Source organism: Rana temporaria, chromosome 13 (genome assembly GCF_905171775.1).
Source record: "Rana temporaria chromosome 13, aRanTem1.1, whole genome shotgun sequence".
NCBI lineage: Eukaryota > Metazoa > Chordata > Amphibia > Anura > Ranidae > Rana > Rana temporaria.
Genome location: NC_053501.1, coordinates 112,515,680 through 113,412,764, shown reverse-complemented (window position 1 = coordinate 113,412,764; position 897,085 = coordinate 112,515,680). Strand labels below are relative to the sequence as shown.

General features: G+C 45.2%; 7 protein-coding genes and 1 long non-coding RNA gene across 17 annotated transcripts in view; 7 read left to right on the top strand and 1 right to left on the bottom strand.

Moving 5' to 3' along the window:
- LOC120920587 (NACHT, LRR and PYD domains-containing protein 3-like) overlaps positions 1-148,327 on the top strand; it is a 223,805-nt gene extending 75,478 nt beyond the window's left edge. The window contains exons 11-13 of the mRNA XM_040332737.1: positions 98,975-99,139; positions 112,973-113,137; positions 148,132-148,327. Coding sequence (XP_040188671.1) covers positions 98,975-99,139; positions 112,973-113,137; positions 148,132-148,300 — 499 coding nt within the window. The 3' untranslated portion in view covers positions 148,301-148,327. The remainder of the gene's footprint in view (positions 1-98,974; positions 99,140-112,972; positions 113,138-148,131) is intronic.
- Positions 148,328-168,940: 20,613 nt separating this feature from the next.
- LOC120920162 (NACHT, LRR and PYD domains-containing protein 12-like) lies at positions 168,941-656,718 on the top strand. The gene is made up of 21 exons (XM_040332082.1): positions 168,941-169,031; positions 169,113-169,262; positions 175,271-175,389; positions 180,963-181,123; positions 185,420-185,597; positions 202,102-202,167; positions 298,466-300,167; positions 365,678-365,842; positions 436,832-436,996; positions 476,684-476,848; positions 560,939-561,103; positions 566,391-566,555; positions 569,029-569,193; positions 574,768-574,929; positions 623,940-624,104; positions 630,793-630,957; positions 634,273-634,437; positions 635,534-635,578; positions 639,118-639,282; positions 644,803-644,967; positions 656,017-656,718. The coding sequence occupies exons 3-21, from the start codon at positions 175,359-175,361 to the stop codon at positions 656,078-656,080; spliced, it is 4,224 nt and encodes a 1,407-aa protein (XP_040188016.1). The 5' UTR covers positions 168,941-169,031; positions 169,113-169,262; positions 175,271-175,358; the 3' UTR covers positions 656,081-656,718.
- On the top strand, positions 591,800-621,406 carry LOC120920164 (NACHT, LRR and PYD domains-containing protein 3-like). Its single transcript, XM_040332089.1, has 6 exons — positions 591,800-591,879; positions 596,123-596,248; positions 599,433-599,593; positions 606,176-606,353; positions 610,445-610,510; positions 619,695-621,406. The coding sequence occupies exons 2-6, from the start codon at positions 596,149-596,151 to the stop codon at positions 621,404-621,406; spliced, it is 2,217 nt and encodes a 738-aa protein (XP_040188023.1). The 5' UTR covers positions 591,800-591,879; positions 596,123-596,148.
- Positions 656,719-665,893: 9,175 nt separating the features above from the next.
- On the top strand, positions 665,894-743,040 carry LOC120920163 (NACHT, LRR and PYD domains-containing protein 3-like). Of its 5 annotated transcripts, XM_040332084.1 has the most exons (13): positions 666,912-667,069; positions 670,399-670,469; positions 677,691-677,776; positions 679,619-679,779; positions 682,513-682,684; positions 692,052-692,117; positions 693,380-695,078; positions 703,196-703,360; positions 722,706-722,870; positions 727,321-727,485; positions 731,896-732,060; positions 741,736-741,900; positions 742,399-743,040. In XM_040332084.1, the coding sequence occupies exons 3-13, from the start codon at positions 677,743-677,745 to the stop codon at positions 742,481-742,483; spliced, it is 3,042 nt and encodes a 1,013-aa protein (XP_040188018.1). In that variant the 5' UTR covers positions 666,912-667,069; positions 670,399-670,469; positions 677,691-677,742; the 3' UTR covers positions 742,484-743,040. The 5 variants fall into 5 exon arrangements, with proteins under 5 accessions (XP_040188019.1, XP_040188018.1, XP_040188017.1 ...); XM_040332085.1 differs by lacking the exons at positions 666,912-667,069; positions 670,399-670,469 and adding an exon at positions 665,894-665,933; XM_040332083.1 differs by lacking the exon at positions 670,399-670,469.
- LOC120920165 lies at positions 708,805-714,018 on the top strand. The gene is made up of 5 exons (XM_040332090.1): positions 708,805-709,191; positions 709,424-709,593; positions 709,728-709,796; positions 711,381-711,440; positions 713,350-714,018. The coding sequence occupies exons 1-5, from the start codon at positions 708,950-708,952 to the stop codon at positions 713,724-713,726; spliced, it is 918 nt and encodes a 305-aa protein (XP_040188024.1). The 5' UTR covers positions 708,805-708,949; the 3' UTR covers positions 713,727-714,018.
- Positions 709,263-716,874, bottom strand: LOC120920166. 4 transcript variants are annotated; one of them, XR_005744690.1, is made up of 7 exons: positions 716,545-716,874; positions 716,348-716,455; positions 715,796-715,953; positions 712,891-713,013; positions 712,370-712,441; positions 711,347-711,453; positions 709,263-709,587 (listed from the first exon to the last, which is right to left on the bottom strand). It is a non-coding gene; the product is annotated as an uncharacterized LOC120920166 (long non-coding RNA). The 4 variants fall into 4 exon arrangements; XR_005744689.1 differs by having other exon boundaries at positions 716,348-716,873; XR_005744692.1 differs by lacking the exon at positions 712,370-712,441 and having other exon boundaries at positions 716,348-716,874.
- Positions 743,041-766,940: 23,900 nt separating the features above from the next.
- Positions 766,941-852,107, top strand: LOC120920568 (NACHT, LRR and PYD domains-containing protein 3-like). 2 transcript variants are annotated; one of them, XM_040332714.1, is made up of 14 exons: positions 766,941-767,059; positions 768,733-768,893; positions 771,868-772,039; positions 773,601-773,666; positions 781,778-783,488; positions 785,781-785,945; positions 788,118-788,282; positions 790,828-790,992; positions 796,195-796,359; positions 839,861-839,883; positions 842,082-842,223; positions 849,060-849,224; positions 849,938-850,102; positions 851,796-852,107. In XM_040332714.1, the coding sequence occupies exons 1-14, from the start codon at positions 766,993-766,995 to the stop codon at positions 851,881-851,883; spliced, it is 3,420 nt and encodes a 1,139-aa protein (XP_040188648.1). In that variant the 5' UTR covers positions 766,941-766,992; the 3' UTR covers positions 851,884-852,107. The 2 variants fall into 2 exon arrangements, with proteins under 2 accessions (XP_040188648.1, XP_040188649.1); XM_040332715.1 differs by lacking the exons at positions 839,861-839,883; positions 842,082-842,223; positions 849,060-849,224; positions 849,938-850,102; positions 851,796-852,107 and adding an exon at positions 800,012-801,138.
- A 17,272-nt stretch (positions 852,108-869,379) lies between these two features.
- Positions 869,380-897,085, top strand: part of LOC120920569 (NACHT, LRR and PYD domains-containing protein 12-like) — a 31,827-nt gene continuing 4,121 nt past the window's right edge. Inside the window, exons 1-10 of one of the 2 annotated variants that reach the window (XM_040332716.1) lie at positions 869,380-869,480; positions 872,095-872,234; positions 875,066-875,217; positions 879,243-879,420; positions 881,626-881,691; positions 884,676-886,383; positions 890,436-890,600; positions 890,990-891,154; positions 892,479-892,643; positions 892,892-893,056. In XM_040332716.1, coding sequence (XP_040188650.1) covers positions 872,204-872,234; positions 875,066-875,217; positions 879,243-879,420; positions 881,626-881,691; positions 884,676-886,383; positions 890,436-890,600; positions 890,990-891,154; positions 892,479-892,643; positions 892,892-893,056 — 2,795 coding nt within the window. In that variant the 5' untranslated portion in view covers positions 869,380-869,480; positions 872,095-872,203. The remainder of the gene's footprint in view (positions 869,481-872,094; positions 872,235-875,065; positions 875,218-879,242; positions 879,421-881,625; positions 881,692-884,675; positions 886,384-890,435; positions 890,601-890,989; positions 891,155-892,478; positions 892,644-892,891; positions 893,057-897,085) is intronic. The other variant, XM_040332717.1, reaches the window with a different exon arrangement.

Below are 897,085 nucleotides of genomic sequence, written 5' to 3'. Positions count from 1 at the left end.
GATTATTGCCCCAAAGCTATTTAATTTTGCCTTCCTTTTTATGATGTTTGGAATTTTTTTTTTTAATTGGCTTTAACAAGTTTCAATTTTTTTCTCAAAACAAAATGTATTTCTGCTAGATATTTTATTGTTTAAAAAAAAAAGTGGAAGGACAATTTAGTGCAAAATGGAAAACTCCTCCCAATTTAGAAAACAAAAACCGGGGTTAGGGGTTAAGGTTAGGGTTTAGGGTTAGGGGTTAGGATGAGGATTAGGGTTTAAGGTTAGGGGTTGGGTGAGGGTTAGGGGTAGGTTTAGAGTTTAGGGTTAGGGGTAGGATGAGTTTTAGGGTTTAGGGTTAGGGTGAGCGTTTAGGGTTAGCATTTAGGGTTAGGGCTTAGGGGCATTTTTTAAAGACTTAGCACATTCCCAACAGGGAGTCTTTCCAAAAATTTCCCTAATTAGATATTTTATTGCTGTCGATGACCCCCGTGTTGTCGAAGAGACAGGAAATTTGGGGAAATATCATAGAATTACACACAAAAAAATTATATATATATATATTTTTTATTATTATTTAATAGATTTTATAGTAATGGATTTTTAGGGTTAGGGTTTAGGGTGAGGGTGAGGGTTAGGGGTTAGGGTGAGGGTTAGGGTTTAGGGTTAGGCCTTGTACACACGACCAGACATGTCCGATGAAAACGGTCCGCGGACTGATGTGTGTACACACCATCAGACCAAAATCCCAGCGGACAGAGAACGCGGACAGAGAACGCGGTGACGTAGAAGACACTGACGTTCTCTGACACGGAAGTTCAATGCTTCCACGCATGCGTCAAATCAATTCGACGCATGCGCGGGATTTCGGGCCGCTGGTTATACGTCATAACCAGCGGACATGTCCGATGAGTCGTACTAACCATCGGACATGTCCGACGGACATGGTTCCAGCGGACAAGTTTCTTAGCATGCTAAGAAACTTTTGTCCGCTGGAAACCTGTCCGCTAGGCCAGGAAACATGTCCACTAGGCCGTACACACGGTCGGACATGTCCACGGAAACTGGTCCGAGGACCAGTTTCAGCGGACATGTTCGGTCATGTGTACGAGGCCTTAGGGGTAGGGTTAGGGTGAGGGTTAGGGTTTAGGGGTAGGGTTAGGGGTAGGGTTAGGGTGAGGGTTAGGGTGAGGATGAGGGTTAGGGGTAGGGTTAGGGTGAGGGTTAGGGTGAGGATGAGGGTTAGGGGTAGGGTTAGGGTGAGGGTTAGGGTGAGGATGAGGATGAGGGTGAGGGTGAGGGTTAGGGTGAGGATGAGGATGAGGGTGAGGGTGAGGGTTAGGGGCATTTTTTAAAGACTTAGGACATTCCCAACAGGGAGTCTTTCCAAAAATGTCCCTAATTTAATATTTTATTGCTGTCGATGACCCCCGTGTTGTCGAAGAGACAGGAAATTTGGGGAAATATCAGAGAATTACACACAAAAAAATTATATATATATATATATATATATATATATATTTTTTTTTTTTTTTTTTTATTATTACAATTTTTTTTCTAATAGATTTTATAGTAATGGATTTTTATCAGACCTTGTGTTGGGAATATATGAAATGTAAAATATTGAAATATTGCCAAGTGTCCCCTCGCAATGATAATAATGTAAATTTTCTAACGTTTCTTCTCCAGTCTGAGGAAGAACGCTCTGACATACAAATCTTCTTCATTGTTGGCCAAAGCAGTGAGAGGGAATCAGACTCTACAGGAGCTCGACCTTTCCAGGAACAACATGGCAGGACCGCACCTTGACGAATTGCTAACTGCCATTGCCGGTTGCAGGATAACACACTTGTTGTAAGTATTCCTACAATCCCTAACCTCTTCAGCCCCCGGAAGGTTTACCTCTCTTAACCGCTTAAGCCCCGGACCATTTTGGTGGTCAAAGACCGGGCCACTTTTTGCGATTCGGCACTGAGTCGCTTTAACTGACAATTTGCGCGCTCGTGCGACGTGGCTCCCAAACAAAATCGACGTCCTTTTTTCCCCACAAATAGAGCTTTCTTTTGGTGGTATTTGATCACCTCTGCGGTTTTTATTTTGTGCGCTATAAACAAAAAAATTGAGACAATTTTGAAAATAAAATCTATATTTTTTACTAATAAATATCCCCCAAAAATATATTTTTTTTCCACGGTTTAGGCCGATACGTATTCTTCTACATATTTTTGGTAAAAAGATCGCAATAAGCGTTTATTGATTGGTTTGCGCAAAAGTTATAGCTTCTACAAAATAGGGGACTGTTTTATGGCATTTTTATTAATAATTTTTTTTTTTTACTAGTTATGGCGGTGATCAGCGATTTTTTTCGGGGCTGCGATCAGTGCTATAAAAATGCACTGATTACTGAAAAAATGACACTGGCAGTGAAGGGGTTAACCACTAGGTGGCGCTGCAGAGGTTAAGTGTTTCATAGGAAGTGATTCTTACTGTTAGGGGGCGTGGCTACACGTGACACGTCACTGATGACCGTTCCCGATCATGGGGAACAGTCATCAGTGACAGTGTCACTAGGCAGAATAGGGGAATGCCTTGTTTACAAAAGGCATTCCCCATGTTCTGCACTTGCCGACCGCAATCGCGGGACTCCCGGGAACATCGAGTTCCCGGGACCCGCGGCCGCACTGACGAGGCACGCGGCGGCAGATTTCAAGGGACGTACCTGTACGCCAATCTGCCTGCCCGTGCCATTCTGTCGACATAAATAGTCGTGCGGCGGTCGGAAAGTGGTTAATGACCAGGCCATTTTATATGGCACTGCGTTACTTTAACAATTGACAATTGTGCGCGGTCGTGTGGCGCTGATTACTATGTAAATGACACTGGCAGGGAAGGGGTTAAACACTAGAGGGCGATTAAGGAGTTAAGTGTGTCCTAGGGAGTGATTCTAACTGTGGGGGGGATGGGCTACCAGTGACACGACAGTGATCACTGCTCCCAATGACAGGGAGCAGTAGATCAGTGTCCTGTCACTAGCCTTGTTTACATAGGCATCTCCCTGTTCTGCCTCTCCTCACCGCAATCATGGGCTGCCGGCGAACATCGAGTTTGCAGGACCTGCGAGGCATTTGCCATCGGCGGCCTGCGCTCCTGCTAAGCGGCAAATTCAAAGGAACGTACGCGTACGCCCATTTGCCTGCCCGTGCCATTCTGCCGACGTATGTCGGCATGCGGCAGTCGGGAAGCGGTTAAATACCACCAAAAGAAAGATTTGGTTGTGGGAACAAAATGATAAAAATTTCATTTGGGTACAGTGTTGCATGACCGCACAATTGTCATTCAAAGTGTGACAGCGCTGAAAGACAAAAATTGGCCTGGGCAGGGATGGGGTAAAAGTACCTGGTAATGAAGTTCTTAAAAAAGTGACAATTGTTTATAGCATACAGTGTTTTAGAAATGTTGTGTAGTTTGGGTTTTACGTCTACTCTAAACTGCTACATTGATTGGCCAACTCTGGACCCACCGCTGAACTGTCCTTGTCTATGTTTACCAGTCTACAGCAAGTGAAGCTGACGGATCAGTATGCTCAGCATCTGCTGCTGCTCTGTAACAGTCAAAACCTCACACACCTGAACCTGAGTCTGAATTATCTCACCGACCTCAGTGCCGAACCCCTTGAAATGCTGAAAAAGAATTCACCGAACCTTCAACAGATCAGGTAAATCTTTATTGAGTCCTTGTCATGCCCTTGTAGGAGAATCTTTCCAGTTGTCTTACTTAGACAAGAAAAGGGAACTTCAGTTTATTTTAGCCATAACTGTGACAGTCCCTAGCAGTCAGTAGTAGTACTTGCTGTGTGGCCCACTGTATACCCCCACTGCAGTCCCCAGCAGTCAGTAGGGCTACTTTCTATGTGGCCCACTATATACCCACATTGCAGACCCCAGCAGTCAGTACTTTTACTTGTTGTGTGGCCCGCTGTATACCCCCATTGCAGACCCTAGCAGTCAGTACTATTTGCTGTGTGGCCCACTATATACCCCCATTGCAGACCCCAGCAGTCAGTGCTATTACTTGCTGTGTGGCCCATTGTATTCCCCCATTGCAGACCCCAGCAGTACTTGCTAGGCCCATTGCAGACCCCAACAGCAAGTAGTGGTACCTGCTGTGTAGCCCATTGCAGAACCCCAACAGTCAGTAGTGGTACTTGCTGTGTGGCCCACTATATACCCCCATTGCAGACCCCAGCAGTCATTGCTATTACTTTCTGTGTGGCCCATTGTATTCCCCCATTGCAGACCCCAGCAGTACTTGCTAGGCCCATTGCAGACACCAACAGCAAGTAGTGGTACCTGCTGTGTAGCCCATTGCAGAACCCCAACAGTCAGTAGTGGTACTTGCTGTGTGGCCCACTATATATACCCCCATTGCAGACCCCAGCAGTCAGTGCTATTACTTGCTGTGTGGCCCACTGTATACCCCCATTGCAGACCCCAGCAGTCAGTGCTATTACTTGCTGTGTGGCCCACTGTATACCCCCATTGCAGACCCCCAGCAGTGTGCACTGCCAAAAAATGTGTTCTCTTTCATTTCATTTGTTTATTATTATTTATTTATTTTCATTTTTAGGGTCATTCATTATGATTGAAATTCGTTATTTCGAATAAATTTCAAAAATTAATTGAAAAATTCAGATATTGGAAAATCCCAAAATTTGAAAATAAGAACGAAAATCCGAAAATCCAAAAAATAAGAACAAAAATACGAAAATACGAAATAACTAACTATTAAATTATAGGTCATTGGAATTTCCTTTCAAATTTGTCTGTTAGTAAACGTAACATCCAAATTTATCCGAAGTTACCATTTATCCGAAATAAAATAGATGCGTCATTCGTTACGATTACTTAACAGCCAAATTTGAATACCTATAATTTAATAATTATTATTAGCTAGTTATTTCAGATTTATAACATTTTAGGATCTTCGAATTTGTGTTCTTATTTTCGGGTTTTCATTATTTTGAATGGGACACTATTCCTCCCACTGACACCAATGATGAGGCACTATTCCTCCCACTGACACCAATGATGGGACACTATTCCTCCCACTGACACCAATGATGGGACACTATTCCTCCCACTGACACCAATGATAAGGCACTTTTCCTCCCACTGACACCAATGATGGGGCACTATTCCTCTTACTGACACCAATGTTATGTTAGCCCACAAACTACAACATGTTAATGTGCATATGATAATACAACTAGAATGTACAGGTGTGAAGTGGGCCCAACACTATGTAGGTTCACCAGAGAGAAGGGGCACACTTTGCCGTGCTTTGGGCGCTAGAGGACCTTGTCCTGGCACTGCCTTTATTTGAATTCTGCTAACATCGTTTTTCTTTATTGAGGATCGGAACAAATGAATTCTCCAATGCAGTGGAAATACAATTCAGAAAAATGAACATTACAGACTGAACATCTGAAGAATGCAGAAGAAATACAAAATGACCAGCGAGAGATGAGCACAGAGGAGGCTCCATGTCTTTTTTATATGAACTGATTTGTTGCTGCTACAAACCACAAATAGTTGAGATGAAGACAAGGAAGCAACTATATTATATACACACACACACACACATCTCTACACAAATATATATATGTGTAGCGTTACCCCCGCAGGAGCCGCTGGTTGTTTTGGGATCGGCGTACTAAGTTACCTCTTACCGTTGTCTAGGGGTGAAGTTGATGAGTAGATTAGTAAGCGAATGTCCAGTCATCAAATAAAGGTTTTTGAATGCTTTATTTTCAGCCCAACATGACCAACATCAACATCCAGTAGAGAGAAAAGGTTGATGAAGCAAGAGAACTTTGCAGTATCAGGCCTGGATATGAAAAAGAGCAGTCCTGCTCTCAGTAGTAGTGGATACAGTTCGTCGCCACTCTAGCCAGACTGGGCAAAGTGCCCCCGGACAGACTCCTGCCACGAGCCTGGCAGCCGAAGTGTCACTCTAAGTTGCTGGGAGGAACAGGTCTCTGCCACAGACCTGGCTCTAGGGACCTCTGCCACAGGCCTAGTACTTGGATGAGCTGAATGCAGGGCCGGCCTTTGGGGTGTGCGAGCTGTGCGGCTGCACAGGGCGCCATGGGCAACAGGGGCGCCGTGCGGCCATCGCAGCTCACAAAATGTGAGTCGCAGCAGGGCCGGGCGGTCGGCGCTACCACTAGGCGGATTAGGAAGGCAGCCTCTTAGGGTGCACTGCCACCTAAGGGCTCCGCTGACTCTTGCCTCACCTTCCTCCTCATTGTCACTCCCCAGGCTCCCGGCAGAGGATAGAGGGGCCCCGGACAGCCTCTTTGTGTATGTTTAGGTGACCAGGGGGCAAGGGGTGAAGATGAGGGGGCGCCACAGGATTAGCTAGCACAGGGCGCCTGAACACCTAAGGCCGGCCCTGGCTGAATGGATTGAGCGAATCCTACCAGTAGATTAAGTCAGGGTCACCGGTTGACAGTGGAAGTGTATCTGTCAATGTCCTGGTCACCAGGTTCGCTGCAGCCCTCTTGAAGAACCTGCCTCCAGGTTCTCCTCAAGCCGATCCCCCACCGAACGGCACACAGCCTGGGATCTCCTCAGTAGACGGGGGGCCCAGTAAGTCACTGGGGCCCCTTTGTAGCCTCAGTCACTCCAGGCCAGGAGAGTCCGGAACACCGCGTAGCGCGTGACCCCAGGCCAGGTAGGCCATAGTGGTGGGGCCCGCGATGTGCGCACACCCTGAAGGTGGGTGCCGCACCTGGAGCCAGGAACCCGCGAAGGATCAAAAAAAACGGCGTCCGCCACAGATATACTCTCCCCCAGCATGCTCCGCGAGGGAAAACTCCTCTAATTGGCTGCTGGGAAAAAGTGGCTCTGCCAGAACCCCTCTAGCGCCAACTGTCGCCCAGGGATGGAATTCGCATCCCTGGAGCGCAGACTGACCTACAGGACAGTTCGGGAATGACAGCAGCCCAAAATTGAACAAATTATGAATTGGGAGCAAAATAACTCTCCCATTCCCCACTAACCTTAGCGTAGTGCCCATACTAAAAGTAAGGGGGCGCTACATATGATACTGTATATAGATAGATAAATAGATAGACACTGCATAAATATATATAGATAGATAAATAGATAGATAGACACTGTATAAAGATATGTCCTTTATTGTATCAAATAGAGAAAAAAAAAAAAATTATAATAATGTGACATTTATGTTTTCAGCCAGTAGCTGGCGCTCTAGCCATTTTAAGACCAGACTTTTTTTCTAACATTTGTTATTTACAAGTAAGAATCTGTATTTCTTGTTAGAAATTTAATTTGAACCCCCAAACATTATATATATATATATATATATATATATATATATATATATATATATATATATATATATATATATATATATATATATAATTTTAATAGGGATCCTAGAGAATAAAATGGCAGTTGTTGCAATATTTTATGTCACATTGTATTTGCGCAAGGTTCTTTCAAACGCAATTAAAAAAAAATTACACTTTAATGAATTAAAAATAAAAAAATAAAAAATAAAGTTAGAACAATTTTTTTGTATAATGTGAAAGATGATGTTACGCCGAGTTAGGCCCCTTTCAGACGTACGGATGAACGGTCCGTTTATTACAAGTCCGTTTACGGACTTGTAATGTATCCCTATGGGATTGCGATGGAGCATCCGCTAACGTCCACAACCATCCGCGTCCGCAAAGATCCGCTTTTGCGGACGGAAGAAAACCCTATTTTTCTTCCGTCCGGCGGAACGGATGAATACGGACACACGGTCCGTATTCATCCGATTCCCCTTATGGGAGAGCGGAGGAGAGATAGGGCGGTCTCTGCCCAGTGTGCGGGGACCGCCCTGTCCGCCGACAGCTCAGCGGGGATCCCCGCTGAGCCGACAGACACACACGGATCGGATCAATTACGGATCCGCTCCGTGTGAAAGAGGCCTAAATAGATACCCAACATGTTATGCTTTGAAATTGCGCACACTCAAGGAATGGCAACAAATTGTGGCACTTAAAAATCTCCATAGATGACGCTTTAATTAAATAGAGTTAGGGAGGAAGACTTGCACAAAAATTTTTGCTCTCGCTATAACGATCGCAGTGATACCTCACATGTGTGGTTTGAACACCGTTTACATATGCGGGCGCGACTTTCGTTTTCGTTCGTTTCTGCGCACGAGTGTGGAGGGTCGGGGCCCTTTAAATTTTTTTTGTTTTCCTATTTATTTTACTTTTTATTTTTACAATGTCTCTTTATTTATTTTTTTAACATATTTATTCCTATTACAACTAATGTAAACATCCCTTGTAATAGAAAAAAGCATGACAGGCCCTCCAGCTGTTGTGGAACTACATTTCCCATGAGGCATTGCAAAGTTGGCAGTTACAATAACTCCCAGAGGCATGGTGGGACTTGTAGTTCTGCAACAGCTGGAGGGCCTCAGGTTGCCTACCCCTGTGCTAGAGGACTGGAAGTGATGTCAGAGGTCACTCTGGTCCTCCAAGGGCATAGAGCCGAGTAAGGGCTATCTTGCCCTCACTCGACTTCCTGCCTCGCCATCGGCGCGCGCGGGGGGGGTAGGCAGCGCCACCACTCCCGTGGCCTATAGAAGTGATCTCGCTGTGAATCCGCCCTTAGGACCACTTTTACCTGAAAGTCTGGGTTTTACCGGGGTTATGGCAGCTAGCTGTTACGCTAATAACAGTATTTAACATCAAAATCATGACGTATATTCCCAGATAGGTGGTCGGCAAGCAGGGCTGGCAGCCTTAGGCCTGGGGGGCAAGTCCAGTCAAGTGGCCCATAGAGCGTGGAAAAGTGATGGATCGAGGAAAACAGTCTAAGATTTTTCATGATCACAAGAGTCCGCACAGAGGCTCCCCTTACATCAGAGTCCGCACAGAGGCCCCCCTTACATCAGAGTCCACACAGAGGCCCCCCTTACATCAGAGTCCACACAGAGGCCCCCCTTCCATCAGAGTCCGCACAGAGCCTCCCCTTACATCAGAGTCCGCACAGAGGCCCCCCTTACATCAGAGTCCACACAGAGGCCCCCCTTCCATCAGAGTCCGCACAGAGCCTCCCCTTCCATCAGAGTCCACACAGAGCCTCCCCTTACATAAAAGTCCGCACAGAGGCCCCCCTTACATCAGAGTCCGCACAGAGCCTCCCCTTCCATCAGAGTCCGCACAGAGCCTCCCCTTACATCAGAGTCCGCACAGAGCTTTGATGTAAGGGGTGTTCTGGGAAACTTGATTTAAGGGCGCATGCTGTGGACCATTGTGTAAAGAGGGTCTCTGCTCACCAAAACCTGCCCCCCTCCCCTTTAACAAAGTCCACAGAGCACCCCTTTTTATACACTGGGAGGCAGGAGAGACTAGAGAGGGTGAGCTTACCAGGATGGAGGCTGAGGCGCAGGCAGGCTTTCTGATGCTTTTTTGGGTTCAAACTTCCTGTCCAGTGCCCACACATGCCCGGGGAGTGTGGGCGGGACAGACTCAGTAGGAGGAGGAGCAGATGAGCTTTATCTCTCCTCGTGTCTGTGCAGAGAGAGAAGGGGATGTCAGCGCTGGTGTGCGCTGAGGCTGAGCTATGTGTGAGACGAGACATAGCTCAGCTCTGCAGCCATCTACCTCGGAGCTGACGCAGGCACGGCTGCACAGCGGGAGGTGAGCAGCGGCCGTGACCTGTGTTAACAGAGCTCAAGGACAAACCATTATGGGAGGGGGGGTGTAAGGGGGTGGGTATGGTTTAAATTTTCAATTAAATGAAACGAGACATGTAAAATAAATAATATAACAAAGTAAAAGATAAATACATAAAATAACATTCGGAATACCACAAATGATGCAAAACCAACGTTGAGATGGAATTAATGAATCAAATCATAAGCAAGTCTCTTGCTGTGGTTGAGTCTGAAGTGGTAGGAAAAAAAAACAGAGCTCCAGCAGACATATTCCTGCTCTGCAAAAACAGCATTTGGTTGTGGCGGCCGGTGGTTGTGCATAGTGTCACCAGCCCGGGGGGAAGATTTCCACCCTGCCCCCCCTGCCAGCCCTCCCCTGTCGGCAAGTGGTTAAGATCCTTTTCACATGCCTATCTGCCTATTTTTCACTGCTCTGTAAGAAAAAGAAACTACTATTGGCAGGACAAGAGCTCAAGCTTAGAAATTCCCTGTGTGACAGTGTTGATGGATGTAGACAGAAAAAAAATCACTTCTATGAATTAGGGATGAGCTAGGATGCCCACCATACTCAATTCAACCTGAACCTTGGCTTTGTGCTACTTTCTAATCCATTCCCCACCCCTTAACACACATAAGTAAAGGAACAGGGTGCTGGTGATGTCAGTGCCCATCAGTGGACACTTGCCCATTGTTGGTAAATGTCATTGACTAAATATGGCCTTGTGGTGATGCTGAAGTCACCATATCCTGGCCACTTTACACTGGCTGCATTTACACTGGGTGAGAGCTGATTGGAGGAAAGGAACACCCCCCTCCACAGAGGCAGAGGAACGAAGGAACATACAAAGCTGTATTCTGAATAGACAAGCTCCCTGCTTATCTCCCTCTAAGCTCCATCCCCGACACAAATTTTTAGCTCATGTTATCTCATGTGTCGGAGAACTTCTCAGAAGTGACTTATGCTGATAACAGAGGAACGGAGCACCAGAGAGAAACAACACTTAGAGCTGTAGACAGAGACAAGTAAACACTATAGATATACATGCTTATTTCAAATTTCATGAATGGGGTTTACAACCACTTTAAGCTTTAGTATGCTACCACTCTATAATGATACACGGAAATAAGCCACAAGCAACTGGTGGTAGATTAAATGGATGCATTAAAGCAATGCAGTTAAACAATATGTGTTATAAAACATTCAACAGGCAAGTGAACAGATTCAAAGATGCTATACTAAGTAAAGTGAGCATTAACCCCCGTAAGATGGTGATCATCTGAACTATAGCAATGTTTAACCAAGTTATAACTGGTGCAAACAGGGTTAAAGAGTCAGCCTCAGCTAACCCAGAAAGAGAAAAAGGGCCCTTGTGTGAACACTATGCATATAGCCCCAATAGTGGGCAGGCATACACATTCCTGATGGAGGGGTACCCTTGGAGGTGATTGCATAGTACCTGGTGCCTAGAGGTTAGTGTTGGCCAGCTTTCATTGGGGCCCTTCTGTGAGGTGGTGCACATATATCTGTTACTTTAATAATGTGTAATGAAATGACTGCTGCTGCTGAGTAAAGAGAAGTCTCTGATGATGTTAACATGTGTGTGTGGTAAAGGACTGAGTGTTGCATATCCCTTCACCACTCCTGGCAGCTGACTGGTCTGTCACTGGTGATATCAACGGTAGTTAGTCAGTTCTCCCCCACTGCGTCAGTTAGTATCAGATTGCCGCACTATCATAGTCCCATTATAAGTCACTGATCACTACCATTAGTAGTATAAAAAAATATTCCAGTATATATATATTATACTTTGTAGATGCTATAACCAATCAATATACACTTACTGGGATTGTGTTACCAAAAAACTAGCAGAATACATTTTGGCCCAATTTTTTTATTGGATATTTTTTATAACAGAAAGTAAAAAAAAAAAACATTATTTTTTTGTTTATATCGCAAAAAATAAAAGTGGTGATTAAATACCAAAAGAAAGCTCTATTTGTGCTGAAAAAAAGTATAATTTTATTTGCGTACAAAGTTGCATGACCGCGCAAAAAAAAAACAGTCTGGTCACGAAAGGGGGTTAAACCTTCCAGAGCTCAAGTGGTTAAAATACTTGCAAACCCCACTGCAATGGGTAAGGATAGACAAAGAAAAATACATTTGAAGTGCTGGGAGTTTAGCTTTTGATACAACCTATGGATGTCCTTAATTATTCAGACATATAAAGGTATAGCTGATCCTGGGTGGGTGCACAGGGTTCACGGTGCCCAGGCGCTGCAAGCTAAGGCAGAGGGGGGGGGCACTGAAGCTCAGGTGTCACGGATCCCCCTCCCGGCAAATGATAGGATAAGAGCAGCGAGCCACCACTGTCAGAAGAGGGCTCTCTGTTTCCTACCCATTCCCCCTCCCTCCTTCTGTCAGCAGCGGGGAGAGTGGCTGTGTCCCTGTGTGGAGAGAGGCTCTTCTTTCCCCCCTCCCTCTCCTCCTCATGCTACTGTACTTGGGAGCAGCACTCGTCAGGACAGCTGCCTTCCTATTGGCCAGGAGAAAAAAAAAACAATCAAAAAGGAGCACAAAGGAGTGTCATGGAACATGTAGTCCCAAGGAATAGCAAGGCCATTGCAATCCTAAGAGGGAAACTGCAGCCCCCAGCATGCCCTGCTGAAGAAGAGGGATAGAGAGTCAGGTTATGGGTGGCAAGTGACATGCTGCATTTGGTGGCAGGCGACGGTGGCAAGTGACATGCTGAATCTGGTGGCAGGCACCGTTGGCAAATGACACGATGCATCTTGCGGCAGGAGACTGTGGCAAGTTACACACTGCATCTGATGGCAGGTGATGGTGGCACGCTGCATCTAGAAGCAGGCGACAGTGGCAAGTGACATGCTGCATCTAGTGGCAGGTGACACACTGCATCTAGCAGCAGGCATCAGTGGCAAGTGTCCCGCTGCATCTGGTGGCAGGCAACAGTGGCAAGGGATGCACTGCATCTGGCGGCAGGCGACGGTGGAAAGTGACACGCTGCATTTAGTAGCAAGCGACAGTGGCAAGTGACACGTTGCATCTGGTGGCAGTCGATGGTGGCAAGTAAAACGCTGCATCTGGTGGCGAGCAACAGTGGCAAGTGACATGCTGCATCTGGTGGCAGGGGACAGGGGCAAGTGACACATTGCATCTGGTAGCAGGGGATGGTGGCAAGTGATATGCTGCATCTGGTGGCAGGCGACAGGGCAAGTGACACATTTCATCTGGTGGCAGGGGATGGTGGCAAGTAACATGCTGCATCTGGTGGCAGGTGACTGTGGCAAGTGACATGCTGCATCTGGTGGCAGGGGACAGGGGCAAGTGACACATTGCATCTGGTGGCAGGTGACTGTGGCAAGTGACATGCTGCATCTGGTGGCAGGGGACAGGGGCAAGTGACACATTGCATCTGGTGGCAGGGGACGGTGGCAAGTGACATGCTGCATCTGGTGGCAGGCGACAGGGCACGTGACACATTTCATCTGGTGGCAGGGGATGGTGGCAAGTGACATGCTGCATCTGGTGGCAGGCAACAGGGCAAGTGGCACATTTCATCTGGTGGCAGGCGACGGTGGCAAGTGACATGCTGCATCTGGTGGCAGGCGACAGTGGCAAGTGACACATTGCATCTGGTGGCAGGCGACAGTGGCAAGTGACATGCTGCATCTGGTGGCAGGCGACGGTGGCAAGTGACACGTTGCATCTGGTGGCAGGCGACGGTGGCAAGTGACACGTTGCATCTGGTGGCAGGCGACAGTGGCAAGTGACGCCCTGCAGCTGGCGGCAGGAGACGTGGCAGGTGACATGCTGCATCTGGTGGCAGGTGATGGTAGCACGTGACACGTTGCATCTGGTAACAGGTGACAGTGGCAAGTGACGCGCTGCAGCTGGTGGCAGGGGACAAGCTGGATCTGGTGGCAGGCGATGGTGGCACTTTTTATCTGGTGGCAGGCAACAGTGGCAAGTGACAAGCTGCATCTGGTGGCAGGCAACAGTGGCACGCTGCATCTGGTGGCAGGCTTCGGTGGCGCGCTGCATCTGGTGGCAGGCGACAGTGGCACGCTGCATCTGGTGGTAGGCTTCGGTGGCACGCTGCATCTGGTGGTAGGCTTCGGTGGCACGCTGCATCTGGTGGCAGGCGACAAGCTTAGGGTTCCCATTGATTCAGCATTATGGTGAGTTGAACTATTTCATGATATAACATGCAATGTAGTATTAGAAATAATGTGATTCAATCGACCCGACACCATATCAAGCATGGTGTCGGGATGATTTAAGTGCACACACGTCCTTTAGAAGGATTGTTTAATTTTCCATGATCAGTGTTAGAAATGTTGAAGGAGCCAACTTCTTTATTTCTTGTTTCCAAACCCCTACATTGTTATGTAGTAGATCCTTGATTGGTTAATGCTGATAACATTCAGGATGTGGTTGGCATGCTTGCAGTTCAGGCTTACTGAAAGAACTGCAAACTCAAAAGATTAGAATTACCGGTGATAAGCTGTTGAGCGTTATCCTCAGGTGTTGTGCCGTCGGTGTTGACTTCTTACTATAGAATTAGAAACATTTGTAAAGGGGAGGTTTTAGTAAGACAGCCACGCCCATGTTAGGGTGCCAGAAATATTTCTGCACCCAGGTGTCTGTGACCAGGGATGGACTGGCCATTGGGACTACAGGGAGTTTCCCGGTGGGCCGATGGCTCAGTGGGCCGGTTTCAGTGACAGCGGCCTGGGAGTTTCTCACTTCTGCCTAATCTTGTCCCATGAGGGGGGGGGGGGCACCAAACTGATTTTTTGCCCCGGGTGAAATAATGTCTAGCTTCCCCACTGGTACTGCCTATAAGAGTACCAGTACCAGCCGTTCTTAAGTAAAACGGCTAGTGGCTAGTGAAGGGGGAGAGGTGGCTTGGGGGTGGCCGGGGGGGTGCGGGAGTTGTCCGGCCGCTGTGGGAGAGACCTGTGAAAGTGGGCCAGTCTGGATGAAGTCCAGGGCCAAATTTTTGTCCCAATCCAGCCCTGTCTGTGATCCCCTAGGATCGGCCCTGTAAAGGGTTAATGCGGGGACAGGCAGACAATACACTTCTGTTTGCTTATGGGATTATCATTTCTATGGACTATAGGAATAGGTTTGTTTGCAGGCAGGATTTGTGTCTTCTTTTTTTTTGGCCAGCAAACCTCTCACTCTGTCCAAAGTGATTCCAGAAATTACTGTGTTGCGTCACATCACCTTGCCAACCCAAGCACAACAATGACTAAGCTGTTACAATATATTCACCCAATAAATGTGTTTAACCACTTAAGCCCCGGACCAATATGCAGGTAAAGGACCTGGCTCCTTTTTGCGATTCGACACTGTGTCGCTTTAACTGACAATTGCACGGTCGTGCGACGTGGCTTCCAAACAAAATCGACGTCTTTTTTCCCCACAAATAGAGATTTCTTTTGGTGGTATTTGATCACCTCTGCGGTTTTTATTTTTTGCGCTATAAACAAAAATAGAGCGACAATTTTGAAAAAAAAACAATATTTTTAACTTTTTGCTATAATAAATATCCCCAAAAAATATATATAAAAAACTTTTTTTTCCTTAGTTTCGGCCGATGCGTATTCTTCTACTTATTTTTGGTAAAAAAAATGTATTGATTGGTTTGCACAAAATTTATAGCGTTTACAAAATAGGGGATAGATTTATGGCATTTTTATTAATATTTTTTTTTTACTAGTAATGGCGGGGATCAGCATTTTTTATCATGACTGCGACATTATGGCGGACACATCGGACACTTTTGACACATTTTTGGGGCCATTGTCATTTTCACAGCGAAAAGTGCTATAAAAATGCACTGAACACTGATTACTGTGAAAATGACACTGGCAGGGAAGGGGTTAACCAGGAGGGGGCGCTGTAGGGGTTAAGTGTGTACTAAGGGAGTGTTCTTACTGTGGGGGGGGCGTGGCTGTGCGTGTGATGTCACTGATCGTCGTTCCCTAACACAGGGAACAGACGATCACTGACATTGCCACACTAGGAAGAACGGGGAAGGTTTGTTTACACCCACCTATCCCCATTCTTCCCCTCTTTTTTTCGGGCCGACCGATTTCCAGCAGATAAAAATTTCTTAGCATGCTAAGAAATCTATCCGCTGAAATCGGCTTCAGCGGATTGATCCGGTGGTCTGTACAGACTCACCGGATCGATCCGTCCGATTCCCTCCCTCGCATGCGTCGTAATGATTCGACGCATGCGTGGGTATCCTTATATGACAGCGTTGCGCACGTCGCCGCATCATCATCGCGGCGACGGCGCGACACGTCATCGCGATGGGATTTCGGCGCGGATTTCGATCCGATGGTGAGTACACTCCATCGGATCCAAATCCGCGGAAATCCTCGAGAGGATTTATCCGCGGATACGGTCCGGTGGACCGTATCCGCGGATCAATCCTCTCGTCTGTACCCGGCATAAGTCCTCTCCATAAAATTATCAGAAATTTGTGCTTAAAGTAGAACTATAGGCAACACTTTCTTTTTTGATTTTGGATGGAGTAATGGAGGGTTATAGCCCCTGTCAGTTTATTTTTTACCATCCCTGTCCCATTGCAGAGATTTCCCTTCACTTCCTGCCCCATAGCCAAACAGGAAGTGAGAGGAAATCTATGCAAATTAAGGGAATCCAATGCCCCCCCCCCCAGGCCCTAAGAACTAGTGTCCCCACTCGAAAATTTCAGGGTGGGTCTTAAACAGAAAGGGGTGTGGCCTTGACAGGAAGGAGTGGATCATATTTAAATTAGGGGGTGCAGGAGTTTAGTCAGGCCTAGGGCAGCACAAAACCTAAATACACTACTGCATACACATGGACACACGAAATTCCGACCGTCCAAAACGCGGTGACGTACAACACTACGACGAGCCGAGAAAAATTAAGTTCCGAGCATGCGTGAAATTGTTTCCGAGCATGCATGTTTTTTTCTCTCTCACCCCCTCTAACTCTCACTTCTCTCTCTCTCTCTCACACACCCCTCTCTCTCTCTCACCTCCCTCTCTCTCTCACACACCTGGACACCCCCCTCTCATTCTCAACTCCCCCTCTCTCTCACCCCCTCCCACTCTCGCCTCTCTCTCTTACCCCCTCTATCTCTCACCCCCCTCTCTCTCTCACTCCCTTTCTCTCTCTCTCTTTCTCTCTCTCTCTCTCTCTCTCACCCCCCCTCACTCTCACCTCCCTCCCTCTTTCACACCCCCTCTCTCTTCCCCCACTTCTGAAGAGGTGGGGTTCTAATAGGAAGAGGTGGAGCATAAAGAGGAAGGGGTGAAGTTTACAGATGAAGGGGTGGGGCAAATTTAGATGGGGGGAACCAGATTTTAGTCTTGCCTAGGGCAACACAAAACCAAAATACACTACTGCTCCAGCTTCATTTGTTGTTCTATAAAGTTTTCAAAGTAGCTGTGTGTGTGTAAAGTTGCCAACATCTTTTCTCTAATAGAACATTCTTGACAAAGTTTGCGCTAAAACGATAGTCATAAACCATCAGAACATTAGGGTTTAGGCTCATAGGTCAGGATTATATGTACTGTTAATACAAGTCTGACACTCATTTAAACCACTCCCCGTCAGCCTCACCCAATGCTCAAACGTGAAGCCTTTTGTGACTCTGTGTTCATCACACTTTTCATTATCGGCCCAAGTTTTCTTCAGTCTGTAGACGGAGGCTGAGAGCTCCATCAGGTAGGAATGAATTCTACTCTATGCTGACATACGATGATATAATACATGAATGTTAAAGGTGTAACAATCTTTACAAATGTCTTTAAAATACCTCTTGGATGTATATTTTATTGTAGGTGACATTTTTCTTGATCTAAAGAAGTTTCTTCCATAGTTTATAGACACATTTCCACCCAGACCAGAACTCATTTACAATGCTTTGTTTTAGCATGTGGCTAAAGATGGTCTCCCAGAACTGGACGACCGTACCCGTCATTTGGCTATAGCGCGGTCGGTAGTTAAGTGATTGTAAAGGTTTTTTTTTTTTTAACCACTTGCCGACCAGCCGCCGCAGTTTTAGTGTGGCAGCATGGCTCGGCTGGGTGAAACGACGTTATGTTACGTCGCTTCGCCCTGTGGCCACTAGGGGGGCGCGTGCCCCGCTGCTCGCCCCCAGAGCCAGATCGAGTGCCCAGCGGTCGCGATGACCGCCAGGCACCCGCGATCGCTCGTGACAGCTCCCGGTTCTTTCAGGGGGGGAGAAATGACTGATCGTATGTTCTTACAAAGCATGAACAGCGATCTGTCATTTCCCCTAGTGAGTCCCATCCCCCCTTCAGTTAGAACACTTATAGGGAACACAATTAACTAGGGCTGTGGAAATTAACTTTTAATTAATCGATTAATCTTTAATTTTTTTGATCGATCAAAATCTTTTTGCTCGATTAAAATTCTTTTGATTGGTACTTGCCTCTCCGCCGGCTTCTGGGCCTTCAGGGAGTTCCGTCAGAGATCCAGTAACGTCACAGATACCGGCGGGGTTTGCCGTGTCCATCTGAGAGGCTGTGCCTTCATATCTGCATGCCGAAGGGACCTTACTATCTGCCACACGTAAGAGCTGTCACACTTCCCTCTATCACTTCCCTCTATCAACCTGGGATTCTACAACCATCCACTGGGAGTTGTGATCGTTCCCTTCACGGGACATCTACATGCCGACGGACTGATGTTAACCCCTCCTCATCTGGATTCAGCAGTGGTATCGTTGTACACATTTTTATACCAGTATCATACTTGGCTACATGTTTTAGGACTGCTTTTGGTACCGTTTGGTATTACTCGCACCATTTTTACAGTTTATGTAGCTACATCGATTTTATCTCCAGTGCAATATTTATTGTTACCTACTTGAAGACTATGAAAGTTTTAATGCTATTCCCCTCGAGCGCTGCCTTTGTGTGTTTTTTGTATCCTGCTATCCATTTTTCCAGTGGTTGGTAGCTGCACTGGGAATCAGCCAGCAAGGAAGAGATCAGCTAAAAGTAGTTGGATCTGTATGTGCGTTATAATTAATCGAAATTAGTCGATTAATCGATTAAAAAAAAAACGATTAATCGAACACAACAATTTTGATCAGTAACAGCCCTACAATTAACCTCTTGATCACCCCCTAGTGTTAACCCCTTCCCTGCTAGTAACATATATATACAGTAATCAGTGCATTTTTATAGTACCGATCGCTGTAAAATTGTCAATGGTCCCAAAAATGTGTCAAAAGTGTCCGATGTGTCCGCCACAATGTCGCAGTCCCAATAAAAATCGCAAGTGCTTATTGTGATTTTTTTTACCAAAAATATGTAGATGAATACATATCGGCCTAAACTGAGGAAAACAATTGGGGATATTTATTATAGCAACAGGTAAAAGATATTGTGGTTTTTTTTTAATTGTCACCATGTTTTTGTTTATAGTGCAAAAAATAAAAAAACGCAGAGGTGATCAAATACCATCAAAAGAAAGTTCTATTTGTGGGAAAAAAAGGACGCCAATTTTGTTTGGGAGCCACGTCGCACGACCGCGCAATTGTCATCTCCCCAAAACTCTTTCAGTTTCTTACAAAAAGTTTTTCGCTACTAGCCCCAAGGCGGTCCACAAGTGTAGAGAACGGTGGGAGGCGTAAGTCCCGGACATTCAGGGGGAGGACTGTCATGTCTTTTGGAGCTGCCCTCTAATCACCACATTTTGGTTGGAGGTCACCTCCTGTATATCTGAGGTTCTGATGATCCCTGTCCCAGTTACAGTGTCTACTGGGTTTGGTCAAGGAGGTGGTCCCATCCAGGGCTCACAGGACTCTACTCAACATACTCTTATTTTATGCAAGGAAGGCCATATTATTGAGGTGGCGTAAACCGGGGGCTCCTACTTTGGGCTTCTGGATGGGCCTAGTTAATTCTATGATGCCATATTACAAGTCAACATATTTATCGAGGGGATGTGGAAAGAAGTTTGATAAGGTGTGGCAGGCGTGGTATAACTCGGATCTGACTGTGGGTTGATGCCTGCCATTGGGGAACGGCTAACAGTGGGTAACTTTGCATGTGTATTGCTTTAACTTATTCAGTCGAGTTGGAAATGGGGAAGTCTCACCATGAAATCCGGGGCAGGTGGGGGTTGTGAGGTGGATCCTTTTTGTAATGATTTAGCATGAAGGATAGGCAGACAGCATGAGCTTGAACATGAGCTTGGTCTTTATTCAGTAGCCTCCATCTTAGAACTAACCACAGATCCCCACCCCCAGATCACATGACCAAACTGTTAACTGTTTCCTAACATGATAAGGAATTGGGTATAACAATTGAACTTGAATTATAACATAAAGCATACACATCATTACATCTTCCCTCTCAAGTATGAAGCATTTAATTTGAGACAAAGTCCCTCCATATGTTTGGTTTAATAGCTCGACCATAGCGAGAGAAAGTAACCGCTGGCTCATCATCCGTAGGATTGGTGTCCAGTTGAGGGTTACTCCCAGCGTTATCACATGCTGGTAAGTTTATGCCGTCCTCTGTGTCCTCAGTAGACTCAATATCCGTGTTTTGGACTTCTGTGCCGTCATGGGCTTGTTCTTTATCTCCATTGTCACGCGGTTCCTCTAATGATGTATCCACAGCAGTGTCTGGACGAAGATGACGACTGTTTCGTCTCAGTTTCTGTCCACACTTGGTCTCAATTATATATGATTTTGGTGCATTAGCTTCTTTGACAATTCGAGCAGGTTCCCATGTATTCCCAGTTACTCTGTGTTGCACAGCTTTCCCAGCAGAGAGTGGACAAAGGGATTTTGTAGATTTATCAAAATACAGTTTTTGCCTTTTCATGTTTATGATCCTCTGATCTCTTACTCGATCCTGTGAAATGGACTGAGGCTGCAATTTCTGTGGTGCAATAGGCACCCTGGTCCTCAGTGTTCTACCCATTAGCAGCTGTGCAGGTGAGCATAAACCTTCCATAGGTGTTGCACGATAGTTTAACAGACCTAGGTACACATCCTGCCCTGATGATTGCGCTTTCAGTATAATGGATTTGGCTATGCCAACATACTTCTCTGCTAGACCATTGGCCTGTGGGTGATAGGGGCTTGTGGGTTTGTGCCCGATTCCCCATTCACGCAGGAAGCACTGGAACTCAGAACATGAGAATTGTGGCCCATTATCAGACACAAGTTCTTCACACACTCCATGTCTTAAAAGTATTGTTTTGAAAGCCTATATGACTGTTGCTGCTTTTAAGTTTCTCAGCTGCACTAGCTCAAAGTATTTTCTGTAGTAATCTACTACTATCAGGTAATGGTTGTCCTCAAAATGAAAAATATCTGTAGCCAGTCTCTGCCATGCCCGTTAAGGAGCATTCCACTGTGTAAGCGGTTCTTTTGCATTGTGTTTTTGAAATGTCTGGCAGGTTTCACACTTCTTCAAGTGTCTCAATATCAAAGTCCAAATTAGGCCAGTAGACCAACTCCCGCGCTCTGCGCGTACACAGAGTGATGCCCAAATGCCCCTGATGGATTTGTTTCAGTACTTCTGCCTGTTGTGACTTAGGAATGAGAATATGGTCACCCATAAATATGATGTCCGAGTTAATGTATAGCTCATCTTTCATAGGCCAGAATCCCTGTAGTTCAGGACACAGCTTCTTTTGTTTTTCTGGCCAGCCATTGCACATGACACGAGTTAGTTTTTCTAGAACTTTATCCTGTTTGGTGTCTTGTCTTATCTTCTCCAGCCGTACATCTGATATTGAAATGTTCGCTAGTACTGTATGTACCTGTTCTTCCAACTCAGGTTCATCCCGTGCTTCATGTCCTTCTAGAAACACCCTAGACAGGGTATCTGCCATTAGAATTTCCTTGCCAGGTTTATACTTTACTGTGAGATCATACTGCTGTAATTTCATAACCATCCGCTGCAGACGTGGAGGTGTAGAAGCTAGTGATTTCTGTAGGATGTACTCCTACGGCTTGTGGTCTGTTTCCACAACTACCGGGCAACCATATATGTACTGGTGAAATTTCTCACATCCATTCACAATAGCCAGCATCTCTTTCTAAATTTGGGCATAATTTGCTTGCGTTGGGGTCAGTGCTCGTGAAGCATATGCCACAGGACGTCCTTGTTGAGTCAGTACAGCATCTAACCCAAACTGGGATGTATCCACTTGAAGTACAGTGTCACAGTTTATGTAAAAACATTTCAGTATTGGCCCTGGATGTTTAGTGATCAGTTTTTTCACTTTGTCGAAAGTCTTTTCCATGTTCGCATCCCAACACCAAACAGCATCCTTCTGTAGCAGTGTACGTAGCAGTGCTATCTGTTGAGCAAGGCCCTGAGAGAATTTGGATAGATAGTTGAAAATACCTAGTGATGTCTCCAGCTCCTTTCTGGAGGTTGGGGCTTTCATGTTAAGAACTTCTGTAATCTTCTTTGGATCAGGCTTCAGACCCTCTTTGGTTAGTAGGTGTCCAAAATATGTAACTTCTTCTACCCCAATTTGCATTTAGTTTGAATTGAGTGTGAGGTTCTTCTCACGACACTAATTGAGCAAAGCAGTAAAGTTTTTGTCATGTTCCATTTGATCCTTTCCATAGACCAGCAAATCATCAACTATTACTTCAACACCCTGTAGACCAGCGATCAATTTGTGTGATTTCTTTTGAAATATTTCCTGTGCAGATGCAATGCTGAAAGCGCCATCGACCTGAAGGGGAGTTAAAAGTGGTCAAGTAACTGCTGGCTTCATCAAGACGCAATTGCCAGTAACCAGAATGGTCGTCTAGTACACTGAATACTGTTGGTCCTACTAGCTTGTGCAATATATCCTCTATGGTGGGGAGTTTGTAGTGTTCTCTCATTATGACTTTGTTCAAATCACGTGGGTCAATGCATATACGAATTGCACCTGTGTTCTTCTTCTCCACCACAACCATAGAACTGACCCATTCCGATGGTTCTGTAAATTTTTTTTACTACCCCCAGCTTCTCCATCCTAGTGAGTTCTTGGGGCTATCCACAAGAGTTAAAGGTATTCTTCTTGGGGCGTGAATGACAGGCTGTGCCCCCTCTTTTATACGTATGCGGCTTACACCCGGGAGGCACCCCATGCCCTTGAATAGATCACAGAACTCACGTTTAATGTCAGCCTCTGTCAGACCTCTGTGCCCACCATCCACAGTCATTATGATCTTCACAAGTCCAATCTCTTTTCTTTTTTGAGACCTAGCATGGCTGGGGCTTGAGTTTCTATCACAAACAATTGTAAAACCTTTTCAGATCCCTTGTATGAACATTTTGCATGACCACGACTCATTACTTTCAGCTTTTCACCTCCATATGCCATTCGTTTTGGTAGGTAGGGGGATTCATTACTGAGGTGTTCCAGGTATATGGGGCTTGGTACACAATTTACTTGTGCTCCTGTATCTATTTTGAATGTGATTGGAGTTTTGCTAACCCCTATCTGTAATGTTACAGTTGCTTCATCTGCAGACTGATGTTTTTTTTGTATTGCTGAAAGATATATTGGGGTGCAGTCTGACCCTGCATTGTCACCACTGTCCTCTATGGCGTGTACAGAACGTGTTTTTGGCCTTCCAGTTTGTGAAGACAGATTACACACCCTAGCAAAATGTCCTCTTTTCTTGCAACTATTGCATATCTGCCCCCTTGCCGGACAGACACTATTTTTGTGGTGCATGTTTCCACAATATCCACACGCTGCTTGTGTGTTACTTGTCCCAGGGCCATAGGTGCCCTTTACTCCTGTGTGGTTCTTTCTTTCTAATCTGGAGCTGTGTTCCTTCCAGTACCTGCATGTCCTTTCTTGACATTTCATATACTCTGGCAATCCTTATGGCTTTCTCAAGATTTAAGTCTTCATCCTGCAGCAGCTTTTCCTGAACTTCCTTAAACTTATTGCCCATCAGAATGCAGTCTTTTATCATATCTCCAGCATCATAGAAAGCACAGTCTTTGGCAAGCAAGCGCAGCTGTGTCACCCATTCATCCAGAGACTCACCTCCACACTGCTTCCTCTCATAAAACAGTTTCCTTTTCACTGTGGAGTTTCTCCTTGGGTTGCAGTAGGCCTCAAACTTTGCAAACAGTACACGTCACGTCATTTTTGGCCCACACAAATCAGAAAGTGAGCTGCTTTCTGCTGATCAGACCATCTGTCTGCATCTGGTCCTGCAAACACAAGTTCTATCAGCTCCCTCCACTGTGACCAGATTTCAGACACATTCCCTGATTCCAAATCCAGGGATGGAATGTTCTTTGTGTTGCTGTGTGCTGCCATGACTCTTCTGTTCCACACTTCTGGTACCATGTAAAGATTTAGCATGAAGGATAGGCAGGCAGCATGAGCTGGAACATGAGCTTGGTCTTTATTCAGTAGCCTCCATCTTAGAACTAACCACAGATCCCCACCCCCAGATCACATGACCAAAACTGTTAACTGTTTCCTAACATGATAAGGAACTGGGTGTAACAAATGAACTTGAATTATAACATAAAGCATACACATCATTACACTTTCCGAACACTTCCTGGAGTTGGGGGAGGGAGTGCTGAGCAGTGTGGGGGGGGGCAGGGAGGGGGGGGTGGTTATTGTTTTGTTCTATGTTAGTTAGGCAGCGTCATTGTTAGATAGAAGGACGTTTTTTGATGCTTGTACGTGTTGGCCTGGCTTCGGCTCAGTGGTGTACTGGGCCGGCTGCTGCAGCTGTATTTGTTGTTTTGTCTTTTAAATTTTCAAATGAATAAAAATCATTTTACAAAAAAAATAAAAAATGTGTGACTGTCATTGAGAATGTAAACCAACTCTGTGTATAAGGGGCCCCCTGAACCTGAAGTGCCCCATGCCCCCCAAGGTCCAAATTTGTCTTTGGGGTCAGCAACCCATCAATCAAAATGTACTCTTCAATCTTGAGCAGGTTTCAGGTAGATCTCCTCCCTAACTTGTAAACATTCCACCCCACGTTCTCCTTTCCCACATGCAAATGGAACACAGAGAGGTGACATGCCTAAGTGTACAGCACTGATCACCGCCAGCCCTCTTCACCCGTTCATACCAGGTGCTTGAATGTGAAATTCTATGGGAGAGGAGATAGGAGGTGACATTATATGAGATAGATTCTAGAGGAGGTGACATTATATGAGATGGATTATAGAGGAGGTGACATTATACGAGATGGATTATAGAGGAGGTGACATTATACGAGATAGATTATAGAGGATGTGACATTATACGAGATAGATTCTAGAGGAGGTGACATTATATGAGATGGATTATAGAGGAGGTGACATTATACAAGATAGATTCTAGAGGAGGTGACATTATATGAGATGGATGAGAGAGGAGGTGACATAATACGAGATAGATTCTGGAGGAGGTGACATTATACGAGATGGATGAGAGAGGAGGTGACATTATATGAGATGGATGAGAGAGGAGGTGACATTATATGAGATGGATGAGAGAGGAGGTGACATTATATGAGATAGATTCTAGAGGAGGTGACATTATATGAGATGGATTATAGAGGAGGTGACATTATACGAGATAGATTCTAGAGGAGGTGACATTATACGAGATAGATTCTAGAGGAGGTGACATTATACGAGATGGATGAGAGAGGAGGTGGCATTATATGAGATAGATTCTAGAGGAGGTGACATTATACGAGATGGATTATAGAGGAGGTGACATTATACGAGATAGATTCTAGAGGAGGTGACATTATATGAGATGGATTATAGAGGAGGTGACATTATACAAGATGGATGAGAGAGGAGGTGACATAATACGAGATAGATTCTGGAGGATGTGACATTATACGAGATGGATGAGAGAGGAGGTGACATTATATGAGATGGATGAGAGAGGAGGTGACATTATATGAGATAGATTCTAGAGGAGGTGACATTATATGAGATGGATTATAGAGGAGGTGACATTATACGAGATAGATTATAGAGGAGGTGACATTATACGAGATAGATTCTAGAGGAGGTGACATTATACGAGATAGATTCTAGAGGAGGTGACATTATATGAGATGGATTAGAGAGGAGGTGACATTATATGATATGGATGAGAGAGAAGGTGACATTATATGAGATGGATGAGAGAGTCCTGCATCCCTACTGTTGGTTGCTGGTCTATGATACTGTGGTCAGGTGGTCAGGCTACTAAGCCATTATAAAGTGTGTATGTTTGTTTAAAATGATTTCTCTAAATACATTATTTCAGTTCATTTCTCATGACCTCCAGCTGTTTTCCTCCTCCGATCTAAGGGCTACAGCAGGAGGGGCTGAGCGGACAGCACAGTGGTCACGTGAAAAATAAAGTGACATTTTTCCCACGCCAAAATATATTACAAAATGTGCATTAAACAATATTGTTAAGCTGCTCCTCGAGGTACAGGGGTGAACTGTGAATTGTATATAAAGAAGTGCTAAAGAAGGAAGCCGCCGACATATGTTTTGTACTGTGCACGTCATCAGCACGAAACATATGTTGGCAGCTTCCTTCTGGCTTCCAGCTGATCTCGGCACCCGCACCTGCACCTGCACCAGAGCACAGCCCAGCCCAACCAAGCAGATTGTAGAATCTGAGCGACATTTTCTGCTCTAAGAGATAACCGCGCCAGTAGTCCCAGTGCCAGGCAGGCACACATGCAAGTAAGAGGCCAATCAGCAGTTTTTAACATGTCTTTTAAAATAAATGATAATGCACTATGAGAATCCCTCTTTGTTTTTCCTGTGGTCCCAAATATCGTTATCGTTATTGAAGCCATCGTTCCAGCTATTGTCACATAGTGTGCAGGCACTTGCACCTGCTCAGCGTATATGACCTACTTTTTATTAAGGGGTCCAATCATTGTGGTAAGCGCATTTGAATATCCAGAGCACATCGGGTGAAGTCAATTAGCTGGCGAAGGCTGTTTTCTAACATTTGGAAATCTGATTGCATGATCACCTATAGCAGAACTTTTCTTCTAAGATTATTTTTCAATACAAACTTTATTTTTTGTTTTTTATATGGTGTTTTTTCACTGTTTTTTCACAATTTAGTGGCAACAAATTCATCTGTTTTTACATCTGATTATCCTTATTTATGCGATATTATATGTATTGTCCATATCGATAGGAGTGTGAGACCTTTTCACATTTGGTTTATAATAGATTCACTAGTATAATCCAATACCCGCCATTCTCTTAGGCAGGTATCTTATATATTAATTCTAGCGTCCTCTTTAGCACTTCTTTATATACAGGGGTCACGTGACCTCCCCGGATGATGGCAGAGGGGGATCCCGGCCCCTCCTGCTGTAGCCCTTAGATCAGGGGAGGAGAGCGGCTGGAGGTCATAGGACAGAAATAAACTGAAATAAGGTATTTAGAGGAATAATTTTATACAAACATTTACACTGTGTAGTAGACATGTGCACGCTGAAATATTTTGCTTCGGAATTTTGTTTTCGTCCGAAAAATTTATTTATTTAGTTACTCCCAAAATTCGTTTTTATTTATTTTGTTTTTCGTTGGAAATTGCATTCGTCTGAAAATCCGAAAAAATTAAGGTTGAGAGCAGCGAAACTGTACGACGCCGCAATCCTACATTTCCCCTCAAATGTTCCGCCTACAAGCTATAGAAGAATTCTAATGTTGTATGACACTAGTAATAATTATATTTATAAATTATTATTACTAGTCAACCAACATTAGAATTCTTCTATAGCCTATGGGCCGAGCATTTGACCGGAAATGTACGATTGCGGCGTCGTACAGTTTAGCTGCTTTGTCGAATATTCTTAGGCCGCGTACACACGGTCAGTCAAAACCGATGGAAACGGACTGAAGGACCGTTTTATCGGTCCAAACCGATGGTGTGTGGGCCCCATCGGTCAGTTATCCTTCGGTCAAAAATGTTAGAACTTGCTTTAAAATTGAACCGATGGACGCCTAACCGATAGGTCAAAACTGACGGTTAGTATGCAAAACCATTGGTTAAAAACCCGCGCATGCTCAGAATCAAGTCGACGCATGCTTGGAAGCATTGAACTTCGTTTTTTTTCAGCACGTCGTTGTGTTTTACGTCACCGCGTTCTGACACGATTGGTTCATTAACCGATGGTGTGTAGGCACATCAGACCATCAGTCAGCTTCATCAGTTAACTGATGACAACGGTCCTTCAGACAGTTCTCATCGGACGGACTGATCGTGTGTACGCGGCCTTAGAACTATCAACAGACACCATAAGCCTTCAATGACAGATTCAACGTTTGTGTTGAAATTCGGACGAAAATGCATTCGGACGAAAACGAATGCACATGTCTACTGTGTAGTATGGCTTGGTAAAGCAGAGGGGCTGGCAGTAATCTTTCTTTGAGGTTACAACCACTTTAAGGCAGGACGGGTTTATGTTTTACAGGGACGTTTCTTTTATTATCCTTTTATAAAAGTTTGCATACCGTTCCTACTTTTTATTGGACATTGCTAGTTAATATAGTAAAAAAAAAGGCTCACCCTGATGATCTTTGTACTCTTCCATGTTGCTCAGTAGATCTCCGCCTTTCGAAGGTTGCCAACCCTTTCACTAATATGTGTGAATAGTGCCAGTTCTGATACTGTTGGGTTTGGAAGGAGTGTGCGTTTTATCCCTTTTATATGTCAATCGGTCAATGAATGGAATATTTCTGCATGAGATTGAAAAGGGTTTCGATATGATCTGATTTAGCTTGATAGGAAGGATAAATCGTCTTTCTGGACTGGAACTGATCCCATCGAAAGAAAGTTCAGTTCTGCGTTTCGTCTCTCTTTCTGCACTCTGGAGCTGATCCTTCAGGTAGGAATTAATACTCACCTGTGACATGAAGATTATTAAGGGGAAATGTTCTGTATACAGAAACGGGTATTCGCGTTATCATCCTTCAGTATTTTACAGCTGCTTTTTATCATATAGTACAAAAATGTTTCCCCTTGCATCCTTATTTAATGTATTCAGGTAATAAGGGATTAAGGATATAGTGACCATGTGAATTGTGATGTGGTGTCCTGGGGTTAGCTCCAAACTAGGCACCCTGGGCCAGATTCACAGAGGAAATACGCCGGCGTATCTACTGATACACCGGCGTATTTTCAAATTTGCTGCGTCGTATCTTTAGTTTGAATCCTCAAACCAAGATACGACGGCTTTTGGCATCGATCCGACAGGCGTACGGCTTCGTACGCCTTCGGATCGTAGGTGTAATACTTTGGCGTCCGCTGGGTGGAGTTTGCGTTGTTTTCCGCGTCGGGTATACTAATTATCAGTTTACGGCGATCCACGAAGGTACACGCGTTCGTCGCATTCTCTTATGTCGTCGCTAGTCGGCTTTTCCCGTCGCAAAGTTACGGCTTCTATTTCATGGCTTAGATTTAGAACAGCCATGTTAAAGTATGGCCATCGTTCCCGCGTCGAATTAAAATTTTTTTTTTTTTTATGTAAGTCGTCCGGGAATATGAAAGGACGTAACGCACGTCGCCGTTCAAAAAATTACGTCGGTGCGACGTCATTTCGCGCAAAGCACGGCGGGAAATTTCAAAACGGAGCCTAATTTAAATGACACACGCCCCATTTGAATTAGGCGGGCTTGCGCCGGACGGAGCTACGCCGCCGCAAGTTTACAGGCAAGTGCTTTGTGAATCAAGCACTTGCCCGTAAAACTTGCGGCGGTGTAACGTAAATGACATACGTTACGCCGCCGCACATGTATGTGAATCTGGCCCCCTGTGTCTAAAATGAAAGTCCTATGGCAGGGGTTTGAGGTATGTAGGGGTTGTGGAGTACGTGAGTAGGTCTTGATAAAATCACTATAGTGGGTTGTGGGGGGGGAGGCGATAGGTCATTGTGAAGGGTAGAGCTAGCAGGATGGGGGAAGGGATCAGAACAGTAATGCCGTGTACACACAACCATTTTTAATGGTCTATAAAAAACTACGTTTTTTTTCAACCCGTTTATTGTTAAGCATGCCTTGCCTACACACGATCGTGAAAAAAAAATGCTCTAGCAAATCACGGTGACGTACAACACGTACGACGGCACTATAAAGGGGAAGTTCCATTCTGATTCAATTCTGATTTCGTGTTAGTAAAAGTTTGGTGAGAGACGATTCGCGCTTTTCAGTCTGTTACAGCGTGATGAATGTGCTATCTCCACTACAAACGCTAGTTTTACCAGAACGAGCGCTCCCGTCTCATAACTTTCTTCTGAGCATGCGCATTATTTTCACGTTGTTAAAGCCCACACACGACCATTTTTGTACGACGTAAAAAACGGTAACGTGAAAAATAACGCGAAAATTTAGAGCATGTTCTAAATTTGTAATGCCCATTTTTAACGTCACGAAAAATGCTCTGGAGCCTACACACGATAGTTTTTAACCACTTAAGACCCGGACCAATATGCAGATAAAGGACCGTCGCTTTAACTGACAATTGCGCGGTCGTGCGACGTGGCTCCCAAACAAAATTGGCGTCCTTTTTTCCCACAAATAGAGATTCTTTTGGTGGTATTTTATCACCTCTGTGGTTTTTATTTTTTGCGCTATAAACAAAACAATTTTGAAAAAAAAAATGCAATATGTTTTACTTTTTGCTATAATAAATATCCCCCTAAAAAATATATATATATATATATATAAAAAAAAAATCCTCAGTTTAGGCCGATACGTATTCTTCTACCTATTTTTGGTAAAAAAATATCACAATAAGCGTTTATTGATTGGTTTGCGCAAAATTTATAACGTTTACAAAATAGGGGATCGTTTTATGGCATTTTTATTAATAATTTATTTTTTTACTACTAATGGCGGCGATCAGCGATTTTATTCGTGACTGCGACATTATGGCGGACACTTCGGACAATTTTGACAAATTTTTGGGACCATTGTCATTTTAACAGTGAAAAGTGCTATAAAAATGCACTGATTACTGTGAAACCTGTAGGGGGCACTGTAGGGGTTAAGTGTGACCTAATGTGTGTTTCTTACTGTAGGGGGGCGTGGCTGTAGGTGTGACATCAGTGATTGTCGTTCCCTATATCAGGGAACAGACGATCAGTGACAAGCCACAGAGAAGAACGGGGAAGGTTTGTTTACTCTCACCTCTCCCCGTTCTTCAGCTCCTGTGACCCAATCACGGGACACCCGCTATTTCTTGTTTCCCAATTTATTCATCTAAGAGTGGGGCTCTAGACTGCTGACAGGGCAGCCACCAGAAAACGTGGGGCCCCTTAGACAGCTTGAGGCCTCGGCCCCCCCCCCCTCCCCAGGCCTGACCACCAATATTTTCCAGGGCCTGCCCACTGGCCGTCCCACGAATCCGCCCACTAGCTATCCCACCAAGTCCTTCAGTGCACACACTTTTATTTTAACACTCATACAACATCATATATGAAAACTAGATCACTGTGAACTGTGTCTATAGTCCCCTTATGACAATAAGCAAATAATAATCACTTCTCATTGGTCACCAAACATACTTAAAATGCCTATATGGGAAGAGTATGAAAATATAAAGTTATTATTAAAATTAAGAATATTAATCAGTTTTTCTTTGTATGGACTGCTACAATTTATTTTGTATTCATTAAGTTTTCCACTTTTTCTGAAACATTTGTAATTTCCTAATGAACAGGGTCAACATGCTCAAATGGACAATAATCTGCTCTGTATGCTTTGATTATGAATTCATGAACTGGATCTTCCATTATATAAGGGGATAATGTACATGATATCAATGCATCAAGCAAAAAAAAAAAAAAATTACATGCATTGAATTAGAATTAATGCAGATACTGCATCAACCAAGCAAAAAAAAATGGAAAATGTAAATATACAGTATAAGCATACTGAAGAAAAAGCAAAGTATAACATTTTAAAATAAAAAAGATACAATTTCTGGGGAAATTGTGTGGCGTGGTCTTGCCTCCACCAATACTCCTGACTGGAGACGGTGCCCCTGGAGATGTAAATGTGATCCAACCATGTGTCGATCCAGTTCGATCCATTGCCCCATCAAAAACTGCACCATCAAAACTGCACCATCAAAACTGCACCTTTAAAACTGCACCATCCTATTTGCCCCATCAAAAACTGGTTGCTATGGAGGGTTGCTATGGACTGATGGCTATGGACTGGTTGCTATGGATGGGTTGCTATGGACTGGTTGCTATGGACTGGTTGCTATGGTCTGGTTGCTATGAACTGGTTGCTATGAAGTGATTGCTATGGAGTGGTTGCTATGGACTGGTTGCTATGGACTGGTTGCTATGGACGGGTTGCTATGGATGGTTGCTATGGACTGGTTGCTATGGACGGGTTGCTATGGATGGTTGCTATGGATGGTTGCTATGGACTGGTTGCTATGGACTGGTTGCTATGGACTGGTTGCTTTGGAGGGTTGCTATGGACGTTTGCTATGGAGTGGTTGCTATGGACGGATTGCTATGGACGGTTGCTATGGACTGGTTGCTATGGACGGTTGCTATGGACTGGTTGCTATGGACTGGTTGGTATGGACGGTTGCTATGGATTGGTTGCTATGGACTGGTTGCTTTGGACTGGTTGCTTTGGACTGGTTGCTATAGACGGTTGCTATGAAGTGGTTGCTATGGAGGGTTGCTATGGAGGGTTGCTATGGAATGGTTGCTATGGACAGTTGCTATGGACTGGTTGCTATGGACTGGTTGCTATGGACTGGTTGCTATGGACGGTTGCTATGGACGGTTGCTATGGAGTGGTTGCTATGGACTGGTTGCTATTGACGGTTGCTCTGGATTGGTTGCTATGGACTGGTTGCTATGGACTGGTTGTTATGGACTGGTTTCTATGGACTGGTTGCTATGTATGGTTGCTATATGCAGAGCATGCAGAAGTTACGCAGAGCCAAAAAAAACTGAGCCATATCACCTCACAGTGTGTGGGAGGAGCTATAGAAAGCCCTCACAGATGTGTGTATGAAGGTTTTTACCTCAGCGTCTCCTAGGAAACCAATGTAAGCATATGCAAGCAGCCTCTAAGGCGCAGAGGAAAGTTCCCTCAGCCTTGTGTGGGAGGAGCCAACTCACCTCACAGCTGATTGTGAGGTGTTATTAAACTCCTCAGCGTCTCCTAGGAAACCAATTGTTTGGTTTGCAGGCTCTCTGTAAACACAGCAGAAATTGAGGAATGTTTTTTGAATACTTGTCCTTCAAATGAAGGTATTTACCTCACAGAAAACACCTCACAGAAAACACCTCACAACTACCTCACAACTGTGTGGGAGGAGCTATAGAATCCCCTTACAGCTGTGCATGAGGAGTTTTAATTACCTCAGCGTCTCCTAGGAAACCAATGTAAACATATGTAAACACACTCTAAGCAGAGACTCAGATTCTTGCTTTAATTTTTGAATACTTGTCCTTCAAATGATTGTATTTTAAAAACTATAAATCGTACAGCGAATATCTTTATATTTTACGAATCACAAGACCCAGACCTACATTTTGATGTATAGTATGTCTCTGAAATTATAAAATTGAAGGCACAGTCGAAGTTTACAAATTCCCCAGCAAGTTTTAGTTTTCTAAACTTTGACCTCCATTGACTTCCATTGAAATAATGGATGGCGTAGGTTGCAAACAAATTGTCACATTGTGAAAACGGTTTGATCAATCGCTTAGCCGTGAACACGTGTTGTGGCAGCAGGGATAGCTGAACGTTTGGATATAAGATTTGTGTAGGTCGGCTTGAAAATTAGGGAGTGGTCGCAGTTTACAAATCATGTGCTGATTTTTCAGTTTCTGACATTCCACACTGTACCTCTCCCCATTCATTCCTATGGGAAAATTTCGACGCAAAAATTACGATATTTCGCGAACGATTCGGCGAAACGTTCCAAAAAGTAGTAGCACACCATTCTGGAACAATTTCGATATATTACTCGTCTATGTAGTGTAAAAACTGTGGGAGGAGATACCGTTTAAAATTTGGCTATAATAATAATAATAATATATATGTGAGATAACAATAAGTGCTCTTGCTATGCAAGACCACTTAATTAACAGTGTATTAGAAGGCATTAGTGCTTTTAAGGTTTAATAGTAGGAAATTATATTTTGCCCAAAAGAGACATCCCAATCTAACAGCTGCATGCTCTCAGCCCCCTCTCATCGGTACTCTCTCAGCCCCCCTCACACCTGTACGCTCTCAGCCCCCCTCACACCTATACGCTCTCAGCCCCCCTCACACCTTTACGCTCTCAGCCCCCCTCACACCTGTACGCTCTTAGCCCCCCTCACACCTTTACGCTCTCAGCCCCCTCACACCTGTACGCTCTTAGCCCCCCTCACACCTGTACACTCTCAGCCCCCCTCACACCTGTACGCTCTCAGCCCCCCTCACACCTGTACGCTCTCAGCCCCCTCACACCTTTATGCTCTTAGCCCCCCTCACACCTGTACGAACTCAGCCCCCTCAGACCTGTACGCTCTCAGCCCCCTCACACCTGTACGCTCTCAGCCCCCCTCACACCTTTATGCTCTTAGCCCCCCTCACACCTGTACGATCTCAGCCCCCTCACACCTGTACGATCTCAGCCCCCTCACACCTGTACAATCTCAGCCCCCTCACACCTGTACACTCTCAGCCTCCCTCACACCTGTACGCTATCAGCCTCCCTCACACCTGTACGCTCTCAGCCCCCCTCACACCTGTATGCTCTCAGCCCCCCTCACACCTGTACGCTCTCAGCCCCCCTCACACATTTACGCTCTCAGTGGGGTCCAGAAATGTGAAGTCCAGCAGCCTCAGATACATCTGGATGAGAGGTGCTGACTGACAAGGGGTGAGTGAGCTCACCATCCATCCCTGTCTGTGACTGAAGTCTCCCACACTAAGGTACATCAGGGTTCTCAGAGCACCTCTTACATCAGAGTTCCCCTTTACACCAGAGGCCACAGTGTTCCCCCTAACATCAGAGTCCTCTCTGTACATCATAGTTCTCAGTGTTCCTCCTTAAATCAGGGTTCCCAGAGCATCCCTTATGTTAGTGTCCCCAGAGTTCTTCCTTACATCAGAGTCTGCAGAGTCCCCCATTATAGTGTAAGGGAATTCTGCGAGATCAGATATAAAAGGGGAACTCTGTGGACTCTGATGTAAAGGGGAACTCTTGTTATTAACGTTGTATGATTAGAAATGTTATTTAATAGACGTGCATTAGTTTTCGTCCGAATGCATTTCCATCCGAATTTCAGGTATTTTCATTATTGTTTTAACAAACGATACCGAAAGTTCAGAATTTGAAAACCGAAAGATCCGACATAAACAAATGCTTTATTTTCATTTTCATTGCTACAACAGTTTGATATAGATAGAAGATTCGACATGATGGTGACAATAATAATCTGTGTCTATTGAACCTGTAATTGAATGTTCCTAACCCTAAGGCCGGGTTCACACCTATGCGAATTGAGTGCGGCTTAAACCGCATCCAATACGCAGAACATTTCTAAATACATTGTTTTCAATGAGGCTGGTTCACATATGTGCGATGCATTCGCACTGCGCATTGCCGAAAAAACGTGTGCGTATTTTAGGCCTTGCGGTGTGGCTCAGGTGCGAATTCAGGCCCATTATCTTCCATGGGTACGCAGCTGATTCGCAGATGTGTTAATTTCTGTTCAGGATTTCTCTCATTCAGCTTAATACACTTCCCCTCTCCCCCTCCCCTCTCCCAGGTCTCCAAATTCACAGCTAATCTGCAGCTAAAAGGCAGTGGATCTGCTGAACACTTCTCTTATCTCTCTGCAGAGATAAGAGAGCTGAAATTCGCACCGCACAAGTTTGAATCTGGCCTGACTCTATTAGTCCAAGATTATTCTACATGAGGAAAGATTCGACAAAGAGAGAAAAGATTCGACATTATAGAGAGGAAAGATTCGACATTATAGAGAGAAAATATTCAACATTATAGAGAGAAAAGATCGCTGCTGGAATTGGGTGGGGGAAGTTAAATAATAATGATGATGATAAATGTTATTGGCTGATTGTAGCCAAAGAGGAGGAGCAGTAAAATAGCTAGAACTAAGTACACACGTACAGCCAACTTACTTCCACTTACGATTGTTACTCAACATGAACGACGAAGATTCGACGAAGCAGCGAAAAACATACAAACGTTGAATCTGTCATTGAAGGCTTATGGTGTCTGTCGGATGTTCTAAGAAGATTAGACGAAGCAGCTAAATGTACGCTGTAACGGTCAGGGGTTAACACCGTTCACGATCTCCCATTCCATCAACCCAAGACAGCTTCCGACCCTCCAACCATACAGCAGGCCCGAAGCATTCCATAAGAATTCCCTCAATAACGAGACTGACAAGCTCTGTTACTGCATCAAAATATATGAACTAACTTTTAATGGTTTCTTAGCTTGCTTATTTGCAGTACAACAGGTTACAGAAGTCACAGGAACAATCAAACTGTCCACCCCCCTCATCACACCATGGGGGGCTTTAATCACATTCTTTTACATAATGATATTCAGAGTTAATTATCCCCCAGACGTTGCGTCTCCGACAAGTACATTCCACACATAAACAGTATACATAATGAAAGGTCTAGGAGCCAGACTGACTCTCAGTTTCAATCCACAGAAGCAGTCTTAGTTAGCATCTCAACAGCCTCACACAATGGAAGGTCTTCCAGAAGCCTGACTCAATTAACAACTCACTAGCCAGGGCTAATCATTGAAAAGAGTCAGTATTGACTGATAGGGTCACAATATTCTTTTCAGACATTAAAGAATATATGGTAGATTACTGTCCATGTTAAAACAATCCAATATATGTCTCTTTATTTCCTGGCTCAATCTGTGCCCAAAAGTGACTCCTGTTACATACGCGAGCGTACATTTCCGGTCAAATGCTCGGCCCATAGGCTATAAAAGAATTTGAATGTTGATTGACTAGTAATAATAATTAATACATATAATTATTACTAGTGTCATACAATATTAGAATTCTACTATAGGGGGGGCGTGGCTTGCGCGTGGACAGAGGTGGACGCTTGAGCTGTGAGCTCCGCTTGAAGGACCGGACCAAAGCGACGACACAGGGCGACTATCGCTGCATCTGCCACCGCCATCTGCCCAAACATCTCTCCGCTACTCTGCCGCATCAATGTCCCGCAAAAGGGCCCAGGAGAGAGGCTTGAGGCGGCTGGAGGCCTTCTTCTTCCAGCCGCGCCGCCGAGGCCAAGATGGCGCCGATGGAGCTGGCGAGCAGACAATCACTCGCTTACGGCGAATCCCCGGGGACCCATCCACAAAACATGCTGTCAGGGATCCACTCTCTCATGTCCCAGGATGATTCCCCTACCACTCTGATGACGCAAAGCCCGGCGAAATCGAAGATCCGGCTGGATTCCTCAGACCAGGCCTCAGACACAGTGAGTATGGGCCTACACAATCCCTCTGCTATCTCCTCACTGCAGTCATCCATAGCTCAATTTCCAACATCAGGCCAACCGGTGCTAGACACCACTATGAAGGATATGCTCATGTCACTGCAATCCTCACTTATGACTAATTTATCTTCACTAATTAACAGTTTCTCATTGGAAATGAAACACATGGACAATAGAATGCAGTTCATGGAAAACAAAATGGAGGAGTGCACAGAGACTGTCAATGATCTAGTAGATGCCTGCAATGATCAGAGGGAGGACTTCCTATGGATCAAGGCGAAACTCGCAGATTTAGAGGAGAGGTCCAGGCGCAATAATGTTAAAATGCGTGGGGTCCCTGAATCCGTCCAGCCTAAAGACCTGCACGGCTTCGCTACCACACTTTTCGCTACTATGCTGCCGGAGCTCTCCCCGATCGAATTAACGATCTATCGCATTCATAGACTTCCCAAACCGCGCCATCTTGAGGCGGACATACCCCGCGATGTACTGCTACGCGTGCACTTTTACAAAGCAAAGGAACAGATCCTTATGAAAGCCAGAGAATTATCTCCGCTCCCGGCTCCATACTCTGATATCCAGCTGTATGCTGATCTATCCCAATACACGCTGCAGATGAGGAGACAACTGAAAACCATAACCAAGGCCATGCACAACCACAAAATAGTCTACAAATGGCGCCATCCAGCGACTATTTTGGTCACGCACAATGGAGTTCCCCACACCATCTCCACCCTGGAAGGCGGAATGAAGCTGTTGCATTCCTGGGGCATCCTGCCTGACCCCCCTTCTAACCGCCCGGATCCCAATGCTCCCCCTAACCCATTCACATTCGGGTCTGCTCGGGGGGGGGGAAGACCTCCCACCGTTGATCTGACAGCCCTGCACTGCTACGGCATACAGCGTTTGACCCGGTCCGGTCTGGATATGCGCTTTACACCTGCTTGCTGAACTTTCCCCGTTACTAGTCAGCTGCTCTCAGGAGCGGTTTATGCTGACACACCTGTACTTGTTCATTTTTGTTTTTTCCTTGTTTTTCGTTTTGCTCCTTCTGGGGCACACAAGACCACGTCTCATTGGTGCAGCACCCTAACTTGAACAGCTCTAGGACCTTTTTATATTTTTTTATTTTTTATTTTTTTTGGTGTTCTCATTGAGGTTCTGTGTTAACGTGTTCTGTTTCCTAGCAGCCCGCATCTGAGACTCTCTCCTCGTCAGGTCATCCTACTGCCTCCAATACGTCAACTACCACCATCTGCCTTCTGGAGCGTCGCATCAACCACCTACAACTGTGAGTAACTGCATCCACACTACTCCACCACCCTCCACAATGGGGTTCACCGTTCTTTCCCTTAATGCTAAAGGACAGAATCACCCGGTGAAGCGCTCTTCCCTTTGAAAATCTGCAATTGACCACAAATGTGATGTGCTCTGTGTCCAAGAGACGCACTTTGCCTCGAACGCCTCTCCCAAATGCCATCATAAACAATTCCCCCATGTTTTCCAGTCATCCTTCTCTAAAAAACAGCGAGGTGTTTTGATTGCCATCAGGGATACTGTTGCCTTCCAGCTGCTGACCTCAATTACCGACCCGGACGGGCGGTACATTATACTAGTATGTATTATCAACAACTTCACTTACACCCTAGTCTCAGTCTACGCCCCGAACCACGGCCAAATGCCCTTTCTCAGGAGGACTTTGCGAGCAGCCCGCAAAATTCAACAAGGGCATTTACTGCTCTGTGGTGACTTTAATATGGTTCCGAACACAACCATGGACTCCACTGCTGGACACAAACGTTGTTCTTCACCTCTAGATACCTTCATCAATGCTAATGACCTGTATGATGTATGGAGGTGTTGTCATGCGTCTGAGAGGGATTACACATTCCTCTCACCGCGTCATAACACCTACTCGCGTATTGATCTGTTTTTAGCCGATAAGCGGCTGCTGCACAAAATTCTAGATTCCTCTATACATGCCACCACCTGGTCGGACCACGCTCCTGTTAGCATTACTATTACTGACGACGCTTGCCACCCTAACTCCTATATGTGGAGACTTAACGCGCATCTACTTAACACACCAGATTACTCCACCTCCATTAAGCAACACGTGGAAGAATACTTTTCACTCAATCAGGGCTCAGGGTCCGATCCGCTGGTGGTATGGAATGCGCACAAGGCAGTCATAAGAGGTACATTTCTCCAAATGGGGGCCAGGGCAAAGAAAAAGATAACACAAAGGCTAGACGAAATAACCAAAGACATAACCGCGACTGAATCCCTCAACAAACTGACACCCTCCCCATTTTTACAATCTAAAATATTCTCCCTCCGTCACGAACTGAGGGCCCTCCTGCTTGACAAACAGAATACTGCATATAAAATATTTAAATCTACCTTGTATTCAACAGGTAATAAGGCAGGCAAGGCATTGGCTCAGAGAGTTAAGGGCCACAGGGCCAAAACAAAAATCCCCTTCGTACATCATCCTCACACAAACGAAAAACTCCTCAAACCCCAGGATATAGCGAACGCCTTTAGCACATACTATGCAGATCTGTACAATCTACATATGGACGCGAGCACAGCCCAACCCTCATCTGAGAAGATCCATAACTTCTTAGACCCTTTAACACTCCCTTCTTTAACACCCCAACAACTAGCAGATCTAAATTCCCCCTTCTCAGTTAATGAAATCATATCGACGATAGATACATTACCCAACGCCAAATCTCCAGGACCCGACGGATTCACTGGGGAATATTATAAAAAAATTAAAGATGTGCTGGCACCCACACTGTGCCAAGTCTTTAACTCAGCTGCCGCCTCCTCATCATTTCCTCCCGAAATGCTTAAAGCCTTAGTGGTGACTTTGCCCAAGCCGGGTAAAGAACCCAACACCCCAAAAAACTTTCGTCCCATATCGCTACTCAACCTTGATGTGAAAATCTTCGCGAAAATCATAGCCAATAGGTTAGTTGACTTACTACCAACCCTTATTTCCCCGAATCAATCAGGATTTACCAAAGGTCGTCAAGCCTCTGACGCCACAAGGAGGATCATCAATATTATACACCATGTAGAAACTACAAAGACCCCAGCACTACTCCTATCCCTAGACGCCGAAAAGGCTTTTGACAGGGTCCATTGGGAATATATCTCAGCCTGTCAAAATTTGGCATTACGGGTACAATACGCAATGCTATAATGGTCCTATATTCCAACCCCACTGCGCAGGTATACTCTGCGGACGCGCTCTCCGCACCCCTACAGATCTCAAATGGTACCAGACAAGGTTGTCCGTTATCCCCCATAATTTTTAATCTTGTCATGGAACCTCTGGCAGAAAGCATAAGATCTAGCCCTTCCATTTCAGGTATACCCCTAGCAGACCAGGAACACAAAATAAGTTTATTTGCAGATGACGTGATTCTCATGGTCACCAATCCCATCCGTTCTATCCCTGAGATCCAGAGGACATTAGCCTGGTTCGGAGACGTTTCGTATTACAAGGTCAATGAAACCAAATCTTACATACTAGACCTAGGCTTAGATCAATCCACTAGTCAACAACTCAAACTCCACTTCCCGTATGTTTGGGCGGATCAAAGCTTGTCCTATCTAGGCATCCAGCTGACTAAATCTACCAAATCGATGTTCGCTTCTAATTACCTACCGTTAAGATCGAAACTACAGGCCGACCTTGCCAGGCTGGCGTCCTTTGAATTATCCTGGATGGGCCACCTAGCGGCGTTCAAAATGTTCCACCTGCCCCAAATAGTATATCTATTTAGAACTATCCCCATCCCTCTACCACTTAGCTACTTCAGGTCCCTACAAACGATTCTGTCCAAATTTGTTTGGCAGGGTAAAAAAGCTAGATGCGGCCACTCCCAGTTAATTAAACATCGTTTAGCTGGTGGGTTGGGGTACGTCTATTTTCAGGACTACTATATGGCCTCTATTCTAGTGCAATCAAAAGATTGGTTTACAACCTCCTCCCCGACATCACTCTGGGGACAGATAGAAGCATCCCTCATACCTGGAAACAATCTACAGACCTGGTTGTACGCGTCGTTATTAGGTAATGTTAGTTCTGCCCAGCTGCCACCCCCCATGGTGGCGACCATCAAAACTTGGTCTAAATTCTCTAAACTTACGAGCACCTATCCCAACCAATCGACCCTGCCCATCCCCATTGGCACCCTACGGCATCTCATTGAATTCTCCTCCTATACAGGATGGCAACGTAAGGGTATTACATACATCTCGGATCTTATAGACAAGGGTAAAATTAAGTTCCCCGTTCTACAAAAAGAATACCTCATCCCACACACTGATAGATTTTTGCATATCCGCACCCAACACTGCCTTGCCACACTCAAGTCCTTCTCATGGAAAACCCCTCAGATGGCCTGGATCTTCATTACTTTCCCCACAACCAAGCGGAAGGGCATATCCCTATTTTATAACATTTTACACCAGAAAAATGCCTTTACTAATTCAGCAGCCCTTGCCTGTTGGGAAACAGATCTAGGACAGACCTTCTCGCTCCTCAAATGGGAGAAGGCTTGCCTATCTACATACAAAGCCACATGTTGCTCCTCCCTGTGGGAACTAGCATTTAAAATAACTCACCGGTGGTATATGACCCCCGTTAAGATGTCCAAGTTCAGCACAGCCCTGTCCACCGCCTGCTGGAGGAACTGCGGATACAGTGGCGACCTACTCCACACACTCTGGAATTGCCCCAAGCTCAAAACTTACTGGCACTCTGTCTTTAGCCTTATAACCGCTGTAACTGACACTACACTTGAAGAATGTCCATGATTGGCTCTTCTGTCTCTAAAAATAGATCAGTTCCCTAACCCGATTCGACATACCATAGTACATATACTCCTGGCAGCTCGCCTCAGTATCACAAGGAAATGGAAGGACCCCGAACCCCCCACAGTTACAGATGTAGTCTGTACCACACATGAACATTTCACATATGAGTCAACCCTAGCTCTGAAACAGGGAAATACACTGAAACAATCGCAGTTGTGGCTTCAATGGAAGGTCTGGACGGCATCCCCTTCCTTTGTCAAAATGTTTAATCTTTGACGTTGATAACTATATTATCTTTCACTATGTTTAGTTGCTTACCTGGGGTCCCCCGAGAGAGGTCCGGCGGGGTGGCCCACCCGAGCACAGTCTTGCACCCCTTGGGGGGTGTTCGGGTGGTTCCGTCCCTCCTATGCCCTCCAGTTTTCTATGCAACAATATGCACTTTTGCGTTCACTCCACTGTTTTAACCGTTTATGATGCTAGCTGGATGGTAGTTATATGAATGCTAATGATGCTGCAATAATGTCACTACGACACCCTTTATTTTCATAATGGATGCATACTATGCTTATACTGTGAAAATTTCCAGCTGATTGTTAAATGTATGCATTGCTTTGTCTCATGTGAAATTTGACAATAAAAACCTATAAATGAAAAATAATTCTACTATAGCTTGTAGGCGGAACATTCGACCGGAAATGTACGATCGCGTACATTTAGCTGCTTCGTCTAATCTTCTTAGAACATCCGACAGACACCATAAGCCTTCAATGACAGATTCGACCTTCATTAATTCTGATTTTCGGACGAATGCATTTTTTTACGAAAAACTAAATTAATAAAAACGAATTTCAAGAGTAACTAAATAAATGTATTTTTCGGACGAAAACGAAATTCCAAAACAAAATATTTCAGTGTGCACATGTCTATTATTTAATAGAAAAAGATATGTATAGTTTGTACGCCACTAAAGTGTTCGGGTTCGACTTGAAGAAAAGGTGGCAACCCTATATGGGAACCATCTAGACAAAACACCGGCAGAGTAATCCTTGTGCTGCTGATCTCGGCAATTACATTACTCAATGTATCTGTATAGAAGAGGACATCGGGACTTAGATTAGATTGCCGGAAACTGCTGAATAAAGATAAGAACTTTCTCCTCTACCAGCTGAGCAGATGGAGCACAGAGCCACAGTACAGTTTGAATCATGTGTCCAGGGTAGCAGGCGGAAGGAGACCCGGACACATTAATTTAAAATACGTACTGTCCGGGTGAATCCCGTACAGGTGGCAAAACTATGTATATGGAGTTTATAAAGTGGGTCATAAGTCTCTGACTGAAGAATATGTTATGCTGTAGCAATAGCAGATCTGATTGTTTTCGTAAAAAAAGGTTCTCTTTATCTTTAAAAAAAAGTAGTGTTTTGTTGTGTTCTAGGTGTGTGGAGTCATGGCCGGATTTCTGCTGTAATATCATTCACAACAACTGACAAGATGAAGAAGATCTGGAAAAAAATCAGTCACAAGAAAGGTTCTGACCATCAGGAGAAAAGTGTTGACCGCCGGGCAGAATCCGCCACTCCTGGTAATCAGAGATTAATCCCTATTTACAGGGCCGATCCTAGGGTCACAGGCACCTGGGTGCAAAAATATTTCTGGCAACTCCACATGGGCGTGGTCATTTTACTAACCTCTCCTCTTTACAAATGTTTCTATGGCAATGACTCAACCACAGAGATGCTCCCCCACAAAGTCTTCATTACCCTGGGATCCTTACATGATCTCTTAACAATAAACAAAATACAGGAAGAGAAGCAGAGTACTTTATTGGGACCTGGAAGGGGGGCTTCTCTGATGGACACAGAGAGGGCTTCTGTTAGAGAGTCTGTTAGAAAGAGCCCCCAGACATACTACAGACATGATACAGGAGATTGTCAGAGACTGTAGACATAGTACAGGAGACGGTCAGAGACTGTAGACATAGTACAGGAGATGGTCAGAGACTGCAGACATAGTACAGGAGATGGTCAGAGACTGTAGACATAGTACAGGAGACGATCAGAGACTGCAGACATAGTACAGGAGATGATCAGAGACTGCAGACATGATACACACACCTATGAACAGAACACTAGTTCTAGATGACAACAAACAAGGAGAGGAGGGAGCGGAGAACTCTGGCACTTTGGCACCCACACCTCTGCAGGAGCCTGGGTGCAAAGCACCCTGTGCACCCTGCCTAGGATCGGTCCTGCCTATTTATTCATTTATATGATAATTTTAGGCAAATATAATTAAGTATATGTAGCAGCTAATAATGAATGGGTGAATTAATGAACTATGAAATATTGATAGTTTGTAAAATTTAAAGGATAAACTATGGTGCCTGTGTATCAGGGTTTTCACCCAAGGTTCACACATTTGCACAAGGTTTACCAATTTACTTAATTAGATCTTAAGAGAAAGTTGAGAAATCCTTGGGTGAAACCTCAATTAACTTTTATATTATTTTTATTTTTCCTTTTACATGTTTTAGAAGATATATATGTAAAAAAACAACGTTTTTCCAACTTCATCATTAAAAACGATGTTGCCCACACACCATCATTTTTGAAAAATGATGAATAAAGCGCGGTGACGTACAACACGTATGACGGCACTCTAAAGGGGAAGCTCTATTTGCCTTTGGGCTGCTTTAGCTGATTCCTTGTTAGTAAAAGACGATTCGTGCTTTTTTTGTCTGTTACAGCGTGATGAATGTGCTTACTCCATTATGAACGGTAGTTTTACCAGAACGAGCGCTCCCGTCTCATAACTTGCTTCTGGGCATGCGCGGGTTTAAAACGTCGTTTTAGCCCGCACACGATCATTTTTTACAACCCGAAAAACAACATTTTTCAGAGGCCAAAAAAGGATGTGACGTCCACACACAATCATTTTAAATGACGTTTTTAAAAACATCGTTTTTTCATGCTTAAAAAATGATCGTGTGTATGCGGCATGAGATTCAAAGTCAGAATCTCAGAATTATCACTTTAAATCTCAGAATTCTGACTTTAAAACTCAGAATTCTGACTTTTAATCTCAGAATTCTGACGTTTAATCTCAGAATTCTGACTTTGAAACTCAGAATTTTGTATTTTTTTTTATGATGGCCCCAGGGCTCTTCCATACCCTGCTAATAATACTGTATCTATAGTTAAAGTTACATTAGTGATAACACTAAATTGCAATATAAGAATACATATGTAGCAAGGTCCCAGGCCTCCTTCGGTCTAACAAGAACCTTCAGGACCAGAGATAGCTGACATCCTTCTGTATATGGTGGATTGTGAGGCATAATGGGGGCAAGGTAGTTAAAGTTATTGGGTGCCAGACACTTCTTGAATGCAAAATAGATTTTTATTTCTCTTAACAGAACGGTCATGATACCCATGGTGAGGTGGGCACAGTGGCAGACGCAAACTTTCCAGAGGGGGTTTCTACAACAATGGAAGTCAGACACCAAGAACCAATGCATCTACCTTACTCCAGTTATGAGGGTGTCCCTCCTTTTGGTGGTTATAGTGGGAAAACCTTTTTCAATTGCCACTCTATCATTCCCATTACATGAGTCACAATAACATCAGGTGCCAGCAACAAAGGCTAGAGCGCCCATTGTGTAAGAAAAGTAGCACAGGGCAGGTGGAGCCCCCCTTTGCATGGGATAGTGTCCAACATCCTGGAACTCCGGGCCGTATTCCAGGCGTTACTAGCCTTCTGCCGCCTAATGAAAAATTCCTCGGTCATGCTCAGGTTGAACAATACAACCGTGGTGGCCTACATAAGGAAACAGGGTGGTACCCACAGTGAGTCCCTGCTACGAGAGGTAGAGCCAATTATGAACTAGACTCAGAAGAACCTGTCCAACATTTCAGCTAGGGTTGTCCAGATACCGATACCAGTATCGGTATCGGGACCGATACCGAGTATTTGCACTAGTACTCGTACTCGCGCAAATACTCCCGATACCAAAATAGAATACTTTTTTTTTTTTTTTTTTGTGACATCGAACACAAATTGGATGGCACCATTGGATGGCACTGATAGGTGGCACTGGCATTGATTGAATGGCACTCATAAATGGATGGCACTGATAGGTGGCACTGACATTGATTGGGTGGCACTGATGAGATGCACTAATAAGCTGCCTCCCTGCACTGATGCACTAATGGGCACTGATCTGCACTGATAGGTGGCACTGGCTAGCTGCACTTTTGGGCACTGGCACCGATGAGCTGCACTGACAGTGATCACTCCTTCAATGATATGTAGTTTTCCAGTACCGTATGCTAAAAAACAGCCCCACACCATGATGTACCAGTTCTTCATAATTCTAAAGAAAATATCTTTGGTCTGTATTGTGGTTTGAAAACGGTCACATGACATTAAAAAAAAGTATCGGTATACGGTATCGGCGACTACTTGAAAAAAAGTATCGGTACTTGTACTCGGTCCTAAAAAAGTGGTATCGGGACAACCCTAATTTCAGCGGTCTACATACCCGGGGGGCCAGAATGTTCAGGCAGACTTCCTTTCTCACTTTCGGATAAACATCAATGAGTGGGCTCTCCACAAAGAGGTGTTCGACTGGCTCTTGACCCTAGGGATTTCACCAGAGGTCAACCTGTTCTCCTCCCGTGCAACAAAAAGTTGGCCAAGTACTGTACTACGCAAGGTTCCGAGATCCTCAGGCCTACGGGATAGATGCTCTCACAGATCAGTGGCGTTTTAGCAGGGCTTATGCCTTTCCTCCGGGGCCTGTGATACTCCAGTTCCTCAGGAGACTCGGATCAGAGAAGGTAGAAGTGTTAGCAATAATCCCACTCTGACCCAACAGGCCATGGTTTCCTCTCTTGTGGCTTCTCAGTTATCAGGACTCCTGCCACTCAGGCCGGACTTACTGTCTCAGGGAACAACCCTGCACCCCTGTCATTCTCACCTGCACCTCAGGGCTTGGTTCTTGAGAGGGAAAGGCTTGAAGCTTTAGGCAGCCAACCCGTGTAATGCCCTGGCAGTCCAGGACGTTCTAAGCTTCCTGAAATCAGGTTTAGACCTAACTCTATTGGTCAGTTCTCTTTGGGTTCAGGTGTCGCCCATCTCGGCATTCATTGGACTATCATGGGCCAAACACTCCCTTGTGTGCCAATTCTTTAAAGGAGCTATCAGGCTTAGGCTCCAGAGGAAGACAAGGTTCTGCAAGTGGGACCTTCTTCTTGTTCTGGATTTTCTTTCCCAGCTCGGATCAGAGCAAGCCACTCTCGATTAAAGAGCTTACTATCAAGACCACATTCCTGGTAGCCGTTACAAAAAGAGTATCTGAAATCAGAAATCTGGGTTCAAAAGAGCCTTTTCTAGCGTTCTTCTTGAACAGAGTGGTGCTAATCCTCATGCTGGGGTCAAACCCTAAAGTAACCACAATTTTCCATGAAAATCAAGAAATTGTGCTCCCCACCTTTAGGTCAACTGATAACCTAGATGTCTATACCCTTGATGTGGGGTACACTCTGAAACAATACCTGGAAGCTATGGCTCCCTTTCGTCAATCTGATTTTCTCTTCATCTTCCTTCATGGAAAGAATGGAAGGATGTGGGCCTCTGTGAGATCCATTGCTGTATGGATTGTTCAGGCCATCCTCTGGAGGCAGTGACCATGCATTCAACCCGAAACATTTCGACTTCCTGGGCAGTGGCTCGCAATGTCACCCCAAAGTAATCTGTAGGGCGGCTTCCTCGTCTCCTATCAATACGTTTGTGTCTCATTACTGTATTGAACCAGTGGCCCTATCGTCTGTAAATTTTGGTTTGCAAGTACTGTCGGTTCACGGTGTTAAATACATTATCTTTGCTCAGCTTTTTCCCACCCGGCTGTGTATAGCAAGTTATTTCCCATACATATGCTGCCATGGAGTCTGTCAGGAAAACTGAAAATTTCCTATCAAATACTTACCGTCATTTTCCTTTCCTGAAAGACTCCATAGCAGCAGGAGTTCCTTCCCAATGCCTGGAGTAGACTAGTTATGGAACATGGCCTATGGCCCAGAGCAAAGATTTGTGGGACAGGTGTCCTATAGGGTAGTTATGGAGGCGAAGCCTACCCACACGTATGCCATGGAGTCTATCGGGAAAGGAAAATGATGGTAAGTATTTGATAGGAAATTTTCCTTTATTTTGCCTCACCTCTTGTGTTCAGCATGTCGGCTTTTTTTGAGTATTAGAAGAGAAATACGAAAAAGAGGTATTTATAAGAGATCTTCTTACAGAAATGTTGGATTCAAAAATACATCTCCAAACCTATAAATGTATTTCTGTGTGATTTTCTAGATGACATCTGGAGGTTCCTCCATCAGCTGGCTGAGTATGATGACCCATCACTGAGGATGATATACGAGTATTACAGAGATGATCTGATCTACATCCTGGAGAACTTGGATCCTCATGCTGTCCTGGTAGAACTACAATCTAAGAATGTGTTAGACACAAATGTAAGATTTAGAAATTAGCTACAGCAAAATTAATATGGATAAGGGCTCATGTTCACAAATGTTTGCAGCTACAAATCTTCTCTGGATTAAACATCCCAGCATTTTTTCTGCTCCCGAGAATCTGCAAGAGGCACATACAGCCAGTCACAGAGGTGTACACAGCCATACACGGGTAAACTCTGATGCTTTTGTTCATTTAAATTTTACTATGTATGTTTTTAACCACTTAAGACCCGGACCTTTATGCAGGTAAAGGACCTGGCCAGTTTTTGCGATTCGGCACTGCGTCGCTTTAACTGACAATTCATGTCATGCGATGTGGCTCCCAAAAAAAATCAGGGATCTTGGAGAAAATATCAAAGGAAAATAATCTGGAGCCTAGTTGCTGGTTAGGGCTCGTTGCTCTGCGTACAACCTTGTCTGCTACATATCAGAGGGGAGCAATTTCCCCTTCTAAAACATAGAGGAGGGTGGGAGCAGAGTGTCCCAGACAGAGAGAGTAGAAGGAGAGAGAGGGAGAGGTAGAATTTGTCTGTTATTTTGACCTTATGCATATATCCACTGTCTGTGAACTGTGTTAATGTCAATGCTTTCTAAATAAAATACTATTTTCTGTTAAAAACAATAATAAGATATATTTTCCAGAAATACCTGTCAATGGAAAAAGATCCGTCTTCCTTCTCTCATACCTTGTTACAAGATATTCAGGATCTAGGAAGAGAAGCTGTGATTGGACTCTGGGAATGTCTGTATGTGCTACAGAAAGATCATCCTCATCCTAATTTATTTACCATTCTGGATGAGATCACACAGACAGGTGAGTGAGTGAGTGAGTGAGTGAGTGAGTGAGTGAGTGAGTGAGTGAGTGAAAAACTTGTATAGTGCAACACATGCCAACTGAATCGCCTCAAGCGCTTGGTATCCATTTCCTACTATTTTTTTTGCCTTCAGAATAGATGGGTTTTGAGTTTCTCTGAAGGCCTGGTGATTCATTTCCACTCGGATGCTGGTTGGTAAAGCGTTCCGCAGTCGAGGTCCTTGGACTGCAAATCTTCGTTCTCCTTTGGACTTGGGTATTTGGAGTAGATTTTGGTTGGTAGATCGGAGAATGCGATTGGGGTTGTGACATTTTAATTTTTCACATAGATATTGGGGCGCACTTCCTTGTACACATTTTTGCGTCAGGCAGAGTGCCTTAAACATATTTCGATCTTTTATGGAAAACCAGTGGAGGGACCTGAGGGATAGATAAATTGATTCCCAGGTTTTTTTTCCTGTTACAAGTCATGCCGCCGCATTCTAAACGACTTGTAGACAAGCAATTTGGTATTTTGGGAGTCCGAGGTAAAGGGCGTTTGCATAGTCAAGCCTGGAGTTGATTATTGTTCCCACCACGGCTGCTGTGTCTTCTTTTGGGATGAAGGGAATGAGTCTACGTAGTAGGCGCAGCAGATGGTGCGATCCGCTGACTACTGAACCTATTTGTGCATCCATTGTCATGTCGGAGTCAAAAGTGACTCCGAGACTTTTGACTTTGGTGCTAGGGGTGATGGTTTGTCCCAAAATGGGCGGGGGTGTCCATGTTGTCGTAGCAAGTCTCTTTCGGTTGGCGTAGAACAGAAGAAGTTCTGTTTTTGATCCATTGAGTTTAAGGTAACTCTACGTCATCCAATTCTCTATCATCAGCGTAAGGCATTTCTATAGTCCGAGATCTCTGCTCTGCCTCCCCCCCCCCGTCACTCACGGAAGCGCTGGGCTGTGGAAGGGGCAGGACGGCTGCCTCAGGCTCTCAGCGGCTCTCTGAGAGGCTGAGCTGGGTGTCAGTCCAGGGACCTGACGGATCCTGACTTCCATTGTTGTGATGACGCAGCCCCTGAACTGACTTCTGTGACATCAGCAGAGAGCGGACTTCAGCCCGCTTTCTGCTGAAAATGGGTCATAGGAATACAAAATGAACTCCTGTGATCCAAACAAGCTTTGGCTATACTTCTCCTTTAAATTAAATTAGAACAGTGGACTATTGAGAACTATTTTATTTTGCACTGCAGAAAAGCTTAAAGTGGTTTTAAAGGCAGAAGGTAAACCTTAATTCATTCTCTGGGTAGCAGCCTCTAGAGTAGAATGTTTTTTTTGTGCAGTTAGAGGCTTGTTAGAAGCCTGGGAGTGAGCCAGCCTGGGTGTTTATAACCTAACCCTGCTTTAAAATTGTCCACAACTTTATACCTGACCTGTCTGGCGTGTTCCTTGGCCTTCATGATGCTGTTTGTTTACTATGCTTCACAGAACAGCTGTATGTATACTGAGATAAAATTACACACAGGTGGACTCTATTTACTAATTATGCAACTTCTAAAGGCAATTGGTTTAGTAGCAGAGTAGAGGGGGGTGAATACAAATGCACGCCACACTTTTCAGATATTTATTTGTAAAAAAAAAAAAAAATTGAATACGATTTATAATTTTCCTTCTAATTCACAATTATGTGCCACTTTGTGTTGGTCTATCACATAAAATCCCAGGAAAATTCCAACAAATTTCAATAAAATACATTTATGTTTTTGGTTGTAACATGACAAAATGTGGAAAATTTCAAGGGTTATGAATACTTTTTCAAGGCACTGTGTCTGCGGACAGCACCACTTTACTGCCTGGAGGCCCCTTCTGTTCCATCTACACTACTGTTATAGCTGATCTGGGTGGGCCGCAGCACAATACGACGGAGGTTGGACACTATCCCTTGAGCCAGGACCCTGAGGGAGATCCTGTAAAGCCATCATCATTGGCATAATCAATTATTAGTATTAGTGAGCGGGCACCTGCCCATCCAGTTAGATAGACACTGTATACAAACACCATTGTGTTTATTCACTTTGCTGGTACCTGTAGTACCACCAGATAAAATACCATTAGGCAAACTACCACAGTGTTCACTTTGTAAGAAAAAACACAGGAAGAGTCTGCATTCTTTGGGGGCTTCAGGAGGAGTGGAACTTCCTGTCCCACTTCCTTCTTCCACCCAGGGACCCCTTAGGCAATACGTCATATCGCCTACGGCGGCCCCTCCCTGTAGGCGATCGCCTGGGACATGTGACAGGTCCCAGGCGATCACCTGTTCAATCAGGTAGCGCCGTTCACGCATGCGCAGTGAGTGCCCGGCCGTGAAGCTGAAAGCTGTCACGGCCAGGTGCCCACAGTTAGGATGGAGGCGCCGGCGGAGAGGGGGGGGGGGAGGAGCGGAGCACCGGGCGTCACGTCGCTGGACAGTGGAGCAGGTAAGTGTCTGTTTAGCTGCTGACTTTTAATAAACATAAAAAAAGGCTGGAACTCCGCTTTAAAGTGGATGTAAACCATCCATATACCCAGTAAAGTGAACAGCCTCAGATGATACACAAGTATGAAACAAATCTCTCTATATAAGTTTTATATTTATATCTGCTGTCTTCATCTGTATGTATCCTTTAGAAATTGCTCTTTGTGTTAAAGTTTTTCTCTTCCTGGTTACCACTGGGAGTGGATCATTGGAATACAGCCAATACAGCTGTTAGAAGAAAGGCACACCCCCCTCCAAATAGGCAAAGAAAGAAAGAAATGTGCTCTTAGATGGCAATCTGACTGCTAATCTATTTATAGCAACCTCCCCCGACACACACTTCTTTTTTCCTGTCTCTGGGAAAGTGTGAGAAGTTATCAGGCTTATAACAGAGCTAAGGAACAAGAGACAGCTACGGGACTTAGTTCTTTAAAGAGAGATAAGAAAACACTACACTGTATATGTGCCCAGCTCAAATTTCATGAATCGGGTTACATTCACTTTAAGTGTTAGCTGAAGACCAAAGGATGTCATTACTTTAACAAGGGACTACACCTACACCTTCCCCTTGACCATAAGGGATTTATTTTACTGCACTTTTAGAAACTAGACTTGCCTGAACTCTATTTTTAAAGGAGCAGGTTAAATTCCACAAGTTATAACAGTTTGATAAATGTTATGCTATTACCTTTATTGTTTGTGCCTGTGAGTTGAGGAACAGGAGGGAGCGGTCTGATACTGTAGCTAGAGGTAAATTCCCTTTGTGTAACATCATCTTTCATATTTTACAAAAAAAATGGGCTAACTTTACTGTTTTGTTATTTTTTAATTCATGAAACCGTTTTTTTTTACAAAAAAAAGGTGTTTGAAAAATGATTGCGCAAATACAGTGCAAGATAAAAAGTTACAATGACCGCCATTTTATTCCCTAGGATGTCTGCTAAAAAACATATATAATGTTTGGGGGTTCTAAGTAATTTTCTAGCAAAAGAATGATGATTTGTACATGTAGGAGAGAAGTGCCAGAATAGGCCCGGTATGGAGGTGGGTTTTAAAGCCCGGTATTGAAGTGGTTAATGTTTGTTGTATGGTGGAGGGACTTCAGTAAATATACCTTCTGGTCTACCACAATTTGTGTATCTTTTCTACATGCTTTGTTTTGCAATAATACTGCATTATAGGTGTGCCAGAGGGGTTGGGACTGTTCTTGGGGCTGAGAGGCAGAGTACGGAACCAAACATACTTAAGCGGCACCTCCGGGGGTATCGCTACACATGGTTTGTCCAAGATTTTCCACTACTCTGCAATCAACTACTTAAGACAACACCCCTGTAAGCACCAGGATGCATCCCATCCCTGCAATCCAGTGGTGTGGAGAAGAAGGCGCCCACCCAGAGTTAAGCGTTATGATTGAGCTCCCTGGGGGAAACGTGGAATGAAGAACAGATAAGCCGAGCAGTAGAGATGCTGTTCCAAGACAGGAAAGTATGGGTGATTAATGTTAAACCAGACTGCGGAACATCTCGCACCTATGCGCTGCTAGTGTGGAAGACCGTTTTCGAGGGACCCGTGTACAATTGGCTAACAAGACTGAGCTTTGTCTAATTCAGCCAAAAGCATCAGATACATGTCCAGCCAGTTCCAGCAAAGCCAAGGCAACAGAGAAAGAAATCCCTTCTATGGCACCCCTGGCCACTATTGGACCAGAATTCTTTGCTGCTCTTGGAAACTTTGTGTCAAAATGCCAGAAAGACACTCTAACACACTCTGGAGCTGGATATCAGAAACTCCGGGATTTTTGAAGAGTGGCTGGATCAGGCCACCCAAGCCTTGGAGGAATTGAACATTTGTGAGACCCACAAAAAACTGAGAATCACAGAGAGTTTAAGAGGACCTGCCTCAGAAGCCATTCACTTTTTGAAGCTCAGCAAGCAAAATTGTGTTGCCCAGGACTACGTGAACATTATGCAGGACATGTTTGGGTGCACAGAGAAGGTTTCTGGTCTCACGTATCAGTTGGAGCACACTTACCAAAGTGAGAGAGAAAAGCTATTTGAATACATGAGATATTTGGACAATATCATGCACCAAATCTTGCTGAAGAAAGGTATAGACCCCCAGAAGGTGGATGAGGTCCACGCCCAAGAAGTTTTGAGGGGTGCCCAGGCTTTGGACCCCATCACCCTCTGGCTGAGAACCCGGCAAGATGGTGGCATCTTGAAGTACCCATATCTGATCCAGATTGTGCAGGAAGAGGAGGCCATGCTGGAGAACAAAAAGAGGCAGAGGTCGGGATCTATTGTCGGGATCAGAGTGGCCTGTAAGGCGGATAGCGACCTCAAGGTTGAGCTCCTTAAGACTCAGGTGTCGCAGCTGATAGGGATGATGGCCCTGCTGACTGCCAAGCTCACTGTTCCACCCAGTGAAGAAGTTCAAGAAGTCCTCAATCTCTACGATAGCCCAAATGGGGAAGCCAGAAATTCAAGGAATCTGCTTCAACTGTGGAGGAGAGAGACATTGTCGATGGGTGTGCCCAAGCCCAGTTAAGCCTGAAGCGCACCCACCAGATCTAATTTTGATCTCATCTGACCAGAGCACCTTCTTCCACATGTTAGCTGTGTCCCCAACATGGCTTCTCTCAAAATGAAAACCAGACTTCTTCTGGTTTTCTTTCAACAATAGCTATCTTCTTGCCACTCTTCTATAAAGGCCAGGTTTGTGGAGTGTACTACTAATAGTTGTCCTATGGACAGATTCTCCCACCTGAGCTGTGGATCTCTGCAGCTCCTCCAGAGTTACCATGGACCTCTTGGCTGCTTCTCTGATGAATGCTCTCCTTGCCCGGCCTGTCAGTTTAGGTGGACAGCCATGTCTTGGTCGGTTTGCAGTTGTGCCATAGTCTTTCCATTTTCAGATGATGGATTGAACAGAGCTCCATGAGATCTTCAAAGCTTGGGATATTTTTTTTATAACCTAAACATGCATTATACTTCTCCACAACTTTATCCCTGGCCTGTCTGGTGTGTTCCTTGGCCTTCATGATGCTTTTTGTTCACTAAGGTTCTATAACAAACCTCTGAGGCCTTCACAGAACAGCTATAGGGTAGGGGTACAATGTATCCCATACTCATTCACATGGGGGAGCAGTATCTGGGGGCCCCCTTGTAAAAGGGGGCTTCAAGATTTCGATAAGCCCATCACCCGCAGACCCCGACAACCACCGGGCAAGGGAAGAGGCCCTTGTCCCCATCATCATGGGGGCAAGGTGCTTTGGGGTGGAGGGCTCAGAGCCCCACCTGCCCCAAAGCACCCATTTATTGGGGACGCCCACGCCATTTTTTTTAATCATGGTGTGGGGGTCCCCTCCAAATCCATACTAGATCCAAGGGCCTGGTGTGGACCTGAGGGGACCCCACGCTGTTTTTCTTCACAATTTTTTTTTTGCTGGCATTGTTTTTTTAGATTCAGTGGGAAGCCAGCTGACAGCTGATGACTTATCGGTTGTTAAGGATGCGGCGGCCGGCTTCCCAGCCCCCTCCTTAGCAGCCAGCTAAATACAGTGTACAAAAAAATGCAAATCGCTGTAAATTCGCGCCAAAATCGTGGTAAAAACGTGTGTCCAAAAACGCGGTAAGCACCGCAAAAAGCACTGCAGAAACGCTTAAAGCAACATGCATAGATGTAAATCAAGCCTAATGCCTTGTACACACGACCGGTTTTCACGAGAAAACTGCCATTTTTTATATTGGTCGTGTGTATACTCCCTAGCAGTTTTCCTCGACGAAAAAACTGGGCGCAATTTTTTTTAAACCAGCTCTCTTTTTTCTTGTCGTGTTTCCCGTCAGACTTTTTCTTGTGTGTATGCTTTTCCGAGGGGAAAAAAAACACGCATGCTCAGAATCAAGTATGAGACAGGAGCGCTCGTTCTGGTAAAACTAGCATTCGTAATGGAGATAGCACATTCTTCACGCTGTAACGGACTGAAAAGCACGAGGCTGAAAAGCACGAATCGTCTCTCACCAAACTTTTACTAAAACGAGGATCAGCAAAAGCATTTAAATGGAACGACCCCTTTATAGTGCCGTCGTTCGTGTTGTACGTCACCGCGCTTTGCTTGGACGTTTTTTTGCATGAATGTGTGTATGCAAGTCAGGCTGGAGAGGAGTCGCGTTGGGAAAAAATTTTTTTTCCTGTCGAGAAAAATGGTCGTGTGTACGACGCATAAGGCTATGGCAAGTAACAGTGCTGAATGCTGCCATCTAGTGGATGAATAGGTTCTGCAGTCTCAATAGCAATATATATATATATATATATATATATATATATATATATATATATAGGTATGTGTGTAGCACTAACCCCGTCTAGGGGTGTATGGTGAAAGTAGTAGTAATGAAATGTCCACGACAGGTGTCTTTTTCTGTGCTCTTTATTACCCAGCCGGGTAAAAACAATAAAACTTGTGGTGAAAGGTAGAGATTCAGTAGAAGGAAAAATAGCAGATTCAGGCGTAGCAATAGGGAAACAGTCCTGCTTCCAACAACACTTTCTTCTACGCCATTCCAGCCAGAGTGGGAATAGTGTACCCGGACAGGCCTCTCACACCGACCTGGCAGCCAGAGTATCACTCGGAACTTAGGGAAAAGTCTCTGCCACAGACCCTCCTTAGAATTGAGATAGTGGAGATAATCCTCCTTGTTTGCACCTGGATCTCCTTCAGGTAGTTTGCAATTAGGTTACCGACTGATAGGTGACCAACGTCCAGCCTTTCAGTACCCGGTTACCTTGATCCCTGGTGGATAGTCGAGACCCTATTGGATCGCCAGCCTCTCTTGGCTCTCCTCAGGCGGACTCCCCACCGAACAGCTTCCTCTCAAAGGAACAACGCTTGGTATCTTCTCAAGATTAGGGACCCAGTCAATCACTGGGGCCCAGCCACAGCTTAAATGTTCCGGACCAACATGGTCCTGGAACCAGGAACACTGCATGGCATGCGCACCCCAGCCTGCAAGGCCATTTAACTGGGGTGCCGTAATGTGGACACCCTAAAGGTGGGCGCCACACTGGAAGAAAAACCCAGACCAATGGCGTCTGTCCCATAAATACCAAACCCCTCCTGATAGGCTGCTGGGGAAAAGCACCCAAACCTCGACTCCACTGCTGCCACCTGTCGTCCTGGGGTGGGAACAGCACCCCAGAAGCGACATAATGAGCCCACAGCACAGCCAAGCTGAAACAGAGACCCAAATTTGAACAAATTAGCCTGTCAGAGCTAACTAACTCTCTGACCCCCTCTAAATTTAAACTAGCACCGGTTCTTAGAAGTAACCAGGCGCTATATATATATATAGTACGGTAGTTACATATATGTCAGAACATTCAGATCACAGTCATGTGTCTTCAACATGTTAAATATAACATAGACATAAAGTTATACTCTGCTTTTTAGAAGCCATTTTTTTGTTTGGTGGGGGAACAGTTTCAATTGTATATGACTCAAGAACATCATCTTATATTTTTCTTTTATAGGTAAGGGTCAGGTGGAGCAGATTCTGCTGGATGAATTAGGACCCTTACTGACTCCAGAGAGGAAAGGTAAATAAAATACACAGTATATCTGATCAAACACAGGACTTTGTATAAAGCACAGAGATTATGTCTGAATATTTGCAATTCATTTGTACCATCCACCCAGGGGTGTATTTAGGTTTTGTGCTGCCCTAGGCCTGGTGAAACTCGCGCACCCTCTACTTTATATATGACGCAGCCCTTCCTTTTTAAGACCCGCAGAGGAACAGGGTGGGATGAGGACAGAGGGACAGGGTGGGATTAGGACATGGGACAGGGTGGGATGAGGACAGGGGGACAGGGTGGGATGAGCACAGGGGGACAGGGTGGGATGAGCACAGGGGGACAGGGTGGGATGAGCACAGAGGGACAGGGTGGGATGAGCACAAGGGGGACAGGGTGGGATGAGGACAGGGGGACAGGATGGGATGAGGACAGAGGGACAGGGTGGGATGAGGACAGGGGGACAGGGTGGGATGAGGACAGAGGGCAGAGGGACAGGGTGGGATGAGCACAAGGGGACAGGGTGGGATGAGAACAGGGGGACAGTGTGGGATGAGGACAGGGGGACAGGGTGGGATGAGGACAGAGGGACAGGGTGGGATGAGGGCAGAGGGACAGGGTGGGATGAGGACAGGGGGACAGGGTGGGATGAGGACAGAGGGACAGGGTGGAATGAGCTCAGGGGGACAGTGTGGGATGAGGACAGAGGGACAGGGTGGGATGAGGACAGGGGGATAGGGTGGGATGAGGACAGAGGGACAGGGTGTGATGAGGACAGGGGGACAGGGTGGGATGAGGACAGGGGGACAGGGTGGGATGAGGACAGGGAACAGTGTGGGATGAGGACAGAGGGACAGGGTGGGATGAGGACAGAGGGACAGGGTGAGATGAGCACAGGGGAACAGGATGAGGACAGAGGGACAGGGTGGGATGAGGACAGAGGGACAGGGTGGGATGAGCACAGGGGGACAGGATGGGATGAGGACAGAGGGACAGGGTGGGATGAGCACAGGGGGACAGGATGAGGACAGAGGGACAGGGTGGAATAAGGACAGAAAGACAGGGTGGGATGAGGACAGAGGGACACGGTGGGATGAGGACAGGGGGACAGGATGGGATGAGGACAGAGGGACAGGGTGGGATGAGGACAGAGGGACAGGGTGGGATTAGGACAGGGGACAGGGTGGGATGAGGACAGGGGGACAGGGTGGGATGAGCACAGGGGGACAGGGTGGTATGAGCACAAAGGGACAGGGTGGGATGAGGACAGGGGGACAGGATGGGATGAGGACAGAGGGACAGGGTGGGATGAGGACAGGGGGACAGGGTGGGATGAGGACAGAGGGACAGGGTGGGATGAGCACAAGGGGACAGGGTGGGATGAGAACAGGGGGACAGTGTGGGATGAGGACAGGGGGACAGAGTGGGATGAGGACAGAGGGACAGGGTGGGATGAGGACAGAGGGACAGGGTGGAATGAGCACAGGGGGACAGGGTGGAATGAAGACAGAGGGACAGGGTGGGATGAGGACAGGGTGGGATAGGGACAGGGTGGGATGAGGACAGAGGGACAGGGTGTGATGAGGACAGGAGGACAGGGTGGGATTAGGACAGGGGGACAGGGTGGGATGAGGACAGGGGGCAGGGTGGGATGAGGACAGGGGGACAGGGTGGGATGAGGACAGAGGGACAGGGTGAGATGAGCACAGGGGGACAGGATGGGATGAGGATAGAGGGACAGGGTGGGATGAGCACAGGGGAACAGGATGAGGACAGAGGGACAGGGTGGGATGAGGACAGAGGGACAGGGTGGGATTAGGACATGGGACAGGGTGGGATGAGGACAGGGGGACAGGGTGGGATGAGCACAGGGGGACAGGGTGGGATGAGCACAGAGGGACAGGGTGGGATGAGCACAAGGGGGACAGGGTGGGATGAGGACAGGGGGACAGGATGGGATGAGGACAGAGGGACAGGGTGGGATGAGGACAGGGGGACAGGGTGGGATGAGGACAGAGGGACAGGGTGGGATGAGGGCAGAGGGACAGGGTGGGATGAGGACAGGGGCACAGGGTGGGATGAGGACAGAGGGACAGGGTGGAATGAGCTCAGGGGGACAGTGTGGGATGAGGACAGAGGGACAGGGTGGGATGAGGACAGGGGGACAGGGTGGGATGAGGACAGAGGGACAGGGTGTGATGAGGACAGGGGGACAGGGTGGGATGAGGACAGGGGGACAGGGTGGGATGAGGACAGGGAACAGTGTGGGATGAGGACAGAGGGACAGGGTGGGATGAGGACAGAGGGACAGGGTGAGATGAGCACAGGGGAACAGGATGAGGACAGAGGGACAGGGTGGGATGAGGACAGAGGGACAGGGTGGGATGAGCACAGGGGGACAGGATGGGATGAGGACAGAGGCACAGGGTGGGATGAGCACAGGGGGACAGGATGAGGACAGAGGGACAGGGTGGAATAAGGACAGAAAGACAGGGTGGGATGAGGACAGAGGGACACGGTGGGATGAGGACAGGGGGACAGGATGGGATGAGGACAGAGGGACAGGGTGGGATGAGGACAGAGGGACAGGGTGGGATTAGGACAGGGGACAGGGTGGGATGAGCACAGGGGGACAGGATGAGGACAGAGGGACAGGGTGGGATGAGGACAGAGGGACAGGGTGAGATGAGCACAGGGGAACAGGATGAGGACAGAGGGACAGGGTGGGATGAGGACAGAGGGACAGGGTGGGATGAGCACAGGGGGACAGGATGGGATGAGGACAGAGGGACAGGGTGGGATGAGCACAGGGGGACAGGATGAGGACAGAGGGACAGGGTGGAATAAGGACAGAAAGACAGGGTGGGATGAGGACAGAGGGACACGGTGGGATGAGGACAGGGGGACAGGATGGGATGAGGACAGAGGGACAGGGTGGGATGAGGACAGAGGGACAGGGTGGGATTAGGACAGGGGACAGGGTGGGATGAGGACAGGGGGACAGGGTGGGATGAGCACAGGGGGACAGGGTGGTATGAGCACAAAGGGACAGGGTGGGATGAGGACAGGGGGACAGGATGGGATGAGGACAGAGGGACAGGGTGGGATGAGGACAGGGGGACAGGGTGGGATGAGGACAGAGGGACAGGGTGGGATGAGCACAAGGGGACAGGGTGGGATGAGAACAGGGGGACAGTGTGGGATGAGGACAGGGGGACAGAGTGGGATGAGGACAGAGGGACAGGGTGGGATGAGGACAGAGGGACAGGGTGGAATGAGCACAGGGGGACAGGGTGGAATGAAGACAGAGGGACAGGGTGGGATGAGGACAGGGTGGGATAGGGACAGGGTGGGATGAGGACAGAGGGACAGGGTGTGATGAGGACAGGAGGACAGGGTGGGATTAGGACAGGGGGACAGGGTGGGATGAGGACAGGGGGCAGGGTGGGATGAGGACAGGGGGACAGGGTGGGATGAGGACAGAGGGACAGGGTGAGATGAGCACAGGGGGACAGGATGGGATGAGGATAGAGGGACAGGGTGGGATGAGCACAGGGGAACAGGATGAGGACAGAGGGACAGGGTGGGATGAGGACAGAGGGACAGGGTGGGATTAGGACATGGGACAGGGTGGGATGAGGACAGGGGGACAGGGTGGGATGAGCACAGGGGGACAGGGTGGGATGAGCACAGAGGGACAGGGTGGGATGAGCACAAGGGGGACAGGGTGGGATGAGGACAGGGGGACAGGATGGGATGAGGACAGAGGGACAGGGTGGGATGAGGACAGGGGGACAGGGTGGGATGAGGACAGAGGGACAGGGTGGGATGAGGGCAGAGGGACAGGGTGGGATGAGGACAGGGGCACAGGGTGGGATGAGGACAGAGGGACAGGGTGGAATGAGCTCAGGGGGACAGTGTGGGATGAGGACAGAGGGACAGGGTGGGATGAGGACAGGGGGACAGGGTGGGATGAGGACAGAGGGACAGGGTGTGATGAGGACAGGGGGACAGGGTGGGATGAGGACAGGGGGACAGGGTGGGATGAGGACAGGGAACAGTGTGGGATGAGGACAGAGGGACAGGGTGGGATGAGGACAGAGGGACAGGGTGAGATGAGCACAGGGGAACAGGATGAGGACAGAGGGACAGGGTGGGATGAGGACAGAGGGACAGGGTGGGATGAGCACAGGGGGACAGGATGGGATGAGGACAGAGGCACAGGGTGGGATGAGCACAGGGGGACAGGATGAGGACAGAGGGACAGGGTGGAATAAGGACAGAAAGACAGGGTGGGATGAGGACAGAGGGACACGGTGGGATGAGGACAGGGGGACAGGATGGGATGAGGACAGAGGGACAGGGTGGGATGAGGACAGAGGGACAGGGTGGGATTAGGACAGGGGACAGGGTGGGATGAGGACAGGGGGACAGGGTGGGATGAGCACAGGGGGACAGGGTGGTATGAGCACAAAGGGACAGGGTGGGATGAGGACAGGGGGACAGGATGGGATGAGGACAGAGGGACAGGGTGGGATGAGGACAGGGGGACAGGGTGGGATGAGGACAGAGGGACAGGGTGGGATGAGCACAAGGGGACAGGGTGGGATGAGAACAGGGGGACAGTGTGGGATGAGGACAGGGGGACAGAGTGGGATGAGGACAGAGGGACAGGGTGGGATGAGGACAGAGGGACAGGGTGGAATGAGCACAGGGGGACAGGGTGGAATGAGGACAGAGGGACAGGGTGGGATGAGGACAGGGTGGGATAGGGACAGGGTGGGATGAGGACAGAGGGACAGGGTGTGATGAGGACAGGAGGACAGGGTGGGATTAGGACAGGGGGACAGGGTGGGATGAGGACAGGGGGCAGGGTGGGATGAGGACAGGGGGACAGGGTGGGATGAGGACAGAGGGACAGGGTGAGATGAGCACAGGGGGACAGGATGGGATGAGGATAGAGGGACAGGGTGGGATGAGCACAGGGGAACAGGATGAGGACAGAGGGACAGGGTGGGATGAGGACAGAGGGACAGGGTGGGATGAGCACAGGGGGACAGGATGGGATGAGGACAGAGGGACAGGGTGGGATGAGCACAGGGGGACGGGATGAGGACAGAGGGACAGGGTGGAATAAGGACAGAAAGACAGGGTGGGATGAGGACAGAGGGACAGGTTGGGATGAGCACATGGGGACAGGATGGGATGAGGACAGAGGGACAGGGTGGGATGAGCACAGGGGGACAGGATGGGATGAGCACAGGGGGACAGAGTGGGATGAGCACGGGGGACAGGATGAGGACAGAGGGACAGGGTAGGATGAGCACAGGGGGGCAGGGTGGGATGGGCATAGGGGGACAGGATGAGGACAGAGGGACAGGATGGGATGAGCACAGGTGGAGAGGGTGGTATGGGGATATGTGATATGTGCTGGGGAGTGATTTGAGAGGGAAGAAGATATGTGCTAGCAGGGGGGGGGGGTCAGACCCCCCCCACTAGCACAAATCTTCTTCCCTGTCAAATCACTCCCCAGCACATATCCCCATACCACCCTCTCCTCTCCCATCACTTCATTCGTTCACCTCTTATCTGCCTGCCCCCCCTCCTTCCCTCCTGGTTACTGTTCCCTCTTACTGAAGTTCTCACAGACATACCAGCAGCACGGCTCTCTCGGTTGTGTCTCTCCTCGGCTCCTCCTCCTGGCTGTGTACACAGGAACATTGAGCCAAGAGGTGGGGGGAGGAGCCGAGGAGTGATTGTGTGTTGCAATGTCAGTGGAGAGAGAGGGACGGCTGCACTGTAAAGCCGAATGACGCTGCGGGACCCCGGGCGGCAGATGTCCCGGGTGACCGTGCCAGTGTATCCTAGTCTGAACAATTACCGTAGTTCAGTGCCGAAACGTGCAGTGGCACTAAACTCCAGGATTTAAATGTGCGGCTCTCCGTGCGGGAGGAGGGGGGTTCGCGGCGGGGGGGGGGGGGGCGGTTGGGCGCTTTTTCGCCACCCTAGACCTGGGCCTTGTCGGCCTAGGCCATAATACATCTCTGCATCCACCACTTTGAAGCATTTAAGTGCTACTGGCACCTATTACCACCCCCAACTGAAGAGCATAGTGGAGCTTGGAGCACTCCGCAGAGCCAATATCCTTTAATTCCTGACCCTTGGATAGCTCTAACACAATAAAACAATCATTTATATAGAAAAATATAAACAGTACATATCTGAAAAAGACTGGAGCATGATCCTATTTGTAAATGAAAATGTCCCAGATGAACTAAGGCATTTAATAGTGTAGAGTGGCCGTATCTGTTGGCCACTATGACCAAATTTGTCTTTTAGGATGTCTTCCTGTCTTTTGTATGAGGGCCCATGTGCAGCAATTAGAGAAGCTTATCCAATACTTTTAATTTATTGTTTGCCATAGCAATTAAACCGCTAACATCTTCCATAAGACCCTTTTCAAAATGTAATATAGGGCCAGATTCTCGTACTTTTGCGGCGGGCGTAGCGTAAGCCATTTACACTATGCCGCCGCAACTTACTGGAGCAAGTGCCGTATTCCTCAAGCACTTGCTCCGTAGTTTGCAGCGGCGTAGTGTAAAGGCCCGGCGTATCCCCGCGTAATTCAAAGGGGGTGGCTTGTATTTAAATTAAGCGCGCCCCCGTGCCGATCGAACTGCGCATGCGCCGGGCTTAAAATAGCTCGACGGAAAGTCGTATTCAAGAACGACTTAGGAAAACAACGTACCCGACGGGAAAAGACGACGCGGACCCGACGCCATACTTAACATGGCATACGGCGGACTGGAGTAAGGTTACCCCTCATATAGCAGGGGTAACCTTACGCTTACACAAACTACGTAAGCGACGGCTACGCGACGCAAATTCGTTCGGGAATCGGCGTATCAGGCTCATTTGCATAAACAAATGAGACCTGAACGTAAACGCCACCTAGCGGCCGGCGGCGAATTACATTTAAGATCCGACAGTGTAAGTCACTTACACCTGTCGGATCTTGGCCGTATCTATGCGAAAATGATTCTAGGAATCACTCGCATAGATACCCGGGCCAAAAAACAGAGATGCAACGGTGTTTCCTGAGATACACCGTCGTAACTCTGCTGAGAATCTGGCCCATAGTGTCCATAACAAAATATGAAACGATGAAGATGTCATGAGATGGTAAGGAACTTCCCAACAGAAATCTTCAAATATGAGGTGGAATACATATGCACTAACTGCAACCGTTGGACCCAAATGTCGTACAACAGTTTATCGATCGAGCTTGGGATGTCCCACAAAGATGTCATCAGAAATTCCTGAAGAAAATGGAGTCTGCCTCATAGGTAGTCAGATGTCGTCAACCCAGGAAGGGGCAGGAAGACCAGATGTTCATCGGCCACCGACTACTCCAATACTGAAGATCCTAGTAAACCGTGGGTATAGCAATCATAAAGATCCTCCAAGCATCCAAACACGATCTGGTTCAGGTAAGTGAGAACCCTGGCATGGGTACTAGAAACCAACTGGAGAGGGCTCAAAAAAACTTATCTTCCACAAATACATGTAAAGAGAAGAAAAAAGGGTCATAAAGAGGTTTTAAAGATAAAAACCAATATACATAATAAAATATAAAAAAGGTGATCACAATTCATGAGTATTAAAAGCAATATGGGGAGCAAAATGCATAGCCCGACCCGTTTCAATCCAGTAGGACGTCTACAGGGGCATTAACCTTGACAAGGAGATTAAGGACTTAAAAGAGAAGCTTACTCCTAACAAAGCTTCTTCTGAATACATCTCTCGTTCTACAAATTTGAGGAGTCATCTTGAGAAAGAGGAGAAAGAACAAAAAATCAAGAAACAAAAGAAATATAATAGGGATGTTACAGACTACAAAACCAATCTAGTTTTCGGCTGGCAAAAGAAAATTAATATATCTGAACCAGTCAAGAGTGATGTATTGGGAATGGAAGTCACACATTCTGAAACTTTAAATACAGAGAGGAGGCTCACATTTGAGCCAAAAGAGGCTCCAATACGGCCTCACAATATTTCACAGCCGTCCAAAGGTGGACCATCTAATATCTCAGAGTCTCGGGGTAAACCTCAAGCTCAGATTCCCCATACTACTTACCCCCCTGCCGCAAGAGGCAGAGGTTTTAGGAATGGGGGAAGGGGCTCACATCAGGGTTACCCCATTAATCCCCATCCCTATGGAAGTCCAAGAGGACCTATGAATGGTTGGCATGACCACCGTGATTCTTATCACGGAAGCTATGAAAACAGCTACAGGATGCCTACTCATACTTCCATAAGGTTCTTTCCACCACAAGAGAATTGTATAGCAGAAATCTACCAAGACCCTTATAGATATCGCGATAGAGATGAGGATACATATAACCAATCCCCATACAATTACAACTATGGGCATTCAGGTCCCTCTCACTATCCGGGTTTTCCCAGGTTTACACAAGAACGCCAAGGAAACCAGGACTAGAGGTGGTTGGAGGGTCCAAAGCAAAAAGAAAAAGAGTCTAGCTGGCTCTGGAGTTTTCAATCTGATCTCTGTTTGTCTAACAGATGAGGAGAAACTTGTACTTGATAAGGGTCTGAAATATGTCCCTCCAAGACCTCTCAATAGGTTCTCCACATTTATAGACATACAGAAGTTCATTAGAGAGCTCAACATTCAGATACACTTCTTGACCTTTCCCTCCAACAATACCTCTATGTTGAATGATGGACATGTGCACACAGGACTGTCCAATCCTTCATTATTTAATCCCCCTGGGACTATGGCACCATCAATTAATGTGTTCCGTAGCCGTGTACTACAAGATTTGGACAAATTACCATCTAAGAAAATTTATACTGACCCGAATATTGGAGCGGGTTTGAAGTAACTTTGTGACCAAAAAAACCTTATCATACGTCCAGCCGACAAGGGTGGCGCCATTGTCGTGTTGGACAAAGATGATTATATTAAGGAGATGGATAAGATACTTGGAGACTCTAGAACATACAGTCGGATCCAGACGGACCCGACTGTACAATACAAGAGGGCCTTAACTATATTGGTAGATGAGGGCTTTGCTTTGGGCATACTTGATAAGAAAGAGAAGAGCTATCTTGTTCCCTTAGCCCCCCCCCCGCATCCCAGCCATCAACTACCTTCCGAAGGTGCACAAAGACCCATTCCATCCCCCTGGCCGGCCCATAGTCAGTGGGATCGACTCGGTCACAGCACGAATCGGGAAGTACGTGGATTTTCATCTACAACCATTGGTGAGACAAGTGCCTTCCTATTTGAAGGACATTGGTGACACTATTAGACTGTTGGAATTAATTGTACATGAGGAGGGCATGATTCTAGCAATGGCAGATGTTGCCGCCTTGTATACATGCATCCCTCACGATTTGGGCTTTGAGGCAGTAGAATATTACATGTCCCAGAGTACCACCCTTTCTTTTATACTACATTATGGACCTCCTCAGGTTTGCTGCACAACACAATTATTTCTGGTTTCAGAACCAGTTTTATGTGCAAACCAGAGGATTTGCCATGGGGGCTAAATTCGCCCCTAGTTTGGCGAATCTATTCATGGCCAAATGGGAGGAGGATGTCGTCTATGCCTATAAGAGACCTGAATTGGTCCTTTGGGCCCGCTATATAGACGACATCCTCCTCCTATGGAAAGGCAGCCAGGAATCATTGGATGAGTTTATGTCTTTACTTAATTCCAATGATAGGGGTATACGCCTGAGCCATGAGGCCAGTCTTTCTTCTGTTCACTTCCTGGATCTTGAAATTAAAGTGGTTGAGCACCACTTGAAGTTCACCACTTTTTTCAAACCAACCGACTGGAATGGTTACATTAAAACCTCTTTATGACCTACACCATTGGAGCCCCCATTTTTTTTCTTCTCTTTACATGTATTTGTGGAAGATACGTTTTTTTGAGCCCTCTCCAGTTGGTTTCTAGTACCCATGCCTGGGTTCTCACTTAGTTGAACCAGATTGTGTTTGGATGCTTGGAGGATCTTTATGATTGCCACAGTTTACTAGGTTTAAGGTTTACTAGGATCTTCAGTATTGGAGTAGTCGGTGGCTGATGAACATCTGGTCTTCCTGCCCCTTTTCTAGATTGACGACATCTGACTGCCTATGAGGCAGACTCCATTTTCTTCTGGACTTCCGGTGACATCTTTGTGGGACATCCCAAGCTCGATCGATCCACTGTCGTATGACATTTGGGTCCAACGGTTGAGGCAAGCGCATATGTATTCCACCTCATATTTGAAGATTTCTGTTGGGAAGTTCCTTACCATCTCATGACATCTTCATCGTTTCATATTTTGTTATGGACACTATATAACATTTTTGTTTATAATGTTCACTTTATTGATTCGTATTTCACATTTTGTTGTTGTGCAATTTTTATCATTACATCTTTTGTGTCACATTATATGGTCACACCTCACTAGGTGCATATAGTCATTGCCATTGGTCTCACACGTAGTGCTACATTACCATCCACATTTTTCTGAATCTTGTCATATTCTTGTGTAGCTGCTTCACTCCCGTTCAGGGTTCATTCTTTGATACATTTATTTTTGTTTTTGGGTAGCGCACATATTTTTCCCTTCATAATTTATTCATGGTTGGACCATAACAAATATTATTGTCAAATATCACATTCTCAGCATTTGTATTAACCTGAGTTATAAAAAGTTTTCCACTATATTCCCAGATATTCAAAAAAAGCACAAACAACATCTGATGGAGAAGACTGAGACTCTAGTGGAACATAGACCCCCAGGAACTACCCTGGAACCACAAAGATTCCTCATCAATGAGCGTTATGTGAACCTGGTTGTAGTCTCCACTGATCAGTTCAGGCAGCGTCCCCAGAATGAGCTAATACAGACTGGGGTAAAACATGAGGAATGCTTGAAGAAAACACAGACTGGACTGGAACTTATTTCCCCCAATAGGCTTTTTCGATGCATTTACCAGTCTCAATGTGTACCACATGCAGTAATGGTGAGCGGAGTGCCAGGAATAGGGAAGACCACACTGATGCAGAAGTTTGTCTATGACTGGGTGACCGGAAAACACTACCAGAGATTTGCCTTTCTCTTCTTCTTCAGATTCCGGGACCTTAATAGACTGGGAGAGGTCAGCTTGGAGGAGATGATTCTTCATCAATATCCATATCTGGAGAGTCAGATTAGAGATATTTTACAAGATCCAGAGAGACTTCTGTTTATATTTGATGGTTTAGATGAAAGTATTCACCAAATGGATTTCAGATCAAGTAAAGTGTCCAATCCAAAACAGAGAACATATTTTGGTGAGATTGTGGTCAGTTTGGTGAGGCAGAAACTTCTTAAGGGTTGCTCTGTACTGACAACCAGCCGCCCAACCAGACTGGCATCAGTTGATACCGGTGTTTTCCAGAGAATAGCTGAGATCATGGGATTTCTCCATGAAGACAGACTGACCTTCTTTAATAATTTCTTTGGAAATGAGGAATTGTCAGGAAAGGCTTTTCATTATGTGCAGGAGAATGACACGCTGTACACTTTCTGTTATATCCCATCATACTGCTGGATCATCTGTACAGTGTTATCAATGTGCTTCAGATCCCAACCAACAATCACTGATCAGCTGATGACATCATTACCCAAAACAGTGACACAACTCTTTGTGACTTTTGTCTCCAACATTCTGGCCAATCACAGCCAGAATAAAGATGGTGGTCACACTGCCCGGGAACTGCTGACATCTATTGGGTGGATGGCAGAACACGGAGTCATGAATCACAGGATTGTATTTGATAAGCGTTATCTGGAGTCATTCAATGTGAGAAATGATAATCATCTCTTTTCATCTTTCATGATGGAATCTGGTCAGCCTCCTGATGTGGATTACACCTTCTTACATCTCACTCTTCAGGAGTTTTTTGCTGCTTTAGTTCAATTTATTAATTATAATTTTGACAGTTTACAGGAAACACTTGATGAGGCTGAATCTTACAAAGATGGCCGTGACGAAATATTCCTCCGTTTCCTCTGCGGTCTCTCAGACTCTTCTACTAGATCCATGTTAAAGTCTCATTTGGGAGAATTGTCTACTCAGGCTGCCAGACATGTCATCACCTGGATTCAGAAGAAAATACCGGAACAAAGACCTGACAAACCCATGAGAGGCAACAGAGAGCTTCTTAATGTATTCTACTATCTCTATGAGAGCAGGAATAAGGCTCTGGTGTCACAATGTATTGGATCAAACAAAGTTGACTTTTCTAATGTCCCCCTCAGCCCTCTGGACTGCTCTGTTATGTCTTTTACCCTTCAATCCTGCAGAGAGACAGAAGAAATAAATCTAGAGTCATGTAATATTCAGAGTGAAGGGTTAAGGAAATTTATACCGGCTCTACACAACATCAAGAGTCTGAGGTAAATATTGAATATGGATACTCACATTTCTGTGTTAAATTATAATTATCAAATCACAAGAAGTAAATCAATCAACTAGTGTTAAAAGATGCTTCTCTCCCAGTTCACATAGAACTCTCTCTCAAATGAGCAAATTAGCACTATTAGCAGCTACTATAAATAAAACCAATCATCACACATATATTAAATCTAAGATGTAACATTAGCAGCGCTTAATGAATATATTTAACCCCAACTATCAATAAGTCCAAATGTCCATTGTTCAATTATAGAACATAAATAATCCATCCATGTGGTTCATATATAGCATAAATCCAATCGGGGTTCCTGTCACCACACTTTGTGAGAACTCTCCTCTATGGTAATAAACTCACCAGAAATCCTCAGAAAATGCACCTGTATTACAATTTATATCTCTGCATCAGGGGGCATGCTTCCATCTAAAGGCCTGAAACAGCCAGGTGGCAAGAATGAAAGCCAGAAGGCTAAAGTGTTGAGTATGCAAGATACAGTAATGGTGGAACCCCCTGCGAGGGCTACTGATGTATTTGTGAACTTTTTGTGCTTTTAAATAAAAGTGGGCTACCGGGCCCTTAAAAATTCAGTTCTGAACTGGCGTACTCACTAAAAAACGCACCTACTTCTGGAGTCTGATCACCCCAATCTTACACAGGACTGACCAAAACAATAACATTCTGGGACAGTTTTATATCTAAACCACATACAAATAAAAGACATATAATATTATATGTCTTTTATATAAAAAAATCTCCTTGAAGTAACCAATCTCAAACTCACTATTTTCTGGATCTTATTACTCTGTTATCAGCCACAAATTAGCCCTCATGTACACTGCTGCTTGTAAACGGACGTTTAGGAGCAGTTGAGCATTTTTTTCAACTGCTCCTGAACCCTCCTCTATGTTATCTTATCAGTACATGTACACTGGTTCGTTTATAGTCGGCTTTTTCTTGAACCCAAAAAAATGCGTTCAGAAGCTGTGTTTAGAGGCAGTTGAAGCTAAATGCGGCAACTTGTGTTTAGCAGTGTTTCGTTTAGAGACTTTTTTTAATTTAAAAAATATATATATATATATTTTTTCAAATGCTTCTAGACGTAAAAGCGGCTAAACGAGGCATGTAAACGCAGCTAAACGGCTGGTTTTAGACATTGGTTTCTAGCTGTCGAGTTAATTAGTTCAGGGGAGGTTGAACAACGTCCCGTGTACATGAAGCCTAAGGCCCAGATTCACACATTATGCCGCCGTAGAGTAACCACTGTACGCTACGCCAACGCAGCGCAGAGAGGCAAGCATGGAATTCAGCAAGCCAGTGCTCCCAACGCTGCGCCAGCGTGGCGTGGGTTTCGAAGGCGTACGCTGGCGTAGGTGGAAGTGGGCATGACCCATGCAAATGAGTCATGACCCCATGCAAATGATGGGCCGAGCGCCAGACAGATACGTATCACGAACTGCGCATGCGCTGTGATGTGGACGAACCCCCTGCACCTGTGTATAGAGATATCACCGTCTCTACACATGGAGGACAATATTGGGCGGGGGGGGGGTCTCCTCCATTGTAACATCTTTCTTATCAATTCTATTTCCTTGAGTTTTATAAAGTGATCTAATATACATTTTTTCAATAAAAAGAAAAGAGTTCCATTCATGTAGAGAATAGTTCCATTCATTCCTGGGGGAGAAATTCATTTTCTTCTGGTAACATTCTTCTCTTCTTCTACAGATTCAAGGATAATCTCCTGACAGACAGTTCCTGCTCCCATCTTGCATCTGGGATAAAAAATAACCAGACACTGAGGACACTGAACCTATCTGATAACTATCTTAAGGGTCCTCATTTCAGGGATCTGATGGAAGCTCTGACAACAAGCCAGATAGAGGAATTACAGTGAGTATAATGCGACTGAATGTAAACCTAGCCTGAGACAATAATATTCTGGGACAGGTTTATAAGTTAAATAAATGTAGTGTTAGCCCGTAGGAGCCACTGGTATTTTCCCTTGTTACAGCCAGGTACATAACTTCTGTGTGTACTTCAATGATCAGTCTAGGCCTGGGGTTGTGGTGTTTTTTTTTTTTTTTTAGTTTAGGAACTTGGATAGGAGAAGGGGGTTTAGTGGGACACTCTAATTAAACTATACACAATGGAGGACAGCTTTCTTGATATAACTGTGTAGCAGACTGTACAGAATGGAACAAAGCCTTTTGCTAGCAGAAGGATTTAGCAGAACCTTGCTCTTTAGAACACCAAGCTGTGTTCTCTTTAGCCTACACCCAGCAGCTGACTTCTAGCACCCAGCGAGGGATTTAGCAAAACCAGTCCCTAGGATCACTTTGAGGGGGTCTGTACTCACAAAGCCCTTGTTGCAGTTCACCTTTCTCGAACATCCCCCCTCAGTCAGCTTTCAGGAAAACCCTGGGTTTCAGTATTCAGTGTTCAGGCCCTCAGGTCACCCACCTGAGGCCACATGGCAGCCTGTGCTGAGGAGGGGCAGCAAGCCCCCTCCCCACTGGACCTCTCTCTCTAGAGGAAGACCCAGATCCCATGTGCTCACCAAATATAAATACCAGCACCCAGCATGCTTAGGGGCACCACTTCCTGTAATAGAGTGAGAGGGCATTCACGTTCATGCTGCTGATCTGTATGGGTCACTCCTGTTCATCAAGCACTTTCCAAAGCTGCCCGGATAAAGAGGAGCCAATCACAGCAGCAGCACTGTGAGTCATACAGGTTACCTCCACTAAACAGCTTTCTGTTAAGCAGACAAGCTAAAGACAAGACAAGCTAAAGCGGAGGTCCCGCAAAAATAAAAATATTAAAAGCCAGCAGCTACAAATATTGAAGCTGCTGACTTTTAATAAATGGAAACTTACCTGTCCTGTGCCATGCTAAATACATATTCCTGAGAACTTAATGTACCAAAAACTGAATAAAGATGTCACGGTGCCACTGGTGTAAGCCCACAGGTGAGCAGGTGACATGGGATCCCCAGGGCGTGGAATCTAAGGGCCAGTCGGTATTCTGCCAGGGACCCCCTCACAAGAGTTTGGACTTAGCTGCGTGCTTACCCCAGGCCACGACCCCCAGGTTCACCCTGCTTGTGAGGAGAGTACCTGAAGACACTGTCAGACACGGATGGATGGAGCAAAAGGAGAGCCGGATAGCGAGCCAAGGTCAGGGCGGGCAGCAGACAACGTATTCAGGAGAACTAACCGAGTCTGTACACAAGAGATCAGTTCATGAGAAGTCAGGTTAGGAAAGTTTGCATGAAAGGCGCTCAGAAACAAGTGTTGCTCAAGCAACCAGAAACTGGTCTGAGTGGAATTTAAATAGAGAGGCACATGAGACACTGGACAGGAAGTAGCAGGAAGGAAGATATAATAAGCATCAGGTGAAGCCGGCAACACCCATAGCTGCTCAGTGCAGCAAGAGCTGAACACAAGCTTGTGGAACCACAGGTGTCAGCTGACCTACAGCAGTAAAAAGTAAAACACTTATGCAGCCAGTAACACACAGATCAGCTCCGCAGCTGATCTGTGACAAAAGAGCAAAGATGATCCCAATAAAAGACACCTTGTTTGTTTATAAAAATAATGGAAATAGAATAATAATTTGTATCATTCCTTTTATTACTGGATTAATAAACTATAAGTGGAAATGAATGTAAAGGAGTGATTTATTCTTAGCAAGTGCTGACTGAAACCTTTTGGACTTTTTATGGAGATATCGCCATCTCTACACATGGAGGACAATATTGTTATAATATTACACAATTTTATTTCCTGGAGTTTTATAAAGTGATCTAATACTGTATAAATGATTCCAATAAAGAGAAAGGACTTCCATTCATGTAGAGAATAGTTACATTCATTCCTGGGGGAGAAATTCATTTTCTTCTGGTACTATTCTTCTCTTCTACAGATTGGAGGATAATCACCTGACAGACAGTTCCTGCCCCCACCTGTCATGTGGAATAAGAAATAACCAGACACTGAGGATACTGGACCTTTCTGGGAACAAACTGAAGGGTCGTCATTTCAGTTTTCTGATGGAACCTCTGACAACAAGCCGGATAGAGGAATTACAGTGAGTATAACAGGACTGACTGAGACAATATTTATTCTGGGACAGTTTTATATGTAAAATAAATGTACAATTTTCCTCGAGATGCAAAGCACCCATGACATGTACATACCTCTGTATAGTTACATTTGCAGTGATTGTCTTAACCACGTAAGACCCAGACCAAAATGCAGGTAAAGGACCAGGCCCCTTTTTGCGAATTCGGCACAGCGCCGCTTTAACTGACAATTGCACGGTCGTGCGATGTGGCTCCCAAACAAAATTGGCGTCCTTTTTCCCCCACAAATAGAGATTTCTTTTGGTGGTATTTGATCACCTCTGCGGTTTTTATTTTTTGCGTTATAAACAAAAATAAAGTGACAATTTAGAAGAAAATTCAATATTTTTCACTTTTTGCTATAATAAATATCCCCCAAAAATATATAAAAAACTTTTTTTTTTCCTCGGTTTAGGCCAATACGTTTTCTTGTACCTATTATTGGTAAAAAAAATCACAATAAGCGCTTATCGATTGGTTTGCGCAAAATTTATAGCGTCTACAAAATGAGGGATAGTTTTATTGCATGGGGATACATGGGCTCTTCCACAATCAGTTGTGATAAGAAAGGAAGAGACTATTCAAATGGTAAAGCCACTCAATCCACAGAGACCAAAGCCCTGGTAGCTGTTGAGTCAGCTGTCTGTCCCCTCCCCCATGCTCCTCTGTCATCCTCCCGGCTCCTCTGGTCCTCCCCCTGCTTCTTTGTTCCCCCCAGGAGAGCGCTGCGGGGAGGGAGAGGAGGTGATCGCTGCGGGAAGGGAGAGACAGAGGAGCAGAGGGGGGCAGCGTTCCGCTGTCACTGAAGCCGGCCCACTGAGCCATTGGCCCACCGGGAAACTCCCTGTAGTCCCAATGGCCAGTCCATCCCTGGATGGGGAGATAAGTGAGGGATGGAAATGGGAGTAGATGGCTGTATCTTGGATAGGGTCTATGGATAAACAACAGAAGCAGTCACATAAGTTGGTATAAGTCAACCCCAAAACAGGAGATTCATAGCCAGATGTCGATGGATATATATAGGATTGGGGATATATATAGGATTGAGGATTTGCAACAACCCCCCCCTTCTATGAGACATGAGGTGGTGAGCATTCTGATGTACCGCAGCTATATGCTGCCCAGTGAATGCTATATGGGACTTGTGTGTTGAATCCTTACCAGTCTATATATATACCAGCGACATCTGGCTGTGAATCTCCTGTTGTGGGGTTGACTTATACCAACTTATGTGACTGTTTCTGCTGTTTATCCACATATGGGAAAGATAAAAAACACTTAACTTGAAGAGAGCAACATTTCCAAGGATGAGGGCTGCTCTCCAGGACTTAGACTGGGAGGGAATATTGGCACCAATAAACGCAGAACAGAAGTGGGAATTCTTCAAAAAGACTGTTTGTGAACTCATTGCAAAGTAATTTCCCATGGGCAATACGTTTAAAATGCTAAAAATAAAACCTATGTGGCTCACGCCCAAAGTTAAAAAAAACTATAAGCAATACGAAAAGAGCTTTTAAAATATATAAAAATTAAGAAACACTAGTGTTGTTTAAATGTTACAAAGAATATAACACAATAGGGTTGATTTACTAAAGGCAAATCCACTTTGAAGTACAAGTGCACTGCTAATGCACTTGGAAGTGCAGTCGCTGTAGATCTGTGAGGATGATCTGAAATGAAGGGAAGCTCTTCTGTTTTCTATCATCCAATCATGTACAAGCAAAAATGCTGTTTTTATTTTCCTTGCATGTCCCCCCTCAGATCCACAGCAACTGCACTTACATGTACACTTCCAAGTGCATTTGTAGTGCAAAGTGGATTTGCCTTTAGTAAATAAACCCCAATATGTAAAAAGGAAATCAAGGATGCAAAAATTCAAAATGAACGACAGATTGCAAAAGATAGTAGGACAAACCCCAAAAATTCTTTAAATATATTAATAGTAAAAAGAGAAGGCAAATGTATTAAATACTTTCTTCAGCCCTGTGTATACAAAGGAGCATGGGGGAGCTCATGTCCATAATGGGGGTGGGAGTGACACAGCCCCAAATGATCCACAATGGCTCAAAAGTGATATGGTCCAGAAATATTTAGACAGAATAAAGGTGGATAAAGCACCTGGACTAGATGGCATCCACCCACGGATCCTAAAAGAATTGAACTCTGTCATTTCAAAGCCATTGTATCAAATTTTTAGGGACTCATTAATGACAATAATAGTACCACTGGATTGGCGCAGGGCCAATGTGGTGCCCATATTTAAAAAGGGAACAAAGTCTTTACCAAGTAACTATAGACCTGTTAGTTTAACTTCTATAGTCGGGAAGATACTGGAGAGTTCTTTCCTGGAAAAAAAAAACAATTATAGCATACAATGCCAGGCGAGCAAAGTCCTTTCTTGTATTAAGAGAGGTATGGACTCCAGAGAGAGAGATATCATTTTGCCCCCCCCCCCATACAAATCATTAATAAGACCTCATCTGGAATATGCAGTTCAGTTTTGGGCTCCAGTTCTCAAAAAGGATATCGGGGAGCTGGAGAAAGTGCAGAGAAGGGCAACCAAACTGATAAGAGGCATGGAGGAGCTCAGCTATGAGGAAAGATTAGAGGAACTGAATTTATTCTCTCTTGAGAAGAGGAGAATAAGGGGGATATGATCAACATGTACAAATATATAAGGGGTCCATATAGTGAACTTGGTGTTGAGTTATTCACTTTACAGTCAACACAGGTGACAAGGGGGCACTTTTTACGTCTAGAGGAAAAGAGATTTCATCTCCAAATTTGGAAAGATTTCTTCACAGTAAGAGCTGTGAAAATGTGGAACAGACTCCCTCCAGACGTGGTTCTGGCCAGCTCAGTAGATTGCTTTAAGAAAGGTCTGGATTCTTTCCTAAATGTACAGAATATAACTGAGTACTAACACTTTTAAGTAAAGTTGATCCGGGGAAAATCCGATTGCCTCTCAGAGGGTCAGGAAGGATTTTTTCCCCCTGCTGTAGCAAATTGGATCATGCTCTGCTGGGGTTTTTCGCCTTCCTCTGGATGAACTGTGGGTATAGAATTGGGTATATGGGATTGTATGATATTATTTTTTATTTGTTGATTTTTATGGTTGAACTAGATGGACTTGTGTCTTTTTTCAACCTGACTAACTATCTAACTATGTAATCTCTTTCTTTCTTTCTTATGCCACTGACTGTGGAAGAGCCCATGTATCCCCATATATTTATTGCAGTGTGGACTGTATGTGGTGGTTGTATGAGGTGTGCTGCCTTATACATGTCTTTGAGTTACAGATACACAGATGTCTGTTCAGTGGAGATTGTTGTAGAAGTTCTTTATATATAAGGTGTGATGCCAGAATAAAAAGTGCTTTTCCTACCTGTCTGGGTCCTGGCCGGTGACCTCTATAAGATTTGCCGTATTGTTGAATAAAAAAGAATCACAAAAGAAGTTCAAATATCTGCTCTGATGATGACATTTCACGTGATTAGTTTTAATAGAAACTGACAATGTCAATCTTTGTGAAGGAATACATCAGACCTTTAGGACAATCCTTTAAGTACATTCCTCCTCTGGGTGGTAACCCTTTCTGTGCCATTCTAAAACATATTTCTGAGGACTTCATGTACCAAGAAACTAAATAAATTACAAAACAAACTATTTAATAAAATACACTTTATTTTCTTATAAAAATAAAGATGAAAATAGAATAATAAAATAGAAAAAAAAAACATTTTAAACATATGATAAATACAGGTATGCCATATATTGTAATATTTATAATTCCTTTTATTATTGAATTATTAAACTATAAGTAGAAGTCATTTATTCTCAGAAAGTGCTGACTGAAACCTTTTGGACCTTTGATGGAGATATCACAGTCTCTACACATGGAGGACAATATTGGAGGGTCCACTCCATAAAAAAAATCTTATGAAATGTTATTTGTTTTATAAAGTGATCTGATATAAATGATTCCAATAAAGAGAAATTAGTTCCATTCATTCCTGGGGGAGAAATGTTTCTTTTGGTAACATTCTTCTCTTCTTCTACAGTTTGGATAGAAATCAGCTGACAGACAGTTCCTGCCCCCACCTGGCATCTGGAATAAGAAATAACCAGACATTGAGGAGACTGATCTTGTCTAAGAACAATCTTGGGGGTCCTCATTTCAGGGATCTGATGGAAGCTCTGACAACAAGCCAGTTAGAGGAATTACAGTGAGTATAACAGGACTGACTGAGACAATAATATTCTGGGAAAGTTTTATGATCACACTACATAAGTAAAATAAATATACAATAATGTATTATAAACTGACAACCTTTATGCTCTTTAAAAAGGACATTATCAGACTGTTGTCTAAATGGCTGTACACACAGGCCAAATATTGGGCGATATCATCCAGTTCATCAGAAACCAGCCAACATTCAGCCTGTGTGTACAGCCAAGCATCCAGCTTCTGTCAAAGAGGCATGATCAAAAATATCTGCTGATCGGCATCCGATCTGGTGTGGGGGGCATCCCCCTGTCAGAACACAATAGTTCAGCGGGGACATCGATGTACTAACATTGGATTGTTAGTACAGGATCTCCTCCCAAGCGTGTCAGTTTTTTTTTTTCCGTTCAGCCCACTGGGTTGAACAAATAAAAACTGCTATTGTGTACCAGGCCTAATTCTTCAATAGTATCACACTCTGTTATCATATAAAATAAAATGAAAAATATAAGTGCAGCGCTATTAATCTATCATGTGAAATATCCAGTGATATCAAATTATATTCAAATGATTAAATCTATATAATAATATGTTCAATTAAAGTTCATATGCTGACACTTTTCTGCGTTGAATTATTGTGACTTCTCAATTCATATTTCATCCACCACTGTGCAAAATGTGTCTTCAGCAGATTATGTACACACCTTCACCAGCCGTTATACCTGCTCACTGATGCAGAAAAGTTTCAGCATATGAACTTTAGAGATGTACAGAACTGTTCGCCGGCGAATAAATCACGTCAAATTTTGCGCGTTCGCCGATGCGCGCGAACATATGCGATGTTCAAACCGCCTCCTATTATTTTTCATTGAGCAAACTTTGACCCTCAATTTCACAGTCAGCAGACACATTCCAGCCAATCAGCAGCATACCCTCCCTCCCTGACCCTCCCACCTCTAGGGCAGCATCCATTTTAGATTCATTCCAAACCTGCATTCTTAGTGAGAGGAGGGATGATGCTGCTGCTGAATTGATAGGGAAAGAATAGCTAGAGTAGTGTTTTCAGTGTCCTGAACGACTCATCTGATCTCTGCTGTAAGGACAGCACCTCAAAAAGCCCTTTTTAGGGCTGGTAACCCCAAAAAGCCCTTTTTAGGGCTGGTATATCAGTCTGCTTTTTTTTCTCTGTAATCTTATCTCATTGCAGTTGCCTGCTAGGAAGGCAGCCTGTGTGTGTGTCAGGATCACAGCGTACACTGTGCCCAGTGCCATCCACCACTCATCTATCTTGGTGGCTTTTTTTTCTCTGTAATCTCATTGCAGTTGCCTGCTAGGAAGGCAGCCTGTGTGTGTCAGGATCACAGCGTAAACTGTGCCCAGTGCCATACACCACTCATCTATCTTTCTTGGCACAGTAGATAACATTTAAAAAAAAAATTATTACTGCAATATAATTGCAGTCAGTTGCCTGTCTGCCAGCGTGTGTCAGGGTACAGCGTACACTGTGCCCAGTGCCACCCACCACCCATCTGTCTTGGTGGCACAGTCGATAACATTTAAAAAAAATAAAAAATTATTACTGCAATTTAATTGCAGTCAGTTGCCTGTCTGCCAGCGTGTGTCAGGGTACAGCGTACACTGTGCCCAGTGCCACCCACCTGTCTTGGTGGCACAGTCGATAACATTTAAAAATATTTTTTTTTATTACTGCAATATAATTGTAGTCAGTTGCCTGTCTGCCAGCGTGTGTCAGGGTACAGCGTACACTGTGCCCAGTGCCACCCACCACCCATCTGTCTTGGTGGCATAGTCGATAACATTTAAAAATAAAAAAAATTATTACTGCAATATAATTGTAGTCAGTTGCCTGTCTGCCAGCGTGTGTCAGGGTACAGCGTACACTGTGCCCAGTGCCACCCACCACCCATCTGTCTTGGTGGCACAGTACATAACATTTAAAACCCCCCTAAAATTTACTGCAATAGAATTGTAGTCAGTTGCCAGCGTGTGTCAGGCTCATAGTGTAAACTGTGCTCACTTGCCCAGTGCCACCACTCATATATCTGGTGGCATAGTATATTAAATTTAAAAAGAAAAAACACAACTTTTACTGCAATAGAATAGCAGTTAATTGTCTGCAGGCGTGTGTCAGGCCTACAGCGTCTACTCTGCCAACTTCTGCCAGTGCACAGTGCCACTCATATCTGGTGTCACAGTATCTTGCACGCATAGTACAACTAAACAAATAATAAAAAATTACTGGCAGAGGCAGGCCACCCCGCAGGGGCTATCGTGGTCGTGGTGCTGTGATTCCCTTTGGCCCTAGAATAATTCTGAGTGTTCAGAGGCCACGTACCCTGAACTCAAAAAGTTCTGAGGACATAGTTGACTGGCTAACACAGGACACCCAATCTTCTACAGCTTCTGCTCATAACCTTGACACACCATCCTCCTCCAGCTCAGCTTCGGGCACCTCTCAAGTTACCACTCGCCCGCATGCCGCCACCACCAACACTAGCATCACAGCTGCTTCACTTGATCCGTCAGAGGAGTTATTTACACATCAGTTGGAAGAAATGAGTGATGCGCAACCATTATTGCCAGAGGTTGTAGATAAAAGGGATATGACTCAGTCAGGCAGCATTACACACATGGACGTATGGTGTGATGATGATGTACCCGCTTCTGCTTCCTTTGCTGAGTTGTCAGATACAAGTGAAGTGGTTGATGATGACGATGTGTCCGGGGATGTCACGTGGGTGCCCGCTCGAAGAGAAGAAGAAGAGGGGGAAAGTTCAGATGGGGAGACAGAGAGGAGGAGGAGACGAGTTGGAAGCAGGGGGAGGTCGTCGCAGGGAGCTAGTGGCACAGTCAGACAGCATGTATCGGCACCCAGGGTCAGCTAGACAGCATGCCAATCAACACATGCTGTTGCCACCACCAGAATGCCGGCATTGCAAAGCTCAGCAGTGTGGCATTTTTTTTGTGTGTCTGCCTCTGATAACAGTGATGCCATTTGCAACCTGTGCCAAAAGAAACTGAGTCGTGGGAAATCCAACACCCACCTAGGTACAACTGCTTAGCGAAGGCACATGATCACACATCACAAACGCCTATGGGATCAACACATGATGAAGAGTACAAGCAGCACACAAGCTCAAAGCCACCATCCTCCTCCTGGTGCAGCATCTTCAGTCACATCAACCACTGCTGTCCTCCTTGCCCCCTCTCAACCATCCGCCACTCCATCTCTCACCTTGAGCAGTTCCTGCTCATCTGCCCACAGTTTGGTGTCTGTCAAGGACATGTTTGAGCGTAAGAAGCCAATGTCACAGAGTCACCCCCTTGCCCGGCGTCTGACAGCTGGCTTGTCGGAACTCTTAGCCTGCCAGCTTTTACCATACAAGCTGGTGGAGTCTGAGGCCTTCAAAAAATTTGTAGCTATTGGGACACCGCAGTGGAAGGTACCCGGCCGAAATTTCTTTTCACAAAAGGCAATCCCCAACCTGTACTCTATTGTGCAAAAGGAAGTCATGGCATCCTTGGCACACAGTGTTGGGGCAAGGGTCCATCTGACCACTGATACCTGGTCTGCAAAGCACGGTCAGGGCAGGTATATCACCTACACTGCGCATTGGGTAAACCTGCTGACGGCTGACAAGCATGTAATGCGTGGCTCTGCAGAGGAGTTGGTGACACTGCCACGACTTGCAGGCAGGTCTGCTGCCACCTCCTCTACTCCTCCTACTCCATCCTCTTTGATAACCTCCTCGGCTGAGTCGTCTTCTGCTGCTGCGTCTTGCTCCACATCAACTTCACCCCCCCAGCTCCCCAGGGGCTATTCCACATCACGCATACGACAGTGTCACGCCGTCTTGGGGTTGACTTGCCTGAAAGCAGAGAGTCACACCGGAATAGCACTCCTGTCCGCCCTGAACACACAGGTGGATCAGTGGCTGACTCCGCACCAACTGGAGATCGGCAAAGTGGTGTGTGACAACGGAAGCAATTTGTTGGCAGCATTGAATTTGGGCAAGTTGACACATGTCCCGTGCATGGCACATGTGATGAATCTGATTGTACAACGCTTTGTGCATAAGTACCCAGACTTACAGGATGTGCTCAAGCAGGCCAGGAAGGTGTGTGGCCATTTCAGGCGTTCGTACATGGCCATGGCGCACTTTTCAGATATCCAGCGGCGAAACAACATACCAGTGAGGCGACTGATTTGCGACAGCCCGACACGTTGGAATTCAACACTCCTAATGTTCGACCGCCTGCTCCAACAAGAAAAAGCCGTCAACGAGTATTTGTATGACCGGGGTGCTAGGACAGCCTCTGCGCAGCTGGGAATTTTTTTGCCACGTTACTGGACGCTCATGCGCAATGCCTGTAGGCTCATGCGTCCTTTTGAGGAGGTGACAAACCTAGTCAGTCGCACTGAAGGCAGCATCAGCGTCATCATACCATTTGTTTTCTTCCTGGAACGTGCGCTGCGAAGAGTGCTGGATCAGGCCGTAGATGAGCGAGAGGAAGAGGAAGAGTTGTGGTCACCATCACCACCACCAGAAACAGCCTTATCAGCATCGCTTGCTGGACCTGCAGAAACGCTGGACGAGGAGTGTGAGGAAGAGAAGACCAACCACAGCAGGCATCCCAGGGTGCTCGTTGTCACCTATCTGGTACCTGTGGTGTTGTACGTGGCTGGGAGGAAGAACAGACCTTCAGTGAGATCAGTGAGGACGAGGAACGGGACATGAGTAGCTCGGCATGCAACCTTGTGCAAATGGGGTCTTTCATGCTGTCGTGCCTGTTGAGGGACCCTCGTATAAAAAGGCTGAAGGAGAACAACCTGTACTGGGTGGCCACACTACTAGACCCCCGGTATAAGCAGAAAGTGCCTGAAATGTTACCGAATTACCGGAAGTCGGAAAGGATGCAGCAGTTCCAAAATAAATTAAAAAGTATGCTTTACACAGCATACAAGGGTGATGTCGCAGCACAACGGGAATCTAACAGGGGAAGAGGTGAAAGTAATCCTCCTCCTACCATGACCACGCCGGCAAGGACAGGACGCTTTACAGACGTGTTGTTGATGGAGGACATGCGGAGCTTTTTCAGCCCTACGCGTCGCCACAGCCCTTTGGGGTCCACCCTCAGAGAACGAATCGACCGATAGGTAGCAGACTACCTCGCCTTAACTGCAGATATCGACACTCTGAGGAGCGATGAACCCCTTGACTACTGGGTGTGCAGGCTTGACCTGTGGCCTGAGCTATCCCAATTTGCGATAGAACTTCTGTCCTGCCCCGCTTCAAGTGTCCTTTCAGAAAGGACCTTCAGTGCAGCAGGAGGTATTGTCACTGAGAAGAGAAGTCGCCTAGGTCAAAAAAGTCTAGATTACCTCACCTTTATTAAGATGAATGAGGCATGGATCCCGAAGGGACTGACAGTGGGCGATACATTTGACTAAAGGCCTGATGAGATGAGCTTCCTTGGGCTACAAATGGTCCACATGCTGCTGTATTTTATCTCTGCCGGATGACTTGCGTGGCTTATCCGCCACCAACTAGGGTTCAAGCCTCAATGTTTTAGTGCACTTTCTGCCTGGAAAACGTAAATTTTTCTGGCCGCTGCTACAGCAGCAGCTGCAACAATACTTAATTTTTTAGACATGTGTACATGCCTAATTTTTCTGGTCTCTGGTGCTGCACTGTGGCTGCAAAAACAAAACAAAAAAAAAGGCACAAACATGTGTCAATTCCCCTTTGTGATCGCTACCTTGTTGTGGTGAAGGGGCTTGCGTATCACAATGAAGCGACCACCTCTATGAGTGTGTTGGCAATGACAATGCTGGCACACCCCAGATGATAAGGTCGTTGCTTCATTGTGATCAGACCAAAAGCGATCAGCTGGATAATTTTGCATAGAAAAACCATTAAATTTCTTTGTGATCATCTAAGGTGATCATTAAAGCCTACTAGGCCAACAATGGGCCCACACTGCAGAATCATTGTTTTCTGGGTCACTTAACTGTCACTGAACTACCTCAGCACGACCATAGGCTTTGAAAAACCCCCATCGCCTGCAATCTCAAAAACTTTCATTGACGTCAGTGAGGACAAGGAACGGGACATGGCTAGCTTGGTATCCAACCTTGTGTAAATGGGAAGTTTGCGGTTGTGCAAATGGACTGTTTGCAGGTGTTTGCGGTGCGTTAAACGCAGAGTTTGATCTGTCAGAGTTTGGTCTGTCACTGTGAACCCTAACCCTATTACAGACAGGGTTAGGGTTACAGATAGGGTTAGGGTTACAGATAGGGTTTGGGTTACAGATAGGGTTAGGGTTACAGATAGGGTTAGGGTTACAGATAGGGTTAGGGTTAGGGTTACAGATATGGTTAGGGTTACAGATAGGGTTAGGGTTAGGGTTACAGATAGGGTTAGGGTTAAAGATAGGGTTAGTGTTACAGATAGGGTTAGGGTTACAGATAGGGTTAGGGTTAAAGATAGGGTTAGGGTTACAGATAGGGTTACAGACTGTAACCCTAACCCTATCTGTAACCCTAACCCTGTCTGTAACCCTAACCCTACCCTAACCCTAATGCTATCTGTTACCCTAACCCTAACCCTATCTCTAACCCTAACCTTAACTGTAACCCTATCTGTTACCCTAACCCTATCTGTAACCCTAACGCTATCTGTTATCCTAACCCTAACCCTATCTCTAACCCTAACCCTAACCCTTACACTACCTGATCGATATAACATCATACTTGATGTTTTAGAGCACGTTATTCCAAACAATTTATGAATGTTAGGTGATTTATACCCTTTATGGATTAAAAACGGACTCTGCGACAACTACGTAATTTTCCATTGGAGTTTTGCCATGGATCCCCCTCCGGCATGCCACAGTCCAGGTGTTAGTCCCCTTGAAACAACTTTTCCATCATTATTGTGGCCGGAAAGAGTCCCTGTGCGTTTTAAAATTCGCCTGCCCATTGAAGTCTATGGCGGTTCGCGCGGTTCGTGCATTCACGAACATATGCGCAAGTTCGCAATCGGCGTTCGCGAACACGAAATTTTAGGTTTGCGACATCACTAATGAACTTTAATTGAACACATTATTATATAGATTTATTTATTTGAATATAATTTGATATCTCTGGATATTTCATATTATAGATTAATAGCGCTGCACTTATATTTTTTATTTAATTTTATATGTTGTAAGTTGAGGTGAATTCACTGGAAGTGTACAGCAGCTGTGGAGTACTAATTGGTAAACTTTATAGTTTATTTATAGCACATAACACTTTAGGTAGGTGGCACTAATCATCTTTTATACACACTCTGTTATCAGCCATTAAATATTCCTTATCTTAAAACCATAATATAATCCAGCATTATATTGAGGCTGATAACTAGTAGTGTTGATCACGAATATTCGCATTGCGAATATTCGACTCGAATATAGCATATTCGAGAAATCGCGCTATATTTCGAATTTCGCGGTGAATATTCGCAATTCCGAATATTCGCATTTTTTCAATTTGATTTTTAAAACAGATCACATCCTATCGACGTCTAAAAGCATTGCTGGTATGATTAGAGACCCTGGGCCGAGTAGCTAAGCTGAGGCGATCCTTTTATGTTGCCAAATTGAAAAAAAAAACATTGCGATTTTTCGCTATTGCGAATGCGAAAATGATTGCGAATTTTCGATAACTGTGGTAGGAGAACTCTGATTGTCTCTGATGCAAAAGGGGGGGGCTTTGTGTATGTTTCTGTTATGAATATTTGTATGTTTGATATTATTTTTTTTTGTAAGAAGGAAAAAATTGCGCATACCTTAAAAAAAGGGGAGAATACAGCAGCAACTCAAAAATGTTATACAACATAATTTAATACAAGACAGAAAATGGAGTCGCTCTACAAGAATAAAAAATATGTCTAGTGACAAGACATGTGGGCAAATTATAAAATAAGCAAGCGCAAATAACTTGTGAAATACACAGTGAAACAAATATATAAAGAAATATAGTCCCAATAATAGAAAAATAATCTTTCATAAAAATGTCTTTGATATGTGAAGTGAAAAAAAGTCCAAAGCATGCAGCATGAACGTGTTCAATCTTCAAGGTGTTTGATTGACAAACGGTTGTGACAGATGGATAGAGTAAAGAATCACCACCAATGCAAAACACTTTTTATTTTGTATTGTAAAATATCAAGAATATTCTGAGCCAATCAGAGTGCTCCTTCTGCATTTGCCGAATATTCGCAATTATTTTGTATTGTAAAATATCAAGAATATTCTGAGCCAATCAGAGTGCTCCTTCCGCATTTGCCGAATATTCGCAATTATTTTGTATTGTAAAATATCAAGAATATTCTGAGCCAATCAGAGTGCTCCTTCCGCATTTGCCGAATATTCGCAATTATTTTGTATTGTAAAATATCAAGAATATTCTGAGCCAATCAGAGTGCTCCTTCCGCATTTGCCGAATATTCGCAATTATTTTGTATTGTAAAATATCAAGAATATTCTGAGCCAATCAGAGTGCTCCTTCCGCATTTGCCGAATATTCGCAATTATTTTGTATTGTAAAATATCACGAATATTCTGAGCCAATCAGAGTGCTCCTACAGCATTTGTCGAAATTGCGCAGTAAATATCGCATTCGCATGTTGCGATATTTCGATAAAATATCACGAATATTCTGAGCCAATCAGAGCGCTCCTCCAGCATTTCTCGAAATTGCGCAATAAATATCGCATTCGCATGTTGCGATATTTCGATAAAATATCACGAATATTCTGAGCCAATCAGAGTGCTCCTACCGCAGTTATCAAAAAATCGCAATTATTTTCGCATTCGCAATAGCGAAAAATCGCAATCATTTAATTTCGATAAAATATCACGAATATTCGAATTTAGCGAATATATCTCGAATATTCGAATATATATTCGAGATATATCGCGAAATCGAATATGGCATATTCTGCTCAACACTAATAACTAGTATGCTGTAGGATCTATCTTCACTATCTTCACTATCTCCACAATCCTGTATATAGAGATAGCAGATAGATCCTACAGTGCACATCAAGGGATAGAAGACCAAAGCCATACAGCAACCACACTGAAAGTATCTGTTTATACTTGAGTTACCCTCTGGAGAGCAATCAATGAAGGATTACTTTTTAGAGGGTGTTTGACAAGCAGCGAGGAAGTGATGTAACCTTCTCACCATTTTTTAACACATAAAAGCCCCCACTACCACCCGCTACTTCATCCATTTCATGTAGTTGTGGGTTTGATGTTGTGCGGCGTCATTCACTTGAATGGGTCACATGTGATGGACAGTTGTTGTTCAGCCGTTTAGTCATGTGTGACTCTTTGTGACCTCATGGACCATAGCTCGCCAGGCTTTTGTGCCCTCCACTACCTCCCGGAGCTTACTTAATTTCATGTTCATTGTTTGGATGATCCTATCTATCCAACTTGTTTTCTGTCATCCTTTTCTCCTTTTTCCTTCCATGGAGACAGGAGAGTCAGGACGCCCACTAACACACAGCTCCTTTCTCTATCTGCAACGTAGAGAGCGTCCTGACTCTCCTGTAGTCCAATGGAGGGGGCGAGCATGACACTCCACACCAGGGAGAAAGCCTTGCATTACTGTGTGGAGTTACAGACAGAAGAACAGGAAGTGAGGATTTCTCAGAAGAAAGAAGGACATTTAAAAGCAAAATCGAAGGATGAGGTAAGTGAAGGAGGAGAAAAAAGAGAGAGTTTGGTCAGTGGGACCTTAACTGCTTGCTGACCAGCCACCTCAGTTATACGGCGGCAGGTCGGCTCTGCTGGGCAAGAGCATGTAGCTATACGTCACCTCCCCAGCAGGCAATAGGGGCGCGCGCGTGCCGCCGGAGGCTCCCGTGCGCATGCCCGGCGGGCGCGATCGCCGCCGGGCACCCGCGATCGCTCGTTACAGAGTGAGGACCGGGAGCTGTGTGTGTAAACACACAGCTCCCAGGCCTGTCAGGGGAGAAATGCCTGACTGTCTGTTCATACAATGTATGATCAGTCATTTCCCCTAGTGAGTCCACCCACCCCCACAGTTAGAACACACCCAGGGAACATACTTAACCCCTTCCCCGCCCCCTAGTTCTAACCCCTTCCCTGCCAGTGGCATTTTTATAGTAATCCAATACATTTTTATAGCACTGATCGCTATAAAAATACCAATGGTCCCAAAAATGTGTCAAAAGTGTCCGAAGTGTCCGCCATAATGTCGCAGTACCGAAAAAAAGTCGATGATCGCCGCCATTACTAGTAAAAAAAAAATATTAATAAAAATGCCATAAAACTTCCCCCTATTTTGTAAACGCTATAACTTTTGCGCAAACCAATCAATAAACGCTTATTGTGATTTTTTTAACGAAAATTATGTAGAAGAATACGTATTGACCTAAGAGAAGAAAAAGAAAGACGCACCAGCCTTGTGCATTACCGTTTGACAGTTTAATAAATGAATAAAAAAACATAAAACTACTCACAAACGAGATAGTGTAAAAGGCTTGTCAACAACGGTATGGTGATGAATACCCCTCGAGCCACAATCCCAGATGGGGGGAAGCAAGGTGTGTCTCTGTCGGCTGACGCGTTTCAAGGCTACAGAGGCCTCTTCATCGGAGCACAGCAATCCACCCGTGCGCAGGAGTTTGTGTGTTTTTTGTGTATTACTCTACATATTGACCTAAACTGGGGAACATTTTTTTTTATATATTTTTGGGGGATATTTATTATAGCAAAAAGTAAAAAATATTCATTGTTTTTCAAAATTGTCACTCTATTTTTGTTTATAGCGCAAAAACGAAAAACTGCAGAGGTGATCAAATACCAAAGAAAGCTCTATTTGTGGGGAAAAAAGAACGCCAATTTTGTTTGGGAGCCACGTCGCACGACCGCGCAATTGTCAGTTAAAGCGACGCAGTGCCGAATCGCAAAAAGTGCTCTGGTCTTTGACCAGCAATATGGTCCGGGGGTTAAGTGGTTAAATGAGGCCAATCACCATGCGGAGTAAGCATATAATATATACAGTATTGCTTAATTGGGTTCCAACACAAAAGGGGGGAGTAAGTTCGGGACTTGGAATGAGAGATGTATAACAAAAAGCAGTCTTAGCAAAGAGCATTTTATTATGCCTTGTGATATAATGTAAAGCATACTGAATGACAAAAATTGCATCCACAAAATTGCCTAAACATGCTACAAATTACATATGCATATTAACACCATGGTACTTGGCATATCGTGGAGTAAGGACAAGTCCTGCACAACATGAACCACTGGAGGGGCTTGATAGTATAATGAGAATCTAGGAGTAAAACAGTATAAAAAACATAAAATCTTCTGTATGAACATCATGCATCTATGTATTCCCAACGCGTTTCATTGGGGTATTCCAACTCTTCAGGGGCGAATGCAATGGTGATCTATAAAGAGACATAACCATAAGGTATAATTTTGTAGTAGAATATTATAAATAATGCATAAAGAACAAGATAACCCTATGAATACTCACGTCAACTGTATAGATGTGAGCACAGGACCAGAGCCGTTGAAATTGTCTGGCATGGGTGCTGAGGTAGAGACACATGGACAAACAGGGAGCACTGTGGATTCCCCAAAGCCAATGTGTGAATGTGAAAGACAGTAGGCCAACACTTCTGTGGATTGAGATCAGTAGTATGTAACGAATGTATAATATTATTAAGAAGTGTGGAAAAGCCCATGCACCAGGTCAGATGAAGGGAAGAACTGAGCAAGCACAAAGTGTGAAAGTGGGTGAGAAAAAAGGAAGATGTAGCCTGAGTGAGATCATGAAGGACCACATCATTATTTCTCGCTAAGTGAAGGAGAACTGCACTAAGGTAAAGGAAGCTATTTAGGGGAAAAAATTGAACCTTTACAAGACCTTTAACTCTGGCTTGTGATTCGTCGATCCTGGCATTTCGTATGATGTATATGCATATAAGTTAAATAAGTAGGGTGACAATATACATCCTTGCCACACTCCTTTTTCAATTTTGAACCAGTCAGATATTCCACGTCCTGTTCTAACTGTTGCTTCTTGACTTGCATACAGGTTTTTCAGAAGACAGGTGAGCTGGTCTGGTATTTCCTTTTTTTTTGTATTTGCCACATTTTGTTGTGATCCACACAAACAAAGGCTTTACTGTAGTCAATAAAGCAGTACACATTCTTCTGGAACTCCCTTGCTTTCTCCATGATCCAGTGAATGTTGGCAATTTGATCTCTAGTTTCTCTGCCTCTTCAAAATCCAGCTTGTACTTGTGGTAGCTCTTGGTTCACATGCTGCTGAAGCCTAGCCTGTAGAATTGTCAGCTTAACTTTGCTAGCGTGTGAGATAAGTGTCATTGTATGGTAGTTTGAACATTCTTTGGTGCTGCCCTTCTTTGGTATGGGAATGTAAACAGACCTTTTCCAGTCCTGTGGCAATTGTTGAGTTTTTTTGAATTCGTTGACATAGTGAGTGCAGCACTTTGACAGCATCATCTTTTATAATTTTAAATAAATTAGCTGGAATACCATCACTTCCGCTAGCTTGCTTATTAGCAATGTTTTCTAAGGCCAATTTGACTTCACTCCTCAGGATATACGGTTCAAGGTCAGTGACTACATCTTTGTGGCTATATGTGTATCGATACACCCGTAGGGGCTACTAAGTGATGGGGCTCACCTGTCACCCTGCCCGGCATTCAACTCCCAGACATTCCAAGACCATGAACAGTTTGCTGGCTTTGTTTCTGTATTTTTACTGAGGAAATTCAACTTGGATGGGGTATGGAAAATATGGGATGCCCAGTGAAATAATAGCAACGTTGCTAGGGAAATATATGTACATTCTTTATACTCTTCTCCAGACTCCTCTAGCACAAATCTTCACTTCCTATCTAGTGGTTCGCTCCATTCCTCCTGGACAGGGATGGACTAGCCATTGGGACTACAGGGAGTTTCCCGGTGGGCCGATGGCTCAGTGGGCCGGCTTCAGTGACAGCGGACTGCCGCCCCCCCTCCACTCCTCTGTCTCTCCCTCCCCGCAGCGCTCACCTGGGGGGGAACAAAGAAGCAGGGGAGGATCAGAGGAGCAGGGTGGAAGACAGAGGAGCATGGGGGGAGGGGACATACAGCTGACTCAACAGCTATGGCCTGGAAGTTTCTCACTTCTGCTTAATCTTGTCCCATAAGGGGGGGCACCAAACTGATTCTTTGCCCCGGGTGAAATAATGTCTAGCTTCCCCACTGGTACTGCCTATAAGAGTACCAGTATCAGCCATTCTACTCTAATAAAGTAGAACGGCTATTGGTTAGTGAAGGGGGAGAGGGGGCTCGGGTGGGTGGGGAAGTTGTCCGGCCGCCATGGGAGAGACCTGTCAAAGTGGGCCAGTCTGGATGAAGTCCAGGGCCAAATTTCTGTCCCAGTCCAACCCTGCTCCTGGATGTTGCTTTCTATTTAGTGATCCCAGGAAAAGCTAACACGTGGTGGTTAGACCTGACACTGGCTCAGCCAGGCCTAAGTAACTTGCCCTTCGCAGGCAGGAACCTCCCTATAGTGTAGCAGAAAATATGGAAAGTCTTGATAGTGCTATCTGTCCTTCTGGTGAACTGCTGCTCCCAGTCAGTCCTCTTCAGGCACTGCCAACCCTCCTGGCTGCAGCTACCCGACTTTACTGCCTGTGACATTGCAATTCCCCCTACTGGCTCCTCACCCAGCTCTGACTGTTTCCTGTCAGTCCTCTCTGACATGCCTCTTCAGTCCTTTTAACTGCACATGTCACTCACCAGCCCTCCTGGCTTCAACCGATGGTTCCCCCGGCAGTACTAGCTCCTGCTGTCCTCTCTGACTCCTCTCTGTGCCTCCTGTCCAGATCCTTCATGAGTTCTTGAAGAACTCCATCCTGCACCCGAGTCCCAGGCCCAAGGTCACCTCAAATCCCTCAAAGGCCACCGACAGCCTAGTACGCTATCCTCAGTTCTTCCACCCGATAAACTCCTCCCCAGCTGAGATGACTCTGGGTATTTCAAGGAGGCCTGCCCCCTGCCAATCCTAGTTGGGGATTGGTCAGAGTTTCCAGAGACATCCCAGACAGCTCCACCTCTCTTCTCCTCGAAAAGAAAGAGGCAGTTAACAGTGAGGTTATGCTGTCAGTGAGTTATCGCTGCTACTCCCAGACCACACAAACCAGCCAGGCCTGCCTATATTTACCTACACTTACCAAAAAAAAAAATACTCTAGCACCTAACTAGGTAGAGGGTGCTACACTTGGGACATTAAGATCTTTCTTGTATAGTAGTTCTATATATTATTCCCATCTCTTCTTTATCTCTTCTGCTCCTTTCAGGTCCTTCTCATTTTTGTCTATTATCGTGCCCATTTTTGCACAAACCTTTCCCTTGATATCTCCAATTTTCTTGAAAAGCTATCTAGTTTTTCCCATTCTGTTGTTTTCCTCTAATTCTTTGCATTGATTGTTTAAGAAGATTTTTTTGTCTCTTCTTGCTATTCTCTGGAAGACTGCATTCAGTTGGGTAATCCGTTAAATCTGTTCACACCCCTCACTAAGTATTCACAAGGAATGCGATTTAGATCATATCTGAAATGCCTAGTGATGTTTCCCACTTTCTTAAATCTTTAAATCTAAGCGTGAATTTTGCCATAAGAAGCTCATGGTCTGAGCCACAGTCAGCTCCAGGTCTTGTTTTGACTGACTATATAGAGCTTTTCCATCTTTGGTTGCAGAGAATATAATCAATCTGATTTCTGTATTGACCATCCGGTGATGTCCATGTGTAGAGTCACCTCATTGGTTGTTGGAAAAGAGTGTTTGTTATTACCAAAGTGTTCCCTTGACAAAACTCTATTGGCTTTTGTCCTGCCACATTTTGTACTCCAAGGCCATATTTACCTTTTATTCCGCATATGCTTTGACTTCCTACTTTAACATTCCAATCTCCCATTATGAGAAGAATATGTTTTTTTGGAGGTAGTTCTAAAAGGTGTTGTAGATCTTCATAAAAGCGCTCAACGTCAGCTTCTTCTGCCGTAGAGGTTGGTGCATAAACTGGGATTATTGTGATGTTGAGTGGTATACCTTGGATACGGACTGAGATCATCCTGTCATTTTTGGGATTGTACCCTAGTACTGCTTTCCTCACTCGTTTGTTGACTATGAGGGCCACATCATTTTTTCTGAGAGATTCTTGTCCACAGTAGTAGATATAGTAGTCATCTGAGATGAATTCACCCACTCCAGTCCATTTTAGTTCACTAATTTCCAAGATATCGATGTTCAATCTTTCCATCTCCTTTTTGACCACATTCAGCTTACCTAGATTTATTGATCTTACATTCCAGGTTTCTATGCCATATTCTTATTTACAGCATTGGACTTTCCTTTCACTCCTACCATCCACAGCTGAGATTCCTTGTCGCTAATTAGTTCTTGAGCTACAGGTAATTGCCATCCGCTCTTCCCCAGTAGCACATTGGACACCTTCCAGCCTGGGTTACTCATCTTCGGTGTCATATCTGTTAGCCTTTTGTTTCTGTTCATGAGGTTTTCTTGGCAAGAATACTGGTGTTCCCATTTCTTTCTCCAGTGGATCATGTTTTGTCAGAATTCTCCGCTGTGGCCTGTCCATCTTGGCTGAGCCTACACAGCATAGCTCATAGCTTCACTGAATTATGCAAGGCTCTTCCATAAAGGGGTACTGCCCACCAAACATAGTAAGGGGATCATTTTTATTGAGATGCAAAGCAGCCATGACATGTGTATACCTTTGCAGTGATTGCTTTAAACAGTAATGGAATAATGATTGTTTGCGCAAGCATTAATTTTTTCTAATATAGTTAAAACCACCTCATGTTTTACAATCAGCAGTCTATAAATACTTTACTATAGAAGAATATGCATAGTGAAGATTGTCATGTTACCAACATGAATGAGTGGATTTATACATTAGCAACTTAAGCTCACCATACACTGATAACAATTTGGCAATTCCATCTGGGATCAGTGTGTATGCTCCCCTGCTCGATAGAAGTCAAGTGATTAATCGAATTCCATTGAAGAGACATATTGTAAATTTTTCGATCGATTAGCAACTTTATCCATGGATTAGTGTATTTTGACACAGCGTGGAAAGGATTCCTCCATCCACCTAATTTGTGTTGACCAAAGATGTGTGTGCAGCTTTAGTATCTACTCACTTCCACCATCAGGATGATATGTGTGTATCTGATTCTGTAAGTTAGTGGGATAACATCTTTTGTTGCCCAGCCACAGATGAGTTCTTTATCTGGAAGGAGAGATGCCCGAATAAAAAGTGCTTTTAAAATGTTAATCTTTATCAAGGAATACACCACACATTTAGGACTATCCTTTTAACACATTCGTCCTCTGGCTGGTAGCCCTTTCTGTGCCATTCTAAAACATATGCTTGCAGACTTTGTGTAGCAATAAACGGAATAAATGACAAAACAACAATATTCAAAGAAAGACACTTTATTAGTTTATAAAAATAAAGATGGAAATAGAGTAATATAAAAGAAGAAAAATATCTTTAAAATATATGATAAAAACAGGTACACCATATATTTTAATTGTTATTATTCCTTTTATTATTGGAATTAATAAATTATAAGTGAAAGTGATTGTAAAGGAGCAATCTATTCTCAGCAAGTGCTGACTGAAACCTTTTTGCTTATGGAGATATCACCATCTCTACAAATCGATATTGGGGTTCTACTCCATTATAAAAAAAATTCTTATAAAATTATATTTCCTGGAGTTTTATAAAGCGATCTAATATAAATGATTCTAATAAAGATAATATAGTTCCATTCATGTAGAGAATAGTTACATTCATTCCTGGGTGGAAATTATTTATCTTCTGGTAATATTCTTCTCTTCTACAGGTTGTCCTCTAATCACCTGACAGACAGTTCCTGCCCCCACCTGGAATCTGGAATAAGAAATAACCAGACACTGAGGACACTGAACCTGTCTGTGAACAATCTGGAGGGTCCTCATTTCAGGGATCTGATGGAAGCTCTGACAACAAGCCGGATAGAGGAATTACAGTGAGTATAACAAGACTGACTGAGACAATAATACTCTGGGACAGTTTGACATCCCAACAATGAAAAAAAAATGTAAGCAAAATGTATCACATTTTTGAATTCCTTAGGTAGCCAATCCCAGGCTGTTGTCTAAATCTTAGACTCTTATAATACTTTAATTGGCCAAGAAATTATTTTTTCTATAACCTTGTTAAAATCTGATGTTCCATGTAGTTTGACAAGTAAAAGAGATGAGATTATAGGAGGTCATACACTGATCTGATCTTACTGCAATGATAAATCAGAGCATCATAATAGCTTCCTGTGTCATGTACCTGACTGGAGGCTTAAGTGACGAGAGTGCCCCCTTGCAGCTAAAGAGTGAAGAGCACCCCTGAAGATGGTGACAGAGGGTGCTATGCCTAAAGATGCATGGGTTGCCTGAAGAGGAAGCTGCCTAATGGTTCCAGATGGGAGGATACTCAAGAGCAGAGATGAATCCAAGCAGGTATTTCTCTGGAAGTCCTGGTGGATCTTGATAGATGGGTAGAGCAGGAAGCAAAGTCAGAAGCCAGGCCAAGTGTCAAACACAGGAGGTCAATCAGGAGCTGAGGCAGAAGCAGGGTCAAGATCAAGCCAGGGTCAAACACAGAATTTCAGTCAGGAACAAGGCAGGAGCAGGTTCGTGGAGCAAGCCAGGGTCAGAGCCAGGAGAGAAGCCAGAACAAGTCAGGGGTAAGCCGGCTTGGTAACGGGTAATCAAGCAGAAGCACAAAGCACAGGAACACAGGGTACAAAGGCTGATGAAAATCCAGCAATTTATGAAAGGAACTGCTGTCCTTATAAATGCTAGTGGAGGCTGGTGATTATCAGGCTTGGGGTGTGCAGATTCTCCATTGCATATGCAGATTTGCCATTGCATGAATTACCGCAGCCATACTGGCTCATTTGACAGGTTTTCTCTGAATTTTTCACTGACAGTGCCCCCCCCCCGAGGGGCAGCCTCCCGTTTTTCAATTTTTCTTCTTTTGAAGAATTCCTGAAGAAGTTTAGGAGCGTGCACATTATTTGCTGGTTCTCATGAGTTCTCCTCAGGTGGATATCCTTTCCATTTAATAAAGTATTGAACTTGTCTCCCCCTCTTTCAACCATCTACAATGGCTTCTACTTCAAATTCTTTGTATTTCCCTACAGTAATTGGTGGTGGGGGTGACTCTTCTCTTTCAGGAAATGAGATAGACACTGCTGGTTTGAGTAAAGAGGTGTTGAAAACTGGATGGACTTTATAAGAATTTTGCAAGTTAATCTCAAATGCTACAGGGTTACTTTTCCTCTTAATTTCATAAGGTCCAATCAATCTTGGGCCCAATTTCTGAGAGGGACAAGAAAGTGTGAGATTTGCTGTGGAAAGCCAAACATTGTCCCAAGCTTTCAGCACAGGAAAGGGCCAAATTCTTCTCTTTTTGTCAAAATGTCTTTTTCAATCCTCCTGAGCCTTTTGCATGGCTTCCTGGAGTGTTTGATCGTTGATTTAGATAAAGGTCAGCCTATCCTGGACTGCAGATGCTTCTGCAATAACATCTGTGAGAACCGTAGTTTGACCAGAATTGTGATTGGTTAGTAGATACGTGAACTGAATTGTCATAAGAAAATTTGAAACATGGGAGAAGGAATGCCCAGTTGTCTTTGGTAAATGTAGAGAAACATCTCAGATTTTGCTCCACAGTCTGATTAGTTCTTTCTGTTAGTCCATGACTTTGTGGGTGGTATGCAGAGGACAGACAAACTTCAATTTTCACAAAGATTTCCAGAATCTAGAAGTAAATTTCACCCCTCAACACAAGGGTTTCAGATTCAGGATACAGAGCAGAAGCTTGCTTAGTAGACATTCTTGGACTAGGTTGAAACAGTAAGAAGTTATGTGAGGAAAGAATAGTACTGTTTCAGGAGTTTCTGGAAACATACAAGAGAGAATCTGATTTCCCATTCTTGGACCCTGGGCAATAAGTAAGATGGAAATTATATGATCTAAACCAATCCACGACTGGCTAATTCAAGTACCTATCCTTGCTCGAAATGTGATTATTGTGCTTTCATGCTAAAAAGTCAGGAAATTTTACTCCCTAATAATCAAATCAATACCATTAGATTCAGGGTAATGTGTCAAACCCAGGGCATAGTATACCTTACAATATGTATATGCAATTGCTTCTATGTCGGCAAAACAAAACAACCTTTTTTTAAACGGGTCAAGGATCATGTCTCCCTTATTTAGAAGCGTAAAATGCAAACTCCAATTAGCCGCCATGTGGGCCTTCACCATAATTTTGATCTCAAGGCCATAAAGTGTATGGCATTTGAGTATGTCCCATTGAACAACAGAGGAAGTAGCAATGATCAGAAATTGCAACAACTAGAATCTTGTTAGATTCATATGTTGAAGGCCACTTCTTTCCCTGGTTTAAATGAAACCTTGAGCTTTAAACCCTTCCTGTAAATAAGGATTGTCCCTTGTTTAGCTTCCTTCATTGCCCCCCTCTTTCCCTCTCATAACAACAATGCCAATGTCCCTTTGGGGTAAATACTAGACTAGTATTGATAATGTGTTTTTCAACAGTAGTGAAACCATTTGATAGGAAAAAAGCTTTGATGTTTTTGATGCTATGTAAGTAAGGGTTATTGATGTGTCGTTCTTAAATATAAATGTGGAATTAAATTCAGATATTGTAAATATATATGTGTCCTCTTGCAGCCATTCCCATTGAATATGTCTCCTTTAAAATTAAAGTTTTTATGAATTGTTTAGTACTCATCCTTTATGGCTCTCTAAGCACTATGTGCAGGTTGATACACCTTTAAGGAAACCTAGGGTGGCTGCATGGACACCCAGGGGCACCTGGGGAAGTCATCTCTTTAGGACCCCCCGGTGTCATCCCACTCTGCCATGCCGCTTGCATAAACTTTGCCAAGAGCCCTACTTTTATGGGCTCTTAATGCTCTCCCCTATTGTCCATCAGCACTGCAGAACAATCCCAGGTATGGAGACACCTCTCCTCTTCCTGCGATTATGTTCCTCCCGCCATATGGTGGTGCTGCCCTTGTGTCCACCCTGTGCCGGCTCTATGAACCTGCGGTGCCGGGAATGAACACAGAACAACGCGCAGGGTGCATGCGCATGCTGGGAATGAACACGGAACAACGCGCAGGGTGCATGTGCGGTACGTGCCTACACTTACACCCAGTTGCATTGGCTGGGTGGGAGGCATATAATGGCAGACCCTCCAATGTACACACTGCCGGAGACACACGGGATACCAGTAGTACTACAGGAGAGGAGGTAGGTTGCGCTTTGAAGCTCTTATTGTTTATCTCGCTTAGTCCAACCTATTGTCATTGTATAGTCATGATTGCCTTAAATGTCTATTATGTGTATTTTCTTCTAGTAACATTCTTCTCTTCTTCTATAGATTGTATAATAATCACCTGACAGACAGTTCCTGCCCCCACCTGGCATCTGGAATAAGAAATAACCAGACATTGAGGAGACTGATCCTGTCTGATAACAATCTGGAGGGTCCTCATTTCAGGGATCTGATGGAAGCTCTGACAACAAGCCAGATAGAGGAATTACAGTGAGTATAACAGGACTGACTGAGACAATAATATTCTGGGACAGTTTTATATTTTGTCTAATTCTTGTATTTTATCACATTCTGTTATCAGCCTTTAAATAGTTTTTTCCCCCCTAAAACCTTATTATCCAATATTCTATTTAATCTTATAACTAGTGTGCTGTAGGATATACTGTGTCTGCTATTTCCACTGTATATAGGGATAGTATGTAGATCCTAGAGTGCACTTCAAAGGAAAGAGGACCAAAACAATGCAGCAGCAACAATGAAAGGACTTGTTTACATTTGATTGACCCTTTAAAGAGCAATCAATGATGTATAACTTTTCAAAAGGTGTTTGGCTAGAAGTAAAGAAGCGATTTGTCACCTCCTCACTGCCTGTTTTAACCCCTAAAAGCCCCTACTACCGCATGTATTGAACATAGTTGTGGGGTGGATGTGGTGCAGCTCCATTTACTTAAACCGCTTGAAGATCTGGCCTTTTCTGATACTTTTTGTTTACATGTAAAAAATCTGTATTTTTTGCTCGAAAATTGCTTAGAACCGCCTAAATTATATATTTTTTATTTTCAAACAGAAGCCTTAGAAACAGAAGCCTTAGAGAATAAAATGGCTGGTGTTGCATTTTTTTTATGTCACATGATATTTATGCAGCGTTTTTTTCTAATGCATTTTTTTGGGGGAAAAAATACAGTGTTTTTCATTTTTTAAAACACAAAAACACAACATAATACCCAATTGTGTGTTGAAATATAAAAGATTATGGTATGCTGAGTAAATAGATACTAAACGTGTCATGCTTTAAAAATGCGCACGTCAATGCAAGGGCAAAACAAATTACATAAATTTTATTATTCATAGGCAATGCTTTAAAAGCCTTTACAGGTTACCACTTTAGATTTACACAGGGGGTCTGGTGGTAGAATTACTGCCCATGATCTGACATTTGCTGTTATACCTCAAATGTGTGGTGTGATCGCTGATTGCGCACATGCAGAGCCGATGAGTGTGTTTGCCTTTGCGCATGAATGCAGGGGATGGGAGGCACTTTAATCTTTTATTATTTATTTATTTATTTATTTATTTTTACACTGGCTCACTGCCAATAATATTTTTATTATCACAGGGAATATAAATATCCCCTGTAATAGCAATAGGTAGTGACAGGTAGAGTAGGCAAAGAGACAAACAAAAGGAAAATTAAATACAAAAAAAATGAGTCACAAAACCACTAGTATGAGTTCAAGTTAACAGTTAGTAATATGAACGCTGTCTATGTATCAAGAATGTCTAGTTTTGTCATTCCACTGCTGCCAAAGAGACCAATCATCTGAATTTTTTTTAAAGGATACATTGGTTGGGGCAAACATGGTTTTGAAGGTATAGTGTACTTGTACTGTCAATACTACCCTAGATATAGGGGTATGTAATAGGGACTTCCAATGTCTCATTATTACCAATCTTGCAGCAATTAGTACATTAGATACTACCACCCTAGTATGGTGAGGGAGAGTATCTATGCCGAAATTCAATATTGCCAAGCAAGGGGGTAGCTGTACCAGTATAGAAAAAAATTCTGAGATGATGTCAAAGATGGAAATCCAAAAGTTTTCTCATTTCTTACAGGCCCAGAGAGGATGGTACCGGGTTCCCACTTGACCACACTTTCTCCAACAAGTGTGGTCAAGGGGGAGGGTGATCTAGAATTACATCGGGCACACAGGTCAGTTAGGGGTCAGGCATTAATGGAGAGTGGAATGGGGATAGATGGGGGAGGGTTATGGCAGGTGACAAGAAAGTTCCCATGTTTCAAACAGCCATTGGAAACTATAGTGCCATTTGTACTACTAGAAATTATATGAAAAACACCAGAGAAAAAATGTAATAATACATTTAAGTGTTTGTTCACCAATGCCAGAAGTCTGCCAAGCAAAACAGGTGAGTTGGAAGCTTTGGTGCATGAGGAAAGGTATGATGTAATCGGTATTACTGAAACTTGGCTTCAATCCTCACATGACTGGGCTATTAATATTCCTGGCTATGCTCTCTTTAGGAAAGACAGGGTAAAAAGGAAAGGTGGCAGGGTCTGTCTCTATGTGAGAAGTGACCTCAAAGCAAGCGTGAAAAAGGACCTGGTTGATGGAGAGTGTGATGAGGCTGAAGCATTATGGGTGGAACTGCATACAGATGTGCGTAGTTCAAAGTTAATCATTGGCGTTTGTTATAGACCACACAATGTTAATGAGGAGGTGGAGACTCTGCTCCTTGCACAGATGTAAAGGGCTGCAAGGGCTGGGACATTGATAATAATGGAGGATTTTAACTACCCAGAAATTGACTGGAATAATGGCACTGCTGGGACAGTTAAAGGACAAAAATTTCAAAACCTATTGCAGGACAATTTTATGGTCCAGTTTATTGAGGCGCCAACTAGGAATGATGCTCTGTTGGACCTGGTAATCTGAAACCATGCAGAGCTTATTACTAATGTTCAGATAAAGGAACACCTGGGTAGCAGTGATCATAACATGATTTCATTTGATGTTAACTATAAGCAAGAAATACATACAGGAAAGATAAAAACACTCAATTTCAAGAGAGCAAATTTTCCAAGGATGAGGGCTGCTCTCCAGGACTTAGACTGGGAGGCAATATTGGCACCGATAAACACAGAACAGAAATGGGAATTCTTCAAAAAGACTGTTTGGAACCTTACTGCAAAGTATATTCCCATGGGCAATAAGTTTAAAAGGTTAAAAATAAAACCTTACTGCAAAGTATATTCCCATGGGCAATAAGTTTAAAAGGTTAAAAATAAAACCTATGTGGCTCACGGTCAAAGTTAAAAAAAGCTATAAACAACAAGAAAATAGCGTTTAAAAAATATGAAAATGAAGGAACACTAGTGTCGTTTAAATGTTACAAAGAATATAACAGGATATGTAAAAAGGAAATCAAGGATGCAAAAATTCAAAACGAACGACAGATTGCAAAAGATAGTAGGACAAACCCCAAAAAATTATTCAAATACATTAATAGTAAAAAGGCGAATTCTGAGCATGTAGACCCCTTACAAAATAATCTAGAGTGGGTGACTGGGGACAAAGAGAAGGCAAATTTATTAAATGCTTTCTTCAGCTCTGTGTATACAATGGAGCATGGGGGAGCTCATGTCCACAATGGGGGTGGGAGTGACACAGCCCCAAATCCACAATGGCTCAAAAGTGATATGGTCCAGAAATATTTAGACAGAATAAAGGTGGATAAAGCACCTGGACCAGATGGCTTCCACCCACGGATCCTAAAATAATTAAGCTCTGTCATTTCACAGCCACTGTATCTAATTTTTAGGGACTCATTAATGACAGGAATAGTACCACTGGATTGGTGCAGGGCCAATGGGGTGCCTATATTTAAAAAGGGAACACAGTCTTTACCAAGTAACTATAGACCTGTTAGTTCTTCTATAGTTGGGAAGATACTGGAACGTTTAATAAAAGACCACATGGAAGAGTTCTTGCTGAAAAAAAACCATTTAAGCAGCAGACAGCATGGATTCATGAAAGACAGAAGTTGTCAGATTTATTTTTTATGAAGAGGTAAGTAAAACCTTGGACAGAGAAGTGGCTGTGGACGTGGTATACTTGGATTTTGCAAAAGCGTTGGATACAGTTCCGCACACACGGCTCATGTGTTAGGTAAAGTCTACAGGATTGGATATATCAGTTTGTAAAATGGATAGAAAACTGGCTAAAAGACAGAATTCAGAGAGTCGTGGTTAATGATTCATACTCTGAATGGTCTAAGGTTATCAGTGGTGTACCCCAAGGTTCAGTGCTGGGACCCTTACTTTTCAATATATTTATAAATGATATTGGGTCTGGGATTAAAAGTAACATTTCTGTCTTTGCAGATGACACCAAGCTATGCAGTGGAATAACATCCTTACAGGATGTCGCCAATTTACAAGCCAACTTCAATGCTCTGTCTAATTGGGCGACTATGTGGCAGATGAGGTTTAATGTTGATAAATGTAAAGTTATGCACTTGGGGGCTAAGAATATGCATCATACATACTAGGGGGAGTACAACTGGGGGGATCTGTAGTGGAGAAGGATCTGGGGGTTTTAGTTGATCATAAGCGCAGTAATGGCATGCAATGCCAAGCTGCGGTTTCCAAAGCGAGCAAAGTCCTTTCTTGTATTAAGAGAGGTATGGACTCCAGAGAGAGAGATATAATTTTTCCCCTGTACAAATCCATAGTAAGACCTTCAGTTTTGGGCACCAGTTCTCAAAAAGGATATCGGGGGAATTGGAAAAAGTGCAGAGAAGGGCAACCAAACTGATAAGAGGCATGGAGAAGCTCAGCTATGAGGAAAGATTAGAAGAACTAGATTTATTCACTCTTGAGAAGAGGAGAATAAGGGGGATATGATCAACATGTGCAAATATATAAGGGGTCCATATAGTGAACTTGGTGTTGAGTTATTCACTTTACGGTCAACACTGAGGACAAGGGGGCCCTCTTTAAGTCTAGAAGAAAAGAGATTTAATCTCCAAATAAGGAAAGATTTCACCACAGTAAGAGCTGTGAAAATGTGGAACAGACTCCCCCCAGAGGTGGTTCTGGCCAGATCAGTAGATTGCTTTAACCACTTGCTTACTGGGCACATATACCCCCCTCCTGCCCAGGTGAAATTTCAGCTTCCGGCACTGCGTTGCTTTAACTAACAATTGCGCAGTCGTGCGACGTGGCTCCCAAACAAAATTGACGTCCTTTTTTCCCCACAAATAGAGCTTTCTTTTGGTGGTATTTGATCGCCTGTGCGGTTTTTATTTTTTGCGCTATAAACAAAAAAGAGCGACAATTTTGAAAAAAATACAATATTTTTTACTTGTTGCTATAATAAATATCCAAATAAAAAAAAAAAAAAACACATTTTTTTTTCTCAGTTTAGGCCGATACGTATTCTTCTACATATTTTTGGTAAAAAAAAAAAAAATCGCAATAAGCGACTGGTTTGCGCAAAAGTTATAGCGCCTACCTACAAACCAGGGGACAGAATTATTATTATTTTTAATTTTTTTTTACTAGAAATGGCGGCGATCTGCGATTTTTCTTGGGACTGCGACGTTATGGCGGACACATCGGACACTTTTGACACATTTTTGGCGCCATTTACATTTATACTGCGATCAGTGCTATAAATATGCACTAATTACAGTATAAATGTGACTGGCATTGAATGGGGTTAACACTAGGGGGTGAGGAAGGGGTTAACTGTATCCCTGCATTGTGTTCTAACTGTAGGTGGAGGGGGGGTGACTAGGCGGGGGGGTGACCGATCTATGTCCCTATGTACAAGGGACACAGATCGGTCTCCTCTCCAGAGACAGCACCGCTGTCTCTGTGTAAAACGGCAATGAGAGATGATCTCATATGTTTACATATGAGATCATCTCTCATTGGCCGCACAGATCGCATCGCAAACGGCCACTCTGATTGGCCGTTCGCGGCGATCTGTAATTGGCTGTGTCCAAGGGACACGGCCAACACAGAGTTTCCCCGCTGCGCGCTCTGGAGCGCGCGCGGGGAACGCCCAAAGGGGCGGACGTCTATTGACGTCCTGTTGGATTTTGGGATCCGCGCTGTAGCTGTCATTTGACTATAGCGCGGGTCCCAGGAGGTTAAGAAAGGCCTGGATACTTTCCTAAATGTACATAATATAACTGAGTACTAAGATTTGTAGGTAAAGTTGATCCAGGGTAAATCTGCCTCTCAGGGGATCAGAAAGGAATTTTTTCCCCTGCTGTAGCAAATTGGATCATGCTCTGCTGGTTTTTTTTTCCTTCCTCTGGATCAATTGTGGGTATGGAGTTGGGTGTATGGGATTGTACTGTGTTTTTTATTTTGTTTGTTTATTTTTTGTGGTTGAACTGGATGGACTTGTGTCTTTGTTCAACCTGACTAACTATGTAACTATGTAAGTGTTGGGTGTATGTGGGTGAAATTTAGATAGCTGGTATGGAGTCAAATACCAGCATAGTATAATTTTGGCCATTCGTTTCCATAGATTGGCGCTTTTAGTAGATTTATAGGTATAAGACATAGCTTGTTCCCATTGATAGGGATTAAAGGATTTGTCAAGGTCTCTTTGCCAGGCCAGGAAGGGTTTGGATTTACAGAAACAGTTTTTGGCTTTGATAGTCCTATATATAAGGGAGATCTCATTTTTGGATGACTTCGCATTAGACAAATAATCTGCATTTTTTTTTAGGAATAATGCACATCCTCTCCCAATTACTGCGGAGAAGGTATTTTATTTGTACATAAGTATAATATTCTCTCTCTGGTAAGTGATATTCAAGTGTTAAGAAGGATTTTATGTTATCATTTTGGAATATATGGCGTACCCATTTAATCCCCCTATTGTGCCATTCAAAAAAAGAGATATTAGGAATAACTAAATGGCAAACCTCTAGTGATAATGGAATGGTAGAAGTTAGATCAGATTACGCCTTGGGAAAAATTGTTCTCTAAACATTTATAGAGGCTAAAATAGTAGGAAACAGATCCTGTTTGGCCTTAGGTATAAGGTGTTGGGCTAAAATGAAATTTGATAGCTTTTTACTTGGAATAAATGCAGATTCAATCTCAGACCATAAGTGGGGGGTTGAAGGGTCAAGCTAGTATTTTAGTTGCAACATAATAGTAGCTAGAGAGTAATCTTTCAGGTCTACATGGTCCATGCCTCTGGCTTTCCTGTGCTTAGGGAGGTTGTCGAGGGCGCAAAAAGCTCTTTTGTTTTTCCAAATAAGTTACTACCAATAGCCTGTAGAGATTTAAAAGGGGAGTCAGGGACCTTTATCGTTAGGGTTCTGAAGATATACAGTAGTTGGGGCAGGACCATCATCTTGAAGGCCACTGTTCAAGATAGCTTAAAGTTAGATATAGTGGAGTGTAGTTTGCATTAATCAGGGATTTAGGTGAACCGGTGAGGATAGTGCCTAGGTAGGAAATATCTTCCTCTTTCTACACACATATGGGTAGTTCTGTTGTAAACTTTGTTTTAAAGAGGGTTCTATGCCCAAATTCAGCATGTACGATTTGGTTGAGTTAACTTTGTAATAGGAAACAGTATGAAATAATTGTAGTACCTTTTGAACTGCAACCAAGGAGGCCTCTGCGTTTGTAGTCATCAATATGGTGTCATCAGCAAATAAGAATGTATGGACATGACTTCCAATTTTAAAACCAGTGATGTCTGAGTGGGAACGTATATGTGAGGCTGAAGGTTACATTAATAAGTTAAAAATTAATGGAGATGGGGCAACCCTGCCTAGTCCCGCTTGTGATCAAAAAATGTTGAGATAACATACCCTCTAAAAAGCACATGGGCTGAAGGGCAGGTATACAGTGCTAATATGGAAGAAGGTTTGTGCCCGGTAAAGCCAAAAAATGTTAAGACCTCATTAAGATAAGCCCAGTCCCAGAAGCAGAGAAGGCGTTTTGGCTATTTTAGAATAATGAATGAAGTTGACTACTCATCTGGTAATGTCTGAAGTATGTCTATCTTTGGTAAAGCCAAATTGGTCTGGCTGTATCAGGGTAGGCAGAATATCGACAAGTCTAAAGGCTATAAGTTTTGCATATAACTTAAGGTCATTGTTCAACAATGAGATGGCCTATTTGCTGTTGCCTTCTCCTCTTGGCCATAGCTCCTAGCTGGATGAATATTCCTCGAATAAAAGATTTATGCGAGTTCCACAAGGTAAATGGGTCATTAACAGATTGTTCATTCATCTGAAAAAATTACAGGAGTTTTTTTGTTCCAGTGTAGCTTTGTATTCTGTAGTATGCAAAAGGGTGCAATTTGTTCTCCAAAGGAAGGTAGGTTGAGGGGCACACAAGTCTGAGATTGTGATAGATGTGGAGGCATGGTCTGACCAGGATATAGTGTTTATAGAAGAATCACAAACTTTTTGTAGGAGGCTTGAGTAGGTAGTGTGGGCCACAGAGAAAAGGGTAAAATTTATTTTGGTCGTATGGCAGCAGCGTCATCCATCGTATAGATCATATTTGTTCAAAAGGGGTTGTAGCGAGGGTGTAGAGTGTTTAGGTAAACTGGTAGAGTCAAAGCGAGGGGCTAAAGTAATGTTAAAGTACCCACACATTATTGGGTGCATAAAGGTTGTGTATCTTGTTGAATTTAGGTTGCATATTAATATTATAAACCTTCCTCCAAGGATCAATGATTTATTTAACTAAATGAAAAGCAACTGAGTCCCGGATCACAATTAGTATGTCCCTTGGTCCCAGGGATAGAGGCTGAGAAGATTTGGGGATAAGAAGCACGTGTGCACCTCGGAGGAGCTAGTTGATAGAAATGTGTTTCCGAGTGATTTATCCCTCTTGCATTTATTGAAATTAGGTTAATTGCCATGTTGATAGAGTTTGAAAATGCTTAAAGTGGTTGTAAACCCTCTGACACAACATTGTTTTAAAACTTAGCCCATAACACAGGCAGCTGATCGCTGCCTGTGAAAGTGTACTCACCCCTGTAATTAGCTGTAAAATCGTCTTTTTAGTTATGATGACATCACCGGGCTTGCGCACTATTCACCCTGAAAACCGGCATCTAAAGTTTGCCGGTTTTCATTTTCAGGGTTTCCGGCACTGATTGTAAGCGAACTTCCCCTCTGTCAGGCACAGAGGAAAAGTCTCGCGTTGCTATACTCCTTCTTCTCTTCCTGATACTCCCGCCGCTTTTTCATTCATTGCCGTGTATCATTGGTTGCCGCGGTAACGGCTAACGACATCGAGGCTTGGTCACTGCGCTACGGCGCATGTGCGAGATTTCGACGAGGGACTCGTAAGGGCGGAAGTGACGTCAGATATTGATTCAACAAACAGGAGAAAGAATGGTGCTTTCAGTACCGGGAAATAGAGGAAACAAAAACGGGTGAAAAAAGGTATTTGCGGGACTCGTTTTGGGAAATGATCTGTGTAGTATGCATTGCGATACACATGTGTAACATACAAATTCAAAAACCCAAAGAATCGGCCGGGGTTTACTTCCTCTTTAAGTCAAGTGTTAGGGTACTCACAGATTAAGCGTAGCTTGGTTGGAACTTGATGTGCGAGGAGCATCTTCTAGAACTGATGACAGGTATCGTAGATCGCAGTAGGTGTGATTTTGATGTTCAGATCTGGAAAATTGTGGTTAACTCATAAACAGAAAAACAGAACAAAAAATAACATTTAAACTAACAGGTCAAAAAGACTAGAACTAAAACAATAGATCTGTGATCAATGTGCAATGAAAACTGAAAAAAAGTAATTTGGGTAAAAGTTTGCTAGCAGGGAGACTTCCACAAGGCAGGTAGGAAGGCTATTACAGTGTAAGCTATCAAGCAGATTGTGGGCTCAGGTGATTGCTGACAAGGCTAAGAGTATTTCTTGCCATTCTGGAGAAAGTCGAGCAGAGGTGAGATTGCTCCTATCTGATGTTTCGGGATGTTTAAGGATTCCTCAGAAGCTGCAGCCCTTTTTTCCAGAGTGTGGATGACATGAGTGTTGCCATTCCTAAAGATCAGGAGCTCAATTGGGTTTTCCCATTTATAATTCATTTTGTGATTTCTTAGGGATTTGGTAATTGTATTGAGCTTTTAACAAAGTTGCATAGTGGATTGAAAGAGATCTGGGAAAAATTGCAAATGAACGTAAGGATGTGGAAAATTGCCCAAGTAGCGAGAAGTGGCTAGAAGTTGCTACTTCACATGGTAGAAGTGGATGCGCATTAGCACATCCCAATTTCTGCGTGGCATGCCGCTTAAATGATCAGGAAGTGGTCTGCCTGGTTTGGGAAGAAAAACTAGGCCTGAGCTTGTCGCTGGAGGAGTTTATCCATTTCAGCATCAGCAGTGTGGACTCTTAATGTGGACACCTTTTTCTACAGGTAAGCCTATAATAAGGTCTTCTAAACCTGAAAGATTCAGGAGATATCCCCTGTATTTTCATGTGCCGATGCAATCGGCACATGCGCACTGAAGCAATAGCACATAGGAGTGACGTCATCGCGGCTCCGGCCAATCACAGCGCCAGAGCAGCGATACCCGGAAGTAACTCCGGGACGATATGTCGCCAGCCGGTGCTATGTCGAGCGCCGCAGCGAGGGCTTTGATCCCAGGTGAGTATGAGATAATGAGCTAGTATGCTATGCATATTAGCTCATTATGCCTTTGTCTTGCAGGTGTTAATTTATTTTTTTAAAAAAGGGTTTACAACCACTTTAAGCGTCCATCTTACTTGCACACTAGCCATGCCCCCAGTTTGTGAGTTTTAGGATAGCAGTTTCCATGGAGTGTTGAGGGCGGACCCCCCAGACTGAAGGGGATCAAGAAGGTTATTCTTGCTTAGGTGATCATTCAGTTGGTTGTAGACCAGAAATTCAAGGAGTTTGGTTAAAAAAAGGAGCAAGGAGATGGGGCATAGTTTATTAAGATTGATGAGGTCTTTTTAAGATGGGGGGTACTAATGCATTTTTTAGAAAGTTTGGGAAGATGCCAGGAGAGGGAAAAATTGAAGATTTGAGTTAGGGAGTGTAGAATAGAGCCAGAGGATGAACTTATCATTTGCGAGCGAACAGGGTCTAGGGGACAGGTGGTAAGGTGGACGTTAGAGAAAAGTTTAGCAACCTCATCAATAATGCTGGGGTTGAATGAAGGAAGTAATGATTGTACCTGTGGACATAGGGTGTTAGGTGAAGCAGGCATCTGTACAGTGTATCAATCTTTTGTTTGAAGTGATTGGCGATCTCCTGGGCAGTGAGTTGGTGGTTGGAGGCAGTGGAGGATGAAGTAAATAGTTGAAGGTAGAGAAGTGTTATAGTTACATAGTTAGTCAGGTTGAAAAAAGACACAAGTCCATCAAGTTCAACCATAAGAAATAAAATAATAATAGTATCATACAATCACATATACCCAATTCTATACCCACAGTTCAAGTTATAGAGAAGTAAATAGTGGAAGGTAGAGATAAGTTGTCAATGACAGTGATAAAATTGGTCTGCTTGGCAATGAGGAGGCAGGAGTTGTATTTTTGGAGGGCAGATTTATATTGGTTGAAATCTTTCTGAGACTTAGGCCCCGTACACACGACCAAACATGTATGCTGAAACTGATCCGCGGACCAGTTTCAGCATACATGTTCGGTCGTGTGTAGGCGTGAACGGGCCGAATTCCAGCAAACATTTGCCCGCCGGGCCTTTTCCCAGCAGACAAATATTCCTGGACGTGTTTTAAAACCGTCCGCTGGAATCCTGCCCGCTCGGACATGTTCGGTCGTCTGTACAGACCTACCGTACATGTCCGAGCGCCCGCCGTCCCTCGCATGCGTCGAATGACTTCGACGCATGCGTGGAAGCCTTTAAATGGCAGGCCCGCCCACGTCGCCGCGTCATCACCGCGTCATCGTCGTGGCGACGACGCGGACACGCCCCGCGTATTGTTTACGCGCAGACTTCTGTACGATGGTTAGTACAGCCATCGTACAGAAGCCCTCTGGCAGACATGTACGGTGAAAACGGTCCGACGGACCGGTTTCATCGTACATGTTTGCCCGTGTGTACCGGGCCTTAGTCTTACAGCATAGGCGCTCAAGAGCGCGGCTATGTTTTTTCAGGATAACATGTTTGTTATTTTTAAACAATAAAATAGAACTTAATATCACTTTAAGCTGGCCATACACTGATTGAAATTTGTCATTGTGTTAATCAGCTTATGCTGAAGGAACATTTTATAAATTTGTCCATCAATGAACAACTGTAGCCATGGATTAGTGTATTCTGACGGCAGCAGAGAAGGGATTCCTCCATCAACCTTGTTTGTGTGGATGGAAATTCAGTTATTTGCTGACCAAAAAGTATGTCCAAGTTTAGTATCAACTGACTTTCATCACCAGGATGATATGTGTGTATTTGGTTCTATAAGTTAGTGGGATAACGTCTTATATTCCCCAGCCACAAATACACATTTGTATAGGTACACATCTATACAGATACACATAAGATACATATACATTCAGATTTGTTCAGTGGAGATTGTTGTAGAAGTTCTTTAACTGGAAGGTGTGATGCCAGAATGTCTGTCTGGGTCCTGACAGGTGACCTCTGAAGCCGCGTACACACGGTCGGTCCAAACCGATGAAAACGGCCTGAAGTCCAGTTTTATCGGTCCAAGCCGACCGTGTGTACGGCCCATCGGTCTGTTGTCCTTCGGACAAAAATTAGAGAACTTGCTTTAAAATCAAACCAATGGACGGCTGACCATCGGTCCAAACCGATGGTTAGTACACAAAAGCATTGGTTCAAAACCAGTGCATGCTCAGAATCAAGTTGACGCATGCTTGAAAACATTGAACTTCGTTTTTTTCAGCACGTCGTGTGTTTTACGTCACCGCGTTCTGACCCGATCGGATTTTGAACTGATGGTGTGTACGCACATCAGACCATCAGGCCACTTCAGTGGTGAACCGATGAAAATGGTCCGTCGGACCATTCTCATCGGATGGACCGGTCGTGTGTACGCGGCCTGACAGGTGTGCGGTATTGTTGGATAAAAAAGAATTGCCAAAATGTATAAGTTCTGTTCTGATGATGACATCACACTTGATTAGAATATAATTATTTGTGAAGGAATATATCAGACATTCAGGACAATGCTTTTAGCAGATTCCTCCTCTTGCTGGTAACCCTTCCTGTGCCATGCTAAAAACAAATTCCTGAGGGCTTCATTTACAAAGAAACCGAATAAAGAGAAAAGATGATCACAAAACGAAATATTCAATAAAAGACACCTATTTTTTATAACAATAAAGATGGAAATAGGATAATATAAGGGAAAAGGGTTTTTTAACCCCTTTGCACCGGCTCCCAACGGCCCTTTAGGGGTTTGCCATTCTGGGGGTGGGGCTTATAACAATGTGACCGCCGTGATTGGCGGTCACATCAGTCATATAATCTGAAAACTTTTTGTGGGCCGCAGGTCAATGTGCCGGGAGTGCGCAAGGCGCTAATGCATGCAAATATGTGGTGCCAAGGCCCGGCCTCCGAGAGGCCAGATATTTGTATGCGTTCGGCACCCAGGGGTTAAATATATGATAAAAGAAGGTATACCATATATTTTCATTGTTATTATTTCTATTAATATTTGATTAATAATCCATAAGTGGAAGTGCTTGTATAGGAGCGATTTATTCACAATTCACAGCAAGTGCTGACTGAAACCTTTTGGACCTTTGTATGGAGATATCACCATCTCTACACATGGAGGATAATATTGGGGGGTCTACTCCATTATAATTTTTTTCTTATAAAATTCTATTTCCTGGAGTTTTATAAAGTGATCTAATATAAATGATTTCAATAAAGAGAATATAGTTAAATTCATGTATAGTGGTGGTCTTCAAACTGAGGCCCGGGGGCTGGATGTGGCCCTTTGCTTACCATTATCTGGCCCTTGGGGCACTATTCCACCAACTGACACCAATGATAGGGAACCATTCCCCCTACTAACCCCATCAATGGGGCATTATTTTTCTCATTGATATGAAAAATAGCGCACTATTTCTCCCATTAGAACCAATGATGGAGCACTAATGCCAGGGCATTAGCTACTTCCATTGACCACAGTCCAGCCCCCCTAAAGCCTGAAGGACACAAAACTGTCCCTTTGCTTAGAAGGTTTGGAGACCCCTGATGTAGAGAATAGTTATATTTATTCCTAGGGGTGAAATTAATTTTCTTCTGGTAACATTCTTCTCTTCTTCTATAGATTGTCCTATAATGACCTGACAGACAGTTCCTGCCCCCACCTGGCATCTGGAATAAGAAATAACCAGACACTGAGGACATTGAACCTGTATGAGAACAATCTGGAGGGTCCTCATTTCAGGGATCTGATGGAAGCTCTGACAACAAGCCGGATAGAGGAATTACAGTGAGTATAACAGGACTGACTGAGACAATAATATTAATTATTAATAATAATAATAATAATAATAAATATATCTAATATATATAAAATAAGTAAAATAAATGTACAATGTTCCTCAAGATGCAAAGCAGCCATGACAGTAGTGGAATAATCATTGCTTGCCACAAGCATCCATTTTTCTAATATAGGTAAAACCTCCTCTATGTATTACAAGCAGCAGTCTATAGATACTTTACTATATAAGAATATAAATAGTGATGATGCCAGCATGAATGAATGAATGTTTATACAATACCAACTTAAAGCGGAAGTAAACCCATCCATAAAACAATTTCATTTCCAGCATGTACTGAAAATGTAACACTCCCATTTGTTGTGCTCTCAACCAAACTGTCAAATCATCCGATGGCTGGTGTCATCACTGATCACATGGGCAGCATCATGGCAGTTGTAGATTAAACAGAGGCAAAGATGGCAGCTTCCTTGGCTGAAAATGACTTACTTACAGGGTTTACTTACACTTTAACCAGTTACCGACAGCACAATAGTCAAATGACGGCTACAGTGCTGCTCGATAACTCTGGGAGGGTGTACATTGACGTCCTCCCAGAATCGCGCTCCCACGCTCCCCCTAGCGTATTACTTAGCCATCCATCCTTACATCCATCCCTCCATCCATACTCAGCCATTCATACTCATCCATCCCTCCATCCATACTCAGCCATACTCATCCATCTATACATCCATGTTCAGCCATTCCTCTGTCATACTTATCCACCCATCCATGCTCAGCCATCCATACTCATCCATCCATGCTCAGCCATCCCACCCACCCCCAGCCATACTCAGCTGTACCCAGCCATACTCAGCCATACACGGTGATACCCAGCCATACCCAGCTATACTCAGCCATACCCAGCCGTACTCGGCCGTACCCAGCCATACTGAGCCGTACCCAGCCATACCCAGCCATACTCAGCCGTACCCAGCCATATTCAGCCATAACAACAAAACCTGGGGAATGCCCAGGGAAAAACCAAGCCTACTTACCAAACCAGCTCGCAGAACAACCAATTAACAGTGTGCGTTAAAAACAGGGGTTTTGTCCGCACGCATTTGCAAACGCATGCGTGAGCCACAGAGCCACGCCAAGGCACCCTGGAATCTGTGGTCCTAACACTAAACAATGAATGTCCCCACAATGGAGGCACATGCATTCTGATGGATAGATGAGGGCAGGTGGACTGAAGGGGAGCCACCCCTCCTTAAAGGTGCAGGAGCACACCAAACACCCAGCATGTAGCACAATGACTGCAAAGGTGTTGGTGCGCTGCTGGACGAATACAAACACCACAGGTGAAGCATAAACTTGTCCACCGCCCCATCTATAGCCATCATATTCAGCCATACCCAGTCATACTCGGCGATACCCAGCCATGTTAAGCCATACCCAGCCGTACCTAGCCATACTCAGCCATACTCTGCACTACCCAGCCGTACTCAGCCTCTGTATGTGGCCAGGCTGTGAAAAAGCCTTCCACAAGTGGTATCGCCACACTCAGGAGTAATAGCAGAATGTGTTTTGGGGTGTAATTTGTGGTATGCATATGATGTGTGTGAGAAATAACCTGATAATATGAACATTTTGTGAAAAAAGAAAAAAAAAATCTTGATTTTGCAAAGAATTGTGGGAAAAAATTACAACTTCAAAAAACTCTTTCTAAACACCTTGAAATGTCTACTTTCCAATTTGTACTTTTCTGGCATGTTAGGGTCTCAAGAAATGAGATAGACCGTCAGTACTTTAGGTGTGATTAATTTGCAGAGATTGGCACCATAGCTTGTGGACTCTATAACTTTCACAAAGACCAAATAATATACACCGATTTGGGTTAATTTTACCAAAGATAAGAATTCAGGGCCAGATCCTCAAAAGGGATATGCCGGCGTATCTACTGATACGCTGTCGTATCCCTGTTTCTATCTTTGGAACTGATCCACAGAATCAGTTTCCAAAAGATAGGCAGAAGATCCGACATGTGTAAGGGACTTACACTGCCGGATCTTAGTACCGCATCCGCCGCTGGGGGCATTTCGAGTCGAAATGCCGCTTAGCGTATGCAAATGAGCACTTACGGAGATCCACAAAGCGGTTTAGCTTCGTGAAATCTCCGTAAATACTTACGTTGCAAGCGTAAAATTAGGGCTGCTTTTACAAAGAGTAAACTGTTTACACCTTGTAAAAGTAGACCCTTCTTACCCGCGACGCTGTTATTTATTTATTTTTTTAAAACATTTTTCCCGCCATATCTTTTTTTTTTCCCGCCGCAACTTTTTTTACCCGGCGCGATTCTCAAAACGCGCTATGCACGTCGGGAAAATGACGTCGTGAGCATGCGCAGTACATCCGGCGCGGGAGCGCGCCTAATTTAAATGGGACTCGCCCCATGCAAATAGGAACGCCTTGTGCCGGACGGATTTAAGTTACACAGCCGAAAATTTCAAGGTAAGTGCTTTGTGGATCAGGCACTTAGGTAGACATTTTGCGGCAGTGTAACTTAAATCAGAATATTTAAGTTACGGCGGCTCTTTGTGGATCTGGCCCTCAGATTCAGAATTCTCTGCCTATAGACTCCTGAGAAGTAAAATCGGCCCTGGCTGCAAATCGCATCAGGCTGCACAAAAAGTAGTGCATGCATTACTTTCAAAAATGCACTGTTCCAAATTGCATGTGTAGCACCCTTATCTATGTTGCTAAAGTGCTATAGCCAGATTCAGGTAGAGTTACGACGGCGTATCAGTAGATACGCCGTCGTTACTCCGAATCTGCGCCGTCCTACATTTAAGCGTATGCTCAAACTGAGATACGCTTAAATGTTGCTAAGATACGAGCGGCGTAAGTCTTCCTACGCTGTCGTATCTTAGCTGTCTATTTATGCTGGCCGCTAGGGGCGTGTATGCTGATTTACGACTAGAATACGTGAATCAGCGAGATACGTCTATTCACGAACGTACGCTCGCCCGTCGCAGTAAAGATACGCTGTTTACGTAAGGCGTTTTCAGGCGTAAAGATAAACCACCAAAAAGATGGCGCAGCCAATGTTAAGTATGGACGTCGGAACCGCGTCGAATTTTGAAATTTTTACGTCGTTTGCGTAAGTCGTCCGTGAATGGGGCTGGCCGTAATTTACGTTCACGTCGAAACCAATGAGGCTTTGCGGCGTAATTTGGAGCATGCGCACTGGGATATGTCCACGGACAGCGCATGCGCCGTTCGTTAGAAATGTCAAATACGTGGGGTCACTAGTATTTTGCATAGAACACACCCCCAACCAGCCTCTTTTGAATTAGGCGGGCTTATGCCGGCCCAGTTACACTACGCCGCCGTAACTTAGAGCGCAACTTCTTTGTGAATACTGTACTTGCCGCTCTAACTTACGGCGGCGTAGTGTATCTGAGATACGCTACGCCCGCCTATAGATAGGCACAGCTACGTGAATCTAGCTACTAGTATTTTTGGTTAGAGTAGGTAAATTGTTTAGGGACTAGCTAGGATGTAAATACTGTGAATCAGGGGAGGCCCGTCCATTGGGGACGCACGGGCGCCACCACCTCTCTCCAGCTCCTCTATGACTAATGGATGACTTTATTAATAGTTCACTATTTATTAATTTCCTTACACTATATGTCACTTATTTTTTGTGATTTTTCATATTTAAGCACAACATGTTTTATAATTTCGATGGGCACAAGTGGCTGTATATGATGGGCACAAGTGGCTGCATATGATGGGGCACAAGTGGCTGCATTTAATGGGCACAGTACCTGCATATGATGGGGCACAAGCGGCTGCATATGATGGGCACAATGGCTGCATATGAAGGGCACAGTGGCTGCATATGATGGGCACAGTGGCTGCATATGATGGGCATAGTGGCTGCTTATGACGGGCACAAGTGGCTGAATTTGATGGGCACAAGTGGCTGCATATGATGGGCACAAGTGGCTGCATTCAATGGGCAAAAGTGGCTGCATTCGATGGGGCACAAGTGGCTGCATTTGATGGGGCACAAGTGGCTGCATTTGATGGGAACAATGGCTGCATATGATGGGCACAGTGGCTGCATATGACAGGCACAAGTGGGTGCATTTAATGGGCACAAGTGGCTGCATTTTATTGGCACAAGTGGCTGCATATGATGGGGCACGAGCAGCTGCATATGATGGGCATAAGTGACTGCATTTTATGGGCACAAGTGGCTGCATATGATGGGCACAATGGCTGCATATGAAGGACACAGTGGCTGCATATGATGGGCACAGTGGCTGCTTATGACGGGCACAAGTGGCTGAATTTGATGGGCACAAGTGGCTGCATATGATGGGCACAAGTGGCTGCATTCAATGCGCAAATCTGGCTGCATTTGATGGGGCACAAGTGGCTGCATTTGATGGGAACAATGGCTGCATATGATGGGCACAGTGGCTGCATATGACGGGCACAAGTGGCTGCATTTAATGGGCACAAGTGGCTGCATTTGAGGTGCACAAGTGGCTGCATTTGATTGGCACAAGTGGCTGCATATGATGGGGCACGAGCAGCTGCATATGATGGGCATAAGTGACTGCATTTTATGGGCACAAGTGGCTGCATATGATGGACACAAGTGGCTGCATATGATGGGCACAGTGGCTGCTTTTGATGGGACACAAGTGAGACTTACAGTACTATGCAATCTTGTGTCCACAAACACACTGCATTTGCAATCTACGTTTGGGGTTAACAATGTATTATCACCTGCAATAGATCACAAAGGCAGTGCGTTTTTAACATGGTGCAGAAAACACACATGGAACATGCCTTTTTGGTACAGTGCTCTGGTGTGAACCAGCCCTAACAACAGGACACTGTGCCCAGTGATCTTTGACTTCATCAGTGTTGTGAATGTAGATCTCCATCTCTCGAAGGTTGCCTACCCCTGATTTTCTTCTGGTAACATTGTTCGCTTTTTCTACAGATTGTCCTCTAATCACCTGACAGACAGCTCCTGCCCCCACCTGGCTTCTGGAATAAGAAATAACCAGACACTGAGGATACTGGACCTGTCTGTGAACAAACTGGAGGGTCCTAATTTCTGGGATCTGATGGAAGCTCTGACATCAAGCCAGATAGAGGAATTACAGTGAGTATAACAGGACTGACTGAGACAATAATATTCTGACAGTTTTATGATCACACTACATAAGTAAAGTAAATGTACAATAATGTATTCTAAACTGAAAACATTTATGCTCTTTAAAAAAATACATTATCAGACTGTTCTCTAAAGGGCTGTACACACGAGCCAAATATCGGGATGTGTTGGCTGGTTTAATAGAAATCGGCTGAAAGTCAGCCTGCGTGTACAGCAGCCGGTCTGACAGAAGCTGGCTGAACATCTGGCTTCTGTCGAAGGGGTATCCAATCAACACTCTCAGCCAGTGGCTGAGAGTGCTGACTGGTGTGTTCTGGTGGGGGGAGGGGGGATGCATCCACGTGTAAGAACACAATAGCTCAATGGGGGACATTGCTGTACTAACATTGGGTTGTTAGTTCAGAATCTCCTCTGGAACTCTTTAGTTTTATTTCGTTCAGCGGCACGTTGAATAGAAAAAACTACTAGTGTGTACCAGGCTTTATTCTTGAATCTTATCATACTCTGTTATCAGCCACTCAATTGTCTTTGTCCTAAAACCGTATTGTAATCCAATAGTATATTGAGTCTGATACCTAGTATGCTGTAGGATTCATCTGCTATCTCCACAATCTTGTATATAGAGATAACAGATAGAATACCAGAACAATACAGCAACCACCCTGAAAGGACCTGTAATTAAATTGTTATTATTAGTTAGTTATTATTTCTAATTTTACTGAATTTTACATTTTTTTCAGATTTTCGAAAATTCTAAATTTCAAAATTCCAAAATCGAAAATTAGAAATTTGGAAAATTGGATTTTTGAATTTCCGAATTCCGAATTAAAATTTCTGAATGTTCAAATTTCCGAATTTTTGGAGTTTCCGCATAAACCCTCTATCATGTCTTGGTGGCCAAGGAGAGGCATACATTCCCATTCCATTCCCATTATGAGGGGACCATCAGGCAAAGGTGGATGTAGTCCAAGCTCAGGCAGGGCACTATTTTCGCTGTTTAGTGATGTTGCCGGTGCTATCCAGACACAGCATGCAGAGGAAGTGATGGACTGGCTTACTAAACCATCTTCATCTTCCTCACCCTCCGTTACCCAAGCAGAGACTAGTGGGCAGTCCACTGCAAGCGCCAGAGCAGCTTATTCTACCTCCTTGTCCACAGCTTCTCCTGCCATAGCTCCAGAATCACGCATGGAGGAGACAGCTGAGTTATTTGAACACAGCGTCAGCCACTTGCTCCTTAATGATGCACAGGCATTACTTGATTCAGATTTTGGTTCTTAGGTTGAGGTTGAGGAAGGTAGGAATATGAGCTTACAGAGAGGGGAGAACACTGATAAACAAATTGGCAGTCATGTTCCCCCAGCCAAAAGCGTATTGCCAAGTTGGCTCCAGTGATGATGAGGATGGAGGGGATGATGATGATGAGGTCACTGACATGACTTGGGTTTTGGATAGCGCAGAGGAGAAACGTGAGGAGGAGAAACAACCCTAACGAGGCAGGATGTCCTCCATAGGCAGCCATCATGGAAGAGTAGAGAGCAGCCACCCTATTCCATCAGATTTTGAAGCTGTTATCTCCTGGCCCACTTTCTACAGCTCAACTGTCTGGGCCTTTTTTAGCATATGTGCAGCTGATCGCACTATTGCCATTTGCAAACTTTGCCTCAAGCAGATCAAGTGTGGCAAAAACATCAGCCATTTGGGTACCACATGCTTTGAACTCCCGTTACTCAGCCCGTTGGCAAAAGCACCTGAAAGCCAAACCAAAGTGACATAATTCTTCTCCTCACTCCTCACCTTTCAAGTCTACCTCATGACCTCTTAGCAGCCTCCAGTGACAGGGTTGATGGTATAGCGAAGGATTTCCCAGATCCTTACTGCACATCTGCCAGTAGCTCACCATCAGCTGTAGAGTATAGCAGGCAAATATTTGCCCCAATTGCTGCAACGGAAAAAAAAATACAGTCCCTGCCACCCACATGCCCAGCATCTAAATTCCAGCTTGTCCAAATTGCTGGCTTTACAACTCCTGCCTTTCCATCTGGTAGATTCTGACCCCTTCTGTGAATATGCAGAATGTGCTGTACCACAATGGCATGTTCCCAGTCACTATTTCTTTGCAGGTAAGGCCATGCCAGCTCTGTACCATCACATGGAAGGAAATGTTGTGGCATTGTTGGGCACCCCAGTCAGCCACAAGGTCCAGCAAGCATGATCAGGGAGGCTATATTTAATTCACAGCACATTGGGCAACTCTGCTTGCAACTAGGAAGGATGCACAACAAGGCTCAGTGCTGGAGCTTGTTTTGCCACCACGTCTCCATACAGCTGGTGGTGATGATGATGCAAGATTTGTCAGCTCCACCTCCTCCTCCATGTCCTCCTCTGCTGAATTGTCCTTTGAACCACCAGTGCCTCTTAAGCGTTCTAGGGGTTATTCAACGAGTCACTCTAAAAGATGCCTTGCAGTGTTTCAGCTGATCTGTCTAAAGGGGCCGGAGCCCCACCGGAGCAGGGTTTCTTTCAGCTCTGCAGGTGTAGGCCCAGAGGTGGTTCATGCCATGCCAGCATGAGCCAGGAATGGTGGTGTGTGAACATTTGCAGGGATTGGTATATAGACTTTCTGCAGACTTCAACATCCGCCTCTTTCTCTTTGTGGCACACCAAAACTTTAATGGAGTTCATTTTAACCCCCACAGCACTGCCGTAAAGTGACAAAAGACCAGGCTGACACTCTCCCATGAGACATGATGGTTCTTCCCCACACTGTTATTATGCACATAACACAGTCTATACGAAGCAAAGATGTTACTTGCCACCTTCCCTCAGGGCCAGACGAAATCCCAATGTAACTGTATCCAGTTGCTAGGGGCGACCTCTGTAGAAATAACGCCTTTGCCCCACATTGGGCAACAAATGTAGCAGAGTCCCATGCCCTCAGAGGCCTAATGGTGACCTCAAGAGTTAGGGAGAGCTGACATCCTTCCTTGTAGAGTGGGTTACTGATGGACATGGCTGATGTTCTCTTCGAAAGCAGCACAGACAGTCCTGGGTTGCTCTGGGAGTTCTGTTTATTTATAGTACTTTGAATAGCGATAACAATAGAGCTTGGTGGCTTCACAATCAGCCAATCAAGCCCAGGCATTCCTAGAAACAGGAGGTGTTATACAACTCAACCAATGAACAATGACTAGAGGAGTGTATGGGCGTGTCTGTGCAAGGCAGTGTGCACATCTTCCCGCCCTCTGTAGGAGCTGGCCTAAGAAATAGTGAACACCGCCTTGACCAAAACGCACGCAAAAACCCAACAAGTTTTTACCATTGGCGTGAATCCTTATTCTGCATTGTTCAGATAACAATGCATAGCCGGATTATCCTACCATTCCTGTGGATGGGAGACTATCTTCAGGGACATGTCACAGTCCCTCTATGTGCTGATCAGACACATAGAGAGACATGAGAGTACATCTCCCCATAAAAGGCAGGTAGGTATCAAACCAATCATGCCCTCACAGAGTGAACACATTCCCCCCTGACGAATGTCTGTGCATAACACAGGGGCCTTTTTGCTGGTGGACATATCTTCACTCTGCGAACATTTCGCTATATCTTCAGGAAGCTTTTCACTACTAAATGGGCCTTAACATGTATCAGTCTGCCCCGGCTCGCTCTTTACAGCGGGCCGCAGCAGAACTAACACTGAGACACTGTGACAATACATATTGAATACATCTGAATTTAATTTCCAAAACAGTTATCAGGCATGGTGGGTGTAATGCAAGATGAAATGATAGGCACCAGTCACTTTTTGAATGCGAACATGTATTGTGGGAGAAGAACTGTGGGAGAGCTGGGTTTGGGCCCTTCACGCTTTAGTAGATGCAATGATAATTGTCAGACGCCGAGACTCTATAGGTAGACAGCTATACAGTGGAAAGCCTCCAGCCGGATACCACTTCTGTATAGGTAGGGCCGCTGTCTCCTATGACAACTGAACTTTTAATTGTCACTAAAAGGTATTTGCACATAATTATTGGTAACACAGAATCGCTCTTCTCTTATCTCACAGTGTCCCACTGCAGATCTTCACTCACTGAGCTCCCAGTCTCTCACTAGACTTTCAGATCCAGTCGTCACTAGATCCCCTGAGCTCTTCCACAGTTAGCCCACTGTACACTCCTCAAGTGTCACCCCCGCTAACCTGCTGGGTCCATGGCTTAACACTCACTGAAGCTTTCCCACTTTTTCACTGTCCCTGACTGGTAAGAAGACTGCTCTGGTACTTGCTCAAGCTTACTCACAGTAGTCTACAGTAATAAGGTGGATGGTCCCTTAGTGGCAACTGCTTCCCCTGTACCTCCGACCACAACTGGTTCCTTGTCCGGCTGAACCTTTGCAACTCGGTTGGACTCCAATTATGCAGTCCCAAACCTAAATGGACCGAACGTTTTTGTTATTTTTTAGTACAGACCAGTGTTTCTTAATTCGATAGTGTTGGGTAGAAAAAGTGGTAATCAAAGACAATCTAAACTCTTGAGAATTGTTAGGTTGGACCCTATCTTCTAATAAGGAATCCCTATCAAAACTTCTTACTTAGATAATTTCCTTGTCGAGAGAGGATTGGTTATAACCCTTATCTAGGAACCAATTTCCTAAGAGAGCTACTTGTCTATCGAAATCACCAATGTTGGTGCAATTATGTCTTAATCTGATAAATTGGCTCCAAGGTACAGGTTGTAACCAAGCTTTATGGTGACAACTGCTTGTTGGTATGAAGGAGTTACGATCTGTGGACTTAAAAGGTGCTAGCAACCAACCTCCTGTTTTCAAAAGTCTAAAAAGTGGATGATTTTACTATTAGCCTCAAATGACAGTAAGATGCCATGATCGTTAGAATTTAGAACACCCATAAAATGCTCCAATGATTCCTGTTTCCTTTCAAAAGAAGGAGGATGTCATCTATATACCTGCCCAAAGTGCAAGCCGTGGCCTGGCATGTGTATAGACAACATCGTTTTGCCATATGGCCATAAAGAGGTTTGTCAAACTAGGGGCAAAATTGGCCCCATGGCCACACCCCTTTTTTAAATATAATATTGTTGTTTGAACCAACAAAAATAATCAACATCTTCGAAGTCTAGACTGTGAGATATACATTTACATATAAAGGGATACGACACCGGATGTCACCAGCAGACCCTCGCCTTCCCAAACCAAACCATTTAAAAAAGTTTTACTCTAACTGGATGCCACCAGAATTAGAAGCTGTCATTGGCAGCTCAACAATTTTCTTCTCAAAAATGAGCCCACCAGGAAGGAGCTGGAGAATGTCCTGAAGATCTATTTTGTTGATAACAACACTTCACGTCTTTACCAGTATCCTCTGGAAAGCTCATAAAACAGTAGGGTATGGACAGTGTATAGCTATCTCCACAGCTTAGAAAAAAATACCAAGCTGTTGAGACAACAAACAAAGACAAGGCTCCATGACCTGGCTGGAGCCCCGCCTCTCGTCTGCCTCTTGCAGGAAATAGTCTGCTTACAAGCCATCTTGAAAAATCTCAACCTGGGTAGGGTTGAAAAAGTCCTCCAGAAGTTGCATAAGGTTTTCTACGATAAAAGGGAATAAAGCCCATACCTTACTAGCCCATAAACTTAGCAAACAAACTTACACGACAGCTCCTCAGGCCTTATGAGACGACTGCAATGACTTACATCATCACCACAAATGCCTTTTTCGCAAATACTTCCCGTACTTTATAAAAATCTGTCTATTCCACATCTACCTACCGAGGAAGGCTTTTGTGATCGCGTACGTGCCTACCTTTCTCGTAGCGGTGTCTCTGTGCTCTCTGCGTCTGCCCTACAATCCCTTATTGCCCTGATTACAGAGGAGGAGGTGATGGAGACCCTTAAACTTCTGCCGAACTGTAAAGCACTGGGACCGGATGGCCTTCTTTATGAACATTCTAAAGCATTTCTACCTCTTTTCCTCCCAAACATGACTTGTCTATTTATTAGTTTTATGCGTAAACAGGAGATCCTGAGGGATATGCAAACCTCCTTCCTTACCCTGATACCTAAACAAGCCCATAGCCTTATTGAATTTGGATCTGAAAATTCACGAAATTGCTCTCTTTGAGGCTGAATGAGGTCCTCCCTTCTTTAAATCCTAAGGATCAGGTGGGCTTTGTCCCTTGAAGGCAAGCAGGAGACAGCAACAGAAGAGTTATTAATTTAATGGATATCGTCAATAGACAAAAAATAGAGGCATTTTTAGCTTAGATCCTGAAAAAGTCTTTGATAGGCTCAGTTGGCCATTTCTGTTTACAATCCTTAAGTATCTGGTCATTTTCGGGGGTCTTTCCTCAGAGCGATTAAGCATCTATATAAGGCTCCTTCAGCCTCCATCAAAACTCAGTTTGCCACCTCCTCTCCCTTCACCATTTCTAATGGGATGAGGCAGGTCTGTCTGCTTTCTCCCTTGCTGTTCCCTCTGTACATTGAACCCCTTGCAGCTTAGATCTGCCATGATCCCAATGTTTATAGGGTTTCGGTTAGTGGACGGGAGTTTAAAATCTCTTTGTTTGCAGACGATTTCCTCCTTACCTTAACGCAATCTCAAGTAACACTCCTTAACCTCTATAAGCTATTAGATAAGTTTGGTGCTTTGTCTGGTTATAAGATTATTTCCTCTAAATCTGAAGCTTTGCTGCAGAAACACCTCTCCCACTGAGGGTAGAGCATCTTTTGGTGTCTTTTCCTTATGCATGGAAATCTGCCGCTATTAAATACTTGGGTGTATACATTACATAGAGGTACGACTCTCTGTATGGAGGTAACTTTAAACCTCTTTTTGCATTAAAAAGATCTTTCTTAACTAAATGGAGGCACTACCAAATTTCCTAAATAGGTTGCATAGCATTGGTTAAAATGACGATCTTGACTAAGATTCTGTATTGTTTCCTGACCCTACCGATACCTATCCCCCTGCCTCATCTTCAAAGTTTTCAGGCGGATCTCCTGATTTTTGCGTGGAATCCCACATAGCATAGGCTAGCTCACTTGGTCCTTTTTGGTTCTAGGAATGATGGGGGTTTGGCCTTCCCCAATCTTATAAGTTACTATCATGCAGCACAATTGAGGGTCGTTGCCTCATGGGTTACCCTCCCAGTGTACAATCGCTGCACCAATATAGACAAACTATGGCTGGTCCCGATCCACCCAAACAATCTATTATGGAATTCTGATACAGATATTCCACCACTCTTCTGCACATTATGGCATTGTTACACAATCTTTGACGACAGTTTAAATGAAAACTCCCTCCAGTCTGAGGCTTCTTTATTGACAGCCTTCCTCGAAAACCCTAAGATGCTGGATAGTTTTACCTCCCAAATGATCTCTCCATGGTTGACAAGAAATCTATTCCACTTTGGCTACCTAGTTAATCCCGTAACGCGAACATTACTAACGTTTGTGGAACACAGAGGGAAACATGACCTGTCCCATAGAGCTTTTTTTGGCTACCTTCAGTCCCTGGGGAAATCCTGCCTATTATGTGTAGGGTAATCTTGATTGTAATTATATGGAGGTTCGTTAAATTCATCTTTCACTCTCCATGTAAGGATAAGAAAAATGACCTCTCTGAGGGGAGCGTATCTATTATAGGTGGAGGTATGACCTCCTCTTGAGTGATTGTATAATGGCTTGGAGTTAGCAGGATTGGGATGTCTTAAATGTGTGGAGGGGAAAAGGGGGATGTGGTCCTGATCCTCCCCCTCTTTGATTGTTGTTTCTACCTGGCCCTCTGATGTTGTGAGGTATTGCATAATTCCTAGGGTGGGCATATTGTTTGTTACCCCCAAAAGTATTGATTAGGTGTAAAATGGTTTTGCTTTTTAGACATATGTCCATATGCCCCTGAATTATGGTTGCTGGGGGTTCTATAACTTTTTCCCTTAGGTGTTTTTTGTAATGGGTAAGTCCCCTGAAGGGACCTCCCCTTTCAGTGTGTGGAACCATACGGACGAGGATATGAGGTGATATGGACACCTTCCTCTTGAATGTTATTATTCACATTAGTATTTACTTATATAGCAGTATCCTCCTTCTTTTGCCACTTAAACTCAATCTATAATCTCCCATATTGTGGATCTATTTCCTTTATTTGTTTTTTGTTCTCGTTCCTATTTTTCCAAGTATCTTTCGAATTGGAAAAAAAGGGAGATATATCTTGGGTCATTTTTAAATGGCAAGAGTTTATCTTTAATTTATTTGTCTAATGAAGAAAGTTTGATCTTTTTCCTATCTATCAAAAACTTATGGAAATTAAGCCCTGCTTCATTGAAATATTTGAACCAGAATTCCTGTTCACCTTTATTAGGGTTAACGTCCTACCTTAAACTATGTGGAACCATTTGATCACTTATGTACTGTTCTAAATATGTCAGACCCCATTGGACATGCAAGTCTGATACCATCAGATTTTTTAGTCTGAGAAAAAAAAAACTCTATTTGAGAGTTCAGTTTCCATCATAGTGTAATACCTGTTATTAGCTTCAATCTGTGACATAGAATATCAGTGAACACGTTTACCTTTCATTGTGCTTTTTGCCCTGCACCTGAGTTTACTCACATTGTTATTACCAGCCGACTCCACTCTGTGACAGTGTGAGAGAAGTTTGTGTGTAGTCTCATTACGTAAAGCTATCACCTCCCAGATGGATTAGCTTGGTTCCTGTATGCCTCGGTGTACATATCATCATTAGGACTGTGTGTTTTGGTGCCGTAGTAGTTGTATTTGGGGTATAGGTAGCGTGGGTGTTATTGGTTGAGTTAAGTTATGACTGAAAGCTTTTGGACTTTTTATGGAGATATCACCATCTCTACACATGAATAACAATATTTGGGGGTCTACTCCATTATAAAAAATGTCTTATAAAATTAAGATTCCTGGAGTTTTATAAAGTTATCTAAAATAAATTATTCCAATAAGGAGAAATGCGTTCCATGCAGGGATCTCCAAACTATGGCCCTTCAGCTGTTGTGGAACTACACTTCCCATGAGGCATTGTAAAACATTGGTATTCACAGACATGACAAGGCATTTTGGGAATTTTAGTTCCTGAACACCTGGAGGGCCAAAGTTTGGAGACCCCAATAGTTACATTCATTCCTGGGGGAGAAATAATTTTATTCTGGTAACATTCTTCTCTTCTTCTACAGATTGGTGGGTAATCACCTGACAGACAGTTCCTGCCCCCACCTGGCATCTGGAATACGAAATAACCAGACACTGAGGACACTGAACCTGTCTGGGAACAATCTGGAGGGTCCTCATTTCAGGGATCTGATGGAAGCTCTGACAACAAGCCGGATAGAGATATTACAGTGAGTATAACGGACTGACTGAGACACTAAGGCCCCGGATTTAGAAAGAATTTACGTTGGCGTACCTATTGATACGCCACGTAAATTCTAGGATGCGCCGGCGTATCTTCTTTCTGTATTCAAAATTTGGCTAAGATACGACTGACGTAAGTCTCTTACGCCGTCGTATCTTATGCTGCATATTTACGCTGGCCGCTAGGTGGCGCTTCCGTAGATTTCCACGTTGAATATGCAAATTAGGTAGATACGCCGATTCAGAAACGTATGTCCGCCTGGCGCAATTTTTTACGTTGTTTACGTAAGGCTTTTTCCAGCGTAAAGTTACCCCTGCTATATGAGACGTAGCCAATGTTAAGTATGGACATCGGGCCAGCGTCGAATTTTGCGTCGTTTACGTAGTTTGCGTAAATCGTTCGCGAATAGGGCTTTGTGTAAGTTACGTTCACGTCGAAACCAATGAGGCCTTGCGGCGTAATTTGGAGCATGCGCACTGGGATACGTCCACGGACGGCGCATGCGCCGTTAGTAAAAAACGTCATTTATGTGGGGTCACCATTCATTAACATACAACACACCCACTGCCTGGATAATTTGTATTACGCGGGCTTACGCCGAACCACATACGCTACGCCGCCGTAACTTAGGGCGCAGGTTCTTTCTGAATACAGAACCTGCCTCACTAAGTTACGGCGGCGTAGCGTATCTGAGATTACGCCAGGCTTTCTGAATCTGGGCCGAATATTCTGGGACAGCAAAATTGATAACATTTTTGGATTCCATAGGTAGCCAATCCCAGACTGTTGTCTAAATCTTAGAGTCTTCTCACACTGTAATTGGCCAATAAATAATTTTTCCTATAACCCTTAACCACTTAAGGACCCAGCCTTTTTCTAACATTTGTTGTTTACAATAAAAATGTGTATTTTTTGCTAGAAAATTACTTAGAACCCCAAACATTATATATTTTTAGCAGAGACACTAGAAAATAAAATGGTGGTTGTTACAAATTAATTTTTTATGTCACACAGTATTTGCGCAGTGGTTTTTCAACTGCAATTTTTGGGCAAAAAACACCTTTTCAACTTTTAATGCAAAAAAAACACAATACATAACTAATTTTTTTTTTATAAAAAAGATGATGTCACGCTGAGTAAATAGATACCAAACATGAAGTGATGTCATGTCACCGACTCCAAGTTACCATAGCAGAGACCCAATCAAAGGTCTTCAGCCAGCCAGCGGATGCGCTGGCGGATAGATCAGGTCTCCGGTTATCCTCTCCAGTTGCTATTACAAGAGAGCCGAACATCGGCTCTAAAAAACAGTACCAAGATGATGCTTGTGGATGCAGGCATCGCCCTGGTACAACCACTTGAAGTCAAATGATGTACCAGGTGGCGGCAAGTGGTTAAAATCTGATATTTCATGTAGTTTGGCAAGAAGAAAAAGAAATGAAATTATAGTCATACATGGGGAATTTGATCTTATTGCAATGACCAATTAGAGCCTCATATGAGCTTCCTGTCACCTGACATGACCACCCACTATCCCAATATATATAATTACATTTTCAAAAATAGGGCAAGGTCCACAAAATACAATAGGAGCCATCAACAGTGGAGGTCGCAGCCTCCTTTACAGCATGTCACAGTAAGCAGTAACGTACATCAGAACAGTCAGTATTCATATTGGGAATTTCACAAGTGACATTTACCATCATCCTATAACTACACGGCTCTATTGTTGATAAATACATACACATGGGTATCAAAAGTAACGGGCAACCATATCTCTAAATTCTGTATCTTATTGTATCTAAGAGAAAGATAGACAAGTTATAGTAACTAAAGAGAAAGAAAGAAAAGGAGAAAAAGAGAGAGAGAGAGAGAGGGAAGTGCTGGGGATAGGGGAACAAGAGGGGGAGGGAAAATGAAGGGGGAAGGAGGAGGAGGGAGGGGGAAAGAGGGGGAAGGGTGGCGTTTGGCTGTAATTGTATCTCCTGTCCTTTATCTACCTTTCATCGGCTCAAGTCCCGTAAAGGGACTTACCCTCCTCTGAAAGTATAAACATATTCCAAAGATTCCAGGTTTTCTTGTAAGTTTTATGTCTGTCTTGCGCTGACATTATCAGATCCTCCATCTTATTTATATCCTCCACCATCCGCAGCCAAAGTGCTGTGGTCGGTGGGTTTTGCTGTTTCCAGAGCAAGGGAATGCATGATTTTGCTGCATTTGTCAGGTGACGCAGAATAGATTTTTTATAGACTTTGGGAGATAGAGTAGATATGTGGAGTAGAAAAAATGCTGGATCGTTCGGGATTGGGAAGTCTGTGAATCTTTGGGAGATGATGCAAACCGCAGTCCAAAAAGCCACCAGCCTAGGGCAGGTCCAGAATATGTGCAGCAGTGTTCCCTTGTCCTCACTGCAAAGGGAGGACTTGAGAGAGAAACCGATCATATTCTGTTTTTGAGATGTAGTGAAAGTACGGTTGAGATCTGTTTCCCATTTCGTAATGCATGGCAGGCATGGTTGTTAAGGGGGGTATTCAGAAGGGAATACATTTTGGAGAGGACTTGTGGGAGCAGTTTTGTCTCCGAGCAGTACTCCTCGAACATGGTCAACGGTTGGGTGTAATTTTGGGTATTCAGGATAGTCTGGTGAAAATTATGTAACTGTGCCGCGTTCCAGAGCGCGATTCGGAAAGGGCCTGTGGTGAGCATCAATTCTGAAATCATGTGCCATCTGTCACAAACTGGGAGGCGGTTACACAATCTGAGTTTCTCAGTGACAGGAATTGTGTGGATGAGAGTCCCAGGGGAAACCTGGGGTTACCTAGAATTGAAGTAAGGGTTGACGTATTAGTCGTCAGGGAAGTTTGTAGGGCAGCTTGTTGCAGGGTGGTCCCTATAAAAGGGTGTGATTTTAATTCTGAGTGTAAGGAGTCTCCGCACCATAGTGCATTCCTCAGAGGATCGCGGGTTGGTGCTGCTCTATTTGTGCCCATAGTTTGAACCTATGGTGGCGTCTCCAGTCAATAGCCCTACCTAGATGTATGGCCTGGTAGTATCTCCTGATGTCATGCAATGCCAAACCCCCATAGTGTTTGGGCATGGAAAGTTGAGTGCGGGGGGTGTGTGTTTTTTTGTGTGCCCAAACAAAGCGGGTAAAGAGAGCTTGAAATTGTTTGAAGTATGTGGGGGGTATCCTGATCGGAAGGGCCTGGAAGAGGTATAAAAATGTCAGCATTATACACATTTTTAATAAGTTGCACCTCCCGAACCATGAATGTAGGCCTTTGTGCCATGCAGGGCAGATCCTAGGCAAGGTGCACAGGGTGCATTGCACCCAGGCGCCTGCAGAGGTGGGGGCACAGAAGTGGCAGAGTTCTTCCCTCCCTTCTCGCCTTGTTTGTGTCCATCCATAACTAGTGTTCAGAAATATTTCTGCACCCAGGTGCCTGTGACCCTAGGATCGGCCCTGGTGCCATGTATCCAATAACATCCTGGTCCTAGGCCAAAATTTTGTGTTGCGTCTGCCTGACTGTTATTCCCTGTATGTCTGGATTCAATCTGATCGTAGATAGGAAAGGTTCTAGGGAGAGGGCAAACAGGAGGGGGGACAGAGGGCATCCCTGTCTCGTCCCATTTGTTATGGGGAAAGGGTCAGAGAGGACTCCATTTGCCTTTACCCGGATGGTCGGGTTGGAGTATATTCCGGCTATTCGACTAAGCATCACCTTCCCCAAACCAATACCTCAGAGTACTGCAAACATAAATGTCCAGTTTACTCGGTCAAATGCCTTTTAGGCGTCAGTGTTCAGAAATATACATGGGGTGTTCGTGGACCGTGCAACATGTAGAAAATTCAGAACTTTATAGGCACTGGCCCATATTCTCTCTAAATATCCGCCTGCTGCGCTTAAGGCACTTACACTCCGCTGTCCCAACTTACTGGAGCAGGTGTTGTATTCCTCAAACACTTGCTCCATAAGTTGGGACAGCGGAGTGTAAGTGTCCCGGCGTAGCCTGGCGGATCTCCAAGGGGGCGGCTTCTATTCAAATGAAGCGCGCCCCCGATGCGAAAGAACTGGGCATGCGCCGGGCTTCAAAAAGCCCAGTGCGCATGCTCCAGTTCTCGGCGGAAAACGTCAATGACGCCGACGTGTGCGTCATTGACGTAAAGTCGTATTCAAGAACGACCTACGTAAACGACGTACCCGACGAAAAAACACGACGGGGACCCGACGCCATCCGTAACATGGCCTACGCGAGACTTGCGGAAACTTACCCCTCATATAGCAGGAGTAAGTTTCCTCTTACGCAAACGACGTTAGCGATGGTTACGCGACGCAAACTCGTTCGGGAATCGGCGTAGAAGGATCATTTGCATACGCAAATGACTCCTTCACGTAAATGCCATCTAGCGGCGGCCGGCGTCATTGCATTTAAGATCCGCCAGTGTAAGTGACTTACAGATGGCGGATCTTAAGTGTATCTATGCAAAAATGATTCTAAGAATCAGGAGCATAGGTACATGGGCCAAAAAAGGGAGTTACGATGGAGTATCCTGAGTTACTCCATCGTAACTTCACTGAGAATATGGGCCACTGTCTCTAGCCACTTAAGCCCCGTACCATTATGCAGCTAAAGGACCAAGCCACTTTTTGCGATTCGGCTCTGCGTCGCTTTTACTGATAATTGCGCGGTCGTGCGATGTGGCTACCAAACAAATTGGTGTCTTTTTTTCCCCACAAATAGAGCTTTCTTTTGGTGGTATTTGATCACCTCTGCGGTTTTTATTTTTTGCGCTATAAACAAAAATAGAGCGACAATTTTGAAAAAAAAATGCAATATTTTTTACTTTTTGCTATAATAAATATCCCCAAAAAATATATAAAAACATTTTTTTTACTCAGTTTAGTCCGATACGTATTCTTCTACATATTTTTGGTAAAAAAAATCACAATAAGCGTTGATTGGTTTGTGCAAAAGTTATAGCGTCTACGAAATAGGGTATAGTTCTATGGCATTTTTATTAATATATTTTTTTTACTAGTAATGGCGGTGATCATCGATTTATATCAAGACTGCGACATCATGGCAGACACATCGGACACTTTTGACACTATTTTGGGACCACTGTCATTTTTACAGCTATCAGTGCTATAAAAATGCACTGATTACTGTGAAAATAACACGGGCAGTGAAGGGGTTAACCTGTAGGGGGCGCTGAAGGAGTTAAGTGTTCCCTAGGAAGTGATTATTACTGTGTGGGGGCATGGCTTGGTGTGTGACATCACTGATCGTCGTTCCCTATGACAGGGAACAGACGATCAGTGACAGTCTCACTAGGAAGCAAGGGGAGAGGTTTGTTTACACTTACCTCTCCCCGTTCTTCAGCTCTGTGACCTGATCACGGGACACCGGTGGGGATCGGGTCCGCGGGTCCCGTAGTTGCCATCACGAAGCTCAGGAGCAGGTCGCGAGCACACTGGCGGCGCGCACGCGACCCATGACTGGGCTCTTAAAGGGTAACGTACCTGTACGTGCTTGTGCCCAGCCGTGCCATTCTGCCGACATATATCGGCGTGAGGCGGTCCTTAAGTGGTTAGCCTCCCTGGAAGGGATGAAGCCAACTTGGTCTAAATGAAGTTGCTGGAGATATTGTGCCAGCCGGGCAGACAGGATCTTAGTGAACAGCTTAAGGTCAACATCCAAAAGTAATGTGGGCCTGTAACTGCTACATGCCGCTGGGTGTTTCCCTTTCTTTGTGGATCACGGTGATATGAGTTCCTGGGGTATCCCCTGCAAAACCATACTGGTGCCCACTGCATTAAATAACATGATCATATGTGGCCCCAGTACCAGGAGGAGTGTTTTGTAATATTGTAAGATATAGCCGTCAGGTCCTTGGGCTTTCCCTGATTTCATTGTTTCTATAGCTTGTTGGAGTTCCGGTAGGGTTATAGGGGAGTCTTACTCTGCTCGGATGTCCAGGGAGAGAGAGGGCAGTTGAGAAGGCGCAATATAATCATCCACATCTGATTGGGATGATGTTGCCAGTGGTAGGTTATACAAGTGGGATTAAAAACTTTTGAACTCAACCACCGAAGAGGGTGGTTGATTCGGTGCCAAGATTCGGTGACAGCTAGTTTCTTCCACACACAGGAGAGCTGTTCAGTATGTTCCCGTTTAATACGGGCACCATGTTTGTTGAGGATTCCTCTTATTACCGTTTTGTGAGCTTCCCACAAAATACCCGGGTCACAGTCTGGTTGGTCATTCTCCTGAAAGTATAGGTGTAACGCTTTAGTCATGTCCGTCAGTACCTCTGAGGTCTGCAGGAGACTTTCATGAAGCCGCCAAAATCGGTGTCTGGGTGATGAGGTGTCGGACAGAGTGTAGGTCAGGAATATAGGTGCATGGTCCGACCACGTCCTATAGCCCATTGATGTTGCACGAACGGCACTGAGGAAGGTAAAGAGGGCAGGCATGGACTCCAGCATGCGGAGGGTAAAGGATCTCTGATCCTTTTGGAACGTGACCGACAGCAGATACCCCCAATGATATGTGGCATCTCTCCGCCAGGCGAAATCTAGCAGCGGCTTAAGCACGGCCCGTCGTTGCAGGGTAGCGTGTGAGAGGTCTGGAAGTAACTTGACAGCCACCCCTTCAAATTCCAGTTCCCCTGCCTCCCAAGCTTTGCGGATGATGTGCTCTTTATGGACATAATGATGGAGTCTGCAGATCTCGTCGAGGGGTTCGGTTGGTTTGGGGCCCAGCGGTCTGTGGATCCTATCCAGCACCACTCTGTCCAGCAGTTCGACTCACTCTATACTCCTGAAGATCGCAATAGCAGTATCTGCCACATCCTCAGCTCCCATTGCCTCCGGAATGCCGATTGTTCCTGCAGCTCCCGTCCTCCATGTCTTCGAGATGAAGCTGCTGATTAACCAGGGCCTCCACATGTGACTCTTGGATTACTTCCAGTGTCAAGACCCGTTGCTCCAAGGTGGACAGTGAGGACTCCCCCGTCGTGATTCTAGTGGTGAGTGCTTTTACCTCAGATTTTACAGCATTTAGGTATTTTTAGTGGGTGGCCTCCACTGTCCCAATCAGAGCCACAATGCCCGCCTTAGTGGGGAGTGCATTTATCAGGGATCGTAGCTCCGTGTCTGCCCTGTATGGCTGTGAGAAGAGCTGCGATGGTTCCCCAGGGTCGGGGTGGAAGTCCGGAGGGATGCCAAGATATGCATCAGATCTCGATGCCACTGTGTGTGGGGCCAGTGAGCTGCTTTGGGTCTGGTTCCCCACTCTGTCGTCACGTGCAGCCGCCATCTTCAGCTCCAGTGAGGCCAGCTGTGATAGCTGAAATAATCTCCTTATTTTGCTCGATGTCGGGGCTGGGGGTTTTGCAGGCTTGGTATTCTTCTTTGCTGTCCTTTTCTTTGAGGGTAAACGTATATACTCGAGTATAAGCAGAGTTTTTCAGCACTTGTTTTATGCTAAAAAAGGCCCATTGGCTTATACTCGAGTCAGGGTCCCACTTACCTGTCGATTGTCTGTGTTGTTCCCACGCTGCATTCTGGGGCTTGTAGTCTTCAGAGGCAGGCAGAGGTGAGTGACCCACTGGCTCAGGCTGGGCAATGGATGACTGCAAGCAGGGGCGGTACAAGGGGTTGGAGGGGGCACCAGATTGTGAGCAGGAAAATCTGCCCACACAAAATCTAGTTATACCACTTGTATGTGCCTGTTGCCAGGGATTTCTTATCCCACTAAGTCCTAACCTGTTCAAGAATATAACACACAGCAAAGGATGTGATTTCTTATCCCAGCCCAACTCCAAGAAAGTACAGAAGTCAACTCTTGCAGTGTGGGAGAGGAGGGGGAAGGGGGTTTAGCCCTTTTTTACTTACCTGATTCTATGCTCCAGCCAGTTCCAGTGTTGTCCTCCTCCCTAACACATCATTCATGCTCCATACACAAGGAGATTATAGCACAATACGAGTTGGTATTTTGTGCTCATCCTGTGTATGGAGATATCACCGTCTCTACACATGGATGACAATATTGGGTGGTCTACTCAATTATAAAAAAAATCTTATAACACTCTAGTTGACAGAGTTTTATAAAGTGATCAAATATAAATGATTCCAATAAAGAGAAATGAGTTCCATTCATGTAGAGAATACTTCCATTCATTCCTGGGGGAGAAATTCATTTTCTTCTGGTAACAGTCTTCTCTTCTTCTACAGATTGTATTATAATGACCTGACAGACAGTTCCTGCCCCCACCTGTCATCTGGAATAAGAAATAATCAGACACTGAGGACACTGGACTTGTCTAAGAACAATCTTGGGGGTCCTCATTTCAGGGATCTGATGGAAGCTCTGACAACAAGCCGGATAGAGGTATTAAAGTGAGTATAACAGGACTGACTGAGACAATAATATATTGGGACAATTTTATATTTTGTCTAATTCTTGGATCTTATCACACTCTGTTATTAGCCTTTTCCCCCTAAAACCTTATTATTATACAATATACTATATAGTCTGATAACTAGTGTGTTGTAGAATCTACTGTATCTGATATTTCCACAGTATATAAAAATAGCAGATAGATCCTAGAGTGCACTTTGAAGAAAAGAGGACCAAACAATGCAGCAACCACACTGAAAGGATGGGTTTATACTTCAGTGAGCCTCTGAAGAGCAATCAGTGATGGATAACTTTTCAGGTGTTTGACAAGCAGTGAAGAAGCAATACAGTGCTGTGAAAAAAGTATTTGCCCCCTTCTTGATTTTTTTTCTTTTTTTGTGCATATTTCTCACACTTAAATGATTCAGATCATCAAACACATTTTAATGTTACAGAAAGATAACCCGAGTAAATCCAAGATTCAGTTTTTAAATTATTATTTCATTTAATAAGGTAAAAAAAATGTTCAAACCTGCCTGGCCCTATGTGAAAAAGCAATTGCCCCCTTCCATGCTAAATCATGAATGACCTATGATTAACCACAATTTTTTAGAAAGATTAGTTAAATTTCACTTGTCACACCCAGGCCTGATTACTGCCAGAACTGTTGAAACAAGAAATCACATAAACAGAAGCTGTCTAACAAAGTGAAGCACTCTAAAAGATCAAAAAAAAACACACATCATGCCACAATCTAAAAAAATTCAAGAACAGATTAGAAACTAAATAATTAACATGTATCGGTCTAGAAAGGGTTTCAAAGCCATTTCTAAGGCTTTGAAACTCCATTGAACTACGGGGAGAGCCATTATCCACAAATGGAGATAACTTGGAACAGTGGTGAACCTTCCCAGGAGTGGCCGGCCTACAAAAATTACTCCAAGAGCATGACAACGACTCATCCATGAGGTCATACAAGAACCCAGAACATCTAAAGAACTGCAGGACTCAATTGCCTCAGGTAAGATCAGTGTTCATGCTTCAACAATAATGCCGCGTACACACGATCATTTTTCAGCATGAAAAAAAAACGTTTTTTAAGCATGTCCAAAAAACAAAGTTTTCCCAACTTCATCATTAAAACAACGTTGCCCACACACCATCGTTTTAAAAAAATGATCTAGCAAAGCGCGGTGACGTACAACACGTACAACGGCACTATAAAAGGGAAGTTCCATTCGGATGGCGCCACCCTTGGGGCTGCTTTAGCTGATTCCGTGTTAGTAAAAGACGATTTGCGCTTTTCTGTCTGTTACAGCGTGATGAATGTGCTTACTCCATTATGAACGGTAGTTTTACCAAAACGAGCGCTCCTGTCTCATAACTTGCTTCTGAGCATGCACAGGTTTTTTACGTCGTTTTAGCCCACACACGATAATTTTTTTACAACCTGAAAAACGACATAGTTTAAAACGACGTTAAAAAATGCAGCATGTTCGAATTTATTTTTTGTCGTTTTTCAGAACCTGAAAAATTATGTGTAGCCCACACACGATGATTTTAAATGAAATTTTTGAAAAACTGAGTTTTTTTCATGCCGAAAAATTATCGTGTGTACGCGGCATAAGAAAACGGAAAATTGAATACTTACCTTTCCGTAATTTTCCTTTCCTGGTGCCTACCCATGGCAGCATACCAATGGTCATGGCTCCGCCCCCGACCGACCCACAGGACCTATTAACTCTCTAATAAAAGGAGTAATCCCCCCCCAGTTAGGCATTCTTAGTAACTAGACCTCAGACCCAAAGAGCAAGTCAACAAGGGAGGGTGTATGCTGCCATGGGTAGGCACCAGGAAAGGAAAATTACGGAAAGGTAAGTATTCAATTTTCCGTTTTCCTGGTGCCTCCATGGCAGCATACCAATGGTCAAATAACTCGCTTACAGGGAGGGTACTGCTCAAAATATATTTTAATGAATTACAGAACAGATTGCTGTAGCACTTTTCTCCCAAAATCGCGGGAGGTGAGAGCTGCCGGATCTAGGCTATAGTGAGCCATAAATGTGCTGAAGGAGGACCAGCTTGCCGCCTTGCAGATCGTTTCCGGAGAGACCCGAGCCAAGGCTGCCCAAGATGATGCGATTCCTCTCGTTGAGTGGGCGTTCACCGCTTTGGGAATAGGGAGACCACTAGCCCTATAGGTGTTTTGAATAAGTTTCACAATCCAGTTAGCTACTGTTGTTTTGGAGGCCGCTTCTCCTTTCCTTGCCCCTCTGGGGATGATAAAGAGTCGTTGGCCCTTCCGGAACCCCTGTGTGAGTTTTAGGTAATGTTTTAAGGACCTGGCCACATCTAGCTCGTGTAAGTTCGAGGAGTTTTGATCTTCTTCAAATGCTGGAAGGACCCATTCCTGATTAAGATGAAAGGCCGAGGGGACCTTGGGAATGAATTGATGAATAGGCTGCAAAACCACCCTGTCTGGGAAGAATGTGATATAGGGTTCCTGAGCACCGAGAGCTTGGATCTCCGATATTCTGCGACCCGACGTCACAGCAATTAGAAAGGCCGTCTTCCAAGTGATGTCTTCCAGTGAGCATTCCTCTGTAGGGGCGAAGGGTGGACGTGCCAACGCCTCTAAGACTACAGTAAGATCCCACTTGGGATATAGCGTTTTCCTAGGGGGGCGTAATCTTAGGACCGCCTTCAGGAAACGATCGACTAGAGGGTCATGGGCCCATCTGGTATCCGTTAAGGCTGAGATGGCAGATACCTGGACCTTTAGTGTGCTGTGGCCCAGACCCAGGTCCAGACCTGATTGAAGAAACAGCAGTACATTATGGATCCCGGGAACTAGAGGGTTGAATTGGTTGGAATCCGCCAGAGCTATAAACCTCTTCCATATCCTGTAATAAGTGGCATTTGTGGAAGACTTCCTTGCCTGTAGGAGAGTTGGAATCACCTCCTGAGAACACCCTAAGCTGCCCAGCCTCCTCCGTTCAATCTCCAGGCCCTCAAACTCAGGATTTCTGGGCGTGGGTGAAGAAAAGTTCCTTGTGACAGCAGGCCGCTCTTGTGAGGTAGAGGAAGCGGATTGCCCAGTGCCAGACTGACCAAGAGTGGGAACCAGGGTCTCTTCGGCCAGTATGGAATTATCGCTAAGATGGTGACATCCTCCTTTGTCAGCCGTTGGAGAAAGCGTAGTATTAAGGGTGTTGGGGGAAAGGCGTACCCCAACCGGAAAGACCATGGCTGTATCAGGGCGTCCACCCCTGCCGAAGTCGGACATGGGCCCCTCGAGAAGAATCGTGGGGGTTTTCGCGTTGAGGGGTGAGGCAAAAAGATCTATTTGGGGAGTCCCCCACTGCCGGCATACTGCATTGAAGACTTCTTGGTCTAGCGACCACTCGTTGTTGCTCACAAACGACCTCGATAGGTGGTCGGCTAGCTGGTTTTCGGGACCCGGAATATAGGATGCCCTCAGGTTGCATAGGTTCTTCTCTGCCCAGGAAATTATTGGGGTCACCTCGCTGAATAGTGATCTGCTGTGTGTCCCACCCTGGTTCTGGACATAGGCCACTGCTGCTCTGTTGTCCATTTGGAGGAGGATTGATTTCCCTCTGAGTAGAGGAGCTAAATGTAGGAGCGCCATCCAGGCGGCCCTGAGCTCCAGGACGTTGGAGATCACGCCCTCCGCACTGAACGGCCACTTCCCTTGAACTAATTTGCCTTGGGAGTGAGCTCCCCAACCGAGCTGACTGGCATCTGAGGTAAGAACAGTCCAGGCAATCGGCCCTAGGGACCGAGGTACTAATAGATTGGATGGCCTTGTCCACCACCAGAGGCCGGACTTCATAGAAGAGGTAATAATTATCCTCTGCCTGAGGTGTACTTTCCCCCATTGTGCCAGGAAACCCAGTTGGAAGTCCCGCAGGTGCCATCTGGCCCACTTTATCATTGGGATGCACGACGCGAGGGAGCCTGTGAGGCTCAAGCAATCTGACGCCGACATGCTGTGGGATTCTAACGCCCTCTTCACCTTCTGGATTAATGCTGGTATTTTCTCTGGAGGAAGAGAGACTGCTCTCTCCGGGGTGCTGAATAAGGCTCCCAAGTACACCATTCTTTGTGTTGGCGCTAGCTGGCTTTTTGTGAAGTTGATCAGCCAACCGAACCTGGTTAAGGTGTTTAACACTGTTTGAGTGTGTTCTTCCAGGGTACTCTTGTGTTGCGACAGAACCAGTATATCGTCTAGATAGTGCAATACTCTTATCCCCCTTTCCCGGAGGGGGGCCAGGATGGCTCCCAAGACTTTTGAAAAGGTTCTGGGTGCTGACGAGATTCCAAAGGGGAGGCACTGGAATTGTAGATGTAGATTGCCCACTTTGAAACGTAAGAAATGTTGGAACTGGCTGTGGATGGGGATGTGGAAGTATGCATCCTGAAGATCTATGGAGGCCATCCAGTCCCCCGGCTGGACTAATAGAATCACTGTGTTTAGGGACTCCATCTTGAAGTGTTCTAAACGAATGTACTTGTTCAGTCTCTTTAGATCCAACACGGGTCTCCACCCTCCCGTCTTTTTGGGCACTAGAAAGACTGGAGAGTAAAATCCCGAGTCTATCTCTGACTCCGGAACCGGTAGAACTGCCTTTTGCTGCAGGAGCATCTGAATGTATTGAAGTAATATTTCCCTTTTCTCCTTGGAGGCCGGGATTTTGGTGTTTTGAAAAGAAAATGGTGGAGGACGTGTCTTGAATCTCCAAAAATGACCTTGGAGAATAGTGGACACTACCCATTGGTCTGTGCAGCCTTCCACCCAGATCTGCGCATAGGATCTTAGCCTTGCTCCCACTACGCTGGTCTGGGCGGTAGGGGAGTCAAAAAGACTTCTGGTTATCCCCAACTGAGGTAGCGGGTTTTGGCTTTCCCAGCTTGAGGAAGGAAGCTTGTGAGCCCTTCCAGCCCCTTCTTTATTCTCTACCTGGGCGGTAAAATCTTGAGTCCCTTCCCCTCTGTTGAGCCGCTGGCCTAGGAGCAAACCTCTTTCTTCTGCTTCTGTCTTGAGGGATCAGACCACTCTTTCCCCCCGTGACTCTGGTGATTGCGGAGTCCATTTTCTCTCCGAACAGCGCCTTCCCGTCGTACGGGATGCGGCACCATGATTGTTTAGATGATGCGTCTGCCGCCCACGGTTTCAGCCACAGGGCCCTTCTGGCGGTAATAGAATACAGCATGGCTCTAGATGAACACCTCAGGACGTCTATGGCCGCCTCTGCCATAAAATCTGAGGCCAGTTTCAGCTCATCCAAGGCCTTTATAATTTCTTCGGAGTCTATGCCAGCCCTGAGGGCTGTCTCAATGTTATCCGCCCATACTTTGGTAGCTCTAGAAATAGAAGATAAGGCTACTGCCGGTTTGCAAGCCCCTCCGGTCGCCTGGTAAATCCTCTTGAGGTCCGTGTCGATCCTTCGATCTAAGGTATCCTTGAAGGAGACTGCGTCTTCTAATGGCAAGGTCGTATTTTTTGCTAGCCTCATAACTGAAGCGTCTACAGAAGGGATAGAGTCAAAAAGTTTTGCATCCGATTCGGCTAATGGGTATAATTTCTGAAGACGGTTAAAGGCGACCGGCCTCTTGTCTACCTTTTGCCATTCTCCTACGATAACCCCCTTATTCTCTTCCATTAGGGGAAAGTTGGAAACTTTTTTAGTCAAATGCGGGAAGTACTTTTTTGTTTTGGAAGGAGGTTCAGGGTCTTCCTCCCATTGAATAGCGTCCTTGACTGCTACCACAAAGGGCTCAACCAGGCCAAAGTCAAAGGTTGAAGGCTCTTCTTCATTCAGGATTGACTCATCCTCTGAGATACTTCCCTCAGGGTGAGAGGTAGATGTCCCTGCGACCTCCTGATCAGCGGGAGGGGAGGCGGGAGTGCTCTGTACTGTGGCCAATTCCCTGATAGACTCCTTGATTAGATCTTTAATGGAACTAGAGGAACCTTGTCTTTCTGCTGTGGCTTCCAGAAAGCACTGGCCACAGGCTAATTTCCCAGGAAGGGCTTTTCTGCCACACACCCAACAATCGTCCCTCTTAGGTCTGGAGGACGCGTGGTGGGAGGAACTCTGGTGACTACTGGAATTGTGGCCTGAGTGTCCCGAGCTTCTATGGCTCCTTGAGCCTCTGTCTTGGGAAGATCTGCGAGAAGAGTCTCGTTGCCGGCTGGGAAGACAAAACAATATAGGATGCTAATTTGACTCCCACCTGTTGTAGTGCTCTTTTATTTAAAAAAGCTTACCTGCTGTTGCAGCCCTTACCTAGTGGAATGTTGAGGATCTTTTTGTAGCGGCATGACTATGTCCAGGGCAGCTAGGGGTAGATTTATTTCAGAAATTACTATTTTTTTCCCTTTTTTTTTTTTTTTTTTTTAAACTAAAAATGAAGCTATACATCTATACACAAGATCAGCGGGAGAATATACATATATATATATATATATATACATACACATGCACGCATGCACCAAATCTATACACACACATATATATATATACACACATATATATACATATACATATACATATATATATATATATCCATACCCAAACACATAAGCATAGTAATCCACTTAAAAGAAAAGATAGTTCTCCCAGTAAACTAAAAGGAAAACCAGCAACAGTTTATTTTCCTTATCTTTTTTTTTTTTTTTTTAAAACAAGCATTATTCCTCTGATGATAAAGAAAATGAGCCTTACCCTGACAGGGATCCATGGTCAGAGCAGGAGAGGTGGAGATCAGAGATGCTTCCCTCAAGACAGCCTGTCCTCAAGTGAGGCAACAGGCTGCCTTAAGTAGATGAGAGCACCAAGATGGCCGCCCGCGCCGTACTGCGCATGCGCCGCCGCGCCGACTGAGGCCCCGCCCACCAAGATGACGAGGCTGAGCTCCGTGACGCGCGCGAAGCGCCGACAGCATGTGGAGCCGCAAGCAGGGGAAACAGCTGACCCGCTTCTCCTCTCCCCGCCATACCGAGCGACGAGCGGAGGCTGGGGTGGCGGGGGTCAGGTAAAGTACCTCAGATGAGGCTGCGCTCCTGCACAATGATGTGACTTGTACTGGGGAAATGTAGAATGTTTAGGACAGTCAGCCTGTGCACCTAACGAGGAGAGGGGAAGCTCCTGGAGGTTACAAGTGTGTGTATTTGCCAAAAAAAGATCCACAGAAAAAAGGGCTCCTATACTTATCTGGTGCCTTTAGCAACCCAAGCGATAGGACTCCATCCTGCAGGAGAGCATGAACCTGCAACGGTACACCATAAGACGGTGAGGTAGGGCTGACGCGTGATCCTGCGGGGATGAGGACAGAAAAAAGAATGCCTAACTGGGGGGGGATTACTCCTTTTATTAGAGAGTTAATAGGTCCTGTGGGTCGGTCGGGGGCGGAGCCATGACCATTGGTATGCTGCCATGGAGGCACCAGGAAAGAGACTTGGCAAAAATGGCATCCATGGGAGAGTTCCAAGGCCAAAACCACTGTTGACCAAAAATGACACAAAGGCTCATCTCACATTTACCAAAAAACATCTTGATTTTCCCTAAGACTTTTAGGCAAATATTCTGTGGACTGATGAGACAAAAATTGAATTTTTTGAAAGGTGTGCGTCCCCTTACATCTGTCATAAAACGAATACAGCATTTCATAACAAAAACATCATACCAACAGTGAGACATGGTGGTGGTAGTGTGATGGTCTGGGACTGTGTTGCAGCTTCAGGACCTGGATAACTTAACATGATTGATAGAACCATGAATTCTGAGCTCTACCAGAAAATCCTAAAGGAGAATGTCCGATCATCAGTTCGTGACCTCAAGCTCAAGTGCACTTGGGTTATGCAGCAGGACAATGATCCGAAAACATAACAGCAAGTCCACCTCCAAATGGTTCAAACAAAGCAAAATTTTGGTTTTGGAGTGGCCTAGTCAAAGCCCGGACTTAAATCCAATTGAGATGCTGTGTCATGACCATACACAGCCATTTCATGCTGGAAAACCCTCCAATGTGGCTGAATTAAAACAATTCTGCAAAGAAGAGTGGGGCCAAAATTTCTCCACAGCAATGTGAAAGACTCACTGCCAGTTATCGCAAAAGCTTGATTGCAGTTGTTGTCGCCAAAGCGTGGCACAACCAGTTATTAGGTTTAGGGGTCAATTACTTTATCACATAAAACCAGGTAGGTTTAGACAGTTTGTTTTCCTTAATAAATGAAACTATCATTTAAAAACTGCATTTTGTGTTTACTCAGGTTATCTTTGTGTAATAATAAAATTTGTTTGATGATCTGAGTCATTTAAGTGTGACAAATATGCAAAAAAAATAAAATCAGAAAGGGGGCAAATACTTTTTCACAGCATTGTATGTCACCTCTACACCACCTGTTGTATCGCCTAAAAGCCCCTACTATCACCTTGCTACCTTATGTATTGCACAACATAGTTGTGGGTGGATATGGGGCAGCCCCATTTACTTAAACCACTTGAATACCGGGCCTTTTCTGAAAATTTTTGTTTACAAGTAAAAATCCATATTTTCTGCTAGAAATTTACTTAGAACCCCCAAACATTATATTTTTTTTAAAACAGAGGCCATAGAGAATAAAATGGTGGGCTTTGCAATTTATTTTATGTCGCATGGTATTTGCACAGCAGTTTTTCAAGCGAATTTTTTTGAAAAAATACATGTTTTTTATGAATGCACAAAAACACAATATAATAATCAATTGTTTGGTAAAATATAAAACATAATGTTACGCCTAGTAAATAGATACTAAACATGTCACGCTTTAAAACTGTGCAAGCTCATGCAATGGTGACAAACTACTTAAAGCGGGGGTTCACCCTAAAAAAAAATTCTAACATTACATTGAGCCCAATTCTGACATTGACAGTATGCTGATCTTTATTTTTTTTCCCGTACCGTTTTTTTCGTTATTTTCCCCCCAGGTTTCCCCCCAGGTTCCGGGTAGTGAATCCCACGGAAATCGGCAACTCGTGACGCGGCCGTATGCACCGAGGGGAAACTTTTGTCATACGTCAATCACTTAGCCTGTGCATAGGAACACCCACTCCCACGGGATTCACTACCCGGAAGCCCTATTCTAGACTTCTAGGATGATGGTACTATTACTTTTTTTCTATTATTTACACTAAGAGGCTTATATTTAAATCATTGTTCCTTTTTGCTGATAGTGAGATCTAGATAGTTGACTGCCCTCAGGCTAGTATCGGCTGTAAACTTCAGGCCATATTTATGTGCGTTCATATGAACCAAGAATGTTTCCAAACTGGTTGCTGTGCCTTCCCAGAATAGTATCACATCATCTATGTATCTTCGATAGAAACACAGAGATTGATTTTTGTTGTCAAACACACTTTCATGTTCCCATTTATTTAGGACTACATTTGCCACACCGGGGGCGTACCTAGCTCCCATGGCTACACCACCCGTTTGGTTATAATACTGATTGTTGGCCCAGAAAAAGTTATTGCTCATGGCCAATTGAAGGCCTTTGATCAAATATTTTATTTGTTTTTTTTGATTGAGCATTGTTTAGTAAGGGCCCATTTTAATGCTTCAAGTGCATCTGCATGTCTGATGTTTGTATACAGAGATTCGATATCTACTGTTACCAAAATTGTGATTTCTGTGGCTGAAATATTCTGTAGTGCTGCTATAAGATCTCTGCTATCGTTCAGATAGGAGGGACTTAATGGATAATAATAATTTAAAATAACTATCCAGATATTCACCCACCCGTGAAAAAAGGGATTCAATACCGCTGATTATAGGCCGTCCCGGAGGCATTCTTTGTTTTTGTGGATTTGGGGTACTATGTACATAACTGGTACTTTTGGGGCATGAATCATTAAATAATCAGCTTCTTTTTGGTTCAAAATTCGCTGAGACAATCCTTCATTTATCAAATCAAGGAGTTGTTTTTTTAACTGTGTTGTGCGGTTTCCATTTATTGGTTGATATGTGGATGTGTCTTCTAATAGCCTCTGCATTTCCAAATAGTAATATGCTTTGGTTAGAATAACTAATCCTCCGCCTTTGTCGGCTGGTCTAATGACTATTTGTTTATTATCTTCTAGAGATTTTATCCCTTGCCAAATGTGTCGGCTGGATGTATGTTGGGATATCTCCATATCCCTAACCTCATCCTGTACCATGGTTTTGAACACTTCTATATGATGGTTCATACCTTTTTTGGGATTAAATGTTGAATTATTTTTGAGCCCACTGTGTTGATATATGGGATTCTGACTGGTTTCCCCAATATTGGTGATTTTTCCTGCAAAATGTTTTTTAATGTTAAGTTTTCTAATATACTTTTCGATATCAATGAATACTTCAAACTTATCGATGTTTTTGTCTGGTGCGAATTTTAACCCTTTTTGTTGTACCTCAAGTTCTTGACCTGAAAATTCTACCCCTGCCAGGTAGAAAATTTCTTCACTTAGTTGACTCTTTCTTTTTCGTTCTGCCTCTTCCTCGTCTACCTCTCTTTCTGTATGCTCCTTTGGGGGCTGGGGGGACCTGGGAGGGATGCGATACGGCTCTTTCCATCCCCTCCATTCCCCCCCATATATTGATTTTGATAGGGAGCTGGTCTCCCTCTAAAAATTTCCCCTAGAACCCCCTCTAGTAGGTCTAGGTGGATAGTATTGATGATTGGACTCATGGTAGCTATTTTCCATATGTCGCGGATCTGGTGTGGCATACTGATGGTAGGTGTCCACTGAGTATGGTTGTGGATATGGATAGGGATAGTATGGCTGAGAATTGGGTTTTGATTGATTAGGTTGAGGTTTGGCGGCTGATTTATTACTCTTAATTGGGGTACTGGAGATGAATCGGGGGAGGTGGCTGTTATACGAGTGTCCTGCCATTTGTATTCTTTATTATCTTCAAAGTCTTTGATGTCTCTGATATTTTTTTTACTTTTACTTTTTTTTTTACTTTTTACTTTTTATTTCTCCATCATATTTAATTAGATGGATTTGTAGAAGTTTTGCTTTTTTCTGTATACTCACTGTGGATTTTAAACTGTTCCATTCTTTCTTTTAAATCTGCAATCTTTTTTTTGCTCTGCACCTTCTAACCATCAGTTGCATGAGTTTTTGTTCGCAGGCATTAAAGAACTGGTACCATTCATCCAATAGTTGTAAATCTTCAATCCCATCATTTGGACTGACATTCCATCTTAATCTCCTAGGTGTAAGGTTTTTACCTATATACATTTCGAAAGACGCAATGTCCCACCATAATCTTATCTGTTTTTCCATATCAAATTGTAATTGTTTGAAACCCCTTTCAAGATCTATATTGGGACTAGGGGCCTGCTGAAAAACTTCTTCTTGATTGATATGTCGATCTTTCATAAAATTGAACACATCCATAGCTGCGTGAAAAATTGTATAGTTCAGAAGATAATAATCTCTGACACTGCAATATTGGTAAAAGGTGTGATTTTCACGCCAACACTTTTTATACGTGTTGTAAAATTAACAACCCATGGTATTTAAACAAATAAACAATAATAAATTGTGTATTTACTTCTAAGCTGCTCCCCTGTTGGATGGAGTGTATACCTCCTATCTAAGTGAGTGGTGAGTGATAGGGGGGCGCTATGTCATAAAAACATAAATGTGTGCTAGTCACTAATTAAACTAATTAACTAATTAACTAATTATTACTTTGCACTGTGGATAGCTACTGCTCCAGTTTTTTTTGCGCATTTACTTGTTTACTTAATGAATTCTAACTTCTGCAGCTCTTACGAGGGGTGTGCTACATCTATTTAGTTATATAACGTGATCTAATATAAATGATTCCAATGAAGAGAAACTAGTTCCGTTCATGTAGAGAATAGTTCCATTCATTCCTGGGGGAGAAATTAATTTTCTTCTAGTAACATTCTTCTCTTCTTCTACAGATTGTCTTATAATGACCTGACAGACAGTTCCTCCCCCCACCTGGCATCTGGAATAAGAAATAACCAGACACTAAGGACACTGATCCTGTCTGTGAACAATCTGGAGGGTCCTCATTTCAGGGATCTGATAGAAGCTCTGACAACAAGCCAAATAGAGGAATTACAGTGAGTACAACAGGACTGACTGAGACAATAATATTCTGGGACAGTTTTATGATCACACTACATAAGTAAAATAAATGTACAATAATGTAATCTAAACTGACAACCTTTAAGCTCTTTAAAAAGGCCAATTCCTGACTGTTGTCTAATTATTCTTGGATCTTATCACCAGAGGTGGGCTCACTGTTCCAGCCAAACACCGGTTCGGGTATTCGCTGAATAGCTGCAGGTTGTTAAGGAGCGGGCCAGGAAGCCGCTCCCCACGCCCTTAACAACGGATAACTCATCAACAGTCAGTGGGCTTACCTGCAGACAACTGAATGGAAAAAAAATTGCCTGTGTTCTATAAGAATACCGCTACCCATCAGAATAGGTAACGGAAGTAACGTTCCGTCACTACACTGCGACGGCCATCTTGCTACACCCCTGACTCCTGACACCCCTGACCCCTGACCCCTGACAGCAGCTGTGTTCTGTCACATTAGCAAACCTGTGAGATCAGCAGGCTTGCTGCTGCTTTTAAAACTTAACATCAAAACAATGTCACAGATTTAGAAACACTGTATTTCACTATATAAGCTCAGTTTACTTGTAAAAATAAGTGTGAAATGCAAGACTTGGCTGGGTGTAAAAAGATGTCCGATGCCGCCTTCTGACTGCAGGCTTACTGCAACCAAGTGCGGGGTGTACCAAGATCCCCGTTGCGGTGTAGTGACAGAACGTCACTTCCGTGACCTATTCTGATGGGTAGCGGTATTCTGATAGAACACTGGCAATAGAAAAAAAAATGGTGTGGACCCCCTCCCCCCCAATCCATACCAGGCCCTTAAAGTCTGTTATGGATTTTATGCCAAAAAAAATGGCATGGGTCCCCCCCAAAATCCATCTCAGATCCTTATCTGAGCATGCAGCCTGGCAGGCCAGAAAAGGGGGGGAGCGGGCTCCCCCCATCCTGAACCATACCAGGCCACATGCCTTCAACATGGGGGAGTGCTTTAGAGTGGGGGAGCTCTCTGCACATTCTCTCCTATACACAGTTTTTATACACTGCTCACTTCCTTCAGCACACTTGCTTGCAGAATTCCAGCTGGCTCACTGTTGTAGATCTGACAAGGTACTCAGTCAGATTTTGAACCCAAGGCCCTTTTAAGTGTGTAGAAAAATTACAGTGGCCAGCTTGATCACTCATGTGGCTACTAATCCCAGCACTGCCTACCTGGCTGACTTCTCTGGAGACCAGCTGGACACACTGACCTGCTCCCACTGTCCTCTCCTTGCTCCCATGCCTCCAGGAAGAATTTCTCTGTGTGTTGTAGAGAGTCCCTCCAGGACCTAGGAGGCACCCTCAAAGGCCACCAATAGCTTCCTCAGTAGTCCTTCTCCATCTTTCACCCGACTGTCCTTGCTGGCAGGACCCATGCATATTTATGAGGCGGCCTACCCCTTTCAGCCACTTGGATTATTTGAATCTGAAAGCCCCCTTTAACAAGGGTGCCTCCAGATCCTGGTCCCCTCCTATGTGAATGAGTGAATCAGTCACTAAAAAAAAGTGTCAAAAAAATAAAAAAACACAGCTTTGGCATGCGAGTCCCGGGTCTCATGGTAGACACCTTCGAGGCGGTACCAAATGCTGAACTCCACACTCGAGTCTTGCAAAGGGAGATCCTGTCAAAATGGGACAAGTCTCCATTGTTCCTGCAGTGTCAGCTTGTCAGGGATTCCCTGATCTGGTGTCTCCGGCCCTTCAGTCCGGGAAGTCGTTCCTCCCCTTTCAATGGACAGTGATCACGACGACGCCAGCCTGACCGGTTGGGGGGAGTTTGGGGCGTACAGTCGACACAGGGTTGCTGGACACTGTAAGAATCCCGCCTGCTGATCAATGTGCTGGAATTTTGGGAGATCCAGCTGTGCCTCTCCACATGGTCACAGAGGCTGCAGGGGCGTCCTGTCAGGATCCAGTCGGACAACGCAACAGCGGTGGTGTATGTCAACCATCAAGGAGGAACAAGAAGCTCAGCTGCAGAATTGGAGGTCACTCACATCCTGCAGTGGGCAGAGCGGAGCGTGCCGGCTCTATCGGCCGTATACATTCCGGGCGTAGATAAATGGCAAGCGGACTAAGTTGCCAGATGCTGGACCAAGGGGAATGGTCGCTACACCCGGATGTGTTTCGGCTACTTTGCCTGAGATGGGGCACGCCAGACGTGGATCTCCTGGCTTCTTGACTCAATCGGAAAGTATTGAGGTTTGTGGCCAGGTCCAAGGATCCCTGGGCGGACGCGACAGACGCGTTAGTGGCTCAGTGGGGACAGTATCAGGTAATTAATGCCTTCCCACAGATAAAACTTCTTCTTCGTCTGCTTTGCAGAACGGAGACAGAGGGGATTCCGATGATTCTAATTGCCCCAGATTGGCCTCAGCGTCCTTGGTACGCCTGGTGGTGGCTGTTCCTTGGCGACTGCCGATGCGAGAGGACCTTCTGTCACAAGGCCTTATACTTCATCCTGCTTTACAGTTGCTGGCTTTAACGGCATGGCTGTTAAAAGTCAGGTGCTAAGGGACCAAGGCCTATCGATTCAATAATTTCCAACATGCTGAGGGCACGGAAGTCATCTTCTCTGAAGATTTATCATCGCATATGAAAGGCCTACATCTCTATGTGTGAGGAGAATCAGTGGCGTCCACTGGCTTATTCGGTTTCCAGGATCCTGCTGTTTTTATAGCGTGGAGCAGTAGCGTCTCCAGCTTTCATATTTAGGGGGGCACATGGGGGGACAGGGACAAAAGTAGGGGGCCAACTATAAAATGAAATTTATATATATATATATATATATATATATATATATCCTGGGGCCCTTTACTACGATCCCACAACGGGCCCTTTCACATGTTCTGCAGTGAGCTCCCTTCTTACTATACTGGGGCCCCCCAGGGTGGCAGAAAATAAGAGATATATGTCACCAGCACACCAAGAAAATATAAGGGTCCAAAGCAGTGGGAGAACTATCAGGGTTGCAAAGGTTGTCTTGCCACCGGGCCCTGGTGTTCTGCCACTGTGGGGATCCCCAGCTGTCCTGTCCCTGCTATTGACAGCACTGGTCTGGCATCTGTTTCCTTGGCAGGGGCGCAGTCAATTAGGACCTAGTGCTGGTGACATTATGGGTGCATGCAGGGGAAGGCTGGCACTATTGGTTGTGGAGAGCCAAGCCCCTAGCTGGTCACCTAGCAGCAGTAATGCTGTATAACCTTCTCTGTTGACATGCTGATCGGGATGTGATCCAGGTGGTGCTCCCAGTCAGATCTAAAAAACACAGTATTTATTAGCATCAAGAGTACAACCACATATATATATATATAATCAACCGTATGTTCAGCAGCCATGTGGGCTCTATGCCTGTAAAGTGTGGGCTTTGATCAATAAAATCATTGATATTTAAAACTAAGATTTGACTAGGAGCATCACCTGGATTGCATCCCGATCATCATGTCAGAGAAGGGTCCACTAATGCTAAGCAACTTGCAGGGAGCTCAACTGTCTACAACCAATAGAGATGGGCTGGGCATGTTGAAAATTCCACATGCCACAGTCTGCCAGGAAGCCCACACTGCACATTGCTAATCACAGCCAGTGAGACATTTCCTGATCTGTGCAGCTGTGGATTGGGAAATCTCTCACTGCCTGTGATTAGCGCTGTGCAGTGTGGGCTTCCTGGCAGGTATAAAGTAACCAACACTGGGTTCCAATGTGCTGCCGCCGCTGCCATGGAGACAGAGACCAGCGCTGTGAATAGCCGGGACAGGACAGCAACTCTGGTTGTTCCAGCACTGGTCCACACAGAAGCGATTCAGTTCGCATGCGCCGCGTTTTATACGTTTTTCATTCATTCATTCATTCACACTGGGAGGATTCCCCCATCCACCTATAATGTGTAAATGGGGGAATTGGATCATTTCTTTTTTTTTTTATTCAACCTAATAGTTGAATTTAAAAAAGTGATCAATGTATGGGCTGCCTAAGAGCTAAGACCAGCCATAAACAGTTTAAATCTCAGCTGGTTCAGCAGGAACTGGCTGAGATTTAAACCATTCGGCCCAGATTCTCAAAGGGCTTACGACAGCGCAACGCCATGTACGCCGTCGTAAGTCCTAATCTGGGCCTTCGTATCTATGCGACTGATTCTTAGAATCAGTTACGCATAGATAAGCATTAGATCCGACAGGCGTAAGGCTCTTACGCCGTCGGATCTTAAATGCAATTTTTTTTTTGCCGCTAGGTGTCGCCTCCGTCGTTTTCCCCGTCGAGTATGCAAATTAGCTAGATACGCGAATTCCCGAACGTACGCGCGGCCGACGCAGTGAAGTTACGACGCATTGGGTTAGACTTGTCCCGGCGTAAAGTTGCCCCTGGGTATATGAGGCGCAATCAATGTTAAGTATGGCCGTCGTTCCCGCGTCAAGATTTGTAAATTTACGTCGTTTGCGTAAGTCGTCCATGGATGGGGCTGGACGCCATTTACGTTCACTTCGAAACCAATGACATCCTTGCGATGTCATTTGGAGCAATGCACCCTGGGATATTCTTCGGATGGCGCATGCGCTTAATTTAAATACTACACGCCCCCTACCCGCCTAATTTGAATTAGGCGGGCTTGCCCCGGGTGATTTACGCTACACCGCCACAACTTTACAGGCAAGTTCTTTGTGAATAAAGCACTTGCCTGTAAAACTTGCGGCGGCGTAACGTAAATGAGATACGTTACGCCGCCGCAGAGATACGCCGATCTCTGTGAATCCGGGCCTTCATGAGCAGATTCTCTTATGATTATTACTAGTGGTTGCTGTATAGCCACTAGTGATAATCAGTGTTTGTCGGGAGAACATAATTGCTGGGTAAGAGGGATATTCCCCTGTCAGCACTGTCTGTGTTGATGGGGGAATCTTGCAAGTTTCTTTGCACCGTATATTACCTGCCTAACTGAAAGTGTAAGTTAAATTGTGAATGTCTTGAAAGAACAGGAGAGGGGGAGGGAGACAGATGGGGGAGAGAAGGGATGTTGATAAAGCAGTTCAGTAATTACAGTGTACTGTAGTCACACACTTACCCATGATCCAGGCTAGAATCTCAGGCATCATTCACACACAGCCAGGAATGCGTCTGATTTTCATATTTCCCGCCCACACATCTGCTCTCTTCAAATACAGCACGCCGGGATAGTGTGGGTGGGACTGGCAGGAGGAGCTGTATTCCTCCCTGCTCGTATGTGAGGAGAGTGAGGGGGTGGCTGGACTCGCTGGGCTGTTAAAGAGTGTCATAGACTGACACTTGGCTCAGCTTGCAGTCACCACTCTCAGAATTTACAGGCTGGTTCTCCTGTCCTAAGGACGGAAAAAATCTGTCTGTTTTTTTCAGTAACTGAGATGAAGGCTTGGGCCCCCCTCCCCCACAGTGCTCATGGAGTCCTTCTTGCAACTCGCTCTTCTCCGTTCCAATGAGGATGCAGGGGAAGGAGCAGATCGGGCGGCTGTGGTTGTGTGAGCACTTGCATTATGCAGTGTCAGCTAGCAGAGGGAGGGGGGAGGAATCCCCCGCAGGAGCTGACTGGGGTCGCTCTCCCTCTTAGGAGAGACTGTGTTACTCCAGCAGTAATGTTGGGGGGGTCAGGGCCCCCCTTGGGACGCCATTGGCGTGGAGTGGATCAAAAACTTGCCTTAAGCACCATTAAGGGGCAGATATCAGCCTTGGCTGTCTTCTTTCAACGGCCCTTGGCGACTCATTCACTGGTGAGTACGTTTGTGCAAGGGGTTCGATATGTGGACCCTCCAGTTCGACCACCATTACCTCCGTGGGATTTGAATCTGGTGCTCTCTGTACTTCAGAAACCTCCATTTGAGAACATCAGAGGGATTCCCCTTTTGACACTCTCTCAGAAAGTTGCCTTTCTAGTGGCTATTACATCCGTCAGGAGGGTTTCTGAGTTGGCAGCCTTGTCTTGCAAGTCCCCATACTAGATTCTCCACAAGGATAAGGCGGTGCTACGCTCGCAACCTTCGTTTCTTCCAAAAGTTGTTTTGGCTTTTTACTTAAATGAGGACAATGTGCTTCCATCCTTATGTCCTCGGCCGTCGCACCCCAAAGAGGTTGCTTTGCATTCCTTGGACGTGGTCCGAGATCTGCGGGTGTATCTGTCTGCTACGGCTCCGAGGTCAGACTCACTGTTTGTGTCTGTGGCTTGTCCAAAGAAGGGCCTGGCGGTCTCGTCGGCCACCATTTCTCGGTGGATCAGTGATTCAGGCTTATGCCCTAAAAGGGTGGGCGCCTCCCTTTCCTGTCACGGCGCATTCAACTAGGGCAATAGGTGCCTCCTGGGCCATCGGACATCAAGCGTCTGTTTTCCAGGTGTGTAAGGCGGCGACCTGGTCGTCCGTTCACACTTTCACTAAGTTTTACAAGGTTGATGTAAATGCATCTGCGGATGCTTGCTTCGGCCGCAAGGTTTTGCAGGCAGCTGTTTAAGGTTGTTTTGGGTGGAGTTTGCTTGTTTGCTCTTCCCACCCCTCGTTTTTTTTGGCTCTGCTTGGGGACGTCCCTAAGGTCAAGAATAAGTGCTGTTGGTATCCATGAATGAAAGAGAAAATAGAATTTTTGTACTCACTGTAAAATCCTTTTCTCTGAAGTTCATGGATGGACACAGCACCCACCCCTCCTTTTTATGTTTGTACTGCTTTTTGACGAACTGAGCTGCTGGTTGCAGTGTGAGGGGTTATAGGCAGTAGGACCGCCCCCTGGGCGGTACTGTTCAGCTTTGCTGTTGTTACATGCTTTTACATGCTTTTACATGTTCTACCTAGTCCTCTCCTGATAGACGGCATATAAACCTAAGGTCAAGAATAAGTGCTGTGGTCGTCCATGAACTTCAGAGAAAAGGATTTTATGGTGAGTACAAAAATCCAATTTATGGCTTTTTTAAATGTCATTATTGCTGCAGTAGGTTCTATACACGGTACAGATGTGCCACTTTACAGGCAGACTAAGGGGACCCCCCAGGCACTATATTTAAAGACATTTTTCATTTTTATTGTTATTTGTCATTTTTATGCTTTTACTTTAAGCATCAGTGATGTTTTTTACAAACTTTTTTTCAGTACCCAGAACCCCATAACTATTGCATGCCCAATTACTTGCCTATAAGCCTTAATAATGGGCACTTTAGATTTTTTCAGTTCAGGTTGTTATTTGGTTCCAAACTTTTGCAATGTTCTGGAGCGAACCGAACCGGGGGTTGTTCGGCCCATGTCTAGTCACCAATATATGTTAGTTATCAGACATGTACACTGCCGAAAAAATTTTTTTTTTTGTTTTTTGGAAATTCAAATTTTCGGAAATTCGTAATTTCGGAATGTCGGAAAATCTAAATTTTCGGGAATTCGATATTTCGGAAATCTGAAAATCCGGAAATTTTGAAATTAATGAATTTATCAAAATTTGTTAAAAAACAAATTCAAAACTAAACTAATTGTACATGTCTATTAGTTATGTTTGTAGACGACTGAGGTATAAAGGGGGAAAATAAATGTACCTTTCTTCCATGGAAAGATTTGCAAAAGGGGGAAGCCAAACTGCCCAGGGCAGGGACACTGATGTATCTAAATACCAAGCTTTGAGACTTGAAGAAATCTTTTCATGAGCAAGACTTGCCATTTTAGTTATTATAGTACTGCAAGAAAATACTAGGTTGTTGTATTAGATATCCTGGAGGATAATGGGAAATAGTGCTTGAGTATGCTACTGACCATTTATATCCTCTTCTAGGATCTGGAACAACTCCTTGTCAGAGGAATCAAGAAGAGAACTAGAAAAGCTAAGAGATCACCAGCAAGGACTGGAGGTTGTCCTATAATGGTACAGAGGAAGAGGCTCTGCTACATCTGTCAATAGAGCCGGGAAATTGCTCTGGATAATGGGGAGAATGAGATCTAGAAACACCAATTTAACCCAAAAGGAGAATGAATGATTACAGATGAACCAATATACCCAGGAGAGGATGGGGGGGATTTTGTTTTGAAGGATTTAAAGGCATACTCCACTGAAAATTAACAATTGATATATAAAGTGACTCAGGGAACGCAGCCATCCCATTGATTGGATCTATTTGTCAACCCAGCCTTCATCTTACACAGCTGTCACTACTATGACTGCCAGAGTTCTGATTCGAGTCTTGTCCCAATGCTTTGCCATTAACTCAGCTTTATCAAGTGATGAGAAAGCTAAAATGACATCATAACAAGAACCGGTTCTGGTTATGACCCCAGTGATAGCTCTTGCATGATCCTAAGGGCATTGTGAACTAACCAGCCTTCCTACATGGACTCGGTGTCAGCCACATGGACTGATCCCTGCAGGAGAGCTCAGAACTGTGTTTGGATGTGTGCTGGAGGAGGACAATACAGGAGGACTCATCTGAAGCTGCACAATCAGCAGAAAGCGGACCACTTGAATAGTGGCGGGTGATCCTCCAACATGGGTTTGCACATAAGTTTGTGATACAATCACACAGTCTATATGGAGTTCATTTACTAAAGTCATATGGGCTGTTCACTTTGCAAGAGCTGTTTAGTGAATATGGTAAAATAGAATTTTGCAAAGAATAGCCAATCACGTGCAAGAAAAAAAAAATACAACATTTTTGCTGGCACATGATTGGATGATGGAAGTCAGCAGAGCTTCCCCTGATTTACTTAGCTCTGGGGATATTTCCCATTCAACGTGCAACTTCCAACTTGCAAGGTGAATAGTCTATTTTTCTGTAGTAAATCACCCCCTATGTATTTAACCTTACATCCAGAGTAGGAATGGTGATTTTATTTGCTTCATCATACATTTTAAAGACCAAGTTTGACTTTTAAGGAAAAAATAATAAATGCATATATTTTTACATGAACAAAACGTGAATTTTTTTTTTCTCACAGGAGTATGCAAAGATCAGTGGGTGACAGGTGCAATGTCAGGATCCTGAAAACTCTTCCTCCAGTTTTCTGCCCATACCTCTTTACAGGTTTTCAGTTGGCAAGCTGAAGGAAGCGTCAATGGACTGTGAGTGCTCTTGATTCACTTACAGTATGTTCAATTCATAACTACAAGTCTGTCTGCCACAGTGGTAGATCATGGGACTTGTTGTTTATTCATTCATGGATCTCACTCTGAATGAATGACATGGCTGTGTGGTTGGAGCGCCATGCAGCTGTGCCAATTTTAACCACTTCAATATCGGGCCTATTCTGGCACTTCTCTCCTTGAAAAATCATATGTTTTTGCTAGAAAATTACTCAGAACCCCCAAACACTATATATGTTTTTTAGCAGACACCTTAGAGAATAAAATGGCGGTCATTGCAACTTTTTATCTTGCTCGGTATTTGCGCAATAATGTTTAAATGTCTTTTTAAAAAAAAAAGAAAACAGTTTCATGAACTAAAAAATAACAAAACAGTAAAGTTAGCCCAATTTTTTGGTATAATGTGAAAGATGATGTGCCCCCTGCATACTTTATTTAATCTCCATTTAACCACTTGTTGACCGCCTCACGACGATATACGTTGGCAGATTGGCACAGGCAGGCCGAGTAACACACATATATATATATATATATATACACACATACACATACACACACACGTTACCGCCCCCCACCCTCCCGGTGCCCGAGGCCGCCGGCATCGTTACAGGAGTGATCTATCCTGAGGGGGAGGCCACTAATTCATGGCCTGCCCCTCACGATCGCTCCTGACTAATGAGCTGCCTTCTCTGCCTGTGTAAATACAGGCAGAGGAAGTGATGTCATCTCTCCTCGTGCTTCCTTTTCGTTCGGGAATCGAGAAGAGAGGACATCTAAAAGTGAGTTGCACAACAGTACATCGACACCAGTAAACATAGGCACATAAATCGTCCCCCAATAACCCCCTGATCACCCCCCAGTTAACCCCTGCATCACCTGTCACAGTGACACCAATAGCAGTTTTAATTTTTTTACTGATCACTGCATTTGGTGTCATTTGTGACTGTTATAAGTGTTAGGGCAGTTAGTGGTAGGCCCTGTTAGGTCTAGGGTACCCCCCTAACCCCCCCTAATAAAGTTTAACTCCTTGAATACCCCCTGTCGCCAGTGTCACTAATCAATCTTTTTTCCGATCGCCGTATTGGTGTCACGGATGGCGCTACTTAGCCAGTTAGTTATTTAGGTTCACCGTCAGGTTTTTATAGCATCAGGTACCCCCACATATTACCTAACAAAGGTTTTAATCCCCTGATTGTCCCCTAGTTAACCCTTTCACCCAGTCACCAGTAATCACTGTATAAGTGTTACGGGTGAAACTGGTTAGTTAGTTCGTTTTTTATAGCATCAGGGCACCCGCCGTTTATTACCTAATAAATTTTTAACCTCCCTGATCGCCCGGCGGGTGATATCAGTTAGGTTTAGGGTCTGTGTCGCCCCAGGCAGCGTCAAATTAGTGCCAGTAGCGCTAACACCCACACACGCAGCAAACACCTCCCTTACTGGTATAGTATCTGAACCAGGCCTCGAGTCCTGCGGGAACACATGGGAACGACGTTCCTGTACCTTTTCCACAACAGGAACACCGTTCCCATAGTCATCGAGGCGCGCCCGTCCTCCCCTCTCTCGGTGCGACTATTCCTCCCCCTCCAGCGGCCGCCGTAACAAAGTCCCGGCTCTAGTGATGGGGTGCAGTTCACCCTAGCACCTGCAGAGGTGGGGGCGCCAAATTGCCTAATTGTGCAGACTGGGGGATGGGGGGGGGTAATTGTGCACACTGGGGGGTGGAGGGGGAATTGTGCAGACTGGGGGAAGGGGGGGATTGTGCAGACTGGGGGGTAACTGTGCAGACTGGGGGAAGGGGGGATTGTGCAGACTGGGGGGGTAATTGTGCAGACTGGGGGGATGGGAGGGTAATTGTGCAGACTGGGGGGATAATTGTGCAGACTGGGGGAAGGGGGGATTGTGCAGATTGGGGGGGTAATTGTGCATCACTAGGAGGAGGAGTCTTATCGTCTGAGAGGCCGTCCACTTTCTCACACATTCAGTCCTGTGATTGGCTGAGGAGGCCTGTCACTCCCCTCACAGACGTTACCTCAGGTGAGCCCGCCTCCCATATCCTCTCCTGTGATTGGCTGACATTTACAGCTCTTCCCTCAGGTGTTCCAACCTCTAAGATCCTCTGCTGGGATTCGCTGAGTGTATCTCACATCACAGCTTGTGCTTATCTGAGGAAAGCCTGAGAATCCCCTCACAGCTCTCCCCTCAGGTTTTCCCCGCCCTCTCAGTTCCTCTCCTTTTGATTGGCTGAGACCTGTCATTCACTTCACAGCTGTTTCCACCTCAGATACTCTCCTGTGATTGGCTAAGAAAAACCTATCACTCACAGCTGTCCTCTCAGGTGTTCCCACCTTACAGATCCTCTCATTTGGTTGGCTGACAACGCCTGTTACTAACCACCCAGCAATCCCCTCAGGTTTTCCAACCTCTAAGATCCTCTCCTGTGATTGGCTGAGTGTATCTCACCTCACAGCTTCCATCTCCCTGCCTCCCAGCTCTTCCCTTACCTGAAGGAAGTCTGTCTGTTATTCTCCTCACACTCTGTTACCTCAGGTTTTCCCCGCCTCCCAGCTCCTCTCCTGTGATTGGCTGAGGGAACCTGCCACTCACTTCACAGCTGTCCCCTCAGGTGTCCCCACCTCTCCCAGCTATTTCCTGTGATTGGCTGAGAAAATCCTCTCACTCCCCTTCCAGACACGAGACACACAAATCATCCTATGAGGAGATGAATGGTCTGCTGACAGAGTTCCCCTCCACCTCCATACAGATACAAGTCTGAGTGACATCACTGTGTCCTGTGTGAGGTGAGTTCTTATCTTTATTCTGTCTATTCACGTGTAATACAATGTTATTATATTGGGGGAGGGGAGTGTAAAGTATAGGAGGAAGTTGTATTGTAATGTCAGATTAGGTTTAAGTAAATTAAATGAAAAGAAGCGAGAAGTCACCTATCGGGGAGATATCTGATATTGTTGTCTTCAGCCTTGGGGACCATTCACCTTCTCTCACCATTGGCCAACAGTGCCTCCCCCAACCTCTCATATTGACCCACGGTGCCCCTCCAACCTCTCATATGGGTCCACAGCTCTCATATTGTCCCATAGCCCCCCCCAACCTCGCATTACGGCCCACAGCGCCCCCCAACCTTCCATATTGTCTCACAGTGCCCCTCCAACCTCCTCATATTGGCAGACTCTGATGTAAGGGGGGGTCTGTGCACACTCTGATGTAAGGGGGGTCTGTGCAGACTCTGATGTAAGGGGGGGTCTGTGCAGACTCTGATGTAAGGGGGGGTCTGTGCAGACTCTGATGTAAGGGGGGGTCTGTGCAGACTCTGATGTAAGGGGGGGGCTGTGCAGACTCTGATGTAAGGGGGGGGTCTGTGCAGACTCTGATGTAAGGGGGGGTCTGTGCAGACTCTGATGTAAGGGGGGGGTCTGTGCAGACTCTGATGTAAGGGGGGGGGTCTGTGCAGACTCTGATGTAAGGGGGGGGGGTCTGTGCAGACTCTGATGTAAGGGGGGGGTCTGTGCAGACTCTGATGTAAGGGGGGGGTCTGTGCAGACTCTGATGTAAGGGGGGGTCTGTGCGGACTCTGATGTAAGGGGGGGTCTTTGCGGACTCTGATGTAAGGGGGGGTCTGTGCGGACTCTGATGTAAGGGGGGGTCTGTGCGAACTATGCAAAACCTAATTTTTACGTACCCCCCATTGACGCCACCCCATTTGTCCTGCCCTTGTGACACATGTGATCTACCTGACACATAAACTGACTGACTTACCTGATGCATACACTGACCTACCTGATGCATACACTGACTGACCTACCTGACACATACACTGACCTACCTGACACATACACTGACTGACCTACCTGACACATACACTGACCTACCTGACACATACACTGACTGACCTACCTGACACATACACTGACTGACCTACCTGACACATACACTGACCTACCTGACACATACACTGACTGACCTACCTGACACATACACTGACCTACCTGACACATACACTGACCTACCTGATGCTCATCAATGCCTCTTAATCAGTGGCACCCATCACATATCAGCCCACATTGCTCCCAACCTCTCATATTGGCCCACAGTGCCCCCCAACATCTCATATCGGCCCACAGTGCCCCTCCAACCACTCATATTGGTCCACAGCGCCCCTCCAACCTCTCATATTGTCCCACAGTGCCCCCCAACCTCGCATTACGGCCTATATGCAAAACCTAATTTTGTCGTGCCCCCCATCGGCTCCGCCCCTGACTCCACCCCATTTGTCCTGCCCTTGTGACACATGTGCTCTACCTGACACATAAACTGACTGACTTACCTGACACATACACTGACTGACCTACCTGATGCATACACTGACCTACCTGACACATACACTGACTGACCTACCTGACGCATGCACTGCCCTAGTGATGCATACACTGACCTACCTGACACATACACTGACCTGACCTGTAAGTTCTCATCTCAGCTCTCCAGCATGACTGGGTTGCCGACGCCCCCACAGGGTCCTTTTATTATAACAAAAGCTCTCACAAACAGCAGGTGATTGGCCACAGCATGTGACCTCCTCCATGGGAAGTGATGTCACAGCATGTGACCTCCTCCATGGGAAGTGATGTCACAGCATGTGACCTCCTCCATGGGAAGTGATGTCACAGCATGTGACCTCCTCCATAGGAAGTGATGTCACAGCATGTGACCTCCTCCATAGGAAGTGATGTCACAGCATGTGACCTCCTCCATGGGAAGTGATGTCACAGCATGTGACCTCCTCCATAGGAAGTGATGTCACAGCATGTGACCTCCTCCATAGGAAGTGATGTCACAGCATGTGACCTCCTCCATAGGAAGTGATGTCACAGCATTTGACCTCCTCCATAGGAAGTGATGTCACAGCATGTGACCTCCTCCATAGGAAGTGATGTCACAGCATTTGACCTCCTCCATAGGAAGTGAGCTCACAGGGTGGGGGCTCCACACAGCAAATGCCCATATATGGATTTGACAACACAGGATGTGACAATATATGATAACCCTTCTAATAGGGATATTTAGATACATACAATATAGTACCAATACAAGACAACAGCAGCATAATACAACAATAATACAATAACCAATGAACACAGTTCTTGATCAGGGGAGCTTATCTGCAGGTGTATGCTCACGCCATTACACCAATGTTGGTCAGGCACTGAGAGACGACCAAAGCACACATCCGCTAAACCGACAATGCGTTTGCAGAGCGGACACATCCCCACAGGCAACTTTCTGTGCATTACAGAGGGACCCTTTTGCCGGCCGACATCCTCACTCCGCAAACACCCTTCTCCAAATCAGGAAGTTTATCTCAACCAGTCTCAGACTACCCCAGTCAGCTCTTTAGTTGCGGGTTGCGGAAGTACTAACACTGGGTGGCACTATGACAATACATATTAAATACATCTTCATAAAATCTCCACAACAGATACTGTATCTTTTATTTTTTCAAGGTATTATGTGTAGCGCAAAAAACTAAAAACCCCAGTGGTAATCAAATGCCACTAAAAGAAAGCGCTAATTGTAGGAAAAACATGATAAAAATGTTGTTTGGGGACTGCACAATTGTCATTTAAATTGTGACAGCGCTGAAAAGCTGAAAATTGGACTGGGCAGGAAGGGGGTGAAAGTGGCTGGTATTGAAGTGGTTAAAGTGGTTGCAAACCCATAACAAAAATGCAGCAAGACAAAGGAATAATGAGTTAGTATGCATCGCATACTAGCTTATTATGAAATACTTACCTTAGATCGAAGCTGGTGCAGCGGTCCCCGCACACCACTTTGACCGGCGACATGCGACATGTCTCTATGCAGTTATTTCCGGGTTTGCGGGCTCCGGCGCTGTGATTGGCCGGAGCCACGATGACGTCACTCCCATGCATGCCGGTCACGGCACACAGCAGCTGAAGAAACGGCACGGGCAAGCCGTTTCTTCAGTGCGCATGTGCCGATGATGTTTGCACATGTGGATACAGTAAATATCTCCGAAACGGTGCAAGTTTAGGAGATATTCACGGTACCTACTGGTAAGCCTTATTACAGACTTACCTGTAGTGAAAAGTGGTGTGTAAGGGTTTACAGCCACTTTAACCACTTAAGCCCCAGACCATTATGCAGGTAAAGGACCTGGCCCCTTTTTGCGATTCGGCACTGCGTCGCTTTAACTGACAATTGCGCGGTCGTGCGACGTGGCTCCCAAACAAAATTGGCGTTCTTTTTTTCCCACAAATAGAACTTTCTTTTGGTGGCAAAATCGCAATAAGTGTTTATTCATTGGTTTGTGCAAAAGTTATAGCGTCTACAAATTAGGGGATAGTTTTATGGCATTTTTATCAATAGTTTTTTTTTACTAGTAATGGCAGCAATCTCTTTTTTTTTTTTTTTCGTGACTGCGACATTATGGCGGACACATCGGACGCTTTTGACACATTTATGGGACCATTGTAATTTTCACAGCGAAAGGTGCTATAAAAATGCACTGATTACTGTAAAAATGGCAGTGAAGGGGTTAACCACTAGGGGGCGCTAAGGGGTTAAGTGTGTCCTGTTGTGTGTGTTTTTTTTTTTACTGTAGGGGGCGTGGCTGGACGTGTGACGTCACTGATCGCCGTTTCCTATGACAGGGAACAGACGATCAGTGACAAGCCACAGAGAAGAACGGTTAAGGTTTGTTTACACTCACCTCTCCCTGATCTTTAGCTCCTGTGACCCGTTCACGGGACACCGGTGGCGATCGGGTCCCGCAGGTGTGGTCACGGAGCTCAGGACTAGGTCACGAGCGCACCGCCGTCGGCGCCTGCGAGGCCCATGGCTGGGCTCTTAAAGGCGACGTACCTGTACGTGCCTGTGCCCAGCCATGCCCGGCGTGGAGGGGTCCTCAAGTGGTTAAAGTGGTTGTAAACTCTCACATATACCCAGTGAAGTGAACAGCTTTAGATAATACATAGAGATGAAACAAATCTCCCCACATAAGTTTTAAATGTATATCTGCCGTCTTCAGCTTTATATATTCTTTAGAATTTTCAGATTGTGTTAGAGATTTTTCTCTTCCTGTTTAGCACTGAGCACTGCAGTGAAGCCTGGGCAAACAGCCAAGACAGCTGATTGGAGGAAAGTCACACACCCCCTCTCCTCATAGGTAGAGCCTTTCAGAGCTGTTCCTTGAATAGTTCAGGGCACTGCTAATCTATTTATAGCATCAATAGTGTTCATTCGATCATTCATTCATTCAGGAGTTATCAGGCTGATAACAGAAGAATGGAGCAGGAGACAGCTACGGGACACAGTGCTTTAACCACTTGCCGCCCGCCAATGACAAATTGACGTCGGCAAAGTGGTTGTAGAATCCTGACTGGAAGTCATATGACGTCCTCAGGATTCTGAGCCACTGCGGGCATCGGGGCGGGGGCGCACATCGCGGCGATCGTTGTTGCTGGGTGTCAGTCTGACACCCCGCAACACCGATCAAGGTAAAGAGTCTCTCCCGGAGACTCTTTACCACGTGATCAGCCGTGTCCAATCATGGCTGATCACGATGTAAACAGGAAAAGCCGGTAATCGGCTTTTCCTCACTAGCGTCTGTCAGACGCGAGTAGAGGAAAGCCGATCAGCTGCTCCTGTGACAGGGTTTGTGCTGATCGATTATCAGCACAGCCCCCCCGAGGATGCTTACTTGACCACCAGGGATGCCCACTGGACCACCGGGGATGGCCACTAGACCACCAGGGATTAAAAAAAAAAGTATGCCACCCTAGACCACCAGGGATGAGGAGGACACAAAAAATGGATGCCAATCAGTGCCGCAATGGAGGCCAATCAGTGCCCACAATGGGCATCACTGATTGGCAGGCATTGTTTGGCACTGATTGGCATCCATTAGTACAACACATACGATAGTGCCCATCTGTGCCACCTACCAGTGCCCATCCGTGCCACCTACCAGTGCCCATCCATGCCGCCTATCCGTGCCCATCTGTGTCGCCTAGCCGTGCCGCCTATCTGTGCCCATCTGTGCCACCTATCCGTGCCGCCTATCCAAGCCCATCCATGCCGCCTATCAGTGCCGCATATTAGTGCCCATCAATGCCACCACATCAGTGCCACCTCATCGGTGCCCATCAGTGCAGCCTTATCAGTGCCCGTCAGTGCAGTACCATCAGTGCTCATCCGTGAAGGAGAAAACGTACTTATTTACAATGTTTTATAACAGAAACAAAAAAAAACTTTTTTTCTAAAATTTGGGTCATTTTTTTTGCAGAAAATAAAAATCCCAGAGGTGATCGAATACCACCAAAAGAAAGCTCTATTTGTGGGTACAAAATGATAAAAATTTTGTTTGGGTACAGTGTAGCACGACCGCGCAATTGTCATTCAAAGTGCAACAGCGCTGAAAGCTAAAAATTGGTCTGGGTGGGAAGGTGCGCAAGTGTCCTGTATGGAAGTGATTAAAGAGATAAGAAAACAGGAAAAAAAAAAAAAACACTGTAAATATATATGTGCCCAGCTCACATTTCATGAATTGGGTTTACATCCACTTTAACCACTTGCCGCCCGCCAATGACATATTGACGTCGGCAAAGTGGTTGTAGAATCCTGACTGGACGTCATATGACGTCCTCAGGATTCTGAGCCGCTGCGCGCCCCCGGGGGCGTGCATCGCGGCGATCGTTGTTGCGGGGTGTCAGTCTGACACCCCGCAACACCGATCTCGGTAAAGAGTCTCTCACGGAGACTCTTTACCACGTGATCAGCCGTGTCCAACCACGGCTGATCACGATGTAAACAGGAAGAGCCGTTCATGGCTCTTCCTCACTCGCGTCTGACAGACGCGAGTAGAGGAGAGCCGATCGGCGGCTCTCCTGACAGGGGGGGTTCGCGCTGATTGTTTATTAGCGCAGCCCCCCCTCGGATCGCCACACTGGACCACTAGGGAAGCCCACCCTGGACCAGGGAAGGGCAAAAAAATAAAAAATAAAAAGGGGCAAAAAAAAAAAAAAAAAAGTCTGGGCAAAAAAAAAAAAAGCATTAAAAAAAAAAAAGATGCCAATCAGTGCCCACAAATGGGCACTGATTGGCACACATGGGTAAATCAGTGCCGCCCCACAGTGTCCATCAGTGCCACCCCACAGTGTCCATCAGTGCCACCTTACAGTGTCCATCAGTGCCACCCCACAGTGCCCATCCATGCCCAGTGCCCACCTATCAGTGCCCATCTGTGCCACCCATAAGTATCCATCAGTGCCGCCCATGAGTGCCCATCTGTGCCGCCTATGAGTGCCCAGTGTCGCCCATGAGTGCCCATAAGTGCCGCCCATGAGTGCCCATCAGTGCCGCCCATGAGTGCCCATCAGTGCCGACTATGTGTGCCCATCAGTGCCGACTATGTGTGCCCATCAGTGCTGCACACCAGCGCCGCCAATCAGTGCCACCTCATCTGTGCCCGTCAGTACTACCTCATCGATGTCCATCAGTGCCATCTCATCGGTGCCCATCAGTGCCGCCATATCAGTGCCCGTAATTGAAAGAGAAAACTTACTTATTTACAAAAAAATTAACAGAAAAAAATAAAAACTTATTTTTTTTTTCAAAATTTTCAGTCTTTTTTTAGTTGTTGCGCAAAAAAAAAAAAATCGCAGAGGTGATCAAATACCACCAAAAGAAAGCTCTATTTGTGGGGAAAAAAGGACGCCAATTTTGTTTGGGTACAGTGTAGCATGACCGTGCAATTGCCATTCAAAGTGCGACAGTGCTGAAAGCTGAAAATTGGCTTGGGCGGGAAGGTGCGCAAGTGTCCTGTATGGAAGTGGTTAAAGAGAGATAAGAAAACAGGAAAAAAAAAAAAAAAACACTGTAAATATATATGTGCCCAGCTCACATTTCATGAATTGGGTTTACATCCACTTTAAAGAAAAGATTGTTTTTTGGCCCATCATCTCATAATACTTGAACGAGAGGACCATCCCAATTTATTTTGCAGGGTTTTATATAATTTACAGCTCTGTAATACACACTTGTTCAGAACCTGGCTCAAATTTCCATTGACTTTAATAGGACTTTTGGTTCAGGAATTCCTTATTTCAGCGTTTAAGAAATTTTAAAAACCTTGGACAATCCAAGTGATTGAAATTTTCAGAAATTTGCTCTACTCTAACTAGGATATTATTTTTGAAGAACTACAGGTCTCAGCATGCACCTACAAAAAAAAGAGTATGCTGAAATCTGCAGTGGTTTGGTAATAATAAAGACCGAAAGCCTGCAAAAGACTGCTACTCACTTGCTGAGGAACTGCAGGTCACAGCATGCTCATCTGCATGGAGCATGCTGGGATATGTAGTTCCTTTATGGTAAAAAAAAGAGCAGTAGACTACAAGAAGAAGTTTTCCTCCTGTTGAAGAACCACAAGTCACAGCATGCACTGCTGGTCTGCCGGGAGAAGTAGGTCTAATGTAGTAAGAAGGCTTTTTTAGAGACCGATTTGTAATAATATGTAAAGCTGCAGATCAGTGGCGGTGCGTCCATAAGGGGCGCATTGGCGCCGCCCCCTCTCTTCAGCCACCCCCCTCTATCACCAATAGATAGATTCATGCATTGCATGAATCTAACCATGGCCGCCGCTGCCACCCCTTATTCAGGCTCCTGTCCCCTTTTCGAGCGCCGGGTGCCTGAATTATAGCTGTGGGGCTCTAATAGGTGTCAAAAATTGGTGATAGAGGAGGTGGCAGGAGAGAGGGCGTGGCGCCAATGCACCCCTTATGGATGCACAGCCACTGATGAAGGAGCAGATGCTGGGCAGGGGGGCACAGTGGGAGCATTTGATTGGCACAGTGGGAGCATTTGATTGGCACGGTGGGAGCATTTAATGGGCACGGTGGGAGCATTTAATGGGCACGGTGGCAGCGTTTGATGGGCACGGTGGCAGCGTTTGATGGGCACGGTGGCAGCGTTTGATGGGCACGGTGGCAGCGTTTGATGGGCACGGTGGCAGCGTTTGATGGGCACGGTGGCAGCGTTTGATGGGCACGGTGGCAGCGTTTGATGGACACGGTGGCAGCGTTTGATGGACACGGTGGCAGCGTTTGATGGACACGGTGGCAGCGTTTGATGGGCACAGTGGCAGCTTTGTTTTTTTTTTGTTTTGTTTTCAGAATTGTTCATTTTGTTTGCGCCCTCTAAAAAAATTGAGCACCAACCGCTGCTGCAGATAAACAAACATAAATATAACAAATATTGTCGTACGATGGTATGTGTATTGAGATGAAATGTAAATTGCATTACAATAACTAAAAGAAAATGTCTACAGATGACTTGTGCTGAGAATCTTCCTCACTAGAGCAGGAATACAATGGAGGGGACGGTCAGATCTCACACACACCTAGGAAGCAACACATTGCATTCCTGACTATACACACCTACAGTCATATGACACTGTGGGAGGGCTGTGCATGACAAAAGTTCCCCAGAGAAGGAAATTGTGTCGTATATGTAATTGAAAGCATTTCACCGCACCCATCAGCCATTTTATATGAGAAGGGCTTTGAAAGAAAACATTAATCTAGAGGTAAATAAGACGGACTTTGTTACAGTTGTAGTATTTCCTAGATGATAAAATGTTATTGATTGCTTTCTGAATGCTTTTTAGAGTTTACATTTTATTATCCTCTGTCTGAGTGACTCTGAAATTGGAAGATAGGAGAGACAGTGAGCCGTCTAACATATCGAGGAGGAGAATACAAGACCTCAGGCATGAGATGGATGGACACTGGGTTCACACCTATGCGAATTGGATGAGGTTCGTTCCCCCCCCCCCCCCCCCCACATCCAATTCTCATGACAGGAGAGAGTGCCCGGCTCTCTATGGAGTCGGTTCACATATCTCTGGGGCATCTTTGGCTTCGTTTCAGGGCCGAATCGAGGCAAAGAATCGGCCCGATACGTCCCTGAGACAGAGAACAGGGACGCACAGCATTCCTGTGCGATCCACGGCCGTCTGCAGTGTTACCCCAGATGTGGTTGTTCCTTGTACTCCTGAGCACTACCGCCTTCTCCTTTGACTTGTAATATTTGTTGTTGTGTATTTTTTTTTCTTGCTACTGTGCAAGTCATAGGATTGTCCTTAGAGATACATAGTGGAGGTTATTAACCACTTCTCTACTTTGGGTGTTTTTCAGATTCGGTGTTTACAAGACTAAAACATTTTTTTTTGCTAAAAAATTACTTAAAACCCCCAAACATATATATATATATTTTTTTTCTAACACCCTAGAGAATAAAATGGCGATTATTGCAATACTTTTTGTCGTACCATATTTGCGCAGCGGTCTTACAAGCGCACTTTTTTTGGAAAAAATTCACTTTTTTTAATTAAAAAATAAGACAGTAATAAAATTTGGCCCAATCTTATTATATATTGTGAAAGATAATGTTACGCCGAGTAAAATGATACCCAACATGTCACGCTTAAAAATTGCACCCACTCGTGGCATAGCGTCAAACTTTTACCCTTAAAAATCTCGATAGGCAACATTTAAAAAATTCTATAGGTTGCATTTTTTGAGCTACAGAGGAGGTCTAGGGCTATAATTATTGCTCTCGCTCCAACGATCGCGGCGATACCTCACTTGTGTGGTTTGAATACCGTTTTCATATGCGGACGCTACTCACGTATGCGTTCGCTTCTGCGCGCGAGCTCGTCGGGACGGGGCGCTTTAAAACTTTTTTTTTTTTCTTATTATTTTTATTTATTTTATTATTTTTTTACACTAGAAAAAAATTTTTTTTTTATCACTTTTATTCCTATTACAAGGAATGTAAACATCCCTTGTAATAGAAAAAAGCATGACAGGTCCTCTTAAATATGAGATCTGGGGTCAAAAAGACCTCAGATCTCATATTTGGGCTTAAAAGCAAAAAAAAAAAAGTAAATTTTGTCATTTAAAAAAATGACAACAAAAAAATTGTCTCTTTAAGACGCTCGGTGGGACTGACGTTTTGACGTCACTTCCGCCCAGCAATGCTATGGGACGGGTGGGGGCCATCTTGCCCTCACTCGTATTCCCACAGAGCAGGCTGAAGCACCCAAACGCCTCCGCCGCTACCGACGGCTCCGGTAAGCGGCGGAGGGCGCGGGAGAGCGGCAGGAGGCCTCCTTCCGCCGCCGATAACGGTGATCTCGCAGCGAATCCGCCGTTATCTTTTACAGGATCGCTCACACTAAAGATGGATACCTCGGTTGTGGCAGCAGCTGCTGCCGTTACCGAGATATCCATCTTTAAAGTGCCGCCATAAAAAGACGTAAGGCGGTCGGCAAGTGGTTAAAGCGGATGTCCGCTGAAAAAAAAAATATTAAAAGTCAGCAGCTACAAATACTGCAGCTGCTGACTTTTAATACTAGGACACTTGCCTGTCCTGGAGTCCAGCGCCGTCCGCAGCAGAGGAAGAGCGATCGCTTGTCACTCTGCTGCCCCCCTGCCATTCTCGGTGAGGGAACCAGGAAGTGAAGTGCTCCGGCTTCAGTGCCCGGTTCCCTACAGCGCATGCGTGAGTCACGCTGCGCCTGCTGATTGGCTCCTGCTGTGCTCTGGAAGCCGAGTGTTCCCAGCACACAACGAGGGGATAGGAGGTGACGGGAGGTGACGTCCTGCCTGCAGTCTGCCCGCAGACTGTGTGGCCGGAAGTGGGTGCAAATACCTGTCTTTAGACAAGTATCTGCACCCCACTCCCCCCTGAAAGGTGTCAAATGTGACACCGGAGGGGGGGAGGGTTCCGATCAGCTGGAGTTCCGATTTAACTAAAGGCATAGAGAGTGACACATATCTGGAGAGCGAATAGCGATGCGCACCCCGAATAATGGAACAAATAAAGGGCCCCCCAATGGGTTTTTTAGGCAGAGAAATTGGAGCAGTATGCTGGATTATAAGTAAAAAAGTTTAATAAATATGTGCATGAACATACAATCAATTCAAAGCTCTAGTGAAGGAATTATATAAATGCGCACACACAAAATGTACAAACACAGCATATACAAGCACAGCATTACTATACAGTTATACAAGTACAATGCATCTGAATATGTTCCTGCGCGTTTCGATCTCAAGGGATCTTCTTCAGAGGATAAATAATTTGCTGCAAAAAAAATCATATGGTGAGTATTAGTTCATTACCTGGGTGTATCCCCTAAGGCAGGGATATGCAATTAGCAGACCTCCAGCTGTTGCAGAACTACAAATTCCATAAGGCATAGCAAGACTCTGACAGCCACAAGAATGACACCCAGAGGCAGAGGCATGATGGAACTTGTAGTTTTGCAACAGCTGGAGGTCCGCTAATTGCATATCACTGCCCTAAGGTAAGAAATACACAATATGTAATTACCAATTAGTTGTGTGTTATAAACATAGCTTCCAATCAAAGCTCCGCCAGAAAAGGTGCTACAGGCAAATCCACCTTGCACTACGAGTGCAAAGTGCACTTGAAATTGCAGTCGCTGTAGATCAGAGGGAGACATGCAAGGAAAATAGAAAACAGCATTTTAGCTTGCACATGATTGGATAATAAAAATCAGCAGAGCTTCCCCTCATTTCAGATCTTCCCCTCGGATCTACAATGACTGCACTTCCAAGTGCAATTTTTAAGAGCACTTTATTTGGCTTAAGTAAATAACCCCCAATGTATGTTCCAGCAAACCTTCAAATTGAAGAAAAACCTATAAACTAAAGCTATTCAATGTTTAGATTACCCTAAGGCCCCTTTCACACTGGGGCGGTTTGCAAGCTCTATTGCACTAAAAATAGCACCTGCAAACCGACCCTAAACCACGGCTGCTGTGTCTCCAGTGTGAAAGACCCAAGGGCTTTCACACTGGAGTGGTGCACTAGCGGGACCGCTCCAAAAGTCCTGCTAGCAGCATCTTTGGAGCAGTGAGAGGAGCGGTGTGTTTACCGCTCCTTCCCATTGAAAGCAATGGGAAACAGCGGCTATACCGCTGGCAATGCGCCTCTGCCTTTGGCCGCTAGCGGGGGTTAAAACTGCACTGCTAGCAGCCGAATACCACAGCAATTCTGGCGGGATAGCACCAGTAAAAATATTGGCGCTATACCACCACTACACCTCCTGCCCAGTGTAAAAGGAGCTTAACTAGCCCCTAATAACTCCCCTTTCTTGTAGCTATTTTCTGTATTTGTTTTTGTTTTTATGGATCCTGTGTAAACATTTTGTTACTTGTACTTTGTTTTTGTAGCTTTGCATCAACATTGTTTAGAAGACAGCCTGTAGGTTTATAGCCAGATTCACGTAGGCGGGCGCAACGTTAGGCAGGCGTAGCATATCGCATATACGCTATGCCGCCGTATGTCAGAGAGGCAAGTGCTGTATTCACAGCACTTGCCTCCTAAGTTACAGCGGCGTAGCGTAGCGTAAATGTGCAGGCCTCAGCGTGCCTAATTCAAATGAGGTTGAGGGGGCGTGTTTTATGTAAATTACTCAAGACCCGACGTGATTGACGTTTTTCTACGAACGGAGCATGCGCCGTCCGTGGACATATCCTAGTGTGCATTGCTCCAAAGTACGCCGCAAGGACGTATTGGTTTTGACGTGAACGTAAATTACGTACAGCCCCATTCACGGACGACTTACGCAAACGACGTACATTTTTCCAATTTCGACGCGGGAATGACGGCCATACTTAACATTGACTAGTCCAGCTATTCGTTCGACTAACTTTACGCCGGGAATCGCCTTACGTAAACGGCGTATCTTTACTCCGACGGGCAAGCGTACGTTCGTGAATCGGTGTATCTCGCTGATTTACGCATTCTAGGTGTAAATCAGCGTTCACGCCCCTAGCGGCCGGCAGGACCTAGACAGCTAAGATACGACGGCGCAGGCCGTCGTATCTTAGCTAGGTTTAAGTGTATATCAGTTTGAGCATACACTTAAATATACGACGGCTTAGATTCCGAATTACGACGGCGTATCTACTGATACGCCGGCGTAACTATTTGTGAATCTGGCTATTGGTTTACAATTGTGTTTGGGTTACAGTCATTCCTGGTTCAGACCGGTGTGACTTGTCATGTCATTTTACAGTTTAAAATCACATGACAAGTCACCCCCTATTTGTGCCTATGGAACCGTTCAAATCAGTGTGACTCCGACTTGCACCAATTTTGAAAAAGGTTCCTGCGCTATTCTTGGAGATTTCATGTACGACTTGCATAGACACCTGTGCATGAAGCCGCACATGAAATCGCACTGACTGGCAGCTTTGAAATGATGCTGAAGTAGCACAATTTTAAGACCATTCAGTGTGAACCACTCCTAAAACTAGGCAGTAGAGTTAGGCTGGGTTCACACTAGTCTGGTGCGAATTGCATCTCCGTTTTCTTTGTAAAGAGAAAATTGATTCATTCAGTGGTTCCTCTCCATTGTGGCTGCGGACAGCTGACCAGTGAGAGGGGTAGGTGTAGGAGGAGGGGGAGATAATTCCTGTTCAGAACGGAACACATCTGCAAATCGGATGCGTTCCCATTGAAGATTAATAGGTAGATTCAGAAAGAGTTAGGCCGGCTTATCTACAGATAAGCCGACCTAACTCTGAGTCTGCACCGACCTATGTTTAAGTGTATTCTCTAACAGAGATACACTTAAACATATCTAAGATAGGACGGCGCAAGCTGTCCTATCTTAGATTGCAATGTTGTGGCTGACCGCTAGGTGGCGCTTCTATTGCGGTCGGCGTAGATTATGTAAATGAGCTTTTACGAAGATTCCCGAACGTACGCGAGCCCGCCGCAGTCGATTAACGTTGTTTCCGTAAGGCCTTAGGCGGCCTAAAGTTAGAGCTATGCTCTAGTGGCCTAGCCAATGTTAAGTATGGCCGCCGTTCCCGCCGCGAGGTTCGAATTTTTTACGTCGTTTGCGCAAGTCGTCCGCGAATCGGGAGTTATGTCGTTTACGTACACGTCAAAATCAATAGGCCCGTACGGCGTCCTTAGCCGCAATGTGCACTGGGAAATGTAGGCGCCCGGCGCATGCGCAGTGGCAAAAAACGTCAAAAAACGTGAGGTCAAGCCTCATTTCCATACAACACGCCCCCCTCCAACAAATTTGAATTAGGCGCCCTTACGCCCGCTCGTTTGAGGCTACACCGCCGTAAATTAGCAGGCAAGTAGATTGTGAATCACTACTAGCCTAGTTAATTTACGGCGGTGTAGCCTAAACAGGCGAGGCTACGCCGCCCTAAAGTAAAGCCCATCTACCTGAATCTACCTATAAGTGCCTGCAATTTGCACTGCACTGTCTAGAAAACGCACCCGTTTTTTGTGCGATGCGAAGTGTGAACCAGACATGTTTTCAAATATTCTGTGAATTGTATGTGGTATAATCTAATTCGCAATAGTGTGAACCCAGCCTTAAATTATTACTGCTCCTTTCAGCTGGACGGGGTTCTAAGTATGTTGTGACCTCCATGCTTTGCTTCATGGAATGGTGAAATTGACCCTCCATCATGTTTATCGGGCAGTACATTCTCAGAATGTGACCCATTTATGTGAATAGGGCCGTGCCACAGCTGCAAGCCTAGTGCACCCACGTTGTGGCACGGTATTCTTATTCAAGAACCCTGTCAAAAAAATCAGGAGGTGTCAGTATGCATGTTGGGGTGCCATTAAAAATTAATGGGAATGCACCCCATAGTCGTGGTACAAAATGTGAACGCAGCCTATGAGAAATGTTGCATGGCTCTTATAAATGACTGATTATTTTTCATCTATCAACATTTATTGAACATTGACATTACAGATTATTAGAAGAGTGATGATTATGTGAAGTGTCTCGGTGTACCCAACAAACTGATTTCTGCTCTAACTGAACCAATCACAATTCAGAAATGAAAAGGTCCTACCCGTCGGAATCGCCTGGTAAGCATCAATAAATCTTTTACTTACATTTGTATTATTCGTACAGAGAAATACACCTAGTAAAATAACCTAGTTGTGACAGACTCACCCGGGACATCCCCGGACCCTCTTATGTCTAAAATAATCCTATGTCCACTAGGGGCATAGGATGACTGAGAAATTATATCTTGGACTACCTGAGGTGGGATCTTAACTCAACGGGTTAATTGTTAGAGTGACTTATTCATACTGTTGAGACACATACTGTTAGATGCTTATGTCCTCACCTCCAGCCATCTGTCTGTCCTCTGTGCTAATTGACCCTGCTATTGTGTGAAGACGTCCTGTGTTTACACTTATGATAATGTGTATTGTATAGCAGGTGAGCGAGAAGACATGATGTCTACTCGCCTAGTCTGGGTAAATGATTAGTTAATTAGCTCATGGTAATTTATGTTCTGGTTACCTCCTCTAACTGTATATAAGGTTGTATTCTTGGTTCTATTAAACACTCCATGTTAAGCAGACAAACAAGTCTCGTCTCGTTGTGTGCTCAAGAGCAGCTGTAATATCTGATATCTATATCCAGACTGATAGGAAGCGGTATATGACGGAAGCACTCAAGCGGAGTGTGGGACGTTCCGTTACACTAGTAAATAATTTACTAAAGATACATATTCAAATTTGTTTTATGAACAATATATTTTTAGAAAGCTTGCAGCTGAAGCTTAGTATTTTTTGGGGGGTGAGGAGGTGTACTGTATAGCATGGTTTCTTAACCTGTGGAAACGATGCCTGTGCCACCGCTACACAGTCCTATGCTTGCAGAGTTGCAGCGGTATGAGTGCGCTCCTGCATTTATTCACTTCCTTCTCCGCTCGGCCAGACAGGAGCTTCCTAGGCCCCATCCAGTGTGACGTCATTTAGAGGCCAGGAGCCAGGATGAAAGAGGAGCAGTGCGGCCACCCCAATCTTTTTTTCCATGTTTTGACTTATTAGTATGTGACTAATTAGTATCTTTAGCGCAGGGGACTGTTTTTTCACATATGCTAAACCACTGATACAGTTTAACCACTTAAGGATCAGACCTCTTTTTCAGACTTGGTTTTTACAAGTTAAAATATTTTTTCTCTTATCGTCCATGGACGGACACAGCTCCTTAAATCTTGACAAGTGGGTTATGTTCCCTGTTTACAGGAGAGGACTAGGCAGAAATATGTTAAATAGTTAAATACATGTTACATTAACAGAGTTAAAGCTCAATGGCAGCAAGCCTGCCCTCCATGTGTGCGACCCAGGGTTCAAATCCTGGGCATGCTAGGTTCCGACTCAGCGTTGGAGTATCTAGTGTTGATCCAGACTCCTTGGTGGCGAAGGTCCTTCTTCCCCTGGAGAAATTGCAGACTCTTCAGTCTGCGGTGAAGGTATTGGCATCATGCAATCGGTCTTCTCTCCAGGCGCCTGCTGGTTCGGGGCCCGTGGGTAGCCTCCTTCAAGGCGGTACTGTATGCCCAGTTCTACACTCTGGTTTTCCAGGGGAAATACTGTCCAGGTGGTTGAAATCTCTTGTCTCTGAAATCATCAGATTCCGGTGTGCCACCTAGTCAGAGTCTCTCTGAGTTGGTGACAGAGATCCCCGACTCTTCGGTCCGGGAAGTTGTTTCGGCTCCCTTGCAGGAGGTGAGCCTCACAGGGCATGGCTCTCCTGGCCGCTCCTCTCTGCCACAAGGGTGTCAAAGTTAGTGGCCATGTCTAGTGATCTGGTACAGACGCGTCAGTCACGCTGGTGGCCCTTTGGGGTCTGTATCGGCGACTTTTTGCCGTTCCTCCATGGTAGTTGCTTCCTCGGCTGCTCCACAAAATGTGGAGGCTAAGGAGATCCCGGTGATTCTAAATCGGTCCAGATTGACCTCTGCGTCCTTGGTACGCCGATATCGGGTGCCTGGTAGCGGAGGTACCCTAGCGGTTGCCAGGGCAGGAGGTCCCTCTGTCTCGAGGTCCCATACTTCCTCCTGTTGTACAGTCACTAGAAAAAAGCAGCGCAGCGCTACAAACAAAACACATAAAAAATAATAAGATAAAATAGCAAGTCCAAAAAATGATCAATCGGAGAGAAAGGGAGGGTTAAACTGACTCCTGGAACCTCACTGAGGTGTTCAGATGCAAACTCCTTAAAACACAGCAAACAGGTATCCTTAAATAGAAGTACAAACCGCTCACCTGAACGAATGGACCTGTGTGTGAGCAGCAGGTCAAATGCGCTGTCCCTCAAAAGGGGGGATATGGATATAACCGTGCCTCCTTGGAAGGTCCCTTTCTCCAAACAACTCCTGAGGATGGATGGTCATCCGGTACACTCTCACGTGGAATGGTGTCATGGAAGGGTAAAAAGCAGACACATAGTGCTCTCCGTATGATCACAATAACAATAAAATGTATTAAAAAGATGGGGTACTCACAAATAAAGCACTATAACCTAGTGCATGGAAAATGAGCGTACAACAATAAAAAGACCAGGTAGGTGGCTGTCCTGACATCAATTAAAGCCCCCCGCACGCGTATCGTCCCAAGGCACAGGACTTCTTCAGCGGATAAGGGGCTACTGTGTTAGGATTCAATATATGGCAGCAGGACCCAATTAGGCCAATTAGACAAAACCCCGCCCCAAGATAAAATATACCCATCTCAGGATATTTAAAAACAAACAAAGCCATCACCGCTGTAATGGGGAACTACATGGTACAGACAGACAGATTGACCATAAAAATATCATAACTGTAAGCAAGGAACAATATTCTAATGTACACAGGCAGCCCTCAAGTAATTAAACATCGCAGCAGCTCACCAATACAGTCTCCATACAATGTATACAGGAGACTGATAAAATGGAAAAAGCAAACAGTGTTTACCTACTGACCTTAACGATCCATACCGGACAGTGAAGCTAGGACTGAAAAACATAATCGCCATAGACCACGGCGTCCTCCATAGCGTCACGTAACCATAACAGGTCACATGACATAGCGTTGCCAAGGAGCCCACGCTGGACGCTAGAGTACAGGAGATGCCGCCCAACGTGGGCGGCAACCTATGCAGCGTGAACCGCCCCTTCTGGGCGGCAACACTAAGGCGCTAAACTGAGGGCAACCCCAGTGACGAACGTCGCTGTAGGCGGCAACATGTGCAACGGGGACCGCCCCTTATGGGCGGCAACAGCACATTGCCATACTCAGGGAAACCTCAATGACGTGGCGCCGCTATAACCGCCCATCATAGGCGGCGGCCTCACATTGCTGGCACACAGGAAAATACTCAGAGTCCTGACACGCCTCTCATACTTAGAGCATGAGAACTCGACGTAGATTGCATCTAACATAGGAGATGGATTAAAGTCACACAGCAACACTGCAGACAAAAGCCAGAACCGAAGGCATTAAGACAGGGAGGAGATGGGAGGGGAGGGGAGGACAAAAACACTAAACATTGCCCAGACAAGCATCTTGTTTAGGATCATTAATAAAGAACGATAACATACATAACTAGAGCAATGATCAGAGCATATTAAAGGACACAACTTGGCAGAGACCAAAGATACAAGTACAGTAGGTGTTCATGGATAAGAATAATAATATCATCAAATTTTTCTCCAAATGTAACCCCAAACTAGGGGAGGGAGCCAAAGAGCTTCACTCAACAGTGGATGTAGATGAGAGAAAAATATATAAAAGAAAAAAACCCATTTAAAAATGATAAAATTAAAAACAGGGACATCAGCACAGCCACCTATCTAGTTAACAATATAATAAAAATAAAATATAATACAGAAAACTCATAATCAAAAAAACAACGAGATATAAACTAACGATCTGAAATAAAACAGTTAAGGTCCAATTCTACATTTAACCCCAATGGTACTCCCACTTTTAATTCATAGACCCAGAAAGATTCTCATTGGCTGAGATGTCTAATAAAATTTCCACCTCGCTGTCACTGACTTGCTCAACATGGTTATTGGAAGCCAGACTTTAGGTGACCGGGGTCTGTCTGACTCGGTCATCTCAAAAATGCTGAGGGCACCGTAGTCTTCTTCCGGAGGATCTACCGTCGCACCTGGCAGACCTACATCTCTTGGTGCGAAGGGATGGAGTGACGTCCACGGATGTACTCGGTGTCCAGGGTCCTGCTGTTTTTAAAGCTTGGAGTGGATCTAAAAATTGCTTAAAGCACCGTTTGGGGGCAGATTTCAGCCTTGGCTGTGTTCTTTCAGTGACCTTTTTCCCTGGTGGGTCCCATTTGTGCGTGCAGGGGGTTTGTCATATACTTTCTCCTCTTGGCCCATCTCTTCCCCCATGAGTTTTGACTCTGGTGCTCTCGATTCTTCAGGAACCTTCCTTTTGGAAACATCAGAGAGATTTTCTCTTGACACTATCTCAGAAGGTGGCCCCTTTAGTGGCCTTTACCTCTGTTAGTGGGGTTTCTGAGTTGGCAGTCTTGTCTTGCAAGCCGCCAGGCTTGATCCTCCATAAGGATTAGGTGATGGTGCGCCCGCGACCTTCCCTTCTTCCAAAGGAGGTCTCGGCCTTTCATACTTTAGGCATGGTACGCGCTTTGCGGGTATACCAGCCTACTACGGCTCCGTTTCGGAGCTTCTGAATCTCTTTTGTGTCGGTGTCTGGTCCACAAAAGGGCCTGGCGGTCTCGTCGACCACCATTTCTCGGTGGATCAGGCAGGCCGTCATACAGGCCTATGCTCCTAAGTGGCGGGCCCCCCTTTCCAGTCACGGCACTTTCGACCAGGGCAATTGGTGCTTCCTGATTTTTTTTTTCCGACATCATGCGTCGGTCTCACAGGTGTGCGAGGCGGCGACTTGCATTGTCCGTTCACGCTTTTTCCAGAATTTACATGGTTGCTGTGAGTGCATCTTATGATGTTTTTTTCAGCCGCTAGTTTTTGCCGGCGGCTGTTTAAAGTTGCACCTCCTCCGTTGAGGAGCTCTGCTTGTTTTGGGGTGAAGTTTTACTGATATATTTCCCACCCCTCGTTTTTCACACTGCTTGGGGACGTCCCACTTGTCAAGATTTAAGGAGCTGTGTCCGTCCATGGACGATAAGAGAAAATAGGATTTTTTGTACTCACCGTAAAATCCTTTTCTCTGAAGTCCATGGACAGACACAGCTCCCATCCCTCCTTTTTAGGTTTGTACTGCTTGTTATGAACTGAGGCTGCATGATGCTACAGTGAGGAGGGTTATGTCTAAAGGGACCGCCCCCTGGGCGGGGCTGTTCAACTCTGTTAACGTAACATGTATTTAACATGTTTCTGCCTAGTCCTCTCCTGTAAACAGGGAACATAACCCACTTGTCAAGATTTAAGGGGCTGTGTCCGTCCATGGACTTCAGAGAAAAGGATTTTACGGTGAGTACAAAAAATCCTATTTTTTTGGCATGATTAGTCATATTTTCAATATAAATGCCAAAATGTCTCAATTTCTGCCAGAGTATGCAAACTTTTCTTGTGTGTGTTTTTTATTCTCTAATAGTTTGAGTTCTGAGTTAAACCCACAAGCCTGTAAAAAAAATATGTTTTTCTGTAGAGAACATCAGGACCTTTTCCCAGCAGTTGTCTGGGTATGATGACCCATCACTGAGGAGGATATACGAGTATTACAGAGATGATCTGATCCACATCCTGGAGAACATGGACACCGGGGCCCTTCTGAAGGAACTAAAATCTCGGAATGTTTTAAGCACAGATGTAAGACAAAAATATTTTGAAATAAACTGTCATATGTCTGTCGGCGCAAACCACGTTTAAGTACATTTGCTGCTAAAGTTTATTGCAAATCTTAACCACTTAAGCCCCGGACCTTTATGCAGCTAAAGGCCCAGGCCAGGTTTTGCGATTCGGCACTGCGTCGCTTTAACAGACAATTGCGCGGTCGTGCGACGTGGCTCCCAAACAAAATTGACGTCCTTTTTTTCCCACAAATAGAGCTTTATTTTGGTGGTATTTTATCACCTCTGCAGTTTTTATTTTTTGCGATATAAACAAAAATAGAGCGACAATTTTGAAAAAAATGCAATATTTTTTACTTTTTGCTATAATAAATATCCCCAAAAACATATATAACATTTTTTTTCCCTCAGTTTAGGCCGATACGTATTCTTCTACCTATTTTTGGTAAAAAAAAAAAAAAAAATCGCAATAAGCGTTTATCGATTGGTTTGCGCAAAATTTATAGCGTTTACAAAATAGGGGATAGTTTTATTATTATTTTTTTTTTTTTACTACTAATGGCGGCGATCATCGATTTTTTTTTTTTCGTGACTGCGACATTATGGCGGACACTTCGGACAATTTTGACACATTTTTGGGACCATTGTCATTTTCACAGCAAAAAATGCCTTTCAATTGCATTGTTTATTGTGAAAATTACAGTTGCAGTTTGGGAGTTAACCACAGGGGGCACTGAAGGAGTTAGGGTTCACCTAGTGTGTGTTTACAACTGTAGGGGGGTATGGCTGTAGGTCTGACGTCATCGATCGAGTCTCCCTATAAAAGGGAATGGATAGATCGATGCAGCCGTATGTACCGGGGGGGGGGGGGTCCCGATCAGACTCCCGACCCCGGGAAAGGCGGGGACGTACATGTATGCCCATATGCCTGTACGTGCCATTCTGTGGACGTACATATACATGCCGCGGGCGTTAATCGGTTAAAGGAACACTAAAGCCTCCTCTGTGGAGTTGGTTTTGCACAGATTGTCCCCGATCCTCCTTCTGGGGGGGCCTCTGTGGCGCTCCAGGCTCTATTTATTAAACCAAACGAGTTTAGATTTTCATTTTAACTACAGGTAAGTCTTATTATAGTCTTACCTGTAGGCAAAAATGTAAAAAAGGAGGATACGGACGCTTTAACTTTCTCTATAGAAGTCAGAATCGGTCCTGCCCTCTACTTCCTGAGCCTGCAAAAAAGATCTTGCATATAACTTCAGCTGTCTATAGTTCTGGATCCCATCATCATTTTCTGCATGTCTTGGTTTTAGTCGCATTTGAAAGAATATAATTAAGAAACTGATACACACAATGGCCCAGATTCACAAAGCACTTATGCCGACGTATAGCACGTTACGCTGACGTAAGTGCAAATATGCGCCGGCGTATGTGTGCGGCAGACCCACAAACCAACATGTGCCTAAAAACAGGCTACACCTCGCCGACGTAGCTTACACACGCCGGCGTAGAGTGGGCGCACATATGGGCTGGACGCATGGTGCTGCTCCCATTGATTAGCCATTCAAATATGCAAATGAGGGAAATACGGCGATTCACGAACGTTGTACGTCCGGTGTAAAGTTATTCCCCATAAATGAGGTGCAACCCGGCAACAGACATGCACAGGTCAGCTGCAGCAGCACCGTTACGGACGAGCTTAGCAACCACACTTGCAGGACAACACATCCGTATACCAACATGCCAGGGGCAGCCATGGTCATAGTACTACTGCGTCCACAGGCACGGAGGAGGGCACAGGAGAGGATATACCGAACGCGCATGAACCTTTTCGGCATGGGGGAATCGGAGGTGTATCGCATCTTCCGATTCAGCCCTGATGCCATCCTGGAATTAGCCACAGCCCTGCATGATGAAATCACCAGCCAGACGGGACGCTCACATGCAGTGCAGCCACTGGTCAAGGTACTGGCAACACTCCATTTCCTCGCCAGTGGATCTTTCCAACGTACAAGTGGAGTCGTGTCTGGGATGTCACAATCCACCATGAGCAGATGTGTTCAGAGGCGTTGCTAGGGGGGTGCGGGGGATGCGGTCCGCACCGGGTGACACCCACTAGAGGGGTGACACCATCCCGATTTAAAAAAAAAAAATTTTTTTAGCTGACATGTGGGGGGGGCGCCCCCCCCCGGGACTGCAGCGATGAGCGCCGCGGAGGGGGGGAGGGGGGGGTTGCGGGGTGACACCGCAGCACCATCCATCCCCTCCTCTCACAGCCACGGGCTGTTAGCGCTGCTCGGCAGTCGGCACACAGGCACAGCCCCCTCCTCTCTGTTTGTGTGTACAGAGGGGGAGGGGCCGAGGGGACCTTCTGTCCATGTGCCGTGGCGCTGCCTGCGATGATCTGAGGTACTGAATGGGAAGGGGGGGTGTTTGCACCTGGGGGGATTTCACTGAAGGGGGGGTGTTTGCACTGAGGGGGGGTTGTACTAAGGTGGTGTTTGCACAAAGGGGGTTTTCACTAAGGGGGGTTTGCACTGGGGGGTTGCACCGAGGGGGTTTGCACTGAGGGGGGGATTTGCACTGAGGGGGGGTTGCACTAAGGGGGGGGGGTGTCTGCACTGAGGGCGTGTCTGCACTGAAGGGGGTCTGTGTAACATGCAGGGGTCCAGATGTGCAGGTGGCTGTGTAATGTAAAAGGGGTGCAGTGATGCAGGGTGCTGTGTTATGTAAAAGGGTCCAGAGGTGCAGGGGGCTATGAGATGTAAAGGGGGCCAGTGATGCAGGGTGCTGTGTAATGTAAAGGGGTCCAGTGATGCAGGGTGCTGTGTAATGTAAAGGGGTCCAGAGGTGCAGGGTGCTGTGTAATGTAAAGGGGTGCAGAGGGCTGTGTAGTGTAAAAGGGTCCAGAGGTGCAGGGGGCTATGTGATGTAAAGGGGTCCAGTGATGCAGGGTGCTGTGTAATTTTAAAGGGGTCCAGTGATGCAGGGTACTGTGTAATGTAAAGAGGTCCAGAGGTGCAGGGTGCTGTGTAATGTAAAGGGGTCCAGTGATGCAGGGTGCTGTGTAATGTAAAGGGGTCCAGAGGTGCAGGGGGCTATGTGATGTAAAAGGGTTCAGTGATGCAGGGTGCTGTGTAATGTAAAGGGGTCCAGAGGTGCAGGGGGCTATGAGATGTAAAGGGGTCCAGTGATGCAGGGTGCTGTGTAATGTAAAGGGGTGCAGTGATACAGGGTACTGTGTAAATTTAAAGGGGTCCAGTGATGCAGGGGGCTGTGTAATGTAAAGAGGTCCAGAGGTACAGGGTGCTGTGTAATGTAAAGGGGTCCAGAGGTGCAGGGGGCTATGTGATGTAAAGGGGTCCAGTGGTGCAGAGGGCTGTGTAACGTAAAGAGGTCCAGAGGTGCAGGGTGCTGTGTAATGTAAAGGGGCCCAGAGGTGCAGGGTGCTGTGTAATGTAAGAGGGTCCAGAGGTGAAGGGGGCTGTGAGATGTAAAGGGGTCCAGTGATACAGGGTACTGTTTAATTTTAAAGGGGTCCAGTGATGCAGGGGGCTGTGTAATGTAAAGGGGTCCAGTGATGCAGGGTGCTGTGCAATGTAAAGTGGTCCAGAGGTGCAGGCGGCTGTGTAATGTAAAGGGGTCCAGTGATGCAGGGGGCTGTGTAATGTAAAGGGGTCCAGTGATGCAGGGGGCTGTGTAATGTAAAGGGGTCCAGAGGTGCAGTTGTGGAGAGGGGTACACAGTAGTAACAAAAAGATATTGAAGGATGCAGAGGTATGCAGGGGGCACAGTGGGGTGTTTTTACATTTTAACGTGTGGGGGGGGGGGGGGGTGCCAGATATTGGATCCGCCCCGGGTGCCAAATGCTCTAAGTACGCCCCTGGCCTATAGGCTGAGATGTGAATTGCGGTCCTGGAGAAAGAGAGGTGGGGGGAGGGGACAAAGAAAAATGGAGAGAAAGAAGAAGGGATAGAACGAACAAGAAAGATGGATAGGGAGAGAGAGAGAGAAAAGGGGAAGAAAGGAGAACAGAGAGCAAACAGTAGGGTAAAAAATATTTGAAAAATGTTATTGGGGGGGGGGGGGGGCTGACACCATATTTTACCGCACCAGGTGACACCAACCCTAGTGACGCCACTGAGGCACCATTTCTCTTCTTAAGGATTGCATATACAACCAGGCCAAACTCTTACAAGAAATCATGGTTGTCATTATAAAATGTAATTCAAGGTAAAGATTGCTCTGTTAATTTTTCCTCTTTTGTTTTATCTTCTTTCTTTCTTTTTTTTTTAAGAAAACGATATTTGTGTTTCAGACCCTTCTGACAAAGGAAAAACATATGAAGAGGGATGCCTTCTCTCGAGCCTTGTTACAAGATATTCAGGATCGGGGAAGAGAAGCTGTGATTGGACTTTGGGAATGTCTCTATGCGCTACAGAAAGATCATCCTCATCCTAATTTATTGGCGGTCCTAGAGGAAATCGGGCAAACAGGTAATGGGGCTTTGTGTTTGCAATAACAATTGTGACAATCTAAGACACAGTGGCGGCATTATGGCTGGAGGGGGAATCGCATTGTGCAATGAGGGGAAAAGAGCATTTAACACACGGAATCTCAGTTACTGAATATTCCGCTGGAGATGCAGCTATTCAGGATAGTGAAGTTTCAAGTCATGGATAGGACAGGTGAGTATTGATCTTTTTTTATGAGTGACTAGGGATGAGCTCCGCGTTCGATTCGAACGTATGTTCGAATCGAACATCGGTCGTTCGATCGTTCGTCGAAAATCGAACAAAACGGGTCGTTCGCGCCAAATTCGAATGACACTAAACGTCCCATAATTCACTGGGGCGTTGAGCGCTGATGATTGGCCAAGCATGCTGTATGTCTCGCATGCTTGCCCAATCACAGCGCTCAAAAAACGAAGAGCCATAATTGGCCAAAGCCAGGGTGGCTTTGGCCAATTATGGCTCAGGGGGATTAGTACACGCCCCCCACTATAAAAGGCAGCCTGCACGGCTGCCTAGTGTAGTGTGTTGGCGGTTCTAGAGAAGATCAGTCAGTCAGACAGAGAGAGATAGAGAGATAGAGACACAGTGTCTTAACTAGATAGATAGATAGATAGATAGATAGATAGATAGATAGATAGATAGATAGATAGATAGATAGATAGATAGATAGATAGATAGATAGAGTAGGAAGTGTAGTCAGTATAGTTAAAAGTACAGTTTGTAGAGAATATATTCACATCCTTAGGCGATGTCAATATATTTATAAACTGTACAGCTCAGCTAGTTTATCTATCAGGCAGGAGATTGTTCTACATGCAGCGCTCTAACGTGTTGTATTGCCTGCATTAGGGATTTACTTTAAATATAATTATTCTGTGTTATTTAACATGTGCTAGTTAATTGCAATTTATTTGCACAGAAGCGCAGTCGCTGTTAATGCAACTGGGCTATTGAATTGCACAGAAACGCAGTCGCTATTACTGCGTGCGTGCTGTTTAATAGCAACTAAAGGCAGTTGGTGTCACTGCGTGCGTGCTGTTAAATCGCATTGGACCGCAGTCGCTATTACTGCGTGCGTGCTGTTTAATAGCAACTAAAGGCAGTTGGTGTCACTGCGTGCGTGCTGTTAAATCGCATTTGACCGCAGTCGCTATTACTGCGTGCGTGCTGTTTAATAGCAACTAAAGGCAGTTGGTGTCACTGCGTGCATGCTGTTAAATCGCATTTGACCGCAGTCGCTATTACTGCGTGCGTGCTGTTTAATAGCAACTAAAGGCAGTTGGTGTCACTGCGTGCGTGCTGTTAAATCGCATTTGACTGCAGTCGCTATTACTGCGTGCGTGCTGTTTAATAGCAACTAAAGGCAGTTGGTGTCACTGCGTGCGTGCTGTTAAATCGCATTTGACCGCAGTCGCTATTACTGCGTGCGTGCTGTTTAATAGCAACTAAAGGCAGTTGGTGTCACTGCGGCTATTTTGTTACTTTACACTTGAGCCAAGTCGCTCTTACTGTGTGGTTGCTGTTTAATACCATCTGAACGCAGTCGGTGTGACAGCGACTATTTTGTTACTTTACACTTGAGCCAAGTCGCTCTTACTGTGTGGTTGCTGTTTAATACCATCTGAACGCAGTCGGTGTGACAGCGACTATTTTGTTACTTTACACTTGAGCCAAGTCGCTCTTACTGTGTGGTTGCTGTTTAATACCATCTGAACGCAGTTGGTGTGACAGCGACTATTTTGTTACTTTACACTTGAACCAAGTCGCTCTTACTGTGTGATTGCTGTTTAATACCATCTGAACGCAGTCGGTGTGACAGCGACTATTTTGTTACTTTACACTTGAGCCAAGTCGCTCTTACTGTGTGGTTGCTGTTTAATACCATCTGAACGCAGTTGGTGTGACAGCGACTATTTTGTTACTTTACACTTGAACCAAGTCGCTCTTACTGTGTGATTGCTGTTTAATACCATCTGAACGCAGTCGGTGTGACAGCGACTATTTTGTTACTTTACACTTGAGCCAAGTCGCTCTTACTGTGTGGTTGCTGTTTAATACCATCTGAACGCAGTTGGTGTGACAGCGACTATTTTGTTACTTTACACTTGAGCCAAGTCGCTCTTACTGTGTGGTTGCTGTTTAATACCATCTGAAAGCAGTTGGTGTGACAGCGACTATTTTGTTACTTTACACTTGAACCAAGTCGCTCTTACTGTGTGATTGCTGTTTAATACCATCTGAACGCAGTCGGTGTGACAGCGACTATTTTGTTACTTTACACTTGAGCCAAGTCGCTCTTACTGTGTGGTTGCTGTTTAATACCATCTGAACGCAGTTGGTGTGACAGCGACTATTTTGTTACTTTACACTTGAACCAAGTCGCTCTTACTGTGTGATTGCTGTTTAATACCATCTGAACGCAGTCGGTGTGACAGCGACTATTTTGTTACTTTACACTTGAGCCAAGTCGCTCTTACTGTGTGGTTGCTGTTTAATACCATCTGAACGCAGTTGGTGTGACAGCGACTATTTTGTTACTTCACACTTGAGCCAAGTCGCTCTTACTGTGTGGTTGCTGTTTAATACCATCTGAAAGCAGTTGGTGTGACAGCGACTATTTTGTTACTTTACACTTGAACCAAGTCGCTCTTACTGTGTGATTGCTGTTTAATACCATCTGAACGCAGTCGGTGTGACAGCGACTATTTTGTTACTTTACACTTGAGCCAAGTCGCTCTTACTGTGTGGTTGCTGTTTAATACCATCTGAACGCAGTTGGTGTGACAGCGACTATTTTGTTACTTTACACTTGAACCAAGTCGCTCTTACTGTGTGATTGCTGTTTAATACCATCTGAACGCAGTCGGTGTGACAGCGACTATTTTGTTACTTTACACTTGAGCCAAGTCGCTCTTACTGTGTGGTTGCTGTTTAATACCATCTGAACGCAGTTGGTGTGACAGCGACTATTTTGTTACTTTACACTTGAGCCAAGTCGCTCTTACTGTGTGGTTGCTGTTTAATACCATCTGAACGCAGTTGGTGTGACAGCGACTATTTTGTTACTTTACACTTGAGCCAAGTCGCTCTTACTGTGTGGTTGCTGTTTAATACCATCTGAACGCAGTCGGTGTGACAGCGACTATTTTGTTACTTCACACTTGAGCCAAGTCGCTCTTACTGTGTGGTTGCTGTTTAATACCATCTGAAAGCAGTTGGTGTGACAGCGACTATTTTGTTACTTTACACTTGAACCAAGTCGCTCTTACTGTGTGATTGCTGTTTAATACCATCTGAACGCAGTCGGTGTGACAGCGACTATTTTGTTACTTTACACTTGAGCCAAGTCGCTCTTACTGTGTGGTTGCTGTTTAATACCATCTGAACGCAGTTGGTGTGACAGCGACTATTTTGTTACATAACACCTGAACGCATAACTATGGCTGGAAGGACAAAGAGAGGCAGAGAGTCACGAGGGCAAGCAGGCTCTGCATCTAGAGGTAACGCTGGTGATGGATGTGGTGCATCCTCTTCAGCACGTGGCCGCTCGTCCTTCTTTTCGGGAGCTGGCCGTGTTGAGCCTCAACATGCTGAGAAATTAGTTGAGTGGATGACCAAGCCGTCCTCATCCTCCTCATCCTCTCTCACACAGACTGATTATAGTTTGTCTGGCAAAGCAGCTGCCAAGGCGTCCTCTACCCTCTGCACAATGGGATCACACAATCCTTCCCTAGTCCCACCGTGTCCTCCTGAGGAGTCCCCCGAACTGTTTCAACACAGTGTTGGGTACATGCTACCTGAAGATGCACAGCGTTTTGAAGACTCCGATGACGGAACACTGATAGAGGAAGGCATTGATGTGAGCCCAGGGAGAGGGGGTGGCCGAGAGGGACAACAATCTGGGAGTGATGTTCCCCCAGCTGGAGCATACTGCCAGGTTGTCGCCAGTGATGATGAGGAGGGAGGGGATGATGAGGTCATTGACTCTACCTGGGTGCCTGGTAGGAGAGAGGAGGAGGAGGAAGAGGACGAGGCACAGGCACATCTTCAAAGAGGCAGGAAGCCCTCCAGGGGTCAGCTTAAGGGCAGTACACCAACTGCATTACGTGGCGCTGCTGTGTCTCAACGGTACAGCAACAGTTCTTTGGTGTGGGCCTTTTTTGAAACCTGTCCATCAGATGCTACCTTTGCTGTTTGCAACATATGTCTCAAGCGTATCTCGCGTGGCCAAAACATCACCCGCTTGGGCACCACATGCTTGTCCAGACATATGTCGACCTGCCATGCAGCTCGTTGGCAGGCATACCAGAAAGACCCACACCAAAGACCAAAGCGGTCCTCCCCTTGCCCTTCTGTGACCTCAAACCCCACTAGACCCCTAGTCCTCTCTGCAGCCTGCACCGAAGGTGTAGAAATAGGTGTGTCACAACGTAGTAGTGGTAGTACATCCGGCCAATCTACTGATATTACCAGACAAATTTCCCTGCCCCAGCTGCTGCAGCGCCGAAAGAAGTACGCTCCCAGCCATCCACATGCCCAGCGGTTGAATGCTAGCTTAGCAAAATTGCTAGCACTTCAACTGCTACCTTTTCAGTTGGTAGATTCTGCCCCCTTCCGTGAGTTTGTGGAATGTGCAGTACCTCAGTGGCAAGTACCCAAACGCCACTTTTTTTCACGGAAGGCGATTCCGGCTCTCTACCGGCATGTGGAAGGCAATGTCCATACCTCGCTGGACAGGGCGGTCAGTGGTAAGGTGCATCTTACCGCTGACTCATGGTCCAGCAGGCATGGACAGGGACGTTACCTGTCTTTTACGGCCCATTGGGTGACTCTGCTGGCAGCTGGGAAGGACGCAGGTCAAGGCACAGTAGTTTTGGAGGTTGTTCCACCACCACGCCTCCAAAACACTACAACTGCTTGTGACACACCTCTCTCCTCCACCCCCTCCTCTTCTTCTTCCTCTGTGGCCTCTTCCTGTGGTGATGTTGGCTCAGAACCAGCTGTGCTCCGTAGGCGTACGACGGGCTACGCAGGAATGCAGGCCAAGAGATGCCATGCGGTCCTAGAGCTGGTGTGCTTGGGAGACAGGAGCCACACTGGGGAAGAGGTTCTTTCAGCTCTGCAGGGGCAGGCTCAGAGGTGGTTCACGCCACGCCAGCTGAAGCCTGGAATGGTGGTCAGCGATAATGGCACCAACCTCCTCTCTGCCCTGCGACGTGGAAAACTCACCCATGTGCCCTGTTTTGCGCATGTTCTCAATTTGGTGGTGCAGCGGTTCTTGGGCAGGTACCCTGGCTTACAGGATGTCCTGAGGCAGGCCAGGAAAGTCTGTGTGCATTTCCGGAGGTCATATAATGCCACTGCTCGGCTGACAGACCTCCAGAGGGAATACAACCTGCCCAAGAACCGCCTAATCTGTGACATGCCCACCAGATGGAACTCTACGTTGTCCATGCTGCAGCGGCTGCACACGCAGCAGAGGGCCATCAATGAGTACCTGTGCCAATATGGCAGCAGAACTGGCTCAGGGGAGCTTGGGTTTTTTTCACCACGCCAGTGGGCCTTGATCAGGGATGCATGCACTGTCCTGTCACCATTTGAGGAGGCCACGAGGAAGGTGAGCAGTGACAGTGCATGCATCAGTGAGACTGTCCCGCTTATTCACATGTTGGAGCACACCCTACGTGGAATAATGGACAGGGCCCTTGAGGCAGAACAGAGGGAGGAAGAGGAGGACTTCCTTACCTCTCAAGGCCCCCTTTATCCAGACACTGTTCCTGCTTGCCCACCTGGAACACAGGAAGAGGAGGAGGAGGATGAGGAAGAGGAGGAGGAGGAGGATTGTATCAGCAGCATGGAGGTGGAGCCTAGCACTCAGCATCAACAGCAGCAGTCTTCAAGGGATCATTTACAGTCCCAAGGAACACGTGGACTTTTACGTGGCTGGGATGAGGTGGCTGAGGATCCTGTCGTCCTCAGTGACCCAGAGGACTGTGCCCCGAATGCCTCTGCAAACCTACGCTGCATGGCCTCCCTGATTCTGCAAAGCCTGCGTAAGGATCCTCGTGTACGTGCTATCAAGGAGAGGGATCATTACTGGCTGGCAACTCTCCTTGATCCACGTTACAAGAGTAAGGTAACGGATCTTATGTTGCCATCGCAGAGGGAGCAGAAGATGAAACTACTGCGGGAGGCCTTGCAGAAGGGTCTGTGCAATGCGTTCCCAGAACCGGGGGGATTACCAAAACCTGGCCCTGGACAACGTCTTGCTGAGGCTTCGGTGAGTCAGAGAAGGAGCGGTGGAGAAGGTGGCCGTCTGACCGATGCGTTCAGACAATTTTTTAGTCCGCAGCCCCAAGGTCTGACCGGTTCCAGCAACCATCGCCAGCGTCTGGTTTACATGGTCCGGGAATACCTAGCGGCAAGATCCTACTTGGACACCTTCCCCACGGAAAATCCTCTGGCTTACTGGGTCTTGAGGATGGATCACTGGCCAGAGCTTGCACAGTACGCAATTGAGCTACTGGCTTGCCCTGCATCCAGTGTTCTTTCAGAACGTACATTCAGTGCTGCTGGAGGCTTTGTGACCGATCACAGGGTACGCCTCTCCACCGACTCTGTTGATCGACTGACCTTCATCAAAATGAATCAGGCTTGGATCAACACCGGCTACCAAGCACCTGATGCTGATGTTACTGAATAAGAATTTTGTGTTGAAATATCAGATCCCTTTGAGACTGCTGATGCTGAGTGACTGTCCTGTTGTGCTGCTGATGGAATATCCTTCTCCTCCTCACTTTTCATGCTGTTAGCTAGTAAGAAATTTTGTTTTTCTGTGCTCCGCCACCAGTGCCTAAGGCCTAATTTTTCTGCCCCTGTTTAACAGGGGCGCCTAATAACAATTTTTGATGCAATACTTTGCACGTGGCCTAAGGCCTAATTTTTGTGCCCCTGTGTAACAGGGGCGTCTAATAACAATTTTTGATGCAATACTTTGCACGTGGCTCCTTGTTGCGCTCCAATTACAGATATTGGGAGGGGTTGCAGTGTTATGTTGCGCCTAATAACAATTTTGGATGCAATACTTTGCACGTGGCCTAAGGCCTAATTTTTCTGCCCCTGTGTAACAGGGGTGTCTAATAACAATTTTTGATGCAATACTTTGCATGTGGCCTAAGGCCTAAGGCACAATTTTTGTGCCCCTGTGTAACAGGGGTGTCTAATAACAATTTTTGATGCAATACTTTGCACGTGGCTCCTTGTTGCGCTCCAATTACAGATATTGGGAGGGGTTGCAGTGTTATGTTGCGCCTAATAACAATTTTGGATGCAATACTTTGCACGTGGCCTAAGGCCTAAGGCCTAATTTTTCTGCCCCTGTGTAACAGGGGTGTCTAATAACAATTTTTGATGCAATACTTTGCACGTGGCTCCTTGTTGCGCTCCAATTACAGATATTGGGAGGGGTTGCAGTGTTATGTTGCGCCTAATAACAATTTTGGATGCAATACTTTGCACGTGGCCTAAGGCCTAATTTTTCTGCCCCTGTGTAAGAGGGGCGTCTAATAACAATTTTTGATGCAATACTTTGCACGTGGCCTAAGGCACAATTTTTGTGCCCCTGTGTAACAGGGGCGCCTAATAACAATTTTTGATGCAATACTTTGCACGTGGCTCCTTGTTGCGCTCCAATTACAGATATTGGGAGGGGTTGCAGTGTTATGTTGCGCCTAAGGACACATTTTTATGCCCCTGTGTAACAGGGGCACCTAATAACAATTTTTGATGCAATACTTTGCACGTGGCTCCTTGTTGCGCTCCAATTACAGATATTGGGAGGGGTTGCAGTGTTATGTTGCGCCTATGGACACATTTTTATGCCCCTGTGTAACAGGGGCACCTAATAACAATTTTTGATGCAATACTTTGCACGTGGCTCCTTGTTGCGCTCCAATTACAGATATTGGGAGGGGTTGCAGTGTTATGTTGCGCCTACGGACACATTTTTATGCCCCTGTGTAACAAGGGCGCCTAATAACAATTTTTGATGCAATACTTTGCACGTGGCTCCTTGTTGCGCTCCAATTACAGATATTGGGAGGGGTTGCAGTGTTATGTTGCGCCTATGGACACATTGTTATGCCCCTGTGTAACAGGGGCACCTAATAACAATTTTTGATGCAATACTTTGCACGTGGCTCCTTGTTGCGCTACAATTACAGATATTGGGAGGGGTTGCAGTGTTATGTTGCGCCTACGGACACATTTTTATGCCCCTGTGTAACAAGGGCGCCTAATAACAATTTTTGATGCAATACTTTGCACGTGGCTCTTTGTTGCGCTACAATTACAGATATTGGGAGGAGTTGCAGTGTTATGTTGCGCCTACGGACACATTTTTATTCCCCTGTGTAACAGGGGCACCTAATAACAATTTTTGATGCAATACTTTGCACGTGGCTCCTTGTTGCGCTCCAAAACAGATATTGGGAGGGGTTGCAGTGTTATGTTGCGCCTGCGGACACATTTTTATGCCCCTGTGTAACAAGGGCGCCTAATAACAATTTTTGATGCAATACTTTGCACGTGGCTCCTTGTTGCGCTCCAATTACAGATATTGGGAGGGGTTGCAGTGTTATGTTGCGCCTACGGACACATTTTTATGCCCCTGTGTAACAAGGGCGCCTAATAACAATTTTTGATGCAATACTTTGCACGTGGCTTCTTGTTGCGCTCCAATTACAGATATTGGGAGGGGTTGCAGTGTTATGTTGCGCCTACGGACACATTTTTATGCCCCTGTGTAACAGGGGCACCTAATAACAATTTTTGATGCAATACTTTGCACGTGGCTCCTTGTTGCGCTCCAATTACAGATATTGGGAGGGGTTGCAGTGTTATGTTGCGCCTACGGACACATTTTTATTCCCCTGTGTAACAGGGGCACCTAATAACAATTTTTGATGCAATACTTTGCACGTGGCTCCTTGTTGCGCTCCAATTACAGATATTGGGAGGGGTTGCAGTGTTATGTTGCGCCTGCGGACACATTTTTATGCCCCTGTGTAACAGGGGCACCTAATAACAATTTTTGATGCAATACTTTGCACGTGGCTCCTTGTTGCGCTCCAATTACAGATATTGGGAGGGGTTGCAGTGTTATGTTGCGCCTATGGACACATTTTTATGCCCCTGTGTAACAGGGGCGCCTAATAACAATTTTTGATGCAATACTTTGCACGTGGCTCCTTGTTGCGCTCCAATTACAGATATTGGGAGGGGTTGCAGTGTTATGTTGCGCCTACGGACACATTTTTATGCCCCTGTGTAACAAGGGCGCCTAATAACAATTTTTGATGCAATACTTTGCACGTGGCTCTTTGTTGCGCTACAATTACAGATATTGGGAGGGGTTGCAGTGTTATGTTGCGCCTACTGACACATTTTTATGCCCCTGTGTAACAAGGGCGCCTAATAACAATTTTTGATGCAATACTTTGCACGTGGCTCCTTGTTGCGCTCCAATTACAGATATTGGGAGGGGTTGCAGTGTTATGTTGCGCCTACGGACACATTTTTATGCCCCTGTGTAACAAGGGCGCCTAATAACAATTTTTGATGCAATACTTTGCACGTGGCTCCTTGTTGCGCTCCAATTACAGATATTGGGAGGGGTTGCAGTGTTATGTTGCGCCTACGGACACATTTTTATGCCCCTGTGTAACAAGGGCGCCTAATAACAATTTTTGATGCAATACTTTGCACGTGGCTCCTTGTTGCGCTCCAATTACAGATATTGGGAGGAGTTGCAGTGTTATGTTGCGCCTAAGGACACATTTTTATGCCCCTGTGTAACAAGGGCGCCTAATAACAATTTTTGATGCAATACTTTGCACGTGGCTCCTTGTTGCGCTCCAATTACAGATATTGGGAGGGGTTGCAGTGTTATGTTGCGCCTACGGACACATTTTTATGCCCCTGTGTAACAGGGGCACCTAATAACAATTTTTGATGCAATACTTTGCACGTGGCTCCTTGTTGCGCTCCAATTACAGATATTGGGAGGGGTTGCAGTGTTATGTTGCGCCTACGGACACATTTTTATTCCCCTGTGTAACAGGGGCACCTAATAACAATTTTTGATGCAATACTTTGCACGTGGCTCCTTGTTGCGCTCCAATTACAGATATTGGGAGGGGTTGCAGTGTTATGTTGCGCCTGCGGACACATTTTTATGCCCCTGTGTAACAGGGGCACCTAATAACAATTTTTGATGCAATACTTTGCACGTGGCTCCTTGTTGCGCTCCAATTACAGATATTGGGAGGGGTTGCAGTGTTATGTTGCGCCTATGGACACATTTTTATGCCCCTGTGTAACAGGGGCGCCTAATAACAATTTTTGATGCAATACTTTGCACGTGGCTCCTTGTTGCGCTCCAATTACAGATATTGGGAGGGGTTGCAGTGTTATGTTGCGCCTACGGACACATTTTTATGCCCCTGTGTAACAAGGGCGCCTAATAACAATTTTTGATGCAATACTTTGCACGTGGCTCTTTGTTGCGCTACAATTACAGATATTGGGAGGGGTTGCAGTGTTATGTTGCGCCTACGGACACATTTTTATGCCCCTGTGTAACAAGGGCGCCTAATAACAATTTTTGATGCAATACTTTGCACGTGGCTCTTTGTTGCGCTACAATTACAGTATGTTTGAGGGGTGCCCTTTTTTCTACAATTTTGCTTTCCCAAAAAGATAATGCCACCCCCCCACCACCCCTAAAATAATCGAGATATTGTTCCCACACAGCACGTGCGCAACCAGTATTAAATTACTTTGTTCTTATAATAATTTAATGTTGTGCAGGGACATTTCTAAACATGTGCCACTACTAGAGACACACAGCAGGTGTGATATTTGAAGGAATTTTTAATTTTTTTTTTTTTCACTTTAAACATCATTAAAATCGCTGCTCCGCAAAAACTTCCGTTTTTAAAATATTTTTTTCGATTGATACATGTTCCCTGGGGCAAGACCCGGGTTCTGAAAGACGTTTACCAACATTAAATTGAATATTGGTCTTTAAAATGATCGTTTTTGAATTCGAACGTTCGAGTCCCATAGACTTCAATGGGGTTCTAAATGTTCGCGCGAACCCGCGGTCTGTTCGAACGTTCTGATGCGAACCGAACCCGGGTATGTTCGGCTCATCCCTATGAGTGACATTTTTTTTTAATGTTTTGTAGCTTTGTGCCCAATTTATCTGTTGTGGACTTTGGGGGTTGTTTAGCTCTGCGAGATTAAGTGCGTAAACCGTAACGGTGAACAAAAAGGGTTTTTATTTGTGACCAAACCAAAAACAACTACTTCTTCAGCACACAGGGAAAACATTAAAACAAAAGTCCGCTTGTCTCCGGCAACAACGAAAAAAGTCTGTTTTTTTTCAGCACAGCAATAAATCAAAACAAAGGCACATACGGTTTTAGGCAGAACTTCCAGTCCTTGCTGACCCTCTACCAGCTTCTCAGCAGTACACAGCTTCTGCAGACAGGTGCACTCCCTTACTACTCCACACCCTCTATCAGCACTTCCTGTCTTTTAAGCTGGTTTCCTGGAAGTTCTTAACCCCCCTGGCCCAGATTCAAGTAGAATCGCGCAATATTTGCGTGGGCAAAGAGCAAATTTTTTTCTCTGCGCCCACGCAAATATTGCGCTTTGCCCGCGATTCACGGAGCAGTTGCTCCGTAAATTGCGCGGGCAATATGCTAAGCAGCCGGGCGCAAGGCTGCCTAATGTAAATGATCCCGCCGGGGGCGGGAATCATTTAAATTAGGCGCGCTCCCGCGCCGAGCGAACAGCGCATGCTCCGTCGGGAAACTTTCCCGACGTGCATTGCGGCAAATGACGTCGCAAGGACGTCATTTGCTTGTAAGTGAACGTGAATGGCGTCCAGCGCCATTCACGGTTCACTTACGTAAACGACGTTAAATTTGAACGTCGCGAGCGGGAGGCGCAGCTATACTTTAGCATTGGCTGCGCCTGCTATTAGCAGGAGCAACCTTATGCTAAAGGCGCCGTACGGAAACTCCGTACCTTGCGTAGGCAGGGCCCGCGCAACTTTTGTGAATCGGTGGTAGTATGCAATTTGCATACTACACGCCGATCACAAAGGCCGCGCCCCCTAGCGGCCAACGCAAGAATGCAGCCTGGGATGTGAAGGCATAAGGAGGCTTATGTTTGTCACATCCTAGGCTGCATTCGGTGTAACGAGGTTCCTGAATCAGGAGCACTCGTTACACCGGAGCAAGTAAGCACTTGCGCCGCGCAACTATGGTTGCGCGGATGCAAGTGCTTCTTGAATCTGGGCCCCTGTGTGCTTGACTGCCAGAGGACAGGGGAGGAGGCTCTTTCCCTCCCGAACGTCACTTTAGAGCCTCCGAAATTCCAGGCCCCAAATGACACTAACAAGGACAGAGAGGACTGTAGGTCCGTCCTCTCCGGATCAACTTTTATTTCCAGGAATTTCTTACCCCCTCTGGGTGACCTCCTGAACCCTACACCATTGCATTAAAGGGACCACACTCCAAATATTGGCGCAACATAGCGTCCGTCCAGGACCCAACCCCGGCGTCCTGTACACTGTTTACAAACTTTTTATTGAGTACAAAAATGGTGGTACAAAATTGACTTGACATAAGTACAGAAATAATTATAGATAATCATTCTGCATAAATGGACCAACATAATAATTAACATATGTAGAGCGTAATAATGTCCTTTGATGTATACATAAACTGATAAACATTGTATATATTTTCTCTCTGTCAACTATAAAGAGTTACATTAGTCCGAATTAAAAAAAGAGATAGAAAGTTTGAACCATGGATCCCATTTTTTATTGTATATATGGTTTGTATTCTGTATTGTATGAAATATTTTTTTCCCATGAGATTTATGTTGATGATTCTTGTTTTGAGGTGTGCTAGTGGGACTGATGTTGATTTCCAATGGAATGCAATTAACCAGTGGATCGCAACACATATTGTGTGAATTAATCTCATATTATGGACATGGAGGCCTATAATGGGGGAGAAAAGGAGGCAATTGTGTAGGGTTAGAACAATATTTTTGGAGGCAAAGTTTTCTAATTGTTTCCAAATACGTGTGATCTTTGTCATGGAGTTGCAATCCCTATAGCATGTCTAAGGCCGCGTACACACGACCGGTTCATCCGATGAGAACGGTCCGCCGGACCGTTTTCATCAGTTCACCGCTGAAGTAGACTGATGGTCTGATGTGTGTACACACCATCAGTTCAAAATCCGATCGGGTCAGAATGCGGTGACGTAAAACACACGACGTGCTGAAAAAAACTAAGTTCAATGCTTCCAAGCATGCGTCGACTTGATTCTGAGAATGCGCGGGTTTTGAACCGATGCTTTTGTGTACTAACCATCGGTTTGGACCGATCGGTCAGCAGTTCATCGGTTCGATTTTAAAGCAAGTTTTAAAATTTTGGTCCGAAGGACCAAAGACCGATGGGCCGTACGTACACACGGTCGGTTTGGACCGATGAAACTGAACTTCGGTCCATTCTCATCGGTTTTGACCGACCGTGTGTACGCGGCCTCAGGGGTCGTAGGGAAAAATAGTATGAAGTTTAGTTGATGTATAGTACCATCTTGTAAACAGTTTCAGTGCCGTTTCTTTAATTGTGATGGACTTAGTGCATTTATGCAATTATCCCAGTTGACAGCAGAATATGTGACGTTTTCCTATTGCTCCCACTTGATCATGTATGAAAGTTTATTTGTTTCTATATTGTTGATTAGATTAGAGTATATTTCGGTAAAAAAAAAAGTGTTTTCTTGGCGACAAAGATTTTCCAAAAATGAGGGAGGTAGTGTGTTTGTAGTTTGAAAGTATGTGTTGAAGAAATGTTTAATCTGCAGGAATTTATGATTTTCTGCATCACGGATTTGGTGTTTGGATTTAAATGAGGAAAAGGAGGTGAAATTATTGCTCACTATAAAATTGAAAAGGGACGTCAGATTGTTGTTTGTCCACCAAGTGAGATCTAATGTACCATGTGTGATTTGGTGAAATTTTGGGTCACCTATAAAGGATGCATGTGGGGGAGATTTCGATATAAGATTGAATTTTCTGTTATATAGTTTCCATAGTTGATATGCTTGTGAGACTATTAGGCCCCGTACACACGACCGTGGACCAGTTTCAGCAGACATGTTCGGTCGTGTGTACGGCCGACTGGACAGGTTTCCAGCGGACATTTGTCCAGCCGACCGTTTTACAGCGGACAAATGTTTCTTAGCATGCTAAGAAACATGTCCGCTGGAAGCCTGTCCGTCGGACATGTTCACTGTACATTTCCGATCGGCCGCCATCCCTCGCATGCGTCGAAGTGATTTGACGCATGCGTGGAAGCTTTGAACTTCCAGGGCCGCGCACGTCGCTGCGTCATCGTTGCGGCGATGGCGCGGCCACGTCACCGCGGATCGTGTACGTGCGGATTTCTGTCTGATGGTGTGTACAACCATCAGACATAAATCTCTGGCCGGACATGTCCGCTGAAAACTGTCCGGCAGACCGTTTTCAGCGGACTGTCCAGGCGTCTGTACGAGGCCTTAGATTTAGAGAGTTTATGGCGTGATTCGGAATTTTGTTTCCCCATAACATACCTGAGATGGAATATGGTTAGATAGAATTTTTCTCAAATTCAGCCCATGGGACCTTCTGATTGGGAATGTGCCATTGTGCCATTTGAGCCCACCTAGCCGATAATACTAGAGGTAATACAGCCAAAGAGTCTGACCATACAAATTTATTGATATCAGATTGGAATTTAGTGATCATTATTTTATGAATTCTAATTGGGAGTGCTCTAAAGAGGTATAACATTTTTGGGAGTAGTATCATCTTGATTGCTGTAATTCTACCTAGAAATTATATCTTAAAGCAGGCTTTCGACAAAATCTGGGCGCCAGGTAGCAATTGCGACACTTTTGTTGCCAACGGTTTAGACATTAACTACTTGCCGACCGCCCACCGTCGTTATACGTCATCACTTTAAAGATGAATATCTCGGTAACGGCAGCAGCTGCTGCCACAACCGAGATATTTATCTCTTCAGTGGGCGGTCCGGTACACGATAACGGCGGTCTCCAAGGCGGATTCGCCGCGAGATCGCCGTTATCGGTGGCGGGAGAGGGCCCCCCCCCTCCCGCCGCTCTCCCGCGCCCTCCGCAGCTTACCGTAGCCGTCGGTAGCGGCAGAGGAGATCGGGACCGTTCGGCAGCTGTGTGGGGTTGCGAGTGAAGGAAAAATCTCCTTCACCCTTCCCCATAGCTCTGCTGGGCGGAAGTGACGTCAAAACGTCAGTCCCGCCCAGCCTCTTAAAGCAACATTTTTTTTTTTTGTCATTTGAATCAATGACATTTTCAAATTTTTTTTTTTTTTTTTTTGCATTTAAGCCTAAATATGAGATCTGAGGTCTTTTTGACCCCAGATCTCATATTTAAGAGGACCTGTCATGCTTTTTTCTATTACAAGGGATGTTTACATTCCTTGTAATAGAAATAAAAGTGATAATTAATTTTTTTTATTTCAGTGTTAAAAATTGTAAAATAAATAAAAATAAATCCGAAAACCCCCCAATTTTTTTTTTAAAGCGCCCCGTCCCGAAGAGCTCGCGCGTAGAAGCGAACGTATACGCGAGTAGCGCCCGCATATGAAAACGGTTTTCAAACCACACAAGTGAGGTATCGCCGCGATCGTTAGAGCGAGAGCAATAATTTTAGCCTTAGGCCTACTCTGTAGCTCAAAAAATGCAACCTGTAGAATTTTTTAAACGTCGCCTATCGAGATTTTTAAGGGTAAAAGTTTGACGCCATGCCACGAGCGGGCGCAATTTTTAAGCGTGACATGTTGGGTTTCATTTTACTCATCGTAACATTATCTTTCACAATATATAAAAAAATTGGGCCAAATTTATTGTTGTCTTATTTTTTCCAAAAAAAGTGCGCTTGAAAGACCGCTGCGCAAATACGGTGTGACAAAAAGTATTGCAATGACTGCCATTTTATTCTCTAGGGTGTTAGAAAAAAATATATATAATGTTTGTGGGTTTTAAGTAATTTTCTAGCAAAAAAAAATGTTTTAGTCTCGTAAACACCAAATCTGAAAAACAGGCCCGGGGCTTAAGTGGTTAATGGCTGTGTGTTGAGTTATTTTGAAGGGGACAGCAAATGTACACCGTTATACAAGCTGTACACTCACTACACAACATTGTAGCCAAGTGTCATTTCTTCAGTGTTGTTCCATGAAAAGATATGATATATTTACAAAAATGTGACTTTTGTGAGATACTGTATGTAGACTGTTTAGACATCTTTCTCATTCCTAATTTTGTGGGTCTGCTTAGATGGATGTGACCAGAATAAATGATTCCTTTATTTTTCTATAGGTGAGGGTCTGGTGAATCAGATTCTGCAGGAAGAACTTGGACCTTCACTGACTCCAGAGCTGAAAGGTAATTTAATTAAAAAGTCAGCAAAAAAATCCCCAACCGCACAATAAATGTGGGCTCAACCCCTCTTATACATATTTAAGGTAAATGTATTCCAAGTAAACAGGGAAAGAGAAGAAAAACAGCTAGAACTATATGAAATAGAGGTGTGACTAATCCCATTCATATAAAAAATAGTGGGGCAGATCCTCAAAGAAATTACGCCGGCGTATTTCTTGATACGCCGCGTAATTTCAAATTTTGCGCGTCGTATCTTTGTTTTGAATCCTCAAAACAAGATACGACGGCATCTGTGTTAGATCCGACAGGCATACGTCTTCGTACGCCGTCGGATCTAAGATGCAATTTTCCGGCGGCCGCTAGGTGGCGTTCCCGTCGTAATCCGCGTTGAGTATGCAAATTAGCTATTTCCGACGATCAACGAACGTACGAGCGGCCGTCGCATTCTTTTACGTTGTTTCCGTTCGGCTTTTTCTGGCGTATAGTTAAAGCTGCTATATGGTGGCATACTCAATGTTAAGTATGGCCGTCATTCCCGCGTCTAATTTTGAAAATTTTACGTTGTTTGCGTAAGTCGTCCGTGAATGGGGCTGGACGCCATTTACGTTCACGTCAAAACCAATGAAGTCCTTGCGACGTCATTTAGCGCAATGCACGGCGGGAAATTTTAGGGACGGCGCATGCGCAGTTCGTTCGGCGCGGGGACGCGCTTCATTTAAATGAAACTTGCCCCCTACCCGCCGCATTTGTATTCCGCGCCCTTACGCCGCGAGAGATACACTACGTAAATTCGTTGTGGATTTAAAACAAAGCCAAGTAAGTTACGGCGGCGTAGCGTATCTTAGTTACGCTGCGCCGGTGCAGATCTTTGTGGATCTGCCCCAGTGTCTTTATTGTATAAGCCCTAAACACTACCATAGAAACAAACAATTAGCACAAGACACAAAATTCATTTCCAGCTAACCTGCTCCTGCATGGATTTGTATCTCCATAAATAAAAAAATGTATTGCTTACCGTATTTGCCGGCGTATAAGGCGGCTGGGCATATAAGACGACCCCCTAATTTTAAATTTTAAATGTTGGTTTTGTGCTTTACTCGCTGTATAAGACAACCCCCTTCCAACCAGTCTATCAGCCTGCTCGATGTGCGGTAATACCGTATGTTCAGTAGCTTCGGCAACATACTGTCTCACGGTATACATACAGTATACCGTGCTGAGCCAATCACGGCGAGCGATGCATTCTATTAATGAATTCAAAGCCTGCCCAGATTGGCAGAGGCTGTAACATCATCAGCCTGCGCCTCTGACTCTCAAAGCCAATCCGAGCAGGCTACTGTATGTAGCCTGCTTGGATTGGCAGAGGTTGTTCCTCCAATCCAAGCAGGCTTTGTATTCATTAAAAGAATACCTTGCTCGCTGGGTTTGGTTCAGCGGTGTATACTGCATATATGCAGTATTACCACACATTCAGCGAGCATCCGGAGGGCTGACATCCAGCAGGCGGCTGGCGTATAAGACGACCCCCGCTTTTTGGACTTTTTTTTTTGTTTTTTTTTGTGTAAAAGGTCATCTTATATGCTGGAAAATACAGTATATAAATTGTATGGTTATATACAGTGTGTGTGTGTATATATATATATATATATATATATATATATATATATATATATATATATATATATATATTAGTGCTGTCAAGCGATTAAAATTTCTAATCGCGATTAATCGCATTAATGTCATAGTTAACTCACGATTAATCGCGCGATTAAGGAGGTTCACCCTTTAAAACATTTTTTTTTTGTTTTCTTATTTTTTTTATTTTTTTTTATAATATTAAATTGTGTTTTTTTTTTTTTTTTTACATTTTGATCACTTTTATTGCTGTCACAAGGAATGTAAACATCCCTTGTGACAGCAATAGGTGGTGACAGGTACTCTTTATGGAGGGATCGGGGTCTAAAAGACCTCCGAGCCCTCCTTTGCACTTCAAAGTATTCAGATCGCCGAAAACGGCGATTCTGAATACTGTGTACTTTTTTAAATCCGGCGCCATTGGCAGCCGAGAAACCCGGAAGTGACGTCATGACGCCGCTTCCGTGGTTTCAATGCGGAGACTGAATCAAAGCCGTTTACGGCTTAGTGTCAGTCTCTGCCTGGACACAGAACGCGGCGGATGGAGGATCGGGTCTCCCGGTGGGACTGGAGGCCCGGTCAGAGCGGCGAAAGGCGGCGGGAGGGGGGGGGGGGTTCGCCTCCCACTCCTAAGGCATAACAACCGAGCGGCTTCTAGCCGCATCGGTTGTTATGTTTGGATAGCCGATCGCCCGCTCTAAACAACGGTACCGGGATGATGCCTGCGGCTGCATATCATCCCGGTATAACCCCCGAACGCCGCCTCGTTAATCGCACGATAAAAAAATTGACGGTGTTAACATGGGTTTGTGTTAACGCCGTTAATAACGCGTTTAACTGACAGCACTAATATATATATATATATCAGTGGCGGCTGGTGCTCAAAATTTTTGGGGGGGCGCAAAGGAAAAAAAAAATTGCAGTCTCACTGTGCCCAAACACAGCCACTGTTCTATGCCATCAAACGCAGCCACTGTGCCATCAATTTGCACCACTGTGCCATGCCATCAAATGCAGCCACTGTGCCATCAATTCGCACCACTGTGCCATGCCATTAAACGCAGCCACTGTGCCATCAATTATCACCACTGTGCCATGCCATTAAACGCAGCCACTGTGCCATCCATTGTCACCACTGTGCCATGCCATTAAACGCAGCCACTGTGCCATCCATTGTCACCACTGTGCCATGCCATTAAACGCAGCCACTGTGCCATCCATTGTCACCACTGTGCCATGCCATTAAACGCAGCCACTGTGCCATCAATTGTCACCACTGTGCCATCAATTATCACCACTGTGCCCTTTAATGGTCGCCGCTGTGCCAATGGTCGGCGCTGTGCCAATTGTCCCCACTGTGCCCTGTAAATTGCTTCCCCCCCCCCCCCCACCCGGCACTTACCTTTACTGGAGTCAGGCATCCAAGTCCCACGATGTCTTCTCCCGCCCTCGATGACTGACAGGCGTCTCAGCCAATCAGGTTACGGGTAGCCAGAACCGGCCAACCTGATTGGCTGAGACGCCTGTCATCTTATCCAAGGGGCGTACAGTCTGTGCGCTCCGAGAATAAGCTTCCGGGACCCAAGGGCTGTATTGGGAAAGCCTATCAGAGCTGTTGGCTTTGATAGACATTTCCGTACAGCCAACCAGCTGGCGTTATTCAGATGGCCGGACATGAGCGCCGACCATCTGAATAACAGCGGCGATAATAACATAGATTCGTGCAATGCATGAATCTATGTTATTTCAGTGGCGGTGAGAGCCAGAGGGGGCAGCGCTCCACCGCCCTCTATGGACGAACCGCCACTGATATATATAAGATTAATATATATCAGATTAATCGACTAATTTCGATTAATTATAACGCACATACAGATCCAACTACTTTTAGCTGATCTCCTTGCAGGCTGATTCCCAGTGCAGCTACCAACAACTGGAAAAATAGATAGCAGGATACAAAAAACACACAAAGGCAGCGCTCGATGGGAATAGCATTAAAACTTTTATAGTCTTCAAGTAGGTAACCACATAAATATTGCACTGGAGATAATATCGATGAAGCTACATAAACTTTAAAAATGGTGCAAGTAATACCAAATGGTACCAAAAGCAGTCATAAAAACATGTAGCTAAGTATGATACTGGTATAAAAATGTGTACAACGATACCACTGCTGAATCCAGATGAGGAGAGGTTAACATCAGCCTGTCAGCATGTAGATGTCCCGTGAAGGGAACGATCACAACTCCCAGTGGATGGTTGTAGAATCCCAGGTTGATAGAGGGAAGTGATAGAGGGAAGTGTAACAGCCCTTTCGTGTGGCAGATAGTAAGGTCCCACCGGCATGCAGATATGAAGGCACAGCAAAGGAGCCCTTCAGATGGACACGGCAAGCCCTACTGGTGTCCGTGACATCACCGGATCTTAATTCAAGATTAATCGATGAATAGTTAATTTCCACAGCCCTAATATATATATAAAACAGGATGGCCACCCAACTTGTATGGAAAAAAAATACAGCTTTTAAGCCGGATTCACAAAGCACTTATGCCGACGTATCTCCAGATACGCCAACGTAAGTAAAAATGTGCGCCGTCGTATCTATGCGCTGACCTACAAAGCAAGATACGGCGAAAAATAGGCTTCAGCCGCTCGACGTAACTTTCCTACGCCGGCGTATAGTGGGTGCATATTTACGCTGGACGCATGTGGCGCTCCCATTGATTTTCGATGCAAATATGCAAATGAGTCAAATACGGCGATTCACGAACGTACTTGCTCCCGGCGCATAATATACACGGTTTGCGTAAGTCGTACGTCCGGCGTAACGTTATTCCCCATATTGGAGGCGCAACTCATGCAAAGGTATGGACCAGGGAACGAATGCCGTCGAATTTTACGTAGTTTACGTTGTACGTGAATAGGGCTGGGTGTAGGTTACGTTCACGTCATAGACAGTGTTTCGACGTATCTTAGGCAGTTGTTTCGACGTGATTGTGAGCATGCGCACTGGGATGCGTCCAAGGCACGACGCATGTGCTGTTCGTTTTAAGTACTTGTCTGACGCTCAGCCCATCATTTGCATGGGGTCACGCTTCATTTAAATGTATCACACCCACTTCCAGCCTGCTTCCACCTACTTCCACTTACGTTGACTTACGCCTATGAATATACGCTACGCCGGCGCAGAGTTGGGAGCATTTGCTTTGCGAATTCCATGCTTCCCTCTCCGCACTGCGCCGGCGTAGCGTAAAAGACATACGCTACGGCTGCATATATATGCGCCGATGTATGTGAATCCGAGCCTATGTGTGTGTGTGTGTGTGTATATGATACCCTACAATTTTTATATAAGTAATTAATTTTAAAATTGACCACTTTTGGTAATGAAAATTCACCCCAAGCCACACTCTGGATTACCGCTAGGGAGGTTAATTTAAAAAGTCACCAATTTGCTCCAGTGCAAACAGAGCTGGTGTTATGTTTTCCCTAAGGCCCCGTACTCACGACCAAACATGTCTGCTGAAACTGGTCCGCGGACCAGTTTCAGCAGACATGTTTGGCCGTGTGTAGGCCCGAGCGGACCATTTTCGGGCGGATCGGACAGGTTTCCAGCGGACAACTGTTTCCTGGACTTGCTTTAAAACAGTCCACTGGAAACCTGTCCGCCCGACATGTACGGTCGTCTGTACAGACCTACCGTACATGTCCTGCCGCCCGCCATCCCTCCTATGCGTCGAATGACTTCGACGCATGTGTGGAAGCATTTAAAAGGCAGGCCCGCCCACGTCGCCGCGTCATTGTCGTGGCGTCACCGCGTCATCGACGCGGCGACACCGCGGACACGCCCCGCGTATTGTTTACGCGCGGACTTCTGTTCGATGGTGTGTACAGCCATCGAACAGAAGTCCCCCGGCAGACATGTCCGATGAAAACGGTCCGCGGACCGGTTTCATCGGACATGTCTGCTCGTGAGTACAAGGCCTAAGGCTAGGTTCCCAGTTGTGCAGGTCAGGAATTGCACTTGTTCCTGACCCACTGGGAAAACCTGCTGCTTTTTGCAGACTTGTGGGGTTGGCATTAATTCTTAAGGGCACCCCAATGCACACCTCCCAACATTTTGAGATGGGAATGAGGGACACCTACTAGTAAACGTATGTAGGCATAGGACACACCCCCTGCTGCATCCCCTTAAAGGAGAATTAACCAAAAAAAAGGTAAATTAACCACTTAAGACCCGGACTATTATGCAGGTTAAGGACCTTGCCCCTTTTTGCGATTCGGCACTGCGGCGCTTTAACTGACAATTGCGCGGTCGTGAGACGTGGCTCCCAAACAAAATTGGCGTCCTTTTTTACCCACAAATAGAGCTTGTTTTGGTGGTATTTGATCACCTCTGCGGTTTTTATTTTTTGCGCTATAAACAAAAATAGAGCGACAATTTAAAAAAAAATGCCTGAACACAAAGGCAGCTACCGAACACTCCAATTGGCCAAACAAGAAACCCATACGAATAATTCTACCCCCCAAGTACGAGACTAGGCTCTGTGTTGAGGGTCAGACAGGAATCAGCTTTTATTGAAAAGAAATACAAGTCTTATATACAGTAAAAAGAGGAGGTGTATCCTGCTTATATTACTCTGGAAATACACCTGTGACCAGACCTAATTAACATGAGCTCATTAATTAATCCCTTTTACCACTTAAGCACCGGACCATATTGATGCTTAATGACCAGGCCATTTTTTGCGATTCGGCACTGTGTCGCTTTAACTGACAATAAAAAAAATCGCAATAAGTGTTTATCGATTGGTTTGCGCAAAATTTATAGCGTTTATAAAAAAAAGGGATAGTTTTGTTGCATCTTTATTAATACATTTTTTTTACTGATAATGGCGGCGATCAGCGTTTTTTTTTTGTGACTGCGACATTATGGCGGACACATCGGACAATTTTGACACATTTTTGGGACCATTGTCATATTCACAGCAAAAAGTGCTGTAAAAATGCACTGATTACTGTGAAAATGACAATTGCAGTTCAGGAGTTAACCACTAGGGGACACTGTAGGTGTTACCTCATATGTGTTTCTAACTGTAGGGGGGCGGGGCTGGACGTGTGATGTCAGTGATCGTCTTTCCCTATATCAGGGAGCAGATGATCACTGAACCTGCCACAATTAAGAACGGGGAAGGTTTGTTTACACACCTCTCCCTGTTCTTCAGCTCCGGGACCGATTGCAGGACACCGGCGGCGAGCGGGTCCCGCAGGCGCAGTCACGGAGCTTCGGACCGGTTCGCGAGCGTGCCACCGGCGGCGCGCTCTCGACCCTACGGCTGGGCCTTAAACACGTACGTGCCTGTACCCAGCCGTACCATTCTGCCAATGTCAGTAGGGGGTCCTTAAGTGGTTAAATCCACAAGGGCTTTTTTTTTTTTTTTTACCACTACTATTCCTTTTATATTGGCTTTTAAAATTTACAAATGCAGCAATTTAGAATTTGGATGAAAGGTTAAGTTGCATATAGAGGTGTATTGGAATCTTGATCTTTAAAGTATAATATATAATTTTAAATGCTAAGCTCTGGTCGCATGTTGTAATGCGTCCATCCTTAGTAGCTCAACGCCTTTCTTTATGTGACAGAGAGATGATGTAGAGATCCCCCAAACTCCTGTTTGTGTGGAGTGATGCCTGGGGCCCAATACTGAGTTGTCACATAAAGAAGCGCATTGAAATCCTTGCTAACCGTAGTTGTGGTTCACTCCCGTTCACCAGAGCTGTTACAAAAGCTTGCGCCTCATTCAGCTTTAGGGTCCTTTCACACATGCTTTCTGCCCGGCAGACTCCGTTTTGCTCACTGTGCGGAGACAGACCTGTCAGATCCCTGCTGTCCTCTTTGGGAGATCAGATGAAAATGTACCGCCTGTCCGTTTTTAATCAAACGCAGCCACTGTGCCCATCAAACGCAGCCACTGTGCCCATCAATTGTCGCCCACTGTGCCCGTCAATTGTCACCAGATTGCCCCCCTCAAACGCCGCCAGATTGCCCCCCTCAAACACCGCCAGATTGCCCCCCTCAAAATGCCGCCAGTATGCCCCCCCCTGCCAGGCACTTAGCTTTCTCGGGTCAGCCATCCTACTCGGGAAGCCTATCAGAGCCACTGGCTCTGATGGACACTTCCAAAACACACTCCCCTCTGTTTTTCAGATGTCCGGCACTCACCAGGGGGCCGGCCACCTGAATAGTTGGCGGCAGCGGCGACAATACATAGATTCATGCAATGCATAAATCTATGTATTGTTGATTGACGGGTGGAGGAGGAAGGGGGAGGTGCTCATGCGTTCACTATGGACGCACCGACACTGCGTCTGAATCTCACGGACAGGATCAGATCTGATGTCAGTGGACATGTCTCCACCTCCGCTACAAAGAAGTGAATGGAACGTCCGATCAGGTCTGCCTGAAAAACTGAAGGGTGGACTTGATTGGAAGGCCTGTGTGAAAGGACCCTTAGGCAGTGTTCACACTGGTCCGACAAACGCTTGTCCGACATTGGGAGCTCATGTCGCATGACATATTAAAATCAATGTTTCCCTATGAGAGCTGTCTTAACTGGTCCGACACGTGTCGGTCCGACTTTGAAAATGCTCCCTGCACTACTTTGGTCCGACTTTGATCCTACTTCAGCCCATTGAATATCATTCAAGTCGGATCAAAGTCGAAACACCATCTTGCCTGATCTGACTTTGGCATGCGACCTGTGCTCTGATGATCTTGAGGGGGAACTCCACGCCAAATAAAAAAAAAACGGCATGCATTCCCCCTCCAAGAGCATACTAGGCCCTTCGGTCTGGTATGGATTTTAAGGGGAACCCCTACGCCGATAAAAAACGGCGTGGGGGTCCTCCCAAAATTCATACCAAACCCTTATCCGAGCACGCAGCCCGACCAGTCAGGAAAGGGGGTGGGAACCAGTGAGCACCCCCCCCCCTGAACCGTACCAGGCCACATGCCCTCAACATGGGGGGATGTGTTCTTTGGGGCAGGGGGGCCCTGCGCCTCCTACCCCAAAGCACCCTGTCCCCATGTTGAGGAGGACAAGGGCCTCTTCCCAGCAACCCTGACCGTTGTCAAGGTCTGCGGGCGGGGGGTTTATCAGAATCTGTGAGCCCCCTTTAATAAGGGGGCCCCCAGATCCCGGCCCCCCACCCTATGTGAATGAGTATGGGGTACATCATACCCCTACCCATTTACCTGGGGGGAAAAAAGTGTCAAACATAAAACACAATACACAGGTCTTTAAAGTAATTTATTACGCAGCTCCGGGGGTCTCTTCCGACTTCGGGGGTCTCCCCGGTTCTTCTCCCGCTGTCCGGTGTCTTCTGCTGGGCTCCTCCGCTGTCTTCTGCTCTTTGCCCACTCTTTTGCTAGCTCTTGCCCGGTCTTCTCCCCTCTGCTCTTCTTCCGATGTTGACGCAACGCTCTCTCCCGCTGTTATGCCGTGTGTGTGGTGCGCAATGACATATATAGGCACGTCACCGCCCAAACTATATAAATAAAAAAGTGTCTATTTTTTTTTTATAAAAATGTGTGTGTGTGTGTATATATATATATATATATATATATATATATATATATATATATATATATATATACACATTTCCCACACAGGGGTTAAGTAAATACTAATACCAGAATTGGCTAATTAACATATAAAACAACCATATGATAAAAAATATTGCAAATGGAAAATTTAGACAAGACAGAGCAGTGAAGTAAAACAAACCAGCCCCACCCAAATTTGAGTGTCCCCAAGGGAAGGAAACATGGCACTTCCGCATCCAGAAACAATGTTGGCACCCCACAAAAAAACAATTAAATTATAAAATATTGCAAATGGAAAAGTCAGGAATTATCCATGAAGCTATTGACATCCCAATCGATGTTTAATCCGTGCGGGATGTAACTATTAAGGATATAAATTCTGGCTCTCGTATTTGCAGGTTTATTAACCAATAGCTGCTCCCTATCCATATTCGTGACCAAATGTGGAATCCAAGGATGAGGAACCATACCCCTTCTCCCTGAACCTGTGAATCAAAACCTGAGATTGAACATCAAAGTCCACTAAGTTGGAACAGTTGAAAAATAGATACCGCTCTAAAAGCCACTGGCCCCTCGGGTGGCTTCCGTCCTACTAAAACCAACAGGTGCTGGCTCTGCTCAGGTGCATAGAATTGGAAAAAATCCTGTACTCTGTTAAACGATGTCTTTATTGGATAAAATCAAATCGGAACATAATCCAAACTAGTGCAGTCAAAATGAAAAAAGTTGTAACAGTTACGTCTAGTGCGGAGAAGCTGACTTTTGGGGACAGTTGATGGCAGCTAACTTTTCTGTATTGAGATTTCCTCCTTCCATCTCAATGGTGAGATCCAAAAAATGAATCGCTCTTTGACTCATCTCATAATTTAGCTTAAAGTGGTTGTAAACCCTTTTTTGTTACTTCAACCTATAGGTAAGCCTAGAATAAGACTTACGGTACCTGTAGGTAGTGGAAATATCTCCTAAACATGCGCCTTTTAGGAGATATTTCAGAGGGGCCAGAAGATGGACGCAGCCTGCACAGGAGACATCGCTGGATTTGTTTGCAGGTGTCACATAATGGACTAGTATGCAATGCATACTAGCCCATTATGCTTTTCATTTGCAGGGAGCAAAAGAAGAAGTAAAACCCATCAGGGTTTACTTCCTCTTTCATCCCTCTGTCATTTAGATTCAATGTTGACAAAAATTCAGTTAAGGAAGCGGAGTCACCATTCCACAGGAGAAGGATGTCATCTATATAGCGGGCCCAAAGGACCAATTCTGGCCTAGGTTGGGCATAGATGACATCCTGCTCCCACTTAGTCATAAAAAGGTTTGCCACACTAGGGGCATATTTAGCCCCCATCGTGACACCCTTACACTGCAAATAAAAATTCCCCTAAACCAAAAGAAGTTGACGGTTGCAGCGAATTTAAGAAGATCCATAATAAATTCCTTTTTGATAGGCATCACGATAAAATTTCTATCCAAATAATAGGAGACTGCCGACAGACCTGATGCATCAGCCATCACCAACCACAATCCCTCCTAAAATATGCCCTTTGTGTGTTAAACCTTTCTATGGCTAAGTGGGAATAGGATGTCATCTATGCCTTACCTAGGCCGAATTGGCCCTCTGGGGCCCACTATATAGAGGACATCCTCCTCCTGAGCAAGAGTGACTCCACCTCCTTAACTGAATTTGTGTTAACTTTTGAATCTGAATGACAGAGGGATTAAGCAAAATTACGAGATGTGCCAAAGAGATTCATTTTTTTGGATCTCCCCATTAAGGTGGAACTCTCAATACATCATCTTTTTTTTAAATGCATATATTTCAAAAGACAGATGCCACCATTAACTGTGGCTAGAAGTCCCCAATTGTCCGCTTCTCTGCAATAGATGTAATTGTTCCAATTTAGCAGACTTTGATGTCGGGGGAAATAGGCACATCCCTGTGCGTAATGGTGCCAGGTTGGCAAACCAGCATAGGCACTTTGCCGCACGGGGACGCGCGGCGCCGTGACTAGGCAGACACGCCGCGCCGTGACTAAGCAAATGCACGCCGATGTGATCAGGCGAATGCGCAACTGCGCACGCTCGTTGTAATCTGTGTGCCACTGCCTATTTAAACCCATTGCTTACAACAATGCATTGCTGGTTTATCTTCAGCTCCCCTGTTCCTGTATCCTGAATTACCTGCTGATCTGATCTCCTGTGTACCAACCCGGCTTGTTCTGACCTGCTTTTTCTGACCCTCTGGCTCGAGCCTTGGCTTGCACCTGACCTCCTTCTGCCTGCTCCCCGCATCTGACCCCGGCTTGTCTATTGGACTCTGTTTATCCTGCTCCCTGTACTAAGACTCGGCTCACCCCTGGTCATTCTGATTACGGACTGTCTTCCTGTGAATGATCCTTGGCCTGGCTCCCGGCTCAGCTCTCCAGTTGCTCCACTGGTCTCTGTCTCCTGGACCTCCCAAGCACGTCTGTCTTCAGCAACCATGCACCGTGCTTATGTGGGCATCAAACCTGCTGTCACCTTCAGTGGTGTGCTGCATTCGGCCACCAGGGGAGCCCTCCCAGCATCTCGGCCTCCTACCAAGTTCCTGACAGATGTTCAATCTCAGGATTTCATTCAAAGGTTCAAGGAGAAGGGATATGATCCCTCCTCCTTTAGATTCCACACTGAATGTGGTCAGGAATATGGATATGGATATTGGTTCATAAACCTTCAAATAATGAGAGCCAGAATAATTTTGGTTTCTCTTTGATCACAACATACTCATATCAGCACTATGTCATTAAAAATATGTAGCACCCTCTACAATATGTAGGTGCTAGAGTAGGATTTTTGTGCAGGTAAATTTAGGCAGGCCTATGCTTCAGGCTAGGCCTGCTTGTTTTGATCTGGGGGCAGGGAGTGGTTAGTGTAGCAGTGGGTGAGACCACCTGTGCTTCAGTGCTTGGGCACCTCACCTGCTTCCAGGGAGATTGTTCTGAAAGAGGGGCAAGGCCAGGAACTGGAGTGGCAGGAAGCTCATGAGGAGCCCCGACCAATCCCCAACTGGAATTGGCAGAGGGCAGGCCTCCCATATAAGCTGAGGTAACAGCTCACTGGGGAGGAGTTGTTGGCCGGGAAACATGGAGAATGGAATGCTAAATAGCAGCAGGGGCCCCATCCCCATCTGGCGGGGTGCGAGGCCCAGCAGAGGAGCCCGGGAGAGCTGGGAGGGAGCCTCATCCTTACACGGTCATGGAGGAGGTGTCCTGGAACAGAAGGGCTGGAGAAGCTATTTGAATGCATGTCCGGTTAAAGTTCTCCATTATGGACATGGGGCAGGTGAAGGTCGGTGAGTGTGAAACAGTGGATGTTCTGGAAGAGGCATACCAGGGGATCTGGGTGCGAGGCCAGAGGAGAGACTGTGGGATTTGTGTCAAATCGATGCGACCTGCGGGTGCAGGATTTGCAGGTCGGGCTAGCTGGGATCAGTAGTCCTCCAACTAAAGCTGCATAATTACTAGGCCGCCAGGGAGAGGTACTGCAGACCTCTGGCCTAGTAACTACACAGCAAATTACACCAAGTACAATACATTGCAGCCAGCAATCTGGGATGATTCAGAGCGATCTCTTTAGTCAAGTGAAGATGATGGGACAGAAAGGCTAACAGTTTACAGTGGAAGTTTTGCGCAGGAGGAGAGCAGTCCTGGGAGCAATAGTCTGCATGGGTTAAACAGGGAAGTGACTGTAAATGTTAGGGTTCATCAGTTCTTCAAGGCTCAATCTATTTGTTCAATTACCTAAATATGATGGCAAAGTGACTTGTTCTATGGGCAACCTATATTCCCTTTCCCCCAACCAAGTTATATCCCCCCAATAAACAAAGACAAAACAACGCAAATGACTGTTCATTGTCTCTGAGGTGACAGAAGGGTGATATGGTGGATGTTGGTAACTAGTATAAAAGAAAAAGGATCTGGTGTCACCGGTGACCCCCCTCCATCCCTGTAATATGCAACAAAAGATTTGCCCTTTGGGACTTTGAATGAGATGGACACCATTGGGCCAATAAACATAGTAGCAGTAAATGCAGTATAAAGTAGATGCGTTTATTCAGATAAGAGTAATTCATGAATGCATGGATATCATCAACAGTGGCCAATTATAAAACGACGTACATATAAATAGACAATTGGTACATATATATTAAAAGACATGTGATACACAAGCATCTAATGTACCCGTCATGACATGTTTTGCGAGACCCAGCCCGCTCTTCAGCGAAGACCCCCCTTTCAGAAAAATCTGAGGATGATGCTTCACCTGCAGAGGAGTCGGATGGACCAGGGATATCAGAGGAGCCTTTCTCTGCGTCCCAGATACTGAAGTCGCAGGTGCAATGTTATGTTGGAACTGTGTGTTTCGCATTTAAGTTACCCTCTTCAGATCACCTGTCTCCTCCCTGGGTTCATTAAAAGCCCAGCAGGGTGCATGCCCTTTTCCGGTTTATCCGTTACTAGAAGGGCTAATGTATGCAGACTGGCAACACCCAGATAAGCGTTTTTCACCTCCCAAAAAGTTTGACATTCTTTATCCTATGGAGGAGAAGTTTTCCAAGAAATGGAGCCTGCCTTCTGTAGACGCAGCTATTTCTTGTATAAATAAGAACCTGACTTGTCCGGTGGATAATGCACAGGTGTTTAAAGATCCTACTGAAAATAAATTAGAATCTTTACTAAAATCCTAATTTCTTTGGGCTGGTTCAGTTACCCAACCTGCTGTAGCAGCAGTCGGCATGTGTCAGGTCATCAAGCAACAGGTAAAACGGGCTAAATGATTTGCCTCTGGAACAAGCTAAATTTTGGGATAATTTACCTAAAGCCTTATGTTTTATAATAGATGCTATGAGAGATTCTGTTCTGCAAGCATCACGCCTTACACTCCAGCGGGTGCATATGAGTTCTTTGGTTAAAGCATTGGTCAGCAGAAGCTCCATGCAAAAAAAACTTTTGGCCAGTTTCCAATTCCATGGCAAACACCTCTTTGGGGACGATCTGGAAAAATATATCCAGAAGATATTAAGTGGTAAAACCACTCTTCTACCTGAGAAAAAGAAAAACAAGCGGCCTTGTTTTAAACGTTCTCTTTCCCCAGTCACAGGAAAACCTGCCTCCAGCCAGTGGCAATGGCATTTTCAGCCAGCCACAAAGGCCAAAGGAAATCAAGCTCAGAAGAACAAGAAGCTGTGGGGTTCAAGAGCTAACAAGCAGGACCCCAAAGCCTCTCTGTTTTTAGCAGCATGGCAGACAGAAATCCAGGACACGTGGGTATTATCCACAGTATCCTCCGGGTACAAACTGGAATTTCGAGAGATCCCATATTCTCAGTTCCGAAGTTCAAGACTCTCTCCAAAGATCCACAAAAAAGAGCATCCTTCTTCAAGGGTTTGGATCACTTGCTGTCTCAAGGGGTAGTTACAGAAGTACCCCCAAAAGAGCAAGGTTCAGGTTTTTATTCAAACCTCTTTGTGATTCCAAAACCAAATGGAGACGTCAGACCCATCCTGGATCTAAGATCTCTAAATCGGTTTCTGAACATTCACCTTTTTCTGAATGGAAACGATTCGATCCATGGTCGCCACCCTACAAGGCGGAGAATTCATGGCGTCCATAGACATCAAAGACGCATATTTACATGTACCCATCCATCCCGATCACCAAAGATTCTTAAGGTTTGCGGTAGAACAGCACCACTTCCAATTTGTGGCCCTGCCCTTTGGTGTAGCTACCGCACCCAGAGTATTTACAAAGGTGCTAGCTCCTCTGTTGGCAAATCTGAGGACACAAGGCATAGCGGTAACGGCCTATTTAGACAATCTACTTGTGATAGATCAATCAGTGGCAGGATTAGATCACGCTGTGCTCACTACGGTAAAATACCTGGAGCCTTTAGGATGGATTGTAAACCTACAAAAATCCTCTCTACAAGCCCAAAAAAGGGTAGAGTATTTGGGAATGATCATAGACACAGCCCAAGGCAGAGTATTCCTGCCAGAACCAAAGATCAAGTCGCTATAGGACCTGATCCACAAGGTCAAGACAAAGAAAAAGCCTTCTATTCGCCTTTGCATGAATCTACTAGGGAAGATGATGGCCTCCTTCGAGGCTATCCCTTACGTCCAGTTTCACTCGATACTGCCTACTTCAAGGCAGTATCTTAGCCACCTGGAACAAGCTCTGGATCTACCCATGCGCCTGTTGCTGTTACCGGTCCCAAAATATAGATTAAGGGAACCGATGATTGTAGACGTACTGATGTGATGTGATCATCTCGGCGGGTACTACAAAAATACACGAACAAGAGAATATATGACCATGCTTCTTTATGACTAAAATGAGTTTCAATTTTACATAACAATACATACAGTTTTTTTATAGTTACATGTTTATAATTGTTAACATAACAACAGTACAGATTGGACTGAAATACTTTTAAAACATAGCTGCAACAATGAATACCATTATATTTTAATAAACATACATTTCCCTTTTATTCCGTGTTATAGACACTTATGTTTATCTCTATGGCACACTCCAGCTTTGTCATAATGAGAGTTACACTGCATTGCTCTATAAATATAAATTCTGAAGCAATTCTCTCTTTTGACCACTAGATGGCGCATCTTGCATAAATGTACAAGCAGTGTATAACCTTTCCATGTGGCTATTAATCCTATATCATTTTACCATGTGCTTCTAATATATATAACTTTACATAAATCAGGTTGAAATATACCCATATATAACAGTCTAGTGCTTGCAATAAACAGTTGCTCCGACCAGTACAATAGTCCTAGGGTTTTTCGCTATTTTCACTGCTCTCAACACATGCTGCTTTGAAAGTCTAATTACAGCAAAACTATTGCACAAAATCTACTAAAACTTTCTCCTGCATCTGCTCTAGATGTTTAGGAATCTTTCTAGTACAGTTTAGTAAGAATGAGAATGGTTTAAAGTACATACCTACAAAAATACACGAACAAGAGAATATATGACCATGCTTCTTTATGACTAAAATGAGTTTCACTTAGTCACATGATGCATGTGGTCTTATATAGACTCTGTTCAGGTACCCTCTCTGCCATCTACTGGTTGTTTTATAGAATAGCAGGATATCAAAAAATAACAATAAAAATAAATGAATGTAGGCTATGGGATGCCTGTTTTGTCTTTCATGTGATACCCCAGCCCGTCACACTCTCCCCTCCTTTAGTTAATGGCTCCTGACATTACACTTAATTGTTCTCTGAACTCTATTGAGTGATTTAAGAAACCCAAATAGGTACTTGCTGCCACCACGGAGCTATGTTAACTACCTGGTATGTCATGGGAGTAGCTAGCATTGTAGGAGTTTGTACGGTGTGAACCTGACTTGGTCTGTAGGTTGGCTGACCTAGTGTATCATATGTAAAGATCTCTTTAGACTTAGTTTGCCTGGTAGATCTTCTTACAGGAGTTGAGTCTTCTCCATCAACATCATTCTCTATTAACATATCTTGGCTCACCGGTAAGTCTTGACTTAATGGGTGTAATTCTGCAGTGTCTAGTTCCACCATGTCTGAAGCCCAAACTTGGTCGCCAACTACTGTTCCATCATTTTGTTCTTGTTCAAGATTGGGTGTGGTAGTTGTAGGATAGAACTCTGGAGCAGAAATTCTTAATGTCGGTTTCTGTACGTTTTGAGAGTTTTGTTGAGGCACAATGTGATCATGACTTTCTGTAGTCTCCGGTACATAAGAATAATACCATCTTTCATCATCGGAACCTTCCTTCTCCTGGTTCAGATCCATGCTAGTCTCTTTCCTGTTACTTGATTGTCTTTTGTTCATCGGTACTCTTGGAATGTGTCTTTCAATGGGTAGGTCATTTACTGGTAGTAACAGATTTCTGTGCAGTACTCGAATAGTCTTTTTACCACTTTCAGGCTGAATTTTGTACACAGGCCCATCTTTGATTCTTTCTACTACTTTGTGTACTGATTCTTCCCAGTATGAACGAAGTTTACCAGGACCTCCTCTTTCAGAGAGATTTCGCACTAAGACCCGATCACCCGGTTGGAGAGGTGCTCCTTTTATCTTCCTGTCATAGTACTTCTTCCCTTTGGCAGATGATTTTTGGCTATTCTCGGATGCGATCTTGTAAGCTTCTTGCATTCTGGATGCCCATTTATGAGTAAATGTTGGTTGACTTTCTGATTCCTTTTCCAAATTAAGATTGAACATTAGGTCAATCGGCAAACGAGGAGATCTCCCATACAATAGAAAGAATGGCGAGTATCCAGTGGCTTCATGCCTGGTGCAATTGTATGCATGAACCATGTGTGGAAGATGTTCTTTCCAATCTGACTTTTTCTCTTCCTCTAAGGTACGAAGCATCTGTAACAAAGTACGGTTCAGTCTCTCCACTGGGTTACCCTGTGGATGGTATGGGGTAGTTCTTGAATGAGAAATCCCTGCCAATCGTTGCAATGTCTGAAACAAGTTGTTTTCAAATTCTCTTCCTTGATCATGGTGGAGTTTCTCTGGATATCCAAAACGTGGTATGAAATCTTGAAAGATCTTTTCTGCTGCCGTTTTTCCAGATTTGTTCTTAGTTGGATACGCTTGTGCAAAGCGTGTGAAATGGTCTACCATTACGAGTATATACTCATATCCTCCTCTGCTTCTCTCCAAGTGGAGGTAATCAATGGATACTAGCTCCAAGGGTGAACTGGTAGTAATCCCACCCATAGGTGCTCTTTCTGGGATATGTGGACGCTTTTGTTTGATGCAGTTACACGTCTTCAGCACATATTCATCAATGTCTCTTTGCATAAATGGCCAGTAAAACCGTTCACGTGCTAGGTGGATTACCTTGTCAGTGCCAATGTGACCCATGTCATCGTGAAGGCTTCTTAAGACCAATGGTTTTAGCTTTTCTGGTAGAACTAGCTGTTTTCGGGTTCCAGAGTGTCGATATAGGATTCCTTCCTCCACTATGAGTTTGTTCCATTCGTGTATCAAACGTCTTGTTTTACTGGTCATACTCTCCTTTTCTTTGTGGTTTGGAGTCCAATTGTTCTCCTTAAGCCAGACCACTTCTCTAATGTTGGTATCGTCTTCTTGTAATGCTCTGATATTCTCCTGAGTCATTGGGCAGATTGTCCGTCCTTTCAGCAATTCTTCTGCCACATCACTTTCTGAGTGAAGAGTCAATGAGGCCACCCATGGTGCCTCTTCTTCATTGACAGCTTTGCTCCCTTGCCACATAGCTGACACAACCTCGAATGGTACAAGCTCTGTGTACTCACTCAGATTCTCAGTGAGTTCCACCGGAAATCGTGACAGTGTATCCGCGTCAGCATTCTGTTTACCTGGCCTGTACTTGATATCAAAGTGGAAATCGGCCAGCTCACCAACCCAGCTATGACCCACAGCATTCAGTTTGGCGGTACTCAAGACATATGTCAATGGGTTGTTGTCTGTATAGACTGTGAATGTTGGAGCGTAATACAGGTAATCTCTGAATTTGTCACAGATTGCCCACTTGAGAGCTAGAAACTCAAGTTTACCAGAGTGGAGATGGTAATTGCGTTCCGCTGGGGTCAATGTTCTGGAGCCAAATCCAATAACACGAAGGTGTTCTCCTTGTCGTTGGTACAGTACAGCACCTAGGCCTTCATTGGAAGCATCAGTGTGTAAGATGAAGGGTAAGTCAAAATCAGGGTATGCTAGTATCGGTGGATTGGTTAGCATGTCCACCAATCTGACTACCACAGCTTGATGTTTGGGTGTCCATTGGATCGGTGTTTTAGATGGCACTTGTGTTTTATTCCCGTCTCTCTTTGTAGGTTCCCCGCGCCGGTTTTTGGTGATGGATGTAGCAGATTCTTTCTCAGTGTTCTGCAAAAGTTCGTACAGTGGTTTAGCAAGTCGAGAGAAATCTTGAATGAAGGACCTGTAGTAGCTCAGGAATCCTAACAAAGTTCTGACTTCTCCAACTGTTTTTGGTTCTTTCCTTTTCAACTGCAATACCGCTTCAAGATCATTTGGGTCAATTTTTATGCCTTCTTCTGACACCATTCGTCCAAGGTATCGAATCTGTCGTTTAAAGAGTTCACACTTCTTCGGTCTAAGTTTGATACCATGCTCGCGCATTCGACTAAGCACTTGCCTAAGATCATCGACATGCTCCTGAAAAGTTTTGGAGTAGCAAAGTACGTCATCCAGGTATGGAGAACAACATTTGTCTCTGATGCCCTCTAGTACATTCTCCATGCATCTCTGAAAAGCTGCTGGGGCATTAGTTAATCCGAACGGAATACGATTCCACTCCAGGAGTCCCCAGGGGGTGCTGAAAGCTGTCAGGTGTCTGGAGTCTTCATGCACAAAGCCTTGATGATACGCACTACCCTGGTCCAGGATTGAGAACCATGTAAATCCTCCTAAGCTATCCAGCAGATCTTGTATTCTAGGTAGTGGATGTCTATCTGGAATAGTCTTCCGGTTTAACTCCCTAAAGTCCACACATAGTCGTAGGCTCCTGTCCTTCTTCCGAACACAGACAACTGGTGACGAGTATGCGGAAGAAGATTTCGTTACCCAACCTTGGTCAAGAAGGTTTTGGACATATTCTTTCACTTCCTGATATAGGGGTTTCGGTATCGAATTGTAGCGTTTCTGGACAGGAGTTTCATCTTTCAGATTTATCTTCAGTTTCAAGTTTGGAATGCTTCCTATGTCTCCCTCATCTCGAGCAAAGACATCTGATTCGTCATATAACATTTGTCTCGCTATCTCCTGTTCTTCTTCTGAGAGATTATCCAAATGGACAGGTGGGTGCCACTTAACAAATTTGTTAGTGGGTAGCTGATTTTCAGTGTCCACTTGATTCAACTGGTTTACATGAAACATTCTTTTCTTCTGGTCAATTCCCTTTTCATCGTCTTTATTTGGAGAAAATGGTAGAATCTCAGCTGCTGGAGAAATGGTACCCAATACTGTTCTGGGTGGAAGGTAGATATCATGTTCAGCACGGTTCAGTATGGGTATCTTCACTAGTTTAGAGAAACCGTTTGGTACATCTACCACTGAAGGAAATAGTTCAAGTCCTTCTTCAACTGGATATTCTGGAAGTGGTTTAAATGGCATGATTCCTCCTTTCGGCCATGCTCTAATTCTGCATTTGACTTCACCAAGCTAGCCTCCTTTGATCTGGAGTCCTTTCTTCCCCACTTTGACCACACGACTATCGGATATTTCTCCTGGGTCAGTTGCTTGACTGACAGCATTGACAATGTTATTCGCTACACTCTGTCTTACTTTCATGGCTTCACTTAGCAAGATAGTCAGGTTTTGGGTGCTGTTTGATCGGTCACGGTTTTCTCTAATCAATTCTTCGATAACATTAAACCCAAGAAGTGGATTGTCGTTACAGCAGTCGCTCACCAGTATTGGCACATGGATGGCTGAGTTTCCATGTCCACTACTTTCGAATTCCAGGAGGACTTCAATCCATCCAATGAATGGAATGATAGAACCATTTGCAGCTGTAATGGATAAGTTGTCGTCACAAAGTAAATCTTGTATGTGTCTAATAGAGACACCGGGTAGAAACTTTTCTAACCATGCCTTCCCGACAATGCTGACCTGAGCTCCTGTGTCCATCAACATGTCAACCGGAACACCATTCATCTGACAAGACAATAGGCATTTTCCTCCAATTAATTGTGCTACGCGTTGTTTGGAGCATCCATTCTCTTTTGGGAGTGTTCTAGTTGACCGGTGGGTGAATACCCTATTTATCTTAGCATGGGACAGATTATTTGAGGTGGTCACTGATTGTCCCTTTCCCAGTGACTGTCTGTCGTTTCCCGACTGCCTTCTTTTCTTCAAGCAATCAACTGCTCTGTGTCCTGTCCAACCACAGTAGAAACAATGGTAGCAGTTTTGACTCTCTCGTTTGATGCAATCATCACACCTGGGCTTGCAGTGAGCTGTATCTGGAACTTGAACATTGGTTAGTGGCTTAGTCATTCGGTTTTCAACAACAGGAGTTTGCTTCATCATCTTCTCCAGGTTCTTCGTGAGAGCCGAAACCTGTGTTGTTAGTTCCATTAGTGCAGTGTGATTTGCTCTAGCATCTCCCTCAACTCTCTTTTGCACTGTTTCTTTTTCACTATTCCCTGGTGTCTGTGACGAATGAACAGTAAGATGTTTATGTTTAGGTGCACTGTTTAAGCGTCTCTGCCTTTCTGTTTCTTCATCAACTGATCTGGTGACCTGCTCTATGACAAAGTCATCAGTTACTGTCAAATCAGACACGTAAGGCTTGATATCTCGTCTGACATTAGAATTGTTCTCGTTCAGTCCCTGATAAAGTGTATAAAGGAATACGCCTTGCACTAGTTTTTTGTCATAGTTAAACTCTAGCCTATCATGTTGTGATGTAGACAGAATTTTTTGTTTTAACCCTGCTAGCCTGTAAACAAATTGTTGTGCTGTCTCTTTTTCTTGCTGTGTAGCATTGCTAAGTTCCTGAAATAACTCAGTACCACTTTGTTCTCTCATATGTGACTTCAAAAACTTTTTCAATTCAGCAACAGTAAGATCCTCTTTGTCAGTCAACATATCTTTAAAATGACCAGGTTTGATTATTCTCAACACTGTGCGTATAATTTCAGATTCAGGGAATTTTTCACTTAGACCCTCGTCAATCTGACGGCACACGCTACTGTAACTCATGTCCGAACCATGATCTGAAATTACACCACCATGCATTTTGAATTCCCTACGTGGCAATAAAGCAACAACATCAGTTAATCTCACCACCTCCGATCCCTGTTCAGTCCTTGCAGTCCCACTACTCATTTCTTTAGCAGTGGTTGCAATGTTCACAGTTGGTGTACTTTCCTTATTGAGTTTTAGTTCATCGATCTTGTCTTGGATGATGAGCAGGTAAGACATGCCTTGATCTTCTAACTTCGCCAGCTGATCACTTCTCATGTAGTCTACAATAAATTCAACGAATTCCATTTCGCTTGCACCAGTCACTGATGGAATGTCCACGTCTCTTTCATCATCCAGCGTAATAGCGAGGCTATACAGCTGTTCTTTACTCAGCAGATGAATTTGTTTCCGGATATCCCACATCAGCGCACGACGAGGGGACGCCATCTCTGTTGCACTCTGACAACTTGCACTCACACGGCAGACGACACTCGCGACTCTCCTTGTAGCTCTGCAGTCGACTCACACTCGTCTCGCGTTTCCCTCTCACTGGTACACAACGAATCCCGGACGAGCCCCCAAAATGTTACCGGTCCCAAAATATAGATTAAGGGAACCGATGATTTTAGACGTACTGATGTGATGTGATCATCTCGGCGGGTACTACAAAAATACACGAACAAGAGAATATATGACCATGCTTCTTTATGACTAAAATGAGTTTCACTTTTACATAACAATACATACAGTTTTTTTATAGTTACATGTTTATAATTGTTAACATAACAACAGTACAGATTGGACTGAAATACTTTTAAAACATAGCTGCAACAATGAATACCATTATATTTTAATAAACATACATTTCCCTTTTATTCCGTGTTATAGACACTTATGTTTATCTCTATGGCACACTCCAGCTTTGTCATAATGAGAGTTACACTGCATTGCTCTATAAATATAAATTCTGAAGCAATTCTCTCTTTTGACCACTAGATGGCGCATCTTGCATAAATGTACAAGCAGTGTATAACCTTTCCATGTGGCTATTAATCCTATATCATTTTACCATGTGCTTCTAATATATATAACTTTACATAAATCAGGTTGAAATATACCCATATATAACAGTCTAGTGCTTGCAATAAACAGTTGCTCCGACCAGTACAATAGTCCTAGGGTTTTTCGCTATTTTCACTGCTCTCAACACATGCTGCTTTGAAAGTCTAATTACAGCAAAACTATTGCACAAAATCTACTAAAACTTTCTCCTGCATCTGCTCTAGATGTTTAGGAATCTTTCTAGTACAGTTTAGTAAGAATGAGAATGGTTTAAAGTACATACCTACAAAAATACACGAACAAGAGAATATATGACCATGCTTCTTTATGACTAAAATGAGTTTCACTTAGTCACATGATGCATGTGGTCTTATATAGACTCTGTTCGGGTACCCTCTCTGCCATCTACTGGTTGTTTTATAGAATAGCAGGATATCAAAAAATAACAATAAAAATAAATGAATGTAGGCTATGGGATGCCTGTTTTGTCTTTCATGTGATACCCCAGCCCGTCACATTGCCATAAGTGCACCAAGGCTTCAACTGGTGACTAAAGACCGAAAATTTGTGCAAAGGAAGATCTTTTGTTTAAAAAAATATTAGTTTGAAAAAAATAAAATAAGAAATGTTGCTTTAAGAGCTATGGGCCGACGTGACTTTTTGATGTATGGAGCCGGGTGGGGGCCATCTTCCCCTCACTCAACTCTATACCTAACACGGAAGAGGACGCGATCACCTCCGCCGCTGCCGTCGCTCCGGTAAGCACGGAGCCACCGCTGAGACAACTTTTATTAAAAGTTTGACGCCATTCCACGAGCGGGCGCAATTTTGAAGCGTGACGTGTTGAGTATCAATTTACTCAGTGTAACATTATTTTTCACAATATTAAAAAAAATTGGGCTAACTTTACTGTTGTCTTATTTTTTTAATTAAAAAAAGTGTATTTTTTCCCCAAAAAATTTGCTTGTAAGACCGATGCGCAAATACGGTGTGACAAAAAGTATTGCAATTTTTTTTATTCTCTAGGGTGTTAGAATTTTTTTTAATGTTTGGGGGTTTTAAGTAATTTTCTAGCAAAAAAATACTTGTTTTTAACTTGTAAACAACCCATCTGAAAAAGAGGCTCGAACCTTAAATGGTTAAATGCCTTTTTTTTTATATACACTCACCGGCCACTTTATTAGCTACACTTTGCTAGTATTGGTTTAGGCCCCCCTTTGCCTTCAGAATTGCCTTAATTCTTCATGGCATAGATTCAACAAGGTGTTGGAAACATTCCTCAGAGATTTTGCTCCATAGTGACATAACATCACGCAGTTGCTTCAGATTTGTTGACTGCACATCCATGATGTGACTCTTCCGTTCCACCACATCCCAAAGGTACTCCATTGGATGGAGGTCTGGTAAGTATGGAGGCCATTGGCGTACAGTGACCTAATTGTCATGTTCAAGAAACCAGTGGTGAGATGATTTGAGCTTTGTGACATGGTATATTATCCTGTTGAAGGGAGCCATCAGAAGACATAAAGGGATAGACATGGTCAGCAACAATACTCAGGTAGGCCATGACATTTTAAAGATGCTCAGTTGGTACTAAGGGGCCCAAATTGTGCCAAGAAAATCTTCCCCACACCATTACACCACCACCAGCCTGAACCGTTGATACAAGGCAGCATGGGTCCATGCTTTCATGCTGTTTACACCAAATTCTGACCCTACCATCTGAATGTCACAGCTGAATTCCAGACTCATCAGACCAGGAAATGGTTTTGCAAACTTCTACTGTCCAATTTTGGTGATCCTGTGTAAATTGTAGCCTGCATTTTCTGTTCTTGGTTGACAGGAGTGGCACTCGGTGTCTTTTTGAAGGTTTGATGTTATGTGCCTTCAGAGATGCTATTCTGCAAACCTTGGTTGTAACGGGTGGTTATTTAAATACCTGTTGCCTTTCTATCATCTTGGACCAGTCTGCCCATTTTTCTCTGACATCAACAAGGCATTTGTATCCACACAACTGCCGCTCACTGTATATTTTCTCTCTAAACTTTAGAGATGATTGTGCGTGAAAATCCCAGTAGATCAACAGTTTTGGAAATACTCAGAACAGTCTGTCTGGCACCAACAACCATGCCATGTTCAAAGTCACTTAAATCTCCTTTCTTCCCCATTCTGATGCTCGATTTGAACTTCAGCAAGACGACTTCACCACGTCTTGATGCCTAATTGAATTGCTGCCATGTGATTGGCAATTGAACATGTATACCTAATGTAGCGCTCACCCCCGAAGGAGCCGCTGAATAGTTTGGGATTGGCGTAATAAATTACCAGTTGTTCTTGTCTAGGGGTGATTCTTGTGAGTGTGGATAAAGAGCAAGTGTCCAGACATCAATTTAAGTTTTCAATGCTTTATTCCAAGGCGCAACACGGCCAACATCAACAAGGCACACGATAGAGAAAGGTTGATGAGCAAGGAGAAAACTTTAGTATCAGGACTGGATATGAAAGAGAACAAGCCTGCTCTCAGCACAATAGTTCATGTGGTTCTGGAGGAGTAGGGGGAATAGGGGAACTGGATAAAAGGAGAAAAAAAATCAACAGAGTGGGGCATACTTGTCCGTAACTTTCCCTTTTTCTGGTTGAATGCCCCGACTGAGCACTTCACCCGATTCCAAACAGGGCCCGCAACGGGAACACTGGGGCCCTGTACACAACAGCATGTCCTGGGCATGTTGGAGGAGCGGTGAGTCACAAACAAAAACACAAAGCTCACCAGCTCCTTTAAGGCAGACATGGGCCACTAGGCCCGCAGGATAAACTCTGGGCCGGGCGCTTCTTCCTCCTTCTCCTTCTGGGGCGCCAACATCCTCCGAAGCCCTATTGCTCCGGGAATTGTGGCTCAAACAAGTAGTCAGACAGATCATCGCTTTCTATGGTGGAGTCGTCCGACCAGAATTCCCAATCAGAGGTGTCGGTGTCCTCCGCTCCGGCAGAGATATAGTTGGTGGGCCCTCCCGAAACAGCAGCCTGATTAAGCCGGGCGGACCTCCGCATCGCCTCCCAGTCGATGCGGAGTTTCCGCTGAAAGTTTCCTCCCACAGGCACACACACAGGCCGCGCGAGCCATGAAGTCACTCATTCTGGTCACTCCGCCCAATAGGCTTACCTCCTGGGGATAAGTGATCCAGGCAGCCAGCAGGGAGGCTTTCATGGATAGGCCGGCAGCATTCCCGGGGACTCTGGCTCCGCATTTGCCTCGGTGGCGGGGACTTTCGGGCCACAAGGCCTCCACCTCTGCGGTGACGGCTCCGGAGGACCGATCTATGCGATAGTCCCGTGGGGGTCCAACCACTGGCATAGCGGAAAACAAAGGTGCCCGGCATTGCTGGCATAGGGCAAAGGGCAAAAGGTGGACGGCCAGCCCCTCACATCTGGGACACAGGAGGCCCAACATCTCGGTTCCCCTGGAGGACAGCAAAATGAACTGTCCCGCTGTGAACAGTCGGATCCCCGTGTCTGTCACGGGCACTCCAAGTTCCGCAGGCTCGGCAGGCAACCCTGGCGCAGTGGTGGGGCGCTTCAGAGCAGTCGGGATCCTTGAGGTCTCAGACATCTCCAGCATTGAACCGTTCTGGTCAAAGAAAAAGGTGGTTCTGACTAGGGATGAGCTTTGTGTTCGTACGTTCGACAAATTTTGAACAAAATGGGTCGTTTGCGCCAAATTCGAGTGACGCGCAACGGCCCATAATTCACTGCGGCATTGCGTGCTGATGATTGGTCAAGCATGCACCATGACCCTGCATGCTTGGCCAATCACAGCACGCAAAAAACGAAGAACCATAATTGGCCAAAGCCAGGGTGGCTTTGGCCAATTATGGCTCAGGGGGTTTAGAACACACCCCATACTATATAAGGCCGCCTGCAAGGCGGCCGCGTGTAGTGTGTTGCGGCGTTGTTACAATACAGACCACATCAGACAGTCAGTTAGAGAGAGAGAGAGATAGAGAGAGACACGGTGTCTTTTCTACCAGATAGATAGATAGAGCAGGCAGGCTAATCAGTTTAGTTAAATTTACAGGCCTAGATTCAGGTACGGCTGATCTACGTTGCGCGGGCGTAGCGTATTTACGCTACGCCGCCGCAACTTAGAGAGGCAAGTGCCTCACAAAGCAATTGCCTCCTAAGTTACGGCGGCATAGCGTAAATGGGCCGGCGTAAGCACACGTAATTCAAAGTAGGCTGTAGGGGGCGTGTTGTATTTAAATGAGGCTTGACCCCTTGTAGATGCATGGCCGAACGCGCGCGCATGCTCAGTATCACGTCGTATTTACGCCCAAAGATACGTCGGCTCAATGCCTGTGACGTGAACGTAATTTACGCACAGCCCTATTCGCGTGCGACTTACGCAAACAACGTAAAAAGATACGCTTGTTCCGACGTCCATACTTTGCATGGGATGCGCCACCTAGAGACCAGCTTTATCTTTACGCCGGCGTATCTCTAACGTAAACGGTGTAACTAATTGCGACGGGTGCACGTACGTTCGTGAATCGGCGTATCTAGTCATTTGCATATTCTACGCCAAACTCAACGGAAGCGCCACCTAGCGGCCAGCGTAAATATGCACCCTAAGATACGATGGCGTAGGAGACTTAGGCCACTCGTATCTTAGCCTAATTTAAGCGTATCCAGAATACGCTTACATTTACGACTGCGCAGATTCGGACTTACGACGCCGTATCTACTGATACACAGACTTAAGTCTCTGAGTCTCTGAGAATCTGGCCCACAGTGTGTAGAGGATATATATACATCCTAGGCGTTGTACATATATTTATACACTGTATAGCTTAGCTAGATCAGCTATTCCTATTTGTTAGGCAGTAGATTGTGCTAGCTGCAGTGCTCTAACGTGTTTTATTGCCTCTATGCTGTTTAGTTTACACCTAAACATAGTACTCAGTGTTAGTGGACGTGTGCTATTTAATTGCACATAAACTGAGTTGCTGTTAGTGCACGTGTGCTATTGAATTGCACATAAACGCAATTAGCTGTTACTGCACGTGTGCTATTTATTTGCACATAAACTCAGTTGCTGTTACTGCACGTGGGCTATTTATTTGCACATAAACGCAGTTGCTGTTACTGCACGTGGGCTATTTAATTGCACATAAACGCAGTTGCTGTTACTGCATGTGGGCTATTTAATTGCACATAAACGCAGTTGCTGTTACTGCACGTGGGCTATTTAATTGCCCATAAACACAGTCGCTCTTACTGCACGTGTGCTGTTTTTTTGCCCATAAACGCAGTCGCTCTTACTGCACGTGTGCTGATTTTTGCCCATAAACGCATTTGCTCTTACTGCACGTGTGCTGTTTTTTTGCCCATAAACGCAGTCGCTCTTACTGCACGTGTGCTATTTAATTGCACATAAACGCATTAGCTGTTACTGCATGTGTGCTATTTATTTGCACATAAACGCAGTTGCTGTTAGTGCACGTGTGCTATTTAATTGCACATAAACGCATTATCTGTTACTGCACGTGTGCTATTTATTTGCACATAAACGCAGTTGCTGTTACTACACGTGGGCTACTTAATTGCACATAAACGCAGTTGCTGTTACTACACGTGGGCTATTTAATTGCACATAAACGCAGTTGCTGTTACTACACGTGGGCTATTTAATTGCATATAAACGCAGTTGCTGTTACTGCACGTGCGCTATTTAATTGCACATAAACGCAGTTGCTGTTACTGCACGTGGGCTATTTAATTGCCCATAAACACAGTCGCTCTTACTGCACGTGTGCTGTTTTTTTGCCCATAAACGCAGTCGCTCTTACTGCACGTGTGCTGATTTTTGCCCATAAACGCATTTGCTCTTACTGCACGTGTGCTGTTTTTTTGCCCATAAACGCAGTCGCTCTTACTGCACGTGTGCTATTTAATTGCACATAAACGCATTAGCTGTTACTGCACGTGTGCTATTTATTTGCACATAAACGAAGTTGTTGTTAGTGCACGTGTGTTATTTAATTGCACATAAACGCAGTCCCTTTTACTGCAAGTGTGCTGTTTATTTCTGATTTTGTCCTGTGCAGGCCATTAAAATGTCTGGAAGGACAACAAAGAGAGGCAGAGAGTCACGAGGGCAAGCAGGCTTTGCATCTAGAGGCAATGCTGGTGGTGGACACGGTGCATCCTCTTCAGCACGTGGCCGTCTGACACGCTCGTCCTTCTTTTCGGGAGCTGGCCGTGTTGAGCCTCAACATGCAGAGAAATTAGTATAGTGGATGACCAAGCTGTCCTCATCCTCCTCATCCTCCTCATCCTCTCTCACCCAGGCTGAGCTTAGTTTGTCTGGCAAAGCAGCTTCCAAGGCGTCCTCTTCCCTCTGCACAATGGCATCACACAATCCTTCCCTAGTCCCACCATATCCTTCTGAGGAGTCCCCCAAACTTTCAACACAGTGTTGGGTACATGCTGCATGAAGATGCGCAGCATTTTGAAGTCTCCGATGACGGAACACAGATAGAGGAAGGCATTGATGTGAGCCCAGAGAGAGCGGGTGCCCGAGAGGGACAGCAATCTGGCAGTCATGTTCCCCCAGCTGCAGCATACTGTCAGGTTTTCGACAGTGATGAGGAGGGAGGGGATGATGAGGTCACTGACTCTACGTGGGTGCCTGATAGGAGAGAGGAGGAGGAAGAGGAGGAGGAAGAGGCACAGGCACATCTCCAAATAGGCAGGATGCCCTCCAGGGGCCAGCTTAAGGGCAGCACACCAACTGCATTACATCGCAGAGCTACGCCTGTGCAGGGCGCTGCTGTGTCTCAACGGTACTGCAAAAGTTCTTTGGTGTGGGCCTTTTTTGAGACATGTGCATTTGCTATTTGCAACATATGTCTCAAGCGTATCTCGCGTGGCCAAAACATCACCCGCTTGGGCACCACATGCTTGACCAGACATATGTCGACCTGCCATGCAGTTTGTTGGCAAGCATACCTGAAAGACCCACACCAAAGAACAAAGCGGACCTCCCCTTGCCCCTCATCAGCTGGGACCTCCAACCCCACTAGACCCTCAGTGCTCTCTGAAGCCTGCACTGATAGGACTGAAGGTGTAGAAATAGGTGTGTCACAACCTAGTAGTACATGCAGGAAATCTACTGATGGTAGCAGACAAATTTCCCTGCCCCAGCTGCTGCAGCGCCGAAATAAGTACTCTCCCAGCCATCCACATGCCCAGCGATTGAATGCTAGCTTAGCGAAATTGCTAGCACTTTAACTGCTACCTTTTCAGTTGGTAGATTTTGCCCCCTTCCATGAGTTTGTGGAATGTGCGGTACCTCAGTGGCAAGTACCCAAACGCCACTTTTTCTCACGGAAGGCGATTCCCGCTCTCTACCGGCATGTGGAAGGCAATGTCCATGCCTTGCTGGACATGGCGGTCAGTGGTAAGGTGCATCTTACCGCTGACTCATGGTCCAGCAGGCATGGACAGGGACGTTACCTCTCTTTCACGGCGCATTGGGTGATTATGCTGGCAGCTGGGAAGGACGCAGGGCAATGTACAGTAGTGTTGGAGGTTGTTCTGCCACCACGCCTCCAAAACACTACTACTGGTTGTGACACACCTCTCTCATCCACCCCCTCCTCTTCTTCTTCCTCTGTGGCCTCTTCCTGTGCTGATGTTTACTCTGAACCAGCCGTGCTTCGTAGGCATACAAGGGGCTACGCAGGAATGCAGGCAAAGAGATGCCATGCGGTCCTAGAGCTGGTGAGCTTTGGAGACAGGAGCCACACTGGGGCAGAGGTTCTGTCAGCTCTACAGGGGCAGGCTCAGAGGTGGTTGACGCCATGCCAGCTTAAGCCAGGAATGGTGGTTAGCGACAATGGCACCAACCTCCTCTCTGCCCTGCGACAGGGAAAACTGACCCATGTGCCCTGTTTTGCTCATGTTCTGAATTTGGTGGTGCAGCGGTTCTTGGGCAGGTACCCGGGCTTACAGGATGTCCTGAAGCAGGCCAGGAAAGTCTGTGTGCTTTTCCGAAGGTCATACAATGCCACTGTTTGGCTGACAGACCTCCAAAGAGAATACAACCTGCCCAAGAACCGCCTAATCTGCGACATGCCCACCAGATGGAACTCTACATTGGCCAAGCTGCAGCGGCTGCACACGCAGCAGAGGGCCATCAATGAGTACCTGTGCCAATATGGCAGCAGAACTGGGTCAGGGGAGCTTGTTTTTTTTGCCCACGCCAGTGGGCCTTGATCAGGGATGCATGCACTGTTCTGTCACCATTTGAGGCGGCCACGAGGATGGTGAGCAGTGACAGTGCATGCATAAGTGAGACTGTCCCTCTTATTCACCTGTTGGAGCACACGCTACGTGGAATAATGGACAGGGCCCTTGAGGCAGAACAGAGGGAGGAAGGACTTCCTTACCTCTCAAGGCCCCCTTTATCCAGACACTGGTCCTGCATGCCCGCCTAGCACACAGGAAGAGGACGAGGAGGATGAGGTGGAGGAGGAGGAGGATGATTGTATCAGCAGCATGGAGGTGGAGCCTAGCACTCAGCATCAGCAGCAGCAGTCTTCAAGGGATCACTTACAGTCCCAAGGAACCCGTGGACTTTTACGTGGCTGGAATGAGGTGGCTGCGGATCCTGTCGTCCTCAGTGACCCAGAGGACTGTGCCCCGAATGCCTCAGCAAACCTACGCTGCATGGCCTCCCTGATCCTGCAATGCCTGCGTAAGGATCCCTGTGTTCGTGGTATCAAGGAGAGGGATCATTACTGGCTGCCAAACTCTCCTTGATCCACATTACAAGAGTAAGGTTGCGGAGCTTATCTTGCCGTCGCAGAGGGAGCAGAAGATGAAACATCTTCGTGAGGCCTTGCAGAAGGGTCTGTGCAACGCGTTCCCAGAACCTGGGGGATTACCAAATCCTGTTCCTGGACAACGTGTTGCTGAGGCTTCGGTGAGTCAGAGAAGGAGCGGTGGAGAAGGTGGCCGTCTGACCGATGCGTTCAGACAATTTTTTAGTCCGCAGCCCCAAGGTATGACCGGTTCCAGCAACCATCGCCAGCGTTTGGTTTACATGGTGTGTGAATACCTAGGGGCAAGATCAGACTTGGACACCTTCCCCAACGAAAATCCTCTGGCTTACTGGGTCTTGAGGATGGATCACTGGCCAGAGCTTGCACAGTACACAATTGAGCTACTGGCTTGCCCTGCATCCAGCGTTCTTTCAGAACTCACATTTAGTGCTGCTGGAGGCTTTGTGACCGATCACAGGGTGCGCCTCTCCACCAACTCCGTTGATCGACTGATCTTTATAAAAATTAATCAGGCTTGGATCAACACCAGCTACCAAGCACCTGATGCTGATGTAACTGAATATTTTTTTTTAAATGACAGATCCCTTGGAGACTGCCTATGCTGATGCTGAGTGACTGTCCTGTTATGCTGCTGACTAAATATCCTTTTCCTCCTCACTGATCTTGCTAATAGCTAGTAAGAAAATGTTTGTTTCTGGGTTCTGCCACCAGTGCCTAAGGCCCAATTTTTCTGCCCCTGTTTAACAGGGGCGTCTAATAACAATTTTTGATGCAATACTTTGCATGTGGCTATTTGCTGCGCTCCAATTACAGTATCTGTGAGGGGTTGCAGTGCTGTGTTGTGCCTAAGGCCCAATTATTCCGCCCCTGTTTAACAGGGGCGTTTAATAGCAATTTTTGATGCAATACTTTGCATGTTGCTCTTTGCTGAGCTCCAATTACATTATCTGTGAGGGGTTGCTGTTCTGTTCCCACATGAAGGCGAATGAAGGTATAACTGATAATAGCTGTGTGACTTCTTACCTTCGTATCCAAGCAGTGGGGCAGACAGGACAGGCAGATGTTCAGGTTAGATGGATCCAGACTCAGACATGAAGATGAAATCAGCGTGGGTTTATTCAATCCAGATAAGACAACAAACGGTGATACAATACTGTTCTGTAGTAGTGGTATCAATGCTGACTTGTTAGAATATGTCCTGAGGCTAGCTGCTGTGGCTGCTGAGCTGCTGCTGAGCTACTGCTGACTTCTGCGTGACTTCTGCGTGACTTCTGCGTGGTCAAAAACTGATGCCTTCTCGAGCCCAAAAATGTGGAGTGTCTAGTCACACAGCCATGAGGAGATACTGAAATGGCTGCCCCCAGTGAAGAGACCTGCCCAGCAAGAGTCCACGCCTCCGAATACAAAAACTTTACTAACCAAAACAGAGACGTGTGTGGCATGCAAATTCTGGCCAGCAGATGGCAGCAGTGAAAGAAATGCATGAAAACAAACATGGAGAAATAAAAATTAAGAATGCAATGTACAAATAACTATAAGGAGAACAGCACACTCCCCGTCTGAAATTTACGTAAGGAGATTTCACTATGACGAATGTCCATAAAAATATAATACAACCTGTAGCAAAGAACATGTGAAATGCAATAAACATGACATAGTGGGTTGGCTGACCCATAGCGGGTAAAACTGTGAAGTTCGAGTTCAGTCCTTTTTCATCCTTCAGGAAGGTTCTCGATGGGTAATATTAGAATGAGTTCAATAATCGGCCTTGCAAAAGTTTTAAGCTCACCCTTCCTGAAGATCTTCAGCTCCACCTTTCGGACCTTGCCATCCTTGCTAGGAAGAACCTTTGTAATTAGTCCCATAGGCCAGGTGATCCTTTTGGTTTGTTGCTCCTTCATCAATACGAGGTCTCCTTCTTTCAAGTTTGGTTTTTGATGTTGCCATTTCCTCCTTCCTTGAAGAATATTGAGATACTCTTTACGCCATCTGTTCCAGAAGTAATCTGCCAGGTGTTGTACACGTTTCCAGTGTTTTTGGTAGATATTCCCATGGGTAAATTCTCCACTAGGCGTGAGCATATTGTCCGTTTTTTGGGTAAGTAGAATAGTCGGAGACAGTATGGCTGGTGTTTCAGGATCCATAGATACTGGCACAAGGGGTCTTGAATTGATGATAGCTGAAACTTCAGCGAGAAGAGTGACGAGAGTCTCGTGTGTAAGTCTTGAAGAGTTTACATCCATCAACATAGAATTTAAGATGTTGCGTGAGATCCCGATCATTCTCTCCCAGGAACCCCCCATGTGGGAACTATGAGGAGGATTAAAAATCCAGGTGCAACCTTTCTCCGCCAACTGATCTTGGATAGGCTTAGTGTCGATGTTCAGTTCTCTACAGGCGCCGATGAAGTTACTTCCCTGGTCTGACCTCAACTGTTTCACTGGTCCTCTGATGGCGAAGAACCGTCTTAAGGCATTAATGAGGCTGGATGTGTCCATAGATTCTATCACCTCTATATGAACGGCTCGCACACTCATGCAAGTAAATAGCACAGCCCAACGTTTACTGTTTGCGTGCCCACCACGGGTTCTATGTGCGGACACCATCCATGGTCCAAAGACGTCTAGGCCAGTGTAGGTGAAGGGTGGCTCTGTGCATAGTCTATCCGCGGGCAAGTTGGCCATTTGTTGGTGTAGCTGTTTTCCTCTGGCTTTACGACAGTGCACACAGTCATGCAGTAGTTGGGCTACACGTTTCTTCATACCTATAATCCAAAGACCCGCAGACCTTAACTTGCCCTCAGTGATTTGTCTGCCCTGGTGTTCAGTCTTTTTGTGGTAATGTCGGATCAGCGACGTGGTGATATGATGTTTGCTGGGAATAATGACAGGATTTTGCTCCGCAACTCCTAGGTGGGCTTGATTCAAACGACCACCGACTCTGAGCAGGCCAAAACTGTCCATAATTGGGTTTAAGTTTGCAAGGGGACTTTTTATAGGAATCTGCTGTCTGTTGTTCAAGCACTTCCATTCTACGTTAAATTCCTGCTGCTGGACATGACGTATTATGAGAGACTCGCTATGAGAAATGTCCTCAGCAGAGGATGGTTTATGGCAGACGTGCCAACCATGACAATCTTTATCTTTCTGAGTATTGTGATAACATCTGGCGATGTGCACTAACCTTGCAATGGTTCTGACAAGTCTCATCCAACTGGAGAAATGTTCAAAACGATGACAGTCAAGCCTGGAGGTCTGCTTTGTTTCAGTGACTAATGCGCTAACTTCGGCGCGGATTTCTGGATCATTATCCGGATCCTGGATGCTGTAAACTTCCTGTTCACATTTGTCTGCCTGTCCTAGCAGAAACTCTGGGCCTGTAAGCCAAGTAGATTTAGCAAAGGAACCCACAGACGTAGGCCTGGTGGCGTGATCTGCTGGATTAAGTTCAGATGGTGTAACAATGTGTTCTCTTGTCTCAGGCTTGCTGTCCATGGTGCGCTGAAGAGAGTTAGATCTGGATAGCGCTTGCTCCTGATTGTCCGGGAGACTTACCCTGGTGGTTCGGAAGGGTAATGGAGAAACACAGTGATTGGTTTCGTCTTTAAAGAACTCTCTGTCTTCTACTGATAAGGCTACCTTATTGTCATCCTTGGTTGTGTGGAAGACTGATCTCCCCGAGTCGTCAGCAAAGAGGGGAGAAATGATGTCAGGTGGTTGTACGAAGTCTGGAGACTTCTCCTTCACTTCATAGTGATGAGGACACGGCTTAATGCAAGTTGTGCGTCCATCTCCACATACGTACGTTTTGAAGGAGTCGATTTCTGGTTGATCCAGGTATACATTTCCTATGACTACCCATCCCAGGTCCAGCCTCTGGGCAAATGGCGCGTAGTCAGGACCATTACACTGTTGGCGCACCTTGTGCACCCTTAGATTGTCTCTGCCAAGCAGGAGTAGAATCTCAGCATTGTTGTCCATAGGTGGGATAACGTTGGCTAGGTGCCTTAGGTGCGGTGGGTGAAACGCAGCTTCTGGGGTAGGAATCTCATCCCTATGGTTGGGTATTTGATCGCATTCAATCAGTGTTGGTAGGGGTATTTCTGTATTCCCACTGATGGGGGAAGCAATGAATCCTTGCGCCCTCCTGCCGCTAGTCTCTATGCGGCCTGAGCAGGTGTTTAGGATGTAGGGTTCTGACGGTCCCTTTATCCCGAAGGCTTCAAAGAATTTAGGTCCTGCTAGGGACCGGTTGCTTTGGTCATCAATGATGGCATACATTTTTACTGCCTTTTCTGGTAGTCCCTCTGGATAGACCTTGATTAGGCATATTCGGGCACAACATTTCTCACCCTGGCCCTTGCCACATACTTCCAAACATGAGCAGGAAACAGCGGCGGCTGTGATAGCGTGGTTCTGGGGCTCCCCACCATGACTTGGAGTGGGACTGGTGGTGACGGCAGCTGGTGAGTCTCTGGGCAGTGGAACTGGGTGCATAGCCGAGGCATGTCTTTCACTATGACACTCCTCACACTTGACGATGGATTTACAGTCCTTAGCCATATGCTCAAATGAAGCGCAGCATCTGAAACATACCCCAAGCTCGCTGAGGACTTTCTTGCGCTCCTGTATGGGTTTGGATCTAAACCCTCTGCATTTGTTCAGTGAGTGTGTTTTTTTATGAATGGGACATTCACGATTGAAGGACTTGTCTCCTGATGAGGTATTGTACTGTTTTCCCGTGGGTGCTGCAGAAGATGGTAGGTTAGTCTTTCTAACACTCACGCTGCTCTTAAAGTCTCTGTGTTTATGCATGACACTTTCATACCTTGGTGATGGTGTCGCTGGAGCTGTAGTTTTGAACTCCAGGAAATCGAGGCTGGGGTCATTCCTCATCTGGGACTGTTCATCAATGAATCTGCAGAAATGAATAAATGGGGGAAAGGTGACGTCATGCCCCCTTTTGTACCTTGAGACTGATGCCGCCCACTTTTCTTGCAGACTGTATGGTAGTTTCACGACAATTGGGTTCACTCCATGGGCTGTATCCAGGTAGCATAGCCCGGTCAGACGAGGGTCTATTTTGGCAAGCTCTAGTTCCATGAGCAGGTCACTCAAATCCTGAAGCTTATGGACGTCCTTAAGATTGATCTTTGGAATGTTCTGCAATCTCTTAAATAGGGCCTTCTCTATAGCTTCTGCACTGCCAAAGGTACGTTCGAGTCTCTGCCAGGCAGCAGCGAGACCTGCTTCTGCTTGTCCGACATAGACAGTTCTGAGGCTCTTGATGCGATTTGTGGAGCTTGGGCCCAGCCATGTGATCAGGAGGTTGAGCTCCTTCTCTGCGTCTAGTTTGAGGTTGGCAATGGTGGCCTTGAAAGTTGCCTTCCAAGCTCTGTAGCTTTCTGCACGGTCATCAAATTTTGAGAGACTTGTGTTAATTAGCTCTCTGCTCGCCAACTCAGACATATCTGATTTCTCACTGCTTGTTGCCACGACAACCTTTGGTGCCGCCGGGGCGTGTAGGCTTTGCAGCGTGAAAGGGTGAGATGCATCCAGGTAGAATGATGCTGCTGCAGGGTTGAGCTGTGATCTAGTCTCTGCAGATCGTGAGGACTGCTGCTTGAGCTGTGGAGGTAGGCCAGGAAACGCCTGATGGCCCTTTTTGTAGTTTCGTAGTAACTGTCCTTGAGAAGGCACATCTGGGTGAACACCATCAGATTTCTCGGGTGCTGTAAGTGACACTGGCACTATAGGTGGAGATGACTTTGAGGTTTCGGCGTTGTCAGCTTGGACGGTACTGCATACTGGGGGTGATGCAGATAATTGTTTCAGCACATAGTCGCTGGTGCGGTAAGCTGAATCTTCTACCTCCTGTGGTAGCGAGCAGACTGGATCAAGACCTTGGCTTAATGCTTGCTCAAGTAGTCTTACTTTAGCTAATGCAACTTCCTCTTCCATCTCTGATTCAAGAATCTTTATTCGAGCCTCTGCTTCTGCGTCTGCCCTCTTGGCCTCTGCTTCTGCTTCTGCCCTCTTGGCCTCTGCTTCTTGTGTCTGCCCTCTTGGCCTGTGCTTCTGCTTTTGCCAGAGCTTCTTTTTCAGTGAAGGAACGTCTGGCTTTGGATTGCTCTGCATTTATGCGGGCCTCTAGTAGTCTGTCGCTTAGGGTTGAGCTTCTTGAGCACGATGATCTGTATGACCGAGAGGAATGTTTGGATGAATTTGATCTGTGTGATCTAGTTTCTTGCAAATGGGAGATGCGGAGTTCCGCTTTATCTTTAGCAAGCAGCACCATGGTGTCTCTTTGAATGTCTATAGATTCTGCCTTGCTCAGTTCTGAAAGGGCTTCATCATTATTAACGTTTTTTAGAAAGGTTATATACCTTGTGAACAGTCTCTTGTATCCTTCATGAGCTGTGTTCAGCCGCCTGATGCCAACTTGTAAGCTTGAGGTATCACCAGAGGATTTAAGTCCTGACATGAGGGAGGAAACTCGCTCCCATAGCTCTTCCAGGTTATCGCATAGCTCATCTTTTGTGGTTTGATAGTTTTCCCTGACCTTTATTGTCGGTTTGAGGGAGCGTCTTGGTCGCACGACTTGGTCTGCTGGAAGTGTGGGTTCTGCTTTCTGTACTTCTTGGTGATCAGTATCAGGCTGCATTAGCTCTGTTTCATCACTGGGGAACTGTGCAAGGTCCTTTTTGTCCATTTTGATTTAAGGTGCGCTGTCTCTTTAAGAAAATAAACTTTGAATTGGGGGCTGAAAATTGCAGTGCGCCTGCGCTGGGGCACTCTGGCAAGGTTCCTCAGGTGTTTTAAGTGATTTGCGGGGGTTTAGGTTAGAGAGGGACCCCGTGTGTGTTAACAGTTCTGCTATGCGAGCAAAGGTTGATATGGGATATAGAAAACGGCTTGATGAGTTGTGGAGGGCTTTCAGGCAACAGTAAAGATACTGTGGACATGCGGTGCTTGCCCTGAGACTTGTGGAACATGCACTGTAGCCGGGCAGATTCGCTGCAGATGGGCCTGTTACAAGGGAGATTCCTTAGTGTGGTAACTCTGAGGGAATCTGTGAATGGGGTGTGGACATTAAGGCAGTTTTTGACTGTTCTGTTCCCACATGAAGGCGAATGAAGGTATAACTGATAATAGCTGTGTGACTTCTTACCTTCGTATCCAAGCAGTGGGGCAGACAGGACCGGCAGATGTTCAGGTTAGATGGATCCAGACTCAGACATGAAGATGAAATCAGCGTGGGTTTATTCAATCCAGATAAGACAACAAACGGTGATACAATACTGTTCTGTAGTAGTGGTATCAATGCTGACTTGTTAGAATATGTCCTGAGGCTAGCTGCTGTGGCTGCTGAGCTGCTGCTGAGCTACTGCTGACGTCTGCGTGACTTCTGCGTGACTTCTGCGTGGTCAAAAACTGATGCCTTCTCGAGCCCAAAAATGTGGAGTGTCTAGTCACACAGCCATGAGGAGATACTGAAATGGCTGCCCCCAGTGAAGAGACCTGCCCAGCAAGAGTCCACGCCTCCGAATACAAAAACTTTACTAACCAAAACAGAGACGTGTGTGGCATGCAAATTCTGGCCAGCAGATGGCAGCAGTGAAAGAAATGCATGAAAACAAACATAGAGAAATAAAAATTAAGAATGCAATGTACAAATAACTATAAGGAGAACAGCACAGTTGCAGTGTTGTGACACCGCCACAAATCTAGATTTGTTCTTTTAGGCAGCATTGATATAATAAGAAGCCACACATTGTTGAGTATCCAAAAATATTTATTGTATCACACTTAAAATGTGTCATTTTTTTTCAAAAAATATCTTAATATAAATTCTTTAATTTTTTTTTTTATTTGTCAAGAAATATATTTTGCTTTGAAATACTTGTCTACATCTATATTTTTTTTAATTTTTTTTAAAAAAATTGTAAACCCTCCCCAGCACATCAATGAGATTCTTCAGTTTTTGGTTCACCTTTGGGTTTTTCTTTATAACCTTCTCTAAAGCGAGGTTTGTGTCCTCTATTTCTGCCCTGCAGGACATGATCTCCCCAATTAGGACCTGGGCACTGTAGGTGTCCAATCCGCCCCCAACAGCTCGAACACCTCCTGAAATTTGGAAAAAAAACATGTATTACAATTATGCAGGCCTACATGTATTACCTGAAGCTGTGCAGTATGACACTGACCTGATGTGGTGGCATTTTTCACTTCCTGCACATCCGGCGAGGGTGGGGCTTGGCTCTGTGAGGAGTTGGTCGGCTCCACTGCTGCAGCTTGATTGCACCCTATGAGATTATAAAAAAAGGATACATGAATCAAAAAGATTAGAGGCCTGAAAGAGGAATATCAATCATTCTTTTTATAAAGTGTGGTACAATTGTCTGTTTTTACAATCCTTCTAAGCTTAACACAGGATTTTATCCATTACCAAAGCTGCTGCATTTCTCTATCTTTGGCCAAGTTTCCTACATGGAAAAACACCAAGTATCCACTGTATGACCTCTGTGTGACACCCTAACTAGGTTGTTCTTGTGGCCAACACTCAGTGCCGATCCTGACCTCCCTGGGGCCCGAAGCAAAATGACATGGCACATTAAAAATGAGAAGCGGGGGGCACTGACGACAGTGACATGTCACATTAAAGAAAGTTGAGAAGAGGGGGGAGGGGGTGTTCTGCTGTCGGAAATGACATCTTACATTAAATTGAGAAGCAAGGGGTGCTGACTTCTTGCCTCTTCTCCCATGCAGCCAGCGAGTTGAGAAGCAGGGTGAGGGGGCGAAAATTACTTCTTACCAGGCGGGGCCTCTAGTTATTTGGGGGGCCCTTCGCCACTTTGCGGGGCCCTAAGCAGCTAAGAGTCCATATGTGTAATCAAATGCTGTGCTGAGCATACTCTCCTTTTACTGTATATTGACTTAAGTTGGATTATTTAAATCTAGTTAATAACACATCTACATTAAATAAAAAAATGGTCTCACATAAAAAGATCTTAAATAGAATGAACAACCAATTATTATGCCCACAAACATGAACCTTGAGACATCTATCCTTGAACTGTATATATTGTGACAGCAAGTCAGGTAAATCTGTGGGTGTTGTCACGGACGGGACATACATTTCTGCCTTGTTTAGACAATACACCAATTGTTATTAGGCGTCGGCTGCAACAATAGCCAGAAAAGGTCTAAGAGCGTTGGAAAACTTTAGCTGTTCAGAATGAGGCAATTAAGGCCTCTATAAGTAATCCAGAGGATTACCACTGATTTGCTGCATCCTGAGGTTTTCTGAGTGAAAGAGAGCAGTAGCTGAAAGTCTTCTGAGGAGGTGAGGAGGAAATTTATTTTTCTGTGTGATAAAAATCAAAAGACTATTGTTTTTCTGCTGTATGACCAGCAGTGTCTGCCCAGCACTAGGCTGTGCCAGACTCCATAGATAGGTTCCTGTGTGGTGAAGATAGACGCCCCAAGTGGCCAGGGTTTATTTTATGTTTGAATTTGTTTATGCTGTTTGGATGCTTGCACTTGTTTCCAGCAAGATGGAAGAATAAACCAAAATCTTTGTTTTCAACCGTCTTCGACTGCCTGTCTGTATAAATTCAGTGTGTAGTAAACCCATCCAAGGGGGTCACACACCCCGCTACCGAGCGAACCCCTTACAATATACACAACCTGAAATAAAAAGCACATGCCGCAAAATAATAAAAACAAATATTCAGAGTACACATGAAAATTACTTACGTCTTCTGAGGACTCTTCGAATTCTCTCCATCTGGTCCTGCTCTCTGATTTTCAAATCAGACCATCTCTTGTGCAACTGCTCCCTGGACCTCTGCACCCCGAATTTTCCATGGATAGTCCTCCGTACCTTTTCCATGATCTGGGCCTTGACTTTATTGGGGTTCTTGTAAGGCCCTTTTTTGCAGTCGTACTCCGCCTTTTTAAGAATAGTCACCATCTCAACCATCTTGTCGAAGGTCATGTTGGTGGCTTTGTACCTCCTGCTCCTCCTGGTGTGTTCCTGGCCTCTCTCCTGCCTGGTTGCAGCTTGCTGTCTCTCCTCCATCATGTCTTCAGACTCTTCACCGCCTTGCATTGACCGACTTAAAAGGGGCGTGGCAATCACTAGAACGATCGTCATGGGCGGGGAAACGTGCGGAGCTTCTCACATACGCAGTGTATAAAGGGATATTGCGTGAATGAGAGCGTCGTTCACAGTCGGTAGAAAACATCGGAAAAACGATCATGCAGTACGACAATACGAAACTTGATTTTTGGACTTTATGATCAGTGGATGAGTTTGTGGGATAGATATGGGGAGGAAGCTAAGGCTTGACTGACATTAGCTTTTTTTGCTTAATTTTGACTTCAGGAATAATGGAGGCCTTCAGAGAACAGGAGTTCTTCACAGAATTTGTTCAAAGGGGGCCCCGGATGGCAACCCCCCTTTTTTCTAGAATTTTTATTTCCCCAAAAAAAAAATGTATTCAGCCAAGATCTGGCATTGTAATGCCCCCCCCCAACCCTAAAATAATCAACATATTGTTGCCACACAGCACGTGCACTTTGCGGGGCCAAGCCTGTATGGACAGTCTCACGAGCCACCACCACTGGAACATCAGTGGCCTCATCAGGCACAAGTGTCATGTAGTTTGTTGAGGGTCTCTTTAGGAAATTGTGCAATATGCAGGAGCAAAGTATGACATGGTTCAGATTCTACTTAACAAACCTATAGTCCTTATCTTGTTTGCAACGCCTGTATACTGCTGTTCAAAGTATATAGGGCCAAAAGGTCTTGTCAGGGCTGATCCTCGCTATAGGCTCACTATGCAAGCCGCTTAGGGCCCCGCAAAGCTGCAAAGGGCCCCCAAATTACTAGAGGCCCCGCCTGGTGAGAAGTCATTTTCGCACCCTCACCCTGCTTCTAAACTCGCTGGCTGGCCTGAGTCATTTACGACAGCAGAACACCCCCTCCCCCCGCTTCTCAACTTTCTTTAATGTGACATGTCACTGTCGTCAGCGCACCACCCGATTCTCATTTTTAATGTGCCATGTCATTTTGCTTAGGGCCCCAGGGAGGTCAGGATCGGCACTGGGTCTTGTAATGACCTGGGGGGAGTGGTGGCGGGGAAACTCATGCTATTTTTTTCAATGATTTTTATCCATATTGCAGGGACCAAACATTACATTAAAGCCGCAAGCAGTATTACATTTTTTTTTTTCTTATAGTAATCTCATGTTGTGCAGGGACATTTCTAAACACGTGCCACTACTATAGACACCCAGCAGGTACAATATTTAAAGGAATTTTAGATTTTTTTTTCACTTTAACCACTTGACCACCGGGCTCTTAAACACCCTTAATAACCAGACCAATTTTCAGCTTTCGGTGCTCTCACATTTTGAATGACAATAACTCAGTCATACAACACTTTAACCAAATGAAATTTTTGTCCTTTTTTTCCCACAAATAGAGCTTTCTTTTGGTGGTATCTGATCACCTCTGCGGTTTTTATTTTTTTCGCTATAAATGAAAAAAGAACGAAAATTTTGTAAAAAAATTAATTTTTCTTCATTTCAATTATAACATTTTGCAAAAAAGTAATTGTTATTCATAAATTTGGCCTAAAATGTATACTGCTACATATCTTTGGTAACAAAACAAAAAAAATTTGGATATTATTTAGTCTGGGTGAAAGTTATAAGGTCTACAAGCTATGGTACCAATTACTGAAAATTGATCAATTTGATCACATCTGATGTACTGACAGCCTCTCTCATTTCTTGAGACCCTAACATGCCAGAAAAGTACAAATACCCCCCAAATGACCCTTTTTTGGAAAGAAGACATTCCAAGGTATTTAGAAAAAGGCATTGTGAGTTTTTTGAAGTTGTCATTTTTTCCCACAATTCTTTGCAAAATCAAGGTTTTTTTTATTTTTATTTTTCCCCACAAAAGTTTCATATTAGCAGGTTATTTCTCACACACAGCATATGCATACCACAAATTACACCCCAAAACACATTCTGCTATTCCTCCCGAGTATGGCGATACCACATGTGTGAGACTTTTAAACAGCGTGGCCACATACAGAGGCCCAACATGCAGGGAGCACCATCAGGCGTTCTGGAGCACCCAGGCCAATTCTGACATTTCTCTCCTACATGGAAAAATCATCATTTATTTGCTAGAAAATTACATAGAACCCCAAAACATTATATATGCTTTTTTAGCAAAGACCCTAGAGAATACAATGGCGGTCATTGCAACTTTTTATCGCGCATGGTATTTGCACAGCAATTTTTTTCGAACGCATTTTTTTGGAAATAAAACAGTTTTGCGCTTTTAAAACAAAAAAAAAACATTAAAGTTAGCCCAATATTTTTGCATAATATGAAAGATGAAGTTACGCCGAGTAAATAGATACCCAACATGTCACCCTTCAATATTGCACACACTTGTAGAATGGCGCCAAACTTCGCTACTTAAAAATCCCCAAAGGTGACGCTTTAAATATTTTTACTGGTTACATGTTTTTAGTTACAGAGGAGGTCTAGGGCCAAAATGATTGCTCTCGCTCTAACTTTCGCAGCAGTACCTCACATGTGTGGTTTGAACACCGTTTTAATATGTGGGCGGGACTTACGTGCACGTTCGCTTCTGTATACGAGCATGCGGGAACAGGGGCGCTTTAAATTTTTTTATTTTTTTTTATTGTTCATTTTACTTTATTTATTTTTTTTTTTTCATTCAAAAGTATTGTTTATTGAAGACAATAGAAAACAAGAGAAATACAAAGGATGACTCAACACAGACGCAGCTGTGTGCATATCACGTCTGATACAAGTACCGATAAGCAACTCCACAGTGTGAGGCAGAAAGTGAGAAACAGGTGATAATACAAGAGAATACCTGGAGTCATTAACATTGCATAAGTAGTATTTATACTAAAGGAATTAATCATTCATACTCATGTCAAAAACGTATCAGGACGTAGGGGTTACACTTAAGTTTAGAGAGCCAAAAGTAATGAGAGATATCAAAGGTGATATCGTAGGCGAGATGAGGTGTGAAAGAGCAAGAGAGGAAAAGGGAGGGGAAGGATAATGGGGAAGGGTAGGGGAGGGGTTGGTGGGGTGTGGCGGTGACACTACCTGTAACCGTGTCATCGACTCAATCATCAGTGTGGGGGCAAATATCATCACTGCGGGCCTACCAAGGCTCGATAAAATCTCCAATGTGGATTCATTGCATTATAGATTCAAATTCTTTCGAAAACCTAAAAGCCGACCACGGCCGCCAGGTGTCCAGAAACTTCTCGGCCGTCCCCCTATCTTGAGCCAACGTATCCTCCATCTCGCGAACCTCCGCCACTTTGCGGAGCCACTCCCTGACCGTAGGCACCCTGGTGGATAGCCAGTAAAGGGGGATGAGAGATTTAGCCGCGTTTAACAAGTGTTTAGTCAGTGAAGTCTTGTAGCGGGCAAGCGAGAAGGAGGACAGGTGTAGCAGGCAGCACGCGGCCGACAGTTCCATGGACGTCTCAGTAATCTGTTTGATAACATCGCATACCTCCTGCCAAAAGGCAGAAATCATGGGGCATGACCACCAAATGTGGAGCAGTGATCCCACTGCATCTTTACATCTCCAACATGTATCTGGTTTTGAAGGGTCCCACTTATGAAGCCTTACCGGAGTATTGTACCATCTGGTAAGCAACTTGTAACTTGTCTCCTGCAGTTTTGTGCTGATAGAGCACTTGTGTGCCAATGTGCACACTGTTTGCCACTGTGTGTCTGTAATATCTAGGTTTAGATCTTCCGACCATTCTTGCTTTTGTTTGTCTAAATTTTCTTTATTTGTGCTTTTCAGCCACGCATAGGCCACCGACGTGGCTTTAGCCACTGGTTCCTGTTTATGACATGTTGATTCTAGAGTAGTTTGTGGTCTAGACAGATTAGCCGAACTCCCAAATCCATTTAAGTAGCTTCGTAGTTGGAAATATGCCCATTGTTTCATGTTAGGGAGGTCATTGTCTAACTTGAGTGAGGGCCAAGTTTTGAGTGTATTCCCTACAAAACAGTCTCCAGCTAGTAGAGGACCATTGGTGCGAGGCAATTTAAAAGTTGGGGTGTCGACCCCTGGTGTGAATTCAGGGTTGTCAGATAAAGGGGTAAGTGGGCTAGGAAAGGTAGAGAGTTTTCCCTTTCTGGCGAGTGAGTGAAAAATCCCCAAAGTGGTTCCTGTGAGTGGGTTTTTACGAAGGTGAGGTGGGCACTTGGGCCACGACAACCACGGTGAGTACAACAGGGTCACGGGACTAAGTTCATTCTCTAGAGCTATCCAGTCTTTTGAGTGGCCATGGCAGTGCCAGTCTATGATCCTTGCTAAGTGGGAGGCTTGGTAGTACTGTTTGAAATCAGGGAAGCCAATCCCTCCCAGATCTTTAGATTGTGTCAAACTAAGTAGCTTGATTCTGGGTTTCTTCCCGGCCCACAGGAATCTCAGCAGTACTGAGTTCAGGGTAGCGAAAAAACGACGCGGGATCGCGATCGAAAGCGTGCGTGTCAAATACAAGAATCTGGGCAGTATAACCATTTTGATTATGGCCGCGCGACCGAACCAGGAAAAATGTTTCAGGTCCCATCCACTGAGAGCCTTCTCACATTCCTTAAGTAGCGGCGAAAAATTCCGCTCAAACGTGTCTTTGAGATGCTGGGTTAGCCAAACCCCTAAGTATCTGAGAGCGTTTCCTTCCCAACGGAACTGCGAGTTTGCCTTAGTCTGGGATAATAATCTGTCTGGTAGCGAAACGTTGAGAGCTTCCGATTTCGTGTAGTTTATTTTTAGGTTTGACATGTAGCCATATTGGGCGAATTCTTTCATTAGATTAGGGAGCGAGATGTGGGGGGATGACAAGAAAAAGAGGAGGTCATCAGCGTATGCTGCAACCTTGAACTCACTGTCCCCTACACGAAACCCAACCACATCTGGGTTTAGTTTGACTAGTCTGATAAAGGGTTCGAGCGTAAGGATGAAAAGCAGGGGTGACAACGGGCATCCCTGCCTTGTCCCGTTGGCAATCTCCACTTTTTCGGAGAGACTACCATTGATTTTTAGACGCGCCGAAGGTTGTTGATATAGCGACGCCACCCATGCCATCATACAGGGGCCAAATCCTATCCTGCTGCACACCGCCGTCATGAAGTCCCACGCCACCCGATCGAAGGCCTTCTCCGCATCGGTAGAAAGGAGAAGGCCCTCGATCTTCCGCACCCTCGCCGCATGAATCAGCAGCAGGGTTTTAGTGACATTGTCTTTAGCTTCACGGTTCGGCATGAACCCTGCCTGTTCAAGACCGATCAACCCGGGGAGCAGTGGGCCAAGTCTAGTGGCAAGTATTTTGGCGAATAACTTCACGTCCAGGTTGAGGAGTGAAATGGGACGATAACTCGAGCATAACGTGGGATCCTTACCTGGTTTTGGGATGACAGCCACATGGGCCGAGAGAAAATCTGGGGTTACCTTTCTGGGTGTAGACAGTGAGTTCAAGGCATTTTTAAGGGGGACCACAAGGCTTTCGGTAAAAGTCTTGTAGTAGATAGCTGAATATCCGTCCGGTCCCGGACTTTTATTGTTTTTCAGCTGTCCTATCGCTACTCCTATCTCTTCCGCTGTGATAGGTTTTTCTAGGCTTGCAACGTCATTGTCTGTGAGTGATGGGATGCCACTCCTGGCCAAGTATTCCCTTATGAGCTGAGGTCTATCGCCTATCATGTGAGGTTGTCTATGCTGGGGTGGGAGGTTATAGAGCCTCATGTAGAAGTTGTGGAAATGGCGCGCGATTTTTTCAGTCGTCACGTCCAATCCCCCATCCTCTCTTTGTATGGCAGCAATATTGTTGGCGGAGGAGCACTCACGGAGCGCTCTCGCCAGGAATTTACCAGACTTGTCACCCGCTTCGTAATAGAGTCGTTTTTTGAAGAACAACATACGCTTGGCTGAAAAGTCCAGGATCTGTTGTAATTCGCATCTCAATTCAAGTAGCTGTTTGGCTGAATCAATGGAGAGTGACTGTTTGTGGAGAGCCTCCAGGTTGTTAATTTGAGTGGACAATTTATGCAGTAAGGCCTCTCTCTCTCTTTTACGTTTTGCCCCAATACTAATCAAAATTCCTCTAGCCGTGCATTTGTGCGCTTCCCATACTGTAAGTGGATCTGATCCCGGGGTGGCATTAAGTACGAAAAATTCTTTCAGGGATTTGGTCAATAAGGCAAGTGTAGTCTGGTCAGTCAGCAAGGATGCGTTAAGCCTCCATGTGGGTGAGCGTCCAGTGGGGTGTGTCGCATCCAGAGAGAGCGACACCGGGGCATGGTCAGAAAATGTTTGAATGCCTATGTGCGCACCCGTCAGTCTCGTGAGGTCACGTTGAGTGATGAAGAGATAGTCTAATCTGGCGTATCTCGCATGAGGGACCGAGAAATGGGTAAAATCACGTCCTCCCGGATGCGAGAAACGCCAAGTGTCAACCAGATTTAGAGACTGTAGCATCACCTTGAGTCGTTTCAGGAGTCGATAGGTGATGCATGATTTCCCATTAGAGGTGTCCTCCAGGGGATTCAGGGGCACGTTAAAGTCCCCTCCTAGGATGATACAGCCATTGGCAAACCCGGCGAGTTCCCGGACAAGTTTTTGGCAGAAGGTGCCATGCGCTCTGTTCGGGAAATAGACGTTTGCAAGGGTCATTGGTGAGCCTCTATATGTGCCCTTAACAAAGATGAACCTACCCCCTGGGTCGCTCAACTGGTTTGTGAGTTGAAAGGGTGCATTCTTGCTAATCAGTATCGTCACGCCTTTTGATTTTGACTCACTGTTGGTTGAGTGGAACACATTTGGGAAGTGGGCATCAAAGAGTCTGGGAATTTGGTTGGTTCTAAAATGGGTCTCCTGAAGGAACACAAAGCGAGGCCTACCTTTTTTTAGCTCCTTTAGTAAGGTTGAGCGACGTTCCGGTATATTCAGCCCCCTGACGTTATGCGATATCACCAGTGGACTGGTCCCCAATGAGGAGTAGGCCATATCGCACTTCTCCGGTAGCGTAATCTGTCAGCAAGGCAACCTGGTAGGATAGAACTGCAGGAGACAAGTCAGCAACAACACCCCAGAGATTATCAGTTTCACTATGCAACAGGTAGATTAATATACTTTAGGGTTGTGGGTGGGATGGGGAGAGTGGGATGGGAGGTGGGGTGTAAGATAGGATAGGGAGTAGTGCAGAGGTAAGAGAGGAAGGTAGTAAGAAATGAAATAGCAATAGAGTCAGAGGAAGAAGGTCACCTGACAGAGGCTCTCCCCTACGGACCCGAAATCGGTTCCGCTGGGGCGAGTCCGTTTGCAGTGAATGTTGTGTCCCGCAACTCCAAAAGGACGGCAGGACACTTTGTGGGGTAATAGGGAGGCAACGACAACGGTATGTCAGTACCTCAGGCAAGTGGCTGTCTGAACACACAGTCTCAACAAAGTAAAAAAAAAGAAAAGTAGAACCAGAGTGTAAATTTTCAGACAGACATTGCCAGGCAACGGGCGGCACACACAGCCCTGTAACATATGATCGGTCAAGATCAAACTTGCAGGTTATTCAACAAATACCCAACTTGAGTGTGGACAGATCTGCCAGAACGTTAACAAAGAGTTCTTGAGAGAAACCTCATCATAACCCCTAGAGCAGCACAATCGATATTAGAACTTGAAAACAGTCTCTTTCCCATCCACTAGCACAACAATGGTAGCTTGTCTTATGTTAAAGATGGAGAAATAATAAAAAACAAAACAAAGTTAAACCTTAAACGAACCCAGGCCTTAAACATTTTTGATGATTCCATGGATCAGCTAACAAAAAGGATATAGGATATCCAGGCTCCCTGATCTCCCAACCCCGCCTGTAGAGCATCGTGTTGTGCACACGGGATCCCTCTCATGTAGTCCAGTGTCGCATAGAACCCAACATGGAGGTGTGATTTCGTACCTATAAGAGAGCCACGTCCAGGGCAGGGTACTAGGCCGAGCAGCCGCATGAGCGGTAATGGTGACCTTGTCAGTTCTCAGGCAATCAGCAGGCCGCTCAAAATTGCTGTAAAGATACAGGCACACAGGGTTGTAGTCAGTGGGGGGATGTTCGCTCAGGCAGCAAAAGATTAATGGCTGGGAGTGATCGCTGTGATCGGTGGTGAGCAGTGGGGTGAGGTATAGAGGCACATCGATTGCGTGGAGTAGTCCTCTGGGGGGTTATGGTTCCGGCATATGAGGCAAAAAGCAACGTATCGAAAAAATAAAAAAAGGCAAAAATAATTGCAACAGGAACAGTGTAGGAACACAGGTAGCGATCAGACAAAACTCACGGTTAGTCCTCGGGTCGTCTCCCCGGAGCATCAGCAGAGCGATTCGGAGTATCATTTCTTGGGCCTCCATTGCGCGCCTGTTTGGACCGCTTCATCGGTCTCTTGTCTGGGGTGGAGAACGGCGAGTCCGGTGGGCTGCGTGTTGCTGGCGGAAGCAAGAAATCCGCGTACCAGTCGGGTAGGTTAATCTGACCAAGGTCGAGGGCCTCGCAGAACTCGGGAAGCTCGTCTGGGGTGCGTAGCGTGTACTGTCTTCCATTGTGGGAGATATTCAAGGCAAAAGGGAAGCGCCATGTGTATCTAAGATCTCTCTCCCTCAACTTCTCCAGCAGGGGGCGTAGGGCTCTCCTGTTGCGCAGTGTTATTTGTGAAAGATCTTGGAACAACATGATGGCAGCGCCATTAAAGATAATGTTGTCGTTTCTTCTGGCTTTGCGCATAATGTCCTCTTTAAGGGCATAGTTCTCCAGGCAGCAAATGATATCTCTCGGCGGTGCTGTATCAGGGCCTTTAGGCCGCAGCGCTCTGTGTGCCCTTACGAAGCCTATCTCAGCGTCTTCTTGCCTTTCTAGTAGACTATTGAAAACACTCCTCAAAGTGACAATAATTTGGTCTGGGTCTACTGATTCTGGGATGCCCCGTACACGTACATTACATCTTCGTCCTCTATTATCGAGGTCCTCGATGTGACGGTTCATGTCTATCAGGTGTTGGGCATGAATCATAGTGACCCTCTCTATTTTTTGTATCGCCCTATCTCTGCGTTTCCCTGCTGATTCTGTGGCCACCATTTTCTCATTGAGCACTATCATGCTCGTTTTTAGATCGGTAAGGGCCGCAGAGAAAGTGGCTTTAATGTCTGCAGCAATCACTGACATGTCAGCCAGGGTTAGCGGGTGGTCAGGTGAGGACTTACTGTGTACGGAGCCCTCAGTAGCAGACTGCGAGTCGTCACTGTAGTCTTCTTCATGGCGTGTCGGCGCCATCTTGGAGCTGGCGGCGATACCACGGCCTGTTGTTTTCGGCTTGAAGAGCTCTGCAATGTTTTTGGCCGATGAAGGCGCCGGATTCCGCTTCGGGCGGGATGAGGGCGTAGAATGGAGCTTTTTACCGGGCATTTGGGAGCCTGTGGTCGGGTATAGTTTGCTAACGGGCCGTGTGTGCCTGGGAGCCGTCTCAACAAGCTGCCATCCTCGTCGCGCGCCAAGCCACGCCCTACTTTATTTATTTTAGTTTGACACGTTTTTCCCCAAAAATAAATGTTTTGATTACTTTTATTCCTATTACAAGGAATGTAAACATCCCTTATAATTGGAATATAGCATGACAGGACCTTTTTACAGTGAGATATGGGGTCAATAAGACCCCACATCTCACCTCTAGGCTGGGAAGCCTGGAAAAAAAAACGATCCTGGCTTCGATTGCAGCGGTGAGTCGGAAGAAGCACCGGAGGGCGAAGGGAGTGGGGACGTCCCCTTTTGCCTCCCATAAGAACGATCAAGAGGTGGAACAGCCGCCATGATCATTCTTATGGTGTAGAGAATCGCCGGCTGAAAAAAATGATATCTGAATGATGCCTGCAGCTGCAGGCATCATTTAGATATCCCTGCACAAAGTCAAGGACGTCATATGACGTGGGCGGGAAGTGGTTAAAACGCATTTTTTTTCCCCAGAGTATTTTCTGGGTATTGCAGAGTATTGGCCGGGGTATTGCAAAGTATTGGCCGGGTATTGCAGAGTATTGCGCGGGGGTATTGCAGAGAATTGCGCGGGGGTATTGCAGAGTATTGCGCAGGGGGTATTGCAGAGTATTGCGCGGGGGTATTGCAGAGTATTGTGCAGGGGGTATTGCAGAGTATTGCGCAGGGGAGGAAGAGTTTTGCAGGGGTTATTGCAGAGTATTGCACAGGGAAGGAAGAGTATTGCAGGGGTTAATGCAGGGATGGCTGAGCAGGGATGGATGGATCTGTGACTGCAATAGTCACAGATCCATCCCACAATGCTGCTGCCATCCGCGCTCTCCTCTCACACTGTACCGATCGGTACAGAGAGAGGAGGGAGGAACCGGCATTATCAAATGACGCCGGTTGTTTACATGTGATCGCTCCATCATTGGACGGAGCGATCACGTGGTAAACGGCCGCTATCAGCGGCAATTTACCATGATCTGTGATGCGCCGGGTCCTCTGGACGGTGGCTGGTGGTTAAGTGGTTAAGCATCATTAAAATCGCTGCTCCACAAAAAACTACAGTATTTTAAAGTTTTTTTTCCATTGATACATGTTCCCTGGGGCAAGACCCGGGTTCTCAAAGACGTTTTCCAACAATAACTTGAAAATGAGCACTTTTGAATTCTAACGTTCGAGCCCCATAGACTTCAATGGGTTCTAAATGTTCGCGTGAACGTTCGGTCCATTCGAAAGGCCGCTGAAATTTTCCTCCCACGGGCACACACTGAGCGGAGGCCGCGCCAACCGAGACAGCCTCCTGGGTGGTTTTGGCCTGTATGTAGGCCGCGCGAGCCACAAAGTCACTCATTCTGCTCACTCCGCCCAATAGGCTTACTGTTACGTACCTGGTTGTGGAGCCCAACGTGCAGGGAGCGGCCTCTCGTAAGCCTCCGACTCAGGAGCCCCTGATAGAGTAGACAGAGGGTCAAGAGTCCAGAGGGGCACAAGCGCCTGGTGGTAAGCTGGTTAGCGGACTGGAAGTGGAAGTAGACAGGTGTTTGGAAGGGTCCTGGCAGGATGCCACAGTACACAGGAACTGACATGTAGCACTGGATCAAGCAGCAGATCAGGAAACTGGAACAGATCCGAAAGGGTTAATCAAGTCCAGGCCGGGTCGGTATATCAGGCGGGCAGACAACAGAGCCAGGGGTTAAGCAGAGTCGGTGGTCAGATCAAGCCGGGGTCAGAGGCAGGCTGCAGGCAGAGGTAGGTCACAGGAAGCCGGGTCAGGTTACCAGGAAGAAAATGGATAGCAGGTGCAGATTCTTCAGGAAAACGCTGTAGACTGGTCAGCAAGATGGTGAGGGGCCGGACAGTTTAAATAGCGTTTCTTGGCGCCAAAACGCCGTCAGCGCGCGCGCGTGCTCCAGCCGCGCACACAGGCGTGCGCGCCAACGCGCATGTGTCGGGACTGAATTCCCCTGTCGTTGCCACTGATGGCTGAATTGCTGGATCTTCTACCATGACACTTACCTCCTGGGGATAAGTGATCCAGGCAGCCGGCAGGGAGGCTTTCATGGATAGGCCGATGGCATTCCCATTCTACGGGGTCTCTGGCTCCGCATTCGCCTCGGTGGCGGGGACTTCCGGCCACAAGGCCTCCACCTCTGCGGTGACGGCTCCGGAGGACCGATCTATGCGATAGTCCCGTGGGGGTCCAACCACTGGCATAGCGGAAAACAAAGGTGCCTGGCGTTGCTGGCGTCGGGCAAAGGGCAAAAGGTGGACGGCCAGCCCCTCACATCTGGGACACAGGAGGCCCAACATCTCGGTTCCCCCGGAGGACAGCAAAATTAACTGTCCCGCTGTGGACAGTCAGGTCCCTGTGTCTGTCACAGGCACTCCAAGTTCCACGGGCTCGTCAGGCAACCCTGGCGCAGTGGTGGGGTGCCTCAGAGCAGTCGGGATCCTTGAGGTCTCGGACATCTCCAGCATTGAACCGTTCTGGTCAAAGAGAAAGGTGGTTCTGACAATTTGGCGCGCCAGTGGGCATTCCTTCTCTAGATGGCGCAAAATCAATCTGCACATGGCGCGCAGGGGAGGGTGGCTCCTCCCACTTGGAAGAACTTGTCCAGGCATGTTGTAGGCGTGTGCTATGCTGCACGTACGCCCAAGTTCAGTGGTGCAAGGTTAACTCCCCCACTGCCGGACAGTTCATACACGACACCGAACACTCTTCGCTCTTTAATAAATTGCATCCACTATCTTCTCTTGTTGTCAACGGTAACAGCCGAATCCCAGACGAGCCCCCACGTGTAGCGCTCACCCCCGAAGGAGCCGCTGAATAGTTTGGGATCGGCGTATTAAGTTATCAGTTGTTCTTGTGTAGGGGTGATTCTTGTGAGTGTGGATAAAGAGTAGGGATGAGCTTCGCATTCCATACGAACGTATGTTCGACTCGAACATCGGTCGTTCGATCGTTCGTCGAAACTCGAACAAAATGGGTCGTTCGCGCCAAATTCGAATGACGCAAAACGTCCCATAATTCACTGCGGCGTTGAGCACTGATGATTGGCCAAGCATGCTGTATGTCCCGCATGCTTGGCCAATCACAGCGCGCAAAAAATGAAGAGCCATAATTGGCCAAAGCCAATCATGGCTCCCGGGGTGTCTTTTCTACCAGATAGATAGATAGATAGATAGATAGATAGATAGATAGATAGATAGAGAGAGCAGGAAGCTAGTCAGTATAGTTAAATCTACAGTTTGTAGAGAATATATTCACATCCCTAGGAGTTGTCAATATATTTATAAACTATATAGCTCAGCTAGATCTGCTATTAGTATCTGTCAGGCAGGAGTTTGTTCTACATGCAGTGCTCTAACGTTTTGTATTGCCTGCATTAGGGATTAGCTTTAAAATATTAGTCTGTGTTATTCAACGTGTGCTAGTTAATTGCACACACACGCATTACCTGTTACTGCACGTGTGCAATTTATTTGCACAGAAACGCAGTCGCTGTTAATGCAACTGGGCTATTGAATGGCACAGAAACGCAGACATTCTTACTGCGTGTGTGCTGTTTAATAGCAACTAAACGCAGTTAGTGTCACTGCGTGTGTGCTGTTAAATAGCATTTGAGCGCAGTCGCTATTACTGTGCGGTTGCTGTTTAATACCACCTGAACGCAGTTGGTGTCACTGCGTGTGTGCTGTTAAATAGCATTTGAGCGCAGTCACTATTACTGTGCGGTTGCTGTTTAATACCACCTGAACACAGTTGGTGTCACTGCGTGTGTGCTGTTAAATAGCATTTGAGCGCAGTCGCTATTACTGTGCGGTTCCTGTTTAATACCACCTGAACGCAGTTGGTGTCCCTGCGTGTGTGCTGTTAAATAGCATTTGAGCGCAGTCGCTAATACTGTGCGGTTGCTGTTTAATACCACCTGAACGCAGTTGGTGTGACTGCGACTATTTTGTAACATAGCACTTGAGCGCACTCGCTCTTACTGGGCGGTTGCTGTTTAATACCACCTGAACGCAGTTGGTGTGACTGCGATTATTTTGTTACATAGCACTTCAGCGCACTCGCTCTTACTGTGTGGTTGCTGTTTAATACCACCTGAACGCAGTTGGTGTGACTGCGACTATTTTGTTACATAGCACTTGAGCGCACTCACTCTTACTGGGCGGTTGCTGTTTAATACCACCTGAACGCAGTTGGTGTGACTGCGATTATTTTGTTACATAGCACTTGAGCGCACTCGCTCTTACTGGGCGGTTGCTGTTTAATACCACCTGAACGCAGTTGGCGTGACTGCGACTATTTTGTTACATAGCACTTGAGCGCACTCGCTCTTACTGTGCGGTTGCTGTTTAATACCACCTGAACACAGTTGGTGTGACTGCGATTATTTTGTTACATAGCACTTGAGCGCACTCGCTCTTACTGGGCGGTTGCTGTTTAATACCACCTGAACGCAGTTGGTGTGACTGCGACTATTTAGTTACATGGCACTTCAGCGCATTGCTCTTACTGTGCGGTTGCTGTTTAATACCACCTGAACGCAGTTGGTGTGACTGCGACTATTTTGTTACATAGCACTTGAGCGCACTCGCTCTTACTGGGCGGTTGCTGTTTAATACCACCTGAACACAGTTGGTGTGACTGCGATTATTTTGTTACATAGCACTTGAGCGCACTCGCTCTTACTGGGCGGTTGCTGTTTAATACCACCTGAACGCAGTTGGTGTGACTGCGACTATTTAGTTACATGGCACTTCAGCGCAGTTGCTCTTACTGTGCGGTTGCTGTTTAATACCACCTGAACGCAGTTGGTGTGACTGCGACTATTTTGTTACATAGCACGTGAGCGCACTCGCTCTTACTGTGCGGTTGCTGTTTAATACCACTTGAACGCAGTTGGTGTGACTGCGACTATTTTGTTACATAGCAGCTGAACGCAGTCGCTCTTACTGCTTGTGTGGAGTTTACTAACACCTGAACGCAGTTGGTGTGACTGCGTCTGTTTTGTTACATAGCACCTGAACGCATAAATATGACTGGAAGGACAAAGAGAGGCAGAGAGTCACGAGGGCAAGCAGGCTCTGCATCTAGAGGTAATGCTGGTGGTGGATGTGGTTTATCCTCTTCAGCACGTGGCCGTGGCCGCTCGTCCTTCTTTTCGGGAGCTGGCCGTGTTGAGCCTCAACATGCAGAGAAATTAGTTGAGTGGATGACCAAGCCGTCCTCATCCTCCTCATCCTCTCTCACACAGACTGATCGTAGTTTGTCTGGCAAAGGAGCTGCCAAGGCGTCCTCTACCCTCTGCACAATGGCATCACACAATCCTTCCCTAGTCCCAACGTGTCCTCCTGAGGAGTCCCCCGAACTGTTTCAACACAGTGTTGGGTACATGTTACATGAAGATGCGCAGCGTTTTGAAGACTCCGATGACGGAACACAGATAGAGGAAGGCATTGATGTGAGCCCAGGGAGAGGGGGTGGCCGAGAGGGACAACAATCTGGGAGTGATGTTCCCCCAGCTGGAGCATACTGCCAGGTTTTCGACAGTGATGTTGAGGAGGGAGGGGATGATGAGGTCATTGACTCTACCTGGGTGCCTGATAGGAGAGAGGAGGAAGAGGAGGAGGAGGACGAGGCACAGGCACATCTCCAAAGAGGCAGGATGCCCTCCAGGGGTCAGCTTAAGGGCAGCACACCAACTGCATTACGTGGCACTGCTGTGTCTCAACGGTACAGCAAAAGTTCTTTGGTGTGGGCCTTTTTTGAAACATGTCCATCAGATCATACCTTTGCTGTTTGCAACATATGTCTCAAGCGTATCTCGCATGGCCAAAACATCACCTGCTTGGGCACCACATGTTTGTCCAGACAGATGTCGAGCTGCCATGCAGCTCGTTGGCAAGCATACCAGAAAGACCCACACCAAAGACCGAAGCGGACCTCCCCTTGCCCTTCTGTGACCTCCAACCCCACTAGACCCCCAGTCCTCTCTGAAGCCTGAACCGAAGGTGTAGAAATAGGTGTGTCACAACGTAGTAGTGGTAGTACATGCGGGCAATCTACTGATAGTACCAGACAAATTTCCCTGCCCCAGCTGCTGCAGCGCCGAAAGAAGTACGCTCCCAGCCATCCACATGCCCAGCGGTTGAATGCTAGCTTAGCAAAATTGCTAGCACTTCAACTGCTACCTTTTCAGTTGGTAGATTCTGTTCCCTTCCGTGAGTTTGTGGAATGTGCAGTACCTCAGTGGCAAGTACCCAAACGCCACTTTTTCTCACGGAAGGCGATTCCGGCTCTCTACCGGCATGTGGAAGGCAATGTCCATGCCTCGCTGGACAGGGCGGTCAGTGGTAAGGTGCATCTTACCGCTGACTCATGGTCCAGCAGGCATGGACAGGGACGTTACCTGTCTTTTACGGCCCATTGGGTGACTCTGCTGGCAGCTGGGAAGGACGCAGGGCAAGGTACAGTAGTTTTGGAGGTTGTTCTGCCACCACGCCTCCAAAACACTACTACTGCTTGTGACACACCTCTCTCCTGTTTGCTCAGAACCAGCCGTGCTCCGTAGGCGTACGAGGGGCTACGCAGGAATGCAGACCAAGAGATGCCATGCGGTGCTAGAGCTGGTGTGCTTGGGAGACAGGAGCCACACTGGTGAAGAGGTTCTTTCAGCTCTGCAGGGGCAGGCTCAGAGGTGGTTGACGCCACGCCAGCTGAAGCCTGGAATGGTGGTCAGCGATAATGGCACCAACCTCCTCTCTGCCCTGCGACAGGGAAAACTCACCCATGTGCCCTGTTTTGCGCATGTTCTCAATTTGGTGGTGCAGCGGTTCTTGGGCAGGTACCCGGGCTTACAGGATGTCCTGAAGCAGGCCAGGAAAGTCTGTGTGCATTTCCGGAGGTCATATAATGCCAGTGCTCGGCTGACAGACCTCCAGAGGGAATACAACCTGCCCAAGAACCGCCTAATCTGTGACATGCCCACCAGATGGAACTCTACGTTGGCCATGCTGCAGCGGCTGCACACGCAGCAGAGGGCCATCAATGAGTACCTGTGCCAATATGGCAGCAGAACTGGCTCAGGGGAGCTTGGGTTTTTTCCACCACGCCAGTGGGCCTTGATCAGGGATGCATGCACTGTCCTGTCACCATTTGAGGAGGCCACGAGGATGGTGAGCAGTGACAGTGCATGCATCAGTGAGACTGTCCCGCTTATTCACATGTTGGAGCACACCCTACGTGGAATAATGGACAGGGCCCTTGGGGCAGAACAGAGGGAGGAAGAGGAGGACTTTCTTACCACTCAAGGCCCCCTTTATCCAGACACTGTTCCTGCTTGCCCACCTGGAACACAGGAAGAGGAGGAGGAGGAGGAGGAGGATTGTATCAGCAGCATGGAGGTTGAGCCTAGCACTCAGCATCAACAGCAGCAGTCTTCAAGGGATCATTTACAGTCCCAAGGAACACGTGGACTTTTACGTGGCTGGGATGAGGTGGCTGCGGATCCTGTCGTCCTCAGTGACCCAGAGGACTGTGCCCCAAATGCCTCTGCAAACCTACGCTGCATGGCCTCCCTGATCCTGCAAAGCCTGCGTAAGGATCCTCGTGTACGTGCTATCAAGGAGAGCGATCATTACTGGCTGGCAACTCTCCTTGATCCACGTTACAAGAGTAAGGTAGCGGACCTTATGTTGCCATCGCAGAGGGAGCAGAAGATGAAACTACTGCGGGAGGCCTTGCAGAAGGGTCTGTGCAATGCGTTCCCAGAACCGGGGGGATTACCGAAACCTGGCCCTGGACAACGTCTTGCTGAGGCTTCGGTGAGTCAGAGAAGGAGCGGTGGAGAAGGTGGCCGTCTGACCGATGCGTTCAAACAATTTTTTAGTCCGCAGCCCCAAGGTCTGACCGGTTCCAGCAACCATCGCCAGCATCTGGTTTACATGGTCCGTGAATACCTAGCGGCAAGATCCGACTTGGACACCTTCCCCACCGAAAATCCTCTGGCTTACTGGGTCTTGAGAATGGATCACTGGCCAGAGCTTGCACAGTACGCAATTGAGCTACTGGCTTGCCCTGCATCCAGTGTTCTTTCAGAACGCACATTCAGTGCTGCTGGAGGCTTTGTGACCGATCACAGGGTGCGCCTCTCCACCGACTCTGTTGATCGACTGACCTTCATCAAAATGAATCAGGCTTGGATCAACACCAGCTACCAAGCACCTGATGCTGATGTTACTGAATAATAATTTTTTGTTGAAATGTCAGATCCCTTTGAGACTGCTGATGCTGAGTGGCTGTCCTGTTATGCTGCTGATGGAATATCCTTCTCCTCACTTTTCTTGCTGATAGCTAGTAAGAAATTTTGTTTTTCTGTGCTCCGCCACCAGTGCCTAAGGCCTAATTTTTCTCCCCCTGTTTAACAGGGGAGCCTAATAACAATTTGTGATGCAATACTTTGCACGTGGCCTAAGGCCTAATTTTTGTGCCCCTGTGTAACAGGGGCGTCTGATGAGAATTTTTGATGCAATACTTTGCACGTGGCCTAAGGCACAATTGTTGTGCTCCTGTGTAACAGGGGCGCCTAATAACAATTTTTGATGCAATACTTTGCATGTGGCTCCTTGTTGCGCTCCAATTACAGATATTGGGAGGGGTTGCAGTGTTGTGTTGTGCCTACGGACACATTTTTGTGCCCCTGTGTAACAGGGGTGTCTGATAACAATTTTTGATGCAATACTTTGCACGTGGCTCCTTGTTGCGCTCCAATTACAGATATTGGGAGGGGTTGCAGTGTTGTGTTGTGCCTACGGACAAATTTTTGTGCCCCTGTGTAACAGGGGCGTCTGATAAGAATTTTTGATGCAATACTTTGCACGTGGCCTAAGGCACAATTTGTGTGCCCCTGTGTAACAGGGGCGCCTAATAACAATTTTTGATGCAATACTTTGCACGTGGCTCTTTGTTGTGCTCCAATTACAGTATGTTTGAGGGGTGCCCTTTTTTTCTACGATTTTGCTTTCACAAAAAAATAATGACCCCCCCCCCCCACCACCCCTAAAATAATCGAGATATTGGGCCAAATCCACAAAGCAGATGCGCCGACTTAACTCGAGATTTCTAATTTTACTCCACGCGTATCTTTGCGCCCGATCCTCAAAACGAGTTACGCATTAAAATCCGGATTTTCCGTCCTACCTAAAATGATTACACCGGCGCATCCTCGGACGCAAATTACGCTAGTCACGCCGCTGTTTTTGATAGGCAAAGATGCAAATGAGGGAGATAGGGCGATCCACAAAATTAAGTGTGTGCACCGTAGATTATGCCCTGTGCGCACCTGTTAGTTTCCCTGCGCAAATTTACACGTTATAAAAGCAGCCCTAATTTTACACATGCTGTGTAAAGGTCTGCTGAAGCAACAGCATTGAGGAAAAGCTGAGCACACATATTTGCTGGACATCAAACTGTCTGCCAACATGCCCGGGCCATCCATGATCCTAGCGGCACTCGCTACTTTAGAGGCGCAAAGAAGGAGGAGGAGGAGGGCACAGGAGAGGGTATACCGCCCACGCCGAGATCTCTTTGGCATGCCTGCTTCTGAGGTCTATGACAACTTCCGTTTTAACCGGGAAGCCATCCTGGAATTAACCAGAATCCTGCAAGATGATCTCACCACCCCAACCCAACGATCCCATGCCCTGCCACCTCTCATCAAAGTAATGGCAACACTTCATTTCCTTGCCACTGGGTCTTTCCAATGCACATGTGGAGGTCTGTCTGGGATGGCACAATCCTCCATGAGCAGGTGTCCATCAAGTAGTCCCTGCAATACTGAGACGCATGGCCAATCAATTTGAAAAACCCACCCAGGAGGACAAGCGATTGCAAACCATGACGGACTTTTACAACATTGCCCGATTCCCACGGACCATCGGGGCCATTGATTGTACCCATGTGGCACTACAGCCCCCCCATGAGACAGAGCACCTGTTCCGGAATCGGAAGCACTGGCATTCCATAAATGTCCAGGTAATCGTAGATGCCCATGGCCTCATCTGGCACGTCTGTGCAAAATTCCCTGGATCCTGCCATGACAGCTATATATTCCGGCAGACCAAAATCTCCAGAGATTTGGAACTGAACCTGTATGGAGACAGCTGGCTGATTGGTGAGTGACATGGGTGTCAGGTATGTCCCCCCCCATGATGCAGACATCACGAGGGGCACATGCATGACTAACATCCTCCTGTCTTTTCCCTTCCAGGTGACTCTGGATATGCCCTGGGACCACATATGATGACCCCATTCAGGAACCCCCAAACCCCAGGAGAGCAACGCTACAACAAGGCTCACATTCGCACCCGGGCAGTTGTGGAACGCACATTTGGGCTGCTGAAGTCCCGCTTCAGATGCCTGGATAAGTCTGGGTGTACACTGTTGTATTCCCCAGACTTTGTGTGCCAGATCATCGGTGCATGTTGCATTCTGCACAACTTTGCCCTGAGAAGGGGACTGGAGATTGACATACGTGGTGACCTGACCCCCGACCCAGGCAATCCCCCCCTAACCCACTCTACCCGGTCTGCTGAGGGCACAGCAGCCAGGAGACGCCTCGCAGAAGGCATCTTTTCACAGTAAACGCACATGAATAATGTCACAATGATAATATTTGTTTTCACAGTAAACGCACATGAATAATGTCACATTGAGAATGTTTTTTATTCATAGTAAACGCAGATTAATTATGTCACAATGAGAATGCATACCACTGTGGTCCCTAGCACAGACACATCACATCGAATTGGATTAGATCCAAGTACCCCCCCCCCCTTTGGTACTTGGGAGCAGTAACGCCACACCACGGCTCCAATTATGTCACTGTGCATTCATACACCATTCAGGAACCTGGGATCACTTCTCCCTGGTCCTGGGGATCCCTTCTCCACCAAAACTGAGGGTGACACCCTTATTTTATCAGGAATGCCACCCCCCCACATTCACACATCATTCACACACATAAACCAAATCATAAGTACAGTATAATAAACTAAATCATAAAAAAAATAAAAATCAAAAGTACCCCTGCTAATTAATTCCTGCGGCGAGTGCTCCGTCTGGGCAGCCCAAGGGCACGGGCACGGCCACGGCCACGGGCACGGCCAACTGGAGGATCTTCACGGGGGGGTGTGAGCAGGGGAGGGAGTATCTTCATGGGGGGGTGAGTGAGCAGGGGAAGAAGGAGCCTCCCCTGGTGTCTGTCCTCCTGCTGGCCTGCCCTCCAAGGCCACTGCTATTCTGTTCAGACAGCCAGTGATGGCAGCCGTATTGGCCTGGCCAGCCCGGGTATTGTCCTGGACAGCCCGGGTATTTTCCTACACAGCCTGGGTCAGGGCAGTCACCTCCTGGACCATGCCTGTTGTGGCGGTCTTCAGGTCCCACAAACATGTGATGACCCCCAAAGAGTTTGTGGCCACATCGCCGAGTGACTCCCTCATTGCACCCAGGATGTGCTCCATCTTGTTAATAGTTTTTTGTATCTCACCCAGAGTGTGGGTCTGCCGGGCATTGTCCTTCGGCAGACGCTCAAACACCCCCCTGGTCTCCTGGGTCGCCATCCTGCCTGCCCCTGAGGCTTGTGGCTCTGGAGGAGGGGAGAGAGTGACCCTTGTGGGTTGCAGCCTGAATCCTCAGCAGCCTCTTGTCCTTGGGGTGGTGCAGCAGCCTGGCCTGATGGCCCAGCATCCTCCTGGCCTGATGGGCCAGCATCCTCCTGGCCTGATGGGCCAGCAATCTCCTGGTCATCTGTGGAGGACACCAAACAATCACAGGTTTGAGGATCCACACACTTGGCACATCTTCCCTTCCCCCACCCACACATGCTAATCACCAGATAGAAAAAACAAAACTTACCTGGCCCCACAGGAACATTAGAGTCAAAGCCACGCAGGCCCACCACCTGCTCTGGCTGGAAACACCGGGCCACTGGGAAGGAAGTGGGCGTGCTTCATTGTAATGAGCCATGACCCCATGCAAATGAAGGGCCGGCCGTACTGCGCATGCGCGCAGGAATCTGCTTCTTACTGGGCATGTGCAGAACTTTGCTCGGCGCAATCAGTGAGATAGGTAAAAGGCCAAGCATACTTAGTTTGAGGATCGCCCTGTGTGTAAATAGCCCCAGTCAAACACACTTCCCTTGCAAAAGTATTTCCCTGTGTTCCCTTCCTAGAGCTTCTGCTCTGAACGTTTGTCAGTGTTTGTTGGTGAGTTGTGTGTGATAGAGAAGTTTTGGAGGAGTATTAGATTGTAGTTGTTGTTTGTTTCTGATAAGTGTATTTTTTGTTTGATTGTTTCTGCTAAGTGTATTGTTTGTTTTTTTCTGATTGTATTTTGTGTTTGTTTTTTTCTGCTTGGATTTTGTGTTTGTTTTTTGGGTGTTTGTTTTTGACTTTGTAGTAGCTGTCTGCTTGTGTGTTTTGATTTTTGTTTGTTTGTTGTGTGTGTATTTTTGTTTGTTGTGTTTGTTTGTTTGTCCTGTGAGTTTTCTTGTTGCTGAGTGGTGTCTGTGATGGCACCCAAGCGCAGGAAGCTTAATTTTACCCATGTGGAGAAGCAAATCCTTGCCAGGTCCATCGTCCGATATGGGCGCTATTTACATGGGCCTGAGAGCCAGAACACCTCCCCGGCCCAAAGGAAGAAGATCTATCAAAAAATTACAGATCAGATAAATGCGGCGCGGGGGGGGGGGAGACGACGACCCCCGCTGGCATACAGAAAAAGATCAATGATCTGAGGAGCGTGGTCCGCAATAAGGTGGCCAAGCTCACTGCCCATAGGAGGGGCACTGGAGGAGGGGGACCATGCCCCATCCGGCTGACTGAGGAGGAATGGGCAGTGGCCCGGTGTTTCCAGCCAGAGCAGGTGGTGGGCCTGCGTGGCTTTGACTCTGATGTTCCTGTGGGGCCAGGTAAGTTTTGTTTTTTCTATCTGGTGATTAGCATGTGTGGGTGGGGGAAGGGAAGATGTGCCAAGTGTGTGGATCCTCAAACCTGTGATTGTTTGGTGTCCTCCACAGATGACCAGGAGATTGCTGGCCCATCAGGCCAGGAGGATGCTGGCCCATCAGGCCAGGAGGATGCTGGGCCATCAGGCCAGGCTGCTGCACCACCCCAAGGACAGGAGGCTGCTGAGGATTCCCCAGGGGAGGGGAGTGGCCAAACCTCCCCTCATGAAGAGGATGAGGGGGAGGAAGAAGAAAACCTGCAGCTTGGCAGGGAAATCCTTCTGGCCTCTGAGCTAATGACATTTGAGGATACCCTTGAGGCTACCCCAGAGGCTACCCCAGAGGCTGGCAGCAGTCAGGCCACCATCAGGAGTAGCCCCTCCCACTCCTCCCCCAACAGGCTGCAACCCACAAGGGTCACTCTCTCCCCTCCTCCAGAGCCACAAGCCTCAGGGGCAGGCAGGATGGCGACCCAGGAGACCAGGGGGGTGTTTGAGCGTCTGCCGGCCAGTCTGCAGAAGGACAATGCCCGGCAGACCCGCACTCTGGGTGAGATACAAAAAACTATTAACAAGATGGAGCACAGCCTGGGTGCAATGAGGGAGTCACTCGGCGATGTGGCCACAAACTCTTTGGGGGTCATCACATGTTTGTGGGACCTGAAGACCGCCACAACAGGCATGGCCCAGGAGGTGACTGCCCTGACCCAGGCTGTGCAGGACAATACCCGGGCTGTGCAGGACAATACCCGGGCTGGCCAGGCCAATATGGCTGCCATCACTGGCTGTCTGAACAGAATAGCAGTGGCCTTGGAGGGCAGGCCAGCAGGAGGACAGACACCAGGGGAGGCTCCTTCTTCCCCTGCTCACTCACCCCCCCCATGAAGATACTCCCTCCCCTGCTCACACCCCCCCCCGTGAAGATCCTCCAGTTGGCCGTGCCCGTGGCTGTGGCCGTGCCCGTGCCCGTGCCCTTGGGCAGCCCAGACGGAGCACTCGCTGCAGGAATTAATTAGCAGGGGTACTTTTTATTTTTATTTTTTTTATGATTTAGTTTATTATACTGTACTTATGATTTGGTTTATGTGTGTGAATGATGTGTGAATGTGGGGGGATGGCATTCCTGATAAAATAAGGGTGTCACCTCAGTTTTGGTGGAGAAGGGATCCCCAGGACCAGGGAGAAGTGATCCCAGGTTCCTGAATGGTGTATGAATGCACAGTGACATAATTGGAGCCGTGGCGTGGCGTTACTGCTCCCAAGTACCAAAGGGGGGGGTACTTGGATCTAATCCAATTCGATGTGCATGTGATGTGTCTGTGCTAGGGACCACAGTGGTGTGAATTCATGCATTCTCATTGTGACATAATTAATCTGCGTTTACTATGAATAAAAAACATTCTCAATGTGACATTATTCATGTGCGTTTACTGTGCAAAGATACATTCTCATTGTGACATTATTCAGGTGCATTTACTGTGAAAAGATGCCTTCTGCGAGGCGTCTCCTGGCTGCTGTGCCCTCAGCAGACCGGGTAGAGTTGGTTAGGGGGGGATTGCCTGGGTCGGGGGTCAGGTCAGCACGTATGTCAATCTCCAGTCCCCTTCTCATGGCAAAGTTGTGCAGCACGCAACATACACCGATGATCTGGCACACAAAGTCTGGGGAATACAACAATGTACCCCCAGACTTATCCAGGCATCTGAAGCGGGACTTCAGCAGCCCAAATGTGCACTCCACAACTGCCCGGGTGTGAATGTGAGCCTCGTTGTAGCGTTGCTCTCCTGGGGTTTGTGGGTTCCTGAATGGGGTCATCATATGTGGTCCCAGGGCATATCCAGAGTCACCTGGAAGGGAAAAGACAGGAGGATGTTAGTCATGCATGTGCCCCTCGTGATGTCTGCATCATGGGGGGGGACATACCTGACACCCATGTCACTCACCAATCAGCCAGCTGTCTCCATACATGTTCAGTTCCAAATCTCTGGAGATTTTGGTCTGCCGGAATATATAGCTGTCATGGCAGGATCCAGGGAATTTTGCACAGACGTGCCAGATGAGGCCATGGGCATCTACGATTACCTGGACATTTATGGAATGCCAGTGCTTCCGATTCCGGAACAGGTGCTCTGTCTCATGGGGGGGCTGTAGTGCCACATGGGTACAATCAATGGCCCCGATGGTCCGTGGGAATCGGGCAATGTTGTAAAAGTCCGTCATGGTTTGCAATCGCTGGTCCTCCTGGGTGGGTTTTTGAAATTGATTGGCCATGCGTATCAGTATTGCAGGGACTACTTGATGGACACACCTGCTCATGGAGGATTGTGCCATCCCAGACAGACCTCCACATGTGCGTTGGAAAGACCCAGTGGCAAGGAAATGGAGTGTTGCCATTACTTTGATGAGAGGTGGCAGGGCATGGGATCGTTGGGTTGGGGTGGTGAGATCATCCTGCAGGATTCTGGTTAATTCCAGGATGGCTTCCAGGTTAAAACAGAAGTTGCCATAGACCTCAGAAGCAGGCATGCCAAAGAGATCTCGGCGTGGGCGGTATACCCTCTCCTGTGCCCTCCTCCTCCTCCTCTGTGCCCTCCTCCTTCTTTGCGCCTCTAAAGTAGCGAGTGCCGCTAGGATCATGGATGGCCCGGGCATGTTGGCAGACAGTTTGAAGTCCAGCAAATATGTGTGCTCAGCTTTTCCTCAATGCTGTTGCTTCAGCAGACCTTTACACAGCATGTGTAAAATTAGGGCTGCTTTTATAACGTGTAAATTTGTGCAGGGAAACTAACAGGTGCGCACAGGGCGTAATCTACGGCGCACACACTTAATTATGTGGATCGCCCTATCTCCCTCATTTGCATCTTTGCCTATCAAAAACTGCGCGTGACTAGCGTAATTTGCGTCCGAGGATGCGCCAGTGTAATCATTTTAGGTAGGATGGAAAATCCGGATTTTAATGCGTAACTCGTTTTGAGGATCGGGCGCAAAGATACGCGCGGAGTAAAATTAGAAATCTCGAGTTAAGTCGGCGCATCTGCTTTGTGGATTTGGCCCTAAGTTTTCAATGCTTTATTCCAAGGCCCAACACGGCCAACATCAACAAGGCACACGATAGAGAAAGGTTGATGAGCAAGGAGAGAACTTTTAGTATCAGGCCTGGATATGAAACAGAGCAAGCCTACTCTCAGCACAGTCAGTCTCAAACGTCGCCACTCTCGCCGGAGTGGGTAAAGTGCCCCCGGACAGGCGATTAACTTGGGCCTGGCAGTCAGAGGGTCACTTGCAAGAGTCACTGGGAGGAAACAGGGCCTCTGCCACAGGCTTAGTAATTTCCCAAAAATGTAAAGGATTAAATTGAGCGAATCCTCCCAGTCAGTCCAAATAAGGGTCACCAATTGACAGCTCTAATGTACCTGTCATGCAACGTGATGACCGGATCCCCGATGGTTCGTCTAGGCCTCCCGGACAACCTCCCAGCAAAGGTCTGGGACCCAGCAAGTCGCTCGGGCCCCTCTCAACGTCAGGATGAAGCTACGCTTGGTGCGCAACTTCGGCCAGGCAGGCCTCGGTGGCAGGGCCCATGGATGCGCTCACCCTGAAGGTGGATGCCGCACCTGGAACTCGGACCCCGCTCAGAACAGAACAACTAATGGCGACTGCCACAGATATACCCCCTGCCAGCATGCCTGAAGAGGGAACCACTCCTCTGATTGGCTGCTGGGGAAGGTGGGTCTGTCAGAACCCCTCTAGCGCCGACTGCCGCCCAGGGGTGAACCCCTGGCACGCAGACTGACCTACAGGACAGTTCTAAGCTGGCAACAGCCCAAATTTGAACAATTTGTGAATGGGAGAAATGTAATGCCTAGTACACACAAGAGGATTTATCAGCGGAAACGGCTGAAGAAGGAACCAATGAGCTGTTCCGAAATGCGTCCCGCCTCTATGACACACTTCCTGTTCCAATGGCAGGGCAGTCCCAGTCTGTGATAGTAAAGCTTCCAGGGAAGTCCACAATATAACAGCCAACTTGTGCTGTGAATGTTCAGGGGACACAATAGTGCTGGAGCCTGTGAATGACGTCATAGGAAGCGAGACAAAAACCAGCATGGAACACAAACAGGAAGTGGACAGGAAGTGTGTCATAGAGGCGGGAAGCATTTCGGAACAGCTCATTGGTTCCTTCTTCAGCCAGTGACTTCCCTGGAAGCTTTACCATCAGACTGGGACTGCCCTGCCACTGGAACATCTTCTGGACGCACTTACCTGCTACATGCCTGTTTCATTCACCATCTTGTAAGTGTTTTTAACCCCTTTTAGGGGATATTCAAAGTTTTATACTTCTGCACTTAGAGGCGCCTTGTTTGTTTTTCTGTTTCCATTAGAGATTGCTTGTCTCCCTGAGTGCTGCCTAAAGTGTGTGAAGATTTTCTACCCTCTCCAACACAGACTTTATCTGTCAGGATTCAAATTCTTGGAGCACCCTGTATATACACAATTGCCCAGATTCACATACATCGGCGCATATATATGCCGCCGAAGCGTATCTCTTTTACGCTACGCCGGCGCAACGCGGAGAGGCAAGCATGGAATTCACAAACAAATGCTCCGAACTCTGTGCCGGCGTAACGTATATTTCGTAGGCGTAAGCCGGCGTAAGTGGAAGTAGGTGGAAGTGGGCTGGAAGTGGACGTGATCAATGTTAATGAAGCGTGACCCCATGCAAATGATGGGCCGGGCGCCAGACAAGTACTTAAAATGAACTGCGCATGTGTCGGGACATGGACGTATCCCCGTGCGCATGCGCACAACCACATCAGGACAACTGCCTAAGATACGCCGGATCACTGTGTATGCCGTGAACGTAACCTACGCCCAGCCAGACCCACGTCGGCCCATATTCACAGACGTCCAACGTAAAATACGTAGGCTTGTGTTCCCTGGTCCATACATTTGCATGGGTTGCGCCTCCTTTATGGGGAATAACTTTACGCCGAACGTAAAACTTACACAAACCGATTAAATCATGCGCCGGGGGCAAGTACGTTCGTGTATCAGCGTATCTCCCTCATTTGCATATTTGAATAGAAAATCAATGGGAAAGCCACATGCGTCCAGCGTAAATATGCGCCCACTCTACGCCGGCATAGGCAAGTTACGTCGGTGGGATGAAGTCTGTTTTTAGGCATATCTAAGTTTGTGGGTTCGGCGCACAGATACGACGGCGCATATTTGTACTTACGTGGCGTATCTGGAGATACGTCGGCGTAAGTGCTTTGTGAATCCGGGTAATACTCTATACCTCATAAAGTGGCTAGTGAGTGTATGCCAGTTTTGCTGCAGCAGGTTCTATACATGGCACAGATGTGGCGAGAATTATTTTTGCCAAAAACACCCAATCACAAGCAAGGGACATGTTTAAAAAATGCACATGATTGGAAGATTGAAGTCAGCGGAGCTTCATCTCATTTAGGGCCGAAACAACGAATTGATTATGAAATTAATCAATTACAATTTTCATAATCGATTAATCGGCCAGTAACATAATGGGGTTAAAAAAACTAAAATTAGCCCTTTATAGTACAAAGAAGATTATTTGCTCTTTTTGGGCCATATTCTCATAGAAGTTACGATGGAGTATCTCAGGATACTTCATCGTAACTCCCTTTTTTGGCCCGTGTATCTATGCGACTGATTCTTAGAATCATTTTCGCATAGATACACTTAAGATCCGCCATCTGTAAGTCACTTACACTGGCGGATCTTAAATGTAATGACGCCGGCCGCCGCTAGATGGCATTTACGTGAAGGACTCATTTGCGTATGCAAATGATCCTTCTACGCCGATTCCCGAACGAGTTTGCGTCGCGTAACCGTCGCTAACGTCGTTTGCGTAAGCGGAAACTTACTCCTGCTATATGAGGAGTAAATTTCCGCAAGTCCCACGTAGGCCATGTTACGGATGGCGTCGGGTCAGCGTCGTGTTTTTTCGTCGGGTACGTCGTTTTACTAAGTCGTTCTTGAATACAACTTTACGTCAATGACGCACACGTCGGCGTCATTGAAGTTTTCCGCCGAGAACTGGAGCATGCGCACTGGGCTTTTTGAAGCCCGGCGCATGCGCAGTTCATTAGAATCGGGGGCGCGCTTAATTTGAATACAAGCCGCCCCCTTGGAGATCCGCCAGGCTACGCCGGGGCATTCACACTCCGCCGTCCCAACTTATGGAGCAAGTGTTTGGGGAATACAACACTTGCTCCTGTAAGTTGGGACAGCGGAGTGTAAGTGCCTTAAGCGCAGCCCGCGGATTTTAAGAGAGAATATGGGCCTTTGTACTTATTTTTGTTTTTTTAACCCCATTATGTTACTAAACATCTCAGGCCTGGGTTCACACCTCTGTTTTTTGGTGCTTTTTGCAGAAAAACACTACAGTTCTGTTACATGGTTTCCTATGGGACACGTTCACATCCATGATTTTTTTTCAGCTGCTGCGTTTTTGGAAAGAGCATGGACTATGTTGGTTTTTTTTGGTTCAATATACTTCAATGGAGAAGCTGCAGAAAAGCATGTAATGTGTTTTTGCGGCAATTTGTGTTTTGTAATCTGCCCAACAACAAATTGGGCCAAAAAAAATTAAAAATGCTTTTTTTTTTTAAGGCTATTATCTGATTAATTGATTAATCGAAACAATAATTGGCCAACTAATCGATTATGAAAATAATCATTAGTTGCAGCCCTAATCTCATTCACTTAAGCCAAGGGACAATTCACTTGGAAAGTGGAAATTTACTTTGCTAATTGAACAGCCTATATCATATGCTTCTATAAAATCAACTCCATTGCATTAAGACTTCTACTCATGAGGACCAACAACTCAGAAGCATTGGAGCGTCAGAATGCATATCCAAAAAGTCTATATGCTTAACCCCTAGGTGCCAACCGCACACAAATATGCAGCCTCTCGGCGGCTGGGCCACATATTTGCATACATAAGCACCAATAGAGGTGTGCCGAGAGCACGTGCCCTGCATGCTTCCAGCACAGTGTCCGGCGGCTCATGAAAAGCTTCCAATCACTTCTTACAATTGGGAGTTTTCTGATCATATGATTGGCTGTCACAAGCCCTGCCCTGTCTCCCAGAATGCCAAACCCCTTAAAGGGCCGGCTGCAGCCGGCACCAATGGGTTAAGAAAACTTGATAGGATTTTCCAATCACAAACATTTTTAACAATGATCAGTTAATTTATACAACTAATCATGACTCTGGTTTTAAAGCTAAACCCCAATTATTCAGTCACTTTGATAAATGTACAAGCATATGAAGTTAAGTCCAATGTGGTACCTGCCATCTATGGACTTACCATTTTTACTCTCAGATCTGACAGTTTGTGGCGCTATCACTATAGTTCTGGAGTGCCAATGCTGAACACCTTCATCTACTGCCTCATTCAGAAAATACAAAGGTTTCTGTGAATGTGCATCAGAGGGGAGAGGGGAGAGGTGGGCAGAGATGGTGTGTGTGAACACAGTTTCTTCTCTCTCTCAGAGCCTCAAGCCTTGTACACATGACTGGTTTTCCTGGCAGGAAAACTGCCAGGAGAGCATTTGGCCGGGAACGGTGGTTCTTTTGAATGGGCGTCTGTATGCACGGCTTGGCAAGCCAAACTTGCCAGGAATCCCATCAGAAAAACAGTTTTTTCCCTGACGCGATTCCCGGCCGTGTGTACAGGGCCTCAGAGTGTAATCCTCCCAGGAGCACCATAAACCTGTCGGATCAAAATGAAAGAGATGAGGTCAAAGTGGCATGCACCTCATTGGCATGCAATTATAGTATAGAAAAAAATGTGATCAAACAATGGCGCCCTATTGATTCACACCTCTGCGCTCAGGACAACAACAATAGTAGAAATCACAGCTGCTGTTCTAAAAGTGTCAATATGAAAAAGTATATATAACGTGTTTAAACCAATAAACCAAAAATTATATATAAAACAGCGCTCAAGTGTGTGTGATCCACACTGTGATGAATAATAAATAATAATAATCCAAATATAAATGCAAATGAGTCAAAAGCCCGTGATAAAAGTGTTCATAGAAAAACATAAAGTTCATGGAAGAGCGAAAAGGAAAAACACTTCTTTCTCTCCTTCAAGGTGTAAAATCTTCAAAACATATTCAAAGAAATCTTCCACCACACCCGATGTGAAAAAATAGTGAATCCTCCACCAATAGAAATGGCCACTCACCGGAACTATATGCCTAGCACTCTCGTGTTTTGGCACAGTAGCTTTGTTATAGTTAGTTTACATCAACAGGCGAGCTTCTGTTCCCAGACAGGTGGACAAGTAAGATCCTCATAAATGAAGAAAGTGTGACATAGTGTAAAACCGTAAAAGTAATTTAATCACAAACCACAAGCAAAATTTTCAAAAGATGCACTCACACAATGCCAAAATTCAAAAGCGTGATAAATACACAGCAAAGATTCCTCTGTATTGTGCGGCTGAAATGCAACGGTCTCGGCGGACCCAGAAAATAAAACCCAGGCAACTCACACCACTCGATCCCCACACTGTGTTGGAAGTGAAATTGAAGCTGGCGTGAACGAAAAACCGAACGCCGGTCACTGGCGAACAAACACGCAACTGGCCTATCTTCTCACGTTAGCAATTGGTCACTGATCAGATGATAACCAAGCTTGGTTCTGGGATGATTTTTCTGGTTGGCTCGAAACAGGAGAAGTTCTGTTTTCGAACCGTTGAGTTTAACCACTTTCATAAAGGGCACTTATACACCTTCCTGCCCAGACCAATTTTTAGCTTTCAGCGCTGTTGAACTTTGAATGACAATTGCGCGGTCATACTACACTGTACCCAAACTACATTTTTATCATTTTGTACCCACAAATAGAGCTTTCGTTTGGTGGTATTTGATCACCTCTGGGATATTTATTTTCTGCAAAAATAAAAAAAATGACCAAAAATTTAGAAAAAAAAGTGGCACAGATAGGCGGCACGGCTGGGCACGGATAGGCAGCACGGCTGGGCACGGATAGGCGGCACGGATGGACACTGATAGGCGGCACAGATGGGCACTGATAGGCAGCACGGATGGGCACTGATAGGTGGCATAGATGGGCACTATTGTATGTGTTTTACTAATGGATGCCAATCAGTGCCAAACAATGCCAAACAATCCAAAGTACATAAAGCAGAAAATGTAGTGAATGACTCTCATAGAGTCCAATACAGTCCTGCAGCAGCGCTGCAAACTCTACGCTTGCTGTGATACGATTCCTAGACAGTTTTGAGGTAAGAAAAGATGTGCTCCAATCACCACTGTTGTTCACCACGTGGGGGATGAGGAAACCCCTTCAGGGGATACACTTACCAGATGGTAGATGTAAAACAGCATGTAATCCACCTTACTCGTCAGACTTTCACCATTTAATGATATTCAGCATGTGTGTATGAGGGAACAAAAAAGCTCATATAGAGTAGTACCGTTTTAAAAAATGTATTAAACAAACTCCCCCAATTAGGCTTTCCCCTTCAGTAATATGCGTACCATATAATAATAAAAAACAGGCATGAAATATGTTGGCGTTTGGCTCACGGTTTTTGACCCTGAAGACCGCTCTGATGGATTTCCTCTCGGCGGCTTCCTGGTTCCTTCCTCGTGGAGCGCAAACGTCATTTCCGGTTGCTGTGTTTGGAGAGTCACGCCCTGACGCGTTTCGTCACTTCCGGACTTCAACTGAGGGCGTGACTCTCACAGGCACAGACCGGAGTTAAATAGAGCAGCGCCGCCCGTCATCACAGAATGATCGACGCCCACTTGCGTCATTCGCGTCTCTCGTAATGCTTGGCCGTGATTGCTCACATGCTCCCTAGTAAGGGTGGAAGTCTATGCATGTATTCCGTACTGCGCTACTGATGCCCAAACCTGTTGCCACCATAATTGGGATTGCAGCGCGCACTGACATGCTGACTATAGCTGCATAACAAATAATCATAACAATATTAGGGTATCTACACCTATATGACCAGGTATACATAATCTACCTATAATTAAGAGCAAATGCTTAGTGGGAGGATAAAGATGGCTCAGTCCTTCCTCACTGTCCATACTCTGACTTGGTTCCATGTAACCGCCTATATGATAGCCATGTAGCCACACATATGGTAGTAACAACGTTCATATAATTAATGTGGAGAGATATATAGACATATAAAATACTAGACGTCTATATATAGCACTCAATACCTGTATAAAATCACATACTCTATAAAATAATTAAAAAATTATATAGCATATATAGCACCCCTATAAAATTCATAAAATCATGCATGGAAATACATAAAATTACTTTTAAATATATAAAATTAAAAATAAATTAATCCATATATAAAATCCATCAAAAATACATATATATACACACACATAAATATATAAAAATATAAAATGTTTATATATATATATTATTAAATTCATAGCTGTCCTTTTAAATAGAGGTCCAATCCACCATGATCATACTACGTCAAACAATGCCTGCCAATCAGTGATGCCCATTGTGGGCACTGATTGGCATGCATTGCGGCACTGATTGGCATCCATTTTTTGTGTCCTCATCCCTGGTGGTCTAGGGTGGCATACCTTTATTTTTATTTTTTTAATCCCTGGTGGTTCAGTGGGCATCCCTGGTGGTCCAGTGGGCATCCCTGGTGGTCCAGGGGCATCCTGGGGGGGGGCTGTGCTGATAATCGATCAGCACAAACCCCCCCCTGTCACAGGAGCAGCCGATCGGCTCTCGTCTACTCGCGTCTGACAGACGCGAGTGAGGAAAAGCCGATTACCGGCTTTTCCTGTTCACATCGTGATCAGCCGTGATTGGACACAGCTGATCACGTGGTAAAGAGTCTCCGTGAGAGACTCTTTACCTTGATCGGTGTTGCGGGGTGTCAGACTGACACCCTGCAACAACGATCGCCGCGATGCGCGCCCCCGGGGGCGCGCAGTGGCTCAGAATCCTAAGGACGTCATATGACGTCCACTCAGGATTCTACAACCACTTTGCCGCCTTCAAATTTGTCATTGGCGGGCGGCAAGTGGTTAAGATAACTCTTTGTCATCCAGTTTTTTATTAAAGTAAGACATTTCTCTAGTCCAAGAGAATGATCTTTTTTGTTGCATATGCAAAAATACAGTTGTGTGTCATCTGCATAAGAGTGATAAAGTAACTTCTGGTTACTGATGATTTCAAAAAGAGGGCGGAGATAAATATTGAACAGAACCGGCGACAAAGGGGATCCTTGGGGGACTCCACATGATATTGACTGTTTTTTCAGAAGTGAAAGGCCCCAGTTTCACTATTTGTGATCGGTTTTCCAAGAAGGAGGAGAACCAAGCTAAATCACATTCCGCGACTCTGGCTACTTCTGTTAGTAATCCGTGGTCTATCGTGTCAAAAGCAGCGCTTAGGTCCAACAGTATCAGAAGAGAAGATTCTCTTTCGTCTGCTGCCTCGAGGGCATCATCCCATATTTTGAGCAGCGCTGTTTCTGTTCCGTGACCCAGACGAAAACCCAATTGAAATGGATCGAGTAATTTATGGGTGTCTAAATGATGTTGTAGCTGTTGTACAACTTCTTTCTCCATTACCTTGTGTGATAGTGTGATGTGTGATAGTTTCATTAACCGCAAAGGGGTTAATATGGATTCTACTGCTGTTCCAAATTAACCCTTTCACGCCGAGCGTACGCATATATGCGTCCTCGGCTTTCAGGGGTTGTACCGGGATGATGCCTGCAGCCGCAGGCATCATCCCGGTACCGTTGTTTAGAGCCGGCGATCGGCTTTCCAAACATAACAACCGATGCGGCTAAAAGCCGCTCGGTTGTTATGCCGGAGGAGCGGGAGGGGACATCCCCCCCTCCCGCCGCCTCTCGCCGCTCTGACCGGGCCTCCCGTCCCACCGGGAGACCCGATCCACGATCCGGCGCCTCCAGCGTCTCGGCGCGCTCTGAAACAAAGCCGTAAACGGCTTTGATTCAGTGTGCGCATTGAAACCACGGAAGCGGCGTCATGACGTCACTTCCGGGTTTCTCGGCTGCCAATGGCGCCGGATTTAAAAAAGTACACAGTATTCAGAATCGCCGTTTTCGGCGATCTGAATACTTTGAAGTGCAAAGGAGGGCTCGGGGGTCTTTTAGACCCCCGATCCCTCCATAAAGAGTACCTGTCACGACCTATTGCTGTCACAAGGGATGTTTACATTCCTTGTGACAGCAATAAAAGTGATCAAAATGTAAAAAAAAAAAAAAAAAAAATGTAATATTAGAAAAAATAAATAAATAAATAAGAAAACAAAAAAAAATTTTTTTAAAGCGCCCCCCTCCCCGCGAGCTTGCGCAGCAAAGAAAGCGCATACGGAAGTCGCGCCCGCATATGAAAACGGTGTTCAAATAACACATGTGAGGTATCGCCGCGATCGTAAGAGCGAGAGCAATAATTATAGCACTAGGCCTACTCTGTAACTCTAACCTGGTAACCGTAAAAAAAGTTTAAAGCGTCGCCTATGGAGATTTTTAGTTACCGTAGTTTGTCGCCATTCCACGAGTGCGTGCAATTATAAAGCGTGTCATGCTTGGTATCTATTTACTCGGCATAACATCATCTTTCACATTATGCAAAAAAATTGGGCTAATTTTACTTTTTCATTTTTTTAAAATTCATGAAAGTAAATTTTTCCCAAAAAGTTGTGTTTAAAACACCGCCGCACAAATACCGTATGACATAAAATATTGCAACAATCGCCATTTTATTCTCTAGATTCTCTGCTAAAAATATATATATAATGTTTGGGGGTTCTAAGTAATTTTCTAGCCAAAAATATGGATTTTAACTTGTAAACACCAAATGTCATACATAGGCATAGGCATGAAAGGGTTAAAAGTTCAGATAACTAGCGTGCACGCAGGAATAACTCACTGATACAACCGTCTCAGTAGAACTACACCGTTATCTCTGCTTTATTGCAGGCAATACAAACTTCTACATACAGCATGATATGTCACTATTATGTTAATGTGAACTAGAAAGCGCATCTAATTGGCCGAGATACAAGAAGAATACAAAGATGGGGTGTTGATCTTAGCCGGCCCTCTGATGTGTCTTCACCTCCGCATTCCTAAAGCTGTGTGAGAGAGGGAGGCATTCGCCATGTTTGGGAGGGGTGTTATTAGGAGCTGGTTTGAGTAAGGAAGGATTACAGCAGTGGTCTACATGAAAAAGCAATATAGACTTTATAGTATAATAAAGATGCATAGAGAATAGACATTTTCTAATTTATCATTATGCTCATTGCATTCCTTCACAGACCCCCCTAAAATGGCTATTTTCTATCTGTCCCTCAAACTAAAGGACCTCTGTGGACGGACAGGAAATGTGAACGCAAGATTCCCCAGGGCACGGCGTCTAAGGTCCAGCAGGTGTTCACCAGAGCCTCTAGTGGTGAGGATGGCCTTTGCTGCAACTGAACCCAGGTCGTGGCCCCTGGGGTTCCCTATCCTTTCCCTAAATCCCTATAGGACTGTGAAATTATGGACGGGGAGTGACTATAAAGGAGTGAAGGGTTTTTCCGCTTCCTTCATAAGGGCATCCTCCTCTTCCTGGTGGAGAAATGTAGGTGTTCTGTTATCTACAGCCTTGCTCATTAACTTCTTTACAAAGGGCAGAATACAGCATACAACCAGAGCTAAGAGAACTAGGAATATTAATACCGTTACTCTTATCTGGGCGAGCTCCTTTTGCCACCCACTCATCCAGCTGAAATATTGATCCCACGGGTCTGTAATACCTGAGTTCTTCTTCAACTCTAATGACAGATCTTCTAATTTCTTTATAGCTAGAGTAACCTTACCATTTGGCTAGTATTGTCAGGAATGTAGGTGCAACATGTTCCCATTTTCTTTATCATTTTACAGACACCTCCTTTCTCAGCTAACACCATGTCTAAGGCCATACGGTTGTCGAATGTCATATAGGAAGTGGGTGCTAACTGGTCAGGAATTCCCTGGAGGGTGTCTCTTGTGTAATTTACAAATCTCGGTTGTAGTATATGTAGGTAATCCAATCCACATTCTTGTTGACAGTAATTATAGGGATCAAAGACTCAAAAACAGCTTTTACCTGGTCCCTGGCTTTGAATTGATCAGGAACCCCTCTTGGGACCCCTATGGAATCTATGTACACATGAAGGTCAAAGCTTCCGGAGGGAGCTGCTTGCTTCCTCCTGTGACTGGGTCTGTTACGGTATAAGTTACATTGCCAGGGAACTGGAGGACAGGAGACTATGTTACAGTAATCAAAGATAAAGGTGGCCACATGTGTGTTTGAAGAGTTATACTAGAATGTGGGGAATAACTTGTCATTTTGTGTAATGGCTACCTGCTGAGCCCCCCCCCCCCCCAGGACCAAAGAGAAAAAAAAGGATATGCAGCATAGTCAGCATGAAGTGGGCGGGATCTTGTCCTCAGGGGTTGGAGCTTTCTTGCAGTGAGAAGTGTGTATCGAGATGTTTATCACAGCCAATTTGACTGAGGTGGCTGTGGTCAGCAAAACTTGGAACGGAGATGTAACGGAATGGCCCGTGATACCCAGAGACTTTTAAAGGATGCGGGGTACTCCTGTGTCTTCTTCACCAATGACTCTTGGGTCTAGGGTCATCCTATGTCCATTAGGGGCATAGGATGACTGAGAAATTATATCTCGGATTACATGAGATGGGACATTAATGATAATTCATGTATTGCAGGGTATCTTGAAATATTACAGGTGGTTAATTCTGACCCCAACAGGTTAATAGGAGAGCGTCTCATTCATGTGAGGACACAGGCTGTTGAGGTGTTAATTGAGTCGGCTCCTAAGATATTTCATTGTCTATTGTGTGATGCTAATTACACTGTATTGTGTGAAAGTTCTATTGATGATATATATTAGGGGTGTCAAATCTATTCGCTGCGTCCCCGATGTGGCACCGATGCATGCGACCGTCATAACCGATGTTTAGCCCCGCCCCCGTTCACGCCCCATTCAGATGTTACCTTGTGTGACTCACGTGACTGCCCGGCCGCCTCTCTCCTCTCTGCTTTTACGTCTCACGTCTCTCCTGGCATCAGCCCCGCCCACTGACTGTAACTATCAGATCAGAAAGGCGGGAGGTGCTGACGCCAGGAGAGACGTGAGACTTGAGCTCGCTGCAGATCAGTAAGTATCCATGGAAACACACATTATACCTTTTATTATGGACCCCCGAAACCTGAAGACGATGGGCGGCATGTATTGGAAACTATCCTCTGTGGTTCCCTCTAAAGACACTAGAACCCCCGGCAGTAACATGCCTAGGAACAATTCTGCTCTGCTCTTGTTTCCGCACGGAGTGATTATACGTGACACTGGTGCCCTTGCTTTGCTGTCCCCCTAGTCAGGGTCACGCTGTGCAGTAGAAATGTATCGCAGGGCTGTGCTGGTCCTGTACAGAGGTGGTCGAGGACGGACAGAGGGGGCTCTCACCTCCAGCAGGTACATTGTATTGTCTGTCCATGTCCGGCCTCCTGCACTGTATATACGGCACTCTGATGGCTGTCCTCTTCTATCCATCCATCCCTGATGACATTTCTCTTCCACTGCTCTGTACATAGAATGCAGGCAGAGAGTGAACTGTCACTCCCTCTCCCATGATCACCTGTGTGCTGGGGGGGGAGGTAATAGTGCTGACACCAATGTTGGGGGGTAATAGTGCTGACATCAATGTTGGGGGTAATAGTACTGACACCAATGTTGGGGTTAATAGTACTGACACCAATGTTGGGGGTAATAGTACTGACACCAATGTTGGGGGTAATAGTACTGACACCAATGTTGGGGGTAAGTGTACTGACACCAATGTTGGGGGTAATAGTACTGACACCAATGTTGGGGGTAATAGTACTGACACCATGTTGGGGGTAATAGTACTGACACCAATGTTGGGGGTAATAGTACTGACTCCAAGTTTGGGGGTAATGTTACTGACACCAGTGTTGGGGGTAATGGTACTGACACCAATGTTGGGGTAATAGTACTGACACCAGTGTCCACAGTCTCTGATCATCTCCTGTAGCATGTCTGCAGTCTCTGATCATCTCCTGTAGCATGTCCGCAGTCTCTAATCATCTCCTGTAGCATGTACGCAGTCTCTGATCATCTCATGTACTATGTCCGCAGTCTCTGATCGTCTCCTGCACTATGTCTGCAGTCTCTGATCATCTCCTGTACTATGCCCGCAGTCTCTGATCATCTCCTTTAGTATTTTGGGGGGAGAGCCATGTGCACTTGCGCTGCAATCGTGATGCATCGTGATGCATCGCGGAATCGAATCGAGGACTTGATAATCGTAATCGCATCGAATCGTGAGACCGGTGAAAATGCGCAGCCCTAATAGATATGTGTTGGCAGTCTGAAAGGTCAGATGTCTGACCTTTCAGGTGTAGTGGATTAGCATGTCAATTATGTTTACTAAAGGAATGTGTATTATGTAGCAGGTGAGAATAACTTATCGCCTGTCTAAGATGTGGATTGAGTGGGACTCGTTAGGAACTCATTGTGTGATGCTAATACTGTTTTGTGTGCATTCTATTGATGATAGATGTGGAATGTCATTATCTAACGAAATATGTATTGAAGTTCCTTGTGTCATGATGTGGGTAGAGTTGATTCATTGTCCACTCTTAGTTTCTACTGTATAAAGCCTGAGTTTTACCATTAAACGATGCATTAATTTTGGAACCAGAAACAGAGCTTGTGCCTCGTTATTCTGGGGAATGGAATGAGTCGTGTCTGCTGGATTGTCGGAGTGTTGGATAAGCTGTCTTGGGTTGGTGGAATGGAAAATCGTAAACGGTGCCCTGACCATTACAGGACCATCATATCTTGGCTCAAGAGATCCTCACAAACTTCTTTACTAGCACCCAATCTCCAGGCAGTAGTTGGTATATTCCTGTATCTAATTCAGGATCTGGAATGGGAGAAAACACTTGAGAACGGATATTAGGTAATGCTCTAGACAAACGTGTGACATAGCTAAACACATCAGATGGTAACTGCAACTACTGTGGGAACTAACAGCCAAGTCTGGGGGCTGAACCAAACAGAATTTCATAAGGGGACAGAGCATGTTTCCCCCGGGGGGGGTCTGACACTGAACAGGGCAATGGGTAAACTGTCTGGCCAACTCATGTTAGTCTCTTGGGCCATATTTAACATCCTGTCCTTTAGAGTCCCATTCATCCTTTCTACCTTCCCGCTACTTTGAGGGTGGTATGGGGTGTGTAGAGCTAACTGAACTCCCAGTGCTGCCCAAATCTCTTTTGTAAGGGTTGCTGTGAAGGCTGGGCCCTGATCGCTCTCTATCACCTCTGGAACCCAAAATCTACATACTAGCTCACTCAGTAGTTTCTTAGCCGTGGTCTTGGCTGTCATGTTTGTTACAGCGTAGGCTTCTGGCTAACCAGAGAACATGTCCACCACCACTAGGGCATATTCATTTTGGCCACTTTTTGGCATCTGTATGTGATCAATCTGTATCCTCTGGAACGGATAGAGCGGTTTCGCCAAATGCTTATGCGGTGTCCTCTCTGTCCTGCCAGGTTGCATTTTGCACATGAGGCGCAGTAATTTCTGGTTGGGGTGGTTATTCCTGGGGCCCAGTAATACTTGCTGATTAGTGAATTCATTAAGTTCTTAGAGATGTGCAGGTCCATGTACCCATTGGACGACTGCTGGATACATATATTTTGGTAAACAGGTTTTCCCTCTCATCAGATATAGATCTCCATCATATTCTGCTCCTTTATCAATCCATTTCAAATGTTCTTCTGTGTAAGCCGCCCTTTGCATATAGGCTAGGTATAGCCTGTCAGATGGCACATGGACTGCCAAAGGAATCTGCGCTAAAGATTCACTCTCTTCTTCGGCCACTTCAGCCATTTTTCGTTGGTCTTTCGCTGCTTGTTTGGCAGCTATATCCGCTAGGTGGTTCCCTCTGGCTTCTTGAGAATTCAGTTTGCCATGTACGTTAACCTTCAAGACAGCCACTTGGTCAGGCAGGAGTAGTGCATCCATTAACTCCTTGATGGCTGGGCCATGTTTCACTGGTGTGCCGGCTGCTGTGAGAAATCCTCTTGCCCTCCAGATGATACTGAAGTCATTGACCACTCGCAGGGCATACCATGAGTCTGTGCAAATGTTGGCTCCTTTACCTTCTGCTATCTTACACGCTGTAGTGAGGGCATGGAGCTCCGCTTCCTGAGCAGATACAGTTGGAGGTAATGCTCCTGATTGTAGAATTTCAAATTCTGAGGTCACAGCATAACCTGTGTGGTCTTTGCCTCCTTCGTCCGCATATCTGGAGCCATCCACAAAAAGTATGTAGTCAGGGTTTTCCAGAGGAGTTTTACTCACTGTAGGTAAATGTGTGGTTTCTATGCGCATTATTTCAAGGCAGTCATGTGGAACAGTACAGGGGTCTTTTTCTTCACCTTTTCCGATATCTTCTTCATCTTGTCCCTCCTCAAAAAATGGCAGAAGAGCGGCCGGGTTGAGAGTGAGACATCTTTGGAGGGTCACATTGTCTGGAAGGAGGAGGGAGATTTGCAACCGAAGATGTCTGGCGGTGGACAGGTGTCGGGGTTGCACCTGATTCAAGATGGCAGCAATGTCATGTGGTGCCAGAAGAAGCAGGGGGTGTGTTAAAACTAGGTCTGAAGTTTTGACCAGTAGTGCTTGGGCAGCAAAGACAGCTGTTAAGCAGGAAGGGCCACCCCTAGCCACAGGATCTAAGCGGCATGAATAGTACCCAATGGGTCTAGTCCGGCCTCCATGTGGTTGAGTTAGGACCCCTGTTGCATGGCCTTTTCTTTCCGACACAAACAGCTTAAAGGGTATTCCATAATCTGGGAGGCCCAAAGCAGGAGCTGTAGATATTATTTGCTTCAGCAGAAATTGTCCAGGGCTTCGCTTGACAGGGTAAACAGCACAGACTTGAGAGCATCATAGAGTGGTTGCATGAGGATCGATGCATCAGGGATCCACGCCCTGCAGTAAGATATGAGCCCAAGAAAAGCATGCAGTTGTTTAATGGCCTGTGGTTGGGGAATGTCCTGGATAGCAGCCACTCGGTCCGATGTGATATGTCTTGTGCCCTTGGAAATGCAGTGGCCCAAAAAGGTGACTGTCTTGGAAAACCACTGTATTTTGGCTTTGGAGGCCTTACAGCCTTGTTCCGCAGGGTAGCATAGTAGACTTTCTGAATTTTCTTCTGCAGTGGGTTGGTCATCTGTGCAGCGAAGAAGGTCGTCCACATATATGAGAAGCATTACTGCAGGGTGTTCTTTTTGCCATGTATCAAGTATTGAAGTTATGGCTTTGGCAAACTGGCTTGGATATTTGGCACAATTGGGGTGTTCAACACTGTGGCTTAATTAACTTCTCGGAGGTCTTGGATCATTCTGTATTTCTCTGGTTCTCCTCTTGGGGTCTGTTTCTTCACTGGAAACAAGGGTGTATTGCATTCAGAAGTACAGGGTATCAGAGCTCCATTGGACACAAGAGTCTCGACCTGTGTTGAGATAGCTGTGGATTGAGCTGGCTTCAAGGGGTATTGTGGTTTCCGAGGCAATGATGCTCCCTCCTTGAGCGTGACTAAAACTTGAGGCACTTTCAAATGACCAATGTCTTCCGGTCCCGTGGACCATAGGCACGTAGGGATTCTGTCAAGTACTTCTTGTGGTATTGTACTTGGAGGTATTGCTTCATGAAGTATCATCATGAGAAGCAGAGAACACAAGGCAGATAAGTTATCTAAGGATAAGGGAGTATGTAGCTGCACTCCTCCTTCAGGCGTGAAAATGATTGAGGCCTGTAGTCTGGACTGCACATCAGCTCCGAGCAAATTCATGGGACAGGTAGAGGACACTGTCATAAGGGGTGACGCAGGTTTGCCCATTTCCTAGCGAGAGTTGGGGCGTGGTGGTGGTTGCTGATGTTCTTCACGGGGGTCCGTGTCTTGTCTGGGATGTCTTGGGGCTCTACATTCTCTTCATCATGGGCCACCATGAGGGACGTTGATTTTCTATAACTCTGGCCACCAACAGTAGTTTGGACATCTTACATAGAGTCACCATCAGGCCTTTTCTGGTATCCTCTCTGAGCCCTGAGACAAAAACAGTTGATAACGCGTGTGTGCCTTTTCATGGCGAGAGAAGCCCAGATCATCAAAGGCTTGTACGAGTCTGGCATCATACTTCTTCACAGACTCCCCTTCATCTTGGGTAATATCTTGGATGGTGGTGGCCTGATCCGTCAATTTCTCTTTTGCCCATTCGTGGAGTTGGACACAGAATTCCACACCTGCGGAACAGGAAGTGCCACTGTCAAGCAGGCATCATTGAAGGCCGCCTGCATGACCGGCCAAAAAAAACATGTCCTGCTTTAATTTGGCATAAGCTGATCAAATCTCTCCAAGCAGCTGAGTGCGTTTCTTGTATCTGCACCATCCTGCGGTAGAAGGGCATTGGCTGTTTCTCCGGATCAGGCAGCCTTGTCACTAAGGCCGCTGCTTGTGATGGGGTAAAAGCGACATACATCACCGGTGCCCCTTTTGGCAACTGAGATTGTTGTTGTTGCGGGGACTGACAAAGGGTACTGTTCTTTATGGTTGTCAGCATATGTTTGATCAGAGGCGGCTCTAGGCTTTGTGAGGCCTTAGGCAAAATTTTGACACGAGGCCCCACTCACGCCCATAATGGATAAAAAATAAATTCAAGCAAGTAAAAATGGCTGCAGAAAAATGCGTGGATCTAGCACACAGGCGATCAGCACCACTTCCAGGGCACCCTCCTCACCCATCAGACATATGCAGCCAATACAACATCTGGGACCCAGCAAAGGTGACAACCCCTCTAGGATTTTCCCCAGTGCCTTGGGAGAATGGGAAGGGGGTGTCACATCCACAGAGGAGGGAGAGTGGGGGGATCCCAGTGCAAAGAGGGAGAGAGGGAGGGAGAGGGGGAGGGAGAGGAAAATGAGGGAGGAGGAGAGGAAGAGAGAAAGGAAGAGAGAGGAGGAAGAGAGAGAGAGAGAGAGAGGGGAAGGGAGAGAGTGAGGAAGAGAGAGATGTATTTGGTCCTGCCAATAAAGCTTATTTGAATTGAAATTGAATTGAATTGTGATAGAGGGAGGGAGGGGAGAGAGAGAGAGAGAGAGAGATAGGGGGAGGGAGAGAGAGGGGGGAAAGAGAGAGAAGGGGGAGAGAGAGAAGGAGAGAGGGGAGAGAGAGAGAAGAGGGAGAGAGAGAGAAGGGGGAGAGAGGAGAGAGAGGGAGAGAGGGAGGGCAGGGAGAGAGGGAGGGGAGGGAGAGAGAGAAGGAGGGAGGGGAGGGGAGGGAGGAGAGGGGGGAGAGAGGAGAGGAGAGAGAGAAGGAGGGGAGGGAGAGAGAGAGAAGGGGGAGAGGGAGAGAGAGAAGGAGGGGGGGAGAGGGAGAGAGAGAAGGAGGGGAGGGAGGGGGGAGAGAGAGAGAAGGGGGAGGGAGGGGAGAGAGAGAGAAGGGGGAGAGAGAGAGAAGGGGGAGAGCAAGGAGAAGGGGGAGAGCGAGGAGAAGGGGGAGAGCGAGGAGAAGGGGAGAGAGGAGAAGGGGAGAGAGAGGAGAAGGGGAGAGAGAAGGGGAGGGAGAGAGGGAGAGGGAGATCTCTAGCCCCATCCCTGTCTGCAGCCCCTCCATGTACCATATCCCAGTCTGCAGTGCCTGTTTGTGGGAAGCTGTGTGTGATGCTTGGTACGGTACCTTCCATGCCAGCAGGATGTTCATGATGGCCAGCAGCAGGCAGGGTCAGTTCTCATTCTGGGTGGGGACAGTGTCCTGCTCCTTCCAGAAGACCTGTTTGCTGTGAGATGGAGTGGTCCCTGGTCACCTTTACCTTCCACCCGTCCTCATTTTCCGGCCCCAGTCAGCCTGTCCTCTATCCTTGCAAGCCTCGCTGCTCAATTTGCCCGCCAGGCCCAGACTGGGACAAAATATAGACTGAGCAGCCCATGATAGAGGTTCCTTCCCTGCTCCCCAGCCTGAGAGACCCCAGCAGCAGCCGAAAGGAAAAGAGGGGGGAACCTAGCAAAGCGGCCTGGGGGTGAGGGGGGCCAGAAAAGAAAACAGGGGTGACGGAGAGCACGGGATTGGGGCTGAGAGCACCAGAGGGGGGTGCACTGGCGGAAGTGGAGAGCCTGGCGGGGGAGAGAGCACTGGGGGAGGGGCAGAAGAGCATAGGGAGGGTGGGGGATGGAGTGCACAGGGGAGGTGGATAACACAGTGTGGTGGAGAGCATTAGGGGAGCCAGGGAGCACAGGGGGGTGTGGTAAGTTGGAAAGCACTGGGGGGGGGGGAAGCTGGTTAGCATAGTGGGAGCCAGGGAGAAAAGTGGGGGCTGGAAAGCACAAGGGGAGAGCTGGAGAGCACTGTGGAGGCTGGAGAGCACTGTGGGGGGGCAGCAAGAGAGCACAGGGAAGAGGAAAGCACAGGGGGAGCCAGGGAGCACGGGGGGAACTGGACAACACAGGGGGCAGAGAACACTGGGGGTGCAGGCAGAACTGGGGGGGGGTTAGAGAGCATGGGGGGAGCAGAGAGCTCTGAGGGGCTGAAGAGAACTGTTGGGGGAGCCAAGGAGCACAGGGGAATAGTATGGGGGGAGACAGGGAGGACCAGAGAGCACTGTGGGGGGATATCATTGTGGGGAAGCCAGGGAGCACAGAGCACTGGGGGGAGGTGGAGAGTAGTGGGGGACGACGACTGGACAGCAAAGTGGGGGGTGGAGAGCATGGGGGAGCTGGGGAGCAGTGGGGGGACTGGACAGCACAGTGGGGGGAGAGCATGGGGGGGACTGGACAGCACAGTGGGGGGGGACAGCATGATGGGGCTGGGGAGCAGTGGGGGGACTGGACAGCACAGTGGGATGGAGCATGGGGGAGCTGGGGAGCAGTAGGGGGACTGGACAGCACAGTGGGGGGAGCATGGGGGGAGCAATGGGGGACTGGACAGCACAGTGGGGGGAGCAGTGGGGGGACTGGACAGCACAGTGGGGGGGAAAGCATGGGGGAGCAGTGGGGGGGGACTGGACAGCACAGTGGGGGGGAGCTGGGGAGCAGTGGGGGGGCTGGACAGCACAGTGGGGGGAGAGCTTGGGAGCAGTGGGGGGTACTGCACAGCACAGTGGGGAGAGAGCAAGGGGGAGCTGGGGAGCAGTGGGGGGGGACTGGGGACCACTGTGGGGGGGAGCATGGGGGAGCTGATGAGCAGTGGAGGGACTGCACAGCACAGTGGGGATAGAGCATGGGGGGAGCTGGGGAGCAGTGGGGGGACTGGACAGCACAGTGGGGGGAGAGCATGGGGGGAGCTGGGGAGCAGTGGGGGGGAGCATGGAGGGAGCAGTGGGGGGGGGGGGGACTGGACAGCACAGTGGGGGGGAGAACATGGGGGAGCAGTGGGGGGGACTGGACAGCACAGTGGGGGGAGCTGGGGAGCAGTGGGGGGGGGGCTGAACAGCACAGTGGGGGTACTTGACAGCACAGTTGGGGGGAGAACTGGGGAACAGTGGGGGGTACTGCACAGCACAGTGGGGAGAGAGCAAGGGGGTAGCTGGGGAGCAGTGGGGGGGCTGGACAGCACAGTGGGGGGGGACTTGACAGCACAGTTGGGGGGAGAGCTGGGGAGCAGTGGGGGGTACTGCACAGTACAGTGGGGGGAGAGCTGGGGACCTGTGGGGGGTACTGCACAGCACAGTGGGGAGAGAGCAAGGGGGGAGCTGGGAAGGAGTGGGGGGACTGGGGAGCACAGTGGGGGGGGGGCATGGGGGAGCAGTGGGGGGTACTGCACAGCACAGTGCGGGAGCCAGCTAGCATGGGTATCAGAGAGGAGCTCCGGTGGATGGATCCCATCACAGCGCCTGTTGCAGCCTGGCTGACCGCCCAGAGAGAACGTGAATACCCGGCCGCACCGCACCTCACCCCTGTGTGCCTGGATAGGAGGAGCGGCGGGCCAGGGACAGCTGCACATGGAGGAACTTATCTTTCCATATTCTTTCTGCAGCCAATGAACGCCTGTAGAAGAAGCGGCCATTCTGCGGCTGCAGAAAGAATATGGAAAGATCAGTTCCTCCATGTGCAGCTGTCCCCGGCCCGCCGCTTCTTCTATCCAGGCACACAGGGGTGCGGTGCGGCCGGCCAGGTACTCACGTTTTCTCTGGGCGGTCGGTCAGGCTGCAACAGGTGCTGGGGATGGGATCCATGATCCACCGGAGCTCCTCCTTTCCCTTCACAGAATGTCACAAAGGCAGGGATAGTTTCCGCCGTCCGGCCCGAATAGGCAGCCGGCCAGACGCGGAGGGAGATGCCAGATGAGCGGCGTGGTCTGAAGGAGCAGCTCGGCTGCTTGTGTGCCCGCACAGCTGTTACAGATAGGCTTGAAGCCTGAGAGGCAAATGAGGCGGCCGCGAGGCCCCTGTGAGTGCGAGGCCTTAGGCGGCCGCCTCATTTGCCTAATTAGAGAGCCGCCTCTGCGTTTGATATTCTCTCTGAGAACATATCCGGCCTGTGAAGGTGACACTTCCGTATTGGGGAAGACAGGAGTATGGTAGGAGCCAAACAGGTTTGGAAGAGGAAGAGCTGGGTAGAGGCCTTGGATGGCCACCTGCAGGAAGTGCACTGGGCTGGGTAGGAAGTGAGAGCATGGGTGCACTAAGATGGCTGCCGGGAGGAAGTGCACTGGGCTGGACAAGAAATGAGGATGTGGGTGCACTAAGATGGCTGCCACAGGAAGTTGTCACAGTGGGTTGTACCTGAGTCGGGGTAGGGCAGAGTTGTCCCTCCCTTCTTCCAGATTCCATAGGGGGGGTGGGGTTGGAAACATGAGGTTTGTGATAAACATATACAAAACAATCGCCATCTTTCTTCGCCTTTGTTCAATATTCTCGCAACACAAAACCAACATTCCGATACTTGCAGTAAGCACATAGAATTCCTTTATCTTCAGTCTGACAGTCTTCCAATTCACAAACTTTCATTACAACAAGCAACGCTTGAGTAACTTCTGTCCTCTTTACAATGTACTTGTTTCACATCCAACAAACCTTGTTCATATTTTCAACCTTCTACCTTCTGTCCACTTGCAGTGCATTCCACTTCCAAATTCTTTCCTTGCTGTTTCCTTACATCTCATCACATGCTACACTAGTGATTTCATATCTAGTCAAGGGTGAACATTTATTATACACAGGAATCTATCCATGATAAGACATCCTGATCCACCCTCCCCCTCTTTCTAAAACAAGAACGCAAGGGTGGGGGGCTCTTTTCATTTGTTCTAGCTTTTCCCTATGCCCTCTTTCACTGGTTAATGTACGTTTAATCTCAGAACACACAAACACAATGAGAACAAAACATAACACCTGCTGCCTGTCAAGTCGCAAAAGCATCAACAGCTGAGATACACCCTCATGGGTTAACCATTAACCCTGAGAAACTCGTCTAAAAAGACATTTGTTGCAAAGTTCCCTGTCCTGTAAGGCAAAACCTCCTGGACACCTACCCGTCTTCCCAGAGGCAAATGAGCTTTGACCTCCTGGGTCAGAGTAATCAATTGCAACAACTTTCAGCTTGCTGAATTTGCAAATTTAAAGGACAGCGGAAACTGAACCATACAAACATTAAAGCGGTTCTCCACCCTAAAGTGGAGTCCCGCTGATCGGAACCCTCCCCCCCTCCGGTGTCACATTTGACACCTTTCAGGGGGAGGGGGGTGCAGATACCTGTCTAAAGACAGGTATTTGCACCCACTTCCGGCCCGGCATTCACGGGCAAAAGACGGGCATTCCGTCACATCCCGTCGCCCCCCTGTTGTGTGCTGGGAACACTCGGCTCCCAGCACACAGCGGGAGCCAATCGGCGGGCACGGCGCGACTCGCGCATGCGCCGTAGGGAACCGGGCAGTGAAGCCACAGCGCTTCACTTCCTGGTTCCCTCAGCGTGGATGGCGGGGGGAGCAGCAGAGAGACGAGCGATCGCTCGTCCTCTGCTGCGATCGGCGCTGGACTCCAGGACAGGTAAGTGTCCTAATATTAAAAGTCAGCAGCTGCAGTATTTGTAGCTGCTGGCTTTTAATATTTTTTTCCCATGGCACATCCGCTTTAAACAAATACAGACAGTAGAAATCCAACAGCAGGTTCGTTAAAACAGCCCCAGGCGCAGGGGAGGGCTGACAGCCTTAGGCCTGGGGGGCAAGTCCAGTCAAGTGGCCCTTTGAACCACCGAATAAGCTCACCATACCCAGTGCCCATCAGCGCAGCCTCACCATTGCCCATCAGCACAGCCTCACCAGTGCCTGGGGATTAGAGAGGAGAGCAGCCGGATTACACAGAGTGGAGATCTCCCACTTACCCAGCGTGGCCGCTTCCATGATGGATATCATCAGTGTTCTGTCTATCACAGGAGTCAGTCCAGGAGGTGGGACTTCGTATGACAGTGGCCGCCAGGTAAGTGGGAGATCCCCGCTCTGTGAAATCTGGTGGTGCTCCCCCTCCGAGGCAGCCCAATGGGCACAAACCCTGGGCGCCCTCCCACTTCCCCATCTCGCGGTGCACTCGCTCCCAATTGGCCCTGCAAAGCAGGAACAAAACAGGGACAGACTTGGTCCAGGGACAGTGTCCTCTGGTTACCCTAGGCTAAAGGCCAGCTGGACCCATAGGTCAGTGGCCAACAGGACCCACAGGCCTGTGGGTCCTGCTGGCCATGGCCAGCTCCCAGCAGGACCCACAGTGTTGAGGGCGATTTTTAGGTTTGCTGGGTTGGCACTGGCCTGGGGAAGGGTAAATAGGGTGTATGGGGGTAGATGGGATGTGGGATTCAGCTGCGGGTGTCAGGGTCTCTCACCTCAGTGAATGCAGCTGCCCTTGCCAGTGCCAGCTCAGCAGGTCCTTGCATGGCCTCCTTGGGGGTGTGAAGTGATGCTCCTGTCCTAGGGTCAAGTAAACTTGCAGCCCAAGCCAGTCATGTGGGTCCCAACTCCTTGGCGCACCTTGCTGCCCAGGGGTGGACTGACAACACCCAGGGCCTCCAGACCAAATAAAGCAAGGGCCCCCTGTCAGGCCCTGCCCATGACCCATTCCTGGCCTTATCATGACCCACCCCTGGCCCGCCCCTTCAATTTGTACAAAGTGCTACCTTTAAAAAAAAAAAGTCTAATGGGACCTGGAGGGGGGTGTTTTTCTAACAGTGTCTCATGGACAGTCTGTTAGAAAGTGTCTCATCTAGGCCCCATTAGAGACTACAGCAGAGTCTAATGGGACCCCCTCTGTGTGCCATGACTCTCACCCCTGCCCAACCTCTCACAAAGTAGAACTAAAATTGTAGCGCTACTCTTACCTTAACTGTGGGTGCTGTAGCTGTGGCTGGCTCCCACATCCTCTGTGGCTGGCTGGCTCCCACGTTCTCTGTGGCTGGTTCCTGTGGGTGGCTAGCTGGCACCTGTTGGTGGCTGGCTGGCACACTGCTGTGGCTGGCTGGATCCCTGGTATGGGTGGGTCACCGTGGGTGGCTGACATCCTGCTGTGGATAGTCACTGTGGTTGGTTTGCTCCTGTGGGTGGCTGGCTGGCTCCCTGCTGTGGGTGGGTCACTGTGGCTGGTTGGCTCCTGTGGGTGGTTGGCTGGCACCCCGTTGTGGCTGGCTGGTTTCCTGGTGTGGGTGGGTCACCGTGGGTGGCTGGCTGGCACCCTGGCCCTGCTGTGGATAAGTCACCATGGGTGGCTGGCACCATGGCCCTGCTGTGGGTGGCTGGCTTCTGTGGGTGGCTGCCTGGCACCCTGCTGTTGGTGGCTGGCCTGGCTTTCTGCCGTGAGTCAGTGGGTGGGTCGGTGGCTGTCTGACACGGTGCAGCCTGCTGTGGGTGACTGGCCTGGCTCCCTGCTGTGGGTGAGTGGTTGGGTCAGTGGCTGGCTTGCATGGTGCACCCTGCTGTGGGTGGCTGGCCTGGCTCCCTGCTGTGGGTCGGTGGCTGGCTTGCACGGTGCAGCCTGCTGTGGGTGGGTGGCTGGCATGCCTCCCTGCTGTGGGTCAGTGGGTGGGTCGGTGGCTGGCTGACATGGTGCAGCCTGCAGTGGGTGGCTGGCCTGGCTCCCTGCTGTGGGTGGGTGGGTCGGTGGCTGGCTGACACGGTGCAGCCTGCTGGGGGTGACTGGCCTGGCTCCCTGCTGTGGGTCAGTGGGTGGGTCAGTGGCTGGCTTGCACGGTGCACCCTGCTGTGGGTGGCTGGCCTGGCTCCCTGCTGTGGGTCAGTGACTGGCTTGCACGGTGCTCCCTGCTGTGGGTGGGTGACTGGCCTGGCTCCCTGCTGTGGGTCAGTGGCTGGCTTGCACGGTGCTCTCTGCTGTGGGTGGGTGGCTGGCCTGGCTCCCTGCTGTGGGTCAGTGGGTGGGTGGGTGGGTGGCTGGCTGGCTGGCTGGGGCAATGCACCCTGCTGCAGGTGGCTGGCCTGGCTCCCTGCTGTGGCTGACAGAGAGGGGGTGGGCTGACAAAGGGAGGATGGGCTGATAGAGGAGGGGGTGGGCTGTCAGAGAGGGGGTGGGCGGAGAGAGAGGAGGGGGGTGGGCTGACGGAGGAGGAGTGGACTGACAGAGAGGAGTGGGCTAAGAGGGGATGGGGGCTGACAGAGGGGAGCTGACAGGGGGGATGGGCTGACAGAGAGGGAGGTGGGCTGACAGAGGGGGAGTGGGCTGACAGAGGGAGGGGTGGGCTGACAGGGGGGGTGGGCTGACAGAGGAGGAGTGGGCTTAGAGGGGGGGACTGACAGAGGGGAGCTGACAGAGGAGGGGTGGGCTGACAGAGGAGGAGTGGGCTGACAGAGGAGGAGTGGGCTGACAAAGGTGGGTGGGCTGTGGGCTGACAGAGGAGGGGTGGGCTGAGAGGGGGGTGGGCTGAGAGGGGGGTAGGCTGAGAGAGGGGAGATGGGTTGGCAGAGGAGGAGTGGGCTGAGAGGGGGGTAGGCTGAGAAGGAGGTAGGCTGACAGAGGGGAGATGGGTTGGCAGAGGAGGAGTGGGCTGAGAGGGGGTGGGGGCTGACAGAGGGGGGGTGGGCTGACAGAGGGGGGGGTGGGCTGACAGAGGGGAGCTGACAGAGGAGGGGTGGGCTGACAGAGGGGGTGGGCTGACAGAGGAGAGGTGGGCTGACAGAGGATGGGTGGGCTGACAGAGGGGAGGTGGGTTGACAAAGGGGGGGGTGGGCTGACATAGAGGAGGTGGTTTGACAGAGGAGGATGGCTGAAATGGGGGGGGGTAGATGAGGCAGAGACCTCAGAAATACACAGCGCCCTAGGCCGAGAGGCGGGACTCCAGCAGCAAGTGGTTACGACCAGTCGAGCTTGGCCGCATCCACACGTGACCAGCTCCGCCTCCGCCGATGATTTGCAGGGCGCTCGCAACACAAATGCCCTGTGATTGGCCAGACAGGGTCATGTGCGGCCGTACGCTGTGGAATTCTGGGATATGTAGTCATGATGCGAGGCTCGGATCATGACTCATGATGCAAGCCTCACATCATGACTACATGTCCCAGAATTCCGCAGCGTGCGGCTGCACATGACCCTGTCCGGCCAATCACAGGGCTTTTGTATGGTTGCCGACTACTGTGTTTGTTTACGTCCCAGCATCTGGCCGACTTCATCAAAAAAAAAAAAAAAAAACGGCAGCGACAGCCGCTGCCGTTTTGCATATCAATCGGGACGGCCTGGGGGGAAATGTCCACTTTGCATCCCGGGCCAGTCCGCCCCTGCCCAGGCGAGATATAAAAAATTACCTGCCTCTTTGTTGACACTCAGGAAGCCGACACAAGCCAATTGCCAATTTAGACAGAGCAAATTTTTGTACAGTGGTAAATATATAATATATATATATAAACACCTACCATACCCAGGGGTGCGCAGTCCCTGTATTCGTCTGTCCCGATCGGCAGCTCAGCCTTTAGATTGCGGACTTCCTTCAGTCAAAAACCTGGAGCGCCACGTTGGGCGACATTTGTGATAGTTTCATTAACCACAAAGGGGTTAATATGGATTCTACTGCTGTTCCAAATTAAAAGTTCAGATAACTAGCGTGCACGCAGGAATAACTCACTGATACAACCGTCTCAGTAGAACTACACCGTTATCTCTGCTTTATTGCAGGCAAGACAAACTTCTACATACAGCATGATACGTCACTATTATGTTAATGTGAACTAGAAAGCGCATCTAATTGGCCGAGATACAAGAAGAATACAAAGATGGGGTGTCGATCTTAGCCGGCCCTCTGATGTGTCTTCACCTCCGCATTCCTAAAGCTGTGTGGGAGAGGGAGGCATTCGCCATGTTTGGGAGGGGTGTTATTAGGAGCTGATTTGAGTAAGGAAGGATTACAGCAGTGGTATATGTAGCGCCCCCTTACTTTCAGAAGGGACGCTATTTGTAAATTTAGTGGGGTGAGAGACTTATTTGCTCTCACCCAGGTCGATTTATGTTAAATTAGACTGCTGTCAGCCCTGAATTATCCTGTGGGTCATTCTGTGCTCCAGGGAGGCAGTTTCATCTCTGGGCGGCAGGTGGCGCCAAAGGGATTCAGGCAGAGCCACTTTTCCCCAGCAGCCAATTGGAGGGGTGTTTTCCTCGCGGGGCATGCTGGGGGAGGGTATATCTGTGGCAGACGCCATTTTTTGGGGTTCTTCGCAGGTTTCTGGTTCCGGGTGCGGCACCCACCTTCAGGGTGTGCGCACGTCACGGGCCCCACCACTATGGCCTACCTGGCCGGGGCCCGTTCTATGCGGAGTTCCTTACTCTGGGCCCTCATGGCTCAGAGCAACTGAGTTGCAGAGGGGCCCCAGTGACTTGCTGGGTCCCTACACTTCAAGGGAAACTAACTGAAAGGATATGCTCTATTGCACTCAAGTATCGGACCTGTGGCAGAGGCCTTTACCAATTTACTAGAGCCAAGTCGGTAGCAGAGACTTGTTCCTTCTCAGCATTCTCAGTGACACTCTGGCTGCCAGGCCTGTGGGAGAGGCCTGTCCAGGTGCACTGCACCCACTCCGGCTGGAGTGGCGACGGGGAGGAAAGAATATACTCTAGAAGCAGGACTGCTTCTGCTCGTTATCCATAGCCTGAATCTGCAAAGTTATTCTTTTCACCAATCTATCCTGTCTACCTCAAGTTGACTGTTGGTCGATGTTGGACCGAAAATAAAGCACTTAGAAAACGTCAACCATTGGCTTGGACATTCCGTTACTGCTCTCACAGTTGCTACCATCAATTTCCCTAGACACATCAAAGGTAACTTAACTTATGCAGATCCCACATCTAACCAGCGGCTCCTGAATGGGGTAGCGCTACATATAAATGAAAAAGCAATATAGACTTTATAGTATAATAAAGATACATAGAGAATAGACATTTTCTAATTTATCATTATGCTCATTGCATTCCTTCACACCTGTACATTTTTAAAGTGGCCTAATTCCTGGAGTTCAGCTTTAGGTATTTAAGCCTGCTTACTACTTGTATCAATAAGCTAAAATTATATGTATATTCCTAAAGATTTATGCTCAGAATATGACAAAGTTTTGCTTGGACTAAACATTACATTGTTTAATTTCTGCTTTAAACTTAGCCTTATAATATTTTCATTATATTCCCAGATATTCAGAAAAAGCACAAACAACATCTGATGGAGAAGACTGAGACTCTAGTGGAGCATAGACCCCCAGGAACTACCCTAGAACCACAAAGATTCCTCATCAATGAGCGTTATGTGAACATGGTTGTAGTCTCCATCGATCAGTTCAGGGAACGTCCCCAGAATGAGCTAATACAGACTGGGGTAAAACATGAGGAATGCTTGAAGGAAACACAAACTAAACTGGAACACATTTCCCCCAACAAGCTGTTCCGATGGAACCACCAGTCACATTGTGCACCACATGCAGTAATGGTGAGCGGAGTGCCAGGAATAGGGAAGACCACAATGATGCAGAAGTTTGTCTATGACTGGGTGACCGGAAAACACTACCAGAGATTTGCCTTTCTCTTCTTCTTCAGATTCCGGGACCTTAATAGACTGGGAGAGGTCAGCTTGGAGGAGATGATTCTTCATCAATATCCGTATCTGGAGAGTCAGATTGGAAATATTTTACAAGATCCAGAGAGACTTCTGTTTATATTTGATGGATTAGATGAAAGTATTCACCAAATGGATTTCAGATCAAGTAGACTCTTTGCTTACAGGACAAAATGTGGTGAGATTGTGGTCAGTTTGGTGAGGCAAAAACTTCTTGAGGGTTGCTCTGTACTGATGACCAGCCGCCCAACCAGACTGGCATCAGTGGATACCGGTGTTTTCCAGAGAATAGCTGAGATCATGGGATTTCTCCATGAAGACAGACTGACCTTCTTTAATAATTTCTTTGGAAATGAGGAATTGTCAGGAAAGGCTTTTCATCATGTGCAGGAGAATGACACGCTGTACACTTTCTGTTATATCCCATCATACTGCTGGATCATCTGTACAGTGTTATCAATGTGCTTCAGAGCCCAACCAATCACTGATCAGCTGATGACATCATTACCCAAAACAGTGACACAACTCTTTGTGACTTTTGTCTCCAACATTCTGGCCAATCACAGCCAGAATAGAGATCGTGGTCACACTGACCGGGATCTGCTGACCTCTATTGGGTGGATGGCAGAACATGGAGTCATGAATCACATGATTGTATTTGATGAGCGTCATCTGGAGTCATTCAGTGTGAGAAATGATAATCATCTCTTCTCATCTTTCATGATGGAATCTGGTCAGCCTCCTGATGTGGATTTCACCTTCTTACATCTCACTCTTCAGGAGTTTTTTGCTGCTTTATTCCATTTTATTAATTATAATCCTTACAGATTACAGGAAACACTTGATAAAACTAAAACATACAAAGACGGCCGGGCTGAAATATTCCTCCGTTTCCTCTGCGGTCTCTCAGACTCTTCTACTAGATCCATGTTAAAGTCTCATGTGGGAGAATTGTCTACTCAGGCTGCCAGACATGTCATCTCATGGATCCAGAAGAAAACCCCAGAACAAAGATCTGAGATATATTCAAATAAAAGGAAAGATCTTCTAAAAGTTTTCTACTATCTCTATGAGAGCAGGAATACGACTCTGGTGTCACAATGTTTTCGATCAAACACAGTTCACTTTTCTGAAGTCCCCCTCAGTCCCCTGGACTGCTCTGTGCTGTCTTTTATCCTTCAATCCTGTGGAGAGACAGAAGAAGTAAATATACAGTCATGTAATATTCAGAGTGAAGGATTGAGGAAACTTATACCGGCTCTACACAACATCAAGAGTTTGAGGTAAAAATGTACTATTAAAGCGGAGTTCCGGCCACAATTTCACTTTTTAAATATAAATACCCCTGTAATACACAAGCTTAATGTATTCTAGTAAAGTAAGTCTGTAAACTAAGGTCCGTTTTGTTAGGTTGTTACAGCATTTAGACACTTTATAAAATAGAAATTGACTGGGGCCATCTTAAGTGTGGGCATCATGAAGCCAGACTGTATGACTTCCTGGATTTCAGCCTTGCAGATCTCGCACATGCTCAGTGCTGCACAAGCGGTGTCAGATCAGGTTTCAGCACCTGTGCTGTCCAAGTCACATGATTCTTTGAGACTGGGGAGTGCACAGACTCCTGGAAAGTTACACCCACTACATTCCCAGGAGTCTGTGCGGTGTAGGTTAGGAAGCATTAAGCACCTAGGTGCAGGAAGTGGGAAGATTAACTATTCTGCCTAGCAACAACACTTTGAAGGCATCTAAAAAAAAAAAAAAAATTTGTAAAGGACTAATGACATTTTTTTAAAACTACTGATGTAATGTTATATTTATGGGTGGAACTCCACTTTAATACAATTTCTGTTAAATTGGAATTATCAGCAACTTCTCCAGATAAATGAAAGATTATTGAATGACTTGTTTTCTATATGCAGACTTTATATGTATTTATGTGAACACATTAGATAATTGCACACAATCAAAAGATGAGTAGAGGCAGCAGAATCTGATCTATGGAATGTCTGTCAGAGAGCAGTGACAGGATTGGTCCAATGTCTGTGGGGTCTTGGCTCTGACCTTACAGAGCTACAAGCAGCAAGGTGATTAGATGGTCGGATGCTGCACCATAGAAGATCTAACCAATTGTCATTTTGCCTCTGTCCGGCTTGCAGCAAGGTTTGTAGCACCTGCTGCCAGAGGAAGGTTAGGTAGGAAGTTCAGCAGCTCACATGCATCCAAGCTCCAAGGATCAAGCTCCCAAAATCGCTCCTTTTTACGGATCCTCCACACGCAGCCCCTACCCCCACCAGTCCTCTCTCCCTCCAATTCAACAGCCAACAGCAGCCACAAACGCCTCCCATGCACTGACCACCAGGCCAGGCAGGACAGACCGTGGCTGTGGCCTGTAACACACCCGTCCAGCCGGTTCTTCGGTCCTCTCCTCATTTTCACCTACCTTCCTCCCACAGGTGATTGTTTTTGCTTCAGGGATCCACCGCACACAGCACTGAAGGTAAGCCCCTAACGGTCCACAGTCCGCGTCGACCGCTCAGAAAAGTCCGCGGCTGCGATTGCGGCCTAGCGGCATGCTGCACAGCCCCCGGTGCCACAGTCTCACTTACGGCCGCAAATTCACGGTCCCAGACCCCCCCACCGCCTTAGGTGCCCCTCCTGGTTTTCCCCCGACCGTTTCCCTGACACCCCCCGCGCAAACTGCCGCCTGCCCTGGAAGGAAAGCCCGCGGCTCGGGCCTAGCTACCTCCGGCGGCCATCTTACTACACCCGAGGAACAGGGATCACCCTGTTCCTCACCCCCCCCCATTCACCGTCCACAAAAGTAAAAATTCACCTGAAAACCCTCACCATCCAGCTTCCAATAGCACTAAAACACATCATAAAACTGACCCGACCCCCGCTCACTCTTTTTTTTTTACCTCCATCCACATCCCAGCACCACTCACTTGCAGTGCCTACACCGCAGGACTGTCGGCCGCACAACGTGGGACAAGCAGGTTTCCCTAACCATCAACTCCAACAGGTAAGGACCCACGCCTCAACCGCCATAGCAAGTTGAGCCAGGGTCTACCCGATCGCCCTCAAGGGATCAGGAAGGAATTTTACTACTTTTTTTAAAGTTGTTGTAATTTTGTTTCCCAAAATTATCGGGAAAATTAAGATTTTTTTTTTACACACAATTGTCATATTATGTTATTTTTCTCAGACAGTACATTTTTTTTTTTTTTTTTTTTACATAAAGTTGTCCATTTATAAGATATTTCCAACACATAGCATGTGCATAACAAAAATGACACCCTAAAAAACATTTTGCTACCCCTCCTGAGTATGGTGATACCACATGTGTGAGACTTTTACACAGCCTGGCCACATACAGGTACAAAATCCAAGTAGCACCTGTAAGCGTTCTTGGAGCATAAATTACACATTCCTACCTATCACACTTTTGAAGGCCCTGGAGAACAATGGAAACGCCCACAAAATAAACCCATTTTGGAAAGCAAACACCCCAGTGTATAATCTATGAGGCATAATGAGTCTTTTGAACGGTTCATTTTTTTTCTGAAGTTTTTGGAAAATGTGGGGGAAAAATGAAAACACATTGTTCTTTTTTTTTTTTTTTTTTTTTTTACACAAAGTTGTCCATTTATAAGATATTTCCAACACATAACATGTACATAGCAAAAATTACACCCCAAAATACATTCTGCTACTCCTCCTGAGTATGGCGATACCAAATGTGTGAGACTTTTCACAGTCTGACCACATACAGAGGATCAACATCCAAGTAGCACCCCCAGGCATTTTAGGAGCATAAATTACACACATAAATTCCTGCCAAGCTATCACATTGTTGAAGGTCCTTGATATTTCTAACACATAGCATGTACTGTACATACCAATTACAAACCAAAATACATTCTGCTGAGCAAAGGGTAAACAAAAGACTATCTGTGGTTTTGGTAGTGCAGTGGTACACAGAGGAGAGCATCGGTCCAGGCAGAAGGCAGGAACGTGTACAGCGACAGCAAAATGGGCAAATTCCAGCAGGGAGCCAAGTGCAGAAAGTAAACTAAGGAGCCAAAGTAATTATAAAAGTCACACTGGACCACTGCTACTGCACGTAAATGACCAAATGAGAAACAGACAAAAACAGATTTGGGAGGAGCAGATCCAGGAGGTTGCAAGTAATCAATTAAAGATGGAATCCATGTGAAATTTAAAAAAGTTTATTGCTGATAAAATGTAACCAATACACAGTACAAATGAGAAAAATCATCAGAATGGCCAAACTCACTGTGATAGTGCAAGCAATGGGGCCAAAGGTGGTGGAGAAATGGCTGTCCCACTTCCATGAGGGCTGTGGACAGAAAGGGATGCAGACCAAAAATGGGAAGCCTGAAAACACTTTCCAACAGCTGGGAGCGGTGACCATAACCAAAGCCAGGCTACATCAGGGAGGGGAAAGGCTGAGCTGCAAGGTGTCCAGACACCACAGAACTTCTCCCCGGCCACGGCACATGTTCCGAACGCAGGCAGACATCAGCAAAGGCTGATGGATCAAATGGTTTAGAGAAGGGGATGTGATGAGTATCACAGCAGGTGCTGGAGCTTGAGCGGTATACAATTACATGTTCCAGGGTTTAACCCCTTCCTCAGATAACACGCTTAAGATCTAGCAAAGAACAGGAATTTTATAGGCACAAGGTGGGACAACCAATCAATCCACCACCAATCATCCAATACCTGGATATCATAATGAATATCATGGAAAAACATTTAAAAACAAAAATAAATATTAATGTTAAATCATTATCATATAAGGGATTAAACACACTTTATCAAATGAATAGTAACCATAGGTGTGCGCAGCCCATTGCATTAGGGTGTGCACCCCAAAGCTCAAATACACACTACTGATCGCTCAATGTGTTCATTCAGAAAGGGAAGGGGTCAGTAAATTACATTTAAACCGTCCCTTCCTTTATTGACCCTAAAACATCCCCGCAGCTACAGCCACCAGGAGAGGAGAGGAGGGAAGCCAGCAGCGGTGCGGGAGGAAGGGGGGGAGCTAGGGCAGTAGGGGGAATCTATGCTACACAGAGTGATTAGGGTGTGCCTGGGCACACCTGGCACACCCTGTGCGCACACCTATGATAGTAACAATATAAAAAGAAAAAGAAAATATATATAGAAATCAATATACACATATACATACATACATACACAAATTCTTTGGGTGTGTTTGTTTGTCTGTCTCTACCATCTCCCCAGCAACATGCATTCTGACAGAATTGCCAGCCTTCTTTTTTGGGTCTATTCACACTCATTTGTCCTCTGTGACTGGTTCCACTGACACCACCAGGGGACCCTGACCTCCACACACTGAGGAGTTCGAGGTCCGTATGAGGTAGGGGTGCAACCAGGGCTGTGGAGTCGGTAGATAAATGTTCCGACTCAGACTCCGACTCCTCAGTTTTATGTACTTCCGACTCCGACTCCCCGACTCCGACTCCTCTGTATTAATATGCAAATGTATTTTATACATTCCTTGAGGGAAAGAAACACAACCTACCACAGGACTACTGGCTGGGAAGCCAACAGTCTACTGTATTGCACAGTTTAAGCAAAAGACAAACACAATGAAAACAAAGTTTTATGTAGTTGGGCTGCTGCTTTCTCCTTTGTGTGCTTATCTGCTGCTGAAGATAGGGCAGTGGGAGGATCCAGGAAGGGGCATTTATTCTAAAACATGATTTTCCTAGGAGAATCCCATAGTCATGTTTGAAGTTTAAGCTAACAATCAGAGTTTACAAGATTTTATAGCCTTAGCTAAATGACAGCAGTTTTTCCAATGGTTTACAGCTTCAGTCTTGAACTATTGGCCCTCCATTCCCTTCACTTATACAAGTGTCTCACTCTCTAGTCCTGCAAAAAAACATATTTATTTAATCCCTTATCAGTGAGAGGCTAGGTTACACATGGACGCTGCGTTCCCTGTAAAAGCAGAACACAACACTATGGAAAGTATAAGTATTGCAGCTCCTAATTGTGTGTTGCGTGCCATATAGTGAAGCACATGAAAAGCATGCTTCTTCACGGTCACTTAACGTGTTCGTTTTGCGGTTACGTGAGGCACTGCATGCATTGGTCTTTATTCTTACAGTAGAGAAGTCATTAATTATAACTTTTTGTGAATTGGGACATTTAAACTTGCTTTTTTTTTTAATTCCAATCTAAATTTAGTAGGAGTCGGAGTCGGTGCATTGTTTGCCGACTCCGACTCCAGGTACCCAAAATTTCCTCCGACTCCGACTCCACAGCCCTGGGTGCAACGGATCAAAAAACTCACGGTCCGGATCGTTCCTCGGATCAGGAGTCACAGTCACGGATCGGATCATTTTTCGGATCGGCAAATAAAAAACACCCCCCTCCTCTCGGTACAAGAGACCCCCCCCCTCCTCTCAGTACAAGAGACCCTCCCCTCCTCTCAGTACAAGAGACCCCCCCTCCTCTTAGTACAAGAGGGCCCCCCTCCTCTCAGGGCAAGGGCCCCCCCTCCTCTCAGGGCAAGAGACCCCCCTCGGGCAGTACATACACTCCCAGCGTGTGTCCCACGAGTGCGGGCTCCTCCTCTGTGGGTGTAAACAGAGGAGGGCCGTCGCTGGGTGTACCAAGATGGCCGTGGCTCCGGAGCTAGGCCGAAGCCGCGGCCTTTCCTAATGTTATTCCTGTGTTTCCGGAGCTAGGCCGAAGCCGCGGCCTTTCCTAGCGTTATGGCCGCGGCTCCGGAGGTAGGCCGAAGCCGCAGCCTTAACGTTAGGAAAGGCCGCGGCTTCGGCCTAGCTCCGGAGCCGCGGCCATAACATTAGGAAAGGCCGCGGCTTCGGCCTAGCTCCGGAGCCGCGGCAATCCGCGGATCACAGTGTGTTCCGATCCGAAGGGGGTGACCCGTTCGGATCACGGATCAACTGTGTTTCGTTGCACCCCTAGTATGAGGACAGATTTTTTTTTGCCTTACAACATGCTAGGCAATTTGAATGTATCCAATGGTGGTATAAGTCCTTCCTGGAGAAATATTTGTACCTCAAAATAACCCCTAGAGGACTGAGTGATGAAGCAATGCGGTTTTCTTGATGAGGACCTAGTTAAGGATTTGTGCCTATTCTCAGAATTTTGCACCAATAAATGGATACAACTGGTCTTTAAACAAAGAGACAGGATGTTGGAAAAAGCCAAAGCAGCCGTGGGTGAACATGAAAGGATCACACGTGGCTTTGCCACTTCCTACCTTTTTGAGAAATGGTATCAAGTCCTCGATGATAAAATTAAGAAATTTGAGGACGAATTATAAAGAGGGTAAAATATTTCAGTGGAGTCGATTCACAGGGTCTAATTCACCAAATACACATTTGTAGCCAGATTCACAAATAGTTACGCCGGCGTATCAGTAGATACGCCGACGTAACTCGGAATCTGCGCCGTTGTAAGTTTAAGTGTATTCTCAAACTGAGATACACTTAAACCTAGCTAAAATACATCAGCCTGCGCCGTCGCATCTTAGGGTGCAATATTTAGGCTGGCCGCTAGGTGGCGCTTCCGTTGAGTTCGGCGTAGAATATGTAAATGCCTAGATACGCCGATTCACGAACCTACATGCGTCCGTCGCAGTAAAGATACGCCGTTTACGTAAGGCGTTTTCCGTCGTAAAGTTATTTCATCAAATAGCTGGCTTAGTCAATGTTAAGTAAGGCCGTCGTTCCCACGTCGAAAATTTGAAATTTTTTATGTAGTTTGTGTAAGTCGTCCGTGAATAGGGCTGGATGTAATTTACGTTCACGTCAAAACTAATTCGTCCTTGCGGCGTACTTTGGAGCAATGCACACTGGGATATGTACACGGACCGCGCATGCGCCGTTCCTAAAAAACGTCAATCACGTTGGGTCACCCTCCATTAACATAAAACACGCCCCCTCATCCTCATTTGAATTAGGCGCGCTTACGTCGGCCCCATTTACGCTACGCCGCCGTAAGTTAGGAGGCAAGTACTTTGTGAATACAGTACTTGCCTCTCTGACTTAAGGCGGCGTAGCGTAAATACGGTACGTTACGCCATCGTAAAGAATTCCAACAAACACTTTATGAATACTAAGAGCAACAAAAACAGTAAAACAAGTAATGAACATAAACAATCTGACATATTCTCAGCTAATAATATGTCCACTATTGGTCAGCCTGTGGTGATTAATACACCTTCCCTCATTTCTAATATGGATTTAACTCCAACTGGTACACTGAGTGTGCCCATGTCCTCTGGGCCTACACCTTTGCCCATTTCCAATGATTTAGTCCCCATCACTGTCCCTTTTCCAACTAGTGTTGTAGACACCTCAGGGCCATCTCGCCTTGGCCCAGTTATTGATCACACCAATATTGAATCTGTCCCTTTTCCCATTATAAATAGGTTTAGTCCTCTCGCCAATATTTCTAAAGATTAAGGCTTCATTTCCATGACCGTTTTAAAAAACGGGCTGTAAAGCTAATACAGGCGCCAGGAAAAACAGCAGCGTTTTTACCACAATTTTTTTTTGCATTGAATTCAATGCACATTTTGCCGCGCTAGTTTTCAGCTGCGTTTTTCTGTTTCTATTCAAATTCAATGGTTCCCTATGGGAGCCCATTGATTTGAATAGAGGTCGCACCAGAAGTCGCATCAAGATGATCCGACTTGCGGAGCGACTGGTGTGCGGGGAATCTTGAAGGGGAATCCCGCGCAGGATGATACCAGACCCTTCGGTCTGGTATGGATTTTAAGGGGTATTTGTAACGGCTACCCACTGGTGTGAGGGTCTCAGCCGTTGGAGACGTCCTTTTCCCTGGCAAGCTGCGATATGCAAGTACCGCCGGTATATCCCATCGAACGCCCTTCCAAGAAACGAGACGTGCTACGTTTGCAGAGTCAAGCAGACTGACTTTATTTGGCATATTTCACCTGCTTATATCTGCTTACAACTGTTACAAGAACAATGACAGTTTCCGCCCCCCCCTTCACCCAGTAGGGGGCTTCAACACAGACCCCCTGAAACAATGACATCTCCTTGAATTAATCACTTGGCCAGTCTCTAGACACTTCGGCACCGCACCCCACTTAACATTTTCTGGCCAGGCACATTCCTTTCTCAATAGAATTCAATTAACCTTTAAAACAATTATCACTCACACATAATCCCCATCAGCATACACCTCACAGGGGGGCTGTTAGATGCACACAAGAGCGAGTTCATTAGCTATGCGAAGGGTACATTAGCATTCAGTAATGAAATAGACTTGTCCAATTAACCCTTTGAGCTCAGAATACAATGTGGTACATCCAATTGTGACAAGCCATGCAGTTCCTTGTAGTCCTTCCTGCATGAAGATTATAACTGTCCCGGCAGCATGCATATGTCCGTTACACTACTCCCCTTTTGTGGAACACTCCGGCAGACCCGGATTGATCCTTTTCGGATCAACTTGGGGATGTCCGGTCTGCTGTTAGGGTAAAAGTTCCGTTTGCCTGGACAGTCCGTCGGCCTTCCCATTGGCTTACCAGGTCGGTAGCTGATGGTGACGGTGAAGAATAGAATTCAATTCTGGAACAGTCACTTGCTTTGCTCTCTCAATGGCTCCCAAAACCTGTTGCTGATGCTCTTGGGACAGATACGGCACCACCTGGATGCAAATCCCATTTAATCTTTTGACAATTTCCGCCTGTTTGTGCATTTCAATGTTCAAGCCACGGGACATCTCATAATACATGACATAGTGTCGTTGAATCTCTGATTTCTCACTGGCCAACTTGTCACATACCCATTTTAGACTGTGATATTGTGCCGGATCTACAGTACATGTCGGGGAAGGTAGTCTTACCCGGTTCTCGGCAGCAAGCGGGTTGATTCCAGCAACGCGGGTGGTCACGGGACAAGCAGTAGCAGGTGTAGGTAAATAAGCCGAAGTCAGAGGGCCAATGTCGTTGCCCAGCACCACCTCGGCAGGTAGGTTGTCCATGATACCAACTGTGGTCTTTCCTGACCCGGCTCCCCAGTCTAAGTGCACCCGGGTGGTGGGTACGCGAAATACAGCACCCCCTGCGACCCGGACGGCAACTGTGCAAGTGGACACGTTCTCTGGCTTTACCAGATGTTTTTGAATCAGAGTGATAGTAGTCCCGGAATCTCTTAGGCCTTGTGCTACTTGTCCATTCACTCGTACCTCCTGACGGTGATGCTGACGGTTATCCGGAGAGGCCGCTTGTATTGGGTCTGCCTCATACCAAATTCCCAGACATTCCTCAGGGACCCCCTCGGTCTCCAGGCAGTGGGCCGCAGAGGGACGTGATGGAGTGACCTCTGTGTTGGGTGTTGTGCGTCTCCAATTGTTATTTGTAGCTCTCAACGGGCAATAACGAGCAATATGTCCCGTGTCGCTGCAGTGATGGCACGTCACCATAGGCGAATCCCGGGGGTAGTTGCTAGGCCCCTGAGGACGTGGTGGGACTGGAGCCCGAAACTCTGGGCGTGGGGTGACGGAGTACGCGGTTCTACCTTCTGAGCCAGCCACATAGTACCCTGGCTTACTTTCCTTGTCTCCGCGTACTCATCTGCTAGCCGAGCCGCCTCGTTTAAGTTAGCGGGACGGCGATCTCGTACCCAGTCTTGTATGTCTGAGGCCAGGTCTTGGAAGAAATGTTCCATTAGGAACAGTTGCAATACTTCCTCCCCGGTGTTGGCCTTGCACCCTTGGACCCAAAGGGATGCCACCCTTTGTAACTGGTTGGCCCATTCCATGTGGGAGTCCCAGCCATCTTCTTGGACTCCCGGAAGCGCCGTCGGTAGGCTTCTGGCGTTACGGCATATCGGGTTAGCAGCGCCTTTTTAACTTGCTGATATTGTAAAATATCCTCTGGAGCGAAAGCCCGAAAGGCTTCATTGGCTTTGCCCGACAATTTCCCCGACAAAATAGTGACCCATTGGTCTGGTGGTACCTGGTGTAGTGAGCACTGCCTCTCAAAGTCCACCAAATATCCATCTATTTCCTCCTTACTTTCTACAAAAGCTTTAAATGCAGTGAACGGTATTTTCTTTCCTGTAGCAGCAGGTGGGGGGGTAGGAACTGCAGGTGTAATGGGCTGTCTCGCTCTTACCAGTTCCAGTTCTTGTCCCCTCTTCGTTTGTATCTCTTCCCTTGCTTCCCGAAACAGCTGGTTGATTAGTTCCACGGACGTTTCTGGATACAAGGATAATCTCCGCTGTACAATCCCAGTAATTACATCTTCTTCGCTGACCGGTGCAAGGGGCTCTGTTCCTTCCATGGATCCATCCATTTCGTCCAGCTCCAGCAGTTCAGCAATCAGCTCCCTCCGTGGTCTGTTGCTGGCGCTCCTACCACGACTCTCTAATAAATCTTTCAGTGTGGATCTTTTCAACCTGGCGTACTGCGACTCCATTCAGCACTTGCTCTTTGGATAAAAGGACCATCCCACCGCTGCCAACCAAAGTAACGGCTACCCACTGGAGTGAGGGTCTCAGCCGTTGGAGACGTCCTTTTCCCTGGCAAGCTGCGATATGCAAGTACCGCCGGTATATCCCATCGAACGCCCTTCCAAGAAACGAGACGTGCTACATTTGCAGAGTCAAGCAGACTGACTTTATTTGGCATATTTCACCTGCTTATATCTGCTTACAACTGTTACAAGAACAATGACAGTTTCCGCCCCCCCTTCACCCAGTAGGGGGCTTCAACACAGACCCCCTGAAACAATGACATCTCCTTGAATTAATCACTTGGCCAGTCTCTAGACACTTCGGCACCGCACCCCACTTAACATTTTTTGGCCAGGCACATTCCTTTCTCAATAGAATTCAATTAACCTTTAAAACAATTATCACTCACACATAATCCCCATCAGCATACACCTCACAGGGGGGCTGTTAGATGCACACAAGAGCGAGTTCATTAGCTATGCGAAGGGTACATTAGCATTCAGTAATGAAATAGACTTGTCCAATTAACCCTTTGAGCTCAGAATACAATGTGGTACATCTAATTGTGACAAGCCATGCAGTTCCTTGTAGTCCTTCCTGCATGAAGATTATAACTGTCCCGGCAGCATGCATATGTCCGTTACAGTATTCTTCTACCTATTTTTGGTAAACAAAATCGCAATAAGTGTTTATCGATTGGTTTGTGCAAAATTTATAGCGTTTACAAAATAGGGGATAGTTTTTTTGCATTTTTATAAAAAAAATTTTTTTTACTACTATTGGCGGCGATCAGCGATTTTTTTCGTGACTGCGACATTATGGCGGACACTTGGGACAATTTTGACACATTTTTGGGACCATTGTCATTTTCACAGCAAAAAATGCATTTAAATTGCATTGTTTATTGTGAAAATGACAGTTGCAGTTTGGGAGTTAACCACAGGGGGCGCTGTAGGAGTTAGGGTTCACCTAGTGTGTGTTTACAACTGTAGGGGGGTGTGGCTGTAGGTCTGACGTCATCGATCGAGTCTCCCTATAAAAGGGATCACTCGATCGATGCAGCCGCCACAGTGAAGCACGGGGAAGCTGTGTTTACATACGGCTCTCCCCGTTCTTCAGCTCCAGGGAGCGATCGCGATGGGGCGGCTATAAACGAATAACCGTGCCGTCGTCCCGGATCGCTCCCCGCGGGAATCCGACTGCCGCATGTAGCAGGGGGGGGTCCCGATCGGACCCCCGACCCACGTCTAGGCAGGGACGTACAGGTACGCCAATGTGCCTGTACGTGCCATTCTGCCGACGTACATATACATGCGGCGGTCTGGAAGTGGTTAAAGTCCTCTGGGGGTGCAGTCAACATTGGGGTAGATTCAGGTACCTTTTGCGGCGGCGTATCTCCTGATACGCCGCCATAATTTGAATTCCACGCCCGCGTAGCGTTACGCCGATTCACAAAGGCAGTTACACTGAAAAAATAGGCTTCCTCCTCCCACGTAACTTGATTGCGGCGGCGTATAACTGTGTGCAATATAACTTTGGCCGCTAGGGGCGCTTCCGTTGTTGTCGGCATAGAATATGCTAATTTCTTAGATACGCCGATTCACAAACGTACGTGCGCCCGGCGTTCGTTTTTTACGTTGTTTGCGTTAAGGCTTTTTCGGCATAAGGCTGCTCCTACTATTAGGAGGCGCAGCAATGTTAAGTATGGACGTCGTTCCCGCGTTGCGATTTAAAATTTTTACATCGTTTGCGTAAGTCGTCCGTGAATGGCGCTGGACGCCATTTATGTTCACGTCGAACCCAATGACGTCCTTGCGACGTCATTTACCGCAATGCACGTCGGGAAATTTTAGGGACAGCGCATGCGCAGTACGTTCGGCGCGGGAACGCGCCTAATTTAAATGATCCATGCCCCCTACCGGATCATTTGAATTACGCGCGCTTACGCCGGCCCCTTTTACGCTACGCCGCCGCAACTTACGGAGCAAGTGCTTCGTGAATACAGCACTTTCTCCTGTATGTTACGGCGGCGTAGCGTAAATACGATACGCTGCGCCGCCGTTTAAATTGTGCGCCCCTACCTGAATCCACCCCAGTGTATACATTTTAGAGACCACGTGGGGGAGGGGCTCCACTCCCTCACGGTATTCCTCAAACTTTGTTCATGTTCGCCTATATCTCTCTGCAGATCCCAAAGTTTCCAAGTAATGTCGAATTTGCCTCGCTTGCCATATGGGAATTTCATATTGCCCTCCTTGTTGTATTAGCATACCAATTGTTATCCACCCCCTATCTCCTAGAAAGTGTGACGCTTGAAATCTGCCTTTTTTTCCCTAAGTTTCTTAAATATTTGATTCCATAAACAAACAAAAAGCCGCGCCATGGTGCGGCTTTTTGTTTGTTTATGTTTATTGTGTATTTCGCACGATAGCTGCTGCCTTGAGATTATTGTGTTGCAGCGCAGTTTTTTTGTGTTTTATTTGATTCCATACCTGGTGGGAATTCTGGGTTTCCTAGTATCGGGTAGAGGGGTCAATTTTTAGTAGAAAATGTGGGATTCTGACTGACTTTATTACCTGTCCCTAGCGTTGGGCCTATCGTTTTTACTGAAGGAGGTAAAGCCATATAACAGCATAATGCCCTATTTAGAGGAACTGGACACATTTGCTGCTCCATAGTAATCCATATTTTGTATTCCCCATGTCTACTCCAGTTCACTATCCTGCCAAGTTGGGTAGCCAGATAGTATTTATACATATCTGGTGCCGATATTCCTCCTGCCCTCTTAGGGAGAGTCAGCAGTATTCTACGTATCCTTGGCCGTCTACTGGCCCAAATTAATTTGGTGAACACGGCACGGACTTGGCTAAAGTAAGACATGGGGATTTTTATCGGCAATGCTTGGAAAAGATATTTTGGTACTACACTAATTTTTAAGATATTACATCTCCCAAACCATGAGTGCGTACCTCTACTCCAGTCCTCCAACAGTGTTCTAACGGTATTAAGTAATGGTATGAAATTTAGTTTGATGGTATCTATTAAATTTGAGAGCATTTGTGTTCCTAGATAGTTTAATGCTTTAGTTGTCCACCTAAACTTAAAACTATGCTCTAGGCCTGGAAGTGCCACCCCCATTGCCTCTGACTTACTATAATACATTTTTAGATTCAACATAATCCCATACTGTTCCTCTTCTTTCATTAAATTAGGTAGCGATATTTGTGGTCTTGCTAATGAGAAGAGCATGTCATCCGCCGATAATTTATATATCTTTCCCCCCACGTCAATACCCACGATATCCAGGTTCTGTCAAATCTTACTTAAAGGATCACTAAAGGAATTTTTTTTTTTAGCTAAATAGCTTCCTTTACCTTACTGCAGTACTGGTTTCATGTCCTCATTGTTCGTTTTTGCTTTGAAGTTGCTGTAATTCTGCTGTGATCTCCACACTTCCTGGTTGCCTGTTTCCTTATAACCACAGTACTGGGAGCTTTTCACGGTGGTCTAAGCTGTCATTACTGTGTGTCTAAAACTTAACAGAACCAATCAGATTCATTTGAAAAACAAAACACTGCCCTGGATTTGTTTGTTTTTGTTCTGTGTGTCTCTCTAGTTCACAGGAACATGAAACCAGTTTAAAAGTGAAACTAACCTGCAGGCACATTATAGGATTGATTTTTATCTATTTGTAATCATTTTTAAAAGGAATCAGTTAACTTTTATGTCTCTATACCCTGTAAACAGTCATTTCAGCAAAACATTTTTTTTCCTTTAGTGACCCTTTAACAGTGGTTCTAGTGTCAGGGCATAAGAGAGGCGACAGGGGACATTCCTGCCGGGTCCCATTTGTGATTGTAAAAGACCTGGAATACACCCCATTTACTTTTACCAGGGCCCGGGGTCCCACATACACTCCCGCTATCCATTGTACCATCCGCTCCCCTAAGCCCATCTGTTTTAGGACCTCAAACATACATTTCCATTTTACTCTGTCGAATGCTTTTTCTGCATCCGTGTTCAAAAAAACACTCTGGGGCAGATCCAGAAAAGGATTACGGCGTAGTTTTAATTTTCCCTCATTGTATCTTTGTTTTGTATCCACAAAACAAGATACGGCGGCATCTGGGATCGATCCGATAGGTGTACGTCTTCGTACGTCGTCGGATCTAAGCTGCAATTTTTCGGCGGCCCCTAGGTGGCGTTCCCGTCGAAATCCGCTTTGAGTATGCAAATTAGCTAGTTACGGCGATCCACGAACGTACGTCGGCCCGACGCATTTTTTTTCGTCGTTTGCATCCGGCTTTTTCCGGCGTATAGTTAAAGCTGTTGTTATGAGGCGTACTCAATGTTAAGTATGGGCGTCGTTCCTGCGTACAATTTTGATTTTTTTACGTCGTTTGCGTAAGTCGTTCGCGAATAGGGATTTGCGTAGAATTACATCACCGTCGTAAGCATTGGCTTGTTTTGGTTACATTTCGAGCATGCGCACTGGGATACCCCCAGGGACGGCGCATGCGCAGTTAAAAAAAAACTTTGTTTACGTCAGGTCACGACGTATTTACATAAAACACGCCCCCATCACATCCATTTGAATTCCGCGCCCTTACGCCGCAAGAGATACACTACGCCGCCGTAACTTACGGCGCAAATTCGCTGAGGATCCAAAACAAAGTAAGTTACAGCGGCGTAGCGTATCTTAGATACGCTACGCCCGGCGCATTAATGCGCCGTTGTACGAGGATCTACCCCTCTATGTTCTTTTGGTTTGTCCGATGTATCAAATTTAATACTTTAATAGTACTATCTCTTGCCTCTCTTGTCGGGATAAACCCTACTTGATCGAGATGGACTAATTGCGAAAGCTGGGGCTGTATGCGGGATGCTAGAATCTTTGTCAGAATTTTTAGATCCACATTTAGTAAAGATATTGGTCTATAGCTACTACAGATCGCTGGGTCCTTCCCCTCTTTCAGAATGACCGTAATATGCGCTGTTACGGCCTCAGGTGATAACACCACTGTTTGTCTAACTTATACGAATACCTTGGTCATATACGGCCCTAGTTGTGTAATAAAACTTTTATAATATTGTATAGTAAACCCATCTGGGCCTGGTGCCTTACCCTGTTTTATTGTTTTCATTATTGTTTGCACTTCCTCAATAGTGATTGGCCTTTCTAATTCCCTTTGGACTGGTGATGGCAGTCTAGACAGTCCTGAGGAAGACCGGTATTTCTCAAGGGACGAAGGGGGGCTCGCTATCTCTGGTAAATTATATAAAGAAGAATAATATTCCCCAAATTCTTGAACTATTTCTTTTGGGAGTGAAAGTTTTTTGATCTGCTTTTGTTTTAATATGTGGTATATACGACCGTGTCTGTTTTTTTTTTTTTGCTGATAATTTACCACATTTGTCTCCCGAGTTATACATCGTCCTCCTCCCATACTGCAGGACTGCTTCAGCCTTATATCGAAGGAGGTCTGATATTTGTCTTCTTAAATGTGCTAATTCAATTCCTAATGCTATTTCTGTTCTCTTCTTATGTTGAGCCTCTAGTCCCTGTATCCTTTCTAATAATTATTTTATTTGTTCTTCTCTAACCTTTTTCACCCGGGAGCCATGTTTAATTAACCACTTAAGGACCACCTCCTGCACATTTACGTCGGCAGAATTGCACGGCTGGGCACAAGCACGTACCTGTACGTTCCCTTTAAGTGCCCAGCCGCGGGTTGCGCACACCTACGACCCGGTCCAAAGCTCCGTGACTGCGGCCGTGGACCCGATCGCTGCGGGTGTCCTGCAATCGGTCACAGTAGCTGAAGAACTGAGAGAGGTGAGTGTAAACACACCTTCCCCGTTCTTCACAGTGGCAATGTCATTGATCGTCTGTTCCCTGATATAGGGAAAGACGATCAGTGACATCACACGTCCAGCCCCACCCCCTTACAGTTAGAAACACATATGAGGTCACACATAACCCCTACAGCGCCCCCTAGTGGTTAACTCCTAAACTGCAATTGTCATTTTCACAGTAATCAGTGCATTTTTATAGCATTTTTTGCTGTGAAAATGACAACGGTCCCAAAAATGTGTCCACCATAATGTCGCAGTCACGAAAAAAATTGCTGATCACCGCCATTAGTAGTAAAAAAAAAATATTATTAAAAATGCCATAAAACTATCCCCTATTATGTAAACGTTATAAATTTTGCGCAAACCAACCGTTAAACGCTTATTGCGTTTTTTTTTTTTTTGTTACCAAAAATAGGTAGAAGAATACGTATCGGCCTAAACTGAGAAAAAAAAAATTATATCTTTTTTGGGGATATTTATTATAGCAAAAAGGAAAAAATATTTTTTTTTTCAAAATTGTCGCTATATTTTTGTTTATAGCGCAAAAAATAAAAACCGCAGAGGTGGTCAAATACCACCAAAAGAATGCTCTATTTGTGTGGAAAAAAGGACGCCAATTTTGTTTGGGAGCCACGTCGCACGACCGTGCAATTGTCAGTTAAAGCGACGCAGTGCCGAATTGCAAAAACTGGCCAGGTCCTTTACCTGCATAATGGTCTGGGTCTTAAGTTGTTAAAATACCTCGGATTACTAATTTATACTATTCCCGGGTCGCTTTCTTCATTATCATTTATCTGGAAATACCACGTAATTTCTTTAATAAAATCTTCCGTAAATGGGGGGATCTGTAATAAGCTCTTGTTTAACCTCCATCTCTACTCTGACGATTCAATCCCCCCTGGTAAAGTTGGCTCAATCGTAACTGGTGCGTGGTCTGTCCATGTTATGTTTCCTATTGAAATTTCCTGCACAGAATGAAGTAACTGATGGGGTACGAAGAAGACATCTATTCATGAATATATTTGATGGGGGTTTGAAAAATAAGTACAGTCTCTCTCCCCTGGATGTATAATGCGCCACGCGTCTACCAATTGGAGTTGATGTAACTTCCGCAGGATGCGTTTTCTAATTCCGCTGGGTACCGAAGAGGTTCCCCCGGAAATGTCTATTTTTGGATCCAGGGGGATATTTAAATCTCCTCCACAAATCAACTTTCCCTCTCTAAAATCCATCAGTTTTGAAAGCACTTTAACCACTTGACCACCAGGCACGAAAACCCCCTTAATGACCAGACCAATTTTCAGCTTTCGGTGCTCTCACATTTTGAATGACAATAACTCAGTCATACAACACTGTAACCAAATTAAATTTTTGTATTTTTTTCCCCACAAATAGAGCTTTCTTTTGGTGGTATTTGATCACCTTTTATTTTTTTCGCTATAAATGAAAAAAGAAAGAAAATTTGGTAAAAAAAATGAATTTTTCTTCATTTCTATTATAAAATTTAGCAAAAAATGAATTTTTCTTCATAAATTTGGGCTAAAATGTATACTGCTACATATCTTTGGTAAAAAAAAATTTGATATTATTTAGTCTGGGTGAAAGTTATAGGGTCTACAAGCTATGGTACCAATTACTGAAAATTGATCAATTTGATCACACCTGAATTACTGACGGCCTCTCTCGTTTCTTGAGACCCTAACATGCCAGAAAAGTACAAATACCCCTCAAATGACCCCTTTTTGGAAAGAAGACATTCCAATGTATTTAGAAAGAGGCATGGTGAGTTTTTTGAAGTTGACATTTTTTCCCACAATTCTTTGCAAAATTAAGATTTTTTTTTCCACAAAATGTTCGTATTAGCGGGTTATTTCTCACACACAGCATATGCATACCACAAATTACACCCCAAAACACATTCTGCTATTCCTCCTGAGTATGGCGATACCACATGTGTGAGACTTTTACAAAGCGTGGCCACATACAGAGGCCCAACATGCAGGGAGCACCATCAGGCGTTCTGGAACACCCAGGCCAATTCTGACATTTCTCTCCTACATGGAAAAATCATCATTTATTTGCTAGAAAATTATATAGAACCCCAAAACATTATATATGCTTTTTTAGCAAAGACCCTAGAGAATACAATGGCGGTCGTTGCAACTTTTTATCGCGCACGGTATTTTCGCAGCAATTTTTCTAACACATTTTTTTTGGAAATAAAACGTTTTTGTGCTTTTAAAAAAAAAAACATTAAAGTTAGCCCAATGTTTTTGCATAATATGAAAGATGAAGTTACGCCGAGTCAATAGATACCCAACATGTCACCCTTCAAAATTGCACACGCTTGTGGAATGGCGCCAAACTTTGCTACTTAAAAATCCCCATAGGTGATGCTTTAAATATTTTTACTGGTTACATCTTTTTAGTTGGAGAAGAGGTCTAGAGCCAAAATTATTGCTCTCGCTCTAACGTTCACAGCGATACCTCACATGTGTGGTTTGAACACTGTTTTCATATGTGGGCGGGACTTACGAGTGCGGTCGCTTCTGTATACGAGCACACGGGAACAGGGGCGCTTTAAAAAAAAAAAACATTTTTACTGTTCGCAGGAGCGCGATTCTGGGAGGACTTCCATGGACGTCCTCCCAGAGTTAAGTGACCGCCTTGTAGACGTATATCGTCTATAAGGCGGTGATTAATTGGTTAACCAGAAAACTGTCTTGATGCACATTTGGTGCATAAATGGTGGCTAGAGTTACCTTCTCCTTACCTATAGCTCCTTTAAGGAAAATATATCTCCCCCCTGGATCTAGACATTTATCCGTAAAAGACCTTGGTATTCTGTTTGAAATTAGGATAGCAACTCCTTTAGTTTTAGCTTCCTGATTGGTTTAAGATGTTTTAACTCGTTCAGTAACATCTTGCATATTTCAGGGATATTAAACCCCCTAGCATTTAATGAAGTAACCCGCAGTCTGTCCATCTTCCACACCTCGGGAGACACCAAAAAAAAGGAGGAAAGGGGTGGTCAAGAGGCTATACAGCGGCACCTACCTAGGAGTTCTAATTTCCCGTAGGTGCCGAACTTGGTATTGATCCGCAATAGCACAAGTTGCTGAGCTCCCAACCCTGGCCCTCCAATTATTTCTTACCTTATTTGACCCTCTAGTGCAGCCCATTCCTTATCCTGTATTTATCTCCCGTATCCTGTCCCCTCTCTTTCCCCTATCTCCTTCTAAATATGGGCCATTTAATACCCATATTCTTCCTTCTCTTACTTGATTTCCCCTCCTGTATTGTCCTCTATATATCCAACCCCCCTTAGCCTTATCCCAATAGATCTCTCTCTTTAATTCCCATATCTTCCAATAATGGTGTAATATATTCCTACTTGTTTTTATCCCCCCTTAACTTTTTCCCTCCTAAACTGCCCCCCCCATTTTCCTGATCCCCCTTCCTCTCTATTTGAAAATATGGTGATAGGCGGCACGGATAGGCGGCATGGATGGGCACTGATAGGTGGCACGGATGGGCATAGATGGGCACTGATAGGTGACACTAACATATGTGTTGTACTCAGAGCTTTTTTTCTTCAGAAAATAGGTGCAGGAACTCAACCACGACCCAATTAGATTTGACAAACAGTAGAAGGGTCTTAAAGGTGCATTAAATACCAGTATTGCATTACATACAGAGTGCAGAGTTCAGGGGGTTACACACTGTAAGAGTGCAGAGCTGTCACTTGTAAACACAGAAACCAGACTGCTGTGTTTACAAGTGATTGTGGTGAGCAGACACCAAAGGGTCTGAGATCGGTGTTGCGGGGTGTCAGACTGACAGCCTGCAACGATTGCCGTGATGCTCAGTATCCTGAGGACTTCATATGACTTCCACTCAGGATATTGAAACCACTTTGCCGACGTCTTTTTGCATAAGGTGGGCGGCAAGTGGTTAAACACATATACACATAATTCCCCCTTCTGCATGCCAATATATATCCTTCATATAGGCTGTGAACTAATACTACACCTATAAATTATATCCCACCTCCTAAATTGTCCCATCTAACGGGTTAACCTTATATCACCTTATTTCTATTGGTCTTCCATGTTGACATGCCCATCGTCAGATCTTTTGGCATCCGAACGAATGTTGTATTGTGTTTATTTTTTTATTTTTTTGTCCTGTGCTGTGTAATATATTAGTGGCACATGTGGAGATCGTTTTTTGTGCTTACATCTCCATATTGTTTAGTGTCCAATTTAAGCCATTCTTATTCTCTCCCATTGAGAGGGTTTTTTATGATATAGAATTTTCTATTTATCAATAAAATTTCAAATCTTTTTTCAACTTCTCACCCATTGAATTTTGGTGTCGCTCATTTGGTCTTCTGGTCCCCTACTGGTTTGGTATGGGACATCTTTTTGTTTATATGCTATATTCTTCGACTAGAGGAACACCGCCCACATTGGGTACACAGTGCACGTGAGTTTATACTAGTGTGCTTTGCACACCTATATGCTCTTTTTTGTTCCCCCTTCTTTGTTACATATACACAGCAGGCTGTATGCATTCTAGCACATGTTTTGACTATTCTGACACCAACTGTTGTATTAGTGACTTATCCCTTCCTGAGACCTTAACACCTGGCCTGTATAAGCAGTAGGGATAAGCCAAACACCCCCCGATCAGTACGTACCAGAACCTGCGAACAGACCAAACGTTTCTGTGAACTTTAGAACCCCATTAAAGTCTATGGGACTCGAACGTTTTAAATCTAAAGTGCTGATTTTAAAGGCTAATATGCAAGTTATTGTCCTAAAAAGTGTTTGGTGACCCGGGTCCGGCCCCAGGGGACATGTATCAATGCAAAAAAAAGTTTTAAAAACGGCTGTTTTTTCAGGAGCAGTGATTTTAAATGACTTTTTATCCTTCAGAAATGACACTTTGTGCAGAGACAGTTCTAAGCACAGGGAAACAAGCGCTGCTTTACAGGCATACTATACACAAGGAATATTTCACTTTTATTTTTTCACTTTAAGCATTTAAGCATTATTAAAAACACTGCTCCTGAACTTTTTTTGCATTGACACATGTCCCCTTGGGCAGGACCCGGGTCCCCAAACACTTTTTATGACAATAACTTGCATATAAGCCTTTAACATTAGCACTTTAGATTTCTCCCATAGACTTTTCCAGGGTGTTCTGTAGCTTTTCGAATTTGCCGTGAACACCCAAAATAGTTCGCTGTTCGACGAACAGGCAATGTTCCAGTCGAACATGAGTTCGACTCGAACTCGAAGCTCATCCCTAATAAGCAGATATAATCACCACAGACAGCCTTTATCAGATAGCTGAACACACCAAACACCTTTTTTTCCCCATCCACAAGCTCTTCACTACAAGCAGGGGGTTTAGCAGACAATATGCAGTAGATGAATGAAAAGATAATAATTGCAGGTCAAATCATGTGTTCCCAGATGCGTGCAGATTGCTAGAGGCCTAGACAGAAGTGGTCATCTAAGGCCCCGTACACACGAGAGGATCTATCTGCTGGAATTTATCCGCGGACCAGTTTCAGCGGATAGATCCCCTGGTGTGTACGATCCAGCGGATATTTTTCCGCGGATATTTTTCCCCGCGATGGATTTCCAGCGGATCAAAATTTCTTAACATGCTAAAAAAATCGATCCGCTCAAATCCAGTCCCACGGATTGATCCGCTGGTCTGTACAGACTCACCGGATCAATCCGTCCGAATCCATCCCCCGCATGCATCGTAATGATTCGACGCATGCGTGGAAGTCCTTATATCACAGCGACACGTCACCGCGGAGGGAATTCCGCGGGGATTTTGATCTCATGGTTAGTACAACCATGAGATCAAAATCCGCCAGAGGATTTATCCGCGGAAACGGACCCCCGGACCGTTTCCGCGGATTGATCCTCTCGTGTGTACTAGGCCTTATCCCCACACAGACGATGTAAAAAATAAAGTGGAAGTATATCACAAGATGGGAGGGGATACAGATAAGACAGAAAAAGATGGTGCAATAACCAAAACAACTGCAAGATGGCAGTATAACAACTAACTACAGTAAAACCTTGCTTTGAGAGTAACTTTGTTTGAGAGTGTTTTGCAAGACAAGCTATTTTTTTTAAATACTTTTTTGACTTGATATACAAGTGATGTCTTGATATACAAGTAGCATCATGTCACAAATGAGTATAAAAGAGAAGAGAGGCAAATCAAAGTGTAGCAACATGGTGACATTTAATGAAGGTACAACATTTAGCAACTCGCATGGTTGATGATTAAAACAGGCACATCTAAGTATGCAGGCACCTGGGGTAAAGCTGTCCACATAGACCATCCTCCGCACCGTCATCAATGTTGTCCCTTCCACGCTGCGCTTCATCAGCGGTTCAAGCCTCGCTTTCAGATCGCTCTACTGCAGGGTAGTCTTCCTGGTCACGATTGCAGACAGCAGTGAGAGCCGGCGGTGCGGAGGATGGTCTATGTGGACAGCTTTCTCCCAGATGCCTGCATACTTAGATGTGCCTCTTTTAATCATCAACCATGTGAGTTGCTAAATGTTGTACCGTCATTAAATGTAACCATGTTGCTACACTTGGAGGCGCCTCTCTTCTATTTTATACTCTGTAGCTTCTGCTTGATTTTGCTTCTAATCCCCTTGTGGAGGCTTCCATTTGTGGATGGAAATTTGATGGTTATACAACCAATCACATCGCTATAATATTTTTATATAGACTATAAACTGAAGGACCTATGAATAAATACTTGTGGAACAAATCATTTGAGTTTCCATTATTTCTTATGCGAAAATTTGCTTTGATATACAAGTGCTTTGGATTACAAGCATGTTACTGGAACAAATTATGCTTGCAATCCAAGGTTTTACTGTATACAGAAGTCTATAACAATGGCCTAGGACAGGGGTGTCCAAACTTTTTTCAAAGAGGGCCACATTTGATGAAGTGAACATGCTTGAGGGCTGACCATTTTGCCTGACATTCTTTGAACCATTAAAATTTGATCTAAGTGTGTTTATCCGAGCAACTAATACACTGCCCAACAAGAATTCTCTTGCCTTTGTGGCTGTGTGTGGTGAAGAGATGAGCTTGGGCATGTTATTTGGATATACTGTATATATTTATTTTGTGGCCCCAACGAATCCCAGAGCGCTGCTCAGGACTAAGGATGAGCTTGGAAGTGTTATTTGGATATACCGTATTTATCGGCGTATAACACGCACAAGCTTACCATTGCCATGAATGCAACCTCACCATTGCCATGAATGCAGCCTCACATGTGCCATCAGTGCAGCCTGATCAATGCCCATCTGCAGCCTCAGAGGGGACAGGGAGGGGGGCGGGACAAGTGCCGTCAGATTACAAACAGGAGAATTTCTTGTTTACTTGGTGGCCCCTTTATTACAAAGTCCCGCCTCCTATGACAAACAGAACAGTCATCCAATGGCATCCCAGGAAACGGGACTTCCTATTACAGACGCCTCCGAGTATACAGGAGATTCTCTTCATGTAATCTGACAGCGCACGTCCTGTCCCCTCCGATAAATACAGTATATAGCTTTTGTGGCCCCCCGGGACACAGGGCACATGTGAGGCTGCAATGGCTATATATATCTAAAACCCCAGGGGGGCCATATTAAATCACCAGGGGGGCCACAATTGGCCCCCAGGTCGGACTTTGGACATGCCTGGCCTAGGAAATTAACTACATAAATTCTAACACCTCTAGCACAGGAATTACAGTGAGTGTAACAGGATTGAGCGAGACAATAATATTCTGGGATGGATTACATCCAAAAATTATTTAAAAAAAATACATTGTCATAAAATTATTTTTGGACCCCATAATTAGCTTGGCCATACGTTAATCTTTTTTTATTCAACCAACAGGTTGTTGAGATTTTGATGAATACATCTTGCAAATAGAAGCAAGATGGATTCATAAATTAAATGCTACCCACCCAACTGGGTTAATTGACTATTTGTCTATATCTTCTGGTTGAGTAGAAGATGGCTCATATTAGTAGAGATACAAGTTACCATCTCTTTGTACCCTGTTTTAACAACATAATATGGGTATTGAATATATTTAAGTAATTTTGAAATATATGGCAACTAAGATTGTACGCCCATCAGAGGATTAGGGGGCGACCATACCTATCATATGGTCTTTGGATGTATTTTTTTTTTCATGTTTTTTTTGTGAGAGTTGAGACTTATGTTCTGGTCAGTTGAGTTTGTTCATGATGGTAGGATCTCCTTGTGGCCACCTGGTTTGTTTCTCTATTGGTGTTTTATTTGTTTAGCTTATTTTGCCTATTCATCCATCTTGCTTCCTGTTTGAGCAACACCCTGGAGTGCATCCTTAAGCTAAGATGGCGTCCATAATGTCACTTCTGGTTTGGTTGTTATATTGTTTCCAGTTTGGTGCAACTGAGGCTTGGTTTGTGATGGTGTATGCAGCAAACATGCTTCCTGTTTGAGTTTAACTCTGGAGTGCATCTCTGAACTAATATGGCACATCGTTTATATAAGGCTTTTTTCGCCGTATAGTTACCTCTGCTATATGAGGCGTACGCAATATTAAGTATGGACGTCGGGACAGCGTCAAATTTTACACGGTTTACGTCGTTTGCGTAAGTCGTACGCGAATAGGGCTGTGCGTAAGTTACGTTCACGTAGAAAGCATTGACTATTTGCGACGTGATTTCGAGCATGCGCACTGGGATACGTCCACGGACGGCGCATGCACCGTTCGTTAGGAACGTCAAAAATGTGGGGTCACGAGTATTTAGCATAGAACACGCCCCCAACCAGCCTATTTTGAAATAGGCGGGCTTACGCCGGCCCAGTTACACTACGCCACCGTAAGTTAGAGCGCAACTTCTTTCTGAATACAGGACCTGCCGCTCTAACTTACGTACGGCGTAGTGTATCTGAGATACGCTACGCCCGCCGAAAGATACGCAAATGTATCTGAATCCAGGCCAATGTGTCTTTCTCTCCAAAATCTGGCGTAAACCAGCAATCGTTCACATAGTCCCACCATCACAATATATATAAAAAAATGCTATAAATATATCCCCTATTTTGTAGACGCTATAACTTTTGTGCAAACCAATCAATATACACTTATTTCATTTTTTTTTACCAAAAAGTGATGAAGAAATTTTATTTATTTATTTTGGATATTTATTATAGCAAAAAAACAAAAAAATTAATTGAGGGGGAAAAAAGGACATCAGTTTTGTTTGTGTAAAATGTTGCATGACTGCACAATTGTCAGTTAAAGCGACGCTGTACCGTATCGCAAAAGAAATGGCCTGGTCATTAAGGGGGCAAATCCTTCCAGGGCAGAAGTGGTTAAACGACAAACATGTCATACTTACCTGCTCTGTTGCAGTGGTTTTGTACAGAGCAGCCCGGATCCTCCTCTTCTGGTCCCTCATCACTGTTCCTTGTCCCTCTCTGCTATCGAGTGCCCCTCAGCCAGCAGCTTGCTACAGGGGGCACCTGCGCTGAGTTAGAGCTCCATGTGTCCATGCAGACATGGAGCCCCACCCCGCCCCTTCTCTCCCCTGACTGGCTGGCTGACTTTGCTTGACAGCCACAGGAGCCAATGGCACCACTGCTGTGTCTCAGCCAATCGGGAGGAATGTCATGGATGGCTAAGACACTTGTGGACATCGCTGGAAAGAGAAGGGGCTCAGGTAAGTAATTAGGGTGTGCTGGGGAGGCTGCTACACACAGAAGGTTTTGTATCTTAATGCATAGAATGCATTAAGATAAAAAACCTTCTGCCTTTACAACTCCTTTAAATATAGCAGTAATGGTTGTAGTTGATTCATTCTTTTTGCCCTTTACTTTAAATGTTGGTTCCCTAATGACTTGATTGCCATGGTATTGACGGAGAAGAAACTTTTAACTTAAAGTTCTTCAGTAAAGTTGACTGCTGAATCCAAATTGATTTAAAAAATATGTATTTAATATACAAGCAAGCTTCCAGAAAACTCTTAAAAGCTTGGAGAACAGTGTGCATACATTCAAAAAATCTGTTCTACTGAGTTCTAAGCCTCTAAGCAATGTATACACTTTAGCTAAAGGTGTGAATGGCTTTTGTTCAGGGATAGGATGTTGAATGGTCACATCCCATGCCTGACACATCAAAATATAGGCTTTGCTATTGCTATTGCTATTCCAATAGATATTACCTAACACACACAACTAATATATATATATATATATACATATATATATATATATACATATATATACATACATACATACATACATCAGAAACACATGCTTTGACAATCGTGAATAAATGTTTGATTAGATAAATGGCTATTCCATTTACCCGATCAATCCCATCTCTTGTTCAAATTAGAAATTGACCACATAATTAACAAAACATAACAGCCCTATAACAATTCATACATTGGCTGTGGACAGGTCTTGACTATTCAGTGTAAAGATTCTTTTTTGAGACAGTTAAAGCTGTAAAAGGGCCTAACTAGACGTGAACATTATTTGTCATGATAATGGGGAAGATGGAAAAAAACTAAGTCTCATAACACATACAAAACCTAACATCATATACAATTACAAGTCCTAAATTCCAACATGTCCCTCTAACTGCCTAATCTTGCGTGAAATATTCATTTGGTTTCTAGTTCACATTTTTCCTAATTTATGTACCCAATTTACTTCTGCAGAAAAATCTCATTTTGCTTTGTCAAGGCTAAAAAATACAAAAAATACCAAAAAATCTAAAAAATGAAAATATTATGCGTTTGGTCTAACAATGCATGAACACCAAGTCTATAGTTTATTCCTCGGCTGTAACTGTCACAGGCTATTCTTCCATGAGACGCCACGGAAACACCTTAAGAGCGCATATAATGTACATAATTTTCTTCAGGACTATCGTAGTCCGCATAGACCTCCGGTAGGTGTGCACCATGTAATCTTCTTTTCTTCAGGATCTTTGCAATCCACACGATAAAATAATTTTTGATAAATGTGCAGATTTTAATCTTCTTTTCTTCAGGATCTTTGCAATCCACACGATAAAATAATTTTTGATAAATGTGCAGATTTTAATCTTCTTTTCTTCAGGATCTTTGCAATCCACACGATAAAATACCTTTTTACTGACATGGTAGGTATCAAAGTTCTTTAGACACAAGTTTTTTTGAAAGCACTCTTTTTCATCAATGATGTTCGTGACTGATGGCATAAGGAGGGATGGTGGAGGGATGGTGTCAGAGATTGTTAGTCCCAAAACATGATTATTAACAAAAAATGCCCATAAAGCCTTTTGAGTTTTCTTTTACTGCTGAAGTAAATGTATGTTCTAGAGGCAATACGACCTAGAAGGAAAAATAAAAAAAAATCTTTATACAAGGAGAAACCATTCTTATTTACAATAAAATGTTATTCAACTGTCATCCAACTAAACTGTCCACATTATTCTAAATTCAATAAGACATTTATCATAAACAATAGGCTTCTCAGAAGGGGAACGTATGGCTTGGATCAATGATCCTACAGGAAAATTTCAAGCTGACAGGTGTGTGCCTGGACACACCCAGACATTGGACACACATATGCAAAGACATATAATACAGCTAGAAATGAGTAGCCATGTATTGTGACCCCACACAGGAAACTGGCTTCAAATAGTGATGTCGCGAACCTAAAATTTCGCGTTCGCGAACGCCGATTGCGAACTTGCGCATATGTTCGCGAATGCGCGAACCACCATAGACTTCAATGGGCAGGCGAATTTTAAAACGCACAGGGACTCTTTCCGGCCACAATAATGATGGAAAAGTTGTTTCAAGGGGACTAACACCTGGACTGTGGCATGCCGGAGGGGGATCCATGGCAAAACTCCAATGGAAAATTACGTAGTTGTCGCAGAGTCCGTTTTTAATCCATAAAGGGTATAAATCACCTAACATTCATAAATTGTTTGGAATAACGTGCTCTAAAACATCAAGTATGATGTTATATCGATCAGGTAGGGTTAGGGTTAGGGTTAGGGTTAGAGATAGGGTTAGGGTTAGGATAACAGATAGCGTTAGGGTTACAGATAGGGTTAGGGTTAGGGTAACAGATAGGGTTACAGTTAGGGTTAGGGTTAGAGATAGGGTTAGGGTTAGGGTAACAGATAGAGTTAGGGTTAGGGTATGGTTAGGGTTAGGGTTACAGACAGGGTTAGGGTTACAGATAGGGTTAGGGTTACAGTCTGTAACCCTAACCCTATCTGTAACCCTAACCCTAACCCTATCTTTAACCCTAACCCTATCTGTAACCCTAACCCTATCTGTAACCCTAACCCCATCTTTAACCCTAACTCTATCTGTAACCCTAACCCTATCTGTAACCCTAACCCTAACCCTATCTGTAACCCTAACCCTATCTGTAACCCTAACCCAAATCCTATCTGTAACCCTAACCCTATCTGTAACCCTAACCCTGTCTGTAATAGGGTTAGGGTTCACAGTGACAGACCAAACTCTGACAGATCAAACTCCCTGTTTAACGCACCGCAAACACCTGCAAACAGTCCATTTGCACAACCGCAAACTCCCCATTTACACAAGGTTGGATACCAAGCTAGCCATGTCCCGTTCCTTGTCCTCAATGACGTCAATGAACGTTTTTGAGATTGCAGGCGATGGTGGTTTTTCAAAGCCTATGGTCGTGCTGAGGTAGTTCAGTGACAGTTAAGTGACCCAGAAAACAATGATTCTGCAGTGTGGGCCCATTGTTGGCCTAGTAGGCTTTAATGATCACCTTAGATGATCACAAAGAAATGTAATGGTTTTTCTATGCAAAATTATCCAGCTGATCGCTTTTGGTCTGATCACAATGAAGCAACGACCTTATCATCTGGGGTGTGCCAGCATTGTCATTGCCAACACACTCATAGAGGTGGTCGCTTCATTGTGATACGCAAGCCCCTTCACCACAACAAGGTAGCGATCACGAAGGGGAATTGACACATGTTTGTGCCTTTTTTTGTTTTGTTTTTGCAGCCACAGTGCAGCACCAGAGGCCAGAAAAATTAGGCATGTACACATGTCTAAAAAATTAGGTATTGTTGCAGCTGCTGCTGTAGCAGCGGCCAGAAAAATTTACGTTTTCCAGGCAGAAAGTGCACTAAAACATTGAGGCTTGAACCCTAGTTGGTGGCGGATAAGCCACGCAAGTCATCCGGCAGAGATAAAATGTGGACCATTTGTAGCCCAAGGAAGCTCATCTCATCAGGCCTTTAGTCAAATGTATCGCCCACTGTCAGTCCCTTCGGGATCCATGCCTCATTCATCTTAATAAAGGTGAGGTAATCTAGACTTTTTTGACCTAGGCGACTTCTCTTCTCTCTTCTTCTCTTCTGACAATGCCTCCTGCTGCACTGAAGGTCCTTTCTGAAAGGTCACTTGAAGCGGGGCAGGACAGAAGTTCTATCGCAAATTGGGATAGCTCAGGCCACAGGTCAAGCCTGCACACCCAGTAGTCAAGGGTTCATCGCTCCTCAGAGTGTCGATATCTGCAGTTAAGGCGAGGTAGTCTGCTACCTGTCGGTCGATTCGTTCACTGAGGGTGGACCCCGAAGGGCTGTGGCGACGCGTAGGGCTGAAAAAGCTCTGCATGTCCTCCATCAACAACACGTCTGTAAAGCGTCCTGTCCTTGCCGGCGTGGTCATGGTAGGAGGAGGATTACTTTCACCTCTTCCCCTGTTAGATTCCCGTTGTGCTGCGACATCACCCTTGTATGCTGTGTAAAGCATACTTTTTAATTTATTTTGGAACTGCTGCATCCTTTCCGACTTCCGGTAATTCGGTAACATTTAAGGCACTTTCTGCTTATACCGGGGGTCTAGTAGTGTGGCCACCCAGTACAGGTCGTTCTCCTTCAGCCTTTTTATACGAGGGTCCCTCAACAGGCACGACAGCATGAAAGACCCAATTTGCACAAGGTTGCATGCCAAGCTACTCATGTCCTGTTCCTCGTCCTCACTGATCTCACTGAAGGTCTGTTCTTCCTCCCAGCCACGTACAACACCACGGGTACCAGATAGGTGACAACGAGCACCCTGGGATGCCTGCTGTGGTTGGTCTTCCTCCTCCTCAAAGCCACATTCCTCCTCTGACTCCTCTTCCTCACACTCTTCCAGCGTTTCTGCAGGTCCAGCAAGCGATGCTGATAAGGCTGTTTCTGGTGGTGGTGATGGTGACCACAAGTCTTCCTCTTCCTCTCGCTCATCTACGGCCTGATCCAGCACTCTTCGCAGCGCACGTTCCAGGAAGAAAACAAATGGAATGATGTCGCTGATGCTGCCTTCAGTGCGACTGACTAGGTTTGTCACCTCCTCAAAAGGACGCATGAGCCTACAGGCATTGCGCATGAGCGTCCAGTAACATGGCAAAAAAATTCCCAGCTGCGCAGAGGCTGTCCTAGCACCCCGGTCATACAAATACTTGTTGGCGGCTTTTTCTTGTTGGAGCAGGCGGTCGAACATTAGGAGTGTTGAATTCCAACGTGTCGGGCTGTCGCAAATCAGTCGCCTCACTGGTATGTTGTTTCGCCGCTGGATATCTGAAAAGTGCACCATGGCCGTGTAGGAACGCCTGAAATGGCCACACACCTTCCTGGCCTGCTTGAGCACATCCTGTAAGTCTGGGTACTTATGCACAAAGCGTTGTACAATCAGATTCATCACATGTGCCATGCACGGGACATGTGTCAACTTGCCCAAATTCAATGCTGCCAACAAATTGCTTCCATTGTCACACACCACTTTGCCGATCTCCAGTTGGTGCGGAGTCAGCCACTGATCCACCTGTGTGTTCAGGGCGGACAGGAGTGCTGGTCCGGTGTGACTCTCTGCTTTCAGGCAAGTCAACCCCAAGACGGCGTGACACTGTCGTATGCGTGATGTGGAATAGCCCCTGGGGAGCTGGGGGGGGGTGAAGTTGATGTGGAGCAAGACGCAGCAGCAGAAGACGACTCAGCCGAGGAGGTTATCAGGAGTAGGATGGATGGAGTAGGAGGAGTAGAGGAGGTGGCAGCAGACCTGCCTGCAAGTCGTGGCGGTGTCACCAACTCCTCTGCAGAGCCACGCATTACATGCTTGTCAGCCGTCAGCAGGTTTACCCAATGCGCAGTGTAGGTGATATACCTGCCCTGACCGTGCTTTGCAGACCAGGTATCAGTGGTCAGATGGACCCTTGCCCCAACACTGTGTGCCAAGGATGCCATGACTTCCTTTTGCACAATAGAGTACAGGTTGGGGATTGCCTTTTGTGAAAAGAAATTTCGGCCGGGTACCTTCCACTGCGGTGTCCCAATAGCTACACATTTTTTGAAGGCCTCAGACTCCACCAGCTTGTATGGTAAAAGCTGGCGGGCTAAGAGTTCCGACAAGCCAGCTGTCAGATGCCGGGCAAGGGGGTGACTCTGTGACATTGGCTTTTTACGCTCAAACATGTCCTTGACAGACACCAAACTGTGGGCAGATGAGCAGGAACTGCTCAAGGTGAGAGATGGAGTGGCGGATGGTTGAGAGGGGGCAAGGAGGACAGCAGTGGTTGATGTGACTGAAGATGCTGCACCAGGAGGAGGATGGTGGCTTTGAGCTTGTGTGCTGCTTGTACTCTTCATCATGTGTTGATCCCATAGGCGTTTGTGATGTGTGATCATGTGCCTTCGCAAAGCAGTTGTACCTAGGTGGGTGTTGGATTTCCCACGACTCAGTTTCTTTTGGCACAGGTTGCAAATGGCATCACTGTTATCAGAGGCAGACACACAAAAAAATGCCACACTGCTGAGCTTTGCAATGCCGGCATTCTGGTGGTGGCAACAGCATGTGTTGATTGGCATGCTGTCTGGCTGACCCTGGGTGCCGATACATGCTGTCTGACTGTGCCACTAGCTCCCTGCGACGACCTCCCCCTGCTTCCAACTCGTCTCCTCCTCCTCTCTGTCTCCCCATCTGAACTTTCCCCCTCTTCTTCTTCTCTTCGAGCGGGCACCCACGTGACATCCCCGGACACATCGTCATCATCAACCGCTTCACTTGTATCTGACAACTCAGCAAAGGAAGCAGCAGCGGGTACATCATCATCACACTATACGTCCATGTGTGTAATGCTGCCTGACTGAGTCATATCCCTTTTTATCTACAACCTCTGGCAATAATGGTTGCGCATCACTCATTTCTTCCAACTGATGTGTAAATAACTCCTCTGACGGATCAAGTGAAGCAGCTGTGATGCTAGTGTTGGTGGTGGCGGCATGCGGGCGAGTGGTAACTCGAGAGGTGCCCGAAGCTGAGCTGGAGGAGGATGGTGTGTCAAGGTTATGAGCAGAAGCTGTAGAAGATTGGGTGTCCTGTGTTAGCCAGTCAACTATGTCCTCAGAACTTTTCGAGTTCAGGGTACGTGGCCTCTGAACACTCTGCATTATTCTAGGGCCAAAGGAAATCACAGCACCACGACCACGATAGCCCCTGCGGGGTGGCCTGCCTCTGCCAGTCGTTTTTTATTATTTGTTTAGTTGTACTACGCGTGCAAGCTACTGTGACACCAGATATGAGTGGCACTGTGCACTGGCAGAAGTTGGCAGAGTAGACGCTGTAGGCCTGACACACGCCTGCAGACAATTAACTGCTATTCTATTGCAGTCAAAATTGTGTTTTTTCTTTTTAAATTTAATATACTATGCCACCAGATATATGAGTGATGGCACTGGGCAAGTGAGCACAGTTTACACTATGAGCCTGACACACGCTGGCAACCGACTACAATTCTATTGCAGTAAATTTTAGGGGGTTTTTAAATGTTATGTACTGTGCCACCAAGACAGATGGGTGGTGGGTGGCACTGGGCACAGTGTACGCTGTACCCTGACACACGCTGGCAGACAGGCAACTGACTACAATTATATTGCAGTAATAAAAATATTTTTTTTAAATGTTATCGACTGTGCCACCAAGACAGATGGGTGGTGGGTGGCACTGGGCACAGTGTACGCTGTACCCTGACACACGCTGGCAGACAGGCAACTGACTACAATTATATTGCAGTAATACATTTTTTTGTTTTTAAATGTTATCGACTATGCCACCAAGACAGATGGGTGGTGGGTGGCACTGGGCACAGTGTACGCTGTACCCTGACACACGCTGGCAGACAGGCAACTGACTACAATTATATTGCAGTAATAATTTTTTTTTTTTTTATGTTATCGACTGTGCCACCAAGACAGATGGGTGGTGGGTGGCACTGGGCACAGTGTACGCTGTACCCTGACACACGCTGGCAGACAGGCAACTGACTGCAATTATATTGCAGTAATAATTTTTTTTTTTAAATGTTATCTACTGTGCCAAGAAAGATAGATGAGTGGTGTATGGCACTGGGCACAGTTTACGCTGTGATCCTGACACACACAGGCTGCCTTTCTAGCAGGCAACTGCAATGAGATTACAGAGAAAAAAAAGCCACCAAGATAGATGAGTGGTGGATGGCACTGGGCACAGTGTACGCTGTGATCCTGACACACACAGGTTGCCTTCCTAGCAGGCAACTGCAATGAGATTACAGAGAAAAAAAAGCCACCAAGATAGATGAGTGGTGGATGGCACTGGGCACAGTGTACGCTGTGATCCTGACACACACACAGGCTGCCTTCCTAGCAGGCAACTGCAATGAGATAAGATTACAGGGAAAAAAAAGCAGACTGATATACCAGCCCTAAAAAGGGCTTTTTGGGGTTACCAGCCCTAAAAAGGGCTTTTTGGGGTGCTGTCCTTACAGCAGAGATCAGATGAGTCGTTCAGGACACTGAAAACACTACTCTAGCTATTCTTTCCCTATCAATTCAGCAGCAGCAGCACTATCCCTCCTCTCACTAAGAATGCAGGTTCGGAATGAATCTAAAATGGATGCTGCCCTAGAGGTGGGAGGGTCAGGGAGGGAGGGTATGCTGCTGATTGGCTGGAATGTGTCTGCTGACTGTGAAATTGAGGGTCAAAGTTTGCTCAATGAAAAATAATAGGAGGCGGATCGAACATCGCATATGTTCGCACGCATCGGCGAACGCGCTAAATTTGCCGCGATTTATTCGCCGGCGAACAGTTCTGTACATCTCTAGCTTCAAACACACTTGGAGACACAAAGGCAGACTTGCTTGGGACATTATTATGCAAAGCCCAAGGTGATCTGTTTCAGCTTAAAAAGGCAGTACTGGCTGGGCATGTAGCTAATTCAATTAACAGGACGTTAAACTAGTCTTAAACACTTTTTTTTTTGTAATGGAGGAGACAGATCTGTAGAAAAGCTGAAGATCTGAGACATAGGCCTAGTTTAAACTCTTAATAATACCCAAGTAATCTTAACACTCAATGTAGTGACACTAACATACATGTAGTAATACATTCATTACTTTTTTTTTTTATTTCTTTTTTTTGTAGGTGTTTATACTAGAGCAACAGTTATTCAATTCAATCTTAATCAAAACTCTTTTTATCATAAAATTAATATACAAAAACTGTATAAGGCTCAGTTCCCACTATTGCGACTTAAAGTTGCAGCGACTTTTAAAAGATTCCTGCACTACCTTGACGGGGACTATAAATTTGGACCAAAGTCACAATCCAGAGTCTCTGAATCATGTGACTTTGGTGGTCATTATAGTGGAAATGTAGCCCACGACAGTAGACGTTTAATTTTTCGTGGACTGCATCAGCATCACCCTCAAAAGGGTAAAAGGGCTGGTTGTATCTATAAGACTAGATATCCAGCGTATCCCCTCCCCTCACACTAGATGTCAAGAGCCACCCCACCATCAGAAGCTGAGTCCCCCACTCTCCCCCATATTACAGTGCACCCCCCTTTCCCCATGCCGCTGCTGGGAAGAAGCTGGATGCATTGCTTAAAAACAGAAAGCAAGGGTCCGGAGGAGGACCAGAGGAGGGCCGAAGCTACAGGAGAGGCGCGAGGGCCACATGAAATGGCCTGGAGGGCCGGATTTGGCCCGCGGGCTTTGTGCCTGAAACCTGTGGTCTAGGTCATTAGAACTTGTTAAATCTCAAAGCTCATTTATGTCAGATAATCAAAAATGTAGTGCTAAGGGCAGTACAGATTTAGCTAGTGGGGGGTTGAAACCCATGTTTATATATATAAATAGATAAAAATACTCCTCAAAAAGGGGATTGTCTTTGAAGGCTGTGGTTTTCTTCTGTTCTGAAGACCTTGAACAAATCAATCCAGAGCATAAGGCTTAATCTGAGAAATAAGCATCAAAATTTTAGTAACAAAACACATTATATTTTCCTCCTGAAAACAAACCAAAGGTTAGAGATATTTAGCATACAGTAAGCATTTTGAACATTTTCTTTAAATATTTTAACAGTGCACGTTTTCTAATACCAAAAAAAATTGTTTGACGTCAAACTATTACAACCACGTGTTTTTTTGTATGTATGGTATACCATTACTATATATATATATATATATATATATATATATATATATATATATATATATATATATATATATATATATATATATATATATATATATATATAAACTATTATTCACCATGGTTTAAAAATGAGCAGCTCAAAACAAACAACATTTTTTTATAAGTTCCCCCTTTGTCTTGCAAGACAATTATACTTCACCTATACTGAGTATATTGGAAAACTCTTCAAAAACTGTTTCTTCTATGGAAACAAAGATTACTGTTAATACAAACACATACATGTAAATATACATCAGGGGTCAAGTCCTGGGGAAAAAAGTGTGGGAACTCCCACCCAAGATCCACTCCCCCACCAAAAAAAAAAAATGATCTTATGCATAATTACTAAAGCGCATGTTTTTTTTCGAACAGTTCTTTCTAAATCCCGCGATAACTCGCGGCAGACCTCCGCAATGTCTCCTGGGAACAATGACAAAAGCTCCCAAGAGACATTGCGGCATCGAGGAAGTGACTGAATACCCGCACACTACCCGATTAATCCATATACAGGAAGCGGCCAGTAACAAAGGATTACTAAGGTTCGCCTGCCCCTGACAGTGACTCGAGCTGGGCATCGCCGCTTAGTGAAGAATTGGCTCGGCTGCTCTAGTCCTGCAAAGGGAACTGCGTTCCTGCTGTGAAAAAAGTACAGGAACTCTGTTCCCACGCGTTCCCGCAGGACTTGAGCCCTGATATACATTATCTATATATATATTCTAGTTGTAGTTAACACTTTGGCCTCTGACCATTGTTCTACTGTTTCCGTGTGGTGTTTCCACATTGCAGTTGCCTTTGGTCACTATTAAAGGCACATATGGCTTACCCATGTGTGGATCCTGGAGGTGCTGATATGAGGAAGGAGGAACCAACCCTGGATTAGAAGCTGGTTTAATAGCATATCTAAGTTTAGCAATACATATTTTGAGACAATAATAAAAAACATATATTGCCAGAAAGAAACCCATGACATAGAGGAGGACGGTTCCAATAGAATACAGAATATCAGAAAGCCATTTACCTAAATTACCAAAAAGTTTGTTAAACCAGCCCTTGATACTATCAGAAATACCATCAAGCATGGATTTAGGCCTTCTCCTTAAGGCTGCCACAGCTTCTTTTACCTTGTTGATGTGATCAGTAATATTATTACTATAGTCAGGTATATACGTACAGCAAGTGTTATTAATTAATGCACATACTCCTCCTTGTTCAGCTAATAAGTAATCAAGGGCCGTTCTATTTTGTAGGGCTACTATCCGAAGCTGTTTTTGTTCTTCATTTAGGAGTATCATAGCTTCGGTAGTTTCATTCGCAATTTTTTCCATTATTCGTGCCAGTCTCCTTATCATTAGTATAGCTTTTGCTGGGCCATACATAGGAAGTATTATAGCTGCTAATCTATTACCTTCACTAACATCAAACTGGTCTGGTACATATCCGTCTTCCCAGATTCCATCAGTCCCTTTAAGGAGATGATTGCTGATAGGTACTTCTCTATGTTTTCTAGAGTGCCTTTGGGAGCTTCCTGTTGGGAGGTGCTTAAAATAGCTTACTCATGGAAATACATATCCTAAATAACAGGTACCTTGAAAGTATTTAGGGATGAATCGGTAGGCATTATTTCCACAAATAAAGAACAAGTTTAAGGGAAGTATAGTGCACTCGTAATATTTTAGCATTAAATGTGTCTGGAATACAATATCTTTCTGAGTCTGATTATCAATTATATTTAGACATTGAAGACGATCATATACGTTTACTTTGACATTACCATTTTCCATCCATGCATCCGTGGGCTCATTCATACAAGTCCAATTAACAGTGTAACTTATTTCTTCTTGATTGACTTTCACACACTGATGGTTAGATGATGCGTTAGTACAATTCTTTAATTCATATTGACATTTGCTATGCCCTAGTTGATACACAGTGGTATTTTTATCAGGAATTATAATTGTTTTGTGTTTACCTCTAATTGTAATGGTAGTATTACTCCCCAGTAAAAATTTACTCTTGTCCGTTTTCCTATAGCAGTATTTCCCTTTACCTGGATATTGGAGTGTTAATCTATACTGTTCAATAGAAAAATTGGCTTTACATACATCTCTAATATTAATGTTAAACTCGCTAGTCTCATTATCCCAGTAAAATTGAGTTGTAGTCAGCGGATAGCCTTGCTTACCATGCTCTATCTGTGCCCCACAAATCCAACAGTTGGTCTTGTTTAGCATAAAAGCAGTTACATTAAGTAAGGTAAAATAATGATTTTGATCAACATGTAAAGCAACGATTAGTGGTGTAACAAAGCATAAGAGCAATACCACCTTCATTCTGCAGGCTCTGTGACCTTTTTGCAATGGCTAGCGTGTATCCAGGAGTCTTTGGATTGGAGTTTCACTGCTGTGTGTGTCACTAGTTGCACCTGAATTTTAGGATTTTAAGTCAGAAATACATTTTTTTTAGTCCCAATTTACAGACAAAATATTTGTCTTGCTTCTATAGACAAATGTCCAACGACCAACATGCCACTGACTTGTTACCGTTGATTGTCCTTGTGGCACTGTCACATCACTTTAAAACATACATAACAAACATAAAATAAATCATCATGCCACCAAAATTCATACAGTGTTAGTATTATTATTTCATATTCATCAGTCCCCACCCTTAACGTGGAGGTTCACCCCAAAACACCCATCCAACATCACATCCATGGGTCTCACACACTTCGCACATCAAACATAACTTTTACACTTAGCCAGTTATACCCTGTAGACAAAAACATTAGCACATTTCTTTAGTAAAACTGCACTTTTTCCCCTATTTTTTTTTCTTAGCCTTCTTGTGGTACAAAAGCATCTTGGTTGTTATTATTACCTTTGAGATGCTAGTTTAGGTTCATTTAGAGGTTTAGCTTGCTAATTTTTACAATATTTAGCATAATGGCCTCTTTTCCGACATCTGTAACATGTCACATTAGAGACATCATGTTTTCCTGATGTAAAATGGTTTGTTGTCTTTTTTCTTTTTTTTTTTTATGACCACTATTTGCAGGTATAAATATACCATTAGGACCTACATACATTACGTTTTGTGTTCTGGCTTTCTCTCTATCCTCTATATCAAGTTCCATGTTTCTAGCTAAATCCATTATAGAAGGGGACCCCATTCTCCTCCATTCTTGTCTTATTAGCTTTATTCTGTCCCGCTTGCATTTATTTAATGCCTGCTTGTCTTTTCTTGTTTTAAAAATACTTGGATAGTGTTTTTTTTACATTCATTCTAGAAACTCTTGTGTGCCTCTGTTCCATTTCTCCAGGGAACGAACCGTTCCTTTTCCAAAGTTATATGTCATATAATCTTTGGCCGACCAGGAAGTGTTCACAATGGGATCACGCAGATCCCCTTCTGGGGTGTACGCGGTGGTACAATTCCCCATCTTATACGGTGATAAGACTTCCTGAAGAATTACTCTATCACTAAGTCCCCATGTCACACAGACACAGCGAACCCAGTTATAGCAGGAGCCTGTATTGTCTGGACTCTAATCCTGGCCAAGGATCTATACCAGACAATACACTGTAAATCAGCCACACAGACTGAATGAGGTCACACAGACAGTTTAAGAATGTAAAAAAAAGCACTCACTTTAGACAAGTCACTTATGCAGGATACACACTTAGCATAATATCAATAGGAGAAAGTTCTAGAGTATAGAATCTGACAGTTTGGTTTCCCTAAAAAAAAAAAAAAAAAAAAAAAAGTCTTCCACATCAGTTTATAGGCACTGTGCAGAATAGGAGAGATAGTACTTCTGCTTATTGTGCGATTTTATAGAGAATTGCGCAGAAGCGAACAGAAGACAGTTTTTTTCATGCAAGACTGGTACTTGTGATTCAAGCAGCACTGTTTTTTAAGCAGGCCATCACCCTTAGCGATAAAACCAGGGTCTCACCACACAAGTACCTTATCAGCCACAGCCTATGACCCCTTGAGTCCGAAAACCCAAATTTCTGACCTGGCTAGTCGCCTAGTCGCAGGAAATGCAGAAATTCTAGCTAAACATTCACTGCATCTGATATAGAGCAGACCGTTCACACAGAGCATTCATACAAAGGACAGTAATAGCACAGATAGTATGAAAAGTACTTGTCTGTGCCAAATTTCCTGGTTCGTGCCATGACAGCTATATATCCCGGCAGACCAACATATCTCGAGATTTGGAGCTGGACGTGTATGGGGACAGCTGGCTGGTTGGTGAGTGACATGGGTGTCAGGTATGTCCCCCCCCCATGATGCAGACATCACAAGGGGCACATGCATGACTAATATCCTCCTGTCTTTTCCCTTCCAGGTGACTCTGGATATGCCCTGGGACCACATCTGATGACCCCATTCAGGAACCCCCAAACCCCAGGAGAGCAACGCTACAACGAGGCTCATATTCGCACCCGGGCAGTTGTGGAGCGCACATTTGGGCTGCTGAAGTCCCGCTTCAGATGCCTGGACAAGACTGGGGGTACATTGCTGTATTCCCCAGACTTTGTGTGCCAACTAATCGGTGCTTGTTGTATTCTTCACAACTTTGCCATGAGAAGGGGACTGGAGATTAACTTACGTGCTGACCTGACCCCCCACCCAGGCAATCCCCCCCTAACCCACTCTACCCAGTCTACTGAGGGCACAGTAGCCAGGAGACGCCTCGCAGAAGGCATCTTTTCACAGTAAACGCACATGAATAATGTCACAATGATAATATTTGTTTTCACTGGAAACACACATGAATAATGTCACAATGAGAATGTTGCTTTGCACAGTAAACGCACATGAATAATGTCACATTGAGAATGTTTTTTTCTCTGGAAATGCACATGAATTATGTCACAATGAGAATGCATGAATGCACACCACTGTGGTCCCTAGCACAGACACATCACATGCACATCGAATTGGATTAGATCCAAGTACCCCCCTTTGGTACCTGGGAGCAGTAACGCCACGCCACGGCTCCAATTATGTCACTGTGCATTCATACACCATTCAGGAACCTGGGATCACTTCTCCCTGGTCCTGGGGATCCCTTCTCCACCAAAACTGAGGGTGACACCCTTATTTTGTCAGGAATGCCACCCCCCCCCCCACATTCACACATCATTCACACACATAAACCAAATCATAAGTACAGTATAATAAACAAAATCATAAAAAATAAAAAAAATAAAAAGTACCCCTGCAATTTAATTCCGGCGGCGAGTGCTCCGTCTGGGCTGGGCACGGCCACGGGCACTGACAACTGGAGGATCTTCACGGGGGGGGGGTGAGCAGGGGAGGGAGTATCTTCATGAGGGGGGTGTGAGCAGGGGAGGGAGTATCTTCATGGGGGGGAGCAGGGGAGGGAGGAGCCTCCCCTGGTGTCTGACCTCCGGCTGGCCTGCCCTCCAAGGCCACTGCTATCCTGTTCAGACAGACAGTGATGGCAGCCGTATTGGCCTGGCCAGCCCGGGTGTTGTCCTGCACAGCCCGGGTGTTGTCCTGCACAGCCCGGGTGAGGGCAGTCACCTTCTGGGCCACGCCTGTTGTGGCGGTATGCAGGGACCACAAACAGGTGATGACCCCCAATGAATTGGTGGCCACATCACTGAGTGACTCCCTCATTACATCCAGGCTGTGCTCCATCTTGGCCATAGTTTTTTTGATGTCACCCAGACTGCGGGTCTGCTGGGCATTGTCCCTCAGCAGACTGGCCGGCAGACACTCAGACACCCCCCTGGTCTCCTGGGTCGCCATCCTGCCTGCCCCTGAGGCTTGTGGCCTGGGAGGAGGGGATAGAGTGACCCTTGTGGGTTGCGGCATGTTGGGGGAGGAGTGGGAGGGGCTATCCCTGATGGTGGCCTGACTGGTGCCAGCCTCTGGGGTAGCCTCTGGGGGAGACTCTCGGGGAGCCTCAAGGGTATCCTCAAATGTCATGAGATCAGTGGCAATAAGGATTTCCAGGCCAATCTGGAGATCTTCTTCCTCCTCCCCCTCATCCTCCTCCCCCTCATCCTCCTCCCCCTCAGCCTCCTCATGAGGGGAGGTTTGGCCACTCCCCTCCCCTGGGGACTCCTCAGCAGCCTCCTGTCTTTGGGGTGGTGCAGCAGCCTGGCCTGATGGGCCAGCAATCTCCTGGTCATCTGTGGAGGACACCAAACAATCACAGGTTTGAGGATCCACACACTTGGCACATCTTCCCTTCCCCCACCCACACATGCTAATCACCAAATAGAAAAACAAAAACCTTACCTGGCCTCACAGGAACATCAGACTGATAACCAGGCAGGCCCACCACCTGCTCTGGCTCGAAACACCGGGCCACTGCCCATTCCTCCTCAGTCAGCCGGATGGGGCATGGTCCCCCTCCTCCAGTGCCCCTCCTATGCGCAGTGAGCTTGGCCACCTTATTGCGGACCACGCTCCTCAGATCATTGATCTTTTTCTTAATGCCAGCGGGGGTCCTTGTCTCCCCGCCGCATTTATGTGATCTGTAATTTTGGCATAGATCCTCTTCCTTTGGGCCGGGGAGGTGTTCCGGCTATCAGGCCCATGTAAATATCTTCCATATTGGATGATATACCTGGCAAGGATTTGCTTTTCAACATGCGAAAAATTCAGCTTCCTGCGTTTGGGGGCCATCACAGACACCACCCAGCAACAAGAAAACAAACAGGACAAACACACAAAAATACACACACAACAAACACACAAAAATACACACACAAGCAGACAGCTACTACAAAGTCAAAAACAAACACACAAAAAACAAACACAAAATCCAAGCAGAAAAAAAAAAAACACTTAGCAGAAACAATCAAACAAAAAATACACTTATCAGAAACAAACAACTACTATCTACTACTCCTCCAACACTTCTCTATCACACACAACTTACCAACAAACACTGACAAACTAAGAGCAGAAGCAAATTGCTCATGGAAGGGAACACAGGGAAATACTTTTGCAAGGGAAGTGTGTTTGACTGGGGCTATTTAAGCACAGGGCGATCCTCAAACTAAGTACACTTGGCCTTTTACCTATCTCACTGATTGCGCCCAGCAAAGTTCTGCACATGCGCAGTGAGCAGCAGATTTGTGCGCGCATGCGCAGTACGGCCGGCCCTTCATTTGCATGGGGTCACGGCTCATTACAATGAAGCATGCCCACTTCCTTCCCACTTGCCATAACCCCGCCTTACGCCTCGGAATTTAGGTTACGGCTGGCGCAATTTTGTGCGCAAATGCGCTGTGGATACGGCACTTACGACACCAACTTAGGGCGCCGTAACTTAAATGACATAAGTTTACAGACACTTAATTTGCGCCGCTGGCTGTGGATTTGGCCCAAAATCCCCGGAATGTTTGATTTTTCGGGACAGGGGAAATTACACCTTCTGTTTCCCACATGGAAACTAGATTCACATGGCTTGCCGTCTCTCTTGGTTTCTCGGCAGATGAGTGAGAAAAAATCTCTGGGGTGGAAGGTTTTCGAATTCCAACCTGTAACCCCATTGCAATGTTTGAAGGATAAAATAAATTGTCGGAAATCTTTGCCCATTCCTTGACGAAGTGGGACAACCTTCCCCCTACCCCTATCCTGGCATCACTGGGGATTTTTGGAAGGGGCTGAAGCAGTAAAGCGAGTCCCCTTCTTTTGCTTATCTTTGTTAAAAGACCACTTTTTCTTTGCCTGTTGCCTGTTGGTTCCAAAATTAGCTTTTTTGGAAACCACGAAAAGTCTTCTTATTCTGTGGCTTATTCGTTTGAGAAGAAGGGAACTGTTTACTCTTCTTAGAGGAACGAGCTAGGATCTCCACCAAGGGGGAAACGAATAAGAGCTTGCCTTCAAAGGGAATGCCGCAGAGCTTGTCCTTGGAGACCAGGTCCCCCTCCCAAGACTTATGCCAGATAGCTTGTCTGGCTGAATTAATGAGAGCAGAAGACCTTGCTGTAGCCTTCACAGAAGATGCAGCTGCATCAGCCAAGAAGGCTACTGACTTAGCAATGAGTGGGAGGGACACCCTAATCTCCTCTTTGAGGGTGTCAGACGACAACTGGACCCAAGGATAAAGCTGAAGTGTCCCAGGCCTTACGTAGCAAAGAATTGGCCTTCCTATCCATTTGCTCTTTCAGGACCCCTGAGTCTTCAAAGGACAGGTCTGACTTCTTAGAAACCTGAGACATAGGGGCATCTAGCTTAGGACATTTAAAGAAAGTTTCTTCAATTTCAGATTGAAAAGGAAATCTTATTTTGTGCCCTTTAGATTGGATACCCCCTCAAGGGCCGCTGAATGATTTGGGATTGGCATATTAAGTTACCTCTACAGTGGGGATCGAAAGTTTGGGCACCCCAGGTAAAAAATTGTATTAATGTGCATAACGAAGCCAAGGAAAGATGGAAAAATCTCCAAAAGGCATCAAATTACAGATTAGACATTCTTATAATATGTCAAAAAAGTTAGATTTTATTTCCATCATTTACACTTTCAAAATTACAGAAAACAAAAAAATGGCGTCTGCAAAAGTTTGGGCACCCTGCAGAGTTAATATCTTGTACTGCCCTCTTTGGCAAGTATCACAGCTTGTAAACGCTTTTTGTAGCCAGCCAAGAGTCTTTCAATTCTTGTTTGAGGTATGTTTTCCCATTCTTCCTTACAAAAGTCTTCCAGTTCTTTGAGATTTCTCGGCTGTCTGTCACGCACTGCTCTTTTAAGGTCTATCCATAGATTTTCAATTATTTTGAGGTCAGGAGATTGTGAAGGCCATGGCAAAACCTTCAGTTTACGCCTCTTGATGTAATCCCCCGTGGATTTTGAGGTGTGTTTAGGATCATTATCCATTTGTAGAAGCCATCCTCTCTTTAACTTCAGCTTTTTCACAGATGGCATTAAGTTACCATCCAAAATTTGCTGAAATTTTATTGAATCCATTTTTCCTTCTACTCGTGAAATGTTCCCTGTGCCACTGGCTGCAATACAACCCCAATGCATGATTGATCCACCCCCATGCTTAACAGTTGGACAGAGGTTCTTTTCATTAAATTCTGTGCCCTTTCTTCTCCAAACGTACCTTTGCTCATTCCGGCCAAAAAATTCAATTTTAACCTCATCGGTCCACAGAACTTGTTTCCAAAATGCATCAGGCTTGTCTATATGTTCATTTGCAAAGTTTAAACGCTGATTGTTGTAGTGAGGACTAGTGTTGCTCAAGAATATTCATATTGCGAATATTCGTTACGAATATTGCATATTCGAGTATTCGCGAATAACTCGAATATCGCGGTCAAAATTCGCTATTACGAATATTCGTATTTTTTCAAATTTATTTTTAAAACAGATCACATCCTAGTGATCTCCATCGACGTCTAAAAGCATTGCTGGTATGATAAGAGACCCTGGGCCGAGAAGCTGAGGCGATCCTTTTATGTTGATGAATATTCGCTTTCGCGAATATTCGTATTACGAATATTCGCGAATACTTTCTCCGCCCTTCTTTTGCATCAGAGCCAATCAGAGTTCTCCTACCACAGTTGTCAGAGGTTAGCAACCTCCATAGCAACCAATAGGAACCTGCCTGCACGACCAGTATATAAGATCACTCCCAGCAGTATTTCAGTGCAGATTCACAAGGTGGCTAGAGAGAGTGGAGTGTTTCTGTGCGTTTTTCCAGTGTATTGCGATCTTAGAGCTTAGAGCATTGTGCTTCCTATAGTGTTTTCAGTTCTGAGTTTCCTGCTTCTATAACCAACTGCTTTTTTCAAAGCAAAAGACCCAACAGCTTTTCTAAAAGCTCAGATTTGTGTTGTTTTGTCCAGGTTAGTGTAGCTTAGTGTTAGATAGATTTAGTTTAAGTTAGTGTAGTTAGTGTAAGTGTACATTTCTTTAAGATAGCTTAGTTTAGTGTGTGATTAGTCTCTGTGTTTTGTGTATATAAAAAAATAAAAAATAGCTTTAGTTTAGTCATATAAGTTTGTGTAAGTAGAGTTAGTGTTTAGTGCATATTAGTTTATTATTTGTAGTCCTCGTCTTTGTCCTTGTCAGTCAGTGTAAAAAAAAAAAAAAAAAAAAAAATTAGCTTTAGTTTAGTCATATAAGTTTGTGTAAGTAGAGTTAGTGTTTAGTGCATATTAGTTTAGTATTTGTAGTCCTCGTCTTTGTCCTTGTCAGTCAGTGTAAAAAAAAAAAAAAAAATTAGCTTTAGTTTAGTCATATAAGTTTGTGTAAGTAGAGTTAGTGTTTAGTGCGTATTAGTTTAGTATTTGTAGTCCTCGTCCTTGTCTGCGTCCTTCAGTCTAAAAAAAAAAAAAAAAAAAAAAGTTTTAGCTGTAGTATTTTAGTTCCTGTTTAGTAGCTGTCCGTGTCGTAGTCTACGTCTTTGTCCGTGTAAAAAAAAAAAAGTTTTAGGTGGAGTATTTTAGTTCCTGTTTAGTAGCTGTCCGTGTCGTAGTCTACGTCTTTGTCCATGTAAAAAAAAAAAAAAAAAAAAGTTTTAGGTGTAGTAGTTTTATTCTAGTTTAGTAGCTGTCTACGTCTTTGTCTGCGTCTTTGTCTGCGTCTTTGTCTGCGTGCCTGTCTTGCTAAAAAAACAAAAAACACTCCTTTCTCACATCCCCCCCCTCAATAAAGTTTACCCCCCCACACACATCTGCAAGCTGTCCAGGCATGCTGGGAGTTGTAGTTTTGCAACAGCTGGAGACAAACTGTTTGGGAAATACTAATATCTGATCTTATATCCTAACTTTTAAACTAGTCTAAAATGCAGTTAAAGATAATGAAATAACAGTGGTGAAATTACTTACACTAATCAGCAGTTTTTCCTCACTGGATGAAAAGTTACTCCCCACCATCTTCGCTTCGCTGGGCAGCACAAAATAGAGATCCGAAAATCGACTGGCAAAGATCCAGGAAATGATCTCCGTTCTCGCGTGTTCTTAGCGTGCATGCGCGGATGAGAATTTTGCAATCAATTTCGCATTTGCATTAGCGAAATTTCGCAAATTTTTTTTTTTTGATAAAATATCACGAATATTCGATTTTAACGAATATTTCACGAATATTCGTCTATATATTCGTGATATATCGCGAAATCGAATATGGCGTATTCCGCTCAACACTAGTGAGGACGTAGAAGAGGTTTTCTTCTGATGACTCTTCCATGAAGACCATATTTGTACAAGTATCTCTTCATAGTGGAATAGTGTACCACAACTCCAGTGTCTGCCAGATCTTTCTGGAGGGATCGTGCAGTCAAACGTGGGTTTTGAATTGCCTTTCTCACAATCCTCAATTACACAAAAAGGAAATCTGCGCTCATGAAGGTTCACCTCATCTAAATCCACTCAATATTGATGAAAAAGAAACATTCAATAAATCTCTAATTTTTGGAAGAACCAGTCCTTTATAAAAAAGAAATTTCCAAAATATACAATGTACACAGCACAATACAAAATATATATAAAAAGTCGTTCCCAATGGCTGAATGAAGCAAGCAATCTCTCAGGGCTTCAAAGAGTTAAAGTTTGCGGTTTCAGTTTTGGGCTGTCTTGCATGACAGAATCAGTGTAAGTTGTGATGATAGTACATTACCCAGCCAATGCGGACATCAATCGAATGTCCCTCTCCTAGCTGGTACCAGTTGATCCGGGGTCCTGGACGCTCTCCTGTGTGGGGCTGGAAGCACCGCAGACCCGATAATAGCAGCTGCCGGGGACACAGCGCGGGGAGGCCAATAGCAGAGGACGCTCTCCCTGGGTGAACACGCTGGCGTCTCACGTCTGAGACGCCGTCTCGGACAGCAGGATGTAGCACAGGGAGATGCTAGGCGCCCTCTGGTGGACAAAAATGCAAATAGCAATGTGGAAAATCAAAAACTGTTGAATGGCGTTTTTGATGGAAATCAATATTTAAAGTTCTTATTAGTAGATAGGGTCTTCCATAGTAAAGGGGGGGTGTTTAAAAAGGTCCTAGATGACGCGTTTCGCCCTAACAAGAGCTTTATAGAAAGTGAAGATAGCGCTAATATCAACTAGTGCTGATTAGTACAATATGGTGAGTGATATTCAAATTAAATTCAGTGAATAGTGTATACATAAATTAGAAAACAACAACACTCATGAATGAATAAATGAATAATCAGTCTAATGATGAAAAACAGTGAGTTCATAATGGGTTAACAGACTAATCCCATATGCAGCACTCAAGCCACTCAGCTGATGTCTCCTTCAGACTGCTTTTCATTAGACAACGACCCTATGATGCAATTCAGTCAGAAGCACTCCGATCGGAATATGTAAAAGAAAAAAGAGAGGACAAGCCTCATAGCACAATACTGTGATGACTAGAGGGATGTACAAGATACCACATCGACGGTGTACCAACTCACACATCCGCCGATAAACACAGGCTCAGAGTTAGAAAAGCTGCCGCTCAGTGCGATGGTCTCCTCACAAGGATGTATTCCCGTCACATAGGCTCCTCCCCCACGCGTTACGCCACTCGTCACGTGGCTTAGTCATGGGTCTCCATGTGACTGTGAGAACAGCTGAGCTTTTAAACAGAGCCGCTGCGTGTCAATTTCACAGGAAGTGAAACCAAGAAGGGAGCTGACATCAACATCATTGCTGGCAAACAACTCAGGCACTGTGCAGAACACAACTTTAACATGCCCATTTCATATACAATCATATACAAAACCATAGTTTAATATAAAAAGATTAAAAAGGTGTATAATGCGGTTAACCCATATTAGCTGTATGCCTAATTTGATTAGATCGTATGGGCAAACATATATATCTAAAAACATATTTAAAAACCATATTATACAAACATTTCATTTTAAAACCGAGAAGAAATATATTAACAATATAGCCATTACTTTTTGATTTATATCGCCCTCTTCATATAGCTCAAAGGTACTGCATTGACATATAATGTATTATTCACATATTTATATATACATCTTGAAGGGGCAATAGCTATATGGTAACAATGAACCAATGTGAAATATAAAAATATATATATACACACCGCTGAAAAATTAAAATGTGTGAATATAGCAAATATAATAATAATAAAACCATTCATATGATTGTATGTACACAAAATCTACATGCTCACATATGGGCATAGAAAAAATATATATACTATAATATATATCCCATTCAAGATGTGATATAGAAAAAACCCATAAGTAAAAAAGGGGGACTAGATCCATCATTTAATCTTTAGAATATGATTTGAAAATTAAAAATTAAAATTAAAAGTCTGAAATAAAACAATTCAAATCAAATTCTACATTAAGCCCGTTGGGCACTAAGGAGCCCATTTCATATATCCACCTGGATTCACTTTTACTAAGTTCACGAACTTTGTGGCTACCTCTCCAGTGAGGATTATACTTCTCAATAGCCCAGAATTTTAAATCCTTAGGGTTTTGATTGTGACACAATGCAAAATGACGTGAAACATTATGGTCAGGGTACCCCTTTTCAATGTTTTGAACGTGTTCTCTTATGCGTTTCCACATTGGTCTTTTGGTGCGTCCTATATACTGCAGTAAACAGGAACACTGCAATACATAGACCACGCCCTCTGTGCGACATGTAATGAGATCCTTGATCTCGTATTCTTTTTGAGTTACATTCGACACAAACTTGGAACACTTTTGGCCATTCAGGTTCGTATTCTTGCAAGCGTAACAACGTTTGCACGGAAAAAATCCTTTTGCCTGATAAAAGGTTAATTGGTTTTGTTTTGTTGGGGGGTCCGGAACATTTTTTGCTATTAGATCCCTTAAAGTAGGAGCTCTTCTGTATACTATCTTTGGGATGCTCGGCAGGATCCCTTGTAATTGCCTATCGGCTTGTAGTATCGGCCAGTGTGTTCTAAATATCTTTTCCAACTTTTTATGCTGGACACTATAATTTAAGATAATGGGTAGCTCCATTCCTACTCCTTTATTTTTGATCTTATCTTGTATCAAGGATTCCCTCGGTGTATCATATACTTTTGTGATTTGGGTTTGTATAAAATCTTCATCATACCCCTTATTCACAAATCGCTTACCCAGCATATTGGCTTGTTCTACAAAGACATTCACATCAGAGCAATTTCTCCGGATTCTTATCATTTGCCCTTTGGGGATATTGATCAACCAAGGGTCATGATGACAGCTGTCTGTAGGTATATAGCTGTTTCTTTCTACCGGTTTGAAGTATGTTTTAGTAGTTATTTTTTGGAGTTCCACATTAATTTCCAAATCCAGAAATTTAATCGATTTGTCGCTAATTTCATACGTGAGTTTGATATTCTTCTGGTTCACGTTCAATTTATCCAGGAATTGTGTAAGGGAGGACTCATCGCCTTTCCAGATGATGATACAATCATCAATGTACCTTCTGTACAAAACTAGGTGATGCGGCATATTTGCATAGATAGCCGTCTCTTCCCATTCGGACATATATACATTTGCGACACTTGGTGCGTACTTGGCGCCCATCCCTATTCCATTTAATTGTCGGTAATAGTCTGACTTATACCAGAAATAATTATGCTGGAGGCCGTAGGCCAAGCATCTCAAAACAAACCGTTTCTGTTTAGAAATTAAAGTACCATACTTATTTAATGCCCATTTGGTTGCCCCAATTGCTTCTTCATGATTAATTATAGTGTAAAGTGATGCCACGTCAGCTGTGGCCAACAAATACTTCTCTTGTTCTTTTATCACTATATTATCAAGAATTTGAATAAGGTGCTTCGTGTCTCTTAAATAAGCCCTTGTTAGAGGAACTAAAGGCTGGATAAACTTGTCCACATACTCTCCCAGTCGGGAATTTATAGACTGTATCCCATTTATAATGGGTCTACCCGGTGGTCTAATGGGATCCTTGTGGATCTTTGGTATCGTGTATATGATCGGGACCCTACAGATTTCTGGAATGAGGTATTTTTCTTCTTTTTTATTTAGAATACCTCTTTCTCTTCCTCGATAGATAAGTTCCCAGAGTTCTTCCTTATATTCCCTTGTAGGGTTTCCCCTGAGCTTGATGTATGTATTCACGTCACTGAGCTGATTCTCTAGTTCTTCATAATAGTATTTCCTTGATAGTACTACTATGGCTCCCCCTTTATCTGCCGGCCTAATAATAATTTGTTTGACCCCAAATGCAACATACTGGGCTTGGCCTTCGGCTTTCGATGCGAGGAGATTGGTTTGATTGGGATGGGGTGCTTGCCTGGAGGGGTTCTAGTTTTGGGCTTCCGGGTCTGGTTGACCTCCAGATCTATCTGGTTTCCCTTTTTTTTTTTTATTTATTTTTTTTGTTATATTTTTTAACCACTAATTGCTATGGCGATTAAATGTATATCACATAATGTTAAGGGATTCAACTCCCCTCTGAAACGCAAGAAGGCGTTCTCCCAATACAAACAACTCGGAGCGAAAATTATTCTATTGCAGGAGACCCACTTCTCGCAGGCATCCCATCCAAAGTTTTTTAACAGACATTTCCCCCAGGCTTATTACTCCCTTCACACTACTAAATGCAGGGGTGCGGCTATATTCTTACATTCCTCTCTCCATTTTGATGTTCAACACACGTACAGAGATAAAGACAGTAGATTTGTTATTATTAAAGGCCTTCTCCACAATAGGGAATGCACAATTGCTAGCGTTTATGCCCCTAATGAGGCTCCAGCCTCTTTCTTTTCTTCATTTTTTACAGTCCTCGAAAAGTTTCTATCCCCCCATATGATTGTTGGGGGGGACTTTAACTTAGTCTCTACCCCCTCCCTGGATAGGAGCCATGTCTCCCCTTTTTCTAGGGCCTTTCCCAAAACTCTAGCCCGCAAACTGACAGATTTACAACTTATTGATACCTGGCGTGCCCTTAATGTAGGGGCTAGGGAATTTACATTTTTTTCTCATCCACACCGAAGTTATGCTAGGCTGGATTATATCTTTTCTACCCCAGTTATTCTTGCCAATTCTAGCTCTGCCAGTATACATAATTGTGTATGGTCAGATCATCACATCACCTCCTTCTCTACAGAATTTATTAGACTCCCTCCCTCTGCATTCACATGGCGGTTGAACGAAGCCCTTCTCACCGATCCAGTGGTCGAATGTGAGGTCACCAAGGCCATTGAGTCCTACTTTTCCATCAATGATATTCCCGAGACTCCAATTCCCACTCTCTGGGTAGCGCATAAGGCAGTGCTCAGGGGAGTCCTAATTAAATTAGCCACTGCTCGTAACAATATGAACAAGCTCCAGATTGTGCAACTTTCTTCCGAACTTGATAAATTATATAAAGACCCCACCTCCTTACTATCAGATTCTACAAGGGCCCTAATTGAACAGAAGAGGTTGGAGTTGGATGCTCTGCTTTCTGCCAGAACTGAAAAGGCCTTACGGTGGTCTAAAGCCAAGTTTTTGCTCCATAGTAATGCGGCGTCCACTATGTTTGCAAGAAAGTTGAACCAATCATATAGGCCCCCCCATAGTTAAATTATCTTCCCCCTCCGGTGGGATGGTTTCCCATCCTCAAGAGGTCTTGGCTAATTTTTCAAGACTTTTATTCCTCTCTTCTTGGCCTTCAACACTCTCCTCCTCCAGAACCCTCCCTCTCTTGGTTCAGAAATCTCCCGTTACCCTCTCTTTCCCCTGCACAATTACAGAAGCTTAACGACCCAATATCGATCACTGAGGTCCTCACTGTGATTAGTTCCCTTAAAAATTCTTCCTCTCCGGGCCCCGATGGATTCTCTGCCCCATATTATAAGAAATTTTCAGCCCTCCTCTCCCCCAAACTGGCACGCCTCTTTAATTCAATCTTAAAGGGTGGCTCCTTTCCTGACGAAATGCTTTTGGCAAATATGTCCCTGATTCCCAAGCCCAATAGAGACCATACCATGCCCCAAAACTACAGACCTATCTCGGTTATGAATAATGATGTGAAAATTTTCAGTAGAATTATGGCGGACAGATTAGGCTCCATTATTTCTTCCTTGATTTCCCCCTATCAGGCAGGTTTCATTCCTCATAGATTTATCACTGATAACATTCGTTTAACCACAAATATTTTACAAGATGCCAATCTCAATTCTAGGAAATTATTCATGCTAAGTTTAGATATAAATAAGGCCTTTGACTGTGTTTCTTGGAATTATGTCTCTCTTTTGCTACAGCGTTTCGGTTTCAAAGGGGAATTTCTTAATGTGTTTAGAGCCCTATATTCCAACCCCTGCACTAGAATTAGGATTCCCGGGTGCAATTCCGAATTTTTCCAGCTTGGTAGAGGTACAAGACAGGGTTGTCCACTCTCCCCTTTAATCTTTGCCCTGGCAATTGAGCCATTAGCTGTTGCAATATTGAGTCACCCTTTGATTTCTGGATACACCAAGGCAGGTTCGGACTATAAGCTCTGTATGTACGCAGATGATGTGTTGCTTTTTTTGACCAACCCTGAAGTAACACTGCCGAACCTTCTGGAGACCCTCTCTATTTTTGCGGGCATCTCAGGTCTTACAGTCAACGTTTCTAAGTCATTGGCCCTCCCAGTGGGTTTCTCCCAGGCAGAATTGACTCCTATCAAACAATCATTCCCTTTCTCTTGGGCCGGGCCTGCCCTCCCCTACCTCGGAATAAAGCTCTCTGGAGATTATAGTGAAATGTTCAACCTTAACTATCCCCCTCTGATTACTTCCCTCAAAAAATTGTTGAAATCCTGGTCCCTTTATAATATCTCCTTTATGGGTAAAATTACAGCTGTCAAAATGACCATCCTCCCCAAAATATTATACCTATTCCGTGCCCTTCCCTCTCCGGTCCCTAAAAAATTTATCCTTAAGTTTCAATCCTGTATCAACAGATTTATTTGGAGTGACAAACCGGCTAGGTTCTCGAGGGAGGTTCTTTATAGATCTGGTAAACTCGGGGGTTTGGGGGTCCCACAGCTATGGCTTTACTATTTGGCAAGTAGGTTCTCCCAGCAAGCACAATGGTCCATTAGAAGACCTGGAGTCCCTTGGGTCAGGTTCGAACATGACTCTATTCATCCTTTATACTTACCAGGCCTTTTGTGGTTTTCGGGCCCTCGTCCTCCGGAGTTGGCGGATCGCAATCTTTTGGTGGCTCAGGGTTTGAATCTTTGGAGAAGGTATTGCTCCTCTCTTTCTTTTGCCTCAGCTGCTCCCCCGGGATCTTCCTTTCTGGGGGACCCCAGACTGCCCTCTGCCTTTTTGAACCCTGAATCATTTGATTGGTGGACTTCCTCCGGCCTGACAACTCTGGAGGACTTTCAGCATAATGATGCATTCATCTCTTTTACCCACCTGCAAACTACTAAGGGGGCCCCAGTTAGTGAGTTCTATAGGTTTATGCAGCTTAGACACTTCTTTTTGACCCACTACTCGCTGACCCTCTCTCCCACTTGCTCATCCTTTGAGTCGATTTGCAGGTCTGGTCCTAGACAGAGGGGCCTGATCTCCCTACTATATAATGTTTTATCCGGTGATCGGAACCGGGACAAATTGAAATATATGACCAAGTGGGAGTCTGATTTGGGCTTGGAGTATGAGCTGGAGGATTGGGAGAGGAACTGGCTGAATATTCGTCAAAGTACAGTTTCACTGTCATTCAGGGAGACAGCGCTTAAATTCTACACTCGCTGGTATTATACACCCCAACGCTTACACCAGATTTTCCCCCAGACTTCCCCAAATTGTTTCAGGGGTTGCCCTACCCTTGGCTCTTTTTTTCATATTTTTTGGGAGTGCGGGCAGGTCTCCCAGGTCTGGAAGGGGGTCTTTGATCTCATAGACAAGTTGGGAAGCGGTCCCATAGTCTTGTCATATAGACATTGCCTACTCTTTGAAAAAATCCCAGACACTCCTAGACCTTTTAGACGCCTGATATACACCTTCTGCACGGCAGTCCTTTGGGTGGTGGCTCTCAACTGGAAGTCCCCTGCTGTCACCCTTTCTCAGGTTTTGTCCAGGATGGATCAGATTATGCTTTCTGAACGGATATTTCATAAATTACATGACTCAATGCCTATTTTTTAAGCTAAGTGGAACCCATGGTGGTTGTTTCGTATTCAATCCCAAGTTGCAGATGACCAGCTTTGATTTGTAATAACAATGCATGACAACTTTTCTTTTTTTTTGTCTTATTATTATGATTATTTTGTACTTTTTCCTGCTGTCACAGCTTGATAGACTGTGTCTCCTTGATTCTCTCTTTTCTGTTCCTCTCTTTCTTGTCTTTACTTTTTAACCTGTATATTCTGCTCTTTGGGTTTGCATTGCAATTCTCCTCCCAAATTATTTGCTTACATGGATTCGGATAGTCTTACAAGCTTGTCCCACTGCATGGTATTGGATTTGTTTTATATTATTTTTTTTCCTTTCTTGTTGATGGTTTCACACGTGTCAGGCCCGATTTGGTCAATTGTTGTTTACCGAATCTGTATGCCATGCACTATTTTATGTACAAATATGGGTAGTGCTTTGTTCTAGACGCAATGTAACCCTCTGTATTTTTCACTATTTTGCAAATAAACAAAAATTTTGAAAGTAAAAAAAAAAATAATAATTTGTTTGTTCTCTTCAAGTTCTTTTATCCCCTTATGAATAGCTTTCGGATCCGGCATTTTTTTAATTTTCAATTAAAATCTAACTTTCACATATGTAATAGACCCCCATGAATTAGTTTTTTTGGATCTAGTGGTAACACACGAACAGGACAAAATAATTACCAAAAATCACAATAAACCAACCAATGGTAATTCGTATCTACATTTTGATAGCTGCCATCATCCAGTATGGAAGAAGAATATTCCAAAAGGACAATTCAATAGACTTAAAAGGAATTGCACCCGGGATGATGAGTATATTGAACAGAGCATCTTAATGCAGAAGAAATTTGAAGAAAAAGGCTATCCTGAAAAGCTAGTCAAGGAGGCCTTTTCCTTTTTCCTGAGATCTCCTGAGACAGCAACAACTAAAAAACATCTGGCCAATGAATATACCACTAGATTTGTTACTACATATAATGATTGTTATAAATCAGTCGCCAACATTATAAAGAAACATTTTAAAATATTGCATTTAGATCAAAGATTGGCTCCAATACTTCCAGCCACCCCGCAGGTTACTTTCCGGGGGGCCCGAACAATTAAAAATATTTTAGCTCCCAGCAAAATTCAAAAGAAATCATCAGGCTCTCCGTTAGACATCAGAAGTTACTTTAATGACCGTAAGGGGATTTTTCAGTGCAAGAAACGGGCGTGCTTGACGTGCCAATTCATTACCCATGGCACGGACAAGATACACCTACCTTCTGGAAAATCACTTAGTATTAAACATTTCGTGACATGTTCCACAGAATTTGTTGTTTATGTCTTACGGTGTCCCTGCGGTCTTTTCTACGTGGGCCGAACCATCAGAGCACTACGTGCCCGAATTGGCGATCACCGTCGCTTAATTAAAAAGGGATGTACAGAACATAGTGTTCCTCGGCATTTTAATCTCTGTCACAATAGAGACTTCAAACATCTAGAAGTCTTTGTGATAGAGCACATTCCGAAAGGAACCTTGACTATTAATGAAAGATTCTCCCTTCTGTGCAGAAGGGAGGTCTTTTGGATACATAGGTTCGACTGTCTGGCACCGAAGGGGTTAAATGAGGAAATTGAAGTTAATGTTCTCATTTAAATCCTCGTCCCCCATACATATATATATAGCTTCCAAACCCTATATTTTATTAAATATATCTTATCAATAGATTTTATTATTTTATTCATTACCACTAGAGGGCACTATCCTAATGGAGTGCCCCCGTAAGGCTTTGCTGGCATTATATATTATTGTTATTATCTTTGAATGATATATTTTGTAATGGAATTTAATGTCTAGTTGGACACACAAAAATTGTTGCTTTTTTCCTGTTTAGCAATTGACCACAGTTGAACAAGTTTTTAAATTTTTATAAGATTCATGTGACGTTTTTATATGCGTTTGGTGTTTGTTGTTTGTTGACCACACAAAGGGTTAAAATTCTCGGTTTGGTATACATGTTCTCATGATCCACTCCCCTTTTCCCTCTCCCTTACAAAATTTCTCCCCCTTTTTAGTCTATATAATTAAAAACTCTATATCCAGGTCCTAATGACTGTGACAAAGCTCTTGTTAGGGCAAAACGCGTCGTCTAGGACCTTTTTAAACACCCCCTCTTTACTATGGAAGACCCTATCTACTAATAAGAACTTTAAATATTGATTTCCATCAAAAACGCCATTCAACAGTTTTTTGATTTTCCACATTGCTATTTGCATTTTTGTCCACCAGAGGGCGCCCAGCATCTCCCTGTGCTACATCCTGCTGACCAAGACGGCGTCTCAGACGTGAGACGCCAGCGTGTTCACCCAGGGAGAGCATCCTCTGCTATTGGCCTCCCCGCGCTGTGTCCCCGGCAGCTGCTATTATCGGGTCTGCGGTGCTTCCAGCCCCACACAGGAGAGCGTCCAGGACCCCGGATCAACTGGTACCAGCTAGGAGAGGGACATTCGATTGATGTCCGCATTGGCTGGGTAATGTACTATCATCACAACTTACACTGATTCTGTCATGCAAGACAGCCCAAAACTGAAACCGCAAACTTTAACTCTTTGAAGCCCTGAGAGATTGCTTGCTTCATTCAGCCATTGGGAACGACTTTTTATATATATTTTGTATTGTGCTGTGTACATTGTATATTTTGGAAATTTCTTTTTATAAAGGACTGGTTCTTCCAAAAATTAGAGATTTATTGAATGTTTCTTTTTCATCAATATTGAGTGGATTTAGATTGGTGAACCTTCATGAGCGCAGATTTCCTTTTTGTGTAATTGTGTATTAGTGGTACTTCAGAGTACCCGGACTCCTGCAGCACGGACTGTTCACAGCCCACACGAGGGTTTTCAAACATGCTATTGGACAATATTTTTCTCCCATAGAGCGCCAGTGATTTTTTTGTATCAATTTCTCACAATCCTGCGAGCTGTTCTGTCTGATACTTTTCTTGGTCTTCCGGATCTTCCACTGTTCCTGATGACTGCCATTTCTTAATTACATTCCGAACAGAGGATATTGACATCTGAAAACGCTTTGCTATCTTCTTATAGCCTTCTCCAGCTTTGTGAGCATCAACTATTTTCAGTTTCAGTTTTCTAGACAACTGCTTAGAAGAACCCATGGTGCTGATTGTTGGGGCAAGGTCAGATGAGTCTGGGCATTTAAAACCTTTGAGATTGACATCATCTGGTCTTCCCAGACGATGATTGAGAACAATCCATGACACTGGCAGGTCTCAGCTTTGCACAGGGGGCAGTGCATGCTATAAATTCTGCAGGGTGCCCAAACTTTTGCAGATGCCATTTTTTTTTTGTTTTCTGTCATTTTGAAAGTGTAAATGATGGAAATAAAATCTAACTTTTTTTGACATATTATAAGAATGTCTAATCTGTAATTTGATGCCTTTTGGAGATTTTTCCATCTTTCCTTGGCTTCGTTATGCACATTGATAGGAATTTTTTACCTGGGGTGCCCAAACTTTTGATTCCCACTGTAAGTGTTGTCTAGGGGTGAAGTTAGTGAGCAGAGCAGTAAGCGAATGTCCAATCAATAGTTGAGGTTTTTCAAATGCTTTATTTCTTTGGGTCCAACATGACCAACACCAGCGGGAGGTAGATAGGACAGGTTGATGAAATAAAGAAAACCTTGCAGTATCAGGCGTGGATGAACAGGAAAGCAAGCCTGCTTTCAATAACTGTATATTGCGTCGCCACTCTAGCCAGAGTGGGTAAAGTGCCTCCCGACAGACTTCTGCCACAAGCCTGGCAGCCGGAATGTCACTTAAGATTGCTGGGAGGAACAAGTCTCTCTCACTGACTTGGCTCTAGTAGAATTTAGCGTTCTAGATGAAGACCTCTGCCACAGGCCCAATGTTGGACTGTAGAGTGAATCCTCCCAGAAAGTTCTCTTTTTAGTAGGGGTCACCAGTTGACAGTCTATGGTTATCTGTCAGTTCCTGGTAACCAGATCCCCGATGGTTCGTTCAAGCCCTTTTGGATCACCTGCCTCCTGGTTCTCCTCAAGACGATCCCCCACCGAACAGCATACAGCTTGGGATCTCTTCAATAGGAATGGGTCCCCAGCAAGTCGCTAGGGCCCCCTTCAGCATCAGCAGGGAACTCTGCGTAGCATGCGTCCCCGGCCTGGTAGGCCATGTCGCCGGGGCCCCCCGGAGAGCAGACTGACCCACAGGACATTTCCGGAATGACAGTAGCCCAAATTTAGCAAAATTAAGAGTGGAAGCAACATAACTCTCCCACTCCCCCACTAACTTTAGCGTAGTGCCCATACTGAAAGTAAGGGGGCGCTACATACTCCCCCCGCCTGAAATGATACTGTCCCCAGTGTCCTAAAGCATTCAAGCCTGAATGCCAGCCTGATATCTGCTAAATGACAGAAAAGTAGGAAAGAAGGAAAACATAATTTAAAGCATGAAATTACAGTATTGGTAATTTAAATAACACATGACATACAAACATACACAGCCCTAGCTATCTATGCTGCCCATTCTCCGCAGTGTTGCTAGTAGGTGGGTCCAATAACCTGCATAGAAAACACAAAAGAGAAAATACACAAAAATATACATCCTGATATATACAAATCTCCAAAGTCAGAATTGAGACTGCACCCTCTCGTTAGAGTGTGAAGTTTCCCTTCCTCCAAAAGAGGCTTAAATGTAAGTGCTGAGCAGTGATTTTGTGCCATAGCAAGAAACAATAAAACTAATATGTACAAGTAAGAACGCTGCCCCTAGCGGTCAGTGCGCTGGTACTACGTCAGTCCTAGTTTAGTGCAAAGAAGTATCAGCAAAAAGGAAGTAAAGAGATGAAACAGGTCTTTTGCTGAGTCTTCCGATGCTGTAGAGAAGTTGGCAAGGCCCCATTCTAACTGACTTGAACCCACCGCTCCCAGAGTTCTTCACAAGTGCACCCATGTGGATCTGGAGAAGCAGGGGGAAAGGGGAATCCGGGAGAAAAACAACTTGAGTGAGGGTGAAAACCCTTGTCCAAAACTTCTGAAAAGAAAGGAACATATCAGATCAGCCCGACATGCAGTCTACTTGTAATAGCACGGGTCTGGCAAAATTACAATGGTGCCACCTGCAGTGGTCGTGGTGACCGAAAACACCCGGTCCTCTTTCCCAGGAGATTTCAGCACGACCCGGTCGCTGTAAATGTGACGGCCGTAACTCCAATATCGGTGGCAGGCCTCAAACTTAGTGTTCAGATACGCCAGTCTGAGATCCGCGCCTTCCAAAATGCGGGGTATCTGTAAGTGCGACCAAATAGCCTCCTGGCACCAAGCTTCCCGTTCTTGGTCAATCTGTTTCAGCAGGGAAGGAGGCACGTATGGGAATTTGTACCCATGAGTAGCAGCGACTCTCTGGATCACCAGGCGCTGCAGCCTGGCCAAATTTGGCAGAGTACGTGGGTCTCCCCGTCCCGGCAGCACGATAGCATCTGGTGCCCTTTTCAAAATGGGAGCAACAAGGGGCACGGGGGTGATGAGCGAAACAACGGGTACAGAACTTGACTCACCAATTCCCCAGGTTAGCTGCGGAACGTCCATGGACGGTTGTTGGGACCCGCGCGATGCGCTCCGGCCAGAGCATTTCTTCCTCCTGGTCCTGCTGGCGGTGCGGAATCCTCCGAACCCTTGGGATTCCGGGAATCGTGGCTCAAAGAGACAGTTCGGGAGATCATCTCCTCCCGAATGTGAATCGACCTCTGAAGAATTCAGTTCCTCAGCCGGCAAGTAATCGTAGACCTTGGATGGATCTCTGGGCCAGTCGGATAAAGAGCGCTGAGGTGGTAGGCCTCAACCGCGGCTTCAGGAGGTTGGAGCAGATCCTGCTCCAATAGAGGCACGCCACACGGTGACCCCTGTGGAAGTGGTGGTCTCCGACGTGGTCTCAGCCTGTGTATCAGTCACGTCCGTCACACTTGTCTGGTCTATCTCGGTCATCGGGCTTACCTCCGGTAAATGAGGTGGCGAGGCAGCCGAAGGCAAGGACAGGGTGGTTGAGACCAAGATGACCTCAACGTTGGGAGCCGCCAGCTCCACGATCTCCACCGATGGGATGGCTTCGACCATGTGGCTTCCTCCTCTGCGGTGATGGCAGCTGTGACATAATTCACCCTATACTCCCTTGGAGTTTTAACGGGCGATGTAGCAGCAAAAAGGTAGGCCCGGCATCTCTGGCATCGGGCAAACAGCTGGACCTTCACAGACAGCTCCTCGCAACGAGGGCAAAGTAGTCCCAACATCTCGGTCCCTCCGCTCGACAGGAGCACAAACTGTCCCTCGGTGGACATATGGACCCCGGTGTCCGTCACTGGCACTCCAGACGGGGCAAACATGTTGGAGGTCCCCGGTGAAGTGGTAGGGGGCCTCAATCGCTGAGTAACAACACTCGGTGGTAGGGAAGCAGACATCGCCACGTGGTCTCTCTCTCTCCTGCAGGTGGGCAGTGTTCTGCTGAAATGGCGCGAAGACTCTATTATACATCTCACGCAGGGGTGGGTGCCTCCTCCCACTTGAAGAACTTGTCCGGACACGTTATAGGCGCTTGCCGTGCTGCATGTACACCCAGGCTTAGCGACCTTGAAGTTAACAGACTGGATGCCGCACAGTATAATACACGACTCTCTGCTCTTAATAAACTTGGTACTCAGTTTCTGTTGTCAATGGTAACAGCCGAAATCCCGGACCAGCCCCCACGTGTAGCGATACCCCCTCAGTCTGACCCACAGGACAGTTCCGGAATGACAGCAGCCCAAATTTAGCAAAATTAAGAGTGAAAGCAACATAACTCTCCCACTCCCCCACTAACTTTAGCGTAGTGCCCGTACTGAAAGTAAGGGGGCGCTACACCATTATGACAGAATCATATTCTTAAGTGACCGGTAAACCGGAAAAGTCCGTGACTTCCGCCTCTGAAGGCCCCTATACATTCTATCCTGTACAGATTGGATTTGCTGTGGTATCTCAATCTGTTCAGAGGCATAAATTGATTTCAAAAGTTCATCAATTTCCTCTGCTTGGAAAAGAAACTTAGGGTTACCTGCCTCCCCCACTGATGCGGAATCCACATCAGATGAGGAGCTCGGGTTCTCCCCTTCTTCTGGATCTGAGGAATAGTGTGAATCACTGATCTTGGACCAAGGAGGGGGTCTAACTGAAACTGAAGGTTCTTGAGTCCTGGGACCAGAGGAAGAAGGTCCCAGACCTGCTGCACTGTCTCTGAACTAGCCCTAGATGGAAAAAAATCTTCACAAAAAACATTTTTATATCTATCAGGTAGCCTGGCTCTACAGTTTCCGCTTTTTTTCCCATCTGTCTATCCTAGAGAAGAACAGAAACAAAAACCATAAGAAAAAGGCAGGTCCATACAAAAAAAGGTCCCCTGTTACATAAGGGCTTACCTTGGGGGTAGTATGGGAACCGAAGGCTGCTGCTGGCTCCATCCGAGCTGGTGCTCCCTCCTCAGGCCCATCTTCAAGCTCCATTGTTGAGTGGTGATCGGCCAAGGAGAATAGGCTACTATCCCAGGCAGCATGTCCTCAGTGTACTGCGCCATGTTCCTTATGAACACGGCGCAGAAAATTAAAAAGAAAGGGAGAACCTGAAGGAAGTTGCCATTTACCCTTGCAGGTGAGCAAGAACCTCCAACAATAGGGAACCCTTCTGGCTGACCTAAATGGGGACTGAACACATCCAGGACTTGGCCACAACCAGTACTGGATTTTGTCAGAGCAGGGGGCCCACCAACCACAGTTACCAGACCTAGGAAAAACAAAAAAATGTGTCGGTGCTCCTGGTGCTCCTGGAGGGTCTTTCCTCTGACCTCTGAAGGTCAGAGGAAAGGGAGGGGCCTTTTAAATTATATCCAATTTGTGTTTCCTGTAGAGGGTGGAGCCAATATTCTCTCAAGTAGCTGTCCTGGAAGATGAGGGACGAAAGTGTAAATATCCACATTTCTCAAAAAATCTGAAGGTTTTTCTTTTACAGATTTCAGAATTTGTAAAAGACCCACAAAACCATACATTATAATAAAAAGAAGGTGCTACTGATTTTTTAGACCCTGCGGTATTTGCTTAAATGTTTATCAAACCAATATAGTGACAAAAAATACACTAGAACCAGTATTTGCAGATAAAAACACAGCTTATTTTACAAAATCCCTGCTAAATATAAAATCTTAACCTGTATGAAGTTAAAAAATAACAAATATTTGTAAATTTTAAATTGCGCCTTTTTGCAAAATTGTAAAAATCTGGAGGTTTTCATTATTCATTTACAGCTTTCAGAATTTGAAAAGACCCCTCAAACATGACCCCCACATGACCTGTAGAATAAACAAAAGTGCTACAGATTTTTTGGGCCCCGCAATAATTGCGCAAATCATATTGCTATTTTCACAAAAAATACACTAATATTGCACAAAAACACAAAATTAGTACTAAAGCCTCATTCACATGTGGCATACTAAAGTGTACGCCCATGGAGGACCATGTTTACCCGGTATTCCATGCATCCTCGTACAGGCAGTCCCATTTATGTCATTGGGATGCAACGACTGTACAAACATAGCTGCTGTTCCCAATCTGACATCTGTGTGGGTACATGACCCCAAACACAGACAGTGTGAGCTCAGGGACATGCATGCGGACCTACATGGGTGTAAAATTGGGAGCAACGACACTGTTGGTGCAGTTGCTACATTCCAAATGACATCAATGGGACTGCCAGCACAGAGATGAACAGAACACCTATGCATCCCTGTAAAGTTACGCTGTGTATGTCCTGTGTGAACAAGGCTTTAGGCCCCTTTCACATAAGCACACTGATTGGGTCTGCCTGTCCGTTTTTCAGGCAGCCCAAATTAGACCACCCATTGTTCCCTAAGGGGAGACTGATGTAAATGGACATGTGTCTGTTTACACCCACCTGCATCAGATCCAGTCAACTAAAAACATGTGGATGGGGATTCCATTCCCCATCCATCTAGCAGATTGGATCGGATGGCATCTGATGGAAATGGACCTGCTGTTCTCAACGGAGCGATCCCCGCTGAGCAAGCAGAGGTTCACGGGGCGGATCATTAATGATCCGCCCCGTGTGAAAGAGCCCTAAGAGATATGCACTGCAATGCTTTCACAAGGGAGACGCCTGTTTATATAACCAGTAGAAGCTGGATGTTATATAAAAAAAAAGGGAAAAGTTTTTTTATTTTCTTTGAGTTAATCCCACATAGAAATGTATGTACAGAGGCATTAGAGTAATGGTAGAGTAGTAATAGGATAAACAAGCTGAGTGAGGGTTTTGTTAACTAGCCAAACGGCAAAAATAATGTTTACCTTCTAAACCAGAGTAAGAGCAATAGGCAGTGGATCTCCTTGCCGCAGTCAGAAAACTGACAGCCTCCAGATGAACCTCCCATTTTATAATTAGGTAATTGGTCATAATTGGATCAGCTCCCTGAATCAGCTGGAAAACAACCAGCTGATGGGGCTGAAAGGCGTCTCTCTGTCGACGGGCGCGCGGCGTGGCCACGCCCACAGGGGCGTGGTTACGTCACGCGTCACCGGCGGGTATGTATTCACCCAGTAGGCGGCCCTGGGGAATGCCATGGGAACACGGCCTGGACGATGGGAGGAAGAGAATTCGCCACATTAATCTCCGCGAGTGGGCGGAGCTTACCCACCGGGTGTTATTTAAAGTGATTGTAAATGATCACCTTGTAAAGTGACCCATTCAGTTTAAAATATAAATGAAAGGCAAAATATTTTTTGTATCGATTTAAAAAAAATAAACACCCTTTTTCCTTTTTTTTCCCTATAAATGATCACATTTCCCTCCGTTTCCCAGCTGCATAAGAGCTGGGGGAGGAGATGCAACAGCACACTGAGTTTGCCAGTGAATGGCTGTGTGGCAGGGGCATGCCAGGACAAGTCTGATCATTGGAGGAGAGCAGGCTGGGTTCCCAGTATAGACAGAGAACTGACCACGGTGTGTTATATTGCTTAGTGTGATCAGTTTGTAATAAGAAAGCAGAGGGACTGGCAGGAACACCTGGAATTTCACATAAAGGAAGCAATACAAAGCGAACAGGATACTTTCATCATACAAGTACATGGTACAGGAGGCACATATCAGGAATATGAAATGTTGGGGTAACAAACACTAAGTATATTTAAATTTCAGATAAAAATCATTCTATCCAATCACTAGCAATGCTGATTCTGGCCTCACACTGCTGATACTATTAATGCTCCATACACAGGGAGATTATAGCACAATACGAGTCATGTCAGTGGTATTCTGTGCTCATCCTGTGGTTTTGGAAAGAGGCTGCCACCATCCCCGTTTTTACATAATTTAGTTTTTTACCCTCTATGACTATTGCAGGCAACCAAACCAACAAAACATAGATTCAAAAAAATCTTTCCTTAATACAAAATTGTTAAAATACAAAGTTCTCTAAAACCACAAATAACCATAATTGGCTTGAAATACATTTGGTAAGCAAATTCTATTTCCTGGAGTTTTATAAAGTGATCTAATATTAATGATTTAAATGAAGAGAAATTAGTTCCATTACTGTAGAGAACAGTTAAGTTTTATTCCTGGGGAGAAAATCATTTTCTACTGGTAACATTCTTCTCTTCTTCTACAGCTTGTCCTATAATCACCTGACAGACAGTTCCTGCCCCTACCTGGCATCTGTAATAAGAAATAACCAGACACTGAGGACACTGGACCTGTCTATAAACAATCTGGAGGGTCCTCATTTGAGGGATCTGATGGAAGCTCTGACAACAAGCCGGATAGAAGAATTACAGTGAGTATATTTCAGGAACCATAAACCAGACTGAGACAGAAAATGCAGTAAAAATCACACCTTAAGAGCCGGTTCACACAGGGGCGGCATGATTTGCCGAGCGACTCGGAAAGGCGATTTGCACACGACTTCAGAGGCCCTGAAGTCGCCCCAAAGTCATACAGGAACCCTTTTCTAAGTCAGGGTGACTTGAGTTGCTCCGATTAGAACAGTTCCATTGTACAGAACGGGACGCGACTTGTCAGACGGCTGAGTTGCCCCTGTGTGAACCGGCTCTTAATGTGATAATAAAAATAGTAATGGAAACATAAGCCAGGGTTCAGAAGCCAAAACTGGTAATTAGCTGAGCTGGTAATCAGGAAGCCAGCAATTCACGTAGCCGGAAACCAAAGTTCAGAATCGGGAACCAGAAGGGACGTCAGCCGGGCAAAGTCTTTAACAAGAAAACAGCAGAGACACTCAGGATATGTTGACCAAGGCCGAGGCAACAAAGGAATGAACAAGGCAGTTTAACCCCTTCCCGACCAGCCGCCACAGTTATACTGCGGCAGGTTGGCTCCCCTGTGCGAACCATCGTAGCTGTATGTTGGTTCACCTTTTGACCACTGGGGGGGCATGACACTGGAGACGATGTGCGTGTACGGTGGTCGCGATGACCGCCAGGCACCCATGATCGCTCCACACAGAGTGGAGATCTATCAATGTAAACAGATAGATCTCCGTGCTGTCAGGGGTATGAACAACAATCCTTCTCCTGACCCAGGCAGTCCCATCCCCCACAGTTAGAATCACTCCCTAGGTAACAGTTAACCCCTTGATCTCCCCCTACTGTTAACTCCTTCCCTGCCAGTGACATTTACACAGTAGCAGTGCATTTTTGTGGCACTGATTGCTGTATATAAATGCCAATGGTCCCAAAAATGTGTCAAAAGTGTCCGATGTGTCTGCCATAATGTTGCAGTCTCAATTGCTAGTAAAAAAAAGCCAAAAATCTATCCCCTATTTTGTAGATGCTATAACTTTTTTTATTTTATTTTTTTATTTCACAAATTCTTTATTGGGTGGATAACAGTGTACCATACATAGTACATAATACAATAAGTAGGCAATTAGATAAGAAAATAATTTTGGCATAGATAGAATACATCCATACAGTCATTACAAGCAGTATCTTTGGTAATCAAGCATAAATAGCAGAACTGTCACCTTAAGATGTTTTTTTTTTTTTTTTTTTCCTAACTAAAACAAAGAATATGTATACGCAGGTAGTTGCATATTCTTACCGGTGCATGAAAAGGGGGTAGGAAAGAGGGGAGAAAAAAAAAATGTTCCCAGACATTTTAACCTTAGTGACATAAGTATATAAAGGAAAGGGTATATAGATACTGAAAACTAATGTGTTTTCCTGTATTTAGACCACTTTTATGTTATAACCCGCTGATAATTTTGGGATACCTTAAATGATGTCCAGTTGGACCAAATCGCTGAAAATTTGACAATTCTCTCTTGGGAAATGCTGATGATTTCCTCAACTCTTTCTATGTTATTAATTCTCCTAAACCATTCAGCTTTCGTTGGTACATGGGGGGAATGCCAGTGACATGGGATGCACTGTCGCGCCGCATTGATCATGATCATGGGGAGGGATTTCAAGTATTGTTTCTTAGGGATAGAGTTAAAGTGCAGTAGATATTGAAGCGGTGTGAAGCTCAGATTCTCTGAGGTGACCTGATTAATAGTTTTGTGTACCGATATCCAGAAAGATTGAATTAGAGGGCATGACCACCAAATATGTAGCATCGAGCCCTCTTCGCGTTTACATCTCCAGCATCTATCAGATACCTGTGGTGAGATTTTGTGTAGGGTAGAAGGGGTTCTATACCATCTGGTTATGATCTTGAAACAACTTTCTTGTGTGGCCACATTGAGTGATCCTTTTTGGGCATATAGATAGATTTTCTCCCAATCTTCAGTGGACAGGGTAGTATCTAAATCTCTCTCCCAAGCCTTACATGATGAGCTGGAGAAGTCGTTGGAATCCTCAAATAGGGAATTGTAAAGGGACGATATAATGTGTCTTTGTGGAGTTTTTTTGGTGCATAGTTTCTCTAGCATTGTCAAGGGTCTTGTCCAATGGTGAATATTGTCTCTCTTGGTTAAGAAATGTTTGATTTGGATGTAGTTCCAGTGCGATAAGATACAGGGTTTGATGGTCTTGAGTAGGTCATCTCTAGATAGAAACTTGTCATTTTTAAAGAAGTGTTTAGATAGGACATTACCGTGAGGCCACTTATGCGTCGGGAGCGATTTTTCTAGACCGGGAGAAAAGTCTGGGTTGCTCAAAAGTGGTGTTAGAGGGCCTAGCCAAGGGGAAGGATTTATGCTCTTGAAGGTATAGCGGAAGATTTCTAGAGTGGGACCTATAATGGGATGTGTTTTGATAGAGTTTGAGTGATACTTAGGATTAATCCAAGGTAGATATTTTAAATCGTGAGGAGATTGTGTTTGTTCTAGGTTCACCCAGTCTTTCACCATATGATGCAGGTTCCAGTCTACAATCCTTGTTAATAGGGCAGCCTGATGGTATTTTCTAAGGTCAGGTAGAGCTATGCCTCCCCCATTCCTGGGCAGATTCAATCTGGAAAATCTAATTCTTGGAGGCCTACCTCTCCAGATAAAGGAGGAACAAGCTTTGCGAAAGGTAGTGAAAAATGATAGGGGAATTTTGATAGGCATTGTTTGCATGATGTAGAGGAACCGCGGTAAAATAGTCATTTTGATTAATGAAGCTCGTCCGAACCAAGAAATATTAAGTGAATTCCATCTCTTCAGATCTTCCTGTGTTTCCTTCATTGCCGGAATGAAATTGAGATGGAAGAGGTCTTTCAGATCAGAAGAGATTTCAATTCCCAGATATTTGATGCTACGTTTTGCCCAGTTAAATGAATTTTTTTTTTTACATAGGTCTATTACACTGGAAGGCATTGAGATGTTGAGGGCATTAGATTTGGAATGATTTATTTTTAAATTAGATAATAAATGAAAATGTTCCAGGTCTTTAAGAAGGTTAGGTATGGTTATGTGGGGTTCTGAAAGGAAGAGGAGCAGGTCGTCTGCAAAGGCTGCCAATTTGTATGTATTATTCTGGATCTTAATTCCTTTGATATCATCGTTTGATCTAATTTTATTTAACAGGGGTTCAAGTGTTAAAACAAATAATAGGGGGGAAAGAGGGCATCCCTGTCTGGTTCCGTTGCGCAGATTGAAGGCGCCCGACAGATGACCATTGACCCGGACCCTGGCGGTGGGATTAGAGTACAAGACTTTAATGTAAGCTCTCATTTGAGGTAGAAAGCCAATGTGTGTTAACACTGCGTCCATGAAGTCCCAGGCCACTCTGTCGAACGCCTTCTCGGCGTCTAGGTATAAGAAAAAGCCCTGCTTCTGTTTTGACGTTAGCCAGTGATTTATGTTGAGGGCCTTTATTGTGTTATCACGTCCCTCCCTACCCGGGATAAATCCCACTTGGTCTAAGGCTACGAGAGAGGTTAGCAGGGGGAGGATCCTATTTGCCAGTAATTTGGCATATATCTTTACATCGACATTTATTAGCGATATTGGTCTGTAATTGCTGACCTGTGTCACGTCTTTTCCTTCTTTAGGTATTACCGTGATGTGGGCCTCTAGAAATTGTTTGGGGGGGTTTTGTTCCGAATGCAGGGATTGGAATGTTTTCAAAAACCTTGGTTTCAGTATGTCAGTAAAAGTCTTGTAGTATTGTAGGGGTAGGCCATCTGGGCCCGGGGCTTTGCCTATTTTCATCTCTTTTAGGGCTCTATCAAATTCTGGGCTTGAGATGGGATTTTCAAGTTCCTTGGCAATATTCTCTGAAATATGGGGTGGACTATATTTTCCAAGAAATTCTTGGATGAGCTTGTTTCTTTTGTCTGATCCCTGTGGGCATTTTGGATTAGATGGAATATTGTATAGATCATGATAGTATAATTCAAACTGTTTAGCAATTTCCTCATTCGAAGAACGCAACTCTCCGTGCTTGTCTCTTATGTGATGAACAGTATTAGCAGTTCTCTTAGTTTGGACAGCTCTTGCCAGCAATTTACCACATTTGTTTCCCTGTTCATAGTATATTCTGTGTCTCAGGATATATTGCCTTTTAATTTTCAAATTTAGTTCTTCTGACAACAACGTTCTTGTTTTAGTTAATTCTTCGAATGTTGAAACCGCCACAGTTCTTTTATGTGTTCGTTCTAATTGGTGTATGCGTTCTAATAAAGATTTTATTTTGGACTGTTGTTCTTTTTTTATGCTTGTCAATTTCCTAATAAATTCTCCCCTAATGACACATTTGTGCGCCTCCCATTGTGTTATGGATGAAGTGTCTTCATTTTCATTACGTAGAAAATAATCATTCAATGTGTCCTTAAACTTTGAGATATCCACTGGATCTTTCAGTACTGTGGTATTGAGTCTCCACGTTTTAGTTATGTTGTTTCTATCTGGGAATGTTAGCGCCATGGTGATTGGGTGATGGTCAGACAAAGTCATTGACTCAATTTTTGATTTAGTCAATAGTGGTAGGTCTGGTTGTGAGAGAAGGAAGTAGTCAATTCTAGAATACTTTTGGTGGACATTAGAAAAGTAGGTATAATCTTTGGTCTGAGGGTTTAGAATTCTCCAGACATCATGCAGTGCCAGCTCCTGGAGTTGGTTCTTAATTTGTTTCAAGGCCCTGTACGTTAAACTTGAAGTTCCATTTGAGGTATCGATGAGGGGATTTAGGGGGGTGTTGAAGTCTCCTCCAAGAATGAGGGTGCCAGAGGCGAAAGTTGTCAGTAGTTCTTTAATTTTGCGGAAGAAGGCTACCTGTCTAACATTTGGGGCATAGATGTTAGCGATAGTGATGGGGTGTTGGCCTAGTTTCCCTTTCAGGAATATGTATCTCCCTTCAGGATCTATAAGGGTATCTATTGTCTGGAATGGGGTCTGACTGGATATCAGTATCGAAACTCATTTTGTCTTACCTATAGGTTTAGTAGCATGTAGGATTACCTGGAATCGTTTGTCTCCTAGCTTTGGGATCTTATCCGATCTGAAATGAGTTTCCTGAATAAGAGTAATGTTAGCTTTTTGTTTATGGATTTCATTAATTAGTTTGGTCCTTTTTTCCGGTATGTTAAGTCCTTTTGCATTGATTGAAAGTAGTTTCAGCGATAGTGGTATAGATTGCGTTTTGTCAGAATTATCAGGAGGCATCATGAGACTCAGTGTCTCGATAGCTGTGCTGTCTGTCTATGCGAATATAAAAAATAAAAAAAAATAAAAGGGAAACCCCTTTGGTGGGGTGGGTGGTTAGGGGGCGAAAGAAGACAAAAAGGTATTGTATATAGGGACAGGAAGGGGAAAAACCGGGGATAGATTTAAGCCCCATACACACCATCAGAGATTTTCTGCAGAATTTTTTCTTCAGATTTACCAAAACCATGTAGTGCAAGGGCCTGCCTGATTGCATATAAATTGAAACTCTTAAGGTTTGACCTTATATTATATGGTTTTGGTAAATCTGAAGACAAAAATCTGCAGAAAATCTGATGGTGTGTATGGGGCTTTAGGCTCGCTAATCTATCCTAAATGTACAATAATCCGGTTGGGTCAAGAGGTGGGGTAAAGAACACCCCTTGTGTGGAAGTGCGGTCTAAGTAAAACCAGGGAGATTCAAATAGAGGAGGATGAATCTCTCCTACTGGTTTTGTAATTTCACTCTACTCGCTGGCGCACAGGAGCAATGCGCCGACAAATATAAAAAAGAAAAAGACATAAATTTGGCCAATAATTGTTACTTGTAGTATGTGTAAAGGTTATAGTAATTAAATTCACCAGTCACTAATGCATGTTTTTTCCTCTTACCCTATTAATCAGTCTTATAATTGAACTTGGGGTCAAGGTAACTAATAGGCTACATCTTTTAATGTTATAGCAAACTTTTAACGTATGTATCGGTAAGGTTGTCACACTTCTGTCTACCAACAAGTGAACTATAAGCTATGGTGGATACTTAATTATTGGACTTGAGCAATATTATAAGCTCGCCACTGGAGGGCAGTGTTTTACTATAAATGTTTAAGTTGTCTAGTAAAGAGAGTGTATGGCCCCATGCACACGATAGAATTTATCCGCGAATACGGTCCGCGGATAAATCCTCTCGAGGATTTCGGCGGATTTTCATGCGATGGAGTGTACACACCATCGCATTGAAATCCGCGCCGAAATCCTCTGGCGATGAGGTGTCGCGCCGTCGCCGCGATTATGACGCGGCGACGTGCGCGACGCTGTCATATAAGGAATTCCACGCATGCGTCGAATCATTACGACGCATGCGGGGGATCCCTTCGGACGGATGGATCCGGTGAGTCTATACAGACCAGCGGATCCATCCGTTGGGATGGACTCCAGCAGATGGATATGTTCTGCATGTCAGCGAATATTCGATCTGCTGGAATCCATCCCAGGGGAGATATATCCGCGGAAACAGATCCGCTGGCGTGTACTATCTATCCGCTGAAACCCATTTGCTGGGATTTATCTGCGGATGGATTCTATGGTGTGTACGGGGCCTTAAAAGGATCTTAACCCACTACAGAAATTAAATGCATTTACATATTTATCCACTTCACTTTTTCCTTAGGCCCCGTACACACGACCAAACATGTATGCTGAAACTGGTCCGCGGGCCAGTTTCAGCATACATGTTCGGTACATGTTCGGTCGTGTGTGGGCGCGAGCGGGCCGAATTCCAGCAAACATTTGCCCGCCGAGCCTTTTCCCAGCGGGCAAATATTCCTGGACGTGTTTTAAAACCGTCCGCTGGAATCCTGCCCGCTCGGACATGTACGGTCGTCAGTACAGACCTACCGTACATGTCCAGGCGCCCGCCGTCCCTCGCATGCGTCGAATGACTTCGACGCATGCGTGGAAGCCTTTAAATGGCAGGCCCGCCCACGTCTCCGCGTCATCGCCGCATCATCATCGCGCGGACTTCTGTACGATGGTGTGTACAACCATCGTACAGAAGCCCTCTGGCAGACATGTATGGTGAAAACGGTCCGACGGACCGCTTTCACCATACATGTTTGTTCGTGTGTACCCGGCCTAAGACGTTGTTATATGTTAAATGAAGCACAGGGCATAGCCCCTATGCTTAATGATCTATAAAATTATGATCCGCTAATAAGGCAATATAATGAGCACAAATCAGCGTAATTTAGAGCATGACCTCGGCTAATTTCTTAGGTGAAATTTTTTGTTGAATAGTTCTCATTTTTGGGTGCCACCACAACTTAGTAAGGATAAGGCTAGGACTTTCCCAATACCCCTGCTCATCCGTGTAGCAAATTCAGAACAAGTTATGTATCATGTCGTTGTCATGTACTACGCCATATTCATATACATATAAAAACAAAAAAATTTAAACTGAACATTGTAGTGCTTAACAAGTGCACTGAGTATATCAGTAACATTAACAAAAATAACCTTCTATAGGTGACGCCAGGTTTTTAGTAAATAGATTGTGCTACCCCTACTCCCCACAGTGTGTATATTTGCGGAAGGTAAGGATAACACACTCTGACCTATATATAAAGGAACGCGGGTTGAAAATCGCTTTTTCCTACCAACATGAGATCTAGACACCCCAGGTCACCACATCATAGGCTAGACCCATATTATTCTTGTAACCATGGGTATCTATACCTTAGACATCTGTCTCCAGCTTTGTCTTCTGTGGGTAATGCGATAAAAATTTGGAGATATAATGCAGGCATGTAGCTTGTAGTTCTTTCCTGAAGTGAAAAGCAAAGTTGTTTTCATACCTATGTACGCAAGTCCACGCACTTTTCTTGGTATATAGTCTAGTAGTCTCTTCGGTTGTAGCGATCTTCTCCCTTCCCCGTTGTCCTCGTTCCTCTCCTTACCCCGCTTCCACAAGTGTGAAAAGTGAGTCCCCTGCGATCAAACAAGAAAACACAAAGAGAAAACAGCAGCGCTGGGCTCTACAAGAAAAAGATGGGACAAGGGGGGAAAGAGCAAAAACAAAACAGAAGGGGGTGAATGTAGGTCTGGATGATGAGGAGATTGTGCGGATTAGGTGGGGCGGCAGGACCCGGCGTCAGAAGGAAGAAATCCTGATATGCAAGTAGGTGTTCTGGTTGAAACATGTAAGATTGCTGTCTTTTAAAAGCAACGTACATCTGTGGGATAAAGTCTGGAAAGTCAGTGTTACCATCTTGGGATTAGAGGAACTAAGTGTCCATTTGGTCATGCCGATCCATCCGGTCTCTTCGTCTTGGTGGCGAGTCGCCTTGGCCTCCCTGGGCTCCGGGTCCCCTATTGTGTTGGGGAGTTAGTGATCTGCGTCGGCGATCTCTGTTTCTTTGTGCTCTTGGGGTGCTGTTGGAGGACACCGCAATCCATGGATCATTTAACATAAAAGAACTCTCTGGAGCCTCTGTGAAGGGGACATTTAATGCCTCACAGAACGGTCGGATATCTTCAGGTGTGCGCAGAAGTGCGGTATGGCCTCTCCATGTGGCTGAAAGGTAAAATGGAAATTTCCATCTGTAGGGAATTCCCCTGGAGCGGAGCATTTCTGTAATGGGACACAGAGCCCTGCGTTGTCTCCTGAAACAGTTTAATCTCCATTCCATTAAAGATGATTCTGTTTTTTTCTCTAGCTTTTTTGAGAATAGCTTCTTTAAGAGGGAAGTTCACTAAACAGCATATTATGTCTCTTGGCGGTTCATTATCCCTTCCCCTGGGCCTGAGAGCTCTGTGGATCCTTTCAAACTCAATGGGGGATTCTAGGGGTCTGTCAAGCAGATCATTAAATATTGTTGTGGCTGTCTGTTCAACAGGGTTCTGGTCAGCCATTTCTGGGACCCCTCTAATTCTTATATTATGTCTCCGTCCCCTATTGTCCAAATCTTCAAGATGGCTATTAATTTCAATTAATTGGGTTAGGTGCATGTCGGTATGTCTTTGTACCTGTTTTAAGGCATCAGCATGACGTCCTGATGTTTGCTCCAGTGCCCCTGTTCTTGCAGCCATCCCCTGTATCTCTGCCCTTATCTCTGTAATGGTGGCAGAGAAGGAGGCCTTAATGTCAGTCGTCATGGCCTGCAGATCGGCGAGGCTGAGGGCTTGTGGGGGCTGAGTGGAAGGGGATGGGAGGCTCTGTGTGTTAGTTGGAGCGATCGCGCCGCTCGCGCTGTGTCCTGGACCACCGTGTGGGGTAAGGGATTTACTCGAGGCCGCGGCTTTTGGGCCTTCTCCCGGCGGTGTCCGGAACATCGCCGGAATCGTGGCGGTGGATTGATGGCCTGGCTCCATCTGTGACCTGGCAGGTGGGCGGCTGTGTACTACTATTTTTAAGCCCGGATTCGTACCTTAGTGGCCGATGGCGGCGGATTTGTGCCCCTGTGCGCCGGAGGACTCGGCTCAAGCGTCCATCCTGGTCCGGAGTTAGGCCATGCCCCCCATAACTTTTGTGCAAACCAATCAATATACGCTTATGTAAAAATATGTAGAAGAATACATATCGGCCTAAATTTCTTTAATAAAAATTGGGGATCTTTATTATAGTAAAAAGTACAAAATATTGTGCTTTTTTTTTTTAATTGTCAGTCTTTTATAGCACAAAAAATAAAAACCACTGAGATGATCAAATACTACCAAAATAATGCTCTATTTGTGGGAAAAAAGGACATCAATTTTGTTTGGGTACAGCGTCGCACGACCGCGCAATTGTCAATTAAAGTGACACAGTGCAGAATCGCAAAAAATGGGCGGGTCATTGAGCAGCCAAATCTTCCGGGGCTGAAGTAGTTAAATAGCAAGAAAAGGCTGGCTGTAGGCTGGACTGATGAGGCAGGTAATGGTAACCAAGTTAGTCACTATGGAAACAATGAGTGGCTGGTAATTAACTGACAGCTGAGCAGCAATGAGAAGGGAGCTGCTAAAAACCCCGCCCTCGATGATCCCTCCACTTCAGAGGGGCACCAAGAATGAGGGGAAAGTATCTATGGAAAGCAGAGAGGAGGGGAGGAGCATGTAGGTCCTAAGACGAGACACAAGAGTGTTCCTCTGGACTGTAACCTCTCCAATGAATAAGGTACTCTAGGGGCCCACCAAACATACAGGAGTCAATGATAGATTGTATCTCATACTACTCATTAGGGATGAGTTCAGGTCGAACATCGGAAAAATTGCGGAAAATTTGAGTGCCGTGGAACGCCCCATAATGCACTGCAAGATCGCAGTGCATTGCTGTAGGATGATTGTCCAAAGAATGCACCTGACCTGCATGCTTTGACCAATCCCAGCACCCTCTGCTAAGAGAGCCATAATTGGCCAAAGGCAGGGTACCTTTGGCCAACCATGGTTTAAGGGGACTATGTCCACGCCCCACACTATATAAGGCTGCCTACACGACGGCCCTGTGTAGTGTTGTTGGTGTGGATGGAGAGATAGTGTGATTTAGATTAAGCAGGCAGGTTATTCAGTTAGCTGCAGTGTATTTGATATACTTTGTGTGTGTGTGTGTGTGTGTGTGTAGGTATATATATGTAGCAGGCTTATTGTAATGCAATTTCTCATTTTGGCCACAGGATGGAGACATTGAGATGCTGACTTGTCCTGTCAGAAAAAGCTCAGACACAGAGCAGACTGGGAAAAAGGGGAGTTTCAGGAAGTGCTAGAGGGAGGTGGAAGAGAGGGAAGGACTGAGGTCAAAAAGAGAGAGTACTGACAGAGACAATAAGGAGAGCTGTCTGATGTAGCGGCATCTGAGGAGAGCCGTCTGATGTATCAGCATCTGAGGAGAGCCATCTGATGTAAATTATCGGGGCTAGTGTGGAGAGAGGACTAGGTGCCATTGGAAGCTACTACAGTGTGGGGAAGCAGTTCTGGGACCGGATCGTGGAGAGACAAAGCCACTCCCAGGATTGCTGTCTTTGGCGTGCTGCCTGCCAGAGTCACCCTAAGCAACCTAAGCGAGTTGACACCTGATCGAAGGGGCAACTAAATTAGTGTTACCAGGACTGGTGAGCAGGCCTTGCGGCCAATACTTGCTACCACTGCTAGTGAATAAAGTCACTTATTCTACTTAACCAGTGATCCCATAGCTCTGATACTGCCTGCAGGCCTTACTGATGGCTGCAACGCACGCCAACGAGCTCCAACGAAACTTAGGACTAAGGATTGCCCCTAGTTGTAACTACCTTGAAGCTGTATCTGCTGGCCTATTTAAAGGGGTACTATACCTCTGTCTATTAATTTGAGTGCACCCAAAACCTAGTGTGGATTTATAAATACCCTTGTTGCATTTAAAGTTAATATGCATTGTTTATTGCTAACCTGCCTGCCGAGTGTGTTCAATTTGGTTTAACTGTTACTATTGCTATAATAGTCTAATAGATTAAGCGTATTTGTCACTATTTGTATTTGTATTTTATTGCCATATCCCACAGCCAGATGAAAGGTTTTTCTCACTTGTGCTGTAAATTGTGCTTGCAGTAATTTTTTTCAACCAGGTGTACCAGGGGGGCTGAGGTTGTTCTTGGAGTCGAGGCACAGTACAGAGAACCCAAAATGTAACCAGCGGCTCCTTCAGGGGTGGCGATATATATATATATATATATATATATATTACTCTGCATCCAGTGTAACCTATATCTGCAGTGCATTCCTGGTGTACTTTTTCTAATATACTTTAGAAAAAATTATAAAATGATTTTTATATATATATATATATATATATATACACACACACATACACACGCAGTCTAGTACAGCTGCACGATTAATTGCGGAGAATCGTTATCGCAATTCTCTGCCCCCCACGATCTCAATCTCAGATTTGAATGATTCTTCTAAGGGTAAATAACACATTGTCAGCTTATGTTGCCAGTGTCGGAGCGGAGGGTAAGATGTCGGTCGCGACGGAGCCAGCGTGAAACGCAAATGGTAGAGATTCCGAAACTGACATCAGCAAAGAACGTGATGGTGATGCTGGGCAGTATCGCGTTTTTTCATCCCACAGATGTCCAGGGGACAGTGCACCTTGCTAATTACAGTTTTGTTTTCAGAATCGGCAGATTATCTTGCTAAAAGTATATGGCAGTATAAAAGTATATGGCAGTATAAAAGTATATGGCAAAATGGCAATAGTCTCTCTCTCTCTTTTGTTAAGTGTAATATTATTATACACAATTATAATATAAAGCGATAAAAAAAATTAAAGTGTCCTGTCCCCATGAGTTTGCACACAGAAGCAAACGCATATGTAAGTATCGCCCCCCACACATGTAAATGACGTCCAAACCACAGCAAGAGCAATAATTCTAGCACTAGACCTCCTCTAGCTCTAAACGGGTAACCTGTAAAAAGGTTTAAACCATCGCCTATGGAGATTTTGAAGTACTGTGGTTTGGCGCCATACCACGAGTGTTACAATATAAAAGTTTTTGAGAATCATGATCTTTATTCAACGCAAAAAAACACGATTCTCATTTTTTCCAGAATCGTGCAGCTCTACAGTCTAATATACAGTATTAGTATAGACTACAGAGTGTAGAGTTTAAATGGAGAAAACTGGCACAGGTTTTGCTAGTTTAGAATGGGCCTCTGTAGTTTGGAGATCCCTCAGAGACTTGGGTGGGATGGGATCTTATAGACAGCCTGTGTCCGGATCTTATAGACAGCCAGCAGGTTGTGTTCCCAGGTGCACAAAGCCCATATAATGAGGGACTGGTCAAAACAGTGAGTGGAGGAAGGTGGAGTGTGTGCAGCTGGCTGCTATTTCAAGACAGACCTGTGTAAGACTACATCCCTGGTGTGGGGGGACTTCGTGCCTGACGGACTGGGAGGCTGGTAGAGCTGAGGTGACTAGCAAGTACAAGGGGGGCTAAAGGAAGGCCTGAAGTCAGGGAGACAGGGAGCTTACCCAAGGGCTGGAGAACCCTGTTGAGGCCAGGAGTAGGCCGGTTTAGCAGGTAATTGTATGGCAAAGTAAGCCTAGGAACCAGGAGCCTTGGCATTTTCTGTTGTGTAAACTTTACTGGAGAAGAACCCCTGTGGGCAAATCATATGTGTAAATTTTTATTTTGTTGCATTTAATAAAAATGGGCTGCCATGCCCTCAAACCTGATCACTGGCTGCTCTGGTGAAGTGTCTCATTGGCGCTCCTCAGATGGACTCCCCACCGAACAGCCACTCTTACTTGGGATCTTCAAAAGTGAGGACCCAGTCGATCACTGGATCCCCGTCCTGCTTGGATGTCCCAGGCCCACATGGCCCAGGCACACACGCCCCGGCTAGGTAGGCCATAACGCTAGGGGCACAGTGACGTGGTCACCCTAAAGGTGGGTGCCACACTCCGAGAAGAAGAAGACCCGTCTAAAATTGTATCTGCCTCATAAGTACCCTCCCTCAGCATGCCCAGTGAGGAAACTCCCTCTTGATTGGCTGCTAGGGAAGAGCACCCAAATCCCGACTCCACTGCTGCCACCCATCGTCCTGGGGTGGAACAACACCCCAGGCATGACAGAACTAGCCCACAGCACAGCCAGGCTGAAACAGAGACCCTAACAAACAATTTGAATTAAGATCAGAGTCACTTACACTCTGATCATCCCTTAAATTTCAAATAGCACCTGTACTTGGAAGTACACAGGCGCTAAACACTCCCCCCACTTGAATAGACACTGTCCTCAGTGTCTCAACAAAAGGCATTCAAGTCTGAATGCCTGACCTGAATCTGCATAACAGTAAAGAGAAAGAGATAAGAAAAGTGTAAAACTTTAAGATATAAAACATTTCTCTGTACAAATATTCACAGTGATGCATTAGAACATTACACATTTCCTAACTATCTAATCTGCCCCCGTCTCCGACAGCTTTGATAGGGATAGGTCAACAACCTGCAAAAAAAAGCAATGGAAGAACATACACATCTATGTACATCTAAAGTCTCGACGGGTGGAATTGAGACTGCACCTTCCAGCCCTTAAGAAGGCGAAATCTCCTTTCCCTCCCAAAGAGACACATCAAAGATAAGTGCTAAGAGTTTCTCAAACTGCAAGGTCTTAAGAGAAAAAAAAATATACAAGTGTCTCTGCGCTGGCAGAAGTTGCAGAACACTGCCCCTAGTGGTCAGTGCGTGGTACTACCAGCATAAGGCAGCCCATTGTTCAGACAGAAAGATTAGCAACACAAGGGAGACATAGAAAACTGTATCTTCTCCTCTTTTCTTTCTCCTGGTGCTGTGAAGAAGCCGGCAAGACCCTATCCTAAATAACTGATCAAACCCCCCGAAGTTCTGCACAAGCAACAAAGTGTGGATCCGGTGGGATGAAAACACAAACTGGACAGGGGCAACAGTTCTTGTCCGTAACTTCTTAAAAAGCAGCAAAGGTGATACTGTAGGCCACAGGTGTCAAACACAAGGCCCGCGGGCCAAATCCGGCCCTCCAAGCCATTTCATGTGGCCCTCGCACCTTTCCTGCAGCTGCAGGAGAGCTCCAGCCCTCCTCTGGTCCTCCTCCAGACCCTTACTTTCTGCTTTCAAGCAATGCATCCAGCTTCCCAGCAGCAGCATAAGGTAAGGGGGTTCATTGTGATGTAAGAGAAACTTCTGATGGTGGGGTGGCTTTTCACATCTAATGTAAAGGGGAAGGGGATGCGCTGGACATCTAATCTTACAGATACAACCGTCCCTTTTGAGAACAATCATAATGCTGATGCGACCCACAATGAAATGGAGTTTGACACCCTTGCTGTAGGCATTCAGCCTACCGGTAGAATCGTGAATCCGGCAGAGAGATAATGTCCCCATGGGAATTATTAGTGGTGATGGAGAAAACTTGATTCACTTTTCCCGGACATTTAAGAACCACTCGGTCACTAAAGATGTACCGACCGGGCCTCCAGTCTTTCAAACAGCTCTCAAACTTGTAGTTTAAGTGGATGAAAGTAAAGTCCGTGTCATGGGCACACTTGGGCACATTCAAGCGATCCCAAATTGCATCCTGGTACCAACTCTGCCTCTTTTGCTCAATTACAGGCAGAAGGGCTGGAGGCACATACGGATACTCTCAGCTGTAGTCAGAGGCCACTTTTCGCATGACAATGCGATGCAGACGGGCCAATTTAGGCAAAATACAGGGGTGTCCAAGCCCTGGTAGGACAATAGCATCGGGTGCTCTTTTCAGTACGGGCAATGCAGCAGGTACGGGAGTAGGCTCTGCAACATGGATGCTTGGCGCTCCAACCTCCTAGGTTAATTGGGGAAGCTCCACAAGTGATGCAGCTTGACCGGAGCGCTTCTTGCATCTGCGAGACCTGTTGGTTCTGGAGCTTCTACCCTGTTGGGACTCAGGAAACTCCAGCTCGAACCATTTATTGTCCCCATCATCAGACAAAGAGTCCAAGTCAGAAGTGTCATACTCCTCTGCAGGCAAATAGGTGTGACCCCCGACAGAGCCGTTAAACAAGTCACTTGGGCCCATTGGTAGGCCTCGACCTCAGCCTGCATCACACGCAGGGGTGGGTAGCTCCTCCCACTTGGATACTTTCCTTGGCACGTGGCAGGCGCACATGGCTTCACTGCACGTGCGCCCAGGTTTAATGGCAACGTTAACTCCTTCTTTACCAAGCACATTTTAACACACGACAATTCCTTTTTCACGATAAAATAAACTTCTGAATCTTGATAAATTGAGATAACAGCCAATCCCGGACGAGCCCCCACATGTAGCGGTACCCCCGGAGGGGCTGCTGAGAAATGATGGGATGGCATGTTATCTCATGGCTCTGGTGAAGTGTCTAGGGTGAACGATGTATACAGCAGCAGTAAAGGAATGTCTGCAAGGAGAATGTCTCTTTTATATGTGCTCTTTATTACCCAGCCGGATAAAAACATTAAACAGGTGATGAAACAGATAGGTGAAGGTAGGAAGAATAATAGCAGATTCAGGCGTTCAAAATGGAAACAGTCCTGCTTCCGACAACACTTAGATTTTCTTCGCCACTCCAGCCTGAGTGGGTATAGCGTACCTGGACAGGTCTCTCTCACCGACCTGGCAGCCAGAGTATCACTCGGAACTTAGAAGGATGTCTCTGCCACAGACTCTTCTAGAATGAACGTCAGGGAAGCGCCTCTGCCACAGGCCTTCTCTGACTGCGGGTACGGATAAAGTTTTGCCGGAACCTTCTTCTCAACGTCGCCCAGGTACCGACTGAAAGAGGAGTCAATCCTTCAGTGTCCTGTAACCTCGATCCCCGGTGGTTCGTCGGAATCCTATTGGACCGCCAGCCTCTCATTGGCGTTCCTCAGATGGACTCCCCACCGAACAGCCACACTTGCTTGGGATCTTCAAAAGTGAGGACCCAGTCGATCACTGGATCCCCGTCCTGCTTGGATGTCCCAGGCCCACATGGCCCAGAACCCAGGAACACCACGTAGCACACACGCCCTGGCCAGGTAGGCCATAACGCTAGGGGCGCAGTGACATGGTCACCCAAAAGGTGGGTGCCACACTCCGAGAATAAGAGAAGAAGAAGACCCGTCTAAAATGGTGTCTGCCTCATAAGTACCCTCCCCCAGCATGCCCAGCGAGGAAACTCCCTCCTGATTGGCTGCTAGGGAAAAGCACCCAAATCCAGACTCCACTTTTGCCACCCATCGTCCTGGGGTGGAACAACACCCCAGGCACCACAGAATGAGCCCACAGCACAGCCAGGCTGAAACAGAGACCCTAACAAACAATTAGAATTAAGATCAGAGTCACTTACACTCTGATCATCCCTTAAATTTCAAATAGCACCTGTACTTGGAAGTACACAGGTGCTACATATATATTCTGCATCCAGTGTAGCCTATATCTACAGTACATTCCTGGTGTACTTTTTCTACTACACTTCTGGTGGTGTACACAGTACACAATACAGTGCAGCCGTAGTGCAGTTGCTACTACACTTCTGGTGGTGTACACAGTATCTAATACAGTGTAGTGTAGTGTTTCAAAACAAAATGTACATCATGTCTGGAAGGCCACCAAGGAGAGGCAGATGCTCACAGGCCACTAAAAGAGGGCAAGCATGCTCTGTGTCTATAGTCGAAAAAAGGGGGGAGAAGGGTAAAGACCCATAAAGTTCAGATAATGACAAAAGGGTGGGGCAGACAGCGATCGTCACCTATATAAGAAATATTTTCTTTATTGCTAAAATATAATATACAAAAAATACATAGAGATAATGGAATTAAAAGACATTTAGAACAAGGTGGCCATGGGTGTGCACACCCACAAGACAGAGAAGTCACACAATATTTTCCCTAAGTTGCCTCTAATGTTACAAACATGACACATAGAGGAGGCACCATTGGCAGGATCAAGAGAGAGAGCTACAGGAATGGTCTCCAGCCGCTGACTGGAACATGCAGACACCCTGCAGACCTCGTTGCCTTAGGAGCCCGAGAACCTCCAAAAATTGTTGTGGCCTAGTACATTAATCGTACATAAAGTGTATGTTACAGTATCTTCAGACCTATGAACGAAACCTTATATGCAAGGGATCAGGAGGGAAGAGAACGGAGGAAATAATCATGTGGTGACATTTACTAAGTACTGGCCAAAACAGACCCACTATAGAGCCTCCTTTGTCTCATATCCCAGGATCTACCGAGCTGTCAGGTTTGTTTAACAGTAAAACAAGTCCATTAATGGAAGACCCCCACAGGAATCTTATGACGGTGGACAGGCATGAAAAAGTCCCAAGTTGCTAGTATGGCAGTATAGTATGCAGAAAAGTGCCACCGTGCTGGTTAGAAGTCACGTAATGGCTAATATTGTAGCCTTATTTGATAGTAATCCATTCAGTGATTAAGAATATAGCAGATTATTTCCAAACATCAATAGATGTTATTACTCACAGTAATTTGATCGCAGGAAAAGACGATTCTCTTTGTAAGTAATGAGATTGTAAGTATCCATTGGTCTAGATCAGGCATGTCCAAAGTCCGGCCCGCGGGCCAATTGCAGCCCCCCTGGTGATTAATACGGCCCCCATGAGGATTTGGATATATATAAGACCCCTTTCACAATGAGGAAAGGAGGTAGGGACACCGCGGCTATACCGCCGGCAATGCGCCTCTACAGAGGCGCATTGCCGGCAGTATTAACCCCTTTTCGGCCGCTAGCGGCCGAATACCGCTGCAATTCCGAAGGTATTTTTAGCGGCGCTATACCGCCACCGCACCTCTCACCCCAGTGTGAAAGGGGCTTAAGGCTGCATTCATGGCACATGTGAGGCTGCATTGGTTGCAATGGTGAAGCTGCATTCATGGCAATGGTGAGGTTGCATTCATGGCAATGGTAAGCCTGTGCGTGTTATACGCAGATAAATACGGTATATCCAAATAACACGCCCAAGCTCATCCTTAGTCCTGAGCAGCGCTCGGGGATTCGTTGGGGCCACAAAAGAGATTTATACAGTATATCCAAATAACACGCCCAAGCTCATCTCTTCACTAGGGATGAGCTCCGCGTTCGATTCGAACGTATGTTCGAATCGAACATCGGTCGTTCGATTGTTCGTCGAAAATCGAACAAATGGGTCGTTCGCGCCAAATTCGAATGACGCAAAACGTCCCATAATTCACTGGGGCGTTGAGCGCTGATGATTGGCCAAGCATGCTTGGCCAATCACAGCGCTCAAAAAACGAAGAGCCATAATTGGCCAAAGCCAGGGTGGCTTTGGCCAATTATGGCTCAGGGGGATTAGTACACGCCCCCCACTATAAAAGGCAGCCTGCACGGCTGCCTAGTGTAGTGTGTTGGCGGTTCTAGAGAAGATCAGTCAGTCAGACAGAGAGAGATAGAGAGATAGAGACACAGGCCCAGATTCTCATACATTAGCGCTGCTCCTGGGCAGCGTAATGTATGAGCTCTACGTTTCACCGCCGCAGGTCTACAGGTTTAAATCCTGATTCTCAGAACACTTACCTGTAAACTTGCGGCGGTGTATCGTTAGATTGCTCGGCGCAAGCCCGCCCAATTCAAATGGGGCGGGCACCATTTAAATTAGGCGCGCTCCCGCGCCGAGCGTACTGCGCATCCTCCGTCGGGTAAATTACCCGACGTGCATTGCGCTAAATGACGTCGCCCCGACGTCATTTGCCTAGATGTATACGTAAATGGCGTCCAGCGCCATTCACGGACGTCTTACACAAACGACGTAATTTTGATTCAATTCGACGCGGGAACGACGGCCATAGTTAACATTGGTTGCCCCTGCTAATTAGCAGGGGCAACCTTACGCGTCGGGTACGCTACGCAAACAACGTTAATTCGCTGCGTTGACCTCGCGTATGTTCGGGAATTGCCGTACTTACCTCATTTGCATAGACGACGGGGAAAAGCGACGATGCGACACCTAGCGGCGGAAAAAAAGATCTGACAGCGTAACAGCCTTACGCTTGTCAGATCTAATGGGTACCTATGCGCAACTGATTCTAAGAATCAGTCGCATAGATACCCGGGGCCAGATGAGGAGTTACGACGGCGCTAATGGTGTTGCGCCGTCGTAACGCCTTCGAGAATCTGGGCCACAGTGTCTTAACTAGATAGATAGATAGATAGATAGATAGCTAGATAGCTAGATAGATAGATAGATAGATAGATAGATAGATAGATAGATAGATAGATAGATAGATAGAGTAGGAAGTGTAGTCAGTATAGTTAAAAGTACAGTTTGTAGAGAATATATTCACATCCTTAGGCGTTGTCAATATATTTATAAACTGTACAGCTCAGCTAGTTTATCTATTATTATCTGTCAGGCAGGAGATTGTTCTACATGCAGTGCTCTAACGTTTTTTATTGCCTGCATTAGGGATTTACTTTAAAATTATTATTCTGTGTTATTCAACGTGTGCTAGTTAATTGCACACACAGACGCATTACCTGTTACTGCACGTGTGCAATTTATTTGCACAGAAGCGCAGTCGCTGTTAATGCAACTGGGCTATTGAATTGCACAGAAACGCAGTCGCTATTACTGCGTGCGTGCTGTTTAATAGCAACTAAAGGCAGTTGGTGTCACTGCGTGCGTGCTGTTAAATCGCATTTGACCGCAGTCGCTATTACTGCGTGCGTGCTGCTTAATAGCAACTAAAGGCAGTTGGTGTCACTGCGTGCGTGCTGTTAAATCGCATTTGACCGCAGTCGCTATTACTGCGTGCGTGCTGTTTAATAGCAACTAAATGTAGTTGGTGTCACTGCGTGCATGCTGTTAAATCGCATTTGACCGCAGTCGCTATTACTGCGTGCGTGCTGCTTAATAGCAACTAAAGGCAGTTGGTGTCACTGCATGCGTGCTGTTAAATCGCATTGGACCGCAGTCGCTATTACTGCGTGCGTGCTGCTTAATAGCAACTAAAGGCAGTTGGTGTCACTGCGTGCGTGCTGTTTAATCGCATTTGACCGCAGTCGCTATTACTGCGTGCGTGCTGTTTAATAGCAACTAAAGGCAGTTGGTGTCACTGCGTGCATGCTGTTAAATCGCATTTGACCGCAGTCGCTATTACTGCGTGCATGCTGCTTAATAGCAACTAAAGGCAGTTGGTGTCACTGCGTGCGGGCTGTTAAATCGCATTTGACCGCAGTCGCTATTACTGCGTGCGTGCTGCTTAATAGCAATTAAAGGCAGTTGGTGTCACTGCGTGCGTGCTGTTAAATCTCATTTGACCGCAGTCGCTATTACTGCATGCGTGCTGCTTAATAGCAACTAAAGGCAGTTGGTGTCACTGCGTGCCTGCTGTTAAATCGCATTTGACCGCAGTCGCTATTACTGCGTGTGTGCTGCTTAATAGCAACTAAAGGCAGTTGGTGTGACTGCAACTATTTTGTTACTTTACACTTGAGCCAAGTCGCTCTTACTGTGTGGTTGCTGTTTAATACCATCTGAACGCAGTTGGTGTGACAGCGACTATTTTGTTACATAACACTTGAGCCAAGTCGCTCTTACTGTGTGGTTGCTGTTTAATACCATCTGAACGCAGTTGGTGTGACAGCGACTATTTTGTTACTTTACACTTGAGCCAAGTCGCTCTTACTGTGTGGTTGCTGTTTAATACCATCTGAACGCAGTTGGTGTGACTGCGACTATTTTCTTACTTTACACTTGAGCCAAGTCGCTCTTACTGTGTGGTTGCTGTTTAATACCATCTGAACGCAGTTGGTGTGACAGCGACTATTTTGTTACATAACACTTGAGCCAAGTCGCTCTTACTGTGTGGTTGCTGTTTAATACCATCTGAACGCAGTTGGTGTGACTGCGACTATTTTGTTACTTTACACTTGAGCCAAGTCGCTCTTACTGTGTGGTTGCTGTTTAATACCATCTGAACGCAGTTGGTGTGACTGCGACTATTTTGTTACTTTACACTTGAGCCAAGTCGCTCTTACTGTGTGGTTGCTTTTTAATACCATCTGAACGCAGTTGGTGTGACAGCGACTATTTTGTTACATAACACTTGAGCCAAGTCGCTCTTACTGTGTGGTTGCTGTTTAATACCATCTGAAAGCAGTTGGTGTGACAGCGACTATTTTGTTACATAACACTTGAGCCAAGTCGCTCTTACTGTGTGGTTGCTGTTTAATACCATCTGAAAGCAGTTGGTGTGACAGCGACTATTTTGTTACATAACACTTGAGCCAAGTCGCTCTTACTGTGTGATTGCTGTTTAATACCATCTGAACGCAGTTGGTGTGACAGCGACTATTTTGTTACATAACACTTGAGCCAAGTCGCTCTTACTGTGTGGTTGCTGTTTAATACCATCTGAACGCAGTTGGTGTGACTGCGACTATTTTGTTACATAACACCTGAACGCATAAATATGGCTGGAAGGACAAAGACGGCAGAGAGTCACGAGGGCAAGCAGGCTCTGCATCTAGAGGTAACGCTGGTGATGGATGTGGTGCATCCTCTTCAGCACGTGGCCGCTCGTCCTTCTTTTCGGGAGCTGGCCGTGTTGAGCCTTAACATGCAGAGAAATTAGTGGAGTGGATGACCAAGCCGTCCTCATCCTCCTCATCCTCTCTCACACAGACTGATTATAGTTTGTCTGGCAAAGCAGCTGCCAAGGCGTCCTCTACCCTCTGCACAATGGCATCACACAATCCTTCCCTAGTCCCACCGTGTCCTCCTGAGGAGTCCCCCGAACTGTTTCAACACAGTGTTGGGTACATGCTAGCTGAAGATGCGCAGCGTTTTGAAGACTCCGATGACGGAACACTGATAGAGGAAGGCATTGATGTGAGCCCAGGGAGAGGGGGTGGCCGAGAGGGACAACAATCTGGGAGTGATGTTCCCCCAGCTGGAGCATACTGCCAGGTTGTCGCCAGTGATGATGAGGAGGGAGGGGATGATGAGGTCATTGACTCTACCTGGGTGCCTGGTAGGAGAGAGGAGGAGGAGGAAGAGGACGAGGCACAGGCACATCTTCAAAGAGGCAGGAAGCCCTCCAGGGGTCAGCTTAAGGGCAGTACACCAACTGCATTACGTGGCGCTGCTGTGTCTCAACGGTACAGCAAAAGTTCTTTGGTGTGGGCCTTTTTTGAAACCTGTCCATCAGATCCTACCTTTGCTGTTTGCAACATATGTCTCAAGCGTATCTCGCGTGGCCAAAACATCACCCGCTTGGGCACCACATGCTTGTCCAGACATATGTCGACCTGCCATGCAGCTCGTTGGCAGGCATACCAGAAAGACCCACACCAAAGACCAAAGCGGTCCTCCCCTTGCCCTTCTGTGACCTCAAACCCCACTAGACCCCCAGTCCTCTCTGCAGCCTGCACCGAAGGTGTAGAAATAGGTGTGTCACAACGTAGTAGTGGTAGTACATCCGGCCAATCTACTGATATTACCAGACAAATTTCCCTGCCCCAGCTGCTGCAGCGCCGAAAGAAGTACGCTCCCAGCCATCCACATGCCCAGCGGTTGAATGCTAGCTTAGCAAAATTGCTAGCACTTCAACTGCTACCTTTTCAGTTGGTAGATTCTGCCCCCTTCCGTGAGTTTGTGGAATGTGCAGTACCTCAGTGGCAAGTACCCAAACGCCACTTTTTTTCACGGAAGGCGATTCCGTCTCTCTACCGGCATGTGGAAGGCAATGTCCATACCTCGCTGGACAGGGCGGTCAGTGGTAAGGTGCATCTTACCGCTGACTCATGGTCCAGCAGGCATGGACAGGGATGTTACCTGTCTTTTACGGCCCATTGGGTGACTCTGCTGGCAGCTGGGAAGGACGCAGGTCAAGGTACAGTAGTTTTGGAGGTTGTTCCGCCACCACGCCTCCAAAACACTACAACTGCTTGTGACACACCTCTCTCCTCCACCCCCTCCTCTTCTTCTTCCTCTGTGGCCTCTTCCTGTGGTGATGTTGGCTCAGAACCAACCGTGCTCCGTAGGCGTACGACGGGCTACGCAGGAATGCAGGCCAAGAGATGCCATGCGGTCCTAGAGCTGGTGTGCTTGGGAGACAGGAGCCACACTGGGGAAGAGGTTCTTTCAGCTCTGCAGGGGCAGGCTCAGAGGTGGTTGACGCCACGCCAGCTGAAGCCTGGAATGGTGGTCAGCGATAATGGCACCAACCTCCTCTCTGCCCTGCGACGTGGAAAACTCACCCATGTGCCCTGTTTTGCGCATGTTCTCAATTTGGTGGTGCAGCGGTTCTTGGGCAGGTACCCTGGCTTACAGGATGTCCTGAGGCAGGCCAGGAAAGTCTGTGTGCATTTCCGGAGGTCATATAATGCCACTGCTCGGCTGACAGACCTCCAGAGGGAATACAACCTGCCCAAGAACCACCTAATCTGTGACATGCCCACCAGATGGAACTCTACGTTGGCCATGCTGCAGCGGCTGCACACGCAGCAGAGGGCCATCAATGAGTACCTGTGCCAATATGGCAGCAGAACTGGCTCAGGGGAGCTTGGGTTTTTTTCACCACGCCAGTGGGCCTTGATCAGGGATGCATGCACTGTCCTGTCACCATTTGAGGAGGCCACGAGGATGGTGAGCAGTGACAGTGCATGCATCAGTGAGACTGTCCCGCTTATTCACATGTTGGAGCACACCCTACGTGGAATAATGGACAGGGCCCTTGAGGCAGAACAGAGGGAGGAAGAGGAGGACTTCCTTACCTCTCAAGGCCCCCTTTATCCAGACACTGTTCCTGCTTGCCCACCTGGAACACAGGAAGAGGAGGAGGAGGATGAGGAGGAGGAGGAGGAGGAGGAGGAGGATTGTATCAGCAGCATGGAGGTGGAGCCTAGCACTCAGCATCAACAGCAGCAGTCTTCAATGGATCATTTACAGTCCCAAGGAACACGTGGACTTTTACGTGGCTGGGATGAGGTGGCTGAGGATCCTGTCGTCCTCAGTGACCCAGAGGACTGTGCCCCGAATGCCTCTGCAAACCTACGCTGCATGGCCTCCCTGATCCTGCAAAGCCTGCGTAAGGATCCTCGTGTACGTGCTATCAAGGAGAGGGATCATTACTGGCTGGCAACTCTCCTTGATCCACGTTACAAGAGTAAGGTAACGGATCTTATGTTGCCATCGCAGAGGGAGCAGAAGATGAAACTACTGCGGGAGGCCTTGCAGAAGGGTCTGTGCAATGCGTTCCCAGAACCGGGGGGATTACCAAAACCTGGCCCTGGACAATGTCTTGCTGAGGCTTCGGTGAGTCAGAGAAGGAGCGGTGGAGAAGGTGGCCGTCTGACTGATGCGTTCAGACAATTTTTTAGTCCGCAGCCCCAAGGTCTGACCGGTTCCAGCAACCATCGCCAGCGTCTGGTTTACATGGTCCGGGAATACCTAGCGGCAAGATCCGACTTGGACACCTTCCCCACGAAAAATCCTCTGGCTTACTGGGTCTTGAGGATGGATCACTGGCCAGAGCTTGCACAGTACGCAATTGAGCTACTGGCTTGCCCTGCATCCAGTGTTCTTTCAGAACGCACATTCAGTGCTGCTGGAGGCTTTGTGACCGATCACAGGGTACGCCTCTCCACCGACTCTGTTGATCGACTGACCTTCATCAAAATGAATCAGGCTTGGATCAACACCGGCTACCAAGCACCTGATGCTGATGTTACTGAATAAGAATTTTGTGTTGAAATATCAGATCCCTTTGAGACTGCTGATGCTGAGTGACTGTCCTGTTGTGCTGCTGATGGAATATCCTTCTCCTCCTCACTTTTCATGCTGTTAGCTAGTAAGAAATGTTGTTTTTCTGTGCTCCGCCACCAGTGCCTAAGGCCTAATTTTTGTGCCCCTGTTTAACAGGGGCGCCTAATAACAATTTTTGATGCAATACTTTGCACGTGGCCTAAGGCCTAATTTTTGTGCCCCTGTTTAACAGGGGCGTCTAATAACAATTTTTGATGCAATACTTTGCATGTGGCCTAAGGCACAATTTTTGTGCCCCTGTGTAACAGGGGCGTCTAATAACAATTTTTGATGCAATACTTTGCATGTGGCCTAAGGCACAATTTTTGTGCCCCTGTGTAACAGGGGCGTCTAATAACAATTTTTGATGCAATACTTTGCACGTGGCCTAAGGCACAATTTTTGTGCCCCTGTGTAACAGGGGAGCCTAATAACAATTTTTGATGCAATACTTTGCACGTGGCTCCTTGTTGCGCTCCAATTACAGATATTGGGAGGGGTTGCAGTGTTATATTGCGCCTACGGACACATTTTTATGCCCCTGTGTAACAAGGGTGCCTAATAACAATTTTTGATGCAATACTTTGCACGTGGCTCCTTGTTGCGCTCCAATTACAGATATTGGGAGGGGTTGCAGTGTTATGTTGCGCCTACGGACACATTTTTATGCCCCTGTGTAACAGGGGCGCCTAATAACAATTTTTGATGCAATACTTTGCACGTGGCTCCTTGTTGCGCTCCAATTACAGATATTGGGAGGGGTTGCAGTGTTATGTTGCGCCTACGGACACATTTTTATGCCCCTGTGTAACAGGGGCGCCTAATAACAATTTTTGATGCAATACTTTGCACGTGGCTCTTTGTTGCGCTACAATTACAGTATGTTTGAGGGGTGCCCTTTTTTCTACAATTTTGCTTTCCCAAAAAGATAATGCCACCCCCCCACCACCCCTAAAATAATCGAGATATTGTTCCCACACAGCACGTGCGCAAGCAGTATTAAATTACTTTGTTCTTATAATAATTTCATGTTGTGCAGGGACATTTCTAAACACGTGCCACTACTAGAGACACACAGCAGGTGTGATATTTGAAGGAATTTTTCATTTTTTTTTTTCACTTTAAACATCATTAAAATCGCTGCTCCGGAAAAACGGCCATTTTTAAAATATTTTTTTCGATTGATACATGTTCCCTGGGGCAAGACCCGGGTTCTGAAAGACGTTTACCAACATTAAATTGAATATTGGTCTTTAAAATTATCGTTTTTGAATTCGAACGTTCGAGTCCCATAGACTTCAATGGGGTTCTAAATGTTCGCGCGAACCCGCGGTCTGTTCGAACGTTCTGATGCGAACCGAACCCGGGTATGTTCGGCTCATCCCTACTCTTCACCACACATAGCCACAAAGGCAAGAGAATTCTTGTTGGACCGTGTATTAGTGCTCGGACGAACACACTTAGACAGAATTTTAATGGTTCAAAGGCAGCAAAATAGTTGTCCCTCCTGCATGTTCACTTCATGAAATCTGACCCTCTTTGAAAAAAGTTTGGACACCCCTGGTCTAGATAGTTTCTTCCAGGCTATTGAAAATGCTGTTCCTGCGAGCTGAAAAAATCCTTGGTGTGACTGTGGCTATTCATGCTATATCTTCAGAGCGCAGGAGCTCTTGCTAGTTTCAGGTCCCTTGTGCAGTGTGAGGCTACCATCGGAATGTCTGTGGATTGTGAGCTTTTGATCTGGTCCCCAAATTCCAGAGGGGACCAGGGATGGGAAGGGGGGAAAGCAGAAGAGTTTCAGCATAGACCCAAATGCTCCCAGAGCTCATAGGGCAACAGTTATTGCAAAATACTGGATTCAGTTTGGGAAGTTTCTTGCAGGTCCTTACTCTTTCCAAAGCAATGAGGGGAGGTTTTTTTCTGAAGATATCAAAGGGTTGTGTGGCTGGTGTCTGGGGGTGAACTTCTTCAGGGTAACTGTTCCCCCAGATTTTTGGGTAATATATACTCCTTTTCCCATGGCTCCAAAGAGGAAGTTATTTCAGGTGCTGGGGGGGGGGGGGGGCCTAACAAGTCCTTGGGTTAAGAGTATTAACCCTTATGCTGGCTGGTTGCTGAGAGTGCATTCAGATGGGAATCCATCGCCATCTTGTTGTTGTTTTCAAGAATGCACTCCTCCTATGTCGATTCAAGAGGACGTTTTGAAGAGAAATAAATCGGATGCATAGAATTAAATTTACATTTTCCATCAAGTTTAGATCCAAAAAGCATTTACTGATATCAGTTGTATCTATAGAGTAATGAATTCCTATAGTCATAGATACATCAAATGCATACATTTATAGTCCAGTCGCCATGGATACACACATATTCGGTCATGTAAAGAATGCAGCCATGTTTAAACGGTCAATCATAGTTGCACTAGGAATAGATCAATTTACATGGGATAATTAGGGGTTGACAAAAAATTGTAAATGTAGGGCCAGATTCACGTAGGAGAGCGCATCTTTGTGCGGGCGTAGCGTATCCTATTTACGCTACGCCTCCGCAACTTAGACAGGCAAATGCTGTATTCACAAAGCACTTGCTCCGTAAGTTGCGGCTGCGTAAATTGGCCGGCGTAAGCCCGCCTAATTCAAAGTAGCCTGGTAGGGGTTGTGTTGTATGGAAATGATTCGTGATCCCACGTAAATGACGCGCATAACGAACGGCGCATGCGCGCACATGCTCAGTATCACGTCGAATTTTCTCCCAAAGTTACGCCGGCTCAATGCTTAGTCAACATGAACGTAACCTACGCCCATCCCCATTCACGTACGACTTACGCAAACGACGTAAAATACGACGCTGTTCGGTCGTTTCTGACGTCCATACCTAACATGACTTACCCTGCTTTATGAGGGGTAAAGTTACACCGGATCGACGCCTTACGTAAACAGCGTATTTTAATACGCTGGGCGCATGTACGTTCGTGAATCGGCGTATCTAGCTCATTTACATATTCGACGCGGAAATCAACGGAAGCCCCACCTAGCGGCCAGCGTAAATATGCACCCCAAGATACGACGACGTAGGAGACTTGCGCCGCTCGTATCTAGGCAAAATTCATGCGTAACTGATTCTAAGAATCAGGCGCATAGATACGACGGCGCACATTCGGACTTACGACGGCGTACGTGGAGATACGCCGTCGTAAGTCCTTTGTGAATCTGGGCCGTAGTTCGTTATTTAACCTCTACGGGGCCATAGTCCCTAGACGGAAAATCCATTCTTTTTCACGCTGTACTAGGACAGTTTCAAAGTCCCCTCTCCTACTGGAGAGTTTCAAAGCAGTTTCATCATCCTTCCCTCTTATGTTTGATAGGTGTTCACCGTTTCGCACCTTCAAGGGGTGTTTTGTCTTGTATAGAACTCTCTCAGTGTTGCAGAAAATTCGAAAATTGAAAAATTCGAAAATCTAAAATTCGAAAGTGGGAAATTTGGAAAGTTGAATTTCTAAATTTCTGAATTTCCAAATTCCAAATTTTTTGAATTTCTGAAATTTCATTTTTTAGTTTTCGTTTTTTTTTTTTGCTTTTTTCAGAAATTCAGAAAATTCGGAATTCGGAAATTCTAAAATTTGAAATTCGGAATTTGAATTTCCGAAAAAAGCAAAAAAAAAGAATAAAACAAAACACAAATTTTGGCAGTGCACATGTCTAGTACATTCCTTTTAATGCTGGTAGGTCTGTGAGACAGCTCCGTGGGGTGGTTTTTATGAACTCTGAATTAACGAGTTCATCCGCCAGGATTCTGGCTCACTTAGCCACCATCAGAGCTCTGGGGCCTACAATGTCGCACAGTGTTGGTGATCTAGTTAGTAAGTGCCAGTGTTTTGTAATCACATTTCTAACAGCCTCCCATTGTAATCCATACAGGGTAAAAATCCTGACTTGATCAGTCTCTTTATTTAAGGGGTCATCTTCTTTAGTCTTCAGACGGAGTAGGTCAGTTTGTGGCCTTTTTGATGCTTTTCCTCTTGCCCGTCTCAGCGTCCTATGGGAATATTTCCCTTCCCTAAACTGTTCATAGAGATCTTCCGCTTTGACTCTATAGTCTTGTTCCTGGCTGCAGTTTCTATACGTAGCCTCAGAAATTGCCCAGTTGGAATGCCATTGATTAGGGATTTTGGGTGGTGGCTAGTTGCTTCAGAGTGTATTGGCTGCCGTTTTACTTTCTGTAGTTACTCGTGGTCAGTGTCCCCCACTCCGCTTTTATAAGGAGATCAAGAAAGGAAATTTGTTGTGGGTCCCAGTTGAAGGTAACTCTTATATTCCTGGTGTTTTGGTTAAGTTCCTCAATAAAATTTATAAAGGTCTCTGGGGTACCCTGCCAAATTAATAGTACATCATCAATATAGCTTAGCCAGAGCAACGCATGGCTACGATATTGATCAGAGCAGTATACCACTTCCTCTTCCCACCAACCCAAATGCAGGCAGGCATATGCTGGTGCCCATCAAGGTACCACAAATTTGTTTATAGTTTGTCCCTGAAAAATGGAAAAAATTGTTGGAATAAGCAAACTGAAGTAGCTCAAGCAGGAATTCATTCTAGAATCTCATCGGGAGGTATATGCATTAATAAATGTCTAGTATCCTGCACAAAGGAAGGAAGTTTTGTGACCATTTCTTTTAATAGTGCATCCAGGTATTGTCCCGTCTTTTCCAATGGCTCTTTTATAGAGATTATCAGTCTTCCCGGTGGATCTTGTGGTGACTTGTAGATTTTCGGGGTGACATAGATGGTTGATGTGTTGTACTCTCTCACTGTAGGGTGTTCACACTCTTTTTTAGAGAGTAGGTCTTAGTTTATAATTAAGTTCACCTACCACATTAGGGAACGGGTTACTATTCAATTTCTCATATGTGGATTTGTCATTCAGTTGCCTTCTGATTTCCCTTTCATATTTTGTTTCTGATAGGAGTACAACATTACCCCTTTTGTCACTTTTTTTGTTTTGTTTTTTAAAAGTCAGCAGCTACAAATATGGCAGCTGCTGACTTTTAAAAAATGGTCACTTACCTGTCCAGTGCGCCCGCGATGTCAGCAGCCGAGGCTGAGCAATCGCTCGGTCCTCGGCTGCTTCCGCCGCCATCCTCAGTGAGGGAATCAGGCAGTGAAGCCTTGCGGCTTCACTGCCTGATTCCCTACTGTGCATGCGCGAGGATCGCGCCGTCACTGGTCCCCGCTCTCTCCTGGGAACAGTGTTTCCCAGAAGACAGCGCGGGGGGTGTCATCACAGGCTGAATTCCCTGCGGGGATCAGACCCGTAAGTGGTGCAAATACCTGTCTCAGACAGGTATCTGCACCCCCTCCCCCTGAAAGGTGCCAAATGTGTCACCGGAGGGGGGGGGGTCCAAAAAGCGGAGGTTCATTTTTTGTGTGAACATCCGCTTTAAGGGCCAGATCCACAAACAGCGGCGCAAATTTAGTTCTTCAAAACTTATGTCATTTAAGTTACGGCGCCCTAATTTGTTATCGTAAGTGCCGTATCCACAGCGCATTTGCGCCCAAAATTGCGCAAGCGTAACTTAAATTCGGAGGCGTAAGGCGGGGTTATTGCAAGTGGGAAGGAAGTGGGCGTGCTTTATTGTAATGAGCTGTGACCCCATGCAAATGAGGCGCCTGCCGTACTGCGCATGTGCGCACGAATCTGGACCTCACTGGGCATGTGCAGAACTTGGCTCGGCGCAATCAGTGAGATAGGTAAAAGGCCAAGCGTACTTAGTTTGAGGATCGCCCTGTGTATAAAAAGCCCCAGTCAAACACACTTCCCCAAAAGTATATCCCAGTGTTTCCCTTCCTAGAGCATGTTGCTTCTGCTCTGAATGTTTGTTGGTGTGTGTTGGTAAGTTGTGTGTGTGAGAAAAGTTTTTGAGGAGTTGGAGAGTATAGTTGGTGTTTGTTTTTGCTAAGTGTATTTTCTGATTGTTTTTTTGTGATTGTATTTTCTGATTGTTTTTTTTCTGATGAATATTTTTTTTTTTTTTTTGCGTGTTTGTTTTTGAATTTATAATAGCTGTCTGCTTGTGTGTTTAGTTTTTTGTTTGTTTTTTCTGTGAGTTTTTTTGTTTGTTTGTTGTGTGTGTATTTTTGTTTGTTTGTCCGGTGAGTTTTTTCTTGTTGCTGGGTGGTGTCTGTGATGGCCCCCAAGCGCAGAAAGCTCAATTTTACCCTGGGAGAGAAGCAAATTCTTGCTCGGGGCATCGTCCGATATGGGCGTTATCTGCATGGCCCTGAGAGCCGGAACACCCCCCTGGCCAGGAAGAAGGAGATAATTAAAAAGATCACGGATCAGATCAATGCGGCGGGGGGGGGGAGACCAGGACCCCCGCTGGCATACAAAAGAAGATAAACGATCTTAAGAGCCTGGTCCGGAACAAGATGGCAAGGATCAATGCCCATACCACGGGCACTGGAGGAGGGGGACCCTGCCCCGTCAGGCTGACTGAGGAGGAATGGGCAGTGGCCCAGTGTTTCCACCCACAGCAGGTGGTGGGCCTGCCTGGCTATCAATCTGATGTTCCTGTGAGGACAGGTAAGTTTTTGGTTTTTCTCTCTGGTGATTAGCATGTGTGGGTGGGGGAAGGGAAGATGTGCCAAGTGTGTGGATCCTCAAACCTGTGATTGTTTTGTGTCCTCCACAGATGGCCAGGAGGTTGCAGGCCCATCAGGCCAGGAGGTTGCTGTCCCATCAGGCCAGGCTGCTGCATCACCCCAAGGACAAGAGGCTGCTGATGAGTCCCAAGAAGGGCAGGATTCCCCAGGGGAGGGGAGTGGTCAAACCTCCCCTCATGAGGAGGTTGAGGGGGAGGAGGATGAGGGGGAGGAAGATGAGGGGGTGGAGGATGAGGGGGTGGAGGAAGAAGATCTGCAGCTTGGCAGGGAAATCCTTTTGGCCTCGGATTTGATGACCCTTGAGGCTACCCCTGAGGCTACCCCTGAGGCTGGCACCAGTCAGGCCACCATCAGGGGTAGCCCCTCCCACTCCTCCCCCAACAGGCCTCAACTCACAAGGGTCACTCTCTCCCCTCCTCCAGGGCCGCAAGACTCAGCGGCAGGCAGGATGGCGACCCAGGAGACCAGGGGGGTGGCCGAGCGTCTGCCGGTCAGTCTGCGGAGGGACAATGCCCGGCAGATCCGCACTCTGGCTCAAATAAAACAGAAACTGACCCAGATGGAGCACAGCCTGGGTGTAATGAAGGAGTCACTCGGTGATGTGGCCACCAACTCAGTGGCGGTCATCACATGCTTGAATGACCTGCAGACCGCCACAACAGGCGTGGCCCAGGAGGTGAGTGCCCTGACCCAGGCTGTGCAGGACAATACCAGGTCTGGCCAGGCCAATGCGGCTGCCCTCACTCTGTCTCACAAGGATAGCAGTGGCCGTGGAAGGCAGGCCAGCAGGAGGACAGTCACCAGGGGAGGCTCCTCCTTCTCCTGCTCACACCTCCCCCCATGAAGATACTTCCTCCCCTGCTCACACCCCCCGACCCAATGAAGATCCTCCGGTTGGCCGTGGCCATGCCCGTGGCCAGCCCAGGCGTAGCACTCGCCGCCGCAACTAAATTTGCAGGGGTACTTTTGTTTTTTTATTTTTATGATTTTTTTTTTATTTTTATTATTTATTTTGGTATACTGTACTTATGATTTGTTTTATGTGTGTGAATGATGTGTGAATGTGGGGGGGGGGGTGGCATTCCTGATAAAATAAGGGTGTCACCCTCAGTTTTGGTGGAGAAGGGATCCCCAGGACCAGGGAGAAGTGATCCCAGGTTCCTGAATGGTGTATGAATGCACAGTGACATAATTGGAGCCGTGGCGGGGCGTTACTGCTCCCAAGTACCAAAGGGGGGGCGGTACTTGGATCTAATCCAATTCGATGTGCATGTGATATGTCTGTGCTAGGGACCACAGTGGTGTGCATTCATGCATTCTCATTGTGACATAATTAATGTGTGTGTTTACTGTGATAAAAAACATTCTCATTGTGACATAATTAATGTGCGTTTACTGTGATAAAACATTCTCATTGTGACATAATTAATGTGCGTTTACTGTGAAAAAATGCCTTCTGCGAGGCGTCTCCTGGCTGCTGTTCCCTCAGCAGACTGGGTAGAGTTGGTTAGGGGGGGATTGTCTGGGTCGGGGGTCAGGTCAGCACATATGTCAATCTCCAGGCCCCTTCTCACTGCAAAGTTGTGCAGAATACAACATGCACCGATTATCTGGCACACAAAGTCTGGGGAGTACAACAGTGTACCCCCAGACTTATCCAGGCATCTGAAGCGGGACTTCAGGAGCCCAAATGTGCGTTCCACAACTGCACGGGTACGAATGTGAGCCTCATTATAACTTTGCTCTCCTGGGGTTTGGGGGTTCCGGTATGGGGTCATCATATGGGGTCCCAGTGCATATCCAGAGTCACCTGGAAGGGAAAAGACAGGAGGATGTTAGTCATGCATGTGCCCCTCGTGATGTCTGCATCATGGGGGGGGACATTCATACCTGACACCCATGTCACTCACCAACAAGCCAGCTGTCCCCATACACGTTCAGCTCCAAATCTCTTGAGATACTGCTCTGACGGAAGATGTAGCTGTCATGGCAGGATCCAGGGAATTTCGCACAGACGTGCCTTATGAGGGATTGTGCATCCACTATGACCTGGACATTTATGGAATGCCAGTGCTTCCTATTATGGAACATGTGCTCTGTCTCATGGGGGGGCTGTAGTGCCACATGGGTACAATCAATGGCCCCGATGGTGCGTGGGAATCTGGCTATTTGGTAAAAATCCGTCATTGTCTTTATTCGCTGGTCCTCCTGGGTGGGTTTTTGGAATTGATTGCCCATGCGTCTCAGTATTGCAGGGACTACTTGGTGCACACACCTGCTCATGGAGGATTGTGCCATCCCAGCCACACCTCTATGTGCGTTGAAAAGAGCCAGTGGCAAGGAAATGCAGTGTTGCCAGTACTTTGATGAGAGGCTGCAGTGCATGTGAGCGTTGTGTTGGGGTGGTGAGGTCATCCTGCAGGATTGTGGTTAATTCCAGGATGGCTTCACGGTTGAAACGGAAGTTGCGGAATACCTCAGAAGCAGTCATGCCAAAGACATCTCGGCGTGTGCGGTATACCCTCTCCTGTGCCCTCCTCCTCCTCCTCTGTTCCCTCCTCCTTCTTTGCGCCTCTAAAGTAACGAGTGCAGTTATGATCATGGATGGCCCTGGCATGTTGGCAGACAGATTGTAGTCCAGCAAATGTGTGTGCTCAGCTCTTCCTCAATGGTGTTGCTTCAGCAGACATTTACACGGCAGGTGTAAAATTAGGGCTGCTTTTATAAAGTGTAACTTCCCGCCGGGAAACTAACAGGTGCGCACAGGGCGTAATCTACGGCGCACACACTTAATTTTGTGGATCGCCCTATCTCCCTCATTTGCATCTTTGCCTAGCAAAAACAGCGGCGTGTCTAGCGTAATTTGCGCCCGAAGAAGCGCCGGTGTAATTATTTTAGGTAGGACGGAAATACCGGAATTTCAGGCGTATCTCGTTTTGAGGATCAGGCGCAAAGATACGCGCTGTGTAAATTTAGAAATCTCGAGTTAAGTCGGCGTATCTCTTTTGAGGATCTGGCCCTAAGTTCCCGAAGTGCCTGTCTTTCATCGCGGACTAGCTTATAAATGGGTCTACTTGTCCAGTCTAGGTCAGATAAGTCTTCCTGAATAAGGTCGAGAAAGACCCTCATCCACTCGTCTCTCTTAAAGGGGTTGTAAAGGTTCGTCTTTTATTTTCTAAATTGGTTCCTTTAAGCTAGAGCATTGTTGGTTCACTTACCTTTTACTTAGATTTCCCTTCTAAATGTTTTTTTCTTTGTTTGAATTTCTCACTTCCTGTTTCTCCTCAGTAAGCTTTCCACCATCATCCAAGTGGTGGAAAGCGGTGGAAAGTCATTTAGAACAGCTTACTGAACACCTTACTGAGGAGGAACAGGAAGTGAGAAATTCAGACAAAGAAATGGAAATGGAAATGGAAGGAAAAGGTAAGTGAACCAACAATGCATGTAGAAAATTAAAAAACAAACCTTTTCAACCCCTTAAAAGGAGGGCATTTTCTTTGATTTAATCTGAATTGAAGCACTTATTTTCCATGGTTCCATCTGGGGGGGGGGGCAATCATGTTACAGGGGGTCATTTAGTTCTGATGACAGTGGCTCAAGAGTGGGTCTCTGATGTATTTGTCTCAAATATACTTTTCTTTGAAATAGTACAAATTCTTTGTAGACCTCAAAGTTGTTCATTAGATTGGTCAGTGAGAAGGAGAGGCCCCTTTTAAGGAGCTTGGTATGTCTTTCCTGAAGGCTTAGTTATTCCCATCCTTTCGGGGTAATTGGATATATTCATAGTCAGAGCTAATCCTTTTGTTGGCTGCGTGTTCCTGGTCGCATCGGGCCTCTTCTGAAGTCTCTCTCGTTAATTTTTCCCTTTTTGGAGCCTGCGTTTCTTTCTGTATGTTTTAGAATTCCTTTGGTTGGGGCAGTTGTATCTTGTAATGACTGCTCCTTCCCTAAAAAACCCACATTGCTGTCCTCCTCTTCATTATCAGCTCCCGATGCATCATACTGATTTCTCGAGGAGGATCTAGGGTCCTTTCTTGGTATCCTAGACCTGCTTCGGCCTCTTCAATTGGTTAGGTAAAAGATTTCCCCCTTTTCCCAATCCTCAATGTCTCTTTGGAATTTGGATTGTTTTGTTGATTTAATTTGTTTTGGACCTTACCGACCTCCTTCTTCAAAATCTTGTTGTATTTGTCAAATTCCTGTTTTCCGGTGAAAGGCTCCAGTTCCTTGAGGCTCTACTTAATCTGTGTTTGCAATTCCAATTGTTTAGTTTTTTCCTCTTCCACTAATAATTTCATTACCTTGTTTCCATGATCTATACAGGTCTGTTTCCATTTGTTCAAAAATCATTCATTGTGCATGTGTTCAGCAGGCATCACTCTTTCACTTATTCCTTGTGGAATGATTTTTCTTTCAATATAAGTTTCTAGGGACAGAATGTCTCACTTCCAGTTCAGTTGTCTAATGGTTATCTTCTGATGTTGTTTAAAGAGTGTTTTAATAGCATCATCGTCAGTTAAGATCTGATCCTGTGGATTTCCAGTAAAGGTCAATCTCATTTTTTCCTCTATTTCTTCACCGATAACATGAGCCATGTGTGTATCCAACAATGATTGTTGGCCAACTGGAACTAAAAATTACCTATTGTATGACACTCAACCACTACAGGTATGTGCATATAGTCTGCAGATTATCAACTCCAGAAAATTCTCTCTTTTTATAGAGACTGGTCTAGGGATGATCCGAAGTGATCCAAAGGGGATCAGGTTATGATCTATTGAAAAACAAAGGGGAGGGTTTTCAGATCAAATCCAGAGACCTGTGTGTAGAAAGGACAGGCAAGGCCTGTTTTCTGTCTCTCTGGACACCATTCAACACACAGCAGGAGGTCTGCAGCCTGCACCAGCAAGAGGATCGCCTGCCAGAAGGACCCTTGTGAGCAGCCCTGCTAATCGAGCAGGAGGACCAGCCTGCACTTCAGAGCTTTTGAAGCCATCTGCCTTCCAGCATATCGGGAGGAGCAGCACCACGTGGAGGTGTCATCTAAACAGGCGGAGTCTACAGCCAGCTGGGATCCATAGTGGTGAGAAGGCATTTGCCTACCCAAGTAGAGACTGTAATATTGATAAGTGATTGCCTGCTATACAGACTGCCACTGAGACCTGTAGTTCCACGGATGTGAATAAGCTGCTTTTGAGCCTTTTGCAATCAGATCCTGGGGCCTTGCTTTCCTTTTTTTTTACCCATGCTGCCAGGTCCGTGCTGTACTGTTCACTCTCAGAAGGAATTACAGGTGGGAATAGTTTGCAGCTAAGTAATCAATCACACCAGGGCTGAATATTTCAAGTCCTGAGCAACTAGCCAGGCCTTAAGAGATGCTCGCCACCAGTTACCCCTACCCTGTCCCGCCCCTAAACTCTAATTAAATTGCAACGTAATTATAACCCCCAGCATCAGTGGACGCTATAATACCTCCCAGCATTGGTGCCAGTAATAATAACCTCAAAAACAGGTATCAGAGGCTGCGGTAAAAAACCCCAGCATTGTTGTCAGTGGATGCATTAAAAACCCCCAGCACTGGTACCAGACGTCATAATAACCCCCAACGCAGGTATCAGAGGACGCATAAATAACCCCTAGCATTGATGTCAGTGGACATCATAATAACCCCCACCACACAGGGCACAGAAAAAAAAATTAGCGGACAGTACTGGCATATTTCCCCCAATTTAACCATCTGCTGCTCACCTCTGTGCACCCAATTCAAACCTCACCTCTGCAAACCTTGTTCACAGATGACCTTTGCCCCCCTTCTACAGCTCACCTATTCTTCCCCCCGTCTGCAGCTCCTTCTTATTCCCCCATCCACAGCTCACCTCTTCTTCCCTCCTGTCCACAGCTCACCTCTTCTTCCCTCCTGTCCACAGCTCTCCTCTTCTTCCCCCTAGCTCACCTCTTCTTCCCTCAGTCCACAGCTCACCACTTCTCTCCCTCCTGTCTGCAGCTCACCACTTCTCTCTCCCATTCGCTACTTCCTCTGTCCACAACACACCTCTTCTTTCCCCTGCCCCTCTTCAATTCTGCACCCCTGTCCACATGTCATCTTAGCACCCCCCGACCACTCACCTTTTTACCACATGTCAACAACTCAACTCTGCAGCCCCCACATCTACAGCTTACACTCTCAATCCACAATTACAGCTTGTCTCTACCCCCCCCTTCCACATTTCACTACTGTACCCCCATCTACAGATTACTCCAATCCACAGTTTTCATCTCATCAACTTTCACCTCTTCATCCCTTGTCATCTTCAAACAACCTGCCAGCCCCCCCTTACAAGCTCTTGCCATTGTATCACCTGCCCCCCCCCCTCAACACTACACAGCTATCACTTTGCACAACCTCTTTTCAGCTTTAACAACTTCACCCCCCCTTTTCACAAATTCACCCCCACTGGCACTGCGGTCCACAGCTGTGACCTCCCCCTTCCCTCCATAGTTTTTGGTGCACTGCACTCACCTCCTCTCTGGGAACTGCGGGGGAAAGGGCAGGATGGGAGCCGCGGGGCTGCGCAGGATGGGAGCTGCGGGGCTGTGCAGAACGGGAACCGTAGGGCAGGACAGAAGCCGCAGGGCTGTGCAGGACAAAAGCTGCATAGCAGGACGGGAGCCGTGGGGCTGTACAGGACAAGAGCTGCATAGCAGGACGGGAGCCGCGGGGCTGTGCGGGACTGGAGCAGCTGGGCTATGTAGGACGGGAGCCACGGGGCTGTGCAGGATGGAAGCCGCGGGGCTGTGTAGGACGGAAGCCGCGGGACAGGAGCCACCACTCCCGAAGCTCCAGAAAAAGTGAAAGAAGTTCATTATAGCTGCAGCCAGCGGGTGTGCGTGGCGCGGTGCTGGTGAAAGTGAAAGTGGACGGAGCTTCTTAATGCTTCTGTGTTGCAGCCAGGCGATGCGCAGGTTAACGGTCACTCATGCTCTCAGCTCCCCCTCTCCACTCGCCCCCAGCACATTTTCACTCGCTAACTGCGAGCAGGCGAGTGAAAATTTGGAGGGCTGAATCACACCATATTCTACAGTTACTGTTTTCTTTGCTATTTTGGATTTAAAAACGTGCACCAACTCACACTGCAGTACAATTGAGCTAGCTGAAGAACAGACTGGAAGGACTTCCACTGCTTTGTTCTTCCACAAGGCTTTACTGTTGTACAATTGTGTATCATTTGGAACTGCACTCTAGAGGGAGCCATTTAGCAACATACAGTTGGAACTTGTACTTTTATTACTGTGTTCACTGTCTATGCAATTTCTGTGTGCATTGGTCTGTGTGCTGAGGCCTCAGCGGAAAGGTGCTTCAATGCAGGTGTTAAAGTATTGCGGATCTGTACCACTGTGCACCTGTTCACATATACCCTTATCAGGTTGCTATTCGATACAGTGGTATGACATTGTTTTTAACAAATGTTTTTGCCAATCATAACTTATGTTATTCATATGTTCTTCTTCACGATTCTTCATCATAGTAAACTTTTACAAGTGGTTCATTGATACCTTGTGTGTGTCTCTATTTACTACCACTGCTGGTGAAGTGACAGAACCCAGGGCCTTTGTAAATATATTACATGCTCCATTATTATTGTGTTTTCTATCTCTTACTGGGTCCTACACTAACATTACTAACCAGGTATGCCAGAGGGGGTGAGACAGTTCCTGGGGTTGATAGGCAGAGTGCAGAAGCAAACAAATGCTAAGCGGCTCCTCCGGGGGTAGTGCTACATACCTAAAAATCTGAGAGAACAGTTACCCCGAAGAAGTTCACAACTCCAGTGAACAAAATGTTGTTGGTCTGAGGGCCACGGCACACCCCCAGACACCAGCCACACATCCCTTTGATATCTTCTGAAAAAAACTGCCCTTATTGCTTTGGAAAAAGCAAGGACCTGCAAGAGACTTCCCAAACTGAATCCAGTATTTTGCTATAACTGTTGCCCTAGAAGCTCTGGGAGCATTTGGGTCTATGCTGAAACCCTCCTGCTTTCCCCCCTTCCCATCCCTGGTCCCCTCTGGAATTTAAGGAACGGATCAAAAACTCACAATGCACGGACATTGCGATGGTAGCCTCGCATTGAACGAGGCTATTTAAGCTTGTGAGCACCAGGGACCTGAAACTAGCAAGAACTCCTGCTTTATGAAGGTATAGAAAGATCAGCCACAGTCACACCAAGGATTTCTCCAGCTCCGCAGGTGCAGGGCGCTGCTGACTCCCCGCTGATTTTGAAAAGTTCCTTGGTGTGGGCCTTTTTTGACACGTGTGCAGCAGATCGCACAGTTGCTGTTTACAACCTACGTCTGAAGCGGATCAAGCGTGGCCAAAACAGCAGCCACTTGGGCACCACATGCTTGACCAGACATATGACAACCTCCCATGCAGTCCATTGGCAACAACACTTGAAAGATCCATATCAAAGAAAAAAGCGGACTTCTCCTTGCTCCTCATCTGGGATCTTCAACCCCACTATACCTCCAGTCCTCTCAAAAACCTGCACTGAGATGAATGAAGGTATGGCAATAGGTTTCCCAGGTACTTGCAGCCAATCTGCTAGCAGTACACCATCTGATTTTAGCAAGCAAATTTCCCTACCCCAGTTGCTAAACCATACCTCCCAACTTTTGAACTTGACAATGAGGGACACTTAGAAGATCTGATGTGTGGAGAGCGCAGCGCACCATGCTGAGAAGCGGGCATGGCCAGCAAAAAGGGGTGTGATTCACGCTGAGCAGGCAAATGGCTGGTCCCTGTCCACTCCTCTTATGCAGAGAGGACACAGCCGCTCTCCTCTTTGGGTGGTTGTATGTAAACGGACTGCCTGTTTGTTTACAATTGACTGTCTTTCACTCCAACAGACATATGGGGAAAATAATCCCCATCCATCTGTTTTTAGCAGACAGGATTGGATTGGATGTTGGCGGGTGTTAACGGACACATATCCGTTTACACCTGCTGCCCGAATGTTGCTAATCCAGTACAATATAAGCTTACTAAAAAGATCAGCACATGGGGGGCGTGTCCGGATGTGAATAGCAGCAGACGTGCTTGAGAGGAGCTCCGGGTATCCTGACACCAATCCTTTGCCATCCATGCGATTAATGGTCGGATTTCAGCCATTAACTCTGCCTACCTGTCCCTCCTTGTCTCCTGGTGGGTCCTGTGCCGAAATTGGGCAAAGATTCTGCGGTGGATGCCCGGGAGAGGGGGGACTGCTCAGCCTCCAGCCGCCGCCATCTTGCTGCCCTGGGCCTGGCCGATGCGCTCAGATCCCCGCCGAGCCGTGTGGTAAGCAGCCATCCTCTGCCCCTGGGACTGATCTCCGTCCTGCTGCCTATCCCCTCATCTGTCTGGCATGTCCCAGTGTCCCGCCGGGCCGCCGAGAGTGCCTGCGGCGGCCGCGGCCTTGTGACGCCTCTGAAGCCTGCCGCACCACCACTGTTTCCTGAGCGGCTGCCCCGCCAAGGTGCGCCGCGCTAGGGCGTTGATGACGGCCGCAGATCCTGCTACCTCCACCTGCCCCACCGCCCATCCACCTCCCTGCTGAGCTTTGCTGTGTCTGCCGGGGTGGGCTGGTGGTGGTGCCCTGGGGCCTGGTGCCTCTGCCATCTCCCTGTCTGGGTCCCCTCCTGCATTGAGCCTCCCTGGTTGCTCACCTCATTGCCCAGTCTGAACTGCTCCTGCCTGGGTGTCAGAGGACAGGGGGGCTGAGGTCCTCTACATTGACACCTGCCTTCCTGGACTGTGTTCTCCTGGACTCGTCACCCGCTGCACTTGCGGCTTATTACCCCCCCCCACTGCCTCCTGGACACTGCTCTGGGCAAGTGTTGCTCCGGCGTTGGGGACCCCCATTTGAGTCCCGCCAGATGTCCCCCCCTTCCAAAAAGTGGAAGAAGAAAAACTCCAGGGCCACAGGGACCGGCTCTTCACCCCAGGGGCCGTACCTCTCGCCCTCGCAGCCGGACCCCATACTGATCGAACGGTTCCGGGCCCTGTTGGCAGATTTGGAGATGGACCCAGGGGGGGGGGTTCCGGTGGCGGAGGGGCCGACCCAGCCCTCACAAGATAATACGGCCACGATCCTTGCCGCGATCGAACAGAGTAAGACCTCACTGCTGGTGCGCATCGATCATCTTGCGGAGGAGTGCAATCTTATCAGGAACGACCTTGACAAAATACGGGGGAGAATGGCTGAAACTGAGACCAGAGTATCTGCTACCGAAGATTTTACTGCCACCCATGCCTCCATTGCCGAGCTGCAGCGCACGGTGCAGTCCCTTGTTGCGAAATCTGACGATGCTGAGAACCGACTCAGGCGCAACAATGTTAGAGTCCTGGGGTTGCCTGAGAGGGAGGAGGGGGAGCACCCAGCTGAATTCACGGAGGAATTCTTCAAGACTCTCCTGAACCTCACGGATGTCCCTCCTACCTACGTGGTTGAAAGGGCTCATCGGGTGCCCACCGGCCGCGCCATCCCCGGGAATCCCCCCAGGCCTTTCCTAGTTCGCTTTCTCAATTATCGGGACAGGGACAAGATTCTATCCGAAGCCCGCAAACATCCCGCTCTTAATTATGGCAACGCATCCATTCATCTTTTCCCTGATTTTTCGGCCGATTTACAGCGGAAAAGGAAGACCTTCAACGATGTTTGCAGACGACTCAGGGACAAGGACATAAAATATAGCATGCTGTACCCCAGCCGCCTGAGAGTCCAACACAATGGAGCGATCCGATTCTTTGACAACCCAGCGGCTGCTGATGATTGGCTGACCACCTTGCGTTGAGGACCCATCTCCATGTCGCATCGGATGCACAAACTTTCTACATCCTCGCCTGTTGTATCCTGTTGACACTTTTTGCAAGTACCGGAGCACCCTCACCTTGACCAATACATCGTCCAGAGACTAGCCTTGAACCCCCACAGTTTAGTTGGTTCGCATGCCGCGGGAGGCCTGGTGTTTTCTAAATATCTAGCAGACTGCACACCAGACCCCGCGTCCCGAGAGGGGTATCACATCCCCTACCGCTGCCTACTGTCTTCGACCGCCTGAGCTGAGAGCCGCTCCGAGGTACTTGGTGCAACACAACGAATCGTCACCGGCTTGCACCAACCTACCCCCCTGGAGAGCTCCCACTTGCTCTCACGAGACACCCATACCGGTTGAAGACACCCTCTTGTAGGGTTGAACCAGTGGAATAGTTTAGAACTGCTGAAGTCTGTATTGTGGCCTAATTTTTAGGGTTAACTATATAGGCTCTGTGTTTTTTGTTTTGGGATAAAGACCGCTTCCTGTCCTCCATGATGTTCTGGGGGGTAGGGGGGATCGGTAGGATGAGCACCTGGTGCTCGGGAGGTTATGGTTTTGTTACTTTGACAGTTTCTATGTGTGTTTTATGTTGCACGTACAATGGCTCATGTTCCACCGCTGCTCACCGGGTGTCACCTGCTCAACGACTACTATTCTCCTCAAATTATTTTGACAGAAGCCCCTATGGCGTCACGTGATCAGGAATCATTTTCCGTGGTCTCCTGGAACGTGCGTGGCCTCAACTCTAAGTTTAAGAGGGCGCTTCTTTTTCAATATATCAAACAATACAATCCAGCTGTCCTGGTCCTGCAGGAAACACACCTGGTGGGCAGCAAGATCATGGCTTTAAAAAGACCCTGGGTACAGAAGGCCTTTCATGCCTCCTATTCCACATATGCGAGGGGAGTTCCCATCTTGATAAATAAGTCTCTCCCATGTGTCATAGAAGCAGTTCACACGGACCCGCTGGGTAGATTTGTGATTTTGGTGCTCACGCTCTGGCAGCAGAGGTATGTTCTGGCTGGTATATATGTGCCACCGCCCTTTAAGCCTGAGGTTCTGTATACTATACTGGAGAGGATCACCCCCTACTGTCCTGCAAAAATGTTACTGCTGGGTGACTTTAATGCCATACTGTCCCCTGATTTGGATAGACCCGCGCCACCTAAGTCCTTCACCGGGGAATTGTCCAGCTGGGCATTATCAGCGGGTGTGACGGAGGTCTGGAGGTGGAAATTCCCCTCCACTAAAACCTTTTCATGTTTTTCTACCTCCTACAAAACCGCCTCCAGAATTGATTATGCTTTTGCTAACCCCTCCCTGCTGTCGGACGTTCTGGACGCCTCTTATCTGTCCAGCGGCCTCTCGGACCACAGCCCCCTGATGATCACCCTGCGCACCTCCTCCTCCCGTAGTAGCTCTATGTGGCTGCTTGGTGCGCAGTGGCTTTCTCAACCTGATATAGCAGAACAGGCCCCCTCGGCCCTGCGTGCTTACTGGGACTCTAATGAAGGGTCATCCTCTCCTGAGATAGTCTGGGATGCTTTCAAGGCATTTACTAGGGGCCATTACATCTCGGCCATCAAGGCGGTGAGGGTACAGCAAACTGCTGCCACAGTGGCTTTGGAGGATGGGGTGGAGTTGGCTTCCGCCCGCTTTGGATCGGATCCCTCCGCCTCAAACTTCGATGCGCTGCAGGCATCTAAGCGTAGCCTTCACCTTCATGTAACGGAGGTCACTAGACTGGAATTGTTTCGTACGAAGCAAACATTTTTTGAACAGGGGGACAGGAATGGCAGACTGTTGGCGATGATGTCCCACCATGACACCCCGAGTACAGTGATTCCTGAGCTCACCTCTCCCACGGGTGAGGCCATCTCTTCTCCTGAGGCCATTTTGTTGGCATTCCATGACTTTTACCAATCCTTATACAACACCACTTTGCCCACGGGTTTAGACCCAGAGGAGATGAAACTCCTCCTAGATCCCATAGCCCTTGGTTGGCTCTCCGACGTGGAGAGGTCGCATCTAGTTGCCCCAATAACTGCCGAGGAGGTTCTTGCTGTGATTAATTCCCTGTCCACTGGCAAGGCTCCTGGTCCTGATGGTCTCCCGGTTGATTTTTATGTGGCGCATGCAGGCATGTTGGCCCCCCCGACTGGCCGCCTTGTTTTCTCACTGCCTGGAGCAGGGTTCTCTCCCGCCCTCCATGGCGCACGCGCATGTTATTCTCATTCCCAAGTCGGGTAAAGATCCAAAGATGTGTGCCTCATATAGACCCATAGCGCTTCTTAATAACGACCTTAAAATTCTAACTAAGCTCCTCACTGCTAGACTTGGCACTTTACTTCCCTCCCTCATAGACTCGGATCAGACCGGTTTCATGGCCCACAAATCCACAGATATCAACTTGCGCAGACTGTTCACTAATCTTCATGCACAACATGACAATCAGGGTACCAGAGTAGTTGCCTCTCTCGATATTGAGAAGGCATTCGACTCCATAGAGTGGCCTTTCCTGTGGGAGATTCTGCGGCGGATGGGTTTCCCCCTAGTGTTTATACGATGGTTGCAGACTATTTATCGTTCGCCGACAGCTGCCGTTCATTTAGGGGGTCGGCTATCTCCTGTGTTTAAGCTTGCTAGGGGTACTCGGCAGGGCTGTCCTCTCTCTCCGGCCCTGTTTGCCATTGCTATGGAACCAGTGGCTGAGGCACTGCGTGTTTCACCACACATTAAAGGGCTTCGTCTGGCCTGGCTGGAGGAGAGGGTGGCCCTGTACGCAGATGACCTCCTCCTCTTTCTAAATGATGCCGGCCCTTCTCTACAGGGGGCATTGCAGGTCCTGGAACGCTTTTCAGGGGTGACAGGACTTAGAGTCAATTGGTCGAAGTCACAATTGCTGGCTGTTGATGATAATGCTAGGGGAGGGGCTTCGGCTTCTCTTCAGCTACTGTGGGTGGACGAATTTACATACCTAGGGATACGGGTCTCGAGGAATGTGGCTGATTTCCTTCCGCTGAACTTGACCCCCGTAGTCGACTCAGTCCGGACCAAGCTGAAAGCATGGGAGAACCTTCCTCTATCCTTGTTGGGGCGCATCAATCTGATCAAGATGAAAATCCTTCCCAAGTTTACGTATCTGTTTCGTAACTCCCCTCAATGGATCCCCAAGTCGTTTTTTTCTCACCTAAACCAACTTTTCTCCTCCTTTTTATGGGGCCCACGCCCTCCCCGCTTCAAGTTAACTACTCTCATGCGACCTTGTTCGCAGGGGAGACTAGCATTCCCGGACTGCCACAAATATTTTCTTGCGACTCAATTAGTTACTGCATCCTGGTGGCTTGTCCCAGATAAATCCAACCCGGCCTGGGCCACTGAGGCGGTGGTGTTGGGGTCTGCGGAGGCCTTATCAAACCTCCTATTGCGGGGTCCGAAGGCTCCGTACAACCTGACCCCCTCTGTGTGCACCACCCTTAGGGCCTGGAGGGAGGGCCTGGCCTGTGAGGCGTATCCCTCGACGGCAGTATCCCCGAACGCCCCACTTTGGAACAACCCCACCTTGAACCATTTTCTTAACATCCCAGACCCAGTGGTGTGGACCAAGTACCATATTAAAATTCTCTCAGATATCACCTCTGACCTCTCGATTTTCTCTTTTGATCAGATAATGGCAAAAAATAATGCTCCGCCCTCACATGGATTCAGATATCTTCAGTTGTCCCATGCTTTCAAGGCCCAGTTTCCACCAGGCGGGAAGCAGTTGGTGCAGTCTGACTTGGAGCGGATTTTACGCTTCGACTGTGCTAACAAACCCGCCTCTGTGTTATATGCTCATCTCCTCCGGGTCTCTTCACCTGAGTTGGGCCGGGATGTTCCGGAGTTAGACTCTGAGGACTGGGTGGATATATGGGACTTCCCGTTTAAAATACTGGTCTCCCTGAGAGATCGCCTCATTCAATACAAGATCGTCCATAGAGCATACCTCACTCCCGCCCGGGTGCACCGGATGAGGTCTTCCCTCTCCCCGGAGTGCTGGCGTTGTGACCATGCTCAAGGGGACTACATCCATATTTTCTGGTCCTGCCCGGTCATAACAGCCTTTTGGTCACAAATCGTTCTAGAGGTGAATGAATTGTTAAACATCTCTATTGTTCCATCCCCCCAAATATGCCTGCTGGGGCTGGTGGAGGACCTGGTGGCTGAGAGAACCCTATTGGGTCTCTTGCTGTTCTATGCCGGGAAGTCCATCGTCCTGTGCTGGAAACGTAGGGCCCCTCCCTCATTGGGTCTATGGAAAACACTGGTTAATAATGTGATTCCGTTATACAGAGATACCTATGCACACAGGGGTTGTCCGAAAAAACATGACAGAGTCTGGTCTAAATGGTTGGCTGAGCCCTCCACTGCGGCAGCAGATTAGGTGGCTCCTATGATTTCTGGTAGCGATGCTTGAGGCCTTGCTGAGCCGTCCCCTGTTGGCATAACGACTGAGGTGAGCCTGTCCACTAGCATCCTGCCCCTGGAGCATGAGCTGGACCGCCTTATTGATGTTGGTTTATTGTGGTGGTCACTAATTCGCTAACATGTCTTGGATCTGTTCTGCTACCTTTTGACCCCTGCGCGGGTCCTTGCTGGGTTTTATGCCTGCTGTTGGCTGTGCTGTTGTACGTTTTGTATGTCTATGTGTTGTTGCATATAAAATAAAAAAGATTTAACAAAAAAAAAAAGATCAGCACATGAAGTATGTAACCCACATTTACATATAAGATGGTAATTATTATTATTATTATACACGATGTATACAGCGCCAACAGTTTACGCAGCACTTTACAATGTAATAGACAGAAACCAGGAGTGTATTAAATTAAGCAGGACCTTCCACTACTAGTTGTTCCACTATTTGTTGATAGATTTAAAAAAGATTGTACAATCATATTGTAACTTGTGGAGTGACCTTAGGAGATTGTCTTTTAACCTCTTGGAACCCCCAGCATTGTAAAATGACGGCCACAAGGTGGCTCTACAATGCCGGGAGGACGTCTATTGACCGCGTGTCACTGCGGTGCTGATGCGTGCGCCTGACGGCCGCGATGTCCGCCAGCTGCCCGCGATCGCCCATTACACAGGCAAGTACTTGGATCTGTGTGTAAACTAAACACAGAGATCCATGTCCTGTCAGAGAGAGGAGATGATGCTGTGTCCCTTGTACATAGGGACACAGATCGGTCACCTCCCCCAGTCAGTCCCCTCCCCCCACAGTTAGAATCACTCCCAGGGTACACATTTAACCACTTCCTCGCCCCCCTAGTGTTAACCCCTTCCCTGCCAGTCACATGTATACAGTAATCAATGCATATTTATAGCACTGATCGCTGTATACATGTGAATGGTCCCAAACATTTGTCAAAAGTGTCCGATGTGTCCGCCATAATGTCGCAGTCACAATAAAAAAAATCGCAGTTAGCCGCCATTACTAGTAAAAAAAATGAAATAAAAAAAAAGTCATAATTCTTTCCCCTATTTTGTAGGCGCTATAACTTTTGCGCAAACCAATCACTATACGCTTATTGCGATTTTTTTTTTTAACAAAAATATGTAGAAGAAAATACTTTTTTTTTAAAAATTGGGATATTTATTATAACAAAAAGTAAAAAATATTTAGCTAGATTCACATATATTGCCTTAACTTTAAGGCGGCGTAGCTTAGCGTATTTACGCTACGCCACCTTAAGTCAGAGAGGCAAGTACTGTATTCTCAAAGTACTTGCCTCCTAACTTACGGCGGCGTAGCGTAAATGCGGCGGGCGCAAGCGCGCCTAATTCAAATTCGGCTGAGGGGGCGTGTTTTATGGTTATATGCTTTGACCCGACGTGATTGATGTTTTCTTTAAACTGCGCATGCGCCTGGCGCCTACATTTCCCAGTGTGCATTGCGGCTACATCCGCCGCACGGGCCTATTGATTTCGACGTGGACGTAAATGACGTAAATCCGTATTCACGGACGACTTGCGCAAACGATGTAAAAATGTTGACGCAGGAACGAAGGCCATACTTAACATTACTATTCCATCTATTTGATGGAATAACTTTAGGCCTGGGCGTACGTTCGTGAATAGGCGTATCTACTGATTTACATATTCTACGCCGACCGCAATGGAAGCGCCACCTAGCGGCCAGCCTCAATATTGCAACCTAAGATAGGACAGCGCAAGCCGTCGTATCTTAGATATGTTTAAGCGTATCTCTGTTTGAGAATACACTTAAACATAGGTCGGCGCAGATTCTGAGTTAGGTCGGCGTATCTACTGATACGCCGACCTAACTCTTACTGAATCTGGCTAATTGTGTTTTTTTCAAAATTGTCGCTAAAAATTAAAACTTGCAGAGGTGATCAAATACCACCAAAAGAAAGCTCTATTTGTGTGAAAAAAAGGACGCCAATTTTGTTTGGGAGCCACGTCACACGACCGCGCAATTGTCAGTTAAAGCGACGCAGTACCGAAAGCTGACATTTCACCTGGGCAGGAAGGGGTTATATGTGCCCAGTAAGCAAGTGGTTAAATTCACCAACACTATGAAGTTTGGTGTCCTGATTGGTTATAAATTAAATAGATCACTCAGGCCCTCGCACTACACAGTTATGAACCTAAAAGGTACAGCACAAATCAGACTAGCATGCAGCTAGATCAAAAGACATTACCTTCCGAAGTTCCATTGCATTTCTCCTAGTAAGAGACTGTAGAGCACCAATACAAGACAGAGTTACTGTAGGTACCTATCCAGCTGTGAAACTGAGCAATAACACTTACCTGTGCCCTGCGTTGTTTCGCAATGCTGCAATGTTTCAATAGCCTGTTGCTTTTTTTTCTGAACTGTGCTTCAAAAAACAAAAAAGGAAAAAAAAATTGCTGTGTGTGCAATATATAAGGGTCACCAAAGGAAAAAAAAATACATTTCTTTAAAATAACAAACATGTTATACTTACCTCCTCTGTGCAGTTTGTTTTGCACAGAGTGGCCCCGATCCACGTCTTCTGGGGTCCCTCGGCGGCTGTCTCTGGTCCTCCCCGCAAGAACTCATCACATTCATGCGAGAGCTCGCATGGTGATGAGTCCTTGCGGGCGCGCTCCGTGATACAGCGAGCGGCCATAGCCGCTCACTGTATCACTCGGCCCCGCCCCTCGGCGTGCCACGTCACTGGATGTGATTGACGGCAGCGACAGTCAATGGCTGCGCTGCTCTCAATCCATCCGCTCTAGCCATTCAGCGGCCAGGCTGAGTGGCGAAGAGGATCTGGGGACTGAGCGCAGGACTTTCGAGGGGTCAGGTAAGTAAAACGGGGGCTCGGGGGGAGGGGGGGGTGTCAGCATCAGATGTTTTTTCACCTTAATGCATAGATTGCATTAAGGTGAAATGTTTTTTTCCTTTACAACTCCTTTAACGTTTCATAGAAGAATGTAATCTAGTTCAATACAGTTGGACTAAGAAACTCTCTTATGTTTATGCATACATCCTGACCTCTGAATACACAGAGCGCACTGGATGGGGACACATTTCCAGAGAGACCTCAGAATGGGATGGAGGGGGGGGGGGCAGGTGGTGGACAGGTAGATCGCAGGAAGGGATGGGGGGTGGACAGGGACATTCCATGGGGATCGCAGGATGGCGAGATTGCAGGATGGGATGGGGGATCACAGGATGGGATGGGGGAAGTGGACGGGGACATTGTAGGGGGATTGCAGGATGGCTGGGATGGGGAGATCGCAGGGTAAGATGGGGGAATTGCAGGAAGGGATGGGGGTGCACGGGGACATTGCAGGGGATCGCAGGATGGCGAGATTGCAGGATGGGATGGGGGGGTGGACGGGGACATTGTAGGGGGATTGCAGGATAGCTGGGATGGGGAGATCGCAGGAAGGGATGGGAGTGGATGGGGACATTGCAGGGGGATCGCAAGATGGGATGGGGGATCGCAGGATGGGGGGTGAACAGGGACATTGCAGGGGGATCGCAGGGTGGCTGGGATGGGGAGATCGCAGGGTGTCTGGGATGGGGAGATCGCAGGGTGGCTGGGATGGGGAGATCGCAGGATCAGATGGGGGGGTCGCAGTAAGGGATGGGGGGGGGGCAGGGACATTGCAGGGGGATCGCAGGATGGCTGGGATGGGGGGATCGCAGGATGGGATGGGGGGTGGTTGGGGAGATTGCAAGATTCAGGATGAATGGGGGTGGACAGAGATCTCAGGAGAGAAACAGAAAACATAAACAGTGCAATTCAGATTGAGACACAGAACACTTCCCCCTTTCTCAGCACACACTCTCCTTATATTCTCCTTTACATCAGACACTGGGGGGGGAGTGTTAGGAGGGGTGATCCAGGGATATTAAATAAATAGACAGGGGGCCAGATTCCCGTACATTCTGCGGCGGCGTCGCGTAAGCTATTTACACTATGCCGCTACAACTTACAGGAGCAATTGCCGTATTCCCCAAACACTTGCTCCGTAAGTTGCCGCGGCGTAGTGTAAATGGCCCGGTGTATGGCCGCGTAATTCAAAGGGGGCGGCTTGTATTCAAATTAAGCGCGCCCCCGCGCCGAACGAACTGTGCATGCGCCAGAAAATGTCAATGACGCCGACGTGAGCGTCATTGACGTAAAGTCGTATTCGTGAACGACTTAGGAAAACGACGTAACCGATGGAAAAAGCCGACGCGGACCCGACGCCATACTTAACATGGCATACGGCGGACTGGCCTAAGGTTACCCCTCATATAGCAGGGGTAACCTTACGCTTACGGAAACGACGTACGCAACGCAAATTTGTTCGGGAATTGGCGTATCAGGCTCATTTGCATAGTCAAATGAGAACTGAACGTAAACGCCACCTGGCGGCCGGCGTCGCATTACATCTAAGATCCGACGGTGTAAGTGACTTACACCTGTCGGATCTTGGCCGTATCTATGCGAAAATTATTCTAGGAATCACTCGCATAGATACCCGGGGCCAAAAACAGAGATACAACGGTGTTTTCTGAGTTACACCATCGTAACTCTTTTGAGAATCTGGCCCAGGGATCCTAAGTCTAGGATACAGACAGCTAAAAGGGAAAATAGTGCAGGCTGGATTACAGTGTGAAGTGGAGGAAGTTGGGCTGTGGATGGGAGATGTATCTGGGGAATGGAAGAGCTCAGGAGTCTATCAGGAACTTCTGGCAGGGAAAAGGTGCAACTGTCAAGGCAATTGGTGAATAGGGAACAAGGTTTGCTGTGTGGGGACAGGAGGAACTGATAACAGGGAAGAGAAGATATGCATTAGGATCAGAGATGGCATCAGGGGAGGAGAGCAGTAATCAGAGCTGGGGAACATATCACTGATTACAGGGAGAGGAGTAGCGGAGCTGTCAGTGGTGGGGAAGGAGTGGAGAAAAGCAGATGAGCCGGACTGAGAGGAGAGTTTGCAGGCAGAGGAAATATGTGTAGGTGCAGCCGTGCAGGGGGAGCAGAAAGATCACCTACCTGTCAGATGTCAGAGAAGCTCTCCAGTACCTTTCTCTTGGATGGCTACGATGGTCCCTCACAGTCACCAGCTGGCAGCAGCCCCACCTTTTGCCCTCAACACTTACTGTGAGGCAGACAGGCATCCCTTCTATATCACTGCGCCAGAGACAGACAGGCTGGGGGCCGTAACTATAAACTAACTGTCGGCAAATGCGGCTTAGCTGCCTCCGCCCCTACAAAATAGTCCCTCTCTGCTACTGCCTCCTGAGTCCCTACTGATGGAAGGATGGGGTCCTAACATATGGTATTTATTGATTGGCCAATCTATAAGCTGCTCACAAGCTTTGAAAACTGCCTGCACTCTACAAGAGTGAGTGGCAGTGGAGGCAATGCGGAAAACAGCTCAGCTGAGCGGGACATAAGTCCAAATGCTGGGCTGTCCCGCAGACTGTTGGGAGGTATGGCTAAACCGTAGAAAGAGATTTGGTCCTAGCCATCCACATGCTCAGCGTCTGAATGCTAGCTTGGCCAAATTGCTAGCACTCCAGCTGCTGCATTTTCCGCTGGTAGACTTTGCCCCCTTTTGTGAATTTGTGGAATGTGCTGTACCTCAGTGGCAGGTTCCAAAATGTCATTTCTTTTCATGGAAGACCAAATCCGGCTCTCTACCTGCATGTGGAAGGCAATGTTTTGGCCTTGTTGGACAGGGTGGTCAGCAGTAAGGAGCATATTACCGCTGACTCATGGTCCAGCAGGCATGGGCAGGGACTTTACCTATCCTTCACAGTGCACTAGGTAACTGCTGGCATCTGGGAAGGATGCAGGACAGGGTTCAGTATTGTTGGAGCTTGTTCCGCCACCATGCTTCCAAAATGCTAGTGGTGACTCTTCTCCACCTCTCCTCTTCTTCTTCCTCTATGGGCTCTTCTTCTGCAGATTTATCCTCTGAACCTGCGGTTCTCTGTAAGCATTCAAGGTGCTATGCAAGCACAAAAAAAATTAAATGCTGTGTTTGAGTTGGTCTGCTTAGGGCAGTGTTTCCCAACTCCAGTCCTCAATGCACACCAACAGGTCATGTTTTCAGGCTTTCCATTATTTTGCACAGGTGATTTGATCAGTTTCACTGCCTTAGTAATTACCACAGCCGTTTCATCTGAGGGAAATCCTGAAAACATGACCTGTTGGTGTGCCCCGAGGACTGGAGTTGAAAAACACTGGCTTAGGGGACAGGAGCCACACTGGGGCAGAGATTTTGTCAGCTCTGCAGGGGCAGGCTCAGAGGTGGTTGATGCCACACCAGCTTCAGCCAGGAATGGTTGTATGCGACAATGGCACCAACCTTCTCTCCGTTTTTGCATTGATACATGTCCGCTGGGGCAGGACCCGGGTCCCCAAACACTTTTTATAGCAATAACTTGCATATTAGCCTTTAAAATTAGCACTTTTGATTTTTCACGTTCTTGTCCCATAGGCTTTAACAGTGTTCACGTATTCTAACAAACTTTTTACCTGTTAGCACGTTCTGCTCCGAATTGAACAGGGGGTGTTCAGCTCATCCCTACTCCTTGTAGTTGTCAATCTGAACCGGGCAAAGACATGGTACCGAGGTGGTATAGCGGTTGCACACTAAAGGTTTTAATAAAGAAACTTGTAATACATTAGAAATACACATGTTGGAAGGAAGGTATAATGCGTAGGCCACTGGGTTGATCTCAAGGATTTAGCTAGGGCTGGGCCACTCCTGTTTCCCTGTAGTGCTGAACTCAGACAGGGCCAAACTGGCCTGCTGGGATATTTCCCGGTAAGCCGTCTGTCCTGGGGTTGCAGCAGCGTGCAGGGTCGATCCAGTGTCAATATTGCGGCAGCATGTTCTATACATTGTACAGATGTGTCACTTTACAGGCAGACTAAGGGGACCCCCCAGGCACGATATTTAACCACTTCAGCCCTAGAAGAATTGGCTGCCCAATGACCGGGCCATTTTTTGCGATTCAGCACCACGTCAATTTAATTGACAATTGTGCGGTTGTGCACCCAAACAAAATTGGCCTCCTTTTTTCCCCAAATAGAGCTTTATTTTGGTGGTATTTGATCATCTCTGTGGTTTTTATTTTTTTTGCGTTATAAACAAAAAAGTTTCAATTTTGAAAAAAAAGCTATATTTTTTACTTTTTGCTATAATAAATATCCCCCAAAAATATATAAAAAAAATATTTTTTTCCTCAGTTTAGGCCGATACGTTTTCTTCTACATATTTTTGGTAAAAAAAAAAATTCACAATAAGCATATATTGATTGGTTTGCACAAAAGTTATAGCGTCTACAAAATAGGGGAAAGTTTTATGATATTTTTATTATTATTTTTTTTTTACTAGTAATGTCGGTGATCTGCGATTTTTATTATGACTGCGACATTATGGCGGACACATCGGACACTATTTTGGGACCATTGTCATTTATACAGCGATCAATGCTATAAAAATGCACTGATTACTGTGTAAATGACACTGGCAGGGAAGGGGTTAACCACTAGGGGGACGAGGAAGGGGTTAAGTGTGTCCTAGGGAGTGATTCTAACTGTGGGGGGCTAGGCTACAAGTGACATGACATTGATCACTGCTCCTGACGGCACTAGGCAGAACAGGGAAATGCCTTGTCACTAGGCAGAACAGGGAAATGCCTTGTCACTAGGCAGAACAGGGAAATGCCTTGTTTACAACCCCCTGTTCTGCAGCTCCGTGACACGATCGCGGTACACTGGCGGACATCGAGTTCACGGGTCATGGAGCTTGAGGCGGGCGTGCGCACTAGGCGGCAGATTCAAAGCAACGTACAGGTATGTTGCTTTGCCTGCCCCTGCCATTCTGCCAACGTTTATGTACGTGAGGCAGTTGGCAAGTGGTTAAAGGAATATTTCATTTTTATTGGTTTCACTTTAAGATGCCGCCGTGAGCCCGACCATGGGTCCCGCAGACTCGATCACCGCGGGGATACCCGCAATCGTATCATGGAAAGATAGAGTGGGGAGATGCTAATGTAAACAAGCATCTCCCCACTCTGCCTAGTGACAATGACACTGACTTCCACTCCATATAATACGGATCTGAAATGGGGATTTCTGTATGATCTAAAATGGGTATTTCTTTATGATCCCATGCCTAATGTCAACGTGTGCTATCTCCCATCATGGGGGATCAATGGACGTGTTTTGGGGGTGCAACCCCTTCCTTTCACCTACTTGAGTTGCACCCCCAAAACACGTACATTGAGATCCCCTGATGGCAGATAGCACATGTTGACACACTGGGCTAGATTCACAAAGAGATACGACGGCGTATCTCCTGATACGCCGTCGTATCTCTGAGATCCGACGGTCGGATCTATGCGACTGATTCATAAGAATCAGTTACGCATAGATCTCCCTTAGATCCGACAGGTGTAAGTGACTTACACCGTCGGATCTTAGCTGCAATCTTCCGCTGGCCGCTAGGTGGTGTTTCGTGTTTTACTCGCGACGAATATGCAAATGAGGAGATACGCCAATTCAGAAACGAACGCCCGCCCGTCGCTTTTTTTTCACGTAGTTTGCGTTCGGCTTTTTCCGACGGATAGTTACCCCTGCTATATGAGGGGTAGCTAATGTTAAGTATGGCCGTTGTTCCCGCGCCGAGTTTTGAATTTTTACGTTGTTTGCGTAAATCGGTCGCGAATACGGATGGACATAATTTACGTTCACGCTGAAAACAATGACGTTCTAGCGACGTCATTTGGAGCATGCGCACTGGGAAAAATCGCGGCAGGCGCAGTACGATCGGCGCGGGGACGCGCCTGATTTAAATAATACACTGCCCCTAGCCGCGGAATTTGAATCCCGCCGGGGGAGTTACGATCCGCCGGCGCAAGTTTCGAGGTAAGTGCTTTGTGAATACTGCACTAGCCTCTCAAAATTGCGCCGGCGGATAGATCCGCTAATCTATCTGAATCTACCCCACTGTGTGCGTCTTCAAAATTTGCCTTGAAGAAAGTAGTAAAAAATTGTAAAAGTGCATAAAAGAACAAAAGGGGGGGGGGGAATTGTGTGTTTCTTTAGATTTGCCCTAAAACTTCAATCATGTTTTTAAATTTTTGATCCATACAATTTATTATATTCCTCATAATGTCTAGTTCTCGACTACACACCATGATTTCCTGGATTACTATTTGTGTACTAGCACTGAAATTAGGAGTTTCTTCTTCACCAACATGTTCATCACCTAAAAAAAATTCACGGCGAAAAGCTCTCTTAGCAGTTTTCCTGTCGAAAAAAAAAAAACGATTGTGTGTATGAGGCATCTCTGCTCTCTTTTTTCCCGGCGGGTTTCCCGACAGACTTTTATTCGTCAGAAAACCCGGCCGTGTGTAGCAAAAAACAACCATTTTTGGCAGTTTTCCTGTGGGGAAAAACTCGGAGCATAAAACACGGTCAGGATTCCAGAGGAAAAGCTCTCATCTGAGTTTTCCCGACGGGAAAACCGAGCGTCTGTATGGGGAAAAAGTAGAGAGCAGGCTCTCGGCTTTCCGACTTTCCCGTCGGAAATCTGTCGTGTGTACTAGGCAAAAGGCTTTGATGGAATTCAGAGACCAATTTTGTGGATTGTCGTCCTTCCTGATAATATCCGTTAGGGGTTTGACCAGAGAAGAGACATTTTGAATACATTTCCAGTAATAATTAGCAAAGCCAAGAAAACATTGTAGCAGGCATAGTCCTGTGGTTTGGGGCCACTGCAGTTTTTCTGGGTCCATCAAAAAAACAGCAGTAGAAATTACATAACCCAGAAATTGAACCTGTTCACAATATAACTTGCACTTCTCCAACTTACAATACAGGATATTTTCTGTCAGCCTCTGTAGTACATGGGAGACATTTGTTTGGCGGTTCTCCAAAGATTTGGAAAATATATGAGAATATCATTGAGGTAAATCACACATTGCTGCTCCCTTGAGGCGGTCAATTAATTTCATAATCATTGGGATCAGATCAACATTCCTAATTGTAACTCGATTGACACCCCTATAATCGATACAAAGTCTCAATTCACCACTCTTCTTTTTTACAAGAAAGAAGCCAGCACCGGCAGAATATGAGGATTTGCAGATGAGCACTCGGGAAAGTGAATCAGCAACATAGTCCTCCATGGCTTTATCCTCAGACAGACAAAGGGTAGACCCGACCACAAGGAGGAATGGCACCAGGTTGAAGGTCAATTGCGCAATCATAAGACAGGTGTGGAGGCAAACTACCGGCTTGACCTTTGTCAAAGACATTGCTAAATTTGCGGTACTTCTCTGGCAAGGAGGAGACGGAAGAGGTGCACAAGACCTTAGCCACTTTCTGACATTATGTCTTACTGCATTGTGGCAACCAGGAAAGAACCTCAGCACAAAGAAAATCAAAACAGGGGTTATACCTCTGTAACCAAGGATAACCAATAACCACCAGATAATGAGGAGAGAAAATGTTTTGAATCAGGGTAATCTTATGTTGAAGAGCCCCTACAGCCATGGTCAACAGAGCAGTCACATGGGCAGGCTGTAAGGGTTTCCTATCAATAGCCTCAATGGCAAGTGGAGTGGCATGAAGCTGCAGCAGAATCGAGTGCTTTGACATGAAGGCACTATTTTGAAGAAGCCTGCAGCCCCAGAATCGATTAGAGCCTGTGTATCGATGGAAAACTCGGACCAAGAAAGAGTAACCAGAACTAAAGGCTTATCCTTCAGGATACCCGGGGAGGCAAAACGCCACCTAAGGTCTGTCCCCTACAGGACCTCAGGTGCGGGCATTTCCCGGATGGGTAGGACAAGATTTCAATAATTGATCTGCCTGGCTACAGTAAGGACACAATCTCTCCCTCCTCCTAAAGGCGCTCTCCTCAGCAAAGAGTAGGGTTGCCATCTGTGCAGGATTCACCAAGACAGTCCATTTTGTTTGAGTCATGCGTCCGGTTTTCAGCATGCTCGAAACCCAGACACATTCAGACCGGATGGTGGCTCCCTCTATGCAGGCTTCTGGGAAAGTGTTTATACCAGCCTGCGCAGAACCTGTCCCTGTCACCTCCCCACTCTCAAGATCTCTCTCTGCCGTCACGATCTCCATCTCTGAGTGCCATGCCATGTGACTGAGTGTCAGAGGATCTGCAGACTGAAGACAGCGGTGTAGTGGGTGAGGGGCGCAGGATTAGCCTGGGTGACATCGTACACTTGTACAGGCTCTTGCAGGTACAAGCGCCCCCTCGTACATCACAGCTCAGAAACAGGCATCGGTGGTGCAGTGCACGGGAGGTGGGGGAGGTTATGATCTTTAGCAGCAGAGAGCCGGTGGAGGAAGCAGTCATGCAGCAGTGGTACTGAGCAGGTCTGTGCAAGTTACAACACACAGTAACAGGTGGATACAGGGGTTGGGGGCATGGACACTTTGTGCTCTATTGGTCATGAGTGAGATCTGCAGGACTCCCACACACACCAATCCCACCCTACACCACCCCACATCCCATCCCACCCTACCCCACCCCACCACATACCATCAGATTCCACCCCACCACATCCCATCCCACCCCACCCCACCACATCCCACCCCACCCCACCCCACCACATCCCATCCCACCCCACCCCACCACATCCCACCCCACCCCACCACATCCCATCTCACCCCACCCTATCACATCCCACCCAATCTCATCTCATCCCACCCCATCCCATCATTGGGCACAATATACCTGTAGGTGTAAATAAATACAGTGGGCCAGATTCATGAAGCACTTACACCGTTTTTTTTGGTAGATGCGCGGCGTAAGTGCAGATTTGCACCTGCAGGGCGGAAGTCTGGGCTGATTTATGGACTGGGCATTGGTAGTGGGCCGGCGTAGCTCAGGGGTCACGCCAGGGCGCAGTTCTGAGCATGTGCAGATTGGGGCATTTACCCCTGGATGTCACTGAGCATGTGCGGTCTAAGATGCGCCCCGGCGTGACCCCTGCGCCACGGTCGGCACTTCATTAGCATAGGGTGACTCCCATTTGGCCTTACCCCGCCTTACGCCATCTAAAATCTGCCCCGCTGGGGCATCGTAGACAAAAAAAGTTTCTTGAATCACCTAACTGCCGCTCCGCGCTGGACCGGTGTAGTCTAAAAATGATGCACCACGCCGGTGCAAATCTGCACCATTGTACATGAATCTGGCCCACTGTATATATATATATATATATAAATATATATATATATATATATATATATATATATATATATATAAATATATATTTTTTTGTGTATGGTTAGCATTTTATTTAATAATGCAAAAATGGACATGTAGCCATTCACTTCCCAGAGAGAGAGAGAGGGGAGGCAGTGAAAGAAAAAGAGAAAGGGGAGGAATAAAGAAAAAGGGAAGGAAAAAATAAAAGATGGAGAGAAGAAAGAAAGACAGTATGGGCCAGATTCATGTAGACTTACGACGATCGTATCAGTAGATACGCCGTTGTAAGTCCGAATCCCCGCCGTCGTATATTTAAGCGTATTCTCAAACTGAGATACGCTTAAATATTGCTAAGGTACGACTGGCGTAAGTCTCCTACACCGTCGTATCTTAACTGCATATTTACGCTGGCCGATAGGGGCGTGTACGCTGATTTACGCCTAGAATATGTAAATCAGCCTATTCATGAACGTACGCCCGGCCGTCGCAGTAAAGATACGCCGTTTACGTAAGGCGTTTTCAGGCATAAAGATAAACCACCAAAAAGATGGCGCAGCCCTTGTTAAGTATGGACGTCGGAACCGCGTCAAATTTTTCTAGTTTTACGTCGTTTGTGTAAGTCGTCCGTGAATGGGGCTGGGCGTAAATTACGTTCACGTCGAAACCAATGAGTCTTTGCAGTGTAATTTGGAGCATGCGCACTGGCATACGTCCACGGACGGCGCATGCGCCGTTCGTTAGAAACGTCAAATACTGAAGGTTGGACACCAGGGGTGGGCCCCTCCCCTCCCGCTTAGGTGGCACTAAAGTTCCCATTCGGGGTGCCGCTCTAGTGGAAGGGACCGATTCAGCTCCAAACTATTATTAATATTATCCAACCTACCTGTTGTTGTTGTTACTATTATTGTATTACAAATAGTATCTCGTTAGTGACCTTGCCTACTTGTTCCATGTCATTGCGAACAACGTCGTTGCACGACGTACAATGTTTAATTGTACACTGCATTTCATATGTAAACTAATAAAATATTTGAAGAGAAACATCAAATACGTGGGGTCAACAGTATTTAGCATAGAACACGCCCCCAACCAGCCTATTTTGAATTAGGCGGGCTTACGCCGGCCCAGTTACACTACGCCGCCGTAAGTTAGAGCGCAACTTCTTTGTGAATACAGGATCTGCTGCTCTAACTTTCTGCGGCGTAGTGGCCCAGATTCTCATACAATTACGTTGCTCCTGGGCAGCGTAACGTATGTGATTTACGTTACACCGCCGCAGGTTTACAGCGTTAGTGCCTGATTCTCAGAACACTTACCTGTAAACTTGCGGCGGTGTATCGTAAAAGCGTTCGGCGCAAGCCCGCCCAATTCAAATGGGGCGGGCACCATTTAAATTAGGCGCGCTCCCGACGTGCATTGTGCTAAATGACGTCGCCCAGACTTCATTTGCTTAGACGTTAACGTAAATGGCGTCCAGCGCCATTCACGGACGTCTTACGCAAACGACGTAATTTTTTTAAATTTCGACGCGGGAACGACGGCCATACTTAACATTGGTTGCCCCTCATAATAGCAGGGGCAACTTTACGCGTCGCTTAAGCTACGGAAACGTCGTAAATTCTCAGCGTCGACCGTTCGGGAATCTTGCGTAATTACCTAATTTACATAAACGACGGGGAAAACGACGATGCGACACCTAGCGGCGGGAAAAAAAATTGCATTTAAGATCTGACAGCGTAAGAGCCTTACGCCTGTCAGATCTAATGGGTATCTATGCGTAACTGATTCTAAGAATCAGTCGCATAGATACCCGGGGCCAGATTAGGACTTACGACGGCGCAAATGGTGTTGCGCTGTCGTAACGCCATTGAGAATATGGGCCATTGTATCTGAGATACGCTACGCCCGCCGAAATCTTTCTGAATCTAGCCCTATGTGTATACTAAAAAAACTGCTGTGCGCCGCTATAGTGTTCGGGTTTGACTTGAAGAAAAGGTGGCAACACTAGCAAAGAGATGTGTGAAGCCCAGATGCATAGCCTCTATTTTACTGGAGGACTTGGTACCAGGAGGCTTTCGAGGTGAGGGAGGCAGGGGTGGGAAAGCAAAGCTTGGAGCCAAACATACAGGAGGCTTCTGCAAGTACTCCTTAACCACTTAAGGACCCCTTCACGCCGATATACGTTGGCAGAAGGGTACGGCTGGGCACAGGCCTTTAAGAGCCCAGCCGCGGGGGCGCGAGTGTGGCGGCGTGCTCGCGAACCGGTCCAAAGCTCTGTGACCGCGCCCTTGGGACCCGATCGCCGCCGGTTCCCTGCGATCAGTCACAGGAGCTGAAGAAAAGGGAGAGGTGTGTGTAAACACACCTTCCCCGTTCTTCTGTGTGGCAGTGACACTGATCGTCTGTTCCCTGAAATAGGGAACGATGATCAGTGATGTCACGCCTACAGCCACGCCCCCCTACAGTAAGAATCACTCCCTTAGAGCACACTTAACCCCCTAGTGGTTAATCCCTTCACTGCCATTGTCATTTTCACAGTAATCAGTGCATTTTTATAGCACTTTTCGCTGTGAAAATGACAAAAATGTGTCAAAAGTGTCCGATGTGTCCGCCATAATGTCGCAGTCATGAAAAAAATATTGCTGATCGCCACCATTACTAGTAAAAAAAATATATTAATAAAAATGCCATAAAACTATCCCCTGTTTTGTAAACGCTATAAATTTTGCGCAAACCAACCGATAAACGTGATTTATTTATTTTTTACCAAAAATAGGTAGAAGAATACGTATCGGCCTAAACTGAGGGAAAAAAAATTATATCTTTTTTTGGGGATATTTATTATAGCAAAAAGTAAAAAATATTGCATTTTTTTCAAAATTGTCGCTCTACATTTGTTTATAGGGCAAAAAATAAAAACCGCAGAGGTGATCAAATACCACCAAAAGAAAGCTCTATTTGTGGGAAAAAGACGCCAATTTTGTTTAGGAGCCAAGTCGCACGACAGCACAATTGTCAGTTAAAGCGACGCAGTGCCAAATCGCAAAAAGGGGCAAGGTCCTTAACCTACATAATGGTCCGGGTCTTAAGTGGTTAAAGGAATGTCTCCCTCGGAGTCTGGAATCAATGAGAATGAAAATTGTGATCAACTCCTCAAGATTCCTAGGTATGTCTTGGACTGCAATCTCATCTTTAATGTTATCCGAGAGAACAGGAGAAAAAGCAGCCATGAGGGCCTCAGTGTTCCAACCTCTGCTGCCAGAGTATGGAATTCAATGGCATAATTGGCAACAGTTCTCATACGCTGATGGACATGAGGCTTTTGGCAGCAGAAGTGTAGCGAGCGGGAACATCAAATACCCTTTTAAAGAAGGCCACAAACTAATTCTGGACAGTGGATTTTTGCATCTCCCATAGAGGGTTTTCCTAAGCCAAGGCTCTATCAAAAAGCAACCCAGATAGCAAGCAATTGTCTTGCAAGTTTGAAAATGACTTGCTAAGCTATTGGTAGACTTGACAGGATTCACAAGTTTGTTGCACAATTACAGCAAGTCTGCATTGCATGACTCCAGATCAATTTTCTTTGCAAACATTCTGCAAGTCTGCTGCTAGTTCTGGTTCAGTTATGTTGTGCAATGGTCATCCCACCACAAGGGTCACTGTGGCTGAATTTTCATGTTGTAGACATGCAAAGCTCTTGCTGTAGACTCACCGCTGCAACTATGCTATTGCTAGAGACTTGCCATGCAAATTTGCTACAAATTGGAAAAGTGTCAAGTAGAACTTGTGCTTCAAGTGCTCTGCAAGTGAACAACTTGCCAGTGAAAATGTGCAGCAAGTTAACAAGACTTACAATTGAACACTGCAAAAAATTTGTGGCAAGTTATCCTTGCTATCTGGGAAATAAATAATGAAGCCTACTTTGTTTCTGTACGTAGGGAACACCTTGTTGAGAAACCTTCTGCAATGAACTGGATCACCCCCAAAACATTAGGGAAGCAAAGCGGAACCAGTCATACCTCTTTCTCGGCAGAATTCAGCCAGAAACTCGGTCGGAGCTGGATTCTGGCGAGAAACTCGGTCGTGTGTACACTTTTCAGCGAGGAAGCCGACGAGGAACTCGTCGGGCCGAAAAGAGAACATGTTCTCTATTTTCTCGTTAGTCAATGGGAAAAGTCGGCCCACTGAACTCGACGAGGAACTCGATGTGTTTGGCACGTCGAGTTCCTCGGTCATGTGTACGGGGCCTGACAGAGTTAATATTAGAGGTGGGTGCATGCACAGAGACCGGAGCAGCAGCAGTGATGGCCTGCAGGTGAGAAGTTTGACTCAGGAGCATCTGTAACACTATGGCAAACTGATCCATGCAGTGGTCCTGCTCATCCAATCTTGAAAAAATATTATAATTAGGTGGATTGCCTGCATCTTCTGAATTCATGGCCTTCGCCATGTCAGGAACCATGAATCGGAGACAGAAAATGCAATAAAAATCACACCTTTAATGTAATATTAAAAATGGTACAGATCAGGAATGTAGTCAAAAGATAAGTCAGCGTTCGAAAGCCAAACGGGGTAATCAGACGAGCCTGTAATCAGGAAGCCAGGAATCAATGTAGATGGTAGCCAAAGTTCATGATCAGGAATCAGAAGGGACGTCAGCCAGACAAAGTCTTTAAAAGGAACCCAGCAGAGACACTCAGGATATGTTGACCAAGGCGAAGAAACCAAAGCAAGGAACAAGGCAGATTAAATAGCCAGAAAGGGCTGACTGTAGGCTGGACTGATGAGGCAGGTAATGGTAACCAGTTGAGCCATTGTGGAAACAATGAGTGGTTGGTAATTAACGGACAGCTGGGCAGCCTTGTGCACTGAGAAGAGAGCTGCTAAAAGCCCCGCCCTGACAGTATAACAGGACTGACTAAGGCTGGGTTCACACTTGTCCGACAAACGGTCCTACATTGGGAGCTCATGTAGCATGACGTGTGAAAATCAATGTTTCCATATGAGAGCGGTCTTAACTGGTCCTACACAAGTTGGTCCGACTTTGAAAATGCTCCCTGTACTACTTTGGTCCTACATTGATCCTACTTCAGCCCATTGAATATCATTGAAGTCGGACCAAAGTAGGAGCCTTGTCCTAACCATCCGAATTTTGACATCCGACATGTGATTACAGCAGCAGTAAAAGGAATTTATCTCACTCTGGGATTGTTTTAATTGGTCATAGAACAAGTCAGGCTATCACAAAGTCGGACTGATGTCGCAGAGCAAAGTAGGATGAAAGTAGTACTGCTGTCGTGTAGTATAGTGTGAACCCAGCCTTAGGCTGGGTTCACACTACTACACTACTTTCATGCTACTTTGCTCTGCTACATTGGTCCTACACTGATCCTACATTGGTCCTACATTTATCCTATTTTGGTCCTACATCCATCCTACTTTCATGAACAGGATACTACTTTGATCCGACTTTGTGATACTCTGACTTGTTCTTTGACCAATCAAAACAATCCCAAAGTGAGATAAATTCCTTTTACTGCTGCTGTAATCACATGTCGGATGTCAAAAGTCGGATGGTTAGGACAAGGCTCCTACTTTGGTCCGACTTCAATGATATTCAATGGGCTGAAGTAGGATCAATGTAGGACCAAAGTAGTACAGGGAGCATTTTCAAAGTCGGACCGACTTGTGTAGGGCCAGTTAAGACAGCTCTCATAGGGAAACATTGATTTTCACACGTCATGCTACATGAGCTCCCAATGTAGGACCGTTTGTCGGACAAGTGTGAACCCAGCCTGAAAGTCGTGTAGTATAGTGTGAACCCAGCCTGAGGCTGGGTTCACACTTGTCCGACAAACGGTCCTACATTGGGAGCTCATGTAGCATGACGTGTGAAAATCAATGTTTCCCTATGAGAGCTGTCTTAACTGGTCCTACACAAGTCGGTCCGACTTTGAAAATGCTCCCTGTACTACTTTTGGTCCTACATTGATCCTACTTCAACCCATTGAATATCATTGAAGTCAGACCAAAGTAGTATCCTGTTCATGAAAGTAGGATGGATGTAGGACCAATGTAGGATAAATGTAGGACCAATGTAGCAGAGCAAAGTAGGATGAAAGTAGTGTAGTAGTGTGAACCCAGCCTAAACCACTTTAGCCTCGGCAGGATTTGCCCCCTTCATGACCAGGCCATTTGTTGCTATACGGCACTGCATACATTTAACTATCAATTGTGCAGTCATTCGATGTTGTACCCAAACAACATTGATGTCCTTTTTTTTCCCACAAATAGAGCTTTCTTTTGGTGGTATTTGATCACCTCTGCAGTTTAAATTTTTTGCTCTATAGAAAAACAGACCGACAATTTTGAAAAAAATATATATTTTTTACTTTTTTATATAATAAATATCCCCCAAAAAGGTAAAAGAAAAATATTTTATTCATCAGTTTAGGCAAGTGGTCTCCGGATGCGGCCCTTTGCTTGCTTTTATCTGGCCCTTGGGGCAATATTTCATTCACTGACACCATTGAAGGGCACAATTCCTCCCAATTACACCAACACTGGGTCACAATTCCTCCCAATGATGGGGTACAATTCCTCCCAATAAAACCAACAAGGGGGCACAGTTCTCCCAATGACACCACTTATGGGGCCCAATGATATCAATGATGGGGCACAATTCATCCCAATGACGCCAATGATGGAGCACAATTCCTCCCAATGAGAACAATGATGGGGCGAAATTCCTCCCAATGATAAGACATTCCTGATAGCCACAGTCTGGCCCCCCTAAATTCTGAAGGACAATAAACTGGCCCTTTCTTTAGACAGTTTGGAACCCCTGGTTTAGGCCAATATATATTCTACTTATTTTTGGTAAAAAAAATCCCAATTAGCGTATATTGATTGGTTTGCGGAAAAGTCATCACATCTACAAAATAGGCGATAGATTTATCGCTTTTTATAATATTTTTTTATTAATAATGGTGGTGATCAGCGATTTTTAGTGGGAGTATGACATTGTGGCAGACAGATCGGACACTTTTGAAATTTTTCTGGGACCGGTGACACTTAAGCAGCAATCAATGCTATAAAAATGCACTGATTACTGTATAAATAACACTGGTAGGGAAGGGGTTAACACTAGGGGTGATCAAAGGGTTAAATGTTCACTAGGGAGGTGCTTTCTAGGGGGAGTAGACTGACTGAGTAGCTGATCACTCTGAACTCCCCTGACAAAATGGGGATCTACTTTGTTTACACTGGCAGATCCCTGTTCTGCCTCTCTGTGGAGTGATCGCGGGTGGCCAGTGGACATTGCAGCCACCAGCTGCATGCATCAGCTCTGGTGCCGAGCTATATTTATTACACGGAGCGCCGTACCGGTAATAAAGCTGCCTTGCCACAGTATAAATGGGGCAGGCGGTCATAAAGCGGTTAAGCTGGTCATACATTAATCTTTTTTATTCTTTTTTTTTTTCCATTCTAAGAGCAGGTTGAATAAAAAATTACCCAATTTCCCCATTCACACATACAGTGTAAATAGGAGAATCACTCCCACTGTGCTATTGTATTCTGATGACGGGGAGCCTTCCCCATCATAAGAACACACTGATTTATTTTTATTTATTTCAGCTATTTACTGTATATATTGCACCGTCAATTTAAACAGCGCTTCACATATGTATTGTACATTCACATCAATTTTGCCCTCAAAGAGCTTACAATCTAAGGTCCCTAACTCACATTCGCACTCATGCTAGGGCCAGTTTATACAGGAGCCAATTAGCCATCTTGTCTTTGGAGTGTGAGAGGAAACTGGAGTACCAGGAGGAAACCCCATGCAGGCACAGGGAGAACATTTAACCTCCAGGCAGGTAGTGTTGTGGTAGGTTTTCCACTATAACCAGCAGCATTAATCTGTCAGGAAAAAACCTGACAGGTTGGTTGTAAAAACTGATCGGTAGATCAACTGCAATGCAAGTTTAGTACAGCGATCTCCCCCACTGACCTGTTATGTTTTGACAGGGTGCCCCCGCCAGAACACTCCAATCAGCGTTCTCTGCCATTGGCTGAGAGCGCTGATCGGGAGTCAGTCAGCGGCTGGTTTTCCAGCATGCACATCCAACAGAAGCTGGCCAGCTTCTGTCGGATAGAACGAAATACACACAGGCAGAATATTGGTCAGTATTTTTTGTACCGGAAAATGTCTCCCATCATTCTGTCTGTGTGTACGGGGATTATAGGAGGTCATACACAGGCAATTTCTATTTACTGCTGTGAGCAGTCTCATAAAGATTTTTTTTCCTAGGTATGACCATCAGTTTAGTGTCAGAAATCTCCACTTTACTTCCTATGAGTATGGAGCTCTTATCAGCAGAGATAAATAGAATATCAGATAAAATTCATCCCGACCAAACAGTAGCAATGCTGATTGTGGCCTCACACTGTCTGCTGATACCATTCATGCTCAGGGCCGGCCTTTGCGCTGTGCGGGTTGTGCGCCCGCACAGGGCGCCATGAACAACAGGGGCGCCGTGCGGCTGTCACAGCTTGCAGTCAGTCAGAGCCGGCGCTACCACTTGGCACTGCTGCCAAGGGCGCAGCCACGGCTACTGGTTCCCTCAATGTGAGACACTGACAGTAGTAGTCCTTACCCGCAGTCCTGTGGAGGGAGGGAGAGGAGGCGCTGGGAGCTTGTCACAAACGCGATCATCCAGTCAGTGGGTGGATCCATGTGCTCCCCCTCCCCCGGCTCCTCCCCTTGTCCCGCGCTCTGCGGATCTCCTGCCATGTGCAGAGCGCGGATAATGATGACTGCCGCCGCTGCCGCTGAGCAGCTTCTTGACCTCCTCTCCTGGATGGACAACAGCCGTAGAGTGTGTGGAAGTCTGAAAGACCTGCCAGCGATCATCGGAGAGGTACTGTGAATGACAGTCCGCTGCCGTGACGTCACTGCCTGATCGAGGGTACCCCGAACATCCCCGCTGACCTCACACACAGATCTAACGCTATGATGCCACCTACTGTCTCTCCCCTGTCATCATCATGCTCCTCGGCATCCCCCTGTTTCTGGCATCCCACTACCCTACCTCTAAAGCCTGTCAGCCTTCTTTCACCCACCCCTGTCATCTCCATCCTCCCTACCAACCACCCCTGTCATCTCCATCCTCCCTACCAACCACCCCTGTCATCTCCATCCTCCCTGTCACCCACCCCTGTCATCTTCATCCTTCCTGTCACCCACCCCTGTCATCTCCATCCTCCCTACCAACCACCCCTGTCATCTCCATCCTCCCTGTTACCCACCCCTGTCATCTTCATCCTTCCTGTCACCCACCCCTGTCATCTTCATTCTCCCTGTCACCCACCCCTGTCATCTCCATCCTCCCTACCAACCACCCCTGTCATCTCCATCCTCCCTGTCACCCACCCCTGTCATCTTCATCCTTCCTGTCACCCACCCCTGTCATCTTCATTCTCCCTGTCACCCACCCCTGTCATCTCCATCCTCCCTACCAACCACCCCTGTCATCTCCATCCTCCCTGTCACCCACCCCTGTCATCTTCATCCTTCCTGTCACCCACCCCTGTCATCTTCATCCTTCCTGTCACCCACCCCTGTCATCTTCATCCTCCCTGTCACCCACCCCTGTCATCTTCATCCTTCCTGTCACCCACCCCTGTCATCTCCATCCTCCCTGTCACCCACCCCTGTCATCTTCATCCTCCCTGTCACCCACCCCTGTCATCTTCATCCTTCCTGTCACCCACCCCTGTCATCTCCATCCTCCCTGTCACCCACCCCTGTCATCTTCATCCTTCCTGTCACCCACCCCTGTCATCTCCATCCTCCCTGTCACCCACCCCTGTCATCTTCATCCTTCCTGTCACCCACCCCTGTCATCTTCATCCTCCCTGTCACCCACCCCTGTCATCTCCATCCTCCCTACCAACCACCCCTGTCATTTCCATCCTCCCTGTCACCCACCCCTGTCATCTTCATCCTTCCTGTCACCCACCCCTGTCATCTTCATCCTTCCTGTCACCCACCCCTGTCATCTTCATCCTCCCTGTCACCCACCCCTGTCATCTTCATCCTCCCTGTCACCCACCCCTGTCATCTTCATCCTCCCTGTCACCCACCCCTGTCATCTCCATCCTCCCTGTCACCTCCCTACCACCCACCCCTGTCATCTCCATCCTCCCTACCAACCACCCCTGTCATCTCCATCCTCCCTGTCACCCACCCCTGTCATCTCCATCCTCCCTGTCACCCACCCCTGTCATCTCCATCCTCCCTGTCACCCACCCCTGTCATCTCCATCCTTCCTGTCATCTTCCTACCACCCACCCTGTAATCTTCATCCTCCCTGTCAGCTTCCTACAACCCCACCCCACCCCATTACATTTTCTGGTGCACAAAACATATGATGGACGCAGGGACAATTTTTCTCTTGATTTTACTATAGGAGGCATTAGTGGACTACAAGGCCCAGCATTTTACTATAGGGGGCATTGGTGGACTACAAGGCCCAGCATTTTGCTATAGGGGGCATTGGTGCAGAATTTTACTATAGGAGGCATTGGTGGACTACAAGGCTCAGCATTTTACTATAGGGGGCATTGGTGGACTACAAGGCCCAGCATTTTACTGTAGAAGCATTGGTGGACTACAAGGCCCAGCATTTTTACTATAGGAGGCATTGGTGGGACTAAAATTCTAGGCATTGTAGTCCACCAATGCCTCCTATAGTAAAATGCTGGGCCTTGTAGTCCACCAATGCCCCCTATAGTAAAATGCTGGGCCCTGTAGTCCACCAATTCCCCCTATAGTAAAATGCTGGGCCTTGTAGTCCACCAATGCCCCTATAGTAAAATGCTGGGCCTTGTAGTCCACCAATGCCCCTATAGTAAAATGATGGGCCTTGTAGTCCACAAATGCCCCTATAGTAAAATGCTGGGCCTTGTAGTCCACCAATGGCTCCTATAGTAAAATGCACCAATGCTGTAGTGTCCGTGTGTATTGTGTAGTGGTCTGTGGGTAGTTTATTGTGTATCGGTCTGGGGGGGGGGGGCGCCACAGGATTAGCTCGCACAGGGCGCCTGAACACCTAAGGCCGGCCCTGTTCATGCTCCATACACAAGGAGATTATAGCACAATACGAGTCATGTCAGTGGTATTCTGTGCTCATCCTGTGTATGGAGATATCACCGTCTCTACACATGGAGGACAATATTAGGGGGGTCTAGTCCATTATAACAACTTTCTTATAAAATTTCTTATAAAATTCTATTTCCTGGACTTTTATGAAGTGATCTAATATACATGATTCCAATAAAGAGAAATGAGTTCCATTCATGTAGAGAATAGTTACATTCATTCCTGGGGGAGAAATTCATTTTCTTCTGGTAACATTCTTCTCTTCTTCTACAGATTGTATTATAATGACCTGACAGACAGTTCCTGCCCCCACCTGGCATCTGGAATAAGAAATAACCAGACACTGAGGATACTGAGCCTTTATGGGAACAATCTGGATGGTCCTCATTTCAGGGATCTGATGGAAGCTCTGACAACAAGCCGGATAGAGGAATTACGGTGAGTATAACAGGAATGACTGAGACAATAATATTCTGGGACAGATCACACCACATGTACTGCAGGTTTTTTTTTTCTGCATGAAAAAATCATTGAAAATAGAGGGGGGGCGTGGCCTGACGTGAACGGCGGCGGACGTCTTAGAGAGGAGCTCCGAATTCCACCAGCCTCATCCGCAGCCATCGGGGTATTTAACTACCCGTTTGGGCCCAAAGTACACAGGCATCTTTAGCCCGGACCCCAGCAGAGTCCGGGGCTGTCATTTTGGACAAAGTTGGCCGCCCAGAGCCGGAGATACAACGCCACAGCTCTCGGGGCCGCCGCCATACTGCCTACCTGAGGCCTACCAACGGAGCCAAATTCAGCCTTCCCTGGAGGTAAGGGACCACTCCCAGCCATCTCCCTCCTCCTTCCCACCTACCTAGTACTATCCGGAGGCCGCACCAGGTCCCAGAGTCGTCCGCAATAGCCGCGGTTCGGTGCGGCCTAGTTGGGCCTATGGATCCCCGGACTTTCCTAACGCCACACTCTGCGATAGCGGAGGCGCGCATCGGCCGAACTGTCCTCGATAGCACGGACCCCCCTGGCATCCACTCTACCACCCATCCCGGACCCTGCTAAGGCCGTTATCTGGCCCTAAATACCGGATTATTTAATCACTGTATAGCAGAAGTACGGAGGCCATCTTGGTACACCCGAGGCCTATAGTCCTCTTGCTAACTGCACTAGACCCTGTCCTACCACCAGAGCCCCTAAACCTAACGAAGCTACACCTCAGTGGGGGACTAGGGTGGAATTTCCCCATCCATGAATGGAGGGGGGGGAAATAGTTTGATCTCTACACTGTCACTGAAGTAATTTATATGGGGTAAGACTTGCCTTGTTCCGAGATGGCTGAATAGAAACGGTGCCCCAGGCCCCACAGGGTAAAAACGGCTTACAGCAGCACACACAGTGGTGATTGAGACAACCTACCTTTATAACTACACTGCGCTGACTCCTGCAACCATGACCAAGAAACAAAAGGGACCTCAGAGGCCGCAGAAACTTACAGAATACTTCGCCCTAGAACAGAGGCAGGACAGCACGGGCACGCCTGAGCCCTCTGCAGCCAGCACTCCTCATCTAACGCAGAGAAAGGATAAACCCCCTAAACGATCATCCCCTGCTGGTAACAGACACTCTCCTGCCTCCTCCTCTACATCTGGGAGCCCTGAGAAAGCCAGATTTAAATTGGATAGCACAGGCTCTTCCCAAGGGGTGAATCCGAGCCTTGAATCGGGAGACGATACCAGGGAACTCCCGGACTCCATCGACCGTTTCCCCACAAATAATCAACCAGTGTTGGATACAACACTCAAAGATATGCTGGTCTCTCTGAGGAGTTCCCTCCACAGTGACATGATGGCATGCGTCCATAAATTTGGGAGTGAGCTGCAGGCCGTGGCATCACGGGTAGACCATGTCGAGAACAGAATGGGGGAATTTGCCACCACAATCAACAGCCTTGGACGCCCATGAAGCAAGAGATGAAGAGATGGAGGCGGTCAAAGCCAAAATTGCAGACATGGAGGACCGTTCCAAGAGGAACAACCTCAAAATATGCGGGGTTCCTGAATCTGTTCCACAATCAGAACTGCGCGAATATGTCGCCAAGATATTTACCTCAATCTTGCCTGATCTCACTGAAATGGACAGAATCCACAGGCTACCAAAGCCCTCTTACCTCTCAGATAAAGTACCGAGGGATGTTATCCTACGCATGCATTTTTTTCACGTAAAAGAGCGCTTGATGTCCAAGGTGCGCAATATAGATCATGTCCCCCCGCAATACATTGATCTCCAGTTCTTCTCCAACTTGTCTCAATTTACGTTGCAGAAACGGCGAAGTCTCAACACCATCTCCAAAGCACTGCGTAACCACAAAATAGTCTATAAATGGGGGTTCCCAACCAAACTCATTATCACCAATGGTGGAAAGGAGCATACAGTGGATTCCCTGGCCAAAGGCTTGAAATTGCTCAAGACATGGAATATCATTCCAGATGATCCCCCCCGTGGGTCTAACAACCGCAGTCCAGATCGTATTGGAGATGACTGGAGTGTGGTCAACTCCAGGAATGCCCATTCACACCGATGAAGAGGTTGTGGGCTGCTGAAATTCTTCCATTACTCTTGTATACCCTGTTCTGGAGGCACCTTACTGAACTTGACCCTCATCCTTTTGATTATTTGCAGCCATGAGCTGCACTCAGGTCACCATGACCTATGTTCATTTTCTACAGTTCTTTTTTTTCTGCCTATGTGTTTTTTTGTTGTTGTTGCTGTTCGTTTCTCATTATCTTCGTTGCAGTCTGACACCCTGCCTTGCAACTGGTCTTATGAACATTCTCCTATCCATTGAGCTCACACATAACTCTCTGATCGTGGAGAGGATTCTCCCTGGCTCGCTAATATGGCCTACTAAGCCACCTGATGTAAGTGTTACCCATTTTTTTTCATGCTCATCAATGCAGATCACTGTCCCAAGATGACTATCACTTTCTTGACTATTAACGCTAAAGGCCTCAATCACCCAGTCAAAAGAAAGTCATTATGGACTGAGGCGATCCGATTCAATTGTGATGTCTTATGCACCCAGGAGACCAGTAACAAGATGTAACAAGATGCCTACTTGCACCCACCCTAAATATCCACACATATTTAAAGCCAGTGCCCCGGCTAAAAAAAGGGGGGTAATGACTGCAATTAGGGACACTGTGGCGTTCAAGTTGCATAATGAGATTGCCGACTCTCAGGGAAGATACCACATCCTTGTGTGTGACATTAACTCTACCACTTATACAGTGGTTAATATATATGCGCCTAATGACCACCAAATACGCTTTGTGAAGCAAGTCCTCAGATGTGTTAGACCAGTGCAAAAGGGCTTTCTTATTTTATGCGGAGACTTCAATCTCCCCCCTGACCCTCAGATTGACTCCACATCCTGCTCGCGCAGACACCATTACTCTCTACAACCAACACTACACTCACAGGATCTCTATGATGCTTGGAGATGTCTCCATAGCACTGAGAGGGACTACTCTTTCTTCTCAACGAGTCATGGTGTTTACACAAGATTAGATCTCTTTCTGGTAGACAAATGGTTACTGCCTAACATTGTGGATTCTAAAATGAATTTTATCACGTGGTCGAATCATGCCTCTGTGACGCTCTCGGTTGCTGATTCGCCAGGCGTTGACACTACATTCGTCTGGCGTTCCAACCCGAGGTTGTTTCAAGCTGATCACTCTAAAAAGACCTTGCAGAAAGAACTAACTGATTTTTTTTCTTGTAATGTCGGTTCTGTGTCTGACTCTATGGTGTTGTGGAATGCCCATAAAGCATTTATGAGAGGGGTCCTGATTAGTGTTGAGCAGAATATGCCATATTCGATTTCGCGATATATCTCGAATATATATTCGAATATTCGAGATATATTCGCTAAATTCGAATATTCGTGATATTTTATCGAAATTAATTGAATGCGATTTTTCGCTATTGCGAATGCGAAAATAATTGCGATTTTTTAATAACTGCGGTAGGAGCGCTCTGATTGGCTTAGAATATTCGTGATATTTTATCGAAATATCGCAACATGCGAATGCGATATTTATTGCGCAATTTCGAGATATGCTGGAGGAGCGCTCTGATTGGCTCAGAATATTCGTGATATTTTATCGAAATATCGCAACATGCGAATGCGATATTTATTGCGCAATTTCGAGATATGCTGGAGGAGCGCTCTGATTGGCTCAGAATATTCGTGATATTTTATCGAAATATCGCAACATGCGAATGCGATATTTATTGCGCAATTTCGAGATATGCTGGAGGAGCGCTCTGATTGGCTCAGAATATTCCTGATATTTTATCGAAATATCGCAACATGCGAATGCGAAATTTATTGCAGATATTTCGAAAACTGCTGTAGCAGCACTCTGAAATCGAATATGTATGATATTTTAACCAAAATACATATTGCGATTGCGATTTTTCGATCGCGCATGCGCAATTGCGCGAACAACACGCGACCATTTCCTGGAGCCTTGCCAGTTTCCCAATATTACAGCAACATGGTGGGAAGCAATTTCTCAAAGTCTGAGGAAAAGTTGCTGATTTGTGTAAGTATTTTGACCACTGTTATTTCATCATCTTCAACTGCATTTAAGTCTAGTTTAAAAGTTAGTATATATGATCAGATATTAGTATTTAACCAAAAATGTGTCTCCTGCTTTTACAAAACTACAAGTCCCAGCATGCCTGGACAGCTGCAGACACCCTGGTTGGCAAATGTGTATTTAGGCACTTTTCCTTGTTATTTAGCATAATGAATTTAAAATTTTTTTGGACATAGGACGTATGCGAACGTCCTGACTTCAGTGTCCTCAAGGCCCAAGGACGTTCGAATACATATTGCCCTTTAGATGTTGCAGAACTACAACTTCCAGCATGCCTGGGAATGCTGGCACTTCTAGTATTGTAAGTTCTGCAGGCCCACATTTTTCAGGCCTTTATGCACGGGTCTCTAAACTGTGGCACCCTAGATGCAGCAAAAGTAAAATTCTTAGCATGCACTGAAAGACCGTGGCTGATGGGAGTAGTAGTTTTGCAACAGCTGGAGGTGGACTGGTCTTGAAACCCAGAGTTAGGTAACAAACCCGTAGTGTTTTGCAACCATTCTGCCTCCAGCTGGTTATTTTCTGTTGAAAAGCCTGTGGCGTGCAAAACACAACCCAAAAACTCCACCCGGTGCAAGGAAAAATTTGCACACACCTAAAGAGTGACATCACAAAAAACTGCGACGGTTGCATACGTCAGTGGTCCTCCGAAAAGGTCCCGTCTCTGACCCCCCGGGGCGTTAGGCTCCTAGGCTCCTGACAGGGAAAAGAGTTACTGTGGTCCATACAGCCGAAGCCATATGGACCCATCTCGGTCCAAGCAGCGCAATCAACACGCGAACAACACGCGACCATTTCCTGGAGCCTTGCCAGTTTCCAACTTATGATCGCAGCGCAATCACACAGCAACATGGTTGGAAGCAATTTCACTAAGTCTGAGGAAAAGTTGCTGATTTGTGTAAGTATTTTGACCACTGTTATTTCATCATCTTCAACTGCATTTAAGTCTAGTTTAAAAGTTAGTATATATGATCAGATATTAGTATTTAACCAAAAATGTGTCTCCTGCTTTTACAAAACTACAAGTCCCAGCCCAGCCCAGCATTTAAGTCTAGTTTAAAAGTTAGTATATATGATCATATATTAGTATTTCACAAAAAATGTGTCTCCTGCTTTTACAAAACTACAAGTCCCAGCATGCCTGGACAGCTGCAGACACCCTGGTTGGCAAATGTGTATATTGGCACTTTTCCTTGTTATTTAGCATAATGAATTTAAAATTTTTTTGGACATAGGACGTATGCGAACGTCCTGACTTCAGTGTCCTCAAGGCCCAAGGACGTTCGAATACATATTGCCCTTTAGATGTTGCAGAACTACAACTTCCAGCATGCCTGGGAATGCTGGCACTTCTAGTATTGTAAGTTCTGCAGGCCCCCATTTTTCAGGCCTTTATGCACGGGTCTCTAAACTGTGGCACCCTAAATGCAGCAAAAGTAAAATTCTTAGCATGCACTGACAGACCGTGGCTGATGGGAGTAGTAGTTTTGCAACAGCTGGAGGTGGACTGGTCTTGAAACCCAGAGTTAAGTAACAAACACGTAGTGTTTTGCAACCATTCTGCCTCCAGCTGTTTTTTTCCTGTTGAAAAGCCTGTGGCGTGCAAAACACAACCCAAAAACTCCACCCGGATGCAGTGAAAAATGTGCACACACCTAAAGAGTGACATCACAAAAAACTGCGACTGGTACATACGTCAGTGGTCCTCCGAAAAAGGTCCCGTCTCTGACCCCCCGGGGCGTTAGGCTCCTGACAGGGAAAAGAGTTAGCAACGCATATCTCCCCTATACGTGTATCCTGTGTTGTTAATAATATATTCATAATTATGCAAATGATAATGGCTGCTATATTTATGCAAAAAAGGTGGCGACCGAAATGGCAGGATATAAAATCTTTCATGTTACCCCTGTCATTGATTAATAAGGCGAGAATGCTTCCAATTGTTGAATAGCATACATTTACGTCATATATCCATAAGGCTGTCAACAGAAGTATTACAATATACTTTGTTCTTCATCTTGCAGAAGTTCCTGGAAACAGGATATGATGACCTGCGGCGGCAGCCACAGAAAAGGGCTGTGGTCAGCGCCCTAATCGCTGACTTTGGCGGCCAACATGACCACAAGGCCATTGTTAAGAAGTGGTCTGACCTCAAGAGGCGCCAAATGGGTAATGTCAGACGTCTTCGGGCTAAATATCATCCAGGTAAGTTATTGTTGACAGTTATGTTTTTTTTTAAAAAAGTGTATTTTGTGCGTGAACTCGAAAGAGAGAGGAGCCGGCCTGCAGGAGTTGGGAGGCCTCCCCCAGAGGCAATCTGCCACCTTTCTCCATGCCCCGGTTGGCAATGGCGGGTGTGAGGGGGTCCTCCCAACCCAACCTCGCATAGCACACCCACCAGTGGCGGGGCTGAGACCACCAAACTCAATTCACAGGTAGCCGAGAGCGGGATCCGAACCCCTAGCTGCAGAGGTGAATCAGTTGTCAGTGCAGTGGCAATCGCGTGGAGCCACCGCAGCTCCTTTGGTGACAGTTATGTAAGGTCATATGTAATTCATGTAAGGTCAGATGTTGTTAACCAAGATGCCATGTTGTGCTAACATATATCACCACCGGCCAAGGTATTCATAGTACTGTTGAAAAAAGACATGGGGCAGCAGACAGGAACACAGAAGTTATGTGGGAACATAATTTTCCCATTGCTTTGCATGGGACTTTAAAGAAAAACCCCGACCATGGCAAGTGGGGGTGGGTAAGGTTTAAACCACCTATCCTATGTTTGTGGCTGACATATAAGTAACCTGTGTGCCAAGTTTCATATAAATATCTTTAGCCGTTTGTACGTGATGCTGGAACATACATACATACATACATACATACATACATTTATGCACACACACACGTTGAGTTTTATATATATAGATTACCACTAAATTCCTGTGTTAGGAGTGGGGTTGTTATAGTAATCCCGTGTGCTCCATCAGGCCCTTTTTTTAACATGAGATGGTCTGAACAAAACAAAGGAGACAAAAACAGCTCATTTTAACATGGTTGCATCCCAGCTCACGCTCAGTCCCCTGTAGTGCCCACAAGACCCTTTAATATAACATTGTCCCATTGGTTAACTGTCTATATAAATCAATTTGTATTCATATACAATACAGCACAGTACACAGAATTTGCATACGTCATTAGAAAACATTTTTATAATATATGAACATTGTGTTATTATAGGAGCTCCAATGCCAGTTGTCCGCGCCAAGCGCAGAAGGCGCCAGGCCGATGAGGAGGAGGAGGAGGATGCGGCAGAGGAGGATGCGGCAGAGGAGGACATGGATGAGGAGGAGCAGCCAGGGCCCTCCCACTCCCCAACCCCAGCTCCTGTTGAGGAGCAAGCTGAGGAGCTTCCCCCCCCCACCACCCCAACTTCTCAAGCAGAAGAGCAGGAGGAAGAGAGCGGTCCTGTGAGCCTCATTCAGGAAGGTAAATATGTGCACAATGATTAATAACATTTCAACAACAAAATGTAGATATAAAAATGGACAACATATAAAGCGCACCTGTCAGATTGTATAACCATAATATGGTATTGATGCTAGAAGTATACAGGTAGTGCATAATTATTAGGCAAGTTGTATTTTTTGAGGATTCATTTTATTATTGAACAACAACCATGTTCTCAATGAACCCCAAAAACTCATTAATATCAAAGCTGAATTTTTTTGGAAGTAGTTTTTAGTTTGTTTTTAGTGTTAGTTATTTTCGGGGGATATCTGTGTGTGCAGGTGACTACTATTACTGTGCAGAATTATTAGGCAACTTAACCAAAAAATAAATAGATAGCCATTTCAATGATTTATTTTTAACAGTGAAACCAATATAACATCTCAACATTCACAAATACACATTTCTGACATTTAAAAACAAAACAAAAACAAATCAGTGACCAATATAGCCACCTTTCTTTGCAAGGACACTCAAAAGCCTGACATCCATGGATTCTGTCAGTGTTTTGATCTGTTCACCATCAACATTGCGTGCAGCAGCAACCACAGCCTGCCAGACACTGTTCAGAGAGGTGTACTGTTTTCCCTCCTTGTAAATCCCACATTTGATGATGGACCACAGGTTCTCAATGGGGTTCAGATCAGGTGAACAAGGAGGCCATGTCATTACTTTTTTTTATTTAATACCCTTCCTTGCCAGCCACGCTGTGGAGTACTTTGACACGTGTGATGGAGCATTGTCCTGCATGAAAATCATGTTTTTCTTGAAGGATGGTGACTTTTTCCTGTACCACTGCTTGAAGAAGGTCTCTTCCATAATCTGGCAGTAGGACTGGGAGTTGAGCTTGACTCCATCCTCAATCCGAAAAGGCCCCACAAGCTCATCTTTGATGATACCAGCCCAAACCAGTACTCCACCACCACCTTGCTGGCGTCTGAGTCGGACTGGAGCTCCCTGCCCTTTACCAATCCAGCCACGGGCTCTTCCATCTGGCCCATCAAGACTCACTCTCATTTCAGCAGTCCATAAAACCTTAGAAAAATCTTTCTTGAGATATTTATTGGCACAGTCTTGACGTTGCAGCTTGTGTGTCTTGTTCAGTGGTCATCGTCTTTCAGCCTTTCTTACCTTGGCCATGTCTCTGGGTATTGCACACCTTGTGCTTTTGGGCACCCCAGTGATGTTGCAGCTCTGAAATATGGCCAATCTTGTGGCAAGTGGCATCTTGGCAGCTGCACGCTTAACTTTTCTCAGTTCATGGGCAGTTATTTTGCACCTTTGTTTTTCCACACGCTTCTTTTGTTTGATGATCACGCTTCAGAAGCTTTGCAACTTTAAGAGTGCTGCATCCCTCTGCTAGATATCTCTCTATTTTGGACTTTTCAGAGTCTGTCAAATCCTTCTTTTGGTCAATTTTGCCAAAGAAAAGGAAATTGACTAATAATTATGCACACCTGATATAGAGTGTTGATGTCATTAGACCACACACCTTCTCATTACAGAGATGTACATTACCTAATATGCCTAATCTGTAGTAGGCTTTCGAGCCTATACAGCTTGGAGTAAGACAACATGCATAAAGAGGATGATGTGGTCCAAATACTCATTTGCCTAATAATTCTGCACTCCCGGGATGTGTTAGACACATAACAAGTGTATACACATGATAATGATTGATTAATAAGCAAAAAAAAATATTTATTTATTTGGTAACGTTATTTGAAATCCAAATGTTTTTTTATTATATCCTAAAAGCATCAAGAGATCTGAAGAGGCAAAATATACTCATTGAAAAGACGCACCAGAAGATCCTTCAGAACCAGCGTAAGATGAGCTACCTCAACCAACAAAATGCTCTGCTAGAGCAGCAGCTATCGGGTCAGATTGCGGAAATGCACCGCATTCAAAAACGGATTGAGAGCTATATTTAAATTTATTTTTGTATTAAAAAAACTTATTTTTTGGAAATGTTTCATTTCTTTTTGAGATAGAGTTGTAGGTTTTTCAACACATCTAACTTCACATCAAACAAATCAACATCAACACATTTAACTTCATAATAAGCAAAAACATTTTATACTATTATTTTATTTAACATTAACCTAGGACAAACTAAAGCACACGACACAGACACGACGAACACAAAATAAACTGTTGAAAAATGAACATAACAAAAGCAACAATATATATATATATATATACAAAGAGAGAGAGAGGGAGAGCAAGAAAGAGAGAGAATGCAGATGAGCTCTTGCAGTCAGCCCAATGGTTGCAGTATAAATGCCGCAAAACAGGGTTTAACATAAGGTTCATTGTTATAGTTACACTTGCTGTTTAGATCCGGTCTGGTAGTCCGGTCTGGTAGCTTGTAGCGGAGGCTGTTGGTGGATCCGCTGTGCCAGAAAGGTCATGAAGCTTTACTCAGCATGGAGGCAGCAGCAGGAGTATTAAAATATAATATAACTAGACAATGCATTTCCTGAGGAAAATGCGAGTGGGAATGCTTAATTGGTGAGCCCCTTGCCAAAGACATTCACCATAACCACTACACTATCTTTAGGACACACAGCTTCTTTCTCTATCTGCAAAGTATAGAGTATGCTGACTTCCTGGTCGCCCCTCCCCCCTCAATAGGTTTCCCCTCCCCCCCAGGTCAGTGAGGAGGAATATTGCACTGAGGTCAGGAAAGTTATTTATGGAAAGAAATAACATTACAAACGCTTTTAATTCACAGATCTAATACATGATTTAAGCCTCCAAACAAAGCTTAATAAATCCTCAAACGTACATGCAATTGATACAACGACTACACCGTTTGAAATACACGGCCCTTGTAAACGCATCGATATGAAATTTATGTAGATAAACTTAAAAATGTGGCCATTTCTGCGATTTAGAAAAGAGCGTCTTTGTGAGTTCTGCAGCAACATTTTTTAGATAATTTCACATGAGAGTCTATGAGACATAATTTCTGGCTGTTGCTCCAATAATTAAAACTAAAATACGTATCGCAGAATTGGTCACATTGCCATAAACCAGACAAGCATAGCTACGTTTTGATCTAAAAATTGTGTATGAAAAGTAGATCTTGTGGGCGTGAGACCAATTTGTTTCCCCTTTTTGTAAAGATATTTTTAATTACAAAGATCTCCAATGTTAAGGTCACATGACAGACTCTAAATCCCCTCCATAGGATTACATTATAACCTATTGCATTTTTGTGAAAAATTCGCAAAACGTAAATTGCGTTTTCACCAAAAAATTGTAAACGATAACGATCTGAAAAGTCATAGCCGGATAGCTAAATATTTTGTGACCGCTTTAAAGTTTTTTCAGTGTCTGTAAGTGAAAGTATGAAGTAGCTGAAACTTTTGGCATGGCATGTGAATTCAAAGGGGAAAAGGATGTTCTCATTGACTTCAATGTTTAAAAAAAGGGTCTAAAAGCTTAAAATTTATAAAAGTGTAAAAAGTAGAAAAAAACTTGAAGAAGTCCCATCATTAGCTGAACGAGACGAACATTTTTACAGTTGAATGGTCTCAATAGCTGAAAGTATGCCGAAGTTACGCAGAACCAAAAAACTTAAGGAATAATAAGATTACTAAATTTACGGATATCAATACTGGAAATGTTTATTAAAGCATTCACACTAATTAAGATTAATACATTTACGGGTATCCATACTAGGAATGCTTATTAAAGCATTCCCACTAAGTATCACACAGGCATGATTTACAAGCAGTAGTGGTAATAGTAATACATAGCATAAAAACACTTGGGGAATACTTTACAGCATCAGTAGTGGTCATAGTAGTCAATAGTGTACCAAAAAATTGGGACACAGGTGTCTTGACTGAGCTGTAATAGTAGTAGTAGACATTGACAATACAGTGTCAAATCACTCGGGCAAGAGGTGCCATGATGAACAGCAGTCTTAATAAGAGTATATAGGGTGTGAAATAACTGCTGACATAGGTGTCTTGACTGGGCAGCAGAAGCAGCAGTAGTAGTATTAACAGTAGTAGTTGATACAGAGTCATATCACATGGGCAGGAGGTGCCATCATGAACAGCAGTAGGAATAGGAGTATATAGAGTGTCAAATAACTGCTGACATAGGTGTCTTGACTGGGCAGCAGCAGCAGAAGCAGCAGTAGTATTAACAGTAGTAGTTGATACAGAGTCATATCGCATGGGCAGGAGGTGCCATCATGAACAGCAGTAGGAATAGGAGTATATAGAGTGTCAAATAACTGCTGACATAGGTGTATTGACTGGGCAGCAGCAGCAGAAGCAGCAGTAGTATTAACAGTAGTAGTTGATACAGAGTCATATCACATGGGCAGGAGGTGCCATGATGAACAGCAGTAGGAATAGGAGTATATAGAGTGTCAAATAACTGCTGACATAGGTGTCTTGACTGGGCAGCAGCAGCAGAAGCAGCAGTAGTATTAACAGTAGTAGTTGATACCGAGTCATATCACATGGGCAGGAGGTGCCATCATGAACAGCAGTAGGAATAGGAGTATATAGAGTGTCAAATAACTGCTGACATAGGTGTCTTGACTGGGCAGCAGCAGCAGAAGCAGCAGTAGTATTAACAGTAGTAGTTGATACAGAGTCATATCGCATGGGCAGGAGGTGCCATCATGAACAGCAGTAGGAATAGGAGTATATAGAGTGTCAAATAACTGCTGACATAGGTGTATTGACTGGGCAGCAGCAGCAGAAGCAGCAGTAGTATTAACAGTAGTAGTTGATACAGAGTCATATCACATGGGCAGGAGGTGCCATGATGAACAGCAGTAGGAATAGGAGTATATAGAGTGTCAAATAACTGCTGACATAGGTGTCTTGACTGGGCAGCAGCAGCAGAAGCAGCAGTAGTATTAACAGTAGTAGTTGATACAGAGTCATATCACATGGGCAGGAGGTGCCATCATGAACAGCAGTAGGAATAGGAGTATATAGAGTGTCAAATAACTGCTGACATAGGTGTCTTGACTGGGCAGCAGCAGCAGCAGAAGCAGCAGCAGTAGTATTAACAGTAGTAGTTGATACAGAGTCATATCACATGGGCAGGAGGTGCCATCATGAACAGCAGTAGGAATAGGAGTATATAGAGTGTCAAATAACTGCTGACATAGGTGTCTTGACTGGGCAGCAGCAGCAGAAGCAGCAGTAGTATTAACAGTAGTAGTTGATACAGAGTCATATCACATGGGCAGGAGGTGCCATCATGAACAGCAGTAGGAATAGGAGTATATAGAGTGTCAAATAACTGCTGACATAGGTGTCTTGACTGGGCAGCAGCAGCAGAAGCAGCAGTAGTATTAACAGTAGTAGTTGATACAGAGTCATATCACATGGGCAGGAGGTGCCATCATGAACAGCAGTAGGAATAGGAGTATATAGAGTGTCAAATAACTGCTGACATAGGTGTCTTGACTGGGCAGCAGCAGCAGCAGAAGCAGCAGCAGTAGTATTAACAGTAGTAGTTGATACAGAGTCATATCACATGGGCAGGAGGTGCCATGATGAACAGCAGTAGGAATAGGAGTATATAGAGTGTCAAATAACTGCTGACATAGGTGTCTTGACTGGGCAGCAGCAGCAGAAGCAGCAGTAGTATTAACAGTAGTAGTTGATACAGAGTCATATCACATGGGCAGGAGGTGCCATCATGAACAGCAGTAGGAATAGGAGTATATAGAGTGTCAAATAACTGCTGACATAGGTGTCTTGACTGGGCAGCAGCAGCAGTAGTATTAACAGTAGTAGTTGATACAGAGTCATATCACATGGGCAGGAGGTGCCATGATGAACAGCAGTAGGAATAGGAGTATATAGAGTGTCAAATAACTGCTGACATAGGTGTCTTGACTGGGCAGCAGCAGCAGAAGCAGCAGTAGTATTAACAGTAGTAGTTGATACAGAGTCATATCACATGGGCAGGAGGTGCCATCATGAACAGCAGTAGGAATAGGAGTATATAGAGTGTCAAATAACTGCTGACATAGGTGTCTTGACTGGGCAGCAGCAGCAGCAGAAGCAGCAGCAGTAGTATTAACAGTAGTAGTTGATACAGAGTCATATCACATGGGCAGGAGGTGCCATCATGAACAGCAGTAGGAATAGGAGTATATAGAGTGTCAAATAACTGCTGACATAGGTGTCTTGACTGGGCAGCAGCAGCAGAAGCAGCAGTAGTATTAACAGTAGTAGTTGATACAGAGTCATATCACATGGGCAGGAGGTGCCATCATGAACAGCAGTAGGAATAGGAGTATATAGAGTGTCAAATAACTGCTGACATAGGTGTATTGACTGGGCAGCAGCAGCAGAAGCAGCAGTAGTATTAACAGTAGTAGTTGATACAGAGTCATATCACATGGGCAGGAGGTGCCATCATGAACAGCAGTAGGAATAGGAGTATATAGAGTGTCAAATAACTGCTGACATAGGTGTCTTGACTGGGCAGCAGCAGCAGCAGAAGCAGCAGCAGTAGTATTAACAGTAGTAGTTGATACAGAGTCATATCACATGGGCAGGAGGTGCCATGATGAACAGCAGTAGGAATAGGAGTATATAGAGTGTCAAATAACTGCTGACATAGGTGTCTTGACTGGGCAGCAGCAGCAGAAGCAGCAGTAGTATTAACAGTAGTAGTTGATACAGAGTCATATCACATGGGCAGGAGGTGCCATCATGAACAGCAGTAGGAATAGGAGTATATAGAGTGTCAAATAACTGCTGACATAGGTGTCTTGACTGGGCAGCAGCAGCAGCAGAAGCAGCAGCAGTAGTATTAACAGTAGTAGTTGATACAGAGTCATATCACATGGGCAGGAGGTGCCATCATGAACAGCAGTAGGAATAGGAGTATATAGAGTGTCAAATAACTGCTGACATAGGTGTCTTGACTGGGCAGCAGCAGCAGAAGCAGCAGTAGTATTAACAGTAGTAGTTGATACAGAGTCATATCACATGGGCAGGAGGTGCCATCATGAACAGCAGTAGGAATAGGAGTATATAGAGTGTCAAATAACTGCTGACATAGGTGTATTGACTGGGCAGCAGCAGCAGAAGCAGCAGTAGTATTAACAGTAGTAGTTGATACAGAGTCATATCACATGGGCAGGAGGTGCCATCATGAACAGCAGTAGGAATAGGAGTATATAGAGTGTCAAATAACTGCTGACATAGGTGTCTTGACTGGGCAGCAGCAGCAGCAGAAGCAGCAGCAGTAGTATTAACAGTAGTAGTTGATACAGAGTCATATCACATGGGCAGGAGGTGCCATGATGAACAGCAGTAGGAATAGGAGTATATAGAGTGTCAAATAACTGCTGACATAGGTGTATTGACTGGGCAGCAGCAGCAGAAGCAGCAGTAGTATTAACAGTAGTAGTTGATACAGAGTCATATCACATGGGCAGGAGGTGCCATCATGAACAGCAGTAGGAATAGGAGTATATAGAGTGTCAAATAACTGCTGACATAGGTGTCTTGACTGGGCAGCAGCAGCAGCAGAAGCAGCAGCAGTAGTATTAACAGTAGTAGTTGATACAGAGTCATATCACATGGGCAGGAGGTGCCATGATGAACAGCAGTAGGAATAGGAGTATATAGAGTGTCAAATAACTGCTGACATAGGTGTCTTGACTGGGCAGCAGCAGCAGAAGCAGCAGTAGTATTAACAGTAGTAGTTGATACAGAGTCATATCACATGGGCAGGAGGTGCCATGATGAACAGCAGTAGGAATAGGAGTATATAGAGTGTCAAATAACTGCTGACATAGGTGTCTTGACTGGGCAGCAGCAGCAGCAGAAGCAGCAGTAGTAGTATTAACAGTAGTAGTTGATACAGAGTCATATCACATGGGCAGGAGTTGCCATGATGTACAGCAGTCTTAATAAGAGTATATAGGGTGTGAAATAACTGCTGACATAATTGTCTTGACTGATCCAAAGGAGTCATGGGAGAAAATCATGTGGTCAGATGAGACTATAATATAATTTTTTGATCATAATTTCACTAACCGTGTTCGGAGGAAGAATAATGATGAGTACCATGCCAAGAACGCCATCCCTAATGTGAAGCATGGGGGTGGTAGCATCATGCTTTGGTGGTGTTTTTCTGCACATGGGACAGGGTGACTGCACTGTATTAAGGAGAGGATGACCGGGGCCATGTATTGCAAGATTTTGGGCAACAACCTCCTTCCCTGAGTTAGAGCTTTGAAGATGGGTCGAGGCTGGGTCTTCCAACATGAGAATGACCCAAAGCACACAGCCAGGATAACCAAGGATTGGCTCTGTAAGGAGCATATCAAGGTTCTGGCGTGGCCTAGCCAGTCTCCAGACCTAAACCCAATAGAGAATCTTTGGAGGGAGCTCAAACTCCGTGTTTCTCAGCGATAGCCCAGAAACATGACTGATGTAGAGAAGATCTGTGTGGAGGAGTGGGCCAAAATCCCTCCTCCAGTGTGTGCAAAGCTGGTGTAAAACTACAAGAAATTTTTGACCGCTGTAATTGCAAAGAAAGCCTACTGTACCAAATATTAACATTGATTTTCTCTGATGTTGAAATAGTTATATTCAGCACTGTAAATACATCATGTCCGGGGCTTCATCAGGGAATGCATGGCAAGGGACCCTTCAGCGCCCTGAACCGACGACGGGTGCCAGAAAGTCACCGCCGATCCAGGACTCATTCATCTTTATGAATGTGAGTCTGTCCACGGACTCTGTGGACAGACGGGTCCTCTTGTCCGTGACCACCCCACCTGCCGCGCTGAATGTCCGCTCAGATAGTACGCTGGAGGGGGGGCAAGACAATAACTCCAGCGCATACTGAGCGAGCTCGCGGCAGGTGTCCAATCTGGCAACCCAGTACTCCATGGGGTCGTCGGTGCTCATACTGTCAGAAGCACCGACGGACGCCATGTAGTCTGCCACCATGTGGGCCAGCCGCTGGTGGTGACTGCTGCTGCTGCTGCTGGTGGTGGTACTGGGTCGCTCGGTTTGGAAGAACATCCTCATCTCTTCCATTAGGTCCCCTGCTCGGCTGCAGCTGGGTGCAGCCACCTGCTGGGTGAGATGAGGGGGGACAACTGGAGGCCGGGGAGTTGCCTGCTCCAACCGTCTGACAATGGCTGCCTGCAGTTCCTCCATCCGGTGCTGCCTCCGGCTGGCTGGGATGAACTGCTCCAGTTTCCCCTTGCACCTGGGATCCAAAAGGGTGGCCATCCAGAAATCATCCCTCGTCTTGATGGTCTTAACCCGGGGGTCCCTCCTGAGGCATCTGAGCATGTGGGCAGCCATGGGGAAGAGCACAGCCCGCTGTGACTCCTCAATGCTGGCCAGGTTAATGAGGTGCGACTCTTCTTCCCTGAGGCGCTGCTGGTCAAACTCAGACATGCCCAACCCCCGGACTATCGGTGCCCCCAACACCGGCTCTCCCTCCTGACCAGGCCCTGACTCCGGGACGACACCAGCAACCACCTCCTCCTCCTCTTCATCATCATCCTCCTCCTCCTCCTCCTCCTCCTCCTGGTCCTGGCCCTGGTCTCGGTGGAGCATTGCTGACTCCTCCTGCTCCACCAAGGCACTCTCCCCAGCCTCGAGCAGGCGATCTAGTGTCCTCTCCAGCATGAACAGTATTGGCAGCACGCTATTGAGGCCAATTTGCTCACTGCTGACCATCTTGGTCGCCTGCTCGAAGGAGGACAACACTTGGCAGACCTGGTTTATCTGCCCCCACTGCGCACAGGCGATGAAAGGGAGTTGTGGTGAAGCCCTCTGAGTGCCTAGTTCCATCAGGTACTCCCTCACCGCCCTTTGCTGCTCCCACAACCTCTTCAGCATGTGGAGGGTGGAGTTCCACCGCGTCACACTGTCCACAATCAGCCTGTGAAGGGGCAGATTGTACTTCCGCTGCAATTTGGACAGGGACGCGGTAGCGGTTGGGGAGCGCCTGAAGTGGCTGGCAATCCTACGCGCCTTTGCCACAATGTCACTCAACCCTGGATAAGTGCGCAGGAACTTCTGCACCACCAGGTTGAGGACATGTGCCAGACAGGGCACGTGCGTCAGACTGCCAGCATGGAGGGCGGCGAGTAGGTTGCTGCCGTTATCGCAGACAACCATACCTGGCTGGAGCCTTCGGGGTGTCAGCCACTTCTGGACCTGAGCTTGAAGTGCTTTCAGCACTTCTTCTGCAGTGTGTCTCCGGTCCCCTAAACTAACAAGCTGGAGCACGGCCTGACAGCGCACGTGCCCCACACTTGAGTAGCTACGGGGGCGCTTGCTGGGAGGCTCAGCAGCTGCGGAGACAGTGGCTTGAGGGAGACCAGCAGTTCTCCCCTGGACACCCCGGGGCGGCACCACAAGATCGGTTGCCGACGATCCCTCACCGACGCCTCGGAGGGAAACCCAATGGGCCGTGAAGCTGATGTAGCGTCCCTGCCCATGCCTGCTGGTCCAGCCATCCATTGTCAGATGAACCCTGTCGCTGACAGCGTGATCCAGCGACAGGGTTACATTCTGAACAATGTGCTGGTGTAGGGCAGGGACACCAGTCCTGGCAAAGAAATGGCGGCTGGGGACACGCCATTGGGGTTGGGCCTGCTCCAACATCTGCCTGAAGGGGTTGCTGTCAACTATGTTGAAGGGCAGCAGATGTTGGGCAATAACCCTTGCCAGGAGCCCATTGAGGGAACGCACACGTCGGTCTCCAGGGGGGAAGGGAGTGGTGCGGTCAAAGGCGTCTGAAATCGACGCCTGGCGCCGGACGGCAGTGCGGGACACAGACGTGGAGGGTGCTGTGGAAGTAGAGGTCTGGCTGCCGGTACCAGTACCTCTACTAGAGGGAGCGGGGGGGCATGACCTGCTGGAAACAGATGAAGATGTGGCAGGGGCTGCTGTACCCTGCTCACTTGTGGTGGTGGCGCTGCTACCACCACCACGCTTCATCTCCTCATACAACGCCCAGTGGTTTATCCTGAGGTGCTGGTTCAGGGCTGTGGTACCCACCCGAGCCAAACACTTCCCTCTCTTCACCCTCACTTTACAAATCCGGCAGATGGCCACGGTAGGGTTGTCTGCCACCAGGGTAAAGAAATTCCAGACAGGTGACTTCAGCACCGCCCTCCTGTCAGATGGGGTGACGCTTACTTGCACCTGCTGGGATTCGGTGCGCACAGGTGGAGCTGCCTGCTGCTGCTGCTGCTGCTGCTGCTCCTCCTCCTGACACCTCCTGCTGCCATCACCAGTGGAGACCCTGACGATGGTCTCCCTGGTGGTGACCTGGCGCACCGTTTCACCAGGGTGCCTACCTTCCCCGTCGTCACTGACGTAGTGAGCCGACGCGTCAGATGGCAACCATGATGGGTCACCCTCTTCGCCCCCAGAGATGTCAGACCAAGGGCTGAGATGTGTTGGTCTGAGGGAACCACGTGACATGGAGCCTCTAGCCTGGCTCCGCTGTCCCCTCACCCACGCCTGGGTCTGACTAGGTGCTGCTGTTTCCTGCACCAAAACAGCAGCACCAGTTTGAAGGGATGTCTCTGGGATACTGCCAGCAGGTATCCCATCCTCCTCATCCATCCCTTCAAAAAGGTCCTGACCATCAGGACAGAGCTGGAGGTCTGCCTGATGCATGGCCTCCCCCAAGAGATCCCTATCACTGTCGCTGTCGAACAGTAAGATGCTGGACTCTTGGGGGCTGGGGGGGGGTAGTACAGGCAACGGTGTAATGGTGGTACTACTGTGAGTCGGGACCGACGACTCAGTGGCACTGCTGTGCCCCATGTAGTCCACCACTACTTGAGCCTGAGATGGCAATATCGGGCGGCTGCCCGATGGGAAGAACTCCCGGATCAGGCGTACTCCCCTTGCACCCGATCCTCTACCACTAGTAGGGGCACGAGAGGTACCCCGTGCTGGCAGCGATCCAGCACTGGGAGTAACTCCCCTACCCCTACTGCCACGGCCACGGATGCCGCTCATAATTGCTGATATGTGTGTGGGGGGGTTAAACTTTATTGGGGGGGAAAATGTGAACAAAATGTGTTTTTGTGTTTTTTTTACAAGACAGGCACGCAGACAAAGACGTACACAGACAGCTACTAAACTATAAGAAAAGTAGTACACCAGACAAGGACTACAAAATTAAAGAAAAAAAAAAAAAGCACTAAACAAACACTAACTTTTTTTTTTTTTTTTTTTTTAAACACAAAACACAGACACTAAACACACACTAAGCTAAGCTAGATGAAATAAATGTACACTAACAGTGTGTACACTTACTACACAAAATTTAACTAAACTGAACACAAAACTTAGCTTTTATAAAAGCTCTTTAGGGAAAACTAAACAAAATTTGAACTGAGATGCCTATCAAATATCACTGAACAGTGAACCTGCAAGATCTGACAGTAACACAAGATGAACAAAACTTAGCTTTTAGAAAAGCTCTTTTATAAAGCTCAGATCAATATGTGTTCTGAAATCTCTTGCAAATATAACTGAACAGGGAGGATTGCAGGATCAAACAGTAACACAAATGAAAAAAACAGCACAAAACAGCACAAAACGTAGCTTTGAAAAAAGCTCTTGGGTCTATTGCTTTGAAAAAAGCAGTTGATATACTGGAAAAGATCCACTGGAATCACTAAATAGCAATGCTGGTGATGATCTAAATCAATCAAGAACAAAGACACAGGAAACCAGGAAACCAGGAACACAGAAACAGCCTCCACACTCTATAGCAAGCTTCTGAATCTGCAATGAAATGGTGCTGGGAGTGAGCTTATATAATGTCCATGCAGGCAGGTTCCTATTGGTTGCTAACCTGTGACGAGTGTGGAAGGAGAACTCTGATTGGCTCTGATGCAAAAGGGCGGAGCAAATAATCGCGCAATATTCCTATTGCCGAATATTCGCATTGCGATTATTCGGCAATATAAAATGATCGCTTCAGCTACTCGGCCCAATGGCTCTAATCATACCAGCAATGCTTTCAGACGTCTATGGAGATCACTAGGATGTGATCTGTTTTAAAAATGAAACTGTAAAAATCGCTCTGATGCGGAAGATCGGGGCGAGGAAAATAATCGCGCGATATTGCGTTTGCCGAATAATCGCATTGCGATCTTTCTGGAAAATTCAATGAACGCTTCAGCTACTCGGCCCAGGGTCTCTAATGATACCAGCAATGCTTTTAGACGTCGATGGAGATATCTAGGATGTGATCTGATTCAAAAAAAAAATTGTAAAAAATCGAATATTCGGAATTGCGAATATTCACCGCGAATTTCGAAATATAGCGCGATTTCTCGAATATGCTATATTCGAGTCGAATATTCGCAATGCGAATATTCGTGAGCAACACTAGTCCTGATTAAGATGGGTGTGAGGGCCAAGAGGAAGAGGGGGCAGCAGATACAAAATCTCATATCTAGTATACATACTCTAGAAGCCCAGAATAAACAAAAGGCATCCCCGCTAATCTCTAGCCGATTAACACAACTTAGATGTGAGCTCCGCTTGGTCCTGCTCGACAACTTTAAAAAATCCTCCAAACGCCTTAAAATGACATACTACGTCAGTGGCAACAAAGCTGGGAAGCTCTTAGCCAACCACCTTAAGGGATTAAGACACAAAACTAAAATCCCCTTTGTTTACCACCCTTTCACCCGTGACAAATTGTTCCACCCGCAAGCAATAGCTGATGCGTTCAGTTGTTATTATAGCTCACTCTACAATCTGAAAGATGACCCTTCCACGATTCAACCTACAGGACCCATTATCTCAGAATTTCTGAATAAAATTGAACTTCCCCGAATATCCTCTACTCAATTGGAGGACTTAAAGTGGATGTAAACCCAAACATTTTTTTTTCTTTTTAATGTCACAATGTAGAGTATAAGATTCCCTATCATCTGTGCCCAGTCTTGCCACACAGAGTTAATCCAGCGCTGAGCAATCCTCTTTTAATGTTCAGTGAAAATTAACAGAATTCCAGATAAAAACTTGCCAAATTATAAAGTCCGTTTCTCTGTTCTTGCTTTGTGTTACAGGTTATTTACATATCCTGGTAATATACAATGAACTTTGGATCACCTCATATTATGATAAATATAACATAACATATGATAAACATGTCCAAGCTCTAGATATGTAAATAACCTGTAACACAAAGCAAGAACAGAGAAACCGACTTTATAATTTGGCAAGTTTTTATCTGGAATTCTGTTAATTTTCACTGAACATTACAAGAGGATTGCTCAGCGCTGGATTAACTCTGTGTGGCAAGACTGGACACAGATGATAGGAAATCTTATACTCTACATTGTGACATAAAAATTTTTTTTGGGGGTTTACATCCACTTTAAACTCTCCCTTTTCCGAGGCTGAAATAGCCAAGGCCATAGATTCCCTCCCTAATAACAAAGCTCCTGGGCCTGATGGCTTCACTGGAGAGTATTATAAGGCATTCAAAATGGAACTAGTCCCCTATTGTGAAGGATGCTTCAGTTTAAATTCTCCCTGCTCAGTAATATTGTGTGTGTGTTAGGTGTAAAAGGTGACTTTTGGTATTCTGCTTGAACATCCATGATAATCCTACAGTGAGGCATACAAAGGGTTAATTGTAGAATGACTCTTTAACTGCTAAAATTCTAATGTCCCTTCTTAGTTAATTGATCTATTGTGTTTACCCTTAAGATGTGTATTGTATCGTCAGTATCTAAAGAAATGTGTCTGGCAGGTTCGGTGCCAGAGGGTCTAGAGACTGATTAGTTCAAGGAGATATCATTGTTTCCAAGGATCTGTATTGAAGACCCCCCACTGTGTGAGGGGGGGCGGAGATTGTCATTGTAACAGCTTGTAACCTGCATATAACCAGCTGAATGCTGCCATTAAAGGGTGTCTCTTGTTCCAGCATTAACCTTGGCTCCTGTGTGGATTATTGGGCCATCCCAGGGAGTTCTACTCATGGAATATTGGGTGATTTGCTTTTATGGGGAGAAGGGAAGACTTTGACGGGGATATCATTCTAATACCGTCACAATTGGTTGGCAGCAGCGGGATTTTCCCTTCTACTCTCCTTTACACCCGGATTCCAAGCAGACACTGGAAGAACTACTGGAAGTCGTGGAAGGATTGCTAGCAACAAAACCAAGTGGGGCATCATAGCAGAATTAATGGAGCTAGACCAGGAGAACTTGGTTGCAGCAACGCCAGCAGTACAAGAGATGGAGACACCAGTGATTCAGGAAGAGGAATCACCAGCCAACAAGCTAATAAGAGAGAAGCTAGCATGGTTCGGTCCGAACCCAACGGCGGGTGTGGTGCTGAAAGTGATGGACCTGTTATTGGAGGAGGCTAAACAAATAAGAGACGCAGAACTACAGGAGGCTAAACAAATAAGAGATGCAGAACTACAGAAGGATAAACAAATAAGAGACGCAGAACTACAGTTAAAACTGGCAGCAGTCCAACAAGCAGCCGCACATTCTCCAAACAGTGAGTACAGCACAGCAGAAGATTCCGTTTAGCGCTTTTAAAGCTTTTGATGAAAAAGACTGTGAGATTGATAACTACCTGGCAGATTTTGAGCGACAATGTAACCTGCACCGAATAGCTAGAGGAGAGTGGGTTGCAATATTGTCAGGCAAACTGTCAGGCAAAGCTTCTGATGCTTTCCGGACCGTGCCAGATCAGGATATCCATAGCTACGCCCGGGTTAAAGAAGTGCTCCTGGCTCGTTATGCAGTAACCCCAGAGTCCCACCGACAGAAGTTCAGGGACTCACGCAAAACCACGAACGACTCTTACGCGGAATGGGCATGGCAGTTATCCCTGTCGGCCTCTAACTGGGTTAACAGCAGCCAGGCCACCACCGCAGAGGACATTTTGCAACTAATGCTCCTGGAGCAATTTTACAATCACATCCAGACGGACGTCAAAGACTGGGTGAGAGATCGCAGGCCCATGACTCTACCAGAGGCCGCGGAGTTGGCGGATGAATATGTGGATACTCGCAAGACAAACCAGGTCACACCACGGGTACAACCTCCACGACCAACGGTGCCCTCACACCCACCAGCCGATAGATACCAACCTCCTAACAGACCGGTGACATCTAGCCCTCGCTATCCACGCCAGGAAGACAACGAACAACGCTGCTTCCGGTGCAAACAGCTGGGTCACTTCAAGCAGAATTGCCCCATGAATGACAACACCAGGTAAAATCGGTCTCAACCTGGGTACCGCCCACCAGCAGCAGCCCATTGTGTAGACTCGGCTTGGGATCCCCAGGAGCTGGGTCCGGAAGAACCATTGGGCACCCCTTACGAAGCCCTCATGATACAATCTGTTATTACGGACAACAGGGAACACCATTGTCAGCTGGTCATGGGCGACAGCCATGAGCCGGAGGGGCCCTGGAGGGAGCTGGGCAGAAAGAGGCACCGCCGGCTACCCCCCAAGAAGAAGAGGTCCTGGAAGCCGTATAACAAGCTGGCCTGGGAGGAAAAGAAGCGACTGGAAGAGAGGGAGTCGCAGCGGGCGTCCCAGATGCAGGCCGAGATGTTCGCCAAAGGGCCCACCGGTGGCCCCTTACACCACCACCCAGTTCCTGATGATGAAGGACCACGTGGACAGCCTGCAGGACATGAGCAAGCAGGAGCTGATCCGTGAGTACATGGAGCTGGAGGAGTGCATAAGCCTCATGGAGGAGGAGAACAACCACCTGAGGTCACAGCAGGCTGACCCCCCCAGGCTCCATGAACTGGAGATGGAGCTGGAGAAGCTCAAAGAGGAGAACCGGCGGCTGCGGAGGGAGCAGGGGGTGGCTGACCCTATGGGGCACTGATCCCCCCCCCCCCCGAACTCTGAGCACCAGTGCTACAGCATTTCAACAAATATAACTTTTTATGAATCTCCTGTGATTGTCACTTCAGAGCCATAACCTTCCCCCTCCCATAGCGGGACACCTAGACGGCGGCGCACGGACCCATTCGCCGTCTTCACACTGACTTCTGGTGACTCTGCAGATCGCACAAAGACTTGGGGACTGACCGGCGTGTGATCTGACGACCCGGTGGCATACCTGAGTCTGAAGCAGTTGCCAAGGGAGGTCAGTCACGCCAAATGGAGTTAACCTCGGACTAAAAGCTCTGAACCCGTCAACCCTACTGGACCAGGGAAAGTCCAACCGCGTTGCCGGAGCAGGGAGAAAAAGGGGGGCCATTGTGAAGGATGCTTCAGTTTAAATTCTCCCTGCTCAGTAATATTGTGTGTGTGTGTTAGGTGTAAAAGGTGACTTTTGGTATTCTGCTTGAACATCCATGATAATCCTACAGTGAGGCATACAAAGGGTTAATTGTAGAATGACTCTTTAACTGCTAAAATTCTAATGTCCCTTCTTAGTTAATTGATCTATTGTGTTTACCCTTAAGATGTGTATTGTATCGTCAGTATCTAAAGAAATGTGTCTGGCAGGTTCGGTGCCAGAGGGTCTAGAGACTGATTAGTTCAAGGAGATATCATTGTTTCCAAGGATCTGTATTGAAGACCCGCCACTGTGTGAGGGGGGGCGGAGATTGTCATTGTAACAGCTTGTAACTAGTGTTGAGCAGAATACGCCATATTCGATTTCGCGATATATCTCGAATATATAGTCGAATATTCGAGATATATTCGCTAAATTCGAATATTCGTGATATTTTATCGAAATGAAATGATTGCGAATTTTCGCTATTGCGAATGCGAAAATAATTGCGAATTTTCGATAACTGCGGTAGGAGCACTCTGATTGGCTCAGAATATTCTTGATATTTTACAATACAAAATAATTGCGAATATTCGGCAAATGCGGAAGGAGCACTCTGATTGGCTCAGAATATTCTTGATATTTTACAATACAAAATAATTGCGAATATTCGGCAAATGCGGAAGGAGCACTCTGATTGGCTCAGAATATTCTTGATATTTTACAATACAAAATAATTGCGAATATTCGGCAAATGCGGAAGGAGCACTCTGATTGGCTCAGAATATTCTTGATATTTTACAATACAAAATAATTGCGAATATTCGGCAAATGCGGAAGGAGCACTCTGATTGGCTCAGAATATTCGTGATATTTTACAATAGAAAATAAAAAGTGTTTTGCATTGGTGGTGATTCTTTACTCTATCCATCTGTCACAGCCGTTTGTCAATCAAACACCTTGAAGATTGAACACGTTCATGCTGCATGCTTTGGACTTTTTTTCACTTCACATATCAAAGACATTTTTATGAAAGATTATTTTTCTATTATTGGGACTATATTTCTTTATATATTTGTTTCACTGTGTATTTCACAAGTTATTTGCGCTTGCTTATTTTATAATTTGCCCACATGTCTTGTCACTAGACATATTTTTTATTCTTGTAGAGCGACTCCATTTTCTGTCTTGTATTAATTTATGTTGTATAACATTTTTGAGTTGCTGCTGTATTCTCCCCTTTTTTTAAGGAATGCGCAATTTTTTCCTTCTTACAAAAAAAAATAATATCAAACATACAAATATTCATAACAGAAACATACACAAAGCCCCCCCCCTTTTGCATCAGAGACAATCAGAGTTCTCCTACCACAGTTATCGAAAATTCGCAATCATTTTCGCATTCGCATTAGCGAAAATTCGCAATTTTTTTTTTTATATTCGGCAACATAAAAGGATCGCCTCAGCTTAGCTACTCAGCCCAGGGTCTCTAATCATACCAGCAATGCTTTTAGACGTCGATAGGATGTGATCTGTTTTAAAAATAAAATTGAAAAAATGCGAATATTCGGAATTGCGAATATTCATTGCGAAATTCGAAATATATCGCGAATACTCGAATATGCCATATTCGAGCTGAATATTCGCAATACGAATATTCGTGAGCAACACTACTTGTAACCTGCATATAACCAGCTGAATGCTGCCATTAAAGGGTGTCTCTTGTTCCAGCATTAACCTTGGCTCCTGTGTGGATTATTGGGCCATCCCAGGGAGTTCTACTCATGGAATATTGGGTGATTTGCTTTTATGGGGAGAAGGGAAGACTTTGACGGGGATATCATTCTAATACCGTCACACCCATTTAGCAGGTATTTTTAATCAAGCTGCCTCCTCGTCCTTTTTTCCATCCGAGATGCTCAGGGCTATGATTGTGGCGTTGCCGAAGCCTGGGAAGGACCCTGACACACCCCAAAATTTTAGGCCCATTTCATTGCTTAACAATGATCTGAAGTTGTATGCTAAGCTCTTTGACAATAGATTGGTGGACCTTTTGCCATCATTGATACACCTGGACCAATCGGGGGTTCACAAAAGGCTGACAGACATCCGACGCCACCAGGCGTTTAATTAATATCGTGCACCTAGCCAAGCAAACAAATACGCCTTCTCTGCTCCTTGCTTTGGATGCAGAGAAGGCATTTGATAGAATCCATTGGGACTACTTGGCCAAAGTACTTTCCAAATTTGGGTTTGAGGGCAGAATATATTGGGCTATTATGGCTCTTTACACGACCCCCTCGGCTCAGGTGTACATATGGGGTATGCTCTCCAAGTCGTTCAACATTTCCAACGGAACCCGCCAGGGGTGCCTGCTGTCCCCTCTTATATTTAATCTCCTTATGGAACCCTTGGCAACTTACATACGTTCTCACCCCCAGATAAGCGGCTTCATGGTTGGAGGAGTACAACATACCATAAGCCTCTTTGCGGACGATATCATTTTGATGCTCACCAATGTTGAGTCCTCTCTGGCTTCGGCTCACCAGGAATTGCAACTATTTACGACAGTGTCATATTATAAAGTCAATGAGACCAAGTCGCATATTTTAGGATTGGGAATCCCTGTTCAAGTTAAACATGCCCTTAGTACGAGGTTTCCCTTCACTTGGAGGGAGAAGGGTATATCATACTTGGGTATAACTCTCACGCCCACTATCTCTGAGTTGGTGAGGGAGAACTACACCCTGTTTTTGCAGTTGTTACATACCAAATTAGCGGCTCTAGCAAAGTTTGAACTATCCTGGTCAAGAAGACTGGCCGCCTTCAAAATGCAAATCCTCCCACAACTTCTATATATCTTTAGAACTTTGCCCATCCCGGTCCCACCCTCCTTCTTCCTCTCAGCATAATCTACTCTCAACAAATTTCTTTGGGGGGGAGACGGGCGCGATGTGCGTTCCGTAAAATTATTAAGCATAGGAGGGCAGGAGGTATAGGCCACACCCATATCAAAGATTACTATACAGCCTCAATCTTAGCCCAACTGAGGGGCTGGTTCCCTTACTCCACCCCATCCATGTGGGCTGCTCTTGAACAACAGGAGATCCCGGACCGGAATCTCTACAACTATCTCATCAGATGCAACCTCCGTTCGAGCCCTCCCCCGGCCATTGGACCGACTATAAAAGCATCTACTGATGCATGGCGGAGTCTCCCCACAGTACAAGCTTACCCAGATGAGATTTCCGCTGACTGCTCTATCCCTTCTTATCGCTGATATATCTATGGCAGGCTGGGGTCCTGGTGGGGAGATGGACTTGAAGGACTTTTATGTGGGACCAGTGCTCAAAACATTTAGAGCTCTCCAATTGGAGTACTCTATATCCACGACTGAATACTTTCGATATGGGCAAATATCACACCTACTGAAACGAAGGACCAGCCTGTGCACCTTCATCCCATGGCATATAGCCCAATATTACCTAGCAAAATGCACAAACATTAAAGGCATATCAAATTGTTCTACTCTTACCTACAGGACAAATTAACACTCACCAAATCTTCGGATATGCAAGCCTGGGAGAAAGAATTTAATGTAGTGTATTCGGCCAACCAGTGGCAAACAGCCCTGAGGGTAACATATTCATCCACCAAATGTGTTAATCTTTGGGAATTATTCCAAAAAATCCTATTGAGATGGTATCTTACACCATTTAGACTGTCCAAGATCTCAAATGGTCTATCCCCCGGGTGTTGGAGGGAATGTGGGGGAATAGGTACGCTGCTCCATATTTTATGGTCTTGCCCCAATATACTGAACTACTGGCAGCTAATCCAAGACCTCGTAGCACAGGTCCTTAAACTTAATCTGACCCTGTCTCCAGGATTGGCGTTACTTTCCTTGGGTATGGATCAGATCCCTTACCACTCGAGAACACTTCTATCCCACATTCTTCTAGCTGCTAGGCTTGCATTGGTCAGACATTGGAAGACCACCCCGAGTCCTACAATATCTGAAGTTATCCAAATTATCAATACCCATGGCTCATATGAACAACTATTTGCCTCAGGGGTGGGTAAATATACTGAGATTAATAAAATCTGGGAACCTTGGAATCAATGGTACAAGGCTCAATCCTGGTCTAGTCCTCCATGAGTTAGTTCTTACCTGAAACATAGTAGATATATTGTCCAGTGCAGAGGTGACTGCACTTATTGTTCATAATGTCCTAGCCTTAGTCTGTATACTGTTTTCCTTTTTGTTTCTTTTTCCTCTATGTTATTTTTGTTATATTAGTTCATTTTAGTTTTTTTGAGTCTATTGACACAATATTACCACGGTTCTACATGGGAACCGGCCCCACGGGCATAATGGGTTACAGGAAGCTAATTACTTTCATCTGTTATGTGTGATGTCATCGTAGTGTTGTATGACTAAGTTGTCTCTACACCTGGTGACCCATTTCACCGATATGTTTCTTTTCATTTTGTTTGTATCAGTTATGTCTAAAATTGTTAAAACTAATAAAAAACTATTGAAATTAAAAAATCATTGAAAATAGATTATATGGGTTCCAATGGCATAGTTCACACCAACTCAGTGTGTGTGCTTTTCCATTCCAGCACAAAAAGTACATCATGCTGCTTTTTTTCTGCACATAATTGTACTGTAATGTGTTAAAAAGCATCAAAAAAGCACGGAACCCCAGTACAGTGGGGAAAACTGCAAAAAAAAAAAAAAACATCTGGAGTGCATCCGGAAATGCTTCAAAAAGTGTTATAAATATCAGATAGCAGGAAGGAGGATCACACACTGCCAACACCAAAGCAGACAAATACAAACAGAAGAAAAGAAGAAAGCTGCTGCAGACACCCCAGTAGTGACCCCACGCCGCAAAGAACAAATGAATTGGTGCTGCACTGCTGACTACAACAAATAATGAGAATCTAGCAATAAACACCTAGCAGGGGTGATAAAACCTGGAGAAAACAATCGGTGAACACAATAAAGCAATGGATGAGTAATCAGGGGCAAATAGTTAATTTAAACACAAAAATAAGTGCATATATTAATAGTTACTATACAAAAAAGTAAAAATCCTCCAGAAATGTAACCCCTTTAAATGAAACATGCAGCACAAATATAATAATCAAAAGTGTGTACAAGTGTATGGCAAATTAAAGGAACAATAAACAGCCTCCAGGGGTGTGATCTCAAAAATAAACTCAAATAATAAAAATATTTTGAAAATGTAAAAAGTGCAAATTCAATCTCATCAAACTATAAATGTAAGGCTCCTTTCACACAGATGGATAGAATGGTGCTTTTAGCTGTCGATTATACCGCAGCTAGAAGCACACAATGCTTTCCTATGACACCCTTCACACACTGCGTTTAGCTGTGGTTTTGTTACCTGCGGTTTGGTGCGAATAGTATTGAATGCATCCAGGTGCGATCTGGCGCAGCTATCGGCACATAACCGCTGGTAATCACAGTGCACTGTGTCAGCTGTGTTTGATATGAATCTTGAGGGGGAATTCCATGACAAAATTTTTAATCAAAAACCGGCATGGGTTCCCCCTCCAAGGCATACCAGGCCCTTAGGTCTGCAATGGATTTTAAGGGGAACCCTGTATGCCGAAAAAGCTTGTAAAAGAGCTGCAAGAAGATAGTGGAGAAGCCCGGCAGAAGGAAGAAGGCACCGGAGAGCAGAAGAAGAGACCCCCGAAGTCGGAAGAAGACCCGGGGGCTGCCTAATAAATTACTTTTAAAACCTGTGTAGTGTTTTTTTTTCCTCCAGGTGAATGGGTAGGGGTACGATGTAGACCATACTCATTCACACAGGGTGGGGGGCCCCTTATTAAAGGGGGCTCCCGGATTCCGATAAGCTTCCCACCCGCAAACCCCGACAACCAACGGCCAGGGTTTTCGGAAGGAGGCCCTTGTCCCCATCAACATGTTGAGGGCATGCGGCCTGGTACAGTTAAGGAGGGGGGGCACTCGCTCGTCCCCACCCCCTTTCCTGACCGACCAGGCTGCATGCTCGGATAAGGGTCTGGTATGGATTTTGGGGGGACCCGCGCCATTTTTTTGGTGTACAGGGATTCCCTTAAAATCCATAGCAGACCTAAGGGCCTGGTATGCTCTTGGAGGGGGAACCCATGTCGTTTTTTTATTTAAAATTTGGCGTGTAGTTCCCCCTCAAGATTCATACCATACACAGTGCCTGGTATTGGCAGGTATCTAAGTCGGATCCCTGTTCAATATCGTGCCGCGGCTAAACGCAACCGCAGCTATTTGCACTGTATAAACGCAGCTGATCGCTGTGCCTGGAGTCTTGAATTTCAGCAGAAAATAAACATGCTTTTAACTGCGGCAGAACAGCCGTCCATGTGAAAGGGGCCTAATTTCATAGTAATAAAGCAAGTGTCCATTATAAAAAATCCAAATTTGTAGATGGTGTTACTTCGGGGTTGATTTACTATAGGAAATAAACTGAGCACTTTACAAGTACAGTTGCTCCAGAGCTTAGTAAATGGGGGTAAGTTCTGCAGACTTTCATCATCCAATCATGTGCAAGCAAAAATGCTGTTTTTCTCTTTTCGTCCATGGACGGACACAGCCTCTGTAAATCTTGGCTCGGGTTATGTTCCTGTTCTATAGGCGAGGACTAGGCAAAACATGTTAGATATTTAAATACATGTTACTTTAAACAGAGTTGAACAGCCCCGCCCAGGGGGCGGTCCCTCCAGACATAACCCTCCGCCCTGCAGTCAGCAGCTCAGTTCGTATAAAGTAGTACAAACTTAAAAAGGAGGGGTGGGAGCTGTGTCCGTCCATGGACTACAGAGAAAATGATTTTACGGTGAGTACAAAAAATCCTATTTTCTCTTTTCGTCCATGGACGGACACAGACTCTGTAAATCTTGACTTGAGGGACGTCCCCAAGCAGTGTAAAAAAAAGAACTTTACAGCCGAAGCAAGCATCTGAAGATGCACTCACATCAACCTTGTAAAATTTGGAAAAAGTGTGAACAAATGACCAAGTCACTGCCTTACACACCTGTGAGACAGACGAGTGATGTCGGAAAGCCCAGGAGGCCGTAACAGGAAAGGGTGGTGCCCGCCCCTTAAGGGCGTAAGCCTGGATGACGGTCTGCCTGATCCACAGAGAAATGGTGGCCGACAAGCCTGCCAGGCCCTTTTTGTGGACCAGACACCGACACAAACAGTGAGTCAGACCTCCGGAACAGAGCCGTAGCAGACAGGTACACCCGCAAGACACGTACCAGGTGTAAGGTATGTAACGTAGCCTCTTTCGGCTTTTCATTTAGGTGAAAAGCCGAAAACCACCTTCGGAAGAAAAAAAGGCTGTGGGCGTAGCACCGCTTTATCCTTATGGAGTACCAAGTAAGGTGACCTGCAAGACAAGGCCGCCAACTCAGAAACCCGTCTGACAGATGTAATGGCCACTAGAAAGGACACCTTCGGAGATAGTGTCAAGAGAGGAATTTCTCTGATGTTCTCAAAAAGAGACTCCTGAAGAGCCGAGAGCACCAGATTCAAATCCCATGGAGGAAGCGGTGGTCTAATTGGGGGAATCACATGTCTAACCCCCTGCACAAATGTACCCACCAGTGAATGAGTCACCAAGGGTCGTTGAAAGAAAACAGCCAAGACTGAAATCTGTCCCTTAATGGTGCTTAAGGCAAGTTTCTGATCCACTCCACGCTGTAAAAACAGCAGGACCCTGGAAACCCCAAATTCCTGTGGACGCCACTCCATCTCCTCGCACATAGAGATGTAGGCCTTGCAAATGCTATGGTAGATCTTCCCAGAAGATGACTTTCGCGCCCTCAGCATGGTTGAGATGACAGAATCAGACAGACCTTGGTCCTTTAGTACCTGGCTTTCAATAGCCATGCTGTTAAAGCCAGCGACTGTAAATCAGGATGAAGTATGGGACCTTGAGCATTGTGTTGTGGAAATTTCAAGATGTAGTTAATATGTATTGTCATAGTGTCACCCAGTGTTAGTACTTCCGCAACCCGCTCTAAAGAGCTGACTGGGGCAGTCTGAGACTGGTTGAATCCCGTCTGGTCGTAAAAAAATGTCTTGAGGTTGGAATGTGATGTTTGCGGTGTGGGGATATGTCCGCCAACGAGGGGCCTTCTGTGCATTAGCACGGACAATCGTTGAGAAGGGGATATGCTCACTCCGCAAGGACAGTAGTGGTTATAGGCGGATGTGTGCTCTTGTCTCTGCTGTGTCTGATCAGCATGGTCGGGATTTGTAGCCCACGCCTGCAGATACATTCCACCTACAATAATGGTATAATCTGAATATGCGTTATTCTATGGAATGGCGCAAAATAAGGATTCCTATCAGCGGTAATATGAGAGCTTGTGAGCGTTTTCAGAGTCAGGGAAGGCGTCCATGTTTTAAAAGCAATACGGCTTTGTTTGCTACTAGCATACATGCTTTCCCTGCCTGGACACGCCCATAAGACTTTAGCCAGCATTGTGTTGTATTCATGTATTGTATTCATTGTAATAAACATCCTGTTAGAGGGACATAACCCTCCTCCCTGCAGTCGCCGGGTTAAACAAAGTAACCACTCTCCCGGTAGAAGGGACCCCTGCGTTTATGGATCCTACTGATAGGAGGTCTGAAGCAGTGAGCCGTTCCATGTTCACCATGCTGGGGTCAGCGTTGCGGCCTATCTTGGCTGCAACTTTTGTGTCTCAGACACTCACTGAATGGGAAAAGATTTTGCAACAGACAGTAGAGGAGCATAAGCTTCCTCCGGAGTGTGTAAGGCTGACTGACCAATTGGTACAGGGTCTTATGTATGTCCGCTTCAGAAGAAGTTACCTTACGAAACGCGCGTAAAGTGGTTACACACACACGCACGCGCACTTCCGGGTGGAACAGCTAACTAGCTCAGTGGAACGCACGGCGTCCGGCAGCTGCTACCACATACATACCGGATTGATAGTGCCGGGTCTGCACACCTGCGATCATCGCAGACAGCTTATCTTTTATTTATTTTTTCAACTTTTTTATTTGTATTCATTTTTATTTTTAATTATCCTGTCCTGATTAGTTTATGGGCAATACTATACACTGTTTGTACACGCTCAGATTTTATTTAGCACGCCAAGCTCTTAGTGGCAGTGCAATAAAGCTTACCCTGGTTTTTACATATCACGCTATGGGAGCCTGTCTTTTTTCTGGAGGAGTCTGGATGATTAGGAAGATCTTTTCCACCTGGTGGAAGTCGTTTCCAGAGAGCTCAGAGAAGGAAGGATTGGGATCGAGAGACATTGCAGCGGGTTTTGCACCCTACCCCTGCAGGGGTGAGGGCTTCTGGTGAGTGGGGACCCAAGTGGGGGAGCACCGGGACCACCGCGCTTACACAAACTGCATAGTGTGATCACCCAGCACAGCAAGAAGCACTGTTTGAAATTGATTACTGCATTTAAGTTGAATTTCAATTTCAATTAACTGTTTGAGGATTCATCACTTTACTGCTGATTTTTGTGACATTTTTTATACATACTTTTGGATTGACTTTATGACTTTTTGGTTTCACTTTTTGGTGTTTTTGTGTTACACTTTTCATTATCTAACACAGTTGGGTACACTTATCCAACTCTGGTTATCACAGGATTCAATACTTTTTGGTGATATATGCTGATGTTTTTTGCACAATTGTGCGCATATTCATATTTATATTCAATTATTATGCTACGGGCATCACAGGACTTTATCTCACTTTAGGTTCACATATATTTGTATTTTGCTAGCGGAGTTCTAGTTCAATTTATTTTCTATTTGCATCCATTTCACCTTATGCGCCTATTTATAAGTTTATCCACATAGTATGTTTGGTCTAACTAGTTTTCCACTCTAGTGACTTACTATATAGTCACACTACTTTGGTTTAGATGCTGCTTTATATTTTGGTTTAGATATACTTAGTTGTGCCTAGCATTATATCTTAATTCCAGGCTGGTGGACGCCATCTCTGGTGGAACTAGTGTGCAATACTGCATATATATTGCCGTGTGTCTCCTTATTCTCTTTAGCCAGTGGCTATTGAACAGACAGCGCCACTACCCCCACACCGCAATTTATGCCACTCTGGATGCGGCCCCCTTGATCTCTGTATCTGCGGTGGTATTGCGCTGCCTGATTTGGCTAAAATGCTGTTCTGCTGACCAAGCATTCAAAAAAGCTCTGGCAGACTTGCCCTTCAAATGTGGGAGGCTAAATCTAATAGGGCCATCACTGGAGCATGATCCGAGAGGGTTATAGACTTCACCTCTACTTTCGTTACCCCTTCCATAAGTTGGTGGTCTAAAAAAATATGGTCAATTCTCGAATAAGTGGAGTGTATCTGAGAGTAGTATGTGAAATCCCTTCCTTCAGGGTGCAGGATCCTCCAAATTTCTACTAATTGTTGTTGATGTAATTTTCTTTTAATAACCTTAAGAACCCTTCCTTCCGAGCGCAGGGAAAGAGGTTGAGTATCCAGGACTGGATCAAACAAAAAATTAAGATCCCCTGCCATAATCACACCCCCCTCTCTAAACTTTTCCAGTTTATTCAACACTTTTCCAAAAAAGAGACAGGGGTGTGCGTTAGGGCAGTAGACATTAACTAGAGTATACATTCTATTAAACAAGGAGCCCTTAACAAAAAGATACCTCCCTTCAGAGTCTGATTCCATATCTTTTAACACAAAGGGGGTATTCCTATCGAATCCTATTGCTATACCTTTAGATCTTTTATTAGGTGAATATGCATGAAACCATAGTGGGAAGTGTCTAGAGTTCAATCCAGCCCTAGAGGACAACTTAAAATGAGTCTCCTGTAAAAAAAAAAAACAATATTTGATGCCCAGTTTTTCAGTTCTTGCAGTATTTGATGTCTATTGGAGGGACTATTTAACCCTCTAACATTATATGTAACAATTTTTAAGGGTGCCATTTCTCAGAAAAAGTCCAGTGTAAGCTTCTTCCTCTCCCTCCCTCTCCCCTCAAAAGTGCATTTTTCATATATACATCATAGAGTCTATATCCTCTTATTTAACGATTTCTGTAGGATGGACCATTCCGTGTACCCAGACAATAACAAATATAATTAAACATCACAAATAATCCCTCTCCCTTCCCCCTCCCTCCATTGAAAAACAATGTTGTGGTCAGCCAAGCTGGGGCCTGTTGCTAGCCCCCAGACCTGGCCAGACCTTCCTAGGGGGTCCTGTAGATGCCAGCCTGGGCCCACGGGCCCCATCTCCCATATGGGAATGGACCCGAGGGCCCAGGCGGGCACCCCCAGATCCCCCCCCCGAGCAGATCTCTCTTAGTGACCCAGACTCTACCTGTCTGCTACCCTTTTATTTATTCTCCTCCCTATTTCCACTATACTTTATTCCATGACTGATTCCTAAGCTTTCCCCATTCTTGAGTTTTTTTTCCCCCAATTTCCTATATTGATATATGGCAATTCCATCTTGGTATAAAATTCTTTCAGATCTTCTGGGAATCCCTAGATTTTTAGCTGTTAAATATGCCGGGAATCCCCATCTATAATAAATCTTCTTCTCTTGTAGCTGATTAATCAAAGGTTTCAGAGCTCTTCTTCGCGCCAATGTTTCTTGTGAAAGATCCGTGAAGAGAAGCAGCCTTGATCCTCCATATTCAATATCTTCAGTATCTCTCATACCGTATTGAACTTGTTGTTTATCCTTATATTGGGAGAATCTTACTATTACGTCTCTTGGTGTTTCAGAAGGGGCTTTCATGGATTTCTGTACTCAGTGTATTCTATCAAAGGCTAACGGTGTTTTTGCTTCTTTTTTCCTTATTTTATTAAATATTTCCCGAATCACATCTTCTAGGTCTTTACTTTCTACCGATTCTGGTAGACCTCGGACCCTTAGATTGCTTTGTCTACTTCTATTTTCTTGGTCCTCCAGCTTATATCGGAGGTTCCTCATTTCTATCCAGTCCCTATCAGCTCTTTCCTGTAATTCCAAGATAGTTTTTTTGTGTTCATCTAATTGCGCCTCTGATTCTTCAACTCGTGTTAATACACCTTTAATATCTGCTCTGGTTGCGTTTAATTCGTCTTTGATCGTGCATTCCAAATATTTCATCAACTCAGCCATGTCTTGTTTAGTAGAGGGCATTTGGGAATTATCCATTCCTTTTCTGTTCTCCTCCTTGGATGTTTGCTGTTGCTCTTCTTGAGGAGGTTTTGTTTCCTCCCTATTAGAGTTTCCAGCTGTTAAACTCTTTACTGGGGGGGGGGGGCTGGTTCTTCCATCTCCTCCACCTCTTGTTCTACCCTTTGATCTGCTTTATCCTGTACCATATACGACTTTATGGAGTTCCCTTTCCCACTTTCTACCATCGCATTTGGAAGGCCTACATCTCAATGTGCGAGGAGATGGAGTGGTGTCAACAGGAATTTTGGGTTTCCAGGGTCCTGCTGTTTTTACAGCGTGGAGTGGATCAGAAACTTGCCTTAAGCACCATTAAGGGACAGATTTCAGTCTTGGCTGTTTTCTTTTCTTTCAACGACCCTTGGTGACTCATTCACTGGTGGGTACATTTGTGCAAGGGGTTAGACATGTGATTCCCCCAATTAGACCACCGCTTCCTCCATGGGATTTGAATCTGGTGCTCTCGGCTCTTCAGGAGCCTCTTTTTGAGAACAAAATCTCCGAAGGTGTCCTTTCTAGCGGCCATTACATCTGTCAGACGGGTTTCCGAGTTGGCGGCCTTGTCTTGCAGGTCACCTTACTTGGTACTCCATAAGGATAAAGCGGTGCTACGCCCACAGCCTTTTTTTCTTCCGAAGGTGGTTTTCGGCTTTTCACCTAAATGAGGACATTGTACTTCCTTCTTTCTGTCCTCGGCCATCGCATCCCAAAGAGGCTGCGTTACATACCTTAGACCTGGTATGTGTCTTGTGGGTGTACCTGTCTGCTACGGCTCTGTTCCGGAGGTCTGACTCACTGTTTGTGTCGGTGTCTGGTCCACAAAAAGGGCCTGGCGGTCTTGTCGGCCACCATTTCTCTGTGGATCAGGCAGACCGTCATCCAGGCTTACGCCCTTAAGGGGCGGGCACCACCCTTTCCTGTTACGGCCTCCTGGGCTTTCCGACATCACTCGTCTGTCTCACAGGTGTGTAAGGCAGTGACTTGGTCATTTGTTCACACTTTTTCCAAATTTTACAAGGTTGATGTGAGTGCATCTTCAGATGCTTGCTTCGGCTGCAAAGTTTTGCAGGTGGCTGTTTAAAGTTGCATCTCCTCTGTTGAGGAGCTCTGTTTGTTTGGGGTGAAGTTCGTTTTTTGATTGCTGTTTCCACCCCTCTTTTTTTTTACACTGCTTGGGGACGTCTCTCAAGTCAAGATTTACAGAGTCTGTGTCCGTCCATGGACGAAAAGAGAAAATAGGATTTTTTGTACTCACCGTAAAATCATTTTCTCTGTCGTCCATGGACGGACACAGCTCCCACCCCTCCTTTTTAAGTTTGTACTACTTTTTACGAACTGAGCTGCTGACTGCAGGGCGGAGGGTTATGTCTGGAGGGACAGCCCCCTGGGCTGTTCAACTCTGTTTAAAGTAACATGTATTTAAATATCTAACATGTTCTGCCTAGTCCTCGTCTATAGAACAGGAACATAACCTAACCCACAAGTCAAGATTTACAGAGGCTGTGTTTCTCGCATGTGATTGGGTATTCTTTGCAAAGTGAAGTTTTACCTCTTTCACTAAGCTCTGGAGCAACTGCACTTACAAAGTTCACAGTCTATTTGCATTTAGTAAATCCACCCTGAAGTAACCCCATCTACACATTTGGACTTTTTATAATGGACACTTTATGAAATTACATTTATAGTTTGATGAGATTGAATTTGCAATATTGCAAATATTTTGAGATTCAACATATTTTTATTATTCGAGTTAATTTTGGAGATCACACCCCTGGTGGGTGTTTATTCTTCCTTTTATTGCCATACACTTGTACACACTTTTGATTATTATATTTTTGCTGCATGTTTCATTTGATGGGGTTACATCTCTGGAGGGTTTTTACTTTTTGTATAATAACTATTAATATATGCATTGATTTGTGTTTACATTAACTATTTGCCCATGATTACCCATATCTTTGTGTTCACCGATTGTTGTTTTTCCCCCCAGGGGTTATCATCCCTGCAGGGTGTTTATTGATAGGTTCTCATTATTTGTTGTAGTCAGCAGTGCAGCACCAATTAATTTGTCAAAAATATCAGATAAAAATCATCCCGTCCAATTACTAGCAATGCTGATTGCGGCCTCACACTGTCTGCTGATACTATTAATGCTCCATACACAAGGAGATTATAGCACAATACGTTTCATGTCAGTGGTATTCTGTGCTCATCCTGTGTATGGAGATATCACCGTCTCTACACATGGAGGACAATATTGGGGGGTCTACGCCATTATAAAATTTTTCTTATAAAATTCTATTTCCTGGAGTGTTATAAAGAGATCTAATATTAATGATTCCGATAAAGTGAAATGAGCTTCATGTAGGGAATACTTCCATTCGTTCCTGGGGGAGAAATGTATTTTCTTCTGGTAACATTCTTCTCTTCTTCTACAGATTTTCTTTTAATACCCTGACAGACAGTTCCTGCCTCCACCTGGCATCTGTAGTAAGAAATAACCAGACACTGAGGATACTGAACCTGTGTGGGACCAATCTGAAGGGTCCTCATTTCAGGAAACTGATGAAAGCTCTTACAACAAGCCGGATAGAGGAATTACAGTGAGTATAACAGGACTGATTGAGACAATAATATTCTGGGACAGTGTAACATTCCGTTTTCTAAAGCTGGCCATACATGGTTGATATTTGATACATGTATGGATTCGCTAGTTGTACACACATCAATCAATCGACTTCAGTACAACCAGCCTGTCAGGTTTTTCCCAAATGATTGGTGCTGCTGGCTATAGCTGACCACACTAGTGACTAGTGTTCTGTCAGCAGGGAAGCCTTCTGGATTTAGAAAGTTCTGTTCTAAATCGACAGTTGGTCACAAAAACTTTTTTTAAGTCCACAGACCGCAACGGATATATCCCGGTGGACAGCTGTCACCACTCATTGTGGCTTAAATCTGTCCCACAGGGAACAACTATTGCGGTACAGACACAACTGTACGGATTTGTCAGATTTTAATCATTAACCATTGATCCTTAAATCAAGATTCTTAGAAAAGGGTTATAACCCCTCCAGTATTGACAAAGAAATAAATTGTCATCACCCAGGGTGATCACCCAGGTCTCACCCAGGGTGAGGAAGCACTGCAGACCTTTTAGCTCTGAGGAAAGGGGTTCTCCCCTGAAACGCGTCAGCCCTAGCCACGGTCACGGATCGAAACAATATCGTGTTATGCCGATGGTGTTGGTTCTTTGCTGCATTGTGATTCAAGGCCTGTTTTTAACACTCCTTTTGTGAGTATTATGATTTGTCTTTACTATTTTAATAAAATCCACCAATCAGTATCACACTAGGTCGGTGCGCCCTCCGTTTTTCCTTTTTTGTTTCCTTTAATTACTCAGTCAAACAACATTGTACCCATCTGAAATTTTTGTCATTTTTTTCCCACACAAATATAGCTTTCTTTTGGTGGTATTTAATCACCTCCTGGGTTTTTTATTTTTTGCGCTATAAAAGAAAAAAGACTGTAAAAATAAAAAATAAATTCTCGTTTCTGTCATATTAGCAGGTTATTTCTCACACACAGCATATGCATGCCACAAATTACACACCAAAACACATTCTGCTATTCCTCCCGAGTATGGCGATACCACATGTGTGAGACTTTTACACGGCGTGGCCACATACAAAGGCCCAACATGCAGGGAACACCATCAGGCATTCTGGAGCACCCAGGCCAATTCTGACATTTCTCTTCTACATGTAAAAATCATCATTTATTTGCTAGAAAATTACATAGAACCTCAAAACATTATGTATGCTTTTTTAGCAAAGACCCTAGAGAATACAATGGGGCCATTTAAAAAAAAACTGTTTTGTGCTTAAAAAAAACAAAACAGTAAAGTTAGCCCAATGTTTTTGCATAATATGAAAGATGAAGTTACGCCGAGTAAATAGATACCCAACATGTCACCCTTCAAAATTGCACACGATCGTGGAATGGCGCCAAACTTCGCTACTTAAAAATCCCCATAGGCGACGTATTGCAAGGTATTGGAGTATTGCAGGGTATTGCGGAGTATTGCAGGGTATTGCGGGGTATTGCGGAGTATTGGTGGTATTGCAGAGTATTGGGGGTATTGCAGAGTATTGGGGGTATTGCAGAGTATTGCGCAGGGATGGATGGCTGGATCTGTGACTGCAATTGTCACAGATCCAGCCCACAGTGCTGCTGCTGCCTCCGCTCTCCCCCCTCTCTTCTCACACTGTACCGATCAGTACAGAGAAGGGAAGGGAGGAACCGGCGTCATTACATGACGCCGGTTTGTTTACATGTGATCGCTCCGTAATTTGACAGAGCGAACACGTGGTAAACGGCCGCGATCAGCGGCAATTTACCGTGATCCGTGATGCGCCGGGTCTTCTAGACCCGGCGCTCACGGATTATTTCGGGAGCGCGCCCAAGGGGGCGCGCAGCAGCAGGATTCTGGGAGGACGTCCCAGGGACGTCCTCCCAGAACAACTCGACCGCGCTGTAGACGTGTTTTGTCTATAGCGCGGTGGGAAAGAGGTTAAAGGATATTATTCATGCAGGAAATGCAATGTATGTTTACATAACAGCTGTGGGAGTAGGGAAACAGAATCATTTGAGTCCACAAGTACATCTTTACAGTATCAAATGAAACAATTCACAACTTGCTCCACTTGATACATTGTATATCTCATAACCTGTCCTTGTAAAAGACAGTACGTGGGACGTACGATATGTACTTTTTCGATCAGAGTGAACAAGCACATGTGCTAGCATAAAAAAAGAACAGATCAATTATACCGTGCCTAGACATTATCTCCAATGTCACAAGAACCCTTTGGGCACAAAGTTTCAAATTATTGATAAGTTCATACCGCATTGGAGAGGGGAATCTAACATTAGGGGAGTCTCCAAACTGGAGACTTTCTGGATATACCAATTAAAGACCTAGTCACCCCACGGAATGAACGTGGATTGGGACATCAATGCTTTTATCAATCAATTCTAATATGCCCAATTGCGTTTATTCCCTGGGGTACCATACATTTTTCTCTATTTTCCTTTATGTTGATATATTTACATAACATTCCACTGTTCTATCACATCTAAATCATTCATCCTCACTATATATTTATTTTATATTTATATTTATCACTAGATGGTGATCTCTGAGATCTATAATGATTATGCATAGTTGTCAATTTTTATTTCTGTTGTTTAACCTGTATTTTTGCATATTTGTCTCTTTCTTTTAATTATCCTTCTTCTTTGCACTGGTCACACTGATGCTGCCTATTATTAATAGGGAAGGAATTACACTGAGCTCAAGTGTGGTGGTGGGTGTTGTGATGACACAATAAGTCGTGTACTATGGGTTCTTCACAATTAAACTGTTCCCTGCCAATCACATTAGCTTGTAGCCATGACGGCTTATGGACTCCACCCCCCCCATACTACGGTCTCAGCCGTGTTATCAGTGGTCAGGTGGAACGCTTACATCACCTGTGATGGTGCTGCGTTGACTGTGTGCATTTTGTACACTCCACAAGCATCATCCATGCTCTAAATCGTTGTTCTCAAAACAAGGTTTGTTATTTTCAGATTGAGGCTTGGTGTTTCTATCCTATCCTCGTCTGACGCTACTCACTATAGCGCACGTTTCCGCACACTGCATCACTATGTTTGGTTATTGAAAGTGAGGCGCACGCCATCTTTCATTTCCGGTCACGGTAATTGTTTTTAGCTAATCTTTTAATAATTTCGTGTGTATATATAGCGCGGTTATAGCAGGCATGAATATACCCCAGTTGAAGTTCTTTTTTATCATTAAATCCTTGTCCTACTCCATGTGAAGGCTTTTTTCTATTCCCTAACATCTTTTCCACACTGTTTGCGGTCTGACCCCTCTGAAATGGTGATCAACTAGCACTTTTGATTCATATACATCGTGGAGATCTAAGGAGTGAGAATCGTCCGCTTCATCCCCCTGACAGTCCTAGAAGGAGTTTGGAGTCCATTTCGGATGATCATAGGAGGATATAGTGACCGCAGCACAGATACTCTTGCCTCTGCCCGTCTGACTCACCACTAATTGGTGGATGAGTCCACAACTTATGGTAAGAGTACCTACCCCTTCCCTAGGTGGTGGAATCACATCCCTGTATCAGTGATACGATTACTGAACTCCGGGAACTATCCTCTTTGTTTTATTGTCTATAAGAAACATCTGGTGGTGTGCCGTCTTATATTGCTGTTGGAAATACTATGCTGTTTTAAATCCATTTTCCTGAACCTCTGGGCTCATCTCGATTGGACTTTTGCTATATCGTGTCAATCACCATATCACTTTGGACTCACTTCCTGTTTGATGTTTTGTGTAGGGATGAGCCGATACCCCCCTGTTCGGTTCGCACCAGAACTTGCAAACACACCAAATGTTTGTGTGAATTTTAGAACCCCGCTAAAGTCTATGGGACTCGAACATTTGAAATCTAAAGTGCTAATTTTAAAGGATAATATGTAAGTTATTGTCCTAAAAAGTGTTTGGGGACCCGGGTCCTGTCCCAGGAAACATGTATCAATGCAAAAAAAAAGTTTTAAAAACGGCCGTTTTTATGGGAGCAGTGAATTTAATAATGCTTAAAGTGAAACAATAAAAGTGAAATATTCCTTTAAATTTCGTACCTAGGGGGGGTGTAAAGTATGCATGTGAAATATCCCATGTTTCCCGTACATAGAACTGTCTCTGCACAAAGTGTCATTTCTGAAAGGAAAAAAAGTATTTTAAAACCGGACTTACGGCTATAATGAATTGTCGGCTCTGGCAATTCAGAGAGAATTCATTCATAAAAAAAAAAAGAAAAGCGTGGGGTCCCCCCAAATTCCATTACCAGGCCCTTTAGGTCTGGCATGGATATTAAGGGTAACCCTGCCGTCAATTTAAAAAAAAAATGACGTGGGGTTCCCCCCAAATATCCATTCCAGACCCTTCAGGTCTGGTGTGGATTTTAAGGGGAACTCCACCCCAAATTTTTTTTTAAAAATGGCGTGGAGTTCCCCCAAAAATTCACACCAGACCCCTTATCCGAGCACGTTAACCTGGCCGGCCGCAGAAAAGAGGGGGGGGACAGAGTGCGGCCCCCCCTCTCCTAAACCGTACCAGGCCACATGCCCTCAACATGGGGAGGATGTCCCCATGTTGATGGGGACAAGGGCCTCATCCCCACAACCCTTGCCCGGTGGTTGTGGGGGTCTGCAGGCAGGGGGCTTATCAGAATCTGGAAGACCCCTTTAACAAAGGGGACCCCCAGATCCTGGCCCCCCTATGTGAATTGGTAATGGGTACATTGTACCCCTACCATTTTACGAAGGAAGTGTAAATAGTTGGAAAAAACACACACCGTAGAAAAAAGTCCTTTATTAAAAAAAAAATCCAGCGGTGGTAATCCACTCGGTCCGGTCTCCCTGCTCCAACGTTGTCTGTATCCAGCGACGGGTGATCTCCGGTCCAGCGATGAGAAGATCCATCCATCCAGAGCGCAGCATCGCCGACCTCCTCTCTCCGCTGGACACAGCCCAGCGAATGATGCGCTGGAACTTTGGCATTTCTTATATAGAGGAGGCGGGGCCACCCGTCACATGACCCTGCCCCCTCTGACGCACCTTCTGCTATGTCACTGGGGAAGCCCAGTCTTCCCCCTTGCGTCAAAGGGGGTGGGGTCACGTGACGGGTGGCCCTGCCTCCCCTATATAAGAAATGTCAAAGCTCCAGCGCGTCATTCGCTGGGCTGTGTCCAGCGGTGAGAGGAGGTCGGCAATGCTGCGCTCTGGATGGATGGATCTTCTCATCGCTGCACCGGAGATCACCCATCGCTGGATACAGACAACGTTGGAGCAGGGAGCTGGGACCGAGTGGATTACCACCGCTGGATTTTTTTTATTTATTTTTTATTAATAAAGGACTTTTTTTTACGGTGTGTGTGTGTGTTTTTTCCAACTATTTACACTTCCTTCGTGAAATGGTAGGGGTACAATGTACCCCATTACCAATTCACATGGGGGGGCAGGATCTGGGGGTCCCCTTTGTTAAAGGGGTCTTCCAGATTCTGATAAGCCCCCCGCCCGCAGACCCCCACAACCACCGGGCAAGGGTTGTGGGGATGAGGCCCTTGTCCCCATCAACATGGGGGCATCCTCCCCATGTTGAGGGCATGTGACCTGGTACGGTTCAGGAGAGGGGGGCCGCACTCTGTCCCCCCCTTTTTTCTGCGGCCGGCCAGGTTAACGTGCTCGGATAAGGGGTCTGGTGTGAATATTTGGGGGGAACTCCACGCCATTTTTTTTTAAAATTTGGGGTGCAGTTCCCCTTAAAATCCACACCAGACCTGAAGGGTCTGGAATGGATATTTGGGGGGAACCCCACGTCATTTTTTTTTAATTGACGGCGGGGTTCCCCTTAATATCCATACCAGACCTGAAGGGCCTGATAATGGATTTTGAGGGGACCCCCACGCTTTTTTTTTTTTTTTTATGAATGAATTCTCTCTGAATTGCCAGAGCCGACAATTCATTATAGCTGCAAGTCCGGTATTAAAATACTTTTTTTCCTTTCAGAAATGACACTTTGTGCAGGGACAGTTCTATGTACAGGAAACACAGGATATTTCACATGCTAACTTTACACCCCCCCCTAGGTACAACATTTAAAGTAATATTACACTTTTATTGTTTCACTTTTAGCATCATTAAATTCACTGCTCCTGAAAAAACGTCCGTTTTTAAAACTTTTTTTTGCATTGATACATGTTTCCTGGGACAGGACCCAGGTCCCCAAACACTTTTTAGGACAGTAAATTGCATATTAGCCTTTACAATTAGCACTTTAGATTTCTCCCATAGAATTTAACAGGGTGTTCCGCGGCTTTTCGAATTTGCCGCGAACACCCCTAATTGTTCGTTGTTCGCCGAACAGGCAATGTTCAAGTCGAACATGAGTTCGACTCGAACTCGAAGCTCATCCCTAGTTTTGTGTGCACATGCTTTTGGGAAATACCATGTTGTTTTAAACCCATTTCTTTGAACCTCTGAGTTCTTCCTGATTGGACTTTTGCTATATTGTGTCACCATATTACTTTGGACTCACTTCCTGTTTGATATACACTTGAGATACACTTCTGTGTTGTCATCATGCTTTGAATGACTTTTCTTAGATGATTTTACACAATATTGGTTTACATACTGCTAGAATTATCATATACTTGTCAGTGACTATTTATGTACTTGATTTGATGTTACATCTACACGTTACATGCTTTCACTTTCATTTGAAAGATATATGGTGCTTTTTTCTCCAGATACACCTCTCCCCCCCGCCCCCACTCTTTTTTCATTACGTCACTTTCCAGCACTGCACATTTCCCTTCACATCCTCATATGATATAATTTAAGTAAATTTAAAGTTGTGCAAATATTGTATTATATTCTGGTATCTGTTAATATATGATATGATGGATGTTCCTACACATGGGAATCAGATTTTTCTTCAATGAGTGATCAGATCCACATTTTTTTTTTCATCCGACATGACCATCCGATATTCAGTGCTGGAAGATGTTCGACTCGAACATCGGGTGTTCGCCCATTCGCCAAACAGCGAACATTGTGGGGCATTTGAAGAAAATTCAAGCGCCGCGGAACTCCCCATAATGCACTGCGAGATTGCAGTGCATTGCTGTATGATGATTGGCCAAACCATGCACCTGACCTGCATGCTTTGGCCAATCCCAGTGCCCTCTGATAAGAGAGCCATAATTGACCAATGGCAGGGTGCCTTTGGCCAATCATGGCTCAGGGGGACTAAGTCCATGCCCCACACTATATAAGGCTGTCTACACGGTGGCCTGTGTAGTGTTGTTGGTGTGGATGGAGAGATAGATTTAGATTAAGCAGGCAGGTTATTCAGTTGGTGGCAGTGTATTTGAGATATACTAGACTGTGTGTGTGTGTGTGTGTGTGTGTGTGTGTGTGTGTGTGTGTGTGTGTGTGTGTGTGTATATACAGTACAGACCAAACGTTTGGACACACCTTCTCATTCAAAGAGTTTTCTTTATTTTCAACACATGTGGAATTATACATAACAAAAAAGTGTGAAACAACTGAAAATATATTTCATATTCTAGGTTCTTCAAAGTAGCCACCTTTTGCTTTGATTACTGCTTGGCACACTCTTGGCATTCTCTTGATGAGCTTCAAGAGGTAGTCACCTGGCGCAGCACCCCATCACTCTCCTTCTTGGTCAAATAGCCCTTCCCCCGCCTGGAGGTGTGTTTGGGGTCATTGTCCTGTTGAAAAATAAATGATGGTCCAGCTAAACGCAAACCGGATGGAATAGCATGCCGCTGAAAGATGCTGTGGTAGCCATGCTGGTTCAGTATGCCTTCAATTTTGAATAAACCCCCAACAGTGTCACCAGCAAAGCACCCCCACACCATCACACCTCCTCCTCCATGCTTCACGGTGGGAACCAGGCATGTAGAGTCCATCCGTTCACCTTTTCTGCGTCGCACAAAGACACGGGGGTTGGAACCAAAGATCTCAAGTTTGGACTCATCAGACCAAAGCACAGATTTCCACTGGTCTAATGTCCATCCCTTGTGTTCTTTAGCCCAAACAAGTCTCTTCTGCTTGTTGCCTTTCTTTAGCAGTGGTTTCCTAGCAGATATTCTACCATGAAGGCCTGATTCACACAGTCTCCTCTTACCAGTTCTAGAGATGTGTCTGCTGCAAAAGGAAGAACCTAGAATATGAAATATATTTTTAGTTGTTTCACACTTTTTTGTTATGTATAATTCCACATGTGTTACACATAGTTTTGATGCCTTCAGTGTGAATCTACAATTTTCATAGTCATGAAAATAAAGAAAACTCTTTGAATGAGAAGGTGTGTCCAAACTTTTGGTCTGTACTGTGTATATATATATATATTGTAACCTGGGGGACAGGTAGCAGGTACAAAATCTCCCTGGGATGAGCAGGCACAGATACCAAGTCCATTGGATAAGTGAAAAACAGTGGGGTGTTTATTGGTGTTATATACAAAGTCTATTTACAGGTGCTATACAGTGTTTCCAAAACAAAAAATAAGAAAAAGAAATGCCAAAAAAAAAAAAACTAACCGTGTCTCGGCACTGAATATACAATATGCAGGCCCTAACTACCAGGCTGAGCAAGCCTACCGCTTGTCAGTTTCCACATAAATGCTTAACAGCTTTTAACCAACCTTGTTGCTCTCACAGACAAGCGTTGTCTGTGTATCCCAGGCAGAGAGAGCAAAGGCTGTCTGCTCAGGTGAGCTTAAATTAGCCTAGGAGAGAGGGCCAAGGCCCAAACTGGATACTGGATCAGAGATCCCTGAACGTATAAGAGAGGAGCCTGGGAGATGTATAAACTAAGAACAGGACTTTTCCCGGCTCTCTCTGGGATGCTTTGCTACATATCCCCCCCTGTTTCAACCCCAGGGTTGGAACACCTGTGGCCCAATAGGAGTGAACCTGGGACAGGGCATCTACATTTGTTTTACAGTAAAGGAATAATCCTGTAGAGCCAAAAACCACTGGTTCACCCGTCTATTAGTCTCTTTCTTTTGGGCCATCCATTTCATGGGAGCATGGTCAGTTATTAACTCAAACTGGCGCCCTAACAAGTAGTACCTGTGCGCGTCCACAGCCCACTTTATGGCTAAACATTCCTTCTCAATGACTGCATACTTTTTTTCATGGTCATTGAGCTTTCTGCTTAGGTACACCACAGGGTGTTCTTCCCTATTGTGTACCTGTGACAATACTGCCCCAATACCTACATCAGACGCATCCGTCTGAACCAAAAAGTCTTTGCAGAAATCGTGGAAGTACAGTACTGGCTGTGCACAAAAAACTTTCTTCAGTACTTGGAAAGATTCTTCCCAGTCTCCCAGTCAGTGCTTTGCACCACTATGTCATCCAGATAGGCTGCTGCATACTGTCGGTGAGGTCTTAGGGTCTTGTCCATGGCCCTCTGAAATGTTGCAGGGGCATTTTGCAACCCAAAAGGCATTTTCTTATACTGAAACTACCCCTTCGTGGTCACACACGCAGTCTTTTCTTTGGTGCTACCAGTCAGGGGTATTTGCAAATAGAGATGGCCTAGCGGTTCCCCGGCGGTCGTTTTGCGGCAAACTTTGCTCATTCGTGGTCCGCCAAACCGGCGGACATCTGGCGATGTTTGCGGCAGTCCGCAATTTTACATGGCAAAGAACTTTGACCTATGACACATCCATCAGGTGGTGCAGGACAGCCAATTGAGACATTTCAGCACATGGACATACCCCCTACCTTATAAATAGAACTGATCTAGCGGCCATCATAGATTCTGCTTTTTGTCAGTGTAGGGAGAGGTTGGTGTTTGGAGCAGGGACAGGCTGTATTCAATCAAATAGCTATCTAAAAGATCCACAAAAGTCCTTTCAAGCACTGGTATAGGTGTACTACTTGCTCTGCATTACATAGATGTGTAATACATTCACATACTTTTTGTCAGTGCAGGGACAGGTTGTCGTTTGGAGCAGGGACAGACTGTAGTGACAAAAATCGTTACCTAACAGGTCCACAAAAGTCCTTTCAAGCACTGGTATAGGTGTACTTCTTGCTCTGCAGTATATAGGTGTAATATACACTTATAATTTACTTTCGAATATAGAAAGCATATTATAGTGGATTTGTATTGTGCAGCATTGTGACTGGCGGTGTATTTGGTTACTGCTGAATTTTTGCCTCTTTTGCTGCGTTACCTCTGCTACACACATTGACAACATTTCCTGAGAAAAAAGTTTCATAACTGGTACAATAAACCAGTGGCCCCCCAAAACAACAGATTTTGTTATATACCTTCTTCCACATACAGTAGTTTCCAGTAGGGGCAGTATAGGATTAGAAATTGATATTGTTAAATGTTGTTTTTCATGTCCAATCAAATTTACAAATAACCCTTGACTTAGGCTTAACAGAAACTATTTAATATCCAGAGCTGACACCTGTGTCAACTTCCTAGACATCTTGGCTAAAACTCAGATATATGGTTGTGAGACTATTTGGATAAGATGATTGACTTAAAGCGGAGGTTCACGCAAAAAAAAAAATGTAACATTACATTCAGCCGAGTTGCCCTAATGACAATCGGCTGTTTTTTTTTATTTTTTCCCCGTACATACCGTATTTTCCGTATTTTGTCCGGGTATGTCTTCTGCGGGACTGGGCATTCCTAATTGATTGACAGACTTCCGACCGTCGCATACTGCGCGTCACAAGTTGCCGAAAGAAGCCGAATGTCGGTGCACAGGCGCCGTATAGAGCCAACTCGCAGTCCGGCTTCTTTCGGCAACTCGTGACGCGCTGTATACGCCGGTCGGAAGCAAGTCGATCAATTAGGAACGCCCAGTCCCTCAGAAGACATACCCGGAAGCGGCGGTGAAAATACGGTATGTACGGGGAATTTTTAAAAAAAAACAGCCGATTGTCATTAGGACAACTCGGCTGAATGTAATGTTAAAAATGTATTTTTGGGTGAACACCCACTTTAACTTCTCGCATACCTTGAAAGTTAAGTCATGGTACAAGAAATATCCTGATTATTCAAAATACAAGGATTATTACACCAGTATAATTTCTATACTCTTAAACTTTTCATATTTGTAACCCTTATTATGATAATATATATGTATTCATGGTTTATGAATATCTAAACAATACATTATGAATATACAGTTATGAATGAAAAATTATTATTAAAATACATAAACCAATATATGTAAAATGATTCACTTAATCATGCATATAATTACTTCAATATAATGTAAATATATTGGGAACTTATGTTAAAGTGGTTGTAGAGGTTTGTTTTTTATTCTCTAAATAGGTTCCTTAGCTCGTGCATTGTTGGTTCCCTTACCTTTTCTTTCCATTTCCCTTCTAAATGTTTTTTTTTTCTTTGTTTGAATTTCTCACTTCCTGTTTCTCCTCAATAAGCTTTCCACCATCATCCGAGCGGTGGAAAGTCAGCCAGAACAGCTTACTGAACAGCTTACTGAGGAGGAACAGGAAGTGAGAAATTCAGACAAATAAAAAAAACATTTAGAAGGGAAATGGAAGGAAAAGGTAAGTGAACAATGCACTAGATTAAAGGAACCAATTTAGAAAATAAAAAACTAACCTTTACAACCCTTTTAAGGCACAGCATTCCTCTTTGGGTGTGTGGAAATCCCCTGCAAGATCCAGGCCCTCATCTCTTTTTTGGCACACAGGGTTAGAGGGTTGAGCCCAAGAAAAAGACATTAGTTACAGTTAACCCCCAGTTTCCCACTGGGGCAGCAATAACCTCTACCTGCCTACATGCAAATGTGCCCAGTGGCCCTATTCATTTCTAGAGATGAGCCACATTCATTGTTCCCTCCAGTCATCTATCAGAATATGGCTCATCCACTGGAAGAGATAGAGCCACTATTTACCTCCATTTCTCTTAGTAGCCCTCCCCTCCTCCAGATCATATCTGCTGCTTTAAATTCACTTCACACTGATTCCTGATTCTTTCTTTCCAATCCTTGTTTACACTTCAGTCTCATGTTCATATCTGATCAAAACAGGGATCAGTGCTTTAACCAGGTGACTTTATTTTACCCAGAATACCCCAGGTGTGTCTGTCTGGCTGATGAAGGATTTACAAAAAACTCTAAAGTCAGACATTTGACAGGAGGTCCTTTATCAGTATTTAGGCCTGTGAATATAAATAATAATAATAATTATACATTTCTCTCATTATTGAACCTCAGAGAACAAAGTATTTTAGATTGATCTGCTAAAATCTGATGATCATTTCTATCTTCTCTTCTAGGATCGGGCACGATGACTTGTCAGATGAAGATGAAATAGACCTGGAAAAGCTAAAATACATCCGACCAGGACTGGATGTTATCATAGATTGATAACAGAGGAAGAATCTCTGCTACAGCTGTGAATGGAGCCGGTGTCTTGTCGAGCTAGTTCCCCTGTCGATATGGTTCCCTGCTTGACTGCGCAGGCGCAGACGAAGCCCACGGAAGCCTCCAAACCTGATCAGCTGTTCTTCAGGTGTACATGGCGCATGCACGGCATCCAGGCTCATTCCTTACCATCCCCTTGGACTTGGAGGATGTTAAAAAAGAGCCAGGAGGCCGAGTGAGCTGTCCGAGCAAAGCAAGGACGTGAGGCCAACTGGCCACTTACAGTGAATTCCACGTCGCCCTGGACCTGTTGCTACAGCTGACAGCTGATTAGGTTATGTGATTTTCATCGGCTCATATGGCGCCTGCGCAGTCAAGGGGGAACCATATCAATAGGAGGAACCATATCAGCAGATCACCGGGACATTTCTCAAGATGATGATAATGAGATATAGATGATTAGAGATCGTATCACCACAGAGTGGTACTGTGGATACGAGAATTTACAGTAGTGTATTTAGGTTTTGTGCTGCCCTCGGCCTGACTAAACTTGCACTTCCCCTAATTTAAATATCACCCACCCCTTGATGTTAAAATTTTGAGTGGGGACACTAGTTCTGAGGGTCTGGGGGGGCGCAATGGATTCCCTTAATTTGCATAGATTTCCTCTCACTTCCTGTTTGACTATGGGGAGGAAGTGAAGGGAAAACTCTGCAATGGGACAGGGATGGTAAAAAATAAACTGACCGGGGCTATAACCCTCCTTAAATAAATGTGTTGATTATAGTTCTACTTTAGGTACAAATTTCTGATAATTTTATGGAGAGGACTAAGAAGATATAACCATGCCAATGGTGCAGCACAAAACATATATCAGTGAGGAAGGTTTATGGTCCAGGTTGATAGGACAACCAAAATTAGAAGCACTGCCTACCCCCACAGTTGCGGAATGCTGGCCGACCGCATGCCAGAAGCAGTGCGGACGCTTTATGGGGCACTAGACTAATTTGCCTCTCTGCCCAGTCCGCCCCAGAAGACTGACGCTAATCTAACAACGCAAGCCAGTGGGTACTCTTTTCGTGCTGCCCACCTGCAAAGTGCTGCCCTAGGCCTGGACCTTGTTTGCCTAGGCCAGGATACAGCATTGGGGTATATAGTGCCATGTCCCGAAAGATTCGATTTTAAGAAATAGGTTTGTGGATGATGGACTTTATACAGTGCCGGCCCAAGACATTGTGCTGCCTAAGACCAAGAATGAAATGCTGCCCCCCCCCCCCCCAGAGAAAAAATCACGCCAACCAAAAGGCCCCCACATTCATTATTTTATATCATGATAACTAAAGGGGACCCGTCATGGCTCTATACATGTATAAAGGAGTATAAAGAGGACCTGTCATGGCTCTATACATGTATAGGAGTATAAAGAGGACCTGTCATGGCTCTATATATGTATATAGGACTATAAAGAGTACTTGACATGGCTCTATACATGTATAAAGGAGTATAACGAGGGCCTGTTATGGCTCTATAGATGTATAAAGAGAACCTGTCATGGCTCTATACATGTATAAAGAAGTCTAAAGAGGACCTGTCATGGCTCTATACATGTATATAGAGGACCTGTCGAGACTCTTTACATGTAAAGGAATATAAAGAGGACCTGCCATGGCTCTATAAATGTATATAGGAGTATAAAGAGGACCCGTCGTGGCTCTATACATGTATAAAGGAGTATAACGAGGGCCTGTCATGGCTCTATAGATGTATAAAGGAGTATAACGAGGACCTGTCATGGCTCTATACATGTATAAAGGAGTATAACGAGGGCCTGTCATGGCTCTATAGATGTATAAAGGAGTATAAAGAGGACCTGTCATGGTTCTATACATGTATAAAGGAGTATAACGAGGGCCTGTCATGGCTCTATAGATGTATAAAGAGGGCCTGTCATGGCTCTATACATGCATATAGGCGTATAAAAGGACCTGCCATGGGCTCTATACATGTATCCAGGAGTATAAAGGGACCTGTGAATTGCCGGCGGCCACAATGTCTTTTGCGCAAACTAATCAATGTACGCTAATTGTGGTTTTTTTTTTTGGTACCAAAAATATGTAGAAGAATACATATTGGCCTAAACTGAAGAAAATAGTTTATTTTGTAAATGTTGGGGATATGTATTATAGCAAAAAGTTAAAAAAATATATATATTTATAGCACAAAAAATAAAAACCGCAGAGGTGATCAAATATCACCAAAAGAAAGCTCTATTTGTGGGAAAAAAAGGACATCAATTTTATTTGGGTAGCGGAGCTGGCGGAACGGGCTGGCGGGCACAGTATGCTGCCCCCCTAAAAGTGCTGCCTGGTACCCATGGTACCACCCGGTCCCATCATAGGGCCGGCCCTGACTTTATAGGCATAACACAGGTATATATAAAAAAATTGATTTATTACAAAAACATACAAGTCAATTGCATTAAAATTCATTAGCTATTCACAAATATGCCTTGAAGCAAAAACAACACACCACCTACATACAGTCGTATGCAAAAGTCTAGGAACCCCTGACAATTTTCAAGATTATCATTTATAAATATTTGGGTGTTTGGATCAGCAATTTCATTTTGATCTATCAAATAACTGAAGGGCACAGTAATATTTCAGTAGTGAAATGAGGATTATTGGATTAACATAAAATGCGCAATATGCATCAAAACAAAATTAGACAGATGCAAAAATTTGGGCACCCTTGTCATTTTGTTGATTTGAATACCTGTAACTACTTAGCACTGATTATTTGGAACACACAATTGGTTTGGTGAGCTTATTAAGCCTTGAACTTCATAGACAGGTGCACACAATCATAAGAAAAGGTATTTAAGGTGGCCAGTTGTTGTTCTCTTTGACTCTCCTCTGAAAAGTGGCAACATGGGGGCCTCAAAACAACTCTCAAATGAAAACAAAGATTTTTCTACATTATGGTTTAGGGGAAGGCTACAAAAAGTTATCGCAGAGATATAAGGGGTCAGTGTCCACTGTTAGGAACATAGTGAGGAAATGGAAGACTACAGGCACAGTTCTTGTTAAGGCCAGAAGTGGCAAGCACATAAAATATTGGAGAGGCAAAGGTAAAGGATGGTGAGAACGGTCAATAACAGCCCACGGACCACCTCCAAAGACCTACAATATCAACTTGCTGCAGATGGTGTCACTGTGCATCTTTCAACAATTCAGTGCACTTTGCACAGGAAGAAGCTGTATGGGAGAATGATGCAAAAGAATCCTTTTCTGCACACAAGCCACAAACCTAGTCGCTTGAGGTATGCAAACGCACATTTGGACAAGCCAGTTTCATTCTGGAATAAGGTGCTGTGGACTGATGAAACAAAGATTGAGTTATTTGGTCATAACAAGGGGCGTTATGCATGGCGCAAAAGAAAACAGCATTCCAAGAAAAACACTTGCTACCCACAGTAACATTTGGTGGAGGACCCATCATACTGTGGGGCTGTGTGGCCAGTGCCGGTACTGGGAATCTGGTTAAAGTTGAGGGTCGCATGGATTCCACACAATATCAGCAGATTCTTGAGAATATAGTTGAGGAATCAGTCACAAAGTTGAAGTTACGCCTGGGCTGGATATTTCAACAAGACAACGACCCAAAACGCTGCTCAAAATCTACTCGGGCATTTATGCCGAGGAACAAGTAAAAGGTTCAGGAATGGCCATCCCAGTCCCCAGACCTGAAAATCATTGAACATCTGTGGGGAGATATGAAGCGGGCTGTCCATGCTCGGCAACCATCAAACCTAACTGAACTGGAGATGTTTTGTAAGGAGGAATGGTCCAAAATACATTCATCCATAATCCAGACATTCGCTACAGGCTCTAGGAAGCGTCTAGAGGCTGTTATTTCTGCTCTACTAAATATTAATGTGATTTTTCTGTTGGGGTGCCCAAATTTATGCACCTGTCTAATTTCGTTTTGATGCATATTGCACATTTTCTGTTAATCCAATAAATCTCATTTCACTACTGAAATATTACTGTGCCCTTCAGTTATTTGATAGATCAAAATGAAATTGCTGATTCAAACACCCAAATATTTATAAATGATAATCATGGAAATTGTTAGGGGTTCCTAAACTTTTGCATACAACTGTATCATATAAGGTAATATACTTAAAATAAGGGACCAATAGATCACTCTCCAAAAGATGATGAGGTAGCATACAAATGAAATAGGAAGTGGGGGTCATTTACTATAGCGCTACGGTGCTAATTACCGATAATCGCTGTAACTAGCGCACTAAAACAGTATTCACTATAGCGCTGGTGAGAAAATACTCCCCAAATCGAATTTACTATAGTTCCCTGAAACTAAATAGCACCCAAATCCTTGATCTGCTAAAAGCTAGAGGGAAATGTTTAAGAGCATGATATAATTGCCTAAATGGTACTGAAATATGCTGTATATTATTTAAAGATAATCTGCTTTTAAACTGTGTAATAAAAGTGATTTCTACACCGAAATATCTTTAAAAGTCTGAGAAGAGATACAACTAGGTGCCAACACAACTGAGCATGCTCGGACCTGCAAATAGCTCTCATTTTATCTCAAGTGTCTTTTTTACCAGGTGCTATAGTAAATACCAAAATTAGCGCTTGGCGAAAATGCGTTTTTGAAAATGAAAATCGGCGCTATTGTAGTCCAATGCAAGTTTCAGCCATTGATTCTAATGGTACAATTGTAACTTCCCCAAATAAATACAATACTTTTAATGTTGAAATTCAATGTATCTTTCTCTGAAATAAATGTTCATTGCAACAATGTTGCTGCTTCTATTTTGTTTTGTTTCCCCCCATCTGTTTTGTTTTTAAAGCGGTCCTCCACCCTAAAGTGGAGTCCCGCTGATCGGAACCCTCCCCCCCTCCGGTGTCACATTTGACACCTTTCAGGGGGGAGGGGGGTGCAGACACCTGTCTAAAGACAGGTATTTGCACCCACTTCCGGCCACACGCTACGGGCGAAAGACGGGCATTCCGTCACATCCCGTCTGTCGCCCGTTGTGTGCTGGGAACACTCGGCTCCCAGCACACAGCGTGTGAGCCAATCGGCGGGCGCAGCGCGACTCGCGCATGCGCCGTAGGGAACCGGGCAGTGAAGCCGCAGCGCTTCACTTCCTGGTTCCCTCACCGTGGATGGAGGGGGGAGCAGCAGGGTGACGAGCGATCGGCTCATCCTCTGCTGCGATCACCGCTGGACTCCAGGACAGGTAAGTGTCCTTATATTAAAAGTCAGCAGCTGCAGTATTTGTAGCTGCTAGCTTTTAATATATTGTTTTAGTGGCACATCCGCTTTAAGAATACTAAAATGTGGAATGTTTTGATGTTTTGGTAAAATATATTTTTCTTTGTCACTTTCACTTGTTACTCTCCATCTCACAACAATCTTTACCCAAACTCACACAGGTGTCTTTACAAAGCACAAACAATGGGCTAGATTCAGGTAGATCAGCGGATCTTTAGATCCGCGTGATCTATCTGATTTAAGATACGTTGCCGCAAGTTTGAGAGGCAAGTGGGTAATTCACAAAACACTTACCTCCAAACTTGCGGCGGCGTCTCGCAAATCCCCCGGCGGAATTCAAATTCCGCGGCTAGGGGGAGTGTACTATTTAAATCAGGCGCGTTCCCTCGCCGATTTAAATGAGCATGCACCGTCCGCGAAATTTCCCGGCGTGCATTGCTCCCACTGATGTCACTAGGACGTCAGTGGTTTCGATGTGAGTGTAACTTGCGACGCGCGGGTTTCTGAATCGGCGTACGCAAACGACGTAAAAAAATTCAAAATCGGCGCAGGAACGCATGCTATACTTAACATTGGCTGCGCCTCATAGAAGCAGGGGTAAGTATACGCCGGGAAAACCGCTACGGAAACGTCGTAACAACACTGCGTCAGGTCCACGTACGTTCGTGAATTCGCGTATCTCGCTGATTTACATATTATTCAGCGTAAATCAGCGGGAACGCTCCCCGTGCCATTTTCAAATTGAAAATAAGATCGGACGGTGTAACACAGTGTAACACTGTCGGATCTTAGCCATATCTATGCGTAACTGATTCTATGAATCAGGCGCTTAGATACGACCAGTGTAAGTCAGAGATACGATGGTGTATCAGGAGATACACCGTCGTATCTCTCTGTGAATCTGGCCCAATACCATTGCTGATGCAAATTTTAAATGAGTCACAATTTTTTGTGCTTTTTATTTATTCCAAATAATCATAATTTGATATGTGTACCAACATCAGAAATCAAAATGTAATTTTCAAAAATTTGAGGATAGTATCACTATTCTACACTCACCCACAAAGAACCACCAAATATCACAGAATAAATCAAAAATGAACAAAGGGGGAGTATAGCCTCATGTAAAGATTATTTAAAAAAATAATAATAACGTACCATCATCCCAGTTAAGGTATAGAATAAGGGAGAGGGGGGGCAAGGGAATAGTAGCTGAGGCTAAACCTGAAGCTACCCACTCAGTTGGTTTGGGGGGACTATCTCGGTACTTGATGAAATGCAATAAACATAATGGTATAAAAAGTTTATTAATAAATAAAAACATAAACTGTTTATGTTTTCATTTATTAATAAACTTTTTATACCATTATGTTTATTTATTGCATTTCATCAAGTACCGAGATAGTCCCCCCAAACCAACTGAGTGGGTAGCTTCAGGTTTAGCCTCAGCTACTATTCCCTTGCCCCCCCTCTCCCTTATTCTATACAGAATAAATCAAGAAGAATAACTCTTAAGTAATGTAATTCCACCACCTGTATGTCCAAAGAAATGCAGTATTTATATGTACTTATGTGCAGGCGGTTCTCACATGTGGCAGCTCCGTGACTTAAAGGTTAGAACCTCTGCTTAGCATCCCTGAGCATCTGGGTTAGAATCCCAAGCATGCCGCTTCATGTAGGGAAGTTGTCTCATCTCCCAGGTCCTAAAACTATGTCTAAATGTAGTATTTATTTGTAGGAGGATTCCACCACCATTGTAAATCCTGCCAGATACACTATCTAGCCAAAAGTATTGGGGCGCCTGCCTTTACACACACATGAACTTTAATGGCAGCCCAGTCTTAGTCAGTAGGGTTACATTTTTATTTGGCCCCTCCCTTTGCAGCTAGAACAGCTTCTGGGAAGGCTAGGAAGCCTGTCCACAAGGTCTAGTGTGTCTATGGGAATGTTTGAAGATTCTTCCAAAAGTGCATTTGTGAGGCAAGGCACTGATGTTGGATGAGAAGACCTGGCTCGCAGTCCCTACTCTAATTCAGCCAAAAGGTGTTCTATCGGGTTGAGGTCAGGACTCTGTGCAGGCCAGTCAAGTTCCTCTACCCCAATACTCACTCATCCATGTGTTTATGGACCTTTCTTTGTGCACTGGTGTGCAGCCTTGTTGGAACAGGAAGGGGCCGTCCCCAAACTGTTCCCACAAAGTGGGAAGCATGAAATTGTCCAAAATGTCTGGGTATGCTGACGCCTTAAGAGTTCCCTTCACTGGAACTAAGGGGCCAAGCCCAACCCCTGAGGGGCCAAGCCCAACCCCTGAAAAACAACCCCCCACACCATAATCCCCCCTCCACCAAATGATTTGGACCAGTGCACAAAGCAAGGTCCATAAAGACTGGATGAGTGAGTTTGGGGTGGAGGAACATGACTGGCCTGCACAGTGTCCTGACCTCAACACAACAGAACACCTCAGGGATGAATTAGAGCGGAGACAGTAAGGCCCCATACTCACGACCAAACATGTCTGCTGAAACTGGCCCGCAGGCCAGTTTCAGCAGACATGTTTGGTCGTGTGTGGGCGCGAGCGGGCCGAATTCCAGCAAACATTTGCCCGCCGGGCCTTTTCCCAGCAGACAAATATTCCTGGACTTGTTTTAAAACAGCCCGCTGGAATTCAGCCCGCTCGGACATGTACGGTCGTCAGTACAGACCTACCGTACATGTCCAGGCGCCCGCCGTCCCTCGCATGCGTCGAATGACTTCGACGCATGCGTGGAAGCATTTTAAAGGCGGGCCGCCCACGTCGCCGCGTCATTGTCGCGGCGACACCGCGTCATCGACGCGGCGACACCGCGGACACGCCCCGCGTATTGTTTACGCGCGGACTTCTGTACGATGGTGTGTACAACCATCGTACAGAAGCCCTCTGGCAGACATGTATGGTGAAAACGGTCCGACGGACCGCTTTCACCATACATGTTTGTCCGTGTGTACCCGGCCTAAGCCAGGCCTTCTCGTCCAACATCAGTGCCTGACCTCACAAATGTGCTTGGAAGAATGGTCAAACATTCCCATAGACACCCTCCTAAACCTTGTGGACAGCCTTCCCAGAAGAGTTGAAGCTGTTGTAGCAGCAAAGGGTGGGCCAAATTAATTTTGAACCCTACGGACTAAGACTGGGATGCCATCACAGTTCATGTGCATTTAAAGACAGGTGCCCCAATACTTAGACCAATATATTGTATATTGCTTGTGACACTGAGTATAGCTATGGACTTAGGGCTGGTTCACACCACAGAGATGCAGAGAACATGTGTGAGGCTGAGTGGGTAGCAATTCTGTCTAGCAGCGCTGGGGTTGCTGGTTCAATTCCCCAACATGCTAATGCTTGTGTTGAAGTATATGTTCTCCCTGTGTGTGTTTTTTACCAAAATCCAAAGACATGCTGGCATGTTTTTTGTCTCCTGACAAAATAGTCTCTAATGTAAGAAAGTAATGCCGTGTACACACGATCGTTTTTCGGCATGAAAAAAAAACGACGTTTAAAAAAAAAGTCATTTAAAATGATGGTGTGTGGGCTTCACATCGTTTTTCATCTTCTGAAAAACGACAACAAAAAAAAAAATTCGAGCATGCTGCATTTTTTCACATCGTTTTAAAAAATTTAGTTTTTCGGGTAGTAAAAAATGATCGTGTGTGGGCTAAAACGACGTTTTAAACCCACACATGCTCAGAAGCAATTTATGAGACGGGATCGCTCGTTCTGGTAAAACTACCGTTCATAATGGAGTAAGCACATTCATCACGCTGTAACAGACAGAAAAGAGCGAATCGTCTTTTACTAACACGGAATCAGCTAAAGCAGCCCAAAGGCGAATAGAACTTCCCCTTTAGAGTGCCGCCGTACGTGTTGTATGTCACCGCGCTTTGTTCATCATTTTTAAAAACCGATGATGTGTGGGCAACATTGTTTTTAATGATGAAGTTGGAAAAATTTCGTTTTTTGGACATGCTAAAAAACGATCGTGTGTACGCGGCATTAGTTTTGGACTTTAGATTGGAAGCTCATTCCAGCCAGGGCCTGATGTTAATGTTTGATAGCACAGGGACTTGGATATTTAAAATTGTAGCGTTTACACTGCACAGGTACATAGGGTTGCCACCTTTTTGTCAAGCCAAACACTTTTGCGGCGCACGGCAATTTTTTTGTAGTACACGCTATAGGAATGTAAAATACCTGGGACACCTTTTGGTTTACCCAAAGAGAGTAATAATGAGGTGTGCTATGGTGAACAGTGGCTGTGGTCAAATTGCATTGCATTGCAACAGGTGGGGGGACTTAAAGGGACTTGGTTAAATAAAACAAAAGCATTCGTGTACCCATAAAATATGATTTGATTAATAAAAGTAATGTCAGTAAAAATATGAAAATAGCCTAGCTTAAAAGTGGACACTGTCAGCCAGTAGGGCAGTGGACGGTGTCAGTAGAGCAGTGGATGGTGTCAGTAGGGCAGTGGATGGTGTCAGTAGGGCAGTGGACGGTGTCAGTAGAGCAGTGGATGGTGTCAGTAGGGCAGTGGATGGTGTCAGTAGGGCAGTGGACGGTGTCAGTAGAGCAGTGGATGGTGTCAGTAGGGCAGTGGATGGTGTCAGTAGGGCAGTGGACGGTGTCAGTAGGGCAGTGGGCGGTGTCAGTAGGGCAGTGGGCGGTGTCAGTAGAGCAGTGGATGGTGTCAGTAGGGCAGTGGACGGTGTCAGTAGGGCAGGGGACGTTGTCAGTAGGGCAGGGGACGGTGTCAGTAGGGCAGTGGACGGTGTCAGTAGAGCAGTGGACGGTGTCAGTAGGGCAGTGGACGGTGTCAGTAGGGCAGTGGACGGTGTCAGTAGGGCAGGGGACGGTGTCAGTAGGCCAGTGGACGGTGTCAGTAGGGCAGTGGATGGTGTCAGTGGGGCAGTGGATGGTGTCAGTAGGGCAGTGGATGGTGTCAGTGGGGCAGTGGATGGTGTCAGTAGGGCAGTGGATGGTGTCAGTGGGGCAGTGGACGGTGTCAGTAGAGCAGTGGACGGTGTCAGTAGGGCAGTGGACGGTGTCAGTAGGGCAGTGGACGGTGTCAGTAGGGCAGAGGACGGTGTCAGTAGGGCAGTGGACAGTGTCAGTAGGAAGGACGGACGTCGCAAGGACATCATTATTTTCAACGTGAACGTAAATGGCGGCCAGCCCCATTCACGGACGACTTACGCAATCGACATAAAATTTTTAAAATTAGACGCGGGAACGACGGCCAAACTTAACATTGAGTACGCCACCATATAGCAGCTTTAACTATACGCCGGGAAAAAGCCCAACGGAAACGACGAAAAAAAATGCGACGGCCGGTCGTACGTTCGTGGATCGTCGGAAATAGCTAATTTGCATACTCAACGTAGATTACGATGGGAACGCCACCTAGCGGACGCCGAAAAATTGCGTCTAAGACCCGACGGCGTACGAAGACGTACGCCTGTCGGATCTAACACAGATGCCGTCGTATCTTGTTTTGTGGATACCAAAACAAAGATACAACGCACAAAATTTGAAATTACGCGGCTTATCAAGAGATACGCCGCGTAATTTCTTTGAGGATCTGCCCCTGTATATGTATATAGCGTTCTGTTTTTTGGAAAGAGGTGGGTTGGAAATGGCAGAACACTGTTTTGATCAGAGCAGATGGGAGAACAAGGATGCCAAGTTCAAAATTGCCCTAGTTCTCAGGTGCAAGCCACAGCCCAGTAGTAAAACCCCTTCACACAACCCCCCCCCCCCCATAATATAAATAGTTGGCAGGATGCCAAATAGGTATATGTCATAACAGGAAGTTTATTTTGAAAAAACTGATTCTTGCACATTCACAGCCACATACAGTATTAGGGTATCTCCGTGCAAAATATTGCCATTTGGCATTTTGCCAAAAAACACGAAGGGTTTTGCAAACATTGCACCTTAAAGGAACATAACACTTTAAATGCTTATTAAGCCTAATCTGTGTATTAGTGAGCAATTTTAGTGATGCTGACACCCTTTTCTGAGGCATAGTCAAAAATGTATAGTTTAAAAAAAAAAGTTCTAGAATAGGGGATACTGAATATCACCCTAGAACACCTCTATAAACCCTGTAGCCGCTTTATATAGGACTTGAGGGAAAACAGTTACCAGTTATACTTGGAGCACCAGTTTTTACCTGATGTGCCATGCCACAGCCACACCATCTAATGCTACCCACTTCACTTCATAGTGATTGGTTTAGCAAATATGTTTTTGCGTCGTGGTGGACGAGGAGAGGGCATCCCCTTGTGGACTAGCCAATCTTTTGGAAATGTTTCCTTCACGGCTGATGACTAACCTTTTAGATAATATCCTCAGGGTTATGTACCTTTGTTGTCTACACAATTATGCTCCAGAGTCCAGACCACATTGCAAGCCCACCTGTGAGACCATACCTACACATAGATCGGCCCTGCTACAGTATATAGTTACTCTTTGGAGGCCAGTTAAAAGGACGGGTGGAGTTTGCACCCAGAAGGACACTCTGTATTCAGAGTCGTTGGTTCCTTTACTCGGGGGCGGTGGATATATTTATATATGGAGACAGAGGGTTTTTTGGTTTCATTTTAAGAGCCAGAAGTTGTTTTACTTCGGCAGGTAAATCAATCAAGTAATAAGTTAGATTGATTGGCTGCTTTCCAGGTTCTTGCTGAGGTAGCCATCCTAGCATTTAAGACTCAAATATGGAAGCATACCAGGCGGCTAAGGATGCTGCATTACAGCCCCGGACACTTGATGGTTCTGTGCAACTCACAGATTCCACCTAGTTCTGGCCCAGTATAGCTGGGAAAAATAATTCAACTTTAAGGACCCCAGAACGAGAAGAACAAGTGGTCCACAGGGGGCATATTTTTAATCAATGTGATCTTTTATGTCTGCCAGCCACTCTGATCCTCCCCCCGACTAGGATTCTGACCCCTCCACAGCCCCGCAGCCTGACACCTGGAACGTGTCTTCAGTCACAAGCAGTTATGGCTGCCTTAGTAAATGAACATGGGATAGACACATGTTCACCACAGTTGGTTTTTATAAAATACCACTTCTTGTTTTACCTGTTACCAAGGTGTCACCAAATGCTGAACCTCCCTTCCAGAAATATAAAAGATATATCCGGGTGCCCAAGTAAAGGTATCTGAAAAGTGCTGTGGTTGTAGCACCAAGACCTGGCCTCCTCGCTATGTTTGTATGCAGGGGACAATTGTAAGGTTATGACAGGTGTCCTCGCCAAAAAAACTTGGTTGAGAACTTTGCCCTCTGGGGTATTTTTTCCCCAAGGGTGGTCCCAGTTCAGGTTCAAGGTATGCCTCCTGAGCGATGGTAGTAGGGGATGGCAACATCATTTACCCTGGGCAGAGCAACTACAATGGTACTTAAAATATTCACACCTGTCTGCTCAAAGTTTGGGCGGATATGGAGTTATTCCAAAGGCTAGGATTTTAATACCCTTTTTTGGGATTAAATAGGAGAACAGGATGAGGTAGTGTCACAGCATGACTGTATACACATTGCTCAACGGGACACTTTTCCCAGGTCATTTATGACTTCCACTGTTTTATCTGATGTACACAAGGGTTTTGTAGATTCTGCTGTTATTAGAGTACATTTGCAGAGTCAGCTACTAGAGCAGCCAGCACATACCAAAATGCCAGTACTAACACTATAGCACAATAGCACTGCTAGATCATTCATTATTAGATCTCCAGACACATGCCACAGAGAAAGATTTAAAGGTTTGCGAGGGATGACTCGGAAAAGACCATAAATGGACTTTTCCTCGAAGAGGGGAAGACAGGACATGATGCATCCCCGCAGCTAGTGCATCTTTGTTTATGGCCCAATACCATGGGGTAGGTCATAGAGGATGGCAGAACACATTTTACTGAAGGATTTATTTGTCGCTAACCTACCCAAGCTTGTTAAAAAAACATAACTGTTAAAAGTATATGTGTCACTGTGCATCACATGTATCAGGAATAATCCAAACATACCACACAAGGTGAAACATGAACACCTCCCGTATCCTACTACACCTTTCACTCATCTGCAAATAGATTTCACCCACATGCCAAAGAAAGGGACAGAGCAAGAATACCTTTTGGTCATCGTGGATGTATTCTCACGATGGGTGGAAGCATTCAAAACCACTAGAGAAGACACACAGACAGTAGTGCGCATACTCACCCAGGGAATCATCCCTAGGTGGGGATGTCCATTGCAAATAGGAGAGCCACGCAAAGGAACTTTAAAAGATTGGCTAGTACAGGGCTCAAAATTTCAAGTCTTGAGCCACTAGCCAGGCCTCAAGGGTTACTAGCCACTAGTTGTCCCACCCAACCCCTACACCGCCCCTAATGCCGCATACACACCATCACTTTATGTGATGAAAAAAAATTACGTTTTTAAAAACGTCACTTTAAATGGCCGTGTGTGGGGGAAAACTTAGTTTTATGTCTTGTGAAAAACGACAAAAAAAAATTGAAGCATGCTTCAATTTTATGTGTCGTTTTTCAAAACGTCATTTTTTACTTCACAGAAATTGACCGTGTGTAGCAAAAAACGTTGTTTAAAAGATGTTTTTTCACCCGCGCATGCCCAGAAGCTACTTATGAAGCGAGCTTCAATGGAAAAACGTGGTGAACGTAACCTCGCTTTGCTAGAACATTGTGAGAAAAACGATGGTGTGTAGGCAACTTCATCTTTGAAAATTGAAGTTTCAAAAACGTCATTTTTTACTTCACAGAAAATGTCGTTTTTTTTCATCACATAAAGTGATGGTGTGTATGCGGCATAATTCCCCCTCATAAATTATCTTGTAAAATGTTTTAAGCACAATTAAGTTGCAAAAATAAATATTAACAACTTTATCAGTTGCCCTCAGCACATCCTCACCTGTGCCCACCATTGCGGCCTCACCGTGCCCACCATTGCGGCCTCACCATGCCCCCATTGCCGACTCACCGCGCCCCCATTGCCGACTCACCGTGCCCCCATTGCCGATTCACCGTGCCCCCATTGCCGACTCACCGTGCCCCCATTGCCGACTCCCCCATTATCCCAGGTCAGTGAGGACCCCCTGAGTGGATTTCCCAATGAATGGGACCCTTGTGTGTGTTTATGGTGGGTAATGATGAGGCCAAGCCTAAGGAGATTAGACAAATCTTTCCCAGACTGAACAAAGTGCAGCTTTCCTGCAGAACTCACCCTCCACATCCCATGTATGGGGGCAGACTTCGGGGGGCGCTCCTCTCTGAGTCCTGAGTGTCAGACACAACCTGCTCTGAATCTGACAGTCGGACCATTCATGCCGGCAGATCCTTCTTAGAGGAGGAGATTAGAGGGAGAGGAGGGTGACACTGGGAGAGGAGGGTGACACTGGGAGAGGAAGGTGACACTGGGAGTGGAGGGTGACACCGCTCTGCAGGGAGGAGACATACAGCTATACACACAGGGGACTACAAGTACCAGGGGGGCTGCTGATTGGTGGCTGCACTTCTATTGTATTTCTCTGATATTCTGATCGCCCTGATGGCAGAGAGCATAAAGAAAGAGGAGAGCTGTAGGATCGCAGAGCGGTAAAGCCCGCTCTTACAACTTGCATTGAAATTTCCTCTGCTCTGCCGACAGCCCCGCCTCCTCCTGACCCCGCGATAAACACATCTCAGCATTGGACTCGCATTCTGTCTATCACAGACGCGGGGTCAGGAGGAGGCGGGGCTGTCGGCAGAGCGGAGGAAATTTCAATGCAAGTTGTAAGAGCGGGCTTTACCGCTCTGCGATCCTACAGCTCTCCTCTTTCTTTATGCCATCAGGGCGATCACTGCGAGAACAGCTTGCGATTAACCCTGATCGCCAGCGGTGCTCGCCCCCCCACTCCCAGGCAGCCCAGCTCCTCGCCAGACCTAATTTTCCACTCGCAAAATGCTAATAGGCGAGTGGAAAATTTGAGGTCTGGGCTAGTACATTTACCCTTGATACTATACCAAATCAGAAACACCCCTAGTTCAGGAAATGGACTTTCTCCTTATGAAATTTTAATGGGTAGGCCAGTACAAAATAGGAAATGGTTTATGGAAAATGAAGATCACCAAGTGGATCCTAACCTTTACTCCCTACAGGAAGAGTATGTGAGAAATCTGGTAAGTACACTTAGCGAAAAATTATGAAGCAATGGCTGTCACCTTTACTCCTCTTTCCACAGATCCGATCCACCGGGATATACCGAGAGACCAATTCCTAAAAAAATAACTCGCAGTGAGGATCCAAATAGTACCCATTTACACTGGCCCACACAAAGTAGAAAAGGGTCTCCAGAACGGCTGTACTAACTTCCCAGGGACCACAATGGATCCGTGCATCCCTGATAAAGATGACCTCCCTTTTTCCACTTCCAACTCCAGAGGCACCGACAAGAGCAGAAAAGGAGGGACCAACAAGCCGCACAACTGGAGGACTTAATCCAAGGATTGGAACAGGTCACAGTGCAACTACCTTGAACATTGTCAAAGACTGGTCCCCAATTCGCTCTCCCGTTTCGGTCCCAGACCACTTCCAACTCCACATTGGCCCAAGTTTCAAAATATTTTTCTTTGTCACCGATTGTTACATGTTGTGTTCTCCTTATTGCAATCCCAGGAAAGTGACTAAACCCCATGTGAAAAGGGGTGAGAATGTCAGCATGGCAATGTTGACCATAGAGCAGAAATGCTAGAGTTCCACCACAATATCAATGCATTATAAGGCTTGCTAGAGTTCCCCCATAGTGATTAATGCTTGTATGAAGATGTATCCTTGAGCTTCTAGGATTAGTTACACACAATATTATGTACTAGGCAAAGAACATAACATTAGATAAGCTGCAGTAGAAACCAGATTAAGTCAGGGACCCAGAAGACAGATTGTCATATTTTACACACGATGTATAATTGTGACGAATATTACTTGTATAACCTAATAACTTAGATATGATTGGCTGGGACAAGGGCATTGTCAGTGTCCATCCATCATCATGTCATTGTGTGTCTCCATCAGTCAGTGTCCATCCATCATCATGTCATTGTGTGTCTCCATCAGTCAGTGTCCATCCATCATCATGTCATTGTGTGTCTCAGTCCATCCATGTCCTTCCATCATCATGTCATTGTGTGTCTCAGTCCATCCGTGTCCTTCCATCATGATGTAATTTTGTGTCTCTGTCCATCAGTCAGTGTCCTTCCATCATCATGTCATTGTGTGTCCCCATCAATCAGTCAGTGTCCATCCATCATCATGTCACTGTGTGTCTCCATCCATCATCATGTCATTGTGTGTCTCCGTCCATCAGTCAGTGTCCATCCATCATCATGTCATTGTGTGTCTCCGTCCATCAGTCAGTGTCCTTCCATCATCATGTCATTGTGTGTCCCCATCCATCAGTCAGTGTCCATCCATCATCATGTCACTGTGTGTCTCCGTCCATCATCATGTCATTGTGTGTCTCCGTCCATCAGTCAGTGTCCATCCATCATCATGTCATTGTGTGTCTCCATCCATCATCATGTCATTGTGTGTCTCCGTCCATCAGTCAGTGTCCATCCATCATCATGTCATTGTGTGTCTCCGTCCATCAGTCAGTGTCCATCCATCATCATGTCATTGTGTGTCTCCGTCCATCAGTCAGTGTCCTTCCATCATCATGTCATTGTGTGTCCCCATCCATCAGTCAGTGTCCATCCATCATCATGTCACTGTGTGTCTCCGTCCATCATCATGTCATTGTGTGTCTCCGTCCATCAGTCAGTGTCCATCCATCATCATGTCATTGTGTGTCTCCGTCCATCAGTCAGTGTCCATCCATCATCATGTCATTGTGTGTCTCTGTCCATCCATCATCATGTCATTGTGTGTCTCTGTCCATCAGTCAGTGTCCATCCATCATCATGTCATTGTGTGTCTCTGTCCATCATCATGTCATTGTGTGTCTCCGTCCATCAGTCAGTGTCTATCCATCATCATGTCATTGTGTGTCTCTGTCCATCCATCATCATGTCATTGTGTGTCTCCGTCCATCAGTCAGTGTCTATCCATCATCGTGTCATTGTGTGTCTCTGTCCATCCATCATCATGTCATTGTGTGTCTCCATCCATCAGTCAGTGTGGGTTTTGGTGTATTATAAAGCATAACATACACTCTAGCATACCACCTTTTAAGAGGGGAATGAGGGACACCTATCAGCAAATGTATGCAGGTATAGGACACACCCTTTTCCACGCCCCTTAAAGGAGAATTGGACAAAAAATGATTGGTTAAACCCACAAATGGCCATGTGGAGACAGGTTTAGATAGGTCTTGGAGACAGAACCGCAGCCAGTGAGTGTTGTGGTGGTATCGAGACTACAAGAACATAGCCTGGAATTTAATCTTTAATCATGCCCTATTTGACCTCTTTTTAGTTAAAGTGGTCAACAACTTGCGGTAAGGTGCCATCCATGAGCACTTTTGGTGATTTATCTTGCTTTGGTGAAGGTGGAAATCTTTAATTAAACAAGCTGTATCATCCTTCAAGTAGCTGTCACCCATCTACTTCACTTTTGGACTTTTTTTGCACGATAATCAATTATTTATTCACATTTATATGTGTTTCCCCATTTGGGGGTGGTCACTGTTAATTGTATTTATTTGATTGTTTTAACATATTATTTATATTCATTCATATTTACTTATCATCACTACGGTCACCTTTCTAATTATTTATTTGTATTGTTATGTACACACTAATCGCAACGAGGGCAGGCCACGGCCAAAGTCTCCGATCCTCCGCTTGATAGTAGAACAAACTGTCCCTCAGTGGACATCCAAATGCCTGTGTCAGTCACTGGGACTCCAGGCGAGGTGAGCATGTTGGAGACTCCCGGTGAGGTCGCTGGGGGTCTCAATCGCTGAGCAACAGCGTATGGTATCGAAACAGCAGACATCACGCACGTGGTCTCTCTCTTTCTCGCTGGTGGGCGTTGGTCTGCTGAATTGGCGCAAAGACTCTGCTATACGTCTCACTTGAAGAACTTGTCTGGACACGTTTCAGGCGCGTGCTCTGCTGCACGTACGCCCAGGCTTTAGTTGTTTGAGGGTTAACTCCCTCGTTGCCGGACAGTTTAATACACAACACTCTTTGCTCTCAATAAATCTTTTACTCACGATTTCCGTTGCCAGAGGTAACAGCCGAATCCCGGACGAGCCCCCACGTGTAGCGCTACCCCCGGAGGAGCAGCTGATTAGATTTAGGATCGGCGTATTACATTACCTCTATACTGTGTCTAGGGGTGATGGTAGTGTTGAGAGCAATGACAGAATGTCCAGGACCGTTGGTTGACATTTTCAAATGCTTTATTTTCCCGGCCAAACACGACCAACATGTAACTTGAGGTAGACAGGATACGTTGGTGAAGGAAGAGCAACTTCACAGAATCAGGCCATGGATAGTAAAAGGCAGTCCTGCCCCTTTGTAATTGTATTAGTCCACGTCGCCACTCCAGCCGGAGTGGGTAGAAATGCCCCTGGACATACCTCTCTCACAGGCCTGGCAGCCAGAGCGCCACTTAGAGCTTCTGGGAGGAACAAGTCTCTGCCACTGACTTGGCTCTAATTAAACTGAGTTGTTGAGATGAGACCTCTGCCACAGGCCCAGTACTTGAAAGAGTGAACAATAGAGCGAATCCTTCCAGAATGTCATTTGGGGTTACCGACCGACAGTCTGAATGCGATCTGTCAGTGTCCGGTGCCCAGATCCCCGATGGTTTGTTCAAGCCCTGTTGGATCACCTGCCTCCGGGTTCTCCTCAGACCGATCCCCCACCGAACAGCACCCAGCTTGGGATCTTCTCAATAGAAGTGGGGACCCAGTAAGTCACTGGGGCCCCTTTGCAGCATTAGTTGCTCCGGGCTTTGAGAGCCCAGAGTCAGGAACTCCGCGTAGCACACGACCCTGGTCTGGTAGGCCATAGTGGTGGGGTCTGTGATGTGCGCACACCCTAAAGGTGGGTGCCGCACCTGGAACCAGGAACCCGCGAAGAACCCAGAACAACGGCCTCCGCCACATAAATACCCCTCCCCAGCATGCTCCGCGAGGGAAAACTCCTCTAATTGGCTGCTGGGGAGAAGCGACTCCGCCTGGACTCCTCTAGCGCCACCTGCCGCCCAGAGATGAGACAGCATCCCTGGAGCACAGACTGACCCACAGGACAAGTCCAGATTTGGCGACAGCCAAATTTGACAAATCAAAGAATGAGAGCAACATAACTCTCTCGTTCCCCCACTAAATTTAAATATAGCACCTATACGAAAGTACACAGGCGCTACACACACAAGGAGCTTTAACTACTTCCAGACCTCCCACCACACATATACTGTGGCAGGGCGGCCCAGCTGCATGAAACAATGTACCTGTACTTTGTTTGCAACTTCTGTGTCAGTGGTATGCGTGCACTGCCGGCGACCCGCTGCCACTGTGATTGGACAAATCCGCTGGCCACCCATGAGGAGAGACAGAACAGCGGTCTGCCAGTGCCTATGTAAACAAGGCAGACCATCATTCCGTCAGACAGGAAGAGAGAGAGATCTGTGATTCATGCTAATCAGGAACACAGATCTCTTCTCTTCCTTGAGTCCGTCTATCCCCCACACAGTTAGAAAGCATTCCCTAGGAGAACACTTAACCCTTTGATTGCCCCTGATGTTAACCCCTTCCCTGACAGTGTCCTTTATACAGTGACAGCACATTTTTTAGCACTAATCACTGTATTGGTGTCACTGGTCCCCAAAAAGTGTCACTTATGCCCACTGTAACGGCACCCTAAATGGGACAGGGGTTAAAGCCTCTTAGGATATTCCCTTTCCGAACACAAGGCAGCTACTGACACTCCACAATCAGGCGAACAAGATAATAATTCTTTCCCAGAGACGAGACGACACTCTGTATGAAGTTCAAGCAGGTCTGAACCTTTTATTGAGAAATACAGCTCTATACAATTTAGGATACTGCAGTAACCAAATGAACAATGACCCAACTCCACCCACAACATCACACAAATAGTTACCCAACGAGCCCCCCCCAATACACATCATCCTCAATACATCTCTTTGCAGACACTCTGGCTCCGGGACCTGACCTAATTTACATGAGCTAATTAGCTACAGCTGATGACTCAGACATCTGACCTTTAGGCTGTCTGTTAACTTACAATACACATTATCACAGTAGCAGACTTAATTACCAGACGATGTGCTATTGACCACGAAACGCGTCGGGAGGACTCCATTGTTGCCCCATTTTGCATGCAAGATCTTGTCCAGCCAAATGTAAGTTTGTTCGCTGTGAATAAACATAGTATCTTTTTACCTTACGGAGTTACGCTATGTGGCCACTTTTTTTCTTCTCTCCTTTATGCATTTTATTGAGCCAACTTGTCTCAAGACATTAACAACTATACAGTCCCAGGTGTGTTTGGATCTCTGCATCATTTGGTGCCACGCTTCCTGTCCAGGATTGTCATTGAAATACCAACTTCCTAAAAGCTCAGATTGATCTCTCTTGGCATATGCCACTAGTGATCAACTAGTTCCGGTAAGCCTGCACTGTCACCGGTGGTGGGACTATCACGTTATTGAAGTCACATTCATTTATTTTTTTTGCCTCAGTGAAGGATGTACGGATGACACAGTGGTGGTTCATTGTTTCACATGAGTGGAGGATGTGCGGATGACAATTGACTTTGTTATGGATATTCAATCATCCTAGAATTGAGTTTATTGGACTTTTTGCTTTCCTCGTGTTTATATATTCTGTGCACTAATATTTGTTTGTTGGAAGTTTCTTTCATCAACACACCTGTTTTATATTTGATGTAGTGTTATTTAATTGTAATATTACACACATTATGGTTTTCTGATACCTCTGGTATCAGACTTAGCGCTACACTTACACCCCTATTTTGTTTTATGCTTTTTTTGAACAAGCAGTGTCAGCAGCTACCAGTATTATTTTATTAGGCAGCGCAGTGTATCCACCCTTTTCTAATTACCACAATAGACAATAGAATGCAATCACACCCTACCTCATCACAGCAAGCTTTATAGTACACAACAGCCAACACACAATATTTATGGTCGTTACCCTCTGACCGAGAGAGATGTGGATCACATAAACACGCGACAAGACTTACAACATAAATAGACCTGAAGTGTGCCTTGGTGGTCTGGTCAGTATGCCAAGAAAAGGGGAATACCCAAGGTAAGTAATGGGTAGTTAATTGAAGAAGGATATGCTGAGAAGTGCCCTGAAAAAGGGAAGGGCGGGAGGGTGTCGAATGCGATTGAATGCGCAGACTCACGGACATGAGGTGAGCTGGGAAGAGTCGGCCCAGTGATGTGTAGTACCGCACACTGAACCGACAAAGAGCATGTGTGAGTGGGCTGCTTAAATACCCTCCGGGCTCCTCCCATAAACTCAGGCCACCATACTGGCCTTCTTATTCATGGTCGTTACCCTCTGACCGAGAGAGATGTGGATCACATAAACACACGACAAGACTTACAACATAAATAGACCTGAAGTGTGCCTTGGTGGTCTGGTCAGTATGCCAAGAAAAGGGGGCAAAAGACTCAGATAGGGAAATAGTTTATATTGATTTCTTGTAATTATTGAGCCAGCTTGGTAAAGGCTTGTGCCATTCCTTCATGAGGATTTGGGATGTATGTGGCAAAACAAGGAGACTTCCATCAGCCTGGTATCTTGATTACGTGGTCTGGTACTCCCTGTTGGGAGGCAACTGAGGCTGCTCTAATTCGGAAAGAATGTCCAGAGAACTGACTGGGGTTTGAAGCCCAAGTTACTTAGGAGGATTCTGACATGCTTGACAAACTGGCTGACACTCAGGGAGCTGGTTTAGAAAGGGTAGCAACGAGCTACCATCAGATTGGCTGGGTAGATGGAGCAGTAGTGGGTCGAGCACCGTCACTGGGCGTCAGGCGTTGTTAGTCTGAAACAGGTTGATGTCAACCCCAGGGGCTGGTTTGTTGCGTTTGCAGACTGTGAGAGTGTAGTGGTTCGAAAGCGAGTCGGGTGGCGTCGGAGCAGTGTCTGACTGCCGGAGCCGCTGACTAAATTCACTAGGTTGTAGGGAACCGTAGAAGGCCTGGTGGATGGCTGTTTGGGTGAATAGTCTGGGCAAAGCCCTAAACAGGGAATGAGTAAGGATTTTAGACATGTCCCTAAAGAGGGGACTCTTGAAAGGTAGGCGCTTGCCACTGACTACAGGTTGGTGCTTCGGTATGCCCTGTAGGAGGGACTCGACTGCATGGACTCGAGAATACTGACGGTTTACTGGGGTCCTGCAGGGACAGGAAATGCTGGATGCCATCTAGATATGGCGTGATAGTATTGTGAGAAATGGTCAGCTGCATGTGGCAATACGATATGAAGGCTAGGATGTGTCCAACGTTGCCTATTGCTGCTCCGGGGCAAGGGGCCAAAAATTTGCGATTAGTGTTCCAAGCAGTGCGATAGGCCTTCAGTGTGTTGCGTGCCAAGGAGTGGTTACTAAGTTGGATTGCATTGCGTTGGTGAGATGCGACTTCAGTCCATCGTCAGCAATGTCCATGGTGGGACAGGGATAGTTGTTGGGTCGGCTCCAGGCTCTTGCTGGAAAAAACATCCATTCCAAGGTTGGAATAGGAAAGCGCATCAGCTGCTTTTTGCATTTGCCTGGAAAAGGTCTACATAAGATATTAATTGGTGACGGAGTGACCGCTGCGCGAGCCTGCGCAGGAAGTGATGGGGAGTGACTTAGATCTACCTTAATTGATGATGTCGGCTGTGGCCTGGATGTCTGTGGTGAAGAACAGTGTCTGTCCTTTTTAAGTGTGGTCCCAGACCTGGGCAGCTGCCACAATGGGGTGCAGCACGAGGTGTGATGAAGACTGGGTGAAGCAAAAATTTAAGAGAATTTCTGGGGGCCAAGGTTTAGAGAACCAGTGGCGGCCTAAAAATTGCTGCAAAAGCCTTTGGTGGCTCGGCTGACACTGTCGGGATGAAGATTGAAATGCTGTTCTATCAGGTGGGGAAGTTGTCCCACATAGCTAAGTCTGCTACTGATGCTTGGTCTAGTTTGAGAACTTGGACTCGATCTTGCGTTGGTGTGAGAAAATCAAGACAATACACAGGTGCTCAACAAGACGATATACATGCACTCGCAGGCCAACATGCATTTGCTGGTGCTGGATGAAAATACACAGAGAAAAAATGAGTGGCCCGCGTGCCACTGAAGATGAATGGCCAACTGGGTGCCACTGTGTGTTTGTGTGGCTGATTGTTTGTCACTGAGGTGTGTTTGCAAGTTTAGTTTGTATTCGGGTTTGCACGTAGGTGCGTGCCGCAAAGTGTTTTATACTACTGCAGACAATATTGTGCGGTTGAAAGGGTGTCAGTGAGTGTCAGGTTGCTGGGACGATATTGTGTGGTTGCAGGGGCCTTGAGTATGAAGGTTTGTTTTGAGACAGCATTGCGTGGTTGCAAGGGTCTCAGTCTGGTTTGCCGAGACGGTATTGCGTGGTTGCAAGGGTCTCAGTCTGGTTTGCTGAGACGATATTGCGTGGTTGCAAAGGTCTCGATGATTATGAGGTTTGTTTTGAGATGGCATTGTGTGGTTGCACGGGTCTCAACAAGTGAGGGGTTGCTGAGACGATGTTGCGTTTTGCAATGGTCTCAAATGAGTGTCGGCCGCTGAGACAACTTTGTATGGCTGCAAGGGTCTGAATGGGTGTCAGGTTGCTGAGACGAAATTGCATTTGCAATGGTCTCAAATGAGTGTCAGGTTGCTAAGACGACTTTGTATGGCTGCAAAGGTCTGAACGGGTGTCAGGTTGCTGAGATGAGATTGTGTGGTTGCAAAGGTCTAGATGGGTGTGAGGTAGCTGAGATGATATTACATTTAGTAAGGGTCTCAAATGAGTGTCAAGTTGCTGAGCCAATATTCCCCTTTTTTTTGTTTTTTTTTTATGAAAAATGAAACGCTGGTAAACATGAGTTACTGCATCTGGCAGTGTTTACAAACTGTTACAGGCATTGGCGTTTCGAATGCCTCTGAACATCCGTCTGAACCCATTTTATTTTTATTTATTTTTTCGGGAAGGTTTCTAAACTCAACTGCCGCCTAGAAATTACTATAAATGATCCTGTGTACATGTACTGATAAGATAACAGAGGAGAAATCAGGGGCGTCTGAAAAACACCCAACTGTTCCTAAACGTCTGTTTACCAACAGCAGTGTACATGAGGCCAAAGATGATTTGTCTGGCTGCAAGGGTCTCAATGAATGCCAGGTTGCTGGGGCGAGACTGCATGGTCACAAGGGTCTTTGACGAGTGGGAGGTTGCTCAAGACGGTATTGCGTGGTTGCAAGGGTCTCGATGAGTGTGGAGCTGCTGAGACAGTATTGTGTTTGCAAGGGACTCAACAATGGTGTGAGGCTGCTGAGACGGTATTGCGTGGTTGCAAGAGTCTTGATGAGTGTGGGGCTGCTGAGACGGTATTGCGTTTGCAAGGGTCTGAACTATGGTGTGAGGCTGCTGAGACGGTATTCCGTGGTTGCAAGGGCCTTGATGAGTGTGGGGCTGCTAAGACGGTATTGCGTGGTTGCAAGGGTCTCGATGAGTGTGGAGCTGCTGAGACAGTATTGTGTTTGCAAGGGACTCAACAATGGTGTGAGGCTGCTAAGAGGGTATTGCGTGGTTGCAAGAGTCTTGATGAGTGTGGGGCTGCTGAGACGGTATTGCGTTTGCAAGGGTCTGAACTATGGTGTGAGGCTGCTGAGACGGTATTCCGTGGTTGCAAGGGCCTTGATGAGTGTGGGGCTGCTGAGACGGTATTGCGTTTGCAAGGGTCTGAACTATGGTGTGAGGCTGCTGAGACAGTATTGCGTGGTTGCAAGGGTCTTGATGAGTGTGGGGCTGATGAGACGGTATTGTGTTTGTATGGGTCTCAACAATGGTGTGAGGCTGCTGAGATGGTATTGTGTGGTTGCAAGGGTCTTGATGAGTGTGGGGCTGCTAAGACGGTATTGCGCTTGCAAGGGTCTCAACAATGGTGTAAGGCTGCTGAGACGGTATTGCATGGTTGCAAGGGTCTTGATGAGTGTGGGGCTGCTGAGACGGTATTGCGTTTGCGAGGGTCTCAACAATGGTGTGAGGCTGCTGAGACGGTATTGCGTGGTTGCAAGGGTCTTGATGAGTGTAGGGCTGCTGAGACGGTATTGCGTTTTTATGGGTCTCAACAATGGTGTGAGGCTGCTGAGACGGTATTGTCTGTTTGCAAGGGTCTTGATGAGTGTGAGGCTGCTGAGACGGTATTGCGTCTGCAAGGGTCTCAACAAGGGTGTCAGGCTGCTGAGACGATTTTGCATGGTTGCAATGGTCTCAACAGGTGTCAGGTTGCTGGGCCGAGATTGTGTGGTGGCAATTTTTTTTTTTTTTTGCACTTTTATATTTCTTTTTGCGTTTTTTTTTGTGTTTTTTTTTGCATTTTTTCTATATATGTTTTTTTTTGCGTTTTGTAAGAGTCATGTGTTGCAAGGGTCTTAACAAGGGTGTCAGGCTGCTGAGACGATTTTGTGTGCTTGCAAGAGTCTCGATGAGTGTGGGGCTGCTGAGACGGTATTGCGTTTGCAAGGGTCTCAACAAGGGTGTCAGGCTGCTGAGACAATTTTGCATGGTTGCAATGGTCTCAACAGGTGTCAGGTTGCTGGGCCGAGATTGTGAGGTGGCAATTTTTTTTTTTTCTGCACCTTTATATTTTTTTAATTTTCTTTTGCGTTTTTATATATATATATATTTTTTTCTTTTTTCGTTTTGTAAGGGTCATGTGTTCCAAGGGTCTTGACAAGGGTGTCAGGCTGCTGAGACGATTTTGTGTGGTTGCAAGAGTCTCGATGGGTGTGGGGCTGCTGAGACGGTATTGCGTTTGCAAGGGTCTCAACAAGGGTGTCAGGCTGAGGAGACGAATTTTGCGTGGTTGCAACGGTCTCAACAGGTGTCAGGTTGCTGGGCTGAGATTATGTGGTGGCAATTTTTTTTTTGCGTTTATATATATATATATATATATATATATATATATATATTTTTTTTTGCATTTTGTAAGGGTCATGTGTTGCGTGTTGCAAGGGTCTCAACAAGGGTATCAGACTGCTTAGATGATTTGCATGGTTGCAAGGTCTCAATCAATAAGAATTGGGTTACTGAGAAAGGATAGAAACACCTGGTTTGTTTGTATCTTAAGCAAGCAGTATAAGGTAGAAGGACAACGCCTGTTTGAATCGTAGTTTCCGTAGGGGCCACTAATGAACGATATGGGAGACAACGAATTGTGGCAAATTAATAAGACATAAAGAATGTAATAACAAATCTTACTTGCGACAGTGGGCCATGCGAGTGAGTTTGCGGCGGACTGTGGCTGGAGTTAAAGTATGCAATGTATCTGATACAAAACGGTTGTAAAATGCATGAAATGAATCCGATACGAATTGATAGTAAGGAGTATTGAACGAATCTGATACGAATTGGTTGTAGAGTGTATGCTACCCCTTGCTTTGAAACCGAACACCTACCAACCACCCATCCCCCCAGGCTAATCAAGTGCAGACAAGGCACCATGTGAGTCCAATTACCACCTCAATCTGCCAAAGAACCCATACAAACACATGCTAATCTCCAAATGGATTTACAAATGAATCGTGTGTTTGGCAGAAGGAAGTTACAAATGTACTACGCCTGAGCCGAATGATGTTGGAACATGAGCAACAGTAACTCAGAGGCAGATTTTTTTCCAAAAGGGATGCAGGATAGGAAGCATAATGAATTGCAAGATTGCACAAGATACGAAAAGGTTTGAATCCTACCTGCGACAGTAAGCGGGAACCGCCGGCGAAGACCATGAAGGGAGAAGCCGCAAGCGCTTGCGCTGTCGAATGCGATTGAATGCGCAGACTCACAGACATGAGGTGAGCTGGGAAGAGTCGGCCCAGTGACGTGTAGTACCGCACACTGAACCGACAAAGAGCATGTGTGAGTGGGCTGCTTAAATACCTTCCGGGCTCCTCCCATAAACTCAGGCCACCATACTGGCCTTCCTATATATAAAATATATACCGCATTTTATCTGACTAGCACAGATCATAGAGGGGTTATCATTCACCCTGTGCCCCTATTAGAGACACAGGGTGATCTACACATAAGAGGCATCGGGAAGCTAAAACAGGAGTATCTCATACTTTCTAAGAGCTTCTGGGCCCTTCCGTTACACCCAGGATCTGGCATTTGCCCAGCCAAATCACATCGGAATTCCGACGGAATTCCATCGGAGTAAAATAGAACATGTTCTATATCTAAACTCAGACGGAATTTCTCGGAATATCCGATGAATATGGGGCTACACACGATCGGAATATCCGATGGAAAAAGTCAGACAGACTGTGTACAAGGTATTAGGGTCCAATTTGTCGGGCGCAATGTCCCAGTCCAGCTAAAAATCACTGATCACCACCATTACCAGTAAAAATAAAAGAAAAATGCCATAAAAATATACTTTATTTTGTAGACGCGATAATTTTTGCATAAACCAATCAATATACGCTTATTGTAATTTTTAACCAAAAATATGTAGCAGAATACATATTGGCCTAAATTGAAGAAATGCAATTTTTTTACATATTTTTATTGGGTATGTATCATATCAAAAAAGGAAAAAATATTGTCGTTATTTTTTTGTTTATAGCGCAAAAAATCAAAACAGCAGAGGTGATAAAATACCACAAAAAAAACTATGGGCCAGATTCTGGTACCTGCAGCGCAGCGTAACGTAATCCGTTTCCGTTACACCGCCGCAAGTTTTCAGTGTTAGTGCCCGATCCACAAAGCACTTACTTGGAAACTTGCGGCGGTGTATCGTAAACACGTCCGGCGCAAGGCGGCCCAATTCAAATGGGGCGGGTACCATTTAAATTAGGCACGCTCCCGCGCCGGACGTACTGCGCATGCTCTGGTCGCAAGTTTCCTGACGTGCTTTGCGTGAAATTACGACGCGCCGACGTGTTGAGAATCGCGACGTGCGTAACGTACTTACGGCGGGAAAACAAAAAAATTCAAAAGCGACGCGGGAAAGACGGGCATACTTTAACATGGTGGAGTCATTTTACACCATGTTAATAGCAGCCCTATCTCTTCCTTTATATTGGCTTTTAAAATGTACAAATGCAGCCATTTAGAAATCAGATGAAAGGTTTAGCACTGGGAACACTTTCTGATAGATAAAAAGTGCATTTTATATACATCTATATAGATCAGACCAAAATGAGGGACAAATGAGGAGGAATGAGGAACAGGGGGACATTGCCCTAAATCAGGGATAGTCCCTCAAAATCAGGGACAATTGGGAGTTATGCCCTTAGAGCCAGTGGGGGACAAATGGCGCATTGCATCGATACTGCATCCACCTAGGTAAGTATGATTTAAAAAAAAAAACATACTTTTTTTTTTAAAGGCTCTAACTTATTATTATGCCAGTATGTAAACAATAGACTATCCTTAATGTGTGAGGATTTTAATTATATCACTGTACTATGTTATTATTATGTACTTCTTTGTTTTATAGCCGGATGCCCCTGTTACCACTGATGAAGATTGTGGAAACCAATTGAAACGGGTTGGGGATTTTTTGGTAGTAAGACATTTTGCCAAAGCTAATATTTGCAATACATGTACAGTAGTTGTGTCTTCTGTCTGAAAACTCTCAGGGGTGTAGAAACATCTTTTATAACATTGTCAGAGCATTGATATGTGTTTGTTTTATATGTCTTTTAAAGATAATTTTGTACAATAAAATTTTATATTTTGTATGTCATACCTTGTGTGGTTTGGCTGCAAAAAAAAAAAAACATTTCTATCTGAGAAATTATTGTTTGCATGACTATTATGTTTAAATCAAAACACACACAAAAAAAAAAGGCTTTAGAGAACACCAATTAGATGTTATTAATTCTTTTAGATTAGGCTTAGCCTAGGGCAGGCTGACACTTTAATTTAATTGTCAGGAAATGTAGCACATCACAGATTACATGGCCACACCCAAAAGCCAATGAATAATTCCCTTTCTGCCCCCCACTGAACAAATGGGGCCCGCATACCTCCCAACAGTCCCAGATTGGGCGGGACTTTCCCGCTTTGACACCTTTGTCCCACTATCCCGCCATATAGGTGATTTGTCTCGCATAATGCTATTGACCACAAGCTAATTTCTCTCTCAATAGGACATCCAGTACAGCCAGATATTGGCTAGCAGGTCAGCTAGATGTGCACTGTGCAGCCCCAATGAGAGACTTCACCTGTCAAAATGAGAGTGTGATGTCGGGTAGGGGCGGGACTGCTACCCAGACCCGCCTCTCTGTCAAACCAGTGCATAGCTAAAGAGCCAACATCCATACATTGCTGGCCGGGACAGAGTTGCAGAGGGACAGGATCAGTTGTCTATTCCTCTCCCCCCAGGGTTTTTTCAGCCTCCGACGCCCAGAGAATTTTTTTTAAAGCTGTAGAGTGGGGATTATTACAGAGGTGCCCAGAAGTTGGGAGTCCCCTCTTAACTTCAGCCCCCCCCCCTGCAGAATTGGCAGGGCCAGGCCCCATACTGGAGGACCAGTGCCCTGGTCAGCAATGATAGCCTATGTATTCCTGTCCTTACAAGTTAAAGTGACATTAAAGGCTGACTTGCTTTTTCTTTAAATCACAAACATGTTATACTTACCTGCTCTGTCCTTCTTCTCGGGTCCCTCGCCGCTGCTCCTGGCTCCCCCCCCCTGCCGAGTGCCCCCAATAGCAAGCAGATTGCTATGGGGGCAGGAGGGGTCAGGGTGTGTGTATATGAGAAGGGGGAGAGGGCAGGGTGTGTATATGAGGAGGGGGAGGGGTGTGTGTATATGAGGAGGGGTCAGGGTGTGTGTATATGAGGGGAAGGGGTGTGTGTATATGAGGAGGGGGAGGAGTCAGGGTGTGTATATGAGGAGGGGTCAGGGTGTGTGTATATGAGGAGGGGAGGGGTCAGGGTGTGTGTATATGAGGAGGGGAGTGATCAGGGTGTGTGTATATGAGGAGGGGAGGGGTCAGGGTGTGTATATGAGGAGCGGTCAGAGTGTGTATATGAGAAGGGGAGGGTCAGGCCCTGACCCTCCCCTTCTCATATACACACTCTGACCGCTCCTCATATACACAGGGTGTGTGTATATGAAAAGGGGTCAGGGTGTGTGTATATGAGGAGGGGTCAGGGTGTGTATATAAGGAGGAGGGGGAGGGGGTGTGTATATGAGAAGGGGAGGGGTCAGGGTGTGTGTATATGAGGAGGGGTCAGAGTGTGTATATGAGGAGGGGAGGTCAGGGTGTGTGTACATGAGGAGGGGAGGGGCCGGGGTGTGTATATGAGGAGGGGTCAGGGTGTGTGTATATGAGGTGGGGAGGGGCCGGGGTGTGTATATGAGGAGGGGGAGGGGTGTGTGTATATGAGGAGGGGGGGTAAGGGTGTGTGTATATGAGGAGGGGGAGGGGTGTGTGTATATGAGGAGGAGGAGGAGCGGTGTGTGTATATGAGGAGGGGGAGGGGTGAATGTGTGTATATGAGGAGGGGGAGGGGTGTGTGTATATGAGGAGGAGGAGGAGCGGTGTGTGTATATGAGGAGGGGGAGGGGTCAGGGTGTGTGTGTATATGAGGAGGGGTGTGTGTATATGAGGAGGGGGAGGGGTGTGTGACCTACCTGATCCCTACACTGACCACTACACTAGGGTGACCACATTTCCAAACTGCCTTTCAGGGACACCCCCCCCTTCCAAAAAATCAGCTTGTGCTGTAACGAATAAGACATAAGAGGTGGCATTTATGACTTCTTCAGTCACAAGCAGGGGGCGGGGATTGTGCTCCTCCAGGCATTCCCAGACAGGACAATTACTGTCAGTGAGTAAAGCAGTGATGTGGCGGCGGCTTTTTGGCCTTTTTTGGGGGCATCAGATTGGCCCGGGGGGGGGGGGGGGATGGCTGTGTCAGTTTCACACTGTATTGTCCTGAAATGAAGGTGCCCGGCACAGACCTGCAAAATGCGGTACTGTCCCGGGCAATCTGGGACACGTGGTCACCCTAGGGGCAACAGATAGAGGGGAGGGGGGTGGCTGTGTCAGTTTCATTCCAGGACACTGTATTGTCCTGGAATGACGGTGCCCGGGACCTGGGACAGACCTGCAAAATGCGGGCAATCCGGGACACGTGGTCACCCTACAGGGATAGTAATAAACTTTGTTGCATAGTCCTACCTTTTGTTATTCTGAAAAAATAGCTGTTTGCTTGTCTGTGTCCATGTGCTCAGTGAATCTGTATGGGAGTGACCTTATAATTATCAATCAGCTGCTGCACCTGCAGGGTTCTAATGAAGAAAGTGGCAGGGTCTGCATCCCTTTAGACGTAATTTCCCTTTTGGAGTATTTCACCAAAAATTACATTTCTACTGCAGGGGCTGGCCAAAATGTGACTTGTATTTTAGTGCAGACTTCTGGGAAAAATAATTGAGCCAATCACATAAGCAGGAAATTACATTTTAGGGGGGGGGGGGTTATTTGTAGATTCAGGTAGGGGCGCGCAATTTAAACGGCGGCGCAGCGTATCGTATTTATGCTACGCCGCCGTAACATACAGGAGAAAGTGCTGGATTCACAAAGCACTTGCTCTGTAAGTTGCGACGGCGTAGCGTAAATCCCCCGGCGCAAGCGCGCCTAATTCAAATGATCCGGGTAGGGGGCGTGGATCATTTAAATTAGGCGTGTTCTCGTGCCGAACGTACTGCGCATGCGCCGTCCCTAAAATTTCCCAACGTGCATTGCGCTAAATGACGTCGCAAGGACGTCATTGGTTTCGACGTGAACGTAAATGGCGTCCAGCCCCATTCACGGACGAGTTTCCCGCAAACGACGTAAAATTTAAAAATTTTGACGCAGGAACGACGTCCATACTTAACATTGGCTGCGCCTCCTAATAGCAGGAGCAGCGTTACGACGAAAACGAGTTACGCAAACGACGTAAAAAACTACCGCCGGGCGCACGTACGTTTGTGAATCGGCGTATCTAGGTAATTAGCATAATCTACGCCGGCAACATTGGAAGCGCCCCTAGCGGCCAAAGTGATATTGCACACAATTCTACGCCGCCGCAATCAAGTTACGTCGGTGGAGGAAGCCTATTTTTTTTCAGCGTAACTGCCTTTGTGAATCGGCGTAACGAAACGCCGACGCAGATTTGAAATCACGGCGGCGTATCTGGAGATACGCCGCCGTAACAGGTACCGGAATCTACCCCATTGTGTACAGAACACCTCCAGGTTGCCACAGAAAATTACAGAGCTGTGGACTGAAAAGGAAAGGGAATTTTTAATAACATTCAACTACAACATGATGTTTGTAGCAATTTTATATGCTATATTTATTATTTATTTGTATTTGCCATTTTTTTCCCCCCACAAGAGTGGAGTTACACTTTAAGCGATGGGTGACATCTCTTCAATCAATCAAAATCAGAAGCTGAATCTGAGCTCTCGGATAACCTGCCCTGTCTGTGTGCTTAACATGGCAAGAAAGTCAGTGCAGATCGAAACTGAAAGTAGAAAGAAAGCACATTCCGATCATTTCTTCTCCGCCCGATATTCTCCATTTTGTTGTTTGTGCTCAGAACTTCCTCATTCACATCTGGCATTTAAGGTAAGATGAAATGTAACCCTATATAACAGAAGGAGTAGTACATGGGGCAGGATGGATCACACAGATGTGTAATAAGAGATTTGTAGGTGAATCTCTCTGTATTTGTCTCTGCTAACAGATCTCTGTTTTTGTTGTTTTTTTACATATAAAGCAACTTTTGTATTTGAAGCCACATATAAGACTCATTAAGATTGTTAAATCATTTTTTTTTTACTATAAACATTGTTTGTTATTGTTTATTGTATAGTAGTAATAAATCATTTACAGAGAATCTTCACACTGCTACATTATATATTACTCTTCTGTGTGATTTCTAGGAGGTTTTTATATATCGCTCACATCATTTATTTTGTATTATCTCTGTGTGGTTCTATTTATTGTTCCTTTTCTTTATTCCCGTGTTTACATATATAAAATATATTTGTGTAGCGCCCTGCTACTTTCATAGCTGGTGCTGCTTTAACCACTTGCTTACTGGGCACATATACCCCCTTCCTGCCCAGGCGAAATGTCAGCTCTCAGCCCTGTGTCGTTTTAAATTAAAATTGCGCGGTCGTGCGACGTGCCTCCCAAACAAAATTGACGTCCTTTTTTTCCCACAAATAGAGCTTTCTTTTGGTGGTATTTGATCACCTCTGTGGTTTTTATTTTTTGCGCTATAAATAAAAAAAGAGCGAAAATTTTGAAAAAAAAACACTCTGGGCCAAATTCACAAAAGACATACGACGGCGTATCTCCTGATACGCCGTCGTATCTCTGAGATACGATTGTCGTATCTATGCGCCTGATTAATAGAATCAGGTTACGCATAGATAGCCCTAAGATCCGACAGGTGTAAGTGACTTACACCGTCGGATCTTAGTCTGCAATTCTAGGCCGGCCGCTAGGTGGCAATTCCATTGCGGTCGGCGTAGAATATGCAAATGACTAGTTACGCCGATTCACGAACGCACGCTTTGCCCGTAGCTGTAATTTTACGTCGTTTCTGTAGAGATACGCGGCGTAAAACTAAACCTGCCCTCTAGGTGGTCTAGCCAATGTTAAGTATGGCCGTCGTTCCCACGTCAAATTTTTAAATTTCACATCGTTTGCGTAAGTCGTCCGTGAATGGCGCTGGACGCCATTTACGTTAACGTCCAAATCAATGACGTCCTTGCGACGTCATTTAGCGCAATGCACGTTGGGAAATTTTAGGGACGGAGCATGCGCAGTACGTTCGGCGCGGGAACGCGCCTAATTTAAATGGTCCCGGCCCCATTTGAATTAGGCGGGCTTGCGCCGGGCGAATTTAGGTTACACCGCCGCAAATTTACAGGTAAGTGCTTTGTGAATCAAGCACTTACGCTGAAAACTTGCGGCGGTGTAACGTAAATGGGATACGTTACGCCGCCGCAGCGTAGCCCATTTCTACGTGAATCTGGCCCAATATTTTTTACTTTTTGGTTTAATAAATATCCCAATAAAAAAAAAAAAATTTTCAGTTTAGGCCGATATGTATTCTACATATTTTTGGTAAAAAAAAAAAAATCGCAATAAGCGTATAGTGATTGGTTTGCGCAAAAGTTATAGTGGCTAAAAAATAGGGGATAGAATTCTTTTTTTTTTTTTACTAGTAATACGGCGATTTTGGGACCATTCACATTAATACAGCTAACAGTGCTATAAAAATGCACTGATTACTGTATAAATGTGACTGGCAGGGAAGGGGTTAACACTAGGGGGCGAGGAAGGGGTTAAATGTGGATCCTGGGAGTGATTCTTACTGTGGGGGGAGGGGACTGACTGGGGGAGGTGACCGATGCTGTGTCCCTATGTACAAGGGACACAGCATCGGTCTCCTCTCCCTGACAGGACGTGGAGCTCTGTGTTTACACACACAGAGATCCACGTCCCTGCTCTAAAACTGCCGATCTCGGGTACCTGGCGGACATCGCGGCCGCCAGGCACGCGCATCAGCATCGCGTGCCCCCCAGTGGCCGGAGGATCCGAGGCCGTAAAAAGACGGCCTCCCGGATTTATAGAGCCACCTTGAGGCCGTCTTTTTACTATGGCCCGGGTCTGTAGTAGTTAAATTTAGAGGTTGGTCAGAGATTTAATTACCTCTGACTGTATTGTTTTATCACATTTTGGGCCTCTGTTGCAGCCATGGCTGTACTGTGAGTGACCACTATTGCTGTCTGGGGTGTTGGTACCACCCCAGGCCAAGGGTGGCAGCAGTCAAGTCAGGGTGCATTGGGTGTTTTTCCTCAGCAACCAATCGTGGGGGTTAGTCGCCTCGCTGTGCATGCTGGGGGAGAGTACTTAAAGTGGAGTTTCCATCGCCAATTTTTTTTTAATTATTGTGCTCATTAGACCTAAAAAAAAAACAAAAAAGAAAAAATGTTTTACTCACCTGGAAATGCCTGTTGCTATGCGGTCCCACAAAATCTGCCTTCGGAATCACCTAGGATTCTGACGTCATCTCCCTCGGCTCCTCAGCGAGCTAATGCTCCTGGGAAATGTGTGTCATAATTTCCCAGGATGCAGTGCGCTACCCCATTATAACTCCCCATCCAAGACTTCCAGGAAGTAAGTGCTTGTGGGCTTCAATGCCCACAAGCATGTGCAGTTCATTCAGCGCGGGGATGCGCTTCATTTAAATGAAACACGCCCCCTAATCGCCGATTTGAATTGCGTGCCGTAGGGCCGCCAGAGATAGACTACGCCGCCGTAACTTACGGTGCAAAATCTTTAAGGATTCGAACTAAAGCCAGGTAAGGTACGGCGGCGTAGCGTATCTCTGATATGCTGCGCGGGTGCAGATCTATGTGGATCTGCCCCACTATCTTTTTTGAATAACTATGCGGAGCAGAGGCGGATTGTAAAATAGTCAGTGAGTGAGTGAGTGAGTGAAAAATTTATATAGCGCTACACATGCGAACTGAATCGTCTCTGGGCGCTTGTTTGACCACTTTTCCCTTGAGCTCAGAAGAGATGGGTTTTAATCTTTCTCCTAAAGGCCAAGTGGTTCTCCTCCAACCGAATGGAGGTTGGCAAAGTGTTGCAAAGTCGAGGGCCTTGGACAGCAAATCTTCTTTCTCCTTTGGACTTGTATCTGGTTTTGGGGATTTGGAGTAAATTTTGGTTGGAGGATCGCAGAGCGCGATTGGGGTTGTAGGCTTTTATTTTGTCGCATAGGTATTGGGGGGCATTTCCCCAAATACATTTATGCGTTAGACAGAGTGCTTTGAAAGTGATTCTGTCTTTCACTGGTAGCCAGTGAAGGCTTCTCAGTGAAGGGGAGATTGATTCCCATGTTTTTTTCCCAGTCACCAGACGCGCGGCTGTGTTCTTAACGACCTGCAGGAGCGTGATTTGGTACTTTGGGAGTCCGAGATAGAGGGCATTTGCATAGTCCAGCCTGGAGTTAACAATTGTTCCCACCACGACTGCTATGTCTTCTTTAGGAATAAATGGGATTAGTCTGCGTAATAAGCGTAGCAGATGGTGTGATCCGCTGACTACTGACCCTATTTGTGCATCCATTGTCATGTGGGTGTCAAAGAAGACCCCAAGACTTTTGACTTTGGTGCTAGGGGTGATGATTTTTCCTAGAATGGGCGGAGGTGTCCAGGTTGTTGCCAGTTGATTCTTCCGATTGGCGTGAAACAGGAGAATTTCTGTTTTTGAGCCGTTGAGTTTAAGATAACTCTTTGTCATCCAGTTTTCTATCAAAGAGAGAAATTTCTCTAGATTGAGATGATGATCCTTTTTGTTGCAGATACGAAAATACAATTGTGTGTCATCTGCATAGGAATGGTAGAGCAGCTTTTGGCTGCTGATAATTTCAAAAAGAGGGAGAAGATAGATATTAAACAGCACCGGCGACAGAGGTGATCCTTGAGGGACTCTGCATGACACCGTGCGTTTTTCAGAAGTGAATGGTCCCAGTTTCACTACTTGTGATCAGTTTTCCAAATAGGAGGAGAACCAGGGTAAGTCACATTCCGCGATCTTGGCTACTTCAGCTAGCCGAATAAGCAATAGTTTGTGGTCAACCGTATCAAAAGCTGCGCTAAGGTCCAACAGTACTAGAAGACAAGGTTCTCCTTCGTCTGCGGCCTCAAGAGCATCATTCCATATTTTGAGCAATGCTGTTTCCGTCCCGTACCCTGGACGGAAACCCGATTGATAAGGATCGAGCAAATTATGGGTGTCTAAATGCTGTTGCAGCTGTTGTACCACCACTTTCTCCATTACCTTGGAGAAAACGTTCAGGTCTGTTATGGGACGACGATGTTCAGGGTCTTTGGGGCCAAGGGTGGGTTTCTTTAAGATGGATTTGATTATGCCTTGTTTCAACAGGGAGGGCACTATGCCTTCCCTGAATGACTGGTTAATCAGCTGCTTGATGGGTGGTGCCAAAATATCGGCACATTCCTTCAGCAGTTTGGTGGGGATAATATCGTTAGGCGCTGTGCTATTTCGCAGAGTGCAGATAATATTTTTAGTGGCATCCAGGGAGACGGGTTTTAGAGTAAACATTGTTACTTGGGCCTGATTCCTGTGGTGATTGGGCTGGGGACTGCTGAGGGGGTTGAGGGGGATATTGTTTTGCAGAATGCTTACACAGATCCTTTCAATTTTGTTCACGAAATGGTCCGATAATTCATTGCAAAATTTTTGGGTATCAGAATTGGGGGCTTCAAGACAGGCTGGGTTCATGGTCTGACTAACCAACTTGAAGAGTTCGCGAGGACGGTTTAGGGCATTGGTGAAATTATTTTTTTTAGCTCGGAAAATTTCTTTGTGGTATTTCTTTGTTGTTTCGTTGTAGATGGCGCGGTTTTCGTCTGTAGTGCTTCTTTTCCAAGCTGCTTCCGCTCTTCTACGTTCTTGCTTAAGGGACAATAGCTGGTCGTTAAACCAGCTGGAGTTGTATTTACGGATACAGGTTTTACGTTTAGGCGCTACCAAGTCGGCTGACTGCAGTAGAGCTGTGTTTATGGAATCCAGGTTTTCAGTGGCTGATTGATGTGAAGGGATCGTTTTTATTTTATTTCCTAGTATTGTTTTGAAGAGCTCCGAATGGAGCTTTTTCTGAGATCTGGTCCAGTGCATTGTCACTGGTTTGGGCGTTTTTGTTAAAGGGGTATTTTTGGTAATCATAAATGTTATTACATGGTGGTCTGTCCATGGTAACGACTCATTTTCCAAAATTTTTACTTACAGATTTTGTCTGAAAATAAGATCGAGGGTGTGCCCAGAAGCATGTGTGGGCCCACATACTAGTTGCTGTAGACCTAGTCCTTCCAAGTGGTCAATGCAGGCGACGGCCACGGGATTCTGTGAGGAGTTGGCCCAAAGGTTGAGATCCCCAAGCAGCAAAAAATGTTTGCTGTTTAGTGTATAAGTGGACAGAAATTCTGTCAAAGATGTGAGAAGCTGCGATTTTGGACCCGGTGGTCTATAGCAGAGTAGGATATGGACGGTCTCCTGTGGATTTGTTTGAAGTTGTAGGGAGAGGGTTTCCATGAATGAAAGTGTGTTCTGAAGGACTGGTTTAGTGATTGAGAGGGAACTCTTATGGATCACTGCCAGGCCTCCTCCTCTTTGTCCTATTCTGTTTTCTGTTATTATGCGATAGTTCTCTGGCACCAGTTCGTCGAGAATGGTGTTACAGTCAGCTGTGAGCCAGCTTTCTGTAATAAAGAGACAGACTAAATCGCATTGTAGGATGAGATCATGAATTTCTATTTGGTGTTTCACTGCTGATCTTGTATTGACCAGAGCACATGATATGGGCTTTGGTTTGGCTGGGCAGGAGTAGTGTTTGACTGTCGATCGTCGATTGATTCTCCACAGTCGTTCAGTCCTTAAGACTTTTTTGGTGTAGGCCGGTAATTTTGAGGCCAATGGCTTTAGTCCCCAAATAGCTGCTTGGGAGCAGGGGGGGGCGAGCGAGGAGAGGAGGAACCGCCTCCGCCGCGGCGTTCAAACAGCAGGGAAAATTACAGCTTTCAATTCAATAGCTGTGTGTTTCCCGCAGCGCGCGTCTTATACAGCCCCTCTGGGAAACTGATAGGCAGATCACCCATCCCAGGATTGGATGGGTGATCTGTCTATCAAAGAGGGGAGGGGCTGAATAAGACGTGCGCTGCGGGGAACACACAGCTATTGAATTGAAAGCTGTAATGTTCCCCGCGGTTTGAACCATTCGGCGGCGGCTCCTCCTCTCCTACCCAGCACAGGTAGGATGCGGGGAAGAACTCTGGCTAATATATGTGTGTGGGGGGGGGAAAGAAAAACTCTGGCTAATATGTGTGTGGGGGGGGGGGGAGAAGAGCTCTGGCTAATATGTGTGTGTGGGGGGGGGGGAAGAACTCTGGCTAATATGTGTGTGGGGGGGAGAAGAACTTTGGCTAATATGTGTGTGGGGGGGAGGAAGAACTCTGGATAATATGTGTGTGTGTGGGGGGGGGGGGAGAACTCTGGCTGCAATGTGGGTGAGGGGACTCTGGCTGCAATGTGGGTGAGGGGACTCTGGCTGCAATGTGGGTGAGGGGACTCTGGCTGCAATGTGGGTGAGGGGACTCTGGCTGCAATGTGGGTGAGGGGACTCTGGCTGCAATGTGGTTGAGGGGACTCTGGCTGGAAAATGGGGACATTTTGCTGCATTGGTAGACATGGGCAGGCTGCATTTTTGGGCACGGATTAAGTTGTTGTTAATATTTATTACTTAATTCTACATGAAACATTTAAGTGTAATTTCATGAGATTTATGAGGGCGTGTCTAGGGGCATTAGGGGCGGGACATGGTAGGGGTTGGGCGGGGCAACTGGTGGCGAGTATGCCTTGAGGCCTGGCTAGTAGCTCAGGAATTGAAATTTTGAGCCCTGAAATAGGAGATAGTTTTATGGCATTTTTATTAATATTTTTTTTTTTACTACTAATGGCGGCGATCAGCGATTTTTTTTGTGACTGCGACATTATGGCGGACACATCGGACACATTTTTGGGACCATTGTAATTTTCACAGCGAAAAGTGCTATAAAAATGCACTGATTACTGTGAAAATGACAATTGCAGTTTAGGAGTTAACCACTAGGGGGCACTGATAGGGTTAAGTGTGACCTCATATGTGTTTCTAACTGTAGGGGAGCGGGGCTGGACGTGTGACGTCATTGATCGTCTTTCCCTATATCAGGGAACAGACGATCACTGACACCGCCACAGTGAAGAACAGGGAAGGTGTGTTTACACACACACCTCTCCCCGTTCTTCAGCTCCGGTGACCGATCGCGGGACACCAGCGGCATTCGGGTCCCGCGGGCGCGGTCACTGAGCTTCGGACCAGGTCGCGAGTGCGCCGCCTTTCTTAAAGAGGACGTACAGGTACGTGCCTGTGCCCAGCCGTGCCATTCTGCAGACGTATGCCGGCGTGAAGGGGTCCTTGAGTGGTTAAGACGGCTCTCATTCACTTCAATGGAATTTCTAAGTCGGATCACAAGTCACGGTAGTGTGAACCGGCACTTACAGAACTGTTGCTCTTTTATTGTTGACGGATCCTTTTTCATCAATTTAACAACATTTATTGAATTTTATTAACATTGCAGATTCTGTGAAAAAACGTTTTCTACTCTAAATGGACTGATCACAAATAGGAAATCAGAAATGAAAAAGTCAAACCAGCGGGAATTATCGGGTAAGCATCAATTAATCACCTTTTATTTATATCATATTTACAGAGAAATACAATTTGTTTTTAAAAGGTAATTTAAAAGGTAATTTCTTCACCCAGCTATATGGTTGGGGAACAAAATATTTAATCCACTCTGAGAATAACAGAAGAGGTGTGTATGCAGTGGCGGTGCGTCCATAGAGGGCGCAGGAGCGCCGCCCCTTCTCTCTCCTGCACCGCCACTGAAAAACAATACACAGATTCATGCATTGCATGAATCCATGTATTGTTGCTGTCGCCCACTATTCAGATGGCCGGCCCCCTGGTGAGCACCGGCCATCTGAATAACGGCACCTGGTTGGCTTTGGAAGTGTCTATCAGAGCCAGCGGCTCTGATAGGCTTTCTGATTACAGCCTGAGGGCTGTAATCGGCTTCCAAATAGTTAACCAGGGGACGCAGGGGGTGTGCGTTCCCTGGTTAACACTGACAGGCGTCTCAGCCAATCAGGTTCACTGGTTCCGGTAACCTGATCGGCTGAAGCAAAATCGAGGGTGGGACTAAGTCGAGGGATCGTGAAGAAGGATCCGAGGATGGCTGACCGAGAAAGGTAAGTTCCAGGCTGGGGGGGGGGGGGGGGGCGACAATCTGGCTGCATTTTAGGGGCAAACTGGCGGCAATTGAGTGGCGACAATGGCATGGCACAGTGGAGACAATGGCATGGCAAAGTGGCTGCGTTTGGCATGGCACAGTGGCGGCAATTGATGGCACAGTGGCTGTGTTTGGCATGGCACAGTGGCGACAATTGGTGGGCACAGTGGTGACAATTGATGACATGGCACAGTGGCAACAATTGATGGCATGGCACAGTGGCGACAATTGATGGGCACAGTGGCGACAATTGATGGCATGGCACAGTGTTGACAATTGATGGCATGGCACAGTGGCGACAATTGATTGGCACAGTGGCAACAATTGATGGCACAGTGGCTGCATTTGATGGCATGGCACAGTGGCGACAATTGATGGCACAGTGGCTGCGTTTGATGGCATGGCACAGTGGCGACAATTTTATGACACAGTGGCTGCGTTTGATGGGCACAGTGGCGGCAATTGATGGGCATAGTGGCGGCAATTGATGGGCACAGTGGTGGCAATTGATGGGCACAGTGAGGTTGCAATTGATGTTTTCATTTATTTTTCGTTTGTTTGCACCCCCCAAAAAATTTGGAGCACCACCGTCTCTCCCCGATCGGCTCTCCTCTACTCGCGTCTGTCTGTCAGACGTGAGTGAGCAAAAGCCGATCAACAGGTCTTCCTTGATCAGCCGTGATTGGACATGGCTGATCACATGGTAAAGAGCCTCCGATAAAGGCTCTTTACCGAGATCGGTGCAGCGGTGTGGCAGACTGACACACCGCACCACCGATCACCGCGATGTGCGCCCTCCGGCGACTGTTATCCTGCTGCACGTCATATGACATCCAGTCAGGATAGAGCAACCACTTCCCGGACGTCAATCTGCTATTGACCCGGGCGGGAAGTGGTTAAGGCTGGCCATACATTATACAATTTTCTTGAACAACTTTCCTTTAGATTTACCAAAACCATATACTGTAATAGGAGGTCAAACCTAAACACGTTTAATTTGTATGCAATCAGGCAGGCCCTTGTACTACATAGTTGAAGGTAAAATTAAAGAAAATTGAATAAGAAAATTGTATGGTGTATGGCCAGCCTAAGACATTTAGTAGCAGAAGCATGCTTTTGGCATCATCTGCCATGACAGGGTTAAAATACAAAAATTAGCCCTTTATAGTACAAAATAGCAGATAATCACTACTATAATATAGTATATTCATGCTAAATAAGTACAGCTTGGGGTCTAAATACCAAAAAATATACTAATATAAAACAAGACTTTAGGATATATATATATATGTGTATTTTTCTGTATTTCTGTAGAGGACGTCATCAGGAAGTCCCTCCATCAGCTGTCTGCGTATGATGACCCATCACTGAGGAGGATATACGAGTATTACAGAGATGATCTGATCCACATCCTGGAGAACATGGACACTGGGGCCCTCCTGAAGGAACTAAAGTCTCGGAATGTCTTAAGCACAGAGGTAAGACAAAAATACTTGAAATAATCTGCAATATATGTCAATGTCAGTGAAAGCCACGTGTGAATACTCGTATTTGCTGATGAAGTTATGTGCAAATCTTGATGACCAATAGAAATATGTGAGGGAGGGGCCTATGGGGAAGCTTAACCACTTGCTGACCGTCTCACGCTGATATACGTCGGCAAAGTGGCACGAATCGCCGTATGGGTACGTCTTCACCTTTAAGCAGGGAAGTCATCACAAATTTTTGGGCCCCTTACACAGCTTTAGGCAGGGCCCCCCTGGAGCAGAGAACAGCCTCTCCACGCCCCTCCACTGCTCAGCCCTCCAATGAGCGTGGAGAAGCAGAGAGGAAAGACGTTGACTGACAGTCAGCAGCTCTCCTCTCGGGGATCTGTGAGAACCGAGCCATCGGTGATGTTCGGTGGCTCGGTTCTCAGTGCAGAGACGGCTGGGGACAGATACAGCATTGGTCTGATGCTCCATCCACCGAGGTAAGTATGAAAAAAAAATATAATAAAACCCTACTTCTCTTTTAATCCAGTTTACTGACTTTGCAAGAACCTATTCAATACCTGAGTTGTAGTTCACCAGGTATGAATAAAAAAGGGTGTCTGCACCCTGAAGAGACAGAACAATTAGAGGTGTCCTCCACAGTGGCAGCTCATGCTCAAAAATTTTGGGGGGGGCGCAAACAAACGAAAAAAAACAAACAAATATTAATTGCCGCCACTGTGCCCATCAATTGCCACCACTGTGCCCATCAAACGCAGCCACTGTGCCCATCAAATGCAGCCACTGTGCCAAAAATGTGTCGCCACTGTACCATGCCATCAAACGCAGCCATTGTGCCATGCCATCAATCGCAGCCACTGTGCCCATCACTTGTCGCCACTGTGCCATGCCATCAAACGCAGCCACTGTGCCATCAATTGTCGCCACTGTGCCATGCTATTGTCGCTACTGTGCCCATCAATTGTCGTCACCGTGTCCATCAATTGTCACCGTGCCCATCAATTGTCACCACTGTGCCATGCCAAACGCAGCCACTGTGCCATCAATTGTCGCCACTGTGCCATGCCAAACGCGGCCACTGTGCCAATGCGATTGTCATCACTGTGCCCATTGTCGCCACTGTGCCATGCCATTGTCGCCACTGTGCCCATCAATTGTCGCCACTGTGCCATGCCAAACGCAGCCAATGTGCCATCAATTGTGGCCACTGTGCCAATCAACTGTCGCCACTGTGCCATGCCAAACACAGCCACTGTGCCATGCCATTGTCGCCACTGTGCCATGCCATTGTCACCACTGTGCCCATCAATTGCTGCCAGTTTCCCCCCCCCCCACCTGGCACTTACCTTTCTCGGTCAGATCCTCCACGATCCCTGGAAGTAGTCCCGCCCTCGATGTTGCTTCAGCCAATCAGGTTTACTGGTAACCAGAACCGGTGAACCTAATTGGCTGAGACGCCTGTCAGTGTTAACCAGGGGAGGCACAGGGGGTTCGTTTCCTGGTTAACTATTTGGAAGCCGATTACAGCCCTCAGTGTCTATCAGCCACTGGCTCTGATAGACACTTCCAAAGCCAACCAGCTGCCGTTATTCAGATGGCCAGCGCTCCCCAGGGGGCCGGCGATCTGAATAGTGGGCAGCGGCGACGATACATAGATTCATGAAATGCATGAATCTATGTATTGTTTTTCAGTGGCGGTGCAGGAGCGAGAGGGGGTGGCGCTCCTGCGCCCTCTATGGACGCACCGCCACTGGTCCTCCATTATATTTCTGCTAGTTTGGAGTATCCAAAGGCTCCTAAGGCTCACCCACACCCTACCCAAGTTGAACCAGCAAGTATACTACAAAAAGACATGCACTCCTTTTTTTATGAGTGGAGTGACTGGAAAATACTGTGCCTGGGATAATACAGCAAGCCCAGTCTTGGGTCTGCGCTACATTTTTGGATCAAACTTATTGTAAAAAAAGAAAACGACTTTTGTGTTGCAGACCCTCCGGGCAAAGAAAAAACATATGAGCAGGACTGCCTTCCCTCCCACCTTATTACAAGATATTCAGAATCAGGGAAGGAAAGCTGTGATTGGACTCTGGGAATGTCTCTATGCGATACAGAAAGATCATCCTCATCCAAATTTATTGGCATTTCTGGAAGAAATCAGCCGAACAGGTAATATAAATTTGTGTGCAATACAAATTGTGACGATCCTGGGACACAGTGGTGAAATTATGGGTGGATGGAGGAATCGCATCATGCATCAGGGATGTGGATATCCAAAACAAGAGAATCTCAAGCCTCGTACACACGGGGAGAGTTTTTGGCCGGAAATCCTGGCCGTGTGTATGCTCCCTAGCAGTTTTCCCGTCAGAAAAACAACCGGGAATCCCGGCGGGAAAATAGAGAACCTGCTCTCTATTTTCCCGTAAAAAAAAAACGTTGTCTGTATGTTTACCTGCAGGTGAGAAAAAGCGCACATGCTCGATAACACTTGGACACATGCGCGGTAGCATCCAACGTTAGTGTGGGGTGTAGCAAGATGGTGGCAACGGAATTGAATATGACAAGACATCGGCTCATCGTAGTTGATGACGTCACCGCGTTCTTGCCATTCAAAAGAACGGCGGGTTTTTGCGTGGCCGTGTGTATACGCGCCTTTTCAGGGCAAGCCTGCCGGGAATCCCGTCGGGAAAACCAACGTTTTTTTCCCCCGACTGGATTCCCGAGTCGTGTGTACAGGTCTTCAATGCTGAAGATGCTACTGAATATGTAGCTACTGAAGGACAGGTATTCGTCTTCTTTTTTTCATGGGTATCATTTGATTTTAATGTTTTTATAGCTTTGTGTTCTATTTATCAAAGCACATTTGATTGTATTGTTTACCTGGGTAACATGTAATTTTCAAGTTTACCATTTGTCAAAAGTTTTTTTTTTTTACACACTACAAAAAAGTAACTTTTTAGACATCTTTACGTCATTTCATTGTTCTACATCAAATTGGTGTGTGTGATCAGGATATAGCTTTTGCGTCTTTATTTTTCTATAGGTGAGGGTCTGGTGGAGCAGATTCTGCTGGATGAACTTGGATCCTCACTGACTCCGGAGCTGAGAGGTAATATAATTATAAATATCACCAAATATCACCATAGTGCAGCCTGAGTTGGTGTTATGTTTTCCCTAAATTCAGACTTTGCTCATACATTTTACATATGAAATTAGTTCAACCCTTTTGTTGTGTGTTTTTTTGCACATGTTTTAAATAATGGGCCAGATTCACAAAGAGATACGACGGTGTATCTCCTGATACACCGTCGTATCTCTGAGTCCGGCCGTCGTATCTATGCGACTGATTCATAGAATCAGTTACGCATAGATATTCCTAAGATCCGACTGGTGTAACTGCGTTACACCGTCGGATCTTAGGCTGCAATTCTAGGCCGGCTGCTAGGTGGCGTTTTGGTTTATTTACGCAACGAATATGCAAATGAGGAGATACGCCGATTCAGAAACGAACGACCGCCCGGCGCTTTTTTTTACGTCGTTTGCGTTCGGCTTTTTCCAGCGCATAGTTACCCTGGGTCTATGAGGCGCAGCCAATGTTAATTATGGCCCTCGTTCCCACGTCGCGATTTGAAAATTTTACGTCGTTTGCGTAACTCGTCCGTGAATGGGGCTGGACGCCATTTACGTTCACGTCGAAACCAATGACGTCCTTGCGACGTCATTTAGCGCAATGCACGCTGGGTAAATTTGCAGACGGCGCATGCGCTGTTCGATCGGCGCGGGAACGCGCCTGATTTGAATAGTACACTCCGCCTAGCCGCGAAATTTGAATTACGCCGGGGGATTTACGATACGCCGCCGCAAGTTTTGAGGTAAGTGCTTTGTGAATTACCCACTTGCCTCAAAAACTTGCAGGGGCGGATCTTAAATCAGATAGGTTAGCGGATCTTTAGATCCGCGTAACCTATGTGAATCTGGCCCAATGATTTTAGGCCTTAAGATTGCATTGACCCACAGAAATTATATATTTTCTGAAAGTAGACATCCTAGAGAATAAATTAGTGGTAGTTCCCCTTTTTTGTCACATATTAGCGCAACAGTTTAGGAAACACAACATTTCAGTAAAAAATGCACTGAAGTTAACCACTTGCCAACCAGCCGTCGTCATTATACTGCGGCAGGTCGGCAAAATCCTGTGAACCACCATAGCTGTACATCGGTCCCTTTAAGCGGGATAGCAGGCACAGGACAGGTGATCCTATTGGATGCCTGGGAGGAGGAGACGCACAATGGAAGCGAGGAGGAGAAGAGCCGCTGGCCAATGCCTGTTCCCCGCCGATGCCTGGATGCCCAATTCCTGCAAATGCCTTGATGCCCGGTCCCCGCCAATGCCTGATCCCCGCCGCTGCACCTCGGATGACCGATCCCTGCCGCTGCTCCTCGGATGCCCTACAGCTTCACGCGACAGTGAAATTGTCAGTTAGAGCGATGCAGTGCTTTATCGCAAAAAATGGCCTGGTCATTGAGCAGCCAAATCTTCTGAGGCTGAAGTGGTTAAAATTATATGTATTTGTAGTACATTCCCAAAGATTTATGCTCAGAACAAAGTTTTACATAGCCTAAACATAATTTTTTTAATTTCTACTGTAACCCGGGTCATAAAATATTTCCATTTTATTCCCAGATATTCAGGAAAAGCACAAACAACATCTGATGGAGAAGACTGAGACTCTAGTGGAGCATAGACCCCCAGGAACTACCCTGGAACCACAAACATTCCTCATCAATGAGCGTTATGTGAACCTGATTGTAGTCTCCACCGATCAGTTCAGGGAACGTCCCCAGAATGAGATAATACAGACTGGGGTAAAACATGAGGAATTCTTGAAGGAAACACAAACTAGACTGGAACACATTTCCCCCAACAAGCTGTTCCGATGGAACCCCCAGTCACATTATGTACCACATGCAGTAATGGTGAGCGGAGTGCCAGGAATAGGGAAGACCACACTGGTACAGAAGTTTGTCTATGACTGGGTGACCGGAAAACTCTACCAGAGATTTTCCTTTCTCTTCTTCTTCAGATTCCGGGACCTTAATAGACTGAGAGAGGTCAGCTTGGAGGAGATGATTCTTCATCAATATCCGTATCTGGAGAGTCAGATTGGAGATATTTTACAAGATCCAGAGAGACTTCTGTTTATATTTGATAGTTTAGATGAAAGTATTCACCATATAGACTTCAGATCAAGTAAACTGTCCAATCCAAAACAGAGATCACATTGTGGTGAGATTGTGGCCAGTTTGGTGAGGCAGAGTCTTCTTAAGGGTTGCTCTGTACTGATAACCAGCCGTCCAACCAGATTGGCATCAGTAGATACCGATGTGTTCCAGAGAATAGCTGAGATCATGGGATTTCTCCATGAAGACAGACTGACCTTCTTTAATAATTTCTTTGGAGATGAGGAATTGTCAGGAAAGGCTTTTCATTATGTGCAGGAGAATGACACACTGTACACTTTCTGTTATATCCCATCATACTGCTGGATCATCTGTTCAGTGTTATCAATGTGCTTCAGATCCCAACCAATCACTGATCAGCTGATGACATCATTACCCAAAACAGTGACACAACTCTTTGTGACTTTTATCTCCAACATTCTGGCCAATCACAGTCAGAATAAAGAAGGTGGTCACACTGACCGGGAACTGCTGACCTCTATTGGGTGGATGGCAGAACATGGAGTCATGAATCACATGATTGTATTTGATGAGCGTCACCTGGAGTCATTCAGTGTGAGAAATGATAATCATCTCTTTTCATCTTTCATGATGGAATCTGGTCGGCCTCCTGATGTGGATTACACCTTCTTACATCTCACTCTTCAGGAGTTTTTTGCTGCTTTAGTCCATTTTATTAATTATAATCCTAACAGATTACAGGAAACACTTCATGAGGCTGAATCTTACAAAGACGGCCGTGCTGAAATATTCCTCCGTTTCCTCTGCGGTCTCTCAGACTCTTCTACTAGATCCATGTTAAAGTCTCATGTGGGAGAATTGTCTACTCAGGCTGCCAGACATGTAATCACCTGGATCCAGAAGAAAATACCAGAACAAACACCTGACAAATATATAAGAAGCAAAACAAATTTGAATGTTTTCTATTATCTCATGGAAAGCAGAAATAAGGCTCTGGTGTCACAATGTGTTGGATCAAATACATTTGGCATTTCTGGTGTCTTCCTTGACCCTTTGGACTGCTCTGTGTTGTCTTTTATTCTTCAGTCCTGCAGAGAGCTAGAAGAAGTAAGTCTAAGTTCATGTAATATTCAGAGTGAGGGTTTGAGGAAACTTCTACCGGCTCTACACAACATCAAAAGTTTGAGGTAATTGTCAACTATGACTAATCACATTCCTATGTTAAATTGGAATGATCTTCTCTAGATACATTACTAGTTATTGGTGTTTCTACTTTATTTGACAAAGCCTAGAGGCCTCTTATTTCTTTAAGAATCCAGTCTTTTACAAGAACAATATAATATCACTGGGTTTCAAATGAGGTTTGATGGTTTCCCATTTGATCCAGGGCTGCAATGTGGAAATGTAATGCTCCCGTCACCTGTCCCAGATTATATTTACAAGACTTTGTACTTCCCTTCACTGGAACAAACATCAATACCTTATAAGAGTCTCAGACTTAAGGTGGCCTATGTTGTACCTCTCTGGCATGAAGAAGGTTATCTCTACATGGTAATTTGGAGTCTCAGGTACCATACGCATGGGGAGTAAATTATGAAGGGTATCACTTTGCTTGGAGTTCTCTTGGGGCTTTTGGCTGACTTTGATGATATAGCATGGCTACTTTGGTTTGTCTCTTCAATTGCATGTTTCCCTGTCTTTCCTAGTTTCCTTGTCCTAGAATCTTGATAGACATATTCTGAAAAGAATTGCAGAGATGTTTGGGTTTTTGGTTCTGCCCTGGGTACTTTGCTGCATCCATTATATTCACTATTAGGATTTATAGGGGTTTCTATGGCATCAGCTTCTGCTATGGCAGCTACTAATTGTTTCTTTATAGCAAGCTTTTCTAGCTTGGCCCCTGAGGGCCTTTTGTTGTGTTTTTCTCTGCCTCTAACCACAATTTTTTTTTTAAACACATGTCTACCAGCAACATTTATAAACTGCAGCTGGTAGCAAGGGCTTTTAAGCACAAACTGACTGTTGGCTTCCCGCTGACCCCCCGCTCAACTACCCACACCATGTATCCCAGGCTCTACTGTCCCTCCTACAGGCCTGTGAGTGGTAAGTCTGGTGTTGGTGGGTAGAGCTGAGAGAGAGATCACTGATCATCGCTTCCATACACCCCCAAAGGTACAGCCTCCGCTTGACTATCCCCACATGTATCCCCAGCTCCGATGTCTTTCCTGTGGGTCTGGGACTCATATGTTGAGTGTCTGATTACAGTGGAGGTACCACTCTCCCACTACCTTTATCATCTATCCTGGGCTTTTCTTCCCTCTTGCGAGCTTTCAATCCCTGGCAGTGCTGCCTGTGGAAGCAGCTGTTCATACACAATCTGCTTAATCAGCTTCACCTGGGTCCAGAGGTGAGATCAGAGGTCTACAAGTCCCTTGATTCCTCCTTTGAAGAGGACTTGGCATCTTTACTACTACTATGGTATCACATAGTAAGCTATTAACTCCCTTTGTGATCGCAATAAGAAAGAAGAATATTGCCCAATTTTTGTTGTCAGTGGGAGGGAATAGTACTCTGTGACTGGAGGGCCCGTGGAACCCAGAAACCCTTGGAAAGTATGGGGTACCCTCGTTTCAGCTCCCCATGCACCTCCTATGTCTAAGTCACCCTGTGTCTATTAGGGGCACAGGGTGAGCAAGAAAATAATGGACATTAGGAATGTGGCTTGGGTTACTTAAAATGGAACCCTGTATATGCCATATTAGAAAGACTGACTGATTCATACTGTTAGGAGGTGCTGATGTCAACTCCAGCTACCTGTCTGTCGTCTGTTATAATGCAATTGAGTCTAGTATGGCTTCTCTTTAACCCATTGTTTGTGTTAATTAACTCTGCTATTGTGTGAAGGAGTTCTGTGTTGATTTGTGATAGGGTTGATTGTGTCTTCTGAGCTACAAGACGGCAAGTCTGGCCTAAAGGTCGTGTCTCTGAGTCATCTAGGCTGTCAAAAGGGATTAGTTAATGAGCTCATGTTAATTAGGTTTCTGATCACAGGTGTATTTCCAGAGTGATATGAGCAGGAGGTATGCACCTCCTTTTTTGATCCATTATTGGTATCATTAGGAGGAATAGTGCCCTATCATTGGCATCAGTGGGAGAATTAGTGCCCCATTGTTGGTGTCAGTGGAAGGAATAGTGCCCCATAATTGGTGTCAGTGGGAGGAATAGTGCCCAATTGTTATTATCTGGGAGGAATAGTGCCCCATTTTTAGTATCATTGGGAGGAATAGAACCCCATTGTTGGATGAGGGAGGGGCCTGATGAGGGTGCTCGTCGGAACATGCTGCTAGCACGCTGCTGGCTTTGAGGAGCTCCGTGGGCTCCATGGATCGCTCGGGCGCGCACTAGGCTGCGTCCCTTCCCTTCCCCCCGCCGTGCTTCTCCCCCCCCCGCTCCCCCTACCTCTCGTCCTGTCGTCCTGATGCGCTGTTGTGCTGCCTCGGTACCTTGCGCTGTGGAGAACGGTCGTGAAGATCCCCTGGAGACGTGAGTTAGTGAGCCCCGACGCTCACAGGTGCTGGAGGAGCCGAGGGGCTCGGGCTCTGTGTGCTGGGCGTGCTGGGCGTGTGCTGGGCGCGCTGTACGGTCTGGGGAGCTGAGGAGCAGTGAGAAACTGCAGTCTGTTCCGTCTGTATCAGGCGGTGAGAGCCCCCTAGTGTGTCAGTGTGTCGGCGCGGTTCAGCACGGTTCAGCATGCAGAGTACCTCAGTGAGAGAAGCAGCAGCTGACCACTGATTATTGATAGATTTTTGATAGACTGCTGATTGCTGGACTAACAGAGGGACAGTGATTGTCATTTTTATTGCTGGTTTCCATTTTTCAGTATTGCATTCATTGTCATTGATAAAACCTACATGCTACCTGGATGTCAATTGCCTTCAGCTAATTATACAAAGGCATACAAAGGCATACAGGGCATATACAAAGGCATCACAGTGAATGTGGCTACAGCGGCAGCGGATTGCTGGTGGAGGAGGATCGATGGAAGACTGTTGTTGGCCCAGTTGGCCCAGTGTTGTCTTATGCTATTTGGTGCTGTCTAGTGCTATCTGACGCTATCTGGTGCTATCTCAAACGCCAACCATCTGTCAACTATAAAATTGTACTCCAGCAAGCGATGATAAGTGTTGAAGTGGTTGGCCGTTTGAAGACTGTCACTAACTAAATGCTAATATAGATACTAACTATCAGCTAATCATAAGCTAATCATACTAATTATACAGCAACTGTATGCAAATATAAGTAACCATAAGTAACTATAAGTCATCTTAAAGGATTACAATTATAAGCGATGGAGTGGTGATCAGCGTATCAGGAGACAGCGCACTACAGGGCACTTTAGTGAGCGAGGCTGAAGCTGAAGCAGAAACCGAAGTGGATAGCGATAGTGGACTGCCACTTTAAGGGATCACAAGGGGCGTGGGGTGTGTGGGGAATAGTGTGCCAGAATAGTGTGCGGGGAGACGTAGCTTTCTTTCCCTGCCTTTTACCACCCTCCAGCTTAAGCTCAAGCTCACCTACCAGCTCACATTGCTCCCACAGTCCGCAGGTTCTCACTACACTTTAAATACCAAAGGATGGGAGACGACTGAGCAGGAGAAGTGAGATAAGGGAGAAAGAGAAAAATTTAAGGAAAACAAAGGACACCTTTCTATCTTCAGAGGTTTATCAACTGAATATAGGAAATGAGAGGCCGCCCAGTAAGAGGTGCGGTGGCTAAGGACCCCAAAATAAGTGCCAGCCCTGGCACCATAAAAAAATACATGACACAAGACACGTCCAAAGACTGCCCTAGCGAAACATCTGGGGCCAAAAGCAGATCATCATTGGGCCAACAAAAAAATGGACAGAGAAGGTACTCAGAAACAGTGACAATCAGAGAGTCTGAGGAGGATGTTGCAAGACCACTCGGTGCCACCCATAAAGATCAACCCCCATCAAAAACAGAGCTATTAGAGATGTTTTCGCGACTAGAATTATCAATCTCACGAATGGAGCTCTCGTTAAAAAATGAAATAACGATTGTACACGAAGACATGAGTCACTTACTGAGAAGAGTGGAAGAAACCGAAGAAAAACTGGATAGCCAAGCAGCTGAGGTGTCAGAGTTAAAAATGCAAATGAAGGAACTACAAATAGAACAAAGGAATCTGAGGTATCGTTTGGAAGATCAAGAAAATCGGAACCGGAGGAAAAATTTGAGGATCCGGGGTCTACCAGACCTGGAAGGAGAAGACCTCCAAGTAAAACTCGACAAATTATTCGGCCCCATTTTGTGTAAAACGGAAACGGAAAAAATCAAATTTGAAAGATTTCATCGGATTAGAAAACCGGCTGAATTGGCAGCCGGAATCCCCAGAGACGTGATCGCAAGATTTCATAATTTCCAAGATAAAGAACAGATATGGCAGCGTCTTAAAACCATCAGGCCGGTTACATTCAATGAGACTGAATTACAGATTTTTCCGGACCTCGCCACCGAGACCCTCTCTAGAAGGAGATTATTAAAACCGTTACTCGAACATTTAAAAGCACATGGTATCCAATATTCCTGGGGTTACCCAGCGTGTTTAATCGGGAAGAAGGAGGGCAGGTCCGCGACCTTAAGGTTCCCTGAAGAGATGACTAAGTTCTGTAAGAGACTAGACATTCCATTGATAGAGATACCTGGATGGAATGAACCACAAGAGAAGACATCACCTATACCGGGTCATCAGACATGGAACCTCATCCCAGGAAATAAAAGAGGAAAATAATCAGGAAAAAATCCACATAAGATGAATAAAAGGGGAGATGGTGGGGGGGGGCGGGGGGCGGGGGGGGGGGTTAGGGGGGGATGGGGGGGGACTGGCTGGTGTGGGCCTGGGGGGTTCGGGGGTCCTGGGGCTACTCACCCACCCCCAGCCCCCGGTTGGGGGGGGGCGGGGGCAGTTCCGGATGTAGTCACACTTACAGAGCTCAACCTCTGGGGCGAGAACCGTGGGCCGGGTGGTGCAGGTTGGCCACGGATCCAGGTGCCTATTTTAGGCCGTAATGCCCCTATTGGTGGGGGAAGGGAGGGAGGGGGGAGGGTTAGGGTGAATATAGGGGTCATAGCACAGAGTATATGGGGGGAGGTGGGGGGGTGCGGGAGAGGGTTTGGGGGGAGTATCTCCGGTTAGCAGTATTAGAAATAAGCTGCCTGTTGTGGCTTTGCTCTGATGCCTATTGGAAATCCTATCCATGTAAGATGACGAGTGACATGACTCAATTCATCACAACTGAATATAATAATAACAATGTAACGGGAGTGGTCCGGGGGCGAGGGATTATCTGGTAGAACTATGGGAACCTTAAAAATACTCTCATATAATGTAAGGGGATTAAATTCCCCGTTAAAAAGGGGTAATATTTTAAGAGAAATCAAACATCTTAAAGCAGACATAGTACTCATACAAGAGACACATATCTCGCAGGAGTCAAATCTTAAAATAAGTTCTCCGGAATATCCACTATGGTACTATGGAGACTCACCGACTAAACTGGCAAAGGGGGTTGCCATAGGGTTTGCTAAGGAAGTTAGATTCGTCCTGGCAGAGAGAAAAGTAGATCCCGAGGGGCGGTATCTCCTACTTAGAGGAAAAATAAACGAAGTGGACTATTCTATTGCAAACATTTACTGCCCAAATAAGAACTCCATGAGATTTCTTAGGGGGGTCATTGAGATGTTTATGGACTTTAGGATAGGCAAGGTAGTTGTGGCGGGTGATATGAATCTCTGCTTGGATCCGGACCTCGATTCTACGTCCCGTACACAGCGGACTGGAGATGTACAAAGAAAATTACTTAAAAAAAAATTACACCAACTCCAATTGATAGACGTTTGGAGAATTCAGCATCTGAAAATACGAGATTATTCATTCTACTCCGCTGTGCACGGGACGTACTCTAGGATCGATTTTTTTTTAGTGGATCATAGCTCACTGGATGTAGTGACAAGTTCGGGAATTGGGATAACGACCCTGTCGGATCATGCGCCAGTTTCAATCAACTTAAAAAACGAGGGAACCCCTAAAAGTAACACCAAATGGAGACTTAACGAGGATTTAATACAGGACGAAGAGGTTGTAGTAAGGATAAAACAGGAATTGGAATGGTATTTCAAGACAAACTGTTCCGAACACATGTCGGAATCATTAGTTTGGGAGGCTCACAAGGCCTATATCAGGGGCATACTGATCGCAATAGGATCAGCGAAAAAAAAAGAAACTAAAAAAAAATATGATGAGCTATATAAAACTATCTTGGATCTTGAACAGATCCATAAACTAACAGGAGAGCAGGAAGCGGAGCGTACCATTATCTTAAAAAGAGAGGAATTAAGAGATCTCATTGAATATGATAATAGAGCGGCATCCTTCAGACGTAAGAAAGAGAACTATCAATTGGGGGACTTGTCCGGTAAATACCTAGCAAAAAGGTTTCAAAACAAATTTAAGAGTAATTATATAGAAAGTATTCAAACAGGCAAAGGGAGTAAGGTATATACAACATCAGAAATAGCAAGAGAATTTCAAGAATACTATGGGAAGTTGTATTCGATATCGCAAGGGGATACCTCAGAAAAAACAAAAAGGAGAAGTGTTAATTAGTGTTGCTCACGAATATTCGCATTGCGAATATTCGACTCGAATATAGCATATTCGAGAAATCGCGCTATATTTCGAAATTCGCGGTGAATATTCGCAATTCCGAATATTCGATTTTTTACAATTTTTTTTTTGAATCAGATCACATCCTAGATATCTCCATCGACGTCTAAAAGCATTGCTGGTATCATTAGAGACCCTGGGCCGAGTAGCTGAAGCGTTCATTGAATTTTCCAGAAAGATCGCAATGCGATTATTCGGCAAACGCAATATCGCGCGATTATTTTCCTCGCCCCGATCTTCCGCATCAGAGCGATTTTTACAGTTTCATTTTTAAAACAGATCACATCCTAGTGATCTCCATAGACGTCTGAAAGCATTGCTGGTATGATTAGAGCCATTGGGCCGAGTAGCTGAAGCGATCATTTTATATTGCCGAATATTCGCAATGCGAATATTCGGCAATAGGAATATTGCGCGATTATTTGCTCCGCCCTTTTGCATCAGAGCCAATCAGAGTTCTCCTTCCACACTCGTCACAGGTTAGCAACCAATAGGAACCTGCCTGCATGGACATTATATAAGCTCACTCCCAGCACCATTTCATTGCAGATTCAGAAGCTTGCTATAGAGTGTGGAGGCTGTTTCTGTGTTCCTGGTTTCCTGGTTTCCTGTGTCTTTGTTCTTGATTGATTTAGATCATCACCAGCATTGCTATTTAGTGATTCCAGTGGATCTTTTCCAGTATATCAACTGCTTTTTTCAAAGCAATAGACCCAAGAGCTTTTTTCAAAGCTACGTTTTGTGCTGTTTTGTGCTGTTTTTTTCATTTGTGTTACTGTTTGATCCTGCAATCCTCCCTGTTCAGTTATATTTGCAAGAGATTTCAGAACACATATTGATCTGAGCTTTATAAAAGAGCTTTTCTAAAAGCTAAGTTTTGTTCATCTTGTGTTACTGTCAGATCTTGCAGGTTCACTGTTCAGTGATATTTGATAGGCATCTCAGTTCAAATTTTGTTTAGTTTTCCCTAAAGAGCTTTTATAAAAGCTAAGTTTTGTGTTCAGTTTAGTTAAATTTTGTGTAGTAAGTGTACACACTGTTAGTGTACATTTATTTCATCTAGCTTAGCTTAGTGTGTGTTTAGTGTCTGTGTTTTGTGTTTAAAAAAAAAAAAAAAAAAAAAAGTTAGTGTTTGTTTAGTGCTTTTTTTTTTTTTCTTTAATTTTGTAGTCCTTGTCTGGTGTACTACTTTTCTTATAGTTTAGTAGCTGTCTGTGTACGTCTTTGTCTGCGTGCCTGTCTTGTAAAAAAAACACAAAAACACATTTTGTTCACATTTTCCCCCCCAATAAAGTTTAACCCCCCCACACACATATCAGCAATTATGAGCGGCATCCGTGGCCGTGGCAGTAGGGGTAGGGGAGTTACTCCCAGTGCTGGATCGCTGCCAGCACGGGGTACCTCTCGTGCCCCTACTAGTGGTAGAGGATCGGGTGCAAGGGGAGTACGCCTGATCCGGGAGTTCTTCCCATCGGGCAGCCGCCCGATATTGCCATCTCAGGCTCAAGTAGTGGTGGACTACATGGGGCACAGCAGTGCCACTGAGTCGTCGGTCCCGACTCACAGTAGTACCACCATTACACCGTTGCCTGTACTACCCCCCCCCAGCCCCCAAGAGTCCAGCATCTTACTGTTCGACAGCGACAGTGATAGGGATCTCTTGGGGGAGGCCATGCATCAGGCAGACCTCCAGCTCTGTCCTGATGGTCAGGACCTTTTTGAAGGGATGGATGAGGAGGATGGGATACCTGCTGGCAGTATCCCAGAGACATCCCTTCAAACTGGTGCTGCTGTTTTGGTGCAGGAAACAGCAGCACCTAGTCAGACCCAGGCGTGGGTGAGGGGACAGCGGAGCCAGGCTAGAGGCTCCATGTCACGTGGTTCCCTCAGACCAACACATCTCAGCCCTTGGTCTGACATCTCTGGGGGCGAAGAGGGTGACCCATCATGGTTGCCATCTGACGCGTCGGCTCACTACGTCAGTGACGACGGGGAAGGTAGGCACCCTGGTGAAACGGTGCGCCAGGTCACCACCAGGGAGACCATCGTCAGGGTCTCCACTGGTGATGGCAGCAGGAGGTGTCAGGAGGAGGAGCAGCAGCAGCAGCAGCAGCAGCAGGCAGCTCCACCTGTGCGCACCGAATCCCAGCAGGTGCAAGTAAGCGTCACCCCATCTGACAGGAGGGCGGTGCTGAAGTCACCTGTCTGGAATTTCTTTACCCTGGTGGCAGACAACCCTACCGTGGCCATCTGCCGGATTTGTAAAGTGAGGGTGAAGAGAGGGAAGTGTTTGGCTCGGGTGGGTACCACAGCCCTGAACCAGCACCTCAGGATAAACCACTGGGCGTTGTATGAGGAGATGAAGCGTGGTGGTGGTAGCAGCGCCACCACCACAAGTGAGCAGGGTACAGCAGCCCCTGCCACATCTTCATCTGTTTCCAGCAGGTCATGCCCCCCCGCTCCCTCTAGTAGAGGTACTGGTACCGGCAGCCAGACCTCTACTTCCACAGCACCCTCCACGTCTGTGTCCCGCACTGCCGTCCGGCGCCAGGCGTCGATTTCAGACGCCTTTGACCGCACCACTCCCTTCCCCCCTGGAGACCGACGTGTGCGTTCCCTCAATGGGCTCCTGGCAAGGGTTATTGCCCAACATCTGCTGCCCTTCAACATAGTTGACAGCAACCCCTTCAGGCAGATGTTGGAGCAGGCCCAACCCCAATGGCGTGTCCCCAGCCGCCATTTCTTTGCCAGGACTGGTGTCCCTGCCCTACACCAGCACATTGTTCAGAATGTAACCCTGTCGCTGGATCACGCTGTCAGCGACAGGGTTCATCTGACAATGGATGGCTGGACCAGCAGGCATGGGCAGGGACGCTACATCAGCTTCACGGCCCATTGGGTTTCCCTCCGAGGCGTCGGTGAGGGATCGTCGGCAACCGATCTTGTGGTGCCGCCCCGGGGTGTCCAGGGGAGAACTGCTGGTCTCCCTCAAGCCACTGTCTCCGCAGCTGCTGAGCCTCCCAGCAAGCGCCCCCGTAGCTACTCAAGTGTGGGGCACGTGCGCTGTCAGGCCGTGCTCCAGCTTGTTAGTTTAGGGGACCGGAGACACACTGCAGAAGAAGTGCTGAAAGCACTTCAAGCTCAGGTCCAGAAGTGGCTGACACCCCGAAGGCTCCAGCCAGGTATGGTTGTCTGCGATAACGGCAGCAACCTACTCGCCGCCCTCCATGCTGGCAGTCTGACGCACGTGCCCTGTCTGGCACATGTCCTCAACCTGGTGGTGCAGAAGTTCCTGCGCACTTATCCAGGGTTGAGTGACATTGTGGCAAAGGCGCGTAGGATTGCCAGCCACTTCAGGCGCTCCCCAACCGCTACCGCGTCCCTGTCCAAATTGCAGCGGAAGTACAATCTGCCCCTTCACAGGCTGATTGTGGACAGTGTGACGCGGTGGAACTCCACCCTCCACATGCTGAAGAGGTTGTGGGAGCAGCAAAGGGCGGTGAGGGAGTACCTGATGGAACTAGGCACTCAGAGGGCTTCACCACAACTCCCTTTCATCGCCTGTGCGGAGTGGGGGCAGATAAACCAGGTCTGCCAAGTGTTGTCCTCCTTCGAGCAGGCGACCAAGATGGTCAGCAGTGAGCAAATTGGCCTCAATAGCGTGCTGCCAATACTGTTCATGCTGGAGAGGACACTAGATCGCCTGCTCGAGGCTGGGGAGAGTGCCTTGGTGGAGCAGGAGGAGTCAGCAATGCTCCACCGAGACCAGGGCCAGGACCAGGAGGAGGAGGAGGAGGAGGAGGATGATGATGAAGAGGAGGAGGAGGTGGTTGCTGGTGTCGTCCCGGAGTCAGGGCCTGGTCAGGAGGGAGAGCCGGTGTTGGGGGCACCGATAGTCCGGGGGTTGGGCATGTCTGAGTTTGACCAGCAGCGCCTCAGGGAAGAAGAGTCGCACCTCATTCACCTGGCCAGCATTGAGGAGTCACAGCGGGCTGTGCTCTTCCCCATGGCTGCCCACATGCTCAGATGCCTCAGGAGGGACCCCCGGGTTAAGACCATCAAGACGAGGGATGATTTCTGGATGGCCACCCTTTTGGATCCCAGGTGCAAGGGGAAACTGGAGCAGTTCATCCCAGCCAGCCGGAGGCAGCACCGGATGGAGGAACTGCAGGCAGCCATTGTCAGACGGTTGGAGCAGGCAACTCCCCGGCCTCCAGTTGTCCCCCCTCATCTCACCCAGCAGGTGGCTGCACCCAGCTGCAGCCGAGCAGGGGACCTAATGGAAGAGATGAGGATGTTCTTCCAAACCGAGCGACCCAGTACCACCACCAGCAGCAGCAGCAGCAGTCACCACCAGCGGCTGGCCCACATGGTGGCAGACTACATGGCGTCCGTCGGTGCTTCTGACAGTATGAGCACCGACGACCCCATGGAGTACTGGGTTGCCAGATTGGACACCTGCCGCGAGCTCGCTCAGTATGCGCTGGAGTTATTGTCTTGCCCCCCCTCCAGCGTACTATCTGAGCGGACATTCAGCGCGGCAGGTGGGGTGGTCACGGACAAGAGGACCCGTCTGTCCACAGAGTCCGTGGACAGACTCACATTCATAAAGATGAATGAGTCCTGGATCGGCGGTGACTTTCTGGCACCCGTCGTCGGTTCAGGGCGCTGAAGGGTCCCTTGCCATGCATTCCCTGATGAAGCCCCGGACCTGATGTATTTACAGTGCTGAATATAACTATTTCAACATCAGAGAAAATCAATGTTAATATTTGGTACAGTAGGCTTTCTTTGCAATTACAGCGGTCAAAAATTTCTTGTAGTTTTACACCAGCTTTGCACACACTGGAGGAGGGATTTTGGCCCACTCCTCCACACAGATCTTCTCTACATCAGTCATGTTTCTGGGCTATCGCTGAGAAACACGGAGTTTGAGCTCCCTCCAAAGATTCTCTATTGGGTTTAGGTCTGGAGACTGGCTAGGCCACGCCAGAACCTTGATATGCTCCTTACAGAGCCAATCCTTGGTTATCCTGGCTGTGTGCTTTGGGTCATTCTCATGTTGGAAGACCCAGCCTCGACCCATCTTCAAAGCTCTAACTCAGGGAAGGAGGTTGTTGCCCAAAATCTTGCAATACATGGCCCCGGTCATCCTCTCCTTAATACAGTGCAGTCACCCTGTCCCATGTGCAGAAAAACACCACCAAAGCATGATGCTACCACCCCCATGCTTCACATTAGGGATGGCGTTCTTGGCATGGTACTCATCATTATTCTTCCTCCGAACACGGTTAGTGAAATTATGATCAAAAAATTATATTATAGTCTCATCTGACCACATGATTTTCTCCCATGACTCCTTTGGATCAGTCAAGACAATTATGTCAGCAGTTATTTCACACCCTATATACTCTTATTAAGACTGCTGTACATCATGGCAACTCCTGCCCATGTGATATGACTCTGTATCAACTACTACTGTTAATACTACTACTGATGCTTCTGCTGCTGCTGCCGCCCAGTCAATACACCTATGTCAGCAGTTATTTCACACTCTATATACTCTTATTAAGACTGCTGTACATCATGGCAACTCCTGCCCATGTGATATGACTCTGTATCAACTACTACTGTTAATACTACTACTGCTGCTTCTGCTGCTGCTGCCGCCCAGTCAATACACCTATGTCAGCAGTTATTTCACACTCTATATACTCTTATTAAGACTGCTGTACATCATGGCAACTCCTGCCCATGTGATATGACTCTGTATCAACTACTACTGTTAATACTACTACTGCTGCTTCTGCTGCTGCTGCTGCCGCCCAGTCAATACACCTATGTCAGCAGTTATTTCACACTCTATATACTCTTATTAAGACTGCTGTACATCATGGCAACTCCTGCCCATGTGATATGACTCTGTATCAACTACTACTGTTAATACTACTACTGATGCTTCTGCTGCTGCTGCCGCCCAGTCAATACACCTATGTCAGCAGTTATTTCACACTCTATATACTCTTATTAAGACTGCTGTACATCATGGCAACTCCTGCCCATGTGATATGACTCTGTATCAACTACTACTGTTAATACTACTACTGCTGCTTCTGCTGCTGCTGCTGCCGCCCAGTCAATACACCTATGTCAGCAGTTATTTCACACTCTATATACTCTTATTAAGACTGCTGTACATCATGGCAACTCCTGCCCATGTGATATGACTCTGTATCAACTACTACTGTTAATACTACTACTGCTGCTTCTGCTGTTGCTGCTGCCGCCCAGTCAATACACCTATGTCAGCAGTTGTTTCACACTCTATATACTCTTATTCCTACTGCTGTTCATCATGGCAACTCCTGCCCAAGTGATATGACTCTGTATCAACTACTACTGCTAATACTACTACTGCTGCTGCTGCTGCTGCTGCTGCTCAGTCAAGACAACTATGTCAAAAGTAATTTCCCACTCTATATACTCCTATTACCACTGCTGTTCATCATGGCACCTCCTGCCCAAGTGATATGACTCTGTATCTACTACTACTACTACTACTGCTGCTGCTGCTGCTCTGTCAAGACACCTATGTAAAAAGTTAATTCCCACTCTATATATACTCCTATTACCACTGCTGTTCACTGATACCACTGATAGTTAATTTATCCCTTAACTACCCCCATTTGTGAGGGTCGGGGTTTTCCTTTAAAGTCCCATGCAAATCAATGGAAAATGTATGTTCCCACATAACTTCTGTACGCCTGGAGATATTTCAATAATACCCGCTATACATATTACTTATATGCCAAATAAAAATATATAACAGTTAAATTAACCCTTACCAACACCCTTATATAAAAGATGGGTATATTTATATTACTATGATTTTCCTCCCCAAAAGGTTAAGATAGGAAGACCGGGCAACGCCGGGTATTCAGCTAGTAATAGTATAAAATGTTTTCGGTTATTATTAAGCTAGATGTGTTGATGTTGATGTTGATGTGTTAGATGTGAAGTTAGATGTGAAGTTAGATGTGTTTAAAAAACTAACAATTTCAATAAGAAATGAAACCTTTGCAAAATATAACATTTTTTATTAAAAAAAAAAAAAAAAAATTAGGACATTAACTTCTGAAGCTCTGTCACCTCATCCATGTTTTTCGCCAGTTGTTGCACCAGTTGTTGATTTTGGCGCATCAAAAACAGTATCTGCTGCTCATTTGCCATTACTCTCTTCGTGAGGTTTTTCATGGCAGCTTGCTTCACCTCTAGCTTTTTTAGAACTGTTAGGATATAAGAAAAAAACATTTGGATTTCAAAGACCGTTACGAAAGATTATTTTCAGCCATAAAAATAATAAAGTCTGACTTAAGAGACTCTATGAAAGAGGATCTGGCAGAGGCAATTCTCTTCCTTAGAACTCTACATTGCATTTATTTGCATTTGCTAAGCCTAGAACTACATTTCAAGATTAATATAAACCATTTCTAGGTTTTTCATATTTTTTTTTTTGGGTTCATTATAGATAAGCTTTGTTTTGGTTCTAAAACAGCCAAATAATGTGGTCTGTATTTTTGAACTGTTAAAGATCATGTTCCTGATGTTTAAGCCTGCTGCTACTATCCAGTCACTTGATTGTTTTCATTGTGTTTGTCTTTTGCTTAAACTGTGCAATACAGTAGACTGTTGGCTTCCCAGCCAGTAGTCCTGTGGTAGTTTGCGTTTCTTTCCCTCAAGGAATCTATAAAATACATTTGCATATTAATACAGAGGAGTCGGAGTCGGGGAGTCGGGGAGTCGGAGTCTGAAGTACATAAAACTGAGGAGTCGGAGTCGAAAAATTTATCTACCGACTCCACAGCCCTGCTTTAAATGCTGTCCATTTTTAGAGCTACATTTTATTGTTGAAATTTTATTAATATATGTGCACATATTTACCCTCCTGATTGACGGTATAATTAACCGTCTCATCCTGCTCCTCTTCCTCGTCACCCACTACTCCACCAGAAGTTTCGGGGGGGGGGTGCAGCTCCTCCTCTTGCTCCTCCACAGGAACTGGGGGTGGTGATGTGGATGGCCCTGGCTGCTCCTCCTCATCCCTCTCCTCCTCTTCCACATCCTCCTCCTGCTCCTCCTCTGCGGCCTGTCGCCTTGTGCGCTTGGGGCGCACAGTTGGTAGCGGAGCTCCTATAATAACACAATGTTCATATATTATAAAAATGTTTTCTAATGACGTATGCAAATTCTGTGTACTCTACTGTATTGTATATGAATACAAATTAATTTATATAGACAGTTAACCAATGGGACAATGTTATATTAAAGGGTCTTGTGGGCACTACAGGGGACTGAGCGTGAGCTGGGCTGCCACCATGGTAAAATGAGCTGTTTTTGTCTCCTTTGTTTTGTTCAGACGATCTCATGTTAAAAAAAAGTACTTGATGGAGTACACAGGATTACTATAACAACCCCACGCCTAACACAGGAATTTAGTGGGAATCTATATATATAAAACTCAACGTGTGTGTGCATGTATGTATGTATGTTCCACCATCACGTCCAAACGGCTAAAGATATTTACATGAAACTTGGCACACAGGTTACTTATATGTCAGCCACAAATATAGGATTGGTGGTTTAACCCATACCCACCCCCATTTGCCTTGGTCAGGGTTTTTCTTTAAAGTCCCATTCAACTCTATGGGAAATACATGTTATTTCATAACAGCTGTAGATATTTCGATAACACTTGGTCACATGTTATCTATACGTCCACTTAAAGTATAGGATCGTTAATTTATCCCTTAACTAACCCCATTGGTGAGGGTCGGGCTTTTTGTTTAAAGTCCCATGCAAAGCAATGGGAAAAGTATGTTCCCACATAACTTCTGTGTTCCTGTCTGCTGTCCCATGTTTTTTTCCAACAGTACTATGAATACCTTGGCTGGTGGTGATATATGTTACAACAACATGGCGTCTTGGTTAACAACATCTGACCTTACATTAATTACATATGACCTTCCATAACTGTCCCCAAGGGACCCGGGCTGGCTCAACGCGATTGCCACTGCGCTGACAAGCCATTCACCTCTGCAGCTAGGGGTTCGGATCCCGCTCTCGGCTACATGTGAATTGAGTTTGGTGGTCTCAGCTCGGCCCCCGGTGGGTGTGCTATGCGAGGTAAGCCTGCGCTTAGTATGCCCACCTCCCTCCCACAAAAACCACCACACTTACACACGCACTCGCAATTGGGTTAACATGCACGCACTCTGACCATGCGGTCTCTAAAAAGAGAGGCGAAGGACTAACGGGGCTGGTTGAGCGGGCAAATCCTCTCACTCCCTTATAGGGAGTCCCTCTGCCCCGTGGGGCTTCGAAGCGGAGCAGGTAGGACGGTCTGTGTGGGAGGACCCCCTCACACCCGCCATTGCCACCCGGGGCATGGAGAAAGGTGGCAGATTACCTCTGGGGGAGGCCTGCCTACTCCCAACTCCTGCAGTCCGGCTCCTCTCTCGAGTACACGCACAAAATACACTTTAGGGAAAAAAAAACATAACTGTGACCAATAACTTACCAGGATGATATTTATTCCGGATACGCCTGACCCGGTTCATCTGGCGCCTCTTCAGGTCGGACCACTTTTTGAGGATCGCCATGCGAGTGTGTTCTTCGCCTAGTTCCTCAATCAGGGAGCTTATAACTCCCTGTTTTTCTTGCTGCCTCCGCAGCTCATCGTATCCTGTTTCCAGGAACTTCTGCAAGATGAAGAACAAAGTATATTGTAATACTTTTGTTGACAGCCTTATGGATATATGACATAAATGTATGCTATTCAACAATTGGAAGCATTCTCGCCTTATTAATCAATGACAGGGGTAACATGACAGATTTTATATACTGCCATTTCCGTCGCCACCTTTTTTACATAAATATAGCAGCCATTATCATTTGCATAATTATGAATATATACTAACTTTTAAACTAGACTAAAATGCAGTTGAAGATAATGAAATAACAGTGGTCAAAATACTTACACAAATCAGCAACTTTTCCTCAGATACAGTGAAATTACTTCCAACCATCTTGCTCTGCGATTGCGTTGCGATCATAAAGTTGGAAACTGGCAAGGGTCCAGGAAATGGTCGCGTGTTGTTCGCGTGTTGATTGCGCTGCTTGGACCGAGATGGGTCCATATGGCTTCGGCTGTATGGACCACAGTAACTCTTTTCCCTGTCAGGAGCCTAACGCCCCGGGGGGTCAGAGACGGGACCTTTTCGGAGGACCACTGACGTATGCAACCGTCGCAGTTTTTTGTGATGTCACTCTTTAGGTGTGTGCAAATTTTTCCTTGCACCGGGTGGAGTTTTTGGGTTGTGTTTTGCACGCCACAGGCTTTTCAACAGAAAATAACCAGCTGGAGGCAGAATGGTTGCAAAACACTACGGGTTTGTTACCTAACTCTGGGTTTCAAGACCAGTCCACCTCCAGCTGTTGCAAAACTACTACTCCCATCAGCCACGGTCTTTCAGTGCATGCTAAGAATTTTACTTTTGCTGCATCTAGGGTGCCACAGTTTAGAGACCCGTGCATAAAGGCCTGAAAAATGTGGGCCTGCAGAACTTACAATACTAGAAGTGCCAGCATTCCCAGGCATGCTGGAAGTTGTAGTTCTGCAACATCTAAAGGGCAATATGTATTCGAACGTCCTTGGGCCTTGAGGACACTGAAGTCAGGACGTTCGCATACGTCCTATGTCCAAAAAAATTTTAAATTCATTATGCTAAATAACAAGGAAAAGTGCCTAAATACACATTTGCCAACCAGGGTGTCTGCAGCTGTCCAGGCATGCTGGGACTTGTAGTTTTGTAAAAGCAGGAGACACATTTTTGGTTAAATACTAATATCTGATCATATATACTAACTTTTAAACTAGACTTAAATGCAGTTGAAGATGATGAAATAACAGTGGTCAAAATACTTACACAAATCAGCAACTTTTCCTCAGACTTTGAGAAATTGCTTCCCACCATGTTGCTGTAATATTGGGAAACTGGCAAGGCTCCAGGAAATGGTCGCGTGTTGTTCGCGCAATTGCGCATGCGCGATCGAAAAATCGCAATCGCAATATGTATTTTGGTTAAAATATCATACATATTCGATTTCAGAGTGCTGCTACAGCAGTTTTCGAAATATCTGCAATAAATTTCGCATTCGCATGTTGCGATATTTCGATAAAATATCAGGAATATTCTGAGCCAATCAGAGCGCTCCTCCAGCATATCTCGAAATTGCGCAATAAATATCGCATTCGCATGTTGCGATATTTCGATAAAATATCACGAATATTCTGAGCCAATCAGAGCGCTCCTCCAGCATATCTCGAAATTGCGCAATAAATATCGCATTCGCATGTTGCGATATTTCGATAAAATATCACGAATATTCTGAGCCAATCAGAGCGCTCCTCCAGCATATCTCGAAATTGCGCAATAAATATCGCATTCGCATGTTGCGATATTTCGATAAAATATCACGAATATTCTAAGCCAATCAGAGCGCTCCTACCGCAGTTATTAAAAAATCGCAATTATTTTCGCATTCGCAATAGCGAAAAATCGCATTCAATTAATTTCGATAAAATATCACGAATATTCGAATTTAGCGAATATATCTCGAATATTCGAATATATATTCGAGATATATCGCGAAATCGAATATGGCATATTCTGCTCAACACTAGTGTTAATATAAAAAAATTCTTAAGTAACACATGTTTAAATAAAATACCAGAGGACAAAATTAGTTTTCTAGAAGAACCTATAACGGAAATGGAAATTCGTAATAATTTAAAGGAGTTACCAAAGGGGAAAAGCCCAGGCCCCGATGGGCTAACAACTGCATACTATCAAAAGTTCAGTGACATTCTGATCCCCAGGATGTGCTCCTATATAAACGGTATTGGTTTAAATTGGGATATTCGTCAAGAGGCTTTGGAGGCTGCAATTACAGTAATCCCTAAGATAGGTAAAGATCCCTCCTTATGTTCTAGTTTTAGACCCATTTCGCTATTAAATGCAGATGTAAAATTGTTCGCCAAAATCCTAGCAGGGAGAATGAAAATAATCATGAAAGATTTAGTACATACTGACCAAGTAGGTTTTGTCCCCGGGAGGGAAGGTAGGGACAACAGCATCAGAACACTTCTGTTGACACAGATAATAAAAGATAGTAAATCCCCAGGTCTACTCCTGTCTATAGATGCCGAAAAGGCTTTCGACAGGGTAGACTGGGGATTTCTATTGAACACATTGGAATTTATCGGGATCGGTCCCAAAATGATGGGGTGGATAAGCGCTCTGTATAAACACCCAACGGCAAGAGTTAAGGTGAACGGGACATTGTCAGGTTCATTCGAAATGTTCAATGGGACTAGACAGGGGTGCCCCCTGTCCCCTCTTTTATTTATTTTATCTTTGGAACCATTGCTGGCCGGGATTAGAAATAACCCCGACATCAGGGGGATTCAAACAAATGATGGGGAACATAAACTTGCAGCGTTCGCCGACGATATCTTATTATTTATAACGAATCCAACTATAACACTCCCGAATCTATTAAAAACCCTCAAATTGTATGGAGACGTATCTAATTTTAAAATCAATCCTCTAAAATCAGAAATCCTTAATATTAGCGTGAACGCACAGGATGTACGGAGATATAAGCAAGAGTTCCCATTTATTTGGAAAGATACCGAGATAAAATATTTGGGAGTCAATATTACTTCATCCCCTGACTTAATTTACCTGCAGAATTATATACCATTATTAAATGATATTAAAAAAGACTTAAAGAGAATTGCATTGAGACAAAGATCCCTACTAGGGAGAATAAATTGTTTTAAAATGTTTACACTCCCTAAGATACTATATATAATGCAAATGTTACCAATCGCATTACCGGGTGTTTATTTTAAAATACTAAAACAGTTACTAAATAGGTTCATATGGCGGAACAAAAAGGTGCGCATAAGTATGGAGGTGTTAACTAGAGATAAGGAACATGGTGGTCTGGGGGTACCGGATATTTACACATATTATAGGGCTATACACATGGCACGGGTGATCGATTGGGTCAGAGATAACAAAGAGAAAAGGTGGGTGAGAATAGAAAGTTGCTCAAATAAGTCACGGTTAGGAAAAGAGATTTGGATACTGCCACATCTTAGACAAATAAATCCGCACATGCACAAAATCACATTGGCATCCACGTTTATATGGGATAGGGCACATAAAAAACATAGATGGGGCTATAACTCCCCACTAATCCCTCTATATGACACAATTTTTTTTGTACCAGGGAAAATGGACCTGTTTGGTAATTGGATTAAAAAACCAGATGCACAATTAAAAGACATATTAATAGATGGCAAAATTCTTACCTACCAGGAACTAAGTAAAAAAAAAGATTTGTTTGAGTTGAACAGGTGGCGATACTTGCAGTTGACGCATTTTGTGGATTCCCTCCCCTCCCCCCTGAGATCAGATAGACACTTGCTTCCTTTGGAGCGCCTGTGTTTAGCCCCAGGGGGAAGGGGCGCGATTTCCGCAATTTATAAAATATTGATGGGATTGAAAGACCCCGGCCTCCCTCCTTATATTAATAAATGGGAAGAGGAATTGGGAACGGGTAAAACCGAGATAGAGGTCAGGAAAATATTAGAAAGGACCCATACGACCTCATTTAATTGTGCACTGATCGAAATGAATTTTAAGTGTTTAGCACGATGGTATATAACCCCGGCCATAGCACACCGTTATCAAGACGACACCTCCAAAAATTGCTGGAGGGGCTGTCTTGAAGTGGGAACTATGTCACATATATGGTGGACCTGCCCAAAAATTAAAACATACTGGAATAATGTATTATTGGTAATTGAGGAGATAACCGGAATTAAAATACCTCCTGATCCATGGGTCTGCTTGTTCCATGGGACAGAAATGTCAACTAAACAGTACATGAGAACTTTACTTCCTCACGTACTAGATGCAGCAAAGAGTCTGATTCCCAAACAATGGAAGGACCCTATGAGCCCGACAGAGAAGAGTTGGTTTTGCAGAATCAATGATATATACTATGCGGAACAGCTCAGGTATATGGGAGAGGAAGGAGAAGGCGGATTTAAACGAAAATGGCAGGACTGGGCCAACTTTAAACTCGCACCAAGGTATATTGACAGGATGATATGATGATTCGATATAGTGTAGGAAGATTATTGGGCAAAGAGTGATTCAATAAGAGACTGATTTCCGGAGATAGGGGAGAGTGGGAAGGAGGGGATAAGGGTTGGGGGTGGTTTGAGGGTGGGACGAGGGTTTGTTCGGCTAGCGGAAACTAATGTATCTATTTATGTATTTAAGTATTTTTTCCTTTCTCTTCTTTTGTATATTAACTGATATATATTTAAAATAAAAAAAAAAAAAATAAATAAAAAAAAAAAGGGGAAGAAAATGAAATGAATAGATAAATAAATTTTCCAACCATGATGCGAACTAAGGAGATTGCGAAATGAACGCAAATTGATTGAATATCCTGATAGTTCTCTGAGGCGGAAAAAAAAAAAAAAAGAGAAAAAAAAGAACCCCATTGTTGGTGTCAGTAAGAGGAATAGTGCTTCTTCATTGGTGTCAGTTGGAAAAATATTGCCATATCATTAATGTCAACGGAAGGCATAGAGCCCAGCAGCTGGTGTCAGAGGGAGAAAAAGTGCCCTACTGTTAGAATCAGTGACAGGAATTATGCCCTGTTGTTGGTGTTAGTGGGAGAAATAGTGCCCCATGGGCCAGATAAAGGCTGGCAAAGGGCCACATCCAGCCCCTGTTTGGAGACCACTGGTTTAGAGGAAGAGAAGACTTTGGGGTTGATTTACTAAAGGCAAATAGACTGTGCACTCTGCAATTGAAGTTGCACTCTTTTTTCCTAGTAAAGAAAAGAGGGGAAGGGGAATGGTGGGACTTTATATGAAGCACAACACCAGAACCAGATGAATCAATTAGTAGATACTATTTAATGGTGCACATTAGGGATGCACCGATACGAGTACGAGTACCAATACTTGAGAAACACTGCTCTCACTTATGTCTTATGGACTTTCTAGCTTGGCTTTCCCATGCTTTTGAGATAATTACATCTGGGTACAATTGTCTATTCAAGAGGTCTGTTCATACTTACATTCAAGCCAAAGAATTTTGGAGGGTGGAGGTAGTTTTCCTAGGCCCAAATTTTATGCAATTTTAATATTCAAGTATTAAACCAAATCATATAATTGGATTAAAGAATTTATCATCAGCCGAGATAAATAGAATATCAGATAAAGATCATCCTGTCCAACCACTAGCAATGCTGATTCTGGCCTCACACTGTCTGCTAATACCATTCATGCTCCATACACAAGGAGATTATAGCACAATAAGAGTCATGTCAGTGGTATTCTGTGCTCATCCTGTGTATGGAGATATCACTGTCTCTACACAATATTGGGGGGTCTACTCCATTATAAAATTTTTCTTATAAAATTATATTTCCTGGAGATTTAAAAAGTGATCTAATATAAATGATTCCAATAAAGAGAAATGAGTTCCATTCATGTAGAGAATAGTTACATTTACTTCTAGGGAGAAATACATTTTCATCTGGTAACATCCTTCTCTTCTTCTACAGATTGCCCTCTAATAATCTGACAGACAGTTCCTGCCCCCACCTGGCATCTGGAATAAGAAATAACCAGACACTGAGGACACTGAACCTGTCACATAACCATCTGGAGGGTCCTCATTTCAGGGATCTGATGGAAGCTCTGACAACAAGCCGGATAGAGGAATTACAGTGAGTATCAATCAGTGAGAGATCAATAGATCAACCAGCCTGCCTGTAGAAGGATACAAGTTAAGCTGGTTCCTGCTGAACCAGATGAATTTAAATCTGTCTATGGCCATCTTAAGGATCTAGGAAATGTGTCCTACTACCTAAGTATTTAAATACAGAGTGAGGAAGATGGACATTAGACATGTGCATTCGTTTTCGTCCGAATGCATTTTCGTCCGAATTTCAGCTATTTTCGTTATCGTTTTAACAAACGATAACGAAAGCACAGAAAACGAAAAACGAAAGATCCGACATAAACAAATGCTTTATTTTCGTTTTCGTTTTGTGGTCGAATGTGCTATTCTACATAGAGAGAAAAGATTCGATTTTTTTTTTTTTTTTTTTAAAGATTCTGTCGAATCTTTTTTTTTTTTTTTTTTTTTTAACATTTGACAGACACCATAAAATGGTAATAATATATCGCCTAAATTCCCTTATGCCACAAGGTTTAAACAATGAACTGAATCTACAATCCTTTTTACCTACTTAAGGTTCATCCTTATTAATACACTGAGATAACTGCACTTCAGTGGGTGTATGCTGTTGGAATGTTACAGGGGAATGAATGAGATCCACGCACTGAGCCAATTTAGTAGAAACACATCAAGAACCATCTAATCGGCGTTTGTATGACTGCCCGACTAGAAGAGACGCCGAGCCTTTGAGGAGATGAACCACTAGATGGTTCTTGAGAATATAAGAGAACATCCATGGAATGACCCGTTGCTATACTAGCTATCTACACTGATGTGTTTCTACTAAACAGGCTCCGTGGATCTCATTCATTCCCAAGTAACATTCCAACAGCATTCCGTGCCGCTTTGTCGGCGTCTGAGCACAGCATACACCCACTGAAGTGCAGTGCAGTTATCTGTACTAATTCTCGGGATTTACAACACTACTATGTGATCCATTCATCAGACCGGCTCTGATATCCATTCCCCCTGCAATATGACAGCAGCCTGTGTTGTTTTATTGCCTTCTATACACAGAGTGCAAGCCTTTGAAGTGCACTGCAGATACTACACGGAGAGCTGTCACCAATTCACATCTTCCTTCATTTATCTGTTATGTGAAAACTGCAAAACTTCAGGAGCGATAATGTACAACGCCTGAATCACTGTTTTCTCTGAAACTATATATACTGATGAACTGCTGCCCGTTGCAAGGAAGCGTGTTAATAGGAGTGAATACAATTGAATATTTAAACCACAAATGATTCTCTCCCTTTTCTCCACGGACACATATGTCAAATATCTGTAGAAAGCCTGCAACTAGTTTCTCTATCTAATCTCTCTCCCCTTTCACTGTGGCTCGCTCTCGGGAGGTCAGGGAGGAGAGCTTATCTCTTTTACAGCTAGCCGTATCTAATTTGGGATTTCCCAGCAAGAGACGGACACCCTTCCTTAACCTCTCGATGTCCGGACAGTCTTTTTATGTTATTTGTTCTGTCCATGTGTGTATGTTTATGTGGCTACCTGTACTAAGTTCTTATGGAATCAGGTCCCACAGAAATATTTTTTTAGTCCCTATCATGTATCTTTCCACCATCATTTTTTGATAATAAATATTATATTTTTTGCATAACCAATTAGTCAGTGTGTTCATAATGGTCCTACTTGTTCCCAGTTCTCTTTTATTGGGATATGTGTTTATATATGCAGTTAAGGACTGAACCACATGACCATTACATATGATATGATACATCAATAGCCTCAATTTGTTTTTTTCTAGACAGACACCATAAGCCTTCAATTTTTAATTTTTTTTTTTAAGATTCTATCGAATCTTATTTTTTTTTCTATTATAACATTCGACAGACACCATAGCCTTCAATGACATATTCGACATAGAAAGACATGAAGATTCGACATAGAGAGACAGATTCGACCTTAATTTGGATTTTCGGACGAATGCATTTTTTAACGAAAAACGAAATAAATAAAAACGAATTTCGGGAGTAACTAAATTAATTAATTTTTTGGACGAAAACGAAATTACGAAACGAAATTTTTCAGTGTGCACATGTCTAATGGACATTTCCTGCTAAACCAAATTTATAAAGAGCTCTTATAGTTCTCAATATGGTAAACAATCAAGAAATCTGTATTTGAAAGTAACTCCAGCATGGTTTCTCTAGATGGTATAGATAAGTGGTTAATGATTGTTACTACGATTGGTTGAAAGTTATCAGTGGTGTACCCCAAGCCTGGGACCCTTACTTTTTTATATATTTATAAATGATATCGGGTCTGGGATTAAAAGTACCATTTCAGTCTTAGCAGATGACACTAAGCTATGCAGTGTAATAACGTCCTTGATAGGAGGTCTCCAACTTTCAAGCCGACCTCAATGCTCTGTTTAATTGGGCGACTATGTGGCAGATGAGATTTAATGTAGCTAAATCTAAAGTTATGCACTTGGGGGCTAAGAATACTAGAGAGAGTACAACTGGGGGGATAGTGGAGAAGGATCTGGGAATTTTGGTAGATCATAAGCTTAATAATAACATGCAATGCCAAGCTGTGGTTTCCAAACCAAACAAAGTCCTTTCTTGTATTAGAAGAGGTATGGACTGCAGAGAGAGAGAGAGAGATAATTTTGCCCCTGTACAAATCATTAGTAAGACCTCATCTGGAATATGAAGTTCAGTTTTGGGCCCCAGTTCACAAAAAGGATATCAGAGAAGGGCAACCAAACTGATAAGAGGCATGGAGGAGCTCAGCTATGAGGAAAGATTAGAGGAACTGAATTTATTCTCTCTTGAAAAGAGGAAATTAAGGGGGGATATGATCAACATGTACAAATATATAAGTGGTTCATATAGTGAACTTGGTGTTGTTATTCACTTGAAGGTCATCACAGAGGACAAGGGAGCACTCTTTTACGCCTAGAGGAAAAGAGATCTAATCTCAAAATACTGAGAGTTGTGAAAATGTGGAATAGACTCCTTCCAGAGGTGGTTCTGGCCAGCTCAGTAGATTGCTTAAACAAAGGCCTGGATTCTTTTCCTAACCACTTCAATACAGGGCATTTTTACCCCCTTCCTGCCCAGGCCATTTTTCAGCTTTCAGCGCTATCACACTTTGAATGATTATTGCGTGGTCATGCAACACTGTACACATATGAAATTTGTTTCCCCACAAATAGAGCTTTCTTTTGGTGGTATTTGATCATCTCTGCTGTTTTTAGTTTTTGTGCTATAAACAAAAAAAGAGCGTACATTTTGAAAAAAAAAAACACAATATTTTTTACTTTTTGCTATAATAAATATCCTATTTCCTCAGTTTAGGCCAATATGTATTGTACATATTTTTGGTAAAAAGGAAAAAAAAAGAAAGAAATCGCAATAAGCGTATATATTGATTGGTGTGCGCAAAATTTATAGCGCCTACAAAATAGGGGATACATTTATGGCATTTATTTTTTTATTTTTTACTACTAATGGCGGCGATCTGCAATTTTTATCATGACTGTGACATTGCGGCGAACACATCAGACACTTTTGACACTATTTTGGGACCATTTATACAGCGATCAGAGCTATAAAAATACTGATTACTGTGTAAATGAGACTGGCAGGGAAGGGGTTAACACTAGGGGGCGATCAAGGGGTTAACTGTGTTACCTAGGGAGTAATTCTAACTGTGGGCGGAGGGGACTCACAAGGGGAGGAGACTGATCAGTGTTCCTCTGTACTGGGAATACACCATCGGTCTCCTCTCACCAGACAGGACGTGGATCTGTGTGTTTACACACACAGAACCACACTCCTGCTGTGTGACAGGCAATCATGGGTGCACATGCATCAACTCCCGAGTGACGCGGCACATGCGTGCCCCCTAGAGGCTAGGGAAGCCAAAGACGTCATGTGACGGCGGCCCGGAGGGACAAAGGGTTCCTGCCACCGTCGTATCACTATGAAGCGGTAGGGAAGTGGTTAATAATGTACATAATATAACTGGGTACTGACATTTATAGGTAAAGTTGATCCAAGAAATATCCAATTGGCTCTCGGGGGATCAGGAAGGACTTTTTTCCCTGCTGCAGCAAATTGGATCATGCTCTGCAGTGGTTTTTCGCCTTCCTCTGGATCAACTGTGGGTATAGGATTGTGTGTATGGGATTGTATGATTATATATATATATTTTATGGTTGAACTGGATGGACTTTTTTCAACCTGACTAACTATGTAACCCCTCCTCCCATCAGCTGATCTGGGAATGTTGTTTCTACTGACATTAGTGTAACAAGATCCTTATGCCTTGTACACACGATCGTATATTCCGACCATGTGTGTGCCCCATCTGACTTTTTTCTGTCGGGATTTAGAAAGAGAACATGTGTGACAGTGTGTATGTAAGACAGCTTGAACGGAATTCAGTCGGAAAAACCCGTCAGAGTTTATCCCGACAGAAATTCTGATTGTGTGTACAAGGCATTAGAGATTCTCAAAATAAAGATAGTGAGTCCCATCTTTCAGGGATACAAAGTTAAAACCGCATTTCCAAGTTACACAATGGTGTCTTTTGTGTAGATACAAAACAAATCCAAAAGGTTTTAAATATTGTCAAAACAACTACGAGAACAATTTTTTTTGAAGCTCCACAGTGCAGTGCTAGTCGAACCCCCTGTGAACAACAAACATGAACTGGGAAATCACAGCACACAAAAAAGTGCACAGAGGGTACAGAAATGGCCAAACCTCTGAAGAGAAAAGGCCTCTAACCTTAAACCCCCTGGGGCACAAGGCTCCGGACCAGAGAAGGTACCAAATGGTCTACCTAAGCCAAAGCCAGGCGGACCCTGTTTCTTTGGCACAGCCAAAGCTGATCCATCAAGTGCTTGGTTAGGGGCTCTCCTGAAGGTAGTCCCCTCTGGTTGGGGAGAGTTAAAAGACCTGAAGGCTACATAACCTCTCCCCAACATCAGTACAGCCTGATTACTGCTAGTAATCACTAACATGGATACAAATCATGTTCCATACACTAGGATACGAGTCATGTCGGTGGTATTCTGTGCTCATCATGTGTATGGAGATATCACCATCTCTACACATGGATGACAATATTGGGGGTCTATTTTTTTCTTAAAAACTTCTATTTACTGGGGTTTTATAAAATTATCTAATATAAATGATTCCAATAAAGAGAAATGAGTTTCATTCATGTAGAGAATAGTTAAGTTACATTCATTCCTGGAGGAGAAATTAATTTTCTTTTTCTAACATTCTTCTCTTCTTCTACAGATTGTATGATAATGACCTGACAGACAGTTCCTGCCCCCACCTGGCATCTGGAATAAGAAATAACCAGACACTGAGGACACTGAACCTATCTAAGAACAATCTGGAGGGTCCTCATTTCAGGGATCTGATAGAAGCTCTGACAACAAGCCGGATAGAAAAAATAGAGTGAGTAAAACATGACTGACTAAGAAAATAATATTCTGGGACAGTTTACATTTGAAACATTGCATGACAAGCTTGTGTATGTGCAGGATCTTCAAATTGATCATTTGGAGATTAGGAAGCTGAAGGCCACTGGCTTTCTAACAACTAACAACCAGCCTGAGCAGAAAGCTGTCACATTAGTAATACCATTACTAAATGTGTTGTTTCCTGTTGCAGCCGACCATTTGGGTCTTTAAATAGACATGTGCATTTTGTTACGATACATTTTTTAGTTGTCAGCATTCCAACAATACAAGGAAAGCAATAAGAAGTGTAATGCCGCATACACACGATCGGACATTCCGACAACAAAACCATAGATTTTTTTCCAACGGATTTTCGCTCAAACTTGCCTTGCATACACACGGTCACAAAAATGTTGTCTGAAATTCCAAACGTCAAGAACGCGGTGACGTGGACCGTTGTCATAGGTTAACCGATGAAGCTGACTGAGGGTCCGTTGCACCCACACACCATCGGTTAAATAACCAATCGTGTCAGAACGCAGTGACGTAAAACACAACGACGTGCTGAAAAAAATGAAGTTCAGTGCTTCCAAGCATGCGTCGACTTGATTCTGAGCATGCGTGGATTTTTAACCGATGGTCGTGCCTATTAACGATCAGTTTTGACCTATCGGTTAGGAATCCATAGGTTAAATTTAAAGCAAGTTGGCTTTTTTTTACCGATGGTTAAATAACCTATGGGGCCCACACACGATCGGTTTTGACCGATGAAAGCGGTTCATCAGACCGTTGTCCTCTGGTTAACCTATCATGAAATAGACAAAAAACACAAACTCCTGCGCACGGGTGGATTGTCCAACAGTTAATCAATGTTCCGCATGGAAATTTCCACAAATGTCAAAACTGGTAACAGTGGCCTTGCTGCCCTTCATGGACGGGGAGCATCCTAGCAAAGAACAAAAAGAAGAAAAAGAAAGGCGCACCAGCCTAGTGTGTTACCATTGACAATTTATTAAATAGGTATGATAATAAAAAACTACTACTCACAAGAGAAATGGCATAAAAGGCTTGTCAACAACGATGTGATGAATACCCCTCGAACCACACTCCCGGATAGGGGGGAAGGAGGTGCGTCACTGCCAGCTGACGTGTTTCGAGGCAACAAGGACCTCTTCATCAGAGCTCAGCAGAACAGACCCTTCCACAGTCACCCCCTTGATATACCTACACATGTGCACAAGTCACGCCCACCGCCAGGTCCCTCCGGGAGTGTGGTTCGAGGGGTATTCATCACATCGTTGTTGACGAGCCTTTTATACCATTTCTCTTGTGAGTAGTAGTTTTTTATTATCATACCTATTTAATAAATTGTCAACGGTAACACACTAGGCTGGTGCGCCTTTCTTTTTCTTCTTTTTGCTCTTAACCTATCATGTGTACGAGGCCTAAGACGAGCCAAGAAAAATTAAGTTCAATGATTTTGAGCATGCGTCGAATTGATTCCGAGCATGTGTAGAATTTTTGAAATATGTACACACGGTCGGAATTTCCGACCACAACTTTTGTTGTCGGAAAAATTGAGAACCAGCTCTCAAACATTTTTTGTCAGAAATTCCGACAGCAAATATCCTATGGAGCCTATACATGGTCGGAATATCCGACCAAAAGCTCACATCAAACATTTGCTGTCGGAAATTCCGATCGTGTGTACGTGGCATAAGAGCGAAATCAGGGCTGCTAAAATAGACCATGAAAGACACACAGCGGAGAAAACAAAAAAAAACTCCCAAGAAATGTTTTAAATAATTTTAGCTAGATTCAGAGAGAGTTAGGCCGGCGTATCAGTAGATACGCCGACCTAACTCGGAATCGGCGCCGTCCTAAGTTTAAGTGTATTCTCAAACTGAGATACCTTAGGATGGAATATTTAGGCTGGCCGCTAGGCGGCGCTTCCGTTGAGTTCGGCGTACAATATGTAAATGGATGTCACTTTTGTGACATCCATGCCCATTCAATTCTTTGTCTGAATTTTGGCAGGGGGGAAATTTGTGGAGCCCTGTTGGATTTATGGGCTGCCAGATGTAAACAGGCTTGTGTCTGTTTACATCAAGTTACCTTTGAGCCATCACATTTAAGTATGGAAAAATGGAAAAGGCCACAGTCCTTTTTTTTCCAGATCATGATGGACTCAGAGGTAGATGAATGTAAACAGATACATCCACCTGCCCATAGACTTTTATGGGTTTTCAATCAGTTCCACCTAAAAATCTGACAAGTGAATCTGATTGAAAGGCCCATGTGAAAGGACCCTACCTCAAAATAACTATTTTACTGGAGTGTTAGAAAGTGATCCAATATACATTATTCCAATAAAGAGAAATGAGTTCCATTCATGTAGAGAATATTTACATTCATTCCTGGGGGAAAAATTAATTTTCTTCTGGCAACATTCTTGTATTCTTCTACAGTTTGACCTCTAATCACCTGACAGACAGTGCCTGCCCCCACCTGGCATCTGGAATAAGAAATAACCAGACACTGAGGAAACTGGACCTGTCTACTAACAATCTGGAGGGTCCTCATTTCAGGGATCTGATGGAAGCTCTGACAACAAGCCGGATAGAGGAATTACAGTGAGTATAACAGGACTGAGTGAGACAACAATTCTGGGACAGCTTTACATTTAATGCATTGTGTGATATTCTTCTGTATGGTCATTTCGGTGTCTTCACCCAGCAGGATTAAGGGACATATCACACAGTACAGGATGCTGCCCTTTAATGCCAATACCCATCTCTCTGGCTTAACCACCCCAATACATCAGCAAAAGTGGAGTAAATCTCCAGTGCTGCACATCATTCCCAGAACTGGATGTGACATCACAGCCAAAGGATTTGACTGTATCACTGCCAAATGTGATACAGTAAATCAGTTTAGTGAACAAATGTTGTAAATAGTATACAGTTGTTCTCAAAAGTTTGCATACCCTGGCAGGAATTGTGAAATTTTCCATTAATTAAAAACAAGTCTGATCATGCCAAAAAACTGTCTTTCTTTAAGGATAGTGATCATATGAAGCCTTTTATTATTACATCGTTTTTTGGCTCCTTTCTAAATCCTAATGAGAACAGAAATCATGCAAATGGCCCTGAAAAGTTTCCTTCCCTTGGAATGTTTGGCCTTTGGTAGAGGCACACAAGTTAAAATGGCAATTAAAAGGTTCATATCCCACATCTGTGGCTTTTAAAAATTTGCAATTAGTGTCTGTGTACAGTATAAATAGTCAATAAATTAGTTATCTCTCACGTGGATGCACTGAGCAGGCTAGATAATGAGCCACGGGGAGCAGAAATGAACTGTCAAAAGACCTGCGTAACAAGGTAATGAAACTTTATAAAGATGGAGAAGGATATAAAAAAAATACCCAAAGCTTAGACTATGCCAGTCAGTACTGTTTAATCACTTATTAAGAAGTGGAAAATTTGGGCTCTAAAAGGCATGGGGAATCTTGTGAAAATTGATGGAAAGGTAAGTGCAGCATGTTATCAGAAAATACTGGCAGACAATTTGCATTCTTCAACAGGAAAGCTGCTCATTGGATTCTCTTGGACTGTCCAGCACAGCAATGACTCTAAGCACAAGGCCAAGTTGACCCTCCAGTGGTTACAGAAGAAAAAGGTGAAGGTTCTGAAGTGGTCATCACCAGTGGCGGCTGGTGCTCAAAATGTTTGGGGGTGGCGCAAACAGACAAAAAAAAACATCAATTGCAGCTACTGTGCCCGTAAAACACAGCTACTGTGCCCGTCAAACGCAGCCACTGTGCCATCAAACGCAGCCACTGTGCCCATCAAATGCAGCCACTGTGCCCATCAATTGCCGCCACTGTGCCCATCAATTGCCGCCACTGTGCCCATGAAATGCAGCCACTTTGCCCATCAAATGCAGCCACTGTACCCAAATTGCCACCACTGTGCCATCAAACGCAGCTACTGTGCCCATCAACTGCTGCCAGTGTGCACATCAATTGCTGCCAGTGTGCCCATTAACTGCCGCTACTGTCCCATCAACTGCTGCCAGTGTGCCCATCAACTGCCCCTACTGTTACCATCAACTGCTGCCAGTGTGCCCATCAATTGTTGCCGCCACTGTGCCCATCAAATGCTGCAACTGTGCATCCCCCGCTCTGACACTTATCTGTCACGGTCCTACACGCTCCTCTAATCTTCCATTCTCCCTTCCTGCCTCTGCTATGATTGGACGTCTGATAGGCGGCGTTCAATCACAGTGCCTGTCATTTCAGCAAATCAGGTTACCAGTAACATACCCGGCAACCTGATTGGCTGGTCTGGCTGGAAGCTTCCCTACAAACCACTGAGTAAGCAGCGAACGCACAGCGTTGCGCCCGCTGCTTACCCTTTTGGAAGCCTGTTAGAGCCCACAGCACTGATCAGGAAGTCTATTAGAGCCGACAGCTCTAATCAGGCACTTCCATACAAAAGCCGCCTCTGTTATTCATATGCTCGGTGCCCGACAAGGGTCCGGGCACATGAATGGGGGCTGCAGCGACGACCATAGATAGATTCATGCATTTCTAGAAGCCCAACACCTAAATGTATTCTTTATTTCATTACTTTCAAGAACAACATTTTATTTGAAATACAGAACCACTATTTATCACTCTTTTCTTCTATATTTGTATTGTGAATGTGCAAGCTATATGTCAGGCTGGGGCTAAGGGGAAACTAAAACTTAATTTTAATTCCTATATTCTTCTTTTGAAATGAGGATAGGATAGGGCAAATCTTCTCAACCAGGGTTCATCCTGAGATTGTTAGGTGTTCCTTCAGGATTGAGCAACTTCTGCCTCTGAGGCCTTGTACACACGATCAGTCCAAACTGATGAAAACGGACTGAAGTTCAGTTTCATCAATCCAAACCTATCGTGTGTATGCCCCATCAGACTTCTGTCCTTCAGACCAAAGTTTTAGAACTTGCTTTAAAATCGGACTAATGGATGCCTGACCGATCGGCCAAACCAATGGTTAGTACGCAAAAGCATTGGTTCAAAACCCGCGCATGCTCAGAATCAAGTTGACGCATGCTTGGAAGCATTGAACTTCATTTTTTTCAGCACGTCATTATGTTTTACGTCACCACATTGGACTCGACCGGTTTTTGAACCAATGGTGTGTAGGCACATCAGACCATCAGTCTGTTTTCATCAGTTTGGACTGATTGTGTGTACAAGGCCTCAGATGAATAACCATTATCAATAATGTTCTTTTTAGCTATCTGTAAGGGGGGATCTTCTCAATGACCACAAATGTAAGGTGTGTTCTTCTAAGTGACCATTACAATAATCTACTGTGAATTTTTGATATAGTAATTATTAGCAGGCATTCTCTGAGCCTGGAAAGTTATTTTAAGGGTTCCTCCCTTTTATAAAGATTGGGATAAGGTGTAGGATTTACTGAAATATTTTAAAGTGATATAATATAAACGATTCCAAAAAAGAGAAATTAGTTCCATTCATGTAGAGCAGGGGTCCTCAAACTTTTTAAACAGGGGGCCAGTTCACGGTCCCTTAGACTGTAGTTTGAAAAAAATATGAACAAATTCCTATGCACACATCTTATTTGTCGTGCAAAAAAACTGGTAAAAATTAAAAAACAATACAATATTTAAAAGAAAGAACAATTTTAATCAACATAAACTTATTAATATTTCACAGAATCACCTCATTACAGAACCCCCCCCCCTTTCCAATCACAGACTCCTCTCCATCACAGACTCCCCCTAACACACAGCCCCCCATTACAGATACCCCATTACAGACTCCTCCAACACAGAACTCTCCATAACAGATCTCCCATTACAGACTCCCCCAACACAAAGCCCTCCAACACAGATCTCCCATCACAGAGCCCCCCATCACTTATTTCCCTATCAAAGATCTGCCTCATCACAGACTCCCCATAACAGACCCCCCATCACAGAGCCCCCATTACAGGCTCCCCTAACACAGAGCCCCATCACAGATTTCCCCATTACAGACTCCCCCCATCACAGACTTTCCCAACACAGAGCCCTCCATAACAGATCCGCCCCATCATAGATCCCCCATCACAGATCCCCCATTACAGAGCCCTCCATAACAGATTCCCCCATTACATAGTCCCCCATTACAGAGTCCCCCAACACAGAGTCCCCATTACAGACTCTCCCAACACAGAGCCCCAAATAACAGATTCCCCCATCACAATCCCCCCTATCACAGAGCTCCCCCAACACAGACTCCCTTAACACAGAGCCCCCCTTCACAGACTTCCCTAACACAGAGCCCCATCACAGAGCCCCCCTTCACAGACTTCCCCAACACAGAGCCCACCATCGCAGATCCCCCATTACAGACTCCCTCAACACAGAGCCCTCCATAATAGATCCCCCATATCACAGATCCCCCCATCACAGAGCCCTTCATAACAGATCCCCCATCACAGAGCCCTCCAGCGGTATTACATTGCCTCTTCTATAACATCACAGCACCCTCCCTCCCCTCATCTACCTTAATCACTAGTGTTGAGCAGAATACGCCATATTCGATTTCGCGATATATCTCGAATATATAGTCGAATATTCGAGATATATTCGCTAAATTCGAATATTCGTGATATTTTATCGAAATGAAATGATTGCGAATTTTCGCTATTGCGAATGCGAAAATAATTGCGAATTTTCGATAACTGCGGTAGGAGCACTCTGATTGGCTCAGAATATTCTTGATATTTTTTCGAAATTTCGCAAAATGCGAATGCGATATTTACTGCGCAATTTCGACAAATGCTGTAGGAGCACTCTGATTGGCTCAGAATATTCGTGATATTTTACAATACAAAATAATTGCGAATATTCGGCAAATGCGGAAGGAGCACTCTGATTGGCTCAGAATATTCTTGATATTTTACAATACAAAATAATTTGCGAATATTCGGCAAATGCGGAAGGAGCACTCTGATTGGCTCAGAATATTTGTGATATTTTACAATAGAAAATAAAAAGTGTTTTGCATTGGTGGTGATTCTTTACTCTCCATCTGTCACAGCCGTTTGTCAATCAAACACCTTGAAGATTGAACACGTTCATGCTGCATGCTTTGGACTTTTTTTCACTTCACATATCAAAGACATTTTTATGAAAGATTATTTTTCTATTATTGGGACTATATTTCTTTATATATTTGTTTCACTGTGTATTTCACAAGTTATTTGCGCTTGCTTATTTTATAATTTGCCCACATGTCTTGTCACTAGACATATTTTTTATTCTTGTAGAGCGACTCCATTTTCTGTCTTGTATTAATTTATGTTGTATAACATTTTTGAGTTGCTGCTGTATTCTCCCCTTTTTTTAAGGTATGCGCAATTTTTTCCTTCTTACAAAAAAAAATAATATCAAACATACAAATATTCATAACAGAAACATACACAAAGCCCCCCCCCCCTTTTGCATCAGAGACAATCAGAGTTCTCCTACCACAGTTATCGAAAAAATTCGCAATCATTTTCGCATTCGCATTAGCGAAAATTCGCAATTTTTTTTTTTCAATTCGGCAACATAAAAGGATCGCCTCAGCTTAGCTACTCGGCCCAGGGTCTCTAATCATACCAGCAATGCTTTTAGACGTCAATAGGATGTGATCTGTTTTAAAAATCAAATTGAAAAAATGCGAATATTCGGAATTGCGAATATTCACCGCGAAATTCGAAATATATTGCGAATACTCGAATATGCCATATTCGAGCCGAATATTCGCAATACGAATATTCGTGAGCAACACTATTAATCACACAAGATGCGAAGCATGGCTGGTCCGGGCAAAGGGTGGGACTTTGAAAGTAAAAGGCAGATGATTGATTGCTGGGACCGCCATGCTGCCTAATAACCAATCACCCACTTATTAACTTAAAAGGTCCCGCCCTTTGTCTGGACCTGTCATGTTTCTTGTCTTGTATGATTAAGGTAGCAGAGGGGAGGGGGGAGTGCTGCGATCTTAAAGGGGCAGTCCGTGGGCCAGGTAAATCACCCTGGCGGGCCATATCTGGCCCGCGGGCCATAGTTTGAGGACTCCTGATGTAGAGAATATTTACAAGCATTCCTGGGGGGAGAGATTAATTTTCTTCTGGTAACATTCTTCTCTTCTTCTACAGTTTAGATAGTAATCACCTGGAAGACAGTTCCTGCCCCCACCTGGCATCTGGAATAAGAAATAACCAAACATTGAGGACACTGAGCCTGTCCTGGAACTATTTGAAGGGTCATTGCAGGGATCTGATGGAAGCTCTGACAACAAGCCGGATAGAGGAATTACAGTGAGTATAACAGGACCGACTGGGACAATAATATTCTGGGACAGTTTTACATTCCAAGCACTGTTTAAAAAACCTGTGTATGATGATATCCATGTCTTTATCTCCAATTATGTTTAATTTATTTATGAATTATATAGAGAAGGGGTGTCAAACGCAATTTAATTGTGGGCCACATCAGCATTATTGTTGCCCTCAAAGGGCCAGTTGTATCTGTAAGACTAGATGTCCATAGCACCCCACCCCCTTACATCAGATGTCAAGAGTCCCCCACCTTCCCTTACATCACAATGCACCCCCATTACCTTGTGCTACTATCAGGAAAAAGCTGGATGAGGAGATGGGAAGCAGAAAGTTTAAGGTCTGGAGGAGGATCAAAGAAGGGCTGGAGTCTGCAGAATGCTGAGACCAGGGGAGGCGGAGGTGAGGGGATGCCACAGCTTCAGAAAATATGCAAGGGTCACATAAAATGGCCTGGAGGGCCAGATTTGACCCGCGGGCCTTGTGTTTGACACGTGATATAGAGGATGGAATAATTAGCTAGATCTCAGTGTTTGCATGGCAAATTAAGTTTTACATTGAAAAATGTAAGGTATTGCACTTGGGTGGTAAAAATAAAAATGCAAGTTACTCTTTTTAGGGGGAGAATCCCTAGGGACTTCCAGGATGGGGAAGGATCTAGGGGATCTAGTAGAAGACAAACTGAGCAATAGCATGCAGTGTCAAGCTGTGGCTACCAAATGTCAGCAGAATATTAGCATGCATTAAAAAGGAATACAATTTGATAAAATGATTCTCCCACTTTATAAAACTCTGGTTCGGCCACATCTGGAGTATTCCCTCCAGTTCTGGTCACCAATCCTCAGAAAGGACGCGCTGAAACTGTAGAGAGTCCGGAGAAGGGCGAATAAATGAATAAGGGGACTGGAGGATGTCAATTATGAGGAAAGATACAAGTGCTAAATGTTTTCTCCCTGGAGAAGAGAGGCTTGAGAGGATATACAAATATCTCAACGGTGATCCCAGCAAAAGTATGAAACTTTTCAGTCCCAGGGAGTGTGAGAGGACACGGGCCACACGATGAGACTGGAAGAGAAGCAGTTTAATCTTAACCACTTAAGGACCGCCTAACGCCGATATACGTTGGCAGAATGGCACGGCTGGGCACAATCGTGTACCTGTACGTTATTGTTAAATGCCCAGCCGTGGGGCGCCCGTGACCCGGTCCGAAGCTCCGTGACCGTGGCACCCGCGGACCCGAACACCACTGGAGTCCCGCGATCGGTGTGTAAACACACCTTCCCCGTTCTTCACAGTGGTGCTGTCATTGATCGTCTGTTCCCTGATATAGGGAATGGCGATCAATGACGTCACACATCCAGCCCCGCCCCCCTACAGTTAGAACCACATATGAGGTCACACTTAACCCCTTCAGCGCCCCCTAGTGGTTAACTACCAAACTGCAATTGTCATTTTCACAGTAAACAATGCATTTTTATAGCATTTTTTGCTGTGAAAATGACAATGGTCCCAAAAATGTGTCAAAATTGTTCAATGTGTCCGCCATAATGTCGCAGTCACGAAAAAAAAAATTGCTGATCGCCGCCATTAGTAGTAAAAAATAATAATTAATAAAAATGCAATAAAACTATCCCCTATTTTGTAAACGCTATTAATTTTACGCAAACCAATCAATAGACGCTTATTGTGATTTTTTTTACCTAAAATAGGTAGAAGAATACGTATCGGCCTAAACTGAGGGAAAAAAATGTTTTTATATATATTTTTGGGGGATATTTATTATAGCATAAAGTAAAAAATTTCATTTTTTTCAAAATTGTCGGTCTATTTTTGTTTATAGCGCAAAAAATAAAAACCGCAGAAGTGATCAAATACCACCAAAAGAAAGCTTTATTTGTGGGGAAAAAAGGACACCAATTTTGTTTGGGAGCCACGTCGCACGACCACGCAATTGTCAGTTAAAACGACGCAGTGCCGAATCGCAAAAAGAGGCCTGGTCCTTTACCTGCATTTTGCTCCGGGTCTTACAGTTGTGTTCAAAATTATTCAACCCCCCACTGAAATTGATTGTTTTGGCCAGTTTGACATTGATTTTGATCATCCTGTCATCCTGCTTACAATTAAATCAAAGAGGCACGTGTAGGTCAGACAAATATAACATAACATTTATAATGAAATAACCACAAATGTCTTTTCTGTGCTCACACCATTATCAGTTTTATTCAACCCCCAAGTGACATTCAATCTTAGTACTTAGTACAACATCCTTTTACAGTTATAACAGCTTTTAAACGTGAAGCATAGCTTGACACAAGTGTCTTGCAGCGATCTACGGGTATCTTCGCCCATTCGTCATGGGCAAAAGCCTCCAGTTCAGTCACATTCTTAGGCTTGCGCACTGCAACTGCTTTCTTTAAGTCCCACCAGAGGTTCTCAATCGGATTTAAGTCTGGTGACTGCGATGGCCACTCCAAAATGTTCCAGCCTTTAATCTGCAACCATGCTCTAGTGGACTTGGAGGTATGCTTGGGATCATTGTCCTGTTGAAAGGTCCAACGTCTCCCAAGCCTCAGGTTTGTGATGGACTGCATCACATTGTTATCCAATATCTCCTGGTACTGAAGAGAATTCATGGTACCTTGCACACGCTGAAGCTTCCCTGTACCTGCAGAAGCAAAACAGCCCCAAAGCATGATTGAACCCCCGCCATGCTTTACAGTAGGCAAGGTGTTCTTTTCATCATAGGCCTTGTTCTTCCTCCTCCAAACATAGCGTTGATCCATGGGCCCAAACAGTTTCATCAGTCCACAGAACACAATCCCAAAACTTCTGTGGTTTGTCCACATGACTTTTGGCATACTGCAGTCGACTCTTCTTATTCTTTAGAGACAGCAAGGGGGTGCGCCTGGGAGTTCTGGCATGGAGGCCTTCATTACGCAGTGTGCGCCGTATTGTCTGAGCAGAAACTTCAGTACCCACATCTGACAAATATTTTCTCAGTTCCTCAGCAGTCACACGGGGACTTTTCTCCACTCTACGCTTCAGGTAGCGCACAGCAGGCGAAGTCAGCATCTTCTTTCTGCCACGACCAGGTAGCGTTTCAACAGTGCCCTTTGGCTTGAATTTGCGAATGATGCTTCCTATGGTGTCTCTTGGTATGTTTAACATCTTTGCAATCTTCTTATAGCCATTGCCCTTCCTGTGAAATGTATTCACCTCTTCCCTTGTCTTCCTGGACCATTCTCTTGACCTCACCATGTTTGTAACCACACCAGTAAATGTCTAGAAGGAGCTGAGTATCACAGTCCTTTTTAAAGCTGCCTGATTGGTGCTTATTAGGCTTTATTGCTGCTCCCTGACATCCACAGGTGTTTTCAATACCTGATTGTAAACACTTCAATGAACCTCTGTTCTTCAGAGTGGTAGTCTTTAAGGGGTTGAATAATTGTGTAAATGAAGAATTCACAAAATAAATATTTACTACTGTATTACAAAACCGATTGATGTCATTTTAGTTGCATATGGTTCTTTAAAAAGTCCTTGTAGGATTTCATTCTGAATACAATTACAAATGTACACTAAATTCCCTAAAACCCTTTACAGCATTGGGGGGTTGAATAATTTTGAACACAACTGTAAGTGGTTAAAGTGGTTGTAAAGCCAACCACACAACTTGCACCTACAAATGCACACAATACTTTTCAGATATTTATTTGTTGAAAACAATTTATAATTTTTCTTGCACTTCACAATTATGTGCCACTTTGTGTTGGTCTATCACATAAAATTCCATTAAAATACATTTACGATTTTTGGTTGTAACATGACAAAATGTGGAAAATTTCAAGGGTTATGAATACTTTTTCAAGGCACTCTATGTATTATATTTACAACATGCTAACCATGAAAATGTCCTGTGTGCTAGAGATGTAATAATTTTGCAAGGGTTCCCCAAAACATGTAGAGTATAGTTTATTGCTTTCTGGGGGAGAAAATAATTTTCTCCTGATAACAATCTTTTTGTTTTCTACAGTTTGTATAATAATCACCTGACAGACAGTTCCTGTCCCTATCTGGCATCTGGAATAAGAAATAACCAGACACTGAGGACACTGGACCTGTCCTGGAACAATCTGAAGGGTCCTCATTTCAGGGATCTGATGGAAGCTCTGACAACAAGCCAGATAGAGGAATTGCAGTGAGTATAACAGGATTGTCAGACGGTGGTGTTTCTGGATCATGTTCAGATATGGCTTCTTCTTTGCATGATTGAGCTTTACCTTGCCTTTTTGGATCGCACGGCAAACTGTAAGTATTCTTGAGCCCATAGTGTGATGTCCAGAATCATGTCTGTTTTTAATGCATTGCAGTCTGAGGGCCCGAAGATCACGGGCACCCGATATTGCATTTTAGCCTTGTCCCTTGCGCACAAAATGTCTCCAGATTCTTGGAAGTTTTTAATGATGATGTGTACTGTAGATGATATCTTTTAGTCTTTGCAATTTTATGTTGAGAAACAATATTCTGAAATTGTTTGACAATTTTTAGAAACAGATTGGTGAACCTCTGCCCAACTTTACTTCTGAGACAAGCTGACTCTTTAAAATAACCTTTTTTATACCCAATCATGTTACTGACCTGCTGACAGTTAACCTATATAGTTGCAAGGTATTTTTCCCGTTCTTCCTTGTTAGTATCACTTACTTTGCTTTTTGTTGCCCTGTCCCAACTTTTTTGAGACAAGTTGCCATCAATTTCAAAATCACTTTATTTTTTTCTCAAAATTGTACATTTCCTCAGTTTAAACATTTGATATGCTTTCTATTGTGAATAAAATATGGCTTTATGAGATTTGCAGATCATTGCAATATGTTTTTATGTAGATTTTACACAGCGTCCCAACTTTTTGGGCATTGGGATTGTAGTTACATTCATTCCTGGGGAGAAATTAATTTTCTTCTGGTAACATTCTTCTCTTCTTCTACAGTTTGAATAATAGTCACCTGACTGACAGTTCCTGCCCCCACCTGGCATCTGGAATAAGAAATAACCAGACACTGAGGACACTGAACCTGGCTGGGAACAATCTGGAGGGTCCTTATTTCAGGGATCTGATGGAAGCTCTGACAACAAGCCAAATAGAGGAATTACAGTGAGTATAACAGGACTGACTGAGACAATAATATTCTGGGGCAGTTTTATATTTCATACACAGTACCGAAGGAAGGCTCAGTGCCAATAAATATTCATCTCCCCAGCTTTACCACCCCAACTTACCAGCAGTGGTGGAGTAATTCTGCAATGCTGCACACTACTCACAGAACATTTGTTGTAAATGCTATGCAGTAACGTTACCTCGTTATTTTTTATTTGGATGTATTTTTGTTCTCTATTGCTGAAATTTTTTTGATACCATGAGGATCAGGCTGGTCTCTCTACAATTATGTCCACATAGACACAGAAATACTTTTAGCTAGATTTTGGGAACTTGATTTATGCACCAGATTGTATCAAAATCTACATGGCAGTCTGACTATTGTGTGATTTTTTTATTCTGATTTAACTATGTGGTAAGGATTTCTAAGATGTTGTTGGCAAAGTTGCAGTGTGTATCCTCCCTGTGGCACGGTGAAAGTCCAGCTTTTTACCATTTACAGTAAAAGAGGGGATAGTATATTGCAATGGAATTACTTATCTTATTGTTCGTTCCAGCAGGGTCCCTCCAGCACTGCCTGCTCTGTAAGCTGCGACCATATTTGGTTGCACTCCAGCCTACTTAGCCTACAATTCAGGGTCAATGTCCCTGTATTGTACATAATGATGCCAAGGCTCCACCCACAGTCCAAAGCTTCAGGCAAAAGAGGAGAGCGCAGTAGATTGTTGGATTTAAGGTGCAAGGTAACTGCTACAGCCTGTGCATTAACCTTTAGACATAACAGACAGTTAACTCTAACAGTGAGGGGACCCTTTCTGAATTCTTAAAGTTGGGTTAAAACCCATCTGCTGTTGGGGGTCTGCTCTCCAATTTCGTTCCACAGCGGGCCCTATTCCTGCTGTCTTGGGGCCTCCCACAGTGGTGGAATGCCAGGGTCCAGTTGTATGTGCAACCTTGGCGACCCTAGTAGTTCCATCACTGGTAGGCCCTAGATGCCTGGCAGACAAAAGCTGCGCATATGCGCAAGTACCATAGTTTTAAATATGACGACACAGAATAGGGGTAGAGAAGCCAATGCTTTCAGCAGTTTAGCCCTGCTTTAAAGTCATACAAGAAGGTGGTAGGTTGGTATAATGGGCATCCTGAAGGATGCTGGGAAATAGTGTGTGAGTGTTCTATTTAGATCCAATGACTGTTTGAATCCTCTCTCCTAGGATCAGGAAACCTGCGTCACAAGAAACAATAGAAGAACTAAAAAAGATAGAAAAACTCCGACCAGGACTGAAGGTTAACAAATAACAATCCCAGTGGAAGGGTCTCTGCTTTATCTTCAAACTGGAGGATTAAGACTTGGCAAACCCAACCCAAGAGGAGAATCATATTACACCCAGAACAGGATGGGAAGGAATTGTTTAGTCCCGAATACTTTAGGGGCATGAAGAGATTAAAAAACACTCCACTGATCATTTCATATATAACGTGATTTGGGGAACACGGCCTCTCTGATGATTGGTTGTAACTGTTATCCCGGTGTTTATTTTGCACAGCTGGCTGCCTCTTTCACTAAATGTATACAAAGAAAAACAAAGGATGCGCCAATCTAAGTGCAGTATGAAGAGACATTTTTATAAAATTGAGAGAACAAACAGCCAAATGGCTACTCACAAGTTGTATGAGATAACAGGCATATATATTGGCTTTGGTCCGTTGTCACTGCGGTGTCAGATGAATCCTGGTCCCCAGCGAGGTCTTCAGAAAACGGGGGAGCTGATGGTAGAGCGATATGGTGCCAAAGCAACCATGAGAAAGTGCAGGAAGCCGTACAGGACGGCGTGCGTCTCAAGGTGAACCACAAGCAGGATGGTCGCACCGAAAGTGACGTGGCGTACGGGAGCGGACCAATCAGATTACGCGTTTCACAGCCTCCGCTGTTTCATCAGATCCATCTTTGAATACATTTTTCAGAGCTTGCTTCTGCTTTGGGATTGCTGCCGCTAAGGGCCTTGGATGTCATTGATTTCATTGATGATTTCTTTCTGGAATAAGGACTACCATTATTTATTAATCATATAATTTCCTTATCAAGAATTATCTATTTTATATTCATGGGCCATTGTTGTCTATACTCTGCTAAATCTTGCACTACATGACAATTTTTTCCATTAACTCTTTCACTAAATGCCTATGACTGCCGGAATCCTTATTTTCTGAATGGACCCGAGACTCGTCATGAGATAATACAGGCCGAGTGAGGAAGAGACGGCTCTATGAAGGCAGATCATTAATAATACCACCACTGAGGATTTTTTTTTTTTATGATTTGTTGTCAAGTTTGTAAAAAAACTTTTTGGAAACATTGCTATTCGGAAGAATTTTGCATTGGCTTGTTTGTTACATGACATCACCGCGTCCATACAGAAGCGTGGGTGAATTGTTTACTGGCAAAGACTGTACAGTTTGGCCATCCAGTTCAACCACAAAAAAATAAACAAACAAAATAAAAAACACAGTACCATTCTATACACCCAACTCCATACCCACAGTTGATCCAGAGGAAGGCAAAAAACCCCAGCAGAGCATGATCCAATTTTCTACAGCAGGGGAAAAAATTCCTTCCTGATCCCCCGAGAGGCAATCGGATTTACCCTGGATCAACTTTACCTACAAATTCTTAGTACTCAGTTATCTGGTCGGGAGACGAGCAGTGGCGATCATTTTCTATAACAGTGTACCTTTATCTGCAATATCCCACAGATGGTTATGATTACGGCTCGATTGACCTCTACTAGAGATAGAGGGTCAATGGGATCTGGTAAGCGCCCCCATTCTCAGAGGTGGAGGTTTTCACTGAAGCAGCTCCTCTCACTGATGGACCAGGACCATTATGCAGGTTAAGGACCTTGCCCCCTTTTGTGATTCGGCACTGCGTCGCTTTAACTGACAATTGCGCGGTCGTGCGACGTGGCTCCCAAACAAAATTGGCGTCCTTTTTTTCCCACAAATAGGGCTTTATTTTGGTGGTATTTGATCACCTCTGCGTTTTTTTTTTTTTTTTCGCTATAAACAGAAATAGAGCGACAATTTTGAAAAAAATGCAATTTTTTATTACTTTTTGCTGTAATAAATATCCCCCAAAAATATTAAAAAAAAAAAAAAATTCCTCAAATTAGGCCTATACGTATTCTTCTACCTATTTTTAGTAAAAAAAATCGCAATAATCGTCGTTTATCGATTGGTTTGCGCAAAATTTATAGCGTTTACAAAATAGGGGATAGTTTTATTGCATTTTTATTAATATTTTTTTTTTACTACTAATGGCGGCGATCAGCGATTTTTTTTCATGACTGCGACATTATGGCGGACACATCGGACAATTTTGACACATTTTTGGGACCATTGTCATTTTCACAGCAAAAAGTGCTATAAAAATGCACTGATTACTGTGAAAATGACAATTGCAGTTTAGGAGCTAACCACTAGGGGGCGCTGTAGGGGTTAAGTGTGACCTCATATGTGTTTCTAACTGTAGGGGGCGGGGCTGGACGTGTGACGTCAGTAATTGTCTTTCCCTATATCAGGGAACAGATGATCACTGACATTGCCAAAATTAAGAACGGGTTCTTCAGCTCCGGTGACCGATCGCCGGTCACGGAGCTTTGGACCGGGACGCGAGCGTGCTGCCGGCGGCGCTCTCGCGACCCCACGGCTGGGCACTTAAAGAGGACGTACAGGTACGTGCTTGTGCCCAGCCGTGCCATTCTGCCGACGTATATCGGCGTGAAGGGGTCCTTAAGTGGTTATGGAGATTTCTCGACTTATTCACGTGGACTTTATTCATCATTATAGTGTTATTTTTTTATTGAATGTTTATTTGATTTATTCATATATTGCACAAGCACGGCTTTGTTTTTATGTATTTGTATTTACTATGGTTATGTCACATGGTTGAGTCGTCGCACTGCACAAATAATTTTTGGACACAATACGTTTCTGAATACGATTTACATACTGGGGGAAGTGGTTATGTCACGTGGCACACGGACAGTGTGCTGAGGTGTAAAATCATTGGTGCTTTTTGATGCCCATGGAAACACGTGCCATGTACAGTCATTGATACACGTGAATGGTTGTATGTGGCCATACTCAGGTAAACACAGATGGCTTCTGTATTGGTGTTTATCTATGCATGCACATACAGTGCTTCTCCCTGAGCATGCCACGTTCATGTTCAGAGTGAAACTCTGTATGCGCATGGGTGGGTAAGCACTGATGCAGAAGCCATCAGCATTTACCTCGGCATGGCCACGTACAGCCATTCACTTGCATTAGCCTCTTATGCCTCGTACACACGACCAGTTTTCCCAGCATGAAAAAACAAAACAATGTTTTTCCCGACGGGATTCCTCTCAAGCCTGCCTTGCATACACACGTTCAGGCCAAATACCGCTCCCCCAAAACGCAGTGACATACACCACGTACGACGGGACTATAAAGGGGAAGTTCCATTCAAACTGCGCCACCCTTTGGGCTGCTTTTGCTAATCCTTGTGTTAGTAAACGTTTGGTGAGAGACGGTTCGCGATTTCAGCCTTGTGCTTTTCAGTCTGTTAGAAGCGTGACGAATGTGCTATCTCCATTACGAATGCTAGTTTTACCTGAACAAAGGCTCCCGTCTCATACTTGATTCTGAGCTTGCATGTTTTTTTCCCCCTCGGAAAAGCATACACATGACCAGTTTTCACGACAGGAAAAAGACCGCCGGGAATCCTGGCAGTAAAAAAGAGAATAAGTTCTCTTTTTTTTCCCTGCAGTTTCCTCTTTGAGAAAACTGCGATGGAGCATACACACGGCCAGTTTTTCTGGCAAAAGCTGTCATGGCAGTTTTCCCGACGGGTGTACGTGGCATTAGATTGTAAGCTCTGACGAGCAGGGCCCTCCGATTCCTCTTGTACCAAACTGTATTGTAACTGTAATGTCTGCCTTCATTTTGTATAGTGTTTTTTCCTTCGGCACAGTCTGTCATTCCTGTTGTTTCCTCCCCCTCAGCAGCAGTAAATGTTGAGACTGTCAGCTGACTGGCCTCTAATGGTTCATTGATTATTTGCACAGTACCAACAATACAAGACAACTGAACATGTGCAGAGCACCCCTTTAAGCTTTACAGGATTATAAACAGTATGGGCACTTATTTGTAATGTTTTTATTCTGACCTCAACTGCTGTATTGGTGGCTTATCCCTTACTGAGACCTCTATGCCTGGTAGTGGTGCAACGGATCGTCATTGATCCGTGATCCGAATGGGTCAACATGTTCAGATCGGCACACCACGTGATGCGCGGAGCTCCGCTGCCGGCCATAGCATAGGAAAGGCAGCGGCTTCGACCTAGCTCCAGAGCAGCGGCCATCTTGGTACACCCATCGGCGGCCTAGGTAAGACTAAGCAGACAATCTTCCTATTTACAGTGGGGGAAATGTTGTGGATATTACAGTGGGGGAGATGTGGACATTACAGTGGGGGGAGATGTGGATATTACAGTGGGGGGGAGATGTGGACATTACAGTGGGGGGGAGATGTGGATATTACAGTGGGGGGGAGATGTGGACATTACAGTGGGGGGGAGATGTGCACATTACAGTGGGGGGAGATGTGCACATTACAGTGGGGGGAGATGTGGATATTACAGTGGGGGGGAGATGTGGACATTACAGTGGGGGAGATGTGGATATTACAGTGGGGGGGGGAGATGTGGACATTACAGTGGGGGGGAGATGTGCACATTACAGTGGGGGGAGATGTGGATATTACAGTGGGGGGGAGATGTGGACATTACAGTGGTGGGAGATGTCTGTGGACATTACAGTGGGGGGAGATGTGGATATTACAGTGGGGGGAGATGTGGATATTACAATGGGGGAGAGATGTGGATATTACAGTGGGGGGAGATGTGGATATTACAGTGGGGGGAGATGTGGATATTACAATGGGGGAGAGATGTGGATATTACAGTGGGGGTGAGATGTGGACATTGCAGTGGGGGAGATGTGGACATTACAATGGGGGAGATGTGGATATTACAATGGGGGAGATGTGGATATTACAGTGGGGGGGGAGGAGATGTGGATATTACAGTGGAGAGATGTGGATATTACAGTGGGGGATCCCACTGATCCGAAAAATTATCAGATCCGTGACTCTGATCCGAGGAACAATCCGAACTGTGTGTTTTTTGATCCGTTGCACCCCTAATGCCTGGGCTGTATAAGCAGACACCATTACTGCTAGAGTTGCCACCTCATCCCTTTAAAACGGAACACATATTAATTACACAGATTCTGTGGCTAATTAAGGTGGTAATTAAACTCACTTGGTGCCTTACCTGCATTCAATTAGCCTATGTGTCCGGGTTTAAAGGGATGAGGTGGCAACTTATTAGCGCAGACTGTCTATCAGATAGCTGAACTCACCAAATACCATTTCTCATCCTCAAAGACCGTTATTGATTCGTGAAGGAAGAGGAAATACATCATAAGTGGGAGGGAACACAGAAAAGGATGGTGCCATAACCAAAATGACCACAAGATGGCAATAAATTAACCAACTATACTGAGACCAATTAAAGGGTCACTAAAGGAAAAAAAAAATTTGCCGAAATGACTGTTTACAGGGTATAGAGACATAAAAGTTAACTGATTCCTTTTAAAAATGATTAAAAATAGATTAAATTCAATCATATAACATATAATGTACCTCTAGTTTCACTTTCGGTTTTAAACTGGTTTCATGTTTCTGTGAAGTAAAGAGACCCACAGAACAAAAACAAACAAATCCAGGGCAGTGTTTTGTTTTTAAAATGAATCTGATTGGTTCTGGTAAGTTTTAGACACATAGTAATGACAGCTTAGACCACCGTGAAAAGCTCCCAGTATGATGGTTATAAGGAGCCAGACAACCAGGAAGTGTGGAGATCACAGCAGAATTACAGCAACTTCAAAGCAAAAACGAACAATAAGGACATGAAACCAGGACTGCAGTAAGGTAAAGGAAGCTATTTAGCTAAAAAAAAAAAATCCTTTAGTGACCCTTTAACAATGGCTAAAGAAATGAACTATATAAATATTCAATTCACAGTATTATGAACATAACCATGACTATGTATTGTATTATATTTCCATACAAGTGTAACAGCACCGTTTTTCTGAATAAAGTTTCACTTTAACAATAGAATATTAATTATTGTGGTGTTTTTATATGGATTTTTTGTATTAAAATCTATTTATTTTGTAGACATCTTGAGTAGTTTTGTGGTTAACCACTTAAGGACCGATCCTCTTTTTTTAGATGTGGTGTTTACAAGTTAACCGCTTACAAAATGATGGCGGCAAAGTGGTTTCAATACCCTGACCAGACGTCATATGACGTCTTCAGGATATTGAGCCGCTGCGCGCCCCCGGTGGCGCGCATTGCGGCGATCGTTGTTGTGGAGTGTCAGTCTGACACCCCGCAACACCGATCTAGGTAAAGAGTCTCTGACGGAGACTCTTTACCACGTGATCAGCTGTGTCCAATCACAGCTGATCACGATGTAAACAGGAAAAGCCGGTAATCGGCTTTTCCTCACTTGCGTCTGTCAGACGCGAGTAGAGGAGAGCCGATCGGCTGCTCCTCTGACAGGGGGGGGTTTGTGCTGATCGATTATCAGCACAGCCCCCCCCCCTGAGGATGCCCACACTAGACCACCAGGGATGCCACTAGACCACCAGGGATGCCCACCACAGGTATGCCACCCTAGACCACCAGGGATGACAATCAGAAATAATGGATGCCAATCAGTGCCCACAATGGGCATCACTGATTGGCAGGCATTATTGGTTGGCACTGTTTGGCATCCATTAGTACAACACACTACAGTACATTAGTGCCACCTATCAGTGCCCATCAATGCCCATCCATGCCACCTATCAGTGCCCATCCGTGCCCATCCATGCCACCTATCCGTGCCCATCCGTGTCGCCTATCCGTGCCCATCCATGCCGCCTATCAGTGCCCATCGTGTCGCCTATCAGTTCCGCATATTAGTGATCATCAGTGCCCATCAATGCCACCTCATCGGTGCCCATCAGTGCCGCCTTATCAGTGCCCGTCAGTGCAGTACCATCAGTGCCCATCAGTAAAGGACAAAACTTACTTATTTACAATGTTTTGTAACTGAAACAAAAAAAACAATTTTTTTTTCAAAATTTTCGGTAATTTTTTTATTTTTTTTGCAGAAAATAAAAATCCCAGAGGTGATCAAATACCACCAAAAGAAAGCCCTAATTGTGGGAACAAAATGATAAAAATTTAGTTTGGGTACAGTATAGCATGACCGCACAATTGTCATTCAAAGTGCAACAGCGCTGAAAGCTGAAAATTGGTCTGGGAGGGAAGGTGTATAAGTGCCCGGTATGGAAGTGGTTAAAAACAATTTTTTTCTAGAAAATTACTTAAAACCCACAAAAATTCAACGTTTTTTTTTTCTAACACCCCAAAGAATAAAATGGTGGTCGTTGCAATACTTTTTGTCACACCGTATTTGCGCAGCGATCTTAGAAGCGCACTGTTTTTGAAACAATAAGACAACAGTAAAGTTAGCCCAATTTTTTTTTTTTTTTTTACAAAAATATGCAGAAGAATACATATTGGTCTGGTACTGTTGTTTAGAGCGGGCGATCGGCTTTCCAGGCATGACAACCAATGCAGCTTAAAGCCACTCGGTTGTTATCCCAGAGGAGCGGTTATGGACATCCCCCCCTCCTGCCGCCTCCGCCGCTCTTACCGGGCATCCTGTTCTACCGGGAGACCCGATCCACGACCCGGCACTTCCGGCCTCTAGCCACAGACTGGAACGAAGCCGCAAACAGCATCATTCCAGTCTCCCGAATGTAAACACGGAAGCTACGTCACTTCCTGTTTACTCGGCTGCCAATGGCGCCGGATTAAAAAAATATATACAGTATTCAGAATCGCTGTTTTCGGCGATCTGAATACTTTGAAGTGTAAAGGAGGGATTTGGGGGCTTTTAGAACCCTGATCCCTCCATAAAGAGTACCTGTCTCCACCTATTACTGTCACAAGGGATGTTTACATTCCTTGTGACAGCAATAAAAGTGTTAATTTTTTTTAAACACAATTTAATAATGTAAAAATAAATAAAATAAATAAGACATTTTTTTTTTTAAAGAATCCCTGCGAGCTTGTGCAGCAAAGAAAACGCATACGGAAGTGGCGCCCGCACATGTAAAGTGTGTTCAAATCACACATGTGAGGTATCGCCCCGATCGTCAGAGCGAGAGCAATAATTCTAGCACTAGACCTCCTCTGTAACTCTAAAGCCTCGTACACACGATCGGATATCTGGTGGAATCTAATCCGATGGATTTTTTCGATGGATTTTTTCGTCGGATATCCGATGAAGCTGACTTTCATCAGTCTTGCCTACACACCATCGATCAAAAATCCGACCGTGCCGACCGTCACGTAAAACACAATGACGTGCTGAGAAAAATGAAAGTTCAATGCTTCCGAGCATGCGTCGACTTGATTCTGAGCATGCGTGGATTTTTGACTGATGGACTTCCACATAGACGATCGTTTTTTTTTTCTATCGTTTTTTTATCCATAGGAAAAATGTAAAACATGTTCTATTTTTTTTTTCACCGATGGGACCCACACACGATCGGTTTGTCCGATTAAAACAGTCCACAGGCCTAACTTGGTAACCGTAAAAAAAAAATATAAGCGTCGCCTATGGAGATTTGTAGGTACCGTAGTGTGTCGCCATTCCACGAGTGCATGCAATTATAAAGCGTGACATGTTCGGTACCTATTTTTTTCTTTTTTTTTATTCCTGAAAATGTATTTTTCCCAAAAAGTTGCGTTTAAAGTTGAGACATAAAATATTGCAACAATCGCCATTTTATTCTCTGCTAAAAATATATATATAGGCCCAGATTCACAGACACTGGCACATATTTATGCCGCCGTAGCGTATCTCCTTTACGCTACGCCGACGCAGCGCAGAGAGGCAAGCACTGAATTCACAAAGCACTTCCTCCCAAATCTGCGCTGGGTTTCCAAGGCGTAAGTCGGCGTAAGTGGAAGTGGGCGTGAGCCATGCTAATGAGGCGTGACCCAATGCAAATGATGGGCCGAGCGCCAGACAGATACGAATCGCCAACTGGAAATGCGCTGTCCCTTGGGCACATCTCAGTGCGCATGCTCACAATCACGTCGGAAAAACTGCCTAAGATACGTCGGATCACTGCCTACGGCGTGAACGTAACCTACGCCTAGTCATATTCACGTCCTACGTAAAATACGTCGGCTTGTGTTCCCTGTTGCAGCCCTTTGCATGGATCCCTTTGGTGCTGAGTTACACCTCCTTTATGGGGCATAACTTTACACCGGACGCATGACTTTACGTGCACTGCCTCGGACGGAAGGACGTTTGTGAATCGGCATATCTCCCTCATTTGCATATGTGAATAGAAAATCAATGGGAGCGCCAAATACATCCAGCGTAAATAGGCGCCCACTCTACTCCGGCGTAGGCAAGTTACATCGGTCGGATGAAGCCTATTTTCAGGCGTATGTTAGTTTCTGAGTCCGGCGCATAGATACGACGGCGCATATTTGCACTTATGTGGCGTATCTCGAGATACGTTGGCGCAAGTTCTTTGTGAATCCGGGCCATAATGTTTGGGGGTTCGAAGTAATTTTCGAGCAAAAAATACGGCTTTTAACTTCTAAACACCAATAGGTAGATTCAGAAAGAGTTAGGCCGACCTAACTCTGAATCTAAGCCGACCTATGTTTAAGTGTATTCTCAAACAGAGATACACTTAAACATATCTAAGATAGGACAGCTTGCGCCGTCCTATCTTAGATTGCAATGTTTTGGCTGACCGCTAGGTGGCGCTTCCATTGCGGCCGGCGTAGATTATGTAAATGAGGGGATACGCCGATTCACGAACGTACGCCAGGCCTACGCCGTCGAATTACGTTGTTTCCGTAAGGGATAGGCCGCCTAAAGTTAGAGCTATGCTCTAGTGCCTTGGCCAATGTTAAGTATGGCTGCCGTTCCCGCCGCGAAATTCGAAATTTTATCGTCGTTTGCGTAAGTCGTCCGCGAATCGGGATTTACGTCGTTTACGCCCACGTCGAAATCAATAGGCCCGTACGGCGTACTTAGCCGCAATGCGCACTGGGAAATGTAGTCGCCCGGCGCATGCGCAGTGTCAAAAAACGTCAAAAAACTTGAGGTCAAGCCTCATTTCCATACAACACGCCCCCCTCCAACCAATTTGAATTAGGCGCCCTTACGCCCGCTCGTTTGAGGCTACACCGCCGTAAATTAGCAGGTAAGTAGATTGTGAATCACTACTAGCCTAGTTAATTTACGGCGGTGTAGCCTAAACAGGCTAGGCTGCGCCGTCCTAAATGTAATCCCATCTCTCTGAATCTACCTACAAATGTCAGAAATAGGCTTAGCCATGAAAGGGTTAAACATCAAAAGCTTTGGATCGGCAAATATGAGTCTGAATTTCAGCGTTACCACTGAACACCGTCCTTACTGAAGAACGTCAGACAGCAGTCTGTACGTTGCTGATTATAAATGTCATGTGACTTTGTAGGAGGAACTGTATGTATTATGCATGACGCTGCTTAAGAGAATTACATCATACAGGAAAAAAAAATCTTACCTCACCCTGCAACCATTTTGGACAAGAGATACGAAGGTAAATAGGACGGACTTTGTTCCCGAGTGTCGTATTTCCTGGGTAATATGATCTTCACATTTCACCAACCTCTAAAGCTAGGCAATTTCTCACTACAGATTTCTCACTGATAATCGAGTGTTTCTCATTGTCTTACACGACTCCTATTCAGATCTATAGGTGACAGAAAACTTGTCATTAGTGCGCAAAATCTGGTGCTGCTGTGCACGGTAGCCAATCAGCTTCTAACTTCAGCTTGTTCAATTGGGTTTAGACAAAAAGCCCCCCGTTCCCATCAGGGCGATTTGACATGCCAAATCCGGTGGTGGCTGGCGTTTTTTTGTTGGAGGGGGGTGGCAAACAACCAAACCACCCCCCCTCCCTAAACTAAACATAAATAAAGTGGTATTATGTTACAGTATATGGCCAATGATTTATGGCTGGAACCTGCTGATCGGCTTAGCCAGTTACAGTACTGAGCAGCATACCTCCCAACCATCCCGGATTGCCTGTGAAAGTTCAGCCTTGGGAGGTATGTCCCGGGCACCTTCATTCTGGGACAATACAATGTATTCTGATGCCCCCTAAAAATGCCGCCGCTGTCCCTTACTGTCTGGTGTACTGGGAGACCCGCAGCGCTTTATTATTAACCCCCTGGTGCTCCCATCATACTGGCCTCCACTACCCCTCTCCCATCATACTGCCCTCCACTACACCCCCTCCCATCATACTGCCCTCCACTACGCCCCCCTCCCATCATACTGCCCTCCACTACCCCCCCATCATACTGCTCTCCACTACATCACCTCCCATTAAACTGCCTTCCACTACCACCCCTGCCCATCATACTGCCCTCCGCTACCCCCCTGCCCATCATACTGCCCTCCCCTAACCCCCTCCCATCATACTGCCCTCCACTACCCCCCTCCCATCATACTGCCCTCCACTACCCCCCTCTCATCATACTGCCCTTCACTACACTGCTCCCATCATACTGCCCTTCACTACCCTGCTCCCATCATACTGCCCTCCACTACCACCCCTCCCATCATACTGCCCTCCATTATCACCTCCTTCCATAATACTGCCCCCACTACCCCTCTCCCATCATACTGCCCTCCACTACCACCCTCTCCCATCATACTGCCCTCCACTACCACCCCCTCCCATCATACTGTCCTCCACTACCCCCTCCCATCATACTACCCTCAACCCCATCATACTGCCCACTGCCACCCCTCCCATCATACTGCCCTCCACTGCCACCCCCTCCCTTCTTACTGCCCTCCACTGCCACCCTCTCCTTTCATACTGCCCTCCATTATCACCTCCTTCCATAATACTGCCCCCACTACCCCTCTCCCATCATACTACCCTCCACTACCACCCTCTCCCATCATACTGCCCTCCACTACCACCCCCTCCCATCATACTGTCCTCCACTACCCCCTCCCATTATACTGCCCTCCACCCCATCATACTGCCCACTGCCACCCCTCCCATCATACTGCCCTCCACTGCCACCCCCTCCCTTCATACTGCCCTCCACTGCCACCCTCTCCTTTCATACTGCCCTCCACCCCATCATACTGCCCTCCACTGCCACCCCCTCCAACCATACTGCCCTCCAACCCATCATACTGCCCTCCAGTGCCACCCCTCCTATCATACTGCCTTCCACTGCCACCCCCTCCCATCATACTGCCCTCCACCCCATCATACTGACCTCCACTGCCACCCCTCCCATCATACTGTGCTCCACCCCATTATACTGCCCTCCACTGCCATCCCTCCCATCATACTGCCCTCCACCCCATCATACTGCCACCCCCTCCCATCAAAACTATAAAAAAATTAATTGTAAAATAAAATGACAGCTTTGACTGACAGAGCAGGAGCCAATGGCTCCCACTGCTGCCCAGCCTCCTGTGAAAGGGGAGGAGAGAAGAGCAGCGCTGCCGCAGAATGGGCACAGTGCTGGACCTAAGGCTCAGGTAAGTATTTAAGGGGAAGCTGACATATAAAGGTGTTTTACCTTCATGCAAAGAATGCATTAAAGTGGATGTAAAGGCACAATGTTTTTTTACCCACTTGCATTCTATGCATGAAGGGAAAACAACTTTCTGTATGCAGCAGCCCCCCTAATACTTATCTGAGCCCCCTCTTGATCCAGCTATGTCCATGAGAGCCTTGCCTCTCCAGGGACTTGCACTCCTAATTGGCATTTGGCAGCAGCGGGAGCCATTGGCTCTCACTGCTGTCAATCACAGCCAGTGAGCCAATCAGAAGATGGAGGGGGCGGTCTAAGCCACGGCTCCGTTTGTGAATGGACACACAGAGCCGCGGGTCAGAAGTGCACTTGCTTGGGTGCCCCCCACAGCAAGCTGCTTGCTGAGGGGGCACCCTATGCAGGAGGGAGGAGCCAGGACCATTGGCGGGGGACCTGAGAAGAGGAGGATCCAGGCTGCTCTGTGCAAAACCATTACACAGAGCGGGTAATTATAACATGTTTGTTATTTTAAAAAACAATAAAAAACAAGGTGAACAAAACTTTTGCCTTTCGATTCACTGTAACATTTTTAATGCAATTGCAGATCTGGAAAATTGACCCTTGCACTTTTCTATTTACAGTGGCCCAGATTCAAGTAGAATCGCGCAATATTTGCGTGGGCAAAGAGCAAATTTTTTTCTCTGCGCCCACGCAAATATTGCGCTTTGCCCGCGATTCACGGAGCAGTTGCTCCGTAAATTGCGCAGGCAATATGCTAAGCAGCCGGGCGCAAGGCTGCCTAATGTAAATGATCCCGCCGGGGGCGGGAATCATTTAAATTAGGCGCGCTCCCGCGCCGAGCGAACAACGCATGCTCCGTCGGGAAACTTTCCCGACGTGCATTGCGGCAAATGACGTCGCAAGGACGTCATTTGCTTGTAAGTGAAGGTGAATGGCGTCCAGCGCCATTCACGGTTCACTTACGTAAACGACAATAAATTTGAACGTCGCGAGCGGGAGGCGCAGCTATACTTTAGCATTGGCTGCGCCTGCTATTAGCAGGAGCAACCTTATGCTAAAGGCGCCGTACGGAAACTCCGTACCTTGCGTAGGCAGGGCCCGCGCAACTTTTGTGAATCGGTGGTAGTATGCAATTTGCATACTACACGCCGATCACAAAGGCCGCGCCCCCTAGCGGCCAACGCAAGAATGCAGCCTGGGATGTGAAGGCATAAGGAGGCTTATGTTTATCACATCCTAGGCTGCATTCGGTGTAACGAGGTTCCTGAATCAGGAGCACTCGTTACACCGGAGCAAGTAAGCAAGTAAGCAAGGTTGCGCGGGCGCAAGTGCTTCTTGAATCTGGGCCAGTAACTTTAGTTTAAAAACAACTACCAGATAAACTTAAATTGATCCTGTCACCACAGGGAATTCGGGCCAATTGTGCATGCATTATGTCAGGACCCCCTACGGGGGTTATTTACGAAAGGCAAATCCACTTTGCACTACAAGTGTAAAATGCACTTGAAATTGCACTGAAAGTGCAGTATCGGTCCAATGCTGCATCTGTCCCCTGCCAGCTGTAAAACTGGATCAGTTCTTACAGCCCTAAGAGCAGAAAGCTGCTGACTGTTAGTCACTGCTGTTTGTTCTGCCCCCCCTCATTCACTGGAGCGCTGGGCTGTGAAGGGGGTGGGAGAGGCCGGCTCAGGCTTTCAGTGACTTTAGGTTTCTGAGTGGCTTGCAGGTCCCATATGCCGGGAGCAGCCAACTTAGGCTCCCAGAGGCTTGCAGGTCCCATATGCTGGGAGCGGCCAACTTAGGCTCTCAGCAGCTTGCAGGTCCCATATGCCGGGAGCGGCCAACTTAGGTTCTCAGCAGCTTGCAGGTCCCGTTTTCCGGAAGCGACCAACTTAGGCGCTCAGCGGCTTGCAGGTCCCAATATGGCTGGGATCCATCCACATGCCTGGGCTGGGTGCAGGTCCAGGCATGTGGATGGATCCCAACCATATAGTCATGATCTTGCCCCAGCATTGACCGGCTCTGTAACGTCAGCCGACAGCAGGCTTCAGCCCCGCTGTCTGCTGAAAATGAGTCACAGGAATGCAGAAGGAACAGCACTCATGTGATCCACAGCAGAATTACAGCCAAACAAGCTTTGGCTGTACTTCTCCGATGATGCAGACTTACAGAATTCTTGCAGGGTCTTTTGTTGCTGAGGAACTATTTTTTCATCAATTTATCAACATTTATTGAATTTTATTAACATTGCAGATTATTAGAAATGCGATGATTGCGCCATGTGTCTCGGTGTACACAACAAACTGATTGCTCCCGTAAATGAACTGATCATAAGTGAAAAATCTGAGATGAAAAGATCCAACTCTTGGAAATTACCTGGTAAGCCTCAATAGATCATTACATTTTATTTATATCATCTTTACAGAGAGATAAAACGAAACAACGAGTAAATAAATACTAAAAATGATTATTCAAAAGTGTTTTGTGACTAATACATTTTTTTTGGTGAAAAATGTAGAGCTGAAGTTAAGTATTTTCATTATTTACATATATTAGTTTGGTGCGGTGGCTAGCGGTGCGGTTTTAACCGTTGCTAGCGACAGAAAAAGGGTTAATACCGCCGGCGGTATAGCCACGTTTTTTCCATTGCTTTCAATGGGAAGGAGCGGTGGAGGAGCGGTAAACACACCGTTCTTCTCACCGCTCCAAAGATGCTGCTAGCAGGACTTTTGGAGCGCTCCTGCTAGCGCACCGCTCCTGTGTGAAAGCCCTCGGGCTTTCACACTGGAGAAACAGCAGCCGCTGTTTAGGGTCGGTTTGCAGGCGCTATTTTTAGCGCAATAGCGCCTGCAAACCGCTATAGTGTGAAAGGGGCCTTAAGGTAGAAAAACCTTGAGGGTTTATAACCCCTTTAAAATAATGGTGCGCTCTTCATACCTTCAATAAATAAAGTACACAAAAAATCATAAAGTGCTAAGTGATCAATAACATGACTCAAAACATTTTCAATAAATATATAAACACAAATATGTGGCCCACCTAATAGTACAAAAAAAACATTAACAAAATAATATAAAGTGCCGAGATACTGTGAAAGTGTCCAAATATGATAAAAAAAATCCAGGAGACAGTCCACACAGATATGTGTAAAAACAGTGGTATCCCAAATAACTCCCAGCCACCTTGTCACCTGAATGAATAACTTGTACAGCACTACAAATGCAAACTAAATCGCTTCAAGGTGCTTTTTGCAGCCAGTGTCCGCCTGGCTAGCGCAGTCATTTACCCCGTAGGATCTCGACATGCTTGGGACACACATTCGTACACATATATGCTGGGCCAATTTGGACAAGATACAATACAATTAACCTACCAGCATGTCTTTGGAGTGTGGGAGGAAACCGGAGTACCCGGAGGAAACCCATGCAGACACAGGGAGAACATGCAAACTACAGGCAGATGGTGTCGTGATTGGGATTCAAACCAGCGACCCCTTTTTGCTGCTAGGTGAAAGTGCTAACCACTACACCACTGTGCTGCCCCAGGCGGTCCCTGTAGTCCACCTATGGGTGCAGTGCACGCTCACCTTAATGTTTTGACCATGAGGTCAAAAAAACAAGTTTGTTTAATCAGTAGAAGCCGATTGCCATTTTGGTCCCTGTAGTCCTCCTTCATATAAAATTGCCTCTATATAGGGCAGGGATCCTCAAACTACGGCCCTCCAGCTGTTGTGGAACTACACATCCCACGAGGCATTAAAAAAATCTGACATTCACAGGCATGACTAGGCATGATGGGAATTGTAGTTCCTGAACAACTGGAGGGCCATAGTTTGAAGACCCATGATATAGGGGATAATTCCTTTCCCCCGATTATGCAGCTCAAAATAAAACAGACGATCCGCTCATCGTGCAGCATATCAATAAAACCGTTTTTATTAACATAAATGTCATACATGCTCACATAATGCATTACTTGTATATAACATGATCATAAACCATAAAAGAAGTTAATCCTCTCACATAAACGCTCACCAAATTCCAGGTCTTGGAGTCACCTTAAATTACGTCACAGGCTCCTCCCCGACGCGTTGCGTCACTAGCCACGTGACTTTCTCCGGGAATATATTTATCGAAAATGTTTTGAGTCATGTTGCTGATCACTTAGCTCTTTATAAATGATGCGTATTAACTTTATTAATTGAAGATATGACTAGCGCACCATTATTTTTAATTAATTTGGTACTTTTTAAGTGAGAGAGTGCATTTGTTCAGCATATACACCAACTATTATTCATTCACCTAGTGCAGGGGTGTCAAACTCAATTTAATCGTGGGCCGCATCAGCATTATGATTGCCCTCAAAAGGGCCGGTTGTATCTGTAAGGCCCCAACCGGACAATTTTCTGGCGGATCGTACAGGTTTCCAGCGGACAAATGTTTCTTAGCATGCTAAGAAACATGTCCGCTGGAAGCCTGTCCGTCGGACATGTTCGGTCGTCTGTGCAGACTCACCGGACATGTCCGCTCGGCCAAAAGCCCTCGCATGCGTCGAAGTGATTCGACGCATGCGTGGAAGCATTGAACTTCCAGGGCCACGCACGTCGCCGCGTCATCGCGGCCACGTCACCGCGTATCGTGTCCACGCGGATTTCTGTTTGATGGTGTGTACAACCATCAGACAGAAATCTCCGAGCGGACATGTCCGATGAAAACGGTCCGCCGGACCGTTTTCATCGGACAGTCCGTCCGTGTGTACGAGGCCTAAGATTAGATGTCCAGCGCATCCCATCCCCATACATTAGATTTCAGGAGCCACCCCACCAGTGCACTCCGCTTTCCTTATGCTGCTGCTGGGAAGAAGCTGGATGCATTGCTTGAAAGCAGAAAGTAAGGGTCTAGAGCAGGACTAAACGAGGGCTGGAGCTCTCCTGCAGCTGCAGGAGAGGTGCAAGGGCCACATGAAATGGTCTGGAGGGCCGGATTCGGCCCGCAGGCCTTGTGTTTGACACCTGTGACTTAGTGTATAGCAACACATGAGTATATTTTACCATTTGCATGTTTATTTTTAAGCGTACAGCAACAGCAGCAGTTAATCAAGCTAAACAGGCACTGGGTTCCAAACACCAAAAACATCTAGTAATATAAAACAAGACCTTAGTATTACAAAAGAACAGAGCTTTTTTTTATCAGAAGATAGGTGCAGGAACTCAACCACGACCCCGTTCAGATTTCACAAACAGTAGAAGGGTCTTAAGGGGCATTAAATACCAGGATTGCATTACATACAGAGTACAGGGGGTTACACACAGAGTGCAGAGCTGTCACTTGTAAACACAGAAACCAGACTTCTGTGTTTACAAGTGATTGTAGTGAGCAGGCACCAAAGGGTCTGAGCCAGAGGTGGTGGAACTGAGTTCCCCCAAGTTCCCCCTGAAAAAAAGCCCTGCAAAAGAATCACAAAGAAAATAAAACATATACCAATATATAGAGTTTCCTAAATGATAATTTGGGTTCTGAGTTAAATCCACAATCCTGTAAATGTATTTTCTGTGTATCTTTAGAGGACGTCGGGAGATTCCTCCTCCAGTTGTCTGAGTATGACGACCCATCACTGAGGAGGATATACGAGTATTACAGAGATGATCTGATCTACATCCTGGAGAACATGGATCCTCATGTCCTTCTAAAAGAGCTAAGAGGTCGGAATGTCTTAAACACAGATGTAAGACAAAAATATTTCAAAAGGAACTGCAATATACAGTATGTCTATGTCAGTGAAAACCACTTGTGAATATATTTGCTGCTGAAGGGATTTGCAAGTCTTCACTTTCTCTGGGAAAGTCCAGGTTGATCCTGCCCCTTCCTTCCTGACATTATGAGGTTAAAATCTTGCATATAGTAAAATAATATGGATCCCACCACAGTTTAACCACCTCAAAACCGAGCACTTTTACACCCTTCCTGCCCAAGCCATTTTTCAGCTTTCAGCGCGGTCACCATTTGAATGACAATTGCGCGGTCATGCAACACTGTGCCCAAATGAAATTTTGATCATTTTTTCCCCCCACAAATAGAGCTTTCTTTTGGTGGTATTTGATCACCTCTGCGGTTTTTATTTTTTGAAAAAAAAATACAAAGGCCCAGATTCACAAAGCACTTACGCCGACGTATAACAAGTTACGCCAACGTGAGTGCAAATGTGCGCCGTTGTATCTGTGCGCCAGACCCACAAACAGATATGCGCCTAAAACCAGGCTACACCCCGCCGACGTAACTTGCTCACGCCGGCGTTGGGTGGGCGCACATTTAGGCTGGGTGCATGGTGCCGCTCCCATTGATTAGCCATTCAAATATGCAAATGAGGGAAATACGGTGATTCACGAACCTGCGTGCGCCCGACGCAGGCTGCGCGAGGTGCGCGTAAGTTGTACGTCCGGCGTAAAGTTATTCCCCATAAAGGAGGTGCAACCCAGCAGCAGACATGCAAAGGTCTGCACCAGGGAACACAAGCCGGTGTATTTTACGTTGGACGTGTGTCTGGCTGGGCGTAGGTTACGTTCACGCCGTACACAGTGATCCGGCGTAGTTTAGGCAGTTGTTCCGACGTGGGCAGGTGCAGGGGGATGCGTCCACGTCACGGCGCATTCGCAATTTGTGATACGTATCTGTCTGGCGCTCAGCCCATCATTTGCATGGGGTCAAGCCCACTTCCACCTACACCAGCGTATGCCTTCAAATCCCACGCCATGCTGGCGCAGCGTTGGGAGCACTGGCTTGCTGAATGCATTGCTTGCCTCTCTGCGCTGCGTTGGCGTACCGTACATTGGTTAATCTACAGCGGCGTAATGTGCGCCCACACTCTGTGTGGCCAATATTTTTAACTTTTTGCTATAATAAATATCCCATTTTAAAAAAAAAATCTCAGTTTAGGCCGATACGTATACTTCTACATTGTTTTGGTAAAAAAAAATCGCAATAAGCGTATAGTGATTGGTTTGCGCAAAAGTTATAGGGCCAGATTCACATAGAACTGCGACGGCGTAACGTATCGTAGATACGTTACACCGCCGCAAGTTTTCATCGCAAGTGCCTGATTCACAAAGCACTTGCGATGAAAACTACGCTGGCAGCCTCCAGCGCAAGGCGGGCCAATTCAAATGGGCGTGTGCCATTTAAATTAGGCGCGCTCCCGCGCCGGACCTACTGTGCATGCTCAGTTTCGCAATCCCCGTCGTGCTTTGCGCGCCGTGACGTAATTTTTTCGAATGGCGACGCGCGTAGCGTACTTCCGTATTCCCGGACGTGTTACGCAAACGACGTTAAATTTAAAATTTCGGCGCGGGAACGACGGCCATACTTTAAACAGCAATACGATTGCTGAGTAAAGTTAGGGCAGGTCAAACGACGACTAACTTTGCGACGGGAAACTAGACTAGCAGCTACGTAGCGAATGCGAAAATCCGTCGGGAATCGCCGTAACTCCTAATTTGCATACCCGACGCTGGTTTACGACGCGAACTTCCCCCAGCGGCGGCCGCGGTACTGCATCCTAAGATCCGACAGTGTAAAACAATTACACCTGTCGGATCTTATGGATATCTATGCGTAACTGATTCTATGAATCAGTCGCATAGTTAGAAACAGGGATACGACGGCGTATGAGGAGATACGCCGTCGTATCTCTTTGGTGAATCTGGCCCTTAGCGCCTACAAAATAGGAGACAGAATTTTTTTTTTTTTTTTATTATTATTTTTTTTTTACTAGTAATGGCGGCGATCTGCGATTTTTATTGGGACTTCGACATTATGGCGGACACATCGGACACTTTTGACACATTTTTGGGACCAGTCACATTTACACAGCGATCAGTGCTATAAAAATGCGCTCATTACTGTATAAATGTGACTGGCAGGGAAGGGGTTAACACTAGGGGGCGAGGAAGGGGTTAAATGTGTTCCCTACTATAGGTTGACCAGACATTCCCGGTTTCTGGGGACAGTCCCCGGATTAAGGACACTGTCCCCGGACCAAGTCTGTCCCCGGATTGGATTTAACCACTTAAGCCCCGGACCAATACGCTGTCTAAAGACCCAAGGTGTTTTTACAATTTGTCACTGCGCTGCTTTAACTGGTAATTGCGCGGTCATGCAATGTTGTACCGAAACGAAATTTGCGTCCTTTTCTTCCCACAAATAGAGCTTTCTTTTGATGGTATTTGATTGCCTATGCGATTTTTATTTTTTGCGATATAAACGGAAAAAGACCGACAATGTTGAAAAAAAAAGATTTTTCTTATAACAAAAAGTAAAAAATATCGAATAAACTAAATGTTAGTCAAGCATTTAGGCCAAAATGTATTCAGCCACATGTCTTTTGTAAAAAAAATCACAATAAGCGTATATTTATTGGTTTTCGCAAAAATTATAGCGTCTACAAACTAGGGTACATTTTCTGGAATTTACACAACTTTTATTTTATGACTGCCTATCTCATTTCTTGAGGTGCTAAAATGGCAAGGCAGTACAAAACCCCCCCAAATGACCCCATTTTGGAAATTAGACACCCCAAGGAAACTGCTGAGAGGCATGTTGAGTCCATTGAATATTTTTTTTTTTTGTCCCAAGTGATTGAATAATGACAAAAAAAAAACATTTACAAAAAGTTGTCACTAAATGATATATTGCTCACACATGCCATGGTTATATGTGGAATTGCACCCCAAAATACATTCTGCTGCTTCTCCTGAGTACGGGGATACCACATGTGTGGGACTTTTTGGGAGCCTAGCCACGTACGGGACCCCGAAAACCAAGCACCGCCTTCAGCATTTCTAAGGGCACAAATTTTTGATTTCACTCCTCACTACCTATCACAGTTTCGAAGGCCATAAAATGCCAAAATAGCACAAAACCCCCCCAAATGACCCCATTTTGGAAAGTAGACACCCCAAGCTATTTTCTGAGAGGCATGTCGAGTCCATGGAATATTTTATATTTTGACACAAGTTGCGGGAAATATGACAAACTGATTTTTGTTTGCACAAAGTTGTCACTAAATTATATATTTCTCACACATGCCATGGTTATATGTGGAATTGCACCCCAAAATACATTCTGCTGCTTCTTCTGAGTACGGGGATACCACATGTGTGGGACTTTTTGGGAGCCTAGCCGCGTACGGGACCCCGAAAACCAATCACCACCTTCAAGATTTCTAAGGGCATAAATTTTTGATTTCACTCCTCACTACCTATCATAGTGTTGAAGGCCATACAATGCCAAGATGGCACACAACCCCCCCAAATGACCCAATTTTGGAAAGAAGACACCCCAAGCTATTTGCTGAGAGGCATGTTGAGTCCATGAAATATTTAATTTTTTTGCCCCAAGTGATTGAATATTGACCAAAAAAATAAATACAAAATAAATTGCAAAACGTTGTCACTAAATGATATATTACTCACACATGCCATGGTTATATGTGGTATTGCACCCCAAAATACATTCTGCTGCTTCTCCTGAGTACGGGGATACCACATGTGTGGGACTTTTTGGGAGCTTAGCCGCGTACGGGACCCCAAAAACCAATCACCACCTTCAAGATTTCTAAGGACATACATTTTTGATTTCACTCACACAAATCTTGAAGGCGGTGATTGGTTTTCGGGGTCCCGTACTTGGCTAGGCTCCCAAAAAGTCCAACACATGTGGTATCTCCGTACTCAGGAGAAGCAGCAGAATGTATTTTGGGGTGCAATTCCACATATAACCATGGCATGTGTGAGAAATATATAATTTAGTGACAACGTTTTGTAATTTTTATTTTTTTATTTATTTTTTGGTCAATATTCAATCACTTGGGGCAAAAAAATGAAATATTCCATGGACTCAACATGCCTCTCAGCAAATAGCTTGGGGTGTCTTCTTTCCAAAATGGGGTCATTTGGGGGGGTTGTGTGCCATCTTGGCATTTTATGGCCTTCAAAACTATGATAGGTAGTGAGGAGTGAAATCAAAAATGTATGCCCTTAGAAATCTTGAAGGCTTTTCGGGGCCCCGTACGCGGCTAAGCTCCCAAAAAGTCCCACACATGTGGTATCCCTGTACTCAGGAGAAGCAGCAGAATGTATTTTGGGGTGCAATTCCACATATAACTATGGCATGTGTGAGAAATATATCATTTAGTGACAACTTTGTGCAAAAAAAAAATCAGTTTATCATATTCCCGCAACTTGTGTCAAAATATAAAATATTCCATGGACTCGACATCCCTCTCAGAAAATAGCTTGGGGTGTCTACTTTCCAAAATGGGGTTATTTGGGGTTTTTTTTGTGCTATTTTGGTATTTTATGGCCTTCGAAACTGTGATAGGTAGTGAGGAGTGAAATCAAAAATTTACACCCTTAGAAAGCCTGAAGGCGGCGATTGGTTTTCGGGGTCCCGTACACGTCTAGGCTCCCAAAAAGTCTCACACATGTGGTGTCCCCGTACTCAGGAGAAGCAGCAGAATGTATTTTGGGGTGTAATTCCACATATGGGGGGAGTATGCTTTGCGCGTGGGTGTAAGCGTTACTGGCACTAACTAGCTACCTAGCGGCACCAGCGACACTAATACAGCGATCAGAAAAATGATCGCTTAGTGACGCTGGCAATAAGGGGGTGAAAGGGTTAACTCTAGGGGCAATCAGGGGTTAAAACCTTTATTAGAAAATGTATGGGGGTACCTAACGCTATAAAAACCTAGCGGGCGAACCTCAAAAAATAACTAGCTACCTAGCGGCACTAATACAGCGATCAGAAAAACGATCGCTTAGTGACGCTGGTAATAGGGGGTAAAAGTATTAACTCTAGGGGCAATCAGGGGTTAAAACCTTTATTTGAAAATGTATGGGGGTACCTAACGCTATAAAAACCTGGCGGGCGAACCTCAAAAAATAACTAGCTACCTAGCGGCACCAGCGACACTAATACAGCGATCAGAAAAACGATTGCTTAGTGACGCTGGCAATAGGGGGTGAAAGGGTTAACTCTAGGGGCAATCAGGGGTTAAAACCTTTATTAGAAAATGTATGGGGGTACCTAACGCTATAAAAACCTGGCGGGCGAACCTCAAAAAATAACTAGCTACCTAGCGGCACCAGCGACACTAATACAGCGATCAGAAAAACGATCGCTTAGTGACGCTGGCAATAGGGGGTGAAAGGGTTAACTAGGGGGTGATCAAGGGGTTTAAAGTGTTAGGTCCAGGGTAGCCCCCTACCCCCCCCCAATAAAGGTTTTAACCCCTTGATCACCCCCTAGTTAACCCTTTCACCCCCCTTTTGCCAGCGTCACTAAGCGATCGTTTTTCTGATCGCTGCATTTGTGTCGCTAGTGCCGCTAGGTAGCTAGTTTTGTTTGAGGTTGGCCGCCATGTTTTTATAGAATTTCATGAATTTAAAAATAACAAAACAGTAAAGTTAGCCCAATTTTTTTTGTAAAATATGAAAGATGATGTTACGCCGAGTAAATAGATACCTAACATGTCATGCTTTAAAATTACGCACACTCATGGAATTGCGCCAAACTTCGTTACTTAAAAATTGGGCGTTTTCTTTTTCGTTTTTGAGCGTTTTTCTGTGTTTTGCGTTTTTTCCTGCCGAAAAACGGCACTTTGAACGCAAATTTCGGGCGTTCGGAAAAAAGCCAATAAACTCCAAGGCTCATTAACACTAAAAAATGCCCATTCAGTTCAGTTCAGTTTATGGGCTTTTTAAAAAAAACGCCAAAAAGCCAATAAACTGCAGTTTATCAGCTTCTGTGTGCATGGAGCCTAAGATTTTGCATAAGTGTCTCTCGCGGGTGTTAAAGGTGGTGCAGCAGTAGCCAAATTCATGTATCTGTCTAGAACTTGAACCTTAGCGCAGCCCTGAGGAAGGGGGGACATCCCTTGGACTCATTGCACAATTGGTACTTGCCAGCAGCTCCTCCTGGGTGGAGCATTTGGTGGACTATATTGTGCTTGACATAATCATTTGTTTGTGAGTATATTTTATGCATTTAAAAAAAAAAGAAATTGTTGCAAAGGTAATGCTGTAGGCCGGTGCACCCTCTGTTCCTTTTCTTTATAGAGTTCCACTTGGGTTTCCCTGACCTGTTGTGAGTGGCAGCACAGCCAATGCCGTGGCTAAACAAGTGGAGACAGATGTTTTCAATCAACCGCACAGTAACTTTTCAACTGCAGGAGTATTGTCTTTCTTTTATGTAGAAATATCTAGCTCTTTATTTAAGATACTGTGTGTGAACAGCTATATTTGTGTTTCAGACCCTCCGGGCAAAGGAAAAACATATGAACAAGGATGCCTTCTCTCACATCTTATTACAAGATATTAAGGATCTGGGAAGAAAAGCTGTGATTGGACTCTGGGAATGTCTCTATAAGCTACAGAAATATTATCCTCATCCTAATTTATTGGCTGTTCTGGGTGAGATCATACAGACAGGTAACAAGGCTTTGTGTATTAAATGACGATTATGAAAATCCTGTGACATAGTGGTGGCAATATGGCTGGAGAGAGGAACAACAGGGGGACAAGAGCATCTAGAACAGTGGAAGACTACGCCGCCGCAACTTAGGCCCCGTACACACGACCGAATATGTCTGCTGAAACTGGTCCGCGGACCAGTTTCAGCAGACATGTTCGGTCGTGTGTACGGCCGACCGGACAGGTTTCCAGCGGACATTTCTCCAGCTTACCGTTTTCCGGCAGACAAATGTTTCTTAGCATGCTAAGAAACATGTCCGCTGGAAGCCTGTCCGTCGGACATGTTCGGTCGTCTGTACAGACTCACCATACATGTCCGATCGGCCGGCATCCCTCGCATGCGTCAAAGTGATTCGACGCATGCGTGGAAGCATTGAACTTCCAGGGCCGCGCACGTCGCCGCGTCATCGTCACGGCGACGGCGCGGCCACGTCACCGCGTATCGTGTACGCGCGGATTTCTGTCTGATGGTGTGTACAACCATCAGACAGAAATCTCCAGGCGGACATGTCCGCTGAAAACGGTCCGGTGGACCGTTTTCAGCGGACAGTCCGTCCGTCTGTACGAGGCCTTTGAGAGGCAAGTGCTGTATTCACAAAGCACTTGCGTCCTAAGTTACGGCGGCGTAACGTAAATGGGCCGGCGTAAGCGCATGTAATTCAAAGTAGGCTGGTAGGGGGCGTGTTGTATTTAAAAGAGGCTTGACCCCATGTAGATGCATGGCCGAACGAACGGCGCATGCGCGCGCATGCTCAGTATCACGTCGTATTTACGCCCAAAGATACGTCGGCTCAATGCCTGTGACGTGAACGTAACTTATGCACAGCCCTATTCGCGTACGACTTACACAAACTACGTTAAAAGATACGCTTGTTCCGATGTCCATACTTTGCATGGGCTGCGCCACCTAGAGACCAGCTTTATCTTTACGCCGGCGTAAGTCTTACGTAAACAGCGTAACTAATTGAGACGGGCATACGTACGTTGGTGAATCGGCGTATCTTGCTCATTTACATATTCAACGCGGAAATCAAGGAAGCGCCACCTAGCGGCCAGCGTAATTATTGCACCCCAAGATACAACGGCGTAGGAGACTTACACCGTTCGTATCTTGGCCAAATCTATGCGTAACTGATTCTATGAATCCGCCGCATAGATACGCCGGCGGCCATTCGGACTTACGACGGCGTACCTGGAGATACGCCGTTGTAAGTCTTTGTGAATCCGGGCCCTTGTGTGTCTTGTGCTAAGCAGAAACACGGATTTCTGTCTTCTCCCAGTCAAAGCACCTCTCCCACAGGGTTAGCAAGCACTCCCAGGGAACACATTTAACCCTTTGATCGCCCCTGTTAACCCCTTCCCTGCCAGTGTCTTTAGCTCAGTGACAGTGCATTTTATTTAGCACTGATCACTGTACAGCAGTGCATCTCAACCTGGGGGTCAAATAATGATTTGCCAGGGGTTACCGAATCCTGGGCTGTTCTTGAAACCTGCACCACCAGCCTTTTTGCGGCCACCCAGCATTGCTCCTCCTGGAGCCCATGCCGCCCACTCAGCCTCTTCGCAGCCGCCCATTCAGTTCACGGCATGGCTGGGGAGCAGAGACTAGAGGTTAGCTGACTGGTGAGGAATGTGAAGTGGGAGGGGCTGAAGGAGACCCTATATCCTGATTTTGGGATAGGTGTCACTGCTACAAGACACCACAAAGTCGGAGACGCAGAGATTAACATGTGTAACATGTGATTATAGTTGCCATTAAAAGTCCCCACTACAGTTCTCAGATCAGCAGAGGACCTTGATCAAGAGCACCTAAGTTGGCTGATCAGAACCCCCCCAACATTGCCGCTCATCCCAACTCCACCCTACCGCCACCAAAGAGTAAGAGAAGGAATAAAAATAGAGAATACATGGGAAAGGAAAAGAGGGGGATGAACAAAGAAAAAGGAAGAGAAATAATAAGAGAAAGAACAAAAAAGACGGCTAGAGAGGGATGAGGGAGAAAAAAAACAAGAAATCAGGATAGAGAGAAATAAAAAGGAAAGAAAGGAGAACAAAGAGAAAAAGTGGTACATCCTAAAATGTACCATAAGGGGTTTTAATACTCTACGAGTGGAAGGGACTCAGGGAGCACTAAATGTTTGGGGGCGTAAATTACTTGTCTTGCCTTAGGTGCTGACAACCCACGCTACGAAAATAATTTTACTGTTAGGGGTCCCCACAACTTGGGAAATTTTATCAAGGGGTCACAGCACTAGAAGGTGGAGAATCACTGCTGTGAAGGCAGTCCCCGAGTTACGAACATCCAAGTTACGAGCGACTCCTACTTATGAACAAAGGTGGCGTTACATCACTGCTGGCCGCTTGCGCACCACACTGGTCCCGAGTACAGACGAAAAACCATCTTGCAGCACCGGACACATCCCACACTGCAGTACTGCATTGCCACAAGAGCCTCAAATAACATGACTGCATGCGCAGAAGCACCTGGGAACATCCTACATCACTGCACAGGCTGGAGTTACACATAGAAATGCACTGTTCCGACTTACAAACAAATTTGACAAAAGAACAAACCTACAGTCCCTAACTTCGTAACCCAGGGACCGCCTGTATTAGTGTCACTGGTCCCCAAAAAGTGTCACTTAGTGTTAGATTTGTCTGCTGCAATGTCGCAGTCCCTCACTAAAAACCGCAGAGGTGATCAAATACCACCAAAAAAAAAGCTCCATTTGTGGGAAATAATGACATAAATATTTATTTGCGCTCCACATGACCGCACAATTGTCAGTTAAAATAGCGCAGTGCCGTATCGCAAAAAAATGGCTTGGTCATGAAGGGAGGTAAAACGTCCGGAGCTGAAGTGGTTTAGACCTCTTGCACAGTACAGCTTTTTTTATGCCTTTTTTTTGTGCCTATGACCACAGGCGCGTAAACAAGAGCCATGCATTCTTCATTAAAAAAAAATAGAAAAATCTGGATTTTTGGTCAGTACCGTATATACTCGAGTATAAGCCAAGTTTTTCAGCACATTTTTTGTGCTTAAAATACCCCCCTCGGCTTATACTCGAGTCACATTTTTGCGCCTGATCTCCCGGACTTTGGGGACCCGGTCCCCTGGACCCCAAACTTGTCACACATGTGCCCCACTCTTCCTCTACAAGTGTGCAAAGTTTGTTGTCCGGGGGACCTACGCCCGGGGAGCACCGATTTTTCAAACCCAGGCACCCCTTCCATAGACTCCCATGTTAAACGGTCATTTCTCCGGTGACTTTGGGGACCCGGTACTGGCCGGTCCTAGGTCCCCTGGACCCGTAACTTGGCACACATGTAGCCCCTTTTTTTCTCTACATGTGTGCAAAGTTTGTTGGGGGACCTACGGCTCCCATGTTAAACGTCAGTCTAGTCATGGACACAGTGAGGCATTGGGCACAGTGAGGCATGCACATGGACACAGTGAGGCAAAGTGAGGCACAGTGAGGCATGCACATGGACACCCTAGGCTCAAGTCAATACATTTTCCCATTTTTTTGTGGTAAAATTAGGTGCCTCGGTTTATATTCGGGTCGGCTTATACTCGAGTATATACGGTAATTTACGCTTCATGCGCACAAATGCTCATTTACATATTGTGCAGAACAAAAACACGAGAATGTTTTTGTGTGTGTGCGTGAAAAATGCGTGCAAATACATACAAAAAAAAGCGGCTGAAAAAGTAGATGCTCAAACAGCAAGAGTGCAAGAGGCCTAATGGTGTTTTTTTATCATGGTACTATGTCAATTTTAAGTTCAGTTTTTTTTCAACAGTTATTTTATCCAGTATAAATATCAAAATTAACATATATATATATATATATATATATATATATATATATATATATATATATATATATATATATATATATATATATATATATGTGTGTGTGTATGTATGTGTGTGTGTGTGTGTATATATATATATATAGCCTGTAAAGTCATCTTTTTTTGGTTTTGCCTCAAATGGAAGTGATCAAGTCTTAGTTTTTATTTATTATTCATTTATTTTCTTATAGGTAAGGGCCTGGTGGATCAGATTCTGCTGGATGAACTTGGACACTCACTGCTCCCAGAGCTGATAGGTAAAGAATATACAGAGAACTATAATTTTATAAATTATCACACATTTTCTATAAAGCCACTGAACATGTAGTCGGGCGTTATGTCTTGTCCATTTTCCCACTCGTGCGTGGTCTTGGGGCTATAGCAGCACAATCAGTTCACAGCAGATGTCAGATTGGAGTACGGGGCTGCTGTGATAGGCCCTGTACCATGTGATTGCTGTAACCAACCACAGCGATCACATTAACAGTTATAAATAATGTCTTTCATTCATGAAGCCATTTTTTACTGTTGTGATCTCTGTGATTGGTCATAGTTATTACATAGTATCACTGCCACACCAACTCCAGTGTCCCTGGTCACCATCTTAAATTTGTTGAAGGTGTCATTATCAAGGGCTAACATCTCTTCCATGCGCATGATGTCATTCACCACGGAGATCCACAAGGACAGGGGTGGGGGTTGGTAGTAGTTTTCCAGAATAGGGGGATAAGCTGCCTGGCGGCTGACAAGAAGAAGCGCAGTAAGGTGCGTTTCTGGGAGGCTATGGAGCCTGGAAGCATGGATAATAAAGCTATCTCTGGGGAGGGAGTCAGAGGCCGATCATATAGACTGCTGTATATGGCAAAGACCTGAGACCAAAGGGGCTTAATGGACTGACAGTCCCACCATATATGGAGTGTGTACATGGTAGTGTGTACATGATAGAGAGCAAATGTCTGGGTGTTTCGGAGAGAGAGCACAACTATTCGTATTCCATTAGGAATCTGTGAATTTAGGAAGAAGAGAAAGGGTCAGAACAAAAGGAGGATATGCGGAGGGCAGTGAGCCAGTTCCCCCGGTCACTGGGCACTACAGGGGCGCCTGAGGTAAGGGTCCACAAATGAGCTTGCTACAGGCCATGTGGGGCAGGAGTAGGGCCCCACTGAGTTGGAACCAACTTGCGGCAGGGCAGGATGGTCAAACAAAAATGTGAGTGGTGAAGGATCTGTGGACAGTAACGAGAGCATTCCTTTTTGTACCATAGATGTAGGGCAGCGGTCGTCAACGGGTTGGTGTCGGAGAGTAAATGTAGATGTTGTCCATAGCCCCAGAGTAGGGCCAGGAGGTCAAGGGTGGACAGGTCTTGTTCCACCATGGTGAATGCTTTGGGGAAGGGGTGAGGAAACCACTCCAGAACCCTAGATAATAGCCCTGCTTTGTGGTATAGCTCAAAGTCGGGGAGGCCTACCCAGCCCTGGATTTTTGGGTATGTGAGCAGTGTGTGACGGATGCGGGACATGCCCTGGTGCCAAATGAAACGTATAGACATTGATCATAGGGAGGTAAAAAACATTTAGGGACGGAGATAGGTACAGTTTGGAACAAGTAAAGTAATTTAGGGAGGGTGTCCATTTTCAATGTATTGATGCGACCAAACCAGGGCAATGGGGAGGAGTTTCAGGCGCCTAGCTCCTTCCGAAGCCGGTTCAATAAAGGGAGATAATTGAGAGCGTAAAGCTCCGATAGGTTGGAGGGAATCGTTATCCCCACATAAGAGATGCCCCTGGGGCTCCACTGGAAGGGGAAGTTAGCCTGTACTCGTGTAAGGGTCGTGTGCGGTAGGGATATATTAAGGGCCTCAGATTTGGACATATTTATTTTAAAGTTACTGAATTCTCCAAACCTGCGGAATTCATGCATCACGGATGGGAGGGGACGTGTGTGGTTGCTGGATGTAAACCAGAAGATCATCCACGTAAAGTGAGAGTTTATGGTTGGAGGAGGGTGGCTGGATCCCCATTATAGATGCGTTTTGTCTGATGGCCTGGGCTAGGTGTTCTATTACCAGGACAAAAAGCAGGGGCGACAGGGGGCAGCCCTACCGGGTACCATTGGAGATCTGAAAGGGTGCGGAGGAGAAGCCATTAACCAGAACAGATGTCGAGGGGCGAGAGTGCCATAACCTTGGTTACAAAGGTAGGGCCAAGGACCATTTGTTCCAAGGAAAGGCATAGAAACTGCAAGTTGACCTGGTCAAAGGCCTTCTCTGCATCAAATGATAGTAGGCATGCCTTCAGGTTGTGGCACTGGATGTAGGATATTAGGTTGATGGTTTTGGTGGTGTTGCCCTTGGCCTTGCGACCAGGGACAAATCCCACCTGGTCTTTATGAACAATTGAGGGTAATAGGGGGGAAAGACGGTTTGCCAAGACCTTTGTGTAGAATTTAACATTGAGGCTGAGGAGCGATATCGGCCGATAGCTACTGCACTGAGAGGGATCTTTGCCATGCTTGGGTATGATTGAGATATTAGCGGCCAGAAGGTTACTGCAAGGTAGGTAGGCATCGTATATAGAATTAAATGCTGTGGACATTAACGGGACGAGGGACTGGGCAAATGATTTATAGAACCTCGGGGAAAACCCGTCAGGACACAGGCATTTACCAGATTTCAAGCCTTTAATAGCGGTGAGGAATTCCGCTATCGTCAGGGGCTTATGCATATCAGTTGCCTGTTCGGTAGCTACGGTATCTGTGGCAGGGCCGTCTTTTAAAAGTAATCCTTCATGTTAGAGAGGTGTGAGTCTCCTACATGGGCCGGTGTGATCAGTGGGGGAAGGTTGTACAGGTTATAGTAATAACGCTGGAAGGCGTCTGAAATACCCCGGGTGTTGCTGATTTTTTGTTGGTTTGTTGGTCAGCTGTACAAATGTGTTGGATGGGTCGACGCGGGGGGCGGGGGTGGAGGACCCTCACCAGCTGTTGCCCACATTTGTTGGCCAGAGTGTAGTGCCGGTTGCATCCCGATCCCTGGCTATCAGGGAGTTAGCATCTAGAAGGCGGAGCAATTCTCTGCACGCGTTAGAGAGGTCTACATATGTAGCTGGGTCATGTTTATGTGCTATCTCAAGTGTATTTATAGTGGACAGTAGTCGGGCGATGTCCGCAGATCGAGCCTTCTTAAGGTGGGAGCCGTGTTGTATGACAATCCCTCTAGGTATGCATTTTAGGGCCTCCCATTTAGTGAGAGGGTTGGTGTCGTCGGATCGATGGTTTTGAATAAAGTCCCGGATCGCCTTTTCAACCTCTGCAACACACGTGGTGCCTTTCAACAGATTGTTGTTCATGTGCCACAAGAACGTTCTACGCGATGTCGGGGGGTGGGCTAGGCTAAGGTTAGCAGGGGCATGGTCGGACCATAGTATGTTGCCTAGGGATGCCTTAAGCGGGATGTCAAACAGGGATTGGAAGACTAAGAAATAGTCAATACGACTATAGGAGTTGTGGGCCACGGAATAACAGCTGTAGTCTCTCTCAAATGGGTGCCTTACTCGCCAGACATCCACCAATTGTGCAGAATGCAGGAGTGATTTTATGTGTGTGAGAGTGGTGTGGGACATGGAGAACTTACCCGAGGAAGTATCCACGGCTGGAGAGAGGACCACATTGAGGTCACCACCTAGAATGAAACAGGGAACGCCAAAAGAGAGAAACTTGTTCAGAACCACGGACAGGAAGCTCCCCTGGTCTTGGTTTGGTCCATATACATTAGCCACTGTGAAGATAGAAGAGTTAGATTTTAATTTAAGAAACAGATACCGGCCTAGGGGGTGAACAAGGGAGTCTAAGACTTCGGGATGGAATGATTTGTGAAAGGCTATGGATACTCCCTTGGACTTCGCCTGCGGGTTTGTGCTGTGATACCATTGGTGTAATGGGGATTATTAAGGGTCGGGATAGACAAGCCCTGAAAATGGGTCTCCTGCAGTAGCAAAATTTTAGTTCTGGCATTGTGGAAATGGTATAAGATCTGACTGCGCTTCTCCGGAGTATTGAAGCCCCTGCAGTTAAAGGAAGATAAGGTTATGTGGTCAAGCAGCATCATGGTATCATTGAGAGGAAATTACATCAATCTAATCTGCATTAGCCCAGTCCAAAAGAAAGTGGGGGGAGAAAAGCAGGGTGTGGGGAGGGGGGAGAAAACAGAGTAGGGAGGGAGAAAGAAATGAGAGCGGTAAGGATGGATGAGAATCAGCTCCAGAGAAAGGGAGAGTAAAGAGTTAGTGCTGTAGGAGACGGAAACCATCACAAGAAACAGAAAAAGGGAAAGAAACAACAGGCCACCAAGTGGCAGAATTGAAGCATTAGGCGAATAGCTGAACATTTCTAAGGTGTAAAAAAGGCTAAGAAAAGTACAGTGCTCACTTAGACACTATCGGTCCTAAGGGGGGTAAGCACACAGAGTTCCTCCCGATCCCTGGGTCCACGGGGGTACAATAACTATTGCTAAACTAAATTTAACTATCAATAAAATACTTTTTGTAACTAAATAAGAACTTTTAGGCACAGATGCACTACATAAGGTGAGCACCCCCCACACATTTTTTGGTGATACACAGGGGAACCTGGGGAACTCTACGGAATAGAGAACATGGATGGGGACAAGCAGGGGGGGCGAACCCCATCAACAAAGGGTGGGGAGGGAATGAAGGGGGAGGATAGGGGAGGGTGGGAGGAGGAAAATAAAGGTTCGGTTATCTGTCTGAATGAGGGAGGAAGGAGAGAAAGAAAAAAAAAATGTCTAATGTAAACTTTATTACATACAATGTAAGAGGCCTCTGTTCCCCAGAAAAAAAGACATATGGTCCTAAAAGAAATTGAAAGATATTCTGCAGAAATATAGCTAGATTCAGATAGGGTGCCGCATCTTTAAGGCGCCTTAAGTCAGAGAGGCAAGTACTGTATTCACAAAGCGCTTGCCTCCTAACTTACGGCGGCGTAGCGTAAATGGGGCCGGCGTAAGCACGCCTAATTCAAATGAGGATGAGGGCGTGTTTTATGGAAATGATTGGTGACCCAACGTGATTGACGTTTTTTACGAACGGCGCATGCGCCGTCCGTGTACATATCCCAGTGTGCATTGCTCCAAAGTACGCCGCAAGGACGTATTGGTTTCGACGTGAACATAAATTACGTCCAGCCCCATTCACGGACGACTTACGCAAACGGCGTAAAATTTTCAAATAGGGAAAAATATTAGCTTTAAGGTGGAAGAAAGAAGAGTTGACCCAGAGGGTCGTTACCTGTTTTTAAGAGGGGCCCTACAAGGGAAAAAATATACGCTAGCAAACATATACTGCCCCAATAAACACCCCTAAAAATATCTTAGGGGGATTCTAAATGCACTAATGGATTTTAAGCAAGGTTATGTAATGCTAGCAGGTGACTTTAATTTTACATTGGAACATCAACTTGATAGTACGTCTGGTGCACAGATGCGAGATTCTAAGCAACTGCAATTATTGAAAAAAAAAATGTTCAACCATCAATTAATAGACCCGTGGAGAATTGCATATCCCAATAAAAGGGACTACCGTATTTTCCGGCGTATAAGACGACTGGGCGTATAAGACGACCTCCTAATTTTCCAGGAAAAATTTTGGTTTTGGGATATACTCACTGTATAAGACTACCCCCTTCTTACTAGTCTTTCTGGAAGCTGAGGGGGAGCCAGAACCGCTGACAGAAACAGGCTTTTTCAAATCTCACTGTGCCATTACATTACATTCCTCACTGTGCCATTACATCACTTGCCCCTCACTGTGCCATCACTTGCCCTTCACTGTGCCATCACTTGCCCCTCTCTGCGCCATCACTTGCCCCCTCTCTGTGCCATCACTTGCCCCCTCTCTGTGCCATCACTTGCCTCCTCTCTGTGCCATCACTTGCTCACTGTGCCATCACTTGCCCCCTCTCTGTGCCATCACTTGCCCCCTCTCTGTGCCATCACTGCAAACGGTGCATTTACTCACTTTTTTTCTGAATAGCAGGCGGTGCGGTGTGGTGACAGTCTCCGTGCTGCGAGCGTCAATGATTTAAAAGACGCACCTTCTCCTCAGACTGTCCTGTGTTAGGCGGAAAACAAATCTTCCCAGCAGCGCCTCTGTTTTGTGTTCCGCCTATCACGGACGTCTTCTCATCTCGTCCGAGGATGAGAAGGCATCTGTGATAGGAGGAACACAGAACAGAGGCGCTGCTGGAAAGATTTGTGTTCCGCCTATCACAGAACACACTGAGAAGGAGCGTCTTTTAAATCATTGACGCTCGCAGCAGCACGGAGACCGTACCCGGCGTATAAGACGACCCCCGACTTTGGATGCATTTTTTTGCATCCAGAAAGTCGTCTTATACGCCGGAAAATACGGTATACACATCATTCATCTGTGCACGACACGTACTCAAGATTAGATTATCTAATGGTAGATCACTGTGTATTGGAATATGTAAATAAAACCTCAATAGATTTTATTTCAATCTCTGACCACGCCCCGGTAATAGTTAGAATACGTTTCAATGATATAGAACAAAGAAAAGGGATGTGGAATTTAAACGAAGATCTGATAGACGATATAGAAGTAAGTGACATAGTAAAAAAATATTTCTTGACAAATAATACACCGGACGTTAGTTCTGCAACAATATGGGAAGCCCATAAGGCATGCATTAGGGGTAAGTTAATCTCTATAGGGGCATTGAAAAAAAAGGCAAGAGAAGCAAACATAAAATATAATAAGGGAGTTACAAGACCTTGAACAAAAACATAAAAACCAAGGAGAAAGTGAAACATATCAGAAAATAGTCATAAAAAGGGCCCAACTTAGAGACTTGATGGAACTCGAAACCAGAAACATATTCAAGAACGTAGCAAAAGAAAGATACAAATGGGGAAATAAACCGGGGAAATATCTTGCTAGATTATCTAAGGAAAAAAAAACATAAACTATATTGAAAAAATAAAAAAACAAGTAGGGCAGATAAAATACAAGATCTCTGAAATTGCTTTGGCCTTTCAGACCTTTTATAGCGCATTGTATTCCATTAGAAAGGGAGAAATTCAGGAGCAGAAAGAAACTAGGAAAATAAAAATTAAGGAATACTTAGAGTAAGTTAATTTACCAAAGCCGTCGCAAGATAATGCCGAACTCCTAGATGACCCAATAACGCAGGGGGAAATCCATAAAGCCATCCAAGAAACATCTGGAGGTAAGAGTCCAGGCCCGGACGGGTTACCGATTAAGTACTATAAAAAATGTAAAGAACTCTTGGTCCCAGAGCTATGCAACTATTTCAATAGATTGGGAGAAAAGGAAGAAATAAGGAAAGAATCTCTCCTTGCCAATATTTCAATTATTCCTAAAACGGGAAAAGATGGTACTCTTTGTTCCAATTATCGTCCAATATCATTATTAAATGCTGACATTAAGGTTTATGCAAAAATATTGGCAACGAGGATAAAGGCATTAATGCCGGACTTAATAAACGCAGATCAGACGGGATTCGTAATAGGGGGATAAGGGAGGGATAATAGTCTAAGAACCCTACTGCTTTTACAGGAGGATGAAAAGAAGAAACCCCCAGTCGCACTCATGTCAATAGATGCTGAAAAAGCTTTTGACAGAGTCGACTGGGGGTTTATGATGGAAACTTTGTGAACTACAGGATTGGGACCTAGATACATGAAATGGGTGGAAAACCTATATAATTACCCGACGGCAAGAGTGAAGGTCAATGGGAGTGTGTCGTCTGAGTTTGAAATGATGAACGGAACCAGACAGGGCTGCCCGCTCTCGCCCCTCCTGTATGTAATATCGTTGGAACCATTACTGGCCAGGATATGGAGCAATCTGGGTATAGGGGGGGTGAGAGTGGGAGAGGAGGAGCACAAGGTTGCGGCATACGCAGACGACATACTCCTATATGTGACCAAGCCTGGACTCTCTCTTCGCAATGTAATGACAGAAATAAAAAAATATGGGGAACTTTCTAATTTTAAAATCAATCCTACAAAAACGGTAACCCTGAATTTGGGAATAGATGCAAAAGAAGAAAAAGACTTACAGAAAGAATTTCCATTTATTTGGGGAAAAAAAACATTAACATACTTAGGAATAAAGATTACACCTAGAGTAGAAAAACTGTACGTGGCTAATTATATTCTATTAGTCAATGAAATAAAACAAGATCTGAAAAATCTAGCAAAGAGACCGATCTCCTGGGTAGGTAGGATCAACGCATTTAAAATGATGATTTTACCGAAAATTATTTACAAGTTCCAAATGCTCCCTATAAGAATTCCACAAAGCTTTTTCAAGATGATAAAAACTATAATCTTGAAATATATTTGGCAGGGTAAAAAGGACAGAGTAAACTATACTATTCTAAGTAAAAAAAAAAAAAACTGGGGGGTTGGCGCTCACAGACATAAAAAGATATTACCAGGCCGTAATTTTAGCAAGGTTAGCTGAATAGACAAACATATACACTAAAAAGAAGTGGGCACAGATGGAAGACACAAAAAGTTTGACACAATTAAATAAGAATGTCTGGATTCCACCTAAATTTAGAAAAAGGGGGAACGGACACACACAACATAACGAAGAATGTATTTAAAATATGGGACACACTATATAGGCGGGAAAAGTGGGAATATAATTCCCCATTAATCCCATTAGCAGGCACAATTTTTTTTCCACCAGGCAACAAGACACGAATGGGAAAGTATTTGGGTACTAAAAGATTAGGGGAAGTGGTTACACAAGGGAAAATAAGGTCAAGAAACGATCTCCAAACACAGGAAGGTGTTCAACATTTTAGTGATTGGGAATACTTTCAATTAAAACATTTTGTGAGCACCTTACCACAGCCGATAAGAGATGATAAAACATTAAACTCAATAGAAAAATTATGCTCCATCGGAAAACCATTAAAACATGGAATTGCGGTACTATATGGGATATTAACAGACTTAGAGACGCAGGGAACACTGACATGCGTAGAAAAGTCGGAATTTTCATTAAGAAATGTTGCCGTCGGAAAAATAGAGAACCAGCTCTCAACCATTTGTTGTCGGAAATTCCAACAGCAAAAGTCTGATGGAGCCTACACACGGTCGGAAAATCTGACCAAAAGCTCACATCGTCATTTGTTGACGGAAATTCTGATCGTGTGTACCTGGCATTAAGGGAGTTTTCTCTCAACAAAAGTTGAGTTACTCTTTAAATTTGTACCGTAATACTCATTTCATTTTAATTAAGATTACATTTATTTATAGTAAATTCCCAAAGAACTATGCTCATAAGTTAAAATTTAGCTTAGACTAAAAATTACATTGTCAATTTCTGCTTTTACTTGAGTTATACAATATTTAAAATCTATTCTTAGATATTCAAGAAAAGCACAAACAACATCTGATGGAGAAGACTGAGACTCTAGTGGAGCATAGACCCCCAGGAACTACCCTGGAACCACAAACATTCCTCATCAATGAGCGTTATGTGAACCTGATTGTAGTCGCCACTGATCAGTTCAGGGAACGTCCCCAGAATGAGCTAATACAGACTGGGGTAAAACATGAAGAATGCTTGAAGGAAACACAAAGTGGACTGGAACACATTTCCCCCAACAAGCTATTCAGATGGAACCACCAATCACATTGTGTACCACACGCAGTAATGGTGAGCGGAGTGCCAGGAATAGGGAAGACCACACTGATGCAGAAGTTTGTCTATGACTGGGTGACCGGAAAACACTACCAGAGATTTGCCTTTCTCTTCTTCTTCAGATTCCGGGACCTTAATAGACTGGGAGAGGTCAGCTTGGAGGAGATGATTCTTCATCAATATCCACATCTGGAGAGTCAGATTGGAAATATTTTACAAGATCCAGAGAGACTTCTGTTTATATTTGATGGCTTAGATAAAAGTATTCACCAAATGGATTTCAGATCAAGTAAACTGTCAAATCCAAAACAGAGATCACATTTCGGTGAGATTGTGGTCAGTTTGGTGAGGCAGAGACTTCTTAAGGGTTGCTCTGTACTGATAACCAGCCGCCCAACCAGACTGGCATCAGTTGATACCGGTGTTTTCCAGAGAATAGTTGAGATCATGGGATTTCTCCATGGAGACCGACTGATCTTCTTTAATAATTTCTTTGGAAATGAGGAATTGTCAGGAAAGGCTTTTCATTATGTGCAGGAGAATGACACACTGTACACTTTCTGTTATATCCCATCATACTGCTGGATCATCTGTACAGTGTTATCAATGTGCTTCAGATTCCAACCAACAATCACTGATCAGCTGATGACATCATTACCCAAAACAGTGACACAACTCTTTGTGACTTTTGTCTCCAACATTCTGGCCAATCACAGCCAGAATAAAGATGGTGGTCACACTGCCCGGGAACTGCTGACCTCTATTGGGTGGATGGCAGAGCATGGAGTCATGAATCACATAATTGTGTTTGATGAGCGTGATCTGGTGTCATTTAATGTGAGAAATGATAATCATCTCTTCTCATCTTTCATGATGGAATCTGGTCAGCCTCCTGATGTGGATTTCACCTTCTTACATCTCACACTTCAGGAGTTTTTTGCTGCTTTAGTCCATTTTATTAATTATAATCCTGACAGATTACAGAAAACACTTGATGATGCTGAATCTTACAAAGACGGCCGTGCTGAAATACTCCTCCGTTTCCTCTGCGGTCTCTCAGACTCTTCTACTAGATCCATGTTAAAGTCTCATGTGGGAGAATTGTCTACTCAGGCTGCCAGACATGTCATCTCCTGGATCCAGAAGAAAATACCAGAACAAACACCTGACAAACCCATGAGAGGCAACAGAGATCTTAATGTATTCTACTATCTCTATGAGAGCAGGAATAAGGCTCTGGTGTCACAATATATTGGATCAAACAAAGTTGACTTTTCTCATGTCCCCCTCAGCCCTCTGGTCTGCTCTGTGCTGTCTTTTATTCTTCAGTCCTGCAGAGAGACAGAAGAAGTAAATATAAGTTCATGTAATATTCAGAGTGAAGGTGTGAGGAAGTTTATACCGGCTCTACACAACATCAAGAGTTTGAGGTAAAGAATAACAATGAATAATCAAATTTCTGTGTTAAATTGAAATGATCATCAAATCCATTAGAGAAATTACTAATTATTTGTGTTACTTGTTTTATGTTATACAAAATGTGTACTTTATGTATTTATTGATAACAGCACAGAATGAACAGATGAGAAAAGGCAACAGAATCCAGTCTATGGGGTGTCTATAACAGACACATTACAGTGACAACATTGTCTCTGCTTTGACCTTACAGTGTTATAAGAGCTCAGCACTGCATGTAACTTCCTTCTTATGTGTGACCCCACCAGGAAATTTTCCATCCATTTACTGATGATCACACTAGGGTGACCACATGTCCTGAATTGCCCGCATTTTGCAGGTCTGTCCCGGGTCCCGGTCACCTTCATTCCAGGACAATACAGTGTCCCGGAATGAAACTGACACAGCCACCCCCCCTCCCCCCCCGGACGATCTGATGCCCCCAAAAAAGGCCATCACATTGCTGCTTTACTCATAGTACTTACCCTGGCTTGGAATGTCTGGAGAGGCACAATCCCCACCCCCTGCTTTTGATTGGAATAAATCATAAATCCCTTGTGTGTCTAATCACTGCAGGGCAGTGTAGAGCCAGTGTTGGAACAAGGTAAAACAGGTTTTGGCCGGCCAGAACAAGTACGGTCAGTGAGTAAAGTGGCGATGTGGCGGCCTTATTTGGGGGCGTGATCAGTGCTTCTGGGTAGAGAAGAATATATAAAATATATAAAATATATATAAAAAAAATCCTCAGTTTAGGCCGATACGTATTCTTCTACCTATTTTTGGTAAAAAAAATCGCAATAAGCGTTTATCGGTTGGTTTGTGCAAAATTTATAGCGTTTACAAAATAGGGGATAGTTTTATTGCATTTTTATAATTTTTTTTTTTTACTACTAATGGCGATTTTTTTCGTGACTGCGACATTATGGCGTACACTTCGGACAATTTTGACACATTTTTGGCACCATTGTAATTTTCACAGCAAAAAATGCATTAAAAATGCATTGTTTACTGTGAAAATGACAATTGCAGTTTGGGAGTTAACCACTAGGGGGCGCTGAAGGGGTTATGTGTGACCTCATGTCTGTTTCTAACTGTAGGGGGGTGTGGCTGTAGGTGTGATGTCATCGATTGTGTTTCCCTATAAAAGGGAACACACGATCGATCACGGCGCCACAGTGAAGAACGGGGAAGCTGTGTTTACACACACCTCTCCCCGTTCTTCAGCTCGCGGGACTCCAGCGGCGATCGGGTCCGCGGGTCCTACGGTCACGGAGCTTCGGACCGGGTCGCGGGTGCGCGCCCACGACCTGTAGCTGGGCACTTAAAGAGAATGTACCTGTACGTGCTTGTGCCCAGCCGTGCCATTCTGTCGACTTAAATGTGCAAGGAGGCGGTCCTTAAGTGGTTAAGCATTATTAAAATCACTGCTCCAGAACAAATGTTTTTTTGACGTTTTTAAAACTTTTTTTGCATTGATACATATCCCCTGGGGAAGGACCCGGGTCCCCAAACAATTTTTATGACAATAACTTGCATATAATGCCGCGTACACACGATCATTTTCCGGGTGGTAAAAAACGACGTTTTTTAAGCCTCTAGAAAAAACGATTTTTTTTTCTACTTCATCATTAAAAAAAAGTTGCCTGCACACGATAGTGAAAAAAAAATGCTCTAGCAAAGCGTGGTGACATACAACACGTACGATGGCACTCAAAAGGGGAAGTTCCATGTGGATGACGCCACCCTTGGGGCTGCTTTTGCTGATTTTGTGTTAGTAAAAGACGATTCGTGCTTTTCCGTCTGTTACAGCGTGATGAATTTGCTGGTAGTTTTACCAGAACGAGCGCTCCTGTGTCATAACTTGCTTCTGAGCATCGTTAAAGCCCACACACGTCTCTGATGGAGACCCTGATACAAGACTGGGGTCTGATGGAGACCCTGATATAAGACTGGGCTCTGATGGAGACCCTGATATAAGACTGGACTCTGATGGAGACCCTGATACAAGACTGGGGTCTGATGGAGACCCTGATATAAGACTGAGCTCTGATGGAGACCCTGATTAAAGACTGGGCTCTGATGGAGACCCTGATATAAGACTGGGCTCTGATGGAGACCCTGATATAAGACTGGACTCTGATGGGGGTCACTAATGTAAAGGGAAGCTCTGATGAGATTCTGATGTAAGGGGGACTCCAATGGGGACCATGATGTAAGAGTGGAATCTCATGGGGATACAGATGTAAGGGGGTACTTTGCTTTGTTTTACTAAAGTTATTTTAAATTGTTCCTGAATAATATTATGTTGAATACAAAAAGATCCATATAAAACCTAATTATTTATTTAACTTGTATTCATTATTTTTTTTTCAGCCTATGAATACTTGTAAAATATACAATAAGATGTAGCCCTCGTACTGAAGTGTTGGGAGACCTCTGATTTAGAGGGTTACATTCACTTCCAGAAGAGAAATTTATTTTCCTCTGGTAACATTCTTCTCTTCGTCTACAGATTGGATAGAAATCACCTGACAGATAGTTCCTGCCCACACCTGGCATCTGTAATAAGAAATAACCAGACACTGAGGAGACTGGACCTGTCTGTGAACAATCTGGAGGGTCCTCATTTCAGGGATCTGATGGAAGCTCTGCCAACAAGCCGGATAGAGGAATTACAGTGAGTATAACAGGACTGACTGAGACAATAATATTCTGGGACAATTTTAAAGCAGTATTAAACCCAAAAGCAAACATTTATTATATTGCAGCTTACCAATTCTTAGATGTGATGGCTGCAATAGTTTTCTTTTTTAGGAATTATTTCCTTTATTTTCATCTGATGATCCAGCCAGTAAAGGCGTGTAGCACTGTCCCCCTGGGGCTTGCTGAGTGTTGACTTCATAGGCCTCTCCCTGGTTACCTGCAGCTGGTTGCTAAGTGTTTCTGCTTGGTTGCCAGGGGGTTTCCACTTGTCCCACCCTTACTCTCAATTGCTCGTTACTCAGTGACCAGTCCAGGGTATTTTGTATTTTATTTTGGAACTTGGATGGGAGAAGGGGTTAGTGGGATACTCCAACTGGAACTATTTACAATGGATAAGGACAATTCTCACTTGGCCTCACCGGATTATTTGTAGAAGCAGTCACATTGCTTTAACCATACAGCCACATGTATGGGGGACTTAAGTCCTCTTGATTTCACTAGCAGCAGACTTGATACACTAGATTCTCTTCAGGATATTCTCTAGCAACCCCTTACTGACACCCATCCACTGGTACCAAAGAGACAGATCTGTACTCACAGTAGGCAGAATCAGATCCTCGCTGGTGTCTACCTTTCAGTCAGCTCTGCAGGACCTCTGGGCTCAGCTTCTCTCTGACTCTAGGCCCCTGGGTTGACCACCCAGGACCGCACAACAGCCTCCACGGAGGAGAGGGCAGCCGCCCCTCTTTCTCCCGGACTCTGCTCCCCCGACTCCACTAACTCTGAGCACATGTACCCTGGGCTTTTATACAGTATCCCAACATGAAATGCAGCACTTTTCCTCTGCCAATAGCCGGAACTGTAACAAAGCTTGTGCACTTACTTGCCAGTTCTTCTCCCACTGTCCAATAAGCCTCCCTATTGGACCAGTGTAGGACAGTCAGACAAGCTGAGCTGCACCTGAGCACAATAAGCAGACCTAACCAATATATCCTGCTCCCTGGTAGGCAGAGAGCACTCTAAGTTTTACCTGACCATCTTCCTGGTATGCAGAAATACCAAAAACTATAGTCGCTCTTCAGCACCTACCTAGGAGTGTGCTACGTACGCTATAAGAAAATCAGGCGAACAGTTGTTCGGTTTTTCTTGATGTTTCACAGCAAGTCGGAACCAAGGGTGGAAATAATGTACAAAAATTCTCATACGACAAAGGCTTTTGGTCATCGTTTCTGATTATGTACAGCCTTTCGTATCTGATTTTTATGGTATGAAAATGGTGCAAAAATGGTACACATTGAATTAAAATTGTTCGTAGATTGTTATGTAGATTTAATAACTTAATGTTAGGAGAATATTAATAGTGTAGGAAGGGGGTAGGTTTTTTTGTGTATTTATTTTGTCTAACTTAGTTAAAGATGAGATTGGATAAGGATGAATTAGAGGGGGTTCAGCAGATATTGAGGGCAGGGGGTGAGGAGGTGAGGAGCACTGGATTAAAAACTGTGTAGACCAAACACTTTTAAGAGAATGGGAGAGCTTAAAGTAAGTAGTTGGGGAAAGAGGGGCGCTCAAGAGTCTCAATAGTGATTTGTGAATAATGTTAGGGGGGCAATATTAACCTGGGAAGTGTCTCAGTGGTGTTTGGGAAGAAGGGAATAAATATTTGGGACATCGTCATATGTGTGGGAGGGACCTTTTTTTTCAAAAGTTATTGCCAAGCTTTATTTAGTGGAAAACGTTCTCCAATAAGTGGTCTGTCCCGGTAGTTGATGCTGCTGTTTCAATCTTAAACAAACATTTCACTGTACTGATTGCCAAAGCCCAGAGGGGGTATTCATCCTATTCTAGACCTAAAATCCTTTAACAAATTCCTTCAAATTCAAAAATGTTGCATGTATTCTTCAAGGTTGGTTATTTCCTCTCTTACAAGGAAATTCCTGACATACAACCAAGATGCCTATCTTCATATTCCCATTTATCCGCCCCATGAGCACTTTTCTCGCATTGCAGTATTGGAAAATGATTTCTAGTTTGTCACACTGACATTTGGCCTATATTCTGCTTCCAGAGTATTTATAAAGGTCCTAGCTCCTCTTCTTGCCTTTCTAAGGACTCAGGGCATTGAGGGCCAGATCCACAAACAGCCGCCGTAACTTAATTTTAGCCATTTAAGTTACACCGCCGCAAAATCTCTACCTAAGTGCCCGATCCACAAAGCACTTACCTAGAAATTTTGAGCGGTGTAACTTAAATCCGTCCGGCGCAAGGCGTTCCTAATTTGATGGGCCGAGTCCCATTTAAATTAGGTGCGCTCCCGTGCCGGACGTACTATGCATGCTCCCAACGTCATTTTCCCGACGTGCATTGCGCAAAATTACATTGCGCCGAGTTTTGTGAATCGCGCCGGGTAAAAAAGTTGCGTCGGGAAAAAAAAAGATACGGCGGAAAAAAAAAAAAAAAAGACAGCGTCGCGGGAAAGAAAGGTATACTTTTACAAGGTGTAATCAGTTTACACTTTGTAAAAGCAGTCCTATCTTTGCGTTTGCAAACTAACAACTTACAGAGACTTCACGAAGGGAAACCGCTTCGTGGATCTCCGTAAGTGCTAATTTGCATACCCGAAGCGGCATTTCGACGAGTAATGCCCCCAGCGGCGGCCGCGGTACTGCATCCTAAGATCCGACAGTGTAAGTCCCTTACACATGTCGGATCTTCTGCCTATCTATTGGAAACTGATTCTGTGGATCAGTTCCAAAGATAGAAACAGGGATACGACGGCGTATCAGTAGATACGCCGGTGTATCCCTTTTGAGGATCTGGCCCTGAGTTCATAGGTAGGTTATCTGGACTCTTGAAGGACTCCTCTCCCTTCCAGCTATATGTGAACATCCACAGGAAAATTCAGCTACTCCAGGTATTCAGTTGGGGGATCAACTTCCAAAAATCTGTTCTGCAGCCCTCTCCATCTGAAACATTTGGGTCTGATTCAAGATGCATTCCAAGCAAAGGTTTTCCTTCAATACAGGAAAATTCTCTAAAAACTCACGCTCAAGAAATAAGGTTGAAGGGCACATCCTTTTGTGATAATCTCCATTAGAGTTCTAGGATTCATTGTAGCCCCCTGGCCGAGGTAGCCAGAATCGCAGAAGGTGATTTACCATGGTTTTCCTCCTTTCTTGAAAACCGATCACAAATAGTGAAACTGGGATCTTTCACGTCGGAAAAATGCATGGTGCCATGTGGAGTCCCCCAAGGATCCCCCCTGTCACCGGTGCTGTTCAACATCTATCTTCGCCCTCTCTTTGATATTATCAGTAGCCAAGAACTACTTTATCACTCTTATGCAGACGATACGCAACTGTATTTTCGCATCTGCAACAAAAAGGATCATCATCTCAGTTTAGAGAAATGTCTCTCATCGATAGAAAACTGGATGACTAAGAGTTATCTCAAACTCAATAGATCCAAAACAGAACTTCTTATGTTTCACGCCAGCCGAAAGAGTCAACTGGCAACAACCTGGACACCACCGCCCATTCTGGGCCAAATCATCACCCCTAGCTCCAAAGTCAAAAGTCTAGGAGTCATTTTTGACACCTTCATGACAATGGACGCACAAATAGGGTCAGTAGTCAGTGGATCGCACCATTTGTTGCGCCTACTACGCAGACTTATTCCATTTATCCCCAAAGAAGACGTAGCAGTCGTGGTGGGAACAATCGTGAATTCCAGACTGGACTATGCAAATGCCCTTTACCTCGGGCTCCCAAAGTACCAAATCGTTCGTCTGCAAGTCGTACAGAATACGGCCGCCAGACTGGTGACTGGGAAAAGGACATGGGAATCAATCTCACCTTCGCTGAGAACCCTTCACTGGTTGCCAGTAAAAGACAGAATTGTATTTAAAGCACTCTGCCTAACACATAAGTGCATCCATGGGAAGGCTCCACAATATCTTTGCGACAAGATAGAGCCTCACAATTCTAATCGCGTTCTGCGATCCACTGACCAAAATCTGGTCAAGGTTCCAAAAACCAAATACAAGTCCAAAGGAGAAAGAAGGTTTGCTTTTCAAGGTCCGAGACTATGGAATGCTTTACCAACCAGCGTTCGGTTGGAGGAAAACCACCTGACTTTCAGAAGACGGATAAAAACTCTGCTCTTTTGATGTCATGAGACACGAAACATCAAGCGCCCAGAGGCGATTCAGTTCGCATGTGCCGCGCTATATAAGTTTTTCATTCATTCATTCATTCATTTTGAGGCAATTCCATTCTCTCATTTCCATTTAAGGCCATTCCAGCACAACATTTGTTGATCTTGAAAAAGCATGCTTCTTCTCTCGACTTACCTAACCTACATGCTTCTGTCCAGCCAAGCAAGGATTTATATAGCTTGGTGGATTTCCAGTCCAGCCTTAATAGGGAAGCCCTTCCTTTCTTCCATTTCACTGGAAAGTGATAACAACAGATGCCAGTCTTTCAGGCTAGGGAGTAGTGTTCCAGTACCTCACAGTCCAGAGAATGTGGTCATTGATGAAAGCCAAACTCTCCAACATCTTGGAGCTCAGAGCAGTAAGACTGTCTCTACAACTCTGGACCCCCTTCTGCAAAAAAGAAAGAAAAGAAGGGCGCACCGACCTAGTGCATTGCCATAAAAAGGTCTTGTTGAATAAAATAAAAGCAAAAGTCCTCCTCACAAAGAGAGCTTGAATACACGCTTATCAAAACAATCAGACTGGTCTCTTGGACCCGATGATGCCGAGGAGCGGATGGTACCCCAACGGCGGAACGCCTGACGCGTTTCTGGGGCGCACCCCTTTTTCGGAGCGTAAAAGGTCTATTATAGCCCTCTCCTAATTGCCCTCAAATATATATGTGTTTGCACATGTGCAGTGGAATCCAACGTCAGGTAGCCATCAATTGACCAGTCCCACCCCTTAGTCATAGCCACTCCCACCCGAGGGGATTAAACTCCTAGGTGACCACCTCCATCAAGCAAAGACAACCCATCAAGCCACGGTCAGGAAATGTCACTGGCATGGCCTACATCCACCACTAAGAGGGCACCAGGAGTCATGCAACCTTAAAGAAAGAAAACCAGATCATCTTATCAATGGGAAATTACTTCTAACAATTTCTGCATTCCACATCACAGAAAAGGACAACTTGAAAGAAGATTACCTCAGCCACTTGGATCAAGGTAAATGGACCCTTCATCCTGATATCTTCAACCTCATATGTCAGAAATGGGAGACGTCAGATATGTATATCCTGACCTCCAGATTCAACAACAAACTAGTACTCTATTTGTGGCCAGGTCCAAAGATCCTGTAGCACTGGCATCAGATAATAATCCCCTGGTATCAGTTTAGACTAATCTATACTCTCCCTCCAATGCATGTTCTACTTCTTCTGCTCCAAAAAAAGGAGGAAAAAAAAGATGGTGACTCTGACTGCACTGAACTGATCCAGAAGGACATGGTACACAGATAAACTCAGATTACTAGAAGAGGACACCCGGCCTCTTCCCAACAGACCAGACCTGCTGTCCCAGGGACCTTTGTTCTATCCTACTTCTAACTAACTTTAACCCCCTCCTGCATGGCTTATTGTAATATGACAGCCGAGCAGGAGCCCTATGATCCTGTGAGAACATCATATGATGTCCTCCCCTGCTGATTCCGATCTCACACTAACAGCACAATACGAGTCATGTTAGTGGTTGTGACAGACCTAGCCAGGACAGAGGCTTTTGGAGAGGACTCAATGCTAGTCTCTTGCCTTCCGATTATGGGCCTGGCAGACGGACCTGGAACCTTAAGACTACTTTTCCAACAACCTTGAGTTGACCCGTTCGGGGTCCCACTGTGGCTGTTGGACTGTTTTCCGAGGGGGGAGTATTGTCATGAACCTTGGAATACTGAAGCATTTCTCCTTTGAATCTATTACACAGTGGTGGGTCTTCATGGTCTGGAAGAGAAGCATTGTTCTGTGTTTGACTGTTTGTTTATGTACTTTAATTACCCCCTGGGGTTTCTGTGTCATTACACATATCAGTCCTCCTATTCAAGCTATTGGACTAATACCTGCTGACCCTGTTTCAAGTCCTCATTTGCATGGCCAAGAGGACCTAATTGAGAACTACAATGTACTTTACAATTGACCAATAGGAAAGTGGTTGTTGAGGGCAGGGTGTTCAAACTGCTATGTATAAAAGAGTGTGTGCGTCCAATAAAACAGATTCCTGTTTGAACTTACAAACAGCCTGCCTGAAGTTTGTTCTGAGCTATCACAAATGGATTTGAATGGCACATAGCTGTAGTTCGAATCCCGGAGCATCGGATGACCGAACCATCAGTTGTTGTGATCTGATCCAATAGTAGCAGAGGAGTGTCGGGAGAGTGGAACCGAGCGAGCAAGGGGCTCGTTACAGTGGTATTCTGTGGTCATCCTGTGTATGGATATATCACTGTCTCTACACATGGAGGACAAAATTAGGGGGTCTACTCCATTATTAAAATGTTCCTTAAAAAATCCAGCTGAAGGTAAGCAAAGGGCTTCATCCAGCCCACAGGCCGTAGTTTGGAGACCAATGATGAAGGGAATAGTTATATTCATTCCTGGGGGGAAATTAAATTTTCTACTTTTTTTTTCCTACAGATTATCTTATAATCAGCTGACAGACAGTTCCTGCCCCCACCTGGCATCTGGAATAAGAAATACCCAGATACTGAGGAGACTAAACCTGTCTGATAACAATCTGGAGGGTCCTCATTTCAGGGAACTGATGGAAGCTCTGACAACAAGCCGGATAGAGGAATTACTGTGAGTATAACATGACTAACTGGGACAGATTAGCATTTTAACCAAAAAAATAATAAAACTATTGAAAACATTAAGTATCTTTTTTTGCACTTCCTAAGTAGCCAAATATAGACTGTTGTCTAAATCTTAGAACCTTATCACACTGTTATTCTCTACAAAATAATTTATTTTTTTCTTATAAAAGCTACATATTTAAACATTACATTTAGTCTGGTACTTATTAAAATAGATAAGATAGTAAAATGTGATATACTGGATTAATCTGTTCTGGCTGCTATGAGCAATCAGAGGCTCGTTCAAATTTCTTTAGTTGTATATACAGTGCCTTGAAAAAGTATCCACATTTTTGTAATGTTATAACTAAAAACGTAAATGTATTTTATTGGCATTTTATGTGATAGACCAACACAAAGTGGCACATAATTGTGAAGTGGAAGGAAAATGATAAATGGTTTTTGAAATGGTTTACAAATAAATATCTAAAAAGTGTGGGGGGGGGGGGGATTTGTGCATTTTTATTCAGCCCCCCTGAGGCAATACTTTATAGGATAACCTTTTGCTGCAATTACAGCTCTAAGTCTTTTTGGGAATGTCTTTACCAGCTTTGCACTTTCTTATTTGCAAAATATCTCAAGCTCTATCAGATTGGATGGAGAGCATCTGTGAACAGCAAATTTCAAGTCTTGCCACAGATTCTCAATTGGATTTAGGTCTGGACTTTGGCTGGGCCATTCTAACACATGAATATGCTTTGGTGTAATTCCATTGTAGCTCTGGCTGTACGTTTAGGGTCATTGTCCCAAGCAGGAAGGTGAACCTTCGCCCCAGTCTCAAGTCTTTTGCAGACTCTAACATGACTTCTTATGTCTTTCTTTTAACAATGGCTTTCTTCTTGTCACTCTTCCATAAAGGGCAGATTTGTGGAGAGCACCACTAATAGTTGTCCTGTGGACAGATTCTCCCACCTGAGCTGTGGATCTCTGCAACTCCTCCACAGTTACCATGGGCCTCTTTCCATTTTCCGGTGATGGATTGAACAGAGCGCCGAGATGTTTAAAGATTGGGATATTTTTCTATAACCTAACCCTGCTTCAAACTTCTCCACAACGTTATCCCTGACCTGTCTGGTGTGTTCCTTGGATTTTTCATAATGCTGTTTGTTCACTAAGGTTCTCTAACAAACCTCTGAGGGCTTCACAGAATAGCTGTATTCATACTGAGATTAAATTACACACAGGTGGACTTTATTTACTAATTAGGTGACTTCTGAAGGTAATTGGTTCCACTAGATTTTAGTTAGGGGTATCTGAGTAAAGGCGGCTGAATACAAATGTATGCCACACTTTTCACATATTTATTTGTAAAGAAAATTGAAAAACATTTATCATTTTCCTTCCACTTCACAATTATGTGCCACTGTGTGTTGGTCTATCACATAAAATCCCAATAAAATACATTTCGGTTTTGGGTTGTAACATGACAAATTTTGGAAAATTTGAATTTTTCAAGGCACTGTAACCATCCACTATTCAGTTTTGAAGATCTCCCCATTTCTGCTGATCTTTTATTCAGTGTTGGGGGCTCTCCCCATTATTGCATATGTAATATTCAATGTCAGAAATCTGCCTAATACTTCTTATAATTATAGAGCTCTTATCAGGAGAAACAAATAGAATATCCAATAAAAATCATCCCATCCAATCACTAGCAATGCTAATATGATTTATGCATCATACACAAGGAGATTATAGCACAGTACGAGTCAGTGGTATTCTGTGCTCATCCTGTGTATGGAGATATCATTGTCTCCACACGTGGAGGACAATATTGGGTGTCTACTCCATTATAAAAAATTTCTTATGAAATTCTATTTATTGAAGTTTTAATTGACATTTTAAAAAGTGATCTCAAATTCTTCACATAAGGAAAAAATACTTTCAATACATAGTGAGAATAATGTGATTTTTGACCTACCTGTAAAATCTTTTTTTATTGTACATTAGTGCATCACAGGACACAGGAGTGCTAATTCTTGGACTGTTGGGTTAGAATTAGGGGTGCAACGGATCAAAAAACTCACGGTTCGGATCGTTCCTCCGATCAGAGTCACGGATCGGATCATTTTTCGGCTCACCACCATATATAAACCCCACTGTAATGTCCACATCTCCCCCCACTGTAATGTCCACCACATCTCCCACCACTGTAATGTCCACCACATCTCCCCCCACTGTAATGTCCACCACATCTCCCCCCACTGTAATGTCCACCATATCTCCCCCACTGTAATGTCCACCACATCTCCCTCACCACCACTGTAATGTCCACCACATCTCACCCACTGTAATGTCCACCACATCTCCCACCACTGTAATGTCCACCACATCTCCCCCCACTGTAATGTCCACCACATCTCCCCCCATTGTAATGTCCACCATATCTCCCCCACTGTTATGTCCACCACATCTCCCCCACCACCACTGTAAACTGTCCACCACATCTCACACACTGTAATGTCTCCCACTGTAATGTCCCCCACATCTCACACACTGTAATGTCCACCACATCTCCCCCATCAGTCTGCCACTCTGGGGAGCTCACCTAGGCCGCCGCTGGGTGTACTAAGATGCCCACTGCTCCGGAGCCACGGCCTTTCCTATGGGCTCAATCCGCGGATCGCATGGTGTGCAGATCCCAAAAATTTGCTAATTTAGCTAAAAATACTAAATTAAAATGAAACCTCTACCCACACTCTCAGTCTAACAGGTTGCTCAAAGGCCACCACCAACAGGGGCACTAGCACTTTACACAAAGCAGATCTGTGAACTGGCTCAATCTCTACCTTTTGGTGCCCACAAAGTTCTCTGGGACCAGGCTTTGTCTCAGCGGACCATGGTCCTGGACCTGTAAAGCACTTCACCAGCTTACTAACAGATGCACCCACCTGCCAAAGTGAGGGACACATGCTGGATCCAATTTCAATGCAGCTTACAGTCTTTCTCCAATTTTCCACTGGGATCATGGCACAGTCTCTCTGGGATATAACCATCAATAAAGACTGATCTGGAAAACTGTCACTGCTATAGAGTTCAGAGACAGGTTCATCATCTATGGGCACTGAAGCTGAGGCAATGCTAGAAGTGGGAGGGGTTATTCTGGGTGATTTAAATCTTTGCTATTTGCCAGTGACCAATCACCTGGAAGTGCAGCATGATCCAATAGTCTGAGAAGGAACTCTCTTTTAATTAAGAAAGTTATATTCATTCCTGGAGGAGAAATGAGCTTTCTTCGTAACAGTCTTCTCTTTTTCTACAGTTTGCGTTATAATCACTTGACAAACAGTTCCTGCCCCCACCTGGCATCTGGAATAAGAAATAACCAGACATTGAGGACACTGGACCTGTCATATAACACCCTAGAGGGTCCTCATTTCAGGGATCTGATGGAAGCTCTGACAACAAGTCAGATAGAGAAATTACAGTGAGTATAACAGAACTGACTGGGACAATAATAATAATAATATTCTGGGACATTTTAATGTTTGGTCGATTACGTCTTCTGGGGGTCCCTGGCTGTTTGTTTACATATAGCAACTAGGAAAGTGAGAGAGCAATTGTTTTCTCACCTTGCAAACAGGCTTGATTTGGGTCAAACATACAATTGACCCAATCCCAAATTTCAACTTTAATTCCAACCATGAAAAAAATTCTGATAATGTAAACAAAATTATTCTAATTTTGGATTCCCTAAGTAGCCAATCTCGGACTGTTGTCAAAATATTAGAATCTTAACACATTCTGTTATCATCTATAAAAATTGACTTTTTCTAAAAACTTTAAACATTTTAACAATTAATCTAGTCTGGAATGTATTAATAGTTACATGCATTCCTGTGGGAGAAATTCATTTTCTTCTGGTAACATTCTTCTCTTCTTCTACAGTTTAGTTGAGAATCAGCTGGCAGACAGTTCCTGCCCCCACCTGGTATCTGGAATAAGAAATAACCAGACACTGAGGACACTGAACAAACAAAAAGCCGCGCCAAGCTGATATAAGTGATAAACCTCTCCTTTAAGGAATGGAAATTAGCAGAAAGTCCAAAGAGAGTCTTTATACTCATAGGCAAAAGCTACTGTTGTGATATTCAAAGAAAACGATTCCTTAGAAAGTTGCTAGTGCTGAAATAATGGATCTTTCAATCACCCGGTGACATGTAAACAAATCGTGAGGTCCCTCCACCGAGAATAATGAGCCTCTTACCAGATGGCAAGTAACCAGAGCAGTTGGCTATAGCCCAGCCACGGCCTTTGGGTTCCCCAGAAGTCACAGGACAAAATCAACAGCGTCACGACCGTTTCTGAATCGATCGCTCCACCAGCAGGACACACAATAGTTACATGCATTCCTGTGGGAGAAATTCATTTTCTTCTGGTAACATTCTTCTCTTCTTCTACAGTTTAGTTGAGAATCAGCTGGCAGACAGTTCCTGCCCCCACCTGGTATCTGGAATAAGAAATAACCAGACACTGAGGACACTGATCCTGTCTAATAACATTCTGAATGGTCCTCATTTCAGGAATCTGATGGAAGCTCTGACAACAAGCCGGATAGAGAAATTACAGTGAGTATAACAGGACTGACTGAGATAATAAGTCTGAGACAATACAGTCCTGGATGGGAGCCAATTATTTAAAACTAAACGGCTCCAAAACTGAATGTATCATCATTAGCACTCAGAGCAAAACCAGCTTGACTGACTTTCCCTCTTGGCCGGTCTCGTTTATTCCATCTCCATCTCTGGCCACCCAAGTTTGGGACTTGGGAATCATTTTGGATTCCAAATTGACACTAAAGGCAGAGGTAAATCAGGTGTTAAGTTTGTGTTACTACCAACTGAAACTTCTGCATTCCACATTTCATTTCATTGATGAAGCGGATAAATTCCCCATGGTCAATGCTTTTATCGGCAGTCGGCTGGACTATTGTAATGCTTTGTATATGGGGCTTCCAAAAACCCTCTTGCACAAACTTCAGCTGATTCAAAACTCCGCAGCTAGGTTATTAACGGGTGTGGGTCACCGGGACCACATTACACCTTCTTTAAAAGCCCTGCACTGGCTACCCGTTGCTGAACAGGTTTTGTTTAAAGTGGGTTGTATTGTGCATAAAGCCATCCATGGGAAAGGCCCAGGGTACCTGCAGGAAAAATTCACCTACTACGCTCCTAGCAGATCATTGAGATCTGCTAATCAGGCTAATTTGATCGTCCCTAAATTCAAAAAAACTAAATGCGGAGGGAGGACGTTGGATGTACAAGGATCACCATTTTGGAATTCCTTACCTCTATATATGAGACTTGAGAATGATCTATTAAAGTTTAGGAAGTTTTTAAAAACGTTTTTATTTTTTCAAGCGTATGGCCCTATTTAGGGTCAGACATTAGTATTGTTTTTAAGTCTTTTTAAATTTTGTTACGTGGTTTTATGATTGTTACTGTCTACTAGAATGAGAGATCGTTTTCTGTATATGGATATGTTGGTTTTATGAGCGCATCGAGGCCTTTGGGTAAAGACTGCGCTCTCAATAAGCATTTTAATAAATAAATAAATACATTTAATAATTTTCTGGGACAGTTTTACATTCCAGTCATGAAAAATTCTGATACTGTAAACAAAATTGTTCTAATTTTTTGGTTTTGTAAGTAGCCAATGCCAGACAGTTGTCTAAATTTTAGAATCTTATCACATATTTATTTATAAACAATTTTGAAAACCATGTATAATTTTCCTTCCACTTCACAATTATGTGCCACTTTGTGTTGGTCTATCACATAAAATACATTTAAGTTTTTTGATTGTAACATGACAACATTATGAAAATTTCAAGGGGTATGAATACTTTTTCAAGGCACTGTATGCTCACCTTTTCCACCTCTTCCTCCATTCATAAAAAATGTACTATAGCTTCTATCAATAAAAAAAAAGAACTCTATGAATGGAGGATGGGTGGATAAATGCAAGGTCTACCTCTTCCATTTATAGACCACTTTTCATTTTTGGAAGCTATAGTACAGCTTCTATAAATGGAGGAGGGGGTGGAAACAACAGGCATAGTCAGCACATTTGACAAGTGCCTTATTATCCCCTGCAGCACCAGAAGAATACTGGTGAGAGGCTGAAGATTTCAACTAAGACAGAAGCCAGTGGCACAAGGGACACTTCCCCTTTAACAATATGTTCTGTCCCGAGTGCTGTTTTTTTTTTAATTAAAGTGGAAGTAAACCCTTCAATTTGATAGTTACAAAAACAGTTAACATGCCAGAAATGCTAGCTGTCACATTTGTTTGTGCTCTCAGCCAAACTGCCAAACCATCCAATGGCTGGTTTCATAACAGGTCACATGTACAGCATCATGGCAGTTGCAGATTAAACAGAGGTCAAAATGGCCGCTTCCTTGACTGAAAAAAATAGGAGGGTTTACTTCCACTTTAACTAAATCTAGGCTTTAATGTTTCCATTTTAAAAGCTGTTAGAAAAAGTCTATTTGAAGCCCTCTGTTCTGTTTGCTATGGTAAAGAGCACTCTAACTGATCTTATGATTAATGAGAATGTCAAGTATTCTAAAGGATTCTCACTCAAAATGTATCAAGGTATGGTCACCCACTTTGCATCCAAACAGCTTGGACCTTTCCTAAGAACTGATTTGTTATCATCTATGAAATAGACTTTTTCTGGTACAAACGCGCAGGGGTACAGCATAGTGAACATAACAGGATGGCGTGGACTGGGGAAGTCTGATCAAATAACTTTTTATAGTTTAGATATTAACTGGGCGACCTAGTGGAGTAAGGCTGCTTTCACATTGAGGCGTGCAGCCGCGGTGACGGTATAGCCGCGCTATTTGTAGCGCGGCTATACCGTCGTATTTACAGCGATATTCGGGCACTAGCGGTGAGGTTTTAACCCCCGCTAGCGTCCGAAAAAGGGTTAATACCGCGGTATTACCACGCTTTCCCATTGATTTCAATGGGAAGGCGCGGTATAGGAGCGGTGAACACACCGCTCCTATACCGCGGTAAAGATGCGGCTAGCAGGACTTTTGGAGCGCTCCTGCTAGCGCACCGCTTCAATGTGAAAGCCTTCTGGCTTTCACATTGAACACTACAGGGCAGGTTTTTTTATGCGGTATAGCAGCGCTATTTTTAGCGCTGTACCGCATGAAAAACGCCTCAATGTGAAAGGGGCCTAAACAAAAGGTCCATATAGATCACAAGGCCTAAGGGCCATCTAACAGGGTTTACAGGTGCACTGGTTACTGGCAGAGGGCAATGCGTGTACTGGTCTATGGGACCCCCACAGCACAGGTCAGGGTTCATAATCTGTAGAGAGGTACAAAAAAAATTGGGCTCTAGCAACAGTGGCCCCTTGCCAACCAGGGATAGGCCCCGACACTGAGGACCCAGGGTCACCCTAGTGAAAAGAGACAGAGGGCAGTCAAAAAGGCGATCTCGCAGTGAAAGAGAGAAGAAAAAGAGAAAAAGACAAAGAAGCAAGGATCGGGATAGAAAAAAGAGGAAGGGGGAGAGGGAGGAGGAAAAGTCCTGCATGAGGGGGAAGTAACAAATTAGTTCTTAGGAAAGGTCCAAGCTGTTTGAATGCAAAGTGGGTGACCATACTTTGAGAAATTTAGAGTGAGAATCCTTTAGAAGACTTGACATTCTCATTAATCATAAGATCAGTTAGAGTGCTCTTTACCATAGCAAACAGAACAGAGGGCTTTAAATAGACTTTTTCTAACAGCTTTTTAAAATGGAAACATTAAAGCCTAGATTTAGTTAATTAAAAAAAAACAGCACTCGGCACAGAACATATATTTAAAGGTTTGCTTTGCTACATTTTTATAGAGATTGACAAATTGTTTCAAAATTTTTGGTCTTTTTTGTTTAGCAGAAAATTCAAAAACCCAGTGGTGATATAATACCACCAAAATAAAGCTCTATTTGTGTGAAAAAAATAATAATCATAAAAATTTAATTTGCGTACAGTGTTGTATGATTAAAGCAAATTGTCACTCAAGTGATAGCAGTGAAAGCTGAAAATTGGCCTAGGCAGGAAGGGTAAATTAATTTTCTTCCAATGAGATTCTTCTCTTCTTCTACAGATTGGAAAATAATGACCTAACAGATAATTCCTGCCCCCACCTGGCATCTGGAATAAGAAATAACCAGACACTGAGGACACTGAGCCTGTCATATAACAATCTGGAGGGTCCTCATTTCAGGGATCTGATGGAAGCTCTGACAACAAGCCTGATAGAGGAATTACTGTAAGTATAACAGGGCTGACTGAGAAAATAATATTTGATGACCATTTACATTAAAATCAATTAAAAATTTGGCAAAACAAAAAAGAGTGATGTTTGGTCTCCATACATGGCAAATCACTGAAAGTTGTCTTGTTCTTGGAAATAAATAACACCATGAAATAGACTTTTCCGAAAATCTTGGTAAAGTCTCATTTATTTAGATAATTAGGTAAATTGACGTGTTTATAGATGGCCATACACTAGGGAATCTGGTCTTACAGAAGTGAGCAATTAAAGCCTCATATTCCCTTTATTTTATTTGACCATCTGCTATTCAATGTCAGTAGATCACCTCCATTACTGCACATCTGCTATTTTTTTTTAATAAATATAAATAAATTCTCAGATGGAAACAATCCCATCCAGTCACTAGTAATGCAGGGTTTGACAAATTTGCTTGGAATCCAGGAGCCAGCTAAAAAAGTTAGGAGCCAGAAAACGCGCCCCGTCCCGCCAAGCAGAATCGAACGCATACGTGAGTAGTGCCCGCATATGTAAATGGTATTCAAACCACACATGTGAGGTAGCGCCGCGATTGGTAGAGCGAGAGCAATAATTCTAGCCATAGACCTCCTCTGTAACTCAAAACATGCAACCTGTAGAATTTTTTAAACGTTGCCTATGGAGATTTTAAAGGGTAAAAGTTTGTCGCCATTCTACGAGCGGACGCAATTTTGAAGCGTGACATGTTGGGTATCAATTTACTCGGCGTAACATTATCTTTCACAATATAAAAAAAATTTGCTAACTTTACTGTTGTTTTATTTTTTAATTAAAAAAAGTGTAAGACCGATGCGCAAATACGGTGTGACAGAAAGTATTGCAACAACCGCCATTTTATTCTCTAGGGTGTTAGAATAAAAAATATATATAATGTTTGGGGGCTCCAATTAGAGAGAAGGAGATGACAGTGAAAACACTGGGGAAGCTCCATTAGAATTGCTGGTTTTCTTGTCATGCCAACGGCCACCACAAAATGGCGCCAGGTCGCAGAAGGAAGCTTAGGCCTGCAGAAGGCCGCAAAGCCGCGACCTCAATTACCGGCCGGGGGAGGTGGGGGCAAAACGGAGACAAAGGATGTGGTATCCTGTGTCTCCGTGTGCCCCCACCTTCCCCGCCGTGTGATCGCTTAGGGCCGCGCCGACCGGTAATTGAAGCTGCGGCTTTGCGGCCTTCTGCAGGACTAAGCTTCCCCAGGCGCCAGGTCACTAATTTTAGTTGCAATTGCAACCGGGTGCCCGGATTTTGTCGAACCCTGTAGTAATGTCGTACCTCCTAACCATCCCTGATTTGCTGGGACTGTCTCGGAAATTGGTCCCTGTCTTTGAGTCCTGGTGAATCAGGGCTAAGTGCAACAGTGTGTATGGCATCCGCCAACTGGCATCTCTCCCCGCCAGTCCAGCTGCCTCTGACACACACGCACAGTGCAGAATAGAGTGCACTGAACACCCTCCTCCTCTTGCTGTGATATTTTGTTTTCCTGTACAGAGGAGGAGGCAGGGAGCAAGTGCTCCACTCTTGCAGAACGGCGATCTGAGGTCTGTGTAAGTGACACATGACGGAAAGCTCCGCCTACTGATCCCTGGACTTTAAGAGCAGAGATAGAGCTACCTGCTGTCAGCCTGAAGGTACCTGGATGGGGGTCCCATTTGACCGGGAGAGGGTGGCAGTCATTGGGGAGTGTAAAGAGTAGAGGGGAGAAATATTGGGGGGTGTAAGAGTAAAGGGGGATAGACTTGGGGAATTTGTGCTAGGAGGGGGTGGGGGGATTTTGGTTAAGAGGAATGGGGGGGATTTGAACCCCTATTCTCTGCCCTACTGACCCCAAGTCCTCTGCCCTGCTGACCCCTGTACCCTGCCCTACTGACCCCCGGTCCTCTGCCCTGCTGACCCCTGTACCCTGATCTACTGAGCCACAGTCATCCACCTTGCTGACCCCTGTACTCGGGTCCTCCGTCCTGCTGACCCCTGTAGCCTGCCCCACTGTCCCCCTTTCTTCTGTCCTGCTGACCCCCCCTGTATGGTACCCTACTAACCCCATTTCTTCTGTCCTGCTGACCCCTGTACACTGCTCTACTGACCACCTGTCTTCCGTCCTAATGACCCTTGTACCCTGCCCTACTGACTCCCCCTGTCTTCCACCCTACTGACTCCTTGTTTTCCATCCTGCTGACCCCTTTACCCTGCTCTACTGAACCCCTGTCTTCCATCCTGCTGACTCGTTTACACTGCCCTACTGGCCCCCTATCTTTTGTCCTCTGCCCTTGTGATGTCTCTTCTCTGCCCTGCTGACCCCCATACACTGCCCTGCAGACCCTTCTCCTCTGCCATTCCTGTCCACCACACTCCTTAAACCCCTCCCACTGTTAAGAGTTTGGCCACATGCACTAGGCACACCGCAAATTATTCTTCCATCAAGTGACCCTCATTCCAAAGTTCAAAAGTTGGGAGGTACTGTATGGTAATGCTGATTCCGGCCTCACACTGTCTGCTGATACCATTCATGTTCCATACACAAGGACATTATAGCACAATACGAGTCATGTCAGTGGTATTCTGTGCTCATCCTGTGCATGGAGATATCACCGTCTCTACACATGGAGGACAATATTGGGGGTCTATTCCATTACAAGATTTTTCTTATAAAATTATTTTTCTTGGAGTTTTATAAAATGATCTAACATAAATAATTCCAATAAAGAGAAAAAAAGTAGAAACAACCAGGTGCACAACATATGAACAATTGCACCTGAGTGGCAGGAAGAGTGCATATAGCCCTTGTAACGGGTGGTTAAGTTCCAAAATCCAGGAAAAAAAGGCATAAATAAAAGAATAAAGTAATTGTAGGTGGCAGGCATCCCTAGCGCGTCCAAGACGCTGTAAAAAATGACAGAAAAGGAGAGGAGAGGGAGGCGCACCTAAGTGTAGTATTATTGCACAAGATACATTGCACTTACAAGATATAGGCAGAACACAAGCATTGTGTTAGGAAATCATCATCCTTGGAGGCTGCCACAGTCCAGTGTGTCTCCCGGGGTCCAGATGGAGGAAGCAAACAGGAAGTCTGGGTTGCTTCGCATGAACCACACAGGAGGAAGTGATGTCATCTAGATCATGGAAAGGACAGGAGGATAGCTGGCTACGTGCTAGGAGCTCACAGCTCCGTCTACTGGCCTCCGAGGATGATAATTTCCTAACACAATGCGTGTGTTCTGCCTACATCTTGTAAGTGCAATGTACCTTGTGCAATAAACTTTGTTACTAATACTACATGTATCGCCCCCTTACTTCCAGTATGGGCGCTACGCTAAAGTTAGTGAGAATGGGAGGGTTAGTTTACTCCCATTCACAATTTATGGAAATTTAGGCTGTTGTCATTTCAGAGCTATCCTGTGGGTCGGTCTGCGCTCCAGGGGTGCGTTACCACCCCTGGGTGACAGTTGGCACTAGAGGGGCTCTGCCAGACCCACCTTCTCCTCTGCAGCCAATCAGAGGTGTGTTTCCCTCGTTGGGCATGCTGGGAGGGGGTATATCTGTGGCAACCGCCATGAGTTGTTCGGTTCTGTGCGGGGCCCAAGTTCCAGGTGCGGTATCCACCTTCAGGGTACGCACATCCATGGGCCCTCGCCACCGTGGCCTGCTTCGCCGAGGTTGCGCATTATGCGGAGCCTCACCGTAACATTGAGAGGGGCCCCATCGGCTTGCTGGGTCCCAATCTTCTGCTGAAAGGATCCTAAGCCGGGAGCTGTACGGTGGGGAATCGGCTTGGGGAGAACCTAGAGATAGAGGTTGTTCCGGGAAGCCTAGACGAACCATCGAGGATCCAGTCACCACACTGCATGACAGGTATGCTCAAGCTGTCAGTTGGTGACACTATCTGAACTGACTGGGAGGATTTACTCAATCTTATCTTTATACTTCAAATTACTAAGCCTGTTGCAGAGGCTCTGAGTCAGGCCTGTGGCAGAGGTCTGTTTCCTCCCAGTGATCTGTAAGTGGCGCTCCGGCTGCCAGGCCTGTGATAATTGCCTGTCTGGGGGCACTTTACCCACCCTGATCTGGGGTGGCGACGAGCTGAGTCAAGTTTTTGCTGAGAGCAGGCTTGCTCTCTCTTCATATCCAAGGCCTGATACTAAAGTTCTCTTCTTGCTCATCAACCTTTCTCTATTGTGTGCCATGTTGATGTTGGCCGTGTTGGGCCTTGGAATAAAGCATTGAAAACCTATTGGATGTCTGGACACTTGCTCTTTATCTGCACTCACAAGTATCACCCCTAGATCAAGCCAAAAGGGTAACTTAATACGCCGATCCCAAACTAATCAGCGGCTCCTTTGGGGGTGGCGCTACACTTAGGTGCGCCTTACTTTCCCCTCCTTTTCAGTCCAATAAAGAGAAATTAGCTCCATTAAAGCAGAACTCCGGATAAAAAAAAAATTCCATGTCCTTGTTGCTGATCTCCTACCTTTACCAACTTTGCCATTAATGTTCTTCTGAGCTCTGTAGTTCCTTTGTAATAGGCTGCTAAACTTGCTGAAAAAACTTTATTGCCTTCTGACATCCTGTTTGTAAGACCGCTGGCTGATATCACTCTCCTCAGCTCAGCCAGTGTTTTGACATGCCCCCTTGTAGTCCTCTGAAAGCCAAGCAGGGAGTTTGATTTCCTGTAGTGAGCGGAGGGGGTCTTTCAGCCCTGGTCTGTGCCGCCCATGGAGGAGGTGTCCTCCTTCTTCTCTCTCCTCCCTCCTCCCTGCCAGCAATCCGCCCTCCACTCCACCCCCCGCTGCTCCCACCTGCTATCACCGTGCAGAGCGGGGGTTATTATCAGTAATTACTTGTATGACACAATGGGGATGTCCCGCTGTGTCAGGTATAGTATACTAGAACATAGATCGCTGATTTTCCGCCTCCTATCATTATTGGCACAGTGCGCTGCCAATCATAATGGGGTGGGGCATCAGAGATCTATGTTCTCGTATACTATACCTGACACAACGGGACATCCCCGCTGTCATACAAGTGATTACGGATAACGATCCCCGCTCTGCACTGGTGGGACTGATATGAGGCACTGGAATTAGCCATTGGTGGGATGGACATGAGGGACTGACATTTGGCTCTGGTGGTCCTTGACATTTGGCTCTGGTGGTCCTTGACATTTGGCTCTGGTGGTCCCTGACATTCGGCTCTGCTGGTCCCTGACATTCGGCTCTGGTGGTCCCTGATTCATGGGAAATGTAGTCTGATTACAGTTAGAGAGAGAGTGAGAGTGAGAGAAGAGGATATGATGCAATGACTGTAAATGGTAAAAAATGTCACAAATGTAATAACTGTTTAGTGTTTTGTGTGTGAGGGAAGGGGGGTGTACTAATGTTTTTTTGTTTTAATATGCCAGAGTTCTGCTTTAAAGGAATAGAAAAGTTACATTCATTCCTGGGGGAGAAAATCATTTTCTTCTGGTAACATTCTTCTCTTCTTCTACAGATTGGATAGAAATCAGCTGACAGACAGTTCCTGCCCCTACCTGGCATCTGGTATAAGAAATAACCAGACACTGAGGAGACTGAACCTGGCTGCGAACAATCTGGAGGGTCCTCATTTCAGGGATCTGTTAGTAGCTCTGACAACAAGCCGGATAGAGAAATGGCAGTGAGTATAACAGGACTGACTGAGACAATAATATACAGGGACATTTCACTTTAAAACTTGTAAATGTTCTGACTTCATCTGCAGTAATAGTGACTTTTCTCTTCCGGAGACCTCTATGCCTTGTTTGAATTGAGCATAGACAATCACTATCATTTCATCAGACTTGAACTCACTAAACACTAAGGGCCAGATTCACGTACCTGGGCGCATCTTTGTGTGGGCGTAGCGTATCCTATTTATGCTACGCAGCCGCAACTTAGACAGGCAAGTGCAGTATTCACAAAGCACTTGCTCCGTAAGTTGCGGCGGCGTAGCGTAAATTGGCCGGCGTAAGCCCGCCTAATTCAAAGTAGGCTGGTTGGGGGCGTGTTGTATGGAAATTAATCGTGACCCCACGTAAATGATGCGCCTAACGAACGGCGCATGCACGCGCATACTCAGTATCACGTCGAATTTTCTCCCTAAGTTATGCCGGCTCAATGCTTAGTCGACGTAAACGTAACCTACGCCCATCTCCATTCACGTACGACTTATGCAAACAACGTAAAATACTACGCTGTTCCGCCCCCCTCCTGTGGTCACAAAAAACAAAAAAAAATGTTTTTTAGTTTTTTTTTTAAACGGCCCCTTTAAGAAAAAAATATTTACATTTCAAAAAATCCTTTACCAAATGCATTATGTGGCGCCGACCACGTGCATTATGGGAAGCGCCACGTCCATGCAATCACAAGATTGCAGACGCGGCGCTTCATTTGCGGGCTTTAGTACTGCCTTGTAGCGCTTACCGAGCCGCCACAGTGTCTGCTCGGCGCTCATAGTATCTATTACTACGGCCGGGCAGATTGATTGACATCTAAGGCCATGATGTCACTTCCTGTTGTCTCTCTCTCACGCGCCTGAGAGAGAAGACAGGAAGTATGAGGAGCAGACTCCTCCACAGCCATGGCTCCACCAAAATGCTAAGTGCTGCTGCTGCCCCGCTGTTGTCATCTCTAAGGTAAGGTTGTCGGCGGCATCCCCCCCGCCCCCCGCATATCAACTTAACAGAGAATGTCATTTTTAGGGGGAATTTCGGCGGCACCCGCAATCCCCCCCCGCGCTTATCATCATCATGAAAAAGAATGTAATTTTCAGGGCGAATTTCGTTTGTCAGATTTAAAAATAATGTCATTTTCAGGGGGAATTTCGGTGGCACCCCCCCTTATCATCTTTAAAAAAAAATCGGGGGAAATGGGACAGTAGCTGTAATTGATGAGACAGTCGCTGTAATTGATGGGGCAGTCGCTGTAATTAATGGGGCAGATGCTGTAATTGATGGGGCAGTCGCTGCTATTGATGGGGCAGTCGCTGCTATTGATGGGGCAGTCGCTGCAATTGATGTGGCAGTCGCCGCAATTGATGGGGCAGTCGCTGCAATTGATGGGACAGTCGCTGCAATTGATGGGACAGTTGATGCAATTGATGGGGCAGTCGCTGTAATTGATGGGACAGTTGCTGTAATTAATAGGACAGTCGCTGCTATTGATGGGACAGTCGGTGCTATTGATGGGACAGTCGCTGTAATTGATGGGACAGTCGCTGTAATTGATGGGACAGTCGCTGCTATTGATGGGACAGTCGCTGCAATTGATGGGACAGTCGCTGTAATTGATGGGCAGTCGCTGTAATTGATGGGACAGTCGCTGTAATTGATGGGACAGTCGCTGTAATTGATGGAACAGTCGCTGCTATTGATGGGACAGTCGCTGCAATTGATGGGACAGTCGCTGCAATTGATGGGGCAGTCGCTGCAATTGATGGGGCAGTCGCTGCAATTGATGGAGCAGTCGTTGCAATTGATGGGGCAGTCGCTGCAATTGATGGGACAGTTGCTGTAATTGATGGGGCAGTCGCTGCAATTGATGGGGCAGTCGCTGCAATTGATGGGACAGTTGCTGCAATTGATGGGGCAGTTGCTGTAATTGATGGGAAGTTGCTGTAATTAATAGGACAGTCGCTGTAATTGATGGGGTAGTCGCTGCAATTGATGGGGCAGTCACTGCAATTGATGGGGCAGTCGCTGTAATTGATGGGGCAGTCGCTGCAATTGATGGGGCAGTCGCTGCAATTGATGGGACAGTCGCTGCAATTGATGGGGCAGTTGATGCAATTGATGGGGCAGTTGATGCAATTGATAGGGGCAGAGGCTGCTATTGATAGGACAGAGGCTGCTATTGATGGGGACAGGCGCTGGCTGCAAGTGATAGGGAGAGAGGCTGCATTTGATGTGACACAGGCTGCATTTAATGTGACACAGGGCTGCATGTAGGGAGGGACTCCGCTGGGGACACGTGAAGTAAGGAGGGACTACGCTGGGGACACCTGATGGCATCTGGTGGCAGGCGACACGCTCGGGGCTCCCACTGATTCTGCATTATGGTGAGTTGAATGGTTTTTATTTTATATTACAATGTAATAATAGAAATAATGCGCTTCAATCATCCTGACACCATAACAACCATGGTGCCGTGATGATTGAAGTATCTTTATCTGCTGATTGTTAAACTTTCTAGAATACACATTTCTATTGTTGTGTAGAATCTGGGCCTGCTGTCCCTCTCTCTCCCTCCAATCCTCGTTCATCTCAGATGCTAACCACACCACCTTAAAGCTACGCCCACTATTTTGATGAAACCACGCCCATTTCCACCAAGTGGGAGGGGTCAAAAAGGAAGGGCGGGGTCTGGCGCCCCCCCATTCTAAAACTTCACCAGCCGCCACTGGTTCCGACGTTTCCGACGTCCATACCTTAACATGACTTACCCCTGCTTTTTGAGGGGTAAAGTTACGCCGGCCGTACGCCTTAGGCCCCGTACACACAACCGGATCTGTCCGCTGAAACTGGTCCGACGGACCAGTTTCAGCGGACAGATCCGGTCGTGTGTAGGCCCGACCGAACAATTGTCCGACGGTCGGATCTATGCAGCTGGTTCATAGAATCAGGTTCCCCATAGATCTTAGGCTGCAATCTCCCGCTGGCCGCTAGGTGGCGTTTCGTTTTTTGTACGCGACGAATATGCAAATTAGGAGTTCCACCGATTCAGAAACGAACGCCCGCCCGTCGCTTTTTTTTTACGTCGCTTGCGTTCGGCTTTTTACGGCGTATAGTTACCCCTGCTATGTGAGGGGTATCCTATGTTAAGTATGGCCGTCGTTCCCGCGCCGAGTTTTGAATGTTTTCATCGTTTGCGTAAGTCGATTCAGAATACGGCCGGACGCAAGTTACGCACATTCACATAGGGTGGGGGGCCGGGATCTGGGGGCCCCCTTGTTAAAGGGGGCTTCCAGATTCCGATAAGCTCCCCGCCCATAGACCCTGGCAACCAACAGCCAGGAATGTCAGGAAGAGGCCCTTGTCCTCATCAACATGGGGACAAGGTCCTTTGACCATATAGTATGTACCTGAATAGAAAACTAGGGTGGTGATACAGTGTATCTTCTGACTGGTCTGGATTTATGAGTATGGTACCCCAAGGCTCAGTGTTGTCAACCCCCAAACTGAGATTTGAAACAGCACCAAATTTTTACAGACATGATACAAGAGATGGTTAGAGGCTGCGCACATGATACGGGAAATGGTTAGAGGCTGCGGATGTAAACCGTGCACCGGGGTGGGCTTCCCAGGATTCAGCAAAGCCACGAACAAGGAAAGCAACTTTGACACCAACTTTTTTGAAACAGTTCTTTTCTTTTACTGTGATAAGGTATTAAACCAAAACCCCAAAATGAACACAGAATAAGGTTACATACACCCAGCCGTAGCTGAGAACCCCTGTGCTGCACAGCAAGATGCCCCCCAGGTGGATACCGAGGCACTTTGCCTTAATTTGCCTATTGGCAGACACAACTAGGACCGTCCCACCGTACCTGTTATTACACTTATCAAAATGCGAACGATTGTGTATATGCTTAATTTCGGGGTCATCAGCGGTACAGCACAGCAGCTTACAAACTTATCACTTCTATGCAATATGTACCCCCTTTTTTACATAACCGGTATGAGAACACATGTGTAAGTTTTACTTCCTTAATGAAGACACTAAACAGGTTTGTAACTTGGAAAATTGCTCTCCTTAGGCAATATCCCTTTAGGTAGCAGAGTCCTTGTACTAATGGTAGCAACACTTTTGGCCTGATATACTGTGATGGCCCTGACTGAATAACTACAGGCCTAGGGCCAGATTTACAAAGGATTTACGACGGCGTATCTCCAGATACGCCATCGTAAGTCCGAATGTGAGGCGTCGTATCTATGCGCCTGATTCAAAGAATCAGATACGCCAGAATTTGTCCAAGATACGACTGACGTAAGTGTCTTATGCCGTTGTATCTTGGGTGCATATTTACGCTGGCCGAAAGGGACGCTTCCGTAGATTTTCGTGTAGAATATGCAAATGAGCTAGATACGCTGATTCAGAAACCTACTTGCGCCCGTCAGATTTAGCTACGCCGTTTACATAAGGCGTCGGTCCGGCGTAAGTTTACCCCTCATAAAGCAGGGGTAAGTCATGTTAAGGTATGGACGTCACGTCGGAAACGTCGGAACAGCGTCGTATTTTTTTGCGTAAGTCGTACGTGAATGGAGCTGGGCGTATGTTACGTTCACGTCGACAAAGCATTGAGCCAACATATCTTAGGGAGTATTTGCGACGTGACTCTGAGCATGCGCGTGCATGCGCCGTTCGTTCGGCCCCTCATTTACACAAGGTCACGGCTCATTGTAATACAACACGCCCACTGCCTTGATAATTTGAATTAGGCGGGCTTATTTACACTACGCCACCGTAACTTAGAGCGCAAGTTCTTTCTGAATACGGTACTCGCCTCTCTAAGTTACGGCAGCGTAGCGCATATGAGATGCGCCATGCCCGCCGAAAATTACGCCGATCTTTCTGAATCTGCCCCCTAATCTTTAGGCGCCAAACGTCACTAGGCGGTGCATGCACGATATTACTGACCCGGGTCTTGATCTGTAGCCGGTGATGTCTTCCAACCGACTAATGCAAAAGTCCTTTCAACAACCATCTGGTAATGCAGGTGAGGTAGTTCTCAGTCTCCCAGCTCCTATCAGCCTTTCTGGAACAACGATCCCTTCTTCCTCCGGACAGGCTCTGTACTGAACAGCAGGGGCGGACTGACAGTTCATGGGGCCCCCGGGCAAAAGGAGATCATGGGGCCCCCTGTGTCTCCGCCCATGTGTCCCCGCCCACGTTAAAGCTACATTCACACAAAGTCCCACCTACATATTGCACTGCCCACATTGCAGGCGTTCAAAGAATTTCTCTACACACTGTTCAATATAAATGTTTATTATAGGAATTAAAACATTCTTCCCACTGATGATCACCAATGTAAGGAACATTCTTCCCACTGATCACCAATGTAAGGGACATTCTTCCCACTGATCACCAATGTAAGGGACATTCTTCCCACTGATCACCAATGTAAGGGACATTCTTCCCACTGATCACCAATGTAAGGGACATTCTTCCCACTGATCATCAATGTAAGGGACATTCTTCTCACTGATCACCAATGTAAGGGACATTCTTCCCACTGATCATCAATGTAAGGGACATTCTTCTCACTGATCACCAATGTAAGGGACATTCTTCCCACTGATCACCAATGTAAGGGACATTCTTCCCACTGATCACCAATGTAAGGGACATTCTTCCCACTGATCACCAATGTAAGGAACATTCTTCCCACTGATCACCAATGTAAGGGACATTCTTCTCACTGATCACCAATGTAAGGAACATTCTTCCCACTGATCACCAATGTAAGGGACATTCTTCCCACTGATCACCAATGTAAGGGACATTCTTCCCACTGATCACCAATGTAAGGGACATTCTTCCCACTGATCACCAATGTAAGGGACATTCTTCCCACTGATCACCAATGTAAGGGACATTCTTCTCACTGATCACCAATGTAAGAGACATTCTTCCCACTGATCACCAATGTAAGGAACATTCTTCCCACTGATCACCAATGTAAGGAACATTCTTCCCACTTGATCACCAATGTAGGGACATTCTTCCCACTGATCACCAATGTAAGGGACATTCTTCCCACTGATCACCAATGTAAGGGACATTCTTCCTACTGATCACCAATGTAAGGGACATTCTTCCCACTGATCACCAATGTAAGGGACATTCTTCTCACTGATCACCAATGTAAGGGACATTCTTCCCACTGATCACCAATGTAAGGGACATTCTTCTCACTGATCACCAATGTAAGGGACATTCTTCCCACTGATCACCAATGTAAGGAACATTCTTCCCACTGATCACCAATGTAAGGGACATTCTTCCCACTGATCACCAATGTAAGGAACATTCTTCTCACTGATCACCAATGTAAGGAGCATTCTTCCCACTGACCACCAATGTAAGGGACATTCTTCCCACTGATCACCAATGTAAGGGACATTCTTCCCACTGATCACCAATGTAAGGGACATTCTTCCCACTGATCAGCAATGTAAGGAACATTCTTCCCACTGATCACCAATGTAAGGAACATTCTTCCCACTGACCACCAATGTAAGGGACATTCTTCCCACTGATCACCAATGTAAGGGACATTCTTCTCACTGACCACCAATGTAAGGGACATTCTTCCCACTGATCACCAATGTAAGGGACATTCTTCTCACTGATCACCAATGTAAGGGACATTCTTCCCACTGATCACCAATGTAAGGGACATTCTTCTCACTGATCACCAATGTAAGGGACATTCTTCCCACTGATCACCAATGTAAGGGACATTCTTCTCACTGATCACCAATGTAAGGAACATTCTTCCCACTGATCACCAATGTAAGGAACATTCTTCTCACTGACCACCAACGTAAGGAATATATATAGGGAATAACACTCACTTAGGCTGGATTCACACCTATGGCATTTTTAGTGCTTTTTGCATTTTGCAGATTTGCACTACAGAACGTGTTCCATAGGAAACCATGTTAAATGGATTGTTGTGCAAATCTGCAAAATGCACAAAAAATGCCATAGGTGTGAATCAGCTTTAGTCCAGGTTCGCACTGACAGCGGGAATGAAATTGTGCGAGACAGTTCAGCTAAACTCGCATGATTTCATACCCGCATATCAGTGCGAATTTGGCGGGTGATTTCAGAGACATCTGTGAGGGTTGCAGCACAGATGTCTATGGAAATTGCACCAAGAAGTCGCCAAAAGTTGTACAGAAACTACTTTTGGGAATCGGCGCCACACATGGGGCATCGCACCGATTTGGTTAGTGCCATTGCCATGCGATTTGACATGTCAAATTGCATGGTAAATTGCTTCAATGTGAACCAGGTCTAAGTGCTATTCCCTATATATAACACTGATATCTACACACTGAGTGGCATTCAGTGTACCAGATATCAGTGTGCAGGGGCGGATTGACCAGTCAGTCGGTAACTGCCCGAGGGCACCATGGTGGCAGGGCCCGGGCCGGCTCAGTCCGCCACTGGAGGTGCCCGCAACAGTGGCAGCTTATCATACACAATAAAAAAAACTGAGTCTGTACCCCCGAGAAAGCAGTGCCTTGAACCATTAAATCCCACTAGCTAGGTTGATGTGGCTGTTGTATATGAGGGGGTCGGGAGGTATGAGCTGGCCGGTGTCCTGACGATATGGTTCCTCTATCTGATAGTTTCCGACCTCAACTGTGCATGCTCAGTCAGAGTCTACGGAAATCTCTGAGGCTGAACAGCTGTTTGTCCGCTGTAAATGGAGCATGCGCAATGCGCTCGCTCCCGACCCGATGCTTGGGGCTGGTTATACACGGCTCCTCCACTCGATGGCCAGTGCTTTTGTCAAAGGGGTGGATGTCATATTGAGAATATCAACAAACTGGGGGTGTGTGTAACCAGCACCAAGCATTGGGTCGGGAGCGAGCGCAGTGTTCATTGCATATTCTCTGTTTACAGCTAACAAACAGCTCTTCTGGCTTGGAGATTTTCGTAGCCTCCGACTGCGCAAGTGCAGCGCCTGCGCAGTCGAGGTCGGAACCTATCCGATAGGGGAACTATCTCAACAAGACACCGGGATGGATGGCTCAACATGTGCACTAGTGAATAGCCCCTGACATGACCTGCTACCTGGTAAATAAGCACAGACACAGCACAGGACAAGAAGGTAAAGAAACAATCAGCATGGGCATGGCTCTTATTACACAGATTAGACACTGTCACGGTAACTGCAATCACAGGGCTTTCATTACTTATCACACTGACCTGCTAATCTGCACACAACACAAGGCAGGTCATTGTGAATGCCATTCGTTCCTGTGTCTGTGCAATTCAGTGTGCTCTGCCTCTCCAGTCCAGCAGCAGCAGCTCCTTCACATGCAGTCCTCCGAGGCAGTGACTTATGGCCCCGCCCCCTCAGCTGAAGCACAGGGGAGAGAGGTGGGGAGAGAGGTGGCCGGAGCGCCTGTCATAGTGTCACTGTACATCCCCACACGCACGGCTCACGGCTCTGATGAGCCATCCATCCTGGGAAGCTCATAACTCCCGAGCGAGCCTCTTATACAAGGCATCTCGGGGGTACAGAGTACAGACTACGTTTTTTTTAATTGTGTAGAAGCTGACGCTGCTGCGGGCACCTCCAGGGACGGACTGAGCCAGCCCGGGCCCCCCCACCATGGGGCCCTCGGGCAATGACCGAATGACCGAATGGTCAGTCCGCCCCTGCTGAACAGTGATTACTCAGCTGCCGTTCCTGAAGCTCTAGGACGAACAGACCCCCTGGATGCGAACCGATTCAACTTTCACATAGTCCCGCAGAAAACAAAACGTCTCCATTTGCTTCCTGATTCCAGCTCAGCTCCACCTCCTCTTTATAAGCAACAGCTTGCAGTCTCTAAACAGTGTGAAGAAAACAGCGGCCTCTTGTGGTCAAAACTCAGAATGGCAATTATACACAAGGAGTGAACAATGGAATCTGCTTCACAATCTCACACGGACATGATTCGAGATATGGTTAGAGGCTGCGGACATGATTCAGGAGATGATTAGAGGCTGTGGGCATGGTACAGGAGATGGTTAGAGGCTGTGAGCATGGTACAGGGCCGGTGCTACCACTAGGCAAACTATGCAGCCGCTGGTTTCCCTACTCTCCGTCTCCACAGCCACGCTATGTACGTTTTCTGTGCTGTATTATAAATACCTCTAACAATGTTATAACCTCTAGTAGGCGCCAGCGCTGCTGGCTGGGATGAAATGTGCAGGGATGCCTCTGCAGCATGTAACTCAGGCAGGCGCTCTGCTCCGTAGTGTCATTATAGAGGCGCAGCACTGACATGTCCTAGCAGAATAGAAGCAAACATCCCCTGCGCGCCTCCATGATCAATGACCTGTCTGTCTCTGGCAAGTCATGTGACCCCTGACCCCACCCCCCCATAGAGGCCGTGCTCCCTCCTGGCCTGTCCTGTACAGCTGCAGCATGTGCTATAGCCCATAGGAGTATTGGGTGCTGCTGGGTCGATAACTGGTGACAGTTGGAGCCTGGAGACAGGGATTGTTCCTGGCAGGGTCGTCGGATGCAGAACCCTAGCCGGTTAGTGAACACTGACATTGTATATATACAGTATAGTGTTGTATAGACTGATCTGTCCTTACATGTGTGATGTCATCGTACCGAGTACATGGCCTGGATGTAAGGGTCGCCCTCCCCCTCCTGCAGTGGTATAGGGTGTCTGTCCATACATTGCTTTATATGGATTGTGATGTATTGATGCCAGGGCCTATTCTTCTCCTATGGATTCCTCCTCCTCAACAAACAGGGCGACCTTCCCAGCTGTCATCTGGGCCCAGCTGCTGAGGAGTGGAGGCCTCCACAAAGAAACACACAATGCATGCCCAACCGTTTCCGCCCTCTGCTGTGGCCCGCCACCTCCTGCTCTGGGATGGTGGGTTGGCAAACCCAGATCGCAGGTTCCTGACCTGCCATCCCCGAACATCAGTGTGAAGAACGAAGTCGGCACTACAGGAAGCAGAGCCGATGTTTCCTGTATAGCACCGGCTCCTATCACATGGGCAGGGCAGAGGGGGTAGAGTCATGGTGCAAAGCCAAGGAGGGAGGGGGTGTAAAAATTAGGTTTTGCCTAGGGTGTCAAAAATGTTTGCACCAGTCCTGGCTGCAGGCATGGTACATGAGGTGATTAGAGGCTACAGACATGATTCAGGAGATGGTTAGAGGCTGTGGGCATGTACAGGAGATGATTAGAAGCTACGGGCATGGGTACAGGAGATGGTTATAGGCTGAGGACATGATTCAGGAGATAGTTGTAGGCTGGGGGCATGGTTCAGGAAATAGTTAGAGGCTGTGGACATGATTCAGGAGATGGTTTAGAGGCTGTGGGCATGAAACAGTTAAAATCTCACCACTCCCTGTGCCTGGCTGTCATGCCCATGCCTCCTCTTCTCTGTAGCAGCATGTAGAGTAGTTCCTCCCATTTGGGCTGGCACTACCACTGACAGTCCGCCTCCATGAGGCTAAGAGACTCCTGACGCCCGCAGCTGCTGAGGCCCTGTTTGCACGTAGTTCCTTGTCTCCCTATCTCAGTAAAGCTGCATCCAGGGGCAGGAGCCCCAGGAGAGTTGGAACCCTCCCTTAAGAGGAAAGAACACTGTGGGAAGGCTTCCCAAACATTTATCACCTCCCTAGCCACCTTCTGGATGCCTCCTTTCATGGATTGGCTGGGGCATGATAAATATTGACACTGGTCATTTGAATCTCCCTGCTGTATACTCTGGAAACTTCTTTCAGAGACATGTGGGAGGAATCAAACCCTTAGATCACAAAATACTGAACAGACAAAAATAATCAATCATTGCTCCACTCACTACAATGAAGCCAAAAAGGAAATGTAACCTAGAGCCTAACTAGAGGAGGACACTAGTAGAGGGAGCATATAGAGAATTCCTGGGGGAGAAATGTATTTTCTTCTGGTAACATTCTTCTCTTCCTTTACAGTTTGGATGGTAATCACCTGCAAGACAGTTCCTTTCCCCCACCTGGCATCTGGAATAAGAAATAACCAGACTCTGATGAGATCAAACGGGGAGCAATCTGAAGGGTCCTCATTTCAGGGATCTGATAGAAGCTCTGCCAAGCCGGATAGAGGAATTACAGTGAATATAACAGAACTGACTGAGACAGTAATATTCTGGGACAGTTTACATCTACTTGTAAATATTCTGACTCAAATTGCAGCCCATGACTGCAGACAATCTTCATCAGATTAATTGAATCCACCAAACACTGAACCCGGGTCATTCACATTGCTGGACTCACCAAACTATAGCAGCAATTTGCAGACTTTTGCCTGCCTGAACTCACAGGGCTGTTTCAATGTACACATGTCAATAGCTATTACTGGGGATGTCATTCACCAAATACATTTGCTTCCATTTTTAGTCATTGACATCATTGGGAATGCCTGCTGCTGTGTTTAGGTAGTCCTAAGGATTTGTATTTTCATCAACATGTAATTATAATTGGGTCATCATGACTAAATGACTGATTGGGATTTACATCACTGGATGATGTGACTGAGAATGGATTTACATCGGGAGACACTATTCAACTTTCTTTTCTCTATTAACCACTTTCCGCCCGCCCTATTGCAAAAAGACGTCGGCAAAGTGGTTTCAATATCCTGACTGGACGTCATATGACGCCCTCAGGATATTGAGCCGCTGCGTGTCCCCGGGGGCGCACATCGTGGCGATCGTTGTTGCAGGGTGTCAGTCTGACACCCCGCAACACCGATCTAGGTAAAGAGTCTCTGACGGAGACTCTTTACCACATGATCAGCCGTGTCCAACGGCAAACTACCTGTGCTGTTGAGAGGGAATCCCTGTTAAAAGACCGCACTAAAGAAGAAAAGAATGGTTTCTCATTGCCATTTATTACTACTTTCTCGGCACAACATCAAAGCATCAAGCGCCTTATAAGGAAACACTGGCACATACTGCAGAGTGATCAACTACCTGCGCCTGTGTTACCTGAGAGACCATCTGTGATCTTTCGGGGTGCGTCTTCGCTGGGAGCCAGTGTGGCTCCCAGCGTCCAGGACCCCCGAGGGAAAATAGGACTTTCCTACAGGGTCTCTCTGGTTACCATAGGTGCAAAAGGCGGCAAGTGCGTTGCTTAAACAAATGCCAGGATCGTAAAATTACCCATTTTTCCTCTACAAGTACCGGTAAGACCCATGAGGTGGAGCCCTTTGTCACCTGCTCAACCAAGGGGGTGGTCTACCTCATCCAATGCCCTTGCGGGCTGCAATATGTGGGAAGGACCAACAGGGAAATGAGGATTAGGATTAATGAGCATATAGCTAAGATCAGGAAGGGTTTCCCCAACCGTTCGGTATCAAGGCACTATGACCTTGTTCATGACAGGAACCCTGCAGGGACCCTATTTGTGGGTATAGATAAGTACAAACCACATTGGAGGGGGAGTTCCCTAGTTAGAGAGATCTCTAAAACCGAAATGGCATGGATCCACAGATTGAGAACATACACACCATATGGACTGAACGTGGACACTGACGTTAATGCCTTTATTAACAATTCTTAAATAGAACTGGTTGGCTATCGTGGGCTATTCCACGTTGGCTTCTGGTGGCAGTTACATCTTTTTCAGATATGGTGTTTGCACATGTGAACCCTTGGGTAAATTAGGTGTATGTACTCAGAATCTGACGACAGTATTCGTCTCTTTTACCTATATATATTTTTTTAGTGGGAGATTATCCTTATTTTCCATTGTGTGTGTATAGATATGTTTTTTAGATTTAAAATAATAATTTTATCCTTTTTAATAATGTATTTACTGCCTATAATTATACAGAGTATTGTGGGCTATTTTGTTGATGGTAATCATGTACTCATGACATTGTCCACTGCTCTTTGATTGTATCTAATCATGTCTCCGCAGTGCCGTGTGTTGAAACTCACTTCCGGGACACGGCACTGCTATGTCTGTCTCCGGAGAACGATCGCATGTTACGTCTCATTGTCGTGCCGCCCCTTCTGGGTCGAACTAAGATTTGAGATCCAATCGGGTGTCTGCCTCCCTTTGGAGCGCACCAGCACGATTTTGAGTGATGTGCAGGCGCGCGCTTCCCGGAACGAGGCTTGGCTTAATTGTTTGTCTGTTGTCCATAAGAGGGGATGACTCAGTGTGCCGCTCGTGCCCCGAGACGGAGTGACCTATCACGAAACACGTCGGACGGAGCGAGCAACGTGCTGACGTCATCCCCCTCATCGCTGCCATTCTCTACACGAGCGGTTCTTCCTGTTAGCGTCCGGCCGGCGCTACAGGCTTGATGCTTTTTTACTACCTGCCAAATGTGAGTTTTTTACCTATGTACTTGCTTACTTAAATAAAATACCTCTGATTTTATGCTATGTGAAACACTTCTCTTTTACATGATCCATGCAATTGAGTCCATAAAATAAGTTTACCTTATCGTGGATACACCATTATCTAGCCCCTTGGAGTGATATGCTGGGTTTGGTCCATTAGGACCTTCATTTCTGGAGGGCAGATTTGGATCACGGTGGTGGATTCACATGCGGTGTGCTGGGACCATAGGCATTCATCATTAGATCTGTGCACGGGTGTTTTCCAATCTAAATCTCTATGGACTGTGTTTTCACTTATTGAGAACTATGGCCCAGATTCACAGAACAGATACAATGGCGTATCTCCTGATACACCGTCGTATCTCTTGTTCTATCTATGTGGCTGATTCATAGAATCAGTTCCGCATAGATAGCCCTAAGATCCGACAGGTGTAATTGACTTACACCGTCGGATCTTAGGATGCAGTACCTCGGCCGCCGCTGGGTGGAGTTTGCGTCGTATTCCAGAGTCGGGTATGCAAATTAGCAGTTACGGCGATCCACAAAGGTTTTTCCCGTCGTTACGTCGGCGCAAGTCTTAGTTTCCCATCGCAAAGTTAGGGGTGCTTTAACATGGTGTAAAATTACTCGACCATGTTAAAGTATGCCCGTCGTTCCCGCGTCGCTTTTGAATCTTTTTTTCCCGGCGTAAGTACGTTACGCACGTCGCGATTCACAAACACGTCGCGCCGCCGTAATTTCGCACAAAGCACGTCGGGAAAATTGCGAACGGAGCAAGCGCAGTATGTCCGGCGCGGGAGCGCGCCTAATTTAAATAGTACCCGCCCCATTTGAATTGGGCGGGCTTGCGCCGGACGTGTTTACGATACACCGCCGCAAGTTTACAGGTAAGTGCTTTGTGGATCGGGCACTTACACTGAAAACTTGCGGCGGTGTAACGTAAACGGGTTACTTTACACGGCCGCAATTCTATGTGAATCTGACCCTATATACGGAATCTGGACTTTATTTTATTTGGTTCACTTTGAATCTAATTCTTGGCTGATCGGAATTTGATTGTTTTTTCTCACTCTATATGATCCATCTATCCATCCATCCTTCTCTGAATAGTGATTGATGCCATATTGGATGGATAGGATTGTTTATTGTTTATTTACAATTTTTCACATATATGTTTAATTTCAAGTGGTTGAGACCACGGTTTCTAATATGTAATATTGCACTTTGATGTATATTAATTTGTTCATAGTCTGTCATTAGTTCACTATTAAGGTACGACACATACGTTGGGCTTTATGCCCCTTACATGTTTTTCTTCAGTGGGATAACGTTTTTGGTTTAGCGCAGTTACCTTTTTTCTCTATTATTTTTTGTTGTTTACAGAATAATTGCTGCTTATTAATCCAGAATTTAACCACTTGAGACCCGCGCTATTGACAAAAGACGTCAACAGCGCGGCTCTCAAGTGCCAACTGGACGTCTGTGGACGTCTTTTTAAAAACATTACCCGCGCGGGCCTCTGGGGGGCGCGCAGCGGGTAAACACTGTGCCGCCGCATCGCTGGTGACCCGATGCGTGTACCTGGCGGCCGCGATGTCCACCGGGTACACGCGATCATCGGTGACACAGCTGGTAACAGCAGAGACGTGGAGCTCTGTGTGTAAACAGAGCTCCACGTGCTGTTAGAGGAGAGGAGACCGATCTGTGTCTCTTGTACATAGAGACACAGCATCGGTCACCTCCCCCAGTCACCCCCCTCCCCCCACACAGTTAGAACACACCCAGGCTACACATTTAACCCCTTCCTCACCCCCTAGTGTTAACCCCTTCCCTGCCAGTCACATTTATACAGTAATTAGTGCATTTTTATAGCACTGATCGCTGTATAAATGTGAATGGTCCCAAATTTGTGTCGAAAGTGTCCGATACGTCCGCCGCAATATCGCAGTCCCAATAAAAATTGCAGATCGCCGCCATTACTAGTAAAAAAAAAAATAATAAAAAAAATCATAATTCTGTTCCCCATTTTGTAGGCGCTATAACTTTTGCGCAAACCAGTCGCTTATTGCGATTTTTTATTTTTTTTTACAAAAATACGTCGAAAAATACGTATCGGCCTTAACTGAGAAAAAAAATAGTTTTAAAAAAAAAAAATTGGAATATTTATTATAGCAACAAGTAAAACATATATATATATATTATTTTTAAATTGTCGCTATTTTTTTGTTTATAGCGCAAAAATAAAAACCGCAGAGGTGATCAAATACCACCAAAATAAAGCTCTATTTGTGGGGTAAAAAGGACGTCAATTTTGTTTGGGAGCCACGTCGCACGACTGCACAAATGTCAGTTAAAGCGACGCAGTGCCGGAAGCTGAAATTTCGCCTGGGCACGAAGGGGGTTTATGTGCCCAGTAAGCAAGTGGTTAAGATCAAAATAAATATGTTATCTGGAGTTAATGGAGCAGGGAGGTTTAGCTCTCTGTCCTAGAGACAGAACACTCACCGCTCTCCCTTTTCTGGCTACTCTGGCTATATGCCTGGGTAAGGGTCTTGTTGGAAAATTATGGGAAACTCCACACCTTTTTTGTGTACTACATGAACATATTCGCCAGCACACCATGTGTCATGAATCAGATGTGATCAGAACTGTGTGGACTGCACAAGTGAACCAAACGTATATAGGTGAAGAAAGTAAATCATTTATTAATGAAAATGTGAATAATATGAAACACAACCACCTCCAAAAATACACAGTGCACAACAACCAATATAAGACAAGACCCAAAAATACAATAATCAGACAAATAAATATAGCCAAAGGGAATACCGCAATCGTAGTCTAGCATGCCATGGTCATATCGGGAGGTCAGCAAATGAGGGACAAGGAGCAATGGACAGGGAGAGGCTGGAAGGGATCGGATAGCATGGCAGGGATCCAGGGATACAAGACTGACAGGAACAGGTGCAAATGGGTTAGGGATCAGGATCAGAGTCAGGTTCAGAGTCAGGTTCAGGTTCAGATAACAGGTTCAAGTAACAGGGAACAAGACAAAGCCAAGGCAAGGTGTAATGAGCTTGCAGGGTCTTTATACTATTACCTGCTATCAGGTTCAGGTGATACCTAATTGCAGCAGGAGATATCTGCTCCATCTTGTCAGGATCCACCCGCTGGTGGACGCCAGTACTGCAGCCCAAAGATCACATAACACCAGCAGGGAAAGGCTCTCCTGACAGTTCCAAACTGCCAGGAGACACCTGCTGATGGACATCAGTACTGCACGCCGGATATCAGATGGTATCACCAGCGAGTGGAACCTTTCCTGACACGATGGATCGTAGATTACCAAAAATGTATTGCAAAAGAAGCATCACAAAAAGTGTTAACGTTTCGAGGCCACGCAGGACCTCCTCGTCAGGCAAGTGACTGTCCCTGTGTACTGTCCTTTGTGTACTGTCCCTTTAGGAAATAAAGGGAAAATGCACTAAATGACAGATCCTCATTGCAGCAGTAATGTAAGCACAGTGTCTGGGATCCAGGGTGATGTCATTTGAACAAGTATGATCATGACCATATATGGTCTACTAGATCACCCGGGATCAGGGCATGACTTAGGGTGGTGGGGGCCCCTGGGCTTGAGTCACTTTCGGGCCCTACCTTCTATACATTACTTTAAATAGAACTGGTATAAGCAACCCATAATGAAAAGTGGAGGGTGCAGTTCTTCCACTTCAAAGGGGTATGCCTAGGGAAGCAAAACCGCATAAAATGAATGTGTGTATGGGGATAAATAACCCAATATCACCACAAAGAGCCTGGCAAGGAAAGAGATTCCGCTGTACCCGTCAGATGGAGAGGGATCATATAATTCCGCCGTATGAGCCGTCACATCTGTCCATCGGTAGCCGCGGCAGCTATAAATAGTGTCATTTGGATGCTCCAGCGTAATGACGTCATCGCGACCGCGTCGCATAATGATGACGCGTAGTCATCAATAGTAAACATAGCGTTGTCCCAAAGGACATGATGTATACTGCGCATGGACACAAAAAAGCACTGACATAAATCAGAGTGCAATGTATTCAAAGGGCAGATCCAGCAATTGGAGCCAAAGTAACAACATGCCACATCCAGCATAAGGTCAGACACCGGTCATAATATTGCAAAAATAGCTTCACAAGGGTAATAATAAAAGAAAGACAGTTTGTCTACTTGGATGGAGGACAAAAATGATCAATGTCCCTAGAACAGGTAAAAATGCTAGCCCAATCAACACACTTTAAATGAAAAATTAAATGACTGGCATATTATTGAAAAAAATGTAACGTAAATGGGCAGGGCCCCCTATTGGGCAGGGCCCATGGGCTTGAGCCCAAATTTTTTTTTGATAAAATATCACGAATATTCGTATTTAACGAATATTTCACGAATATTCATCTATATATTCGTGATATATCGCGAAATCGAATATGGCGTATTCCGCTCAACACTAATCCTTATGCTGCTAGCATTAATAAATAGATAGAACGGTGTATCATGTTTACTTGTTTTACACTTGTGTTCAGTTATTTCCTGGTTTCCAGGCCGTCTAGGCAAGTGATGTCATACATCCCAGAAGTCTTCAGGTAGGGCTTTCTCAAATATGCACACCCTCCTGCCTGCATGCCGGAGCTAAGGACAGGTAATAAATGTCATCTTCCCAAAGAGCCGGTTCACACTGGGGCGGCACGACTTCAGGGGCAACTCGGCAAGGCGTCCTGAAGACGACTTCAGAGGCGACTTGCAAAATGACTTCTGTATAGAAGTCAATGCAAGTCGCCCCCGAAGTCATACAATAACCTTTTTCTAAGTCGGAGTATATCCCAAATATAACCAGCAGCTCCTCCGGGGGTAGTGATACATACGTGTTATCCTCTTACAGTGAATCTGCGCCATAGCCCTGTTTATTTATACCGATGAGCTGTACTTTTGGCAGCCTTCAATCATTCAGTGGAGTAAAGTTCATCCACAGGATTCAATAGGGCCAGGGCATGCATGCATAGTAAGAAGACCCTTATTTTAAATATATTTTAAACTGCGTAGAGGGTTCTTTACTGCAAGAGCAGCAAGGATGTGGAATTCTCTCCCACAGGCGGTGGTTTCAATGGGGAGCATCGATAACTTTAAAAAACGAATAAATAAGCACCTGAACGACCACAACATACAGGGATATACAATGTAATACTGACATATAATCACACACATAGGTTGGACTTGACGAACTTGTGATCGTTCTTATGGTGCACAGAATCGGCGGCTGAAGAGAAGGATATCTGAATGATGCCTGTAACTGCAGGCATCATTCAGATATCACTGCACAAAGCCGAGGACTTCCCAGGGACGTCCTCGGTGGTCAAGAGGTTAAAACTACTCGTGGCTATAATGAATTGTCAGGTCCTGGCAATACAGATAAAAGTCATTGAAAAAAACGGCATGGGTCCCCCCCCCCCATCAGGTCTGGTATGGGATTTAAGGGGAACCCCGTGCCAAAATATAAAAAATGGCGTGGGGTTCCCCCCAAAAATCCATACCAGACCCTTATCCGAGCACGCAACCTGGCAGGCTGCAGGAAAAGAACGGGGACGAGAGAGCACCCCCTCCTCCTGAACCGTACCAGGCCACATGCCCTAAACATGGGGAGGATGTCCCCATGTTGATGGGGACAAGGGCCTCATTCCCACAACCCTTGCCCGGTGGTTGTGGGGGTCTGTGGGTGGGGGGCTTATCGGAATCTGGAAGCCCCCTTTAACAAAGGGGACCCCCAAATGCCGGCCCCCCCTATGTGAATTGGAAAAGGGGTACATTTTACCCCTACCATTTCACCCAAAAAAGTGTCAAAAATTGTAAAACAAAAACACACACACACAGCTTGGGACAAGTCCTGTAATAAAAAAAATCCTTCTACGACCACGCCCCCACGATTGATTACGTCTCCGTGGAAGGCGGCCCACGAATGACGCGAGACCTGCTTGACAGCTCTTATATAGCCGAGGGCAGGGCCACCCGTGACGTAAGCTGGTAAACCCTGCCCCCTCTGACGCAACAGGGTTTGCCGCAGGGTTACCCAGTGATATGTACGGGTGACCCAGCCCCCTCTGATACAACTTGTCACTTTTTATGACAATAACTTGCATATAAGCCTTTAAAATTAGCACTTTTAATTTTTCACGTTCGTGTCCCATAGACTTTAACGGTGTTACATTTTTTGCCTGTTCGCATGTTCTGCTGCGAACCAAACCAGGGGGTGTTCCGCTCATCCTTACTACTATGCAACTATAAGCTCTTTAGATCTGAAGGTCTCTTTGACTTCCCTGCCCTTCATCTTATTTTGCACGTTCCTTCTTGCCAATCTTTGCTATACCTGTACACTTTAACTACTTGTCGACCAGCCACCGCAGTTATACGGCGGCAGGTCGGCTCCCCTGCGGGAGAGCCCGTAGCTATACGTCGGGCTCTCGAAGCGGCCACTAGGGGGGCTGGGCACACGCGATCGCTCGTTACAGAGCGAGGACCGGGAGCTGTGTGTGTAAACACACAGCTCCCGGTCCTGTCAGGGGGAGAAATTCCTGACCGTCTGTTCATACAATGTATGAACAGTGATCAGTCATTTCCCCTAGTGAGGCCAGCCCCTCCTGCAGTTAGAACACACCCAGGGAACATACTTAACCCCTTCCCCGCCCCCTAGTGTTAACCCCTTCCCTGCCAGTGGCATTTTTATAGTAATCCAATGCATTTTTATAGAACTGATCGCTATAATGGTCCCAAAAATGTGTCAAAAGTGTCTGAAGTGTCCGCCATAATGTCGCAGTACTGAAAAAAATTGCTGATCGCCGCTATTACTAGTAAAAAAAAATATTAATAAAAATGCCATAAAACTACCCCCTATTTTGTAAACACTATACATTTTGCGCAAACCAATCGATAAACGTTATTGCGTTTTTGTTTTTTTTACGAAAAATATGTAGAAGAATACGTATCGGCCTAAACTGAGGAAAAAAAAAGTTGTGTTCTATATATTTTTGGGGGATATTTATTATAGCAAAAAGTAAAAAATATTATTTTTTTTCAAAATTGTCGCTCTATTTTTGTTTATAGCGCAAAAACTAAAAACCGCAGAGGTAATCAAATACCACCAAAAGAAAGCTCTATTTGTGGGGGAGAAAAAGGGCGCCATCTTTGTTTGGGAGCCACGTCGCACGACCGCACAATTGTCAGTTAAAGAGACGCAGTGCCGAATCACAAAAAGTGCTCTGGTCTTTGACCAGTGATATGGACCGGGGGTTAAGTGGTTAACATCACCAGCTGGCTGCCTGGAAACTTGAGATTGTTCGTAGCTAGAGAACAGCGATAATGAATTAGAACACACACTAGGTCTTTTAAGACCCAGCGGAGACCAGCAGATTACGAGTTACAGTAGTTGCGAAACATGAAAGTGAAAGACAGCACAGGGGCGTGGGATCGAGTGAAAGACAAGGAAAGGTACGTTAGGCTATTCTTTTGCTTAACAAGGGGTCTGCTTACCATTCTTGCCCACAAGCTCTCTCACACAATCATACATTCTCCGTGGTATAAGACAGCTGAGATAGCTTCTCACTTTAGGCCTCATGCACTCTGGACGTTTTTACAGCAGCTGTTTTTGGATTCAGACGTTTTTTTCTACAGCCAATAAGCTCTCCAGCATGTTATCCTATGTGTCCATGCTGTTTTTGGCTGAGGCATTTTTGGCTGTAAAAAACTACCCCAGACGAATTCCTCGTACACACGACCGGTTTTCCCGACGTGAAAACTGCCATTTTTTAGATTGGTCGGGAAAACCGGTCGTGTGTATGCTCCATAGCAGTTTTCCCGACGAGAAAACTGCCCCTGCAAAAAAATTCGAACCTGCTCTATTTTTTCTCGTCGCGTTTCCCGCCAGTCTTTTTCTCGTCGCGAAAACTGCTCGTGTGTATGCTTTTCCGAGGGGGGGGGGGCGACGAGCATGCTCAGAATCAAGTATGAGACAGGAGCGCTCTTTCTGGTGAAACTAGCGTTCGTAATAGAGATAGCACATTCGTCACGCTGTAACGGACTGAAAAGCACGAAGACTGAAAAGCGTGAATCGTCTCTCAACAAACTTTTACTAACACGAGGATCAGCAAAAGCAGCCCAAAGGGTGGCGCCGTTTGAATGGAACGTCCCCTTTATAGTGCCGTCGTACGTGTTGGACGTCACCGCGCTAATAAAAATAAATTAAAAAATCTTATTTTTTTTGTCATGACATTGTCATTTAAAATAAATAAATAATTTGATCACGTTTATTGCTGTCACAAGGAATGTAAAAATCCCTTGAGACAGTAATAGGTGGTGACAGGTCCTCTTTATGGAGGGATCGGGGGTCTAAAAGAACCCAAATCCCTACCTTGGAACTTCAAAGTATTCAGAGTGCTAAAATTGGCGATTTTGAATACTGTAATATTTTTTTTAAATCATCGCCATTGGCAGCCGAGTAAAGCGGAAGTGACGTCGCTTCAGTGTTTTAAGATAGCAAACTGTAAGGAAGCAGTTTACCGGTAATTGCGAAACATGAAAGTGAAAGACAGCACAGGGGCGTGGGATCGAGTGAAAGACAAGGAAAGGTACGTTAGGCTATTCTTTTGCTTAACAAGGGGTTAAGCTCCTATGGAATAACAACCAAGCGACTTTTAGCCGCATTAGTTGTTATCCCTAAAGAGCCGACCAACTGCTCTAAAAAAACTGGAGGCATCATCCTGGTATAACCCCTTGAAGCAGAGAACGCAAATGTGCGCACTGTTATTAATAATTGTATATCATTTTCTTAAATATACCTATCATGGGCGTCCACTCCATAGGGCAAGGGGGGGCAATTACCCCCCTGGAATCGAGAAGGTGTTAAAGAGTGTCAGGCTGGCGCCCCCCCTCCATTACCGGTGACAGGCAGGTTGGAACAGGGACAGAGAGGCGAGCTGCTGGTCGTGGTGTTGCAAGGGGGGGTGGTCTGGTGCGGGGTGACACCACTGCACCTGACCAACCATCCACTTCTCTCGCGGCCGTGGGCTGTCTGAGCGGTCCCGGGCCGCATGTCACACAGGCACAGTGAGCAGAGTGAAGCCGCCTCCCCCCTCCAGTGTTTATGTGTACACACGCTGTGCCTGTGCCACGCTGATCTGAGGTACTGAATGGGCCTTGGACCTTGCCAAATTTGCTTAGGGGTTAACCACTTGAGGACTGCCTTACGCCGATAAATGTCAGCAGAATGGCACAGCTGGGCAAAAGCACGTTACCCTTTAGGAGCCCAGCCGTGGGTCGCGCGTGCGACTCGGTCCTCAGCTCCATGACCGCGCCTGCGGGACTAGCGAACCTGATCGTCGCAGGTGTCCCGCGATCGGGTCACAGAGAGGAAGAACAGGGAGAGGTGAGTGTAAACAAACCTTCCCTGTGCTTCCTAGAGAGACTGTCACTGATCGTCTGTTCCCTGTCATAGGGAACGACGATCAGTGAAGTCATGCGACAAGCAACGCCCCCGCACAGTAGTAATCACTCCCTAGGAAACACTTAACCCCTTCAGCACCCCTTACAGGTTAACCCTTTCACTGCCATTGTCGTTTTTCAGTAACCAGTGCATTTTTATAGCACTGATTGCTGTATAAATGACAATGGTCCCAAAATGGTGTCAAAAGTGTCCGATGTGTCTGCCAGAATGTCACAGTCACGATAAATAGATGATCTCCACCATTACTAGTAAAAAAAAAAATTATTAATATAAATGCCATAAAACTATCCCCTATTTTGTAGACACTATAACTTTTGCGCAAACCAATGAATAAACGCTTATTGCGATTTTTTTTTATTACTAAAAATATGTAGAAGAATACGTATCGGGCTACACTGAGGAAAAAAATGTTTTTATATATATTTTTAGGAATATTTATTATAGCAAAAAGTGAAAAACATAAATTTTTTTTCAAAATTGTCGCTCTATTTTTGTTTATAGCGCAAAAAAACAAAAACGTAGAGGTGATCAAATACCACCAAAAGAAAGCTCTATTTGTGGGGAAAAAAAGGACGCCAATTTTGTTTGGGAGCCACGTCGCACCACCGTGCAATTGTCAGTTAAAGCGACGCAGTGCCGAATCGCAAAAAGGGGCCTGGTCCTTTAGCTGCATAATGGTCCGGGGGTACAGTGGTTAATAACTCCAAGTCTCACAAAACTTAGTTTTCTTTAAAAAAAAAATGTATATCTTGATTCCCTGAGGGTGAAACTTGATTATATAGTCAAAACGTCAGAGTGAGAGTGTTTTTGATCCTTTAAAATTGTGGGTGTGCATTTTATACATATTAATGAAGAGCGTGAAATTATGCTATGAGGATCACCCGTGTCCTTACTTTCAGCGATAACCGGGAATGAGTGTGCTGATCAATACTGAGATTGGAGTATCAAGCAAGTATTATTGGGGTGGATTGTGGGGGGGGGGGGGGGTGAGACACAACACTGATGGTGATCTGAAGTTTACTGAAAGCGAGGATTTGTGGACTGTCAATTATCAGTGTGTGGGGATTGATTCAAATTCGGCTGAGGGGGCATGTTTTATGTTAATGGACGGTGACCTGACGTGATTGACGAATTTTACGAACGGCGCATGCGCCGTCCGTGTACATATCCCAGTGTGCATTGCGGCAAAGTACGCCGCACGGTCCTATTGGTTTTGACGTGGACGTGAATTACGTCCAGCCCTATTCACGGACGACTTACGCAAACGACATAAAACTTTCAAATTTCGACGCGGAAACGACGGCCATACTTAACATTACTATTCCAGCTATTTGATGGAATAACTTTACGTCTGAAAATGCCTTACGTAAACGGCGTATCTGTACTGCGTCGGCCGGACGTACGTCCGTGAATAGGCGTATCTAGTGATTTACATATTCTACGCTGAACGCAATGGAAGCGCCACCTAGCGGCCAGCCTTAAAATTACACTTTAAGATACAATGGTGTAAGACACTTACGCCGCTCGTATCTTAGCCTAATTTAAGAGTATCTGGTTACCAGAATACGCTTAAATTTGCGTCTGCGCAGATTCAGACTTAGGCTGGCGTATCTACTGATATGCCGGCCTAAGTCTTTCTGAATCTAGCTAAGAAACTAAGATACGCCTGAAAATAGGCTTCATCCGACCGACGTAACTTGCCTACGCCGGCATAGAGTGGGCGCATATTTACGCTGGGCGTATTTTGCGCTCCCATTGATTTTCTATTCACATATGCAAATGAGGGAGATACGTCGATTCACGAACGTCCGTCTGTCCGACGCAGTGCGCGTAAAGTCATACGTCCGGCGTAAAGTTATGCCCCATAAAGGAGGTGTAACTCAGCAGCATCCATGCAAAGGGAACACAAGCCGTCGTATTTTACGTAGGACGTGAATATGACTAGGCATAGGTTACATTTACGCCGTAGGCAGTGATCCGACGTATCTTAGGGAGTAGTTCCGACGTGATTCTGAGCATGCGCACTGGGATGTGTCCACGGGACGGCGCATGCGCCGTTCCTTATACGTATCTGTCTGGCGCTCGGCCCATCATTTGCATGGGGTCACGTCTCATTTGCATGGCTCACGCCCACTTCCACTTACGCCGGCTTACGCCTAGATAACCCAGCGCAGTTTTGGCAGCACTGGCTTTGTGAATTCAGTGCTTGCCTTTCTGCGCTGCGTCGGCGTAGCGTAAAGGAGATACGCTACGGCGGCATAAATGTGCCCCGCTGTTTGTGAATCCGGGCCGTTATGTTTCATCTTGGAAATGAACTTTAAAGTGTCCGTACCCGTGTGACATCCAAAGAAAAAAAAATTGTTCTAGAAACTTTGCATCGTAATGTAAGAATGTTAAGAATTCCACCTTCTCAGGTCTAGGCAGGCTCTGTATTTTACAAACTCTTGCTTTCAGCAGGGACTAGGCACTCTGATGGTGTGGAGGTGCCCGGGATACACAACTAGGATTTCGCTAGTTTTGCCAAGGTAGGATATTTCTCTTGGTTACTCTTCCACCAATTCAAAGGGTTTCTCTACTTGGCACTCTACTTTCTCTACTTGGCACGGGCTTCTCTACAAACAAGAGAATAAGGTATCAGCTGTAAAGAACAAGCTGGGAAAAAGTACGTGATAATCACACCCTTGTAGAATAGGCTTAGTAAAATCTAAAAAAAACTTTATTGATGAGTAAAAAACCTCAAGTGGATAAAAATATATAGAATTACACCTTCCAATAACTTGGTAACTTGGATAGAAAGAAACAGAAAGAAAGAAGAGGAAAGGGAGAGGGCAAGGATAAGAGATCAGCTGAATAAGAAATCATCAAAATTTAGTCAAGTGATACAATTTACACAAGTTTTTGCAACAACATCTCATCTTGCTGCCTATGAACCCACCATCTGCTGCGCCTACTACGTAGACTCGTTCCCTTTATCCCGAAAGTAGACATATCTGTCGTGGTGGGTACAATTATCAACTCCAGACTCGACTATGTATATGCTCTTTACCTCGGACTCCCAAAATACCAAATCACTCGTCTGCAAGTCGTTCAAAATACGGCCGCTCGACTAGTGACTGGGAAAGAAAAATGGGAATCAATCTCGCCTTCACTGAGATCCCTTCATTGGTTGCCAGTAAAAGACAGAATTACTTTTAAGGCACTCGGTCTGATACATAAGTGTGTTCAAGGAAATGCCCCCCAATATCAATGCGAAAAAATAAAAAGTCACAACCCCAATCGCGTTCTTCGATCCACCGACCAAAATCTACTCCAGATACCCAAAGCCAGATACAAGTCCAAAGGAGAACGAAGATTTGCAGTCCAAGGACCTAGACTATGGAACGCTCTACCAACCACCATCCGGTTGGAGGTGAATCACATGGCCTTCAGAAAAAAACTCAAAACCCATCTTTTCTGAAGGCAAAAGGACAGTAGGGAACGGATACTAAGCGCCCACCACACGCGGGTGGTGGGACGACTGCCCAGGCGGATGGTGGCGAAGACGACCCTGAACCAATGGAGTCCACCACCTAAATGCCCCTCCCCAGCATGCACAGCGAGGCAAACAACCCTCCTGATTGGCTGCCGAGGAGAAATATCCACACTACCCTGACTCTACTGCTGCCACCTGCCGGTCTGGGGTGGGACCAACTCCCCAGACAACTACAGTATACACACACAGTACAGCCAAAGCTGGAAAAGAGCCCCTAAATTTAGCCAAATAAACACAGTCAGAGGCAACTAACTCTCTGACCACCCTCTAAATTTACCGCAGCACTGGCTATGAAAGTAGCCAGGCGCTACACACGCTTTTCTGCTTGGTCCCTAGCTTGGCACTCCAGATGCTTCTCAAGCTTTACCCCTGCTGACCGGCTCGGTCTCTGGCTTTACACACAAGGCTGCTCTGCAAGAGTCTCCTCTGCTGGTTGGGTCCCTGACTTTATCACCGCCTGAAGTTTCCAGTTTCTCCACCGTACCCTGCGGTGAGAATATGATTGAGGAACTTGCTTCAGTTACTCACTGGGGTCCCTGGTAATAAGGCGATTGGTCCCTTCTTGGTGACAGCTTCCCTTCTACCTCTGACCACGACAGGTTCTCCAGCTGGCAGGACCGTCACTTTTGGTTGGACTGCAAGCCGCAATCCAAACCCTGCGCTGCTCTCTCACATCTGGATAGGCCCTCACACAGCCTGGCAGCCAGATGCCCCCAGGTTAGGCTTAATCTCCAGGCCTAGCAGCCTGGGGAAGACGACACAGAACACAGATCACCTGACCTCACCTGAATATAAAGGCTCTCCCAGCAGGCCAAGGGATTAAAGAAAACCCTTGCCCATTGGCTGGAACACCCACATACCCATAACCAGACCTTGGGTTGACCTTCTCGTATTTAGTACCACCCAGCCACCTAGTGGTAGAAGAGAAAAGTGCAACAATGCCAAGCTTAGGCAGAAATCAATAGATCCCTATCAATTGACCAAGATAACTACTCTTGGCAAGTACATTTGTGAGGAGCTCCCTGACTAAACTCCAGGGTGCTACACAATTGTTAAAAAAAAATACAAAAAAATTGAAACAAACCAGTGAAACAAAGTCTGAAAAACAATTATGAATGCAAAAAAACTCTAATTAGTGAGTTCAAAATTATGGTTATGTTGAAAAACAAATTATGAATGCAAAAAAACTCTAATTAGTGAGTTCAAAATTATGGTTATGTTGAGAACTACCTAAATGACAAAGAAACTGTGTGTAAAAAATTAGTCTATCTGTGAATCAACTACTAGATCCAATGAAAATGTCCATCCAAAACAATACAAGAGTAAAGCCTCATACACGCGATCGGATTATCCGACGGGAATTGTGTGATGACAGGCTGTTGTCGGAAAATCCGTCCGTTTGTACGCTCCATCGGACAATTGTTGTCGGATTTTCCACAGACAAATGTGGGATAGCATGCTTTAAAATTGTCTTTCAACAATTGTGTGTGGTCGGATTATCCAAGCGTGTGTACAATAATCCGTCGGACAAAACTCCATAGTACAAACACACATGCTAAGAAACAATGCTTACCATAACACAACATTAGCAGAAGTTGCCCAAAGGGTGGCATTAAAGAGCTAAAAAACCACATAGTTTTGTGTTTGTTGGATGATAATTCTTTGCCCTTCGGACAAAAGTCCTATGCTTTATCCACAGATAATCCGATCAGGTGTACGAGGCATAAAGGTTCAGTGCAAAGATATGCAAATCAAGAAAAAAAAAAAAAGCAGGCTTGTATAGAGGCTTCAATATGGAACTCACAGTGGCATAGTTACAAAGTTTATTAAAAGAAAAGAGATACAATTCCAACATTTATTAGCCACAATAACAGTAAAACCTTCACCAATATAAAAAGAATCGTGACAACCTTGTCACAATAAAAGTGAAAAAGGAGGAAGCTCACACAGCTGAGCGAAATGCATAAACACCATTCAGCAGCCCGGTCTTGGAGCCACACACATGTAGCGTGTATTCGCTCCACTCACCACCACACGAAGTGGGGCCACTACTGAAATTCAGTGTACATCTACAACCAGGCAAAGGATGACTGCTTCCACTACCTGAACCGTCCCAGGGACTGGTTCCAATCCCAGTTGATGCCTATTCAGGGGAAACGTGAAGTACGCCACAAGTCACCATCTCCCTGGTAGGGGCCCTAGTGCATTACATTGCCCAGGGGCCCATGATTTTAATAAGATGGCCCTGGCTGGCTGCATGGTGTGGCCAATGCGGTGGATACTGGTCCACCCATTCTTGTCTTGGAGCCGCGCTCCATAGGCACGCACGGCGGGGCTTAGCCACGCTCCCTGCTTTCTCCTCAATTCATTTGATTGACAGCCACAGGAGCTAATGACTTCTGCTGCTGCTCGATCCCCTAGGGTGACCACGTGTCCCGGGACAGTCCTGCATTTTGCAGGCCTGTCCTGGGCAGCTTCATTCCAGGACAATACAGTGTCCCGGAATGAAACTGACACAGCTACCCCCCCCCCCCCCCGGGCCAATCTGATGCCCCTAAAAAAGGCCGACACGTCACTGCTTCACTCACTGACAGTATTTGCCCTAGCCGGAAATGCCTGGAGAAGCACAATCCCCACCCCCTGCTTGTGTTCGGAGAAATCATACATCCCGCCTCTGGTGTCCAATCACTGTGCTGTGATTCGTTACAGCACAAGCTGATTTTTGGAAAGGGGGGGTGTCCCTGAATGGTAGTTTGGAAATGTGGTCACCCTACGACCCCCCCCCCCCTGTGGGAAGAAGAGAGGGGAGAAGAGATGCAGCCATGAAGAGTGCTGGATATCTCTTCCCCTTCACACAGAGGAGGGGGAGGACAGAAAGCCATTAAATGCTTTTTACCTTAGTGTGCAGGGAATGCCAATAAATTAGCTTTAGAAACCCTTTAATTTACCTCTGGTCTATCAGACTTCAGCTTCTCTGGGTTCCGATGATAATCTTCTCCTGCCCAGGACTACATGTCCCATGAGTCATTGCTCCTCATACATTCACAAAGTTCTTAGGCACTTACTAACATGTATGAATGGTGTTCATTTTGTTAAGCGCTGCGCAAACTGTTGGCACTATAGAAATCCTGTATTATAATAATACCTGTAATAATAATACTGATGTGTATGTGTGCTGCACTATGTATACTGGAATATAAATAAATAATGCATTCTGTATGCAGGCCGAATAATTATCTGACTAACTAATCAATGATAGCTGGAATGGCAGACTCGCATCTACCATGGTTTTCATCATTCCTGGAAAATCGATCCCAGATAGTGAAACTAGGACCTTTCACATCTGAATCACGCAGCGTGTCTTGCGGAGTCCTCCAGGGATCTCCCCTATCGCCCGTGCTATTCAATATTTACCTCCGCCCACACAATTATTAGTAATCACGACCTTCTCTATCACTCCTACGCGGATGATACGCAACTGTATTTTCGTATCAGCAACCAAAAGAACCAATATCCCGCATTAGAACAATGCCTCACTCAGATAGACATCTGGATGACGGAGAGTCACCTCAAACTCAGTGGAGCAAAAACAGAAATCATTCAACTCCATGCAAACAGGAGGAAACTGGCCAGGACTACCTGGACCCCTCCACCCATTTTAGGACAAACCATCACCCCTAGCACCAAGGTCAAAAGTCTAGGAGTCATCTTTGACTCGGACATGACAATGGATGCACAAATAGGATCAGTAATTAGCGGATCGCACCATCTTCTACGGCTCCTACGAAGAGTGGTTCCCTTCATCCCTAAAGAAGACACAGCGGTAGTGGTAGGGTCAATCATTAACTCCAGACTGGATTATGCAAATGCCCTTTACCTCGGACTCCCAAAGTACCAACTCGCCCGGCTCCAAATCATCCAAAACATGGCGGCTCGACTGGTAACAGGGAAAAAACCCTGGGAACCAATCACCCCTGTCCCTGAGATCCCTCCATTGGCTGAGGACTGAGTCACTTTCAAGGCCTTATGCATAACGCCCAAATGCGTACACGGAAGCGCGCCCCTATATTTAAGTGAGAAAAAAAAAACCAAATCGAGTTCTTAGATCAACTAACCAAAAATGATTACAAATTCCCAAAGCCCGATATAAGACCAAAAGAAGAACGTCGTTTTTCAGTTCAAGGACCTCGACTATAGAACTAATATCCGAATGGAAATTGATCACCTGGCCTTCAGAAAAAAGCTAAAGACCCATCTATTCTGAGGGTTAAACTGAAGGAAAATGGATGCCAAGCGCCTTGAGGCAATTCAGTTCGCATTTGTAGCGCTATATAAGTAATTCACTCACTCACTCACTCAATGATAAGCAGCTATTTTTATATTGATTATGTATATTAGTTGTTTACGTCTACACACGACTGTTTTTAATGTCATGGAAAAAATAAAGTTTTTCTCGACGTGATTCTTGTCAAGCCGGCTTTGCCCACACACGAGCGTGAAAAAAAAATGCTCGAGCAAAGCGCGGTGACATACGACGGCACTATAAAGGGGAAGTTCCATTCTGATGGCGCCACCCTTTGGGCTGCTTTTGCTGATTTCGTGTTAGTAAAAGTTTGGTGAGAGACGATTCGCGCTTTTCAGGCTTCGTCCTTTCAGATCGTTTTCTGCTGTTCAGAATTCAGACGAATATGCTATCTCCATTACGAATGCTAGTTTTACCAAAACGAGTGCTCCTGTCTCATAACTTGCTTTTGAACATGCATGTTTTTTTCCCGTTGTTAAAGCCTACAAATGACAACGAGAAAAACAATGAGAAAAAATAGAGCAGGTTCTAAATTTTTTAACGCCCATTTTTCTCGTCGAAAAAATGCTCTGGAGCCTACACACGACCGTTTTTCACGTCACATTAAAAAAATTACCACGGCCGCGTGTACGCGGCATAAGTGTTATTGATTTTTATTAACTTTATCTCCTTTTAACCACTTAAGACCCGGACCATTTTGTTGCTAAATGACCAGGCCACTTTTTGCCATTCGGCACTGCGTCGCATTAACTGATAATTGCGCGATCGTGCGACGTGGCTGCCAAACAAAATTGGCATCCTTTTTTTCCCACAAATAGAGCTTTCTTTTGGTGGTATTTGATCACCTCTGCGGTTTTTATTGTTTGTGCTCTAAACAAAAATAAAGAGACAATTTTGAAAAAAAAAATCAATATTTTTTACTTTTTGCTATAATAAATATCCCCCAAAAATATATACATTAAAAAAAATGTTTCCTCAGTTTAGGCCGATACATATTCTTCTACATATTTTTGGTTAAAAAAAAAAAAATCGCAAAAAGCGTTTGATTGGTTTGCGCAAAAGTTATAGCATCTACAAAATAGAGGGTAGTTTTATGGCATTTTTATTAATAATTTTTTTCTACTAGTAATGGCGGCGATCAGCGATTTTTATCGTGACTGCGACATTATGGCAGACACATTTTTGGGACCATTTTCATAGCGAAAATTGCTCTAAAAATGCACTGGTTACCGTGAAAATGACAATGGCAGTGAAGGGGTTAACCACTAGGGGGCGCTGTAGGGGTTAAGTGTGACCCTTATGTGTGTTTCTTGCTGTAGGGGGGTGGGGCTGGACGTGTGACATCACTGATCGTCGTTCCCTATATCAGGGAGCAGACGATCACTGAAACAGCCACTCACCTCTCCCCGTTCTTCAGATCCTGTGACCTAATCGCAGGACACTGGCGGCGATCGGGTCCGCGGGTCCCGCGGGCGCGGTCACGGAGCTTCGGACCGGTCGCAAGCGCTGGGCTTTTAAAGAGGACGTATATATACGTCCATGTGCCCAGCCGTGCCATTCTGTCGACGTATATAGTCGTGCGGCGGTCCTTATGTGGTTAATGAGACATCAGGGGTCTATTATCACATATGTGATTTTTTCTAGAGTCCAGGGTTGTATTGCTTGCATTTAAAAATGTAAAAAAAATCATTTAATGATGTATTATTAAATACAGAAGTCTACAAATTTGACTTTTGTGTCTGCCCAAAGTTCTGTAAAAGATTTTTAGTTTTAAATATACCATAATGAAAAATAAAATTCCACAAAGATTTCAGTATGCAGTATTTAACGGATACTCAGCCATTGTATATTTTTCTGGTTGATCTGCATAACACAGCAGCCATTATTGACAATGTATCTCTGTGTCTCTAGGTGTTCCATGGCATGACTGGGATTATGCTGTAGAAGAACTAAGAGCAAAAAGATGGGGGCGAACCAAGGAAAAAACATCAGTCGCGGTAATCAGAGATCAGTCACTGTTTGTCTTTTATAATATATGATCAGTTTTGTGTAAATAGTTTTAAATATATGAAGCAACTATGACTTAGACAAGCATGCATCTCGTAAGTGTTTTTAATCTTATCCTATTAAAGTCATCATTTTAATACTACACTCAGGACGGCGCCGCCCCGTCCTTGTTTTTTTCTTACATGTCTTGCAGAGTTCTGGACACACTCTGAAGGATGGCTGCCTTCCTTTTTAACCCTTAATGCCCCTTTCTTTTTCCAACCACTCAACCTATGGGTACCTCGCCAATCCTGCTATTACAGCCACAGGCTATCTATACCAGGGGCTCGAGAGTAAATTTTCACTGGTTGCAAGATGCCAGGCAGCGCTGGCCCTAGCAACCAGTTCCGGAAATGTAGTTATTAGTCAGTAGGGGGTGGCTGTGTCCTCTATTTCATTCCGGGACATTGCATTGTCCTGGAACCCAGGACAGACATGTCAATTGCGGGACAGTCCCGGACAATCCGGGACACATGGGCACCCAAGGGGGAGGTGTATATAGAAGTACGCTGAGAGAGAAAGAGCTCAGCTTAGACAGAAGAACACAGCTTAAATACACAGAGCAATATCTAAGTTATGCACACAGATAAATCATAATAACCACATAGTGTAACACAACAATTATTGTGGTCAGGACACACAGGGGGACAAGAAACTGGCAGGATCAGCCAGTTTTTTTTTACAGTTTAGAAAAGGAAAACTGACAGCACAAGCACTATACAGTTTATTACGTTTTAAAGGAACAGGATCTTTTTTAACCCTTCCCTATGCTATTCAAAATCCTTAAAAAGTAATATTTTGACTGGAGTTACACTTAGAAATATGTACCTGTTCCAACTTGCATACAAATTCAACTTAAAGCGGGGTTCCGCGGGAATACGTTTTCTTTTGTTATATGCATCTGCCGCTCATCCCATATTTAAGTGTGTACTCACGTGTCCTTATTTCGTAGGCCACCGCAATGTCTTTCAGCCGCAAAAGGTAACTTATAAAAATAATTCTTGGAGGCTTCCATCTTGCTTGTGGGCACTCTGAAGCCCACAAGCAAATCCTTCCGGGATGCGGTGGCACGATCTTCCTAGTTGCCAGCAAATAAAATGGCGGAATTCGAACCGCCCTCATCACGTGACCTGCTTCACGGGTCAGGTGATGAGTGAAATCCCGCGATATCGAGAGAATCTGCCTAATGACTCCTCTCCTGGGAAGCATGACGCTGTGCTCCCAGGAGACTTTGCGATGGAGTCCCAGAAAACGACACGCCCACTCCCGTGGGAGGGATACCCGGAAGTGCCTGTTATTCCGAGGTGAATAAAGGTACTGTGATTGTTTAAAAAATTAACAGCGCACTATAAATGTATTCAATGAGATGGTCTTAATTAGATAAAGTGTCTCTTGAGGGTGAATCTCCGCTTTAAGAACAAACCTACAGAACCTTGTTTGTAACCTGGGGACTGCCTGTATTTTTTTTATTAATCTGTAGTTTGGCTTTACATTGCAAAAAGCCCCCAGTCACAGGCAAACTTGGTGAAAAGCTCTCAGTAAAAGATTCATAGATATATTGGAATGACCAAATATAAATCCCCAATCACAGGGCAATTCATGTAATGATCCTTATAGCGATTCACAAATTCAGTGCTCGTTATATAGAAATGTAATTTGTTACATACTGTACACACCACCTGCAGAACATTGACTCAGCACTGAGATAAAAGTTTGTAATGGAAGTTAATTCACAGCATTTATAAAGCTGTTTTAAGGCAGGTTATAAAATGTATTTATGTTTGTTTTCCTAGAGGGCATCAAGAGTATCCACCATCAGCTGTCTGTGTATGACGATTCATCACTGAGGAGGATATACGAGTATTACAGAGAGGATCTGATCCACATCCTGGAGAACTTGAACACTCATGCCATCCTGGTAGAACTAAAATATCAGAATGTTTTAAACACAGACGTAAGATATTTCTATATTACCTACAGCAAAATATGTATGATAAAGGGGAATTCCAAATAAATATTTGTAAACATGGATTACCCCCGTACTTTATAATTGTACATTATATCACTTCCTACCTTGAATAACCAATTGAACATATAAGTCCACAAGATAAATGTGATCATATCAACACTTCATTACATCCCACATGAAACTTTTAAAGCAATTTGCACAACTGTTCATACCACAATGCAATTATACTCTATGGGGTGTATTTATAAAAGAGCTAAGATGCCTGTATGAGTACATTATCTGCAGAGTTAGGCCTCGTAAACACGACCGAGGAACTCGTCGTAAATGAAACGTCGTTTTCCTCGACGAGTTCCTTGTTAGGCTTGTCGAGAAACTCGACAAGCTTTCTTTGCTTGCACACTGTCAAGACCAAATTTCGTCGTTCTCAAACGCGGTGACGTAAAACACGTACAACGGCAGGGGAAGTTCGATTCCACTGGCACAACCCTTGGGGCTGCTTTTGCTAATCTCATGTTAGTGCGTGTTAAGTAAAAGTTTGGTGAGAGACGATTTGCACTTTTCTGTCTGTCACAGCGTGACGAATGTGCTATCTCCATTACAAACGCTACTTTTCCCGAAGGTGCGCTCCCGTCTCATACTTTATTCTGAGCATGTGCGGGTTTCTAAGCATACACACGAACGTGTTTCTCATCGAAAACCAGCCCGACGAGGAAAACGACGAGGAAATTGAGACTCCCGTCGAGGAAAAAGAGAACTTGTTCTCTTTTTTTCTCGTCGAGTTCCTCAACAGTTTTCTCGATGAAAAACATACACATGACCGGTTTCCTCAGAAAAAAAGCTCTGCCACCAAGTTTCTTGATGTATTCTGTCAAGGAAAACAGTCATGTGTACAAGGCCTGACATTGTTTTTTTTCACATCATAAAAGTCTCACGTCCATAACTAAATATACAGTATGTTAGACATAATAACTCTTCACATTATTCTTTATAACTCTTTGCATGTTAATTGGGGAATCTTTGGCCAACTTGATTTTGCTGTGAATTTTTTTTCAAAATGTGTTTTTAAAATACCATTTTTTAAAAAGGTTTTCTTTTGAAAGCTGTGAGTTTGACTGAAATTCGCGTGTCACGTGTCCTTGCTTGGCCTGGCAACTTTTAATAAATGTTTTATAGCATCGAGTAAATACAATTTTTTTTTTTTTTAAATGGCAAAACGGGGCATGCGCTTTGTTCCTTTTTTGGATGAAATACTACTTTTGTCAAAATGGCCTTTGAGGTAGGACACATAAAACATTCTGGTCTTTCTAATGCCTCTACTTTCAACCCCACATGAGTTTTACCTCCCTCAATTAGTATTTTTAGGGACATTGTCCTTAGTAAACGAGAGAAATTCAACTTGAAGAGACCTCCCTCGTAACCCAGCCTTTGACATAGGTTTAAAGAGACTGTGTGAGAACAAAAATCTCATTATCCGTCCAGCTGACAAAGGGTAGGCATAGCTATTTTGAACAAGGCCGTTTCCAGGAGATGTCCAGGATTCTTGGTGATAGGGAAACGTATGAGTTGCTCAGAAATAATCCCACTTGTACATACAAAAAAGGAATTGATCACTTTTGTTGATAAGGGTGTCAAGGTACATATTTTGGACAAAAAGGAGAAAGCCTTTTTGATACCAACGGTCCCTCGTATTCCTATGATCAACTCTCTGCCTAAAATACACAACGATGTTAACCATCCCCAGGGTCGTCCTATTGTTAGTGGAATTAATTCCATTATAGCTAGGATCGGGAAGTATATCGATTTCCATCTACCACCAATAGTTAAAAAGGTACCTTCCTATTTAAAAGACACCAATGACACCATCCGACTTTTAGACAACATCACATGGGATGGTAAGGGTCTATTAGTCACGGTAGACTTTGCATCACTTTACACATGTATATCTTACATATTAGGTTTTGAAGCGGTCAAACATTTTTTATCTAGGGAGTCTGATATGTTAGGCCCCCAAAAGGATTTTATCCTTGATTTACTCGCTTTTGCTACCACACACAATTATTTCTGGTCAATTTATTTATGGCCAAATGGAAGAAGGACGTCGTCTATGGCTGTGCCCAACCTGAGCGTATCTTCTGGGCCAGGTACATAGACGATGTCCTCTTCCTAAGGAAGGGGAACCATGAATCATTGGATACGTTTATGAGATATTTGAACTCCAACGATCGAGGTATAATCCTCCCACATGAGGCTCATGCCGACAGGATTTATTTTCTGGACTTGGAAATTCGGGCTGTGGATGACAGACTAATCACCAGCACTTTTTTTCAAGGCAACAGACCGCAATTTGTACATACCTACTGAAAGTTGCCATCATAAAACTTGGCTCAAATCTGTACCTCGCAGTCAGTTTGTCAGACTTAAACGGAATTGTACTCTGACCAGTGATTTTTGAAAAACAGGTTCCTCTTTTAAAAAATAGATTCATTGAGAAGGGCTATAATGAAGATGTTTTGGATGAGTAAAATGAATGCCCTATTACATCGACTGGGTCAAGCCCAGTTCAGACATGCATCAGTATAACTTCCTTATGACAGGATTTATTTTTCTGAATGTAATGTTCAAACAACCAGAATAATTTTTATGTTTTACATAAAAAATAAATGTTGAAGTGACATTTCTAACTGCAGATTTGGAACAATAATACGATATCTTTTCCAGAAATACGAGTCAATGGAAAAAGACCCGTTTTCCTTCTCTCACACCTTATTACAAGATATTCTGGAACTGGGAAGAGAAGCTGTGATTGGATTCTGGGAATGTCTCTATATGCTACAGAAAGATCATCCTCATCCTAATTTATTGGCGGTTCTGGATGAGATCAGACAGACAGGTAACAGGACTTTGTGTTTTCACTTAACATTATGAAAAAATAATGATTGACACCAATTCTCTCAAAATAATGACTGACACCAATTATTGCAAAATAATGATTGACACCAATTATTGCAAGTGTAAGTCCATAAACGCAGCACTCTCCTCCTCTACATCTTTGAAAGATTTTATCTTGTTCCCAGTTCTGTACAAAAAAAAACTATTAGTTTGGAATGTGTCTTTTTAATAGTATAGACAGGATTTCTACAGATTTTTAACATGAAATATAAAGCATGTGACCACATTATTTCTCTCCATCTTTCCCCAGAAAAGCATGTAAGGGGGCTTGTGATTGGCTGACTGACTATTGGTGCCAAGTTTCTGCCCTGATTCTTCTTGGCTAGGACAGTGACTCACTGCTGGTAGTTAGAAGCCTTCGCCATATTGTGCCCAACTCCTGTCCTTAAGCCTGTCCGTGACATCCTCGCCATTAGCCTTTATATTCACCAAATTTATGTTTACACAAAAGATATCCTTTTCCGCACTTTCCTGTATCTTTAAAGATAGCCATTTAACATCACATTGACATACTAACAGAACTCTAAAGCATAAAATACTGTAGGCATAAGCTGATATTCTTTAGCGGTCATTTGGGCACAGAACACCAGCACATATCTTAGAAGCCTTCTTCCCTTAGTATCTCCTCTTTCCTCTCCTTGGGAGCACCACAATGTTGAGACCTACCTCCCTGTATGCTAGATCCGTAGCATCAGTGCCGGCCCAAGACAGTGTGCTGCCTGATACCAAGAATGAAATGCTGCCCCCCCCCCAAAAAAAAAAATATTAAAAATCACGCCCAACAAAATGCACCCATATCCATTATTTTATATCATGGTAACTAAAGTGGATCTGTCATGGCTCTATACATGTATATAGGAGTATAAAGAGGACATGTTATAGTTGTTTACGTGTATAGGAGTATAAAGAGGACCTGTCAGGGCTCTATTCATGTATATAGGGGCATAAAAGGACCTGTCATGGCTCTATGCATGTATGTAGGAGTATAAAGAGGACCTGTCAGGGCTCTATTCATGTATATAGGGGCATAAAAGGACCTGTCATTGCTCTATGCATGTATGTAGGAGTATAAACGGACCTGTACAGGGCCGGCGGCCGCAATGTCAGCTGGCCACCCACGATCGTTCCACAGAGTCAGAAAGGGGATCTGTCCATGTAAACAGACAGATCCCCATTCTGACAGGGTAGGAGAGACAGATGTGCTGTCCCTAGTGATTAGGAACAGAGATCTCTCTCCTCCTCCAGTCAAACCCATCCCCCCAGTTAGAAACACCTCCCAGGGAACACATTTAACCCCTTCCCTGACAGCGACATTTACACAGTAATCAGTACAATTTTATAGCACAGATCACTGTATAGATGTCACTGGTCCCAAAAATGTGTCAGAAGTGTCCGATCTGTCCACCGCAATGTCGCAGTCTCGCTAAAAATTGCAGATCACTGTCATTACTAGTAAAAAAAAAAAAAATAATAAAAATGCTTGAAGCGCATTATTACATTGTTATATAAAATAAAAAAGTTCAACTCACTGTAATGCGGAATCAGTGGGAGCCCCAAGCTTGTCACTTGCCACGTCACCTGCCTTCAGATGTGGATTATCACTTTCCGCGTCACCTGCCACACATTACGAATTGTCACTTGCCACATAGTGTCACCTGCCACAGGTAGCGGATTGCCACTTCCTGAGTAAAGACAGGCAGCAGAGAGATAATGTAATCTCTCTGCTGCCCGCACAGTGGGGGCGGAACTGCAGTGATGCAAATCAGTTCCTCTCTGTACCCCCCCCACACACACACACACATTAGTAAACCACACCTCACATACCCCCCTCCCCCCAATCAGTTTACCTCTGTACCCCCCCCACACACACACACACATATCAGCTTCCCTCTGTACCCCCCCAAATCAGTTCCCCTCTGTACCCCCACACACACACACATTAGTTCCCCTCTGTACCCCCCCAAATCAGTTCCTCTCTGTACCCCCCCCACACACACACACACACGCATACATTAGTAAACCTCTGTACCCCCCCAAATCAGTTCCCCTCTGTACCCCCCCAGATCAGTTCCTCTCTGTACCCCCCCCACACACACATTAGTTCACCTCTGCACCCCCCCCAAATAAGTTCCCCCCTGTACCCCCCCAAAATCAGTTTCTCTCTGTACCCCCACATTAGTTCACCTCTGTACCCCCCCCCAAAATCAGTTCCTCTCTGTACCCCCCACATTAATTAATTAGTTAACCTCTGTCCCCCCCAAATCAGTTTTCCCCTTTTCCCCTCCCAAATCAGTTTATATCTGTACTGTACCCCCCTCACTCACACACACACACACACACATTAGTTCCCCTCTGTACCCCCGTACACAATACAATGTGACACTTGACAACAGCGGTGGTGCAGTGGCCTCACCTCGAGGAGAGCGGCGCTGCTGCCTGTCCTCCCACCACAGTCCACAGATCCCCGACAGTCCGGGAAGAGCGAGGGCTTCCTTCCTTACATGAGATGCCAGACGGCTACCGAGAGACACGTACGTCGAGTCCATTGACGGCACGGTCTCACCGCCCCCTCCCCCTCCCCACCGCCATTCATTGAGAGCGGCTGCAGCCGTGTGTGAATGTAGAAGGGGGCGTGACAGTGACACCCAGCACCGTTCAATGCCGCTTGGGCGGCATTATGACAGAGCTATAAAAACAGGCGGGCAAAGCGGTGGAATGAGAGGTGGACGGCAATTAGCTGCAAACAGTGGAGTGTGACGGCAGGCGGCAATTTGACAGTGAAGCGGGAAGCGGAGCTGGCGGGCGGGAGGCAATTTGCCGCCTCCTTGAAAGTGCCGCCTGGTACCAATGGTACCAGTGGGTCCCATGGAAGGGCCGGCCCTGCGTAGCATGCTACTTAAGCCAAGTTTAACAAGGTTCTTTTCTGTAGTGTACCAGTCTCTCTGTCTATGTCCCACTCCATAGCTCTGCCCAGCCAGGCATGTTCACAGATATTACTCTCTCTCTCTCCCAGGTGTACTAGTACTTAGAGCTGGGCAATTTTCGCGGCTTCGGCCTAGTTCGCGGTCTAGTCCGCGGTGCGGTGTCAGCGCCAGTTCTGGGGAGCTGCTGGCAGGAGTTTTTAGGCGAGGCCGTGGTGTGGACTAGGCCGAAGCCACGGCCTCGCCTAAAAACACCTGTTTGCAGCTCCTCAGGGCGGGTGCGGTGTCAGCGCCGGGCCTGGTGAAAAAAAAAATGGCTGAAAAAATTTGCTGAAAATCTGAATCGATTTGACCTCTCAACTCGATTCTAGATTCAAATCGATTTTTTCCCCAGCCCTACAAGTTTTTAAGTCAAAGATGGAACTTTATAAAGATAAAGGAAAAGGATATAAAAATATATCCAAAGCCTTGAATATGCCAGTCAGTACTGTTCACATATTACAAAAAGGAAAATGTGGGGATCTCTTGATACCAGGCCAGGGTCAGGTAGACCAAAAAAAATTGCAGCCACAACTGCTAGAATATCCTTTTTCGTCTAAAGTTCCATTACCATGTTATGCAGGTCTTTTGACAGTTCTTTTCTGCTCTCCATGGCTCAGTACATAGCCTGCTCAGTTTATCCACGTAAGAGCAAACAAACTCATTGACTGTTTATACACAGACACTTATTGCAATTTAAAAAGACACAGATGTGGGAAAGTAACCTTTTAATTGCCATTTTAACCTGTGTGTCACCTTCTGTGTCTGTACCAAGGCCAAACTTTCCAGGGGATGTAAACTTTTCATCAGAGCCATTATTATAGTTATAGTAATACTCAGTCAGGTTGAAAAAAGACACAAGTCCATCCAGTTCAACCATAAAAAAAAAAAAAAAATATATCGTACAATCCTATACACCAAATTCTATACCCACAGTTGATCCAGAGGAAGCAAACAACCCCAGCAGAGCATGATTCAATTTGCAACAGCAGGGGAAACAATTCCTTCCTGATCCCCTGAGAGGCAATCGGATTTACCCCGGATCAACTTTACCTATAAATGTCAGTACCCCGTAATATTCTGTACATTTAGGAAAGTATTTGGGCCTTTCGTAAAGCAATCTACTGAGCTGGCCAGAACCACCTCTGGCCGGAGTCTGTTCCACATTTTCACAGCTCTTACTGTGAAGAAACCTTTCCATATTTGGAGGTGATATCTTTTTTCCCTCTAGACATAAAGAGTGCCCCCTTGTCTTTTGTGTTAATCGTAAAGTGAATAACTCAACACCAAGTTCACTATATGGACCCCTTATATATTTGTTCATGTGGATCATATCCCCCCTTATTCTCCTCTTCTCAAGAGAGAATAAATTCAGTTCCTCTAATCTTTCCTCATAGCTGAGCTCCTCCATGCCTCTTATCAGTTTGGTTGCCCTTCTCTGCACTTTCTCCAGTTCCCCGATATCCTTTTTGAGAACTGGTGCCCAAAACTGAACTGCATATTCCAGATGAGGTCTTACTAATGATTTGTACAGATGATATCTCTCTCTGGAGTCCATACTATCTTCTCATTCTGACCACTGACAGGTAAAGTTAATAACATTGATTATTAGACATGTGCACACTGAAACATTTATTTTCGGAATTTCGATTTTCGTACGAAAAATAAATTTATTTAGTTACTCCCAAAATTCGTTTTTATTTCTTTTGTTTTGTTAAAAAATGCATTCGTCTGAAAATCCGAATTAATTAAGGTCAAATCTGTCATTGAAGGCTTATGGTGTCTGTCGATTGTTCTAAGATTAGGCGGAGCAGCTAAACTGTATAATGCTGCCATTGTACATTTCCGGTCTAATGTTCTGCCTACACGCTATAGAAGAATTCTAATGTTGTATGACACTAGTAATAATTATATTTATAAATTATTATTACTAGTCAACCAACATTAGAATTCTTCTATAGCCAATGGGCCAAGCATTTGACTGGAAAAGTACGATTGCGGCGTCGTACAGTTTAGCAGCTTGTCGAATCTTCTTAGAACGTTCAACAGACACCATAAGCCTTCAATGAACGACAGATTCGACAATTGTATGTTTTTCTCTGCTTCGTCGAATGTTTGTCGTTCATGACGAATGGTCTACCCCAACACTGTCTCTATAGTGTCAAATCTTTTCCCTCTATGTCGAACTTTTTCTCTCTATGTAGAATAATCTTGAACTAATAGAGTTAAGTTTAGGCACATTCGACCACAGGTTCGATAGACACAGATCGCTATTGTCAGCGTCATGTCGAATCTCCTATCTATATCAAACTGTTGTAGCAACGAAAACTAAAATAAAGCATTTTTTATGTCGATCTTTCAGATTTCGGATTCTGCACGTTCGTTTTAGTTTGTTAAAACGATAACGAATATACCCGAAATTCAGACGAAAATGCATTCGGACGAAAACTAATGCACATGTCTATTTATTATATCATTACAGTGGCATGTGAACGTCTGTGGGATATATTAGGCAGCAAGTGAACATGTTGTCCCTGAAGTTGATGAGTTGAAAGCAGAAATGGACAAGTGTAAGGATTTGAGTGACCTTGACAAGGCACACATTGTAATGGATTAACGAATGGGTCAGAGCAATTTCAAACCTGTAGCTCTTTTGGGATGTTCCCAGTTTGCAGTGGTCAGGACTGACCAAACGTGATCCAAGGAAGGAAGACTGGTGACAGGCTTATGGGTGGCCAGAGCTCATTGATGGAGGTGGGGAGTGAAGGCTGGACTGTGAAGTCCAATTCAATAGAAGAGCTCCTGTAGATGAAATCGCTTAAATAATGAATGCTGGTGCAGTTAGAAAGTTGTCAGAACACACAGAGCATCGCAGTTTGTTGTGTATGGGGCTGTGTATCGCAGACCACTCAGGGTTGCCCATGCTAATCAGTGTCCACTGCTAACAATGCCTACAATGGACACATGAGCATTAAGGCTTCATGTACATGGGATGTTGTTCAACCTCTACTGAACGATTTAACTTGACAGCTAGAAACCAGTGTTTAGCCGCGTTTATATGCCGCGTTTAGCCGCGTTTGTGTCTAGAAGCATTTGAAGAAAAAAACATTTTTTTTTTTAAAATGAAAAATGTCTGTAAACGAAACGCTGCTAAACGTGAGCTGCCAAATTTAGCCGTGTTTGCCTCTTCAACTGCCTCTAAACACAGCTTCTGAACGGATTTTTCTTGGGTTCAAGAAAAAGCCTCTAAACACAACTGCCTAGAAACGACTATAAACAAACCAGTGTACATGTACTGATAAGATAACATAGAGGAGAGTTCAGGAGCAGTTGAAAAAAATGCGCAACTGCTCCTGAACGTCCGTTTACCAGCAGCAGTGTACATGAGGCCTTAAACTAGACCACAGAGCAATGAAAGAAGGTGGCCTGGTCTGAGAAATTGATGAATGTTTTGTGGAACACGACGAGTTCAAGGTGTTGACTTGGCCTCCAAATTCTCCAAATCTCAATCCAATCAAACACCTGTGGGATGTGCTGGAAAAACAAGTCCGATCCATGGAGGCCCCACCTGCCAACTTACAGGACTTGAAGGATCTGCTGCTGACGGCTTGGTGCCAGATACCACAGCTAGGGATGAGCCTCGCTGAGCCGAGAAACCAGCCGGACCGGAAGTTTACTTTGCGTGGTCTGCGTGTCGCCTTTCTCGGCTTTCTCGCAGACCACGCAAAGTAAACTTCCGGTCCGGCTGGTTTCTCGGCTCAGCGAGGTGAAGCGCACGCCGCAGACTCCACCAGCGGACATCATCCTCTCCACAACCGGGCACACGATCCGTTGCTTCACTAAGCCTCAAGCCTCAGTGCCGGGATGCAGGCACTACAAAAGTAAGCCTCCATTCGGCATTTTATATGTTTTAACTTTTAATAAACAGTATTACACCATGGCGATACCTCTCTTTTATATTATATGACGCTCCATACCAGCTGACCAGCAGGAACTCCAGGCATTCCTATCTTTGTCCGTAGGTGACAATTAAGTTTTACTTGACCTCTTTCTAACGAACTAGGTCAACTCCATGCGGTAAGGGTCCATCTATTCACACACGTTTGGGTGTCTTAGATCGGTGGAGGTGGAATTCTACTTACCTATTTACCACAGGCACAGTCAAAACCCAGATCTCTATGGACATTTAGTAGATCATTCACTTTATGGACTTTTGTTGTGTGAATTTGCACACCTTTTTCCTGTATTATATCACAAGTTTTTTATTATTATTATCGCACATGCACTTTATGTATCAAATTTTATATCTTTGAATATCTTTGAATGTGTTTTTGGCTCACCAGCGCCCCCTTATGCACATTTTCCATATATTAGATTCAAGTTTGAATTTTTGTGGCGAGCAGCTTTATTCATTTATTCTTTCATTCATTTATTTTTTGGCGCAAGATCCCTTACCCCTTTGCCTATCTTTAGGCGGGCGTAGCGTATCTCAGATACACTACGCCGCCGTAAGTTTAAGCAGCAAGTTGTGTATTCACATACAACTTGCGCTTAAACTTACGGCGGCGCAGTGTAACTGGACCGGCGTAAGCCCGCCTAATTCAAAATAGGCTGGTTGGGGGCGTGTACTATGTAAAATAGTACTGACCCTACGTTTTTGATGTTTTCAACGAACGGCGCATGCGCCGTCCGTGGACATATCCCAGTGCGCATGCTCCAAATGACGTTGGCAAATCGTCATGCTTTCGATCGTCATGTTTTTGTTTGATGGATTCCCGAGATATCATTGGCCTCAACACCATAGCAGTCTGAACAGCAGGTGAATAGTGTGCAGGCACTTTTACCTGCTCAGCTGAGCAGACCTTTCTTTTTAAATAAAGAGGTCCATTTCTTCCGGTAAGAGCAATATTTAACCAGAGCACATCGGGTGAAGCTTTATTTGGTGATGGCTGCAATTTCACCTTTCATCGCATGATTACCAATTTCTTGGGAAGACCACTAACTATGGACTGCAATATTGAGTGTGCTTAATAGAGACTTTATCACCTCTGTTTTCACAGTATTGATTCACGTTCACGGCTTTCGTGAACTATATATGTTTGGAAAAAATATTTTTATATTTTTTTATTTTTCACAGTACTTGGCATATTGTTTATTTTTCTGTCTTTTGCATTGATATCACATCCAGTATCACTATACATATTGAGAGTGTGAGTGTGTAAAACAGAGACTCATCACCTCTGTCTTCACAGTATTGGTTCACATTCACGGGTCTCGTGAACTATATATTTATTTTTCACAGCACTTGGTATATCATTTAGTACACTGTCTTTTGTATTGATAATTTTATTCAGTACTGTGATACGTTTTTTGTCACTGGAGTGTTTGAATCTATTCTTAGGTATCACACCCACTGGGAGGTCCTCCCAACTAGGGAGTCCATAACAGTGAGGTAACCATCTCTCTAGCGCCCTCTTTCACATCACGAATCCATTGCACAATATTTTTAATATTTTGACCCAGAGGAGCTGCTTGGTACCCTAAATAGTTAACATTTTTTCACTTTGTGGAATTGGCATTAATTATTTAATTTTGGCGCGGAAACACATTCCCTCACGTGTACTAAACCCCCTGAGCCATAATTGGCCAAAGCCACCCTGGCTTTGGCCAATTATGGTTTTTCATTTTTTGCGCTCTGTGATTGGCCAAGCATGCAGGGTCATGGTGCATGCTTGACCAATCATCAGCTCGCAGTGAATTATGGGCCGATGCGCGTCACTCAAATTTGGCGCAAACGACCCATTTTGTTTGAAATTCGTCAAACGTACGAACAGACGATGTTTGAGTCGAACATACATTCGAGTCGAACACCAAGCTCATCCCTACTTCTGAATATTTATATATGATCAGAATATAGATATTACCATGTAAAAGGAGCTGTGACATCATGAATGTGTTGCACATTGCTTGTACAGAGAGCAGAGCTATGGGTGGTACCCAACAGACTCCACCTACTATGGGCTCCCTGCAGAAATGTACAGGAGGGGCGGAGGCATGACCAGTCACCCTGCACAAGGAGAGAGCAGTAGTGAGCGGTCTTTATTACAGGAAGAAAGTCTTATGCTGGATCACTGCACAGATCTGGAAGAAATACACAAAGCTCACCGATATTCAAGGGAGAATACACACATCTCTGCTATTGAGATAAAATTTGTGTATCCCAGAGTTTAGCATTAAGTTATAATCCTTTGTTTATATATCAGTCTAATGTGTAGTTTGGTGTATGTGAAAAAGGTCAGCTTCAATCATACATGACTCAGATCTATCTTCTTATATTTCTACCTATAGGTGAGGCTCTGGTAAAGCAGATTCTGCTGGATGAACTCGGACACTCACTGACTCGGAAGCTGAAAGGTAAATACAACATGTAGTGTATCTGATAAAACGCACGACTCACTGAGCGTAAGGTGCAGAGTTGGTGTTGGAATATTTACACTTCATTTGTACCATCTACTCCACTGAGGGCTTTTGGATCTGACAAATTATCAATAATGGGTGATATGGGTGCACCAATTAAACCGCATCCCTGGTCTGTCTTTTGGCTCTGATTGGCTACCATGCACAGCTGCACCAGCTTTGGCATTCTTCAGTTTTAGAAAATCAACTCCAATATTTTGACCATATCAGAGACTTCATAGTGATCACAAGGTTGGGGATGATGCTGATTTGTTCCTGATTGACAGAGGAGATTTGGAGATGTTACTTGCCAGTGAGGAACATGCTTTAAGTACCCTTCCAGCCAGGTGGTGCTGATCGCTGGAACCTGCTGGTTGCTGGTAGACACCTGCTGTTGGACACTAAAACTGCAGCTTTCTTCCCAGAGCACCACAGTGCCACCAGCAGGTGAACTTGATGCATATGCTGACAGGTGGGAGGCATCCAGCTGATTGACAGCTTTATCTATGTACTTGTGTACTGTTTGAACAGGGGTGTATCCCTTCTCTCCAATCAGCTCTCAGTGCTCTCCTCACTGAGCTCTGCAGAGTGTATTTTGAGCTCTCCACCCCTTGTTTCTGACAGCTCAGACAAACTTTATAAATTCTGCACTGAATGGATGTATGAGAAGACTGAGCACAGAACAGAGGTGCACCACAGACTCCATGTTGCCACACATATGCACTACAGTTGGTAAGAGGTTAACATTGCCCTTTTTTTTTTTAATAATGTATTTTTGAAGAATTTCTTAGTGGTTGATATAGTTTTAACATCTGGGTCACTGTGCATCAATGAAAGTTAATCGTATATTATTTAATAGAATCTTTATAAATTGATGCAAGGTATTTTCGATAGGCTGCTCCCGATAAAAAATAATGTTTTATGAAAGCTTTTTGGTGGTAGTGCTGCCGGACATACTACTTGGATGGCTGGGGGGGGGGGGGGGGGGAATGACATAAAAGTGACAGCCAGAGATGCCAATGTTTAGCACAGAGTATAACCGAGGCAGCTGGAATGCAGAATCTGGTCCTAGAGTGGGTCGGTGGCCTCTGCATCAACATATAAGATTAAAAAGTAGTGATAAAATCTGTGTTTACATTATTAAAATTACAGAAGAAACTAATAACATTGTTCATTTCTACTTTAACCTGAGTCATAAAATATTTCAATTATATTTCTAGATATTCAGGAAAAGCACAAACAACATCTGATGGAGAAGACTGAGACTCTAGTGGAGCATAGACCCCCAGGAACTACTCTGGAACCACAAAGATTCCTCATCAATGAGCGTTATGTGAACCTGATTGTAGTCTCCACTGATCAGTTCAGGGAACGTCCCCAGAATGAGATAATACAGACTGGGGTGAAACTTGAGGAATGCTTGAAGAAAACACAAAGTGGACTGGAACACATTACCCCAAACAGACTGTTCCGATGGAACCACCAATCACAATGTGTACCACATGCAGTAATGGTGAGCGGAGTGCCAGGAATAGGGAAGACCACACTGATGCAGAAGTTTGTCTATGACTGGGTGACCGGAAAACACTACCAGAGATTTGCCTTTCTCCTCTTCTTCAGATTCCGGGACCTTAATAGACTGGGAGAGGTCAGCTTGGAGGAGATGATTCTTCATCAATATCCACATCTGGAGAATCAGATTGGAAATATTTTACAAGATCCAGAGAGACTTCTGTTTATATTTGATGGATTAGATGAAAGTATTCACCAAATAGATTTCAGATCGAATAGACTCTTTGCTTACAGGACACATTTTGGTGAGATTTTGGTCAGTTTGGTGAAGCAGAGTCTTCTTAAGGGTTGCTCTGTACTGATAACCAGCCGTCCAACCAGACTGGCATCAGTAGATACCAGTGTGTTCCAGAGGATAGCTGAGATCATGGGATTTCTCCATGAAGACAGACTGATCTTCTTTAATAATTTCTTTGGAAATAAGGAATTGTCAGGAAAGGCTTTTCATTATGTGCAGGAGAATGACACGCTGTACACTTTCTGTTATATCCCATCATACTGCTGGATCATCTGTACAGTGTTATCAATGTGCTTCAGAGCCCAACCAATCACTGATCAGCTGATGACATCATTACCCAAAACAGTGACACAACTCTTTGTGACTTTTGTCTCCAACATTCTGGCCAATCACAGCCAGAATAAAGATGGTGGTCACACTGCCCCGGAACTGCTGACCTCTATTGGGTGGATGGCAGAGCATGGAGTCATGAATCACATGATTGTATTTGATGAGCGTCATCTGGAGTCATTCAATGTGAGAAATGATAATCATCTCTTCTCATCTTTCATGATGGAATCTGGTCAGCCTCCTGATGTGGATTTCACCTTCTTACATCTCACTCTTCAGGAGTTTTTTGCTGCTTTATTCCATTTTATTAACTATAATGCTGACAGATTACAGGAAACACTTGATGAGGCTGAATCTTACCAAGACGGCCGTGCTGAAATATTCCTCCGTTTCCTCTGCGGTCTCTCAGACTCTTCTACTAGATCCATGTTAAAGTCTCATGTGGGAGAATTGTCTACTCAGGCTGCCAGACATGTCATCACCTGGATCCAGGAGAAAATAACAGAACAAACACATGACAAATGTATAACAGGCAGCACAGAGCTTCTTAATGTATTCTACTATCTCTATGAGAGCAGGAATAAGGCTCTGGTGTCACAATGTATTGGATCAAACAAAGTTGACTTTTCTGATGTCTCCCTCACCCCTCTGGACTGCTCTGTGCTGTCTTTTATCTTTCAATCCTGCAGAGAGACAGAAGTAGATCTAACTTTATGTAAAATTCAGAATGAAGGATTGAGGAAACTTATACCGACTCTACACACCATCAAGAGTTTGAGGTAAAGAATAATCACATTTCTGCTTTAGATTGGAATGATGATCTGCAAATTATTTAGATGAATTACTAATTATTGGTGTTGTTTTCTATTATATGTAAACCTTGTACTGTATTTATGTGAACATGTTGGATAACATCCCACAATGAAAAGATGAGTAGAGGCAGCAGAATCTGATCTATGGAAGTCACATAGCAGTGATCACATTGTCCCAGTGTCTATGGGGTTTCTGTGTTCACCTCAGCAGGGCCGATCCTAGGCAGGGTGCACAGGGTGCATTGCACCCAGGTGCCTGCAGAGGTGGGGGCGCGGAACATCTAACAGACTCTCTAACAGAAGCCCTTTCTGTGTCCATCACAGAGGCCCCCCTCCAGGTCCCAATAAAGTTCTCTGCTTCACTTCCTGTATTTTGTTTATTGTTAAGAGATCATGTAAGGATCCCAGAGTAATGAAGACTTTGTGGGGGAGCATCTCTGTGGTTGAGTCGTTGCCATAGAAACATTTGTAAAGGGGAGGAGTTGGAAAAATTACGACACCCATGTGGGGGCACCAGAAATATTTCTGCACCCAGGCGCATGCGACCCTAGGATCGGCTCCTGCACCTCAGTGTCACACAAGCTCAACACTGCCTGTATCTTCCCTCTTAAAGGGGTTGTAAAGGTTTGTTTTTTATTTTCTAAATAGGTTCCTTTAAGCTAGTGCATTGTTGGTTCACTTACATTTTCCTTCGATTTCCCTTGAAACATTTCCCTTAAATGTTTTTTTTCTTTGTCTCACTTCCTGTTTCTCCTCAGTAAACTTCACACCATCATCCGAGCGGCGTTTAGTCAGCCAGAACAGCTTACTGAACAGCTTACTGAGAAAGAACAGGAAGTGAGAAATTCAGACAAAGAAAACAAAGAAAAAAAAACATTTAGAAGGGAAATGGAAGGAAAAGGTAAGTGAACCAACAATGCACTAGCTTAAAGGAACCTATTTAGAAAATAAAAAACAAACCTTTACAACCCCTTTAAGCCCCATACGCACTATTAGATTTTTCTGTAGATTTTTGTCTTCAGATTTACCAAAACCATATAATATGAGGTCAAACCTTATAAGGTTTCAATTTGTATGCAATCAGACATGACCTTGCACTACATAGTTTTGGTAAATCTGAAGACAAAAATCTGCACAAAATCAAATAGTGTGTATGGGGTCTAAGGCTAGCCATACATTATGCATTTTTATTTCCTTCAACTTCAGGTGGCTAAAGCCACCAGCAGTGATTTGTGCTAAAATAAAAACGTTTAAGCCTCATACACGCGATCGGATTTTCTGCGGACACAGCTTCAGACTTTCGCCCGAAGGGTGTTGGCCACCCTTTTCCCGTCGGAAAATCCGATCGTGTGTACGAGGCTTTAGGCTGGTTGTAATGAAGCTTATCTATAGATCAACATCTGTACAACCAGCCTGCCCATAGATGGATTTTTTCAAAATTGTCGCCCTTTATGTTTCTAGCGCAAAAATTCCAAAAACGCAGAGGTCATCAAATACAACCAAAACAAAGCTCATTTGTGGGAAAAAAATGACATTCATTTTATTTGGGTACAACGTCGCATGACCGTGCAATTGTCAGTTAAAATAACGCAGTGCTGTATCACAAAAAATGGCCTGGTCCTTAAGGGGGTAAAACCTTCCTTCCTTAACCACTTAAGGACCGGACCTTTAGGCAGCTAAATGACCCAAGGGGTTTTTACAATTCGGCACTGCGTCGCTTTAACAGACAATTGCGCGGCCGTGCGACGTGGCTCCCAAACAAAATTGGCGTCCTTTTTTCCCCACAAATAGAGCTTTCTTTTGGTGGTATTTCATCACCTCTGCGGTTTTTATTTTTTGCGCTATAAACAAAAATAGAGCGACAATTTTGAAAAAAATTCAATATTTTTTACACTTTGTTATAATAAATATCCCCCAAAAACATATCTAAAAAAATGTTTTTCCTCAGTTTAGGCCGATACGTATTCTTCTATTTTTTATTTTTCTATTTTTGGTAAAAAAAATCGCAATAAGCGTTTATCGATTGGTTTGCGCACAATTTATAGCGTTTACAAAATAGGGGATAGTTTTATTGCATTTTTATTAATTCTTTTTTTTTTTACTACTAATGGTGGCGATCAGCGATTTTTTTCGTGACTGCAACATTATGGCGGACACTTCGGACAATTTTGACACATTTTTGGGACCATTGTCATTTTCACAGCAAAAAATGCATTTAGATTGCATTCTTTATTGTGAAAATGACAGTTGCAGTTTGGGAGTTAACCACAGGTGGCGCTGTAGGAGTTAGTGTTCACTTAGTGTGTGTTTACAACTGTAGGGGGGTGTGGCTGTAGGACTGACGTCATAGATCGAGTCTCCCTATAAAAGGGATCACTCGATCTATGCAGCCGCCACAGTGAAGCACGGGGAAGCCGTGTTTACATACGGCTCTCCCCGTTCTTCAGCTCCGGGGAGCGATCGCGATGGAGCGGCTATAAACGAATAGCCGGGCCGTCGTCCCGGGTCGCTCCCTGAGGGAATCCGGCCGCCGCAAGTACCGGGGGGGGGTCCCGATCGGACCCCCGACCCACGTCTAGGCAGGCACGTACAGGTACGTTGATGTGCCTGTCCGTGCCATTCTGCCGACGTAAATGTACATGAGGCGGTCGGGAAGTGGTTAAAGCAGAGTTCCACCCAAAAATTGAACTTCTGCTTTTCGGAATCCCCCCCCTCCGGTGTCACATTTGGAACCTTTTAGGGGGGAGGAGGCTGCAGATACCTGTGTAATTCAAGTATTTGCTCCCACTTTTGGGCATAGGTCACCGCGCCGACCTAAGCCATGTCCGGCTCCTCCTCCGGCCCCCCGCAGTCTTCTGGGAGACACACAGGTCCCAGAAGACAGCAGGGACCAGTGCGATCGTGCAGTGCGACTCATGCATAGTAGGGAACCAGGAAGTGAAGCCGCAACCCCTTTAAATTTAGCCCAGAATGTATTCTGCTACATGTCTTTGATAAAAAAAAAATCCCGATAAGTGTATGATAATAGGTTTGTGTGAAAGTTATAGAGTCTACAAGCTATGCTACGTATCAGTGAAAATTGATTAATCCTGATATACTGATGTCATTTCTAGAGGCCCTAAAATGTCAGGACAGTACAAATACCCCCCAAATGACCCCTTTTTGTAAAGATTACAGTCCAAGGTATTTAGTAAGAGGCATAGTGAGTTTTTTGAAGTTACAATTTCATGCCCTCAATAGTTTCGAAAATGTGTTTATTTTTATTGTTTTTCCTCAAAATTGTCATATTAACAAGTTATTTCTCACACATGCCATAGATATGCACATGCAATTACACCCCAAAAAGTATTCTGTTACTCCTCCTGAGTATGGTGATGCCACATGAGTGAGAATTTTCCACAGCCTGACCACATAGAGAGGCCCAACATGCAGGGAGCACCATCAGGTGTTCTAGGAGCATAAATTAACACCCCAATGTAACCCCATTTTGGAAAGAAAACACCCCAATGTATATTCTACAAGGTTAATTGAGTCTTTTGAGTAATTTTTTCCACAAGTTTTTGGGAAAATGTGGAAGAAAAGTGAAAACGTGTTTTTTTACACAAAAAAATTGTAACACATAGCATGTACATAGCAATAATTACCCCCCAAAATACATTTTACTACTGATTCTGAGTATGGCAATACCACATGTGTGAGACATTTACACAGCCTGGCCACATACAGAGGCTCAACATCCAAAAAGCACTATCAGGCGTTCTAAAGGCATAAATTACACATTTCGTTTCCTGAGTACCTATCGCACTTTTGAAGGCTCTGGAGCACCAGAACAATGGAAATAGATATGGCCGATGATCGTGGACAGATGTGCGCAGATGATCACGGACAGATGTGCGCAGATGATCACGGACAGATGTGGGCCAGTTGACCACGGACAGATGTGCGACAGATGACCACGGACAGATGTGTGACAGGTGACCACGGACAGATGTGCGCCAGATGATCACAGACAGATGTGCTAGATGTTCACAGACAAATGTTCAGTGGGACAGGTGTTTACTGGGACAGATGTTGGTGTTTTTCACTTTTTGGGGACACTAGCTGGGCGATCTGTTTAAAAAACAGCTCATACACACTAATCTCCAGCTCGCAGATCCTCACTTTCTCCTCACTGACTTTGTGTGAGGAGAAGCAGAGCCAATCGCCTGGCAATGCGTCTGTTTACATTACATGACAGCTGTGATTGGACACAGCTATAATGTGATCAGGTGGGCCAATCACAGAGCCCTCCTGCTGTACGAGGTTGCCCTGTCTCTGGGGGACACAGGCACATCAGAGGCACGCGGCTGCGCAATCCCGTTTTTTTGTGACGTCCCCCCAGGCTGTGTCTACATCACATGATGGCTGTGATTGGACACAGCCATCATGTAATCAAAAGGGGAAATCAGAGGAGTCCTGCAATTCTGGGGGACACGAGCGCATTGGGATCAGGTGGCTGCACGAACTCGCTCCTTCTGAAGAATGTTCAGGAATGTCCACTCAGGAGGAAGTGCCCGTCTGGCCGGGTGGGAAGTGGTTTAGTGCACGTCCACAGAAATGCACCTGTAACCGGAAACCAGCAGGTGCATTTCTGTGGGGCGTGCACTTAGGTAGTGGAGTCTCAGATGATAAAGTTATAAATACGTCACGCCTTAAAAAAAATTTAAATACATAAAAATAGCTGCTATCCCCAAACTGAATAAATCACTAGTGTAAATTGGAAATAATTGAATAGGGGGCACCACAACGAATAATTACTAAATTAAATATATGTGAAGCACATAAATGGAGCAGTAAGAAACTGCTCTGAAGTGATACTCTGAATTGGATATAGCAAATAAGTGTACCAATCATACACATAGAACCTTAGTTCTAGACCGTGGCCCGGATTCAGAGAGCAGTTACGACGGCGTATCTCCGGATACGCCGTCGTAACTCTGAGTTGCGGGGTCGTATCTATGCGACTGATTTATAGAATCAGTTACACATAGATTTCCCTAAGATCCGACTGGCGTAAGTGTCTTACACCGTCGTATCTTAGGCTGCATATTTACGCTGGCCGCTATGTGGGGCTTCCGTATATTTACGCAAGGAATATGCAAATTAGGTAGATACGCAGATTCAGAAACGTACGTCCGCCCGGCGCATTTTTTTACGTCGTTTACGTTAGGTTTTTTCCGGTGTAAAGTTACCCCTGCTATATGAGGCGTATCCTATGTTAAGTATGGACGTCGTTCCCGCGTCGACCTTTGAAAATTTTACGTCGTTTGCGTAAGTCGTTCGCTATTAGGGCTGTGTGTAAGTTACGTTCACGTCTAAAGCATTGACGATTTGCGGTGTAATTTCGAGCATGTACACTGGGATTCTTTCACGAACGGCCCATGCGCCGTTCGTAAAAAACGTCAAATACGTGGGGTCACATGTAATTTAAATAAAACACGCCCACATCATCCACATTTGAATTAGGCGGGCTTACGCCGGACCACATAGGTTACGCCGCCGTAACTTAGGGCACAAGTTCTTTCTGAATACGGAACTTGCGCCCTAATTTACGTATCTGAGATACGTTACGCCCGCCAATAGATACACCATTGTATCTGAATCCGAGCCCGTGTCTACAATAGTGTTCTGAAAACAATTGACTAGAATATTCCAAATGTATAACAACATACAATTAATAAAGAGTCCAATATGATGAACAAGCAAACATTTATTTTCCGATATTGTAGATGAGAATGCCACCTTCACCGGCTACGATATCACCCAAAGTGCTCTGAAGGTAGATGTCTGCTTACCAGATGGTGTTGACCTTTTTAATGAAAAGTAGGTCAATTGTGCTTTAGCAAGATTGTGCTTGCTGCAATGTTAAAGACCCTGTACTCAGTTCGTGCCTCTCCCCAATTAGGATTCTCAAGTGGGATATATGTGAAAGAATATAAGTGAGTGAGTAACTTGTATAGCGCTAACAAATGCGAACTGAATCACCTCAAGGTTCTTTTGTCCAATTTGTCCAAGGTCCTTCAGAAGAGATGAGTCTTAAGTTTTATCCTGAAGGCCCAATGGTTTTCTTCCATGCGGATGTTTGTTGGTAGAGCATTCCATAGCCGTGGTCCTTGGACTGCGAATCTTCGTTCTTTTTATTTGTAGCGGCACTTGGGGATGTGGAGGAGATTTTGATTTGTTGATCGGAGGGCCCGATTGGGGGTGTAGTGTTTTATTTTCTTGCATAAATATTGAGGCGCGTTTGTGTGCATTTGTGGGTGAGGCAGAGGGGCTTGAATGTAATCCGATCCTTTACGGATAGCCAATGTAGAGTCCTCAAGGCCGGGGTGATTGATTCCCATGGTTTTCTCCCTGTTATCAGTCTTGCTGCTGTGTTCTGGACGACTTGTAAACGAGAAATCTGGTATTTGGGTAGTCCTAGGTAGAGGGAGTTTGCGTAGTCGAGTCAGGAATTGATGAGTGTTCCAACTACTACTGCTGTGTCCTCTTCTGGGATGAATGGGATGAGTCTACGCAGCAAGCAAAGAAGATGGTGCAATCCGCTGACTACTGATCATATTTAGGCGTCCATAGTCATGTCTGAGTCAAAGATGACTCTGAGGCTTTTGACTTTGGTGCTTGGGGTGATGGAGGAAACCAAAATAGTGTAACCCCAACTATTTAAAATTATCATTTTAAAACAAAACGCCAAATGGCTTCTTACATTTAATAGATAGCGTGTAAGGAGGTGGATGATGTCCCGCAATCAGCGTGGTGACTGGCATGCGTTCCACCACCGACGGCGAACAACCAGAGGGACCGGAAATTATGTAATCGCATGACCAAGTACCGCCTCGACGTACTTTACGTCTTCAGGAAGTGTACTTGGTCACTGGAAACCTGTGCATATGTAGTGTTGATGGCCCAGGGTAGGAGATTGAAATAATTTAACAGCCTTGTGGCAGTAATAGGCAATCAGTCTCAGATATTTCCATTGTTATGATTAAGCACAAGATGTCTGTGTAAAATGCGTCAACCTTTGGTCCTCTCCTGCTCCTCGGACTATGGTGACAATAAAGGATTTTATCTACTACAGCTCCATGTGGTGTGCGGTCAGTTTTTCTTTCACCTTTCGAGTCTGCGTTGGCGGGGTGGGCACCCACATTGGATTGCTACTTAATACTCACCTGAATGGTATACACACTCTACTTGGACATATGGAAGGGCTCACAACCACTTTAAAGCATAACATTTTCCTAAAATGGCAATGTACAGAACTATATTGTCTTCTGTGATAAATCTGTTGAAGTACTTTTTACTTGCAGATTGGGGTTCTACTCTGTGTGTAAACTACTTTTAAAAGCAAAAAATAACTTCCACAGCCAAAAATGCACTTCTAGAGTACATGTCTGATGCTTTCTGTGAACTGTTTATAAACCACCCCACACAGCATCAACGAATCCCCAAACCTGCACTATAAATGATTTGTGTATCTTAGCCCTCAAGGCCACATAAAAAGGCCCTTCACCTGCTATTCATTCATTCTTTTAATTATGGAATTGGTACATGTCCTCCATTTTACTACCTGGCTCCCCTTGCCTTTTTTTTTTTCAATATCTTGTTTAATTACCCCAAAAGATAAACAAATGGATTATCAATATTTGACCCCTCTCATAGACCTCAGAATAAGGTTTGGATTTTATGAATTAGTACATTCTCTGAAACTGGTCTCAAATTACACCCAGGCATATTAGCTCATCCATAATCACTACTAATGCTGATTCCGGCCTCACACTGTCTACTGATACCATTCATCCTCCATACACAAGGTCATGTCAGTGGTATTCTGTGCTCATCCTGTGTATGGAGATATCACAGTCTCTACACATGGAGGACAATATTGGGGGGTCTACTGCATTATAAAAAAATTCTTATAAAATTCTATTTCTTGGAGTTTTATAAAGTGATCTAATATAAATGATTCCAATAAAGAGAAATGAGTTCCATTCATTCCTGGGGAGAAATCCATTTTCTTTTGGTAACATTTTTCTCTTTTTCTAAAGATTGATGTGTACTTTCACGAAAGACAATTCCTGCCCCCACCTGGCATCTGGAATAAGAAATAACCAGACACTGAGGACACTGATCCTGTCTGAGAACAATCTGGGGGGTCCTCATTTCAGGGATCTGATGGAAGCTCTGACAACAAGCCAGATAGAGAAATTACAGTGAGTATAACAGGACTGACTGAGACCATAATATTCCGGGACAATATAAAAAAAAAAAAAAATAACTTAGCGCCAAAGAATACAAATATAAACCACAAAATGTTTGCCAGAAGCAGTGAAAATGTAAGCTCTACCAACATCACTGCAACTCAAAAGTGAAAAAATACTGCGTTTGCTAGTGCAAATAATTCATCAAGCATGAAATTAAAGGATCGCTAAAGGAATTTTTTTTTTAGCTAAATAGCTTCCTTTACCTTACTGCAGTACTGGTTTCATGTCCTCATTGTTCGTTTTTGCTTTGAAGTTGCTGTAATTCTGCCGTGATCTCCACACTTCCTGCTTGTCTGGCTCCTTATGAAAAATCTCATGGCAGCTTTTCACTGTGGTCCAAGCTGTGTGTCTAAAACTCCTCAGAACCAATCAGATTCATTTTAAAAACAAAACACTGCCCTGGATTTGTTTGTTTTTGTTCTGTGGGTCTCTTTACTTCACATAAACATGAAACCAGTTTAAAAACGAAAGTGAAACTACAGGCACATTATATGATTGAATTTAATCTATTTTTAATAATTTTTAAAAGGAATCAGTTAACTTGTATGTCTCTATACCCTGTAACCAGTCATTTCAGCAAAAAAATGTTTTTCCTTTAGTGCTCCTTTAAATACGCAATTAAATATATAATGTTCCATAATTGTGAAAAGAAGTGCTCTTGCTCCAATTCCAAATAAAAAAATTGGTGCTCCACGGTTTAGTGTTCAGACGGAGTGCCCCACACTAGATGGCAAATTTAGATGCTGAAATTTGCCATCTAGTGTCGTTGTTTAAACTGCATCTAAAAACTGGCTTATAGCACGAATGCAAAAATAATTGTTTATTAATTTTTACAATAAAATACTAATTGTTCATTAAGAGAAAATCCCTAGTGTAATACCTAAAAAAAAAATAATAATACTTGGACATTATAATGAACTATATAGTTTGGAAGAAATATTTAGGTGGACTGATCTATCCATATTAATTAAATGAATCCCTACTATTAATAATTTGAGATGAAACAGTTGAGATTCAGCTCAACATTAAGGATGAGCCGAACACCCCCCTGTTCGGTTCGCATCAGAACTTGCGAACACACCAAATGTTCGTGTGAACTTTAGAACCCCGTTAAAGTCTATGGGACTCGAACATTTGAAATCTAAAGTGTTAATTTTAAAGGCTAATATGCAAGTTATTGTCCTAAAAAGTGTTTGGGGACCTGGGTCCTGTCCCAGGAAACATGTATCCATGCAAAAAAAAGTTTTAAAAACGGCCGTTTTTTCGGGAGCAGTGAATTTAATAATGCTAAAAGTGAAACAATAAAAGTGTAATATTACTTTAAATTTCGTACCTAGGGGGGGGGTGTAAAGTCAGCATGTGAAAAAGCGCATGTTTCCCGTACATAGAACTGTCCCTGCACAAAGTGTAATTTCTGAAAGAAAAAAAGGCATTTAAAACCGGCTTTGCGGCTCTAATGAATTGTCGGCTTTGGCAATTACAGAGATGATTCATTCATAAAGAAAAAAAAATGTGTGGGGTTCCCCCAAATTAAATTACCAGGCCCTTCAGGTCTGGAATGGATATTAAGGGGAACCCCGCCGTAAAAAAAAAAAAAATGACGTAGGGTTCCCCGCAAATATCCATACCAGGCCCTTAAGATCTGGTGTGGATTTTAAGGGGAACTCCACCCCAAATTTAAAAAAAATGGCATGGAGTCCCCCTAAAAATCCACACCAGACCCGTATCCGAGCACGTTAACCTGGCCGGCCGCAGAAAAGAGGGGGGACAGAGTGCGCCCCCCCCTCCTGAACTGCACCAGGCCACATGCCCTCAACATGGGGAGGATGTCCCCATGTTGATGGGGACAAGGGCCTCATCCCCACAACCCTTGCCCGGTGGTTGTGGGGGTCTGTGGGCGGGGGGCTTATCAGAATCTGGAAGACCCCTTTAACAAAGGGGACCCCCAGATCCTGGCCCCCCCTATGTGAATTGGTAATGGGGTACACTGTACCTCTACCATTTCACAAAGGAAGTGTAAAGAGTTAAAAAAAAACACACTGACACCGTAGAAAAAATCCTTTATTAATAAAAAAAAATAAAAAAATCCAGCGATGTGAATCCACTCTCGGCCCGGCCCGCTCCAACGTTGTCTTCTTCTATCCTGCGATGGATGATCTCTCCAGCGTCGGATGATCATCAGCGGTCTGGTCCAGCGATGCAGAAGATCCCATCCGTCCAGAGCGCAGCAGGGGAGCTCCACTCTCCGCTGGACACAGCCCAGCGGAATGGCGCGCTGGAGCTGTGACAGTTCTTATATAGGGGAAGCGGCCACCCGTCACGTGACCCCGCCCCCTCTGACGCACCCTCGTAAGTCACTGGGAAAGACCCTGAAAGACCGGGCTTTCCCAGTGACGTACGAGGGTGCGTCAGAGGGGGCGGGGTCACGTGACGGGTGGCCGCTTCCCCTATATACATTCCGCTGGGCTGTGTCCAGCGGAGAGAGGAGCTCCCCTGCTGCGCTCTGGACAGATGGGATCTTCTGCATCGCTGGACCGGACCACTGATGATCATCCGACGCTGGAGAGATCATCCATCGCAGGATAGAAGAAGACAATGTTGGAGCGGGCCGGGCCGAGAGTGGATTCACATCGCTGGATTTTTTTTTTTTATTATTAATAAAGGATTTTTTCTACGGTGCAGTGTGTTTTTTTTAACTCTTTACACTTCCTTCGTGAAATGGTAGAGGTACAGTGTACCCCATTACCAATTCACATAGGGGGGGGCCGCAGACCCCCACAACCACCGGGAAAGGGTTGTGGGGATGAGGCCCTTGTCCCCATCATCATGGGGACATCCTCCCCATGTTGAGGGCATGTGGCCTGGTGCGGTTCAGGAGAGGGGGGGGCCGCACTCTGTCCCCCCTCTTTTCTGCGGCCGGCCAGGTTAACGTGCTCGGATAAGGGTCTGGTGTGGATTTTTAGGGGGACTCCACGCCATTTTTTTTTTAAATTTGGGGTGGAGTTCCCCTTAAAATCTCCCTGAAGGGCCTGGTATGGATATTTGCGGGGAACCCTACGTCTTTTTTTTTTTTACGGCGGGGTTCCCCTTAATATCCATTCCAGACCTGAAGGGCTTGGTAATTTAATTTGGGGAAACCCCACACATTTTATTTTCTTTATCAATGAATCATCTCTGTAATTGCCAAAGCCGACAATTCATTAGAGCCGCAAAGCCGGTTTTAAATGCCTTTTTTTCTTTCAGAAATGACACTTTGTGCAGGGACAGTTCTATGTACGGGAAACATGCGCCATTTCACATGCTGACTTTACACCCCCCCTAGGTACGAAATTTAAAGTAATATTACACTTTTATTGTTTCACTTTTAGCATTATTAAATTCACTGCTCCTGAAAAAACAGCCGTTTTTAAAACTTTTTTTGCATTGATACATGTTTCCTGGGACAGGACCCAGGTCCCCAAACACTTTTTAGGACAATAAATTGCATATTAGCCTTTAAAATTAACACTTTAGATGTCTCCCATAGACTTTAACAGGGTGTTCTGCGGCTTTTCGAATTTGCCGCGAACACCCCTAATTGTTTGTTGTTCGCCGAACAGGCGAACAGGCAATGTTCGAGTCGAACATGAGTTCGACTCGAAATCGAAGCTCATCCCTACTCAACATTTAACCCCTGAGGGGTCAAAGTTTGCAGTTCAAATATCTATTTGGTCTTGTTTTGGGATATTTGTTTTACCGTATTTAAACCCCTCCAATGTTCCTTAATGCAGTCAATGACATAGAAAGTCAGTTCAGCTGGGTTTGTGTTATGCATCTAAAATTATTTGAAACGCTATGTTTTGGAAACCCTTTGCGTATTTTTGTAATGTGCTCAGTTACACGTTTCGTTAATGTTCTGGAAGTTCTTCCGACATATTGGTACCCACAGGTACATTCCACAACACATGTGACATTCCTGGTTCTGCATGTGATAAAGTTTTTTGTAGGGTATTGTTTACATGTTTGATGGGATATAGACATGTGCACAGCAAAAATTTTCGTTTATTTCTGTTTCGTTTCTGTTCGTTTATCGTGATTCGTAACGAGTCGTAATTTCGTAAGACGTTAGTTATCGTATTCGTACTCTTTAGTATTTTCGTAACACTCTTTTTTCCGTTTCCGTTTTTTTTTGTTAGTTTATTTTTCGTTGAATCGAGATTCGTATTTTCGTTATGTTTTGTATTCTGCTTCGTTCGTATTTTTTGAATGAATTTATTTGTTTATTCGTTTTTACGTTGGTATATTTTTCGTTTTTTTAGATTCGTATTTACATTATATTTACCATCGTGCCGCATTCGTATTTTCGTAGGAAATAGATCTTCGTTGTTTTATCATCATTCGTATTTTCGTGTCTTGTTTCATTCGATTGTAAAAACGTGCTTTAGTAGATCTTAGTGCATTCGTAATTCAGTTAAAATACATTTTACGTTGATTCAACACACTACTCATTGTAATTTTGTAAATCTAACTTGGCTGCGATAGACTACTTGACGGTCTTACTGATACTGACTGATTATTACTTTCGTAAGATTGTTTGAGTAAATTTGTAATCGGGCCTTAATTCGTTATTTTACGCAATGTGTCAGAATTGCTCCGCTAACGCTGCTAATGTGTGTTGTAAATCATTCGTACTTTCGTAAGTACATCGCAGCAAATCTTAACCATTCGAAAATGTCATACTTTACTTTCGTTTTCGATGCGCGGCTTATAGCCTCCGCCCCTGGACTCCATTTTGAGACGGTGTATGAGTGCGTGGTTTGGCGAGGGAGGAACAGAGAGCAGGGCAGAGGTGGGCTTGTCGAATTTCGACTTGTTTTTGTGTGGTGGTTTCACTGGTTTGCTATCTTTTGGGCAATTAAAATCATGTATAGGAGTGAGAATGGACATGTGAGTGTTGAGACTGAGAGTGAGAATGTTGGTGTTAGTCAGTGTGTTGATGTGAGACTTGTTGGTGTGACTGAGAGTGAAGTGGAGGAGAGGTGTGGAGCAGATGAGATGAGTGTGGTGGAGGAGAGGCATGGAGGGGAGAAGAGGCATGGAGGGAAGAGGAGGCGTGGAGGGGAAGAGAGGAGTGGAGTGGAGGACAGGTGTGGAGGAGAGGAGAGGAGTAGAGTCGAGGAGAGGCATGGAGGGGAGAGTAGGCATGGAGGGAAGAGGAGGCATGGAGAGAAGAGGAGGCATGGAGAGAAGAGGAGGCATGGAGGGGAAGAGAGGAGTGGCGTGGAGGAGAGTAGTGGAGTGGAGGAGAGGAGCGTAGTGGAGGAAAGGCGTGGAGGAGAGAGGAGGCGTGAAAGGGAGGAGAGGAGGGTAGTGGAGGAAAGGCGTGGAGGAGAGAAGAGGCGTGAAAGGGAGGAGAGGAGGGTAGTGGAGGAAAGGCATGGAGGGGAGAGGAGGCGGGGAGGGGAGGATTGGTGTGGAGTGAAGCCGAGGCATGGAAGGGAATGTGGAGGTGTAGTGGAGCGGGAGCATGGCAAAGAAAGGAGACATGTGGCCCCTCCTATGTCAGATAGTGCGGACTCAGATGTGCAGCAGAACAAGCGAACCAAGAGACAGAAATCAAGGGGACCCATATATACCAAAGAGGAGAATGCTGCATTGGTTGCTGCAGTATCAAAAGAAAAAGTGACACTCTTCTGCCAATCCGTGCCAGCATCTGAGAAGTCAGCAGCCTGGGAACGAGTCCGGGACTCCGTGAATGCGGTCTCCAAGTTTCACAGGCCCACCAATGGCGTCAGACACAGGTAATTAATATTAAAATATTCTTTCACTCTTGTGTAAAAAATACACAGTTTTGTAGTCAATAACAAAAAAGTAACAGTTCAACGTAACCAAAAAATTTATTTGTCACAGCCACATGCTGAACAGTATACATATAACCATCACAATGTGAAAAGAAATGTGGTTTTCAAAAAACATTAATCTAAGTATTTGTTTTTTTATTAATGTAATTGTAATGTTTATGTACATTTGCAGGTTCTATGATTGTCGGGCAACGGTTACAAAGAAGATGCAGAGGCTTCGACTAGGACAAAACCGAGGAAAGCCTATCAAGTTGCGAGAGTGGGAGGCGGAGCTAAGAGATGTCCTTCTGGCAGAGGATGTCCCTGGATTCAGCAGCAGGGGTCAAAATCATAGAGCTGGTGGTGAGGAAAATTAAATATATCATTATAATTTATATATATTGCAGTTATAATATATTTGTAAAGCTATCTTATTGTTTATGATGACTACACATGTATGACTTTTATTTTTATTTTTTTACATTCATGTTTTCCAGATCAAGAAACATCATCCTTGGAAGGATCAGCTCCAACTCCAAGTACATCCTATCAACAACATTCTGGTGGTGAGTACCCAACACAAAGGATATCTAATGAACTGCTATTTACTACTTGGACCAAGTCACTGTGCCATGCAGACCGTCACAGTTGAGACAATTAGGTGCCGTTTCTGTCTCCCTGGCTACTCAGCTTTCACTATCACAGTCGAGAGCAGAAGGCTCGTTATGCACAGTGAGCCGAAAAAATAGCAATGCAAAATAGTGGGCAGCAATAGAGCAGCTGAAGAGAACTTTTTAAAATTAACCAGCAGGTGATTGGTTGGTTGCTATGCGGCCCTAACAAACAACATTATGCTGGATAACTTCAGCAACTTCTGCTCCACCCACTATAGTATTTATTGTGTCTACGGTTCTGTGTGCCCAAGCAAGGTAGCAAGGTCAGAGCTGTGGATGCTGAATTGTGACGGGGGCAGAGCTGCGTGGGGCTGTTAGGTGAAGGTGGGTCAAGTTGCAGGGTGGGACAGAGAACACAGCTGTTCACATGTGCTGTGAAGGTGGGTGAAATTTACCACTGTGAAGGGGGTTCAGATCAGAACATAATTGTGAAGGGGAAACTGTCATGTGAAGGTTCTGATCAGGTTCTGAAGGTTCTGAAGGTTACATCAGCTTCTGAGGAAGCTGATGTAAGAAATGTGATTTTTAAATCAAAAGGTGGGTATAGTAGTAGTATGTATGCACCCTTCCAAATTCAAACTTGCCTGCTTTCATTTTGTGACTAGATTTTGAGGGATGCCGAGAAAGGGGTGAGAGCTCCGCCAACAGCATAGTTTGAAAGGGAGTCCTTCTCTCATCGATCACAGGGGGGGAAGAGAGAGGAGAACACATCGATAACAGCTTTGATTTGACATTGCCGTGTTCCCCGCCGCTTGCTGCCACATACATCCCCTCCTCCGGGACTTTTATCCTGTCCAATCCCAGGACGGGCGATCTGTAAATTAAAGTTTCCTGGCCATGGGGCAGGGCTGTTTAGTAGCGGGAAAACATCAATTGAAATGAAAGCGTTTATCGCTCTTTACCTGCAGCACATGTAGGCTGCATGGTGGGCACAGGGTGCATTGGTGGGCACAGGCTACATAGGTGGGCACAGGCAGGCTTCATTGGTGGTTTTGGATAAAGTTGGTGTTAATATTTTTTTTTAATATTTTATTCTGCATAAAACAATTTTGTGTCATTTAATGAGATAATTTATGAGGGCGTGTTTAGGGGTTGAATTAGGGGTGGGGCAAGCTAAGGGTTGGGTGTGGCAACTAACTGTTGGCTAGTAACCCTTGAGGCCTGGCTAGTAGCTAATTTAGCCCTGGTACTATGTATATGGGGGTTGTAGTAAATGATATGTAGATACTTGATAGCATATTTTACATATATTTTGTTAATCTTAAAAATTGCCAGAAATGTAACATCTGTTTTAACACATCAGCAACTTCTGATTATATTTTACATTTCCTCAGTCCATTTTTGGTTGAATATTTGATTTCATAGTAGAAAATATTGTAGTTATACGACATATCTCAGGCAAAAATTGTAAATACAGCTGTTGACTTTTTCATGAACATTACCTTGACTCTTCACTCTTTCTTCCGTCTTTAACAGAAAGCTGCATTCAAGACCCTCCAGCATCGGCTTCTGGCAGGACCATTGCTCCTCCTCAGGGTAAGTGCATGATCTGGGAAGAAACAGGACACAGCACTAACTCCATTATCATCATGTACCCTATTTACACATAGGCATTTTCATGTAATACACCTAAAAGTTCAATTTAAAAATTCGTACAAAAATGACACCTCATACCTTTAGAACGTGAAAGTGAAAGGGACACTGTGATTTGAAGGGGGATTGATATATCAAGGAGGACTGCGCAAACTGTGGAAATAAATGAGAGTGGCTGTGATGTCAGAGATTCATTCCTATCACAAAGATTTTTTGCTGAACTCCACCGTGTTGAAATTTTTTTTCTGCCTTTGGTTCTTTTAATGATTTTGAATTTAGTAGCCCTTATTGAAAGGTGTTCAACAGCTCTTTTGCGCTTTTTTTTTAAACTACCGTTAAGCCTATAATATCTATACATAATATCTCTATAACCTGTATGGTTTAGAAGATATTCGCCCTGCAAACCTAGCACGGCACACTAAATTACTTACAAGGTTATTAGCTCATAATGAGCTAGTATGCTGTGCATACTAGCTCATTATGCCTTTGCTTTACAGGTATTTTTTTATCTTTTAGTGGGTATAAAAGCGCTACAAAGGTTTTTGCAGTAGGATATCAAAAATACTACGATAATAAATTTAGAAGACATATGCCCTTTTTACCTGCAACCTACTGGGACCCTTTAAGAACTTTATCTTCAACATTATCTTCACTCTTTCTTCCGTCTTTAACAGAAAGCTGCATTCAAGACCCTCCAGCATCGGCTTCTGGCAGGACCATTGCTCCTCCTCAGGGTAAGTGCATGATCTGGGAAGAAACAGGACACAGCACTAACTCCATTATCATCATGTACCCTATTTACACATAGGCATTTTCATGTAATACACCTAAAAGTTCAATTTAAAAATTCGTACAAAAATGACACCTCATACCTTTAGAACGTGACTGTGAAAGGGACACTGTGATTTGAAGGGGGATTGATATATCAAGGAGGACTGCGCAAACTGTGGAAATAAATGAGAGTGGCTGTGATGTCAGAGATTCATTCCTATCACAAAGATTTTTTGCTGAACTCCACCGTGTTGAAATTTTTTTTCTGCCTTTGGTTCTTTTAATGATTTTGAATTTAGTAGCCCTTATTGAAAGGTGTTCAACAGCTCTTTTGCGCTTTTTTTTTAAACTACCGTTAAGCCTATAATATCTATACATAATATCTCTATAACCTGTATGGTTTAGAAGATATTCGCCCTGCAAACCTAGCACGGCACACTAAATTACTTACAAGGTTATTAGCTCATAATGAGCTAGTATGCTGTGCATACTAGCTCATTATGCCTTTGCTTTACAGGTATTTTTTTATCTTTTAGTGGGTATAAAAGCGCTACAAAGGTTTTTGCAGTAGGATATCAAAAATACTACGATAATAAATTTAGAAGACATATGCCCTTTTTACCTGCAACCTACTGGGACCCTTTAAGAACTTTATCTTCAACATTATCTTCACTCTTTCTTCCGTCTTTAACAGAAAGCTTTTCAGGAGTTAAATGTGCGTGTCATATGCTGATAAATATGTTATCTAATAAAGAAAAAAGATTTTCTGTTTAAGGCATTTTCTGTTTCTGCAATTTTTATATTGTATTTATTTACTTCTATAAAGGTTATTTTATTAAATAACCTTTTAAATTTTTTTAACTTTAGGATATAAATGCAATGTGTAGATTTACCTAAATAAGTTTAAATTGATTTTTTGTTTTCTCTCAATCATTAATACAACTTATCCCCCCTCCCCAACTCAATCTTTCATTTGCTCCATTATTCAATATTACTACTACATAAAAGTCTAATCTGAATAAATTCATTACTATGAACGCTTTCATCATTCATCAAACTTTGCCTATCTTATCTATTTCAGATCAGCAATACCACCCTGAGAGGAGAGTACAGTGCAGCCCGCACTCTCCTGTTCTTCTTTTGGAGAGGCTGGAGATTCAGCCAGAGATTACCCCTATCATTCCCCAGACTCCTGATTTCTCCCCCGGCCCAGAGGAGGAGCACAGAGGACAAGGTTCATTCATTCAGCCACCCCATGCCCTGATGCCACCTACTGCTGTACCGCCTTTCCCAACTGTGCAGGAGATCATTCTGAGGGAGCTTATAGAATTAAGGTGTGACAACCGAAAACTACAACGAAAGGTCAAAAGGCTTACCCGGCTTACCCATCAGTTGAGCAGGCAGCAAACTGAGAGTTTTGAAATAATTTTGGCCCGGGCAAGCCAACAACACAATTAGGCATTGGACAGAGTATATTTTGTTTACTTGAAGATATTTCCAGACACATTGCTCCAATGCCTGGGAGCTACGATGAACATATAACCAACAAAGACGTTTTGAAAAATGAAGGCTAGACCTTCCTCTGCCCATCTCATCGCAAATTATTATGCAGAATCGATCTTTTTACTGTTCCTTGATTTTGGTAGAAACGTTTTCTTATGCTGCCAAGTTACACCTACCCAGCATGTGTGTTTGTAATTTCTATGAAAATATTTTTTTTTTTGTGAATATAAAACTATTTTTGGTCTAATATTATTATTATTATTATTATTTATTTATATACATCATCACATTATCTGCTAAATTATTATGTATTCATTTCCCACACACAATAGTATTTTATTCCGAACTTCAAACTCTAAGGGCCAGATTCACAGAGTAGATACGACGGCGTATCTGCTGATTCGCCGTTGTATCTGTTGTTCTATCTATGCTATAGATAGCCATAAGATCCGACAGCTGTAATTGTTTTACACTGTCGGATCTTAAGATGCAATACCGCGGCCGCCGCTGGGGGGGAGTTTGCGTCGTAAACCAGCGCCGGGTATGCAAATTAGGAGTTACGGCGATCGACGGCGGTTTTTCGCGTTACATAGTTACATAGTTACATAGTTAGTCAGGTTGAAAAAAGACACAAGTCCATCCAGTTCAACCACAAAAAATAAAAAAACAAAAATAAAAAACACAGTAAAATCCTATACACCCAACTCCATTCCCACAGTTTCACGTCGCAAAGTTAGTCTTTTTTTTTTGGTGCCCTAACTTTAGTCAGCAAGCGTATTGCTGTCTAAAAGTATGGCCGTCGTTCCCGAGTTGAAATTTTAAAAATAACGTCGTTTGCGTAAGCCGTCCAGTAATACGGAATTACGCTACGCGCGTCGCCGTTCGAAAAAATTACGTCACGGCGCGCAATGCACGACGGGAGTTCGGAAACGGAGCATGCGCGGTAGGTCCGGCGCGGGAGCGCGCCTAATTTAAATGGCACACGCCCATTTAAATTGTCCCGCCTTGCGCCGGAGGCCGCCGGCGTAGGTTTGCATCGCAAGTGCAAGTACTTGCGATGAAAAATTGCGGCGGTGTAACGTAGATGATACGTTACGCCGCCGCTCTTCTATGTGAATCTGGCCCACACAGTCTACCTTAAACTATTCATTTATATTTTAATGTTTCCCCACTGTTAGTGGACACTGGACAGTAAAACAACACAGGAAGCAGGGGGGGGGGGATACTAACAGCAGTGGGAGTGTGGATACTGGAATAAGATAGCCAGGGTGAAAAATTATAGACCGAGGGGCTAGGGAGGTAGCGGAGGACAATATAAGTAGACATTAGGGAAAAACATGTATCCCACTATCACATCTTGTAAAGACACGTGGAGGCATTTTGCAATTTTGTATCTTCAAATGGTATGCAGCAGAGCTGAGTTAGGCAGAGAATGTACCCGATCGGCAGGGATGGACTGGGACAAAAATTTGGCCCTGGACTTCATCCAGACTGGCCCACTTTGACAGGACAACTCCCGCAACCCCCCCCCCCCCGGCCACCCAAGCCCCCTCTCCCCCTTCACTAGCCCCTAGCCGTTCTACTTTATTAGGCAGTACCACTGGGGAAGCTAGACATTATTTCACCCGGGGCAAAGAATCAGTTTGGTGCCCCCCCCCTTATGGGACAAGATTAGGCAGAAGTGAGAAACTCCCAGGCCATAGCTGTTAAATCAGCTGTCCGTCCCCTCCCCCATGCTCCTCTGTCGTCCCCCCTTGCTCCTCTGGTCCTCCCTCTGCTTCTTTGTTCCCCCCCAGGTGAGCGCTGTGGGTAGGGAGAGACAGAGGAGCTGAGGGGGGCGGCGGTCTGCTGTCACTGAAGCCGGCCCACTGAGCCATCGGTCCACCGGGAAACTCCCTGTAGTCCCAATGGCCAGTCCATCCCTGCCGATCGGTAAACTAATGAGAAAATATCTGCTTTCGCTGCAATGGAATTTTAATCACTATTCCAAAAGATAATACAGTTCCCAGTCTCCCTGTTCTTACCTTGCATGGAGCTGAGCAGCATTCAGATCCCTGGTGGTCAGAATGGAATCAAAATACCAGGGCCAAGATAAAGCATGAGTTTAGATTTGTAGCTCTGGGAAGTGTGGAGGTGATACACTGACAATGGCATAGAAGAAATTATTTCGATGTCAAAAAACCTAAAATAAGTAACACAACTGTATTCCATATATACATCAAAATAACATTTTTGCACATTATGCATTCCATGACACACACCAATATACTTACTCACACCCACTTAAAATATACATATACACAGTGACACACACTGACCCATAAAGACGACACACACTTTAACTGACAGACACACTGGCCAATAAATGAAGTGCCTTGTAAACAAAGCCAGACTGACCCAGACACTTAATCACAGAAAAACACAGACATACTCACATTGACCCTTAAACACACAGACTAACCCCATACTCACTCACACACAATGACAAATAAATGTGATTTATTTAAAAAAAAAAGTCATACAAGTATATCATTATAACATCCTAAGTGGGGTTTACTCTTAGTCTTAATACTTACTATGAAGTGCTGAAAAAACCTCATGTGTTTTTCTATTTGCTTCCTCCTCATCCACATCCAGGTCCAATGTTAGGCATGCATGTGAGACATGACGTCAGTAAATTGCAACTGCAAAAAAAGAGAGAGGGATATAAATTAGAAGAAATAATTAATGGAATGATGGAAGGTGAGTAGGGGAAAATTGATAAGCCACTCACGTGTTTAAGGGTGCCACAGGCAACATACTTAACCAGGATTAAATCCATAGTGTGGTGAGATGTCTTCCAAACGTGAACTGTAATATTTCTTCTTTGAGGGCAGGTGGCAGCAGTCTGCACTGCAGCAAGAGCACAGTAGGAGGAGAGCCCCAGTGTTTGTGGGAGTATTGCGAGCCGTGGAATTGTGGAGTAGGTTTCTTTATGGAATGGTAGCTTTTTTTTTTTGTGGCTTAATTTCAGAGCCAAGGAGTCAAAACATTACTCCAAAAACGAATGAAAAATAAACAAACTAACCCCAGCTTGGGTTGATAAAATTCTTGCAAACGGTGGTAGTAGATATTGGATTTGTGAATGTAAACAAAAACTATTATTATTTATTAATTATTATTATTATTATTATTATTATTATTATTATTATTATTACCCTTATGCATAGATCTACTTCAATTCAAACGTTTGCAAGTTGTAAGATGTGATGGGAAATAATAAAATCAACAAAAACAAACATAGTGCATGTCAGGATTCAAAATAGATATATCAACAGAAATGAATAAATATATAGTACTTTTAGCTACCTGGAAGACTATATTAATGCTTACCTGTATGTAGGTGCTTGAAATACCTCCATTCATGGTTTAGGGGATAATTTAGAACGATCGTGCATTTTCTTAAGGTGGTCATGCCAGGACTGGCAGACCTGCGTGCATAGCATAGAAGCTGATTATGTAATACTCACCTGCGATCAAAGCCCCCGCTGCAGTGGCCGACACATCATCGGGCAGCAGCATGTAGGCCCGGAGTTACTTCGGGGTTTTGCGCTGTGATTGCCCAGAGACGCTAAACCTGCACGTTTAACAGCGGGATTACATGTCGCCAGCCGTTGTGTCGGCCACCGCAGCGAGGTTTTCGCCGATCAGTGGTATTACATAATGAGCTAGTATGCTATGCATACTAGCTCATTATGATATAGTATGCAGGTATTTGCCTTTGTCTTGCACGTATTTTATTTTTGTATTTTATTTAAAGTGGGCTTGCAACCACATTATTAAATATTTGTATTTCAAAAGCTAAAATCTCAAAGTTAGAGATTGAGAGCCTAACAAGCTAGGATCACCCTTACAGTATAAACTCTTTTTTCATGTTTACAACCTCTGAATTATTTGGGGGGGGGCCTGGGGTCAGGAAATTATAAAAAAAAATAGTAAATAAAATGTTGAGGTAATCAATGTTGCCCACCCAACAAAAAATAAATCTTTGAATTATATAGACTGTGGCTGATCACAGCTTCTCATGCTTGCTGTATCTACATTGTGATTGATACTTTATCGTATATTGTATTCATGTAACATTACTTTTGGTACATACAGTATATCATGACATGCACTATATTTGGTTTTGTTGTATTTATTTTTTGGCATCGCCATCTATACTTGGAACAGGTAAATTATTAACAATATCTTTATCGATTTGATAAACATAAGAACTTAAGAAGTAGTATAATTAGAATTATTCTGTTGTAAAGCTTAGTTCTGGGTAGCCCAGCTTTGGAAGATTGACTTTCAGAAATGCCATCTGCTCCATCAGCTGTGGGGCCAGCTGGGACCTCTGTGGGCACAGAATATTTCCTGTGATAGAAAATACACGCTCACTTTGCACAGAGGTCGGGGGGCAAGAAAGTAGCTCTTGTGCCACCACAGAAAGAGCAGGCCAAATACCCCTTTTCTCATCCCAATACTCTAATGGATCTGTAGTGGAGGCCAAATGGGGTTCAGACAAGTATAATTTAACATGATCTGACACAATGCTTCTTTTCATGGTGGGCATTTTTGTGGGTCCAACTAAAGTATGTAATGCCAAACTCCAAACGTCAGGTCTTCTAGTGGAATGCTCAGCAGTGGTTGTACTAATAACAGTAGGTGATGGTGGCACAATGTCACTATCAGGCTCCTCCTGATCTTCTTCCTCTTCACCCTCTGCCGGCCTAAACAATTTTCGGTGACTGTCAAAAACCCTCTGAATTAATAGATCCCTATAGGTGGTAAGGGAACTCTGAATTATTGCCATTTTTCCTTTAATGCGTGGATCGCACATAGAGGCAAGCATTAGCTCAGGGCATGCCTCTATGAGCTCGTTCATCCTTCTATTCAATTGTCCCCTCAGTCTCTTTATAATTGCAGCTACATCTTGAACTATGCCGCCAGGCAAGGGCTCGCTTTTGTTTAGAAAGCCATCCATCTTAGTGATAAGATAGATGTAGAGAGGGATTACTTGAGCCAGACTTGCATTCTCTAGGCTCAATTTTTCTGTTACATCTCGGAAGTGGCTAAGCACAGCCACCACCTGACTAATTATTTTCCACTCCTCCCTGCTTATTGGCCTTGCTACACCAATAACATGTTCATTTGACATGGCGTGTATTGGCTTTTGCTGTTCCATGATACGTTCGAGCATCTCCAAAGTGGAGTTCCAACGGGTGGCTACATCTACCTTCAAGCGGTGCTGTGGAACGCAAGCCTTACTCTGCTCAAGTCTGAGTATGTGACTGTCTTTCACACTACGATGAAAATGGGCTGCTATTTTTCTACAACTGTCTAAGATAGCAGACAATTTTGATGTTTCACTTTCATCGTCCAAAGCAGACTTCACAACGAGATGCAGGGCGTGTGCAGAGCAACGAATGCCAACAAATCTGCCATCTCGCACTGCCTTGAGCATGTTTGCTGCAGCATCAGTGACTATAAAGCCCATCTTTGCCCGTGTGCCTGACTCCTCCCCAAGCCACTGCGCCACCATTTTCTGAAGTGCACGTAAAATATTTACAGCAGTGTGCTGGTCGTCCATGACTTCAGCATGCAACAAGAATGTGCGTTGCCCATGCTCAGGAGGTTCTGCTGCCTTAGCACCTGTGCTTCTCATTCCTGCTTTTGGTTTGTTTGGTTGTGACTCCTTGGGCTGCCACCAGTGAGCCGTCAATGACAAAAAGGCATGTTGCCCACTGGGAGCGCTCCACAAGTCTGTAGTAAAATGGACAGACTGGCCAGCTGCTCTGCCCAGCTCCTCTTTCAGTAATCCAACACAGGAATTATATAAAGAGGGTACAATTTTCCTACTAAAGGTAGTACGGCAGGGGAGAACATAGTGAGGTGCAACCACCTTCATGAGGTTTTTAAATGTATGTCCTTCAACTATATTAAAGGGTGCTCCCCCAACTGCTATAAGTTCCCCTATCAGACGGGTGATTTTAAGGGACTGTTGACGAGACATACCCCTTGATTGGAAACTGGGAAATTGTTGCAGCGTGGGCTGCTGTAAAGGAATGGGGCGACATGTGTCAACTACACAAGAAGTCCCTTCATCTTCCTGCCCCTTGTTGAGCCTTTTGGGGTTAATGGCAGCAGTAGTGTTGCTGCTTCCTCTCTTTTTACTAGGTGGAGCTGCAACTCCACTTTCTTCTCTCAGCAGCACCGGTGTATGGTGTGCACGGAAATGGTAATTCATCCCGGCATTGGTTAAATGGGCTATGTCTCTCCCACGGCTCACTTCCCTGCCACATAATTTGCATTTCACCATGCGCCCGTCACCAACAGTAACAAAATGTTCCCATATTTTTGATCTGCGGTTCCCAGTGGCCGGTGAGGATTGTTTTACAATTGCCTCTGGCTGATGGGTATGTGCAGCTTCCGTGTCTTTGGAGGAATTTGGTGGACTAACAATGGTGGCAGTTGCACTACTTGGATATGAAAGACATTTAGGCAAAACAACTAAGCCTGAAGAGGTTTGTAATGGTGCAGGCAATTTTTTTTTTGAAGGTGAGGAGTCGGGAAATAACAGAGGGGACTCAGGGGCAGAGGAGTAAGGACTCATAGATATAATATCCTCATGAATTTGGTTTACAAGTTGTGCATTATCCTCTATATTAAAATCTAAATCAATTCCTTCAAGGTCAAGGCCTTCAAGGGTCAGACTCTCAGGTAATTCTACTTTAGCAGCATCCTGTTCTGCCAGGTGCCTACTTGGATTAGGATTAGATACTGAACTATGAGAATGAAAAAAGATGCTGCTATTATCTGTTTCCAATATATTGTGTGCTGTTTTTACATCTGGAGGCTGAGCAATTTGCTCCTCCTCAAGCTGTAAAATTTCAAGTTTTGGCTGCCTAAAATTATGGACACTAGCAACAACCTTTGCAGGAACTGCCCGTGACCGGCATGTCTTGTAAAAAACATCTGGGGTTACAGTTGGCCTATATTCAGAAGTTGTTGTTGCTGTGTCACACTCAACTTTTTCCTCTGTTGCTTTCCTCATGGTGAGAATGTGAGAATAAGTGGGAAAAGTACAAAAATTTTTTATATTAGAAATATTATTATTGTGTTTTTTTTCAGAAAAAAATACAAATGATAATGTATTCTGAAAAATAAAGGTATTGAGGACGGAGTATGATTGTTGATTTATCAGGCCTTACACAATTGGTCAGGATTAAAATGCAACAAAGCTCTACTAATCAACTTCTACCACCACCATTTATATCTTAGTAGAGTACTGGCTGCTGCCTGGGCTGGCCTAGTACTAGACTATAATGGCACTGGTGGCTATGCTAAAGTAAAAAAAATATATAGGCAAGATAATAAAACACAGTCCTACACTGTCTCACAAAAGGGGAAAAAATAACTGCAGAAAATATGAGAAAAAATGAATAGTAATCAGTGAGCACTGCATAATAAGTATAAATGTATAATTTCTAAGTGTCACCAATGAGTGAGTCACTGAGTCACAAATCCAACACCACACACACCCTGTCTAGAATGCAGTCTGACGTAGGAGAAAACTAAAATATGTCAGAGATATTTACAATTACAAATCTAGGAATGAGAATCTAGAGTATGCTTAAGAAGTTCTCTATAACAACTACAAATTAGCTCTAAGATCCACAAAACCGGTGCAACCTACCCAAAGACACCCTATCTGGACTCTGGATGGAATGAAATGCAGTCTAGCCTAGAAAAAGACACAAGGTCAAGGAGCCACTAGATAATGAGAAAGAAGCTCATTGGGGGAAGGAACAAACCTCTTCAGGGGAAGGGACAGGGCTTAGTGGCTATTGGTCAATGTCCAGAAGTATTTTAGGAGAAACGAAACTGAAATTACCTTATTTATTAAAATTCGTTGTTTTCATTTACGTTTTACGAAGATTCGTAAGTTATTTTTCGTTAGATTCGATTTTCGTATTTTATTCTTTGTTCGGCATTTTAGTTGTTTTCATTTCGTTATTCGACTATTAGTAATAGTAAGTTTGCATTTTCGTTTATTTTTTCGTAATTATGATTTTATGGGGGGTGTTCGGTGTTTTCGTTAATTCTGTGTTTTCGTTCATTTTTTCTTTCGTTGTTTCTGCTTTTTTACATTTAACAGTTTCGTATATTCGTTGTTTTCCATATTCGTTAACTAGGGAAATATCGTTATTCGTTATAATTTTAGCTAAGCCGTTCGTTCATTCGTTGGTTACCGAATCAACGAAAATAACGAAAAATAACGGAAAACGTATTCGTAACTTAAAAAACTGCACATGTCTAATGGGATATGAATGTAGTTATTTTCTTGGGCATTGGTTTGGTATTCCTACAAGGGCCACATCTCCCACATCAAAAGAAACCTTTCAAATTTAACATAGTCAGCTCTTTCTTTGGGGGGGGGGTGTCAGGAATGTTGTGAACCAATTTGGTTCTCAAACCTGGCGCTCTGTGGTAAATTAAAGAGGGATTGGTAGGTAATAAATTCCTTAGGATAGGGTCCCTTTTTAGAATCACTCAATGTTTCCTAATGCCTTTTTCCAAGTATTTAGACATCCCACCTAACAAATTTCACATTCATTTCAAGTCCATAGAGAAGTATCTCTATTATTGGGTACCATAGACTGGGAAAACAAAGTCTTTATCCTAAGCCTACAGGCTTGTTACAGAACCTTCTCAGTTCCCTCAGTTCACCCCCAACTAACTCATCCCCTTGTATTTAAAGCCTCAGCACAGGGGGTTGGAGAGAAAGAAACTATTAAACTCTTAAAGATCTAATATAAATGATTTCAATAAAGAGAAATTAGTTACATTTATTCCTGGGGTGGGGGGGGATTCATTTTCTTCTGGTAAAAGTCTTCTTTTCTTCTACAGATTGTCCATTAATAACCTGACAGACAGTTCCTGTCCCCACCTGGCATCTGGAATAAGAAATAACCAGACACTGAGGACACTGGACCTGTCTATAAACAATCTGGAGGGTCCTCATTTCAGGGATCTGATGGAAGCTCTGACAACAAGCCAGATAGAGGAATTACTGTGAGTATAACAGGACTGACTGGGACAATAATATTCTGGGACACATTAACATTAGGACCATGATAAAAAGTCTTAAACTGGGTACACATGAATCAAAATTTGGTCAGTTGAGCACAGACCTGCCAAATTTCTATCTGTGTATAGCCCTCCCAGATAGTCAGAGACTGATCATTATATCAGCTTCTGTCGAATGGTCCTGCTGAAAAACCTTCTTCTATTAATGGCTTGCAGCCAATCAGCTGTACTCGGCTTTAATCAGTGTATTCTGACAACAGCAAGTCATTACCGTCAGCATACAATGTCCCAGCGGAGAGATTCCTGCATCTACCTTGTGTGTGCAGATGCCGGAATCAATTTATTGATTGTTTTCATTCAGCCCACTTGCCGAATATAAAAAACTATGCTTGTGTTTTTAGCTTTATAATGCAAACAAATTTGATTGATTTGATTGTAAGCTCTTCTGAGCAGGGCCCTCTTAATCCTATTGTATTTAAGACCCCTTTCACACTGGGGCATTTTTCAGGCGCTTTTGGGCTAAAAATGGCGCGTGTAAAGTGCCTGAAAAACGTCTCCCCTGCAGTCTCAGTATGAGAGCCGGAGTGCTTCCACACTGAATCCCTGTACACACGGCCGGGAATCCCGACAGGAAAAAAAACGACGGTGTTCCTGACGGGATTCTTGGCAAGCTTTCCTTGCAAAGCCAAGTGTACATACGGCCATTCAAAAGAACTGACGTTCTTTTGAAAGGCAAGAACGCCGTGATGTCATTGATTACGACGAACATGCGCTCGTCACATTCGATGCCGTTGCCACCATCTTGCTACACCCCACACTAAACTTGTACGGTACCGTGCATGCGTCAGATTCTTATCGAGCATGCACGGGATTACCTGGAACAGGTAAGCGTACACACTCTCGGTTTTCTCGGCAGGAAACACTGCCAAGAATCCCGACGAGAAAATAGAGAGCAGGTTCTCTATTTTTCTCGTCGGGATTCCAGGCAGTTTTTTCGCCAAGAAATCATACACACACATGGTTTTCTCGGCAAAAAGCTCTCCCAGCAGCTTTCATGCCAAGAAAACTGTGCGTGTGTATGAGGCTTCAGGCGATGCACTGGCAGGATGTTAAAAATACTCCTGCAAGCAGCATCTTTAGAGCGGTGAAGGAGTGGTGTATACACTGCTCCTGCCCATTTAAAATTAATGGGCACCGCTGCCGAATCGCCTGCAAAACACTTCGGCAGCGGCGCTAAATGGGCGGTATTATCCCCTTCATCGGCCGGTAGCGGTGTTAAAAGCGCCCCGCTAGTGGCCGAATAGCGCTGCTAAAATGACAGTAAAGCGCCGCTAAAACTCGTTTTACCGCCAACGCCCGCTCCAGTGTGAAAGCAGCCTTATTGTATTGTAACTGTATTGTCTATATAAATCCTATATAATTATCACATTTTTGGACTCCCAAATGTGCCAATCCCAGACGCATCTAAATCTTAGAATCGTATCCCACTCTGTTATCAGTTATAAAAAAAATATTCTTTTTTTATAAAAGCTTCACAAATGCGAAAATTACTTATACTGTGTATTAGCCCCTTCTTCCTGCTGCATCCCAGCCCTTTAAGTGGATCAAGATCCTGGAAGGCGGAGGCACCGGGTGTTCCAATTTAGTGCTTACTCCCAAAGGATCTGCTGGTGGTGATGGGTTCTCTGTTCCCCACTGACACACCCAGTTAGAGGTGGAGGACCACTCAAACCTGGATAACTTAAAGTGATTGTAAAGAATCACATTGTAAAACAATCCATTCAATTTAAAATAGAAATGGAACATTTGTGTATAGATATAAAAATACTTTTTTCCCTTTTTTATGAGTGATCACATTCCCTCTTGTTCTCAGCTGCATAAGAAGAACTGAGGGGGGGAGCAGCAGCACACTGAGCTTCCCAGTAAATGGCTGTGCAAGGAGGTGTGTCAGAAAAAGTCTGATCATTAGAGAACAGACTACGGTGTGTTCTTCTGCTTAGTGTGGTCCATTTTAATAGGAAAGCAGAGGGGCTGGCAGGAACACCAGTGTTTTCACATAAAGGAAGAAATACAAAGAGAACAGAAGGCTTTGTCATACAAGTACATGGTACAGCAGGCACATATCAGAAATATAAATGTTAGTAAGTCACAGTTGTATAATAATGCATTAATATTAGGCCACAGACTACCAGATGATGCATTAAGCAAGTGCATTGTATCAAAGGAGGTAAACAATGCAAAACTTGGAATCAAGCAATAAACAATTCAAAGTTGCAGAACTAATAATGCAAATCCTGGCCTAACATAGGAGAAATACCTAACTTGCATCAATATAATTCCAAGCTCTATTCGTGGTCTAGACGTATAAAAGTAATCCCCTGGGAGAGAGCGAAATGCTCTGCACCAGGGGGATTCGTTTTATACGTCTAGACCACAAACTTACAATGAGCAATTAATGCGGCTTTGAACATAGCACATTCTTATAGTTGAATAGAGCTAAGTCCATTGATTTAGTGAATACTCTAAAGTATATTTGCGTATCTACTAAGTCCCTCTCAAAGGGCTTCTTGTCGCCCCTTGTGGTCATTCGTACTCACCCTTGCCTGTGTGAAGTTCCATCCTGAATATATATATATATATATATCTATATCCAGGGAACCATTAGTTCCTCTGACTTCACTTTGTCAGAACCGCGCTTTCTCTGCATGAGCCATCGTCTTTCCCTGTACTGGATAAATCTTTGTTAGCTACTTGCTGATCAAGACTGATTTGTTTGCAAGATAGTGAGACCCTTTTTTGCTCTTGCAATTATTGAATCCTGAATTGCATCATGAAGAAGCCTAATGGTGAAACGCGTTGATGCACTCGGGCTCACATCATATACTATGTATTCCATGTGTATTATTTTAAAAAAATTTATGTCCTTTTGTATACTATGTATGTGTCTGTTTTTTTATTAAAAATTATTTCTTTACATTTCTATTATTTACTGTGCTGTCAAAGTCTGACTTGGTATTGCCCTCGGGTTCCCTTTCCTCCCCCCTTTATTAACATATTAATTTATGGATTTGGCAATGTGAGTGCTGTTCTTTCATAATCCCAGATGATGAATGGGTTGTAGAGACACACAGAAAACCCGTAGGCAACGGACTACATGATCATATGACAACTGTGATTGCCTGTCAAAGCTGTCACATGATCAAATGCTCTTGATCGCAAGTATGCATCCGGAACTTTCCGTGACAGTTCAGTTACTGTGATGGGAGCGTGCACTCAGCACAGTAAACTGTTTACCAAAATAAGCATAAAGGCGGCCGCTCTGCGTTAAAGCCCTCCTACAGAGAAGCTGCAAATATGTGTGTGGCCAGCAGGAGGTGGTAAATACATGATATTTTAGAAAGTCATACGTATTGAAATCTTACTGCTATGAGCAATCAGAGCCTCATACAAATTTATTTTATCTGACACACATATCCACTGTTTAGTGTCAGGGGATCTCCCCATTACTTCCTATGAATAGAGAGCTCTTATCAGCAAAGATAAATAGAATATCAGATAAAAATCATCCCATCCCATCACTAGCATTGCTGATTCCGGCCTCACACTGTCTGCTAATACCATTCATGCTCCATACACAAGGAGATTATAGTAGGGATGCAACTAACGATTATTTTCATAATCGATTAGTTGGCCGATTATTGTTTCGATTAATCGAATGATCGGTTAATAACCTTAAAAAAAAAAAAAAAAAATTTGCTGCGATTTGCATTTAAAAAATGTTTTGCCCAATTTGTTGTTGGGCAGATTATAAAACACAAATTGCCACAAAAATGTTTTTCTGCAGCTTATCCGTTGAAGTATATTGAACCAAAAAAACAAAATAGCACCCGGCCTGAGATGTTTAGTAACATAATGGGGTTAAAAAAATGAAAATTGGTACAAAAGTGCAAATAATCTCTACTGTAAGGGGTTAATTTTTTACTGTGGGACAGTGCAAGTAATATTTACCGTAGAGATTTGCTCTTTTTGTACTATAAAGGGCTAATTTTTATTTTTTTAACCCCATTGTGTTACTGGCCGATTAATCGATTATGAAAATGGTAATCGATTAATTTCATAATCGATTAGTTGTCGATTAATCGATTAGTTGTTTCGGCCCTAGATTATAGTACAATACGAGTCATGTCAGTGGTATTCTGTGCTCATCCTGTGTATAGAGATATCACTGTCTCTACACAGGGATGACAATATTGGGGGGTTCTACTCCATTATAAAAAAAATCTTATAAAATCCTATTTCCTGGAGTTTTAAAAAGTGATATCGTATAAATGATTCCAATAAAGAGAAATGAGTTCCATTCATGTAGAGAATAGTTCCATTCATTGCTGTGGAGAAATGCATCTTCTTCTGGTAACATTCTTCTCTTCTTCTACAGGTTGGATAATAATAGCCTGACGGACAGTTCCTCCCCCCACCTGGCATCTGGAATAAGAAATAACCAGACACTGAGAAAACTGGACCTTTCATGTAACAATCTGAAGGGTCCTCATTTCAGGGATCTGATGGAAGCTCTGACAACAAGCCGGATAGAGGAATTACAGTGAGTATAACAGGACTGACTGAGACAATAATATTCTGGGACAGATTAAAAATCTGATATTGTAAATAAATTGATTGAATTTTCTGACTCTCTAAGTAGCCAATCTCAGACTGTCTAAAGCTGGCCATAGCTTGATCTATATTCGGTTGGTTCACCACCGGGGACTAGCCAAATTTTGAATAGTGTGTGGCCGTACTTGTTCAACAGAATTTAATTGTTAGATTGATGTCTGTCGAGCAGACAAGTTGGAAATACACTGATTTTGGTTATTTTTTTAGCAAAGATATGTAGCAGTAAAACTTTGGCCAAGATTTACGAAGAAAAATTACTAATTTGCTAAATTTTATAGACGAAACGAAGAAAAATCAGTGGTGATTAAATACTACCAAAAGAAAGCTATATTTGTGTGAAAAACAGGACGAAAATTTCATACGGGTAAAGTGTTACAAGACTAAATAATTGTCATTCAAAATGTGAGAGCGCTGAAAGCTAAAAATTGGTCTGGTTAGGATGGGGGATTAAGTGCCCAGTGGGCAAGTGGTTAACCAGTTCTGGACCGCCCAGCGCACATATACTGTGGCAGGTTGGCCCGGTTGCATGAAAAAAATTGTACCTGTACGTTGTCCACACATGCTACCAGCGACCCTCTCCCGCTGTGATTGGACATAGTGGGAGCCAATCAGCAGCCACCTGCAATCATTCTTAGGGATGACAGAACGGTGGTCTGCCTATGTTGACAAGGCAGAGCGTCCTTCTGTCAAACAGGGAGAGAGAGATCTGTGATTCCTCCTACTAATCGGGAACACAGATCTTTCTCTCTCTCTCTCTGTCTAGTATCACCATCCCCAATACAGTTACCAAGCACACATAGGGAACACATTTAACTCTTTGATCACCCCTGATGTTAACTCCTTCCCTGCCAGTGCCATGTATACAGTGTCAGTGAGTGAGTAACTTGTATAGCGCAAGCAAATGCGAACTGAATCGTCTCAAGGCCCTTTTTGTCCAATTTCGTCCAAGGTCCTTCAGAAGAGGTGGGTCTTAAGTTTTTTCCTGAAGGCCCGATGGTTTTTTCCATATGGATGTTCGTTGGTAGAGCGTTCCATAGCCGTGGTCCTTGGACTGCGAATCTTCGTTCTCCTTTAGATTTGGAGTGGGACTTGGGGATGTGGAGGAGATTTTGATTAGTTGATTGGAGAGCCTAATTAGGGGTGTAGTGTTTTATTTTCTCGCATAAATATTGAGGCGCGTTTCTTTGTGTGCATTTGTGGTTGAGGCACAATTTATTTTTTTTTTGCATTGATCACTGTATTGGTGTCACTGGTCCCCACAAAGTGTCATTCAGTGTTCCATTTGTCCGCCGCAATGTCACAGTCCCACTAAAATTTGTTGATCGCCACCATTACTAGTAAAAAAAAATCCCTAAATCTATACCATAGTTTGTAGAAGCAATAAGTTTTGCGCAAACCAATTTTTTCCTTTTGGTATTTTTTTTACCAAAAATATGTAGCAGAATACAAATTGCCTTATTTATATTTATATATATATATATATATATATATATATATATATATATATATATATATATATATATATATATATATATTGTGAGGGTGGGACTCTGTGCTGTGTGAGAAATTTCTGGTTTACGCCAAATTCTGGAGGAAAAGACACACTAATTGCACAGCTGTGTGTCCAGCTATATAGTTCTGATCTGACATGGCTCAGGGCCCCACCCTACAGACAGGAGGTCTGTCCCAGGAATCAGGTGGGTTCCCAAAATCCCTCTGAGTGGAGTCAGGGGCTGTGTGGACATCTGCAAGAGGCAGATGTCATTAGGAGAAAGTGAGGTTTGAGCTTATCTCCAGGAGACTGTTTGTTCTGACGAACAGAAATTGCGCAGCAAGACGCTGACAGAAGAAGCTAGGTGTGTGCTTACCGTTGGGAAACGGGTAGTTCTGAGGAGCAGAACTTGGGCCTAAGCTAAAGGCCTGAAACAGCCGGATGGCAAGTGTGTGAAAGCCAGGAGGCTAAACTGTTGAGTTTTGCAAGATACAGGAATGGTGGAACCCCCTGCAAGGGCTGCTATTGTGTTTGTGAACTTTGATGTTTTTAAATAAAAGTGGGCTACCAGGCCCTTAAAAACTCAGTTCTGGATTGCGTAGTCACTGCAAAAGGCATCTATCGCTGGAGTCTAATAACCCCAATCTTACAATATATATATATATATATATATATATATATATATATACCGTATTTATCGTGGTATAACGCGCTCCCGCGTATACCGCGCACCCCCAATGTTGCCCCCGAAGTTTGTGTAAAAAAAAAGTTATATGATTTTATTACTTATAGTTTTGGTGTCTTCCCAGCGTCCATCGTCCGGTCCGGCGTCCATCTTCGGCCTCGATGGTGTCCTCCCGGCTTCTCCAGCGCGCGCCTCACGTCGAGTCCCCGCTTCCCGCACTCAGTTCGAACGCCTCCGCCGACATATACCGAGTGCAGTACACTCCGGTACATTCGGCAAGGCTCGGCTTAGCTTGCGCTCACACTCTGTGACGTTTATGCGTGAGCACGAGCGAAGCCGAACCTGGCTGAATGTACCCGAGTGTACTGCACTCGGTATATGTCGGCGCAGGATTTCAAACAGAGCGAGGGAAGCGGCTATCGGCGTATATCACGCACCCACGATTTTCCCCTTATTTTAAGGGGAAAATAGTGCGCGATATACGCCGATAAATACGGTATATATATATATATTTTTTTTAATTGTTGCTCTTTTTTTTGTTTATATAGCACAACAAATAAAAACCGCAGAGGGGATCAAATACCACCAAAAGCAAGCTCTATTTGTGGAGAAAAATTACATGCATTCTATTTGGGTACATCGTTGGTAGACCGCACAATTGTCAGTTAAAGTGACGCAGTGCCATGTCGCAAAACATTTGCCTGGTCATTAAGGGGTAAATCCTTCCGGGGCTGAAGTGGTTAAAGTGGATTGTTTAAAGATTATTCACGGAGATTGTAATGTTTATTATGCTTTAAAAAGTAAACATTAAATTTAGTCTTCTCTCTATATAGATGAGAATATACATATAGGAATCTGATTTTACTGCAATGGGCAATCAGAGCCACGTACATATTTCTTTCATCTTACATGAACATTCAATTTTTAACCACTTGACCATAGGAAAAAATTACCCCCCTTCACGACCAGACTATTTTTTGCTTTTTGCCACTGCGTTACTTTAAAGTGGAGTTCCGGCCACAATTTCACTTTTTAAATATAAATACCCCTGTAATACACAAGCTTAATGTATTCTAGTAAGGTTAGTCTGTAAACTAAGGTCTGTTTTTTTAGGTTGTTACAGCATTTAGACACTTTATAAAATAGAAATTGACTGGGGCCATCTTAAGTGTGTGCATCATGAAGCCAGACTGTATGACTTCCTGGATTTCAGCCTTGCAAATCTCGCACATGCTCAGTGCTGCACAAGCAGTGTCAGATCAGGTTTCAGCACCTGTGCTGTCCAAGTCACATGATTCTTTGAGACTGGGGAATGCACAGACTCCTGGAAAGTTACACCCACTACATTCTCAGGAGTCTGTGCGGTGTAGGTTAGGAAGCATTAAGCACCTAGGTGCAGGAAGTGGGAAGACTAACTATTCTGCCTAGCAACAACACTTTGAAGGCATCTAAAAAAAAAAAAAAAATTCGTAAAGGACTAATGACATTTTTTAAAAACTACTGATGTAATGTTATATTTATGGGTGGAACTCCACTTTAACTGTCAATTGCGCGGTCATGCAATGCTGTACACAAATTAAATGTATACAATTCTTTTCCACAAATAGAGCTTTCCTTTAACGCTATTTGATTATTATTAGTATTATTGATTATTTGATGCACGATCCAGCACAGGAGAGCCGCTTTTGCTGCTGTGCTTCTATGTGAGGCGTCAGCAATTGGTTAATGTGTTCATGTTGGATCTCCTCATTACCCTATTTAGTGTCAGAAATTTCCCAATTACTTCCTATGAGTACAAAGATCTTATCACTAGAGATCAATAGATTATCAGATAAAAATCATCCCGTCCAATCACTAGCAATGCTGATACCGGCCTCACACTGTCTGCTGATACCATTCATGCTCCATAGGAGATTATAGCACACTACGAGTCATGTCAGTGGTATTCTGTGCTCATCCTGTGTATGGAGATATCACCCTCTTGACACAGGGATGACAATATTATGGGGTCTACTCCATTATAAAAATTTTCCTATAAAATTCTATTTGCTGGAGTTTTATAAAGTGATCTAATATAAATGATTCCAATAAAGAGAATTTATTTCCATTCATTCCTGGGGGAGACATTAATTTTCTTCTTGTAACATTCTTTTCTTCTACAGATTGGATAAGAATCACCTGACAGACAGTTCCTGCCCTCACCTGGCATCTGGAATAAGAAATAACCAGACACTGAGAAGACTGAACCTGTCTGGGAACTATCTGGAGGGTCCTCATTTCAGGGATCTGATGGAAGCTTTGACAACAAGCCGGATAGAGGAATTACAGTGAGTATAACAGGACTGACTGAGACAATAATATTCTGGGACAGTTTACATCCAAAACTTGTAAATATTCTGACTCCAGCTATTACATTAAAAACGTATCTCTTGCTGAGATCTCTATGTCTGGTCTGAATGAAGCAGAGACAATCTCGCTGCAGACCATCTTCATCACATAGTTTAGAAGGCTCAGGCAAACTATATGATGATGTAGATGTTGGTATTTGAAGTGGTATAAAGGAATATTTCCTTCCTCACCTCATTGTGTGTATTGCTGGAACAATAGCAGGAACTTACAATGAAGGAGGAAATTACATCACACACGAGGGGAGGATACAGAAAAAAAAGTGAGTGCAATAAAAGCAGTGACCATAGGAGGCTGTATAACAATGAGCAGTTAAATTAATGAAAATAAACACAAAAGCAACTTCTACAGGCAGCACAGCAAATACGATAAAAAAATAACCATGTCATCAAAATAAACTCTGGAAGAGGTAGTGAAGAGCTCCTATTACAATAATTCATATTTTTTTAAAGTCTTTTAAAATGTTTATTTGAGGTGTATTTCATTGAAAGGCCTCCCCCTCCTTCAGGGATTCAGAAGTGGATGTTTAAATCACAATAAGATGTAATAGAAGACCTACTGACTGCATGACACGGAGATCAGGTATGCAGATGGGCACATTGAGGCTTGCAGATGGGCACAGTGAGGCTTGCAGATGGGCACAGTGAGGCATGCAGATGGGCACAGTGAGGCATGCAGATGGGCACAGTGAGGCATGCAGATGGGCCCAGTGAGGCTGCAAATGGGCATTGTTGACCCTCTTTTCCACTTACAGTAGCTGCTGCATTTTCCACCCTAGGCTTATACCTCGAGTTACTACGTTTTCCCAGTTTTTTGTGGTAAAATTTGGTGCCTCGGCTTATATTCAGGTCGGCTTATACTTGAGTGTATATATGGTATATATTCCACACAATATATTAGGTTCTAATGATGTATAGGACCTCACATGTAGTGTGCTCTTAGTGTGTCATATTATACATTATCAGTGTGTTTTACTATGCAGTACTAGTGGGGAGCGCTGTACCACATATGCAATTTTTATCACTGGATACGGTATATACAGTTCCAAGATGGACCAATGTAATTATTAAAAAATATTTATACCTGGAATTCTTCTTTTAAGCCTTCAATGACCTACGCAGGTCAGCACAGCTCAATGGATATAACGTGAATGAAAAGGAGAGCGTACAGAAAAAATGAGATGTGTGTAGTGTGTGTGGTCAAGGAGGGAATGAGAGAAAAACATAAGGGCAGGGTAGAAGATCATCCACAGATCATGTACATGGACAACAGATAAGCCTCCACAATCCATGTCCTACAGTGTAATCAGGAGTGTTTTATGAAGTCAGTGGGTGTGTGTGTAAGATCATAAGTTGGGCCCCATTGCGTGATACGAAAAAAAATTCAGTGTGCTTAGTGCACCAAAGTAAAGCGTGGGCATGGTTTTCAATGTGCCAGGGGTGTTGCTAGGATTGTAAAAGACCTGGAGCACTTTGAGCACATAAAATAGAAGAGTAATGCGGCGTGGTGAACAGTGGGTGTGACCAAATTGTGTTAACAGTGGGAGGGGCGGGGCGTGGTCTGGAGCTGCATGGAGTAAGACGTGCTGAGTGAGAGCTCCGCTCGTGGCTGATCCTATCTACATCCATCCTGGGGGAATCTTCCCTGAAAACGGCTACAAACCTACCCACATATGCCCCTACTATTTGACTACACCATGTCGCCCCCCAAGAAGTCCGGTACCCTGGCAAAACTCGACAAGGGCCGTCAGAGTGAGCGAGACCAGGTGGAGGAAGATGGCGTCGCCGTGCCCCCTGGGAGCGAGGACCGTCCATCGGGCGACACTGCACGGGTCCTGGAGGCTATTGCTGCCTGCCAAACGTCTCTTACAATCCGGATCGAGGAGGTCAAGGTGGATATCTCGCACATCCGACACGACATGCAAAAGTTGCGGGACCGGGTGTCTGAGACGGAGCGCAGGCTGGACCACGTGGAGGATGGCCTGCACCCGCTTCAGGTTACGGTGGAGAGCCTGCAACATCAGCTCCAAGCGGTGCTCTCTAAACAAGATGATATGGAGAATCGCCTTCGCAGATGTAATCTACGTTTTGTGGGGCTCCCTGAGCGTTCGGAAGGAGCAGACCCCCCTACTTACCTGGAAAATCTCCTGATCAGAACATTCGGCAGGGAGGCCTTCTCCGCCACTTTTGTTGTTGAACGCGCCCATCGCCTTGCTGCGAAACCCCCTCCGGAGGGCGCCCCCCCGAGAACCTTCATCGCCAAGATGCTTAATTACCGCGATCGGGATGCCGTCCTCCGACTCCCCCGCGAGAAAGGTAATATCCCCATCGGCAACGTAACGGTTGCCGTATACCCGGACTTCTCGTCGGAGGTCCAGAAGAGGAGGGCGCGCTTCACGGAGGCTAAGAGGCTGCTACGCGTACATCACCTACCATACGCTATGCTCTTCCCCGCGCGACTCCGGGTTGTGTGCGATGGTAAGGCCCAGTTCTTTGAGGAACCTCAAGCAATCCTTTCCTGGCTGGAGCGCCGCGACGGAGCTGGCTCGTCACGCAACTGAATCCTCATCTCCACTTTGCCCCACTTGCTACTTACCCCTCGCGGCGGGCCGCTCTGTTTCTCCTGGACAGCGTCACTTTTGGAACATGTACCCCCTGAACCGTGAGTTGATCTTACTGCCTCCCCGGGGGCCTCCATCCTTCTCCTTCATCCGTGTACCCTCTGCCTGACTCCCCGCCTGTCCTCCCCCTCTCTGCCCTTGCCTCCCCCGATAGTTTTCCCCCCCTGTTACACGCCACGAGCGGCTCACCTGCATCGGTGTTCCGCCTGAACAGTCACCCCACTCTTGCACCAGTGTGTGCTCTGCAGTTGTTCTTTTTCGCCCCCCACGTTCCCGCCGGTTGCCCTTTCCTTCGGGAACTTTCATCACCCTGGGCAATCATGGCTAAGTTACTGTTTCCCTGGCCGGCCCCCGTCCCCAGACTTTTGGTGGGTGGTGGGGTGTTATGCCTGCTGTGTCGGTCCAGTGCTATTGCAGGTTATGCTCTGTAGTTTCACCGCAGCGCTGTTATTGTTGGTTTCTGTTTTTTTCTTTTTTTTCTTTTTCCTTTTTTTTACTGTTTTGATTTAATATTGTCAAAGTGTGTTGCAGACTTTACTGATTATTTTGATGTACCTCTCTGTATGGGGTGGGCCCCACGCCTACCCGCGTTGGGCTCTATCTGGGCCCTCGGGGGTCGCGTGGTCCCCACTCACTGCTTCCTGATTCAGTCACATGGTCCCCATGCCTTCCCCCTACCCCGCCATCCCTACCCATGGCTTCCCTGAAAATAGTGTCCTGGAACGTCCGGGGTTTGGGGGATCGGGCTAAACGGTCGGCGGTCCTCTCCCATCTAAAGTCCCTGCGTGCTGATGTTTCTATCCTGGTGGAGACTCATCTCGCGGGTCAGAAGCAGCTATGCCTCAAAAAAGCCTGGGTGGGATGGGTGTACCAAGCCCCCCACACCTCTAACTCTCGAGGGGTGGCGGTGCTGGTAGCAAGATCGCAGCAGTTCCAATTACATACGCTACAATCTGATCCCCAGGGTCGTTATTTGTTCCTTCATGCCACCATTGGAGGCCTCGAAGTATTACTCCTTGCTTTTTATGTCCCCCCTCCCTTTCAGTTTGAGGTGCTTCAACGTGGGGTGGCTTTTATGACTCTCCACCCATCGGTGCCTGCCATATGGGCGGGCGACTTTAATATGGTCATTTCCCCATCCATGGACAGACTGGGCCAGAGCGCCCCCACAGGCCCTGTTCCAAAAATCACCAGGTTCGGTAGGTTCCTAGCTGAATTTGCCCTCACCGACACTTGGCGACATAAGTATCCCACCCAATTAGGGTTCTCCTGCTTTACTCCCTCCCGTGCAGTGATGTCACGTATCGATCTTGTTCTTGTGACCCCTTCCCTCCTCCCACATCTCCTTGACGTAGGGTTTGATACTAGAACACTATCTGATCACTCTCCGTACTGGGTCAGGCTGAGACTCCCGTCACCCCCCACGACCCAGACCTGGCGCCTCAACCCGTTTTGGTTGAGGGTCCTCCCGGAATTGGACTCCATCGGATCCGAATGGGTCCGTTTCTTTACCACCAATGACGGCTCAGCCTCGGCTGGACCCGTGTGGGAGGCGTTTAAACTACACGCCCGCATGTTCCTATCCCTACGCATCAACAGACACAAAGCCTCCTCTAAACTGTTAATCCACCAGGCCGAGGCGCAACTTAGTTCTCTTGAGCGGGCCTTTCAGGCTGATCCGTCAGATACTACTGCTTCTCAGCTCCGCCTACAGTCCAGGCTGACGGATCAGCTACACCTCGAGAGGGCACGCCGGGGTATCTTCTTTAGCAAACAGCGCACATACGAGCATGGGGAACGGGCTGGTCGGCTACTTGCCTATATGGCTCACCTGGATCACAAACCCCCTGTGGTCGTGGCCCTCCGCGCGGAGTCCGGGGCGATACTTTCTGACCCTGACTTGGTGGCGGAAGAGTTTCGGTCCTTTTACTCGAGGCTCTACACCTCCACTGCACAACACTCCGCGGAGGAGCTTACTGCCCTTCTGCGGAGCGTCACCTTCCCAACCCTATCCCCGAGTCAGGTCTCTATGCTTGAGGCCCCAATCACCACTGTCTGTGTGGAGACGGCTATAGCAAGCCTCCCCACCTCTAAAACCCCGGGCTCCGACGGGCTTCCCCTCGAATTCTACAAGTCCTTTCAGGATTCCCTCGTCCCTAGGCTCTGCGCGCTATATAATCACATTTTTGACTCGAGTACGCTACCCTCCTCCATGCGCGAGGCCCTCATTGTCCTTATACCAAAACCAGGCAAGGACCCTATGCTCCCCGAATCCTACCGCCCCATCTCCCTCCTTCAGCTCGACGTGAAGATCCTCGCTAAAATTCTCGCCCTGCGTCTCAATAAAGTCATCTCTAGCTTAATACACCCTGATCAGACTGGGTTCATGCCCAACAAAAACACAGCCTTCAACCTCCGCAGACTTTACATGAACCTTCAGGCCCAACACGCAGAAGTGGGTTCTAGGGTGATAGTTAGCCTCGACGCTGCCAAGGCCTTCGATTCGGTTGAGTGGAAGTACCTCTGGGAATGCCTTGGCAGTTTCGGTTTTGGTCCCCGCTTTGTGAAATGGCTACAACTCCTATATCACGCTCCTACGGCGCGTATCAGGGTCAATGGTAGGACCTCCTCTCCCTTCCCCCTGACTCGTGGCACCCGTCAGGGCTGCCCCGTTTCACCCATGCTCTATGCCCTCGCTGTGGAACCCCTAAGCATAGCTCTGCGTAGCCGCCCAGGGATTAGCGGGCTGCGTTGTGGCCAGGTCACTGAGATACTCAGCTTATACGCTGATGACATGCTCCTTTACCTATCGGATGCCGGCCCCTCACTTCGTATGTCCCTCCAAGTTATTACCCAATTCGGGGAATTCTCAGGCCTGCAGATGAACTGGACCAAATCCCATATCCTCCCCTTAGATCTGGGTCCCCCCACCGCAATGCAGGCGGCCCTTCCGTTGCCACGGACGGATGTCATTAAGTACCTGGGCATCCTCGTCACTAGGTCCCCTCTAGATTACATACGCCTTAACATTGAGCCACTCTTTCATACCTTGAAGTCCAAAACGCAAACGTGGTCCCGTCTCCCTCTTGGGGTGATGGGCCGCATAAGCCTAGTCAAGATGATCCTTCTCCCGAAGCTGCTCTATGCCTTCTGGCATGCTCCGCTGAGTATCCCTCCCCGTGTTTTTAAAAAAATGGAGTCCATTCTCAACTCATTCATCTGGGGCCCGTCCCGGCACAAACTGCCGTGGCGGGTCCTAAAGTGCCCCTCCAGTCAAGGGGGCGCCTCGGTCCCAGACCTCCACCTTTACTATGTTGCGTCCCAGCTCTCCCACTTTCACTACATTCACCACTCCGAGAGGAGGCGATATCTGGCCATGGTGTGCTCCAAGGCCCCTGGCCCGGTCTCGCATCCCTTTCAACTCATGTTTTGTCCACCCCGCAACTCTAGACGCCCAGATGATAGTAATCAACTGCTCCACCACCACCGCAAGATTTGGCAAACTACCATGTCAGTCGGCGAGGCCCCGTCCCCCCACTCTCACACACCCCTTTGGGATAATCCCTTGCTGCCCGAGCTTGCCATGGTCCCCGACCATGGTATCTGGGTCAGGAGCGGAATTATTTACCTCTCGCAAGTAGTTTCACACGGCTCGGTTAGGTCCTTCCAATCCCTCAAAGATACCCATGCCCTAGCGAATCACATGTTCTTCCGCTACCTCCAGCTTCGACACGCACTTACCACACAATTTGGTACCGTCATCCCTACCCTCGAGATCCCGCTTCCTGTTGACATTGTCATGGGCTCGGACCCCAAGAAACTGACCTCCCAACTCTACTCATACCTCCTGGCTCCCTCGGCGACTGCCACTCTCCAGCAGGTTAAAGCTCGCTGGGCTCCTGACTTGGGGGTGCTGTCGTCGGAGGACTGGGATGAAGCTCTCGTCAACTGCAGATTGGTTTCCCCCAAAATTTCTGACCGCCTTACCCAATTATATATCCTGCACCGTTCATACCTAACGCCCCGTCGCATCCTAAAATTCAGGCCGGGCGGCGACCCTAACTGCCCGGGCTGCAACTCCCCTGATCCCACCTTTTACCATCTTCTCTGGGGGTGCCCCTGCGTGCAGGGCTTTTGGACCCAGGTGGTCCGATTTCTCCATGACCGCATGGGTTCTCCCATTTCCCTTAGCCCCCGTCAGTGTTTGCTCGGAATATTCTCGCTGTCTGAGGCCGGAAAATATCTCAACACATTGCTACAAGAGACTTTGTTCCTTGCAAGGCTTCAGATAGCGAGAACCTGGCTTAGGGGCCCCCCCCCACCCTACAACAATGGATCAAAGCTGTCAACGACACCCTACCCTTTAAAAAGCTTCTATATGCCCACAGGGGTTGCCCTGGTAAATATAACAAGATTTGGGATAGATGGTTGGGAGATGCCTCCACCTGCAATACCCCCTCTGCTTAACACCCCCTATATGTACCTGTTGAGTTTTATTGGGCTGTGACCTTCACCTCCGACCTACCCCGTCCTCATGTGCTGTTCTATATTTTCACATGTTACATGTTTTCATTTATCCCGTCTGTCAAGTCTGCGCACCTGACATTGCAATGTATCCTTGCTTGTGGTGCATGTTGCACCGACTAGAACACTGTCTGTAACCCTTTTTTTACATGCTCATTAAACTTTGATTTGATATAAAAAAAAAAACAGTGGGAGGGGCTTAAGGTGCATGGTTAACCCCTTACCGACCATGCTATAGTCAAATGAATGATGATTACAGCCCAGAACCCAGAACCCCAACCCCCTGCGTGGCCCCCGAGGACAGATATAGGTAAAGGGCCAATCACAGTGGCCCTTTACCCTGTGATCAGCTGTATCCAATCACAGCTGATCACAGTGTAAAATTACTTGCCGGTTATCGGCAGCCTTCTCCCCACGTGCTGTGGCAGCTTGAGGAGAAGAGAGCCGATAACTGTCGATTATGATGATAATGATAATCAGTGCAGCCCCATAAGTGCCTATCAGTTGCCATCAATGCCACCTATCAGTGCAGCCTATCAGTGCCCATATATGCCACCTATCATTGCCGACTATCAGTGCCCATCAGTGCTGCCTATCAGTGCAGCCTCATCAGGGCCTTCTGATCAGTGCCCATCAGTGTAGCTGATTAGTGCAGCCTCATCAGTGCACATCAGTGAAAACAAATAATTACTTATGTGCAAAACTTTATAACTGAAACTAAGAAAAAAAAATGTCAGTCTTTTTTTGTTTGTTTAGCAAAAAATAAAAACCCAGTAATTATTAAACCACCACCAAATGAGAGCTATATCTGTCTAAAAAAAAAAGATAAAAATTTAATTTGGGTAACGTGTTGCATGACCACGTAATTGTCATTCAAAGTGCAACAACGCTGAAAGCTAAAAATTGGCCTGGGCAGGAAGGGGTGAAAGTGCACAGTAGGCAAGTGGTTAAAAAAAAACAAGGTCAGTCTGTCCCCCAGTATAACCCCCCCCCAAGTGAGACTGTTGCCTGGTATAATTCCCCCCCAGGTCAATATGCTGCCCAGTACAACCCCCCCAATCAGACTGACCTAGGGAGATTGTACTGGGGGACACACAACCACTGTTGCCTCAACGCGTTCTCTCGGTGTAATGCCAGATCTGCCGTGTGCTATTACTTATAAAGACATGGGGCGTGCCATCCGGAGACGCCATCTGGAGGCCCCACCCTCCCCTGGCATTACACCGGGAGAGCATGTCGAGGCAACATCAGAAGAACATAGGGAGAAGACAGTCAAGAGAGGAGACCCGGCAGAGGCAGAAGACAGCGGACAGAGGGAGAAGAACCGGTGTAGCGGCCCCTTTGGCATCGAGTGAATAACGAGAGGAGAGCTTCTGACGGGTGCAGTACTTTTATTCTTTTGCAACAAAGGTGTGCAGGAGGGTTGAACGTTATTCTCTTTAACACCTTGAGCACCGTAAACCATGAACATCATAAGCACCATAGCACCGTGAAAACTGTAAACGACATAATACATTTGTTTACAGTGATCACCAAAAAGGGGGGATTACAAATTATTTACGTGTACCAACTAATGCTAGCGAAGACTTCAGTTAATTGGAAAGGAATTATTGCAAGACTTAGTCTGATCAACTAAGCTACCTTAGTAGGACACGTGTCCAAGGACTGCCCGCTAGGGGGAGCTAAAGAGTTATAGACTCATATACATAGAGTAATTACTTTATACTCATTCTGTACAGTATTGCTGTTTCTGAGAGCTGGGTGAGGCCTGGTGGAGAGGTACTGATAGTACTGTACCGAAGAGGCCCCTCCCCCACGTTCTTACACAGGTGGGTCTATACTTTGGTTCGCGATATTTAAACCTGTTCTTAATATTCATCATTGACTCTTGCAGGGCCCTTTAAGCAGCCAACTGCATTTGTTTAACTCTGTATTATTTATCTTTTTCTTACCAAGTAAATAATTGCCTTTTGGTTAAGCATAAAGTTGTGAGGAGTATTATCTGTTGCCTTTTTGGACAGGTTTGCCGGTACAAGGTAACAATATCTAATTGCAATTATATATATATATATATATATATATATATATATATATATATATATATATATATATATATATATATATATATATATATATATATATAAAATCATTGTGGTTCCCATCTACCAGTAGATTCCACAATTTCTGTGTAATCCAGTTGTGCGAAGAAAGGGTTTGAGACAAACTTTTGGGGTTGATAGGCAGAGTACAGACCCAACATCTAAATCAGCAGCTCCTCCGGGGGTAGTGCTACACATGTATGCGACAAATAAAAAAAACTTGCTATGAAGCCGAACTGGTTATATGATTCCAATGAAGAGAAATTAGTTCCTTTCAGGTAGAGAATATTTACATTCATTCCTGGGGGAGAAAAAAAAATTTCTTCTGATAACATTCTTCTCTTCTTCTACAGATTGTCCTCTAATAATCTGACAAACAGTTCCTGCTCCCACCTGGCATCTGGAATAAGAAATAACCAGACACTGAGGACACTGAACCTGTCTATAAACAATCTGGAGGGTCCTCATTTCAGGGATCTGATGGAAGCTCTGACAACAAGCCGGATAGAGAAATTAAAGTAAGTATAACAGGACTGACTGAGATGATAATTTTAGCTTTTACATTCCAGACACTGTGTGATAATACTGTGTATGTGATATCAGTGTCTCCATTCACGCACAACAGGATTTAGTTAAATATACTAAAAATCATGTTCTGGAGAACCACCAAAAACCAACTTTGATCAATTTCAGAGTGATCAGCAATCCACACCCCCTTAAAAGGAGAATTGTACAAAAAAACAAGATTGGTTAAACCCACAAGTGCTTTTTTTACCACTACTATTCCTTTATATTGGCTTTAGGAATTTATAAATGCAGCAATTTAGAAATCAGATGAAAGGTTTAGCGTTGGAAAACACTTTTTCATAGATAAAAAGTGCATTTTATATATGTACATCTATATAAGTCATGCAAGAAGATGACAAGCTGGTGTAATAGATGTTCTGGAGGATGCTGGGAAATATCATGAGAACAATCTGCTGTGATCTGATGTCTGTTTATAACCTCTATTCTAGGATCGTGGGAAGTTCCATGTCAGAGGAAGCAAAAAAAGAACTAAAAAAAATGGAAAAGCTCCGGCCAGCACTGCTTGTCACGTGAGGAATCTGCAGGAAGAAATGCCGCTGCTGCTGCTGCTACTGCTGCTGCTGTGAATGTAGTTGGGACTCTACATGAGAAGGACAATGAGATTAAGAAATCAGCAGACCAACCCAAGAGGAGAAGGAAACACGACAGATTAATTAAAACACCAGGACAGGATGAGGAAGTTCTTTATTTAGTCCCCAAAGCCGTTGAACTGTAAATGAATAAAGACAATACATGAACATGTTACATATAAACTGTCCAAGGACACAATTAGCCTGCTAATCGCTTCTAATAGTCACTCCAGCATTCACCTTATACAGCTTGCTGACCCATATACTTATGGCTGCAGGAATCATCATTTGCTGAAGAGAGCTGAGACTCATTTAGAGCTATTGCAGGCCAAGTGATGAAGAGATGGCACAGAGGAAAAGGTCAAGAATTGAACTGTATAAATTATTTACTGTCATGGTTGTAAAAGAGACATGTACAATGAATAACTCCTCTTACATGTTCCTTGTAATGCTCCGTGCTGTCATGCCACTGGGGAAATTAAGAGCATACTTTTTTTATTACATCAACAGTTATGATTCTGTATATTCAGTCAGTTTAACCACTTAAGACCCGGACCTTTAGGCAGCTAAAGGACCCGGGCAGTTTTTGCGTTTCGGGCACTGCGTCGCTTTAACTGACAATTGCGCGGTCGTGCGACGTGGCTCCCAAACACAATTGGCGTCCTTTTCTTCCCACAAATAGAGCTTTCGTTTGGTGGTATTTGATCACCTGTGCGTTTTTTATTTTTTGCGCTATAATGGAAAAAAGGGGGGGTATATTTTGCGCTAATCTAACTAAGGTAATACATTGAAAAACAAAATAATTGAAAAATTAAAGCAGCAACATAAACACGTGACAATCATGCAAAACAGAAAATGGGAAAACAATAAGGCCCCATACACACCATAGAATCTATCCGCAGATAAATCCCATCAAATGGGTTTCTGCGGATAGATCCTATGGTGTGTACACGCCAACGGATATTTATCCGCAGAGAAATCTCCCCTGGGATGGATTTCCAGCAGATGGATATTTGCTGACATGCTCAACAAATCCATCTGCTGGAATCCATTCCAACGGATGGATCCGCTCGTCTGTACAGACTTACCGGATCCATCCGTCTAAAGGGATTCCCCGCACGTGTCGTAATGATTTGACGCATGCGTGGAATTCCTTATATGACAGCGTCGCGCCCGTCGCCGCGTCATAATAGCGGCGACGGCGCGACACGTCATCGGCAGAGGATTTCAGCGCGGATTTCAATGCGATGGTGTGTACACGCCATCGCATAGAAATCCTCTGAAATCCTCGAGAGGATTTATCCGCGGATACGGTCCGCTGGACCGTATCTGCGGATAAATCCTCTCGTGTGTATGGGGCCTCAGTTGCGCTAAAAGTAAATAGTGAGTCAATAATCATATTGAATGAACATGATGGCAATACATGATGTAAAAAAGTGTACTAACGTGAGAAAGAAAACAGTATATAGTTACACTAAATAAATTGATTGAGAAAATTGGTCTTGATATAGTGTGTAAACGTGAATACATTCCATAAGAACCAAAAAATTAATGAAATAAATGTGCAAATTATAGTGCAGAATACAATATCCTTCAACGAATCAATTGAATAGGAAGGATATATAAAACAACCACCTAAGTGAAGATACCTCAAACTATCAAAAATGGTAGCCAGATAAATTAGCACTAGAATATACAAAACCAGTAGATGAATGGACCTAATATATTGTACAATATTGGTATAAATCAGTAACCAGTAAGGGCACTATTCATAGTCCAAAAAGTCCAAAAGAGGAAAATACAAATATAAAGTATGTGTAGTACTGTGGTAGACCAAAATGTATGCACTGATGACTGAACAGAAGAAATCCTGATTCAGGGAACAAGTCCAGATTCCACAAGATGCCAAGTAGGTGAAAAGGATAGAGCAGGGCTGCCGTACACCACCACCACACTGAGAGATTCTCCGATGTGACACAAATTATTTAGAGTACTCTTACCAGATAGTTGGGACCTCGGATGGAGAGGTCAAATGCGCATTAGCAGAAACAAACCTCTGCCAAGGTTATCAGGTGGATTGGATCATCCGACCGCTCAGGGTCTCCTCCTTCTGAAGGCTGAAGGAAGCAGTAGGGATAAGGCTCTCCTCCTCCAGCATGGATAAGTCCGTGGGTCATAGATACAAAAATGATGAGGGCAACAATGTGCATTACCTCAAGGCTGTTTATTGTATGGCTCAAGGGGTATAGCAGCATACAAAAATGGGGGGTACAAGTAAAAAGTACAATTTAAAAGTTAAAAGCCGGCATCAGCTGAGACAAAAAACGAACGCCCGTGCAAATGGGTCACGTGGGAGCGTGGTGACGTCACTGCGCTATAAACAAAAATAGAGCGACAATTTTGAAAAAAATTCAATATTTTTTACTTTTTTCTATAATAAATATCCCCCAAAAATATATATATATATAAAAAAAAAATCTCAGTTTAGGCCCATACGTATTCTTCTACCTATTTTTGATTAAAAAAAATGCAATAAGCATTTATCGATTGGTTTGCGCAAAATTTATAGCGTTTACAAAATAGGGGATAGTTTTATTGCATTTTTATTAATTATTTTTTTTTTTACTACTAATGGCGGCGATCAGCGTTTTTTTTTGTGACTGCGACATTATGGCGGACAATTTTGACACATTTTTGGGGCCATTGTCGTTTTCACAGCAAAAAATGCATTAAAAATGCATTGTTTACTGTGAAAATGACAATTGCAGTTTGGGAGTTAACTACAAGGGGGCACTGAAGGGGTTATGTGTGACCTCATCTGTGTTTCTAACTGTAGGGGGGTGTGGCTGTAGGTGTGACGTCATCGATTGTGTTTCCCTATAAAAGGGAACACACGATCGATGACAGCGCCACAGTGAAGAACGGGGAAGCTGTGTTTACACACAGCTCTCCCCGTTCTTCAGCTCCGGGGACCGATCACGGGACTCCAGCGATCGGGTCCACGAGTCCCACGTCACGGAGCTTCGGACTGGGTCGCGTGCTCGCGCCCGCGGCGCGAGCGACCCCACGGCTGGGCTTTAAGAGCCACGTACATGTACGTGGGTGTGCCCAGCCGTGCCATTCTAATGACGTATATCGGCGTGAAGGGGTCCTTAACCACTTCCCGACCGCCGCATGTAGATATATGTCACTCATTTCTGGGAGGAACAGGCCTTTGCCACAGGCCTGGCTCTAGTGCCCCTGCCACAGGCTTAGTAATTAAATGAACTGAATAGTGACAGTTGAAGCGTACCTGTCAATGTCCCGTCACCAGATCCCCGATGGTTCGTTCAAGCCCTATTGGACAACCTGCCTCCGGGTTCTCCTCAAGCCGATCCCCCAATCAAGCGGCACCCAGCCTGGGATCTTCTCAATAGATGGGGGAACCCAGCAGGTCACTGGGGCCCCTTTTTTAGCAACATGGAGCTCTGCGTAGCATGCGACCCCGGCCTGGTAGGCAATCGCCAGGGTCCGTTGAATGCGCACACCCTGAAGGTGGGTGCCGCACCTGGAACCCGCGAAGAACCAAAGAAAAATGGCTTCCGCCACAGATATACTCTCCCCCAGCATGCTCTGCGAGGGAAAACTCCTTTAATTGGCTGCTGGGGAAAAGCGGCTCTACCAGAACCCCTCTAGCGCCAACTGCCGCCCAGGGATGGAAACTACATCCCTGGAGCGCAGGCTGACCTACAGGACAGTTCAGGAATGACAGCAGCCCAAATTTAGCAAATTGTGAATGGGAGCAAAATAACTCTCCCATTCCCTACTAACTTTAGCGTAGTGCCCATACTGAAAGTAAGGGGGCGCTACACACAATACCGTGCACCCCTAGTGCAGTTGCTACTACTTTTGTGGTGGTGTACACAATACAGTGCACCCATAGTTGTTATTACACTTCTGGTGGTGTACACAGTACCGTGCACCCATAATGCAGTTGCTACTACTTTTCTGGTGGTGTACACAATACATACAGTGCACCCATAGCAGCTATTAGACTTCTGGTGGTGTACACAATACCGTGCACCACTAGTGCAGTTGCTACTATATTTCTGGTGGTGTACAGAGTACACAATACAGTGCACCCATAGTTGTTATTACACTTCTGGTGGCGTACACAATACATACAGTGCACCCAGGAGTACACAATACCGTGCACCCCTAGTGCAGTTGCTACTACTTTTCTGGTGGTGTACAAAGTACGCAATACAGTGCACCCATAGTTGTTATTATACTTCTGTTGGTGTACACAGTACCGTGCACCCATATTGCAGTTGCTACTACTTTTCTGGTGGTGTACACACAGGGCCGGATTAACAATGGGGCTGATGGAGCTGCAGCTCCAGGCCCCTTTCTCAAGATAGGCCCATTTGCCCAAAAAAAAAAAAAAAAAATTTTTTTTTTTTTTTTTTTAAGAATTTTTTTTTCTAAGATCGAATTTGGGGGGTTGTAGCTCGATGACCAGAGGTCACAGAAACCCCACATTTGGGGGTAGGCATGGGAAGAGCTACCCCACAACTGGTTAAAATATTGGACGGCTATCATTTATAGTTCCGGAGATACGGGCCTGCTTGCACAGCCTGTCAGAAGCTACATTTAGAGCGGCCAATATAAATACAAGCTGACACACTACAGCAGACTGATAGGATCACAGTGCTTATAATAATTATTTGTATATTACTTATGGTAATTGACCCCTCGCCACCCAGGCCAATTCTGACACTTCTCTACTACATGTAAAAATCATCATTTGTTTTTTGCTAGAAAATTACTCTATGGTGGTCTTTGCACTTTTTATGTTGCAGGGTACAGAGCTGCACGATTCTGGCTAAAATGAGAATTGCAATTTTTTTGCTTAGAAGATAGATCACGATTCTTGCAGCGTAACATCATCTTTCACATTAAAACAAAAAAACAAACAAAAATGGGCTAACTTCACTGTTTTGTTTTTATGGTTTTTATTATTCATTGAAGTGGGAAAATGCAGTGTGACATAACATATTGCAGCAATAGCCATTGTATTCCCTAGAGTCTCTGCTAAAATATATATAATGTTTGGCAGTTCCAAGTAATTTTCTAGCAAATAATATTGCTTTCTAACTTAAGAAACAAGTGTTGGACTTTAAGTGGTTAAATTTAGTTACAATGTTAGTTAGTTACAATGTTTCATTTTGTTTACAAACTTCGCAGACTGCCCAGATTTTTTCTTTACACACAGAAGTTTATCCCTTTGATCTAAGAAGGAAGCGTTAGTTACAATGTTTCCTGTTATAAACTTGGCAGACTGCCCAGATATTTTCTTTTGACAGCTGAAAGTCTCTCCACTTGTTATATGAAAGAATCAGCAAACTCTGCATTGAAGATCGTCAGGGGGGTTGAATCGAGATCACAATTTTTTTAACGATTAATTGTGCAGCTCTAGCACGGTATTTGCGCAGCAATTTTTCAAACATTTTTTTTGGAAAAAAATGTTTCATTCATTAAAAAAACAGTTAGTTAGTTAAGTTAGCACAATTTTTTTTGGTATCCTAAGCGATGCTTTACATTTTTTTAGGTTACATGTTTAGAGTTACAGAGGAGGTCTAGTACTAGAATTATTGTTCTCGCTCTAACGATCGTGGCGTATGTAACCTGTGTGTATCTGGCTCTGATACTACCAGTGCCTACCCAGCCACTGACTAGTATCTCTCCCCAGCCTGTCCCCACACACCCTCTCCCCTGCTGACCTGTGGATGGGGGAATCACTCCTGCAGTGTTATTGTGTTCTGCCAGTGCGTACAATGATCAGTGTTGCTAACTTTAGCTGGCAGCACTGATTGTTTTAAGAAAAAAAAACAGGCTGGTTGTACTCAAGTTGATTAATAGATTGACTTGTGTAAAACCAGCTAGCCCATACATAGATTGACTATGGCTGGTCTCTGCATAATTGGCGTAATTTCAATCCATGTATGACCCGCTTAACCACTACTCAGTCCCTAAATATCCTTCCACTCCTGTACATAGTGCTCACTGTCATACTCTCCACACTCCTCTCCTGTACATAGTGCCCACTGTCATACTCTCCACACTTCTCTCCTATACATAGTACCCACTGTCATACCCTACACACTCCTCTCCTGTACATAGTGCCCACTGTCATACCCTCCACACTCCTCTCCTATACATAGCGCCCACTGTCATACCCTTCACACTCCTCTCCTGTACATAGTGCCTGCTGTGATACACTTCTCTCCTGTACTTAGTGCCCACTGTCGCACCCTCCACACTCCTCTCCTGTACATACTGCTCACTGTCATACCCTCCACACTCCTCTCCTATACATAGTGCCCACTGTCATACCCTCCACACTCCTCTCCTATACATAGTGTTCACTGTCATACCCTCCACACTCCTCTCCTATACATAGAGCCCACTATCATACCGTCTACATTCCTCTCCTGTACATACTGCCCACTGTCATACCCTCCACACTCCTCTCCTGTACATACTGCCCCATCATACCCTCCACACTTCTCTCTGGTACGTACTACCCTCTGTCATACCCCCTCACTCTTCCTGTACATACTGCCCATTGTCATACCCTTCACACTCCTCTCCTGTACATAGTGCTTTTTTCCGTACCCTTTGTACTCCTCTCCTGTACATAGTGCTCACTGTTAGACCCTCCACATTCCTCTCCCTCACCTGCACATACTTCCCACTTATATACCGTCCATACTCCTCCCCTATGTCGCTTACCCACAAAAACAGTTCTTTAAAATTATACTGAATATCCTCAATGTTACCAGCTCTAGAATGGACACACTTTTGTTAGTTCAACTAAAGGAAATCTTCTCAGTCCTCATATTTGTTCTGCCCCATTATTAGTACTCATTTAATTTTGTGATTACTACTATGATGTATAGAGGAACATCGGGGATCTCAGCTACTCTAAATATAGCACTTATATAAAAAAGTGGCCCTGAAAATATTTTTTAAATGTTGTCAACTGTGCACTTAGGCACTGCCCAAGGGCCACCGTCCACCGGGTCAGTAGGGGGCCCCATGAGAGGCTCCTGGGATCCTGTGATAATAAAGCAGTAGTAAACTTTCCTGACATTACTACTTTTTAGAGGCCCTGGGTTAGGTTATGCCACAACGTACAAGTATGCACAGCATATTAGCACATTAGTGTACACTTACATTTTCAGACTGAGCCCTCCAGTGCTGCGATGAATCAGGCGGGGCCTGGACACTTCCATCTTCACCCGGTCTTCCTTCTGGGTTCTGTGCCTTTGGTCACTTGCCTTGGCTGGGCTGCGTTCATGTCATTCCCACGCATGTATTTATTATTTATTACACCCCATTCACACCTCCGCGACAAAACGCCCGACGCCGGCCGCTCGTGCCGCTGGAGGGGAGAATTCCCATTGCTGTCTATGAGATGGTTCACATCTCATAGACGCCGTACACCTGCAGCATGAAAAAAAGTCCCGGACACTTTTTTCAGGCGGCATTGGCGTTCGGCCATACAAAGCAATAGGAAGGATTTGTAAAAAAAATAAGTTACACTATTCGCGGCAAAATACGCCGCGTACGCGGCGTTACTTGTCGCGGAGGTGTGAATGCAGCCTAAAAGGCCCCACCAAAATCCTCAGCACCAGGCCCATGATGTTCTTAATCTGGCCCTGTGTACACAGTACACAATACAGTGCACCCATAGTTGTTATTACACTTCTATTGGTGTACACAGTACCGTGCACCCATAGTGGGGTTCCTAATACTTTTCTGGTGGTGTACACAGTACACAATACAGTGCACCCATAGTTATTACACTTATGTTGGTGTACACAGTACCGCGTGTACCCATAGTGCAGTTGCTACTACTTTTCTGGTGGTGTACACAGTACACAATACAGTGCACCCATAGTTGTTATTACACTTATGTTGGTGTACACAGTACCGCGTGTACCCATAGTGCAGTTGCTACAACATTTCTGGTGGCGTACACAATACAGTGTAGTGTGGTTTTGCTAAACAAAATTTACAGCATGTCCGGAAGGCCACCAAGAAGAGGCAGACTCTCACAGGCCACTAAAAGAGGGCAAGCAGGCTCTGTGTCTAAAGTCAACAGTGCTGGTCGTGGACACGGTGCATCCTCAGCACATGGCCGTGGGGCACGCTTGTCCTTTTTTTCTGCAGCTGGCCGTGTTATTGAGCCATAACAGAAAAGTTGGTCCTCATCCTCCTCATCCTCTCTCACCCAGGCTCAGAGGGCCATATTCTCAAACAAGTTACACCGGCGTATATGGAGATGCGCGGCGTAAGTGTAAAGATGCGCCGTCCTATCTATGCGCCGTAGTCACAGAACCATATCCGCCAGAAATCAGGCTACTCCTGTCCGTCTTAACTAGTTTAAGTTTACGCAGCGTAGGCGTATATTTCAGCTGATGGCATCCTAGGCTGCCATAGAATTAGTATTCAAATATGCAAATGATGTAGATGCGCTGATTCCCGAACCTACGCGCGATCGGCTTAGGCTACGCGCCGTGCGCGTAAGACGATTGTCCGGCTTACGCGCACCCCTTATAAAGCTCGGTTAACTTTGCTCCAGACCTGAGTAAGAGGTGGACCACCTCTTCCTGGACCACCTCTTCCTGGACCACCTCTTCCTGGACCTCCTCCTCAACAACCTCCTGCGCGGAGGACTGACCACTCCCCTCCACCAAGGCCTGTTGGCTTCCCAGGAGGTCAGTCACAGAAGCAGACTGCTCAGTGGATGATGGTCTGTGACGGCCACTGGCAGCATTGGATGGCCCCGCTTCATCCTGCTCACCTGTGGATGACACAAAACATTCACATGTTGGTGGACCCACACATTTGTCACATAACCCACCACCCCCACCAAACATGCAACACACCAGATTGAAGATAAAACACACTTACCTGTCCTCATGGGTGGCTCACTTGAGTCATGGCCCTCCAGGCCCTCCACCTGCTCCCTCCGAAGGCAGTGGGCAATCACTTCCTCCTCTTGAGTGAGCCGGGTAGAACAGGGTGGCCCCCCTCCTGTGCCCCTGGCATGCTTTGCAATGATGGCCATCTTGTTCCTGACCACACCACGCAGGTCATTCATTTTTTTAAGAATGTCCTGGGGGGTCCTTGCCTCATGGCCTAAGGCATTGACCTGGGCAGTCACTTTCCTAAGGATCTCCTCCTTTTTTGTTTTACTTGTGCTGCCACTGTCAGCACCATGGAGTCTTGAATCGTATCTCTCCATGGCAGAGACTACGATGGCCCTCTCATCTTGGCTGAAATTTTTTTTTCTCCTTTCCTTCCTGGGTCCAGGCATTGCAAAGCTAAAGAGCAAAATCTCACGGACACCACCAACAGAATAAATGGAGTCACTTTGCACTCGTTGGGCGCATGTGGTGACGCTTTTATGCACTGGGCCGGCCCAACTCAGCAGGGATTTACGATTACTGTTGTTTTGCGCATGCGCAGAGGGCGGGGCACGTCCGGCGCATGCTCCGTTCGGTCTGGACATCATTTGCATGGGGTCACGGTTCATTAGCATTCTTCACGCCCACATCCCTCCTACGGTCACTTGCGCCTACTTACGCCGACACATTTCAGCTCCGCGAGCGCAACGTAGGACGCATGTGGTACGGGAATAAGGGAGAGCTCTCTCCAAGTTAAGCCGGCGTAGCACAACTATGATGCGCTACACCTGAGTAAATATGCGCCGATCTACGAGAATATGGCCCAGTGTAGTTTGCCTGCCAATGCAGCTGCCAAAGGAAGCGCCACCTAGCGGCCGGCCTGAGATCAATGCGGAACCTGATTCTATGAATCAGGCGCATAGATACGACGGCCGGACTCAGAGATAAGACGGCGTATTAGGAGATACGCCGTCGTATCTTCTTTCTAAATCCGGCCCTGTAACTTTTGCGCAAACCGATCAATAAACGCTTATTGCATTTTTTTCCCAAAAATACTTAGGTAGATTCACACACAATGCCCTAACTTTAGGGCGGCCCAGCCTAGCCTTTTTAGGCTACACCGCCGTAAATTAGTTAGGCTAGTAGTGATTCACAATCTACTTACCTGCTAATCTACGGCGGTGTAGCCTAAAACGAGCGGGCGTAAGGGCGCCTAATTCAAATTGCTTGGAGGGGGGCGTGTTGTATGGAAATGAGGCTTGACCTCATGTTTTTTGAAGTTTTTTGACACTGCGCATGCGCCGGGCGACTACATTTCCAAGTGCGCATTGCGGCTTAGTAGGCCGTACGGGCCTATTGATTTCGACGTCTACGTAAACGACGTAAATCCCGATTCGCGGACGACTTGCGCAAACAACGTAAAAAATTAGAACCTCGCGGCGGGAACGGCGGCCATACTTAACATTGTTATTCCACCTCATAGGTGGAATAACTTTAGGCGGCCTATCCCTTACGGAAACTACGTAATGCGACGGTGTAGGCCTGGCGTACGTTCGTGAATCGGCGTATCCCCTCATTTACATAATCTACGCCGGCCGCAATGGAAGCGCCATCTAGCGGACAACACAAACATTGCAAGCTAAGATAGAACGGCGCAAGCTGGCCTATATTAGATATGTTTAAGTGTATCTCTGTTTGAGAATACACTTAAACAAACGCCGGCGTAGATTCAGAGATAGGTCGGCTTATCTACTGATAAGCCGGCCTAACTCTTTGTGAATCTACCTATCTGTATGTAGAAGAATACGTATCGGCCTAAACTGAGGAAAACATTTTTTTTATATATTTAAGGGGGATATTTATTATAGCAAAAAGAAAAAAATATTGAATTTCTTTCAAAATTGTCGCTTTTTTTTGTTTATAGCGCAAAAAATAAAAACCACAGGGGTGATCAAATACCACCAAAAGAAATCTCTATTTGTGGGGAAAAAAAGGACATCAATTTTGTTTGGGAGCCACGTCGCGTAACCACGCAATTATCAGTTAAAGCGACGCAGTGCCGAATCGCAAAAAGTGACCCGGTCATTTAGCAACAAAATGGTCTGGGGCTTAAGTGGTTAAAGCGCAAAAAATAAAAACCACAGAGGTGATCAAATACCACCAAAAGAAAGCTCTATTGGTGGGAAAGAAAGGACGTCAATTTTGTTTTGGAGCCACGCCGTACAACCGCGTAAATTGTCAGTTAAAGCGACGCAGTGCCGTATCGCAAAAAAATGGCCTGGTGAAGGGGGGTAAAGGTAGTTAAGTTAGTGCTAAAACTTTATCAGTCAAACTGCACTGAACCTGAGCTCTGCATAATCTACTTTGCTTTGTGTTGTATTTATTGGTGCGATGTTATATATCTCTCTGCAAACAAACACCTCAAATGAAAGTACGTTTACCTGACTCCGCCCACCCACAGTCTCCATAGTACCGAGCCTTCTAACACTGAGCTGTCTGTAAAGGTAGGACTACATTTATCTCTATATAACATGGGGGAGTACCAGGCAGGATGGACCATCCAAATGTATAAGATTTGTTGGCGATAAGATTCTTTAACCACTTGACCACTGGGCACGTAAACCCACTTAATAACCAGACCAATTTTCAGCTTTCGGTGCTCTCACAATTTGAATGACAATTACTCAGTCATACAACATTGTACACAAATGAAATTTTCGTCCTTTTTTTCACACAAATAGAGCTTTCTTTTGGTGGTATTTAATCACCGTTGGGTTTTTTATTTTTTGCGCTATAAGAGAAAAAAGACTGAAAATTCAGTAAAAAAACAGAATTTTTCTTTGTTTCTGTTATAAAATTTAGTAAATTTAGTATTTTTTCTTCATTCTTTTGCATAAATGTGAAAGATGAAGTTACACCGAGTAAATAGATACCTAACATGTCACCCTTCAAAATCGCACACGCTCGTGGAATGGCGCCAAACTTCGCTACTTAAAAATCCCCATAGGCGACGTTGCAGGGTATTGTGGGGTATTGCGGAGTATTGTGGGGTATTGCGGAGTATTGTGGGGTATTGTGGAGTTTTGTGGGGTATTGCGGAGTATTGTGGGGTATTGTGGGGTATTGTGGGGTATTGCGGAGTATTGTGGGGTATTGCGGCAGAGTATTTTGGGGTATTGCGGCAGAGTATTTTGGGGTATTGCAGCAGAGTATTTTGGGGTATTGCAGCAGAGTATTTGGGGTATTGCAGCAGAGTATTTGGGGTATTGCAGCAGAGTATTTTGGGGTATTGCAGCAGAGTATTTTGGGGTATTGCAGCAGAGTATTTTGGGGTATTGCAGAGTATGGCTGGTACTGCAGAGTATTGCACAGGGAGGGATGGATGGCTGGATCTGTGACTGCATGTGTCACAGATCCAGCCCGCAGCAGCTGCTGCTGCTTCTGCTCTCCCCCTTCTCCTCTCTCACACTGTACAGTTCGGTACAGAGAGGAGAGGGAGGAACCGGCGTCATCACATGACGCCGGTTTGTTTACAAGTGATCGCTCCGTCATTGGACGGAGCGATCACGTGGTAAACCGCCGCTATCAGCGGCGATTTACCGTGATCTGTGATCATCCGGGTCCGGAGGACCCGGCGGTCACGGAGATTCCCGTGTGCGCGCCCCAGAGGGCGCGCAGGAGCGCGATTCTGGGAGGACGTACATTGACGCCCTCCCAGAGTTAAGCAACCGCCTTGTAGACGTATTTCGTCTATAGGGCGGTTGTTAACTGGTTAATCTCTCTGTATTTATACCTGTAGAACTCTTATCTATTATGTTTACAGAGGAAGTACACTTTAAAGCCACAGATACGACGTGTCCGTGTTTAACCACTTCAGCCCCCGGAAAGAATTTACCCCCCTTCCTGACCAGAGCACTTTTTGCGTTTCGGCACTGCGTCACTTTAGCTGACAATTAAGCGGTCGTGCGTTGTTGCACCCAAACAAAATTTATGTCCTTTTTCCCCCACAAATAGAGCTTTTCTGATAACCTCTGCGGTTTTCATTTTTTGCGCTATAAACAAAAATAGAGCGACAATTTTGAAAAAAAAAAGCAATATTTTTTACTTTTGCTATAAAAAAAATCCCTAAAATATATATACCATATTTATCGGCGTATAACACGCACCCTAACTTTAAGAGGGAAGTTTCAGGAAAAAAACGTCCCACAGCCCCCTGCGTATAACACGCAGGCACAGTTTCCCCTCTATTTTCAGGGTAAAAAAGTGAGTGTTATACGCCAAAAAAAAAAAACAGTATATAAACTATTTTTTTCCTCAGTATTCTTCTACATTTGGTAAAAAAAAAAAAATCGCAATAAGCGTATATTGATTGGTTTGCACAAAAGTTATTGGCTCAGATTCACAAAGCACTTACGTATAACAAGTTACGCCGACGTAAGTGCAAATGTGCGCCGTCGTATCTGTGCGCCAGACCCACAAACAGATATGCGCCTAAAACCAGGCTACACCCTGCTGACTTAACTTGCTTACGCCGCCGTAGGGTGGGCGCACATTTAGGCTGGGTGCATGGTGCCGCTTCCATTGATTAGCCATTCAAACATGCAAATGAGGAAAATACGGCGATTCACGAACCTGCGTGCGCCCGACGCAGGCTACGCGAGGTGCGCTTAAGTTGTACGTCCGGCGTGAAAGTTATTTCCCATAAAGGAGGTGCAACCCAGCAGCAGACATGCAAAGGTCTGCACCAGGGAACACAAGATGGCGTTTTTTTAGTTGGACGTGTGTCTGGCTGGGCATAGGTTACGTTCACGCCGTACGCAGTGATCCGGCGTAGTTTAGGCAGTTGTTCCGACGTGGTTGTGAGCAGGCGCAGGGGGGATGCGTCCACGTCATGGCGCATGCGTAGTTCGTGATACGTATCTGGCGCTCGGCCCATCATTTGCATGGGGTCACGCCTCATTTGCATGGGTCACGCCCACTTCCGCCTACGCCGGCCTACGCCTTCGACTCCCACGCCACGCTGGCGCAGCGTTGGGAGCACTGGCTTGCTGAATGCATTGCTTGCCTCTCTGCGCTGCGTTGGCGTAGCGTACATTGGTTACTCTACGGCGGCGTAATGTACGCCCACACTCTGTGAATCTGGGCCAATGTGTCTACAAAATAGGCATTTTTATTAACATTTTGTTTTTACTAGTAATAGTGGCGATCTGTGATTTTTTTTAACGTGACTGCGACATTATGGCGGACACTTTTGACACATTTTTGGGACCATTGTCATTTATACAACAATCAGTGCTATAAAAATGCACTGATTACTGTGTAAATGACACTGGCAGGGAAGGCGTTCAACACTAGGGGGCGATGAAGTGGGAAAGTGTGTCCTAGGGAGTGATTCTAACTGTGGGGGGATGGGCTACCACGGACGTGACAGAGATCACTACTCCGGATGACAGGGAGCAGCAGATCCCTGTCATGTCACTAGGCAGAACAGGGAAATGCCTTGTTTACATAGGAATCTCCCCGTTCAGCCTCTCCTCACCGCAATCGCGGGCCGCCAGCGAACATCGAGTCTGCGGGACCCGCGGGCACACTCCCAAGACGTGCATGCGCCCGCTAGGCGGCAAAATCGGATGGACGTACAGGTATTCTGCCAATGTATATCGGCGTGCGGCGGTCGGGAAGAGGTTAAAGCTGCTACACACTACAATTTCTTTGGGTTGCAGGAAAAAAAACTGACAGCTCCGGTCAGGAGCCGCTGTACTAATTATGCAAGGTTAGTTCAGTGATCTCCTTGGCTGAGCTGTTCAGAAAGGTGGGACACCCCCCCCCCCCATCAGAATATACCATATATCAGCGCTCTCTGCCATCGATTAAGGCTGGCCATACATGGGTCAAATTCCGAAACAAATTTTCTTTTGAAAATCGCAAAATTTGTGCGTTTTGTGATCCAATGGCGCCACCATTGATTTTCAAAATTCGGCCAGCCAAGTCTTCAATTTCACCTGCTGTTGCTACAGAAAATAATTTTCATATCTGGGAAATCTCCTTTTCTTTCTTTCTTTTTATTCAATTATATTTCTCACACGAGTCTCCCATCATGGATTAGAAAATCGCTTGTTTTTTCAAAAATTTACAACATGTCCGATCACTCAAATTCCATAGCCGCACAAAAATTGTCCATTGCTGTGTCCCACTAATGGCGCGAAATTCGAACGAAAATTCTCTGAAAAGATTTTCGAAAGAAAAGTGCGCCTGCTGCGCAGACATTGACACATGTATCTATTGTAAATATCTCCTAAACCGTGGAGGCTTTGGAGATATTTCCAGCAGCTACAGGTAAGCCTTAATCTAAGCTTACCTGTAGGGTTAGGAATAGGGTTACGGTTAGGGTTAAGGGTTAGGGTTAAGGGTTAGGGGTTGGGGTTAGGGTTTCCCGTTGAAGAAGAAAGGCTAGGACTCAGGAATTGGAACAGGGACCTCCCTCAGAGGTCAAAGGTCAGAAGGCGGGTTCCCAGAAGTCAAAGGTCACGGGGCACGGCTGACCCACCCCACCAAAGTGTATCGCCTACCCCAACTAAGTCAAGGCATGAACAAGTTGGGGATTAAGGTGCTTTAAAGCGGGAGTTCATCCGAAAAACTATTTTTAACATTAGATTGAGGCTCATTTTGTCTAGGGGAATCGGGTGTTTTTTTTTTTTAATCAAAGCAGTACTTACCGTTTTAGTGAGCGATCTTCTCCGCCGCTTCCGGGTATGGTCTTCGGGACTGGGCGTTCCTATTTGATTGACAGGCTTCCGACGGTCGCATACATCGCGTCACGAGTAGCCGAAAGAAGCCGAACGACGGTGCGGCTCTATACGGCGCCTGCACACCGACGTTCGGCTACTTTCGGAAGATCGTGACACGATGTATGCGACCGTCGGAAGCCTGTCAATCAAATAGGAACGCCCAGTCCCGCAGACCATACCCGGAAGCGGCGGAGAAGATCGCTCTCTAAAACGGTAAGTACTGCTTCGATTTAAAAAAAAAAACACCCGATTCCCCTAGACAAAATGAGCATCAATCTAATGTTAAAAATTAAGTTTTTGGGTGAACCTCCACTTTAAGGTGAAAATTAAGGTTAAAAAAACATCCGAGTATTAGCGCCCCCCCTGTTTACTTACCTGACCCCTCCAAAGTCCCGCGCCGTGAGCGAGCAGGCTTCTCGCCCGTCTTCCCGGTTCATTCATTGGTTGATTGAAAGCAGCGCAGACATTGGCTTGCGCTGCTGTCAATCACATCCAATGACACGTGGGGCCGAGTGATACAGTGAGCGGCTATGGCCGCCGGCTGTATCACGGGAGCGCGCCCGCCAGAACTCAACACCATGCTCGCTCGCATGAAGGTGTTGAGTTCTTGCAGGGAGCCAAGACAGCCACTGAGGGACCCCAGAAGACCAGGTTCGGGGCCACTCTGTGCAAAACGAGCTGCACAGTGGAGTAAGTATAACATGTTTGTTATTTAAAAAAAAAAAAAATTGTCTTTAGTGATCCTTTAATAAATTAGGTAAGGCCCCTTTCACATGGGGCGGATCAGTAATAATCCTCCTCCGTATGCTCCGTATGCTCAGCGGGGATCACTCCATTGATCCCCGCTGAGCCGGCAGATGACAGGGCGGTCCCCGCACACTGTGCAGGGACCGCCCTGTCTTTTCTCCGCTCTATGGGAGGATCGGATGAACGCGGACTGTATGTCCGCGTTCATCTGATCCGATCCGCAGACGTAAGGAAAAATAGGGTTTTCTTCCGTCTGCAGAATCGGATCATTGCGGAGGCGGACGAGATCGGCTGTCAGCGGATGTTCATCCGCCGACACCCGCAATCTCATAGGGACCAATGTATGTCGGATGGATGAAAAAGCGGACATACGTAGCTGGATTCACGTAGGGCGGCGTATGTTTCAGCCGGCGTAGCGTATTGTATTTACGCTACGCCGCCGTAAGTCAGAGAGGCAAGTGCTGTATTCACAAAGCACTTGCCACCTAAGTTACGGCGGCGTAGCGTAAACAGGCCGGCGTAAGCGCGCCTAATTCAAATTGTGAAGAGGTGGCCGTGTTTTATGTAAATAAACCATGACCCGACGTGATTGACGTTTTTAATGAACGGCGCATGCGCCGTCCGTGGACATATGCCAGTGTGCATTGCTCCAAAGTACGCCGCAAGGACTTATTGGTTTCGACGTGAACGTAAATTACGTCCAGCCCCATTCACGGACGACTTACGCAAACGACATAAAATTTTCAAAATTCGACGCGGGAACGACGTCCATACTTAACATTGGCTAGGCCAGCTTTTTGTTGGACTAACTTTACGCCTGAAAACACCTTACGTAAACGGCGTATCTTTACTGCGACGGGCAAGCGTACGTTCGTGAATAGGCGTGTCTCGCTGATTTACGCATTCTAGGCGTAAATCAGCGTTCACGCCCCTAGCGGCCGGCGGAACTAGACAGCTAAGATACGACGACGCAGGCAGTCGTATCTTAGCTACATGTAAGTGTATCTCAATTTGAGAATACACTTAAATGTACGACGGCGCAGATTCAGAGTTACGACGGCGTATCTACTGATATGCCGGCGTAAACCTCTCTGAATCTGGCTAACGGTCCGCAGGTGTGAAAGGGGCCTAAAGCTTAATTTTTCAAAAAATAGTCAAACACGTGCAAGGAAAAAAAAAACTGAATTTGTACTTGAACATGATTGGATGATAGAAATCAGAAGAGCTTCCCTTCATTTCAGAACTTCCCTTATATTTGCCTTTAGCAATTGTGTACGTGTGTGTCCAGAGGGTGTGCACAGGGAGTGTACATAGCAGGAAATATGAGCCAAACCCTGCAGCAAGGAGAATGATGGTAAATCATTCTACATACTTCCCTCTCAGTGAGGACATATTGTTATTTGTGTATGTCACCGAACAAACAGAGCAACCCGTTCTGTTTCAATATTTAGCCCTAGTTCACATTGAACGCGGATTTGAAATTGTGCGACCCTCATCAGAACTCCCATGATTTCAAAGCCGCATTTCAGTCCAACTTTTGGGGGCAACTTGAAAGACATCTGTGCGGGTGTCTATTGAAGTTGCCCCCCGAGGTCGCCAAAAGTGGTGCATTTTTAAATCGTTGTGGCACCGCAAAGTCTGCGTCGCACCGATTGGGACGGTGCCATTGCCGCCAATAGGCTGCGATTTGAAATGTGATTTGACCTGAGTTTTTTTACAGCAGAACAACCAGTTCACACCACATGCAGCCCGGTGCATTTTTAATCTGCAAACAAAACACATGTAAAGTAGGTTATATGGGTTACAATGGCCATTGTTCACATCAGCGCAGTCAGTTCCAGTGCTTTTCAGTTCCGTTTTGCAGCATCCTACACTGGGCTGTACTGGAACATAATAAAAATCTTCAAAAACTCACCAGACCCCAGTACAGTGAGAGAAAAAAAAAAAAGGAAAAAAAAAAAAAAACAAGATAAAAAGCACCTGGAAACGCATGTTAAAAACGCATGCAGAAACGCATCCGGAATGGATCTGGATAGCGTTTTTGTGGTGTGAACCGACCCTAACACCATCACCTGTCTGGTTACATTCTCTGGTTGATCCCCATGCCCTAGTCCACTCAAGCTTTGGTTTCCATGCCTTGTACTGATGATAGTTGTGAAGCCTGAGGCCGAGTACTCACGAGCAGACATGTCCGATTTTCGTTTTCATCAGACATGTCTGCTCGGACATGACATGTCTGCCCGGGGACTTCTGTTCGATGGCTGTACACACCATCGAACAGAGGTCTGCGCGTAAACAATACGCGGGGCGTGTCCGCGGCGTCGCCGCGTCAATGACGTGGTGTCGCCGCGACAATGACGCGACGACGTGGGCGGCCTGCCTTTAAAATGCTTCCACGCATGCGTCAAAGTCATTCGACGCATGCGAGGGATGGCGGGCGGCCGGACATGTACGGTAGGTCTGTACAGACGACCGTACATGTCCGGGCGGACAGGTTTCCAGCGGACTGTTTTAAAGCAATGCCAGGAAACAGTTGTCCGCTGGAAACCTGTCCGATCCGCCCGAAAATGGTCCGCTCGGGCCTACACACGGCCAAACATGTCTGCTGAAACTGGTCTGCGGACCAGTTTCAGCAGACATGTTTGGTCGTGAGTACGGGGCCTGAGACATTGGCCCAGATTCAAATTGCAAATTGCATACTAACACCGATTCACAATGTTGCGCGAGCCCTGCGTACGCAAGTTACGTCGTTTCCGTAAGGCGTGTTTAGCGTAAGGCTGCCCCTTCTAATAGTAGGGGCAGCCAATGCTAAAGGATACCCGTCGTTCCCGCGTCGCGATATTTGAAATCTACGTTGTTTGCGTAAGTGATTCGTGAATGGCGCTGGATGCCATTCACGTTCACTTTGAAGCAAATGACGTCCTTGCGACGTCATTTGCCGCAATAGACGTCGGGAAAGTTTCCCGACGGAGCATGCGCTCTGCGCTCGGCGCGGGAGCGCGCCTAGTTTAAATGATTCCCGCCCCCTACGGGATCATTTAAATTGCGTGCTCTAGCGCCGGGCAATTTTGCCGGCGCGCCCTCGCAATTTACGGAGCTACTGCTCCGTGAATCGAGGGCAGCGGAGCAAATTTGCGGGGGCGCAGGGCAAAATCGTTGCCCTGCGCCTCCGCAAATAATGCGCAAATCTCTTTGAATCTGGGCCTCTGTTGTGTATTTTTTAATACTTTATACACTCGAGTATAAGCCGAGTATTTCAGCACATTTGTTTGTGCTAAAAAAGCCCCCTCGGCTAATACTTGAGTCTCCCTGCCTCACTGTGCCTATCTGCTGCCTCAGAAACATAATTCCCTGCTGCCTTGTGTGATTGGCTCATTGATCTTCCCAGAAGTCTGCACTGAGATAGAGTCAGATTTCAGGCATCCCCTGCAACAAAAATTCAGATACGTCCATAGGAAATCACATCTAAGGGGATGCAGACCCTGCAATTTTCCTGCAGATAAGGCAGCTGGTTGATAATTAAGAAACCACTCCCATTTGATTACCTTACCACATGGACACAGACAAACACACAGGGATTTCTTCAAAATAACAAAAGGTGTGAGGCTGGGTTCACACTACTACACTACTTTCATCCTACTTTGCTCTGCTACATTGGTCCTACATTTATCCTACATTGGTCCTACATCCATCCTACTTTCATGAACAGGATACTACTTTGGTCCGACTTCAATGATATTCAATGGGCCTGAAGTAGGATCAATGTAGGACCAAAAGTAGTACACGGAGCATTTTCAAAGTCGGACCGACTTGTGTAGGACGCTACAAGACGCTCTCATAGGGAAACATTGAACACAGAGCAAAGTAGGATGAAAGTAGTGTAGTAGTGTGAACCCAGCCTTAATCTGCAACAAATTTTGTTAAAATCCTTGTAATGTACATAGATCACCCAGAGGGGAATGTTTTTTTTTTTTTCAACAAAAGTGGAGTTACTATTTAAAGCGGATCCTCTCGGCCATTCGTTTGTTTTGGGGGGGGCATTAAATTATTTATGGCGTATAAACAGAGGACTCACGCTTCTGCTGTTTAAAGTCGTCCGCTGTCCAATTTCGTCCGGAATTAGAACTTATATTATCTTTGCAGCGCCGTTTCCATTTTGCTTGTGGGCACTGTGAAGCCCACAAGCACTCATTTCCTTGTTCAGCAGTGACGTTGACTTCCCGGTTTCCATCTAAACGGGCGTCACATTCGGCTCTCTATCTATCCAGCCGGCGCAACGTATCTTAGATGCGTTACGCCGCTGTAACTTTGGGCACAAGTTCCGTATTCAGAAAGAACTTGTGCCCTAAATTACGGCGGCGTAACGTATGTGGGACGGCGTAAGCCCGCCTACTTCAAATGGGGATGTTGGGGGCGTGTTTTATTTAAATTTGCTTTGACCCCGCGTATTTTACGTTTTTTTTAACGGTGCATGTGCCGTTTGTGAAAAAATCCCAGTGCGCATGCTCTAAAATCCGCCGCAAAACGTCATTGCTTCCGACGTGAACGTAAATTCCGTCCAGCCCTATTCGCGAACGACATACGCAAATGAAGTAAAATTTCAAAACTTGGCGCGGGAACGACGGCCATACTTAACATTAGCTACGCCTCATATAGCAGGGGTAACTATACGCCGAAAAAAGGCTAACGTAAACTACGTAAAAAAATTGCGCCGGCCGAACGTACGTTTCTGAATCGCCGTATCTACCTAATTAGCATATTCCTCGCGTAAACATACGGAAGCGCCACCTAGGGGCCAGCCTGAAAATGCAGCCTATGATACGACGGTGTAAGACACTTACACCAGTCGGATCTTAGGGATATCTATGCGTAACTGATTCTCTGAATCAGGCGATACGCCGTCGTATCTCGTCTCTGAATCTGGCCCACTGTTACATAGACTCTGCCTAACCTAATATGGCCACCAAAGTCAAAGGAGGCACCAGCATCCAATCGGACAGCTGTCTATCTGTGACTGCAGTAAGTCATAGAGGAACCAAGTTCAACGCAACTTCCTTCCCCTTCTGCATTGCCACTTTAATCGAGTGCCACCTGCAGTGAGGAGTACAGTGCCTACAAGCGCAATTGGCTTTTTTCAGCATAGCCCCATTAGAGTGTACATGGGACCTTTAACCACTTCCATACCGGGCACTTACGCACCTTCCTGCCCAAGCCAATTTTCAGCTTTCAGCACTGTCGCACTTTGAATGACAATTGCGCGGTCGTGCTACACTGTACCCAAACAATTTTTTTATCATTTTGTTCCCACAAATAGAGCTTTCTTTTGGTGGTATTTGATCACCTCTGCGGTTTTTATTTTTTGCGCTATAAACAAAAGAAGAGTGACAATTAAAAAAAAAACACTATTTTTTACTTTTTTATTTAATAAATATCACAATTTTTTTTAAAAAAAACTTTTTTTTCCTCAGTTTAGGCCGATACGTATTCTTCTACATATTTTTGGTAAAAAAAATCGCAATGATCATATATTGATTGGTTTGCGCAAAAGTTAGAGCGTTTACAAAATAGGTGATAGATTTATGGCATTTTTATTTTATTAATTTTTTTACTAGTATTGGCGGCGATTTGCGATTTTTTTACTGTCACCGTGACATTGCGGCGAACACATCGGACACTTTTGACACGTTTTTGGCGCCATTCACATTTATACAGCGATTAATGCGATAAATATGCACTAATTACTGTATAAATGTGACTGGCATTCAAGGGGTTAACACTAGGGGGTGAGGGAGGGGTTAATATGTATACCTGTATTGTGTTCTAACTGTGGGGGAAGGGTGGTGACTGGGGGAGGTGACCGATCTGTCTCCCTATGTACAAGAGACACAGATCGGTCTCCACTGTCCTCTGACAGGACGTGGAGCTCTGTGTTTACACACAGAGCTCCACGTCACTGCTCTTTCGTTACCGATCGCTGGTACCTGGCGGACATCGCGACCGCCAGGCATGCGCATCGGCATCTCGGGGACGCGCCGGGCGCTCGCGCGCCCCCCAGTGGCCGGAGGAGTACAGGACGTCAATAGACGTCCTGTTGAGTTTTCAGAGTCACCGTGGAGCCGTCATTTGACGATGGCCCGGTACTCTAGTGGTTAAAAAAAAAAAAAAAAAAAATTATTGATTTTTATTACTTTTATTTATTTTTTAACTTTTTTCGTACCTCTGTTGCTATCACAGCACAGTGGAAGCAACAGGTTCTGTTTAATGAGACATCAGGAGTCTATTATCACATGCTGTAAAGACGTGATATTTTTGAGTTTGTTGCATTGTTTGCATTTAAAAATCAATGGAGTTGATTTACTAAAACTGGAGCGTGCAAAATCTGGTGCAGCCCTGCATAGAAACCAATCGGCTTCCAGGTTTTAGGGCCGATTCACACTGGTCCCACATGCACTCCGACTTTGAGAGCGCAAGTCGCATGACATGTCAAAATCAATGGTTCCCTATGAGAGCCGTCTTAACTGGTCCGACTTGTGTTGGTTAGACTTTGAAAAAAGGTTCCTGCACTACTTTGGTCCGACTTGGGTGTGATTTTAGCCCATTGATTTAAATAGACGTGGCATCCAAGTCAGATCATCATCTTAACTGATCTGACTTGTGGCATGTGACGTGTGCTCTTAGATAAAATGTATGCAAATCCCCCCAAAAAACGGCATAAGGCCCCCAAATCCATACCAAGCCCTTTGAGTCTGGTATGGATCTTGAGGGGGAACCCAATGCCCACATTTTTTTTTAAATGGTGTGAGGTCCCCAAGACCATAGCAGACACCTTCGGCCTGGTATGGAGTTTAAGGGGAAACCCCACGCAAAAAAAAGTGTGGGATCCCCCCCCCCCCAAATCCATACCAGATCCTTATTCGAGCATGCGCCCCCTGCCCCAAAGCACCTTGTCACCATTTTGATGGGGACAAGGGCCTCTTCCCAGCAACCCAGGACAATGGTTGTGGGGGTTTGCGGGCAGGGGGCTTATCGGAATCTGGAAGCCCCCTTTAACACACTGATGGTGACATCACAAGGGGCAGGGTCTCCAGATGACATCACGCCTAATAGCTATATAAGAACTGCCAGACACTGAAGCTGACAGGAGCCAGCATCGGAGGTGGACCTTTTAATTTTAAGCAGGTCGGGGCCGACAAAGGAAGAAAACATTGGCAAAGGAAGCAGAGATAGAAGACGTCGTTAAAAGAAGCGGAGATAGAAGACATTGGCGGACGAAGCAGAGAAAGAAGACATTGTGATTGACATTGGAGCTACAACGGGGGACATTCTTTATTTTTAATAAAGGACTTGTCAAAAACTGTCTCTTTTTTTTGTAACACTACACTGCATTCTTTGGTGAATAAGCAGGGGGTACAATGTACATCATACTCATTCACATTGGGAGCCCCCTTTTTTATAGGGGCTTCCAGATTCCGATAAGCCCCCTGCCGCAGACTCCCACAATCACTGCCCAGGGTTGTTGGGAAGATGACCTTGTCCTCATCAACATCTGCCCCCCATGCCCCAAAGCACACAGCCCCCCATGTAGAGGGCATGTGGCCTGGTGTGGTTCAGGAGGGGGGGCACTCGCTCTCCCCCCCCCCTTTACTGACCTGCCGACTGAGTGCTTGGATAGGAGTCTGGTATGGATTTTGGGGTGGACCCCATGCCACAAAAAAAAGGCATTGGGGTCTCCTTAAAATCCATACCAGACCCTGGTCTGGTATGGTCTTGGGGGACCCCACGCCGTTTTGTTTTTAATTTTGGCATGGGGTTCCCTCTCAAGATCCATACCAGACTCAAACATCTTACTTCTTCTAGGGAATGTGAACATAATAACTAATAATTGCAATGTATCTCTGTGTCTAGGTGTTCCATGGCATGGCTGGAATTCTACTGTAGAAGACCTAAGAGAGAGCAAGAAGATGGCAACGCGCATTATAAGAGCCTTCCAAGGGCTTTGGGCGAGTAGGGGAAGAGCCATCATTCCTGGTAATCAGACACCAGTTGCTGTTTGCCTTTTATACAGTGTGTGTGTGTGTATATATATATATATATATATATATATACTGGCTGTTTTTTGTACTCTGCATTCCTCCAAATCTCACTGGAAGGATGATGAAATCATCATCACCTAGGCACTGCGGGAGGAAGCTGGATAGTGGCGACCCGTCCATTAGGAGCACACGGGCACTGCCCCCCAATCTATGCATCTGACCCCCTAATCTACATGCAGGTAGCCAGACGCATGGATTCCAATGGGGGGCTTTAATAGGCTTCAAAAAAGGGTGCAGAGCATGTTTTCTGCCCCCCCCCCAAAAAAAATCCACCATCCACCACTGAAGCTGGGTATAATGTTAGGCTGGGTACAGATGGGTTGAAATTGCTGGTTTAGCAGGGACTGTCTGAATTCTGATCTGTATTTAGCCCTCCCTGTATTTAGCCCTACTGTTTCACAGTAGTCAAACAGTACATTGACTTCTGAAGAATGGACACACTGTAATACTTTGATCGATCAATGGCTGCAGCCAATCAGTTGGGATAAATGATAATGGACTTCATTCCACCTGGGAGAGCAGCACCTTGTAGTGTCAAAAATAAAATATTTTTAGGTGGGACACAGCATGGTGTGGTGGCAGTAATACACCAGTCTCAGGCCCTGTACACACGAGGGGTTATCCGCTGGAAACGGTCCTCCGGACCGTTTCCAGCGGACATTCCTCCTCCGGATTTTGATCTGATGGCTTGTACACACCATCGGATCAAAATCCGCGCGGAAAACATCCGCGGTCACGTGTCGTGCCGTCGCCGCGACGATGACGCAAGGACGTGCGCGAGGCTGAAAGGTAAATCCTTCCACGCATGCGTCGAATCATTACGACGCATGCGAGGGATGGGAGCGGACGGACTGATCCGGTGAGTCTGTACAGACGACCGGATCAGTCCGCTGGACTGGATTCCAGTGGATAGATTTTCTAGCATGCTAGAAAATTTTTATCCGCTGGGAATCCGTCGGCTGGATTTTTATCCGCCGAAAAATGTCCGCTCGGGCCTACACACGACCGGATCTATCCGCTGGAACTGATCCGCGGATCAATCCCAGCGGATAGATCCTCTCGTCTGTATGGGGCCTCAGTGTAATTAAAAAACTTGTCTTGAAATTATGCAGAGACAGTTCACAGGTAATCCGGTGGGTTGGTACCCCAACCAGGAACATTTAAGTGTCAACAGCATGCAGAGAGCCGGATTGAGCCGAACTGACAGCACCTGTTGAGAGGAGAAGAATGTTGCCCGGCTGTCTCGTGCCCAAACGGGAAGGTGTCCAGAGAAGTTGCAAGCCCTATGGTTTTCCTCCTCGCCAGGAACCTTTCCTTGCCACTAGTCCTGTCCCTACGCTGCCAACTGGAAAAATGCATGGCAAAACTGGGAGTCCTAAAAAGGCTCTACCTGACCCAAGATGGCTGCTGAAGTCACATGGGGTGGCAGTATCTAATAGGACAGCTTCACCAGTGACCCAGTAAACCCTAGAGGAACAATATTCCTCTTGACTTCTCCCGAAATGCAGTGCTGATGGAGAAGACCACCAACCTGCAGTGGAAGAAAAAAAGAACACCAGCCGACACTGATAGGAAGGCCACAAAATGTATTTCTTTGTATTTTTCTAGATGACATCAGGAGGTTCTGCCGCCAGCTGTCTGCGTATGACGATTCATCACTGAGGAGGATATACGAGTATTACAGAGATGATCTGATCCATATCCTGGAGAACATGGATCCTCACGCCGTCCTAGTAGAACTAAAATCTCGGAATGTTTTAAACACAGACGTAAGATATTTCTAAATTCTCTACAGCAAAATATACCGTATATACTCAAGTTTTTCAGCACATTTTTTTGTGCTGAAAATGCCCCCCTCAGCTTATACTCGAGTCACCTTTTTGGGCCTGATCTCCTGGATTTTGGGGACTCGGTACCAGCTGTAAGTCCCCTGGACCACAAACTTGGCAAATATGTAGCCCCACTCTTCCTCTACAAGTGTGCTAAGTTTGTTGTCCTGGGGGACCTACGGCGGGGGAGCACCGATCTTTCAAAGCCAGCCACCCCTTCCGTAGACTCCCATGTTAAATGGTAATTTCTCTGGTGATCTTGGGGACCCGGTACCGGACGGTCGTAGGTCCCCTGGACCCGGAACTTGGCACACATGTGGCCCCATTTCGCCTCTATTAGTGTGCAAAGTTTGTCTGGCCGACCTACGGCTGGGGAGCAGCAATTTTTCAAATCCGGGCACCCCTTCCATAGACTACCGTGTTAAACGTCAGTCTAGTCATGGACACAGTGAGGCATGGGCAAGTGAGGCATGGGCACAGTGAGGCTTGGGCACGGGGAGGCAGGGACATGGTGAAGCATGGACATGGTGAGGCATGGACACGGTGAGGCATGGACACAGTGAGGCATGGACACGGTGAGGCATGGACACGGTGAGGCATGGACATGGTGAGGCATGGACACAGTGAGGCATGGACACAGTGAGGCATGGACACGGTGAGGCATGGACACAGTGAGGCATGGGCACAGTAAGGCATGCACATGGACACAGTGAGGCATGCAGATGGACACCCTAGGCTTATACTCGAGTCAATACTTTTCCCCATTTTTTGTGGCAAAATTAGGTGCCTCTGCTTATATTCTGGTCGGCTTATACTCGAGTATATACGGTAATTGAACATCATATCACTTCATACTGATCAAAAACAACTGATTTCATAATAAGTCCACAAGATAAATGTAACTATATCAAAACTTCATTACATCCCACGTAAAACTTTTAAAGCCATTTGCACAATCATTCACACCAGAATACAATTATACACTATGGGGTGTATATATAAAACAGCAAACATTATCCACAGTGTTACATTGTTTCTTTTACCATAATAAATGCCTCACATCAATATCTTCATATACATGTTAGACATGATACCTCTTCAGAGGGTGGTGATAAATGGGGAGTGCTCTGAATGGTCAGGGGTGGGTAGTGGGGTCCCCCAGGGTTCTGTGCTGGGACCAATCCTATTTAATTTGCTCATAAACGACCTGGGGGATGGGGTAAGCAGTTCAATCTGTATTTGTGGACGATACTAAGCTAAGCAGGGCAATAACTTCTTCGCAGGATGTGGAAACCTTGCAAGAAGATCTGAACATATTAATGGGGGAGGGGCAACTACATGAAAAATGTAAAATAATGCATTTGGGTGACAAAAATTTGAATGCAATCTATACACTGGTGGGAGAACCTCTGGGAGGAATCTAGGATGGTAAAGGACCTGGGGGTCCTAGTAGATGATAGGCTCAGCAATGTCATGCAATCCATCTTTTACCTATATCATTATTTGTTTGTATAAACATTTTGAGTTTGCAGCTATCACTTATTATATTAGATAAGCGCACTTTTTTCCTTTACCAATGTCATGCAATGCCAAGCTGCTGCTAACAAAGCAAACAGAATATTGGCATTAAAAAGGAGATAAAAGGAGAATTCTCCCACTCTACAAGACTCTGGTCCGGCCGCACCTGGAGTATGTTTACTAGTCCTCAGGAAGGATGTACTGGAAATGGAGCGAGTACAAAGAAGGGCAACAAAGCTAATAAAAGGTCTGGAGGATATTAGTTATGAGGAAAGGTTGTGAGCACTGAACTTATTCCCTCTGGGGAAGAGATGCATGAGAGGGGGTATCATTTCAATGTACAAATACTGTACTGGTGACCCCACAATAAGGATAAAACTTTTTTTGCGGAAGGGAGTTTAACAAGACACGTGGCCACTCATTAAAATTAGAAGAAAAGAGGTTTAACCTTAAACCACGTAGAGGGTTCTTTACTGTAAAAGCGGCAAGGATGTGGAATTCCCTTCCGCAGGCGGTGGTCTCAGCAGGGGGGGCAACGATTGTTTAAAAAAAAAACTATTAGATAAGCACCTGAACGACCACAACATACAGGGATATACAATGTAATGCTAACATATAATCACACACATAGGTTGGACTTGTGTCTTTTTTCAACCTCACCTTCTATGTAACTTTTAAATGTTAAATGAACAAGAGCAGCAAATTTTGCTGAAAATGTTTTCTGAAATTTGTATCAAAATTTATTTAAAAAATAACGTTTTTCCTATGAAAGCCATGACCATAACTGCCATATATGTCTCACGAGTCCTCACTTGGCCTGGCAAAATGTATATTTTGTACTGTCTAGAAAATGAAACATTTAAAAAAATGTAAAGCCCCCAAAATGTCAAAAAAAAATATGCAAAAAAGGCAGCCAAGCAGGGCCGTCTTAATAGCATCATGGGCCCCTGGGCAAAGTAATGCTCTGGGGCCCCTACAATGGAGACAGTGCAGGTAAACAAAAATCAAGTAGGTAAGGTAGGGGATTCCATCGGAGGAAAAGAGAACATGTTCTGTATGTAAACTCTGACGGAATTCCTCTGAATTTCCGATGGAAAAACTCTGATGGGCATACACACAGTCGGAATTTCTGATGGAAAAAGTCCATCTGACTTTTTTCATCGGAAATTCCGATCGTGTGTACGAGGCATTACAGGAGCAATTCTGCAAAAGAACGCAAAGGTCCGGCAGAGTTCAGGAAGTAAAACTTCCTTATGACAGGATTTATTTTTCTGAATGGAGTGTTCACAGCAACCAGAATCACTTTTATGTTTAAAAGAAACAAAAACAAAAAAATACTATGTATTGAAGTGATATTTCTAACTGTAATAATGGAATAATAATAACTTATCTCCAGAAATACGAGTCAATCGAAGAAGACCGGTCTTCATTCTCTTGCGCCTTGTTACAAGATATTCAGGATCGGGGAAGGAAAGCTGTGATTGGACTCTGGGAATGTCTCTGTGCGCTACAGAAAGATCATCCTCATCCAAATTTTTGGGCGGTTTTTGATGAAATCCAACAGACAGGTAACAGACTTTGTGTTTTCAGTCAACATTGTTATAAAAAATGGTTGGCACCAATTATCCTAAAATAATGACTGACCCCAATCATCCCAAATGTAAACCAATAAACACAGCACTCCGCTCCATTATCATTGCTCTCCTCTCATTTCCTATTTGATAGATTTTCTCTTGTTCCAGTTTCTGTACAAAAAAAATATCAGTTTTGGAATGTGTCTTTTTTATTAGTATAGAAGGATTTCTACCGATTTTTTTTATGGAATGGAACCCATTAGACATGTTCATGAGGAAAAAATGTGTTTTGTTTCGATTCGTTAATCTAATTATTTCGTTTAGTTAAATTCGGTTGATTTGTTCAATTCGTATTCAGAATTTTTCGAATTTTATTCGAATGAACCGATTTTTTTTTTACAATTTAAAATGTATCGATTCAAACGTTTTGAAGCAGTCGAATGGAAAACTTTCATTGTTTTCCTTCATCAAATGATTACAATGACTTTTTAAATCACTTTGTAATTGGAGGAGAAGGAAGGAGATAGATTCATCCACTGGTGCAGGACAAAGACCATGTGGTGTTGAATGATCTTGATGGTGAGTGGGGACTCAGGAGGGGAGCACAGAGTGGTACCTGAATCTTCACAAGCAGGAAGCAACTACGACTGGCACTTTGTTTGCATGGATGGACTTTTCACCTATGATTGCACTATGATGGACTAATGATTGCACAAGCACTGTATATATTAGTTTGCAGGAAATGCCTGCCCATCTGACTACTTCTTCACCAGCCCACCTGACTGCTTCTCCACCAGCACATCTGGCTGTTTCTCCACCAGTCTACCTGGCTGCTTCTTCACCAGTCTACTCAACTGACTCTTCACCAGTCTACCCGACTAACTCTCCAGAGATTTTCCAGAGCAAGGTTAGGGAAGAATTAACTTATCTTCCAGAGAGACTTGCAACATGTGATGGTCTCTCCCCTTGTAAGTCCCTGTCCATGCTGTAGTACTCACACTGTCTTCCTTACTCCCTCTGCCTCTCAGTTTGCTTCAAGGGCCACTGACAATCCCCTCAACACTCCATCTCCATCTCCATCTTCCACCGGTCTCCTTGCCAGCATGACTCATGCATACTTAAGGGCTGGCTAGACCACCCTGCCAGACCCACCACCTGGGGATTAGCCAAACTCCCCTGAGTATTCAGAACAACCCTCCTAACCTCCACCCTCCGTCTTCCAGAACATTCTCCAACATTACAGAACTAGGGAGGAAGGCACCAGAGACTTGTCTGCATGAGTCATCCAGCCCTGACCTAAAGTAAACCCATGACCCAATTAAGACTTACAGAGTAAAGCATGAGTCAACGTAAATTTTCCTACACTCACACGAGAAGCACACTAGAGGGGGCTGCATAAGGATAGTCAATTCACTGGGTTTATGTAAGGGTGTACAACCACTTTAAGTTATATTCCTTTGTTTAAATAGAAATATAATGTGTAGTTTAGCGTATGTGAAAGGTCAGCTTCAATCAAACATGATTTAGACCCATCATCTTATATTCCTCTCTATAGGTAAGGGTCTGGTGAATCAGATTCTCCTGGATGAACTCGGACACTCACTTACTCCGAAGCTGAGAGGTAAATAAAACACATAATGTATCTGATAAAACACAGGACTCACTTTATGTTAAGTGCTGAGATATTGAAATAATAATAATTTATATTATTATTATTACTATACAGGATTTATATTTAGCCCAACAGTTTGCACAGCGCTTTACAAAATTAAGGCAGACAGTACAGTTACAATACCATTTGGTACAAGAGGAATCAGAGGACCCTGCTCATTAGAGCTTACAATTACACTTCATTTATACCATCTACGCCACCGATGGCTTCTGAATCTGACAAATTAATAAAAATGGTAGACGTTCACCTGCGTATCACATACAGATCCCTGGCTTGTCTTTTGGCCCTGCCAGAATCAGAATTCTTGAACATCTCATTTTATTTCAAGTCCAGAAGCTCATTGCAGTGAAATGGATCTATAAAACTAGATTTCTGCAGCCTTTCAGCTTTAACTCTCAGTATTTGTAAAAAAATGTTAGAGACTTCATAGTGATCACACAAGGTTGAAGATGATGCTGATTTGTTCCTGATTGATAGAGGAGATTTGGAGCTGTCACTTGCCAGTCATGCCGCGTACAGACGGTCGTTTTTTGTGATAAAAAAAAACCAGACGTTTTGAATCATGAAATAAAACGACGTTTTTGAAACTTCATTTTCAAAAATGACGTTGCCTACACACCATCGTTTTTTAAAATGCTCTAGCAAAGCGCGGTTATGTTCAGCACGTACGACGGCACTCTTTTCCATTGAAGCTAGCTTCATAACTTGCTTCTGAGCATGCACGGGTTTAAAAACGTTGTTTTGAAACGTCGTTTTGCCCACACACTATCATTTTCATTGACACAAAAACGGCGTTTTGAAAAACGACACAAAAAATTCGAGCATGTTTGAATTTTTTTTTGTCGTTTTTCAGAAGACATAAAACAAAGTTTTCCTCACACACGGTCATTTTAAATGACGTTTTCAAAAACGTCGTTTTTTTTCATCACAAAAAACGACCGTCTGTACGCGGCATAAGGAACATATTCATCTCTGTAATGTACTGTAGCACCATCCTAGGTTAGGTTTCTAGTGAGGCTGAAGTAAATGTAACCTTTGTGGCTCCTCTGTAGCCAGTGGAGCAGAGTGTGCCTTCTAGAAGACACTAGAATGTAGAGAATATTTATGGGATTCTGGACAATCCCTGGGGAGGTGTGCCCAAAAGGTGGTGAGAGAGCCCATAAGTAGTCTAAGGCCTGCATCAGCAGGGTTCTTGTGCTGGGGAGGAGGTCAAATGCAATGAATGTGACAGTGTAGGGCAGAGGATTGCCCTCCGATGTTTGGGAGAAACCCACATTAAAAGACCAATGGGAAAACGTGTGCAAGCCTTTGCCTCTAATGCTTTCCACTAAGGGGAATAGGAAGTGGAGTACATTTGAATCAATTGAGTTATCTGAGCCACCATATAGTGCACCAGAGTCTCTTAAAGTGCATTGTGTTCGACGTTGTACTCTGTGGCCCCTAGCTCCCCAAATAAAGTGCAGTAATTTGTTCTGGAACCTGTAAAGGTTAGGGGTTGGACCTGCTATGGGCAGTGTACAAAAGTAATAGAGGATTTTGGATATCAATACCATCTTAATTGCAGCAATCCTAACTATCCAGGACAGGGAAGCGAAGGAATACCAAAGTTCCACGTCTTGCAACAAACACGCAAAAAGGTGTGCATAATTTGCCTTATAGAATGTTGCTATGGAGTAGGTCAGCTTGATTCCTAGATAAGGCAAGGAAATTGTCTGCTAAACAAAGCTATATTGGTCTTTCAGATTCTGTAAAATGTATCCAGGTAAGTTGATGTTGAGCTTCAGACTTCTCCCAGTTCAAGGCCAGTCCCGAAATATTCCAAAATCGTGCTAAAGATCAATGAGTGATTGGGAGAGAGGTTTGCGGCGATGTAAGTAAGAGTAAATCGTCTGAAAACAGAGCACATTTGTGCTGTTTGTACCTGCTGTGCACACCTAAGATGTCAGGGTGGGCCCAAATGGTCAGAGTCTCAATGGCAATGATGAATAAGAGAGGAGAAAAGGGACAACCCTGACGAGTGGTGAAAGCTATAGAGATAGGATCGGAGAGGTATCCCCTCAATCATATCTGCCCCAAAGAATTACTATATAATGTGTGGAGGAAAGTCATACACACGAGTACTGCCTTGGTCCCAAGAAGACTGTAAAATAGAGACAAGATCAAAAGCTCTCCTAATTTGATCCTCAGCTTGCCTATCGGCGCGAATCCAACCTGATCCACATAGATATAGTTTGCTACAAAAGTAAGTCACCAAGTGTGGAACAAGGAGGGGGAGAACATTTCTTATAATACAGGGCTGTGAAGCCATCAGGTCCAGGAGCCTTAGCCGGCTTTGACACCCTAATGCCACTGAGTACCTCGGCCTGGGTATGTTCACTGTCCCAGGCCTTCCTATGCAAGCCCGATAGGGTGGGCATGGGTAGACTAGATACAAAATCCTCAAAGTCCTCTTGGGTAGCGGCATGCGTGTTGTTATACAGATTCTGATAATAGGTGTGGAATTTATTAACTCTTGCGTGCTGACTGCACACATACTATGGCCTCATGGAAGTGGGCCTTTTTCCATGGGGCAGCATATATGCGTACCTCCCTTCGTGCCGGGAGCATGCCACTCCCAGCACAGAGACTGGGGTCTCACTGAAAACCCCAGGTTTTGTACTAATGATTGTACTAATGATTGTACTAATGATTGGGACCCGGGACTGTCGGTTTCTCGTCACCTGATCGCTGTGATAGGCTCTGATTGTGATCACTGTGAGCCCACCCCTGGGTTGCCTTTCTCTTCTGAATGAAGACAAAGATACACTGTATATTCCTCTTCTTGCAGGAAAATTGTAAACAAATTGTAAACAATCCAATTGTTTAAAAAAATAAATCCATTACATTTTTTAAATTAGGAATACAAAATAAATCTAATAATGAATTTAAAAATAAGATCAAGGTTGCCAGGGTTATTGTTAGTGTTAGGATCGGAGTCAAATGTCACAATCAGCATATTTTTGGTCGAAATAAAAAACATAATTTGATATCAGTGTCAGTTGGAGTCAGTGGCCCAGATTCACAGAGTGTGGGCGCACATTACGCCGCCATAGCGCAAACGCCGTAGCACAGAGAGGCAAGCATTGACTTCAGCAAGCCAGTGCTCACAACGCTGCGCCAGCGTGGCGTAGGATTCAAAGGCGTAGGCCGGCGTAGGTGGAAGTGGGCGTGACCCATGCAAATGAAGCGTGACCCCATGCAAATGATGGGCCGAGCGCCAGACAGATACGTATTACGAACTGCGCATGCGCCGTGACATGGACGCATCCCCCTGCGCCTGCTCACAACCACGTCGGAACAACTGCCTAAACTATGCCGGATCACTTCGTACTGCGTGAACCCAGCCAGACACACGTCCAACGTAAAATACGCCGGCTTGTGTTCCCCGGTGCAGACCTTTGCATGTCTGCTGCTGGGTTGAGCCTCCTTTATGGGGAATAACTTTACGCGGCACGTACAACTTACGCGCACCTCGCGTAGCCTGCGTCGGGCACACACAGGTTTGTGAATCGCCGTATTTCCCTCATTTGCATGTTTGAATGGCTAATCAATGGGAACGGCACCATGCACCCAGCCTAAATGTGCGCCCACCCTACGCCGGAGTAAGCAAGATACGTCGGCGGGGTGTAGCCTGGCTTTAGGCGCATATCTTTTTGTGGGTCTGGCGCACAGATACGACGGCGCACATTTGCACTTACGTCAGCGTAACTTGATATATGCCGGCGTAACTTGATATACGTTGGCGTAAGTGCTTTGTGAATCTGGGCCAGTGTGTTTTAGGCAAGATAAAAAATAAATGCATTTTGCCCGTTGTGGGTTTCAATAAATATTATATTTGAAAAAAAATATGCAAAATGCTCTCCATTCTTTATGGGCTGTACTACGGGTACAAACAACAACTAACATACACATATGTGCTATCACTGCAATCATCAAGAGCAGGAGAAATAATTTTGGGTTGTTCTTTGGGGGTAAATTATGGTAATAGCAAGAAATATACAGCTAAACTAAAAAAAAAATTTTTTAATATTTTGGGCCAGTTTTCCTATGATAATAGAAAAAATCAGGAGATGCTGATTACCATTTACCACCGAAAGAAAGCCCAATTTGTCCTGAAAAAAACAAGGCATAATCCACTTGCATACACTAAGTAGTTGTGACCATATGTACAGTTTTATTACCACATGTCAAAGTTGCAAAATTGAGCTTGGGTTTTTAGATTTGTTTTACGCTTAGGTGTGAAGGGGTTAAGCTGATCAAGGGATTCTGAGTCAGTGAGCCGTCCATTTTTCTAAGTTTAGGGATTGATGTCACTTGCAGACTGGAAGTCAGTTTCTGTGTCAGCAGTTTTCGCGGTCAGTCAGAATGTTGGTAAAATGTGGCCACCCAAGGTATATCTCTGCCTTAGAAGTGAGACGTATGCTTATTTTATTCCGAAGATCGAGTTGAGGGTTCTCAGGGCACCTAGTTCTGACTCTTTTTGGCATATGAAGGCTTCTGAATTTTTCTTATATCTTGAGGCCAACTTAATAAGGACATACCCTGCATGGGACTTAATACGCCGCCCAACTGGTTTGTGGTGAGTTCTGTGTCGGGTCGTTAACAGATAAGAATTCTTTAAAATGCATCTCAACATCAAAGCAAACAGAGGAGTTGCTCAGTAGCTTTTCATTTAAATGCCAAAAGTAAACTGAGTTGGCTTTGCGAAGAGCATTGAGAGTTGCCATAACATGCGAATGATTGGACCAAGCGACCTTGGAAGAACTAAACAAGGGCACGTTTCAAGAAGGGGTGAAGATGTGGTCTATCCTAGAGTAGATTAGATGAATACTAGAATAGTATGTAAAGTCACGTTTGGAGGTATTGTACTCCCGCCAAACATTAATTAAATCAAATTGATGTAGTAACTTCTCAAATACAGTGCCCTTCCTGGATGGCCATAGGATGCAGGACCCAGGGGGCCTCGTCTTATCTAAGACCGAGTCCAAAGCTATATTCGAGTCCCCCGCAGGACCACGGTACCCAGAAAAAGCAGAGACAGCATCTGGAAAAGAGACTGTAAAAAGACTATCTGTTGGGCGCATAAAATATAAGAAAAATAACCTGTTCCTTCCTATTTCCCCCGCCACTAGCAAATATCTACCATTGGGGTCCTTAACAACTTTAAGTGGTGAAAAAGACAGCCATTTTAATATACATTTGACAACTCCCCGCGTCTTATTTGGTGCATTAGCCAAGTAGAATTGGAGGTATTGGTCATGTAGAAATGAGGGCTGAAATGTATTAGGCAAATGAGTCTCCTGTAAAAGGACCACCTCCGCCCCCCCTGAATCATAGTAGTGGAAGGCTTTTCTACGCTTTACTGGCAAGTTCAGACCCTGAGTATTATGGGAAAGGACATTGATCACTTTAGTTGTGTTAATGGCAGCCATGGAAAAGGGCAAAAAAGAGCCGACTTACCCAGAAAAGCTGGAACCAGGGGGCTTTCCAGAAGCAAATCCCAAAGGGAGAATGCATGTCGCGCTGGTGTAAAAATAGAATGACGATAAAAAGAGAGAAGAAAAGCATTTCAGGGAAGACCTGCAGGCAGGGAGAGAGAAAAGCAATATGATAAACAACAAGTTATCATAAATGACAACGTGGGGAGGTCAGATGCCAACATACTGCTAAACTTGAACAAAGTACTTTCACAAAAAGTCCACATCACCCGATATTACAGTAGGCAGAGGTGGAGTCAGAGTGGGGTGCAGTGCTCACGCAGAAGGCCTGTGCTGAACAAAAACAAAACAGCTAAATGAAAGAAGGACATTGGTCCTCCCATTGAGGCCACTTACAATCAAACAGAATAGTGAACAAAATGTGGTAGGTCAACAATCCATTCCTGGCAAAAATAAAGTCAGAAAGTGAAAATGGGTGGGGGACCCTCAAATCAATAGAACACGTAAAAAAATGGCAGTCACAGCAGATCCCATCAAGGTGGTCGGGAATTTTGCTTGGAACTGCTTCTGGTGTTTTGCCATAGTGGTGATAGAGGAGCAGTCTCTGGACAGTTTTTATCTTCCAGGCGAGGTGATTGACAATGGGGTATCACAGATGTAGAGGTGGAGATCAGGCCCAGTTGTAGCAATTGAGATTCATATTCAGTGAGGTTGGCAAATGAATGCCCTTTACCACGGTAAGTGAATGACAAGCGGAAGGTGAACATATATAACATAATTGATCCCCTAGTTTTGGAGAGGCTTCAAGAGCGGTTTAACAGGTTGATGTTTCTGGGCTGTGGCCTGAGAGATGTCAGCAAAGATTTGGATATCATAGCTTCCTATTTGGATATTAGGGTCTTCTTTGGCTTTTGTCATGATCCGCTCCTTGGTATCATAAAAAATTGGGCTTTGCTATGCTGTCCCTATGTGGCCCATTTGGGCGGAGGGCCGTTGGCTCCAGTTTATGGTCCTCATTAGGGACTAAGGATCGCATCAGTTCCATAACTGCTGCATGGGTGTCCGTATATGACTCTGGGAGGCCTCGAATTCTAGTTGTATCTCCGGGACCTATTTTCTAGGTTGTCAATAAGTCAAATTAAAGGGCACCAAACAGGGGTCAAGTCCTGGGGAAAAAAGTGTGGGAACTCCCACCCAAGATCCACTCCCCCACCAAAAAAAAAAATGATACGCTCATATGCATAATTACTAAACCGCATGTTTTTTTTTTTTCGATCCACTGTACCTTAGAAATCCTTTATGTTACTGGCCGCTTCCTGTATAAGGATTCATCGGGTAGTGTGCGGGTATTCCGTCACTTCCTCGATCGAGGAAAGGGGCAATTAACATAAAGGATTACTAAGATTCGCCTGCCCCTGACAGTGACTCGAGCTGGGCATTGCCGCTTAGTGAAGGATTGGCTCGGGCGGCTCGGCTGCTTTAGTCCTGCAAAGGGAACTGAGTTCCTGCTGTGAAAAAAGTGCAGGAACTCCGTTCCCACGCGTTCCTGCAGGACTTGAGCCCTGGCATCAAACACCTCTTTACATTGATTAAAGTGAATCTACTCACAGATTTTAACTTCTCCTTTACATTTGCTTATAAGCACTGCCCCTCCCTCCCAATAATGTCTGGGAGGACAACAAATAGAGGCAGATGTTCCCTTTGCACTTTAAGGGGACCAGCAACAAATGTGTCCACAGGCAAAGGTGGACGTGGCGGTCAAAGACCAACTTTTTAGTACCTGTCTGATAGGTGCATATTTATCATTGCAATTTTTTTTACAGCAAGGCAAATTCTTGCTTTCATCAAGATTATCTCTATAGGGTTACGGTGGGAAGATGCCACGACACCCAAAGACCAATTTTAGTCAACCAGACACCAGAATGTATCCAAAAAATCTCTAATCTTTTTCCCAGTGCACTACATTGTATCCTCATCATACACACTGGCTCCCCAGCTGTTGCTGAGCAAAATAAAGGCAGCTTGCAGGAAAAAACATTTTTTTTATAAATTCAATTATTGCTGCAGCAGATTCTAGACATTATACAGATCTGCCACTTTACAGTTAGACTAAGGGGACCCCCCAGGCACTATATTGGAATACATTTTTCATTTTTAGGCTTTTACTTTAAATATCCAAAAATTATGCTCATTTAAAAATTACGTTTTTCACAAACTTTTTTATTGATACCTGTCCCCCAGGGCAGGACCCAGCACTCTAAAACCATTGTATGCCCAATTACTTGCATTTAAGCCTTCAAAATGGGCACTTTTGATATTTGACGTTCGGGTCCGAACTTTCGCGGTATTCGAACCTTCGGGTCCGAACCGAACAGGGGTCTGTTCGGGCCCATCCCTAATTGTTACATAATATCTGAATGTAAAATGGACACATATCATTTTCTGTAATATTAAAATATGAGATTAAAAAGCAGTGATAAAATCTCTGTTAATATTATGAAAATTACAGAAGAGAATAATAATATCAACATTTTCAATTTCTACTTTAACCTGAGTCATAAAATATTTCCATTGCATTTCCAGATATTCAGGAAAAGCACAAACATCATCTGATGGAGAAAACTGAGTCTCTAGTGGAGCATAGACCCCCAGGAACTACTCTGGAACCACAAAGATTCCTCATCAATGAGCATTATGTGAACCTGATTGTAGTCTCCACCGATCAGTTCAGGGAACGTCCCCAGAATGAGTTAATACAGACTGGGGTAAAACATGAGGAATGCTTGAAAAAAACACAAAGTGGACTGGAACACATTTCCCTCAATAAGCTGTTCCGATGGAACCCCCAGTCACAATGTGTACCACATGCAGTAATGGTGAGCGGAGTGCCAGGAATAGGGAAGACCACAATGATGCAGAAGTTTGTCTATGACTGGGTGACCGGAAAACTCTACCAGAGATTTGCCTTTGTCTTCTTCTTCAGATTCTGGGACCTTAATAGACTGGTAGAGGTCAGCTTGGAGGAGATGATTCTTGATCAATATCCGTATCTGAAGAATCAGATTGGAGATATTTTACAAGATCCAGAGAGACTTCTGTTTATATTTGATGGTTTAGATGAAAGTATTCACCAAATAGATTTCAGATCGAATAGACTCTTTGCTTACAGGACAAAATGTGGTGAGATTGTGGTCAGTTTGGTGAGGCAGAGTCTTCTTAAGGGTTGCTCTGTACTGATAACCAGCCGTCCAACCAGACTGGCATCAGTTGATACGACTGTTTTCCAGAGGATAGCTGAGATCATGGGATTTCTCCATGAAGACAGACTGATCTTCTTTAATAATTTCTTTGGAAATGAGGAATTGTCAGAAAAGGCTTTTCGTTATGTGCAGGAGAATGACACACTGTACACTTTCTGTTATCTCCCATCATACTGCTGGATCATCTGTACAGTGTTATCAATGTGCTTCAGAGCCCAACCAACAATCACTGATCAGCTGATGACATCATTACCCAAAACAGTGACGCAACTCTTTGTGACTTTTGTCTCCAACATTCTGGCCAATCACAGCCAGAATAAAGACGGTGGTCACGCTGACTGGGAACTGCTGACATCTATTGGGTGGATGGCAGAACATGGAGTCATGAATCACATGATTGTGTTTGATGAGTGTCATCTGGACTCATTCAGCGTGAAAAACTATAAACATCTCTTTTCATCTTTGATGATGGAATCTGGTCAGCCTCCTGATGTGGATTACACCTTCTTACATCTCACTCTTCAGAAGTTTTTTGCTGCTTTAGTTCATTTTACTAACTATAATCCTGAGAGATTACAGGAAACACTTGGTAAGGCTGAATTTTACAAAGGCAGGCATGCTGAAATATTCCTCCGTTTCCTCTGCGGTCTCTCAGACTCTTCTACTAGATCCATGTTAAAGTCTCATGTGGGAGAATTGTCTTCTCAGGCTGCCAGACATGTCATCACCTGGATCCAGAAGAAAGTAACAATTACAAACCAAAAACCTGACGAATATATAAGAGACAAGCGAGGTCTTCTTAATGTATTCTACTATATCTATGAGAGCAGGAATAAGGCTCTGGCGTCACAATGTATTGGAACGAAAAAAATAGATTTTTCTGAAGTCTCCCTCACCTCTCCAGACTGCTCTGTGCTGTCTTTTATCCTTCAAAACTGCAAAGAGACAGAAGAAGTAAATCTACATTCATGTAGCATTGAGAGTGAAAAATTGAGGAAACTTATACCCACTCAACACAACTTCAAGAATTTAAGGTAAAGGTAAACAATAACCTTGTGTTATATTTTAATTATCACCAGTTTCCCCAGATACATTTGTGATGATTGCTGCTGCTTAAATTCTATTATACTGTATGTGAACTCTTAGGTATTTATGTACGTATATGTCAGTGGAGGCTGGTAAAGTTTTAGGATGGGGAGGCGCCAGACCCCACCCCCTTTGACTCCTTCTTATTTCTCATAAACCCCACCCCTTATAGAATTAACCCACTTCGTCCCCTGTATTGCACATGCTTCCACCCATTTAGTGTCAGGAGAATACAGCCCCAGCATCACAGATCGGGGTATATAGGTCAGCATTACAGATACAGTATATAGATCAGCATCACAGATAGGGTATATAGATTAGCAGCATCACATAAAAAGAGAATTATATAAATAGAGATTTTTTGGGATAAATTCGGGTGTCTTCCACACCCTTTGGATAGAAGTAACAGGGGCAGAAAAATTGGTCTTTGGGTGTCGTTGGTGCCTTCACACTGTAACCCTACAGAGGTACTCTTGATGAAAGTCCTGCAGATTTTTTACACCAAAAAGACACTTAATCAGTGACATCGGCATCAGGGTCTTCATAGCTGCTGGTAATCCAGGACAGATTCATTTTGATAAATGTCAGATGGTCTATCGAGTCTGTGGACAGACGCATTCTATAATCAGTAACAAAACCTCCAGCAGGACTAAATGCCCGTTCAGAAAGCACGCTGGCTGTAGGGCAGCCCAGCAGTTTAATTGCATACTGGGCAAGTTCTGGCCAGAGGTATATTTTCATGACCAAGTAAGCCAGTGGATCGTCGACTGGAAAGCTTCCGATGGGATGTGGAAGCTGACAGCCCTGGGCGGTGAGGACTAGAAAAATTTAGATATTAATCACTTAGGCGACCGCCTTCTCCGCCGCTTTTTTCTTGACCAACAGAAGCTTCAAAACTATGTTTTCCACAACACTGTAACCTACCAAAGTCGGCAAAAGCATTAGATAAACTCCTCTTTAAGGTGTCCTCAAGAGAGTTAATCTTCTGAACTCTCTGTGGGGACGGGAGTTTTGAGACTTTCCCTTGTAACGGTGGTCAAGGAGGGTTGCCAACCAATAGTGATCCTTCTCGTTTAAGGCACGTTATTTCTCAGGCTTTGAAGCATGAGGGAGCCCATGCACCGCAAATTTGTGGAGGCATGAGAAGCAGACTCCTCTGGGTGACTGAGGATTATAGTATCTGGAACTGCCTCCTCCCAGCCACATACTACTCCCCAGGTTCTGCGGATGGACAACAATCTCTTACAGGTACTTGTTGACAGCCCTCTGCTGCATGTGCAGCCACTGCAGTATTGCTGAAGTTGAGTTCCACCTGGTGGGCATGTCGCAAATCAGGCAGTTTATGGGCAGGTAGAATTACCACTGAGCACTGGCTGTGTATGACCACCTGAAATGGCTACAGACTCTTCTGGCCTGAGTACCTATTTAGGAAATGCTGCACCACCAAATTGAGGACATGTGCCAGCAGGGGCGGACTGACAACTCATGGGGCCCCTGGGCAATAGAAGATCCCCACCCACACGCAAGCCACACCTACACAAAGCCCCACCTACATGAATCATGGGGCACACAGCAAGGCACACAGCAGGGCACAGGCACATCACAGGGCATGGGTGTACAGCAGGGCACATCAAGGGGTACAAGGCATTGAACAACACAGGGTATGGGGCACAGTAGGGCACATCACAGGGCACACAGAAATGCACATCATGGGGCAAAGGGCACATCAGGGGGTACACAGCAGGGCACTGAACATCACTGGGAGAAGGAAAATCACCGCTCAAGGTGGGTCTGCTATAGGGTTTCTGGCGGCCGCTCGGACATGTACGGTAAGTCTGTACAGACGACCGAACATGTCCGACGGACAGGATTCCAGCGGGCATGTTTCTAAACATGTTTAGAAACATTTGTCTGCTCGAAAACGGTCTGGCGGGCAAATGTACGCTGGAATCCTGTCCGCTCGGCTGTACAGACGACCGAACATGTCTGCTGAAACTGGTCCGCGGACCAGTTTCAGCAGACATGTTCAGTCGTGTGTACAGGGCCTTAGATGTTATAAATTGCACTGAATAAATACAGCTGGATGAAATAAAAACTGTGTCTGCCTTCATTTCAGGCTGAAATATATCCAATTATTCCAATAAAGAGTAATTAAAATGAGTTCCATAGAGAGAATAGTTACATTCATTCCTGGGCAGGAATTAATTTTCTTATGGTAACATTCTTCTCTTCTTCTACAGATTGTCCTCTAATCTCCTGACAGACATTTCCTGCCCCCACTTGGCATCTGGAATAAGAAATAACCAGACACTGAGGACACTGAACCTGTCTGGGAACAATCTGGGGGGTCCTCATTTCAGGGATCTGATGGAAGCTCTGACAACAAGCCGGATAGAGGAATTACAGTGAGTAAAACAGGACTGACTAAGACAATAATATTCTGGGGAAATTTACATCCTAAACTTATTAAAAAGATTTCATTATTAATAAAATTGAATTTTCGACTCCATAAATAACCAATCACTAAAAAAATCTTGTTTTTGGAAGTTAATAACACAACAACCCACTGGGTTGCACAAACAATAAACTGTTAGGCCCGGATTCACAAAGCACTTACACCAACGTATCTCGATATATGCCGCGTAAGTGTAAATGTGCGCCGTCGTATCTGTGCGCCGTGCCCACAGAACTAGATACGCCTGAAAATAGGCTTCTTCCGACCGACGTAACTTTCCTACGTGGCGCATCGTGGGCGCATATTTACGCTGGACGCATCTGCCGCTCCCATTGATTTCCTATTCATATATGCAAATGAGGGAGATACGCCGATTCACGAACGTACATGCGCCCGGCGCATTCATATACGCGGTTTATGTAAGGCTTACATCCGGCGTATTGTTAAGCCTCATAAAGCAGGGGTAAGTCATGTTAAGGTATGGACCAGGGAACAGCCGTCGTATTTTACGTTGTTTACATAGTAGTACGTGAATATGGCTGGGCGTAGGTTACGTCACGTCGTATCTTATGGAGTATTTTCAACGTGATTCTGAGCATGCGCACTGGGATGCATCCACGGGACGGTGCATGGTTCATTCGGCCCATCATTTGCATGGGGTCACGCTTCATTTAAATGGATCACGCCCACTTCCACCTACTTTGAATTAGGCCGACTTACGCCTAAGAATTTACGTTACGCTGGCGCAATGTAGGGAGAAAGTGCTTTGTGAATACTCTGCTTGCCTCTCTGTGTTACGTCGGCATAGTGCATGTGAGATGTGCTACGCCGGCATAAAGATGGGCTCAGGTATGTGAATCCGGGCCTTAGTGTGTACCAGGCTTAAATAGAATATCAGATAAAAAATCACCCTGTCCAATCACCAGCAATGCTGACTTCAGCCTCACACTGGGGGGGGGGATGCAATAATGAACTAAGGACAGTGTTTTGGCGCTAAGGCCTATGCCAAATTCATAAATCTTTACTGCCAATTTTGATAACTTTACCAACACGTGCAGAAGATTTAGATATTTCTTAACAGTGGCACTTTTACAAAGTGATGCTATTAATGCACCAAATTCAAAAATAACTACCTCCAGTTTGTAGATAATGAACCAGGGGTTAATTAAGACCTACTCTAAAATGGCATACAGAGACAGGCAGATTTCCTGCCCCTGTCTGTCGTGTAGCAGAGTGGCATATTCGGTGCTACTACTCCCTCCTTGGCCACCAGTTGTTGAGGAGGCTGTCAGCTACATTCCCCATGTCTTCTCTCACCTTGTAAATGATGTATGTATGTACATTCTGGTCTCAGTGCTCCTCCACACTGTACAGAAGTTATATGTATCTGTCACCCATACTGACATCTGTGGTGGGGAGGCTTCATTGTCATTTTAAAGAGTGTCCTAAACACTTCCAGGGACTGTCTGCCGATTCCATTCATGCTCCATACACAAGGAGATTATATCACAATACGTTTCATGTCAGTTTCATGTCAGTGGTATTCTGTGGTCATCCCGTGTATGGAGATATCACCGTCTCTACACATGGAGGACAATATTGGGGGGTCTACTCCATTATAAAAATTTTCTTAAAAAAAAAATCCTGGAGTTTCATAAAGTGATCTAATATAAATGAGAAATTAGTTCCATTCATGTAGAGCAGGGGTCTCCTAAATTTCGAAAGAAAGGGCCTGACCTTACTGACCTTCAGACATTAGGGGCACTGGACTGTGCCCAGTGGGAGTAAACAATGCCCAGTGTTTGGTATTAGGGGGTAGAAATAGTTGGTGTCAGTGGGAGGAATAGTGCCCCATTTTTGTTTTTATTGGAAGGAATTATGACCCATCGTTGGTGTCATTGAAGGAATAGTGCCTCATTGTTGGTGTCAGTGGCAGGAATTATGGCAGGAATTATGCCCTATTATTGGTGTCATTGGCAGGAATAATACCTCAAAGACTGGATAAAGGCAAGCATCTGACCCCAGTACCACAGTTTGGAGACCAGTGATGTAGAGAATAGTTACATTTGTTCCTGGGGGAGAAATTCATTTTTTCTGGTAACATTCTTCTCTTCTTCTACAGATTGCATTATAATGACCTGACAGACAGTTCCTGCCCCCACCTGGCATCTGGAATAAGAAATAACCAGACACTGAGGAGACTGAACCTCTCTAAGAACAATCTGGAGGGTCCTCATTTCAGGGATCTGATGGAAGCTCTGACAACAAGCCGGATAGAGAAATTACAGTGAGTATAACAGGACTGACTGAGACAATAATATTCTGGGACAGTTTAGCATTCCTAAACATTATAAAATATGATATTAAAAATAATAAAAATCAATCTCATTTTTGGATTCCGTAAGTAGCCAATGCCAGACTGATGTCAAAATCCATATAGCAGAGTGACGGGCGGAAGGTGGTTTCATTATCCTGACAGGATGAGGGCACGTAGCATGGCATGGCGACTGGTGGTGTGGTGTGTCAGTCTGATCTGATCCTGGTAAAGAGCCTATGATGTAGGCTCTTTACCATGTGATCAGCTGTGTCCAATCACAGCTGATCACATGGTAACCAGGAAGAGACGTTTATCGTCTTTTCCTCTACTCTCACTGACAGGTGCGAGTAGATGAGAGCCAATTGGCTGCTCTCCTGACAGGGGGGTCTGCTCTAATAATCAGCGCATTTATTATCAGTGCAGACCAATCGAGGATGTCCACTGGAGACCACCAGAGATGCCCACTGGAGAACACCAGGTGAGCCCACCAGGGATGCCAATCAGTGCCCATTGCCACACTCTGCCCGTCAGTGATGCCTGTCAGTGCCTCCTAATAAGTGCGGCCTATAGGTGCCATCTATCAGCGCTACCCATCAGTGCCACCCATCAGTGCTGCCTATAAGTGCCCATCAGTGCCACCTATCAGTGCCCATCAGTGCTGATTATCAGTGCCGCCTAACAATGCCCATCAGCGCTGCATATAAGTGCCGATCAGTGCCACCTCAACAGTTCCACCTCATCAGTGCCCATCAGTGCAGCCTCATCAGTGCTCATCAATGAAGGAAAAAACATACTTATTTACAAACTTTTGTAACAGAAACAAAGAAAAACTTTTTTTTTCCTCACAATTTTCGTTTTTTTTTAATTTGTAGCGCAAAAAAATTAAAACTCCAGTGGTGATCAAATACCACCAAAATAAATCTCTATTTGTGGGAAAAAATTTTATAAAAATGTTGTTTGGGTACAGCGTTGCATAAATGCAATTTTCATTCAAAATGAAAGCTGACAATTGGACTGGCCAGGAAGGGGGTGAAAGTGCCCTGTATTAAAGTGGTTAAAGAGCTTTATACATTTAAATTTACATTTAATCTGGTGTTTAATAAAATTGATCAGATTATAGGAGGTCATGTATACAGGGAGCAGAAGAGTGGTGGTGCGTCCATAAGGGGCACACGAGCACAGGGGGAAGTGGAGAGCATGGGGCGAAAAGCAGTGGGGAGGCTGGAGAGCAAAGGGGAAAGCAGACAGAACAGGGTGGGATGGAAAGCACGGTGAGGGGGGCTGGAAAGCACTGGGGGATGTCGGAGAGCACTGGGGGAGTTGGAAAACACTTCAGGGCCAAAGAGCACTGGGGGGGCTGAAAAGCACTGGGGGGCTGGAGAGCAAAGGGGGGATGGAGAGTGCAGGGATGTCGGAAAGCACTGGGGGAGGCCCGAGAGCAATGGGGGAGGTTAGGAAGCACAGCAGGGAGGTGGAGAGCACATGGGGCTGTTGGAGTGCACTGGGGGGCTGGAGAGCATGGTGGGGGACTGAAGAGCACAGGGGGATGTTGGAGAGCACTGGGGGGGGGGCAGAAAGCACAGGGGGATGTGGAGAGCATGGGGCGAAAAGCAGTGGGGAGGCTGGAGAGCAAAGGGGAAAGCAGACAGAACAGGGTGGGATGGAAAGCACGGTGAGGGGGGCTGGAAAGCACTGGGGGATGTCGGAGAGCACTGGGGGAGTTGGAAAACACTTCAGGGCCAAAGAGCACTGGGGGGGCTGAAAAGCACTGGGGGGCTGGAGAGCAAAGGGGGGATGGAGAGTGCAGGGATGTCGGAAAGCACTGGGGGAGGCCCGAGAGCAATGGGGGAGGTTAGGAAGCACAGCAGGGAGGTGGAGAGCACATGGGGCTGTTGGAGTGCACTGGGGGGCTGGAGAGCATGGTGGGGGACTGAAGAGCACAGGGGGATGTTGGAGAGCACTGGGGGGGGGCAGAAAGCACAGGGGGATGTTTGAGAGCACAGAGGGGTCGGAGAGAACTGGGGAGTGGCAGAAGGAAGATGGATAGGAGAAGCAGTGGGGGCGACTACATATAGAAGAATCAATCACTCCATTTTCAGCCTGCAGCCTCTGAAAGCCTGCTTCTCTTCCTCTCCCTGCCACAGGCTTTCAGGAAAGGAAAATGGAGAGATTGATTCTTCTATATGCAGCTTCCCCACCACTCCTCCTATCCAGGTGCACAGGGGGGCCACACTCACATTCTCTCTTGTCCAGCTCTGTGGTGTCTGCAGCAGGTGTCTCCTCTAGCTCTCCCCCCCTCATGGTCATGGGTCACCTGGCCCTGACAGCTGAACTGAACTGGTGGCTGTGGGGGGGCTGGGCTTATGGAGCAGCCCAGCTGCCTTGGACCCTATGGCCAGTCCTGGCCTGATTCCAATAAAGAGAAATGAGCTCCATTCATGTAGAGAATATTTACATTCATTCCTGGGGGAGGAATAAATTTTTATTCTGGTAAAATCCTTATCTTCTTCTACAGATTGGATAAGAATAGCCTGGCAGAAAGTTCCTGCCTCCACCTGGCATCTGGAATAAAAAATAACCAGACACTGAGGATGCTGAGCCTGTCTAAGAACAATCTGGGGGGTCCTCATTTCAGGGATCTGATGGAAGCTTTGACAACAAGCCGGATAGAGGAATTACAGTGAGTAGAACAGGACTGACTAAGACAATAATATTCTGGGACAGTTTAACACGCAGTTGTTTAAATCCTAAGGTCTTATCACACTTAAGCTCACCACACATGGTACAGTCTGAATGTGCAGTTTTTATATCTACTGTCAGCTAAGTAGTGCATAGGCGTGCCTAAATGGATAGAAATTGACTTGATAGTTTGGGTGGGTGTTGCTCTTACATTAGGGTGACCAGACATCCCCAGTTTCAGGGGACAGTCCCCTGATTGGGGACACTGTCCGCGGACCAAGTCTGTTCCTGGTTTTGTCCCCAGATTGGATTTAATAGGGGGCAGGGGCAATTTCGAAGAAAGTCAGTGCAGAATTAAAATAAAAAAATTAGAATTACACACCACTGCTCCGCCGTGCCTACTAGCATAGGGGGGTTCTATTTTTCACATTATCTGTGCCCTTTTCTGATGATCATGTGCTGGTCAGAGCGGAGGGAATATTTCTTCAGTTTCGGGCACATGCCCATTCAGCTCCGCTCACATGTTCTTCTGCCTTAGCTCAAATCCTGGCAAGTCACCTGCCTATCTCCTTGCCTTCCCTGGCTGAGTGATCTTCCTTCGCTCCCCATCCAGTAGTAGCCGGGGCCTGAAGAGAAAGAGGCTGTGAGGTGGGCAGCGACAAGCAGAGAGTCGCTGATTGTTGCCATTACTAGTAAAGAAAAAATATGTCCCCGGATTTCATTTTAAAAATCTGGTCACCTTATCTTACATAGGTTTGGTAAATTCAAAACTATAAAAAGTAAACATTAAATTTAGCCTGGTATAAATACAGTATATTAGATTATAGGAGACCATACATTTAGGAATCCAATTTAACTGCAATGAGCAATCAGAACCTCACACAAATTTCTTTCATCTGATATGACCATCCACTATCAAGCTCTGGAAGATCTCCCCATTACTGCACATCTGCTATTTAGACCCCTTTCACACTGGGACGGTTTGCAGGTACTATTGCGCTAAAAATAGCGCCTGCAAACCGACCCTAAACAGCGGCTGCTGTTTCTCCAATGTGAAAGCCCGAGGGCTTTCACACTGGAGCGATGCACTAGCAGGACCACTCCAAAAGTCCTGCTAGCAGCATCTTTGGAGCGTTGTGTTTACCGCTCCTCCGCCGCTCCTTCCCATTGAAATCATAGGGACAGTGCAGCTATACTGCCCGCAATGCGCCTCTGCAGAGGCGCATTGGGGGCGGTATTAACCCTTTTTCAGCCGCTAGCGGGGGTTAAAACCGCACCGATAGTGGCTGAATACCGCCGCAATTCCGACGGTATAGCGCCGCACCTCCCGCCCCAGTGTGAAAGGGGCCTTAGTGTCAGATATTTTCATATTACTTTCTATGAGTACAGAGCTATTATCAGCAGAGATACATAGAATATCAGATAAAAATCATCCCGTCCAATCGCTAGCAATCACAAAATGCTAGATTATATATAGCACAATACGAGTCACGTCAGTGGTATTCTGTGTTCATGGATGACAATATTGGGGGGTCTACTCCATGTCTTTGTACCAGAAGGTGGTATTTTGTGAGTTGTAAATGGGATGCCTAAGACCTTTTAGGCCAGGCCTAAGTCCTCTGATGTGAGTACTAGTGACAGTCATTGGTATGCTAAAGAAAGCACCTTATCCTTACTCAGTGATGGAAGCTGAATGCTGTGGACTTCGTATACATGGGGAAGTGGTCCCAACTCTGTAGTGCTCCCAAGCAGAGGAGGTACAAATGGAAAGATGGTTTACAAACTATTGTTCTGTGCATAAATGACAGCTACAGAATGTCGACTCTTATGTGTGACGTTTTACACCAAAGAATTTTGCTAGTGTGTCAAATGTAATGCCAAATGTCCCAAAATGTATTGCAAAGTTATAGTAAACTGCTGGAAATTAATTTCATATGTGGACATTCCTTTATTCATACATATTAAGGCCTATGGCCAGAGATATCGAGAGCAGACCTATAACTATAAGTATGGCACAATATGGTGGAAGGTTCCATTAAGAAAAAGTGAGAAGTTGTCCTCTTACAACATTCTTCTTGTGACGGTATCGGTATGATATCCCCGTCAAGCATTCCCTCCTCTCCATACAAGAACATCACAGGATCCCCCACACATGAGTCAAGACTGGATGCTGGAACCAAGACTGAGTTTAATGTTATAACACACAGCTTATATGTCATTTCCAAAACTGTTACAATGACAAATCTCCGCCCCCCTCTTACACAGTGGGGGGTCTTCAATACAGCTCCTTTGAAATAAAGATATTTCTTTGAACTACTCAGTATCTAGCCGGTTCGGCACCGCATAGAGAGAGATAATTACCACAATGAAGCAATCAGCATAATTAACATGAGCCACTTATCTATTCACAGTAACCAGTAAACACAGGGCTAGAACAATTAACATTTGAAACAGGACTGGCTGCAGAAGGGTAACTACAATTAACAGCCTTAAACAAGCAGGGAGGATTAACCTGAAGCATATAGGTAAAAAGTCCTTCACAATGGCCCCCCTTTTTCTCCCTGCTCCGGAAAACCCGGTTGGACCTTCCCTGGTCCAGTAGGGTTGACGGGTTCAGAGCTTTTAGTCCGAGGTTAACTCCGTTTGGCATGACTGACCTCCCTTGGCAACTGCTTCAGACTCAGGTATGCCACCGGGTCGTCAGATCACACGCCGGTCAGTCCCCAAGTCTTTGTGCGATCTGCAAAGTCACCAGAAGTCAGTGTGAAGACGGCGAATGGGTCTGTGCGCCGCCCTCTAGGTGTCCCGCTATGGGAGGGGCAGGTTATGGCTCTGAAGTGACAGTCACAGGAGATTCATAAAAAGAAAAAGTTATATTTGTTGAAATGCTGTAGCACTGGTGCTCAGAGTCCGGGGGGGGGAGGGGACTCAGAGCCCCATAAGGTCAGCCACCCCCTGCTCCCTCCGCAGCCGCCGGTTCTCCTCTTTGAGCTTCTCCAGCTCCATCTCCAGTTCATGGAGCCTGGGGGGGTCAGCCCGCTGTGACCTCAGGTGGTTGTTCTCCTCCATGCGGCTTATGCACTCCTCCAGCTCTATGTACTCACGGATCAGATCCTGCTTGCTCATGTCCTGCAGGCTTTCCACGTGGTCCTTCATCATCAGGAACTGGGTGGTGGTGTAAGGGGCCACCGGTGGGCCCTTGGCGAACATCTCGGCCCGCATCTGGGGCGCCCGCTGCGATTCCATCTCCTCCAGTCGCTTCTTCTCCTCCCAGGTCCGCTGGTTATATGACTTCCAGGACCTCTTCTTCTTGGGGGGTAGCTGGCGGTGCCTCTTTCTGCCCAGCTCCCTCCAGGGCCCCTCCGTCTCATGGCTGTCGCCCATGACCAGCTGACAATGGTGTTCCCTGTTGTCCGTAATACCCGATTGTACCGTGAGGACTTCGTAAACGGTGTCCGATGGTTCTTCCGGACCCAGCTCCTGGAGATCCCAAGCCGAGTCTACACAATGGGCTGCTGCTGGTGGGCGGTACCCAGGTTGAGACCAATTTGACCTGGTGTTGTCGTTCATGGGGCAATTCTGCTTGAAGTGACCCAGCTGTTTGCACCGGAAGCAGCGTTGTTCGTTGTCCTCCTGGCGTGGGTAGCGAGGGCTAGATGTCACCGGTCTGTTAGGAGGTTGGTATCTAGCGGCTGGTGGGTGTGAGGGCGCCGTTGGTCGTGGAGGTTGTACCCGTGGTGTGACCTGGTTCGTCTTGCGAGTATCCGCATATTCATCCGCCAACTTCGCGGCCTCTGGTAGAGTCATGGGCCTGCGATCTCTCACCCAATCCTTGATGTCCGTCTGGATGTGATTGTAAAATTGCTCCAGGAGCATTAGTTGCAAAATGTCCTCTGCGGTGGTGGCCTGGCTGCTGTTAGCCCAGTTAGAGGCCGACCGGGACAACTGGCATGCCCATTCCGCATAAGAGTCTTTCGTGGTTTTGCGTGAGTCCCTGAACTTCTGTCGGTGGGACTCTGGGGTTACTGCATAACGAGCCAGGAGCACTTCTTTAACCCGGGCGTAGCTATGGATATCCTGATCTGGCACGGTCCGGAAAGCATCAGAAGCTTTGCCTGACAGTTTGCCTGACAATATTGCAACCCACTCTCTTCTAGCTATTCGGTGCAGGTTACATTGTCGCTCAAAATCTGCCAGGTAGTTATCAATCTCACAGTCCTTTTCATCAAAAGCTTTAAAAGCGCTAAACGGAATCTTCCTTGCGTCTGCTGTGCTGTACTCACTGTTTGGAGAATGTGCGGCTGCTGGTTGGACTGCTGCCAGTTTTAACTGTAGCTCTGCGTCTCTTATTTGTTTAGCCTCCTGTAGTTCTGTGTCTCTTATTTGTTTGTCTCTTATTTGTTTAGCCTCCTCCGCTAACAGGTCCATCACTTTCAGCACCACATCCGGCGTTGGGTTCGGGCCGAACCAAGCTAGCTTCTCTCTCATTAGCTTGTTGGCTGGCGATTCCTCCTCCTGAATCACTGGTGTCTCCATCTCTTGTACTGCTGGCGTTGCTGCAATCCCGTCCTCCTGGTCTAGCTCCATTGATTCTGCTATGATGACCCGCTCGGCTTTGTTGCTAGCAATCCTTCCACGAACTTCCAGTAGTTCTTCCAGTGTCTGCTTGGAATCCCGGGTGTAAAGGAGAGTAGAAGGGAAAATCCCACTGCTACCAACCAATTGTGACGGTATCGGTATGATATCCCCGTCAAGCATTCCCTCCTCTCCATACAAGAACATCACAGGATCCCCCACACATGAGTCAAGACTGGATGCTGGAACCAAGACTGAGTTTAATGTTATAACACACAGCTTATATGTCATTTCCAAAACTGTTACAATGACAAATCTCCGCCCCCCTCTTACACAGTGGGGGGTCTTCAATACAGCTCCTTTGAAATAAAGATATTTCTTTGAACTACTCAGTATCTAGCCGGTTCGGCACCGCATAGAGAGAGATAATTACCACAATGAAGCAATCAGCATAATTAACATGAGCCACTTATCTAATCACAGTAACCAGTAAACACAGGGCTAGAACAATTAACATTTGAAACAGGACTGGCTGCAGAAGGGTAACTACAATTAACAGCCTTAAACAAGCAGGGAGGATTAACCTGAAGCATATAGGTAAAAAGTCCTTCACACTTCTCTTCTCCAGTTTGTATAGAAATCACCTGACAGAGAGTTCCTGTCCCCACCTGGCATCTGGAATAAGAAATAACCGGACACTGAGGATACTGGACCTGTCCGATAACAATCTGAAGGATATTCATTTCAGTGATGTGATGGAAGCTCTGACAACAAGCCAGATAGAGGAATTACAGTGAGTATAACAGGACTGACTGAGACAATAATAGTCTAGAGCAGTTTAAACATTCAGTTGTTTAAATCTTAGAATTGTGCTAATAATTGATAATGTAAGCAAAATTAGTCTAACTTTTTGGACTCCCTAAGTAGCCAGTCTGAGACTATTGTTCAAATCTGGCAATAAATGGCTAAAAAATTTGGCCAGTTTAGCAGGGATCAGGAACATTTTGATCAGTGTGTGTCTTTGTTTAACAGAAGTCGATCGTTAGGTTGACATTTGTTGAATGGGCAAGTTTAACAAATGGCTGAATAAAAAACTATCTGTGCTTATGCTGTGTATTGAGATATCACCGTCTCTACACATGGATGACAATATTGGGGGGTCTAGTCCATTATAAAAATGTTCTTCTAAAATTCTATTCTATTTCCTGGAGTTTTATTAAATGATCCAATATAAATGATTCCAATAAAGAGAAATGAGTTCCATTAATGTAGAAAATAGTTACATTCATTGCTGGGGGAGAAATTAATTTTCTTCTGGTAACATGACCCCAACTGGCATTTGGAATAAACAATAACCACTAAGGACACTGAACAAGTCCTGGAACTGTCTGGAGGGTCCTCATTTCAGGGATCTGATGGAAGCTCTGACAACAAGCTGGATAGAGGAACATGTTGACATGTTTCGCGTTCTAACGCTTTATCAAAGTCCTGATAAAGCGTTAGAACGCGAAACATGTCAGTCACGGCTCCTATCAATCCCAATTGCTTGCCACTGATGATCGAGCCCTGTCCGTGTCCCTTCACCAGCCTCATCCCCGTGGTTACACTTGCGTTGCTATCAATGCTACATCTGTGCCTCTCCATTGGTAGAATCGCTGCTCCTGGTTGATGTCATCAGAGCACGCCCTGCTCCCTATTGGATGGCTCTTCGGCGACGCTGCACGTGTGTCACGGATCCCCTCGCTGAAGTGCAGCTCGGTCCATCGGCTCTTGATGCAGGTTTTGCTTGCTAGTTACTGTGTGTTTTTTTCACCATCTTTGGGACCCTCATGCTACGCTCCCCCTACATCTTGCTGAAGTATGAAGGCTATCCATCCTAACAGGTACTTTTGAGCCATTACATGATACTTGTTTCTTCCATCTGGTTTTCGGCGATTACTGTGTTGAAAGTGCGACAGGACAATTCAGATGACTCAGGATTGATGTTAACCTCTCCATCACAGACTCCTCAGTGGCATCTTATTGGATTATTAATTCTATCACATTTATTGTGTTTTATACTGACTTTTTACTATTATTATAATTATTGTATACACCCCTTCCATAGACTCCCATGTTAAACGGTCATTTCTCCTGTGATATGGGGATCTGGTACTGGCCGGTCGTAGGTCCCTTGGACCTGGAACTTGGCACACATGTAGCGCCATTTCTCCTCTACAAGTGTGCAAAGTTTGTGGTCTGGGGGACCTACGGCTGGGGAGCTCTTATTTTTCAAACCCGGGCACCCCTTCCACAGACTCCCATGTTAAACGTCAATCCAGGCATGGGCACAGTGAGGCATGGGCACAGTGAGGCATGCACATGGACACAGTGGGGCATGGGCACAGTGAGGCATGCAAATGGACACCCTAGGCTTATACTCGAGTCAATACGTTTTCCCATTTTTTGTGGTAAAATTAGGTGCCTCGGCTTATATTCGGATCGGCTTATACTCGAGTATATACCGTATATATATTGATGCAAGCTTGGATCATTATTTTTTTAAGGTTATGAATAAAGATTTTCCCTAATAAAGGACTCGACATTTAGGACATACTGTATTATGCCCTGTATGATGTGACGAGTACATGGCCCATTAGTTATAGTACATTACATTATGATGAATCTTTCTGTGTTCAGTCTAGAACAGTGGTCTCCAAACTGTGGCCCTCGAGCTGCCACTGATACCAATAATGGGGCACAATTCCCCCCACTGATACCAATGATGAGTCACTAATCCTGCCACTGATACCAATAATGGAGCACTATTCCTCCCACTGAAAACAATGATGGGACACTATTCTTCCCACTGATACCAATGATGGGAAACTATTCCTTCCACTGATACCAATGATGGGGTATAATACCTCCCACTGATACCAATGATGGGAAACTATTCCTTCCACTGATACCAATGATGGGGTACTATTCCTCCCACTGATACCAGTGATGGGGTATAATACCTCCCACTGATACCAATGATGGGAAACTATTCCTTCCACTGATACCAATGATGGGAAACTATTCCTTCCACTGATACCAATGATGGGGTATAATACCTCCCACTGATACCAATGATGGGAAACTATTCCTTCCACTGATACCAATGATGGGGTATAATACCTCCCACTGATACCAATGATGGGAAACTATTCCTTCCACTGATTACAATGATACAATACATCACTGCTATCAGTGTGAGGAATAGTGTCGCTCATCCTCCCACTGATACCAATGATGGGACACTATGCCTCCCACTGATAACAATAATGGGGTATTATACTTCCCACTGATACCAATGATGGGGCACTATTCCTCCCACTGATACCAATGATGAGGCACTATTCCTCCCACTTACACCAATGATGGGGCATTATTCCTCCTACATTCACCAATGATGGGGCACTATTCCTCCCACTGATACCAATGATTGGGCACTTTTCCTCCCACTGATCCCAATAATGGGGCATTATTCCTCCCACTGATACCGATGATGGGACACTATCCCTCCCACTGATACCAATGATGGGACATTATTTCTCCCAGTCATACCAATGATGGGGCACTATTCCTCCCACTGATACCGATGATGGGACACTATTCCTCCCACTGATACAAATGATGGAGCATTATTTCTTCCAGGGATTCCAATGATGGGACACTATTCCTCCCACTGATACCGATGATAGGACACTATTCCTCCCACTGATACAAATGATGGGACACTTTTCCTCCCACTGATACAAATGATGGGACTTTATTCCTCCTCCTACTGACCACATGCGCTATTTAATGTTGTTTCTTCCCATTGACCACCAAGCCTGAGGCATTGTTTACTCGTATTGACACTTGGACATTTTTTATCCCCACTGGCCACAATCTGGCCTCCCTAAAGTCTAAAGGTCAGTAAGAACCCTTTCTCCTATTTCTCTGGGGCACAGTAACTAGGCTTGTGAACAGTACTGTACAGGGGTGGACTGACCATTGAGTCACTCGGGCACTGCCCGAGGGCGCCATGCCACTAGGGGGCCCCATCAGTGTTGCCAGGCTCAGTAAAACCAGGGACAGTATGTAAAAATCGGTGTTTTTTTTTAGATCTGTCCCTGATATGTCCGAAACTGACATGCTTTTAATGTGAATATCCCAAGATTTTAGCTGCCCTGCCTCTGCACTGCCTCCTGGCGTGGTGGCATCTGTAAGCCAGAGGGGCCCCATAATCTTCTATTGCCCGGGGGGCCCCATGAGTTGTCAGTCCGCCCCTGGTACTGTATTAACAATACTATTGATAATATAAATAACGACAACACTATTCATGCATATCCTTCATTATTGCACCCAGAGAGTAAAGGATATGGTGTGAGAGCATTCTTCTGAGATCTGATGACTATTTATATCCTCTCTTCTAGGATCGGAAACAATTTTTTGCCAGATGAAGCTAAAAGACTATTTATAAATATGGAATCCCTCCGGCCAGGACTGAGGGTTATTATATAGTCACCTCGGAGGAAAGAAGCTTTGCTACAACTGTGAATGGAGCCAGATCTTTGCCCGAAAAATGCTCTGAAGCCCCCACACGATCGTTTTTTAATGACCCGAAAAATGATCGTGTGTACGCGGCATCATAGTATTGCCACCTACATCAGAAACCTGCAACACTTCCACATGACATGCGCTTGGAAATACAAATTGCCATAACATTTGTCATGAACCTGAATCAGAAAAAGTCTGCGCCGTCCATGCCGTCCGCGCCATCCATGCAGGCCGCGCCATCCATACAGGCCATGCCATCCATGCCATCCATGCAGGCCGCGCCATCCATACAGGCCACGCCATCCATACAGGCCACGCCATCCATACAGGCCACGCCATCCATGCAGGCCGCGCCATCCATACAATCCATACAGGCCACGCCATCCATGCCATCCATACAGGCCACTCCATCCATGCAGGCCGCACCATCCATACAGGCCACGCCATCCATGTCATCCATACAGGCCACGCCATCCATGCCATCCATGCAGGCCGCGCCGTCCACGTCATCAATGCAGGTCGCGCCATCCGCGCGGCCCACTGTAACAGAGCTCCGCCGCCTCCTCGTCACGGACGGACGAGGAGGAGGTGGGACAGCGTGGACATATACACACGACGCCGCTGTGAATCAGGGGATAATGTACGCCGTAATCAGGTTTCCTTCCCTCCGCATCAAGACTGACATGGCGGGAGAGGAAACCTGACTCGAGTATAAGCTGAGGGGGGGCTTTTTCAGCACAACAAAAATTTGCTGAAAAACTTGGCTCGAGTATATACGGTACATCTAAGATGAGATGAATGTTTAATATTATTTTTTAATCTTTAATACTTCAGAGCATGAACGGGTTATGGGCACATGCCAGTCAAACATGGTACCAGCGGATTGGCGAAAATCTAAGGTGGTACCAATATGCAAATATCGGGAGACTATAGTCCGTAAAATTAGAAATAACTGTCTGGCTATAACATGGCCATGTTCTTTGAGAACTCTGGGGTGTAAGATGATTTATTAAAATGTAGTTTTTTTGAACTCTGGCTTCTGTAAGCCACAAGGGTATTTTCCGTGTTGTGTTACTAATAATACAGAACATACGAATACAGACTTATGTATAATTATTCCTTCTTTTCCTTTGTAGAAACAGAGGCAAAGAATTTATTTAATGCAGTTCCCTTCTCCTTTTCACTTGTAACCAACTTCCCCGATTATCCTTATGAGGCCACAATGCCCTGAACTCAACTTTTTACTATTTATATATTTTATACTATTTATATAGATTTTCAACATTTTGAGCGATTTTTTTACTCTCCTCCACTATGGGCCAGATCCACAAACGAATTACGCCGGCGTATCTATTGATACGCTGCGTAATTTTTAAAGTTCCTGCGTCGTATATTTGTTTTGTATCCACAAAACAAGAGACTGCATCTGGGCTCAATCCGACAGGCGTACGTCTTAGTACGCCGTCGGATCTTAGGTGCATTTTTCCGCTGCCCGCTAGATACGGCCATCCACGAACGTACGTCCGGCCGGCGCATTTTTTTACGTCGTTTGCGTTCGGCTTTTTCCGGCGTATAGTTACCCCTGCTATATGAGGCGCAGCCAATGTTAAGTATGGCCGTCGTTCCCGCGTCGAATTTTAAAAATGTTACGTCGTTTGCGTAAGTCGTTCGCGAATAGGGCTTTGCGTAGAATGACGTCACCGTCGTAAACATTGTCTTGTTCCGGTTTAATTTGGAGCATGCGCACTGGGATACCCCCACGGACGGCGCATGCGCAGTTGAAAAAAACGTAATTTACGTCGGGTCAAGACGTATTTACATAAAACACGCCCCCATCACATCCATTTGAATGGTGCGCCCTTACGCCGCCAAAGATACACTACGCCGCCGTAACTTACGGCGCGCTTGCTTTGAGGATACCAAAAAAAAAGTAAGTTACGGCGGCGTAGTGTATCTTAGATACGCTACGCCCGACGCAAATATGCGCCGATGTACGTGGATCTGCCCCCTATGTGTCTCTCATGGTCTATTTTAGCAGAGCTGATCACACTTTTGCATTGTGATCTTTGTAGTGCTGGAATGCTGACAGAGTCCCCTTGGCCTTATATTTTTAGAGGACAGTTTTTTTTTCTAATCAATATGCCTTTTTTACACTCAAATTTAGCCACCCAGTTTTAGCTTTAGTTGTTTTATATTTGTTGCCCATTGGAATGCACTTCATCATTTAAAAACGGCTATAATCTTTTTATATGGACTATAACTTGAAGGACTTATGAATAAATGGTTGTGGAACGAATCATTTGAGTTTCCATTATTTCTTATGGGGAAATTGAATTTGATATACAAGCGCTTTGAATTACAAGCATGCTCCTGGAACAAATTATGCTCGCAATCCAAGATTTAACTGTATATACATTTTATTTGGGTACAGTGTTACATGACTGCGCAATTGTCAGGTAAACTAACGCAGTGCTGTATCCCTCCAAAAATGGCCTGGTCATTAACCACTTAAGGACCGCCTCCTGCACATACAGTATACGTCGGCAGAATGGCGCGGCTGGGCACAAGCATGTACCTGTACGTCCTCTTTAAGTGCCCAGCCGCGCGCCCGTGACCCGGTCCGAAGCTCCGTGACCGCGGCCGCGGGACCCGCGGACCCGATCGCCGCTGGTGTCCCGCGATTGGTCCCCTGAGCTGAAGAACGATCAGAGCTGTGTGTAAACACAGCTTCCCCGTTCTTCACTGTGGCGCTGTCATTGATCGTGTCATCCCTGTTATAGGGAAACACGATCAATGATGTCACACGTCCAGCCCCGCCCCCTACAGTTAGAAACACATATGAGGTCACACTTAACCCCTTCAGCGCTCCCTAGTGGTTAACTCCCAAACTGCAATTGTCATTTTCACAGTAATCAGTGCATTTTTATAGCATTTTTTGCTGTGAAAATTACAATGGTCCCAAAAATGTGTCAAAATTGTCCGATGTGTCCGCCATAATGTCGCAGTCACGAAAAAAATCGCTGATCGCCGACATTAGTAGTAAAAAAAAAATATTAATAAAAATGCAATAAAACTATGCCCTATTTTGTAAACACTATAAATTTTGCGCAAACCAATCGATAAACGCTTATTGCGATTTTTTTTACCAAAAATAGGTAGAAGAATACGTATTGGCCTAAACTGAGGAAAAAAAATCGTTTTTTTATATATTTTTGGGGGATATTTATTATAGCAAAAAGGAAAAAATATTGCATTTTTTTCAAAATTGTCGCTCCATTTTTGTTCATAGCGCAAAAAAAAAAAAAACGCAGAGGTGATCAAATACCACCAAAAGAAAGCTCTATTTGTGGGAAAAAAAGGACGCCAATTTTGTTTGGGAGCCGCGTCGCACGACCGCGCAATTGTCAGTTAAAGCGACGCAGTGCCGAATCGCAAAAACTGGCCGGGTCCTTTACCTGCATTTTGGTCCGGGTCTTAAGTGGTTAAGGGGGTAAATCTTCCAGAGGTAAAGTGGTTAAAAAAAGGCCTAAGCGTCAGTATGACTTTAAGGAAGACACACATAACATTATTATGGTAACAGCTATGAGAGAAAAACTTGCTAAGTTCCACAATGATCTGTTGATATTGTATGGTAGATTTAATTCTCTAATAGAGGCAGTTTTACTCTTATGCCCCGTACACACGATCGGAAATTCCGACAGAAAAAGTCCGATGTGAGCTTTTGATCGGAAATTCCGACTGTGTGTAGGCTCCATCAGACTTTTGCTGTCGGAATTTCTGCCAACAAAAGATTGAGAGCTGGTTCTCAAATTTTCCGCCGGAAAAAATTTGATCGCCTGTAGCAATTCCGACGCGCATAATTCCGGCGCATGCTTGGAAACAATTTAAAGCATGTTCGGAAGCATTGAACTTCATTTTCTCGGCTCGTCGTACTGTTGTACGTTGCCGCCATAGGTGTGTGCAGCCCATTGCATTAGAGTGTGCACCCCAAAGCTCAAACACACACGCCTTTCTCTGCAGCCTTAGCTGCATGGGGCAGTGAATGAATGGGAAGTGCCCTGTGCTGAGTGGCTTCCTGTTCATCCCCAGCACATTACATAGTAATCACATGCCTCCGATGACGTCAGTTGTGACGAAACATGTAGGGCAGAGCTTATGCACGTGCCCTCGGCATGCTTGTCCTGCTGTGTACACCAACATATGCATGGTCTATACTCTTTGGATTGATTTTACATGCTTGCTTTTATCTTCTGAGTTGTAAGTTCTTTTACATTTTTGCATAATAAAAGTGTGTTTATGGTATTACATTATGTGGATATTTCCTTAATTTTAGTAGTAGGTAGGGAATCTGCACTGCACAGAGTGATTAGGTTGTGCCCAGGCACACCCAGCACACCCCCTGTGCACACCTATGGTTGCCGCGTTATTCACAGACGAAAGTTCAGCGAACTTTTGTGTGACCGTGTGTATGCAAGCCAAGCTTGAGCGGAATTCCGTTGGAAATAATATCCAAGGTTTTTCCAACGGAAAAATGTTTACGCGGCATTACACCCAGCAGTGCCGTGTTCCTCCAGCTCTGGCTATGCTCATGTACTTCACCTCAGGCTGTACAATCTCGGTCCCATTACAGCACTGTACCAGTAAGGGAAATCCTTAGGGAGACACATACTCTGCCTCAGGGCCGCCATCAGGGGAGTACAGGCAGTACACCTGTAAGGGGCCCAGTGGTCCCCAGGGGCTCGGATGGCATCCCCCTTTTTTTTATTTATTTAAAAATATATATATATTTTTTACATTTTTTTTGTCAGCACCCAAAGCCCCCCACCTGACCTCTAAGGGGCCCGGTGGTCCCCAGGGCCCTGGATGGCATCCCCCTTTTTAATTTTTTTTAATGTTAGTCAGCACCCAAAGTCCCCGGACCTCTATGGGGCACCGGTGGTCCCCAGGGGCCCGGACGGCATCCCACATTTTTTTTTGTCAGCAACCAAAGTCCCCCCCACCTCTAAGGGGCCCGATGTTTCCCAGGGTCCCGCATGGCATCCCACTTTTTTTTGTTCATCAGCAACCCAAACCCTGCCAACCTTAATTCACGGTGGCAGCCCCCCTAGCTTCTCGACTTGCGGTGCCCCCCCATTCTCAATTCGTGGCTCCCCCCCTGCTTCTCAACTTACGACACTCCCCCCTGCTTCTCAACTTGTGACACTCCCCCCTGCTTCTCCACTTGCGACACTTCCCCCCGCATCTCAATTTGCGGCAGGAGCACCCCCCCCCCCGGTTCTCTACTCCAGGGGGCCCATGCCTGAAGCTGTGTAAGGGGCCCCAAAATTCCTGATGGCGGCCCTGCTCTGCCTGCCAGTCTCAGAAGCTTGAATCTCCTTGGCGTCTTTCCGTATTGGCCATTGTAAGTTCGGTAGTACCACTACTGTTTTAGCCTGTAAGTCCCACCTCTGGTTAAAGAAGTACCAATGGTACTTCTGAGGGACAACAAGGGGCATTGGTGGAGGAGTCTTCAAGACCCTGAGAATTTGGTGAGGCTATTAGAAAAGTTCTCAAGATAAGGAGGAGTCAGAGCTGTGATAAGGAAAGAACATCAACCGAAAGTTAGAATGTAGTTTTTCCTGTTTTGAAGTTAAAAGCTTCATTCTAACGCCTCCACTGCGCCCAAAATTCTCCATAATTTCTGTTCTCTACAACCTGAATGTCTCTTAAGAAATAAGTCTGAGATGGAAGGTAAGGCTAAATGTTACCTTATATACCTGACGGGGTATTACACGAGGCGGGGGGGATCATCCAGATGTGTAATAGGAGGGATCTGTAGGGTTTAGAGTCACTCTGTGTGTATATATATATATATATATATATATATATATATATATATATATATATATATATAGGTCTGTAAGTTACTAAACTGACATCTGTTTTCTTACTGGTCTAAAGTACTGTAGTTCTCTTGTCCTAGTGTCTCCTGCGTTGGCGGCCCGTCCCTTAGGGGCGCAGGGGCGCCGCACCCCTATTTGTCACATGCTTTGTAGTTTTTGTACCTTAAGTATGAGTCCTGAGACGCCAACCTTGACCTTTAAGTTGAAGGATAACTGTACAGAGACAATCTCTCCTGATTGGCTAACTGACTTTGATTAACAGCCGTGGGAGCCCATGGTGCCACTGCTGTGTCTCACTCAATCAAGAGGAGAGTGACAGATGGCTAGAACACTCGTGGACATCGCTGGAGAGAGGTGAAGCTCGGGTAATTAGGGACTGCATAGAATGCACCTTCTGCCTTTACAACTTTTTTAAAGCCTAAGGTCTCCATTTACACCTGCTCCATTGGTCTGTTAACCACTTCAGCCCCGGACCATTTGGCTGCCAAATGACCAGGTCACCTTTTGCAATTCGGCACTGCGTCGCTTTAACTGACAATTGCGCGGTCGTGCGACGTGGCTGCCAAACAAAATTGATGTCCTTTCTTTTCCACAAATAGAGCTTTCTTTTGGTGGTATTTGATCACCTCTGTGGTTTTTATTTTTTCCGCTATAATGAAAAATAGAGCGACAATTTTGAAAATGTAATATTTTTTACTTTTTGCTATAATAATTATCCCCGAAAAATCTATAAAAAAAAATTTCCCTCGGTTTAGGCCGATATATATTCTTCTACATACTATTGGTAAAAAAAATCGCAATAAGCGTTTATTGATTAGTTTACGCAAAAGTTATAGCGTCTACAAAATAGGGGATAGTTTTATGGCATTTTTATTAATTATTTTTTTTACTAGTAATGGCGGTGATCAGCAATTTTTATTGTGACTGCGACATTACGGCGGACACATCGGACACTTTTGGCGCTATTTTGGGACCATTTACATTTATACAGCGATCAGTGCTATAAATATGCACTGATTACTGTGTAAATGTGACTGGCAGTTAAAGTGTTAACCAGTAGGGGGCTCTGAAGGGGTTAAGTGTGACCTAGGGATGTGTTCTAACTGTCTGGGGGATGGGCTAGCAGGGACACAACACCGATCGCTGCTCCCGATGAGAGGGAGCAGACGATCAGTGTCCTGTCACTAGGCAGAACGGGGAGATGTTGTGTTTACACTGGCATCTCCTCGTTCTTCAGCTCCATGACACGATTGCGGGTACGGTCACCGTGCTTGCGTCAGGTGCGCGCGCGATTGTAAATTCATAGTAACTTATGTATACGTTACTTTGCGCAGCCGTGCCATTCTGCCAACGTATATGTACAGGAGCTGGTCGGCAAGTGGTAATAAACTCCCACGGCTTCCTGTACCACCTCTACGCTGATGACACACACATCTATCTATCTACTCCTCACCTCACTCCTTCAGTCTCCTCTCGTATTACTAACTGACATACCCGCATGGAGGTCACACCACTTCCTCAAACTCAATCTTTCTAAAACAGCTCATAATTTTTCCTCCAACCCGTTTCCCTCCCCCTGACTTCTCCATCGAGATTAATAATACCAACCATCAGTCCCTCCCCTTATACCAAGGTACTAGGTATAATCCTAGACTCTGATCTCTCCTTTCAGCCCCAAATCCAATCACTGTCCAAATCGTCCAGACTTCACCTCCAAAATACGCCCCTTTCTAACCACCAAGACCACTAAGCAACTTATTTACTCCCTTGTTATCTCTCGCCTTGACTATTGTAACTCCCTCCTCATTGGGACTACCTCTCTGCAAGCTATCTCCTCTTCAGTCTATCATGAATGCCGTTTGCAGACTCATGCGCCTTACCAACCCTTCAGTGTCCGCCACCCCTCTCTGCCAATCCCTCCACTGGCTTCCCATTGCCCAACAAATAAAATTCAAAACACTAACATACAAAGCCATTCACAATTCTGCCCCGAGCTCCATCACCAATCTTATCTCCAAATATCACCCAAACCGTCCTCTCCACTCCTCCCAAGACCTTCTGCACCCTTGTCTCCTCCTCCCTCCCATGCTCACCGCCAGGACTTCTCCAGAGCCTCTCCCATCACCATCCTCTGGAACGCACTACCCCAATCTGTCCGGCTATCTCCTACTTTGTCCACTTTTAGGCTAACCCTAACACTCATCTCTTCACGGAGGCCTATCCTGCCTCCAGCTAGCAACCAAATCTTCTACTCCCCCTCATCAGTTCATCCCTCACAGTCTCCACCTTTTGTTTCACCAGCCCCCCCCCCCTAAGGCCTCGTACACACGATCAGTCCATCCGATGAGACCGTTGTCATCGGTTAACCGATGAAGCCGATTGATGGTCCATCGCACCTACACACCATCAGTTAATTAACCGATCGTGTCAGAACGCGGTGACGTAAAGCACAACGACGTGCTGAAAAAAACGAAGTTCAATGCTTCCAAGCATGCATCGACTTGATTCTGAGCATGCGCGGGTTTTTAACCGATGCTTTTGCATACTAACGATCGGTTTTGACCTATCGGTTCAATTTTAAAGCAAGTTCCTATTTTTTTGACCGAAGGTTAACTAACCGATGGGGCCCACACACGATCGGTTTGGACCGATGAAAACATTCCATCAGACCATTCTCATCGGGAATCACCAGGCCTTCAGGAAAAAACTCAAGACCCACCTATTCTGAAGGCTGATAGAAGGAATGGATGCCAAGCACCTTGAGGAGATTCAGTTCGCATTTGTAGCGCTATACAAGTTATTCACTCACTCACTTACTCACATTCGTCACGCTGTAACGGACTGAAAAGCGCAAATTGTCTCTCACCAAACTTTTACTAACACGGGGATCAGCAAAAGCAGCCCAAAGGGTGGCGCTATTTGAAAGGAATTTCCCCTTCATAGTCCCGATGTTCGTGTTGTACGTCACCGCACTTTGGTCGGACGTCCTTTTGCATGAACGTGTGTATGCAAGTCAGGCTGGACTGAAATCACGTCGGGAAAAACTACGGCTTTTTGCATGTCAGGAAAAACGATGGTGTGTACAAGGCATAATCCTCTAAAATAAAGGATAACTCACCTGCACTTCCTGCAGGTGAGTTATGTGTTGTAGAAACAAAACTCAGCAGCCGTTGAGTGAAGGGAAGGCAGGCGTGTAGAGCTGGGGGATTGTGATCCTTTTACCTAGTTACATAGAAGTTGGTAAGGTTGAATAACAAAACACCATTCAATCCAGTTTAACCACTTTAGTCCCCGACCATTTCTGACATTTCTCACATATATATGTTTTTTTTTTTTGCTGGGATATTACTTAGGACCCCTAAACATTACATATTTTTTAAACAGAGGCCCTAGAGCAGTGGTCTCCAAACTGTGGCCCTTTGCCTGCCTTTTTCTGGCCCTAGGGGCATACCTCTTACTGACACTAACAATGGTGCATAATTCCTGCCATTGACAACACCGTGGCACTATAACTCCCACTGATACCAACTATGGGGCACTATTCCTCCCACTGACACCAGCTATGGATTATTATTCCTCCCACTGACACCAATTACGGAGCACTATTCCTCCCACTGAGACCAACAATGGGACACTATTTCTCCCACTGACACCAACAATGGGCACTTTTTCTCCCACTTGCCCCAACTACGGATTATTATTCCTCCCACTGACACCAACTACCGAGCACTATTCCTCCCACTGAGACCAACTATGGGGAACTATTCCTTTCACTGACACCAACAGTGGGGCATTATTCCTCCTACTGGCACCAACAGTTGGGCACTATCCCTCCCACTGACACCAACTATGGGGCACTATTCCTCCCATGGACACCAACTATGGGGAAGTATTCCTCCCACTGACACCAATTATGGGGCATTCTTCCTACCACTGACACCAACTATGGGGCATTATTCTTCCCACTAACACCAACTATGGGACATTTTTTATCCCACTGTGGGCACTTTTCCTCCCACTGGCACCAACTAGGAGGAATTTTCCTCCCACTGGCACCAACTATGAGGCATTATTCCTCCCACTGGCACCAACAGTGGGGCACTATCCCTCCCACTGACACCAACTATGGTGCATTATTCCTCCCACTGACACCAACTATGGGGCATTACGCCTATCACAGAAGGGACCAGGAGGGGACTTTTAAACAATGAATGGACGCCTGCAGCCTGTCAATAATTGCAATTTCAATAATTTCAGGTACACTGACTCGGGCACAGTCAGGCTGCAATGGGCACAGTGAGGTTGGCACAGTGAGGTTGCAATGGGCACAGTGAGGATAGGCACAGTGAGGTTTGCACAGTGTGGTTGCAATGGGCACAGTAAGGTTGGGCACAGTGAGGTTGCAATGGGCACAGTGAGGTGTGCAAATGGGCATTGTTGACCCGCTGTTCCTCTTACAGTAGCTGCTGCATTCTCACCCTCAGCTTATACTCGAGTCAATACGTTTTTCCCATTTTTTGTGGTAAAATTAGGTACCTCGGCTTATACTCGGGTCGGCTTATACTCAAGTATATACTAAGATAGTGGCGGGACCGGGCTGGGGAACAGTTAACTGGGGAAAGAAAATGGAGGAGGCAGTTTTCTCAGCCGCCCTCCCTATATGTTGTTGGTGTGTGTGTGTTTGTGTTTTCTTTCTTTCTGGAGTGTTGTAAGATTTGACGGTGGCAGTAAACATATGTGATGGAAAAGGGTGGGGGGCTCATCGGTAGTATGTGCCCCTCCTGGTGTATTCCAACAGAAAGGTTGATGGAATACTGTAACGGTTGCATTGCGGGAAGGGGGTTGTCTCCGAGCTGGTTATACGGCTGGAGGCCTATCATGCTTAAAAAGGTCCAGCAGTGTATTGGTGGTATATGTGTTGGAGTTCAGGGGTGCCGTCAAAGACCAACAGACTGGGGTTAAACAAGTTGTTTACGGATGTTATATTTTGATATTGGAGCTATTTATTTATATTGTGTTAATAAAATAGGCTGTTATGGGCATTTAAACTCCAAATTAAGGTGTGGGCTCATAATTTTAGAAGGGTAAGAAATTAGGGTGTTGGAGTACAAGTGGTATAGCAATAAAGGGTAGGTTGGGTACCTCTGGACTACACTGGTCATGTGTAATGAGACATCAGGATTCTATTATCACATACTGTATATATGTGATTATTTTTTAGTCTGTAGAAGTGGAGGCCCGTTCATTAGGGGGGCACGGACGCCCCCCCTATGCATGCGTCCGGCCCCTACAGGGGCGCCAGACCATGGATCCCAATGGTGGGGGAAAGGGGGTTTGAAGCACAAATAGGCTTCAAATAGGCTTCCAAAAAGGGTGGGCTCGGGGCGCAGAGCACTGTGCTCCGAGCTCACCCAGTTGTGTGACACTAGCGAATAAATATTAAATATTCACTATTATCACACTGGTTCTCCTCCCGGACAATCAGGAAGCGGGTCGTGAGACCATTTTCCCGAGTTGCTGAAAGGAGAAGCCTATGGGGAGGAGACGTACGGCCGAGGAGACGCTTCCCGGGACACGGACAGACTGAGGGGGGAAGTCACCACCGCAGGCACAGGAACAGGCTGCAGTGACTAAGGGTGTCAGGACCGTCTGACCTGCCCCTTGACCGATGGAGCACCAGCTGCCAGTGGTTTGTAGAGTCCAGGGTTGCATTGCTTGCATTTAAAAATATCAATATATTGATGTATTAGAGCTTTATTAAAGGTGTTGTAAACTTACGTGTTTTTTCACCTTAATGCATCCTATGCATTAAGGTGAAAAAACACCTTGCAGTGTTCCCCCCCCCCCCCCCGAGCCCCTGTTTTACTTACCTGAGCCCCGATTTTCCGAGGGCGCGATCCTGCGTTGTTTTCCCCCAATGGCTTCTCGGCTCTCGCTGGTCAATCAAATCCAACGACACGGCTGCTGGGGGGGGGGGGGGCGGGGGCGTGTCATACAATGGATACTATGGATGCCAATTTTATGACACAAGAATGCGCCCGCAAGGTAACCCCCTCGGGATAGAGCTTCCCAGAGGGAGTTAGCTCTTGCGGGGAGAAGCCGCGAGAGCCGCCGTGGGACTCCAGAAGAGGAAGATCAGGGCCACTCTGTGCAAAACAAGCTGCACAGTAAAGGCAAGTATGACACGTTTGTTATTTAAAAAATATAAAAGAGATTAATATAGCATTAGCCGGTACAGCAACAGGTAAAAGTCCGGGGCCCGACAGCTTCACTATTTTGTATTATAAAAAATGTAGGGAGATCCTTCTACCAAAATTATGCCAATATTTTAACGGACTGGGTAAAGACTTTTGTTTGAGCCGGGCTTAAACACAGATGTAAAACTGTTCGCAAAGGTCTTGGCCGAGAGAGTAAAACAAGAAATGGCAAAGATGGTACATCCAGACCAGACAGGGTTTATCCAGGGAAGAGAGGGGAAGGATAATGGAGTCAGAGCATTGTTGATAATGCAAAGAATGAAAATGACCGGATCCCCCAGTCTACTCCTGTCGATAGATGCAGAAAAGGCATTCGACAGGGTAGACTGGGGATTCATGTTACGCACCCTGGAGGAAATGGGGTTTGGACAAAGGATGAGAGAGTGGATAACAACTCTTTATCAGGAACCGAGGGCAAAAATAAAAATAAATGGCAGTTTATCCCAAGATCTGATAATGAAAAACGGTACTAGGCAGGGATGTCCCCTGTCTCCACTCCTGTTTGTGCTCTCTCTGGAGCCACTATTGGCCAGGATACGCAGGTGCCCCGATATAAGAGGAATTAAAATAGGTGAGGACGAACACAAACTTTCGGCATTTGCAGATGACGTCCTCTTCTATTTGTCGGACCCTAAAACCTCAATTCCAAATTTATTAGACCTATGTACGCTATACGGAGAAATATCAAATTTTAAAATCAACGTAGCCAAAACCGAGATCTTAAGTATTAATGTTGACGGACGAGAAGAAAGGGACTTAAAATCGAAATACCGATTTTCCTGGGTAAAAGCACTCAGGTACCTCGGTATTTTTCTAGTAAAATCAACCAAAAAAATGTATGTGAAAAACTTCATTCCATTGCTAAATGAAATCAGGGAGGAAATTGGGAGGATAAAAAATAGACCATTATCCTGGATAGGACGAATAAACTTCTGTAAAATGGTAATTTTACCAAAGATTACCTATAAGTTTCAGATGATACCTATAAGTTTGCCTGGAATACTCTTCTCAGCTCTTAAAAAACAGATTATGAATTTTATTTGGAGAAACAAGAAACACAGAATATCCTTCCAGACCCTAAGACAACCTCAAATAAAGGGGGGACTAGCAGTACCAGACATTAAAACATACTACGATCCTGTCAAGGGTAGTGGAGTGGGCTAGGGCCAGCAAGGAAAAGAGGTGGGTTAACATTGAAAATGAAATGTCAAAGGCAAGTCTCAATAAGATTATATGGAACCCACCTCAATATAGGACACTGGATAAGAATACACATGAGATTACTAAAAATGCACTAAAAATTTGGGATACTATGTATAAAAAAACAGAAAAGGAATTTAATTCACCACTATTAGCACTAAAAAACAATGATTATTTTGCACCGGGTAAATCACAGATTGGAGGAAACTGGATAAAAAAAGACACGACCCAATTAAGAGACGTAATAAAAGATGGGCACATTGCAACACTACAAGAATTAAAAGAGAAAAAAACTTTTTTTTTAGAAATTGACGAATGGAGATACCATCAGCTGGCCCACTTTATAAAAAGATTGCGGCACCCACTGAGGTCAGGGGAGCAGCTATCCGTTTTGGAAAAACTATGCACATCAGAGAAGGTCAAGGGAACCATCTCAAAATTATATAAGATTCTGCTAAAGGTGGACGAGCGGACGGTCCCCCCTTTCGTCAAAAAATGGGAGAGGGAATTAGGATCAAAACGGGATAGGATCACAATAGAAAAAATGCTGACACTAGCTCATTCCTCGGCAGTAGATAGCCGTGCAGCCGAGATGAGCTATAAATGCCTGACTGGATGGTACATGACCCCGGATAAATTATCCAAATTTAATGACGAACAAACGGGAGAGTGTTGGAGGGGATGTAGGACCCCGGGAACCATGGCCCATCTGTGGTGGAAATGTCCTAAAGTAGAGGAATTCTGGAAAAAAAATTTGGGATGCATAGAAGAGATTACAAAAGGAAAAATTAAACTGGATCCTTGGGTAGTACTGTTCCATGGGGAAGAGGAAAAAATTAAAAATTATAAGAAAACCTTAGTCCCACATCTACTAAATGCCGCTAAAAGGATAATACCGAGAAAATGGCAGGAGGAAGAATGTCCCTCAATCTGGGAATGGATAGACTCCGTGGAAGAGACCTATAGAATGGAAGAAATGAGAGAAGGAGTAGAAGGCAATAACATAGCTCAAGAAAAGAAGTGGGATAACTGGAGGGAATTTAAGAGATCTTGGAGTTATGTAGAAAAACTAAGGGCTGAGACCTAAAGACAAATTAAAATTAGATGAAGGCATCAGGAGTCATTTTGGAATGTCTATGGTGAGATAGGGGGAGGGGGGGAGGGAGGAACTGGGATAAGGTGAAGGAATTGCAAAATTGTTTGTTTTTGTTTTTTTTTTTCGGGCCATATATCTCAAAAAAGAAAGAAAAAAAAAAAGAAAAAGAAAAAAAAAAGAAAATATATATATATGTGTATAAAAATATATAATATACATATTTTCGTAAGAGAAAAAGCAACTTAAGAAAAACGACCACACTAATGATGCGAAACCCGATTAGAGGTGCTAAGGGCTGGCAAACGGAACATGAGCGTATAAACGCACACTCTATAAGGTTGAAGTCTGAAGTGAAAAAAAAAAAAAAAGAAAAAAAAAAAAAATAATATATAAAAGTGAACCTTTAATATCACTTTAATGTGTGCCTTTTATAAAACTTGTCTTTCTTTGGATTTTCGCTTTGGATATATATCTTTATGAAAAATAAAGTTCTACAAAGATTTCAGTCTGCTGCAGGAAATAGATCCTCAGACATCTTACTTCTTCTGGGGAATCTGGACAACATAATGGCCTTTAATTGCAATGTATCTCTGTGTCTAGGTGTTCCATGGCAGGACTGAAATTCTACTGTAGAAGAACCAAGAGCGAGCAAGAAGATGGCAAAGAGCTTGAAAAAAGCCTTTAAAGCTTTGTCGGGGAGCAAGAAAAGAGCCATCATTCCTGGTAATCAGAGATCGGTTTCTGTTTGTCTTTTATGTGTATGATCAGTTTGGGGAAATAGGACTAAATATATGATGCAAGAATGACTGAATGCGTCTATTTATTTATAAACTTTTTAAATATTGTAAATGAATCCATTGTATAGGGTTGTCCCGATACCACTTTTTTGAGACCAAGTACAAGTACCGATACTTTTTTTCAAGTACTCGCCGATACCGAATACCGATACTTTTTTTTAATGTCATGTGACAGTGGCAGTATTTTTATTTATTTTTTACAATTTTTCTTTTTTCTTGGCGGGGGAGAGTGGATTGTCAGTGTGTTTTTTTTTTTTTATATATATTTATTGCAATTTTTTTTTTACCACTTAAGCCTCGGACCAATATGCTGGCTAAAGACCCAAGGTGTTTTTACAGTTCGGGACTGCGTCGCTTTAACAGACAATTGCGCGGTCGTGCGACGTGGCTCCCAAACAAAATTGGCGTCCTTTTTTCCCCACAAATAGAGCTTTCTTTTGGTGGTATTTGATCACATCTGCGGTTTTTAGTTTTTGCACTATAAACAAAAATAGAGCGACAATTTTGAAAAAAAAATCAATATTTTTTACTTTTTGCTTATTGTTTATTGCTTATTGCTTGTATAGCGTAGAATCACCCGAAGGTATCGAAACGCTTCCAGACCTTAACAATTCACAACAGGACCGAGTGTTACAGGCATAAATTAACATAGTAACAATATAAAATATGTACCACAATTAAAATCAAATAATAAAACAACAATATAACACCATAAAACCAATACAGTACAAAACCATAGAAATCACATAAGACCAAAGGAGAGACAACACACAATTCCCAACAGATCTAGCAGTGCTTCCCGCCAGAATGACCCTAACCTCACTGTTCCTATCAATCTGCCTCTGCCCACAGATAGGTTTTTAGATCCCTCCTGAATGTGGGTAGGTCAGGACTCTGTCTAAACTTAGGGGAAGTAGATTCCATTCTCTCGGGCCAAGGACAGAAAAAGCCCTGCCCCCCCATTTTTTCAGCCGACTCTTTGGCTGTTCCAAACGGAATTGGCAGCTCCATCTAAGGGAGCGGCCAGTAACATGTCTATTCAATTTCTCACATAGATAGGCGGGTCCTAGCCCGTGAAACGCTTTAAAAACAAGTGTTAGAATTTTAAATATAATAAATATCCCCCAAAAACATATATAATTTTTTTTTTCCTCAGTTTAGGCCGATTCTTCTACCTATTTTTGGTAAAAAAAAAATCGCAATAATCGTTTATCGGTTGGTTTGCGCAAAATTTATAGCGTTTACAAAATAGGGGATAGTTTTATTGCATTTTTTTTTTTATTTTTTTTTACTACTAATGGCGGCGATCAGCAATTTTTTTCGTGACTGCGACATTATGGCGGACACTTCGGACAATTTTGGGACCATTGTCATTTTCACAGCAAAAAATGCATTTAAATTGCATTCTTTATTGTGAAAATTTCAGTTGCAGTTTGGAAGTTAACCACAGGGGGCGCTGTAGGAGTTAGGCTTCACTTTGTGAGTGTTTACAACTGTAGGGGGGTGTGGCTGTAGGTGTGACGTCATCGATCGTGTCTCCCCTATAAAGGGGATGATGCGATCGATACGCCGCCACAGTGAAGCACGGGGAAGCCGTGTTTACACACGGCTCTCCCCGTTCTTCAGCTCCGGGGACCGATTGCCGCACTCGAGCGGTGATCGGGTTCGCGGTACCCACGGTCCCGGTCCCGGAGCTTCGGACCGGGTCGCGGGAGCGCGCCGCGGGCGTGCGCCCGCGACCCACGGCTGGGTACAAGTACAGGACGTATATATACGTGCTTGTGCCCAGCCGTGCCATTCTGCCGACGTATATGTGCAGGAGGCGGTCCGGAAGTGGTTAATCAGCCCTGTTGGGGGTCCTTGGAGAGATATCAGGGGTTTTAACAGACCTCTAACATCTCCCCTTTAAGACAGCGAAAGGGACTAAGGACACAGATTCCCCAGTCCCTTTTTCAGCAGCCTCAGCTGAAATGAATAGAGAAGCTTCTCTCTATTCATAAACTCTATTCATAAACTGAAGCATCGTAAACACAGGTTACGATGCTCAGTTATGTGAATGGACAGGGTCAGTGATCACTGACTCTGTTCATTCTGAAAAGGTAGGAGCCGGGTTTAGCGGCTCCTACCTCCGCTCTCCAGATTGAGGGGGGAGAGAGCCACGGGGGGAGAGCTGCATGGATGGGGGGAGAAGTCAGCACGGAGCACGGGGGACTAGGCGGCACAGAGCAAGGGGGACAAGGCGGCACGGAGCACAGGGCACAAGGCGGCATGGAGCACAGGGGACAAGACGGCATGGAGCACAGGGCACAAGTCAGCATGGAGCACGGGGGACTAGGCGGCACAGAGCAAGGGGGACAAGGAGGCACGGAGCACAGGGCACAAGGCGGCATGGAGCACGGGGGACAAGGCGGCATGGAGCACAGGGCACAAGGCGCCACGGAGCACGGGGGACAAGGCAGCACGGAGCACGGGGGACAAGGTGGCATGGAGCACGGGGGACAAGGCAGCACGGAGCATGGGGACAAGGTATCACGGAGCACGACAAGGTTGCATGGAGCACGGGGGACAAAGGCAGCACGGGGGACAAAGGCAGCACAGGGGGAGAAGACAGCACGGAGAAGACTTGCAACTCCCCTGCCGCACTGATCGCCCAGGTATCGGGTGAAGTATCGGAGCATTTCCCCCGAGTACAAGTACTCGGGGAAATGCTTGGTATCGGTACCGATACTAGTATCGGTATCGGGACATCCCTAGTTATAAATGATAATTTACATTAATTAAATCTATAGCAGCTGTGTTTTCTCATCATATACTGTATGTACAGGGTGTTTTCTGTTTTTCAAGGGCACAGTGATTGAGCTTTAGGCCCTTCCACATGGACGGACTCTGTCAGGAGTCTGCCTGCTCAGCAGGGTGGATGGCTAATTTTGAAGGTTAATATGCAAGTTATTGTCATAAAAAGTGTTTGGGGACCCGGATCCTGCCCCAGGGGACATGTACTGTATCAATGCAAAAAAAGTTTTAAAAACTGAAGTTTTTTTGGGAGCAGTGAATGTAATAATGCTTAAAGTGAAACAATAAAAGTGAAATATTCCTTTAAATTTCGTAACTGGGGGGTGTCTATAGTATGCCTGTAAAGTAGCACATGTTTGCCGTGTTTAGAACAATCCCTGCACAAAATGAAATTTCTAAAGGAAAAAAGTGGTAAAACTACTCACGGCAATAATGAATTGTCGGGTCCCGGCAATACAGATAAAAGTAATTGAAAAAAAATGGCATGGGTTCCCCCCCAGTCCATTACCAGACCCTTTGTCTGGTATGAATATTACCCCCACCAAAAAAAAAATTATACGCTCAAATGCATAATTATTGAACCGCATGTTTTTTTTTTTCGATCCCCTGTACCTTAGTAATCCTTTATGTTACTGGCCGCTTCCTGTATATGGATTCATCGGGTAGTGTGCAGGTAAGCAAGTTCTTTCTAAATCCCGCGATAACTCGCGGCAGACCTCCGCAATGTCTCCTGGGACCAATGACAAAAGCTCCCAGGAGACATTGCGGCATCGAGGAAGTGATGGAATATCCGCACACTACCCGATGAATCCAAATACAGGAAGCGGCCAGTAACATAAAGGATTACTAAGGTTCGCCTGCCCCTGACAGTGACTCGAGCTGGGCATCGCCGCTTAGTGAAGGATTGGCTCGGGCGGCTCGGCTGTTCTAGTCCTGCAAAGAGAACTGCGTTCCTGCTGTGAAAAAAGTGCAGGGACGCCGTTCCCACGCGTTCCCGCAGGACTTGAGCCCTGGTACTAACGATAAGATTTTAGGACAACAGTCTGTCAATAGACAATCCCCTGCCAACAATCGTATCGTGTGCATGAGGCTTTACAAACAAGCTTGATGGTGAATAGCTCTCAACAAGGGTTGATAGATCGTTGGCTTGGGATGTACAAATATATATCCCCAATCACAGGGCAATACATATATTGGTCATTATAGTGCTTCCTGCTTCCTATGCTCCTTATAAAAATGTAATTTGCTACATACCCACCAATTGCAGAACATTGATCCGGCACTGAGATAAAAGTTTGTGGTGGAAGTTCGTTCACAGCAATTATGAAGCTGTTTTTTAGGAAGGCCACCAAATGTATTTCTGTGTGTTTTTCCAGAGAATATCAGGAGGTTTCACCGTCAGCTGTATGCGTATGATGACCCATCACTGAGGAGGATATACGAGTATTACAGAGATGATCTGATCTACATCCTGGAGAACTTGAACCCTCATGCCGTCCTGGCAGAACTAGAATTTTGGAATGTTTTAAACACAGACGTAAGAGATTTCTAAATTACACCAAAATATGTATGGTAAAGGGGAACTCCAATCAATAGTTGTAAACATTGATTACGCCAGGGGTGTCCAAACTTGTTTCAAAGAGGGCCAGATTTGATTAAGTGAACATGCATGAGGGCCGACTATTTTGCCTGACATTCTTTGAACCATTAAAATTTGATCTAAGTGTGTTCATCTGAGCACTACTACACTGCCCAACAAGAATTCTCCTGCCTTTGTGGCTGTATGTGGTGAATAGATGAGCTCTGGCGTGTTATTTGGATATACTGTATATATTCCTTTTGTGTCCCCAACGAATCCCAGAGCGCTGCTTAGGAGTCGGACTAAGGATGAGCTTGGGCGTGTTATTTGGATATACCGTATTTATTGGCGTATAACACGCACGGGCTTACCATTGCCATGAATGCAGCCTCACCATTGCCATGAATGCAGCCTTACCATTGCAACCAATGCAGCTTCACATGTGCCATAAATGCAGCCTCACATGTGCCATAAATGCAGCCTCACATGTGCCATGAATGCAGCCTTACCATTGCAATCAATGCAGCCTTACCATTGCAATCAATGCAGCCTTACCATTGCAATCAATGCAGCCTTACCATTGCAACCAATGCAGCCTTACCATCGCAACCAATGCAGCCTCACATGTGCCATAAATGCAACCCCACATGTGCCATGAATGCAGTCTTACCATTGCCATCAGTGCAGCCTGAACGTGAACGATGCCCATCTGCAGCCTCGGAGGGCAGAGGGAGGGGGCGGGACGAGTGCCGACAGATTACAAACAGGAGAATCTCTTGTTTACTCTGTGGCCTCTTTAATACAAAGTCCTGCCTCCTATGATAGACAGAACAGTCATCCAATGGCATCCCAGGAGACGGGACTTCCAATAGAGATGCTCCTGAGTAAACAGGAGATTCTCTTCATGTAATCTGATGGCGCTCGTCCTGCCCCCTCCCTGTCCCCTCCAAGGCAGCGCCAATAAATACAGTATATATCTTTTGTGGCCCTCGGGGGCCACAAACAATATATATCCAAATCCCAGGGGGGCCATATTAAATCAACAGGGGGGCCGCATTTGGCCCCCGGGCCGAACTTTGGACATGCCTGGATTACGCCAATCCTCTATAATTGTACATGGGGCCAGTGCTACCGCTAGGCAAACTAGGAAGCGGCCTAGGGCGCACTGCTGCCTAGGATGCCCAGTCACTGGTGTTACTACTCTCGCAGCAAGCAACTAAGGCCTCGTATACACTATAGGTTAAACAGAGGACAACGGTCTGATCAACCAATCGTGTGTGGGCCCCATCGGTTATTTAACCATCGGTTAAAAAAATGCCAACTTGCTTTAAATTTAACCGATGGATTCCTAACCGATGGGAAAAAACTGATCGTTAGTATGGAAAACCATCGGTTAAAAATCCATGCATGCTCAGAATCAAGTCGACGCATGCTCGGAAGCATTGAACTTCGTTTTTTTCAGCACGTCGTTGTGTTTTACGTCACCGCGTTTTGACACGATCGTTTTTTTTACGACCATCAGTCAGCTTCATCGGTTAACCGATGAAAACGGTCCATCGGTCCGTTCTCATTGGATGGACTGATCGTGTGTACGAGGCTTTAGTCTCAGCATCAGCAGGCAGCCGCCGCTCTGTACGCACATAGGGGGTTATTTACGAAAGACAAATCCACTTTGCACTACAAGTGCACTGGAAGTGCAGTCGCTGTAGATCTGAGGGGAAGATCTAAAATTGGGGAAGCTCTGCTGGTTTTAACATCCAATCAGGTGCAAGCTAAAATGCTGTTTTTTATTTTCCTTTCATGTCCCCCTCAGATCTACAGTGACTGCACTTCCAAGTGCACTTGCAGTGCAAAGTGGATTTGCCTTTCGTAAATAACACCCATAGTGTCAGAGGCACAGTGGTGGCGGAGGACTGTGTCTGTGTCCCGACTCCTGAATGGATGGAAGCAAGCAAACATTCATTGATGGGCACTGGTAGGCTGTCTTGATGGGCGCTGGTGAGGCTGCATTTGATAGGCGCTGGTAGGCTGCATTTGATGGGCGCTGGTAAGTTGCATTTGATGGGCGCTGGTGAGGCTGCATTTGATGGGCGCTGGTGAGGCTGCATTTGATGGGCGCTGGTAAGTTGCATTTGATGGGCGCTGGTAAAGGCTGCATTTGATGGGCGCTGGTGAGGCTGCATTTGATGGGCGCTGGTAGGCTGCATTTGATGGGCGCTGGTAAGGCTGCATTTGATGGGCGCTGGTAGGCTGCATTTGATGGGCGCTGGTGAGGTTGCATTGATAGGCTCTGGTGAGGCTGCATTGATGAGCGCTGGTGAGGCTGCATTTGATGGGTGCTGGTAGTCTGCATTTGATGGGCGCTGCTGTGGCTGCATTGATGGGCTCTGGTGAGGCTGCATTGATGTGCGCTGCTGTGGCTGCACTGATGGGCTCTGGTGAGGCTGCATTTGATGGGCGCTGGTGGGCTGCATTTGATGGACGCTTCATTAAAAATGTGGGGTTTACATGGGCAGGGCAAAGGAGGTGGAGTCAGGCATGGGAGTGTTGGCTTGGACTTTTCTAGGCACTGATAACACAACAAGAAAAATGGAATAAAAGATATTTATTAACATAAAAAACGATACAATGTTAAAAACATTTGAGCCAAACCCCACAATAGAAAACAGCATTGTTGATAACGGAGAACCGTCATGTGTCTGTTATAGTGGAGAAGGCCAAAACCTCAACCGGTTTCGCGGTTAGTACCGCTTCTTCAGGAGGATCTGTATGATATACAATACATATGAACAAGCAAAAATGTAAACATAATAAATGTAGAAATACAACATTTTAACATCATGGATACAGTCAATTGTCAGAAAAATGTCTATCTGTTCACCAAGTAAGGCTCATGGACCGGGCGACGGCTCAAATAAATACCCCCCGCGGCGAACGAGGGGGAGTTTTGTGATACTCTCTGATAAGATAAAAAATTAATTTGGTTAAGCTGAAAAACACGAATAACATGATTGAGGACCACCATGTGAAGGTATGGAATGGACAGGAAGGGGAGGGGGGATAGGTAGGAAAAAAAGGGGAGGGGAGGAGGTGGAAGAGAGGGGAAAGGGTAAAAGGGGGTGAGGGGGGGAAGGAAGGATGAGGGAAGTGGGGGAAGGAGAGGGGAACAAAGGGTTGAGGGGGAGGGAAAGGGAAGAAAGGGGGAGGGGAAAGGGAAAGAGGAGACTGCACCATTGTCTGCTGCGCATGAGCGCTGTAGACAACGGAGCAGGCGCACCGAGCGGGCCGTCTCTTGAATGGTATAGTGCCGGGATTATGCCGTTCCCATGCTCATGCGTGTGATTGTGCTGGTGACATCATCGCCGCTCCAGACAGTCACACCTCCGGAGAGGCAATACACGGAAGAGACTTGTATGCAACATGGCGGCGGCAGAGGGGAACGAGGAGCGCTTCGATCTCAGGTAAGTGCCACATAATGAGCTAGTATGCTAAAACGGGTTTACATCCTCTTTAAGAAAATTAACGATCCCCATGGAAGGAACATAGCTATGTGCTTTATGTTCTGCATTTCTTCAAGAAAAACACCAAATATAAATGTTCTCCTCAGATCCATTGTCTTAATTACGCAAAGGTCCGGCAGGGTTCAGGAAGTAAAACTTTCTTATGGCAGGATTTATTTTTCTGAATGGAGTGTTCACAGCAACCAGAATTATTTTTATGTTTTAACATAAAATATATATAGAAGTTACATTTCAAACAGCAATAATGGAACAATAATAAGATATCTTCTCCAGAAATACGAGTCAATGGAAAAAGACCCGTCATCTTTCGCTCGCACCTTATTACAAGATATTCAGGATCGGGGAAGAGAAGCTGTGATTGGACTCTGGGAATGTCTCTATGTGCTACGGAAAACTCATCCTCATCCTAATTTATTGTCCATTCTCCAAGAGATAACACACACAGGTAACAGGACTTTGGCCCGGATTCAGAAAGGACTTACGCCGACGTATCTTCTGATACGCCGCGTAAGTCCACGGATGCACCGTCGTATCTATGCGCCTGATTCAGGAAAAAAGATACGCCTACATTTTGGCTCCATCCGACCGACGTAAGTCTCCTACGCCCTCGTATCTTGGGCGCATATTTACGCTGGCCGCAAGGGGCGCTTCCATTGATTAACGCCTCGAATATGTAAATGACCGAGATACGGCGATTCACGAACGTACTTGCGCCCGTCGATGTAATCTACGCCATTTACGTAAGGCGTACGTCCGGCGTAAAGTTAATCCTCATAAAGCAGGGGTAAGTCATGTTAGGGTATGGACGTCGGAACAGCCGTCGTATTTTACGTCGTTTACGTAAGTCGTACGTGAATGGGGCTGGGCGTAGGTTCTATTCACGTCGTAGGCAGTGATTCGACGTATTCTTATGGAGTATTTTAGACGTGATTCTGAGCATGCGCACTGGGATGCGTCCACGGTACAGCGCATGCACCGTTCGTTTCGACCATCATTTGCATGGGGTCACGGTTCATTTTAATAGATCACGCCCACTACCTTCCTTCTTTGAATTAGGCGGGCTTACGACGGTCAATTTACGTTACGCCGGTGAAAGTTTGGAAACGAGTGCTTTTTGAATACTGCTCTTGCCTCTCAGAGTTACGTCGGCGTAGCGCATATGAGATGACCCACTTCACCATATTATGCCCATCTCCTGGCCTTAAGCCTGCCCACAACATCCTCGGCTACCCCCTCCTGCTCTGTCAGCTACCCCTCTCCCCTCTGTCAGCTACCCCCTCCCCCTTCTCAGCTACCCCCTCCCCTCTGTCAACTACCCCCCTCCCGTCAGCTACCCCCTCCCCTCTGTCAGCTACCCCCTCCCCTCTGTCAGCTACCCCCCTCCTCTGTCAGATACCCCCTCCTCTGTCAGATACCCCCTCCCCTTTTTCAGATACCCCCTACCCTCTGTTAGCTACCCCCCTCCTCTGTCAGCTACCCCCTCCCTTTTGTCAGCTTCTCCCTCCCCTCTGTCAGCTACCCCCTCCCCTTTGTTGGCTACCGCCTTCCTCTGTCAGCTACCCCCCTCCCCTCTGTCAGCTACCCCCTCCCCTCTGTCAGCTACCCCCTCCCCTTTGTTGGCTACCGCCTTCCTGTGTCAGCTACCCCCTTTCCACTGTCAGCTGTCCCCTCCTCTGTCAGCTACCCCCCACCTGTCAGCTACCCCCCTCCTCTGTCAGCTCCCCCCTCCTCTGTCATCTCCCTCCTCCCCTCTGTCAGCTACCCCTTCCCCTCTGTCAGCTCCCCCCTCCTCTGTCAGCTACCCCCTCCCCTCTGTCAGCTACCTCCCCTCCTCTGTCAGCTACCCCCTCTCTGTCAGATACCCCCTCCCCTTTGTCAGATACCCCCTCCCCTGTCAGCTACCCCCCTCCTCTGTCAGCTTCCCCCTCCTCTGTCAGCTCCCCCTCCCCTCTGTCAGCTACCCCTTCCCCTCTGTCAGCTACCCCCTCCCCTCTATCAGCTACCCCCCTTCTCTGTCAGCTACCCCCTTCTCTGTCAGATACCCCCTCCCCTTTGTCAGATACCCCCTACCCTCTGTCAGCTATCCCCTCCTCTGTCAGCTACCCCCTCCCTTTTGTCAGCTTCTCCCTCCCCTCTGTCAGCTACCCCCTCCCCTTTGTTGGCTACCTCCTTCCTCTGTCAGCTACCCCCTCTCCACTGTCAGCTCCCCCCTCCTCTGTCAGCTACCCCCCCTCCTCTGTCAGCTACCCCCCTCTCCTCTGTCAGCTACCCCCATCCCCTCTGTCAGCTACCCCCCATCCCCTCTGTCAGCTACCCCCTCCCCTCTGTCAGCTTCCCCCCTCCCCTGTCAGCTACCCCCTCCCCTCTGTCAGCTACCACCCTTCTCTGTCAGATACCCCCTCCCCTTTTTCAGATACCCCCTACCCTCTGTTAGCTACCCCCTCCTCTGTCAGCTACCCCCTCTTCTGTCAGCTACCCCCTCCCTTTTGTCAGCTACCCCCTCCCCTCTGTCAGCTACCCCCTCCCCTTTGTTGGCTACCGCCTTCCTCTGTTAGCTACCCCCTCTCCACTGTCAGCTATCCTCTCCTCTGTCAGCTACCCCCCGCCTCTGTCAGCTACCCCCCTCCTCTGTCAGCTTCCCCCTCCTCTGTCAGCTCCCCCCTCCCCTCTGTCAGCTACCACTTCCCCTCTGTCAGCTCCCCCTCCTCTGTCAGCTACCCCCTCCCCTCTGTCAGCTACCTCCCCTCCTCTGTCAGCTACCCCCTCTCATCTGTCAGCTACCCCCCTCCTCTGTCAGCTACCCCCTCCCCTGTCAGCTACCCCCTCTCCTCTGTCAGCTACCCCCTCTCCTCTGTCAGCTACCCCCTCCCCTCTGTCAGCTACCCCCTGCCCTCTGTCACACTCCACTGTGTCACACTCACCAACCTTCATCTGCCCTGAGTCCATGATGGAGAACTTTAACCGGACATCCGTTCCAATAGCTTCTCCAGACCCTCTGTTCCAGAACATCTCCTCCATGACCGAGTAAGGATGAGGCTCCCTCCCAGCTCTCCAGATGGGGATGGGGCCCCTGCTGCTATCTAGGACTCCATTCTCCACGTCTCCCGGCTGACAACTTCTCCCCAGTGAGCTGTTACATCAGCTTATATGGGAGGCCTGCCCCCTGCCAATTCCAAGTGGGGATTCGTCAGGGCTAATCACATGAGCTGCATGTACCTCCAGCTAATGGCCTTTCCCCCCCTTCCATAACAATCTCCCTGGAAGCAGGGGAGGTGCCCAAGCACTGAAGCACAGGTGGTCACACCCACTGCTACACTAACCACTCCCTGCCCCCAGATCAAAACAAGCAGGCCTATCCTGAAGCCTGCCGAGAAACTCGAGCATGTGTGACTTTGACGCATGCGCAGTAGCTTCCAAGGGCAGTGTAGGGTGTAGCAAGATTGCGGCGACGGCATCGAATGTGACAAGCGCATGCTCGTCGTAGTTAATGACGTCACACGGGATTTTTCCGACGGGATTCTCGGCCGTGTGTACATGGCTTGAGTTCTGTACTTTGAACGAATGTAGAGAAGAGAAGGTGGCAGATCAACAGGTACAACTTATGTAGGGGGATTTGTTTCATTTCTATGTTTCACCTGAGGCTGTGATACATACGGGGTACATATGGGTATATGTAAGGATTTACAAACACTTTAAATGATATTACATTATATATATATATATATATATATATATATATATATATATATATATATATATATATATATATATATATATATAATGTTTGTTTAGATATTAATCTAATGTGTGGTTTGTTGTATGTGAAATGTCAGCTTCAATTATACATGGCTCAGATCCATCAACTTATATTACTCTCTATAGGTGAGGGTCTGCCTGTTCAGATTCTGCTGGATGAACTGGGACACTCACTGACTCGGGAGCTGAGAGGTAAATAAAATGCGACGTGTATCTGATAAAACACGGGACTCACTTTGTGTAAGGTGCGGAGATGACATTGGAATAATTACACTCCACGTGTACCAACCAGCGGAGCAAGAAACCCATATGAATAATTCTCCCCCAAATATGAGCCGAAGCTCTGTGTTGAGGTTCAAACAGGAATATATTTATTGAAAGGAATACAAGTCTTGAATACAAGAAAAAGAGGAGGTGCATATTGCTCATATTACTCTGGAAAACACCTGTGACCAGGAACCTAAATAACATGCGTTCATTATCTAATCCCTTAGACAGCATAGGTGACTCATAGACATGACCTTTAGGCTAGACTTGCCATCTGGTAGCTCAGAAGACACAATCAACATTATCACCAATCAACACAGAACTCCTTCACACAATAGCAGAGTTATTAACCACAAACAACAATGGGGATCTAATGACTCTTACATTGAACTTCCTGGAATGTCCAAATCAGGAGTTATACTTCCTGGGCATAGCCCTCACAGTGTACAGGGGATAACATCTTCATATTTCTTGAGAGATATTGTTAATGAACATTACTGTTCCATTTTAAGTAATCCAATCATATTCTCAGAGTTCATTATTTTCTTGGTCACCCTGCTCCCAAAAGTGACTCCAGTTACAGGTGGCAACCCTATCTGTTGTCCCCCATAAGCTTTGCTGATCCTGAAAACCTGCGATCTTGCCCATAAACAGGATGTAGGAGCCTGTCTATTCCTGCGGATCGTTGCAGCTTTTCACATTAGCTGGAGGCCTCCTACAGCAGGGACTGGTGAATTCCTAGGTTCTGCATACATTCTCCAGTATGGACTGGAGCAGGTCTGATAGATCCCTAGCTTCTAGGTCTTCTCTAACAGCGACTGGTAGACCCACTCTAGTGGATTCCAAGCATCTATATTGCTCCTCCAGTGGGGACTGGCGAGTCTCAAGGTACTAGTTGCCTCCTTTAGCAGGAACTGGCAGATCCCTTGTTTCTAGATGTCCCCCCTGAACAGGGATGGGGAGCTCCCTAGCTTCTATATTCCTCATCCAGCAAGGACTAGAGGATCCTAGGCTTTTAGCTGTCCCCCTAACATTGGCGGCTGGTTGGCGTGGATGCACCCCCACCCCCCGCACCAGGGGTGGCCGGGGGCTCAAAGGCACTGACAACTGCTAGAACCCCCTCCTGCGCATTGGAGGTCTGGCACTTACTGTCTCAGATGGGCTGCTGTGGTGTGCTCAGCTTTCCTCTTCTCCTCTGGATTGCGGGCAGTGGTGGCTCCGGCTCTAGCGTGTGACTCCTCTTCCAAAGCGCTGGGCATCCAATAGGATTACCTGGTGCTTTGGCTAATCAGGTAACAGGTCTCACTGATCTGCCTTCTGATTGGCGGGGAGGCATTGTAGAGTGAAAATAGTGAAAATTAATTTGCTATGGTCACACAATTGGGTGGGATTAGAGTGCAGTGCTCTGCGCCCAAACCCACCCTTTTTTTAAGCCTATTAGAGCCTCTGGCTCTAATTATGCGCTTAAAAAAAACACCTGCCATAACAATCCATGCAGCCAGCATCCTGAAAGGGGCCAAGTGCATGAATAGGGGGCGGCGGCAGGGATAGGGGCGTGGCGCCCGTGCTCCCACATTGCACAGGCCGCCACTGCAGTAGGAGAGAAGAGGACAGAAGCCAGCAGCGCTCTAACTTTAGTCCGCTCTCTGCTGAAAACGAGTCACAGGAGTGCAAAACTAATCCGCTGACCCATAACAGAAGCCCAGCCGAATGAGCCCAGACTGGACTTCTCTTTTTGGGCAATGCTGGAAAATAATGGTGGCCACACAACATATTGACACTTTGGGCCCAATTTGGAAATTTTCACTAAGGGGTGTACTTGTTTTTGTTGCCAGCGGTTTAGACATTAATGGCTGTGTGTTGAGTTATTTTGAGGGGACAGCAAATTTACACTGTTATACAAGCTGTACACTCAATACACAACATTGTAGCAACGTGTAATTTCTTCAGTGTTGTCACATGAAAAGATAGAATAAAATATTTACAGAAATGTGAGGTGTGTACTCTTGTGAGTATTTTTAGCTTCTGAGTCATTGTGCATCAATGCAAGTTAATCACATTTTATTTTACAGAATCTTTAGAGATTGATAAAAAAGAGTTTTCAATAGGCTGCTGCCGATCACAGTGACATGTTTTATGAAAATCTTTTTGGTGGTAGTGCTGCTGGAGTGAAAGTCAGAGATGCCAACATTTAACAGAGTATAACAGAGACAGCTAGAATGCAGAGTCTGGTCCTAGAGTGGGCAGGTTGGCTCTGCGTGGTTCATTTACCAGGAATGTGCGGGGAGGAGACACAGGAGACCAAGAGGACACATTGCACCTTGAAGAGCCTACAGCCATACCCTGACCACCCCCTTCCACTGGGAGGACTGTTTGTACCCTGCTGTCAGAGGCCCTGGTTCTGTGCACACTGCCTGTGTTACCTCAAGGAGTCCTTCTCTGCTTATTTAGTAACTAAAAATGCAATTGTTACATAATATCTGAATGTAAGATGGACACATATAATTAGGGTTGTCCCGATACCGATACTAGTATCGGTATCGGGACCGCTACCAAGCATTTGCCCGAGTACTTGTACTCCCGATGCTTCACCCGATACTTGTACTGTCAGCGGTGAACAGTGCATGGGGAAGTTACAAGCACCGATCACCGCTGTATAGATTTAAAAGTAATTTCTCCGCCTCTCTCTACACCCCTCCCCCCGCGCGGCTTTCAGCTGGTTTCAAATCAGCGGTGATCTGTGCTTGTAACTCCCCCACACACGATCACCGCTGACTGTCCCATGTCCTCCTCCAGCCCCCCTCTGTTTTGCTGCAGTCTGTCTCCCTCCCTCCATGTCCCCCGCCGTGTTTCTCTCTCTCTCCGTGTCCCCCCGTGTTTCTCTATCCCGCCGTGTATCCCTCCATGTATCCCGCCGTGCAGGGGCGTACCTAGAGCATTTGGCACCCGGGGCGAATCCTACATCTGGCCCCCCCCCCCCCCCCCCCCCAACGTTTACCTGAAAAAACCCTGAAAAAAACATTGGAAAATAAGTTATTAACTTACTTAAACCTATTTCAATTATTTATAACATTTACTGAACAGATAATACATGTCTACATTCTGCACACTGTAAATCGCACATGTCTACATTCTGCACACTAAGTCGCACGTGTCTACATTCTGCACACTGTAAGTCGCACGTGTCTACATTCTGCACACTGTAAGTCGCACGTGTCTACATTTTGCACACTGTAAGTCGCACGTGTCTACATTCTGCACACTGTAAGTCGCACGTGTCTACATTCTGCACACTGTAAGTCGCACGTGTCTACATTCTGCACACTGTAAGTCGCACGTGTCTACATTTTGCACACTGTAAATCGCACGTGTCTACATTTTGCACACTAAATCGCACGTGTCTACATTTTGCACACTGTAAATCGCACGCGTCTACATTTTGCACACTAAATCGCACGTGTCTACATTTTGCACACTAAATCGCACGTGTCTACATTTTGCACACTAAATCGCACGTGTCTACATTTTGCACACTAAATCGCACGTGCCTACATTCTGCAACCCTCCCAATCAGGTCAGCTACAGTGTTACACTATACACATGGCAGGGGGTTGTGGACACAGTAATCACCCCCCCCCCCCCAATCAGGGCCGTCTTAATAGCATCATGGGCCAAGGAACAGCTGCTTTGGGTAAAAAAGCAGGGGCCCCATGCAACTGGGGCCCCTGGGCAGTGCCCAGTGTGCCCTCTCATTAAGACAGCCCTGGGGGGCAGCTACATACAGTGCTAGTACACATGGCAGGGTGTGGCGGACACAGTAATCACCCCCCCCCAAATCAGGTCAGCTACCTACAGTGCTAGTACACATGGCAGGGGGTGGTGGACACAGTAATCACACCCCCACCCCCCCAATCAGGTCAGCTACATACAGTGCTAGTACACATGGCAGGGGGTGGTGGACACAGCAATCACCCCCCCCCCCCCAAATCAGGTCAGCTACATACAGTGCTAGTACACATGGCAGGGGGTGGCAGACGCAGCAATCACCCCCCCCCCCAATCAGGTCAGCTACATACAGTGCTAGTACACATGGCAGGGGGTGGTGGACACAGCAATCCCCCCCCCCAATCAGGTCAGCTACATACAGTGCTAGTACACATGGCAGGGGGTGGTGGACACAGCAATCACCCCCCCCCCAAATCAGGTCAGCTACATACAGTGCTAGTACACATGGCAGGGGGTGGTGGACACAGCAATCACCCCCCCCCCCCCCAAATCAGGTCAGCTACATACAGTGCTAGTACACATGGCAGGGGGTGGCGGACACAGTAATCACCCCCCCCCCCCCAATCAGGTCAGCTACATACAGTGCTAGTACACATGGCAGGGGGTGGCAGACGCAGCAAACACCCCCCCCCCCCAATCAGGTCAGCTACATACAGTGCTAGTACACATGGCAGGGGGTGGCAGACGCAGCAATCACCCCCCCCCCAATCAGGTCAGCTACATACAGTGCTAGTACACATGGCAGGGGGTGGCAGAAACAGTAATCACCCCCCCCCCCCCAATCAGGTCAGCTACATACAGTGCTAGTACACATGGCAGGGGGTGGCAGAAACAGTAATCACCCCCCCCCCCAAATCAGGTCAGCTACATACAGTGCTAGTACACATGGCAGGGGGTGGCAGACACAGTAATCACCCCCACCCCAACCCCCCCCCCCCCCAAATCAGGTCAGCTACATACAGTGCTAGTACACATGGCAGGGGGTGGCGGACACAGTAATCACCCCCCCCCCCAATCAGGTCAGCTACATACAGTGCTAGTACACATGGCAGGGGGTGGTGGACACAGCAATCACCCCCCCCCCCAATCAGGTCAGCTACATACAGTGCTAGTACACATGGCAGGGGGTGGCAGAAACAGTAATCACCCCCCCCCCCCCAAATCAGGTCAGCTACATACAGTGCTAGTACACATGGCAGGGGGTGGTGGACACAGCAATCCCCCCCCTCAAATCAGGTCAGCTACATACTGTGCTAGTACACATGGCAGGGGGTGGTGGACACAGCAATCCCCCCCCCTCAAATCAGGTCAGCTACATACAGTGCTAGTACACATGGCAGGGGGTGGTGGACACAGCAATCCCCCCCCCCTCAAATCAGGTCAGCACATGGTGGCAGAGCAGACAGACACACACACACACTCCTCCAGGCTCTTCTTCTTACAATACCCCCCCCCCTCACCACTGTTGTGCCTCAGGCTCTCAGACTCTGCCTCTGCTAGGGAGTAACTTGGGAGGTCCGGATTAGATCCCTGATCCTGCCTGTGTCTCTGTGTGTGATAGCAGCAGCTGAGCCGCCCCAGCGGAGAGAGATGACAGACACAGGCTGAGGCCGCAGTGGTGGGTGGAGGCGGAGCTATCAGGAGGGAATTCAGTCAATGAATGAGTGGACGATCTGGACTAGTCCATTGCGGCCGCGGCGATGGGGGTGTTCTAAAAAACACCTAAAGTAAAATGGAGCAGCCAGAGCCAGCAGGGATGCCCTTGGGATGATTGGACAGTGTGACCCGACTCGGGTGCGGAGCGCACCCCATATAGCGAAGTAACTCGGCCACTGACACCCCCCAATGTGTGGTACCTGGGGCGGTCCGCCCCCCCCGAACCGCTATTGGTACGCCCCTGCCGCCGTGTATCCCTCCGTGTATCCCACCGTGTTTCTCTCCCCTTCCGTGCTCCTCCTCCACCCCCTGGAATTGTCAGGATGGAGAGCGGGGTAGGAGCCGGTAAATCTGGCTCCTTACTGCTCCGAATGGACAGAGTCAGTGATCACTGATTCTGTCCATTCACATAACTGAAACATCATAAACTTTGATTACAATGTTTCAGTTTATGAATGAAGAGAAGACGCTGTCGTCTCTCCTTTCATTTTCAGCGCAGATGATGCTGCTGAGAAAGGGACTGGGGAACATGTGTCCCTAGTCCCTTTTTCTGTCTCAAAGGGGAGAGGTCAGAGGTCTGTTAAGACCCCTGATATCTCACCAAAGCCCCCAACAGGGCTGAAAAAATAAATAAAAAAAAAAAGAATAAAAAACCATAAGAATAAAAAAAATTATTGTAGAAATTAAAAAAAGAAAAGAAAAAACACACTGACACAGTCCACCCCCCCCCCTTAAAAAAAAGAAAGCATTATAAATAAAAAAAAATTAAAAAATTTAAAACAAATTGTTAAAGATAAAAAAAAAAACTACTGACACATGTGCCGCTGTCACATGAGATTTAAAAAAAGTATCGGTATTCAGTATCGGCGAGTATTTGAAAAAAAGTATCGGTACTTGTACTCGATCTTAAAAAAGTGGTATCGGGACAACCCTACATATAATTATCTGTAACATTAAAATATGAGATTAAAATTTTGTGATAGAATCTGATATTATTGTTTTTTTCTGTATTGTTCATAATAATATCAGCATTTTTCATTTCTACTTTAACCTGAGTGATTAAACATTTCCATGATATTCCCAGATATTCAGGAAAAGCACAAACAACATCTGACGAAGAAGACTGAGACTCTAGTGGAGCATAGACCCCCAGGAACTACTCTGGAACCACAAACATTCCTCATCAATGAGCGTTATGTGAACCTGGTTGTAGTCTCCACCGATCAGTTCAGGGAACGTCCCCAGAATGAGATAATACAGACTGGGGTAACACATGAGAAATGCTTGAAGGAAACACAAATTGGACTGGAACACATTTCCCCCAACAAGCTGTTCCGATGGAACCCCCAGTCACATTGTGTACCACATGCAGTAATGGTGAGCGGAGTGCCAGGAATAGGGAAGACCACACTGATGCAGAAGTTTGTCTATGACTGGGTGACCGGAAAACTCTACCAGAGATTTGCCTTTCTCTTCTTCTTCAGATTCCGGGACCTTAATAGACTGGGAGAGGTCAGCTTGGAGGCGATGATTCTTCATCAATATCCGTATCTGAAGAGTCAGATTGGAAATATTTTACAAGATCCAGAGAGACTTCTGTTTATATTTGATGGATTAGATGAAGCTATTCACCAAATGGATTTCAGATCAAGTAAACTCTTTGCTTACAGGACAAAATGTGGTGAGATTGTGGTCAGTTTGGTGAGGCAGAGTCTTCTTAAGGGTTGCTCTGTACTGATAACCAGCCGCCCAACCAGACTGGCATCAGTTGATACGACTGTTTTCCAGAGGATAGCTGAGATCATGGGATTTCTCCATGAAGACCGACTGACCTTCTTTAATAATTTCTTTGGAAATGAGGAATTGTCAGGAAAGGCTTTTCATTATGTGCAGGAGAATGACACGATGTACACTTTCTGTTACATCCCATCATACTGCTGGATCATCTGTACAGTGTTATCAATGTGCTTCAGAGCCCAACCAACAATCACTGATCAGCTGATGACATCATTACCCAAAACAGTGACACAACTCTTTGTGACTTTTGTCTCCAACATTCTGGCCAATCACAGCCAGAAAAAAGAAGGTGGTCACACTGCCCCGGAACTACTGACCTCTATTGGGTGGATGGCAGAACATGGAGTCATGAATCACATGATTGTATTTGATGAGCGTCATCTGGAGTCATTCAGTGTGAGAAATGATAATCATCTCTTCTCATCTTTCATGATGGAATCTGGTCAGCCTCCTGATGTGGATTACACCTTCTTACATCTCACTCTTCAGGAGTTTTTTGCTGCTTTAGTCCATTTTATTAACTATAATCTTGAGAGATTACAGGGAACACTTGATAAGGCTGAATCTTACAAAGACGGGCGTGCTGAAATATTCCTCCGTTTCCTCTGCGGTCTCTCAGACTCTTCTACTAGATCCATGTTGAAGTCTCATGTGGGAGAATTGTCTACTCAGGCTGCCAGACATGTCATCACCTGGATCCAGAAGAAAATACCAGAACAAAGATCTGACAAACCCATAAGAGGTGACAGAGATTTTAATGTATTCTACTATCTCTATGAGAGCAGGAATAAGGCTCTGGTGTCACAATGTATTGGATCAAACAAAGTTGACTTGTCTTGTGTCCCCCTCAGTCCTCTGGACTACTCTGTGTTGTCTTTTATTCTTCAATCCTGCAGAGAGACAGAAGTAAACCTACATTCATGTAAAATTCAGAATGAAGGATTGAGGAAACTTATACCGGCTCTACACAACATCAAGAGTTTGAGGTAAGGATGACTAATCACATTTCGGTGTTAAATTGGAATGTTTAGCAATTTTCCAGGTAAATTACTAACTGTTGGTATCGCTTATTTTCTATATGTGGGCCATTATATGTATTTTTTTATATGTATTAGATATACAAATTAGATAACTGCACAAAATGAACAGATAAATATAAGGCAGCATAATCAGATCTATGGGATGTCTGTGTAGCGCTACCCCCAGAGGAGCCGGTGAATGATTTAGGGACCGGCCTACTAAGTTGCCCTGGCAGTGTCTAAGGGTGCAACTGTGAGAAAAGCAACAGTGAGTGGAGGTCCAGACATTCAATAAAGAATTTTCAGTGCTTTATTGTCCAGGCCAAAAACGGCCAACATCAACATACATTAGGAAGGTCAAGGTTGATGAAGGAAGAAATAGAACCATGCGATATCAGGCCTGGATATAGAACTGAGCAATACACTGCTCTGCATTAAACCAACTGTATACACGTCGCCACTCTGCTCGGAGTGGGTAAAGTGCAGCCGGACAGACACCTATGTCAGGCCTGGCAGCCAGAGCGTCACTCTGAATAGTACTGGGAGGAACAGGTCTCTCACACAGACCTGTCTTTAAGACCCCCGCCACGGGCCAATTTCTATAAAGGACTTAAGTAAATAAGGACAGAGAATCCTCCCAGTAGACTTATTTTGCAAATGGTACCCGGATGACAGCAATCATACCTGTCAGTGGTCCGGACACCCGATCCCAAACTTAGATCTTTTCAGTAGGCCTTGGAACCCAGTGAAACACTGGGGTCCCTTCTCTCATCAGGAAGAGATTCGCTGCAAAGTTCAGCTCTGGCCAGGTGGGCCACGCCGGCGGGGTCCATGGATGCGCGTACCCTGAAGTTGGGTACCGCACCTGGAACGGGGACCCCGCGGAATGTTTTCGACACATGACCTCTTTCACAGATATACCCTCCCCCAGCATGCCTCTGATTGGCTGCTGAGAGAAGATCTGTTCCGCCAGAACCCCTCTAGCGCCAGCTGCCGGCCAGGGGTGGTACTGCACTCCCTGACCGCAGTCTGTCCCAGTGGAACTTCCAGAATGACAGAGATCATCAAATTTAAATAAACATTGAACGGGAGCAAGGTAACTCTCCTGTTCCCCACTAAATTAAAGCGTAGTGCCATGCTGAAAGCAAGGGGGCGCTACATACTCCCCCTACTTGAATTGACACTGTCCCCAGTGTCCAAAAGCATTCGAGCCCGAATGCTGACCTGATACCTGCAAAAAAAAAGAAAAGGAGGAAAAGAAGAGAGGACAGATTGCACACATGGTAACAATATTCTTAAAACGGCCTAAGACATACGACATACACAACCCCGCTGACTATCTGCCCATTCTCCGCAGTGATCGACAACAGGTGGGTCCAGAACGGTCCTGCATAGGAAAAAAAAATACAGGGAAAAAAAAAACATACAGGAAATATGATATCTCTCCTATTATTTACAATCTCTAAGGTTTGGACTGAGACTGCACGCTCAAGCCTGAACGCAAAGTCTCCTCCCCCAAAGAACTCTAAGCTAACAAGTGCTGTGAAAGATTACTCTATGCAAGAATCATACAAATAAAACATAACAGTTTTACATTTTAGGATGAACGATGCAGAACGCTGCCCCTAGTGGTCAGCGCGCTGGTACTGCAACAGTCACAAATCCAAAGATGCAAAAAAAATCAGCAGCAAAGGGAAGTGACACAAAAAAAAATTGGAAGGGGAGAAAAAAAACCACAGCTCTTTCTCGTGGTGAAATGTTCTGAAACTGCTATAGGAAAGTTGACCAAGTCCCCACTCTAACTGGCTGAACCCAAACCCTCTCAAGAGTTCTTGCACAATAGTTTTTGTGGTTCTGGAGAAGTAAGGGGCGAAAGGGGAAACTGGGAAAGAGAAAAAAAATGTCAACTGGAGTGGGGCATACTTGTCCGTAACTTCCCTTTTCTCAAATGAATACCCAACTAGGCAGATTGCCTGATTACACACAGGGCCCGATGACTCGAGCATCAGCATCCCAGATGGGACAACATACCCCGGGCTGGAGGAACAGCGAGTCTAGCAAGACAAAAAAAAAACAGTACACGATAGGCTCACCCGCTCCTCATGGCAAACATGGGCCACTGGATATGCCCTGGACAGGGCGCTTCTTTTTCCTTCTTCTACTCCCCGGGAACCGACATCCCCCGAAGCCCTACTGCTCCGGGAATCGGGGCTCAAACAAATGATCAGGGAGGTCGCCACCGTCCGTCTGAGAACCCTTCGACCAAAGATCAAGCTCTGAGGAATCCTCGGCTCCAGAGGGAAGGTAAACCCTGTCTCTGGCTGAAGCAATGACCTCGTCAGACTGAATAAGCTTTCTCAGTCTGTCCCAGTCGATGGGTTGGATAGGTTTCCCTTCAGTGGACACGCATCGAGCAGAGGCCGCGCCAACTGGGACAACCTCACAGGTGGTCTTGGCCTGTATGCAGGCCGTACGGGCCACAAAATCACTTAACGATCCCCTCTCGCCTGACGGGCTTACCTCCTGGGGGCTATAAGTCCAGGCAGCCAGCAGAGGAACCTTTGTGAATGATCCGGCAGCACTCTCATCATCCGGGGCTTTTGGGGCTGCGTTCTCCCCAGCAGGAAATCCTCCAGCTATGCGACCTCCACCTCTGCGGTAACAGCTCCGGAGGACCTGTCCACACGATAATCCCGCGGGGGTCCAGCCACTGGCATAGTGGCGAACAGGGGTGCCCGGCATCGTTGGCACCGGGCAAAGGGCAATAGGTGGACGGCCAGCGCCTCACATCTGGGGCACCGGAGGACCAACATCTCCATCCCCTCGGAGGAAAGGGGGTGGCTGAGAAAGAGGGGGTGAGGTCAGGAAGAGGAGAGGGGGTAAGGTAAGGGATGGGGTGGGGGTGAGAGAGAGGGGGCTGACAGAGGGGGTGGCTCTGAGAGAGGTGGTGGCTGACAGAGAGGGTGGCTGAGAGAAAGGGGGCTGACATAGAGGCTGGCTGAGAAAAAAGGGGGGCTTAGAGAAAGGGGGGATGAGAGAAAGGGGGGTTGACAGAGAGAGGGGGCTGAGAGAAAGAATGGCTGAGAGAAATTGGGAACTAACAGAGAGGGTGGCTGAGAGAAAGGGGGGCTGACAAAGAGGGTGGCTGAGAGAAAGGGGGGCTGACAGTGAGCTGCTGAGAGAAAAGGGGGGTTGACAGAGAGGATGGCTGAGAGAAGGGGGGGCTACTTAGTAGGAACACACGATCTGTCTCCTCTCCCCTGACAGAACCGGGATCTGTGTGTTTACACACACACAGATCCTGATTCTCGCTCTGTCACAAGCGATCGCAGGTGCCCGGCAGTCATTGAGCCCACCAGGCACGCGCATCGGCTCCAGGGACGCGCTTCGGGCACAAGCTGTGGGCATCTTAAAGAGCCGACGTACAGCTACGACGGCTCGCCCAGGGGAGCCATCCAGCCGCAGTATTTTAGGCATCACCTGTAACAAATATGTCATTTTTGGTGAGATACTCCCAATAGGAACACGTCTAAAGGGATGCAGTCCCAGCAGCTTTCTTCATTAGTGCCCTGCAGCTGTCAAAGCTGACTGATAATTATGAAACAACTCCAATTAGGCTCACTTAGCCAAGAGACACAGACAAACACACATGGATTTCTTCAGAATAACAAACAGGTAGGAATCTGCAACAAAGGTTTTTATAATCCTTGCAATGTACAGAGATCACCCAGAGGGGAATGTTTTTTTCTCAACAAAAGTGGAGTTACACTTTAAATTCTGGTATTTATCAAAATAGATGAGATTGTAGGAAGTCATATATGGGGGAATCTGATTATACTTTGATTAGATATAAGAGCCTTATACGTTTTTTTTTCATCTCATATAACATCTGACTTTTTAGTGTCCGATACCTCCCCATTAGTTCCTATGAGTACAGAGCTCTTATCAGCAGAGATAAATAGAATATCAGATAAAAATCATCCTGTCCAATCACTAGCAAAGATGATTCCAGCCTCACACTGTCTGCTGATACCATTCATGCTCCATACACAAGGAGATTATAGCACAATACGAGTCATGTCAGTGGTATTCTGTGCTCATCCTGTGTATGGAGATATCACCTGGATGACAATATTGGGGGGTCTACTCCATTATAAAAAAAATATTTTGAAGTTCTATTTTCTGGAGTTTTATAACGTGATCTCATATAAATGATTCCAATAAAGAGAAATTAGTTTTATTCATGTAGAGAATAGTTACATTCATTTCCGGGGGAGAAATTAATTTTCTTCTGGTAACATTCTTCTCTTCTTCTATAGATTGTCCTCTAATCACCTGACAGATAATTCCTGCCCCCGCCTGGCATCTGGAATAAGAAATAACCAGACACTGAGGACATTGAACCTATCTAAGAACAATCTGGAGGGTCATCATTTCAGGGAACTGATGGAAGCTCTGATAACAAGCCAGGTAGAGAAATTACAGTGAGTATAACAGGACTGACTGAGACAATAATATTCTGGGACAGATTAACATTCAGTTATGTAAATATTAGAGTCTTATCACGCTATGTTATCATCTATAAATTGACTTTTCTATTATATATTCATTGAAAGACACAGTCCAACAACAATCTTGACCACAGGATAATGAGTATATTTGAGGTTTTATTTTATTTTCGTTTTTCATTATGATATTGGCATATTCATCTCTATGCTAGGATGTATGTAACTTTAGAGTCTAAGCAGTTTTGTTTCTGCTGACGTTTAATATCTGTTTTGATTTTTTAGTTTGTAAAAAAAAAACTTTTATTAATAAAAGTCTTGCCCATAGGGTTATAGGACCACCTTCAGGAGCAAGATACTAGGGAGAAATAAACAACACACGGTTTATGGGCAGCCCATACTGATGGCCAAACCTCCCATCTGCTATAGGCAGGTCAATTAGTTAGTTAAAGCAGTACATAAAACAATATCAGAGGGGTGGGAGCTGGGTACTTCAGTGAACTCAGAGAAAGAGATTTTACGGGGAGTAAAAAAAAATGTTTTCCCAAAGCAGTAACCATTGAGGGGAATGTAAGCAGGTTGTTAATGCTGATTTATTGAGTTAGCGGTTGGCCCAGGCTGGGAGAAAAGGTTATGTGTGCTCAATTCCCTGATTTTTTGGTCCCAGGCAACCGACCTATGGTATAAAAAGGAGTAAGGCTGAGGTCCAAAATGCTTTTTTTGGTGACCATTCCTGCTCTTGGCTTGTGTTATTTGAAGATGCAAAAAGAACAATGAATGCATAACATGATACTCCTCATCAAAATCAATGATTTAAAATTTTAAACAACTAAGGGCCAGATTCAGGTACAAATGCGGTGGCGTAGCGTATCGTCTTTACGTTACACTGCCGCAAGTTTTCAGCGCAAGTGCCTGATTCACCAAGCACTTGCGTGTAAACTTTCGGCGGCGTAGCGTAAAGCCGTTCGGTGCAAGCCCGCCTAATTCAAATGGGGCGTGTACCATTTAAATTAGGCACGTTCCCGCGCCGAACGTTCTGTGCATGCTCCGTTTGGAAATTTTCCACCGTGCTTTGCGTGAAATTACGGCACCCCAACGTGTTTGTGAATGGCGACGTGCGTAACGTATTTACGCCAAAAAAAAAAATTTAAATTCGACGCGGGAACGACGGCCATACTTTAACATGGCTAGTAAAGTTAAGCCATGAAAAAGCAGGCTTAACTTTGCGACGGGAAAAAACGACTTGCGACGACGTAATGCACGCGAGTACCTTCGTGGATCGCCGTAAAAGCTAATTTGCATACCCGACGCTGGAAAACGACGCAGCCTAAGATCCGAAGGCGTACGAAGCCGTAAGCCTGTCGGATCTTAGCCAAATGCTGTCGTATCTTGTTTGTGAATCACAAATTAAGATACGACGCGGCAAATTTGAAAATACGCCGGAGTATCAGTAGATACTCTGGCGTATTTCTTCTGTGAATCTGGCCCTAAGAATCAAGCCCAAACATTACAAGAGAAGAATATTCTTAGAACACCTGAAAAAGAAGAAAGGGTGAGAACATGGGAAAATAATGCAAACATTAAAATACACAAATACATACTGTACGTCTCATAAAACTCTTATGCCGTGTACACACGATCGGATTTCCGATTAAATAAAATCTGATGGAATTTTCCGTCGGATTTCCGATGAAGCTGACTTTCATCATTCTTGCCTTTACGACGTGAAAAACGACAACGTGAAAAACAACAAGAAAAATTAGAGCATGTTCTAAATTTTTAATGCCCATTTTTCACGATCGTTTTTAATAACCAAATAAAAAAATTACATTTTTATCGTCATGAAAAATGGTCGTGTGTACGCGGCATTAGGATTGAAAAAAAAAAGAAAGATCGGCCGGGGTTTACTTCCTCTTTAAGCTTGCCTACCCCTGCAGTGTAGAGAATAGTTAAATTTATTCCTGGGGGAGAAATGTATTTTCTTCTGGTAACATTCTTCTCTTCTTCTTCAGATTGGTTGGTAATCACCTGACAGACAGTTCCTGCCCCCACCTGGCATCTGGAATAAGAAATAACCAGACACTGAGAACACTGAACCTGTCTGGGAACAATCTGAAGGGTCCTCATTTCAGGGATCTGATGGAAGCTCTGACAACAAGCCGGATAGAGGAATTACTGTGAGTATGCCAGGACTGACTGAGACAATAATATTCTGGGACCGTTTAACATTCTGCTGTCTAAAGCTGGCCATAGACAGTTTGAGTCACTGCTGAACCGGCCAAGATGTATGATGTATGATGAATGTATGATGAATCTGATTGTACCAGCATGTACCAATATGTTGGAGTTTTAATACAATTTTTGCCAGTGGTTATAGCCACTAGCAATAATTTACAGGCAAGGGTGGCTCCTGGCACCCTCGTGGGAGGCATTCCCTCATCATGACTGACCATGTTGATGGAGAAGCAAGCGATTTTATTTTCTGCAGGAAAGAAAATTGCACAATCTATGGCTGGCTTAAATCTAATGCCGCGTACACACCATCACTTTATGTGATGAAAAAAACGACGTTTTAAATCATGAAATAAAACAACGTTTTTGAAACTTCATTTTCAAAAACGACGTTGCCTCTAGCAAAGCGCAGTTACGTTCAGCACTCTTTTCCATTGAAGCTAGCTTCAGAACATGCTTCTGAGCATGCGCGGGTTTAAAAACGTTGTTTTAAACGTCGTTTTGCCCACACACTATCATTTTAATTGACACAAAAAACGACGTTTTGAAAAACGACACAAAAAATTGAAGCATGCTTCAATTTTTTTTTGTCGTTTTTCACAAGACATAAAACAACGTTTTCCCCCACACACGGTCATTTTAATTGACGTTTTTCAAAACATCGTTTTTTTTCATCACATAAAGTAATGGTGTGTACGCGGCATTAGAATTTTATCGCACTCTGTTATCGTCTACTGTTAAAGGCTCGGTTCACACCTATGCAGTTTGCTTTTGGCCATTTCTGCATTACATTTTGCTGTGTGTTATGTGTTTTTTGCACACGCAATTTCACTGCGATTTTACCGCGATATGCACTTAATGCTTTTTTTGACCAATTTGTTTGTGGCCAGATTAAAAAACGCAAATTGCGGCAAAAACACACTACATGCTTTTCTGCGGCTTCTCCATTGAAGTCTATTTCACCAAAAAAAGAGAAAAAAAGCACCATTTTGTGTTTAAAAAAGTCCCTGACCTTGTACAATCTACTATCAACTATTATGTTTTACTCTTATTGTTGTCATAGTGACTATCTCTTCCTGAGACTTCTATCAGCTGAACTCATCAAACACTTGATATCCACGAATGTGTTTGCATGCAGAACACTGATACCGTACAATGAGATGTGGTAGATTTGATATACAAATGTTTAAGGTGATGAAAAGGAATATTACCTATTCTTAACCACTTGCTTACTGGGCACATATACCCCCTTCCTGCCCAGGCGAAATTTCAGCTTTTGCAACTGCATCACAAATAGTGCTTTATTTTGGTGGTATTTGATCACCTCTGCGGTTTTTATTTTTTGCTCTATATACAAAAAATAGCGACAATTTTGAAAAAGAACACAATATTTTTTACTTTTTGCTATAATAAATAAAAAAATATATTTTCCTCAGTTTAGGCCGATACGTATTCTACATACTACATATTTTTGGGAAAAAAAGAAAAGCAAAAAGCGTATATTGATTGGTTTGCGCAAAAGTTATAGCGCCAACAAAATAGGGGACAGAATTATGAATTTTTTTTATTATTTTTTTTTACTAGTAATGGCGGCGATCTGTGATTTTTTTGGGACTGCGACATTATGGCGGACACATCGGACACATTTTTGGGACCATTCACATTTATACAGCGAACAGTGCTATAGATATGCACTGATTACTATATAAATGTGACTGTCAGGGAAGGGGTTAACACTAGGGGGTGAGGAAGGGGTTAAATGTGTTCCCTACTAGTGATTCTAACTGTGGGGGGAGGGGACTGACTGGGGGAGGTGACCGATCTGTGTCCCTATGTACAAGGGACACAGCATCGGTCTCCTCTCCCTGACAGGACGTGGATCTCTGTTTTTACACACAGAGATCCACATCCTTGTCTGTGTAACGGCCGATCGCTGGTACGTGGAGGACGTCGCGGCCACCAGGCAGCGCATCGGCAACTCAGTGACTCAGCAGCGCTCGCGCGCCCCCCAGTGGCCGGAGGAGCCGAGGACGTCAATAGACGTCCTCCTGCCATTGTAGAGCCACCTTGTGGCCGCCAAAGTTCAATGGCCGGGGCTCCAAGTGGTTAAGCCTTATACACACGATCAGATTTTTGTCCAAAGGGCGTTGGTCAGGAACTTGTATTGCATACAAACGGCAAAGAATTGTCGGTGAAAAAACACGGAACTACGTGTTTTTTCAGCTCTTTAGTGCCACCCTTTGGGCAACTTCTGCTAATGTTGTGTTATGGTGAGCATTAATTCCGAGCTTGCGTGTTTGTACTTTGGAGTTTTGTCCGACTGACTTGTATACACACGCTTGGATAATCTGACAACACACATTTGTTGGCCGACAATTTTAAAGCATTCTATCCCGTCAATTGTCCGATGGAGCGTACAAATGGTCGGATTTTCTGACAATATACTGTCATCACACAATTCCTGTTGGATAATCTGATCTTGTGTACGAGGCTTTAGTCTTCATGTGTGTCCTGAGGGGGAGGATACAATAACTGACATATGAGGAAGGGGAAAATACATTGCAGATAAGGGAAATGAAATACAGAAATTACAAGTAATACCAAAAATGGTCACAAGGTGGCCACATAATCAAAAACCATTAACCCCCGTCCCGCTGACTGTATGCATATATGCGGCCTCATCGAAGTTGTTATTTTTCTGTGATGCAAGTTATTTGCATAACCCTCTTTGTGCTGGGAGTGTCCTGGGCGAATCGCCGTAACCGTACGTCGGCCACATTAAGAGCTGTAGGAGGTGGCCGCGCATGCCCGCGGCGCGACGAAGGAGCCGATGCAAGTGCCGGGCACCCGCAATAACAGACAGATCTCCATTCTGTCACGAGAGAGAAGACTGATCTGCTGTTCATACTGGTTATGAACAGCGATTTGTCTCCTCCTCCAGAAAGTCCCATCCCCCCACAGTTAGATGCACTCCCTAGGACACACATTTAACCCTAAGATGCACCCTAAGATACAACGGCGTAGGAGACTTACGCCGCTCGTATCTTAGCCTAATTTAAGTGTATCTGGTTTCCAGAATACGCTTAAATTTACGACGGCGCAGATTCAGAGTTACTTGTTTCATACCATTGTTACAAATAAATAATTTTTACCAACCACTCTACTTCCACAAGTCAATTGCCTCATTTAAAGTCCCACATTCCTTTCTTATTTACTTGAACCTGGGATGGAGGTACATTTATTTTGCCTCATTTAAAGTCCGAAAACTCCCCCCTCTCAGTGTTTTCTCTGTGAATGGCAAGGAGAGATACATGATATCTCTCTCTGTCCTTGCAGAGAGGAAACAAGTGTGTGTAGAAAAAAAAATAAAAAATAATAAAAATAATTAAAATAAAAAAAAAATTGAAAATGAGCTAGATCAAGGTTTGATCTAGGTCAGTGCCTCAGTTAGTGTTTGGGTCAAATAAGGATGAAAGGTCAAGTTCAGGGTCAAGGGTGAGTATATTTCGAGCAGGATTTGTTTTAAAAGCATTTTTAAATTAGTATCAGTGTCAGTTAGTGTCAGTGGGCCAGATTCTCGTATAATGGCGTATCTATGCGGCGGCGTAACGTATCCGATTTACGTTACGCCGCCGCAACTTACACGGGCAAGTGCTGTATTCTCAAAGCACTTGCTCCGTAAGTTGCGGCGGCGTAGCGTAAATCGGCCGGCGTAAGCCCGCCTAATTCAAATGTGGAAGGGGGGGCGTGGTTTATGTTAAACTACTGTGACCCGACGTGATTGACGTTTTTCACGAACGGCGCATGCGTTGTCCGTGGAAATCTCCCAGTGTGCATTGCTCCTAATACGCCGCAAGGACGTATTGGTTTTGACGTGGACGTAAATTACGTCCAGCCCCATTCACTGACGACTTACGCAAACGACGTAACTTTTTAAATTTCGACGTGGGAACAACGGCCATACTTAACATTGGCTGCGCTTCATATAGCAGGGGCAACTTTACGCCGGGAAAAGCCTAACGTAAACGTCGTAACTTTACTGCGTCGGCCGCGCGTACGTTCGGAATTCGCGTATCTAGCTAATTTGCATACTCAACGGGGAATCCGACGGAAGTGCCACCTAGCTGTCAAAAAAAAATTGCACTTAAGATCCGACGGCGTAAGAGACTTACGCCTGTCGGATCTAATGGATATCTATGCGGAACTGATTCTAAGAATCAGTCGCATAGATACGACGGCTCAGATTAGGACTTACGACGGCGTACATGGCGCTGCGCCATCGTAAGTCCTTTGAGAATCTGGGCCAGTGTGTTTTAGGTAGGCTAAAAAATTGCAAAATTGTGCAATTGAGGCATTTCGATTTGTTTTACGCTTCGGAGTGAAGGGGTTAAATATATAAAAAGTTTTGTTGGACATTAAAGTCCCCACATCTTAGAGGGTATATTCCATATTTACAGTGTCTTGAAAAAGTATTCATACCCCTTGAAATGTTCCAAATTTTGTCATGTTACAACCAAAAACGTAAATGTATTTTATTGGAATTTTATGTGATAGACCAACACAAAGGGCCAGATTCAGGTACATTTGCGGCGGTCTAACGTATCCCATGTACGTTACACCGCCGCAAGTTTTAAGCGCAAGTGCTTGATTCACAAAGCACTTGCCTGTAAACTTGCGGCGGCGTAGCGTAAATGCATCCGGCGCAAGCCCACCTAATTTAAATGGGGCGTGTATCATTTAAATTAGGCGCGTTCCCACGCCGAACGTACTGCGCATGCTCCGTTTTGAAATTTCCCGCCGTGCTTTGCGCGAAATGACGTTGCACCGACGTAATCTTTTGAACAGCGACGTGCGTTATGTCTATTCCTATTCACGGACGACTTAGGCAAAAAAAAAAAGATTTAAAATTCGACGCGGGAACGACGGCCATACTTTAACATGGGCAGTCTAAATCTAAGCCATGAAATAGCAGCCGTAACAATCCGCCTGGAAAAGCCGACTAGCGATGGCGTAAGAGAATGCGACGAACGGGCGTACCTTCGTGGATCGCCGTAAACAGCTAATTAGCATACCCGACGCGGAAAACGACGCAAACTCCACCCAGCGGGCGCCGAAGTATTACACCTACGATCCAAAGGCGTACGAAGCCGTACGCCTGTCGGATCGAAGCCTAAAGCCGTCGTATCTTGGTTTGAGAATTCAAACTAAAGATACGACGCGGCAAATTTGAAAATACGCCAGAGTATCAGTAGATACTCAGGCGTATTTCTACTGTGAATCTGGCCCACAGTGTCACATAATTGTGAAATGGAAGGAAAATTATAAATGGTTTTCAAATTTGTTTTACAAATAACTACCTAAAAAGTATGGTGTGCATTTGTATTTAGCCCTCTTTACTTTGATACCCCTAACTAAAATGGTGGAACTAATTGCCTATAGAAGCCACCTAATTAGTAAATAGGAGTTGAAAGTCTCATGGTTTTGCACCATAATGCATTAAGATGAAAAACCTTCTGTAGCTCCCCCCAAGAGCCCCCTTTTTTCTCACCTAAACCCGATCATTCCAGCGACTAACACAAGCCCAGCAGCTCCAGCCACTGTCTCGGGTCCTCATTTGATAGATTGATAGCAGCAGGAGTCATTGGCTGCTGTCAATCAAATCCAGTGACACAGGAGCCAGGGGTGGGATCGAGTCAATGGACACAGCAGCAGGACTTGGTAGCGCGCCCGCATGGGTGCCCCACGCAGGGCCGTTTGAAGGAATTTAGGGGCCCCATGCAAGAAGCGGGGGAGGGGGTGTTGCTGAGTTTCAAGTTGAGAAGCGGGGGGGGGTGGGTAAGTAGCCAAGAGTAAAAAATGATTCTGCTATAAACCAACCAGATAAGCGGGGGGAGGAAAGAAGCTCGGCCATGCTACAGGCTGCAGCATTTATAGGAAGCGGCGGCGCTCTGCTGGGGCCCCAGGTCAGCTCGGGGCCCCAAGCAGTTGGTTGTTTTGCCTGTCCTGTTCCGACTGGCCTGGCCCCACGGAAAGCGGCTCTCCATGGGGGCACCCGATGAGGAGGAGCCAGGAGTGCTGCTGGCGAGATTTGTGGAGTGCACGACTAATAGTTGTCCTGTGGACAGATTCTCCCACCTGAGCTGTGGATCTCTGCAACTCCTCCACAGTTACCATGGGCCTCTTGGCTGCTTCTCTGATGAATGCTCTCAATGCCCGGCCTGTCAGTTTAGGTGGGCGGCAATGTCTTGGTAGGTTTGCAGTTGTGCCATACTCTTTTTCCATGCTCTAGATTTTAGTTAGGGGTATCAGAGTAAAGGGGGCTGAATACAAATGTACCCCACACTTTTCACATATTTATTTGACAAGCAATCATCATTTTCCTTCCACTTCACAATTATGTGCCACTTTGTGTTGGTCTGTCACATAAAATCCCAATAAAATACATTTACGTTTTTGGTTGTAACATGACAAATTGTGGAAAATTTCAAGAGGTATGAATACTTTTTCAAGGCACTGTAACTACCTGTTTCAAGTTATTACTGTTTTGTTTGCTGCACATTTTTTGAGTAAAATACTCTTTAATTTGCCTTTTTACCATTGTGTCTGTAGTGATACTTGTGTACCAGATGTGTCAGAGGGGCTAAGACTGTTCTTGGGGTTGAGAGGCAAAACATAGAACCTAAAATTAATAAGCTGCTCCTATGGGGGTGGTGCTGCATTACATTCATTCCTGGGGGAGAAATACATTTTCTTCTGGTAACATTCTTTTCTTCTTCTACAGATTGTCCTATAATGACCTTACAGACAATTATTGCCCCCATCTGGCAACTGGAATAAGAAATAACCAGACACTGAGGACACTGAGCCTGTCTAAGAACAATCTGAAGGGTCCTCATTTCAGGGATCTGATGAAAGCTCTGACAACAAGTCGGATAGAGGAATTACTGTGAGTATAACAGTGACATTTATTGACTCTCCAGGACCCATCCCTGGCATCCTGTACAACATACTATATAATTAAAGAAGATTGTAGATGGTCATACACAGGGAATCTGATCTTACTGCAATGAGAAATCGGAGCCTCATACAAATCTTTAATCTGACATGAGCACCTACAACTTAGGCCCCATACACACGAGAGAATTTATCCGCGGATACGGTCCAGCGGACCGTTTCCACGGATAAATCCTCTCAAAGATTTCCGCAGATTTCGATGCGATGGAGTGTACACACCATCGCATTGAAATCCGCGCGGAAATCCTCTGGCGATGACGTGTCGCGCCGTCGCCGCGATTATGACGCGGCGACGGGCGCGACGCTGTCATATAAGGAATTCCACACATGCGTCAAATCATTACGACGCGTGCAGGGAATCCCTTTGGACGAATGGATCCGGTAAGTCTGTACAGACGAGCGGATCCATCCGTTGGAATGGATTCCAGCAGATGGATTTGTTGTGCATCACAGCAAATATCCGATCTGCTGGAATCCATCCCAGAGGAGATTTCTCCGCGGAAACAGATCCGCTGGCGTGTACACACCATAGGATCTATCCGCAGAAACCCATTAGTGTTGGGGATCTCCCCATTGTATTTTCTAGAGTTGTATAAAGCGGGGAAATACATTTTCTTCTGGTAACATTCTTTTCTTCTTCTATAGATTGGATAAGAATCACCTGACAGACAGTTCCTGCCCCCACCTGGCATCTGGAATAAGAAATAACCAGACACTGAGGACACTGAACCTGTCTGTGAACAATCTGGAGGGTGCTCATTTCAGGGATCTGATGGAAGCTCTGACAACAAGCCGGATAGAGGAATTACAGTAAGTATAACAGGACTGACTGAGACAATAATATTCTGGAACAATTTAACATCCAAATCTTGTAAATATTCTGATTCCAATCATCGTGGCTTTTTTCTTCAGAAGACCTCTATGTCTGGTCTGAATGGAGCCGATTCAATTATTGCAGACAGTCTCCATCAGATAGTTGAACTCACCAAACATTTGGTATCCAAAATAATTTTATCACATGCAGAAGGTCCAGGAAAACCATAAGGTGGGGTATATGAAGTGGTATAAAGAAATATTTCCTCCCTCACTATGGCTTGTTCACACCTGTGCAATTTGTGGCATGTTTTTTGTAGTGCAACAAACACACAATGCTCCATTTAACATCTATTTGGGGCCTATTCACGCCTATGCATTTTCCTGCAGTGCATTTTTGGACGCAGGCACTTCTTTTGGTGCATTTTGACCCCATAGACTTCAATGGGAGCGCATGAACATGTTGGTGCATTTTTAGTAGGGTTTTGTGTTTAATAACCAATCTGCATGAAGCATGAGACCGCATCACAAACAAACTTGGAAACATGCTGCAAAAATGCACCAAAACACACAAAGAAGCAAATACGCAAGTGTGAGCCTAGCATTAAAGTGGTTGTAAATCTCAGACATGAAATATGAACAAAGCATTTCCCTCTATAGTGTGTACTTGTCTCACTCCAGAGCACTAAGTGTCATTTCTGTCTGCTGCCTCCTTCCTTTGCTGTCAGCGTGAGTCACTTCTGACAAGTTGATCTTGGTCTCATCTGTCCATAGGATGTTGTTCCAGAACTGTGAAGGCTTTTCTAGATGTTGTTGGGCAAACTCTAATCTGGCCTTCCTGTTTTTGAGGCTCACCAATGGTTTACATCTTGTGGTGAACCCTCTGTATTCACTCTGGTGAAGTCTTCTCTTGATTGTTGACTTTGACACACATACACCTACCTCCTGGAGAGTGTTCTTGATCTGGCCAACTGTTGTGAAGGGTGTTTTCTTCACCAGGGAAAGAATTCTTCAGTCATCCACCACAGTTGGTTTCCATGGTCCTCCGTGTTTTTTGGTGTTGCTGAGATCACCGGTACGTTCTTTCTTTTAAAGGATGTTCCAAACAGTTGATTTGGCCACATCAAATGTTTTTGCTATCTCTCTGATGTTTTTTTTTTTTGTTTTTTCAGCATAATGATGGCTTGCTTCACTGATAGTGACAGCTCTTTGAATCTCATATTGAAAGTTGACAGCAACAGATTCCAAATGCAAATAGCACACTTGAAATGAACACCGGACCTTTTATCTGCTCCGTGTAAATGGGATAATGAGGGAATAACACACACCTGGCCATGGAACAGCTGAGCAGCCAATTGTCCCATTACTTTTGGTCCCTTAAAAAGTGGGAGGCACATATACAAACTGTTGTAATTCCTACACCGTTCACCTGATTTGGATGTAAATTCCCTCAAATTAAAGCTGAAAGTCTGCAGTTACCGCACATCTTGTTTCATTTCAAATCCATTGTGATGGTGTATAGAGCCAAAAATATTAGAATTGTGTTGAAGTCCCAATATTTATGGACCTGACTGTATATAAAAAAACAACAATAATCATCATACATTTCTCTTATTATTGCACCTCAGGGAGTAAAGGAAATTAGAGTGATCTGCTGAGCTCTGATGACCATTTCTATCCTCTCTTCTAGGATCAGGTACAATCACTTGTCAGATGAAACTCAAAACGAACTGAAAAAGCTTGAATCCCTCCGACCAGGACTGAAGGTTATCATATGATGACTTCATAGCTACAGCTGTGAATAATGCAGGAGGAGAGATGAAGAAGCGGCAAAATTAAGGAAGATATTTAATGTATACAATGTGTGGCCTATATGATCTCGCCTCCATACATTGACATTGCTAGACCTGGGAACCACAACTCCCTTCCCCACCTCCACCATCACTGACCTCAGTTAGCTGGATTCACGTAGATGGGCGTAACGTTAGGCAGGCGTAGCGTATTGCATATACGCTACGCCACCGTAAGTTAGAGAGGCAAGTGCTGTAATCACAAAGCACTTGCGTCCTAAGTTACGGCGGCGTAGCATAAATGGATCGGCGTTAGCGCGCCTAATTCAATTGTGGAAGAGGCGGGCGTGTTTTAAGCAAATGATTCGTGACCCGACGTGATTGACGTTTTTTACGAACGGCGCATGCGCCGTCCGTGGACATATCCCAGTGCGCATGCTCCAAAATACGCCGCAAAGACTTATTGGTTTTGACGTGAACGTAAATTACGTCCAGCCCCATTCACGGACGACTTACGCAAACGACGTAACATTTTCAAAATTCGACGCGGGAACGACATCCATACATAACATTGGCTGCGCCATTTTTGGGGGGTATATCTTTAGGCCTGAAAATGCCTTACGTAAACGGCGTATCTTTACTGTGACGGGCAAGCGCACGTTTGTGAATAGGCGTATCTCGCTGATTTACGCATTCTAGGCGTAAATCAGCGTTCACACCCCTAGCGGCCGGCCTAAATAGAAAGCTAAGATACGACGGCGCAGGCCGTCGTATCTTAGCTAGATTTAAGTGTACGACGGCTTAGATTCAGAGTTACGACGGCGTATCTACTGATACGCCGGCTTAACTCTTTCTGAATCTGGCTAATTGTGTCTGTCAAGAGTTGCCTCATAATTATTACCAATTAGCAGCAGTTACGAGTGAAGTGTGGCCAATGGGATCGATCCTTTGTTGTTCTGGAAGGGGTTTGGTCTCTGTTGTGGATTCTGTTTGGTCAATATCAGAACAAACCCTTTACTGGGAAAGGATATAAAAAATGAGAACAGAGAATCAGATTTTTGCGGATTCTGTTATAGCAGTAAAGCTACACGTACTTGGTAAAAAAATAAATCTGTAAAAAATATATTTATAATGTGTATTTTTCTTAGACTATTTAAGTTTTATTTCAATAAAACCTTATTCTTACAAAAGCCTTATTTAACTATTTAATATTTATTGCTTTTACCATACTTCTGTGTGTGCATTGGATGCTGGACTAATAGTTTAACTTGTCTAATAGGAGAGCCCAGCACTGGTTCTGTAGTTGATTAATTGCTGGGCACTGTTTCTACCACTGAGTCCTAGTCCTAGTGAAGGGGTGTATCACCACTACCATAATACAGGATATTTTTTCATGTCCCTCCCTTGTTTTCCCTCTTTGCTGCATTCCCTCACACAGACAGTGGTAATTTTCTACCTGTTTTTTCAGGAGACCACTGTCCTGTGTGGGAACTATTAGGGATATATTTTATTAGCAATTGGGCTTTTTTATGTGGGGGGGGTATCTGTGTATTGTGTGAAGGGTGGGTGCGCTATTTATTTACTCTGACCCTCCTTCGGGATGATCGAGGTTCTTTTCTCATTCTAGTTACCAGTATATGCCAGTCTGTGGGGGGGTGTCCATAAGGGAATTATCTGGGTAGGTCCACCTATCCTTAGGGGACCGATTTTTATGCCTTATATATGTGTGTTCTTTTTGATATTTTTTCAATAAATTTGTAGTTAACTCTTTAGGGTGTGCAGCAGTCTGTTTCTTTTTTATTTTTTATTTTTGTTATACTAGTCTTCCCACTGACACCAATGATGGGGCATTGTTTACTCCCATTGACGTTAGACATTTTCTACTCTCATTGGCCACAGTCTGGCCCCTTCAAAGTCTGAAGGACAGTAAACTGGCCCATTGTTTAGAAAATTAGGAGACCTCTGTTCTAGCAGAATGAAGATCTAGACCAGTGGTCCCTAACCCCGGCTGCAGAGTGATGCCAATCCGTGGCCTCTTATGGGGGAGGGCCGTGTGGCGCGGGGTAGGTGGTGGGTAAGCGAGCCAGCACAACCTGCACTGCCACCCTCCAACCCCCAGAGGGTGCCTGCTCCCCTTCTCCCAGCACCACTACTCCCTCCCCTCTCTGTGGTCACATCAGCGGCACTTGGGAAGAGGAGAAAGAGAAATGAAGAGGAGGGGGAGGAGAAGGGTGTGTGTAAACTTAGACCCTGCTATCAGGTCTATATACATAGCACTGTGGAAAACCAGACATTTGAAACTTTGATTAGCACTCACTCATAACTCTATATGGGTTTTAAGTCCAATTACATTATAATAATTCCTTGACAAATAGTTGGATCGATACATCTTCTATTTTTTCCTACTTAGTTTTTATATACTCACTTAATTTTCTGTGTGTATTTATTAATTATAGGGAACAGTTACCTGCATATTTATTGATTAAATGTGTTGTACTAGGTACTGCAAATGTAACATATATATATATATATTTTTTTTTAATGTATTTCAGTAAATTTCCTTTTTTATTTTCCCCTCCCCCAACTTATGTTCCCCTATTGAAAAATCTCAATAAAAACATTTGACAAGAACGTTTGATTAGCCTTTGCCATACTGACCATTGAAGCCTGTGCCAGGTAGGGGAAAAATGAGAAACATTTGCAATGAGAAACAGAGAAATATCTTCAATTTTTTTCTCTCTAGTATTTGAATTTCATGTCTTTTTATTTAATATATCCAAAGAAGAGAAATCTAATAAAAATTGATGAAATAAATACAATGCACGATTGTGAATAAAATCCCCTAAAAAATAAAAATAAATCTCTTATAAATATACAACACCCCTCAAAAACAGATAATAAAACAAATTACAGCCTTATAAATCACAAAGTTTATACAAAAATCCAAGTATAACAATAATCTAAGTAAAAAACACCTATATAAACATGCTTGGTGCACAATAACAGTGCAATGGTGAATGCACTGACAAATTCCTCTTAAACAAAGTTTAACAGTGTAAAATCTCTCCAAAAATCTCAACATATCCACCACCACACCACGTGATTCCTTCACACATGATAAATCTTCACTCCAAAAGTGCCCTTCACCACTCTTTAGGGAACACACTTACTGTACGTGCCCATCTTTAAATAAGAATAGGCAAACACTGCTTTAGATGTTTTCAACACAGATGGTATCAATTCACTTTAAGGCTCCCTCCTAAGTGCTGCACTCGCTGCCTTTAACATCAAAAATCCCAGCTTGAGCATGTGACTATGAAGAAAAAAACTCCCATAGTGTAATACCATTAGGCTTTATTAACCTCCCTGGCGGTATGATTCTTTCAGAAAAAAGGTGCTGAAAGCGGTACCATTATTTGCAAGGAAATTTGGCGTTTTATATTGTAGGCCTGTAATTTTTAGGAATAACTCACTTAAATCTGACCAAACAAGATTCTAATAGGCATCCCGGGTATGACATTTTTTTAAAAACAAAATTATAAATTATAATATAATAAATAATTATAAATAATTATAACAAATAATAATATAATTATAATAAAAATTATTCAATAATGTAATTAACTCAAAATCACTGAAATTTGCTCAGTTGCAGAATTGTCGCTGTCATTATTTTATTTTTTTATGACGAATTTCCCCACAAATCGCTATCGCACAATTCTGCAAGTGATTATAATTTATTATCGCTGTTTTTTAGCTGATCTAAAACTATTTTTGACATAAAAAGACACTTTTGGTTGCTATGGACAATCTACAGTTTGCAGGGAGAAAGAAATGTTTTTATTATATAAAATAACATGTAGGGCACTGGGCAGACCACTAGGGACAAGGGGGGTGTGTTTTTTTTACATACAGTACTGTAATCTATAAGATTACAGTATACTGTATGTATAGTGTTTGTTTACTTTTTTGAATTTGGCGCCGTTCTCCGTCCCCGTGTGTCGTAACGTTGCAGGGAACGGAGATCGGCGTCACACAGAGGCACTGTGTGAATCGAGCGAGGTCCCGCTCGCTCACACAGCGCGGTGGCATTGCTGGATCCAGGGACAAGGTAAGTAAACAGTGCCTGTGGATCTAGCGAGGCAAGCCCGAGTCTGACTCGGGGTTACCGCTCGCAGCAGGAAAATCTAACCCCGAGTCAGACTCGGGAATACCGCCAGGCAGGTTAAACAAAATTGCCAATAACCTCACAAAAGTAAAAAAAATAACAGTCCACAGAAACTCCCAGCATTAGACTCTACCCCAAAATGTTTTGTGTGAATTGGTTTCTCAATTCTGAAAAGCACACTCAGATATACCCTGCCAGTTATGAAGCATACATGCTGTCTTAACCACCCTACAAGAATTTTCTATTTTAAATGAATGGCTTGTCCATGATTTGCCACTTATTAATTAAGGATGCCAAAAGCACACTCTGCAAAACTCCTTGCTCTGTAGAGACAGGGATTAAAGAGCCCCCTTATGTCACTGAGAACTCTCTGTGTGTATAGCTTCATGAGATTTCCCCCAATAGCAAAGGCCTCTTCAGCCACACACAAAAACATATGGCATTAAAAGATACTTGGTGCTAAGTAAGGGTCAGTTCTCAGGCAAATCTAGAAGACCATTACGTAGCCACTGTCCAAATTGAGAGTGCTGAAATACAGCTCCACAGAGATACTATAACTGTGTATGTCCACAAAAATAAATGTATAATACATTTATAGTTAGCTAATTAAAATACATTTATAATTAACTAATTCATTAAAAAAGGGTACCACTCTCGGCATGTTTAATTAATCAGATATGTTTTCCATCAATTCCATCAATAGCACCAGGACAGTTAGGTTTTCCTCCAGGACACTTCCACTATCTCTTCTCATTAATTCCTGTTTAAATTGGCAGAAAGGTTTCTTCCAATTCTCTCCAAATTGCATGACATGTATTAAAGTGGAGTTTCCATCCCAATTTTTTTTTCATTATTGTGCTCATTAGACCTAAAAAAGTAAAAAAAAAAATTGTTTTACTAATCTGGAAATGCCTGTTGCTATGCGGTCCCACAAAATCTGCCTTTGAAATCACCCAGGATTCTGACATCATCTCCCTCTAATGCTTCTGGGAAATGTGTGTCATCATTTCCCAGGATGCAGTGCGCTGTCCAATTATCACTCCCCATCCAAGACTTCCAGGAAGTAAGTGCCTGTAGGCTTCACAATGCCCACAAGCAAAATGACAACGGTGTAGACATAGTTTTATAAACTATATTTTTTGAATATCTATGCGGATCGATGGCGGATTGTAAAATAGTAAGTGACCGGATTTATATTATAAAAACGCAGGATGAAAGGACATGCATTTAAAAAATGCTAATTGTGGTTGGAACTCCACTTTAAGCACAATCTGACTCATAGTAGATTTTGCAGCACAAAATTCAAAATGTAGTGAGCTGTAAGAGTTTCCAGTTGCCAAAAATCTGAATAAAGAAAATAATTTTATCATTGCAATTAAGGGCCGTAAAAAAGGTGTCACACAATAAAGAATAACTTTCATAGAGAAATGAAATACCAGACTAGTGCAAGAAGTGGCTCTGGAGCCATATCGCATCACATATATTGCCACTACCAGGAACTTCTGTTTTTGAAACCGATATTGGAGATGAGAGATTAAGCATTTATATCAAATGATACTGAGAAAATACAGTAAAACCTTGGATTGCGAGCATAATTTGTTCCGGAAACATGCTTGTAATCCAAAGCACTTGTATATCAAAACAAATTTTCCCATAAGAAATAATGAAAACTCAAATGATTCGTTCCACAACCATTTATTCATAGGTCCTTCCGTTTATAGTCCATATCAAAAGATTATGGCAATGTGATAGGTTGTGTAACCATAAAATGTCCATCCACAAATGGAAGCTTCCACAAAGGGATTAGAAGCAAATCCAGCAGGAGCTACAGAGTATGAAAAACGAGAGGCACTTCTAAGTGTAGCAATCTGGTCACATTTAATATGATAAATATTAATAAATGGTACAACATTTATCAACTCACATGGTTTATGATTAAAAGAGGCACATCTAAATATGCAGGGATCCGGGGTAAGGCTATCCACATAGACCGTCCTCTGCACCGCCGGCTCTCACTGCTGTCAGTCTACAATTGTGACCGGGAAGACTACCCTGCAGTAGAGCAATGTAAAAGCAAGGCTTGAAGTGCTTGTGGAGTGCAGAGTGGAAGGGATGACATTGATGGCGGTGAGGAGCACTATGCTCAATTTTTTTATTAATAAATATTAGACATGTGCGTTCCCGTTCGTAACGAATGGATTTTCGGATGAATTTATTAGTTTTCGTACATTCGGATCAATTCGAACATCCGAAAAGCTGAAAGAACCAAAATACGAAAATTACGGAATTAGGAATAAGCAAAATAACGAACAAGCGAAAATACGAACGTACGATTGGACAATCTTACTAAAATACGAAACACCGAAAAAGCAAAAGAACGAAAATGACCGAACGATTTGCATTCCGTATTTTAAATCCTTTGTCTGTTCGTATTTTCATTCGTATGTTCGTAATTTCATTTGTGTGTTTTGTAAATCCGTTTCTTTGTCTGTTCGTAAATTTGTGTACTTGTATCGTTCTTTCCAATGGGCACTGGGCAGTGTAGTTAGTGAGTGATGTATCTTACTTAATATCTTAGCCAATCAGCTTATCTCTTTTGTGCTGAGTCACATTGTACAGTGTAATTGTAGAAAGAAATGTTTGGACAGCCGCACTCTGGAAAAACCTTCTCGGTTGCCTTTTATTGATAAAAGTTATCAAACACCACACATCACAGCAAAGACAGGGGCATACAGCTTACTCAAAGCACTGATTGTACATCACATTGAACAGTGTAAAGCCTCGTACACACGATCGGACTTCAAACAAACTTTTCCATGGATTTTTGTCTGAAAGGAGTTGGCCGGACTTTTGAAACCGAAAAAGTTTGTCAGATAGAGCGTACACACGGTCAGATTTTTTGGAAAACGCTCATTTTAAAGTTTGTTGGCAAAAAGTCAGACCGTGTGATTTGCTGGTTCCAAAATCCTGTGGCAGAGGATTATCCAGGAGTTCCACTGATCGCTAAGTCTGTGGCAGAGACTTGTCCATGCGTCATACCAGCTGTGAGGTCAGTGTGGGAGGCCTATCAGGGTGCTGCAAAGATCCGCTGACAGAAAAGCTGTTTGTCTTCTGGATCTGAGAAATTCTTCGGTGATCTGCAATAAGGTCTCTGAATCTCCAAAGTGTCAGAAAAAGTATCCTAAAGCTCAAGCCAGGTAATCTCTACTGATCCCAGCGCCCAATGGTACCAATATATATATATATATATATATATATATATATATATATATATATATATATATATATATATATATATATATATATATATATATATATGGATTAAATTGTATTGCAGTGAGCAGCTTTTATTAACCAATCTGGACTAAAATAAAAAAATATACCTCATTCCACAATACAGAGACCGATAGAATAAAATATTAACAGTGCCAAGTTTGAAAAAAAAATAATTCTCAAAGAAAACAATATGTCACCATATCCTGCTAGATAAAACCTCTTTTATCACTACTATAAAGTAGATAGAGGGAAGAAATAAGTAGAATAATCTAAATTGATCTAACAAATTCCTACTTGGGCATTCACATTGCTAGATCCATTATCTGGGATCAGCCCTGTGTAATGCTCCCTGCTGTGTCCATAAGGCCCCGTACACACGACCGAGTTTCTCGGCATAATTCAGCCAGAAACTCGATCGGAGCTGTATTCTGTCGAGGAAACCGGTCGTGTGTACACTTTTGGCCGAGGAAACCGACGAGGAACTCGTCGAGCCAAATAGAGAACATGTTCTCTATTTCCTCGTTAGTCAATGGGGAAACTTGGCTCGCCGAGATCCTCGGCGGCTTCACAAGGAACTCGACGAGCAAAACGATGTGTTTTGCCCGTCGAGTTTCTCGGACGTGTGTATGGGGCCTCAGACTATCAATATAAATGATGTGGGTTTTCAGCAGCTGAAGAGATGTTAATTCATGTAGATCTCTATCCCTTTATCCACTTGCTGATGCTCCCCCAGGTAGCCTACTCACCGGACTGAAGTGGTAAATGTGCCTGTACACAAAATCTCCAGGTTACGATGCAGGAATCCCTCTCGGGTAATCCACAGGTCTGGTCAGGTCTTTCTGTTGTTGTCCAGCTGTTCCTCTCGGATTATGTGCGGATGGCAATGAAGAAAAAATATGTTCCCGGATTTCATTTAAAAAATCTGGTCACCTTATGCTAGGCTGGTTAGAGAGGCCTATCCAGGTGCATAATACCCATTCTGGCTAGAGTGACGAAGAAGTTTGTCTTTGGGAGCAGGACTGTTTCCAGTACCAGTTAACCCTGAATCTGCCATTTCCATTTCTTCTATCCCTTCACCTACTTCTACTTCTATCTTTTTTATCCGGCTGGGTAATAAAAGCACAGAAAAGACACCTGTCGTGTGGACATTGACTTTATCACAGCCAGGGGCGTTGCTAGGTGGCAAGAAGACCAGGGGCTTCAGCCCGAGGCCGGCAGCGAGGGGGGGGGGGGGGCGGGGGCTTTGGATCCAGGATGGTCATGGCACTGCTCTTTTGGCTTGGTGGTGGGGTTATGTGGTGGGGGGGTAAGCTCACTTGCCTGGCTTACCATTGCCCATCAATTTTGAACACTAAACTCACCTACCTGACACACTGACCATTACACTAACTACCTGACATACGTACACCTACCTGGCATACATACGCTGACTACCTGACCTGCATACACCTACCTGACATACACTGACCTACCTGACATACATACACTGACTGCATATACCTACCTGACATACACTGACCTCACCTACCTGACCTACATGCACTTGCCTACCTGACATGGGGGGGGGATCCGGGGTGGTCGTGGTGTGTTTTTTTTTTTTGGGCAGAGTCCTGTGTGTCCAGAACTGCAGGTAGGGGGCACAACTGCTGATCCCAGAGAAGATAGAGAGTCTGGCTGCAGGGAGCTATGCATGGTAAAACAAATGCAGAGCCTGAACCATGGAGAGGACCGAGAACTCCAGGGAGGGGGCAGAAAGCCTCTAATCTAGCTAATACTGGCAATGGAGTCCTATGTGCATTGCACAACATTTTGTCTGGCCTGTAGGGGACCACCAGAGACAAGCATGTGTGTGTGGGTTACCTTTTAAATACCTTGCTATCGGCCCCGATCGCTCCTCTGCTGGCCTGATGTCTCCTTTTTCATCATTTCATAATTTTTAGCATACACAAGGACAACAAAACGTATAAACTTACAGGGGAACAGGAGAGTACAGTGTGGGGGGAGAGCACAGTACAGCAGTTAGGAGGGTACAGTACAGGGGCACAGTAGGAGAGGGACAGGAAAGTACAGTACGGGGGCAGAAGGGCACAGTATGGTGGGGTTAGGCAGATACGATACAGGGGGAGGGTAAGTGGACATAGTACAGGGGGGAAGAGGGTACAGTATAGGGGAAGTAATGTAGAATACAGATATGGTCTCTTAAAGCAGAGCTGTGCAGGGAAGCTGATGTCACAGATCCTATCTATTCTGGCAGGTTGTCACTGGGCTAAATATACAACAGGAATTACAATTCCCCTCTTCCTTCCCCATCTGAGTTTTTGTCTCTCTTCTGGTGCTTTGCAGGGTTTAAAGGAGGATTCCCGAGGTGGAGCATCTTACTACTTCTGCTTGTGCATGTGGGATGTGTACTGCGCCAATCACATGGGATGAATAGGAGAAGAGGGTCAGCAGGGATTGGCGCAGTACACAACTCACCCACACAAGCAGCAGTAGTAATATGGTGACCCTCGGAGGTTCATCTTTAAGCATTGAAAAAAATTGGGTGGGAATGAGAACCATGGGGTAGGGGGAGAAAGAGGAAGGGGGGGGGTATGAGATGGGGTATGGGTGGAGAAGAACTGGAATGAGACTGGGGAAATCCTGGTCTGTATAGGGATTAAAAAGGAGGATTTGTGCTGGTGGGGGGGGGGGGGGGGCAGATAGATGGCTGTCAAGGGGACTGGAGAGGGATAACCAGAGATGGGCATGAGGCATACTCTCAGCTATTAATAGTTAGCCATAGTATAAAAAGTAAATGGGCTGTCTGACAGGGAAGGGAGAGGGAGTGAGCTCCATTGCCTAGTAAAGAGACAGTGTTGGGGGTGTGCAAGGTGGGGGGGGGGTTACAGACATGTGTAATGTTTGTAGATCCCAGGACACACACACATGCGTGAAGGTGAAGTCTCTGCAGGGAAAAGTCAGGGAAGGGAGGGGGGAGGGGGGAGAGATAACCATCTGAGAGGAGCAGTGTGACAGCCAGGCAGAGAGGAATGGATCTGTGTGAGGATGTCAGGGAGCAGGACGGCCGGTGATCTGCCGTGCTGGTTCCAGCTATCGTGCGCAAGCTGATGTGCTGAGATGGTTCCAGCTATCGGGAAAGTTCCTTCAAGGACTGCGCAGGCGCAATCTTGCTGACGGAAATCCCCGAACCGTGGCCGGCCTCCAGGGCGACGTGGAGGCAGATCGGTGCGCTGTGACAGTTACAGAAATGATGCCGACAGTAGGGAGAGATACACAGCAATGGTTCTGTAATTGTCAAAGCGCACTGATCTGCCTCCTCTCCATCAGCGGCACTCGGCTGCGCTCGGGATCAGAAAAGGCTCGGGGCTTACAATGGAGTGCTAAATGCCCGTGACTCGGGGCTTTACGGGGACCCATTCGGGGCTCCAGCCCCCTAATGACGCCCCTGATTACAGCTCTCATCCAATACCCTAGACGGCGGGAAGACAGAGGTAACGTGCCACCCAAATCAAACCAGCAGCTCCTTCGGGGGTAGTGCTACAAACAGTATATACAGTATGTGATATTGTTAGAATGTTTGCTCACAAAAATAAAGCTGAATTGTCAGTCTTTCTGTGCACCTGACCATTCACTTTATCCATCTTTGCACTCTGGTACAGATTAGTATTCTAGAGTTTCTCTCCCTCTCTCTGCTAACATGACCCCAGCGCTAACGGAGAGGAGCAAACAAGGATACCATGTTCTCCTTATCAACTGATGACATCTTTGTTAGGCTGCCAGTGGCTGGCCCACATGGTGCCCAAGATTGAAAACAAAAATGCGCAATAAAAACAAAAAAGAGGCAGGCTTGATCCACTCATTGACATGCTGACAATTTTGGGGCAATTTGTACAATTATTTTGTCATTTTCCCTGAAGAACCCAGAAGTCACCCTGGTTGAAAAAAGTTGATCTAGACCTCTTGGAATTTCACCAAAGTCCCCCAACGGGGGTCCTAAGAATTATGTAATATAAAATAAAATTGTAAATAAATAAATACATAAAATGGTAAAAAATATAAAAAAATAAAAAACTACTGACACCAGTGGCAGAACTACCAGGGTCGCAAAGGCCACACTTTCCGACACCCTTTTCACAAGGGCATTGGCTGAAAAACACATAGATGTGAATGTGTACCATAGGAAGCCATATTAAATGGACTGTAGTGCGTTTCTGCAAAAACGAAAAACGCACCGAAAACTGCATAGGTGTAAACGTAGGGTTAAGGGTCCTTTCACACGTGCGAACCGTTTTTCAGATCAGTTTTTTATCATCAGTTGATCCGTTTTTCATCCGTTTTTCATCCGTTTTACATCCGTTTTTCATCAGTTGTCATCCGTTTTTCATCAGTTGTCATCCGTTTTTCATCAGTTGTCATCCGTTTTTCATCAGTTGTCATCCGTTTTTCATCCGTTTTTTCATCCATTTTTTTTTTGTTAGAACTTTATTTTTATTACATATTTTGATGAAAAACGGATGTTAGCGGATCGGATGTTAAACGGATCGTCCGCTAACATCCGTTTTTCATCCGTTCTGTTTTTTTGACGGAAGAAAAATAGGGTTTTCTTCCGTTCAAAAAAACGGAGCTTAACGGAGACGGATGTTAACGGACGTTAGCGGATGCTCATCCGCTAACGTACGCTATCCCATTGGAAAGCATTGCAGTCCGTAAACGGACGTATGAAAAAATGGACGAACGGTCCGCACGTGTGAAAGGACCCTAAGGCAGAAGATTTTTTTTTGTTATCAATGTATTAAGTATTCTTGTAGGTTGGTATGTGTTTTGGGATAATATTGCATTATGGGTGGTCAACCTGTGTTGCAGAACTACAAGTCCCATGAGGCATTGCAAGCAGCTGACTTTTACATGCATGACTCCCAAAGACAGAGGCATGATGAGACTTGTAGTTAGGGTGACCACGTGTCCCGGATTGCCCGGGACAGTCCCGCCATTTTGCAGGTCTGTCCCGGGCACCGTCATTCCATGACAATACCGTGTCCTGGAATGAAACTGACACAGCCACCCCCCCCCAAGTCAAACTAATGCCCCCAAAAAAGGCCGCCACATCACCGCTTTACTCACTGACAGGACTCCTGGAGGAGCACAATCCCTGCCCCCTGCTTGTGATTGGAGAAATCATAAATCGCTCCTCTTGTGTCCAATTAGCACAAGCTGATTTTTGGGAAGGGGGGGTGTCCCTGAATGGTAGTTTGGAATTGGGGTCACCCTACTTGTAGTTCCACAACAGCTTGGGGGGCCAGATTGAGCAGATGACCTGTGCTGAGTATCTTCCTCTCTAGAGCAGAATTACAACAGATGAGACGGTCAGATGTCAGTGGCCCGGATTCAGAGAGCAATTGCGCCTGCGTAACCATAGTTACGCAGCGCAATTGCTGACTTGCTCCGGCGTTACGAATGCTCCTGATTCAGGAACATCGTAACGCCGACTGCAGCCTAAAATCTGCGTGGCATAAGGCTCTTATGCCACGCAGATTTTAGGCTGCATTCTTGCGATGACCGCTAGGGGGCGCTCCCATTGTGCTAAGTGTATAGTATGCAAATTGCATACTAACACTGATTCACAATGTTGCGCGGGCCCTGCGTACGCAAGTTACGGAGTTTCCGTACGGCGTCTTTAGCGTAAGGCTGCTCCTTCTAATAGTAGGGGCAGCCAATGCTAAAGGATACCCGACGTTCCCGCGTCGCCAAATTTGAATTTCACGTCATTTGCGTAAGTGATTCGTGAATGGCGCTGGACGCCATTCACGTTCACTTGGAAGCAAATGACGTCCTTGCGACGTCATTTGCCGCAATGCACGTCGGGAAAGTTTCCCGACGGAGCATGCGCTCTACGCTCGGCGAGGGAGCGCGCCTAATTTAAATGACTCCCGCCCCCTACGGGATCATTTACATTAGGCACCCTTACGCAGGGCAATTTTAAAGAGCGCACACGCAATTTATGGAGCTACTGCTCAGTGAATCGCGCGCAGCGCAGATAATTTGCGGGGGCGCAGGGCAAAAACGCTGCCCTGTGCCTCCGTAAAAAAGGGGCAAATTCTACCTGAATCTGGGCCAATGTGAATATCTGCTTTTAGATTGCTACATTCCCAGGAAGCAGCACCATTGCATTACGAGAGAGGCTGCGGAGTGGAGATCCATGTATGACAGGAAGTACGCGGCCTCCCCTTCACCTTTTTTTTTTTTTTAAATTGAACTTTATTGTAACAAACAATGAATGGCTTTAGCTGGAGCTCCACTGTCCACGGGAAACATGTGGCCTCCAATCCACCTTTAATGTAACAAACATTCAATAGACATTAGAAACAACACGTGGAGGTGACATGTTTCCTGTCCTCACAGTATCTGATTACAGACTGGCGCTCCATTCTCCACAGGAAACATGTGGCCTCCACAGATCTTCCATTTTAACCCTTTCGCTGCCAGAGCAGTTTTTTTGCAGACATGTTTCAAAAATCATTGAAAATGCAATAAATTACCCACATTAATGGCAAAAATATAAAAGACGAGGTTGCACCGAGAAAATGGATGCCCAACACCTCAAACCCTAAACAAAAATAGAGCGACAATTTTGAAAAAAATGCAATATTTTTTACTTGTTGCTACAATAAATATCCCCCAAAAATATATATAAAAAACATTTTTTTTCCCTCAGTTTAGGCCGATACGTATTCTTCTACCTATTTTTGGTTAAAAAAAATCGCAATAAGCGTTTATCGATTGGTTTGCGCAAAATTTATAGCGTTTACAATATAGGGGATAGTTTTATTGCATTTTTATTATTTTAATTTTTTTTACTACTAATGGCGGCGATCAGCAATTTTTTTCGTGACTGCGACATTATGGCGGACACATCGGACAATTTTGACAAATTTTTGGGACCATTGTCATTTTCACAGCGAAAAATGCATCAACAATGCACTGATTACTGTGAAAATGACAATTGCAGTTTGGGAGTTAACCACTAGGGGGCGCTGAAGGGGTTAAGTGTGACCTCATCTGTGTTTCTAACTGTAGGGGGGTGTGGCTGTAGGTGTGACGTGATTGATTGTGTTTCCCTATAAAAAGGGAACACACGATCGATGACGGTGCCACAGTGAAGAACGGGGAAGCTGTGTTTACACTCACCTCTCCATGTTCTTCAGCTCCGGGGACCGATCGCGGGACTCCAGCGGCGATCGGGTCCGCAAGTCCCGCGGCCACGGAGCTTCGGACCGGGTCGCGGGCAGGCGCGCGCCCGCGACGCACGGCTGGGCATTATACAATCACGTACAGGTACGTGATTGTGCCCAGCCGTGCCATTCTGCCGACGTATATCGGCGTTAGGCGGTCCTTAAGTGGTTAAAGGAACCTATTTAGAAAATAAAAAACAAACCTTTACAACTCCTTTAAATTTTACCAAAAAATTGGGTCATTTATTGCATTTGCTTCCCTTAAAAAATTAGGGGTTGTAAAGGTTCGTTTTTTATTTTCTAAATAGATTACTTTCAGCTAGTGCATTGTTGGTTCACTTACCTTTACCTTCCATTTCCCTTCAATTTCCCTTCTAAATGTTTTTTCCTTTGTTTTCATTGTCTGAATTTCTCACTTCCTGTTCCTCAGAAAGCTGTTCTGTCGGACTAACCCCCATCCAGATGATGGGGGTAAGCTTACTGAAGAGAAACAGGAAGTGAAAAATTCAGACAAAGGAAAAAAAAATTAGAAGGGAAATCGAAGGAAAAGGTAAGTTCACCAACAATGCACAAGCTTAAAGGAACCTATTGCATTTGCTTCCCGTTCATTTTTTTTTTTACTAAAATTTTGCGTTCCCTAGACCTTTTCCGTAATATTGTATGACATAAAAAATTAGAACTACCGCTATTGTATTCTCTAGGGCAGGGGTCTCCAAACGTTCTAAACAAAGGGCCGGATTACTGCCCTCCAGACTTTGAGGGGGCCGGACTGCGGCCATCAGGAGTACAAAATCCCCCATCATTGGTGTCATTGAACCCCATTATTGGTGTCATTGGGAGAAATTCTGCCCCATCACTGGGAGGAATTCTTCCCCATCACTCGGAGGAATTCTGCCCTATCATTGGGAGAAATTCTGCCCCATCATTGGTGTCATTGTGAGGAATTCTGCCCCATCATTGGTGTCATTGGGAGGAATTCTGCCCCATCATTGGGAGGAATTCTGCCCCATCATTGGTGTCATTGGGAGGAATTCTGCCCCATCATTGGTGTCATTGGGAGGAATTCTGCCATATCAGTGGGAGGAATTCTGCCCCATCATTGGTGTCATTGGGAGGAATTCTGCCCCATCATTGGGAGGAATTCTGCCCCATAATTGGTGTCATTGGGAGAAATTCTGCCCTATCATTGGGTGGAATTCTGCCCCATCATTGGTGTCATTGGGAAAAATTCTGCCCCATCATTGGTGTCATTGGGAGAATTCTGCCCCATAATTGGTGTCATTGGGAGAAATTCTGCCCTATCATTGGGTGGAATTCTGCCCCATCATTGGTGTCATTGGGAAAAATTCTGCCCCATCATTGGTGTCATTGGGAGGAATTCTGCCCCATCACTGGTGTCATTGGGAGGAATTCTGCCCCATCCTTGGTGTCATTGAATGCAAAATCACCCCAAGGGCCGGATACGATCAAGCAAAGGGCCACATCTGGCCCCCGGGCCGCAGTTTGGAGACCACTGCTCTGGGTGTCTGCTTTCAGAAAATATATAATGTTTGGGGAGGGGGGGAGTTTATATAATCTTCATGCCGAAGATGATTTTTTAACCACTTCCAGACTGCTGTACGACTATATACGGCCTAACTTTAAAGATGGATATCTCGGTAACGGCAGCAGCTCTGCTGCCACAACTAAGGTATCCATCTTTAGTGTGAGCGGTCCTGTTAACGTTAACGGCGGTCTCCGCGGCGGATTCGCAGCGAGTTCGTCGTTATCGGCGGCGGGAGAGGGCCCCCCCCTCCCGCCGCTCTCCCGCGCCCTACGCCGCTTACCGGAGCCGTCGGTAGCGGCGGAGGCGATCGGGTCCATTCGGCAGCTGACTGGGGATGCGAGTGAGGGAAAAATCGCCCCCACCCGTCCCCATAGCTCTGCTGGGCGGAAGTGACGTCAAAACGTCAGTCCCGCCCAGCTTCTTAAAGAAACATTTTTTTTTTTTGTCATTTTTTTGCATTTTAGTCTAAATATAAGATGTGACGTCTTTTTGACCCCAGATCTCATATTTGAGAGGACCTGTCATGCTTTTTTCTGTTACAAGGGATGTTTACATTCCTTGTAATAGGAATAAAAGTGATCATTTTTTTTTTCCAGTGTAAAAAATAATAAAATAAATAAAAAAATAAAAGAAAAAAAAATGTAAAGCGCCCCGTCCCGACGAGCTCGCGCGCAGAAGCGAACGCATACGTGAGTAGCGCCTGCATATGAAAACGGTGTTCAAACCACACAAGTGAGGTATCGTTAGAGCGAGAGCAATAATTCTAGCACTAGACCTCCTCTGTAACTCAAAAAATGCAACCTATAGAATTTTTTAAAACGTCGCCTATCGAGATTTTTAAGGGTAAAAGTTTGACGCCATGCCACGAGCGGGCGCAATTTGTAAGCGTGACATGTTGGGTACCATTTTACTCGGCGTAACATTATCTTTCACAATATATAAAAAAAATTGGGCCAAATTTATTGCTGTCTTATTTTTTCCCAAAAAAGTGTGCGCTTGTAAGACCGCTGCGCAAACACGGTGTGGCAAAAAGTATTGCAATGATCGCCATTTTATTCTCTAGGGTATTAGAAAAAAATAAATATATAATGTTTGGGGGTTTTAAGTAATTTTCTAGCAAAAAAAAACAGTTTTAGTCTCGTAAACACCGAATCTGAAAAACACCCACGGTACTGAAGTGGTTAAACGTGTCTGCAGGCAGCGAAAGGGTTACGTTACAAAAAAAAGAAATGTGGAGGTCACATGTTTCCTGTGGAGAGTGGAGCTCCAGTCAGCAGCCGGGGCGGCGCGGGACAAAGCAGGAAATTCGTGTCTATTAAGCGCCCAGAGTGAGAAGGACTTTGAAACATGAAACTTAACTATAAAGGTAAATAGGACGGACTTTGTTACGGGTGAAGTATTTCCTGGATACTAAAATTCTGTTGCTTGCTTTCACTATGCTCCTTAGATTTTTACATTTTATTAACCTCCATAGATATAGAAAATCCTATATTTGTGTGTGTGTGTGTCTTACAGATCTATAGGCGACATAAAACTCGTCATTAGTGAGCAAAATCGGCTGCTAAACTCCTACCGAATGATGAAGCTAAAACTGTGTAGTGTTACATGTAACAACAATATAAATGTATAAAACATGTTACAATGTAACAAACTCATCAGGGCATAAAAAGTAACGTGCACACTGAACCCTTCGCCAATAAACAACTTTTATTGGGAGAACCAAAGATATTAATCCGAACCGCACACCCGTGATCCGCGGATTGATTTGTGCGCATGTTCAGTCCACACACAGCGTGGTCATGGCGAGCGGAGGAATGGAGGAGCGTTTAAATCCCCTGTGTGGGAGCATTTTGGCTTCCCTGTCAAATATAATGATGAAAGAAAGGAGGTTAGTGGATAAAACCCTGATGGTGTGTAGGCACAAGAAAGTAAGGATGAGCTCCGGCGTGTTCGCATTGAACACGTGCGGAGCCCGCCAGGAAGTCGGCACCCGAGCTGCGCTGAACAACAGCCAGGCAGACATTTCCCGATGCTCGGCTGCAGAGATCGGGAAATGTCTGCCTGGCTGTGATTAGCGCAGCGCGGGTGCCGACTTCCTGGCGGGCTCCGCACGTGTTCAATGTGAACACGCCGGAGCTCATCCTTACAAGAAAGCCATATGACAGTGGAAACGCATCAAGCACGGCCACGCATTTGAAGCGACATCACCCCGGTGTTTCCCTGACAGGAGTGAAAACGAAAGCTGCTCAACCAACGCTGATCACCGCAGCATTTAAGCAGCCCCTCGTTGCGCAATCAGACCGGGCTAAAGCCGTCACAAACGCCATCGGTGTGTTCATAGGCGCAGACATGAGGCCATATTCGGTTGTGCAAAACGAGGGCTTTAACCACTTAAGCCCCGGACCAAAATGCAGCTAAAAGCCCAGGCCAGGTTTTGCGATTCGGGACTGCGTCGCTTTAACAGACAATTGCGCTGTCGTGCGACGCGGCTCCCAAACAAAATTGACGTCCTTTTTTTTCCCACAGATAGAGCTTTATTTTGGTGGTATTTGATCACCTCTGCGGTTTTTATTTTTTGCGCTATAAACAAAAATAGAGCGACAGTTTTGAAAAAAAATTAATATTTTTGACTTTTTGCTATAATAAATATCCCCCAAAAATATATAAAAAAAAATAAAATTCCTCAGTTTAGGCCGATACGTATTCTTCTACCTATTTTTGGTTAAAAAAAAAATCGCAATAAGCGTTTATCGGTTGGTTTGCGCAAAATTTATAGCGTTTAGAAAATAGGGGATAGTTTTATTGCATTTTTATTAATCTCTTTTTTTTTTTACTACTAATGGCGGCAATCAGCGATTTTTTTTTTTTGCGACTGCGACATTATGGCGGACACTTCGGACAATTTTGACACATTTTTGGGACCATTGTCATTTTCACAGCGAAAAATGCATTTAAATTGCATTGTTTATTGTGAAAATGACAGTTGCAGTTTGGGAGTTAACCACAAGGGGGCGCTGAAGGGGTTATATTTCACCTAGTGTGTGTTTACAACTGTAGGGGGGTGTGGCTGTAGGTCTGACGTCATCGATCGTGTCTTCCCTATAAAAGGGATCACTCGATCGATGCCGCCGCCACAGTGAAGCACGGGGAAGCCGTGTTTACATACAGCTCTCCCCGTTCTTCAGCTCTGGGAGCGATCGCGGGGGGGGGTGGCTAGAAACGAATAGCCGCCCCCTCATCCCGGATCGCTCCCAGAGCTACCGACCGCCGCATGTAACGGGGGGGGGGTCCCGATCGGACCCCCGACACGCGGAAAGGCAGGGACGTACGGGTACGCTCATCTGCCTGTACGTGCCATTCTGTGGACGTATATATACGTGCGGCGGTCATTAAGTGGTTAACACATGTTGAAAGTGCTTGCGCCACGTTACAAATTTTTTATTTTTTTTGCTGATCCGAAAAATGATCCGATCCGTGACTCTGATCCAAGAAACGATCCGAACCGTACGTTTTTTGATCCGTTGCACCCCCTAACTTTAATAAAAGGTGTTTCTGTATAACAAACAATCTAAAGCTATAGATTGCTCGCCCCCCTCCCTTGAACTACAGGAGAGTCAGGACGCTCACTAACACACAGCTCCTTTCTCTATCTGCAACGTAGAGAGCGTCCTGACTCTCCTGTAGTCCAAGGGAGGGGGGCGAGCACGACACTCCACACCAGGGAGAAAGCCTTGCATTACTGTGTGGAGTTACAGACAGAAGAACAGGAAGTGAGGATTTCTCAGAAGAAATAAGGACATTTAAAAGCAAAATGGAAGGATGAGGTAAGTGAAGGAGGACTGCACCAAGGTAAAGGAAGATATTTAGGAAAATAAATTGTACCTTTACACCCCCTTTAAGAGAACTGTTGCTCTTTTATTGCTGACAGATTCCTTTTTCTTCAATTTATCAACATCTATTGAATTTTATTAACATTGCAGATTAGAAATGCGATGATTGTGCCTGGGGTGTCGGTGACGGTGTCGGTGACGGTGTCGGTGTTTGCAATGAACTGATTTCTCCTCCAAATGAACTGACCGCAAATAAAAAATGAAAAGATTCTTCCGGAAGAAATTACCGGGTAAGCCGCAATAAATTATTACCTTTTATTGATACTGTATCATTTTTACAGAGAAATACAACAAAAAAAATCTGGTAAATAATTTACTAAAAGAATGCATATTGAAGTTAGTTTTGTGAATAATATTTGTATTTTTTGTGAAAAAGTAGTCTCCGCCTCCTGTACACATACTGTACGTCGGCAGAATGGCACGGCTGAGCAAAGCAACGTACAGGTACGTTGCTTTTAATTTGCTGCCGGGCGCGCAACGCGCCCCTGCTGCGAGCTCCGTGCCCGCAGGGGCCGCGGACTCGATGTCCGCAGGTGTCCCGCGATCGTGTCACGAAGCTGCAGAACAAGGTGATGCCTGTGTAAACAAGGCATTTCCCTGTTCTGCCTAGTGACAAGACACTGATCTACTGCTCCCTGTCATCGGGAGCAGTGATCAGTGTTGTGTCACTGGTAGCCCAGCCCCCTCACAGTTAGAATCACTCCCTAGGACACACTTAACCCCTTCCTTGCCCCCTAGTGGTAAACCCCTTTCTTGCCAGTGTCATTTACACAGTAATCAGTGCATTTTTATAGCACTGATCGCTGTATAAATGACAATGGTCCCAAAATAGAATCAAAAGTGTCCGATGTGTCCGCCATAATGTCACAGTCACGATAAAAATCACTGATTGCCGCCATTACTAGTAAAAAAAAACATTAATAAAAATGCCATAGAACTATCCTCTATTTTGTAGACGCTATAACTTTTGCGCAAACCAATCAATATACGCTTATTGCGATTTTTTTTTTTTTACCAATAATATGTAGAAGAATACGTATCGGCCCAAACTGAGAAAAAAAAACGTATTTAAAAAAAAAAAGGGGGGGGATATTTATTATAGCAAAAAGTACAAAATATAGATTTTTTTTCAAAATTGTCGCTCTTTTTTTACTTATAGCGCAAAAAATTAAAACCGCAGAGATGATCAAATACCACCAAAAGAAATCTCTATTTGTAGGGAAAAAAATACGTAAATTTTGATTGAGAGTCACGTCGCACGACCCCGCAATTGTCAGTTAAAGTGACGCAGTCCCGAATCGCAAAAAGTGGCCCGGTCATTGGGCAGTCAAATCCTTCGGGGCTGAAGAGGTTAAAGTGGCTGTAAAAGCTATTTGACTATTGATTGACCTGGATGATTGGCATGGCATCCGTCCGGTAACGGAGGATTAGGTTCCATTAGGAAGAAAAATTAGAGTGAGTGAGTGAGTAACTTGTATAGCGCTACAAATGCGAACTAAATCGCCTCAAGGCGCTTTTGCATACAGTGTCGTCCTGATCTTTCAGAAGAGGCGGGTCTTACGTTTTTTTCCTGAAGGCCCGATGGTTTTCTACTCGCTAGAAGAAAAGAGAGAGGAAAGGAGGAGGGGAGAAGGGGAGGAGCAAGAGAGGGTGTGACACAGGGAGTGTCCAACCCACTGGGAGGCCACTTATGCAGCTGTCAGGCTTGCCAAGGAAATCGATGGATGGTATGTCAGTAGGACAGTGGACGTTGTCAGTAGAATAGTGGGAGCTGTCAGTAGGGCAGTGGATGGTGTCAATAGAATAGTGGGACAGTGGTCAGTGTCAGTAGAATAGTGGGAGCTGTCAGTAGGACAGTGGACGGTGTCAGTAGAATAGTGGGAGCTGTCAGTAGGGCAGTGGACGGTGTCAGTAGAATAGTAAGAGCTGTCAGTAGGGCAGTGGACGGTGTCAGTAGAATAGTGGGAGCTGTCAGTAGGGCAGTGGACGGTGTCAGTAGAATAGTGGGAGCTGTCAGCAGGGCAGTGGACAGTGTCAGTAGAATAGTGGGAGCTGTCAGTAGGGCAGTGGACGGTGTCAGTAGAATAGTGGGAGCTGTCAGTAGGGCAGTGGACGGTGTCAGTAGAATAGTGAGAGCTGTCAGTAGGGTAGTGGACGGTGTCAATAGAATAGTGGGACAGTGGTCAGTGTCAGTAGAATAGTGGGAGCTGTCAGTAGGGCAGTGGACGGTGTCAATAGAATAGTGGGACAGTGGTCAGTGTCAGTAGAATAGTGGGAGCTGTCTGTAGGGCAGTGGACGGTGTCAGTAGAATAGTGGGAGCTGTCAGTAGGGCAGTGGACGGTGTCAGTAGAATAGTGGGAGCTGTCCGTAGGATAGTGGACGGTGCCAGTAGAATAGTGGGAGCTGTCAGTAGGGTGGTGGATGGTGTCAGTAGGGCAGTGGACGGTGTCAGTAAAATAGTGGGAGCTGTCAGTAGGGCAGTGGACGGTGTCAATAGAATAGTGGTTGTTTTAAATTTTTTTATTGTTTTTTTAGGAGCCCCGTTGGTGGGCTTTGGTGAAATATTATGGATCTATACAGATCCCCTGATATCTCACTTTTGAAACAGAAAACTAAGGACTGAGGACAGAGATTCTTCAGTCTCTTTCTCTGCAGCCTCAGCCGCACTGGACAGTGAATGAATGGGAAGCGCTCAGATGCTTCAAGGATGAATGTACACAGTGACATAAGAAAAGGAGGGTGCTGGTAAATTACATATTTGCCGGCCCCTCCCTAGCTCTTCATCCTGAAGTAATGAATATGGGAGCCAGAGTCCAGTCTGAATAATGTGTCTGGGTTCGGAAAACCTGAACACATAATTTAAAACCAGGACTGTCTTGATGAATCCTAAACTGGAGGCAAATCTAAATGAAAGTTATATTTTGAAGCACAGCAAAATAGCGCAAGTTCCCCAGCAGGTGCAGGATTATAAGCTAACCATTTTTGCGGTGCTTTGCTTGGAAAGTGTAAACGAGGACTAAATGCCACAATCCTGTAAATGTATTTTTTGTTTTTCTGTAGAGAGGTTCCTCCATCAGCTGTCTGGGTTTGATGACCCATCACTGAGGAGGATATACGAGTATTACAGAGAAGATCTGATCTACATCCTGGAGAACATGGACACCGGGGCTCTCCTGAAAGAGCTGAAATCTCGGAATGTCTTAAGCACAGAGGTAAGTGTAGCACTACCCCTGCGGGAGCTGCTGAGTGTATTTGGGTGGCACGTTACCTCTATTTTCTCGCTGTCCACTCCAGGGTAATACAAGAGAGTCTGAGAGATTCCAATGTCCACACAATAGGCTTCTTTTCTCTGTGATTTATTGTAGGACTTGGTAGGAAAAATAAGTAAAAGGGGTGGAAGGGTAGGTAGGATCAGGTGCGTAGTTTCAAATCGGAAACACTCCCGCTTCCAGCATACACAGCATACACAGTTACTTTCGTCGCCACTCTAGCCAGAGTGGGTATTGCTCACCCGGATAGGTCCCTCTCACCGGCCTAGCAGCCGGAATGGCGCACGGATTAAAGTACAGTCCTTCTTGCTCCAGAATCCCCTTTATAAAATATTTTGAAATAAATGGCAATGTATGTCTATGTTAATGAAAAACACATAGGGCCAGATTCACAGACGACTTACGCCGACGTATCTATTGATACGCGGCGTAAGTTCTGTGATGCGCCGTCGTATCTATGCGCCCTATTCAGGGAACAAGATACGCCTGAATTTTGCCAAGATACGACCGACGTAAGTCTCCAACGCTGTCGTATCTTGGGTGCATATTTACGCTGGCCGCTAGGGGCGCTTCCGTAGATTTACGCGTTGAATATGCAAATGACCTAGATACGCCGATTCACGAACGTACTTGCGCCCGCTACGCCATTTACGTAAGGCTTACGTCCGGCGTAAAGTTACCCCTGCTATATGAGGCGCAAGTAATGCGAAGTATGTCGGAACAAGCGTATATTTTTACATCGTTTACGTAAGTAATATGTGAATGGGGCTGGGCGTAGGTTATGTTCACATCGTTGCCATTGAGCCGTCGTATCTTAGGGCGTAAATTTGACGTGATTCTGAGCATGCGCGCGCATGCGCCCTTCGTACGGCGCTTCATTTACATGGGGTCACGATTCATCATAATACAACACGCCCACTACCAGCCTACTTTGAATTACGTGGGCTTACGCCGGCCCATTTACGTTACGCCGCCGTAACTTAGGGAGCAAGTGCTTTGTGAATACTGTACTCGCCTCTCTATGTTACGTTGGCGTAGCGCATATGAGATGCACTACGCCTGCACAGAGATACGCCAATCTCTGTGAATCTGGCCCCTAGTTGCTACTGAAGTTATGTGCAGATCTTGACAGTCTCTGTAAAAGTCAAAGCTGGTCCTTCCCCTGGCTCCTGAGGTTGCGAGGTTAACATCTTATATATAGCTTCAGCTGCCTATAGCTCTGGAACCATTCATAAATGTCTTTTTATGTCTTGGTTTTTATAACATTTGAAACAATGTAATAATAAGAAATTGATACACAAGGTGTTTGTATCTGTCTCAAGATTTTTAATAGTATATACAAAATGTTTTATTTTGAAATACAATCTACTTATATTTTGCCTTTCTTGCTTCCTTCCCTCTCATCAAAATAATGACATTTTTTAAGTAAAACCTTTCCATTTTTATTACATACATTTTAGTCCCATCTAGTGACCAAATGTGGGGAAACAATGCCCCATTGTTGGTGTCAGTGGGAGGAATAGTGACCATCATTGGTGTCAGTGGGAGGAATAGTGACCATCATTGGTGTCAGTGGGAGGAATAGTGACCATCATTGGTATCAGTGGGAGGAATAGTGTCCCATCATTGGTATCAGTGGAAGGAATAGTGTCCCATCATTGGTATCACTGGGAGGAATAGTGTCCCATCATTGGTGTCAGTGGGAGGAATAGTGTCCCATCATTGGTGTCAGTGGGAGGAATAGTGTCCCATCATTGGTGTCAGTGGGAGGAATAGTGTCCCATCATTGGTATCAGTGGGAGGAATAGTGTCCCATCATTGGTATCAGTGGAAGGAATAGTGTCCCATCATTGGTATCACTGGGAGGAATAGTGTCCCATCATTGCTGTCAGTGGGAGGAATAGTGTCCCATCATTGGTGTCAGTGGGAGGAATAGTGTCCCATCATTGGTGTCAGTGGGAGGAATAGTGTCCCATCATTGGTGTCAGTGGGAGGAATAGTGTCCCATCATTGGTGTCAGTGGGAGGAATAGTACCCCATCATTGGTATCAGTGGGAGGAATAGTGTCCCATCATTGGAATCAGTGGGAGGAATAGTGTCCCATCATTGGTGTCAGTGGGAGGAATAGTACCCCATCATTGGTATCAGTGGGAGGAATAGTGCCCCATCATTGCAATTATTTTTCAAAATGTTTGGTCTTTTTTTTATTAATGTCCCCAGTGAGTGAGTGAGTGAGTGAGAAACTTATATAGCGCAACAAATGCGAACTTAATCGCCTCAAGGCGCTTGGCATCCAGAGTTGTACAGGTCTTTCAGAAGAGGTGGGTCTTCAGTTTTTTCCTAAAAACCTGATGGTTTTCTTCCAAGCGGATGGTCGTGGGTAGAGCATTCCAGAGCCGTGGTCCTTGGACCGAGAATCTATGTTCTCCCTTAGATTTGTAGTGAGATTTGGGTATTTGGAGAAGGTTTTGGTTGGTTGATCGGAGCACGCGCTTGGTGATGTAGGGTTTTATTTTCTCACTTAAATATTGAGGAGCTTTACCCTGTGTACATTTGTGGGTGAGGCAGAGTGTCTTGAATGTCACCCGGTCCTGTACGGGCAGCCAGTGGAGGGACCTCAAGGCCGGGGAGATTGGTTTCCACGGCTTTTTACCAGTTACCAGTCTGGCTGCCGTGTTTTGTGACACAAATATAAAAAAATACAACTGAAAGGGGTTTTAACCCTCCCTAAGGCCCCTTTCACACTTGTGCGACTTCAAAGTCTTCATGCCAAATTTTTTAAAGGTGGCTTCCAGATTCTGATAAGCTCCCCGCCCGCAGACCCCGACAGCCAATGACCAGCATTGTCAGAAGAGACCCTTGTCCTCATGAACATGTGGACAAGGTGCTTTAGGGTGGGGGGGGCGCGGGCCCCCCCCTACCCCAAAGCACCCACCCCACCATGTTGAGGGCATGGGGCCTGGTACGGTTCAAGGAGGGGGGCGCTCGCACGTTCCCATTCCCTTTCCTGACCTGCCGGGCTGTGAGCTCGGATAAGGGTCTGGTATGAATTTTAGGGGGAAACCAACGCTGTTTTTTAGGCGTGGCGGTTCCCCTTAAAATCCATACCACACAGAAGGGCCTGGTATGCTCTTGGACGGGGAACCCATGCCGTTTTTTATTATTTGGCGTGGAGTTCCCCTTTAAGATCATCAGAGCACAAGTCACATACCAAAGTCGGATCCGTTAATAGGTGATCCGACTTTAGTGATATTCAATGGGCTGAAGTAGGATCAAAGTCAAATCAATGTAGAGCTGGGACTACTTTGAAGTCGGCACGACTTGAAGTCGTGCTAATATGAATGGTTGTCATTGGAAATCATGGGGAACGACTTGTCATGCTACATTGTAGTTCCAAATCGTAGGACAAGTCGTACAAGTGTGAAAGGGCCCTTACTCTATCCAGAATGAAAAATGGGTTATCTTTGTATTGGTTCTCAGGAAATAAACTCTATCCCTGCAGTGCAGACATCCAAAAGATGTATATACTTGCCACAGCCTCCCAAAGAACTTTTAGTCACCGGCGAATGCCGGGCTGTTCTGACAACAGGTTGGCAATTCGCAATCCCATTGGCCAGCAAAGCTGCCTATTATTGTGTTGGACCAATAGGAAGATGTGAAGCTGTGGCTTAAAGTAAAGCACTTTCTGAAAATGTTGCAGTTTTGCTGATCCATTCAACTGGGGATTCGGCCAAGACTGGAAGGTTTTTCGGGCCGCTACAGCTAGGTGTCTATACTTTATATCTGCAGAATCCCCGCTCCGCCCTTTACCTTCTGAACAGAGGATTGCAAGTACAACCAAACCAAATTCTTACAAACAATTATGGCTGGCATTGTAAAATGTAATTCAGAATCGTCTTTACGTAAATTACGTTTTCTGTCTTTTGATTGACTTTTTAAAAAAGAAGAAAACTATATTTGTGTTTCAGAGCCTCCTGGCAAAGGAAAAACATATGAGCAAGGATGCCTTCTCTCACATCTTGTTACACGAAATTCAGGATCGAGGAAGGAAAGCTGTGATTGGACTCTTGGAATGTCTCTGTGCGCTACAGAAATATCATCCTCATCCTAATTTATTGGCCGTTCTGGAAGAAATTAGTCAAACAGGTAATAGAAATTTGCGTTTACAATAACAATTGTGACCGCCCGGGGACACAGTGGTGGCATTATGGGTGGAGGGAGGAATCGCATTGTACAGCGGGGGACATGGACATCTAACACATGGGAATCTCGGATATTGAAGATTCTGCTGGAGGTGTAGCTATTCAAGACAAGAGCCACAAATAAAAAGGTTGGCAACTGGGTGTGCAAAGCACATAAAATCTTCATTATTCCATAGCCATAGAGATACAAAAGGATCCAATACACAAACGAACGCTTATTTATAAGTCCAGAGAGTGAAGGTCCATGGACAGGTCTGGATCAACTGTGGGTATAGAATTGGGTATATGGGATTATATATTTTTTATTTTATTTATGTTTATGGTTGAACTAGATGGACTTGTGTCTTTTTTCAACCAGACTAACCTGACTATGTAAGGATTTCTCCTTCTTTTTTTTTTTTTTGTGAGTGTCTTTTATATTTACCGTATATACTCGAGTATAAGCCGACCTGAGTATAAGCCGAGGACCTAATTTTACCACAAAAAAACGTATTGGCTCGAGTATAAACCTAGGTGAGAATGCAGCAGCTACTGTGAGCGGAAAAGAGTGTCAACAATGCCCATGTGCACGCTTTGCTGTGCCATACCTCACTGTGCTCATTGCAGTCTCACTGTGCCATACCTCACTGGGCCCATTGCAGTCTCACTGTGCCATACCTCACTGGGCCCATTGCAGTCTCACTGTGCCATACCTCACTGGGCCCATTGCAGTCTCACTGTGCCATACCTCACTGTGCCCATTGCAGTCTCACTGTGCCATACCTCACTGGGCCCATTGCAGTCTCACTGTGCCCGAGTACCTGAATTCTTGACAGGCGTCCATTATTTAAAAGTCACGGCTTCCTCCTGGCGTTCCATTCCGGACTCAGTTTCCTAGCAGACAATGTGTTCAGTGTTACGCCAATCACAGACATTCTTTGATCCTCGGACAAGAGGACGTCCGTGATTGGTGGAACACTGAACACAGTGGGCCAGATTCAGAAAGAAGTTACGCTGGCGTATCTATTGATACGGTGCGTAACTTCTAGGATGCTCCGGCGTATCTTTTTTCTGTATTCAGAAAACAAGATACGCCGGAATTTTGCTAAGATCCGACTGGCGTAAGCCTCTTACGCCGTCGTATCTTAGTTGCATATTTACGCTGTCCGCTAGGTGGCGCTTCTGTTGATTTACGCGAGGAATATGCAAATTAGGTAGATACGCCGATTCAGAAACGTACGTGCGCCCGGCGTATTTTTTTACGTAGTTTACGTAAGCCTTTTTCTGGCGTAAAGTTACCCCTGCTATATGAGGGGTATCCTATGTTAAGTATGGACGTCGGGCCAGCGTCTAATTTTCTGTCAATTACGTCGTTTGCGTAAGTCGTTCGCGAATAGGGCTGTACGTAAGTTCACGTCGAAAGCATTGACTATTTGCGGCGTAATTTGGAGCATGCGCACTGGGATTCTTTCACGGACGGCGCATGCGCCGTTCGTAAGAAACATCAAATACGTGGGGTCACGATTAGTTAGCATAGAACATGCCCCCAACCAGCCTCTTTTGAATTAGGCGGGCTTACGCCGCCCGATATACGATACGCCACCGTAACTAAAGGCGCAACTTCTTTGTGAATACAGTACTCGCCTTTCTAAGTTACGGCGGCGTAGCGTTTCTGAGATACGCTACGCCGGCCTAAAGATAGGCGCCTGCACGTGAATCTGGCCCAGTGTCTGCTGGGAAACTGTCCGAGGATGAGTGAACCTCTGTGATAGCCGGAACACAGTGTCAAATGCCTATAACGGAACGGAACGCAAGGAGGAAGCCGCGACTTTTAAAAAAATGGTCGCCCGTCAAGAATGCAGGTACACTGACTCGAGTATAAGCCGAGGGGGGTATTTTCAGCCCTAAAAAAAGGGCTGAAAAACTTGGCTTATACTCGAGTATATACGGTAATGTTTTTATAGTTTTTGTATCCGATTTATCAAAGAACTTTTGATGGTATTGTTTACCTGAGTAATATATCCGTTTCAAGTTCATCATAATATTATCCACTACAGATCTCAAAAGTTATGTGCAGACTGTTTAGACATCTTTCAAATTCATCAATATGGGGGTCTGCCTCCAATGGATGTGATCAGGATATAATTAGTATTTCCTTATTTTCCTATAGGTGAGGGTTTGGTAGATCAGATTCTGCTGGATGAACTCGGACACTCACTGACTCCGGAGATGAGAGGTATTTTTTTTCCAAAAATATCACCAATTTGCTATTTATGTTTATGGTTTCCCTAAATTTAGACTTTGCTCTTGAGATCATACAATTTATGTAAGAAATTAGTCTAAACTCCCCCCCCAAAAAAACATGTAATATATATATATATATATATAACAGCTTACCAGTTCTTGGGTATGGTGGCTGCATTTGTTTTTTGTTTTTTCTTCAGACTTTTTCAGACAACCCTTTAGAGCAAGTATAGAAAATACCTGTTGATGTTGCCAAAAATGGAGTGTCTTGTAACTTTCTTTCAAATGAAAATACAGCATAAACAATGTTTTATATCTGTAAACCACTAAAGCCCCGTACACACAATTGGAATTTCCAATGGAAAAGGTCAGACAGACTTTTTCCTTTGGAAATTCTGACCATGTGTATGCCCCATCGGAGTAATTCCCGATGAATTCCATCGGAGTTTAGATAGAGAACATGTTCTCTTTTTCTCCGATTGAATTCCGTCGGAATTCCGATGTGCTTTTGTTCGGAGAAAGCTCCGACCGTGTGTATAGGGCATATTCCTATCAATCCAGCATGCAATGGGGATGAAGACAAGCAGACATGTTTGAAGGCCAGCCTGTGTGACAACCATGGCTTCCTCCATAGATATAATGGAAAAATTAGTATAGACAGGAAGTGTGTCGTTTGTGGCCCTGGTTTTGGCCACTCCTTGTTAATCTTACATCTTTTTCCCCTTTTAAGCTGCTAAATCCTTGTGGATTGCTCAATTTCTGGTGGGAAGTTCCTGTTAGCCCTCTTGTGGTGCACCAATATACCATCGGGGACCCATGACATTGATCCATGACCTTGAGAGTGCCAGTATCCTGCTGAGATCCCATTATTTTGAGTAAACATAAGATTCTGGAATCTTATTGCAAGGGACGATAGTTCCCTGGTGGTGCTCATTGTGGTTATATCAATACAGAAGCTATTACACTTACCTACTCTGTGCAACGCATTGCACAGAGCGTCTCCAAATCTCTTTTTCTGGGGTCCCCCTCTTTTGCTCTAGGATCTTTTTCTTTTTAGGGCTCCTCAATAGAAAGCCGTTTCCTATGGAGATGCACCTGCGGATCCGCTCCCGAGCCTGGCTGTGTGTGGCTGTTGCCACACACAGCTCAACTCAGCCCTGCCCTGTTCTCTCCTCACAGGATTTGGCTCCTACTGCTGCTGAGTGAGAAGGAGGAGAGAAGAGCTGTTGCAGATGGGCACAGTGCTGGATCAATATAAAGGGGGTTGAGGGGGCAATACCAACCCCAGGACATTTTTTATACCTTAATGCACGGAAAACGATAAAGTCCAGGCTTTAGAATCGCATACCTCCCAAGTTTTTGAGATGGGAATGAGGGACACCTATTAGCAAAAGTATGCAGGCATAGGACACACCCCTTACCACGCCCCCTTAAAGGACAGTTGTATAAAAAAAACTAGATTGGTTAAACCCACAAGTGCTTTTTTACCACTACTATTCCTTTTATATTGGCTTTTTGAATTCACATTTGCAACAATTTAGAAATCAGATGAAAAGTTTGGCATTGGAAAAAAAAATTGATAGATAAAAAGTTTATTTTATATACATATATAGATGAGACCAAAATGAGGGACAAATAAGGAGGACAGAGGGACATTGCTCCAAATCAGTCCCTCGAAATCAGGGACAGTTGGGAGCTATGGAATCACTTTAAGTATGTAAGTCTGTATACTACTGTAGCGCCTGGTTACTTCTAAGAACCAGTGCTAGTTTAGACTTAGAGGGGGTCAGAGAGTTAAGTAGCTCTGACCAGTCTGATTTGTTTAAAATTGGGTCTCTGTCTCAGCTTGGCTGTGCTGTGGGCTAATTCTGTCGCTCCTGTGGTGCTGATTCCACCCCATGATGACAGGTGGCAGCAGTGGAGTTGAGGTTTGGGTGCTTTTCCCCAGCAGCCTATCAGGAAGGGTTTTCCTTGCTGTGCATGCTGGGGGAGGGTATTTATGAGACAGACGCCATTGGTCTGGGTCTTCTTCCAGTGTGGCACCCACCTTTAGGGTGGCTACATCACGGTGCCCCGGCGAAATGGCCTTCTGGGCCAGGGTGTGCACGCGGTGTTCCTAGTTCTGGGACCACGTTGGTCCGGAAACATTTGAGCTGTGAAACATTTGAGCTGTGACTGTGCCCCAGTGATGGACTGGGTCCCTAATCTTAAGAAGATCCCAAGCGCTGTTCCTTTGAGAGGAAGCTGTTCAGTGGGGAGTCCAACTGAAGAGAGCCAAGAGAGACTGGCGATCCAATAGGGTCTCGACAATCCACCGGGGATCAGGGGATCCGGGAACTGAGAGGCTGGACGTTGGTCACCTATCAGTCGTTAACCTAACTGCAAACTACCTGAAGGAGATCCAGGCGCAAAATCTATCAAGGAGGATTATCTCCGCTAATTCAATCCTAAGGAGGGTCTGTGGCAGAGACTTTTCCCTAAGTTCCGAGTGATACTCTGGCTGCCAGGTCAGTGAGAGAGGCCTGTCCAGGTACACTAAGCCCACTCAGGCAGGAGTGGCAAAAGAAGTGTTACAGATGGGAGCAGGACTGTTTCCCTATTGCTAGGCCTGAATCTGCTGTTTCTCCTTCTACTGAATCTCTACCTTTCACCACAAGTTGTATTGTTTTTACTCGGCTGGGTAATAAAGAGCACAGAAAAAGACACCTGTCGTGGACATTCCATTACTTCTACTTTCACCATACACCCCTAGACGGCGGAGAAGCCATGAGGTAACATGCCACCCAAAACAAACCAGCAGCTCCTTCGGGGGTAGTGCTACACTACTTTTATCAATAAGTTAAAATTATATGTATTTATAGTACTATCCCAAAGATTTATGCTCAGAATATGGTACAAACTTTTACATACACTAAACATTACATTGTTAATTTCTACTGTAACATGAGTCATACCATATTTCCATTATATTCCCAGATCTTCAGGAAAAGCACAAACAATATCTGATGGAGAAGACTGAGACTCTAGAGGAGCATAGACCCCCAGGAACTACCCTGGAACCACAAACATTCCTCATCAGTGAGCGTTATGTGAACCTGATTGTAGTCTCCACTAATCAGTTCAGGGAACGTCCCCAGAATGAGATAATACAGACTGGGGTAAAACATGAGGAATGCTTGAAGGAAACACAGTCTAGATTGGAACACATTTCCCCCAACAGACTGTTCTGTTGGAACCCCCAGTCACATTGTGTACCACATGCAGTAATGGTGAGCGGAGTGCCAGGAATAGGGAAGACCACACTGATGCAGAAGTTTGTCTATGATTGGGTGACCGGAAAACACTACCAGAGATTTGCCTTTCTCTTCTTCTTCAGATTCCGGGACCTTAATAGACAGGGAGAGGTCAGCTTGGAGGAGATGATTCTTCATCAATATCCATATCTGGAGGGTCAGATTGGAAATATTTTACAAGATCCAGAGAGACTTCTGTTTATATTTGATAGTTTAGATGAAAGTGTTCACCAATCGGATTTCAGATCAAGTAAACTGTCCAATCCAAAACAGAGATCACATTTTGGTGAGATTGTGGTCAGCTTGGCGAGGCAGAGTCTTCTTAAGGGTTGCTCTGTACTGATAACCAGCCGTCCAACCAGACTGGCATCAGTTGATACGACTGTTTTCCAGAGAATAGCTGAGATCATGGGATTTCTCCATGGAGACAGACTGATCTTCTTTAATAATTTCTTTGGAAATGAGGAATTGTCAGAGAAGGCTTTTCATCATGTGCAGGAGAATGACACGCTGTACACTTTCTGTTATATCCCATCATACTGCTGGATCATCTGTACAGTGTTATCAATGTGCTTCAGAGCCCAGGCAATCACTGATCAGCTGATGACATCATTACCCAAAACAGTGACACAACTCTTTGTGACTTTTGTCTCCAACATTCTGGCCAATCACAGCCAGAATAAAGATGGTGGTCCCACTGACCGGGAACTGCTGACCTCTATTGGGTGGATGGCAGAACATGGAGTCATGAATCACATGATTGTATTTGATGAGCGTCATCTGGAGTCATTCAGTGTGAGAAATGATAAACATCTCTTTTCATCTTTCATGATGGAATCTGGTCAGCCTCCTGATGTGGATTACACCTTCTTACATCTCACTCTTCAGGAGTTTTTTGCTGCTTTAGTCCATTATATTAATTATAATTCTGACAGATTACAGGAAACACTCGATGAGGCTGAATCTTACAAAGACGGCCGTGCTGAAATATTCCTCCGTTTCCTCTGTGGTCTCTCAGACTCTTCTACTAAATCCATGTTAAAGTCTCATGTGGGAGAATTGTCTACTCAGGCTGCCAGAGATGTCATCACCTGGATCCAGAAGAAAATTGGAGAAAAACTTAAAGCTGAACAACCCACAGAAGACAAGACATATCTTCTTAATGTATTCTACTATCTCTATGAGAGTCGAAATAAGGCTCTGGTGTCACAATGTATTGGATCAAACATCGACATTTCTGGTGTCCCCCTCACCCCTCTGGACTGCTCTGTGTTGTCTTTTATCCTTCAATCCTGCAGGGGAACTGAAGAAGTAAATCTAGAGTCATGTAATATTCAGGATGAAGGATTGAGGAAGTTTATACCGGCTCTACACAACATCAAGAGTTTGAGGTAAAAATTAACTATATTTCTGTGTTTAAATTGCAATGATCAACTTTTTCCCCTGAGAAAAATAGTTATATTTGTTACCTATTTTATATTATATATATATTTTTTTGTGAGCACATTGATTATTTCCCAAAATGAACAGAAGAGAAGAAGAGGCAGCAGAATCTGATCTATGGGATATCTGTCTTAGACACGTAGCAGTGATTGGCCGAGGGTCTGTTGGGCCTCTGCTCTGACGTTACCGGGCTACAAGAGCTCAGTATGGCCTGTATCTTATGTGTCTTTCTGGCAGGAAATTCTCCATCCATTTTTTTCAGGGGATCATTGGAAGGGAAGGACAAGTGGTACAAAAGGTGATTATTGTAGGGGATGAGCTGATGGAGAAGGTAAAAATTCAGTTTTTAGGTTATGTGGGGTAGGCTTCTCCTAAAGAAATGAGTTTTCAGAGTAAAGCTAGACAAAACAATTAAACCTGTGATTAAACACCTTTTCGCCCAACCTATAGCAGATTGCCTATTATTAACAGTGATAATAACTGTCAACTCAGAGTGTGTAAGAAAAAGGAAAAATCCTGATCACCTCGTAATACTGCTCTGGTCACTGTACGTGAAAAAACTAATTGTTAAAAAAATTGAACAAAAATTATTATTATTATTTCAGGTAGTTGTATAGCGCTGTCAATTTACGCAGTGCTTTACATATACATTGTACATTTACATCAGTCCCTACCCTCAAAGAGCTTACAATCTAAGGTCCCTACCTCACATTCATACATACTGTCGCCCATCAGTGTCCCTGATCACCGTTTAAAATTCACAAATTTTTGTCATTTCATCATATTTCCCAAAAATTGTGACAAAATCTCAACTTCAAAAAAATCACGATGCCCCTTACTAACTACCTTGGACTTTCTACTTTCCAAAAAGTCATTTGGGGGTATTTGTACTTTCCTGAAATTTTTTGGGCCTCAGTAATAAGGATGAGCCGAACACCCCCCTGTTCGGTTCGCATCAGAACTTGCGAACACACCAAATGTTCGTGTGAACTTTAGAACCCCATTAATGTCTATGGGACTCGAACATTTGAAATCTAAAGTGTTAATTTTAAAGGCTAATATGCAAGTTATTGTCCTAAAAAGTGTTTGGGGACCTGGGTCCTGTCCCAGGAAACATGTATCAATGCAAAAAAAAGTTTTAAAAACGGCCGTTTTTTCAGGAACAGTGAATTTAATAATGCTAAAAGTGAAACAATAAAAGTGTCATATTACTTTAAACTTCGTACCTAGGGGGGGTGTAAAGTCAGCATGTGAAAAAGCGCATGTTTCCCGTACATAGAACTGTCCCTGCACAAAGTGTCATTTCTGAAAGAAAAAAAGGCATTTAAAACCGGCTTTGCGGCTCTAATGAATTGTCGGCTCTGGCAATTACAGAGATGATTCATTCATAAAGAAAAAAAAATGTGTAGGGGGCTCCCCCAAATTAAATTACCAGGCCCTTCAGGTCTGGAATGGATTTTAAGGGGAACCCAGGGGCTGCATATAGGCCTCCAGCTCTTTGTGTGGTCTTCTGTGCATTGGCCAGAAGTGCATAGTGGCAGGAGAATACTTCTTCTGTTAGTAGGAATCCGCTTTGATCTTGATCCCCCCCGTACCACTCCCATCCCTGTTGCCATAATGTTCCTGTGCGGCAGGGGTTAATACAGCTAAGGGGCTGTCATAGGACCTCTTTAATAAGATAAAAAAAAAATGACGTAGGGTTCCCCGCAAATATCCATACCAGGCCCTTCAGGTCTGGTGTGGTATTTAAGGGGAACCCCCCCCCCCTCTAAATAAAAAAAATGGCGTGGAGTCCCCCTAAAATTCCACACCAGACCCTTATCCGAGCACGTTAACCTGGCCAGCCGCAGAAAAGAGGGGGGACAGAGTGCGGCCCCCCCTCTCCTGAACCGCACCAGGCCACATGCCCTCAACATGGGGAGGATGTCCCCATGTTGATGGGGACAAAAGGGCAGGGTGGGGGGGAGAAAGTGCCCGGTACTGAGGTGCTTAAGTAGCACTTGGGAATTTTTGTTTGTATTTTTTTGTCATTTCGTTTTTTAAATATATCAGAATAAAACAAGCACACAAAATACGAGGATCGAAGCTCAAATACATTTCCTTTTTTTTGTACAATAAATAAAAAGGAGTTCCATTCATGTAGAGCAGGGGTCTCAAAGTACCGGCCCGAGGGCCATTTGCGGCCCGCGGACTGGTTTTAAATGGCCCGCAGGCAGGGCGGGTGCAGCGGAAGTGTAGATCAAGGTGCATGAAGAGTAGCGCAGGAAACGTCTGTCATAAGTTCACTTGTCTCTCATGTCACACTGCTACTCCCCGGCGGCCCCTCCTCTCTTCTCGTCCATCCCCATTTGCTTGTGACATTATCTGAGATGGACGAGAAGAGAGGGGGGCTGCCGGGGAGTAGCAGCGTGACATGAGAGACAAGTGAACTTATGACAGATGCTTCCTGCGCTACTCTGCCTTTGAAGAAAACAACAAGTAAATGCTGACCTGTGCCCTGGTGTGCTCTCATGTGCCCTGATTGTGCCCTAATGTGCCCTCATGTGCTTTCATGTGCCCTGATTGTGCCCTCATGTGCCCTGATTGTGCCCTCATGTGCCCTGATTGTGCCCTGATTGTGCCCTCATGTGCTCTCATGTGCCCTCATGTGCCCTCATGTGCTCTCATGTGCCCTGATGTGCTCTCATGTGCCCTGATGTGCTCTCATGTGCCCTGATTGTGCCCCATGTACCCTCATGTGCCCTAATGTGCTGGGCTCTGTACATCAGGGTACCCTGTGCCCTGATGTGCCCTGATGTGCCCCATGTGCCCTGATTGTGCCCTGGTGTGCTCGTATGTGCCCCATGTGCCCTGATATGCCCCATGTGCTCTGATTGTGCCCTGATGTGGCCCATGTACCCTGATGTGCCATGTGGCACATGAGAGCACATCAGGGCACAATCAGGGAACATGGGGTACACCAGGGAACATGGGGCACATGAGAGCACATCAGGGCACATGGGGCACAGCACATCAGGACTGGGCACATGGCACATCAGGGTACAGCACATGGCACATCAGGGTACAGGGCACATGAAACAGCACATCAGGGTACAAAGCCCAGCACATCAGGGCACATGGCACATCAGGGTACAGGGCACATGAAACAGCACATCAGGGTACATGGGGTACCCTGATGTGCTGGGCTTTGTACCCTGATGTGCAGTTTCATGTGCCCTGTACCCTGATGTGCCATGTGCCCTGTCCTGATGTGCTGTTCCCTTATGTGCCATGTCCTGTACCCTGATGTGCCATGTGTCCTGTCCTGATGTGCTCTCATGTGCCCCATGTTCCCTGGTGTACCCCATGTTCCCTGATTGTGCCCTGATATGCTCTTGTGTGCCCCATGTGCCATGGTGTGCTTGTATGTTCCCCATGTGCCCTAATGTGCTCTGATTGTGCCCCGTGTACCCTGATGTGCCATGTGCCCCATGTATCCGGATGTGCCCCATGTACCCTGATGTGCTGGGCTTTGTACCCCGATGTGCCATGTGCCCTGTCCTGATGTGCTGTGCCCTGATGTGCCATATCCTGCACTGTGCCATGTGCCCTGTCCTGATATGCCCTGCCCTGCACCCCGATGTGGCCTGTTGTGCTGTACCCCTATGTGCTGTGCTCTGATGTGCCCTGTACCCCGATGTGCTGGGTTTTTACCCTGATGTGCGCTGTGCACTCATGTGTGCTGTGCCCTGATGTGCTGTACCCTGATGGTGAGTGGTCAGTGTGTAGTGTAGTGGTCAGTGTGCAGTGTAATGGTCAGGGTTAATAATGCGTTCGCTGACACCAGTACTGTTTTTGAAGTTTGAAAGTTTGCATGCGGCCCCCCATGGGATATGGAAACTTGTCTTGTGGCCCTCAGGTAATTTGAGTTTGAGACCCCTGATGTAGAGAATAGTTACATTAATTTCTGGGGGAATAAATTTTAATTTTCTTCTGGTAACATTCTTCTCTTCTTCTACAGTTTGTCCTCTAATCACCTGACAGACAGTTCCTGTCCCCACCTGGCATCTGGAATAAGAAAGAACCAGACACTGAGGACACTGGACCTGGCAGGGAACAATCTAGAGGGTCCTCATTTCAGGGATCTGATGGAAGCTCTGACAACAAGCCGGATAGAGGAGTTACAGTGAGTATGGCCTTATTTACCTATGGTGCATTTGGGGCCATGTACCCACACTCACACAGATGTCACATTTGGAGCAGCAGCTGCATCTGAATCAACCGCTTTGGGATTGCCTGTATGGGGATGCATCCTGTGCAGGAATACATGGCCCTCATAGGGAACATGGATTCATGTGAACTAGGCTTATAACAGGATTGGCTGAGACAATAGTATTCTGGGACAGTTTAACATTTCAATCTGATAATATAAACAAAACATATCTAATTTTGGACACCCTAAGTAGTCAATTCCAGTCTGTTGTCCAAATTTAGTCTTCTGACCTTGCTGCAATGGGCAACGGAAGCCTTATACATATTCCTTTCATCATCTGGAGGCATTTTTCTCTTCTACAGTTTATATAATAATCAGATGACAGACCGTTCCTGCCCCCACCTGGCATCTGGAATAAGAAATAACTGGACAATAAGATCACTGAACCTGACTATGAACAATCTGGAGGGTCCTCATTTCAGGGATCTGATGGAAACTCTGACAACAAGCCGGATAGAGGACCTACAGTGAGTATTACAGGACTGACTGAAATATTATAGTTTACAGTTTGCATCCAAAAATATGTGGTGACGCTGGTGTGTCTGCTCCAAAGGTGCACAACATGCAGCCCAGGGGCTGCATATAGGCCTCCAGCTCTTTGTGTGGTCTTCTGTGCATTGGCCAGAAGTGCATAGTGGCAGGAGAATACTTCTTCTGTTAGTAGGAATCAGCTTTGATCTTGATCCCCCCCGTACCACCCCCATCCCTGTTGCCATAATGTTCCTATGCGGCAGGGGTTAATACAGCTAAGGGGCTGTCATAGGACCTCTTTAATAAGATACTGACTATACATACACTTTCTTGCCAGATCTGCCATTCATAGAAGCCATACTACATCTTCTATGAATGAAACAGGATCTCTCAATGCAGGGGGAGAGCTATAAATTATTCCCTTACCTCCATTATTTTATATGTATCACCCTCTAGTATTCTAGAATAGATTTTTGTTAGTGTAGGTAAATTGTCAGGCTTGGCTGAGCCAGCCTGTTTTTTTCTGGGTCAGGATTTGAGTGACTCAGGGAGGGCTGGATGACTTACAGGCAGCATATTTGAGACCTCCCCCTACTTCTGGAGCTTGCTGGAAACTTTCATGGGAGTAGAGGTGAGAAGGAGCTGCTTGGAGCATTTATGAGGGCCCTGACCAATCCCCAACAGATGGGTTGATGGAGCAGGCCCCTCAAATAATCTGGGTCAGCCCGGCTGGGGACAGTGGAGTTCTGGTGGAAGCTGGAGATGGAGTGTTAGGCTGTCAGTGGCCCTTGAGGGTGCCCCCTAGTTTGGGGGGTGACCTCAGGCCTGGGCTTGATTGCAGAAGTAACTCTCTTCACGATACACAGAGGTGTCCTGACCGGAGGCATGGGAACAGGAGGAGGACAGCAAGAGAGCACTGCCAATCTCCAGGGAGGAAGACAGTCAGGTGGGCTGGTGAGTGTTAGTCGAGAAAGTACTGGGAGGCCTGAGGAGAGTAGTCTGGGATGGATGCAGAGTCAATATTGGGAGGACTGTGGGTACAATACCCATTTTATTTTAAAAGATTTAAAAAAACATTGACTACTTCTTAACAAACAAACTGGGGGGGGGGGCAGTTTGACATCTTTGCCCTGTATACTAAATTATGTTGTCCCAGTGCTGTATGCAAATATATAGTATTTATTGGAGTTTTATAAAGTGATCTAATATAAATGATTCCAATAAAGAGAAATGAGTTTCATTCATGTAGAGAATAGTTACATTCATTCCTGGGGGAGAAATTCATTTTTTTTCTAGTAACATTCTTCTCTTCTTCTACAGATTGGATAGAAATCTACTGACAGACAGTTCTTGCCCCCACCTGGCATCTGGAATAAGAAATAACCAGACACTGAGGACACTGGACCTGTCCTGGAACAATCTGGAGGGTCCTAATTTCAGAGATCTGATGGAAGCTCTGACAACAAGCCGGATAGAGGAATTACAGTGAGTACGACAGTGACATTTATTGACTCTCTAGGACCTATACCTGGCATCCTGTACAATATACTATATAAATAGATAATATTGTAGATGATCATACCCAGGGAATCTGATCTTACTGCAATGGGAAATCGGAAGCCTCATACAGATCTTTCATCTGACCTGACCATCCACTATTTAATGTTGGGGATATTCCTGTTGTATTTTCTAGAGTTGCATGAAGTGAGGAAATTAATTGTCTTCTTTCACAGTTTGGATGGTAATCACCTGACAGACAGTTCCTGCCCCCACCTGGCATCTGGAATAAGAAATAACCAGACACTGAGGACACTGGACCTATCTGGGAACAAGCTGGGGGGTCCTCATTTCAGGGATCTGATGGAAGCTCTGACAACAAGCCGGATAGAGGAATTGCTGTGAGTATAACGGGACTGACTGAGACAATAATATTCTGGAGAGTTTGCATCCAAAACTTGTACATTTTCTGACTTCAATTGTTGTAATAGTGATCTATTTTATCCCTGAGACCTCTATTCCTGGCCTATATGGAGCAGAGACAATTATAGCAGGCAATCTCCATCAGATAGCTGAACTCACCAAACACTTGGCAATCGTGAATATTTATTATTTACAGATATTTATATAGCTCCAATAGTTTACGCAGTGCGTTAGATATTGTATATTTCGTGGCAGTGCTACCCGCTGTTTAATATGGTGGTCTGGACCAGTTTAGCAGGAAACAGGCACAGTAATGCAGTAAAGATGCAGGTGTGTGCTGGGTTTATGTTAGAGACAGTCAATGTCCCACCCTCATGAGGGGGTCAGTGTATGAAGGCAGCAGTGAGAGGTGCATGTCACACCATACCGTCCAGGTCAGGACAGACAAAGGCCCGAGCCTGTGAGAGATGGAGCAGAAGGTAGCTGCAGGGTAAGAAGCCAAGCTGACAAAGGTATAGTGTTTTGTGCATGAGCACTGGGACTGTGCGTTAGATGGTCTGAAGGACCAAGGCATGAGGCCTGAGACAAAAAGCTGCAAAGAGAATTACAAGGCTGGATGTTGTTTGTTTGTCAAATTGATGGTGAGAACCCCTACATCGGAAGATATTAATTCATTAACTTTTCTTTTGTTTTAAATAAAAGTGGGCAGAAAAAGCCCTGAAAATACATCTTTGGTGTGCAGTAAACGTACTGTTTTGCACTACCAATGAGCTATGAAATCCCCAACTTGTCACAATTCATATAAAAGAAAAGAAAAATAAGAAAATAAAAAAAATAGTGCAATAAAAATGGTCACCATAGAGTAGCAGCATAATTAACAATTAGCTTATTGACAATTAGAGATGAGCTTCAGGTTTGGGTCAAATGTGACCTGAAACCAGGCTGTTCACAGTTCAATGTCTGAATAAACTGGCAACACTTGACCAGTTTGCCCACCCACATCACTGCTAGATAGCAAAAAAAAAGCAGCCAGGGGTCATGGACAACATCACTGACCAAAACCGGTCAAGACTATATTTGGCCAATGATGTCACCCAAGATCCCCTCACACTGCGCTCGAAAGTGTTCTTAGAGCTTGGTAAATTTTACACTCTTGCGACCTATGATCTAGTCATGTGATGCCTTGCCGCCCTCTTATGCCACGTACAGACGGTCGTTTTTTGTGATGAAAAAAAACGACGTTTTTGAAAACGTCATTTAAAATGACCGTGTGTGGGGAAAACGTCGTTTTATGTCTTCTGAAAAACGACAAAAAAAAAATTCGAACATGCTCGAATTTTTTGTGTCGTTTTTCAAAACGTCGTTTTTTGTTTCAATGAAAATGATAGTGTGTGGGCAAAACGACGTTTCAAAACGACGTTTTTAAACCCGCGCATGCTCAGAAGCAAGTTATGAAGCTAGCTTCAATGGAAAAGAATGCCGTCGTACGTGCTGAACGTAACCACGCTTTGCTAGAGCATTTTAAAAAACGATGGTGTGTAGGCAACGTCGTTTTTGAAAATGAAGTTTCAAAAACGTCGTTTTATTTCATGATTCAAAACGTCGTTTTTTTTTCATCACAAAAAACGACCGTCTGTACGCAGCATTAGAACTGTGGGTGTCCCTTCACGTGCAGCACTATAAAACAGACAGAGGGTGCACCAGTCTAGCACATTACATTTGTGTAGCACTACCCCCGTTGGAGCTGCTGGTTTAAATGTGGGCCTTGCACGTTACCTCGTTCCTCGTTGTCTAGGGGTTGAGAGTTTGTAAAAAGTTCACAAGTTATAGCTCCTTTTCTTTCGCTTTTATTTACAAACAACTTGTAGAAGTAGAGGGATGAATGATCAGGGGAAGGTTCAGGCGCACAAGGCAGATCACTGGGGAATTTCTAAACTTCAATGTCACACTCACCACTTTCTCTCACCCGGATAGGCCCCTCTCACCTGACCTAGCAGCCAGGATGATGCACGGACAAGAATGATCTCAGTCTCAGCAACAGACTGGTTGCAAGTTCAGATGAGGGATTCCGAAAACCTCTGCCACAGGATTGGGTACCCGGAGATCCAGCCTTACAGTTCTAGAGCCTTTAAGCCAACCCGGCATACTGTATGGTATTGAAGGCTACAGTGCATCCTTCAATAAGTTACCAGCCTCGCCCAAAGTACCAGCATTCCGCTCGGTCCTTTCCGGGACAGGTCCTCCCTTGAGTGTCTTCCTCCCGCAGGACAGACAGCACAGGATCACCTCCAAAGCGTAGGTTCCAGTCAGAGTAACTGGGCCTACCAGACAGAAATGCGGACTTGGGCCAGCATTATCCCGAAGCCAAAAATCACACGACACATAACTCGTGCCAGGAGGGCCACAAGGCGAAAAACCCCCCGTAAAATGGCGTCTGCCCCTTAAGTATCCTTCCCCAGCATGCCCAGTGAGGAGACCACTCCCACTGGGGTGTTCCCGAGGAAAGACACCCAATACACCATGGCTTGCCTTAATTCCAACATTGGCCTGTGGTGGTATCGCCACCTACAGGCAAACAAAGGGAAACCCCTCCAGGCGCAGCCATAGCCAGAGGCTGATTTAGCCTCAACTAACAAAGTCTGAGCTATACTATCAGCTCAGACACCCTCGAAATTTGACATAGCGCCTGTTCATCAGGAGCAGGGCGCTACATTTGTAAACACTTTATTAATAAATGAAAGCATGTAGTATAATCACAAATGCATAGTGTCAACAAGAATATCAAATAATCAAGACGCAGCTGACACCAGATCCGCAGTGCTTAGCCCGTAGCACAAAAAAGACCCTTTAGCATCCAACATGGCTAACCATTTCAAGGGGCAGCCCCTCTTCCTCAGAGCCAAAAAATAAACTGACACCATTTGACCAGTTTGAGCACCCAAATCACTGACTGCTAGATAATGCAAAAGCAGCCAGGGATCATGGACGACATATTTGATCAAAAAAGAGTAATGATCATATTTGGTCAATGTCACCCAGGATCGCCTCACAGTGTGCTTACATTATATTAGCACTGGAGGTGTTGTCATTTAGTGGTGGTAGTGTGGCAGATCAAAATCACCTTGTGAGGGGTTGTCCTTGCGGCAGGGCAACATCCTTGAGTAATAAGTTATGGTGGTTTGGAAAGCCCCATCAGATAGGTGGTTAATGACAATGAATTCACATCAGGGGACATGGTTTACATTTTTAGGGTGTTTTTATTACTTTTGTCATGGTGTGTGTTTGCTAATTTACATTTGACTTTTCAAATTCAAAATTTCCTATCAGACACTTATCCAGGGATAAGGGAAGTAGCAAGCAATATGTCCCCCCTTCTGAACAACAACACGCCTGTCAGCATTGGGTGGGTACCTTGAACGTATGGTGGTAAAGCCGCTGCACCTTGCAAGACACCTTGTCCCAATATTGAGGGACTGGGGCCCTTTCCTCACATCCTGATCCCCAAAAGGGATGAGGGGAGATTATATATATATATATATATATATATATATATATATTATATATTATATATATATATATATATATATATATATACACTGTGTGTGTTTGTATGCATATATATTTTGTACATTCACATCAGTCCCATCCTTGAGGATCTTACAATCTAAGGTCCCTAACTCACATTCATACACACACATACTAGGGCCAATCTAGACAGGAGCCAATTAACCTACCAGCATGTGTCTTTAGAGTGTCGGAGGAAACCATGCATGCACAGGGAGAACATGCATTGAGTGCCGGAGTGCGGTTAGGCTTTGAACCAGAGGCATATCTAGTGAAAATGGCACCTATGGCAAGCACTGAAACTGCGCCCCTATCAAAACATTTGAAACCCATCTTTCAGATAATACTGTCCGTATATACAGGTATATAGGGAGAACAGTAGGTTAGTGGTTGGGACTTGCCTCACTTGGTTTGAATCTGGGCCAGGAAGCTATCTGCATCTA

Bases quoted from the DNA above. Each gene is read 5' to 3' on its own strand.
- LOC120920162 (XM_040332082.1), top strand. From the start codon at position 175,359: ATGAAAAGGTCCTACCCGTCGGAATCGCCTG. The intron at 202,168-298,465 runs GTAATTTAATTA...TTATATTCCCAG, and splicing joins ACTGACTCCAGAGCTGAAAG to ATATTCAGAAAAAGCACAAA. The intron at 436,997-476,683 runs GTGAGTATAACA...CTTCTTCTACAG, and splicing joins AGCCGGATAGAGGAATTACG to ATTTTCTTTTAATACCCTGA.
- LOC120920164 (XM_040332089.1), top strand. From the start codon at position 596,149: ATGTGTCTCGGTGTACACAACAAACTGATTGCTCCCGTAAATGAACTG. The intron at 596,249-599,432 runs GTAAGCCTCAAT...GTGTATCTTTAG, and splicing joins CAACTCTTGGAAATTACCTG to AGGACGTCGGGAGATTCCTC. The intron at 606,354-610,444 runs GTAACAAGGCTT...ATTTTCTTATAG, and splicing joins GGGTGAGATCATACAGACAG to GTAAGGGCCTGGTGGATCAG.
- LOC120920163 (XM_040332085.1), top strand. From the start codon at position 677,743: ATGGGGGCGAACCAAGGAAAAAACATCAGTCGCG. The intron at 682,685-692,051 runs GTAACAGGACTT...TTCTACCTATAG, and splicing joins GGATGAGATCAGACAGACAG to GTGAGGCTCTGGTAAAGCAG. The intron at 727,486-731,895 runs GTGAGTATAACA...TTTCTTCTACAG, and splicing joins AGCCGGATAGAGGAATTACA to ATTGGATAAGAATCACCTGA.
- LOC120920165 (XM_040332090.1), top strand. From the start codon at position 708,950: ATGTCAGATAGTGCGGACTCAGATGTGCAGCAGAACAAGCGAACCAAG. The intron at 709,594-709,727 runs GTGAGGAAAATT...CATGTTTTCCAG, and splicing joins TCAAAATCATAGAGCTGGTG to ATCAAGAAACATCATCCTTG. The intron at 711,441-713,349 runs GTAAGTGCATGA...TATCTATTTCAG, and splicing joins GACCATTGCTCCTCCTCAGG to ATCAGCAATACCACCCTGAG.
- LOC120920568 (XM_040332714.1), top strand. From the start codon at position 766,993: ATGGCAACGCGCATTATAAGAGCCTTCCAAGGGCTTTGGGCGAGTAGG. The intron at 785,946-788,117 runs GTGAGTAAAACA...CTTCTTCTACAG, and splicing joins AGCCGGATAGAGGAATTACA to ATTGCATTATAATGACCTGA. The intron at 850,103-851,795 runs GTAAGTATAACA...CCTCTCTTCTAG, and splicing joins AGCCGGATAGAGGAATTACA to GATCAGGTACAATCACTTGT.